At 38.8% G+C, this 1153433-nt stretch overlaps 1 protein-coding gene, 1 non-coding gene and 1 pseudogene across 2 annotated transcripts; 1 reads left to right on the top strand and 2 right to left on the bottom strand.

Moving 5' to 3' along the window:
* Window positions 1–188325: 188325 nt before the first annotated feature.
* On the bottom strand, window positions 188326–1142670 carry FHIT (fragile histidine triad diadenosine triphosphatase). Its single transcript, XM_090282940.1, has 7 exons — window positions 1142615–1142670; window positions 1003698–1003817; window positions 476859–477004; window positions 465685–465714; window positions 382246–382314; window positions 211964–212070; window positions 188326–188632 (listed from the first exon to the last, which is right to left on the bottom strand). Exons 2-6 carry the CDS (start codon window positions 1003798–1003800, stop codon window positions 211969–211971), a joined length of 450 nt encoding a protein of 149 aa, XP_090139066.1. The 5' UTR covers window positions 1003801–1003817; window positions 1142615–1142670; the 3' UTR covers window positions 188326–188632; window positions 211964–211968.
* LOC150004777 (U1 spliceosomal RNA) lies at window positions 223129–223291 on the bottom strand. Its single transcript, XR_016512583.1, has one exon. It is a non-coding gene; the product is annotated as a U1 spliceosomal RNA (small nuclear RNA).
* Window positions 775033–789366, top strand: LOC150004776 (inositol-3-phosphate synthase 1 pseudogene; annotated as a pseudogene).
* Window positions 1142671–1153433: the final 10763 nt, after the last annotated feature.

Raw genomic sequence — 1153433 nt, 5'->3', positions numbered from 1 at the left:
ACATTTTTTCTTGCATGATTATGCTATAACACAATGGGGCAAAACAGCAAACAAAATTGCACGTGTAGTCTGATGACAACTGTGTAAAAATCACACATTTAATGAAAAAAGAAACATTTTAAGATGCTATTTGAGAAAGGCAAGAATATGGATGGTTTCTAATTTTGACATGAAGTTGCATCTGAAAATAGAAAAAGAGGTGAGGAAAGCCTAACCATGTGCGTTTGGGGGTGAATATGATAGCTGGAAGCAATAATGTAGAGAAAGTGTGGCATAATAGGAGCTGGCCTCTGGAGGCTGGAATCCTGTCTCCTCCTGCCATGAGCTGCATGGCCTTGGGCAAGTGACTCAACTTCTCCGTGCTTGAGTTTTTCTTTTAGGATGGCTAAGAATTTGAAAGCATCTCATATTTACATAGCATTTAGAATAGAGCCTGGTAAGGGGAAGGTGTGATAAAAAGCACAAATTAATAAATATATGAGGCATATATTGAGCTCCTAATGCTTGCCAGACCCTGAGCTGAGTGCATTGTACAATATGTGCTCTAGTTTATTCCTCAGAACCCTGTAAGAGGTTCTATGATTGCTCACATTTTGTAGATGAGGACAGTGACACTCAAGAGAGAATGTGTACTTACTTGTCCAAAATGCTGTCAGGAACAGATTTTAAATACAGGCCATCAGATTTCAGAGCTCATACTCTTAACTATCGTCATCTACTGGGGATGGGAATGGAGGAGTTAAGGAAATACTGATCTCAAACCAAGCATCTAATCCATGGCTTAAAATATTGTAGGTACAATGAATAATAGGTTTTCTTTTGGGGCAGTGAGAAACTTCTGGAACTAGAAAGTGGTGAGTGTTACATAGCATTGTGAATATACTTAATGCTGCTGAATTGTTCACCTTAAAATGGTTAAAATGGTAAATTTCATGTTATGTATATTTGACCACAATAATAAAAAATATCATAGGTATAAGGACAAGTAGCCCCCATGTAAAGAATATGTTGACTGTTAATCTATGTTGCTGACTCCTGTAACCAGGGTGTACTAGAACAATGGCCCATCTTCTCCTTGAGGCTGACATCTCTTGCTAAAATGTGGATTCTTTTAGCTTCACTGAAAGGATATTCACTGCAAACTCTGGGTGTGATGAAATCTCCCTGTGGCAAGTACATTACAACTGTCCCTCCTACAAGTTGAGAGATATAATTGTATTTTATTCCCTGATAATAAAACTGCTCACCTATTTTAAATCCTGAAATGAGAAAGCAGAAAAGCAGAGTCCAGGAGGAATTTTCTTTTCCGTGAATAATAATTTTACAAGACTGAAGTCATCAGGAAGAGAAATGAAATTAAGGGGTCATATGAAAAAGTATAAATCAAGCATGATTTATTTTTAATTTTTGTTTTTACTGAAGTCTGTGAGGGACCAATTGTCTAGCTGCTCAATAAGGAAGTGTTTTGAAATTCTCCATAGTTGCTTAGCATTAAAGCTTTTGAAAATTTTAATTCTTTCACAAAGAGGGGCTAACAATTGACAACATACTGTAATCATTTACTTCAGTTATTAAACAGAACCAAATTGTTGACCACTTAATTAGTTGATAGTAATAAAGGAAGTTTTAAGGGTAGCCTTGGCTAAGAGCTAATTTATCTTCTTTTTATTTATTATATTTACTTCAAAACAGGGGTACAGACTAAGTCATAAAAATTTATATCTACAACAAGAATCTAAAATTGTAAGAGAACCCTCTGTGCTCTGGTGGGATTTTTTGTTTGTTGGGTTTTTTGTTTGTTTGTTTGTTTGTTTGTTTTGGCCATGAAAATGAGGGTGAGGTCCTCTGTTTTATTTGAAGAATTGGTCTCATTAAAAAATACCGTGAGATAGTTTAAAAAATTTTATCTTATAATAAACCAATGAGTGCAAAAACAGATTCTGATATAATACCTAAAATGTGTCCTGCTTTCCCTGACAAACAAAAGAAAGAGGACAAAACAATGGAACAGAATGTTGTTGTTACAAGCCAAAGCCTGGTCATGGATCCTCAGACTCAGTTTCTACCCAAGGAAATTCAGCACTGGATCCTCACCATTACCCTCTAAACTGCATTTTATTCCTTAATAACTTAGTAGAGGAAACTCATCAGATGATGCTCTCTACTTCTCAGTTCTCTGGTCTCAAGGAAAGGTTTTGTACTTGGGAAACAGGATATTGCTTTTGTTGAATCAGAACATGGTGGGTTGGTTAGAGATGCTAGGTGTACTGGCTAAACCTTCCAAGGGATTTAGGGTCCACGGTCCCATGCCAAAAATGTCATCAAACCAGGAAATAATGTTATATACACTTTTGCTTTTCATAGTTTCAGTTTTCCTCGGCCCACCTTGGTCCAAAGATATTAAATGGAAAATTCCAGAAATAATTTGCAAGTTTTAAATTGCATGCTGTTTTGAGTAGCATGGTGAATCTCTCGCCATTTCACCCTGTCCTGCCTGGGATGTGGATCATCCTTTTGCTCAGTGTCTCTGCACTGCCTGTGCCACAGTCCTGCAGTCACTCAGTAGCTGTCTTGGTGATCAGGTTGACTGCCGGGGTGCACAGTGCCTGTGTCCAGCTCACCCTTACTGTATGTATCAGTGGCTCCAACAGGCAAGGGCAGTGATGCTGGAGATTCAGACATGCCAAAGAGAAGCTGCACAGTGCTATCTTTAAAAAAGAAGGTGAAAGTTCTAGACTTAAGGAAAAAAATGGAATGCTGATATTGTTCAGATCTATAGTGAGGACAAATCTACCCATGAAATTGTGAAGAAGGAAAAAGAAATTTATTCTGTAGTTTGCTGAGGGAGAGAAAGACCATATTCACATAAGTTTTATTATAGTATGTTGTTATAACTATTATATTTTATTAGTTATTGTTTTTAGCTCTTTTTGTGCCTAGTTTATAAATTAAATATTACTACATGCATGGATAGGAAAAAACATAGTGTTCATAGGGTTCTGTGCTGCTCATGGCTTCAGGCACCCATTGGGCATAATGGAACATAACCCCTGCCAGTGAGGGGGCGCTGGTGTACTCCTTTTATAACAAAAAACTTGGTGTTATTCTTATAATATTTGTTCAGGTCACTCTGCTAATTTTGGAGGTGGGGATATAGCAACAATAAACATTTAACAATTTTTGTGAGAGATTTAAAATAAGGATTCTTTAGAGGTTTTTGTCATTGTTGTTGCGTTTCCTTTTTGATCAGTAGACTTAGAAATGTGAAAGCCTTACTTTTGTGCAATAAAGTTGATTTTTACTCTTTAAAAAATGTTTTTCTTTTGTTTATTCCACAGAGAGGGGAAGGGAAAGAGATAGAGAGGGAGAGAAACATTGATTTTTTGCTTCTTGTATGCACCCCATCTGGGGACAAGCCAGCAACACAGGAAAGCGTCCTGACCAGAAATCGAACACACAGCCCTTTGGTTTGCAGGGTGATGCCCAACCAACTAAGCCACTCTGGCCAGGGCTGATTTGTATTCTAAAAAAAAATAGCACTTTGGCACTGCCATTATAAAATCATCATCATTGCTTTTGTACCTTGTGAAAGAGAAAATAAACCTGTGGAAAAAAAACAAAACAAAACAAAAAAACCTTGTTTCTTACCTGGAAAGATGAGCTCCAGAAGGCAATTCCTTGAGAATGACCTGTGATCTCATCCCTCAGCCTCATGTTTCCCTTTCCTGAACTTGCCACTGATTTTTTGAGTGAAGAAGCAACCAAGTATATGTGGATGTAGAGATATGTTCCAGGCTGGATTTTGAAAATTATTTTATTTTATTTCCCAGTTCTATGATAAGATGAGGTGGCAGATCCAGGCATCAAACTGCTTGGATGGTCTTGGACTCAAGTAAGTAAGTGACATTTTATTACATTTAGTGATGGGGAAATCAAGAACCCAGTCCTTCCAAGATTACATGATGTAGGCTGCAAAATAGTCTATGATAAAAAAGTGGTTATTATTTGATTTATTCTAAAAAACATTCATGGGGAACAGAGTTCTTATCTTGATTTACTTGGTTTCACTCATTCCATGTTGATAAATGTTCTGCTTATGGGGTAATATTTTATGCTTTTGGAGGTTTGAATCATTGAAATTTAACTAAGAGTTGCAAGATGTATTGCCTCTCAGAATTTCTTTCTTTTTTTGAAGTATATTTTATTGATTATGTTGTTACAGTAGTTCCAATTCTTTTCCCCTTTGCTTCCCTCTGCCCAGTACTCCCCTTCCCTCCAGCAATCCCACCCCCCTTAGTTCATGTCCATGGGTCATTCATATAAGTTCTTCGGCTTCACCCTTTCCTATATTGTTCTTAACATCCCCCTGTCTATTTTGTACTAATTGATTATGCTTCTTAATCCCTGCACCATTTCCCCATTTCTCCCCCTTCCCCATCCCAGCTGATAACCCTCCAAATGATCCCCATACCTATGATTCTGTTCCTATTCTGGTTTGCTTAGTTGGATTTTGTTTTTATTTTTTAGATTTAGTTGTTGATAGTTGTGAGTTTGTTGTCATTTTAGTGTTCATAGTTTTGATCTTTTTTTCCTTAAGTAAGTCCCTTGGACATTTCATATAATAATGGCTTGGTGATGATGAGCTCCTTTACCTTTACCTTGTCTGGGAAGCACTTCATCTGCCCTTGCATTCCAAATGATAGCCTTGTTGGATAGAGTAATCCTGGTTGCAGGTTGCTTTTCATCACATTGAATACTGCTTGCCATTCCCTTCCTGCCTGCAAAGTGTCCTCTGAGAAATCAGCTGATAGTCCTATAGGCACCCCCCTGTAGGCAACTCTCCACCTCTCTCTTGCTGCTCTCAGGACTCTCTCTTTATCTTTCATCTTTGGCATCTCAATCATGATGTGTCCTGGTGTGGTTCCCTCGGGGTCCAGCTCGCCTGGGACCCTCCGTGTTTTTCGGACCTGTATGTCCATCTCCTTCACAAAATTTGGGAAGTTTTCCTCATTTTTTCAGTTTTTCTTCCTCGTTCCACACTGGTTGACTGATTTTCTTCTTCCTTATGTTCCAAATCATTGATCTGAACCCCAGTTTCCTTCCCTTCACCACTGGTTTTGTGTGGATTTTCCTTTGTTTCACTTACCATAGCCTTCACTTCTTCTCTTATACGTTTTCCATACTCAAGCATATCTGTCAAGCCTGTGAGCATCTTTATCACCAGAGTTTTGAATTCTGCATCTGTTAGGTTGTCTATCTCCTCAACTGTGAGGTTGGCTATCTCCTTGTCACTTAGTTCTCCCATTGGAACCTTGATCTGTTTCCCCTTTTGGGCCATACTTCTCTGTCTTCTCACTCTGACAGGCTCCTGTGTTTGTTTGCCTCTGTGTCCCAGGTATAGCTGTCACTCCTGTTATGCTGTAAGGGGCAGAGCCTTAAGGATTCGTCAGTACAGGGCTAACTGTTTCACCACGTTGTGGCACTGTATGTGGGGGAGGGATCCGAGAGGGAACAATGCTGCCTTCCCAGCACTCTCCCATTTTCCAGGCACCTCTCCCACTTCTGCAGTGGACTGGTGCCTCTCTAGCTGCTGCCCTGCCCGTCGTTTCCAGAGTGGGTAGGTCTGCAGACATTCTAGGATGGTGGGGGCCCTTTAGACAAGTGGACTCTGCTGAGAGTCTGGCAGTTTCTGCCTCTGCCCCTACCTCCACTGGTCTGCACAGTCAGAAGCAACGAGGCTTGATATTCCCCAGTGCTGGGACTGTGATTTCGATGTCCAATTAGGAGCTGGCAACGCTCCCCAGGTGTGCCTCCCGACTTTTTTTTTTAAATATGTTTTATTGGTTATGCTGTAACAGTTGTCCCAATTTCTTTTCCCTCTGCTTCCCTCCACCCAGTGACCCCCCCAAGTTGTCCCCCCCAGTCCATGCCCATTGGTTGTGTATATAGCTCTTCTCAACATCTTCCTGTCTACTCCATTCCCTCCTACTATGCTTCTTAATTCCTGCATCATCTCCCTCCCTTTCCCCTCTTCCCCTTCCCCACTGACCTCCCCCTATGTCTTCCCCATACCTATAATTCTTTTTCCACTCTCGTTGCCTACTTGGTTTGACTTTGTTTCAATTCCCAACTTCTGTTGTTGGTTGTTGAGATAGTTTTCATTTTAATGTTCATAGTTTTGATCCCCCTTCTTCTATACAAGTCTCTTTAATATCTCATATAACAGTGGTTTGAATCTAATGAACTCCTTCAGTTTTACTTTGTCCTGGAAGCACTTTATCTGCCCTTCTATTCTGAATGACAGCTTTGCTGGATAGAGTAATCTTTGTTGTAGGTTTTTGATTTTCATTATTTTGAATATTTCTTGCCAGTCCATTCTTGCCTTCAGAGTCTCCTTTGAGAAATCAACTGAGAGTCTAATTGGGACCCCTTTGTACATAATTCTTTTCTTCTCTCTTGCTGCTTTTAAGATTTTCTCTTTATCCTTAATTTTTGACATTTTGATTATAATGTGTCTTGGTGTGGTTCTCCCTGGGTCCAGTTTATTTGGAACTCTCTGTGCTTCCTGGACCTGTAAGTCTACTTCCTTCCTTCCTCAAGTTCTGGAAGTTCTGCTTCATTATTTTTTACATAATTTTTCAATTTCTATTTCTTCTTCTTCATTTTCTGGCAGCCCTATAATTTGGATGTTCATTCGCTATAGCTGCCCCTGGGGTTTCTGAGCCTCTCCTCATATTCCTCCCTTTTTGTTTCCTCTTTCTGCACTGGTTGACTGTTTGTTCCTTCCCTGTGTTCCAATTCATTGATTTGATCCCTGGTTTTCCTTTCTTCACCACCTGTCTCATATGTGTTTTCTTTTATTTCAGCAGGACTAGCCTTTATTCCTTCCCTGTCTTGTTCAATATCTTTTGTTAATTCTGTAAGCTGCCTTATGACTATAGCTCTGAACTGAATATCAGAAAGATTATCTATTTGTTCATCCTTTAATTCACGTATTTACTTTTTGGTCAGCTGTGTGACTGGTATTTCAATCATTACTCCTGCCATCCTGACCATTTTTGTTTATTTTTCCTTCTTGGGCAGGGCTGTCAGAGGCAGAGCCCTGTGCACTTATCACTACTGGGTGACATTTCTCACCACACTGTGGCGCTTTGTGTGGGAGCAGGGGTCCAAGATGGATTCCTGCCATTACTCTCCATTGAGAGACCGGGAGCCTCCCCCTCTGTCCCCACATCCTCTGGGCCTCACAGTCCAAGGCAATGGGGGTCTGCCTTCCCCAGCATTGGAATCGTGAGCTGATGGGTCTGGACTGCCTACTGGGGGTGCTTCTCTGGCGCTTCTCACCTCCCCTTAAATACGGGTGTCTGTTTTTACCACAGTCTCTCTGTCCGTCGCTGCAGCTGCCACTGGCAGCACAGCTTGATCTCTCCACCATGGCTTTGCCCCTTCTACCCATCTGGACGAGCACCACTTGTTTATAACTTCATACGTTGGACTTCCATGTAGCTTTATTTTCTGGAAATTCTGATTATTTCTGGTTTTGCGGTAGTTGTAGTCCTTCTTAGTTGTGGAGGGAGACAGAGCATGTCAGTCTAAGCCTCCATCTTGACTGGAAGTCTTGCCTCCCGTCTTTTTAAAAAGTGTGACTGCACTTTCTGCCGGCCTGCCACTGCCGCCACTGCTGCCAACACCACACCGCATCCTCTCCACCCTGGCTCCACCCCTCCTACCTGTCTGGATGAGTATTTCTTCTTTATCTTTGTTTGCTGGACTTCCATGTAGTTTGATTTTCTGGAACTTCTGGGTTGTTTCCAGTTTTAAGGTAATTGTATTCCTTCTTAGTTGTGGAGGGAGATGCAGCATGTATGTCTATGCCTCCATCTTGACCAGAACTCAGAACTTCTTTTATATTAGTGTAATCTGGGTTTTAATCTGAGGGTCTGGACATTGGTCCAGGATGTCAATCTGTTTTGGAACCACAGTATCACATTCTCCGATATAATGTTAGTCATGTATTATTGAAATTAGAATTTGTGATTTTTATTTAAAGAGTACAAGACATATCAGCATCAAAATGTTATTATTATCTTTTATTATCGATATTGAGAATGATGTTTGTTAAACAGTGAAACAGGTAACCTTTTGTCTTGCTTTCTGTTTTTACAAATGTGTGGTGCTATAGACTCTCTGATGATCCCAGAGAATCTTGTCTGTGAAGGTGAAATGTTTATTTAGGGTAGGGTGGAAAGACACAGAAGACAAAAATCTTGTAAGATGAAAAAAAGAGAGAGGACTTTGTCTTACCCAAGAAAATAGAACTATGTCCTGAGGCTAAGCTTGGACTGCCTTTTCCTTGCTCTGGGATTTTGTTGTCTGTACTTTGAGGATAAGAAGTTAGAGCCTGGTCATGAAGCAGTTGTTTAATTGTCTCCTAGGTGGTGAAATGTATTTCTAAGAACCTACACTTCTGTGTGTCCTAGGTCCTTCAGCTGTGGTCTCAATGCCTTGGACAGTTTAGGTTTTGTAGCCTTAGATCCCTTACACATAACTTACTGACGTCTCCAAAGGGCTTTGTTTATGCATTTACTACATTGTGAGTAGAAGTTAAAGATTAAAATTTATGTACTTATTTTTAAAATAACGATAAAAAACCCATTGTGTAATGACTAAAATATCTTTATTAACAGTAGCTACATTTTCCAAAACAGAAAGAAAAAATAGTGAGAAGAGTGTCATTGTTATACAGTTTTGCCAAACTTTTTAATATATGAATTAATAGAAGACAGATAGAATCTCTTACCTGCTTTTGCATTCAATTTGTTGTTATATGTTTATTTTGGTTAAGGGGTAAAGAAAAATCTGGTCTCACACAGATATGTCGATGTAAAAATAGGAATATTTTAATGTTCTCTTTTTGATAATTGTAAGTATTCATTGATAATACATCCAAACTTGACAAGTGGTAGTTTTTCTATAGCTACTTGAAGGATGAAATCTAAAACATATGAGTTAATGTTTTATAATTTGTTACATGAGAATCCATTGGCCTTTCTTTTACTTTGAACTGGTCTTTTACCCTCAAAAGATTTTGTAACATCATCCATTAATTATTCAGAAAATTAATGCATATCTTCCAAATGTTGACACATTTCAATCTACAGTATAAAAAATCACATTCATTAATATCACCACCCATCTTATCAGAAAAATCTTTCTGTATTGGGAAGGTTTTAAGCTCACAGATACAATTTTTCAAAAATCTCAACTTTGTTTGGAAGCTCACATTTTATCATTGGCAACAAATATTGTAAGTTGTTCTTGAAATGACAGTTTGCCTTTCTTTAATTTGGAGAAAATGTCCTCCTAATTTCTAAGTGTCAATGGCATTGTTTGCTCATTGCTATTTCAAGTAAAAATTGTGTTCCATTCAAAAAGTGGTTAGTTTGGCTCTCCACTCCATCTCACAAGTGCTTTTCCTTGAGACAAGCTTTGTACTTCAGTGACAACAAGAATGTTTTATGTAACTTTTTCTTTTTGTCATACAGAATATTGAAAAGACATGTATTAAAAGGCCAAGATTTAATAGAGTTAATTTTTCAAAATTTGCTTATCAAGACAGTTTAAAATGTAACTCCCCCTCTTCCTCCTCCTTCTACAAGAGAGAGAGATAGCCATGATTTGTGCTAAGCCACTTAGCAGTTTTATCACTATTACTTTTGCATCATCAGTATTAAGGTTAAAAGAGTGAAAAAAGCACTAATGTCTTAGGTTTATCATGACAGTAGTTTTTACTCAATCCTTTCCCACTTCCCCAAGCCCAAGGGTTCTGTCGACCACCTTTTGAGAAATGCTGATCTAGGGAAACATTTTGTTCAGGACTGTAATACTTTATGAATTTCCCCCTCTTTTTATTTAGTTATTAACTCTCTGAGATTAACTAAGTCATCAGCTGTACCATGACTCCCATTCTAAGTGCTTTACCAATATGAAATATTTATGTCTAAGTGAACCGCTTAGCAGACATTCCCAATGAAATATAGGTTAAGACAGAGATTCTCCGAGAAGAAAAATATTAAAGAGCATTGATCCAAACCTTTAGTGACTAGCTAATATTATTGTGATCTAATGACAGTGGCAGAATGTTCCTCAAATGTTGAAACAAACAGTTTTATAATTTTCACACTGTGCTATGTGACAGATGGCAGAAAGTGTTTTGATTTTCCCCAATATCTGAGGAGTAGAAAGTGGAGCCTGTGCCTCCCACTGTACCCTTGCTCTTTGTCATTTCTGGTGGGCCTGACAGCACACCAATTTTTACCTCTGTGATCTGTTCTCTGAGGACTCAGTTTTCAATAGCTACTTAGTATAAAAATAAAATGTACTTGTCCCGTAAAATAATCTAATTAAGGCTTAGAAAGTGTCAGATTCAAAAGCCAGGAGGAACAGATGAGGCACTGAGTGTAAGAGACACACACAGACCTGACAGCTAATGTGTTGCCATGGCAGCAGGAGAATCAGTATCTCTCCACTGGGCAGGTAGTTGACAGTGATTTTTGCTGGGTCAGAGAATTGGGAAGAGAGAGAACCAACCACCTTCTTTTTAACCAGAAAGCTCTTGAAGGATTTATCAAATTTATAAAATTTCAACCAAGTCTAAGAGAAGGTGTTGATGGTGTTGGATCAGGCCCCAGGTACGTAGACAGGAAGAAGTTGATCACTTCATTTTCTTAGGATACACCCATTGTCTTCTCTAAAAACAGAGTATGAAGACATGTGTTTCTTCTGCATACTGTTTTCTATAAATGGGTGTCTAACATCTGACTTAAAGCTGGTGTGTTTGATCTTCTTCTTCTGTTTATGATTAACCATAACAACGGGTAAAAAATTTCTGTGTATGATTTTCACTACTGTCAAGTTACATCTGAAGTTAATCTTTTCCTGGATGTGGTGTCACAAATTCTCTGGCACTCCACCATGGATATCGAAGAGATTGGGTTAAACTTTACTTTGTGCTTTGGGGAAGTTTGTCATTTAGCAGAGAGTCTCAATGTTAACATCTATTTTCCCCAACAGGCTTCTCAGGCACAGTAGGTTCCTGAGTGGGTTGATACATAATAATATCTGACCCAACTGAATAATAAATTTCATATCAAACCCACTTAAAAATCATGCTCCACAGAGGGCATAGTGGAATGCATATTAAAGTACAAAATGGAAAACAAAAATCTTGTGACTTTCTCCCTTTCAGGAGTTCCCATTCTGAGGTTCTGTATGTTTCCTCCCCTCCCTCCCTCCCTCTCTCTTCCCTTCCTTCTTTCCCTCCCATCCTCCTTTTCTTCTTTCCTTCCTTTTCCTTCTTTCTTTCTTTGACATAAACTTAATGAAGCTATTTTGAAACACTAACCAAAAGTCAATATACAACTTAGTCATAAAAAGTTTCATAATGTCTTTTCAATAATAGTTCTTCATGGCTCTCTCCTATTAAGTGTTATGATGTAATATTATGGTGGAATTAAAATATGATCATGCAGTTTTAGTACAAGGGCATTAACAGAAATGTCATCCCTAACAAAGTAGGCACTGGAAAATCTGCCCTGGAGCTAGAGAACCATGCGTATTTTTGCCTTTTGCTATAACTTATGAAAATAAACCTCATGATGTAAATGCCTGTGGATTAGAGTTCCAGTGGAAAGGCAGGCAACAACAGGCTTTGGTGGGAAAATGGAGAGAGAGAGAATTTTTATTCGTTTGTTTATTTGATACAAAGAATTTCTGGCCTGGAGTAGTCCAGCTGCAGTTGCTGTCAATATTAAGGCAATGGGACTACTTTTTCTAACTAGATCAAAAAGAGGAAATTCTGACTGTAATTCACTGTATCAGAAAGAGACTAGGGGAGCAATGGGGGAAAAAGTGAGACAACTGTGATAGAATAGAACAATAAATAATTTTTTTTGAAAGATCAAAGAAAAGGAAGGTAGGGAGAGAAGGAGAAGGAGGAAGGGCAGAGAGGGATAAAAAGAAGGGTGATTGTTAATTCTTGTGGGAATTATTTGCTGGAGCTGCCACTTTCATATTAGAAGAACAGACTATATCTGGATACATTTGCAGCACAGGAGCCCAAAGGAAAGAGTAGTGTGATTCTCTGCTGTACAAGTGAGAGAAGGTGATAGGATCTGTGTTTTTTGAGAGACAGAAGTGCAAACCTCAGGGGCAACTGAATTCAGATCAGATTTATAAAGAACACACTTAGTTTCTCATTTGCCAGTTATATCCTGTTTATTTTTTCTTCCTTGGCCTTCCCATTGTATTGTTTTGAGATCAAGTCTTGGGGGCCTGCCAGTTCTTTGTAGATGGGTGAAAGTTTCACTGGCCATCATGACCTTCTGTGTTCTCTAAACATCCTTTGGTGCTTGGACACGGTGATAAGTCAAACCTTCCTGGGTCTCTTCGTACTGACCCATCGCTTTGGTCACTCTCTCTGAGAAACTTGAGAATATGGCAGGAAAGCCTTTCTTATTCTATAATACAACCTGCATTTCCCCAACGATCCCTTTTAGTTCTTCAGTTAAAAAAGTAAGTGCAATGAATGGGAAAAGAAAACAAAAAAGTAAATAAACCTGAGTAAGAGAATGTAACGACTCTATAGGATTTACATGTACATTCAAAATAGTTTTTACTAAGTGCCTTCTCCATTGCATCAGAGCTATGGAGACAAACCTACCACAGAACCAGCCTCAGCCCTTGAAGGCCATAGTCCATTAAATCAACAAGAAGACTCCTGTTGCATTTTGTTGTTTTGGTTAAACAGATATGGGGGAATTAAGTTATTGCTGGTTTTACTCGTTTTAAAGATGTTTGAGTTTTGTGTCTATGCAAACATTGCCAACAAAATGAATTAGAAAAATGTTAACTTACTGGTTTTGAAATTTGGTCCAAATCATCTGGCTTTATAATATATACCATATTCTATATCCAAGAAAAGTATTATGCAGATAATTTCCCAGTTGCATAGGCATGGTCGAATAGCTCATGAAAACACCCAACTCATGCTCGTGGTAGCTCCTCCTCTTTGAGTCAGATTGGCTCTTCGGGAATAGTTATGTGCCTTTCTGAGGACTGACGGACTGTCCTAAAACTTCACTCTCCAATATGGTAGCCAATAGCTGCACGTGGCTACATACATTTAAATTTAGTTAAAATTATGTTAAATGAAATTTAAAATTTAGCACCTCATCCATAGTAATTATATTTTAAATACTTAATAACATTATTTGGTTAGTGTGTACCATATTTGACAGAACATAATATAGATCATTTTCATTATTCCAGAAAGTTCTATCAGATAGTGCTATTCAAGAACGCATTCATTCAGTCAACTTTTCTTGGGAATCTAGTATGTGGTAGACATTGTACCAGTGAAATTAAGACACAGTCCCTGACCTCAGGGGCATTTGGCCCAGTGTAGAAACAGATTGTAAATCAGACAAGCAGAGGATGTGATAACATCAATTAAAATAAGAACAGGGTTTCTGGGATAGGCAATAGTAGAAATAAATCAGTTTATGGGACAGGAGAAAAGGCCCTTTTAAGGAACTGGTCATTTGAGCTGAAATCTGATGCATGCAAAGGAGCTACGCCCATGAAAGCCAAAAAAAAAACAGTGTTTTGGCATTAGAATCAGCACAGGTAAAGCCACTGAGGTGGGAGAGAACTAAGGTTTCTGTAGCCTGTCCTCATGTACAGAACTTTGAGCAATGTGGCAGAGTATGGTGACTCAGAGTGACATTCCTTTACCCCAGTCACTCTCCAGGCACCTTCACCAGGATGCTTTTCTGTCTTTGCATCTATGTGTTCTCTTAGTTCATATTATAACATTTTCTCAACTGTGACAGTGGGCCTATTCCTTCTGGTCTCAGGTTGAAGCTGGGGAGAAGCTGAAAAGAGCACATTAGCTTTTATTAAAAATACTTATGTTTCAGGGACCTGACATGCTCTGATTGTGGTTAACAATGAGCTGTAGCAGCTGCTTTGTGCTAACGTTGGTTATTATCTTTATCTGAAAAATTTCTTCCCAATTCAGACTTATTGGAGGCTTTCTAAGAAGGTGGATGACTGTGAGGTGTTTCCTGTTCTCTGAGCAGAGCTTTGAATGCCCAGCTTGATTGAATACATCTTCCAAGTTCAGGGCATGGGGGCCCTTGAACCAGGGAGAGATTCACATTTCCTCACATGCTTCCCCTAAGAAGTCACAAGAACTTACTATGGAGAGCTCCTCACCTGACACATGCAACAGCTCACACTGGCATGTTGTTAGAACCATCTGTGGTCTCCAGGAACCCTGGTCCAGCTCCTGGAGAAGGGGAAGCAATATGCAGTAGTCGTAGTCACAAGACTCAGCAAAATCCCTGCTGCACCATCTCCTGTCAACCCACAATAAGAGTAATCCTTGGAAAATGGGGCTTCAGCTATTAATCCTTTGTATTTCCAGCGGAACACTTTGAGAACTGGGGCTGCTACTGTTGCGTTCTAAGGAAATGTTGTGATAATAAAATTAATAATGCATTAATTATAACAGGTACATAAAATGTCACAGTGCTGAAGACAGTGTGAACAAGAAGTTCCTTCTGAGAAAGTTCCCCACTTATCAGAAAAGTTATCTGGAAGTCAAACCCCAAAAGACTAAGAAAATAGTCCCTGAACTCTGCAAAAATTACTCCTAGTCATTGTCTTTTTGGCTTCCCAGATGCATAATTTGAATTGACTACAGAGCATGAATGTAGAAAAGCAAAAAGTATTTTTGCAAGCATAATAATAGACAGAATGTACCCCCTTCTGTATTATATGTCACTAATAGCCAGACACATCATTTGTATTTAGGTTTATAATATTGTCTATGTCAAATATGATTTTCAATGGGAGAGAAGTAATCAAATGTGCTTGAAATAGTGTTTTGTAGAATTAAAAACAAATGTTATTTAAGGAGATAGGCCTTTTCTTTTTAAAGTAATATAGCAAAACAAGTCATAAAAGTTTGTTATCAGTGCTTGCAAAGATAGCACTGTGGGTGAGATGGGATATCGGTTAACTCTAGTCATGTTTACCAGCAGATGTGTCTTCAGGGCAGAATTAACAAACATACAAATTCTTAATATGTTTCATTAATAGGATCCAGAGCAGCCAAGTATAGAAAGGAATTATGTTGTGGAACAGTTTTATTTTCTTAGTAGCTTTGTTGGAATGAGAAAATGATAGAAAGGAAGGCTCCTCAAAACAATTTGTTTGGATTTGGTTATTTATAGGAAAGCCTGTAGCTGGGGGAGGGGGGCGGAGGGTGCGCGCGCGCGCGATGGGGCTGCTTATTGCCTGAGAATTGAAGGGTATGAACAATGAGGTGACTCCTGGCTACATATAAAGTGCAATGACATGGCCTCAAGAGCTTTGAACTCTGAGGTCAGTTGTTTTGTCTATATGACACTAATTTTCCCCTTCAATTTGGTTTACTTTTTATTGGACTCAATTATATTGTCTTTGTGTTTATACATAGACATTCATGATACTGTATCTCAAATTTGTAATGATATACTCACCATACATATTTACTTTGTGGGTATGTGACAAAATCCACATATGAGATTAATCTCATGGATGACTCTAGAAGAAGTATGTTTTTATTCCAGATAAGCTAGGAAATTTATTTTCAGAGGTAACATAAAATTAAAACGAGTGAAATTGTCTTCATTATGAATCAACTTTATCCCTTAGGAATGAATTCTCTGTGTTCACTGAGGATATATTCCCTTTTCATATGTCCCTGAGTATTTGCAGGGGACCTGGTCCATAAAAAAATCTGAAAATATGATATTAACTTTTTTAGTAGCTAGTAAAACCATCTTTAATTATTAATAATTTTATGAGTCCTATGACTTTCAGAAAAAATTAGTGCTTCCTTTTTACCACTTCAACCCCAATCCTGGCAACATTTTAGTTTTAAGTAATTCTATAGAAATTGGAGAAAAAAATTACATTTTCTGTATATTCAAGTGGAAATTTTGAAATGTTACACAATAAAGTTTTTATCTGACTTCTTTTTCCTTTATTTTCAATTTAGAGGAATTTAGAATAACCTATTCATAAATTACTAATAGTAGTGACTTTATACTTCTTGCCAAAATTGCTTTATTCATTAACCTCAAAAAACAGCATGATATTAAATTGATTCTTATGGTAAGTGAATCAAATTGCATATGGAGTCCAAACTTTTTTTTTTTTTTTTTTTACTATTTAAGGGGGGAAATATTCCTACTAGTCCTTTATGAGTAGGTTTCGTTGATCTTCGTTTAACCAGCAGGAAGAAGACATGCACTTTGAAAAAGGCAGAAAAAAATTGTTATAGGTTGTATTGTGTCCTCCAAAAATTCATATGTTAGCCCTCGGTACCTCAGAATGTGATCTTATTTGGAAATCAGGTCATTGTAGATGTAATTGGTTATGGTCATAGTAAGTAGGGTGGGTCCCTAATTCAATATTATAGATGACCTTATAAGGAGGGGATAGTTGAATAGATAAACACATGGGGAGAACGTCTTGTAAAAATAAAGGCAGAGACTGGGTAATACTTCTGTAAGCCAAAGAAAACCAAAGTTTGCCAGCAAACTACTGGAAGCTTAGAGAGAGGCATGCAACAAATTCTCTCTCACAACCCTCAAAAGGAATCAATCCTGCTGGTACCTGATCTCAGACTTTAGCCTCTAGGATTGTGAGAATCCTTTTTTTTTTTTTTCTATTGTTTAGGCCATCTAGTTTATAGTACTTTCTTACAAAAGCCCTAGGAAACTAAGACAGATTGCAAATGGAAAATCACAAAACATTTGGGATCACCATGGCCATTCCTGTTTTCACATGGTGGTGGTATGTTACCAGGCTAGAAAAGGGCCACCCCCCTGAAAAAACAGGGGCTGGCAATATTTGACTGTTTACCAACATCATCATAAAGAAGCAGAGTTATTAAAGAATCTACAATCACTGGATAATTCAGCTCCCGACATTGATGGATGGAGCTTGGTTTTTCCTCTCTGCTAAAGATGCTGACTTGATAAATATTTTATTCATGAGGCCCAGGGAAGGAAGGAAGGGATGCCAAAGGTTTAAGAATATTTTAAGAAACTCTGAGTTGTCAGGCAAGTTATCAGGAGGTGCTAAGCAAAACCCCTTGCAAAGGCTAGAAGCTGTGACTGGTTTTAGAAAACCACGCCATTGTCTTCGTCTTGTATTTTGTATTGACTGGCACCTGCTGTCACAAGTCAGAGAAGTAAGGGTTCTTACTATGGCTGGAGGGTCCCTCTGTCTCACCTGGGATCCAAGGTAACCCAGTTTGGAGGATAGTCATAGTCCTTGAAGTTCTACCTGTCCATGGATCCAGATTCAGGATCTTTCCCCTGTATTGGCAACTGCCTGAACCACAGGAATTATTTAAATGATAGCAAGTAGCTTTAGCTTAAAGTCTCAGGAGGCCCATTAGCTAAACATTTTAATTATGTATTAACAAAATGGTATTTCAAACTATTTAGCACAACAGATTATTTTTTGCTGTGAGCAGGTTCTAAGAAAGAATGCTTGTACTGATTCAGGCAGCCATATTGATGGAAATTCTGAGTATATGTAATGAATTATAATGAAAATTCTTTATGCCCTGTAACTCTTTATTATGGCCATATAATTTTAATATTCCATAATATCTATTAATAAAGTTTTAGAATTACTTGAAATCATAGAAAAGAACCAAGAATGAAGTGTGGCTAGTACCTTATTGTCAATCCAGGCATTTTCTTAACTGCCAAGGAAGAATGCATGTAAACACAAATTAACCTTTCCAAGTTTTATAACTCTATTGAAACTACACCAGGTTCAAATGATCACCTAATACAGGAAACTAAAGAACAACACAAACAAACGAACTAAATAGGACAAAAAGTAAAATAGTAGTCAATAGGGGGGAGGGGAGGGAGAGAAGGGGGATAAGTAAGGGAAGGGTCTAGTCAAGGAACGTGTATAAATGGCTCATGGACATGGACAATGGGGAGGGATATGATTGCGGGAGAAGGGGTGGGGTGGGTGGGGTGGGTGGGGGTGAGCAATGGGGGAAAAATGGGACAACTGTAATTGAAAAACCAAAAAATAAAATGAAAAAAAAAAAAAAACAATATAAGACTGTGATATTAGGAGAAGGATGAGGAAGAGAAGTAGTAAAGTCAAATAAATTCTTATCTTTCATGGTAAAAAAAAAGAAATATATATATATATATATAATTCATTAGTGGATAAAAAACAAACAAGTTCTGGGTATCTATTGCCCTTTATGTTTGGGGATCATCAGTGTTTAAGACCCTAAGAACTCTCCCTTGGGTTCTAGTAAGAAAAAAAACAAGAAGCATACACTGACAGGGACAGCCACTCTGAAACATGCTGTCAAGATGCACCAGAATATGCCACTATATGTTGTTCTTTCTCTCCATCAAATCCATTGATTATTTTCAATAAAGAAAGCCAGTACAGTTGGAATTGTAGAAGTTGGCATAGCAACTAGGTGACATCTGTAACTCTCTAAATAGACAAATTAAGAAAAAATTTACTCACTGCATCAGAAGTGTATTTTTGGAAACATAATTAAATATGGATTCATAAAAGGTAATTTTAAAAGGCAGAAAAATGAAATATATATTAAACCCCAAGACTTTTCCTGGGCTTATTGGAGTTTTCCAAGAAGAAAAATGCTTTTTTAAACATTATTTTTCCTCTCAAAACAAAACAAGTTAAAAACTTTTAATTATTTTAGATACACTGGTTTTTCCCCAAGGCCATCTTACAGCTTCTTAAAAAATTATTTTTTATTGCTGTTCTACTACAGTTGTCCCAATTTTCCCCCTTCGCCATCCTCTGCTTCTCCCACCTCCCACTCGCACTGTCAATTCCCACAATGCTGTACATGTCTGTGGGTCATTCATACATGTTCTCTGAGTAGTCTCTTCCCCTTCTTTCCACCATTATCCTCCCCTCTGGTCACTTTCAGTCTGTTCCATGTTTCCATGCCTGTGGTTCTATTTTGTTCCTTAGTTTATTTTGTTCATCAGATTTCTCTTATAGGTGAGATCATATGGTATTTGTCTTTCACTGACTGGCTTACTTTACTTAGCATAATATTCTCCAGTTCCATCCATGCTGTCATAAAAGGTAGGTGTTCATTCTTTCTTTCTGCTGTGTAGTACTCCACTGTGTAAATGTATCACAGTTTTTTGATCTGCTCATTTATTGATGGGCACTTAGGCTGTTTCCAGCAATTGGCTATTGTAAATAGTGCTGCTATGAACATAGGAGTGCATAAGTTCTTCTGAATTGTTGATTCGGGATTCTTAGGGTATATTCCCAGCAGCGAAATCACTGGGTCTTCCTATTTCTTGGTAAGAGGTACTTTGGTACCCTGGAATTCTCGTATAATCAGGGAAAGCCATGATTCCTTGTAAGTGCAGCTGGCCAGTCACTGTTGGTCACATAGATTGTTAATTGAGTAGCTTGTGTATTTCTGACCATACATTATTCGGTTGTCTGGTATCCCAGAAAAGAGTAGAACCCATGATGAAGGTTTGCTACAGCCATAAAAAATGAGGAAATCATATGAATGCTTGCTGGCAGTGGTAGTGGTATTAGCAGGCATGTCACCCAGAATCAGTGGACGGTGGCAGTGACATAACCCAGGCCTGCAGACTAGAGGTTAGAACCAGTGATCCTGAGGAGTGATGGGAATCAGGATCCTGCCCACCTAGCTAGCCTCCCTTTTTTATGAACCTAGTTCTCCAGGCCTTCTCCATGATACTCTAGGAGTTTCCCAACATACTTAGAATAATTGTTATTCTACTTCAATCAGCCAGAATCTTTTTGTTGTTGTTGTTGTTATATTTTATTTTTTCCTTGCAACTAAAAATATGACTGATGAAATATTGTGGCTTTATTTTTCTTGCAAAATCTCAGGGGGCTCAAAATGTGGCCAGGTTAGAACCATGTTCTTAACTAGAACTTATTCTATAAATATAAGGTGGTATTTCGTGGTTTATCTCTGTGTCAAGTTCTGTTACCTCGCAGTGCTCAGTCAACACTGGAGAAAAATAAAAGTTTGTTTGTTATAATAGAAAATTAATAGTAATAACAGCAGCAGTAACAAAAAAATATTTATTGAGATATGAAGCTGTGCCAAGCACTGTGCTAAAGCCCATAGACTTTTTTTGTTAAATTATTCCAACAATTCTAATTACTGTTGTTATTACCAACCTATTTATGTGGAAACTGAGAAATAGAGAGGTAATATAACTTGCTGAGTAACTCACAGCTAGGAAATATAATATTGGGGCTTGATTTAAAGAGTTATCTGACTTATAACTTGGTATCTGAACCTTATGTACACTTAATTGTTCTTCTTCTGACTTTTAGAAGTCATATACTTTCAAAATAGTCCTGAGACCTTAAGAGAAAATAGGTCTGTAAGGTTTTTTTAATGGATTATGGATAAGACAATTCCAGGAAGAGGTTATAATTTCATCTGTTTAAACATGAGTTTGAAAGGGAGACATGCTGGCTTGTTTTTAATGATATAAAGAATGGGAGTTACCTTTGGGAAGGTGGGTGAAGCAGGATTGAGGAAATAGGGGACATGGTTTACAGTCTTTAAGCAGTTACCTGTACAAATTATAGCAGCTGTCATCATCTGAAGTTACATCTGCAGTCAGCTAGAATACTTTGGGTAACTTTTTTGTTGTTGTTGAGGTCACTGCATTGGTACATTCTGCTCAAATCTAACTTGGAAAACACAGTATTCAGTGTTCAGCATACACTCTTCTGCTACCAGCCACATGCATGAGCAGCTGCATTCATAGGAGATGTTTTAAATATATAAACATTAATTCAGCTACTTGAAATTCATAGTAATAAGCCCTGCTTAAGAGTATAATTTAAAGCTCTTTGAAAGAAAGATGTAAAGGATTAACAGTGCTTAAATCAGGAATAAGTGTGCTGAAACATTAGTTGCAATGCTTTGATGGACAATGTCAAAGAATCTTCTAACGCTTCTTTAGGATAATACTACTTGGTTTACTTTTAAATTTTAAACATTTTAGAGAATTAAAATATAGGAACCCTTGGAGATTTTTGATCCTCAGCTAAGCAACAGTGTTTTTACAAGTTTCCTTAAAAATATTTTTTGAAAATGTATTATAAAAATGTCAAGAAGATTTTCCCAGGGAAGAAAAGCAACTTATATTCAAAGAAAGAGTAATTTCAAAATATACTCACCTCTGAAATATATGAAACATATATATTTATAGTCAGCGGTGGCGGCGGCAGCCGTCCGTCTCGAGAGACGATGGTGTAGCTTCTTAAGAGTCTATCTGCACTGCCGAGAATGGCTGTGCAGTCCGACTCGGGAGTGACACGGTATCTGTCTCCTCCCGTGTTGAATCGACATCTTGCGATGACGCTGGAGTGTCCTCTCCAGTGAAGCTGAAGCTACAGAGCCTGGGCAGGGTGATATGGAGGGTCTGCTGTTGCCCATGCAGCAGACCCCCCCTCTCTTCGCAGCTGAAGGGTCCAAGGGAAAGACGGAGTCAATACAGCTTGGGTTCAGGTGCGCCGCAGGAGTTGCCGGTGTTGACTACAATGTCAAACCGCCTTAGGGACTCCGGCTCCGGATTTTCTGTCGGGGTTTACTCCCTTAGCCTTTCCCCTGAAGAGGTATGCCGCAAGGCAGCGGAGGTTTTTTGGAGTCAGAGTTTTCCTTCTCTGATGTGCCCTGACTGGAAGATTGAACCAGCGACACTTAGCTCGCAGGCCGATGCTCAATCCACTGAGCCAAACCAGCCAGGGGCAGATACATATATATTTATAGTACAATCATGTATAACATATAAAATGAAATCTATAAAAATGAAATATGTTTATATACACATTATGTGCAAATACATATATATATTCTACAAAATATAATTCATAACATTAAAATTGGTACAATTATAATAGATTAGAACCTGTTTCTATTAATCTGTTGCTTTTCTCTTGCTGTAGCTAGTTCTACCTTCCCTTAGATCACATTATCCCATTAAATCTTGTAATAATTAGAAAGAAGTATTGCTTCCAGCTACAGCTGCAGAAGCAAACTAAAGAGAAAGTTTAAACTGGCACAAGAACAACTATCTAACAAGCTGCATTAATAAGATTTTCCTTTTCTGTACTCATATTTACATGTTGTGTGTGTCAACTAGTTGTGTCTGACTTGCCTTCCATGAATGCTATTACTGCTATTACTTTGTTTGTGTATTTTGTCCTTAGTCTCCATTATTTCTTCCTTCATTGTGCTATGGAAAAAAAGAAAAAAGCTTTTTATATTACTTTTAGCTGGAAGAAGAAAAGCTAAAGAATCATCATGACAAATATTTTAGATTTAAAGATAGCCTTGGAAGAAGAATACTAAAAACAAATGAAAGAACTCAAACTTTACATAGTATGCTGTAGTCTTATGAAATTTGTTTTTCCAGAAATCGTAAATTTTTTTATTAAAGAGGAAGTCCTGCAGAAGATTAGATAGATACTTGAAAGATTGAGTTAGCAAGCAACTAAGCTGTTTGGGAGACTTGACTTTATGAATACAAATTATACTTCTCATCAGAATAGGAATCATTTACTGGGTCAACTATTAGTCTGATTTGATTTTCCTTCATTTATTCATGAAATATTTATTGAGTATCTACTGTATTTCCAGACTTTGTTCTTGACAGTGTGTGATGAATGATGTAGCCACTTTCCATGGCTGAATGAAGTTTGCTTTGGGTGGGTGAGAATGGTTATGATATCGTGTACAGGCAAGAGGGAGGTGTCAGTCCCTGGGATCTGGGCAGCTTTCCAGGAGGAAGGGTTTAACCTGGGGTTTAGGGGAATAAGAAGTCAGCAGGGAAGGTAAGTGTTGGGGCAAGAGTGGTCCACAGCAAGACAGAGCCTGTGCAAGTGCTTGGAGGAAAGGGAGAGCGTGGGATGTCTGCAGGTGTAAAGAAATTCAACTGCAGCTTGTCCAAGATTAATAAGCTAGACACAGATCACTGTGGAGGGATGATAAGTGTGAAAATACACTGAGCCTGAGCCCATAAATGAGTGGCTGTTCAATAGCCAATATGGGAGGGTAAAACAAATGACATGAAGCCACACAGCTAGGCTCTGTCTCAAGAATGAGTGAGAAATTCAGCATTACTGCTGATGGCTGAAACTTCACCTGAGGTAGGTGAGCTGCACATCATAGAGATGGATTTCCTATAGTGTCATAGGTGGGCAAGCAGTGATAGACAGTGTTTTGGAAAATTGTGGAGAATGTTTTGAAGCAGCATTCATACAGGAGCAGGTCTCAACAGGCTGACATGGTTGATGATGATGAACATGGAAAAAGTGTATTGTTTTAAAGATGGATGGGGTGAGTGTGTTTAAAATATGATTTCTTTTTGGAGGAAATTAGGTAGGTTTCATATAGAATCTTTTGTCATTTCCCAACAGTTTCTATATATACATACATTTGAGGGTCATTAAAGGTACCCATCATTGGTTCTTCTACATTAATAATGGCTACTTATTTTTAGAAAGATAAATCCTTTAAAAAAGTAAATGAAATACTTTGATGATACAAGAGAAAATATAGAATTACATAGCAAACAAGGATGTGCCTTTCATCCAGCTTTATTAGATACAACTTTTCCCAAATTGCATACTTTTAAAAAATAACACATTATAAATATGTTGAATTTTCGTGTATACCACTCTCCAATCCCATTCCTTCCCTCCTTTCAGAGGGAGCAGTTATTCTAAATTTGGTGTTTATCACTCCTATGTGAGTATGTTTTTACTGATTTTTACTACATTTGTATCTATCCTCAAAGAATATACAGAATTGACATTTTATAACTGTGCATAAATGGCATTTTACTATAGATAGATATCATGCATTCTTTTTCACTTGGCATTATTATTTTGAGATTTATGCATGATTAATTAGGCAGCGATAGCTGATAGTTTTAAACTACTCAATCGTCGTCGGCAGCCGTCCGTCTCGAGAGACGATGGTGTAGCTTCTTAAGAGTCTATCTGCACCGCCGAGAATGGCTGTGCAGTCCGACTCGGGAGTGACATGGTATCTGTCTCCTCCCGTATTGAATCGACATCTTGCGATGACGCTGAAGCTACAGAGCCTGGGCAGGGTAATATGGAGGGTCTGCTGTTGCCCATGCAGCAGACCCCCCCTCTCTTCGCAGCTGAAGGGTCCAAGGGAAAGACGGAGTCAATACAGCTTGGCTTCAGGTGCGCCGCAGGAGTTGCCGGTGTTGACTATAACGTCAAACCGCCTTAGGGACTCCGGCTCCGGATTTTCTGTCGGGGTTTACTCCCTTAGCCTTTCCCCTGAAGAGGTATGCTGCAAGGCAGCGGAGGTTTTTTGGAGTCAGAGTTTTCCTTCTCTGATGTACCCTGACTGGAAGATCGAACCAGCGACACTTAGCTCGCAGGCCGACGCTCAATCCACTGAGCTAAACCAGCCAGGGCTAAACTACTCAATAGTATTTCTTTATTCCTATTACTATAGTGTATTTCAATGACAATTTCTTCTATTAATAGGTATTTACAATGTTTTATAAATTTCTGTTATAATGCATATTGCTGTAATGAGTATTATTTTACTTATCTTCTTGTGAACTATTGGTTGGCTATGTATGCCTAGATGCAGAGTTGGTAAGCCATAGGCAGCACCCACGTTCAATTTTACTAAATGTTGCCACCTGCTTTCAAAATGGTCTTTTTTTTTCTCGGTGATTTTAATTTAATTTCTTTTTAAATTTTGATCTTTATTGCATTTTTTCATTATCATTTAGCCCCCGTATACCCCCTCCCCCCAGCAATTACCACACTGTTGTCTGTGTCCATGAGTCCTTTTTTTTTTCTCTCAATTCCTCCACCCCCTAACCTCCTCTCTACTAGATGTCATCCTGCTCTCCATTTATGAATCTGTCCCCATTTTCCTTGTTAGTTCAGTTTGTTCATTTGATTCCACATATGGGTGAAGTCATATGGTATTTATCTTTCTCCGACTGGCTTATTTCATTTAGCATAATGTTCTCCAGGTCCATCCATACTGTCGCAAAGGGTAAAATTTTTCTTCTTCTTCTTATTTTTTACAGCTGAGTAGTATTCCATTAAGTAAATGTATCATAGTTCAAAATGGTCTTATCCCTCCATATCTTTGGCAGCGCATAGTATAGTCAGACATTTAAATTTGTGTCAACCTTATGAGTGTGAAATGGTGTTTTAGTAAGAGTCCAGCTAAGAACTTGCTGGGTGTGTCAATGGGAAATTTAATACAAGTAATTAATTGGACAGATAATGGAACAGCTAAGAAGTTAAATAGGATGGTGGTGCAAAATCCACAATAGTATAAGGCCACTACCAAACCTATGATTGGAAGGACAAATAGAGAAGGTGGTGTTACCAGAGAGCAGAGCTTGGGCCACCCGTCAGAAACTAAAATGGGGGTGAGTGATGGGAGGTGGGAGTTGTAGCCACAGAGTCTCCAGAGGCTCATGGAGGCTGCCAGAGATCCCACAAGAAGCAAGAGAAAAGGTGAGAAAGGCCTGACTCTCCCCTATCCTATCCTCTCGTCTTCCCTCAATGCCTCCCACTGGAAAGTTACCTGGAAGCCAAAAGTTACTCATGATGTAAAGAAGATCAGGGGAAGTAACAGAAACAGACCTGAAGGCAGACAGTTGATGAGAACAAACACATTGTGGTTTTACTTCACAAGTCTCTGAGCATCTTTTCATGTTTTTTGCTCATTTTATATTCTTTCTTGTGAATTGTTTTCTATTTGTTCTTGTCTGTATTTTTCTTATTGGCTGTCCATTTCTAATTCATTTTTAGGGATTATTTACATATTCTGGATATTAACCTTTATCAGTGTTATGTATTGCTAATGTTACTCATAGTCTGTGGCTAATTTTCTACTTTGTGGTGTCTTTTGTGGTACAGTTTTAAAATCTACTTTACAGACTTGTCAATCTTCACCTTTAAAGTTAGCACTGTGTTTTGTTCAAGGAAATCCTTTCCTATCCAAAGTCATGTTCCCCTATATTCTCTTTTTAAAATTCTAGTTTTATTTTTCATATTTATGTCTTTAATGCTCTTGGGGCTCATTTTGTTTATGGTGTGATATAGGTATCTTAAGTTTTTCTTCCATAAAGGTAACCAGTTGTTCCAGGCCATTTTGAAGACTCTTCAATTTTTTCAAAAAAGTTCTACCCTTGTCATATATTGTAGAGTTTCCATATGTGTGTTGATTCCTCCTGGTGCAAATCTATTTATGGGATATCTACTCTGTGTCATTGGTCTGGTCTGTATCCACGAACAACAACACACTACCTTAATTAAAATAGCTTTAAAGTAAGGTGTGATTTTGAGAAAGATTAGTCTTCTTCATGTGATTTTATTTCAAGTTTGGCTGGGGAATTCTAGATTATTTCATGCTTTGTATGCATTTTAAGATATTTTTGTCAAGTTCCTCAAAACAAAAACCTGCTAAGATATTAATTTATGGTATGCTGAATCTATAGATTTATATGAATAAAATGGTCACTTTTATAATTGTGTCTTCCCTTTCACTAACATGATGGTACATGTCTCCTGTTATTTAGGTCATCTTTTACATATTCCTTTGAAAAATTATATATATATACACACACACACACACACACAGTATTCCCTCACTTATCACGGGTATTATGTTCTAGACCCCTCCGCGATAGGTGAAAATCCATGAAGTAGGAACTTTACATTTATTTTAGTATTTATATATATATTTAAGGCTTTATAAACCCTTCCCACACATTTATAAACTGTTCCCAGTCCCTTATTAACCTTCTCCACTCCTTTATTAACTTTTTCCACACTTGTATAAATACTACTTATGTTCTTAAACATATTCTACACTTTTTTTTTTCAGATTTAATGTGTTTTATTGATTAAAATATTACATTTGTGCCAATTTCCCTTCCCTCTGCTCCCCTCCACCCGGTGGCCCCCCTCCCTCCAGTTGTCCCCCCCTTTTAGATTATGTCCATTAGTTGTGCATACAGTTCCTCCCAACCTCTCTCCGTCTATTCCATTCCCTCCTACCTTGATCCCCAATTCCTATATCATCTCCCTCCCTTTCCCCATTCCCCCTCCCTGTTGACCTCCCCCCAATATGCTTCCCGTACCCACAGTTCCTTTTCCACTCTCGTTGCCTGTTTAGTTTGCCTTTGTTTCATCTCCTTAGCTTCTGTTTTTTAAACCAGTCCCTTTAACATCTCATATAACAGTGGTTTGGATCTAATGAACTCTTTCAGTTTTATTTTGTCCTGGAAACACTTTCTCTGTCCTTCTATTCTGAATGACAGTTTCGCTGGATAGAGTATTCGTGGTTGTAGATTTTGGATTTTCATTACTTTGAATATTTCTTGCCAGTCCCTTCTTGCCTGTAGGGTTTCCCTTGAGAAGTCTGCTGATAGTCTAATTGGGACCCCTTTGTGCATAATTCTTTTCTTCTCTCTTGCTGCTTTTAAGATTCTCTCTTTATCTTTAATTTTTGACATTTTGATTATAATGTGTCTTGGAGTGGTTCTCCCTGGGTCCAGTCTCTTGGGAACTCTCCTTGCTTCCTGGACCTGCAAGTCTATTCCCTTCCCCAATTCTGGGAAGTTCTCCTTTATTATATTTTCACTCAATTTTTCAAGTTCTAGTTCATCTTCCTCATTCTCTGGCAAACCAATGATTCTTATGTTGGGCCTTTTATAGCTGTCCTAGAGGTTTCTGATTCTCTCATTGTTGCTTCCCATTTCCTCTCGCTGCATTGGTTGACTGCTTGTTCCTTCTCCATATTCCAGTTTGTTGAAATGAACTCTGGATTTTTGTTCCTCACCATCTGTCTCGTATGCGGTTTTGTTCCTTTCGTTATGAAAGTTTTTCGCTTCTTTCTTATCTTTTTCCTGCTCTTTTGTGAATTCTGTAAGCCACCTGATAACAATGGCCCAGAACTGAGCCTCTGACAGGTTTCTTATCTGTTCATCTGTCAGGTTCTCTATCTGCTGCCTGGTGAGCTGTGTCACCGGTATTTCTATAGTTTTCTGCCTCATTTTGACAGATGCGTTTTGTTTTCTTGGGCCGGCTGTCGGGGGCAGTACCTGTGTACTCGTAATGACCCAGCGACCGGCGCCGTTTGGCGTCACAAGTCAGCGACCGGCGCCCGTCTGCAACCGGCGCCCGTCCGCGACCTATTTCGCAGCCCTGTGGTGCTTTCTTTCTTTGGGGGTGGGGGTCCAAAACGGATTCACACAGTTATTCCGCTAGGAGACCGGGATCTGTCCTCCCGCCCCCCTGGGCCTCACTGTTCAAGGCGATGCGGTGGCCGCTCTCCCCAGCGCTGGGGTCGCGCACTGCCAGGGGCTTGACCGCCACCGGGACTCTTCGTCCCCCACTGTTCCGCAAACAGCTTTGCCCTCTTTAACTCTTACCTGCCCGAATGGCACCGCTGGTTTATAACTTCATATGTTGGGCTTCCATGTAGTTTTATTTTCTGGAATTTCTAGTTATCCTTTGTTTTGAAGTAGTTGTATTCCTCTCTAGTTGTAGAGGGAGACCTAGCGTGTCCGTCTAAGCCTCCATCTTGGCCGGAAGTCCCATATTCTACACTCTTAAACCTGTGTAACGTTAACAGCATATGTATACAGTGCCACAAAATCCCGCGATATAGCGAAAAATCTGCGATAAATAATTAAATATTATATTTTTAAAAATCCCGTGATACAGTGAGGCCACAATAAGTGAACTGCGATATAGCAGTATACAGTAGTCCCTCTCTATATTGTGATTCACTTTTCGCGGCCTCACTGTATAGGTTTAAGTGTAGAATAAATGTAAGGTTCCTACTTTGCGGGGGTGGGGGGTCTGGAACGTAATGCCCGCAATAAGTGAGGGAATACTGTATAAAATATTACAATTTCCTCTATAAATTTATTGCACACTTTTTTTTTCTTGAGATGGTATAGTTTGGAATGTCATTAAAAGTGGCATTTTTAAAATAACATTTTAAATTTATTGCTGCTAGTACAAAAGAACATAAATAATTCTTATTTTACCCAACTCATATCCAGAACACTTGCTAAACAGTTTTATTAGTTCTGTGTCTGTATATTCTCTTGAATCACTGGCTGAATTTATTGGACAGACATGATGACAGCTGCTTGTTCTTAGTTTTGAAAGGTTTTCTAATGTTTCACTATTAAATATGCTTCTCACTCTAGGATCTTCGTTGAGTTCTCTTTTCAGGTTAAAGAAGATCACTTTTCTTTCTAGCTTACTAGACAATTTTTAGTTAATTAAATAATAGGTATTGAATTGTGTGAGAAGCTTTTCCCGGATCTATTGAGATGATCACATGGCTTCAATGAAGAGTTCTTTGAAGGCTAATTCTCTGCCCTGGCTGGTGGTTCAGATGGTTGGAGCATTGGACCATACACCAAAAGATTGCAGGTTCAATCCCTGGTTGGGAGAGTACAAGGAAGGAACAGATCTATGTTTCTCTCTTACATCAATGTTTGTATCTCTCTTTCTCTCTTTTGTTCTCTAAAATCAATAAACATATTATCAGGTAAAAAATGAAAATATAATGACCAATTCTCTGCCTGAGTAAAATCAGAACTTGAAGAATACAAAAATTAATGCTGTATATTTCCTGTGGACATAGATGTAAAAGAAATTTTTCAAAGGACTTTAAGACTACGTACAAAAATGATTATAATTGGTATTTTGGAATAGAGGGAGAGAAAGAAGATGGGTAGTGATAGTACCAGGGATGATAGAAAAGGGCCATTAGCTTTATGAGTAATGTTCTGATATTTCTTTTAAAAGGGAATGTGTTTCTATATAACTCATAATTTTAGCAATGTGTGTAAAAAATGAGCAGGTGTATCAAATTTAAAATGACAAATTTTGAGTCAAAGGACTATGGGTGAATGCTACTCCTTTCTTAGTACTTTTCTATAATGTTCTAACTTGCAAGTACAACAAGAAACCTAGTTAGAAAGTATTTATTTTCATTATGGGTGACATGATTTAAATTGTTCAAGTTCAAGTTTGGTTTCAATATTTGGGATCAGAAAGCTGAAAGTGTGTTTCTTCATGTATATCATCAATCAATTAAAATTCATGTATTTAAGTACTTCATTGAGTATTGATTCAGCAAGATAATTATATAGACATATCATATAATAACATGGATAGAAAATATAGACAGGCTTTTCAAAGAAGCAAACATGAATTGAAAGTGAAATATTGCTATCACATGCTGCCAGTAGTAATGTTCCTTGGTTGGGTGTAACAATATGTCAGGCACCTAATTCCTATGCTCTCTATATTTTTAAACAGTATACTTTCCTCTGAGAAGGTCTCTTTCCCTCTAGTTTTTATGTTTTTCTCTGTTTGGGACCCAGAAACTTGAAAGTGAAACTTTCCCTCACATATGAAATAAAATAGGCCAGTGTAAGAATTTGAGTACCCAGTATGGGGTTGTCCATCTGGTAGACTGACAGCTTGAGTATGGGCTTAGTGTGCCAGCAGAACATAGATAGATAGATAGAGATATCCACGCAGAACACATAAGTGTGTATACATATACATATGTGTATATATGTATATATACATAATTATTTAAACATATTTCAGATAAAAGAGTAAACATCATCATCAGAAAAAAATCAGTTTGACCTATGCTTACTTGATGCTGTGATATTTGATTTAATTTGGAACTACATGTGAGCAGGGTGTTAATGGGGGAGTTAAGTACCACAATTTTTTCAGTGCTTTGAACAGCTAAACATTTAACTCTGGCCCTGTGAATACATCTCCTAGTGAGCCAAACAAAAATGAAGGGACTTTGCACCAGACAGGTAATCCAGATATCTGCAGAAGGCCTGAAATCTGAACCAGGCATAATGTGTACAGAGTGAAGTCTGAGTGAGAGAGAGCTAAGGGAGTGTGTGTAAAGTACAGGCTTAATTTTGAACAAGGTAAAAAAAATAATAAAATCTTCTCTGATTAAACATCACATGTCTTCAAAGGAAAAGAAATCTCAAATAGTTGTAGAGGATTAGCCTATGAAGGAGTGGGGTGGGGGGGAAGCTGGAGTCTGAGCATATGGGGATTTGGGGGACAGGTTTGCAGCTGTGATAAAAGACATCTAGGCAGAGAGAGATGGGCAAAGGTGAGGAGAATAAGCTGGTGGTATCTTTTCTGAGTCTTTCGCACCTGACAACCATACTGACATCCTTTCCTGAACTTGTGCATGCTTCTAAAATCCTCATCCTGTTTTTTTTTTTTTTTTTTTCATGCTGTTGAGTATCCTTATAATCATTACTCTAAACTTTCTGTCTGATAAATTGCTTGCCTCCATTTAATCTAATTCTTCTAGAGAATTTTCTTCTTTCATTTGGGGTCTGTTTCTTTGTTTTCCCATTTTGGCTGCTTCTTTGTATTTTCTGCCTTAGATGTTAAACTAATCAGCCATTAAACTGATCACTTGTTAATCTAATCAAACTGTAATCAGCAGTCTGGCTTAAGAACCACAGGATGGGGCAGAGCAATTCCTGTGGGCAAGGCTATTGCCCCTTCATAAGTTTAAAGCCTTAGTAATGAGGGAGGAAGGAAGAGAGAGGGAGAGAGAGAAAGACAGAGACAGAGACAGAGACAGAGACAGAGAATGAATAATTTGGCCTGATTTAATAGAAGGGCTAGATTGTGGCCTGGCAAAACCCAGTGTCTCTTTAGGAGAAAGCAAACATTAAATGCTAGGTAAGAATTTTTAGCTGCTCTAAAATCATCTCCTGTCATATAGGGCAGGATAAAATGCTGGTTAAGAACAAGACTCAGGAATCAAGGAGCCATGACTTGAAATTCTGGCCATGTCCCTACTTGAGTGTATAACTTTCAGCAAGTGACTTAATCTCTCCAGATTGTAAACTCCTGTGAGGGCGGTGGCTTTGTCTGTTTTTCCAGTACTGTACCCCATCCCTCAGGGGAGAGCTTTCCCACAGTAGGCACTCAGATATTTGGTGGATGGGTGGATGCATGGATGACCAGGTGGACAGATGGACAAACTTCTTGGAACCCTAGATACTTCAGCAATGGAAGGGATTAATATGTCTGTATAAGTAGACATGGCTCATCTCCTCACACAACCACATCAAAATTACAACTAAAATATAGAACAACCATCACTCAGACCCATCAAAAATTGAGTTGAATAAAAGTCTGATAACTATGGAATCAAAGAAACCAAATCCATAAAGATTGGTAGGAGGGCCAGTGACATGGACTGGGCTGATCCCACATGCATGTGTGGTAGATAAAAATTTGGGAGAGAGATCTCAGCCCAGCCAGGGCTCCAGTGCCAGGAAGAAAAGTCCCCATAACTTCTGGCTGCAAAAATAGCGGGGATTGAGTCGGTGGATAAAACTGCTATAGTACCAAGTAGTTTCCCTTAAAGAACTCACACATGGCCTCAGGTTCCTTCCCTCTGAGTTTCAGCACCGAGGTAGCAGCTTGAAAAACACCAGTGGCATACAGGGAGGAACTGAAGTGTCTGGCATCAAGGCAGGACCTGGGAGACAGCTTTCTTCCAGCCTGAAAGGTGGGCAGAGGCCATTGACCATTATCTGAGCCCTCCCCTGACAGAGCCACAGTGCTGGCAGGTAGGTGCCATAACTGAGACTCCATCAACCTGGCTAATACTGTTTGCCTTGCTTTCCCTGAAAGATACCCTGAGACTTCCACCCACCCAACTTATGGGTTCACCCAAACTGTTAACCATGACTCTTCCATATGAATGGCTGGTCTTGGCTCATGCTTCAAAACTTCCTAAATCCTACCAAATAAGCAACAGCTGGCTTCAGTAAGACCCCAGCCCCCATACCCCTTGCTAAGTGGCCTCAGGCCTGGCACTAATAGCAGCCAGCCTAGGTTCACAGCTTGAATTCACCTGGGAATTTCCAAGTCCAGCAGCCAACTCAGATTGCTTAATAGCTCATATAATATGGCCTTTGACACAATACAGGTGGGGGCTGACCTTGGCCTTCACAAATCAGAAAACTCCAGAGCCTGTATACCCAGTGGACAGCTACAGACTGTGTTGGAGAACCAGCACCCTGCCTCTACACAGCTGATCCTCCGTGGAGGGCGGAGGTTGGTGGTCAGTGGTTATAGACAATCTTAAAGCTGACTGGCCTAGGTAAAATCTTTCCATTGATCTACCAACAGCAATCAAGGCTTAACCAGAGGAGAAGAGTGTACTCAGCTCACATGAAGGACGTACCTCAAGTACCCAGCTTGGGTGATAGGGGAGGCTGTGCCACTGGACCCTACAGGACACCTACTAATTAGGCCATGCTACCAAGACAGGGAGTCATAACAGCTCTACCTACTATATAGAAACAAACACAAGGAGGCTGCCAAAATGAGGAGACAAAAAACAAAACAAAACAAAAAAAAACATAGCCCAAATGAAAGAACAGGTCAAAACTCCAGAATAAAGGACTAAACAAAAGGGAGATAAGCAATCTCTCAGATGCATAGTTCAAAACACTGGTTATAAGGATGTTCAAGGACCTTAGTGAGGATCTCAACAGCATAAAAAAGATGCAGTCAAAAACAAAGGACACACTAATTGAAGTAAAGAACAATTTACAGGGAAACAACAGTAGAATGGATGAAACTGAGAATCAAATCAATGATGTGGAACATAAGCAAAAAGCAACCAATCAGAACAAGAAAGAAAAAATCCAAAAATATGAGAATAGTGTAAGCAGCCTATGGGACAACTTTAAGCATTCCAACATTCACATCATACGGGTGCCAGAAGGAGAAGGAAAAGATCAGGAAATTGAAAATCTATTTGAAAAAATAATGAATGAAAACTTTCCTAATTTGGTGAAGGAAATAGACATGCAAGTCCAGGAAGCACAGAGAGTCCCAAAGAAGATGGATACAAAGAAGCCCACTCCAAGACACATCATAATTGCCAGAGGTTAAAGATAAAGAGAGAATATTTAAAGTAGTAAGAGAAAAGGAGTTAGTTTCCTACAGATGAGTTCCCATAAGATTGTCAGATGATTTCTCAAAAGAAACTTTACAGACTAGAAGGGATTGGAAAGATTCTAAGTCATGAAAAGCAGAGACCTACAGCCAAGATTGTTCTACCCAGCAAGATTGTTTATTTAGAATTGAAGGGCAGATAAAAAACTTCCCAGACAAGAAAAAACTAAGAGTCCATCATCACCAATTATTATAACGTGATACATTAAAGGGGCTTATTTAAGAAAAAGATCAAAACTATGAACAGTAAAATGGCAAAAAATACATATCTATCAACAGTTGAATATAAAAAACAAACTAAGCAAACAAGAGGAACAGAGACAGAATTATGGATATGGAGAGGGTTTTTATGGTTGCCAAATGGGAGAGGGTGTGGGGGAATGGGTGATTAAGTAGTACAAATAGGTAGTCACAGAATATCCATGGGGATGTAAAGTACAGTATAGGAAATGGAGTATTCAAAGACCTTATATGCGTGACTCATGGACATGAGCAATGGTGTGGGGATTGCCTGAGGGAGTGAGGGGTGCTGTGTGGAGGGAAAATTGGGACAACAGTAATAGTATAATCAATAAAATATAATTAAAAAACACAAATAGACTACTTTTAGAGGTTATCCTGAGAATTAAATAAAAGAATATATGTTTTATAGAATATTCCATTGACTCCATCATTAGAGAAATGCAATTTTATTAATACTTGGATTTCCCTGAGTTTCCTTGAAACTGAAAAGTTCTGTGGGCTTTTTCTGAGGACCTAAGTAGCCAGCCATTCATCTCCAAGTATATTGGCTTCTTAGATAAGATGGATTATTATGGTGCCATTTAAGTTTAATACTAGTACATTTTAAACAAATACCCAGGTAGCATATTTCCAAATCATATTAGATGGAGAGATACGTGTCTGCATGCATGTGGCTTTATTTTGGATAAAAGTTTGTTGAGCTTTCAATATCATCTGTTTCAAATGGGTTTGTTGCTAATTAAGGGTTAGCACACTAAATTAGTAGTGAATTAATACTCATTTCTGTGTGATACTAGACTGTCAGGAAAATTACCTATATTAGATTCGAGTAGTCACAGTTATCATGGCCCAAAATAATGGGGTCTAAAAGGATTTTCTGTGAAACACTGGGAGTGGGAGATAGACATAAAACTGAACACTCTGGTGTCCTGTAGTTACTTACAGTGGATGAGTCTTTAAAATGGTAATTTAAAAGACAGTTTCCCTCAGTAGCTTGTGCCAAGTACATATAATACCTCAGACTGGTTGACTTATAGGATTTGTGAGAGAATTCAGAACTCAAGCTCAAAATGGGCTCATGCCATCAAAATCGACCTCGCCAAGTTGGATTACAATGTAAGCAAATCCTATCTCAGCCACACATGGGAAGCCCATTTCATGATAATTCACCATTACCTCTCCATGACATAGCAGGGTTTCAGCACCAAGGCCAAAGCTGGGATATCTTCTGCAGTGAGCAGTACTTGCACATATTATACTTTCTAATTAGACTTGTTTATTGCCTGCAAGTTATCCACAGCCATTTAAAATGTGTTCTTCTACAATGAGGTAGGCAGTGCCACCAAAATCCAAAAGAAACTCTAATAATCTTGGCACCACATCTGTTCAGAGAATAATGAGCCACTTCTGTATCAAAGTTTATGCTTTGCATGTGTCCTTGTGAAGAGACTTATTTCCAGCCCCATGGAACACAGGCTGCACAAAAACATTCAGCTGTGCCTGCCCATCCCTCTGATATCAATGGGTCATGAGGCCCTCTCTGGCCAACTCTGCTGTCTGGGCCTGTGGGACCCGTTGAGTATATGACTGCTCTGTGTTTCTGCCCTAGCCATTCACCCTTCTCCAGCTTATAATGGCAATATTGACTGGTCATTGACTAGGCCTAGGTAGACAGACTTTGCAGTAATTATGAATGTAAGATGTGAGTGGCGAAGCATCTCACTCCAGATATTTCTACATATAGCCAATATCAGCTTTCATAAGCATGACTGAGCTTCAAATAGCTTGCAGTCATAAGGGAATGACCAACAGAATAGCTATTATTTCATCCAATTGTGCAAAAGAAAATGGATGCAGAAGCACATGCATTTTATACCAGCCTGGTTCTTCCTTTCAGTAGCTACTAAAAAATAGTTGCCATTTCCCCCAGGAAACAAGAGACTATATGGGGAGAGACTATATGTTGCAAGTAGAAAACCATGTTACTCTTCAGCAAATGTTAGGAAAAAAAAAAAGAAAGAAAAAAATTTCTACCTGAACTTAATCATTAATGCCTTTACTCCCAAAAGAAAGATGAGTGTGTATTTCCTGGAATCTCTTGAATCCTGCTTTACCAGTCAAATAAGGAGTATGGCTAAGAAAATACAGTAGTCCTTCTCTATATCACGGTTCACTTATTGTAGCCTCACTGTATCACAGGATTTTTAAAAATATTATATTTAATTATTTATCGCAGATATTTTGCGATATTGCAGGACTTTGCGGTACTGTGTATGTTGTTAAAGTTATGCAGGTTTAAGAGTGTAGAATATGTTTAAGAACATAAGTAGTGTTTATAAAACTGTGGAAAAGGTTAATAAGGGAGTGGGAAAGGTTAATAAAGGACTGGGAATGGTTTATAAGTGTGTGGGGTTATAAAGCCTTAAAATATATATAAATACTAAAATAAATATAAGGTTCCTACTTCGCGATTTTCTTTCACCTATTGTGGGGGAGTCTGGAACATAATACCCATAATAAGTGAGGGAATACTCTAATCCAGCTTAAATCAGTATCTTCTTGGCCTTGTACCAGGTCCAAGAGTTCAGGCAAGAACAGAAATGAAGGCTTCCATCTAATGCCAGGCTCTGGATACATGAGATCCAATCCACTTTCAAACAAAGGCGATCTCTCTCTTCTCACATTCTAGATGCCACTGTGTGTCAGGGTCACTTAACATTTTTATGATTACTCTTCAAGTATTTACAGAAATTTTTTTCCCATCTATCCTAGTAATTAAAGACTTATTTTTCTTTTCTTTATTTTTACACTATTACAGATGTCCCCTGTTTCTCCCTTTTGCCCATCTCTACCCAGCCCCCACCTTCCTTTCCTCTGGCCATCACTACACTGTTGTCTCTGTCTGTGGCTTATGCATATATGTTCTTTGGCTAATCCCTTCCCCTTCTCTCATCCAGTTCCCCTTGCCCCTCTCCTCTGACAGCTATCAGTCTGTTCCATCTATGCATGCCTCTGGTTCTGTTTTGTTTGTCTGTTTGTTAATTACGTTCCACATATAAGTGAGATCATATGGTATTTGTCTTTCTCTGACTGGTTTACTTTACTTAGCATAACAATCTTCATGTTGAAAAAGGTAAAGTTCCTTCTCTTTTTACAGCCATGTAGTATTCCATTCTGTAAGTGTACCAAAGCTTTTTTACCCACTCATCGACTGATGGACACTTGGGCTGTTTCCAGATCTTGGCTATTGTAAATAATGCTGCTATGAACATAGAGGTGCATATATTCTTTCTGACTAGTGTTTTGGGGTTCTTAGGATCTATTTCCAGAAGTGGAATTGCTGGGTTGTAAGGCAGTTTCATTTTTAAGTTTTTGAGGAAACTCCATACTGTTTTTCCACAGTGGCTGCACCAGTCTGCATTCCCACCAACAGTGCACTAGGGTTCTCTTTTGTCCACATCCTTGCCAGCACTTGCTGTCTGTTGATTTATTGATGGTAGCTGTTCTGGAAGGTGTGAGGTCATATCTCATTGTGGTTTTAATTTGCATCTCTCTGATGATTAGTGACATTGAGCATATTTTCATATGTCTATTGGTCATCTATATGTCCTCTTTGGAGTAATATCTATTCAAGTCCTTTGCAAATTTTAATTGGATTGTTTGTCTTCCTGGTGTTGTGTTGTATAAATTCTTTATATATTTTGGAAATTAACCCCTTATTAGATGTATTATTGGCAAATATGTTCTTCCATACAGTGGTTTCCCTTTTCATTTTGTTGATTGATTGATTGATTGGTTTTGCTGTGAAGAAGTTTTTAAATTTGTTTTAGTCCCATTTATTTACTTTTCCTTTATTTTTCTTGCCCTAGGAGATATATCAGCAAAAACATTGCTATGAGAGATGTCTGAGATTTTCTGCCTATGTTTTTTCTAGAACTTTTATGGTTTTGTGACATATTTAAGTCTCATATTTATTTGAGTTTATCCTTGTGTATAGTGTAAGTTGGTGGTCTAGTTTCACTTTTTCTTGCATGTACCTGTCCACTTTTCCCACCACCATTTATTAAAGAGACTATATTTACTTCATTGTATGCTTTTGTCTCCTTTGTCAAATATTAGTTGATAATTAAAATGTGGGTTGATTTCTAGGCTCTCTGCTCTGCTCCACTGATTTATGTGCCTGTTCTTATGCCAGTACCAGGTAGTTACAATTGCCCAAAGAGCACGCAGTTAATAAGTGACAAACCCAAGAATTGACTTTGGAGATGACACTTTAAATTACTATGCTCTACAGCCTCTCCAATATAGGTCACTAATAGTAGTAAAATGAATTGATAGTAATGGCAGTCGTCGTCGTCGTCGGCAGCCGTCCGTCTCGAGAGACGATGGTGTAGCTTCTTAAGTGTCTATCTGCACCGCCGAGAATGGCTGTGCAGTCCGACTCGGGAGTGACACGGCATCTGTCTCCTCCCGTGTTGAATTGACATCTTGCGATGACGCTGGAGTGTCCTCTCCAGTGGAGCTGAAGCTACAGAGCCTGGGCAGGGTGATATGGAGGGTCTGCTGTTGCCCATGCAGCAGACCCCCCCTCTCTTCGCAGCTGAAGGGTCCAAGGGAAAGACGGAGTCGATACAGCTTGGCTTCAGGTGCGCCGCAGGAGTTGCCGGTGTTGACTACAACGTCAAACCGCCTTAGGGACTCCGGCTCCGGATTTTCTGTCGGGGTTTACTCCCTTAGCCTTTCCCCTGAAGAGGTATGCCGCAAGGCAGCGGAGGTTTTTTGGAGTCAGAGTTTTCCTTCTCTGAGTAATGGCAGTATATAAGTAGTAATAGTAACAATAGTAGTATCAGCCATTTTTTATTGAGTTCTTAGTATGAACCAGTTGTTGAGATGATGTACTACGAATTTTCATAAATTACCTTTTTTATTCTTGAAATGGCCCTATGAAATGAATGCTATTATCATTCCTATTTTGCAGAAGAGGAGACAGAAGACCAGAAGTTAAGAAATTTGCTCAAGGGAGATGTAGTAGGTTATTGAGCGGGATGTCAACCTAAGAGTCAGACTTTATTTCTTGTCTAACCACTACTCTATCCTGCCTCTCTAGAGAAAGGGGGAAAGGAGACATCAGTTCTGTTAATATCATAGAAGGACCAAACACTGGATTTGGGGACATTTGAACCCTATAATGACATAGGTCAGATTTCAGGTCAAGTTTAGTTTGCCTACTTCATTTGGGCAAGCACTGAGACTAGGAGCCATGTGAGCCTGTTTGAGAAGAGCAGGGAATTCTGGGCTCTGCAGACAAAACCTTGAACCTGAGAAATAAAGGCAGGGTGGTGTATTGAAGCATGTGTTTCCTGCAGGGTACTGTGCTCAGTTCTATAGCATGTTATCTCCAACACCCCTATGATGGAAGTGTTGAAACTCTCTTCCTACAGATGAAGAATCTAAAGCTTGGTGCTGCTGAGGAAGCTTCTGCCCATTTCCCCACTGTGAGTGAGGAACAAGGGCAGGGTACTGCACAGGGTGTTGACTCCAAGTCTGTGGCCTGGGAGATCAGGCCTCTGGAAAGGGGACTGTATGCTTGTGATCCTTGCTTGCACCTCTTCGCCTGAGCTGCCTCCTGCATGTGTCATTCCATTTGCCTGTACTTGGGCCCTTTCAAGGAGGAGGACTTTGTTCTCTCTCAGAATGAGGCGCTCCTTTAGGGTTCCCAGAGATGTTGGACTGCTCCCAAGAGGCCTTGTTGTAAAGCCTTGTGGCTGTCATTGCTTGTTGCAGGGTGAAGTGACTTCTATGCAGTAGGTGAGGGTCAGGAATGCTAAATGTCTGAACACCATGGACAGGCTCATCACTAAAAAGTCCCAGTTTCTACAAGACTTCTAGATGTCACTCAGAACTTCATGCAACTGCAAGCACCATTTATACCTACCCAAGCCTTAAACTTAACTCTAATTTACATACAAAGGTATAATGTATTTTCACCAATATTTTAATACAACCCCCCCCAAGGAATGCATCTATTAGATAAGTGCAAGAAAATTTGTTCTTTATTGTACACAAGAAAACTTTTTCCAGCACATTTTCAGCTTTTTCAAATCCACTATGGGATCTGTATTGGTTTTCCATTGCTGCATAACAAGTTACCATGAACTTAACACACATTTATTTCAAAGTTACTATAGGTCAGAAATCTGGCAAAGCTTAGCTGGGGCTTTAAGGTCTCTCACAGGCTACAATCAAGGTGTTGGCCAGGACTGGAGTCTCATCTGAATGCTCATCTGGGGAAGGATCCACTTTCAAACTCATTGAAGTTGTCAGCAGAATTCACGCTCCCTGTTGGATGATTGGTCTCAGTCCCTCACTGGCTGTCAGTTCCTTGACATGTGGTTCTCTTCATAGAGCAGCTCAAAACATAGTAGCTTACTTCATCAATGCAAACAATGAGAGAGTCTATTAGCAATATGGGAGTTACAATACTAAGTAACAAGTATAGAAGTGACATCCCATCACCTTTGTCATATTCTGCTGATTAGAAGCAAGTCCTACACAGGACTTGTGGGAGGGCATTACACAAGTGCATGAAACCAACTGGCAGCGGTATTCAGCACCATCATAGAGTCTGTCTATCACAAGGGCCAAAGCTGAGTTCTGCAGCTTCATACCAATGTTTTGGAGTGGAACACTGCTCAACACCTTCCAGAAGAAGGGTGTTGTGAAATAGACATTGAGTGGCTGCTGTTGGAAGTATTTCTACATTTATTTGGGCCATAAACCCAGGCGCAGTGAATATAGTATAATACTATTTCCTCAATTTAACAGATTAACAGTAAACTGAGTCACAAGGCCAACTTAGTCAGTGTAATCCTCAAAAGGAGGTCTTTACTCCTACCTGCCATCCAATACCTAGAGGTGCTACTGTCTTTCTATTCAATGCCTTCTTGAATTTTTTATCTCAAATTTTTTTGTATCAAGATGATAATGTGAAAAGAAAACAAAAGAAAAACACACAAACAAAAAAGATGATAATGTGTGTATCATTTTTAACTATATAAGTTGAGTAATAGGTGTGTAGTCATGCTGACATCAGCCTTAGATATAAAAACTCTTATATTTGGCTGATTATCTCTTGAAAGGATTTGCAGCCCTAGGTACTTGGAACTAGGAATGCATTATTGTTCACTCGATGAGCATCAGGGGATAGAAATTAAAGAGAAAGTTGGGGTGGGTTGACTATGGCAGCCATGGCTCTTAAATAAACCAAGATAAAGATAGATTGAGTGAAGCATGATGACCTGGAATTGAAGGGGCAGGGTTCAAGTGCCCACCCTTTGGCCTCCTTGTGAGTGCATAAACTAGCAAGCTATAGTCAAGGTATTATAGATCCTTCCCATAGGAAAGGGTTAAGAAGTAGGTCAAGCATAATGGTCAGTTCCTAATGTGATGTGGCAGGTGAGACCAGGTGGTAAAGGCAGGCCTTTCATGGCAGTGATAAATTAGGAATGTACATCCCAAAAATCACAGAAGCCTGAGGGCCCCTTTTGAATCTTGATTCCTACAATGTGATCATGTAGGAATGAAAGAGATCCTTGTCCTTGAAGCCGAAAAGGTAAAATGCCTGATAATCAGATGTTCAGATCACAAGGGTAGAGTATAGGCCAGAACTATTGTATCCTAGAATTGAAAGGAACTGTTGAAGAGCCTGTATATCTAACACCTTCATTTGTCAGATCATACAGGAAAACGCCAGTCCACAGGGGTAATGCACTTGCTTAGAGGCTACACAGATATAGGCCAGAACTTGGGTGTTTTATGCCCTTTTTGCCCTTTTATTTGTCTCTTTGAAGCAAGCATCCCAAAATGCTGGCATCCAAAAAGCCTTCACCAACTTGGAATGAGAGAAGCTAGTTTTAGTTTTGTTTTGTCATCTTAGCTGGTTTTAGGAATGGATCTTTAGCCACTTCTCCTAGGTGTCATGGATTATATAGCTATCCCATCATCTCTCCCAGTGACCATCCTAGTGGGAGATTTGTAATTCTCTGCCCCCATTTAACTCTGGTAAGCCATGTGGCTAGTGTTGACTAATGCAATGAGTAAAAGTGAAATGTGTCACTTAAGAGTCAACTCAAGGTTCATCATGTCTTTTTCTCAGGCATGCACTGGGTGATATTCTAAGCAGAGGCTGTCATGTCAGCCTGAACCTCAGAATGAAGACAGTGTGGGACAGAGTCATAGCCATCTCATGATGGTCAGCGAGTGTGAGTCACCTTTGTTACTGGGGTTGTTCAGGCTGTCACCACTGCATTGTCTTGCCCATCTTGTCTCACTTGATATGGTGTGTGGGCTACATACCTCCCACGTACATACAGACTCAACTTTTCCAGGTACACGGTCTTTCTGTAGGTTGCCTCCTCTTCCTGTGTCATCACCTCCATGAATGACATGCCCTTACTTAAGGAACCTGGAGTAATCCTTGTGTTATCCTTGTCTCCTTTCCTCCTCCTTCCTACCAGTCACCAAGTACTGCATTCCCTCTTCCTAAGCCTAACATCTCCCCGTCCTCAATGCCTCTGCCCTCGTAGAAGCTGCTCGTTGCTGCCCCCACTGCCAAGACAGCTGCTTTGACCCTGGTCTCACCCTTCCCCCTTCAGTTCATTCTTCATTGGAAAGTTTTTTAAAGGTTTGCTACAAGAGCAGAGAGATATAATATGGCCTACAAAGTCCTTCTAGAAGTGGTCCCACTTATATTTCCCTGTGTTCCTACTATGACCCTTCTCTTTACTCTTGTCCAATTTATCTATCTTAAAAAATATTATCCGGCTGCTTGGAAGCCCTACCTCCCACTGTACCACTCAGCACCAGTTATCATTATGCCTCTCCCTTCTGTTGGCCCTACTTACTTGACTAACTCCTACTTACTCTTTGAACCTCAGCTTGGAGCCACCTCCTCAGGGAAGCCTTCCCTGGTCACTGAAGTATGAGTTAGGTGTGTCCTCTGGTTCACTCCCCAGTCACTTCTCTTCACAACACTGTATTTTAATGTTCTGATATGTGATTTTCCCCAATAGACTATATTTAGTGTTGGGTCCTTGACAGATTGTGAAGCAGTATCTGGCACATATTAAATAGCCCTTGAACATCAGCTACTGAATGTTGTATCTTCATCTTGAAGGCAAAGAAAATAACATCCAGACACTGGACTAAAACACCTCATCTTGAAAATAGGTTCTTTGAGTGTACCAAGTATTTATATTTAATTTGTTGGAAGGAATTAGAACTTTCAAAAATACATGTAATGAACTACATATGTTGTAAAATATGGTCACAGTTCTGTCTGAGATTGCAAAAAAATCACAAATTATTTTATCAAGACATAAATATTTTTAAAAAAACAACTGTATATGCTGGGAGAGTTTGGCTTGGGGTGCAGGATGGGGAGGAAACAGAGGCTGAGTAAGAACATGGTTGGTTCCATGGGTCCAGGCAGGTTCAATGGGAAGTTTGTATGCATGAGAACAATATTCTTTTTTAAATACTTCCACAAAAGATTGTTCACTGGGGAGTCCAAGCTTTTTCTCCTTGTTCTGTACTGCAAACATGACTCAGTTTAAGAAACTGAGTTGGGAGAGATATTAAGAAATAGGAATCAGCAGAGTCAGTGAGGAGAGAGTGGGGATTCTCAAGCTTCCTGTAGACCTTGTGGTTGACGAGTGCATTCCAGTGTTGTAGTGGATTTGCTGGACAGAAGAACTCAGATTGAATAATGGATTTTATTTCAGTGATTCTTAGGGAGTCATTCCCAGAGGACATTAATGCACACTTGATCTGCGGGTCTGTTTCTGTCACTTGAGTGTCCCCACATTTATTCCTTAGTATAAGGCAGCTAGGGAACACTGAGCCAGAATCTACCCACGTTCCTCAAGTAGAAGAACCATGAGGTATGGTTGTCATCTCCTTACTCTGAATTATTACAGTTCCTCACATGTATTGATTATAGGTATCCACTTAGGTGTGGCTACCAGATAAAATGACTGTTTCAGTAGGTAGGTAAGTAGGCAAGTATGTGGATAGATAGCAGACGGACTGATGTATGGATGCAACTGCACAGGGATATATGTGGAAAAGGAAGACTTTATTAGGAGCATAGCTATGAAAATATGTTCTTCATGACACTCATTTGAAAAATATTAAGTCAACATAGCCATTCTGACAGGTGTGAGGTGATATATCATTGTGGTTTTAATTTTCATTTCTCAGGTGATTAGTGATGTTGAGCATCTTTTCATATATCTATGGACCATCTGTATGTCTTCTTTGAAGAAGTCAATTCAGCTCTTCTGCCCATTTTTTAAATGGGTTATTTATTTATTTATTTATTGGTGTTGAGTTTTGTAAGTTATTTATAAATTTTATATAGTAACCTCTTACCAGATGTATCATTGAATATGTTCTCCCATTCTGTGGGTTGTCTTTTCATTTTGTTGATGGTTTCCTTTGCTGTGCAAAAACGTTTTAGTTTGATGTAGTCCCATTTGTTGATTTTTTTTCTTTTGTTTCCCTTGCCTAAGGAGATATATCAGAAAAAATATTGCTATGAGAAATGTCTAAGATTTTACTGCCTAAGCTTTCTCCCAGAATTTTTATGGTTTCAAGTCTAACATTTAAGTCTTTAATCCATTTTGAGTTTATTCTTATTATGGTGTAAGAAGGTGGTCTAGTTTCATTTTTTTTTAACCCATCTGTCTAATATTCCCAACACCATTTATTGAATAGACTGTCTTTACCCCATTGTATGTTTTTAACTCCTTGGGCAAATATTAATTGACTATAAATGTGTGGGTTTATTTCTGAGCTCTCTATATTCTATTCCATTGATCTATATGTCTGTTTTTATGCCAGTACCATGCTGTTTTGATTACTGTGGCCTATATTACTGTAATATATTTTTATATCAGGTAGCATGATTTCTCCAATGTTGTTCTTTCTCATGATTGCTATTAACATCTGGGGTCTTTTTTGGTTCCATGTCAATTTTTGGAATATTTTTTTCCAGTTCTGTGAAATATGCTATTGGTATCTTGATAGGAATTGCATTGAGTCTATGTATTGCTTTGGGTAGTGTGGACATTTTAATGATGTGAAGTCTTCCTAGCCATTAAAACAGTCTGTGTTTCCACTTATTTGTATTTTCTTCAATTTCTTTCTTTAGTGTCCTATAATTTTCTGAGCACAAGTCTTTTACATCCTTGGTTAAATTTATTCCTAGGTATTTTATTATTTTTGAAGCAATTGTGAATGGTATTGTTTTCTTAGTTTCCCTTTCTGGTAGTCCATTACCAGTGTATAAAAATGTAACTGATTTCTGGATATTTATTTTGTATCTTGCTATTTTACTGAATTCACTTATCAGTTCTAGTAGTTTTTGCTGAACTCTTTAGGGTTCTCTATATACAGTATCATGTCATCTGCAAATAATGACAGTTTTACTTCTTCTTTTCCAATTTGGATACCTTCTTCTTCTTCTTGTCTGATTGGTGTGGCTAGAACTTCCAGTACTGTATTGAATAAAAATGGTGAATGCAGACATCCCTGTCTTATTCCTGATATTAAGGGAAATGCTTTTAATTTTTACCCATTGAGTATGGTGTTGGCTCTGGGTATGTGATATATGGCCTTTATTATGTTGAGGCATGTTCCCTCTATTTCCACTTAGCTGAGAGTTTTTATCATAAATGGGTGCTAGACTGAATGGGAGAACATATTCACTGATGTCTCTGGTAAGGGTTTAATATCCAAACTTTATAGAGAACTTATAAAACTCAACACCAAAAACAAATAAGCAATCCAGTTAAAAAAAAATGGATAAAGGACCTAAATAGACACTTCTCCAAAGAGGACATACAGATGGCCAATAGATATGAAAAGATGCTCAACATCACTAATCATCAAAGAAATGCAAATTAAAACCACAATGAGATATCATCTCACACCTGTCAGAATGTCTATCATTAATAAGGCAACAAACAACAAGTTTTGGCAAGGATGTGGAGAAAAGAGAACATTCATGCACTGTTGGTGAGAACGCAGGCTGGTGCATCCACTGTGGAAAACAGTATGAAGTTACCTCAAAAAGTAAATAAATAATGAACTGCCTTATGAGCTAGCAATTCCACTTCTGGGAATTTATACAAAGGAACCTGAAATACTGATTTGAAAGAATATATGCACCCCTATGTTCATTGCAGCATTATTTCCAATAGCCAAGATTTGGAAACAGCCCAAGTACCCATTAGTAGGTGAGTAGATTAAAAAGCTGTGGTACATTTACACAATGGAATACTACTTGGCCATAAAAAAGGAAATCATCCTTTGTGACAACATATATGGACCTGTAGAAGCTTTATACTAAGTGAAATAAGCCAGTCAGAGGAAGACGAGTACCACATGATTTTACTCATATGTGAAATCTAATGAACAAAATGAAATATCAAGCAAAATAGAGACAGACCCATAGACAGAAAGCAGGCTGACAGCTGTTGGGAGGGAGGGGATAGGCACTGTGTGTGTGAGGTGAAGGGACTGAGAGAAAATAAAAGAAAAGAATCATAAACATGAACAACAGTGTGGGGATTGATGGGGGGAGGTGGGGTAGGAAAACTAGAGGAAAGTATAAGGAAGACAAATGGAGATGAAATGAGACTTGACTTGGGATAGTGAACACACAATATAGTGTACAGATGATGTGTTGTAGAATTGTGCACTTGAAACCTGTAAAATTGTGTTAACCAGCATCCCAATAAATTCAATAAGAAAAACAAATAAATAAATAAATAAAATAGGAGCAAGACTTCCAGCCAAGATGGAGGCTTAGACTGACACGCTTGGTCTCCCTCTACAACTAGAAAGAAATACAACTACCTCAAAACAAAAGACAACCAGAAATTCCAGAAAATAAAACTACATGGAAGCCCAACATATGAAGTTATAAACCAGTGGTGCTTGTCCAGACTGTTAGGAGGAGTGAAATCGGAACCAGAACAGAAGGGTCAGGTGGCACTGTTTGTGGTAGCAGTGGGGATAGCGGCAGGGGGAGCAATCACGGCTGCAGTCGAGTCCCGGCAGATCGTGACCGCAATGCTGGGAAAGGCAGCCTTCCCATTGCCTTGGATGGAGAAGCCCAGAGGGCTGGGGGATGGATCCCAGTCTCCCAGTGGAGAATAATGGCAGGAATCCATCTTGGACCCCTGCCCCCACACAAAGTGCCACAGTGCAGCTAAAAAGGTTGTGGACCACCACCAGTCGCCGGATAGTGATGAGTACATGGGGCTCCGCCCCCTACAGCCTGCCCAGGAAGCAAAGCAAAACACAAATCTGTCAAAATGAAGCAGAAGATGATTGAAATCCCAGTGACACAGCTCACCAGGCAGCAGATGAGGAACCTGACAAACAAATAGGAAACCTTTCAGAGACTCAGTTCAGAGCTATAGTTATAAGGTGGCTACAGAATTAAAAAAAGATTTGGAACAAGACAGGGGAGGAATGAAAGCCACTCATACTGAAACAAATGAAAACACATACGAGACAAGTGGTGAGGAAATAAAATCCAGAGATCAAATCAACAAACTGGACCATAGGGAAGGAACAAACAGTCAGCCAGTGCAGAAACAGGAAACAAAAAGTAAGGAAAATGAGGAGAGGATCAGAAACCTCTGGGACAGCTATAAGAGGCCGAACATTTGGATTATAGGATTGCCAGAGGGTAAAGAAGAAGAACTAGAAATTGAAAAATTATGTGAAAAAATAATGAAGCAGAACTTCTCTAACTTGGGGAAGGAAATAGACTTACAGGTCCAGGAAGCACAGAGAGTTCCAGAAAAACTGGACCCAGGGAGAACCACTCCAAGACACATTATAATCAAATTGTCAAAAATTAAAGATAAAGAGAGAATCTTAAAAGCAGCAAGAGAGAAGAAAAGAATCATGTACAAAGGGGTCCCAATTAGACTATCAGCTGATTTCTCAAGGGAGACCCTGCAGGCAAGAAGGGACTGGCAAGAAATATTCAAAGTAATGAAAATCAAAAACCTACAGCCACGATTACTCTATCCAGCGAAGCTGTCATTCAGAATAGAAGGGCAGAGAAAGTGCTTCCAGGACAGAATAAAACTGAAAGAGTTCATTAGATCCAAACCACTATTATATGAGATGTTAAAGGGACTGGTTTAGAAGGAGAATCAAAACTATGAACATTAAAATAAAAACTGCATCACAAGAACCAACAACAGAAGCTAGGGAATTGAAACAAAGGCAAACTAATTAAGCAACAAGAGTGGAAAAAGAACTATAGGTATGGGGAACATATTGGGGGGAGGTCAGCAGGGATGGGGAGGGAGATAGTATGGGAATTAAGAAGCATAGTAGGAGGGAATGGAATAGACAGGAAGAGGTTGAGAACTATATGCACAACCAATAGACATGGACTAAAAGGGGGGGACAACTGGAGGGAGGGGGGCCAATGGGTGGAGGGGAGAAGAGGGATAGAAAATTGGGACAACTGTAACAGCAAAATCAATAAAGCATATTTTAAAAAAGGAGCAAGAAATCAAAAATAAATAAAGTCAACACAGTTCAGTCTAAATAAATATGAAGTCCTAACAAAGATCTAATTAAATTAGCCCAACCTTTAAAACATCCTGAATTGATTTATTTGTATAATCAAAACATGTTTAATACATCATTTAGAATAGGATATCACAAAGGGGAAGTTGATAAATATAAAACTCTTTTATCCAACCATAAGAGAATTTCTTAAGAAATAAGAAAGCTCATTTCTTCTGCGATAACACAGTTTCTCCCCATTTATAAAATGACATAGCAGCATAATGAATCTGTATCACCAACAAGGTAATGGGCCTGCTAAAACAGTTATCCCCATGTGCTTTCCTCCTTGGAGAAGCATACCCAGATTGCATGCAGAATGCAAGGGCAGCACTCCAGCTAAACAAGATGCTTTGTCCACAACAACATATCTGCAGTGTGGCTGATTTCAAAGAGCATTAGGGAATGGGTGAATTAGATATGGTTCTTTCTCCAGAACCAGCGATCCTTCCTTTCCATCTGCAGTGTACATATATGGGAGCCCCACAAACCTTCCCCTTCACTGAAACCCAGCTTCTCTTTCTCTTTAGGGAGTAATTTCAACCAGTAGAATCAACTATGTGTTCTAATAAAGGCTACTAATCTTAGGACACAGACTCAGAAGTGGACATAAGATTTGTTGAACCAGTCAGAGTAGACCCAGGTCAGGAGTCAAGCCAATCAGAATTCTTCCCTGTGATTTTTCTAAGGAGATGATCACCTCTCTTTCTAGTTGCAAAACTATAAGAATTGGACATTCGGGAGCACAAAAGCAGCACATCAATAAATAAATAAATAAATAAATAAATAAATAAATAAATAAATAAAAGAAAAAGAAAGAAACAGAAAAGGAGTGGCCAGTGGCCAGGAGATATTTGAGTCTCTGAAATGCTCTCACCCCCAATTTCCCTGATTCTTGCCTTTCTGAGACCTGGCTGTTTAGCATGTCCAGAGATGTAAGCTTCTTTCAACATCCTTTCAATAAATACCCATTTTCTTAAGCTAGTTTGATATTGGTGTGTATTGTTTGCAATGAAATTAGTCCTGAGGAACTTCCTTTCTTTCATACTTGATTACTGAGTAGATTATGGGTGACTAATTCCCAAAGTTTTTCCTAAATAACTTCATGCTTTCTGGGAGAGGTTGAAAGTGGTCATGGTGACCCAGTTTGTGTAGGAGGATGATAAGTGTTTCATAGACTGTGAAAATATTTGTCAAAATATGAAAACCCAGGTCAGGTTGTAATATGGTGAATTTTCCTAGAATAATTCTTAAGTTAGGTAATTTTCCTTGTGTTCCATGGTGTGAATGATGTTTTAATTAAAATGTTTTTAAAACAATTTTAAAGTTTTCTTAGTCAACAATAATGGGGACTGTCAAGTTAAACAAAATATACTGTAGGACTTTTCAGAGCCTATCATGTTGGTCTACTTTGGAGTATCAAAGAGAGTAGTTGACTATGCAGGGATTCCCAAAGTTTCTTAACCAAAGAATATTTTTCTTGGGACATATGATTAAATTCCATAGAACCAGTGTTCCTTGGAAGACAATCAGCAGACTCCCACACTAGATTATCATGAATTTCTCAATTTATTTAGGTTAAGATCCTGCAAAAGATAGTCAAGGGAGAAGCTCTGGATTAATTCAATTTTCATTAATTGAATCCCAAGGCATGTTCATTTTTCTGCCATCATTATGGAGTGGGTTACAGAGAAAATTTTCCTTTCTGTTGGAATCAGGAAGTATGCTAAGCCCTGAAAAGGAGTTCCTATGTTATAAATGAAGAAGTTGTTTTGTGTTCTATAAGCCCATGGTGGCACTCCACAATGGTCATGGATATCATCTAGGTCGATGTTACATGCATGAACTGTAGGAGTAGGTGGCATAAGTTCTCACTCCCTTAGCTTCCTTTGAACCTCAAAAACCATCCATAGATGCTTACATTTTTATTTTTTTTACTTTTACTCATAAGTACATTTAGAAAAAATTGTTTCAAACCCAGCACATTACTGGAAAGGAGTACAGGTGAAAGACCGAGACTAAATGCCAGTGGCAGGAAGGGAGCTTTCTGCTGGCTCCTAAGTTTAAATCTGATGGTCCCATGGACACTCAGGAATTGAAGTTTGTAAAATAGGAATTTCTGTGACACTCATTGATACTATAGGGCAGAATATCAGAATATAGTTCACTTTTAAGGAAGTGAGAGCCCAAGTTTTCCATTTATAGTCTGGTTCAGTGTCTTAGTTTGGTGTATTTTTATGCTTTTGCTATTTATTGATTTGCCCAACATGAATCATCATTCAGCAAATGGCTGCATTAATGTGTTAAAAGCTCATTATGAGGATAATGGACACAAAGTAAAAAGGAATCAAATGATGGGAGTGTAAAAGGTTTTTCCCTAGAGAGCTGAAAATAAATTGAAAACAAATTCAATTAAAATAACATTCAACCTTTTTTATATTTTCCGTGGTGTGATTCCTCTAAAGAAGGTGCCCAAAGCTAACACATTGCTGTGAAAGGCCACCCTCCTGTACCAGACAGAGCAAGACTTAGCCTGAGTTCACAGGGGGCTCCTACCTCCCCGCAGAAATCTATCTCTATATCTGCATATCATATCCTGGAGACCTTTCCAGGCAAGGCAGGTTTTCCATCATCGTATACCCTTTTGCCTCTCAACCTTGGGTCCCAAACCAAAATCTTGGTCTATCTGCTGCCTATACTCACACCCACACACACGGCCCTATTTTCAAATAAGGTCCCATTATAAAATAGTGGAATTTAGGACTTCAACATATTTTTGAGTGGAGGGGAAACACAATTCATTGGCTCATCCCATTGCATGAGGCTATAATTGACTGGCATCCCCACCTGTATCTCTCACTTTCCTGAAACAGTTTGGATCAGGTCCTGCCACTCCTCTCCTTATAGCCCCTGAAAGGCTTCCATTAGACCTAAGGCAAACTCCAAGCTCCCTGAGGTAGACAAAGTTTTGTGTGAGCAAGATGCCGCCAGCTCTACACCTGAAGCCTTGTCTGAAGCCTTTACCAGTGGCCCCTTGACTGAAGCTCCCTCAGTTTCTGCCCACATTTTGCCTGCCTCCTTCATCAAATGACACCTCCTTATATGTTTCTTCTTCCAAGTGACCTTTCCTCCAAAATCATTTTCCCCTGCAGGTTGCCTCTATCCCTCTCCTTGTGCTTCTCACACGTGTACTTGTGTAATTATCAAGATTCTTGTTTTGTGTCTTACATGTGGCTGACAAACTCTGGCCAATGGGCTACATTTGGCTCTTGGCCTTTGAGATAAGAATACTTTTTATAGTTTTAAGGAATGGAAAAAATAAGTAAAGAAAAATATGCTAAAGAGACCACATGTGGCCTGCAACACTTCAGATATTAACTCTCTGGCTCTTAATAGGAAGTTTGTTGGACCTGGTCTTGTTCACTTTCAGCACCCTGGAAACCAGGATCTTGCCTGTTTTATTCACTGCTGGATCTGGAAAACCTCATTTGGTCCCTTCCACATAGGAATTCCTTAATAGATATATGGTAGCAAGATAAATGAATTATTCAATGATGGTTGATTCCCAGTGGCTATTGGCTGAGCTAAGAGAAACTAACCTTTTAATAACTACCAGAGAGAATTCTATGGTAGTAGATACAGATTTCAGTAATCTGGTAATTCGGTCATTTACCAAATACTTAGTGAGGATGGGTGATGTTTTAGACAATGGTCTGAGCTCCTGGGAAGGAGACTGATAGAGTGCCTCCCTAGGGAAACTCCATCCAGGGGAAGAGATACAGTGTGAGGATGGTTTCAAGCAGGGAAACACTTGTTAACATGGTGAGAAATTGAACAGAGATTGGTAAAAGTTCAATGTCTCCCCTGTGGTGGGGAAGAGGAGGAAAAGAAAAAGAATATGTGCTCTAATTTTATTCTCTCAGCACACAGACCCCTTCCCCTAGTGACAGGCAAGTCCTCCCAAATGGACCAATTGTTGCTTTGCCTCTGGCCCAACGGAACCATCTCTCATAAGTCAGTTCTGGATTTCTTGTCGTCAAGGCCCAGCTGTAAATGGATAAAATAAATTTTTTAGCGTCCTCAGCCAGCAGCAGACAAAGGGCTCAGCCCTTTGTCAGCCATCATTTCCTATCACAAGGCATGTCACGGAGATTGTTAGTTGAAATTTTGCCTCAACTTGTATGTTTTTCTAGGTAGTTGCAGTTTTAATGCCTATTTTCAGACATAGGGTGAATCTGAGATGTGCAATGTGTTGGTTGACTGAGCTTATTACAATTCAGTGATTCATTTCAGCATTTCTCCTGGTGAGTCTCAAGGAATCAAGCTTAAGGGTAGCATTAAGCCAGATAGGAAGTCTTTGTTCTCCCCACTTTTGGCTATATTAGAATCAGCGTGTGGGACTTAACTCTGAGCCTTCCTACCGGAACTTCCCAGGATCTTTTATTTCCTAATGGTATTTAAAATTTTCGTTTTAACATAAGTCCAGGAGAAGTGCTTTTGTTCTCCAAATGTGCAATGGCTTCATTATACAGCTGGCAATGCTCTTCGTCTCCCTGCCTGACGTCTCAGCTTCAAAGTCATGCCCCCTTCCCAGGGGCCTTTGTTCAGTACTGAATGCTGGGCATGCCTGGTTTTGAGGCTCCCAGCCAACAGCCCCCATGCCCCAATGAAATGCCAAATCAAGTGCCCAGATTTCAGAATATTTAAAATTATATTATTTATGTATAACAATATAGAATACAATGAAACTCAAATTCACTTATTCAAAAGATGATAGAGAATTCGTTGCAGCATAATGAGTCCTGTGGTTTGGTGGTGAGTACTGGCATGAGCACATGATCAGAGTTGTGGGACGAGATCATTGTTCAGTTCTGTCATTTCACTCTTTCTGGGGATCCTCATTGGAGGTGCCATCAACATTGGACATGTGAGGCCTTTTCAAATGAGGGACCTGGCCAAATTCCCCTGATCCTTCTCTGTGGAAAATAGGTCTTTGTCTTCTCTACTGTTCCTCAGCACAGTGTCCTGTTTATTTCATTTACAACATGTTTTCTGATCTGGTAATTATCTTATTTAATTTACCTGTTTGTATTCTGTGTATCCCTCCCGCTAGAATGCAAACTCTCCCCGAGTGTAGGATACATGTAGTGCTGGTCACCCCAGTATGCCCAGTGCCTAATCTGCAGGAGACGCTGTGAGTGAGTGACAGCCCTGTCCAGGGGCACAGGTGGATGTATGTGAGTTGTCCACAACACCCGAGGGCTTTAGGATGGTGCACCATCCTAAAGAGTCCTCCTGTCTGGTGCTGGAAGTCTTCTCGTGTGTGAGGCTACCTGTATAACTAATGGTTTGTTTAAATGGGGCCTTGGCCTGAGCTGCTCCCTGTGGAGGAGGGTAGTGACCTAGCTTCCTATAATAATAGCAGTGACCCTTGGGTGGTCAGCCTCTGTCTCTACCCAGCTCCAGGGGGCAGTGCACTGGCTTTGATACTCAGTGTGCCTCTTCCTGATGGCCCTGTCACCTGACAGGTGGCTGAGGCCCTTGGGAGCAGAAAAAAAACAGTCAAGAAGACCTGAAGCCTATGGTGGCCTGAGCCCAACCCAAGGCCAGAAAGCAAAAGACTATGAAGAACCACCAGGCCAGGAATGGGACAAAAGGCCAAGGAGCAGAAGGATTAGTACGTCAGGCCTGCTCCCTGCTGAATTGTCTGCTTCAGGAATGGCAGAGGCAAGTGTTGTCCTGCGAGATTGGCCAGAACCAGATGCCCAGCAGCACAGCAGTGAGTTCAAGCAATGAGTGGTCAGAGACCTCAATGATGACTGAGCCCTACATACCCCTTGTCCTTTGGATCTCAAACTATTGGGCAGAATACTCAGCCCCATTGCAGCTTTACCACCCTGGGCAGTTGGCTGAAGGCAGCTTCCTCCAAGCAGTTCTCCAGAACAGCCAGAAGATGGCGCAATTTCTCCTGTGTTCCAGTCAGGTTTCTCAACGGGCAGAGATTTCCTGCTGAGAACCAGGGATAATAAATACCCATAACATTCTGAACATAAAATGTAGCAGACAAAATACATTTGAGGTGCAGGTTGGGGCAGCCTTAATTTTTTTTTTACAGATACAAGATGAAATATACATTAGATTTTAGAAAACATTTTTACATTCATTTTCTCCCCTTTCCTCCCCCACAAAGAAAGAGATCAAAATAGATTTTACCCTCTTTTGGAAAATGGGAAGGCCACATATCAATCCTTCACCTGAATTTGATTGTAAGATTTTAAATAGAATCATTCCACCCTAGATTATATGGTACTCGTCGTCGTCGTCGTCGGCGGCGGCAGCCATCCGTCTCGAGAGACGATGGTGTAGCTTCTTAAGAGTCTATCTGCACCGCCGAGAATGGCTGTGCAGTCCGACTCGGGAGTGACACGGTATCTGTCTCCTCCCGTGTTGAATCGACATCTTGCGATGACGCTGGAGTGTCCTCTCCAGTGGAGCTGAAGCTACAGAGCCTGGGCAGGGTGATATGGAGGGTCTGCTGTTGCCCATGCAGCAGACCCCCCCTCTCTTCGCAGCTGAAGGATCCAAGGGAGAGACGGAGTCAATACAGCTTGGCTTCAGGTGCGCCGCAGGAGTTGCCGGTGTTGACTACAATGTCAAACCGCCTTAGGGACTCCGGCTCCGGATTTTCTGTCGGGGTTTACTCCCTTAGCCTTTCCCCTAAAGAGGTATGCCGCAAGGCAGCGGAGGTTTTTTGGAGTCAGAGTTTTCCTTCTCTGATGTGCCCTGACTGGAAGATCGAACCAGCGACACTTAGCTCGCAGGCCGACGCTCAATCCACTGAGCCAAACCAGCCAGGGGGAGATTATATGGTACTATTATAGCTGTAATGATATTGATAATGAGAATAACAGAAATAAAGGCTACTATTTATTAAATGCCACTAGAGACTAAGCATTTTACATGCATTATCTTGTTTAACCCATGCACTGACAGATCTTGAGAATAGGCTCCCTGTCACAGAACTAACCAGCATCAGCAGACAGGAATTAACTCGCAGCAAAACTCATCCTTTCAAATGAAAATGTGTCTACCTGACCCCTTTGCTTAGGTGGTAATTCTGCTACTATTTCTCCATGTTTTGGTTAGTTGATAGAGGCAAGTATAACACAAGACACATTACATATTAATAATAATAACAACAACAATAACAGCTATCATATATTCAGCCCTTACTGTGTACCATGCCTTATTCTAAAATAAATCTTTTAAGGCCCTACTACAACATGAACTCATTTTAATCACCACTTCACTGATGAGGGAAGTGAAACCCAGAGAAGTTTGGTAATACTTCTAAAGTCACACAGCTAGCACACAACATTGAACTCCCAACAGGCACTCTTATATTAGCCAATAAGCTAATGAGTTTAATTGCCTGAGTGATTTACCTTTGTTTTTTCTTGGTTTCACAGATCTTCCTCATTAGCCTGAGATTTCACTTATAAGAGCATTTTCTCATTGCTCTGATCTCTGCCTCTGTGGAGCTTTTTGAGGTGGCTTTTGCCTCTTAACTTACAAACACGCAGCTTAATGAACCAAAAAATATAGCCCCAGGTGATTAGTCCAGATTGGTGTTTGGGACACACTTACTATTCCAGGATAACTCCACATTCCTGAATTTTTAGAAGGATTTGACTATTTGACATGTAAGATGTTCATCTCAGCAGTTATTTTGTCTTTGCATGTGTCTCTCCTCTGTCTCAGGAGCAAAGGGCACCTGCTTTCTTGTTTCTGAGTCAGTCTGGGGCTGAGAGGGTAACGTTCTTCAGCCTTAACAGATGACTCTCTTTTGTTCTCTGTCCCTTCTCTCCTTTTGTTTTCTCCCTCTTTCTTTGTGCTCCACTTTCCTTCATCACCTGTGCACTTTGTTTTCAGACACACGTTTTGGTACCGGGTTTGGATGAGAATGGACTGGTTAGGTGTGCGTTTCAGCTGCCCTGTGTGCCATCAGACTTTTTCTTATTGGCACATAGATTTTGAAAACGTCTCATTGACATATAGGACAGATTGTTAGATGGGCTTATTTTCAGGCCTCCTAAAAAGTTCTGTCTGAAGAAGATAGCTGTCTCTTAATAATTCAAAGAAGAGCACCTCATGCCTGGTCAGAAACCCTGTTGCTCTTCAGATGGGGCTGTTGCTGGCATCCTTGTCACCCCACTCGGCCTTCCCCAGTAGCTCCAGCCCAGTAGCTCCAGTGCCTCCTATGCTCCCAGACCAGTACCCCTGTGTTCCATGAGGCCCCTCTCTAGGGCTGGACAAAAAGCAGTGTCCCAGGCAGATTCATGAAGGGTGGACTGAGTCTTTTCTTCTCAGGGGACTTTCAGAGGAAAGGAAGGCCCGATGGTGAGTTTGGACGGAAAGTAGAGGAGAAAGAGAGCAAAGGCAGCTTAGCACAACAGCTACTTTGCTGGGAGTTGGTGAGATCCCTTTGCCTTACCTAGACAGTTCTGCTTGTTTTTATGTTTTTATGACATAGTATATGAATTCCAACCTAGTATTCTTGGTTTCAGGAAGCTTCTTCATTAGCCTCAGATTTCATTTATAAGAACATTTTCTCAAGGCTCTGTTCTCTGTCTCTGGAACTTTTTCAGGTTTTTTTTTTGCCTCTTAACTTACAAACACACAGCTTAATGAACCAAAAATACAACCCCAGTTCTCTAATTATGATATAAATACATAAGTGGTCAAATCAAATTCTGTGATCATTTGTGCCCCCATAATTATAAATTGGCCCCCCAGCAACTCCCCCAAATCTACCTCTATACAGATCTATGAGCTGCTATCCCCTGTCTCCCTGCCCCACTGCAGCTCTCCACTTCCATTAGTGCCAAGCCACTGGGTAGAAATTTCTAACTTTCGGGGTATGCCTGAGTCTTAGGGTCTACTTAAGGCTCTTAGTCCCAAGGATGCCTTGGTGTGGCTGGTGCCATACAATGGTGACAAGAACCTCTTATCCCAAAGCCTATCCTTCTTTGTCACTTGTACCTCAAGGCCACCCAGCTCATGCCCAGGGTTGCTTCATTTACCTTTTTGAGCTAGAATTTTGCCAAGCCTCACATGTGAAACAATAAGTATACAAATAAATAAAAATAAAACAAACAGACAAATGATAAAAGGCTTTTGTCTATCTGTCACTCCTCTGACAGCAGACTCTCAAACTCAGCCCATTATATCAGTTGAGACAAACCCAGCACTTTCTACTTCCTCCCCTGGGTTTTATGTCTTCTCAGCCCAAACTTTTCTTTGCCTCCAGACACAACACAAAAAACCTACTATGTGTACTGAAATAGTGCTTTTAAACAGCTCCCATTAGATGGTAGAATAGAAATAGTACCAGAAGTTGTAGTCATCCCAACTAAGTGAGCCCCTTTTCTGCATTTGATTCAGTGCTGAGTGATTTAAACGACTTCTCTCACTCAGTCCTTCCAAACTTCTTGTTCTAATGTTATGCCCATCTGTCATGTGAGAAAAATGGGAGGGTAAATAACTCATCCACAATGTCATGGTTACCAAGAACTGGGACCAGAACAACTGTCCAGGGATGCCTGATCCCAAAGCCTACTTTACAATTTTGCTTCCCTCTCTCAAACTACAGAATTGATGGTGGGGTGGGGTTGGGGAGTAAGGTGTTTCTTTCAGCATCTGGGCTCTGGGGAAAGCTGTCTGAAGTGACCTGTACCCTATCATACCTCCCAGGTAGGTTGTGGAAACTTTCTGAGTCATAATGACTGTGTTACAAATCTTAAGGATGAAGTTTCAAAAACTAGTCAACTCTTAATAGTATAATAGAAGCCAGTAAAATAGATAATTCACTCACATTTTATATTTGATCTAGGAATCCATTGAGTATTTTGGGAATATCAGACTCTCCTTATTTTGTTGGCTTTGGCTCATATTAAACTGAGTTTGCTTTTCCTGAGTTCCACTGAGTCCCTGGAAACATGAGTGGCTCAAAAGTATGTTGAGTCACCAAGAAAAGTTGGCCTGGTAGTGAACATCTCTAATAGAAAACCCTCATGTGATTATTCAACAGTGGATGATGTTGATTTCATGAGCTCCTTACTTAAACAGGTCTCAGGTGAGAAACTTGTTGCTTCTCTGTACCACTGAGTTCCCACTTCATGCCCAAAAATATAGGTAACATTTCTGTTATGACACTCATTTATTGTCTGTTTTGTACCCATAATCTATAGCTGTCTTAATTTTCTCTCAATTTTGCTCAGGCATTAAAGAATACTAACTACAACCCAAAATAATTATTTCTATCTGTTCTCTTTGTACATATAACTCCAGCAAGGAGCTAGAAGAATAATGGCATATTTATAGAAGACAGCTAATTAAACTGAGTTCCAATTGCTTTCAGTTTGCCAGAAGGAGCCATTTTCACAGCAAAAATTGGGTGAATGCTTGCATGCTTACCCAGAACAACTCAAGGTAACATAATTCAGTGTTCCCAAGACAAAAATTCATCAGAAGAAAAATTTACAGAAGCAATAAAAATCTCATTAAGGAAGATATGAAGATCTTTCTACTGCAGCCCAACAGTTGAAAGGGGTATAATTTTGGTGGGTTTACTTAAGGAATAGTGTATATTTTATTGTTTCATAATGAAGATAATTGCAAAGGACTCTTAGACAATCCTTGAAGAACACTTCTATTTTCGAATCTTTCTTTTACAGTTTATGAAACTACTTAACCGTTCTCAGCCTCATAATTTCTAAACTTTCTAACATCTGTACATTATTGAGCCCAGTATTTAAAAAAAAAGGAAAGTCCTAATAACTGCCCTTACCCCCTCATTTTCTTCTGCTTCTCATTTATTTCAGGGATTTGGTCTTAAACCCAACTTGACCTTTCATATAGAAGTATTGATGTTCCAGTCCTGTGATTTCTAGAGTTTAGTTGAGCTCCTTAGCAACAGTCACATGAATGGAATTCTTTAGGCAAATCTAAATTTGAAAGCACATCTTAAATTTGCCCTCTCTTCTGGGTTTGTTCAAACTCAAACTGATACAGAGAGATCTGTAAGATCACTGGAGAGAAGTAGGAGAGGAGGTAGGAGGATTTTGACCAGGCAATGGAAAGCAGTCTAGGACAGGATTGGCTGACAAGCCGAATGCCTCCAGAGCCAATGGAAATAAAAAGAGGGCTGGTTCTTTGGTTCACAGTCTTTTCTGGCTCCTCATCTGGCTCTCTCTCTGGCTCTGGCGCTCAGGTCCTGGATGATCATGCTATAGCTGCCTGCATTTCCCAACAGATGGTATTTTATATGGGAAGGAACTCCGGGCACACCCTAGGATCAGGCTGGCCTGGCAGAGGGTGGCAGGTTTATTCTTTGGGTGTTCTAGAGGGAATAGGCTCTGAGGCAGAAGTCTGCCATTCTTCTGGAATAGTGTAGCTTTTGTGTATTATGCTGTTTTAGTTTGTAAACTAACCCTATAGAAACTAATGGGAATGCTAGGAGAACTCCGGTGTTGAAGTTTAGACTTAATTGACAGGCTTAACTGATTAAAGCTGTGTCTTGATAGGCTTAAGTAACTGCTTTTCAATAAAGACTGTTCCTTTATCACCAAACCTTTGCCTCTGGAATTTTGCCTAGAGGGTGGTGGGGTGAGGTGGAGTAGTGGGAGGGCAGCAGGACCCCAATTGCTGTTTGGTAACAAAGCCAATCACAAACCACAGCTTTCCAAAACAACACCCTCAAAAGAAGCCACACCTGACATTATAAGATGCCAGATCGCATCTATATAAAGAAGAGTGATTTTTCCTTACCCTAGTTTCAGTGGAGGAGCTCAGGAACACATTTTTGCTTGCAGACTTGTACTAGCTACAGGTTCTTCTCAAGTATGTCACTTTGTTCTGTTTCTGGATGCTGTGATGATTTTTATTTCCACCTAGACATAACTCCTGATTTTGTTTCTACCTACTGGAAATAGTGATTTGGCAGGTATCAGAACTTCCTCCATGTTTAATTAATTTCTTTAATTTTGTGGTAAATGAGAATAATTGGGCTTAATTTTGCTATTTATGTAAAATTGATTGGTAATTATGGAGACCACTGGAGATTTGGCTTTACAGACAAAAATTAAGTGACCTCTCCATCATGACACCTTGGTGTGCCTAATTCACTCCTGGGGAAAAAAGCAGAAATGGCAGCAAAGCAGATGTTAGGGGGAGATGAATGTAGATTTTGTGACTTTTGCAGAAGTTGAAACAAGAAAGCTTCTGGAGTCTTGTTTAAAGGTCTAAACGAGCTCAAGTAGGATTTTTTAGAAGATAATACATGCAGCAGAAACCCGTTTGGCTTCATTTTATCACCTCATATTTGGCATGGTTTGATCATTTAAATTCTAGCACATTCAGATCTATTGTCCTCTGACCAAACAGGGGTGGGTGGGAAGGAGAGGAGTCTTTTCCTCAGGTGTATTATTAAAACATTTCTCATAGAAATTGGTTTCAAAAGAGAAGAATTTTATTATTATCATTTTCTGTCTTTGGAAATGTCTGATACAACACCAGATGATTCTTGATTCTCAGTAAATGATACACTGTAAGCAATGAGAAACGGTATGGTGTAGGGAGGAATCTAGGTATAGATATCTGTATCTACATGGCTCTGTCTGCATCTCTGTACTTCTCTCTACATATATATTTTTTTTCAGTCTTTGCCTTCTGCCCAAGGAGACTTAAGCATCTGACTATAACAATAAAAGTTATCACAAAGTGTCAGGATTTAGTTATTATCATGGCTAAATTTATTTATTTATTTACTTATTTTTAATTCTTATCCAAGGATATGTTTATTGAATTCATTCATTCATTCAGTTATTTATTTATTTATTACATAAAGCAGAAGAGTATGGTTTTGCTTTTGTTTGTCACCAACAAAACTCAGTTCTTTGCTGGACAGCATTTGGATTGTGGCTAAATGGCAAGCAGGATTGGCAGTCATGCACACACAGATGAGACAAACCATGGACCTTCACCCTGATAGTGGTAGGGATTGGAACTTCTCAGGTGAAACAGAAAGGATATTGAATCCTGGAAGCTGATGTCCAACCCAAAGATCTGCTGGAATGGACTCATGTTATTTGAAAATTGACAGTATCTTAATTAGTCAACACTAATTGCTCTAGATATTGTAAATCTTTCATTTGGGAGCTATGAGAATAATAACTTAAAAAATTGTAACTTTGAAATAAGTAACATGCCTTTATCTCAGTACTGCCCTTCGCACGCTTGCCTGGTTTTATACTACAATGAAACAAACAGAACTATCTGGTAATATTTATTTTCTCCTAAGTTAATTTTTTTCTCCAATAAAGTAATTCACCCTACTTGTACTTTGTAAGTTAATACAGAATTACAGAAAGATTTTGGTCTCCTCTTAGTTGAAAATGTGAGCAGAGTGCCCAGAACACAAACACCCCCGATGGGATATTCCCTGGTTTGGTAATTCCCTGGCTGTGGCTCCTTTAGAATGAGATTATCAGGGACCCAGCTCAACAATCTAAGTGCTGGAAAATAGAATCAAGACAACAGAGAGGCCTAGGGGACCAATTGCAAGTATCACTGAATAATGAAAATATTTTCTTCTTCTTTTTTTTTAAATTGATTCCACACCTGGAGTCTCCCAATATTGTTTCAATAACATTAAAACTCAGACTGGGATTGCCCTACTGAAAACAAATTTAAAGTGTCCAGGCAGAAACCCAAATTCACCCTGTTAGATTTACTTTCTTCCTTTCCAGACACACTTTATGGTAAGGCAAATTAAACAATTATTTCTGCGTATTAAAACTATTGAATTAAGAGATTGGGGAAGATGGAGCAGTGCCAGCAGATGTGTAGGTCTTCCCAAGTCTTCACATAAAACCAGACACAATCTATCTAGTTAGCAAAAGAAAAATTCATGTATTTGAAAGAAAGGAGACGACAAGGTACACCACAATCCTCAGATGACAAGCAGGTGTTGGAGTCCGTGTGGGAGAAAATGGATGAAAGCAACAGGGGAGTTGTTTTGTTTGAGAACAAAACAGAGTCCACAAAATACAGGTTCTGCCAAGAAAGTATCCAGCCATGTAATATGAAAAATAGGGACATTTATCGAAGAAAATACATGATTCAAGAAACATTGTATGCAGGGCAATGACACTTCAGCCCCCTTCAAAGTCAGCACCTTGGGACCTCACACAGTTCTCCCAGTCGCCATCAGCTGCCCCATCATATTTTCCTGAATCTCATCGATGGTCTGAAATCTCTTCCCTTTCAAAGGTGATTTTAATTTTGGAAAAAGACAGAAGCCACAGGGTGCCAAATGTGGGCTGTAGTGAGGCTAAGTCACCTGGGTGATTTGATGTTTCACCAAAAACTCTGCATGAGATGCAATATATCAGCAGGTACGTTGTCATGATGAAGCTGCCGATCACCAGTTGCCCATAGCTGCAGCCTTCTGAATCATCCTCATAGTTTTCATGGAGGAATGTTTAAGCTAAACACAAAATTTGATGCAGATCCATTGCTCTACTTAGTAATTTTAAATGCAATGGCCGCACAGTACACATGGTCACTCAACAATGTCTACCACCGCCACTGACTAGTACAGCGAAGTCATTATTGTTCACACATGTGTATTCCAGTCCACTCTCCTTGGCTGCCAGGTTACATCAATGTCATGCACACTGGTTGGATTTTTTCAGACAGACTTCATATATGCTAGTCGAAATGCATAGCAGGACAATTGTAATGTGGCAGCTAAAACTGGGGTGGTTTTGCTGCATTCCATAACAGGAGAGTGTCTGCCATGTATGAAGGTGCTGGAACAGCCTTGTCTGTGTGAACTCTCAAAACTGGCCCCAGAGGGCTTGTAAGTCAGGGCTCTGCATCAGAGAGAAACTTCTTGGAGTTGAATCAAAATTAAGCAGGACAGAATCAATAGGTACAAAAAGAGAAGGTCCAGATAAAAATATGAGCAAGGAACAGAGACACAAAATCTCAAAAAATCAGGCCACCATATTTTAATACTATATTCAATAGAAATAGAAAGTACTTAATACTACATTAAGTAGTTGTTTTTGTTGAACTTCATAGTGAAACTGTAAAGTTAAATTTAAAAATCTTCCCTGAATCAAACTTTCTTCTAAAAGTTCAAGGAAACTAATTTCACATGGAAATGAGCAAAACAAAGTATTCAGGTTAGCATTCCAGAAATATGTGCTCAAAAAACAGTTCAAAATTATGATATTCTATTTGTAACAATCTAAATGGGATTAAGAAAATTACACAAAAGACATAAAAAAACAGAAGTGAGAATTAGAAAAATTCAAATGACAGAGCTCAAGGAAAAATTAGAAATAAAAAAAAATGTGATTTTAAAAATATTAATCAAACTAGAAAAAAATTAAAGAGTGAACATAATAAATTACACCTTAAGAAACACAGGATATGAAATAGAAGGAATTTTGAAAAATCAAAAAGAAAAGAAATGTTACATGAAATTGACAAATATTGGTGATAGGCAAAGAAGATCAAATACATGAATAATAGGAGTCCTGGAAAAAGGAAATTTGAAGCAAGGAAGCAGAGCAAATACCAAAACATATAATTAAGAAATTTTTTTTTATTTTTTAAAAAATTGAAAGTGCATACTGAAGGCACACATGTCAATATCAACCACCAGTAAAATACATTTCAGTAGAATGTCTAGAATTAAAAAACAGAAAAGAAAAAAACCCTTTGGGTGTCTAGGCAAAAGGAACACATGATTTACAAGGGAAAGAAAAAGAATATTAGATTTTATCAGACTTTTGACAGCAACACTTTAATACAGACAAAATGAGGAAAGAAGACATGAGGAAAGCATTCCGTCGTCGGCAGCCGTCCGTCTCGAGAGACGATGGCGTAGCTTCCTGAGAGTCTATCTGCACCGCCGAGAATGGCTGTGCAGTCCGACTCGGGAGTGACAATCCCTGCCGCACTTGTTACAGGTGAAGGCAGATGGCTGTTGTTGCTGCTGTTGATGCTGCTTCCGCCTCGATCTTTTCTGGACCGCCTCCTCGTTGCGCGCAGCCTCCGTGCGTGACGTACCTTGCCTGACCGCGAGCCTCCAGGCTAGGCGGTCGTCTGCTTGAACTTCCCATGTGTTGAGATTGATGGAGCATTGTGTCATGTCCTTTTTGCAGATGTCTTTGAACCGCAGTTTTGGGCGCCCTGTCATCCTCTTGCCTTCTGCTAGCTCGCCGTAGAGGAGGTCTTTGGGGATACGGCCTGCATCCATTCTTTTGACATGGCCGAGCCACCTGAGGCGTCTCTTGCTAAGAACTGCATGCAAACTGCTCATATTGGCTCGCTTCAGCACCTCGGTGTTGGGGACCTTATCCTGCCAGACGACATGCAGGACGCGTCGCAGGCACCTCATGTGGAAGCTGTTGAGTTTCCTTTCGTGCCTTGCGTAGGTGGTCCACGTCTCGCTGCCATAGAGGAGAGTGCTGAGTACGCAGGCTTGGTAGATGCGCAGTCTGGTTTTCTCAGTGAGGCTGGAATTGTTCCACGCTCGCCGGTTCAGTCTGGCCATAACTGTGGCTGCCCTGGCGATTCTCTGGTTGACCTCCAAGTCGACTGACAGAGAGCTCAAGATGGTGGACCCGAGGTAAGTGAAGTCGTTGACAACCTCCAGGGTGTACCCGTCGATGGTGATGCATGGGGGAGTCCCCGTGCCTTGAGCCATAACATTCGTCTTCGTCAGGCTGATGGCTAGTCCGAACTCCTTGCATGCGTGGGAAAGGCAAGTGACTAGCTGCTGGAGTCCCTCTTCAGAGTGTGATGTCAAAGCTGCGTCGTCGGCGAAGAGCATCTCACGGATGAGCACCTCTTTGACTTTGTTCTTGGCTCGTAGACGGGCCAGGTTGTAGAGCTTGCCATCGGATCTGGTGTGAATGAAGACACCCTCGCTGCAGTCCTTAAAGGCGTATTGGAGGAGCATGGAGAAGAAGATTCCGAACAGCGTAGGCGCGAGGACGCAGCCCTGCTTTACTCCGCTGCTGACTGGGAAGGCCTCAGAGGTTGCGCCGTTGTAGGACACCGTGCTGTGTATGTTGTCGTGAAAGGACATGACCACAGCAAGCAGATGTGGTGGACAGCCAATCTTCCGTAGCAAGCTGAAGAGACCGCTTCGACTGACCAGATCAAACGCCTTCGTAAGGTCGATAAAGGCGAGGTAGAGTGGTTTATGCTGCTCGTGACACTTCTCCTGCAGCTGGCGTAGGGAGAAGATCATGTCCACTGTTGAACGGCCAGCTCTGAAGCCACACTGGGACTCTGGGTAGACGCGGGAAGCAAGGGTCTGCAGGCAGGCAAGAGCGACCCGGGTGAATACTTTGCCGACGACGCTGAGGAGAGAGATGCCCCGGTAGTTGTTGCAGTCGCTGCGGTTTCCTTTGTTCTTGTACATGGTGATAATGTTGGCATCTCTCATATCCTGGGGGATGTAACCCTCCTTCCAGCAGCGACAGAGTAGATGGTGGAGTGGCTGTAGCAGGACTGGTTTCCCGCTCTTTAGGATTTCTGGAGGGATTCCGTCGCTTCCTGGTGCTTTCCCGCAAGCGAGGCGGTCGATGGCTTTGCTGAGCTCTGCCGCAGTAGGTGGGGTGTCTAGCTCCTCCATGACTGGTAGGTCTGGGATGGCGTTAAGAGCAGTGTCTGTTACGGTGTTCTTCGTTGCGTACAGCTCGAGGTAGTGCTCGGTCCACCGCCGCATTTGCTGTTCCTGGTCAGTGATGACCTCACCTGTCTTGGACTTAAGGGGGGCGATCTTGGAGGGGATTGGGCCTGTTGCCTTCTTGATACCCTCATACATTCCTCGTGCGTTGCCTATATCGGCGGCTTCCTGAATGCTTCTGCACAGGTTTAGCCAATAGGTGTTGGCACAGTGGCGGGCGGTCTTCTGGACTTTGCTCCTGGCAGCCCGTAGAGCTTGAAGTGTACTGGGAGTGGGCGTGGACTTGTAAGCCAGTAGGGCCTTCCTCTTAGCCTCAATCACGGGTTCCATTTCTTCCCAGTGAGCCTCGTACCAGTCAGCGATCTTCTGCTCTTTCTTCCCGTAAGCAATAATGGCGGAGTTGTATATGGCGTCGCGGAGACGTGGCCAATTGGATTCGATAATGTCGTCTGCCGCCATTCCCTCGCCGAGTGCATCTTCCATCCTGTTGATGAATTGCTGGGTCTTAACTGGGTTGCTGGCACAACTGGTGTTGATGCGTGGGCGACCCTTCATCTTGGAGTGGTGCAACCTCTTCGGCGTTATGCGCACCTTGCTTACCACGAGGGCATGGTCCGTGTCACAGTCTGCACTGTGGTAGCTGCGGGTGAGGAGGGTGCTGCCAATATCCGTTCTTCTGGTGATGACGAGGTCAAGCTGGTGCCAGTGGCGGTAGCGGGGGTGCCTCCATGACACCTGGTGGATCTCTTTGCACTTGAAGAATGTGTTTGTCACGCACAGGCCGTGGTGACACGAAAGCTCAAGCAGTCGCTGACCATTCTCATTGATCTTTCCTCTCCCAAAGTTTCCGAGGCAGGTGGGCCAGGTCTTGTGGTCGGCTCCTACTCTTGCGTTGAAGTCTCCAAGGAGATAAAGAGTGTTACTTCTGGGGATCTTGGATAACGCTTCATCCAGTGCATGGTAGAACTGTTCTTTCTCTTCGATGGTGGCGCAGAGGGTTGGGGCGTACGCGCTAAGAATGCTGACTGGGCCGAAAGTTGTTGACAATCGGAGGGTAAGTAATCTCTCTGTGCCTCCTGTGGGTGGCTCTATGGAGTTAACAAGCGTGTTCTTCACAGCAAACCCAACACCGTGCTGTCTTGGTTGGTCCGGAGACTTCCCTTGCCAGTAGAAGGTGTAGTTGGTTTCTCTGATAGTTCCGTTGTCGGCCAACCGGGTCTCCTGTAGAGCCGCAATGTCGATGTTTAGTCGTGCCAGTTCCCTATCGATGACAGCGGTTTTCCTGGCACCCTTGATCCACGGAAGGTCTGCAGTAAGTCCGGGGCACATGGTCCTGATGTTCCAGCTAGCGAGGCGAAGAGCCGGAGGCTTCTTTCTTGTTGTTTGCTTGGAATTAACTGGTGCGGGTGTTTTGTGGCCCACTTTTCGAGAGGCGCCTCTCTGATCCCCACGCACCCAGTGGGGCAGGCGAGCCATGGCGAGACGGCACCTAATTGGCTGGGGCTGCCCAGCTTGAGGCGGGCGGTAGCTGTCCAGTGAGGTGCGATGACCTCTCCCACCGTCAGAGGAGACCCCTGGCGCTCGTTTCCTTCGCCAATCGGATGAGCTTATAACCAGTATCTGTCTCCTCCCGTGTTGAGTCGACATCTTGCGATGACGCTGGAGTGTCCTCTCCAGTGAAACTGAAGCTACAGAGCCTGGGCAGGGTGATATGGAGGGTCTGCTGTTGCCCATGCAGCAGACCCCACCTCTCTTCGCAGCTGAAGGGTCAAAGGGAAAGACAAAGTCAATACAGCTTGGCTTCAGGTGCGCCGCAGGAGTTGCCGGTGTTGACTACAATGTCAAACCGCCTTAGGGACTCCGGCTCCGGATTTTCTGTCGGGGTTTACTCCCTTAGCCTTTCCCCTGAAGAGGTATGCCGCAAGGCAGCGGAGGTTTTTTGGAGTCAGAGTTTTCCTTCTCTGGAGTCAGGAGCATTAGTGTCTCCTTAAAAGGACCTTTCAATATAAAGGGCACAGACAGTAATAACACATAGAAACTTAGGGAATATAGTTCCATGAGTCTTTTGTTTTAAAGGATTTGCTAGAGAATCAGCTTCAGATCACCAAAATGACTAGATACAGCAATATAAAACTGGCAATTGATAGTAAATGTATTGTAACTTGTATATCTATGACTAAAAATGGGAAGATTATGATTAAGTGGCTATATGAAATGATAATGCAGATATAATGTAACCATAAAGTGGGAAAAATTAGAGGATATAGGAAAATTTTTTAACTACTTTCAGAAATAATAAATGGTAGTGTCATATTTTTACTCTGAAACTCATATATGTATATGTATATATACATGATCTGAGAAAATTAAGTAAAATTCCTGTCATCTCAAATTTGAATTAAGGTAGCATTGTAAATTAGTGAGATATTTATGCTTTGAACGTTAATGACTGCTAACATCACAAAATGAGCAAAAATAGAACAAGGTGTTTCTCCAAGTGAAATAATGCACTACCACCATTAATCTTGCTAATGGCATCAATTTGATCAAGCCTCTGAGTTTGGCTCTCAATAAATACCCAAGACAGAGGAACATGTTTAGTTGCCTGTGAGTGTGTCATCAACCAAACCCAGACAGTGGTAAACCCCCCAGCTCTTTAAGTGTCTCAGACTCTCTAACAGAGACATACTTAGGGTAAGAAATGGGTATGGGGGAGGGGAAACATCTCAACTAGAAGACCCTTTTTATCTTGCTTATATATTGAAAAAATAGTAGAAAATTAAGAATTAATCTAAAACTTCTGGAATTGTTTAAAAACTTGATTTCATTTTAAAAAGTCGGGAAATATTTGAAGATTCAACTCATAGCAATGTTAGAAAAAGCTATTATTTATGAAAAGCCTATCATGACTGGTGCTGTAATAAGAACCTTACATATATTTTTAACTCTTACTCTGTGTTTTGAGAACTGCCAACCATTGCTTTTAAACATTTTATCACTTACCATCTTATTTCGCATCTCTCATTTTATGGAGAATTTTGTTTAGCTATTTACTTAAAATGTTGGTTCCTCATAGAATCAGAACAAGATGTTGATGATGCCCCTGAAGGCAAAGTGAGAAATCATTAAACTGTTATCAGCATTCTATCACTGGTCCCTGGTACTATGGAGTTTATAGCTTCTTGAAGAAAATAACTGCTGAGATGCTGACCCAATGTAACTGAGTTCTCTGCTTAGCACAACCCCAATATTCCAGGCGTGGTATACAGGGGCAGTCTGTCAAATGGCACTGATTTTAGAAAATTTCTCATTCTGTTAGGATGGCACATAAATTTACAATCCATTTCACCCCATAATATCTATATTCAGATGCCACCATGGGAAGCAGCATGATCTTAGACCATCATGGACCACCCCAGAAATTTCTGGAGGAGATAACAATTATAATAATATTTCCATTTGCTCTAAGGCCAAGAGTTTCATCTGTAGAACCTTTCCCTTCCTTTCTATTTTCTTTCCTGTCCCACTCATTCTCACTCAGCTGAAAGTCCATCTTGAAATGGTGTTAAATCTAATACCACTCTCAGATTTCATCAATCTTCGAAGTTGGCTAGGGCTGCATAGTGTAAAAAGGCAAGCAAAAAAGGAGCCTCTATAAATTAGAGATCGAAAAGAACCTATTAGAACACCCAGATTCTGACAAAACATTCCGCTCCAATATACAAGGCTTAAAAATGGAACTGGTTTTCTCCTCTGAAATGCCTCAAATAATTTTAAAATAGCCCTTGCAGTGGTTTGTGATTCCTTGGGCATCTGTTGCTCACACAGCCTCAGTTTTTTGTTTATTTTTTTGTTTGTTTAATAATAAAGGTGATGACTTCTGCTGCATTAAAGATTTATCAGAATTCCATATTTCCCCATCATCTACATGTTCTTGGTTTTGTCCCTGTCCTGGAGGCTTCAGGGTCCTATGGAATTGATATAAATGAACTTGAACCCCTGTCCAGGAATACAGAGAGCTTTCGCATTGAAGTCAGTGTATGTTTAAGGGTACAGAGAAAAGAAATTAGCTATGGGTATGTTTTGAATGCAGGAAAGATGAAGCCTGGGAAACTGTTCACTCCTCCTTAGACTTTGTAGAGGAAGGGGATTTTTAGGAGCTGTTTAAATGATGAATGAGAGACTGCTAACTTCACAAGGATTTTGTATTGGTGAATAAAATAGCTTCAAATTATTTAGGTATTATGGGAACAGTGTTACAAAAACACACAGCCAAATCTAGATTAGAAGTGGCTTTTAAATTTGATTACCTACCTATTTTGTAAATAATCTAATCTCCTCTTCTGAATATTGATGCGTGTATTTTTATGAGAGGAGTATCCAGTTTTGGTTGACATGGGCAGTAATTTTAAGGACAATATAAAAAAGATCCATAAAATCATTGAAAAATGTAATGAGTGTGCACAGTGAGTGTCTTTGGAATTAATTGGGGTTCTTTTGCATGACTTAATAAAGGTGAAGGGTCATTTCTCTTCAGACAAATGAGTTTAGTTATTTCAATGAAAGACTTTTTTATGGAAAATGATCATGTTCTCCTATAAACTTTCAGACTATAATTTTAAGTCATCAGGCCTTACTATATTTTATTTGAAATTCTGACTCCTCTTTTATTTTCAGTTCTTAGAAAGAACTTAATTTACTTAGTAATTTATCAAAATCTTATGATCTTCTCTAAATACCCATAATCTGAATGCTTCATTTATTTATAAGCTAAGTAAGTAATACAACAGCACCACCTTAAAATTTAATCAAATGTTTTAATTTTAGACTAAACATTGGTTGAGTGACTTGAATAGTTCACTTAACACGTTCAGGCTTCAGCCTCTTCGTCTGTCCAAAATCCAACACACCTTTCACTTAAAACTTATTATCCTAAGCCCTGGCTGCTGTGGCTCAGTGGATGGAGCATTGGCCTGCGAGCCAAGTGTCGCTGGTTCGATTCCCAGTCAGGGCACATTACTAGGTTGCATGTCAGGTCCCCAGTTGGGGATGCAAGTGAGAGGCAACCACAAATTGATGTTTCTCTCCCTCTCTTTCTCCTTTCCCCTCTATCTAAAAATAAAATAAATAAACAAATTAATTTAAAAAAATTAAAAACAAACAAACAAAAAAAACTTATTATCCTAAAAGCCAAATGGATGGATAAACAGATAGGGGGTACATAAGCTCATACATGGATGGGAGCATGAACACATGCATGCATGGTTGGGTGTGTGAACAGATGTATGTTATGGTGTATGGATGGCTGCATGGGTAAATGCATAGATGGATACAGGGCAGAGTGCATGGCTCGGTACACAGATGAATGCATGGTGGAGTGTGTGGATGAATTCTTGGAGTGAAGATTGGTAGAAAGGAAGGTTAGAAGGACACAGAATAAAGTACTTCTATAAAAATAAAATGAATTTAACAGAAATATACTGAATAAAACTGAAAGTACTGATAAAATTCATTGAAAAGTTTCTTCCCTCTCAAAAACACTGTAGTACATTACATATTTTTTAAATAATTTTTAAAAATTTGTGCCAAGCTCCATGCTAGATGTTTCATGTTTTCATTTGCAAGGGACCTCTGCAGTTAATATGGTTGACACTTCATAGCAAAAGCGTTTCATCTTTATGATAAGTCCTTTGTAATCAACAGCCTCTTACTGTTTATCATATGATTCAGTCCATTTTGTTGTCAGGTCTGTAGAGAAGTACTAAACACTATTCTGAAGGGTTCTTTGGTCTATCTAGAGCCCCATGGTATACATAAAGCCAACCAGGAGAGCTATTGTTATGTTCATTTGTGTTGTTAGAGTAATGATTCTTTTTTTAATATTTAACCTTTTGTCAAATTGTGATGCATCCGGGTTGTACATCTAGATCAATACAAATGAATAATGGGAGAGGAAAATTTTTTGTCTCATTTCCTTTCCTAGTAGTATACAACACTTTTATTAGCACTGTGCTTTAACTGTTCCATCACCATGTGAAAAGAAACACCAATTTGCAAAGTACTAAGTCCTCACTCTTTCTATGAATCAAACTGGGGCTGATTTATTTATTTTTCTAAGTTTTATCCCTTTTTAACATTTCCTGAGGATTTGGAATACTGCATGAGTGTCTTTGAAGTCTGGATTGAGGGGAAGAATATGGTATGTTTCATGGAGTGCTTGTAGATAAGCTGCTATGTACTGTGCCCAGAGAGCCCAATCTGTGTGTGTTTTGTGTTTAGCAACATCTAGGATGTTATTGGCAATGGTTTTGCAAAAGTAAGACATAAGTAATACCTGGGAATTCCTTCTAATAGCATGGTCTAAAATTAAAAGGCTCTTTCCCAGAATAGAAAAGAATGATAAAGTACAGGTTGATCCCTCATACTATCACTTTGTCAGTTCCTAATTTTAAAGACATCCTTGTTTATCTATTCTCCCAATAAAATTTTTGAGGGCAAAGTCCTCACTCTACATAGTAACCCAACTGTACAGCGTAATGCCTTGAAACATAGAACACACTGAATAAATCTCCTCTGCTATATTCTTGCTGACCATTTGCTTTTCTTCTGCTTGAGGAGGGGCATTACCCCACATTGCTATAATTCAGACCTTCTTAGTAGTCCAGTACATGGTAGGTGCCTGAAATTTAATGAATGAATGAAGAACTTTTAGAACAGGGGTGTTTTGCTTCAATCATCATTTCTTCCAGGATAGGAAATCACAAGGCCACTCTCCAGTGCTGTTAATCCCATCATCAGATGGTTTTACACTATAAAGAATGCATTTGACCATGAACTCTTATTCTGGAATTTAGCTATATAAACTCTGGCAGACTTAAGGACCTCAGCTTGGAAATTGTCTCCCAACACCAATTTTCTGTGAGCACTAGACCCTTGCAGAACACATTTGTTTCCTTATGACTTGGAACTGTAACCATAGGCTGCGCTTGTATCATCTCCAGGTTGAAAGTGCACCATTGCCCTTTCTTTCCATGTCACCAATCTCAATGACAGGAGCAATCATGTCTCAATATTGAAGGGTACTCATCTCAACCTCTGTCTGTTTCCACAGACCTGTGGGTTCAGGCTTCCTGCCACCTTAATGGGACAGTAGCTTGAGTTCTTCCAGTTGGTGTTGAGAAAAATCCAATCAACACACAATCAATATTAAAATAATTAGCATATTATTATTGTAACAATTAGTATATGAACTATCCCTGTCCTGTTAAGGCCAGTATCACATTTGAATAATAGACTCATCCCCAGTATGGTACCATTAGCTCTCTTCCCCCAGCCCCTCACTCCCCACACCAGGCTTCTGCCTCTGTTGTCGACATACCATGTTACAGGTGTCCCAGTGTCACTTGAGGCACTGGGCCCTCTTTCCTTGCTCAGTCTATTTTTTTGGACTTATTCCAAATGCTCACATAGTGCTCCTATATTCTACCTTGACAACATGTGTGACTTCTTAACTGATCTCCAGCCTTTCAAGTCAGTATTCTAGAGCTTGGTCTGTTCCTTAGAGAGGAGGATCCAATAGGCTTAAACTCAGGGGAAAGGGTGAACCTATGACAGAAAGTACCAGTTACATGGAGCTAGCAGACAAATAGCATCTTAAGCCATTGTGTCATGGCACTCCTAGAACTCTAGTAAAGGAACTGTTTCCTAACACACTATAAATTTTTGTTCAATAATAGCTATTAAACTAAAAGCTAACATGTTGAGCACTTTCTATGTCCCAAGTTCTCAATTAATCCTCATAAAACTTGGTATGGTAAATTCTATTATATCAGTTTAAGAGATAGGAAAGTGAAGCTCAAAGAGATTATTTATCTTGACCAAAATCAGAGAGCTAGTGAGTGGAGAGGCCGAACTCTGGACCTAATATGGTGTCCTTAACCAACAACCTGCCCACCCCAAAATAAATTCATCTCTATGGGCAACAGTACCTTCTCATTTATCAAATGATAAAATAGCATTATAGGATTTCAGGTTCCCAGGAAGACTGCAAATATCAGGAAATGCAATTGCTGTCAAGTACTTTGAATACAGGAAATGCTAAATCAAGCTAAATTAAATTCAACAGAGTTCTAGATAGTTAACAAGTCTTTATTAAATCCCTGCTGTGCTGGGCACTCAGCTATGACTTGGGTTAAGCCTAATACTGCTTACATTATGAAAATGCTGTTATAATTATTCTGTTTCTTAAACTTAGGTGCCCACAAAAAAGAAAGTACAATTTACAATTATATATAAATTATATATCCCAATTAACTGACTTCCAATCTATTCAGCACACCTTTAGGATGCACCACATCTTAGAGGGTCTGCTCTTCTCACACAATTATCTCATTATTATTTTTTTAATACCCATCGAGCCAGGTTACCTGCAGCCATGTTTGACCATCTGTTTCAATTAGGGCAATCATGTTCTTTTTTTCTGTGAATTTGGAATTGAATTTTAGAATCTGCTCATCAGTTTTTGCATGTGGCTGGCATGTATCATGTGAACTTGGAGACAGTAGAGTACCTTTGTGCCATTTAGATAGAAGCAAAAGGGGACCAGACTACAGAGTAGAAGAGAGAATAGCAGATCTATAATGAGAGAAGATGAAAAACTATGCATTTAGAGAGACAGACAGACAGATGCAAGACAGCTTAGAGCCATAATAAGAAATGTGGTGTTAAAGGCAGAAATTCCTAACAGAACTCTTTTATGTGGTAGTGAAGCTGGCCACTCTTAATTCTGCCCTTTCTTTGACACCTGGGTCTTACATCATGGCCTCATCTGGATTGGTAACCCTCTGCTAATTTTCCTGTGGCTTCATTCACTTGAACTTCTGACCTTCTGTTGTCTTCTTAATTTTTTCTTTCAAAATTTCTTAACTGCATTCTTGATGTAATAATACTCTAAACTGGGCCATTTCTGGTGTTGACAGTCATTCCAGAACATGTATGGAGGTGCTGGAGTAAGAGCTGGGATAGGTCCTTACCTTTGTTGAGTTGATGGTCTATGGAAGACACAAAGAGGGCAACAACCACAGTACAGAGTATGACAACTGCTACAACAGGCTATCTGAGCACATTGGATGGCGCCCCATCAGAGGCAGAGAATATTCATGAAGCCCCCCCTAGAAGAAGCAGCTCTATCATACATTGAGGCCAAAAGCTGAATTGGATGGGCAGGTGGATGGATGACATTCAAGGATGATGGAGCTGCCTGTACAAAGGCCCAGAGTTAGGAGGCACATGAAGTGTTGCTGGATTGAGTATTTGGTCAAAATGGAGCCTCAGTGCTGCATGGGATGGAGGCACAGAGACCAGTAAGGTTTGTAAGTTATTGTTTATAAGAAAGCACACTAGTGGCTTTCTCCCTTATTTTATCAACAGGACTTACAAACCTCATTAAAGGGCTTTTAAACGGAAAGAAATGAAGTGGTGGAAGTGGTGTAACCAGGGAGAATCACACATTTTTATTTGAAAATTCCAAAGACAAAAGTGGTTGACTTGAGTTCACAGCCACTAGCCAATCAGACTTACTTGATTTCACAAGTGTTTACCTTTGTTGTTGGAACTTTTTTTTTTTAACCTTAGAGTCATAAGTCCCAAGAAATTAAAAGTAAGAAGTATCTTTATTTCCTTATTGTTACCTCAGCTTACCAGAAGAATTGATAGCATTTTTTTTGTTTGTTTGTTTTATGAATGCTTCTTTAACTTTTCATTCCTTGGAAATATCTGGAAAGGCAGCCCTGGGCGGGTAGCTCAGTTGGTTAGGGCATCGTCCTGATAGTCCAAGGTTGCGGTACCAGCTCCGGTCATGGCACATACAAGAGTCAACCAATGAATGAATAAATAAGTGGAACAAGTCAATATTTCTCTCCCTCTCTATCTCTCTCTTAAAAAGAAAAAAAAAATTGGAAAAGCAATGAGAAATTTGAACAAGAAGGATCTCTGGGACTTAATCATTGGAGCAATAATGATTGTCTTACACGATCCACTTAGAATTCATTCAGTGGAAGAAGTTCTTCTAATGTTCCCGATTAAAACACAGCCAGTCTCAGAATTTTCTGATCACTCTAAGCAATGTGGTCACTTTAAAAATTACACAAATGACCTTAGTTATTTAATTTAAATGGTTGAGTCTTGGGTGGACAACTTCTCACTCCATTCAAAACTGCAATCTGGGAAGTGGGATAGGAGGATTCTCATTTCTCACCTGCTCTGCCATGCTTCTGTCACCTTGATATTCTCTGAGAATGGAGGCCAATCCCAGTGCAGCCATATTTATTTAACTGCCACAAACTCACTTTCTTAGGCATGAGTCAGATCCCAGTGTCCTGAGCTGTGGAGAATATGCCTCAGGCCCTCCACTGAAGTCCTTGTCCTAGGCTTGAGCCTCATTCCTTCTGCAGGGAGGGTGGAGTGAGGTGGGGCCCTCAACCACACCAACAGCTCTCTCTCCAATACCCTCTCTATATTTCCTGACTACCCAGGCCTTTTACAGTCTCACCAGAGGTGAGGGACTCACAAGTCAGGAAACCATCTTCCAGGTCTTTCTTTTGGATATTTGCATAGCCCCTTTTTGGGATGTTCTCCTTCTCATATCTTGGTGCATCAGTTAAAAATTTTAATGTAACATTCTGCTGTGTAGACTTATAAGTATATCACTACATGTTAGGGAGAACTGGGCCAACAAAGAAAGGGATATTCTCTATGCTTATGAAAAACGAATATTTGTGGAACAATAAGGCAGAAGTTAGGAGAGTCTGAAGGAGGAAGAGAAATAAAATGGAGAAAAAAGGGATCATAACAAAACTTGACTTTTAATGAGCATCTGAGGAACACCTCTTGAGAATATGGATTATTGCTCTGGTTGGAAGTAATAACTGATTAAAGAAATATGCTCAGTTAGAGTCCTGATGTCCATCCCAGAGCTGCTAATTTGGTTTCAGAGAAGCAGCCCAGTGATTCTTGAGAACATACAGTTTATGAAAGAGCCTGTAAGATTGTGAGAATCGAACCTCACTTAGAAACCTGTAGTAGTCAGACAGACTATTAGCTCCCTCCATCCTGAAAAGACTCTGTTTGTAGTACATCCTCAGCCAACTAATTAAGAGCAGAAGGTTTGTGATGCCACAGTTGACAATCAAATATGCAGCTAGAAAGCAATGTTTTGATTTTGGGTTTTTGTTTTTTTCCCTTCACTGCATGAGAGTTTGGGGCCCGTAATTCAAAAGCATCTTGTGTCTGAAATAAGACATCTTTTGGGGTAAGTGCAATGTGATTCCAGAACAGGTCCTGAAACCCCCAACTCTTACCCAGGAGGATAATGAGCAGCCACACTCCACTCTCCAAACTGGCCGAGTAGCCATTGTGCCTGGTCTGCATGTGTAGCAGAAGTCCACACTGTCACTCTCCAGGTTTGGCTGCTGATCACTTTCTCTTTGAGTGTCAGTATCTCAGTGAAGAACATTTTGGCATTCAGATTACCAATTGTATTACCCCATTCATAAAACAAGTGTATTCTGTGGATGAAAACTGGAAGGCCAATTTTAATCCATCTCATAAAGTGCTCTCATTGACTGGGGCATTCCAATTATTTTTAACTCAATGCCAACTTCCTGCCAGCCACTGTATTAGCTCCTGACATATTTTCTTACTCCTGTAGTGAATACCTTTGCAGTATCTTTCTAGGTCTTCAGTCCGCTTTTACGTGATCTCGGTATCAAGAGCAATATATATCTTTCCACAGCAGCCATCCCAGATTAAACAAGCTTGCGGACCATACTACCCAAACTGGACCAATCAGAATCCTTTCCTTTTAAATTTGGAGTTGAGATCAACAGGAGTTAGGGAGATTGTCTTCATACAGTTAGACATGTAGCAACTAATACTCAGGAACTTTGGTGAAGCTGTCTTCTGCTGTGTAGCCAGGAGCAAAATGAGGCCGCCTATAGGGAAAAGGAATAATGATGTAGATTGACAGAGGGAAACAGAGACAAGAGATGAGATGAAGAGAAAATACTGTGTGAGTGCCCAGCAGCATCCTGAGTCAACCTTTTCTGAGACCTGGCTGCATTCTTGGTGTTGGTTTTTATGAAGGGTGACCAGACAATCTGGTTTGTCCACTTCAGTTATAATAGACCTCCCTTTCACAGGTTTAGACTATAAAATCCACAGACACTCTATTTCTATGGGACTTCAATTTTATTCTTGTAAGAAAAAAATTCCCTTTTGCCTAAGTTCCAGTTGTTTCTTTTCATTTGCATTAGGATCAATGCATATAATAGTCTTAACACTTAGACATTTAGAAAGTTACCTCCATTTTGCAGATGAGAAAACTGAGGCTCTGGAGAGTTAGAGAAGTCATCCAAGATCAAACATATAATAAATAGTGGAGCTTGGATTTGAACCATACCTAGCTACTTCTGAAGCCCATGAATACTTAATTGGGTTCCAGCATTTGTCAAGGACACAGACTTTAGTCGTTTTTGTAGTCAACAGCAATATTGTCTGTCTTGAAGCCTCCAAAGACAGATTGGGTGTCCAAAAAAATGAATCCCAAACTCTTCTGATTAAATATCTGCTTTCCAATTGCTCTTTGAAATATGAGATAGAAAATGGCAATGCTGATGAAGATGAAATGAACTCGGGCGAAAGCCTGAGCTGAATTTGGGGAAGATGATTAGTGCTTGCCTTTTTCCTATTATTCGTTTGTTATTGAAAAGGAAAACAAATTCCCACCTGAAAATGCTCTAATTAAAATGTCTTTTGGATAAGAATTCAAATGTAACAGAGGGACAATAAATTAAAGTATATGTGTTCTTTGTACTGTTTTGGTTTCATCAGCCACTGGACCATATCTTTTCCTATTATACACCAGGGAGCATTAGGCAGTGCAGCTGAGTCTGAAAGCCCTGTCAGATGCCAATTCTTATACTTTTTTCCCCCCAACCAAGTAAAATCATATCTTTCAGAAATAAGAGTCATTATATGTATTTTTAATTACGCTTACCTGGGTGCTAGCTTTTTTTGTACAGGGCAGTTCTGACATTGTGAGTATCATGTGGCTAGGTTTCCCCTCCAGAGATGACCTGACACTAGTTAGTATTGCAGAGAATTTTTTGAACCAGACTTCTCTAACAAAAGCAAGGCCTTATGCTCAGGGCTGGGGCTCACACTCCACCACCACAAAATTCAGCCACCTTTGCTGATCTCCTAGCTGTTGGCACCACTCTGGGATCCTTGGAAGCTAAAAAGTTTTAAGCCCAGCAGGATGGTTGTTGGCATGCTTTTCTGAGTAAGTGCTTATATTTTCCCCTGCATTTCACCCTGTCCTTTTAATGGCAACGGAAGTGGTGCTAATTTCACTGGTCAGCAATCGGAAGAGATCAATAGAGAGCAGAGGTGCCAATTTGTAGGGGCGATGTTATTTTTAAACACCATGCCAAACTCCAGAATCATATTGAGCTTTTAAGAGCAAAAAATAACCTAACTTTTTCCTGCTTCCAATAAGTTATCATAGTCTCATTTATGAAATGTAATTTACTCTTGCTTCTTCCAGAAGGGAGAGGGGTAGAAAGGAAGAAAAAGATTAAGGGAGAAGGGCTAGAGAAAAAAGAATTGGAAAAGCTCCATAAATGGTCAGGGCCCAGAGGATGACATAATACCAACAAGTAACTTTAAATTGTCTGGCAGGGTCTGTACTGCTGATTCTCTTATTGGCTGGTCCCTGCTGAGTAAAATTACTTAATGCAAATTTGTCATTTCATTACAATTTCCCAGCTAGTGCAAATCAAATTTCAACATTTGCTCAACATTGAGCCTAAAACCACAGACATAGAACAGATATAGTTCAATACCTGGGATAATTTCTCCTTTAAGAGATCTCTTTCCTGAGACAAATTTGTCCAATTTTCCTATTCTTCTGACTAGGTGTTAGGAAAGAGGTCCCTGGTCCATGAAGCACCCTATATTCATATGATGCACCCTGGTTATGGAATAAATGGTGGTGGTGATGGTGGTAGTATTTAATTCTGAAGGAGAACAACTTAGAATAAGCAAGATGATTCTTGATCTTCCCGTTGGAAACACCAAGTGCATTATGACTATTGATGTGAAATATACCAATAAAGGGGCTCTGGGGTTAGGAGGAAGAACATTTAATTTTCAGAACATTCCTTTACATTTTAGTTTAGAGTAAAATATATCCTTTTTGTGTTTTCACTACTAGATAATACTCCAGAAGAGGGGAGTAACATTATCTTTGTAACAATTGACTGAAATTGGAATGAGGGGCAAATCATGCTTAACCCAGATTTGAGGGGAATGAGCAAATGAACAGACTATGTGCAGTGAGTCATCCCTAAATGATTTTTTCCCTTTCTGCTTAAAATATTTCTATGAGGTGAGAGTCACACATTCTCAAATATATTTACACCTAAATTACTGTACCAACATTTAGATCATTCGCAAGTGACAGTGTGAAACCAGCAGCCTCAGAAGTATTTATAACTGAGGTGCATGATTGGTGGCACAGAATTGTTTTATAAAATACTACACCTATCATTTTGCTGATTTAAGATGAATTATCTGTATTAAAATATAAATCATTTGTATTAAGGAAATAGTGATTAAATATGGGCTTTCTGTATTAGTCATTAATCTTTCCATTTAAATGCAAATTCTTCATTACAACCTCTACCTGAAGATACTCACATCTAATAAGAAACAAGTTTGATCTTCTGATTTATTTCAGACAAGGCCTTTAAAATAGGTATTTTCTTGTCATGGGGAAGGGTGGACTCTGCATTTTTTCAAATGCTCTCTAAAAACCAGACCAGTCAAACACTAGAAAATGGTAGGCCAACGGATGTCTAGAAGTGTGTGTGGAGGGGTGTGTTTAAAAGGAGTGTGATGGTGGATATCTACTCTCATCCAGTGATCCCCAAATCATGGAGATCTTGAAGTTATTAAGGTTTACAAACACTTGTGCCCAAGCATTATCTTAACAGTCAGAAAAAGTAAATACATCTTGCCTACATATTTTAATAGTAATTAACAGTAATACATGACTGGAGGCACCCTATTAAGCTCTTTACTATATTCACTCATTTAATGCACAATAGCTCAGTGATCTGGGTGTTTTGATTCCCAGTCTCCAAATCAAGAGGTGAGACCCGGAGACGTTAAGAAGCTGGTCTGAGGTGACATAGATGTTAAAGGAAGGAGCCAGGACTTAAACCCAGATCAGCTGACACCAGGGCCTGGGAATTCACCTCTATACCCTACTGCTTTCCCAGGTTAAATTTTATTTAAAGCCATTTCTGATTAATGATTTTTTAAAAATCAGTGTTTAAGAAAACATAATCTTCAAGTAGGAGAAGGCTGAGAACCTCTGCTCTAATTGAATGACAGGGTACAATTAATTCAATTGGCTGTCAGCTAAAAGGTCAAGATAAGGTGGGCGAGAAAGTAACTGAGGGTGTGCAGTTCATTCATTAACTGACTTAGCTGCCACTCAAAGGAAATGGCACAAGCGACATGTCAGGTTCTCAGCGACCCATCGGAGGGAAGAACAGAAGTGTCTTAACTATTAATATGCTGTTCTGTGACTATAGCTGTCTTGTACTTTTTTAAGTGACTGGGGCAATATGGTCCCAAAGAAAAAAAATTAAGAGCTGAAGTGAAGTACAGACCAAGTTAGAAAATGTATTTGCTGAGGGGTATTTCATCCGAAATAATATTGAAAAAAAAATGCTTCTGTAATTTGCCACCTTGGGACAAATGTTAGTAGCATCATCTTGCACTGTCCAGTAACATTTTTTAATGATACATTTACTTGAGGCAACTGAAAAATGGACAAATATTTTTTATCCAATGATTTCAGAGGCAGGATAGAATAGAAGGAAGAGACTTACACTAGTGATTTGCAAAATTGTTAAAGTAGCAATTGGCATAATTCATTTGGTCTGTTGTTTCATAGAAGCTGGGTGTTCTAAAATAGCTCACAGGCAATAGGGGATAAAGATTTTTGTTTGAATGGATGGCACCTGAACCAGTGGGGTTCCTCTCAGCATCATTAGTGCTGGATAAAGGGAAATGATTCATTTATACTTAATAGAAAATCTGTTGTTACAGGAATGCTGGAGGCCTAGAGATGTCTGCCCTCCACTTTCCCCACCATTTTAGGAGAGGGCTTTGGCCTGAGAACGTTGGGCTGGAGCTTGAAATTGGCCACATTGGGAGTGTTATGCATTGGAAATTGGCTGCTGCTACATCCCTGCTCTCGCCACCCAGCCAGGCAAACCTCTACCAGTACACCCAACTGACTCTTCTCTGCCACCACTTGGGTGGCTTTTGGCAAGTAGGTTCCCTATATAGTACCTCAGTTTCTTTGTCCATAAAATGGGATAATAATATTAATGCCTAATTATTTTGAGAGGATTAAATGAGGTAATATATGTAAAGCATGCATCAAGGTGCTTGGCATTTAGTAAGTACTAGAGATATTTTGTCTATGATCATTGTCATCCTCATCACCATTCATTAACCAGACTAAATGTAATTTTTCTAATACAGATTTCTGTTATTTTCCTACTTAAATTCTTCAGGGACCACACCTGGCCCCCTCCCTGACCATCACTACCAGCATCTAATCAAAGCTCTTCAGTAGAGCAAATGAAGCAAATGACCTATTTGGGAAGCACCCTAGTGGCCTAAACCTACCATTCCAGAGAAAGCACATTTCTCCTTCCATGGTAATTTACAGAGTCTGGTGCTACTCTAAGTCTGTCCCTGTAGTTATTGGGAGACAATAAGGAAGGACAGAAGGACTGGCATGGCTCATTCTGCAGGCAGGAATCTCTCCAGGTATGCAGTTACATGAAGAGGTCAAACACCGTTAGAGTCTTATATGCTTAGGTAGTGAGTAAACTAGTCCATTCCACCCCCCACAGCTTTGGTTAAGAGAACAAGCCGTGGAGTCAGGAGGTCGTCAGTTTAGGGTCCACTTCACAGTCTACTAGCTGCATGACTGCAGACAAGTCTTTTAAAACCTTTCTGAGTCTCAGTTCCTCTTCTGTAAAATGGGTGTGCTAATGCCAGCTTCATAGACTTATGAGGTCTAAGCTAAATGAGCTCTAGGAAGTCCTTTAGCATAGTACCTAATAGTAGCTTTACTCACTACTATTGCATCCACCATTCATGGACAAAGTAGTAAATGCAGTGATGGGAAAGTGAAAATTCAGCTATTTTTTTTCTTTTCAAGTTCTGGTGAGACATCATCTACAGGTACCTCTAAGATTCTAGAAACATTTTATCTTTAGGCATGAGCTGACATCAGGAAGAAGCATTTAGTAGCTGCAGTTGGTCTTTAAAGCAAGAATGGTTCTGGTGGGTTGTGCTTTGCCTGTGCTTGAGAGATCACTCTGGTCTATGACCTCTTCAATCTTCTCATGTTTTATTTGCTGGTCAGTCCATCCCCTGCCCAGCTCTGAGCATTACTAACCCGTGAGAGCTGGGAGGGGGTCAGCTTCTGGAAACACAGTAATTGCAAAGGTTAAAGCAGTTCATGGCATTATAATTAACTGCTGTATTAGGTATTTTACAGTCTTGACACCAACACAGAGAAAAAATGTTTAATCAGAATAGAAGGTCCCTCAGAGTTAATCCATTTTTGTGGTGAAAATTGCAGTGAAGGTCTGAACTCAGGCACAGGAGGAAGGGCCAACCCATTTTTTTTGTGAGTTGGATGCCAGTCACTGTCTTCTCTGCCACTAGTTAGAACTTCATCACTCAGGACTTTCTATACTGTAAAGTAACTTTTTGTAACTACAGTGAAATCTATTTATCAGCTCTTCTTGGGGTCAGGATTCTTAACATGGTCCCCTTGTCAAAGTTCTGTAAACTGTGACCTGTGTACAAAAATAGCATAGTGTGTGGTGTGGTCAAGTCATAGAGACCTTCCCCAGTACCAGCCCTGAGTCAGATCTCTGCCCCTCTGCTGCATGGGCACGCATGATTAGCAGTCCTCCGGTCCCCAGCCAGCACTGACCAACAAGGAGAAGACAGGAACTGACAATTCCAAGGGTGGCAGAGCCCAGGTCTAAAATGGCTTCCTGCTCCACATTACATACGTCCAGCTCTTACCACAACGCTTGGCACAAAACTGACTTTCTAGAGGGGGTTAGTCTTTTTTTCCCAGGCTGTACCACTCTGCTGCTGGTCTGGGACAAGTCACTTAACCACTGAAAAATATAATTTCTTCATTGCACAAATGACTTTGTGGGACTCTTGTGAGAAGCAAACTAACCGATATATGACACCTGGGGTAGAGTGTGTACCTCAAAGATGGAAGCATTAGGATTAATTGCCTTACTACAGTAATGAATGAACTGTGTTATGCAGCAGAAGGTGTTTATTGTGTGTGCTGTTATTACAACTGCTATTCTGATAAACTTTGACCTAGGTAAAATATAAAGATCAGTCTATGTATCTAATAACTCTAGTATTTGCAGACAAATGTAGTGGCTGAATTCAAAATAATAAAAGGTTAAATCCCTCTTATTTTTTTAAGTCACATCCTAGTCCTTTTCTTAGGAATAGGAGGTCTTGTCCTTGTTGCTGATTAACTTGTAAGGAACTCATTTGGACAACCTATACCCATTCTATCGTACAAACACTAACCTTCTGCCGGTCACTGCTTAGCTAATGGGACATTTAAAAATGGTTTCTAGCACCCGTGCAATGCAGCATGCCTGGTGCAAACACCGTGCCATCTCCGAATGGGAAGCCACTAGGCCTCAGATACAGTAGGGTCTGGAAGCTGCCCAGTGATCCTTCTGTACAGCATGTCTGTCCTATCTGCAGAACAGGTTTATTTTTAGCTCCCTGCACTCTTTCTAGCACCATCCCTCCTTGGAGGCTGACAGCTTGTTCCGGGACTCTTAAACAAGCTGTTAAAAGCAAGAAACGGCTGAAAGCAAGGAGACAGCCTAGCAACCGAAAAGGTGATTAGAGCAGAGTTCACCTTAGGAGTTCGAGGCCCAAGGTTGCTTCAGTGGAGTGTCAAGAAGTTGGCCAACAAACTTTTAAAAGATGCCCCAGTGACACTGGCATGAAGCTTTAAAGAAACCATACTTGAAAGAACCAGAGAGTGTGAAGGCAGCTGGGTATAGAGGCTGGCGCTGAGTGTGTGACTTCTCACAAATAGCAGGAAGCTGGACTCCTGAGCTCAGATTGCAAATGCCAAGGGCAGAAGCAGGGAAAGAAACCTAGGGCTTGTGACACTCCCACACGGCCTGCTTGTTTGTGCCTGTTCAGGCTAATTCAGGGTGGTAGGAGGTGTGTGCTTGGGGTCATATTTATACTCATGATGATTAGTGTTAGAAGCCTGACACTACCCACACAGTCCCTAGACACCTGCAAGGGACAGAGCTCCAAGGTTAAAAAAACAACAAGGACAGAATCTCTGAGCAAGTGAAGTCCCTCAGGGTCCTGTTCTTTGTGGCAAGGAAGGAAGGAGGAGAGGCTGGGAACTTGCCTGTCTGAGTGGTGCCAAGTGTGCTGAGTGCCCTTGATAAATATTAAACAGTAGTGGTGACATCATATCACATCAGATGTGTCTTCAGGACTCAGGTAAGCCTGGTTGAACCAGCTCAGTATGACAGTCACCAGAGGACCTGACCCTAAGGATTTTCAGTGCAGAAGGGACAAAGAGAGTGAATTCCAAAGACCGTAAGAGAGGTTTTAGCTCCCAGACCTGCCAAGGCTTGAAAGAATTCATTGCCACACCACGGGGAAGCGGGCTGTTTTTATATGAGCCAGACACAAAGGACACAGGTGGCTTCACAGAGCACCCAGAGGAGGCAAAGGAAAGAAAATTCCTTCACCACAAGGTTTAGAATCCTGTGCCGATTTTGGGGAGAGGCTCAGAGCCCTAGAGGCAACCAAGAAGACAATGGGGTTTTCTGCTCCCGCTCGAGAACATTGCAGGGGAATGAATACCCCACCAGTCGAGGGTGAAGAAAGCGTTCTCCTCAGCCAAGGACATAGCTGCATAAAAAGAACAACGACATCTGAAAACCTATCCTTTTGAGACTCTTGCCTGTTCTATTCCATGACCATTTTTTCTGGCAGTAAGGTGTACGTTGAAAGTTGAATGACTGTCCAGGTCATGCAGCCAATGTGACCACAGGTGATGCTCTTGGCTGTTAGTGAAAGATGTTGGACTCTTAACTAAATAAATGACATAAATGAACATCAAGTCACCTGAAAACTGGAAGGCAGCTGTGGGAAGGGCATGGTCTTTGGAATCAGAGGAAACCTGGACTCAAACCCAATTCCTTTATTTACTAGCTCTGTGAATTGTGTGAAGTTGCTTAGTCTCTGAGCCTAGATTTCTACATTTATAGTGTGGGGGAAACAATGTCAACTTTGTAAGTAAAGTTAAGAGAAAATGTGTGTCAAGCACACATATCTGTCAGAGTTGCCATTGTGTTAATTTTTACCTTTCAATCTATGTTAATAATATAAAAACGAACAACAAATTGGGATCTGACATGGAGTAAGAATTTAAAGCTATATAGATTGTGTCTTAAGGCATTTAAAATTATGTCACCACTATTTAAGTATGCCCTATAGATAATTGTCTAGAGCAATGTGTTTGAAGCAAATGGTATTATGTCCCCAATGTTTGCAAGTTAATCAATTACATAAAAGGGAGAGAGAAAATAGGCAATTCTGGGCCACCAAGAAAAGCTGATGAGGATATATGTTTTTCAGCCAAACTGAAAATATAGATAGGACAAAAATCAATAAATCAGTGAGACTGAGGAGACAGAAAGGATACTTCCAGCTATGAGAAATGGAAACTGGAGAGAAAGGATTCCACCAGCTGGGATGGGGTAGAAGAAAGGCAGAGGAGAATAGAGACCACTATGTGGAGGGTGTCTGAGAATCAGTGGCCACCATAAAGGTAGAAATGAATCTCTGGAGATATCAATGCTTTCCATGTAATGCTTCAAAACACCATCCCCATGAAGTCAGAATGATGAGTGCCGGCTCTATTTGAACAAAGAGCCAATGTAGGCAACCAAGCAGCATCCATCTGCTCATGCTGGTAGCAGGAGACTTGGAAAATATGCAGGCTATTAAGTATGAATAGCCCATGCCATCATAAATATTTTATATGGCGTACAGAGAAAGTGCCATATTTTATAACCTCACTGTAAATCTAAATACTTTGTTGCCAGTTTTGCATTGCCTTCAGCTAAAATGAGTCATTTATTGAGATTGACAGTGCAGTTGACCCTTGAAAAGAATGGGGTTGGGGCAACAAGCCCCCACAAGTTAAAATCTGATTATAATTTTTGACTTTCCCAAACTTAATTACACTAATAACCTACTGTTGATTAGAAGCCTTACTGATAACATAAACAGTCAACACATATTCTGTTTGTTGTCTGTATTATATACTATATTCTTACAATAAAGTAAGCCAAAGGAAAGAAAATGTTAAGAAAATCATAAGAGAAAATATATTTACTGTATTTGTTGAAAAAAAATCAGTATATAAATAGGCCCAAGCATTTCAAACCTGTGTTGTTCAAGAGTAAACTGTATTTAATTATATCACCTGTGATCATTCCTGTCAGCAACTGACCTGATAATCTTTCCCAAGAAAATAATTTCTATCCACTGTGAACACTGGAGACTTAATGGGTGTGTTTGCTTTTAAGTGATTCTGAAAAATATACAACTATATGGAAAAGGCTTACTTTTTAGGATGAAGAAACTTGAGTAAAATATTATAAAAAATAATTTTTGAGATTTATTCAAATATACTAACAGCAATAAGTTTCATAATGAAGGCCTTGATATAATTTATATTTTTGTATAAAATTGAGGATGAATGAATTCACAAAATGTGGTATATCCACAAAATGGAATACAGTAGAATCTCCTGACAAACAAGAATGTAGTACTCATACGTGCTACAATGTGGATAAATCTCAAAAACATCATGCTAAGTGGAATAAGCCAGGCAAACATGTATTGCATGATTCCATTTGTACAGAATGTCAAATAAGCAAATCCATAGACACAGAAAGTAGATTAGTGGTTTCTGAAGGCTGGGGCAGGAATGAGGAGTTACTGCTAATAGGTATTGCGTTTTTTTTTTCTGGAGTAGAAATATTCTGAAATCAGATTCTGGTGATGGTTGCACAGCTCTGTGAATATAATAAAAGATTATTGAATTAAGCACTTAAAATGGATGGATGTTATAGAATGTAAATCATATCTCAATAAAGCTTTAACATGACAAAAAAGGAGTATGACTTTTGCTAGATGTAGGTCCTTTTTGGAGGAAAGGTATAGGCAGAAATTTTGAAGCCTCCCAGAAGGATAATATAATGGGGCCTGACAGACTGAACCATAGACTCTGTTCCTTTAGTTACAGGGGCACCACTTCACTCCATGGCAAAGATGAGACCAGTTTCCCTCAAGGTTGGCCTGCTGGTGTTTAAATATGTGTTGGTATATACACTGAGACAGATATCCCAGCTCAAGGAAGAATAAGCAAAATATATCTGCATTATATTGGTGGGCAGGGGAGGCGTTAATACCACCAAGAAGAAAGAAAAAAAAAATGGATCAGGAACAATACAGTCCCAAGGCTGGAAGGTCTCAGCAAGAGTCAAATGCCTAAACTGAGTGCAAGCCAGAGACAGTTGTATTACAAGCAGCACTGGAGTCGGGGTAGCAACCTGGAGCAGAGGTGGCAGGGACTCATTGCAGAGCACAGTGAGAGATGTTAGCATGACATCCTCCAAGAAGCAGCAATCCAGCTTATTATTCATAAATGTGATTGGGAACCACACTTGGGTATTTTTCCTCATCTGTCTAATTAAATGATCAGTCCCAAAAGACAGAGACCAGCATGAGCTCCAGCTTATGCTCTTGGCATAACTTTTGGTGCTGGATAAATATTGAAAAATAGTCTGGTAATAAAAGACTTGCATTTTCCATAGGGCTTTTGTAGCTGAAGTGAAAAGAAACCCTTTGAATAGAGTTGCAGGAGGTCCTCCTGGTTTTCACACTTCTCAGTGAGAGGCTCATTCTCCATTGTCAATCACATTTTCATACCTAGTAAACCAAAGTGATTGATTGTAAATAAAGTAGTTTCATATTGGAAGATACGCATGTAAGATCTCAAAGCGATAACTAGTTCTTGTTAGAACTAGGAAGCAGTTGAGGAGTCAATTCATCACATTCTTCTCTAAAGGGGGTTGGTTGACCCAACTGAGCCCGATGCCTGGAGTGGCACTGTCTAATGGAACTTTCTGTGGTGGTGGAAATGTCCCATAATGTAGAAAATATATGTCCCTGGTGGCTACCGCATTGAACAACTCAGCACTAGAGGCTCCTAAGTGGGGAAGATTCCACAGCCTTTTGATAACCAACATCAACATTTTTTCGTACACAGCAGTGGAAAGTTATCGCTAGAAATAATCATCATGGTGATCTCTTCTGTTGATTCAATAAACATTTATTGATTTATTGTGGGCTTTCAGAGTGTAGGCTGTGCTCTAGATTCTGGAGCTGCCTCAATTTAAAGAAAAAGAAAACCTGGAAAGGCCTCTGCTCTCAAGGAGATTATAATCTATTGTGTAAAACCAAACAAGTAAGAAACAAATAAATGAATGGTTACAAATAATAATCAGTGTTTACAAGAAGCACAGAAAATGGTAAAATAGATACTAAGTTTCTTTAGACAGAGACCAGGAGAGGTGGGATGCAGTCTTCAGTTAAAATAGAACTGGGAGAGAAATATTCCAGGCAGAGGGAATATCCTACAAAGAAACACCAAGGCAGGAAAAAGCTTGATCTATTTGAAGAACTAAATGAAGGCTGGTGTGGAGGGAACTGGTGGGTGAAGAACAGGGGGACAAAGTCATGCTGGTGATGTAGAGCAGGAGTCAAAACTCACAGGGCTCTGTACACGGCTGAAGTACATAAGAACTTCTTGGGAGAATTTTGAGCAGGAGAATGACCTCAACTAAGTATAAAGTAAAAGTTTTCTCTGACTACGAAGTGGAGAGAGAGACTGGTGGGGTCAGGAGAGAGAGTGGGGACACCAGTTAGGAGGCTGCTATGGTGAAAAGTGAAAGGCAAGAAAGAGGTGATGCTGTAGGCTGGGATGTGAGGTTGGACATGAGGGGGGATGAGTTTGAGAAATGATTTAGAGAAATTGACAGAACTGATTGAACATTACAACAAGAGAAAAGTAGAGGAATCAAAGACAATAGGTTTCTGGACTGAGAAACTGGTGGACTTTTGCATCATTGGCAATATTGGGAGTAAAGCAGAGATATCTCTCCCCACTCTAACTCTGTATATGTTTGCATATCCACAAGTTTCTTTCTGATCATGGCAAGTTGGGTGATAATGAGATTGAACATGACAACCCCATGTAACATTTCTCTTCCTAGGACTCCTGAAAGTGCCTTTTACATAATGGCTGCATTTAAGTCTAAAATGTATCATGTTGTTGAACTACAAGAAAATTTTATATTTTTTTCTCAATTTGTTCCCAACCTTTTAAAATGTAAGACCTTTCTGTTACAGTAAAGTATGGATCTCCATATGATAGTAATAAGGTTGTCTGCTTCCTTAAATGAAATATAGGCTGGAAGAAAGGTGCCAAACACACAGTCTCTATAGAATTAGAGTAAACTACCAATTTAACCAGACAAGAATGTGGAAACTGACTGAAAACAACATGACCTGCAGGACAGAGGCAGTTGTAGCATTTAGAATTCGATTCGGAAGACAGTGGGATGTTTGGAATACCATTGCCCTCCAGAACTAGTTAAGCACTTAAACTTAAGAAAGTGTTTAAAGAAATCGCACTCTTCTACTTCTAGGCTCACAAACAGCTTCTCCATCCAGGGTATAAGGCAGAGTGGGTGCACAGGTTGAATAATGTTATCCTTGTCCCGTATTCTGCTAAGCCCACCTCCTCCTCTGTGCCTTACCAAGTACTTCACAGACCAGGCAGTACCTGAATAATCCCTTTCCAGGCATTATCTCTCTTGATTTTCACAAAAATTGTGTGAGAGAGAGTTCATTTGTTATGCTATTAACAGATGAGGATGCTGAGGCTTAAAGAGATAAAGAATAACTTTATTTTGGGTATCTATTGATTAAGAAAATACAAAAGAAAAGTGCTATAAATCAACAGTAATTTTAGCTAAATTTGTATTTCATTCATTGGAATATCTATTTAGTTTGGAAAATTATTTTGCTCATTTGATATTTAAACACTGTTTAGAATGTTATGAATTTGAGGCCCTCTTGCAATGATCATGCTCCTCCCAGAAGTCCTTGAGTTATGTTTGACATGTTCTGATCAAAACCAAACTAATTGATCTAGATCAGAAAATTGAAGTTTAAAGAGGGGAAGCGATTTGTCCAAGGGCAGAGGACTTGCTGATGTCAGAGCAGAGGCATGGATCTGGCCCTTCTATCTTGTTTTTCTAAATTTTTACATCTTGTTCCCTTATAAGGTGAACAGGTCATTTACCTGAAGATTCTAGAGAAAAAGGTTGATTAAGTCAGGATCTTTTGGAGAGTGGGAATTGTGTTAGTAGGAATTGCCTGAAAAGCTTTGTAGAGAAGGATCATGAAGTCCCATCTATACTTACTGGAGGACAGTGTAGTGATTAATAATGTCTTCCATGAGTACCTCACTGGGAATTAAGTCATATGTGCCATGTATTTCAATGTGACTGGTCATATCTTGGTGGCTTTTATATTAATTTAAGCTGGTTGTCCTCATGGTGTGGAGCTGAGCTCTACTTTTTTGTGTGTCCGTCCCCATCAGGTCAAATGCTTTTAGCAAAGAGCTACAAAACTGCACTAGCTCTGGGAACTGAAGGAGATTTTCCATTTCCTCTCTGCCCCACTCACCAGCTTATGGATTTTGTTACAAGCAGACACTGGCAATAAAAAGTTCCAAGCACTGTATACAGAAACCTTCCCAGAGGTCATGCTGAACTGAGAGAAATCAGATCATGATAACTGAGGGTAGGCGATGACATTCATTGAGAAATTTAAGTTGAAAAATGAAGGAATAACATTAAATTTTTTCTCTGTTCCCATTTACTGCCAAAGCAGCACTTTATTGCTTATACTTTTGGGCACACAGCTGAGTCTGGCAGTAGCATTAGGAAAGCAGAATTTTCTGTAGAAAGCCTGAATTCACAGACAGCAGCATTGACCAGAAATGTGAGGGCAAACTAATTCAGCTACTTTCAGTGGAATTTAACCTATCATCTTCACCCAAGCATATGGGTACCTCCAACAAAGAGAACGGACTTTTAAAAATTGATTATGTCACACTGAGGAAGAGCAAGCAGGAAGCTGGCCTTGTGTGTGTGAGGTTTATTTGGAGGGCCAGAAATATGTTTCTGTCAGCACAAGAAAAATCATGATGGAGCAAGGAAAGAAATGGAAATCAAAGTGAAAGTTAAATACTTTTTAGATTACCTGGTGTGATGATTAAAAGACTGAATGGATTTCTTAAAGTTCTTCCACTAAAAGAATATCAGTGCCAATCCCCCCTCCCCCCAATATGCTCCCTTCTTTCAAAATAGCTGCGAGAGAAAGGAAAATGAAATATATGTTTATATACCTTTTTCTTATGAGGTGGCAAACAATTTGATCTCTCTTATCTAAAAGTTTTGCCAATGTTTTCATCAATTCCTGCAGAGATGGCTGTTATTCCACTTTTTCTTCAAAGAATAAATTGGATTTCTTCGTAATGCAAAATAGAAGGCTTGTTAAAAGTACTGACTTCAAAATAGTGCTTATCGTACATTTGTGGAGAGCGAATTGAAAATATAGTGTCTACTGCTACCTGTGCTGAGAAGCCCCCATGAGCTTACATTAAGCTGCCAGAATCTTCTGGAAAAAGCCTGTGAGATGTGCCAAAGGTATGTCATTTAGACTCTCTTTATGATTGTGTCTCCATTAGTAATATATTTTTAATTCACTGTTCTATGGGAAAGCATATTGGTGGAAAACAGGCATATCTTACACACATATGCACATAAATAAACAAAAGGGAGATCAGCAATCTATCAGATACACAGTTCAAAACACTGGTTATAAGGAGGCTCAAAAAACTTAATAAGTATCTCAATAGCATAAAAAGATTCAGTCAGAAATGAAGGATACGCTGATTGAAATAAAGAACAGTTTACAGGGAAGTAACATTAGAGCGGAAGAAGCCAAATATCAAATAAATTATTTGGAACATAAGAAAGAAAAAAACAACCAGTCAGAATAAGGAGAAAAAAGAATTAAAAAAAAAAAAATGAGGAGCGTGTAAGCAGCCTATAGGACAACTTCAAGCATTCCAACAGTCACCTCATAGAGGCGCCAGAAGGAGAAGAAAAAAAGCAAGAAATTGAAAATCTATTTGAAAAAACAATGAATGAAAATTTTCCTAACTTGGTGAAGGAAATAGACATGCAAGTCCAGGAAGCACAGACAGTCCCAAACAAGATGGATACAAAAATGCCCACTCAAAACACATCACAAGTAAAACACCAAAGGTTAAAGATAAAGAGAGGATATTTAAAGTAGCAAGAGAAAAGCAGTTTGTTACCTAAAAAGGAGTTCCCATAAGACTGTCAGATGATTTCGCAAAAGAAACTTTGCAGGCTAGAAGGGATTGGCAAAAAATATTCAGTCATGAAAAGCAGGGATCTACAGCCAAGATTGCTCTACCCAGCAAAGATATCATTTAGAATGAAGAGGTCAGGGGACTCAGCAGTACAAATAGATAGTTATAGAATAGCCAGGGGGATGTAAGGTAAAGTATAGGAAATGGAGTAGTCAAACAACTTATATGCATGACCCATGGACATGAACAATGGTGGGAGGATTGCCTGAGGGATTAGGGGGTGTAGGGTGGAGGGGGGCAAAGAGGGCAAAATTGGGATGACTGTAGTAGCATAATCGATAAAATATAATTGAAAAAGAAATAAATGAATATAACACATTCCATGTTCAAAATAGACTGTCTTTCCCTTTCCTTGCCAAATAATATTTATAAACCTCCGGGATGAGATTGCTAATATATTAGGTTAGCCAAAAAATTCACTTAGTTTTTTTCATACCATGGTTCTAGTAGTGCTCAGTTGCCTTGAACTTCATGCAAAACAATTTTGTTAGGTTGTATTGTGACAGCGGTCATATCTCCATGAATTTAAAAAAACATTAAAATTGGCTAATTTTTGTGCAGCCATTTTAATATTAAAAATGGAAGGAGATACACAACATTTTCAGTGTATTATGCTTTATTTCAAGAAAGGTAAAAACACAAATGAACCACAAGAAAAGATTTGTGCAGTGTATGGAGAAGATGCTGTGACTGATCAAATGTGTCAAAAGTGGTTTGTGAAGTTTCTTGGTACTATTGACATTTTGGCCCAACAATTCTTTGCTGTGGGGCTCTGTTATGCATTGGAAGATGTTTAGCAGCACCCCTGGCCTCTACCCAGTAAAAGCCAATAGCGGGAGATAGCTGACATACTCAGAATATCCAAATCAATAAATTATTGATGAAAATGAAAAATGTGTCTTTTATTTTATGGAAAAAAAACTAAACAGTCTTTTTGGCCAACCCAATATTTCCCACCATCAGTACCCCAGGCCTGTGTGACTGCTCAGTTCTGTCCTTTGAAAGGACTCCAGCCCCACCCTCCAGAGTTCCACCCTGGCAGCCCAGGTGCAGGGTCACTGACTTTCAGTAGGTCACCTGCTGGGTCCAGGACAGCAATACTTCTAAGATAACCCAAGAAAGTTCTTACAGTTTCCGTGTTCCTAATGGACAATCTAATTTACTTTAATAGTCATAATCTAAGCCCTGGCTGCTGTGGCTCAGTGGATTGAGCGTCGGCCTGTGAATCAAGTGTCGCTGGTTTGATTCCTACTCAGGGCACATGACTAGGTTGCACATTAGGTCCCCAGTTGGGGGCACATGAGAGGCAACCACAGAGTGACATTTCTCTCCCTTTCTCCTATTCCCTCTCTCTAAAAGTAAATAAATAAATAAATAAATAAATTCTCATTACAAAAAAAAAAAAACTTTTTTAAAAAGTCAATCTACTTCCTCTGTGTTCTGCATTTTGAATAATGATTGAACTCATCCAGCAGTTGGCTTCAGCAGATCTGAGATTAGTACCAATTCCAGTGTTCTCTGAGACCCTGGGCAAGGCCTTTTTTTTTTTTTTTTTTTTTTTTAGGCATATTTTATTGATTATATTGTTACAATAGTTCCAATTTTTTCCTCTTTGCGCCCTTCTGCCAAGCACCCCCCCCTCCCCCAACAATCCCCCCTGCAGGTCCATGCCCATGGGTCGTCCATACAAGCTCTCCTGCCTCACCCTTTCATATATTCTTCTTTTTAAAAATTAATTAATTAATTAATTAATTAATGATTCTAACAATAAAAAATAACAATCCCTCCCTCTCAGACTTAAGACCCTTTATAATCTTATAAAGGACAATGGGCGAAGGTCTCGAGCTCCTCTGGCTGATTCAAGCTGGACATGGTCGTCGTCCTACCTACCCTTGGGTCCATAAATCTCTAATAAGAGTGGCGGTGTAGAGGGGAGGGTGGCCTTCCCACATGGGGAAGGATCGTGCAGACTCCAGGTTGGTTGGCTGTCCCCGGACAATGACGTGCTTGATTTATCAGGCTGGCATCCTTGTTGTATTCTGGAGGCGACAGATTTGGCAACAGGGTTAAAAGTCATCATTCAATCCATAACAACTAGATGACAAAAGACAGGTATTAATTAGGGAAAAGAAAGGCTTCTTTGGGAAGGTGTGCCAGGTACATCTCACCTGTCCAAAACCCTGTGCCCATTATACTTAGTTTGGGCTGACAGAAATAGTTTAAGTTTCCCCCCTCTCAGACCTCTGGGCTCTTTCTTTCCAAGCCACTAGGACAGAAAAGAGAAACCAGTTTTAAAGTGAAGCCCACAGACCACCCCATTCTTCGCCAACCCAGCCACTTAGTTCAGTCAAACCATTGAGTCTCAAGAGGCAGCGATGCAGACAGAATTAAGTGAGGCCTATACGTACAGAAAATCACTCAGGTAATGAGATCGTAGGCTTATGCCCTTTGAAAACAGAAAACACATATTAATTTATGTAACATAACCCACAACCAAGTCTCTAAATCTGTACGACTGTCTTATTGGAAAGACATCCAGTTGCAGGGCATTTGACATTCTTCTTGCCTGTAAATTAAACATCTTTGAGAATACCAAAGACATAGTTTAACTTTCAAATGAAAACAAATTTTAAATGAAAAGAAACTTTAAAGACAGTTAGCTGCACTACTTTATAGTCTACCACTGAGCATTGTGATTTTCCTTGAATAATGATTTTTCTCCCTAAGATTACCCTCCTTGTCATTAAAGGGACTGCATTAAGTCCATTTTTAATGTATCCTGTTCATTTGCACAAACACAACAAGAGCAGAAAATGATCACTTATGATCTTTAGTTTTGCTTTGCTGGAACTTATGCAAGGAACATTTATAGTGACCTTCAGTCTGCCCTTCAGGGCACAGAAGCAGAACCACATACCTGGCATTCAGCCTTGCCTGTAAACACCTGCCTTTTCCAAGTCCTTCTGGTTTTCCATTGTGCCTTAAGGTCCCTTCTAGCCATCTTTCAGGATAACAGCCTTCATTCCTTCCCTGGAAAGATTGCCATGGACTGCACATCCAACCAAGTTACCAGGCCTTTTATCTCATGGGCTTTTATTACCTTTGAAAGTCAATCCCAGTTCCTCAGGGCTTTTTGGTAACAACCAGAGCCCAAGAATGTGTCCTTTAGGCATGACATTCCAGTCAAAGTCTTGGTCAACAAAACCTTTATTAAGAACTGGTATTATTAGTTTTATGCAAAGAAACTTATGTCATTACTTACTTCTTTAGACTGCCAAACTCTGCAGGGATCAGATAGGGAGAAAAATGTACAGTGTGAAGAAAAATCCTTGTCCTTCTAATATTCACTGAACTTGTATTTCCCTTCTTTATATTTTCATTTTTCCCCCACTAAAATTTTTTTTCCATTACAGTTGTCCCACTTTTTCCCCCCTCTTGCTTCCCTGCACCTTGCCCCCCCATCTCCCACATTCAGTCCCCACCCAGTTGTCCATGTCCATGGGTCATTTATACATGTTCTTTGACTAGACCCTTCCCCTTCTTACCCACTTCTCTCCCTCCCATCTCCCCCTTTGTTACTGTTAGTTTATTCCTTGTTTACATACCTCTGGTTCAATTTTGCTCATTTGTTTGCGTTGTTCATTAGTTTCCTGTAATAGGTGATAGCATAAGGTATTTTTCTTTCGTTGCCTGGCTTATTTCGCTAAGCAGAATTCTCTCTAGTTCCAACCATGTTGTTGCAAATGGTAGAAGTTCCTTCTTTCTTTCAGTACTTATTCATTGTCGTTTTCCCCCTTTGTACTCATGTTCCTCTGTTTCTTCATCCTCTTAAAGCAGACCCTTTAGCATCTCTTGCAATGCTGGTTTGGTGGAGCTGTATTCTTTTAGCCTTCTTTTGTCTGGGAAACTCCTTATTTCACCTTCCATTTTGAATGAGAGTCTTACTGGGTAGAGTATTCTTGGTTGTAGGCCTTTGTTTTTCATTGCTTGGAATATTTTTTGCCATTCCCTTTTGACTTGTAGTGTTTCTGCTGAGAAATCTGATGATAGCCTTATTGGAGCTCCCTTGTATGTTGTTAGTGGTTTCTCTCTTGCTGCTTTTAGGATTCTCTCTTTGTCTTTGAATGTTGCCATGTTAATTATGATGTGTCTTGAAGTGGGTCTGTTGGGGTTCCTCTTCATTGGGACCCTCTGTGCTTCCTGGGCTTGCGTGACTCTTTCTCTCCTCATGTTAGGGAAGTTTTCTGTCATTAGTTTTTCAAAGAGGTTTTCTATCCCTTGCTCTTCTTCTCCTTCTGGAATTTCTGTGATACGAATATTATTATATTTCATGTTGTCCTGCAGCTGTCTTAGAGCCTCTTCAGTCTTGTTCAGTCTTTTTTCATTTTCTTGCACTGTCTGGGAGTTTTAGTCTACATTGTCTTCCAGCTCACTGATCCGATTTTCTGCTTCCTCTAGCCTGCTTTTAATTCCTTCTATTGTGTTCTTCAATTCAGAGATCATAGTCTTCATTTCCTCCTGGCTCTTATTGATAGCTTCTATGTCCTTTTTCATGCTGGTGTAATTCTTAGTAAGTTTCTTGTAGTTATTCTGGAGTTCCTTGTAGTTTCCACTGAGCTCATTGAGCTTCTCCATAATCCATGTTTTGAATTCCATATCTGATAGTTGGCTCCCCTCCATTTCATTTAGCATTCTTTCTGGGGATTCTACCTTTCCTTTTGATGGGTGGTTGTTTCTCTGTCTCCCCATTTTTGTGACTCCTATTGTTTGTTGGTGCTTCTTAGAATGATCTGCACTTCCTGGATCTGCCCTTGGTGGTGTCAGATCCTGTACCAGTCTGGGCCTAGGCAGCCTGTTGGAGACTTCCAGGGATCTACTGCCTTTGTCTGTCTTCTTTAGTTGTTAATCTATTCAATCTGTGATTAGCCCTCAGGCTTAAGGACCGTGGGTGTGGCAGCTTAATTCCTGTAGGCTGGGCTTTTTCTTCCCCTCAGGCTGATGCCACTTGGAGGGGAGTGGAATGATCTGCCTGCAGTACTGGGGATGAGTCAGCACTGGGACCCGGTTGGCTGCTTCCCCAGTTCTCCCTTCAAAGCCACCGCACCAAACTCTCCCCAAGTGTCTCTAGTCCTCTCTATCTTCCCTCTGCTCGAGTCCAGGGTAAGTGGGGGCCAAAATATTTTCATACGTGACCCGCTTAAGAGCTCTTTTTCTCCAGCTGTTTCTCTCTGGCTAGCAAGAAACCCTGTGGCTTTTCATTTTTCACAGCTGGATACTGTTTTATTTTCCACTCTGTTGCTGTAGGCTGGGAAGCTCATCTGGGGGTTTAGACCATTCCCTTCTTAGGGGGAACTCCTGGCTGCTGAGCTGTTTCTCAGTCCCTTCAGCTGCCACCCGTGGGAGCCCAGCCAGCCCTTCCACATCTCCCCACTCCCTACCAGTCACATTGTGATGTAGCGGCCTTTTCTGTCTCTCTTTGGTTATAAGCCTTCTCTCCAGCTAGTGTTTGGTTGGTTATTCCAGATGATTTCTCCAAAATTAAGTTGTAAATCCAGACTAGTTCTGAGAGGAGGTTAGTGTAGCTTCCACTTACTCTTCCGCCATCTTGTTTCTTTCTCACACTCAAGGTCTTTCTTTAAGTCTCAATTTAGCCTCCTATGTTGAAACTCATATGTATACACACATTTTTACCTTAAAAGATTATTGTATTATAAAACCCCTGGGCTGCTCCAATTGAAAACAAACCCACGGGCTCTTTAGTTAGGGGCCCGATTGCCCGCCGCCAAAATTATAACTCTCAATACCAGAGTTTAGTGAAAAGAAAAAGAATTATTTATTTAACAGTTTTATAGATTTAGTTATTTGCGGATTTCTGTTGTTAAGTTTTATGCTCTTTAAAACACCCACAAACACATATCCTTGTCTCCCTTTACCAAACCAGGCTAGTTTTAGAAAAGTTAGAGAAACCGTTTCCCTACTTTCTGAACACAGTTCAGCTTTACCAGCAGCTGCCAATCATTCAATCTGATTGGGTAGGTCCTTTCTGTGCTGTGGTGCCTTCCAGCTCTCAATGCAGGACCGCCTGGATTCTCAGCCTCCTTGCAAATTGCCTTCTTCCTGAAAACCGCATGGATCTCCTCTCCTTCTCAAAACTGCATGGCGAGAGCCTCTTAAAGCAGCCTGGAGACCCCTTCTCCAAGCCACATGGAGAAGGCCCCTTCACCAAGCCACGTGGAGGAAGCACACGAGAGAGTGAGAGAGCGAGAGCCTGAGAGCGAGCGCGCGAGCGAGAGAGAGAGTGAGAGAGCGAGAGCCCGAGCGCGAGTGTGCGAGTGAGAGCCAGAGAGAGAGAGCGTGAGAGCCCCAGAGAGAGAGCGAGAGCGAGCGCGCGAGTGAGAGAGAGAGCGAGAGAGCCAGAGCGAGAGAGCGAGAGAGCGAGAGAGCGAGAGAGCAAGAGCCCTAGAGCGAGTGCGCGAGCGAGAGTGCGAGAAAGAGCTAAAATGTCCGCAGCTGCTTATATATCCCTGACTGTGTCCTCTGACGCAGTGGGCGTTGCAAACAGTTCTGACCATTCACAGAACCCCACGTAGGCTCTGTGTGCTTTCCATACCGTCCCCTGGTTCAAGGCTCCTCCCATTTACCTGAGGCTTTGGATGCATTAAAGCCATTTTGCATAAGAAAGACATTGGCCACCAGCCTCAGGCATGTAGAGGCATTCTGAAAGCTGCTTCTTTCTCCCCACCCCCAGCAGCAAACTCTGGGGATTTTTGGACTCCCCTGTTTCTGTAACATAAGGATTAAATGAGAAAATGCTTATGCAGTGCTTAGCACATTACTGGACATACTCATAATTAGCAGCTGCTAAACCAATGATCAGATAAGATTATAGACATTTATAAATAGCTTTGCGTGTTTTAAAGGTGCTATCTTGAATGGCATCTGAAAAGCAATTTGGTGTCCACCTTAATATTCCTCCTTGTGATTTTAATATTACTGATGATTTATCTGGGCTGAATCTCTTAGCCCATCCCAAAGTGAGTTGATTGCAACTGAGCCTCTTTGCTTCAGTGTCCTGATGATCTTAAGAAACATGGCTATTGCTGCAGACTGGCTTTGGGTTGATTCTTAGGGACTCAGTTAATTACAAAACAGATTTCTTCCTAGTAATTAAAAAAAGTCTGCTAAGCCTGCAGTGTTTTTAAAAATTTATCTAGCTTGGACTTGAAGTACCTTCTCAAACTAAGTGTTAGTGTCTTCAATTCTATAAAGTTCTTAGCCATATCTTTGAAAATTGCCCTCCCTAGATTCTTCTGTTGCTTCTGTGAACCTTTGATTTGGAACCTGTCCCTGTTGTCTTTTAACTGCTTTATGCTAGTTCCGTATCTGTGCTGTTTTCTGAGTGGTTTCCTCAACTCCAGTTCACCACTTCTTTCCATTTATGTCTGATGTTGTTCAACCAGCTGAGTGATGTCTTAAACTTAATGATTATATGTTCTGTTGCCAATATTTTAGCTGGTTCTCTTTCAAGTATGCACGATCCTTTAAAGATAATATCCTGCCCTTTCACTAGAGTTTTATGTCTTCTCTACCTTTGATAATTTTGAATTTTTTCATTTTAAAGTTTCAGTCAATGATCATTTTTAGTTCTTAAAATGCTAATTCTTCTACTTATCAGCTGATTCTTCCTAGTGGTACTTTTTTCTTATGCAGATCATCCTTTTTTTTTCTCCAAGTTCTGATATGTATGTGTTAATACTTATTTGTTTTGCTCTTTTAATTTTAGTTCTTCCTCGTTTTTTATTTTTTTTTTTGTTTTTTTTTTTTTTTTGCACTTTTAAAAGGAGCATCTCCTTCTGTGTCCTTTCTGTGCTCTGGGTTGCCCCAATATCTTTTCCTAGAGGGCATGGCTCAGGTCTGCCTGGCTGGAACTCATGAAAAGTACCCACTCAAAGCATAGAGCCCAGAACTAATTTATTACTTTGATTTCAACTTTGAAACTTTTGGTAAAGCTACAACAGCATTATACCACTTATTTTATTTAATGAGTGGTCTTGAATTTTTTGTGTGTGTGGTAAAGGCCCTGGGTATTTAATCATTTAAATATAAAAAGAACAATTTTTCATACGGATGGCTCCTCACCTAAAGAGAAAACTAGAAAACATTCCTTTCTACAAACAAGCTCCAGATTTTCTCAAAATCTAAAAGATTAAATGAAGGGAGTTTGTTTCCCCCTAGCACTGCAGGGAGGGGTTGAGTTTTCAGCAGTAAATGAGTCACACTACTGCCGGGCTGATATTTTCAGAGAGTATCCAAGTTGTGAACTTCTTCTGAAAACTTTGGCTACAAAACTCACCTCCCTTTCCTATTGACATCATGATACCCAGACATCACAATAGTTATTACAGACTTTTCTTCTCTTTAAAAAAAAATGTCTATGACTTGATTAGCCACATTTTCCTCTGGTAGAATCAGCTGAAGGATAACATTTGGGACCTAAAAGAACAGAGGGTGAGAGAAGGTAGAGTATGAAGGAAGAGAAATATAGACCTTTCTTTCTAGGGCCAGGGCCAGGCAAAGCCAGTGGGGTATGACCTTAGGCACAAAATTCAGGGGGCACTCCAAGAAACTCAGTAATTAAAAGAAATGATATTTTAATGCAATATTTTAAAAAAGAATCAAATTGGCAAACTATGAGCCCTGGGTCATCACCTGCTTTGGTTAATAAGGTTTTATGGGAATCAGGACCAGGATTGGGGTTATCTAAGTGTCTAAGTCAGATACTATTTGTATTTAAAGGATTGGTATTTTGCTCATCAGGGGATTTTTGCATTAATTTTGATGTTTTACAGTATTGTCTTAAAATATTATTTATCATCAGTACCTCCTAAAATCATTTTGTGCCCAAGAGAAATTACTTATAACACCTTTAGACAGAAAGATGTTACAGAAAAATGGTGATGTTGGAGTGATCATATTCCATTGTGAGCAATAGAGCATTAAATTAATATTCTGGGAAGTGATTTTCTTTAACCCCCAGTTTTCTCATCTGCAACCTGGTGGCAGTGACAGTACTGACTTTATAAGACTTTGTTGAGGATTAACACAGCACAGTGCCCAACACATGGGATCAGTGAGCCTATGCTAGTAGCAGCAATAATAGAAATGAAGGGTAAGTATAGTAAGTTCTAAACAAAGGCAGATTGTTTAGGGCCCTGCTTGTTTTTCTAAGGATTTTTTTTTTTTTATTGTGGTAAAACATAGGTAACTTAAAATTTACCATTTTAACCACTTTTTAAATTTTTTCTGTTATTATTTATTTATTTATTTTAATTGTATTTTATTGATTATGCTATTACAATTGTCCTGATTTTTCTCCCTTTGCCCCCCTCCATTCAGCACCCCCAACACCCTCAGGCCATCTCCCCACCATTATTCATGTCCATGGGTCATGCATATAAGTTCTTTGGCTACTCCATTTCCTATACTGTTCTTCACATCCCCACAGCTATTCTGTGACTACCTATCTACACTTCTTTTTTTATAAATTTTTAAGTATATTTTATTGATTATGTTGTTACTATAGTTCCAATTTTTTCCCCTTTGTTCCCCTCTTACCAGTATCCCCCTTCCTTCCAGCAATCTCACCCCCCTTAGTTCATGTCCATGGGTCGTTCATATAAGTTCTTTGGCTTCACCCTTTCCTATATTATTTTTAACATCCCCCTGTCTATTTTGTACCAACTGATTATGCTTCTTAGTGGCTGCACCATTTCCCCATTTCTCCCCCTTCCCCCTCCAGCTGATAACCCTCCAAATGATCTCCATACCTATGATTCTGTTCCTGTTCTGGTTTGCTTAGTTGGATTTTGTTTCTATTTTTTAGATTCATTTGTTGGTGGTTGTAGGGTTTGTTGTCATTTTAGTGTTAATAGTTTTGATCTTCTCTTTCCTTAAGTAAATCCCTTTGAACTTTCATATAATAATGGCTTGGTGATGATGAATTCCTTTAGCTTTCTCTTGTCTGGGAAGCACTTCATCTGCCCTTCCATTCCAAATGATAGCTTTGCTGGATAGAGTAATCTTGGTTGTAGTTTGCTTTTCATCATATTGAATACTGCTTGCCAGTCTCTTCCTGCCTGCAAAGTGTCCTCTGAGAAATCAGCTGATAGTCCTATAGGCACCCCCCTGTAGGCAACTCTCCACCTCTCTCTTGCTGACCCCAGGACTCTGTTTTTATCTTTTACCTTTGGCATCTCAATCATGATGTGTCCTGGTGTGGTTCCCTCGGGGTCCAGCTCTCCTGGGACCCTTTGTTCTTCCCAGACCTGTATGTCCATCTCCTTCACAAAATTTGAAGTTTTCCTCATTTTTAACAATTCTTGCTTTCTCATTCTGCACTGGTTGACTCTTATTTTCTTTCTTATGTTCCAAATCATTGATTTGAACCCCAGTTCCATTCCCTTCACCATTGGTTTTGTGTGGATTTTCCTTCGTTTCACTTAGCATAGCCTTCACTTCTTCTCTTATGCATTTGCCGTACTCAAGCATATCTGTAAAGCCTGTGAGCCTGTGAGCACCTTTATTACCAGTGTTTTGAATTCTACATCTGTTAGGTTGTCTATCTCCTCATCTGTTAGGTTGGCTATCTCCTCGTCACTTAGTTCTCCCACTGGAACCTTGATCCATTTCCCCTTTTGGGCCATACTTCTCTGTCTCCTCATTATGACAGGCTCCTGTGTTTGTTTGCCTCCTCATCCCAGGTAGAGCTGTCGTTCCTATTATGGTGTAAGGGGCGGAGCCTTAGGTATTCATCAGTACAGGGCGACCTGTCTCACAACGTTGTGGCACTTTATGTGAGGAAGGGGTCTGAGAGGGAACAATGCCACCTGCCCAGCGCTTGCCCCTTTTCCAGTCACCTCTCCCATCCCCGCACCAGACTGGCGCCCCTCTAGCTGCCACCCTGGCCATCACTCCCAGAGTAGGTGGGTCTGTGAACATTCTAGGACCATGGGGGCCACTTAAACAAGTGGACTCTGCTGAAAGACCAGCAGTCTCTGCCTCTATCCCAACTCCCACTGGTCTTTGCAGTCAGAAGCAATGAGGCCTGACCTTCCCCGGTGCTGGTACTGTGAGCTGCAATGTCCAGTGAGGAGCTGGGAATGCTCCCCAGGTGTCCCTCCCAAGTTCCCAAAATGTGTGACTGTGCCCTCTTCTGGCTCGCTGCTGCTGCCGCTGCCATCGCCACCACACTGCACCCCCTCCACCCTGGCTCCACCCCTCCTACCTGTCTGGATGAGCATTTCTTCTCTATATCTTTGCCTGCCAGACCTCCATGCAGCCTGATCCTCTGGAACCCCTGGTTGTCTCTAGCCTTGAAGTAGTTGTGTTTCCTCCCATCTGTGGAGTGAGACGCAGCGTGTATGTCCATGCCTCCATCTTGGTCAGAAGTCCTATTTATACTTCTTAATCCCCTCACCTCTTCACCCATTCCCCCACACCCCTCTCCCATCTGATAACCAGCAAAATGCTCTCTGTATCCATGATTCTGTCTCTGTTATTGTTTGCTTAGTTAGGTTTTTAGATTCAATTGTTGATAGATAAGTATTTTTGTCTTTTTTGTTTGTTTGTTTGTTTATAGTTTAGATCTTCTTTTTCTTAAATAAATCCCTTTAATGTTTCATATAATAACGGTTTGGTGATAATAAGCTCCTTTAGTTTTTTCTTGTCTGGGAAGGTCTTTATCTGCCTTTTGATTCTAAATTATAGCTTTGCTGAATAGAGTAATCTTGGCTATAGATCCCTGCTTTTCATGACTTTGAGTACTTCTTGCTAATCCCTTCTAGCCTGCAAAGTTTCTTTTGAGAAATCAACTGACAGTCTTATGGGAACTCCCCTGTAAGTTAACTAACTTCTTTTCTCTTGTTGCTTTTAAGATTCTCTTTTTATCTTTAACCTTTGGCATTTTACTTATGATGTGCCTTGGAGTGGGCCTCTTTGCATCCCTCTTGTTTGGGACTCTCTGTGGTTCATGGATTTGCATGTCTATTTCCTTCACCAAATTAGGTAAGTTTTCTTTTACTATTTTTTTCAAATATATTTCCAATTTCTTACTCTTTCTCTTCTCCTTCTGGCACTCCTATGATGTGAATGTTGAACCTCTTGAAGTTGTCCCAGATGCTGCTTATACTATCTTCATTTTTTTGTATTCTTTTTTCTTCTTTTATTCTGATTGGTTGTTTTTTTCTTCCTTATATTCCAAATTATTGATTTGATTCTCAACTTCATTCATTCTACTGTTTTTTCCCTGTAAATTATTTTTATTTAAATTACTATATCCTTAATTTCTTTTCTTTTTTGACGTATTTTATTGATTATGTCATTATAATAGTACAAATTTTTTCCATTTGCTCCCCTCTGCCCAGTACCCCGCCTCCCCTCCAGCAATCCCACCCCCCTTAGTTCATGTCTATGGGTCATGCATATAAGTTTCTTGGTTTCACCCCTTCCTATATTGTTCTTAACTTCGCATGTCTATTTTATACTTAAGAACTATTCTTCTTAGCCCCTACACCATTTCCCCATTTCTCTCCCTTCCTCCTCCCATTTAGTAACCCTCCAAATGATTCCATACCTATGATTCTGTTCCTATTCTGGTTTGCTTAGTTGGATTTTTTAATTTTTTTATATTTAGTTGTTGATAGTTGTGAGTTTGTTGTCATTTTAATGTTCATAATTTTGATCTTCTTTTTCTTAAGTGAGTCCATTTGACATTTCATATAATAATGACTTGGTGATGATGAACTCCTTTAGCTTTGCCTTGTCTGGGAAACACTTCATCTGCCCTTTCATTCCAAATTATAGCTTTGCTGGATAGAGTAATCTTGGTCTTAAGTCCTTGGCTTTCACCACATTGAATACTTGTTGCCAGCCCCTTCTTGCCTGCAAAGCCTCTTTTGAGAAATCAATTGATAGTCTTACAGGCACCCCTTTGTAGGTAACGCTCTGTTTTTCTCTTGCTGCTTTTAAAATTCTCTCTTTATTTTGAACCTCTGGCATTTTAATTATGATGAATCTTGGTGTGGTTCTTTTTGGGTCTAGCTTGTTTGGGACTCTGTGCTTACTGGACTTGTATGCCTAGTTCCTTCACCAAATTTGGGGAGTTTTCCTTCATTGTTTTCTCACATAAGCTTTCAATTTCTTGCTTTTCCTCTTCTCCTTCAGGCACCCCTATGCTTCAGATGTTGGCACGTTTAAGGTTGTCCCAAAGGTTCCTAAGCCTCTCCTCATTTTTTTCAATTTTTGTTTCCTCATTCTGTACTGGTTGACTGTTTATTTCTTCCTTATGTTCCAAATCATTGATTTGAACCCCACCTTCCTTCCCTTCACCACTGGTTTCATGTGGATTTTCTTTCATTTCACTTACCATAGACTTTACTTCTTCCTTATGCATCTGCCATACTTAAGCATATCTGTCAACCCTGTGAGCATCTTTATCACCAACGTTTTGAACTCTACATCTATGAGGTTGGCTATCTCCTCGTCACTTAGTTCTCCCACTGGAACCTTGATCCGTCCCCTCTTTTGGGCCATACTTCTCCGTGTCCTCATCTTGACAGGCTCCTGTGTTTGTTCACCTCTCTGTCTTAGGTAGACCTGTAGCACTTGATACATTGTGAGCAGCGGAGCCTTAGGTATTCATCAGTACAGGGCAACCCATTTCACCACATTGTGGCACTGTGGAGGTGAAGGGAACAATGTCGCTTGCTCAGCACTCACTCCTTTTCTAGGCACTTCTCCCACTTCTGTATGGGACTAGTGTCTCTCTAGTAGTTGCCCTGACTATTGTTCCAAGTTTGGGTGGGTCTGCAGACATTCTTTGACTATGGGGGCCATTCAAGCAAGTGGACCCTGCTTAGAGACCAGCAGTTTTTTCCTCCACCCCAACCCTCACTGGTTTGCACAGTCAGAAGCAATGAGGCTTTATTTTCTCCCAATACTGGGACCATGAGCTGCGCTGTCTGGTATGGTGTTGGGAGCACTCCCCAGGTGTCCCTCCCAACTTTTTAAAATGTGTGATTGCACTTTCTGCTGGCCTGCCACTGCTGCTGCTGCTGCTGCCGCCACAACACCACGTCCTCTCCGCCATGGCTCCACCCCTCCTACCTGTCTGCATGAGTATTAATTCTTTATATCTTTGTTTGTTGGACTTCCATGCAGCTTGATTTTCTGGAACTTCTGGTTGTGTCTAGTTTTGAGGTAGTTGTATTCCTTCTTAGTTTTGGAGGGAGATGCAGCGTGTCTGTCTAGGCCTCCATCTTGGTGGGAAGTCTGTCCATTTTAACCACTTTTAAATGTACAATTTTGTGGCGCTAAGTGCATTCACATCGTTCTGTAGCCATTTTCAGAAATTCTAAAGGTATTGTACAAGCCTAAAAGGATGATTGAAGGCTCTGGAGCAAGACTCTGGCCTCAAGGGGTATGCTGGGAAATTGAGTCTGGGAAGAGAATCTAGAGTGATGCAGGGGATGAAAGAACAGGAGGAAGGAAACAGGAGAGCTTGCACTAGTTCAAATGTGGAGCGACAGATGCACTGACAAAGGAGGAGACACCCGGAATAAAGAGAAAGGACAGAGAAAGGGGCTGTGGAACCTCATTCAACAACAAGAGGGCAGAAGGATGGAAGGAATCAAATGTGCGAGGTGAGATTTTGGAAAAGAACACAGCTAACTGAAAAGCTCCTTTAGATGTAGAAACAGTAGAGCTGTGGGTCAGACAGACACTTCTCACTCAAGGTAGTATCCTAATATCGGCTCCTACTGGCAGCCAATTTCTAAATTTACAGGAGTTTTAAGAGTCAGTAATTAAATACACCATAATTAAAAATTAAATATAAACTTACAATTAAGTAAGTTACATTAAAAGTAAAGGTTATACAGTATTCATCACTTCCTAATTATTTTACTACATTTAATATTATCTCTGCTTTTGGGGTTATTTAATCATTGTATCTGTCTAGTCAAATACTATATAACACTCTGTCCCTGTATGTCTCTTCTCAATTCCACATTCATGGATATCCTGTTAGTAGCTAGAAACTGGCCATGGTGGATGTAGCTACCAGAAAGTTGCTAAAGCTACAAATAGGGGCTGGATTCATTGTCTAGACAGTGATGGGATAATTTTTAATAATGCAGGTTATGCTTAAAAGTGTTCCACCAGTAGCTATTATGCTAGAACTATATGTTAAATCAAGGTTTAATGGCTACAAATACAAGAGGGAAGCAAAAAATCAAACAAGTCTTCTCTGACAATCAATTGGGATCTAATATAAAGAATATTGTTTGTTTTGTTATTATACGTAAATTGTATGCCACATACTATTTGTAGCCATAAAATGTACAACAGTTTTATATTTTTATAAATGCCTAAATTTTTTGGAGAATCAGTTGAACATTTACCAGCAGGTTACTGACCATAATCTTCTCTGATATAGAAAATTTTCGTATGACATGTGTTTATGATTATATCTACTGTGAACCTGTCTTTTTGAAAGACAAATGCCTTGTTTACTAGTCAAAATGGAAAACTGGACACATTCTTTACCTAGTAAACACTAAAATGCTTTTTCTCTGAGCAAACCACCGCAATTCCTACACTTGAATGTTTTATTTTTATCACCAGCACTAGTTGGCGTTATTTTAGCACTCTTATGTACCAGGCACTGTGAGATGGGCTTTATTCACACTTCAGTCCTCACTTACACCTTCAAGGTAGTTCTTAGTGTTATCCTAACTTTATACATGGAGAAGGAAATTAAGATGCGTACTTGGCCAAGCGAGTGAATGAATGAGTATGACAGGGTTTAAGAAAATCATGATTAATGAGGCCTGTTTTCAACTGGAGACATACATGCCCTGTATGTAGCCTATTGGATATTGCTAGTTTGTGGAACTTAAAAAGAAGTAGAGAGCAATGATCTTTAATATAAAATTTTTCAAAAGTTTAAATATGAACAATGCTGTAAAGATATAAAATAATAATACAGTAGTCCCTCTCTTGTCCCTAGCTGGTTTGGCTCAGTGGATTGAGCGTTGGCCTGCGAGCTAAGTGTCGCTGGTTCGATCTTCCAGTCAGGGCACATCAGAGAAGGAAAACTCTGACTCCAAAAAACCTCCACTGCCTTGCGGCATACCTCTTCAGGGGAAAGGCTAAGGGAGTAAACCCCTACAGAAAATCCGGAGCCGGAGTCCCTAAGGTGGTTTGACGTTGTAGTCAACACCGGCAACTCCTGCGGCGCACCTGAAGCCAAGCTGTATCGACTCCGTCTTTCCCTTGGACCCTTCAGCTGCGAAGAGAGGGGGGGTCTGTTGCATGGGCAACAGCAGACCCTCCATATCACCCTGCCCAGGCTCTGTAGCTCCAGCTTCACTGGAGAGGACACTCCAGCGTCATCGCAAGATGTCGATTCAACACGGGAGGAGACAGATACCGTGTCACTCCCGAGTGGGACTGCACAGCCATTCTCGGCGGTGCAGATAGACTCTTAAGAAGCTACACCATCGTCTCTCGAGACGGACGGCTGCCGACGACATGGAAAGACTAAGGTAACCTTACTCTCCTCAGGTTGTATAATTAGGAAGTAGTGAGGTTGAGAATTGAGTGCAGATCTGATTCTTTCCAACATCTTGATGCTGATGCTTTCTCTACAATATTGACTCCAAAAATGTATATGGAGGCAAAAGCTTCTACTTCAAAAAAGATACATTGTGGCAATATGTATAGAACACCTACCATGTCCCCATGCTGTGCTGAGCACCAGGAAACTCACATAAGTCTAAGAAGTGGCCTCTGACTGCCAGGAGCTCTTCCTATTTACAAGCACCTAGTGCTCAAGTATGCAGTGCTCTCAACAGCTCCCAGTTTTACAGTCAGAGGATTCTCTTTCTGAACAGGCTGCTCTATCCTCACAGCTGACTCCAGTTTGGCTTCATTTGCTCCGAGGCCAAGACACTCACTTCTTAGATCTCTTATACTCATCTTCTAAATCTCCCTTGAAGAATTCACTTGATTCTCCTCCCTCCCAATGCATTTGAATGATGATCCAGAAATCAAGCAGTAGGCACCTCCAGCCCGGAGGTCCTTACAGGTGGTGCAATTATCGTTAGTTACAGAGCATCAGAGAAGAGTCTCCAATCACAATTTCATGCTCCTGTGCATGCTCTCAGCTCCTCTGCCTGGGGTGTGTCCAAAATGAGAATTTCAAGGGCTATTGAGCACTATTTTTTCCCCAAGAGAATCAGTACAAGAGCATTTGACACTGGAGTCTTAGAATCTGAGCTCCACTGAAAGACATTTTCAACACTGGATGGTCCTAAAATTCTCTCCATGACTTTTCAAGGCAAGCCCAAGTTCACAAACACCTCATCCACAGTCAGCAGGAATGGGATGGTGTTTTGAGGATTCTGCTTTTTTTCCTTATTTCCTCTTTCTCCCTGTCTCCACTTCCAAGGTATTTTCCTTGCGTTCAACTTTCAAACTGGGCCACTAAATCAGAGAGAAGTCAGAAATACTGTTGATAAGCAAGCATCTGTGATGCAAACAACTGCAATGAAACAAGACACAAACAGGTCTGCTAAAGAGAGCAGACCTATCTCCTGTTCACTGCTGACTTAAGAACAATATAAATAAACCATATATATATATTTGGCTAGGTGTGTGTGAGAGAGAGAGAGAAAAGAGACCAAGAGATGGCAGGGGGTCGGGATTGGAAGGAGACAGTGTGGTTTCAGCTTGTGCTGGGAGAGTTGATCCGTTCACCCTTCCAGGAGAAACTAAATCTAAAATCCTTTGGCATAAAAAGAACCTCTCACATATGGACCCTGAGGATTCAGTTCACACTCTTCTCTACTTTCTCTCACTGTCTCTTTTGAACTTGAGAGGGAAGCATTTCCTATGCCGTTCACTTTCCTAGCTCTCAGATAATATATGAGAGTATAGAGAGAACTAAGGGACTTAAATATCAAGATTTGTAAAATTTGGCAATCTGGCCCCACAAGGTTTGCAGTTTGAGTGATGGGTCTACATCAGGCTTGGTGACAATGATTTTAAAAAAGGGGTGGTGGTGGTGCTAAGCAGGTAGTACTTACAGCAGACACTCGCTTAGCCCTTGTTCTGTTCCAGGTACTGTTCTGAGAGCGTACATTCATTCATATAATATTCCCAGTGATCTTGCAAGGTAATAGCTGTATTATTATTGTCATTATTATTGTATGCTTTCTGCAGTTGAGAAAACTGATGTCCAAGAGATAAGTAACATGCTCAAGTCCTCAGAGCTAATAAGTACGAGAGCTGAGATTTGAATTCCTGCATTCCACTATAGACCAGTGGTTCTTAACTAGGGGCAATGTTGTCCCCATATGACATGTGGCCACATCTGGAAACAAGAGACCAAATGTTTAAGCTGTGAATAGTTTGATTTCCCGATTGGCCCACTGAGTCACCTTACTTCCATGTTCTCTGGTGCAGAATGACCTTAGGCTTGGCTTCTGGCTGAGTTTAGCAGAGAGCTCCTGGCTGTTTGTTTTTTTAGGTTGAGATCCAGTTTTAGAAACCTCATTCCAGGGTTCCTAAATCCTTATGTCCATCCTCTCTGAATGCGTGCATTATCTTTTGTCATACTACCCAGGGGATGCTGAAGGCACAGGAGTGTGATTCTTATTAAGTCAGGTGACACACAAAATACAACGAGGTGAAAGAGCAAGACTCCATCCCAGGACCCCAGAATCTACCAGAGAAAACAAGGTTACTGCATATGAAAAATTAGTTTAAAAGCCACACATGATGGGGAAAGAGTGTGAAAGGGGCCTGGGCCTGGGAATTACAGGATGGATTGCCTTAAGCACCAGGCAATGGCCAGATTTCCCTGGAGATTTGAAGGAGGCCAGCAATTTAACTGGGAAGCACCCTGCAGGGACCAGTCTTGCACTGATTGAGTTTCTAAGCACAGTCATGTAGATTGAAGTTAAAAGTTCAGGTACCTGAGAGGCCAGGCAAGTGATGTGAAGGAATGAAGCAGGTCAGTGTGAGGAAATGGGGAGGGGAGTGGGCTGTGTTAAGCTGGAATGTGCATAGCCCCACTAGAGGGGGCAACTAATTCTCTTAAAAAAATAACTAGAGACCAAGACTAACACAGAAACAAAATACAGCTGTGCACTGCTAATTTGCAGCTACTTAAAAGGGCTTTTATTATTTTAGGAATTCAGAGGTAGAGACTGAGTCTGCTTTTGGCTTTCCTGCTATTTGAACAGGTCACCTCATCTTACAGATTCTGAGAATCTTCACATATATAGTGGAGGTGGCCCAGATACAGAAAAGCTCCAGCAGTCCCATTCCTTTTGTTCTGAGAACTGGAGAAATTTTGTTAGTGGCCCTTAAACCAAGCTTTACCAAGGAACAGAACACCACCATCAGCAGAATAATGATTCATATTCATGAATTTGAGAGCCATGGGGCTGAGCGGCTTCCCTTTTGGTAAGGAAAGAAGAGAGGGAGACAGAGACAGAGAGAGAGAACTGAATTTCTCTGTAGTTAACGCTCACTCAGTGCAAGTCAATGCTTTTTTTCTAATGATTAGTCAATCTCACAGTTATAGGGCAAAAGCCATTTATTCCTTCATTTAATACATTTATTGAGTACCTGTTACGTGCTAGTAATAGGTCAGTGTTAGCTTGCCTAGGACCCATCCTCACAGGCTGGCCTACCAGAAAAAGGTGTGGCCTCCTTCCGTGCTCTGTGGAAGATAGCCAAATGCCTAGTACATTAAACATTAATTCTGCTGAGTCCCAAGTCTCAGACTCCAGCCTTCACTACTACCTCATTATGCCTGGTAAGAGATCAATTTTTCCCCAGCCGAGAACGCTAAAGTGACAAATTCTGTCTCAAGCTTTTCTCCTTCCAGAGCTGAAACTCCAAAGCCTGGAGCTCAGCTTTCAGATCGTGGGTCCACAGCCATGAACAGCTGGTGGGACAGAACTTGACCTGAGATTCTGCCATTCTGTAATGCTACTGTATCCTGGCCCCTGTGGGTGCTGGGAGAGGGGCTGGTGCTTCCCTAGCTGCACCTTAAAATGCCACAAGTCAGAAGGTCATGGTCCACCTTCTGAGGTCTGCCCACTAACCTTGCTAAAGCTCTGAATGCTGCTCCAGAATACACAGGCAGTGAGGAGCCACACACCTGCTACCTACTGTTCCCCTCTCCATGAGTTCTTTTGAATGGATGTTGTTCAGATCAGTTCTGTGTGGCCTGCTTGGCCATCTTCTCCTGTCTTCATGACTGCCAGCGGCTGAGTGTTAGGTTCCAAAGAACAAGAAGAGAAATGACAAAATAGGTCATGGGTTTAAAAGGTTTATCTGGCCAACTGCACAAGCAGGCTGAGACTAAGATGGTGTCAGCCCTGAACAAAAGTAAAACAGGTTTTCTTAAGGGTAGCGAGGAGTTGATTAGGAGCAGGAATTGGAGGGACTCCTTGTAGATGGCTTTGGAGGAGTTAGCTGTGAGAGCAGAAAAGTTGTTAAATTCCTTTCTGCAGATAAGGATACTTTGAAGGACATAGGCACTCACTGGCCCCAGAAGCCAGGAGTTACTGTGGGAGCAGCAGATTGAGTGGGGGCAAGGCACTCCCTGATACCAGCAGTTCCTGCGGGGGCTTGCTAAAACCAAACCTGAATTTGCCCAAGACTGGGAGCATACCAGAGGACTAGTCAGTCAAAGTCCCTGCCCTCGTAGAGCTTATATTCCAGCGGAGGAACCTGAAAACACAGTATTCCCTCACTTATTGCCGGTATTACATTCTAGACTCCCCCATGAAGTAGGAACCTTACATTTATTCTACACTCTTAAACCTATGTAACTTTAACAACATATGTATACAGTACTGCAAAACCCTGTAATATAGTGCAAAATCCGTAATAAGTAATTAAATATAATATTTTTAAAAATCCCGCAATACAGTGAGGCTGAGATAAGTTAACCGCGATATAGTGAGGGACTACTGTACACAAATGAGCATATAAACATAGAGTATGGCTGTAACTGGTGATGAATTTGGGGTTAAGACCAAGGGCGGGAGGAGAAGGCTGTTTACATAAGGCTTTCAGGAGTGCTTCCCTGGGGAGGCGGTAAGTGAAACCAGAATGAATTTAGGATGAGCTTCCAAGAGGGGCAACAGCACTTGCGAAGGTGTGAGAGGCTCTCTGTGAGCCGCATGCTGGTTTCCAGCAGCATTTGAGGAGTAAGTGTTCGGCTCTTATTCCAAGTACTTTGAGCAACCCTGTATGCAAGATGCAACAATGATAACCACAGTTCCTGCCCTCAGGGAGGCTAGGAGTTGGGCTGCTGGTGGGGGTTGGGCAAGAAAGGCAGAGAAGTAAAGGACAATTACAATGTCAAGTAACTAGTGCTGGGACAGGTTTGGGGGGCTGTGGGAGCAAGGAATACCAGGGAAGGACCACTGAGGAGATGGAAGCTTTCAGACTGCCTGATTCATTTAGTTCATAATTCAATATGGCTTCAACAAACAGCAATGTATTTACTGTTTGTTTTTAGTTTATCATAAAGGCAAACATGTTTATTGTTTCAATGTTTTTGTTTGTCTTTCATTTGAGGCTTTAAAGTATGCTTTATTTATTTATTTTTTATCCTCACCTGAAGGCACGTTTATTGATTTTAGAGAGAGGGGAAGGCAGGGAGAGAGAAGGAGAGAAACATTGATGTAGGAAAAATCGATTGGTTGCCTCTCATATACACCTTGACCTGGGACCAAATCTACAATCTAGGCATGTGCCCTGACTGGGAACTGAACCCATGACCTTTTGGTTTATGGGATGACACTCCAACCAAATGAGCCACCTGGCCAGGAAAAAATATGCTTTATTTTATAGAATACAAAATACAGTTGATCACTTAAATACCTATAATATGCAAAATGAAAGTTGAAAATAAGGGTAAAGGAATGTTAATTCTATGAGACTATGAAATTGAGACATCCAAGAACCACTTCTCTAGTCAAATATTCTGCCAATTCTATCCTAATTAGTAATGAGAAGCTTATATTTATTGAGCATTTACTACATATGAGGCACTCATCTAAGCACTTACATCTATTAACTTACTAAATCTTGAAACTATTCCTGTGAAGAAGGGTAGTATTATCATCCCCATTTTACAGATGAAGAGAGTGAGGCTGACATAGATGAGGGAATTTGCCCAAGACTAGTCTAGTAAGTGTCAGAGGCAGGATTTGAACCCTGGGATACAAATTCCAGTGTTCATGTGCTTATCCTCCATTTGCCTCCCCACACCAGCTAGTCACAGCTGTACTGATAATAAGCCCAAATATCTTGACACTCATTTATATGTAGAGCTCCTCTCCTTCCTCCCCTCCCAGCACTGGCTTTGGAAACCATTCAATGGGAATTACCCTAGGACCAAGGAGAAGAAGGGACACCAAGATAGGCAGACATTCTTGGACATTCCCTGGAGAAATGAGAATGCTTCACCTGCGAGCTCCCTGTGCATATTTGTTCCTCTCTGGATGTGTTGGGCCAACTTCTGTTCTTGGCTGTTTGCATATATCCTGGCAGCTCAAAGGTGTAATTTCTCCAAATGCTGCATTCCTGCTGATCCCGTGGGATGAATTGTTCAATTTCAGGAGAGCGTGTCTTTAAACCCTAGCTAGGCTTGTCGTTTCTTCCCTCCTGCTTCACTGCAGGCCCCACTTGGAAGACTGAGGGCCTGAGAGGATGCCAGGGCAGGGTGTGAGGAAGGTGAGGAGCTGGGATGGAGACTGAGGAGGATGGGAAGAGTGGGGTATGAAGTGGCACTGGTTTCCTAGACAGATGCCAGGCCCCCACTTTGAGATTTAGGATCATCTATAATTTTCTGTTGTTATCATTCATTCATACATTCATTTGTTGTAAAGATATTTTCTGAGTATCTGCTATGGGCCAGATACTGCTAGGTCATCTGGGGGAATGCTAACTGTTAAGAAGGCAAGTTCACTGTATTAGAAGCATGTATAATGGGAGGGGGCATTCATCCAATCAAGGAGGCCAGGGACATCTTATTGGGGGTGGGTGGGGCTGCGCAGTGGTACAAAGGGAAGCAGGGGCTGGTTCAGTGAAGGGAAGAGGACAGAGTCTGAGGCACAGGGAGTGGCCTGTGGGGAGTTTCTGGGACAGGCAGGAGAGTACTTGAATATATGAGGAGCCAAAAGAAAACCCGTCTTTTCCCTGCTTTATTTCTGAGTGCTGACCCTGTGCCTGACCTGGCTGTGAGCTTCACAACCCCATGCAAGGAGTGGGAGACCTGCAAATCCCTCACTACTTGCAGTGACCCGCACACCCTGTGCATACTTCTGTCCTGGTTCCATCATAAAATATGACGTGACTAGACTCATTTTTTATAAAATGAAAGGGAAGTAAAGATAGCCAAAAAATTTCCACAGCTGCTAAAATGTAGAGCAATCCAAGTGTTTGTCCATGGTTGAACAGATAAACAAAAGGTGGCACGCACACACGCACGCACACACACCCACACCCACCCCCACCCCCCCACACATAGAGCGATATTATTCAGCCTTATAAAGAGAGGCTGAATTTCCTGAATTTCCTGGTTCTCATCCAGGAACCAACCTAGAGTTATTGATTCTAGACACAGACTTGGCAATGCGAGGGACAAGGGGACTCATCTCTGCTTGTTTGATGGAATCTCTTTGTTTTACAGAGACTCAGAGATGTCTGGAGGCTGGAACTTGAAGGACTTGAGAGGACAGTACTTTTCAGAAGTCCACACATTTAGCAAATGGGGATGCTGTGTTACAGAGAGAAGGAGCTTAGCCAAGGATAGATGATAGTTAGTTTGGTTATAAAGCCTATCTCCTCCCTCCCTCCCTCGCATTTTGTTTCACTCTATGTGTCAGGCATTGTGCCAAGTGCTTTCCTGCATTGTCTCCATTAATCCTGACAACTACCTGTGAGGCAGATTTCATTTCAGTGCTCCTTTACAGGTAAGGAATGTGAAGCTCAGAGAAGTTAAATGACTTGCCCGAGGAGTCCCAATCAGCATGTTATGAACCATTTCCTCTCTCTTGATGGCAAGTGGCAGGTTCTTGTTCTCACAGGGAATCCAGACAAGCACAGGCAATTGTCCTCATGCAACAATCAGCAGACAGTCAGCCAAGTGCCAAGCCGAGGGCATGTAGTCCTGCCCCGTGGACCTCACCCAGCTCTGGCAGACCAGCCTGGCTACACACATACCACAGCCATCCTTAAATCTCAGTCCAGAGTGTCACGCATGCTCCATGGGAGCCCTATGGAGCAGGGAGCAGAGCCTGGAATTGAGGCCAGGGGCTCGGGAATCAAATCAAATGCCAGCTAGACCACTCAGAAGCAGCATCTTGGCTCAAGTTTCATAACCTCTCTGATTTTCATTTTCTTCATCTCTAAAATGGAATCATAACAAAACTTAGCTCATAGGTTTAGGGAGGATTGAAATTAGGTAATCTATATAAAAGAGCATATGTGGTACCCAGCATTTAGAAGGGAGTCTACAAATAAATATTTATTGGAACAGTACCATCACCTTTATCATCAAAGACTACAAGGGAATGGGCCTCTGAGATCCCCGTAGGAAATGCCTGCATACCTGCTGTGGGGAGGGTGGGGCAGGATGGCACTTCTGCCTGCTGGTGTGCTGGCCTGGTGGCAGACCCTTGCATCAGCAGAACAAAGCTCAGGTTAAGCTCCTGAGGTACACATTATACATTGAGCCAAGAATGAGAATATACACAGCAAGGGAATAGTTGATTCTAGGATTTTCCCCCAAAGCTTACTGTTTTCTTATCTGCTCCCATCATCAAAAGGTAGGCTCTATCAGAAAAGGAAATCTATGTTATGTACTTCTTTATCCTTTCCAGCTAGAACAGTTTCTGAATCATTATAGCTACTTAAAAAAATATTTCCTGATCAAGTGAGTGAGTGAATAAATGAGTGAATTCCTCTATGGCTTGATTCAAATGTCATTTTGCTAGAGAGTCAGGAACTAGAAATGAAGAACTACCCAAGAATAACCTGAGCTTTATATCTAAAAACCCCAATACTCAAATAATAAAAATACTTAATAAAAGATAATTATTTCAGTTTATTGCAGGCTATGCATATGTACTAATGCTGTACCAATTGCTTAATGTGAATTAGCTCATAACACTCAACACCTGTGAGGTAGGCATTATTGCTATCTCCATTTGACAGATGGGGAAATGAGGGTCAAGGAGGTTAAGCAGCCCGCCCAAGATCATGTGGCTCAGAAGCCATCTGACCTCGGATTGGTTCCTGAGTCTGTTTGAGTGCAGAGCCTAGGCTTTTAAGGGCTAACCCTCTCCCATTCCCTGCTGAGTACTGGAGAAAACCCTTACAGTCAGTCTCACTCTTTTCAGGGCACATTCTGAGAAAGACCAACCATGTAGCATTGAGTATGCATGACCTAACTGAGAGTAAAAGTTAACTTTTCAGTCCTCTAACCCATGTAACACCCTGCAGTGACCACATGCAGCCCTCAGTGGACATGGCACACCTCCATGTCTCCACTACCTGCACCAGCTCCCCTATCAACTGTGTCTGCTCAGTGGCCCATTTCCTCCATGTTCCTCTATGCTCTAGTTCTTCTGCACAACTAATTTGAGCCAAGATATTAAAGTGTTTTCTTTTCCAGAAAATTCCTCCAATCTCTAGTGTATATCATCAGAAGGAATTGGAAAGCATAGGACCAGAGCTCCCTACATTCAACCCCTACTTCAAACATAAGAGCTCAGCTCCCAACTTTGCTCAGTCTACGTGTTTGGCATCTGCATTTGAACAAAGAGTTTTATAAAGCAAATAAGTAAATAAAGAAGTTCTTAAATATTGGCTTAATTTAATCCTCAATACAATCATGTAAAATTATTTTGGAGCACTTTTTTATGCTTGGCACTCTTCTCAACATCAGGGGCTAAAGGCAGGCAAAGTCCCTACTTTCATGGTGCATACATTCTCGTGGAGATACAGGAATTAAACTAACAAATAAATAATACAGAAATAAATGACCACCATAACAGTAATTGTTAAACACAGAGTTAAAATCAGACAATATGTTTTGCATGATATAGCTGAATGGTGGGCTCCAAATGAATACATCTGGGTCCTACTTCCTGGATATTACTGTATAGGACAAAAGATGTAATTAAGAATCTTGAGACAAGGACTTTATCTAGGATTATCCAAGTGATCCTGAAATGCAGTCATGTGTATCCTTATAGCAGAGAGACAGAGGGAGACAGACGAAGAGGAGTCAGTGGGACCGCAGAGGCAGATATTGGAATGATGTAGTCATGAACCAAGGAAGGCATGGACCCCCATGAAGCTGGAATAAGGAAGGAAAGATTCTTCCCTAGAAACTTTGGAGGGAGGGTATCCCTGCTGATATCTTGATATCTGACTTCTGGCTTCCAGAACTGAGTAAGAATAAATTTCTGCTGTTTTAAGTCATCTAGTTTGCAGCAACTTGTTATATCAACACCAGGAAACTCAAGGCTACTTTAGATTGTGTGCTCAGGAAATCCTTCTCAGAAGAGGTAACACATAGCTGTTATATGCATGACAAAAGGATCCTTCCATCAAGATCTGGGGGGAAAACATTTCAGGCAAAGGGAACAGTCAGAGCAAAGGCCTTGAGGCAAGAACAAGCTTAGCTTTTCCAAGAAATAGCAGGGAGATCGGTGTGGTTGAACTATAATGTGAAAGTGAGAGAAATACAGAAGGTAAAGTTGGATATATAGGAAAGAAACATTACATGAAGTTTCAGAGAGCCAGGGTAAGGCGTTTAGATTTCATTCTAGGTAAGAAGGAACTCCAGTGCAGGTTTCACAGAAGTTGGTGTACCCATGTTACATTTCTAAAGCATCACTCTGCCTGGTGTTTGACAATGAGACTGAGAAGCGCAAGAGTTCTAGCAGAGAAGCTAGCTAGGGAGCTATTACAGAGCTGGGTGGAAGGTGTTCCTGACTTGGACTAAAGCAGTGGTTGAGAAGATGGGGAAAAGTAGATGAATTTGGAATAAGTCCTATAATAAGATCAATGGTAATTTGTTATGGATTAGGCATGGTGGAGAGGGAAAGCGAGAGAAGAGTGGGCTTCAATGACTGGAACTAATGGTGCTGCTCGCTGAGATGGAGACAGAACAAGTTGGGAAGGCAATCAAGAGGACCTCCCTCCACCATACTCAGTTTGAGTTGTATGTGGACTTCTCAGTCTGGGATTGGGGTAAATCTGGATGGGAGATCTAGATTTTGGATCCAAATCTAAGCTATTGGACTTGGAGATTGTATGGGGAGAGAGCATAGCTAGAGAGGTAAAGGGAGCCCAAAGCAGGACCCTGAGGTACTAACACAGAGATCAGGATGACAAGGAGCTAGTGAGGGAAACTGAGGCAGAATGGCAAACATAGTGAGAAGGGACAAAAGGAGTGTGATGTCTTGGAAGCCAAGAGAAGGAAAACTTTTTCTAAAGAGAGACTCATCAACCATATCAGAATAAGTTCTTCTTGTCAGGTGAATTATTTACGTTTTAGTGAGGAGTTCATTTGATAGTTGCATGTCAATAGATTTCTTCTCCATTGCCTTCTCATGTCATTTGTATTGGCTTTCTAGAGTTCTTTGATGAGAAGTATCCAGCACCTCTCCTGGGCTTGGCAGAAAAGACTGCTATCACCAGTTGTGATACCCATGTGAGAAGTCAGGGCAAGAGTTCTATGTATTTTATGACCCTGACTAATCCAAAGGAAAGACAAGCATTATTACAATTTCAGGGTCTTTTCTAAGTCACAAGGTAATGAACTGCGGCTAGGGCAACTCATCAGTCACATGCCATAAGCCAAATCCTTCTACAACATAATGAGAGATCTGTACCTCTAAGACTCTAAGACTCTCACATCATCCTTGTAGAGATTCCAACACAGATAGATCCCAATAAATGATCAAGCTGATGGGAATCTTGATGTCACTGACTTTGTGTTATTGTCACATATGTTACATCAGATTTTGCTAGATAATAATCTCATATTGAAGGTATAACAGGGAATAAGAAGAAAAACTATGTGACTACAATTTTTTTCATGCTCCCAGCATGAACAGTTGTCTTAACAATATCATGTTGACACTACTCAGCTATTGGATCTTTGTTGGTCAGATCAGGGTAATGGGTAGAGAGGCTGAGTGGAAGAAGCTGAAAGAAGGGAAGCAAATTTCTTTATACAAATAAACACATGGAGCAATCTATTGGAGAAAATTATCTAGGAAAGGGTTAAAGAGAAGACAAAAATGAGATGTGATCAGTATGGAATGAACTGCTTGAAGATAAGAGAGACAACTGAACAGCTACAATAAAGAAAAGGATAATGGGGAAACAGAGATATCTGACAAGCTCTTTTAAGAGGATTTTGTCATGCTGTATGGTGCAAATCCTCCTAGCCATCCTTCAAGAGTCATTCAGTAAAAATGTGCATTGCTTTTCAAGGCTTTTTGGATTAAAGTGTGTGTGTGTGTGTGTGTGTGTTTAGTAACTGCTGAGACAGGCCTCAAGGTGGCCTAGATTTTTCTGGGTTACATTGGTGATAAAGCGTCTTCATAGTCACCTTCCAATTTGACCTTCATGACACATATTTATGTCTAAAACTCATCAGGTTTTAGTTTTCAATTGTGTCCCATACAAACAAGGAGAAAATAAGTCTTGCCCTGTATCATTGAGTTAATAATTGGCAAGCTATAAGTAAAACCTGTTTCCTGACTCTCAGATCAGTGTGCCTTTTCTTCCTTTTTCCATCCTTGCCCTTCTTCCTCCCCTTCTCAGTTACCCTTTCTCCCTCACATTCTCACCCCCCCCCCAATTCTTGCTCTCAATGCACTAATGTTAACAGTGCACTGCAAGCAGGAGAGAGGCCCTCCAGTTTTTAGTTAGAAGTTTTTAGTTTCTAGGAGTCCAAAGCAACATCTGCAAAACAAGAAGGCCTGTGCATGGTGTTTAAAAATGTGGAGACTTACATGTTCAGTTTTCAGTAGAAAAGCTAATGAGGAGCAGCCCAGATGGTGGGGTCTGTGTCTTGGCACTTGGCCTCCCGCAGGCAAAGCATGCAGACCACGTGGGGACTTGGTAACTTGGCTGGGCCAAGCAGAGTTTAATAACCCCGTGACATGGAGGAGCACCGTTCTGGTTTCTGTGCTGCCACCTAACTTGGACCATCACACAAGACCTGGGAGAGTGGCTGCTGCTGTCCCCCTGGGGCCCACATTCTTACTCTTTTCCTCCTTCCTTGGGCTGCTGAAAACCCCATTTGTATGTTGTTTGGCTTTCCAAGTGGATGCTTTGTTGTTTCTGTTACACAAACATTTGAAAAATCAGCATTTCCCACTCAGCATTGAACCAAAATTGACTGCTGTCTCCATCTAATAAAGCAGCATGCTTTGTGCCTTTCTTCTAATTGGAAGACAGAAAGTCTCAACAGACAGAAAGAATGTGTTTATTGATCGAGCTCCATCCCAGAAACTGGACTGCACTGCAGGGAATGAGCAGAGAGAGAGAGAGCAGGCCAATTTTAAATACTCTGTAAATGCGCCTTAGCAGTATTAATGAGCAGTAGATTGTGTGGTGCATTAAGACCTCATGTGATGGATTAAATGAAGGCAGAGAATACTGTTTGATAATGACCTGAAATTCACTGGTAAGTGGAAGAGGAAAAAACTACTCATTTCCTGAGTTGCTATCCTCTCTTGGCTGATTTAGAATGCACTGGTTCCCAAAATGCAGATATAATAAAGCTCTGATGAATTCAGGAACACGCTTTGTATGACTGCAGTGAAAAACAGGAATCTTCAACTCAAAAGAAGCAGCACAGAAATGAAATCTGGGGGGCATACCCGGGCAGAAGCCAAGAAGAGGCTCACTCCTGGCCCTTGGCTTGAGTCTGAATCACCTCTACTTTTCTTTACCCTGTCCTGCTCACTGCTAACTTGCTCTGCCTACTTGTTGTAGCAAAGTAAGCCCATGATGGCTGGACCTGACCTCCAGGGACCCTCTTGTGGCCCCTTGATTGTTTTCCAGTCCAGAATGAGCTTGTAGACTCAGGAATGTGCCACTAACAAAACACATGGAGCTGAACCTTTGGCAGAATCTGCCACCGTCCCCGTCTGGCGAACCGTGGAAAGCAGAGGGCATATTTACTGCTTGCCAGGATCCTGCCTTGGGAGCCTGCTGGTTTGCCTTGCCTTGCCTGTTACAGCTGCATTTTCACTTGCTGCACCTGCACAGTCAAGTTGCTATACTTGCAGCAGCCCCCTGGGGGTAGCCCTTCCTCCAGCTGTAAAGCAGTTGTTACAAAATCTGAGCCTTGCTTTCACCTGGAACATGAGCTATCTTGATTGACCCTGAACTTAGAGCCACCATCAGGGGATTTGTTACCCACTTGAAACTGTCCCTGGTTGTTAAGGACAATGGGGATAGCCAAGAACCCAAGGGAATTTGGGAGAGTGAAAATGAAGGCAGGTAGAGGTGAGAGAGGGAGGCAGAAAGAAAGAGAATATGAACAAGAATGAGTGGCATGAGGCATGGGGAGCTTTGAATCTGACAGATCTAGCTTCCAATCTCAATTGTTTTACCTGCTACCAGCAAGTTCTCCTAACCTTCGTTGGCCTCCTGTCTTCAGCCATAGAACGGGGATGATGACGATTCATAACATGGAAGGTAAGATTAGCTGGGGTCGCACATTAAAGGGCCTTTGAGTATAGACCCTGATATAAACACATACTGAAACTTTCTTCAATCCATCCCTCACCACCAATTTTTGATCACCAAGCACTTAGTAGGCATTTTATAAATACTGAAAAATAGAAAGATAATTAGAAGGAATTGATTAATTTAAAGACACTAAGATATCAGACTAAATATTGTAATGGATCAGGCACTGGAAGTCCGTGGCTCTTGTTTTGAGTTCTGAATCTGAGACTGAACTGAGGGAACTGCAAAAGAAATTAATTTTAAAAATATTTATTTAGCTTTATTTTTTTATGATTTTTTATTGTGGCAAAGTATATATAACAAAATTTACCTTTTTTTATTTTATCCTCACCCAAGGACATTTTTCATTGCTTTTAGAGAGAGAGAAGAGGAAGAAAGAGAGAGAGAGAGAGAAACATCAATGTGAGAGAGAAACCCTGATTGGTTGACTTCTTGTACGCACCCCAACCAGGGATTAAACCTGCAACTTGGGTATGTGCCCCACCCTTTCAGTCTATGAGGTGATGTTCCAACCAACTATGCCACGTAAGTCAGCATCAAAATTTACCATTTTAACCATTTTAAGTGTATAATTTAGGGACATTAGGTACACTTATAATGCTGTACAACAATTGCCGCTCTCTATTTCTAAAACGTTTCATCACCTCAAACAGAAACTCCATATCCATTAAACAATAACTACCTTTTTAGTTTCTGTCTCTATAATTGACCTATTCTATGTATGCCATATAAATGGAGTCATGTACTATTTCTCCCTTTGTATTTGTCCCTTCTCTATTTGCCCCGGAAATTTGGCTTGTTTCATTTAGCATAATGTTTTCAAGGTTTATCCATGTAGTAGCATGTATGAGTGCTCCATTCCTTTTTATGGCTGAATTATATTTCATTTTATGAATATACCACATTTTGTTTATCCATGCATCTGTTGATGGACACTTCAGTTGTGTTTAACTTTTGGCTGTGAGAAATAATGCTGCAGTGAACACTGGCAGCATACACATATCTGTTTGAATTCCTGTGTTCAGTTATGTAGGTTATAACCTAGGAATGGAAGTCCCAGGTCATATGGTTATTCTATGTTTAGCTTTTTGAGAAATTTGCCAAATGGATTTTCATAGTGGCTGCACCGTTTCATATTCTCACCAGCATTCCAGCACTGTTTGGGTGAGGGGTTCCAATTTCTGCATCTGTTAGTCAAACTTATTGTTTGTATGTGTGTTTTTAAATTTTTTTCCCCATCCTAGTGACTATAAAGTGATATCTCATTGTGGTTTTGATTTGTATTTCCCTAAGTTGAGCACCTTTTCATGTGTTTTTTGGTCTTTGGTATATTGTCTTTGGAGAAATGTCTGTTTGTCTTTTTTGCCATATTTTAAATGGGTTGTCTTTTTGTTGTTGAGTTGTAGAAGTTCTTTATATATTGTGGATATTACATGCTTATCAGAAATATAATTTGCAATTATTTTGTCCATTCTTTTGAGTCGTCTTTTCACTTTACCTAGTTTTATTTTTAAAAGTTACAGACCCTTAAACATAGGAGCGTGACTAAAAATTTTGAACATAATCCTACAGTTCAAAGGCCAAAATCAGCCTCATAATAGCTTATTTGCACCATCCAAAATAATGTCAGTCCCTTAGGATTAAATGACCAGAAATTTCTCCAAACAAGAAGTGTATGACTTGAAGAAACCATACTTTTACACTCAGCTAGCTTCCAGGGAGCAAGAGGCATTTGAATTACTTTTTATGAAATATCAACCTAAACTTCTAGTTAGGCCTGCACCCAACAGCGCCCCAGACCCATAAAACATCTCTGATCTCTAATGAACACCTTGGGTTCAGCAGTGAAGGGAGAGATGAAGTGACCTAATTGGAAGGATTTCTAACAAGGTTGAAATCCAAATAACTGGACAGCTAGGGGCAGGGGTGACAGGGTAGGATGTCCTGACCCAAAAGATGGACTTGATTTGGACAGAGCTTGATGTTTAATTGAATATGTTTTCAGAATCCCAAGGGAGCATCTTCTATGATTTTTATAATCTCATCAACTATCAAGAAGTTTCTCCTCTTCACTCTGGTGAGGGGCAGTAGGTTCACCTTCTCTGAGGGAACACAGAATGAGTTTCCAGGCTGCAAGGGCAGGGAAGGACATGAAGAGGCTCCATCCCAGCCTACCTTCCTCATCTCCACTCTTAACCCTTTGTCTCTGAGAGGAAATAGTCAAACCTGGGAGGAGAAGGAGGAAAAAAACAAGTAAGTAATTTTTTAAAAATTCAACTCAATCAGGGTTAAGCTGGGGCAGGCATACTTCCAATGTAGAGAGCATAAACACTGGTGTGATCAGTTCTGTGAGCAGGAAAAGCACAGGCCGAGTCTTCAGGGTTTCCAGCATTGTGAGAGGCAGGACAGGCACTCTGCTCTCATGTGTAGCAGAGAGAGATGCTGTGACTCCCACCTTTTCAGGCAGGCAGGGGTCTGGCAGTGCAAAGGAAATGACAAATTCTCTTACTGAGGAGCCTAATGCCAGGTCAAGAGTGATGAGACATCCAAAGTCCTAGAAGCAAAATCAAAAATTTCTCTGCTAAGTGCTAAAAAGGAGGCTCAGCTTAGCATGGGCCCTTGGGCTGGTGCTCTGAGGTGTCTTTAGCTGGAGGAAGTTTCCTGCCAGATAATATCAGAGGTTGCTTGCAGTAGAAATTTGTATTTGGTATCTGCAGAAACAAGAGAAGAAATGTAAACATTGGTTTGAGAGCCCATTTTGTAGTTTACTGGTACCAGAAAAAAAAAAGGTAAAGGGGAGGGTAGACAGAGACAGAGAGAGAGAGAGAGAGAGAGAGAGAGAGAGAGAGAGAGAGAGAGAGAGAGAAGGTGATAATGGAAAGAAAGCATTGGCTCCTGGTCCCCTGGCTGATGGGATACATCTCTTCCCAACGTGATGCCAGACTATAGGGCAGGTTCTGAATGCCAGGCGACAGCAGAAGTAGCATGCTGTATGTTTTTTCACCTCTTCACTTTACCAGATAACCATGAAGGGAGCTCTCCCTTAGCCCATAGACAACCAAGTCTAATAGAATATCTCTGGCAAAGGTGGTTGGCAGAAATTGCTGCCATCTCAGCTGTGGGGCTATAAGAAGGGACCCAGTTCCCTTGTTATACAAGCAAAGTGTTGGCAGGCCACAGAGGCAAAACAGACATGGGAAAATGTGTACTTTGGGGAGGGAAATCTCAAGTTGAGTCATATTGTTTTTATTGTCTCTGGAAAAAGTATGTTCTGTGGGCTTCCAAGTGGAAAACATTTGAGATGCTGCCCTTTCTCCCAGAAAAAAAGGGGCAATAAGAACTGCTCCATGACAGAGGGGAACATACTGAGGACCAGGGAAAGAAACAGGGGTGTTGCTCAGCCTGATCTTCCTCCAGTATTGCTCTCTGTTGGGGTGAGGGGGTGGGTGGAACATGTAAAACCTCCAAAGTCATTCTTTCTCCAGGTATGTTGTCAGCAGTGTGGCCTCCCAGCCGTGGTGAAGGCAATGCTCACATCACAAAGTTGACTCTGAAGAGCACAAGTCCCTGGAGCTAGTTCCTACAAATAGCTAATAGCTGTGGGCAGCACAGAACTGTGGGTGGTGGCCCAGACTCCAGAGATGGACTGCCTGGGCTTGATTGGCACAGTTTTAATATTTTAATTTATCAATGGATTAGCACATATTAGATATCAGCATGTAAACTTACTCCTTCACTGTTCCACCCTCAGCATTTAGTATATGGCACATATTTGTGGATTGGCTACATGAGTAAGTGAATGGAGAAATGAATGAGCCCCTTGAGCTGGCTCACACCTTCCGGTCTAAGAATGACAATTACATTATAGGGCTAAGCTTGAATCCACACTGATTTCTGGCAAAGACAAGTATGAAAAATGGTGTTGTTTTGGCATTAGGAACCAGGCATTAGTGACCCTGTAAGACACAGTCTGGTATGCAGGTGCTTGTCGACCTGCAGGTGACAGAAGGGCGTCTGGGATTTGAGGAGGGAATGGGGAGGAATAATTCAGAGTGTGTGCTCTTTGGTCAGACTGCCTGGGCTGGAATCAACTCCAGCTTCACTAGCCATGTGATCTTAGGCAAAATGTGTGCCTTGTCTGTAGCTTCACTGATAATATACTAACGGGGTCATTGTGAAGATAAAACAAGATAATGTATCTAAGGCATTTCACACATAGTAAGTCCTCCATAAGTGCTAGTGATTATTCTTTTAAATTCGGATATTATTTTTCAGGCGTTGTAACCAAATCCTAGGGATAAAATATCTTCCTCCTTTGAATCCTGGTCTCCTTTAATGTGTCAGATTCTAAGTAGAAACATAATCAACAGAGCCATTTAAATTTATATGTGACCAAGAAAGCTTAGCTGATGTTAATTCAAGCATTTATGATCCCTTAAGGTATGTTTGCTTTAGCTACTGGAAAAAATATAGAATGAGCACAGTATGTTTGAGAAGTAGGCATGAATGTCAACCACATGGAACATGCAGGTACATGTGTGTGGTAACTCCATGGCATGGTCAAAATGCAAACATGTATCTTCACATGGCATGTTTCCCTCCAGTGTTTTATGAATAAGTCCATTTAATTGTGGTTTGCCTGAACATTTGGCTAAAGACTGGATATTTCAAACTATGGACCACTATGAAAAGGTGTTATTTTCTTTTTGCCAACATCAACAGTTCTTCATCCTATTATCAGTGGAATTATTCTTCATTGTTCTTTAGCACCATCTCTTTTCTATGAGAACAGTCTAATTTACCCAATCTCCTAATGATCTGGGTGTAGCCCAAAGAGGAGGCACCCTGCCAGACTCTGCCATCCGAGGAACCCCGCCAGCACTGCGCTCTTCGTGTGTGGAGACTGCAGAGCAGCGGCGGTGTTCTCGCTGACTAATTGCACCTCAGACCACCCAAGCCAAAAGAGCATCTGAGTGGTGCCTAGGAAGACGAATGGTCATTAGTGTTGTAAGCGTTCCATATTGGCCTGCCATTGGTGGTGCATGATAAGCAAAGTTTTTGATTAATTGCTCCATAAACTGCACTTATGTATGGATTAAATGCCGTGGCATGGGAAGCATTTTGATGGTAAAATTACTCAGCATCTCCAAACTCACTTATTCCAGAAATATGTACTGAGCATTAAGTATGTCTAAGGGACTACTCTAGGCTCTGATTACTCAGTGATGACCAAGGTAAGCCAGATCTTTGCTCCCAAGGGGAACTTATACTTCAAGAGGGAATGGGGTCAATAAATAAACTAACTGAAATAAATAAGCCAAAAGGTAATTTTAAATGTGGTATGTGCCAAGTATTTGAAGAAACTGGATGACACACGGGAAGTATTGAGGCCAAGAGCAATGGCCTTGGGTGATGAGATCTAATGGCAGGAAGAAGCCAGGAATAGGAGGATCCAGGCAGGGGAAGAGCTCATTCAAAGGCTCTGAAGACAAAAATGAATTTGGCCCTGTGAGAGAGACCATGGGACTACCTCTGTCGCTGATAATCTAGTCAGCAAGAGGGAGGTAGGAAAGGGCTAGATCCTGAGAGCCTATTTGGGCCTGTTCAAGAGTTGGGGCTTAATCCTGAAGCTAGGGGAAGTATTGTAGGTTTTGAGTAAGGTTGCAACATGACCTCATTGAAATCTTTAACAGACTACTCTGGCTGCTCTAATGTCCTGGTAATGGAGGTTCATATCCACACTGTCTCCTTTTTTTCATCACTGGTCCTCTTCTAAAGAATGACATAAGGGGAGGGGAGAGGGAGAGAAGGGGGATAAGTAAGGGAAGGGTTTAATTAAAGAGCCTGTATGAAAGACTCATGGACATGGACAACGGGGAGGGATATGATTGTGGGAGAGGGGGTGGGTTGGGTGGGGGAGAGAAATTGGGGGAAAAGGGGACAACTGTAATTGAAAAACCAAAATAAAAAAATTAAAAAAAAAAAAAAAGAATGACATAAGCCCTGGCCTGGTGGCTCAGTTGGTTGGAGCATCATCCTGTACATCAAAAGGCTGTGGGTTCAATACCCAGTCAGGGCACATATCTAGGCTGTGGGTTCAATCCCTAGTAGGAGAGTGTGCGGGAGGGCAGGAGGCAACCAATCAATGTTTCTCTCTCTTTCTCTCCCTCCCTCCCTCTCTCTCTCTCTCTCTCTCTCTCTCTCTCTCTCTCTCTCTCTCTCTCTCTCTCTCTCTCTCTCTCTCTTTCTCTCTCTCATCAATAAACATATTCTTGGGTGAGGATTAAAAAAGTACATAAAAGTGAACTACTTTTCTTCTAACTTTGGAATAACTATTTGATGCCCTACTATTACCCAGTCACTATATAAACTATATGCTTGTGTTTTCAAAACTGCTAGGTTCTCCTGGGTTAACTTTAAAAATATATTTGACTTCCTTTATCACTTGAAAGCCCCCTCCTGGAGGTGGGGTAAGCTGTTTAATTCCAATAGGGCTTTGAGGAGTTTTGTGCAAAGCATCAAGTATAGAAAATTTATGTAAGCAGAGAAAGAAAGGTTCACCTAAAGCAGATGGTGCCTCCAAAGACATTTCTCAGCTAGTTCATCCTAAATTAGGTTCTTAGTAGAAAGGAAGCAAACAAATGCAGAATCATAAGCGGATGGGCTATGATTTTCTTCTCTCTCATGAGCCTGGAAAGAATGGGGCAGAAAGCAAGTAGATTCAACTCCTGTCAAGAATGGTTTCTTATGGATGAATGTTTTTAGAAATGACCTGTGGATAATGGACATCTGAATGTTTGGTCATCTACAGACTATAAGGTTAGAGCTCCAGCAGCTTTGTCTATTTGGTCCACCACTGGGCCTGGCACTTAGTTGGTGCTCAATAAATGCTTACTTTTCTATTGTGTACCTACCACATTAAGTAGTTTGGCAGGAAATGATGGCAAAGCCATTTACCCCAGAGTAGTTGGAAAGATAAAAATATTGCTCATAGGGTCCAAGGTATGACCTGTGAGTATGTGATAGAGAATAGAGAAATACAAAATAGAAGAGGGGCTCACTGCAGATAAGCATGTTAGAACCTGAGAGGTGGAGGTATGGCTGGGTCACCAGATAAAGGCAAGGGGTAGAGTAGAAGTCCATGAGTCAGATACCCAAATCTCTTATGGATAAGAAGGAATGACCAGAAGACAAGTATATGACAGTGACAAGGTTGGGGTGCAGTGGGGGGATTTTAAAATTTAATGGCACGTGTCTCAAAGGGTCACAGATTTTTGCAGATTCCATTAGGTTGAAGTGTAATGACCTACTTCTTAGTTTTTCTGTCCACTAAAGTATAAGCTCCTTGAAGTCAGGCACAGTGTCATATCGACTGATGTATTCCCTGTGCATGGAATGTGGTAGGCATTTTCTACATCTTTGCTATATTAAGCAAGTATTCCTTCTGGCACGCTCACCTGAAAAACTCCACAATTCACAACACTTGGTCAACACTAACAATGAGATGTTCAAGTCCCTGTTTTCTTATGTACTAGCCTCTCTAAACTGCACTTCCCTCAGCATTTGCAGTTGTTCTAGTTTTTTTGTTTTGTTTTGTTTTTTTTATTCTCCTCTAAAGCTGCAGACCCTGGGAGCAGATACTGCCCCTGTCATCTCTATAGTCCTATGCTTAGCCCACTAACAGGTATTTAGTTGTTGCTAAGTACCTTTTGTTAAAAATAAAATTAAAGATTTTAATGACATCTGCATGCTTCTCACCCTCTAAATCTGAAATACTTAGGGTTGACTTAAAGTTTTTCTCCAAGAGAAAATCTGCCATACTCATATGAGGAACATGTCATTAACCAACCTTGATAAGACATTTGATAAGTCACAAGGCACCATACAAATATACATTGTTGTCATGCTTATATATAGCACAGCCTGACCAGTATGTGTACATGTTTTGCCTCTTGGGACGGAGGGTGGTGAGAGGGAGTGGATGGACTGATGAATGTGATGAATAGTTGGTGGTGACAGCCTTGAGCTGGCTCAGACAAGGGCAAGTGGAGAAAGATGGCAGGAGTGTGAGTGAGGATGAGTTATCCTCAGTGTTGATTCAAAGTGAATTGAGGGACACGGTTTGACAGCGGTTGGAAGCCAGGGTTCATTCTGAGTAAATAAGATTTTTCAAGGTGCCACCAAGAGATGAAAGAGCCACTAAGATCAAATCTGACTGGTGTCAGTCTCAATAAGCTCACCTGCTTGCCACAAAAAGGGCACACTCACTCTTTCCCTACCATTGTAAACTTTGTTATGTGAACATCCACCTAAATACATCAGGCAACCAGAAGAATGGCTAAGAAATTGTGAAATGCTCAGGGAGGAAGGGCCTTTGACCCTGGAATCGATCTGATTTCACACTAAAAGGATCCCTACCTGATTTCCATGTCTATATTGAGATTTGCAGGTCCAGTTAGATCAGAGCCCAACCTGGTTTCTGCTGGCCACCCCCAAAATTGTCCATAGAGACCCAGCTGAGATCTCCATTCTTACTCTAGGAAACATGGCCATCTTCTTTTAATCAGTTAATAAACATGCACTGAACACTCAGTACTAGCCATGCACTAGAAATACAGGAATACTGCCTGCCCTTGAGATGGTCATAGGGGAGATGGAGACACCAAAAAACCTATTAAAGTGTGGCATGGCAGCAGGAGGGGATGGTTTTGCATTTTAGCAACAGACTAGGGTTAGGCCTGGGGTTCAAATCTCACCGTCTACCACTTTCTAGCTGGATGATTCATGGTAATTAAAATACCCTCTCAAAGCCTCAGGCTCATCAATCATAAAGTGATGAAGATGTTTGTCCTTGTACGGATTCAGTAAAATCAGCATGAAGAGCTCTCCTCTTCCTCCCCTTTTATTACTCCCATCCTTCCTGTAGTTATCCTGATAACTCCTATTATTACTTATAATGCATAGAAGTTGAAATCAAGCAGAGGAGATAACCTGGAGGATGGGGAGAGGGTTCCTAGAAGGCTTTGGGATAAGGAACCATTGATTTCAGATCTCGAAGAAAGAATGGAATTTAACCAGGAAGGGATGGACAGGGAGATCACTGTGGAGAGAAGAATCAGCAGGAGCTACCCACCTATGTGTCTAACCATTCACTTGTTCATTCATTCAACATGTACTTATCAAATATCTACTGAGTGCACAAGGTAACCACCTCAAAACCTTCCCTGACACACTCCAGACAGACAAACCTTGTTTGAAAAAAATCAGGAGGCACAATTTCTAAGGTCCAATCCCTTATGCAATAAATACATTTCCCAAAAGTAACCTGTCAATTGATTTATCATAAATTGGATTATATTTCATGGTCCAGAAAAGCTCACTACAGGAATACTATGACAGATCTTCTGGTGAAGTAGAAAATCCTTAAATAATGTGAAACATCATCAGTCTTACCTTTATTTCCTGATAAATCTAAATACTGTATCCAGTTCTCCCTTCTACCCTAGGTGTGCTGAGACACACGTTTAGCCAGATGGTTAGCTCTGTTATGCCAAGCATAGGAAAACATACTTCTACAAGGAAAACATCATTTAGAATGGGGTTTTGACATTCATGTTAAGAGTTTTTAAATTGGTTGGCAACATTGGTATTAGTTTCTTAGAGCAAACCAGTGAAGGAAATGAATATGGTTCATTGTATACCCAAAAGCCAAAAGCTAGAGGATGTAGTTTGGTCCCAATGGTGCCAGCAACAGCAGAAGTGAACAACTTGTGAGTACCAGCAGCAATCAGGACCATGTGCTGTTGCAGCTAGGACTAAACGTTTGGGTTTGTGAAAGTTCACTGCCTCTGCTTGTAAAGAAGGCAGTGTGTGTGCTGCTAATTATAACTCAGGTGTTAAAAGGTTAATACTGAGGAACACAACCGGCTGGGGAAAAGGTCGATTAAGGGATTTTGAGACATCGAGGAGATGTCTAAAATATTTATTTGGGCCCATATATCAGACCATCATATAAGCAAAATATAAATATAGTCCAAAGATAAATGCTGTGCTTTGCATATTTTAGAAGTCCCATCGCTGGACCATAATGTAATGTAATCAGAATTTCTATATGGGAATTTTAGGGAAGAAACCCCTTTTCTAAGTGTCCACTTAGGCCCACAGAAAAGTCATGAGTGAGATGGATGATAAATTAGTTACCCCTAGGAGTCTGTGGGTAATTTATTAATAATAGTCATAAAATGGTATTGATTATCACTTGGATGATAATAGCACATGGCCTGTTTATTTCAAAATGTTATATTTATGTATCAAAATATCATCCTGCAGGTTTCCTGCCCAGTGGGGATAGAGACAATTCAGTCCTGCAGGGGTATGGCAGCTTTCATAATCAGGATACCTCACAATTATGTGGCATGTCACAGTTTAGAACAGATTAATTTGAACCCCAGTTTCCTTCCCTTTACCATTGGTTTTGTGTGGATTTTCCTTCATTTCATTTAGCATAACCTTCACTTCTTTCCTTATGCGTTTGCCACACTAAAGCATATCTGCCAAGCCTGTGAGCATCTTTATCACCAGTGTTTGGAACTCTGTGTCTGTTAGGTTGGCTATCTCCTCGTCGCTTAGTTCTCCCACTGGAACCTTGATCTCTTACCCCATTTTGGTCCATACTTCTCTGTCTCCTAATCTTGACAGGTTCCTGTGTTTGTTTGCCTCTGTGTCTTAGGTAGAGCTGTTACTCCTGTTATGTTGTAAGGGGTGGAGCCTTAGATATGTATCAGCAGAGGGCATCTCATTTCACCACATTGTGGTGCTGTGTGTGTGGAAAGGGTCTGAGAGGGAACAATGCCACTTGCTCAGCACTTGCCCCTTTTCCAGGCACTTCTCCCATTTCCATATGGGACTGGCGCCTCTCTAGCTGTTGCCTTGGCTGTTGTACCCAGAGTGGGTGGATCTGCGAATGTTCTAGGACCATGGGGATTCTTTAAACAAGCAGACTCTGCTGAGAGACCGGCAGTTTCTTCCTCTGCCACAACCCCCACCGGATTGCACAGTCAAAGGCAATGAGGCTTTATTTTCCCTGGCACTGGGACCATGAGCTGTGGGGTCTGGTCTGGTGCTGGGAGCGCTCCCCAGGCATCCCTCCCAACTTTTTAAAATGTGTGACTACAGTTTCCACCAGCCTGCCACTGCTGCTGCTGCTGCCAGCACCACACTGAGTCCTCTCCGCCCCAGCTCCACCCCTCTTACCTGAATGAGTATTTCTTTTTTATATCTTTGTTTGTTGGACTTCTATGCAGCTTGGTTTTCTGGAACTTCTGGTTGTCTCTAGTTTTAAGGTAGTTGTACTCCTTCTTAGTTGTAGAGGGAGATGCAGCGTGTCTGTCTATGCCTCCATCTTGGCCGGAAGTCCCTTATTGTATTTTTTCTATTACCATTTAGTACCCTTACATCCTCTCCCCCCCAGCAATCACCATATTATTGTCCATGTCCATGAGTCCCTTTTCCTTTTTGCTCAATCCCTCTACCCTCTACCCTCCCTGCCCTTTAGCTGCCATCCTACTCTATCTATGAGTCTGTCTCTATTTTGCTTGTTAGTTCAGTTTGTTCATTAGATTACACATGTGAGTGAATTCATATGGTATTTGTCTTTTCCTGACTGGCTTCTTTCACTTAGCATAATGTTGCAAATAGGAAAACTTTCTTCTTTTTTATAGCTGAGTAGAATTCCATTGTGTAAATGTCCCATATTTGTTTTATCCACTTATCCATTGATGAACATGTAGGCTGCTTCCATATCTTGGTGATTGTAAATAATGTTGCAATGAACATAGGGGTGCTTATGTTCTTTAGAATTAGTGTTTCAGGATCCTTCGGATATATTGCCAGAAGTGGGATCGCTGGGTCAAAAGGCAGATCCGTTATTAATTTTTTGAGGTATCCCCATTCTGCTTTCCTCAGTGGCTGTACCAGTCTGCATTCCCACCAACAGTGCAAATGGGTTTCTTTTTCTCCACATCCTCGTCAGCACTGGTTTGTTGATTTATTGATGATGCCATTCTGACAGGTGACCAATAGACATACACATATGAAAAGATGCTCAACATCACTAATCATCAGAGAAAAGTAAATTAAAATCACAGTGAGAAAATAATTATCTTTTAACAGTGAAATTATAATCAACACAGGTCTCTTCTCTTGCCAACTTGGGCAAGTGCACTTTTCCAGTTTCATAATCAGAAAGTAGCACACAGGCCTCCTCTCTGTTTCTTGAAGGCACCAAGCTCTTTCCCACTCAGGGCTTTTACAATGGCTGTTCCCTCTCCCTGGAGTATTCTGATTCTGCAACTTAAAAACGGCTTCTCCTCATCAACCAGCACTGGACTGAAATGTCACCTGAAAGACACCTTCCCTGTCCAAGTCAAGCAGCCAGACATTTAATAAATTATAACATGATTTATTAACATTTCTTGGTTATTTTCATTGTTTATTTCTTTACACCTTGTCTTCCCTTTACTATACAAAAGTCTGTAAGAGCAGTGTCCAGGTCCATCTAGTTCTTCACTGCATCCTGTATTCTCAGAACCTTTCTAGTACCTGGCACATGGTAGTTATTTAATATTTGTTGAATAAAGGGAGGACCTTGAGGACTTAGATCCATCCTCTTTGATTGCCTAATGTGTTAATTATTAAGTTATTATTATATACAAATTTCCTGAAAACTCAGTGGCTTAAAACAGCAATCATTTATCATTTTTCATGCATTCTGCAGATTGAGAGTTGGATAGTAGAGGTTGGGCTTGGCTGGGGCAGCTCTGCTGATCTTGGCTAGGCTAGATCACACACCTTCTGGTCAGCTGGGATAAACTGGTTTATGGCTGGGCTCAGCTGATGTGTCTTTCATTGATGCTGTAGATCTGAGGGTGCAGGTCTGCTACATAAGCCTCCCATCCTCCTTGGACCAGCAGGCGTCTTGGGACATTGTTTGTTTGTTTGTTTCAACGTAATGGCAGAGGCACAAGAGAACCAGCAGAAATGTGAGACTTCTTAAAGCCAGGCTCAGAAGGGGCCCACAGGTACAACTGCACACGTGCCACTGGCTAAAGCCAGACATGGTCACATGGGCCCAAAGTAAAACGACAAGGCAATACACTCTTCCCATGATTAGGCTATGACAAAAGTATGAATAAAGTGAAGGCCAAATAATTAGGGCCAATAATGCAAGCCGCCACACCCAAGGATACAAACTAGCTCAAATGCATAATCAAGAAAAGGAACAATCTTCTCCATTTTCACTGGTGTCTGGCATTCTCTTTCTCTCTGTGCCAGTCTCATTGTGTGACATCTACCTGTGTGTCTCCTTTCCTTTTCTCTTTCCTTCTTTCACTGCAGTGCATGTTCTGAGTTTTGCTAGTTTTTTCTTTTCTTCATTCATTCTTTCTTCTTTAAATTTTATATCTTCTCTTAAATAAAAAGGAATTTGTTTTTAATGGTGTTTATTGTATACATAGTTTTAAATTCCTTGTTTTAAAATTTGAGAAATGACAGTTACACTAAATTCAGTTGCTTTTTTATTTGATGTAGCCTTGCATTAATTTTTGTATGTTATTTATACTCTACGTAAAACCACCTCTTTATATGGCACAAATACATGCACCTTAAATAAAATGGCTTTTTTCTTCCATGCAGTGTTGTGAGAATATAAATTATAAGTCCTCCCAGGTGCGCAATTTTGGAGTATATGTCAAAATTTAAAACACACATACCATTTAACCCAAAGTTCCCATTCCAGAAATTTATCAGACATGAACATTTGAACATGTAATCAAGGTGTTCATTGTAACACTATTTACATTGAAAAAAATTCTGTAAAAAACTTAAATATCTATTAAAGGTGGCTGATTAAGTAAAGTATAATACGTCCATATAGTGAAAGTTCACGAAGTCATTTAAAAGAATGAGGTAGAGCCCTGGATGGTGTGACTTGATTGGAGCATCACCCTGTAACCAAAGGGTTGTGGGTTGGGTTCCCAGTCAGAGTACATGCCTGACATGCCTGGGTTGTGGGTCTGACCCCCACTCTGGGTACATGTGATCCCCAGTCCCATCATGGAAGGCAACTGATCGATGCTTCTCTCTCACATCAATGTTTCTCTCTCTCCCTCCCTCTCTCTAAAAGCAATTAAAAATTAATTTAAAAAATAAAGAATGAGGTATCTCTTTATAGAACAATGTGGAAGGCTGTCCAAAGAATATTATTGTGATGAATTCAAAATATAGAATATTGTATAGAATACATCATGGTGTTTAAAATAGACATATAAATACATACATAAACACTTATACATGTGTACACATGTGTGTGTGTATAAAACTCTGATTCCAAAAAACCTCCGCTGCCTTGCGGCATACCTCTTCGGGGGAAAGGCTAAGGGAGTAAACCCCGACAGAAAATCCGGAGCCGGAGTCCCTAAGGCGGTTTGACGTTGTAGTCAACACCGGCAACTCCTGCGGCGCACCTGAAGCCAAGCTGTATTGACTCTGTCTTTCCCTTGGACCCTTCAGCTGCGAAGAGAGGGGGGGTCTGCTGCATGGGCAACAGCAGACCCTCCATATCACCCTGCCCAGGCTCTGTAGCTTCAGCTCTTAAGAAGCTACACCATCGTCTCTCGAGACGGACGGCTGCCGACGTCGACGACGACGACATCATGGTGTTTAAAATAGACATATAAATACATACATAAACACTTATACATGTGTACACATGTGTGTGTGTATATGGATATATAGATATTCTATGTATAGATATGAAACATTCCTGAAAGAATACCTAAGAAACTATTTGCAATGATTATCTTTAATGACTGGCTCTGGGGTGATCTTTTTTTTCACTGGGTAATTTTTGATTATTAAAAATAGTGTTCTGGTTTTCTCTTGAAGAGAAATGACCAATTCCAGCTGTTGGGTCAAATCAGGTCTCCCTCTTATTTCTATAAATAAACTTCTTTGAGAACACAGCCATAGCCATTTACTTAAGTGTTGTCTATGGCTGCTTTCATACTCTGATGGCAGAGGTGAGTAGTTGTAACAGAGACCAGTGAAGCATAAAATATGTTCTATCTGGCCTTTTACAGAAAAAGTTTGTCAAAAGGTTGCAAAGAGGGATTCAACTGTAGAGAGCTGGAAAGTAGACTCTAGCAAGGATAGGAGAAAGGCTAGTTTCTAGAAGGATAAACAGAGAGTAAGATGTCTTCAGGGGAATTATTTTTTTAGTGTAACAAGCAATGAATAATTATTGAGTAGCTAGCAGGTTATCGGAGTAGCTTTGTGGGGGAAAGACAGAATGGTGAATGGAATGTATTATCTTCCCTTGAGGAGCTCATGATCCGGTAAGGAAAAAGATACACACACAGTGTTCCATAAAGTTGGAAACAGGTAAGAATATATCAGGCTATCAAGGTCCTTGAATCTATAAAAACAAAGTTTTTTTGACTCAGTGGCCACTCTGAGAATAACCTCCTGGTAAGTTGTAGAGGACAGGCACAAAGGAAAGGTAGTGGGAATATAAGGGGGGACTCATTAATTGGCTCACATGCTCAGGGCCTCCTTGGTAAGGACACACCTTCTGAACTGCCCTTGAGAGTTGTGCTTTCTGACAGGAGACTATAGCATAAATCAAGGACAGTGTAACTTATCAGAGTCAAATTGTGCATGTCACCCATTGTGAGTGATGTGTGTCTCCTGTCCCTGCATCTTATCTCTGCTTTGGAAGTCACCATCTACTAGGACGATGGACAGCTGATGTTGAAACATCCACCTACATGTCTCTCATTCTGAGAATCTGGGGCTGAACATCTTGAATAAATTCTTCATGTTCTACTCATGTGGGTACAAAATCCAATGCCCATTCCAATCCTGCCTACATGGTGAAGACTTGTTTGAAAGCAATTCAGGCAAGAGGTGAAACCACTTAAGAAAGCCAGGATATCTCCGTGGGAACCAAGAACAGAAAGGTCAGCTGGGTCTCATGAAAGATTCAATTTAAGATCTAGGAAGGCTTCTGACTGACCCCTTCTTTATCTTTAAGATCATAGGCACTCATTCCTGTTTACTGCCTGTGTCTTGTCAGGCTTGACCCTCTGGCTTTCTTTGTTATCCTTCCAATCCTGAGTTTGCTTCTCCTCTTGCAGTCAGGTCAGCTTAAGGTTATGATCTGTTAATTCAGTGCTAAATATTTTAAAAGAGATCATCTGATTGGCCCAGCTTATGTCAATCAACTGGGGTCCAGGAGAGCAATAATGTAGCATAAATCTGGCTTCCAGGGACCCAAGTTAGGGTGTGTGTGTGTGTACACATACATGCACAGTATTATTCCACTTCAGCCTTTAGCTAGAAAGTGGCAGAAATTGGGCACTACACTTGTCAAAATCTGCCAATCTTTAGGTCAAATTAATGTTCATAGGCCTCTATGAATGTATGCTTGAAATCCAGTTAATTAATACACTCTTTGGTATGAACTTGGTGAAGTGAGAGATTATTGAACCAACTTTTCCCTTATCCCAACTCACATGACAATAAAAGGGGAATATTTTTTCCTCTCTTAAAAAAAATCATAAAAACATGATTTTAAAAGACCATCCTATGACTTCATTATAATCTTTGATTTAAGGGCTATAAATTCCATAGCAATCCACGGTAACTTTTAGATCTCAAATAGACACTTGCAGTCTCAACCTGAAGTTTTGGCTTCTTTTTACCTAGAATAGGTTTTTAGACATTTGAATCATTCATTGTGTTTCTTTTGAGGTTTGGGGATATCGTAGAAGTCTGACATTTTAAATTGGTCATATGAATGATGACCTAATCCATCTCCTTGACTGTGAACTCCTTGGGTCAAGAGTCATCCATAGGGCACTGTATCCTGAATACATTAAATAAATTTAATTGATAAAAGCCCAAATTTTACCCACAATTGCAAGTTGTGGCTAAATTCTAAGATTAAATGGAAAACTGACTTGAAAGAAAATTCAGGATCACAAAACAAGTTATTTAGACTAATGCTGTTCAGCTATGATGCAAGTCGTATACCAAATTTTAAATATTTGACAAGTCACATTAGAAGAAGTAAAAGGAATCAGGGAAAATTTATTTTAATGATATATTTTATTTTATTTAGTATACCCGAAATATCATTATTTAGCATGTAAATATAAAAATCACTAATGAAATGTTTTATACACTTTCTTGTGTGTATTTTATTCTTAAAATGGATCTTAGTCTGGATGAGCTACAGGTCAAGTGCTCAGTCAGCTCACATGGGTCATGGGTACCACATGGGACAGTATAGACTGAGCAGCTGGTTGCATTTAAAAAATGATTCATCAAAAGGTCCTTCCAAATGCACTGCTCTTTTAGAGCATTTAAAATAAATTTCAAGTTATAAAGATGAGATTACTTTATGGCATTTTAGGAATGGCTCTGTTTTATAGAGAGAGATATACCTAAGGGGAAATAATTCTGAATAGAGGTAAAAGTTCACCTGCAGCATGAATTACTGCTAACCAAGACACCTCTGAAGAAAAAACTAAATAAAGCATTTAAGTGAAGGCTTAGCAACTAACTATAGAGCACTCCCAATAAACACCTTGATGATGGTGAAATAGCATTTGGTGTGGAAGGAACTCAGGGTCTTTACAGCACCCCCAGAAATAACATTAACCAGACATCTGGGTATCTTAGCCTAGTCAAATTCACACACAAAGTTAACCATCAGAAGTGCCTTCTCTCTGAAACAAGAGAATTAAATGAGATCCCTCCAAGGTCTCTGGTGTTTCCAGCATTCTGATTCCCAGTGACTGTGTTAGTGGGTGTAGACATCTGAATGTGTGTGTAACAAACTCTGGAGTAATTAGCTCCTGATCGGTGTAAAAGTAAAGGAGCGGTAAAAGGCAAAAAGCTCAGTTTAGGGGATGATGTAGGTTCAGAAGTTCCCAGAGAGATTAAAATTCTCTTTTTCTGTCTTTGTCCTTTAAAAAATTTATCTCAGTAATATATGAGTAAATGATTCTCTCCGTGTGTAAAGCTGTATGACAAACAATGGAAGTTTCCCTCCTAGTTTTCCTACACCAGTGCTGCTCCCCAGAGATAATAACCACTCTCATCAGTTTGGGGTGCATTTTTTCCAATCCCTTTTTTTATGTATTTTCCTATGTAGTTAAACATTATGCATGTATTCCTATTTTTAATATAATGGCATCATATTATATGTGTTTTTCTGTAACTTGCTTTTTTCACCATATGTTTTAGAGAACTTTGTCAGTGTACAGTATTTGTCTATTCCTTATTGAGTCACAGGAGCACTATGCATATTTGAATACTAATGCTGTCCTTTGTCTTTCAAATATCTTGCACAACTTTTCCAACTCTGTTATTTTTTAACTTCATGGCATATTTTTCCATATAGAAATCCTTAATTTTGGTATTTATATATTTCTTTTTTGGTTCTTAGAACAAGATCATTTTGCAATGATTCTTCTAGACTTTTGATTCTATAATACTAGAAGCTAATACATGTATTGATGTATATTATGTTGGTATGAAAGTAGTTTTCAAAAATATGCATTATTATTGGTGTTTCTGAAGATATCCTCTCAGTGTAAGTGGACTGTTCTTACATCTGCTTCCCATCATTCCTCCAGGGCACACCCTGACAGCTTGCCTTCTCTGGCACAGAATGAGCCTATGCACAGGATGAACCAACCTGTCAGTGGTTAAACTGGCCATCCCCTTGTCCCTCTCCCAGGAATGGTTGCAGCTGCACTTACTCCAGCTCCTGACTACCAAGTAGTGAGTCTGACTCTCCTGACTTCTTCTTTTCATAACCAGAACACAGTCACTTTCATCTTCCCAAAGACTGTTTTCTCCTCTCGCTCTCTCCCTCCACACATCTCTCCTTCCTTCTCTTCCTTCCTTTCTCCTTTCTTTTTTTCTTTTTTTGACCTCCCCTTCCCTCCCTTCCCTCTTCTCCCCTCCCCTCCTCTCACTTCCCTCTTCTCTCTCTCTCTCACACACTCACACACACACACACACACACACACACACACACATTTAGTGAGCATCTACAGTGTGTCAGGAACTTCCCCAGGTGCACTGGGGACACAACGATGAACAGAGCAGACAAATCAGCCCTCATGGGGCTCTCATTCTGCATTACGCATGCTGCTCCTTTTTGGTTCTTTTGATCAGGCTCTGTGTCTGCAACACTCACCATCAGACACACCAAGGGGGTGGTGAAGAACATAGACTTTGGCCTCTGGGAGACTGAGGCTTAGAGTCTGGCTCTGTCTCTTATAATCTGTGTGATTTTGTTGCCTCAGATCTTCCTGAGTCTCAATTTGCTCTTCTGTAGACTGGAGAGATTAACAGCACTTATGATATTAGAATGCTGGAAGGGTGGAGTAGAATGTGTGAAGAATTTGACCCCGTGCTAGAATTTAGTAAATCAGATTAGTAAATGGCAAGTACTCTTATCATCTTACTTTAATGGCAGGTACTCTTATCATCTTACTTTATTCTTACCCATGATATTGATGGCTGAGTGGAAATGACTCTCCCTCATCTCACAGACAGGGAGACTCAGGCTGGGAGCAGCTGCAGTCACAGCTCAGATCTCCCAGACCCTGGGTAGAGTACTCAGTCTGCCCCCTGGCCCAGCCTTAGTGTTTGCATTATCTGTGCACCACCTGTGCATCCATTTCCCCATACACTTTCAATGGACTCATCTTTGAACTTTAATTGGTGTAAATAGACATGACAAATATGAAAACATAGCTCTGAAGCACTGGTTGTAGTTTATCTTTGACACATGGAGATACTTAACTACGAGCATTCTAGAACTGTCATCTGAGTCCCACATAGAATCATCTTAGGTGACATGGGTGGACCCAGCGCACATGAGGGGAAATATGTCTCTGAACCATGCAGCCTCTGCATTATATGAGGGTCTCCCAAGATCCACAGCCAAACCAAAATGCAGTGCCCAGGGTGAGTCCTCTCTCAGCTCCTGAACATGTTATTCTCCAGGACCTCAGCTGCTGTAGGATCACTTTGTCAGCCATCCCAACCTGGTTTTGTAACATGTCAGAGGAACCCGTTATCCTGTCGTCCTCAACATCACCAAAGAAAATGAAGCTAATTCAATTTAACTTAAATAAGTGTATTTCAGGTTGCACATAAATATATCAACCAAGTGTGGAAGAAGGGGCATCGTGCATGGACTCCGAGAGCAGGCCTGGTGCTGAAGACCCGTGAGAGTGTTGTTTTCACTGGTCTCAGTCAGCAAATCTGCTAGAGTTGGGGCTGCTCAGGCTGCAGTGGGACTGTTTGTCCAGTTCTGGGTCATATAGTTGTAAGGATACTGTTGTCCTTGGCAGAGGGAGGAGAGTGATACAAGTGGGCAAGGAAGTGGGAGGAAGAAAACCATATACTATCAGGAGTGACTTGTGAGAATGTTCTGAAAGACCTTGGCCTACACAGAACCAATGATTTATTCAGCCTTAAATTAGCATTAGTTTCTCAGAAATGGAGCTCCCTCTCCTCTCTGCCCCCATAGCATTCTGGACTTGCTCTATTGCATTTACCACACTTCACTATGTCTTCCATATTTGTTTATTCACTTTTTCAACAAATATTCATTGAGGACTTACTGTGGACTATGGCTCACATTATGCTCTGAAATACAGTTAAATGGACAACAGTGCATACATAGTCCATGCGGACCTTAAAGATCTTACTTTTTAGAAGGCATTGTAGTATGCCCCATCCATATGTGGTATAGAATAGAGCATTAATATTTTTTAAAGCCTTATGTCAAGATCTTGAAATACATTAACATCATAAGAAATAAATACTATTATTAACTCCCATTTTACAGATGAAGAAACTGAGGTTCAGAGAAATGAACCTACTTGCTAATGATCATGCAGTTAGCAAGGGGCAGAGCTAGGATTCAACCCTGTTTCTGAAGCAACTGTTTAATGAGTGGATTGTTGAAAGGAAATTAAAAGAGCGTGCTATAGAAAACAGGTGCCCGAGTTAACGGATGGGCTAGCTTGTCAGGTTATAAACTCTTTCCCAGCCCCAAGCAGAGGCTGGATGAGATGTTTCATAGACATGACAGAATTAAGTGGTTGGCTAGATGATTTCTGAAACCCTTCCACTTTCATATCCCTAGACTCTACGGTTAAACTTCAGAAGGTGCCACTCTCTGTTTTCTCAGTGGGCTATTTCTCCATGCCCCTGGTGTATTTAGACCATCCCTGAGAAAGAAGCTTACCTTCCTGGCTAAGCCTGTGGCCTTGGCTGCTGCTCAGCATGAAAGCATCTCTGATAGGCATTCTCTCCCAACCTCCTGTAGCAGACATACCATGCTGGAGGAAAAAAAGAACTTGAGCCCATGAGGACTTGAAAGGCTTGGATAGAATTTTTCTTTCAATTATCAGTTTCAAAGTCTCCTTTATCTTCCTGCTTCCACTCCACTGAGCTTTGAGGGAAGGACATTCTTCTATCTTTTCACGCCCAACTAGACTGATGAGAAAACTTTGCAAAGCTGAAGTGCCTCTGCAGACAGAATCATGGAGAAATTCTATCTTCCCCTCTAACCTTCCCCTTGATAGTGAGACAGGCCCTGCAAGAGTCCCCTTGCTGAGGTAATGATGTGGAACATAATTAAAGAATAATTAAGTCAGTTTTGCATCTCTGCCTGTTAATTCCCCCAAGCAGAGTTCGGGGACCTGCCCTGCCTGGTGAGTGAGCAGCACTCTGAACTCTCCAGAAAGCAAGGTTGGGGAGATGAGGTGGTCAGCTGGGTGAGCAGAGCTTGTTCACCTGCAAGCACAGCCCCCATCACTTCCTTTTGCTGTGTTTGAGCTTTCTCATTCTTAATTAATGGGTATCTTCTAGAATATAGCAGGGGAAAAAAAAACAGAATAAGAACTGGAGCTATGGCTGTGTGCCTTTATGCAAATTAGGAAAATGTGTCCCTGCCTCTAGATGCAGGAAGCCCTGTGACAAGATGTTTGGCTCAGTGAGCAGAGGTGCGGGTGAGATTGGGGTTCAGTCCCCTACCCTCTTTCAGCTGGTGCCTTTGTCCAGGGGAGGACAGCCATGAGCCCATGTCTTGATGCATCAGGGACCTGGTAGAACTGATAAGGATAGGGCCTGAGGACTCACATTCTCCATTGAGAACAAAACTGGGTTCCCCAGGTCTTTGGTTGCATAGATATGTAGATTCTTGAATAATGCAATGGTTTTCAAACTGCCCTTTGGGGACCCCTTCACATTCCAAAGAGCTGATATAAGGAATGAGGTAGGGAGTCAAGAACTTATCTTTTTAAATCAGGGAAGCTCAAAGTTTACATCCAGCACAATGATCTCCAGCATTAATGTGGAAGGAGGAAATTCTGAGGCTAAAATGGTAGATTGTAGACAATTTTTCTGTGTTTCAGATCTGGTTGTCAGATCAGTGGAGACCTGCTGCATGTGAATTATTCATGTTTGGAGAAGGCTAATCTGTCCTTATTGCTTGCTTACACTGCATTAGGTACAGAGAAGGAGATTGTTTGTTGTCTTACTTGCTGGTCATGACAGTCCTTCTTAAGTTTACAGGTGTTTCCAGGGGGAGAGGAAGGAAAGAGTTTCTGGATGCCCCAGAGTTTTATGTATTCTAAGGTGGTTTGGAGGTTTGGATTTTATGTGTCAAATGGTCTCCCCTCTGGTGATCATCCAGGGGAGGAGGCATGCCAACATCCTCTGAACTCTGAATCAGGGATGGACTGATTCCACTGTTCATTACTGCCTATGTGAGATGTATTGCTCATTGCACCTCAGAAAACTTAATCAATGGTAACATCCCAAGTTCTGGGAAGTGAAACGATGCATATTTGCTTGCCTCAGATAGCAAGTGTCCCAGAGGAAATGGATGCTCAAAAAAGTCCAAAGATAAAGTAGGAGTTCTGGGTCACTCCACATGGGATGATGAAGCTTCTCTTGGAGCCAAGAGAAAACTCAATTGGGTTCTGTTTTCTCAGACAATCGAATTGTGCTTTCAGTACTGAGCACCCAATTCAATTGCCTCTGACATGCGACTGTCTCAGAAAAGGAGACCTAGGCTCTGGTAGGATGCCCTCTCTGCCCTGCTCAGCTCTGCAACATCCATCTTGGCCTTAATTACTCAGTCCACAAACAGCCCTACAGGGAAAATCCTGGGAGATTAAGGCTGGTTCGGGTCTCAGACTGTCCTGTGTAGGTTTGCCCTTGGAACTTAACCCTCATGGGTCTGGAACTATTTCAACTGCATCTGGTGAAATCCATAATAATGCCTCATTGTATTTAATAGTTCCTTAAGTTTCCATAATAATTTTAGACTTATTCTCTTATAAAATTTTAAACACAGAGACTTTTTTTTTTTATACCGTGAAGCTACAGTAGACAAAAAAGAAAAAGTGTAAAGAGAAAATAGAAATAAACAAGGAAGGGAATAAATCAGTGCACATGAATTTATAACTGCTGAGCATGTTTCTCTCTGTATTCACTATAAATAATAATAATAGTAAAATAATATCACAATCACCATTTATTGTTTATGGGAACAGCATTTTTACAGGGTGCCTTACAAACTTTATCCTAATTAATCTAATTATATTTTCATTCGACAAAATAAATGGGAGTCTGTTATATTTTGAGTGAGTGGGGTTTAATCATGTGCAAAAATCCCACATTTCCACTTTCATGGAGGTCACATTCCTCTGAGGGAGCTGACAATCAAATGATTATCAAATACAAATATAATTTCAAATGAAAAGGCATTAAGAGAAAAGGAGGACAAGATAAGATTGAATTTTCAAGGAGGCATCTAGCCCAATCATGGGGGTCACAAAAAGCTCTCCGAGGAGTATAGTTGAGTGGAGATCCAAATGATACATCAACCAAGGCAGATGATAAGGAAAGCACCTAGTGGTTTGTGGACACATAGCTAGTAAGCAGCAGCTGGGCAGACACAGATGTACTAGAAGTGACATGTGGTTGGATATGCTGAATGCTCTGGGATCCAGCTGGATGGGCCAGTGAAATTCACCTTTGGAAGGGGATATTGAAAAGGGCATTGGCTACACAGAACAGAGGTTCTGCCCACATGCAAAACTGCTACATGAGACACGTGGGTATAGTGTATTGACCCCAGTGAATGGAATTTTGGCACCTTGAACAATACTAAAGTCCATAAAGTAGCAGTTCTTAATGAAGACAATTTTCTCCCCTGAAGACATTTGGTAAGATCAGAAGATATTTTTGATTGTCACAACTCAAGGGGGAGTCAGGTATTTCTACTGGCATCTAATGGGTAGAAAACAGGGATAGTGCTAAACATCCAAAATGCATAGGATATATCCCCACAACAAAGAATTACCAGACACAAAGTCAATATTGCTAAGGTTAGGAAATTGCCCAGTGACTTGAGTGGGCCATAGGATGAATACTTAGGAACCAACATGCCTGGTCTCTAGAGTATCTCTCAGTGACTTAACCAGTTTCTGTATCTTTTCCCTTAGATGCTGTTTTTCTTTTTCAGCAGATTTATGTTGATATTTACTCAAATGCTTGTTACTGAACTTATTCATCTCTGTAGCACCTATCACAGGCTCTTGTATAAAGGAAGAAGGGCATCTTAGATGGAACTCATATTTAGCACAGATGAGTCTCAAGTCAACTTAGATCAGTCTTAGGATCATCTTAAACACCTCTCTTTCTCTTACTCTCTACATCCAATGGATCAGCAAATCCTATGGGTTCTATTTAAAAGTATAATCCACCCCACCATCTTGTCAGAACCAACATCAGTCTTACCTGCTCATATGTGGTCACCCCTCTAATAATACTCAAGGTCAAGAGATTCAAAAATATTTAAAAGAATGACAATATCAAATATTGTTCAGGATATAGAAAAACATGTACTTCCCTGTAATGTCAATGGGTATAAAGCTGGCACAACCCTAGTGCAGATGATCTAGCCAGTGCCTTGATTTTAAATACCATGTGACAAGGTAATAACTCTTCTAGGTATGTCCCTTAAATAAATTTTTGTCTTAAATATTTAACCATATATACAAACTTGACCCCACTGTTTAAAAAATTAAAAATTTGGAGAGGTAATTTTTAAGTATCTATTAGTGTGGACTATCATCCATTATGGCACATCAAAAAGAAAAATGTTGGCTTATATTTACTGACATTGAAAAAAGTTCATGTCATACTGTTAGGTGACACAGGCAGATTGTGAACTATATTTTAATGTGATACTATTTCAGTTTAAAAAATAACTCTCACTATCAAAAATTATAGATTTAGATATAAATATATATGTACCTTTTATTCTTCTCTATATTTTTGAAGTACCTTTTTTAACAAACACACTACTTTTAAAATCAGAACGAAACAGACTATTTCTATTTTTATTTAATTTTTAATATTAAAAATAGAGACATTTATTGAATAAGATACAAGATAAAAGAAACACTGTATATAGGACAATGACACCTCAGTCCCCTTCAAAGTAGGCACCTTGGGACCTCACACAGTTCTTCCAATCGCCATCAGCTACCCTGTCATATTTTCCTGAATTTCATTGATGATCTGAAATCTCTTCCCTTTCAAAGGTGATTTTAATACTGGGAAAAGCCAGAAGTCACAGGGTGCCAACTCTGAGGTGTATGGGGGCTGAGTCACTGGGGTAATTTAATGTTTTGCAAAAAAAACCCTGAACAAGACATGATGCATGAGAGGGCGCTTTGTCATGATAAAGCTGCCAATCATCAGTTGCCCACAGCTGTTGCCTTCAGAATCATCTGAAGAGTTTCTGTGGAGGACTGTTCAAGCTTCACACAAAATTTGTTGCAGATCTTTTGCTCTACTCACTCAGTCATTTTGGATGTGATGGCCACACAGTACACATGCTCACTCAACGGCATCTACCGCCCGCACTGACTAGTACAGTGAAGTCGTCATTGTTCACAGATACACTTTCCAGTCCACCTTCCTTGGCTGCCAGGTCACATTGATGTCATGCAAACCATTTTCATTATATTAACAATGGCTAGACTTTTTCCGACAGATCCTACATTTTTTTTTTCTGGAAAGACTATATATATATGTTCTATTCATAGATATTTAATAGTTCCATCTGGGACTATTCTAGAGGTGCTGCTATTATTATTTTACATTGGTTTTTGTGTGGGAACATATGTGCAGTCCTTTTTGGTCACAGATAAGGCATAAGTTCAGCTTTAGCAGACACTGCCTAACAGTTTTCCAAAGAAGTTGTGCCAGTGTATATCCCCAGTGTAAGACAGTTTTATTTTCTCCACATGCTTGCCGATGTTTGGTGTTTTCTGCCTCTATAAGTCTAGCCACTCTAGTGGATGTATGTGGTTTTAATTTCAAATTTGCATTTGGTTTTAATTTACATTTTCATGATGAGTAATGAATTTGAAACAACTTTTCATGTTTATCAGCTATTTGGACATCCTCTTTTGTGGGTATTTATTTATCAAGTATTTTGCTTTTTAAATTTGAGTTGCTATTTTTTTCTTATTACTTTATAGGGAGTGGTCAACTGTTTTTAGTTCCTATTTTATTGGTGGGGAATTTTGTTTAGTTTTAATATTAATTTTAAAATATAAAATCAATTATACATCTGTCAAGAATCATGTCATTTCATTAATTATCTATTCTTGGAACAGAACATTTATTTAGCATCCTATCTTTACATTAGGTCTATAATGGTCAATAAAAAAGACATGGTCCCCACCCATATGACATTTACCATTTAATGGGAGAGACAGACAATACACAAATATATATGTAATTAAAAGTTGTGGCCAATTACAGAAGTATCACTAAGTATTCAAATAGGGTTGAGGAATAGAATAGAATGTCCTTTTTTTTCAGTTCCAAAATCTTTTTTGTCATTTAATGAGATCAGAAAGCTAAAAAAATTGCAGTGCAAAAGGTAAGGAAAGAGTGTTTCAGGCAGATGGAATAGCATGTGCTAGAATCTGAGGTGGAAAAACACTTTGCATGTTCTAATATTTGAAAGAAAATAGTGCATCTAGAGCAGGGGTCAGCAGACTTTTTCTATAGAAGGTAAAATGGGAAATATTTTAGGCTTTGCAAGCCAGATGGTCTCTGTTGCAAATAGTCAACTCTGCTGTTGTAGTTTGAAAGCAGTCATAGGTAACATGTAAACAAATGAGCATCATTGTGTTCCAATAAGACTTTGCTTACAAAAATAGGTAATGGGCCAACTTTGATCCATGGGCCATAGTTTGCCAACCCCTAGTCTAGATCATGGAGAAAATGTCAGTCTCTTACTTGGACCACCTCAGTCAGTTCCACACTAGCCTCCCAGCTTCTACTCTTTTGTTCCTGCAGTCCATTCCCTGTGCGGTATCAACAGCAAATGTTTAAAATTCCTAAACTAGATTATGATGTTCTTCTCTGATGAGAGCTCTCTGGAAGCATCCTGCTGAACATAGACTGAAATTTAAATCTGAGATGGGCTTGGACTAATGGGGCAGGAATTGGTAAATGACTTACTTGTAGCCTTAACTTTAAAGTTCAGCACTGAACTTTGCTTTAGATTTCTGTGCTTGGGATCTGGTAATGAATGTGGCAGGAAAGGCAGGGGATGTGATGTAATCCATGATCTCCAATTATTCTTCAGCTAAGAGCAATCTCTTCCTCTTGTGAAACCCCACATGCACCTCACTTTGTGCACTTATTGTCTACTTGCTATTAAATATTAATATGAGACACCCTCTAATTGTTGGCTTGTCTGGTCTGGCCTTGGACCCATGGTCCAGCTGTAGATGTATGATCCTTGCTGAGTGGATGAATGAATGGATGGGTATGACTTGTGCTCAACCCCCTTCACACAGAGTGAGTAAATAGGTGAGTAAAAGAATGAAAGGATTGGGTTTTGGAGGAGAAAGAAATATAAAATATGATCATAAAGTTTTAAACCTGAGTGACCAGGACAGGAGCATCATAATTAGAAAATGGAAAGTCAGGAGAAAGTCCTGATTTGTCAGGTTTCAGACATGATGGATCTCTGATGGGGGATTTGAGCAGTGCCCAGGGAGCAGATAAAATGAGGTCAGGAGCTTGGGAGAGAGGTCTGAGGTGGGTCAAGAAGCCAAGAATAATCTATTTGAGTAAGAGAATTGAGGTGAGGCCGGATTCAATCTGAGACATGGAAAAAGGACAAAAAGTATGTTAACAGGTAAGATAGGAAAGATAGAAAATTTTACCATGAATGGTAAAACTGAATAACTATAAGATTTTTGATTTATGAAGAATAAATTATTCAATAGGAATAAAAAGCTGGATAAGCCCTCAAGGTCAATGCTACAGTTATTCATTGACTTTCCTATGAAGTTACATTAAAATTCACAAAATACAGGGGGAAGTCATTAATCTAGATTCTTAACAAGATACTCATTTTTTAATTAAAAAAAATAACTATCTCTTCTCTTTCTGCATTATACTGTGAAAGAGCACAGAGTAATGCATCCTTAAAAAATTAGATCTGGAGTCAAATTGGTTCTGACCCTGCTACTTTCCAGCTATTTGACCATGGCAACTATCTTAACTGCCCTAAGATTCAGTTTCCACACCTTTAAAGTAAGATGATAATTGTACTTTTTTCAAAACATAGTTGTAAAGACTAAATGAGATGAGATATTAAAGCCTCTGACACCAGAAGGATGCAAAGAAATAAATGTTAGGAATTGTGAGTTAAGAAACATTTTTGTGATTATGGTGGTGAATGTTATCTCTGCAAGTTCTTGATTCAAATAGACCACACAGAACACAGGTATGGTTTGTGCAACAAGCTGACAAAAACTGACTCCTGATTCTGCCCCTGACAGCTGGATAACTGGGCACTGAGCCAGATTTGTTTCCTCGCCTGTAAATGTGGTGTGTGTGTGTTGGAGGGGGGGAATGTAGCGGCGGGGGGATAGTACTGTCTTCCTGAGAATTAAAAGAGTCAATATATTCCAGGCTCTTAAAATATTGCCAGACACATAAAAAGTGCCTGATAAATACTGTTTGGTACTTCTATCATTATCATCACTGTTATTAAATATGTAGCCATTTAAAAGCAAAACTCAGTGCAAAAATTTTAGGTGCTATTTGAGGTCATCTTGGGACTTTATAAAGAATATTATCATAAAATTCAACATCTTAACCTGAACAAATTTTTTCTGAAACCTGTTCCTAAAAATTCATAAATCTGCCCAGATCAAGGTAAGGCAAGTTAATAGGAAATCGTTGCAGAGCATTTGCCCCAGAAGGAGCGCCCCAGTCTGGGCCTCAGTTGTCCTCATCTCCTCCAGCTGTGCCCCTCCGCCCTCATGCTCTTCTCCTCCTCTCCATGCCCAGCCACCCCCAGTGGAGGCAGCTGCCTTAGCACCTGTGGAGAGATGTGGACGGTAACCCCAGAGAGTTAGTTCAGGTTGGATCAGAAGATTCTGTGTTAGGCAGCAGGTTGCTGGCAGGCACCACAAAAGCAAGGTGGGACCCAAAAGCCCAGAGAGAACACTGAGTATTGAGGTGACCACAGGAATGATCCCTGAGCATTGAGAGCATTATTAGAAAAACATTTCCTTGGAGTGAGGAGCTTTAAAGAGTATCTTGACAGAAGTGGTAGATGAAAATTACAGAGGAGCTGCGTGGAAAGATGTCGTGAGAAAAGAATTCCCACATCCTTCCCTGGAGCAAACTACAAACCCGACTCAGCCATTGGACCACGGAAGCTGTGGCTGCACAGCAGCATCTGGGCTTTGACAGTGCCTTCTTGTATCTCACCTGCTTCCCTGCTGTGAGATTCCTGTGTGCCTCAGTTCCTCATATTGTAAGTAGGAGTCATGATAGGATCCTCCTCATAAGATCCTTAGTGGACAACAGACAGGAAAGGCAATGACAGCCTGGCACTGTGTTGTGTCACCAACAGTGTTGTCATTGCATCTTTGTTAGAAGGGGCATGTGTGTCTTCAGATAGATGAAGCTTTAGTTCTAGAAGAGGCATGTGACATGGTGAAGTTTGGAGAGAAAGAACAAACATGCTGGTTTAGAGGCAGGGCCTTGAAGTCAGGCAGAGCTGTGCCTCAATCCCACTTCTCACACTTACAAGCTAGAGGACCTCAGGCAAGTTACTTATTGCTTGAGGCCACAGTTTCCTCATCTGAAAATGGGAATGGTAATCACACCTGTCTCACACCATTGAGAGGATTAAATGACAGGAAGCACACAATGCCTACATATATCACATAATCCATAAATATCCGTCGGCAGCCGTCCGTCTCAAGAGACGATGGTGTAGCTTCTTAAGAGTCTATCTGCACCGCCGAGAATGGCTGTGCAGTCCGACTCGGGAGTGACACGGTATCTGTCTCCTCCCGTGTTGAATCGACATCTTGTGATGATGCTGGAGTGTCCTCTCCAGTGAAGCTGAAGCTACAGAGCCTGGGCAGGGTGACATGGAGGGTCTGCTGTTGCCCATGCAGCAGACCCCCCCTCTCTTCACAGCTGAAGGGTCCAAGGGAAAGACGAAGTCGATACAGCTTGGCTTCAGGTGCGCCGCAGGAGTTGCCGGTGTTGACTACAACGTCAAACCGCCTTAGGGACTCCGGCTCCGGATTTTCTGTTGGGGTTTACTCCCTTAGCCTTTCCCCTGAAGAGGTATGCCGCAAGGCAGCGGAGGTTTCTTGGAGTCAGAGTTTTCCTTCTCTGATGTGCCCTGACTGGAAGATCGAACCAGCGACACTTAGCTCGCAGGCCGACGCTCAATCCACTGAGCCAAACCAGCCAGGGCCAATCCATAAATAATAGTCTTTATTAAAAGTGAGGCCCAAAACATCATTCCCAGCTTAACTTGAGTTCCAAGTGGAGAGGCAGAGGCGTGGAGCTGAGCTGGCCTCCTGGGGCCTGCTGAGGGAGTCAGACTCACACAGGCAAGATTTGGAAAGGGCTATCCCATGCTGCAGTGGTTTCCAATCATTGCCTCTCTGGCAAAAAGGTCTTTGCTTCTCTCTCTGGCCTGCCAACAGATCAGTAGCTAAAATGAATACAACTCAATGGCTAATTGTGAGGGCCGTGGCTGGTATGATTACTAGCCCAAGCAAGGGGATGAAAGGGGAGAACAGAGGGGCCACATACTACTTTCAGTCACCGGGGAAGGGGTGGCTATTCTTTAAGGGGGATAGCTATACCCACATTTTCTTATGACTAACATAAATCACTTTGCCCTCATTGCTGGGGAAAAAAAGATTCATAAGGGAATTAATAAACAAGCCAAAGAAAATTCTTGTCTGCTTTTTAATTATACAAGAGTGATTGCTATGCTAATCATAATCAGCATCAAGGTAAAAAATTCTCACCACTCCTGAGTAAACATTTAGAAAATAAGTTAACCAGAATGCCAATGCTACTTCTGAACTCTCAACTCACATGGGTTCAAATTAGAGAGCTGTATGTTTTAAGTATCTTTTAAGATGAGCCATATAATGTTAATTCATTGATTAAATAAATGTCACTCCACAAACCTGATAATGCCCAAGGCAGAGGGGAACCATTAAGAGGCCCAAGAGTCAGTGTGATTGTTTAAGACTATTATGGTAAAGATTGGTAAATAATTTGTTGTTTGGCTTCATCTCTGGCAAATGTCACAACAGGAAGCATTGAAAGTATTTAGGTCTCAGGTTAATGTGGGTGCTGAAATATAAATGTAATTAGAGAATTGTAATTTATTTTCATTTGCTCCTGGGTATTGGTTTCTCCAATAGTAATAAAAGAACCCGTTAGTATCTATGATTTTATGAAGTTAAACCCCTCCCTTACATCGTATACAAAAATATATTTTAATTGTAACACAAAGCAAAATAAAAGTTTAAGGCTGCTATTGGTACAATGGAATATTACTCAGCCACAAAAGGAATGAAGTATTAATACGTGCTACAACCTAGATGAACCCTGAAAACATTATGCTAATAAAAGAAACCAGACCCCAAAAGTCACACATATTGTCTGGTCCCATTTACATTAAATACACAGAACAGACAAATTGATAGAGATGGAACACAGATCAGTAGGTGCCAGGGCCTGGGCTGTGGAGGGAATGGAGAGTGACCATCGGGGATGTGGTGTTTCCTTAAGGTAATGAACATGCTTTGGAACTAGGTAGATGTGATGGTTGTTCAACTTAGTGAATGTCCTAAATGCCACCAAATTGCACATTTCAGGATGTACAATGGTTAATTTTATAAGTATTTCACCTCAATTATAAAAAGTTTAAGGACATTAGAAAAAATAGAGAGTAATATTTGTATACTCTTGGAATGGGGTTACCTTCCTAAGTACAGGACAGACCTCAAAGCCATCAAGCAAAAAAGAATCAATTTATATGTGAATTAAAAACATTTTTATAGCAATAGATGCCATAACCAATATAAAAGACAGACAGTATACCAGAAGAATGTGCCAGAAGACATGTGTAACATGACTGCTCATCAAAAAATTTTTAAAAATCTATATGAAAAAAGACAAGACTAGAAAAAAATTGTAAAGTGATACAGATAAGCATTTTATAGGAAGTGAAATATAAGTGACTAATAAGCATTTAAAAAGATGTTTAATTAGTAGTCGGGGGATAAATTAAAAAGGGAGAAAGAGATTACTTCTTGCTCATCAATTTGGCAAAAATTTTTTTAAAAACTGTTTTTGATGATGTGGGGAAGGGCAGAATCAAGCCCTGCTGATAGGGCATGACATGTGCCTAGACATGCTTGGAAACTAATATCTTAGGAGCTATAAAAATTAAAATGTGCGTGCTTTTAACCCAACAATTCTACACTTACAAATGTACTCCAAGCATAAGAATATAAGTGTACTTTATAAGAATTTTTATTGTAGCATTGTTGATAATAATATAATAAAAAGAAACATGCTGGGTGTCCTTCCATTGGTGAACAGTTCAATAAATCATTATATCTATACTTTGGAATATTAAGCAACTATTTTAAAGAATGTGCTAGAAATATACTTATTGATGTGGAAGGTATCCATGTTATCTTGTTAACAAAAGAAAAAACAAGCAAGATTCTGAGTGTTGGCTGTCACTGCTCGTGTGTTATGAAGTCCAGCAGATAAAATGAACCGAACTCTTACTGCTAGTCAAGTGGGGTATGTGGACACATGTTGTTAGTAGACCAGGACATGTGGGCATGTTGGTACCTACTTATGTGTGCATGGAGGAAAGAAGGGAAGAATACATACCAGCGGCAGAGAGCACAAGAAGAGAAAGAAGATTCTTTTTTTTTTTTTTGTATATTCTTATATATACTCATTTCATGAGTATGTATTATTTTTGTAATTTAAGGGAAAAATTACTTCAAATAATGACTGTAAATAATGATTCTGATTTATACATCTCGCAATTATCATTTATAAGCTGCAGATACTTTTAATGGCCAGTATTTACCTGTGAGTTTCTTTACAAACACATAAACATTGAAAATATTACACTTTCCCTGATATTTCTTTCCCGGCCATCAGAGAGAAAAGCCCAGATGAAGAAATGAAAGCCTTAAGGAACTTTCAGATTTAGCTCAGAGATCACCCCACCCTACACCTGGTCTGCTTCTGCGATGCTTCCCTCCTGGGGCACTCCTCCCTTCTCCAGATGGCCTATTCCTTATTCCATTAGCTCTACTCACTTAAAAATTCTTTCTTATGTTCAATCAGATTGTCCTGCCTAAGGGTCTCAGTAGCTGAAATGGTTTAGACCACAGGTCTTGCTCAGAGATGCAGGTTTGTCCGTGTCCTAATCTATAGAAGAGGGTCATGTATCACTCACTGGTACAGTTGGAGGATTAAATTCGATCATGTCTAATTTAGTAAGTGGTGTCTGCTCTGATTAGTGCTGGAGCCGCAGGGAGAAGATGACTTTTACCTGTCCTAACACACAGCACAGGACTAGCACTTTTCACTCATTCATTCGTTCATTCATTCATCCAGTCCATCAATATTCAAAGGCCTTACCATGACTTCAGGATCTATACAATCAAGCCACATATGCCCCAATCTTTCTGCTAACTCTCTTACCCTACCTCTCACCGTTTCTCTCTTCCAGTCATCCACTGCAGCCACGCCGGCCTCCTTGCTGTTTCTTGAACATATTGAGCATGCTCCTGCCTCAGGGCCTTTGCTCGTACTGTTGGTTCTTCTTGGAAGACTCTACTCTCCAGTCACTCACTTCATTCCCTTATCTGAACACATGTCACCCAACAAGAGAGGCTGTCCCAGACCATAACACTGCCACCCATCATTCTCTACTTTATTTTTCTTCAAAGCACTGACACATGTTTATTTACTGTCTCCCCCAATTAGAATGTAAGCCTCATAGTAAAAGGGACATTTTTTCTGTTTTGTGTCCCCAATGTTTAGAGAAGAACCCAGCACATAATAGGAACTCAATAAGTAAATGTTCGGTGAATATGTTAAGCAAAATATATGAGCACTTCCTGTGAGCCAGGTATGCTCACACGGAGGCAAACACAAACAGTAAGGCACTTTCTGCTTCAGTTATAACAATCCTATCCTGACACAACATGGTTTTAACAAGCCGGCTAGCAGACTGTCATAGTAAATATTGTTTATGTACAGGCATCTTTATGTTGAGGATAATAAAACAGCCCTATGGCATGCAAACCCCCAACTTGAGTGACTGGTTAACTGTTAGACCATAAATAATCTGAGTTGTCGAGAAACATTTTCACTTGAGTGTGTGGTTGTATGCTGTCACTCTTCTGGATTCCATCTGACATATTGGCATATTATAGACTAAATAAGCAATCCTAAATGCACTGTGGCCTAGCAACACAGACCTGAGACAAAGAAGGCAGGACCTAACACATGGGGGGTGCAGGCATGTGTCTGTGGCCAAGCTCACAAGCTGTGTTCTCTATGCATTTGTGAAGGCAATAGCATCTGACCACTAGTTTGTCTCAATGTGCACTGAGAGGGCTGCAATGTAAAGGGCACTCAGCACCACTGTCCTCAAGGACTGGAGAGTGGCTCTCGGTTCTCTCCTGCTAATCCTTGTCACTATGTCTTTACACAGAGACCATGGATCAGGCCGTGAGGATTTTGTGCACTTTCATCAGTTCAGAGTCACAGCAAGGTAGACCTGGATTTGAACTCAGGCTCTGTGATTTTCCAGCTAAGCGACTTTGAGCAAGTCAGTTGACCTTTATGTACCTCAGTTTCAATAACTCTAAATTGGATAAAAAGGATTCTGATCTCATTATTAAAAATTAAACATCATAATTTATATAGAGTATTTGGAAAAGTGCCTGGCACATTGTATGGGCCCAGTTATCATAACTGGTTGTGCAAATGAGCCTTATCATCACATTTAAGAATCTTCCCTCGTATCTTAAGTTGATGGTTGTTTGTATGTCACATATGACAACCATGATACAAACACAAGACAGATATGTGGATGTTTCTCTGACTTTCTAACACAAGAAAAAGTATCATTGGCAGAGTCTCTTGGAACAGAGAATTACTGAGGAATGTGGAATAAGCATGATTTAGTGATGGTCCTAATCATGTCTATACCAAACAACTTAATTATAATTTCAACCATGTCAGCTTAGTGATTCATGGTAGTGGAATGGACGTGCTGCAGCAGAAGACCCACCCAGAGGTTGGAGGACAAGGGTTCCTTGTGACCACTGCCTGGCCTTAGGTCCCTTCCCCTCTGAGCCCGGGGTTCTTAATTGCACATTAAAGATATGTCATCAAGACATTTCATTTTTAAGCAATCTGAGACACTAGGTACCCTAGATTCCCACTGTTAGATATAGATCCTCTATCTAAATTACTCCTTGTAACAAACAAATCTATAACATGCATTCTAATGATTGATGATTAATATTAAAATAGGATGCAGCAAATGGCACCAAGCAGGAACACTAGAATTTTCTGTTCATCTCTCTTCCACCTCTGGAGAATTGATAGTTATCTTAAAGATGGAATCATTTGAAAGTTCTCATGTGTACCTATAGATTTTTATTAGAAATTGTTGCTCAGGCTTGGTGGTCCTCAAACTGTAGTTTGTATAAGATTTGCTGTTTATTGTTGATGATATAGAAAATGCATTTACTACTTTGTTTTTAATAGTGTATTTTACATGAACAATTTTTCTCTGACTTTAGGGCACAGCCTCCCAGTAGCATGGGGCCCCGTGAAAAAAGAAAACACTGAGCCAGATTATTTATATTGTTTCTTCCCTGCCCCAAAAATAAAGGTGACGGGAATGGCCACTTTAGAGTATGACACTGAAAAACAAATTGGGTCACATTCCTAAAGGACCTGGCAGGCTGTTAGCTGTTGGAAGGGCCTGGGGGTAGATTATAACAGATATTTCTGAGGCATCTGAGCTACACCCCAGATCTGCAGTGAGGATGGGGAGTAACCGGGATAGAACCAGCTTTGAAAACCCTGATGGAGGGGGAGCCAGGAGGGGGGTGAGGTGTCTGCAAAGTGGGCAAGCTGTGAACACTGCCCTTCAGAGCCTGTGGAGATGGTCACAAGGAAGAGGGATTCTCTTTCTTTTGTCCAAGCCCCAGAAGGGTAGGAATTTTTTTGTGGGGGGGAAGTATGTGGGGAAATAGGGGGAGTATAGGAGATGCTTCAAGAATCTAGTTCAAAACCTGGATGTGTGGCTTCTGGAAGTGTCTCCCTATGGTAACTGTCCTTTCGTCCTGCCTTGAAGAGCCCCCATGTTCAATCACAGGCCTGGGTCACATGCCAAGAACTCTGCAGGTCACTGTGGCTTAGAGAGGGCCATTGAGGGCCATTGGCATCACGGCAGCAAAAGCAGCCAGGCTTTCAGGGTCTGGACCCTTAGGCGTCACTCTGTCAGGCTCAGTCCCCACAGGGCTCTAGGCAGTGTCTTGGCAGGGCTTCTGATAAGGATTTAAATTCTGGTCCTGCTACTTCCTGGCTCTGTCATAATGAGATGTGAGTGACAGCATGTGCCTGTGCTGGGGAAGTGAGCTTTTCAGCATTTGAAAGAAAGCTTGAAGCAGAGATGCTATTCAGGATGAGGGTGAGGCTTCACTGAGACTGGGTTTGGTTCAAAAACCAGCAGTCCTATGTTTATATACATTTCTGTGAACAGAAGTGCTGAGATTGTTCTATACTTTCTGAAATGGTGGCATAAAACCAAGTTTCAAAGGGCTGTGGCATAGCAAAAACAGCTCTGTGGCAGCAATTTTTCATATCCCCTAGATAGTGTTATTAGCAGCTACGTGTCCCATGATGGGTACAGCTGTCCCTGTTTCTAACCTTACAGGGTGTGTGCATGTGTGTTTATGCCGAGGTGGGACATCTCTTCAGGTTGATCTGTAGCCCAGCAGAAACCCAATGCTGACTCCGTGGGCTGGTGTGAAAACTAAATGAAACCATGAATACAAAGCATTAGTACAGTCTCTGGGATAAGTTAAGTGTTTGATTAATGGAAGTAGTTGCTGCTGTCTGGAAGGATTTGCCAGGAGGGGAGAGTGAGTTGCAGGAGGATGAAATGACCAAGTGAAGGTTTGGTTCCTTGTTATCTAAATCCTTGAGGACAGGGAAAGCCATCCTCTGGTGTCCACTGTGTCTTGAATGAGACTCAAAGTCCAGATTCCCTTTCTTCCCCCGGATGTGGCATCTCTCAGCTTTGAAAGATGTTTAAAAGAGTCTGGGAGAGAGCTGAGCAGATTGCACCCCCCCCCCCCAACACACACACATTTCAAATAGAAAACACACCCTTCACCTCAGGACTGACTCCACCTCATGTGTCATATCACTTTTCACTCCGTTTTCCAGAAATGAAGATATCTTCCCCTCACCCTGTGACTTCAGAGACTCCTTTCCGGGTCCTGTGCCTGCAATGCTTGGTACCAAATAATGTCACCTCTCAAAGTATTTTTTAGTTCTTCTGAAAAACAGACACAGAGCAGATCCAAGGCCTACAAATTTCTTGCTGGCCCATCAGGAGGTTCTCTCCCCTCAGACTAAACTGATGACATGAAAGGTTTTGCCCTTGACCATTTTCTGATCTGATCTCTGAGAGCAGTACCTTGCTCCCAGGTTACCTATCACAATGGGAAGTGACAAGGACTTTTTCTAGCAGGAAGGTTCGAGCAGAAGTGTGAGCTGACACAGAGGACATACAGACCCCAGACATGTGCATCCGCAGGTGACAGGTACCAGGACCTTCAAACTAAAGGAAATCTTTCTTTTCTTTTTGCTGTATCAGTTAACTGTTTGAATTTGGCTGTAAGCAACAGAGCCAAAGTCTGGCTGAACTATACAAAGAAAAGTATTGACTGGAAGACAAGGGCACTGCACAGAATCAGCAGAAGGATAAACAGCCAGGCCTCACAAAGGACCGACTGTCACAAGCAGGAGAATGAGTCAGCAAAACAGCCACACTGGGATGGATCTGCCCCACACTGCACGTGGTCCAGTGCATGGAGACTGATCAACCTACTGTGTGGTCCCAGACCCAGTGCAGGGGGCAGCATTCCCTAAGGGAATCTAAATACTGTCACCAGAGAGGCAGTGAAGGGGATGATCAGAAAAGACAGTGGTGCCCTCTGAAAGGGCCACAGCCAGCCTCCTTGCTGAAATTCTTTGAAGCTCTCCACATATCCTCCAGACAAGTTCAAGCAGGACAGGAGGGGGAACCATTTTCAGTTTTTCCATCCCCTACAGAGGGTAGAGAGTTTCCATGGGCCTGCCCTGCCCATTCTGAACGGTCTGTCAAGAGTTATGTGCAAAAGGAGGATCTAATTAATTCCTGCACATTCCACTCCCACAAGCCCAGCAAGAATTAAATCTTGCTGTTGTTAATTTCTCTCTCACCTCAATCTCTTTGGTTGCTGAGGAAAAATCTCCTTATAAAATGTGTTCATTAGGGCAGGATGGGATAAGGAGAAAGAATTCCATAATTAGAATCAGAAGGCCTGCCCTCTCCTGAGCCTCCGTTTTCTGGTCTTTGAAATGGGAATTGTCATTTCCTGCACTACCTCAAAGGAGGACAGAATGAGTATTCTGTAAAGTTCTTTATAATCTGTTGAATATGATGTGTCTGTGAAGAGAAAATCTGAGCAGTAGTCAAGAACAATGAGCATGTGTGTGTTTTCATCAAACAGCAGGCCACCTGGAAAACACAGGAGAGACAAAGTAGGGACCAGAGCATCCTACACACCTGAAAATCAAATTTCAAGAATTCTTAAGAGATTCTAGAGAATACTGAAAAATTGAAGAGTAGGGAGAAACAAAAGAAGAAAATTTGAAAGTAAAGAGCTATGGAAATCAGATGTCTTTTATTCATTCATTTATTCATCTGTTACTTGACAGACGTCATACTGAATACTGGAGATATGGAGATAAAGAAAACATAATCTCCCTTCCAGAAGTCCTAATGATCCAGGAGGAAATTTGCAAGGTGTATTCCTAAGAATATTTTTAGAGTTTGCTAAAATAGAGGCAGTCATCTTGTTTTAATCCTCCCCCAAGGATATATTTATTGATTTTAGAGAAAGAGGAAGGGGGAGAGAAAAAGAGAGAAACATCAGTGTGAGAACCTCTCACATGCGCTCCAACCAGGGATTGAACCTGCAACTTAGGTATATTCCCTGACAGAGAATCAAACCCACAACCTTTTGGTGTACAGGACGATGCTCCAACCAGCTGAGACACCCAGCCAGGGCAGTGTCTTTTTTTAAGTAGCTAGGAAGGCCCTGCCCAAGTGACTCAGTTGGTTGGGTTGTTCCATACACCAAAAGGTTGTGGGTTCAATTTCTGGTAAGGGCACATACCTTGGTTGTGGGTCTGATTCCCACTCAGGGCACGTATCTAGGTTGCAGGTTTGATCCCCAGTTGGGACGCATACAGAACGCAACCAACAGATGTTTCTCTCACATCAATGTTTCTCTATCTCTCTCTCTTTTCCCCTTCCTCTTTCTCTCAAACGCTAAATTTATCCTCAGGCGAGGATTAAAAATAAGAGAAGCTGGGAGAAAAAGGGGGTGATCCATAGTATGGAGATGCCTAATATCTTGGCTCTCCTGTCTGTGGACCTCTGAAGCAGAGCTGACGCTCCTCCCAAGAGGAGGAAGTCTCTTTAATTCACTAGGAATTGCCAAATTCCCACAAAGTCAGGGTGAAGTCATTCCAGCTGTAGAAAGAGATAAAAATTTAAATAATGAATTCTCCTATTTTCTTCTCTTCTTTGGAACTAAACAAAAGTTCCTTCACCTTAGGAATCAACCATAATTTTAGTGACTACATCGAGCATAGAGTTATAATAATGTAGCTGATGTATAATACATGAGTTGGTGGATTTCTTTAATTAAACCCGTATTTTTCAGGTTTGGACTTAATTTTATTTTGATTCACCTGAAGAAAGCAATTGAAAGCCCAAGCTAGTCTTCTGCAGGTCTCATCCTATTTAGTAGAGAGAACTCAAATAAGAAAGATGATTTTAATTTCCACAATGTTAGGGTAACACTGGGCTCATTACATACTGATAAGAAGCAGTTAACAATTGACAATCATTGTCATTGTTCCACCACTTTCTGAGAATGAATCCAATTGCTTCTATAATACCTTTGATCATACTATTTTCTAAGAATGAGATGATTGATTATTCTATTAGTTGACCAACCAAGACCGTGACAGGTGATGTCATATATGTGCTTTTATAGTCTCTGGCTTAATGAAAGCGTAATTAAACTAAAAGAAATTTTTCATCAATGAGTGCTTTGGGATTGATGTCAAAATTTTTAAAAAATGCATGTGTGTGTGTGTGTGTGTGTGTGTGTGTGTCTTTGATGAAAAGATTTGGACCAGGTAAACCATCCCTTGACAGTGTTAAATCACATAATAAATTATAGTGAGCTGTCCTCTGCAGCTTTGGTTATGAGCGTATACACAGTAGAACTGAGCCTGTGGGACATACATGTGATAACAGGACTCCTAACACTAAGATGCTTGTGATCACATTGTTTTAAATGGAATATTATTTACCCTTTGCTCTCTTCCTCTCCTAATCTCCCTCCCCCCTTTTGCCCCAACAGGGGAATATTATAACAAAATGAATATTCCAAAGAAAAGAAAAAGAGAATAAAAGCCATTTTTAAAAAGCAATAAATTAACACTTTAATGTTTCAAATACAGTAATATCCATTTTCCATTTTTACTTAAAACTAATTGTATTTGGCTACCATTTTATCATTAATCAGTTTTGGTGCATTCTGTTTTCTTCAATCTGTTGCAACTAAAATCTCACTTAAAAATTGAAGTAAACACAAAATTCCATCAACTTGTAAAGAGTGTGGTCTCATTTTATGTTAATGAAATTTGGTTTTAAGCAGCATCATGGATATTCTCATATACTAGTTTAGTCTCTTTTAGTGGGCAGTGGAAGCCCAAGGATGTTAAATAAAGCAAATCAAACATGGCAGCTTTTACCGTGTCAGCAAAAAACAACTCTCGTGAAAACTTTGATGTGCATGTGTAAAGACAGTTGACTTATCTGGGATGTTCACTCCCAATATTTGAGCAACCAACTTATAACACAGAAATATCCACTGCCATCCCCTGCGAATTCCCCTCCAGAGATTCCTTAGATCATAAAGGGGGGCAGAGGTTCTGGAATTCAGTGGTGAGGAAACTCCATGGGCCTTAAAGGCTCAACAACTGAAAGTCATAGCTATTTTCTTCAGTCCCAGCTGTGCAAGTGACAGTAGATCTTCTGCATCTTGCCCAGGGTAGAATGATGGTGCTTGTTGTAAGTCATGTGAATTAAATTCTTTTATTGGCTAGGAATATTTACAGCATTTTAACACTCAACTGTATAAGGGAGTCATTCGTTCCCAGCTTTATCAGCTCTGTGGCCAGCCCTTCCCACAAATGGAAATGAAAGAAGTTTGGGCCAGGATATAAAAGCTGGCTCCTGGGATGTTTCAGAGATGCAGGAAGTGCATGGACCTTTGTGAGGTGCCCCAAAAAGTCTTAGCCTGACATTCCTGTGGCAGGTTCACAATCTGTTGCTCAGAGGTCTTTCTGCTACTGCTGGCTTTTCAGGATAAGTTAATAAAAAATGAAGCCATCTTTGCACTCTTGTTTGTCCAGAGTCCTGTCTAAAGTTTTGGATTCAGATTAAAATGTCAAAAAGGCTCTTCCTGTTTCTGTAGTTGCCTTAAGTCTGATTGTAAGAGAGCTAACAGTCTATATCCTGGCTCCCAAACCCCTACCAAGAACGTAAAATAGGTTTAAATATCAATCTGTGTTTTCATGATAGTGTATTTCTGTAAGAGATATGATGAGGTCGCAGGGCTTGGAAATGACCATGAGGATGAGACCAAGCTATGCAACTTTCTAACTTGGAGTAAAGTCTTTAAAGATGTGATTAAGTTAAAACAAGGCAATTTGGGTAGATTCTAATCCAGTCTGAATGGTGTCCTTATAAGAAAGAAATATCAGCACAGAGAGGCACCAGGAATGCATGTGCACAGAGAATGACTATGTGAGGACACCAAGGAGACTTCATCTTCAAGGCAAGGAGAGAGATCTCAGGACCTGCTGAAACCTTGATGTTGGCCTTCTAGCCTCTAGAACTGTGAGCAGATAAACCTATGTTATTTAAGCCACAGTCTCTGGGATTTTGCTATAGCAACCTTAGTAAACTAATACAGCATCTCTAGGGGGAGAATTTGTTGCTTTGCTTTTTCCACTTCTAGAGTCTGCTTGCATTCCTTGGCTTGTGGCACTCTTGTTCCATCTTCAAGGCTAGCAATAGTGGGTCAAGTTCATCTAACATTGCATCATTCTGACCCTTCTCCTGTCTTTCTCTTTCACTTGTAAGGACTTTTGGAATTATGTTATATTCACCTGTCCCTATCTTAAGCCCAGCTGATTAATAACCTCATTGCTGTTAACAAGCTTAATTCTTCTTTACCATGTAATATGATATATTCACAGGTCTTGGGGTTAGCATAGGAACATTTTTGAGAAGGGAGAATTACTCTGCCTACCACAATGTTCAGTTAATTTTAGCTATTGTGTTGAATAGAACTTTTACACCAGTTTAGCTTAGTTTACTGACTCCAGCACTGGAATGGAAATATCATAAAATAAAATTTCACTGAGAAGAAACTGGGGAATCATGCTCACTCTGTAGTTTATCTTTGCTTTGTCCTGTACAGCACACACTTCTGCTGACACAGGACTCGTGGTGCACAGAACATGATGTTCCAATGAGTTGAAGTTTCAGCATCCTGATTCAGCTACTATTTCTGGCAAATTGTTGACCTAGTATTGTTTATGTAGGCTTTTCTGGTCTTGGTAGAGTGGTAATCCAAGCCAAGATTTGTCTTGCCATCTAACAGACCTGCTGCTTTTACTTTTAGAAAGGAAGGTTTCATTGTTTATGGGGGGGCCAAGGTTGTGTGGTTTCCACTGCATACTTGGCCTCAGTGTGTCCAGAGGAACAAAAAGCTCAAAGCAGAAAACATGATGATTGTATCTCTTAAAAGTATTTTTCAGGCACAATGATAGACACCCACCTAAAACTACCTTAAACTGAAATGGGAATTTAGTATTTCATGCAACTATTGTACAAAGTCTTGAAAGGAATCTGACTCTGAATTTGGCTAGATCCTGGGATTGCACAAAGTCGCCAGGATTGAGTCTCCCTCTCTCCCCCATCTCTGTGCTTCGCTTTCATCCACATTGGCCTCACCCCGGGGAGGTACTTCGCAGTACGTTGTGCCCCGACAACTTCAGGCTTATGTAGCTTTACAGTCAGCAAGCCCAATGCAAAGGGAGTGCTTCCTCTCCTAAACCCAGGCCCCAGACCCAAGATTGAGTATTGCTGGATCAGCTTACATCATGGGTCTGTGACTTAAGGTTCAAAATTCTGCCTACCCAAAACAGGCTTGCCTCTCAGCATTTGTTTCTGATCAGTGTTAAAAACAGACACTCTGGAAATTCTCGAGGCTGTCTTAGTGGGCCTTATGATACCTGTAGGAAACGGGCATGCTTTGCACATGCTGATTTTAATTAATAAGCAACAACAATGTATCTTTTTTCAGAGGATAAGGGTGATCTTGGAGATAAGGCAATAGAATCATTGAGCTTGTGTGGTTATACTCTAGGCATGGGGCTAGGGTTATTTTTAAAAATTTTTTTAAATTAAAGTTTACATTCAATATTGTATTGGTTTCAGGTGTACAGCACAGTGGTTAGACAACCATATACTTCACCAAGTGATCCTCCCAATACTTCCAGTACCTGCCTGGCACCATGCATGGTGATTCCAATATTATTGACCATATTCCCTGTGCTGCACTTTATATCCCCATGACTATTCTGTAACTTTTAATTTGCATTTCTTTGATGATTAATGAGGTTGAGCATCTTTTCATATGTCTATTGCCCATCTGTATAATCTCTATTCACGTCTTCTGTCCATTTTTTAAATGGATTGTTTGGGTTTTGTTTGTTTGATTTTATGGTGTTGAGTTGTCTGTGTTCTTTATACATTTTAGATATTAACCGCTTATCAGATGTATCATCAGTGAATATCTTATTCCATTCAGTAGGTTGTCTTTTAATTTTGTTAGTGGTTTCCTTTGCTGTGCAAACACTTTTTAGTTTGATGTAGTCCTATTTGTTTATTTTTTTCTTTTGTTTTCCTTACCCAAGGAAGTATATCAGAAAAAATATTGCTAAGAGAAATATCAGATTTTACTATCTATGTTTTCTTCCAGGAGTTTATGACTTCAAGTCTTACATTTAAGTCTTTATTTTATTTTGAGTTTATTCTTGTATATGGTATAAGAATGTGGTCTAATTTCATTTTTTTTTTGCATGTATCTATCTGATTTTCTCAACACCATTTATTGAATAACTGTCTTTATCCCATTGTATGTTCTTGCCTTACTTGTCATAGATTAATTAACCATGTAGGCATGGATTTATTTCTGGACTTTCATTAATATATGTATCTGTTTTCATGCCTGTACTATGGCGTTTCGATTACTATAGCCTTGTGATAGTGTTTGATATAAGGTAGCATGATACCTCCAACTTTGTTCTTCTTTATCAAGATTTCTGTGGCTTTTCAGAGTCTTCTGTGGTTTTATATAGATTTCTAGATTATTTATTCTAGTTCTGTGAAAACGCCATTGGTATTTTGATAGAAATTGTGTTGAATCTTATAGATTGTTTTGGGTAGAACGGACATTTTATCGATGTTAATTATTTCTATCCATAAGCACAGTATATGCTCCCTTTTATTTATATCTTCTATTTCTTTCTAAATATATCCTCATGATGACTTGAGATGTGGTTACAGGGGTGCATTTATAAACTGAACATTTAAGATTTGTCACTGTAGCATACATGCATTTTACTTAATGAAAGGGAAAAAAAGAACAGAAAGAAATATTATTATAGTAAAAACCACACTTATGTACATATGGAAGGCTGAATAGTGGCCCCTGAAAGATGTCCACATCCAGTCCCTGAACCCTGTACATAGGTTACCTTACATAGCAGGACAGACTGTACACATTATGATTAAATTGAGGATCTTAAAGTGGGCAATTATCCTGGATTATCCAGGTGGGCCTGATGTAATCACAAGGGTTATTATAAGAGGTAGGCAGGAGAGTGAAGGACAGAGGAGATGGCAGGACAGAAGCAGAGGCTGAAGTTACATTCCCTGAAGATGTGGGAGAGGGGCTACAGGCCACGAGTACAGAGAGCCTCTAGGAGCTGGAAAAAACAAGGAAGCAGGTTCTCCCGTAGGACCTCCAGAAGGGATGCTGACCTGCCAACAACACCTTGATTTTAGCCCAGTGAAACTGATTTCAGACTTCTGACACCCAGAACTATAAGCTAAAATTTACGTTGTTTTAAGCCATGGAGTTCATAGCAATTTGTTTAAGCAGTCTTAGAAAACTCTCACAGTATTATTTGCCCAGGACGGAATTAGATCCTTACACTATATCTAATCTCAATTTATCTTCTTAACTGCCCTTTGACTAAAGATAATACCATTATTTATACCCGTTCTGTAAAGAAAGATAGCAAGGCTCAAACAAGTCAAGTGCCACAAAGGAAGTGGAGAGCTGTAATCTGGGCCCAGGCACTGGAGTTGGAGGTCTGGATCACTCAGTTTTGCCCCTGCCAAGCAGAAGGGTCACTGGGGAGTAAAGCGCAGAGGTTGTACTCTGGAGGAAACCAGAGTGCAGGCCATGCCCTGGGAGCAGTGCCATGTTTGCCTTCCAGTTGTCTGTTCTCCCTCCAGAGCTCCCAGCCTGGCCCCCTCCAGGGACCATGGCCGTGAGTAAGAGGTGTAGACTGTGAGGTTGCTATAACAGCTTTGGTGACTGGAGACTTTGGTGCCATAATGAGCAGTTGAAATATTTCACTTGTGCCCATTGGGTATCACATTTCATGAAGATCTGTTATCTAAATTCACTAAAAAATAAGTCTCTCCCTGGATGTGCTATAACTGAGCTGCTGCCATCAGCTGTGTGCTCACATGCAGAAGTGTTTGGTTGTATTAGTGAGGGAATTATATCAAGCTTTTGGCTCTGTCTTCCCAAATTCTGGGAGTCTAGCAGACCCATCTTTATTTGTCACGTAAGTAGTCAGAAGATTGTACAACTAACCTGTACAGAGAATTCCACCAACTAACATAAGAGCCAAACTTGTGACATTGTTTTCCTGAGCTCCATATTCAACTCTACTGAGAATGGGAGAGTACTTGCCCAGTTAACAGCAAGAAATATACAGATTTTTCTAAGCCTTTTGGATAATTTTTTTTAGGTCACAGAGTGAGTGGCTTCACTCTCTACCCTTCCTTTGCCCAAAGAAGCACACTGGTTCGGGTTAAGGGCTTTAGAGACAATCAGATCAGCTTCACCCCCTACAAGTTGGTAATCATGGCTGATCTCCACCCTTCAATACACACTAAGCATTTGAAAGAGGATGGTTTCATTCTTCCAAACCCAGAAAGAATGTCATATCTTTCAAGAATCTCAGAGATCATCTGGTCCAATTTCCATATTTTGTAGGTAAAAATATTTGGCCAAGAACAGAGGTGAGTAGGTGAATGGCCCAATGAGAAATGGGTGGCCATTCCATTTGTATGGACAACTGTCAGTTCAGGGTTGGCTGGTCACGGAAAAAGCATTACCATTAGAAGCATTTCTGGTAGACTATTAAGATCTATGATATGGTAATCCTTTGAACAACTATGGTTATTAGTCTTATTTGCAGACACAGTGTTCAATTATGCAGAGCAGTCGAGTGCAACAGCCCCATGAAAATTTCTCAGCCATCGGTCCAGAGAGACTATTTTAAATAAATATATTCAGCAGTTTCCTCAGACCTACTTATCATACACAGGAGACCAACTACCCATGGAAAATCAGTTTGCTACAAGGGGTGGTATGGGAACTTTCAAACACTTTTTATTGCACAGTAGCCAAATAATTTTTGGAAAAAAAAAAATTACCTTCTTGCCTGCAGGGCTGTCAGAAGGCTAAATCCAAATTTCCCAGTAAGCAGAGTTTAGTTTCTTAGCCTTGTTCTGGGGAACATTCTTACACAGAGAAATCAATACCCCATTGTTGATGGGCCCTCCTGATACTCGCCATCTTGTTTTATGTATTAATTTGAAATGTGAAGGGAAGAAGGCTTAAAATAAATACTTATTAAAAATCCACAATACCTCACACATAGATATGCCTAATTCAATAATTGCATCATGCGGATACTTGTGGAAATCTCAGATCTCAAAAACCTATCAGAGTCACTACTCTTAGTATTGGGGCAATAAACTATATTTGTTAAAATGCTCCTTTTTCAAGCAATGTGTCTCACATCTAGGCCAAAGACTATGAGTAAGCCAGGGGCCCTCTAAGGAGTCTTGAATAAAACCTCTGTCATTGGGAGCTTGTCAAAGTTTAGGGAGGTTTGACCATTGAAAACACTGAACAAGACATCCTACCTGGGACTAGGTTTTTTTTTTTTTTTTTTTTTTTAAATAGTTTCCACAAAACTGGCCCAAGTAGTACAGGGGGTGAGGGATGGGACTTGGGATTGCCTCTCAGTTGGACAAAATGCACTCTGTTGATGAGTGTGGCTCCAATGGAAGGCCAGTAGGCAAAGCTCTGGATCTGGCTTTAAGTCATGGGGTGAAGGATTTTCAGCTACTTGGGCCCAAAGCCTGGAATGATAAGCTTTTCAAGCCTGTCCATTTAGCTGAAGAAAAGGCTATACAGCCAGAGCAGAAAATTAAGAGCCTTTCTACAGGTTCCTTTTAGCCTAGAAAGGATTTTATTCAACAAAGAGTCCATGAATGGGACCTCTGGGGACACTTTTTGAAATAGATCTGAATATTCATGCTTAGCAAATAGATTTTAGGACCAGCTTTGCCATAAAGATCATGCCTTTGTATACCCTCTATCAGCCTCTTTCCTGGCCTGCCCATTACAGTAGGGATCCTTGAGGCTTTCTTAGCAAGTTGAGGAATGGATGCTAGAATTCTTCTCTCCTGTGGCAAGCCCAGGAGCTTGTCCATTTAATGAATGTATCACCTAGTTTGAATGCATTAGTGTGGCTTTTCAGTCCTGGGGAAAAGATATGGGAATATTTGTTATTCTCAGGACATTTTCTTTTAGTTCAGTCATGCAGTCACTCGGTCCTAAAGAAGTTATGCTCAAAATCTGCATCCTAGTTCATGTACGAAGACAGCTGTGGGATAATGGGGGAGATGCTGTACTGCTGTTACATTGTGAGTACATGAAGAAATAAACATGATGCTGTCTGAATGTGAAAAGAGGGAGGAAAGAAATAAATAGGATGACATGGAGGAGATGCACTTTAGCGTGGACAGCAAAGGCCTCTTGAAGGAGGCAGCATTTCAGCTGAGACTTGAACGTTGAAAAAAAGAACATTCCAAGTGGAAGAAAATAGAAAATAAGAAGGCATCAGGGCAGGAGAGATCTTGGTGTATTTGAAATTACATAAAGGAAAAGCCATTTATAAAAAGGGGAACTTGGTGAGAAAAGAGGAGAGAGCAACGGTCAGAGAAGTTGGCAGGAGTGAGACCCTAGAGGGTCTTGTAGGCCAGGGACAGGCATTTGGAATTTATTCTGTATACACTAGGAAGCCATTAAAAGGTTCTAAGTGGGAAATGATGGGCTCTGGCTGGCACTTTTTATTGAGTATCTGGCTTATGTGTGGAGGATAAATTATTTTCAGAAAGCATGGAATCTAAGAGAAGGGGCTGGGTGTCTGTCATCAAAATCAAGCTAGTGTTTACTGGTAATGGTGGCTTGGCCTAAGGTGGTGGTAGAGGAGCCAAAACAAAGAAACAGGTGGTGAAAGGAAGGGACAGACTCCAAGTATAGAGATGTTCTAACTGTAGATGTGGGAGGGATCCCAAGCATTAGCATAGCGGTTGGCAAGGAACAGGTGATCAAAGAAGGGTCGATCTGATGTGAACTGCACGTGGAGTTGTACGATCATATTCAGTCTTTGCCCCGTATGCATCTTTGGACTGATGGGGAGGAAAAATAATTTTTCTATGCTCTTCTAGGTTCTTGGCTGAGACTGCTCTGTGACAAAAGACAGATTAGCATGAGAAAAACAAATTTAACTATGAATGCACCTATGGGAACTCACAAAGATATGACACTCAAAGAAAGGCAGGCAGAGAGTTGCAGCTATGAAAAAAGGTGGGGTCTGGAGGCTTTAAAGGGAAGAACGCAATTCATGGGAAGGTGAGAAGAGACGTTCATTAAACAAAGGTCACCCTCTCATTTGGAGGGGTCTCTTGAGGGAAAAAGTTCTCTGGTAATAGCTTTCTCCCTGGTTCAGGCCCGCATGTAAATTCTTTTAGGCAGTTAACAGGAGAGGTAAAAAGCTTTTCCAGAGTCACCTCAGTCTTGATTGCCTTCAGTTTTACATGCCAGTGTGGTATATTTTGGGATGATACATTCTGTTACCCTTCAGGGAAATCCTTTAATGGCTCTCAGTGAGGGTCAGAGAGGATAGCACATCTGCAAGTCCTTTGTACATGGTGAACCACCCAGATGCAGAGGTCTTGGTGAGGCTGGTCATTTCTGGAGATGTCAGTGCCCATGTGAATTTTACCAAGGGGTCTTTGTGCTCACCAAACAGGGTTTGAGTGCAGGCAGTCAGGAAAACTGCATTTTATTTCCACCTCTATGCTGACTTTGTGCTTAATTCCCTGTGGGCCCTTCCTATGGCAGGAAAGCAGGTAACACTCCTTGCCCTTCCATTATTGACTTTCATTGAATTTGTCCAGAGCCTTGTCTATTCACAGCTCATTTGGCCGATAGACGAGAGGTGGGTGGGAATCAAGCTGCTACCACAGACCCATCTCAGGAAAATCCAAGAGCAGTCCTGGGGCTCTTGAGGGCTTATTCATCATGGAGAGCATTTGGGTGGTGGCTGATTATATGCATTGTGAATGCTAATTTGTGCTGGAAGCTGGAACAGTGTGTGTTAGCACTTAGCTCTACTTAATGAAGTTGAGTTAAGCATTCAATATATCACTGAGCTCACAATCTCTCCTCCTGGTTAGAACAACTTGGTGTGGAAAACTGAGGGTGATGGTGTTAAAGAGAACACATTCATGTAGTGAGCTTCTTCCCTGTAACTCGGAGCTGTCTCCGATGTTGTGCTGTGCTTGCCCGGAACTAATGCGAGATCATTTTCAGTGGGATAAAGCACTGGGCTGTGTTAAGAAAGAAGTATCATCCTGATTTCTTATTAGCATAATCACAAAGAGCCCCTGTGTGGATTCCAATGAGGCCAACAGGAGCTCTGTGGTTTTTAAAAAATATATCTTCATGTTTTAAGAAGAAAAGAAAGCTGACATAAAAATGCATTCAGCTTGTCCCATTTAGCTCATACCTAACTTTAATCATTCCTGAGAACTTTAAAATACAGATGATAAACAAACTTACATTTATTGACCTTTGCGATACAGAAAACCATCTATTTACTCCATTCTCATTGGTGTTAAGAGGAGCTATTCATGTGAATCTTGGACACATCAATAAGATAATAAAGTCTTGGGTGAGCCATTCAATTATTCTTTTATAGCTACCTTTCAGGTTGGGCTAAAAGAAGGAAAATAGAACAGTGTCTTCTGTGAAGAACAGCTTAGCTTGATCTTGATTCTTAGGTATTCTTTCTCAGAGCCCAACTCCAGACTGGACATTCAGGAGGGTCTGGCAGGCAAGGGGGTTGTACTTCCCTGATGAGGTCAGTCGCCAGACCCCCAAGCCTTCCAGAAAGACTGGTTGGACAGCTTAGGGTGTCATTTACCTAAGTCCTCATCCTCCAACCTCCACCCCTACCCCACCAGGGCTTCAGTCATGCTTTTTAGTCCACCAGTGGTAATTAGCACATGATCCTGCTGCATTGGGTGTTCTATAGTTTTGTGGGGCAAGGAAGAGTCTACCTTTCCTGAGGTGCCAACTACGGTGCCAGGTATTTGACTGAAATGCAATGAGAAAAACTGAGGGCACACAGCTAGCAAGGGGAAGTGACTTTTAAGTCAAACTGATTCCCTAATTCAATGTTCTAAACCAAAGGTTGATTTTTTTTTTAAGGGCACATATTATATATTTTTAGTTGTCAGGGCCCTGTAGGCCATATATTCTTTGTCAGAACTCACTTCTCTTGAAGAAGGAATGCACCACAGACAATATATAAGTGATGGGAGTGGCCAGATTCAGCCTACAAGCCATAGTTTGCCAACCCCTGTTCCTAAATACTTGCTCATTTTTGCTCCTCCAGGCTCTTTGGTAAAGATCTCAGGCTTTGGAACCCCATATAGCTGGGCTTATACCCAGTCTCTGCTACTTGCTCACTGTGTTATGTCAGAGAAATCACTTAGCCTCTGTGAGTTTGGTTCTCCTCATCTGTTAAGCGGGCTGAAGGACAACCTAAGATGGCAGCTGTGGAAACAACAGGAGAAAATAAGTGTAAAGCACTGAGCACAGTTTGGCATTGCAATAGCTGTTGAACTGTGGCTTCGGGAAGTTTGGGAGATGCTTTGCTCCTGATTCCAGCTGGGAGGAGTTGATCTAGGCCTGTCTACTGGACCTCAGCAGCCCAGACCAAACAGGGAATGTTCTGGGCCTATAGGCCAGCTTTTAATCTCGTTTCTGTCTCCAAAAGAACAATTTGGTATCAGCGACCCAAAGTCAGAAGCTTACAATGGGAATTCAGGCCCCTGAGATCCTAGGAAACATAGGATCAAGTATTAAAGCACAAAAGAGGAAAGCAGGACACATTTTTACAGCTTTTAGAGATGGTAAGGGGCATGAGGAGTCCCTCACTGTTTTATACTTGTCAGGGATCCCTGTGGATTCCCAGTTCCGATCTGTCACAAAATGCTTACAGAGTTACACAAGGCAATGGTTCCATAGACTTGTTTCTTTTTTTTTCCTTACAGCCTCTGGCATGAAAACTCGAACCAGTGAGGCACTTTAGAATTTGCTTCAGCCACGCTTTTTCTTTCAATCAGCTGCTGATAATGGAAACAAAAAAATGGTGACATGACACAATTTCTGTTTTAATATCTTTTGATATAATTCTTGAGGAACCACAGTCATCAAGTATTTACCCGTGGTTCCCCAGGGCACAGAATTCTAGGCAATTAAACCACAAAATTAGATTGACATAATATTAATGGTGACAATGAACACACAAAGGGCTGAGGTCCTGGCTCAGTGTTACACAGGCAGGGTAAAAGGGGTTGGGTTATTTTCACAATAGTGTTATCCACATTTATCTGTTTTCCAAGCCAAAAAAAGAACAAACAAAGTTTTGTTTCTCAACAATCACCTGCTTAGTATCTTAAACCCAAAACAGCACTTATTAGCTCACAAAACTAAAAAGTTCAGGGGTCTATTGGCTTCAGGTATAGCTGGACCCAGGAAGCTCAGAACATATCATTAGAATTTACTCTCTTCTTCCCTCCCTTTCCACTCCATGTGTGTGTGTGTGTGTATCTTCCCCTTTCCCCCAACTGCCTTTCCTCCCCGTGTCTCTCACTCACTTACTCATGAAATATAGATGAAAAAAGTAGAAAGTCTTAGTGGCAATAGAATCTCAGAACTGAGGTACAGAGCTGAGTGAGGGTGGTCAAAGAAAATTTGCTGGAGCAGGAAGCATCTGAGTTTGGGATTGTAACCCCCAAGGAGAGGAGAAATCTAACAGCTTTTCAACCTTCTCTCTGAACAGTCTTCTGGAATTGCTTGCCATGAGGCAACTCCCTGGGCCCCACCCCAGACAAACAGAAGAGATTCCCAGGAAAGGTCCTGGGTTATTTGCATTTCTTGAGCAAGTTCCCTCTGGATTTTGTACACATTCCAGTGTGGAACAATCTTAGGTGTAGCAGCTTCTCATTCTGCACAATTAAACCATAAGATGCAATTTAAGTTTGTATATTGAAGCTTGACCAGGAAATATAAAACATGTAGGGTGGGTCCTTTAAAGAGTTTCCAGAACACTAACTCTGGAAGGCTCTTAAATTCTCCTAATCTTCAACCTTCTGATTAACATACACAGACAATTCTGAATTTGCTGTATGCAGACAGCCTCCCTGAGACCCTAAAAGAAGACAGCATCCTCTTTTTCGTGCAGCAGGGCAGAAAGCACAGGTATTTTGTTAAGAGCTCTGGGTGACTTGCCTAGAAAGAGTCCTAGCAGGTGTTAAGTCCCCCAGAAATTGCCATGAGTTCCTTCCATTCATCACTGCAGAGGAAAGTGCAGAGCCCCTAACTTATGTGCTTCCTGATCTTCCTGCTCTACCATCCACGTCCTCCTGTGGGCTCTGCAGTCTGAGGAGGGATGGCTGGGTTCACCATTCTTGTTCTGCCCCTTACAGCCTCAGTGAATTTGAATAAGTGATTTAACATCTCTGAGTTTCAGTTCTTTCATAGGCAACACCTATGTCATCAGATTGTTGATGAAGATTAAGAAAAGAATGCATGGGGTATACTTAGCATAACATCTAGCACCTAATAAGGGCTCAATAAACCTCAGCTATTGTGATTTTGATACAGGTAGACCTGGCCAGGCCCCAGAGTGAGGGAGGGGCTCCAGAGTGAGGGAGGAAATGCTGGAGGTGAGGGGCCTCAGGGTGAAGCCGCTCTGCTAGCAAGGCGCTTGACAACAGATTTTCTTACCCACAGGCAGAGTACATGGAGCCTCCATGGAGCTAGTGAAATGTCTGGATAAGGGAAAACCCTCCTACTCCCTTCTGGTAACTGTCAGAAGGGGGAGGTGCTGCGCTGGAGTAAAACCTGCTGGTGTAGCTTGAGAAAAAGATGGGATTGGCTGGGGAGGCTGGACCCTCACCGAGTGCGATGAAGCTTGGGCTGGGAGACTGAAACAGAAGAAAGGGAGAAACTGTGCCTCTTCCTCTGGAATCCACAGCATGGACATGCAGGCTGGAGGGCTTGTGGGACCGGCAGGCCTTGATGATGGGCACCAGGTGCTGGGCCCACAGTTGGCACGATGGAGCCCCTGCATGGCCAGCCGCAGTGGTTGGCAGCCACCCCAGGCCCCCTCACGTGCAGATCCCATGGAGAAGCCTGAAGCCACAGAGCAACCGGGAACAAGCTAAGCCTCCTGGGTGGTTGTGCTGCGGTGTCCTGTGGTTCCCAAAGGATGGTATTTTTAAAAGGGAGAAGAACCTCCCAGGGGCAGCCTTGGACTGATCTGGCAAGGGATGGCCGATGTTCTGGAGGGGATGGGCTCTGAGGCAGAGGTCTGCCGTTTTTCTAAATTATGCAGTGAAGCCAAAGAACTTATAGGCACCACCCATGGACATGAACTAAGGGGGGGGGGGGATTACTGGGGGGAAGGTGCATACTGGGTGGAAGGTGGCAAAAGGGGAAAATTGGGACAACTGTAATAGTATAATAAAATATATTTAAAATAAAAAGACTTCTTTCCTTTTTCATCAAACCTCACCTCTGGAATTTGCCTGTGAACAGGCAGTGGGCAGCCGAACCCCACTTTCTGTTCAGTGACAATTTGTTCTTACTAGTGCTTGATCTGTGATATGCACAGGGAGGCGAGAAAGCTATCAGGCTCCTGCATCTTTTGCAAACTGTGCAAACTAACATGGGGTCAATAGAGCCTTTGGGAAACATTTGGCTTCTATGAGTTTCTCTGTTGGCCTTAATTATATAATTAATTATATATAATTAGATAGAAATGATAATGACTTTATTTCCTCTCCATCAGGGAATCAACAGAGCTTGATAGTTAAGGCCAAAACCTCTAGTGCATAACAGACATAGTTATGAGCCTGGTTGTGTCGTTTACTAACTCCATGATCTTGGGCAAGTTACTGAGACTGTCCAGCTTCCATCTCCTAGTTTATGAAATGGGAGGAATGACAGGATTTTCCTCACTGGGTTCTTGTGAGGATTAGTTGGTTGTTGGCAATAAAGCACCTGGCATGGTGCCTGCTCCATGGAATGTGCTTTGCCACCACTGCAAAGACCTTGTCAGGAGGGGTGTCTGTGTTATCCAAATACCTTTGCAAAGGCAGTTTGTTAGTTTGCCTTTTTCCTTACTTACAATGCCTATGCAGTAAGTTTTTTAAGCTTATTACTATCTACACTATTTACATGCCCAAAGGTGCTTAACCAAGACAGAGAAGAGAAAAATGGGAGGGGTATATATTTACTTTCTCAGGTCACTGAAGACTATGAATGTTCTAGGATTCTTGGAGTTGGGAGTAGGGGTGCCGTAATAAACCCTCTTTGCTGGACTTATTCTCTTCCCTTTCCTTCCCCTCCCTTCTCCCTTCCTTTAGATGGATATGGAGACGGAGATATAGAGAATTTCTGCCCTTGAAGTTGGGCCATCCCTTTTCTTCTATGGCAGATACTGGAAATACATAAGAGTGCCCATTTGTTTTCTCCTGTGTATTCATTCTTGCAACTGAGTAACAGAACAGAGTAAGGCACTATCAAAGGCATTTCTGTTCAAAGAAAAGACTCCTAGATAATCACTATTTCTGTTGAAAGTTTGTTCTGCTTCTTTGGCAGTGTGATAGTTTTTCTCTCTTGATTTCTGCCTGTTTCCTCGAAGCAGCTTTTCAAGATGGGCCTACTGCATAGGAAGCAGCAGAGGAGCTTAGTGGCTGCAGGGCATAGCCGGGCCACACACAGCTGGGTCAGCGTGGCTCCCAGTGGACCAAACTTCCAAAAAACCATAAATTCACAAGGTGACACATTATTCCCTTTCCACTTCTCTTTCTGTCCTCAAGGAGTAGGACTCTGCCTGGTGCTAGTACATTTTAACACCTCTCTAACACTAATGTCCCTGTACAATAAAGTGAGAAGGCAGGCCTCAGAGGCAGGGCTTTCAGCAGCTGATAGACTGCTGGTAACCTGAATTTAGTAACTTTGTACTCATCCTTATGGTTTGCTTCTCGTGTATGGCAACAGATACTGATTTTCCATTTGGCACAGTAGTTTTGAGTTTCCTTAACAAATGTAAGTAAAAATATGAGGTGAGGAGAAGAAAAATACTGAGTAAATAACATAGATACTATGTAGATATGGCAAAACTGTGGAAGGTGGGGAAGGTTGCGAAGAACTGAAGCTTGGAAAACGGCACTCAGTAATGACAAGCTTTCCCTCTTTGGGGCTTACTTGGGGCTTACCTCCAAGGTAGAGACACCTTCTCTTGAAGCCTGAGGATTCAATGCATCAGTTTGTGAGGTCTTTGTGACTACACAAAGCCAGGCTCTCCAGAGGAACAGAGAGATGGTGATGGGAAATATTTTAGCTTCAGTCATTGGGTGTGAGTGAAAGAGCACTACCAGGCTTTTCCCAGGAAAAGAAGTCAGCAGTGCAGAACAATGGGACTTCAGAGTTTGGTCAACTTGGGTTTGCATCTCAGCCAGAACAATGCCATAAATTCTGGATTCACACCATCTAGATTCAAATCCACATTTCACACTTGCTAACTGGATAACCATGGGCACCTTGAACATCCTTGTGCTGTAATTTTCCTAACTGTGAAATGGGATAAAAGAACTTACTCATAGAGCTGTTGTGAAGATTGGCTGAGCTAATACCACAGAGTACCTAGAAGAAATGCCTAGAACATAATCTCATTGTAAGTGCTCAATAAATGTTAGGCACTATTATTATTATTGTCATCATCATCATCATTACCACCTTGGGTTACATCTTCTCTGATGTTTCTTGTTTGTAAAATCAGGATAGTACCACCTGCATCAAAAAGTTCATGGTACATGGCCAATGCACAATCAGTGCAGACTCCCTACTATTCCCTTCTCCTGAAAATGTGAGAATGGTGAGCTGATACAAGCTTCCAAAGCTTTTGCACCTTTCTTAAATTAGAATAGACTGTCAATGAATTCTAGTTATAACAGGAGCAAGTTCCATTTCCCTCAAGATAGAAACATTGAACTCTTAAATAAATACCACATGATCTCACTTATATGTGAAATCTAAAAACAAAACAAAAGAAAAACCAAGCTCAGATACAGAGAACACACTGGTGGCTGCCAGAGGTGGGGGGTGGGAGATGGGCAAAATGAGTGAAGGGCTCAAAAGGTACAAACTTCCCTCTAAAATAAGTCATGGGGATGTAATGTACAGCATGGTGAGTATAGGCAAAACACTACTGTATATCTGAGAGCTTCTAAGAGTAAATCTTAAAAATTCTTATCACAAGAAAAGAACATTTTGTAACTATGTGTGGTGATGGATATTAACCAGATTCATTGTGCTGATCATTTCAAAATATACACGAATATCAAATCATTGTTGTATACCCAAAACTAATATGATGTTATATGTCAATCGAACCTCAGTAATAGAAAATAACATTGAACTCTTCAGCAGATAACCCAATTTTAAATCCACGCTGCTTCTCTTGGCTGAAGTTAGCACCATTTTATTAAGTTGGCAGTTAGCTGTAGCTGCTCCACTTTTCCTTTGTTCATCTACTATCGATCTAAACTAATCACTTAATTGGCCCAGGCAAGAAGTCTTCTGTGGTGTTAAATAACTCTAAAAACCTACTGGAGATGCTTGAGTGGCCCAATTGGAATTAACTTGCTGGTCATTACCTATAGACTAAGATATGTTAAATGCAAGGCCTGGAAAACAATCTGGATTCTGCATTAAGATCAAATTCTTTTTTACTTGTATTTTTTTAAAAAGAAAAAAGAAAAGCATTCCTTTAGGCCAGTGATTTTCAAAGTGTGGGTACAGAATCAGCATCACCCAGTGATGTTTCAGGCCCACTCCAGACCTACTGAATGGGAAATGCTGGAGGTAGAGCCTTGCAATCACTTTTAACAAGCCCTCCCCACCAGGTGATGCAAATGGAAAACCACCTCTTTAGACTGTCTCTCAAGGTTATGGACTTGTTTTTATGAGCCTACCTCCTAGCAGAGAGAAGAAAAAGAAGAGAGGAGGAGAGAAAGGGGAGAAGCAGGAATGAAAACTATAAAGGTGGTGAAGGAGATCTGAGCAACTTGGATGGAAGTCTGTTTACTAAAGCGTGACCTTGGATAAGCAGTATGGGCATTTGGAATCTGAGGGTCTTAGTCTAGATATTTCCTTAAGAACAGCATGGGACAGGGAGATGTTCACCCTGGCCGGGGTCACTAGACAATGCTCAGTGTAGGACCAAAATGCTGCTATATTGTCGAAAAGGGAGAGAATGAGACATTTGCAGAGTAAAACAAAGAGTCAAAATTGCTCCCTGAAAGCAAACCCTGCCCTCAGGGTGTACACACAGATAGTATTTAACAAATGTCCATTCAATTGACAAAAATTGAACATTAGAGGTCTAGATTGAGTTTCCTCAGTTAATTTTGATCTGGGGAAACTAGGTGCATTTATTGGGCCTGATCTATACAGAAAACCATGTGTTAACCCATAGTGCATCTCTTATTCTCTCTTGTCCTGCATTCTGAGAGGAACACCTTGGCTTAGTGGAAAGAGCCCCAGGCTTTAGTGCACAGAAATGCCTTATTACTAGTTTGTGACCTTAAGCAAATCACAGACTCTCTGAACTTCAGTTTCTTCATCTACAGAGGAGGATAATATAGCTAAATTTCAAATGTGTTGCTCAGTATTATAGCACCGGCACCTAGTACATACAATACTTGGCACACAACAGGTGCTGAATAGACATGTATTGAATAAATACTTATTAAATAAACATAAGGAAAAGGCAGGAAGAAAGGAAAGAAAGACTTGTTGATTTTTGTGAGGCATATGTGAAAAAAAGGGTTATAATAGTAATAATAATATATTCAGAAAAAAAATTCCTCTGTTGCCTAGAAGTAGGGCCTATATTCTTATTGAAGCCAGCCTTGCTCTTCCCATTTCCCTTCCCTCTGTAATCCAGTTACTCCACTTTCCAGCTGTACCTCAGGGGCAACTCACTTCTGGCTGCTGAGCCATAGCCTTTGGTGCATAGGAAGCGACCAAGAGGTTTTCAGAATTGAAGTGAACTGCAAGTGTGACCATGTTTGGGGGTTGATGGTGGTGGTTTGTTCCAAGCAGGACTGACCCATTTTTCCAGTTCCCATAATTAAGTAATTACATGTTAATTATTCTATGTTGTTTTACTTCTAGGATACATAATTATTAACCATTTAGTGAGCACATTTGCCTCATAGTTATAGTAAGCATTTTTAGTAGCACCCTTCCCACATGTTAACTTATAGGAATGCCAATAGTTGTCTTCATTTACATAATTAGAGATATGCTGTCACCTTGAGAATGTTTGCATATTCCCTGTCTTTTCTTAACTATCCCTGCAGCCTTTTCCTTTGAAAATCAGTACAAAGGACCAAACTGCCAACTCAATAGACAATTCAGGAGAAAAGTGGGAAAAGTATTTATTAAATTTGTTGAGAGTCCTTGGTTACGGTTCTTCTCCACAGTGTATACGTTTTGGGAATCAGACCAGAGTTGATCTCAAACCCACCTATTACCAACTTTGTGACCTTGAGCAAGTAGCCTAGATTTCCATATGTATCATGTAGGGATCTTGTGTGGATTAAATAAAACAGCATTTGCAAATACATCTGTAATAAATATATGACAAAACATCATTTCCTTCTTTTACCAGCATGTTGGGCAGTATACTTAGAAAGTACAGACCATTGGAAGAAGTAGGTCCATGCCCGGACATGAGTTTCAAGCTTGGATACTGAGGAGGAGAGATGGGAGGGGTTTCTGCTCATTGAGACACACAGCCCCTTCTCACCATCTGAAAAAACGTGGTAGGGTTTGAGAAGTATTGTTTTATAACTTTGGGTTAGCTGTGGCAGAGATAGTCATGGGAAAATGTTCTTTCAAGCTCCTTACCAACAACAGAGTATCATTCTCTTCCACCTTTTAGATTTTGATTGTGGGTGGAGCAATAAAGATAAGGAATGGGCCTAGAGTTTGCGAGTAAGCACACACACACAAAAACCAGAAGATACCTTCTTTTTAATGTTGTCAATAGAGAAAGGGACCAGCACAATAGAAATGGACCAAATACCTACCTCCAAGTTATTTATTGTTTACCATGAAATTAGCAGCTCTCCAGCTCTTGAGAAAACCAGAAACAACTTACTGAGTATTTATGCCGAAGAAGAAATCAGAGAAAAAAATAAGGCTATTGCTAGGAACATTGTCCTGACTTAAGCATTGCTCTCCCTTGCCTTTTGTATTTTCCCAATGTAGGCCAGACCTACTTCAGCTAAAGGAGTAATAGCTGTTTTTTTCCATATTGGTATCAGAAGGCTTTGTTAGTTCTTAATACATCCTTAAAGAGGCACAGAAAACAGTTCTTGTTGGGCCATCATGCCTTCCAGCTAAATATGGCCTGGAATGGAAGGAGAGATTCAGGGCTAGCCTTCCATACCCACAGCTGCAAAACACGGCAGAGTCACAGGAAGAGCTTGAAATGAGGAAATTGATGGGTGGGCAGGTAGAAATGAGGCTCCTGTAGGGTTTTAATTGCATAGATGAAATGGAAACAAAACTGCAAGCAGGCTTCCAATATGACTCAACTCACTGTTTCGTTAGTGACTGTTTATTTCACTCCTTTGATTGAAAGCCAATGAGTGAAATGTGGAATTAGCCTTAGAGTTAGGGGCCAGGCATTCTGTTGGCATTTGCTATTAAAACTGATCAGCAGCCCTCAAGCTTGGTATAATTACCAGTATTTGCCACCTTTCCTCACTGGCATTTTATCTTCCAAGCACATCCAGCTCACATTGTAGTAGCTTTTACCTTCAGCTAAGAAAGAAGCATCCCAGACTAGGCTTGGGAACCAGAGGGCTTCCCAGTCTCAAGAAGGCACCTCCAATCATTGTCAATAAACAGGGCTTTGACAAAGACATATAAGCAAGTTTGAAATGGCATGCAATTCAGTCAGTCTATTGACATATACTGAATTAGAAACAGTCAAGGCCAAATGTCCCAAGTATTGAGTTGAATAGCGCCCTCCCTCCAATAAAGATATGTTATCTTATTTTGAAAAATGGCTTATGCGAATGTAATTATGTGAAGGATATTAAGATCTTGAGGATATCATTCTGGACTAATCGAGTGGGCCCTTAATCCAATGACAAGTGTCCTTATAAGAGATACACAGAGGAGAGACATACAGATTGATGTGGAAGAATATAAAGAGAGAAGCAGAGACAGAAATGATGGCAAGGACTGCCAGCTGCTACCAGTAGCAAGTACAGATTGCTCCGGAGCCTCTGCAGGGAGCACGGCCTTGCTGGATTCTGGATGTCTGGACTCCAGAACCAGGAGAGAAAACATTTCTGTTGTTTTAAGCCACCCAGTGGGTGGTCATTTGTTACAGATGTCACAGGAAACATGTTGGTGATGGTGTTGGATTCAGGGAGGGGCCCATAAGCCAAAGGGATTCTCAAAGAGGCTTTTCATGTAAAAGAAAAATTCTCCTTTGGTTCTTTGTAGCAGTGCTATTGATGTATTTTATTTTTCTCCATAAACTCTAATCTCTCCTTTTTAAAATATATCAAGAAAAGAAAGGGCCTATTTCTGTCATCCTCCCTTAAAGAAAGTGATTATTATGGGCATGGGTGTGGTTCCTAAGACAATACTGAGCGCTTTTCCATTCCCTCTCCTTACATTCCAACCACTCAAGCAGCCCATCCAGTGTGTCTGATTACTGTACTAAGTATTTATTAGTTTCCAGAAGCTGATTTTGCCATTGTAAGCTCTTTCATCTCTGCTCCTCTGCAGGAAAAGACTATGACCAAAGAAGGGTGGTATATTTCTTGTTCTAGTATCCTACCTACCAAAATGGAAACTTCCTAAATCTCATCTCAGCCTTAACACTCCTTTGGTTAACAGGAAGCACAGGAATAGCTCTAGAGAATGACTTCCTCTGTCGTGCCTTTCAGAGGCCCCAAAACATCACTTTTTAAGTTAACCAACACACACAAAAAATATTTTAACTACCATTTTATTTCCATCCAGGCCAAAGGACAATTCAGAAAGGGTTCTGTTCTAAGTACACAAGCCAGGAAGTGTGGAAGGGCTGCTGATGCCATTGTTTTGAAGTTAGCCTGTCAGTCATCATGATTGAAACATAACCCCGTTGGCTTCCACAAGTGTAATAAAATGCTTTGCAAAAGGTTGCAGAATTGTAGGATGTAATAAAGTCTGCTTAGCTTCATTTCCAATGCCGCAGAGTTTTAGAGAGCGAGGACCACTTCCTTATGCCTTGGGATTTGTTCGAGTTACTTTTCATGCCTAGAAATGAGGAAACATAAAAATAGACATTTAAGTTAGAACCAGTAGCAATATTTGAGTCATGGCAATAAATAATCTGTTAGTAGTACCATTAACATGGTAATTGTGGGAAGATTATGAGAAATAGGTAGGTTCCAACCCTCCTAAAGCCTGTCCTGCCTGGATCCCCACATTTTCTACAGCTTGTGCCCATATCCCGTGCCCCAGAAGTCAGCCACATGGTCTTGTAAGAGTCTATTTTATAGACATAAGGTTTACATAAAATTGAAACCATTTCAGACCTTTATTAATTAGGTAAAAATTGGTTCTCAAACAGACCCATTATCAGAATTACCTGGCAAGCTTGTTAAAACACACATTTCTTGGGTCTCTCAGCCACTGACTGGACATGTATGGAGAGAGGCCGAATAATCTGGAGAGAATTTCCTAACAAGCTCTTCATATGAGTCTGATGTTCTCAGCCCATGAAACTTGGGAATTATTGAGCTAGTGTGTAGCAGGTTGAATTGGCTTTGCTTCAAGGCCAAGTCACCTTAAGTATCTGGGGCCAGGCCTAAAAGAAATAATTTCATCTCAGAAAATAGAAAAGGTGGTGGTGGGGGGTTAATTCTATTTGGAAAGATAATTCCTAATCTTAGTAATACATTTCATAGCTCTGACATGCTCCCCTACCCCAAAGGAGAACCTGTTGGAGCCTTGGCTTCTGGCCCTTAATGAGATGAGTCAGGAGCAAGACTATGTGGGGTTCCTGGCTTGGAGGACATTGGGAAGTGCTGAGGGTTGCAGCAAAGGGGAAGTTCAATAGGAGGGAAAGAAGGATGAGGGATTTATTGGCCAGATTTCATAAACTTTGGGGAATATTGAAAGACAGGGTACTAGGAGATGTTTGGGGTAGCTGCCATGGATATGATATATGAAGAGATCCTGAGGAATGGCATTGGGAAGCACAAGTGGACCTCCCTTTCAGTGTTCACAAGGGATTTCAGTGAAGATTTAAATTGCTTTTACTTATTGTTTGTTATTTGTGGCTTTGAGTGCAACGCACCTGGGAGGCTGAGGTGCAAAGACCCAGCCACCTGCCAGTTCCAGTGTGAGTTCAAGGGTAGCCCGACACACTTCAGCCTCTGGTGCGTGGAGAGAGTTTTCGGTGGGTCTAGCACTACCCTTTTTCTATGACCTCATAACAAAGCCAGAAAGCAAAGGGCAGGCAGGGCCTTCCTTGAAAGTACATCTGGCCCCCTCTGCAATCCAGAACACAGAAGTCTAACCAGTTTTGCTTCAGCCTTCAAATCTGAGCTTAGGATCCACTTTCCCGTAGATCCACTGATGTCTGTAAGTGAGGGGCGGGAAGTGGGGTGTATGCACCAGTCAATTTGCACCCCCTGGAGAAGGGGGCCTGTCTTATTCCTTATGACACTGAGATCATCCTCCCGCCCCGTGTATGCAGCGCCACCCGTCTTGCCTGGACACACTGGTCATCTCCCAATCATTCATCATGGCCCTTGTCCTTGAACAATTATTGACTGAGTCAGAGGCACCTGGGCAGGCCTGAAAATGGATGTGCCCTTTCTTTTCCTCCGCCTTGCCTGTCTAGGGCAGATTTGTGTCCGAGGAGGAGTTTCTTGAGGTTTTATTTTTGGTCTTTTGAACATCGTAGCCCCGTGTTATTTCCCACACCCGCCCTTCCCAACCCAGCCCTGTAATTTCTGAACTCTGTGGGTGCCTCTATCCATACCTGAGCAGGCTTTCTGTCAGTCTGCTTCCAGTGCTCTGCAACCCATCCCTCATACAGCTTTGACATCCAAACTGTTGGCCTAGCTTCTTAAGGCTCTGTCTTCAGCGGATTTCTTTTTTTTTTTTTTTTTCCCCTCCAACTAGCCTGCAAGCTCATGGGAAGCAAAGTTTGCTTTTCCTGCTGGAGTACAGCAAGTGAATGTGCCTGGCTTTGTCAAGGCTTGGGCCTGAAGGGCAGCCTTCATATACTGGCTATGTGTCTCCCTGCAATGTGACATACGCTGTGTGGGTTGTGGGGAGAACTGAGTGGATTGATATTAGAGAAGTGCTTTCTAAGTACTTTATAAATACTCACTAATGGGAGTCTCTGTTATTGTCATTATTGTTATTTGTGGTCTACTGCAGTGGCAGTCAGAAACCAGCAGGGAACAGAGACCCATGAGTGTCAAAGCAAGTGCATGTCAGTACTTAGCTCCATAGGGGAGATTACGCCTCATTTTGGGAGAGGATGCCTCTGGGCAATGAACTTATCTTCCCACCTCTGATTGGACTTCACTCACTGTGTGCCCTTCTTCAGGGCTCTAGTTTCCTTCAATACCACCTTCAGACAGCAGTGTTTTCAGTGCTATCTGGGCAGATCAACAAAAATATTTATTGACATGTAAGGTTTGGAGAAGGGTGCAAAGAAGTGAACAATATCCTGAAGGTGCTTCCATCTCATTTGGGGAAACACTTGGACAGGATGAGGCAACGCAGCAGATAATCAGGTTCCAGGTAAGCAATCCAGAAAATGTGGGGTTTTGGAGTTTTGAGAACAGAGAGCCCAAAATGCCTGAAGTTTGAGTGATGATGAACATCGTGTTTTTCAAATATTTCTAAGTTCCTAATAAACAGAGTGGCAGATGAACTGACTGACCCCCACCCCTGCAAGACTGGGCTTGAGAAATAACAGGTCATGCAATGAAGCTCATTTTCAGGGGTTTGCTCTACAGACTAGGGGATGAAGGCAGAGGGGAAACTCTATTGCTCTGAACAGTTAAGAGATTTCTGGTGAGAGGAGCTTTGCATTTGGAAAGAAATTAAAAATGTCTAATGAGGAAAGTTTGAATGCTTTTTAAGTATGGTTTCCTGTATGGTTTGCACTGGGATCTTCTCATTCATTTTTCCCTGACCCCTTCAGGAAAATCTTTTGAAGTCAATTTGCATTTTGTTCTCATGCTTTAGTGAGGGACCCCAACTGGGGTACAAAAGGAACCATCCTGACTTCTGCTGGAACATGCAGGTGCCTTAGGCCTGATAGTTTTTCTCCACAAAAAATGGGGCTGAGTCCCTTGTTTTCAACAGATCCAGCCATCCTCTGCAGTCATTGAAAGCAACATCTTTTTAGGAAGTGTGCATATGGAGGAGGCTTACAGGCTCATAGGCCCAAAGAAAGAGAGCCTCTTCTGCTTCGAAGCTAAAAATAGATCATTGTCTCTGTCTTCTCTAGGTGAACATGGGTGGGATCTGGCCACAGTCAGTCTAACTTGATAGAGTAAAAGGCAGATATGGAATCACAAAAACTCAACAGGCTTTTCTTCTTTTTCCTCAGGGCAGTGTTTTTAAACTTGGCTGCTCATTGTAATCGCCTGGGGAGGTCTAAAAAATGCCCTGCTGCCCTCCCAACTCGAGCTATTCCGATCTAACCAGCCTGCAGTGTGGACTGGGCCTCTGGAGGGGAATCACTGTGTTAATCAATGATGAGAAGCTCCAAGCTGTCTCCTTCTAGATCACATAATATACTCCAAATGCTGCAAAGCAAACTCAGATGCTGGAGACAGGTTTCAGCAGGTTCCAGCTGCAAATATTCATCCTCCAGGAAGGTTGTCTATCTTCTGCACTCTTAGCACAGCCACACAAATAGGACAGGTGTTATCTTTCACGGGCAGTGATTCTTGGCCATGGGAAGGACAAAAGTGACCTGCTTTGCAGCCATACCAGGGATGACACAGGAGTGGTTTTAGAACCAAGTAACCATGTTCCTGCATATAACATAAAACTCCTTTGCAACAACTCCCTTCTTTTAAAAGTAACTCAGTTTCTAGCAGGCTAGAGGCAGACAGCTGTGGAAAGTCATTCTGCTCAGACCCAAAAAAGGTGAGCAATTTTCTCACGGCAGCACCCCTGACCTCTGCTTTTCAGCTTTTTCTTAATAAACTGAAATCAGAAATTGGATCACAAAAGCCACTGGTGGCAATCTCTTACAGAAAGTAGGGAAAGGCAAAGGTGGGGGAGAGATGGCAAGGATCAGAGAGTCACTCTGATTAGTATCTCCATGGCAATGCAATTGTCCTTCAGTCTAGAGACAGGGAGGGTTACCCCAAGTGCAGTGGCCAGAAACCCAGCACTGTGAGGCTGGACTCCAGAGATCAGGGCAACTTCCCAGCAAGGTTCCTAACTCACAACTATTCCTCTGTGACACGTCACACATGCTAATTAATAACACAACTTCTTGCGATGGGAATGTATTAAACAGGGTCCTTTTTTCAATTCTCCAAGTTCAGGTCCTTGATGGCAAAGAGAGCAGCTCTGAGCAATGTGTAGCCTGCCCTTCAGGAGGAGAGATGCAGACCTCTGTCCTGCAGTGAGACTGGGGCATCCGTTATGGAGTGACCACACACTCAGCATTGCATTCTCTTTTAAGGAATAAATCAAACACGAAGAACAGCAAACAGACAAGAAACAATCGCCAAGCTTGTTGCTGTAGGTGATTTACCACAGTCCAGGAGGGCCCACCCCCTCGTTTATCCCACAGTGTCCTGGCCAGAGAAACTCCACAGGCCTTGAGGCTCGGTGGTGGAAGTGAGAAGGCCTGGAAAACTCAGGCTCCTCCTTGGGCATATGCTTGTTGGCCCCTCGAAGCCAGGCAGGCTTCTGCCTTCCACATTTGCTCCATTTAATGCACTTGCCCATGTCTCTGTGCCTAGTAAACACTCTCACAAAAAGGCTTTCTCATTCTAATGGTGCTTATGAAGAACAGGCTTTATTTGTCTCTAAATCTTCAGCTGATATTACTTTTCCTTGAGATTCAGTCAAAATGAAAAAGGATTACTTTATATTTACCTGTGTGTTTTGTGAGAAAAACTAATTTGGGGAAAGAAAGCTGCTACAATGTGAAACACTTTCCCTTCCTTCAAACCCTCCGAAGGGGCAAAGGAAAACTAAAAAGCATGCATGCTTTGCCATTTACCTTGTCTGACAACCCCTTCTTATCATGCTTTTGAGGGTGACCTTCCTCCAGCATAGGCCTTTGCTCTAGTGTGCACTCCTTTTGTAATAGAATTTTAGAACCAAGCATAGAGCAGGCTACCTTTGATAATTAATAGCGCTGAGAGTTTGCTGAGTGTGTTATTTAATTAATGACACTTGTGTCTGGAGTGTGTACAACTATGTGAATAAAGATGCATTTGCTAAGGGATTATAGAAAAATACTCAAGAATTGTCACATTGAGAATTTGTTGGTGGTTATAATTTTTCCTCTCTGCCACTTAAAAGGTACTGAAATTTGTATATTTGGTATAGCTCTGTCCTTTTTGCCTTGTATGTGAGCTTATATTACAATTTAAAAACTTTGGGCTAATGGATAAAGTCTATTACCAGGAGCAGGGCCTTTTATAAAAAACACAAAGATGAAATCTTTAATACTATATTTTGAGCATGAAATTGATGGTCAGATAGGTTAGTTTACTTCAGCTATTCATAAATAGGCTAATCTGAATTACATTCAAGTTTTACTTGGATCCAATTGATCAAGGGTTGAAAACTGGCAAGAAAACACAGTTGAAAGCTATTGAGAATAGAGTAATTCACACCAACCTTCTTGTCCTGAAATTCCGGTGCTTAGAATGAAATGCAGATTGTGAAAAGATAAAGATGAACATCTCACTTACAGAAGCATCAGCAGACCATAGAGGGAAATCTCTGTGGATCTGCCTCTGTGTGTTCAGATGGAGAATGCAAATACAAAGGGTCCAGTTTTAAGCCTGTATTGTCACTATGTGAGCCTGGGTAAGTTATATCTGCTCTCTGAACCACAGTTTTCCTTTTCCTTTGTAAAACAGTGGGTTGAATTATATACTCTTTAAACTCTCTTCCAGCCCAAAGATGCTCAGTAGGGACATGGAAGCTGACTGACAGGAGAGTCCCACTGATAGGAGAGATAGCTGATTGCTCACTTTGAGGGCTTGGGGGTAATTTTTCCAGGAAGTGGACTCTGAGTATATGCAGAATCATACAAATGTGCCCTGCAAGAAGGCTAGAAGCTCACCTATTCTCCAAAGCTCAGCCAGATGGCCCAGGAGACAAGGCCTCAAACTAGGGGACTCCCTCCCCCTGGAAACCTCCTCCCACCCATGGCAGATAATGAAAATACAGGCACTGGCTCCACAGGTTTAACTGGAGTGAAAGGAGAGGCCCGGTGTTCAGCACATTGTTTCTCCTGGGTGGGAAGAAAAGGCATCTGTCTAAAGCATCTATCAGCCAACTCCCTGTGCTAAGGTGGAGTGGTGGTGTATGCAGTATGGAAACCTCATTGTCTTCAATTGCTCCATGAAGTAGATACCATGCCCCCAGTTCATAGCTGAGAAAAGCTCACACAGTTAGTGAGTGCATGATTGGAACCAGATCTCCTTCATTCCAGAGACCAACCTCTTTTCATAATTGCACTGTCCAGTATGGTAGCCACTGGCCATATACAGCTAATGAGCACTAAAAATGAGGCTAGTCTAAATTGAGATGTGCAGAAAGTATAAAATATCTACCAGGTTTCAATGACTTACTCTAGTAAAAGAATATAAAATATCTCAATAACTTTTTATATTATATAATATTTTATATTATAAATCTTTATATTATAAAGATATTGAAATAATATTTGGATATGTTGGGTTAAGACACATTATTGACATTAATTTAATCTGTGATTAATATGGCTACTGGAAAATCTAAAATGATGCCTGTGGCTGGCATGCTGTTCCTACTGGACAACATCCCAGGGCCCGGCTCTGGGTGAACACAAAATGACACTGGCCTGGGCTGTGGGGATGGGGTGGGCTCCATGAGTGTCTAAAGAGTTAATTTAGTAGTTAGGAGCATGGGCTCTGGGTTCAGGTTGGGCCTGTGACTATTTGCTGTGTGACCTTAAGTTACTTTGCCTATCTGTGCTTTCATTCCATCATCTACAAAATGGGAAAATAATAGCAACTCCCTCACAGAATTGTTATAAGGACTAAGTAGGACACAAGTAAGGCACTTAGCATAGTACCTGGCCCAAGGAAAGGTCTAGACTCTAAAGAAATGTCAATTATTTCCACTTATTCATTGAATCAGCAAGGATTTTTGATCACCGTGACAGGATAGGAGCTATTCTAAGTGTGAGAAACAATGGCCCTGTCCTTTGACAATTACTTGCTAGTGAAGGATAAAGACAAATACATCTATAATATGATGGCAGATGATGGTGAACAATATGAAGAAAAATAAGGTAGGTTTAAGGTATTGAAAGAAACAGGGGCACTAATTTAGATTGCCTTTCTGAGCAAGTGGTATCTGAGTCAAATGCTGAGTGGGAGGAGGAAAGGAGAAAATTCCAGACAGAGGAGGACAACAGGTGCCAGGGGCCTGAGGTGGGAGCTGCTTGAAGTGATCTGCTCACGGCAAGGAAGCAGGAAGCTGGATGTGAGAATGTGGGGTGGAAATCATGCCAAATGAGTCTAGACTTTATCTTAGTCCTTTACCGTGGCCTATAAGAGAGGAGGCTCTGGCTGGCTTTCCAAAGTATAGAGGAGGACATAATCTGGCTTCCCATTTATAAGGCTCATAATCTTAATACATCTTCTATTACATATTATAATTTATTTTTTAATATGCTTTATGGATCATGCTGTTACAGTTGTCCCAATTTCTTTTCCCTTTGTTCCCCTTGACCCAGTGACCCCCCTCCCTCCAGCTGTCCCCCCCTAGTCCATGCCCATTGGTTGTGCATATAGTTCTTCTCAACATCTTCCTATCTACTCCACTCCCTTCTATTATGCTTCTTAATTCTTCCCTTTCCCCCCTCCCCGCCCCCCCTCCCCACTGACCTCCCCCCCATATGTTCCCCATACCTATAATATTTTTCCCAATCTCATTGCCTACTTAGTTTGCCTTTGTTTTGATTCCCTAGCTTCTGTTGTGGGTTGTTGTGATACAGTTTTCATTTTAATGTTCATAGTTTTGATCCTCTTTCTCCTAAAGAAGTCTCTTTAACATTTCACGTAACAGTGGTTTGGATCTGATGAACTCCTTCAGTTTTACTTTGAACTCCTTCAGTTTTACTTTGTCCTGGAAGCACTTTCTCTGCCCTTCTATTCTGAATGACAGCTTCACTGGATAGAGTAATCGTGGTTGCAGGTTTTTGCTTTTCATTAGTTTGAATATTTCTTGCTAGTCCCTTCTTGCCTGCAGAGTTCCTTTTGAGAAATCAGCTGGTAGTCTTATTGGGAACCCTTTGTACGTAATTCTCTTCTTCTCTCTTACTGCTTTTAAGATTCTCTCTTTATCCTTAATTTTTGACATATTGATTATAATGTGTCTTGGTGCGGTTTTCCCTGGGTTCAGTTTTTTTGGAACTCTCTGTGCTTCCTGGACCTGTAAATCTATTTCCTTCCTCAGGTCAGGGAAGTTCTGCTTCATTATTTTTTCACATACATTTTCAGTTTCTAGGTCTTCTTCTTCACCTTCTGGCAACCCTATGATTGAGATGTTGGCCCTCTTATAGCTGTCCCATAGGTTTCTGAGCCTCTCTTCATTTTCCTCACTTCTCATTTCCTCTTTCTGCACTGGTCATCTGTTTGTTCCTTCCCTATGTTCCTATTTGTTGATTTGATCCCTGGTTTTCTTTCCCTCACCACTAGTTTTGTATGTGTTTTTATTCATTTCAGCAGTACTAGCCTTTATTCCTTCCCCGTCTTGCTTAAGATCTGCTGTCAGGTCTGTAAGCATTCTTATAACCAAAGCTCTGAACTGTGCCTTAGAAAGATTTCCTGTCTTCTGATTCATTAGATCAGATATTTGCTGGCTGGTCAGGTGCATTACAGAGATCTCTATCATGATCTGTGCCATCCTGACAGTTTTGTGTTTACCTTTGCTTCCTGGGCAGGGCTGTCATATCTCCTACTCTATAGGGGGTGGAGCCCCATGCACTTGTCACTACCGGGTGACTCTTCTCACCACATCGTGTTGCATTGTGTGAGGGCGGGGTTCCAAGATGGATTCCTGCCGTTCACTCTCCACTGAGAGACCAGGAACCTCCTCCTCCAGCCCCACACTCTCTGGCCCTCACAGTCTGAGGCATTGGGGGTCTGCCTTCCCTGGAGTTGGAATCACAAGCTGACAGGTTTGGTCTGTAGCCAGGGGTGCTCCCCACGCGCTTCTCACCTCCCCTTAAATATAAGTGTCTACGCTTACTGCTCTCCCACCGCTGTCGCCAAAGCTGCCACCACAAGCACAGCTTGACCTCTCTGCTCCGGCTTCACCCCTCCTACCCATCTGGACGAGCACCACTTCTTTATAACTTCGTATGTTGGACTTCCATGTAGCTTTATTTTCTGAAAATTCTGGTTATTTCTGGTTTTGTGGTAGTTGTATTCCTTCTTAATTGTGGAGGGAGATGGAGTGTGTCAGTCTAGGCCTCCGTCTTCGCCTGAAGTCCAGCTTTATAATCCTAATTAATATTTTGATATTGATACTGGTATGATTTTCAGAGAAGAGAAGGGCCATAAGAGGAGGATGCCTGAAACAGCAGTAAACAACCTAGCATTGCACATGATGAGAAATTTCCCTACCCCCTAGCAGAGATGCAGCAGGAGGAGGCCTTTCACAGAGTGAGGCTAGTGAAAAGCCCTCCTACTCTCTTCTCATAAATTTATATATTATATGTAATATATTATATATTTCCTTTTGTGTGGCCTTTGGTGCGTATGAGGGTATATATATGTAATATAGTATTAAGATACATACTCAACAGTTGACTATGATATTCTATATAAAGAAGTTATATTTTTAAATGTAGTATAATGAAATCTTACCCAGAACATAGGGAGTTCTAACTTTTTACTTAAAATTCTTTTCATTTAGATTTGCACCATTGAGTCCTTTAAAGGATTAAAGGAATGAAAATGAACCACACACAAGATCTTCCACCTTAAAAGGAAAAACTGCCTTGATAGCTAACAGATCCTTGAGAGGAGAGTAATAAAGCAAAACTTTGATGGGGGTGTCAAAGATAAATGCTGATTTACTACATGGGGCATATTCCTTGTTCTGCATTGTTAACTTTGAAGTCTGCAGGAGCCACCAGAGAGATTGGATAAGAAAGAGGGCCAAGTTCTGAGAGCAGCCCAGAGCCCTGCAGTGCCAAGACTGGCCTGTCTGTGAGAAAGCTTCCCTTTCCTAAAGCTATGACTCTGGCTTATCATTTCTAATTAAAATATGATTCATGCAATACCATGAGCTTTCACTTCTTCAAAGCAAGACCACATCATCAGTTTGTAGCTTAAAATGCCAACAGCTCTAAACTTTTTGTGGGCATCCCTGCAATAAAATGTGGAGCTTTAGCTAAGGAAAACTGTGCACAACACTTAATTACATTCAAAGCCATTTTTAGCTGTCTTAAAGAAATGAAAATGATCTGGCAGTGTTTATAGACCTTCTTGACCTAAAGATAACTGCTGGCAGAAAGGGAATCCTCAATTGGGTTCTTTTAATGCTTTAATTATTACGTGATCTTTCATCTTATACACTGACTTGAACACTGAAAAAACTCTTAAACATGCATTAAAATTGATTGCTAATCCTACACCTTGGTGTGACTCTTAGAGGGCATGTAATTGTGTGTGGGCATCGGTTAGACAAAATTGACACTAAGTCAACTATTTTATGGTGGGGCAAGGCAGATAAATCAATTTGGTCACAGGTACTGCTGACATTGTACTGCTGACTTACACAGAACTCATACATGCTTGCTTGTTCTTGACTCAATCGTACTGTTTCAGATCCACCATCTATTCCTCTACGGTGGGGATGGACTTCTACTGTTCATCAATGTTGCTCAAAGTGGAATTTCAGCAAATAGTTGGTGATTGAATCCTAGAATCTCAAGGTTAAAAATGTCCCCAAGGAGGCAAGCAGTCTATACCCGCGTTGTAGCCAGGACCCTTGATGGCAGGTATGGCAACCCCATTTCAAATGAGCCTCAGGAGAAAAGTGACTTACTGACCATTTAACTGTGCAGGACAAGAAGGCTTAGGAATCCATTCCTCTCTTTATGTTTTGTCTCCCTTCACTTTGGTCTTTTGCATGAGACTTCTCCAAATCATGAGTAGAATGACGGCCAGGAGTCTCAAGTCTGCATTGCCCCTTCAAGGGCTTCTCTCTCTGTCCATACACTGAATGGTAGGGAAGAACGCTGATAGGTCAAAATGGGGTCACATGCCCAGAACCATGACCTCTGGATGAGATTGGTAGTTCCAAATTAAAATGTCTGCTACAGCCCATCCTATTTTCTGCTCAAATCTCTCAACAATCTTCTAAATGTTTTGAAATCCAATAGCTAATTGCAGACTCTTGGCAAAAACCCGCTATCTCCAGAGGAAGCTCTAACTGAAAGATCTTGAAATGGAGCCACTGGGAGTCCTCACCGATCCAAAAGATGCAACATCTAATGCATGACGGCCCAAATGATTAGCCATGAATCACTCCTGTTCATGAAATGCAGTGTTAGCTGTCAGGAAAATAATCAGTCCCTAACTGCTGCTTCATAGAAACACATGGGGAATGCTGTCTCTTCAGCAGGTAGTTGTAATGAGTGGATAAAGTGATTCTTACAGAGCCCCCAATATGGGAATCACTAAATGCTTGAATCTTTTCCTGAAGTTCATGAAGAAGCAAGAGTAAGCTGTATCTTGTACCCCAGTGTTATTGTACAATTCTTGTCCCAGTTAGTGAGAGTTTAAGCAGGAAGGACACTTTTAAGCAGAATTTAGTGTAAAAGTAAATGTGGGCTGCAGAGTCAGACTTCCTGGACTTGAACCCTTATCTTCTATGTATGTAACCTGAGAGTCCGTAGGCAAGTCCCATAGTGGCCTAAACCTCAGTTTCAACTTTTGAAAATCAGAACTCTATGTGAGGGTTGCTGTGGGGTTTAATTGGAATAAAGTTTCTAAAGTGTTTGGTATTGCTTTCCCATAATAAGCTCTTCATTAGTGGTATAATTAAGAATCATTAATAATAATGCATCCTGTTACTCAGTTCCTGAAATAATAACCTGGTTGGCCAGTGTGGCTTATTAAAGTCAGGGAGGATGGCTAAGAGGGGAGAATTGACTTTCTGGTGTAGTAGCAGAATGTTTGTAAAGATTATATGCAGCAATTATTCTTTTTTGTTTAATGTTATTATGGAACAAGTGAATGTTCAGCCAGCAGTTAGACTGTACATTAAAGCCAATTTCTTCCTTTCCTTTCTTTTGTCCTTAATTTAAAAAAAAAATCACTTAATCTGGTTTATTTTTAGTCCTTTTCATGGTGAAATATAATACATACAGAAAAGTACAGAAGATACATATGACTTACAAAATTAATATAAAACAAACACATTTTGCCACCACGCATGGTGAGGACTAGAACACTGCCAGCCCCCTTTTGCCATCCCCCTCCACAACCCCTCCTAAATCACAGCCCCCTTCCTGCCCCCCTAGCCCCCGCACCAAGGTAAATCATTGGGCTGACTTTATGGTGATTGTTTCCTTGCCTTCCCATATAATTTTATCCACAAAACTAATATATCTCTAAGCACTGTCATTTAGTTTTGCCTGTTTTGAACTTTACATGAGTGCAATCACACAGTATGTATTCTTTGGTGTGTTTCTGTTGTTCCACATTCTTGCAAATGCTTGATATTGTCAATCTTTTAAAATATCGACTATTGTGTGTGCACAGCCCTATTTCATTCTGTTTTAAGTTTACATTTTCCTGATGACTGAAGATTATTGGATATTTCGATACCTAGTTTTTATGAAGTGCCTGTTTAAATTCTTTCATGTTTTCTACTGGGCTGTTGATTTTTTCTCATTGATTTGCAAGGTTATTTTTCTTTTTCTCTGAAAAATTATCTTCTGGATTATGGTTTGTTGGATATATATGTGGCAAATATCTCCCCCCAATTTGTGTCTTTTCTATTAATGGTGTCTTTTGATAGACAAAATTTCTTACTTTGAATGTTGTCCATTTTATCAATCTTTTTTTATGATAATGCTCTGTGTCCTATTTAAAAAGTCCTTCTCTATTCCGATCATGAAGATAGCTTCCTATATTATCTTCTAAAAGTTTTATTGTTTTACACTTCACATTTTGAATCACAAGCCACCTGGAATTGACTTTTGCATATGGTGTGAGGTAGGGTACAGTTTCATTAGGTTTCTACAGGAACCCTATTTTCCCAAAACCATTTATTGAAAAGATTTTCCTTTCCCTAAGACCTCCATGATGCTTTTTCTTTTTTTTTAGCATAAATTAAGTATTCCTATATGCCTGGATCTGTTTCCAGACTTTCTATTTTGTCCTATCAGTCTATTATATTCTTGTACCAGCACCATGGTCTCTTAACTTCTGTAGCCTTGTAATAAGTCAGTATTCTGTACAGTAAGCCCTCCTATGCTTCTCTCTCATTATTTTAATATCTCTGGCTACATTTCCATGAGCATTTTGAAATCAACTTGTCAATTTTCACCAAAAAAAGGACATTTTAAAAAATTATGGGAATTTTTATCTGAATTGCATTGAATTTATAAGTCAATTTGATAAGAATTGAGACTTTAAAAAATTGAGTCATTCATCTATCCATTAATGTAATTTCTCTTTAAAGCCTTTTAATAACATTTTGTAGTTTTCTGCCTAGAAGCTTATATATCTTTATTTTTAGGTATTTGATTTCTGATGTTAAATAAGCTAACTTTAATTTTTTTTTTCTTTTCTAACTGGTTGACTGTTGTGAACTTAATGTTTGTGCCCCCCCCCCCCCAGTTCATGTGTTGAAAGCCTGACTCCTCATACAATAGTAATATGAGGTCTTCAGGAAGTATTAGGTTTGGATGAGGTTGTGAGGGTGGAGACACCATGATGGTATTATCGTCCTTACAGAAAGAGTAAGACTAAAGCATGCTCTCTGCTGCATGTGAGGACACAGAGAGAAGCTGGCTGTTTACAGTTCAGGAAGAGGGATCATGAGAATCAGAGCATGGTGGCACTATGATTTTGAATTTTCAGCCTCCAGAATTGTAAAAATAGATGTCTGTCATTTAAGCCACTCTCTCTATGGTATTTTGTTGGAAGCCTGTGCTCACTAAGACAGTGCCTGATTCAGAGAAATTCAAAATGTACATGTACTGATGGTGATGGATTATCTCACATTTTGTCAGAAAACATGTTTATTTCACCTTCATTCTATAAGAATATGTTAACTGGGTATGGAAATCTATGTTGGCAGTTATGTTCCTTCAGTTCCTTAAAAATGTTATTCCATAGTCCTCTGATTTTTGTTGTTGTTGTTGTTGCCTTAGGTCTAATTATTATGCCTATGGAAGTAAGGTTTTTTTATTTCACTATTATATCTAAGAAATTATTCTTTGCCTTGATTTTCTGCAGTTATATCATGATGTGTCTAGATCTAGATTCTACAATCCCTGCTCTAGGCTTGGTATATTCTCAAATTTTTGGATTAGTGCTTTTGCCGGTTCATTCATTCATTGGGTTGTATTTTTCAGTTCTAGAATTTCTATTTGTTTCTTGTTTACAACATCTGTCTTTATTGAGTCTAAATCTCTGCTGAATATTTTTAAAATCTTGTCTTTTCTATCCAGAAACAAAATAAACATAGTTATTATAATAGCTATATCTTATAGTTTCAATTTTAGGTACCTTGTAATTCTACTCTTGTTTGTATTGACTTTTCATATGCTGTGGTGTATGTGTATATACACACTCCTGTACTCGGCATTTCTATTTGAAAAAAAATTTGTACAAATAATTTAAGATCTTCGATGGTGTTATTTTCTTCCAGAGATAATTCTTTTCTTTGCTTCTGCCAGAAACTTAATGGGATTAGCAACTTGGGATCACCTTAATTCAGTTCCTGGGACTAAGATTTTCTCAATTGGCAGATAATTTGTAATTGGGTTGTAGTTGATACCAGGGCTGGTTTACATCTGGCTCCTTAATTTTTCAAGGGTATCACTTTTTCAGATATTTGTATTCCTACCCAGGTGGCAACCCAGCTTTTATTGCTTTAGTTCTGTCTGCCACTCCAGTACTCACAAATTACTATACCTCAGGGAAAAAGCAACCTCTCTCCCTGGATTTCTACCTTGTTAGCTTTAACAGATATTTTCTTACATTCTGTACAGTTTTTCTAGTTGAAAAGATTGGGGAGCTTAATTCAAATTATTTGGTCTGTTAGTAATAGAAGCAGAAGTCATTCTTTTCTTCTTTGGTGGTCTGAAAACATCCTGCCCTACAGGTTTTATTCTTTAATTACTGTTTAAACTAATTTCTCATTACCTGAACATTTACATAATTTATCATCTTTAAAATAAAATAAAACTTATAGGGAAAATAATAAATCTAGATCGTAGCATAGCTAATGGACACTCACAGTCTCTACTGCTCACTATTCACAGTAAATTGGAGGTAGCAGAACACACCAAAATATCTTTTGGATCCTATTAAATCCAGAAGGAGCAGAATTCAGAGCTGCTTTTGTTAGTGCATTTCCTATCTATTGTTTTGTATTATCTGTATAATAACACTACAATAAAATGTTTTTCATTGTAGTAATTCAGAGATAGGGAATGTGAGGTACTAAAGAATGATATGACCAAGTTCAGAGAGTAAATTTAGTGACAATGTTGGTAAGGAGTCACCTTAAATTACTTAAAAATATTTCCACTGAGGGTAAAAAACAAAATGACACAATTCAGACCTCATTATTAGAAAATCCCAGAATATTTTTTTATACTCTTATTTGGTGCTTAGAACAACTGATTGAAAAGTAGATTTCTTTTTTGGCAGGGGACATAATTTTTACAAAACTATAATATTCACCTTACCAGTCTTTTCTTTACAAAGCACATTCCAGAAAGACCATCATTTGCTTTAGGGGGTGCATCGCCTGACACTTGACATTTTCTCTTGATTTCCAGTTATTAAAAATAGCTCTAGTAGGGAAAACAAAGTTTGCTTTGTAATTGGGTTTCAAAATGCTAATAGTGAGCAAAATAGGTTTGTTCACTGGGGTCTGGGGAGGGCACAGGGAGGGCACAGGGGGGGCTGAAGGCACTCATTCCCTGAAGCAGTTGGGTATAAGAAAGTTAAGGTGTGTTCCCAAGATGGTTTCCCAGCCCTCTCTTCCCTTGTGCTCTCCAAAACATGTTGTGTCTCACTTACCCATGAAGGAGAAAAGAAGGGAAAGAGGAAGAAGCAAGGGCATATTATATAAAGTCAGGCTGGCATTTAATTTTACTAACACCACTTGAACAAGCAGTTCCAATGAGACATTTTAATTCTCTAAATATTCTCTTAGTCTCTACCCTCTCTTCCCTTTAGTTTTTGGACTTTATTTTGATAAAACATTCAAAGTCTCCATTGCCCACCATTCACAATAAATTAGAGATAGTAGAACATACTGCAGTGTCTTTTGGATCCTCAGAGAAGTAGTTAAACCAGAAGAAGTACAATTTAGAGCTGCTTTTGCTAGTGTATCTGATTGATTGACCAAGTGTCCACATGTTAACTTACTTGATGCCTTTTGAATGTCAAAAGAATGCAGCACTGACATGAGGGGAGGCTGAAGGACATTTTAGGCAGAGAATGAAATGAATTGGATAAATACTAGCTATTATTATAGGACAGGGTGCTGGTTATTAAGGTGAATTTTTATAGGCTTTCTTTATATAACTTCCCATGCTCTCTAGGAGAGTTTTTTTTCCCTGCCCTCCTTTCAGGCAAAGACAAAAAGAGAAAAGTAATAGGAAAGGACAACACAGAGTGGAGAGAACCCAGCAGAGAAAGAAAAAAAGTCTTGGGACTGGGTAAATATTTTTAGGAGGTTTTTTTTTTTTGTTTGTTTGTTTTTTGTCATATGAGTATGCAGATTGATGTGTGATAAATTATCCATTTCTTGAGATGAGATGAGGATGAAGAAGAAGATAATGATGGTGATGATAGGCTCTATTTCATTATCATTTTGGACGGTGTAAGTAAAGCTTGAAAGTGAGTTACAGTAGTCCCTCTTTATATCGCGGTTCACTTATCGTGGCCTCACTGTATCATGAGATTTTTAAAAATATTATATTTAATTACTTATCACGGATTTTTCACTATATTGTGGGATTTTGAGGTACTGTATACGTATGTTGTTGAAGTTATGTAGGTTTAAGAGTGTAGAATATGTTTAAGAACATAAGTAGTGTTTATAAAAGTGTGGAAAAAGTTAATAAGGGAGTGGGAAAGGTTAATAAGGGACTGAGAATGGTTTATAAGTTGCAGGAAGGATTTATAAAGCCTTAAAATATATATAAATACTAAAATAAATGTAAGGTTTCTACTTCATAGATTTTCACCTATCGTGGGGGGGTCTAGAACACAATACCCATGATAAGTGAGGGAATACTGTACACTTGTCTGAAAACAATTTTGTGCTGATGGATCATGTAGTCCCAAGTTCATAAGGGTTAGAATTAAGCATAAGAAACTGGCCATTTATACAAAGAGTTGAACTAAATCTCAACAGAACAGTTCTATATATTTTTTAGCTATCAATGGCCTATGGTAATCTTTTGCCTGAACTATTGGGTACATGTTGGAAAAACCTGGGTCTTGAAAAAACATTTTTAAATAATAAAACTAAACAACAACAACAAAAAAGCATTTAGAATCAACTACAGAACATTTATTAAAGGCAGATTCATAATGTATAACTAGATGGTTATGCTTTTGGGCTATCATGAAATATTCACTTAATGGGACATTAGATTTCATTATTTGTAAAGTCTCTATGATTCTATAGTTTATAATTCCCAATTTAGGCCATAGGGACTTGATTTATATTTATCTAGTCCAAATAATTGAGTCTGTAATTCCTTGCCACCAAAAACTTGTTTCTATGAACACAGTCTATACAAGAAGAGGAGAGACAGCACAATCCTGTAGAAACATGAGCAGGAGTGTTTATGATGAAGGGTCCTTTTTCTGGTAAAGAGCTTTTGAACATATTAAAGTATCATTTGCCTCAAACAAGGAATCTTCTCTTGTACTTCATGCTGAAGAAAACCTTTTATCGTATCAATTTGGGGATGGCTGGAAGAGTGTTGGCAAACACTTTCATTGGTATTGATGATACCACCATGTGGGTATTGCCTAGTCAGTTTAGGATTGAACTTGTCAAGGAATTGAAGTTAAACCTCTCCTTCCCTGGAGAAAACAGGAGTAGGACTATGATCTACCCCCTGGGCTTTTCTCATTACAGGCTGTTGTGCTGAGAGTAGACCATCACTGAGAAGGCTGAAGACTTTTCCAGGCTGGTAGGATTAATTTCAATAGGTATAATTCAGTGACCAGAACACATACTCACTAAGCAAACCTGTACTTTCTTGTCTGCCTCAAGTGGCTATGACCATGATATGTGTCATCCAGTGGCTGAAATCATGATGATTTTTCAAAAATGCTAATGTCAAAATTTTGCCTGGACAGTATATTTGTAACTACTAATAATGCTGTTTTGGGCTGACTCAGTTGCTTTGAAACTGCAAGGTTCTGTTATGAGTAAATAAGAGGCAACCAATTATCTATAAATTAATTGCAAGCACAGAGGAGAGTTTGATGAATTACAAATAAACTCTGCTGACACAACAGAGCATGGAAACCTGCCCTGCTCTGACTTTCTTTCAGAGTTAGGGTCAATGCTTGCATATTTTACACACAACACACCCCACTCACTTCCAACATGGGGTAGGAATGGGGACAGGAGCTGATAAAATCATCCCTCACTAGTACACATGTCATTGCTCTAAAATTAAGGAGGAAATGTAACACGGATGTGTAGGGGCAGCAAAACCAAGTATTACGTACCTAAAAAATGATTGTGTTCCAGAAAAGATGAAAGATCAGGTAAGGAATGCAGACCCTCCTCCTGATTCAGCCCAGTGTGTGGGGAGGCAATGCATAAATTCATCTAAGCACAAGGCAGATGTTGAATTACTGGAACCAAAAGGTTACCAACCTGGTCAGGGGTCTGTCAGATGGAGAGTGAGACAATTGCAGCTTCATTCAGCAGCCCTTAGAAGGTTGTCTTTTCCTGTATATGGTAAAGATAATGTCTGTTTTCCTCTATACTATGTTTAAAGAACTGCAATTCAAAATAATTTTCTGCTAGGCAAAGGATTCAGAGAGTGGCCAAAATATCATTATATGGCATGATGAAAAGAATTATTTTACATAATTAACCTAATGTTGATGTCCTAATGGCTTTAAGAGACTGAGGAAACAGTTGATAGTTTTGGAATGTTTATCTTTGTGGCCTGTGGCTGTTCTGTCATCAGAGGATCAATCTGGGTTTATACATAAAGATATAGAACAGGGTTTGCTACTAACTGAATGGTTTGCTAGGTATTTTCACACTAAACATTCACCAGAGAACAGCTTTTTGCCTATCATAGTCCATTTTCCTATATAGGGTATCTGAGTATAGGTTTGCACCTTCTTCTTTACAATATGTTTGTTTTTGAGGATTAATGGCAAATTAAGTGTTAAGGTCCAACCCTTAACACTTGGCCTCCCAGGAGAAGGGGTGATTGCCAATAGATCCAATCAGCCTAGAGACTGAGTGTGCCTGTGTGAGGTGACGAGGCATGGTGCAGGCCTTCCTGCCTGGTGACCTCAGCCAGCTGCAAGAGTGTGGACTCTCATCTCTAGGCAAGGTGACTCTGTTTTTCCCACATGTGCCTTATATGCCCAACATGTCTGGTAAGAAATATGTGTGGAGCACTGGCTTAGGGGCTAGAGCAGGTCTGAAGTCCACTTGCTCTGGGTTTAAATTTTGGTCTCCACTGCTGTTTTCCAAAGACAGGCATCATTTTAGGTGGTCTACATTGAATCCCTTTGTAGATTATTTTCTTTTAATTCTTTTGAATAGGTCAAATGGAGAATCTCACTTTGGTGCTGATATTAAATGCTTCTCTAAGGATGGTAGCCTCTCTGTTTAATAAAGAGAGAATGAACCTTGGTCTAGATAGCTACAGGCAAGCAACTATGCAAAGCTGGAATTCATCAGCATTGTTTTTCTCTTATATTTGCTTTTAAGTTTAACTTCTAATTACAGAATATTTTTCACTGAGGCTACAATACAAAATTTAAGATAAATGAACTGAAATTTTAAAAGTGAGTTAAGTAAATAAGTAAACAATATGCTAGGTCACACACAAGATGAGAAAAATCAGGACAAAATTGGAATGAATGAAATTTGGGAGACACTACACTCGTCAAAGAGCATTTTACTCTGGCACATGGTCAAATGCTGCAGAAAAAGAGGATGGGCAGCCTCAGTAGGAATCAGCAGGGTCAGGAGCAACGTGCAAGTGAGTGAAGGCAGGTGGTGCAAGCTCAGGCCCGCTTTGACTCCTGTGACCTGGGTACAATGTGGTAAAGGCGGCAGGTGCTGGGGAGGGTGGCGTTAGCAAGACTGGCAAGGAAGTCCAGCAGGGGAGGAAGAGGAAATTCCTCACAGTGGAACCAGGGAGGCCAGCAGACCAGGTGAAGAAACTAGAGAGAATATTTGGGGAGTTCCATGGGAGCTGGGATAGGAAGGCGATGCTGGCTGAAGTGAGCTCTTTCAGTGAGGTTGGCCTCTGGGGTTGGACTGCCGAAGTTCAAATCTGAGCTTCATCACTTTCTAGCCATTTACAACTTGGAATAAGACTTAACATCACCAAGTCTCAGTCTACTTATCACCTGTAAGATGGATAATAACAGAACCCATGTCTTGTAAATCTTGGTAACATTGGCTATTATCCATTTTAAGGCTTAGCCCCGTCATATCTGCCTTTGTGCATGTTATGAATTGTGCAGTGTTGCAGAGTGAGCCCCAGCAAAGTCTTTAAACTGGCTCTGCCTTCCACTGCCTGCCTATTGAGAGTATGATTAGGAAGCTTGGAAAGACCAAGTCATCCATATTTCAGATAAACAATGAATAGGTATGTCCAAATATTGCACAACAGCACAATTTATTAACAAATTTCAGAAGTTCCATGAACTGTTTAACACTGTATAAACACTTTGTGTATAAATGTATTTTCAAAAGAGAGGGAGTAGGTGTCAAAGAACCAGGTTGACTAACTCAATGAGCAGGTTTCCTAAAGGGAACATTTCCTTTCCCCTTTGTCTGTAAAGAGAAGTATATTTAGTCCCATTATACAACAGAAATTAGTGATGCTTTTAGAGAAATCTTAGGGCCCTAAGTTTAAGTCCCTCACCTCAAATTACTAGTTGTGTATTGTTGGGTAACCTCCATTATTTATCTGGTCTCAGTCCCCACATCTGACTACCTGACTGCCCAGAAAGCTGCAGGTGATTTATTTGATCTGTAAACAAAAGCCCTTAAAGAGAGAAATTAATGTTAGTTAATTTGAAACCTCACAAGCACTGTGAAATAGACTGTATAACAAGTTAAGGTAACTCCCTTTCTGGCAAGATGTATAAGACAGGTTGATTCACCGGGTAGGCAGGAGATGCTAGGCCTCAAGGCAAGACAGAAGCAAAACAGATAAGGCATACTGGCAACTTGGGTGAGAAGTTTGAATCTTCTGAAAATGTCTAGAAAGTACATTGTAAGACAAAGCCCTACAACTCAGCAAGCCTCAGGGAAAGCCTAGAGCGTTCTCGCCTCTACCTGAAAATATCCATTATATAAGAAACCCAGACAGAAAAACATTCATCCTAGGAAGCTGAGTCTGAAGCATGGTAACCCCAATGAATGGGACATTCCAAAATGACACACCAGCTTTCAGAAGAGGAATAGAAAGCAGATTGCAGTCATGCCCTTAGGCCTATGTTCTTAGGTAAACTAGCTTGATTCTTAAAAGAAAAAAAAGAAAGAAATGAGAAAGTGAACAGGGTAAAAATAAAATATCAAAGACAGCAGCTGCTAGCATCATATATATGTCCCTTCAGGCAACTGAGTGCCGAGTTGACAAACCAGTGACAGGAGCGAATGAAATAAGCTTTCTACAATGCGAGGGGCTGCGCACAACATACCTGTATCATAATGAAGGAGCGCGGTTACTACGGGGTCTTTAAGTGATAGGAACACTTTTAAAAAGGAGGTTTGGTGGGACTATCAAATGCACATATACTTTAAACTGAACAGGGCTTACATTTCAAAGTAAAATGGAAACACAATGAATTCGTTTTCTAACCAAAAATCATGAATCACTAAGTGGTTGATATAGTTTTTATAGTTCAGTCACTACTAGTATTTGTTCACTAATTGTGTTTCAGATTAGTATCTGATCTCCTGCAGCATCTTATAATATAAACACATTTACACAAGACCAGATGAAGAAGACAATTCTAAGAAGGAAAATAAACTATTCAGAGGAGAGGATCCTTCTCCAGGGTCCATAATCCCTAAGGAGTTTTAGTAACAGGGATGCCAGAGAAAATGCAGGATGTCCAGTTGAATTTGAATTTCAGATAAACAACAAGTAATTTTTTCATCTAGGTTCATCCCAATATTTTGTAGCATCCCTATTTATTAATAAATATCAGAAGATCAAAGAACCCCTTGACACTGTATAAAGATTTGGTGTATATGTATGTACATTCCAAAAATGAAGACGGCTACAGCTTTCTACAGGCACCTTAAATCTGGTATCTCCCAGTAGTTAAACATCATTACTGCAAAGAAATAATTTGTTCTCTGACCTTTCCCTGTATCCTGAGTTTCCTAGCAGCCAACATTAAAGGAAAACACAAAGGGTAATTTTCTAAACAGCAGCTGGGGAGCAGAGGCCCAAAGTGAAAGGTGAGCTGGCTCAGCATGGCCCCCCTGGCCTGCAGGTAGAGAACTGGTTCACAGCATCTTCCACATACAGAGGAAGTTTGGGACTTCAGCCTAAGGATGGTGCGACTCCCTTAAAGGACTAGAACCTTTTAAATGATCAGCTTTGAGTTACAAACTATCCAGTTTTGTGAAAACTGGATTGGAGAAGAGAGGAATCAGAGAGGAGCAAACAGGGTGATGGTGGTCTGGGGTGGGCTGGAATGAAGTGAACAGATGGGGTGGAAGAGGGGACTCGCCTGTTGGAATAAGGCCTCAGGAATCAAGGTTTTCTCGACACTGGCTTTTATGTCTTTGAAGCCCCCACCCTAGGCTGCAGGTGCAGCTGCTTTTCTATGCCCCCAACCAGGGCAGGGAGCCCCTCTTCTGAGGCCCCTTGGAGGGCAGCAATGATGAGGAAATGGAGTCTTTCTTTACCTGCATCACTGAAAGTAGACCCGCAGCGCTGCAGCTTCTGCTGCCATTTCCTCCTCCGATCTCCACAAGGTTGGGGAGTCCTCCCCCTCTTTGTCATGTTTCTGGAGCTTTGGAGAAAAAAAATAGAATACACTCGTTAATGGGTCCTTGGGATCTCCTTGAACAAGTATTGTATGGTAGCTGAACAGAATTCACAAATTAGAGGCTGGGACATGAGTGTCTTTTAATTGCATTAGTTGTCCAAACTTGAATATGGGGTGGTTTCATGTATAAAATCACATTTCTAGCATTTGCAATAAAATAACCATTTTAGGCTACATTTGCTGCTTGCAATTGTCTGCTGAGGGTAGGAGTGGGGGTCACAGATTGAGGGGGCATCCTGCCATTTACCATAATCCCCACAACTCTAATCATTAGCTTCAGCCATCATCATTCATTTATTCCACTTACCAGACACTAAAGGCACTGAGTTTGCTGCCTGCCCATGGTCATTCCTCTGAGCTGGCCTGGGGTCTGCCTACCTCTCTTTTTGGCTTAGCCTTTCTTATATGAGCTCTGAGCACTTTTTTCAGTGAACCAGAATAGCCAAAACACATTTATGATAATAATACAAAGGCCATGAAGACTGAATAAGAAGGAAGAGTATATATATTAAAAGAGGCTTCAAGCAGGTACATAGTAAGATAATTAAATTAGGAAACATCAAAATATTAACAATTGGCCTTAGTTGAATCATTTAAAAATCCTCTTAGATATCCATATTTCTTTTAAAAATATATTGCATATGTATCAAATTTACATATAGAATGAATAAAATTTCAATTCTTTCAGAGAGAGGGGATATTCTCAGAATTCTCCATTAGAAGAGCTCAATTTTCCACTTAATATCCTCTTGCAATTTGGTTTTATTAACTAAATTTGTTATTCCTGTGTGAGGCTCTATACTCTGTAAAATGCTGAAGGTATAACCTCCACAGGATACACAGTGTAGTATTTTGTGTTAAGCCATTTGAGGAGATTAAGGTAAACAAGTTAATACCACCAAAGACGGTTAGTATTTGGGATGTGAAGAGCAGTCCTTTTTGCATGTATTATTTCATGGTGCGTCATTTCATTTAATCCTTATAATCACCCGTATACAAGGCGGGCACTATTGAAGTCCCCGGCAATTCATTCACCTGTCAAAGATCACCCAGCAAGGCAGTGGAAGCTCCAGGGCTGTTCCCAACGATTAATTGTGCCTTTTAATCCACCCTAGAGGAACTACAGTGTCACTAAAGAGTGGACAGTTCTATAGATCCTGCTCAACTCCACCAGGTGCTTTCGCCCCAAATTCAGGTCTTTCTCCAAGAATCTTGCTGACTCAGCAAAAAGTCTATCAACTAAAATAGTGGAATTTTCTGTTTCACACCCAAATCACTCTAAATCTAACCCAGAGACCCCCCCCCCACCTTGGCAGCTTTCAACAGATGGAGAATTTGCCCCATTATTTCAGAGCAAACTTTGCTACAGAGGGCAAAACAGTGAGGGAACAAAAGCCCGGATTTCCTATTTGAGCCTAAATGAGGTTCATTGGCATATAATCAGGCAGGCCACAGATATGTTTATGAGGGTCATGGATCTTCCCTTCAGAATCTGGCTGCCAGAGGCTGGTTTTACATTTTGCCACATAGATTTAATTCTCTTTAGTGGAAGAAAACCCCATTAAGAAGTCATTTCCTTCCCTGCAGAAGCAGATATGACACAATTGCTACAGGCGAGTCAAACAGGATTGCTCTTTTTCTACTCAAGAACTAATTTTCATTTTGATACTAGCTTTGGATCCGTTATAAATCCATCTTGTAACAATTCAGTAAGATGACAAAGAATGCTGCAAAGCTCAGAAAACATGGTCTTTCCACTTCTGGTTCTACCATTGGGAGACACAGAAATCAAGCATTAAGTGGCCTCATCAACGCAGATCATACCAGATGAATCCAAATAATTTAGAGCCTGCAAACATTAATGGCTTTCTGATTATTAGGCGACCGTCTGTTACTGACATATGCCTTACAGATGGCAACGTTGTGCCAATGCTTAGAAGTTGTTTATGGGAAATAGGAAATAAATAAAACAAAAACTAGTCATATTTGCAAAGCTCTGTTGCACATCATTTTTAAAACTTCCATTTCCCTCCTAAATGCCCCGCTGAAGGCCTGTGGCTTTCTTTTGATGAGCCATGCTCAACCTTGGCTGCTCACAAGGATTATGTGAAGAACTTTAAAAACAGTTCTGATTTAATTGAAGTGGGAGCAGCCCATGTTTGGGGACTGTTTTCAAAGTTCTTGGGCAGTTCTAAGATGCACTTAACTGTTGAGAAACAGTACACTGGGGGAAAAAATCTGTGTGTATGTAGATAGAGTCCAGACACATAAAGAATGCATCGATAGCCCATTGCTAGTGACCCTGGCAACAGGACTGAGGCTGTCTTTGCCAGCTCTGCTCCTGACTGCTCTTCCAGACACTCCTGTTAAAGGAGTGTGCCTGGGCCTTGAGGCTCTCCCAGCAACACCAGGACACTAATTTAGTTCAGGAGCCTTTGAATGGGGTTTCAGTCTCTCCAGGAATAGGGACCTGGGAAAGGTCCTGGGGGATAAGCCTTGCATCCTGGAAGAGCCACCCAGCTGACTTAGAAATTAAACCTGCTGTGGGCTGGAGTCAAGTTCTGCTCTCCTGAGGCAACAAGAACCTGATGGCTGAAAGCCATTGTCTAGACTCACCTTAAACACTGGTTTATGGAAAAGATACTATTTGCCTAGGGCAAGCTTTAATGAAGGGGCTTCACTCCCGATGTATCTCCTAGATGACCTTCAGCTGTCCACAGGCAAAGTCAGGGACCACTTATTAATACAGCAGATATTTATTCTGTCTCTGCAATGCCAAGGGAGGCCCTGCCCTAAAGCACTGAGCCGGACAGGCTCCTTAACTGTCCTCATGGGGCACCAAGGTAAGAAGGGTAGACACCAAGTGGTTAGTTACGAGTGCTAGGGGCATTACCAAAGGGGAAGATGCTAGGAGGGGCTAACCTACTTTGAAAAGGCTTTTGAGTGTCAACTTAGTTTCACAAAGAAACGGTATTAGAATAAATGGTAATGGGCAGGGTGAGGGGGGGTTAGGAGCATCCAGCAAGGGCTAAAAAGATGGGGCTAGGCCTAGACCTTAACAATGGAAAGGACAAGCTCCTTAAATTATCCGTGCCTTGGTTTACCCCTATGTAAAAAGTGGACAGTAAAAGAATTGTGAGTAGTGACATGCCTGACACATAGTAATTAGTACTTTTTGCTGGTATTAGTGTTGTTATGATGATGATGATGATGGATACACCATCCCCATGACAGTGAACACTGACCAACCCACAAAAGCTGTTTCCTCGGGTAAAAGTGCCTTTACCATCTTCATGATCTGTATCTTTTGGACCTTACTACCTTGTAAAGAGGATTAAAAGCTATGTTCAGAATTCAGACCCAAACCAACTAATCCAAGTCTGAGAGGAAATTTAGCTGCTGTAGCTCTAAAATGACCTGCAATAACTCCTAACTCGGGGTCGTTGTAAGGGGTGAAGAAGGTATCAATGGTAAAGTTTAAGGTTCTAGATGAAAGCATGTGGCAAAGGTCAAATGCAGTCAAAATTACCCTTAGATCATGGTTGCTAGATTTGCAAGTAAAAATACAAGATGCTCAGTTAACTTTTTAAAATATATCTCAGGTAGTATTGAGGACATACTTATACTGAAGAATACTCATTGTTTATCTGAACTTCAAACTTAACTTGGATTCCCGTATGTTATCTGGCAACTCAGTCTAGGTACCCATAGAAAGGTACCATGGGAAGTACTTGGCTTGCATTTGGGTTGTTTCCATTCCTGCCTAGCTGTGAATCTTGGGAAAGACAGAGGAGACTGTCCAAAGGATGATCAAATTCAAGACTACCCTTTTGTCTACTCCAGGGCTTATTATTATTGCATGAAATTCAGAGTCATTCACTAGCACTGTTTAAATTCCAGTTTATTGGTTCTAAGATGTGCTGTTTTTCACATTTTAACATCTCTGAAATTGAAGCATGCCCTAAAAATCAATGGTGTGTCATAATTTAAGTGGCAGTGTTTTTCCTTCTCAGTGGTACATTAAATAACAGCACTTCTTCCAGGTGTGAGGGACTCAGTGCACTATGGTCTCCATCTCACCTCTCAGCAGTGAAGTTGCAAGGTTAAATTGTGAAAATGCTCAACACAATGGCTGAGCATGTATGTTCCTCTTCTTCTTTCTGTGCAACAGCAGTTGAAACCTTTTTCCCTGATACTTGGTTCACATGCCAAAGTTACAAAGTTTGCAAAAACTTAAACCAAAGGCATTATTTACATTCAACAGAGTGAATGAAGTCTGCGATGACTCCTCAAAGTGAATTCCATTTCTAAACAGCTTTGAAAAGAGATTTACTTATTTATTTTAAAGTATCCCCCTTTATCTGCCTGAAATGATTTTCAGGAAAGGTAGTGTTAACTGGATTTCTGATTGAAATACTGATATGTGTTGATTTTGACATTGTGCTCTTTTATGTGTGTGGAGCGTGTTACCACGAGGTATGTGGGTTAATAATAAATCCCCTGATGTAATGCTCAAAGTGCCTTGGATATTGACATTTTTGTAGCTCTGTAATGGAATACAGTAGGGAGAATGATTCACAATGATTTAAATGTTTTTCAGAATTTGGAACTAATCTGTAGTAAAATGCCAAATTATCTTCAAAGGAGAGAAACAATTTAAAGCCACTTTTTCAAGAAGCAAGTGCTGAATATAAACTTGGGTGTTATAAAATACATTAATATCTTTTATTATTAGTTTCGTTAAACAATATAAAGAGCAGAAAGCTTAAATAAACCATTTCTTATGGGTCGATGATTCTGTTCAGATAGGTGTTTATATAAAGCCTGGAAAGGGAAATAATTTTAATAGATAGGGAATTAAATCCTTAATTTTTTAGATCTGATTCTCTATTGCTACCTTCAATTTAGTCAACCAGCCTTTGATGAGCACATGATATATTCCAGGTACTGTCCTAGGTCTTATGAAAGCTATAAAAATAAATAAGCCAAAATTTTTGCCTTCTGGGGGTCTCACCAAAAGGGAAGACGTGTTCATACAAACCTAATTTAACACAAGTCAGTCTGGTATAAATATTGGACTAGAATTTTTATTATAGTATTCTCAGAATATCTCAGAGAGAATAATTCTTGCTGGAGTAGGGGTCTAGAGTTGACTGTGAAAACACAGGATTCACACAGGGATTTTACGGAAGGGCTCTCCCAGGCCGTGGGACGCACTTCGTCAAACACACAAGGTGTATGCCATCGCTCCTGCCGCTTGTGCCTGGGCGGCCTCACCACCTGCTTGTACCACTGTCCCTTGTGAATCCCGACATGGTATTCCAGCCACAACCGACCATCTATCAGAGGCTTCAAGTGAGCTGAAATTTTGTTGCCATTCTGAGGAATCTTAAATTCCAGTGTTTCAAGACAAAACACACACCTCAGTCGCCCAGAAGATGGCCTCCAGGTCTTCAATTAAAGGCTCCAAATAGCTTTAAATTCTACTGAGAAAGCTGTTCTTTTTCAATCATCTTTCAGGTCTCCTGATTAACCACAAAGCAAGTCTCAGTTGGTGCTAGCATGTCCTAGCATGGTACCAGCATGCCCTCTCACACAGAGGGGAGCCATCCAGAGTCTAGCTAGACTATAATAAGAGTTTTGTTTAGATCAGTGATTTTCGACCTTTTTCATCTCAGGGCACACACAAATTAATTACCAAAATTCTACAGCACACCAAAAAATATATTTTTTGCCCATCTGATAAATTCATAGGTATAATCATAGATATAATTTTGATTCACTCACACTGGAGAGCTATTGTTGTATTAGCTGTCGTCATTTTTTTAATTTGAAAAATATAAGGGAAAAAAGTTCTGTGTTCCTGACTAAATAGTCAGATATTGCATTTTGTAAAAATGTTTGTGGCACTCCGGTTGGAAATGGTTGATTTAGATCATGTTTATTTTTAGAATTATCTCCCACTTATGATATCATCTCAAAATTTCTTTTAAAGTAAATTTATGTAAGTTAAAAATAAGAGTTGATGCCAAAAATAAACCAGTGTGGGAAGTATGGCATTAAACATGGCATTAACCTTGGGAGATAGTCCAGAGCGGGGAAGGACAGCTGAGTGGGGGGTGGGGTGAAGACCCTCTCAAACGAGGGTGTGATTGTTTCTGCTGGGCTGAATTGTAGAAAGCTTCAGATTTTTTTCCTTTGGCAGACCTTGAAGATCAAAATAATTTCATATTATAAGAGCGCTAAAGAAAACAGCACAGAGGTCTGTCTGCTGGGATGGTAGAATTTGGGCCAGGGGGAGTGGAGTAAGGCCTCACTGAAGAGTTGACATTTAAACTGAGAGGTAAACGGTGATTAGAACTCAGTTAAATAAAGAGCTGGGAGAAAGGGTATTTCAAGCAGAGGGAACAGTGAGCATAGAACATCAGGAAAAAGGGAGCTTGGTGGTTCAGAAACTGGCTAGAAGAGTGAGGGAAGATCACTTGCAGCCTGTGGGGACAGCTAAAAAATTTGGATTTTATTTTTGGTGCAAAGAAGATATTAAAGTGTTAGAAGCAGGGGAGTAAAAGGACTGGAGTACTTTTCCTAAAAAGTGGTCTGGCTGGAGAATGAATTGGAGGGAGACGCAGCAGCCCGACAAGATGTGACGGGGCAGGAGGGTCAGAGCGGGGCTCAGCTGCCCCATAAACCAGTGTGGTGGTGAACGAGTGGCAAAGCGAGCAGTTCGTGAGCTGGGGCTTGGTCCACCCTGCAGACAGAGACCTGTGCCTCTGATCGCTTGCCTCCTGGCACTTTGTAAAGCACACATTGATCCTGGCTCCCCTGTTCAAGGTTCCTCTGAACTAGTGTGAAAAATCTCTCCCTTCCTGCAGAGTACGTGCCTTTTCAGTCTTATACATCTCAAAGTCCCCAAGTCCCCAGGTCGCCTTCCTGGACCATTCAGACTGGTGCTGAGTTGCATTTCATGATTTTGGATGTTGTCTCCCTTTCTGTCTCTGTCACACACACACAGTCAGCATCCTTTGAGCCTGCATTTCCTCCCTAAACGCCAAACACTTTTTCTCAAAGTGCTGGTTATTGAGCAGATAGTCACTCATTAGGGGCTTTTTTGGTGTTCTAATCAATCACTTCATGCTCTCACTTGATACTATATATATATAGCCACCAACCTCTGGCCACTGCTTCTACTCCCTCAGACCCCTGAAGTTATTCAACAATTCCTTTGTATAAGAATGTTAATTTCCTTCCTTCTTACTCTCTACATGAGGGATCTTATGAACTGAATCCTAGACTGATTGCTAGCTGGTGAGACCTTTAAGTGCAGTTCTTTGCCTTTTGTGGAGAGAAATTCAGGTAATCAATAGAGCATTCATCATTTGACTAGTTAGTTGCCAAAGCTCTGACTTAAGTCTAACTTGCTTGAGTAAAACAAAATATTTTTTAGTTCTGCCCATGGGGCCAAAATGCTGAAATAAACTCTTAATTAAAGGAGTATAGAGTGTTGATGTTTAAGAATTTGTAACCCCCAAAAGTATTTATTAACCAGAAAATCATAGCACTGGAAAATAATTATGCCAAACCACTGTACTACAACAGAACCCAATTGCTTATCCAATTTTACATTAAAGTATCACATTGTCAAGCCGATTGCCAAAGCAACAAATGAGACTTTGCCAGCATCACAATTTGGACCAGATATTCCTCAGCTGACTGAAGTGTGAATGGTCTTCAGAGCATCCTATACACCCTGTAAAACCTGTGCAAACCAAGCTGGGCGACTAACGCCTGCCATCAGAAAATCTCTTTAATTGGTTGGACGTTAAAATTTGCAGGTTTTCCATAGGACGCTTGTTAGGAGCAGCTCAGAAAAGAGCAACCCTGACTTCGGTCCTGTGCAGAGCTGATTTCAATTAAAACATTCAATGAGCCACATCCTGTCAGGGGAGCAATCAGGGAGGTTAATCCTGTCAGGGGAGCAATCAGGGACGTTAACCTGAAACCTGAGGAAGGTTAAAGAAAGGGCCTCCTGGATCTGCTGCACTGCCTCTTGGCTGGCCACCATTCAGAACTTTCTTACAAGACATAGGGGGTGGGCGACAGTGGGGGTGGGGGACGAGGGGAGTAAGGGACAGGACTTGGAAACCAGACTGTGGCTGGGGGATCCTGGGGGATAATGTGGAAATCACTGCATTTGAGAATTATCTGCACAGAGTGAAGTGCAATCTTGAATTATTCCTAGGATGCCCCACTGCTGAAATTTTCTTCAGAGCTTACGCGAGCCTCATGTTTGTAAGGGATGAGACTGATCCTGCCTAGTAGTTGGGCTTAGCATTTCAGATGGAAAGCTGGAAAGCCTATTATAGCAATAACTCGACCACTGGTAGAGCAATCAATTGCATTCACCCAGTAATTTGTTCCTCTTCAAATTATAATAAATCCTCAACAATAGTTCACTTGGTAAAAAGCCTCTTGTCTAGCTCCCATGTTCATGGTAGAAATCACCGGATTGCAGAAATGCCTATCTTTGTAGCCTCACTGCTTGCTGTGTCTGACACCCAGCAGCAAAATTTCCCAAAGCATTTGTCAGGTGTGTCACTGAATTGTACGTTCCCTTTCAACTCACTTTATCCCCCCATTTTCCAGATGAAACATCTGAGTCTCTTAGGAACTTTCATCACATGGCTAATTAGAAACAATACCTGTTGGGATTAGAAATACAGTTTGAGGCTCCTAGGGTGCTCTGTAAATTCTTGGGAGTGTTCCTTTGGTTAACATTTTAGAAGACATGGTCGATAAAGCAGTACAGGAAAAAAAGAAAAGAAAAAAACCAAAACCTGAACTTGCAAATAGAGATCAACCTCCATGCTGGGTTAGGCTCTGGCTGGGGTGCCTCCTCTGAAATGGCAAGGATATCTCAGGCAGTTGTCGGTAAATAATGCTGATGACTAACACCTGTCCCAGGCTCCATCCTATCCGAGCTTTCCTGGTTCAGTGGGTAAGAAACTGGGGAAGCCTCAGCGACTAGAGATTTCTACCAGTTTGAGTTCCTCAGGCCTCCTACTTCTAAAAACACACTCACTGGGAAATGAAATTAAAGTCCTGAAAGGAAGGTCTGTGATGCTTCTTTGGAGAAGGAAACACTTATTCAAACAGCAATTTTCTTGGCTGCTCATGTTCTTTTTAAATTTTATTTCATCGTTGTTCAGTGACAGTTGTCCCAATTTTTCCCCCATTGCTCTCTCCTGCCCAACCCACCCCCACTCCCACAGTCAGTCCCCACCCCATTGTCCATGTCCGTGGGTCAGTTATACTAGTTCCTGAACTAGACCTTCCCCTTCTTTCCCCCCTTACCTCCCCTCCCCTCCGCTCTGGCCACTATCAGTTTGTTCCTTATTTCCATGCCTCTGGTTCTGTTGGCCGCTCACGTTCTGTAAGCTTTTCCTCGTGTCTGGGATATTGGTGCTTGAGCGAGAGTGTGGTCCTTTATTCCTAGGGTGATGTCAACCTGTGTCACTCACAATGAGGAAAGGGAAAAGGCGAAGGACACATTCTGGTTTTGTTTGAATTTTCTGAACATTTGTTTCATATACACTATGGCCTCTTTCTTCTTATGCACTTTAGAGAACCTTTAGAGGCATGGTCCAGGCAAGAGAGCAACTTCTTAGGGCAGTGGAATGTCTGCACTGCAAGAAGTTAAGCCAACACAGAAAAACGCAATAAAAAATACACCACCATAAACATGGCTTTAGACTCCTGCTCAACACCATGTTCCAGGCAGCAATGACTGAGCCCTCAAGATAAAACCCAGTTGGAGAAGCTGAACCTGTATTGCATAGCTCTCCAAAGTTTCAGAAGTTTGTTTCTCTCAAGAACTCTTCAATTCTGCAGCTAATAGTACTATGTCTACCATGTGCTGGTACAGTGTACCTCACTGTGCAGTGGGGAGCAAGCCGGACAAGGCTTAGTGCCCTGTAGGAAGTTTCCTTTCTAGGCAAGACAAACAAGTAGCAAGTAATCAAATCTATTACTACTATGAGAGAGAATAATAAAAAGAATTACATTAGACAATGTAATTCTGCTCTGAGGAGGTGACAGTTAAGCTGAGAGGGATCAGCAAGTGCAAATACACAGAGGAGGGACAGGGGTACCTGCATGGTCTGCAAAGAGAGGGCAAAAGACAAGCAGAGAAGAGGGGAAACTCCCTTCCTCTGGTATTAGAAGCTAGAAGAGAGAGGGATAGGTGCCTACTTCAGTCACATCACCCTCGTTACGCACCTTCTTTTGCTAGGCTCAGGACAACGGTCACCACCAGGTGGAGACACAGTAAGTCCAGACTTGGTGAGGGAAGGTGGAGAGGCCAGCCAGAACAGCTGGGCTCAGCTTTGGCTCTGAGCACAGGGCAATGCCACTCTGGCTTGATTTGTGCTTCCTGTGCCTCTCCCTCACCTTAACATCAGGCCTGCTAATAGGAAACTTTTCACAGAGATGGAGGTGAACGGCAAACTATTTGCACAAGCAGTAACCACCATGGAGCAGGCTGACCTGCAAACTTCTTTCTGAACGGTCACCATATGTTTGGCACAGCTACACAAGCTGCCCCAGCACCGTCCGGCCAGGCGCCTGGCACCCACCCCCGTGTTGGCAGATTAAAACTGTCTAATGTGAAAACTGTTTTCCAAGGTACTCACCACTCTGTGGGGTTACTCAAAATCCCTTCTTTCTACAAGACTGACATTATGTTTCCCGTTACAAAACTGCACCCATTGGGAGTAACCTACCCCTTGTCATTCACAAGTTTCTTCACTTCTGATGGAGCTGTTCTGATGCCCTTCAAAGAAACTGGCCCATGTGAGTTGCACAAATTTAGAGCCAACCTTTCCCAAATGCCTCTATTTTATTTAGAAACCTTCTTTAATGAAGACATAAAGCCTTGGATGTGGCTGAAACGCCAAGTTTACCATGTGTGACAGCAGATCTTTGTCACACAGGATTTCAAATGTCTTTCTCCCCCCATCCCCCGGGTTGGGGGAGGGGCGAACACAGTCCTCCACTACCACAAATTATGCAGTCGAGGTTCCCACATTTGGGGAAATCCCAGGGGTCAACACACCTGGGGTGCAATGGACAAGCCTCACCTTGGGATACCACCTTTGTGATCATGCTATCTCCCCTGCCAGGTTAGTGTAAACATCTTTTTATTTATTTATTTATTTTTAAGCCAGAATACTTAAATGGAAAGAAACTGAGGTTTCCTTGTTGCAGGCTCAATTTTATATAACCTATAAGAGATCATAATCCAGAAATCAGCAGAGACAGCAGAGATACCATGTTTCCCTGAAAATAAGACCTAGTACTTAGAAATATAAGGCCTTCCCTGAAGATAAGACCTAGCGCGTCTTTAGGAGCAAAAATTAATATAAGACACTGTCTTATTTTCGGGGAAACATGGTATAAGCAACTGCACACACACACACTTCTTCACCACAGTGAAAAATTAAAATCCCATGCCAGGCCTGAGACTGTTTCAAAGCATCAGGATGGAAAAGAGACACCTTCACTTTTTCAGCTTCCTACTGTGCATCTAACCTCCCAATTATTTATTATTGAGGTGCTCAAGAGGCGCTGTAGAAAGAGCCAAGCCTGGGATTTATATTTATACTATAAATATAAATAGTATATAAATAAATAATATATAACAATATAAATTGTAAATATATTAAAAATATAAATAATATTTTATATAGATATATAAATTCTAGGCTTGGCTCATATACATATATATGCATATAGCTTGAGTTTTAAAAATTATTATATTTAATAGTCCCATTAAAGCTAAAAATATTACTGTTGAGAGTTACACCTGTATAAATGAAAAACACATACAAATATTTTAACACATTGAATACGGGTGGCGAGAATTCTTGTCATTTCTAAAAGGCATTTAAATTCCCTAGTACGCAATGTGTCAAGAGTCCTAATCTTTTCATTAATCCCACTTCAGTGCCACTAAAGGGTTTTGGGAGTTTATTTAGTTAATTTTAAAGGATAAAAGATCAAAATGCTTTAAAACAGTCTTTTATAATTTCTGGTATCAATATAAAGGTCCAGAAAAAAATATTTAAAAACGTCTTTGTTCCTAAAAATCAGTGTTCGATACAGATCTTTAATGCTCCTCAGTCCAAGCACCCACAGGAGACCTGCCTCCCTGCTGCCGTTGCTTCCAAAGGGCACTCATGAGTCCTAGCTCCAGTGGTTAAAGTCACACAACACAAGAGCAAATTGGTGAATTTGAGCTACACCTAAATCTGGTAATATGGTGGGCTTGAGAGGGTGTGGCCTCTCAGGATCACTCTGGCATCACTAGTGAGAGGGGATATTGGAGCAACCTCTTCAGAAAACAATTTGGTTTATCTCCTAAAGCTGACATTCACAAAACCTGATGACCCAGCAATACTATTCCCACCAAATACCAGAAAGAAATTCTTGCCCACACGTATGAGACTGTTCAAAGCAGCTCTGATTAAAGTAAGAAAAGCCTGGAAATGACAGCTATCCAGCAGAGAGTAGAGGAATAAACTATGGTGTAGTCATATAATGGGATATTAGTGATCAAAATGATTGCTTGATAGAGACAATTAACCCATATGAATGAATTTTAACATATTAAAAAAAAAAAAAAAAACTACCAAAAGATAATAGGCAGCATGATGATTTTTTGTAAAGTTAAAAAAAATCCCTCAAAAATATACATTCTAGGAATGCACAGAGATGCCTAGACCTATGCTAAAAAACAAACAAACAAAAAGAAACTGAAGCAATGAGGACCATGGGATTGAGGTTGCTGGATGCCTCAGTGTAGGGAAGTGGGGGCTGGGCAAGGGTTGTGGTGTGGGTCTGCCATACAATGAGATGTAGGGTATTTTCAAAATTGTACCTTTTATTTTGGGTGATGTTTTGCAGAGATTCATTAGTCACTAAACATTAATTAAATGACTATTTAAAAGCAGGCCATAAATGAAAAACAAACAAAAATGACCATCTCTGGGCAACATGCAGGTTTACAACATAGAGTGATTGCAATCTCCCTCACTATGGTAATCCTGCTTCCGTTTCCAGAACCTCCATAGGATTAACAGCATAGTAGCATTTTCCATGTGAAAGCACTGGAGTTATTAATTGGATTCCAGATGTCTGAAATTGATGTATCCCTTCACCGACTCCCCCCTAGGATCTATTTTCGGTATAACACTTCACACAGGATGCTGTTCTTAATTAAAACTGCTCTGCCTTAAGAGCTTTATGTCTGTGAGACAGTCATCCAAACATTCTCCTCTCCATAAATTTGATCTTATGTCCTATTTCTGAAGCAAAAGTAATACTTGCCTGGATTTTAATAAACATGTCTGCAGTAGTAATATAAATTTTGCATGCTTTCTACATTTCATAATCGCTTCTAGTCCTTTTATGTATATGCTGATTCTTACACCAGCACTGTATTTTAAGGGCTTTGAAGCTCTAGCTCCATCTCTGCTGCCCACCATTTGGGAACTACAGATAGTCTGCTGATTGATATTTAGGCAGGAAGCAGACAAGATGTTGGAAAAAGTCATTAAATTCCAAGCTATTTGCTCTTCTCCCTCTTTAATTTTTGATTTTGGTGATAACTGGCTCTAGTTCATTGACATTAGATGAAAGCCTTGTAGCTGATTTATCAGTCCAAGATCTGTGAGTGTTCCGAATTGGTTAGTCAGACTGTGTCAAGTAGATGCCAAAACTCAAAAATCTTAAAATCAAACCAACTAATTTTTGGCATCCCAGAAGTAAAACAACCCACTGATTGACTGTTCTTTAACTTTGCAAATGGTTATTTGGACCTTGGGTGGACAGAGAGCTTGTCTACTTATAGGAGGAGTCAGATTCAGAACTTAATCATTCAATCAAACAGCAGCTAAATCATGAGAAACATATACCGCTCCATGGAAAACAGAGCCCTGTCCCTAGCTAAAGGAGAGATATGTTCAGTCCAATGACAATGATCCTTCTGCTCTAGGGGAGTGAAACATCACAGAATGGGAGCCCAAGAATAATGATAGCATAATCATGTTGTTGTTCTCTTTCTATTATTATTAATGGGTTTCTATTAAGTGCTCGCTAAGTGCCAGGTACCATGTTCTGGTACAGAAATGATCTCCTTTAATCCTCTTAGGCGTGCCATGGTGCTGTCATCTACCTTTTCAGGTGAGGAAGGTAGGCTGAGAGATGTGATCTTATAGCTTGTGGATGCTGGGGCTCCAGGGCCCATTCCATCAGCCTTCATTGTCTCATGGACGGTACTGACCATCTGCTGAGCAAGAGACTAAGTTGAAGTGTCTAAATCAAAGCACTTTTGCAAATAGAATCTCACTGGATCGACTTTGAACTGGCGAGAGGCACAATATTGTTGTCCCCATTTTACAGAGGAGGAAACAAAGGCCCAGGAAGGTCAAGTGAATAGCTTGAGTCTTTCAAGGTCTTGGTTGGAGAGCATCCACATGTTCCTTTACTAAGAAGGATCCTCAATTAAAAATAATAGAGGTAGCCTGCGTCTAATTTCTGAACTGGAACATCTCAACCGAAGAAGCGTATACGGAGGGCCCTCTTCTTTAAAAAGCAGACTTAAATTCTAGGTAATGGCCCAGGGCAATATCAGCTCTGTCTCTTGACCCTTTCCTTCTAATGCTCTGAATCTGAGTGATTTCGTCCTTGACATAGCTTTTTTTGGTATGATAGGCTTACTTGCCAATTCGCCATAATCTCTCAACACTTCACATCTGTTCCCACCCTATTTAAAACAACCTGCCTGTCTCACCACCAGCCCTTTGTACATTATTATTCTCTCTGCATGGAATATATTTCTTCCCCTGCTCCTCCAAAGGCTGGACTAGGTGATCCTTTGGTTTGATTCCATTTCAGGAAATTTATTACCTTATAATTGTCTCCTAATTTGTTTATCTTCCCACTAACTTATAGGTTCTATGAGGGCAAAATCATGTTAATTAGCAATATTCAATTTTTCCTTAACCTACAAAATATCAATGTCAAGTAGTTACATTTGATACCTTAGCATTGACCTTACAAAACCAGAAATAAATATTTCTTTCCCAAATAAACAACCATATCAGATATTCAGAAGGTTGACACAGAGCCATCCTTAACCTCAAAAAAGTTTATGTTCTCAAAGCAAAATATTATAATACTAATGCAGGAAGAGACATATGCTATAAGAGATAAACAGGACAAAATAAGATTTCTTTGTAGCCCTCATCAATCTGAAATTTAACTATATTTACTTAATAAATTTTTATGACACAGTAAACTTAAAAATCATCTGAGTAGAAAGCCAAACCTTGGGTGTCCCTAGTCTTAGTTCATGAATCCCAATGGCAGTTCCCTTTCTCAGGATAACTGGAGAGAAAACTAAACAGCAAGCAGAAAGGCAAATGAAAGGTATTTTTGTGCCTGTTCAGAGGTCAGCATCCTACCCTTATTTCTGACCTAATAACTAATGACAATTTTATTGTTTCAGAGGCTGGATAGTCACTAAGAAAACCGAGCTCTGGTTGTCCCAGAGCTAATCATCCTTTGAAGGAGAAGCTTGAGAAAAATTGGAAACAACAGTTTGGGCAGAGACTGTGGTGGGGAGTATATTTTGGGCGGGCCATGAGTGCTCCTGGCCACATCCCTTTCCTGAGCTGGCCCTGCTATTAAGCCTATAGACCTTCCACTGGGCAGGTGGCCGAGGTGGGCGCCTGCACCCCACCCTGCAGGAGGCCTGGCGTTGCACCTGCAGGCTCTGCACACTTTCTTCTCACTGTGGACAGTCTTCTATGGGCTTCTTAATCGGGTATGTGCACAGTGTCTATCAAATGGATGGGTTTTATTTTTGGCCTCTGCTCACTGTGTATTACATTTTAAATCAGTATACATAATTACTTACCACAAGCTGCCAGGCCAGATTTTTTAAGCATTGGTCTAATTAACTTAAGCTTGATAATTATGTTTCAGATACCATAGCAGTACGAATGGAATTTGCAGATTATGCCACCAGCTTATTTGATTCCAATAACATGTTTTCTCTGACAGTAGGTTAGTTTTCATTTTTTAAAAATGGCTATCTGATAATTATTTGGGTTTCAAAGTTTCCCCTCAAACAAAATCATTCTGCTATTTAAGACAGTTTCTCTAATAATTAACACAGACTAGAATGAAATAGGTTTCTATGCATTTTTACACACATAAATCTGTTTTCACCAATATAAGCCCCAGGCTGAGGAAATATTAAAGTATAAAGAGTTCTGATGATTAAAAGGCAGTATCTCCCATGTTTTGACTGATTTTTGTTTTTTCATTTACATTTCCTTTTGGATTGATGAAAAATGAGAGAAAAGGAGAAGCAAAAGGAACAGAAAATCTCCAATACTTGTAAGTGAGAAGGTCAGCTTCTCATCAAATTAGGGCATGACAAATTCCCACACAAATAATTGGGAAGCCCAATTTACTGAGGGCTTCCCAGACACAGTGTTAAACCTCTTGTGTGGATTATCTCATCCAATCATCCCAACAACCCCATGTAGTTGGTATGTGTTATGGGTTAAATTGTGTGCTCCCCCACCCCCCCCACACACACAAAGATATTTTGAAGCCCTAACACCCAGTAACTCAGAATGTAATCTTATTTGGGAAAAAAACTATAGAAGTAATCAAGTTAAAAATAAGGTCATTAGAGTGTGCCCTCATCCAGTAAGACCACTATTCTTACACAAAAAGAAATTTGGACACAAAGACAGTCATGCACACAGAGAGGATGTCATGTGAAGATAAGTCAGAGATGTGGGTGATGGAAGTGAAGCAAGGCCAGACATTGCCAGCAAACCACCATGAGCTAGGAGAGAGGCATGGAACGGACTCTCCCTCTTGCCCACAGAAGGAATCAATCCTGTCCATATCTCTAACTGAGAATTCTAGCCTGGAGAACTGTGAGGCAACAAATTTCCATTGTTTAAGTCACCAAGTTTGTGGTACTTTGTGATAGCAGTCCCAGCAAACTCATACAGTATGAGTTCCTCTACTCTCGATTTTACAGATGCCAAAGCTCTGAAAATCTATCTGATGTGTCCACAGTTGTCACATGGCAGGGATGGAGTCTACAACCAGATTTTTCTGACTCCTAAGCTCATACTCTTGACCTCACCCATGCCCTTGACCTCACCCACAGCCTTAACCTCACCCATACTCCTGCCAACTGCTTCTGTCCAGGAAGCTGGAGAGATTCAATACAATAAATCTCAGAAATAGCTGACATGCTGTGATTAATTTGATGCTTCTAAATTAAGAGTAAGACTGAGGTGCTAGCTGTTCCCAAGTTTAAATACAGCTGCTTTTATTTAAAACAGAAACTGACTGCTGGAAATTCCTGCTTCCTAGGTTCTGACAGCAACACAGAATTTGTTTAGAGTAAAGGCAGCAGTGTTGTTTTGTTCTTTTTCCACCTGTAACATAAGAGAACAATGGGCCAAATATTGCTTGCCAATTATGAAAGGCCTAAGGGGTAAAGAACAAATAAAACAGCAAAATTCAAGAATAGAATCTGAGAAGAAAGGACAGGTAGGCTTTCCCAAGATGTCATAATGGATGGAAAGAGTAGAAGGGATAACAAGCTCCTCTCTAAGGGCCACAGACATGGACTGAAAGTAATGCATGGGAAGAGCAGAAACCTTGGCCCAGGAAGGAAAACATAGGGATAAGAAGAATAAAACAAATCAGGACAATTCTCCCAGAATGTCTACTGGAATAAACTTAAGAGAAAGCTTGACATCAGGCACATGAAGGAAGCTCAAATCCATTGAAGGTCTATTTTATCAATTTCCCTGGAAATCTTGTGAAACAGAAGCTACCACCCCCAATTTACAGGAAATAGGGGCTCTGAGCTGTAAACAAATTAGCTCAAGGTCAACTATCTCCCTGTTCCAATAAATCACTGGCAATGTCTACACAGAGCATCAATGCAAAAGGGTTGTCCTTGAGACACTAAGGAAGAGTCTTCAGGGGAATTGCCTTCCACCTTCTAGACCAGTGGTGTCTCTATGTTTATGGGTATGTGCTCAAGCTCACACTCCAAACATTATCGAGAATTTTTACAAATGACATCTAAGGTCCTCTAGAACAGCTCTTATCAATTTTAGGTATGTCAGCACCTTTGAGAAGCTGATCAAAGCAATAATTCCTTTCCCTAGAAAAACGGTATACACAAACACATATACATACACCTTATATAAACTTCCCTGGGGGATCCAAGGGTCACAGCTTTAAAACCCACAAAGGATACTAATGCCCCAGATGATCCCAGAAAAATCACAATACCACACACACATATATAACATGCAATTGTACACCTTGATCTGAAAGGAACCTCTCCTACATCACTGGCTTGTATTTCTTGTGTTACTACATCTGTCTCCACCGCTGTTGGAGAGCTCCACTGTGCTTTGTCTTTATTCACCTAGTATATCCATGCCCCACACAGAATAGTTATAAAGTGAATTTGCAATCAGGAAACCTGGACTTGAGATCTAGCACTCCCTCTGGGTCATGTTGCTTCCACTCGATGATTCTGTTTCATCACCTATAAGTCAAAATCACACCATGGCTAGTCCTCCTTTTTCTGAAGGGCTTTGGAAGGAACTTGAAAGCAATTTCTCAGAGGAACACCGATTCAACAGTGAGCACCCACTGTATGTAGCTTTATGTACTTTATATACATTAATTCATTAATCCTCATAACCACCCTATAAGGCTGGCACTATCATCTCACTTAATGCATGAGGAAGCTGAGCCCAGACAGGCTGGGAAATAGTACAAGTAGGCACAGGCCTAGCAGTCAAACACAGGCAGGGCTGGCGCTGGCCTCCTGATCACTACGTGCAGTCTCCCTCGAGACTACGCGATGGCACATAGATGTCTGAATTTGTTATAGCAAAAAGGCACAAGGTCACTGCAGGCCCTCTATTAACCCAATGGGACATGAGGAGCTTTGGGGATATTAGAATCAGACCACTGGAAGAGCTCAGTATTATAAATGCAACCAGCTTGTGTCTCTCAAACTTCCATTAATGAACCTCAGCATCCCTGGCAGAGCCAGACTGGCTGTGATATGGCCTTCTGTGAAAGGGAAGTACCTGCCCTTTGCCTGACTTCCCTTTCCTCTCCTGCTCCCCCAAACATTCCTGCAGGGGCCAGGCAGTATCAGGGGAGGGAAGTAGCAGCCTCCTATAGGACACAGGGGTTCTGATACCATGGGTATGGAGGGCCAAGGTCCCTTCTAAAAGCTGTGAGATACACATGTACTGCTTTGCTGGCCAATACAAACACACTTGCAGGCTGTCCAGCTGTGGTCCTCCTGTCTATGACTGCTAAGTGCACTCCCCACCACCAATGTCCTCTTTTCTACTTCAGATGAAGCCCCTGTTCCTTCCTCTACACTTTTGTCTGAGAGTTCCCACTTGCAGTTTGCGAGGGGAAAATGGTCCAGATGTATCTTGGATGGGGCACTGTCTTCACTCCCAAGTGTAGTCAAATGGCAGTAACTGACGTACAGGCTGGGGAGAGAGCAGTGACCAAGCCCCTAGCCTGTCGTCTCAGAGCTCATGGCCCAGTGGGCCACCCAGAAAATAAGCTGGCACCTATAGAAAGGGTGGAAAGTGCTGTGATAAGGAAAATCTGGGTAACAGTGGGAACACTAATGGAAAGTCACTAATCCAGACTGGAGGAGAATGGCATGTTGGGAGTCTGAAAGGCTGAATATCTTCCTTGCCTTTACATTATTGCGAAAATTCAAGATACCATGCTGAGCACACTGCCAACTGCCTGCATGCTTTGCCTCGCTTAATCCAAAATATTTTCTAACTCTGCTTAGAGCACTTACTCCCCACTGTTCTCTTAGCTAGCTCCTCTGGGTCTGAATTTGAATGTATTAATAGCTCCTTTAAAGAGCCTTCTCGGCCCACCTTCAGTTGCTTGCCCTCCTCCAGTCCCATTATAGTGTGTTTCCTTCAGAGGGTGGCAGTCTTCACCCTTGCTACTCCAACTGTGGACCACAGACAAAATCATCTGGGGACTTGTTAGACATGCAGAATTCTAGGCTCTGGCTGAGGTGAGCCTTAAGCACTTCAAAGCTGCCTTGTCCCGTGTACAGTAACCCCATGTGGCTATTTGGCACGTGAACCATGGCTAGTCTGAGCTGAAATGTACTGTATGTGTAGAATATGCACCAGATTTAAATGACCTAGTGTTAAAAAGAATGCTTTCTCATTAAAAATTGTTTTATATTGATTACCTGTTGAAATATTGTCTTGGATATTTTGGGTTAAAATATATTAAAATAATTTTACCTGTTTTTTTTTTTTTTTTAAACATGGCTAATATAGACTTTAAAATTACATGGCTGGGTAGCTCAGTTGGCTAGAGCATCATCCTGTAAATCAAAAGTTTGTGGGTTCAATTCCTGGTAGGGGCAAATACATAGGTTGCAGGTTTGATCCCCAGTCGGGGCATGTACAGGAGGTGGCCAATCAATGTTTCTCTCTCTCTCCCTTCTTCTCTCTAAAAAAAAAAATTAAATAAATTAAATTTTAAAAAAATAATGAATATATTCTTGCTTGCAGATTAAAATTTAAAAAAAATTACATGTGTGGCACACATTATGTTTATATTTGGACAGGGCTGTTTTAAAATGTGAGAACTATCTAGGATAATAGTCAGGAACGAGTGTTGGTAAACTACAGCTCATGGATGAAATCTTGCCCAGTGTCTATTTGTATAAATAAACTTTTCTTGAAACACAGTCATGCTCACTCATTACATACTGTCTGTGACTGCTTCTGTGCTATGAAAGCAGAATTTAGTAGGTGCAACAGAAACTGACTGGCCTGCAAAGCCTAAAATATTTACTACCTGGCTCTTTACAGGAAACGTTTGCTGACCCTAGTCAAAAACATTGGCTCCAGAGTTGCTGCCTGAGTCCAAATCATGGCTCTACACCTCCTCAGTATATACAGTTGGGTGAGGTAGTTCATGTCTGTCCTCAATTTCTGTATCTAAAAATAGAGATAAGAGTTTTTATAAAGATTAAATCAGTTGGTATATGAGAATTCTTTAAATACTGCCCTGCACATAGTAGGTTCTCAATAAACATTTGTCACCATTGTTATTATTTCTAACAATTATCACAAGTTATAATTACACATTTTTGCTGTGCTATCTTTTATCTTGTGTGTCACCCCACCAAACTAAAAATGCCAGAAGAGCAGGCACATTTTCTCTCTTCTTCCAGCTTTTTAACCAAGCAGTTTCTGGTGCGTAATAGAGATTCAATAGTTATTTGTTAAAAGAATGAGGTATAAAGGAAAGTAATTTATCTAAGGCTACAAGGCCAATAAGTGGGCAGGACTTGGACCTGGTTCTTTCTGCTTCCTAAACTCTTTACTTCTCCTGCTACACCAAGTATGGTCTCTAGGCAGCATCCACATCACCCGGGAACTTGTTAGAAATGCTAAATCTTAGGCCGCAGCCCAAACCTATGGAATCAAAAACTCTATTTTAACAAGATCTCCAGGAGACTCATGGATACTTTTCTATTTGAAAAGTGCTACTCTGGGCTACAAGTCCCAGTTAAGACACCTCTGCTTATTCATTCAAAGAGTAATTAATGCAGTGCCATCAATCTCTCCACTGAGCACTGTTTCTACCACCTAATACCAAGGCCAGTCATTTCTATTCAATACCCAGCTAAGGGCCTGGGGATGTTCAGTTTCCACATTAAATGTCACTGTGCAGTGTCAGAAAGTGCCCTTTCTCCAACCAGGTTCAAACCACTACACAGAAATCTGCTTATGATTCCACAGCAGCCTCTGGTGACCAGGCCACAGGCTCCAGCAGGTGGAGGGGCTCTGAAAACCCACTCCTGGATCATTCTCTGCATTTTACACACCAGTGGTTGCACCACCAAAATTTACAATCCACTCCCAGATGTAATAGCTCAGGCACCTTTCTTTTTGATTCTACAAATGAAAGCAAATCACCTCTTGCTCATGTTACAAACCAGTTAGAATTTTTCCCACACTGGCTCCATTTTTCTTACTTGTTGCCTGGCACCAAGGTTCTATGTTCTTCACCTAAGTATTTTCTTAGAAACAGTTCGTTATGTGGCACCTGAGAGGATAAGGATGTTTAAAATTAGCACAAAATCTTACAATGAATTCCCATTTGTCACAGCAAGAAGTTTCAAATTGTGGTCATCAGATGAACACTTTAAATTAGAAAAAGACTGATTAGCATAATTCTTAAAGGTCTGAACTCTAAACTCACAGCTGGCCTCTGAGAGAATTGATGGTGCAGAAAGGAGATTAGGATAAATCTAATTAGTTAGGGGGTGTTCCTGTTTCTCGAGTCAAGTGGTGAGTGATGGAGAAGAAGTGATGGATGAACAGATGGTTATAATGAAGTCCCATTATAATCTTTTGAATCCCATTTGCAGTGATGGAGCACATTACCCTATTAATGGTTCTGTGAGCTAACAGAGCCAAAGTTTGGTGCTGTGACCTCGAAAATGAATCAGAATTGCCTGCCCAGCTCTTTGCACGTATTTATAGGATTTAAATGAGCCTGACAATTCTGTATGCCTACTGAGGAGCCATCCCCTAAGCATGGGCTGGAAGTTCTCCTTGGTGAATGGCCCTTGCTCTTGGCTGGTTTCTAAAGGCATTCTGCTCAGAGTCCCATAGCTTTTCTGCTCCACTGTTCTACAATCTGACCTCCTGGGAAATAAGCTCTGGTTTGTCTAAGTTCCTGATGTGATGGGCTGACATAGACTGCTGTTCTCTTCACTGGGGGTAATGGCTATACATTATCACCATCATATGCCAATGAGGAATCTAATGATAGGGTCTAAGAAAGAAAAGTGGTAAGACAGGGACCTTTTCTTTTATTATTATTTTTTAATTTTATTTTTATTGTTTTTCTATTACAATTGTTCCACTTTTTCCCTCATTGCTACCCCCCACCAAGCCCACCCCTTTTTCCACAGTCAATTCCCACCTGGTTGTCTGTGTCCATGGGTTATTTATACTAGTTCCTTTACTAAACCCTTCCCCTACTTACCCTCCTTCTCTCCCTCTCCTCCCCCCTAATAACTGTTACTCTGTTCCTTGCTCGATTTTGTTCATTTGTTTGTGTTGTTCATTAGTCTCCTGTATCAGGTGATATCATATGGTATTTTTCTTTCTTTGCCTGGCTTATTTCACTAAGCACAATTCTCTCTAGTTCCATCCATGTTGTCACAAATGGCAGGAGTTCCTTCTTTCTTTCTGCTACATAGAACTCCATTGTGTAAATGTACCACAGTTTTTTGATCCACTCATCTACAGATGGGCACTTAGGCTGTTTCCAGCACTTAGCTATTGTAAACAGTGTTGCTATGAACATAAGGGTGCATAGATTCTTTTGAATTGGTGATTCAGGATTCTTCAAGTATAATCCTAGCCGTGGAATCGCTGGCTCAAAAGCAGTGCCATTTTTAGTTTTTTGAGGAAATTCCATACTGTTTTCCATAGTGGCTGCATCAGTCTGCATTCCACCAACAGTGCACTAGGGTTCCCTAGTTGTATTTTATCAAATGCCTTTTCAGCATCTATTGGTATGAACATGTGGTTTTTGTCTTTCATTTTGTTTATGTGGTATATTGCATTTATTGATTTGTGAACATTAAACCATCCTTGTTTCCCTGGGATGAATCCCACTTGATCATGATGTACAATCTTTTTAATGTTTTGCTGGATCCAGATTGCCAATATTTTGTTGAAGATTTTAGCCTCTATGTTCATCAGTGATATTGGTCTGTAGTTTTCTTTCTTTCTTGTGTCTTGATCTGGTTTTGGAATTAGGGTAATACTGACTTCATAGAAAAAGTTTGGGAGTCTTCCCTCTTCTTGGATTTTTTGGAATAGTTTGAGAAGAGTAGGTATTAGTTCTTCCCTAAATGTTTTGTAAAATTTGTCTGTGAAGCCATCCAGTCCCAGGGCTTTTGTGTGCCAGAAGTTTTTTGATTACTGTTTCAATTTCACTCTTTGTTATCAGTCTGTTCAGGCTTTCTGCTTCTTCTTGACTCAGTTTTGGAAGATTATATGTTTCTAGAAATTTCTCCATTTCACCTAGGTTGTCAAGTTTCTTGCCATATAGTTTTTTGTAGTAATTTCTTATAATTCTTTGTATTTCTGTGATGTCAGTCATGATTTCTCCTCTTTCATTTCTGATTTTGTTTATTTGGGTCCTCTCTCTTTTTTTCTTGATGAGCCTGGCTAAGGCTTGTAGATTTGTTTATCTTTTCAAAGAACCAGCTCCTACTTTTGTTGATCTTTTGAATTGTTTGTTTGGTCTCTATCTCATTTAATTCTGCTCTAATCTTGATGATTTCCTTCCTTCTACTCACTCCAGGCTCTGTTTGTTGTTGTTCTAGTTCTTGTAGCTGTAGGGTTAGATTTTTTATTTGAGATTCTTCTATCCTTTTTAAGTATGCCTGTATTGCTATGAACTTTCCTCTCAGGACTGCTTTTGCTGTGTCCCATAGGTTTTGGGCTATTGTGTGTTCATTATCATTTGTTTCCAGAAACTTCTTGATTTCTTCCTTGATGTCATTGTTAACCCATTCATTATTCAATAGCATGTTATTCATTCTCCATGAGTTTGGATGTCTTTGGCATTTTTTCTTGAGGTTGGTTTCTAGTTTCAAGGCATTGTGATCTGAGAAGATGCTTGATATAATTTCAATTTTCTTGAATTTGTTGAGGTTTGTTTTGTGTCCTACCATGTGGCCTATCTTTAAAGTGTCCCATGTGCATTTGAAAAGAATGTATATTTTGCTTCTTTAGGGGTGAAAAGTTCTACATGTATATCAATTAAGCCCATTTGATCTAGAGTGTTTGTTCAATGCCTGTATATCCTTGGTGTTTCTTTGCTTCAAAGATCTGCCCATTGTTGACAATGGGGTATTAAAGTTCCCTACTATGAGTGTGTTGCTGTGGATATATTTTTTGTAGTCTTCCAAGATTTTCCTTATATATTCTGGTGCACCTATATTGGGTGCATATATATTTACCAGGGTTATATCTTCTTGATGGATTGTTCCCTTAAGTATTACAAAATGTCCTTCTTTGTCTCTTTTTATGGCCTTTGCTGTGAAATCAGTTTTGTCTGATATAAGTATTGCTACCCAAGCTTTTTTTTCATGTCCATTTGCTTGGAATACTTTTTTATATCCCTTCACTTTCAGGCTGTGTAAATCTTTTGTTTTGAGGTGTGTCTCTTGTAGACAGCATATATGTGGGTCATGTTTTCGTATCCATTCCGCTACCCTATGTCTTTTGATTGGAGCATTTAATCCATTTACATTTAAGGTTATTATTGACAGGTATTTATTCTTTTCCTTTTGTACCTGTGTTTCTCTCCCTCTCTCTTTTTCTTAAAGCATTCCTTTCAGCATCTCTTGCAATGCTGGCTTGGTGGAGATGTATTCTTTTAGCTTTCTTTTGTCTGGGAAACTCCCTATTTCACCTTCCATTTTGAAAGAGGGCCTTGCTGGGTAGAGTAGTCTTGGTTGTAGGCCTTTGTTTTTGATTGTTTAAATATATTTTGCCATTACCTTCTGGCTTGTAGTGTTTCTGTTGAAAAATTAGTTGATAGTCTTATTGAAGCTCCTTTGTACGTTATTTGCTGTTTTTTTCTTGCTGCCTTTAGGATTCTCTCTTTGTCTTTGAATGTTGCCATTTTAATTATGATGTGCCTTGGAGTGGGCCTTTTTGGGTTCATTTTCATTGGGACCCTCTGTGCTTCCTGGACTTGCATGACTTTTTCTCTCATCAAGTTAGGAAAATTTTCTGCCATTACTTTTTCAATCAGGTTTTCTATCCCATGCTCCTCTTCTTCTCCTTCTTGTAGCCCTGTGATATGGATATTGTCTTGTTTCATGTTGTCCTGCAGTTCTATTAAACCTTCTTCATTCTTTTTTTGTCTTTTTTCATTTTGTTGCATTGTTTGGGAATTTTTTTCTACATTGTCCTCTAACTCACTGATCTGGTCCTCTGCTTCATTAAGTCTGCTTTTGATTGATTCTACTGTGTTCTTCGGTTTAGAAATTGCATTCTTCATTTCTTCCTAGTTCTTATCGATAGTTTCTATGTCCTTTTTTTATGCTGATGTAGTTCTCAGTAAGTTCCTTGTAGATTGCCTGGAGTTCTTTGTAGTTTCCCCGGAGTTTGTTGTAGTTTTCTTTGAGTTTGTCGAGTTCATTGAGGGTCCTCATTACCATTGTTTTGAATTCTATGTCTGATAGTGTGCTTGCTTCTATTTCATCTATCCCCCCTTCTGGAAATTCCTACTTTCCTTTTCGTGGGGTGTTGTTTCTGTTTGGTGGAACATTATTCTGCCTCCCCATTTGGGGTACTGGTCTCGTTTCTGCTTCTTAGATTGACCTGCTTTTATTTTCTGCCTTTATGTTGTGACCTTCTTGTATAGAGTTGTTGATGTGCTGCCTCCAGCTGATGCCACTTGGAGGGGAGCAGTCTGCTTAAGTGATTTCTCCCATAGCACTGGGGATGATTCTGTACTGGGACCTAGTCCACTGCTCTCTCAGCTCTTTCTCAAGAGCCAGCGCCCAAAACTTATTACCAAGTGCCTCTAGTTCCCTTCACTGTCCTTTGGCCTCAGCCAGGGGTGAGTGCACTCCCTCATGCGTGCCAGGGGTGGGCTGAACCGTTGTGCATGGGGCTGGTGGGTCCAAGGTGGACTGGTTGCTCACCTGTTCCAGCAGAGCGGGAGGCCTCTGTGCACTGGTAGGCAGGTTTGTTGTGTGCCTCTTGGGGTGGGCCCTGGGGGCACCTGGGCATAAAGGGCGGCAAGTTGGTTGCGCACCTGGATGGGTGGACGGGGCACTTCTTTGTGTGTGCTTGTGCGACCCAGGGGGAGGGTTGGGAAGTGGGCGAGTGCACTTCTGCGCCTTCATTCCTCAAGAATCTCATCCCAACCCTAGCGTCTCCTCCTTTCTCCACAAAAAATGAAATAGAAAAAGAAAAATGAAAAACACATTCATACATACACAGCAGTACGCTGTTTCTTGCCTCTCAGAGCCAGATGCCACCTGGCCCACTCCTGGCTCTGCCAGTGGGCAGAGCCTCACTCTCCTCCCGACTCCTCTCTGGGGAAACCTAGGGTGCCAAGGCTCAACCCCTGCCAGTATCCAGATATTAACTGAGATGTTCTGTCTGCAATTAGCTTAAACTACAGACAGACCTTGGGAGCAAGCAAGTGCTGCCTCCCCTCACTCCTCCACAGTCTTCTCTCAAACAGGGACCTTTTATTGAAGGGCTCATGACTCAGTGATAGAGGTGTGATATAAATAACAATATAAAACATTTCAGAGAGTAGGTGTAAAATAAAGGCCTGACTGGCTGTGACAGTCAGAGAACAGAGTGGAAATAGTGGTTGTTCATCAGGCAAAAATCCCACTCCCATGGGATTTGAAGAAAGGCCCATTTCACTTCTGGATGACCACAGCCACTTCCTAAATATCTTTTTACTCCTACTCTTGAGCCATTACACTCCAGCATCATTTAAAATCATAAATCAGGATATGAAATTCACACATAGGAGCAGGGGCAGTGAATTACAATCTAGAGACAAGTTAATTGTGGGGACTGTGCCAACCTCATGGAATATGTCATAGACAAGCTAAACTGATATTCAAGAGCAAGGCTTCCAGCTTTGGTTCAAGAAAGCAGTGTAAGAAGATCCTGAGCTCACCTATTCTCACTGACATCAAAATTACAACTACATATAGAATAGCTATCTCTGAGAATAATGTGAAGACTAGCAGAACAGATTTTCTAGAACAATGGATATAAAGCAAAGCCACATTGAGATGGGGATAAGGGGCAGAGACTCAGTCTAGTCAGGGCCCACCCTACCACCCGCTCCTTGTGGAGTTACTCACAAATGGGAGGGATATTGCAGCTGCGGAGGTAACCCTTTAAAAGTGAGGGTTCCAAGTCCCTGCCTTGGCGACCTGCACCAGGAAGAGGAGCCTCCATAACATCTGACTTTGAAAACCAGCAGGGCTTACATCTGGGAGAGCCAAAGGGCTGTAGGAAACCAAGGCTGTGCTCTTTCAGAGTCCCAGTGCAGAGGCAGCAGTCTGAAAGCACCTGGGTTTTACATGAAGATAATACAATGACTAATTTCAGGTGTATGCTGGAGGGATAGGAATCTATTGGCACTTTCTCCAGAATAAGAAGTGATGGGGGCACCATTTTTTCTACTTTCTTTACTCTTCTTTCACCTAGTTGGTCTGACACTGGAAGGCACTGTTTCTGACATTCTCCATTAACCTTACTAACACTGTTCATCCCACCCTGTGTTTCACTGAGGACCCATCCAGGCTGGCACCCCTCCAAAGAAGCTTCTTCCCTGTCATACCCAGTGGGGGCCTCAGTCAGCACCAGAACACAGAAGTATGTCTGCAACAGTCAAGGCTGGGCCTTGTAGTCAGCCACACTGGAGGCATGCCCTATACCCCAGTGAGCCTGCAACAATTGTGGCCAAGCCTCACAGTCATCCAGGCCAGGGACCAGCTTTGCCTGCCAGTGTGTCCATATAAGTTGTGGCCCAACCACAATAAGAGGCTATACTAGTTCACACAGGAAACACCTCAGGAGCACTCGGCTTTGGTGACAAAGGGGATTCTACCATTGGGCCCCACAGGATGCCTTCCAAATAAGGCCACATTTTTTAAGACCAGGAGACATAGCTGAGCTACCTAATACATGGAAACAAACAGGCAACATGAAGAGACAAATAATATGTTCCCAAAAGGAGACAAAACCTCAAAAAAAAACTAAATGAAATGAAAATAAGTCATCTACTAAAGAGTTCAAAGTAATTGTCATAAAGATGCTCCTCAAACTCTGAGGCAAGTGGATAAACTCTGTGAGAACTTAAATAAACAGATAAAAATTTAAACTAAAAAAGGACCTTTCAGAACTGAATAATCTAGCAATTAAAAGAAAAAAAGAAAAATACACTAGAGGGCATCAACAACAAATCAGATGATGCAGAAGAATGTATCAGCAATCAGGAAGACAAATAGTGGAAATCACGCAATTGGAAGATCAAAAAGAAAAATAATTTTAAAAAATGAGGATAGCATAAGGGACCTCTGGGACAACATCAAGCATATTAATGCATCACAGGTGTCTGAGAAGAAAAAGAGAGAGAAAAGGGGACAAAAAAACCTGTTTGAAGAAATAACAGCTGAAAACTTCCCTAACCTGATGAAAGAAACAAACATTCAAGTCCAGGAAGCACAGAGAGTCCCAAACAAGATGAACCCAAAGAGACCCACACCAAGATACATTATAATTATCGTAAAATGTTAACAGTTAGAGAGCAGAAAAAGAAAAGCAGAAAAGAGAAAAACAACTAGTTATATACAAAGACATGACCATATCTGTATGGGCTAATTTTTCAACAGAAACTTTTCAGGCCAGATGGAGCAGCACAATATATTCAACATGATGAAAGGACAAACAACCTACAACCAATAATACTCTACCTGGAAAGGTTATCATTCAGAATTGAAGGAGAGAGCAGGAGTTTCCCAGACAAGCAAAAGCTTTAAAAGTTTATCACTACTAACTGGCATTAAAAAAAATGTTAAAGGGAATTCTTCAAGTGGAAAGGAAAAGGCCAAAACTAGAAATAAGAAAATATATAAAAGAAAAAATCTCACAAGACAAAGATATAGTAAAGGTAGTAAATCAACTACTTACAAAGCTAGTATTAAAAACAATTAAAATGACAATAAGTTCATACCTATAAATAATTAATTTAAATTGTAAGCAAACTAAGTGCTCCTTTCAAAAGATATAAGGTGGCTGAATGGATGATAATTGATTAATTAATTAATTAATTTTTACAAAAAGACCCTTATGTATACTGCCAAATAAGACTCACTTAAGATCAAAAGACAAGGCACAATAGACTGAAAGTAAAGGGGTGGAAAAGATAGTTCATAAAAATAGAAACAAACAACAACCTTGGCTGAATGACTATTGGTTGGAGCATTTCCTGTACACCAAAATGTTTGATCCCTAATCAGTGCACATACAGGAGGCAGCCAGTCAGTGTTTCTCTCTTATATAGATGTTTCTCTCTTACATCTCTCTCTCTCTCTCTCTCTTTCTCTCTCTCTCTCTCTCTCTCTCTCTCTCTCTCTCTCTCTCTCTCTCTCTCTCTCCCCCCTTCCTCCCTCTCTCTATAAAATCAATAAATATATATCCATGGGTGAGGATTAGAAAATGAAACAAACAAACAAAAAAGATGGGCTAGCAATATTTATACCAGACAAGATAGACTTTAAAACAAAGATTTTAGTAAGAGACAAAGAAAGACCTAGCAATTCCACTCTGGGTGCTTATCCCAAGAAAATGAAACCCTAATTCAAAAAGATATATGCACTCCCTCCCATGATCATTGCAGCCTCATTTACAAGAGCCATGATATGGAAGCATGATATTTAGGTGTCCATAAATAAATGAATGTATAAAGCAGAAGTGATATAATATATATTACTCAGCCATGGAAAAGAATGAAATCTTGCCATTTGCAACAACATGGATGAACTTAGAGGGTATTATGCTAAGTGGAATAAATCAGAGAAGAACAAATACTGTATCTTAAAAACTAAACAAATGAACAAACAAATCAGACTCATAGGTACAGAGAACAAACTGATAGCTGCCAGAGGGTTGGGCGTGGGGGATGGGCAAATAGATGAAGGAGGTTAAGAGGTACAGACTTATAGTTATGAATAAGTCACAGGGATATAAATTATAGCATAGGGAATACAGTCAATAATATCACAATACCATGTATGGTGACAGATGGGTACTAGGCTTCTCATGGTGACCATTTCATAAGGTAGAAAACTGTCAAATCACTATGTTGTACACCTGAAACTAATACAATATTGTATGTCAACTATATTTAATTAAAAAGAGCTTTCTATTACAGAATGAAATTTTTTAAAAGTATAAATCAGATCATTTGACCCTCTCCACTAATAATCAAAGCTGACATTGAGTACTTATTGTGTGCTCAGCACTGATCTAAGCACATTTTGTACATTATTTTATTTAATCTTCACAATGACACTCTGCAGATGTACTAGTCATCGGCAGCCGTCCATCTCGAGAGACGATGGTGTAGCTTCTTAAGAGTCTATCTGCACCGCCGAGAATGGTTGTGCAGTCCGACTCGGGAGTGACACGGTATCTGTCTCCTCCCGTGTTGAATCGACATCTTGCGATGACGCTGGAGTGTCCTCTCCAGTGAAGCTGAAGCTACAGAGCCTGGGCAGGGTGATATGGAGGGTCTGCTGTTGCCCATGCAGCAGACCCCCCCTCTCTTCGCAGCTGAAGGGTCCAAGGGAAAGATGGAGTCAATACAGCTTGGCTTCAGGTGCGCCGCAGGAGTTGCCGGTGTTGACTACAACGTCAAACCGCCTTAGGGACTCCGGCTCCGGATTTTCTGTCGGGGTTTACTCCCTTAGCCTTTCCCCTGAAGAGGTATGCCGCAAGGCAGCGGAGGTTTTTTGGAGTCGGAGTTTTCCTTCTCTGATGTGCCCTGAGTGGAAGATCGAACCAGCGACACTTAGCTCGCAGGCCGACGCTTAATCCACTGAGCCAAACCAGCCAGGGTTAGATGTACTAGTATCATTCTTATATTACTAATGGAGAGACAAAGGCACAAAGTTTATCTGGACCAGTAAGCAGGAGAATTTATAGACAAATTCAGGCATCCTGCTCCCAAAACTCACATTCTTAAACCCTATAACTCCTATTATTTGTCTGGTCCCTGTCCTCCCATCACACATGAAATAAAATCTAAACACCTCTCTGACCTCATATTGCTTCAATCTCTCCCAGGCTAACTGTGCTCTGGCTCATTCTTCAAGTACTCTGCTTTGCAATTATACTAGCATCTCTTGACCTAGAAAGCTCTCCTGCTCTCTCATACTCAACCTGGAAACATCAGTCTGACCTTGATCATCATCTCTTTTCTCTAGTTTCCTTCTAACCCAGGTGATCTCATTCAAGGCCGTGACTTTACATACTACCTCCTTGGTTCCCTAGTTTGTTACTAGCCTGGAGATCTTATTAATGAGTTTCAGATATGTATATTCTAATGATTCCTATTGTATGTGTGGCAGGTGCCTCATATTTCTTCTATAACCAAAAGAGAATACTTGACTTATAACTCCCCCAACTTTTGGTAAATATCACTAACCATTCAGCTGGTTACTCAAGCCAAATACTAGGAATCCTTAGCTTCTGAGCCCTGCTATACAACTCTATCTGTGTTTCCAAGACACACTGCCAAATGGCCTACTTCTCTCCACATCACTGTACCATTATCTCTAACATAAACTACTGTGATAACCTCCTAATTGGCCCCCTTGCTTACACTCTGACCTCCTTTCTACCCAGCCAGAGTGAGCCTCATAAACCTTAGATCACATCATTCCCTTGTCTGAGACCCTCCAACTCCACTCTCACCCTAGGCCCACAAGAGCTCTAGGCCATTTCCTGCCTCTGTAACTCCATAACCACTGCCCACTTGCTCTCCAGAACTCCAGGCCCTATGGCTGTCCTCCTGTTTCCTGAACATGCCAAGCTCATCCTGGACCTATGCCTTTGCAATTACTATTCACCTTGCGAGGAAAACTCTTTGTCTGCAAGTTTCCCCAGACTTGCTTCTTGTCCTTTAGTTATCACTTGAAATGTTATCTCTTTGGCAAAGCCTTTTCTGACACCTTTATCCAAATTCATCTGTTCCTGTGTAAATATTTTTATCATATTACCCGATTTTATTTCCTCTCACTACCTGAGATTGTGTGTGTGTATTTGTTTCTGTCTATTTTTCCCACTAGTGTAATCTCTTTGAAGGTTTGGAGGCCTGGGACTGATCTGGCTTGCTCACTGCCACATGTTCCAGTGCCTGGAACTTTAAGGGGGATCAATAGCATTTACTGAATGAAAGACACCTTTGTTATAAGCTAACAAAATGCAAACAGAGGAGGTAAGATTGAATACAAATGATAATACGGGGACTCCAATTCTGTAGTCAGTGGGGATAAAGAACAAAGTGAAGGGAACTTCTAGCCTAATATCTTTGTTTTGTTGAGTGACCACATTACTCATGAGGCCTTGGGGATAGACAGGTGAACAGAATAGCCATGACCCCTGCCCTCATGGAGCATGTTTTATAGCATGCTGTTTAAATTTTCACCCCCATTTTAGGACAAGGTAGGGTTAAGCACTTTTTTCCCTGTTAAGGGTCAGAGAGTAAACATTTTAGGCACTGCAGGCCATGTAGCCTGTGTTGTAAATATTCAATTCTGCTGTTGCAGTGGGAAAGCAGCCATAGGTAGTGCACAAACATGACTGTGTTTCACTCAAGCTTTATTTACAGAATAAGCATATGTTAATCATGATTTGAGAACCCCAGAAATGGGCTCTTCTTTTGTAGGAAGTTCTTTAGGCCTATGACACAGAAAAGTAGGCATTGGTGAATCATAAGGGTCTTGTGTAGAAGAAGATAAGTTTTTTACTTACTTTAAATCCTCTCTAAAGCTCTTAGAAAACAATAAATAGACCTTAGCTGTAGACCTAGTCTTTTGTTTTAATTCTCCACATTAACCAGTCTTTGTAAGAAACCTCACATTTATATGGAGTTGAATGTACTTTACCTGATGAAGAATAGTTGAAAGTCACTAATACATATACTACATGGTGGGCCTGCTGTTATACTTACACCCCTGTTAGAAAGAAAGAGGAAGGGGGCTATTGATCAGTTATACTGATCTAAGTTTAAGCTATTAGCTTGATGTACCATGACATCAGCCAGGCAGAGAGCCATAGTGAAGTGTGCAGGTTTTCATGAAACATTTGCCATTTAGTTGTTGGCTCATTAGCTTGGCCACAAGAAAAGACTTCTAGAAAGAAGATGTCATTGTTGTGAGCCATTGCTCCAAGGTTTTTTGGAATTAATGGATGTGATCAGGTAGGTAAATACTGTCAAGGGAACAAGGATAGTTGTTCTGGACAGGCACCAAGAGCCAGGCTCCCAGAAGCTGGAGCCAAAAGAATCAAACCCTCATATACACAAATTTCTCTTGGGCTTTCTCCTTGGACTGCCTTTGTGAGGAATAAGAACAAAAAGGGAAATTGCCACAAAATCAGAGTTTAAGAATTCTGAAACACATGGTCACAGGGACACATAGTAAGTGTCAATCCCTTTGGGAAGAAGAATCAAACTGACTTTTGTAGAACTGCGGCTCAGCAGCAGGCAGGCCACGCTGGGGGCTTCCACCTGCCATGTGAATGAATGTTCTCAGCATCCCTGAAAAGTGTATTTTTAATCAATATTTTATGGGCACTCATCTCCTCAAATGGAGACACCACTACTCACACTGAAATGATATAGGAATTCACCAGGATGCACTCACTGTGTGTAGAGTCCTTACTCAGTCTAGGGTTTTACACATAGGGTTCGATGAATGACAGTTGCTGGTATTATTATTTTTTTGTCTTTGTGACAGATGAAGAAATAGAGAGGTTCGACAGGTTACAGCGACTACTTTAAGATATAAAATGTGATGGGATTTGAACCCAGTGTGTCTGGTTTCTTCTCTACTTGCAGGAAGAAGTAGAAAAGTATACTGGCTCTATTTCCCTCTGCTTTTTGCCTTCTTACCCTTAGCCCAGGGGGTTCCAGGGCTACCTGAAGGTGGCTATAAATTCTCCTCCAAGTTCTTCACAGGGGATCATAAAACAGATTATAGAGGTATTTTATTTTTCTATGCTAGTCCTCTATAACACCACATAAAGGTAATTCTTTGCATAACAAACAAGAATAAAGACCCCTCCCTAAAAAAAAAAAAAAAATTCCTACCTACACTGAATCGGTATTCGGATGTTAATTAAGCCAATTTTCCTCTTCCCAGGTAAAAATCTTAAAGGTATTGGTGAGCCACATTCTCTGCACTGTGAGCAGAACCTGACCTGGAATAGTATTGTAATATCACCCCTGTCATGGGTCCCAAACAAGCTGCCAAAGGTCTTCAAAATGTATGGGCATCTTGAAAAATAAAGCATTGCTAGGCATATGATTAACAAGCCAGAAAGACCATATCACTTGACAGAAGGCTTGAGGCATTTAAAAAATATAAGTCAAGATGCATTTATGAGCTGAATGCATCTCCCACACTGCTTAGCTGTGCTACTTGGTTCATAAACCAGAGATTAAGTCAATTTTCATTTCAGCTCCTTATTTCACCTTTAAACAACCCCTAAGGTTTCTAGAAGAATTCTGTTTGACCTTTAGCTAAAGTTCAACCTCTAGCAAGTTACCAGTTTTGGATCATCCCTGGGTGATCACTTAAGACAGATTTTACTATAATTCAAGGAAAAGATAATCCCTGGCCCAAGAATTCACAAAGGAAGGATCCCCAGTAGTCTCAAGGATGACAAAAGTTATGGATTTAGTCCTGCTAATGAATTTGAGTGATATTTTCATTGTGCAACATTGATCACTGAAGTCAGCTGGGATGCATTCGCTGGATAGTGAATCCAGGGCATTTCTTTACCTGCACCTGGGCCCAGATGAGGATTATCTCAGGACTCCCATGTAGTCTGTCCTAGAAAAAATAGACAGCCCCTTTGAAGGTTATAATTTACCTCCAAAGTTATGATGTGAACGTTAAACCCTTTATTGGACTTTGGTGACACACCAAAAAAGGATGTCTTTGCTCTAAACACAGCTGCTGTAGATCTGCATTGATCTAATACCTAGCTCTCAGAGACCTCTCAGCAACACTCAGAGACTGCGGAGGGGAGCAATGAACAGAGAAGCAGGCTTTTTCAAATTATAGAGAGAGGAATTGGCCTTTGAAGTTGTTTACTTCTTACATATCCTGACTTATTGTATCTAGATCTGCCCGATTCTTAGACAAGTATACAAAAGATTCTCAATATAAATATGTATTTAATCAGAGGTATTTTTCTCAAGTTTTTGATTATGTAGTTAGTTACTGGATTACACACATACCATGAAGATAGAGTTGCTGCTGTCCACAGAAGTGAAAGCAGAGCTCCTGTTTTGCACAAACGTCAATTCATTTCTGTCCATACATAACAGAGTGGGGGAGGGGTCTCTAAAGTCCCCACAGTTCATGGTTTTGGGGATGGGAAAGGAGATAACATAGCTTTTAAGATACTTTGCATGTCTATGGCAAGTTGGTAACTAGATAATAGCCATGCTGCAGTCCAGGGCAAAAGGGTAGATGATAGGCTTAAGACACTTTTTCATAACAATGACATATGGTGCCCTGGATCAGCATTTAGAATGAGGGCAGGCAACCATAAAAGGAAGAGAAGCCACATGGTCTGAAAAGGAGTAGACAGGAGTTGGCTAGATGGCCTGGGGTGTAAGGGGGAAGCCATATGGTTTGGAGAGAGAGTCTGCCGTGAGGTCTGGAGTAAGAAAGAGGAGACCCACTGGGAAACCTGCCTGGAGAATACGCGGTATGGCTGATGAAGGTGGAATTGCGGGGACCTGCAATTCCAAGCATGGATTAGTTGGGAATGCCTGAAATGCTGAACTGTGACTGGGAATATGGAGCTGCAGACTTCTGCATTTCTGAAAGATGGTACCTCTGACTGGTGTATTCTGAAACTGGCCTGGTTTGTCAGGGAGAGGCAGTACTAAGGGAGTGGGACATAATGGTAGAAACCCATCATTATTCTGAATTTGTAAAACTTTTAAATAAACCCCCTTTCCTTTTCCAGCAGACTTTTGTATCGGGAGTCACATTACTTGGTGGTAGTCAATCGGACCCCATAGTCGTTCTAGAGCAGCAGAGGCTGGGGTTCTGTAATACACAGACTTACATCCATTAGATAAAGAGAAATTCAATGCCCATCTCACTCACGAATCAGCACTGGATGTCTGTATATGCCATTTTTCTAACTTCTCAGATACTGTGGGAACACATTGGCCCCTCTCAGTATCTCCACGCTCTGGATGCTTGTTCATTTTGGAGGGAGGGCTCATAGCTTTCTGAAGACAGTTCAATACCATAATGAGTTAGATTCAGCTTCCTGCATTTTCTTTCTTATTGATCAGCATACCTCAGGCTATTAGGTTTATTAATTAAGTGATAATTTGGGGAGGGGATGAGTATACAAGGAGATAAATGTCTCACAAATAGACTCAAAGCTTGTAGGCAGGAGGCATGCAGTGATTTACAAAGTGTTTATCTTTCTGGCATCCTCCCCCCAGCCTCCAGGAAAAGTAATCACTGCTACAATCCTTTGGAAACAGAGATGCTTATTTTTCTGGGAAGGTTTGGAACCTAGCCAAGACAGTGTGATGATTCCTAGAATTTCAACACACCTGCTGGAGTCCTGGACTGAATTAGCTGGCCCTGCTGATGCACTTAATCTGCCTACAGGAGTCACCCCAAGGCCTCTTGCATCCTTCCAAGTCTCTTTTCCAGAGCCTTGGGTGTCTGGGAGCACTGGGCCGTGTTTTGGGCTGCTGCTTTTTCTAACTGGCTGCCTGACCCTGGCCCTGACCCAATCCTGGAATATCCAGAGAAAGCTTCTCTTCCCCCCTCCTACCCTTCCCACCCTCAACACACAGGTGCCAGTAGAAGTGCATAACCCACCATGGCCTTTTCTCTCTGCCCTCACTGGGCACTTTCTGACATTCTAATTGCCCTTCCAGGGTTTTGTGACCTCAGGCACTATTGACATTTTGAGTCTGATAATTTTCGGTTATGGAGGGTGGTCTTATACATTGTAGGATATTTAGCAGCATCCTTGGTCAAGCTACTGGGTGTGACTAGGATGCCCCTCCCCTTGGCCCTACTTGTGACATCCATAAATGTCTCTGGACATTGCCAAACATCCCTGGGGGCAAAATTTTCCCCAATGCCTTCAAGCAAGTGGGAAATGGTGGGAGAAAGCTACACCTCCCTGACTCTATAAGGAATCGAAGGCCACTACATTGCTATCAACATTCAGGCATGGTTTGTGGACCTCACTTTGGAGGAATCCTAATGAACCAGAGACCTCCACTCGGAAGCTGGAAGTGGGGCTGGAGAGGAGAACAGAGGCTAACTTGAGACTATGAATTCTTGGCCAAAAACTGGTATAAAAATGATTGGACTGATCTGGCTCTCACTAGGGTAAAGATCTATGAGCCACATCATGTCATTTTTAAACACCTAATATATATCTCATTCCACCAGTCAAGAAGTTTGGTAAATTTTTTTTCTCTCTCTCCTCTCAGTCATTCTTCTGTTTTCCCTCTGGGTTCCTCCAAAGCCTTCTTGTGTCTCCCTTCTTCCAGTCTTGCTTCTCACTCTCCCTTCCCTCTACCCCACTGCAGGTGAGTGGTCTTTCTGAAATGCCAACCAGATCATGCTAGCCAGCCATTCAGCTGCTTCCCTGGCTTCCCATTCTTTCAGGATAAAACCCAAACTCCTTAACAAGTCCTGCAAAAGTGTGCATTGCCTTTCCTAGTTCATTCCTTTGTGTGGGCACTCCACTGCCTTCCCCCCGCCCCCCGCTCCAGTTGCTCCCAGAGTGTGGGTCACATTTCTCAGTACATACACCAGGTGGTTTTAAGCAGTAGAGTCATGACTTTAAGGAATGTGGACTACTCAACAGAGACTGTTGAGGTTCAGCATCCTTTTTCTTCCTTGGGCTCTCTGCAGGAGAATGTCTAGTTCTATGCTCTTTGTCCTCACAAGCACTTAGGCTTGCTAATCTCCCATTTAACACCAGCAAAGAACAGTCCTCAGGCTCAAATAACAGAACTCAGATGAAATTTAATAACACTATTTTACTTTTCATTGTACTTATTTTTGTAATTGCCTACTTATGGTGCATGATATTGCTTTTCTATTGCAAGAGTGATGTAATCTTTCTTTTTTCAATGAAGTACTCATGTAGAAAAAGGAAGTTAACTTGAAGAAACAAACAGCAGACATGCTTCCCAGATATGGAAGAAACTATGATTAATGATTGATATTTTGGAAATAGGGGTTACTTGAATTCACACTATGCTTTTTCATATCTCAGTTGACTGTCCCTCAGACAGACTAAGAAGGTGGAGTGGGCAAGAGCAGAAGGAACTGGACTGCTCATTGTCACCTCTCATGTGTTTGTTCAAGTTTGATGTAGAGTCAGTGCCACACCATGTGCTCCTGAGGCAGCCCTGGACATCCCTCAGAGGCTCTGTCACGGCATCTGGGAGCTCTGGATTCATGCCTCTCATATTCACTGTGGTCTCTACAGTGTCTGGTAAGAACTTTGCCAGAGACAAGATGCCAGATAAATACATCTTGGTTGCACAGGTGAAATGGAGATAAACACATAATCTTTTCAGCCAGGTCTGGGCCATTCCACAAGGAAGGCAAATGAGGTGATCAGATAGCTTATGTCAATGAAGATGTTAACTACCTCCCTGGTTACAGATCAGGAGACCTGATGATACAAATTACTTGGAGTAATCTCCCTATCCACTTTGAGTGTCAGAACTTGACCTCCATTGGCCACTGAAACACTCCCGTGGCTTGGCCTAGCTGGGTCTTGGGCTCACCCAGAGAACCTAGTAAATAATATACAGAAACTGGTAAAACATAAGATTGCTTGTCCCTCATCTTTCTTTCTACCTGAAGCTTTACCTTTACAAATTTGTAGTGCTTGAAGTAATGTTTCCCCAGCCATTTCTGGATTGTAGTAATTCCTTTTTTCCAACTGACAAAATCTGAAACTTAGCGTGGAGCACTTCCTTGCCAAGGAGAGAAGTGTGTCAGCCTTGTGATGTGTGATAAAATACTACAGTAATGTGGAATAATGCTTTGAAATGTTGCCAGGGTAAGCATGCATGCAGAATGATTGAAATCGCCTGCAAATACAAATGGCAGCTCTGTGGCTCATCTGTAACCTCAGTATAGGAAAACTGAGATATTCTTTTCCCTCCTTTGCAATTTGCACAGCCTGTTGTTTGAAACTATGGAGATCGCACCAGTGAAAGTAACTGCTATGTTTACTCCACGTACAATTTTTACGAACTGATACAATCTCCCCATGTAGTAGTCATCTGTCTTGTAGGATTCCCTGATACTCTAAGCTGTTCCTATAGACACTGCTGTGAATGCCTCATTGAAGTATTCATGGTGCCAAATGCAAAAGCTTTATGGGAGGGTGTGGAAGTCATTTTTGCAGTGCCCAAAATGACATCCACTTTGTCCACCTTGGAAATAAGACTGAATAACTGATTGGCATTCAGTCTTCACTTCACCCCCACTCACACACACAAAAAGGCAAATTCAATGGGAATTATCATCAAGTTGAGCTGCATAATTTGAAGAGCCAAAATTGTGGAGTATTTACTATGCATCAGGCCTTTTGTCCTATTTTAGGAAAACCTCATGACACAGTATATAATAAATAGAAATGTCTTCATTTTACTGTTGAGAAAACTGAGGCTCAGAAAGGACAACTAATTGGGTCAGGGTCTACAGAAAGGAAGCATCCCAGTCAGGACTTACCCCAGGACTGTGTGACTGCCAAGCTTGAATGCTTTCCATGATGAACAATGTTGAACTAAAGCTACTGTCCTTCCTTCCTTGAGATGTGGTTGCACCTTCACACACCCATCACTAGCAGGATACATGAACCAATGGGAATTTACTTATTCATGAAGAGCCAGTAGTCTAAGTGAGAAATTTCTCATGCACAAAGGTTAGCAAGTGTTAAAGAAAAAAGTTTCAGCACATTTCAAGATCATCTGACTCTTTATAAAAAGTGAAACACCATTTTCTTTTTCTACAAAAGGGAAAATAATAAAATTAACCCACTGATATATTGATTACTTCCATTGTTCTATGATAATAATAGTAACTGTGGATTAGGAGCCTCCAAGATGCCAGGCATCACACAAAGCACTTTACCTGAAGGGTAACATGATTCTTACAGCCCAATAATGAAGGTGCTATTAGCCACACTGGACAATGTGGAAACTGAGGCTCAGAGTGTATGTATCTTGCCAAGGTCAGTCAGCTCAGTCAGTATTCAAACCCAGGTTTCTTTGGCTCTTATCTGCTTTGTTACCTTGTCTCCTACAAACCCTTCCTGGCTAGCATCTATTCTTGGATAAACAAGGAGTCTGCTTTATCCAAGAGTGAAAATCAGAAGTTTGGGGGAAGTGGCATAGTGTTTCAGGAAGAACCCTCATTTTAATAATGAGGTAGGTTGGTTAGTCACTGCTAATGCCTTCCTAGTGTGCAAATTGGTGGTGGTGAAAAGCAGAGTCTGCAAGGTCCATTCCTGCCCTAATATTCTGTGATTCTATTAAATGCATTTTCCCCTCTTCCACCATTTTTCCTAGATTTTAATTCTCTCCTGAACAAATAGAAGTCAAATACATCAAAGGTGTGGCTGCCCTCCTCCCATTCAAGATCATCTGAACATCTTGCCTTAATAGAACCATTCTAACAGCTATTCCTATGGCTGGTCACTCAACTCCCAAGGGTTTCCTGGAGATGCAGACACTGTATCCAGGGCTGAAAGAGCTTCCCTTCTTACCTCACTCCCAATCTGGGGTCCAGCCCCCTGGCCTTCTTTCAGATCTTCAGATTGTTCTCTGCCACCCCAGGACCCCTTGACATGCTGCTCCCCTGCCGGGAACACATGTCCTCCTCCTCATGTGCTTGGCTGCCACCCCACCTTCAGATCTCAGCTCCAAAGATACCTGCTCGGAGAGGGCTTGCTTGACCACTGGACTAAGGAGCCTCCTTCATCATAGATTGGCCCTTTCCTTCAGAGCTCTTCTCTGACTTGGTCCCTATTTGTTTGGGGGGATCAGTGCCTGTATCTCCCACTAGACTCATTCTTATGTCCCCAGCCCCCCAGCCCCAAGGAGCCTCTCAAAACCTGTTGGCGGAAGTACTGGCACACCGATCTGCAACCCATAACTGATTTCCCTTTGAGTAGGTGCAGGAAGGGAGAATAGTAGCCAATTCCTGGGGTGGGTTGGTAGGTTACGGGCCAGACCTCCTCTCAATCTGTGTAATGTCTTATAACCATGTTTTTTGATTTTTATGTTATCCCCCATTTCCAAACATCAAGTAATCTTACAGATCAACAGCTGAGACCAAAGAGACTTATAGAATGTTAAGATTATGCACATAAATATACCAACTATGACACCACGCTAAGAAGAATAGTAATCTTGTGCCGAATGCTAGTTTATCAACCTTTGCCTCTTAAAAAATTCACAGACAATTTAATTAAAAATATAACAGCTCTGAAAGCTGCTACAGGGACTATGATAATGATCAGTCATTTTGTAATAGTGTTGAAGATCCATTAGGGATGTTGCACTGGATGCCGACTGTTTTTAAGCCCAGATAGTAGGGGCATTTCATTCTGCACAATTAATGTCACTGCATTAAAATATCGACTATAAAGACGAAAATACCAAACGGCTTTATAATCCACATTTTTTATGGTCAAAACTTGCTAAGAAAGGTGGTTTGAATTTATTTGTTATAAGCTACACATTTCACATTGAGGAAATTAAAATGGTTTCTTCTGACTAACTCATTTAATCATTTAGTTGATTTAATGGAAAACACTATGCATTTTTCTCTTGTTGGTTGCTAAGATTAATACTTTCTGTTTATTAGCAATCAAATATTGCAGGAAGGTTTACATCTTATTCTCACTTAACTCATTGCCTTTTATTTAAAAATATCTTCTAATAGAATTTAAATGGTATCTTTTAACTCATTTGGAAAATTTTCTGTTAGTAACTCACTTTGTCTTGTGGAAGACACACTGCTAGATGTGACACTGAGACATTTATCCCCTTCTTTTTCCAATCTTTTTTGGTTTTGGTGTGGGGAGCATGTATATGGGGAAGAGAGAGTGGAGACTTCAGTACCTCTAGTTCATTAATACACCAGCAATATCATAACAGCCCCTGACTTATTAGTGGGACTTATGAACTACCTGGGAGAATGAACCCGTTAAAAATGTTAACGATAAGCATCTGGTTTTCATTTAATAAAGAACTGAAGCCATGGTATAAAAGTGAATCTGTGCACACAGGCCCTCCTCTCCATCTCTCGTGAAGTCTCCACTGTAAACACCAGTTCATCACAGCAGTATCCTGAGAGGTTGTAGCTCCATTGCTACTTTCAGGAGTGTATCAAGAGGCAGGTAAATTTTTCTACACTTGAAATGCCTACATGGGAAGATTCTACAATAAAGCCTTTTTATGACCAGATTGGTTACAAAATAGTATAATCAATTTTTATTATTAAAGAGAGCTAGTAGTTTTAAAACAGCATCTCCAGATTTTCCTTGCTTCCATACCAAAAAGTGTTTTTTAAACCCTGAATGCTTAATAGTAGGAAATAATGAAAGGCAGATGATATTGCTTTGTACTGAGCATAAATACAATAGTTTAAAGACACTGGACACAAACATAAAAATAAAAAAATAAAAAAAACCACTGAATTGGGAATGCTATAAGGGTAAGGACAAGTCAAGCATTTGGGCAGTATGAAAATGATGCATTTTAAGGTGGCATTCCAGGAGCCAGCCAATTAGGTACAGAAATAGGAGTTTACCTAACTTTCGCTCTTTATTTCAAGGAGTTTTCTGCTTTTCTCATGTGTGTGTGTCTGTACATACACATGTGTAAATTCATCTGTGTTCCTCAATGTATTATTGATTGGTTGTGGGAGAGGGACACACTGTGCTTTTCCATTTGGGGAAAACTAACACAATACACTGGTGTGCTTTTACCCTAATGCAGTGATCTTTTCCTTCTAAAAACTTATAAAATGATGTTTACTTTATCATTTATGCAATTATTTGTTTAATGTTTGTCTCCCCTGAAGACCGTGAAGTCCATAGAGACATCACTGTATGTTCACCACTGTGGTCCCTGTATATGGTTGGAAGATGCTGAGTAAATTTTTTGAATGAATGAATATTATTTTCCTAGGTCATTCCTATTGATTAACAAAGCAGGACTAAACTCCAGGCCAGCCTCCTGCACTATTGTTGAATTTTTAGTCTAATCTTGATTTTGTTCAAATGTCAACCCCTCTGGGAAGCATGTCTCAGTTTTCCCCTGACTTTTTCTGGGCTCCATTAATGTATTATATTCATCCCTCCATGTTTTGTGTACCCAGATTTCCTTCTGCTATCTTCTGTTTAAGGGACCCCTCTTTCTTCTAGGGAACACTTCCATTCCTCATGTTTCAGATGGAATTGATTCCATTTCTGCCTGGCCTTAGGGATGGACTCAGGATCCAGATCTTGTTGCTCAGAGTACCTCATTCCACCGGCCATGGTTATTGGTTCAGCAATGAGCATGTAACTCAAGTTTGCCCAGAATCTTCTGTGCAAATTTACTATAAGCATTGGTGGGAGAAACAATCTTCCCACTATAAGATAAGAGGATTTAAGCCTCAGGCTGCTGGTGTTCACATTACCTTCCTTGGGGAGGCGCTGCCTGAGAGAAGTAGAGATACAACACCTGTGGTGACACTGCTTGTGTCCCTCAATCCAGCCGTGCTCAAATCACCCCTAACATTACACTTCTCAGTTACATGGGCTAATAAATTCTTCCACCTTCCCTTAGAGCAGTTTGAGTTGGGTTTCTGTCACTTGCAGTCAAATTTCCTCATGCCAGAGTCTACCAACCATGGCATCTTGAAAGCATGGGCAGGTTCTTCCTCATAACCTCTGTGCCCAGTGCAGGCCTTGCCCTAATGAAAGCTTGTTGAACGATAAACCAGCAACTTCTAGGGCAAGGACACTTCCACAGGGCCAGGTGTTTTGAGGGTAAGATTATCAACAGTAGCTACTTCCGGGAGGAGGTGAGAGGGAGCTTTGTATCTTTTGGATCAAGTTCTCAAAATAAGGAAGAGATGATACACACACTCAGGAATTTGAGGTGCCAAGGTCAACTGGAAAAGAAAGAGAAGGGCACTCAGCCAGATAAGAAGAATCTTAGAGCAGCTTAGAATCTAAGACCGTGGGAGCTGTGCAGTCACAAAATGAATTTCGCATTTCTGCATTCCCACAGTGACTAGGTCTTAATCATTATGACAGTATTTCTGCAGCAAATGGAATTAGCAATCCCCCATGCTTTGGAACTGTTAAATTGTTAACAAGCCCCTTAGAGCTTTGCTTCCTCGAACTCCATGACTGGTTTTGGGCCCAGACAGGTATATTAAACTATCTCAATTTGAGCTGCTAATTGAGTGCCTCTCAAAGCTTGCTAGAAGAGAATATCTTCCACTATGGGGATGAGCAGATGGTGCTAATGTTTGCTTTTTGTTTTTAAATCTAGAGCCTGGCCCTATCTGGCAAAACAATTCAAGAAAGCAAGATTTTCCAGCCTGTTGGGCAGGTGAGGGTTCCAGGTACACCCTCATTGTGATCCCAAAGTCTATACTAGTGCTAAGCTTAAGAATCACCCATTTCTGGACTTAAATCTCAGATTTGCTACCTTCTGGCTGGAAAACATTGAATGATAACTTACTGTTCATAAGCCCTTGTGTTCTCCCCGAGTAAAGCAGGACTATATTACCTCCTAACAGACATTTGGTAAAGATTGAGATTACAGATGTTAACATTTAGCAAGAATCTGATAATAATAAGAGCTCAATACACATTAGCAATGATTGAGATGACAATGACCATTTGGTTTCAAGTTTTTAAACCAGGCTTTGCAATGCTGAATGCTTTGTCTACCTGTCATATCTTCCACTTATTGCTCACACTAGCACCATGCATCTCAACTTCCCTTCCATTTAGTTTAGAGGCTTTTAATAAGTCATGAACTCCCTTGAAAGTCTAGTAAAGTCTGGGCAAGGAGCCCTTCTCTCCAGCTTCTAACAGCACTTTTGAGTTCCACCTGACCCCACCATATCTGTTCTACTGCATTGTGATTGCCCGTTTAATTGTTTCTAGAAACTTTCTGATTATAATGGAGGCTCTGGGAGGTCAGGGACTAGATCTGCCCATATCACTATTTTATTTCCCCTGCTTAGCTCAGTGCCTGGCAGAGAATAGGTGTTCAATACTCACTGAATAAATGAATGAAAATCATAAAGCTTTTCCCTGATCCCTTAAATATTCAACCTCCACTCCAGATTTTGCATCTAATTTCAGGGTCTGTCTGGGAACTCCAGAGTAAGAATGTCTGTTTTAGGTGATCATTAAAAATGAAGTAGAAAACATGCCAGCCAACTAATGAAGCAGCCTTTCTTCATGACAAGCCAGAAAGAACAGGCAGATCAAGCCTGGGTCCCAAGAGAGGAAGCTGGTGGTGACACAGTGTAATAGATGAAGGGAACCTTTGTTCAAGTCCCTTATTTTATCTTAGATGACAGTGACAGCCAAGTCTTACCTACAGTCACATGACCAGTGGCAGAGAGAGCCCGAGTGCTGGCGTTCAGGCCCTCACCTCCCCACCTCCATGCCACCCTCCTAGAAGCAGTCACTGCAAGAATTCGGTGATGATTTCCTTCAGAGCCTCACCAGAGGATAATGTAAGGAAATGCAGGATTCACATGACCATGGTCAAATTAGGGGACTAGGCTTTCCAAGAAAAAGTTAGTTCAAGTCTTTGAATACCTATGAAGTAAAGTACTTGCCTTACTGCCTCATTTGAAAGATGAAACCATTCTCTCTTAATTTTTCATTAGCAGGAGTACAACATCAGAGGGAAAAATACCTGGTGCTTGAGAGAAAGCCTTTTGAAGTTTCTTTGTCACTCAGATTCCTCAGTGGCGTTAGCCCAGGCCTGGCCCATGCAACATCCCAAGAGTGGGACAGATATAGCCCATTATACTTTCTGACTGCATTTCACATGAATGTGAAGCCTTGGTGAGCTTTAAACTGGGACACAATTTGGGAATCCATTAATCTCACTGCCACATATGTGGGATGTTCTATCTGAGCTCAGCCAGAGAGTTAGTACAATATTTTTTTAACTATGAAGATAGAAACACACCCCACCAGACCAGATCCTCTACCAGGTAAGTATCACACATGATTTTTTAGAAAAATATCATACAACTCGAGAACATCTGAAATTCTTGTCAGAAATTGACTTAAATTAAATATTACATATCAGACTTTCTTCAAAAGTCTTACAGTAAATTTTCCATTATGGCACAAGCAACTCCTTCTGAAATAGGATCAAACAGAATTAAAAATGTACCAGCCTATTAGCATTAACTCAACTTGATTTCAGATGTACTCATGTTATCCCTGACAGAGCTCATTTCTACTTCAGAAATGGAGGGCAGAAAAGAGATTTTCCCTATTGCTACTTTGATTTACAATGTGTTACAAATCCAAGACATCAGTTGTGCTTAAATGAAGAATAGCCACCACTATTTCCAGGGAGCCTGGGAAAACACCAGGCACTGTGGTAAGAGGTTTACACACATGACCTTCTTTAATCCAATCAACAGTCCTATGAGACAGTAACTATTATCTTCCATGTCAGGACCCTGAGGCCTGGTTGGTAGAATGTTTGCTGTGTGCTATGCACTCTATTATATGTTTTATTTATCTGTCATTTTACCTCACTAAAGTACTTTGAGGTGAGTGCCATCATAACCCCTAATTTACAGTTGTAGAAATTGAGACAGGTCTCAAACCCAAAGTTCAAACCCAATGCACACTGTTCCACTTGACAGTATGCATGAGAGTCCCTTTTGGACTCTGTAGTTAAACCTCTTAGACTCTATCCTTGCTAGCTGGATGAACTTGGATAAGTAGTAGTTAATCTTTTTGTGGCTAAGTTCCTCATATGCAAAACAGCATAGTAATAGTACTGTAACTACCTCTGAAGGTTGAGAGAATGCAATGCAAAGTGCTTAGCACAGTGTCTAGCCCACGGTAATTACTCAGCAAACTGCTAGTATTGTTAATAATAATAATGACAATATCTTGACCAAGGTCAAAGAGATGCTCTACCAAGCAGAACAGAGCTGCCCTCAGATAGAAATGGTGGCTGAAAGATGTGTCTTCTCTTACTAGCTCAAGCAAGCTATTATTTCAGGAAGTTATGTGTTATTCAAGTGTTGGTATGATGCACAATGAGCTTTTCTTCATTTTTGTCTCCACCAGAAGTTCTTCTGAGTGTGCTGCCCTGTGATCCTAATCCTGGTTCCTGGCATATGTTCCAGTTGCTGGCAATAGGAAAGAGATGGAGATGGGAAATATGATCTCTGAACTAATAAGTGTAGGAGTGTGCACCTGCAGTAAGACATGGTTCACTCTAGTTTGCATTCAGGACAAAATTATGCCTAGTGATTAAATAAATATTGTTGTGGAGGAAGGATGTGCTGTTTCCATTCTATGCCCAATGTATATTGGATGAGGTCACTCATTGCCTAGTGCTCTCCAATGGGTGTCTAATAAAAGAAGAAGAATATCCAAAACCCTTACTGTCCTGCATTACTGAACCCCAACCTGTCTCTCTCCTTCCTCCCAGACTCCTTCTCAGGTCTCCCTTGAACTCATGGGGCTCCTTCCACCCTGACCCCTTTATACCAGCTCTGCTCCCTCTGCCTCTGTTAGACTTTCTGTTTCCAGATTTTTCACAGTGGCTCCTTCTTCTGAGGGGTCATGGCTCAAACATCAGGCTTCATAAAGATCTTCCTCACAACCCCCTAAACCACCACAGTTCTTATCATTTAATTCATTTCTTCATAGTATCCATTTCTACCTGAAGTTACCTATTTACTTGTTAGACTATTATCTGTCTCCTCCACCAGAATGGAAGTTCCTTGAGGGAAGAGACCATGACTGCCTTGCTCACTGCTGATGATACTGTGCCTAACACACAGAAAGTGCTCAATAAATACTTGTGGAATGAAGAATAAAAGACAGGCCCATCAACAGACCAGGAGTCAGGAGCCCTATGTTCTCATTTTAGTTTATTCCTCACCCACTTTGTGCCTTTATCTGGTCCCGTCCTTATTGAGTCTTGGGTGTTTGTCTGCGAAATAGGACTGATTGCTCAACCCTTTCTCACAATTTTTTAAATGAGTAACTAGAATTCATATGTATTTATTTATGAAACTTATACATTGTGAGTGATTATAAAAGATGTAAAATAAGTTCCAATTCCCATGAGACAGGTTTTTCTGAAGCACAGGTCTGTGATCCCCAGAATGCATTGTTCTCAATGAGAAAGAGGTCAGCAATCCCTGTTGATGTCTGTCTTGGGACAGGGAGAGGGGAGTAGAGGCATGTGCGCCACATTTTTGCTATTTGTGCCAAAGAAATGTCAACTAATGGAAGGCAAAAATCAATAATTTATATCCAGCTTCTTCAAGCTTTTAGTGGTGGTATTTCTGGAAAGAAGGATTTGATATTTTACTCTCTGCCCTCTGCACTTTTGATATAGACCATATTACTTTTGTACTAGAAAGTAATTATAAAAACCTCTTCAAAGATCCCATCATATATTCCACATCATTGTTAAAATTCTAACATTATTTTTAGAAATCACCAAAACAAAAAGGACAGAAAATAGGCAAGGAAAACAAGTCTCCTGAGTATGACAGTATAACTGACTCAAAACAAAGTCCAGTTTTGATATTACACATTTCCTAACTAGTGAAAGGTAAATGCAGTCAATAAATTAGAGTACTATTATCTTTCCTTTTGGAGGCGTAGTGTGGGATTTCTCCCTTTTTACCTCTCAGTAGATAATCACGGTGTTCTTGTTGACACTGTTATTACGTAATTTTGAAAGCATTGAGACAGATTTTAATTCATTTAATAATTAGGTCAATAAAAACCATTATAGCTGAGAGCTCTATTAAAAGTCCATAATGTTACCTTAATGGGAAAAAAACTAATACAGTTCTGTTGGAATTTTTCCATGAAATTAATATCAAAGCATTTTAGTGGGTGTTTTAAACAGCTTAAATAGACATTTTTATTAACAGAACTAATCATGGAATTAAAAGAAATGAAAAGCGTTACATTTGCTATGATAAAGTATCCATGTTTGAAGGAGTTTATCAGGCCCATTCCCGTGAAGACCCTGCACATGTACCACCACAAGAGCAGGGCACACATTCACCTTGTCTGGGTCGCTGCTTGTGGCTCCTCCAAGGCTGCCAATTTGTGTTTTGGTGACTGTTTCTTGAACCCTATGGCTTCATTTCTCAGAGCCTCTCTGCTAAGAAACATTCCAGAACTACAGCCCCACCCATTCCCCAAATCAAAATCCTCTTTCAAATCCTTTTTGGTTGATAACATCAAACCCCACACACAATAGCAAGGACATCTAAAACAGATCAAAACAACCTAAGACATAGAAGGAAATGTGTCAGCATTGCCCAGAGATGCTTTATCAGCTTAATTTCATTAGTTGATTCACTAAAGGTAGAGATTAAGAGGAACTAAGGTAGACTCAAGCACAGTTTCATGTGATTTGAGTATATTCTGACCAGGAGAGCTAGTGGGAGGGAAAAAGAGTAAACAAAGGGATCACTTCTGACCACATGAATCCTATAATTCTGTGTTATTTAAATACACAAGTCCTTGTGTATGGCTGCATCATTGTTCCTTGGGTACTGACAACTATTTTCATAATCAAACATACCTGAGTTAATAAGAAGTCAAGAGTGATCAACACTGATCAAAGGCCAAGGTCACAGATATACATAACAACTTTACACATTGAAAGGAAAGTGATAATACACTCAAAGATGAAGGGGCTGAGCATGTGAGGGCAGGCAAAGAGCATGGGATTTGGGAATGGAAAACCTCCATTTACGCTCAGCTCCTCTGCTCTCAACAGGGTGACCATGGGATGTTTGAAAGAGATTACAGAGGAAGAATATCTAGTACTGCATCTGACAGAGAGTAAGGGCTGTTCATTAGTGGAAAGAGAGATATCTCAAGGGTATTCCCTAAGAGGGCACATTTAAAATATGAATGGAAGGGAGACTTATGCAAACCCCTTTTTACACTTGTGTGCTTTCAGCAAGGCTATACATGGCGAGATATGCTGAATCTAAATAAACCAGATTTATTAAGATGCACATCTCCACTTAGTACTCCATTTTCTTCCCAGGGAAGACTCCCAGTGGAATTAGAAACCTAGCAAGTGAACTGTAATGTTTTTATTTTAACTCAGTTTTAAACAGCATCTGTTGAAAAATGCCATCCTATAGTAAAGGATCATCTCTGAAGGCATCTGTAGGCTGATATGTGCAACATTTACAACCAATCAGCATTGCAGGTGACCAGGCAGGTCTTGGGAACAGGGAGGAACAGCAAAAATAAATAACTTCATTTGACCTTCCTGACTGCTAATCAAGAATTTGTGCCTAAGAAGGCTTAGGTAGCTCATATTGGTCAAGGTTATAGAGACATGTGAAATGGAAGGGAAAAAATGCCTTAAGAAAAAATCACTAATGGTAAAATACATGCAGTTTCACTCTCAAGGCCTATAATCTTCAGGGCACCACAGATGGGGATATTCTATCTGGGTTTTTCTTGTTTTTGTTTCTTTGTGCATGGCAAGTAGAAGGGAAAAGATAGAAATAGCAAAAATGTAAAGTTGTTACTAAGGATTTGACGATTTATGTTTGGAAACCAAGTGGGACACTTTGCCCTTAAGTAAACAGATTCTGTAAAGAAATTTGATAGCTGTGAAGTCCTGTAAAAGAGAATCCTGAAATCATCTAATAAACATTATTTTGCAGGAGAATGTTAGAGAGAAGAGATCCTTTCTGCAATTTATTTCATTTTGTTTGTGATATTATTGGTCATTAACTTGAGATTCACTATTCCTCTGGCAAGTACTTTTTTGCTAAAATTACCAAATATTCTCTGGAATGGAGAATCTTATCAGAAAATTGATCTCTAATACATAAAGGCATCTTGCAAAAAAAATGTTCCTTTGGGGGAATTTTTTAAATGGTTCACTGCAAGCCTTTCACAATCTCATGGAAATTTGGAGATTGCTCAGATATTGTTTCCATTGGAAGAGGGAAAAGGGAACAAAGAGAGACATAATACTGGTGACTTTAGAGGCTACTACTATTTTCTAATTTGTTCAGTGAGGGCAGCAGAGGCTAATAACAAGGAGGTAAAAACCATTCAGGAATACAAAATTATTTACAAAAAACCAGTTTGTGCAATGCATTCTTTTCTGTTACTTTGACAACTGCCAAGAAGAGTAACTATGCACACTCAGTATTAGTTAAATTAAATTATCAACTGCAAATGCTAAATATGACCGTCTCAGCAAAGCACTGGATTATAACACCACGTCCCCTGTTCAGACTAAAAGCTGATTACTGGTTCTGGAGCTATAAACATGTCATATAATTTAATTGCTTTGCAGGTAGAAGAAAATGAAGCATTCTTGTTCTCATTCTGAAACTCAACACAATTCTTTAACAGAACATAGTGATCATAATTACACACAAAACCTTCACTTGATACCTGCTTTATTGTAAAGAGAAGCTATAGCAAATTTTAGCAAAGATGAAGGAACTAGGTAATACCAGATTTTTTGATGTGGTGTGGGGGAGGGTGGAGGGAGGAGGTAGACTTTTCATAATTGCTTTTATCATCACGTTAAGTCATGCAGTTACAAAGTAGTTAGAAATTTCTAAAAGAATATTATTGTTAAAAAAATAAAAAGGCTCAGTTTACATAAATAATGTCTAGCACTTCACTGGGATACTACTGTTCAAAAGGCCCTGGCAGAGTACAACCCTCAGCCCCAGGTAGTCTTTGGGCTGTGTGAAGCTGTGTGCAGAATGCGAGGCCCTGGAAGAGGACCCAAGGTCAGGGTGAGTGGTGCTATTATTGGAAATCGGCTGCCAGGCAGACTCCAAAGAGGGAACCCAAGCGGTTTCTTCCTGGGACACTCTGTTTGAATTAATGTTCAATCAGTCAGCACAACAGATTTTCAAGAGAAGAATTAACATGACAAGGAGGTAACTGTTTTCTATATCCTATGTGTCATAACTGTGGTTAGTAAGTTCCAACAATCTTAACAAAAACAGCCTTTATCATTTGCTATTCAATGATATGTATGAAGATAACAATTCTCCACTGGGTTTTTTGTTTCACTGGACAATATACTGTTGATAAGCTATGACTGATACTGTTTTATATTATAAAATACTAGCTTTTTTCATTCATTATGTTCATAGGTATTCACTGTTTGAGTCAAGGTTAGGCTTATTAAGTGATTAAAGGCAATTTTATTACCGCAGCATATATTTATTTTATTCTAAAAAATGCATAAAGAGAGAAACAGCTTTTATTTTTGTTTGAAAGCTATAGAATTAAATTTTTTGCTGACTTAAAAACCAGTAACTCGAGGATCATGCTACCTTCTGAAAATGCCACACACTTGCTTCTTGAATGTGTCGAAGTTACAACATGTCTTAGACTTTGCCAGAGCTGAGGCAGCAAGCAGCTGGCTGCTCTTGGACAACGGGCTCTGACTGTGGGGAGGCAGCCGTGGAGCAGGTCGGGCACAGACAGAGGGACTTCTTATTTAAAGGCAAAATACCCAAATGACTCTCTGGCATCTACTTTTAGCTTTGTACATGTTTCCCTAACCTTAATATTTTTTTCTTAGGGGGCTGATTTGGATTGACTTGTTGAGAATGGTGTCCATTTTCAAAGTAAGTGATAAGAGAAAGAGATCTCTTGTAAACTTGTGACAGATCTACAGATGAAGAGGTGAAGAGGGCAGTGGCGAAGTCAGCTATAATCCATCTGTGTGAAGGTCACATGGCTTCATTGTTTACCTTGAAGACTTTCTCAGTGGCATTGATGCAGGCAGCTATTTTCAGGTCCAATCCCAGGTTATACTTCCTGGCTGTGCACATGATCTGCCTGACTGAGTGCCACATAGTGTAAGCTAAGCCAGAGTGCGCAATGTCTTTCTCAGTTGTCCCTGATACCCCATTCTAGAAATCTGTTCTAGGACAAGAACAGTTCCACTGTGCTTTCCAAATTTTCTTAAAACACACACAAGGAAGTAGTTGTTAGTATCTCTTTCGTATATGAAGGTCAAACGGCTGCAGCTGACATGATGTCTTCAGCCACTCAGAATAAGACAATGGTACACTCCAGCATTCTAGTAGAGTTTTGGAATAACCTCAAAGTTCCTCTCCAGGAAAACCTGACCAGCATCTGGAGTTTTTGGTCCACTGGCACCTTCAGCAATAATCTTGGCTTTGACTCTGGGTGCATTGGACTTGGTCAGCTGCTTCTCAGTGGCAGCAAGAATCAATATGTCACAGTCGGCCTCTAAGATACACCTTTGATAAAGCTTTGCCTTGTGGAAGCCCAGAATTTTTTAAATCACTAAGCAAAATAGGTTTCTTACCAAGCGTCCAGGCTTTTACTCTGGTTCATGGATTTAAAGATGCATTTTCAAAATTGGTTTAAGTCTATAATGGATTTCAGGTGCAAAGGACCACCTTCTAACAGCTAATTTGCTTCCTGCCTTCAGCTGAGCTGTTAACCAGAAGCAGTCAACATGTGCGCTCCTTTCTTGGGCCACTGGCAAACACAAATGTCATAATCAATACTCATTAACTCCAGGATCGGGATCAAAGGAAGAATCAGGAAAACAGGGAGGGTCTAAAATGTAACTAGGACTTTGTAAGCACTTCTAAGAATTTCAGTTGCTGAGTTTTAAACCAAAATAGGAAAGGGGACAAAGCGGGAGGGGAGAGAGAAGGGGGAGAAGGGTGACTCCCTATGTTCCAAGTACCATCCATGAGTCAGCCCTTCCCTCCTACTCATTAAATTGGAAGCTCAACACATTAATTTTCTGAACTAAAGTCAGGAGTTTAAGCTTGTCCCTCCAATTTATTGACAGGGACAAGATCAGTTTTTCCCAAGTTGTGGGGACAGAAATAAGACCAAAGAATGAGGAGCTCAAAGCCACGCGTGGGGCCCATTGAGATCGCCGTTTCCGTGTCATCTCATGGCTCTCATTAGTGGTGCTGCTCCGCGTCTGGCTCTGCTGTAGTGCCTGCGGTTAGGAGACCCACCCGTGCTGGCTCCTGCTGCATTAACCGTCCCAGAACATGATTGGGCAGCGCAGGCCTCATTAGAGCGAGAGGGTGTGCAAGGGCAGAGGGCCTCATTTTAAGAAAACATTTTGCATATGAACAAAGGTGGGAGGACGTCAGGGTTTAAAGAGAATCTCAATCTCATCTCTTAGGAAAGTCAGTGGGAGACTGCTAAGTAAAGAGATTCTTGACCTTCTCAAGCGATCAAAGGTGACCCAATGAAGCAAAGAAGGCTTCGTTCCCCAAGTTTCTTTTCATCGGTTGCCTTGGACAACCAGGCCTGAACAAAACAGCCTCAGGGAGACTGTAATGTAATAACTTCCTATTTGTTTCAGCAAGAGAAAGCTCAGAAAAAATATTTTTTTAAAAAAGAATAAAGGAATGAAAAGAGGCACACGAAATCTGCCAATCCAGGGCATGCAGATTCTGAGTAGTGATAAATGAACCCTGGGACTGGTTCCAGGGCTGGGTCTTTAATCATTTTTAAGCAGCAGCCTGCCATTAGGCAAGATGTGCATGTTCTTCAGTGGTGTGGCTTCGTTCATGGACTATTCTGTTTCCTTGGACATGAAAAGGGGATCAAAGACAGCTTGCAGACTTACCATCACATGAGGTTGTATTCTTGTCTCTAGTTCCTTGGGGCAGGAAAGAAAATCATAGGATCCACAGGAGGGGCTCACAGCTACAGATTTTCCTTGCACACTTAAATCCAAGCAGGGGCAGCTGTGCATGGTCAAGTTTGAAGATATTTCATGAGCCACATATTTTCTGTACTGCAGCATTTTAGAGTCAATAACTGTCTGTTTTCTTATCCTGCATGACTGGGTTTTCTCCTTAGGTGGAAGGGTCTGCCATCTTGGTCTCACTAAATTCTATTTCCATTTCCAACAGAAGTACTGAAGGTGATTTAATGCAATTCATTTTTTAGGTAAAACACAGAGATTCAAAGTGAGGGAGAAAACTAGTCCAAGGCCACAAAATTTTAACTCTCCTTGAAATATCCTGTACTTATACCACACAAGCCACATCTCTCCCACTGCCCCTAACCCTCCACACATGGATTCCAGCTGTCCCTTTACTTTTTATCCTTGACACAACATATAAGGTGGGGTGAAGAGGAAAAGAAGGGAGGAAAGGGGAATGAGAAGGGTAAAGATTCTTGTCTATGAAAAAAAAAGCTTCTTACTTTTTTTTTCAAATGGGTCAGGCAAGGATCAGAGCTTATAGAGAGGTCTAAAAAAACTACGCTCTACTCCTCTTGCTAGATAACACACTTGATACCCTAGATTTTATATTATTTACCTTCATGTAGTTTATCTCACAGGATCCTTAAAAGCTACTAAAGACGAGTGGAAAGGAAAGTAATATCTGAACAGTACCATATTACATACCATGCTCAGTACACAGTCAGGCCTTCTTTAAGCCTTCAAGGAGCCCCCTTTTACAAATAAGGTAACTGAGGCACAGAGTCAAAAATCTGGCTATGGACCTCCAGCCAAGATGGAGGCCTAGACTGACATGCCCTGTCTCCCTCCACAACTAAGAAGGAATACATCTACTGCAAACCAGAAATAATCAGAAGTTCCAGAAAATAAAGCTACATGGAAGCCCAACGTATGAAGTCATAAACAAGTGGTGCTCGTCCAGATGGGTAGGAGGGACGAAGCCACAGTGGAAAGGTCAAGCTGTGCTGGTGGTGCAGTGACGGCAGCAGGACGGTGGTATACACAGATAACCGTATTTAAAAAGAGATGAGAAACACCTGGGGATCACCCCTGGCTGCAGACCATACCCATCAGCTCTCGATTCCAATGCCAGGGAAGGCAGACCTCCATTGCCTCGGACTATGAAGGCCAGAGGGATGGGGATGGAGGTAGAAGCTCCCGGTCTCTCAGCAGAGAGTGAACGGCAGGAATCCATCTTGGATCCCCACCCCCACACAAAACACCACAACATGCTGAGAAGGGTCGCCCGGTAGTGACGAGTACATGGGCCTCTGCCCCCTATAGCGTAGGAGGTGTGACAGCCCCGCCCAGGAAGCAAAGGTAAACACAAAACTGTCAGGATGGCACAGATCATAATAGAGATCTCTGTAACGCAGCTGACGAGCCAGCAAATATCTGATCTAACGGATCAGCAGATAGAAAATCTTTCTGAGGCACAGTTCACAGCTTTGGTTGTTACTATGCTTACAGACTTGACAGCAGATTTTAAACAAGACAGGGAAGGAATAAAGGCTAGTCCTGCTGAAATGAATGAAAACACATATGAAACTAGTGGTGAGGGAAAGAAAACCAGGGACCAAATCAACAAATCGAAACATAGGAAAGGAACTAAAAGTCAACCAGTGCAGAAAGAGGAAATGAAAAGTGAGGAAAATGAGGAGAGGCTCAGGAACCTATGGGACAGCTATAAGCGGACCAACATCCAAATCATAGGGCTGCCAGAAGGTGAAGAAGAAGAACTAGAAATTGAAAAATTATGTGAAAAAATAATGAAGCAGAACTTCCCTGACTTGGGGAAGGAAATACACTTACAGGTCCAGGAAGAACAGAGAGTTCCAAAAAATCTGGACCCAGGGAGAACCACATCAAGACACATTATAATCAAAACGTCAAAAATTAAGGATAAAAAGAGAATCTTAAAAGCAGCAAGAGAGAAGAAGAGAATTACATACAAAGGGGTCCCAATAAGACTATCAGCTGATTTCTCAAAAGAAACTCTGCAGGCAAGAAGGGACTGGCAAGAAATATTCAAAATAATGAAAAGCAAAAATGTACAACCACAATTACTCTATCCAGCGAAGCTGTCATTGAGAATAGAAGGGCAAAGAAAGTGCTTCCAGGACAAAGTAAAACTGAAGGAGTTCATCAGATTCAAACTACTGTTAAATGAAGTGTTAAAGGGACTTGTTTAGGAGAAAGAGGATCAAAACTATGAACATTAAAATGAAAACACTATCACAACAACCAACAACAGAAGCTAGGGAATCGAAACAAAGGCAAACTAAATAGGCAACGAGAGTGGTAAAAGAATTGTAGGTATGGGGAACATATTGGGGTGAGATCAGCTGAGAGGGGGAAGTGGGGAAAGGGAGGGAGATGGTACAGGAATTAAGAAGCATAGTAGGAGGGAGTGGAGTTGACAGGAAGATGCTGAGAAGAACTACATGCACAACCAATGGGCATGGACTAAGCGGGGGGGCAACTGGAGGGAGGGCGGTCACTGGGTCGAAGGGAACAAAGGGAGAAGAAATTGGAACAACTGTAACAGCATAATCAATAAAGCATATTAAAAAAAATAAAGTTGTTTTTAATAAAAAAAAAAAAAAACAATCTGGCTATGGCCACAGAGCTGGTAAATGGATGAAAATAAACCCAGCTCCTGGACCTCCAGTGTTCCATTTTACTATAGAGTTAGACAGGTCATGGCAACATTAAAACCTTTAATGTGGAGCTTCTAGATCCCCAAAAGCATTTCCATCCAATGTTACTTTTACCCACTTGCCTTTCTCCCACCATGCACAGTCACTGTTGCCTCCAGTAAGCTACTGAAGATGAACAAATGATCTATGGCTCCAAGTGGTAAAGAGAGATGCAGCTATGGGACTTGGAGATACCCTCCTAGTGACTTGAACCAAATTATCACTGGAGAAACAGCAATGATAACAAAATCAAAGGCAAATCATCAAAACACAAGTGTACTCCCCATCTCAAAATAAAGAAAAGGAAAACCCTCAGAAAGTCAGGTTACTCCCAATTTGGACAGTTGTAGAAACAGAATGATGACAACAGGGCTGTTGCCAAACTTCTGGGGAATAGAGAAAACCTCAGAAAGAAGGCCTTCACTGTGCTCTCATTGGCTCTGGCTCTGATCCTTTCCCATCCAAAACCCGATTCAGGGTCTTGCTTGAGGACACACCCAGATTTTTGTGTCACAGTAAAATAGAATTACACATAGGTTAGACATTGCAAAGAACATCTAAAATTATATTTTGGAATGCTTTATTATAGCTAATTGGATAGGATTTTATCAGAAACTCAGTAAATCTTTCATTGGACCTCCCAAATTCAATGTCACCCCTTTGGGGTGGGGTGGCACAGCTTAACACTAAGTGAGAAAGATGCAGTGACTTAGTTTACTTCCAGTCAGAGGGAATCAGTGGCTCAGCATCAACACTAAACAGGAATTCACCCTTGGGTCCCAACAACTGGAACAAGGCCAGGAGCAAGGAGTTGGGACATGAAGTTTGAGAGTTAGAAAAGACTTTGGAAGTCCTCTTACCTTTCATTTTATAGAGGAAGAAAGTGAAGCCCAGAGAGGCCTACTGGCTTTTCTAAGGCGGCACAGTGAGTGTGAGTCAGGGCCTGGGCTGAGGCCAGGCCTCCTAGGTTCCAAGCCAAAGCGGGGGGTTATGCCCACTATCACCTATGCTGGCTGACAGAGCAGCCGTCTGCCGCAGCAGCACCAAGATTTCAAAATAGCAACAGAAAAAACGAATCTACCCTGGAAAAGGGACTTCAAAGATGAACAACTGAAAGACGAGCAGTCTGGAGAAATAGAGATACAAGGGCATGAAGGTGCCTACAGATGTAGGAAGAAAAAAACATTAAAAAGATGTCCCCCTTGGAAGAGGTATCAGAATTCAGTTTGGTGTCATGTAACAGGAAGCAGATTTTTAAATATTGTGGTGAAATACACATAATTGACTGTTTTAACTTATAATTCAGTGGCATTTAGTGCATTCACAGTGTTGTGCAATGACTATCACTACCTAGTTCCAGAATATTTTCACTATCCCAAAGGTAAATCCTGTATGTATTCCATAGTAATTCCTTATTGCCCCCTTCCCTCCAGTCCCCACAACCACTCACCTGCTTTCTGTTTCTGTTGGTTTGCCTATGATCAGTGTTTCATATAAATGGAATCAGACAATAAGTGGTCTCTAGTGTCTGGGGAAACAGATATTTTTATAACACATTAGGAATTGCAAAACTGTGGGCTGTGAAAGGGGGCTGGATGGTGAGTTTCCTGGACTTGAGTTTGGGCCAAGGTTAGAAGTTAATGTGATCGGGCCTCAGGCACAGGAAGGGGCTGGAGAGAATGACCAGTCAGGTCTTCTCTGACAAGCCTCCTAGGATGAGCTTCCTCATCACTCCCACCTCTGCTGCCATGGTCACTGTCTGCTGGGTCATGAACTGCTGCCGGCCAACCGTTCCTCCTGCTGAGCGCCTCTCTTACCATTCTTCTCCCATCTCCTGTTCTGTTGTCATATGTTTGCTAATTTGCCCAACACACTATGGACAATCTTCTCACTCGAGCATGTTTGACCTGAGTGTTCAGCTTTCTGCTGAGCTGATCTGGACTTCTAGTTGGCCATTAGCACAGCCAGGCATGCATTAAGAACAGGGACAAACAAGGATTGCCTGTGCTTTAACTACACTGGTTTGGCCCAATAAGCTCAGGAAGAATCTATAAAACCTGACAGTTGAGGGCAATAAAATTGGCTACAAAGGAACTATAGAGCAGAGACATTGTCTTCTGGTGCACCGCCCAACACACATTCACATACAGAAGCAACTATTAACATTCTGACACAAGCTTCACAACAGCTTGGAGGAAAGGCATTATGTTTAAGAAGATGGAGTTAAAAAAATCAGAAGGGGATTGAAGGGAATCACAAAAGTATCATTTTCCAGGTGGTGATAAAAGATTTCATCCGTGACCTGGAAATCACATTTAAAAAAAATCATCCTGCTTTGTGTCTAGAAATAAAAGTTGGAAGTTCTTTAAAAAACTATACTTATAGAACATATACTGGGTTTAACAGTGCCCTCTAAAAATTACTTTACTGTCTACTGAAAACATCAGAATGTGACTTTATTTGGAAATAGGGTCTTCGGAGATATAATGAGTTAAGATGAGGCCATGCTGGATTAGGCAGATCCTGAATCCAACGACTGAGGCCCTTGTAAAGAAAGTGTAATTGGAGATACACAGACACCCACAGAAGGAAGCAGACAGACAAAGATGGAGTCAGAAACTGGAATGATGAAGATTTAGCCCAAAGAATGCCAAGGACTGCCTGTCAGAAGCCAGGAGAAAGCAGAAGAGGAAAGGAAGTCTTCCCCAGAGCTGTCAGAGGGAGCAGGGCCCTGCTGACACCTTGATTTGGGATTTCTGAACTTCAGACTGTGAGAGAAGACATTTCTCTTGTTTTTGCTTATTTTTATTTTTATAAAACGTTTATTCTCTTAAATCCAGCATATTCACAGAGTGTTAAAACACTTTAAATCATTTTCCCCAACTGTAATATTATTCACATAAACCAAAATACAGTAGGCCTCGCAAACTATACAGAACCCTCCCGGATCCCTCTTCTTCTATAAATTGTACACACTTATTTAAAAAATGGCAACAAAGTTAGTCCTTAAAATGAAATCCATCCCTGGCTGCTGTGGCTCAGTGGATTGAGCGTAGGTCTGTAAGCCAAGTGTCACTGGTTCGATTCCCAGTCAGGGCACATGACTAGGTTGCACGTCAGATCCCCAGTTGGGGGCGCAAGTGAAAAGCAACCACACAGTGATGTTTCTCTCCCTCTCTTTCTCCTTTCCCCTCTCTCTAAAAATAAATAAATAAACAAACAAACAAAATAAATAATGTTTTTAAATGCTGTAAAAAAAAATTCTATTATATATGAAGTTCAACTTCTGAACACAGGTTCAGAAATAAGTACTGTCTAATCCACTGACTTAAAAAAGTGCTTTCTATTGACCGGGATTTTTAAATTTATTTGTCTGGATGTTTTGTTTGTTTCCAGGTAAAGAGAAAGATTGACCCTCAGATACCTTTGTCTTCAAATTGGTCCTGTCCTCTCTGGGGATCTCTTCTTTTAAGCTTTTTCCTCACTGCCAAGCCTTTGTTCCCCCTTCTCATTTTCCAGAGAGAGAGACCCAGGGCCTCAGAGGCAAGCGCTCACCATCTGCACTCCGATTCCTCCATGTTGATGATAATTTCTATCACATTATATGGGATCCCTCTGGTGGTTACTAAGAGACACGTCACTTTTGAGAGATTAGAGCCAAACCAAAGAATCTTTCCATCTACAGGATAATGGAGCTGATCAGGTTTACAAATTACAGCAAGAAGATCAGGTGCTAGCCTGCTTTGGGCACCGCCCCACGTGAGAGAGCTCCTGTTGCCAGAGGAGGGTTCCATTTGTCTGGGCGTGAAATGCTGAGTTGGTGATTCTTGAAAGCCATCATCATTTGTGTTAATAGAATAGTGGGTGCAGAGCTGTCTTGCCGCAAGAACAACAACACAGAGAATCCCAGCCACATCAAAGGAGTGATTTCTGGCTTCCGGGGCTCAGAGATAGTGACAAAAAAGACTGAGGTGAGAGGTCTATGGTGACAGTATATCCAGAAATGGGGCAGGTTTCTGAGCATCTCATCAAACATCTACAAGGACAGCTCCTCACAGTGACTCTCTGAAGTCATTCAAAGCCAGCCCTCTTTTTTTATTTATAATTATGTATAAAAGCATCCATCTTGCTGTACCCAGCCTGTCCCCTGGCTTACAACAGTGACAAAATAAGAAATAACTTATAAAATGAGGTTATTTTCTTGACTGGCTGGGACACTCTGCACTCTGAGTTGACGTTGTTAAGGCTCTACCTATTAAAATGCCTTTATGTACGTATATGCACAGATGTCTTGATTTATAGCATATTCATCAGAAGGTCTAAATTAATTGCTCTCTGATGAATTTTATAACACCTCCTTTCTGCTTCTCCACCCCCACCCCCCAAAGTACCCTGAAAAGGTCAACAGCACTATCAAATGCAACACACTTCAACTTTCTTCCAAGCTTATAATTAAAGCTAATTAGTAGTTTTGGTAATTAGCACATGTAAGCTTTCTACTCTCTGAATTAATAAGACTTACTCAGGTTTTGAGCCAAGCAGACTTTTCACTTGCTAGTTTCTGATTTCTGAACTGCCTTTGGTTGGTTAAGTTAAAATGTCTTTTCAAAGTGGAATACCAGAAAGAAACCATTGCTTGCAATGGGCTGCCTGCCCTCAAGCCAGAGTTCTCCACAGGCAAAAGTGGGATTGTGGTCCCCAGGTACAATCAGAGCCCTCTGGGTGTGCAGTAACTGACCAGACTCAGCCTCTCAGTGCAAAACAGGTTGTGTCCTGTCGCTGTGTCACTTGAACTCAATATACCCCCAGCATGTTCTTCTTCATGTATGTCACCCAGGGACATGTGTCTGCATTGAGCACATCACATCCTCTTTATTTTAACAGAATATTGCTGAGGTGATGGCCAAGAAATAACTGCTCATTTTGGTTTAAATCAAAATCAAAGAGGAGAAAAATCATTAGTTAAGTCAGTATCTGCTTTCGTGGAGACAAAGTGATTTCCCAAACAGCATCCTTTTCCTTTTCGTAGTCAGCGTGCGGGCATCCTGCGTGCCCAGACAGAATTGAAAGTGTGTTTTTTAAATCAAAAATCAAATCTACATTTTATTCGAAGAAAAAAGCCTCTCTGATTTGTTTTCAGACTTTAAAGACAGTTTGAGAAAAATCTTCCGTGAGCTCATTTGCCACCCCCGACCCCCGTCCACCCTGCCAATATTAATCTCAAAGTAGGAAAAAAAAGAAAAAGAAAAAGGAAATAGCTTGGTAATTCCCTGGATTCCTTATAAGTCCAGAACAAGAGAGGGGGTTGTTCACAGTACCAGTTGTTATAATGTAAAAGGGAAAGGAAACAGGAATTTCTGCATGAAGGGGATTGCAAGGCAGCCCTGAGTCACTGGAGTGAATGGTTCTCATGTTAACAGACAATTACTACTGCTGTGATGACTACATCTGGATCCATGAGGGGCAGTCGATGTTATTTAAGAACAAAGACACACTTGGTCCTGGGGACGGCTGTAGTGGTGAAGGTGACCAGGGACTGCGGGTTCCCAGGCCCAATCCAGCAGGAGTCTTGTCTCCCACTGACAGACCCTGGATATTGGATGCACTCCAGTGAGTTCCATAAACAGTGGTTCTCAACTAGGGTGATCCTTCCCCCAGTGGACATTTGGCAAAGTCTGGATACATTTTTGTTACAAAACTGGGGTAGGAGATTTTCTACTGGCACCTGCTGGGTAGAGGCCAGGGATTCTGTTAAAAAAACCTTCAATGTTGCACAGGACAGCTCTGGCAACAAAGAATTATCTGGCCCCAAAGGTCAGCAGTGCTGAAATGAAGGAACCCTGATTTAGAATGTCTAAACAGGGTCAGAGGCTCTCCTTATACAGTATTTACTAAGGATGAGCCAAACATGAGCTTTCTTGGCTGATACTTGGCTGATCTTGCCCTTCTAACAATTCAAGAGAAGTGACAGCTCACCCTGAGGGGCTAGCGCTGAGCCTCGCTGGAAGCAGCAGACACTTGGTCATTCCAGCCACTAAAATGCCAGAGTTGGGATTTTCACACGGCAGCACAGGACAGCATAATGCATTATGGATGAGCTCACATGCTATGGCCAACGGTTTAAGAATGATGCTTATATTTAATGAATCCTAAATGGTTTATTACTGAGGGTCAAGTTCCTGCTTTCTGTGGGAATTTGACATTTATGAAAACGCCCCTACATTAATTATTCAACCAAGACGTTCTTCCTTTGAAAATTCACTTTCCTGATACACTTGACAGCACTACATTCTCTGTCTGCATGGGCTATGTGGTGTTAATCCTCTCAGCATTAATTAAATAAAATTTACAACCAACCCAGATGCATCCACCTTCAAATATTATGTAAAAGACAGCTAAATGCTCTGATATTCTTCTGCTAGTAGCCAATCATTATTCATAGTTATTTACTTTCTTTCTTTTGTTCTTTAAAGCATAAACCTGGTGTCTCTTCCCACTGAGAAGAAAACTACACTTATTAATTAAATTACACCGCATTAAACTTACTTAAGTTCACCAGCAGAGAAAACTCTGTGCCGCTGGGTTTAACGATAACTCTTAATCATACTTGCAAGCCATATCTTTTCCGTGAGTTGTTATAATTTTTGTTCCTGGAATTCCATTAAAAATGGTAATGTCATTACTCCTGTTAATGCTCAAAACCAACAGAATAACCCTGCATTTTAATTAGTAATCATAATTAATCATTATTTCATTAATGAAATGTTTAGTTGGTAATTGTCTTCGAGCACCTTACTCCCTAGGCTGATAAGAATTTCGTAACATGTAGCTCACTGCCTATTTCTGATGGAGTGGCTCTGCCTCTCAGGCCTGCGATACTGTTTGCATACTCATGTGCTGGAAACGTGTGGCTTCTGGCTCTCGATAAGGTTTGCATGAAGATTTACCCTCACATGTTTCCCTGCCAACTTAAGAAGGTGAATCAGCCTGCTCCCAGAAAACACAATGCATGAAGAGAGAAAACATTCTGGGAACCCTTAGTTAGAAATAAATCTGGAATCCAAAATCATGGATTTTTGAGAGAGGATAGAACAAGGATTTGGAGGTACTCTTTGGAACAGGAAGGTTGATTTTAGAGCTTAAAGAATTAAGAATAAGCTGGAAGGGATTTCAGGAATTTCATATGAGGCAAGATTTTTGTTGATCCTTTTGTAATACCATAGATATTCTTATATCCTTGGATGGTTTTTGCGGGGAAGGGATAAAGCCTGTCATCCCCATGAAAATGTAAACACTGGAGGTCAGGGACCCATAGATGTCTTGCACACAGCTGTAGTCCAAGCTCCTGGTGCAGTGCCTGGCATTTTTGCTATTCAGCAAACAACTGGATAAGTTTTAGTGTGGCATATGTTTGGGCAACTGAGAGGGTTACTGAGGTACAGGAGTTGTGGTTTTGTGATGGGAGCAGAATGTTGAATGCAAGGATACACCAAATTGGTGGGCTGGTGTGCTCATGAATGATCAAAGTCAGAGCGGTCTCTCACTGGGAATCCCGAAAGAGAACAGATTTATCTCAGTGACCTCCCTCCATGCAAAATAAATTTTAAAATGTACACATGTATATTCATATGTGTGTATATATGTGTGCATACACAATCACATGCTGTCACACACATACACACACACACACTCTCACCCACACTGCAATGAGTACAAATAATTATTCAGGGAAGGGAAATCTGTTATCCTTTGAAAACTAAACAAGGAGGTTTGAGCAAAGAAAAGATGTGCTGTTGTTATTTCAAGGCAGGATTCACAGCTTCTGAGTGAAACTATGACAGAATGTCAGGTCGGTTAGAGAATGTTCCATGTCTGCTGTGTATTTCAGACAAGCTTGTCAGAAATTTCCAAATGTCTGGAAGAGATAAATGATGGCCAACAGCTTGGTGCTGGCCCCGGTGTCAGCGCACACACAGTCGTGTCTCAGATAACTGAAAGATGGGCCTCTGAGGTCCAGAAAGGTCCTTCCCTTTGGCAATTTTTGAGGCTGCTGATATTTTAAAAAAATGAACAAATGGCAGGACAAAGCTTACATTTTTGCTGTATTTTATGAATGTGTACATTGAACAAGTTAAGGCTTTAGTACACATAAAACATGATGACTAGTTTAGAAATAACATCCTACATCAAAATTTGGGACCCTCTATAAAACATGGGTGGAGGGTCAAGTAAATGTCTACCTCCTACCCCCAAATGTATCCTATTTGTTTCCCAGGTTGCATGAACACTAAAAATAATACCCCCCTCCCATTTATCCATTCAATTCTTATAAAGCACCTGACTTTTCACTAGAAGCTTGGGAATGGAGTCCCTTCCTTATGGAGCTCCTAATCTAGAGTCCATTTCCCTTTGGACTTATTTTTAATGGAAACTGCCTTTCTTTTCTAGTTATCTCTGCTGACTTTTTTTTTTTTTTTTTTTTTTTTTTTTTTTACCATCAAGGTCTCACCAAGGCTACTGTGGTGATAGGGGAGTAAATATGAAAAAACAGTTAAGATTGTCACTTCCTAGAATGAAAGAACAAGTTCCTTAATAATCATAAGTGTGTGCTCTTGCTCCTGAGATTGCAGCAGGATGATTAATAAAAATAGATGCCAGTCATTGGACAATTAGCATGTCTTGCTGACTGCCTGGGGAACGGCTCTCTTTCTTGTTTGTTTGCTTAACTTCAGCTTTGGCTGGATGCAGTCCAGGCCATTGTGGAAGGAAAGGGAATGTAGTATTGTAGAAATAAAGCCTGAGCCAAGCAGAAATACTAAAAAGAGTAGGCGCCAAGAAAAAGTATGTCATCTCTCAAAGCAGAGCACAAAACATTAGGCCATTTCTAGCTGTTCTCATGCAGGTGAACCCACCTTCCAGTTGGCTTGTCTTTGCAAAATAAGAAGTGCAAAGGTCTGTTGGTCTCTTTGTGGGCCCTGCTTCACAGAGATTGACAGCAAAGGCTTGGCTACAAAATGAGTAACTGTGAGGCTGTGGGCAAGTCCACTTGTCCTGCAGTGTCTGCCTCAGTTTCCACATGTGTGAAACGGGGACAGTGATCCCTAGCTCCCAGGCTTGCTGGGAGGTTGACATGAAATCATGCATGCAAAAGCATGTTGCAATACCTGGCACACAGTAAACCCTTTTTTGTTACTATCAGATTGTCATTTTCACTATGATTTTTGCTTATTTGATACAGTCTTTTTGCTTTCACTAGTTTAAACAACAGCAGCAGCAGCATTCACAATGGGCTTGGGTTTATAATACTGTTGATTCCTTCCGTGGTGTGATTTGAAAGGGAGGAAGGAACATTCCATATGATGCTTTGAGGTCCTGGGAAAGGTGTGCTGAGAATCCTAGTGTCATGCTCATGTACAGCTCATGGGAGCAACGCTGCGCCATGTGGGATGGCCTAAGAGCATTTTTTTTAGATGTAATAGGTGCCAGAAGAGCAGGAAAGCAAGGCACTAACTCACACTGGGAGGCAGGAACAGAGATAACTGCTGAACAAACACATGATGTAAGAAAAGCATGTTTCACAGTCTTTGTACCCTGTTAACTTGTCAACTTTGCTAACTTTGAACTTTTTTAATCTCCTCTCTTGATCCACTGCCTGTCCTAACAGGAGGATTGCCCCTTATTCACATTTACATCCCCTGCAAGAACTGACATTGTCTTGAGCTCAGAAAATGTTTGCTGCATAAATGCTCTGGAGATCTTTAGAAAATCAGCATATCCTAAGTGAGATGACAGAGATTCAAGTGAGAAAAGTGGGGTGAGACAGAAGGTCTCTTGAATAGCACCTGTTCAAGAACTAATACAGACTCCCAGGCAGTGGGCAGGAGTGACCTTTGTTCAGAGAAGGCTTTCGGGTGCCAGGCTGAAGCAGATAGGGACAGCCCAGGCTCTGCAGACCCCAGTGTCATCGCTGATCTGAGGTTTAGCAGATGGTGTTTTCGCAGTAAGTTGTCTCAATTACCATCTATAACATCCTCTGTTAACTAAAAACGAGTTGTCTTAAGACTTTAAGATTTTAATTTACCTTAAATGTTTGCATGTGTTGGGAGTGCACCTATTTTGCAGGTTTGCTATGCAAGAGGGTTTGTGCATGAGATCTGAGAAAATCAGCTGGCAACAGAACCTGCCTGTGAGACTGGTCTCTGCACTACCTGCCAGACAGGTGTGGGGACAGTCTCCCAGCACTGCCCTAGAAGAGTGTTTTCAGTGTGGCTTCTTGCACTGCAGCTCTGATGGCATTAGGTCATACAGTAGAAGCTACCATAGGAGTGGTGCTAGAAATCATCGCCAGCCTGCGAAGGATACTAAAAGCTTGGTTTCACATTCCTGTCAGCTTCCAAAGCAACTCATGATGCCGATTTCATCAGTTTATTCACAATAGTTTTCTCTCCAGCCCAAACTCCTCTTTCTTTAAAAAAAGAAAACTCTAATAGACCTTGTTTCACTAGCAAGAAATGAGGCCGTGGAGCACTTCAGAGCCTGGACCTGTTTTCTGTAAGCTCAGGCTGAGACCTTCTGAGCCTCCAAGCCGGAAAGGAGAGGGAGGGAGAGAGGGAAAACCAGAGAGAGTGTGGACACCGGCCCCTTATGATTCTGAGCTGGTAGTAAGGAGATTTGTGACAGAAGAGGAGACATACTGAGAGGAGGGTACTGTATTAGAGCTTATATGAATTCTGGAAAGAAAATAAAGAAAAGAGGCCTTTGATCCACTCCAAAGAGGCAGACATAAAACTTCAAAGCAGAGTAACCATCTCCCATGCGTTGCCCTGCTTTTGGTACAGGAACATTCATTATGGAGCAGCTACCGCTCTCCACCCCTGCATGTGAGTGCTGCGGACACACAACTCGGCTTGGGACTCTCACAAAACACAGCATGTGCCCGCCACTAGGACATAAGCACAGGAGGCTGCCCACTCCTAAGTGGGGTTAATTCAGTGCCTCCCTGATATGCAAGGTACCACTACCTAGGACGGTGGCTGCCAAATACCAGCTTTCCTTGCCAGCGTCAAAGGAGGCATTTTGTCTCCTAATGCCAGGGGTCGTCGTCGTCGTCGGCAGCCGTCCGTCTCGAGAGACGATGGTGTAGCTTCTTCAGAGTCTATCTGCACCGCCAAGAATGGCTGTGCAGTCCGACTCAGGAGTGACATGGTATCTGTCTCCTCCCGTGTTGAATCGACATCTTGCGATGACGCTGAAGCTACAGAGCCTGGGCAGGGTAATATGGAGGGTCTGCTGTTGCCCATGCAGCAGACCCCCCCTCTCTTCGCAGCTGAAGGGTCCAAGGGAAAGACGGAGTCGATACAGCTTGGGTTCAGGTGCGCCGCAGGAGTTGCCGGTGTTGACTACAACGTCAAACCGCCTTAGGGACTCCGGCTCCGGATTTTCTGTCGGGGTTTACTCCCTTAGCCTTTCCCCTGAAGAGGTATGCCGCAAGGCAGCGGAATGCCAGGGGTCAGTCACAGTAAAATCACACAGCTGAAGAGCCAGGAGGAAGAAATTCCATCTCCTCAGGCTGTTCTTCAATCTCAAAAGTAAGCTGTTGGTTGTTTAAGGGGGGGGGGGGGGGCAGGGAGGTGGGAAGGGAAGATGTTCACCATTCAGAATGTTCCCAGGTCAGCCTGATAGTCCTTTATAATAAGCAGTGTTTGCTATTCTGAACGACGATAGATCTGCCTATGTGAGTGCCACAGATGTCACTGGAAGTAATATTTACTAATTGCCCCAGACGACTGGGCAGACTTCTGGACCTGTGGACAGAAGAAATTCTGTGGTAAGATCACATCTACTCATCTACCTTCTCCTTAAACAGTGCTGGCCTCCGGGACAGACTTCGGGGAGCCCAGTCTCCCAGAGGCTGCCGCACAGGACTGCTCTCCTTCCCAGCAAGCAAATCCTGATGGAAGAAACCTAGATACCTCACCAGCACCTGTATGAGATCAACCCTGGGCTTATTTTCTGTTAACAACTCATTTGTGTCAGAGCCAGTAAAAACAGCAATGCAGAGCACAGAGATAAACATCCTGGAGAATTCTCCTGGTTATTTAAAAAATATTGTTCTCTGTTGACTTGAAGTGCTGTAGAAACAGTCCCATATGCTGTGTTTCTTTTTTTCTGTTGGATCTTATATTTTAAACATAGATCTTCTATCAAATACAACTTCTGTGAACAATATGGCCGGCTGGGTTAGCAGAGTCCCCTTCTTTTGCTAAAGGCAGAGGACTTGACAAGGCTGCTTGCCGCCTTGAGTCTCCTGCTCACAGTTAATTATGCTCTGAAGTTATTTGCCCACCTTTTCTGTAACACAGACCAAAATATCATACTGATTTCTCTAGGTTCTTGCCTGGTTTGGACCACATTATATCCCAGAAATTCCTCATCTTAGCTGCTGTGTGTCTGTCATTTTATGTGAGACAATATGTTTACATTTCATTGCTTTGTAAAGACCATTACCAGGGCTACTTCATTATTTTTCTTTTCTTAAAAAAGTACTTTTTATGTTGTACACCTGAAACTAATATAATGCAACGTATGCCAATTCTATCTTAATAAAAATATTTTAATGTATACATACTTATTTATTTGTACAGTAAAACTTTAAAATAGAGACAAGATTATAACCCCCATTGACCTCCCTGCTGCAGTCCCGGTCCCCTGCCTACAAGCAACAGTATTACCAGATTGGTTCATATTCTTCAGGACGTTTTTCTGTATATTTGCACATATCTATGTACACAGCCATACGTCTTGTTGTTGTTGCTACTCTTGTGACATTAATGGAATCATGCCATAGAATGAATGCTTCATGAGTTATTTTCCCATTCCTCTTCTTGACCGATAAATACTTTGCCTTCTACTTTGCTGAAAACCTAGGTTCCATTTTCAGTAATTTATAACCGCACCAGATGGGGATAGTAGGAAGAGTACAAAACTGAATTGGATTTAAGTCCAATGCTGTGACTAATGTCCAGGTGGTCTCAGACAAGTCGTTATCCTCTTTGGGCCAACACCACTTCATCCAGTAAGGTGGGGGTGGGGGATGAGTGCAGTGGTCAGCTTGTTCAGGCCACAGTCCCTCATTACTGAGATCAAGCTTCTCACACTGCAGTATGAATGACTTAATTCAACAGAACATATTTAATGTCAAATATGTAATGTACCAATATTCCCTGTTATCCAAGTGCCTCCACACTGGCAATTATACAGATTTCACAGGAATCATCAGAAACAACCCACTCTAACTCAAAGGTCAATGACTGGTGGACTGTGGAACCTACAAATGTATTTTAATTAAGTTAGTTACCAACATTTCAAAGTCAGGAGACTTCACAGAAAAATGCAGTGTTCTTGACTTCTCTTGGAAGAAAATCAGTTTTGGCAATGCTCAGCCTGAACATCAGCACAAAGAAAAGTTACTGATGTGTAGATAAGATGGGGTCTTGCATGCATTGAAAAGACCCTAAAGACCCAGGGGATGATGCAGACAGAGGGTGAAGCAGAGAAAGGCAAAAGCAAGTCTGCATCAGGCCAATTCCAGGGCCATTCCCACCCACACCTCCCCTGAACCTTCCCCAGCATTCCCCAATCTCACCTCCTGCTTTGTTTTCCTCCCTTTACTTGCACAGGCCATACGATGCGCTTTCCTTTTTACTTGTTTCACTTAGTGTCTCTCTCCCCCATTTCTAGAGCAAAGACATTCCTGGAAGAAGCAATTAGAACAGGGCCAGAGACAAACAAGTAGAATTTCTCTAGCAGGAGAAGGGACGGGAGGACTCTCCGAGCACATGAGGCTCTGGGTGCAAACACAGGGTGCGCACGGGGGCACTGAGAAGGGCACACACAACCTGGTAGATGGGGAGTGTGAGGTGCCTGGGTCAGCTGGCTGAAGAGAGAGGCTGGCCGAGAAGAGTAGGACAGATGATGAAGAACATTATATTTGCCAGGCTGGTATACTTTAAATTTTATACTTTATCAATGTTTCTCAGAGTATGGTCCTTGGATAAGCTTCTCAGAATCATCCAGGATGGCTGTTCAAGTGTTAATTCCTAGGTGTCCCTGTAGAATCTACTGGATCTCTAGGTGTGCAACTCAGAAATTTTCTCTTTCCGATAAGTTCTCCAGGTGATTCTTATAGCCACTGATGTATTAGCACAGCTTTAAAGGCGATTGGTTCTCAAACATGTCTATTAACTTGAATCACCTTTAATGATATGAATATGGCCTGGCCTCAGTCCTCTACTGGTGATTCTGACCCACAGCCAGGACTAAGATCAGCTACCCTAGGCACAAAAAAAGTTATTGATCTGTGGGTGAAAGGGACTTCTTATGCTTTAGAAGACCCCATAGGGCAAGCCAGACCCACCACCTGTTTTGGTAAATAAAGTCTTATTAGAAGATAGCAAGGCTCCTTTGTTCATATATTGCTTGTGTTCCTTGAATGATGTAATGGCAGAGGTGTGTCATTTCCAGAGACCTTACAGCACACATAGCCTAAAATATTTACCACTGGTTCTTTCCCAGTGTTTGCAGATCTCTGCTTTAGTAAGATCCTGGTGGTAATATGGAGAATGGGGGAAGAAGGATCATTTAGAATGGAGGGGTTTGAATCAGGGCAAGAACAAAGAGAAGAGCAGGGTGAGAGAGACGATAAGATGGAGTCTACAGATCTTTTCGGCTGACCAAATGTATAAGGAAAGAGAGGAGTCAACAGTGTCATATTTCCAAACTGGGGGCTTGGGTGACTGTCATTAACCAAGATGAGGATCACAAAAGAAAAGAAGATATTTATGAGAGTGTGAGTAGAATCCAACTGACAGACTTTCTGAATTCCAAGTGCAGAGCAAGGTGTCCAGGAAGCAATTAGGAACATGAGCCTAACATTGAGTGAGCTAGGGGCTGAAGACAAAGGCTCACGGCCACCATCTCAGGGCTAGCAGCAGAATTCATGGAGACAAGAAATTTTGAGAAACCTCATCAGTGAAGGGACTGGCAAAGGAATAAGCTTGAGAAGTAGTCAGAGGGTGAGAGAAAGCAAACATGAATATATCTGTGGAAGCAGAGGAACTAATGTTAGCTTTGGGGGGGCCTTTTCTGGGCTCAGGGGGTATGGAGAATGCTCTGGCAGCTGAAGGCCTCCTGCAGGCTTCCTCTGGAGATGTCTATGGAAAACACTGATATGCACCCTCTGCAAGGAGATAGCTGCAATTCTGACCGCTCACCCAGTTTCCTGACACTCACCCCCTGGAAAGTGCGATGTGATTTTCTCACAGAACCCCTGCCTCGTGGAGTTCTTCCTTGATTCAGCTCTGACTGAGCCCATGAGGCCGGCTCACCAATGCCTGGCACCCAGCAGCCACTGAGCTGGCCCTGCTGATGCCCCACCGTGTCCCAACCAACAGAGCATCTAGTGCCAAGATCAGAACTCTGTCCTTTTTCTCTCAATTCTTATGGAGTTGCTTTCTCTGTATATTTGGAGAGAAATGAAAAAAGGAGTAAAGGAGAGAGGGAAAAAGAAGGAAAGAGGGAGTGCAAGAAGGAAGGAAAGAAAAGAGGCAAGAGTATAGAAACTGACTAGTGGAGGTGCAGGGACCTTGCACTGGGTACCTGACACGTGCTGGCTGTGTCACCTTGAGAGCTGTTGCACACACTGAAAGCAACGGCAAATGCTAGGTGTCCAGCATAATACCTAATATTGCACACTCAATGCAGCTCTGTTGTAGTTGCATGTTTGACTATCCAGAGAAGGCAGGTCTGCCTCGAAATTTATAAACTCTTGGATAATTTCCAGCCAGCCATGCAGCAAAATTCATGGTTACAGTTGGAGAAATTCCATATTATATTACATTTTGTTTCTGTTTTTTTTTTTTTTTTTTTTTTGCATTCTTAGCTTGTGAGAAAGTTGATGCTTCTCAAGTGGTAACTTGCTAAAAAGACAAGGAAGCCCAACTTCTCAGGGAGCTATGGTGAGTACCCCAAGCTAGGACAATTCAGTGTGTTTCGTCAGTAAGTGAAAAGTAGTTTCAAGGTCCAGTGCTAGTTTTCAGCTTCCAACTTTTCTGACCTCTTGCTCCACATTTTTTCAATGCTTCTTCCTCATTCCTTCCATTCATCCTCATCATTCCCACTGTAGTGGACTGATTTTGGGGGGGCATTTTCCTAAGCCTTTGCATATTTTTCTCTTGGGAAGCTTTGCTTTTAGACTTTTCCAGCTAGTTCTGCACAGCGCTTTTCAAAGAACGTTTGGAATCTTCGGTGCTTTTGTTTGTTCAGTTGAGTTTGTCATTTGAAGCGTTGCGGTCTCCCTCTGGAGCCTCCCACTACCTTCCAACTAGCACCTCAAGAGAGTCCCTCCTGCTGACTTGCAGAGGCCCCAGTTCTCTTTCAATAGTGCATATGCTACTGTATTATTGTCTGTTTGCTTTAGTTCATATTTCTTCTCTGGATGGGTTTTCTATTAAGATCATCCCTACTTGTTTGATCTTTAATTTCAGATCTCATCATTTTCTTTCCTAGTGTGCTTTTTTTAGGGATGTTTCTCTTGGCAAAACAACTTCCTATGGGCCTCAGCAGGTGCTAATGGCACTTTCATTTATTATCATAGACAACTTCAGTTTCTAGGGGGATAGTTGAATTGTGTTGTGGTTCACAGGAGAAATAAATCCCCTTGCAACTTTGGTCATTTTACTTCACATCTGTGGCCTCACAGGAAGAGAGAAGCAGAGAATATTGGCCACATCTGTCCATGAAGGTTTCTCCATTATCAATTTGGGCCCCAGCCTGGAGTATTGAACCCTCAGAAAAGTGCTCAGGCTCCCTCATCTAATCCATTGGTCCTGCAGAAGAATAAAACTATGTCTAAGGCACACACATGCAGTTCAGGATCAGGCTTTGAAAGAAGGTCTAGCTTATCTTATACATCAGCGAGTCTCATTCTAGAAAGGACTGATGGCTTTCGTGGGGGCCTTGAGTGGAGAAAGGGCATAGGCCAATGGACTGAGACTCTGCTGGGCCCAGAGAATCAGTTCTCCAATCTGCCCTGGGCCAGACTTTGAAAAGATCCCCAACCAGAGCCAGCAGCCTGAATTCACACAGTGACTGTATCCCAACACGAGAAATCTTAATAGTCTTTACAGATATTTAATCGCCATTTACATGGCCACTTTATATCCATCCATCCCTCATTAAATTGATGTCCCTAGGGCTGCTTTCTTGCAGGAATCTTAACAGCTAAAACTCATTTCACTATTCTGACACAATTTTGAGCATCTTCCAAAAGAGAAATCCTTTTGCCATGTCCAGTTTAATCCCACAGCATATTTCCACATCCAGAATAAATGAGAGGTGTCCATATCTCACCCAATTATTTTCATGCACTCTGACCACTCTGCTTTAATACCGTAATATAAACTCCCTTCATCATCAAGCCCTGTCCCACTTAAACTGTTCTTTTTCTATTGCTCTTATTACCTCCTGACCTAATAAGTGCTGGACTCATTAACTGGTTATGGTTTATTGCCTGTTTCCAGAAGGTAAGCTCCATGAGGATAGGGATCTGTCTACTCAATGATGCATCCTAGTGTGAAGTACACAATCGGTATCTGGTAAATGCATTTTTGATTGAGTCTTAGCTTCTCTCCAGCACTGTCTCAACATTCAGAATGTTTGCAGCTCCTCTGTTGGCAGAGACAGTTTCTCAGAGTGTGAATCTCACCTGTGTTGCAGGGTGTGTGGCATGCCTGCCCCTGCTAACCACTTGCCAGGAGTCCATGATCAGTGCAACAATTAAAAACATCCCTGCACATTTTCAAATCCCCCTTATGACTCTGGTAAAGCTTTGCTCAATGACTACTACAAGCCTTGGAACAAAACCATTTTTTACACTGAAGTTCCACTTAGCAAATAATTAGTCTACCTTATGGCATTTATTTTAGGGGCCTTTTCAGAAATTATACTTTTCTTCCTATATGCCTCACTCAACAGATTTCAAAATCCTTTCACACAAGTAAGGATAGTGATATTTTATAGTAAAACCCAGCTGTCAAATATGCCTTCTGTGTCAGTCATTAACATGCCAGTAAACCAATATTTACTAAGTGCTTTTGAGTCTGATTCCATGCTGTGCAAAGTGCATTTTAAAGTACAGTGACACCCCACCCACCAAGACTGTGCATGTGCAAGGCTTTTTGAGGTCAACATCTGATCTGATCATTTCCCATGCTGTAGGCAGAAGCTAGGCTCTGCTGTTCACAGAACAAGTTTGACTGATTTCTTTTCACTGTACTGGTCAGTTATTCAACTGTGATAGGCCAACTGATCAGCTCAATTGGAATAACACAGTTCAAGAGAATGACATCTGAAGTCAGCGGTGGCAAAAATAACAGACATTTCGATGACAGAACATGAACAGATAATTACTGATTGTCTTCTGGATACAAAAGACCATGCTACAGGACACCAAAAGGTGCGGGTAACATGGTATCAAATGTCATCCTGCTGAGTGACAGTGAAATACGTGTACAAACACTAACACTCATCCGAAGGCTGACACTGAGAGTAGCTATAGGAAATGCTTTACATATACTTTCTCATTTAATCATTGGCATGGATACTATAGTTATCCCTGTTTTATAGATGAGAAAACCCAAGCTTGGAGAAGTGAAAGGACAAGGTCTCACTCAGCTGGGAATTGGTGGGACCAGTACTTAAACTCATGTATGTCTGATGCCAATGAGTGTTAACAACTATGAAATAGATTAATGTTTTTAAATTTCCTGAAATGTTTAGTTTTCATCTATTTTTGTTGTATAGGCACAAACACAAGGAGATAGACAGATAATATATTTTTTAAACTCTTCCTTTAAAGAAGTGTGGGTTGGATTGCTCTCTACCTTCCACTCCATCTAAGTTTTTATTGTTCTAATCAACTGGACTCCGAAAATTTGACACTTGATCCAAATTGTTCATCTTAAAATGAATTACAACACCCACATTAAATAGGCATGGAGAGAGCCATCTCTATCCCATTTCAGAAGACTTATATAAAAATCCTTTCTGACCTTTCTTAGAATTAAAATAAAAAGCCACACTCTGGCAACATCATGGACTAGCATAAGCATTCAATTCTGTGAACAAGGTAAAGACATAACTGATTATTTGGCATTTAAGGCAAAGAAATAGTTGTATTATTTGATTTTCATTATTGAAATAATTAAAAAGCATCATATCAGACTATGATGCTTTTTACTATCTTCATATAGTTTGTTTAAATAATCATCAAAAACAAGAAACAAAAAGAAATCAACTACATTTTCTTTGCCTCCAGGATTTAAGATATTTTCCCCTTGGCAGTTACCCTAATTAGTAGGAAAATCTAGAATCAAAGTTATAGTGTTGCTTTAGTAACTTCTAAGAAAGCAGTGATTCTGGTTTTCTGCTACAACTCCAAAGGACATTTGATGTATCTCTTAGTCACTGACAACAACTTCCTTTACACTCTGAAGCAAAGCTATCCCTGCCAAGTATATGTGCCTGCAGATCATAAAGGCAGTTTGTTGAAGTTTACATCTTTTAAAAGAGAGATGCAAAGTTCCCATACAAATGTGACATGTTCCCATAGACATTACCAAGCACTTGCCCAACTTCTTGGGCCAAGTTCCATTAAGTCTTTGAGCCAAGAAAAATTAACTCACACGTCATTAAAAAACAGTGTTTCAACTATGTCATATCCTTGGTTAAAGTAGATTTCTGATGGAAAAAAAAATCTCTTTCTCAGACTGTATAATTCTTTTAAAGTAAGCAGTTTATTAAGTTTTACACATTTAATGAATAGAGATTTGGTTTTTTTGTAAACCAATGGAGATACATATGTAAATATATATATATATGTGTGTGTGTGTGTGTGTATACATATATAGATATGTGTGTGTGTGTGTGTGTGTGTGTGTGTGTGTGTGTGTATGGCCTGTCCAGAAGGTATCCAGCCATGTAATATGAAAAACAGTCATATTTTTTGTAGAAGATACAAGATACAAGAAACATTTTATATAGGACAATGGTATCTCAGTCACCTTCAAAGTAGGCACCTTGGGACCTCACATAGTTCTCCCAATCGCCATCAGCTTCCCTGTTGTATTTTCCTCAATTTCATCGGCGGTCTGAAATCTCTTCCCTTTTAAAGATGATTTTAGTTTTGGGAAAAGCCAGAACTCACAGGGCGCCTAACCTGGGCTGTAGGAGGGCTGAGTCACCTGGGTGGGTGATTTGATGTTTCGCTAAAAACCTCTGCAGGAGACATGATGCATGAGCAGGGGCCTTCCGAATCACCTGAATAGTGTCCATGGATGAATGTTCAAACTTAGCACAAAATTTGATGCAGATTTGTCACTCTACTCAGTCATTTTGAATGTGACGGCCACACAGTACACATGCTCACTCAACGGTGTCTACTGCCCCACTGACTAGTACAGTGAGGTCGTCATTGTTCACACATGCACAATCCAGTCCCCTCTCCTTGGCTCCCAGGTTACATCAATGTTGTGTAAACCATTCTTGTTATACTAACAATGGCTGGATTTTTTTCCAGACAGACCTCATATATATATACATATATATGTGTGTGTATATATATGGATGTGTATGTATGTATATATATGTGTGTGTATATCGTCGGTAGCCGTCCGTCTCAAGAGACGATGGTGTAGCTTCTTAAGAGTCTATCTGCACCGCTGAGAATGGCTGTGCAGTCCGACTCGGGAGTGACACGGTATCTGTCTCCTCCCGTGTTGAATCGACCTCTTACGATGACGCTGGAGTGTCCTCTCCAGCGAAGCTGAAGCTACAGAGCCTGGGCAGGGTGATATGGAGGGTCTGCTGTTGCCCATGCAGCAGACCCCCCCTCTCTTCGCAGCTGAAGAGTCCAAGGGAAAGACGGAGTCGATACAGCTTGGTTTCAGGTGCGCCGCAGGAGTTGCCGGTGTTGACTACAATGTCGAACCGCCTTAGGGACTCCGGCTCTGGATTTTCTGTCGGGGTTTACTCCCTTAGCCTTTCCCCTGAAGAGGTATGCCGCAAGGCAGCGGAGGTTTTTTGGAGTCAGAGTTTTCCTTCTCTGATGTGCCCTGACTGGAAGATCGAACCAGCGACACTTAGCTCGCAGGCCGACGCTCAATCCACTGAGCCAAACCAGCCAGGGTGTGTGTGTATATAAACACTATATATATATGTGTGTGTGTATAGTATATATATACACACATTTACAAACACAGGAGTGGGCAAAAGGAGGTTTATAGTTGTTCATATGAAAAATAATACAATAATAAGTAATAATATAAGAACAAATTGTTTTTTTTTCATGTACTAACAACTGTAAACCTACTCTTGCCCACCCCTGTGTGTGTGTGTGTGTGTGCGTGCGTGTCACCAAGTCATCTAGTTAATAAGCAAGTCAAACTTACTCAAGGAAATCACTTGGAGTTATGTAAATAAACTTTCCAAGAAAGAAAATCTTAGGTGTTTCAAAGTTTATCTAGTTTAACCACAATGTCTATGAAGAAAAAGCCACAAAAGGAATAAAGATGAAAAGTACATGCAGAATATATATATATTAGGTGATGATCAATTACAATAAACACACCAGTTCAGTTAAATAATATGAGACAAACGACATAAAATTCAACTGTGGATAAGGACACAAATAGGGCTGAGGCAACCTCTGCGTAACTAAAGGTATATCATTCTAGAGCCTTAGCCTCCAAAATTTATCTTTGTTGTGTATGAATCTGTATGGATCTAACTAAAGGATTTATAACCACAATTTGAGATCTTAGGTAGTTGGAGGTTAAATGTGTGATTTCCCTAAGGATTCTCAATGTTCATGCAGCAATAGCAAGAGGAGGTGAGAGACCAGGGAACCCTCAAACTTTAAAGTCAGACAGGTAGGATAAAATATGTGAGACTCAGCCAGGAGAGTCCACTCCGCCTCTTCTTCCCATGCTGCCTTAGTTACAGCACTTAGAGCATGCACAATCTGATAGCCTTCACTATCATCGGAAAGTGGGGTTGATTACCGCTTCATAAATATCCATGTGCTCCATTTCCAAGTCCCTCGCCAATAAGGGTCCTACTCTGACCTGTTCTGGCCAATGGACTCTTGAGTAAAAATGTTACATTAGGGGACAAAGAATTTTAGAGCCAGCACCTGACCCTCCAGCTCTTTCTCTGCCTCAGTGAATTGGAGATTGCATCATGTCCAGATGTTGCTGGAAAGCCACCAGCCCCTCAACATAGTTTGTGTGAGTGGGAAATAGAGTGTATGTGCTACACTAATACAACGGAGGGAAGGTATTGCCCAGAATCCACATCAACTGCTAAGATAGCCAAAGTAACCAAAAAGTGCTACATTGTACATAAATGCTAAACTACATTTATTTTTCAACCTACTCCACTGGAAGAACTCTAGACAACCAATTAGATAATCCACATTTCAAAGTGAAAAGAAAAAAAGTCTAGAGATTTTTTCATTTGGAGTAAAAGCTGGGAATAAATATATATAACTTCCATTGAAACATTTTCAGATATTTGGAGATATCCTTAATGGTAAGTAGGTGCATAACTGGTGCCTTGTCCAGGGACTCTGGAAAGTGCCACATCAAAACTGTGGGCTGAAAATGTTACATTGCAACCCAGAAAGCAATCAAAGTTGTTGAATAATCTCTACAATTTTGCAGTGTACAGTTTTTTTCAACAGGCCTAAAATTAATCATTATAAGAAAACTATTCTAACTCCCCCGCTCTTCAATAGTCTAAATCCTAAACGTGACATTATAATTCTGCAGATATAAATTCCCCCATTATATGTGGACCAGGTCAACCATAGCACAGATAGCCACCCCAGCAGACCTCTGAATGGGGCCTTTTGCAAAGGAATTACACTGGCCCTCAAAGAGACTTACAGTTAAGCCCTTCAGGAGGCTCCAATCGGACACAGAGGCCAACCTTTGTAATTGGGTCATCTGTTTGCTGAGTGATTTATACACAATGTGAACTCAAGGCTGGTGCTCTCAGAACAGTAGGCCTGCTTTTCCCCAGCCACACAGGGTGAAGCAGGATGTGGGTTCAGCCATTTGCAAACTGTGCAGTCACTTGGGCCCCAGAGAAAAGCTGGTGTGAGTGCAATTGTGTGTTATTACAAGAAGCACAGCGTGTAATATTAAGAGCATGGGTTCTGCAGCCAGCCTACATGGATTAAAAGACCTACCCTACCTCTTCCTAATTACATGACCCTGGCAAGCTATTAAAATTATAAACCTTAGTTACTTCATCTATAAAATGGAGGGGGAGGAGGTTGTTTAAGTTCTTGTGAAGATATGCTTGAGGAGAGCTCAGAAGCATGCCTGCCTGACACAGAAAAGGCATTCAATAATTGGTAACCATTCATGTTACTGATAAGAAATATAAGTGATAGATTACTAATATAATTATCATCCCCATTATCTCTGATAATAGTGGTAGTGATGGTGGTGGTGGTGGTGGTGATGATGATCAAAATGATAGCAATAATAATCAGTAAGTTCTTTCCATGTGCTTGGCACTCTATCAAGTGCCTTATGTAGATCATCTCATTGAATTCTTGGGGCAACTATTTAGACTGTTATTATCTCCTTGTGACAGATGAAGACATTTCAACTTGAAAAGGTTAAGACACTTGCCCAAATCAAAGCAGTAATGAAGCCAGAATAGAAGCCAGGCTGTGTGACTCTGGAGCTAGCGTCCTTATTATCACTACTCTGCACTCCTGCATGTACCCAGACATAGCCACAGCCATTAACTGTCCTTACACTGGGAAAGCCCCATGCCATGGAACTGCTTTTACAGAGCAGATCTTCCCTAATAAGCTTGAGAATAGTGGTAATAGAGGATTCTCCTCAGAAATATCCAGACAAGTTAAGGTAGGAGGGAGTAATGGTACTGTGCAATACCAAACCAAAAGAACCTGCCAGAGAACTGGATAGTACAGGGAGAGCTTAAAGGTATCATCATTTTCACTTCTAGCCTGGGATTCAGTTTGTGGACAGATGGAGTTTGTGTTACAGTCATTGAGAGGGGAGCAAATGATGTCCTTCAACCCCTCGCTCCACTGCCCTCGAGTATCTGTCCATCTTTTCTCGCCCCTCCCACCTGAGTAAATTAACCAGTTGTCTCCTTACTCAGGCATCTGCTTGCTCCTTTGATGTGCTCTGTATTGGAGTCCATGCTGTTAACACACAAATTGGAAGCTCATAGAGAGCTCAGCTTTCCTCTGGCACCTCGGCCCTGCTGGGAAAAGGCCTGGGCCACTCCATGTCAACCATAGTTGGCTAGACAATCCTTTGCACACTGATGCTTCATTTTATTCATTTTAAAGGTTGCTGATTTGTGGGAACCACTTTATGTCTATAATAGGATTAGAATATAGACCAATTTCCCCCCAATTTGGGGGGCTATGGAGGTAAGTCAAGGGACAAAAGTTAGTTCTATGTGTTTCCAGTCATTTCTCAACCAATGAGTCACAGAGGATCTTCTATAACTGCACACATTATTCAACAGGATCTTCTATAACCTCTACTTCACTGTGGTAAATTGTAGTTTTTCCCCTATTTGTTCTTGTTTGAAGAGAGTTATACATCCTTACGTTACCTGTGACTTTCCACCATAGTGTCAGGAGTGGCCATGTGACTTTCTCTGGCCAATGGAATGTAAGTAGATGTGAAATATACATCTCCATACAGAAGCTAGAAATGCAATTGCAAGGCTTAACTCCACCTTTGGCATTGCTGTTCTCTGCAGAAAGAACAGCATGGCTCACATGGGAGCTTCTCTGTGGGCCTGGGTCTTGGAATTAGAGACACATGGAGCACAGCGAAGCAGAACCACAGCTAACCACATACTTGTGGCAAAAAAATAAATACCTGTTTATTTGGGGATCGCTTGTTAATGTAACCAGGACTACTGCACGCATTATTCAACAGCAAGAGCTCTGTGCCCACACAATATCCAAAGTGACAGAAGGAAAAAAGGAGGCAGCACCGTGGAGTGGTCACTCATACTGACTGAGCGATCAGAAAGACCTAAGTTCTAGTCCTAGTTCTTCCATTCGCTTTAGGTGATTTCTGACTTCAATGTCCTTATTTCACCAGAATTTACACTGTTCCATTCATGATGTTTTGTGAAGCTTAAATGAGATCATGCACTCAAGGTGCTTTTCACTGGCAGACAATGTGTCAAACAATTGATAGAGATATTCGCACCTAGAAAGACGTGACAATGTGTAAATATATAAAGCTCTATATCTCTATCTAGCTATTTAAAAGTTAATTAAATAAATTATTGGAAAGGAAGTTATCGGCCAATTCTTTCAACAAATTGCCAGATAGGTTTAAAATAATTAACACATTGTAGGGTTGGTGGTTTTCCTGTTGTTCTTTTTAAACTGAATTTGATCAACCCAATTTTTTACAGAGATGTACAGCTTGTTCTGTGACTATTCCCATCTACTGGTTTTTGCAAAGACAACCTTTTCCAAAGAGTTAAAATCTGTTCTGTCCCTGTTATGTGAATCAGAGTCACTTTGGTTTACATCTGGGCCAAAATTGTCATTAGCATAGATTTTGTACTTTTCCTCTTTAATAGATCTGGGTAATGGTTTGGAAGTCAAAACAAAATCTGAAAATTTCTTTGGTTCAAAAGAAAGCGAGAAAAACAATGTTCCTCTTTTCTATCAATGGAGCTTACCTTATTTTTCATATGTATTCTGTCCAATGTTATTTTGCACCTAACATGAAACTCTCCTGATCTTCACTCACTTTATAATAAAGGAGTCCTTGTATGAATCATTTCTTCCATCCTTGCAAAGACAAAAGAGTAAGGGGCTCTGTGCTGAAGCTAGAATTATTGTCATTTTTATGGATGTTAACCAGAACCACCAAGAGCAAGCCTAGTCCCACAGGTAGGTCTGCAAAGTTTCCATGCGTGAAAGATCAGGTCCTGACTTACCAAATGGCAACATATGGAGGCATTACTCTCATGTTGTCTTCCTCGGAGACCTAGCTCAGGACTGCAAATCTTGCTGCCATGAGAACTATCCCTCTGTGTCACAAAACTTTATTAAAAAGATTCCTTCTGAGATGCATTAGAAAGAAATCCTCACATATTTGAAGACCATTACCTCAGTAAGCTGATTAGTTCTTTGTCATCTTATGAGGAAATTCCAGGGCCTCGAGGAAATGACTTATTAGATGATCAAATTTTGGCCAGCGGTATATTACTAATAGAACAGGTCAGAACAAAGAGGTAACCCTGATAGCTTGAGAGTAAGTTAAGGGGGCACAAATCATCTAAGAGAAGATAGTTCCCAAATGGCCCCAGGACATTCTGTCTGGACAAGTACCCAGATTCAAAGCATTCTTCTTCACTCTCTATAGTGCCTTAAATCAAGAATACCCACAGATGCCCATGAAATACAGCATACCCTAGATACAGTCCTCCCTTGAGTTTATTACATTGATAAGACCCACAGGTCAAGGAGACTTGAAAGACTAGGAAATACTGCTCAATCTTGAGTGGAAAGGTGAGTTTCTCGCTAGATGCTGCAAGAGACTAGAAGATGAGCAATTCTTTTAACATTTCACAGGCTGGGCTCCTTTGCACCACCTCATACTGTTAGGCTGGGACTTCTCATCCTTTATGACTGCTGCACAAGGAAGAAAATGAGCCATCCTATGTCCTTTCAAAGATGTTTAGTGTTGGTTTGATGCATTGGTTAAGAGGCTCGTGCTAACTCAGTAGGAGACCTAGTAGATTGGAGGCCACTGGCAAGGAGTCAGAGGCAATGTTCCCCAGAAAACCAATCAGGATTCTTTCTTCCTTCCTTGGTTCCCTCCTACTACAGGGTGGCTGACCTCTGCACTTGCCAGAAAGCCCCAAGGTTTTCATTCTGCCTGAGAATTTGGAGTATGTCCTCTTTCAGAATGTCATTAGAAATCAAATTATTATGGGCTGAACAGGCTCAAGGACTGCTGCTTCAGTATGGCAGCTGAACTTCAAATTTTTTAGAGTAATTGGGCCCAGGCTCTTAACAGGTGCAGCCACTGCCTCCGGGGGAGAAAGGACGCTTGCCTTGTGTGTTATACATGGACTCCCAGCAGGAAGTCCCCTCCCAAGAGAAATTCAGAGACTAGGCAGAGGGGGCTGAGCACAAAGCCAAGTCTCAGTGATGACTAATGAGACTCCTGCAAAGGCTGGACTGGCCTCTGCTCATAATTAAGACACATGCTTATCACCAAATGGTCAATTTTTTACTTGTTGTAGCATTATTTCTAGTCCAGAACTCACCAAATGTCTATGCCATCATTTCCAAAATTACATCCCACACAAAACTCATGTTTGGAAAAACATGTGAATTTTTTTGTGTGGAAAGAAAAGAGTTATGTTTTTCAAATTTGTTTATAAAACACTGCTTAGTGCAGTATCCCTCTGGCAATTTTCAGGGTACACTATCCCATTAAAAAGTCCTGTGAAGTCCTAGAGTATAGAAGCCTGATTAATCTTAAGTCATTATATCTCAAACCAATACATATTTTCATGATATCTCTTATACACGTCTCATGGAGTACTATATAAGAAATTCTGACTTACACAAGTAAGCATACAAAAGTTGAGAGAACCTCCCTAATCAGGTGGTTCAGCTGGTTGGAGTGTCATCCCATACACCAGAAGGTTTTGGGTTCAACCCCTGGTCAAGTCACATTCCTAGGTTGTGGGTTCAATCCCCGGTTGGGGCACGTGTGGGAGGCAACCGATGGATGTTTCTCTCACATCGATGTCTGTCTGTCTGCCTGTCTCTCCCCTGCTCTCTGTCTCTAAAATCAATAAACATATCCTCAGCTGAGAATTTTAAAAAAACGTTGAGAGAATTGGTTTTCCTCATCAAAATTCGGTAAAAGTCCTTTCTGCTGCTTATCAGTATTGCTTCACTTACTATGAGAAGCAATTGAGTACAGTGGTCCAGGGAATGCACTTGGACCAGAATGTCTGGGTTCGAATTCTGCCTCCAATACCCATTAGCTGTGAGACCTTGGGCAAGTGTCTAACCCTCTCTCTACTCAGTTTTTTCCAGTGTTAAATGGGAATAATAGCAGTATCTGCTCCAGAGACTGTGGGAGGATTAAGTCAGGTAGCAAAAATAAGAGCTTAGTGCCTGGCACCCAGTAAACACAAGGTAAATGTTTGCCATCATCATTACTACCATCACCAACGTTAGTCCATCACCATCTTCCACACATCTGCTCAGATTCAGATTCTGGAAGTTGTTCTGTCTCTACCTCCTTCGCTCACATCCACAGTCATTCCCTCACCCTATCCTGCCCCTGCCTTTTGAAAAGCCACATCTCCAGCCATCCTAACCAGCTCATGTCCTCCTCGTGCCATGCTGGGGTTCCACAGCCTTCCCCTGCTGGTTCCCTGACCCCAGTCTCACCCTCCACCTGCATCCCCTGCTCCCCATGGCTGGCAGACCTGCCTCACACCCTGCTGTCTTCTTGGTCCCACCCAGTCCAGACTCCACAATGGTCCCATCTTGACTGCCTGGCTGGCAGAGCTCAAGGTTACCTTGCACTGCAAACCCCTCATGATGCCGCACAAACGTACTTTCAAACCTCATGCATCCCATCACTCCAGCCTTTGCTCCTGCGGTTCTTCCCCCTTGGAAGGTACTTAGTAGTCCCTGCATGGACTCAGATTCCAAGGAGATTCCCAGACTCAGCTCTGCTCCTGCACTGTCTTCAAGTCCTCCCCCAGCCACACCAGTTTCCTCTGGCGTGGGACACTGGTGTGTGCTCTGAGGCAGGGGAAGCAGGGACATAGACTCAGAGACCGGGGCTCATATCCCAGCTTCCATATGTGCAAGGAGGAATTACTTGATTGATCTGTGTAACCTTTCCGCCTCTCAGTTTTCTTATTTGTAAAATGGAGTTTCATTGCACTATCTCCAGAGGGTTATAAGGTTTAAATAAAAACATTGTCACACGGTTCAATTTTTTTTCCCAGAGTTTTCCTGTCTGCCTTTTGGAAAGCCCTCTTTTACTGACAGTGCCTTAAAAGCAGAAGTAGGGAACCAAAGGGAGGCCAGTTGTCAGACTTCCAGCCGCAGCCTCCACGCCTCCCCCAGAGCTGTACTGCCTCGATCAAATTTCCTTACACATTCAGGATCAGTGTAAACTTGACCAATTTTCCTCACACATTTAGGATCAGCATAACCTTTCATTAGGACACACAACAAATGCTATATTCCAAAATCATAAAGAAGGCAAGACCGTCCGAGGTAGGGCCTTATCATTGGTACACACCCTACTTGCACTGGCTTCCACGATCATGTCCCTGTTTTACAACAGCGCTGCTTTCTCCCCAGATGTGCTCTTTGTGCCTTAGCAGTGTGGTCTGAATCACCTCTAAGTATGTTGTTCCCCCAGTAACTACTTAAGTATTTTTCAACAAAGAAGCATGGCCTTGCTCTGTACCAGTTCCTTCAGAAACCAGCCTTTCACAAGGTTAAGCCCACCAAAAGGCTCCTTTTCCACTTCTCTGAGATGGCGGTAGCTTCTTTATCTCCCCTCCAGTCTTCCGGAAAGACTGCTTCAGCCCAGCTCCATTCGCTCTCTCTTCTAGCTCCAAATGCCAGCCAGAGAATAGCTTCTGAGATCTATGTGTCCTTAGCAGGATTCAAGGGATCATAGATATTAGAGATGAAGGAGGAAAAAAATCTATCAGGACACCTCGTCCTCTCCTGGTACAAAATGGTCTGGCCTGAACACTTTCTAAATATTTGTCAGGCCTGGTATTAAAGACTTGAAGTGGCAAGGCCTCTCAGGGGAGAAGTCAGCATTAAACCTCACTCTTACAGAGGATTCCTTTTACTGACTTTTTCAGCCTCAGGTTTTACCACTGAATCTCACCTCTTACTTCCAGTTAAAGCCCTTCCCAGTATCCCAGCCACAGTGGGTAGGGACTACAGAAAGGTGACAGGAATGGTCGGGAGTGGGCAGAGCTGCCATTCTGCAGGCTCTGGGCCCCTTCGGCTCCAGGTAATTAAAAGGTGGGCAAGGTGAAATCCTGGCCTCCTGCTTCAGAGTCTCTTCTGGGAAAAGGCATGCCCTCGATCTTGCAGATGTCCCCTTTCCATCCTGAGAGCCCAAATCCAATCTTGTCATTAGGAGATAGTGATAAAGTCTTACATTTGTGTCCCTACTGAAGTCACTGCTTATGAGGCCTTACAGGGGCCCTTTAGAAGTGGCAAACCCTCCACCTTCAGCAGATTGTCTTCTCATAGGAATGTGTACCCTGCATTGTCAGATCCTCCATTTTATAAAAAAGGAAACGAGAAATCAAGATTTCAATGTGAAATCTCCTAATTTTTAAACATTGGCAACTAACTGCTGTAAGAGGTCACATCATTTCTGGGCAGTCTGCATCTCATGAGTGAGCTGAAAAATTACTTTTAATCTGCTCTAAAGCCCTAGCTGACACCAGTCCCCTCAGCTGCATGACGCTCCTCCACCCTCTGAAATCTACCGTGTGTGGGAACTATAATGCTGTATATTTATAATTTTGTGAATGAGTCTTGACTCCTGGGTTCCTGGAGGGCAGGGACCATGTCTGGTACTGCTTGTCCCTGAGTTCCTAATATGCACAGATGTTTAGTCTGCAGTCTTCTGCATAGTACACTACTTAAGGGAAGGTCCTTGTTCATAAAATGGCCAAGCTCTCAGGGAATGGTTGAAACTGTTGTGGGGCTAGATTACTTGGGTTTCTGTCCCTGCCTCACCACTTGATAGCTCTGAGGCCTTAAGGAAATTTATTCAGTCTCAGTTTTTTTATCTGTAAACTGGAGATGATAATAAAAGCCTGGCTCCTATGGCTGCTGTGAGATTTAAATGAGATGGCATGGTGTCAATTTAGCACACAGACTAACAGTTCAATAAATGTCATGTGGGAGCTGCTTCACATTCCTCTTCTAGCACGATGCCCAGATGTCAGTAGTGCCCTCGCTTCATGTCTACATAACTCAGAGTCTCATTGGTTTAGCTGTGTTGGGTTGGCCAAAAAGTTCATTTAGTTTTTTCCATAAAATAAAAGACACATTTTTCATTTTCACCAATAATTTTATTGATTTAGATATTTTGAGTATGTCAGCTGTCTCCTGCATGGTGTAATACTGATTGTTCTCAATTAATGTCTCAATTGGATCGCTATCCACTTCAACTGGTCTACCCAACCATGGAACATCATTCAGAGAGAAATTTCCAGCATAAAACTTCGCAAACCACTTCTGACACATTTGATCAGTCATAGAACCTTCTCCACACACTGCACAAATCTTTTTTGTGTGTATTTCAGTAACATTGTTACCTTTCTTGAAATAGTAAAGCAGAGTATGTTGAAAATGTTGCATATTTTCTTCTACCTTCAATATTAAAGTGGCTACACAAAAATTCACCAATTTTGATAAGATTTTTTAAATGCATGTTGATATGACAGCTGTCACAATACAGTCTAACAAAATTACTTTGAATGAAGTAAAAGACAACTAAGCATTACTAGAGCCATCTTATAGAAAAACAAACAAACAAACAAACAAGCTTTTTGGCTAAGCCAATATTTACCTCTTTGCATTTTAGTTTTTCCTCTAATTGGCTTGCTACATTCTTTGACAAGTCCATAGCTCTCTTAATAGTTGAATATGGTATAGATACAAAGAAGATAAGATCATCCTGTCTGGGTTAACTGTCATTCAGGGGCTGGATGGTGTGTGGGGTGGGGATAAGGACACACACATATTGTGATAGGCTCAGATCTGCGACCCCCAAATTCCTCTTCAACGAAATGCTTACTGCCCAACTCTGAGGCAGGTGATCAGCAAATGGTGCCCAGCTATCAGCTATGTCAAATGGGCCTCAGCAACACACAGCTGCTTCCCAAGAGGTCACTCCTTTCCTAGGCAGCCGGCATCTCATAGCTGAGTAAGGCAAGCATGTAAAGACACTGCTATTTTAGCTCTTCCAGGACAATCTTGATGCACAATATTTACGCCACTGCTCCCAGTCCAACTTCTCCTCTGCCTTGTCCTGCTTCTTCTCCTTCCTTTCACAGGTGCTGATGCCTAATAAACATCTTGCACCCCAGACTCCATCTTATTACTGCTTGCACAGAACCCAGTCTACCACACACACAAGCACACATGCCCCAATGAGCTTTCACAAGTATATCTTTTTAATAAATAGAAAGCAGTCAGGATTCCTCACAAGAAAGACTAGTTTTGCATTGAGGCCTATAGCTTTCACAGAGTCAGAGGATCTATAAAGTTGAGAAGGATTATTGATTATAGTTTAATATATCTGTACTTACAGCTAGAGGACACCAAAAAGATAAAAAGACCACACAACCCTTAAGCAGAGTTCTGAACCTTTGAGTACTTTCAGTAACATCTGTATCTTCTGAAATAATGTTGGAGCTCTGGGAAATTATAAAAATATACAAAAGTTATAAATGACTCCTCTGTGTTAACACTTGATCATTTTTCTTCTGAAATACCCCAGGTACTCATGTTGAAGACTATATTAGGGAATTGGGTACTGAAATGGAAAGACGGACCTTTGCTGAGGCACCAAGCTTTGCTATTACCCAATAATGATGCCATAACATCCGTTGGTACTCAGATTGACTAAGGGGCCTCTGCAGACATGGTGCCATAAAACACTCTACCAGAAAAACACTATTTCAAAGATAATTCCTTACATTCCCAGCAGCAATAAAATATTTGGGGACAAAGATACCACCTCAGGGACCCTGTCTTTTCATCCTTCACCCCGTGTCCTTAGCTGCATCCCTCATTCTTCACTGCCTTTATGTTCCTCTTTGCTCAAATATGACCTGATCTTAATTGGAGTACATTCTGTTATCACATAAATTCTACATAGGAAACTGCTCTCATATAGGAAGGTAAGATTCAAACCTCTCAGTAGGCACATTCCATCATGCTAACATGTACAGTCATTTGTTAAGAAAGAAGATTGAGTCTCCCATTATAAAATGCATATGAAAATGATGAAACACAGGTGCATGTAACATGAGCTGTGCCAGAGCTACACTCTAACTGAGGCAAAATTATCAAGACTCCAATCTGAATGGTGGGCAGCACACCACCCTGGGTCCCCAAGTCAGAGATGTATGTAGACATGAAAGAGAGCCGACCGCGGGAAATCCTGTTTAAGCTTTACAACAACATGTACGTGGGGGACCATGTGGAAGGGGTGACGTGAGAAGCACATGTTTACTAGCATGAAGCTAGTTCTTTCTTAGTCTAGAGAAAAGTATCTAAAACATTTCGATTCTCTAAAAGAATAATTACCATTGTTTTCAGAAATAAAAGTGTGTTATTCTGAAATGAACAGATATATTGTATGAATAGCTCAAAGAATGAGAGAGGCATTATTTCTCTAGAGAAAGAAAAAGCCTAATTCAAATTTTGGACAGAGGTCAGCAATATTATAAGAATATATACTAAACACACAGAAGCTACCTTTGATTTGAGTTCCTTAAAATAAATGATACATGCACAAATGTATGCACACACAACCTTAAAGATAAGCCATGCTGTGGGGGGAGGGGAGATTTCATACAATTTTAATTAGGTATATGTTTTTTTAATGTTTTTTAAAGGCCCTATAAGATAAAATGCTGACATGAAATTTCCTCCATGCTGGCAGCTAATTTAATAAAAATTAGAAGGGTGAAGCCCTGTTCCGTGGAAGGAGAAGGTCTTAACATAAAACATTCATAATTTCCATATAAGTTGCACAAGTAAAAATGTTGGATTTAGCATGTAAGCAGAAGGAAACTGTCACTTTTCATTATCAGTCGAAAATGCTTTCATTTGAAAACTCCTTAGCAAATTTTCATTGGGCAACTCTACCTGTTTATCAACATCTATCTTAATTCATAATTTTTAGCTTCATTAATATGATGTTGGGCCAGTGGCTCTGGGTACCTCTCTTTGAGGAAATAGCAACCTATGTTGTTGTTTTTTTTTTCCTGGCACTGCCTCATTAAAATGAAACTCAGACTCAGAGTAACCCTGAAAGACCTAAGCACTCCAGTAAAAAATGGGATGCCTCTCTCCTCTTAAATTACACAGCAGAAGTGAAGCCTGGTGCATCACAGATGGAGGAGAAGCTAAAGGCCAAGCTGTTAGAGTTAATGAGCCGATGCAAGCTCAGGCTCTAACCAGAGAGGTTAGAGACAGAAAACATGGCCATCACCAAGAAACTTTGTTCAAAATATTAATTAAAAATGAGTCACCTGTCTGCTCAGCTCCCACACTCACCACCCAACTCTCGGGTGCTTGGGGTAACAACTGAAGGACTCACACAAATCTGAGAAAAGGCACCTTGGAGTGTGACCAGCCATAAGCCAGAACCTTCCTGCATTCAGAAATGTGGTGGCAAGACAATGAGAAGAGCACCGTACAGAAGAGGCAGAGTGGCTGTCATGGCATTGGAAGGACCTGCTTTTACGTCCTAATCCATTTTGACGCCACCAAAGCTCCTCTTCGTGAGAATGGACCGGATTACTGGCAAGGGTGTTTTCTACTAATAATAGTCTTCCAGTCTCATTCATTTACAAGGTCTTGACAAACCGAAAATCAGCCACAGGAGTAGGATCTCCTCCATCCTGGATAAAAATGAAGTTATTATATTCTGATCCAGGACCAGATGGCTCTTCTTGGGTTCTGGGACAAGAGAAACCTGGCTGAGTCCACACAATCTGCTGATGTGTGTTCTGACATGTAGAATCTAAAGTTGGTAATGATGGCAGAGGTGGAAGTAGTTGTAATTCTCCATTAATTATTAGTTAAGTAAAACTTTCAATAGCTACTAGTTAAATGTCAGTTAAAATGTAGTATTTAATATGAATGATGAAGATTAAAGGTAGCAATTTACAGAAGATTTCTTACATGTCACTTCCTAAACTAAATATTTTATGTACATTATTGTACTTGATTCTTATATCATCTATTCAAGGAACCTATTTTTAGCCCCATTCGACAGATAATAAAGATGACTGTGAGAGGCTAATAACTCGTCCAAGGTTAAACAGCTCACAAGCGCCAGACCTGGGGTTCAAACCAGGTCTGGCTAACTCCAAGCCCATTTGATTATTACCTGATACTTACCCAGTCTATACAGTGCTTAGTGTTACTCTCATTTTTCTCTACACTGTGGAGACATTCCTTTCACCCCCAAATCAGGAATATTAAAGGCATTTATATTCTCAATAGACAATAGTCTCTTGTCCAAAACTATACAAAGTATCATCATCCAAAGTTGCCATTCCCACTAAAATTTACCTTGACCTCTAATGATGCTCTATTCATTGTCATGCTAATTTCTTTAGGAAGGTGTTATATTTAAACTGCAAGTTTAAAGTTTCTACAAGCTTCTGACAATATGAAAATCAGACATCGCTTTGGAATTCTTTGTAAAACAAACCGGTAGGACTTTTCCAATTAAGAGACAAAGACACATATCTGTAGAACTGATTCTAATTTACACCTTAATCTTGTTTTAATACGCACCACATGAGTCTCAGCTTAGACAAAGATAAGATCCACTCAATAGGAGGCTATTCGTTCTAAGTATTTTAATTAAAAACTGTTATACTGAGTAGTTTCTGCAAGTCACATGTAAATGCCTTCATGTGTAGTAGAGTCCTGGTCTGTAATATAGGGTCCTCAACCAGCCACATGCCTTCTGCTTAAAAAAACTAGGAGGAGGCCTTCCATGTAAGCTTGTTTTTTTGTTTGTTTTTAAACTCTGAAGTGGTGCTTTGTTCTTGGAGTAGAGAGTACTGCAAGGAAATAAACTACCAAATAGTAATAACACCACCACCAACAGTGTTTGGCATTTATAGCACACATACCATTACCAGGAAATATGCTCTACCTTTTGCTTGAATACTCATTTTTCAAGTAGCCTCATAGGATATTATGATCTTCATTTTACAGTAGAGGAACTTCAGACTCAAAGAATATACATATCTCAAACTAGTCACTATAAACTTCAGAGAAAAGATCCAAAGTCAGTTCAGTGAATTCCATAGCCCATAATTTTTATCATTGCAGTGGGGCATACTTAAATCATACCATCTTATAACAAAGTATAATCTTTGGACCATCAAAAATACTCTAAATACTTCTAAATAGCAAACTCAAAACTTAATCTAAATTGGCTAAATATTATCATGAAGGCATGATGTTTTCAACTGGAGAACGAAGAATTTATAGTTCCCAGATGGAGAATAATTTCCATGGACATGCTTTTATTTTCAGGATATTCTATTAAGTCGGTATGTGAGACAGAGAGAAAGAGAGGTCCTATTCCTCTCATGCTATGCTGGAACTTGCCAGAGATAGTTAAAATTAACTACCTCATTTCCAAACAGTATCAAAATAAAATAATATCTATGTAGACTATAGGGTTCCTAACTGTCAGGACGACTCATTAGTTGAAAAAGCCTGGACGTCATGGAATCCCAGCATTTCTTCCCTGCAATTCCACATGCCTGCTGCAATTCAGATCCCATCAACAGATAGTCATCGGAGCTAATTGGTCCCTGGAAGATGAAAGACAAAGAACAGACTCCTCAACCACCCCCAAAACACCACCACCAACAAATCATTTGAACCATTGGGTAGTTCGAGTACATGAAAACTGTGAAGTAAATTAATTAGCTTTGCATTGATCTGTATCAAAAGTCATTAGCCCTGCACTGTAAGGAAATCCCGAGAAGCCTGAGAGGTGTGAAAGAAGGGGCTGCAAAGGAAATCAATTTCTGCTCTTTAACATTGATGCTTTAAAGGGTCCCTGCTGTATAACTTGCCCTGAAGCATTCCAGGGGAAAGAACCCATAAATTTGTATCTGCCACACATGTCACTGAACACAAATGCTTCTGATAAGTAATTGAAGCTCAACAGAGGAAACTCCGCTGGTACACTCATCACCTGTGCTAAAGAACAGAGAGAGGAAGGCAAAGAGGTCAAGTTTCCCAGGTGAATTTCTGCTTGGCACCCCACTCATCATTTAGGTCATTACTCTGCCTTGTGAAAGCATCAGTTCATTGTCTTGAGGAATCCGGGCACTGGCATCATAGATTCAGCATAGCTGGTTTCCTTCTCTCCAATACAGAGCCCTTTCCAAGAGTCCAAGGTGTAGTGCAGGGCATAATCCATAATCTCCACAACAACCTTGTGATTTTTACAGATTAAGAAACTGAGAGCTGTGGACAGAGAATCATTTATTGCAGGGCACAAAGCTAGTAAGTGGTAGAGCTGGGATCTGAACCCAGGTCCAGGAAACACTAGAGCCTGTAGTACTACCACACAAGGCTCCCTCATGACCTAATATTTGTATTAAGTGGGCAAGGGAGCAAGCTGACCACTTTGAGGTATTTGGTATTGATTCAAAAGAGACAAAGCAGCTCATGCAGCTAGGTCTTTTATCGCCTGGAAGGGGTGGATAGTCTCTGCTAGAATCCTTGCACTGACAGAGAGCTCTCTACCTCATATACCTGTAGACCTGGTTATTCAAAAGACTTCAATTTGCCTTTCCATAACTCATATCCAGTGATCCAAGTCATGGCCTCTAAAGCAGTTTGATCCACTGATCAGTACTTGATCCACTGACTGAACTCAGTACTTGGATTCATAATAACAACTGTGACAGTAAATAATATGTTCACCTGTAGAGGTCTTTGTGAGGACTCAATGAGTATTAAATGGGGACTGGCATGTGGTTAGCATTTGTCCAATATTTGTTCTGAAAATTTTTCTGCCTTTATTTAGTAAGTTATTTTTAAGAACACAATAAGCACTCATGAATGCCACATATAAAACAAGAGCTATGACCCTGACAGTAACTACATCTATACATCTGGACCTTCCCTATTTTATTTCCTTGCCTCCCACACTCAAAGTCATAATCATCCTGAGTTCCAGGTTCCTTCTTCCTTGGTTTTATTTTCATGTAGTTTCGTGGTACTGGGCCTTGGTCTATTCAGGCTGCTGTAACAAAGTACCATATATTAATAATAAATGGCTTAACCAAAAGACATTTATTTTCTCACAGTTATGGAGGCTGTAAGTCCAAAATCAGAGTTCCCATGTTGCTGAATTCTGGTGAGAGCCCTCTTCCTGTCTTAGAGACTGCGCCTTCTCTTCTCCCTGTATGCTCACATGGCCTTTCCTTGGCTCTCTGTCTTCTTATAAGAGCATTAATCCCATCATGAGGCACCATCCTCAGGACTCCATCTAAACTGAATCACATCTCAAAGGCCTCACCTCCAAATACCATCAGTTGCAGGTTAGGGCTTCATCATAAGAGTTTGGGGGGCTAAAAACATTCACTCCATAACCCACTATCTATAATTATTCCTAAAATACTTTTTAACATAAGCTGTATTTAACTTGATAAAAAGGATGACATACTTACTCAATCTTATACAATCTTTTTTGAGTTATTTTCCCCATTTAATATTTTATTAATAAGAAATTAGAAGATACCTAAACTGAAGAACAATGAGACACTACATATTAAAATCTGAACTTATATTAGAAAACAGCCTCAAAATTAACAAACTGAATGTCAACCTTAAGTACATAAAAATGAGCAAAATAAATTCATGTTTAGCAAAAGAAAAACCATAATATATGTAAGAGCAAAATTTATAAAATACAAAACAAATATTTGCTAGAGAAGATCAAAATAGTCAAAAGTTGGTTCTCTGATAAAATTCAAAACAGATAAACCTTTGGCAAGACTGAGAACAGAATAGGGGTAAGGGGGGAACAGTGTTCAATGAACTGGTAGACATAGATACAGTTCAAATAAGATAATAAATGATCAATATCAGTGGCTGTGTCATTAAAATTTAGATGAAATGGACAAATGTCTAGAAATGTATAATTTAACAGAATGAGTATGAAAACAACCAATAGCTTATATAGTCTTGTGACTATTAAAGACATGGAAATAGTGGTTAAAAATATTTCTGCAAAGAGAACATCATGCCAGGTGGTTGTACATGCAAGTTTTCTAAACTTTCAAGGAAGAGATCATTTCAATTTTGTGCAAACTTTTCCAGATGATAGAAAAACAGAGCTTATTCCCCGCTGATTGTCTCAGGTCAGTATAACCCTTTTACCAAGACCAGACAAAAACATTACAAAATAGGAAAATTACAGACTTATTTCACTCATAAATATAGATGCATGTCATTCTTCTTAACAGTGTACTCAATTGTTATCCACAAGAAAATTCATTTCAATACACAAGTCGTAGCTTAACTTTATAGAAGGATTTCATTAGCTTTGGAATGTACCATTTTCCAAGCTGTATGATGTAGGAATGTTGCCTAAGCTAAAACTTAGTCTCCTTCTCTGCAAAATGGTGTTTCATAACATCCATCTAATTCTGTGAGAATTAATGAGGTAAATAATATAAAGCCCTTAGCTCAGTATCTGGAAGTACCAATAAGCAATAATAAGTAGTAGCTACTATTTATCAAGTGCTTAGTTACTTGGATGACAAAAAAAAAAAAAAAAAAAAAAAAAACCAACAACAACGAAAAACTCCTTTAATGCTCATAACCTCTCTGGGAGATGGAGTAGTGTCCCCACTTAAGGAATAACATAATTGAGTCAAGAAGAATTTCAACCACTTGCTGGGAGTCACACAGCTTGTAAAAAGGCAAGCTAACATAGCAACCCTGTGCAGTCTGCACACTGTTGCACAGTGTGGGCACCTCCCATTTGGAGGCAATTTTTCTAGCTGCCATTGGGTACACAGTGCTTCCTCTGAGAGGCACTCTAGTTCCTTCCATGAATCATGAAATGTGTTCACCTTTGGGGGAAAGGTAATTTTCAGGTTGGGGATTTGACTTCTGACATGTGAAATTAAGCTGCAGCATTTCTAATGGAAAAGCTTCAGAGGGCAGGGGTGAGTGATACATTGTCATTTATCCATCCCTGAGTGGGGACCCTGAGCGATAATGAGATTAGACATGTCATGGCAGCTCCCTCCACTTCTGCCACAAATTCTAGGTCAGAAGAATTTTTTTTAACATTCTGGCCACTTCCCTGCCCACTTGGAACTCTCTGCCAGGCTTCTGAGATAAAAGATTTATGATAATTTACCTTAGGCAGGACTTGTGGTTTTATTCCATTAAGGTTATTAATGGAATAAATTAATGTTGCCAATAATCTATTTCATATTTTCATAAGAGATATTATTTACACAAACAAGCAACCTAAGAAAATGAATGGGAATTCTCAATTGGGGGAAAAGGTGAACTGAAGGAAACTTATGAGGCTTGAGGACTCTGCTGGCTTAAAAAAATCAGTGGGGGTGATGGTGTTCCCCTCTAGGTTTTCCCCAGGACAGCCTGCCTATTGATTAGACACAGAGAATGAACAAAGATTCAAGAACCAATTTTTCCTCTGAGTGTGAAAAACACCACCACTGTTAAAAATGACATATGACATCGTTTATTATCATGCTGTGCAAGGTGATTTTCTTGTATCTTAAGAGACTTTATACTTGTCTTGCAGTACTGGTACTTTGGAAAACCCAAGAAGAATGTGTTTCTCATCATTTATGTTCGTAGCGATACTGGAGACTATGAATGTTATCATATCTTTAAAGAGGGGGAAAGAGAGTATTGAACAAGCTTGGATACAGAAAGATTTCTAGTTGAACCTTCAGGTACCATCTGCCTATTAACTGACACCACTGCCTATCCCATCCAGTTCTCCTAGTTTTCTAGAGGGTCAGAGCTGCAGGTCAAGTGTACTCAGCTGAATATTATTAAATGATTTCTGTTTTCAACTATATTAAACACAACCTCAGAGAGGGGTAGGTAATGCTGAGAAAGTAAAGGGAAGTAAGTGGATGGAGAACAAATATTTGTGCATGCGACACAGAGGCAGAAGCATTGTGAACGCATATGGGAGTTTTCCAAGCCCATCCATCAGTAAACAGGCATGATCTTCCCTTCCTTTCCCATCTTCTCTTCTCTTTGCCTCCTGGGGAGAGATGATGGCATCAGAGGAGGCAGTGGCAGTGAGTGGTAAGGGCAGCAGGCACTATAGCTGAAGACAGAGGGCAGTATAAGGAGGGGGTGTCACATGGAAGAGGGGAGAGTGGTGCATGCAGTGTCTGAGGAGGCGGAGCACAGAGGCTGCGGGGTGCAGAGGCGTGGGCAGAGGACGGTTACAGATGGTTGAGGAGATTGCTTATATTGAGCAAATATATTGAGAATAATGAGAAGGTAGTTTCTCACTGTCTGAGAAGGTGTTTATATAAACAGAAAATGGAAGCGATTCGAATTGGTATGAACTCTTGGCAGAGAGTATATGTACATACACATACTCATATACACAGATATGATAATAAATGTATGTGTAACGATATATGCATTTATTTTCTAGCTAGAAAGGGTTTGTTGAGAGGATCTAGAAGCAATGATATCCCAGGAGCAATAAACACCCTAAGTACCCAGATCTTAGTTTCTAAAGCCATCCTCTGGTAAAAGGAATCGGGGCTTCTTGGAGAAATGGCTGGATGGGGAAAATAGAAAATGATCCTGCAACTTATTATTTTGTACTAGCAAGTACAAAAGTGCACAAAGAATGATGAGGAAACCTGGCAAACATCTACTTGATGAGGTGCTCAGGTAAGGAGATGGGTCATAAGCAAAGATGAAAATGAGAGCAGCCAAGGAGAGCCGGCTGACCTGACTCACAAAAAAAGAAGATTCGGTATGAGGCAGGAAAGAGAGGTTGACAGGGTGTGTGTGTAAGAAAATAAAAATAATTGATCACTAGATACTGAGAGAGAGAGAGAGACAGACAGAAAAAGAGAGAGTTGAATTGCCATTGCCATAGGGAACAGAACTTATAGGAAAAGTAGACTGTTAGAGAAAAGATGAATAAATCTTGGTGTGTAACATTATTAACCTTCCAGTACAGTAGTCCCTCGCTATATCGCGGTTCACTTATCGCGGCCTCACTATACTGCGGAATTTTAAAAATATCATATTTAATTATTTATAGGAGATATTTTGCTATATCATGGGATTTTGCGGTACTGTATACTTATTTTGTTAAAGTTACGTAGGTTTAATAGTGTAGAATAAATTTAAGGTTCCTACTTCATGGGGGGGTGGGTCTGGAATGTAATACCTGCGTTAAGTGAGGGAATACTGTATTCCAAGACACCACCAATAACATCCACTGAACACCACTCAGACAGATGCATAACTGTTACTTTGTTTGTTAGTTTGATTTAATAAGTGAAAGGCTGATTGGAGGACAGGTGCTGCAGGAGCTCAGGGCAGCCCAGTGTGGACAGGATTTCATAGGGAAAGTGAGAGAAAATGTACATATACAGACACGCTCTACTGCATGGCAGAAGAAAGTAAGACCGAGTCACCAAGACTGGCAGAATCCGTGTGAGGCTGGAATGAGAGGACATTCAAATTTCTTGAGCTCTCTCCCTGAACAAGGCCCTTTATATCTGCTGTCTCATTTATCTCTCACAGTGGTCTCAGAGGTGGAAATTGGACACATAAACTGTTATGGCATGGAGGTTCAATAACAGAGTAGGTCCCCCAGTCAGTAAATGGCAGAGCCAGGATCTGACACCAATCTGTAGGACCACAAATTCATTTTATTCCACCATAATAGGCTACTTCTGCCTTGGCTTAGAGAGCAGGGGTCCAGGGAGGGGACTGGCATGGAGAAGGCTAGGTGAGATGTGACAGTGAGTCCTGGCAGAAGGTGAAGGCCGCACCAGCCCATGGAGGTGAGGAAGCCTGGTGGTGATGTAGAGGCAGTGCAATCTATTCCACAGGTGGCCAAAATACAGTCTGATCCATTCAGTGGCAAATAAGAGTGCCAAACACCAAATACAAAGCTAACAGGGACGAGGAGCACCATTCGTGATGCTGAAGCTTGGGGCAGGGGAGCTGCAGAACGCGCAGGTGGGCAACGCTTCTTCTGCTGCCATGCCCTGAAGCTGGAGACCAAAACCACCTGTGGGCAAACTCACAGCAAAACGCCCACTTTCAGACTTCACTTGAGGGAAGTAAGTAATGCCTGAAAGACTGAAAGAACAAACTTTCAAGCTGTTATTTCTGAAAATGTAGAAAGTCGCAGTTGGGATACATTTTCTGAAAATTTCCCCCATCATTATTAGCACTTTTGCCAAATAATCACATCCTTAAAAATATACCCTTGGAGCAAGGAAGAGAAGGTGAAGAATTGCAAATCAACCATAATTTATGCAGATACCTACTGAAAAGTACACTCATCTCCTTTTCCAAACAGCACCACAGGAATTTTCTTGAAGTGTAAGAAGTCTATTTTCATAAATTGGGTCCTCATTTATTCATCTAATCGGTGTATTTTTATGCCAAAAGTCAAATAGTAGACAATGCAGTTAGAGGAGGAATTATGAAGAAGATGAAGCATGGTATTCAGAAGAAGAAAGAAAAAAAAATGAAACAGCCAAATACATTTTCTATGGCCTTAGTTCTGCCTTGAAGTACTTTTCTCCAAAGGACTTTGTGATGTAATTAGCCCTAGTCATGCTAAATGTGACCAAAAAAATGCCAAATTATCACAAAATACATCTGGGAAAAAAACTGCAATTGGTGCTCAAGTATATCCTGCCAGCTGCACACACAATTGTTACAGAGCAAGGTCCACAAAGTCCTCACAGGCCATGGTTTTGGGGATTGCGGAAGGAGATAGTACAGCTTTTAAGGCTTTTTGCATATCTATGGAAGGCAGGTAGCTAGGGCTTGTAAAAGGGAGGATGATACTGTTTAAAATACTTTGCATATCAATGACAAGCAGACAGCTGAGACTTTCCTGAAGGAGAGAGCCGTAAGGAAGGGGGGCCAGGCTGTTTGAAAGAACAAATAAGAGAGTGTCAGGGCACATTACTAGGTTGCACGTCAGGTACCCAGTTGGGGCCGCGTAAGAGGCAACCACACAGTGATGTTTCTCTCCCTCTCTTTCTCCTTCACCCTCTCTCTAAAAATAAATAAATAAATAAAATTGTTAAAGTAAACAAATTAATAAAAATAAATTTCTTTCCATCAGATCTCGTACATGTTTCCTCACTTTGGTGCAAAATGTAGGTTTAAATAAAATATAGATTAAAAAAAAAAAAAGAACAAATAAGGGCCTCCACCTGCCATAAGAAGAAGCACAATGGAAGAAACATGTGAGAGGAGCATGATGGAGCAGCAGGTTGTAGCAGCCATGTGAGAAGTAGCTATGCAGTTTGTAGTCAGGATCTGGCCATGCGGCCTAGGCAAATAAGAAAGCAGGCATGCCGCTGCTTTGATTGAGCCCACTCTAGCTGACTCTGAAGCCACCAAGGACTCTGCCTTGCAGACCCAGACTAGCCTGGACTCTTGGAACTTAGGACATGCAGAGAGGACACTCTTAAGACTTGTGCCTTTCCTGGACTTCACCATGATCCAGTGTAACATGGCACATGCTATCCTGGACTATGATATGGAGGCTGAAGACAATGTACCCCAGATCCTGAAGGAGAGAGCTGGCAGATAAGGAATGGGGAACTATTGGACTTGGTTTTTGCTTATAGCCTTTTGGGGAGCAAGGGAAGTGCTGGGTCCCATGGGAGAATAGGGCTCCAAGTACAAATACTCAACCCCCCCCCCCCAGGTTGGAATATTATAAATAAAGGCCTGTTCTTCTCAATACTAGTTTTTGGGTCTTACAGCAAGGTGCCACGTGAACAAGCCCCCCTTTGCTTGGTAACACAATGACTAATGAACAGAGAGCTGCATTTTCAAAAGTGAAACCAGTCATCAGCCTCTAAGGACCAACGGTCATCCGGCAGGATTCACCTGCTACTTCTTTATGCTATCCATATCAAATATCACCCCTTTTTCTAAGCACCCCATGTGTACAGGAGCAGACAGAGAAAAGTTCAAAGGCCCTGACTCTGGGCATTAATGATGAGGTGTCTAAATTTGCTTGTCTTACGCTGGGTTTCTCTGAAAGAAATCTCAAGACAAGACTTTGAGGGTGAGTAGTTGGTTTGGAAGGTGATTCTGGGAAGCACAGTAGGGAGGTAAGGAAGTAAGACTGGGAGGAAATGCATCCTGCAAGCGTATGTTCTCAAGCAGGGCATTGCTATGAGGGGCACTCAATCCTGCTGGGAGCTGGTGGAGACAAACAGGTTTCAATCATTCCACCAAAGGTGCAAGGGAACCTGGATGCTTATCCATCTACTTCCTTTAGTGGTGATGACTGCTACCAGGGGGAGGTAGGGTGTTGGAGAGTTAAATTTCTGGCACTTTCAGTCTATTTTGCACTGCACACAGGCAGAATGGACTCCAGTGACTAGAGAAAGCCCTCAGCCAGAATGTCACCGTTTCACAGATGGAAACCAAGGTCAGTGTATAGTGGAATGGTCACTGTCCAAGGGAGTATGGGCAGCATACCAACAGCATCTGCTACTGGGTCCTTTTATGGGGAAATGTTGATTCTAAGCCAATGCAGAAAGATAACCCTGTGTGCTCTTTCCTCTCCCTCCCTCCCTCTCTCTCCCTCCTACTTTCTCTACCCCCACAGGATAGTCTTAATGAGCATCAAATAGACCATCAAATGGCCATTTTAAAGGCTTGCTTTGAGATGCATATTAGTGCTTAGACTTTCCTAGTGCTCATGGATGTCTCAAAGGCAAAGTCATCTAAATTATCTGTGCCTTGGCCTAATTATCAGTTTAGCAGACTCAAAACTTTTGGTTAGTCCTGAAGGGAAAAGTCAAGATGCTGCAAAAGAAGAATGCCTGCAACCTATAGCTCATTTACTGTCATATGATTCCCATGGCAGCCTATACATCTCCTTACCTTAGCAGTCATCACATTTTAATTTTTTCTTCTTCATCATCTGTCTTGAAAGGCAGACAGTGTGTCTGATTCTTCACAACTCTTATTTCCTGTATCTAACACATAGGAGGAACTCAATCACTACTTTTGAATGCAATAATGAATTAATGAATGAAAACTATTAGTGTCATCCATTAGGCAAAAATAGCTGAGGACCCAAACTGCTGTTACCTAAGAGGAAGCATTTTGTAAATTAGAAAAATGTGTTTCTTTCTCAGACAGATAAAGCCCTGAGCCAAGGCTCACTGCATATCAAAAGAAATTCAGCCTCTCCTCACTCATCAACAGGGTGCCTATGGTAGTCATAAGAGCTGCATACCCATTTTCCTGGTTTACTTTCTTCTTATGAATAAAGGTATTGAGGTAGATGAAGCAGGGTCATGTGGCTTGCTGTGACCAATGAATGAAACCATAAGTGAGTTACTTCTAAGTGGTGGCCTTTAAGAGTTAGTGCCAGAGTAACCAGCAATACCCTGGTGGGTAGAAAGAACATTTATCAGCCTGTATCCCTAAAGTAAAAGTGACATTTGGCAAAGTGCCCAGCTAATCCACAAAAGAATTATGGCATAAGGTAGAAATATACTTTTGTTGTTCAAAGAGTGGGGCTGTTTGTTACTGAGGCATACCCATTCCATTCGGACTGACACAGGGCACAACCTGCAGCCCTTTATTCACATGACTTGCAAATTCTTTGCTTTTATGGACTGCTGGGCATATCACACCCTCCTGTAGGCAATGTCCTTTCTGCACACAAGAGAATCTTCCAACAAGCATTGCTTTTCTATGCAGGGGAGAAGACAGACAACAAACTCAGACTTAACCACCTTTGCCCACAGAGGTCCTTCTGAAATCCTGTGACACAGAAAAAAAGAAACATTCCACATGCTGGTCAGAGACCCGACCTTCCATCCTCACGTAATTTCCAGAACAATTCCTGCAGCGTCAAGGCTGCCACTCCCCAGGGGCTTGGGGCTTCCGGCTCATGATTAGTTGTAATACTACAACTATCACTGCTAATTAATGATCTGACATTCAGCTTAAATTGAAAACTGCCCATTTCTGACTCCTACACTCTAAGTCAAACAGTTCCCCATTTTGAAACTGTACTTCATCTTAATAGTATAATTTCATTAAAAAAGAAAGGTATCAAGGAAAAACTGACATTCTCTAAACTGGTTAGTTATCAAAATTAGAAGCACAGAAAACTAATAATATGGAATAAGTATTATTATAGAAATGCATTTAATCTTATATTAAATATAATTCTTTTAAGCCATGGCTGTCAGAATTAAATGTTAATAGTATTTAAACATAAATCCTTCTCCCCATGAAGGAAGAATCATTGTGCAGGCACGTTAACTATTCTATTCACTTTGGAGATGCTGCCTGGCAGAGCATTTTAACACTAGCCTTGTCAGTGTTAATCTGGATGTCTGATGCTGAGATGTGTGTTATATTACATTATATAACTGAAAAATGGGAAGCCTTTATGTCAGATTATAGGTCGAAATAATGACCTCCTTTCGGAAGCAGGGTCTGGGATATAATGAGGTGCCAAATGGGATTCTAGGAGGGAGCCTCTGCAGGATTTGAAAGGAACCAGGTCTTTTGTTCAGACACATTCATTCACTAACAGAATGTTTTTGACCCTTGACCTCTACTTATCTCTACTTATGGCTCACTGACAAAGAAGAGTAAGCAAGAGAAAAAGACTTGTTTCACTGTGGGTTGAGGTGGGCATGGGAGAATTCAAGCTTTGGACTTGGGTGGACAATGTTGGAAATGCATTAAGCCACTCCTTTGCCACCAAAATCAAAGTCCAGTGCTGTGCTCTTCACTGTATTCATGGAGCCCAAGGTGCTGTGCAAGAGTCTGAGGCTCCACAGGGGCTGGGTCAGGAAAGGAGAGGCCCAGGGGGGTTGAGGCGGGTTAATAAGAAGCTCGGCTATTCCTTGGCAAGTAGAAGGAGGAAACTGAGACAGACAGTTAGACAAACACCAAACAATTTACAGCCAGCTGATAAACCACAAGATCTTATCTTCCCTAACCAAGGGCACTTAGGAGCAAATGGTTTACCCAATCCAGACCTTGCCAGAGCAGACCTGCCTCAGTCCTGGTCCCTATTTGGTAACGTTCTTTGAAGGTGAAACTGACCAGAAAATGACCCTGATCTCTTTATATACTCATTTTGACTTATCAGCATATTAAACAACACACCTGCAAAGCTGATGAATAGTCTATTGAGTTCCCCTGCTGAGACCTTCCCTAAAACTCTTGCCTTTAGAAAACATATAAAAACCCTAAGACAAAGGATTCTGTGTGAGCTCTACCCTGAGCATGTCCACACCTTCCCCTGCTTCACTTGTTCCTCAGGTGTGTCTCTTTCTCCCAAGCTTTAAGGGTCTGAGAAGACTTGCAACCAGGGGAGTGATGGGCAGCAGCAGCTCACCCCAGTCTAACCCCCTGTACCTGTCTCCAAGGGCCATCTCTCCTTGTGCTTAACTTTTCAGTTAGCCAAAAAGAGCTCCATCTAGGCTCATTGTAGTTGTGTTCTTGCTTCTTCCATTCAAAGTCCTTCGTTAGTTTCACTGTCCCCAGCTTTAATAAACATACTCTCAAAATCACCTGGACTCATGTCTTGAGGTCTTTCCTACACAAAGTGAAGAACCCACACATTCCAGACCATGCCAGGGCAGATAATCTTGGGTCTTGGTGCCTTTCTGGTGACAGAGTCAGTACCTTCTCTATGCTTAGTGCATTCAGAGAAGTTCCTCTTACATCTGTTCTATATACCAGTGTTCTGTGAATGATGGTATATGAAATATAGTTCTATACTTAAAACAATTCATTAGTTCAACAAATAATTACTAGGCACAGACAACACATCCCTAAATAAATAAGAAAATTTCTGATAATGATAAATGGTATACAGACAAGAAAGCATGATTATGGGATACAGAGTACCTAAAATAAGGGTCATTTTCATATATGGTAGACAGGGCAAGCCTGGGTGAGGGGGTGGAATATGAGTTGAGACAAGAATAAGTAGAAATATTCTACCACATGAGGTTCAGGGGAGAAACATTCCAGGCAGAGGAAGCAGCCAGAACAAAAACCCTATGGCAGGAACAACCTTGGCATTTCAACGAACAGAAAGAAGATAATGTGACTCGTTTGGTGAGAAAAGACAGGCATTAAAAAGATGAGGGGGACAGATCGTAGATTCAAACAAGGACTTCATGTGCCATTCTCAGGGACATGGAAGACAATGGAAGGATTATAAAAGGGGCATGACAAGATCTACTTTAAAAGACTTTGCCACATGAGAATAGACTCTTGATGGTAAGAATATTGGCTGGAGGAGCAAAAGAAGACTGCTAAGATTTTTTAGGCATGAGAAAATAAGGGCCTGGAAGAGAGATGGAGTAACAAAGATGGTAAAGATTATTTGGATTTGGTATATTTTTAGAAGTAAATTGATAGGTCTTGATGGTCTGAAATCACTAACCACAGTTTGAGAAGGGGAGGGTCAGGCATGTTGTACGTAGGGGAGGAGGCGGGGTGATAATGCTCTGAAAGAATGGAGTAATTGCACATCCACGGACAGTTTCTGGCTGATCGACCAAGGATCAACGCAGTCTCTCTGGGTTGAGGTTAGAATGGTTTGCCATTGCCTCTTCTGTTCCATTCTTGCTTTCTGATCTGGCAGATAATACTGAGTTTCACATGACCACTTCTTGGACAATTTTTGTGTCTAGGTTACTTATTTTCTTCTTTCACTTGCAGGTGGCCACAAAAAAAATAACTATTTTTTCTTCTTATAACAAATGCTGGGTTTGTGAACTTCATTAGTGTTATATCTACATTTCTCCCCATTCACAACCGTCCCATATAAATAGCATCTAATTAGTTAAAAGACTCTACAAATTATACCATCAGAACAATGTATAGTGAAATCTGATGGCTCTAATTATCTTAATCAGCAGAACCACTTTCAATCTAATAAGAGAATGAGTCATTAACGGTAGTTTATAAAGATTACCCACCTTTTCTTTGTTTGCTATGGAGTATGCCCTTCCCATGTTAAAATTTGGGCATACTTTCTACTTGAATCTAAAAAGCGTGATTTCTAAGAAGTTACTGAAGCAATACAAGATCAAAACATAAGTAATGACCTCATTCATCCTCAATTAACATTACTGCAAAAGGAATTTATTGAAGAACACAAGATTATATTGTAAATGAAATGTCAAGATAAAACTGCCCCCCTTTTAAGTTTTCTCTTTGCTCATGCACTCAGAAGTGAAAAGAGTGTTCTCTTTCTGATCCTGAGCATACTGCTGAAATGGTGACTTTACTTGTTTTATGCCTTTGTTTTATTTTGTTATTACCTTATCTTACCCTCCCCTTTGTTTGTTGTGTGATTACTTCAATCCTTTTATCTCAAACCAGAGGAAAATCTATTAGTTTCACCTTTTTGGTATATTTCAGCTAAAGAAAATCTATTGTGTAATTCAAAATTAGTCCAAAATTCAGTACACACTTACCATGTTGCATACTTCCTAGTCCTTTGAGGGTTTCACTCTTAATCTATAACAAAATCCTTCGCATACCTCCATGTTTCCAGTATCTCACCATCCCAAGTCTTAAGATAAACCTATCTGTGTTCAAAATACAAGATTGCAGGCAGCTTCAAGTGTGTCTATTTCAACAGTCTCTAGTTACAGAGAAAAAGGTAAGGACCAAGGTCATGCAAAGAGCTGGAGACAGGCTTGAGACTAAAATCCAACATGTTTTACTTAGTGAATGCTTTTTTGGGCTCAGTGAATAAACGGCTTCAGAAACATTTTAAAAGTAACTTACATCTCTTCCCATTGTGCTTTACCATCATAAAGACTGACTGTGGCCCTAACAGAAGAGCTGATTTCAATATCTGAAAAAAAAAATCTTGTCAAAGAATCAATACATTCATCAAATAAACTCTTCTCTGTCTGCATTGCAGTATACCACACACCGATCCTCTCTACAAACATGTTTTCTGTATTCTAAGCAGGGAGATTAATGTTCTTCCATTGCCTAGTCTCAGTATAAGTATGAAGGAATAAGATTAGTACAGTGCCATTTCCACACACAAAATATTGTTTTCTCCATGTGACTGCCTGTGTATGTGCTTCAAAATGATCCTGGGAAATGTTTAATACAAGGTATTGTTCCTTATTGATTTATTGTAAAAAGACAATTAGCTCATGGGTCCCTTGATACAGAAAGCAGTCATGAAGACCTGCATTACATCATTTTGCTATCAATATTGTTTTTGCTACATGTTGGTTTAGGCTCCAAGTACCACACGGTACACAGTGCCTTTTTCTTACAGCAAATCAGAATCCTGAAACAAATATTTTTGCCTCTGAACCAACCCATTAGTTGCAAATTCTACTCCCAAACTCCATGCATTCATAAACTTAAAATAATGTCCCTCAGACTCTCCATCTCTTCTGCTTTCCTATTTGTGTCGGGCTAATTTCTTGATCATCTGGGTGGCAGAGCCTAGAGGAAGAAGTAGATGACTTTAACCATTTCTAGGCTTAAATTATATAAGCTCAGCAAGTTCAAACTGAAAAAGGAAAAGAAGAGAATTTCTTTTTCTTACTACTTATATATAAAATTCTAAGAGAAGAGTTTGATTGGCTCTGTTTGGATCACATGCTCACTCCGTAGACCAATCACTATGGCCAAGAGATGGTAAACCCTGAGTAGATATTCCTGGTCACATTCCCATCCTGTGGCTTGGGAAGGGTGATACTGAGACTGGTAGATCACCCACAGCCATACGAAATGTGGGAGAAATGGTTATCCAGTGAAAATGGGGCACTATTATTAGAAAGGGTTGAAAGTTATACCTGGAAGTTAGAAACAATAGGTTCCCACTACCATTTCAAGTACTTTTATTATAAAATGAAAGTCTGGGTCCTCTTTTATAATGGTCTTTGATTCCAAACTCAGAAGTAAAAGGTTTTTCTTAAATGAACAAGCTCAAACAGTCCAGCTCCTTCTACCAGTTGAGCCAAGGAAAATGAGGAATGCCTAAGGGTCAGTCAGGTTACTCTTTCTATTCTGTCCAAATTCTATGACTATTCAATACAAACTTAATGAATTCAGTAGTTGCTAAACTTCCTAACTTAGATTTCACGTTTAAGAAAAAAAGTAACGTTCATCAAGTTCTACTCAATGCTGAATGCTTGCATTTTCATGTGCTAGTCATTATTTCATGCCTTCTTAAAGGCCCCCCCCCTTTTTTTTACCATTTCATCTAAAGTTATCAGATGAAAGCGTCCTACTATAACCCTAGGGAGTTATTATTGTAAATTTTATTTTTCATAGTCGCCTAAATCTAGGCGTTTGGAGTCTCCATCTGAAGTAAAATTAACCATAATCATAACTGCCATTTTAAACTACTACTTACTGAGTGCTGACTCTATTTATCATTTCCTATATTATCATTAATACTCATGACAACAATTATTATCTTCTCCACTGTACAGTTGTCAAAAGCTCAAAGACTTGCTCAGGGTCACGCAGCTGAGAAGGGCACAGTCTGGAATCAAACTTTCCTGTATTCACTATCAGATGCTGCTCCTGGCTCTACAATCTACTCCTGCTTCCTATGTACTAAGCACTTAGTCTCTCCCAGGTATCTTGATGGGCACAACCCATGCATGACCTCATTAAGTCCTTACTTCACACTTGGAAGATAAGGATTCCCGTTCCCATCTTTTTTTTTTTTTTAACAATTTTATTTATTTATTTATTTATTTTAGAGAGAGGAGAAAGAGAGGGAGAGAAACATCACTGTGTGGTTGCCTCCCACGCGCTCCCAACTGGGGACCTGATGTGCAACTTAGTCATGTGCCCTGACTGGGAATCGAACCAGGGTCACTTGGTTCACAGGCTGATGCTCAATCCACTGAGCCACAGCAGCTAGGGCCCCACTCCCATCTTATAGGTGAAGCAATTGAGGCTCATACAAATTTATCACCAGACCTAGTTACCTAATAATTGCTGAAGAAGGTCAGATAGTCCCATATTTGAATATTTTACTATCATTTTGTTTTGTTTTGTTCAAACTAGTCTTAATGAGCATTCTGGCTAAAAGTCATCTCATGGTAATGCAGGTTAAAAAAAGTTGTCTTATAAGGGCTGGTGGTTCCATCTGGCAGTGGGTATTGCCACCTCCAGTCACATTTAGAGTAACCTGCCTTGCCTTCTCAGATGTCATTAAAGAGTGCATTTGTGAGAGTAGAGACTCATATTAACGAGGAAGGATGAAGCTACAAGGTGCAAATGACTAATCTCTTGCGACCTTCCTGTTAAAGTCCCAGGCATGTGTTTAAAAAAATCAGAACTAGGGAACCCTGCATCCAGTATTAGAAGATCCCAGATTTCAAAAGCTGTAGGTACTATTTGATAAGACATTAATTTTCCATATTTTTTCTAGAAACAGACACACATACGCACACATGACTCCTTTATATTAGCACTTCTCAAACAATCTATAGGGAAGGACTTGTGTGTATACACATACAGTGTGGGGCAAAAGTAGGTTTAGAGTTGTGAGTACAAAACACAGAGTTTATTCTTGTATTACTTATTAATTATTGTATTATTTCATACGAACAACTGTAAACCTACTTTTGCCCCACCCTGTATTTATTTAACCTCTATTCACAGCAGACTGATACACAGTCCTAGCATAAATGACTGTTAGTAACTGGCACTACATATGATTCATCACAAAAGTTGGGCCCACTCAAACTCATCCTGACCTTCTTCAACAAAACAAGTCCATTGATCATGCACTTGGATGTCTTGATGATTTCAAATTGCTATTAAGTTTCTCATCCAAGACTGTTAGCACCCATTTCTTCAGGGCCAGCACTGATTCTCCAATGACATTTTGAGAGGCCTGCTTCATAATTTTAGACCCAGGAGTGGCAAGTCCAATGCACATAGTGACAAAGAAGTATGTGCTATGCTAAGGAAGCTACCACTGCAGACACCAGAAAGACTGTTTCTTAGGCTATTTAGGGCAACACCAGAAAGGACCAACATCGTAAATATTTCCAAGTCCTGTAGAGACACACCTGCATTTTGCTGTGTACAGTATTAATAATAACTAATATTTCTGGAATATCTTGATAATTTTCAAAATGCTTTTTTCATATGTTAACTAAAGTAGTCCCATTACAACCCTCTTGAAGAGCTCCATACCACTACCCCATTTAACAGAAGAGGAAACTGGGGCTTGGAGTATTTGGGTGAGAAATCTAAGGTTACATACTAAGTTTTGAAGCCTAGCAGAAATGACACCAAAGTTTTATCTTATGTGTCCAAATGACTGATAATGACAGCTGGAAGGGTACTTGGAGGCCATGTCTGGACTCTGGTAAATAGCAGTTGATAGATTAGCAATGTACGGCAGGTCAGACTAGATACACTAGATACCTTTGGATAGATTCCAATTCAGGTAGCCTGATTTCATTGTCCAAGTGCTTTACCATGTGACACAGCTGTATTTTCCTAGGACTTATATCTGAAAGAGGGAATCTAGCAAGACAGTAATTAGATGGCATTTAGGGATGGGAAGTCTGTTTCCTTTGTGAGTTTAAGACAAGAAGAGTCGAGTTTGTGATGTTTTATGCAGACCATGCACATCTAAACCGAGGTGATAAATTAGTGAAATTAGCACAGAATTAGAAGCAAAGTAAAGGTGATACACAGTTTCTTGAGATTAGATATATCTCAGATTAAACCCTGCAATTATATTAGTCAATTACAGAAAAGGTGCTTAGCAGGAAGTAGTCATTTAAGCAATCATTTACATAGTTCCCCTCATCATTTTCATCAAGGCAGAGCCCTTCCTGGGCCTCTCCCAAAGGCTCAGCAGGGGACAGGAAAACAGCAATGGAGAAGGAGGTTAGGATCTTCAGCTTTATTTTGGAAGCCATAACACTCAACTACAACCTCATAATTAGCAGATAAAAGGTGACTTGAACTCAGGCAATTACAGGGAGAAACAAAAATCTTTAAAAGAATCAACAACACATGGAGGCAACTGTGGAGCTTGGTTGTTCTTCCTGGTGACTCAGTCAGAGCCACTATTACTTGAAACATACCATGTGTCTTTGATTATTTAAGAATGAGAAACAGGTAATATAAGTTAGGGAGAAAATTCACTGCAAAATGGATGTTTGAAATTCCAAAGGAATGGCCTTTTCTGGGAAAAATAATATTCATTATTAACAGAAGAATTTCAGGGCTAAATGGGAAGTTTTCCCCTAGGTCCCACAGCAAGAATTATATCTAGAATTGATAAGTAGAAAAGAAAAGAAAGGAAAAGAAAAAAAAAATTTCTGCAGAATTCCAGATGTTTCTCAAATGTTTCTCAAGAAGAGAACAGGTTGTGGGCTCATCAGATCACCCCATAACCTATAGCTATTATGATGATGATATAACCTTCAGAGCCCTAACTCAGAAGTAGAAGTGACTTCTGCATGAGGCTCCAGACCCTCATTTTCAGCTGCCTATTGGTGGCCTCAGCTTGTACAGCCAGCACATGGAATTCAGCAGATACAAAGTTGAACACACCAGTTTTCCTGCCAGATGAAATCTTTTTCTGACACTATCGGTCTCTCAGTTACCCAGACTCAAAATGGAGAAGTAGCCCTGGAAATCTCCATCTCCTTTACATCATGGACTAATTATCAAATCCTACGGTGGGGTTAGACTTGCATTTTTAACAAAATCAACTATCTTTTTTCCTTCCTCTTTGAGTTTGCCCTTTTCAAGCACTCTTATACTTGTTTCCTCATCTCTAGTAACCACAAATTCTAACTCATCCTTTAATCCTATGCCCAATTAACTTCCATAAAACCCACCTTCACATTCAACAGTCAGCACTTTGCCTTCATCTGGCACATGGTGGACAGATAGATGGATGATATATTTACTAATCATTTCCTATAGGCCTGACATTGTATTGGGTAGTGAGATAAGGTAGGGAACAAAGGACCTTCTAACAAAACACCCCCTTGCTCAGCAGTCTTCAGTGGCCCCATTCTAATAATTTCACCCTGGTCATCTCCTCTCCCAGCAGCCTGTAGCCAAAAGATTCCAACTCTGGCACCATTGACATTTTGGGTCCAGTAATTCTTTGTCTGTGGGTAGCTGTCTCGTGCATTGTAGGATATGTAGCAGCATCCCTGGGCCCTACCCACTAGATGCCAGGAGCACAATTATCCAGAAATGACAACGAAAAGTATCTCCAGACATTGCAAATGTATGTCCCCTGAGGGACAAAATCACCCCATTGAGAACCACTGCTTTAGTGCAAATGGAATCTTTTCTCATAATCGACCCACCATTTAAATCAGCAGTTCTCAGCCAGGAGCACAATTATCCAGAAATTACAACGAAAAGTATCTCCAGACATCGCAAATGTGTGTACCCTGAGGGACAAAATCACCCCATTGAGAACCACTGCTTTAGTGCAAATGGAATCTTTTCTCATAATCGACCCACCATTTAAATCAGCAGTTCTCAACCTGTGGGTCGCAACCCTTTTGGGGGTCGAACGACCCTTTCACAGAGGTCACCTAAGACCATCGGAAAACACATATATAATTACATATTGTTTTTGTGATTAATCACTATGCTTTAATTATGTTCAATTTGTAAGAATGAAAATACATCCAGCATATCAGATATTTACATTACGATTCATAACAGTAGCAAAATTACAGTTATGAAGTAGCAACAAAAATAATTTTATGGTTGGGGGTCACCAAAACATGAGCAACTGTATTAAAGGGTCGTGGCATTAGGAAGCTTGAGAACCACTGATTTAAATAATTGTTTCTATAGCTTTAATTATATTTTATATTGTTTCCCTTTTTTAATATCCTAGCTTCATCCTTCCCCTCCCAACCAGCTTCTCACCTCATCAAAATTCTTCTCCATTCATCAAGTTGATCTAAAAATTCACTTCAATAAAAAGACTTTAATGAGTCACAAAGTGACAGTCTTGGTTCCCATGACCTCCCCACTTCCCCCACCTGCTTGCAGCTGCCTGGGAGAAAGTGATATTTTGGACCGGGAGTTTCCTGTCATAGTGGGGTGCATCAAGCTGAGCCCCGTTTGGCCTTGATCAGTCCGTCAGACTTACAGCTGTGAGATAAACTGAATTCAATGGTGCCCTTTTTCTTCCCCCTGTAAAACAAGCCCCTCCTTCCCTAGGAGTCCGGAGTCGGAGCCATTCGTGGCACGGCTTACTTCCTGCTTGCTAATTCCCTTAATAAACTTCTTTTTCTGCTCGCTGCCTCTTGATGGTTTTCTGAGCGACTCTGTTCTTACACAAAGTCTATGTCAACTCTTATAGTTTTCAACTCACTGTGCATGTAGTTTATCTTTATCAGTTTTATCTAAGTGAACTTTATTTTACCATTGGTATCCTAGGCTTCTCTTCAAACTGGCTTTGCCAAGGACCCCAATCCTCATTGTGACTCAAGAACGTAAAGCACAGTGTTTCCCGCAGTAATGGGAAATAAGGAGTTATTGAAATGCAGTAGAACGAGATCTTTTTTTTTTTTTTCCTCATTTAGGACATTTTCTGGGTTTCTCAACTTCAGTTAACAGAACTTTTACTAGCTTTCAACTTTTAAAAATGTTGGCAAGTATTTTAATTTGGGAGAAATGAAGAGTGTTTTTTCTTCCTCTTTGTTTATAAAATATAATTCAAACTCCCACAAAATTTCAGAACATGACTATTCATCCTCTGCTTTTCTACCAGGAGCCATAGCTCTAGAGGCAGGAAAACACCCTTCACTGTCAGACTTAGATTAAGGTTGGGAGCAGGGAAGCAACAACTACTGGAGAGCCCAGGTCCTCCTGCCCTGCCAGGGTCAAGTCCTTGGAGATGACTGTGGATAAAAAAGGGCCACATACTAAACCCGACAAACTCACGGGTGTCCTACATGGTGGGCCTAACAAACTTAGAGATCTAAAACAACCACATAGGATGGTCTGAAATTAAAATTTCCTAACTAAAAGGGAGTCATGGCAGTTAGTCACATCCTAGACCTGTATCTTCCCTCACAGAGGTCAGCCTTTACCTTAACGGAGCCTATGAGCCTATTGTCTTTTTGCAACTAAGATAACAGACCTTTGGAATGTCAAAGTAATTTCCTCTTTTTAGACCCCTCAGGGCATAATCATTGCATCAAAGCAGAGAACACAAAACCCTTTACTGTTATTGTCATCATGTTAATTGTTAACTATCCTATACTCATCAATGTAAAATATATATGTGTCTATTCCTTTTACTTTTTACCCAATCCTAGAGATTCCCATCCCTTTGCTCCTTTCCCCACCCACCTCCCTAATTTACCACCAGTGGATTTTAAGTAAGCCTTCTTTTGTCTCCTCCTTTGATTATAATAGATAAAATAAGGTGCAAAACTGCCGTTCTCTGGAGCATTTTCTCAATCCATTGAGATTTTGCTTCCCGGCAATTGTCATCAGTTTGGCTCAAATAAACTCATAAAAATTCTCTACAGGTTTAGACATTTCTTACATCCACCTGACCCAAAGCAAACTTGCAACCTTGGCTTCAATCTCATGTTCAACCCAATAAATATTAATACGTTTCAGCTCATTTTGGTCTTGGAGAGTATTAACAGAGATTAAAAAAAAAAAAAAATAGAAGATTGTGAAAGGAAGGTTTCAAAATCATGAGTATTGAAATCTTTGAAATGTTAACCATAAAACATTTTTTAACCTAGGTCAGCATTATTTTTTAAAATATGTGTTTGCTTCTTCAGGAAAACTCTAACTATAATATGAACTTTCTAGCAAACAAAAGCATATATTCTCTGATGGAACAGGTTTTTTTTCCATCACCTCTACCTTCATCCATATTGAATTTATACAAAAGAAAACTTACCATATTTCTGAAGATTTTGTCAAGCTAAATGCTCAGGGCTATAAGCATAACAGTTATTCAAAATATGTTTTAAAAATCTATTGTTATCTTCTGATGAAGTTAAATAAACACAATAAAGTAGTTCTTGGAGTGGGGGAAGAATGACATAAAGAAAAGTTGTTGCAGCTCATTTCTGAAGAGGTATGGATGCATGCCTTTTTTTTTTCTCTCTCTTTTTGGGAGGCAGAGTAGATGATGTTAAATTGATGATGTTAAGACAAGCCCTTGAGAGAGCTGAAATAAAAATTAAAACATAGCAAGAATAACCAATTTAAACCACCTAAGAATGCCATGGTGTTGAAGAATTATATTGATAATAACACAATTACAGGGCTGACTCAACTCCAGGCTGGGTTCCAGATCATTCTTTGTTGAAGGGTTGGGGGAGGGGCCTGTCCTGTTCATTGTAGGATGTTAAGCAGCATCCCTAGCCTTTACCCACTTGATGCTAGTAGCACACCTCGCCGCCTCAGTTATGGCAACTGTATTTGCCTCCAGACACTGTAAAATATCTCTGGGAGGTGGAGAGTGGCAGAGCAGCGGGGCAGGGGTGGGGTAAGGAATGAGGAAGGTGGAGATGGTGGTATTATTATCCATTGAGAATCACTGTTCCAGGGTGAGGCCCAGTTTATACCTGCTGACACACGGAAATCAATAATAGCACTGCCCTTCACTTTCAAAGGTATCTCAATTTGAAAGAGATTACATATCTCCCTTCGCCCTGGCTGGTTTAGCTCAGTGGATTGAGCGTCGGCCTGCGAGCTAAGTGTCGCTGGTTCGATCTTCCAGTCAGGGTACATCAGAGAAGGAAAACTCTGACTCCAAAAAACCTCCGCTGCCTTGCGGCATACCTCTTCTGGGGAAAGGCTAAGGGAGTAAACCCCGACAGAAAATCCGGAGCCGGAGTCCCTAAGGCGGTTTGACGTTGTAGTCAACACCGGCAACTCCTGCGGCGCACCTGAAGCCAAGCTGTATTGACTCCGTCTTTCCCTTGGACCCTTCAGCTGCGAAGAGAGGGGGGGTCTGCTGCATGGGCAACAGCAGACCCTCCATATCACCCTGCCCAGGCTCTGTAGCTTCAGCTCCACTGGAGAGGACACTCCAGCGTCATCGCAAGATGTCAATTCAACACGGGAGGAGACAGATGCCGTGTCACTCCCGAGTCGGACTGCACAGCCATTCTCGGCGGTGCAGATAGACACTTAAGAAGCTACACCATCGTCTCTCGAGACGGACGGCTGCCGACGACGACGACGACATATCTCCCTACTTCTGTCTGGGACACTGACCTTGCTCTGTTCTTATGCATATATGGAAATGAAGCAACAGATTAGTATAAAGTCTTCAGCCTCCTGAGGAACACATTTTTGTGGTGAACAGATCTCTTAAAAATATAATTCTCTGGTCTCCTTTCATACATGCAGTCCTAGGGGTGAAACTGATACAACTTGTTTGCGGGGAAATATGAAGGTCATAAACTTTCCCTGGCTCTCAAAAAGGAATTGCATAAATGTTTATAGCCTTTCTCCAAAAATTGTATATCCCAGATACCCTTCTATGTCATGCTAACCCAAAAGGCCTCAAAATGAAGTTCAAAGCACTCAAATCCATTGATCCAACTTCTCTTCCAGCCGAGAAACAATTTTGTCTTACACATTAATGCTAAAAGCTCATCACCTGCACATGAGAGATGCTGATACACCTGGTGAAAAAGTTCAAGAAGTTTAAAACGGCTCAGTAACTTTGACTAGTACAGTGGTTATCGAGCTTGGCCGTGCATCAGAGGGCTGGTTGAGCCTTGTACTACAGAGCCCCGCCTAGATTTCACCAGGTCAGGAGCAGGCAGGGCCAATAATTTGCATTTCTAACAATTCCCAGGTGATGTTGATGCTGCTGGTCCAGAGATTCAGAAGACTCCAGCTGCTCACTGCTTATTTCCTCACAGACAGAAGTGTTCAATATTGGTGCCTGGGTGGCAGTGGGTTTGGGGAAAACAAGAGGGAGGTCAAGAATCTTAATCAGACTACTTGCTCAGGTATTTGATTTTCAGTTAATCAGAATAAAATGATCACGTACCTGCCTGTGCCAGGCACCATGCAAGGCACTGCAGATGCAGGGTGAATAAGAGAGACTTGGCCTTATAGCTGCACTGACTTCTCCCCTGCTGTTTCCATTTTAGAGATGAAAGCTCAGCTATGGGCTCCATCCTTTCTAGCATTACATTCTGTTTATCAGCTGTTAATCAGTGCTTTCAATCACTTTTCAAACCCCACTAGACAGGTCCCATTTTTCAAAACCAAAGAAGCCAGGATAACAAAATAAAATGGAAAAACGAAAGTTTAAGAAGCATCTCCTATTTGGGCAAGTGCTTCCTTTTTCCTTTGACCATTTCCTGGAAAACTTTTACTGGCCTGGTCCACACCAGTCACATCCTTTTAGTTCCCTCTGGAGACAGGAGAGCACTGGTTTATTCCTTCTCATTTATTTCGGCTCCTGAGGAGAGCAGTGCTTCACTCTAACACTGATAACCAAGTCTGAAGGTGCTTCACACTTGTTTCCAGGGAACAATAATTCAGACTATGATTTAGGATGTTTCCTTTCTTCTGTCATCGTCACCAAGGCCTCTGGGAAAGCAATCTACATTCTTGTTGACCTCTGAAGCAACTGCCAGAGGTGTCAGCTGTTTCTCCTTAACTACTTCTCACTGTTTACCTTTTAAGTGTTTCCATCTCCCAGGGCAGACATTGCTCTGCTTACCTTTTCATCATCGTTTGGGAAGGTGAGGGCAGTGTGGGCTGAGGCATTCTCACTGGAGTCATCCAGACTCTTGTGTCATGCTGGGCTCTTTCTGGGCCTATTATCTTTGCCCAGGGAATAGGGAAAATGTTCTGCAATACTTAATCCATCCTTGTGCCATGAAGGGAAGCCTTTAAAATAAACACTTATATTTCTGTGATATTAGGAGTATTCATACGGTTTTGCTCCTTCTCAATTTCTAGGGGAGAAAAATTGACCTTTCTTTGCCACCAAAAAATGTAGTTTATATGTTTTTTTATGAGTTAACTTGAAATGACCAGGGATCTAATCAAAATTGACACTAGAAGAGGCACTACTTTTGGAAGTGCTCTCTTCTGGAAAGATGGCCCGTGACATGGATTCAAAGGCATCCATGGGTCACTGTCGCAAAGCTCTGTATAACATCCATATGTTCACCACAGGTCTCATCATTTCCTAAGATAGCAGAGGTTTTCCCATACACATATTCCCTTAGAATCAGAAACAATTCTGCTTTGTGAAAAATGATTTTAATTCAAGAATTGTCTAGATTCCAAATTGAAGAGGTTCTCAATTCCAGTGTGGAGGAACAGAAACAAACAGGTCTACCTGGTGGGGATCCCTGGTAGCTATAATTATAGTTAGCTCATACACTTAATCATTCCTCAGGTAATAAAGGGACTGCTGAGTGATGTGCCTTTGGCTTTCTATGAAGTCATCAATAGCCAGCACTATTCTAAAAGGCTCCCTGATTCAGAAGGACCCACACTGCAAGCATGGAACGTGAGTGCTGATACAGCAGACCAAGTGGGAAAAGAGAAGCTATCAAATCAGGCCAAGGAAAAGGTGTGAATGCTCTTAGGTCATCTTGGGGACCAGCTCATTGACATGTGTGCATTAAGCTTGGGACCTCCTCCACATAAATGACTGTTCTTTGCAGCTATTTCTTTAACCTGTATGGGGTGTGAGCTATATGACTTGTGGCCTGGTGTGCTGCTGAAGACAACTTGTTGTTCTAACCATTCCGGCATTTTTTTCTGGAGATGAAGTCTGGATTCCAAAATTGGTTAGGCTGGAAAAAAAGGTTTTGTTTCAGAGGCAGGACAGGTCCTATGTAATGTATTTGTTCTAGAAAGGAATCTGAATTTGACCTTGGGGCATATGTATCCTTGATCTGAAAAGGATTGTTTTGGAAAGCCTTTTCTGGTCATGTAAAGATAGGCATTCACTCCCTAGCATAATTAGAGAGTCCTCAGTCAGCAAAGTATTCTAAACACAGATACTTGAGACTGTGATATTAAGAAATTTATTTTAAAATAGAAATTGGACATGAAGACATGCTCAACAGCACTAATCATTAGAAAAATGGCAAATCAAACCACAGTGAGATACGACTTCACACCTATTAGGATAGCTATTATCAAAACCATACATAATTATTACAATATTAGTGACTATACTTTTAGGGGGAACACTTTATGAAGTATATGATTGTCTAACCACTATGTTGTACACCAGAAACTAATACCAAATAATATTTTAATATTTTAAAATTTTATTCTCAACCAAGGACATTTTTTTTTCATTGCTTTTTTTAGAAAGAGAGGAAAAATGAGAGAGAAACATTGATTGTTTGCCTCCTGCATGTGCCCAGAGCTGGAATCAAATGCCCTGACCTGGGGATTGAATCTGCAACCTAGGAATGTGTCCTGATTGGGAATTGAACCCACAACCTTTAGGCTAAGGGACAATGCTCCAACCAACTGAGCCACACTGGCCAGGGCTAATACAAAATAATATTTAATGTCAACTATAATAGAAAAAAAAATTTTAGAGAAAAAAAAGGAAAGACAAAAAGAAAATAACAACTATTGGCAAGCATGTGAGGAAAATAGAACCCTGGTGCACCGTTGGTGGGAATGTGAAATAATGCAGTCACTCTAGTAAACAGTGTGGCTATTCCTCAAAAATTAAAAATAGAGTTACCATATGAATCAGCAATTCAACTTCTGGGTATATATGTGAAAGAACTGAAAGTAGAAATTCAAACAGATATTTGTACACTTATGACTAGAGCAGCATTATTTGCAAAAGCCAAAAGGTGAAAAAAAAATCCAGTGTCCATTGACAGATGATTGTAAAAAGAAAATGTGATATAGGCATCCAATGGAATACTCTTCAGCCATAATAAAAAATTCTGACACATAATACAATATGAATAAGACTTGAGGACATTATTCTAAATGAAAATAAGCCAATCACAAAAAGACAAATACTGCATGATTCCACTTATATGAGGTATCCAGAGAGTCAAATTCAGATAGACAAAAACAAACACACAAACAAAAAAAACCAGAATAGTGGTTTTTAGGAGCTGGGGTGAGGTGGTACGAGTAGTTATTATTTAATGGGTACCGAGTTTCAGTTTTGCAAGATGAAAAGAGTTCCATGGATGAACAGTGGTGATTATTGCACAACAATGCAAATGTACTTAATACAATTGAAATGCACACTTAAAAACAGTTACAGTGGCAAATTGTATGTTTCTTTTTCATAATTTGTAAAACAATAAAAACTATAAAAGTATATAAAATGGATATCTAAACAAGAAACTGTGATCTCCAAGAGATTATTTTTTCCTAAATGGCAGTGTGCATTGTATCAGGCTTGAAATCATTTATGGGTTTTTGAGTTCTAAAAGGCAATATTATTTACAACTGAATAACTGAGAACTGAGATAAGCATTTGGTTGCATGTTTCACCATCGGGGCAGAATGGGAGTGGGGGAGCTGCAGACTCCGCCCTGCTATGGAGAATGGAATGGTGCTTCTCTCAAAGGAAACGAATGTGTTACTGTCAGTCAATCTTGGACACAAAAACAGATTTCAAGAGTGAACAGACTTGGAGGGCATTCCTATTTCTGGGTGTAAATAGGCCCCTGCAACATGGTAACAATCTAGAGATGAAGGAGAAACTAACTAGTAGGGAACCCCCATTTTATTAAGGGTCAGGAGCAGCAATACCTGAAATCCCACTATAAGCTTTACTTTTCTGCATTAATAGCAGACATTATTAGTTGACTCTCCACTATCTATCCCCCCTTTTTACCTTGCTAAAAGAACTTCAATTTTAGTACAGTAGCTACCCTTTCCCATTTGTCCACCTTCTTCATGGGAAGCTAACCCCTTAACTACAGTGGTCTAAACCATTCATGGGAATAAGCAGATGATATAATTTTGGCCATTGACATGGTCAGTTAGCAGGGAGAGAGTTGTGAAAGAGCTCCTGTTTATCAAGAAGAGACACATGGGAACAGATGGGCACTGTTCTTTGACAGCAGTTAGGGGGTCTGGATAGAATGGGTACACCACTGCAGGCATCTTGTGAACAAATGAAGGTGACTAGCCTTGAGAAAGAAGCCAATCCAAAGAGAATTAGAAGGGAAGGAATTCTATTCTTGATGATGATGTTTGTGCTAACAAGATAACCAACCTTGGAACATCCAACCTTGGGCCTTCCTATTGTCTGAACTTCTGAATCAGGAATTCTATAATGTGCAGCCAGAAATACTTAATTTATTCAGTATTGTAATTTTTTCATCCATTCCTTGAGTCATCAGCAGGAAAAGACACTGAGAAATGACAGTCTAGTGTTGTCTATGCCTTTGGAGAATGAAGAGAGGGCTGATGGCCACAGGGGTACAAAGTGGTTTTGGGAAGAGGTTCAAGAACATGAAGACGTGGTTATAAACAGCAAGAGGTGATGAGCAGAGGTCCAGAGCAGTGAGCCAGAGATGAACTTGCAGAACATGTTAACAAGCCCTAGAAATCTGAAATATGAGGGTTAGGAAATTCATTTAAGACATTGACCTCATTTAGACACGCAGAGTAAACTTGGGCCATGATCATAAGCTAGCAAAGGAACAAGTAAAGGCTGAAAAACTGGAAAAGTTGGAAGAATTTAGATAATATTAGCTATAAGGAATATCAGAGGATCGCCTTTCAAGAAAATGAGATTCCTATGTGACTCTGCATCTCTCTGAATACTTTCAATAAGGACAGCAGGCATAAGAATGACAAATTCAAAAAATTCACTTTGCAAGTGGAAGGGAAGTCACTCATTCCTCCTATCCCCACTCCCACCCCCAATCCCCACTTCTGCAAATCCGTTTGTGAACCATGCATGGGGAGTCAGACGAGACTGAGAATGCAAAAACCATCACTCGGTCCTGGACAGAGTTTAAAAGGTAGAGCAAGATGGTCAAAAACATGGACTTCCTCTTACTTTAAACTCTACTGGAAGTGTGCACATAGGCAAAAGTAATGAGAAATAAGCTATATTTATAGGTTAATAGTTGCACAATTGTTGGAAAACTTGGCTCATAAAACCATAACTATGAGCATTTTCTGCCTTTTCAAAAAGCCTATAATAAACAGAATGATAGATTACACTTGGCATATTTTCCCCTCTGAGGTTGCATTCCACTGTAATTAAGGACCATAATATAGCTTTCTCAACAGCAAGGCCACCTGACAAAAGCATCTGAAAACCAACTGTACTTCAGGACTTCTAGGCATGTTTGTACGAGTTGTCTGATAGTTCAGAGGAGAAACTTCTGCTTGACATCCAGATCCCTGTCCTCCTGCTTCAAGTGGCTGCCCAGGTGTATTTTGGCCAGTCTTACCTGGGTTGCAATAATATTGGTTTGTCAGAGATTCTTACAAGCCCAACTGAAAGCTGTCCATTGTACCAAGAACTGTCATTTGCACAGGAAGGTCAGAAGTCCATTTCTGACTCTCACACTGTTATACAGTTCTGTTCAAAAAAGTGAATTCTTTCTCAAGCACGCTCCCCTCTCAGCACCAGATAAAGCTCAGAGCTTTCAGAAGTGCTGTGAGCTTAAAGGTTTCACAGCTTCAGGAATACAGCTGAGAGAAAATAAGAGAATAACAATACAAAGGCAACGTCAACTGTGTGATCACACACAGGGGAGACATCAAGATGGGAGGCTGCATGGATTCTGACAGGAGTTTTGAGAAGAACATACATTATTCGATATTGGTGCTAACAAGTGAGGGGGTGTCTGAGCAAGGTTAAAGTAGAGAAGGAAGAAAAACCCACCCTCCACTCCTGACTGCTACTGCACTATGCTGAGAACTCTGCAGGCAGTTCTGCCACCATCTTGCTCTCATTTTATGTTGTGATTAAACCAAACCATTCTGACTGTAAGTCCTTTCGTCACAATTTCACAGAGGCCTGGTGTGTTAATCAAACCACCAGCAAAGGCAAAACACACACATGTGCACACGCACACACACATACACACACGAACATAGCACATTCCATCCCAATGAAGAGAAATTTGAGCTTTCTACAATAAACACATTTACTAGTGGCTGAGCTTTTCATGGAGTAATTATTTCTCTTATCCCAAAGATTACTGATTATATCACACAGAAAAACCAAGAAAGGTCTGTTTTATCTCTCCCATCTATCTGTAGTTCATGTGTAAACTTATACTTGTTACCATGAAAAATGACAAATTTGCCATCTGATCAAAATGTTAACAAGGTAACTGTCAGTGAGATGGATCTCTGACTGTCACTGAAGCCAGAACATGAGGATACATTGGTATTTCTCAATGCAGCACAGCTTCCCCAATGTTCACTAACAGCATTTCCATGGTGAGGGTAATAAATCACCCAGAAATAACAAGTCATATAAGATCTCTGAGATATGATAGATTTGTCCTAACAGCACTCTCTACAAGGTAGAAAACAATTGATAATGATCAAAAGAAAGTCCTAATCAAGGGCCATTTGCCATAATGGGGTAGATGAAGAGAAGATAGGAGATTTTAACCCTGTGGTACATGCTATGTCAAAATTGAACTGCTTGAAAAAACACAAAACAAACAAAACACAAATGAGTTAACATTCTGTAGGGTCAAATGAATGAAAAGTAAAGTCAATAACATAATCCAGACACAACCATTATGTTAATTATTGGTAGGAATGAAATAATCACAGCTATTGCTGAGTTCAGAAACACCCAAATAGTGGAAGATTCCTCACATGACACTAATGAAAACTGTCTCTGTTCTTGGTTTAATGAACTTCCCACTTTTATGTTCTTTAAGACCCTTTAGGCCACATTATTTATGAGCCTTAAGTCAGTGGTTTAACTAATGAAATAATTTTCATTCCCCTAGCGGTAGGGCCATGTGCCCACAACAGAACCAATAAACAACAGAAGGTGAAATCCTTGTGGACATAAAAGGAAATGGGAAATCAAACACCAGAAAGCAAAGTCCTACAAGACAGTCATGATATCAGGTCACATGGACAAAGAAAGATGGCTTCAAACTGCCAAAGAACTAACTGCCTTTTAGGTTTTAAGAGTAAGACCCTCTCCTATGACCAATGTTAGTCTAGCTACTTCTTGCTCACTAGTCTTGGCTACTCTGGCTTCTGCTGTTTCTAGAATACTCAAGCTCCCTCCCTTCCAAGGGCCTTGGTGCTTGCAATTGTCTGTGTAGAAGTCTCTCTCTTACCTGGTTTCATCATGTCCTCCAGCTAAAATCTTCTCCAAAAATTCTTTGTTGTCCATTCATTGCAAAGCAACCTCCAGCACCAGTCCTTTGGTCTCTACCACAGCTTCTTCCATAGTATCAAAAACCATGTCTACCTGGGTCACTTTCATATCTAAGCTTGGCTGCCATATGGTTGGGGTTAATCCTCAGTCCCCATCTTGGGCTCTGGGATATTGAACTGCCCAGCTTTAAATCTTGATGCCAAAACTTAAAAGACATGTGACCCTGTGAAAGTACTCAATGTCTATGTGACCCATGCTCCTCATCTGTAAAATGGGGAGAATACTAATGCCTACTAATCACAAGGTTGTGAAAGCTAAATGAGATCAGTCATGTAAGAGAGCTTTCCATATTAAAAGGCACATAGGAAGTCATAAAAAATCAACAGCTACTGTAGTTGTAACTGTAAAAACAGAGGTACTTATGACATATTTAAGGGAATTATTTCATAATAACAGATGTTAAATTAATGAGAAATCTTGTTCATTATCTGTATTTATTTTTACCGTTAGTCCGAACAGTACTATGTTATTTCTAATCCCATATCCTCAGACAGGAAAGCATGGGTACTGGTCTTTAAGTCCCTTTAAGAAGTGCCAGTGATACAATCAGTCACTTCCCATTTGAAAACACCTGGGACAGAAGTGCCATTGTTCATCTAAACAATACAACAGCCCTCAAAAGTAAAGAAAAAAATGGATTCATGGGTCTCTTCCCTAAAAACAAGCAACATGGGATCGAAGGAAGAAGACACGTGCGAGAAACCACTCTGTGGGACAAACTCTGACATGAATGTTTGAAGACGTCTTTTTTCCTACATCCAGATGCCAGATATTTGTCATGCGTAGTGACACTGCACTTTAGGCTCCCACCTCTCAACGATTAATCTCTTCACCCACTTCATCATCATGAAATCAAATGGTTCCAATGTACCATGTAGCAGGAATAAAATGATAGGAAGGCCATCTAGCTAAAGAGATACAGTATTCCTTTACTTATTGCGGGTATTATGTTCTAGAACCAGACCCCCCACCCCCCCGCGATAGGTGAAAATCTGCGAAGTAGGAACCTTACATTTATTTTAGTATTTATATATATATATATTTTAAGGCTTTATAAACCCTTCCCACACACTTATAAACTGTTCCCAGTCCCTTATTAACCTTTCCCACTTCCTTATTAACCTTTTCCACACTTTTATAAACACTACTTATGTTCTTAAACATATTCTACACTCTTAAACCTACATAACTTTAACAACATACATATACAGTACTGCAAAATCCCATGATATAGAGAAAAATCCACGATAAATTATTAAATATATTTTTTAAAATCTCGCGATACAGTGAGGCCGTGATAAGTGAACCGCGATATAGAAAGGGACTATGGTACCTTCTTCTAAAGAGCCCAGGTTCCAACCCACTACAAACTATTGACCATATGTATTATTTCCGCTACACTGGCCCAGTTTTTGAATGTTTTTTATTTTCACATATTTGGTTATTTATCTTTCCATTGATTAGAACGTGGGATATGAAGTATCTTTCAAGTGACATAAAAGAAGGTGAAGTGGGCAATAACTCATTAATACAAAGCATTGCAGAGAGGTGGGGAGAATGAGAAGAAAGTGGTCCTACCATTCCTATAAGGCAGTAATTTTTAAGCTTTTGGGCATCCTAAACCCTGCCAGGTTCTGATTAAAATTATGGATCCCTCAGGCCAATGCACATACACATAAATGTTCACATGTAATTTCCTAGCCAGGTTAAAAAACTGACTCTACAAAGACTTCTTTACATACAGGCATTTCTTCTTCAAATAAAAATAAGTAAAATAAGTTTTAAAACAGGAGGAACTAAAATATATGGACAGAATATTAAAGTTTTAAAAGATCTTTGCTTGGTTACACCTAAAGCTATAAATATTTGCTTTAACATATAATGAGACAATTTTATTAATTAAAAATTGAAATAAGACAAACCTTTCACTGTATAATTTCTGAGCAGATAATACTATGTCTGTTTTTTCAAAACAAATTATAAGGAGAAAATTTTCAGTTACTAAATTATAGCAATATGGAATATAAGAAAAAATTAATGTCAGGTGCTGTGAAGTTAATCACATGAAGAACTTTTATTTCCTACTTTCTTTTTCACTGAAATAATATTTTTCTCATTTCAATCAGTCTCAAATGTGAGGGGTTTATCTTGCCTACTATTCAAATTAATTATTGCATACTCTCAAATACAGACATGATCAAAATGCCTGCATTCAGTATAAAAATAAATTTAAGTATGTAAGATAAGACATTTAAAACACATGTAAGCCTTAATGTTTTGGGAAGTATACAGTTAACATATTTTATAAAATAATTTCCAAGAATCATGCTAGTGAAATAGCCTCACTCACATCTTCAATTGGGTAGATAAAAAAGTATTTACAACATTAAAGTACAGAAAAAAATTATTAGAGGAGGAATTATGACAGCACATTGTTTTCACTAACAAGCAGAGCAGGCAATCATTGAGCTTTGGCAAGTTTCTCAGGTGGCATTTGGTGGAGGAACCCAAACTTGTCAGTGTAAGTTAGCTTCCCTCTAATTATGCTATTTTAATCAAAGGGATAACTTCCATCTTCCCACAAAGTAAATTGTTTATGTGGAAGACTGTCAAGGAGAATGGGTGAAGATGCAGAGAAGTTATTAGAAGAATGTCTAGAAAACTGAAACCCACTATGAAGAGGGAGGTGATACTGTCACAACAGTAGAAATATGTGCCATCTTGGGGCTTTGGCTCTCCTCACCTGCATGAGCCTGGTTGTCCTTTCTCACTGAAGAAACAGGCACAGTCCTGGACACAACACACAAGCCTGCAGCTAAGCTAGAGTTTGTTAGAATCATAAAAGGCAAAACTAAATTGACTTTGGCCATGACTGTGCTATTGAGAGGAGGAAGAGGACAGTTTTTAGAGGAAATTACTTTCTTGGGAGCACTTCTATTAGATCAGGAAACCTTCATTCTTTCCAAACTTCCTGAGTCTCTTGCTTATTTTGGAATCCATGTAAGTGTGATACACTAGTGTGCTGGAGCTGGTCTATACTCATTCATAAGCACTGTTGGTGAAATTTCCAGAAATTGCAAGATGGTTGTTTAAAAAGCCATTCAAAGCCCTGGCTGCTGTGGCTCAGTGGATTGAGCGTCGGCCTGCGAGCCAAGTGTCGCTGGTTTGATTTCCAGTCAGGGCACATGACTAGGTTGCACGTCAGGTCCCCAGTTGGGGGCATGAGTGAGAGGCAACCACACAGTGATGTTTCTCTCCCTCTCTTTCTCCTTTCCCCTCTCTCTAAGATAAATAAATAAATAAACAAATTAAAAAAATAAAAAGCCATTCAAAATTAAAGTGTGTAACTTAAAAAAATATATATGTAGCAAAGATATATTTAAAGCTCTTCACTTCCTAATTATTTCACTATATTTACCGTTGTCTGTGCTCTTAAGCTATTTATGTCTAGTGTAGCAGTAGAGCAGACATACTACAAGAGAGTATAATACTGAAATCAGCCATGGTGAGAATATTTATACAACAGAATTGGCAAGCATTACCGGTCTATTGTTTTGTCGGTTATCTAGCCTTGAGGAAGTGAGGAATAAAATATTAACAATGCAGGTTAAACCTAAAAGTGGGAAGTGTCTTTACTTGTTACACTGTGAATAGCATCAAAAAATTGAGAAAACAGTCTCCCAGTATTATAAATCTACTATCTCATTTAGCAGAAAGTCACTTGTTTCAGTCACTGTTTTACTTTTGTTTTAGGTGTGAACGTAAAGAAAATATCTGCTAACATTCATGTCACTGATGTTAGCAACTTTGCTCAATCAAATACTAAGCACACATCGTTCCTCATCTGAATTTCTCAAATCATGGCTAAATTGGAACTACAGGTTGACTACAAATATAAGAATTCAGCTAACATCAACAGAAGCTGTCTGTGAAAATCAAATTGTGTACTTCACATACTTTATATCAGTAAAATTGATGACAAATTTGTATGTATGTATGTAGATATAGACATTGACACACATGTTTCCGCCCCCCTGCCATAGAGCTAGTTCTTAACTATAATACTTACTAGCACAACACTGTCTATAAATACAACAATAAATATACATAGCAAAAGATGACCAACTTTCCTAGGAACAATTTTATTATGGTGGGAAACTAGAGGCTACAGAGTTTATTGGGTCATTATTAAAGTTCAGTGAAGTTATTTTATATTCCAAAGTTACCTATATTTGGCTGTAATACCAGCTATAATAGCTCCTTCCCCAAACATCAATGCTACCAAGCCAAGATGATGACAGATTTAAGTGTCTTTCTCTTATTTTGAGAGTGGATAAAACAGTCCTACCAAGGGATGGTAGGTGAATTCGCCTTTATGAGGGAGGAAAGAATGGGAGAAGTCAACACCTCCTCAGTTGACAGTGGACTCTTGAGAAGCAGCTAGTGGAAGTAATCAAAACATATAGAACTGAAAGGTTATTAGAACTGTCACTGATTTAATTTCAAGGATAGAGAAAACCTTAGGTCAACTATTCCTTGCAGTTTTACATTTCAGGAAACTGTAAAAAGTATTTACCAAAAACAAAAATAAAGCAAAAACAAAAATGAAGTATCAAAATAGATTTTTTTTAATGTTTCCAGTTAAAGATATTTCTAAACCCTTCTTTCTGTTTTCACCCTCATGCCTTATAAGAAAGCTCACCAACTGGCCCTTAAGGTGGTTGAAAAGTACCAAGGGTACATTTACTATCCACATGCACAAGGGGAAACCAGAGGACCAGAGCTTCATCAGAACTGAAGTCCAGCTTCAACTGCATAAATACTGCCTAAGAAACACTAAGCTCCAATGGGCACAGGGACACTGACATGTGTTTCCTCTGCTCAAGTGTGTTTGAAAGATGCAGTGAGCTCAAGAAGAAAAATGCCCTCAGGAATAGAAACACAAAGGGCTTCTAAAAAAGAACATCAAGCACATGCTACCTGGTGCTGTATTTTTTCCTTTAAACTATTGACCTCTCTGATTTGATTTGCTCGAAGTTTCTTCTGTATCTGGAATAGCATGAGCGCAATAGCAGCTGCAGCCTTCTGGATTTCACTTTAGTAGAGTACAGTGCTCTGCCTGGTCCTGCACTCTCCGAGATTCAGCTTCACATCCTAACTGTGTTTTCCAGGCCAGGCTTTGCTACTTGAACGTGGCTTTCTTTTTCAGTTCCTAAAGTCCACTCACCTGGGATGTCACTGACAGGTGGGTTTTTTTCTTTGACTTCCCCTCATGAAGACCTCAAGGCATGTATGAAGGACATGAGCACTACTCTCATTTTCCAAAAGAAATTAACTTTCCACTGGGAAATCCAACTGTAAGCACCTGCCAGTTTCCCCTGTAGTGGTTTATGAGAACTCACACATACTCAGAATAAGTAAAACTAGCAGGGAGGCTGGTCTCAGCCAAAAACTAGTTTTCCTTGAAATTTTCAGAACTCTGATCCTAAGAGAAAACAAAGTCAGGCGTTTATATTATACTTGCAAGGACAGGAAGGTTGTGGAATCAAAGCAAAAAGACATGTGAGGGAAACCACTCTATGGGGCAAACTCTGACATGAAAGTTTGAAGGCAGCTTTTTTCCTACCTGCAAATGCCAGAGTACCACAGTGCCTTCCTGTGACTTGTGGTTACATATAACATTTTCTATCACAAGAAGACAGCAAAAGAAGCAAGGAACTTTACATTCCTACTGTATAGGACAGCCTGGAGATTCACCACTCCCCAACATGGTAAATGGGGGGGAAAAGCCAACTCACCTCCCCTAGCTCCCACTCACTCATTCTCACAGCCTGAGCCACTTTTCACCTGAGCACCTCAGGCCACAGGTCTCAGAGGAAAGGAGAAGCTTCGCCTCCACTAACTGAAAACCAACTATTTACCAGGCACTTCGCAAGGATTACAACATTAATTCATTCTTCCACAGCATTGTAGAAGTAGCATCTGAATTCCTGGTTTATAATCAGGAAAGGCAGTCTCCTTCATTAAGTAAATACGCATTTCTTGAGCATTGACTACTCACCAGAAAATCGCTGAGCATTGAATTTCATTGATAGAGCATCAACTACTTGCCAAAAATTGGATTGCAGGGTTTTCAGACAGGAGAAAGATGTGGCCCCTGGCCTTATGGAATTTGTCTCCCAGTGGAGCTCAGAGAGGCTGGTGCCAAGATAGCCAGGAGATCACTTCTGGCTGGCCAAGCGGGAGGGATGCAGAGAAGGGGAAAGAGCAGCGTAGGATCAAAAGAAGAGAAAAGAAACTCCCGAATGAATATGAATTCCAGCCAATTCACTTGCTACTTCACTGAGTCACACAGCCTTAGAGACCCCCTCAACCCCTGCTAATTTCCAAGAAGAAAGAACAATAGCTGGAGCCTGAGCCTCATCTTTGGGGCAAGAGCTTCCTTTCACAGCTGTGAGAAGTACAGAAGCTGAATTATAGATTTAAGTTGAGCACTAGAAAGTTTCAGAACATAGTCTGCCCTTTTAAACTCATCTTTATTAATATTCTTCAAGTACATAGCTAACAAGAAAGTGCAAAATACAGCCCCCTCTGGCTTCAACAGCCAGAAAGCCAAGAAGTTTGTGTGTCATGCCATCCTATTATAATAAGAGATTAAAAGGGCACAAACAGGGTACTAATTAGCAGATTGCTCATCTTCACACCAGCAGTAAAACTGCCACGTGCACAGATCCCATGGAAGTAACAGAGCAGAGAGCACTCACTGAGGGCTCAGCCAGCAGAGCCAGGGGACACAGCCAGATCTAGTTGCAAACCTGTACTCTTCCAAGATGGCCTGAGAATGAAAAATCAGCCAGTCCAGACACAGGCAAGCCCCTCAACTCAGCAAGGGATGGTAGGAGACCTTGCCAACTTCTGATTGATCATGTTCAAGTCCCTCTCCCCGAGATGTATTCTTGTCCATGGTCTCTGCTAGATTTTATGCCGAAGGCTACCTCTGAGAAATGAGATGGCTTTATTAACATGCAGGGGCCAAAGTTTAGCCTGAAGGAGAGATACCTTCATCAATAAAATCTTTTTTGATTAAATCAAATCTTTCTTCTTGGGTCTGCTCAAAGCTTGGAAATTAAGCTGGGTGTGCTTTCTAACTTTTATCTCCAATTTGTTCCCTGTGATTTCAAGGGTTCTGTTGCCATTGGGGCAAGGTATAAGAAGAAATAAAGGTGTTTGTTTTCTTTAATAACTTGACTCTTAATAAATTCAGACCCAATAATTCAGGTTTGTAAATTCACTCCACTTAGATATCTAGCTTAGCCAACTGGCTATGTATTCCAGGTTAACCGATAAAATTATCATTTTTAAATGACTATATACAACACATACAGAAAGCCACCTCTTTAAAAAGAATGTGGACTTTTTCTAAGGAGAATAGGGGATCTATACTGCCCGTGGAACTGAATGAAGCTCAGCAAAATCCTTTTAAAAATGACAATACAGTTACATGGGCCCAATTGAAGGCAAAGAAATGATACAAGTGAACCACATAATAATCAGTATCATATTCATTTTATTTCTGATATTATAATAAGGGATATACATTATATAATGGTATATACACCACTCATTGTGCAGCAAAAATCTGGGGGGAAGGATCAAGACTTTTTTAAACAACAGCTTCATATTAGAAAAGATACTGTCCATATTTATTTATTTTCTTTCAGAGATGTGGGCAAATATAACAGAGGTGAGACTCAGTCAGAGTCATCGTGCCAGCAGTGATTTGACTTGCCAAGTATGACCTTTCGGAAGAGTCTGAGTTGATCTTTGTGTTTCTCATCCTACTCCTATGACTACCCATTGTCTTACTTTGTCCCTACTGCTTGGGATGATAATAAAAAAATCATCAAGGCAGGAGCACTTGCCAATCAGAACAGGACCAGATGCCAGGAATCAACAGCCAGCACAGCATTTCCAGTACACACTGCCTGTGTAGCCGTCCAACCCCCAGTGTTTCAAAGGTCCTAAGGATAATATGGGCCCCTTCCCAAGGGTTTGCCTTCCTAATTGGACTCCTTACAGGACAATTTGTGAATCTCTGGTGGTGATAATTCTAGTACACATGCCACAGGACAATAGGAGAACTGCTGCAGATTGAATAAGGCCTTACCACACCCTCCAGTTATACCACAGGAGTGAAGTCATCACAGTCTCTGACTTGATGGGCAACCATGACCAAGTCATTTACATTCTCCAGGAAACCCCACTCTCCTACCTTACAGAAACGGGAGGCTCAGCCCCACTCTCCCTCAAAGTAATGTTGAAAGGTCAAGTCAGAGAAGACATAAAAATGTGCTTTGAATACTTCCAAAGAAAAATATTTTCTAATACCAAGACATAATTGCTAATAAATAGTTTCTCTTTTACACGGGGTTAAGGGTTTTTTAATACATACATTCTTTGGTGCTCATTAAGAAGACACTAATTTTTTATGGGTTCATAGGCACATGTATAACTAAGAATAATTTGCAGTGACAGTGCAGTAATGAATGTAAAATCCTAATGAGAAAATGCACGTTGCCTGAAAACGTGTGTTGTTCTTTTCTTCCTTCCTTTCTTTTGTCAGAGATATTGTAATGATTTTCTTCACAGGGTTTATCAGTGCCTGTATAATATTATCCTTCTCTTTTATGTGAAAACTTTTATTAAAATCCTAGGCAAAGCTTTAGGCTTTCAATGAAGGAGTTATTAAAAAATAATTAATATCTAAATGGTGTTCAAAATACCATATTACAACTAATCGACAGCACTGACACAAGGCACAGAGATGGGGACGATATTAAATTCCAGAGAGCCTGGCCTGATCTTTCAGTGTTTTCATTATTTCCTAGCACAAAATTAACTTCTTTGAGAGAGTGAAGACCAAAGAGCTTCTGGAGGCCTCATGGTCTGAGCAGATGATTTCCTAGTGGGGACTCCGCTGAGGACGTTAGACCTCAGCTTTATGTGGTCTCCACAGCTAATTCCCCACTGTCACATTCTTCATTCCAGGACAACCATAAGTACAATGCTGGGCATCATTTTGGGACTCTTTTTCCCAGTGTCTAGGGAGCCAATCATTAGAATAGAAAGGGCCGCCTGTGGACCTCCTCCGTCCTGCTTCACTGGAGGAATTCTAGGACAGGCTAGCTTTAGGGTCCCTGAATAACCAATGGTGCCCCAGTTCATTTCCTCCTGGGGAAGTTCTGAAGTTCATTTGTTAGCTTCCCAAGGCAAAATGCTTAGTTTAATTCATCTACAGAATGGGAACCAATCTCATTACTCTGAAATCAGCCAAACCAGTTAATGACTCTTAGCAGCCTAAATCGGAATTCCCCAAGAATTATCTTTGAAACATTATTACCATAGAACTGCTCTGCAAGGGGATAAAAGAGAGAAAGAAAGAAAAGAAAAAAAATATAAGGAAAAATATCATAGTTTAAAGTACTTTTGGAAATGCTGTTTATTACTATCTCTTCTTGGAATGTCATGAAAAATGTTAAGGGCTGAGAATTTCTGCTATTCAGAATCATATTAAATTTTGTTTAGCTGAGCATTTTCCAAGGTTATTTACCATAGAACTACTCTTTTTCTCTTCTGTGTCAACCTGTTACAATTTCAGAGAATATACTTTAGAAAGTGATGGTCTAAGTTAATCTACACCTGCACCCTGCATTAGGTGGCTACCATCAATTTGATGTAATTACACAAACATACACTCAGTATTTCTGCTACACAATGTCAGAACAAAGGTAATGCACTCTTCAAGGCTAGGTTCCTAAGTTGGTGGAATATGTGCCAGTCCTCCAAGGACATATATACATTCTAGAGGTCTCAAAATCTATGGGCTAAAGACTATTAATCTATCCTTCCAGCTACCCAGCTGAGGTCAAGGGCCAACTCCATGGCAGTCAAGATGTCAGGAACAAATGAGACAAATATGAGTAAGGCATGGTCTCCACCCTCAGGGAGGCCATCATGACAGAGTCACAGATAAGTAACAAAGCCATAAGATATATGATATAAAAAAGGAGGAGGTTCATTCTGCATGAGGGGCAAATGAAAGTTGGTAATAGAGGCAGTGGCTCTTGAACCAGCCTCCAACAGAAGCATTCTGTTGACTAAGGAGATGTTGACTAAGCAACATGAGAATTAACTGAGGCTGCAGATGTGAAGGGGATGGCCTTTCTAAGTTATTTATCTGCCCCAACATCACAGAGGAGCCAATAGGTCTTAGAGGATCTAGATCTTAAGAATTCCATGATGGGGTAGACTTATGTCAGCTAGCTCCTTCACACCAGGAAACTAGTGTGCCCACATTCCACATCTTGCTTGATGCAGTTCTGGACTGAACCTCTGGGGTCCCCTCACCTTGGCCAACCAGGCCTCTTCATCTCTCCCAAGCATAGTCTCTCTATACTAATCATCTATCTATCTGGTGGGCACCAGAATAGGGATATGCATATGTGCTCTTGTCTTATGAAAGAAAACGTCCTTAAAAATCAGATATTCATTGATGTCTTATAAGTGAAGTCATTTTACTTTACCATGAAGAATGGTCCATTTGAAAGATCTTGGCAGTGAATTATTTGAGAAGCAAGGAATCCACATGCACACTGAGGTTGCTGTTTAGGTTTTCTTCAAGCATAACTGAGCTGCTTTTAGAAAACTACTGAATTTAGAAAAATTATGAAAAGCAGACATATGAAAACTTCATTGTTCCCAAACTAAAGAGAAAAAAGATGAAAGTAAACTTACAAGATAAAGATGCCCCTTGACCTTAATTTGACATAAAATCATAGTCCCATCCATAAGTAGACTTCCCAGCTCTATATTTGTGGGACCCTTGAGTTGCCTAAAGGCTCTGTCTTCCCTAAATAATGACCCTATAATTTGAAGAATGAAGAATAACAACAGAGAGAAACTAACAGATTTTTACATCATCAGGAGAAATGTAGCCAAACAAGCAGTGGTGGTTGAGCATAACAAAGTAAAATCTGAACCTTCTAAGCAAACTGACAAATTGCCCTCTGGAGTCCAATTCCCAGCATCAGCACTACTTTGCAACAAGGGCCTGTCTCCTTTGTCTGTTGCCTGATGGCTGTCCATGCCAACAAGGGCCGTCAGTGTGATTAAAATAACCGTCCACAGTCTAGTAATTAGCTGTCTTCTTTGTTAAATATAATTCTGGTCAGCAAGATTGATAGGTTTTCTTGGTCATTAACAGTCTATTTAACAACCATCAATTTACAGTCATCACTTTTCTGAGTCCTAGTGTTAAAGAGGTTAGGGGGCAGATTATACTCAGGCAGAGTCAAGAGCTGGAAAATTAATCCAGACATGAAAAGCAAGACTTACAAAGTAGTATCCCTTAGAGAGCTGTGTGGACCTATACATAAACAGGGCATTACAATATTAATGCTAGGAAATTTATTCAAGAACTTTTTAAAGGGAAGAAAATCTTATCAATGCCCTGTACCATAGCAGTATAACTTAGGTGGGAGCAGGAAATTCTTAAAGATCAAACCCAGCCAAAATCAAGATTAAAAAAAAAATGAACCCCACCTATTCATCCATTATAAAAATATTGCCTAACCTCAAAAAATAAAACATGTTCTTTGGCCATGTTTGGGATCTGAAAACACTGATCCTTGAAAAGAGTTTCCATTTTTCATGTAAAAAATAGAAATAGAAACTTTTAAACTAGGCATAAAACCATATTTAAAAGTGAATCACTCAGAGACACAGTCATTATAACACCCTATTTTTTAAAACTATAAAGTTCATAAGTATGTAGTCAATTGTGTTGGTCAGTTAGTGATATCATCTTTATACTACCACATTTTGATCTAACATTTTATTTAATCAAAGCTTGTTGTCAGTCCATTTGTTTTACTGAAATTCATGGATCATCTCTAGAAAAAGTTACCTTTTCCACTGGTGTAGTTTGTAGTAACACAGAGATCTCAGGCTTCAAGCTGCTAACTAGTGATATACAGTAGTCCCTCTCTATATCACGGTTCACTTATCATGACCTCACTGTATCGTGGGATTTTAAAAAATATTATATTTAATTATTTATCATGGATTTTTTGCTATATCATGGAATTTTGTGGTACTGTATACATATGTTGTTAAAGTTATATAGGTTTAAGAGTGTAGAATAAATGTGAGGTTCCAACTTCGCGGAGGGATCTGAAACGTAATATCCATGATAAGTGGGGGACTACTGTAGCTCAGTCTCACTCTACCCGTGAGTGGCCTAACACAGGGCAAAATGGCAAGAATAAGGAAGAAGTACATCTTTCTACAGCCTTCAGGGTTTAGATTGTTTTACAGAACTCTTTTTATCTCAAGAAGAAAAGAATAAAAGATGAACTGAATCCAGGAAGCTAAACCGGATTTTGTACACCCTAATCTAAAACAAACATCACTAGAATTGATCCTCAAAAGTATGTCCCACTAAGGAGAAACTTGAGGATGTCCCTGGAGGTTAAAAATGTCCTACAGAAGCACCAATGTGACAATACCATAAGGTTGCTAAACACCACCCATGTAGAAAGGGTGTTCTATCTGCCTTTGTAAAATTAAAACAGGAAATAAAACAATAAGCAGAAAAATATTAGTTCTATTGGCGAAAGTTCAGAGGAACCTGAAATGTTACTTATGAGATACTTCAACTATTTCTTCCCTTTCTTTACAAGTTTCCTGGATATTGACTCACATGTATCTGTAGTAAACCCATGTTCTGTCTCAGAAGAATTCACAACCTAAAAACTGAGGATGAAGAGTGAAAGTATTGATGGGAAGGTAGGTGTCATCTCAAATATCAGCTCTGATCAGTTGGCAGTAACCTGTGTTGAAAAGGATTCTGAGGCCATATCTGGATTTGGTGGAAAAGAATAACATGATCAGTTAATAATACCCGAAGAGCCAGTTTCACATAGAGGTTAAGAGCATGGATTTTGAGGACACACTGATGTTTGAATCCCAGCCCTATGACTTACTAGGAGGGAAAGATATTGAACCTCAATTTACCACATACAAAATGGTAAAAATAACAACAATGATCTTACAGGGTTATAATCATTAACAAACCATGATACATTAAGCAACTTTTACAATGTCTACCACCTAACTTTCACTTAATAAACCTTAACATCATCGCCAGCAGGACTCATTGCCACTGTTGTAACTGGCATTGCAGAGTAGAATGGTGGCTTGTCTTTTGCCCAACAAGCTGTCTGTGTTCTAGAATCTGCTCCTCAACTCCAGAATAGAGCTGACAAGTACCACATTTTGAAATTCAGGCAGTGGAGGAGTGAAATAAGTCAAATCTATGCAGTTCTTCATAGGACTGAATTTGAATTTGGTAGAACTAACTCCAAAATGCAACATGTAATGGTGGTTATAACATCTTTATACCATAAAAGATCAAAATGCCTTTCAATGACTCATTTATCAGGGCACTGCAATGTGATCAAAATTGGTGCATCTTGACTTAAACAATCACTTGGTTTTTCCCAGACTTCCCAGACTGATAATAACATGCAATTTCACACCTCCTATGTTCACACAAATTGAATAAGGAATCAAAAGGAGACTGGTTCCACCTCGACTGTTATAAGCTGCTTTCAAATACGGCAAGTTTGGTTCTACCACTAATATGCAAGGAAACACTCTCATACATGGAAGGTGATGATAACAGGCTTCTGAATTTGACCCTATTATTAAGCTTTCTGTTGGCTATGGCCATCATGCAACAGGAGTTGGAAACAGGGCATGAGTTCTCAAATGGAGACATTTTTGCCCCATAAGGACTATTTGACAATGTCTGGAGACATTTTTGGTTGTCTGGAGATATTTTGGGAAGATACTAATGGCATTTAGTGGGTAGAAGCCAGCGATGCTTCCAAACATCCTACTATGCACAGCCCCACTTCCACAACTAAGAATGGTCAGGTTCAATACATCAATAGTGCTGAGGTAATGGCTTGAATGAGTATGAAACACAGATCAGTGTGGACCCATTGCTACATGTTTCCCTACTAGACTGGAAGCCCCACATGGGCAGGGATCACTGAATCCTTAGTGCTTAGCATAATGCCTAGTACTTATTAGGAATTATATACTTTTTCTGAAGTGAATAAACTACAACAGTAGAAAACAATGCAGGTCACCATTTTTCTTCACAGTAGAGCAAGTACTTGGCAACTCCTGCGGCGCACCTGAAGCCAAGCTGTATTGACTCCGTCTTTCCCTTGGACCCTTCAGCTGCGAAGAGAGGGGGGGGTCTGCTGCATGGGCAACAGCAGACCCTCCATATCACCCTGCCCAGGCTCTGTAGCTTCAGCTTCACTGGAGAGGACACTCCAGCGTCATCGCAAGATGTCGATTCAACACAGGAGGAGACAGATACCGTGTCACTCCCGAGTCGGACTGCACAGCCATTCTCGGCGGTGCAGATAGACTCTTAAGAAGCTACACCATCGTCTCTCGAGACGGACGGCTGCCGACGACAACGAGAGCAAGTACTTCCATATCAGAAAAAAAAAAAAAAAAAAGAAGAAGAAGATATGGCCAAACATGATTTTGCTTACTTGGCTACCTAGCACTTAGACATCTTTAATAAATCTCCCCCTGTCTTCTGCAGGCCCATCTTCCATGTAGCAGTAAGTGGGGCCACATCTAGAACCTAACAGTAAGTGTCAATTTACCACCAAAATATTTTGAGAATCCTTCACTTTTCTCTATTGTTACTGTTATCAAGCCATCATCATCAATGTTTTTAACATGTCACCCTGCTTTTGTTTATGATCTCTAACTTCCATTCTCTACATAGTAATTCCCTCTTAAGGGCACTAATAAGAGCATATCACTCCTGTGTTCAAAATCTGCAAAGTCCTAGCTGGAGCTTAAAATGCCTGATTAGGTCTGGCACTTACCCACCTTTCCACAATCAGAGTAGTGGCAATCTGCTTATTTAATCAACATGTCAAGTTTCTTCCCCTCGCAGAGCCTCTACAATGGCCTGGAATGCTCTTCCTCCAGAGCCTTATATGGCTGGCACTTGCATACCATTTAGGGATCAGTTTAAAGTCAACTTATCAGAAAGAAATTTTCTGATCATACAGGATAAAAAACTGCCTTTTCCCCTTATGTATCAGACAGCCCCTTTGTTTTATTGCCTTCAGATGATGAGGAACAATCTGAGGGCTCATTCTTTACTTGTTTAGTTATATTTGCATATTGGTCATTCCTCCCTCACTAGAGTGTCAGTTCCATGACAGAAGAGAAATTGCCCTGTTCTCTGCTGCATCTCAAGTACAGTCTTGGCACAACGTAAGGGCTTAATATATATTTGCTGAATGAATAGATTTTTTGAAGAGTGAATGGATAGATATTGAAGGAAAATAATAAAAGACATTATCTGAAAGGAAATATGTGTGAACTGTCACTTGCAAAATAGTTTCCAAGAATTCCAAATTAAACCCCAAATCTCATCATTTGTTTAAGTGAGATCAATCCAACATAAGACTAATCATTAGAATAATGATAAAAAAAGTGGTTAAGGTTTTTAATCACCAAGTATAACTCAGAAATGAAATCAACAATTTGTTAGTATAAATCTCCCTCATTATTTTCATGAGCACTAAATTTAAATTTATCTTATATTTTTACACTTCTTACAAACAAAGAGACCATGAAATAATAAAATGAAAGTACAATAAAATAATTTTAATAATGCCCAATATATAACCATGGCAATGATTTTGTAAGCTTCCAAATATGGTTGAGTCCTATTTTCTGGCATGGTATAAAAAAAATTTAATTTTTTTTCTTTTATAATTTTTGTTACTGTGAAAAGATTATTAAAATATTAACTATTTCACTGGTAGTATTGGAGGCAAGAATACGAGTGTGCCATTCCTTGCAGAAACCTAGAACATACATAGTGCAACACTGCTTTTTAGGACCATGTGATATATTTGAATGCATGTCAACTATAAAGAAAAGAACCTAGAAATATAATTGCAGTGGCTGGGGCAGGGGCAGGGGGTTGGGTAAGATGGTAGGGTACTGAACCAAGCAGAGTCAAGGTTGAGACAAATGATGCCTCACACACACCTCCTCCTGCTCTGCCTCCTGCTCACCCTTCCAACTCCACTTGTTAGCACCCCAGCAACACTGCACAACTTTCAGTGTCCTGAACTTGTTAGACTCTGAGGGATTCTGTCTTTACTAATACCATAGTTCAGGGCAGTGCAGCAGAACTTCCTACAGTGATGACATGATCTAATTCTGCATTGCCTAATGGGGTAGCTTCTAAACACACGTGGCTACTAAGCACCTGAAATGTGATTTATACAATTGAAAAACTGATGCTTAACTTAATTTCAATTAGTTTCAATTTAAATAGCCACACATGGGCAAGTGGCTACCATACTGCACAGCAAAGGCCTGGATGGCTTCTTTTTGAGAGCCCCTCCTTCACTGGTCGATCCAACTCCTGCTCATCCTTCAAGTCTGAACTCAAACGTCACCTCCTCCAGAATACCCTTCCTGGCCTATTTCTGTTTCTTCTGTGGCAAATACATACATTTAAAAAATATCCATCTGCCACACCCTATTATAATTGTTTTATGACATGTTGATTTCCCAGTAGATGAGAATCTCTGGAGGGCAGGGACTCTGGATGGCTCATCCCCAAATCCTTAGTTGAGTGCTGCGCACATGAGAATTACCTGACAAATATTTGCTGGATGCTCAAGTGAGACAGTGAAACCACCCTAAGATGTGAACAAATATCAGCACAGCTTCCCAGGAAAGCCCTTCCCCAGGGAAGTTTTTACTGCCTTCATACAAGAAGTTGAAAACCAGATGTGACTTTCACATTTGGTAGTATTTTGCCATGTGTATTTTTTAAAATAAAAATTGTTTTCCAGGGTAAGAAACTAAGATTTCCAACATTCCCAGGAATGATGATCAGATCTGGCGATTTTAGTCCCACATTCCTGCTTTGCAACAAGGAAACAGAATAAAACATGAAGCTGCATCTTTTTAGATAATAAACATACTCTACAGATTTTGTTTTCTCACTCCTGGCCAGATTTAATCATTTATGGTTTCTGTCTTTCTTCTCCGGGCATTGGAACTCTTAACTCCAGACACTGAGAGCCACAAAGCTCAAGTTCAGACACTGATCTCTCATTTACCAAGTAAAATAATAACATTAAGGGCAATGACAGCAACAACAACAATGGCTGTAAACATTTACTAAGCATTACACGGCAGGCAGCCTGGTAGGCAATTAATTCTCATTGTCAGATGAAATCCTCCAAACTACCCCATCACCTATAAAATATTATTGGTCTCATTTTATCCATGTGGACACCAGGATTCCAAGGGATGACACTGGGAGTAAGCCGAAAGTTCTGTCCCCAGATCTGACTGCTGCTAGAGTCCTTGCTACCAACTCTCCATTATAACGTCATAGCCTTCTCACTCCCTCACTTTTCTCCTTGTCTTGATTTAGCTCCTGGGTAGGATTCAAAAGGAGCTTTGGGCAATTGACATAACCATTCTCTGTTTTGATTCTCTCCTAGCAATGAACTTCAGAAATAAGAGAGAGATTACCTCCAGGGGCATATGGGAGCACATGTGATGATGTAGGTGAAACACCAAACTTCTCGGACTTTTTCACAAATGGAAAATGATCTCATCTGAGTAGGCAGATAATGGCTGAGGGAAGGCTGAACACCTGGAGTTGGATAGGCAGGAGTAGTTTTAACCATTTTAAGAAAACAATGGCATTGTGGCTTCTGTGAGTACCCATTCTCAACTAGGAGGACAATGTCTCAGTGGAACTGATAAAAAAGTGGCTCCCCAAAGGTGGCCTGTGGCTTTGTGCCTGTTAGGTGGCATCGAAGGGAAGAAAGTCAATGGAGGGCATAAGAATAAGCTGTTGTGGAACCAGTGCTATGCAGGCCAGGAACCAGCAAACTTTTTTTGTAAAGATCCAGAAGATATTTCAGTTTTTTGTAGGCCATATGTCAACCAATGAGCATGTGTGTGTTCCAATAAAATTTTATGTACAAGCCCTGGCTGCTGTGGCTCAGTGGATTGAGCATCGGCCTGCGAACCAAGTGTCACTGGTTCGATTCCCAGTCAGGGCACATTATTAGGTTGCACTCAGATCTCCAGTTGGGGGCGCGACTGAGAGGCAACCACACAGTAAAAAATAAATAAAATAAATAAAATAATTTACGTACAAACCAGGCTATGGGCCTACAGGCCATCATTTTTCAACCCCTGAGTTAGGCAGCATGCAGACTGAGCAGAGGTTCAGTAAGGGACATTGCACCTGATTTTCAACACCATCTAGCACAATAACAGGGACAATACAAGATGGTCCCCATTGGATTCATCTTTCTGGGTAGCCCCGGCCCTCTAAGGTAGATGACCAAACAATGAGAGTGACTTAAGCAACAGTCTCTCAGAGGCCCATAAGGCATACGGACAGTGAGTCTCTGCCTTGTTTCCAGTGAATAACTCCCCCCAGTGATGATGCAGCCTGAAGAGCAGAGCAGGTGAGACAACAAGACCTTTCAACCACGTGATGTATTAGCTCCTTGACTAATCAAAACCAACAGATGACAGGCTTACAGTACCCAGGAAGCAGTCAAACAACGATGCTTAGTATATACATTTACACAAAAGGAAACACCGCTCCTCCCCAGCACCCTCTTTGACTTCCTTAGGTGCTACCCCTGGCACCACCTTGCACTAGCCATCTACTTGTGCTTGAACTGCCCACTCCTTATATGCCATGCATGTGCCAAGACTAGAAGTGCTTCTGCCTTAGGTCAAATGTTTTGGAGCCTATGTGGTCCTTCTTTGATGTGATAATCCTGAGGTCAATGGCTTTCTTACATGCATGTAACCAGCATGATTCCAGGAGGCAGAAATTGAGTTTCTGTTTTATCTGTTCGCCTAATCCCTCACTGTCTTTTATGTTTTTGGTTTTGTTCTCATTTCACCCTGTTTTTATTCACAGTATTAGGTCTGCTTATTTCTACACTATCTTTCTAACTTCATTATTCTAATATATTCTACTGTCATTCTTGCTCTTCATTGTTTCACTTTTCAAGTGCAATGACAAAGAATATGAGTGGGCACAGTCTAGGGAATCATCCCGGGCTGAGAATCAGAAAGCCAGAGTTTCAGCCCTAGTCTGGCCTTGAAAGAGCAGGACCCTGGGCCAATGCGTAAGCATCTTTGAATTTCAATTGCTTCACTTACAAAAAAAGGTAAATATGTCAATCTCAGTGGGGTATTATTATAAGGATTAAATGAGTTAAGTGAGGAAAATTATTCTAATGTTCAATAACAAAAAGACATATAATCCAAATAAAAATGGGCAGAGAATCTGAACAGACATGTCTCCAAAAACAGTTATATAAATGGCCAGTAAGCATGTGCAAAGATGCTCAATATCATTAGACATTCTGGATGGCTAATCCAATCAAAACCAAAATGAGATGCCACTTTACAATACACCCAGTAGAATGACTATAATAAAAAGTTAGAATGTAAGTGTTGGTGAGGATGCAGAGAAGTGGATCTTTCACACACTGCTGGGAGAAATGTAAATTGGTACGGCTGGTTTGGAAAATAGTCTGGCAGTATCTCAGAAGCTTAAGCAGTTACTAAATGATCTAGCAATTATACTGCTAGGTATATATCCAAGAGAAATGGGAACATATGTCCACACAAATACCTGTACACGAACAGCAGTATTCAGAGCATATTAATAAATGTTATTCATATAAAAGTAAAAACAACCCAAATGTCCATCAACTGATAAACAGATAAACAAAATGTGCTACAGATATGAAACAGAATATTTCTGACAACAGAAAAATAAATAATGATTTCTGCAACATGATGTATGAACCTTGAAAACATGAGGGTAAGAAGCCAGTTACACAGGACCACACAATGTACAATACCATTTATGTGAAATGTTCACAATAGTCAATTCATGGACAGAAAAGAGATTAGGAGTTGTCAGGGGGCTGGGAGAGGAAAGGAATGGGATGTGACTGCTATAGGGCATGGGGTTTCTGCTGGTGGTGATAAAATATTCTGGAATCAAAAGGTTGTGATAGTTGCACACTTTGTGAATACTATTGTACATTTTAAATTGGTAACTATGGTATTTTAATTATATCTGAATAAAGTTGTTATTTAAAAACATATGGAAGGTTCCTACCCTCATGCCTGACACACAGTAGGAACTAAAAATGGTAACTATTATTATCATTAACCTACCTGGACATCAGTTTCTCCATTTTTAAATTACAGTAGATGATCCAGGAACCTTTCAACTCTATTCTTTTGAGAATCTAAATGCTTAAACATATGTGTGGTGAGATCTAGAAAAGAAAGACTACTATGGACTTGAATAGTCAGGAAATCCCTTTAGAAGTTTGGATAGGACAAGGTGGAGGCAAGGGCTTTCAGAATGACTGTAAGTAGCAATATGGAAGAACAAATGTAAGAGTGATTTACTTCCCTATTTGGCCCATAGGAGGGCAGTTTGCTTAAGCAAATGGTTTGTGATTGCAAAGAACAAGTTGGATGAGGAGGCGAAATTAGATTTGAAAGGTTCTTGAAGACATAGGCCAAGAAGTTGAGACTTAACCCAGCATTGGAAAGTCAAGTTAAGGAAAATTAATCTGCCATTGTATGTGGTATAAATGGGGTGGCTGGAGTTAAAGTCCAGGAGGGTTAGAAGTCCTCCCAGTTATCTGTGGTTTTGCTTTTCATGGTTTCAGTTACCCATGTTCAACCACGGCCTCAAATATATTAAATGAAAATTCCAAAGAGAGAGAGGGAGACCACATTTACATAACTTGTATTATGGTATATGAGATCTGTCCAGAAGAAGTCCAACCACTGTTAATATAATGGGAATGGTTTGTGCAAAATTGATGTAATCTGGCAGCCAAGGAGAGTGGACTGGAATGCTCATGAGTAAACAATGACAGCTTCACTGTACTAGTCAGTGGGGGTGGTAGATGCCTTTGAGTGAGCATGTGTACTGTGTGGCCATCGTATTCGAAATAACTGAGTAGAGCCAGAGATATGCATCAAATTTTGTGTTAAGCTTGAACATTCCTCTGTGGAAATTGTTTGAATGATTCAGAAGGTCACAGCCATGGACAACTGGTGATTGGCAGCTTCCTCACAACAATACACCCACTCATGTATTATATCTCATACAGTTTTTTAGCAAAACATCAAATTACCCAAGTGACTCAGCCCCCTTACAGCCCAGATGTGGCACCATGTGACTTATGGCTTTTCCCAAAATGAAAATCACCTTTGAAAGAGAAGAGATTTCGGGACTTCCGGCCAAGATGGAGGCTTAGACGGACGCGCTAGGTCTCCCTCTACAACTAGAGAGGAATACAACTACTTCAAAACAAAGGATAACTAGAAATTCCAGAAAATAAAACTACACGGAAGCCCAACATATGAAGTTATAAACCAGCGGCGCCCTTTGGGCAGGTAAGGGGAGAGAAAGGGGGCGGTGCTGTTTGTGGTCGCACCTGGGACAGCGGCGGGGAGAACAACCCCGGCTACAGTCGAACCCCCGGCAGCTCGCGACCCCAACGCTGGGGAAAGCAGCCACCACATCGCCTTGAACAGTGAGGCCCAGGGGGGCGGGAGGACGGATCCCGGTCTCCTAGCGGAATAACTGTGTGAATCCATCTTGGACCCCCGCCCCCAAAGAAAGCGCCACAGGGCTGCGAAATAGGTCGCGGACAGGCACCGGTCGCTGGATTGTGATGACAAAGCACCATGGCACAGCAAGAAAGGCTGCCGAACGACGCCGGTTGCTGGGTCATTACGAGTACACAGGCACTGCCCCCTACAGCCGGCCCAAGAAAACAAAACGCATCTGTCAAAATGAGGCAGACAACTATAGAAATCCCGGTGGCACAGCTCACCAGGCAACAGATGGAGAACCTGACAGATGAACAGATAAGAAACCTGTCAGATGCTCAGTTCTGGGCCATCGTTATCAGGTGGCTTACAGAATTCACAAAAGATCTGGAAAAAGATGAGAAAGAAGCAAAAAACACTCATAACGAAAGGAACAAAACCACATACAAGACAGATGGTGAGGAAAAAAAATCCAGAGTTCATTTCAACAAACTGGAATATGGAGAAGGAACAAGCAGTCAACCAATGCAGCGAGAAGAAATGGGAAGCAACGATGAGAGGATCAGAAACCTCTGGGACAGCTATAAAAGGCCCAACATAAGAATCATTGGTTTGCCAGAGAGCGAGGAAGATGAACTAGAACTTGAAAAATTGAGTGAAAATATAATAAAGGAGAACTTCCCAGACTTGGGGAAGGAAATAGACTTACAGGTCCAGGAAGCACAGAGAGTTCCAAAAAAACTGGACCCAGGGAGAACCACTCCAAGACACATTATAATCAAAATGTCAAAAATTAAAGATAAAGAGAGAATCTTAAAAGCAGCAAGAGAGAAGAAAAGAATTATGTACAAAGGGGTCCCAATTAGACTATCAGCTGACTTCTCAAGGGAGACCCTGCAGGCAAGAAGGGACTGGCAAGAAATATTCAAAGTAATGAAAATCCAAAACCTACAACCACGAATACTCTATCCAGCAAAATTGTCATTCAGAATAGAAGGACAGAGAAAGTGTTTCCAGGACAAAATAAAACTGAAAGAGTTCATTAGATCCAAACCACTGTTATATGAGATGTTAAAGGGACTGGTTTAGAAAAAGGAGGATCAAGACAATGAAATCTAAAATGAAAACTGCATCACAAGAAACAACAGAAGCTAGGGAATTGAAACAAAGGCAAACTAAACAGGCAACGAGAGTGGAAAAAGAACTATAGGTACAGGGAACATATTGGGGGGAGGTCAACAGGGAAGGGGAATGGGGAGAGGGAGGGAGATGATATAGGAATCAAGGATCATGGTAGGAGGGAATGGAATAGACAGAGAGAGGTTGAGAAGAACTGTATGCACAACTAATGGACATGATCTAAAAGGGGGAGACAACTGGAGGGAGGGGGGCCACCGGGTGGAGGGGAGCAGAGGGAAGGGAAATTGGCACAAATGTAATATTATAATCAATAAAACACATTAAAAAAAAAAAGAAAGAGAAGAGATTTCAGACTGTTGATGAGATACAGGAAAATACAACGGGGCAGCTGACGGTGACTGGGAGAACTATGTGAGGTACCAAGATGCCTACTTTGAAGGGGAATGAGGGGTAATTGTCCTATGTCCTATGTTTCTTGTATCTTGTATCTTCTTCATTAAATGTCTCTATTTTCCATAGTACATGGCTCGATACTTTCTGGACAGACTTTGTGTTGTTATAATTGCTCTTTTTATTATTAATTATTGTTAATCTTCTACTATTTCTAATTTATAAATTAAACTTTATCATAGGTAAGCATGAAAAGGAAAAAAATACATAGTATATACAGGATTCAGTACTATCCAAGTTTTCAGGCATCCACGGGGGGTCTTGGAACCTATCCTCTGAGGTTAAAGATGGGCTACTGTACCACTTGGTGAGGGCATGAAGGAAGAGGATAAGAATAGTGGCTGTTTCATCATCATAAAGGTGACTAAATGAAGAAGGAATAATCTTCCTCTCTTCTTTCCTTAACACCTAACACAGTTAAAATAACAACCACAAAATAATGGTGAAAACCAGGGGAATTTTACTAGTAACCTCTAAATAGGAACTCAAGTACAAACCCATGCCATAAGAGTCAAAAGAGGTACCTAATAAGAAAAAGATAGAATTGGAGAGAGGAACAGAAACACAAATAGAAGATAATTTTGGTACAATCTGGAGTTGCATCAAAATCTCCCACCTCAACCTTCAGAAGAAGTTTGGGGACAGAATATGAGTTGACACATTACAAGAATCCTTTCTTAACTTCACAATCAAGAGAGTAGTAGGCTAAGAGCATAATCTGGCAACCTTGGGAAGTCTCAGAAAACTAGGACGTAGAATTCCAGAATGTCTGCCCTGACAAGAATAGAAATAACTATGAGAGGTATTTGTCAGGGGAAAAAAAAAAGAACTTGGTGAATGAAAGCATAGAGGAGATAAAACTAAAGAATGAGCTGGAGGTGAACCAAGTTTCCTGGCCCAGGTTGTACAGAAGGGAGTGTCAACAGTAAGGGTGGGTGGAAGAGGGGGGCATATTATGGGAGAAATGAATGCATTCTATTTTTCAGATGCATAAAGTTCAAGCAACTTATCTCTTCAATTTGGATGTCTGGATCAGACTAACCTAGAACCTTCCAAGTAGTTAACATTTGATAGATGTGTGTGGAATAAATGAGGTGACTGCATATAAAATGTGAATTGAAGATTTAAAAAGTGATGGCACCAGTAAACTCAGATTTTTTTTAAATCACTTTTTTTCAATGACTCTGAAATCAACTAGCTCCATGATGCTTTAAAATTTTTTAAATTTCAAACTGTCTTTTAGATGTTATAAAGTCAGTCTGAGTCATCTTCCACTTAGAAAATAATCAGGAAAAGCATAGTAGGGGATAGGAAAACTGAATATGTAACTTCCTCCACTGATAGAAAGGAAAAAAACTTCCAGTTTTTACAACTTAAAGACTATTTCATATGTTAAAAAGATTTATAATAAATAGGTCGGTTTCAAGATTATTTCCTGTACCTTGATGAAATCACATAATTTTTTTTTCATAATTTTTAAACATCAGAAATCAAGTTGATTCACAAATAAAAGTGGAATCACCATACTTTGTGGAACTCTGTGACCAGTTTTGTGAAAGCTACTATGACTCTGGGGCTAGAATTTAAATGAAAGGGAAGGTGAGATTCACCATGTGGTGTGTTCAAGTCTACTGAATATTTCCTTTCCAAAAGATCCCATATTGCATATTCTGACATTGTGTGTCTGTGACATTTGCTCTATGATAGAATAACTAAATTGTCAGATGTCCTCAAATGGAGAGAAGTTTTGAGTGGACATAGTAGGCCTAAAGGGTGTGAACACAATTCATTGATTATGTGTGTGTGTGTGTGTGTGTGCGCGCGCGTGCGCACGCACTCATGTGTGTATAAAACTTCTTGTACAGAATCAGTTTTACTAATTCCTAGACTTTGAGAACATTCTTTTCTCTACCTCAAATTGGGTGTGCTTAAACTAGGACTTAAAAATATCCTAATATTGCATGCATATATTTAAGGTGTCTTTGTAAAGATTTAATATTTTTTGCTTTGTTTAGGTAGGAAGTTTCCAGCTTTCCACAGGGTTCTCAAAGGAGATCAAAAAACAAAGCATGTGAGATGTCTAAAAATTAAAGGCATTGAAAGTTTATTTAGTAAATTCTATACAAGTTATATTCACAGGTTGTTTTTCTTTTTTTTTTTTTTAGATCAGTTCCTGGAAGTCCTAGTGGTTCAATGGTGGGGTCATAAAGGTGTCTCAATTGCCTGCATGATTCCACCTCCCTATTATTTTCATATCCAGCTAATTATTCTCTTAATTTTTCCATCCACAAAACAAAATTCCAGAGGAATTAGAATTATTCTCAGAACCATTTCTCCTCCTTTACAAAGACTACTGTCACTTTTAAAACTATAAATAGCATTTAAGATGATATTTAATTTTAAATTTGTGCCAACATTTAGTGGAAATGTCTAAGTTTTGAAACAGCAGGAAGCTCACATTCCATCTGGTGTGTTTTCATTTTATCCCCTTTTCTCAGTGAATTTTAAAAGTCAATTGCAGTGTCAATATCCTTTCTACTATGCTAATATGGTCTCTGAGTGGAAATCAAAGGGTGGGAGTCCTCAGGGCAGGTGGTTCTTTCTCAATTGAACTAGTGTCATGGAATTACAAAGGGGAACCACTGACAGTGTACTTAGAAGTGACTGAGATGAGACAAATGCCTCTCAGTTTGAGGACAGAGAAACTGAGCCCAGACAAAGGGAACTGATGGAAGTCTCATTAGCAATAGAGCCAGGACATGAGCCTCTATAGGAGGGAAGGAAAGTGGTCACTTCCTTCCCTGAACCTGACAGCCCTTTATCAGAACATACTGTTCATGGTACTTAGTGGTTTCTATTTTCTTCATAGTTATTGTTGCTCAGTTCTTATGCACATGAGACAAGTTAATATTTCAAAGTAATCACTGGTGTGCCTTTTCTCTCTTGACCCTCTCCTAACTAAATGGAAGTATATTTACTGCTCAGAAGTAGTCTTCTGTCCTCATCAACTTAGTTTCTAAGTGTAAAAGGCACTGACTGGTCCAGTGTGGGGAAGAAATTATTCATGCAGGACTAAGAAAGCCGAGTAGCTCTACCTGCCCATCCCCAAACTTGAAAACAGAGTTTCAAACTAGGGAAGGAACAGAGTTAAGAGATACTGAGAGACAGATAGAGAGAGATTGAAAGAGAGAGATTGAGAGAGAGGTTGAGAGAGATCGAGAGTTTGACAGAGAGAGAGAGAGCAAGAGAGAAGAGACTGGGAGAACACAAAATGTGCACTAGGGCAATGCGCACTATCCCTGCCTTTCCCTCAAACCCTTGGCTGAATCCTGAGATTTAGAGATACATTAGCTTCATGCGTGTGGCTGTAACAAAGTTACTCTAACTTACTATCTTACAGTTTTGAAGGTCAGAAGCCCAAAATGTGTCTGAACTGGCTAAAGTCAAGGTGTTGGTAGGTTGTTATGGGTGTCAGCATGGACCACAGATATACCCAAGAACCATGTAAGGCAGACTACCTGGACACCAGTTGCCAGAGAAACAATACCAAGCACTACAGAATCCCATCCTATGTGATATACTTCTGGGAGTAGAATGCTGGATAGAGAGATTGTAACCCAAAATAGGGCTGAATTATAGGCCTGAACTGACTGGGACAGCATTGAAATCACTGACAAAGTCTAGCCTTGGGCTGATGACTGATCCGCTACCAGAGCCAAGATATTAAACTGAACTTTGGGAGTAAAAAGTATTTCATTTTTGTATAGTCAAGTTGATGATTGTGAAATTAGTCAGTGTTGTATAGGCTACTCAAAGAAACCCCCATCATAGTAAGAAATGACTTGGTGATTGAGAAGAAATCTGAGAAAATTGGGAACATGAGACTTCAGGGTATCACACCATTTTGAATCTCTATTTTAATGTAGCCTTCTCTCTGCCCATAAAATCAAGAACTCATGAAAAATATCCTGAAGATATCCTGAAGCCAGAGAGTATAAACTGCATAAGGCTATTCCTCTGGGCATTTCAACTTAAGTGATAGGTCACATGAGGTCTTTACTAAAACTAAAGTCTTTTTTTTTTTTTTTTTACTACATTTACCAACCAACGACCAGTAAATAGTGCTCTCTGTCAATAGTAAGAAAGAACATTGAATGTCTGCTTTTAAAAAATGACCTCTAATGTTTTCTTTAAATTTTAGAATTATTACACATTTTTAGAAAAAGTTTGGAAAATGCCAAAGAATATGAAGAAAGAAACAGGCGTGCTCTCTGATTCTGTTATCCAGCCACAATCCCTTATAATTAGTAGGTGCATATCCTTCCATTCTATCCTTGTTCACATGCCACTCATTCACTCAAAATTATATCCCAATGTATTACATCATTAAAATTATTTTTAAAATTCTTTCACATATGTGAATATATACCTTCAAACTATATTCCTCTATTTGGAATTTAAATTATATCCCAGGTGGACATTTTTTAAATTAACTAGATAGGTTTATACACACTCTGAGATGACCTGGGAACTATGACACAGATGCAAGAACACTGGTGAGCCTAGAAAGGGATAAAATAGAAATATATTTTATTTTCTTCCCAGGGTATTGAAACAATCCCCAAATATAAAGGTATGTGAGGATTGTTCTGTCTTGGATTGGTCTATTTTAGAGAGTGATTGTGAGGGCCCTCAGGGTCCATTTATTAGACTACTTTTTGGTAGATTCCAGAAATGGGTGGGTCCAGGATCCAGGGCTGGCCTGTGTGAGTTGATTCTGGAGTTACCAGTGAAGTCCCACAAACCCCTAGATCAAGGCCTAATATTTCAGCTTTAAAATCCCTTTCATTTCCCATCAGGCTTTGCTAGTTCTAAGGAAGGTTAACAATATAAAATACTGTTGTGACAATTAAGTATGGGCTCTTTCTTGAGAGGTGGTTTTGACAGGAAGAAAGGTAGTACCCCCAAAGAAGGCAAGGAATTATAACTGATAAAGGAAAACCACAGAGGTGAGGGGTGGGAGAACAAGCCTCTGAATTCAGGTGTTGGGGATTCAGCTAAACAAACTCCCTTGAAAACCTACTCCATTAGAGAATGGGATTTATTGAGTGTGGAGAGGCAGAAAAGATAAAGGGGCTTAAGGCACCTTGGGAGTTTAGAGAGGCAGCAAAGTGGAAGGGAGCCCAGACTCTCGATCCAGAAGGCCTGAGTATGAATCTCAGGTCTTTGCTCTCAGGAGAGTTGCTACGTCTTTCTGGGCCTTAGTTTTCTTATCTATTGGAGGTAAACATAATTCACCACCCCATACGGCATTTCATTGGATACATTAGTTCATCAGCATGCTAATGTCATAATCACACCATATTCTCCTCCATTTGACAGTATAACCAATTGATGAAAATACTGTTTCTAACCACTCTCAGGAAATCTAATTCAGCCCTATGCCAGATTACCAACAGATGAAACTCCTTCAAGTTCCTCATGCTTTCAATTTTGAGATGAGACCAAAAAGAAGAAACTATACCAGTGCCACAGGGAAGGAGGGTAAATGGTAGATACATCACGTGGATGAAAAAATGGCTTAAGAAGACAAGTCAGATTGCTCATTTCAGGTTATTTCAGGTTGAGAGGGGGAAAATGCAGCCTCAGTCTTTACATCAACTGACATGGCCAGGATTACCAGAGAAGCCAACTGGACCATACATAGATTTGACTCAAATGTCCAAATTTCTATTCAATGACCCTGAAGAGTTTTATAAGAATCAAAATTCTTTTAAAATAATAATTTTAAAAAAGATACTGGAACAAGACTTCATTTCTGTGCAAAGGGAATATTCTATGAGTTCTTTAGTCACTGTGAATGTAAGAAGGATTTCCAACAGGTACTGGTGCTGCTTCCCTAGAAGATATTTATGGTCCATTGAGAGTGGTAAGTAAGGACTGTTTCTTTTTGAAGAAAAAACAAGGCAGCAATTTCCTTTAATAATTTAGCATGTTATCATGATATGAATATACTGTAAGGCATGCAAAAGTATTTGAGGTTCGGTTCTCAGAAAGGATGACCTTGGGAATTGTAGATGCTTAGCTGGAGTGTGTGGATGACTTCCTTGTGTTTAAAAAAAAAACAACTAAAAAGAATTATAATAAAGTATCTAGTTGGGGACTATGGAGTTGTATCCTTAAAGCAGGAAAACAAACAAAACAAAACAAAACAAAACACTATCTTTGGAACATGCCGAGTTTTTATCTCTAAGTCTTACACATTTAATAGTAGGGGTGAATCTAGAACTCACAGGGTTTAATGAAAATATAGGACATGACATGTGTGTGTGTGTGTGTGTGTGTGTATGTCTGTAAATGTCACTAAGGTTGAACAGAGATCTGGAAACTGAGATTTAGCACTGGAAGTCACAGTCTTTAAGAAAATTACTTATTCACTATCTTTCAATTTTCCATAAAAATGAAGGATAATATTGTCCTCAGACCAAAGGCTTTGCAGGCAACCAGACTTTGGTATAAACAAGCTTTGTCATGAGCTAGTTACAAGGTCTTGAGATAGACACTTACCCTCTGTGGGGTTTAGCTTCAATTAAATGGTATTAATGATACCTAACCTGCAAGGTTTATGAAGATTAACCTGCAAGGTTTATGAAGATTAAAGTAATATATACATAGCACCTAGCATCGAGTCCTGCTCATTGCAGATTCTCATTAAATGGCAATAAAAATTTTATTCCATTACTATTTTTCATTAGTCCTCTCCCTAGGAACAAATATTAAAACCTAGAAGTGTTTATTACTGTTAACTTATTATTACTATTAACCAGTGCTTTCAGATTTTTTTCTCCCTATTTCAAATATGGGAAACATGAAACACTGGAACATAAGTAGGAAGTTCAACATTAAAGAACTTGTAATAAGTCACTGAGATGACATATAGAATTTAGAGTTATGCAGGTATAGGAGCCTTTTCTAGATTTTCTTTTCTTTTTTTTTTTTTTTCCTCGTGGGCTTTTATTACCTTCGAAGTCAATCCCAGTTGCTCAGGGCTTTTTGGTAACAACCAGATCCCAGGCATGCCTCCTTTAGGCATGAGAGTTGAGTCAAAGTCATGGTCACCAAAGCCTCTATTAACAACTGTTCTTTTGAGTTTTATGCAAAGAACCTTATGTCATTACTTACTTCTTTAGAATGCCAAATTCTAGAGGGATCAAATAGGGAGAAAAATATACAGTGTGAAGAAAAATCCTTGTCCTTCTAATATTCACTAAAATTGCATTTCCATACTTTACATTTTCTTTTGTTCACTTTCCTACATGTAAATTTTGGGGGGGGGGGGCGGGGGGGGAGATTTGCTGACTCATTTATTTATTTATTTTGCTTTCATTCTTTTATTTCCACTAAAATTTTTTGTTTGTTTTTCTATTACAGTTGTCTTACTTTTTTTCCCCATTGCTTCCCTGCACCCTGCCCACCCCTTTTCCCACAGTCAATCCTCACCCCATTGTCCATGTCCATGGGTTATTTATACATGTTCTTTGATTAGACCCTTCCCCTTCTTACCCCACTTCTCTCTGTCCTCTCTCCCCCCTTGTCACCGTTAGTCTGTTCCTTGTTTACATGCCTCTGGTTTAGTTTTGTTTGTTTGTTTGTGTTGTTCATTAGTCTCCTGTATTAGGTGACATCATATGGTATTTGTCTTTCAATGCCTGGCTTATTTTGCTAAGCATAATTATTTCTAGTTCCATCCATGTTATTGCAAATGGTAGGAATTCCTTCTTTCTCTCTGCTACATAGTATTCCATTGTGTAAATGTACCACAGTTTTTTGATCCACTCATCTACAGATGGGTACTTAGGTTGTTTCCAGCACTTGGCTATTGTAAATAGTGCTGCTGTGAACATAGGGGTGCACAAGTTCTTTCATTATTATCGATAGGTACTTATTCATTGTTATTTTCCCCTTTGTACTGGTGTTCCTCTCTGTCTCTCTTTGTTTCTTCATCTTCTTAAAGTTGACCCTTTAGCATCTCTTGCAATGCTGGTTTGGTGGAGCTGTATTCTTTTAGCCTTCTTTTGTCTTGGAAACTCCTTATTTCACCTTCCATTTTGAATGAGAGCCTTGCTGGGTACAGTAGTCTTGACTGTAGGGCTTTGTTTTTCATTGCTTGGAATGTTTTTTGCCATTCCCTTCTGGCTTGTAGTGTTTCTGCTGAGAAATCTGATGATAGCCTTATTGGAGCTCCCTTGTATGTTATTAGTTGTTTCTCTCTTGCTGCTTTTAGGATTCTCTCTTTGTCTTACAATGTTGACATTTTAATTATGATGTGTCTTTGAGTGGGCCTGTTTAGGTTCATCTTCATTGGGACCCTCAGTGCTTCCTGGACTTGCGTGAATTTTTCTCTCATCAAGTTAGAGAAGTTTTCTGTCATTACTTTTTCAAACAGGTTTTCTATCCCTTGCTCCTCTTCTTCTCCCTCTGGTATTCCTATGATACAGATATTACATTTTATGTTGTCTTGTAGCTCTCTTAAAACCTCTTGATTCTTTTTCAGTCTTTTTTCATTTTGTTGCACTATCTGGGAATCTTTTTCTACGTTGTCCTCCAGCTCACTGATTCAATTTTCTGCTTCCTCTAGCCTGCTCTTAATTCCTTCTACTGTGTTCTTCAATTCAGAAATCATATTCTTTATTTCCTCCTGGCTCTTATTGATAGCCTCTATGTTCTTTTTCATGCTGGTGTAATTGTCAGTAAGTTCCTTGTAATTCCCCTGGAGTTTTTTGTAGTTTTCTTTGAGCTCACTGAGCTCATTGAGCTTTCCTATAATCCATGTTTTGAATTTCATGTCTGATAGTTTGCTTCCCTCTATTTCATTTAGCACTCTTTCTGGAGATTTCTCCTTTCCTTTTGATGGGGGGTTGTTTCTCTGTCTCCCCACTTTTGTGACTCTTCTTGTTTGTTGCTGCTTCTTAAATTGATCTGCGCTTCCTGGATCTGCCCCTGGTGGCATCAGATCGTGTACCAGTCTTGGTTAGAGAGAAAATCAGGCATCTCTCATCTTGCTCCTCTAAATCTGAGGGTCATACAAACCTCCAAATAAGCTGCTTGTCAGTGAGCTAAAGTAATTTGGAAGCACTGGAAGAAAACCATAAGCCAGAATTTCTTCTTTCCAGGAGAGGTTTTCATATTGTGTTTGAATGTATAGATAGTGGGGGCTACATACTTGTGGCAGCTTAAAACTTTACTGTCCTCCCAAACTATTAAGTTGCTATGTCTCTGAAGGCTGTTGGCCCACAGGTATGCATGATGATGGTCAAAGGTAAAGATACTTAACCTATATGATCTCCTCTTAATGTGTTTAGTGGATATGGGAAACCTCCTGGGTATCTAGAGAAGGTAGCCTTTAACTAGTCACCTACTCCAGCTTCTTCCCCTGGCTGGTTTGGCTCAGTGGATTGAGCGTCGGCCTGCGAGCTAAGTGTCGCTGGTTCGATCTTCCAGTCAGGGCACATCAGAGAAGGAAAACTCTGACTCCAAAAAACCTCCGCTGCCTTGCGGCATACCTCTTCAGGGGAAAGGCTAAGGGAGTAAACCCCAACAGAAAATCCGGAGCCGGAGTCCCTAAGGCGGTTCGACGTTGTAGTCAACACCGGCAACTCCTGCGGCGCACCTGAAGCCAAGCTGTATTGACTCCGTCTTTCCCTTGGACCCTTCAGCTGCGAAGAGAGGGGGGGTCTGCTGCATGGGCAACAGCAGACCCTCCATATCACCCTGCCCAGGCTCTGTAGCTTCAGCTTCGCTGGAGAGGACACTCCAGCGTCATCGCAAGATGTCGATTCAACACGGGAGGAGACAGATACCGTGTCACTCCCGAGTCGGACTGCACAGCCATTCTCAGCGGTGCAGATAGACTCTTAAGAAGCTACACCATTGTCTCTCGAGACGGACGGGCATGGGCAACAGCAGACCCTCCATATCACCCTGCCCAGGCTCTGTAGCTTCAGCTTCGCTGGAGAGGACACTCCAGCGTCATCGCAAGATGTCGATTCAACACGGGAGGAGACAGATACCGTGTCACTCCCGAGTTGGACTGCACAGCCATTCTCGGCGGTGCAGATAGACTCTTAAGAAGCTACACCATCGTCTCTCAAGACGGACAGCTGCCGACGACTCCAGCTTCTGACTCCTCATTCTTCTCACCAACTCCTTGGAATGCCCTCAGACATGCCATAAAGATAATAACATTAATAATTACATAAGTCATAAGAGCTAATATTAACTAAGCATTAACTATCTACCAGGCATTGTTCTAGGCTCTTATATATAATAACTCAATTCTCACAGCAGCCCTATCATAATCCCTATTTTTCAGATGAAAAAATTGACATATGGAGTTCAGAAACTTGTTCAAGGACATAGAACTGAAACTAAACACCAATCAATTTAGTTCCTCAGGTTTAACCCCTACATGGTATTTCCTCAAAAGAACCCTTAATGGCTTTCTTTTCAAAATTGGAATAAGAAAGTTCAGCCCCTAAGTGATGCTTGATTGGACCACTCATAGAAGAGCAATGGTCTACAGAAATAATGATCAAAATAATGGCTTGTGTATTCTCCATAATGCATGGATTGTTTTGTGAACATCCCTGGTCAAACAAGTAGCCAGAAGTTAAAAAACAGAAGTAAACTCTGTGTAGATGAATCCATCCTTGAAGTCATTTCATTTTCAAAACTTCAACAGTCTTTGATCAAGATGGCAGAACTTAATTAAATTGTTGGATGGCATATCTCCTATGTTATCTTATAGTTTTGAAAACGAGGAAAAGTACATTACTGTCCCTGGATTTGGATGACCAGGGTGAAAAAAAATGAGGTTTTGCATCAAATTACACGTTATGAAAAATAACAAAGCTGTTTGAATACAATAAACTATAGTTTCACTGTCCAATTTGTTAGCCACTAGCTACATATAGCTAGTCTGAATAGATGTTCTGGAAATGTAAAATATGAGATTTTAAAAACTTATACATAAAGAGGATGTAAAATTTTCCTGAATATTTTTCATATTTGTCACATGTTAAAATGGTGATATTTTGGTTATACTGGGTTAAAAATTATATCAATAAAATGAATTTCACCTATTTCTTTTTACTTGTTTTAATGTGGCTACTAAAACAATTCCATATGTAACTCACATTATATTTCTATTGGATAGAGCTGCTCTAGAACACAAGTACAAAGTACAGACTGAGGGCACAGATATCACCTGAGGGGGAAAAAAGTACAACCATATTTTGGTGACTCACGATGGGATTCCAGACACCAGGCTATGTTTCCAGGGCTATATGTGCCTTATCAGAAGCAGGCAACTGGGAAGCCTTATTGTCCTCTGCTGGTTTCTAAGAATGAGCCCTGCTTCCAAGCAAAGGGGTAATGGAATTTATTTATAAAGCTTCTTTAAAATAAATGTATCATTATTTTGTCTAATAAATGACAGATAATTGAAAAGCAAAAATATTTTCAAAGGCTTTGGGGCTTTAACATTGTATGTCTTTATCTGCCCCCCACCCACCCAGTTCTTGCTTATTTTGCTTTCTAAAGAGAGATCAAGTCCAATGCTTTGGGGCTTTTCTCTTTGAGACTATTATAATTTATATTGATTGAAAAGTATTAATGCTTAATTCATATTTCTCCTTGGTGTATTTACCCATTTCTGCTCATAATTTACTCCTAACATTAATAATTTAGCTTAAAAATAATAACTTATTTATAAATTTTGTTTTTTCTACTCCCCAGACTCTCAATTTTAAATAAAATGAAGTTGAAAATTTTTCTTATGTGAGAACTAAATAGTTTTCTTAAGTGGATCGTAAGCCCCAAAGTTATCAAATTTTTGGACACTATTCTTAAGTGACAGTTGTTAATAGTTACGTCAAGAACCCTGAATAAAAATCTAATTAAAATTTTGATTAATTTTTAAAAATGTACAAATGGTCCAATTTTTAATTATTGATGTTAAGGTTTGATTGCAGCAGCCACTGTGAAGAGACAAGGAAGAAGACAGACAGACCAGCAACAAGGACTTCTTCAAGCAGGCATTTTCCACCTTAACTAACATACACCTTATAGAGTCCTGCTGGAATATGTCTGTTTGAGGGGAGAATTCACTGTGGAGGAAGATCACAAGGAGTAGTCTGACAGTGTTTTACTTTGATATTATGGATAGTCAAGGGTGTGGTTAACTTTTTCTTGCTTATCTCTGCCTGACATGCAATTGAGCATATTCAAATGAGAAAGGATAGCAGTTCTAAGAAAACTGATGTAGGGTGGTAATTCTCAAAGTAGGCTCTAGGGAAAGCCATAAAGGTAGCACCCTTTGTCTCAGGGTACATCTAGACACCTGTTCTCTCATCATCAGACACTATTTTGCCTTCCTCCACTGTTTTCTGCTTGTGTCCAATCTTTTCATGACTTTCCCTGGAGGCCACCAGCCCACCATTATAGTCCTCTGTTCTTCTCAACAATTCCACATGTGATAGACTTCACCAATGATAACTAATCTAAGTTGTATACTCCCTGAATTCTGATCACTACTAGAAAAAATGAAAACATTTTTTTAACCAGATAAATGCTTCTCTATTAATTTTGTTTCTCACCTCCAAGGGACATAGATTTTACCTCAGTAAAAACCTGACATAGGAGAGGGTAAACTAGATGTCTACCCAGCTCTCTTATCATTAAAATAGGTAGCCAAGGTCATTTGACATCACAACCATTAAATTACCACTACCATATATTTATTTGTTGGTTATATCACATCAAGATTCTTTGAGTTAAAAGTTCTCATGAGTTTAGAAGAACCCACAGAGATTTTATTTATTCTGAACAAGAGGTAACAAGTTCACATTCCAAAATCCTCAAACACTCAAAAACTCATCTCTCAGTATGAGGACATCAGTGAACCCATAGGGGAAAAAGAAGTTAACTGTCTCACTGAAACATTCCTTCTTTTTTGGAATATCAACTGGGAACCCATGGACTTAGAGCCCATCATCAAATGGTATGTGAAAGAGATCCAAGTTCAGATATTATCAATGGTATAATAGTCCTCTCCAGCCCTTAGGGCCAAATGACATGCATTTTAGCAAATTGATTTTGTTCGCATATTGTGTCAAGTCACACAATTGTTTCCCCTAAGATGCTTGAACCTACAGTTGCTCTGTCTTTGAAATTCATGGTTGAATTTATCCAATTGCTGATTACTATTTCCATTGGCTCTAACAGTTACTTCCATCATTAGTAATAGGCTTTATATACAGTGTACACTCAAAACCATTCAATGTCACCCATAAACATTTAATGAACTGTCCAACACAGCTATGAGAGTTACTTATTTGGGATACAGATAGGGTAAGCCTCACAGGGTTAATGAGATGATGTATCATGGCATTAGGCAATGGGTTTTCCCCTCCCCTCCTATTAGCAGCACATGCTCTTTTATCCAAGAACCTATTTATGTCATCATCATAATCTTCATCAACTTGTCAAGACAATGGAGGGTCCACTGAGTTCAGAGAAGGCCTCACACATTTCATATAGATTCAAAGGACATAGATGTAGAAAAAAATTGGGAGTAACTAATAAATAAGATCTGCATAGAGAATGGGCTTTGTAACAGATTCTGCCTTGGAAAGAGTAGAACTTGAACTCCGTTTTGAGGGATAGAAAAGAGACTCATCCTTTGAAATGGGGACGATAAATTAGTAAACAAAATGTGTAAAGACAAATCCAAGACAGAGAGCTGGAGGAAGAGCAGATGAAGATAAACTCAGAGATAATAATCAAGGTTGTACTAAAAAGAAGAGAAGCCCCTGAACCTTTTTTCAGCAGATATCACATCTGTATTTGTTAGACACACACAAGTGTAGGTTTTGGGGGAGGTAAGTTATGTATCAACTTTGACAAGTGCCTACCAGACTTGCTTAGGGATCAGACAAGGTTTATAATTACTTCACCAAGCCTTTCTGATGAGCCACAATTTACAGCTGTCTGCACACTGATTTTTGACAAACAGATTTTGTTCTACCAATGTTTCATTAAATTAACCTCAGAGGGCTGATATCACCACAGCAGAATCTCACCCAAAGTAGCTATGAGTTAATAAATTGCCCTTCTGAAAAGCAAGATGTTCTCTCCTTTTAAATTATGTTAAGACTAGTAGGGAACTTCAAGCTCTTCTAATTCAACGTTTTATTTTTTCATGTACTCATTCATTTAACAAATATTTATTGAAGACCTTCTCTATGCCAGATTAGGTCTCTGTTCTCAAGGCTTTATAGTGTAGTTAGGAATGCAGACATTGAATAATAAACTAATAAATTATTTCAAGTGTCAGAAATAATAAAGAAATAAACATGGTAATATGATAGAGCTACTGCAAAGGAGATAACAGATTAGCTATCTTAGATGGAATGACATGATCTATGAAAAGAATTCTTTGAGGGGGTGTCACTTGAGCTAAGATTTGGATGAAGATGTAAAGCCACAATACAGAAAAGAGAATATGAAAGAAGCCACAGGAAGGCCCTGAGGTGGGAACTAGAATAGTATATTTGACAAAAGCAAGTAAAGACAATGAAAGTAACAGAAGCAAGGAAGGTAGGTACCTGCACTATTGAAGTTAAAGAACCATAGAATTGTAAATGAGTAAGCAAGGAAGTATAATGTTACAGATAAGTGGCATGCACAACGGACTAGATATAGGATCCTGGGAGTACTCACATTTGAGTGGTAAAGAGAAGAGTATCCCATGAAACATGCAGGGATCTCAAACTCAAATTTGTGATGTGAGCCTTCATAAGAGATGGAGTGGTGGGAACTGCACTGACCTAGAGAATGAATGGCATGCCTAATAGCATTCAGAATCATTACAAATAATTGGCGGGCAAAATAAAGCAGTTTATTAAAACATACTTTTCAAGCAAAATAAAAAATATGAGGAAGCAACAATGAGCTAAAGAAAAAGTGGGAAGTAGGCTGGGAATGAGAAAAATCAATAGAGCATGGTCTCATGTAAATCAAAGAAGAGTTATACCTTATATTTCCATGAACTAAACAAAAAAGAATGTTTTATTAGGCACTAACCCAAATGCTGTAATACTAATAACAACAAAAAAGACCTACAGTATTTGTAACAGAACTTGCATAACTTAAAAACAGAGGTAATGATCAAATGGCCCAGACTGGTAAAGTTGTGGAACCATGAGGTCCATCAAAGGAAGAATCACAGCCATCCATTTTGCTTGCACGGACCCAAGGCTGGAAAGCTCCCCGTGCCTCCCGCAAGGCACTAAAAGTGTTTAGAACTTTCTATCAATTTGACTTATTGATATGTGGAGCTGGTATCTGCCTCCTTGTCATCTAAAAGTCCCTAATGTTCCCCTGGAGCCACCTGACAGCCCTTTAGGTATTTAGAAACAGTGACTCTGCCACTGTCGAACCTGCACAAGTCCTCCCTTCTCCAAACAAAACATCTCTACTGTCAACTACTCCCCAGATCACTATTTCCAGATTCTACCACTTTAATCACCTTTCTGTGGATCTTCTCTAGTTTGTCACTATCCCTTGTAAACAGTGCCCAGGGAGAACACAACATTCCCAGTTAATTTATAGTTTAGGGCTTCTTTAGATGTTGTTTCCTATTTCTGCAGCAGTAGGAATACAATTGCATTTTATTGAACTCAGTCTCCTGCTGTCCCTGTTTCCCCTCCCCATGCTCCAAGCCAGTCTGTCTGTTGTATTTCATGGACAGGTGCATAATTTCAAGTGAGTACTCCTTTCAGTATAAAGAAAGCTGTCCCTCATCACTCCATTCATTTCTGATTAAAATCACTCAGTCTAATGTAAGTCAAATCCTGTACCAATAATGCAGTGCTTCATGCTTCTAATGCCACTTTCTAGACATTATCTTATTACGTACTCAAACGTTATGCATAAAGGAAGATGAATCTGAGAATTAGTGGTTAAAGGCAGAGGGAAAATTGGAAATCTGACCCTTGGAAAGAGATTGAATGGGAGCATCCAATAATCTGGCTTTGAATCCAGGTTCACCATTTACCCACCATTGTTAGTTTTTTAAAAACAAAACTAATAATAAGAAGAGGAAGCAGTTACCTATTAATAAAGGTGTAGTATGTATCAAGTCCTGTAATAAGTTTTTAATGTACAGTATGTCATATATTACACATAACAATCTTTGAAATGTACTTATTATCTTCATTTCAGAGAGGAGGGAATTAAAACACAGAGGTTAACTGACTTGCCCAATGTCACACAATCAGTAGTTGGCAGTGGGATTTGAACCTAATTCTGCCTGTCTTCAAAAAGTTCAGTTTCTTCATAGTCTCACACAACAGTTTCCCTCAATGTCCCTCAGTGGTTACTATCTATACTACATCTTACTTACCAGTTGATTAAAAAAAATAACTTCTGCAATAATTGCTTCTCCTGAGATGCTTCTCCAAAAACGTAGGAGGTAGGGACATGTGGTGCCCCGTCCGTGGGGCTAGAGGCTCTATGTGATTGTGCACACAAGGGCAACAGAGTAAGGGAGGGGAGAAAGGTCACACGCCAACCTCAGTGTCAGGCATTGTGCTCCTAGCTGGGCTGAAATATAGCCCTGCAGCTTCTATCACAAGCACATTTGGAATATAAACAAGATTTTAAGGTGACGGTTCAACAACAACAAAAAACAAACCCCATAGTGTTTTCCAGCACTTTCAATACCATTTTAGCAGTTTTCACTTGTATATAAATTATGTGCTAATTTACTCATTAAAATAGCCTGTTCTTGGCAACATTTTATTAACCTTAGTTTACGCTAATATGCTCAGTAATTGTATTTTTAAGAAATGCATCTCTTTACAATTATTCCATAATTCTGATTTTCTTCCAATTTGATTTAAACTCTTACCAACCTCAAACCACATTCCACATCCAATGAAAATGAGTTTGGATTATAATATTATAAAATATGACTGTGGAAAAGCCCAACTTTGGAGAGACACTATTCCCATACCTAGCCATGTATCAGGATCTCCTGGGAACTTTCTTAGGCTCACATAATTGTTACAGAAACAGGGGAGTCCAAAAACAAACCCCAGAGTTTGCTGCTGGGAGATAGGGAAAAGGAAGCAGCTTTCAGGATGCCCTTGCATGCCTGGAGCTAGTGCCTGGAAACATTGTTGCAAAGATCCGCTTTACTTCTAAGACTCAGGAAGATGGGAGGGATCTTGGACTGTGGGCTGGTACTGAAGAAGCGGACAGAGCCTACGTAGGGTTCTGTGAATGGTCAGAACTGTTTTGCAACACCCACTGAGTGAGAGGACGCAGGGAGAGAGAGGAGGCAGGGAGGAAGAGAGGAGCTGGGGACATTTTTGGGCTGGCTCTGGCTCTGGGAGGCTCTCTCTCTCTCAGGCTCTCTCTGGCCCTCACACCCTCACTCTCTGGCTCTTGTGGGCTCCCTCCATCTGGCTTGGAGAAGGGGTCTCCAGGCTGCTTAAAGAAGAAGCTCTCGCCAGGCGGTTTTGAGAAGGAGAGGAGATCCGCATGGTTTGCAGGAAGAAGGCAGTTTACAAGGAGGCTGAGAATCCAGGCGGTCCTGCATTGAGAGCTGGAGAGCACCACAGCACAGAAAGGACCTCCCCAATCAGAACTGAGTGATTGGCAGCTACTGGTAAAGCTGAACTGTGCCTAGGAAGTAGGGAAACAGTGTTTCTGACTTTCTTAAGACGGGCCAGGTCTGGAAGGCGGAGGCAGGACTATGTGTAAATAAACAATTCTTTTTCTTTTCACCAAACTCTGGTATTCAGAGTTATAATTCTGGTGGCGGGCAACTGGGCCCCTAACTAAACAGCCCGTGGGTTCTGTTTCAATCAGAGCAGCCCAAGGGTTCTGTTACATAATTACTGATTCCCCAGTACCTGGGAAATCCATTGGACCATGGCTCAGACCTCTTGAGAAATGAGATTGGTAGCAACTGGCCCACCAACCAGCACATGGGGACCAATGACTAGAGCATTTTCATTCTACAGAGGTCTATTTCAGTCTTTGGAAAGCAAAAAGCACACACAATGAGGGATATCCCCAAAGCATAAAACAAATCACCTCAAAGGATCCAGTGAATCCCAGAAAAATTAATTATAAGTTTCAATACTGTTGACCTCTGGTCCTCTATTTTCAGGGTCTAGGTAGCCATTTAATGCCAAATTATTGCAACAAAACCTTAAAAAAATGATGCAGTTTCTATCTAACCCATGAAAACAGGGTGGAGATAGTTAGGGGTATACCTGGTAGAGCCACATGATAAACAACTAAAACAAAAAACAACTAGCCCTGGCTGATGTGGCTCAATGGAGGAGCGCTGACCTGCGAACCAAAGGGCCGCTGGTTTGATTCCCAGCCAGGGTACATGGCTGGGTTGCTGGCCAGGTCCCCAGTTGGGATGCATGAGAGGAAATCACACATTGATGTTTCTCTTCCTTTCTTGCACTCTCCCTTCTTATTTCTAAAATAAAGAAAAAAAATCTAAAAAAAAAAAACAAAAAATTCCCCAGAACAACAAATAAGTCCAAGATGGCTTCATAGATGAAATCTACCAAACATTTAAGAAATGGTTAATATCTATTCTTCTAAATAAAACAAAAACAAAACAACTAAAATAAAAACCATTCTCAAAGTGTTAGAACAGGAATGTCAAATAGATGGCTAAAATGGTACCTCTCTCCAATTTGATACCACAGCAGACACTACTAATCAATCACAGCACATTTCCTTGTTACACCCAGAAACAGCCTCAAAGCCTTTTCATCCAAGCACTCCAAGGTGCCACTGCCATCTGATCTGCTCTTACATGTGGGGAATATATTTACCTTTCACTGGCTATGATAAATAGTAATATCATTCAAACCAACCTAGTTTTTGGTAATTGATAATTTAAAGTTTCACCTTCAATAAATGTTATTTAGTGAGACAAGCTGAATTCCAAAGTATTTTAAAAATTAAATGTACTATTTGACTATAATAACCATATATCAATCTGCTTAATTTCAATTGGTTGTGTAGATTTTCCCCTATGGAGACATTGGGTCATTGTTCCATGTAAACATTTAATGTTCTGGTAAATGACAAGCAGAAATCAAACGGACATTTAGATTTTTCCATTTCATTTGAAAAAGAAATCATTATAAATTCATTTGTCTTCAGTTCCTGTAATGGTCATTCTGGGCTACTTCACCTCTACTACTGCTTCCCAAGTTATATTGGGTGGAATCCCATTTAAGACCATATATAAAGTAATACCTATTTAGGATTATTTCATCGCAGAGACAGCCCCTGTGATCAAACAATAAGATCAGAGAAAGCAGACCCACCTCATCATAGATGCTGTCATTCCTGTGAAAGTCTCCAGCCTTCCTGGGAAGAACGTGGATATGAACGTGCTGAAAATATACAAAAAATGAAAAATAAAATGTGATTATCTCTCCACATATTTTCACACTTGACAGTGATGCTCTCATAAAGTCCAATTACTCCACATTGTTTCCTACTGGATTATTTTTCATAGGAAGATGAGGTTCACCTTCAGTAACTAGATCTGAAATTTGCAGAGAATAGAGACACCCAACAAGAGAGAACAACGTGGTGGCATATATGAGAGTTTGAGTGAAATGCCAGAGTGTTTTAGGGCCCCTGTGGAATTATTTATTCATAGTTGTCAGTCTTGGTTGTATTTAGCCAGTGCTTTGAAATGACAGCATGTCTTAAAAGGTGACCACAGTGCTTCTGAAACTGACAAGAAAGAAGAATTGGCTAAAACAGAGAACTGCATAAGTAAAGAGGAAATGGGGAGAGTATGATGGAGCATTGGTCAAATTACAGAATCTAGGCTTCAAATAATCATATAATAACAATATAAATAATTCTCATTTATTAAACTATTAGTTATTATGATAAGGAAGCTCTGTGCTTGGCATTTATCGCATTTACTGCTCTGAATAAATCTGTGAGGCAGTTCTCCCATGATCTCCCTGCTACTGATGAAGTTTGCTCAGAGGTCCAGGGCCAGCAGGAGGTGGTAAAGTCAGCACAGAAAGTGAGGCGGTCCATTCTTGCCCCCATCTTTTTCACCAGCACATACACTGCCTCTGTGATGTTAATCTTTTAGGCAGCCCATTTCTTTAATCTACAAAAGTGCCCAGGTAATATACATAGCAATGCTATTATGCAGAGATTGTGACTCAAGGCACATAGCATATCTAACTCAATATATTCTTCAAGGCTAAAGTGCCATTTGAAAGTTTTACTTTCCAAATAGACTCTATGGTGCCTCAGCTGAACTCAAACTTCATTTCTGCCCTTGAGCTATGTTCATGAGTTTATTAAAAACCATGGGGAGGAATGTGAAAATGAAAAGCCTAAAAGTGGAGAGGCAGACAAAGAATCAAACCTCATCCCTGATCACGCCCACTGTCCTTGATTACTAGGATCCGTCCAGAGCCTCTAAAGGGCCTCCAGGGAATGTGAGATTAAGGGTCCTTGTGGCTTTGCTGCACAAGGAAGAGAAATTATATGCTATTAAAGCAAAAGCAGGGAACAAGATGGTCCAAAGTGAATAAAGCAGAGAGGAGCTTCACATCAGCCCTTTAGCTCACAGTCCCCAAAGAGCGACATGTTTTTGCCAGAATATTCTCCAATGACAAAGCCAGTAGCATATACCTCAGCAATTGGGATGAGTATATACACAAAAACTGTGTGAGCCTAAGGAGATAGGGAGAGAAAGCAAATAGGAAAAAGTAAATCACAAAGTTCCCCTAGAACCAATTTCCTAGGACAAAGCAGTGCAGGACAGGCCCAGGATGAAATTTATGGAAATCGATGGGCTGGCTGACTTAAAAGCAAGCCCAGAAAAAACAAAATGCCACAGTACAAGGGAATAGCCCACCCTTAGAAGGTGCCTTCACTCAATTTTTACTTCCCCAAACTGCTGCTATTCTTTCCTCCTCTTCTCTTTCCTTCCTTTCTCCCTCACGCTTCTTTCCTTCCTTCCTACCTTCCTTCCTTCGATCAATCCATTCATCCATCATCTCCTTACACTTTCTAATAATCAGGTACTACTGACCAGGGTTCTGAAGTCAAATTGCCTAATGCAAATCCTGGACCTACCACTCACTATCTGTGTGGCCTTGCCTCATAAGGCCTATATCTTAGCATCCTCATCTGGGATGAGGATTATAACAGTTTCTGGGTCCCAGAGTTGTTAAGAGGATCTGATCTGCCAGCATGTACTTATTATGCTGCTTAGTATGTAGTCAGTACTCAACATGTAGCTGCAGTCCCACACCAGCAGGAAAGATATTTAAGAAGCTCCCTGACTGGGGCATGGTTCAAGTTTCTCTGTTGCTCCAGCTTATTTCTCTTGCTTTGACGAGTGGTTTTCAAACTTGAACATGTACCTGGAGCTTGATAAAATAAAGACCATCGTGCACCCAAATGTGCATTTCTAACCAGCTCTTAAGTGATACCAATATTGCTGGTCCAGGACAATACTTTGAGAATCACTGGTTCCTGAACACTTCTCCTGTCAAATGGGCTAAGGTGGGTGCCACGGTCACTCACTGTTTTGCTTAGATTATAGCATTATTAGAAAGCTATTATTGCAACTTCCAGCCCAGATGGAGGTGTAGAGAGACATGCTGCATCTCCCTCCACAACTAAGAAGGAATACAACTAACTCAAAACTAGAAACAACCAGAAGTTCCAGAAAACCAAACTGCATGGAAGTCCAGCAAACAAAAATATAAAGAAGAAATACTCGTCCAGACAGGTAGGAGGGGCAGAGCCGGGGCACAGAGGACTCGGTGTGGTGGTGGCAGCAGCTGCAACAGCAGCAGGTGGGCAGAAAGTGCAGTTACACATTTTAAAAAGTCAGGAGGGACACCTGGGAAGCATTCCCAGCCCGTTACCAGACTGCACAGCTCACTGTCCCAGCACCAGAGAAAATCAAGCCTCATTGCTTTTGACTGTGCAAACCAGTGGGGGTTGGGACAGAGGCAGAAACTGCTGGTCTCTCAGCAGAGTCCACTTGTTTAAAGGGCCCCAACAGACCTAGAACATCCGCAGCCCCACCCATTCTGGAAACAACAGCCAAGGCAGCAGCTAGAAGGGCGCCATCCAGTGCAGAAGTGGGAGAAGTGCCTAGAAAAGGGGCGAGTGCTGGGCAAGTGGCATTGTTCCTTCTAAGACCCCTCCCCCGCATACAGAGCCACAACGTGGTGCAACAGGTCGCCTGTTACTGATGAATCCCTGAGGCTCCGTCCCTTACAATGTAGTAGGAGCAACAGCTCTTCCTGGGATACGGAGGCAAACAAACACAGGAGACTTCTGGCCAAGATGGAGGTCTAGACTGACACGCACCATTTCCCTCCACAACGAAGAAGGAATACAACAACTGCAAAACCAAAAATAACCAGAAGTTCCAGAAAATAAATGGAAGTCCAACATATGAAGTTATAAAGAAGTGGTGCTCGTTTGGACGAGTAGGAGGGGCAAAGCTGGGGAAAAGAGTTTAAGCTGTGCTGTCTGTGGCACAGACACCCATATTTAGTGGGAGGCAAGAAGCGCTTTGGGAGCACCCTCAGCTGCAGACCAGACCTGTCAGCTTGCGATTCCAAAGCTGGTGAAGGCAGACCTCCATTGCCTTGGGCTGTGAGGTCTGGAGGGGGTAGGGATGGAGAAGGAGGCTCCCAGTCTCTCAGCGGAGAGTGAATGGCAGGAAATCATCTTGGACCCCCACCCCCGCAGAAAACGCCACAGGGTGGTGAGACGGGTCACCCAGCTGTGACAAGTGCACAAGGCTCTGCCCCCTATAGTGTAGGAGGTGTGACAGCCCTGCCCAGGAAGCAAAGGTAAACACAAAACGGTCAGCATGGCACAGATCACGATAGAGATCCCGGTGATGCAGCTGACCAGACAGCAAATATCTAATCTAACGAATCAGCAGATAGGAAATCTTTCTGAGGCTCAGTTCAGAGCTTTGCTTATAAAAATGCTTACAGACCTAACAGCAGATTTTAAACATGACGGGGAAGGAATGAAGACTAGTCCTGCTGAAATAAATAAAAACACATACAAAACTAGTGGTGAGGGTAAAAAAACTGGAGATCAAATCCACAAATCAGAACATAGGGAAGCAACAAACAGTCAACCAGTACAGAAAGAGGAAACTAGAAGTGAGGAAAATGAGGAGAGGCTCAGAAACCTATGGGACAGCTATAAGCAGGCCAACATCCAAATCATAGGGCTGTCAGAAGGTGAAGAAGAAGAACTAGAAATTGAAAAATTATGTGAAAAGATAATGAAGCAGAACTTCTGTAACTTGGAGAAGGAAATAGACTTACAGGTCCAGGGAGCACAGAGAGTTCCAAAAAACTGAACCCAAGGAGAACCACACCAAGATACATCATAATCAAAATGTCAAAAATTAAGGATAAAGAGAGAATCTTAAAAGCAGCAAGAGAAAAGAAGAGAGTTACATACAAAGCAGTCCCAATAAGACTCTCAGCTGATTTCTCAAAAGAAACTCTGCAGACAAGAAGGGACTGGCAAGAAATATTCAAAGGAATGAAAAGCAAAAACCTACAACCATGATTATTCTATCCAGCGAAGCTGTCATTCAGAATAGAAGGGCAGAGAAAGTGCTTCCAGGACAAAGTAAAACTGAAGGAGTTCATCAGATCCAAAGCACTGTTATATGAGATGTTAAAGGGACTTGTTTAGGAGAAGGAGGATCAAAACTATGAACATTAAAATAAAAACTGTATCACAACGACCAACAACAGAAGCTAGGGAATTGAAACAAAGGCAGACTAAGTAGGCAACGAGAGTGGTAAAAGAATTATAGGTATGGGGAATATTTGGGGGGGAGGTCAGTGGGGAGGGGGAAGAGGGGAAAGGGAGGGAAATGGTACAGGAATTAAGAAGCATAGTAGGAGGGAGTGGAGTAGATAGGAAGATGTTTAGAAGAACTATATGCACAACCAATGGACATGGACTAAGCGAGGGGACAACTGGAGGGAGGGGATCACTGGGTGGAGAGAAACAAAGGGAAAAAGAATTGGGACAACTCTAATAGCATAAACAATAAAGCATATTAAAAAAATAAAAAATAAAAAAAGGAAGCTATTATTGCATGCTTTCCTGGCTTCCTACCTTCTGGTCACATTCTGTGCTTTGTCCTTAGGTGTATGCCTATTGTTGTCCACTAATAACATATAGCTAGCTGTGAACTTATATTAGGGGAACCTCCTGGAACCAGGCCCATCCCATGCCTCTTCTTCTTTACCTTGCTCTCCTAGTATAGTGCTCAGGGCTATTTCTATAGGCTCTGTTACCACGCAGTCCTGGAAATGCCATTCTTGATCATTGGTAATCATTTGAAATTTATCATGGTTCATTGTGACACTAATGACAAGGAATAGTTTATTATATAGGTGACTCCCCCATAGGGCGTAGATCTCAACACAGCCTGATATCTTGACATAATTCTTAAGTGACAGACTGATCACAAGATCCTGACAACCCACTCAACTTCTCATAAAAATCATGATAATGCCAGCTCAAAACCTTGCTGTTGTGAAGGAATACCATCACCAGGTTTGAGGTCAGATTTTGGAGGCCAATTTGACTCCACCCAATGCTTCTCATGAGCTCTGCTGTCCCACACACACAGAAAACAGGGATACTTGGTGTATCCATGTTGCTGACCAAAAGGGAAGTAAACCATTTTAAGGTCAACACAGATGATCCAATTGTGCTTGTGATATTGCAACAGATCAACGACACTTTACCTCTTCATATTCTTCATGAAAACAAACTGAATGGCCAGTTGGGACTGCACCAAATAAATTGCCATTGTGGAGGAGGACACACTTCAAGCTCTGCTTTGAGCTATCGATGAACAGTCACCATTCAGTTGTGTTATAGATTGGAATTCCCAATTCCTCCATTAAACCATGTATGTTATGGTAATACACAAAGTCACTGTCACTTCAAAAGTACTGCAGAAATGCACTTTCTCTTGATTGAAAGTAGGATACCTTCACTCCTTTTTCAAGCAAGTTTTTCTCATGTAGTCTTGATGCTAGGAGTTCTGAAGCCTTTTTGGATAGTCTCAAATCTCATGCCAAATCATTCAACTCATGTTGATCAATTCCCTTATGAACTGAGTCATCTTCAATTTCAAAATCTTCATCATTGCTATCACTTAGTTTTTCACCATACTCCTGTTTTTCGAAAGAGGGTAGTTTAATGAAAACTGGCTCTAGGATTTCAGCTGAATGAGGCCCTGGGCATATAGCTGATGGTACATTAGGATGCTTATTTTACATTTATTTTTCTTGTTCTTTCCTGATGTTTTCACTATACAAAAGTAACAATCACTTGAATGATCTTTGGGCTCTCACCAAACCATAGGTATACCAAATGGCAATTTATCACATGTTCCCTTCATCCACATCCATAAACTCTTGACACACTGCTTATACACCTTGTGAGGAGCCCAAGACTTATCTTGATCACCGAGTTTTACTTTGAGATAAGCAAAGTAGAGTTGCCTGACAATTGCACTGATGTTTGTCCTTTGACTGGGAATGGTGAAACTGCCACAGATGTAACAAAACGAATCAGGATTGTTTAGGCACTTACAATGAGATATAGCAGAGGCAGACATGATCTGAAGGAAAGGAAATAAGTACGTATGTAAATAAAAAAATTAATTCTGCTAACTCCTTGTATACAGACAAGAACTCGGACTACACTTCGGAATATGATTCATTATATAGAGCGGCACACAACCTCTCACCATACTGTCTCATGTGTGACTGAATAGCCTAGACAAGCATGAACCTGTTGCTGCTCTCCAAGGTTGTACCCCACCCCTCCCCACTCAAGGGAGGTTTGCTCTCAGCCAATAGGAGAGCACTAGTGCTTCCCTCAATCCAGGCCCGATCCAGCCTAGAGTGGTCGCATTAAGATAAATAAGCTGTACAGATAAATCTTGACGTGATAGAAGAAAACTAACGCCATCTTTGAAATCAGCATGCCCATTTAAGTCTTAAATAGCTGAAAAATCAAACTCAACAGGAATTATGTTAAAAATTGTTCCCCTGTGTTATTATTTTCACTAGTAGTGGTAATTACAGTTGTTAACATTTTATAAAAGCTCTCCACATGCTAGTCCCTGGGCTGATTTACATCCATATGTCAATTAGTCCTACAATATCCCCAAGAGGTAGTTAATAAATGCATGACCATTTCCCGGTGACAAATTAGACCCAAGAGGTTAAGTGACTTGCCCAAGCTCCTGCAGGAACTGAGTGACCAAGAGCTGACATCTGAACCTGAGTCTTCACCAAATGACACCATCTCTCAGGAGGCCACCTGCTTCTCCCCATTCCAAAATTAAGGACACCTCCTCTCTGTGGTCTCTTGATACCTTTTCCAAGATCCATGACTTCTCAATAATGTCTTTGATCACATCCATTAAGTCCTTTCAGGATCAAGGGATGAGGTTTACCTTTGCCTAGAGACTTGAAATAACTTAGAGCAAGGGTATTATCATCTGAGTTCCATTTCTACCTTACTTCTTTCTAGTAGAAAGCTATGCCCAACATACTACATAGATTAACAAAGTTGTTCAATGTCAAGTCTTTTCCCCCCTCATTTATTAATTTTATGGAATTTGTACCAAGTAGCAGATTCACCCTTTCTTGGATCACCTGCCTGAGCAAATCTCAGTTTTAAAATACCTTTCTGTTGTCTCTAGGTTTATCTCCAAAGGTAGAAGCTCTCTGTACTTTAATGCCCTAACAGCATTTTCCTAGGACCAGCCTCCTTTTTGCTCCCTGTGCTTCTCCCTCCATCCCTTCTTCTTTAGCCCTGAGGATGGTCAGTATAGTCACATGGATGTCTTTGTCTTTGTCAGAATACACTGCAGTTTAATTATAGGGATAAAATCTTGACAGGGTTTGAAATGGCAGGGAGGGCTATAGAGAGCTACCAGCTCTATAACTAGTGTCCTGCAGCTTTCACCAGCTGATCCAGCTTGAACCCCTCTCCCTCAGATCTGCACTAAGCAATGGCAGGAGGTAAATCTGATTCTAAAGAACAAAAGCTCTGCTGTGGTAGGCAGACAATGAACCTCTCCACAAGGTCCTTATCCTAATTCCACACTTGTAAATATGTTAGGTTTCATGGTAAAGGAGAAATACAGTTGCAGATGGGTTGAGGTTGCTCCTCAGATGCTCTTAAAATAGGGAGAGTATGAATGACCCTGGATTATCCAACTGGGCCCAATGTAATCTCAAGGGTCCTTGGAAGTGGAAGAGGCTGAACAAGTCAAACTTTAAAACTTTGTTCTTCAAAGGATACTATCAAGAAAATGAAATGGCAATCCACTGAATGAGAGAAAAAATTTAGCAAATCATACATCTGATCAGGTACTTATAGCTAGGACAAATAAGAAACAATTTTAAATCAATAATAAGACAAAAATACCAACTAAAAAATAGGCAACAAATGAATAGAAATTTCTCCAAAGAGGATGAATAAATGGACAATAAATCATATGGTCAGAGTTAGCAGGCCATTTTTACACAAGAATGTCCTAAGGATCTGCCTCCCTCCCTTCCTTTCTTATTTGCTGCCCCCTCCTGCCAGAGACAGATGAGAATACTTAGGCATCAGCAGAAGTAAGATTTCAAAGCATAGAGCATACTTCTAGTTAGGGGGACATATAGTTTATTGTCCAAAGTGAAACTTTGAGGAGCGAAAGGAGGCACTGTTTATAACTACACTATAGGCCTAAATCATGACTGTTCCAAATAAACCAAGATATATGTCACTGAAAGTAGTTATTTCATCTGGAAGTATGATAGCATAACAAAGCTGGGATTTGACATCCTCTTAACTTGCCTTAGAATCTCGGCTCCATCAGTTTGACCAATTTAGTGACCTTGGGCAATTTACTCAATCTCAGTAAGCTTCAGTTTCCTCATTTGGGAAAATGGAGACAGTCGTCGTCGTCGGCAGCCGTCCGTCTTGAGAGACGATGGTGTAGCTTCTTAAGAGTCTATCTGCACCGCCGAGAATGGTTGTGCAGTCCGACTCGGGAGTGACACGGTATCTGTCTCCTCCCGTGTTGAATCGACATCTTGCGATGACGCTGGAGCGTCCTCTCCAGTGAAGCTGAAGCTACAGAGCCTGGGCAGGGTGATATGGAGGGTCCGCTGTTGCCCATGCAGCAGACCCCCCCTCTCTTCGCAGCTGAAGGATCCAAGGGAAAGACGGAGTCAATACAACTTGGCTTCAGGTGCGCCGCAGGAGTTGCCGGTGTTGACTACAACGTCAAACCGCCTTAGGGACTCTGGCTCCGGATTTTCTGTCGGGGTTTACTCCCTTAGCCTTTCCCCTGAAGAGGTATGCCGCAAGGCAGCAGAGGTTTTTTGGAATCAGAGTTTTCCTTCTCTGATGTGCCCTGACTGGAAGATCAAACCAGCAACACTTAGCTCGCAGGCCGACGCTCAATCCACTGAGCCAAACCAGCCAGGGTGATGGAGACAGTAACTGTTCCTATTTCTTAGTGTTTTGGTGAAAATATGAAAATAAGAGATATATGCACTGTTACCAGCATAAAATGTTTTTATGTAAATGGCAGCTAATGTTATAACTGAGAATAACTTACAAATAGATCATCTAAATGTGTAAGTAAAGGTTTTTACTTTATGAGAAAGAAATAATTAAATGGTAGATCAATGTTCTCTCAAGAAGTGAACTACACTTGGGGGATTCTTCTAAAAACCACTGAGATTGACACATGGCTCTAGACACCAGGCATGCCTCATTCACATTGTTCAACTGACAGCCTCAGAGTAGTGGGGGATGCATTTATTTCCATGTCTTTGCTACCCACATCGTATACAATAGTTCAGCTGCTGTTATAGGAGTAAAGAACCTGAGACTTCTTTTTGAGACCAGTAAATGGTTCTGTTTGGTGGAAACAGGATGTTCTGTCCTTTGCAAGTCAGGAAGGAGTGGGAGGTGGACTCTGAAAATCTATAGTAATTTGAGAGTTAGACTCTATTGAAGGAGTAAAAAAGTAGAGGCAAGATAATGGGAAGGGAGACTGTTAATTCTTCAGGCCCAGATGTTTCTCTCCACATGGCAGTAACTCTACCAGCATTCTTTACTTTAATTCACTTAGTCAAAGAAAATAGAAGAAGCCACTTGAAATGTAATTATCTCTTGCTGCTCCTGTTGGTGTCTCTAACACAAACAGTAGGGATATTTCTCATTTCATTGTTTACTGCAGTAAGATTTTAAAAAGGAGGTGGAGGAGGAGAATTCTCTCAGCACCTGCTTTCTTAATAGTGATTTCTTTGCCCCAGAGCCAGTGGTTTTTAAACAAAATGGGTACATTCTCATAAGCAACATCACCATCTTCCAAACACATTGTTGAAACAGGAAAGGTGATAGAACCATGACAACAGCTCCCATTTTCTGCTGGGCTAAGCGACCATATGCCATCCACCTTTTATTTTTTTGCTCAGTTATAATCAGTGCTTCCTTTACAAAGACCAATGACAGAAAAGGCAAATTTTCTTCTGTGCACCTCTTTTAGAATTTGTGAGCAATAGGAGAGGAAGTTGATCTAGTTTTCATCTGTTCTTTTGTTCTGAATTTCACTGGAAGTGTTCCTTTGAACAAAGAAAACAAAAATAATCTCTCCTGGCTTTTCCCAAAGCCTATCACAGCATCTTGCGTGATCCAGTACTTTGGGGCAAGGATGAGCTACTCTCCTGCTTGCCGTGTGGACGCAGGGGAAACTGACTAGCAAAACAGACGCACTGACACTTGCTCATGTTTGTTCAGTTCCCTGGGCTTCTACTCTCCTAGAGGAGAAACTGAACAACCTGCCAATTATTTCCTCCCTGTGAGCTGAAGGAAGAATAGACACACACCCAGCTCTCAGTTTAGTGACCCTTTACACAGCCTCAGACTCCATCATGGTGCTTTTCTTTGAATTGAAAAGACCTTAATTTTTAGAAAATTTGAAATTTAAAGCTGTCTTATTGCTAAAAGCTCCTTTAAACTCGCATTGTGGTTTGGAGCCATACGTCATCGAAGCCGTGTTGCTCAGCTGATGTACTGCACCCATGTATCATGAGAGCGCCATCCCTCTCCTGATATATTATTATAACTCACAAGTGGAGCACTGCCAGTGATGTATGGCTTAAAAACACAACTGCAAGCCACAAAGTTCCACAGGGTCTCCACAAATCCTGGGAAGTGTTTTCGAAAACCGAATTGGTTCTTTATCTTTTTTTCCTCCCTTAAAGTTGCTCAACTTGACTGGGACAATCTGGGTACATGGAAATCACTGTTTCCTCTGGTTCATGAAAGGCATACCAGCTGCATTAGCGTTGCTGATATCCTGAAGGAAGGGACTCATTAGCAAGAGGGCTAGAAACCATCATGATGCTTATGCGTTTTGACAGACTGCTAATTTTATCCTGAGTTGCTTATGTTAAGGTGTTCTTGAGGCCCTGCGAGCAGTCATACTTTCAGTGACATTTATTTCAAAAGGAAGGAGCTGGCAGTGTTTTCCCTCTGAGCCTAAATCTAGTAGCAGAAGGTGAGAGTTTCTCAAACCAAGTAAGGCAGAATCCAGTCCTGAAGAAAGCACAAACTTTGTGTTGGTGGTAGTCCAGAGTAGAATATGTTTAGCAAAGCTCACTGAAAACCAAGCCTTCTGGTTCAGAGCAGAAGCAGGCTGTCAAAAATACAACAGTAGTGAGTCACATAATACACACTGTCTTGAAATATAGTAATTGCTAGAATTTACTGAATATTCAGAATATGCCAGCATTGATCTAAACATTTAACCTACAATTTTCATATAATTGGCACAATAATCGTATGTATAAGGATACTGGTATTTTCTCCACTTGAAAGATGAGGCAAGATGAGAGAAGATATAGATGAAGAAACAGAGGCGTAGGGAGGCTGAGCGAGCGAGTTTGCTCAGTTCCAGAACCCAGGCATCCCACGAGCAGCCCAGCAGAAGTTAGAAGCCCACTATTCCCTACACTACTCACCCTTAATTTATTAAGCACTTTTGCAAGAGAGGCCTTTGAGAGAAAAAAATTTCTTATAAATTTGAGAATCAATCTTCTACAAATATTCTATATTACCTTTTAGCTAATTATTGCCTTTCAGTGACATAACAGTTTCAAGGTCTTAAAACTGTTCAGCAAGAGAATAGAATTTATAATCACTTCCCTTTAAAAAGCTGACAAACTCAAGCAAGATCTATAAAACCATAATAAACCTCTTATAGAGTTATTCCTGCTGTGTTAGGTTATGCTCATGCAACAAGATTGTTACAGAAACAGGGGAGTCCAAAAACAAACCCCAGAGTTTGCGGCTGGGAGATAGGCAGCAGGAAGCAGCTTTCAGGATGCCCTTGCATGCCTGGAGCTAATACCTGGAAACATTGTTGCAAAGATCCACTTTACTTCTAAGACTCAGGAAGATGGGAGGGATCTTGGACTGTGGGCTGGTCCGGAAAAAGCAGACAGAGCCTATGTAGGGTTCTGTGAATGGTCAGGACTGTTTGCAACACCCACTGCGTGAGAGGATGCAGGGGGAGAGAGGAGGCAGGGAGGAAGAGAAGCAGCTGCGGACATATTTTGGGCTGGCTCTGGCTCTAGGAGGCTCTCTCTCTCAGGCTCTCTCTGGCCCTCACGCCCTCACTCTCTGGCTCTTGTGGGCTCCCTCCATGTGGCTTGGAGAAGGGATCTCCAGGCTGCTTTAAGAAGAGGCTCTTGCCAGGCTGCTTTGAGAAGGAGAGGAGATTCACACGGTTTCCAGGAAGAAGGCAGTTTGCAAGGAGGCTGAGAATCCAGGCGGTCCTGCATTGAGAGCTGGAGGGCACCACAGCACAGAAAGGACCTCCCCAATCAGAACTGAGTGATTGGCAGCTACTGGTAAAGCTGAACTGTGCCTAGGAAGTAGGGAAATGGTGTTTCTGACTTTCCTAAGACTGGCCAGGTCTGGGAGGGGGAGGCAGGACTATGTGTAAATAAACAATTCTTTTTCTTTTCACCAAACTCTGCTATTCAGAGTTATAATTCTGGTGGCGGGCAATCGGGCCCCTAACTAAACAGCCCGTGGGTTCTGTTTCAATCGAAGCAGCCCAAGGGTTCTGTTACAAGATGGCGGAACTCCAGGTAGACCATTCCAGGATAGAGTCTTCCTGTTCAGCCCCACAGGCAGGAGGTCGTGTTTGCTGCTGTTCTGGGACAGCACCTTGATGATACCTCTGTTAAAATGACTTTCAAAAGATACAAAGAATGTTTCAGGATTTGTCAAACCTATATTTTATCAGCTATCACTATAGTCATTGTGTTTACAGTAATATTCTTGCTAAGAAAAATTAAAAAGTGTTCTTCTCTTATTGGGGAGTTCCTATCCCTTTGCTTCACTCCCACTTCCCCAATGTATCAGAATAAGTTCAAATGCCTTCAGACTCTTCAGTTCCTTTGATTCTTTGTATTTATCTCAATGACTATGTTTTTCCATAAAGTATCAATAATTACAGGTTTCTCTCTTCCATTAGTCTGGAACTCTGGGTTATTCATTACTCTATTTGTCTCCTTATTATTTCCTTCCCTCACTCCAGGTTTCTAGCTTAGAGGATACATGGTGTAAATGTGGGACAGATGGATGGATGATGGATAGATGGATGAATGAGTGGGTGAATGACCCAAGTGTTCTCAATTTGTTAGCTTACTTTGAAAAAAAAAGGAAGGAAGGAAGGAAGGAAGGAAGGAAGGAAGGAAGGAAGATAGAAAGAAAGAAAGAAAGAAAATACAAAGAAACCTCACATGCAGAGATTCTTGCGGCACTCCTGTCTTTTCCTTCTGTTGAGAGTTCCTGCACATACAAGGGTGTAGTCTCTGCAGAGCCCTTGGGACTGCTTTGCACATACCTTTCTTCCCATTCAGAAGTATCTTTTTACTAACACATAAGTTTGAAGGTCTTGTCTTTCTGGCTTCATTTAAGTCCTTTTTAAAAACTGCTCAAATATGCTGAGTGTCTGGAGCAAACAGCTCATCCTGAAAACAATCAGCATGGCACAGGCTGCCATGGGGACTTACCTTCACTCAGCATTAACATTAGTAAGCGTCACTGCAGTTGTCTCTCAGGAAAGTAGAAACCCACCCTTTCTTTGGATAGTTTCTGACCTTCATGAATTACTTCCCTATGCTCTCTTTGCTAAAAAGACTATCTAGAATATGTATTTTTAATTTACACACCATATCAGATCTGCAGAGGTATTCCCTCTGGGTACCTTTCTGTTGGGTATACAATAAAGGATTTAGATGCAAATGAAGCAGTGATGGCATTTTTCCTTGTCTTACTCATTTTTGTGACAAATACACATTGCTTTATTGTTTACCATACACATAATTACAGTTCTTTATGTTTCAATAAAATATATAATAATAAACATTTACTGCTCCATGAATAAGCATTCAAATGAATCCTTTAATGGATGTTACATGTTTTGAAGCAGCTCTGTGGCTTTCTAGAAATCTCGCCCTCTACTTAATGAGCATCATTTCCATAATCTGTGCATTATTGTCTAAGCCTCCCTTTAGGAATATTTTACAAAACAAAAAATTTGTGAAATATTATCAGACCCAGGGAAAAAAATGTTAAGGGGATTAGCAACGTGTCCTGTGAAAGGGACAAGACAAGCTTTCATGTCCCTCCAGAGACAGTGGCACAGTAATTATAGATGGAGATGGGGTTTTCTAATTATCTCACTAGCCAAGTGCATCACTACTATAGTTTTTGCCTTTAATATCTAGTTTAAGTAACATAAATGAGAAACCTGGAAAGGTCAGCCACGAAGGGCAAGCTTGTGCTAGTTCCCTTTCTAGTGCTTGTAACAAAGAGACCAGGCGGTAGACCTATAAGTTAGCGGAGGTCAGGATACCACAAAATGGACACTCCTTTATGTGGAAGCAGGCACATGATTTGAGTATCAAACAGTCACCTGAAGTAATTGAATCCAGACAAGATCCTAAGCTGGGCTTCAAGTTAATTGTGTCACACATTATATTCACTGTGAGTTATTTTTTTAGGAAAATTATTTAATTTAATTTTATGTCATTATCATTTCAAAAGGTTAAACTATTTCAAATAATTTTTGTAAACTGTGTTCCCCAAAGCAGGTGCTTTGAAAAATAACAAACACATATGGTATATTTCTTTTCCCTTTGTCCAATAGCTAAGATGAGGTTGTTTAACTAGACAGAGATTCTGGGAGAAATCAAGGAACAAAAATCCTGTGCTGGCCTCTGCCGAGCAATAGCAAATGTGTTCAAGCGACAGCTTTTACTTCATGACATGTGGGTTGGCACAATTTATTTAAACTTTGTCAGGTGGGAGTCACTTTACATAGTTAGAAGCTGCATTTCTTTAGTATGAATAAATATCTCCAGGCCCACGTGGAACATTTAGCAGTTGAGGTTATTTACCATTGGTACTGCAGCAAACAGCTAAGAGTCCACAGAGAACGCCCGTTTCATGATTTATTGTGAGTAATTCACTCCTTGCTTTCATCGTGACTGCAAAATCTCTCAAATGAACATTATCCTTCCTTAACATGAGCAAATGTAAGATTTTCACATTTCAGTATGGCTATTTTCATGAATAACTTCAACAAAATAAAATATTCAGCATAAATAGAATTTAGTGTGATCCAAATTTTATCATATTTCTCCACTGGATTTTTTTCACATCTCACTTTTTTTGTTTGCTACATATGCCTTTTCGTTTTCTAGTGTCCCTGAATTAGAAAGAACTAGGCAGAACCATATTTTAGAAGGTTATATTTTGCTTCTAACTCAAGTGAGCAGGCATTTATTTTGGAGTCATGCCTTTAGAAATAACATCTTTTCAGATGGTCCAAATCTCAACCTACAGAGATGCTAAATGGAACTGTTACTTTTTTGCCAGGGTTGTGCCGATAGGATAGAGAGAGCATTAACTTCATAAATGAGATTTTTTTCAAAGTCATCATTATAAAATATACCAGAAAAACCCCTCATCCCTAATTCCCTACAACCCATGAGCACTGATTTGATAGCTCAAGACAGGAGAAATGATTCTGATTAGCCCAATGATCCCAGTTTTATAGGAACCTTCTAAATTATATCTCAGTTTGGGTCTAGAATGATGATGCTGGGAGCATCCAGGGGGCTACATATCATCTCAGCCCTACTCCCACACAGGGAGCCAGTGAGATTTGTGGGACCCTGTCTGATGACTTTGAGGCACAAACAATGAATACTGCTAAGGCAATAATAATAAAAAGAAAACAGGCAGTGGGAAGAGCCAGCCCTGGAACCATCCCTCACTTTTCTCATAATATACTTTATTGTTCAATGAGACACAGTGAGTCCATAGGCAGTGCCCAGACTAAATAATATGAGAAATCGATACTGGTTTTTGTTTTTTTTTCTGGGTGAGTTTAGCAACTGAGGCCCTTAGCTTTATGTTGACTAAACTTTTTCAGTTCAGAATGGACCCATTGCTAACTTCAGTCTCCATGGTTCACCATGAACTGGCCATTGATGGATACACACTGTATCATGTCATTGGGTCAGAACCCCCCTTATAGAGGAGTTGCAGTAGAGTCTTAACAACAAGTCCAATGTGCCAGGAATCGGACAAAGACCAAGATTTACAGTGGTGGAGACCTTTCAGGAAAGGTTAGCACAAGTGCTCCCTCTTGGAGTGAGTCAGGAGTGGCTCTGCAGGAGGTGAGGTCAGGTGAACTGTTTACCACTTCCTTATGCCCTTTACCCTTAAAGTGACTTCTGGTCAAGGCACCATCCAATAGATAACTATGCATTGTTGCATGTAAATAAACAAACTGTCTTGTTGCTTTTGGCTTAGGATATTACTGGGCCCTGACTACTGCCAGTGCTGGCTTAATTCATTTATGTGATTAACCAACAATTCATCTTTTAAAATTAGTTACACATGGCCCTGGCCAGGTAGTTCAGCAGGTTAGAGCATCATTCCAATATGCCAAGGTTGGTGTTTTCATTCCCGGTCAGAGCAAATACAACAATCAAGCAATGAATGCATAAATAACTGGAACAACAAATTGATGTCTCTTTCCCTTTCTCTCTGTAAAAATCAATATAAAAATAAGATTAGTTACATAAGCAAGCCAATCCAGGTCTGTGAATATAAAATTTGAAAATCAAATTTTGATCCTGAGAAATATCACACCTTCACTGGCAACAACTCTAGGCAGACAGCATCAAAGGTAATGCTGAATGAATTAGAAGTCCATGCTGTACACTTGAAACTAATTCAAAATGATAATAATAAAATAACAACAATAATAATAATGCCCTGCAGCAGTGCAAATTGTAAAGTGCTCTCAGTGGACATGTAGCCACCATCTAGATTTCAGACCAAGCATAGCTTCCATTTGAAGCCCAGTGACACAGAAGGTGTAGATCCCTAACTCTACATCATGGGATGACAAAATACAGATTGTGTAATGAGACCAGCTAGGTTCAATTCCTGGTCCTGCTACTAGAATAGTCACTCATCTCAGAGCTTCAGACTCCTCAATTGTAAAATAAATCTAAATCACAGCATTGCTATGAGAATTAAATGGCTTTGTATTGCAAAGTGCTTAGACTAGTACTTGGAACTGAGTGAGCATCAACATAAGTGTTTGCAGCTATCGTTGCTGCCGCCACCACTACTATTACTGCTACTTGAACAACAACAGCAGCAACAACAACAAAACAACTAAGTTTTTAATTAAATTTTAAAATAAAGATTCATTATGAGTCATCTTCCAACTCTCTTTTAAGGAGGTCAATCCATTCCTTAAAAAATTATTCTTTGAAGCCTAATCTAGAAAACAGACAAAAGTAGAGCCATTCTCCCAGAAACCAAAGTGAGACCCCACACATATCCTGGGTTCATAGAAGGCCTGACACTTCCACAGAACTTTCAATGTCCTGGAGAGAAAGACTGAAAGCAGAGACCTGGGAGGTTCTCCTTTGGATACAAATCCTTAGGCTATGAATAGAAGGGCCAAGCTCTACAGTCATATGACCTGTGATGAAAATCCCATTACAACTTCCATGTCCTGGGTGACCCTGGAAAAGCAGTTTTATACCTGTAAGCCTTAGATTTCACATTTATCAAATGCAGATAATGAAATACCTTCTTCAAAGGGCTACAGAGAAGGTTAAATGATATAATACATGGAGAGCCCTGAGCACAGCTCCAATAAGAAATTTGGAAATGCACAATAAGGAAATGTACAATAAATGTGATCTGTTCTTCTAGTTACTATTGCTTGGGCCTCTACCCAAGTGTTATCTCATACTATAGACTGAATGTTTGTGCACCCCTAAAATACATATGCTGAAATTCTAACCCCCAATGTGATGGTATTAGAAGGTGGGGCCTCTGGGAGGTAATTAGTTCATGAGGATGGAGCCCTCATGAATAGGACTTGTGCTCTTATAGAAAGACAAGGGTTTTTGCTTCCTCTTCCTACTCTCTGCCATGTGCAGATACAAGAAGATAGCCATCTACAAACCAGGAAGCAGAGTCCTCTTCAGATATCAGCTCTGTGAGTGCCTTTACCTTGGGCTTCCCAGCCTCCAGAATTGTGAGAAATAAAGATTGGTTAAGCCACCCAGTCTATAGTGTCCTGTTATAGCACCCAGAACTAAATCAGCTCCCTAGTAAGGACTACGAATTCTTTTATGTAAGAGCCCACACTGTAACAGTTTCCTAACACTATTCCCTCTCCCCACCTGAAATTACAATCAGTATTTGCTTAATTTTGTTATCCTTTTGACAGCCATGGTTCCCATGTCCTCTCCCTCCTGCAGCTGTCTGGGAGTTTCCTGTGATAGTGGGGAGTGTCAAGCTGAGCTCCGTTTGGCCTTGATCAGCCCCAGACTCGCAGCTGCATGATAACAACTGAATTCAATAGTGCCTTTTTTATTCCCCTGTGAAACAGCCCCCTCTTTCCCTAGGACCCTGGAGTTGGGCCATTCGCGGCACGGCTTCCTCCCCACTTCCTAATTCCCTCAATAAACTTCTTTTCTTTTGCTCGGTGCCTCTTAAATGGTTCTCTGAGTGACACCATTCTTACACCTTTGACATATTTATAGATGCGATCCTAGTACCTGGAGTTATGCCTAGCACATAGTAGACACTCAATGTGTGTACAATGGACAGATTAAGAGAAATGGGAGCAGGAGAGGAAGCATTCCTATTCAATGTTCAAGAGGTCCTAGTAACTATAATGGACTTGAAGGCAGGAGGTACAATTCTTTTTTTAAGGAATAGCAGAAATACTTCTGATGGTGTATGCTTTTGTGTATACAGTAGTGTAAAATGACTCTGCTCTAACTGTCTACTCTTAAGAGTACTCTCCGCTATCAAGGCACAAAAAGCGGGCTGAGTAACCAGACCAGGTCAAGGTGAGCCACAGTGAAAGTCCAGCCAAAGCAGCAAGGACACAGCTGGACACCAGTGTCCTCATGGACCTCTCACCCCTTTCTTCTGAAAATTGCTCTAAATTATGATCTTTCTCTGGATCTTTCTCTCTCCTTTCTTCTCTCCTTACCTCCCTCCCTTCCTTTCTTTGTTTCTCTTATACTTGGCTGTATGTTGTTTATGAAAAAGTTCTCCTGTGATTCCACAATTCTTTTTCACCCTAAGGACTCTGTAGCTCTTACTGCAGGGACTGTGATTATACAACTAGAGTTGTGATTCTTCACTGGCATTATGTCTACTTTGAGGACCTGTGTAATATTAGGGTTTAAAATAGAATAGTATACATTGGAGAGAGAACACAGGTCTCAGAGCTATGCTGTAGACATGAGGGCCATGAGCGAGTTGGGGACTTCTGCAGAGGCTATGAGAGCCCCAGGAGAGGAAGGCACAAACCATGGTCAGATACCACGAGGACCAATGCTCTGGCCTTTGCACCACTGTGTGTGGTTAGTTAGGGTGAGAGAAACTGTGATGGGATGGAGAGTGGTGGCTGAACTGGAAAGGGCTGGGCACCGGAAGTACAAGGTCTGTACAGAAGGTGTCCAGCCATGTACTATGAAAAATAGAGACATTTTTTGAAGAAGATACAAGAAACACTATACACAGGACAATGACACCACAGTCCCCTTGAAAGAAGGCACCTTGGGACCTCACATAGTTCTCCCAATCTCCATCAACCACCCTGTCATATTTTCTTGAATCTCATCCATGGGCTGAAATATCTTCCCTTTCAAAGGTGATTTTAGTTTGGGGAAAAGCCAGAAGTGGCAGAGTACCAATCTGGACTGTAGGGGGGTTAAGTCACTTGGTTGATTTGATGTTTCACCAAAACACTCTGCACAAGACGTGATGCATGAGTGGGGACATTGTCGTGATGAAGCTGCCAACCACTAGTTACCCATAGCGGTGGCCTTCTGAATCATCTGAATAGTTTCTGCAGGAGAATGTTCAAGATTAATACAAAATTTGATTCAGATTCATTGTTCTGCTCACTCATTTTGAATAAGATGGCCACACAGTACACATGCTAACTTAATGGTGTCTACTGCCCCCACTGACTAGTACAGTGAAGTTGTCATTGTTCACACATGTGCATTCCAGTCCATTCTCCTTGGCTGCCAGGTTACATCAATGCCATGCAAACCATTCTCATTATATTAACAATGGCTGGACTTTTTCTGGACAGATCTCGTATGTTAATATGTGGAAAGTCATGCCACCTTCAATGGAAGCTTACTTTTGAGAACTAGACTCTTCCTTCAACAGTGTAGCCCCATAACACAGTCGGTAAAATCTTCTAAATCCCTGGGATCTGGATATTTCTCACGATCTCTTTCTTATGATGCAAAGTGGCCTCAGGACAAAGGCTGGGTTCTGGTGAACCATGAACACTACCAGCATTGGGGAGGCTGAGTCCCCAGGCTCCACTCTCCTCCACCTTTCTGAATCTCTCACTCCATCCCCCTCTCTGGACTGCAGCCCTCAGAGTGTGTCCATAGTTAGCATCTCAGCATGAAACCCTGAACCTTTACATGTGGACCTTCCTATAGGCAGCCTCTTTGGTTCTCAGGCAAACATTAGCCATGGACTCCATCTTTCCAGAAATCTCAGGAATCCATTCCTACCAATAACCACCTTATTCCTGACACTCCTGTGTCCAAATTAGTCTCCCCAAACAAAACTTGAGCCCAAGTCTCATGACGATCCTCCTAACATCAGTTTTATCAGACTGTCGGCTAACTATTCTACCAAGAACGAGTGGTAAAAAAAAATCACATTTATAAGACAGAAAAAAAAGGCTTTTCCTTGAACAAAACAGAAAAGCATTTCTCCTTTTACCAAGAGGCCTCATTTGGCCATCCCTCCAGAGAGATGCTTTCTGAGACACCAGCTGCCTTGTTCCCTCGCGCCTCTTCAGCAACTTAGTTCTCTGCCAGGGTTCTCTCCAGGGGCATCTGCCTGAGAGATTCCGATGCTTCGACTGGTTTCAACCAGAATGCTGAGCCCACTATTGTGAGAACAGATCTGCCCTTCTATTACGCTAGTCAGAAGAAAAACAAGGCATTGCAATAAATCTTAAGAGTGCATCCTTGAGAGCACACAGCTTTGCTCAAATTGCACTCCCTTCTTTGGGAGCATTAAACAAGGCAGGTAGCAGAGTGGAAAATGGCAATCAGAGGGAGACATGGGCTTAGGCTCAGAGCAAGAGAAGACTGGCTAGTGCCAAGCACTTTCAGGTTGACATAAGCCAAGTATTTTTTAAAGCCTGGAATCCAAGGGAGGTAAGACAGCTTTATAGGGAGCAAAGAAATATTTTCAAACTTCAGTTATATCAGTATGGAAATTGGAGGAGGATTTATATCTCAGAAAAGGAAGAGAAAGAACAGTGACACCTGTTTTATTTGAAATGCCACCCGCACCCCTCCCCCGGTCCCGGGCTTGGTCTTTGTGGAGTATGAGGAGAGGGTCCCTTGGGAAAGTTCACTTCATTCAGAACCATTGACTGCACATGGAAATGAGAACAACTCCACTCTTCTTGGCTAGTTACAGAGGCTGATTTTCTGATACCTGGATAAAGGCCACCATATCAGCCTATGAGACCCTGGTATACCTTACAGTGCATTTTTCAGACACTTTGAAACTCTCTCCAATAGGAAGACCAGCCAAAGAGTAGAGGAAAGAACATACCAGGCTCTACCATAGGAATTCTTCTACATCCCAACACCTTTTCATTGTCACACACATGTCCTGCCCCAGGGACACTAACACATCCCTCAGAGCCAAGCCTGCAGAAGGTAGTGGTGAGAAGTGCAACAGCTCTGGAGCTGGACTGCCTGCGTTTGAATCCTTGTCTTGTCTCTATTAGTCTCTGTGAGACTTGCAGCCAGTTACTTAACTTCTCTAGACCCCAGTTTCCTCACCTGGACATAGACATAATACTTTATACATTTCGTACCATTTCCCCCAATTGATAATTAGGCATAAATTATGCAAAATAAATGCTTGGCAAGGATCTAACACACAGAAGGTGCTCTCTAAATGTTAGGTATGGTTGTCATCTCATTTTATTGAAACGTTTCTAAAAGCACTTTTTATTTTTAGATAATTATAAATTCAAAGGAAGTTGCCAAAAATAGTACAGAGAGATCCTGTGTAGTGTACCATTCACTTAGTTTTTCCAACTACTATGTATGGTATCAGGATACTGCCATTGGTACAATGTGCTTATCGTTCTAAGTCATTTTATCACATGTGGAGATGAATTACTACTACTGAAATCAAGATACAGAACAAATCCATTACCACAAAGATCTCCTTTGTGCCCCTTTTCAGTCATACTCAGAGCCCTCCTCCTACCGTCCCTAACCCCTGGCAACCACTAACCTGTTCTTTAGCTCTTGTCATTTTGAGAATGCTATAAAAATGGGATCACATACTATTACACTTTTTGAGATTGACTTTTTCCATTTGACATAAAGCCCTTAAGATCTATCCAAGCTGTAATGTGTATCTATAATTCATGCCTTTTTATCGCTGAATAGCAGTCTATGGTAAGGATATACCACAATTTATTCCACCATTCACGTATCAAAGGACCTTTGGGTACATGCAGTTTGGGGTGACTACAAACAAAGCTACTATAAACATTCGTGTACAGGTGTTTATGTGCACACAATTCATTCTGTGGGATAAATGCCCATGAGTGTATGTAATTGCTGGGTCCTATGGTTAGTGAAAGTTTAGTTTTTAAGAAACTGCAAACTATTTCCCAAAGTGGCTATTACACTTTATATTCCCACCAGATTGATTCAGTTTCTCTACAACCTTGACAGCATTTAGTGTAATGTTACCTCATCATGGTCTTAATTTGCATTTCCCTAAGGACTAGTGATTTTCTGATGTCGTTAAGGCCTAGTGATATTGAATATCTTTTCATGTGCTTATTTGCCATCATATGTCATCCTCTTCAGTGAAATGTCTATGTCTTTTGTCCATTTTCTAATTTTATTGTTCATTTTTCTCTACTACTGAGTTCTAAGAGTTCTTTCAATATTTAAGGACAGCTCATTTATCAATATCTGTAAATCTCAGGAATCCTTTCTTGGTCCGTTCAGCTAGAAGTAATCTCTTCTTTCCCTAACTTCTTTTCAGAAGTTTCACTTCGGACTTTTGTTTTTCTCTATCTTGCCCCTTCACCGACAGCACTCCTAGACCCCTTACTACTCTATCAGCAGAATCCATGTCTGTCTTCCCTGGTGCCTTGCCATAAGTTGGGCACCTATCTAGCATTCCATTCATGTCCACCAAGTTAGTGCAGCAATGATACCTGGATTTTCATTCAGTTACTATAAGACTGTAGTCCAAAGCAAAAATCATGGTTACCATGGATACAGAGGCTTGAAATAGATATAAGTAACTTAATACCCTGGAAAAGATAACTAATTACCAGAAGCAATACACACATTTAGATGTGTCAGTGATTTCTTCTTGGGTACCACACTTATAGCTAACACCGTGAAACACTGCTGTTTATTGAGGAATATGTATTTATGCCAACCTGTGACTCACATTTGGCTAATTAAGCACACATGCATTTCAGCACTTGTGATCTATGAGCTGTGTTTACATAGGAACATCCTATTGAATGGAGAGGCAGTTGTTTAGTACCTCTAACCTATTTCAAGCCTTATATTTAATTAATGAGAGTTTCTGAAGGTAATGCAGGGTATGACTTAGAATTAAAGAGCTACCTACACTCTTTGCAAATCACAACAAAGCATAATTAAATAATGAGATACCTGTATACATCGTAGAGCCTTTATTCCAAAGGAATTAAAGCTCCAAGGAAGACCAGACCACAGGGGAAGTTGAGGAAGGAGTGCAGGTAAGGAGACATGGAGGAATATTCCATCCTTAGGATCCTCACTGGCTGCAAGATGGAGACAGGGAGAGAACATTTCCTTCCTCTCTCTTTCTTCCTCCCTCTGCCATGGGTGTTCTAAGGATCACTTGCAATAACAGAGGCAAATTGCTTTGTTAAAGCAAAGCCATAATATAAAATACAGGAATTACCACTGCAAGTATTTAAGTGGATTTGATTATTTGGGTTTTTCATGGCAGAAGAAAAATAGCTGAACTCAGGAAGCTCTCCATGATCTGTCCCCATCTCCCTCCTGAACCCACCTCTCATTGTTGTTCTTTGTCTTCCTGTTCATATATGCCAGCCACCTTGACCTTTCTCTCTTCCCCAGAAAATCAGGCACATTCTGGCCTTGGGGATTCCACATTTGCAAATGCCTCCTCCACGGCAAAGTCGTCCCCTGGCCCACTGTCCAATCAAATCTGCCATCCACCTCACCTTTACATCACTTCTCTCAGTTTTTTCCCAGTACTTACCACCGTCTAGAAGTACTGTATTCCTTTACTTGTTGATTTGGTTTCTTTTCTACTCTCCTCACCACCCTCCCCTGGGGTAAGGAGCAGCAAACTCAATGGCTCTGTATTATCTCTAAACTATGACCTCAGAAGAGTTCACTGCAGTCCCCAAGAGGGGAACACACTGTATTTCTTCTGAGACAAATTTCTTGGGTACTGGGCAAAATCTTCCTTTCATTTTACGTAACTTGGGCAAACACCATTTATTCTAACACTGACAGACTTGATTCTCATGCTGAGTTCTCAAGAGCTCCTAGGATTCTGCAGGCAGTAAGTGAAACAACTTCATATGAGTAAATAGCAGTGCTCGGAATATTAGTATTAAGTTGAAATGGCCACAATTTGTTGTTTTGACCCAACCACTTTCATACGGTTTAATACAGTAACAAGAACAGCAGTATGAGCCCTTGCTATGTGCCAGGATTTGTATTGAGAGTTTGATATCATGTTAGCTTGCTCACATCTCACTGCAATCCTCTAACCTGAGTACTCTAATTCTCCATGTGGTACAGATAAGCAGAGCAAGGCTTAGGGAGATTAAGGGATTTTCCCAGGTAAGAAGTGGTGGCAGCAGGTAGCAAACCCCACCTTGCATGATCCTGGAAAAAATATGTGTTCCCTTCTCAGCAGGGTTCACAGCACAGAGAAACAACTGAGCAATTGCAGGGGCCATTCTGTGCTCTGTTGTCTCCAGAATTCCAAGGTTTCTGCTGCTGAGTGGGAACCCTGCAACCTCACTGACCCCTAGAGTCATCAAGTTGACAACCTTCACAGTCACAGCCACTGCTTCCAAAAGAAAAAAAAAAAAAAAGTTGATAAAACAGGGTAAAAATATATATGTTAGCACTTTCTGCTGATTTTCTTGTACCCAGACAAGGAATTCTGAAGAGAACACTGATATCAGCTTGCAATGCCTCATCCACCTCTGGTCCTTGAGACACCTGTGACCCTTCAGCGACCTCTAGACTCCTGGTCCAGAAGAAGAGAGCATCAAACCTTATGACCTCTCAACTTGGGGAGGTGACTCTTCCTATCACAAATCACATCTAAGTTCCCACTAGAACATGAACTGAAGGCCAGTGGCATTGAGAAGAGGAGGTATTTCAGGGCTTGCTTTCGAACATTTCTTATATTAGAAATTTTGGAATTCTAGGAGGGACTTTGGAAATGTCTATTCCAATCCCTTTCTTTTAAAAATGGGGATACCAGTGCTCCAACGTTATATGCTAGATCCAGAAATGAGATGAGAGCTCAGAATCAGGCAATGATTTTGAATTCCAATACATATCACTGTAATTTGAATTTAAGAAATTCAAACAAAATTGGCATTGCCATTTGCTCTTATTTGTAGCAATATTATTAGGAGAACAAAATGTTGAAGAATTCAGACCCTGAGTCACCAGCTTCAGGCCTGTAAGCTGAGCTGGGTTTCTTACAAGTGTGACCATGGCTAGGTCCCACCACTGTGAGTCCCAAGCTTCTTGTCTGTGCTATAGAATGAATAACAGTAGCTATATCACAAAATCACAAAGTGGTTGTAAAGATTCTGTGAGTCAGGTACCAAAATAGCTCTAACCAAGGTCATCAGTGACATCCAGGTTCCCAAATTCAATGAATACTTCCTGGTCCCTGGATCTCTGGATGGCCATGGCTGATAGCTTCCTGTAAATCCCCCTTCCCCACACCCCCCACCACCAACACACACACACACACACACCTCCTAGGATGACCTTCTTTTCCTTCTTTTCTGACATTACTCCTTCCTCTCTGGGTAATCCTTAGTCTCCTTTGCTGGCTCCTCCTCAGCCTGAATTCTCAGTGTTGGAGAACTGTAGGTCTTGGTATTATATCCTCTTACCTTCTCAAACAACACACTTTTCATAGTTGACTCCATACAATCTTATTGCTATAAATAGCACCCAAATGCTGATGAAAAATACTTTTATAGCCTCAAATGTCAGAATGACTACTTGAGACCTCTTTGTGGATGTCATAGAAGAGTCTCAAGTCAACATAACAAAAATGGAACTCTCCATTACCCCATCTCCAAACTTGGTTCTTTCCCATCTTGGTAAACAGGACCTCTACTCATTCATTACTCCAGCTGAATCTAACAGTCATTCAGGGCCCCTCCATTTCCCCCTTTCCCACCATGTATCACTAAATCCTAAGGATCTTACTTTCAAAGTATATGTTAACCCTGTATGCTTTTCTTCCTGTCCACTGCCACCATCATCTCTCATCTTCATGACTGCAATCACCTCCAAGGTGGCCTCCTGACTCTATCTCACACGTCCATAGTCAGCTCTCTGTACAATAGCCAGGGTGACTTAAGAAAGGGAACACAGACCCCAGTGTGCTCTTTGTTATATCTTTCACTGGTCTCCTGTTGCTTTTAGAATAAAGGATAAGACTATGTCTTTAAAATACTCCAGATCTACTCACAAAAAAATTCTAGAATCATTCTCCTCTTTGATCATTTCTTTGCATTTCTATTGACCTAGAATAAGTCATGCTCCTTCTTGAGTCAGAGTCTTCACACAGGTTGTCCATTTCTTAAGCAACAAATTCTTCTTCCTGAATCTCTTGGTTAAGAACCCCAGCTCTGGAGTCAAATTGTCTAACTGGTTTTGTGCTAAGGGTAGGCTCCTTAGTATCTCTGTGCCTCAGTTTCATCATCTATAAAATGGAGACAATAAGAATATCTACCTCATGTGGTTATAAATATTAAAATACATAAAGTATGTAAAACACTGAGAACAGTACCTGTCATATATAAAACAAAGAAAAAATGATACCTATTATTTTAAAATATCACTATTATCCTTCAGCTTTCAGCATAAATGCTACTTTTTTTCTGCCATTCTTCTGCACATTCTGTTTTTTAATCCTCGCCCAAGGATATGTTTATTGATTTTAGAGAGAGAGAAAAAGAGAGAGGGAGAGGCAAAGAGAAAAGAGAGACAGATAGACAGACAGTGAGAGAGACATATTGATGTGAGAGAGAAACAGGGATCAGTTGCCTCCCATATATGGCATGACTTGGGATTGAACCCACAACCTTTTGGTGTATGGGACAATGTTCCAACCAACTGAGCACCCAGCCAGGGATTTATATTCTCTTATTTTTTATTTTTAAATTACAGTTGACACTCAATATTATTTTATATTAGTTTTAGGTGTAAGTGCTACTTCTTAAAAAGCTCTTACTCTAAACCCCAGTATATATCCATTCTGTTTTCACAGAACTAATCTTAGTCATCAAATATTTATTTTGAGGCTCACTGTCCACTTCTGATTTACACTATACTCCATGTTTCACAGAACAGGAAACTTCTGTGTTTCCTTCCCTTGGAGCCCAGCACAGGAACTGAGATACATGGTGGCTTAACTGTGTCCCCATTGGGTCCATATATTGAAGCTTTAACTCCTAGGACCTCTTAATGTGACTATATTTGGAAAAAGAGTCCTTTAAAGATGCAATTAAGTCAAAATGAGGCAGTTAGATGTGCCCGCATTCAACATGACCCTGTTTCCACAAAAATGAAAAATTTGGGTACAAAAAGAAACACCAGGGATATATGTGCACAGAAGAGCATTTGAGGCTACAAGAAGGTGTCCACCTGCAAGTAAAGGAGAGTGGCTTCAGGAAAGATCAAACCTGCCGACACCTTCATCTTAGATTTCCAGCCTCCAGAACTGTGAGAAAATACATTTCTGTTGTTTAAGCCACACAGTCTATACTTTGTTATGTCTGCCCTAACAAATGAAAACACTCAGTAAACACTCACTAAGTTGATGCATGAATAGATGAACATTCCAGCTCATGTCCCAATGCATGTTAAGTATACTGCAAAGGTTGACTTCTGTTTTTGAAATAATTATGATGAATGTAATGATGACTCAGTAGCAAATTCACCTAATGTGTAATACCCAAATGACAGAAAAAAAGTCTCAGTGACATTTAGTGCTTCTCAACTGTAATACTGAAGCATAATGTTATTAAATATAAAGATCTGAGACCTTCCCTTGTGAGCGCCTAAATAATATTGTTAGGACCTCTGTCTCTTTACTAATGTGTCTATGTTAGAACTCAACCATTTTTATGATAGACCCTTGAGTATATAACATTAAAGTGTTATACAGTAAGTGTAACACAGGTGAGGGCTGATCTTGGCCTGCACCACCTGGGAAACCCCAGAGCCTGAGCACACAGTGGACAGATACAGACCACACTGGAGCATCACCATTCTGTCCCCACATAGCTGATCCTCCACAGAGGGTGGAGGTTAGTGGTCAGTGGTCACAGCCAGTCCTTGCAGCTGACTAGCCTGGAAAAATCCCTCCCATTGACCTGCCAACAGCAATCAAGGCTTAACTACAAGAGAAGGGTATACTTAGCCCACACAAAGGGCATACTTTGAGTACACAGCTTGAGTAATAGGGGAGGCTGTAGTACTGGACCGGACAGGACACCTACCACATTAGGCCATGCTACCAAGACACAGAGTCAAAGAAGCTCTACCTAATACATAGAAACAAACACAGGGAGTCTGCCAAAACAAGGAGACAAAGAAACATGGCCCAAATGAAAGAACAGATCAAAACTCCAGTAAAAGAGCTGAACAAAATGGAGATAAGCAATCTATCTATGCAGCATTCAAAATACTGGTTATAAGGATGCTCAAGAAACTTAGTGAGGACCTCAAAGCATAAGAAAGATCCATTCAGAATCAAAGGATACACTGATTGAAATAAATAACAATTAACAAGGGACTAACAGTGAAGGGGATGAAACTGAGAATCAAATCAATGATTTGGAACATCAGGAAGCAAAAAAAGAAAAACAAAACAAAACCCAATCAGAACAACAAGAAGAAAAAAGAATCTAAAAAAATGAGGATAGTGTAAGGAGCCTCTGGGAAAACTTCAAGTGTCCCAACATTTGCATCATAGGGATGCTGGAAAGAGAAGAGAAAGAACAAGAAATTGGAAATCTATTTGAAAAAAATAATGAAAGAAAACTTCCCTAATTTGGTGAATGAAATAGACGTGCATGTCCAGGAAGCACAGAGTCCCAAACAAGATAGCTCCAAAGAGGCCCACTTCAAGACAGATCATAATTAAAATGCATTCTTTTAAAGAGAAAGAATCTTAAATGCAGCAAGAAAAAAGCGATTACCTATAGGGGAGTTCCCATAAGACTTTCAGCTGATTTCTCAAAAGAAACTTTGCAGGCTAGAAGGGACTGGCAAGAAATATTCAAAGTCATGAAAAGCAGGGATCTACAGCCAAGGTGGTACTACCCAGCAAAGCTATTGTTTAGAATCAAAAGGCACAAAGAGCTCCACAGACAAGAGAGCAAAATAGAACTAATGGGTAGAATATTGTACTTCTAAAGTATTGGCCCCATTGTTTTTATAAATATGCCCTTGCACATGATTTGTATAAGTGTCTGGGTATAGACATATGAGATATATGTGTAGTTATACATAAAATTTTTCTGTTGAAAGTGACCATCATAGGATCTCAAATCAGATATTTAACATGAGGAGCCATATGATTCACACCTACCAAACTGCCTTCAGAATAAACCCCTTCTTTAGCTGGGAGATGTATCTGCCAGAGGAAAGGGTTGGACAGGAGAAGTATCTAAAATCATAACAAAATTGCAAGACCTGGCACAGCTTTTGACAGTACACCACTTCTTGTTTGGCAGTCTCTTGTAATACGGCTTCATGTGAATGTACCTAATTCAGCAAGTTATTAGATCAGAATATAAAGCAGCATGTATATTGATTCTTTTAACAGGTCTTGGAATTAAAACACATGATCCCTTTAAAAGGACTGTAAAGAACCATTACGTTGATCATTCTATAGTGAGGTCTCCCTGAAATAGCAAAGGCTGTGGGAGAAAAGGTAAGCAATTTCTCTTTTGAGGAAAAATCTCTTATAGGTTGATTTCTACTGAAGAAGAAAAATATAATGAAGTAATATAACCTAGTACCTCATATAAATAAGGAGAGATAAACAAAATTAAGAAGAGCAAAGAGGTTTTGTTCCAAGTGTCAGATTCATCCAACTGACTGCTACTATAGAGGGCTGTATTGAGAAGTCTGAGCTTGACAGGAAAAATTGCCTTATAAAAATAATGATATTTACATGGTGTGAAGGGTGTGAAGTGGAGAGTAGAAGATGCCTGCTATACATGTTTTTACCCTGAAAAAGATGTCTCCAAGGTCCCTTTCAGTGTTAACCTTCTATTCCCTTCTCTTTTCTCCTCTTCCCTCACTCTTGCTCTTGTGGTTGGGATGAACAGGTTAGAATCTCCTGAGAATCCCAACTTGCTCCCCTGGTATAAAGTCAAGAAACCAGTCAGTCCCAGCATTCAGTTTGAGGACTCAAAACAGCAACTCTACTCTCCACCTAGTGTCATTTAAATTGTGCGTAGCATTGGTATGTGCATTGGAAACAGAATAACAGTTATTAGGGAGGAGGGGAAGGGAGAGAAGGGGGATAAGTCAGGGAAGGGTTTAGTTAAAGCACATGTATAAATGACTCATGGACATGGACAATGGGGGGTATAATTGAGGGAGAAGGTATGGGTTGGGTGTAGGGGGGAGCAATGGGATAAAATGGGACAACTGTAATTGAAAAAATAAAATTAATTTTTTGTTAAAATAATTAATCAATTAATTTAAAAAAGAAAAAGAAAAGAAAGGCAGTACCAGAGTGCTGCCACTAAAGTAATTAGACTAAACTATAACAGAAAAGATGAGGTAACTGCCAGAGACCTGAATTTGTTATTGACCTCCCGGGTCCTCTCTTTGACAAGGTATCAGTCATAAAGCCATCATTGCAGGTGGAATTGCAAAACCAGAGAACACTGCAATGATGGTGGTTCTATGCTCTGCTCTCTGTATTATAGGACAGTGATAATCATCATTATCATCACCAGAGCTACCAAATTCCCTTTCCAGTTCTTTGATGCTTCTCAATCATTGCTGTAGCTACCATTTAATGGCTTCCCACTATGAATAATCAGTGTATCAAGATTCTCAGCACAGACTATTTCATTTAATTCCTTCAACCACTACATCTATGAGACATTATGGTCTCTATTTTTTTTTTAAAGAGGTTCAGGTAGGGTAGATAACTTGTAAGTAGAAGATTCTAATAGAAGTATTCAGGCTTGAAACCCATGTTCTTAGTAATTTGGGATACCCGCTCTCACCTCAACATATGAAACACATGGCAACACTGGGAGAGGTGAAAGATCTCACAGGATGTAATTTGGGTTATTCATCATTTCATCCATCCATCCACTCATCCATCCATCTATGAACTTTTGCTTCAACAGATATTTACCATACACCTATCACTGTACTTGGTGCTGGGACAGAGTAGTGAGCAAAACAGAGAAGACACTTGACCTCATGAATTTCAGTCATGGAAGAGCAGGCATTAATCAATGGTGTAACTGTGTAATCACAAATCGAGGTCATGCTATGAAGGAAAAGAATATAGTTTGATGGAAGTCCATGACAAAGGAGCTTCACTTAAGCTGGGAGTCATGTTTAAGGAAATGATGTCTGAGACAAGAACTGAAGGGGAAACCAACATTAATTAGGTGGAAGAGAGGTAGAGGGATGGGCATAGAGCCCTGCAAAGGAGAGAACAGCATATACAAAGGCCCAGGGAAGGATGGGACATGAAGTGTTCAAAAAGCTGATGGCTAGTGTGGCTAGAACAAATCACTCAGGAATATGAGAAAAGCCTGATGAGGTAGGTAGGAGTCAGGTCATATTAAGATGCATGGAATAGCAGTGGGGACCCATGGAAGGCTTTGTGAGAGGAAGAGGTAGAAGGGAGGGGCAATTTTGCTTTTCCATAATCAATCAGAAATACAGAGGCATAAATAACATAGAAAGCATGGTAGAACCAGAATGGGGAATGGAAATGCAGGTGTAAGTAAACAGGTCACTTAGTGGTTCAGATAAGAAAAGCTGGTAGGAGAAATGAATAAATTTAGGAAACACTATGTGGTAAAATCTAAAAAAGTAACTGATGAATGAGATGTTGGAAGATAAGGAAGCACAAGGAATCAAGGATAATCCCTAGGTTTCTTACCTGACCCTTTGGGTTGTAAAATTCACTGATAAACTCCAGAAGATGGTCTCATTGATGTTTGAAGTACTTTTTAGATACCCTAGCAGAGAGGCCTAATAAGCACTCCTAATAGTGCTTAACTTTAATATGTAATTTCTCTTAAACATGCTGTTACACCAAACATCTATTAATTTGGGCTAATTATAAGATTGATTATACAGGTTAGGAGTGAGAAAAGAAACCTGGGATGAACATACTAACTTGAGAGTCAACTGTAAAGATAGAGATGACTATTGAGGTCTTGGGGGACATATACAGAAGGGATACTATGAAAAACAATTTTCATGGAAAACTAGGCAAAACAGGCTTCTCAGTCACTATAGCCTTCTAATCCACTTCTTCCCCTTTTGTTATGAGTGTCTACAACTTTCTTTTTCTCCCACTTCAGTAGAAATTTCTATTTTCTTTTAATATTCCTTGGTTTTATTTTTAAAAGGTGTTTGCCAATCAATTTTATACATATATATGCCTATAGCCACTCTAGATTTTGTAAAATGAAAAGAGAGAGAGGATCAATCACTAGCCTTCAGAACAATCAGATGAAATTCCAAATAGTCAAATTATCCTGATAGCTAATACAGCAATCAACAGAGTAACTTCACTCACTAATTATACATTCAAAGGAACTATCTCTGAGACTCCAAGACAATTCTTGATGCTTTCATATCATGAATAGAAAAATGTTTGAAAGCTGTGTACCCAGAGTGTGTCTCCAATGTTCAGTTTCAGGATGGATTAAATTTACCATGGCTAACTGGAGGATTCAAAGATGTTAGGATGCACTAGCTATCAGAGACATTTTTTTCATCTTCAAGCTTACTGCTTGATTGATTTATAGCTCAAACTGATAGACTGTTATGGAAATGTAAAGATGAAGCAGTCCCCAATGGCAGTAACTCCTAGAAACATGCAAATACAATACATGTACCAAATAATGAGTTTAATTACTTATTAGATACTAAGCATGTAAATTTAATGAACACCTATTTCCACAAGGAAGGGAATCACTTCATTTTGTCATTTTCAGAGCCCTCTCCTATGCCTTTCATATTATGTAAAAGCTCAATATTTCCATATTTTCCTAATGCTAGGCTATAAGCATCCCAAGAGACAGAATTCTGGTATCATTTTTTAAAAATCCCCCTGGTCTAGCACAGTGTCTGGCACTTAACCAATATAGTAATGCAACCACTCGAACAATTCTTCTCAGTACACAACAGAATCAATTTACAAAAATAGATTTGATTTTTAAGTGATGTCATGTTCTATTAAAATACTTCTTAAGTATTTAAAATGTTTCATTGAAGAAGACCTGACTACATTGAAAATAAAAGAAACTATATCATTCAATCTTCTTTCTAAAAGCCAACCAATATAGTTAAACAGTTTATAGGGATATTGTAATAGTCAGTCTTCTAATTTTGAGCAAAATGCCATTAACTAAAGCTGGGCCTCCTGGAAAATATTTGATGTTGCCTGTCACTGCATCCCCCAACCCCCACTTTTTTATTTTTAAAGATTTTATTTATTTATTTTCAGAGAGAGGAGAAGGGATGAAGAAAGAGAAGGACAGAAACAATGATGTGTGGGAGAATCATCAATCAGCTGCCTCTTGCATACCCCAACTGGGGAACTGTCCCACAGCCCAGGCTTGTGCCCTGACCAAGGATCGAACTGGCAACATTTTGGTTTTTGGGATGATGCCCAACCCACTGAGGCACACTAATCAGCACCTCGGTCCCCCCACCCCCCGCCCTCGCTTTTTAAAGAACTACTTTGTTCAAATTTACTCAAATCCAAAACAACATATAATCTATTTACAGTAAACCAATACTTTTCAGGATAACTTTAATTTATTTGAGCTAATTGTAAGTGTCATTCCAAGGTTCTGAAAATCAGAAGGCCTGAGGAAAGAAATAAGACATGCACATAATTGGAAGAGGGGTCTGTTAAGGCAAGATAAATTACTATTGTTCTAAGCAAAAAGATGGCTAATGACTTTCTAAATGAGAGAATTTGTTGACTACAAGGTTATAAAGCTTTCTTTCTCTTCATTGTTTAAAAGGTTTTTGAATGTGAAGGATGTCTTATCTAGTCTTAGGAGGAAACTGATAGAAAACAGTGACAATTTTCTTAGCACAATTTCACTTTCTGTGAACACTTTATTTAAATATCAAATTCCAACTTAAAGCAAGTAAAGAGTACAAACATGGTATGTGGAACAAGGGTCACAATAAAGGAAATAATCATAGAACAACTAGATCCATCCACTTCTCTAATATACATTAAGCTTATATTTTGCATTCTGCATAGGACTCAGTGCCACAGATATTTAATTGTAATAAACCAGACGTTGTAGGAAAAGCAAAAAAACATTGGTAATATTAAAGATTTTCTGGTTTTAGTTTCAGTCAAAAACCTCAAATATCATGCAAATTCAAAATGCCAGCTATAGTTAAACATTAGTACAATTAGTTCCTTAAACTACCCACTGTTTTATGTTTGTTTGCTTTGAGAGATGCCTAACCTCTGTTGAGTATACTTACCATATTTCAAGTATCTATGTACCATGTAAGAAACTATCATATGTATAATCTTATCTCTTCCTAAAGATTAAGTAACTGAAGTTCAGAAAAATAGTTTTTCCCCAAAGATTATATTCAGTGACCAAGTGGTGGAATCCCAGTTCCAAAGACAGATTCACAAGAGGATTCTCTCTCCATAAAGTTATACTAGAAATTGGGGGAAATAGCTCATCTTTAAAATATCTTACGAAGATATAAAAGAATGAAGTTTTCACAGGAACACAAGGAAATTAAGGGAAATGATTTAAAATGTTGGATGTGGATTGGTAAACAGATGTGTGTCACTGAACAGTCACATTTTTTGTCATAATAGTTTGCTGTCTGTTGGCAAAAACCCGAGTAAAGCTGTTTTTATACAACAGAAGCACAGCTGGTTAAAAAGAGAAAAATCTGGTCAACCAGCTAAGATTTTCAATTCATTTAATGCCAAGTATTGTCGCGGAGTGGTTTTTTTACATAAAGTAACACACAAGTAAGCTGACCCATAATAATTTGTTATTTTGTACTTAATAACTTTAATTTCTTATTCAGGCTCTTTACTGACAGCATGTAAATTCATGATAAAAGCTTAAATGTATTACACTAAAATTGATTTTAGACTCTAGAAAGATTTTTTGAGGCATGAAAAAAGAACATTTGAAATTAGCTTAAAATTTGGGTGTATTTCAAATATGACATGCCATTCATGTCCACATGTTCTACTCTTCGTGAACAATAGACTTCCATTAACTTATTACTTTTGTAAAGTAATTACCCCTTATGATGGGAATGTAAGTCATTTCCGGTGTAGCACAAAACTAAGAGTTTATACTTCACATGCAAGGCTACTTAGGATTTTTTCCTAGGATTTGATCAATTAGAACAAAAGTCTTGCTCATGTTTGTGTGTTAATTATTTATAAACTGCCCCAACAAAGCCCACAAAATATTATAATAGATAAGTAGCAGTGCTCAAATATTGAACATTTCGGAAAAAAAAAATAAGAGGATAAACATTTGTTTCTATTTCCAATTAAAAAGGTCATCAGTTTAGAGTTCTGAATTTTGGTATTTAAAAAGTTAATCACATGATGATGAACATAAGTCAATTTTAGAGTGCATAAACAGAAAAAAGTACATTGTGTATGGATAGTTATTCAGTGTTATTATTTTTTAAAACCCTATGTATCATACCAAAACAAATCAATAAAATGCCACCAATGCAAATATCATTAGGCTCACCATCTTAAATTCAGCATGAAATCTACTGTACCATAAATGTGAAAGGAAGAAATTCAACATCAGTCCAAAAAATAAAAACAAGCCTTATTTAGGGCCATCCGATGTTCTCAAGGGGGAAAAAGAAGGATTGTAGCATTGTTCTATTAACTTCAAATCTTAGGAAACATCAAATTATAGGAAGGTTTTAAGGCAAGTAAATCATAGAGTTAGCAAAAACAATGCTTACATTATCACAGAAATAAATAACATGAATTTTTATTAAACATTACTTCTTAAATTTGTATTATCTACAAGAACACAGCACAAAATACTGTATAGGAATACGGGTGTCTACAGGAAATATAGATTCTATTAAGGAGACATATCTGACATATACACATGCATATATATGCTTACATACTAAATCTCACAGAGCTACAGAAGTATCTCCTTGCTTGCTTTATACATTTACTGTAAGAGAATATTATCTAACAACTGATAGTACTTTTGTTTAACTTAAATTTTTTTTTCTCTTGCAGAATTGCATTTTCTTGTAGCTAGAAGATAAAACCTCTTGGTAACATAACATGCTCAAAGATTTTGCATTAACATATTTCCCCACCCTCAACAAGAAAGAGGAGCAGACCTTGCAATGCCAACCTAGCACTGGGGTTTAAGTTTGTTAGATAAAGAGAGTACCTTAAGTGATTTCTAAAAGGGAGTTTTAAAGAGAATTTAGTCCAACTTTCAGCCCACATAATACCCATGACTATAAACTTATATTAAAATTTATATTCAAAGCTATCTACAAATATTAAAAATAATTTTATCTCCCAAGATAAGTAGGTAATGAGAGAAGAAGTTGAATCAGCTTCTAATTTCTTCCTTTCTGCTCTGACAAGAGGGATGATCAAGCTACAAATTGCAAATCGAACCAGTTGCTGAGAGAACAGATGGCTGAGACAGGCTGGGAAATAAGACTGCAAAGGGACATGTCTGTTTGAAGCCTTTCTAGTCCCAATGAATGGCAAAAACTTGCAGATAAAACTGTTGAACCGATTTGAGGGACTCTGAGCAATCATCACCATAGGCAAAGGTGTCCATATAAGGAGACCCCTAGAACTTACAGGTAAAATGACAGAACTGCTCTTAGGAGCCTGTGTAGAATCATCATCATCAGCTGAGGTATCCACATAGGAATGACTGTGTACTCAGCCCTCCATTGGGCAAATATGAAGATGTCAGTCAAGGAGGAAAGCAGCCCTTCCTTGGTTCCCATGCATGGGGCTCGCAGTGGAAGCCCAAACAGGATTACACTCTCACTTCCCCTTTGGCCAGGACCTTTCATGAAGGATATAATCTGTGCAATGCACATATGGCTGTTCTTGATCTAAATATTGTATGAGAATAAATGCCCCTTTATCAAAAGAAATAACTATAGCTTAACAAAACAAATAACTATGGCTTAAAAATTTTTGGTGATAATTTGGCAAAGATGTTCACTGAGAGTCAACATGGTTCCCAGATGCAACCATTTCTATGTTTGTAGGATAAGCTTGGCAGATCCAAGAAACACCAGAAAATACAATGTAGGTATTTAGAGTAAACATAATCCTCTTTTAGGGAAGGACAGGGAGGAAACAACTCAATGAAAAAATGAGAGAGAGAAGGAATGAGAAAAAGGATAAGGAAGGAGGGAAAAACTCAGAAAGAAAAATAAAGAAATGAGAATGGATTAAATAAGATACTTTAGAAAACCAAAAAGGAAGGAAGAATAAAGATCAGAGAAACAATCAGGGTATCTACACAGTTTCTCACAATGGCCTTGGGAAGCATGTTACTTCTATCCAACATAGCACAGCACAGACAATACGGTACTATTCCAAATGATCAGGGGTAAGCGAGCCCCTTACCAGTCAAGAGGAAGGCATTTTTAATGTATAAGCCAGGGCTGTGGGAGACAAACTTGCTTTTTAGATTAGACCCACCGGTAACTTCAGCTATGTACTTGCCTACCAAGTCATCAGGTGTCCGAGACTTAACTATAGGTGATGAGATCATAGAGTTTCAATCTGACTTTATAATATAAACTGAGGATTTTGTGGTAAAGTGAAGACCAGACCAACCTGTGTGAACATGAAGCATTTCATGGAAGCCCAGACCTATTTAACATATATTTTAGACTCAGGGCAGTGGGCTACTGCAGAATAACAATAGCAACAACAGAGCTCGACCTTTTAGACATCTCTTGGATGAAGGCTATCCCACCAGAAGGAATTCTTCATGTCCTGATTCAAAAAACCAGGTACCAGCGTATCACATGCCTTCAGCTCTGTGGTTTTATATCAAGTTCTCTTTGCCCCAACAGACCCACAGAAAAGGTGTCTCAGCATGTCAGTCCATTATTCCCTATGAAGCGCATTAGCTACACAAGCCCAGAAGACGCCACTGTAGGTCACTGTCTGGCAAAGTATGTTTCCACAAACTCATAATACTAGGTGTGAAATGGTCTGTGAACAGAAGGGCTTGCTGTCCAATAAGTTTGAGAAATGCTGGGGTTAAACAAAGCTAAAGTTGTTTATTTATTGCTTGAGTTCTCAGAGTCTTTCGGATGCCAACTCAACCTGTGAATGTCTAAGGAAAACAAAAAACAAGAATACAACATTTCTGAAACATCTTTACCAGGGTATCTTAACCTTTCAATTTTGTTCAGAATCCTGACAGACAAGAGTTATATCAAACATATTCTGGGAAATATGTAGACAAAAAATAGGTCCGCTAGATGGTATGAGAAATCCATGTTTCATGTATTGTTTGCACATGGAGCTTTTTGCACAAATTCATTATACTCCTCTGAGGAGAGGGGGCAAGGGAAGGGGGATGGAGAAAAAAAGAAAGAGAACTTATGGACACAGACAACAGTGTGGTGATTGCAGGGGGGAGAGGAGTAGGTGAAGGTGGAAGAGAGTATGGGGGAATAAATGGTAATGGAAGAAATACAATAAAATTGAACTATTTAAAAAAAAAATGCATTATACCCCATGTACTCATCCTCCACGTGTATGAGCAACTACAGAAAGTTTTCTGTACTAAATTCATAGGGATGTTACCAGCGCTATGTATACTTTTTGTGTTGTTGAAGAATGTCTAATTTTCGCTGTTGTTGTTCTAATCATATCTTCATTCCATTACTCTAAAATAAAATGTAACCACAAGTCACGTGATTCTTCAGTTTCCTTCGTTTGCACATGGGGGCAGTCTTCAAGTGAAATTCCTTAAATAGTGAGTCTGCATGCAAGCTTTGCTATGACAAAACAGTCCCCAAACCTCTATATTTGGAGAATCATATGAGTTAAATGGAAAAGTAAATGCTAATCTTTCATTGATCCTAAAGCTTGAATTTCACCCAGACCCCTGCTGTGCTTTGCTCTCTCTGAAGTGCCTGTTTGCTTTTCAGTTCACCAAAAGCCTTGGTTAAATAAATGTTTAGCTAATGGGAACAGTAACTGTGTTTTGTATAATTCGGGGCCATTATCAGCTACTTTATGTTTTATTTGTATATTTGTGTATGTTAGCTGGATTTTGTTAAGTTCACCTGTGGAAACTTCCCTCAGCAGGAACACATTCACAGTGACTTTCGGGTAACATACAAGGTCTGTCCAGAAGGTACCCAGCCATGTAATATGAAAAATAAGAGACATTTATTGAAAAAGACACGAGATACAAGAAGCATACATAGGACAATGACACCTCAGTCCCCTTCAAAGTAGGTACCAAGGGACCTCACACAGTTCTCCCAATCACCATCAGCTACCCCATCATATTTTCCTGAATCTCATCAATGGTCTGAAATCTCTTCCCTTTCAAAAGTGATTTTAGTTTTGGGAAAAGCCAGAAGTCACAGGGCACCAAATCTGGGCTGTAGTGGGTTGAGTCACCTGGGTAATTTGACGTTTCACCAAGAAAACTGCATGAGACATGATGCATGAGCAGGTGCCTTGTGATGAAGCTGCCAATCACCGTTTGCCCATAGCTGTGACCTTTTGAATCATCCAAGTAATTTCCGTGGATGAATGTTCCAGCTTAATGAAAAATATGATGTGGATTCATTGTTCTGCTCGCTCAGTCATTTTGAATGCGATTGGCCACCCGGTACACATGCTCACTCAGTGGCACCTATCTCACCCCCACTGACTAGTACAGTGAAGTGGTCATTGTTCACACATGTGCATTCCAGGCCACTCTCCTTGGCTGCCAGGTTACATCAGTGTTGCCCAAACCATTCTTGTTATATTAACAATGGCTAGACTTCTTCCGGACAGACCTCATATATTAGTTCAGCTGCATCTCTGACATTCATATTTCCAGCAGTCCCCTCAAAAGCAAGATAATGTATTTTCTTAAAGGTAAAATAATAAAACCTACCGCAGGCCAAATACTGCAGATGCTACTAAGTGATCTATAACAAGCCCAGCAAACCATCATTGAAGTTAACCAGCCTTGAGAATTTCAGGTACAATACCTCTCTTTGGTAAAGCCATTTCCCAATGGTGGTCATTTCTATCTCACAATTTCCTCCAGCAAACTACCTTCTTCCTTTTTCACTTGCGTTGTGCCAGGCACCCACCCACCCTCAGGCTGCCTTGTGTCACATAGATTTTCATTTAACCAAAGCCCTCTGCTCTTACCACTGCTCCCCCAAGTCTACCTCTGGGAGGACAAAAAGGACAGTCTTTATTTATGAGCAGATGGTATTTTCAAGGAAAAGTAGTTACATTTAAACACAGATAAATGTACTGTAAATAATGGCCTTAAAAGAATTTAGGTCTTTAGAGGGAAAATAAAAGAGCACAAGATACTATTCGTTAATTACAAGACAAAACCAATTTCTAATGAAGCATAATGAATCGTAAAGAGGCACCAATGTTCATTACAACAGATGTTTATTGATTAGCGTTGACTGAACACAAACACAGCCGAGTGTCACCCGCTTCGCTCACTACTCTGGGTCAGTGGTAGAAAGCACACCAGTTCCCCCTTGTTATTTTACCTTCAAAGACAAGCTGACAAATTTATTTTGTTGTGAGCAGCTGTGTTCTTATTTTAAAGGATTGGCTTACAATTAAGAAAGCTAGAGGAGGGAACAGCCTTTGGTGTCCAATGTGTTATCTGGCAAAGACAGATTGTTTTAGGGTGCAATGGAAAAGATTTTTAATGAAACTACATTTCAAACATGCAGCATATGCTTGGTTTTCCCTTCTGCTACTTATCCTGCCATTTGTTAATTTTTGTTATTGTTGTTCTCTGGGACTCCAAAATTTTCATACAAGCTGTCTCGTCCAGCACTAACACAGCTTGAGGTAAATTATCACTTGGGATGCAAAAACCTCCACCTCCCACTTCAGCCTTTTTATTTCTTCCAAGCTTTTTTTTTTTTTTTTTTTTTTTTACTTTTAGCCAGAGTTCACTGGTGAACCAGTCAACTGAACAACCATAGAATATAAATAAATAAATTCTGACTTTATGTTAATCTGCAAAGCCCCAGAGCCTGAAAATGTGACTTTGGGATATGTGTGGGTGTCGCAGCTGCACACAATCCTGGGGTCACAGTAGAACGGAGGTCTTGAGAAACCTCGATATTGGGAATCAGAGTGAAAAATCTTCCTGTTAACACCATAATGCCTCATATTAATTTAAATGATTCACTCAAAATGATTCTGTGGCCCAGTTAAATAAAGTTCAAGGAAATAAATTTCAGTCTTTGGTAACCTGAGTTCTATTTGAAAGCAATCAGCTTTACAAGATTAAAATAGAGAGAGAGAATATGGGAAATATTCAGATAGGAGGTGCTTTGATAGACTTAAGCATAGTTTTCTTTAAAATGTGAACACAACTGGGAGAGGGGCAAAATTATTATCACCTTTGCTGGAAATGCCTTAAAGTGAGAATTACTCTATGTGTGGAAACTAAAGACATAGACAACTGTGTCTGAAGGGTCCCAGTTCAAGGGGGTGATTTCAGTAAACACCATCAAGGGGACCTCTGGTTGGACGAGTTTATGAATTCTGGTAATCAGCTGAAGAACCTGGAAAGATTCACTCCTCTACATTGGTTCCTTTCAGGAAATAAGCTGAGGCAGAGTTTGCTGAGAAAGAAAGAAAATGCCCAGTGTTTCTAAAACATGTTTATCAACCAATGTCAGAAGAGGGTCTTGGAAGCAAGCACCAGGTCCTTGCTTAGCGCTGGCTCAGGTGAACTTCTCAAATTCAGGTTCCCCCATTCTCTAGTTGTATGACTCCAAACTATGTACTATGTCCATTTCAAAGGTGATTGTGCAGATGAAATGAGTTATCATATGGTTTTGCATAAAGTAAGAACACATTAAATGGCAACAAAATATAATCACAAATAGCACCAATGTTAATTCCTTGCTCTATCTCATTTCTCCCATTTAGTTAAGTCTCTAAGGGCTCGCCCTCTTTGTGGTCGGCCCTGGGTACACATGGCAAACTGTGTCACTCATCAACTTTTGGTGGATGGTAATGTACACCGCTTGGTCACTCATAGAGTTGCACATGTGAGGTTATTACTAAGCGACCTGTGAACAATGTAGCAACACAGCAAGATGACACTAGCATCCCAGTAAGAATGGATGGGTAGTCAAAAAAAGATGTGAGAGCCAGATGTGTGGCTTACTAAATTCAGTTGTGACACACACATAAGGAAAATACTCTGGCATTTCAGATTTACTTGGTAGCATATTTCAGAGGCTTGATAAGTCCCAAATTGGGCCTTGTGAGACCTTGGGCTGCTTAGTCTTGGGCAATATCATTGTCATGCCAACTCAGGCATGTTCCCATGAAGAACTGGGGAGACCTGAGAAGCTTGCTTCACCAACTATCTTCAGCCTCATTTCCTGATGTGCTTGGCTGGTAATCCATCTTTGCCACCCACTTCAATGAACTATAAACTTCTGTAAGTTTTATGGGTAAGGGTGCTCGTTTTTAATTAGCCTCCAATCTAAACCTCAGAGGGTGACTGTCCTTCATTCCTCTTATGCCACCAGTCCCATCCCACAGTTGGGCTGTTCCACTATTCTCTGCAGAGTCCACCTTGCTCCAGATTTTGACTCTCTGACTAGTGGAAAGCAGGCCCTTGGACCCCTAACTCCAGGTCTCAGCAATAAGTCAGGTCTGCCCACCCTGCTTGTAGCACAGGTGAGGTCACTCATTCCTGTGCTTCTCCTCAGTCCAGGTCTCTGGGAGCATACCCAGCACTCCTGTTCTTTAAGGATTAGGTTCTGCCTGTGTCCTCAAGATCCTCTAGGAGCAGAAAAGCCAGTATTTGCTGGATCTGCCTGGTCTTTCCAATCACATTGACACTTGTTTGCTGCTCTTGGTTACCATCTGGGCTTTCTCACTTTCAGTTTTGCTCTTAACTTCTTCCTCTCTCTCTGTCTCTCTCTCTCTCTCTCTCTCTCTCTCTCTCTCTCTCTCTGTCTCTGTCTCTCTCTCCCTCAATCCTATCCCCACCCCCAACTCCTTAACCAATAAAATCCCACTTCGTTGAATCTAACTCTTTCATGAACCCCAGGCAGATAAGGTGTATCCTTCATTTCTAATTCTTTTAATTTAATCTTTATTGTATTTTTTTTCATTACCATTTAGGACCCTTATAACCCCCTCCCCCCAACAATCACCACACTGTGGTTAGGGGGTGGAGGGATTGAGCAATAAGGAAAAAGGACTCACGGACATCAACTCTAATTCTTAAAGTACTTGATCCTCACTTCTGGTTCTTCTTATTGCTTCCCATGGTGCTAATTAACAGTATGTCTTGTTTTGCTGTCATCCAAACTTCTCTTTCCATGTCCCCTCATATCCCCTCTAATCTTATTTTCATTCAAATGCTATAGTGACCTCACTGAAACACAAATCTGAGTCCTGTTGCTTCTGGCCTGCCAGTGGTCTCCCGCCGTGCTTGTGATAAGACCAAGATCCTAAATACAACCCAGAAGACCTTAGTTGGCCCTGATTATCTTTTTAGTCTCCCATGACATCTTCAGTCTGCTCCAGTCTTATGCTCCCACCACATCAACATCTGTCCTTTGCCACAGGGCCTTTCCACAGGATCCTCTCCCCCATCTCTGCCTTTACATAGTTAACAGCTATCCATCTATTACAATTCAATTCAATCATCAATTTCTAAACAAGATCTCTTGTGGCCTTCCCAACTAGGTCAATCCTCCTTGATTTAAGTTGTTCCAGCATTTACATGTCTTCTTTATAGCAACATCAAAGATATGATTTTTTAAAATTAATTTCTGGCTACTCTACCGGACTATAAATTTCCTGAGTATAAGTACCATGTTAGCTTTTGTTCAACATTTCATCCCTAGAGATTTGAATAATATGTGTAATTGTTTCTCAATTAGTATTTGCTGATTGAAGTTATTTGGGTCAAGGACCAAGTTTCATTCCTCTTATTTCACCAATTTTTGGCACATAGAAGAGGGTCTATTTTCCCTTCAAAAATAAAACTATGGATATAATGTCTAAAATTTTCTGAGTACTACTAATAAGGAGACAACAGCAGCAACACTTTATAGGTACTGTGGAGGCTTCAAACACAAAGTTTCAGAAAAAAGAAAATACTAGTCTGTGTTATATGTAAGGAAGAATATGGTCCTCTTGGGCCACAGTGGCATTTCTCATCAACTAACAGAGACTTCCTCATAACTGCTGCAGCCACAGCAATCTGTGCTGGGCATAAAGGCAGGCTAAAGGGGACTGCTAGGACCCATGAGTGTTACCATTGCCTGCTTGCACCCCAACCCCGAAGTGATAGATGGTTTTCTACAAAGTGTCCAAGATAAGAAAGAACAATAGAAAAAGTCTTGCCTCCATTGATGTAGCAAGCCTAGGAGCCCCATTCTCCAAAGGTAAAAACAGTGAAGTTTGCCTTTTAAACCTTGTTCCTGAATGTGATGTGTAGACACTTCACTTCTTCAATTATACCCTTACTGAATGGTTTCAGTGTCAGGTATTTAGGCCATTCTGGATTACTTCTACTGACTATTCCAGTGCATATAAAACACCTTCACCTAGTGTGAGAAACAAATACAGACTATGTTCTACCTTGTCTACCTTGCATTTTCTCATGCTTAATACTGTCACATCTTAAGCGGCACTGATAGAATCAGCAAACCTAGTGAAGGACCGGTCTGTGCTGTGTAAAGCCAATTGTGTTTACATGTAGACAGTTCCAACTTTACACACATCTAAATGTTGGCACTGTATACATCAGCCAAGCCCAATAAATGTTAAATCACAAAACTCACATAAAAGCTGTATGTGAGTTTAAGTGGGTGAAGTCCAAGTTTCTGTTCTGAAGCTGCCTGATAGCCAGTGGTTGAAGGGGATGTGAAAATAAGAGTCTGAAGTAGAGAGAAAAGCACTACACCAACTCCAGATCTTACCAACAGTTAGTATGCTACTGTGACAAGAGCAAATTTCACCTCCACCATGACTATACATAAATAATGATTCTTATCATACCTAACACCAACCTCTAGCATTCACTAGTTTCTGTTATGGCTTTATTTTTCTCCATTTCACTTATCATCACCTAAGACACATATTTTATTTTATTTGGGGGTGCCCCCACTGCTCAAATGGAATGCAAATTGTATAAGGGCAGGGACTTTATTAGTTTTATTCACTGCTATAACCTCTGACTCTCTCTGATTATTTGTTGAAAGGATGAATGAGGTTCTTACCACTTACAATTCACTGTGCCTACTGCTTTATACAAATTAGGAGATGGCCCCATAAGCAAAGAGCTAAGAGCTGGGGTTCCAGAGTCACATAACCTGGGATCCAAAACTTCTTAAATTCTGATCTCGCGCAAGTCATTTCACCTCTCTGCACCCCAAGTGGTTACCCCTAAATTGGAGATGATATTAAGGATATCTCCTCAAAGGCCTGGTATAAAATGTAATGAGATAATAAGTATAAGGTACTTTGCACAGTCCCTGTGCACACAGTAATTATATAACAAAACTTAGCAATTATTCTCATATTTTTACTGTTAACAACCCAAAAAGGTAGGTACTACTACTATTAACTATTATCATTTTCCAGTTGACACTTTGAACAAGAGAATGCTCTTGCATAAAGTAATAAAACAGTGAAAAATATGGGAAAATGTTAGAAAAAGAGGGTGGGAGGGAGGAGAAATAAGAGAAACAGAAGTACTATAACAAGGCATCAAGAACCATTAGCCTAGAAATAAGAGGATTCATCTTGGAGAATTTGATAGCGTACACTCCTGTGAGCACCTGGGAGTCAGATCTAAGTTCAGAGTTGACACATTACAGGTTCGGAGCTGGTGGATGATATGGAGTAGGCCAGAAGATGAGGTGGGAACTGGCAGGTTGGGATAGAAACAAGAGTTGGAGCACTGATTTCCTGGCTCCATTTCCTTTATTCTCAAAGAGAGTAGCAGCTTCAGCTCTCAACCCCTCCTCACCCCACTAAAATGTTCTGGGACAACCCAGGGTCTTAGTGTGAGTTTTGTATTCAGTGGGACTTGGGTTCAAGCACAATGCAATTGCTTAGAAGCTGAGTGACCTTGATAAATTACTTAACTCCTCTGGGCCTCATGATGTTCATCTGCAAAATGGAGATAGTAACTGCATGTACCCCAAAGGATTGGTACAAGGATAAAATGAGATGGTTCCGGAAAAGTGTTTGACGCAGTGTGTGGGCAAACACAACTTTTAATAATCATACAAGTAGGAGTAACATTTAATTTCACTGAGCAAACACTTTTAATAAAATCAGCATGTTTTCTCTTCTCTGCCTTGAGTAATATGTGTTATAGAATAATACAAAACCATCCCCAAGGGTGTGTTAACAATTATCAACTAGCATTTTTAATGTCTTGGGAAAATCAGTACAGTTTTCAAACAAAAAAAAAAAAATTCTCAAAGAATTAGGTACTTTACAAATACAAGCCAGAAAGTTTTTAGGAACTTTGTCTTAAGAACCAGACAAAGGTAAACACACCATTTATGTCATGTTGGGGGATCATAGGAAGGAGAACTGGAAAAGAGGAAAGGGAGGTATATTAAGTCCCAGTATTTACTATCTGAAAGTACACAACAACCCCCTCCCATAAAAAACCAGTCCTACCACAATCAACCAAAATTTTTAAGCCTGAACTCTGCTTAAACCAAATCTAGAAGTGCCTTAGTACTTTCTAAATGTCTTAATTTCTTGCATAGCTCTAGAAATATTGACAAGGGCGAGTGAATTTCAGTTTAGACTCAAAAGCCAGCCATTTCAAAATGTCAAGTGAAATAGGATCCCAAGTCTTCCACTGTGCTGATAAACTTGGACACACAAAGAAATACTAACCCACACAGGACAGCCCTCTGAGCAAGAGAACACATATGCAAGACATTTCTCTGAGTACTAGGGGAAATGTTTTGAAGCCAGATATGGCTTGTAGGCATCCTATCAGGGGCTCTTAAAGCTCTGCACACTATCAGGCAATCTCTGAATGGGCTGGAGTACAGAGGATTGAAAACCTGGTGAAATTCTTCAGAATATGCTCCCCCCACTTCTATAGAGTTTAGGCATAGCTTTCATCAGCTGATCAAGGGTCCAAGAACCAAAAGAGTTAAGTACCTAGAATGCATTTTCAACTCTCTCATTTTGTGGATAACACAACTGAGTCCCAAATAAAATAGGAGTGTTTTTCTCCAGGTCATATATCTGCCAATGGTCCTGGCTTTGCCACTGGGCAACTACCCCCCAGACTTCTGCCTTCTGTTCCTTCCATCTATCAAGGCTCCTTTTCAAACTACTTGGAGGGCTCTCTTTGCTGAGATGTCTACAATGCATGCTCCTTTCCCAACATTTTGATTCATTTTTGTGAAAGAGTGGGCATCCCTGAAGCACTCATTAAAATCAGCCTGCCAAACCAGCACTGAGGTACAGCCCTAGCAGAAATATCTACCATTGGCCACAACAGCAGCCAACAAATATGGTCATAGATGACAGGCTCTTTTCTTTGCATCAAGGTTGAACAAACAAACTGAATTTGACTTTACATTTTGATAACATCGGCTAAGGTGTAGTCCTTGTGTTATATAACAATTAAAAATTGAATTATGAAACTCTTCCCTTCCATAGGTTCCCTTAATAAATCTAAAGCAAAGAGAATTTCTCATGCCAGGTATAACTGTATTTATAAATATTTATCTGTAGCCCCAGGACAAAAGACTTACGCACACATACAAAACCAAATAGGTAAAGGACATTAACTTTTTCAGACCAAATTTCTAATAGCTCTAGTTATTCTACCTATTAATTGATAGAGCCACATAGTGAGAAAGAGAAAGCAAGGGAGGGTGGGAGAATGGAAGGGGAAGGAGGAAGATGGAGAGAGAGAAAGAGAGAAAGAAAATTGGAATATTTAGAAGTCAGTGGTCAATGGGTCATGTTCCATTTTTATGTTTTGATTTTTTCCTTCTCACCCAAGGATATGTTTATTCATTTGAGAGAGACAAACAGACAGACAGACAGATATCGATTGATCGCCTCCCATACACACCTCAACTGGTGATCTAACCTGCAACCTGCCTATATGACCTGACTGGGAATTGAACCTGTGACCTTTTGGTGTACAAGATGACACTCCTTCCAACTGAGCTACCTTGCCATGGCAGGCCATGTTATGTTTTTAAGTATTATTCTTTTTAAGTATTCCCTTTTTTATTTTTTAGCAGAATAATTGCCATAATATTATGAATTAAGAATGTCATCAGGCAAGTGTACAGTATTTTTAAATACATTATGTGTGGGCTTTTCATGTACCATCTCACTTAACATTCACAATAACCTTGGGGGTGAGTAATATTGTTAATTTCAGTTTATAGGTGAAGAAGCTGAGGCCCCAAAAGAGGTTCAGCAACTTGCTCCAGTCACACAAAGCCTGTGTGCTTCTCCTCACTATGGTCTGTGGTCTTGGCCAGCAAGTGTGGGGAAGCCCTGTTCTAAAGCTTTCAATGAAGGCCAATTAGGACTTCATTGAAAACTTAAAGTACTTCATTTCTTCCTGTAAAGGGAAGTAAAATACGAAACACCTACAACATACTATGTTCTAGTTAGAGCCCTAAAATCACTCCTGTATAATTAGCTATACACATGATCTAAATATTTACAATATTCTTAAAAGCCTTACTATAGACATTAGAGACTAGAATTGTTAGACATATAATTAACTAGCTGTGCTCTTCTTTTTACCTCTTAGAATTTCTATGTAGGCCTCTGAAACAACCCAAGCCACTAAGTGGAAGCTTAGAACCAAGAGGCCCTTGTATGGACTCTGAAAGGAGGGAAAGAGGGGACTTTTCACCTTCTGAAATTAGGAAAAAAAAAACTAGAAAATACACATATGGATGTTTTTCTCAGGAGAAGGTCCAGAGTTTCTCTCAAAAGTTTTGAGACCTTAAACAAACAAACAACAAAAATTCAGAGGCCTGGACATTTGTAAGACTATCTTTCACCCAGTACCCCACAGGCTCTGTCACCCCAAAATAAATGAGTCAAGTTTCAAAACTATGGGAGACATGAGGGTAGTGAGAAGCATATGAAAGCTAATACTTGGACAACTAACTGGAGCGTTCCCTCCGCATTTGGAGCCTGAAGAATTCAGCAGAGGAGGCACCCAAACCATCTGAAGAGCCCTCAGGGCACCGCTCTTTCTGACATTGTTTTGGTTTGCCATTTAAGCATCTGAAGACTGCTGCACTGACATAGGTGACTGAAAATGTCACATCAAGGCTAAGATACCCTAGAGCCAGGACTCACCTTTGCCAAGCTCCAGGAAAGGTCCTGACCTTTGTCTTGTGAATCTGAAGAACTATGGAAGTGAGGTGGCATTTTAGTCTCGTGGGTTTTTTGTGTGGTTAATGCATTAACACCTAACTCATCCAAGCTAGAGACACATTTTATGTTACTGTTTCCCACAGTGCATTTTTATCACATATTTTTCACATGTCCCTGTTTCCAAGATTCAGGGAAAACAAGATGTTTAGTGGAAAATGTTTACAGTGGAGACCTTATAAATTATTTGAGTCTTAGGAGAGGAAAATATTTTGCAAAATACCAGCTATAGGAATAAACTATTTTAGAGACTCCTTTGGGATCATTATGTTCCTAAATAGAAACATCTCAAGTAGGGATAAAAAGTGCTGATGAAGCCCACTTAGGATTTGCATGCCCTTACAAATAATTTCAGGTCAATGGGGCACCTTGAAACTCTAGGCCAAGATGTGATAGGGCTAGCTTGTATGCTTGATTACATGACTGAAGAATGGTTGGGTCACAGCAATACATATTTTCAACAAGAAACTGTGAAAATTATCATCACTGTTCTCACAGCAAGTAAGAACAGAATGCAGCACCTTCTTATTGGGGAAGTTTTAACTCTGGGGGATGCGGAGCTCCTCTCCAGTTCTTCCCAACATACTAAGGTTGGCTGACAGCACTGTTCAGCAAAGACGACTTCATGTGTCTGGCAGATGGCAATACACCATATTGACTCTTCTTAATTTACCAAATGTGAATATTTTGTCCTTTTTCTTTCCCCAGTGAAAAGATATTCTACACCACCACTTAAGCTTACATTGCCCTTTCCCCCCGATCTCCCTCTTACACAGTGTGTTTGACACTGCCTGGGGAAGCTACCTTACTAAATTAGCTCATCATCCCAGTCACAGGCAATCATCACAAACTCAGACAGTGACCAGAGTGCTCATTCTCTGTTTTTGCTGACAGTGAGGAAGCTTCAGTTCAGGCCAGCAGTAGTTAACTGAATGGATGACAGAGGATGCTTTGACTCCTAGAAATAACACAAAAGGGTGGTACATTTATGTTTTTCATTTGAAGAAAAGGAAGGGGCCCTCGCTTTATCAGATGCCCAAAGAGTTGATGTCTGCACTTTAGTGAGACTGCCAAGCTGTCTTAGAAGCATCAAGTGTCGCTCGAGTTCACAGTAGAGAAGTCATGGCCAAGGGTAGCCAGCAGCCACAAGGGGCGAGAGGTCCCTTGCACCACAACTGAGGGCAGCCATGAGGCTGTTGGAGAAGGACTTCAAATAGGAGTGGGAGCAACATGGATGGATTATGGGATCAGGCTAGGAGTCTAGATTTAGCCGATTCTTCATTTTGGATTTCTGGAACACGGGGAATTGCAGCCTACAGAGGTGCCTCTAATTTAGATCCTTCCTTCAAAGAGCAGCTCCTGATTCTCCTCATAATCATGGCATTTCTCTTCACTTACCTCTGCACTTGGTTATGCTCATACCTATCACGTACTCTTATGCTGGGGTGGAAACAAAGTCCCTGACCTCAGACAGTTTATATCCTAGGATGTGAGTGTGTAGAGTAGAGAGGGGTGCAATAATAAACAAAAAGGAAATGTCCTGATAGCAAGAGCTGCTTTGTAGAAAATAATAAAATAGAGGAACAGATTGGACAGATACATCAGCTCAGGGACCAAGAGAAGGTTCTGAGGAGGAAGAGATAGCCCCATGTGAAACTCTGGGGCAACAGAAATCTCGGTAGAGGGAAGCCCCAGTGCTAAGGAGAAGGGAATAAACTTGTGTGTTTAAGGAACAGAGAAACACCAGTGTGGATGCAACATAGTGAAACAGGAGAGTTATGTGAGAGGAGAGAGAGAAGCAGCACTGGGTCATGACTCAGGTGTATTTATTCTAACAGATATGGGAAGCCATCACAGGGTTTTAAGCAGAGGAATAACACAAAATGATTGTGTTTCAAAACAGGTGATTAAGGCTATTTACCATAATTTTCCAATGTGTGCTAAAATTAAGTATAATCCTAACTAGGAAACTGAGTTATGATACACACTACCCTTCTGATAATAACACTAAGCTCTCCTGAAAACCTTTGTGATTATTTTACCCAAGATTATCTATAGACAAAGCATCTGAAGAATTTTAATTGTTATTCTTCATAAACAAGAAAAACAAATAAATAAAACACTACCAACAAAACATTTCCATGGTAAAATAAATTTGGAGAATATTTAGTTAAGCCAAGTAAAGTAGATTTCTTTACTGCAAGTAAATAAAAATTCTTACAGCCTCTCATAGGAGTAGAACTTTGCTTGCTTTAGATTATTCATGCATCCAAGTAAATGATTTTTATTTCATCTAAAGGGACCAAACTTTCCATATATGGAATGCGTTTATATTAAAGAGGATTTAATGTTGTCCTGTGCTGAACATCCTTCTAAATTTCAGGATAATGCCTCTGTTTCCACTGATTACCTGGTTTAGGCAACTCAAAAAAGCCATTGTTACTGTAACAAACTCAAAATCCAAATTTCATTGTTGTCCTTGAACTGGGGTCTGTGATTTCCTGCTGCAAATAAGTAGGCCATCAGTGGGGACCTGAAAAATCTCTTCATTATACAAAGATTCCCACTGTGGCTGTGCATGGCTGGCATTGCCTAACTATAGATAACACTACAGGGCCTGCCTTTCTGTTCACATTGCCTCTGTTTCATAGTAAGGAACATGTCTGAATGCCCATACCTTAGAGCAATGTGATGCCCTCAGTAATTAACCATTCTCATGGAGTTTCTGAAATAAACGGTCAAATAGGGAATTTAAAGAAACATAAAACATTTAATGTGAAAAGGCCTAAATATCACAAATTAACTTTAAATGAACTCAGAAGACCTTTGGCTTTGGAATTGACATTAATAATTTTGTGGAACACAAGGAAATTTTAAATATATTTTATGATAGAAAGCAATACAATTCCACAGGATTCAAGGTATCTATTAGTTTATATTCATGCCAGGGTCAGCCAAAAAAAAAAAAAAAAAAGTATTGATCTGCTATTAAAAATCAGTTGATTTCACTTCTTTCTGAGCAGGTTCTCTCTGATTGCTGAGCACTGGCTGGTTTTACCTCTGTCTACTGACAGCATGAAAAGATAAGTAGACTATTCAAAGAGAGCTCTTCACATTACATTAGATGGATAAATAGTGATGTATGGGTTTTTTCTCTCAGGTGCTGCCTTCGCTTTTAAGGATGAGAGAGAGGAAGACAGGGCTTATAAACCTTATTAGAATTAACAAACACAAAATAACTTCATTGGAGATCATTCTTTAAAAGAGAAAAAAAGACATGAATATTGTATTTTTAAATTATAGCTTTTAGAGCACCCAAAAGACACACAATAAACCACTGAGAGTCAGAAGTTAAGTGGAACCACAGAAAAAAATTACTGTTTTATGAACAATACCCAGAAGAAACAGAATGAAGGCCTTGCATGCAGTACTTCTGTGGGCTGTAGAATTAGCACAAACTAACTCAGTTAAGGTGAAGTATATTATTGAGAATACTGGGGATATTTCAGGATAAGTTTTTGTCCATTTGAACACATTTTGAAGGACTCTGTGCTCCATTTCCAGTGTGGACAGTTCTTGCAAAGTAGGCTACCCTTTCCATGCCAAGATGAAACACCTGTTCATGCTGTCCTGAAATGTCTTCCCAGTCATAGTCTAGGTAAACTGAACTTTTCATCCTTGCTCTTTATTCCTTTATTATTAGTGTCTTAGACTAGGTTCCCCACAGCAGACATTGAGACAAGAACCTGAGTGCAAACGGATTTGAGAGGTGCTCTCAGGAAGCCTCATTAGGTAAGAGGGAAGTAAAACAGGGAAGGGCAGAAAGCTACAGGGTATATTCATAAGCAGGACATTGTGTCGAGCAACTGAGGCTCAGTCTACTGGGGGTATCAGCATGGAACACGCCTCAGTTTCCCATGCAAGGGCAAGGAAACTGGAAGACTTATCTTCCAACTCCCACTTGTTATTGGCTGAGGGCCACTCTGGGGAGACATTAACTCCCCAGCACCCTAGACCCGTTCCCCACACTGGTGCAAGTCCCCTAAGTGGGAAGAGTAGACACTTGTAGTAGACTGGCCTCCGGATGTACAAGGGTGAGTTCCAGCGGATATGGCCAAGGCACAGCTTTCGCTACCACCAGTAACGCATATTTATGAAAATATGCATTCAGTTATTCAGCAACTACTTACAAGTTCTAATATAGGTGGGTACTCATCCAGGTGCTGGGAATACAGAAGGACAGAATTAAGATTACAGTCTTATTTAATGCCCAGCACAACGACACTGGGCATAGGCAGATTCCATTCCATGGGCTACCCACATACCATAATCTTGTTCTCAACACCAGCTTTAAGTGTCCCTAATTGTAGGAGTAATAGCAGGGTCATCAGTGTTGGGCTTCCCCATCACCAATCCAGGTATGCTGAGTTCTGTGACCTAGTAATAAGCTTGAATCAGGAACTGGAGCAAGCAGATAGGTATTGGAAGGATGTGGAGTTTCCATTATAGGACAGTGAAATACATTTTGCTTTCAAAAATCTTTTGGGACATCTTCGCCACAATGGCTAGTGGCCAGAGGCACCACAGAGTTGCCTGCTCCAACTCTAACAGCTGAGCAGGGTGTGCAGCTTCTGGACATGGAAAGAAGTAATGTTAATTTGACCATTTGGGGATTAAACTCACATTGGTGGCTTCAGATATGCCCTGCAGAAACTAACTGATCTCCATTTCAAATACAAAGAACTCTGACTTCCAAATAACACAGAATTCCATTTTATCTACATTGACCAGGTACAGTATTTGCTAAAACTCTAGACATGGGGAATTGCTTGTAAAACTGCAGAGAATCACAAATGTTGCTTTAAATAAACCATTATGCTTATATAGGAAGTAATCAACTATGTGGTTTAAGTAAAAAATAAATTATGCTTATGTGAAAGCGTTAATGAGTAAAGCAATTCTGTATTGAACAATTATGTACATAATTTAGAATATGTTAAAAGGCAATTCTAGTTGCTCTGAATATCTCTACAATTTGACGTTTCCCATCTCAGGCACTGAGTCTGACCTTGCAAATATTCCTTAGCTGTGAAGATTCTAGCTGATTAAAGACTATTATAATAAATAATCCAGAAATAAAGTGCCTATGAGAATTGAGATGAGGCTGGTGTGGCCTATAGCAGGATGAGCAGACATATGTGGCACATGCCTTTGACAGACATCATTAATTGATCACAACTCTGCCTCTCACTGAGTGTAAACTGAACCTCAAAATCCTTCATGGCACAGTTCTCCGGACAGCCTTGGCAGGTCTTTTCAGAGCTGGTACTCAAAATGAAGCCTCTCTGCCACCCATGATAAATTTATAGAGCCTGGTCCTCTTAACATCACATCACCCTCTCACAGAAAGGGAGAGGAAGGGAGAAAGGGGAAGGAGGAGGAGGAAGTTAGGGGTGGGGTGTGGAGAGAAAGAGGGAGAAGGAGAGAAGTCAAGGAAAAGGAAATTAACTTTTAAAACAAATATCTCTTCCTTGACTCCCTACAAAGGCCGCCATCAGGGGGTCTCACACACAGTGCATGGGATAAGAACATGCCATGCCAAAGTATGCCAGTTTGGCATATTGATTTTTTTTTAAGCTAAAAGCAACTGAAAAATTGTAGATGCAGGAGGTTCTCTGCAATACCCTCTCTTTTACATAAAAGGGTTTCCTGTGAGAAAAATGCCCTCTCTGTACCAGGGAGAAGAGAAAATTTTCATAACCAGAGATAGGAAAGTTGATGCAGAATTGAATATGTAAACAATTCGACAAAAATAATCCATATCTACCTTTAGTTTCCCCTACGTATTTCCTCGTCACTTCCCCACAATTTACTGCCCCTGGCATAAACCCCCTTTTCCTTTGTCATGTCTCCACAATGTAGCATTCTTCATTAAAATGGTATATAAGCATTCAGGCCTATCTGCTTCTTTAGGTCTTCATTTTTTTATGTCTATGGAAGCCGTTGTATACATGTAAAAATATGAACATTAAGTAAAATTTGTATGCTTTTCTCCTGTTTGTCTTTTGTCAGTTTAATTCTCAGGCACAGATATAGTACTTAGAGGGGGAGGGCAGAAGGAAAGTCTTCCCTTCCCATGACACTTTGACTGCCTATTTTGAAACTGTATCAAGTTACCTTTCCTGAGAAAACTCAGAATCATTCTTTCCAGAAGCAAAGAAAAAAGGACCCACATCCTTAAGATAACTGAATAGTTCCCAGCAGGAAGAAATTGTCCAGAGAAAACTCAAGGGCGCTCTACCTATATAAAAGGATGGTTAAGAAAGACTAAATGTACAAAGAAGGATTAAAATTCAAAAGAACATCTTCTCTCCAAACCCTCTCAGTTTTTTCTTCTATTCTTGCTACTTTTTAATAAAGTCATTCCCTTTGTCATATCACACAGATGTCATTAATGGATCTCCTTCAGAGCTCAAGGGACTCTGGGTAGGAGAGAGGAGTACAATACATATTTTTTTCTGAAACTCTGTAAAAGTTTTCACGATACCAGCTACTTCTGGTGGCGACCCAGATCATCATTCACCTGGTATAAATGAGCCTGGCTGTGAACAAGGTTGAGAATTAAGAGCTGAGAGTGATCTATTAGTTCATCTTGCTTGTCTCATGGGGCAAAATCAGAATCGTTTCTCTGGAGAGTTTTCTTGAATGGTTTTCCAAGTCTCACTTGAAATCACATTTAAAATCTTGTGACTTTCCCCTTCCTTGCAGCCCCCCAGTAATTAATTGTTTTAACATTTCCACTTCAATGATACCCAACATGAACACAAACACAGTTTCATACTGCTAACTTATTTCCAAGCATTATTTGTTTTCATAAGCTTGAGCTAAGATGACTCTTTCCTCACTGCCTTTAATTAATAAGAAAGGCTTAATATGCACTTTCCCTCCCCCATCAATCTGGCACTAAAAATGCTGAATTGCTTTTGTAGTAATTTAAAAGAAGAGTTTGGGGCTATTAGAAGAAATTCACATCAGGCATTTCTCTCCATGACCTACTTATATATTTCAAAGAGAAGGAAAGTTTCAAGAAAAATAAAAATCTTGGGGTAGTAGAGAAGTTTGCCCCATCTAAAGTCCTATTTTTTGATTTTCTACACAAAGACTCCATATGGTGCATTTTAATAATGTAACTTGAAATATATTTTGAAAGAGGGAAAAAGTTGTAATCTGACCCCCGACAGAACAATGCCTCATGTAGATTCTTGAATGAATATCTAACTGTAGGAGCCCTGCTCTTTTGTCTCCTGTGTAATTATTTCATACATTTGGGAGATTTATAGGGAATGTATATGAGCTTTTCAAATAAAAAGGTGTGAGGCTCTGACTCTCCCAGGAAATCGAGAAGAAAACGAGAATATAAATTAACAGGTACCTCCAATACTGAACCAGAGATCCTGCAGGTCACCTTCAGAAATGAATATTCCAAAGTTACCTTTGTTAAAAATGCAGAAGCAGCTTGGGAACATATCTAATTTTACTTTTCAAAGGTAGGATTAAAAATTTAAGAAGCTTCATGAATTTCTCTCCCACCTTCCTATTCTTTGGTATTTTTTAAAAAAATCTCTCATGCCCTTGTAGAATCTATTATTGGTTTATACACACACACACACACACACACACACACACATACACACACGAATTAAAGCAAAAATGTGAAATGCTCTTTTTAAAATAGATTCTAATCTAAATATTACAATCACAACATCTCTCATTCACTTGGGTGTTTTCTGAGCTCATTTGTTGTGCCACGCACGTGGTGGGGATACACATGGCCCCATGCTCCTGCGTTTACAGTTGACTGGAGATGATGGATTTTAATCAAATGGTCACATTTGCCTTATGGTTTCAAACTGACATAGAACCATGAAATAAAGGAGCAAACACCTGTGAAATGAGGACAGACTTCCTTGAGGAGGTGGTCCTTAAATCAAGCAGAGGTCTTCATCATTTAGCAGAGGTCGAGGAAGGAGAAGGAGGACAAGCAAAGGCCACATGGTATTTGAGGAGTTCCTTTGAGACATGTTCTCCTACCTATGCTGGCAGCATGCACTATTTCAGTTTGATAAATATGAATGAGTGCACTAAGCATTCTCCACATTGTCCCCATGGATGGGGCAGCTTGGGGTGGGGATGATGGAGACGGTCTCCCACAGCCCTTTAGACTTAGCCTTTATGAGCGTTCTGGGCAAGTGAGTGAGTCTAAAGTACCTAGGAATGCAAGAAAACAGATAAACGGTAATTTTCTTTGCCTTCGGCAGCTTTCATTTAGGAAAGACTCACATTCCCCATTGGCCAGACCCCTCTGCTCCCAGTCTAGCAGATGGTGTTATTATAGGAGGATGACACTGGATACCTTTGAGGATATGGTAGACTGCCTTCTTACTGGCTCTGTTTGGCTGCTGAGGGATGAAATGGCTAAATTTCCATGAAAAAGACTTTGATTCCAAGCATTGGCCAGTACCTGGGAAATGAAGCAAGGCCTCAGCTTTGGTTCTTAGATCAAGACTCTGCTGCTTCATATTTGGGTTATCTTTTACTCCATCAACAAACAATTTCACAGGTGACTATGAGAGATAAGAATCACTCCCAATAGTTACCTCTCCATGGCATTGCAGGGTCTCTAAAAGCTAGGCCTGTTGGGGGTCTGAGACATCAAAATATGGTGTAAAGAAGCTTTATTTTGCAAAAATAATTATATTCCACAATCGATAGCTAAATAACAAGGGATCACTATGATGGTTCAACAAAAAAAGACATTGCACTGATCTTGGAGCCTTCATAGAGAGTCATTCTCAGGGGAGATGAACTTCCTACCTGCCATCATCAGCCTTCTCTCTCTCCTAATTTTCACATGGCTTTATTCTTAACAAATTGTGATCTATTTCCAAGATGCCTTTATATCAAAATGACATGGTCCTCTCCACAAACAGCAGAGACGAAGACAGAGACAAATGGGCAGCATTGACCAGTTTTCCCTGGATTGAGAACGTCTTTATCTCAAGAAAAATATAGAGGAAGGGTCAGAAGGTGAATGGGTAGGACAACCTTTGCAAAGCTTTGTTTATATGCTATTGTTGTTTTTGACCTTTACTGACAATAATAAGTTCTCATATTTTATGAAGGCTTTTTTTGTGGTAGTTTTAAAAAAAGACATTAGCCAAAATATAAATTTAACCATGGCTGGATTCAATTTCCAGCTTTGTATATTTCTATGTTTTCCAAAATAGCTACAATGAACAAGTGCTTTCTTTGTAATAAAAAAAAAAAAAAAACTATCAAAATCATCCAGATGAGATCTCTGTTTGTTCAGAGGGAGCTAGTTGGTATTATGTGAAACAGGGATAATATGAATACTTGTGGTGTCAAGTTCCTTGGGTACTTTAGTCAAAATGATTTCTAATTTTATTTTCCTGTGGATCTTCATTAGTTACTAGTTCATTTAAGTCAGCTATTAAATAAATAGATGTGAAATTTTAAAAAGCATTTAGAGGAGCTATATTGTTCCATATTAAGCAAGCAGTCAGCATTTCAAATTATATGCACACACATGAGGAAAACCATCGCTCAATTCTGAGATCACAGTTCACTTTAAAAACTGCTTACCTTTCCAATTTCCTCCCTAATTAGAGCATTTTAAATTTGTGAATCTTTACTATTACTGCATCCTGATAACTCTTGGCTAATAGTCTAGGAAGAAATAATTAATAATAATCCACACCAACCAAAAGTTGATAGAGCAACATGGGCAAAGAACTGAGGTGATTTTATGTGGCTCAGTGGCCACTTGAGGAAAACAATGAAGGGGTTTGTATTGATCAAAGTGGCTTAACAAATGACACATAAGTGACCTATTGGCATATTACAATAGTGGTAAAACTACTGGCTTATTAAGTCAGTTTGAAGATAGTCACATAAAGCTTTTTCCATTAATGAAGAACAAAAGTTTCCAGGAAATTATTTTTATGAAAAAAGAAATTAAAACATATGATAGTGTAGAGAGAAGGTGTTTGGAGTTGAATAGGGTTGTTTATTACATTTTTTGGTTGTCTTTCCTAGCAATAACCCTTCTATAAATTCAATCCTTAAGAATCAAGATGAACTATATTAGGTAAACCTTGGGGTTGACAGACTGTCAGACTCTTAGCTCCATGAAGTTAGGGACCACATCTATATCATTTAGCAGAGTATACAAATACCAGGCTGTGTGTAACAGTGGGCCTCACTCAGCAAGTGTTTCGTAAATACTAAGTCAATGGATGAATGAAATTTCATAGATATGCCTGAATTTGCAGAGACTCATGTCCTTTCTAAATTTAAACTACAGAGTAAAACCCAATACTATACAGAATGCTAATAATATTTTAGTATTTAGAAAAAGAACTAAGGTCTTTTTCAGGTAGAGAGACGTTTCACCTAATACTTGCTGTGTTTGATCAGATTTGGCCTACCATGTAAATGATCCTGATAGAAATCTAAGTTCTATTGGGTTCTGCCACAATCCTTTAGCTAATGGAATCTTGCATTTAAGTAATATTTATCACTTTCTTATACATTCATTTGTCTCACCCTGGCTCTTATTATTGGGTTGGCCAAAAAGTTAATTTGTTTGTTTGTGTTTCTTTAAGATGGCTCTAGTCATGCTTAGTTGTCTTTAACTTCTTTCAAAACAATTTTGTTAGTTTGTATTGTGACAGCTGTCATATCAGTGTGCATTAAAAAAATTATCAAAATTGGTGAATTTCTGTGTAGCCACTTTAATATTGAAGATGGAAGAAAATATGCAACATTTTCAGCATATTATGCTTTATTATTTAAAGAAAGGAAAAAAATGCAACTGAAGCGCAAAAAAATAAATAAAAAGATATGTGCAGTGTATTGAGAAGGTGCTGTGACCGATAGAACCTATCAAAAGTGGTTTGAGAAGTTTTGTGCTGGACATTTCTCGCCGGACAATGCTCCATAGTTCAGCAGACCAGCTGAAGTTGATAGCAATCAAATCGAGACATTAATTGAGAACAATCAACATTATACCACGCAGGAGATAGCAGACATACTCAAAATATCCAAGTTAATAAAGTAATTGGTGAAAATTAAAAATGTGTCTTTTATTTTATGGAAAAAACAAAACAAAACATATGATCTTTTGGCCAACCCAATACAATCTCAAGCAGATATCTTGTTATTCTCTAGGAAGTATCCTTCTTTTCATCTGTCTTTTTCTCATTCCATCAATGTGTCCTGAATGCTTTCTGAATTAATTTCAGACAACAGATCCTGGCTCTTGAGTCTTTATGAACAGACTCCAAACCTTCTCCTGAGGCACTCATCTTTCTGCTGCTCTTTTCTTGGACATGTATATCAGCCAAGATGCCCAATTCACTACTGCCATCTTCATACCTAAGCTAATGTCTGTTCCTTTGATTTATATTCAATGCAGAGAAAGAGGAGCACAGAGAGAGGGAAAGAGAGAAGGAGACACTGGGTCCTGTGGGCATTGAGTCCCCAAATCAAGCCATACCTAAAATCAAGAAACTTCACGTATGCTCTCTAATTCTAGGACTCAAAGTAGTCTCCATTTACTTTAGCCTAAATGGGTTTTCTATCACTTATAACTGAAAAAGTTCTAACATATGTAAGGAAAAAGAGACGAGAAAAAGGAATAAAATGGAAAGGAAGTGAAAGGGAGAAGAAGGAAAGAGCAAGAAAGATTTGTCCACAGTCTCAGGACTAACCAGCATGAGGTAAGAATACAGAGCAGGAAGCCCAGAGTTCATTGTTCTTTCCCTGCTACTCCCCTCCAGAAATTAGTGCTATTATTCATTTCTACACAAAGTTACTTTGAAGCTAAACAAATGAGATCTGGCATGCCATCAATACCCCACAAATAGAGGAATACATCTGCCTTTAGTGACATATATTCTGTTTTCCTAGTGTTGTACATTAAAGAATTGCTTTCATAATTAAGCTTCCCAAGGGGATATGGATGCCAGTTTTAATTTAAAGAAATACTAATGCTAAAATCAATTTGTATTATAGAATATATCCACTGGATCTATGGATATAGTCTCCACTAAAACCAAATTACTTCCGCAGTACTGTGTCATTATAAGTGTGTACCAACACTAAACAGGATTTTCAGGCAACAAAGCCATTATTCCCAGATACTGGATCAAACAGCCAGGACCAAAACATAAGGCAAAAACTAGCATTCATCCTCAAACTCAGAGTACCTGAGTTTTATTAAACACTAAGTAGAGTTTACACAGAAGCTGCTTTGTGCCTCCCTATTTTTCATCTTTCAAAGGGTTTCATAATGCTTTGTGCACAGTACAGCAGAAGTAAAGCACTAGAAATAGATGCTATCTGTGCAACAGACACTGACACACAGCTTGGTCACAGACTAGAAAGTACATGTGAAATTCACCATGACTTTGCAACAGTGTGAGTAGGAAAGTCAGTAATATTGTAATAACTATGTATGGCATCCAACGGGTACTAGATATACGGTGATCACATCGTAAGGTATGTTGTATACCTGAAACTAATATATTATATATCAACTGTAATTAAAAAATAAAATTTAAATTAAAAAAATAAAGACCCAGGCCCCAAATATGACAACAGTACTGAGACTATCTCAATGATGGTGAAATGATGGTGAATCTAGCACATAATTACCAACTTTATTCAAGTGGATATGATTATTCTTCAAAGACTGGATTTAATGATTCTACTCACAAGAAATCCAAGTTATTAATAAAATGATAACTTGCTAAGAAAATAAATAAACCTGTTCAATCCTACCATGGTTCCTGCTGCTAATATTTCACGCAATTAACCATCCTCCCTTTTTCTTGTAGAACAGCTTCACTGAAAGGACATTCTCCCAGGAACTTCCTTAACCATCGAAATCCATGTTTACTTTTCACCTTGCAGTCACTGCTCAGGCCTTATTGCACATTGCCTCCTGTTTGGGGTTATTTATGTATGTTTCCTGTTCTTCCCACAGAATTGCAAACACCTGTGAAGCTTCTAACTCCACAGCTTAGAACACCTGACAAAGTAAGTGATCAGTAATGTTCACTAGTCTTCATCATAGGCTCTTTTAGGCCAGTGATTGAGGATTAAAAGATATAACTTCTTATATGTGCACTGTATTAAAACGTGGTATGAATATTCTAAACTAGTATTGATATGAGTGTGGAATGCGTATTTAATATACGGGTGGTGTCTTTACAGCCTGAGAATCAGGGAAGTGATGAGACCTCAAACACCAGTTTGCAAAAGGCTCTTCTACTTTCCCAGTTTAGAACACTCTGTCTGAAAGTCTTCTCTGTAAATAAAGCTTCCAGACTCCGTTCTCCTCTGCCACAGACAATGAAATGTGTAGGTTTATAAGCTGTTGCTAGGAGCTGAGCTTACTAGCCACAATTCTGATGAGGCTGGGGCTACAGAGACCAGGCTGTGTGAACAGATTCACTTGGATTCTTCCAACATTTTCTCAGTAAACGAGTTGTCATGGGTCTGAGTGTCTATTCTGTTGTGCCTCAGACTGGTTTCTAGCACCTGGAGCACCTCACTTTTTCCTTTTGAGCCTCAGTCCCCTCACTTTTTAAATAAGGATAAAATTGCTGGTGACATACCAACTTCACATAATGGTGGGGATATTAGTAATAATATTGAGAGTGTTAAAAATAATATGGTATACTGTAACTAACATTTACTGAGGCACTGTGATAAAAGTTCTATACCCCCCTTACCTCTTATAATCTCCAACTCTAAGAAGTCAGGCACTATCATTATCTCCCTCTTACAGACAAGTAACTGAAGACATGTTAAACACATGCTCCAAGGTTACACATCTGGTAAGGGAGTAGAGCCAGAATTTTAACCCAGGCATTCTGGTTCCAAAGTCTTACACTCTGTGCTCTTCTGCCCCACACAAATATTAAATTGTGTGATGTGAAGCACTTTATAAATTGTAAAAAAACAAATGTAAAGTATCATTACTATACTAATACAAAGGGATGCTCATTACAGTTACTGAAAGATTAGGTAACCATCAATTCCCTTAGTGAAAGCACATGCACATCTCTCAGTACACAATCCATTACCAGATAGTCAAGTAGGACTGTATCAGCACAGCATCACAGAAGTTCCAGCACCATTTGAAAAAAGAATGAACTCTCACTTGGAGTTTAAAAAGGGGGGAAAATCCCGGCCTCACCTGACAAGAGAAGCATTCTTCTTGTAGCATTGGTAACACAACATCTCCAAAAATCCTAGTTAAGGAGGGTGCTTCTACAGCAAACCAGTAACAAGTCCAGCATGAATGTCACAGAGGGAATCACAGCACTATCAATGCCTGTTTCCATCTACAAGTCAAACGACAGCCCCCAGCATCTTTCCATAAAGCTGTCTGATAACAAACCAGAGCCCAAACTGGTTGCAAAGGGCCAGCACTAATGAACGTGGCCATCCAGGCTCTAAGGGCCAAGGGTGAACAAAACTCATAACATGATGCACTATTTTGCAATCATCTCCCCCACTTGTCTACTCAGCTGAGTTACTTTGACACCATACCTGTCTGTGTTCTAGCCACGAAGCCTTCGGAACATCACAGATGGTGGAGTGTTTTTGAAACAAATGTTCTTGAGGGTCAGTTCCAGGAGGCAGGGGTGGGGACTGCTGCAGGTGGGACAGGAGGGAGCCAGTGGTCCTCTTGGGAAAGCAGCACAGCCTTCAACCCCCAATTTTGTTGGGGAAACTTCCACCTGTGAGGGCCCAGATCTATCTCAGCTCTGAATGTCCCCAGCTCTACTCCTCCTCTGGCAATCATGCTCAGAATAACAAAAACCAGCTGATGTACCAGGAAGTCACACATGAAATCTAGTAGGTCATTAACAAAGAAAAAAGTACCAGCAAGACTTCACCAGATTTAAAATTTAACTTCAAACTCAATTCTAGCTAAATTTCCAACCTCATTTTCTTAAATTTAACTTGAGATTCAACTCGCTTAAGCCTAAACTTTTTAATTCTCAAATCTCAACCCCAAACTCTCAACCTTTAGGTTTCTTAAGTCTAACTTAGGCTCAGGGGGAGGGAAGGAGTTCCTGGGAATTGTGAGCCTGTTTTAAGGCTACACCTGGTCTTTAGAGGTTAAGAAAATCCCCACCTTCTGTTATGCAAATTTAACATCAGAATAATGTTACATTTTGGATTGGATAAGGAGAAAATAATTTTTCAATCATGCTATTGTCTATTTTGTTAAGAATCCATGATGCAAGGAACATAACACAAGGCTCCTCACTGGAGCACAGGCCTACCTTTGACGCTGTCTTTTGCAGATAACCTATATGTCTTGTGGGAGTGTCTACTCCTCCCTCTCTCCCAGGGCCACCCGGTAGACTTCATTCAGTGTTCTCAATGTGAAGAACGAGCTCTGTACATTCAGTTCTATTTGACTCACTTGCTTCGATTGCTTGGAAACCAACGTACTTGCTATCAATAACAATTCTGGGCCCATGTCCTGACTGGCGTGGCTCAGTGGGTTGGGCATCGTCCTGCAAACCAAATTATCTCTCTAATTCAATTCCCCGTTAGGGCACATGCCTGAGTTGTGGGCCAGATCCTCGGTTGAGGGCGTGTGAGAGGCAACTGATTGATATTTCTCTCCCTCTCTTTCTCTCCCCCTTCCTCTCTCTCTAAAAATAAATAAATATTGGGTTGGCTAAAAAGTACATATGGTTTTTTCTATAAAATAAATGACACAATTTTCATTTTCACCAATAACTTTATTGATTTGGATATTCTGAGTATGTCAGCTATCTCTCGCTATTGGCTTCTAGTGGGTAGAGGCCAGGGGTGCTGCTAAACATGTTCCAATGCATAAAACAGCCCCACAGCAAAGAACTGTTTGGCAAAAATGTCAATAGCACCAAGAAACTTTGCAAATCACTTTTGACACATTCAGTCAGTCACAGTACCTTCTCTACATTGCACAAATCTTTTTTGTGTATGTTTCAGTTGCATTTTTTACCTTTCTTAAAATAATAAAGCATAATATGCCCAAAACCTTGCATATCTTCTTTCGTCTTCAATATTAAAATGGCTACACAAAAATTCAGCAATTTTGATAAGGACTTTTTAACGCACACTGATATGACAGCTGTCACAATACAATCTAACAAAATTGTTTTAAATGAAGTTAAAGACAACTAAGCACTGTTAGAGCCATTGTACAGAAAAAAAAAGATATGGGACTTTTTGGACAGCCCAACAAATAAAAATCTTAAAAAAATTCTGGGCCCATTAACAGGGTGACTCAAGGGAACTGAAAGGAAACTGCCATCCACTTTAACTCCTCTCCAGGTCTTTGCTCTGAGTTTCTGATCAGTCTTCCTCATGCAGGGGTGATGATAGAGTTATGGGGCAGGGAGATGGGGTAGGGGATAATGACATAGTGAGACAATTCAATTCTCTTTGAGGGCAGGGACCACACTTGCCTTGTTTCCTGCTGTTACCACAGAAGCTAGAACAGAGGCTGGCAGGAAGTAGGGTCTAAATAAATAACTGGTGAATAAAAACAGTTTGCCAGGCACCATGTAGTTGTAGAAAGTGTCCCATGCATGGTCTCATGTAATAGTCACAAAACCCTATGCATCAGGCAGTATTTTTACTCTAATTTCATGGGCAAGGAGACAAACACAGAGTTAAACCACTTGCCTAATTGCGTGCAGCTAACAGGGATGGAGCCAGACTTTGAATCCTCACAACAAAATATTTTTATGAATGAGGGAGACACTCTACAAAGTAAAATCTCTCAGATGAGGTGGACCTGCCTCAAGATTTACTAATCAATCTAGGCTGCTATCACTAATGTCCCCTGAATGCTGAGGTGAAAAACAGTTCAAGAAAGTGCAGTCATGCCGTCCATGGACAGGCATCAGGGGACCCCTGAAATCAAGTGCAGCATCTACATGTACTGAATTGTTTCACAGAAAAAGCCCAAAACTTTTAGACTTGAAACATTCTATGATTCCTTCAAACCTCCGAGTTTAAGGAGTTAGCTCCTCTTCACTGAATTATGCTTTTAATTATCACCCCAGAGTCCAAAGGGTTCCAGGTGCCTTTTATATGCCAGCTAGAAGGCATGAAAGCTTGGTGGGTCTTAGATATGAGAACAGTCAGTCTCTGCAAACCACCTAGGTGTGTAAAGAATTCCCATAGAACACCACTTAATTAATAATACTAGCTCCAAATCCATCCCATTGTTAGTATTTGTCCACAGTGAGATCAAAGAGCAGCTCTATAGATGTCCGATTGGTCTTGAGGAGAGTGACACCACAAAACCCAGTATCACTGCCTCGAGTCGGTGGTCTTCAAAATGCCACTGAGGAGAAAACAAATTCAACCTTATAGCAGTGCCTGTCAACAAGATCTTGTTAACCACTTCATTTTCTACAATCTTCATCTACAGCACAAATACTCAGATCTAATAAACATTTATTGAGAGCCTACTATGTTCCCAAATCTGCAGTACCTGGATGCCTCCATGTGATTCCAGGCAACATATTCAAAACAGAAGGGTCACCAAGCCGAGAACACCCAGATGTGGGGAAGAGTTAAGGGCACCAAAGTTTCCTTAGGGGAAGAATAACACAATTTTTCCAACTCCTACAAGGTTCTTGGAAGGGAGGAGGTACAAAATTAATCCAGACTGACCAGACTCCAGAGAGAGAGAGAGAGAGAGAGAGAGAGACTCTAAAAATCAAAGATTCCAATCTCGTAACTGTAGGTTCACAGGGGCATGTGGGGGAAGAGCAAGACAATTGAAAAGAAAAATGTAACCTTTTCTAACTGGAGTTATCCAAAAACGGAATAGGAGAACTGGTAAAAAGTAAGCTAGCCATCACTGGAGAAATATTCCACAGATTTATACACTGAATGAGCTAATGCTAAGACTATAAGAACATGAAAGATGGGTTAGGAGAAGATGATTGTAATAAAGTACGAAGAAACAAACAAATTTAGTCATTGTATGACCTTTTAAAGCAAGCACGTTGGTTGGTTATGCTGTTTACAGAGAAGAATGTGATGTTCACAAATCAAATTATCACAAATTACACGTTTACCATGTCTATTAATGTAATGACCTTGGCAGTTGACGCATAGTCTTCTTTAACCTAATGAGCATACTGAGTATAATCAATTAGGTTTGCAATTAAAATGATAATTTATTGAACACATCCCCCCCTTCCCCGATCTCTCAGGAAACTGTTGAGTGATAAATGTGAGCACTTCTGCTGTGGCCATCTCTCTCTCTCTCTTAGCATTTACATTATGGATAATTTATTAAATCTTAAATTTCTTTCCTATTTGTAAGTTTCAGCAAAATTTAGTCAGGTTTCAATAGAGTGTCAAGGGATAATTAGGACAGTTAGCAGTAATTTATCATTTCTCAGCTGGGTTTTCAAGTGTTCGCTGTCTGGAGAGATCCGTTAGCCAGTTCTGCACAGATAGCTATGAAATCTTCTTTATCTTTGTGCAAATTGCTTTTCTATTTTCCCAAAGTGAGCTGAAAGATGAGCCAATCCGTTCCTGAAAATCGAGTCACCTGTGTGCTCGTCATCAGCGTGCAGCTGCGGCCAGGCTTCCGCTGAGGGGCTACAACGGCTAATGGATGATATGACGCCACAAGCTGCAGCATTTTTCCAACTGCTGAAGGTTAGAAATCTAAACTGGCAATCTGACTTCAGGTTAGATCTTCAGAAACTATTCACAGGAATCTATAAACATGCCAATATACATTTTACACAGCACATATTGCCTAAGTAGCCCACCAAGGATGAAAGCCTCGAAAAGAACAGTTCTTTACTATTTCCATGTAAGAGAAGGATTTTATTAAGCCTGAATTGGAAAGGGAGGACCTCGTGTCTTTTAGAGAGACTCATTTACTAGATGGTAAAAAATAAATGCTCTGGGTAATTTCATTTGAAATGAGTTATTTCTAGATGGGGGGAAATTGACGCAATTGGTGAAGAAAGTAAAAAGCAAGTCTCTGGGAAGAGCCTGCTAGTATCATGTATAACTCAATTACTTGGACATGGGAAATAAGAACACAGAAGACAAGATAGAAGGTGACTCAGGAAAGTCATTCCTTGCAATGAATACCTTCTTCTCCTCTTCCCGACAGTCTCTCAGAAAAGTATAAAGTGATCCATATTTCCAGTTTATTTCTGACACCTAAACCAAATCAAAGTTCACTTTTTAGAAATCCAATAGCTATTCTCAATCAGATTGCAAGGAAAATTAAATCATAAATTTCTCAATCCTAGTCCTAGTTGTCACATTCTTAAAATACAACTTTCCTCTCTCTGGCACTTTATTTAAAATCTTTTAAGCCAGGCTCCAAAGTGAGTTGTAGATTTGATAATTTGCTAATGTAGCCACAGTAATTGTTTTGAGCTGCATTTATGATTTTATTGGATCTTGCAACAATCAATAATAATCTACTGATGTCCCTGACTCTGGGGTTTTCTCACAGTCAACAAATGGGCCAGTGGATTCATTTTTAATGTACTCACTTAGCACTCCCTCCCTGAGAAAGAGAGTCTTGCATATATTAATAAAAACCAAGCAATGAATGGCATTGGTACACATGACTTACACCAAAGAATTTAGCTGCAAGATAAGATTTAATGTTAAAAAGAAGGGGAAGAATAGATTAATAGGGCCCATTTTGTACAGCACCACCAGCATTAAAGTTAATGGAATCACCTTGTGGTCATGCACTAAAGGAAGCCTGTTGAAAGTTAAGCTCTCCTCTGGTCATTGGTTCACAGATTTTCACTCTAAGATACCTATTGGCATGTGATGAGTATTGCAGAAACACAGAAGTACTTGAGAAATTACTTACTCAAACTGCCACTTAAGTGTATTAAGAAGTAACAATAATTGAATATTTCAGAGCAGATGATCTATTTGGGAATGTTTTCCATTGGAAGTAGTGGAAAATTCAACTCTACCCGGTTTAAACAATAGTAGGCATTATGGGATCACCTATCCAAACAGTCCAGAGGTAGTGCAGGCTTCAAGGGCTGGTTAATTCAACAAACCAGTCATGTCACCAAGGATATAACTTCTTTCTAATCACTGCCTTTCCAGCCTCAGCCTGTGTCATTCTGTGGGAAGTTGCCCCAGGAATCATTAGATGGCTGCCATGGGCTCTACTAGAGAAAACACTCCTTCCCACCACCAATGGATACAAGTCCTCCTCAATGCTGAGAACAATCGTCCCCAAAGCTGAGGGAGTCCTACACTCTAAGTGGCTTAGGTCAGAATAAAGTCTTTACTGTGGCAGAGAAAATTGGCTTAGGCTGGGGATACATAAACTACAGTTTCTGGGCCCAATCCAGCCACTGCCTATTTTGTAAATAAAGTTTTATTGTAATACAGTCACACCCATTAGTACAAAACTATTTACATGTTTTCTATGGCTGCTTTTCTGCTACAATAGGCAGCTGTAAAATTACAACAGGGACCACCTGGCTCTCAAAGCCTAAAATGTTTACTATCTAGCTTCCTATGAAAAAACTTGCCTATCACTGGATTAGACCAAACAAGGTTCACACCTGGAGCTAGCAATGGATTCAACTGCATCCTAACTTCTTGGCTGCTACATAATGTAAGAGTTCAAAAAGTATGCTGGGGAGACAACCACAGCACCCATAATAGATCAGAGACAAAATTATTCAAGTTCTAGAAAGTGGGGCTAAGGAACTTAAAAAAGACAAATCCATGAAGGTGACCTCTGCCTTTAGAATATACTCCAAACACTGAATACATTTAAAATAGAATTAAAACACCTCACAGCAGTCTACAAGACCCGGTATAACTGTTTTGCTGTCCACTTCTTCCTACTTATTGCCCATCACCTGTCTCCACCCAAACTTCCTGCCACCTGGCCTTCCATAATCTCCTAGAGTGTGCCAAGCTCGCCTGCACTGTTGCTTCCTCTGCACAGAATACACTGCTCTTTCTCCCCCAGCTCTTCACCTGGCTGAATCCTGTCATTCCTCGGGTCCCAACCCTCTCCAGTGAGTCTTTCCTGACCACCCTATCTAAAGCAACTGTGCCACCCCTCTTCCACCGCCCTACCCCCTGGAACCCTCTTTCATAGCCCTCCTAATACTATTTAGAATCTGCAAGTATTTTATTTATTCACCTAGACATAAAGGAAGCTGAAAAATAAACTGAGATTGCCTGCCTCCCCTTTCACTGGACCCCAGCACCCAGCAGCACCTAACACATAGTAGGCAACAAACACCGTCAGAGGAATTCATATGAATTACACAACTTCTAAACCTCCCCAGTCTTCCCTATTACAGCATTTATTTCAAAGAATTTCCTTAAAGACAGGGACTGTGTCTCATTCTTGGTCTGACAGGACCTGTGACAATACCTGGTACATAGTAGACAATGGAATAACAAATTAAAGACTGAATATAGAGTAAAACAGGAGTAGGAATGATGCTCATTTTCCTGGGAGGCAGGAAAAGGATACGTTTGGCAGTGAAGAGACTGTCATCATCAATCACAGATCAGAGCTGCTCAGAAATGGAAGCAGCTAAAGCCCCTACCGGGTCTGCAGGTATAGAGACAAATGAAAGACCAATCTGAAGGCTACAGAGGGAGATAATTTGCACACTAGGTGATGATACTACATGACTTCCAAGGGCACTTACCCCTCTGGGATTCTATAAGTTATCCTGGGCTCTGAGTTTCTTCCTCAAGAATGAGTTTCATTTCTGGTCATCCGATGGCAGAGCTGAGTTGGAATCACATTTATTCCTCCCATGGCTCAAGAGTTTCATCAAAAGTATACGGTTAGAACCTGATTGCCTCTGGGACTGTATACCATTTATAACCAACAGATAAACTGAAACACAAATAAAATCCCCATTGGGCTGTTCCTCAGGGCACCAATATAGAAAGCATGATAAGAAAAAAAAATTTTTTTTTTTTTTTTTAGGGAGTAGGCAGTGACATATAGACCAAGGGTGGGAGATTTGAATGTGAACAGTAAGATTAAATAGATTTCACTACAAAGTAAAATTACGTTTATTGAGTTCACTTTGTTCACTCAATGTTGTTTATTCTTCTAAACCACTTTCGGCAAGGTCAACATCCTAAACAACTTAATCTTTATTTTTTATTTAAGATCAGGAAAAGCTTACTTAAAAGAATTAATATTGCATTACTAGAATGCAATACTATTATCTGTATGTTGAATGAGTCCAAAAGGATTTTGAGCCATCATTTTGTTCCTTCCCACTGAGGACTGGAATTAATCCCATTTAGAAGGCTTCCAGCCATGTTCGTTTTTATTTCCTTGATCACGGTGGATGAGATGCTTCTCCATGGAGGGGATCTGATGTGAGACGACAGGTGTAGAATTGATGTCTCATGACATGTGAAGTTAAAATTTTAAAGTTGCCCTTTCCCAGCACTAACATAATTCACAGAGAAGGTGGGGAAGAATTTTGAATTTCTCACTGTTTGGCCTGAGGGCCATTACAGATTCTCACCAACCCAATATTTTTCACTCAAATGTCTGTCATTAGGAAGGTCATTATTCTAATTCTTTCATGTCTGTGGCTCTGCAGGTTGCCATATCTATTCTTCATTAAGCTGGTTTCCATTTGATCTAGGCCAGGTCTTCAAATCCTTACATTTCTAGCTGCTCTTTGGGGCTTGGGAATTACTTTATTAATGGTTTTGGTAAAAGGAACAAAGAAGAGCCCCTGAAAGGGATTGAATAATTCAAGATGAATATGGGAGTAAAAATCAAGTACAGGTCATCTAGACCAAAAATCAAAATGTATTTATATAAACAGCAGGTCATAAAGCTGGGAAACCATTAGAATCAACTGTGGACATTTCAAAAATCAATTTCATGAGCCCCATTGTCAGTCATTTGAAGACAGAAAGTGTGAGAACTTGTTATATATTAAAGATATACAGCAAAAAGAATGAATTATAATAGTCATTTTTAATGAAAATTCTTCCAATGAGGCCCCCTTGGAATAAAAATTATAGAGATAGCTACATATTTTAAAATAATTTATAATATCAAGGTAGTAAAAAATATAAGTAATATAATGATACACATTAATCAACAACAAAAAAAACAAGACATTGTCTATGGTGTTGAAGGTCCCCGGGTACCATTATGTCCAATGATGTGCTCCTTCTCCTTACTACCTCCCTTGGAGCATCCTGACCCTATTTGTGTCCATATATCTAAGTGATATATAGATTTCAATTTTTAAAACTTATATATATAGTCTCTAAGTAACCACATTTTATATTGTATTATTTCTGCTGTTAATAACTCCTGAAGCAAAGTTTGTTTCAGCTGAAAGCCCAATTCCAACCAAATCACGTATTATTTTATGGCAGTTAAATCCCTATTCTGTATTTAAGGTGTGAGGTGTGATCTATAGCAGATGGCTCATCTACTGAGCCCAAATCCAGCTCTTACATTTAATCAAAACTATAGAATACTTGTCACACGATTAATTGGTCTGAGTTCATTTTACCTTTTCTTTCCTTTCTATTTTCTCTCTTACAGAACTGACATTTTAGACAAGCCTATTATTTAGATGTCACAGGTTAAAGCTTTGAACTTACAGTGAGCTAGATATATGTAATTAGAGAATTTTTCTAATTATTTCCCAGGCCAAAACATACAGAGCAAAATCACTATTTTTTTAATTTACTGAGCACCTACTATCCCATAGTAAAATGGCACCAGTGAGTAACTGTCCTTACTGCATCAATACAATTAAGAAGGTGATTCTGAATAATAACACCTCACATTTATGTAGCATTTTAGGGGCTCTAAAGCATGTTGCTTTCACAGGATATTTGATTGGATAGCACTTAAATAAAACCCCTAAGCTCTGACCATCACATGTGAAAAAGACAGTTTACTGAAACCTGTGCAGCACTGTCATTAAGAATACATCTGCAGTATTCGCTACATTTTTGTGTTATAAATCTCAAAATTAAGTTAACAGCCAAATATCCACTTTGTTACATCAGAGCCTCTAATTACTAAAGGAACTTGTTTGGTAGCAATAATAAAAAATTAAAGATCCCAAACACAATTCTGCTATAAACTGACAAACAGCAATAAAGCAGCATTTTGGTTAGTTAACCTTCACCTGCATAATAAATTAAACAAGGACAGACAGTACTCTGGGTATTTTTTATTATTCCAAGCAGAACCAAATAGTGCAGATGAATTTGTGTTCAGAGTGACAACATATTTACAAAACCTCTCCTGCAGATATTCAACTGTGCTTGCTGGGCACAAGGTGTTCATAGGAACAGCTGGCCACATGATATCCCAGAGCTGGATTTTTGGACAGGCCTGGGTTTGAATCCCAGCCATCCTGTCAACTGTGTGTGTTTTTTCCTGAGTCGTTTTACCTCTATGAAGCTTGGTTTCCCCAAGTGTAAACTATTAATACCCATTTTGAGGGTTGTGAGGATTAAGTGAAATTTCTGAAATTAATAGCAAAGATTTATTGAGACACCCCTACATGCCAAGTACTATTTTAAAAGCATTTACTTGCATGCATCAATTCATTTGGTCTTCACAACACCCCTAGGAGATTGGGGACCATCAAGACCCCTGGTTTTATAAATCTATAAATGGATGTTGGAACTAGGAAAGGTTGACTCTTTTCTATTTTTTAAAGTATATTTTATTGATTATGTTGTTACAGTAGCTACATTTTCCCCCTTTGCTCCCCTTTGCCTAGTACCCCTCTTCCTCCAGCAATTCCACCCCCCTTAGTTCATGTCCATGGGTTGTGCATATAAGTTCTTTGGCTTCACCCTTTCCTATCTTAATCTTAACTTCCCCTTGTCTATTTTGTACCAACCAATTATGCTTCTTAATCCCTGTACCATTTCTCCATTTCTCCCCCTTCCCCCTCCCAGCTGATAACCCTGCAAATGATCCCATACCTATGATTGAGTTCCTATTCTTGTTTGCTTAGTTGGGTCTTGTTTTTATTTTTTAGATTGAGTTGTTGATAGTTGTGAGTTTGTTGTCATTTTAATGTTCATAATTTGGATGTTCTTTTTCTTAAGTAAGTCCCTCTGACATTTCATATAATAATGGCTTGGTGATTATGAACTCTTTTAGCTTCACCTTGTCTGGGAAGGACTTTCTCTGCCCTTTTATTCTAAATGATAGCTTTACTGGATAGAGTAATCTTGGTTGTGGGTCCTTGCTTTTCATCATCTTGAATACTTCTTGTCGGTCCCTTCTTGCCTGCAAAGTTTCTTTTGAGAAATCAGCTGTTAGTCTTAGAGGCACCCCTTTGTAGGTAACTCTCTGCTTTTCTCTTGCTGCTTTTAATATTTTCTCTTTATCTTTCACCTTTGGCATTTTAATGATGATGTGTCTTGGTGTGGTCTATCACAGAGAGGTTTGGGTCTATCTTGTTTGGGACTCTCTGTGCTTCCTGGACTTGTATGTCTATTTCCTTCACCAAGTTTGGGAAGTTTTCCTTCACTATTTTTTCACATAAGTTTTCAACTTCTTGCTCTTCCTCTTCTCCTTCTGGCATCCCTATGGTTTGGATATTGGCATGTTTAAAGTTGTCCCAGAGGTTCCTAAGCCTCTCCTCATTTTTTCAAATTCTTGTTCCCTCTTCCTGTACTGGTTGACTGTTGTTTTCCTCCTTATGTTCCAAATAATTGAATTGAGCCCCAGTTTCCTTCCCTTCACCATTGGTTTTGTGTGGATTTTCCTTTGTTTCATTTAGCATAGTCTTCACTTCTTCCCTTATGTGTTTGCCGTACTCAGGCATAATTATCAAGCCTGTGAGCATCTTTATCACCAGTGTTTTGAACTCTGTGTCTGTTAGGTTGGCTATCTCCTCGTTTGTTAGGTTGGCTATCTCCTCATCACTTAGTTTCCCCACTGGAACCTTGATCCATTCCTTCTTTTGGGCCACACTTCTCTGTCTCCTCACCTTGACAGGTCCCTGTGTTTGTTTGCCTCTGTGTCTTAGGTAGAGCTGTCCCTCCTGTTACATTGTAAGGGGCAAAGCCTTAAGTTTTTCTTGTCAGTAGAGTGCGGCCTGTTTCAACATGTTGTGGCACTGTATGTGAGGGAGGGGACTGAGAGGGAACAATGTTGCTTGCTCAGCATGCGCACCTTTTCCAGGCACTTCTCCGATTTCCGTATAGAACTGGCACCTCTCTAGCTATTGCCCTGGCTGTTATTCCCAGAGTGGGTGGGTCTGTGGACATTCTAGGACTGTGGGGGCCCTTTAAACAAGCAGACTCTGCTGACAGACTGGCAGTTTCTTCCTCCACCCCAACCCCCACTGGTGTGCACAGGCAGAAGCAATGAGGCTTTATTTTCCCCAGAGGTGGGACCTGGAGCAGTGTGGTCTGGTCTGGTGCTTGGAGCGCTCCTAAGGTGTCCCTTCTGACTTTTTAAAATGTGTGACTCCACTTTCCACTGGCCTGCCGCTGCTGCATCTGCTGTTGCCACAACACTGCATCCTCTCCGCCCTGGCTCCGCCCCTCCTACCTGTCTGGATGAATATGTCTTCTTTATATTTTTGTTTGTTGGACTTTCATGCAGCTCAGTTTTCTGTAACTTTTGGTTGTCTCTAGTTCTGAGGTAGTTGTACAGTATTCCTTCTTAGTTGTGGAGGGAGATGCAGCATGTCTGTCTAGGCCTCCATCTTGGCCAGAAGTCTCAGGAAAGGTTGACTCTTACTGAGTAATACAAATGTAGAACATGTCTCTGGGATTGAAACCAGGCCATCTGCCACCAAGGTCCTCCCTCTCATGGGTATGTTTTAATCCTGATGACCTTTCCTCTCCACCCTCACTCCATCTTCAACATTCCCCATGTCACCCACCTAAGCTATCTGTGAGTTTGAAACAGGAGAATACCAAAGGGCTTGGTTAATTTTTCTTTCACTGCTTTGCTCCAAATGGAATCATGCAAATCAAAATTAACCAATTAGAAATGGAAAAATGCAATGATTTGATATCTACTTAGAAGAGGGTGTGAGGGTTTAATAGGAGAAGAAGTTTCCCACGGGAGACAGGAAGGCTTATGGCCCTTCCATTGCCTGGAGAGTCAGGGACTGGTGGCTTTGACTCCAAATCATCAGAGAGAGAGTCAGAGAAACATACATGTCAGAGAGGAAAGGTGGGCTTGGAGACATTCACTCTCACATGTACACCCAAACCCCTAAGCACTGAAATTGTTTTTGGTTTACTGAACTCAGAAAAACTGGATTCATTTGAGAGCAGAGGTGTAAATTATAAGGCAGTTCCACAAGATAAAGGCTACTTCATCCTGAAGATACTAATTCTTCCAGCAGTAAATATATGCATTAGGTATAAACATAGGCAAGGCACTTTTCATCACAGCTTTACTGAAGGATAAAGTTTCCTGACAAATTATTGCTCTTTTGAAATTCCTCTAGATGAAATTAATAAATAACAGTCAAGAAAAATCACTTTCATTCTTAAACTGTCGATTTCTCCTTTGTGCACACCAAGTTTTAGGAATCCATTTAGGTGGAAAGCAATCAGCTATGTGGAGATTCCCCCACATTTTGTCACTTCACTGGAGTGAAGTGTACATGGGAACCACTTACCGTATCTCTTAAAATGCAGAGTCCTGGCTTCCACACCAGGCCTACTGAATCAGCATAGCAAGCAGGCAGGTTTCTGTTCTGTGAAAATGACTTCAAGTAATTGTGAAGTACACGAATGGCTCAGAACCATGTTTTACTCATTATCAGAGGCTAAAAATATCAGGATAGAGAGTCTTCCCCACCCCATTTAATAAGACAGATTTCTGAATGTCTGAGTGGTCACTTTTATAACAAGTTCAAACTAGATATTGAAATAGTACAACTTATATGATCAGGAGAACAACTTCTCAAGAATCTAAGCTAAAAGGCAATAATTAATAGTGAGAAAATTCAGCATATAATATTTAAATGAACTCATCAGGGCCACAATCACAATGCCAGGTAAGTTCCCTAAAGCCCAGCCTTAGCCTATTTTATAGATAAGAAAACTGAGGATAAGATTAAGATTAAGAAACATGCATAAAGTCCCAGGGACAGTACCATATGTGATAGGCTACATTATCTGTTCATCTCACCATCACACAATATAATAGATAGAGTTTCCCCTACTTGAGAAATGTGGCAATGGATGTTCAGATAGGTTAAGAGCCTGGCCCAAAGGTACACAGCTAGTAAGTTAGTAAAGCTAATATTGCTATGGTACCTCTGACTGATGCCAAATTACAGTAACCCCTGAACTTTATAAAAAGCTAAAAGGCCCTCTTTGTTGAGGAACTAAAATAATTCCCAAATCTCCATGTAAAAAATCTGCTCTAGGACCACAGAAACTCCTCAGTGAATGAAAGCATTTAGTTTGTTGTTGCTGTTGTTCTTAATCACACTTCTTTAAAGAATCCTTTTCTTGTTCTTCCCTAAGCAATCTGAAGAGTAATTGCTCATATCTCAACAGTTATTAAGAAACACTTATCACTATATTAATACTATAAAATTAAATATCTAAGTAGAAGATTCAAGCACTATAAACACAGAAGAGTGTAAGCAAGCATATTCAATAAATAGCTCTTATGAAATTCTATATTATCTTCCTGCCACAAATCTCTCTCTTCAATATTCTTAAAAAGTCCTCCCACTTAAAAATACATACAGTAATTGCTCTAAAAGAGAGCCCACATTAAACTTACTAAACAGCACCCCTTTTATTTTTCATTTTACATTATTATTATTATTATTATTATTCATCCTTACCCAAGGCCATTTTTTTCATTGCTTTTAGAGAGAGAAGAAGGAAGAGAGAAAGGGACAGAAAGAAAACCATTGATGTGAGGGAGAAGCATCTATTGGTTGCCGCCTGTATGTGCCCAAACCGGGGATCAAACCCACAACCTAGGTAACGTGCCTTGACTGGGAATCAAACTTGCAAACTTTTGGCTACAGGACAATGCTCCAACCAACCAAGCCACACTGGCCCAGGCGTACCAACCCTTTAAAAGGGATAAACATTGCCTTAACGATTTGCCTCGCTGGAACCACGTTTTGGAGCATGATTTTGGTATTTGTATAGTGGAAATTTTGGTCTTTATCAGTGATACCTGAAAGATGAGATATTCTTGATGGAAATTCCAGGAAACCCAGACCCGTGACGGCAAACTGGAATACCAGTACACATCATCTGCTACTTCATGTCAACTAAAGTTAAAAACTCAGGAGCAGAGATTTGTTCTATCAAGTGAAGTCCCATTATCATCCCCATTCTCCTCCCCATACCACCCAGGAGATCTGAAATAAATAATGAAAAAATTCAGGATCTCATGAAACTCACATTCTGGAGAGATTACAGAGACAACACAGGTTCAGAACAAAAACAAGAAGAAATAAAGGTCAGTGAAGAATGCCTTGAAGGAAAAAAAACAAGGCAACAGGACAGAGAGTAAAGCATTTAGGAGGGCTACTTCAGATGGGGCTTGGTGTCAGGGAAGGCTGATAAATACAGTGATCTATGGCTATGCATATATAAGGTGATATGTGTATACATATGGTGCCATAAGGCTGAGACCAAAAGAAGGATAGTTTCTCACCCTGCAGGATGTCCAAATCATTGCAATAATCACCTGATGGAGAGCAGTGCTCTATCGTTTTTAAACTCAAAAGGATAGTAATAAGCAATCAAGAAATAGGAGCTCATTTTTTTTACTTTGCTATTTCCCTTTCCTGCTACACCTTTGTTTCTTGGCAATGCAAAATTTAAAGCTCCTGAAATTTAAAAAACCCTAAAGTGGTGCTGTGTTCACAAGGCGAACTCAGTGGTACACAGGCACTGACAATAACAGCAGTTGCTTTGGGGAAGAGATCAATATTGTACTGGGCTTATTGCTCTTATCCCCCAGCATGAGACAACAATGGCTTAGAACCCAGGCATCATGCGGAAGACCAAGAGTCAGACACAGAGGCAAAGATGAAGAGAAGAGTCACTGTGCTCTCCATGGCAGGCTAGCAAGTGCTGCCTCGAGGTGTGCAACTGTGTGGATTTCAAAATAGGAAGTGCTCAGTCTTGAAGTGTAGTTTTCTGAACTGGACAGCTGACCATTGAAGATGCTGCTTTGTCTCCTGGAAGGGCTACCTACTACTAGACTGACTTCATGGGTTAAGCTTACGTGGTCATCACCACCTATATGTTATCACTATAAAATAGTAAGGCCAGTAAATATCTACACTCTGAAAAGAATTATGGGGTGTTCTTGATAACAATGAAGATCTCAACCCCCAACCATAAAGATTCTAAATAAGTATATTTAGAATAAGGGCTGAGAACCAACTTTTTAAAAAACTAACACCAAAATCAATGTTTATGTAGTTAGTATAAGAATTACACTTGGAAGGACTTAATAACTCAGACAACTTTAAATATGTAGACTTGGTCTAAAAGGACAGTTTTCAAAACTTTGTCATCCACTGAGGTTTTTATATGTATGGTTTTTTCTTTTAACTATTTTATATGTCACAGAGAATTAGAGATGGCCCCACTAACTCGTACAGGGGAAATTCTGTGAACAGATTGGAAACAATTGAAATATGTCCCAGACAAGATAATCTATTGATTTTTTTAAAAGTAGAACTGTAAAAAGATTAAGCTAAATAATAATGGTGGTGATGATATTAACCATATTCCTCATTTTATATACAAATACTATATGCCAAGAATTACTCTGTCCTCACCCTTGAAGATAACAAAACCATTAAAAAAACTGGCCAGATATTTGAGACATCAAAAGTAGTCATTATTGTAGTCAGAGGGTCTATAGCAATGGTGCTCAGCCCTGCTAGGCTTGGTTCTTGTTTGCTTTTTTAATGTGTTATATTTTATTATTTTTAATAGAGATGAAATCCAAGTACCATAAAATTCACCACCCTCAAGTGTACAATTCAGTAATATTTAGACTATTCACAAAGTTGCACAACCATCACCACTATCTAATTCCACAACGTCTTCATCACTCCACAGAGAAACCCTTACCCAATAGCAGTCACTCATCACACCCCACAGTCTCCAGCTCTTTCTAACCACTCATCTACTTTCTGTTTATACCCAAAGCCTGTTTGTATAGGAAATAATTTTCACATCCCCTTCAGAATTCTGAAATGGAATTTCAAGATCCTATAACTTATATATTCATATAAATATTAGATATGTTTAGTATGTACATATTATCAATCTGTGCATTCCACTTGATTTGGTTTGTGCATTCTCCCATGTTACTAGCTATGCATCTACAGTGTTACTGTCAAGGACTGAAGAAATATGATCAGAAAGATCATAGTTAGATGCATGAAGCATCTAACTAATCTGGTATTGCTGGAATTTACATTTGAATATTAAGTTTTTAAAAAATTAGTAACCATGTTTAAACATTTGTGTTTTGCATTTTAAGAAACAGTTGCAAAAAGAAGCTACTCCTATTATACTCTTTTTAAGCATTTGCATATTTAGAAGCCTGGTGGCAGAGGGGTGGACAGTGGGGTGGAGTACAGCCTTGTGCCCCCTCTGCCCATCACACATAGGTCTGTAACAATCTTTTTATCATATGGAATTTGGTGGCAGTCACTATAGGACATTCCCTGCTCAAAAGTACTTCCTAGATATTCTATTTTAAAAGTTCCACTGCAGCAACATTAAATATTAAAGCCATATGCAAACTAAGATAAAAAGATAACTGTTTATTTGGCACTGTTTGGTACTAAGCATTAGCATATTATCTTCTACCCTTACAGCCAGGATCAGAGCCATAAAATCTTACTTTGCAAAGTATAACATTAACACTCCAGCTTGACTTGCTTCTTATTTATAGCACTAGAGAAAACAAAACAAAACTTTTTTATGATTTAGGCATGGGACCTAACTGCATAGGAATTTGGGGGGCTGAAACCCAGCTTTCAGAATCAGAAAGTGTTTTACTTTACTGGGGAAACAGGGACTACTATCCTGACAAATCTTCCTTTCCTCTTCGAGCACACTTATGTTTGAGTTCCACTGACTCCATTAGGTTAGAATTTGGTACTAAGTACAAAGGAAGGGAAAGTAGGTGCGTGAGTGGAGAGGACAGAGAGAAAAGCAGGGGCAAGGAGTGAAGGGACAAACTGGGGTGCCCACTTCGGTGAGCCCTTCACGCAAGAATCAAGAGGCACAACACTGTGCCAAGAGCCCAAAGCCTTTTGACAAAGACACCCAGGCTTGAATGGGATCCACAGATCCACACCTGGTGTGAGCTCTTTCCTAGACACTGCCTCACGTGAAGCCCCTTGACTTCAGTTTTTGTTTTAGGACTCCTTGATTTAGATTCTGTTTCAGCATTTGTACAATAATAATTTTATTACAAAAGGTAAATGTCTTGTAAACTAATGGGAAACATATTGTTTGGAATAGTTTATAATGTCAGGATTTATGTCTCTAACACTGAGGGTCTCTCTGACCTCGAAGGTAACATAATGGAATAGCAGTGTGCTGTAAATGACTCAGTGTGAGCTTTTATTAGTGCTCATAATTGCCCTTTATTAATTTGTATGCACATAATAAGCACTCACCTTCACAGTCTGCCCAGCTTCGGGGCCATCCTAGAAGGAGGAAGAAAAACACAGAGGTAAGAACAGAGAGCCAGAAGCTGTATCTCCTACTTATTCTGAAATATTATCTGTTAATAATTTATATCCAATTTCATTGTGTGTTAATTTATAGTATTCTCTGGGAACCATTTGCTTCAACTCTGTGGGACCAGACAGTTCTCCATTTCTGCCTAAGAGTGAGAAGTTATGTATAAAAATGATATAAATTATCCAGGGAGCCAAACCCCTTGCTACTTTACATGCTCTCTGCTCCTGGATATGGTTTCAATTGCATTAAATGAAAGCTGAAAATGTTCAGGGAGGTGAAGTATCACACCTTTTGATTATCTTTAAGTCATATGTAGTTTAATTAATGTCTGGCTACTTTAAATCTCTATTCAGGAAATCTGCCATAAACATAATTCATTAAGCCAAACTATGGGCTGTCTCATTTGGGATGAACACCAAAGAGCATGCCTTCGCTGGCTGTTCTGACCTTGGGGGAGAAAGATAGGAGTGTTCATTGTAACTGGGCCCTTGTCCCATTCTGGTTCCTTCTCTCAGCTTTTTGAAGCCCAACAAAATTATCTGCTTGGTTGAAAATGAACAACCTCGCCCAGACACCAAACACAATAGAAAGTCAAAGGGGCTTAGCAGGTTTGAGATAGCAGAATAAGCAATGTCTCTACAATCAGAAATCCCAAAATTGAATTAGGACATTTAGGCAAGTGTTTCTACCTCTATGACATATATTAAGGGGATGAGAAATCTTGCTCTGTAGATGAGGGTAGGGGGTAGGGTGGGGCAGGAGTAAGAAGAACTGTTAACCAGTGGTTTTCACACTTGGATGCATAACCCATTAGTAGGTAAGAAAATCACCTTAAGGGCTTGTGATCAGCGCTAAAAACAAAACAAAGAAGAAAATAGAACAAAAGCTATTAGCATGTATAGAATCGATAAACATTGTCTTGTAAAATGCTGGTTTCCGATATCTACGTATGTGTACATGAGGGTATACATGGTTGTGAAATAAATATATATCTTACTCTGGGTTAAAGTTAAAAGAAGTTAGAGCTTGCAAAGATGGTGGCTGAGTAGGTGGGAGCTGAGCCCACTTGCTCATGCCCCCAACACGGATTTTTGTCTGATCTTCCAGCAACTGACCTGAACAATCAATGAAACATCAGCTAATAAGAATTTTTGAAGCTAAGAAGTGCAGAGTATGCTTTGCACCATTTTGTAAGAGATTTCATAAAGTGAAGGAGAAATACCCTGTGTGAGGCACCTGCAGCTGAGGAGAAACCAGACAGAAAATGCAGCTTAGTATAGCTCCCTCCCCTCCCAGAGCAAGGGATCTCAGTCCTGCACAGGAAACCCCTAACCCTAACCAAGAGGCTGAGGAAGACATACGGAGTCTGGGAGACTCGGGCTGCACCCACACAGCTGAGCAGCATGTCCACGGCTGCAGCACCAACCGGGAGAGTTCCAGAGAGAAATTTTCTCCTAAAACTGTCAAAGACACTGGCAGGCTGCGGCCAGCCCTGACTGTGTGAGATGTTTTGCTTTTGGGGGAGGTGGTGTGCATGGAGAACTGGTCAGGGACTCAGCACTGCATTGTGGCTGCCACATAGAGACTTTTTAAAGGGGAACTGAAGTGTGGCTGGGTAGGGTCCCTAACGCATGCTCGGAAAGAAACCAGACTGAAGTGCAGTTTGTTCCCACTGAATCCAGCTGGGCAGGAAGATGAAAAAGCTGCACAGCAAAGGAATTTTGGGGCTCCACCAAGCGTGGCTGGTGAGGGGGGCTGCTGTGCGCAGAATGGAAAGTTTGGGTCTGAGTCTCCTGTGAGAACAGTGGGCTGGGAGCTAGACAGGCCAGAGCCAAGTGCCTTAGAGCCTTTGCAACCAGGCAGTACCCCTCATACAACGGAATACAAATCTCTGGGAAGAGCAAAGTGTGTCCAACGCCCACCTGCAAACTCTGAGAACAGTAAGGCCAGGGTCAAGAACCCCCTGTAGGGCACATACCCAGAGGGGAAAGAAAGAGAATCTCCAAGAAAGCACTTCATGAAAATTTATAAGACCTGACAAGCTACACAGGTTCCTCCTCACTTAAACCAGCAGAGCAGGGATATTAGAAATTGGTATTTAGGCCCCCTTGCCCCCAGCCTCACCTCTTACACAGATCTGCTATCAGCACCAAGAAGGAAAGAGCTCACCCTTTACAAAGATTGGCCCTTCACATGAAATGGGCAGCTAATTCATCAGAAACTATACATTACTGGAAATAATCTGGGACAGACCAAGACGTGCACTGCAAGGGCAGGAGAACACACCCACCATCTTCCTTGAAGACTGAACAGCGCCTCCCAAGTGAAAACCAGAGATCCATCTTCCCTATCACACCCGAAGTCCCCTCTAGGGGCAGGTGGAGGTGGTCCATGTGGTGTTGTCTGATGTTAGATGAACCATCCCTGGGCCCTGTGCTGATAAAAAGCCAGCAGGGCAGAACAGCAAGGACCAGCCAAGCCTGAAGGAGACAGCTATAGATTGTGGATCACTTGAGGCCTCAAAAACTCTGCCAAACGCTAGACTAGAACACCATCTGACATTACCAGAGATGAATCCAGAAGGAGAAGACAGTAGGCAAGACTAAACTGTTTTGTTGAGACAAATTCCACTGCATTCTTTTTCATGACTTGCATTATTTTTTCTCTTGCATTTTTCTTTTTCTTCAATTTTGTTCCTATTATTTCCTATTTTTATTTTAGCTTTATTTCAAATCTCATATTTTACTCTTCCCTTCTCTTACTCCATTTTGCCTTCTTCCTTCCTTTTCCTATGCTCATTTTAATCTTATTTTTCCATTTCTAGTCCTTGTTTCTATTCCTCATTCTTACTATTTCTCCTTCCATCCACTCAAAACCATTTTTCTTCCCATTAGTAATCTCACATTCTTTTCCCTTTTAAAAATAATATCCTTATTTTCCTTCCACCTTTATTATTTTTGCTCATTTGTTGTAGATATTTTGGTTGTTATTGCACTTCTTCAATTTTTTCCTAGATGTTCACTATTTTTTATTTCAAATATATTTTACTGTTTCCCTGTCCTACTTCATTTGCCTTACCCCTGTGCTTATTTCCATTTTAAATTTACCCCCTCCCCTTTTTAGCCTGGTTTCTAATCCTTACTTTTATTATTCCTCCTCCCTCTATCTTCTCAAAATCATCTTTGTCCTTTACACATCTCATAATCTTTTTTTCTTTTCATCTTTCTTATAATATTCATATTCTCTTCCCACCTTTATTAATCTTTGCTCATTTGTCATGGATATTGCAGTGGTGATTGTTTTTCTTCAATTTTGTTCTATTTTTTTACATTTTTTATTTCAACCCTTATACCATACTCTCCCCTTTTCTTACCCCATTTTGCCCTATTCCCTACTATTTTGTTTATTTTGTAAATTTTATTTTCTCCATTTCTTTTCCTTGTTTCTATTCCCTACTCTTATTATTTCTCCTCTCTCTACCCTCTCAACATTTTTCTTTTTGTTAGTTATCTCATATTCTTTTTTCCTTTCTTATAATATTCTATTTCCACCTTTATTAATATTTGCTCATTTGTTGTTGATATTGTGGTTGTGGATGAAAGGTATTTTTGCTGGTGTGGGTTTTGTTTGCTAGGTTGCTTTCTTTTGTTTTGGTAGCAGCTGTATAATAGCATACAAAACATGGTGGGGGTTGTGACTCTCACTCAGTTAGCTGGAGGGGAGAACCCACCAACAACTGTGCCAACAAAAACCAAACCCAATTATAACAAGATATCCTATTTAAACTGCATCTAGAGCATCCCTAAAGCATCCAGCTCAGGAGATCAAGGAGACTGCATCACTGGGGCCCATAGGACTCCTACCATAGAAGGCCACTCCATGAAGACAGGAAGTCAAAGCAGATAAATCTAATACACAGAAACAAACAAAAAGAGTCACCTAAAATAGGGAGACAAAGAAATAGCTACCAGTCAAAAGAAAAGGAGGAATCCCTAGAAAAAGTACTAAATGAAATTGAGGCAAGCAATTTATCAGACATAGAGTTCAAAGTAATGTTATAAAGATGCTCAAGGTACTTGGTGAGAACTATAAGAAACTTTATGGGATCTACAAGGAACATAGTGGGAACCACATCAGCATGAAAAATGACATAGAAACTATGAATAAGAACCAGGAGAAAACGAAGAACACAATATCTGGAATGAAGAATACACTAGAAAAAATTAAAAGCAGGTCAGATGAAGCACAGGATCAAATCAGCGAGTTGGAAGACAAGGTAGAAAAAGAGCAACAAAACAAAACAAAAAAGACTCAAAAAGAACTAAGATAGTTTAAGAGAGCTACAGGACAACATGAAGTGTACAATATTCACATCATAGAGATACCAGAAGTAGAAGAAAAGGAGCAAGGGATAGAAAACCTGTTTGAAAAGAATACTGACAGGAAACTTCCCTAACTTGGTGAGGGAAAAAGTCATGCAAGTTCAGGAAGCACAGAGGGTCCCAACCAAGATAAACCTAAAGAGGCCCACTCCAAGACACACCATAATTTAAGTGGCAAATTTAAAGACAAAATGAGAATCTTTTTTTAAAAAAATTTATTTATTTGTTTGTTTGTTTATTTATTTTATTTTTAGAGAGAGGGGAAAGGAGAAAGAGAAGGAGAGAAACATCACTGTGTGGTTGCCTCTCACTCATGCCCCCAACTGGGGACCTGACGTGCAACCTAGTAATGTGCCCTGACTGGGAATCGAACCAGCGACACTTGGCTCACAGGCCGATGCTCAATCCACTGAGTCACAGCAGCCAGGGCTTAACAAAATGAGAATCTTAAAGGCAGAAAGGGAGTATCAACTAGTAACATATAGGGAAGGTCTGATAAGGCTATAAGCTGATTTCTCAACAGAAACACTATAAGCCAGAATGGAATGGCATGAAACATTCCAAGCAATGAAAAGCAAAGACCTGCAACCAAGACTACTCTATCCAGTAAGGCTCTTATTTAAAATGGAAGGCTAAATAAGGAGTTTCTAAGACAAAAAGAAAAGAAAAGAAAAGAAAAAGCCTAAAGTTACATCACTACTAAACCAAGATATGCTAGAGGAACACAGGTATAAAGGGAAAAATGGCAATGAATAAATACCTATTAATAAGAACCTAAATGAAAATGGATTAAATGCTCCAATCAAAAGACATAGGGTAGCTGAATGCATCAGAAAATATGACCAACATATATGCTGTCCACAAGAGACTCAGCTCAGAACTAAAGATCTACACAGAGTGAAAGTGAAGGGATAGAAAAAAAAATATTCCAAGAAAATGGACATAAAAAAAAGCAGGACTAGCAATACTTATACCAGACAAAACAGACTTCAAAAGAAAGGCCATAACAAGAGACAAAGAAAGTCACCACATAATATTTAAGGGAGTGGTCCAATAAGAGAATATAACCCTTGTAAACATATATGCACCCAACATAGGAACACCTAAATACATAAGGAAAATCTTGAAGACTTTAAGAAAGAAATCAACAGGAATACCGTCATCATAGGGGATTTTAACACCACACTGTCAACAATGGATAGATCTTCCAAACAAAGGGTCAACAAGGATATTGTGGCATTGAACAACTCTATAGATCAAATGGACTTAATTGATATTTACAGAGCATTTCTCCCCGAAGAAGCAAAATATATATTCTTTTCAAATGTACATGAATTATTTTCAATGGTAGACCACATGGTAGGGCACAAAACAAGTTTCAATAAATTCAAGAAAATTGAAATCATATCAAGGGTCTTTAAGGATCACAGTGGCTAGAAACTAGAAACCAACCTTAAAGAAAAAACTCAAAAATATTCAAATACATGGAGACTGAATAATATGTTATTAAGTAATAAATGAGTTAATAATAAATGAGATCTAGGAAGAAATAAAAAAGTATCAGGAAGCAAATTAAAATGAACACACAACACCCCAAAACCCATGTAACCCAGTGAAGATACTCCTGGGAGGGAAGTTCAAAGCAATACCAGTTTACCTAAAGAAGATAGAAAATTTCCAATAAACAACCTAGCCCTACGTCTACAAGAACTAGAGGAATAGCAAGAAACAAAGTCCAGAGCAAGTAGAAGGAAGGAAATAATCAAGATCAGAGCAGAATTAAATGACACAGGGACTGAAAATAAAAATAAGGAAAAGAAAAAATAACAATTTAAAGGATTAGTAAATCCAGGAGCTGGTTCTTTGAAAAGATAAACAAAAATGACAAACCTTTAGCCAGACTGATCAAGAAATTAAGAGAGAGAACCCAAATGAATAAAATCAGAAATGTAAGAGGAGCAGTTACAACAGATACCACAGAAATACAGAGGATTATAAGAAATTACTAAGAACAATTATGTGCCAAGAATTTGGACAACCTGGGAGAAATGGACAAATTTCTAGAAATGTATAATCTTCCAAAACTCAATCACAAAGAAGCAGAAAGCCTGAATAGAGCAATAACAACTAGTGAAATTAAAGAGGTAATAAAAAAACTCGTGGCACACAAAAGACCAGGACTTATGGTTTCATGGGAAAATTTTACCAAAGATTCAAAAAGAAGTAAGCCCTATCCTTTTCAAACGATTCCAAAAAATTCAAGAAGATGGAAGACTCCAAAACACTTTTTATGAGGCCAGTACTATTCTAATTCCAAAAACAGGTAAAGGCACAACAAATAAAGAAAATTACAGGCCAGAATATCTGATAAACATAAATGCTAAAATACTCAACAAAATATTGGCAATCCAGATCCAGAAGTACATTAAAAAGATTATATACCATGATCGAGTGGGATTCATCACAGGGATGCAAGAATAGTACAATATTAGAAAATAATAAATGTAATATACCACATAAACAAAACAAAGGACAAAAACCACATGATCATATGAAAAGATGCTGAAAAATAATCTGATAAAACCAACTACCCATTTATAATAAAAACGTCCAGCAAAGTGGGAATAGAGGGAGCATACCTCCAAATAATGAAGGCAATATATAAAAATCTACTGCCAATATCATACTTAGTGGGCAAAAACTAAAAGCTTTCCCTGAGATCAGTGATAAGACAGGGTGTCCGCTTTTAGCACTCTTATTCAACATAGTACTGGAAGTTCTAGCCAGAGAGATTAGACAAGAAAAATAAATAAGAGGCATTCAAATTGGAAAGGAGAAGTAAAACTGCCATTATTTGAAGACAACATGACAGTCTACATAGAAAACCCTATAGGCTCCACCAAAAAACTACTTGACCTAATAAGTGAATTTTGCAAAATAGCGGGATACAAAGTCAATATTCAGAACTCTATGGCATTTCTGTACACCCACAATGAACTATTAGAAAGAGAACCTAAGAAAAAATCCCATCTACTGAAGCAACGAGAATAAAGTACCTAGGAATAAATTTAACCAAGGAGGTAAAAGACCTGTGCTCAGAAAACTATAAAACACTGAAGAAAGGAATTGAGGAAGACACAAATAAATGGAAGCATATGCTGTGTTCATGGACTAAAAGAAGTAACATCATTAAAATGTCCATACTACCCAAAGCAATCTGTAGGTTCAATGTAATTTCTATTGAAATATCAAAGGTATATTTCACAGATCTAGGACAAATATTTCAAAAATTTGACACTTGGTACTGGCTTAAGAACAGACACATAGATCAATGGAGCAGAATAGAGAGCCTAGAAATAAACCCATGTCTCTATGGTCAATTAATATTTGACAAAAGGGGCAGGCACATAAAATGGAGTAAAAATAGCCTCTTTAATAAATGCTGCTGGGAGAACTGGACTGGCACATGTGAAAAAATGAAACTAAACCACCAACTTACACTACACACCAGAATAAACTAAAGATGGATAGACTTAAATATAAGTCATGATACCATAAAATTCCTAGTGGAAAAAATAGGCAATAAAATATCAGATATCCCATGTAGCAATATTTTTGTAGATATATTTTGTAGGGTAAGGGAAATAAAGGGAAAAAATAAACAAATGGTACTACATAAAGCTGAAAAGCTTTTGCACAGCCTAAGAAACCATCATCAAAATAAAAACAGAGCTAACTGTATGGGAGAACATATTTACCAATGATACATCAGACAAGGGTTTAATCTGCAAAATATATAAAGAACTCATATGACTCGACACTGGAAAACAAACAATCCAAATAAAAAATGTGCAAAGGGTCTGAATAGGCACTTCTCCAAGGAGAACATACAGAGGGCCCATAGACATGTGAAAGGATGCTCACCATCACTAGCCATCAGAGAGAGGCAAATTAAAATCACAATGAGATATCACCTCACACCTTTCAGAATGTCTATCATTAGTAAACCAAGAAACAAGTGCTCATGAGGATGTAGAGAAAAGGGAACCCTACTGCACTATAGGTGGGAATACAGACTAGAGCAGCCACTGTGGAAAACAGTATGAAATTTCCTCTAAAACTTAAAAATGGAACTGTCTTTTGACCCAGAGATTCCACTGCTAGGAATATACCCTAAGAATCCCAAAACACCAATTCGAAAGAACTTATGCACCTCCATGTTCATAGTAGAGCTATTTACAATAGCCAAGTGTTGGAAACAGCCTAAGTGCCCATCAGTAAGTGAGTGATCAAAAAACTATGGTACATTTACACCGTGGGATACTACACAGCAGAAGAAAAGGAATCCCCACCTTTTGCAACAGCATGGTTGCAACTGGAGACTATCATGTTCAGTGAAATAAGCCAGTCAAGCAAAGACAACTACCATATGATCTCACTTTTAAGAGGAAGCTAATGAACAAAATAAATTAATGAGCAAAATAGAATTAGACACATGGAAACATGGAACATACTGACAGCTGCCAGAGGGTAGGTGGAGGAGGGGGATGGTGGGAAAAGGTGAAGGGACTAGTCAAAGAACATGTATGAATGATCCATGGCCATGGACGATGGTATGGGAATCAGTTGTGGAGCAGGGGTGGGCTGGACAGAAGAAGGAAACAGGGGGAAAGTTGGGACAGCTATAATAGAATAACAGTGAAAAAAGAAGTTTGAAAAGATTGCGTATGTGAAAGTACTCAAAATACAAGTTAGTTCCTATATTTATCGAATTAACTTTCTAGTGAATAATATTAGAGAACCAGTACTAGCTATTTTCTGTATATGTGAATTTTCTTTTAATATTTCACTAAACACTGACAGATATCTTCTCCAATTTGCCTCATTTGGTCCTTCTGAAAACAAGATTTGCAGCATAAGCTTGATAGACCCACCCTGAGGTGACGCAGATGGTTTGACAGACAGCATATACATACACACATACCAGACTTTACAGAGGAAGTTTAGATGCTATTAACATAGATATAGTGGCCAAAAAATCTTTTTTAAGAAGCAGATGAGCATTTTTAGTCAGAACCTTTCATAACCTGAAAATAGTGATCTTCTTTATGTTTTCCCTTTGATAGAGAGCTGAGGAGGGTAGAGGAAGTATGTTAATTATTCAGTTCAACTAAAGCACTGAGTACAGGGCCTCCTATGAGAGGGGAGTCACAGGAAAAAACAAAAGAAAACTGGAATTATTTTCTAGAGGGTGGGCTCCTTGTAGTATAGGCTTCCTCCACTAGGTTAGTGTTCTAGAAATCCATCTGTATTAGTGTATCTGCTGGTGTTGTAGTGAGGCTGGGTTTGGTTCAGTGAAATTTTTCTGAAGGGTCTTTTAATACATTTGCCCATTTCCTAATGGATGATTTATGAATGCTCCTGTCTACACCTCACTGAGTGTTTCAGCAGTTTTTGACCCAAAATGGCATGAGCCCCATGCCCCGCCATCCCTATTCACCCAATCTCTCCCCAAGTGCTTTTTTTTGTTTGTTTCCCCAGGTGAAAAAAGTCTTCAAAGAGATATATTTTGGGAATGTGGAAGAGATGAGACAAAAAACAGCAGAAGCATTAAAAGGCATCAAAATCAACAAGTTCAAAAACTGTTTTGAGCAGTAGAAAAAAGTGTCTTAATAGGTGTATTGCATCATGGAGAGTACTTTGAAAATGACTTAAGTTAAGAATAAATAGACAATTTTTTATAAGTAATAAAAAATTTTCTTTGTGAAGAGACCTTTGCCCATCTTCCTCCTCCCTGCTTTAATTTACGCCATCCCTTAGGCCCTGACTTCATCAAACCACAGCAAGATGACGACTTTGCAAGCCTCCAACAATATCCATAATTGCTGTGGCAGTACACAGAAACTAGGTGGGGAAGAAATATTTTGTTTAAGCGATTGCTTAACGTGAAGACTGGTGGACTGAATCTCACAGTCTTTGTAACTTGAATAATATCAATGACATCTGAAAACTGTTTGTTTTTTTTTTGCCCCCCCCATATTATGGAATAATCCATTTTTTTCTAAAGGGTTTTGCAGAATCACCAATTTTCAAGGCAACAAAGGACTTTAATACGTATTGATACCCCCAGCTCTTTCCATGGGGCACACTATGACAAGTGTTGACTCAACCTCTGCCTAAAGATATGCAGCAATTAGGGGTCTCATTTCTTTACTAGGATGCTGGTCACACCAAATATTCAATCAATCCAGCTTCTGACCAATCCATAATCAGTCACTGAGACTTGATTTATAGAGAGAAAGAGTCTGCCCTCTGAGTGCAAGGCCCCACCTAATTTGCATATCTCAACTCCACTGGAAATCAAACAGAGCTAAACCCAAGCAGTGCTTAAAACATAGTTACCATGGAATTAAAGTAACTTGTCCAGCCCTAGTTCTAGTAAAAGATCCAGAATGTTGTAATGCCTGTTAAATTTTGTGTCCATTTTTCCCACCTGTCTTAAAAGCAATGCTGCAGATATTATCTCAGCTGATATTCCACAGTCTACGAATGGGGCCAATGGACAGTAGGGTGGTCCTGTATTAGTTACATATTCTTCGGCTATTATATAAGACACAAATAACCACAGCCACCTTCCCAGTGAAATGGTCAGTTAATAGAGGGACAAAGCCCGACGCTAGAATTTGGAAAGGAAGAAAACTACTTCTGAGTATCTATATACTCACCTGCATAGAAAAGGTAAGGGAAGTCCCCTGGAAATGCCTTTCTACCACCGTGCCGACTTTTTGGGTTGTCTGAAACAAATCAGCCACTTCATCGGGACGCAGATCTCGGAAGCGCTCCACTGGCCGAAGGGGACACACGAGGACATCTGCAGTGACGTCTGTTAAGGAACACTTTTCTCGCTTTGGGAAGTATTTTTACTAAGAAGTTTATACTTACAGTATTGAATCCCCTTGGCCCAGGCCTGAACTTGCAAACACTAAAAAATAAAAATATAAAAATAAAAATCAAGAAACATATTACTTACCAACCACCAAACTCCAAGGAGTTAAAAGAAAACTTACAAATATGGTTAAGTATACTTTGAAGGAGAAGATTTGCTGAGCTGAAGAAATTCTTTGAAGAGCAAGGGTTATTGGTGTTTCAGAGAGACTCAAGTGCTGGCTGAATAGTTATGACAAGAGGTAAGATCTATTCTGGACCATGACTTTCTGACCCTTTTCTAATGCTCCTGCATCTTAAGCAGCCCAAGGGACTGGAAAAGCAACTGGAATATCCAGTTGGTTTCTCTACCTAGAGCATCATGATTAAAATTTTAAATTTAATATTGGAGAAACATGTAATGAAAATATAATAGTAGTTTTAACTAGTGTAGACATTCTGAAAACATACAGAGAACTTCATCTTTAATCTATAGATGTGCCACATGGTTAAGCAATTTATGACAAGGACTCCTCAAGCTGATCATTAAGAATACAAGAAGGCAGTTGAAGGTAAATCGTTAATTTAGGAAGACGGTTTTATGCTTTTGCAAACAAAAGTATTTTAATATATTCTGCAAGTTAGACATTATTGGTCTGAACAAACAACAAAATCTAGTGATGATGGATATAGAAACCTGATCATTTGTTGATAGCAAATTACCATTCAATATTACATGATTAATAACACTTCAGTTCCTTTTTGTATTTGAACTCATTATATATGTGTGGGTATATACATATAAATACATATGTATATACATATGAGACATATTAACTTTAGTTTTTAGATACCAGTAGGAGGAAAAAAACACTATAATGTTCTTTTCTGGTTCTTTCTTTTTTCTTTTTCTCTTGCTGTTTTAGGAGAACATGCTTCTGCCTGAAGCTAAGCAGCTAAGGGTCATAGTAAAACCACAATTCAACAATTGCTAGTCTCACCAGAATATCAAGCATTTTAGCTCATCAGACCAATGGGAGGACTCAGGCCCAAGAGAAAAGACACTGAGCTCAGCTGGGAAAGCTTGATTTTCATAAGAGAAGAGGGGAGGAGAGGGAAAACTGATTAATTTTGCTTGTAATCAGGAAATTCATGTCAAAAGTAAACTAAGAAAAGGAGCATTTGTTTAATATGAGTTCATTTTTCAAGAGAGGAGAAGGGAGAGGTCTTCTCCCACAGGGTATCTGATACTTAAAAAGATAATTATCCCTTTTTTGGCAGGGCTGCTTTATTATCATAGGTCAATGAACCGTTTAGAAATGAAGAATTTCCTTTCATTTCCTTTTAACAGATTGCTAGTCTGCACTCCCACTGAGTTGCTTTTCTTTGTGAAGAGACCTTTGCCCATCTTCCTCCTCCCTGCTTTAATTTACGCCATCCCTAAGGCCCTGACTTCATCAAACCACAGCAAGATGACGACTTTGCAAGCCTTCAACAATATCCATAATTGCTGTGGCAGTACACAGAAACTAGGTGGGGAAGAAACATTTTGTTTAAGCGATTGCTTATTGTGAAAACTGGTGGAATGAATCTGATAATCTTTGCAATTTGAGTAATATCAATGACATCTGAAAGCTCTTTTTTCAATGCCGTAAAAAAATCTTGTCATATTATCTGTCCATTTTTTGAGTCTGATGCTAAGGATTGGTTTGGCCAAACGTGTAATGATTTAAAATGTTTATAGAATCCAGTAAAATTGTCTGAATTTGTCAGCTGTTTTATCCTGTGTAGTATATCCAACTGCAGGTTGATACATCACATACATTTATTATTTTAATTAAACATTAATTATAGTAACACAACATGTCACTAAACAGTTAAACAAGTTAAACACATTCTCATTTAGGTGACTGTTTTTCACCAGCCTATTTAGGCAACATTGTCCTAAAACATACATTGTCTGCAACCCAACACTTTGTTAAGAAGTCATTTTATGTACATATAACACACACACACACACACACATTTCTATGCAAATAATAAGATAAATAAAGATAAATTTCAAGGGTGCTGACATGGGCAGGTGTTCATATGGGTGATCATTCTCTTTGTCTTATTGGGACTCAGAGGATGGCCAAGCAGGGAGCTCAACCTGGGAGTGGTTACACAACCCTACAGGGAGGTAGATGGGTCTGGACTTACACAGGGTGAACCCCTGGAGCTCTGGGTGCTGTGTGAGTAGTTGACCTGGACAGTAGTAGGTTAGTTAACACACTAACACACTCCAACACACTCCCTGTGCCATCCTAGGCACTGACTGAACATCAGAAAGTCAGGATCAACCATCTTCCTTCAGCTCCTTTAAAACCAGAGCACAACAGAGCCTATGCCTAAATCTCACCATAGGCTACATCCTGCCTGATGCCTTCCTTCTTCCCAGACCTCCTCTTTCCCCACACCTCTCTCGTACACTATATATGCCACATGTGCTTTCCTTCTGTTCCTCAAACACAGTAAGCTCCTTCCCTGATTTAGAGCCTTTTCCCTGGCTATTTGTTATCCTTAGAATTAAATTCTCCATGATCTTCATATGGTCACTTCTTTCTTATTATTCAGATTCTAATTCCAATGCCACGCTCTCAAAGGACTATTTCACTGTTAGGTGGTTTAAACTGCTACCTGCTTACTCACTCTTATATCACCTGTTTTAATCTTTCCTGGCCCTTGCCACCAGCTGATGGTTTTCTTCTGTTGGTTATCATCTACCTGAATGAGACTATAAACTCCACAACAGTGAAAACTTAGTTTTGTTTACTAATATTTCCTCACCACTTATAACATCAGAGACATTGAATAAGTATTCCTGGAATGAATGAATAAATAATACATCAGACCCTTGCATCAGCCACTCCTGAGTACTAAAACACCGATGAAATTCATTTACTTTTCAATTACCTGTACAAGACCAGGATAGGCTGTAAGACTTTTTGTTGTTGTTGTTGTTAATTTGAAGAGGTTTATGCTTAATATATAGCATAGTTAGAACTAATGTTGGATGAGAACTGGAGAAATGTAAACTCATTTGTAAGGTAAACTAATTTTTATATGACTCCAGAGTAAATATAATTATGAAGGTAAAATCCTTTTTAGAAATCTTTTTATAATTAGAAAGAAGTAGTTTCTAGAATATTCAAAGTCTCTGATAAACTACATGTAGAAAAATACTGCTTTGTACTATGACTAGAAAATGTAATTCATTTGCTCATTCAATAAACAGTGAGCACCAGTTAGGAGTCGACACTGTGTTAGGGCTCTAGGAATAGCAAAGGAGAGTAAGAAGTTGCTTTTGACCTTCCGCTCCAGGATACAGTGGTTGGGACAGAGAGCTGCCGCACTGTGGGAGGCACAAAGTGAGCATAGAGACCTACAGAGACAGAGAAACCTGGGCATCTTAGTAAACCAAGGGTTCCAGAGTAACCATGAATGAGCTCCAGATTCGATAGATCATCCCATGGCTACCCGGAAATATAAATGGGTTCATAAAGTATTAGAGCAGGTAAGCAAACTTTTTCTGCAAATTACCAGATGTAAATTCTAATGTTTTAGGTCTGGTGGGCCATTTGCCCAAGCAGCCATACACAATACAAACACTAATAAGTGTGGCCATATTCCAGTAAACAAAAGGAGGAGGCTGGCCAGATTTGGTCATTGGCCTTAAAGTGTCAATACTGATATGGAGGAATCACATTAGAAAGGGATCGCTAAAGAAAACAAAAAGTACTGGGGGCCTACTCTTCTTTTCCTAAGTTGAGGATGACAATGCTATCTTAATAGCATATTGGATAAAGATTACAGTATTTTACAAAACTTAACTGTCTAAGAAAAATATCTGAACATGTTAGACCATGTTCATGACCTTGTACAATGCTTCTGGTGCTTTTAAAGATTAATCGCATCAGAAAAAGTGTTATGAAAATCATGAGTATTTCTCCCCAACACAAGTAAAATGAGTTTGTTCCATCTTTAATTGGAAAAATGCCGCATATGATCTGCAGACACATGAGAGCACCAAAGCAGTGTGCTACTTATAAATTTATCTGAGAATAAAAATATTTTCTCAAAATAGGTGCATAAGCCTTGGAAGAAAACACCATATTACTTGAAGATGGCGTGTATGTGCTACATGTTCCTTCTGGACACACAACTCAGGGAAAGCAAATTAATTTTGAAGGACAGTAGACAGCTCTTACAACTCTACTGCCACTGTTCCTATGCCAATTATTCTAAGGTAATATCATAGAAACAGTATAATTAATTATGGAGACTCAGGCTTTGTTAACAGACAAATCCTATATTACCCATAGACTATAAGAACATACTTCTGCATCCTCTTTGCTTGAGAGTGACACCTCTAAAGAGACTGGTTAGCCAACATGCAATGATAACCCTCAAGGAAGTTAATCTACTCAACCGATTCACACATGAAAAGCTGTGAAAGAAGATTATCAAATGGAAATTCGGTTTCTTCCTACAATCTAAAGTAGATACATCCATTTAGTAATAACATTTTTTTCAAAAGAAAAGAAGGACAATAATTACAATTTAGTTACTATGATTGACAAAGACATAGACAGAGAGGAAAACAAGAAGACTGCTTACTGCAGATAAGATTTAAAGTGGACTTTACGAATGGGGGAGTAATTCAAACAATGGGTTGGCTGGCAACCCGCTCACCCATCCATTCTACAACTAAAGCCTTCTCTCAGTCAAGAGCTTGTGCTACAATTTAGGATGCCAAGATGCATACAACAGACTAAATGACCTTGAAGAGTTCACACTCTAATGTTACAAACTGTCATGCAGAATTAACAGATCATTACAACACAGAGAGATGAGTGCTATTGATAGAAATCAGTACAGACTGTTGTGGGAGCACAGAGGAGGCAGAACCTAATCCTGCCTAGGGGTTAGATAAACTTTTCAGTATGGGCTTGCATTTAAATTTTCTAAAATCAGAAACTATTTCTCCAAATTTGGTCCAAATCAACTCTTGAAAATGGCCTAGTAACTTATGGTTAACTTCAAATAAAGTCAGGCATTCTGCCTTTGGCTAAAATCGCTGTATTATTTATACCTGTGCTTGCATTTACTTAATCTTTCCAACTAACCCAGAAAATATTTTTTATAATTCCTATTTTGCAGATAAGGAAATTGCAGCTTATAGAAAATAAGAAACTTGTGCAAGACAGTACACTCCCAATACAAGGCTAAAACTAGACTTCGACCCAAGCCTGTCTGATTCCAAAGTCCATATTATTAACCATAGCTCTGTGATGTTTGCTTTTTATAGTTTTCATGATCAGTCTTTGCCTACCATCTTACTATAAGCATACCCTGCATTCTCAGAGTCCCTCTATTCATGGAAGAGAATCACAGGTGTCATGAAATTCAAAGATATTGTGCAAAACTGCTGAAGTCCTGAGAAACACCTAGCCTTGAAGGAAGAGAGCAAAGGAGACAAAGGAGCAAAGAAGGCCTCAGTGTTGGGCTGAGGAGGTTGTAAGTATGCCCCTCATCCTAACAGAGAATTATGACTAAGGAGATAAAAAATCAGAAATATCTTGCACCAGGGAGTCAGCGGGAGGAAGTAAGGAGGGATGCAGAGCCTGCATTTCCTAGTTTTTCCATCTTTAAGCTTGGGTTGCTTCAAGGTAACTTTGGCTCCACTGGGCTGCCAGACTCCAGAGTAAGATTAGATATTACGATCAATGTCAATGGATTACACTGTCAGACACACTGAAAAATCCCTTTGCTTTTGGACAGTCTAATTATTGGGAGTCATTGACTTCCTCATAGCATCATTTATATCACCAAGAACTACTAAAAACCTGGTAATGCCTCCCCCGCTTCTCTCTCCACTTTCACCGCTAGCCCAGAAGTGACTGTCTCATTATATTGGAAGTAAACACAGTGTGTTTTTGCCACATTACAGTGGTGTGACAACATGCTAGGCTTTTGGTGAACTCTCGCTGATACACAGCTAACCCAGAATATACACAATTACAGAAAGAAATCAGATGGATCTTTGCACTAGTCAAGTACCTAAAGTTGTTGTGGTAGATCATTTACAAATATTACTACAAAAATGCTTCCCATCTTGCATGTCCCTTTGCAAAGTGATTTTGCTCCTCTTCACATCAACAGTTAGAGGCTATGTCCCCCCACTCCGACCCCTTGAATCTGCATTGGCCTTGTGACTTGCTTTGATCAGGGGAATGTGATAGAAGTGTTACTATGTAACTTTCTATGTTCAGGTGTTAATAGAATTAGCATCTTTTTTCTATTTCCTTTGTTTTTTGTTTTTTGGACCTCTTGGAACCTTGATAAGCATGCTGAGTAAAAGTCCACCTAGCCTGTTGGAGAACAAGTGTTACATGGAGGAGAACTGAGGTCCCTCAGCTAATAGCCAGCACCCACTGTCAGGTCTTTTAGATCAAGGAGAGCCACTGACTGACTTTCAAACTTCTGTATCAGTTATCTATTGCTGCATAATGAACTATCCTGAAAACACATGTGCATAATGAATCATTGACTTGCTTTCTTATCATAATTCTGTGGGTAGTTTGGCTGCTGGTTTCACCTGGGCTTACTCATGCAACTGCTTTCCATTGGTTCAGATGATACACTGGGCCTCTACTCTCTGTGCTCTTAAATTCCATCCCCTGATAGGAGGAATGGAAAGACCACACTGAAAAGAAGTATGGGCACTGGTAGTCACATAGTATTAACAGGCATTATTATAACAATCTACCAAAGTTGATAACTCTGAAAAGAAGTTCTGAGGATTTTGCAAAAATAAACAGGTGCCCAAGGTATCTTGGATGTTCTAGTAACTGTATATAGCCATGTTATTTTAGACGTGGGATGGATCCTACACATTATTTACTCCAATATTTTCCTTGTTGGAAAAAAATGGGGGTTAGTAAGTTCATTGATTTGTTCAAAGTCACACAATTAAGGGCACAATTGGAGTTGAAACTCAGTTGTTTGGCTTCCCAAGCCAAAGTTTGTGAGATAACAATATGTTGCACCTCAGCTACATATTCCAGTGTTAAATCTATGGCAGACATTAACAATCGACTACATAATTATCTCTTTGAATCACAGAGACTTAGAATCCTTGTCCATCCTGACCTCTGAGCAGTCACCACCAATCTGAGTGGGCATAGAACCCCAAAACAGCTATGAACCACAAAAACAACTGCAAAGGCCTTGTGGAGCCAAGAACAAAGTAAGATTCTGTAAGAGTCAGAATCTTCCCAACTACATCAAATGTTCATTACGTTACTAACATTTTTATTCAAAATAAATTTTAAAAGTTCAAAATTTGTTCATCAAGGATAATAAATGATGATTAAAAATAATTTATGAGCATTTCCATGACAAATATGAAATATTTAAATACATAGTCATGGTAGAGAAATGAAAATGTACTGATTTAGATGATTAATTCAAGAAGACAGGGGAATACTGTACTCAGACTTGCTCAGACTTGTTGTCATTTATTTTTCTATATTTGATCTATTCTAGGGATTCAAAACATAAAAGTCACTAAAATAAATCAAACCATCAAAATATCATTGATTCTGATGAGGCTGATCAGCATGTATATATATGAATATAAAGTAAGTCTGTGTTAAATGATACTACAAATAATTAGTCATTCTTCTAAACTAATATTAAAGAAGAGTCTATATTCATCTGTACCACAGATCAGTATGCAGTTTAGTGACAAGCAAGGAACCTTCCCGCTTGCACTAAGGAGTTCTGCAGACCCTTGTAATGAATTACTTACTGTAACAAATAATACTAGATCATGCAAATGTTTGGAATAATTCTTAATGTCACTTCAAAAACAAGTTGGACTGTGAGGTATTTTTAAAGAGAAGATTCAATTTATTTGATGGCAATAGCACAGTCGCAGAGCTTTGTATCAAAGTAAGTGGCATCTCAAAAAGTTACCTAATATTCACAATGTAGGCACTTATATGAATTTTCTTATCAGAGATGTAGAGCTATTACCCTCCAAATCAAGAAATACAGATCTGAAGAAGCATCTTGCTAGTTTGAACCACACCTTTCTTCACTGGATATTAACATACCCATTTCAGTAGCTCAACAAAGACCCTGAGACATGCATCAACCATAGGCATAAATGACATGAATACAAATTCAAATGTAATAAATTCCAGGACAGCAAGATTGAGATAATGATAGTACTCTGCTCATACTGGATCTCAATGCAAGCATCTACAAACGTCTACAAGAATTCTCTTGTTCTGTCCTGGAGAATGCGTTGGGCCAAGGACACAGTGTGAGTCTTCATTTACCTGGGGGCAGAGAAGCCAGGTATCATTCTCTAGGCACTGCTCAGGCTGCTCAGAGGTAAGAATCAAATTCATAGGGCAAAGCAAATAGGCAGCTTTCAAAGAAAGTAAAAGGAAAGAGAAGCCTGCAGCCTGGCAGCCATTTCTTTGGTTTAAATTTCACACATTACTCTGTGATTTTTTTCAAGGCAAAGGAATCTTGTGTTGATTATACAAAGAGAATCAGAACTGGAAATAGTTATGCTTATAAGAAACTAAATATGTGGGGAAATAAATAATATCATTCATTTTCATGAATATACTATGCCCTTTGAGGTAGATAGTATCACCCACCCCTGTTTTTCCACATTCAGAAGTTGAAACTGAACAAGTTAAACTACATAACCAAGTCCACTGTGCTATCTAGTGAAAGTCCTGGTGAGGGTCACATCATATTTAAAATCATCTATGCTGTTGAGATGCCTCCCAAGTTTGTAAAAGTCTCTATGTACCTATTGTAGTGTTCAGTACAGTGATTCACCAGAACACTGGGCCCATGAGATGTTTTTAGACTCTATGAAAAAAAAATCTTGTGGTCAAAAAAATTAAGAAACATAGAATAAAATTAAGTAAAGTAGGTTTCTTTTTACAACACTACTGATCAGAATACTTGATGTGCTAATGTTCATTCTGACTTCCCCAAAATAAGTGATACTATGTAGGATTTCTCATATTTTCTTAACAATAAAACTATTATTGTTATTTTACTTTTTTTTCTTTCTTTGTAAAACATTGCATAGGACAAGTGTTTCAGGGGATGTTTACTGGAAATATGGAGCATCATTTACCTAATCATAGGGGTATCAAAAGATTTCTGCTTCTTAAATAAAAAGTAAACATCCTATTATTCATATGAACAAAGCAAGAAGACATTCTGCTAAATAAACTATGCTGATAAATTGAACATTAAAATACATTAAACGGGATATGGCAGTCATTTGTCCTATTTGCTAACTACTCAAGGTTCTTGCTACATCCAGGCATATGACAGGATTATGCATCCTGGATCTTTGTGGTTTGGTGAAGCTGAAGAAATTCTGACCAAGGATCTGTGAACAAAAGTGATATATGTCACTTATGGGCTACAGCACTTAAGTGCTAGTGTGTGACCCCAAAACCCTCTTTCCTCTTTCATACAACCAGCCATGTTGGTTGTGCAGTGGGTAGCAGATAATTATTGCAGGTCTTCTCATCATCTGTTCTGACAAGAACAAGTTTGTTAAATAGGTTTCATCTCTTTTGCTAACTCCAACTAACTTGTAGTAGCTGCTTAGTACAGTATGTTAAAGGAGATTCAGAGGCCTTGATAAAGATCAGGAGTGAAGAATGGAGGGTTTTATTAGTTTGTGTAGCCACGAGGTTGTGAAGATTATCAGCATGCATACTAAGTATCTACCACTCTTCAATTAAAAAGCAATAAAAATGTTCTTCTAAGATTCCCTTTCCCCCTTTCTTAATGACATGGAAGTCATGTCCAGGTCTTAAAATGTCTGAGTAACCATTATAAAAATCTAGTATTATTGGTACTGTCCTGGAGATACACAGAAGTATGTGTAATTTAAATACTGTGAGTTAGAAAAGCATTGAAAAAGAAAGCTACTGTCACTCACAAAGTGCATACATAGCAGTGGGGACACACCAAGATGACAATGCTGTAAAAGTGCTCTTAAGTGTTCAGAGTTGAAGGAGTATTGCAATAGAAAAGAAATAAAGTATACTCAACAGCTGAAGGAAATATTTAAGGATCATTCCCAACGAAGGATTAAAGAAAAAAACAACTACATATGTATTCTGCTATGAGAATCACTTCAAAAACTCTGTGAAATGCTTTTGAGTGTAGAGTAGATCAGAAAGTAATGCTAATGATCTGCAATTTATTGGTGATCTGCTGGAAAACCACAAGCAAGATCAATAGTTTACACCCTAAAACACTTACATTCTATTAGTCTGTGAATGATGACAGAGCATCCTGAGTGTCTACTTCTACAGGGTGGCCAGACTAAACCCAAACATGAATAGAGTCCTCAGAGGTCAACTTCCATCAGGTCCTGAAAAGTATGGATTCCAACGGTCTATTCATCTATGCCAATCAAGAGCCACTGAAAATTCCAATTTCTATCAGATCATCAGTACAGTGGGACAAGTCAATGAGGCCACCTACACTTCACAGAAGCAATGTGAAGGCAGATGCATGTGGAACAGAGAGATTCTGTAATGAGAGAAAATAAATACAGAGGGTATGGGAGGTAGAAAGGAAGGAGAAAAACATAGAAAGGGAATAGTAAGCAGGAAAAGCATTCTTAAAAGAAAAAAAAATCTCTAGTAGACAGGTTCAGCTGGCATTCCTGGTGCTATATATGGCAGAGTAGGCCTTTGATGAGTATTTGGGGAAAGAGTAAATGGCACATGTGCTTATTCATTGCTTCATCTGAGAAGCAGTTCTTTCTTGTAAGTAATCCTTCAAATGTTTCAGAAATTATACTTTCTGAGAAATCACTGAACCAGACCAGACTGAACTTACTTATATAAAAATAATTGAGGGAAATGAACTTAACACTATAAATCAAACATGCAAACAAACAAAAATCCACCAGAGTCCTTGATCCAAAAGAGACTCAGCTAAAGGCATGGAGGAAGAAATAAAAGATACTGTCCTTTCACACATCAATGGCAGTACTTGCATTTCAAATGAAAAAAATGTAGACCACTAATTTATTAGAGCTTAGAAAGCTCTAATAATAACAATGAGAAATTTATTCTGTGACAAATAACAAATGTTGATGGAAAAAGTATTTCAAAAAACAGGAAGAAAGCCTTAATCATCCTAATTTGGCATTCTCGGTGATGCTGAATTAATTCAACCCCTCCTCCCTCAAATTCAATCCTCCATGAGTTAGCAATCTAAAAAACATAATGTGAGAATACCTTATATTGAAAGGTATCAAGTGATTAATAAATGACCTTCTCAATGAATTACTGAAGGAAAATCATAAAGCCAAATTTGGGAGGAAAGGGTAAAGGCAAAACATTTTTTAGGACTTCATGTGGTTTTCATTTATTCATTAAGTATATGTTAATTAATAGCCTCCTACCTGGTAGGTATTGTGTAAGACACTGAAGGTATAGCACACAACAGCTACATGCATCCCCTCCCCTCCAAAGGTGTGCATTCCAGAGAAGGGACAGACAAAAGGCTATAAATAGATCAAAATGTAATCTCTACTGTAAAAGAGATGAGGTTGAGATGAGGAAGCAAGATGCAATGATAAAGGTGGAGGAACATTCCAAGCCAATTGTGAAATTGGGAACAAGCTTGGCCTGTTTACCTGGTGTATCAGGAAAAAGCACAGGCTCTCCACAGCCTTAGTTGGCAGTCTGGATTTATTCCATGTGAATGAGGAAGCTGCTGAGGCATTTCAGGCAGTGGGGAGTTGAGGTATATGACAGAACCTGCGTTCTCTTTTAGGAAGATCATCCTCAATGCTGTGCAGGAAAATACAAAAAGACTCAATGAAAACTGAAGACCACTTCAGGATATCTTTATCAGAAACTAATTGAGAGATTCAAAACAGGCCTGGATTATGGTTGTGGCAGTAGAGATGTAGCAAATTCAAGATACATTTTTGAGGAAGGAGAAACAGAATTTACTAATGGGTAGAGGGCAAAGAAAGAAGATGATCAAAGAGGACTCAAGGGCTTGGCCTGAGTAGGTTGGTGGAGAGTAAAGTAATTTAGGAGATCAGGGGGAAGAGGAATAGTGTCCTGCAGCTCACCATTTAGAGACCTTTCTGTCTTGAATTTGCATTTTTCCTAGAACCAAATAAATCAGATTTCCCTAACATGGTATAGGGATGGACTCAAATTGAATCTCTTGAAATTGTTTGCAAAACAAGATGTGTTACACCATAAACCAGAATAAACTCAAAATGGATAAAAGACTTAAATATAAGTTATGACACCATAAAAGTCCTAGAGAAAAATATAGGCAGTAAAATTTCAGATATCCCACATAGCAATATTTTTGCTAACATACCTCTAAGGATAAGGGAAATAAAGGGAAAAATAAACAAACGAGACTACATAAAACTAAAAAGCTTCTGCACAGCTAAAGAAACCATCATCAAAATAAAAAGTGAAATGATTGTATGGGAGAAGATATTTACCAATGATACCTTGGACAAGGGTTTAATCTACAAAATACATAAAAAACTCATACAACTCAACACCAGGAAGACAAGCAATCCAATTAAAAAGTGAGCAATGGACCTGAATAGACACTGCTCCAAGGACATATAGATGGCTCACAGATACATGAAAAGAAGCTCAACATCACTAGCCATCAGAGATCTGCAAATAAAAACCACAGTGAGATACCACCTCACACCGGTCAGAATGGCCATCATCAACAAATCAACAAACAACAAGTGCTGGTGAGAATGTGGAGAAAAAGGAACCCTACTGCACTGTTGGTGGGAATGCAGACTGGTGCAGCCACTATGGAAAAGAGTATGGAATTTCTTCAAAAAACTAAAAATGGAACTGCCTTTTGAATCAGCAATTCCATTGCTAGGATTATACCCGAAAAATCCTGAAACACCAATTCAAAAGAACCTATGCTATGCTCCCCTGTGTTCATAGCAATGCTATTTACAATAGCCAAGTGCTGGAAACAACCTAAGTGCCCATCTGTAGATGAGTGGATCAAAAAACTTTGGTACATTTACCAATGGAGTACTATGTAGCAGAAAGAAAGAAGGAACTCCTACCATTTACAACAGCATGAGTGGAACTAGAGAGAATTATGCTTAGTGAAGTAAGCCAGGCAACGGAAGACAAATACCATATGATATCACCTAATACAGGAAGCTAATGAACAACACAAACAAATAAGCAAAATTGAACCAGAGGCATGTATACAAGGAGCAGACTGACAGTGACCAGAGGGGAGTGGGTAAGGGGGTAAGGGAGGTAATAAGGGGAAAGGTCTAGTCAAGTAACATGTATGAATGACCCATGGGCACGGGTGGGGATTGACAGTAAATCAATCAATCAACAAACAAGTGCTGGCAAGGATGTGGAGAAAAGGGAACCTAATACACTGTTGGTGGGAATGCAGACCAGTGCAGCCACTGTGGAAAACAGTATGAAATTTCCTTTAAAAACTTAAAATGAAACTGCCTTTTGACCCAGCAATTCCACTGCTGGCCATATACCCTTAGAATTCTGAATCACCAATTCAAAAGAACTATGTACCCCAATGTTCATAGCAGCACTATTTACAATAGCCAAGTGCTGGAAACAGCCTAAGTGCCCATCAATAAATGAGTGGATCAAAAAAACTGATACATTTACACAATGGAATACTGGAATACTACACAGCAGAAAGACGGCATGGATGGAACTGAAGAATATTATGCTAAGTGAAGTAAGCCAGTCAGCGAAAGACAAATACCATTCGATCTCAGCTATAAGAGAAATCTAATGAACAAATTAACTAACAAAGAAAATAGAACCACAGTCATGGAAACATGAAACAGACTGAAAGTGACTGGAGGGATGGGGGGATAATGGTGGAATGAAGGGGAACGGACTAGACAACAAACATGTATGAATGACCCATGGACATGGACAACAGTGTGGGAATTAACTGTGGGAGCCGGGGGTGGGGTGGGCAGAGGAGGGCAAAGGGGGGAAAATTGGACAACTATAATGGAATAACAATAAAAAATGAGAAGGGGGAGACTTCCGGCCAAGATGGAGGCTTAGACGGATGCGCTAGGTCTCCCTCTACAACTAGAGAGGAATACAACTACTTCAAAACAAAGGATAACTAGAAATTCCAGAAAATAAAACTACACGGAAGCCCAACATATGAAGTTATAAACCAGCGGCGCTCTTTGGGCAGGTAGGACGAGCAAAAGGGGGCGGTGCTGTTTGCGGTCGCACCTGGGACAGCGGCGGGGAGAACAATCCCGGCTGCAGTCGAACCCCAGCAGCTCGCGACCCCAACGCTGGGAAAAGCAGCCACCACATCGCCTTGAACGGTGAGGCCCAGGGGGGCGGGAGGACGGATCCCGGTCTCCTAGCGGAATAACTGTGTGAATCCATCTTGGACCCCCGCCCCCAAAGAAAGCGCCGCAGGGCTGCGAAATAGGTCGCGGACAGGCACCGGTCGCTGGATTGTGATGACAAAGCACCACGGCACAGCAAGAAAGGCTGCCAAACGGCGTCCGGTCGCTGGGTCATTACGAGTACACAGGCACTGCCCCCTACAGCCGGCCCAAGAAAACAAAACGCATCTGTCAAAATGAGGCAGACAACTATAGAAATCCCGGTGGCACAGCTCACCAGGCAACAGATGAAGAATCTGACAGATGAACAAATAAGAAACCTGTCAGAGGCTCAGTTCTGGGCCATTGTTATCAGGTGGCTTACAGAATTCACAAAAGATCTGGAAAAAGATGAGAAAGAAGCGAAAAACACTCATAACGAAAGGAACAAAATCACATACGAGACAGATGGTGAGGAAAAAAAATCCAGAGTTCATTTCAACAAACTGGAATATGGAGAAGGAACAAGCAGTCAACCAATGCAGCGAGAGGAAATGGGAAGCAACGATGAGAGGATCAGAAACCTCTGGGACAGCTATAAAAGGCCCAACATAAGAATCATTGGTTTGCCAGAGAGCGAGGAAGATGAACTAGAACTTGAAAAATTGAGTGAAAATATAATAAAGGAGAACTTCCCAGACTTGGGGAAGGAAATAGACTTACAGGTCCAGGAAGCACAGAGAGTTCCAAAAAAACTGGACCCAGGGAGAACCACTCCAAGACACATTATAATCAAAATGTTAAAAATTAAAGATAAAGAGAGAATCTTAAAAGCAGCAAGAGAGAAGAAAAGAATTATGTACAAAGGGGTCCCAATTAGACTATCAGCTGACTTCTCAAGGGAGACCCTGCAGGCAAGAAGGGACTGGCAAGAAATATTCAAAGTAATGAAAATCCAAAACCTACAGCCAAGAATACTCTATCCAGCGAAACTGTCATTCAGAATAGAAGGACAGAGAAAGTGTTTCCAGGACAAAATAAAACTGAAAGAGTTCATTAGATCCAAACCACTGTTATATGAGATGTTAAAGGGACTGGTTTAGAAAAAGGAGGATCAAGACAATGAAATCTAAAATGAAAACTGCATCACAAGAAACAACAGAAGCTAGGGAATTGAAACAAAGGCAAACTAAACAGGCAATGAGAGTGGAAAAAGAACTATAGGTACGGGGAACAGATTGGGGGGAGGTCAACAGGGAGGGGGAATGGGGAGAGGGAGGGAGATGATATAGGAATTAAGGATCATGGTAGGAGGGAATGGAATAGACAGAGAGAGGTTGAGAAGAACTGTATGCACAACTAATGGACATGATCTAAAAGGGGGGGACAACTGGAAGGAGGGGGGCCACCGGGTGGAGGGGAGCAGAGGGAAGGGAAATTGGCACAAATGTAATATTATAATCAATAAAACACATTAAAAAAAATGAGAAGGGGAAAAAGCACAGGATGTGTGTGTGTGTGTGTGTGTGTGTGTGCGCCCACACGCACGCGCACTGTTCTCTTATGGTCTTCAGCTTGCAAAACATTCTTAGTCTCCTGAACCCAACTAAGGTAACAACCACAGATTCAAATGAGAAGATTTATTTAAAATTAGTCCCCAAAAGAATGATTAAAAACAGGCTCACACTTTTATTCATTTTAGCTTAGAATCTAAAAACTCTTTGATGAAGAATGAAAAAAACAAAGTTTACTCTGTGCCTGAGCAATATGTTCATGAGGATGAACCTTCCATAAAAGACAAACTAAGCTGTTGTTTCTTTAATGACATGACACTAAAGTCATTTTGATCTGATTCAGCAGTGAACAATGTAAGATGTGTCTCTTCCAACAAAAGACAGCTGGACACACAAAGATGACTGTGTGATCCATTCAAAATTAAAGAATAGGCTAAATCATTTACAACAATAGAAATGCAGAAAATCCTACCAGGAAAAAAAAAAAAAAGAGAGGAAAACTCCTAAGTAGCAAATGATTTCCAAATGTTTCCAAAACAGGAAGCAAAAGGCATTGTCATGTCACTCTGGAATCTTCCAGGATAGAAAAGTTAATCAGGCAGCCTTTAAAAACAAAGAAGCAATTCATTAAAAAAAAATTAATTTAAAATAATCCAGAAACTTCAGCAATGTACTACATTGCCAGAGTGTCAAGAAAAGTCTTTTCTCAAGACAATGCTTTTTATGCAAATATAGCTCAGCATTTATCACTAAACCTCCAAAGCCCATAAAAGAAAAAGCTTTATTCTTTCCATCTGTTTAAAATCCTTTCCTAATAAAGAGACTTCCAGTGACAGAAGAGGCTCTGACATCTTTAAAACAACAATAATTTTTAAAAAATACATTCACAAATATAAGGTTTCAAAGCAGAAACTCCTTCCAAGCCACTCTTTCTTCTTCAAGTCTCTTGGCCTAATATCTTTGTTAGTACTGGGTTAATATTTATACACCTACTTCACTGGGGTGGAGGGTTTTGTTTTTTTTTAAATAGCATATTCATACCATAAAAAAGCTGAACGAGTGGTTGCTTTTTAAAAAACTCAATAGAAGTGAATTCCTTATAGGCCTCCCTCTTTCCAGGATACCAGTCTTGACAACCATAATGTGAATATGTGATTGAAACACTGTCACTCACTAACTCCAGTGTTATCATTTACAACCTTAAACTTCACTCATTCCACATATATAATTTCATCCCTATTTTTCCACAGTCCACTAACCTACCCATCTCCATTCCATCATATTATTTCTGTCTATATTTTCCTTTCCCATCAAAACTTAACATCACTGGAGGCAGGGTCTAGCTGTAAGTTATCTTATAATTTCTTCTTCCTCTCTGGTTTCAACTGTATGAATTTTAGAAAACATAATTGGTAACAAAAACCAAACATAAAAACAAACACTGTCAAAATATTTAGACTATCTAAGTGTATTTAAGATTTACAGCTTTTCTCTCAGCCCTCCCCTTTTTAAATTTTATTTAGCCAGCATAGCATGCAATACTGTTTGCCTAATGTTTAAATTATGATACCCAACAATTTAAAAGGATCTATAAAAATACCAACTTTAACACGAGTTTTGTACATATTTAAATTTCATTTTGTATGTAATTGAAAAAAAAATATTTAAGCATGTCTAAGTAAAGCAAAAGTTGTGGAAACAGATGTTCTGGCAATTTCATAGCAGTCTTACATTTATATATTATCATTCTTCTTGCAGGGTCCTAAAACTCACTCAGATATTTATATACTCAGATATTAAAAACATATTTTTGTTACCCATCCGTCTCTGGTGTGGAGAATCAGATATTGGCCCCAATAGCTCTCATTACCAACATCATCACCATCAACACCATCTTTACCATCATCACTTAAAACAAGGTAGAAGTTGCTTGAATCACCATAATTGTTACTAAAATAAGTGTCTCAAGTTTCTTATTGATGACTAAATATTTCTCTAATAGACAGAAAGCTCAAATACGATGTCACAGGGTAGAGAGATTCTATCAACATTAATGTTTCTATATGGAAAAAACACAAGCCTCCACCTGGAAAAATATTTTTATTCAGAATCTCATCTGGTTCATCTTAATCTATGAAAAGAAAAACAAAAACAATTCAAATTGAGAGGGGTTAGTATTATGAATTTTCAATGTTATTGATATCCCTATAGCCATAATAATTTACCTAATATGGATAATTGCCTACAGTGCAGAGCTATGCAATAGAACTTTTGCATTGATGGGAATGTTCTATGTTCTACACTATTCTAGACCATTCTACACTGGCCACACGTGACTACTAAGTACTTAAAATGTGGTTTGTGTGATGGAAGAACTGAATTTTAATTGTATTTAATTTTAAGTTACTTTAATTTTTAAAATTAACAATTAAATTTAAACTTCAAAGTTTAATTTGAATAGCTACATGTAGCTAGTAGCCTTCTGTAGTTAGCAGCAACTGCATTGGACTGTGCAACAATAGAGGCTGTGAGTGTATGACAGCAGGGAATGTTGGGAACTGGGGCAAACTGGAAAACACATGCTCCAAGGTGAGCAGACACTACTCAGATGTTTATTCTAAGAGAAACAGGAAATTTGAATGCTACATGTAATTCTCTTATATTTAACTTCTGGCAGCTATAGGCAGCCCTCACCTCACATGATTCCAAATTTTACCATCCAAAGTTTAGTTAAATAACATCAGTTCCCCAACAATATAGTTGAAATTTCAGCCACTGTCGTTTATTACCTCAGAATCCACGCACAAATCCACCATGAGGTCTCCAATCCGCAAATTACTGTTTAATAACAGATACGCATAGTGATCTGTGGCCAGCCCTGTCACTCCCTCCAAGTCTGTCAGTGATTGGTTAATGTGAGCTGTCACTGAGTCACATACAGTCTGAAAAGCATGTAGTTGTGTTGCCTCCTGGTCTGCCATGGATGAACCCCAGTGACATTTTACCAAAATGGATAATTAGAAGAGGAAAAAGGGCAACAAACATGGAAGTATGACAAAGAAACAAAAAGTGGTAATGCTGGACTAGAAATGTGAATCGAATGTAAGTGAAGTTATAGAAGAAATAGCTGACTATGGGAATATTGGCCATGTAGCTGCTCAGAAAACTCTAATGTGCAGACAGAGACACTTAGTGAAGGCAAAATTATTGACACAAATGCAAGAAGGGGAAGATGTACCATAGGAAGTGATGCCAGCAAAAACATTTACATTTTCAAAAACTTCATGTTTCACCATATTGAAAGCACAAAGAATAAAATGTAAAAAATTGGAACTGATCCAAACTCAGAAAGGAGGACGACATTTTGCCAAAGCATAGAAAATATGCTTTCTCTGTATTTTAAATTGTGCAAGCACAAAAAGCAGGCAAGCTCTCTTCAAATTATTGTTGATAAGCATTTTCCAAAGACAAAAGAAGTACTTTAATTCTTAATGTTTTTAATGTTTTAAATTACAGTGCACTGAATAAGTATTAGTCTTAACATTTTTATTCCCTAATATACTTTTAACAAACAAAAAGAGTTTTAAGTGTTTTAAAGAATAACTTTAAAAGTTATGGAACAATCATAATGTTCCCATTGATTATTAAAATTGCTTTGTATGGTTTCAGAACCTACATGGTCATTCTTCAGACCCACGCTGGTATACAGAGTGAATACTGTCTGTATTCAAGCTCATGAAAAATACTGGATAGGACAAATAGAAGGTATGGCTAATGGACTACAGATTGAAAACCTGTGCAAGGCACTAGCATCATATTCTACCTGCATCCTGATGACAGCAGGAGAAAATGTGTTGAAGAGACCAAGGACTGTAAATGATTTTAGATGTATTTCTCTAATACTCTGTCCAGGAAGGTATGTGCTTCTTAATTCTCCCAACAGACTGTCTGTCAAAAATAAAGTTTAGAATTAATTTTTTTCATCCCAAATAGCTTAGTTGACAACAGCATGTTACAGCCTTCAGACCTCTTAAATCCATCACTATATCTAGATGTTAAGCGTTAAGTGTTTTCCACCTAATGTTCCCTTGTACATAACAATATGAAGGGAGGGGGATTACATAACAGGTAACATCAACACCACACATGTCTTTCATTTCATATGGATGATAAATAACAAATAAAATTCCTGCCGAGATCCTTGTTTTGAGGCCACAAAGGGGATGCAGATGTAGTTGTGTCCTCCCCCACATGATGGATGTTCTACCATAGGCACTTTCTATAGTGCATCACCTGCCTACCAGAGGGAAAGGGTTTGGGGAGGATAAATAGTGCAAAGGGGGTCAAATGTATATGGTGATGGAAGGAAAACAGACTCTGTATGGTGAGCACACAGTGGAGTACACAGATGTTGTACTATATAGTTGTACACCTGAAACATATATGATGCTATTAACAAATGCTACCCCAATTAAAAACAAAAAACAAAAAAATAGAGACACTCTCATTCATCCTTAATTCAAAGGTTTGCTCTTGAACCCCTGGCTAGGTTTCAGATCAAATGTCATGTAGTAGGGGACTTGTCTGCTCCATCTAAAGCATCCCTTCTTCCATAACTACTCATATATTTGTATTCTTCAGAACACCTTTCAAATTCTGAACTGTAGTAGTCACTTATTTTTACTCATTTCCTAACTAGCATGCAAACTAAAATGAGAATAGGATTCAGAAATATGTGGTTTCCAGCTGAATTCTAGTGCCCAGTATAGTTCCTGAATGTGATGGACTTTCTGAACTCTGAAACAATGAATAGTTGCATGGTTTGAATTAATATCTATTTGTGTGAATAATTACTTAAATGAATAACTGTTGAAATGGATGACTAATTAGTTAATAAGTCAGACTGAACTATTACCTTATTTTAATAAGTAAAAGGAGAAAAAAATAACTGTTTTCCTCTTATATGTTTCCCATCCACAAAGAGAAAATTATCTGGGTTGTCTTTCTTTTCCTAATTTTTGCCCTTAGACAAATCTAAATGTGAGAATTCTTACAGTGGGCAAGCCCCCTAGGTCCAGCCTACCATTTGCTCAACTAGAAGATGGAGGAGGCTTATATCTCAGCAGCATGTATGACAACAGCTTGGGAATTTTTGTTGAGAATAAGCTCAAGATGAGTCGGCAGAGAAATGTTGTTTCTACAAAAACACATTGTACCTCAGACTGTGAATGCAAGTCTGATGTTAAGTTGAGGGAGGTGATTTCTCACTCTGATCTTTGTTGGCAAGACTACTTGTAGAGTTTTCTGTCAACATGGGAGCCACCAGGGACAGCCTATTGCACATTCACAGAAGGAATACATATACATGAGGAAGATCAGAGAAAATGAAAAAACAGGCCAACCTTTAAGCCATAGCATTGCAAAGACTGTTGTGTTGAGTGGAGAGAGATGTAGGCTAATCTGACTAGTAAACGATAAAAAGAAACCAAATAGCAAACAGTAGAACAGAATTTGAATGCAGCATGTGGGTTGGGGAGAAACCTAGATATATATTCATGTTCTATTTCTACCACCTTTTAGCTATTTGACTAATAAATTGGGCTAATAAATTGAGTCACATTGACTTCCTCTGCTAAATGGGCATTACTTATTCTGTTTGAACTGTTTTCAAGGTAACTAGATAGCCCCACTGATGTAGTTATTCAATGTACTTCAGCTCTAAAAGTGAAAGAAAAAAACAGATTTTATAAAAAAACAGATTTTATAAAAAATCCCCATTTCAATTCCTAATGAAAGAAATTATCTATGTTAAATTAATAGATGATTTAGGACTTAGATCATGGATTCTTAACCTTGGTGATGTGGGGTGGGGTGGTGGTCCCATGAACAATTAGGGGAAGGTATATGAAAAGAAGAGAGGGAATGCATGAGAATGCCTACAGATGTATGGAAAACCAGAGACAATTTGTTTTCACTTATGTATTTTTTTCTTCCTGTACAATTTTAATTAATTAATTTAATTTTTTTTAGAGAGAGAAAGAGACATCAATTTGTTGTTTCACTCATTTATGCATTCATGGGTTGATTCTTGTATGTGCCCTGACCTGTGATCAAACCCACAACTTTAGAGTATCCAGACAATGCTCTAAAACCAACTAAGGTCAAGGCCAGGGCCTATGTTTTCACAAACTTCTAACTGAAATTGCTCATCTCCTTAAATCACAAATGTATGTTGTAACAGTAGTATTAACATTAGTAACACTATTACCTATGATTTTTGTCATAGTACAAGTAATAGATATTTTAATAAGTATATAAATTGATAATTTGCCCTGGCTGAGTGTGTCAGTTGGTTGAAGCATTGCCTGATACACCAAAAGTTTGCAGGTTCAAGTGCCAGTCAGGACACATACCTAGGTTGTGTGTTTGACCCCCTGTTGGGTTGCATACAAGGAGGTACCCCCCAAATAAACTGGAATTATTTTTTGGAGGGCAGGCCCCTTGTAGTAGAGACTTCCTCTGCTAGATGAGCATTCCAGCAACCCATCTGCAACAGTACCAGCTGGCGTTTTTGTGAGAGAAACTGCATTCAGATTTAGTGAATTTTTTTGAAGACTCTTTCAACTCTGCCAATTTCATGATGGTTGATTTACAAGCACACCTGCTCACACCATGCTAATTATTCAGCAGTTTTCGGCCAAAAAACTTCATGACCCCCATACCCTGTCTTCCCTATTCACCCAATCTCACCCAATCCTGCCCTAAGACACTTTTGTTTCCCAGAATGAAAAAAAAAGTCCTCAAAGGGAAACGTTTTGCTGATGTAGAAGAGGTGAAACAAAAAAAGGCAGGAGCACTAAAAGGCATCAAAATCGAAGAGTTCAAAAACAGTTTTGAGCAGTGGAAAAAAATGTCTTGATAGGTGTGTTGCATCAAATGGAGAGTACTTTGAAGGTCACTAAAATTTAAACATGTAAGAATAAATGAACAATTTTTTAATAAAGAAATTCTGGGGTTTTCTTTATAGGTCTCCTCTCATACAAGAGGCAACTGATTGACGTTTCTCTCTCAAATCAATAAACATATTCTCGGATGAGGAATAAATGTATATATATAAAGTGATAACTTTATAGTTGTTGCAAATGTCTTGAAATATAATTTACTCCACAAGCATTTATCAATTCTAATAGTACTACAAAATTACAGGAGTCATTATACCTGCCTCCAGTTTCTGTTAAGTAGTGCATATTTCTCTATATTACAGATTTTCTTTTTAATATTGTAATAATTGTTATTCATTAACATCAATCTGCTTTGTATTTGTATATACTTAATTTTTCTCATTTTAAGACATTTTTGGAAGAAGAGATCTACAAGCTTCATCTGCTAAAAGGGCACATCTAACAGAAAAGGATTAGAATCCTGCATTAGATGAAAGGTGGGTGAGAACTTTATAATGGAGGAATTAGAGTGTCACTTTAAATCTGCTGCTCAACTTAAGAACCCTAAGAGTGGGGCTTCCAAACATTGTGCTTCCCTACCTAATGCAATTTGGAGTACACTGCATCACAACAAATCTTTATGCCTGGAAATAACTGAGCCTTAGACCACACTAATAAAACTTTTTTTGAAAATGGAAATGTGTTATGTTTGTGCTACCCAATACTTCAGCCCACTAGCTGCACTTGAAATGTGGCCAGAGCAAGAGAGCAACTGTTTTTTTAAGTTTTATTCTATTGTAATTAATCTTTATTAAAATAGTCACATGTAGTGATAATAGTATCTACACCACTTAACAACCATCCTTACAGTTTTTACAAAACACAAAAGCTAGAGAAATAAATTAAATAAAACCAAGGAAAAGTAAACAGACGAATCCAGATTACAGAATGGCCTATAGGAAAAAAATAAATGTCAAAAAAATATTATATTAAAAGAGTACTAAAATAAATAACCAAATATAATGTGAAGACCTTGTTTGGATCCTCATCCAACCAGTTCATGATATAAAGACATTTTGAAATAACCACAGAAACTTGGCTATTACATTATATCAAGAAATTACTATTAATTTTGTTAGGTATAATAATGGTACTGGCCCTGGCTGGTTTAGCTCAGTGGATTGAGCGTCGGCCTGCGAGCTAAGTGTCGCTGGTTCGATCTTCCAGTCAGAGTACATCAGAGAAGGAAAACTCTGACTCCAAAAAACCTCCGCTGCTTTGCGGCATACCTCTTCAGGGGAAAGGCTAAGGGAGTAAACCCCGACAGAAAATCCGGAGCCGGAGTCCCTAAGGCGGTTTGACGTTGTAGTCAACACCGGCAACTCCTGTGGCGCACCTGAACCCAAGCTGTATCGACTCCGTCTTTCCCTTGGACCCTTCAGCTGCGAAGAGAGGGGGGGTCTGCTGCTTGGGCAACAGCAGACCCTCCATATTACCCTGCCCAGGCTCTGTAGCTTCAGCGTCATCGCATGATGTCGATTCAACACGGGAGGAGACAGATACCATGTCACTCCCGAGTTGGACTGCACAGCCATTCTCGGCGGTGCAGATAGACTCTTAATAAGCTACACCATCGTCTCTCGAGACGGACGACTGCCGACGACTAAATAATGGTATTAGAAAATTTCTACACTTTTTAAAGATGTGTATCAATGTATGTAGAGTTGAGATAAAACCAGTTATAAGAACCGCCTTAAATTATCTTAGCAAAAACAGAAGTGCATAGATGAAGTGAGTGTAGCAAAAAATCTAGCTAACCATTGAATCTGGCTGAAAGTATAAAATCTTTTAAACTATTTTTACTACTTTTGAGTATTTTGAAATAATCCAAAATGATCTTTAAACATGATAATGTACTGGATATTGTGACTGACACATAGCAAGGACTCAATAAATGTTAATTAGTGACTATTAATATCATAATTTTTCATAATCCCTAAAGCCAAAACTAAGATCAATTAGTAAAAGGCACAAAAGTTAGCTTTGGCTCAATATACAAACAAGCTTTTTAACAATGAGAGTTCTATGAACATGGAAATACATTGTCTCCTGAGGTGGTGGTCTGAAAAATATTCCTAATAACAAAATCAGCAATGGCTTGCATTTATCAAGCATGCATAATGTGTCAGAAATGGGTCTAAGTCTTTGCCACATATTCCCTCATTTAATCTTCATAACAATGTCATAAGGTAGTTACTCTTGCTATCCCCATTGGAGCTGGGCCAGCAGAGATTGATCATTTGGTGAGAATGTTGCAGAGGCAGGTCAAGGTGAACGGCTTTGCTGGTTGCCCTTTGCTATTCTTGACAACCCTGAACTCTTCTGAGTCAATGAACACGTCACTCAAGTGAATTGTGTAGGTTAGCCAGCTGGCTGGCTCACACATAGCCAGTGAACAGACAGCAAGTCTCCATTTAACTTATTGAAAAGTCTTTAAACGCCACCTTTCCCTTTCAAGTCAGAGACTAAAATTCTACAAGAATTTAATTATCTGTAGGCAAGGGGATGGATGATATGATCAAGAAAATGTTATATTTCAACTATTTCAATAATCTATTTCAAATTTCCCATAAATTAGAGGGAAACATCTTCCCCAGGATACCGTTTGACCATGAAATATCCATGGTATATCTTTGTCAACAGCTTACAGAATATAAATCCAGATTACAAAAACTAAAGTTAATATAAAGGCTGTTGTCATATATTATATCATTTGGAAAGAAATATTGGTGACCTTATCCAGTATGACTGTTATAATAGTAATAAAATTGAATCTTGGAAGATTACATTTCTGGTCCAAGTAGTAAAATGTGACCTTATTCTATTCAACATTGATATTTATTATATTAATTCACATGTAAAAAACTGCATTAAAATGATATTAAAGCCCTGGCTAGAAATGGAAATGTTTAAGAAGTTGAAGAAATAAGATTTAACTATACCAGTTATTCACAGAATTGAGTCTGTTTGATGCAAATCAAACTAAATTTCCTTCACCAATCTCTGGTTCAATTCTATTTTATTATTATTACAATCTCATTCATACAGAGTGTATTTTTTCCCCTAATGCCTCTTCAGACATTTTATAAACCTTAACTCATTTTCATCATGCTCTGGAGAAAAAGATAACACAGATAAGTGAATATACAAACTTGACTCAGAGGATCAAGCCATCTTCTCATGGCAGAGAGATTATTTTCAGGCCAATAAAACTGTGCTTAGCGCTGAGTTCATGCTGGCCACTGTACGAGGCCCAGCGAAGAATACTGAGGTCCAGGGGTGAAGAAGCAGAGTCATACAGCAACACAGACTGCACAGAATGGTCACTATGTTGAGAAAGGTATCATTTTGGAATATCAGACCAGCAAAATATATTTTAGAATTTATTTTTCAATTATAGTTTAGATTCAATATTATTCTACATTAGTTTCACATGTACAATATAGTGGGTAGAAAATCATGTACTTTACAGAGTGGTCCTCCCAAAGTTCTGAGCACCTACCTGGCCCCATACATAGTTATCATGTTATTATGACTACATTCCCTGTGCTATAATCTGCATTTCTCTGACTGTTTTCTAACTACCAATTTGTACTCCTTAATCCCTTTACCTTTTTCACCCAGTCTCCTAACCACCCCCTGATAACTTTCAGTCTGTTCTCTTTATTTATGAGTCTGTTTCTATTCTGTTTGTTTGTTTTGTTTTTAAATTCCATGTGTAAGTGGAATCATATGGTATTTGTCTTTCTCTGTTTGACTTAATTCATTTAGCATAATATCCTCTAGGTCCCTAGGTCCATTCAAATGGTAAGATTTCATTCTTTTTTATAGCCAAGTAGTATTCAATTGTGTAAATATACCACAAATTTTTTATCCACTCATCTGTTGATGGACACTTGGGTTGCTTCCATATCTTGGCTATTGTAAATAATGCTGCAATGAACATTGGAGTGCATAGGTTCTTTTGAATTGGTGTTTCAGGATCCTTTGGGTATAATCCTAGCAATGGAATTGCTGGTTCAAAAGGCAGTTCCATTTTTAGTTTTTTGAGTAAATTCCATACTGTTTTCCACAGTGGTTGCACAAACCTGCATTCCCATCAACAGTGCACAAGGGTTCCCTTTGCTCCACCTCCTTGACAGCAAAATGTTTTTCTTTTTTTAAAGACTGGTTAATTTTTTCTCTTTTGGAGGAGTAGTAGGAATATATGACTTTATTTTTATCCATAGGATTCTCTCTCTTTTTTTCATTTAATAAATACAATTGAGTAAAAATACTTTGTTTTGTAAAAAAGACTGCCTGATGTCCATCCCCAGATTTCATGGACATCCCATGGCCACTGTTGGTATGGCTGCAATGCCCACACTCCAGCCATGTCCATGCACCACATCCCTACACACCACTCTTCTTTCTTAAATATGTTTTGTGTACTTACAGTTTGGGGTAGAGCATGGAATAAGACAACGAATTAAGGGAGAGACCAAGACATACCACAAAAGGTTTCTTTTCAGCATCAGCCCAAAGTTCTAAGCTCACTGTGGCAGGTCTCAGCTCTTTCCAATCTCGTTTTTCACCATTCTCACTAATGCTTCTGGGCTTCAACCAAAATTTAATTTTTACTATGCATTTGCTCATGCTTTAGTTAATATTGTTTTCTAAATATATTTCCCCATTGTATTACTAGATTATGGTAAGCATTGCTGTGATAGCAAACTGCCCCAAAATATCAGTGGCTAGTAACAACAAAGGTTCACTTCTTACTTGCTACCGGTTCATTCTGGGCCTGTACATCAGCTCTGTCGGCCTTTGTTACTCAGGCAGCCAGGCTGATGGAACAACTGGCAGCTTAAAAAAAAAAAAAAACCATACTGGCAGGAGCTACGCTGGGGAAAGAAAACTCTGTAGGATCTTGCACTAGAAGACAGAGGCTTAGCTCAAAAGTGACACATTCATTGTGCCATATATAGCCACATGGTTCCACCAAACCACAAGTGCAACTCTACCATATGCCTGGGAGGAAGGAGAACTGAAAATACCTAGCCAACACCATCAATGATTCCTGATCCCCATATCTCCCAAATCTTGTCATTCTTTCAGATCTGCATTTCACCTTCTCAAAAAGACAGCTCTGTTGCCTCTTGCTAAAAGGACACTGTTCACACTTAACAGACACAGAATGTTACTTTACCTCCTAATGCCATTATGACTATGAAATAGTGTCTGCACTGGGATTCTGTGTTTCCCACGATGCCTTGCTAGATAAACATTGCTTGAATGATTGAACGAGGCTATGTGCATAATCAGAGTTTCATCTCCAAAGACTGCAAATACCCTGGAGGCCAGTAATACTAATAGATAATAAACCTTTTTATTTGTTCTTCTTATTTATATCATAAAGGTACTTAAAACAATATTAAAAAGATCATAAAGATGAAATAACTATATGTCCCTAATTCTACCACCCTCGGCCAACAACTGTTTTCATTTTTCCTTCTAGTCCTATTTAAAGAGTTTGCATTTCCTTTGCATAGATACATTCAGGTAGACACAGAGGTAGGAAAAAGTCCAAATAGAAAATAAGTAACTGCCTTGTCAATGTGCTTTTTACCCTTCCCCAAGGCAAGAACACATTGGGTCATATATTTAGACTCATTTGTGTTTTCTACAAGATGAGCCAGCAATTTAAAGGTTCCATGCTATTCAGTACAGTCACCATTATTCAGAAATACCTGAACCCTTCACCATCACTTCTACTTCTTGCCCCCATTCTAGAAGAAACTGGTTCTAGTGAAAGAAGCTTGGTTTCTATCATTATAAGAAGGAAAAATCTTGGACAATTTTGGAAAATATCAATGGAAGGAAGAAAACTGCTGGTGCTACCATGTTTTGGTTCATTATTAAGACAATGTTAAGAAGACCTAAACTAACAACATGTAAGTTTTACCCTCACTCTTTATCTTATTTTGTAATCTTTTTGTTACATTTAGCTCACCCACTTACCTTTATTTTGTTGTGTACTCTTCTTATTTTTTAAGTTGAGTTAAACCCTTTCTGAAACAAGATGGAATATCCTATACAATGTATTTTTGTATTAGCCATACTACCAAAAAGGCACTAGGAAGTCACACCAGAGATGATAAACAATACAGATAGTCATTTAATCCATTTAGCTTACTGAAGATCAAGTAAGCCTTAAAACTGTACACAGAGCTTCTTCTATACTGAGAAGGAAAAATCACCCAAATACTTTGCAATCTTATTAAATTTTAGAGTAATAACTTCTTGCCTCTTTTATATTTTAATAGCTTATATATTATTAGGTTTTCAAGCTATCATATTTTAAAATTTTATATTCAGTTTTTTCACCACTTCCACAAGCACAAATAATTTATACGCTTACATTTTTTGAGAGGGTTTATTATTTTATGTGCCATAGTTATCGATCTGAGTCAAATCTTTCTTACCTAATTTAACAAAATACAGTGGGAATAAAATGTGGCTATTTACAAATGTTAACACTGCTATAATTCAGGCAGCATCTGCCAAACCTACTTTACTATAAATAATATTGTATATTTTTCTAAGACTCTGATAATACCTACTTCATATATAAACATTCTTTTGAAATTTGTCAAAGTGAAAAAGTACCCATAAATAATATTTTCAGATATAAAAATGTTAGTACATTTCTCTTCAATTTTAATACTGTCTCAATATTCATGAAATACATGACAGTTCAATGGTTGTTTTCATGAGTTGTGCCTTCATTAAGGTGCAAGACATTAAACACCTAGAAAGATGCTGAAACTATCCTAAGGGAGAAATTTTAGTAACAAATGAAAGGAATACATGTTTTAGCTGAAAAAGTCACTTGTTGCTGATAAAGAATTTATAGTAGAATGTTCCCATAGAGCAGAAGGAAGCAATATGAAAAGAAAATTAATATTCATTGAAGAATAGCTACTATGGTATGGAACAAAAGTCACAAGGCCAAAACTGAACAATCATCAAATATCTATACAAAATCTAAACACACAGTGTCTATTGATCTAGTTATCAAATATTGTGTAACAAAATACCCACAACTCAGGGACTTAAATAAAGTCATCATTTATTACTTCTCATGGTTTCTGAAGGTCAGGCATTTTTGGACAGCTCTCCCAGGGGATTCTATCTCTGGATCTCTCCTGAGGTTGTGGCTAAGGTCACATTGAAATCTTCTTTATATATATTACTGAAACCTGAGATGAGAAGTCTAACAGTTAGGGGCACCCTTCTCTAGCTTTATGTGTTTTTCCTTTGTGATCTGACAGCACAGTGGCTTCGGGGTAGCCAGATTCCTCACATGTTGCCTCTGGGTTGCCAAAATTATGTCCCAAGAGAAAGAAAGAACTAAGCAAAAGCAAAATTTTTTAAGGACCTAGCCTTAAAATTTACCCAGCCTCATGCTGCCACACTCTGTTGGGCAAGGCATTCACAAAGGTCCACCCAGATTCAAGTGGAGGGGACATACACTTCATCTCATGATGAAGAGTATTATCATCACATTGGAACAAGAACGCGTAGGGTAGGACATGCTCTGATGTACCCATATCTCTGGAAAGTCCAATCTGCCATGTTTAGCTACATAGATCACCTACATTTGGAAAAGTAATTAGCAATATAATCTGCAAGGGAAGAATAATAGCCAAATTTCAAAGTCTGTTTCAGGTTTACAAATTTAATTCAGAACAATGAACATTTGTTAACTTAAAAGACCAGACATGATCAGAGACTCAGTCCTCAAAAATATTAATTTGGCTGGAATGTAAAACTATAAGACCTAAACTTTGATTATAGTTTAAACATTTTATCATTTTCTCTAAAATACCAGTAACTTTAACAAAGACACAGTGCTTCACAATGAACAATTAACCCCAACAATTTCAGGGCAGAGAGGGGCTTGCTATTCTTTCCTGGGAGAATTAGCTTTCTTTTGGAATTTTGCTAAAAGAAACCTTCAACAGAAAATGAAAAAGCTTCAAAGATTAATCAATTCATGACAGACTGACCATTCATCTAACAAATATTTACTAGGTAGCGAGACTGAGCCAAATGCTATGTCAGGCACTGGGGACACAGCAATGAGCAAGTGAGACAAAAATCTCTGGCAGCTTAGCTCACAGAGCCCAACATGCAGCCACAGAACAGCAAGCATGTTCACTGGGTCAGTGATGAGTAGCGAAGGGAGCTTAGGATACCCAGGGGAAACTCACACATTTTGGGTGTGGGGGGTAGTTTGAGGAGAAGCGGCCTGCAAAGGAAACAGAAAAGGAGTTCCTAGGACATAGGAACATAGAGAGAAAAGGAGAAAGGTATAGTTCCAAAGAAGAGAGGGGTTAATTGTATAAGTAAGCTAATGACTGAAGACTACAACAAACATAGCTTAGAAAATTCTACTTTAGGATATTTTGCTATCTGAAACAGCTTCTAAAAGTAAGCAGATACTATGCAATTCTCTCAATCTGTAGGAAAGGCCTGATATGTGAATGCAGCAAAATGTTAAATCATATTCTTTGTGGATAAGATGATCTGGGGCAGAGGTCCTTAACCATGGCTTCACAGAACAACTCAGTGAGCAGGAAGGTGTAAGGCTACCACAGCTGTTTAGAGAGAGAGCAGGGGTAGAGTGGCAGCTGGTCTACTATGACTAACAGAACCCTGGGCAATGCCACCTGGTCCTCGAACATCTCACAATGGGTTTACATCATTGTGTGTCAATGAGGGAAGAATTCTCGGAACCAACGTGTCCACTAAAACAATTATGCTAGTTATTTAAGTTAATGAGAGAGAATTTATGCTTTTACATGGGACACCAAGAGGTAGTGTGTAGGGAAGAAAAACAGTGATGAAGATGTGGCTCTAGGCTTTGCTACCCTGCTTTCTGTTTCTGTGACATTAGTTATGCAGGATAATTACTTTATGTCTCAGAGTGGGGATAATAACAGCACCTCTATCATTGAGTTGTTGCAAAGATTTGCTGAGGACACGTTGGCTCTAAAGCTCTCAGCGCTGTGCCTGACACATGCTGACATAGAGTAAAGGATCAATAAGGATTTCTTGATGCTATTCTTAATGATATAGGATAAAATGTTCTGGCCTGACTTCTCAACATTTCTGGATCTTCCTGATGACCTGGTTTCCTTAGCTATAGTTATGTAGATCAGTTGCATGTTAAACTCTGTTCTGATAAGTCTTAGACCGTCTGAGAATCTGATGAGATGGGGCAAGGCATTTGAGTTTCTCTCTGCCTTCATCTGAGCAACTTTACTTTTCTTAGTATTATTCACTGCGCCTTGGCATAAGATCATGCTGAACAGTAAATGTGTGTAACACTAGTTACAATGGGATCTAAGGCCTCAAGTTTCCATAAATTGAGGTGATGTGGCAAGAGTCACCAAAGAATGCAGATAATCAAAGCAATAACTAAATAGGACACAGGTAAGAGCTGGATCATCACTAAGCCAAGATGTTCTATTCATAAAGTTGCACTAAATATATCACCTCTAACTAGCCTTGTATTCCAACCATGTAGTTACAATGGGAATATTTTAGTATCAGCAAAAGCAAAAATAGCTTTAACAACTGTTTTTTTGGTGAATTCAGGTGTCTTACAGTGGGCAAATGATGAGGAAGACTGTGTTCCAGGCAGTACTGAGTAGCATAAGATCTTTGAAGCAAAGATAGTGAGTTGAAGTTATTAGCACTGCCGCTTCTGAGCAGTCTTAACTTTGACAAAGTATTTACCCTCTCAGAGTCTAAATATCCTCCTCTGTGTGGTAGAAGGTATTATACAAGTTCACAAATTCTTCCTAAGAGTCACTTATCCATTCATTAATTCATCTAGTAAATAGTTATGGAGAAATGAATTTATGCCAAGTATGGTGCATGATGAAAACACATGGCAAGCAAAAATGACTACCATAATAAAACAATTCCCAAACAAATGTGTACCTGCAACCATCAATAGCCTATAAGATGACATAAAGAAACATGTTTACCAAAGTTTGTGTCTAAACAATTGGAGACACCTAATAAATGCTAATTACCTTCTTTCTTGACTCTCCTTTCTTTATAGCATATGGAAATTATAATTAGTATGAGTGAAACAGAGCAAGGTTCATTCACACGTGACTCTCCCTGTTCTCTTCAAACTAACCCTCTGCCTCCTACTCTCCCAAGCCTGGTTCCTGACCCCATTGTTCTTCAAAATTGTGAAACTGGTTCAGAGAACTAAGATTTAAAAAAAAAAAAAAAAAAACAACTAGGAAGCTAAGTGTCTTACAAAAATTCAGGGATTGGGGAGAGGAAGCAAAGGGGAAGAAAAGCTGGGCTGGGCTAGAATCTGAGGGAGAGATTGGGGAGTTGGTGTCTGAATTTTCCAGAACACCTCAAGGGCACCAAAATGTTGGATAATAAAGAAATATGGCAGAGGGAAACCAGTGAGCTCCCATTCTCTGAGAGACTCAAGTAAAGACTGAATTTTCCTCTAGTTAACCATAATGATCTGAGATGTACTTCTTACAAGCAACTCTAGGTAGAGAATGAACCATCTTAGGGCCTCAGAATGTATTTGGAATTCACAATATCAAGCCCATTGCTCTCCTAAAAGCTGGAAAGGGGAGAGGGTGACAAAGACTAACTGGGAGTAGCAAATGTGCATCTGCAATGCGTCCCTGAAGGATTTCTCTGAGGAGAGCAACTTCTGCTGTATTTAAACTTAAATCACAAAACAAGAAATACCTATACAGGGGATACTTTTACATGCCCACCTCCAAACCATGAGCCCTTCTAGTAACTTATACTCTGATATCCAGTATAACTTTCCAGGAAAAGACTGCAGATCCAATGCTCTGTGGGGCCTCACCACCCAGGGGACCCTCCTAAAGTGTCAGGGCCATTTGCTGCCTTGATGAGGAGCTCTGAGGAGACAAGAAAAACCAGCTCTTAAGTACTGTGATGCTCCATTTATTTCACCTCTTATGTTTTGCTTTTGGACCAGTGACTTGCTTCAGACACTAATAATTTACATTCCAGGCAACTGTCATGTATAGTAATGGCCCAAACAGTAATTACTGCCCTGGTGATGGAATCAAGCCTCTCAAAGAAACCCTAATTAGCTACAGACCTATCTATCTTTACGCCAATGATGAAGGCAAGGCACTGGGATAGAACCTGTCTTCAGTTTATGGTCTCTATTAATTCTGGCAACTCAGTCAGCCTATGAGACCCTGCTTCTGTCAACCCAGCAAGGACCAGAGTAAGAAAGGAAAAGAAAGGCTCACACAGCTGTTGTTGGGAGAGGACACCAACTAAGCATCAGTCAGAACACCTGGAAAAGAAACTTGGACTTTCATTGTTTTCTGTCATTATTTTGCCAACTATTGAGCAGCTTTATTTATCAGTACATGAAATGGTCTCTTTTAACCTTTTCATAATGCATGAGTTTGGGACAAAGCTTGACAGATCTTAAGAAATAAGATCTATTCATTCCTAAGCAAAACCATATTCAAAGTCATTTTTTCCCTATAAATATATATCATTATTCTCCTTCCTAATTCTTATTCCAATTGCTGAGAAATATTTTATTTAGTTCAAGAAGCATTTGAGAAAAATAGTGTTTCTTGTTAACATGCTCTGTAATCATGGCTGCTTTCCACAAGCCTCTCAAGGGAAAGCTCGCTTCTGCCAGTCCTCTTACACACAGGTGTGTATGCACATTTCCCTCACCGAAGGCTGCCAGACACCTCTCCCAGGTTTACTCTGAACTCTTGGTGTTTAATCAATTCCCCAGGGAAAGCATTCAGAATTTTTCAGGAGCAGCTCCCTATCCTCAGTTGCTGAGCACTGACATCACCACTCCAAGTATGCCCACAGTGCACCAACATCTTGAATGGAAAACATAACCTCAAATATCTTACTTCTTTCCTTTCTTCAATAGTCCTACTCTCAACACAGCCTTTGTGGGGCGGTATTAGGTTGCTAGAGCTGCCACACCAAAGTACCACAAATTTTTAATTTAAACAACCAAACTCTATTACCTGACAGTTTTGGAGGCTAGAAGTCCAAAATCAAGGCGTCATCAGGGTGGGTTCCTTCTGAGGGCTGCAAGGGAGGGGTCTAAACTTGGCTTTCACCCTGTGTCTCTTTACATCATCTTCCTTTTGTTTATCTGTCTCTGCATTCAGATTTTCCTTCTAATAAGGACACCAATCATAAGGGACTAGGGCCAACCCTAATGACTTCATTTTCACTGGATTCCTTCTGTAAAGACCCTATTTTCAAATATGGTCCACTTCTGAACTACAAGGGGTTATGATTCCAACTTACTTTCTTCCTTTCTTTTTCTTTCCCTTTCTTTTTTTTTTTTGAGGAAAGAAAATTCAACTTACAATAAATACCAACAAAATGTTTTGACTTTTAAAAAGTAATTTGTCAAAGAGAAAAGATTTTATCACCTTACATTTCTCTGTTTGTTGCCTTAATTAAGCATTTATTGTTATAGGCACTATGCTATGCAGTGGGGAAACAGAGAGAAACAAAATGCAATATCTATGATCCTAAGCCTACCTTATATTTATGCCTCCACTCTGTAGAAATGTAAGATTGGCTAGAGCACCAATCTTATAGCTGGGAAGCATTTGAACTTTTATTCCCTTCTGCCTGGCCCTAGTTAAAAGCAGAATCAGCAGCACCACGAGGCTGGATAGGTAAGCTACCCAACTCGTCAACCCAGAACTGTAAGTTAGCATAGAAGTGACTAATCTGCTCTCACCCACTTTCTTGGGACATTAAGCCCATGATAATTATTTTAACAGAATTGTGTATAAACAAATAATAAAGGAAAACTACCCATCTTCTTGTCTAGTTGATAACAGAAAAAATGATAATACGATCCATTTTTTTCCAATAGTTTCTTTCTGGCACTGTGCCAAGCATTTACCACACAATTTAGTGTTTTCACAAGAGACTGTTATTATTGGGTCCATCTTACAGAAGAGAAAGCTGAGGTGTGGGGAGATTAATTATTTTACTAAAGCCATCAGCTAACACAGTGAAGGTAAAATCTGAACACAGGATGCCTGAACAAAAACCCCACACTCTTAAGCCTTATGCAATAGTGCCTCATTCAACTTCAGAACTTCTGTCAACTATCCAATATTGTGTTGTGTGTGTTTTGTGTATGAATAGATGGAATATCTACTTTCACCCCCAATACACCTTATACTCATTAGAAAAAACTTGTGGCTTTTTCTCACATTTACACATATGACATAACATATTTAAAAAAAAAGAGCCTGAGCTAACTAATTAGTATTTGATGTTTTGAAAAGCCTAATCGTTCTTTATGTGAAACATCTGACATGTGCAGCCCACTTAATTACTTGGTTGATTATACAGCTTCAAAATAGTAAAACAGGCTAATCAAAATGACTGGCCAATATGGTAAGTGATATGTTAACACCCACTCAACCCTCAAACTGTGAGGCAAACATACTTACCCAAAATTCAATACTTCCAATTTTTCTTTTAACTGTTGTAAGTCAAAACCAACTAAACTGATTTTTTTCCTTTGACCTCTGTTAAAAAGTTTATTTTCGAACAGATTACATTTGCTGCTTTGTAGCCCAAAGGACATTTTACAGCCAAGTAAAACCTAAAATCATGAAAATATGGGTTTACTCAAGAAGGTAGAAGAATTTGACAGAGCTTTAATTATAACAGAGTAAATATGTCTTGATAGATGGGCTGCCTTTTATGAATTAGACTTGAATGTTTTAACTCGTCAATTAACCTTTACCCACTAGCAACACAGAAAGTTTTGGGACAATGTCTCCAAACTTCTAAGTAGGAGATGGCACTGAAAATGCATGCAGAAACCCCTGGAACATCATCCAATGACTTTTTCAATATATGTGCCCAAGTTCCAGCTCCCTCTTGCCTTTGCCACTGCCAGTGAACCTTGATTATGTGTCTCAACAATGGTGGAAGAAGAGAAGGGGGAGGAGGAAGAGGAAGAGGAGAAAGGGAAGAAGAAAGAAGAAGAAAGAAGAAAGAAGAAGAAGAAGGAGAAGAAGAAGAAGAAGAAGAAGAAGAAGAAGAAGAAGAAGAAGAAGAAGAAGAAGAAGAAGAAGAAGAAGAAGAAGGAGAAGAAGAAGAAGAAGAAGAACAAGAAGAGGAAGAAGAAGAAACAGATGTACCAGATAAAAACCGAGTTCACATGATGCAGAATTTTGCTGACAAATGATCACACTTAAATAAATGATGATAATGAGACTCAAATCCAGATTATATATCTCATTCCATTCCATTACATCAAACTCTCTTCTAAATGATAAATGGGCAAAAACAAACAAAAGTGCTTATCCTAGGTCACCTTTGCTTCTTTTCAGATTGTTGAATTTAGGCAATGTGTAACACCTGGTGAAAATACTGGGATGAGTCCCCATGCCAAACCCTGTGAATACTGTGAGCTTATAAGACGAAAGTCACAAATTACCTCACTTAAAATTTATCATTTAGGAATGTCAAAATAAGCAAACTCTAATAGATTAATATTACTTTGATCCAAAGTGATGTCTACCTTCTTTTGCTTGTCCTCACTGGCCATCATAAGGAAGGAAGGAAGGAAGGAAGGAAGGAAGGAAGGAAGGAAGGAAGGAAGGAAGGGAGGGAGGGAGGGAGGGGAAGAGGAAGGAAGAAAGAAAGATGGGGACCACTGTTTAATGGGTACAGAGTTTCAGTTTTGCAAGATGACTAAGTTCTGAAGATCTGTGATACAATGTTAGTCTACTTCACACTACTGAATAGTACACTTAAAAATGCTTAAGATGATAAAATTTATGTTGTTTTTTTCTCACAATCAAAAAAATTTTTAAAGAAATATAAGGAAAAAGCAACAACTCTTTCCCTCTCCTCTCATCCCTCCTTCCAGGGAGATATGTGTCTTGGGGATGGAAAGATGTGAACATATTTGAAGCATATTTATGAGGTAAAACTGAAAGGATTTGGTATATTACTAAATGGAAGGATGAAGAAGAGGGAGCATATGGGTGAGTTCCAAGTTTCTTGAAAAAACTGAAATAAAGAATGGGTGAGAAGAAGCGCCTTTGGAGAGGAGCAGCGCTGGAAAGGCATAAGAAGTTCACCTAAATAGATATCACTGGCAAGGAGCCAGTTATGTGGTTCTAGAGCTCTGGCAGGAGGGTAGGGTGAAGATTCTAATTTTTGGTTACAAGCAAACCCTTCTAAAATCCTTTTCTTCCACCATTAATAATGACAAGCTCATATTTCCAGAAATGTGTATGGATTTATCTTATGCTTCTCACTGATACTTCATATATGAATTAATTCTAGAGAGGCACTGATAGACATTGGGTCATTTGTGTAAGTTAAGAATAAGTAACACAACAGAACTGTTTATTAAAGTTGTCTTTAAATCCTTTCATATGTTTCATTTACCAGTTCCCAATGCCTTTAAAGAAAAGCTATTTCCATTTTATACATGGCACTTTGACCATTCTGCGGAATCAAAAGCTGACTTGAGGCAAACATAGGGTGTTCGATAACGGATGAATTTCTAACAGAACACCCATCAAGTCAGCTGTGCCTGTCAATGAAATTATCAGCACCTGGCAGCACCTGCAAGGCCGGCCTGCCATCAGTGTTTACAAGTTGGAATTGGAGAGAGCTCAGCAAGCTGACTGCAAAGGTCTGTGCAGCACCTGTCTAGAGTATATATGACTGCCTCTGGGTAATCACATTAGTTCTCCACTTTCATGGACACTAGGACTGGTTCACAAATTTAGTGAGAAAAATACAAAAGATAAACAGAGCCAGCCTCTGGCTGAGAAAGGACACTTGAATGAGAAGTGCCCTGATATGGGGAAGCAAAACAGGGAGAAGGGAATGAAAAAGAGGAAACCACCAAACAAAGCCAGTCGTGTTTTACAGGTAGAACTGTTGAGCTCTAAAAACAGCCTTGGAGACATTTTTTTTTTTTTTTTTTAATAAGAGATGTTCTTGATAAATATGCAAAAACGCACACCAGGCTTTCTGATACAAGTTTCCACTCCAAGGCACATTGCCACACAGAGCATAAGTACTTTGAATGGAACTTGGTGACTTGTTTATCCGACACAGTGACAGCTTCCTCATACCCAAACATCCCTTTTATGTATTACAAGATAACAAAAGGTTATGTGATTTTAGGAAATTGGGCATATAAACAGGTATATTCTCTGTATATCCAGTGAATATTAATTGCCCACTTTTATGTCCTAGAGCTTGATGTGTGAAAGTAAACAACTTAAGTACATTGAAGAGACTGCATTTACATAATGACATGTTGCTAAGAATGTACTGAATTTCAAAATGCAGGTATATGATGGTAATGTTCCACACACCACAACAGGATATAGCAGGTGCCCTGAGACTTGTGAAGGCTAATTCTGTCCTAAATTCATTGCAGAGGGAAAGCAATATTACAGATATGATAAAACAGCATCCATATTATGATACTGCAGTTTCTTTCTGAGGCTGGTAGTTTCACATAAAGCTATAGAGGTGTTTGTTTATTCTTGTGCCTCTAACTGCTGAGGTTGGTTTCTCACTACCTACAAGTGCCCATTTTAACTACACATGTCGACACTGACCATATTAATTCCTAAAAACAACTCAAAATACATCATATTCAATTTCAAAACTCTAGCAGTTAATTCAAGTGTGTGCTTTTGGAGACTGAACCACTGGAGATAATGGGGAAACCAGACAACAATCCACAAACTGATCTCTATGTTTATGATTCTTAAGACTATGCAGGAATACACTGAAATATTAAGTTTCCCTGGTTCTTGGATTGAATCTCTTATATGTGAGCAGTGAAATTGTGACAACTGGAGCACAATATCCAATCATAATGATCATAATAGCTAACATTTATACAGCAATTACTTCCATTCACTCAATTAATCTTCCAATAATCCTATGAGGCAGGTACAAGTAATATTCCTGGTTCATGGTGAGAAAGTAGCATGCTAAGAGAGTCCCAGAACTAGTAATTTGCACACCAGAATGAAGGCCAATGCCATCTGACTCCACAGTTGTTGCTCTTAATGCTATACTTCCTCAAGCAATTAATTTATTATATTTTGAAATACAGATGTATTAGTTTGCTCTGCTTGCCATAACAAAATGTCACAGACAGGATGGCTTCAATGATAGAAATTTAGGTTCTTATAGTTTCAGAGACTAAAAGTCTAAGATCAAGGTGTAGGCAGGTTAGTTTCTCCTGAGGCCTCTCTTCTTGGCTTGCAGATGACCTTCTCTCTGTCTGAGCTCCTCCCTGGTATCTCTGTGTCTGTCCTAATTTTCTCTTCTTGTAAGGACATTAGTCAGATTGGATTAGAACCCATTCTAAGGGTCTCATTTTAACTTAACTTATATAAATGCTTTATCTTTGAATGCACTAATTTTCTGATACACTGGAGATTAGAAAGTCAACATGAATTTGGGGGGAATGCAATTTAGCCCTTAACAGAATGCACATTATAGTAATCCTTCACAAAACACAAAAGTGAGGGGATGGCAGTATCACCTTCTGGTTTGTGAGGGCTTAATATAGGGCCTCATTTTTTACTTTCTACATGTAATAGGTTCTGAGAACATAATGTTTAGAAACTTTATCAGAAGAATGAAGGGTCTTCAGAAAAATGTCCTCTGGTGATGTTACCTATGTTTGGGGGTTGCCAACATGATTCAATATGCTGTTTTAGAAGAAACTTCAACTTGGGCATTTGAAAATGTGATCATGAAACTGTAATTCTACATTATAATTCCAATTTTGTCATAGTTTGAGAACTAATTCTTATTTTTTTAAATATGTATTTTTAAAATACTTTATTTTTTGAGAGCAGTTTGAGGTTGACAACAAATTGAGAGGAAGACACAGAAATTTCCCACATACCCCTGTCCCCACACATTAATTGTCTCCCCCCTTATCAATATCACTCACCAGAGTGGTGCATTTATTACCAAGGATGAACTACAATGACACATCATAATCATCCAAACTCCATAGTTAACTTTAGGGTTCCCTCTTACTTTTGTACATTCTATGGGTTTGGATAAATGTATAACAACATATATCCATTGTTATGGTATAATACAGAGTACTTTCACTGCCTTAAACATCCTCTCCTCTCTGCCTATTCATCTCCTCCTAACCCCTGGCAACCACTGATCTTTCTATTGTCTCCATAGTTTTGTAAAATTTCATATAGTCAGAATCACACAATACATAGCCCTATCAGCTAGGTTTCTTTCACTTAGTAATATGCATTACATTTCCTCCATGTATTTTCATGATTTGATAGCACATTGCTCATTTCTTTTAAGTGCTGAATAATATTCCATTGTCTAGATATAGTTCTCATTGCTTTTTGTTTTAGCTCTAGGAGCCTCACACTGAGCTGAGTAAGCTCCTTGACCCACAGCACAGCAGCCTGGAGCTCTCCTAGATGTCACTGTGTCTTCCCTTTTAATCTCTTCTTCCTTGATCTCATGTTCTCTCACTCTATAGATACAGGTATATTTTTCCCAAATATTTTCCATGTATTTCATTACATATGTATGTTATTGCAAAAAATACAATGTATTTATTTTTATATGTTCAATTTATTTAGATGGAATTTTACTATAAATCTTGTTCTTGCTATATTTTTTCTTCCATCATTATATTATGAAAAACACTTAAATAGTTACATGTAGCTCTTCACCCTGGCTGGTTTGGCTCAGTGGATTGAGCATCGGCCTGCGAGCTAAGTGTCGCTGGTTCGATCTTCCAGTCAGGGCACATCAGAGAAGGAAAACTCTGACTCCAAAAAACCTCCGCTGCCTTGCGGCATACCTCTTCAGGGGAAAGGCTAAGGGAGTAAACCCCGACAGAAAATCCGGAGCCAGAGTCCCTAAGGCGGTTTGACGTTGTAGTCAACACCGGCAACTCCTGCGGCGCACCTGAAGCCAAGCTGTATCGACTCCGTCTTTCCCTTGGACCCTTCAGCTGCGAAGAGAGGGGGGGTCTGCTGCATGGGCAACAGCAGACCCTCCATATCACTCTGCCCAGGCTCTGTAGCTTCAGCTTCACTGGAGAGGACACTCCAGCGTCATCGCAAGATGTCGATTCAACATGGGAGGAGACAGATACCGTGTCACTCCCGAGTCGGACTGCACAACCATTCTCGGTGGTGCAGATACTCTTAAGAAGCTACATCATCGTCTCTCGAGACGGACGGCTGCTGACAAAGCTCTTCACCTGTACTGTCCAGTCCAGCAGCCACTACTCACCTGTGGCTGCTGAATATCTGGAATGCGGCTAATACAAATGAGGAAGTGATTTCTTAATTAAACTTTAATTAATTTAAATTTTAAAAATGGTATGTTATTCAATTATTAGACCACTTTTGAGTATTTTTGGAATACCTTGAGTATGTAAATATACTTTTTTGAGTTGTACATTTTCTGAAATCTAAATAAGTAAATGAGGATCAAGTATTTCAAATGAAAATTTAGCATCTGATTGAGATGTACACTAAGTGTATAATACATACCACAGTTTGAAGACTTAGTATGAAAAAGGAATGTAAACTATCTCATTAATAATTTTTGTATTGATTTTTTTTAATGAGAATACTTTGGATATATTTGCTTGAATAAAATATAACATTAAAATTAATTTTATCTATTTCTCTTGACTTTTTAATGTGGCTACCAAAAGCAAAAAATATCACCTTAAATTTCTACTGGACAGTGCTGCCATAGGTTTTACTTGCCCCTGACTGCTACGCAGTATTCTGTCATAAGCATAAATCAAAGTCTTACTTTCCTATCCCCCTATCAGCAGGCAGATGAGTTGCTTTTAATGCTTTTCCATACCAAACATTCCCCCCCCAAAAAAAATTCTTTTTTCTTTTCTTTAAAGAAAATTTTTTTTTTTATAGAGAGGGGAAGGGAGGGAGAAATAGAGGGAGAGAAACATCAATGTGTGGTTGCCTCTTGTGTGCCCCTAACTGGGGACCTGGCCTGCAACCCAGGTATGTACCCTAACTGGAAATAGAACTGACAGCACTTTGGTTTGCAGGATGGCGCTCAATCCACTGAGTCACATCAGCCACGGCAAATTTCTGTTGTCCTACCTCCTCAATGATAACGTATTGCCTGATTTTCTAATTTTTTTAACCAAACTTGTGGGAATAGAGTTGTGTCTCTTATTTCAATAGTCATGTCTCTGAATACTAATAACATTAAAATCTCTTTAAAAAGATATTAGCCATTCAAGTTTCTCCTTCTGAAAATGCCCATTTAAACTTTTGTTTTCTAATTAGCAGAAGTAAAAATCTCTTATATAAATCCCTTGTGAGCTATTATAAATAGTTTCAATATTTTCTCTTGATTTGTCCTGTCAGTTTTTCCATGGCTTCCTTCATTGAACAGAAATATTTAATTATGATTAATTCCTCAAGTTCTACCTTTACTATAAAATTGTTTTTAAAAGTCTTAACTTTTCTACTCATAGTGTTATATTTTCATCTTTCATATTTGGATCTTTAGTGCATCACAAACATCTATAGTACTTAGAGCAGATGGTTCCTCACAACTCTGGCTGGAGTCAGGTACTTTCCCTTGAGAATATGATAAAACCTCTAGACCCCCTCAACAGAAGAAGACAGAAGCACATGACACTGTCCACACAATTCCAGAGAGTCCTCAGAACTCTTCGCCAAGTCCTTTCAAATAGCATCCTGTGCTTCATAGAATCCAGGTTAATGATCCCTAAGTCTTAACAATTCTATCGCTTATTCTAACACTTTATTGTATTTCCTATGGCTTTGTTCACTATGTTCTTGGTTATCTCATATTCTCAACTAGTTTATGAGCTCCTTAAGGGCAGAGACTTAGATGTAGATATCTTCAAGATTTTTCATAGTACCTGACAGTAAGAAATGCTCAATAAATAAATCCCTTAGCAATTGATATAACAGAAACTGGACTTAGACAAGACTGTGGTTTATTATCGCAAGAGTTACTTTAAAGAGGGGTCAAAGTTAATCCATCCATTCAACCAACATTCATTAAGCTTGTCCACTGTTCCTGGGCTAGATGTCAAAAAATCAAGGAGAAAGATGCAGCTTGTGCCCTCACAGGGCTCCCAGTCCAGCAGCGCAGACAAAGGAGAAGCAGTAATAAACGTGGCATAAGTGCTCTGCCCCAAGAACGAGAGGGGCTTTGCGAGTGCACAGGGACAGGGAACCTAACGTGGCTTCTGTGGTGGAAAGGGTGGGTTTCTCAGGAGAAGGCACATTTAGGCTGAGGCTCAGAAGATGAGCAGAAGATAGACAGCTCATCTAAGAATAGCAGGGGGGGAAAAAGGGACTCCTGGAAACCACTCTGTGATTAATACTGCAAACCAGCTAGAGCGCTCCTGCTGCTTCTGAGAATCAGAGAAGTAGCAGGTGAAACATTCAGTGAGAAAGTCAAGCAGACCTGTTTTTCCCCAACACAAATCAATCACACTCCTCTCCATTTACAGCCCACCGATGGCTTCCCACCCGGAGTGACCAGATAAAATACAGGACACCCAGTTAAATCTGACTCTCAGGTAAACAATGGTTTGGTTTTTTTTGTTTGTTTGTTTTTTGTTTTTTGTTTTGAAGGAGGGGGTATAAGTATGTCCCATGCAATCACGCAATATTTGAGTCATACTTAGACTAAGAAAGTATTTGTTATTTATCAGAGTGTCAAATTTAACTGGACAGCCTATGTTTTTATTTGCTGACTCTGCCTTTCCAATGAAGTTAAAATTGCACTTAAAATACAGTCCCTGTGTAATCACATTTTCAATCTCATATTAGTCCTCACCCTGCCTTGCTTACCATGCTTCAGACACACTGACCTTTTGTGAGTATGAGAATATGCCAAACTCCTTCCCACCTCAGCACCTTGGTTGCAGATTCTCTCTGTTAGGAATGCTTTTCCTCTTCCCTCTTAGCATGGCTAGTTCCTGTTTATCTTTCAGCTATCAGTTTAGATGTCATCTCCTTAAGAGGCCTTCCCTAACCACAGCATCCAAAGTAGGCTATCCCAATTATTTCCTCATATATATTTTTTTCAGTCAATAATAATAATAATAATTATTATTATTTTCTTACTGTCACTTTGCTGTCTTCCTTCACCATAATGTCAAGGACCTCTTCTGTCTTTTGTACTTTTGTATCCCAAGGATTTCATAATCTGCTGGTCACATATTAGGTACTCAACAATTGCTTATCAAATAACAAATTTCTTACATTAGTGCCTTCCTTGGTCTTTCCAGATCACATGTATGTCTGCACATGTAATCATTCATGAGCATGGGTGCTGGTCAAGGTAAAAATTGCCCACACAAAGAAAGCACCACACATGTTCAAAGACAGATGAAAGGGCGACCAGGATGAAGGATGGTCAAGACCCATCTGCTATAATGTCTTAGAAATAAGTCTCTCTAGACCAGCGGTTCTCAACCTGTGGGTCGTGACCCCTTTGGGGGTCGAATGACCCTTTCACAGGGGTTGCCTAAGACCAACGGAAAACATATATATAATTACATATTGTTTTTATGATTAATCACTATGCTTTAGTTACGGTTGGGGGTCACCACAACATGAGGAACTGTATTAAAGGGTCACAGCATTAGGAAGGTTGAGAACCACTGCTCTAGACAGATAAGAAATTGGAGAGAAATCAGGTTTATGTTTGATGACACTCCCCACATTTTTGTATTTCCCCACCAGTCATACTAAGTTACTTAGGCTATACATACTCAGTCTTCTTCTCCACCTCTTACTAATTTATCTCCATAACTTCACCTCCTTCAAACAGGCCTTTGCTAATGTAATCTTATATGATGCACATAGGGTGAAAAAGCCCAAGTATTAAATACAAAAAATGCTTTATTAAAATATATATATACACACATACATACATATACAATCAGTATTTTCTTTCCATATACTTCTTAGTATGAATCTATCCACACCCCTATTCAAATTAGGCATTTTATATATGTGAATCAGAAACCATGTACATCACATTCTTCCAAGGGAATAACAACTAAAGAGGAAAAAACCACCCACATACATTTATTAAGAGATGAACAAATTTAATGATTTTGTTTAATCATTGAAAAAAATAATTATGAGCTATTACAAGTAGTAAAATCAATTTCAGTTGATAATAAAACCACATGAGTTATTTATCATTTTTAATTGTAGAATTTATAAAAATTTTGGATTAGATTCAAATTTCTTTTTAGAAAGAAATGATAATTGCCAATAATTATTGGAAAGTAATAGGAACAGACAAAAACAAAATAAAGAATAAAGGTTACACACTTTAAATTAGAAAATTAAAAGAAATTCTAACATGAAATCTGGAAAACACTTAATAGGTATGTGAGATAAAATGGAAGTACCAAGTTCAGATTAGAAGAAAAATAAGGTCTCTCCTGATAAATAAATGGCAGAAGGAATGTAAGTACATCCTATAATCCTGTCCCCATTGGGCTGGGATACTGCCCCCAACCCCAAGCAAACATTTCTCAATGCTCATCGTGGTTTTGGGGATCCCTATCATAGTGATAGAATGAGAAAGTGCATTCAGTATCTTGACAGCTGTACATTACTTTCCCTAAAGATAATACTGAGAAAGACATCGAGGCTTCTGCCTGATCTGCTTATTAACTATATACCAAAAACAGCATTTCCTGAGCACCTAACAGGTGTCAGGTTCTGGCTGAATATAGAACAAGAGTCCAAAAGTGCTACCTTGTTTTCCTTATTGTTGCGACTGTGGTTGTTTGTGACTTCAGATCTCTTTACACACTAAGTCTTTATATGAATAAATTTTAAATTCTATCCGAGCCTCTCCAAAAACAATGACATTTCATCATCTGTTACTGGTGAGAAATGCATTTTTTTTTTTTTTTTGTAAATTAAGAAACCAATGAAGTGAGAATTGGATGCCTTTGCTGCATGCTCCAAATTCTCACTGAATCTAATACACGTACACTTGTGCGTGTGTGTCTTTGACCAGAGGGGACAGTTGGCCAACATACAAAAAATAAAAACTATTCTGTTATGATATGATTCTCTACATAAGTAAAAAGAATAGACTACCCACATTCCAGAGTACAGCCTCCTATCTTGGTGCCACACCTGAAAGGCTTTCCTTATGCCAGGCGGGAGGCACCTTGACTGTGAGCTGTCACTCTCTCCTTGTGTTGAGGCACTTCAGCACACTGTTGGGGTTTTTCAATAGGGACTGTATTGTCAGCTCTGGCTTGCAGCACAGGGAAGTGGCATCTCGAGTAGGCCTGTCCTTGTCATTTCCCCTATGCTTTGTCACACACAAAAATGCCTGTCAGACACTATCTAACACATGTGGCTTCAAGGATGAGGGGGAAAAATAACCACTTTACTACGAAAGACCAACTAAAAAAAGCAAAGAAATGCCAGCTGACAAATGCATGGTGATAGGCTTTCTTCTTCTTCCTAATTTTCAGATTTATTCCTGAGGTGCCTGTCCAACTTCTATGTCATGAGGATGGCGTTGCTCAGAGCTTCAGTGGCTTAGCATTTGCACCAAGAAAAACTATATAGCAAACTAGAGGAAAGAAGAGGGAAAACTGACATTTTCTGGGCCCCAGCTACATAACAACCATTTTGCAAAATAGTCAGAAAAAGTCCTTGGATTTTATTTAATCTTGGGGACAAATATGTTGAAGAGGCAGGCTTATCATCATTTTACAAAGAAGCAAACTTTAACTCAGAACGGTTAAAAAACTTGCTCAAAGTCACACAACTAATAATGAGAGCAATGGGATGTATAACTCAGATCTGATCACAAGCTTACATTCACCCCCATTAGGGAATTACATTACATTAGTAGCTTTGAAGATACTAATCAAGGGCTCTCATAGACTCAGGAAGCGTTCGAATCATCTGGCCAATGTGAATATGTGGAATGATGCCAGATACTAAATAAAAAACACGAGCTTTAAGGTGTGGAAAAAGCTACTCAGGAACCACTAAATCTCATTCATGTCCTCAAAACAACTCAGGACTAGTCCCCTTCTTCAGGGAGATATCTGAGAATGTGTCTCTGTAAGCATCAGCAACAATATGCAATTTGCACACAAAGGGCTCCAGGGAAAGTGTGGGTTGCGGGGTCAGTGTACAACATTTCTGCTTTACTTCTTTAAGTTCGACTTGGCTGTAACTCTTCCGAGACACACAGAGAGAATGGATTCTGCACAGGACTTTCCCCAGAAATTTTGGAGTAGATTAGAAAGCTCAGGTGGCTTCTGGTTCTATTACTTTTGATTTATTTGGAGCTAAAAGATTTTCTGCCTGAAAATAACCATTTACTATATTGAGGGCAGGGGAAGGAGAAGAGGATATGATTGGTGCTCATTTTTGCTACTCCCACCACCTGATCCTGATTCTATTACTTGCAGGACATTCTTTAACAGAAACTCTCTGCACTCCTCACTCTTTTGCAAGTGTAGATGTGCCCAAACTACCAGTAGTTGGATTCCAAGCATACGCTTCTGATTCAAGTGCATTAATAGAGGAGGGTGTGTGTTGCTCTGTTGTTCTTACAGCCAACTCTCTTGCCAGCTGCTGAAATGGTGCCACGTAGCCTCTGTGTCATGCAGATTTTATACCTGATACCAGGAAAGCAGAAGCATTTTTCAGAGTCTTTGCTGGCCTGACAGGAAAACGGAAATTGCTTTTTATCAAAATGAACAAGATTTTCAAACTGCAAAGGCAGTTTGGAAGAGAGGCACATTTTTTCATGGAGGAGGTGTTTTCAGCATGGTAGACAAGGCATGCTTTCCCTTCTCTCCTGAGATCAACCGGATCCATGAAGCTGGCCATTCCTGTTTATGGAACAGATGCAGTGAGTGATAAAAGTCCCAGAGGCCAAACCTTCTGGTCTGAGACTCTTGCCATTCCTTCCTGCCAGTTCTAAAATCCATGTCCTACACTGTAAGAGGAACAGACTCACTGTTATGTACAGCAGTCATCTCTTTTCCAAGGGAGGTAAGGTCACCAGTAGGTGTGGACAGTACTGAATCCTGTATATCCTATGTTTTTTTCATACCTAGTGAGAAAGTTTAATTTATAAATGAAGCACAGTAAGAGAGTAACAACAATAATAATACAATAGAACAATCAGAGCAATACATTTTAATAAAAGTTATGGGTGTGACATTATTAAGTAAAATAAAAGATACTTGAACACAAGTACTGTGATACTGAGACAATTAATTAACCTGATGATCTAAATGGCTACTAGTGACTTATGCAGCAATTTTTCAACTTGTGTGCCACAAAAAATTTTAAAACATGCCATACCTGACTATTTAGTTAGTTAGGGGCACTAACCTCTTTCCCTTAGATTGTCATATAAAAAAATTACAACCACCAACACAAAAGCAGTCTGATGTGAATGAATCAAAATCATATCTATTTTTCTTTTTTGGTCAAATCAACAAAGAAATAGAATTTTTTTGGGTGTTCAACAGAATTATAGTAATTAGTTTATATGTGCTATGAGATGAAAAAGGGGACAGATACACTGGACAAAGGGATGATTCATGTCCCAGTTGGGATGAGAGGGACGGTATGAGATTTCATCACTCTACTTCAGAATGGTATGCAATTTAAAACTTATGAATTATTTATTTCTGGGATTTTCCATTTAGTATTCTTAGATCCAGGTTGACCACGGGTAACAGAAACCACAGAAAGCAAAATGCCAGACAAAATGGAACTGCAGTTCTTCATTTTTGCCATGGGTAGGAGTTTCTGGAAATGGGAGAATGGGTGATAAAAGAAAATGTGGATTTAACTTTCTGAATACCTACTGTGTGCCAGGCCAGAAACATGCTATGAATTGTTTCATATAAAGCTCACAATAAACCTGTAAGTTATTATGATGTTCATATGGCAGGTGACAAAGAAGAGGTTTAGGAGAGTTAACTAAAAAGGATAAAGGTCACAGTGCCACCAGTCAGCAGAATACTAGAAGGATATGGAATAGCAATCCTGCCTTATCTGTTGCTTCTGAGCCTTTCAATACCACCAAGCTGCATTGCCAACATTTCCTGCCATAGAGAGCATGGTGTAAAATGCTCTTTCTTGAATAAAGCAAATGTGATATATACATACAATGAAATATTATCCAGCATTAAAAATAAATGAAATTCCAATACATGTTACAACATGGAACCTTGAAAATATTACGCTAAAAGGACAAATATTGTGCTGTTTCATTTATATGAGGTATCTAGAACAAATTAATAGACACAGAAAATACCATAGAGGTTACCAGTAGCTAGGAGGGATGGGGAGTGGAGAGGAGGGAATGACGAAGCACTGTCTAATGGGTACAGATTTCTGGGTACAACAGGTGGTTGTACAACCATGTGAAATACACTCAATGTCAGTGAATGGTACACTTAAAATAGTTAAGATGTTAAGTTTTATGTTGTATATATCTTACCACCATAGAAACATTAATATCTCCTTCTCTTTTTAAAGAAATCACAACTGGTTTATTACAAAGCTCTTAGGACTACCTCTTGTTATTGGTGAAGAGGCATAAAAGATCATTGACTCCAGGCATATTAACTCCAGTCCACTGATAGTGGCTCCTAAGAACATTGTGTTAAGAAGGATGCTGAGGATGTTTCCAGGTACAAGAGGGGATAAATAACATGATTTAGTTGTAAAGCCCTTTCAAAAAACACACAGGAAAGTACAACAAAATATTTTTAATTGCTCTTGTAAAGGTGAATTGGGAAACAGAGACCAAATGGTAAGAGCTTAATGGGGAGAGATTATGGTACAGACAGACCTTAATGGCCAAGTGCAAGCTGACCTTCTGATGGTATAGAAACCAGGTAAACAAGGAAATCTAAGTAGCTAAAGAGTAGAAAATAGAAAAGATTTTTCTGTGATCATGAAGTTCATGAGTAAGAGCAGCTTAGAGCTTCCTTAGTTCTTCTTGCTTTCTTCTGCCAGTGCAAGATTTCCTGCAGCTTTGCAATAAATCTTTCTTCCCTTCATAAAACTTTAGTGTCTATTCCTTAAATCTAAAACAGTGAAACTTCAACAGGGCCTCAGTAGGTAGGGTGGCCATATAACGTATCATCCATAGAGAACAATTTCAATACATAGGCATTTTACTATGCTTCATGAGCTTTCTGTGCTTATGTAGATAACATGCCCACATGCATGTAGAAAAGTGGGTAGTCATCCAATTTCTTATTATTGGTATAAATATGGCAATGTTAAAGTATATAAAAAAGAAAAATTTAAATTTATATGGCTATATGAAAAAATGTAAAAGAATAATTTAACCCTGAGGAATCTCTCTATCACTTGCTTGAACCATAAATAAAAATAAAGAACATACAGGAAATTACAAATAGTAATAAAAAATAAACTGTTGAAATTCATCTTCATGTTATATAAAAAAATAAATTCTTCAACTCAAAAAGCAACTCTCTAGCTATCTAAAAATTAAATTAAAATGAATGTAGGTCACAGAATCACTACTTGGGGACTGAGGATCACTGAATCCTGTCTTATTTATTGCCTGGAAAAAACTATCTTTTTAAATATGCATCACATAACACTGCCTTTATTTCTAAGAATTTTCCCCACATCCTGCCAATTTGTGGTTTATTTGATGATTAATTCTTTGCATTAACTGCTTTATATTTCAGGAATATTGGAATGTATATTAACTGCTCTTGGTAAACAGTTTAAGATTGTTTCTCCAATAATGTATACTACCTACTTTGAATGCGTAACATGAAAACTGCTGCACATTTGGGAAAAAGTAGCTTATTAAGCAAAAAAGTGAGATTTTGATTTATAAGAAATCAATACATGGTTGTCTTAATCACTTTCTGATTTAAAAAATGTGATATCACTTTTTACACCCCATATGATACAAGTCAATTTTTCCTTTTTTTCTTTTTTTAAACTGGAGTTTAATCATAAAGAAGAATATTGTTTTGATTTCCTCTATCAGTTACTTCTTAGAAAAATGCATTGTGGCAATCCTATTCAAATCTCAGAAACAGTTTTCAAACTGCACACGAAGAGCTAAGATCTGGAATTATAAGAGCTTCTTCCTCTGGATTTAGGGAAGGCTTTTTCAGTATGGTGGAAACCATGGGGCAAGCTATTGCTTGGTACACACAATGCCTAAGTGCTGGTTCCACTCAGATCCGCAACCCCACTGAAATGACACTTTCAAGATTGTAAATAACAGGATGGAGAAAAGAGCATCAGAGTTGGACATTCTATAAGACCCCAGTGGATTCCTACCTTTCATCTAAGAAACTTCAATGACTTAAGAGCAGATGTATAGATGCCATTCAGAGAAAGGACCTATGCAAAATCTCAGGAGACCCTAAGTAAGAGATAAAATGTGGTGACCCCAGGCCTTGTCCTCCAACCTTAAGTCCACATCACACAGTCTCTACAAAACTCCCAGAAAGCCCTGCAGTTTCCACTCTGGTTTGAACCTCACCACTGAAGAGCTGAAAAGTCAGTTTGTAAAGAGGGACATCCAACGAAGCTGGGTTTCCTTTTTATTCTCTCTCATTTCTCTCTCTTTTTTCTCTCAAGAATGGAGGGTTTTTCCGAATTCCAAAATAAAATGCAAATGGAGAGCATTTTGTATTTTTGCATTTAAATTCCCTGTTTTGTCAGTGAGTAATTATAGCAAATAAAACATTGCAGCTGAATGTAAATTGTTAGGCAACCAGATCACACCAAGATATTTTTCTTCCACAAGTTTTACATCATAGCACGTTAAATATTAAAATAGTGCAAGTCAAGTAAACAGAGAGGCTCCTTTGCTCAAAGCACTGATTTTGCAACAAACACTTCACTGTTATTCAGATCAGATGCTAGAAAACAAATGATGTTCTCTTTCCAATCAGGTGAATATATTGTCTGGAGGGAAAGCAAACAGGAGAACCACATGCAATTAGCACATACATGACACCAGAAATGAATTTTAACCAGAAGAACAGGAGAAAATTCATGTGTATGAGAGAAAGATAAAGAAAAACTTACAAAAGGAAATTTAGAAAAAGCAAGAAATGAAAAGGATTAGTTATCTTTAGAAGAAAAAAATGAAGATATGTCTCATGTCAGAATACAGAAATCTGACTCAAAATAAGGCAGGCAGGGAAGAAATCAAACATTTTATAACGCATTAAATTTCAGAATCCTTAGATTGTTGACATGAAAGTAGAAGGAAGAAGAATTTTCAGATGTCTGAAAGATTACACATCAATAAAATACCAATCAATAAGTACTGACTGAGTACCTACTGTGTTCTCAACAACCAAATAGAAAATTTGACATGGTCTTCTCCTGAGACATTTCACCACAGGGTTAAGAAAAGGAAGCACTGAAATAGTGAACAACGAGAATGTGTGTGTATTACACACTGCGGAATTAACAAAACATGTAACATAATATTCAATGACATTGATATGAAAGTGAGTTCTAGTTCCAGTCATAATAACCCCATTTTCTGAGCATCTCCTACTTTCTAAGCCCTGGGCTACATACCTGACATTTCGGATTTCCAAAGTTCAAAATAATTCATTAAGAATTACTTCCTTCAGATTACTGAGGAAAAAACAGTTAAGTTGTTCACGTTACATGGTGAATAAATGATGGGTCCTGAATTTAAACCCAGCTCTTGCCTTTTATTTTATTTCAGTGCTGGGTTTATCCTGTGATCTTCCCCTAGTAATCTTTATAGTCAAATAACAACCAATTAAAACAGAAAAGTAGCTCGGGAACAGTTCTTCTGAAGGGAGATTCTTCCACCATGATTAATGAAATGAGATTGTAATGATATGGAGGTAGAGCCTTTTTATTTTGGCTTTAATTTTTTTCTTGGGGAGACTATATCGTATTTCCTTGAAAGGAAGCCTTTTCCATCATCTCAGAGTGGAGAACTGGAGGGCATGGGTGCTGCTGCAATCATGGCTTCACAGAAGGAAGCAAAACTTTTCCACAGTAACGAGGGTGTGAGGAAAGGTGAGGGGTAGGAGAGTGATTCATTTGTCAGGGTAGCCCTGCTCCGAGAAATCACCCAGAGACTGCTGTGGGAACAGATAACTGATTTATTGAGGAAACAAAGGAAGGGGGAAGGGGCTTAAGGGGAGAGGCAATTCCCTGGAATGACTAAGCGGCCAGTAGGAGCAAGGGAATAGGGGAGGCTGATTCCCAGTCCTCCTCGTGGGCCTGTAGGAATCACCACTGGCACTTCTGCAGGCACCTTTTTTATACACCTTTTGGTAAGGGGGAGTTTGCTTATTACATATTCAGTAGGTCATTTACATCTCATTGCTTTCCCCCTCCCACACCAGCTTAGTTAACATATCGGGCTAAGCCATTAGCATTTTCTCTGGGAAAGTTTCAGTCCATTAACATATCTTTTGGGAAATGCTAAGTCCAGTGCCAGGTTGATTACCAAAGTCCAGGTGTACATGATCTGACATCATTATCTTTTCCAATTTTCCACTAAGCTTTAAAAAAGACCCACAAAGAGAATTACGATGGATAAATGTGGATAAGTTGCACATCATATTGAGTGGGTCAAAATAAGACAGAGAAATTCACAGACAGGGAGAAAGAACTCTAAATCTCATTTACTGTAGAATTGGGAGTTCAAGTAAAAGTTGCATCTCCATAGGGCAGGTGGGTTCCCACTGATATCTAAAATAGACAATCAATTCTCTGGCAATATGGTACTTTTTTGACAAGTATTAGATGTGATATAAGATAATAATAATAATAATGTTGTATGTTTGTAACATGGAGATAACAAGATAAATATTTAAACTCTTTTTATCTTATCAATCTCCCTCTCTCTTCAAATGCCACCTTGTACTGCCAATTAACTGTTACAGGTCTGATTTTATGCCTTGACCTGATTATAAACCTACAGGTATCAACAAAATTGTTTGTATGATTTTTTTTCCAAGTCACTTTCAGTGCTGTCAACCAAAGGTTATTGTCCCCAATTCAATGCCAACAAGAGTCCCTAATTTGGAGTGTGGTGAAAGGAGAGACATTATTAAGTACAAACAGCTCAACTGTGAAACAGCACATCTGTGAAACAGCTCTGCTGTGATGCAGCTGAATTAGGACACAGCACAGCAGTAGAAGAGCACGGCTGTGAAACAACAACGGGGAGGTGGCCCAGTGAGGTGGCCTTCGTGTTAAAGCTCCAGCTCCAATGTTGCCACTTCAGCCACGGAAACATAGTCTACAGTGGAGACTGAAAGTGCACTCTGGTGAGGTAGAGGTGAAGCTGGCTCACAGAGAAAATAGTGTTTGCCCCATCCTTGATTGATCCGTTCTCGTGCAAATGAGAGATCCGAATCTTCACAGTTTGACTGAGCCATAAAGCACTGTCCTGATTGTTTGGAATGGAGCTGCTCTGATACAAATAAGGATATAGCTGCACAGCTCTGATTGGATGGGTAAAGTCTTAGTCCTAATTGGCTGAATTTCAACTGTAGGTGCTTTGTATAAGGGTGGACTCAGTAGGCAGGAGAACAGTGCAGGAGGCTTGGTAGCCCAGTCCAGGGATTTTCCCTGAAGTGCAGCATGTATGAGGGACCACTGTAAACCAATGGCTGCTAGACTGTGATCAATTTGAACCCAATTAACTACAAGGAGTCCTTTTTGGTGATATATTGTTCTTGGGATCAACAGTGCTTATCACAGTGGTAGGCATTTCAAAAACTGTCATTAAGTGCTATAATGCTATAACTGTTGGCTAGCTTATCCAATAAGCTTCCACCAATAAGCACAGCTTAAGAAAAGGCCCAGGAGCTAAAAGCACCCAACCCTGGTAAAAATCTGTCCATGACATTGAGTCTCTAATAATCTGTTCAAGAAATTCAGTACTAAGATTGAGATGGTAAAGATCAGATTTATATAAAGGAAAATATCTAATATCTATGGGTACATTTTACTATATAGATATGGAAGTATATCCTATGGTCTAGCACTATGGTGGCCTCTCAATAAATATTAGTTGGTGAATGAAAAAGTATACACACATGGCAAGAACCTTACTATGAATGAATATACTTTCTTTTTTCTAAAGAAAGATAATCTTACTAAAATAGATGGGCAGTCAAACTCCACACTTTAACTGGGCAAAGTAAAGAACCCTCTATTTCCTCTTTGATTTTTTTCCTTACATGATGTACAATACAAAGCACTTTTTAGTTACATTTGTCTAGAGAGCCCACAGGTACTATCTGGCTCATCACAGCTTAACTTATCAATTGCCTTTGTTGTTTGGTGGATATTGATCTGGGGAGACCTTGCATCTTGCTAAAGTCACTTGTACAGCAACTCCTCACTTTTCTTCTTCTAGTTAACATGAAGGCTCAAGTGTTTCATGCGGGCTTTGGGAATTTCTACCTGACAGCCCCATTTCATCATTAAACACCCAGTTAGAGCTTGTTATATAGATGGATGTGCCAATTAAACCAGCATATTCTTGCCCATACCTAACAGTGGCAACAGGTTCAGGCCAAACACTTTAACGGGCAATAATTGATGTAGAAAATGGTCTGAGGAGCCACAAGTTCAGCTTCATTTGCTTTATTTCCATTCATTCATTTGTTTAACAAAACATTTATTGACAGGTTCCAGCACCTATTTCTAAGTTTAAATATTGTTTGCTTTCCTTTAGGGACATATATTTTACTGAAATGTTCTCAGCAGCAGAATATAACTGATCCTGACTCTACATCCAAAGTACCCAGCATGAAGCTAGAGATCTTGACAACTGGAAAAGAATAATAATAGTGACAGTGGAAAACTCGAGACATCAAGGTGGCCCTCTATGGTTCTATGTAGGATGGGCGCTGTTCAAGTCTAGAGGCTATTATTGCCAGGATTATTATATGAGTGGTGGGGGAGTGGTAGGAACGCACATGGCAGCACAACATGGTATTCTTGGCTGGCAGTGTTCCCCTAGTGCAAGGGACACAAAATATTCAATGCTTCCAAACACATTTAGAAACTGCTTGTCTATTTAGATGAAATATTTAATTCTACAACACATTTAAACTTCACAATTAAATTTTCAAATAAGCTGCCAACTAACAATGCTTCACGAAAAACAACTTTTTCCATACATTATTTTTAGCAAAAACAGGGAAATAAATGGATAGTAGAAATGCTGTTTTTTAAAAAAATTCAAAAGTCCTAATTATCTATAATAAATAATTACATTAGTGTTTATAAAATATATGTACAAGGATGTTTATTGCAATACTGTTTCTAAATTACTATCACATAGGAGTAGCAAAATAAAGTATGGTATTTCCATATATGAAATCCTATGAAGTCATTAAAAAGAATAGAGATAGTCTTATAAATGTCCTCAAAGGACATACAGCAGATCTTCAAGTAATGTCTTTTTATTCAACATCCTGTTGTTATAACATTGTTGAAATGCTGTAGACCGCTAGCTCTTGTTTATAGCAATTAGCCTAGGGTAAAACCGATTTTGTTATCCCTCATTTCACTTAGAGTCACAATTTCCAAGAACCTCTCAACAGCATTAAGTGAGGAATTACTGTATTTCCAAAATATATCCTTAAAGGCAAAAATGGAAACACAATGATATGTATAATGTGACTCTGTTAGTGTACTTCTCAAATGTATGTATGCTGTATATGTATGGATGTTAAGAGACAGAACAAGACCTAGAAGGATGGACACCAGTCTTCTGAGAGTGGCAAACTCTGGGCAGGAATAGGTAAATAGGGGAATTTAATGTTTTATATTATGGAATTTTAAATAATTTTTCTTATATAATGAAAAGTATGTATGTATTAATTGTGATATAACAATATACAAATCGTCCAAAATGACAACAAAATACTTTCAGGGTAGTTTATATAGCTTGATTCCAATCTGTTATAATTCATAACAAAATGCTGAATCATTTCAAGCTAACATTTCTAACGCTGCCATTCCATGTCAATTACTCATTCTGACAGCATACACTTATTGGGCTTGTGCATTATGTAACACACGCTCCTGGACTGTTAAAAGATAGGTAAGGACCAGGCTCTTACCAAGATTCAGTCCACTCAATAAAAAAGGCATATGTGTTTTAGAATGATTTTCAGATTAGCCATTATTTTCCTATTAAATAATTCAATTAACTACATCATTCTGGGCCCTGTGGCTGAGGGAGAGATTTGCTATGATCTCACTAAAGTTCCTTCTCAGAGACATTCTGTGCCACACAGTTCATTCCTTGTCTGTCAAATATTCATCCTCCTCACCCATCAGTCGACTTAGGTTCCCACAAATGGAATCTATAGCATAATAACCCTTTACATTCCTAGAGGGCTTTATACCTTTCCAAACACTTTCACATATACCATGTCCTAAGAGCAAGATGATCATAATGTAGAAGCAAGACAATTTAAATGTATGAAATAAAAACTTCTTTTGTTGGACACACTTTTCCCTGTGCTCTTTACTCACCCAACTTGTTCTTGTCCTTTAGTTCATAGTTTAGATGTCAACTCTTTCAGACAGCCTTCTGAGGTGGCTCAGGGGTCCCACTTGCATGCTTCCATTGCTCCTGTCACCGCCAATCCAACAGCCCCACAAGGTGATGATGATGCTATTTTGTGAAGGCCAACCTGTTGTCCCTCTCCATGACACTGGACCCAGTATTACCAGGGAATTACTGGTTCTGATGCCTCGCTCAAGGACTGGCCACCAGGTAGGGAAGGATTGATATTCATATTATTAAAAGCTCTCCAGGGATTCTAAAGTAGCTAATCTCAATAAATTATAAGGTAGGTGTGGACTGTGTCTGTTTTGACATTACCAGTCATTGACTTACCAGCTTTTAACAGCACCTGGTGTATTGTTGGTGCCCAATAAAGAGTTGCTCCTCCATCTACTGGTTCTTTCAAAAAACACTGATCACCTACAGCATGCTAGACTGCTGAGTGATGACATGAAGTAAACCAAGATCATGATTATTGAATAGCTTTCATCACTAAGATTTTTTTTTTGAATTATCTGATCACTGAAGCAGCTATAAGAACCCAACTGGGACATATATCCCTGTGTCCTATGGCATGTGGGTCAAAGGTGGGGGCTTCTGTCATGTTCATTACATGCCAGCATTCAGATACTTCCAGGATGGCAGCAGTGGGCTCCAACTGCTCAGCTGTGTTTAGAAGTGAGCTATAGTAGAAAAAGTCCCCCTACAGGCTAAAGGCAGCGTGCCTCTGCTCAATAGAAGAATGCTGTCGGTGAGATAGAAAACATTACAGCAGGGTTGCATGGATTTAACTTCCTAATTTTACTCTGCGGGTTTTTTAATTCTTAAAGTTTTCTTTGACATTATGAGAAGATGGTGTTCTTATCTTCAAAAGATTCAGCTAGAATCTGCAGCTGTGTGCTGTCTGCTAAGTAGGAAAGGGGAGCAGTTCCAAAGGGTCCACCCACATGACAATGTGAAGACTAGTTATAGTTTCCAAACTGCTTTTGCTCTGGGGTTATCTTTATAAAAGAAACCTCTTGTCAAATTTCATGTAGACTTTATCATGGTTTATAAAGCCATTTCTCATCTGTTACTGGCTTTATTTCCAGTTTCAGCCATTCTGCTCTTTTCCTTGCTTACCAGGTTCTGCTCTGTCTAATGGAGCAGCCAGCCATTAGCCATGTGGGGCTACTGGACATGTGAACTGTGGCTACTGCCCAAATGGGGATGCACTGGAAGTGAAAAATATGGACCAGATTTCAAAGATTAAGTACAAGAAAAAAAGAATGTAAAAGAATCCCATTAATTTTTTTTTCTGTTGATTATATGTTTAAATGATACTGTTTTGGATATACTGAGTTCAACAAAATGCATAAATTAATTTCACATGTTCCTTTTAATTTTTTATTGTATCTCCTAGAAAAGTTAAAATTACATGTGTGGCTGGCATGGACATCACCATCTTTTCATTTGTAGCTTTTCATTCCTTCAACATGACAAGCATCTCCCCACTCCTGAGGTTTTGTGGTGGCCCTTGTCTTCACTCAGATGATTCTGTTTCCACAGCTGGTGTGCCTAATTGTTCCTCATTCTTCCAAATGCAGCTTTTTAGCATCTTGAGAGTCAGGCTCTTCCTGACTAAACTACATATAATATGTCCCCTCCAATTATTTTCTGTCCTACACTGTCTAGATTTTTCTTGATGCCAACTAACACCTGACATTATTTTGTATAGGCATTGCCTACTAGTCTGTCTGTCTGCTCTCTACAACAAACTCCAAGACAGCAGAGACCATGTCTGCCCTGTTCTTTTTGGTATCCCCTAAGCCTAGTATATAACAAGCTTTTGAAATCTTTTTATTTAAACTAAATCATCAATGGAGATGAATAACAGACAAGCAAAAATAAAATCAAGATTGAGTTTGTTGGCTTTAGTGGCAGGAGGCCAGGGTGCAGAACCTAACTTGGTGGACCAGCCCCTTTTACTCCCACCCTGAAATGGCTCTGTGGGCATAGTCCTTTACTTGTAGAAACCCAGAGCTTCGTCACTCTTTAAACGCTATTATCCCAGAGCATTTCTCAAACTTCTCACTCTGCATAGGAGCAGCTGCCAAGGAAATCTGCAGATAGGTTAGGGCTGAGGAAGACTTAATCCTCAGCATAACGTTTCTCAAGGTGTGGGCTCCTGGGATCGCCAACATTAATATTTCTCATAAATATGGTTCTCCACACAGCACAGAGGTGGCATATAGATCCACTATATCAGGACCTTGGTGGACCTTCCCCAGACTCCATTTCAATCAGGTTCCTGGGCTATTTTGATGCATGCCAATGCTTGAAAACCTGATTTTTGATGGCAGTGGTTTTCTTGACTCTCTTCAGGGTAAACCATTCTTGAGAGAAGGTGAAGGGGATGGGGATGGCATGGGGAGGTTGAACTTCATTGACTTCTTATATTAGGAAGAGGTTAAAAATGGTTGTTATTGTACATTTCTAATAAGGCAGGCGAAGACTTTTTCTACTAGGAGAGTAATGAGTTTGCAAGCAAGACCCTCCAAACTTGTTGGATGTATATACTAACAAAAGGCTTCTTGGCCTGAAAGTCAATTCCCACAGCCTCATGGAAGAACAAGATAGAAAATATTTTTCCTTTGTTCCCTGATCCTCCATCCATCAGATATTTTCATGAGTATTGTACCCTCTGTCTTTTTGGGGGGAGGGGGGTTGCACATTTTCTCTAAACATTTATGCTGTTGGTCCACCAACCAAGTCAGAAAACACAGAAGACCTAAACGTCAGGGTCTGCTTTGTTCTTCCCTGGCACAGAGCTCAGGCTTACTGAGCATATTTCCATGAAGCATGTTCCTAACCACTTAGCCACTGACAGTTGAGACTGGGACAAAAGGAGACATTAGCTAAAGAGGTGCTGAAGACGTGCTGAGAGGGAAGAAAATAATAAGTTTCTTGCATACCAATTGCCATGACTCAATAGTCAGGGAAAATAAGTGAAGTACAATATTAAAGCCTTGTAGCTGACCCCAGAAAACAAAGTAAACCTGGATTCCTCATAACCCTGAATTTTTCGAAGCACTCATAGGGAGCTGTCTGTATCTTCTGTATAGCTCACCTTTTCTGCCTTGCAAGTAAAACCACCACCACTTCCACAATCATTGTAACACTGTCCCACAGACTTTAGGTACATGACCTTATTTGATTTTTACAACAGCTATATGGATGTGTAAGTACTACTTTCACCCTGTTTTAATGATGGGGAATTTGAGATATACTTAAGACAAGTAACTTGCCCAAAGTGAGAAAGCCAGTAGATGGAGTTATAAACCATCCTTTATTAGCTAAAGAGCACAGCTTTAGTTACTCACTGTGTGTTGGGGCTTTGGCAAGTATTCTTCAGGTATTTAATCATGTGAAGGAAGTAGAACTACTCCTATTTCACAGAAGTAAAAGCTGAGGCATACAAAGCTGAAGTAATTTGTTCAAGGTCACTCAGCTAAGAGGCAGTGGAGTCAGGACCTAAAGCCAAGTGCCCTGTGGCCCATCACCTATTTCTCAATCAATAGGCTCTAAATAAATAAATAAATGAATATCCAAAATGCCTGTTCCACTTCCTCTGAGCAACAGGAAATGAGCAAAAGCTGAAAGCCCTGGACATTCTTCTCATGTAACCTAGATCTCCAAGGACAGTTTTCTCCCTCAAACCCTAGACCTCTATCTCACCCCACTTCTGCCCCATTATCTAGTCCATGCAGAACCACGTTTTGGGGGAAGACCTAAGGGAAATGAGTACTTAATACACAAATGTGCCATCCTACAAAAAGGTAGGAAAGAGGAGACAGTCAGGGGCTTATACCACTTCCATAACAAAACAAAATACAATCCAAGCTGAAAGCAACAAAAACTAGGGCAACTAAGAGTTTATGTGCTTATTTAAGTACTAGGTACTGATCAATACATTTTATATCATGTCAGAGTGGGTCATCGAGAGGGCAACACCTCCAGTTTCCCTGAGAGCTGGATGCAGGCAATCCGAGGCTCCCCACCCCCTCCTGTCCTTGGAATCTGCATTCCTCATTCCTCTCGCCTTCCCCATGCTAGAAGGTGCCCCAGAGACACAGTCTTGAGATAGTAAGGTGGTATTTGTGACTAAAACCAGTTCAGGCCTCCGTATAGACTTTCGAGTCTCTGGCAGGAGGATGTGAAGTTCTGCTTATCTTACAGCTGCCAAGATAAGCCTCTTATGTAAGTTCCCTTATTTACTAAACCTACCACCTGCCGGTCAGGAACAATGTGCCTCTTTCATCAGTGTCTCCCTGCCTTCCATTTACCCTGAGCTATCTGTATTGCAAATCATATATATTAATCTACTTAATTTTTTCAATCACTCTTTGAAGTAGCCAATACTATTAATCCCATTAAATAACAGAAAAACAAAAACAAAATAGTCAAGTGACTTGCCCAATGTAGCCCAACCAGGATCCCAACCCACACAATCTGATCTCCAGCTCATGCTCTTAACCCTTTCAATATATAGCACTCTACGCCTTCTGTCCTATCATTCTCCACTGACAGCACCCAGGCTACCAGTCTATGGTAGCAGGAGGCATTTTATTACTCATGATTTCAATTACGCATGCCTTCTCTTCCCAGCCAGACTAGCTGCTGATTGAGGGGAGAGGTTCAACCATCCCCCATACCTATTTGGTCCCCATACCAACATGTCCTCTTCTGAACCCAGTAGACACTCAATGGATGACTTCATTAATATGACTAAATCCCAAGGAATAACAGTTGCAATTACTTATTATTCATGGAAGAAAATACCAACTCCAATCACCCAGGGTTGAAACTAGTCTTTCTTATTGGAGGAAGTTTCTGCAGGTGTGAGCAATTTGAAAAACTAAGCATTAGTTAATAACTCAAATGAGTGATTGTGTAAGTCCCAGGTAAATATTGTGTCCCCATTTAATGTCTAAAAATAAGGTCTCTTGAGAATATTAACTAGTACTGGTGATCTTAAGATTCAAGGATTTCATGCACCCCTTCAATATATCACATTTACAAGTTTGATATGACAAAAGTACTGGGAAAAGGGACTGCCTTGCTCATTAACCTTGCCTTTTTATCTTACAAAATATCTTATATTCAGTGTACGGTGAGAATGACAGCTCTATTTCCATCATCGGTAACTCATTATCATGTGACATCAAATAACCCCAGTACCATCCTCCTTTGAATATAAGCCCTCCTAGCACACATTTGTGTTTCTCACTTTTACTCTCTCAATTCCAAACTTCTCTTCGCCCTTGCCCTCTATGTCTTAAAAAGAAATGCATTTTGATACTAAGTGCTTCTTAATGCCTCTTCTTCACTCTCTTTATAATCTGGTTGCTTCTTTTATTCTTCCACTAAACCTGTTTTCTCAAAAGATATCAAAATCATTTTACTAAGTAAATGTTTTTGAACAGGTATTCTTAATTCCCATCTCCCTTAACAATCTTCTGAATCATGACTCACTGTAAGAACTCACTCCATGTTAGTCTTTGAAATATTTCCTCTCCCTGGTAACTCTCATGTCCCTTTTAGGACCTAAATCCTGCTACTTCTCAGCCAGTTACCTAGACTCACAAAATAGCCCTCTAGTCCACAATAAGGCAGATCAGATTGTTGTCAGGAAATAGTTAACTTCTCTCTCCCCACTTTCCCTTCCAAGGTGGGGTGTATTTCCACCTTCCTTTGACACCAGGCTTTATTTGGTTAATGGGATGTTAAGAGGCTTGAACTATGACTTGTATTACTACTTTTCCCATGAAAAGAATATATCTTGGTTTCTGCTAGATCTTGGAAGGATGAGAGATACATGAACCTAACCAGCAGCTTGGAGCCCAGGCCAGCCCAGCTGACACACAGACACATGAGTTCATATAAATCACTATTTTTTTAATACACCAAGTTTTGAGATGGTTTGTTACACAGCAGAAAGAACTGATGCACTTATAAATAATATTAAGGCTTTAAATTTTTTCCCCCTTTTCCCTGATTTCTCCAATGGAGATGTTCCTTTGTTACTAAATCTCCACAGTGTTTCCTCTGCTGTGATATTTTTCCTCCTTTGTGTGTAGTCCTCTCTCTTGTATTACATTATAAACCACTTAAGAAGCCAAATATGTCTCATTCACCTTTGTCTCCACTCTACCAAAGCATCAAACATACTTACCCTTTGGTCAAACCAAATTAAAACATGTTCATTCACTTATCTATTTAGCAAATGACTATGTATTAAAAAATAAACCTCCACCTCAAAGGCATTTAATTCGACACCTGGTCCACTTCCATGAACAAGAGACACATTATATCTGATGTGATGATGCTACTACTTTGTTATTCCTGTTAGTTATTTATAAGAAAAAAATGGCATTCACTTAAAGAACATGCTATCATTGGTAGAAACTACAAAAGTTTATTCTCTTGGCATTTTTAACCTCTACTACTTTCCTCAGTTTTTCATTTCTTATATCCCATTACTCTCTTTCTCTTTAGACTTATCTCTGGAAAACTTTACTGTCCTCACTAGTATTCATTTGGATGAGCTGTTTATTTACTAAGGCTGAATCAATAGGCTCTTAGAGCAATGGACACACACCCTCCCTTCCATTGGGTCTAGGACATGAAGAAATGACACTGAATGAGCATTAGAAGGCAAACTCAACCAAATTTATTCTTATTGGATTCAAGAATTAGGCTAACATGCTAGCCTGTTTCAGGTCCTTTGAAATGTCACCATTTGGGATGACAAAAACCTTAACAATATTTGAAACTAAAGTACCTATCACCAGAAGTGGCTGAAGATATATTACTCATACACAGGAAATAAAGGCACATTCTTTTTTTTTTTTAATTTATATTCTATTGGTTATATTGTTACAATGATTCCAATTTTCCCCCCTTGCTCCCCTCCACCCAGCATCCTCCCTCCCCCAGCAATCCCCCACCAAATCCATGCCCATGGTTCGTACATGCAAGCTCTCCCACTTCACCATAAAGGCACATTCTTAACAAGAGCAGATGAACTGTCCATGAAACAACTGGCTGCCTGTCAGGAGAACTAATGAAATAACATGGGTGCTTCTAGAAAGGCTAGCTCTATGGAATATGGGTATAAAATAAACAAATGAGAACAAACAGTTCTTCAGCCAAGGTCCACAACTGTGAGGACCAGTGTGAAGGGCACTGGACCAGGGGTCTGAAAAAAAGTAGTGTGACCTTGAGCCCATCACTTAACAAGTTGTCATCCATATAATTTTTAAAATTCGCAAAAGAACTCCATGGATTCAATTAAATTTAATTCTATATTATTCAAATTCTTTGTCTAAAATGACATTTCTCAAATCAATGGTCAAATGAGTTTGGGAATCACTGGGTTAAAAAAGGGTAAAAAGGGTTTATTTACCACAAACTTTTTAGAGACTTTAATATTTTAATGTATATTGTGAAACTCTACGAGCTGGAGGATGTGGTATTGTTTTCCAAACTCCCATAGTCATGTATTATATGGGACCCAGAGGAGCTAAGAAAATAATCCCCTTAATTCCTGGTCCTAAGGCCTGCCCTTCTTTTAAAGCCTAGCTTATCCCCTTCCCCTGAATCCTTATAAGATGTCTCTTTTGTTCTTGAGATAGCTTAAACTGATGACTTCAATACACAAGCAAAAGTGCCTTGATTAAGAGAAACACATATAGAAGAATATAGGGGTTTTAGTGAATATTGCTGATTTGTTTTTGTTTGTAATGGTCACTTGGGCTGAAATACAAATGCAAGGTAATTATGGTTTTAGATTGCCATGGGAGCCCCAATCCTTGAGCTGAAATACTTCTATTAGTCAAGATGCAATAATCTCATATAAGGAGAGAAATTAAAAAAATACAAATTCTAAAGGAAACTAAACCTTTTGCAGGAGAACAGACATCATGATTTCCATTAAAAGTTCTTCCCTTTTTCATGTTCACCTTCTCCTAGTTTAAAACAAAATCTCCATTTTCAAATGACCTTTTAAAAAGTCTAAATATCAAGCGCCATAAGTATTCAGAATGAAGCCCATTCCTATAATATTAGGTTGGATGTGCCTGAAATTCAGAAATTCAGAAAATCCTACTGCTCTTTCTTTATTGAGAAATTGTTCAGAGAGAGAGAGAGAGAGAGAGAGAGAGAGAGAGAGAGAGAGAGAGAGAGAGAGAGAGAGAGAGAGAATTCTTGTATGTGCCCTGACTGGGAATCATAACCTTGGCGTATCAGGACAATGCTCTAACCAACTGAGTTACCTGACCAGAAAGAACCTTGCTCTTTCATTAAGTAGCCAACTTAGAAAATGAATCATATTTTCTTCATAAACCCTCATTACCTTGGGGAGGAAGTCTTAAAAAAAAAAAAAAAAAAAGCACACCGTGAGCTAATAGAGCTGAACCAAAAGCTTTTGGGAGGATTTTGTTCTTCTTTCCCCCTCCCCTCCCCTCCCCTCCCCTCTCTTTCCCCCAGGAGAGGATATTAGATTCAATGTGTGTAGGGAAACACAGGCAGATCAGGGGAGACTATCACATCATGCCATCTAACAGAATGATAATACTGGCACTTTTGGACCATGACACCCATGCTGAGGATTCCTATAGTTTTAAAGAGAAAAAGGAAAGAAGCTAAAATGATTGAAATCATTAAAGCAATCCTGATAAGAGAAAAAAAAGTCTGTTTTAATCCTAAAACAAGCATAAAAAGTGATAGTCACCAATGTAATATATGGTCAAAATATGGAAGGAGAACTCACTTTCCACTCTCCTGTGAAACAATGACTGAAAACAATTTAAGGGAAAAAATTAAGCCACTTTTTATGTGGGATTTTAGATCCATATTTATATTCTGGTGATTTGTTTGTTATGAATAATTGGTGACATAAAAAAGACAAAAATTAGTAGAAATAGAAACAGATTTTTTCCATAAAAAATTAACACATTCAAAAGAGAAGGGTTGTTGAAAACAATGGCAACTAAAAATCACTCAAGGACTCTAAAGCATTAATATTCATTTCAGACAGGAGGATAGAAATGCATAAAGAACTTACTATAGACTGAAAATATCACCATAAAATTCAAAATTTTCATTATACAAACTGAAAGATAGAGATGCAGTATGTGTGTAAATACATATACATATGTTCCCTAGCTATATCCACTGAGAAGCTGAGAAGCAATGATACCCCAGTACCAATGGGCACACCTGACATTCAGATCTTGGTTTCTAAATACCATTCTTCAATTAAACTAACCAGAGCTCCTTGGAGAAAAGGCTGACTCCAGGGATGGGACAGGGAAGAAGTAAAGTGAACAGAGAATATCTTGTGATACCAGAAAAGAAGAAATAACCAAAACAAACAAACAAGCAAAAAAATTACAGGGGCATGGCAAAGGACACATGGGCCAGCATGAAGAAGTTACTGTGCCTAAGCCTGAGACAATTTTAGCAAAAAAAATGAGAGTAACTGATTGCAACAATAGAATAAAAATAAATCTATGTGTCTGCACTGACATAAATAAGTAAAAAATGAGAAGGAAATACTTTTTCTTATAGAATTCCAATGGATAAATATAAAACTAATGACTAAATTAGAAAACCACCCTTTGCCAATTAGAATAATGTCAGGTAAGAAGCATTAGCACAATAAATACTAAAACGAATGGGAAAATGTATAAGAAATAAGATATTTAAATTGTCTAAATACATCCCCCTATATGATACTTATTAATTATAAAGTGAAAAACAGAGATTTTGCAGTGGAGAAACTTGATAGATACCACATTAACCAAGTGATCAAAGTCAACAAGCATCACCAAGAAAGGGACAGAAAAATATCATGTGCCTCCTTCTGAAAGATATAATATACTTATGTGGCATTCCTGCCAAAAAATACAAAATCTGATTCTAATCATGAGCAAATATCACATCTGACAAATCCAAATTAAGGAACATTTTGAAAGCAACAGGTCAATACTTTTCAAAAATGTCAAGGTTATGAAAGACTAAGACTGTTTTAGATTAAAGGATGCAAAGACATTTAATAACTAAATACAATGTGTGACCCTGGAATGGATCATGGACCAGGAAAATAAATAGGACATTAGCAAAATCCCAATAAGGTCCATGTAACAGAAATAGAATTGTATCAAGCCCTGACTAGGAAGTTCAGTTGGTTAGAGAGTCATCCTGATATGCCAAGATTGTAAGTTGGTTTCCTAGTCAGGGTGCATATAAAAATCAACCAATGACTGCATAAATAAGTGGAACAATAAATCAATGCTTCTCTCTCTCTTTCTCCTAAAATCATTTAAAAATAATTTTTCCAAAAAAATATAATTGTATCAATGTTAATTTCTTGGCTTAATAATTGTACGTATTGTGCTTTTCCAAGAGAATGCCCTTCTTTTTTAGAAATTACACACTAACTGAAGTATTTAGAAGCAAAGGGGCATGATGACTGCAATTTACTATCAAAGATTTCAGGGGAAAAATATATATACACACATATATACCAGGTCTGTCAGAAGGTATCCAGCCATGTAATATGAAAAATAGAGACATTTATTGAAGAAGAGACAAGATACAAGAAACATGGTACATAGGACAATGACACCTCAGTCCCCTACACCTTGGGACCTCACACAGTTCTCCCAGTCACCATCAGCTGCCCCATTGTATTTCCTGAATCTCATCGACAGTCTGAAATCTCTTCCTTTCAAAGGTGATTTTAGTGTTGGAAAAAATCAGAAGTCACAGGGTGCCAAATTTGGGCTACAGTGGGGCTGAGTCACCTGGGTGATTTGATGTTTCACTAAAAACCTCTGCGTAAGATGTGATCCATGAGTGGACACATTGACTTGATGAAGCTGCCATTCACCAGCTGCCCATAGCTGCAACTTCTGAATCACTTGAATATTTTCTGTGGAGGAATGTTCAACCTTAACACAAAATTTGATGCAGGTCTGTTGCTCTACTCGCTCCGTCATTTCTAATGCGATGGCCACATAGTACACCTGCTCACTCAGTGGTGTCTACCACCTCCACGGTGTAGTCCAGTGAAGTCGTAATTGTTCAGGCATGTGCATTTCAGCCCACTCTCCTTGGCTCCTAGGTTACATCTGTGTCATTCAAACCACTCTTGTTATATTAAAAATGGTTGGACTTTTTCCAGAGAGGCCTCATATATATATAGAGAGAGAGGAGACAGAGAGACAGAAACACACACACACACAGAAAGAGAGAGAGACAGACTGGATATGATGAATGCAACCAAGTATTAACATCCAGAAAATCTGAGGGATGAGAATAGAGTAACTCTTTGTACTATGTTTGCCACTTTTTTGTAAAACAAAAATTATTTCAATATTAAAAGTTAAAAAGAGGGAGACAGATGATCAAATCACACTTCAAAATCTGAGTTCAAATACCAGCTCTACCTGCCCTGGCCTGTATGGCTGAGTTGGTTGAGCATCGTTTCACAAAGCAAAAAGGTTGCTGTTTGGATTCTTGGTCAGAGCACAAGCCTGGGTTGCGAATTCAGTCCCCAGTTGGGGCACATTCGAGAGGCAACCAATCAATGTCCCTCTCTTGTGTCAATGTTTCACTCCCTCTCTTTCTCTCTCCCTTCCCCACTCTCTAAAAATAAACAAACAAAAATTTTTAAATTTTTCAGCTATATCACTTAAAAGTATCCTTGAACTAATCAGTTGGCCTCATTGAGGCTTAGTTCCTTGTTTGTTCAGGTAGTAATATCACTTCATGGGGTCTCTTTAGAACAAAGAAGATGCTGCAAATCCCACAGTCCAACACCTGGATCATGAAGTCTTTAGTAAGCAGAGCTACTGTTACTTTTGGTTTATCTAAAAAACAACACCACTATTAGTGGGCATTACTGTTTCAAGGGAAATTGGGGAGTCCAGGAAGTCCTGTGAGCCTGGAGACACAATGCCCTTGTATCAGGAACAAGAACACTGGCAACTTACACCTGCTTTTAAATGGGACCTTTCATTTCCTTGTTTTTTAAATGTTTCTGTATTATTGGAGACATTATTCTTTCCAGAGTGGGAGGATGAAAGTAACTGTGAATGGGGGCTTCTTTGGAAGAGGGATTGATATTTTTATTTTTAAACTGGCCTTAGAATATTCAATAATAGTGATTCCTTTTGCTAAGCCTTCCTCTGTTCCCTGCTCCTCTCTGCTGTTCTTTCTCTTGGCCTTTTCTTCTCCTTTCTCCTCTACCATCTTTCCCCTCCCTCTTTTCTGCTTGTAGTCACTCATGTACCATCCCCAACTGAGAGCCTACTTTCTCCTCTCTTATTTATTGTTTGCTTTTGTTTGGAAAAAATATTAATTCCAAATGAACAAAAAAGATGTGTGGGCAGGAAATGAATGGTGAGCACTTGGTTATATCACCAACTGCCAAGTTTTAAGTACTTCCTCCAACTCACATTAGCCTCCCAAGCAACCAGAAATTGTAGGGTTTGCCAAAATCCAGTTGATAATAACTGGAAAGCATGAAAAGATGAATAAGGGGAGGGGAAAAATGCATTTCTACTTTTCATGAGCTCTAAAAACATGCCCAAGAATGTCAAATAGTTTATGCTACTAAAAAGCCACATTAAAGATGCACTAATTATAGATTTTTTTTCCATTCCAATGTGTTTTAAACCTCACAAACTATCATTTACTGTCATTATTTTAATGATAAAGAATGTTTATAACTCAATCTGGGTTAACTCATAAATACATAGTCTTGAAGTGGGAGGGGATATCTTTTCTATTTTATTTCAAGGTAATTTCCCATTATTCTAGAGTTCAAAATGTGGATCCAGAAAAAAAATATATATTACAAAGGGTATTGAGGGCTGAAACATACCAAACAGGATACATAAACCTCAAAAATCACTTTCCTGAGATACCTTGTGTGATTTCAGAAAATAGAAATTAAAAGGAAAATCCATCTACTACTTTGATAATGTTCACATTAAGGACTACGTGTGCAGTGGGGAGGTAGGAGGGCTATCTCCTAGGGGAGGAGGGAGCCGCCAGATACACATTCAGATTTAATAGAAACATCTTTCAAATCAAGTCTGTAAACATGAACTATTTCTGAGATGGAAAGACCTAGTTTCTGATAAATGTCTTGAGATCCTTACAGCTCTCTGTTTAGCTGCTACTAACATTTCTGAGATTTACTTTGCTCTGCTTTATTTCATCTGTGCATTGAGTCCTTTTTTGTTCATTCCTTTATTCACCATTCACTGAGCACTTAGTTATTCACCAATCACTGTGCTGGGTATTCTGACATAATGCGCAAGTCAGGCCTGGCCTGAGGCCCCTTGGAGCTGCCAGACTGTCTTAATTTATCTGAACTCCTAGAACTCCTGAGAAGGTTGAGGATCAGCAACCTCACCTTGGTGACAAAGTTGGGCCCAGAATTGAATTCAGTGATTTTCTTAAATGCAAATATCTGCATGAAAGAGAGAGACAGACAGGTACTTGTAAACTTGTGAGGAGTGAGGACAGAGTGAGGAGTGAAGGGGAAGGTGTGAGTCCCAGTTTCCTCCTGGGTGTAGCCATCCTTTGTGCCTTTGTGTATACACAGGGCCATTGAGAAGAGAGAGGAAAAGTAAGGTGAGAAATGCTAACCTGGCTGCTGTGGTTCAGTGGTTTGAGCGTTGGCCTGCGAGCCAAGTGTTGCTGGTTTGATTCCCAGTCAGGGCACATGACTAGGTTGCACATCAGGTCCCCAGTTGTGGGTGCAAGTGAGAGGCAACCATACAGTGATGTTTCTCTCCCTCTCTTTCTCCTTTCCCTTCTCTCTAAAAATAAGTAAACAAATAAATAATTTTTAAAAAAATGCTAAAGGAAGACAGTGCTTCTCCAGTGTTGGTGCTAGAATGTTCCTATCAGAATCTCCTGAAGGGGTGGGGGTGGGGTAATTAAAATGAAGATTCCTGCCCCGGCCAGGCAGCTCAGTTGGTTGGAGTGTCGTCCCATACACCAAAAGGATGGGGGTTCGATTCCCGGTCAGGGTACACACTAGGTTGCAGGTTTGGTCCCCAGTCGGGGAATGCATGGAAGCAACCAATTGATGTTTCTCTCACAGCAATGGTTTTCTCTCTCTTTTCCTTATTCTCTCTTCAAAGTCAATAAACATATCTATATATTTTTAATTTAATGCAGATTCCTGGGGCCCAACCCAGGTCTACTGAACCTGAATCTCTGGAGCTGGAATCTTGGGATTTGCATTTTAAGCTAAGTTCTCGGTAGTTCTACTTAATAAAATTTAACATCCAGCCCTAGCTAACCACAGGGCTCTGTTTTACTGCAGAGCTGGCCACACCCACAGCGAAAGGGCGCCTTCAAAGCCTTGTCACCACTAGGCTGGGCAGAAACCTGCTCCATCCATTTCTCTGCATCACACTGGCTCCTGTCACGCTAAGAAAAAGTGATATTGAAGGCAAGAAAAAGTCAACTCAGGCTAGTGCTCCTCACTTGTAATAAGGCCCTGTTCAGGGAACTGTTGGCTAACCATTTATACTTCTATCAAGAAGCTAGGATATTCTATCCAAACATTAACTGTGGAGGGATTCCAACCAGGAAGTCCAAGACTGTATAATCCATGCACTAGGCTTCTTACTGAGGGATGATAATAAATGTGGGCTATTAATTAATTATGCCTTGGTTTATTAAACATCTAGCAATAAACTAGTAAGATTCCATTTAAACAAACAGATGTAGAAAGTGTTTGTATTTCAGAGTGTTTTTGAGAAGTGTAAACAGGGTCTTAATTACTGAAACTGCAGTAATGACAAGCATACACACCAGGCATCTCCTCTGTCTCCTTTCCAGTTACTTGGATCACTTGTCAAAATTTGCCTAAAGAAAAAGGAAACTTGAATATCCACAAACACCAAGTGATTTTCGTGTTCTCACAAACTTGCTGAGTCTCCTGCATTGTCCTTGGTACTGAATCCTGGCCAAGCCATCAAGACAGAAGTAGAGAGGTCTCTCATGACCAGTAGCAGAGGTCAGGAAACTTTCTTTAAAGGCCAGAGGGCAAATATTTTTGGCTTTGCACAGCATATGGCCTCTGCTGCAACAACTTGACTCTGCCACTAAAGCATGAAAGCAGTCACAGACAATATGTAAACAAATGAGTGTCTCTGTGTTCCAATAAAACTTTATTGACAGAAACAGATGGAGGGCCAGATCTGGCCTGCAGGCTACAGTTTGTTGACCCCAGCCTAAAGCATCCCTAGGTGAAAGACAGGCATCTGCTAATGATGATGAGGCTATGCTTTGTTGTACTTATTAAGCTACTGTTTTTCAGTATGAAATTCACTCTTTGGTACTTACCTCTATGACAAATGACACATCATTGTATTGAAAAGAAAGATGCCCGCCACATAGTAAGTGGCAAAATATCACATTGTTTATAGAAATATCATTTTTAAACAAAGAAAAAAATAAGAAACAAAATATAATCCTGACACACAATGTTGTATAGTAATAGGTAAGTATTAGGAAAGGTAATAGTAAAAGATTCAGAGGAGTAACTTAAAAATGGAAAGAAGATGACTGACGTTTTATTCTACATTCTTTTATAGTTTTTTAATTTACTAATGTGAATATACATTACTTTTGTAAGTTAAAAAATATTAAAGGAAAAAATCAGTTTGAGGACTTACAAATTCTAGAACACTGTTGTTAACCATTTTCCACTAGTTCCCATCTATGCTTTACAGAAGTGCTACTGTCAGACAATCATTAATTTACTCACTCATTTATGTATTCCACTTATATACTGAGTACCCACTATGTGCCAGATACTAGAGTAGGAGTGAGGAATTCATGTAGTTTAGAGTTTATGTGGACAAATGGGCATTAATCAGATAATTACAAAAGGAAAGCTAAAATCACAATTGAGACAGTGATATGAAAGAGACATGACATCATTCAGTCCTTTAGTGAAAACCATAGTTTTCTTTATTGAAAACCCTAGTCCATTATCGCTGGAGTATAACATTGATGGCAGTGAATATAGATGAAGGTGAGAGTAAATATGCTGAGGATTTTAGACCCAGCACAACATATAGGTGTACCTAGCATACCACTACTTACAATTTTTTGAAATCGCTATGAATATGAAATCATGACAGCTGTTTTAAAGAGATTTAAATTGAAATTCAATGAGATAAAGCACTTAGAAGTCTTCCTTGGCTAACTTGCCCCACAAATCTTGCCTGTTTTTTTTCCACATTCTCAGATTCAGGGATGGGCTAGAGGGCCTGACTTTACCATTACTTCAGTTATCTTCTGTTAGCATCTCCTTAAGGAGAAGCCAAAGGCAGGGACCACCTCTTCTGTTCCATGTGTGGACAAAACAGGGGAGCCACATACCAAATGTGACAAGTTCAGGGGAGACCTGCATGGTGGGCCTTACAGACTCAGAGACCTAAAGTAACTATATAGGATGGTCTGAAATTAAAACTTTCTAATTAAAAGCAAGTCAAGATAGGTAGTCATGTCTAGGGCAGTATTTTCCTTAACAAGGGTCAACCTTTACCTTAACTGAGCCTGTCAATTATCTTTTTGCATCTAATATAACATGTCCTGGCAATTCCAGAGTAACCCCCTTTTCCAGAACAACCCCCTTTTCCAGACCCCTCAGGGCAGAGTCTCTCGCCAGAACAGGAGACCACAGAACCCCTCATTTTTATCTTGTTGCTTAAATATCATCTCTGTGTGCTGTAAATGTTAGTTATTAACTATCCCGTACCCACCAATGTTGAAATAACATTTTTCTCTCCATTTTACTCTTTATCCAATCTCAGAGTTCCTCCTTTGCTTTCTCCTGCCTTCCTAATCTGCCACCAATGAATTTCATGTAACCCCCTTATACCTTCTCCTTTGATTGTAATGTATAAAATAGGCTACAAAACTGCCATTCTACAGAGCAGTTTATCAGTTTGTTGAGGCTTTACTTCCTGGCAATTGTGGTCAGTTTGGCTCAAATAAACTCATGAAAATTTTCTCCATATTTGGACACTTCTTACATCAATGTGTGTTTCAGGCACCATTTTTTGAGCTGTATGTCAAGTGCCTTCTCTGGAAGTGGCTTACCCTTTCTAAAGGGATGGGATCCCTGCAGCTCTATTTGTGTAATATGACAACAAGCCTGGGCATCCAGGTCCGGCTAGACCAGAATCTTTTCATCTGGTATTTAGAATAGGGATAAAAGACAGTGGTCTGGATTTTACAATGTGCTCACTAAAAAGATGTAGGCCATTATGTGTCCCCTTATGTGAACTAAACAGAGATAGACAAAGGCTTTCAGAGAGGAAAAAAACAGAGAAGACATACAGAGAGAAAATGACCAAAGCAGATCATTTCACCCAGGTTTCTATAATTTTTTAGCTCTGGGTTCATCCTTTGCTTGGGTTCCATACGGAAACATTTATGTACAGTGATTTAAAGCCAAAGCAAATCCTAATGCTATTTTTTTCTTCAGAATGTTTTCCAGAAATTTTCCATCAGTTTGGTGGATGCCAGAGTTGTCATTTCAGAACCTCCTATACTCTGTAAAAACCAGAAATATAATAACAGGGGGACAGAGCAGGAGACATTACTGTAGAGTCTTTCAAGCTGCCTCTCCTGAGCCCTTCAGGCAAATACAGCTCACTTAGGAAACCTGGCAGTCACTGGCTGTGTAATCTTAGATAAATTGCTTACTCTCTCCTAATTTCAGTTGCCTCATTTGTATACAAGCAATACTATCTGATCTACAGAACTGATGGAAGGATAAGTAAAACACTGCTTGAAAAGTGCTTCAGACACTGTTGTCAATTAAAGGTGGCTCTTAATATGAAGTTTTACAATTAGAAAAATCATATGGTACAGTGGAAAGAACACTTGAATGCTAGTCAGGGGGCTTTCATTCTAGACTCCTGCTCTCACTACTAGTTATACGACCATGCTTGTTACTTCCTTCCCTCAAGCCTATGATGTTATGCATGAAGTGCTGTTCCTTACACCTGAAATGGCACCCCACATTACCATACGATGGGAACTCTAACTGTAATTTACAGGTCACTCAATCCTGACTTCTTCAGAAATGCCTCCCTGGTTTCCACATTCAGAAAAGACTCCACCTTCCTTTACATAAATGAACACTGTTCATGAGCCTCTTATGGGAATTATTAGAATCTTCCATGCTTCACAAAAGCAATGCTGCTCCATTCCCTTCTATTTACTCTGTTTAAAGACAATGCATCTTCCAAAATTATATGAGAACTAAAAGCTTAGCATTCACTATAGATGTCCAACAAATATATTTAATCAAATAATCAATTGGCTCATAATTAGTACTAGGCATACCATTATACTGTTATATGCCCACACCTAGAAACATGCCTGGTACATGGCAGGTACTCAAGAAATATTTGTTGAATGAGTAAATAAATACTTAGACTTGATAGGAAGGAGTATGTAAGGCAACATTTTCAAGGCAATGTGTTTTTAGGCCAATTTAGCTTTCCCAAAGATGGGCTTTGAAGTTCAAAAGAGACTGGAGACTTCTAAGAATGAATGGCCCCAAGTATAAGGGTAAGGTCACCATATATCATCGTCTGTGTGATGGAATCCATCATCGGGTGGGGGGGTGGGTGACAGCTGGTGACTTAATTCCAAATGTTTCCACAAAAGGTGATTTTGGATATTCTTGAATTAGTTCAAGCATGCCTTCTTATAAAGAGCTATGATCAGTGGTCTAAGCAAGTATTAATCATTGTTACTTTTACTGATATGCTTAGTACCTTTTTAAAAAAAAATGCTTGTTTATTTATTTATTTATTTTTTAGAGAGGGGAAAGGAGAAAGAGAGGGAGAGAAACATCACTATGTGGTTGCCTCTCACTCACGCCCCCTACTGGGGACATGACGTGCAATCTAGTTATGTGCCCTGACTGGGAATCAAACCAGCAACCTTTGATTCGCAGGCTGACAATCAATCCACTGAGCCACACCAGCCAGTGCTTAGTACCTTCTGTAAAAATTATTCTTTTTTAGTTGTGTCCCTAAAAGACCTATGGAGAAAGAAACTATGACTCTCTGGGTCCATTGTTGTATGTCCACTACCTGGCACAGTGTAGATGAAGTTCAATAAATACTGAATAAATAAATGGTTGGATGGCAGGCTAGATGGATGGCTAAGTGAAACAATAGAAGAAAGAAAGCTAGCTTGGTGATCTTCTGGGTCAAAATTCCAAATAATAAAAGCAAGTCTCAACAACAACAGAAATCAGTCTCATCCCTTTATAGCAGCAGTGAAAGGCTCACCCAGCTATAGAAGCTATAGATGACAGAACAATAACAAAAATATGTGGATTAAAATAGGTGGAATAGCAACAACATTATGGATAGCAGCCAGAACTTATATAGTACTTAATGTGTATCGGGCACTGTAATAACTATTTTACATATGTGAACTCTTAATTTTTAATGTGGAAAAAAGTGAGCATTTTTCTTGATCCAGAGCAAAATTATAACTATTAAAAAGGGAATCAGACCATGGCTGAACCCCTCCACACACACACAAACAATAGTCTTGGTGACCGTGTAGCCTTTAAGTCTAGATGCAAATTTAATCCTTCACTAAGTGCCCAGCCAATGAGACTATGTGATTTTCCAGCATGGAAATCTGAAGAATCCATCTTCAATCTGTTTCCTGCAAAACTGTCATTGACCCCTTCATACCCATCCCTGGAGAAACTTATTTTCAGAACCTTCTACAGCTTGGGAATATTAAATAAGCCCTAATAAGTTCAAAAGTCTGGAAGACACTGGTAAACCAGTGTCTCGTTTGGCAGCAAGTCAGTCTCCCTTCTTCAAAGGCAAAAAGGGATTATCAATTGAGCTCAGAGAATTTTCTTCACATGATTGATGGGAAGAAAAAGTAATCACCATGAAGTGGCAGAACATATAATACCTCTTCAGTGTTCTCTTTCTTCTCCTGACACCCATGAATAACTGAAAGGGAGGGAGCCTCTCAGAATGGCCAATAAAGTGAGGACGACAACCCTCTCCCTGCTATCTACCAACTGAGTGACCTGCAGAGGGCTTGGATAGTTGAGAGCTAACATGATATAATGGGTTCCTCTGTGACAGGTTCCTCTGGTGTTTGGCTCAATGTGTACCTGCTAGCAATTGGACCACATTGGCTTTGGGTAAAACACAGATCACAGGAAACAAGAGTTACTGCTTCTTAGAAGCCAATGACCTGTGGACTTGTTGTGAGAAGATCTGCTGTCAGAGTTTGGGGGTGAGGGTAAAATCCTCCAGATAGAAGTAAAGGAAATCAATGAGTAAATGATGATGGAGTAGGTAAGAAACATCAAATAGTATTCATCCCATCGTACTCATCCATAATGACTGATTAACCACAATATTCAGACTGGCAATCAGGAGACCACTAACCTCTTGGCCCCTGCTCATTGACACAGAGGTAGACAGTTCAATTTTCACTTTGAAAAAGGCACTGCTCTCCCACAGCTTATTTAGTAAAGATACCTTTGCAAATGGGAATAATTCAGGCAAAACAGAGTTGACTCTCACAAACCTTAAGAAGCAGGAGTGATCAGGCAAGTGAGAATCTTCATTCTCACAAGCTCGCTCTTTCTAAATTCTGCTGAAGTCTGTCTAGGCAGGCTGACCCTCGGTATGTGATAGTCTCCAAGGATAGATTTATAAGAAGAAAGGGTCCTTGGCTTGTTGACAAGAAAGTAAAAAAAGTTTCTGGAGCTGTAGCTAAAATGTCACCTAAAATACCCCTGACTAGGTCCTACAGCCTACTAGCTAGAAAACAGATGGTCAGGAATGGAGGAGAGACAGAATGCCTTCACGTCAACAGGCATAGAATATTCCTCTCTGGGTCCTCCCTATAAAGAAGAGAATTAGAGCCCTGACTGCATGGCTTAGTTGGTTGGAGTGTTGTTCCATACACCAAAGGGTTGCCACTTTGATTCCTGGTCAGAGCACATGCCTGGGTTGTGGGTTCAATACTTGGTTACATACAGGAGGCAGCAGATGGATGTTTCTCTCTCACATCAATATCTGTTGGTCTCTCTCTCTCTTTCTCTCTTCCTCTTTCTCTAAAAGTCAATGGAAACATGTCCTCAGTGAGGATTTAAAAAAAAAGAATTAGGCTGGTTTGGGCATACACCATGGTACCTACAACCTGGTAACTGGCATCAGGTGTCTGCCTTTTAGTAGTTATTACCTACAGGCCCTTTACTTCTGACTCATATAAAAAAGACAAAGGTATTTTAAAGCAAAAGAAAACAAAAATCTCTTCTGAAACCAAATAAAAGCTACTCTTTTCAGAAGCTATGTCTGGCATGTAGTAGACATGCAATATGTATCTGTTAAATGAATAAACCGCAATGAATGATTATACAATATAGTTGCTTTATAAATATAATTATTTTACACTGATCCAATTGCACCTGTACCATGTGAGATTCTATTGCTTTAAGATCTTTAGTCTTCATATAGTGTGGCCTCAGAACAGTCAGCTTCATCTGGTTCTCAACTCAAGAAACAGTGAACTGTCCCAAAGATAGGGGACAGTCCAGACATGGAAAACACAGAAAAGCAGTGTTATTTTTGTGTAGTACTTTAGGGATTATATAAAATATTTTCAAGATAATTTTTTCTTTTACTATACATAATTTCTAATTTAAGGCACGACTTTAAAATCCATGTAAAACAGGGTACCATTTCTTGATTGATTTTTTGATCCAGGGTTGCCTTTCTTTATTCCATACATACAGCATATCTCAGACAAAGGGTGAGGAGAGTAAGAACAGAGTCTACAAGAAAATATTAACTAGTGAAGGAAAATAAAAGCAGAAGAAAACACTGGCAAACTCCTCGTTAGTCTAACAAGATGGGCTCTCACATGTCTGAGCTAGATGGAAGAGCAAACAATAACAAAAATAATGACAACATTTGCTGTGAGCAAGGAATCCTATAAATTAAAAATATTAGCACTAAGGGTCTTTAACATCAGATCATAACTAATTTCTTCAGGTAATCTCAGGGAGCAGGAAAATGAAAACAGATTGTCTGTTCAAACTAAACATATTCGAAGACACCTCTGTCACAGAGAAGGCCACATTCCAAATGGAAGAAAAACTCTGCTTTATGCCCAGATGTCATGAACCTAGGGAAGAACATGAGAAAACCATTTCCTCACTTATGAGGCACTGTGTTAATTTCCCATGACTGCTGTGTCTAATTACCACACATTGAATGACTTTAAACAATGCAAATTTACTATTTTACTATTCAATGGGTTGGAAGCCTGCAACAGGTTTCACTGGGTTAAAATGAAGGTGTGGGCAGAGCTGGAGGCTTCCTTTGCAGTTTCTGGAGCCTGAGTGCATCTCACAGCCTATGGCTGCCTTCTTCTGTCATCTAAGGCAGCAAAAGTAGCACCTTTCCACGTGACATCACTCTGACCTCCTCTCCCACCTCCCTCTTCCAGTTCAAGGACTCCTGTGACTCCATTAGCTCAACGGGAACAGTCTCCCTATTTTATGGTCAACTTTTTAGCAACCTCAATTCTATCTGCAACCTTACTTTTCCATTGTCATGTAAAGAAATTTATTCAGTTTCCAGGGATTAGGGCATGGTCATCTTTGGCGATGGAAGATATTCTGCATTCTGCCTACTAAAGGCATCATTGTTTCAAATTTGTTACTGCTTCTTTTTAAATTTGTCCAGTTCCATCTACCAGGAGTACAAATGGGATCCTCACAGTTGTATAAACTGTGTATATAAAAGGAGTGAGAATCATACCTTTCTTGCCAGGCAGAATTGACTATATTCACTCTCAGTCAAAAAGAAAAAAAGTCAGAAAACCAAAATAAACAACACATTGATGAGGGTGTGGGGACAGAATAACGTGTCCACAGTTATCTGAATTTACCCTGGGCACAGTTTCTAAGGGAGTGTACTCACTAACGGCCTTCCCCTCACCTCAAGTTCTCAATCATTTATTTTGTTATATCTCATATATTTGGAGAATGATTTCTAATGAGTTTCATTGGTATTAGCAGTCTTGACATTTATGATAAATTAAAGCCCCATTAAGTGTGAAGGCATCAAAACAATAGCAGGTTTGCTTCCACAGACTGTGTAGCGGGATGACACCCTACTTCCTCTGACTTCCTCAATGAGAATAGCTCCTCCAACTCACAGTTCTAGCGATGCAGCACCACCAGCACCTATTTCTGTAGCACAGAAGAAAGTGCCCACACAGGCAGTACATTTGGTACAGAGATGAAATTAAATACAGCAATATTGAGGCATCCACCACTCGGATCCATTTCATTGTTTCCCATGCAGAGATGCCCTAATTGAAGGTGGCACCCCAAGGTTAAATCCTGGTTCTGACAGCATCTTGGGTCAGACACCTGTCAAAATGTAATCAGACACCTGTGAAAGGGAAAAGGATGCCCAAGCCACATCATATTTCCCTGCATGTTGATTCCTAACGTGGAGGATTCCTGTCCTCTAACAAGGAGGGCAGTAAGCTACGTGTGGTCGGGCTGCAGGGCCATTTGCAGGCGACAGCGGAAAAAGAGAAAGATGACACTTCGGAAGGAAGCGCCAGTGTCTTAAGTTTAGCAAATGATTATAAGCGTAAAAGGACAGCTCTGAACAGGTTTAAATTTCAGGATTCAGCCCAAGAGCCTTGATCTCGGTTAGAGGCAGGAAATGTTTTTTTTAATATCTGTTTTGCATAATCAAGGGGCAGTGGCTTTCACGCAGATGAGTGCTTTGAATGTCCACAACACCAAGCTGGCTTCATTAGCTTAGCTAGGCAATTATGAAGTAGGAAGTACACAGAGATAAAACTTTTTTTTCCCCAAAAAAGATCTGAGGTAGGGTCACCTTGAAAGCAGTGCCTACATTCCATTTAAACCTCAAATAAGAGAAACAAGTGGTATGTTTAAGGCTTTGTAGAAAGTCTGAAGTATTTTTCAGACTTTTGTAGGTTTCACCAAGCCTTTCTCTATTTGTTCTAAAGGCCTTTTCTATTGTTTTTCAATTCCTTCCTCATTTCCCTCCATGTGCATTTCAAAGGAAATTGGAGAGCTTAAAAGGTGGTGAAATATAACACTACACTAAGCAAACAGTGAATAAAACCTCAAGAAATTATTTTATATGCATAGTCCTCCTCTTCAGATTAGGAAATTGCAATATCACAAATGAGTCTTGCTTAGGAGAAAGGTAATCTGTTTACAACAAGGCCGAGCACGGAGAGGGAGAGGAATAGCTCAGGCTGCAAGAGCTAAATTCAATTCTCAGCTATTTCAATACAGATGTTTTTCTAGATAATCAGCCACATACACACATGTGGAAGAATCAGCTAAATCAAATCTGTCACAGGTTGAGAAAGGCAAAACCATAGCTTGTTAGCTCTGCAAATGACCATTCAAGCTATCACCTTGTTTTGAAAATGGGAAATTGAGTCCCATAAAAATGTCACTGACTTTGTTCTGAATATCACTGAGTCATCACCTGTCAGAATTAAATCCCTGGGCCCACCTCCCACCCTGGGCCCTTCATTCCTCCACACCAGCCCCCTGGCAACCGGCTTCAGGAAGAGCAGCTTCAATCACAGAAAGCCCAGGTTTACATTGACACGTGGAAGACATCATCTATGTGTCTTCCCTTCTCACAGATATTCCAGTGGCAAGTTTCTGAATTGTGTTTTCTTGTGTTTTGTGTGTTTCCCTTCCTTTTACCTAATTCAAATTGAAGCAGATACATGGCTCAATGTAATAAAGTGCTCTCTGGTTACAGAGCACCATGTTTCACAGCATGTTTGCGGAGCGAACAGGCCCCGGAGAATGAAAAGCTCAGGTGGGGGAAGGGCCAGGGACACAAGGGGCTATGCTGCTCCTGGCCCACTGCATCTTCCCTTCTCACCTCCACATGCTGTGCACCCAGAGCCAGACTCCAGCCAATGCAGAGTCATGTGCTGCTGCTGGAACACATCCCACACTTAACTTAGTCTGTGCTCCTTCAGGATGTCCTATAAGAAAGGCTCTCCCTTCCCTTCCTTACCTCTGAATAATTTATTCACCCATCAACTAAGGAGTTTTGACATTTAAGATAATTCACAAATGGAATGGGATGGCCTGGGAGGATAGCGCCTATCCAAAGCTGTTCAAGGAGAAAGGTAAGAAAATGCTAAGACTATATTAGATAATGGTTAAACTGAAACAATAAAGATAATGACAGCGAATTAGGTGCCAGGAACTGTAACAGAACCCCTTGGGCTGCTCCAATTGAAAACAAACCCACGGGCTCTTTAATTAGGGGTCCGATTGCCCGCCGCCAAAATTACAACTCTGAATATTATATTTGAGTGAAAAGAAAAATTGTTTATTTAACAGTTACACATATCCTTGCCTCCCCTCTACCAAACCTAACCAGTTTTAGCGGGGTCAGAAACACCATTTCCCTACTTCCTAGGCACAGTTGAGCTTTACCAGCAGCTGCCAATCACTCAGTTCTGATTGGCGAGGTCCTTTCTGTACTGTGGTGCCCTCCAGCTCTGAATGCAGGACCACCTGGATTCTCAGCCTCCTTGCAAACTGTCTTCTTTCTGTAAACCACGTGGATCTCCTCTCCTTTTCCAGAGCACCTCTGCAAACACTCACCAGCGAGGGAAACAGCCCCAGAGCGTGCCCCCCCTAAAGTGTTCACAGCTGCCTATATATCCCTGACTGCGTCCTCTGATGCAGTGGGTGTTGCCAATAGTTCTGACCATTCACAGAACCCCACGTAGGCTCTGTGTGCTTTCCACACCATCACCTGGTTCAAGACTCCTCCCATCCACCTGAGGCTTTGGATGCATTAAAGCAATTTACATAATGAAAGACACCGGTCATCAGCCTCAGGCATGCGGAGGTATTCTGAAAGCTGCTTCCTTCTCCCCATCCCCCAGCCACAAACTCCGGGGATTTTTGGACTCTCCTGTTTCTGTAACAGAACTGCACAAAGCAGAGACTATACATTATTCTCTCAACCACCTAGGGAGTAGATACAATAATCCTCATTTTATTATTGAGGCCCAGAAAAGTAAACAACATGCCCAAGGTCAAGCCTCTGGCATTAGACCAAAGCACTAGGACTTAAGGGTCAGTAGTTAGTTCATACCCATCTATGTCTCCAATGATCCTTCCAATGCTATGATCCTGCCATTTTATAATGTCACTCACTGTTCCTCCTTGCAGCCCTCTCTCAATGCCTCAGGTGGAGTACAACCCCTCCCTCCTCCACACACTCTCGGCTCTTCTATGGTAATTATTTCATCAGTCTCACCTGAGGTATTTGTATACTTATCTCACCAACCAGAGTGTAAGCGCCTAGGAAGCAGGAACTCTGGCTGATCTATCTATAGAGCAATCACACTGCCTGAGACACAAAGAAAATACTAAGGTTTTCTTTTTTGAGTGACCACCTCCTACAATGCTTCACACACCATAATGCTCCAACTAATGGCTATGTGTTTGTTGAAAATCACTGCTCAAACAAGTGTTATGAGTCAAGGTTTCTAACAGTAATAGCCTAGATCCCTTTTTTTTGTTGAGAGCACCAGCCTGACCTTGACAATCTGGCCAATCAGACATTCCGTTTTCTCCAGGCTCAGGGCAGTACTGAAAAACCTTCTCCAGCCAAGAAGTACTTTTGTAAAGTGCTTTGTGATTGTTTGAAATGATTAAATTCTTCATTGGTGCCAAGGTGCAAACAAAATCATTTGCTTTTGGCATTTGAACAAATCCAGAATTATTTTGTTTATAAGAACTGTTTTTTGTTTTTTTTATCCTAAGTTTTTTTCCACCTGCAGGCATATTCAAGGAAGCTTTGCTGCCTTGAATGGTTCAAGTACCATCATTTCAGGGAGTGCCCAATCTACTCTTGAATGAAAAGCATCAAATCATAGGGATTGTTCTGTCTGTGGTAGCAGATAATTAGAAGGACAATGGTTACTAGCTGGACACTGGAGTGAGTTCATTCCACTCTTACTCATGACAAAGTTATAACTTATTTTCTTATCCCTAAAACTAAAAGGCAAATTCATGTTAGTATAACAGCACCAACTATGCCAATCACACAAAATTAAAACAAAGGCTAGTATGTTCTTGTTTCACCTAAACATTTCTCCACTGAATAATAGAGGAGTTACCCATGAAACCATTTATGGCTAAGATCCTGATTTTACAAGCCAGGAATATACACTGGTTGACATTTCTGTTGGTTCTATTTCTAAAATACAGTCTGAAACTCTTATTTCCATGTCCAGTTTTACCACCCCAGTCCCGACCACTACCGCCTCTTACCTGAGGTATAATGCTGTGCTAATTTGCCGCCCAGGCCCCTCTCTTGCCCCACTCATCCATTCTTCACAAAGCAACCAGAGTGGCCTTATCATGCAAACCTCAATCAGGTCATTCCCACATTCTGAGAATAACCAGGCTAGAGATGCAGGTCCCCTATGATGTGATGTGACACCTGTCCTGACACCTCAGGCCACTCTCCCTCACACCTCTTAAGTTCCAGGCTCACTGGCCTCCTCACACATCTGAGCATTCACTGTTCATAGACCCAGAGCTATATCTTCAGTTGCCTGTCCATGGCTGGCTTCCATCATCCTTTAGAATCTCAGCTAAGCATGATCTCCTCTGAACATCCTCTGACTACCCTTTGTATAAGTACTTCTGCCTCCCCTCACTCCACTGTTGCTCTTTTCTATCACATTATATATATATATATATATATATATATATATATATTTATTTATTTATTTTTTCCCCTTCCTGGTACATGTTGTGCAATCTGAAATTATGCATGTATGTATTTATTTATTTTCAGTTTTCCTTACTGAAATGTAAGTTCTAATAAGGACATAGATCCTGTTAGTATTGTTTAACATTGCAGTGCATATTGTTCTGGGATATATCACATATACTCAAACAATAACTGTGGAATGAATAAACAAAGGAACCCAAGTTTCACCATATTACAGGGTCTTCCATTATCTTGGTCCCTGCTACTCCTTCTAACCTCATCAGCGAGCAGTTTCCCAAAATTACACTCCAGACACCTGGCACACCAAGCCACCTGTTGCATGAACAAGTCACTCTTTTTGTCTCTGTAATTTTATATCAGTTGTTGCCTCTTGGTGGGCCATCTTTCACTCCTACCTCACCCGAATTCTACTCTGCTCAAGGTTCAGCTTAACTGGCACCTCACCTAGGATTTGAAATGAATATTTGTCCCAAGGCAAAGTTAAATGTAGCAATAATTTGTTAAAATACCTGCCTTCCAGTGGGTGAACCCCAGGAGTGTATGTAGCAAAGTTAACTTATATTGTTATCTTTAGCACAATGCCTGGCACACAGTAGGTGCTTAATAAATGTTAGAAACATGAATTAGTTCAATTTAACTAACATTTATTGAGCATCCTCCATATCCCAATCACTAGATTCAGTGGAGGATAATGTTAAGGGTTTCCAATATTGGGAGCAACAAAGCCTCCTTAAATAACTATACTGCATGGTAGATGATTCAGTGCAAAAGTCAGTGTGGTGGGTGTATCAGAGAGAGATGAAGTCCAGACACTGAGCAAAAGAATGGCGACACTGAGTGAATGAGCCAGAACTTTCTACTTTCACTTCTGCACCATGGAGACCTTTAGTCTAAAATGATCTGATTTCTTACTTGTATTTCTAGGAGAGCTTTTAGGTGCTAGGCATATGCAACCACAACCCAAAACTCTTCACAAGACATAAAGTTAAGTCTTTAAATCCAAAGTTCCTGACATGCTCATTAAGCTATTTTGGAAAATTAATGCTAAGTAAACAAGAACTTAAAAAAAACCTTCATACTTATGTGCAATTAAGAATCTTTTAACAATAAAGTTTACCAATGTCAATAATCTTCATTCTGTAGAACTTTATTTCTTTCCTGTTCTTAGGTTCATGAAGACTATTGTTACCAAAATCATCACAGAATTCAAAGGTGAATAAAATAAAAAGGATATGCAGGATGATTTTTTAAATAAAGAGAAATAACACACCTACCACACCTACATACCAAAGTACTCAAGTCCTGTGTTTGCTAAAATCATAGTTATAGTTAAGGATACATTTAACTGTTCATACACACTGTGCATTTGAGAAAGCACTCTATGGGAGAACTGTCAAAAGTTGAACAATCCCCAAACTTTTTCTTTATGAACACATGTAACAGTTGATATTATTCACCCTTGCAACATGAAAATTATGAAGCATATGGTCCCATTGCTTCTTTAAAAAAAAAAATATCACAGAGCATACCTCCCACCTTGATCCAGCACATTCTTTTCACATATTCTCCTTTCTAGGTAGCTCTCTCCTCTGTTCCTCTGGTGACAGACACATCTGTATGTGATAAATACGTTGTACATATTTGCCTCCTCCCAGTGAATAATTTTCCTTTGTCCTTTACTTGAATATTAAGTTACAACCAATTTTAATAATATCTTGCATGAGTATAATACTATCATTTCTGAAAAGCAGATTGTTTTCTGAATTAGAAGGCATATCTGGTTCCCTTCCTTGCAAGATACCCTTGAGGCAGAGAGAAAGCAAATCCTATACTTTTATCTGATATGTACTCACCTTCTTGTTTCAAATTTACATCCCCTTCTCCCTAAATGGCTCTTTCTTTCTATTTTTTTTCTTTGCTTCTTTTCTTCTGGACAGGAGCAAGAAAGATAGACTCTTTTCCAAACTTACTATAGCAGAAAAACCAGAAATCGCTTTGAAAGAAAAAGTGCCACCAAACCAGTATGCTACAGACTAGACACAAAGGTAACTTTTTATTTAGTGTTCACCAAGTGGTTATGTAGCCTTGAGAAAATCACTTTGCCAACCCATTATCAACCAACCAGTGTTCATTAAATGCCAACTCTGTGATAAAACCTACTTGACATAAAGAAACCTATTTGGTATTCAGTGTCCTCATTCAATGCCTTGGTTGTAACTTTCTTTGAATCACCTTAATCTTTCCAAATGACTCTATATTACCAGTATATAAAGACTAAGTCGAACACACAATGTAAAAGTCTTAAAGGGAGAATGAGTTAAACCATAATTTTTATAACAATCAGTTGGCTTGTAGACAAGAGAAAGAGAAAGGGAGGGAGGGAGAAGGAAAGGGAGAGAGGAGGGAAGGAGGCAAAGAAAGAGAGGAGAGAGAGAGAGGAAGAGAGTGATCTTTATTGTTCTTTATTGTTAATATTTTTATCAATGACAAGTGCAATGTAGTTCATAATGATACTAAAAGAACAATCAGTAGAAGATTAGGGATGAGAACTTCATTGTTCATAACTGAACATGACTTCAGTATTTATAAATACTGAAATAAAGCCCAATTTAATTAATGATCCTCGAGAATGTAAGATCAGAAAGAGAAATGGAGACCTTTGCAGACTTCCCTTGAAGCCAGATCACATTTTATTTTGTTGCCCATAAAGAAAACCAGAGACACCAGCAACCTCACCAAAACCGAGATCAAATGTAGCCACTTAAGTCACCAAGAATCCATGAAATTTAGTTGTCAGGGGAACAGAACCCCCTTCTCAGAAAGGAAAGTGTTATTTCTTTCAAACTCCGCCAGCATTATATAGTCAGTTAAATCCACAGTCAAAGAGGGTTCTTAAATTCCTCTCTTGAAGCTCTTACTGTCTTAATGTGTTTTAAAATAAAATTAAAATCCAACAATAAAAAAGCTCAATTAAGCTTAAATTGTGTGCTTCAACATCTGGCTGCATGACTGCTCCCCATACTTCACACTTGTACAGTAAAGCATTGCCCTTTTAATTAAGACCACTTATTCTGACCTGGCCAGGTAGCTCAGTTGTTTGGAGCATCATCCCAATATGCCAGGGTTGTGGGTTCAGTTCCCAGTCAGGGCACGTATAATAATCAACTGTTGAATGCGTAAATAAGTGGAACAACAAACCTCTCTCTCTCTCCCTCTCCCTCTCTCCCCCCATACACACACACTTTCTCTCTCTCTCTCTCAAATCAATACATTAAAAAATTTTTTTAAAAAGACTACTTACTCTGTTTCTCCTATAACTACCAAAGATGAAATATTGTTTGGGTATAAAACTCTTCAGGAAAAGGCTTAAAAACGTTCTTCTTTTAAGTGCAGAAAAAACATTGATCCAGAATATAGGCTGCCTATCCTACATTAAAACCGATCTCAACTTTATTTTACAGATGCTAAGATTTCATTGCTACTGTACAGTCCTTAGAAATAAATGCACATAGATGCACGTGTATGTGTGCACACACACAGCCTCTCAATAATCTTAAATATAGAAATGTATCTTTTGTGTTCTGTACTAATATGGAACAAAATACTTGGTAAATCACAAACAATGAAATATTATTTGAGACTGAGATACTTGTGGCTTTTCTAGTTTGCTGGAAGTTATATTTAAAATGTAGAGGACCAGAGCTCATCTGACTTTTTATGCCTGATTTGGGGAACAGAGTGAAACATAGAAGAAGGAGACACCAAACCTGTGCTTTCTACTCAGCTAACAAATGATATCTATAAAGAAACATCTCTTAATTAGCTTTACCCTGAGCTAACTTCCTCTGATGTTATGTATAATTAAATATGTTAGCAAGACAGAAATGTGAGATACAGCTTTCATACCCAAATTTTCAATTCCCAATTTATAATAACAAGGTAAATGTGGATTTTTTAGTTGAAAGCCTATCTTGAAGTATTTTATATTCACTGTAGAAACTCTCAACATTATGTTGAAAAAGAAAAGGGGTAGTAAAATTAATAGTAAGGGATGAATTTTTGAAAACAAGAATTCTAATGCAAACTAACAGAGTCTTAGGTGCCCAGCCACAGGCTACTCAGAAGAGACAAGAATCCCCAAGCCTGTCTGTCCGCTCAGTGTGCCCGGGGTACTTGCCACACCGGTCTCTCTCTTCCCAGAGTGCTGTAAAAGCCGCAGTGCTGATGCAGGGCCGGGAACACTCAGCTCTCGGGCACTACAGAACCCTGAAGGCTGTACCCAGACCTGATCTTTTTAACTTGCCACCCTTTGGAAATGTGAAACTTTCTAGTGAAAAATGCTCTTTAATAAAGAAATGAAACAGTTTTGGAATATAGGCCTTTCCTATATTTATGTCAAAATATAACTAAAAAAGATGAGTGGTAATTCACAATGGGTTTATGATGGTGACTAAATTTTTAAAACTCATATCTTACATGCATTTGAAGATAAACTGGTACAATATTTACAAAAGTAGGAAAATGACTATTTGATTAAGCAAATTTTGACCTTTAAATGTCTTAATACTTTTTTTTTTTTTTTTGTCAAAGGATTCTGTTGTGGTGGTTGAATCAATTTACACAACCAGAGACTATAACATTGATAGAACTTCACAGTAAACTACCTTGTTACAGATAGGTTTTCTTATAGATTATACAATTCAGACTATTATCAGAGTAACCTACCAAGAAGGAAATTAACATAGATATTGTATATATGCAGATAGTTTTGAATATGATTTTTTATAAATACCAGAAAGGTTTTCCTCTATGCTGACATTCTAAGTTTGCTTTGAAAGGCAATATCTATTTGAATAGAAATATCAATTTCAATCATTTATTTAAAACACACACACTATTCTGGGGACATTTTGAGAGGGCATTTAGAGTACCCAAAGCCTTCATCTTCATATATATACTAGTTTGATTATGTTGACAGATTGCTCAATTTAACCTTAATTCAGTTTTATGGATTTGGAGACTGGCTTTGCTTTATTTTGATTGTATGTAACATGCCAGGAAAATTAGCTTAAAAGCTAATTCAGTGAGTCCACTTTGGGGTTGCTCTATAACACAGCATTATGTTTTCATTTGAGTTGTTTAAAGATATCCCTCAAATTGACTAGACCAGCAATTTTGAACCTTTTTCATGTCATGGCACTCAAAAACTAATAACTGAAATTCTTTGGCACACCAAAAAATGTATTACATTTTTTGCCAATCTGACAAAAAATAGTAAAATTTTGATTCATTGACAATGGACAATTATTGTCGTGTAGGCTGTTGTTATTTTTTATTTGACAACCTAAGGAAAAAGAGCTTAGTGCCCCTGACTAAATAGTCAGGGATCTCATGTTTTGAAAATTCTTGCAGCACACTAGTTGAAAATCACTAGACTAGACAGACCAGAGGTTTAAACACAGTTTAAGAATCTGTACTTACAAGAGCAACTTTTCAAAGGGTGCTTAAAACTATTTCAGAGTTACCTCAAAAGTTGTTTAAGCCAAAAAGTCAGTTAAATTGTGTAGCTCCCTCGGGGGAGCTGTTGTCAGGTTTTCTGTGTATTTGTTTTGTGGTTTTCTGCCTATCCAGTAGTCACCCCCCAGCGTCCAGTCTACTTTGCCATTATTTCTGTTGTGTTGACCCTTGGATGGGTGTGAAGTGCCCTCTCCCACTACCAGCCAGATCCTCTCCTTCTGTCTCCCCATCAGGGCCTGCAGCACAGAGGCCTCCTGGGCCAACTGATCTGCTAAACTTTGTTGTCATTCTCCTTTCTTGACCCTTAATCCTCTCGGTTCCTTCTATTTCCTCAACTTTGTCTCTCAGCTACTCATTGATTTGTGTTCTCTTATTGTCAACCTAGGAATTCCCCCTTTTATTCAAGAAAACCAGAACTGGTCTGCAGAGGGCCAACTGAAAGCTTCTGAACTCAAGGAGCCTCACACACTGTTCATTCTACTCCAGCTGCACTGACAGGCGCGGGAGGTGGGACCGGATCGGCAAAGCAGAAAGGCGTTCCAGCCACGAACTTCCTCCTCCGCCCCTTCACATATTAAAACAGGCCTGATTTTCTCAGTTCAGCAGAAGAGCCTGGGAAGAAATATTAGTTCTTCAGTTAATGTCATTCACATGAGGACTTTGTCAGCAGTATGTGCATCTGATCTTTTTATGTCGTCTCATGCATCTCAGAGGGTATTGAGCTCCATAAAACACAATTTCAAAAATGAAATAATTTCCCATTTTCACTCTATAAGTGAGTCTTAGGGAATGCCAAAAATAAAAAAACAAAACAAAACAAAATAAACCCCCAAAGAACAAAAAACAAATCCATCTCTGGTTTTTTCCTAAAGAGAACATAAATTACATAAATAGAGATATTTCTTGGGCCAAGTAACTGGAAGGATTACAGCATTTAGGGTTCCTGTTCCAGGTTCTTCTAAGTCCCAGCAGGTCTGGCAAAACGGAACAAAGAAAGAACTGGATATATATTACGAGAAAAACAGAAGCAAGTGGTTAATGGCTTTCTTAAATGCTGCAAAAATGGCTTATGTGTAAATAAATGTCCTCTATCACAGAGATTTAGCAAGGAAAAACGTGCAAGTGGAACTCCAGGGACCTGGAGGCCTCTCACCAGCTAGCCTGCTTGTGTTTGCACAAAGCTTATCTTTCTGTAGGCGAAGCCTTTCTTCACAGGCTGGTTCCTCCTCCTCACCTCACTCAGCTGCTAACCCACAGCAGCAGCCAGAAGTAAGCCAATGACATATAAGCTGTACTTCCCCTCTCCCTTCTTTAAATAAGGTTATAATTGTCTACAGTGGGACTTTAAGCAGATTGTTTCCATAGCTGCTTTCTGAAAAACTCCTGGGAATGTTAGAGGACAAAACCTATGTATCACAAGGACAACCCTGTTGACCTTTCTGTTCTTAGTGTCCTGTCTTGTGATTTGAGGTGGTTGGACTACCTGTAGAATGATGATACAAGTATCTGGTCAATAGATGTGGAAAATGCTATGTTAAATGTCAAAACTTTTCTGAGCATGTAATAGGAAAACACACTGTGTGACTCTAAGTGGGGAAGAGAGGCAGAGTCACAACCTCCCAACTCATTTGATTATCTTTTTTCCCTAGAACACAAAGATGTACTAAATAATCACTACAGTCCCAGCTTTCTATAACATTTATGCGATTTTTCCATCAAGACCAAAGGACTCAAAAGAATGCCTGAGGGAGGAGGTAAGAGGCTCCTTTTCCTAAGAGAATCGAGGTCACAAGACATATACTATCTTTAGTGGTGTAAAGAAGGTGGGCTTCCACTAACCTTACTTGAATTCAAATCCTCTTTCTGCCTTTTGTTAGGTGTGTGTTCTTACATAAGTCCCTTGATCTCTCTGAGCCTCAGTTGCTTTATCTTTAAAAGATAGATATTAATACTATTTAATAAGGATGTTTGAAATGAATTATCTAAGATAGCAAGCACCATGTGTTACATATAGATAGTTTAATGCAGTTATTCCTTTTTTTTAATTTCAATGTTCATCAAGGTTGAGACCTGGTCACTGTCACCTGGTTAAAGAAGGAAGATTGGCATAAAATGACTCAAAATTTCTTACCAGTTTAGGGCTTTATGACTGGCTTTAAGATTTACTGAAACTTTCATGTCTAAATATATTTAACCAAAAGCTTCTGTTCTATATACATCACAACATTCCCTTCCTAATTCCTGCTGAGTTTTATCTATTCCACCTACCCCTTAGGACAGTCACCAAAGACTAGGAGAGTCCGTCAGAATGCAGCTCCCAAAATGTGAGTTGGAAATAATTAGCACATCCGTGAAGTCAGGGGCAAGCTCTGCTGCATGTCAATTATACTAAAGAGTTGTCTGCTATACTAAAAGGAAAAAAAAGTATAAATTGTTCCCCTACCAAGGAATGCCACTGAATATTGATTTTTAGTGTCTTTGGAATAGTCTGTGCTCAGAATTTAGATCAGTTTTAGAAGTCACTTACAATGAATGTAAATGAATATTAAAGACATAGCTTAAATCTAGAATAGGTAGAAGCAAAGAGAGTAGTTAAAGCTAAAAAGAGGCCCTCTGTCCCCTGGCTGCCATGGCTTAGTGGATTGAGCGTCAGCCTTGGAGCCAAGTGTCCCTGGTTCGATTCTCAGTCAGGGCACATGACTAGGTTGCACATCAGGTCCCCAGTTGGAGGTCCCCTCGCTCTAAAAATAAATAAACAAACAAACTATATATATATATATATATATATTTTTTTTTTTTTTTTTTTTTTTTTAAAAAGAGGCCCTCTGATAAGATGACAATCCTCTTCAACTGAGGGTACAGTTAAAGTGCAGTAATAAAAGTTGACGGTGACATCCTTCCAAAAATGTGAATGTTCAATAGACTCCCAGTGAGCCTCTAGGAAGATGATGCCAACCCAAGCAGATGAGTTTTCTTACAGCAATGTGGTTAATTGTTTTTTTTTTTTTTAATATTTTTCTTTAATGGTCATTTGGGAAGTAATTTTCATTTACATTACATTTTACACACACACACAAAAACACATTTGAAGTTTTGTATTTTTTAATTATTTTTAAATTCAATGCTTTTGTCTAAAAAGAAGAGAACACTGATTTACAAAGAGGTAAAAAAAATCTGTCAAACTACACATGAAAGAAATGAATAAGCAGTCCCTATCTCTGCTCTGCCTTAGCCTAGGTCTTGACCTACCACAGCTTTGTCCTTGCAGACCCAACCTTTGTGCTCAGGTTTAGACTTGTACAGCCACAAACTACCCAGGCATCCCCACCTGGACTTCTAAGAAACATCTCAAATTAAATATAACCCAACTCTGTACTCAAAACACCATTCCCCAACGTCTTTGCAGGTTTGCTCCTTCTCAACTCTAAAAATTACTTTTAGCTGCAAAAATCAGAAACTCCCAACTAAAACTGGCTTGTGCAATAAGGGGAATTATTGTCTCATATAACACAATATGATAAGTGGATCAAGAAAGTTATCTAGTATGAGTTAGTTCTTTTCTTTGCTCTACAGAGGCATCAATGTACCAGTTGGGTTCAAGTATAAGAATCAGAACTCACTCCTGATATTTTAAGCAGGTGGGATTTTATGGGGAGGGGGGAGTTAAAAATTATTGGAAAGGCTGAAGGAATAGGCTGTAGACTGAATCTCCAGCAAGAATTCCCAGAACAATATCACACTAACTACAGGGGAGTTACAAGGAGCCCCCCTCACCTGCCCTCCCCCTGAGACCACGCAGAGCCATAATGAAAGTAAGAAACTGCCACCAATACACCTGCCCCTGGACATGCAGAAAAGTGAAGAAGGCATGTTGATAGCTGTGTTCAAATCTCAGGAAGCCAGATCAGAGAAAGCTGGAGAATGGATACAGAATCACAACTGCAGGGAACCGCAACATTTCCACAGCCACACTCTCTAGCAGAAACAGCACAAGTTGCTAAAAGATGGCCTCCTCCTCACTCTCACTTGCCAATATCACATGAGTGCACCTATCCTGAGAAATGTTGCTTTTGGCCAACCTCTCTAACTTGAGTGAGGATAAATGAAAATGGTAAGTTCATTTACAGCACAGAGAAAAGTCAGCTACCTGGGCTGAGTCTACATGTAGGAGCAGAATGGACAACAGCAGCAGTCAAGGCTATTAGTTAAGGCTAACCTCTAACACCTGAGTTCTCCTAGCATTCCCCTGTTAGTTTCTGTAGGGTTAGTTTACAAACTAAAACAACACAATACATAAAAAGTACACAATTTTGAAAGAATGTTCTCTCTAGAACACTCAAAGGATAAACCTGCCACCCCTCTGCCAGGCATTTAATAAATACTGTATACAAAAGATCTATAGTATATACATAAATTTGGATGTTTGCATTTATCTATAAATAGAAAAAAAGCACTAATAGAAAATTCACCTGAATGGTAAAAATGGTTATATATGAAAAGTAGAGTTAATGCTAACTTTTTTCTTTTCTGCATTTTTCAAATATTCTTTAATAAATTGAAATTGTAATTAGAAAACATTCAATGACATTATAAATACTCTCTAGGTATATTAAACCTGTCAACATTTACTGTAAACCATTGTATTGTGCTAAGGGACTGTGATAGAAAATAGCATTAAAGACAAAAATAACTCCTGACACTATAGAATATTCTGGGAAAGAGGCAAATATTCGTAAAAATGTTTGTAATGTAAGTAAAGTAGAAATCAAAGCATAATGGCATCGGAACTTATACGAAGGCTTCTCAGAAAAGGTGGCTTATAAGCTGCATGTACAAGAGGCTGGAGCCCCATCTGGTATAACAGTGAGAAGGTTTTCTCAGCAGTGAACATCAAGATTTACACTTGAGTGCCAGGCTTCAATAAAAACAATAAAGTCCATGTTCAGTGCCTCCCTTTTCTTGTTTCTCCACCAATTATGTAGTTCCATTCTTTCTCAGCTTCCTCCAGACAGTGATTCCATTTTTTAGAACCCATCAAAGACTACTACTCGGGAAGGAGTTCTGTCACTCTTTACAACATAGTGTGAACTAGGGCCCAGGAACTAACACTTCAGCATTGGTAATTACATACTCAATTTACCCAGTCTTCAGTGGTGAAATAAAAGGTGTCCCCAATTTTAAAGTAATTGCAATTTTAGGCAAGCAGGTAGGATAGTTTAACCAAGGAGAAAGGGCACAGCAACCAAAATCATACCATATGGCAAATGACTATTTTTCTATTTATTTGAACATTATTAGGTGTTATAGGTAATTTTGATATACTACCTATTTTTCAGAAATCAAAAAGGTAACTTATTGCTAGCAATCTCTCTCTTGGAAAAAATAGTTACAGCTGAAAATGTTATGAAAACGTTGCACAAAATGTACAATAATTTTTTAAAAAGAAGATTTAAATACAAAAAATAATCTTTGTTAAATATGTCTTCTAGGGAGATCCACTATATCCCAATCCTTAAATTAGAAAGTTAGCAAAAAGATGAACTGAATCCCAGATGTAAACTGCACAGGCTTAGTGGATTAGAACTAAAGATAATTAGTTGCTTAATTTTAATATGCATAAGACTAAATGGATGATGATAAAATTTCCAGTAGTCAGTTTTGAGGTCCAGAGGGAAAGATGATCTCTTTACAGGCCTGGGATCTCTAGGGACCAAATCATTTTAAATATCTGTATTTAGTGAGTAACAAATTGGGTAAATAATAGAAGAGGTCCTTGAAGAGAGTATGAAAGTTCAACTTCAAACTGCATTCTCCTATTTGAAATTTAGAATAATTTTGTGTGGCAAAAAAATGTTTTAATTTTATTGCAGATTTAATTATTAGTATTCCTGTCTTATAATGTCAACAGTAAATCCAGAAAGATCCAAAGTCCATTAGTTCCTATTTGGAAAAAACAACAAAAGGCACATTTATCACCTAGATAAAAATTTTTATGTTCTTAAGAATTCAGGAGCATGCTATGATTAATTGGGAGAATTGTGAATTATGTCTAAGATGTGCCCTTTTAAATTATTAAACCTGTAATAAAGCAAATGATGAAGAACTAACATTGGCCAATGTTGAGTGTCCAGTAAAAAAATACACTCAGAGAGTTAACACAAGCAGATTACATTAAAAAGTTGGCTGCAAAGATAAAAGATGAAGGTTTAGAAGATGTGGGACTGTAGAGACCACCAGTGAACAGAAAGAAGTCTCCTGCCCCCTCTACACAAATTTCAGGCTGCTCAAACAGCAGGAAAGACCACCAAATACCATGCCATTCCCCTGACCCCTTAGAGTTCAAGTAAGACTACCCAGGCACCTTGCTTGCATAGCAATTCTGCTTGTACATCAGAATCACCTGCAGAGTTTGTTGAAAAGATGGGATTCTGAGTTGCATTCCTCCAAAATCTTGATTCAGGAGGTGAATGTGAGACCCAGGATATTATTCTTTTATATCTTTTAACAAAATTCACAGTGAAGGTGAATGTGCAGATAGGTTTGATAATTTCTTTTGAATTTTTTAAAATTGAACTTTCTAAAATTCAAATATAGATAGCATTTGAGGGATCATTTATTTTAATTTGAATGATAGGATTGGCTAAGAGGTAAATGACATAGTGAAGGTCTGATAACATCAAGGGCTTCCTCTAGTGTTTTTTCTCCCAATGCACTTTAGAATCTTGGATCCCTCCACACCACCCAGAGGTGAAGTGACTTTCCCAAGGTCACAGAGATTTAGTATACAGCAAGAGTTGAGAACTGAATTCTAGTACTAAAAAGTATGCACTGCTATAATTATTTAATTGTCTAGCAAGCTAGAAGTTAGTAAATACTAATAACTGAAGGATTATTGCCATATTTCCTAAATTTTAAGATACCTATTTTTACATTTTTAACATAAGTAGAGATGCATCTTACAATTTATTTATGTGTTTAGTATAGTGGTATTCTTTTTTCCCCAAAAATATTATAAAATCAATGGTAATTTTACAACCAACAGCATCACAGAATAAGGAAGTATGGTATGGGTGCATATTATATATGTGTAATTTCTCTGAAACAGGGCTTCCTTTTAATTAGTTTTGTCTTTGTATGGCTTCTTGTCAATATCTCATTTAAGAAAATCAAGACTCACCTGTGCTAGAAACCTGGAAATAATTTTGGCGAATGCCTGCCTCCTACTGTCAGCACTAACCACTCATTTAGTACTGGTAACTCCATTTTTATCTTTTCAGTCCTTTCTCTCCTTCCCAGTTTTACTGCTTCAGCTGTTCCCTCTACTGCAGCACTAACCAATCAACCACAGTGTGGCCACATATGCCCTCATATCCTGTTACTTCCCCCTTAAAACCTCTGGTGGCTCCCCAGTGGCATTTAGGGTCCTCTGAAATGTCACTGTCCTTACCTTCTAGTCTCAAAGCTGACATCTACCTCCTCCCTGGTTAATCAGTCCAATGTTCTATTTCTAGAATGTACAGCCTTTTGCTAGATTTCTACTAGTTGAAACTTTCAAGGTCCAGGTCAAAGATCACATTGTCCATCAAATTTTTCCAGTCTTCTCTTCAAAATCAAGTTCTCCCACTTTAGTAAGCATTATCATGGCAGGGAGGACTGCCAGCCCAGGGAACAGCCAAAAGCCACATGTGTGCCCATCTTTCTGTTCAAACAGACAATAAGCTTCTTGACAACAGAGACTATTGCGCACTGCACATAGCAGGTATTTAGCCAGCACCAAGTCCTTAACAAAGCCAGAAGTGATTCTGAATCCAGATGACCATAGATTAAAGATATTATAAATAAAACTTAATTGAACTGAAATTCTTAGTCCTGTTATGGGCACCTGCAGATTTTTATTAGGTTCCACCAGGGATGGCATAATTTGGACTAATATTATGTGATGGTGCACAATCTTTTCTCTTTGATTAAGAGTATGACATCAGTGAGGACTGGATTGTAAAAATTTACCATAGGGTTGAGAATATAAGTCTAATTGTGGATCAAATGGGCAACATTCTATATGAACTTTTTATTGGAATAGCCTAGTACAAATTACTCAATATCATCTTCAGCATTACACCAAGCATTGATAACAAATTTCAACACAAGTACTCATTCTCCCTTCTTTAGGATCTGGAAAGAGGGTGGAGGTTGCTCAGATGTCTCAGTTTATGAATTCCTGCCTAATTATTCTTCAACTAGGTGATTCTGACCATTTATTCATAGAACACTGAACAAGCTTTACAATATACCAGTCTTCACATAGATTTACATTATGTTTAATGAAGCATTTTAAATAATGTTTCCTTCTTTTTGACATAGCAATATTCAAAGGCCTTCTACCTAAAATCCTAGGGGATCTTGAAGGGTTTCCTTCTCTATTACACCTCCAGAAATCCTTAAAGGATGTTAAAGAATCTTGAAATTTTGGGGGGGTTGCAATAATTTCTTTTAATCATTGATCATGTCTTCATTACCTGAACCACTTAAAAAATGAGCAATTTAAATTAGCCCTGTATTGGTTCACTAGCCTTAGTGACGATGTTTGTAAGAAGTCAAAGCTTTATATCCAACATTATTATTATTATTAGTTTATATTATAATTAATGTTTCTAAATAAAATATAATAATTTGAAGTATATATACCTACTAATATAACTATAATATGTAATAATACATTGATATGCATTTTTATAATTATAAAAATAAAAGGAGTTTAAGTCCTAGATCTCTACCCGGCAACACTTTAAACACTTTAAATGCATTTTTATTATATCCCTACAACATCCCTGTGGATCAGGAAATGGTGACCAAGGTGACATAGGGAAAAGCATAAAAATATCAATGAAGCCCTAACTCAGCCTGCTATTTCCTCCTCTGTGTTAATCCATCCCCATGCCATCGAGGGCTTCACAAAGTAGCATGATCATTTCAAGGTTTCATTTCATCTGGGTTAATTCCATCCTGATAAAAGAAGGCTTTGCCCTGCACCTCAGCCCTCCCATCAGAAGATGCCCAACCCTGCAATGAAATACAACTGGCCCCATGAGTTACACCCCTTTTCTGTGCCTCTGCTCTTGGAACTCCACTCCACAGTTCTGATTCTATACAGTATCTCACAAATGAACTAGAAAAGTCCAACTTTTACTTGGCATAAACCACAGTCCCCTCTTCCCAATGCTCCTCAAAATTTGGTCAGATTTTAGTTAACAAAGAAAAAAAAATGTTTTAAATATTTTGTTTCATGTTACTATTTATTCACAGCATCACTTATTATGCCTGCAAATGCAAGTCATTTTCCTATGCATTATGAGAAATATAAAACAGAGTGCCTAGAAAACTTTACGTTATGAGAGAAAAAATTACAGAAATGCACAAAAATTTTTGAATTTTTCTCTTTTTAATGGCAGCCAAAAAATAATTTAATTTCTGTCAACAGTAAATCCAAACAGATCCAAAGTCCATTAGTTCCTATTTGGAAAAAACAACAAAAGATACTCTTCATCACCTAGATAAAAATTTTTGTGTTCTTGAGAATTCAGGAGCATGCTATGATAAAACATATGATAAAAGAGATAGTAAGTGGCAGAACAGGATTGTCAATTGGATTGCACTGCTGATTATTTTAGAAAGAAACCATTATTCCAAGAAGAAATAACTTCCTCCTTTCAGGGATGGTACAACTACAAGTAATATACATAAAACACCAACCTGGAGAAGAAGCTCAGCAAATGGTCACTATTATTAATATTATTATTATAATTATTATTAAAATAATACCTTGTGTTAGTGCTTACCATTGAAAAAGAAATTTTGCTTACAACCACCTCATTAGATCAGATTTTATAGGTGTCATCTGATGCAGAGCAAGAATTTGGGAGAATATGGAACAAGTTTATGTTGAATCCCTGCCTTCAAAGAACTTCTGAGTTCACAAAATAAACCTAGGAATCATGAAGACTGAGCAAGATTAGTTTTACTGGGAATGCAAGATGGATTCAAGAAAAACATAAATGTCTTGGAACTCAACCAGGAGGCTGGGGTAGAAACCTAGGGGTTAGCTAAAAAGAGTTTAGGAACAAGGTCACAAGAGGTTTAAACATCTAAGAGAATTTTTTAATAGGACAATGGAGCCATTGCCTAAAAACATTCAATTTAGGACACAAAGGAAAGTTAGGGATCCATAGTTAGAACCTGTGAGAAGGGACAATATGGTGGAACCTCACCTCTTACAGAAATGGGGGCTTGGCAGAAGTTATAGGTTTGGAAGTTGAGCTAAAGATCCACAGTAAAATCTTACAGAAAGATAGAAGCAACTCCTTACAATTTATAGCAATAGGAAGCACTTAGGAAAGAAGAATAAATGTTAGTTAAACTTTAAAGATTAAATAACAAATTTACTCAAGTGATTTAAACTTCTGCACAAGTAGCAATTTTAAGTCATAAGGGATCTGAAATGTTTCTAGAGTTTTAAAATTGCCTGTTTCACTCTGGTTAAAAAGATCTTCACTTCCAGTGCTAAGCACATAGCAAATCCTCTGCCGTGTAATGGTCTGGTATAATTGCATAGTTTCATTGAAATAATTTTATTGCTAACTGACTAGTTTTCTGTTAATTATCATTTCAGAATAAGAAAAACTATTACTTTTAAACCTACATTACATTGGGATTAAGCAAGCATGGAAAAGGAAGGCAGCAAGAGAAAATATAAAAAGATGCTATTGATATTAACAGTTATAGTTGGACACTTGTTCATTTAATAAATCTTCACAGTATTAGCAAGATAGATGAGAAGTAGTACAAATGAGAAGAACATGAGATAAGCGATCATTTGTTATCATTACTGAAATATAAAGTATGATTCAGTGTTTCATAATGGATGCTAAATTTGATTTAACATCTGCTGAAAACTACCCTTAAAGACATAAACTCATTTGAAAGTCAAAGCCATTGTCTTAATAACAGGCTTTGAATTATCTTTCCGTAAGAGCCTGACTAAATTCAGTAAACACAGCATGGGGAGCAAATGTACAAAAGCAATTTCTTTACAAAAAATAAAAAATAAATGTACCATATACCCAGACTCACTAAAGACATTATAGGAAATATTGTTGCCTAGATTGAGAAAGTAAAGAATTAATGTATTTTAACACCAGTACAGGTAGTTTGTTGAAAGAGATGTTTAAATGATCAGTAGAGAGACACTGTTGTAACTGCTCCAGCAGCTACCTATGAAATTCTCCTGTGTCAACTTTATCTGTATAATCATGATAGAAAGTCGGTACCCACTTTAAATTTAGTGGATTAAGCAGCTCATTGCAAGTGCTGTTAAAATAACTTATAACCTATCATTATACTTTAGAAGTAATCCTACTTGGAATGAGAGACACTTAGAAATATTTGTTACATGAATATACTCCTATCAGCCACTCAATTTTATTTGAATTCTCACTTCTATCAAGAAAAATGCTTTAAATTTTTTTTTTAGGCACTGTATCTCATTCCTAGAGACACAAGACCAGTTTGAAGACTAGAGGAGATCTTTAGCTTCCCTGTGTTAATCCTACAGTTGAAGTTTTATTTCCTGAACTAGTTGGTATCTGCTCTAAAATCCAGTTCATTAATAAAAATGTCTACCTTACTAACCAAAAGTGAATGTTCTGTTTTTACTGATGAGTGTGCCTTTCCACATCTTTGGGTACCTATTCTTATAATCCAAACCATATCCAACTGAAATACAACAAGATTGCTAGGCAGTTCCATTAACCTGCCTTTGAAAATGATGTAGATGTAGGGAGCAGTGTTTTACTCAGTTATATGCATTAAATCAATATCTGTTGTTAGGTTGAATTGTCTCTGATCAAAGTGTCATCTAATGCAGGGGTCCCCAAGGACTGGTACTGTCTGTTAGGAACCCGGCCACACAGCAGGTGGTGAGCTTGAATGTAATGCACTAAAATAATCCCCAAACCATCCCTGCTACCCTATCTGAGGAAAAATTGTCTTCCATGAAACTGATCCCTAGTGACAAAAAATCTAGGGATCGCTGATCTAATTCACATTTACCTATCAGAAGCACATCTACAAAGCATCACTTCAGTAAAACAAGCTTTATGCACCCATTCTTAGGTTATACTGTTTTCAAATTTTATTTAATTTATTTTTGAGAGAGAGAAGAAGGGAGGGAGAAAACCAGCCATGTGTGAGAGAGAAACACCTATCAGTTGCCTCTTGCACACCCCCAGTTGGGAACCTGGCCCATAACCCAGGCATGTGCCCTAACTGGGAATCAAACCAGAGACCTTTCAAGTTGCAGGCTGGTGCTCAATCCACTAACCCACACCAGCCAGGGTTTAGGTTATACTCTTTAGGGAACATTATTCTTATTTAGTGTTGAATTTATTTACTGTCAACATGGATACCCATGTTTGACAGCAGCTAGTTTTGTGCTAATGAAATAGTCACTCTGACTCTCTGGGCTTTATTTCTCTCATTTGCAAAATAAGGAGTTTAATCCACATTACTGGTTCACAAAAGCAGAGTCCACTACCAAGCCAGCTACAGTATCCCCTGAGGATCTTGCTTGGAATCCAACCCAACAGATTAGACCTGGCGAGGAGCCCCAAATTCTGCATTTTATTAAGTTTCCAGATGATTCTCATGGGTACCCCTATGGAGAAATGTGTTAGATATAGCTAAAACAATTCAAATATTATGCACCGAGCTCATTTAACCATCAAGTCCAAAAATGGGAAGCATGTTGAGTCAGATCAATAATCCCCTCTAGGGAGATATCCAGTTGTCCCTCCGAGAAGCTGATCTCAAAAGGCCATGGAACCAGGATGGCAGCTAGGGTTTGGAATTCCCCTCCACTCTAAATATGATTTTTGACATGTTCATTAACCTCTCAAAACTTAAGGCTCTATCTCTGTAAAATGGGGATAAAATATCCTACTGTTGAGAGAGATTGTGCAAGTTAAATGTAGACACACACACACACATATAATGTAAAGTACTTTAAAAAAGAAAGTATTATGGATACTTGGGAGGGCTATACTTGGGCTTTCTTCATCATTCCATTCTTTATAATCATGAACACGTAAGTGCTAAAAGCACAATGGTTTGAAGAAATAGCATTTAATCCAACTACTATGAGACGTCATTTATTCAATACATTTTTATCGAGTGCCTAATGTGTGAGGCACTGTGATAGTGGGATTGCCCCTTTAGATTCATTCCTCCACTTCCTGCTCTGTTCTTTGCCCTGGGAGGATGACTGGAATGGACTACACTGATGGGCCCCCTTGCCATCTGGCTTCCTATGCAATCTGGTCAGTAAGGGTTCTAGCAGGATCTCAGATAGGAAAAATGAAGGTCAAGTCCCCATTTACAGAGATCCATCGTTCCTCCCAAGGCAGCCTGCTCTTCCCTAGTTTCTCTCTATGTAGCAGGATCACTTCTCTCATCTCTTTGGGCTTGAGTGGTGATAACCCCATTGCTGTCCCCCTAGATTCCTGCATGAGGCTGTGGTTCCTATACACCAGCCACACTTCTGTAAAGAATGCCTTTATGAAGAATCCCTCCTGAGCTCACCCTCATTTGAGTGTGTCCTCTGCTCCAGTAGGAGTTTGATGCAAGCACTGTGTTAGGAGTTGGGGAGTAATGTAATAACAAGGTCATTATCTGTTGCCCTCATGAAGTTCTAACAATGATCACCATCATAACAAAAATCTTAACAAACAGCTACCATTTGCTGGACACATATCACATGCCAATCTCTACAGAAATTATACCTCTGAGGTTGGTGAAATTATAATATCTCTTTTGCAAATAAAAAACCCTAAAGCTCTGAAATACAAAGCACACATAAGTATTAAGCAACAGAACTTGGGTTCAAGCCAGGGTCAACCCGATCCAGGGCACACTCTTTTAAACACTGGGGTGTTGCTGATTTACCTCAACAATGTCCCTGAAAAATGGACCTTCAGTGTAAGTAGTAAGAAGTTCCCCACCCTTTTTCCCATGCCAGTTCTGGACACACTCAGAAAGCCCACTTTGTGTGGTAGGGAGAATTGAAATCTATCCTCTTACTACTTCCACACATCCATTTGCTTATGAGTTTCCTCCTATGTGAGCTAACACCAGCTCCCAGAGAGACTTGCTCTTCCATAAGTAGCAGCCTTTGTTCAAACCATCAAATCTGCCATTTTCTTGCATACCTCAGGATAGACACAGGTAAGTCAGGGAGAGAACCACTGGATGCCCATGCTCTGGGGGACTATCCTGGGACTTTGCAAGCCTGTATCATGAGATCAGGCACCTTCCTAACTTGCCTCTGACTGTGCAGTCTCCCACTTGTCTGAGCTATCTCTTACGGATTTACAAGTGGCCATCCTCTCTGACCTGGAAGCCAGAGAACTCAGCTTATCTAATGTTTGTAAAATACACACACACACACACACACACACACACACACACGAGCATGCGCCTGTTTGCAGGCTGGGCCAGCAGGCACACAGCTGCACTAACTTTATTAATTAGTACCAAGACCTTTTGAGAATTGATTTCCACTTTGCTCCTAGCCTGTGCATTTCTGTCTCAGATATCTAAACAGCAAATCATGTTATCTTGTAATTAAGTGATAATCTTCATGACAGGGAAGATGACAGGACTATAAATGACTTATGAAAGTGATTAAAATAACTTCCTCTCCCTTCCCACCCAACTCTGGAAATGTTTTCCAACTTCACAAAGCCGTTAGTTGTTAATAAATTCTCCATGACATGAACTCCATTCCTGTTCAACAAGATCATGTATCCACTGAGTTACTCTCCAGAAACCATAAATAATTTGGTCTTAAAGAAGTACACCCTGTTAGCCTTAGGAACTACATAAATTCAGGAAAACAACTGACTTTAACATTCAGGTTGTTAAATTTTGCTGCTATATTATGACTTATGTGACTTAGATATATATAAGTTCAAAATAACTACAGGGTCACTGTTGATATAATACTGAGCATTTAATATGCAATATAGATAAAAGGCTATAAGAAGGTAAGTTTTACTTTAATGAGTGAACTGCATTTTTATTGAGCATTTACTTGGTATTGTGATATATGTGCTCAGGATATTACAGTAAATAAGAAACAGTCTCTGCCTTTCAGGCAGAATAGAGCAAAGTGCCAGAAGGGCAAATAAGAATTACTCTTCAACCAATAGGTTGCCACAATAATTAAGGGTCAGGTGGAAAGAGTGCTGGGATTGATTAGCAATGCCTGCCATTAGGGTTAGACATGGGAGTGACACAGTTCATTTCATGTATGCTCAACAAATGCTGCACAGATGAACAAACAGATGCATGAATGTCATCTTTCTGATGAACTGTGAGCTTCTTGGGGGTAAGCTTCATGGTTATTCCACTTCCATGTCCCTCAAAACTCCTAACACAGTTCTTTTTACATAACAGACATTCACCTTGCCAGACAGGTGGCTAGAGATGTAAGTTAGTTTCTGACATCATAATTCTGATGCCATTTTGGATATCTCACTGATTTTTAACCTTTCCTTTGTTCCTCTATCCTTTCTGCCTCACCTTCTTTTTTCTAAATACAGGCATGTCTCATTTTATTGTGCTTCATTTTATTGAGTTTGGCAGATGTTGGTTTTCCTTAATTGAAGGCAAGACCCTTCACCAGCCAAAATATTATGACTTGCTTTACTGCGATACTCACTTTATAACAGTGATCTGGAACGAAACCCACAATTTCTCCAAGGTATGAATTTCTGTTTCTAGATCCTCAGCTTCTTATCTCCTTTGGATGAATTCTATAAATGTGTTATATACATATATTTGTGTATATGTATGATCCATTGCTACCCACATATCAAAGGCTTTTTGAAGTCAACTTGAAAACTTTCCTAAACTATATGTCTCCGTTAACATTCCTAGTCCCTTAATAAAACTGAACCTAATTACTTTTTCAAAGTAATACAATATGTATATAAAGTAGTGGGGGATGACCTAATTCTACTGTAAGTAATAATTTTACTTTTATACTTCTATGAACAACCACTTTATTTTCCTAATCATTCTAAATTCATGGATTTTTCTCTTTCATATTCTTGATATTGTTTTCTACTATGTACATTCATCCCTGGTGCCTTCATTTTTCTCAACCCAAACTTTTCAAGGTTTCTTTTGTTATCAAATTTAAAATAAGAAATTTTAGGACCCTCTCAGATTAATATCTAGCCCATTCTTGAATTTTGGGTCTTAGAAACATTTAATGTATTATTATGTTTTTTTACAGACTTTACTGAACTTTTAATTTTTACCTGATTCATCTTCCTAATAATGTTTAGATTTCAATTGAAAAGATATACCTCTTGTTATCCAATTCACACTTAGTGTTTCTGCTATCTTTTGTCTCTCTGGGGTTCAGCATTTCTCTCTGGGATTCTGTTTCTCCATAGTTTGCTCTCTCTCTCTCTCTCTCACACACACACTTATTTAATACCCAAATTCATAGCCCAAGTATTTTTGTGGTATGCAATTCCTCTTTTATGTTTATTAAGTTTTTTCCCTTAGAATCAATTCTAAGGAACAATTAAGAAAAAGAAAAGAAAAGAAACTTTGCAGAGCAATCATTAAGGGTTCAAAAGAAAAATTACAAAAGTCTGGTACTGCCCCTAACCACCTATTTGAATCTGCCATATAATATTTGATTGTGGTTTCCTTGCCTGTTAATGCTGGAGAGTGTCTACAGTCCTTTCTAACCCTGAAATGATCATAATTATGAGGTTACATTTATTGTGCTCTATCTGATGTGTATCAAGCATCAAGCTAAATGTCAGGTAGGATTATCATATTTAATATTCACAACAACTCTATGAAGTAGGCACAATTGTTATCCCCATTATCGTCGGCAGCCGTCCGCCTTGAGAGACGATGGTGTAGCTTCTTAAGAGTCTATCTGCACCGCCGAGAATGGCTGTGCAGTCCGACTCGGGAGTGACACGGTATCTGTCTCCTCCCGTGTTGAATCGACATCTTGCGATGACGCTGGAGTGTCCTCTCCAGTGAAGCTGAAGCTACAGAGCCTGGGCAGGGTGATATGGAGGGTCTGCTGTTGCCCATGCAGCAGACCCCCCCTCTCTTCGCAGCTGAAGGGTCCAAGGGAAAGACGGAGTCAATACAGCTTGGCTTCAGGTGCACCGCAGGAGTTGCCGGTGTTGACTACAACGTCGAACCGCCTTAGGGACAGGGACTCCGGCTCCGGATTTTCTGTCGGGGTTTACTCCCTTAGCCTTTCCCCTGAAGAGGTATGCCGCAAGGCAGCGGAGGTTTTTTGGAGTCAGAGTTTTCCTTCTCTATCCCCATTATATCACTAAGGAAACAGGCTCAGAGAAGTAAAGTGACTTAACAACTGATAAGATATGGGTCAGAGTCTAAAGCTCAGACAATGTGACAGAGCTCCCAAGTTAAATGTCCTGCATCACATTTTTATATCATTGATCTCCCACATCTTATACAATTTAGAGAATAAGAACATTCAGTATGTGACTTCTGTAAATAATGAAATCATATACAGAAATAACACTCACATTATTGAAAAATTATTTCTTTTCCCAAAATGACTCAAAAGGACACCAATAAGCTCTAGCATGTTTTCCAAAGTAGACTTACTGCATAATTGTATATATTTCATATATATATGTACATATATATATATATACACACTTTTAATCAGTTCACACGTATACATATAATCTCACACCAGAGTATAATATAAGCATTATCCCACTATATTATGATACAGAAAGATTTGATCAGATCACTGAGGAGGACCAGGGAGGGGCTATACATAGGAGGAGGTTGCTTGAGGCAATGGTAAACAGTCTAGGGTGGGATTGACTGAGAAGCTGAATGTCTCCTGTGCCCATGGAATTGTGGGCCAGAAGATTGAGAATAAAAGGAGGGCAGAGACTGACTCTCAGCCTCTATTCCTTGAGGATGCGTAGACGATCATGTTTCAGCTGCCTGCGTTTTGCAAAGGACAGTATTTTGGATAGGAGAAGAAACTCCAGGCACAATCTAGGATTGGTCTGGTCCAGCAGAGGGTGGCAGGTTTATCCTTTGGGTGTTCTGAGGCAGAAGCCTGCGATTCTTCCAAAATTGTGTACCGTTTGTATCTTATGCTGTTTTAGTTTTGAACTAATCCTATAGAAATAAGATAATTAAAAAGTAACAGGGAGAATGATAGGGGAACTTGGAAGTTAAAATTTTTAGCCTTAATTAATAGGCTTAAGTGACCAATGCATGTGAAAAGCTGTTATTCCAAAGTTGTATAGCTTTTGAATAAAGCCTCCTTTCATTTATCACTAAACCTTTGCCTCCGGAATTTTGCCTAGAAGGTGGTGGCAGACAACAGGACCCCACCTGCTGTCTGCTGTTCAGTAACAATTACATTATCAACTTCTCAAGTGAACTGCCCATGTTTTGTTCCTTTACAAAACAAGGTTTCTACCCTGTAAGGGCAGTTACAGTGTCGTCCACACCCCCAGCCCCACAAGCTGCACCTACTAATGTCTCCTTTCTTGCACTGAGAAGGCTTCTTCCTTCTACTTTTCAATCTCATTCCAAACTAACCCTCTCAGGTTCCCTATTGCTGCCATTCTAGGTGAGAGCCCGGCTGTCTCTCCCGAGCACTGAGACAATAGCCTTCAACCTGTCAGCCTCTGTCCTCTTCAGTCCATTCACCATGCAGAAGCCCTGTTATCTTCTCTCAAAGCAAATTGCATAGGTCACTCCCCACTTACAGTCAAGTAATGACTCATCATTCCCTCAGAACTAATATCCAAACCCCCTTTCATTGTCTTAGATGTTAATCACTCAAATCTCCACATACATAATGTGCCCACCCGTCTTTTTGCCATTTGCAAAAATAATGATCTTTTGCTCAAATCAGGACCTTTGTATGTGATGGCCCTTTGATCTGGGATATTTTCCTACCCCACTTGCCTTCTACAGCAGTTCTTCTCATCTTTCAAGACTGAAATGTCACCTCTTCCAGGGATCTTTTCATGTCCTTATCTAAGTTGGTCCCAGCCTCTGACATTCCCTCCCTTCATCCTTCATTTGTTTTCTTCATAATACTTACAGCTGGTAATGCTTTATTTTATTTATCTGTGTGTGAACTGTCTTCCCTGATTATAAGATAAGCTGCAAGAGGGTGAGAGAGGCAGGTTGGCCTCATTCATATATAGGTTCCCGGCACTTAACTCAGAGTCCAGTATGGGTTAGATAGTCAATAATTATTTGCATGCATGGACATATGACCTCAGATCTTTTCACTTTAAGAGAAAGAAAAATAAACCACTTGGAAGGGGGGAAAAGTTAAAAGGTTAGCAAAAGTTAATGGTGTTGGCAAACAATATTTTGGGCACCTGACAGATGTTAAAAGAATGGAAACAGTCCATTAACATACATTATATATTATCTCTACTTAGAAATTACTTTTAAAATTGTGTCTATGCCTGTTAGTTAATAAATGTGTGAGAACATTCTGTGTGACTAACAAATTGATATCTGTAAAACTCACTGGGTAGGTAAAATTCTCTGGGCATTTCCATGGGTCTTGCCTTCCTTTCTACTGGCTAATTTTCACACTGTTTTTTACAAATCTGCATTCAACAGTGAAGGTAAATAAAATGAAACTCTTGGCCCTGGCTGAGTAGCTCAGTCGGTTAGAGTGCTGTCCAATGCACCAAGGTTGCGGCTTTGATTGTGGTCAGGGCACATACAAGAAAACAACCAACAAATGCATAAATAAGTGGAACAACAAAATGATGTTTCTCTCTCTCCCTTCCCCTCTCTCTCTTAAATCAATAAATAAAAAAAAAATAAAATGAAACTCTAGATGATCATTTGCAATGATAATAAACAGAAAATTTTTAAAAAGTCAAAGTTTACATTGATAAACTCATCATCTAACATATTTCATTATATGTGATATTTAGAACATCATACTTTAACTTGTTCCTGAGTTAGATTACTGAAGAGAAATTTGATTTTGAAATGGTAACTGAAGGTGTTAATATAAAATAATCTATCCAGAAGATAAATTTTTTTAAAAAATGGAAGTGGTTTCATACATACCGAAATATAAAAGATTACTAGGAGACAGGGATTTAATGAGGATTTTTATAAGGAAGCTAATGGAAAACTGGTAGTCTTTGTTATTGGGATGTTGATGATTCTGAACACATAAGAAGCTTTAACAGCCAGGCTGGATAGTCAGGACATGAGGGCTAGCACACCCCAAACCCATGAACCTAAAAATCAGATGGGCCCAGCTAGGGAAACTCTAAAAGTCTTCATGTTTCTGCTTCACCCCATCCCACAAACTTCCATTCTTCCATTATTAATGAAATACTGGAAAAGAAGTAATAAAAGAAAATTTTCATTTTCATGTTTTGGTTCAGCTTCCAGCCAGGACATCTCCCGTCCAGGGGATGATCTGGGGCATGAGTCAAGACAAGCACCAACCTTCTGGCCCTGCCCTGTAGGCTGAGAATGACAGAGCCAATGGCTCAGTGTCTTAAACCTCTATTGATTAATTGATGAATAAATAGAGAAGGAAAAGGGCGTTACATGAAGTTGGAAAGTCTTTAGGCTTATTTCTTTAGCTCCTCCCTAGATTTGATAGTTTGCCTCGATGCCTAGAGGTCAGGGATGAGAGCCACTGATGTGATCTGCTGCGTGACAGCCACGCAGAAGAAAAACCAGTTCACACACAGGGAAGAGCCCCCACCCCCTGTTAGCTACCACAGCTACTTCTGCCATTTTTTTCATATTAAAAAAGGAAGCATTTCAAGTGACCTAAATCTAAAAATAGGGTAGTTTATGCTCATGAATATTTGAAATAGCATTAAAAGAAAAAAACCTCACATTTCCATTTTTGTGACTTTTCCTCCCATTCCTTGAAAAATAGCAAATACTGTAACTTGATTGTCATTCAATCTAAAATCAGACATTGTGCCAGCTGGAATCCTAGCTCTGTTTATTACTGTGCACAGTTTTTACATTAACTATTTGATAAAAAATAATTTTTACCACCATTGAGATGCAATATAACCAATGGTCTTTTCATGTTGTGCCAGAAAAAAATGCTTCAAGTGTGAGCATTCTGGGAGAGTTGCTATTCAATAAATGTGTAGAGGTATTACTCAGTAACTGATCCAACTGTATTTTTGAAAAAATCAAGATTAAAGATAACTAACTACCTAATGGATCTGTGCCAAGATAGAGAAAGGAAAATATCCGTGACATTTTCATAACAGGTTCATTAATAAATTCACATCTTATGGTCTGTAGCACACTTAATCACTTACGTTTAGGGATACTGGAAAGGGTAATGTAATAAAAAATAAATATTTTATTCTTTCCTTTAGAGAATTCTTCACAATTGTTCCACAGGAAAGTTCCAAATGCAGATCAGCTTGTAATTTATAAAAAGTTTTAAAAAAAGTAGATAATCAGTTTTATGGCACGGACCATAGGTCTTGATAAAATTTCATAAGTTCTTACCTTCACAGCTCATAGATTGAGCACAATAGATAATCCAATGACTCAGTTCACATACATGCTCATACACATATGAACATGCTCTCAAGCCCAACCTAAATGTACAAGTCTTCAAGGTTTCACTTCTGCAAGAGTGAGTTTCTGCTCAGCCCCCTGCCATGAATCCTGGAGATGGGGGAGACTCCTCCAACCTTCAACCATAGGGCATTTATCAAGCACACACTCCATAAGGATGGAGTGGAGTGGAATGGAGTAAAGGGAAGAGAAGGGAAGGGAATGACGGATAGGAAGGAAAGAGGAAAGCAAGCAGGTAACAAGGGACAGAAGGAAAAGGAAAGCTAGTGAGAAAGTTAATACCTAGCTGAAAATGGGAGAATCTGAACCAAGAAAAAGAGGGATGTTGTCATGGACATGTCAGAAAGAAAGAGGGGGAAGAAAAACAGTGTCATGAGAGCCAAAATGTAAAATATTTTCAAAAGGGACAGACAGATTGCAATGCTGGCACCCACTGCTGAAGTCTCCTTGCCAGGAGCATGTGCAAACAAATACAGTCAGCCCTGGGGGCTGTGTTGGTAACGGTCACAAGCTCAAAATGTCTAAAGACACCAGGTAAACTGCATCAATATAAGATTATAGGTGCGAAGATGCTTAGCAGAGAATCTACATAGGGGAAAAACTGCAGATCAACCAGCTAAGCCCAGATTCTGCCCTCATAGATTAGCAAATCAATTCAAATATTTCTGAAACATTTAACAATGGAGTTTTAATCACAAACTTTTACCTCAATAGCAGCAACCTCTAGCCTTTCCAAGCTTCCTCTCTCATCACTGGGAGAAGAGCACAAACTTTCAACACTTGGTAAGAGGAGGAAGAGTTTTATACAAAGTAACCCAACTCTGATTTCTTTGTCCTGGGAAAGGAAAATCAGTCACCCTTTACCTTCCAGAGCTTCTCATCTCAGACAGAGGTCTCCTTGGCAGGAGCCCTAAAGGATGTGTCATAGACACTAACACCTTGGCCAAAGCAACTGTTTTGAATTTCTTTTAATGTATTGATTTTAAAGAGATAAGAAGGGAGAGAGAGAGAGAAAATAAACACTGACTTGTTGTTCCAGTTATTTATGCATTCATTGTTTGATTCTTGTATGTGACTTGACCAGGGATATAACCCACAACCTTGGAGTATTGAGACAACACTCTATCCACATGAGCTACCAGCCAAGGCTAAAGTAATGTTTTTGAAGTTAAGATACTAATCTTACTCAGGGTGGAACACTTTAGAGTTTCTGAATAAAAGAATTGGGACAAAAGGTGTTTGTTTTGTACATTTTCTTACTATTGGTATAATGGCTCAAAATCTAAATCCATCCAAATTATCCAGTGCCCCCAGCCCAATAATTAATGTTCTCATGGTATCCTGTCTTTTTCACAAAATTTATCAACATTCATAATAATATATTTAATTGCCTTGCTAACTATAGAGTTCATGACATCAAGGACAGACTTATCACTGAAATTCCAGTATTTGGCACTTAGTCAATGTGGGATATATATTTTTTTTGTTGGTTGTTTGCCTGGCAAACAGCAGGAGTCCAACAAATGTTACCTCTTGCTGCCACATGTTTTGTTAGTCAGCACACCTCCATCATGCAAGGCAAGAGAAGAAAGGGAGGTAATTGGAGACCTCAATGTGGACATTATTTCTGGAGCTGCCATGTCTTAATTTCTTGACTGCTAGAGGTATACTAGCATCTCTACCAGGAGATCCAAGGGCTCTATATTCTTTATCATGCCATAATCAATACAATAAAAATGATTGTGGTATTATGCAAACCCACTCTAATTTCAGTTTCCAGAACCACTTCACTACTACTGGAACCCCATCTAATTCTTTGCCTCACATATACAGCTTGGTGCTGAGTTTCCTCCCTTTTACAACCCAGATATGCCCACAGATTTCATTAGGGCTGAGCCATTATCCAGTTTCTATTCTATCAGAGGGTTTGGTTTCAGAGTATCCTCACACATCCTGAATGCCAAACAAGTGCAGGAATATGTTCCTATCTAACTCACACATGACCTTGAACATCTCTAGTTTCCAGGGCTATAACATGTAGTGGTGTAGACCACACAGTGGCAGCCCATGAGATGAGTAGGGGGCTGATATCCAGCCATGCACCTTAGGGTGGGGCTGTGACTCCCCAGAAGGGATGTCTTTTTCTATTTTGTACAAACATATTCTATAGGCTAGTAACAGTCTTGATACTGGAAAAAGGAGATGGCAAAACTCAATAGAGCATGGCAAATGAAACCCAGTCACTTAATAAGATGTATCATATCACCTCTGGTTTAATATTTCTTTTGTTCTAATTAGAAAAATAATTCACTGGGAACTTAAAAAAAATACAGTATCATTTTGGCATTAGCATGAATACCTCCAGGGAGCTGCATTATTTATTCAAGCAATCTTCTATTTCAAAATACACAGGTAGTGAGAACTAACAGATTACATTTCCACTAAATGCACAAAAACAACCAAATTAACTAAGAAAACACTAAAGCAGATTTTCCCAAATGGTACTCTGCCTCCTCAGGGCAGACTAGTTTCCTTTTAAGGAATCCCCAGGTGATGGCAGAGTCACCTTGTATAGGTAATTAATAACATTTTAAAAACTTAATTCACTTTTCATTTTCTTTCACAATGTGAAGAAAAGGTGATGGGGGCAGGGCAAGTCCAAGGTTTCTAAAAGCCCATCTCAGGGAGAGGAGCACACTTTCATACATAAACAATACTTTAAAAATAATAAATAATTAATGTGTGTGGTAAACTGAGAAAACACGTTACATCTGTGACTTCGATTCTGGAAAGGGTACCATTAGGTACCTAGCTCTCAATCACTTTTGTTTTTGCAAAACCATGAGACGAGGGCTGATGTCATTATTTAAATGGAACTCAATCAGGGCACTGATACTAATGGCCATAAAGCCAGGAATGAATTGTAGGAGTGACTCATTCCAAGTAGGAATCTAAATTTCATTTTTTGTCCTGCATGATCTCCTTGTATGTAGCCAGCAACACTTGAAACTCCTTCAGGAAATCTGAGGACTTTAGAGCTGTATTTAAAGGAAAGACGCTGGTAACTATAGTCACACAGTCACTCACTTCAGAAAAATCAATTATAATGAGTCATCTTCACCTGTAATATGGGAATAGGGATCGCTACCAAAGAAGGGTGTTGTAACAATAAAGTGATATAATCAATGCATACATAAATATTTAAACAATATCTGCACAGGAGAGACCCTAACTAAATATCCATGGATATAAAAGCAATCACTACATACGTGTCACATCTTGCAGCCCACCCACTGACCTAGTCAAACATTATCTTGACCATCACTACCTCTACCTCATTATTAGTTACACCCATGTAGGGCTTTCCAAATTGTGTAGCTGGAGGCTCATGACAACTATATGAGGCAGCCATGAGTATACAAAGCTAAGACTGAAACTCAATTCACACTGTTAGTGGCTTAGCTCAAAGGTCTTTCACTACAAAACCGAATTCTCTGTTTAATTACTCCACATCGGTACAGTGGTTTTTGGCTCTATGGAAATGCCACTCTTAATGTAATGCAAAGTCAAAAGTGGCACTTAATCCAATCCAGGGTTCTGCACCATGAAGAGTGATTGATGTTAAGCATTTGTTCACAACACACGAACCACAGGAATGAGTGACTAGAGCCCAAAGAAAGTTTGACATTATCTGCCCATGACTGAGAAACGTGGGTAGTATAGAATCCAAATAATAAAAACAAACAAACAAGCAAACATAAAATTTAAAAAGACATATTCTCTCCTCTAAGATGAGGGAAATCATTTTTCTTGAGTTCAACCATGTTTCTTGTAGACAGAAATTTTTCCATCTGATGGACAAAGTAGCAAGTTCAGACAAGTTAACAATGCTTTGCCTCAAGGTAGCATTCACTAAGTAACTTCCACATGCTTTGAAATGGCCTAAACTCCCTACATGTCTCTGCTTATTGCATCCTCAAGAAAACTTTAAGAGTTAGGCTCTGCAATCTTCATGTTTAGGATAAAGACTGAGTCTCAGAGGAAATGAGTAGTTATATCAGCCATAGTTGAGCTGTTCAAAACGGACATATAAGAGGCCAGTGGAGTTTATCAAAGTCACTGAAGGGCTGCAGGTATGGGCCCTAGAAAGACATCCAGAATGACTCATGAGGAGTGATACTACTTCTGCCACCATCAGGAAGGCAGGGAATAAGGAAGTCACCAACAGAAGCATGGCTGTCAATCATGTCATCGGAATTATGACAGTGTTCAAAAAGCTTCTGTCACGGGTACCTCTAGATTTATAAGAAAGTCACACCAGTAAAAAAACAGATGTCTCATGCTATGCTTTTCAATGTCCCTAAAGTTAGGGATGAAAACCCAATGTTCCCTCCATCATTCTTACAGAAACTGCAGAGAATAAAAAAGATGGTCTCTTCATACAACAAACAATTCTAACTGGCAAAAAGGGATTATACCAGGACTCCAGCTCTTAAGGAGTCTGGGAAAAGTAGTGTTTGGCTTCCTGCTTATTCGAAGAGTAAAGCACATGAGTAGAAGTTCAGAAGGGTTCCTCAGCCCAATCACCCTATTTTAGTAGGTGTACCATTCAACAGGTAGCTAAGAATTTAAAAATCTGAGAACCAAAAAATAGACAAGCTAAAGCAAATAGGTAAGTGTGTGGAGATATGACAGGCAGTGGGTTAACTGGAGAGCTGAAAAGTGTTCAATACAGCTAAAGTGAGGGGTACTTTTGGAAACAAGGCAAGGGATGAAGCTAGCGAGGCATTGAAAGGGCCAGGTGATCAAGAGTCTATCACACAGCTAAGAAGTATTCTCAGTCTGTGGGAGATACCCTTCTTGAGCTTCCAAGAAGTCTTGAACAATCCTCAACTACTGCATTTATCACACAGAATTGTAACCATTCATTTACTTGTTCTCTGTACTACTCCCCTCAAGAATTAGGGTGGAAGATCAAAGGCAGGGAAGGTCTATTTTATTATTGTATCTCTAAAACATAGCATGATCCTTGGCATTTAATAAAAGCTCAGTACTGTGTTGTATGGAACTACATCCTAACCACAGTTGTTTCCAGAAAGAATATTCTGTTGATTAGCTTATGATCAATCATCCACATAAAAAAAGTTCCATCTACACTAAGCACCTTTCATTATAAAAATTGGTTAACTGTATATTACAGGTTAATAACACAATTAAAAATATATCCCTATAGTTTATTATTGTGCATTTACATACATAGTAGACACCTGTTTTTGTTAACTGAGCTAGCTTCCTGCATTCTGATAATAATATCACCGCAGTTTTCCTGTAGGGAAGTCCAGCTCCTTCCATCACAGGAAGGGATTCAGGTTAGGAGCTCAACCTCAGCTCTGGAGTTTTAGGTGGAGATAGGATCTAGAGGGACCAATGAGAGTTCTCTGTGGGATTCTTGCTATGAGTCAGTGGGGACAATTTTTTTTTTTACCCCTGAGGTTGCTACTACTGGTACGATGACTGCCTCAGGTTGTCAAGGGCCACCACAAGAAACAAGGTATCCAGCCAAGAAAGAAGCCAACATAACAGAATCAGAGCCCAGTGGGAAGATAAGAGTCTTAACAACATCATTTTGTGCATCTGGACTCAAGGTGTCAAAACTACCACTGGCTAATAAATTCCTCTTTGGGAGTTTAAGAGGTTATGCACGGTTGTCTTGTGCCACCAAAAGGGACTAAATTTTTTTCATTTACTATAGCTCTACTATTGGTTGAAGAAATGCTAATCACAAAAAGCAGTGGGAGAATGGAATTCCATTTGTGGGACATTGATCTGTTGGTTGAGCTATCGTGCAGCACTTTCTAGGGAAGACACCGTCATCTCTTGACCCTTCTTAAGAGAATTAAAAAAATTACAAGTACTTTATTTGTCTATTTCTGCACATAATTGATTAAGAGAAAATGATCATTTAGCTTCAGAGACCTTCATGGTTGTGAGACTTACAAATTATTTGAAGAAAAAGTGATTACTTCAAGTTTCCCCCAAGGGTATTAGTTGCACAGTAATTAACAGTATTGAATAGCAATGACACCCATTAAACAAGTCATTAAAGGATTTCCAAATAATTTAGCCAAATGTGATACTGAGAGAATGCCCTGGCTGGTTTAGCTCAGTGGATTGAGCGTCGGCCTGCGAGCTAAGTGTCGCTGGTTCGATCTTCCAGTCAGGGCACATCAGAGAAGGAAAACTCTGACTCCAAAAAACCTCCGCTGCCTTGCGGCATACCTCTTCAGGGGAAAGGCTAAGGGAGTAAACCCCGACAGAAAATCCGGAGCCGGAGTCCCTAAGGCGGTTTGACGTTATAGTCAACACCGGCAACTCCTGCGGCGCACCTGAACCCAAGCTGTATTGACTCCGTCTTTCCCTTGGACCCTTCAGCTGCGAAGAGAGGGGGGGTCTGCTGCATGGGCAACAGCAGACCCTCCATATTACCCTGCCCAGGCTCTGTAGCTTCAGCGTCATCGCAAGATGTCGATTCAACACGGGAGGAGACAGATACTACCATGTCACTCCCGAGTCGGACTGCACAGCCATTCTCGGCGGTGCAGATAGACTCTTAAGAAGCTACACCATCGTCTCTCGAGACGGACGGCTGCCGACGACGACGACGATACTGAGAGATCAAGCAACAAAACCTCATCACTAAAAGTATATAAATACAAGAGGATCAGCCAGTAAACCAAAGGAAGAGACGCTCTCATCTAAAATGGCCTTCGCTTGTCATTCAAACTCATATAAAATTCCTAAAATCTGTCAGTGTAGTAGCTTCTCAGTGATATGTCAACAAATATATTCACTGAGAATACTTATTCTGCCTAGAGCCAATGTGTTTATAAAAACATTCTAAATAGTCAACTGTTAAATCAATGAAACAAATGTTTTGAGCAGGTGTTTAGAATTGTGCTGATTTATCCATATTTTCCAGTTTAATTTCCACATTTACCACCAAACTTCTGGAAGAAAACATAAAATGTACCTAGGAGTATTATGCTTATAATAAATATAAGGACAGTTGTTCTAAACACATATTTACCAGAAAGGGAGGTTCATAAATCATTTTCATTTGCCTAAATCCTAAAAAATTTCTGTTTAATCTATACAGTATTCCCTCACTTACTGCAGGTATTACATTCTAGACACCCCCCCCCCGCAATAGGTGAAAATCAGCGAAGTAGGAACCTTACCTTTATTTTAGTATTTATATATATTTTAAGGCTTTATCAACCCTTCCCACACACTTACAAACTGTTCCCAGTCCCTTATTAACCTTTTCCACACTTTTATAAACACTACTTATGTTCTTAAACATATTCTACACTCTTAAACCTACGTAACTTTAACAACATATGTATACAACACCACAAAATCCTGTGATAAAGTGAAAAATCCGTGATAAATAATTAATTAAATATAATATTTTAAAAAATCTCACGATACAGTGAGGCTGCGATAAGTGAACCACGATATAGAGAGGGACTCCTGTCGTGATTGGAATGCTAAGTGTCACACAATTTAAATGATACTGTTTAAACTATTAGCAGCTGACATTTAATTGGGTATGTTTATGAGAGACACAAGAGAAAACAGAAGATGAACAAGGAATGAAAGCTGAATCAAGGACTCATGAAAAAAATGAAAAGTACCAATCATTCCTTTTATCCTTTTCTTTCAGCATGTCAATGGGGAGCAGTATAACTCAGCATCCAGGGATGTGAGATCCAGAGCCAGCCTCCACCAGCTCAGTTCATAGCTCTGGTGTTTACCTTAAACAAGTTCTACAAACTGCATCTGCTTCACATTTGAATGATAATGCCAGTACCTCCCTCATAAATCTGTTGTGAGATCAGAATTTGGGATTACTCAAAAACATTGTGCATAGGACTCAAGAAGAAAGAAGTGTTCAGTGAATGCTAGTAATTACTATATTATTTGTAACCTTGCCTACTGGGTAGAGGGTAAAGAATGGTATAAAATTGTTTCAAACTTATTTATATATTTTTATTTCTTATTGCACTAGAAATGGTACAAAACATTTTTGAAACATACAAGAAACAACAAATTAGGCCAACTTGAAAATCCAGGCTAAATAAACAAGTCAGACAAAGAATAGAGACAAAAATAGAATCAGGAATAAGACAAGAATAAGAATTACAGAAATATGACTGCTATAATCAACTATAAATTTGTCTTAAGCTTTTTGGCATACATCATGTAACACAGTACAATATACTATATATCTTCCCCTGGTTTCAGAAACAGAGCTCCTAAAATACCCGTAATTTCCTAGGTGGTAAGAGCACTAGGTGCATCTATCATTTGATCTTTTACCCTGGTTCCCAACAAAGGGCTACTGAAACCCTTTTAAATACCTGGGTGGGCTTTTGGATGGCTCTTTGATGATGGCTTGTCACTGGAAAAACCAATTCATGATTAGAAGTCTGGAATTTTCAGCCCCACCCCACTTCAATATCTTGAGAAAGGACAAGGGCTGAAAATGAAGTCAATGACCCATCATGCCTACGTGATGAAGCTTCCATAAAATCCCCATTGTATGGAGTTCAGAAGCCCCCAGGTCTGTGCACACATTCACGTACTTGCAGAGTGATGCATCCCATCTCCACAGAGGCAGAAGTCCCTGCACTCCCGGCTCTTTCAGACCTCGTTCTATGCATCTCATCTGGTTGTTCATCCGCATCTTTTATCATAACTTTTAATAAATTGGTAAACAAAGTAAAATTTTCCCTGCCTTCTGTAAGCTGTTTGAGCAAATTAATTAAATCCAAAGTGGGAGGAGATCACAGGACCTCTGATTTGTAGTCAAGTCAGATAGAAGCTGTGGGTAACCTAGGGACCCACTACTTGTGATTGGCTTCTGAGGTGTGTGGGAGCAATGCCCTAAAACTGGGCCCTTATCTTATGAATCTGAAGCTATCCTCATGTAAATCATGTCAGAATTGAGTTAAATTGTAGGACACCCACCTGGTGTCATAGAGAACTGCTTGGTGGGGGAAAATCCCCACACATTTGGTGACCAGAAGTGACAGAATGAAGTGTTGTGAGAGTGGTTCTAGTATGAGAAGTAAAAAAAAATAAAATAAAAACAAACACTGGCTTTTTCTAACACACAACACAAGAAAGACAACTGAGGTCTGCAGCACAATTTTTAGTACCCATGAGATTAAAAAACATGAAATACCTAGGAAGAGTACAGTGATTTTGTGAGAGACAGCAAACATGAAGAACTAAAGGCATCTTGGGGGGGGGGTGCATAATTAGTAACCATAGGAACAGCACTGTTGGCCTCAATTCTTTGCCTCTTCCTGAATTCATACCTATATGGGTCCACATGGATTCTCTTACCACTTAACTTTGAACTTGGATTTTCTTTGGCCTTTAAATATGGGTGTAAATAACAGTATGTCCTAAGTTCCAGTCCTTGGCCTTAAAAGATCTCAAGTATTTCTGCTTGATCTACTGTACCCTTACCACAGCATGAGAAGTAAATGACATGTTCCGTGGGTTTGCTAGTCTAAGGAGGATGGAATACAGGAAGCAGACTCACATCCTGCATTGTAGAGAAAAGCTACCCAACTGAGCCCCACCTAGATCAGCCAGACCCCAGAAGACTCACAGAGACATAAAAAATGATTGTCATTTATACCTCTGAGTTTTGGGGGTTATTTGTTATGTAGCAATGGCAAGCTAATACAATAAACAAATAAAGACGTTATCTTTAAGCAGTGTATGTACTATAAACCAAAAAACATGTATTCTAAATGACTTACCATGGCCCAGATAAAAGTAGAATAAAAATATAAGTACATATTCTCATAACTTCAATGTATAAACTTACTAAACTTGCAATTATGATATTGACACCAATAATAATATAAATAAAATTAAATTTCTGTTTGTTGCTCACCATACTAAATAAAAGTGCCCTGAGAGATCATCATCAAAATTGAATGATATGCTTGAGGTAATCAGTCTCTAAATGCATATGCAAAAGTCACTGAAGGGTGGGATGTGAAAGGGGGTAGGTTATTTATACCTTAGAAAGATAGATCGACATTTTTCAAAGCAGCACAGAGCATGGTAAGTGGCCCATGTGCATGGTCCTCAGGAGAGATGCCACATATATGACGATGCAATGAACAGATAAGGCAAGCCTTCAAATATGTACCTGATTTACAAGCCGCACAAGGTCAGCGCTCCAAATGGCTGTGTTGATCTGAGATTAGGAGGCCAATGAATCTCATGAGCAAGGCTGGTAGTAACAATAGTAATAACAGTAAAAATAATCATGATAATGCTAACTCCTATTCATCCGTATGGATGTGCAAGGCACTGTGCTAAGTACTAGGTACGAATTATTCCATTCAATTCATGTTACATTCATGATAGCTCAGAGAAGTATTTTTTATTCCATTCTCCAACCCACTTTGCCCTTTGCTTTCGTATCATTTACAGACAGTGTCTCTTAAGCTTGCAGAGGTAGGTGGCTTGTCTATGGTTACACAGGCACTCCTTATTTAATGGGAAATAATGGGAAAAATACAATAGATTTACTTGATTACTATTTGTTTCAGATAAATCTTGAACATTTTCTGGGTTGATTAAAGTTTTCATTTTTAAAAAATATGAAGACTCCCTCATTTCAACTGACCTGTGAAAATATTTTTCTAGCTAGAAAGTGCTTTGTAAATTAAAAGGAGTGTGATACATTGTGAACATGTCCTAGATAAATTAGACAGAAAACATCAATTCCAATAATATTATTTTAGAATCTCCCACTGGTCTAGGTTTCTTCAAAGGGCATTAGCCTAATACCTCAAATATACTCTTTAACTAACTCTGACCCATCTGAAATCTTATTCCTTTGTTCTCACTGTCAAACACAACCTACAGTGCTTTTCTCCTTTGAATTATTTTCTACTGAAAAAAATACACAATCCATTGTTATAGGAACTTGCAATGTTGAACATGCAAGGTCTTTTGTCTAATTTCTCTTCAGTTTTGTTCCCTTTCTTCCCACCTCAAACAGATGACAGATTTTGCACCCATATTATATGTAAATTATGTGTAAGTGTCACCACTTGGGTTTTCTTATTATCAAACGATTTTCAAACAAAGGAGCGTGAGGCACATAATAATAATCAGCCATAAATCATTAGAAATTAGATTCAAACCCAGTGAATACCAGATATAAGCATTTCTAAAGCACTTGGCTTCAAACTTAGCTCAAATGACTAAAACAGACCCACAGGACTGTTTAAAGGCACTAAATTTCTGCAAAATATTGCAGTTGTAGAGAAAGGCATTCTGGTCCAGAATATTCATCAGCTTTCAGCAACTAAAGCAAACTTGGAGCTCACACATGCAAAGTGATAAAATAGATGGGTCTACTTGACATAACAGCTTGAGTCAATGATTAGCACTGGGACAGTGAGCAACTTCTGAACCACACTCACCTGGTCAACTTGATCTATTTCAGAAACAAATCATCCCCATTACTATCTTAAAACTTCACATTGCCCAGATTTTTTTCCTCAAAGGTTATGAATCTTCCATTGAAACCACTGATTTGCAAAGCAGATTTTGCTGTTCCTTCGCTTTGTCACTTAAAGGCTCCCCCCAAACTGTGAATAATATGTCTGTTTCTTACAATAAGATATCAAAAAGTTATAATACCTCCTTCAGATATTTTTGTAACACTCAACAGGTACACAAAGCTTTTAATCCAAAAGCTGTATTGGTTCCCTTATTTTATCTTCTACGTAACACAAAATAAAGATGTTTATCATAGTACCAAAGTAAATAATTTAGCCAAGTCATAACTTGGCTGGCTGCATGTTACATGGGACAGCAAACTAACTCAAACTAATATAAAATGCAGTGCGTGTGTGTGGTGGGGGCTATAGAAAGTTAATTAGCTCACATGACAGAGGTCAAGTGATTTTATTTAGGATGGGTATAGGCAGTGGTGATTGGGAAATGTTTAACAATATACTTCTTTGTTTCTTTTAGTGGAGGGAGCTGGTTTGTGGCATTTACTAATTTTAGGCTGCCTCATGTTATCAAACATCATCTCACAAAATTTCTGATAATTTAACAAAAGGCTCTCCAGCACTGGTAGGAGCTAGCTCCAGCACACCATTAGAGCCAGACACTCAAATGTTACTATAACTATTCCAATCTGCCCCTCTCCTTTCTGCATCACTTCATATGATTTAATTTTTTATTAATTTTTTTATTTATTGGCTTTTAGAGAGAAAGGAAGGCAGACAGAGAGAAACATCTATTTTTGTTGTTTCACTTATTCATGTATTCATTGTTTGTTTCTTGTATGTGCTGAGGATCAAATAAATCCACAACCTTGGTATATGGGGATGACGCATGCACCAGCTGAGCTACGACACAGCCAGGGCCTCCATCTGATTTCAATCCATGACAAGTTCATTCTATACGGTGGCAATAACGACTATAGGGGAATATGCTCAAAAGAAGTCGAATTAGTTTGGCTCCCCATCTGCCTTCTTAGAACCAAACGCCATGGAAAAGGAATGAGTTTTTGAGCTAAACAGAATGGGGGCAGCTATCTTCAAATCATTTGGATTAAGAATAATCTGAAATGGGAAACATTAATTCTCCTCAGTAACTTTCTGCAGATGAATATCCTGAAGAGTTTCAATAACTCTAAGATTAAATCTATAGCAAAATTTACAGCGAAATCTACAGCTGTACAGGAGCAGGAATTCCTGTCTACATGTCCACTTCCAATAAAAATAAAGGACAAAAGCTTAAAATCCAAGGAAGTAAAAGGTGTTTTGAAGAAAAATATGCTCTTGCAACATAAAGAAGCCGTCTTCAGTTGTGGACAGATTCAGAATGTGAAGATATATAATTGCTGCATAAATTTGTTAATAGAAATGCTAATGCTATAAATTGTACATCTCTATTTTGACACCATCTTTTATTTTCCTTTCAATGAGGAAGAAAAAATAAAGGAGCGGAACTGGTAATATTGCTTGCAACTAAATTGGATTTTCCACCAGAGAAAGCTATTTAGAAAAAGCTATTTGAAAAAGCAAAATAGTACTCACAAAGGGTATTAATGAACCCAACCAGGAGGAAAAATCCTTCAACAATACAAAGAAAGGTTTGCAAAATCTCTTTCAGACCTGGAAGCCAAAAGGATGCTTTGAACTCTCTATCCTGCAGAAAAGATCTCACCTGCCAGCTGAATGTGAGAGAGAGATGAAATTTTAGAATAAGAACTTTTAAGTCAGACTACAAGTCTTCCCTATCATTAAGGAGACAGGACTTCAGCAGCTCTGGGTTTAGAAGGAAACTGTTCCATCCTGCCCTCAAACTGTGAGGCATTGTAGAAACAAGATGTAGACTATGCTGTGTGTTTGTGCTCTGGACGTGGCTGCTGTGAATGGCATAATGAAGAGGTGAAAGTCAAATCTGAGACAAGGAATGATCAAGTGAACTCTGTGTCTTTATCCTGGAGAGAGAGCTCTTTTACTGCTTGTCCACAGAGGTTTTCTTTAAAAAATTTTTTAAATCCTCACCTGAGGATATGTTTGTTGATTTCACAGAGATAGAAGGGATCGGGGGAGGGAGAAACAGAGACAGAGAAAAACATCAATAAGAGAGAAATATCAATCTGTTGCCTCTGTTAAGTGCCTCGACCAGAGATCAAACCTGCAACTTTTTGGTGTACAGGACAATGCCCCAACCAACCGAGCCAGCCAGCCAGGGCACAGAGGTATTATTTTAATAGTACTTACATATATTTATTTATTAACAAAAGAACGAGAAACTGGTAGGGAAATAACAAAGAAAATGAGCTTTCTTTTTCCTTCAGAACAAAGGAGTTGAGTCAGGCCACCTTTCCACAGATCCTCTGTAACACTAAAGCAAGTCAGCTACAAGAACGTGCCTGCTAGAGTTTCATGGGCCAGGTGATGGATGAAGCAGCTGATAAATGATATCCAGAATGCTCTTTATCAGTTGAACAAATCCAGGCCCATTCATGCATTTTTTTTAGGCCTGTCACTCAGGTGCCTAAGTGCTTAGCCCAACCATCATGAGGACAGTAGGAAACCAAGGTTATGATTAAATTGGCCGCCACTGGGTGTTTTCACTGGTGAAGGGGCTTCCTTGTAGGGGTTTAATACTAACACTATCCCTTCCATGTGGTATATCAGATTAATAGAAAAAGCGAAAGGGACAAATATTGCTTGCTGTGACTAAGAGGATGGCCCTAAAATATTAACACCTCCCTGCTCATGATAGTCATAAGAAAATTAATTTTTGCCTTCAATTCCAGTGGCAAAACAGAAGGAATGCTCGCTTGATTTGCTATATTATCATGTGCATTAATAACCCCTATGGTCCCATACTTTGCATGCCATATGGATATATAAATGATCATACATGATAAGTAATGTTTTAAATAGCACAGTAGTAGTTTTCTACAAGTCAGGGATGAGGCAGTTGTTTGAAGGTAAGAAAAATAAACTCTAGCATTACTTAGTGAAAAAAATAAATGTGGCATGTAGCATTTAAGGAGGTTCTGCAGAGTATTTCATTTCTATCATTTTAAATTACGCTTTACTTTTCTGATAAAATTTCATCTTTAGACAGTTTACTAATATTGTATATAGTTTCAGGAGCACCTATTACTTAAAACCACAAATATTAGGTGGAAAATGTGTTGAGGGAGATTTACCAGACTGCTTACATGGCAGGGTAAGCAGACATGGCATCTGAATTGATTGACAAGTCATACCACATTGAAGCTAAAGACCAATTATCTGTCAGGATCCCTGATAAGGAGAGATAACTGAGATCAAAGATTACCTTTTGCAGATGAAGACTTTATGATTCTTTTAGTTTATATCCCTTAGAAGAGAAAAATATATTAAAGTATATTTTTATTTATTATTGAGCACCGACTGTTTTAATAAAGGTAAAGCTTCTCATTTAAAAATAAATTTAGCCTTAACAAGGTATGTTATAAACATGACCCTAATTTTCATTCTGTTACCTCCTCTCCCCTATTGTGTTCATTAGCTGCTGCTTTTTGACCTACAATACATAACTGTAATGGTTAAAACAGGCTCTCTTCTTCCACCGAGAAGAGGTTCCCACCATTTTGGTAATATTTTTGTTTGTTGACATGCAGGCAAAATAATTCCCTTTGGATAATAAAACCTTTCTCAAGACCAGCTCCTTCAAACCACTCACCTAAGAGGAACTTAAAGGTATTAAACTACTACTGGGAGAATTTGAATTCAATTAAGTTGTTGTTTCTTTGTCTTTTTCAGCATTTCTTTTATTCATTTTCTGGCATCTATGTAGGACATTTAGAAAGAATAGCTATAAAAATAGACATCATCAACTTCAACTTCCAAGAAGGAAATCTGTATGTGGACCACAACAGACCACTGCAAATATAGTATTGGACATACTTTTCTCCATGCTTTTTTAGGATCAACACTGATGGGCTCTGTTGAAAACAAAAATGCATTTCTTCTATTGAGCTGTCTTGAGCAGTCCTATTTCAGAGATTCACTTCCTTTGTCCCTTATAAAGACAAAACAAATGAAAAAAAGAACATGTAGTATTTTCATCAAAATATATCTGCCAGTCAAGCCAGGAGTCAAGAGCTCCATGGCATCTGAATGGTGCTCACAGAGGGCAGGTGGCTCACAGAGGACAGGTAGCCTGAAGATGCTCTGATGCTGTCCCAAGGCAGGGAACATCTGTTGCTACCTATAATCCTTTCTTCCTTCCTCCAACAATAGCCCTGCCATCAATTCTGGGGACTCGCTTCTTCTCTAATTCCTTATGTAGGGCCCCATCCTTTGGAAAAGAAATGTGTCTAAAACCAAGTCAATAGACATGTCACATCTCCTGGCCAAATGATTTATTAAGAGGTAGACCCATGACCTATCCATTCCAATTCAAGTCACTCTAAAAAAGTCTACAGGAACTATCGTTTTAAAGATACATTCTTTCCTATTGGAGCTCCTGCAGGCATAATATTACAAAAGGTTAGGCCAGACAGTCTGAGGGTCTTTAAGCTTTGAATGGGACTTCAGGAAAGAGCACTGGGATCTCTGTTTGGAGAGAAAACATATTGGAATGAATCTCTGTAGCCCCTATCTTGCTAGAATATGGCAATGTTTAAATCCCTTAGGACAAACCCCAGAAAGCTATGCCTCTGTACTCCATCTGGCTTTGGTAATTCTCTGGTGCAAGTGTAATGCTTAACTTAATAATTAAAAAAGCAAAAACAAAAACCCAGCACAAATGAAAATTTACTACACAATGGAGTTAAAGACTTTCATCGAGGCATAACAGGCTTAATATGGTAGTATCATATTTTGTCGCATATACAGTTAGATAGATTTGTACTGGCATCTTTTCACACTTTTTGTGAGAGAATAATGTATCCAAAAAACTTTGATGCAATAGGTTGGACGTGAGAGTTATCCCAGCTTTGCAATTTGTCCATTCCTTCCCATTTAGTCAGAATTAAAAATAGTATGATCCCACCATATAAAAATTAGATTCTAAAGTAAGCACATAAATTACATAATCATGTGATATGACTTTATTGTATTAGTTCACATTTCTAAGTTATGTAATATGGTCCAATATCTTCAAAATATATCAAGATTCTGATATATCAAATCTATATCACCATCAGTTCTATTCTGAAGTATTACTAAAGGCTCTCAGCCAGTTTGTCTCCTTCCAAACTTATTCCTATATAATCTGGTTTTCATAGAACAACAGAAAATTCTGTTAAAAAATAAATCAGAATACAGATCATGTATCATAGAAGTATACATTTGAAACCTACATAATCTTATTAACCAATGTCACCCCAATACATTTAATTAAAAATTTGAGCCCTGACCAAGTAGATCAGTTGGTTAGAACATTACCCCGATACGCCAAGGTTGTGGGGTTGAGCTCCAGTCAGGGCATATATAAGAAGCAATCAACCAATGACTGTATAAATAAGTGGAATAACTCGTCAATGTTTCTCTCTCTCTATCCCCCTCCCTCTTTCTCTCTCAGATCAATAAATTAAAAAATTAAAAAACAACAACTATGACTATGTCACTTCTGACATAATCTATAAGTTGTGTGTCCAAACCAGCTAGGTTTTTGGTCTTTCCCATGGCAGGGAGACATGGCTCTGAAAGACCTTTTGACAGACCCTGTGCTGTTCCTGAATCTTAACAGGCAACCTCATCTTCAGAAAATAGAACTTGGATGTTGCATGTAGTTGGCTCTGCCTATCAGAAAAGAAGCAACCTAATATCCAACGGTGGTTGACAGAACATCTCTAAAGATGTTTTAAGAAGCACGAAATTGAACATATGCGTGGCAACTTCTGGGGCCAAGGGGTGACTTCAGAGGGAGTTCCAGGGAACAAATAAGAGAGAGAAGACACTGGACCCTGCAAGGGAGAGGGGAATCAAGGGCTGTTTTTCGCAGAAGTAAAGAATCAGGGACATAGAATATTCTAGCTACACCTAGCTTCACCATGGGCTCTGGAGATAGATATTGCCTTCAGATTGAATGAGCTGGGCTCAAACAAGCATCTGTCCAGTGAAAAATCAATTTCTAATGGACTCTAGGAAGCTCTTAAAACCCCAGCCATGTCTATTGTAACTGTCTCTCTTTTAAACATTGCAAAACAAAAGAAAACATAACTATCTATAGCATACTTATTTCCAATGACAATACTTCATTTCAAAAATAAAATTAGGAAAACACACAAACATACATAAATCAAAGCATACCACTACTTAATACTCCCCACTGTCTTCCCATTGAAAACACCTTATCATAGCATACATGGTCCTTTTGACTTAATTTGGCCATGCCTATGACCCAATCTCAATTCTTACCACTCCCACAGATCTTCAGCTCCAGTGGTTTTCTCATTGTTCCTTCAACATTTCAAGCTCTTTCATACCTCTAGACCTTTATACTTAATACAACTCTTTTCCTCTTGATCTTTCCAAGGTTTCCTGCTTTGCTTCATCCATTTGCTCAAATGTCATATCTCCAAAGAGTCTTCCCTGATCGCATATCAAAAGTAGCATCCCTTCCCAACATTTACCGTCTTCTTGTTTTATTTCCTTCATAAGACATACATACCACTACCTGCAACTAAATTATATATTTCTTTGTTGACTTGCTAATTGTCTTCTTCATTAAAAGGTAATCTCTATCAGCACAAAAGAATTTTGTTTCTCTTATTTGATGCTGAATTGTAGCACAGAGAATGTAGCCTAGCACATACAAATTACTCTATAAATATCTGGTGAATAAATGAATGAATGAATTCTGCTATAACATGATCCAAAGGGAAATAATGTTCAGATTCTACAAAATCTAATAATACAGTTAAAAAAGCAGCTATTCTTGGTTTTGCTTGGTGAACATCTGATCATTAGTGAAAAGCAAGTGCATTTGCACATTTAAAAGTTTGCCTACAATGTGATTTTATTTTGAGGCTACTAGGAAAAAGCATCTTTTAGTTGCTAGGAAGCATGCACACACACGTGTGTGCAAATACACACACCCAAATGACAGTGAATTTTGATGTCCTAAATACTTTTTACCTGAAAACATTCTTTGGGATATTATTAATGCCATGCACTTCAACCAGAGAGAAGAAGCTTATCGACCTTTTTCTAGGTGTGAGAACAGGTTACAGCCCCTTCAAGAGGGTCAAAAGATCAGAATGTGTATATATAAAACATGTGTGTGGATTTTTATGCCCATAAGCAGTTTTCACATAATACAAAAATAGAATATAAACCAACATGCTCACAATCAAGAGTAGAACCAAGAAGTTTCAAAGAAATGCTCTGAACCTAAATGTAATATAGGATGAGAAAATTTAAAAAGCTACAGAAGGCAGTTCTCTTAAAAATATGCTGGGATGCCCCACCAAAAAGGTCTTTAAACATTGATTTGCCTTCAATCTGTACTGTATGGGGCTTTTTATACCCAACCAGCAGGGTGTGAGGATGCCCACTAATTTCTACTCTCACCTAAATCGGACGTTGTTACTTAAAAGATCATTTTAAATGGCTAGTTTAAAACACTGTGTGTCACTGCTTTAGTTTGGATGTCTCTAAGTTTCTTAAAGCACAGCTGTAGTATTCACTCATACTCACTTTCAAGTTAAAAAAAAAAAAAAAGATACATTCTTGGATATCTGTCACAGCAAAGAAATAAGAACTGCTACTGCTTATTTAACCAAGAGTCAACTGGTGGCCTCTGTGAGGTTCTCTCACACGTAATGTTTATTTTCCTGCTAGGCCAACAAACAAATAATAGCCATTTATTGTATTTGTCTTATGATTTACCAAGCACATTTATTTATTTTTCTCAACTATCTTCACAAAATTTCTTTACAATATATGAGACAAATGTCTCTATTTTTTAGATAAGATTCAGAAAACTGACTTTCCTTTGGTCTCTCAATTATTAAGTGATAAAGCCCAGACTGGAGCCTGTTGAAAACTCTTTTTACCACACCACATCCCTCAAGATACACCAAGTGAAAGGACTCAATGCATCAGTTAAAAAAAAAGAAAAAAAAAGAGAAGTTCCTGTCCCCACAATGCTAATTCTCTATTGCCCTACTCTCATGGACTCTAAACTCCAACTAAAATTACTTTCTTGTAATCTCAGTACTATTCTCAGATACTCAGATGAGCCTGTCTATTTGGTTTCTATTAGCTTTAACAAAAATAGCAATTATTACATTGAAATTCTATTTCACGACTTATCATGAATGTTCATTTCTACAAAGTTTGATTTAAAAGTGTTTGAAAGAACAGTTCTCAGTCAATTGTCATGAGACACAGTGACATGGGACTCTATCCCTGGTTTTCTCCAGTTTCAGAGATAGCAATCCAGAATGAATTAAGTTCAATGGTATCCTAAGGCCAAGTTTCTGAAATAGAAACACCAAGGACACAGAATGATTTCAGGGTAAATTTTAGATCTAGCATTTTTCATTCTGCCCTAGATCCAAGGATTAAACTCTGCACACAAAGATTATCAGAGCTTTCGAAGAGAACTCACTCTCCCTATATGCTTCCAGCCCAAGCCAAGATGCAGTCATCAGTTTAAAAACTACTTATTTCCCCATCTACATTATGCCAGGTGCTGGAGATACAATGAAGAATAAAGTAGACACCATTTCTGTTCTCTAGAGATGACATATTAGTGAGAGAGATATAGACAAAAGGTAAGTCAACACAGTTATGATTGATCAAACATGCTAGAAAGGAAATAGCCAGGGGCAATAATGGAGCCTAATGAAGTCACCTACATTGGTTAGGGTGGCCAGGCAAGGGCTCTGTGGAGAGATGAGTCAGTGACAGGACTGGCATCAATGAGCATTCCTTTCATGATCCACACTTGCCTTATTTCATATTCTTTTCTGTAGTAGTTGGCTGATGATGGGTCAAAAACCAAGCAACCTGTGGTGGGGATGGTCCTGGGATTACCAAAAAGGTCTACTTTACAAATCAGTCATGAAGGGTTATTCCAGTTAAAAATATAATTAACATATAAGAGCCAGAAACTACAATTGGTACAAAAATGACCTCTTCATATTCCATCAAATAATCATTTTTCTAAAATGACAAGAGGTATATTGCCAATAAATCCACAATTCTGTTTCTAATCAATGCAAACTTATAATATTCCAAGCTGGTATTAGATTTCAATTAATAATCTGTGATACATCATTAATGCAAATATATGCCTGGTGGTACTAAAACTTCTTTAGTAAAATGGGTCCAATGCCATGACTACTTCATATAATAATGGAACTCTGATTAAAAGGCCCAGTTAATCATTTTATGCTATTAAGTGATCTCTATGACAGTTTATTTATACCTATGTGAAACACATGCTTTTTTCAAAAAGCCAATTTATATTCAAACTATTCAATGACAAAAAAAAAAAAAAAAAGAACAGAAACATCACACTGAAATATCTCTAATAGTGACAGAAAATCTCAAGAGCAAGCCAGGTTCTTCAAGAAAAAAAGGCGACCTATCAGGGAGATCCAAGATGGCGGAGGAGTAAGTAGAAGCTACACTAACCTCCTCCCAGGACCAGTCTAGATTTACAACTTAATTTTGGAGAAATCATCTGGAATAACCAACCGAACATTAGCTGGAGAGAATTCTTATAACCACGGAGAGACAGAAAAGGCTGCTACATCACAACGTGACCAGAAGGGAGTGCGGAGACATGGAAGGGCTGGCTGGGCTCCCATGGGTGGCAGCTGAAGGGACTGAGAAACAGCTCAGCAGTTGGGGGTTCCCCATGAGAAGAGCAGGGTGTAAACCCCCAGCTGGGCTTCCCAGTCTATAGCAACAGGGTGGAAAGCAAAATAGTATCCAGCTGGGAAAAGCGAAAAGCCACAGGGTTTCTTGCTAGCCAGAGAGAAACAGCTGGAGAAAAAGAGCTCTTAAGTGGATCACATACGAAAATATTTTGGTCCCCACTTACCCTGGGCTCAAGCAGAGGGAAGGCAGAGAGAACTGGAGATGCTTGGGGAGAGTTTGGTGTGGTGGCTTTGAGGGGAGAACTGAGGGAGCAGCCGACCAGGTCCCAGTGCTGACTCATCCCCAGTACTGCAAGAAGACCATTCCCCTCTGAGTGGCTTCAGCCTGAGGGGAAGCAAAGCCCTGAAACAGGAATTAAGCTGCCACACCCTCAGTCCTTAAACCTGATGGCTAATCACAGATTGAATAGATTAACAACTAAAGGAGTCAGACAAAGGCAGTAGATCCCTGGTAGTCTCCAACAGGCTGCCTAGGCCCAGACTGGTACAGGATCTGACACCACCAGGGGCAGATCCAGGAAGTGCAGATCATTCTAAGAAGCAACAACAAACAATAGGAGTCACAAAAATGGGGAGACAGAGAAACAACCCCCCATCAAAAGGAAAGGTAGAATCCCAAGAAAGAGTGCTAAATGAAATAGAGGGGAGCAAACCATCAGATATGGAATTCAAAACATGGATTATGGAGAAGCTCAAAGAGCTCAGCGGGAACTACAAAGAACTCCAGGGTTAACTACAAGGAATTCCAGAAAACCTACAAGGAACTTACTGAGAATTACACAAGCATGAAAAAGGACATAGAAACTATCAATAAGAGCCAGGAGGAAATGAAGAATACAATCTTTGAATTGAACAACACAGTAGAAGGAATTAAAAGCAGGCTAAAGGAAGCAGATGATTGGATTAGTGAGCTGGAGGACAACATAGACAAAAACTCCCAGACAGTGCAACAAAATTGAAAGACAGAAAAAGAATGAAGAGGTTCTAAGACAGCTGCAGGACAACATGAAACATAATAACATCCATATCATAGGAGTTCCAGAAGGAGAAGAAGAGCAAGGAACAGAAAACCTCTTTGAAAAACTAATGACAGAAAACTTCCCCAACATGAGAAGAGGAAGAGTCACACAAGTCCAAGAAGCACAGAGGGTCCCAATGAAGATGAACCCCAACAGGCCCACTTCAAGACACATCATAATTAACATGGCAACATTCAAAGACAAAGAGAGAATCCTAAAAGCAGCAAGAGAGAAACCACTAACAACATACAAGGGAGCTCCAATAAGACTATCATCAGATTTCTCAGCAGAAACACTACAAGCCAGAAGGGAATGGCAAAAAATATTCCAAGCAATGAAAAACAAAGGCCTACAACCAAGAATACTCTACCCAGCAAGGCTTTCATTCAAAATGGAAAGTGAAATAAAAAGTTTCCAAGACAAAAGAAGGCTAAAAGAATACATCTCCACCAAACCAGCATTGCAAGAGATGCTAAAGGGTCTGCTTTAAGAAGATGAAGAAACAGAGAGAGACAGACAGGAACAAAAGTACAAGGGAGAAAAATGACAATGAGTAAGTACCTATCAGCAACAACCTTAAATGTAAATGGATTAAATGCTCCAACCAAAAGACAAAGGATAGCTGAATGGATCAGAAAGCATGACCCACATATATGCTATCTACAAGAGATGCACCTTAGAACAAAAGACCTATACAGACTGAAAGTGAAGGGATGGAAAAAAGTATTTCAGGCAAATGGACATGAAAAAAAATCTGGGTTAGCAATACTTATATCAGACAAAACAGATTTCACAGCAAAGGCCATAAAAAGAGACAAAGAAGGGAATTTCATAATACTTAAGGGAAAAATCCACCAAGAAGATATAACCCTTGTAAATATATGTGAACCCAACTTAGGAGCACCCAAATATGTAAAGAAAATTTTGAAAGACTTCAGGAAAGATATAGACAGCAACACACTCATAGTAGGAGACTTTAACACCCCATTGTCAACAATGGACAGATCTTCGAAGCAAAGAAACACCAAGGATATTGAGGCATTGAACAACACTCTAGATCAAATGCACTTAGTTGATATATATAAAACTTTTCACCCCAAAGAAGCAAAATATACATTCTTCTCAAGTGCACATGGAACATTTTCAAAGATAGACCATGTGGTAGGACAAAAAACAAGACTCAACAAATTCAAAAAAATTGAAATTATATCAAGCATCTTCTCAGATCACAATGCCTTGAGACTAGAAATCAACCTCAAGGAAAAAACTCAAAAACATTCGAACTCATGGAGAATGAATAACATGCTATTAAATAATAAATGGGTTAACAAGGACATCAAGGAACAAATCAAAAAGTTTCTGGAAACTAATGATAATGAACACACAAAAACCCAAAACCTATGGGATACAGCGAAAGCAGTCCTGAGAGGAAAGTTCATAGCAATACAGGCCTACCTAAAAAAGCTAGAAGAATCTCTAATAAAAAATTTAACCCTACAGCTACAAGAACTAGAGGAAGAACAACAAGCAAAGCCGAGAGCAAGTAGAAGGAAGAAAATCATCAAGATCAGAGCAGAATTAAATGACATAGAGACTAAACAAACAGTTTTAAAGATCAACAAAAGTGGGAGTTGGTTCTTTGAAAAGATAAACAAAATTGACAAGCCTTTAACCAGGATCATCAAGATAAAAAGAAGAGAGAACCCAGATAAATAAAATCAGAAACGAAAAAGGAGAAATCACAACCGATACCACAGAAATACAAAGGATTGTAAGAAATTATTACAAACAACTGTATGGCAAGAAATTTGACAACCTAGAGGAAATGGACAACTTCCTAAAAATATATAATCTTCCAAAACTGAATCAAGAAGAAACAGAAAGCCTGAATAGACCAACAACAACTAGTAAAATTGAAGCAGTAATCAAAAAACTCCCGGCACACAAAAGCCCTGGACCGAATGGCTTCACGGGTGAATTCTACAAAACATTTAGGAAAGAACTAACTCCTATCCTTCTCAAACTATTCCAAAAGATCCAAGAAGAGGGAAGACTCCCAAACTCGTTCTATGAAACCAGTGTTACCCTAATTCCAAAACCAGTTCAAGACACAACAAAGAAAGAAAACTACAAGCCAATATCGCTGATGAACATAGTTGCTAAATTCCTCAACAATATATTGGCAAACAGGATCCAGCAACACATTAGAAAGATCATACACCACGATCAAGTGGGATTCATCACAGGGATGCAAGGATGGTTTAATATTCGCAAATCAATAAACATAATACACCACATAAACAAAATGAAAGACAAAAACCACAAGATCATATCAATAGATGCAGAAAAAGCATTTGATAAAGTACAACACCCATTTATGATGAAAACTCTCAGCAAAATGGGAATAGAGAAAGGATACCTCAACATAATAAAGGCCATATACGAGAAACCTGAAGCCAACATCATACTCAATGGGCAAAAACTGAGAGCATTCCCCCTGAGGTCAGGAACAAGACAAGGATGTCCACTCTCTCCACTCCTATTCAACATAGTCTTGGAAGTTCTAGCCACAGCAATCAGACAAGAAAGAGAAATCAAAGGCATCCAAATTGGAAAAGAGGAAGTAAAACTGTCATTATTTGCAGATGATATGATAGTGTACACAGAAAACCCTATAGACTCCACAAAAAAACTATTCGACCTAATAAGTGAATTTGGCAAAATGGCAGGATACAAAGTCAATATTCAGAAATCAAAGGCATTTCTGTACACCAACAATAAAATATCAGAGATAGAAACTAAAAGAAAAATCTCATTTATCATAACAAGAAAAATAAAGTACCTAGGAATAAACTTAACCAAGGAGGTGAAAGACCTGTACTCAGAAAACTACATAACACAGAAGAAAGAAATTAAGGAAGATACAAATAAATGGAAGCATATACCATGTTCATGGATGGGAAGAATCGACATCATTAAAATGTTCATACTACCCAAAGCAATTTATAGATTCAATGCAATCCCTATTAAAATACCAATGACATTTTTCACAGACCTAGAACAAATACTTCAAAAATTTATATGGAACCAAAAAAGAGCCTGAATAGCCACAGCAATTTTGAGGAAGAAGAACACAGTAGAAGGAATCACAATACCTGATATCAAACTATACTACAAGGCCATGGTAATCAAAACAGCCTGGTACTGGCATAAGAACAGACATATAGATCAATGGAACAGAATAGAGAGCCCAGAAATAAACCTAGGTCTATATGGTCAACTAATATTTGACAAAGGAGGAAGGAACATAAAATGGAGTGAGAAGAGACTCTTCAACAAATGGTGTCGGGAGAACTGGACAGGGACATGCAAAAAAATGAAACTAGACCACCAACTTACACCATACACCAGAATAAACTCAAAATGGATCAAAGACTTAAATGTAAGCTGTGGCACCATAAAAGTCCTAGAGGAAAAAAGCGGCAGGAAAATTTCAGATATCCCACGTAGCAACATTTTCACTGATATATCTCCTAAGGCAAGAGAAATAAAGGAAAGAATAAACAAATGGGACTACATCAAACTAAAAAGTTTCTGCTCAGCATAAGAAAACATCAGCAAGATGAAAAGGAAACCAACCATATGGGAAAACATATTTGCCAATGATATCTCAGACAAGGGATTGATCTCCAAAATATATAAAGAACTTATATGACTCAACACCAAGAGGACAGACAACCCAATTAAAAAATGGGTGAAGGACCTGAACAAACACTTCTCCAAAGAGGACATACAGAGGGTTCATAGACATGAAAGAATGCTCAACATAACTAGTCATCAGAGAGATGCAAATAAAAACCACAATGAGATACCACCTCACACCAGTTAGAATTGCCATCATCAACAGATCAACAAACAAGTGCTGGTGAGGATACAGAGAAATGGGAACCATGGTGCATTGCTGGTGGGAACGAAGACTTGTGCAGGCTCTATTGAAAACTGTTTGGAATTTCCTCAAAAAAATAAAAATGGAACTGCCTTTTGAACCAGCAATTCCATTGCTAGGATTATATCTGAAAAATCCTGAAACAGCAATTCAAAAGAACCTATGCACCCCTATGTTCATAACAGCACTATTTACAATAACCAAGTGCTGGAAACAACATAAGTGCCCATTTGTAGATGAGTGGATCAAAAAACTGTGGTACATTTACACAACGGAGTACTATGTAGCAGAAAGAAAGAAGGAACTTCTACCATTTGCAACAAAATGGATGGAACTAGAGAGAATTATGCTTAGCAAAATAAGCCAGGCAATGAAAGAAAAATACCTTAAGCTATCACCTATTACAGGAGACTAATGAACAACACAAACAAATGAGCAAAATTGTACCAGAGGTATGTAAACAAGGAATAAACTAACAGTAACATAGGGGGGAGGGGGGAGGGAGAGCACGGGGTGAGAAAGGGAAGGGTCTAGTCAAAGAACATGTATAAATGACCCACGGACATGGACAACTGGGTGAGGACTGAATGTGGGAGAAGCAGGGGCAGGGTGTGGGGAAGCGAAAGGGGGAAGAAGGTGGGACAACTGTAATAGAAAAAAAAATTTTTCGTGGGGGAAAAAATGAAAATATAAAGAATGGAAATTCAAGTTCGGTGAATATTAGAAGGACAAGGATTTTCCTCCACACTGTATATTTTTCTCCCTATCTGATCCCTCCAGAATTTGGTATTCTAAAGAAGTAAGTAATGACATAAGTTTCTTTGCATAAAACTAATAATACCAGTTCTTAATAGAGGTTTTTTTGTTTTTTTTTTTTTTTTTGACCAAGACTTTGAATGGAATGTCATGCCTAAAGGAGGCATACCTGGGCTCTGGTTGTTACCAAAAAGCCCTGAGGAACTGGGATTGACTTTCAAAGGTAATAAAAGCCGATGCAATAAAAGGCCTGGTACCTTGGTTGGTTGTGCAGTCCACAGCAATCTTTCCAGGGAAGGAATGAAGGTTGTTTTACTGAAAGATGGCTAGAAGGGACCTTAAAGCACAACAGAAAACCTGAAGGACTTGGAAAAGACAGGTGTTTACAGGCAAGGCTGAATGCCAGGTATGTGGCTCAGCTTCTGTGCCCTGAAAGGCAGACTGAAAGTCACCCTAAATGTTTCTTGCGTAAGTTCCAGCAAAGCAGAACTAAAGATCATAAGTGATCATTTTCTGCTTTTGTTGTGTTTATGCAAATGAACAGGATACATTAAAAATGGACTTAATGCAGTCCCTTTAATGACAAGGAGGGTAATCTTCGGGAGAAAAATCGCGATTCAAGGAAAATCACAATGCTCAGTGGTAGACTATAAAGTAGTGCAGCTAACTGTCTTTAAGGTTTCTTTTCATTTAAAATTTGTTTTCATTTGAAAGTTAAACTATGTCTGTGGTATCATCAAAGATGTTTAATTTACAGGCAAGAAGAATGTCAAATGCCTTGCAACTGGATGTCTTTCCAATAAGACAGTCTTACAGATTTAGAGACTTGTATGTGGGTTATGTTACATAAATTAACGTGTTTTCTGTTTTCCAAGGGCATAAGCCTATCATCTCATTACCTGAGTGATTGTCTGTATGTATAGGCCTCACTTAATCCTGTCTGCATCGCTGCTTCCTGAGACTCAATGGTTTGGCTGAACTAAGTGACTGGGTTGGTGAAGTATGGGGTGGTCTGTAGGCTTCACTTTAAAACGGGTTTCTCTTTTTTATCCTAATGGCTTGGAGAGCAAGAGCCCAGAGGTCTGAGAGGGGGGAAACCTAAACTAGTTTCCTCAGCCCAAACTAAGTATAATGGGCAAAAGTGTTTTGGACAGTTTAGATTTGCCTGGCACACCTTCCTCCAAAGAAGCCCTTCTTTTCCCTAATGTCGGACATTGAAAAACTAATACCTGCCTTTTGTCATTTAGTGGTTATGGATTGAATGATGTCTTTTAACTCTGTTGCCAAATCTGTTGCCCCCAGAATACAGCAAGGATGCCAGTCTGTTCAACCAAGCACGCCATTGCCCGGGGACAGCCAACTGACCTGGAGTCTGCACAATTCTTCCCCATGTGGGAAGGCCACCCTCCCCTCCACACCCCCACGCTTCTGAGGGATTTCTGGACCCAAGGGTAGGTAGGATGATGACCATGTCCAGCTTGAAGCAGCTAGAGAAGTTCGAGACCTTCACCCATTGTCCTTTATAAGATTATAAAGTGTCTTAAGTCTGAGAGGGAGGAATTGTTATTTTTTTATTGTTAGAATAATTAATTAATTAATTAATTAATTTTTTTAAAAAAGAAGAAGAAAAATATATGAAAAGGTGAAGTGGAAGAGCTTGTATGTACAACCCATGGGCATGGACTTGGTGGGGGCGATTGCTGGGGGCGGTGCTGTGCGGAGGGCAGCAAAGGGGAAAAAATTGGAACTATTGTAACAATATAATCAATAAAATATACTTAAAAAAAGAATAAAAAAGGTGATAAAGTTGGTACTGTTCTCTGTTTCATATAATATAAAGTTAAAGCTGCACGTCTTAGGCCTACAGCTAGCTGAATGACAGTGCTTTTTAGTTTTCTTGTCTGTGTATTTTCTATTCCTTAAACCCTTAATTCTTCCACCTGCAGGTTCAAGGCAGCTACAATCCTGAGCCAAACAGTGGAAGCAGAACACCACCCCCTCCACTCTCACCTCTGCCCCCTCTCCATGCAGAGAAGTTAGGCAGGACACCAAACTTCCTAGAACAGCCCCTATTACCTCCTCCTGCCCAGCAGCCCTTCCCAAGTCTGACAATAACACTTTGATTTTTCTTTGCACAACTGCCTCTCTCACTTCTGTGTGGTCCAAGTCAGGCGGTCAAATATGACTCTTTCTTTCCTCAGCTGACAGGGGAGGGTGAAGAGTTAGGCAGTGCCATCGAAATCCCTCAGTACTCAGCGCAGCGACTGACCCAGGTGTGGGCTCGATGGCCCAGCTATCTCTTGGGTCTTTTCTATCATTCCTTTTCGTGTGTTAGCTTTGGTTTGTTAGCGTTCTTGTAGAATCTCAGGAATGAAAGGTAAGAAATTGAATAGTGCCTCCTTTCCCATTCCAACAACCAGCCAGGTAAAGTCCATCCTGCTGTTGTTCTCCCTGTCAGCTCCTGCCTCTTATCACAAGAGACATAAAACACGCAGAGCCACACATGTGTTCCTTTTAGGTAAAATGTAGCTTTAAAAATCTATGGAGATTTTCTTCGTAATTGTTGATTTATAATCACCACAAGATTAGAACTATTTTGTAGCTTAAAAAAATAACACTATAAAAAGTTTATTTAGACATTTAAAATTAAGAAACTGTCTTCAAATGGAGTTTTTCCAAAACCCAGTTGTTATAGTAGCCTGACATCAGACACACAATCCTAAAAATTAAAGACAAAATAAAACAAAAGCTTTAGAGATTCTATTGTAAGAGTACAAGTCCATTTCCCTTCAATATTGTGTACAAATTGTGACTCGATCCCCTTGGCAACAAAAGTAATATTGAGACTTAATTAATGTGCATTAATATGCTAGAAAAACTATTCTTCTTTCACACACAGTTTTATATTAGATGTTATAAGATGTAAGCAATAGATATGGCACTTGTGATTAAAATGTATCTCTGTATTTAGTTATCTCTTACTAAGAAATAAACATGAATTTATAAAATGCACATGGTGTAAAAACAGTTTCAGTGCATATGCCAACAACGGCCAATGTGTTGTTGGAACACTGGCTGAGGGTTGCAGGACGGCCTGGGCACAAGGTAGAAAGCAGTGCAGTGAGTGATTAGTTATCCCTGCCACAGGTGCAAGGTCAGAAGTGATAGAAGGCACACCAAGCATCTTTTCAATTCTTTGCAGCTTGGAAAAATCCAGTTTTTCTGCCAGTAACTGCTTGACCTTTGTAAGATCCCAATTCTCTGAGTCTTGGTCTGCGCATCTTTAAAATGCAGGCTTTTCTAGGATGACCTGTAAGGTCTTTTTCGGCTTGAATGTTCTACCTTATTCTGAGGAAAGGATATAATAGGCCTTGTGATCAGCAGCCAGCGCATCTGGTGTGTGGCCAGCTAAGCACGGGCAGTGAAGTGAGCCTGCATGGAAAAGTGCTAAGAAACAGGAGATGAAGGAGGCAAACCTTCACTGAACTGTTTTACAGTAAACCAGGCCTGAAGAATAATTCTAGAAAGCAAAATATTACCCATGAATAAACAGTCCATTACCTTCTCATTTACATGTTTTAAAAATTATTCACATAATTATTTTGCAAATAGAATTAGATGTCCATGATTTAAAGAAACTGGTCATTGTCTTTACATATTTACCTTTCAGACATGTCTGCATCTCACAGACGGGAAGGTGCCACAGACCTTGAACAGCAGTGACTATCTCACAAAGCAGAAAGTGCAGAGGTCAGGCAGGCTCCCTGACCGGCAACATCACTGGTGGCCCCAGATCTTTTGAGGTCTCTGCTACATAGACCCTGGGGAAGTTTTGTATGAAGGCCAGATCCCTACCTGGTGATTAGATGACTGCCAGGAACAATTGGTGCTCTGGGCTTCATTATTCAGTTCCTGGAAAGGATTAACTTTTCTTAGAAGTGTGAGCAATGTTCTCTTAGTTGCTCTGAGGCCCAGATGGGTTCAGAAGAGCTCATTTTTGAATCACTATCTGGCATGGTTGATGAATTACTTTGATTGGGGAGGGTAGTGGGGCAGGAGGGAGAGGAAGGGCCCCAAACATCTGGATGCTGGTCAAACACTCACTCTAGGGCTCAGTGTTAAACCGGGCCTGGCACTCACAGCTAGGCCACATTATTCTCCTGAGACACATAAAAAAAACCTCACAGAATATCAACAACTCAGGAAACATTATTGTGAGATCAAGATAAAGTAAGAGAAGACAAAACCACTTGATATTTTTGTCTAAGCACTAACAAAAACAAGGTTACTGCACAACCCGCAGAGTAACAAACAACCCCCTCCTTTGGCTAACATGAGTGACCACTGCTTCTTCATGAAGCAGCTTCTGCCTTAGTCTAGTCTGCCTTTCCCTTAAAGAAGAGGCACCCAACTATAGAATTGCCCCCCTCCACTTTCTGAGAGCACCCTATCCAGAATGAACCTCACTTCCATGGACCCTCCCCAAAGCACCCAACCCAAGTTCAAATCCTCTCTAACACAGTCTTACTTAGATGTCTCATTGTTTTTATGTGGTGTTTTCTTCCTCTTGCAATGAATAATAAACCAAATTGTTCACTTCCAGGTGTGTTCCTATGTTCTCTACTTGGTGGGCATCAATACCGGTTTTCTACCAATATTTGCTTGCCAACGTTTGTTTTTTTCATTATTGCCTTTCAGAGAAGCCTCTTTAGACATTTTTTTGCCTAATTGTCCCCAACCCATGAACCTTTGATACACATCATAATCATCGGCAGCCGTCCGTCTCGAGAGACGATGGTGTAGCTTCTTGAGAGTCTATCTGCACCGCCGAGAATGGCTGTGCAGTCCGACTCGGGAGTGACAATCCCTGCCACACTTGTTACAGGTGAAGGCAGATGGCTGTTGTTGCTGCTGCTGACGCTGCTTCCGCCTCGATCTTTTCTGGACTGCCTCCTCGTTGCGCGCAGCCTCTGCGCGTGACGTACCTTGCCTGACCGTGAGCCTCCAGGCTAGGCGGTCGTCTGCTTGAACTTCCCATGTGTTGAGATTGATGGAGCATTGTGTCATGTCCTTTTTTCAGATGTCTTTGAACCGCAGTTTTGGGCGCCCTGTCATCCTCTGGCCTTCTGCTAGCTCGCCGTAGAGGAGGTCTTTGGGGATACGGCCTGCATCCATTCTTTTGACATGGCCGAGCCACCTGAGGCGTCTCTCACTAAGAACTGCATGTAAACTGCTCATGTTGGCTCACTTCAGCACCTCGGTGTTGGGGACCTTATCCTGCCAGGCGACATGCAGGACGCATCGCAGGCACCTCATGTGGAAGCTGTTGAGTTTCCTTTCGTGCCTTCGTAGACGGGCCAGGTTGTAGAGCTTGCCATCAGATCTGGTGTGAATGAAGACACCCTCACTGCAGTCCTTAAAGGCGTATTGGAGGAGCATGGAGAAGAAGATTCCGAACAGCGTAGGCGCGAGGACGCAGCCCTGCTTTACTCCGCTGCTGACTGGGAAGGCCTCAGAGGTTGCGCCGTTGTAGGACACCGTGCTGCGCATGTTGTCGTGAAAGGACATGACCACAGCAAGCAGATGTGGTGGACAGCCAATCTTCCGTAGCAAGCTGAAGAGTCCGCTTCGACTGACCAGATCAAACGCCTTCGTGAGGTCGATAAAGGCGAGGTAGAGTGGTTTATGCTGCTCGTGACACTTCTCCTGCAGCTGGCGTAGGGAGAAGATCATGTCCACTGTTGATCGGCCAGCTCTGAAGCCACACTGGGACTCTGGGTAGACGCGGGAAGCAAGGGTCTGCAGGCGGGCAAGAGCGACCCGGGCGAATACTTTGCCGACGACGCTGAGGAGAGAGATGCCCCGGTAGTTGTTGCAGTCGCTGCGGTCTCCTTTGTTCTTGTACATGGTGATAATGTTGGCATCTCTCATATCCTGGGGGATGTAACCCTCCTTCCAGCAGAGACAGAGTAGATGGTGGAGCGGCTGTAGCAGGACTGGTTTCCCGCTCTTTAGGATTTCTGGAGGGATTCCGTCGCTTCCTGGTGCTTTCCCGCAAGCGAGGCGGTCGATGGCTTTGCCGAGGTGGGGTGTCTAGCTCCTCCATGACTGGTAGGTCTGGGATGGCGTTAAGAGCAGTGTCTGTTACGGTGTTCCTCATTGCGTACAGCTCGAGGTAGTGCTCGGTCCACCACCGCATTTGCTGTTCCTGGTCAGTGATGACCTCACCTGTCTTGGACTTAAGAGGGGCGATCTTGGAGGGGATTGGGCCTGTTGCCTTCTTGATACCCTCATACATTCCTCGTGCGTTGCCTATATCGGCGGCTTCCTGGATGCTTCTGCACAGGTTTAGCCAATAGGTGTTGGCACAGTGGCGGGCGGTCTTCTGGACTTTGTTCCTGGCAGCCCATAGAGCTTGAAGTGTACTGGGAGTGGGCGTGGCCTTGTAAGCCAGTAGGGCCTTCCTCTTAGCCTCGATCACGGGTTCCATTTCTTCCCAGTGAGCCTCATACCAGTCAGCGTTCTTCCGCTCTTTCTTCCCGTAAGCAATAATGGCGGAGTTGTATATGGCGTCGCGGAGACGTGGCCAATTGGATTCGATAATGTCGTCTGCCGCCATTCCCTCGCCGAGTGCATCTTCCATCCTGTTGATGAATTGCTGGGTCTTAACTGGGTTGCTGGCACAACTGGTGTTGATGCGTGGGCGACCCTTCATCTTGGAGTGGTGCAACCTCTTCGGCATTATGCGCACCTTGCTTACCACGAGGGCATGGTCCGTGTCGCAGTCTGCACTGTGGTAGCTGCGGGTGAGGAGGGTGCTGCCAATATCCGTTCTTCTGGTGATGACGAGGTCAAGCTGGTGCCAGTGGCGGGAGCGGGGGTGCCTCCATGACACCTGGTGGATCTCTTTGCACTTGAAGAATGTGTTTGTCACGCACAGGCCGTGGTGACACAAAAGCTCAAGCAGTCGCCGACCATTCTCATTGATCTTTCCTCTCCCAAAGTTTCCGAGGCAGGTGGGCCAGGCCAAGTGGTCGGCTCCTACTCTTGCGTTGAAGTCTCCAAGGAGATAAAGAGCGTTACTTCTGGGGATCTTGGATAACGCTTTGTCCAGTGCATGGTAGAACTGTTCTTTCTTTTGATACACAGATATACTGAATATCTGCTTATGTATTTATGTACACCTGTGCTATCTACATACATAGAGTAAGTCCCCACAACACACACACATACACACTCATAAACCAATTTTCACATGGTTCAGAATAAATTATGTGGGAGTATAATGGGTGCTGGAGAGTCAACCACACTATGTTAAAAAGCACACACCTTACCAATATACCTTTGTAGCACCGTAATAATAACAATAAACATTCTTATTCCTTTCTATACATCAGTCACTACTGTCACAATCTATTAATTTTCACATAGATGAATTCATTTTATTGATCCAAAAACCTCTGTGATTGGAACTAGAATTATCCCCATTTTAAAGTTGAGGAAACTGGAGCCCAAAGCAGTTAAGTATCATGCCCCAAGTTATAAGGTTCATAAACAGCAGAGACACTACCACATGACCAGGCCTCTGACCCCAGAGTACACGCTCTGAACCTTGAGGATAATAATGCTCCATACTCAACAGTGGTCCCATAAATACTTGCTAAACTCACGAACACATCAGCAAATATGCATCATAATTTTCATGACAGTACTTCCAAACATTTATGAATAAGGCAGTAAAAAATTAAGAACTTGGTCCTGGCTGGGTGACTCAGCTGGTTGGAGTGTCATCCAGTACACCAAAACGTTGCAGGTTCTATTCCCAGTTAGAGCACATACAAACCTAGGTTGCAGGTTTGATCTCTGGTCAGGGCATGTACAGGAGGCAACCAATCAATGTCTCTCTCTCTCTTGCTCTCACTCTCGCTCCCGCTCTCTCTCTCTACCCGCCTCTCTAAAATCAATGAACATATCCTTGGTGAGAATTTTAAAAATTATCAACTTGGGGGTAAGAACTGGAGATAAGAGGTCTCATATAAGAAAGCATTTTGGTGGAAACCTTTCAGGGAAAATTTTTACATTGTGTTATATGACTGTCAAACATTTCAGAAAATGAATCCCATATTCTGTACATGTCTATTTGTATAACTGGAAAATGTCTTGGTTAAGAAAGGGAGAGTGGGAAGGATATTTTTCTACCAATATTAGTAATTAAAAAGTGATGAGGACAGCATACAACAGCCAGGGATGGCAAAGCTCTGTTTCCCAGTGGCCTTCACTGCCCATTTGTGCTGTCACAAAGCCATGACTTCCCATCCTCCCCATTTTTAAAGCATTCTTCTCAAAGGAAAAAAAAATCAACTTTTCATTGTTCACTTCTGCAACTCTATTTTGTTTCCAACATTGCCGGGAAATCCAAGATTAAAAAAAGCGTGTCCTTTTCTGAGGTGACGGGATCCACTTCTAGGATTTCTGCTCAAGTCAGAGCCTTTAGTTAAACTGATTTTATACAATCAGACAGAGGGGGAAAATGGCTTTTGTGATGAGCATCTGCTGTTTTGTTAAAAATGTGGTTAAAGACATTAACAAAAGTGACATTACCAGCTGTTCTAATGTCAAGCAGCTTGGCTAAAAACTGTTTTTTATCAAATGACAACATATGACATTCAAATCAATTCCAAACCAATAATACATTGTTACTTGTAAAACAGAACTGAATGAGAGTGAGAGAGTGTGTGAAAGCCAGAGAGAAAGCAAGAGCTAGAGAGAGAAGTTAATTAAAACACAAATTCAAGTTTCTCCAGCAACAACAAAAGGATACTGATAATTTTCACAAAATATTTTACCTCTATTTCAAAGCAAAAAAGCACCATCATCTACTCCTTATTCTGACACAGAAATAATGTATTTCTTTTGTAACATGCTTGTAATGGCAAAAAAGGTATGACAGTGTGTTTCTGCCAGTGAAAAACTGACTTGGCTTCTGCATTTGAGCCACATACCTCTTGAGGAAAATGACATCAGGAGAGAAAAACTGTCTTGCATAGCTATGTGCAGTTCCTCTATTTATCTGCCCATCATTTTTAATTATCAGGCCATTAAAAGGTGGCAGATAAGTAGCATTACCAACTGTGTTGTCCTTATGGCTGAAAAGTCTGGCAGTAGATACAAAGAACACTCTCCCTATATTCATAAAAGCCAAACTGCCTGCCATAATCATGGTGACTCCTGAATAAATGTATGATTTCCATGACTGTGATAAGGGGAAGGCCTGAGTTGTGCTCAGTGCTTAGGAATCTGTAGGCATTTCCTATATGCCATTATCAATAATGCAATTCACAAATGCAAAGTCCACTGACAAGACCTGAGCTGAGTCCTGCTTCTGTAAGAGTTGACTTGGTTTAGTCAACAGGAAAGATGACTCTTCTGAGGGCATCGTTCCTCCTGGAAGGAAAACAAAGAAGCGTGCCTTGAGGAGAGGATGCTTGCCAGGAACAGAAGGTACACTGAGCAGGGAGAGAGTTTTAAGACAGGTAACTCAGGAGGGACCTCTATTTGGGGGAAAAAACACGCCAGAACAAACAGAAGAGGCAGAAATGAACAAGCAGCTGTGTGCTCCTATTTCTACTAAATGAAAAGAAGACATGACTTAAAGTCACAATCAGCATATGGAGACACACAAAGAGGAGGCGCCTGGGAAAAGTCAATGTGCAGCAGGCTTGATGGCACTGCTTTCTTGTGGATTTCACTCTGTTAGTGAAGGGCAGATGAATTCACCCCTTGGATCAGCACAGGTGGATGGCGCATCTCTGCAGAGAGTGGAGCAAAGGCCGTGCTGATGATAACAGCAAGGAGAATGTAAGCCTAATGGCAGAAAGGGCTTCCAACAGCAAAGATATAACACAGCACAGACCACCAACAGAGATGTATTTGGGACTTGTGAGACTCATAATAGTGGTGATTTTGGCTTTTTCCACTAGGTGTTGAGTGCTCTGTATTTGTCAAATGTCCTACTATATGCTTAATACATGATTTTAGTTCATCCTAACACTAAATTTATAGATGGGAAACTATAGAAAAGTTAATACTGGAAGTTATGACTAGAACCCAGGCCTGACACGAGTCGGGACTGTTAGCCTCCACACTATCACTCCCCATAAACTTCTAAAAACACAGGTCATTAGTGAACTTATTTGCAACTCTAAACTGGAATGTCCTCCTGCAGCTCCCCTACATATTAGGACACCCAAATCATGCTGAAATTTTCAACTAAGGGGAATATTTCAACCATAAGACCAAACAGAATCTTTCCTGTGAGGGAAGAACTCAGGCTCACAACAACTTGTCTTTATAGCAGAACCCAGAACTTTTTTTTTTAATTTATTTATTTGTTTGTTTGTTTACTTATTTACTTTTAGAGAGAGGGGAAAGGAGAAAGAGAGGGAGAGAAACATCACTGTGTGGTTGCCTCTCACTTGAGCCTCCAACTGGGGACCTGACGTGCAACCAAATCATGTGCCCTGACTGGGAATCGAACCAGCAACACTTGGCTCGCAGGCCGACGCTCAGTCCACTGAGCCACAGCAGTCAGGAGGACCCAGAACTTTTTAAAAAATACAACAGCGTTCTAGTTTCTTATGTACTTGTCTTGGTTTTTGACACAGTCCCCATAGCCTGGGCCAGAACAGAAGACAAGAGGACAAAGTTCTGCAGAAGACACTGTATGTACATTATCTTTTACTCTCTTCAGTGGCTCTGCAAGGTAGGCGTCATTATTCCCAGGTGGTAACAAAGGACTGGGCTGGTCAGGCAATGTGTCAAAACTCACAGGGTCATAAGAAACAGAGCTGGGATTCGGGATCCAAAACTTGTGCTCTTTTCTGAGGAAACCCATGCTGCACTGTCGCCTCTGGTCTGTAGGCATCTGCCTTTACTGTGAACTCACCTTAGATCTCATCCCATGTCAGATGTCTTCAGACACTCTGGGCCTATGAGCCCCGCAGTAGTCCACAACCTCTACCCTTCCGGCACATTTTGATCTGCTCTCTTCACATCCCCTGTTCTCCAGCCACAATGGCTTCTTTAGTTCCTTCCAGACAATGTGCTCCTCCCTTTGTACATGTGTCCTCTTCTCTAGGAAATTCTTCCCCACCCATCTCCACCACCTTGCAGACTCCTGCCCATCCTTCTAGAACTTCCTCAGGGAAGCCTGCATGTCATCCCAGGCCAGGCTAGTCTCCAGTGTCCCAGAGCAGAGTTTCTCAGCCCAGGGACTACTGTCATTTTGGGTCAGGTAATTCTTCAGTGTGCGGTCTACCCTGTGAATTGTGGGAAGTTAGCAACATTCAGTAGATGCTAGAAGCATGCACCTCTCAGTTTTGACATGCAAGAAATACTCCAGACATTGCCGAATGACGCTGGAAGGCACAGTCACTCGCAGATGAGAATTACTGACCCCATAGCCTTTTGGGACTGCCTTCCTCACCTAACAAAGAGAGTTGGCCCCACTGTGACAATGGGCATTTGTTGATGTGATTATTTGACCATTTCTCTAATTGACAGTGAGTCCCATGAAGGCAGGGATGGTACCCACCACTCAGCATGGTGCCTGGCTCAAAGCAGGAGTCTAAGAAAAACAGACCTAAAAGGGACTGGGCCAGATAATGCATACTTAAGTTAGTAGTGAATGGAAGATTAGTGAAGCATTTTTGAACACATACATGAAATGCCACCACAGTTAGACTCCAGGGAGATTAATCACTGGGCAGGATGGACATTAGCCAAATAACCAGAACATCAGGAAAACTTCTAACAAAGGAGAGGGTAGCACACAATAGCACACAAGGTTTACAGAATGGCATCCCACCCAAGTGTCAGCTGGGCCCTAATTAAAAAAGCAGCCTGTTCCTTGGCAAGTGTTCTCATGCAGCGTGGCCCTGCTGGGATGTGGCAGATCCCCCCAACCTAAAAACACATACCATGACCTAGCATCTTTGCCCAGCTGTGCCATCCCATGTTTCCTGGTGGAAATTAGGAAACAATGCAACCTCAGCTGACAGGTTTATTAAAACACAGTAGACATTACAAAGGTCATTTGAATAATCTCTTGGACAATCAGGGGGAGATGCTGACTTGCCACCATTACTGAAAGTAATTGGTCATAAATTATTTAAAAAAGATTATAGAGAAGAAGAGCATTCCTATAGAACTGTCAAGTTAATTATTTGGCCTCCAGGTATATTCAGCAATCTTAACGTACCCCAGTGATGGGGCTTGCCAGCATCATGTTAATGCTGCCCGGCCACTCTGCTCCACCCCTGCTCTGGGGCAGTAGATTTGAAGCAACAAGGCAAGCCCTGGCCAGGTAGCTCAGTTGGTTAGAGCATCATCCCAATACAGGTTCTATCCCTCATCAGGGCACATATAAGAATCAACCAATGAATACGTAAACAAGTGGAACAACAAATCGATGTCTGTCTCTCCTCTCTCTCTCAAATCAATAAATATAAAAGAAATTAAAGCAACAGGGTACAATTGAAGGCACGTTTCTACTTTTGCCAAGCTTTCTTGTGACCCAATTATATTGTCATGTTGATCGAACCCTTCTTACTTCCCTATCCCTCTGTCATCTTGGTGTGCCAAACTCTAGTTTTCTAGGACAGATGACTCAGATGAAAACAACAAACTAGTGTGAAACGCTGCACAGGGCAAACGAACAAAAGCAAGTTTTATTCCAATTGAATTTAAGTTCTTAGGAAGTTAGACCAGCAATCAGATCCACAAATAATTTCACAAGTGAGGCAGATAACCTGGATGAGTCAAGTTAAGCCAGAAGGGAGTGATGATGCTATGAAAAACAGGGACAGCAGACTCTGAGCTCAGTGTTACCAGAACAGCCCCCTCTGCTGGGGAAGATGGTGATGCTCACAGCATGTGCTGAGGCACCCCTCAAACAGAGCTGATGCTCCTTAGTATTGGCTCAGTGAATGAATTCCTATATTACTGTCCACCTGTTATTGCCAGGTCCTGGATCCCACTCTCAGAATGCTTTTATGGTCTTTGCTGACTCATTGAGAGCCTTAAATCTCTAGCGCCTTCAGCACAACTGCCATTTGGAAAGTTCTAAACTTACTCAAGTATTAAAAAATGGAAACAAAAATGAGTTGCAGCCACTGAGGCATGTAGGGGACACCATTAATGTCGCTTCCAGAAATGCAGAGTTCATAGAGCTCATTGTCATAAGTGATTTTATTTCCAACTTATTATAGGCAGGTGCTATTTAGGACTTAAGAGACCGTAATATTTTATAAGAGGCTTGGTAGTCTGTCACTAAGAATATCAAATGAGATTTTAAGGGTACCTATTTCTGATCAAAGAAGGGAAAGAAAAACGTACTCCCCCTGCCTCTTCTCCTCTCCTTAAAGAAATTCACTTCTGTTCCTCACTTAGTACTCACAAGGAATAAAATATAAATATAATATGCTAAGAAACCATAAAATATATATTGTTGGTAGGAATTTCAAACATTCCAGAAGGTATAACATGAAAGATGCAGATCCCACTACTCAGAGATGTCCTTGGTGAACAGAACAACTACTTGCTGCCTCAATATCTTGGTCATCTTTCTATGTCCATAAATATACATCTACTTTGCTCTTCTTGTCTACTGATTAGTAAAAATTCACTTTACAAGCACAAAAAGTCAATTTATCTCAACACTCACCACAGAAAAATTTCTTCTTCAATATTCTAATCCTTCAACAATCCATCAGAACCAACAGAAGTGGCTGGCATTGGCTGGTTTGTGTTGTAAGGATTCTGTCTTCCATAACTTGGGCTAGTTTAAAAACGTTATCTAGAAATATGTGAGTATAAGGAGGGAAGCATCCCACAGGAGTTGTTGGCAGCCGTCCGTCTCGAGAGACGATGGTGTAGCTTCTTAAGAGTCTATCTGCACCGCCGAGAATGGCTGTGCAGTCCGACTCGGGAGTGACATGGTATCTGTCTCCTCCCATGTTGAATCGACATCTTGCAATGACGCTGAAGCTACAGAGCCTGGGCAGGGTAATATGGAGGGTCTGCTGTTGCCCATGCAGCAGACCCCCCCTCTCTTCGCAGCTGAAGGGTCCAAGGGAAAGACGGAGTCGATACAGCTTGGGTTCAGGTGCGCCGCAGGAGTTGCCGGTGTTGACTACAACATCAAACCGCCTTAGGGACTCCGGCTCCGGATTTTCTGTCGGGGTTTACTCCCTTAGCCTTTCCCCTGAAGAGGTATGCCGCAAGGCAGCGGAGGTTTTTTGGAGTCAGAGTTTTCCTTCTCTGATGTACCCTGACTGGAAGATCGAACCAGCGACACTTAGCTCGCAGGCCGACGCTCAATCACTGAGCTAAACCAGCCAGGAGTATAAGGAATGGAAAGTATATTTTCGAGGAAGAACTTAGGAGACGAGTTACTAAGCCATACGGTACAAACTACAGACCAATTCTGCCCGGGTAAAGTTGAAAACTTTACATAAATCAGATAAGAATTGGAACATTTACTTGTTTTTGGTTGCTCTTTCAAGCTTTCAGTCATATTTGTGCTCAGTATAAACACAAATCCAAAATGTGTTCAGTGTGTACAACATACGAAGCTCTGTGCTAAGCACTGCCCATGGCCTATCTCATTTAATCCTCACACTCACCCTTAGTATAAAGCACTTTTATTATCCCCAATGTAAGGAGGAGGAACTGAAGTCTCAAGGTTACACAAAGACAGGTGAAACAACAAAGTTGAACTCAAGCAACCAGCCTCCAGAACCTCAATTCCGTGACCATCACAAGACATCTCTAAAAATGCCAGAAATTTACAGACAGGGAAAAAAAAATGTTTTGCTTTCCTATCCTGGGTTTTCCCATAAAAGTAAAAACAAAACAAACATTTGTTTTTCTCTTTGCCTAATTAACTAGCTTTCCATTTTACCTAGGGGGGCACTCAAGGCAATATCCTGCCAACCTAAATTAACAGCAGAGATTTTCCAAAGGGGTGATAAGCAAGGAAGAGGAGGAGCAGTAAGGAAGGATCCATAAAATCTAAATGTACCTTTGTCTCAAGACAGGGGAGATTAACTTTGTCAGTGTGGCTAAGAGTCCAGCCATTCTATTCATGCTCCTTTGAGACCACTTGCTGTTCCTCAAATACAGCAAATGCACTCCATGTTTGGCAGGAGTTAGTTCTGCCTGGGAACCTTCCTGCTGTTACTCACATTGGGGAGATTTCACATCAATCAGATTTCTGCTCAAATGCTACCACCTCCCACTCCATTTCAAAAGAGCTCTGCATCCATCACTCTTATCCCATAACCTGCTTTGTGTTATTCTAACACTTGTGAATACGTAGTAGCATATGCATTCAAGTGTTTTGTGACTGCCACTCTTATAAACCCTGTATGTATCATTGGCCCCTAAAACAATATCAGTACATGCTCAATAAATATTTGTTGAATGAGAGAATAAGCTGTGTATTATTTGAAACAAATCTCTTTTGTTGTCCTGGTAGGCACTCTCAAACCTTTATGTGTGTGCATGTGTGTGTTTGTGTGTATACAAATATATATGTATGTGTATATATATTCATATATGCATATTTATTTGTATTTTTCAATTTAGGTCCCATCACTAATAGATGAGACCTAGTAATAGCACATTGGTAATCTAACCAGTAGAAATCTGTTTAATTACAAGTACAGGACTCACAAGGTACTTGGACTCTACAACAATTCTTAAAGACAGTAACAATGTTGCATTTTTTCTGAATGAATTATTGATAATTATGCAATCCTTATAAACATCGTGGCAAGTCCATTTTCATCTGTTGAAAACTGAGAACCACTAAGAGTTCTACTCTAGCTATTAACATTTATAGAAATTTAAAACTGTTATCAAGTCTTCCTGAGATAATCAAGTCCCCATGGTTAACTAGCAATTTCTTTCTCATTTTGCTAATCATGGTCACATAGGCTCCAAAAATTCTCAGTTGGTACTCACTGGCATTCAGGTGGGGACCTAGCAAAGGAACAAAGTGACAGTGACCAGAGGGAAGAGGGAGGGGGATAAGGGGGAAAGAAAGGGAAGGGTTTAGTCAAGGAACAAGTATAAAGGATACATGGACATGGACATGTGGGAGAGGGGGAGTGGACAGGGCAGGGGAGAGCAATGGGAGAAAAATTGGGACAACTGTAATTGAACAACAGTAAAATAAATTAATATATAAAAAAGAATGAGACAAAAATTAACAGGTTTCATCACTCTAGAGAGATATCTTACACCTCTTCTCTATGACTATTAGGCTGATGTAACACATGGAGGAGATTTTACCCTTCATTTCCAAGTATGTTGTCTATTAACAGTTTTTATGAATGCTCTGAAGATGCAAGGCTCTTGTCAATGGATTGCAGCCAATACCAACCATCAAGCTAATGACTTGTGCTTGCCAACTCCAAGATGAAGGACCACTCTTGGGCATATATCCCCAGGTCTCAAAAGAGGAATGGTCCTCTCCCCCTAGAATGATCTTGGAGAAGCAGGTGTCCACTGCCTTCCTGCCAGAGACTGTCCCAGCTGGGAGTGAGGGCATCAAGGGAGGAAGCAGAAAAAACGATGAATTCATATTGGTTTAGATTATTGACTTACCTTTCAAGAAAAATAAAATGAAAAGAGTCCTTTTGAAAAGTGAGATTGGGAACATTATCCTGTATTTCATCAATGTCAGCCTTTTTTTTTTTTTTTTTTTACATTGAGTAACTGACAGTATATATCCTGTGACTTGTCAATAGCACTATACAGTGAAGCTAAAAAGGTGAAAGGTTATTTCTGCAAAGACTGATACTCTTTCTGCCACAGCAGTCAAGCTTCTGCAGATGGCTTCCTTTTCTCCTCTGCTATGGTGAATCCTGTTTAAAGCTCAGGGGTGAAAGAGCTGCAAACCCTGGCAGACATCAAACCTTAAACACTGACTTGACATATGAGGATGAGATGCTATTCACTGCCCAGCTTCAAGCCCTTACAGGAGCACTTAAAACACAGTCGTAGGATTCTTTGATCACAGGGTAAAAGTGCATGGATGACCTACATTGTCACTGGCTTCTCTTCAGAACAAATAAGAAAAATCTTTCAGGTCAGCACACTTCCTCAGCTAATGGAAAGACTGACCAAAATAATGGGGACCAGAATCATGGAAAAACATGCACACATGTCAGCTCACACTGTCCCTGCCCCCACCTTTCCATTTCACAAACCGAAATCAAAAGACAAACAGAAGTTCTAATGAAACAGAATGAAGATGTAAAGAATCTCAGTAATCTTTTGAGGTACTGTAAAACCCTTGAAAGCAGTGTGATTATTCTGGATGCCACAAATAATGTGTGGCAGGAGGAAGAGGGAGTAGCTGCAAAAAATATGTTTTCTGTTCTAAAATGTCTACACACTGGGTTCTTTGTTTCAATGAGCGAGGAGGCAAAGTATTAAAAAAATTTTTTTTTAACTATTTGTTGTGGTAATCTTTCCTTTAAATTGACAAACTATACCCAAAGGCAGATAATCTTTGCAACTAAATTGAAAAATAGAAAAATAGTAAGCCCCTTAAAAACATCACTATCATGTTCTTCCATCAAAGGTTAGGATGCTCCTCAGTACATTTCAGAAAAGTAGTGTCTCAGGTGAATAAAAGGTCAATGACAGTGGGGATTTTTACAAATCCTCAGGAGATAAAGCCTGGCTGGGAAGGAGAAACCAGCCTGCCTAGTGACATTCAATAGAAATCTAAGCTATTAGAAGAACTTAATCCACATGGCCACCCAGATTTCCACTTAAGAAAGCATCAAAAGGGAAAAAAGCAATCACAGGAGGGAGAATAAAGAATAGCAATGCAAACAGGGATAACCTATAGCACTAATCTGTAAATTTTCTTCAAATGGAAAAAAAATTACACTGCTACATAGAATAAATGTCCACTGTTTCTGATTACCCAACCTGACTTTTCTTTGGGAGAATCTGTTTTTATTTTTTATTTTTTTGGCCTACTTTCAGACTATGCAATTTGAGATGGAGCCTTCTAGGCACAAGCCTGTGACCAAACTGAATATTGCATCCCCTGACCTCATTCTGCCTATGAGAGTTGAAGTATTTCTGTTGAAATTTTTGGGAAAGAAGGGTTTTTGACAATCATTTAATAAAATAGTTGGACATAGGCATGGTGTTAGGTAGGCATGTAGACAGATGATCATCTTTGCCACCATGCAAGGAAAACCTGCCACATAATAAAGGTACCAAAAAGAAAAGTAAAGTTGAGAGATGGCCAGAAATATCTGACAATATCTGAGTGCCTGAATGCATCCATGCATGAAGGCAGGTGTCCTCGTTATTCAAATGAATAACTTCTCTAGTTTGCTCAAGTTAGTAGGATATGCATTTTTATCTCTTGCAATTTTTAATGCATTTCGCATGAGGTGTAAGTTTGGAATGATCTTTACAAGTTGCCTTACCAAAAGGACCATGTCTTACTCACCAGTGTAACCCCAACACTATGAGAAAACTTTGGATAATTATTCAATGAATAATAACTTCTAAGCTTTTGTTTATTTATTTTTTTAAATAATTTATTTATTTGTTTGTTTATTTATTTATTTTTAGATAGAGGGGAAAGGAGAAAGAGAGGGAGAAACATCACTGTATGGTTGCCTCTCACTCGTGCCCCCAACTGGGGACCTGACATGCAACCTAGTCATGTGCTCTGACTGGGAATCGAACCAGCGACCCTTGGCTCACAGGCTGACGCTCAATTCACTGAGCCACAGCAGCCAGGGCTCTGTTTATTTATTTTTAGAGAGAGTAGAAGAGAGGGAGAGAGGGAAAGAAACATCAATGTGAGAGAGAAACATCTACCAGTTGCCTCTTATATGAGACCTGACCAAGGACCACACGCACAGCCTAGGAATATGCCCTGACTAGGAATTGAACTAGTTACCCTTGGCTTTGTGGGACAAAGCCCAACAAACTGAGCCAAACTGGTGCCAAAGAATAGATAATTTTTTAAAAAATGAATCTTTGTTGACTCAAGAATTAGCTCCCAAATTCATAGCTTTAAAAATAAAAGATAAAACAGGTTTGTCCTTTTTGCCAAAATCCCAGCAAGATCAAACACTGAACAAAAACTAACATTCTCTGTATCTTACTCTCAACAAATTATTACTTCCATATAGCACTTAGTTTTTGGCAGATGTTTATGAATAGATAATCTGCAGACCATATTTTAATGGGTAAGCCTATTTAATTATCCATTTCTCTCCCATGAACAGGAACACCAAAGCCAAAATATTGACCAACTCTCCTAAGAAGATGGTATGCGATCTCAAATCCCTAATTTCTAGAGGTGGTAAATTATACAAGCAAAAACAAGGAGCCAACTTCTTGGGAAGAACTAAGACCTGGTTCACAAGGAAAATACCCAACTTCCTACCCCCAGCTGACACCAGGAGACCAGGGTAAATTAAACATTTTTCAAAGACATATATTCTATTACCATAGGAAAATTAAAACAGTTGTATTTTTAATTTAACTTGACTGTTGCACTTTCCTTTCCCACTGTTTATTACAGAGTAGGGTTTCTGAGGGATGTAATTTTGTTTTTAAGATATCTTCTTTACTTCTGCTAGTAAAAAAAACAAAAATAGTTTTTCCTGGAAATTACTTTATATTGTTGGCTCTAATGTTATATTTTACAGCAAATAAAATGTCTTTTCTTCTTCTACAGAAAATCTTAATTACATGATAGGAAGGTTTGTTTGCATGTGGAACCCCCTGGACAATGTTTTATTTGGTCATATGATATGGTACTCCAGTTACACCCTGATATCTAATGACTCTTCCTTATCACAAAGCAAATATCTCCCAAAAGAGAGAGACTTTAAAGATGAAGACTAATTGTAGATGTTGACTGAATGCTGAACATCTGAATGGTTTTCACTTCGTTTCCTACAGCAAATGTAAAATCCCAGAGTAAACTTGCCACTTTAATCTTTTGCTATGACTTAGCATTTGGCCAGTTTTTAAGTCACAAGATCTCATTCTGGAATCATACATTTATTTCAAATGAATTCTTCTCCCTTTCCTTTATTTGGTACTTATTAATGGCCTGCCCCTGCTGGATAGTGAGCCAGCTATGGGAACACCATTGTAAATAGCCCCAGCTTTGATGGAAAATCCAAGTGATCAGGGTTGACAGATATAATTCAAATAATCACATAAGTAATCACATAACAAAAGTTAAACTGAGTGTGGGGAATCAAGAGGGGATCCTTAAGGAAGTAAAGACATGAGGTGAGAACTAGTATTAAATAGGCCTAGAATGTGTGTGTGTTGTGGAATAATCTGGAAAAAGGAAGTGGGTTGGAGGTAGAAAAATCTTGCAAACAAATAACACTAGGTACATAAACTCTGTGATGGGAAAAAACGGGTTAGTGGCTGCACCCCAAGGCAAGGCTGATGTGAGATGGGAGAGGAAGGCTGGGGAAGCCCCACCAAGAAGGACCTGTTGGACTGCTTCAGGATAGAAGTCTTTATCCTATCAGTAAAAGGAAGGATACAACTTCGTTAACAAACCAAAACTGGTTAAACTGAGCTATTTTCTGTATATCTAATAAACATTTCAGTAGAATAGATATTAAAAAATTTACCACATATTCTGCTTGCTCTACTTAGATATTACTGTACTACACTGGCAATGAATAAAATATATTTACCCCACATTTTTTATGTGTACCCATGTCTAAAGTATCCCCAAAATTATTTTCCTTGCTCTTCTGTTGATTGTGAGATCATAATTTAAAACAGCAATTACAATATTATACATCATCATGATAGCACCCAAAATTTGTTGACGACTCACTATGAGACAGACATTGGACCAACTGCTTCTCATGCATTTCCACACCGAAATCAGCTTCATTCTTTAAAATTCTGTATTATTATTAACCCAAAGCTACAAAATTTTGGCCCAGAGAGAAAATATTATTTGACCAAAATTATACATCAAATGAGTAGCCAAGTTGATACATTATTACAAGTCTGTTTGAGTTCAAGGTTTATATTTTGTTTTAAATGAGGAAAAATTTAAATAACAAAATTAAACATTTTTAAGTAATCAATGCAGTGGCATTTAAAATTAATAGTATTGTGCAACCATTACATCTACTAGTCTGAAAGCATTTTGATCATCTTAAGATAAAATCCACATCCATTTAGCAATTATTCCCTATCTCCTGTTTCTTCTAGCCCCTGGCAACTATTACTGTGTTTTCTGTCTCTAGATTTACCAGTTTTGGAAGTTTCATATAAATGCCATCATATAATACTTGTATATGACCTTTTGCATCTGGCTTCTGTCATTTAGCATAATGTTTTTGAGATTCATCTACATTTTAGCATGTACCAGAACTTCATTACTTCCTTGTGGTTGAATAATATTCCATCTTATATATACTACAAATTGTTTATCTATTCATCCACCCATTGATAGATTTTCATGTCTTAGCTCTTGTGAACAGTGCTGCTATGCTATGAACAAATATGTACAAATATTTCTTTAAGTATCTCTTTTCAATATTTTTAGGTATATATTTAGGAGAATTGAAGATTCATATGGTAATTACAACTTTCTAAGAAGCTACCAAATTGTTTTCAATAGTGGCTACACCACTTTACATTTCTACCAGCCGTGTAGCAATGGTTATAAGGAAGGAAGGAAGGAAGAAAGGAAGGAAGGAAGGAAGGAAGGAAGGAAGGAAGGAAGGAAGGAAGGAAGGAAGGAACGAAGAAAGGAAGAAAGAAAGAAAGAAAGGAAGGAAGGAAGGAAGGAAGGAAGGAAGGAAGGAAGGAAGGAAGGAAGGAAGGAAGGAAGGAAGGAAAGAAGAAAGAAAGGAAGGAAGGAAGGAAAAGAAAGAAAGAAAGAAAGAAAGAAAGAAAGAAAGAAAGAAAGAAAGAAAGAAAGAAAGAAAGAAAAAAGGAAGGAAGGGAGGGAGGGAGGAAGGAAGGAAGGAAGGAAGGAAGGAAGGAAGGAAGGAAAAGAAAGAAAGGAAGAAAGAAAGAAAGATGGGGGAGGGATGGAGGGAAGAAAAAAGAATGAAAGAAAAAAGGAAGGAAGGAAGGAAGGAAGGGAAGGAGGGAGGAAGGAAGAAAACTGATATTTCACCTAGTATTCTTCCAAAGTGTTTGGGCTTAGAACCACTTTTCCTTTGTTCTCTCTATAAAATCCCAATATTCATTATATGTATAGAGGCTCATAAAATACACTTCAATAAATACGGAGGCAGCCCTCAGCTAATTATACGATAAGATTTTTAACACATGGTAGGTAAGAAAAAAGGTAGATAAGATCAAAGTTTCCTCAGAATTAGCTCTTCATGGGTAGAAAAATATTTACTTTTTAGAACCTAAATAAAAGATTGAATTTAAATCTGCATCCAGGTGAACCAAGAGAAATTTTCACAATTTCTCTTTCAATTATTACATTGTATGATTAAATATAGAGAATCAAGTATCCTGATGTTACTTGATATATATTGCATTTACAAAACTTAAAATACTCTACATATTTTCAACAACGTAAACATATACTTCGATGATTTTAAATTTTTATTTACTATTGTAAAATATGACTTAGGAAGAAAAATTACAAGTCCTTTTATACTATCATAAATTGAACTGCCACATTGCTCCTTGCCAAGCATCTATGTGAACTCACAAAATAAAAAGGTCTGTGAATCGTATGATTAACCCCTACTAAATTCTAGAGATTACAGGTTATTATCTTCATCTTAAAAGTGGAGACAGAAAGGTAAAGGAACTCCTCAGGACATAGAGCCTAAAGGACAGGATCCAAATTCCCTTTAAAGTCAGAATCACTCATTACCAGTGGCTTTAATGGAACAGAGGAGCAGAGTTTAGGTTATGTAAAGACATATTAGTAAGTACAAAGCCTCTTTGTAATGAAAATCAAAACTTGATAGAGTTGTGATTTGTTCTCATCTTGACAAGCTAAAATACTCTGAGGCATCTCTTTGGCATTTATTGATGTTAATTTCCATTTCCATTGCTCTTTACAGCTTACAAAGGAAAACCACGTTATCCCATTCTGACACAGTTACATCCTTCATATTTTAATCTGTATTTATGAAATTTTTCCATATCTCATTCCCAAAGGAGCATGTGGTATATTCTATCCTGTGTCTGTTTCCTAGTTGCTGTTGCTTCCCTCATAGGCGTAAGATTTAGCAACCCTACACATCCATGTAGCAACCCTCCTGCACCCGCTGCTATGGGAAAAAAATCAGAAATGTGTGAGGATAGAGAGATGGCTGCACAAAATCACCAGGGACAGAGAAATATCATGTTGAGTTGGGTTCCTCTAGGCTGGGAAGGCAGCATCAGCTGTCCTGGCAACAGGCAGGAAGCCAACAGCCCCACGATGCCTCAGTTCTGTCAGGATAGTCTGTTAGCACCTATAGACAGTGCAAGACATCAGCACTAAGCTGCATCTAGTTACAGTAGGCAAGATCTTGGTTGGCTTTTATTCATAAAACTTTTATTCTCTATAAATATGGGGAGGGGGATAAAAGCAGAAAATTAAAATAAAAGAAAATAATGAAGTGGGCTTCTCTCTTAAAAGAGATCCTATGATAAATACTTCCCCTACCCCATTTAAAGGAAAAAAAAGATACAGTCCTTTATCTCTCATGGTCTCTCACATAAAGTATCACCTTAAATACAACCAGGTGAAAAGTAAAATACAAATTGGGGGAAGGGAATATTGTTTTTGAGGTGTTTTGCCAACACATTCACTAACAAGTGAGACTATAATGTCCTTTGGTGAAGTCAGAGAGACCTCAATGCTCCACAGACTTGTAGAGAGGGTCCAAAGACCCTCTAAGGACTTACCAACAACCACACCAAAGGCTCAAGTGTCCCATGTCATACTCACTCTTTTCAAAACCTGACAGTGTCTAAGTTGTACACACATTGATGAAATGACACTAACACTCCCCTCCTTCCCAAATGCCCCTTCAACACCAAGCCCAACTTTGCCCAAACAATTTTACACAGAAAAAAAAAATAGCATTTTGCTATTTAAAAAAATAAACTTTGTATTTAGAATAGTTTTAAATCTATGAAAAATGTTTTGAAGACAATACAGAATTCCCATATGACCCTGCATCCTGTTTTTAATATTACTAACATCATCCTTTTGTATGGAGGGTTGTCACAATTACTGGACTACCACTGATATGTTGTTATGAACTGAAATCCATGCTTTATTTAGATTTCTTAGTTTTTAACCTAATACTTTTTTCCTGTTCTAGGATCCAATCCAAGATACCACATTTAACACAGACTCATCCTGTCTCCTAAGGCTCCTATTAGATGTAACAAGTTCATTACAAGTTCCTTGTTGGTAATGGCCTGAATAGTTTATAGAAGTAATGGTCAAGTATTTTGTAGACTGTTGATTTTGTCTGATGTCTTTGTGTAATGTGTTTCCCATGATTAGACTTTGGTACAGTTTTCTGGGAGTAAGACCATAGAGGTAAAGTGCTATTCTTACCACATCATATCAAAGGAACAGAATATCAAAATGACTTATTACTGTTGATGTTAATCTTGATCATCTTGCTGAGGTGGTGTTCCTATAGTTTCTTCACTCTGAAGTTCCTCCTTTTCTCCCTTTCCAGACTGTTCTCATTGGGCAAACACACTAGGCATGCACCCTACAATTAAGGATAGGAGAGGTATGCTCCACCTCCTTGAGGGCAGAGTACCTACATAAATGGTCTGGAATTCTTCTGCACAGATTTGTCTATTCTGTCCATTTATTTGTATAATCAATTATTTATTTGTATCTTTACTCACATATATTTTATAGTTTGGGATATAAACCAATCTACTTTATTTCATTGTTCATAATAATCCATCTTTGAGTTGGTTCCTCTGTCCCTTTAACATATCCCCATTATTGTGGACTGATTGATTTGATTGATTGATTTATAGCTCTTTCTTACTCCTTTGCACTACAAGAGGCTCCAGTTCTAGAAATAGCCATTTCTTTAACAAGCTCTGGTTCCTTTAATGGAAAATGACATTAAAAATGAAGATCTGGGTGTTAGACATACTTATTGCTCCCAGGGCTTCATTGCTTCTAGGCCCTCTCAGCTGATAGAGCAAGGAAATATGTGGGTATATTCTAAGCCCTGCATGTACACACATGTGTAAATATCTCCATGTAATCATCATTGTCTATATTAGGTTAAATAGAGTTGGATGTCTCCAGTTCTAATTATTTACCAAATGGCTTATTCTAGCTGTCTTCCCTTGCTTATCTGTAACCTCTTACTCCAACAGTGCGAAATCCGGCTCCTGCCACTCATTTATGCAATTGTTCAACTACAACACACATATGTAGTGGTTTCAGAATTGTTAACCTGTAACCCCATGAAAAACAACTTTATCAACTGGAGATTACAGTGCTTATGTACAGTTCACTTTGCCTTTAGTCTTACAGACCCCATTCATTTCCAAAGTCACTCATCAACACTTTTTCTGCCACCCCCCTTTAGTCAGATGGTTTCATACATTTGTAATATAGCTAGGTTCCATCCTAGAATTCTCCAGACCTCCTAAGGGACTGTTTAAACTTTGAAAATTAAGGTTCATTCTTTGAGATATAAAGTACTGTGGGTTTTGATAAATGTAGAGTGTCACATATCTGTTATCATTATAATAGCATACAAAATAGTTTCACCTCCCTAAAAATATCCCCTGTGCTTTACTTACTGAACCTTGTCCCCAAACCTCTGGTAACCACTGTTCTGTTTACCATCTCCACAGTTTTGCCTTTACTGGAATGAATATAATGTGAATTTTAAAGTATATAGCCTTTTCAGACTTTTCTCTCCTTAACAATATGCATTTAACATTCATCCATGATCTTTTTTCTTTTTTTTTTTTACATAGCTCATTCCTTTTTATTCCTTTTTATTGCTGAAGAGTGTTTCACTGTACAGATGTGATGAACATCTTGTTTGCTTCCTGTTTTTGGCAATTATGAATGAAACTTCTGTAAAAACTCATCTGCAGGCTTCTCTGTGGACATAAGTTTTCAATTCAGTTGGGTAAATACTTAGGCACCTGATTGCTGAATTGTATGGTAAAACAAAGTTGAGCTTTGTAAGTAAGTGCAAAATCATTAAAAGAAAGCTGTGCCATTTCATATTCTTACAAGTAATGAGTGAGAGTTTTTGTTGCTCCACATCTCTCTAGTAATGGTATTGTTCGTTTTTGGCCATTCTAATAGGTGTGTGGTGATATCTCGTTTTAATTTACAATTTTCTACTGACATATAATGTTGTATATCTTTCCATTTGTGCATTTTTCCATCAGCATATTTTCAGTAAGGTATCTCTTCAGGTCTTTTGCTTATTTTTAAATTAATGTGTTTGTTTCTTACTGTTGAGTTGTAAGAGTTCTTTCTTTATGGTGGATACAAGTCCTTTTTCAGATGTGTGTTATGCTTTCTCCCAGTCTGTCTGTCTTCTCATTCTCTTAATAAGTGTCTTGCAGAGCAGATGTTTTTAACTTTAGTAAAGTCCAGCTTACCAATTTTTCTTTCATGTATGTGCCTTTGGTGTTGTGTCTAAAATTTCATCAGCAGACCTGAGATCGTATAGATTTTTCTCCTATGTATTCTAGAAATTTTATAGTTTTGAATTTTATATTTATGTCTATTTTCCATTTGAGTTAATTTTTTTATTTGTCAAAGTCTGTGTCAAGATTCATACTTTTGTATATGGATATCCAATTGTTCCTGCAGCAATTGTTGACAAAAATATCCTCCCTCCATTGAACTGACTTTGTGCCTTTCTCAAAGATAAACTGATTGAATTTGGATGAGCTAATCAACTGTTTTTAAGAATTGATCAGCATTGGTAAAAATCTAAGACAGGGGGAGGTTTAACTTTCAGTCGAGAGCAGTTTGATAATGGCAGGCCACTGGCATCACTAGTGTATATGCAAGTCAGTCGAGAGTGTTAAAACGATCATAATGGAGTGAGGCTCTGCACAGGATCTTCTACCTTTCCAAAATAACTTACAACCACTGATTAATGCTCTGCTATCGTAGGTGGGCCTCATTAGCTCTGGTAGCAGGAGAGGCATTAAATTCATAATGCCAAGGGTGGGGAACAGAAATTAGAGCAGAAAGACTGTAGAAAGGGTAAAAAATGCCTTGTCTATGAACTTTATAAATGGGTCCTGTGATTTTTTTTTAACAAATATGACCATGTCTTCATTTCCTCCCTACATTCTCTACTCCCTCAACTTAGGATGCTCAAGATATTGAAATTCCAATGGATCTTTATTTTCTAATGCCTTCTAATAAATATTTCTTATTAAAGCTATGTGATCATTTTATATTCTACCAGTTCACTTCTATGTAGAATTCAGACATATTTTATAAAAAGTGAAAGAGATTATTAGAACCTGCTGAAAACATGCAAACCAAGACAAGGTCAAAGAAACTTGCTTTTTTCTTTTTCTTTTGTATTTCAGAGGGATCTAAGGGGGATCCAGTGGGGCAGACTGTGATTTATTTTTCAATTCTTCTTCTTGCATGTTTACCCATGATGGCCAGGGAACACAAAACAAAAAGCATCTCGCTCAAGTCAGCTTATAAAATGTGAAACCCTCTAATGTCAAATTGTAATTAACATATCATGAGGCCTGCCATCAAATTGCTTTTATGAAGTAAGTAAGAAGAGAGGTGTGGATGAGATTACTACAGATAATACAGAATTAAAGTGGATGAGGCTGAAGTTCAGAAAAGAGATTTTATTCTGAGGACCAGAGTCTATAAACATCCTTTTATTTAAAGCCATGAAAGAGAAGACTTTTAGATTATTCCATTGCTGGTGCCTCGAGAAGCCTTCACGTGTTTTCTGTGAATCACTGCAAAGAAAAATGGTGAATGCAGAATTTGATCCCATCTTCATGTTAATCAGTCCTTGGTCTGTAGAGCGTTTGTGATCTCTTACAAAAATGGCATGAATCCTGCTGAATCACCAGCCCTGCCTGTTCTATCCACCCGGCTCATGCACAAATCCAGAATGACCAAACCAGCAGCAAATAAATTTCAATAAACAGATTTATTGTCCTATTTCAATACAAATCACAGTCTATTAAGAATAATGCACTCTAGTCCAGGTTCTGACAGTCAAAAATGCTGATTTAAGAAGAGATTTGTGTTTCTAATTTAATTTATTAATTTGCATGTCTCTCCTCTAAGTATGATATAATTCAGGCTCACTGATCATAACTGGTAATCACTCCTTTCTTCTGTGGTTCAAATAGACCTTTTAAAATCACAATACTATTTATTTATTTAGGGAAGTTTATATATAACAGCTTTAGGGTGAACATATATTAAGTGGTAATAATGAAAAGAGAGGCTGTTCAAAGTGACCTATGAAATAATCACGTATCTTCAAAATGATGTATTACATGGATGTCACAGAATCTAAGCAGTTTCTGTAACTGATGACATGACCTTGCTCACTTACACCATTTCTCAGCACTGCTTTCTGGTCTCAACATAGTACAACCCTTGGAGTGTCAGTATCACTGGCATCTATGAGAGCTAAGGGGTCTTGACAATTTTGTTTTTTATCATTATTATCTTAAATGGAAACAGGTCTCAGTTCCTTCAAATTCAGATATTTCCAATTGGTTCCTGGCTCTTTCTTCCATCTCACTTTTTTAATTGATAAAAATGAACACATTTTACTGTAGATACTGGCACGCTTCTATCACATACTATGTTCTGTTTGGTTTATTTTTTAATTGAAAGATTGACTGTGTTTTTTAAAGTTTGACATGGCAAGGAGTTTAAATTGGATTGAATGTGTATAAATTTTCTTTTGAAAGATGCCTTTTATTTTACAGCTCCCCTCAAACATGAAATGCTTAATGAGCATTTTAAAGTTTTGGACAAAGACACAGATTCTACTGTTTGAAGGGTTGCCTTCATTATCCTTCCAATTTTGACACAAACTATTTATATAGAAATCAATTCAGCAACTTCCAAAAGTATTTAAATTACAATACATACCATATCATGATAAAAACACTGTATCCAATTGCTAAAGACAAACACACATGGTTTTTATTGAACAGGGATACAAACTTCTCAGAAAAAGAAATAATAGTAAACCACTTAGTGTGCTTAAGAAAGCAGAATTTCAAAAAAAGATATTTCTGGGCTACCTCTCACAGAGCACTTTCTTTTCAGCTGCAGGGCACCCCAGTAGATGTTAAAAATAGATTAGGTTTCTATTCATCTAAAAGGACACTAATGTGAACTCTGCAGCTTTCTGCATTTCAGTGAAAATCAGAAATGATCCGAGGCCTGGTGAATAAAGTTGACTCACTTACAGAATGCCAGCATTTCTCTCCTAGCTCAGCTTTTGAAGGCAGCCCGTGACAGCCCCTGCCTACAAAATTGCAGAGGAATTACTCTCAATTACAGGCTTCTTTCCGTCTGTTAAAAAGTAGAGTTGGTGATCAGTTCTGACCTTTCTCCTCTAACAAGTCAAAGAAATGAAAGGGAAAAATAAGTCTGACAGATGTTTAACTTAGAAGCTGGAGATGGGAAAAAGAAGGATCAAAAGGAAAGAAAAATTTGTACTATCCAACAAGATCTCAGAGTTGGTTTTTTTGGGGGGGGCGGGGGGGCTTCATCTTATTTTTAAAAGCCCTTTCAGTGAATAAATTGCAAGTGGCAATACAATTTTGCTTAAAGTCACTTGCTTAATGTTTTAATTTGAGCATCATTTGCTGAAATCTTCCCACAACCAATCATTCAGGACTTCAGTTTTTTACTCTGGGGAAATTTTGCTGAATGGTAAAATTCTGTTCTTCGCCATTTCTTCCTTCTTGCAAGTAGTTTACAAATGACGACAGAAGAGGGACCTTACCGGATTACTGCCATTGATGCTTTATTGCAAGACAGGGCTTGTAAACACCAGCTTCAACATTTTACCTATTCATGTAATCATTTCTACATTGACTAGATTTTTGGCTGCGATTGAGTTTAGTTGAATGTGAATGTTTTAGAAATGACACAAATAGTTTTCCTGCTCTCGGACACCTACCCACAATTTTCCACTTCAAAAGAATAACTACCTTGCCAAGGACTGAAAAAGTTGTTCTGATGACAGACTCTGAAGTACTCTGTATTCTTAGGAGTTGGTCAGTTAAGTTCCCTATAATCCAGCACTTGTTTGGCAAAACTGTTCATGAGAGGTAGGAGCCATGCATGCATCTAGCTGCTACCTCTTCAGACTTCAAAGAGAAAATAAAAGAAGCAAAGGATGTGCTCTTCCCTTCGGAATCCATCCAACCTCCACACAGTTCAGTTAATGATGGTTCCACTAGGCTTTGAGACATCCTTCTTTTAAGTCAGCTGCTTTTCAGTGGGGAAAGGCTATTTCAAAAAATAATGATTCTAAAACATCGTGCGGAAGCCAGATTCAATATACCACAATCCCACTCAGAGCCACAAACAACATTTTTAAATTCTAACTCTGATTGACTGATAATAGCACAGAAGCAGAATAATGTCCCATATTCTTTTCTTGCCCTGCTACTTTTGTTTCCTTTACAGTAGTAGAATCTGCTTTTCTGAGAGGAAGGTGATGGTTTGCTCAGAAGTGACACACTGAAGTGGCTAATGGCCAGAAAGAGAGTAGGATTAAGCTAGCAATAAAGAAAAACTGAAAGAGAAAGAAGGTGAAAAAAGGTCAAAGATGATGTGCACCCACCTCTGAAAGCAGCAAAAATATTCACAGTAAAAATACTAAGGGATATTTTGAAGTTTATCTTTTTGCTATTGTTGGGAGGCTCTAGGGAGCTATGGAAATCTCATTGAAGATTGCTTTCTTCCCTGGAGGTAGAGTCTTCTTGATACATCTTTTCTAGCTTAAGTTAAGTAGAATCCTACAAGAAAAGAAAATGTTTCCTTTCCATAAAGGGTTAGCTAGTAATGAACCGGGGAATAGCACAATAGCATATTCTGTAGAACTTTGGCACCAATGCCAGCAACCTACAGGGCTAGTAGCAAAGAAACAAGACTTTATGCCAAGTAGTGCTTAAATAACTCATTGTATTAAAGGTCCAAGGAAAAGGGGTAATTTGAAATAAAATTACCTCAATTTCCTGTACCTTAATAGCATCTGCTGACTGGTCTAGTACTAGGGAGGGGCACCTACTATACCATGGGAGCCTTTCTACCTAGAAAGGGAAAGGATAGAAAGCAGTCTACTGACCTGAAATAAATGTGCTATATGAATATAAGGACATTTGGCTTGGCTCACATACAGAAACATAAAACTATGGAGATTTAAACAGTATTGTACTTGCACATGATCCAAAGGAAAATAGACTCAAACACAGAGAAAAGTAACATATGATAAAGACAGCATTTCAAATCCTCTACAGGGCATTCAGAAACAGAAGAGAGAAACTAAGGAGAACTATGAGCAGAACCAGCAGAGTAAGCAAGGTTCTCCTTTCTTTTCTCCTTACAGTGGAAGGCCAAGACAACCTATCTTCACACAGGGAGAAAAAACAAAAGAAAAACACACAGGAGACAAAGACAGAGAAAGAAAGAGAGGCCTAGAGTAGTTGCCTGTGCTCCTCACAGTTTTCCAGATCTTGGCTCCAGCTTCTCATGAAGTCCATCTTGAATTCTTGTGTTTGGAGTCCTAGAGATGCCCTAGTGACCTAACAATACATTCAATGTAGATGCCAACTGTGGTCTGTGGCAGCTTAGAATCCTAGAGTTGCCACTGAGATGCCTACACCTTTTCTGATTAAATTAGGCTGGTTGACTTTTTATTAATTCTACTTAATTGAGAACTCTTAGGAGAGATATCTATGGAGCTGATAAAGAATGCTTTGACAATAAAGAGGGGACTAAAAAGGAGGAGCAGATGGAGAAAAAACAGCATGCATCATCCATCTTTTCACACAAGGAGAAGAAAGGAGAATGTTATGGAAAAAATGAAAAGACCAGAACAATTGTGGAGAATTTGAAAATAAATATAACAGATGAGAGGCTTTGGGTCCTAAAAATTGCATGTCATTTTTGATCCACAAAATTCCTTTGCTCAGGGGCAAACAGCTGTCTGTATCTTCCTCCAGGTTCTGGCAGACCTAAGCCTTGAGTGGCCTTGGTCCCAGCAGGAAAGGTCTGGTGGAAATAGAAATCTATCTTGAGAAAAGATCTGTTTGGGATCTGTGCTTGACCAGATTCTCTATCCTTGCTACACAGCATGGTTCCGACATTAGCGGTGTTGCCATCTTCTGGGAGCCAGTCACAAAGTCAGTATCTTAGGTCCTACCCTGGGAGCAATTGAATAAGAACATGCATTTTTGCATGTACTCCAGGTAACTTGTATGTATAATCAAGTTTGAGATCACTTTGTCCTTGAGTGTCTAGGATTCATCCTCTCCTATTAAGCTGACCAAGCCTCTTGTCACATTACTGATTTTGGCCTTTAGGATCTATGCCTTCATAGTTTGCCACATGCCATTCTAATTTTTGACCTGTCAAACTCAACAGCAACCTGCTTTCCACTTGCCCAAGTGGTATCACCATGTCTTAATATTCTTTCTGCTTCAGTCTCTTATTCTTTCTTATGTAAACAAAAACAAACAAACAAACAAACACTGAACAACAGGCTTCAATTTAATGACCAGCTCTGATCAACTTACAGGATGCCTCTGATGAGAGGATTTTAAGGCCACGTGTATCAGCTAAGTGAATTAGAGTTCCAAGTTCAATAAACTACAGGACAGTAGTAGCCTGAGACACATATTTGCCATCTTTATTCCACATGCTGCTTACCTACACAGGACTTCAACTTGGATGTATTTATGTCTATTTGACTCCAAACTTTCTCTGAGTCCTAATTCCCTATATTCTTGCATGATTCCACCACCATTCATGAAAGGAGAACTGATAAAAACTACTAGCTACATGACTCATGCCTTATTCTGACTTCCGCTAACCACAGTCTACAAGGGGCTTTTTTTTTTTCCCAAAGAACTGCTTATATTTTGTGTCAACTCTACAATATCAAATGACACAAGTTCCTTCTGAAGTGACTAGCTCATCATTTTCAGTGCCAATGAAGAAATACTACAATGTGGTTTAAAATTATTCGTTCTAAAAAACACTGGGGGAGGATCAGTACAAAGTAAAAGTGAAAGACATTTTATGGAATAGGTAGAAGTGTAAGTACCAGACTGCACTTAAGAGGAAAATGAAGACTTCTCAAAGTTTAAAATTTTAACCATGAGGAGTATAATTCACAATACACATTAAAAAAAATATGAATACTTAGAATACACTTAGGTACTCCACAAGAATTACCATAATTTTGTCCAAACCGAAATACAGGAATGAGTATAATCACTGACCAGATGAAGGAGTACTGTTGCTGAGAACAGACCTGCCTTGAACACTCACTGTGGAACAGAGCTGCTGTTGGTACTCTTAGGTCTTAATGGATCCTGAGACCAATGTTCAGGGTACAAAGGCTTCAGGCTGACAGAGAAATAGATAATTATATTACACATCACATACCTAGTAGTATTCTAAAAAGTGATAATAAATTTTTAAAAGAAAACCAAATAAAATAAAATGCTAACACTACTTAGTTGGCTAAAAAATTCTCTGCTGTCAATTTTCAAAAGAGCTTTGAACAATTTCACAAAATAAACCACAGTGATGTGGACAAGGTAAAAAGAGGGAGCACACACACCTATAACTGTGTGCTTGACAAGCCATTATTACATGGAAGTGTAGAATCTAGGTCTCAAAGCACTCTTACAACACATTCAGAAACTTCTGGGAACCAATCAAGTGCTAACTGTGGGTATGCAATATCTTAGCCCTCAAACAGTCTACTAGGGAGACATATTGCATCACAGTAAGATACATGCAGTGTCAAGGGCCAGCTATGAGAACAGGGTGGGCAAAGAAAGAAAGGAGGGAGCCCTCATTTTGGCCAGCATAGTTTTGGAATGTCTCCCAGGGAAAGAGCTGCTTGACTTGGGTGCCAAAAAACATGTTTCTCCCCTGCAAAGAAGTGGAAAGTGATGCATTTTTTATTGCCTATTGATTAGGATGGGTGTATGAGTTTCCTGTTGCTGCTGTAACAAATAACCACAATCTTAATGGTTTAAAATAATGCAAACGTGTAGTTCTGGAGGTCAGAAGTACAAAATAGGTCTCACTGGTCTAAAATCAAGATTTGTAACAGCATTGATGGACCTGAAGATTATTATGCTAACTGAAATAAGCCAGTCAGCGAAAAATAAATAACATATGGTGATCTCACTTATATGTAGAATTTAATAAACAAAATAGAAATAATAGCAGGTATACATGGGACAGACTTACAAGTGTCAGAGGGATGAAGCTTGAGGGACTGGATGAAAGAAGGTGAGTAGATTAAGCAAAAAGTATATATATATATATCCCATAGACACAGACAACAATGTGGTGATGCCCTGAGGGAAGCTGAGGGGTGGTGGTGGTGAGGGCTGGATGGAGGAGGGCAAAAGGGGAAAATGGGGACATCTGCAATAGTGTCAACAACAACAACAAAAAGAGATATCAGTAAGAGTGTGCTTCTTCTGTAGGCAAGGATCTGTTTTCCCGACTTGTCCAGCTCCTGAATGTCACACACATTCCTTGGCTTATGTCCCCATTTCTCCACCTTGAGCCAGCAATAGCACGTGAGTCCTTCTCACATTGTATCACACAGATCTCTGCTCCTATCAATAAATTTCCTTCTCTTGACTCTGACTCTCCCGTTTCCCCCTTTAATTTATAAGAACTCTGTGATTACATTGGGCCTGCCTGAATAATCCAGAATAATCTCCCCATCTCAAGATCCATAACTTAGAGACTTCCAGCCAAGATGGAGGCCTAGATAGACACGCTGCATCTCCCTCTACAACTAAGAAGAAATAAAACTACCTCAAAAATCAAACTGCATGGAAGTCCAACAAAGAAAGAAATAAAGAAGAAATACTCATCCAGACAGGTAGGAGGGGCAAAGCTGGGGCAGAGAGGACGAGGTATGGTGGCAGCAGCAGCCACAGCAATGGCAGGTTAATGGAAAGCACAGTCACACATTTTAAAAAGTCAGGAGGGACACCTGGGTAATGCTCCCAGTACCGAACTAGACTGCACAGCTCATGGTCCCAGCGCCAGGGAAAATAAAGTCTCATTGCTTTTGACTGTGCAAACCAGTGGGGGTTGGGGCGGAGGAAGAAACTGCCAGTCTCTCAGCAAAGTTCACTTGTTTAAAGGGCTCCCACAGTCCTAGATCATCCACAAACCCACCAATGCTGGGAACGATGGCCAGGGAAACAGCTAGAGAGGCATCAGTCCAGTGTGGAAGTGGGAGAAGTGCCTGGAAAAGGGGCGAGTGCTGAGCAAGCAGCATTGTTCCCTCTCAGACCCCACCCCCAGAAACAGCGCCCCAACGTGGTGAAATGGGTCGCCCTCTGCTGACAAATACCAAAGGCTCTGCCTCTTACAATGTAACAGGAGCAACAGCTCTACCTAAGACACAGAGGCAAACAAACAAAGGGACCTGTCAAGATGAGGAGACAGAGGAGTATGGCCCAAAAGGGGGAATGGATCAAGGTTCCAGTGGGAGAACTAAGTGACAAGGAGATAGCCAACCTAACAAACGAGAAGATAGTCAACCTAACAGGCACAGAGTTCAAAACACTGGTGATAAAGATGCTCATAGGCTTGACAGATATGCTTAAATACAACAAATGTATAAGGGAAGAAATGAAGGCTATGCTAAATGAAACAAAGGAAAATCCACACAAAACCAATGGTGCAGGAAAGGAATACAGGGTTCAAATCAGTGAGCTGGAACATAAGGAAGAGAAAAACAGTCACCCAGTACAGAATGAGGAAACAAGAATTGAAAAAAATGAGTAGAGGCTTAGGAACCTCTGGTACAACTTTAAACGTGCCAACATCTGAACCATAGGGGTGCCAGGAGGAGAAGAGAAAGAGCAAGAAATTGAAAACTTATGTAAAAAAATAATGAAGGAACCCACCCTCCAAATTTGGCAAAGGATATAGACATACAAGTCCAGGAAGCAAAGAGAGTCCCAAAAAAACTACACCCAAAAAAGGACCACATCAAGATACATCATCATTAAAATGCCAAAGGTTCAAGATAGAATGAGAATCTTAAAAGCAGCAAGAGAAAAGCAGAGAGTTACCTATAGAGGGGGTACCTATAAGACTATCAGCTGATTTTTCACAAGAAATTTTGCAGGCAAGAAGGGACTGGCAAGAAGTATTCAAGGTGATGAAAAGCAAAGACCTATAACCAAGATTACTCTATCCAGCAAAGCTATCATTTAGAATGAAAGGGCAGATGAAATGCTTCCCAGACAAGGTAAAGCTAAAGAAATTTATCATCACCAAGCCATTATTATATGAAATGTCAAAGGGAATTACTAAAAAAAAAGAAGGTCAAAATTGTGAACATTAAAATGACAACAAATTCACAACTATCAACAACTGAATCTAAAAAATTAAAACAAAATTCAACTAAGCAAACCAGAATAGGAACAGAATCATAGGTATGAGGATCATTTGGAGGGTTATCAGCTGGGAGGTGGAAGGGGGAGAAATGGGGAAATGGTGCAGGGATTAGGAAGCATAATTGGTTGGTATAAAACAGACAAGGGGAAGTTAAGAATAATACAGGAAAGGGTGAAGCCAAAGAACTTATATGCACAACCCATGGACATGAACTAAGGGAAGGAGGTATTGCTGGAAGGAAGGGAGGTACAAGGCAGAGGGGAGCAAAATGAAAAAAATTTGGGACTACTGTAACAACATAATCAATAAAATATACTTTAAAAAAAAATCCATAAATTATATTGCATTTGCAAAGTAACTTTTGCCATTCACAGGTTTGGGGATTAGGACATACACATCTTTGAGGTGCCATTATTCTGCCCCCCATAGTAGATTAGATATCACATACCAGCCCTGAATGTAGATGGAGAAGGCAACCTTCTGAGATATGCAACCTCCAGGAGGGTCACAGTTCTCAGGCTGGCTGTTAAAACGCAGCTAACCTCAGCTATGAGATAAATTATAAGAAATTTTGTCCCATTAATAGTCCTAGCATGGTGTGTGTGTGTGTGTGTGTGTGTGTGTGTGTGTGTGTGCATGTGTGTGTGTTCTGTACATGGTATCTACATATAAGTATGGTATATGCATACTATATGTAGTAAACATTTTATCTGTAAAAAATACATAAAGCAGGGATTACATTAGTCAAATTCCCTTAACCTCTGTTATGCTTTTGTGTCAGCAAAAAATAAAAATAAAATGTGTTTATGGCTCATGTTGCTGGGGACCACAGATGAGTAAACACCCATGCAGAGCCCAGTGCACATGAGGGCCATCTATCACATATATTACTGCCAAACAAACAAAAATACTGCTTATTGCCCTCGGTGGTATGGCTCAGTGGATTGAGCTCCAACCTACAAACTGAAAGGTCACTGGTTTGATTCCCAGTCAAGGCACATGCCTGGGTTACAGGCGAGGTCCCCAGTGGGCGGCATGCAAGAGGCAACTTTTCAATGTTTCTCTTGCACGTTGATGCTTCTCTCCCTTTCTCCCTTCCTTCCCCTTTCTCTAAAAATAAATAAATAAAATCTTTTAAAAACATGGTTATTAAGTCAGCAATTCTTACAGTATGGTGCATATCCACTCACTAAATCAAACTTGTTTCACTTGAAAAACAACATATTTATTTAGTGTACATTTAAGAAAATTTAACCAGCATAGCAAAGTCATGAGCCTATGAATGCCATAGCTTAAGACTACAGTAGCCACTTGAGGTTCCTGAGCACTTGAAATGAGACTGGTCCAAATTGAGATGTGCTGTTAGTGCAAAATACACACAGGAATATCAAAGCTTAATATGAAAAGAAGCATGTAAAACATCTCACTTAAATTTTTTTTATATATTACATTTTGAAATTATAATAGCATACATTTGGTTAAATAAAAGATGTTACTATAAGCAATCTCACCTGCAGATTTTTCCTTGTTTAATGTGACTACCAAAAAATTTCATATCTGCCTCACATTTATTTTTATTAAATAGTATTGGCTAGTGCGTCCTCTCAAAAAAAAAATAGTATTGGCTTAGAACAATGCCAAAATATTGTGCTATATTAGTTAAAACAGAGTTGAGCTAAAGTAAATAATAGTAGAGTTTGCATAACGGTATCACAAATATCTTGAAACCAGACTAACTTATGTTTACTAATACTACAAAGTACCCCTGGAAAATAGAATCTAGCTTTTGAATATTTTCTGGGAAAGACATCTCAGTACTTCTGAGGTTGTTTAGTCCAATGCCAGAGAGAACCAAATGATAGAAAGTTTTCCTTGTATTGATGGGAAATCTGGAAACTCTGATTTTATTCTCTCCATTGACCTTAGCTCTGGCTGATGAATCAAAAACACAAACCTCCTCTCTACTACCTACTATGAGTTGGTCTTAGGCTTTTGAAGCTTTAGTTTTAAGGCAAAAGACTCTTGTGAAACTAACACTGCTGCTTTGTAGCCTCACAAACTTGAAAGACTGCATTGTTGGAGGAAGATTCTTACTGCAGGCACTGGCCTTCCCTCTTGATGAGCTCAAGTCAGTTACTATGAGGTTCAGTACTCTCTTTCTGATGATGGATAAAACAAATGCATACATCTCACAGGCACAGTAGGAATTAAAAATACATTAGTTCATTGCAACTTCAGATCTGGGATTGAGAAATGTTTTGTTTTGCTTTTCAAATAAAGTTTAGATGAAATAGGAATTCAGCACAGTGTAGAGTTCTGAGACTCCCTAGGTCCAGATGAGTAGTTGGAAGGGAATCAAATATATTTTATCTAAGGTATGGCACTAACTTTCACCAAAAAATTATCATATACTCAGTCACAAATGGTTATTGTAAAATCTTTATTAACCTAAGTGCATATAAAAATTGTGAATTCCTAATACAAAGCAGTATTTGACTTTTAAATTTCATTTTAAGCTTGGCCCGTTCACTTGGAATGTGATTACAGAGTAAATTAAAAAGTAATCACATGTGAATTACATTTCTTCATGAATGTAATAACTTTAGGAGGCTGATTAATGTTAAGGAGTGCCTGTCCTACCTCATGCATACCTTCCCAGGTGAGATATACAAGATAGCTGTTGTAAGTTGATTTAATTTTCCTTTCCTGGTATTCTACAGGGAATGCCTGCACACATAACAGGTTTGGAACATTCATTAGGACTGAGGATGTTCTTCCCTTTAATCTGTCCAAGAACCACCTACGAAACAGCATCACTATCCACTTACAGTTGTGAGAAATACAAAGGAGAATGTCCAGCTCTGGTACCATTTTCTAACTAACCAAGTCTCAATTCTTCAATCTCTACCTTCTTGGCAAATTCTTCCCATTCGGATAGAATAATTCAAGAGACTCACTGAAAAATGCATTTTCACTGGTATAAAGGAAACAAATTGTCTCACAAGGAATGAAAGCTTATTAATAATCTACAGCAGTATTACTGTGGAGAACAAAATTTAAACTATAAATTTAAACCATGTTGAGTACAAGATCATTAAAATATTTCCCTTGTGGGTAATGGGGAATGTAGAAGTCTAAAATACTCATTTCTTTTCAGTATAATCAGGTTAAGGTATTGTTTTGTGAAGGAGTCATCAGAGCAACACTGCTACTGTCAGCAGTGGGAAAGGCTTGGGGCTTCATTATTCCTAGGCCAAAGGAGAGGAAGTCATCACAGCAGACTTGGTAGTGGGCCAAGTATAGCCAGATAGTGAGAGTTATTTTAGATTAAGAGTTAGTGTTCATTCCTATGACTCACCATTCCATGGGGTAGGTTGATGGACTAGTGCATTATTGTTAGAACAACTTTTTCCATCATAATCTAGAATATTTATAGAGAGTTAATGTCATAAAATTATTGTAAAACAATACTTACTATGTTCAATGTTCTCTGACATCACTTATTCTGTAGTCTCTCTCTTTTTTTAAGTTCAGTGAGATACACTAAATTAAATTCAATCTATAAATGAGTCATAACCAGCAGTTTTAGACATTCTGGATGAGGGAACTTCGGAGATCATGCAAGTTGGGAGATCACCACCTCATTTTATTGCCATTTAAGTGTGGCCCCTCAGAGAGGAGTATTCCAAATGTCAGATGTACCCAGCTCTGGGTGAGGGGTGGGGAAGGGGGTGACAGAGAGACAATTAATGTCAGGGGAGTAAGACAGAAAAGGCACACAATCCTATAGTGTTTTCCAAGACTGGACTTCGGGATTCTTTTAATTTTTCTGTTTGTTTTTCTGTTTTTTTAAATGTTTTTAGCCTGAATATATGAATTTCTAAAACATTCCATGTAAATTCATAGTAAACAGATTTATTTAACTATAAATTACAAAACACACTCAAGAATTTAAAAAACCCACGAGACCTCTGAACAGGCAATTTATGCTTACCCTGTACCAGGGAAAGAGTAGAAATAATTATTCTTATATTTTACATTGGGGATGCCAGGTGTAGGTGACTAAAAATGTGAAACATTATACCAATGTATAATAATTCCACTGCCTTATTTAGGTGAATGGATACTAATACCTATTATTGTACTAAAGATTTTATTCTTCATTCTGTTGTTCCATCCCTAAGCATTTTAAGCCCTTTACTAACATACTCCGTGATTTCCAGAAAAGGGTGAGTCAAACAGAAAACACCTCATAGGATAACAAATGGAAGAAACCAACCACATTTAACAAAGACTCAGGCACCACGGAAGGGCTTAGGAACACAGTGTCTCTATCCAGTGAGCAGTGCTGGGTGCAGGCTATGAAGAAAGAGATACTGGATTGAGGCTGTCCCTGAGGGTTTTACTAGTCACAAGACTGGGTTAATCAAATCCTCTTCTACTCATTCCCATGTGCAAAAATGAAAAATGATAGCTAAGCTCTTTTCCAATATTTCCAGGCCTGATATTTGACAGTAGCCTAATGAGATACATGAATGCTACAAATTCTGTACTACCATGTTCAATTTATTGTTGCGGATAATGCTGAGCAGAACACAATATTCCCTAACATGTCACAATCTAATTTTAGCCCTCACTCTTCTCTAGGATCTATCACTGGAATTATGTTACACATAACCAAAATTACTTTTGCAGAATACAGTTTTGTAAAAAATCGGTCCAAGACAAGTAAATTTAATCACTAAAATGTGAAAGTAATTTTCTAACATCTTACCTCTAACCAGCAGTGTATTATAAGAATTCTTTGTTGTCTTAACAAACAGACAAAAACCCACCTGTCACCAAACTTTTAATTAGGTTCCAAAACTTGAACTTGAGACAATAAAAGAATGGCCTATTTTAATGCTACACCTTTTTTAATGACCTCTGCTTAAAATTGGACCAGCCTTTAAAACACTCTGATATCATACTTTGACATCTAAAATTTTGAGACTACAATTTAGTTCTATCTTCTAAGATGCCTTTATTTACTCCTTTGTCCATTTACACATTCATTTATTCAATCACTAAATATATTTTCAATATTTATTGCTAGATGTTAGGGAGAGACAAGCAGCAAAAATAAAATGGTCCTTGTCTTTTAACAGAGCTTATTAAAAGTCCAGCTGGGAAGAGAATCACTTACCTAATTTAAAATAGAACAATGTGAGCTAATGATACTCAGCCAATGTTAACGAGACAACAGCCTCTAAGTTTTTGTTTTTACTGTTCCCTCTAACATGAATTTTGCCTTTGGTTTAGTCAGTTAGCCACTATTCCTTCAAATGCCCTATATGTTACTGCAAACACTCCAGTTGCTTTTACCAAACTAGAGGTGGCCAGTCTCCTCAAGGAAAACATGGCTCCTGCTGGTGTCTGAAACATTAATATAGTCACCCACCGACTTCAGTCATTATTCTAAGTCTACATTATGGTTTTATATTTCTGAGGGTCCCCATTAACCCTAGTAGCATGTTAGGGTCCTAATCAGGGCCCCACAGAGGAAGAGAGGTGCTATATAGTAGGCAGAAAACCAGATGAAAATAACCATTTAACAACCATCCAGAACCCTTCCTCCCTGACACTCTCCCCCCCAAATATTTAAGGGTCACCTATAAAGGAAACAGAATCACTCATATTTACTTATTTTAATACAAACATTTGACACCTGCTGCAGTATTGCATGTATGGCCTACAAAGGAATTTATTATAATAGTCACTCTACATCTGCATGTTTAAAATATTTCATAATACTTTTTTACGGTCAGTACTAACAACAGCCGAGTTAGCCCATAGTATATTGTATTTGGAAACTACCCAAACCTTCAGCAAAAACCCTAACTAGATCACAATTAAACTTCTTTTGGAGTCTCAGGGAGAAAAAAAGAATGCTTTAGAAAACTTTGAATTGTCCTACGTTAGCCTAGCATGAGCATAAGAGATGTCAAATTCACTCCTACAAATCAGATGTCTATTACAAAGCATGGATGCCTGTCCCAGGATGTATCTCCTATTTCCCCTTAGAATATTCAAATAAACAAAGAGGAGGAAAGTACTGTTTGAAATTTTAATGCATTGATTTAATCTGTAAAAATGGCAAGAGTACTCAGTGTTATAGAGGAAAGTCCCTGCATTTTAGTAGAGACTTTGTCACTAATTATTTTTGTGCCTTTAAGGAAATAATTTCACATTTCTGGACCACCTTTACATACAATAAAAATTAAAGAGTTGGACCAATGAACTATAAGGGCGGATTTCTGTCTCTTATGAACTGTAGTCCATGGACATCATTGATAAGAAAGTATTTGAAAGCTGCCTCTCCAGCAGGGGATAAGCAATACTTCCTTCACTTTTTGTGCCTGTGTTAAAGTACTAGATACCCCCTAAGCAAATTCATAAAGAGAAGGGAGGTGCTGCTGCTTAAGTACACATCCTTGTTGCAGCACGTGGTTAGATGCTAGTTGGCACTAATTTACTTACTCACAGTTGTACATGAGACATCACTTCTAAAGAGTAGATATGGTTGCCTCATTGTGGATATGTAATTAATTTAGTAAATGCTTGCTATAAAGTTATAATCCAAGCAATCACAGCAGATGTCAGAGTAATCAGGAGAACATATCTTCCTACAAATATTCATTTTTTATTTATTCTTAAATAGGAGATGGTCTCTACTGGTTCAGCATCAAATACTGAACACTCTCATCAGGAGGCTAAAAGGCATGTCTGGCATCTTTATATGGCATTTTATGTATGCTGTGCTTTCTGGCAGGTCTATATGGAGCTGTACCAACCTTGAGGCACCCTTTCTGACTTTTTTAAAAGGAACACACAAAATGGCATTCCACAGTATCATTCAGAAAACAACTCCAATACCCTCCTTTTTCCCTGACCTCAGTTACACCTATTTTCATTAATGAATATGGAGCTTAGAATTTGAGTGGTAAAAGAATTTATTTCATGTGTAGGGTTTAAAAATAACCCCAACAGAGCTACACACACACACACACACACACACACACACACACACACACACACACAATCTTATAAAACTGGTAAAATCTAAATAAGTTCTGTGGAATACACTAAAGAGTTCCCTTATATTGACACCATACTATAGTTATGCAAGACACCAGCATTAGGAAGGTGGTGTGAAGTGCGCATGGGTACTCCCTGTACATTTTTTTTTGCAACTTCTGTCAATCTACAATTATTTCAAGAAACAAAGTTAAAAAATTATAACCTCCAAATGGTAAAGAAATCCATATGTTAAAAACAACAAGAACAACGACTAAGCAAACAACTAGAACAGGAACAGAATCATAGATATGGAGATCATATGGAGGGAGGAGGAGAATGGGGGAAAAGGTGCAGATACTAAGAAGCATAATTGGTAGGTACAAAAGAGACAGGGGGATGTTAAGAATAGTAAAAGAAATGGAGAAGTCAAAGAACTTCTATGCATGACCCATGGACATGAACTAAGGGGAGGGTATTCCTGGAGGGAAGGGGGCTACCAAGCAGAGGGTGGCAAAGAGGAAAAAACTGGAACAACTGTAGTAGCATAATCAATAAAATATACTTTAAAAAAATTCAAAAACTGGACAAGTCGTGACATTGTATAATGAGAGACTTAATCATCACTGACTATCCTTTAAAAAGCATTTGTTATTATAATAAAATCATATATTTCCAAAAAAGGCACACATGTCACCAACATTTGCCCCCAGTATATAAATACTATCTCATTTAAAAATATTTTAAGGAATTGAGATGACTTTCCCACACCAGGTGATACCAGCATTTATTACTGAAAGCACTTTCATGAAATGGATAGTTTTGACAAGTAAGATTTCAGCGACACAGCTGTCTCTCTTGGTGCACAGCTCCCCACAGCTATATGTCATCTTTTAAGATCATGTCTGTCCATTTGATTTGGTGTGCAAGGACTCTAAGTACATTCACATGCATAGTGGTATGAACAAATCACTCTGAGAAAATTTCCTTAGAAAAAAATTGCAATGAAAATGACAGAGCTAATATCCAAAAAAGGAAAAGTGATTTTACAAATAAACAAGAAGGGGACAACCAACCTATATAAAAATGGGCCAAGAAATGAAGGAACATTTTAAAGAAAGCAATTATAAATAGCCAACAGGAAGAAGAAAGATGCACTAACTCACTAGAAGTCAGGAAATCTTAAATGGACCAAACAACAAAATATAATCTACTTCTGTCAGGTTGACTCAGAGGAATGGGTATTCTGATACATGGTAGGTTCGAATCTAAATTTTCAAGTATTTTTGAAGTACAGCCTGACAACATCTGTTAAGATTCAAAATAGTATGGTGCTCCCACGCCTGACAATATACCCCATTAAAAACATATTATGTTATTTGTCAATTATATTTCAATATTATATATGCTTTTCTTATACTGATACAACAAAACAAACCAACACAATGCCACAACACAAATGAAATACTAGAAGCCAGTGAAATAATTAACTAGGTTATTAGAGCTATTCAGTGGCCCTGAAGGGATTTCCACAAATAATTACTGAAAGAAAAGAGAGTAAATAAAATTCAATTTTTGGGTAAAACAATAACAAAAATCCCTCAAGATATGTATGTATCAATACACATGTATACATATATGTATTGTTATACTGGTATATTAGCATGTTGAGCAACTTGGAAGCATAATCATAGGTCAGGAGGTGCCAATTATCTTCACATCTAGGTACAAATACACAATACCAACTTGTATATGACACACTGGGGTAAAAGGATGGAGATTGTGCCCAGCCAGAAGTGATCAGCCCGGGGATTTGGACACCTAAAAATTAATATTTGAGCACAAGAGCTGCAAAGTTCTAGAAGAGCTTAATTCCTGAGGATAATTTGCTAAGGAAGGAGGTTGGCTGAATGGCGATGGGTGAAGTAATGAGAGAGGGAACAGGAGAGTACTGAGTGAACATAGGGGCAGGCAGGGACTGAATGTAGAGAAATATACACACAGACATTTACTTATAGGTATAAAAATTTTTAAATATATGCAGCCATATACATGAACTGCAAGATCATATTTATGCATTTTTATAATGTGAAATTATGTTTCAAAACTATATTTTATGTCTTAAAAATGACACTTAAAAATAAGTCCAAGTATATGATCCTCTAATAATTTTTTCCTTGGGTTTCTTTTTCTTGCTGTTGTTAAAATCAAGAGAGCACAGTAGTTCTTTCTTGCTTTCAAGAGTCAGTGCTTGTGATATGAAAGTCATGTTCCAACATATCTTAGGTAAGCTGTCATGTGTGTCTCAGCTGCAGAAGAAAGCATCTCTTTCAGATTCCTGGGTGGCTAGAGTTTGTAGATGGCAACCTGACAAAGCAGGCCAGGATTTATTGTCAAAAGCACAATTTTTATTCCTTCTGTTCTGACTCAGCATGCTAAAAAACAACCCGAGACTGTAAGAATTAAGCCTAATCCATTCAGCTAAGCTCTCTAAAGCATAAAGGAGGCAAGGGCTGAACCAAAATACATTTATCAATCATGCAACACGGACCACTTGTATGATTAGCATAATTCTTTAAAAAAATGCAAAACAGGTAAGCAGTTCTGCCATTAAGTTATGCTGTTTAAGAAAAATGCAGGCTTGGTAAGCATTTCTAATTGGACAATCTAAGTTTCAATAGTATTCTTTATTGAATGTGTGTATGTATGTGAACGTGTGTGTTTATAACAAAAGAAGTTGTCCTTTAAAAATCCCAATACCATATACTTCTGTTAATTTGCAGCCAACTGTACTTTTTATAGATCATTTCTGTTGCAATTACTGTTCCAGTTTAGTTCCGTATGTATTTTCACTATTGCATTGAAACTCTTACCTCAGTAAAGAGGAAGACTATATTTACCCCACTGGACCAAATTCAAAAGAGTATCTGTGTGCCAACACACACACACACAAACACACGCGTGCGCGTGTGCACAGCCACACCATAAGTGGGCTGAAAGGGAGCTTCAGAAATGTGGGGAAAATTTTTTTTGAAATACTCTACAAATACATGTAGAAAAGCCTGATTTACTTCCTTGTCCAGCAAAGTGCTATCTCAAATATGTTTGGTAAATAGAGAGTATGTGTGAGTACATCAATAAACATCTAGAAAAAAAAATGGAGAAAATCAATTTAACAATCAAACACTTTAAAAAGTGTTAAAAAGCCATGCAATGTATCTATATGTAAGTACCATTAAATGCCTATTATTAAAAATGGTATTTTTTTAAACCCTCAACTGAGGATATGTTTATTGACTTTGTAGAGAGGTGGGGGGTTACAGAGAGAGACAGAGAGAAGAGAGAAAGAGAGAAACATCAATGTGAGAGTGAAGTATCAATCAGTTGCCTCCCATATACACCTGGACTAGGGATCAAACCCACAATGCAGGTATGTGCCCTGAACAGGATCAAACCTACAACATTTGATGCACAGAATGACACTCCAACCAACCAGACCACTCATCCAGGTTAAGAAAACATATTTTTGATGTAATGTTATTTGGCATTATGGTGGTACTGCGTGAAAAATATTAAGCACAGAAAATACAAAACCTCAAGATGTTAGTTGGCACAGGTATGGTAAAGATAATGTCTTCTTAGAACTGAGGCTGCATTCATTTCTCAGACAAAGTTAAAATTTTCTATGCACAATTTAGAATTTGGTATCTTTCTAGAGTAAGCTTCATACCTGGCAAAGGCTAGGTGCTAATAAAAACAAACTGCATGAGACAAGGGTTTAGATGTCCAACAAACAATGAAGCAACCAACTCAATCTGATGAGTATTTGACAATAATGTTTTCATTAGAAATACTTTACCTGTGCCTTTTTACCAGCAGTTCCTCCAGTATTGGGATACATTTAAGTCCGTCATTTGAAAAGTGTTTAAACTTAATCTGTTTCCAAGAATTGCTGACAAAGCCAAGCATGACATGTCATACTGATGATGTGTTAAGCTAAAGAAATTCAAACTGCTGCAGGCAAACTCGTAACCTTATGAAATATTTTAATCCACTTTTATTGGAGAAGCTTATTAAGAGATACAGGTTTTCAGAACTTGACAAATTTTCTTTATCCTTTGCAAGGTATGAGGTGAGCAAAGTATACTCTAAAATCACCTACCCCAAACTGTAAACTCATCTTCAGAAATTAGATATTGATATTTAAGCATCTTATGAAAGTCAAACTTGGCAGGAATAGTTGAGAAGTTGAAAATCCTAAATGCCTACATTATGGGAAGAAACATTAAGACAGCAGACAATATGGTGAGTATATATTTAAAATTAAGTTTAGCTTCTTTTCTGTATGTCACATGTTAAGAATAAACTCATTCTTTTATATACAATATATGTATTTTCAATCTCTGTTAAGAAACAGTCTTCCATCTTTTCAAAGCATTGGTTATTATTTTCAACAATAGCTTGGTTTCTCAATAGCATGATTCCATGTTTGTGGAATATAAAAGAATAGCATTGAGAATATAAAAAAATATAATCGCTAAGGAAGGCAATGGATTTCTGTGTGGGCAAAAGTTTTAAGACCTTTCTTTTAGCAGAATAACATGAGAGCCATTTAGCTCTAAGTTTCCATGACAAGCTGTAAAATGGAGATAGCATTCATTCATTCACTTGATAAATATTAAGAGAACATCAGCAATATTTCAGGTATAGAATGAGGTGGTACTGAGGTGACAGAAAACACACTGATTCTGCCTTTAAGGAAATTGGCAATCTAATGCTTTCCATCTCACCCAACTCACAGAAAAATAATGTTTATAAAATACATGGTGGGGCAAAAGTAGGTTTACAGTTGTTTTATGGAAAATAATATAATAATAAATAATAATACAAGAATAAACTATTTCAAGTACTCACAACTGTAAGCCTACTTTTGTACCACTGTGTATATTGAAATTCTCAGAATAAAGGTACTCTATGCAGAGCATTCAAAATAGGACTTAAAAATGAATGCTAAAACATTTATTCAGGCCCTATACACCTATTGATTAACATAATTTTAAATATTTTATTTCAGCCATACTATAACTAGGCTGTAAAAATATGTTGAAATGTTGGTTTATTATAAAACCAAAGTATTACTATCCCACCCAACTTAGTACTCTTTAAAAAGCATTTACACCCCCATAATATATCTAGGCACTGTGCTGGTGGCTAGGGACACTGAAGACACATTAGAATCCTGTGACCTTGAGAAGCTCATGGTCCAGAAAGGAAAATCAATGCATCGTTGGTTATGTGACATTCATTCCCAGCTCTTCCTCACTCCTTCTCTCTTACGTAACTGTTATTTATTCCAGGCAATTCCATCTCCTACACAGAGTCTTGACTTTGCTAAGCCATAGTAGGAATCCCATTCCTTTTGTGAGGGATTAGGTTAGGAAGGTCATGTGACCTAGTATTGGAGAATAAGGAAAGTGAGGGAAAGTCTGGTGAGCTGTTTGAGGAAGTTTCTTTACACTTTAAAAAGAGGTAGAAGATAAACACAGCTGAATATATAGAATATGATCAATATGACATCCTCAAATTATTAAAAGAAAAATGGAGTTTTTAATAGGCACTGTTGGGATAAGCAGATAGTCACAAGAAGAAAGGTAAAATCTGCTCCATTGCATACACTATAAACCAGGATAAATCTCAAGTGCATCAAATATTTAACTATCAAAAAATGAAATTCAGTATGAAGAGAAAACATAAGTGAATTTCTCAATAACCTAAAAATGAGGAAAACCTTCCTAACTATAATTTAAAATTCAGAGGCAATAGAGAAAAAAAAAAGACACCTCTAATTACATTAAATATTTGTATGGTAAAGATTCCAAAAGCAGACAGAGAAAAGACACTTATAACTTAAACTAGATACAAAAGTCCCCAACACACACACACAGTGCTCCAAAAATTACAAAAAAAAAAAAAGAACGGTCAAAAATCAAGTGAGTAAAAATATGAACTGTTCAATCACATGAAAACAAATGCAAATGGATCTTTACCATGTGAAAATAATGCAACTTTGCCTTTAAGAGGAGGAAGACAAATTAAAATTATACTGAGACACCATTTCTTACCTAACAGATAGGCAAATATTTCAGTTTAACAATATAATATGTTGGCAAAATCAGAGAAACAGAAACTCTTATACAGTTATGATGTGAATACAAAGGGGTACATACAAATCCTCTGAAAGGGAATTTGCCAATAGCTATCAAAATCATATAGGCATTTATCTTTTGACACAGAAATTCTACTTCTGGGAATATATCCAAAAGATATACTGTCAAAAATTTTTTTAAAAAGGACCAAAGCTATTCACTGAAGCAATAAACATATCTCTAAATAGGGGGTGGGTTGAATATTTGGATATTCATTCGGCAGCCGTCCGTCTCGAGAGACGATGGTGTAGCTTCTTAAGAGTCTATCTGCACCGCCGAGAATGGCTGTGCAGTCCGACTCGGGAGTGACACGGTATCTGTCTCCTCCCGTGTTGAATCGACATCTTGCGATGACGCTGGAGTGTCCTCTCCAGTGAAGCTGAAGCTACAGAGCCTGGGCAGGGTGATATGGAGGGTCTGCTGTTGCCCATGCAGCAGACCCCCCCTCTCTTCGCAGCTGAAGGGTCCAAGGGAAAGACAGAGTCAATACAGCTTGGCTTCAGGTGCGCCGCAGGAGTTGCCGGTGTTGACTACAACGTCAAACCGCCTTAGGGACTCCGGCTCCGGATTTTCTGTCGGGGTTTACTCCCTTAGCCTTTCCCCTGAAGAGGTATGCCGCAAGGCAGCGGAGGTTTTTTGGAGTCAGAGTTTTCCTTCTCTGATGTGCCCTGACTGGAAGATCGAACCAGCGACACTTAGCTCGCAGGCCGACGCTCAATCCACTGAGCCAAACCAGCCAGGGTAGGTTGAATAAGCATGATATAATCCCTCAGTGGAGTACTATGCAACTGTAAAAAAGAAATATCTCTACAAAGTGCAATGTAGTGTTCTCCAGGATATTTTGCTGCAGAAAAAAAGTTAAAAAAAAAAATTATAGAGTATCCTAAACTTATCAAAGAGAGGACAGTGCACAAATGTTTACATACGAACACATGCATTTATACAAGCTTGTGTATACCTATCCATTTGTTTATATTTTATAAATAGAAGAAGAAACTATTAAAAATTTGAGGGAGTAAGATAGTACAGAGGAGAGAGATAGAGAAGTCAGACTTCTTTGCATATACCTTGTTTTATAGATTTGATTTTAGAATCATGTAAATATTCCACATAATTATAAAACAAAATTAAATATAAAAAAGCAATCTCTACAACTGAAAGTAAAATAAGACAAAGGAATCTAATTTCATATCTGGTTGGTGTCATAAGTAGTCCTAGAGAGGCTATTCCAAGTGACTTTATATAGAAACACAGTAATTTGGAGAAGTCTTAAACTCTTCATAGTAACTATATTATTTGTAGTAAGATTGGCATTGTTATTCTGAGACTCTTATGCATGTACTGTGGATAAATCAAAATAATTATAATGGTATTATTAAGACCTGGGGTCTTGGAGGATGGTTGAAAAGAAATAAAGATACAAGACCAATGAGGTTTAAGGCATGACTGGGGAAACCCATATTCCTAAAGACTAGGCTATTACAAGTTTTCTAGGAGACCAAGAAATAGAGTTGCCTGGCTATTGTGCAGTAGGGCAGTTGCTCCATGAGGCCCTTCTCTAATCACAACAGCCCTTGGCCTAGTGTTCAGTGAATGCTTGTGTAACATTCTGAGATGATTCCACCGGCCAGAAAACCAAACAAAAACAGAGGGACCTTTCTCCCTTTCAAAGGACATAATACTTTATGACAGAACATCAGGCAAAACCAGATCAAGGTACATATCCTTTCTTGTTTTCTGTTCCCCATCCCCTCTTTCTATCTCCAAATTCTGTTTGTCTCAAGTTAACTTTGATTTTTGGCCTCATGCTCTTTTTCCACAATTGGGCTCTGAAATCCCAAATCAACAGCTTTCTATTTCAAGCTTTCTCTCTTCATTTACTGAATCTCATAGAAGTGTTCTGATTGGCCCTTAGGAAATGCATCAGCTCCATGGACCAATCACTGGGGTGTATGATATCAGGATTGGCCATGTCCATGTGAAGTCCCCACCTCATACCAGCAAGACGCTGCTGCTTGCCAGTTGTACCAGAACCACATGGAATGGGTAGGGAGCAGTTGTTGAACAGATCGCAAACACAGATGTCTCCCACTGTCTTCCCAATAAGACTATTAACCCACTGACGGCAGGGTTATGTTAAACGCCTTTGGCCTTCTCTACACTTCAACAGAGTACCTCCCTAACATATTGCTTGTGAGGAAGCAGACAGGAACCAACATTTTTATTGTAGTCATCATCAAGAAATAATTCCTACTGACTGCCAACATATCCCTGCAAGATTCTGGTTAGGTGACTGTTATCACCTAACTAGCATATGAAAATGTCTCAGGGTACTGGGGACAGAAGAGAGACAAAATATGTCAATTTGAAAATATTATCATAGAAAGCATGTGTAGCCACATTTTCCATCTCTAAGTTATTAATCGAAAGCATTTAGAATACAAAAATTTTTAGAGCTGAAAATGGGATGATTCATGTAACCGGGGATCTTGCAACCAATGTGTGGAACACGGGGGTTGTAGAATTATCTCATGGAGTGAGAGTTTCAGAAGATGGTTGTTGGTGGGAAGACAGGGGAGAGACTATGCAGATAAAATTCTAGGCCCTCCTCTCACTGCAAACTGAAGATCAGAGATGGTATATATATCTTTCTCATTTGACAGGTTCACATTAGGTTTTATTTGAAAAATAATTATATTGCCAAATATAAAATATATACAAATAACCAAAAAATGTATTTAATCATCTCAATTTACTAAGGATGAAACACCTTCTAAATTGCAGGCCTTGACTAAATCTGGGATCATCTAAATCTCAGTCCAGCATTCTTTCTACTTTACCAAGCTGCCTTTCTTAACTTGATTTTGCAAAGGTTAAAAAAAAAAAAAAGCATAGTATCCTATGCTTGAGTTCTTACACTACATATAAATATTTAAGGTCTCCTTATCAGAATTTTAAGATTCTCAAGAGCCTGCATGAACTCTTAAAGCTTCTAAAAGCAACAGCAGTGTCAAATATGGGACATAAGAAGCAAGAAATATTTGCCTACCCTCTCCTGAAGTACCAATGAATCCATCTAGTAAATGCCTGCAATAGGCTATTTAACTGAAGTGAATACTTCCAGCAATCATCTTGGTTGATAACATTTAGAATCTGCAGTAAATAATAGTTAAAGATTACTCTACAATACTTCTCTTCCATTTCCATACACACAATGCCTGGGCTTCGCGATATAAAAATTTCAATAATATTTAAAGCAACATTTAAAGACTTTACAATTAAAAATAATTTTTTTGTGGTAATTTTGAATCTATTTTCTGAACTTAAATGAAGTTTTAAAAGCTTAATCAATTACCATGACAAATAAAGACATACACTGCAAGTAAATGCAGTGAGTGTATTAATCATAGTAGAATGAATGCACACTATATCAAGCACTTCTCCATAAGTCAAGACGGCAATAAGGAAATATTTTCCATGTGCAGTCTACAGTGATCGAAGGGAGGTCAAGCTTAAAACTGCATTTCTGAATGCCATCTCAAGGCTTTCAATGGGAAAGGGAAGAAATGCTAGCCAGCTGCCCATGAGACCATCTGCTATAATATTTTGAATTTTAAGACATTTCAAAGATAAAAAAAGATTTTATATGTAAATTATGGACAATTGGAAGAAAGTTTTGCAGTAATCTGAGACTGCTCCAGGAAGCTACATGCAATTCTTTGTAAGAATAAAATTGTTTTTTATTAACCTTATAATTCAGAGATAAGAGTAAAACACTAATGTAAGAGTTACAATGAAGATACTAGTTCATTGAAAAACTAAAACCCTGAAGACCTATTTCATTTTACCACATGTCTAAAGTTTTTGTAAATAGTAATAGGTCAGCTTCTATTTTCTCATTGTCCCAAATGTATTAGAGTTATAAGCAAAAACTCTCACAGACCATTTATAAAACTATTCAATGTACTGCCTATCTCTCTAATACTAGGCTGAAATACACTGACTGATCAGAGCATGTTTACAACCTGCTAATCCTATGGCTCATACTTAAACAAGGCTTGTGGGATAGATAATCCGGAAAAATGCAGTATTCCATAACACGAAGCATTTTTGAAAGTCTTAGGATATCATCTAAGCCATAAGCAAAATTGATTTTTCCAGACATGTTTCAGTGTCTGCTCCCCCTATTCCTGCTACCAACTGTCATCTCATTCCCTTGATAAAACTATTGACATGTTTTGGAGTATGCTTTATTCTCTTCCCATTCCAAACAGCTGTCTCCCCTTCCTGGCAGAAATTCCCTGACATCTGGATACTCAGGACAGCTACTGTTATGATGGACAAGTTCCATTTTAACCAACTACCCAGTTCTGAAAATATAACATCAGCAAAAGAGGGGAGAGTGTAAAACCTTCACCTGCTAAAAAATTACTAGTTCAAGTAATGGCCGTATCAAAGCTTTTAAATTCAGAATAACTTCTCTTAAAAGCACAGTTCTGTTATGGCTGTAAGATGGTATAGAATTTACAAATGTCATGATTCTGAAAGAATAAATGATGACATGTGTCCTAAATTTCTACCCAGGTGGTGATAACAAATCTAAACCCTTAGCTCAAGCACAGGATTTTTGCTTCATGGTCTAATTTCATGGTTGTTGTATTTTTGTTGTTGTTGTTTCTTGTTTTTGTTTTTTTTCTAGATTTAAAAATGAAAATTTATGTGTTAGATGGAAATGGATGAATTGAAGAAAAACAAAACATTAATCACTTTCTTTGAGCTCATGACTCGTATCTGGTCAATCAACAGTTCCACTTCCTACTACTTCCTCAGTACATATCATCTACTGCATATCCAGCTACAATAGTTTTTAAACTGTTTCTCTATACCCATTCTTCCCAAAGTTAAACCCATTATCCATATGATATTTTTAAAATGTGCAAATTGGGTCATGTCATCTCTACTATTCCCTTCCTAAATCCCACTGGTGACTCCCCTTCCTCATAGAATAAAACCCACACTTTTCCACATGGACAGCAAAGCCTGGCATGACTCTGACCCAGCTCCTCCTTCCAGCCTCAATGTGAGTCTCTTGCCTCTCACTCAACATATTTCCATCGCACTGGCCTGCCTTCCATTATCCAAATACATCAAACTCCTCCCATGTATGCCTAAGGTCTCTCTATGCTCTGTTTTCTTTGCCTGGTTCCCTCCTGCTCATGTTCAGATCTCAGTTTACATATCATTTCCTAAGAGGATTATTCCTCAGTAGACCAGCACATATTAGGTGTCCTTTTATATCTTTAAGGCGATCATGTAATTTTTCTTATGGCAGTTTTTACAACTGTATTTAATTAACATATTAAGTTAAACATTAAAGAGATTTGCAAAACTATAAAAATGCCATTCATATAATTTTTGTTTTCAAAATGTTTTTAATGTTATGTTAATGTATAATGGGTTTATTACTATTAATTTAAATAAATATTTTAAACATTTCTTGGTTTTAATTTATATTATGATATATACCAACAGATACAAACACATAAACAAAACCCTCTGGATCTTCAATAATTTTTAAGAGGGTCCTGTGACCAAAAATTTAAGAACCACTGTACTAAAAAATATATTCTAGCTTTAGAAAGAATGAGACGTTGCATTATACTTGAAATTAAATCTTTTAAAGATACTTAAAGTTTTACTTAAAACACTTTATGTAAGAAAGAATGCTTTCATATAATATTGCTAACTTGGAAAGAAATTCTAACGTCTTAAGTACTGCTAAGTGAATTGAACCAGGATCAGTTAGGTTAAGCCACAGGCAAGGTGCTCATTATAACAGAGTTGATAAGAAAACTTAATGTCCTATGCAAACAGTTTAAAGCTTTAAATGAACAATTTACCCCATTAAAGGCAGTCTTACAAATATTACCTTTAATAACAAACACATACAGCTTCACACTTTTGAGGCAAATATCACAATAAAAAAAAACTTTTGATAGTACAGAACAGTTCTTAACAGAAGAAGCAATTTTGTGTTGACAAGATCAAAAGCATGTGTTCATGGGAAACTACTGTGATCATTCTTATAATAACAAGAAACCCATATATGATAGTATTATGAGCTTTGCAATGTTAAACTTATAAATCTTCACAAGAACCCCAGTTTCTATTATTATCAGCCCTGTATATAAAACTTGCCCCAGTTCCCACAGCTTGAGTGCAAGAGGTGGGATTCGAATTCAGGGCCTGAGTTCTTAACGCTATATTGCCTAAGTGTACACATAAAGTCACCTCCTTTCTTATCCTGCTTCTCAACACAAGTAAGAGTGAACCCCTTCAAGTCTTTATGTTGTCCAAAATCTATTCCTACAGCTCCTTACAAGGCTCTCTTGAAATAGCCCTCAAACTAATAATCTGATTCATGGTATAGTATGTCCTCACTTAACATCCTCATTAGGTTCTGCAATCTTAAACAAAACGACATATAACAAAACCAGTTTTACCACAGGCTAACTGATATAAACAAGAGTCAAATTCATCTCATCAACACTATAACAAAACCATATCAAATGAAGCAACATTATTCAAGGACATGCTGTTATTTGAACCAAAGCTGAATCAAATAATATGGACCTTAATATCATTCATTTACCTAGAGTCTATCTATTTTGCTGACATTTTGTTCAACAAACAATTATCTAATTTTCCCATTACATCTGTTTTTCTCTTTTCAGGTTTTCACTGCTTCTGAAAATGTTTCTGGCAATGCTGGGTTTCTGCATATTCGTGGTCCTGTCAGAGGGCATTTGATATAAAATATTATTAATGTTCCTCGGCCACCAGACTATTATTGGAAAGCTAATACTGTGAAATCTTTGCTTTCTTAATGGTTCTGTACTTTGTTCAATATCTATTTCATCTGTGTTACAGATACTGTAAATAACCAGAATTTGGAGTCTCTGGTAATTCAAAGAAAATTCTATCCAAGATCAATGCATTTATGTTAAACAGAAGACACTTTGTATTATTGAAAATAATTGAGTTACCTAGGGGATATCCTCATAAATAAAACAGTTAACTCTGTATAGAGTAAGGAGCTTTGAAAGTAGTCAAAATTTTAGCAAAAATGCCACTTAAAATACATTTAAACAGAGAGAGGACTTTAAGATCATGTTGAAGTGTCATTGTAAGTGATACCTCCATGTCCCTTAACGAATCTGTAGAAAGCAAACTTTGAGCTTCTCTTCAGAGCTTTGTTCCCTTCCTTCCATTCTTCCCACCCTCACGCAGAGGCTAATGAAGCTCAGACTTCTCAGCCCCAACCTCCCGGTTTAAGGTCCCTCCCAAGCCCCTGTACCTAACTGTGCAGTTGGAATTTTGCAGATTTTATCCTTAGGAAAGTCTCAAAAATTGCATAAGCTTCACATCCTCTCAAACCTGAATCTGCCTTACTTAGTTCTAAATATTTTAGTAAACTTACAGTTACAGAATTTATCTGTTCATACTCTTGGTTACCTGTACTTGTACCCAAGGAAAATTCTTTGGAGTTACTCATGGAGATTAGTCCTTTGGCTACAAAAGCTTATTTCAGTAAGAAAATGGCAAATAATTGCAAGTCAGGATAGGTGATGAATATGAACTGTAGACCTACATGTCTATCAGTATGTGGTTAGAGTAAACGCAAGGAGACAAAGCAAATGCTTCTGAGGGATTTCACATAAAATTCCAAATGTCAAGCTCCTTTTGAAAATTAGAAAATCTGGCAACAGTGGATATAAATGTTTTGGCCTGAACATATTTCCACTTCCCTCATTCCCTTTGCCTGGCTGTCCTCCCACAAGCATTTGGGTTTGTCATCCTCAAATTACATGAATAATGTCCAAGAGATATTATTTAAAAATTGACAGAATAACATCCATAGTATATTTCAACTTTCATTTTAAATGATATATATGATAAATTGTAAGACAAATTCAAACAATACATAATTGTTTATTATGTTGGGATTTTTAAAATATTCAGGGGGGGGGGAGTAAAAATACAAATTTCTTGACCACAGTTAGATTTTTTAAAATAAAACAATATTCTTTGCCACATTTATATACAACTTCAGTAACAAATGATACATTAATGGTTTGGCCAAGAGGAAGACAAGGCAAGAACACTTGCTCAAATCCAATGACCGGGGGACCACAAGACTTGTTTTGCAGGCCAGAGCACAGATGGGGAAAACAGAGATTAAACATTTAGAGTTAGCACTTTCTTCACAGCAGTATTAGAGAAGAAAAGCCACAGTAGATGTCATTTCTTTCTAGCTGTATCCAAGCCTTTTTGGATCCCAAGTAATATCCAATTACTCAGTAACATTAGAGCAACTTGTGTGGATTGTTTTAATATAAATTCACAGCATGCGTAGTTATGGCTCCTGGCTGTTATTAAAAGGGTGGATTAGGAACATGAATTAACAATAACATGTGTGCTATACTATGGCTCCATAATGCCTAAAGCATTTAGCTAGACTCCTTATTATTCTTAATGTAACTTCATGGCTACCAAGAATCATGTAACTGTGAATTTAACTGGTTCCAAATACTAAATAAAAAGCAAAGTACTCTTAAAAGTATTTTTTGAGTAACCACTTCAACCAGTTTTCTTGCTTATTCATCAACTAATTTGGTACTTGTTATGACCAACAGATTGCTCCATTTTTAGAAACTGTTTTGTTCTGTTTTTGTTTTGAACGAACAGAAGAACTCTTGAGTAAAGAGCAGATAGTTAGGATTCTGGATAGGAGAGAAATAACTTCTCTAGGCAAACAGCAGTTAAGTATAAAGAAAGCCAGAGTATCTCCTGTCTCCTCATGTCATCACCTACCTGAGCTAGGATCCCTGAACAGGTATACTACTAGCCTTCACCTGACTCCCCCACAATCTACTCTCTGCTCAGCAGCTACAAGTCATCTATGAAAACATCATATCACACCACATCACTCCTCATCTTAACATTCCTCAGTGACTTCAATATGTTCTTAAAATAAAATGAAAATTTCTGGCCATTGCCTACAAGGCACCTCTATGATCTGCCTGACTACTTACCTCTCTGCATCTTCTTTTATACCAATCTCATTCTAACCCTAAACATGTCAACTCACTGCCATTCTAAAGATAATGTTGCCTCAGCCTTTCCAGGTGGGTCCTTCTCCTCCTTCAGATGTTAGCTCAAATGCCCCCTCCTCAGAGATTGTCCTGTAGAGGACGATCCATTGTCCCCATTCACAATCACATTGTCCTTTTTAAGTTTTTTCATTGCATTCACTATGTGAGATTCTTCTTCTTTGTGTGTTTTATTATTGGCTGTCTCTGCACACTCACGCACACACACACACATACACACACTCACACGCAGAAGTTTACATTCCCTCAGAACAGAAACCTTGTTTATCTTGCCTATTCCTATCTTCCCAGCACCTAGAACTGAATCCAATAGGTGGTAAGATGAGATTCAGGAAAATATGATGGGGCAGCTGATGGTAATTAGGAGAACTATGTGAGGTACCAAGGTACCTACTTTGAAGAGGACGGAGGTATCATTGTCCTATGTACAATGTTTCTTGTGTCTTGTGTCTTCTTCAATAACTGTCTCTATTTTTCATATTACATGGCTGGATAATTTCTGGTCAAACCTCGTATATCACACACATACATACGTACATATATAGTATATACATATATATGTATATAGAAATCACATTATAATTAACCCTTGTCTATTAAAACACATACACATGTATATATACATATACAGTGATATTCTTCTTTTCCATCTAAAATGATCTCTTCCCATACTTGGGGAAATGATGGATCACTAATAAAAGGAAGACACTTCCAGGGGTATGAGCTCCCCTCAAGTAGGCATAACACTACAAAGTAGCATCATAAGAAGAGCTGATATTTACTAATACTCACTCTGTGAAAACACCCTGTGTAAGCACTCTGTTTATTATAATACCTCATTTGAAGAGGTCCTCGTATTATTTGTTCTTCAGGGGTGAACCTAGATACAGAGAGCTGAAATGTTTGCTCAAGGCCACTGATATGAACTGGATAATGGTATACTGCCAAAATTCATATGTTGATGCCTGTGTTTTGAGCAAAACACACTTTAAGCTCAGTAGCTTTTATTTTTATTGAATTTATTGAGATGACATTAGTTAATAAAATTATATAGGTTCCAAGTGCACATTTCTGTAATACATCATCTATGTATTTTATTGTGTGTTCACCATCCAAAGTCACATCTCCTTCCATCACCATTTATTCCCCCTTTCCCCTCTCCTACCTCCCCCCACCTGCCTTTCCCTCTTGCAGTAATAATACTGTTGTCTGCATCTATGAGGTGTGTGGTTTCTAAAAATCCCTTCTCCTTTTTCAATCAGCTCTACAACCCTCTTCCTCTCTGACAGCTAATGGTCTGTTTGTTGTATCTATGAGTTTGTTTCTACTTGGTTTATTTTGTTCATTAGATTTCACATACAAATAAAATCATATGGTATTTGTCTTTCTCTGGCTGGCTTATTTAACTTAGCATAATACTTGCCAGGTCTATCCATGCTGTCAAGTAGTATTCCATTGTGTAAATGTACCATAGCTTTTTTATCCACACATCTACTGATGGGCACTTGGGCTGCTTCTAAATCTTGGCTATTGTAAACAATGCTGCAATGAACAGGAGTGCATACATTCTTTAGAATTTATAAATAACTTATACAACACCAAAAAAAAAAAAAAAAACCAAAAAAAAAACAAACAAAAAGCAATCCAATTAAAAAATAGGCCAATGACTTGAATAAGATACCACTTCAAAGAGGAACATATAGATGGCCAATGGACATAAGAAAACATGCTCAGCATCACTAATCATCAGAGAGATGCAAATGAAAACCACAATGAGATATCACTTCACACTTTTCATAATGGCTATCATCAATAAATTAACAAACAAGTGTTGGTGAAGATGTGGAAAAAGAGGACCTTTGTGCATTGTTGGTGGGAATGCAGACTGATGGAGCCACTGTGGAAAACAGTATGGAGTTTCCTCAGAAAATTAAAAATGGAGTTGCCTTGTGACCCAGTGATCACATTTCTGGGAGTATATCCAAAGAAACCCAAGGCTTAGTAGCTTTTAAATGAAGTTGTAGGTGGAAGAAGTGTGTCTTCCTATCCTATGTAAAGCATGAATTATATAGAATTAAAAATTAATAACAGCTAAATTTTATTGTGTTCTTATCAGGTATTAATGCTTTTAACATACTTATTTCTTTAAAAAACTCAGTGTGGACTAGCTACTTATTTTATCCTCATTTTACAGAGGAGGAAACTGGGGTTTATAGAGGTTATATAACTTGCTCAAAGTCAAGTTGGGAGAAGACTTTAAGCTTCGTGGTTCCAGAGCTTCTATCCTGAAGATCCACTAAATATACTGTGAATGTATATGTGTCTAGTTCAATATAAAACTGTCCTGACCTAAAAATATAGCAAATAACACAGGATAGATAAATTTTTCTGTAGAAGAAAATTAACTAAGTAGTGAAGAGATTTTGTTTTTTAGGAAAAGGGATACTTCTTTTTCCTTCAAGACTTATAATCCACTCCTGTAGATGTCTTCACTTACTTTTCGAGGACCTTCTGAAATATTCCCTTCCAGAGCCTCTTCTTGAATTTATGATCCTACTAGATTATAATTGGGGCAACCATGAAGTTCCAGTTTGCCCATGTTGCTCTGGTATACTTAATACCACTCTCAAAAGTATCTTTTCACAGCACATTACATATATAGCTTCCAAGCCATAAGTTCCATGCAGGCTGGCTGGGCCTTATTTCCCTTTGTGTCTGTCACCAGGATTTTTCAGATTTCAAGTCAATACATGAGTAATGCTTGCTAAATAGTTTGGTCCCTCAGCTAGATGCAATTTCTCAGTTTCTGGATGTTCCATGGTAGTTTGCTTATGCCTCCTTCCAGGAATTATCACATGTTGACTGCTAGTTCAGAGACCACAGTGTTCCTCTGTGGCAGGACTAGATCCCTACTCATCATTTATTCCCTGGGAACCTGGCAAGATGCTTTATCCATTAATGGGGTTAACTTCATAGTGACAAACTGAAATTGATATTGTTTTAATGGCCCACTCGAGGTCATTCTTTCATGCACTTCCTGAGGACTTACCTTATACCACCAGATGCTAGGAAACAAAATGAAAAGATATGTACATCCTCTTAAGTTACTTAAAATCTAATGGAGCAACTATAATGGAACAGAAAATTGGAGAGCTGTGAGATAAATGGTACACAGACTACTGAAGAAAATAAGGCATAACATCTATCTTTGCCGGCAGAGTTGAAGGAAGTTCAGAAATGGGACTAAAGAACCAGGAGATATTCTCCAGTTAGAAATGTCCTGATGGTTGGGTGTGGGAGAGACTTGGGGAGGCCCATCCGGGCAGAGAGAAAAGGCAGATACAAGCAAGCATGCAGCAAGGTGCAAATATGTCACATGACTCATGCTGGATTTTAAATCCCAAGGGAGTTAAGTAGGGGCAGTAGACAGGCTTACCACCCCCAAAGTCTGCTTTGTTAAGCACCACAGAAATAATGACTATTCATTTAAGGCAAAATTTGTCCTCTTTTAAGACAGCCATCTTGAGATCATCAAATTGAATTGTGATGTGGAGGTAATGGTAGGACAAGGGAGGGGACAGATGCCCTCAGGACAAACTATTCTGGGCTAGAAAAGACTAAAACCATCTTTCTCTGCTTTTTCATTTCCATTAACAGGACTGGCAGAGGACACAGCCCTGCTTAAGAATTTGATCATGTTAAAGGAAAACTGTTGTTTTAATACTTCCATAAATTCCCTCTGCTGATGGGACCCAGGATGGCTGGGTTCTCTGTTTATAAAACAAAACGTTGGATCATGGGATGAGGCTGGTCAGCAGAGAGGATATGTGACATTCTGTGAAAGACAAAGGTGGGAGGAGACGTTAACCAGTTTCAGGGAAGTGCAACCTGGGGTAGGATCTGGGAGAAATGCTCTGCATTACATAATGACCAGTGCATTTTTATAAGAGCTGTCCTCTGCTTAATTCAAAACTGCCTGCCCTGTATGAATAGGTGCTGTGATCCCCTCCTTGATTTAGCCCAAGTTTTTGGTGCATCTCCTACACTGCATAAATGCAGGTAAGAAGTACTTTGGGAAAATAAAAATGAAGACAGTGTCCAAATTGGAAGAAAACCTGGAGGGGAATGCAACAGTAAATTGTCACCAGAGTATATACAGTATTCCCTCACTTATCGAGGGTATTATGTTCTAGAACCCCCACCCCCCACGATAGGTGAAAATCCGCGAGGTAGGAACCTTACATTTATTTTAGTATTTATATATATTTTAAGGCTTTATAAACCCTTCCCACACACTTATAAACCATTCACAGTCCCTTATTAACCTTTCCCACTCCCTTATTAACCATTTCCACACTTTTATAAACACTACTTATGTTCTTAAACATATTCTACACTCCTAAACCTTTGTAACTTTAACAACATACATATACAGTACTGCAAAATCCCACAATATAGTGAAAAATCCATGATAAATAATTAAATATAATATTTTTAAAAATCCCGCAATACATTGAGGCCACAATAAGTGAACTGCAATATAGAGAGGGACTACTGTGTATATATAGAGAGGAAGAAAAAACATGGAGGGCATCTGGAGCGGCAGGGGGCAAGTTTAAGTTTGTGTATCTAATGATCAGAATGAGAAGGAATAATCATGCTCTAGCCCTTTTTCCTTGAGATTTCCCAGCAAGCTCCCCCTTGCAGACATTGAGGTCCCACCTCCTGTCTGTTGTCATGCTCATGTGCCACGTGAATGTAAGCCTTTATCTTCTCCTCTGGCAAGAGCATCTATCTGTCGAACGTGGTAATTGAATCAGAATTAATTTAAAGAAAAATCAAAAGTCCTTTCCATGCACCCACATAAGAAAGCACTTAATCTTAATAAACTAGCAGTTAGAGTGATGAGAAATCTGAAAGAGCTCAGAGATACATAGCAAATCAAAATTCTCCCTATTCATGTAAAGGAATAAAGTCAAGGTAAGTTTTCTTCTTGGCTTAAGCCACATAGCATAACTTACATTAGGAAGGTGTGCTGGGTCAGTGAGCTGGGACCATCAGTGATTCAGAGAAATACCCACACCCTCCCCACTGGTTTCACAGAACTGCACTGGCTCCAGAAAGTGATATTTACTGAGAATCTTAATAAAATAAACATATTCAGCTGTTTTACATGTTATTGGATTTTTTGGCATACATTTCAGACCTCAAAAACCTTAACTCTGCCTATGAGTGAGATGGGGATCCCCACAGGACCATCCTCCAAGCCCTGGAAATATTTTCATTTCCCAAGTCTGGAAGTCAGGAAATGAAAGTTTCCTGACTCTTGCCAGGTGGATAGCTTAATTTAAGTGTGTTATATTTTCATTATGTGCCTTTCCTTTGGAATGTGAGGGCTGTCTTCAAATCTAATAGCACCTGTTTTTTACCTGCCTTTGTTCGGTGATCTCCTGGAAGAAGAAGAACACGGATTAACTGAACAACTCTTGGAACTCCTGCTTTAATATATATTGCATTTATTCTCAATTAGGTAAAATTTAGATTATTATTCTAAAATATTTCTACAAAGCCCTTGAATAAAGCAAGTATTAGCTACCAACTGGTACTTCTGTGTTGGGGCAAGTCATTTATGGTCTCATGATTAAGTTACCTTGTCCTCACAGGGAAGGAGGCTGACTCACCACATGGCTTCCAGCTCCAGGAGGTGCCAGATGGACACTCAGACTCCAGCTGCTTTTGCTTCATTTAGTTAGTGCTCTCCATTTTTGCCTCCTCCTCCTGATGCCTTTTTATCAAAATGGGTAATGTTTTATAAGTCAATTATTAAATAAATTTTAAGATTATAGAGAGAATGGTGTCAGTTGTAGAGGGAGACCTGTTAGGTTTTTCTGTTATTGTAAGTATTTTTGTTCTGTTTTGTTTTCTATAATTCAATTTTAATGGAGTAAATTCATGCTCCATACCTCTTGCCTTATAATAAACAACAAACAGATGACCTTGTCACACCAGACTGTGCTTCACAGTGGCAATAATAATACAAGCTTTCTATTTTTGATCTCCCACAATGTGACAGACCTTTATCTGCATTAACTGGAAACAGTGGAGAGTAAAGTTTGAAACTTCTGGTCCTGACATATATGATCTCACTTTTGTAAAATGTCCAGAATGGACAAATTCACAGAAACAGAAAGCAGACCAGTCACTTGCAGGGGCTTTGGGAATGAGGAAGTAAGAGTGACTTCTTAATGGGAACTGGGGTTTGTTTTGGGGAGATGAAAATATTCTGCAACTAGACAGTAGCAGTGATGGTTGCATGATCTTGCAAATAAAAAAAAATCATGGAATTGCACACTCTTGGAAGGTGAAATGTTTGGTATGTGAATTATATCTAAACAACAACAAAAATACAATTAAAAAAATAAAACCAACCAATCTATTGCCCTGAGCGCAGACTGCCCAGCTGCAAGCTCCAGCCACACCACTCCCCAGGTTTTCCAACCTGAGCCCCCACATGTGAAAACAGGGAAAAGACCCCTGAGAGAGACCAGAAGGCTAAGTAACACCATGGATTTAAGTTGCCAAGACCAAGGCTATAGCATTCTGTGAACACTCCAAATGTTTGCCTTTTATTATTTTTAACCCTCACAACAACCCCATAAGGTAAGGAGAGTATGCCTGATTTTAGAGGTGAGGAAACATCTGTAAAGTGTGGGAAAGGTGCTTCAGTTGCAGAGTCACTAAGTAACTGATATGGGAATGTCCAAAATGAACCTCACACCCATTATAGCCCAGCGTGGACATGAACTGCTTACTCAATTCTTACAGGTGCCAGAACCTTTGGGAACAGCCCACAAGACAGCCATTACCTGAGCTGGGAAAGGACAGTGCCCAACAACTAAGGAAATGAAGGGTCAAGTTCAAAGGTAAAATCACAAAAGTAGATGTTTCTACTAGATGATTAAGAACCTTGAGGCCTACTTCTGCCTTCACAAGGGAACTCCTCCACCAGAACACCAGAGTAACTGAGCTGAGAAAAACATTATATAGATGTACTTTTGAGAGGTTTTATGAAAAAAATTTAGTACAGTCAGTCACAATTTCAAACCTCCTTGTCCAACACTGTAACCACTAGCCAGTTGTGGCAATTTAAATATAAATAATTTACAATTAAGTAATATTAAAATTGTGGTTCCTCAGTTTCCTCAGTTCATCAGCCTGATGTGGGTGGCGATTACCATACTGCACAGCACAGATAATAGAACATGTCTGTCACTGCAGAAACACTTACTGGACAGTGCTGATCTAAAATATAAGATCACCCCATCAACAGTCAAATATTAAGGGGAATCATAACATTTTATTTATTGTTCTAGGAAATGGGCTTCAGTATCCAAGCAAACATTTAGAAATATAAATGTTCACCTTAGTTGTAAAGCTAATATTATAATTCCTTGTTTATACTTTTAAGATAATGGTCTCTGATCATATCACTCTGGTGTAGACATAACATTTTTTTTCAGAAAAAGATTGCTTTCCTATACTTTCTGTTATAAAAAGGAAAAGCAGGCAGCATCAGACAAACAGAGAACGAGCATGAAAGCACACCATCCCTCTGCTTTGAAAGAAATACAATTTGCTGGTCTTGAAAAAAATTCAGGACATAGGAGGAAATTCAATTGCTCTGGTCCCTGAATTAAAAGCCTTGTGAGTAGATGCCTTGTTGTCCAGAAGAATTTCAAGATGTTTGATAACCATTCCCAGTTAGTAAAGATGGCCATGGCAACTGCCCAGAAATAGAATAATCTTATAAGATAGGGTCAACTACACTAATGAAGCTCCTCCTGCATCTTCCCTCTGAGCCATTATCATATTTGTAATATGGGATGAAAGATTTTTCTACTTATTATCTTACTTTGCAATGATAAAACACACACAGATACCACATACAAGGTTATCCATCCATGAAATTATTTATCACCTAATTGTATTTAAATTTTTATTTAAGTATTACTAACATACATATATATGTAAATTTAATGTATTTTAATCATTTGAATACTTTCATGTAACCAAGAGCAGATAACAAATTAGAATATTATTAGCAGCCCAGAGCCTATGTCATGAAGCCTTTCAGAGACCACCCCTTCAAGGGTAACCAACATCCTGACTTCCAAGACCATTGGTGAATTCTGTTTTCCGATCTTATATGCATGGTACCGTGGTGTGTCTAGATTCTGTCACTCAGTAAGACACTATCCAGTTTTGATATACCCCTTTTTTTGCTATATGGTAGCCATTAAAAGCTTTCTCACCCCATAATTTAGAAGAATTAATTCTTAATGAATAGGTATTATATACCAAGTACTACACTAAGTGTTTTAAAAGCCTTAATTTAATTTCTAAAACAAGATTACCAAGAAAGTATTATCCCTATTAAATAAATAGGGCACTGATGTGTCAACTTGGTTAGGCTGTAGTCCCCACATATTCAATCAAACACTTAATCTAGATGCTGTTATAAAGAGATTTTTGAAGGAGTAAATATTTAAATCCCTCATCAGGTGACTTTAAATTAGAAAGATTATCCTGGATGGACCTGGTTTGGTCAATGAAAAGGCCTTAAAAGCAGAGTTGAGGCTTTTAAGAAAGAGGAAAAGGTAAAGAAGGAGGGAGGTACTTTTTCTGGAATAAATAACAGTGAGCAGTGATCATACACTAATTTATACATACTAATAATGGATGCTAAACCAATTCAAGGCAAGTGTTTATAAAACATACTTAAACAGTAACTAATATTGGAAATAGTAGGCATCATCATTACAAAGAGGGTTTCTAGTTTATTTATTTACTTTATTAATTTTTTTAATCCTCACCCAAGGTTATATTTATTAATTTTAGAGAGATAGGAAAGGGGAGAGAAAGAGAGAAACATCAATTAGTTGTCTCCTGTATGTGCCCTGGGGATTGAACCTGTAACCTAGGTGTGTTCCCTGACCAGAGATCAATCCCGTAAAGTTTTGGTGTATGGGATGATGCTCCAAGCAGCAGGACCACCCAGCCAGGGGAACAGATATCTAGTTTATTTTTCCCAAGCTAGCCCTGATGTTATATATCTTTGAATACTGTCCCTATAAGTACACCCTGAAATTTCAAATCTGAGGTTAGGTTTCAGGTTCAGAAAGTAAGGTCACCATATTCACAGTAGGCTAGTGAAAGGAAGTGTTTTTGGACAGTCAGACTTTTCAGACTTGTTATTATCTTTCAAAGCAATCTCAGTGAAAGGCTTTCCCTGAGTAGACCCAAATATATCTAAAGTAAACCTTTGAATTTTTGAGGAGCAGAAACTATTTCTTTCATAACCATATTTCCATTAACATATGTCATTTAGCAAGATTGAAGGAAAATAAGTCTCAACAAATATGAACACATAATACCATTCGTCTTCTCTTTTTGTGTTTAAGGCTAATTTAAAAATTGTTTCCCATTTTCAGAGGTGAAATTAAGGCCAAAATGGAATTCCTAATTTTCTCTTCCAAAACTGTTCCCCAGTAAGTCTTCTCCACCTCAATTGTTAATCCTCTATATTCACTCAATTTCTTAAGCAAAATTATAGTAATGATCAATAAGTGGGTTCTGTTTTCAAATATATTTTTAAAAACTGGCTACTTCTCTGTATTTCCATCAGAAACACCTCTGTTCAGGCCACATTGATGCCAAACCCAGACAAGGAGTCCCAAAGGGATCTCCCAGCTTTCACTAAGCTATGCAAAATACAACAAGGTACTCTCTTAAAATTATGAATTAGGTAACTATCATTCCCTGATTAAAATTCCTACTGAGACTGGTTATTTGATGATACTAAAGAATTAGTAAAATATGTAAGAAAAATTTTGAAAGACTCCAAGAAAGATATAGACAGCAACACACTCATAGTAGGGGACTTTAACACCCCATTGTCAACAATGGACAGATCTTCGAAGCAAAGAAACACCAAGGATATTGAGGCATTGAACAACACTCTAGATCAAATGCACTTAGTTGATATATATAGAACTTTTCACCCCAAAGAAGCAAAATATACATTCTTCTCAAGTGCACATGGAACATTTTCAAAGATAGACCATGTGGTAGGACACAAAACAAGACTCAACAAATTCAAAAAAATTGAAATTATATCAAGCATCTTCTCAGATCACAATGCCTTGAAACTAGAAATCAACCTCAAGGAAAAAACTCAAAAACATTCAAACTCATGGAGAATGAATAACATGCTATTAAATAATAAATGGGTTAACAAGAACATCAAGGAACAAATCAAAAAGTTTCTGGAAACTAATGATAATGAACACACAACAACCCAAAACCTATGGGATACAGCGAAAGCAGTCCTGAGAGGAAAGTTCATAGCAATACAGGCCTACCTAAAAAAGCTAGAAGAATCTCTAATAAAAAATTTAACCCTACAGCTACAAGAAATAGAGGAAGAACAACAAGCAAAGCCGAGAACAAGTAGAAGGAAGAAAATCATCAAGATCAGAGCAGAATTAAATGACATAGAGACTAAACAAACAGTTTTAAAGATCAACAAAAGTGAGAGTTGGTTCTTTGAAAAGATAAACAAAATTGACAAGCCTTTAACCAGGATCATCAAGATAAAAAAAAGAGAACCCAGATAAATAAAATCAGAAACGAAAAAGGAGAAATCACAACCGATACCACAGAAATACAAAGGATTGTAAGAAATTATTACAAACAACTGTATGGCAAGAAATTTGACAACCTAGAGGAAATGGACAACTTCCTAAAAATATATAATCTTCCAAAACTGAATCAAGAAGAAGCAGAAAGCCTGAATAGACCAATAACAACTAGTGAAATTGAAGCAGTAATCAAAAAACTCCCGGCACACAAAAGCCCTGGACCGGATGGCTTCACAGGTGAATTCTACAAAACATTTAGGAAAGAACTAACTCCTATACTCCTCAGACTATTCCAAAAGATCTAAGAAGAGGGAAGACTCCCAAACTCGTTCAATGAAGCCAGTATTACCCTAATTCCAAAACCAGGTCAAGACACAACAAAGAAAGAAAACTACAGGCCAATATCGCTGATGAACATTGTTGCTAAAATCCTCAACAATATATTGGCAAACAGGATCCAGCAACACATTAGAAAGATCATACACCACGATCAAGTGGGATTCATCCCAGGGATGCAAGGATGGTTTGATACTCGCAAATCAATAAACATAATACACCACATAAACAAAATGAAAGACAAAAACCACATGATCATATCAATAGATGCAGAAAAAGCATTTGAAAAAGTACAACACCCATTTATGATGAAAACTCTCAGCAAAATGGGAATAGAGGGAGCATACCTCAACATAATAAAGGTCATATACGAGAAACCTGAAGCCAACATCATACTCAATGGGCAAAAACTGAGAGCATTCCCCCTGAGGTCAGGAACAAGACAAGGATGTCTGCTCTCTCCACTCCTATTCAACACAGTCTTGGAAGTTCTAGCCACAGCAATCAGACAAGAAAGAGAAATCAAAGGCATCCAAATTGGAAAAGAGGAAGTAAAACTGTCATTATTTGCAGATGACATGACAGTGTACATAGAAAACCCTATAGACTCCACAAAAAAACTATTCGACCTAATAAGTGAATTTGGCAAAATAGCAGGGTACAAAATCTATATTCAGAAATCAAAGGCATTTCTGTACACCAACAATAAAATATCAGAGATAGAAACTAAAAGAAAAATCCCATTTACTATAGCAACAAGAAAAATAAAGTACCTAGGAATAAACTTAACCAAGGAGGTAAAAGACCTGTACTCAGAAAACTACATAACACTGAAGAAAGAAATTAAGGAAGATACAAATAAATGGAAGCATACACCATGATCATGGATGAAAAGAATCAACATCATTAAAATGTCCATACTACCCAAAGCAATTTATAGATTCAATGCAATCCCTATTAAAATACCAATGACATTTTTCACAGACCTAAAACAAATACTTCAAATATTTATATGGAACCAAAAAAGAGCCTGAATAGCCACAGCAATTTTGAGGAAGAAGAACACAGTAGGAGGAATCACAATACCTGATATCAAACTATACTACAAAGCCAAGGTAATCAAAACACTCTGATACTGGCATAAGAATAGACATATGGATCAATGGAATAGAATAGAGAGCCCAGAAGTAAATCCAGGTCTATATGGTCAACTAATATTTGACAAAGGGGAAAGGAACATCAAATGGAGTGAAAAGAGCCTCTTCAACAAATCGTGTTGGGAGAACTGGACAGGGACATGCAAAAAAATGAAACAAGACCATCAACTTACACCATACACCAGAATAAACTCAAAATGGATCAAAGACTTAAATGTAAACCATGGCACCATAAAATTCCCAGAGGAAAAAAGCAGCAGGGAAATTTCAGATATTTCATGTAGCAACATTTTCACTGATATATCTCCTAAGACAAGGGAAATAAAGGAAAGAATAAACAAATGGGACCATATCAATCTAAAAAGTTTCTGATCAGCTAAAGAAAACATCAGCAAGATGAAAAGAAAACCAACCGTATGGGAAAATATATTTGCCAATGATATCTCAGACAAGGGATTGATCTCCAAAAAAAAAAAAAAAAGAATTAGTAAAAAGTTATAGGTGTGATAATGGTATGTACAGAGGTTTTTTGTTTTGTTTTGTTTTGCTTTTTTAAGGGTTTTTATGTTTTAAAGATACATAGTGAAATATTTAAAAAATGAATGACAGGCTGCTTGCTTCAAATCATGTGGTATACATTGGGGAGAAGGCATAGATAAAACAAGATTGGCCATGACTTGATAATCATTGAGGCTGGGTAATGGGTACATGGAGAGTCATTATAAGTTTTTACATTTTTGTATATGTCTTAAATTTTTGTAATAAAAAGTTTTTAAATCTCCAATGGATCTTGACTGCACCTAGAGTAAAATTCTAAAAAATTGCCTCAGTCCAAAAGGCCCTTTATCATTCTAATGATGCCCACCACTCTCAGGTCTCTCCCAGTACCCAGCTTGGCCCACTAACTAGCAGAGAGATACATGGACTATCCCTATGTCTCAATCATGCCAACCTCTGGCACTTCAGGGCTTTTACATTAGCTATTCCATAAACCTGGAGGGCTCCTGCCCCATCTGTTCTCATGGGTGGCCCTTTCTCCTTTAGGTGGCATTGCTCCTCAAGAAATCCTTCTCTGATCAGGCTGAGGCACCTTCCCTCCTTGCCCTCCTTCTCCTACCCATCTTCTTCACACATACTTTCACTTGACCTCTTATTTCCTTTCATTCTTTTGCTTAAGTTTTCACAATGCTTCTTATTGTTAATATAATGAGAACAGTTTGTGCAACATAAATGTAACCTGGCAGCCAAGGAGAGTGGACTGGAATGCACATGCATAAACAATGACAACTTTACTGTACCAGTCAGTGGGGCCGGTAGATGCCATTGAGTGACCATGCGTACTGTGTGGCTATCACATTCAAAATGACTGAGCAAGTAGAACAACAAATTGCATCAAATTTTGCATTAAGCTTGAACATTCCTCCATGATAACTATTTGGATGATTCAATAGGCTGCAGCTATGGGCAACCAGTGATTGACAGCTTCATCATGACAACATGACCACTCGTGCACACGTTGTGCAGTGTTTTTGGCAAAACATCAAATCACCCAGGTGACTCAGCCCCCTTACAGCCCAGATTTGGCTGCCTGTGATTTCTGGCTTTTCCCAAAACAAACAAACAAACAAAAACATTTGAAAGGAAAGAGATTTTAGACCATCAATGAGATTCAGAAAAATATGACTGGCAGTTGATGGTGACTGAGAGAACTGTGTGAGGTCCCAAGGTGCCTACTTTGAAGGGAACTGAGGTGTCATTTTCTATGTAAAATGTTTCTTGTTTTTGTGTCTTCTTTAATAACTATATTTTTTATATTATATGGCTGGATACTTTATGGACAGACATTTGGCATATCAACATAATGAATTACTTACACATATTATTTCAATTAACGATTCATTAAAGACTGTACATTTCCTATAAGTTACATACAATGTATCCACATATACATGCATACACACACATAGTCATTATTTTGAAACTAAATATATAAGATCATTATTGGTTAATATAGAAAGAATGACAATTTATGATTGCTACATGTCTAGCGAGAGATATTCCTAAATGTATTGTTGCCAGACCTCAGACTTTAAAATTCATTTCTAAGATTCTTAGTGGTGTTAAACTGTATCAGCATAATAAGCCAGTTTTGATTTCCTTTCAGATATTCCTGGCTGTTGAAAAAAATTGATCTTTAAGATTTTTCCCATTGACCTAGGAGGCTGTGAGGAAGAGATAGCTCTTCTTGATCTCAAAGATCCACACTGAGCTTACATTCCTTGGCCATTGTTCAGATGTCACCTTCAGAGCTTCCATGTTTTCGTATCTCTGGAGAAACACAAAGGTATTAGTGAAAGTACACTGACTGGTAGGTTTTAAATGATCTTTTACATGTTGTTTTAAGGATGATGGTATAGCATCATTCATTCAAGGATAACTGCACTCAGTTATCATAGATATAAAAAATATTTTTTTTAATTTTAACATACCTACCTTCCCAGTTATAAATTTATTCTAGTGCTACAAAGGGGACCCAAAAGCATGAGGAGTCATATTATATCACATATGGTTTCTTATTTGGGAAACTGAATAAATGGAAGGGATATTCTAAAATACATACAAACCCATTCCAACTACATATAAAGAAATTTGGCTTTCTAATATATAAATTCTCACGAGGAAGGAATGGTAATAAAAGGAATACACAACATATCAAACCTGTCTGTTTCCTTGAAGACAGACTAGCCTCAATCCTAATTATTTAATAACCATCCAAGGCACTTACCCATCTTCCCCTCTCCCAAGTCAATTAAAACAACTGTCATCACCCTTCTCTGTTAAGGATTTTTTGAAATGTATATACTATTAAATACTGTTTTCTTTTCCAGACATATGAGAATATCAAGAAGAGAACATTGTATGAAGACTTATATTCAACCTCAGAGTTTACACAGCAACACCCTTGACAGTGTGCAATCAAGTGATTTAAGTAGCAATAGGCTCAGTCTGACGCCACTCTTACAAAGGGAAGCTTGAAAACATCACAACAGGAAGCTGTCACTCTTACTTTGACTGAAGAGGCTGTAGTATGTTTCATAAGCAGGTTGCTTCAAATGCTAAGGTACAATACATAAAAGTGAAAAGCAAAACTCACTACAGACATCCTCCTAGGGTTTGATTTTAAAGAGGAAATCAATTCATCAGGTGCTTTTTGTCAGAGAGTAGTGCTAGACTGAAGCCCCTGTTCTGAAAAACCCAGAGGGCTCCCTGTATTTGTCTTCAACAATCCCACTCTGCATATAATTCCTCACACACACTCTTCCACTGCATCCATCTCTCCTCATACCCATAAACTTGCTATCTGGCCAAATACTTCCTGCTTATTTCAAAACCGAAGTTAAAGGCTCCTTCCTCCTTAAACTTCTACAGTGGCATCTCATTTTCAAGTCAGTTCCACTCTTCCAGATGTCTCCCCACTCTCCTAGATGCTTTGAGCTTACTGAGTCGATGTGTTAATTTCTGGGATTGTCACAATAAATTGTAATTCACTTTCTAAATAGCACCCCTATTGGATGAAGCCCTTGAAGACAAAGATGGCACCTTACTTGGTTCTGTGTCCCCAAAGGCTTGCTTAGGGCCTGGCACAAAGTGCCTTCTCAAAAACTATGATTAGAAGAGTTTTTAAAATGAGCAGAGTATTGAATGAATGAAGCAAGCTAGTATCTCTGTAAACTTCTGCTTTGTGTCCAATGCCCCCCACTCTGCTTCTACTTCATGCCTGGCAGAATGCATCGTCTATTTACTTTTTCAGTCTTAAACATGATTAAACTTTTATGTTTTTAATCATAAAAGTTGGGAGGTGTCCTGGCACAACAGGTTTACAACTGAGTAGTTTATCATTGTGGCTTCTTTAAGGAGTGGCTTATATTTGTGAATGTTTAAATCAGTAGTTGTCCTTTGTGAATAGGGATACTTATGTATCCCTCAATTAGATGCTACTGATTTTGCAAAGTAATGAGTGTTTAACTTCTTTTGTCCATGAAAATGTCTCCACTATAAAAATTTAATATAGAAAAACTTGAAAACTTCCCTTTACTACTCCACTTAATCTGCTTTCCTATCCAGAGGCAACCTTTATTATAAATTTCAGGGCTTTTTCAATGCGTTTAGCTATATACATATACACAAATGTTCTTAGTTGTTTGGGCATGAGTCTGGTACATATGTGGGATAAAAAGGTTTTGCAAACTTCTCAGTTCAATTAACAGTAAGTTTCAGAGATATTCCCATGTCAGAAATATACTTCATACTTTTAAACTACTAGTATTCCATAGTTTGGTTATACCAAAGTTTATTGAATCCTTCCTATTTTTATAGTTTTCAATTTTTCACTTTTAAAATTCCTTGCATTTTTTAAAATGTATTTTTCAATTACAGTGGATATACAATGTTATATTAGTTTCAGGTCATGCCTGGCATAATGCATTGTCTACTTACCTTTTCAGCCTTAAACACTATTAAACTTTTAAGTTTTTAATCACTAAAGGTTGGGAAATGTCTTGTGATTGGCACACAAGTTCAAATGGGGACACAGCATAGACACTAAAGGTCTCCTACTCAACTCTTTAGCTCACATCCCAGTTACATAAACATGGATTCAACATCCATGTATGTTTAACCATCAGGAGGGAGAGACTGAAAAGAGGGTCCTTGTACAAACTATTTAGGTTTCACCTTTTTAATATCTAGAGATAGAAACTTTTATGCTTGTTTTATAAATGACCAGACTGAGGTTGGCTTCGTAAGGGTCCCAAACTTTTCTCCATAACACAAAGTTCTAAATAGCCCACGAATTAGGAAATTGCACCAGGGTTATATTGGGTTTAAACTTTTCCAGGTTGTTATTCTTCTTTGGTATCTAAATCCTGCTTTTGAATATCATTATCCACACTAAAAGTGAAAGTGCCTCCACTTATTATTTTAATAAATACTATGGCTGAAAAACAATCTCAGCAGAACAGATTCTAGAAGAAGAAAAATATTTATATAGTGGCAACAAAAAAAATAATTTTATTGGATACCTACCCCCTTTTAATGAGTCCACAGATTTCCCCTAGAACTAATATCCAAGGCATGAAATGGCAGTGAATAAAGCCTTCAATGATTACTGTAAAGTATATGAGAATGTGTATTGTACTTACTATATTTGGCTATATTTAATAATATTAAATATTTAAGAATTCTATCCTGGCCAAAAATAAATGAAATAAAACACTGTTAATTTAAAAAGCTACCCTAATATACAAACAAAAATCTGTACTGAGAAAACAAAATGAATTTCACATCACTTAACTAATTCCACTGAGAAAAAAATGTCATATCCTTTAGCACCAAGTAAAATGAACAGAAAAATGCTTTCTAAAATGTTGAAAGCATGAAATGAAAGGTTACAAATTTCACTATGCATATGTTATGCTGGGGCCTTGCAGCTCTTGCCTACTTGAGAATGGCATTTTAAAGATTACTTGAATGTGTTTTCTGAAAGTATAGAATGATCGATTCATTTTAAAAAACCCTTAGTGTAGTGGTATTCTTACTTTCTCTGACAGATGGCAAGGCCCAATAAAGGCAAAGATCAGAGCTGCCGGAACAACAAAAAATGCTGGCACCGGATTCACCTCCCCTTCATGCCAGTCCCTTCTTCTCCCTTTTCACACAACAAAGTAAAAAGAAAAGAACTGGATATGAAAACCAGACATTCCCCATGACTGAGCCTTGGCAAGTACAAATGCGTTAGTAATGGGGCTGAATCCTGTAACCTTTTCAATTATGATAATCTCTCAAAGAAAATTAAAACTACTTTCTAAAACATAGTCCACAGAGTTTCATAGATAATTGAAGAAAACATTTAGAAACATGTCTGCCATTTTTCTAAGTATGTACATATTCACACATGTCCTATGCAACAGTCTTTCCATGCATAATTATTTGTAAGCAAAAGGTCATCTTAACTGGAGAGACATTGTTAAAGGCCTACATTTCCAGAGTTTTTGCCTCTATTTCTCTCTTAAACATATCTGTATTTTGAAATCAAAGGTCTAAAAAGAGGGAGATGACATATTTGTTTCTGTTTCATAAGAGCTGTTAGCTGAATGAGCAATTAATACTTCATTTAAACTGTATCACTTTGTTTTGAATATGACAAACATGTGAAGCAGCCTTAGAATCCCTAGCATTTCCATTGGACTTCCAGTGTGTAAGTTTTCCCAAAGCATAGAAAATATATAGATTGAACTTAATTTAAAGTAAAGTGACTCACAAAGCTCACCTTTGTCCAATTCCTACTTAATGAATAAGCAGACTGAATGTTTAAGAAAATTAAAGATCACCTCATTGCTGGACTTGAATAAATTAATTACAGCTTAGAGCCCAGAAGGGAAGCCAAGTCTATAGACACAATATCTAAGAAGCTGAGGCCGGTCCTCCGCTCTGTTCTCTTAGTGACCCTATCCTCATTAGCTGGGCTGTCAACCAACCCGAGTCTACAGTTACACTCTTAGCTGGGCAAGTCAACCAGTGCGAGTCTCCATTTTGCGTGGGTAAAATGGGCTATTAGTATATGATGCAGTAATTCCCAGGACTGTTAACATAAGGATTAAGTAAAATAACAGATATGAAAAGATTTTGAAAGTTATATATTATGTAAACAAGCAAATGGTGTTATAGTTCCTGTTTGTAGTTTACAAAGCTAGATTTTCAGTATCATTAAGCACGTATCTACCACAGCAGGTTAGAGACAAGTTACGCTGCACTGGAATCTGGAAAAAGGATGCTGTCCGACAGAGCCATTCTATTGCTTTTTGATTCTTCTAAGAGACAATCAGAGCTTTAATAGGAGAGTCAGGGGATAAAATATTTTTGTGTCAAATTTATGTTTATGTTGTTGATACCTATTAAAAACCAGTTATGTAGCTATTAAGCTACAGTTGGGAATTTAAAAAATTATTAAATTATTAACTAAACCCTCTAAACTCCATCATGAGAACAAAAGATCACTCTAAAACATATCCTGAAAGGATGCAAAATGGCTAATGAAGACTTCAATATTAGGATTATCCCCTAATTTCAATAGGAGTGAGCACTGTTGTGAGACCTGCCGCATGTGAGAGAAAACATCATGGAGCACAAATAAGCTATCCTATGAGAGAATTCTTTGCCTTGGTCCAAGTATAATTTCATTTTTATCCAACACAAGTACCACAGAACAAAGAAGTAGAAGAAAGAGGTGATAAAAGCAGAGCACTTGGAGAGAAGCAGGCTCTGCATTAATGAGATGGGAAAGAACACAACCTGTACTCCTTTGTTTGTGGAAACAAAGTCCCGAACAGCTGGCAGGAAGTAGGAAAAGGACGCCTTTGCAATTTGCTTCAAAACCTATTAGCAACCCTCAGATCCAAGAGTTATAACTCCTTTGAAATAAACAGTGGAGCATAAAAAATAATTTTTGAGGAAAAAATAGTTTAAAATGCTTAAAATATGTCAGGGTTTTCTTACAAAGGAGGAATCCAGAAATTAATTATTCAGGACTTGCGAGGACCTTTTAGTATTGTATGGAGCAGACTTATCCATAAGAATCTGTAAGGAAATATTCCTTAATGCAAACTCATCACAGAGGGAATTTTCTAAACACTGAAGTTAGTTAGGCACTTACAAAACATTTTAGGGAGGTGAGGGGGACCGAAGTCATTTCACCAAAGAAGTTTAATGTACATCTGTGTATGCATTCTGTTTGTTAATGGACATCCCTGCAATGTCTCCAAATTCTGCATGTTTCTTCCTGAAGGTAATTATCAATGGGATTCACATCATTGGTTAGATGCTCAAGAAACATAACAGGGGTCACAGATACTTACAAATGTATCAAATGGTAAGACTGGATGTGAAGCCCATTCTAACGATCATTCCTTCTCTCCCATATCTTCATTACTTTTGTCCAACAAATGGTACAGTAATGATAAGCACAATAAAACTGTCCATTTACTGTCAGCTTCCCCAGAAAGCAGCAGTCTCCAGGTCTTAGATTATCAGTGTCTGCACTGTCTCATGCACAGGGAAAGCTCCTTACATGCAGGTTATTTTGTCTGTTTGTTTGTTTTAATTAGCATTACCTGGGTATTATTTTAAATTACATTTATATCAAAAATCTTAAATTTCCTAGGAATTTAAAATCATCTCTTCCAAATCTTTTAGTAATTATGACAATGAATAGGTAACCAAATGTATTTTTTTACATGTTTTTATTGCAGAAGAGCCAAGAAACTTTTTTACATCAAGATACTGTCTTCCTTTCTAACTCTTATCAATAAAGGTTGAAAGGAAGGGGAAGCAACAAATTATAGGTGAGAGTAGAGGCAAAGAGATGGCAGAAAAACAGGTGCTCAATGTCAGGGAATCACATGGAAAGAGTTTAAGTGCCAATTCCATGGACCCATCTCCAGGGAGGTAACCTGTATTCCTGAACACTTACAAATATTCAGAGCTAAGAAGTTAGTTTTTCTTATTTTCATTTTTAAATTTTCCTTTGAACAAAAGGGATTATTATAAGTAGTAAGAAGTGAAGCTTAGTGTAATTATTTTATTATTCTTTTGATAACTATCAACTCCAGTAATTTTGTAATTCATTATTGTTATTTACCCAAGTTTCTGAAGGATTTTAATATATTCCTTAGCTTCTGAGCAGAGAATAATTTTGGCAACAATCAAGTGACTCATCACAATTACTAGTTAGGGAATTCGAAGTTACAATGCAGTCATTATAAAAGGAGGCTATGTAATTACCCTAAAACTTTATTGATTACAGCCTTAATATTGGGGAACAATAAAAATAAATAAACATGTACATATTTCACATTTTCTTCTCTCTCTCCTTCTCTAATATGAATAGGAATGTATATAACGGCATGTTACCAAAAACAAAGAAAACTTGTAGATTCATGTATTCAACTGTTCTTATGTCCTTGAGCATTTCAAATACAATAGATCTCTTACTTGTTTTCACAACAAATTTATTTAAAATCCTACAATGTTTCCTGTTGGCTTGAAATTCTGTTTCACTCCTAAATAATTTTTCAGTACTTAGTGCTTGTCCCATTTAAGTTTTCACAAAATCTATTTGAGTGGGTTTTTTTGGCAAATTTGGCAAAGTACATATTATTACCAGACATGTCATATATTCATGTGCATTTGCCCATCTCCCCCCAAGACACATAAGCTGGAGAAGAACAGTGCTTTGTACACAGCTATAGCATCAGCACCTAGAACAATGCCTAAAAGAGAGAAAGTACTTGTGGCTAAGTTGGCTGGTTAGGCAAACCCCAATATCTCTTTAGCTCATCCTTCTTAGTAACTGTATTCTTGATTTTTACCTGGGCATATGGCTGCTGAAACACAAACCACATATTCCAATTTCATGCTGAATGCTTTTGCCACTTCTTCTCTCTTTCCTTCTCTCTCATAGCTAAAATGTGGTAACAGTGGCTGAACAGTTCTACTGAACACCCCTAAGTTAGACTGTTCCTCTTTCTTGTATAAACACATTTGTTCACATATCTACATTTATCCATGGATAGGTGCACACACACATGTATGCACACAAGCACACTTCTCCAGGCTCTATCTCCCATTTTTCTTAACATAGATAAGCAGACTGGGAGAAATAGATGTTAGTCTACGCTCTACTCTAAAAGGTCTCTTTTCTTTAATCAACAAGCACATTTTCAAGTGAACCACAATGGCTTTGTATCAGCTTTCTTATGCTATCACTATAATGACAGTAGTCAAAAACTGAATAATTTAGACTTGGACACTCTAAGTGACACTGAATATAAAACAATGGATTATTTGCTTTTTCCTTTGATGCATATATTTACCATTGTTCAAACAGAAACACGGGGTTATGCCTCATCCTCATTTTGCCTACTTGTATGACTATCTGGTTAAGTGGTACCCATAGGACAGTGAAAATAGTAACATTCATTTAATATTCTATAGTCATTCATTCAACAGTTGAACAAAATTGACATGGCCCTTGCACTCATAAAGTTTACATTCTAATGGGGAACACACACACACACAGAAAAACAAGACTGCAATCAATTATTTTTTTTCATAGATTTTGACACACCTGGAAAATAAATTAGTATGGCCAATAGCTATTTGTGGGGATAAGGGGATGGAGATGAAGGATAGTACTTGGCCTGTAATTGTAGACACTATGCAGACTGGGGTTAAAATCATGACTCTTCAAAAACTCAATAAGTGGTTATTTCTTTTGATTAAATTCTACCTGATGCTCTAAGCTATTAAGCTCCTTTATAAGACAGAAGCAATATATCTTATTTAATCTACAAATGGCAGAAATTGTTATCTTGAAAAGGATCACATCTATAACCGTGAAGAATGATAACCACCTTCTTACACTCAGTGGCAGGTGATAACTTTGCATTCTTTTACAGTATTACTTCACCACCCCGTTCTATAATAGTTTTTTTAAAGTCAGGAGAGGATATAAATAATTAGTGATGTGCAAAAAAAAAAAAAACTAGACCACCAACTTACACCACACACGAGAATAAACTCAAGATGGATCAAAGACTTAAATGTAAGTCATGACACCATAAAAGTCCTAGAGGAAAACATAGGCAGGAAAATTTCAGATATCCCACATAACAATATTTTCACGGATACATCTCCTAAGGCAAGAGAAATAAAGGAAAAAATAAACAAATGGGACTACATCAAACTAAAGAGTTTCTGCTCAGCCAAAGAAAACATCAGCAAGATGAAAAGGAAACCAACCATATGGGAAAACATATTTGCCAATGATATCTCAGACAGGAGACTGATCTCCAAAATATATAAAGAGCTTATATGACTCAACATCAAGAAAACAGACAACCCAATTAAAAAATGGGCAAAGGAACTGAACAAACACTTCTCTGAAGAGGACATACAGAAGGTCCACAGACACATGAAAAAATGCTCAACATCACTAGCCATCAGAGAGATGCAAATAAAAACCACAATGAGATACCACTTTACACCAGTCAGAATGGCCATCATCAACAAATCAACAAACAACAAGTGCTGGTGAGGATGTGGAGAAACGGGAACCCTACTGCACTGCTGGTGGGAATGCAGACTGGTGCAGTCACTATGGAAAACAGTATGGAATTACCTCAAAAAAACTAAAAATGGAACTGCCTTTTGAACCAGCGATTCCACTGCTAGAATTATACCTGAAAAATCCTAAAACCCTAATTCAAAACAACTTATGCACCCCTATGTTCATAGCAGCACTGTTTACAATAGCTAAGTGCTAGAAACAGCCTAAGTGCCCATCTGTAGATGAGTGGATCAAAAAACTGGTACATTTACACAATGGAGTTCTATGTAGCAGAAAGAAAGAAGGAACTCCTGCCATTTGCGACAACATGGATGGAATTAGAGAGAATTATGCTTAGTGAAATAAGCCAGGCAATGAAAGAAAAATACCATATGATATCACCTAATACAGAAAACTAAAGAACAACATAAACAAATGAACTAAATAGGACAAAGAGCAGAACAGCACTCAATAGGGGGGAGGGGGAAGGGAGAGGAGGGGGTTAAGTAAGAGAACGGTTTAGTCAGGGACCATGTATGGATGACTCATGGACATGGACAACGGGGAGGGATATGATTGTGGGAGAAGGGGTGGGCTGGGTTAGGGGGAGCAATGGGGGAAAATGGGACAACTGTAATTGAAAAACAAAAAAATAAAATTAAAAAATAAAAATAAATAAAATTTAATTAAAAAAAAAAAAAGAATTAGTGAGATGTCAACACAGAGAAGACTCACAGGACCAGATGTAGTATCTAAATAATGTTCCACAGGAGTCAGCAAGGGCAGAAATAATTTATTCTAGGAATCCTGACAGATACCATCATCTACATTCTGTTAAATGGTTTGCATTGTTAAAATCTTAGATGGATCTTATATCATTCCCCTTTACTTCTATCACCTAAGGAAATTCAATCAAAGGATGAAGTTAAAGATACTAGTTCTTGTCAGACTGAAATATTGAAAGTGGCTTTTCTGATCACAGCAATTCTCAGAAAGTTCAGTTGTAGTAATAAACCTAAAAATAAAATTGGATGTGTTTTCAACTATTCATTCCAATGTTCAATACTTCAATTATTATAATTCATATTTCACACTATAAAACAGTAAGGAGGAGATACTGTCTATAGGATATATACATTTATGTGTATATAAATTTGTATAGGTATGTACATATACACACACACATATATATGAAGAAAGAGAGAGATTTCTGTTTTGTAAAAAAAACATAGATGAGAAGAAAGATCACATTATTGTTTCTTTCTAAAAATAATTTCCCAGGATCTAGACTCTTCAAAGCTATACTAAATTATTCATTTAATATTACTAAACCTAGAAATTTAAGTAATACCTCTGAATATAACTCAGGATAATGTAATAAGATAATCTGAGTCCATCAGAAAAATTCATATTGATTAATAGTAAATAGCTTTGGGATTGACTTACTGATTTCTGTTTATAGATGATGGCATCACTTAAACAAAGTCTTTTGCCAAGAAAGCCAGAAATCATAAAGCAATTCATTCTGAAATAAGACCTCAATGAAAACTTTATCTTTAGGATTACCTCCAGGTTCTTGAATTGTGAACAGAAGTATTTACTACACATGTGGTTTATTTATGAGGCAGAAAATATAAACATCTTAAGTGGGAGTTTTATTTAAAATTATGTATATTTCACATTTATTTTTTAAATAAAAAGACCTTATATTTGATTAGTTTGGCTTTTAATTTTAGTTCTAATTATTTTAAATATGTTAAAATATTCTTTGCATCTCAAAAGAATAAATAGTTATTGTCTGTCAACTTGTTTTTAGGAAAGCTATATAATAAAAAATGTATAGTTCCATATAATTTAAAAATTCAAGTACTATACACTAATGAAAGTAATATGGGCTGTTAAATAATTAAAAATTGTGTTTAGTGGCAGCACCTGTTTAATTAAAAGGTAAAAACTGCAACTAATCCACTATGGCTGAGAGAAATACAGCCTATATCAGTAGCAAGATCCCCTAGGATAGAGAATATGAATGAATTCAACAAGTCATGAAATTCATTTAATGACTCTAATAAAAATAACCACAATGGCTCTGTACAGAAATATATTACACATCAAATATTTTTCTGAATGTTGTCTCATTCTTCATTTCCTTGCAGCTAATAATTTTGCATTTTAATGTAGTAAAAATTCCTTTAATGTACATATTTTTAACCATAAATGAACACAGGTTTTCTAAGAGAGCCTATAGCTTAAGTTCAGCCTATGAGGAGGCTAGAAAAATTATAAGAACTGTTGATCCTCTGAAAGATCTAAATTCTGGGATCAATGTTCAATGTATTTGCTCATAATTGACCTTTAACCTTGGGAAACACAAATAGTCAATAAATGCATCAAGTTAACCAACCTCTGCAGCAAATGATTACTTGAACTTTACAACTTCATAGAGAAATATTTTTCATCTACTACATTAGGGGTAACAACTCTGTGGTAATTAAAAAAAGAAACTAGTAATAGTGAGGATGATATGTCTTTATGAAGATAATTAAGTAATATGCATAATATTCTCATCCCTTGTCTCAGAATGTCCAGTTTTAGTCAATTTTCTTCTGAAGAAGTAAAAGAAGTGGTTATAATTTTATATACAAAGAAAGTTTATTACAGAAATGCTTCAAATATCAGGAAAAAATAGAAAAATATAAATCCCATTGCTGGGGATTCACCAAAAAATTATGTTATAATAACTCAATGGACTTAAGAAGAACTAGACATAACTGTGTATACATTACAGTCTATGTGCCAAAAAAATTATTAGACAATAAATGCATTTTTATGAATAACTATAAAATTGAAAAACAAAACATAAATATTTTTAACTTTGCCATTATGCTAAAGTAAATTACATTAATACACCTCATAAATGTCTGCTTAAAAATTCTTAGTTTTCTATTGTAAATTTCCCTAACTGTGCTTTAGAAAACATATTGGAGAAGTTTGGAATCTGACAGACTAGATACAAGGTGCTTCAGTAACATAGGTAAACAATGTAGAAAGGGAAATGGATAAAAGTAGAAAATTATAAAAAGTAGAGAAACTGTTTTTGAAACAATTGCACTAAAATAAAAGGTGTAGATCACCCAAGAGAAGGAGAAGGAGAAGAAGAAGATAGGAGGAGGTGGGGGGCGGGGGGAGAAAGAAAGAAATAAAAAAAGAAAGAGAGAGAGAGAGAGAGAAGAGAGAGAGAGAGAGAGAGAGAGAGAGAGAGAGAGAGAGAGAGAGAGAGAGGAAGAAAGAAAGAAACATGAAAGAAAGAAAGAAGAAAAACCAAAGAACTGTCTTTAAAGGAGAAAAAACAAATCATTTCCATAGAGTTCCTTAAATTTTAGAAAGGAAGGGGGGAAAAGAAGTCATCCTAAAATGGCAGGAGGGCAAACAGGTCAAGGTCTCCCTTACATTTTACAAATGAGAAAGTTGGCTCACAGCTTTGTTTACTTAACATTCTATCAAACGTTGTGTGGATTGTGTTTGTTTATAAATGATGAGTCCAGCAGAGCAGAAAATGGGAGGCCTTCACTAGGCAGCAGATGGCTGAGAACCACAAGGTGAATGAATGTTTGCCACATCTCTGTCCGGTGCCAAAAATTGTAGACTTGAACTACAGAAAGCATTTTAAGGGTGAGTTATCTGTCTCCAAATAGTCATCCACTCCTCTTGAGTGGAGTTTAAGCTCTGTGTCAAGTTTGCTAAATTATGTTTACTCCATTTAATGTGAATTGACATTTCCTTTAGCCTTGGTTGGAATCTACCCACTTAAAAATTATTAAAATTTTCCAGAGAGCCTACAAACCTCTTTCAAGCTAAGTCTTGACTTGCCAAATGGTTCTGTTTCTTAGTGAGGTGTGGAAATGATTCTCCTAAACAATTTCATAAGGATTAGGAAGTTAGAATGATAATATATGGCATAAAAATACTTATTTAGGTGGTACATCAAGGATTTTTAGAGCAATAAAACTACTCTGTATGATACTATAATGATGGACACATGTCACTGTACATTTGTCCAAACTCATAGAATGTCCAACACCAAAAGTGAACCATAAGTTAAACTACAGATTTTGGGTGATAATGAAGTGTCAATGTAAGTTAATCAATTGTAACTAATGTACCACTCCGGTGGGAGATGCAGATAATGGGGGAAGCTTAGCATATGCAGAAATGGGAGAATATGGGAAATCTCTGTACCTTCTGCTCAATTTTTCTATAAACCTAAACATGTTCTAAAAAGTAAAGTATACCAAAAATACTTATATAGAGATAAAAATCTGTTAAATCTTTTCTTCCATGAAAAAGCTTAGGTTTACAAACTCAAACATTCAAACATGCATGGCTACAAACAGCAGCGATCTTACATTAAATGTCACGATTATCATTTCTTACTCAGCCCCAGATTCTCAACTGTATACCTCTGTCATACCTGGGCAAATTTTTATGAATAAACAGCTTTTATGGAAAAGTCCCATAATATCATATGTCTGAGTGTCCTCATCTATACAGTCAGAGAAATAGCAGCATCTATTTCACAGGGTTGTTAGGAAAATGAAATAAAAGAAGATAGTTAGAGGCTCAGTGAAGTGCTTATTGCATAACAAGGACTTAAGAAATACTAACTCCTTTTGTTGTTATTAACCACAACTTAATGTAAGTAATCTCAATTTTTATCAATGTCACATGGAGTGATCAGCGGAGAAAACATGGCATTTGCAAGAATAAATATGCAATGTTTATCACTCATTACTTCAGTGTAGAATTCTTACAGGATTTTAGAATTATAGTCAGATGTGTTCAGCATGATACAGTACTAGATGAATTAGTTATAACCACATCTATAAACTGTAATTCTTTCATGTATTGTTCTTCATCTGAATTTGAAATCACCTAGTTATAAAAATACCTCAAAATAAATAATTTCAATTTTTCCCCTTAGGAGTCCAAAATCTAATCTGTGGTCTATCCTTTGATACAAGAAACTTCCAAAAGTTGATTTGTTGATAACGAATTTATCAAATATTCCTCATCTAATATGAGATAATAAATAATGCAAAAGCTTCATATTACCAGGAAATTACATTTAGGAAATCAACTGGGATCACTGTAATGAGAAGCATTCACCTTGCTGGAGGAATGCTACTCTGTATTTAATCTTATAATTCCCTTCAGGGTGCACAAGACAGCTTGTTGGAAAATAGAATGATTCCTGGCTATACTCATAAAGAGAACAAAAGAGAAAAGGCAGGTAAAGGACACAGTACAGTGGAAGTGATATTTAGTTTTTGGTTGAATTCTAAAGTATTAAATGTTACAAAATCTTCAACTGAATAAATTCAGAGAAATTTGTTTAGAGTGGGTGTGAAATATGATACAGCCTGCCAATTAAGATAGGATGCAAAAAAACATTTAACAATTGTTCAGTCTAAATATTTGGTGTTCAGGTGTTCATTTTACTGTTCTTGCAACTTTCCATATGTTTGACAATTTTCATAACAAAGAGCTGGGGAAAAAATCTGTTGTTAAAAAGGTAGAAAAACAAAATTCTGTAGTTTTTTTTAATTTGGCACACCAAGTATCTTTTTACTCTTTTCTTGGGTATAGCATCTTCTCCTCCATGAAAGCCATGTTCTCTGGGGGCAACTTGATTCTATTCCTGGGGCCTCCACAGCTATGCCCTGGGACAATGAGAATAATACTGCCCCTTTGCCATTTTGATTGGCTGATGGATGGGGAAGAAACTTAATATGGACCAATCAGAATGAAGGCCACGATTTTTGTTCAACAGTTATGGGAAGAAAGAAACAGACCCATAGCTGTGAATGACAATGTTAAGATCATGATTGGAGAGTTTACTGGAAATGGAACCTATTATCAAGGAAACAGAGTTGAGAAGGAGAGAGAGACACAGACACATACCAAGAGAGAAAAGGAGAAGGAGAGGGAGAGGGAGAGCAAGTGGGGAAGAGGAAGAGGGTGGGAGAAGGGGGATAAAGACGGAGTGACAGAGTGTGAGCACTAGATAAGCTAAACCTTTAAAGCCAATAAATTCCATTGTTTGCATAGGCTAGAATGGGTTTGCTTTTTTGCTGATTACAAGTGGAATTATCCTAACATAGTAACAGGCAAGAAAGAATATTCTGAACAATACTAAAAGAGCCCATTTTTTACCTCATATACTGACACTCTGAGAGCGTCATTGTGTCATTTGCTGTCAAATGGAGAAGAAAGTTGGTTCAAAGGACCCCCTTGGCCAAAAAAGTACAAAACATCTGTTGAAGTCATAAGTGACTTCTTAGTGAAGTTAGCAGCAGTCAAGTCTTCTAAAAAACAGATCTTTTCTTGCTAGTGGGTGTGGATATAATTAAGGTCAATTACAATTTAGAATTTCTGGGGCATGGGGCTAAATTACAGTAATGTTTAAGAGCACTGCTAAATTTCTCCATTCATCTTGAAGATTTCTGGAGTAACTATGTTATAATTAAGTAATTTTCATCTTTTCATTTTTATTATAATTTTCTTCTTCAGGCTTGGTAATTACCCACTACTCCAGGGAAACTTCCTTTAGAAGAAAAAAAAGACCACCTGATTTTCAACCAATGCTTAGACTAGGTTTTGCTTCCTGCTATGTGATAAATGTTGATATATACAGTAACCTCTAAATGAGTTGTTCCAAAAAGATTCTTTAAGTTCCACCCCCTCATACCCAAACACAAGACCTTCCAGAAAATTATTAAATTATCTGAGTGGGTAACCAAAACCAAAACAATACATAAAACAAGACATTATGATTGTTCGGCATCCTTTACACAAGAGGCAGAGTTTTAAATAACTTTTGGGAAATGTGCAAACAAAGCCTATTACTTGCCTGTGGGTTTTCTATACTCCTTACCAGTACAGATTTTATAAAGACATACCTTTTGAGTTTACAACAGAGAGGAGAGATAGCTCTCATTGGGTCAATGTATTCCAATTGCATTTACTTCTAGCAACAAAGTACATCACGTCCATAGAACACAGCCAGAGGCCTTTAAATTTTAGGTCAATAGCACTTGACTATTCTATGTTCCTATGAGAAACTATAACAAGCTGTGCTGATGTTGCAGAAGATTCAGCTCTTCCATAAAGTAAGTAGGTAGAAAATGATGATCATGGTGACACCAACAATCATCAGCCACCATTAAGTGAGAAGTCACTCCATCCAGTCATCCAGCTCTCCTAAGGAAAGGTATTATCAGTTCCACTTTTAAAAAACAAGAAAACAGTAAAAAAAAAAAAAAAAATAGTTGTCATGTCTATAGTCATCTAACTCATGACTGAAAGAACCAAGACTGAAACCCCAACACTACATTATGAATTCTATTTCAAGTGTTGAAACTGAACCAGTAGTCACTCTAGTTTTTGACTTTGTAGAAGATATAATCCATGTATGTTATAGGTATCTCTAAAACCATGCTAGTTAGAGATTCCTTCAACGAATCTTATCCTTGTCCAGTCTTTCAGTCATTGTTCATGCCATTTTTTTTCTATGTGGGATACACTTTCTTCCCTCCAATTTCTAACTACAAAACACTTTCTTATACTCCGAATCCCTGTTACTACATCATTCCACAAGTATTTATTAGGTGGCAACTATGTGCAAGACATGACAAGCACAGCAGTGCTCCTTCCCTAAATACCCTTTAATGATATAGAGTAGGTGATAGTGTTTCCAAACTTATGAAGGAATTCCAATGCATTCCAAGAATAACAAAAATCAGGCTAACTCTAGAAAGTGCACTCCAAAGATAACAAAGTAGAATAAAGGGAGAGAACCTTCATTTCATGAGTGCGAAACGTGTGCCAGGCATTTCCAATATATACCTAATATAATCATCAACTATATGACAAAATTTGAATGCAAGCATATTAATGTATTCATCTGAAAATACTTTGCAGCAACTATACTGTTTAAGAAGCAGTGTTTGACACTTGATGCACCACAAAGATGAATCAGACCACAGGAAATAAAGTCTGCACAAATGGTCAAAAGAATAACTGTGTTTTATCTTGGGGATAGATAGATATAGATATATAAATATAGATATATCCAGAAAGTATCCAGCCATGTAATATGAAAAATAGAGACATTTATTGAAGAAGATACAAGATACCGAGATACAGGAAACATTGTACATAGGATAGTGACACTTCAGTTCCCTTCAAAGTAGGCACCTTGGGACCTCACACAGTTCTCCCCATCACCATCAGTTGACCTGTTGTATTTTCCTGAATCTCATCAATGGTCTGAAATCTCTTCCCTTTCAAAGGTGATTTTAGTTTTGGGAAAAGCCAGAAGTCACAGGGTGCCAAGTCCGGCCTGTAAGGGGACTGAGTCACCTGGGTGATTTGATGTTTTGGCAAAAACTCTGCATGAGATGTGTGCATGAGCAGGTATACTGTTGTGATGAAACTGCCAGTCACCAGTTTCCCATAGCTGCGGCCTTTTGAATCATCCAAATAGTTTCTGGGGAGGAATGTTCAAGCTCAACACAAAGTTTGATGCAAATTCATTGCTATGCTTGCTCAGTCATTTTGGACGCGATGGCCACACAGTACACATGCTCACTCAACAGTGTCTACCATTTTCACTGCCTAGTACAGTGAAGTCATCATTGTTCATGCTGTGCATTCCAGCCCACTCTCCTTGTGTGTGTGTGTATAATATATGTACACATATATATGTACATATATATTCTGTAAGACATATATATATATACACACACACACACATATATATATATATACCTATGTCATTTTCCTATAAGAATCTCTTCAGCCCTAAAAGCCTACATTTATTTAAGTTTTGAAGCTCCCCTATGGTAGGATTTGGATGGCGGGTGGAAATCTTTATCCCAGAAGCCAGTAATACACCTGGAAAATAGCATCTTCTCAATAAAAAACTAAATAAAAGGTACAGACTGCGGGACTTTCTAGTCTAGCATACAGCGGAAGAGGCATAGAATGTTGAAGTATTCAAACTATTTATAGTCTAAGTTTTTATTTCTATTCTACAATCAATTTAGCAAACTAAAATATCAGCTCCTCAAAGTTATTACAAGTTAATACAGATTTTTATGTAGAATAAAGGCTAGAATAAAAGGCTATCATTAGCAAATCATCAATGATTGCCAGAAAAGGAAGATTCATTAGGGTACTATGAGTCGCAGTCGGCAGCCGTCCATCTCGAGAGACGATGGTGTAGCTTCTTAAGAGTCTATCTGCACCGCCGAGAATGGCTGTGCAGTCCGACTCGGGAGTGACATGGTATCTGTCTCCTCCCGTGTTGAATCGACATCTTGCGATGATGCTGGAGTGTCCTCTCCAGTGAAGCTGAAGCTACAAAGCCTGGGCAGGGTGATATGGAGGGTCTGCTGTTGCCCATGCAGCAGACCCCCCCTCTCTTCGCAGCTGAAGGATCCAAGGGAAAGACGGAGTCAATACAGCTTGGCTTCAGGTGCGCCGCAGGAGTTGCCGGTGTTGACTACAACGTCAAACCGCCTTAGGGACTCCGGCTCCGGATTTTCTGTCGGGGTTTACTCCCTTAGCCTTTCCCCTGAAGAGGTATGCCGCAAGGCAGCGGAGGTTTTTTGGAGTCAGAGTTTTCCTTCTCTGATGTGCCCTGACTGGAAGATCGAACCAGCGACACTTAGCTCGCAGGCCGACGCTCAATCCACTGAGCCAAACCAGCCAGGGTACTATGAGTAAATATTACAAAAAGAACAAAATACATGGATGAAAAATATCCAGCCTGTTTCCAGTTATTAAGAACAACAGTTTGAGTGACAATTTGGAATAATATGAAATGAGATAAAAAAGACTACTCATTATATTTGGTATGGCAATCAGTTGGCAATGTTCTATAAAAGCTTTGCACTAAGCCTGAGATATCACATATCTGTAGAGTCAAAATTGCAGGTAATGTGGACAAAAACATAAAGAACAGTGGAATATACTAGAATCATCACACCTTTCTCAGGTTTTGTTATCACTGGCTTTCTCACTTGTCTTCTCCAATACTGCCAGTTGCCCAGGACAGAGGCTATGTGATGTTCATCACTACATCTCTAGACCAAAGCCCATTGCCCAGCATTCAATATGTGACTGTTATCATGGAAACAAGGAAGGAAAGAAGTCACAATTTCATTCTGAAAATTAATGTTATTTATTAACTTCACCTCCTTATCAATCAATATGTTCTCCTTCAAGGAGAAACAATGGAAGAAGTGATGAAATAAAAGACCAGGATATAACATAGCATCCTTCTTCAGAGAGCATAGGGAACCTATTAATATTACCAATAATTAAATATATTTGATTGGTATATCTCCCCAAATTGGTCAAATTTCACTTGTGAGTAACTGATTTAACCTGAACTGCTTTTTTTCTTTACAACTTTTAATTCTGAAATACATCAAACCCATAGTATGTTGCAGTAGTACAAGAAATACCTGTGTTCCCTTTATCAATTGTTCACCTTTTGCCATATCTGCTTCCTCTCTAACACCCATGCCCACACTCACATACTGTTGCTATCATCATTATTTGTTTATCTGCCTCTTATGGCAAGATGGCGTGGGTTTTCCAGAAAGGAAGAATGAAAGGTTTTATCACCTGCAGAACAGAGTGAGACCTAGCCCTTGTGTGAGGTATAGTTAGTATCTTGAGCAACATAATCTCCCAGAAGTGAAGAGTTCAGTATAACAGACAGTGGGAAATATAACTAGAAAGACAGGTGGTAAGTTAGACCCCAAGGAGTCGAGATGTTATTTAATAAAAAATGAAGAATCACTGTAAGTTTTTGAGTGGGCTTGTGATCAAATACAAATGATATTTTTCTAGGATAATTTGGGATGATACACCACAGACACAGCAGAAACAAGAGAATAGTGACTGGAAAATCAGGTAAGTTTAAAAATGCAGAGTATTAACAAAAACATAATGAAAATGGATATATCCTATTCCTATAACAAAAGACTACTAAAAAGTTTGGAAAAATAATTGGTCAACAATATTTAATATAGCATACTCAGCACATATTTCAATTAATTAGGTTTCTTAAGGAGTAATGTGGTATTTGGACTTGGATATTAAATCAATATTGGCCTTACAGACATTCCCATGTTCCTTAAGCCCTGTACTCCAATCCCCTTCTTCCCCCCAAATTAACACAAAACCCTTATAGCAGCCAAAAAGGACAGCAGTATTTTAGTGGAAATAGCAATCTAAAGTATAATTGTAAATGTCTAAAACTTGTAGTCGGGATGTTCCTAAAGGGAATGTTTTATGTTTGTTATTCTTTTTGTTTGTTATTCTCATGTTTGTGCTCAGAAGCACATCATAAGGGTGGTTTAAAGGCTTAAGAAAGTGTCATAAATTAGATTTTATTTAAGGAAACATGTTTTAGACATATTTTTTTCATTATCTGAGAAGAATGAAACAGATTTTTTGTTAATTAGTGCTAAGGCATATATTTTGCAATAGCATTAAGTTTACCAAAATGGCTTTAAAAACTTGAACAGATGGCAGAATTATAATAACTTTTTCATATGATTTAGGTTAAGAATAAAGTGTCATGAGAATTTTCCTGCCTAACTTTTCCATAAAGTTAATGTATTTAATAGATACGATGTATTGTTTTTCTCATTGAGGTATAAACAATTCAATCTCATCTTAGATTAACATAATGAGCCCTGGGAATACATTTCCGTGTTCTGTAAGTAGAGTAAAGGGATTTTCCAGGGGTTATACATTAACCATATAGAAACAACTCGAAGCCCTGAATAATAACTACGTCGGGTGAACCAAGGTTTACAAAGACAGGTGTCTACATGGGCCTAGCAGGTAAAATAAATGGGTCGAGCTGACATTCTCTAAAGCCAACGGGGAGTGGCGGAGACTGCAACAAATGGGACAGAGCAAGTATCATTCAGAGGTGGTAGACAAAGGCCTTTCACCAACTGCTCTCATGCATGAAATACAACCCTGAGCAGCCAGAGTTGTTTTTTTTTTTTTTTTAGTGCAAAATTTTAATTTTCTACGTGAAATATTACTATTATAATTTTGGCAGCTGTTTCATTCATTATTTTTTTCTTTCTTTTTTTTTAAAGCCAGTGGGACCAAGGAAAACAATCTGTGGCCTCTAGATTGCCATGGAGACATCAGTCTGCAACCCTAGATGGGAGAGAGGGGTTCTATATTGGGTTGATGATCAATGCTATAGCTTATTTCTCGCCCTGTCCTGGCAGGGAACTCAGCCCCCATGTGAAACGTGAAATGCTTTAAGTTGGTACACTAGACCTGCATTACAGCTTGGTTTTCAAAAGTGAATTGTAGTGAAACTGCATGAATCCTAATGAGTAGACCGCCATGACACCTACACAAGAAGAACTTGAGCTCTGTGACCTCCACTGTGCTTATGAGAACTCTGACTTCATTTCACTCTTCCTAACTCACCCTTAAAATCTCTACAGTACCTATTCTAACCTCTCACCCCATGCCTCTTAAAAGTCAATAGTTACTGAAGTTAGCAAATTATGAGAATCTGTGGCTTTTCCTAGTCTTCGTATACTTTAATTTCACAGAAGTATTGCATATCTCATGTCCTCAAATTTCTCATCATCAACATCGAGCTCCCCAAATCTCCTTTTCCTTACTAAGTTCACTCCTCTTTCTTGATTGATTCTTCTACTTAATTCTGTGATATTACTTGCTTGGTTAATTTCCTATGTCTCTGACTCTTCCTAGATCAACTCCTTACCTTGGGACTTGATAATAAAGGTTAATGAGTACTACTTATCCACCTATTTTTCACTCATTTCCTCTTGCCTACTAGATGGAATCTTCTAGCCTCAGATCTTTTTTATAGGTAATGATTCCATTCATTCCTTGGTTTTCATTACTGGAACAAAACCTTAATAAAGAGAAAAGGAAGAAGTGGAGGCAGATAAATAGTAAACAATAGCAACTAAAATTTATTGACATTTTGCTATGATCAAATGTATACTATCTTATTTAATTCTCATAACACTACAATATTAGAAGGTGGATAGTATTTTTAGACCATTTTATAAATGAGCAAATTCAGGCAGAGAGAGGTAAAATATCTCTCTCACAGTTGTGTGAGGTCACACAACCATGTATATCCAGGATCCAAATTATGGTCTAGTCTTAGCCACTAAGCTCTTCTGCCTACTTCCCATTTCAAATCAATTGGTAATTATGGTAGATCCCACTTTGGCTTTGCCCACTCTGTTCCATCCCAGCATCTTCACCTTAGTCACGCCCCTTAGAACTGCCCCCTTTGGACATTGTAATTGCCTCTTAACTGTTCTTAATGCCTCTAGTTTCTATCTCTTCCTTCCAAATTTTCACTGTTAAGATCTTACATCCAGCTTCTGATATATCCTAAAGGACAAATATAATGGGTGCTTCAGCGGAACACTATAATTACCTATGCCTCTTCATTGTTTGAGCTAGCCTATTTTACAACTCTGTAAGTTATATATACCTTACAGTAATGCAAAATATTAGACATGAAAATTATTTCTTACCTGGTAGGGGTTTAACTGACTTCCTCCATTCCCCCTCCCTAACTTCACCACCTGTAGAAAAACAAGTTTTGCAGCCATTTGCACATTCATCTCAATATTCCTGTTTTATAATTGAGAACTTTTTTTGATTCTCTCCATTGAACCGGTTACAACATTTACAGATTCGCTTATGAATTAACTAAAATCTTTAACACACTGTTCATTTTTATATCTGTATGAAAGTCATGACTTTTTATTAAAAATTATGTTTTAACATGTCCAGCTCGTAACAGATTTATCCCTTGCTCAAAAGCTTTCAATGGACACTATTTGCCAAGTGAATTAAGAGACATCACCCTGCAGTTCAAATCCAAAACTATGACCTACTCTACTCTCTCAGTAGTGCAAATTCATTCCACTTCTCATTCATTCACATCTTACATATGGACCAACAGAACTCCTTGGGTCCCAGATAAACATTTTACTCCCCATTTTTTTCCTTTGCTGATGTTAATCCTTCCACGTGGAATGGGACCACTTATTTAGTTCAATTTAAATTGCTGCTGTGGATGCATCAAGCCCATATTTCTCAAATCTTTCCATGCAAATAACATAGGCAAAAAGAATTACTATTTGTTTTACTAGGGTGGAAGAAGGGGAGGAAATGAAAATAAAGTGAACTACGAGAAGTAGAAATGTTTATATTAAAATAAAATATCATAATTTATCATGAATTTTTTACCTGCCTCTATAAAAGCCCCATGATCCCCTTCATTTTCTTTGAGATGCTATTTATTAATGAAGTTCTCTCTATTGCAATAGTCTAGATAAAGCTATTTCCTTAATTGTCCAATATACTTTTTTTGTGACATAAGACATTTCAAGAATACACCACTGTTTGAAAAGCCTATGATTTTATGTGGTATTTCTCAAAGCTATAATTGTGGAATCTTGGACTTAACAAACTATTAAATTACAGTTGTAGAAAAAATCTGAACTTCTTGTGGTTCTAAGATTTTTCTTACCCTTGTCTCTACTAAAGTTAATAAAATTAAAATTGGGTCCTTATCTTACATTATACAAAGAAAAACAAACAAGCAAAAAACTCAAAATTGATTAAAGACTGAAACTGTAAAACTCCTAGAAGAAAATAGGGGAAATCTCCATAACATTGGTTTTGGCAATAAGTTTTTGGATATAATACTAAAAGCACAAACAACAAAGCTAAAATAAACAAGTGGGACTTCATCAAATTAAAAAGTTATCACATAGCAAAGGAAACAATCAACCAAATGAAAAGACAACCTACACAACAAGAGAAAATATTGTAAACCACATATCTGATAAGGAATTAATATCCAAACTATAAAAAGAACTCATTTAACCCATTAGCAAAACAAGAGCAAAGCAAAAAGGCCCCCACAAGTATCTGAATTAAAAAATTGGCAAAGGCTCTAAATAGACAGTTTTTCAAAGAAGACATAACAAATGGCCAACAGGTATATGAAAAGGTATTCCACATCATTAATCAACAGGGAAATGCAAATCAAAACCACAATGAGATATCACCTCACATCTGTTATAATGGCTATTTTATCAAAAAGATAAGAGGTAAGTGTTATAGAGGATATGGAGAAAAGGGAACACTTGTGCATTGTTGGTGGGAATATAAGTTGGTATGAATATCCATTATGGAATACAATACAGAGGTTCCTCAAAAATTTAATAGAACTACCTTATGATCCAGAAATCTCACTTTTGGGTACATATCTAAAAGAAATCAGTCATTACCTCAAAGAGATATATGCATTCCAATGTTCATTGTATCATTATTCATAATAGGTAAGATAGGGTAACAACCTCAATATCTGTCAACAGCTGAATAGAGAAAATATGATATATATATACACATACACCAATATGTGTAACATGTATAAAAATGTATAAATATAAAATGGAATATTATTCCGCCTTAATAAAGAAGGAAATCTTGCCATTTGCAACAACATGCATGAACCTAGAAGACACTGTACTAAGTGAATTAAACCACACAAAGACAAATACTGCATGATATCACTTATATGAGGAATCCAAAAAAGTCAAACTCATAGAAACATAGAGTAGAAGGGTAGTTACCAGAGGACAGGGAAGTGGTGGTTACCAGAGGACAGGGAGGTGGGAGAAAAGGGGACAATGGCCAAAGAGTACAAACTTTCAGTTATAAAGTGAATAAGTTCTGGAGACATAACATGCATCAAGACAACTATACTTAAATGTAATGTACACCTGAAATCTGCTTAAGTATCTAAAATATTCTCACTACACACAGAAAAGTTAACTATGTGAAATGATGGATATACTATTAGCCTGATTATGATAATCATTGCACATTACATATATATATATATATATATATATATAAATGCTGTATTCCTAAAATATATGCAATTATACAATTTTTGTCAGTTACACCTCAATAAAGCTGAGGTGGGGGTGCAACTACCAAGGATATAACCATAATAACTACATAAGAATCACTGCAGCAGGCCATGCATTTGCTGAGGCTGGAGAAATAGGAAGAAGCGGGCAGAGATTCTTCTCCAAATCCTTAAGATCTCTGAAAAGGAAGACTGCTAAAATGGACACTAGTTTTTATTCCTTTTTTTTTTTTCCAACGAATATTGCTAGAAGATAACAGATGAGGAGCGGGGAATGAGAAATATAAATTGTTCAAGGGAACCTATGGAATCTTGATTAAAGTTCTGAAATTCAAACCAAAGATAAAGTTCAAAGGATGAAGATGAATGAGGGGTGTGGGAAGATGCTTCAGGGCTGCCACAAAACATCAAAATGTTCTGAGCACAGGATGGAAAGAGCTCAATGATGGAAACGGCAAATAAAAATGGCTTACAGAAAGAATAAGTAAAGACTTAAAATACACAGGAATTGGACTATGTAATTTGTATTCATTAGCTCACTAAATCCTTGAAGTAACTCCAGGAGTTACATACTATATTTTTTATCCCCACTTAACATAAAAGGTAACAGAGCCTTAAAGAGGTTAATTAGCTTGCCCAGGGTATTATATACAGTAAGTAGCTGGTGTGTCCATCTCAAAACCATATTACAGTAATAGCTCCCAAATGCTGCTCCTGCAAGGTTTCTGGGAAGAACATCCAATATATATTTGTTGGAATCTGAAGTGGGGAGGAGGTAAAAAACTAAACAGGACAGACCTCCTATGTCAAGCCAAGGATTCTGAACTTCACCCTGAGGCAATGGGAAGACAAGGAAAGACTTCAATGGGAGGCAAAGAATAAGGTAGGGACCTAGTAATAGTTATGTCAGTACTGTAGGGACTAACCACTGGGTCCCCACCAGAGCAACAAAATGAATGAAAATAGAATACAACCATGGACTGTGTCCTGCAATAAGAACACAGTACAAAAGAATCTACTTTGAGAGGTACCAAAATATGCCACCCCAAAATATGTCTCTTTGGCATATGGACTATTTGGAGTAAACTAATGAGAACCAACAGACACAGGAAAAGCTCTAAAACAGCACACATTTTTCTTTTGTAAAGGAAATTTCCATTTATAAAGGTATCTCCTTCTTCCATACTAGAAAAGAGAGGACTCAATAATTAATCAATGAAAAAGAACAGAGCTAAATCTATATTACAAACCTTACTAATCAACTCTTGTTTACTAAACTCTTCCTGATCATCTTCCCATAACTTTACTCTCCTGTTCAAAATCCTAAAATACCTTTTTCCTTTAGCCTAAGATGGTATACAAGCGCAAGTTCTAACCATCCTTTAGAGTTACTCCTCCCTGGGTATTCCCATGTGTTACATGTGTAATACAAATGTTCATAAAATTGTTTTTCTTTCATTAATCTGTCTTTAGCCAACCTCATTTATATGGCCTCAACTGGAAAAACTAAGATGAGTAAAGGAAATTTTTTTTTTTCCCTGAGCTTTATGATATGACAAATCTCAAAGCATCTTTAAATACCTGTGGAAACACAAGGCTGAATACTATGCATCTAACTACTATAGTTTAGATACCTGAGAAAACATAATGTCCTTAGCACAGACCTAACAAAAACATGCTCCTGGCTCTAAGGACCACTGATGGGTGGGAGGCTCGTTCACACTTCAGGGTGTGGGTACCACAGTAAAATAGTTAAATACCTCTGTTACTGATTGCTGCCACTACAGGAAACTTTGAGACAAAGTGTAAAACACAAAAGTTATTCTTCTTCCTCCAAGGTAAGACTATTAAGAAATAGAGTTTATTACCTTTTATTCAGAAGTTTGAAAATTTTGAACAAATGAATAGACTATAAAACTGAAAACAATTATTATGGCTTTAGATATAACAAAGTATTGCAAATAAAGGCTTCTAGAACCTTAATGAATTCTAATAAAATTATTTATTATGCCATTTTGTTACTATGTCCATGACAAAAGAGAAAAGGAAATCAAAAGACATATATACCATATTCCATTAAATCTAAGAAGGTACTGACTGTACGGAACATAGTAATTTCAAAGAGGGTGAACAGAAAAAAAAATGTGCATCTTAGGATCAACAAAATACAATATAATGATCACAGTCATCAGTCTTGCCAATGAAAAGTTCTTTCACTGTCATCAAATGCAGGGATTTTTTAGTGTGGCACTCTATTGATATGTAAGAAGCTCCGTTGTGTTTCAAGAGTCAAGCAGGAACAAACTTCAAGACATACAGAAAGAAAACGGTCAATATTAGACACTATTCAGCATAAAAATGCCTTCTTGGTAAATTACATTGAGGATATACGTTTAAGGGACATGCTTGGCTATGTAAATATACCTACCTAACCAGTATACATGATATACGACAAGATCTAAGGCATATACAAGTATAATTTTTTTAAAGTTAAGAACATAGCTTTTATACAACTACAAACATATGTCAAAATTAATTAATTTTATTAAGGAGGGAAAGAATAAAATAGTGAGGAGTACCAGAATATGGCACTTCAAAATATGGTTCTTGGCATATGCATTATATGGAGGTAAAGGCCAATGAGAACCAGTGGGATCTGGAAAAGTTCTACAAACACTACTCAAATTTTCCTTTTGCAAAGGCAATTTCCATTTGTAAAGGTGTCTCCTTCTCACATAGGAGGAAGAGGAGGTCTCTTAACAAACCTCACTGAACAGCCCTTATCTACCATACTTTTTCCTGGTCACCTTCCACAGCTTGCATCCCTTGACAAGAAACTGCAAACCCCTTTTTATTTATTTTAGCATAAGATGATATATAAACCCAAGTTTTAATCACCCTTTTGGGTTACCTATTACTGGGTATTCCCAGGTGTACATGCACAATGCACATGTTAATAAACTTCTGTTTGTTTTTCTCTTTTGCCAATTGGAAAATGTAAGATTGATAGAGTGGAACTGCAGAACTGGCTCAAAAAGATATTCTGATTCTGGTTAACAAGATACTGAGTTGCTTTTCAGATACAAAACCACAAGTCACGCATCCAAAAACCTGTGCAGAGGATAGAAGTTGGACTTCCAGCTCCACTGGAACCAAAGGATCATGCCCATCTCCCCTCCACACACACAAACACATGTAACCAAAGGACCAGGACATGACTGAAAGTTGAACATCGGAACCCCTTCAGAAGCAAAGTCTCGTTTGTCTACAAAGATGCAGTGCTGACTGCCCTTACCATAAAAAGTAAAGCTCCAGAGAAACAAGATGGCGGAGGAGTAAGTGGAAGCTACACTAACCTCCTCCCAGAACTAGTCTGGATTTAAAACTTAATTTTGGAGAAACCATCTGGAATAACCAACCGAACACTAGCTGGAGAGAAGTCTTATAACCATGGAGAAACAGAAAAGGCCGCAACATCACAACGTGACCGGTAGGGAGTGCGGAGACGCGGAATGGCTGAGTGGGCTCACACGGGTGGCAGCTGAAGGGACTGAGAAACAGCTCAGCAGCCGGGGATTCCCCCTGAGAAGGGCAGGGTCCAAACCCCCAGCTGAGCTTTCCAGCCTACAGCAACAGAGTGGAAAGTAAAATAGTATCCAGTTGAGAAAAGCGAAAAGCCACAGGGTTTCTTGCTAGCCAGAGAGAAACAGCTGGAGAAAAAGAGCTCTTAAGTGGACCACATACAAAAATATTTTGCCCCCACTTACCCTGGGCTCAGGCAGAGGGAAGGCAGAGAGAACTGGAGACGCTTGGGGAGAGTTTGTTGTGGTGGCTTTGAGGGGAGAACTGGGGAAGCGGCTGACTGGGTTCCAGTGCTGACTCATCCCCAGTGCTGCAGGCAGACCATTCCCCACCTCCAAGTGGCATCAGCCTGAGGGGAAGCAAAAGCCCTGCCTACAGGAATTAAGCTGCCACACCCATGGTCCTCAAACCTGATTGCTAATCACAGATGGAATAGATTAACAACTAAAGAAGACAGACAAAGGCAGTAGATCCCTGAAAGTCTCCAACAGGCTGCCTAGGCCCAGACTGGTACAGGATCTGACGCCACCAGGGGCAGATCCAGGAAGTGCAGATCATTCTAAGAAGCACCAACAAACAATAGTGTTACAGAAACAGGGGAGTCCAAAAATCCCCAGAGTTTGCAGCTGGGGGATGGGAAGAAGGAAGCAGCTTTCAGAATGCCTCCACAAGCCTGAGGCTGGTGGCTGGTGTCTTTCATTATGCAAAATTGCTTGGATGCTTTCAAGGCCTCTGGTGGATGGGAGGAGTCTTGAACCAAGGGACGGTATGGAAAGCACACAGAGCCTACTTGGGGTTCTGTGAATGGTCAAAAGTGTTGGCAACACCCACTGCGTCAGAGGACGCAGTCAGGGATATATAGGCAGCTGCGAACACTTTAGGGGTGCGCTCTGGGGCTGTCTCCTCGCTGGTGGGTGTTCGCAGGGGTGCTCTGGAGAAGGAGAGGAGATCCACGCGGTTTACAGAAAGAAGACAGTTTGCAAGGAGGCTGAGAACCCCGGCGGTTTTGTATTGAGAGCTGAAGGGCACCACAGCACAGAAAGGACCTCCACAATCAGATTGAATGATTGGCAGCTGCTGGTAAAGCTGAACTGTGTTTGGGAAGTAGGGAAATGGTGTTTCTGACCTTCCTAAAAATGGCTAGGTTTGATAGGGGGAGAGGCAAGGATATGTGTAACTGTTAAATAAACAATTTTCTTTTCACTTAACTGAAGTATTAAGAGTTGTAATTCTGGCGGCGGGCAATCGGACCCCTAACTAAAGAGCCCGTGGGTTTGGTTTCAATTGGAGCAGCCCAGGGGTTCTGTAACAATAGGAGTCACAAAAATGGGGGGACAGAGAAACAACTCCCCATCAAAAGGAAAGATAGAATCCCCAAAGAGAGTACTAAATGAAATAGAGGGGAGCCAACTATCAGATATGGAATTGAAAGCATGGATTATGGAGAAGCTCAATGAGCTTAGCGGAAACTACAAGGAACTTCAGAAGAACTACAAGGAACTTACAGAGAATTACACCAGCATGAAAAAGGACATAGAAGTTATCAATAAGAGTCAGGAGGAAATGAAGAATACGGTCTCTGAATTGAAGAACACAGTAGAAGGAATTAAAAACAGGCTAGAGGAAGCAGAAGATCGGATCAGCGAGCTGGAAGACAATGTAGATAAAAACTCCCAGACAGTGCAACAAAATGAAAAATGATTGAACAAGACTGAAGAGGCTCTAAAACAGCTGCAGGACAACATGAAATGTAATAATATCCGTATCATAGGAATTCCAGAAGGAGAAGAAGAAGAGCAAGGGATAGAAAACCTCTTTGAAAAACTAATGACAGAAAACTTCCCTAACACGAGGAGAGAAAGAGTCACGCAAGTCCGGAAGGCACAGAGGGTCCCAATGAAGATGAACCCCAACAGGCCCACTTCAAGACACATCATAATTAAAATGGCAACATTCAAAGACAAAGAAAGAATCCTAAGAGCAGCAAGAGAGAAACAACTAATAACATACAAGGGAGCTCCAAAAAGGCTATCATCAGATTTCTCAGCAGAAACACTACAAGCCAGAAGGGAATGGCAAAAAATATTCCAAGCAATGAAAAACAAAGGCCTACAACCAAGAATACTCTACCCAGCAACACTCTCATTCAAAATGGAAGGTGAAATAAGGAGTTTCCAAGACAAAAGAAGGCTAAAAGAATACATCTCCACCAAATCAGCATTGCAAGAAATGCTAAAGGGTCTGCTTTAGAAGATGAAGAAACAGAGAGAGACAGAGAGGAACACGAGTGCAAAGGGGGAAAATGACAATGAATAAGTACTGAAAGAAAGAAGGAACTTCTACCATTTGCAACAACATGGTTGGAACTAGAGAGAATTATGCTTAGCGAAATAAGCCAGGCAACGAAAGAAAAATGCCTTATGCCAATACCTATTACAGGAAATTAATGAACAATGCAAACAAATGAGCAAAACTGAACCAGAGGTATGTAAACAAGGAATAAACTAACAGTAACAAAGGGGGAGATGGGAGGGAGAGAAGGGGGTAACAAGGGGAACGGTCTAGTCAAAGAACATGTATAAATGACCCACGAACATGGAGAACTGAGTGGGGACTGAATGTGGGAGAAGGAGGGGACAGGGTGCAGGGAAGCAAGAGGGGGAAAAAAGTGGGACAACTGTAATGGAAAAACAAGCAAAAAAAATTTTTAGTGGGGGAAAAAATAAAATTATAAAGAATGGAAATACAAGTTCAGTGAATATTGGAAGGACAAGGATTTTCCTTCACACTGTATATTTTTCTCCCTATCTGATCCCTACAGAGTTTGGCATTCTAAAGAAGTAAGTAATGACATAAGTTTCTTTGCATAAAACTAATAAGACCAGTTGTTAATAGAGGGTTTTTTTTTTTTTTTTTTTTAACTAAGACTTTGACTGGAATGTCATGCCTAAAGGAGACATGCTTGGGCTTTGGTTGTTACCAAAAAGCTGTAAGGAACTAGGATTGACTTTCAAAGGTAATAAAAGTCCACGAGATAAAAGGCCTGGTACCTTGGATGGATGTGCGGTCCATGGCAGTCTTTCCAGGGAAGGAATGAAGGTTCTTTTCCTGAAAGATGGTTAGATGGGACCTTAAGGCACAATGGAAAACCAGAAGGACTTGGAAAAGACAGGTGTTTAAAGGCAAGGCTGAATGCCAGGTATGTGGTTCTGCTTCTGTGCCCTGAAGGGCAGACTTAAGGTCACCCTAAATGTTCCTTGGGTAAGTTTCAGCAAAGCACAACTAAAGATCATAAGTGATCATTTGCTGTTCTTGTTGTGTTTATGTAAATAAACAGGATAAATTAAAAATGGACTTAATGCAGTCCCTTTAATGACAAGGAGGGTAATCTTAGGGAGAAAAATCGCGATTCAAGGAAAATCGCAATGCTCAGTGGTAAACTATAAAGTAGTAGTCTTTAAAGTTTCTTTTCATTTAAAATTTGTTTTCATTTGAAAGTTAAACTATGTCTGTGGCATTATCAAAGATGTTTAATTTACAGGCAAGAAGAATGTCAAATGCCTTGCAACTGGATGTCTTTCCAATAAGACAGTCGTACAGATTTAGAGACTTGTATGTGGGTTATGTTACATAAATTAACATGTGTTTTCTGTTTTCAAAGGGCATAAGCCTATGATCTCATTACCTGAGTGATTGTCTGTATGTATAGGCCTCACTTAATCCTGTCTGCATTGCTGCCTCCTGAGACTCAATGGTTTGGCTGAACTAAGTGGCTGGGTTGGTAAAGAATGGGATGGTCTGTAGGCTTCACTTTAAAACTGGTTTCTATTTTCTGTCCTAAAGGCTTGGACAGAAAGAGCCCAGAGGTCTGAGAGGGGAGAAAACCTAAAATATTTCCCTCAGCCCAAACTAAGTATAATGGGCAAAAGGGTTTTGGAAAGGTGAGATGTACCTGGCATACGTTCCTCCAAAGAAGCCCTTCTTTTCCCTAATGTGGGACATTGAAAAATTAATACCTGTCTTTTGTCATCTAGTGGTTATGGATTGAATGATGTCCTTTAACCCTGTTGCCAAATCTGTTGCCTCCAGAATACAACAAGTATGCCAGCCTGTTAAATCAAGCATGCTATTGTCTGGGGACAGCCAACCGACCTGGAGTCTGCACTATCCTTCCCCATGTGGGAAGGCCACCCTCCCCTCCACATTCCCACTCTTATTAGGGATTTATGGACCCAAGGGTAGGTAGGACGACGACCATGTCCAGCTTGAAGCAGCTAGGGGAGCTCGAGACCTTCGCCCATTGTCCTTTATAATTTTAAAGTGTCTTAAGTCTGAGAGGAAGGGATTGTTATTTTTTATTGTTAAAATAATTAAGTAATTAGTTCATTAATTAGAAAAAAGAAGAAGAATATATGAAAGGGTGAGGCAGGAGAGCTTGTATGTATGACCCATGGGCATGGACTGGGGGGGGTTGTTGGGGGAGGGGGTTGCTGGGCGGAGGGGAGCAAAGGGGAAAAAATTGGCACTGTTGTAACAATATAATCAATAAAATATACTTATAAAAAAAAGTAAAGCTCCAAGGTCCTCCAATTTAAACTTACCCCATCAGCACTTCTGCATATCTGTTCCCCTTAAACCTTAAAATATGACCTGAATCCTGGGTCAGGGAGTTTCGAAATGTTAGCTTCCCATTCTGCTGGGTGACACTATTTACAATAAAAAAGCAAGTCTTTCTGCACTGCAATTTTCAGTGTTTAAAGTCTGGCTCTGTGAGTACCAAATGGAGAAACTTTGTGTTAGGTAATGAGAAGTAAAACTTTTTCCTTTCCAACAATGATAATATTGGTATCAAAGAGAATTAAAAAGTCAGGTGAAAACAGGTACTGACAGTATCCAACTTCATCCGAGCCCTTGTTCCTGGAAAGTAGTGCTGATTAAAAAATCCTCTCAACCCTGGCTGCGTAGTCAGTCAGTTACAGACTCTTCCTGATACATCAAGGTTGAGAGTTCAATCCTCAGTCACGGCATATACAAGAAGCAACCAATGAATGCATAAATAAGTGGAACAACATATTGATGCTTCTGTCTCTCTTTCTCTCCCCCTTTCTCTTTCTCTCTAAAAAATCAACCAATAATAAATAAGTCCTCTCAACTTTATCTTTTCCAAACCTCTATACCATACCTATTTGTATTATGGGAAATAGTTTACTGAAAAAAAGTCATCCTTCTAAGTATGACTTAGATAAAACTTGCTATTTTGATGCTCCCATAACTCCCATAAGATTGCAGATGTTTACCTGTGACTAGGCCAGACACAGACCCTTCCCTTTTACCTTAGCCATCTTCCCATTCTTTGTCTCAAGAGTGAATAGGTAAGATGTGTGTAACCCTCAAACAACCAAGATACAGATACATATTTACTGTTCAGCCTCTAACTGCAACCCCCTCTGATAGCAAAACAGTCCCAACTGGAAATGCCTTTACCTAATGTTTAAGATTGTTAGGGCTTCTGATGAATTGACCCTTTTATCACAATACAATGATTCTCTTTAGCACCATTAATATTTCTTACTTTGAATTGTAACAATTGACTAATTATAAAATGTATATGATATCATCAAGGAAATAGCCAAAACAATTTTGAAAAAGAAGATCAAAGTCTGAAGACTGATACTAACTAGTTTCATAACTTAAAAACCTATACTTATCAAGACAGCATGGTTATTGTTATAAGGATAAATAAACAGCTCAACAAAACAATACAGAACCTAGAAATGGGCCTACGCATTTATGGTTAATAATTTCAGCAAAAGTGGCAAGATATTTTAGTGGCTAAAACAGTTTGTTTGTTTGTTTTTCCAACAAATGGTCCTGGTACGCATGGTTACCCTTTGGGAAAAGAAATCTCAAGCCTTGCTTCACTCCATACACAAAAGATAATTCAAAATTATAGATCCAAGCAATAAAGCCAAAAATAAAAAACTTTCAGAAAAATTAGAGAAGAAAATATTCACAACCTCAGATTAACCAAAAACTCCTTAGCACATATAAAAAAGAACCCCCGCCCCCCAAAATGACTTGAATTTTATGAAAGTTGAAAACTTTAGCTTTTTAAAGGACACAATTAAGAAATAAAAAGGCAAGTCACAAATCAGAAGAAAATATTTGCAATACATATATGTGAGAGAGGACTTAGATCCAAAATAATACATAGCTCTTAAAACGCCATAGGAAGTCATCCCAATTTAAAACAGGCAAAGGAGTTTTAATGGCATTGCACAAAATAAATCATAAACACAAGAAAAGATGCTTATCATTAGTTATTAGGGAAATGCAAATTAAAATCCAAATGAGATTCATACTACAAGCAATAGAAGAGCTAAAATTAAAAAGTCTGACAATACTAAGCATTGACAAGGATAAGCAGCAATTTGAACTTTTGTATGTAGCTGATGGAATATAAATTGATATAAACAGTTGGAAATTTCTTACAAAGTTAATTATAAATTTACAATGTGATTCTGTATTTCTACTTCTGGGTATTATTTACCCAAGAAAAATCTAAGCACATTCTCCAAAAAAGACTTGTATGTGAAAAATAATAAGAGCTTTCTTCATACAGCTATAAAGTAGAAACAACCCAAATGTCCATTCCCAGATGACTAGATAAACATATTGAGGCATAATCATACCATACTATCCAGCAATGAAAAAAAAAACCTACTGATACACGCAATAACAAGAATGAGAAAAGAAGCTGGATACCAAAATGGATACACTGTATATTTCCATTTATATGAAATTCTAAAAGAGCCAAATCAAAGCTATAGTGATAGAAAGCAAATCAGTGGGAGCCTGAGGTTAGCAGTGGTAGGAAGGAGGTTGACTGCAAAAGGATACAGAAGAAATGTGGTTTTTTTAAAAAGTTTATTGTTGTTCTATTACAGTTGTTCCATTTTTACCCCATTGCTGTCCCCTGCCCCGCCCATCCCATGCCCTCTCCTATAGTCAGTCCCCACCCTATTGTCCATGTCCATGAGTCATTTATACCAGTTCCTTGATGAAACCCTTCCCCTACTTTTTGCCCTTCTCCCCTTCCCTGCTCCCTTCTATTCACTGTCAATCTGTGCCTTCTTTCCATGTCTCTGGTTCTATTTTTCTCTTTTGTTTGTTTTGTTCATTAGGTTCCTGTATCAGGTGAGATCATATGGTATTTGTCTTTTGCCACCTGGCTTATTTCACTTAGCATAATACTTCCCAGTTCTATCCATGTTGTCGCAAAAGGTAGGAGTTCCTTCTTTCTTTCTGCTGCATAGTATTCCATTGTGTAAATGTACCACAGTTTTTTATCCATTCATCCACTGATGGCTACTTAGGCAGTTTCCAGGACATGGCAATTATAAATAGCACTGCTATCGTTCTTTTGAATTGGTGCTTCAGGATTCTTCAGGTATAATCCTAGCAGTAGAATCACTGGATAAAAAGGCAGTTCCATTTTTAGTTTTTTGAGGAAATTCTATACTGTTTTCCACAGTAGCTGCAGCAGTCTGCATTCCCACCAGCAGTGCAGTAGGGTTCCTTTTTCTCTGCATCCTCACAAGCACATGTTGTTTGTTGATTTGTTGATGATGGTCATTCTGACAGGTGTGTGGTGGTATCTCACTGTGGTTTGAATTTGAATCTCTCTGATGGCTAGTGATGTTGACCATCCTTTCATATGCCTATGGGCCCTCTGTATGTTCTCCTTGGAGAACTGTCTGTTCAGGTCCTTCACCCATTTTTTTAATTGAATTGTCTGTCTTCCTGGTGTTGAGTCATACAAGTTCTTTATATATTTTGAAGATCAAATCCTTGTCTGAGGTATCATTGGTAAATATGTTTTCCCATATATTTGGTTCCCATTTCATTTTGCTAATGTTTTCTTTAGCCGAGCAGAAACTTTTTAGTTTGATGTAGTCCCATTTATTTATTCTTTTCTTTAATCTCTTGTCCTAGGAGATACATCAGTGAAAATATTGCTGCATTGGATATCTCAAAATTTTCTGCCTATGTTTTCCTCTAGGACTTTCATGGCGGCACAGCTAGACCAAATATTTCAAAAATTTATATGGAACTAAAAGTGACCCTGAATAGCCTCAGCAATCTTGAGAAAGAAGAACAAAGTAGGAAGAATAACAATACCTGATATCAAACTATATTACAAGTCCACTGTAATCAAAACAGCCTGGTACTGGCATAAGAACAGACACATAGATCAATGGAACAGAATAGAGGGCCCAGAAATAAACCCAGGTCTATGTGATCAACTAATATTTGACAAAGGGGGAAGGAACATAAAATGGAGTGAAAAGAGCCTCTTCAGCAAACAGTGCTGTAGATAATGATGGCAGTTATTCATCCTATATGGGCAATAGAGGAGTATGCTATTATTTTGCGTAGCTGGGTTTGGTTGAGGCCGCCTCATCCTCCTAGTAGGATGGAGAGCATAGATATTGTTAGTAATATGTCTGAATTGATGTTGGGTGCTATATTGTATAGTACAGATAATGGGGCTAGTTTTTGTCATGTTAGTAAGATTAGTCCTGATGATAGGGGAATTCCTTGGGTAACTTCTGGGACTCAGTAGTGGAATGGGGAGAGGCCTAGTTTTATAGCCAGTGCTAGGGTTATGATAGATGAGGCTAGGTTGTTTAATGGTTTGGTGGTTGTTCATTGTCCTGTGTGCATTAGGTTGATAATTACGGCTAGGAGTAGTAGTGTTGATGCGGTTGCTTGGGTGAAAAAGTATTTAGCAGAGGCTTCTGTTGATCGTGGGTTGTGAGTTTTTATTAGGATTGGAATAATTGCTAGTATGTTTATTTCAAAACCTAGAGAACTGGACAGGGACATGCAAGAAAATGAAACTAGACCATCAACTTACACCACACACCAGAATAAACTCAAGATGGATAAAGACTTAAACATTAGCTGAGCCACCATAAAAGAAATGTTTTTTTGGTGGAGCTCTTCTATATCATCTGTGTTTGCACAGGTATATACACTGAACAAAATTCAACATATGGTGCACTTAAAATGGGTGTGTTTTTTGGTATATAAATTGTATCAAAAAATGAAAGCTAAAGAATAAAGGCACTTGGCTTTAATACATTTTTCAAAATGTTCTTCCTTTACAATTTTAGCTGATTACACTGGAATATTTTGTAGCACCCAGGAAACTGGTCTTGGAAAAAGTGAGTTTATTTTTTATTTTTAATCAAAGACATTTGAGATTTATTTGGGAACTCTACCAATTATCTGAAACATTTATCTTTTAAATCATTTTGATCTGTTAAAATTGAATTTGCTATGTCCTTAATTGGTTGGCTAATAATACCATCAACAAAATATTTGCCATCATCTTCCATTGTATTCACCAAAGTGGGAAAGAAAGATAACAGAGATGGATCCAAAGAGTTAGTCTTCCGCCAAACTTCATCTTTACTTTTCAGTACTTAAATCTTGGGGTGAAATGTTCCCCAAAACTCTACAGGTAGTGGCATCCTAGCAGGCAAATATAAAACCCTCCTGTACAAACATGATAAAGTAGCAAAATCAAAAGCAGGGCTAGATAATCCACTTAGGGCTTTCAATCCACTTAGCTGCACACTCACTAATAAAGCCTTTCTACCAAAAACTCAGTTTACATTAGACATATTAAAACCAGTGGCCAGAAAAAACCTATAGCTTACAAAAAAATAAAAGTATGACAACAAACTTAGAGAGATGAGTGAGAAATGGAGAAGGAATGCTAACAAACATGGGGTTTCTTTATGGGGTGATGAAAATGTTTTAAAATTGATTGTGGTGGTGGTTGTACAACTCTGTGAATACACTGAAAATTACGAATTTTACAGTTTAATTGGGAAAATGGTATGATACATGAGTTACATTTCAATAAAACTGTTACCAAAAAAATTAAAACAAAGAAAAAAGAAATAGTCAGATGCAGAGATCCTCTCTCCCACTCCTGCAACCAGGAGATCGCTTTGCCCCAGCCCCTGCCAATGACTTAAAACTTTGTTTCTGTAAACAGTCTGTGGATACAGAGTACACCATGCACAGTTGAGAGCAAGGTTCCAGGGAGAGACTTCTGGAATGTGAATTTGAGAGAACACCAGAAGTATGTCAACATTTTGGGGAGGTATTGAGACAACTGGTGAAAAATTTAGATTGAGACAGCGGTATTTGGAGAACCAAACAAATTAAAAAACAAGACAGTTATTACTTCCAAAGGAAACAATAGGCTAGAAAGAAACTGTGGTGGGAGGAACTCCATGATTCTCCTTTACTGGCATTTAAATAATCGTCGTTGGCAGCCGTCCGTCTCGAGAGACGATGGTGTAGCTTCTTAAGAGTCTATCTGCACCGCCGAGAATGGCTGTGCAGTCCGACTCGGGAGTGACATGGTATCTGTCTCCTCCCGTGTTGAATCGACATCTTGCGATGACGCTGGAGTGTCCTCTCCAGTGAAACTGAAGCTACAGAGTCTGGGCAGGGTGATATGGAGGGTCTGCTGTTGCCCATGCAGCAGACCCCCCCTCTCTTCGCAGCTGAAGGGTCCAAGGGAAAGACGGAGTCAATACAGCTTGGCTTCAGGTGCGCCGCAGGAGTTGCCGGTGTTGACTACAACGTCAAACCGCCTTAGGGACTCCGGCTCCGGATTTTCTGTCGGGGTTTACTCCCTTAGCCTTTCCCCTGAAGAGGTATGCCGCAAGGCAGCAGAGGTTTTTTGGAGTCAGAGTTTTCCTTCTCTGATGTGCCCTGACTGGAAGATCGAACCAGCGACACTTAGCTCGCAGGCCGACGCTCAATCCACTGAGCCAAACCAGCCAGGATTTAAATAATACACTAATGTAAATATTGAATATTGATTTCATAAAAATTAGAGAAAAACTCTATTGGGATGAAGAAAGGAAAGAAGGGAAACATGTAGATACACAAGTGGAGGGATGAATGGTAGTTAAGTGTTCTGCTTCCATGGTGAAAAATCAATAGAAAAACCTTGGGAAAAAAAAAAAACAGTAGTGGTATAAACATATTTACATATATGGAGGGAAGTACAACATAATCCGTTTTTAAAAGGGATGGGAAATGAGAGAGAAGAAGGAAGAATATTGTACAGGTTTTTTTTTTTTTTTTCAAACAACAAAACTTATTAGCCATTTGATTTCACATACATGCAATCAATGGGAAATGACTGCAAGTTGTTTAATGTAATAAATTACAAATACCTGGTAAAAATGCAATACCAAAAATGCTATTATAAAAAAATGTGTGTAAATTTTGTTCTCAATGGTTTTTAAATAATTTTTGTAATAATATAAAAATATTTTAAATTACTCAGCAAGTAAAAATGTTTAACTTGGGTCCTTCAAATATTTAAGAAAGATTCTTTTCTTTTTTAAAAATTTATTTTAGAGAGAGAGAGAGCGAAACATCAGTTTGTTGTTCCACTTATTTATACATTCATTAGATGATTCTTGTATGTGCCCTGCCTGGGAATCAAACCTACAATCTTGGCTTACTGGGACAATGTTCCAACCAACTGAGCTACTCATCCAGGGCAGAACAATTCCTTTCTAAATAGATACATAATGTTTATTCTATGTCTCCATTGGTCCCCTAATATGTCAATAACCCCTACAAAATCCCAGTTTAAGAAGCACAAGGGCATAATTAGTATCTGATTATCCTTCTATACTTAGCACTTTCTACCTTATATATTATTAATTCATTCACTCAAAAACATTTAAGAGCTTAGTAATAGTCAACTCTGGTGAAACAAAAACATCTGATCCAGATTGCTCCTAACATTATTTTTCTGGTTTTACATATAGTTTACTATATTGTCAATCACCATGAACCTATGGGTACAAATCCACTTATTAAGCTGAGTTTGATATTTAGCCTAAGTCCAGTAAAACGTGGACTTGATAGTCTGTGAACTTATTACATGCACACATATTTGAAGGACATTTTGAAAAGTGCTAAACTATAAATATTCTGATTCACTGGTCTTTCACATGTACTAAAAATGACTTTATGCAATCACTAACCAGGAAGAAGGTTTTGTATCTTGCTGAAAATGTAACTTAATAAATAACTTTCAAATTTAAATGCAAACTATGAGTATCATTCATAGATTCTCAAACCTGTCCTTGAAGGCTAAATGGGCAAAGAAGATGTCTAAAAAAAAATCTGTCATTAACATTCTATTGCATTAAATCCTTAAAAATGAGTCAAAACTTACAGCATTTAGTCTGAGGATGTTAAATATAGCTTAAATTTGGGGATAATTTGTAATTTTTACTTTCCATTCTCAGGAGAAATTACTTTGCATCATAATTTATAATGTATTTATTTGTCTAGTTAAAAAGTGATGTCTTATTTAGAGCAATGTATCCTAGTATAATGACTATATGTCTTTTATTAATTTTTTTTTATTTTTAATATTTATTTATTTATTTATTTATTGGTTTTTCAATTACAGTTGTCCCATTTTTCCCCCATTTCTCTCCCCCACCCAGCCCACCCCTTCTCCCACAATCATATCCCTCCCGTTGTTCATGTTCATGAGTCATTTATACACGTTCTTTGACTAAATGACTATAAGTCTTGACACACAGTAGATGCTCAATAGAGGCAACCCAAAAATTATGGCTAGAAAACATGGACTGGGACTAATAGAGTCAGGGACTGAGAAGCTGGACATCTGAGTAAATGGTGAGGGAAATATTGAGACAGAGAATTTGTCACTAGATATAAATTAGATAACCTGGAGTTGGCTTTTTCATTAGACAATAAATTTCCTTGATCATAATATAGTGTTTACCTTTATATCCTCCACAGTAGGTATGTTCAGCAGAATAAGAGTCCCATAAAGACATCTACCTCCTAATCTCTGGAACTTTTCAATATGCTCTTTTATGTGGTGAAGGGCATTAAGTTTGCAAATGCAGTTAAGGTTGCTTGTCAGCTGACCTTAAAGTAGGGAGATTGTCCTGTATCATCTAGGTGGGTTCAATACAATCACAAGGGTCCTTAAAACATGGTAAAGAGAGAATGACAAGGTCACAGTGATAAGAAATGAGAGGGACTTGACACAACCTTGTTGGCATTGAAAACAGAGGAAGGGACCATGAGCCAAGGAATGCTAGCAACCTCTAGAAGCTGGAGAAGACATAGAAATGGTCCTTACCTGGAGCGTCCAAAGGAACATAGCTCTCCAAACACCTTGATTTTAGCCCCAAGACCTGTCTTAGCTTTCTAACCTCTAGAACTATAAACAAGTTTTTGTTATTTAAGTCACTAAGTTTTTGCTAATTTGCTTTGGCAGCAATAGAAAACTAATAGTTTAGTAAACATTTTCAAAATAAAAATAACTAAACTGAACATCTAAGGAAATTAAATATGAGTACACAAGGTATTTTCAGTTTGCCACATCTTCAAATTATTTAAAAATTACCTCACTGGAATTTTACTTGGTACTCATTTGAGATCTATAGTTTCTTAGAATTGGAAATAGTTTTATCTTACTGACCAGCAGCTGTACTCCCCGGGGTTCACCCACTGGCTGTTCTTGGTGTTTTCCTTCTGCTCTGTGTCTGCATTATGGCGCAGTACATCTCAGCAGCATAGAAATTGTTTTTGCTCTTCACTTTAGGCAGATATTTTGGTGAACTTATCTTTTAGTTGTTTGTGATTTAAACACAAAACAGTCTTTACAATGTATATTTGTAAAATCCACAAAGAGATACCCTTTCATAGAGAAAACCTTTTATCTATTTTCTCATGTGACCAGTATTTACTGAATATGCTAGCATTGTGCCAGGCATTGAGAATCAGAAGGACAAATAACACACGGTCACTGTCCTCAAGAAGCTCACAGTCTAGTGAGAGAAACTGACAGCAGTGCGCTAAGGCAAAGTAAGGGTTTAAGAGAGCAATCCACAGAGTGTTATGGAGAATCAGAAGGCAGAATAAGTACCTTTCAAATCATAAAAAAGAATGAAGAATTTACATGTTTACGGGTAAACATACTCTGAACCTGCAATTAGCTATAAACTCTAGAAGACTCCATATGCACCCAGAGCTGAGATGACTGAGGGTCTATATCTGACCCTCACTGGGCCAGCCAATCCAATTATCTCCACTTCCCGAAGTGAGAACTAGAATTCAAAGGATGAATTTGCTTCTGCTGATCTAATGAACTAAGGTGATAGAAACTAGGTGGCCTAGGAGGCCAGGTCATGCAGGAATGTGGGGCACCAGGCAAAGAGACAGAGAAGGCTGGCAAGCAGAGAAAAAGAAGAGGGAGGCAGAGAGTCAGATCATTTACATAGTTCTGCCACATGTCCTGTGAGACCCTGCTGCATTCTGTTTCCTACTGCATGAGACATTCTGTGTCCTTAACCTAAATCCTTATTTTGGCCAAAGTTGAGTTTCTATTGCTTGCATACTGAGGTAGTTGTATCTTTATGAAACAGATTCCACATTTTCTCTCATCTAGGCATTTGCCTCTGTGAGCTCACCTGCAACAGGGGGAGCAAAAAGCAGTTTCCCCTTTCAGGGAACAGGCAGCAGAATTCATAATGCATGTGCAAATATAAAAGTACTTGGACTGTGAATTATCATATAAATGCAAAACTTTGAAAACTGTAACTGCTTCTGAAATATTGTTCACAGAATAACCCTTATTAAAAGTCAAGTGGTAGAATTTTTTCAAAAAAATGAGTAGGAAAAATGAGGTAGGAAAAAGTTCAAATTAAAATGGGCCATGATTCAAAGCATGGCTCTATATTCACCTTCAGAGTTTAATTCTGCTTTGGCCATTTCAAAGTATGGAAGCGAGATGGGAGAGAACGAGGGAATGGTGGAAAGGGGAGGAATCCACACAATCACTGGGATGACACTGAAAAGGATTTTATCTTCTCAGAGAAAGCCTATATTGCTATTCATCCATGTTGTACAGCAGAGTGTACCAAAAAGGCTCTTCTTTCAATAGGAGGTACAAGGGGCATCAAAAGACAACATTCAAAGTCTCCAACTAGAAAAAGCGGGGTGCTCTACCAAAATCAGTGGAACAGAATGCATGTCTGACCTACATGGGATTTTCTTCCTGTTGTCTATTATTAAGAATTTATGGAATGATATAATAGACAACTGCTATTCAGGGCTATCTTCTCCTGTCATCTTTGAGGTCAATATTAACTTATTATGGCTGACAGGCTAGCATAGAAAGATGAGGAACTAAAATCTCAGTTGACCATATTCCCTATTAGCATCTCTGATAATAGGCTTCATCATTAAGGAGTTATAAACTGGCTAACCTAGAGATCACAAATAATACAGAATAATTTCATTTATTTATGTTGAGATTAGGTCCTTACCCATTATCAAGTGCTTAGACAATACCAAGGTCAAATGACACTCATTTTATGGTACATTACCATGGAAGTTACTTCACCACATCACTGCTATCAAAAAGACCCATGAAAAAACCATGCTGAGCTTTTGCTGGTGACACTGAGCCATCCCTTCCATGTTAGAAAGATATTTAAGCATTCATTTTTGCAGTCTCAATGTTCAGCATAGTGTCAAGCACAGAACAGATACTCAAACAGCATCTGTGAATGTGTAAAGGAGTAGACAGTAATGTTTAGTCTTCATACACATTATGATTTCCTGTCCACTATAACTGTAACTGTTGTGTAATCCCTTGCTAAACTTCAGGTATAGTAGTAAGTACTTTATATGTGTTGTTTCATTAAAACCTCACAACAGGCTAATGAGGAAACTGAGGCATAGAAAGCAGACCAAGGTCATACAAGTCATTAATTGGTAGAACTGAGATCTAGATCCAGTCAGTCTGGCTCCAGAGCTCAAGTTCTACACCCATCTGAAATACTGCCTTTTATACTCTAGTGCAGCAATTTCTATTGGTGTGCCCAAAGAATTTTTAACATATGCAATACCTGACCATTTTGTCAGGGGCACTAATCTTTTTTCCCTTAGATTGTTAAATTTTTTTAAAAAATGACAACAGCAAACACAACAATAGCTGTCCAGTATTAATAAATAAAAATTATAGCTATTTTTGCCACATTGGCAAAAAATACATATTTTTGATGTGCCACAAAATTTTAGTAATTAGTTTATGTGTACCATGAGGTGAAAAAGGTTGAAAATGGCTGGTCTGGCATATTGTAAGTGCTCTGAGGAACATAGAAATAAACAATATTATAACTGTGCTCTCAAGTAAATCAGTACTGGCACAATTAATTCCAATATAAGGCAGAATCTCATGAGTAGTCCTAGAAATAAAGCTCAAAATGCAGAAAACAACTCTTAGCTAGGATGGGAGAATGAGGAACGGCTGTGTAGACCAGGGCTTGGCCTTAAATAAAAGAGATTTGTTAAGATTTGCAGAGTTGTGGGAGTTAGATAATACTCAGCAAAGTCATCACATTCCAGGGAAGGCAATGTGTTTGGGACCACCTGGGCACAGGACCAGTAGGAAGGGATAATGACGAGTCCCCTTTTATTCATACTCTACCAATTCCCCCAATGGCCACTCATCAAATACTGAGGTATAATGAGGGTGACAGGCTGAGGGCCCCCAAAACTAATCAAAGGATACCTTAAAGTTCTGAACTGTAATAAGGATGGCACATTACTTTTGTACAAAATGAGTCTGAGGTCATAAAGACAAATGTTAGAACTAGAGTCCCTGAGCATAGCAGAGAGGGAAGTGGATGGAACCTACAAATCAAGACAGACATCTCTACGCACAAATTCCTCAGCAGACACTTGTGCAGCACTTTCCTCCCACTATGTCAGGTGCAAATAAACACAGTGATTTTGAGAATGGAACTGCAGAGCTCCATCCACTCAACACTAACAATAGCAGAGGACTGACAGTGGTGGTAAATCAAGCAAGATCCTTTGAACTGGTCCTTGGAGGTGCTTTCAGAGTAACGGGTGACTAAGAATTCACTTTGAATTTAACCGACTCACCTATTTGTACCTAACCTGCCTCCTATTACTCTAATGTAACAGACCTGATAAAGCACTATATTCAAAATGCAGTAATTACCCAAAGAGAGTTTCTATGGCAAGAAATAATTTGCTTAAAGAGATAATTTTATCACTGCATTTCATTTGGTTGGAAAATAACGATTTAGAGGTTTTGGTATTTCTCTAATGCTTTGCATAAACACAGGGTTAATAAAAGCTTCATATTCTTTATATTAATATCCAATTCTCTTTTAGAAGAAATTTTATTAAATTAGAAGTATAATTCTCCTGGTTAAAAGAAAAGCTTCACCGTTCTTCATGATGATTATACTGCTGCTGTAATTCTAGTCATTGTCAATAAACAAAATGACATAAATAACCATTCCAAGGTAGCAATTAACATAATGGTACCTCCTAAATTCTAGGTTTGTTTATTTAATGTGAAAGCACTATTTCTGTCAGCAAGTATGCAGATGAGAGCTCAGTCTTTCTAAGAACATGTTAAAAGGTCATTCACAATTGTTTGAAATCACAAAGGGTAAGGTTATGAAACATTTATAGAAATTAATAAAAGCATTTCATCTTTATATAGATTAAATATTTTAAAATGCTTAAATAATCTAATTAAAATAATTAATATTTTAAGGAGACAATTTAAAGAACAAGATTATGATGAATTATATTCTGGCAGTCCTGATAAATCCTACAGTTGTAGTTCTTACTTCTTAGGGTTCTTGCAAGTCTCTTCTTGACCTAGATCACTCTTTGCCTCATTATCTTCTATTCCTTCCACTATCCTTAGCCTCCTTCACTCCTCAGTTCAACTTTCATCTCATTAAAACCTTTCTTAATCTGGTATCTTCTTATAGTTCATATTTGTTCACGGCACTTAAAGCTCTAATACTTAACTTATGTATCTCATTCCTGGTTTAACATTTGTCTCCCTCTGAGGACAGGTACTGATTGTTTCATTCTGCTCACTACTGACTTTACAGCTCCAGATCCCTAGCATCTGGAATACTTATTTCCATTTATATACCAGTCATTCAGTAAATGTTTGAGGAAGGAGAAGAAAGAAACATTTACCTGAATATCTGCCTCAGAATATATCTTATATATGGGATGACTTAAAAAATTTAGTATTTATCATGTAGGTATATCCAATTAAATGTTTTACTTCTATTGCATGTTTAAGAATAGTGATCATAAGCTACATTTACAATGGCTGAAATTTATGAAAACAAACATGTATTTATAACAAAAACATTATATATCATCACAAGTGCTTCCAAAATTAAAACAATAGCCCAGCAATTACAAATAATTCAAAAAGAGCACATATCTATTAAAATAGAGAACATGATATATTATAGACTTGTATACCTGAAACCAATATAATTTTATTAACCAATGTTACCCAGTAAATGCAATAAAAAAGTAAAAAAAAAAAAAATTAGAGAACAGGCAGTCTCTTACAAACCACTGGAATGACTCTGGGAATTTTAGCTTATTTAGGTTCAGCACAGACAAGTCTTTAAGAGAGAACTATTAGAGGTATGCAAACACCAGGCCTCAATGTCCAGCCAGCACATGTGGCCTAGCCCAGCATAGCCAAAGTATGGAAAATGTAATGAAAACACTCATCTGCAAGCTTAGCATGATGATTCTAAATACAACTTAAAAAACTGCTTTCATTAGAAAGGTCTATTATAACTTTGCTTTAGGAAAAAAATTCTATTTTAATTTTGCATTCCCAAATAGAATTATATTATTATAACAATAAAATTTTTTCCCACCACATTCATTTAGTTATTTTTTTAAAAATAAGACTAGCAAAGAAGAGAAAGTTCATTTTCTTTTATTTAACAGGGTAAGGATTTTGCCTTTTACTTAAATATATCTTATGGCTACACTTTAAGAATTTATGTTCATTTATGTGTGACAACTAAAATTAACAATTTCTTGTCCTTTTCTGAAAACGTTAAAACTAGGCACGCTCTTATTACTATGTTTATTATTCCTAACAAGAAGCAAAACAACTTAGTTACGTGCTCTGGTAAATACTTTCTCCTGGAACAAAACTAAGAACTAACTAAAATAGCTCATTTATCAAGGTGATTGGTTTATTTGTCAAGGCTGCTTCAAGAACCTCAACTTCCTGTGGCATCGACACAAAGCTATCTTGTCCTAAACTCTGCCCAATTCTAGTCAGTTCCCTGACATACAATACCTGCTTAAAATCACTGAGCTCAAACCCGATATCCATAAATGCATTCCCCTGATTTTTCTATTTGAGAAATTACTCAGATTCGTTCAAAGTCTTGTGTCCCTGACTGCACTGGGTCTAAAAGTTTTGCTTTGTTTCATCAACAGGTTTTTCTGGTAGTCTTGCACAGAACTGCAGTAGACATTTTTGTCTTATGCCCCTCTAAACAGAAAGTTCTTTGAAGTCACAGATTTTGTCTTGATCGCTACCATATATACCTGTGACCAGCATAGTTAATGCCACACAACATGCGATTAATCAACTCATACATAAACAGAAGGTTGAGTTTAAGAAATCTTGCCCTATTGGATCATACAGTCAAAGTGGTTATTTTTAAAAAGCTAATAACTCAAACTAAACTGATGTATCCATGTTTTCATGTGGTATCTCATTATCAATCCTAAAGTTATCATGTAAAATGTCTTTGCAATCTGTGGACATCCATTTACGTGTGCACAAATTAAGCGAGCTCCTACAAATTAAAGAACAAGGCAGTAATTATTGCTCTTCTCCCAGATAACCATCAGAACAGGTTTAAACAATAGTTTTGAGATATTTTTAAAATGTTTTGCACTCTAATATCCCTTTATAGAAATAGAAGCCCAGCAGATGCATTCAAAACATCTTGCTTATGTTGTGAAAAGATCAGATATCTACGCAAATGTTTTCTCCAGACCTAAGACAAAAAAGAATAAAGGTGCAAATAATACCAGGTTATTCAGTCAGAACCCATTCATGTCTCAGAGTCTACAAGATGTCAGACTGGTGAGAGAACCTGCCACAACAGTGTTTATGTAACAACTGAGAATTGAGGTTACAGGACCAACCACCTCTGCACAATAGGGAGAGACAGGTAAATATAAAAATGCAGCCAAGATCAGCTTACCTGCAGCTAAAGCAGAAGGAGCTGGTAATTGATGGGAACACAGAAATAACAATTTTATCAAATTACTGGAGGCTCAGTGTGAACATGCATCAAAGTTTGAAACTCCTAGGTACCCAGTCTTAGGGTAGGCTCCAGAGTTTTGTGGATTTTACCTCTAGAAAACTCACCATGTTCTCATGGTGATGATTGGAGAAAATCCCTTAAGAGGAGGGGAGAAAGTAACTGTTTTTTTAAAAATTCCCAGATTGTTCTCATAATAGAGGACTTCTGCCCTAGGGAATCTATTTTACCATAGCATTATCTGACTTTGGGGAAGGACAATCAGTCAATTCCAGCTCCTTCTAGTTTTCCTGCCTCATGATCGGAGACCCCTACTCAAAAAGAAAAGATTATGAAATGTTTCTAAAGATCACAACCCAGGGAATCAGTCCCACTAAAAACCAAACCAAAACAAACAAACAAACAAACAAAAAACCCTGAGATTTAATAATAACACTATAAAAGAGTAACCATTATCAATACCTCATTATCACATGAACAGGGCTTATAATATAAAAACAATTATAATTGAGAGATAAAAAACATGAACTCTATTTAAAAAGTTCTTAGGCAAACCTAAAGAAGACAGGGGAGAAAAAAAGATACAACTACAACAAACACAGTCCATCATAGATAGATCAATATAAAACCTCACAATAAAAGCCTACTGATCTCAGTTCTTATTACCTGAGACATCATTTCTGGCTTTTAACAAAAAAATCAAAGGGCATGCTAAAAAGCAAGGGAAAAAACACAGTCGGAAGAAACAAAGCAAGCACCGGAACTGGACACAGATAAGACAAAGATTTTGGAATTATCAAGTAAGGCATTAAACTATGGTTGATATGTGAAGGACCTCACTAGAAAAGTAGACAAAGGAAAAGAATAGATGGGTAACATAAGCAGAGAGATCAAAACTCAAAAAATCAAAAGGAAATGATAGATATGAAAAATACCATAATGGAAATGGAGAATGTCCTTGATGGGCTCATGAGTAAACAGAACATGACCAAGAATCACTGAGTTTAAGACATGTCAATAGAAATGTCCCAAACTGAAATGCAAAGAGAAAAATAAAGGAAGATCCAAGAATGATTGGAGATATCAAAAAGGTGTAATAGTAATACCAAAATAGAAGAAAAAAGAAAAGATGTGACTGCTGAGATTTTTTCAAAATTAATGATATATATCAAACCACAAATCCAAAAAGCCTAGAGAACATCAAGTATAATATACTTCAAAAATGTATACCTAGGCATATTATATTCTGCAGAAAACCAAAGATAATGAGAAAACCTCAAAACACCTAGAGGAAAAATATTCTTTATCTGTAGAGAACTGTCAAATTTCTTGCTATAAATGATGCAATCAAGAGAATGGAGAGAAACAATTAAAATTATGGAAAGAAATTCACCAACCAAATTCTGTATCTTGCAAAATTATTATTAAAAAGTGAAAGAGAAATTAAAACTTTCTAAGACAAACAAAAACTGAAGGTTTCGTTTGTTTGTTCATTCATTTGTTTGTTTTAATCACCAGTGGAGTTGTTGCTTTGCAAACATTAAAAGAAGTTTTTCAGGGAGATGAAAAACACACGGGTCAGAAATCTGATGGACATAAAGGAAGACAAAATAAAATATTTTAGTTCTCTTATTCTTAAACTATTATGCAACTGTTTAAAATAATAATAAAAACATTGTAATGAATGATCAGAACATATGCACAAAAGAAATGAAAGAGAGTAATTTTAAATGGGATAGAAATGAAAAAGAGAATACCTGGTTATAAAAAACATGTTCCACTCACAAAGCAGTACCATGGTATTTGAAAGAAGGGTTAACTGAAAGCACAACGGCAAACATTGAAACTTTAAAAAATATAATTGATATGCTAATACAGAATAAAAGTGGAATAATACACATAAAAGATTAAAAATGAAACAAGTGCAAAGATTAAAAATGAAACAAGTGCAAAGACTAGAAAACAGCTATAAATCCAGTAGTTATTAATCTAGTAATATCAATAATAACTTTAAAAGTAAATGCTCTAAAGAGACAAAGGATACAGACTGCCAGAGTAAATAATAATAATAATCATAATCATAAAATATCAGGATTCAAATATATGTTGTCTACATGTAATCCACTTTAAATATAATGACACAGATATATGAAAAGTAAAGGGATGTAGAAAAATATATTGGGTTGGCCAAAAAGTTTGTTTGGATTTTTCCATAAGATGGCTCTAGTAGTGCTTAGTTGTCTTTAACTTCATTCAAAACAATTTTATTAGATTGTATCGTGAGAGCTGTCATATCAGTGTGCATTTAAAAAAACTTATCAAAATTGGTGAATTTTTGTGTAGCCATTTTAATATTGAAGATAGCAGAAAATACGCAACATTTTTGGCATATTATGCTTTATTATTTCAAGAAAGGTAAAAACACAACTGAAACACAAAAAGAATTTGTGCAGTGTATGAAGAAGATTTTGTGACTAACCAAACATGTCAAAGTGGTTTGAAAAGTTTTGTGCTGGAGATTTCTCGCTGGATGAAGCTCCATGGTCAGGAGACCAGTTGAAATTGATAGCGATCAAATCAAGACATTAACTGAGAACAATCAATGTTATACCATGTGGGAGATAGTCGACAGACTCAAAAGATCGGAATCAAATGTTGGAAATCATTTGCACCAGCTTGATTATGTTCATTGCTTTGATGTTTGGGTTCTAAGTTAAGCAAAAAAAACTTTCTTGATCACATTTCCGCATGTGATTCTTTACTTAAAAATAACAAAAATTTTCTGTTTTTATGGGATGGGTGGAGAAGAGCAATGGGGAAAAATCTGGAACAACTGCAATAGAATAACAATAAATGATTAAAAAATAAAAACTAATTAAGGAAAAAAACAAATTGTGACAGGTAATGAAAAGTGGATACTTTACAATAATATGGAATGGGAGAGAACATGGGGCAAGCAAAATGAACCACCACCAAGCACAACCAACTGCCGGTCTTCATCCAAAAAAGGTGATGTTGGTACATGATGGGATCGGAAGGGAGTCCTCTATTAGCTCCCCCGGAAAACCAAACAATTGACTTCAACAAGTGCTACTTTCAGTTGGTCTAATTAGACAAAAAGCATTTGGAATTACTCAACAGAAAATGCATACTCTTCCATCAGGATAGCACAAGATCACATGTTTCTTTGATGACCAGGCAAAAACTGTTACAGCTTGGCTGGGAAGTTCCGATTCATCCATCATACTCACCAGACATTGCACCTTTGGATTTCCATTTATTTCAGTCTTTAAAAAATTATCTTTTTTAAAAATATGTTTTATTGACCTTGCTGTTATAGTTGTCCCAATTTCCCTTCCCTCTGCTCCCCTCCAGCCGGTGGCCCCCCTCCTTCCAAATGCCCCCCCTTTTAGTCCATGTCCATTGGTTGTGCATATAGTTCTTCTCAACCTCTTTCTGTCTACTCCACTCCCTCCTACTATGCTTCTTAATTCCTGTACCATCTCCCTCCCTCTCCCCCTTCACCCTCCCTGCTGACCTCCCCCCAGTATGTTTCCCAATTATAGTTCTTTTTCCACTCTCGTTGCCTATTTAGTTTGCCTTTGTTTCAATTCCTTAGCTTCTGTTGTTGGTTCTTGTGATGCAGTTTTCATTTTAATGTTCATAGTTTTGATCCTCCCTCTTCTAAACCAGTCCCCTTTGGATCTAATGAATTCCTTCAGTTTTATTTTGTCCTGGAAGCACTTTCTCTGCCCTTCTATTCTGAATGACAGTTTTGCTGGATAGAGTAATCGTGGCTGTAGGTTTTTGATTTTCATTACTTTGGATATTTCTTGCCAGTCCCTTCTTACCTGCAGGGTCTCCCTTGAGAAATCAGCTGATAAGTCTAATAGGGACCCCTTTGTACATGATCCTTTTCTTCTCTCTTGCTGCTTTTAAGATTCTCTCTTTATCTTTAATTTTTGACAATTTAATTATAATGTGTCTTGAAGTGGTTCTCCCTGGGTCCAGTTTTTCTGGAACTCTCTGTGCTTCCTGGACCTGTAAGTCTATTTCCTTCCCCAAGTTCGGGAAGTTCTGCTTCATTATTTTTTTCACATAATTTTTCAATTTCTAGTTCTTCTTTGCCCTCTGGCAATCCTATAATCCAAATGTCCAGTCTCTTACAGCTGTCCCAGAGGTTTCTGATTCTCTCCTCACTTTCCTTACTTCTGTTTCCTCTTTCTGCACTGGTTGACTGTTCCTTCCCTATGTTCCAGTTTGTTGATTTGATCTCTGGATTTTATTTCCTCACCACTTGTCTCATATGTGTTTTTGTTCATTTCAGTATGAGTGGCTTTCATTCCTTCCCTGTCTTGTTCCAAATCTTTTGTTAATTCTGTAAGCCACCTTATAACTATAGCTCTGAATTGAGCCTCTGAAAGGTTTCCTATTTGTTCATCTGTTAGGTTCCTCATCTGCTGCCTGGTGAGCTGCGTCACCAGGATTTCAATCGTTGTCTGCTTCATTTTGACAGTTTTGTGTTTTGCTTTGCTTCCTGGGCAGGCTATAGGGGGCGGAGCCCCATGTACTCGTCACTACCTGGGGACCAGTGGAAGTCTGCAGTCTTTTCTCTGCGCTGTGGTGCTTTATGTGGGGGTGGGGTTCCAAGATGGATTCCTGCCATTATTCTCCACTGGGAGACCGGGATCCGTGCCCCCGTCCTCTGGGCCTCTTTGTCTGAGGCAATGTGGGGGCTGCCTTTCCCAGCATTGGGGTCGTGAGCTACTGGGACTCGACTGCAGCCGGGATTGCTCCCCCTGCCTCTATCCCCGCTGCTACCACAAATAGCGCCACCCGACCTTTCTGTTCCAGTTCCGATTTCACCCCTCCTAACCGTCTGATGAGCACTGCTGGGTTATAACTTCATACATTGGGCTTCCATGTAGTTTTATTTTCTGGAATTTCTGGTTATCTTTTGTTTTGAGGTAGTCATATTCCTATCTAGCTGTAGAGGGAGACTGAGCGTGTCTGTGTAAGCCTCCACCTTGGCTGGAAGTCACAAAATTATCTTAATGGGAGAAACTTCAATCCCCTGGAAGATGAAAAAGGCACCTGGAACAGTTCTTTGCTCAAAAAGATAAAAAGTTTGGGGAAGATGGAATTATGAAGTCTGAAAGATGGCAGAAGGTAGTGGAACAGAATGGTGAATACATTGTTCAACAAAGTTATTGGTGAAAATGAAAACTGTGTCTTTTATTTTTACTTAAAAATCAAATGAACATTTTGGCTAACTGAATACCATGTTAACATCAATCAAAAGAAAGCTGGAGTAGTCATATTAATTTCAGACAAAGCAGATTTCAAATAAAAGGGAAATTATGACAGATAGAGGGACACTATATAATGATAAAGATGTCAGTTGTCAAATAAATAAATAAAATGTGTGCACTTATAAATAGAGCATCAAAATATTGACTACATGAGGCAAAACTAATAAAACCACAGATAGAAATAGAAAAAAACACTCTTATTGTTAGAGGCTTAAACAGCCCTCTATCAATAATTGATAGAGCAGCAGGCAGAAAGTCAGGAAGTATATAGTTGAAGTGAAGAGTATCATCAATCGACTTAATCTAAAGGACATATATAGAATACTTCATTATCATCAGCATAATTACACATTCTTCTCAAGATCACATGGCACATTCACCAAGAGAGATCACACTCTGGGTCATAAAACACACCTTACAAATTTAAAATAATAGAAATCATATATCTTCTGTAATTAAACTACAAATCAATATTATAGAAAGAAAACCAGAAAAATCCAAAACAATTAGAAATTAAACATACATGAGTCAAAGAATAAGTCTCAAAACAATTTTTAATATTTTGAACTAAATTAAAAAAATGTTTTATTTTTATTCTATTACAGTTGTCCCAATTTTTCCCCTTTTGCCCTCCTCTGTCCAGTCCACCCGCCACTCCCATAGTCAATTCCCAGAGCATTGTCCATGTCCATAGGTCATTCATATGTGTTCTTTGAATAGCCCCTTCCCCTTCTTTCCACCATTATCCCCTTTCCCCTTCCCCTCTGGCCACAGTCAGTCTATTCCATGTTTCCATGCCTCTGGTTCTGTTTTGCTCGTTAGTTTATTTTGTTTATTAGATTCCTCGTATAGGTGAGATCATATGGTATTGTCTTTCACCACCTGGCTTATTTCACTTGGCATAATATTATCCAGTTCCATCTATGCTGTTGCAAAAGGTAGGAGTTCTTTCTTTCTACTGTGTAGTATTCTGTTGTGTAAATGTACCACAATTTTTTGAACCACTCATCCGCTGATGTGCAGTTAGGCTGTTTCCAGCACTTGCTATTGTAAATAGTGCTGCTCCGAACATAGGGGTGCATAAATTCTTTTGAATTGGTGTTTTGGGATTCTTAGAGTTTAATCCCAGCAGTGGAATCATTGGATCAAAAGGCAGGTTCATTTTTAATTTTTTAATGTAAATCCGTAGTGTTTTCCATAGTGGCTGCACCAGTGTCCTACCAACAATGCAAAAGAGTTTCTCTTCTCCACATCCCCACCAGCACATGTCCACTTTGAACAAAAAAAGAACCTAGACACAAACCTTACGGTTTTAAAAACTTAACTCCAAAGGTACCACAGAATTAAATGTAAAATGAAAAACTGTAAAACTTCTGGAAGATAACATAGAAGAAAATTGAGGCTTGATTTGGTAATAAATTTATTTATACAACACCAAAAGAATAATCCATCAAAAAATCAGTAATTTGGACTTTATTGAATTTAAAAATGCCTGCTCTACAAAAGTCAGAGAACAAAAAGACAAGCCATAGATGGGGAGCAAATATTTGCAAAACACATACCTGATAAAGGACTTGTATCCAAAATATAAAAAGAAGTCTTTTAAAACTCAATAGTAAGAAACAACTCAAAAAATGGGCAAAAGATCTGAAAAGAAACCTCCCCAAAGAAGATAAACAGATGGCAAATATGCATCAGAAAAGATGCTCAACATCATATGTCATTAGGGATACTTCAAACTAAAACAAAAATGAGATACCATTAGACAACTATTGAATGGCTGAAGTCCAAAAATCTGACACCACCAGATTGATACTAGCAAAGAAGAGCTTAAAATGAATGCTCATTCATTGCTGGTGGAAATGCAAAGTGGTACAGACACTTCAGAAGAGAGTTTAGCAGTTTCTCATAAATCTAAACACAGCCTTAGCACAGAATTCAGTAATCAGACTCCTAGGATTTACCTAATTGCACTGATAGCTTAGTATCGTATCGGCAGCCGTCCGTCTCAAGAGACGATGGTGTAGCTTCTTAAGGGTCTATCTGCACCGCCGAGAATGGCTGTGCAGTCCGACTCGGGAGTGACATGGTATCTGTCTCCTCCCGTGTTGAATCAACATCTTGCGATGACGCTGGAGTGTCCTCTCCAGTGAAGCTGAAGCTACAGAGCCTGGGCAGGGTGATATGGAGGGTCTGCTGTTGCCCATGCAGCAGACCCCCCCTCTCTTCGCAGCTGAAGTGTCCAAGGGAAAGACGGAGTCAATACAGCTTGGCTTCAGGTGCGCCGCAGGAGTTGCCGGTGTTGACTACAACGTCAAACCGCCTTAGGGACTCCGGCTCCGGATTTTCTGTCGGGGTTTACTCTCTTAGCCTTTCCCCTGAAGAGGTATGCCGCAAGGCAGCGGAGGTTTTTTGGAGTCAGAGTTTTCCTTCTCTGATGTGCCCTGACTGGAAGATCGAACCAGCGACGCTTAGCTCGCAGGCCGACGCTCAATCCACTGAGCCAAACCAGCCAGGACAGAATCATAGTTAATACCTATAACATCACTGATAGGTTTATCTTCTAGGGCCTCCAAGCCTTAAATGACTAAAATATGTACTTTTGTCCTTATTTACAAAATACACCCATCTCGAGTAGAGAAAACCTGAGATGTTTGGTTATTATTTCCACACAAAATTCTGCTTGCCTTCAGGTTGCTGAGACTGGCCTTCCTTGGGTGAATATACTGGGAAGATATGATTAAAGTACTCTTACTGGAAAGCTTTAGCTCATAAAATTATATACCTATGAAGTAAACTTTTATAACAAAAATAAATAAATAAACTTTGCACTATGCACCTAAAGTTCAATCCATTCCCAGAAATGCTTGTTTTGGTGGAAACATCTCAGTCAGGTACGCAATGCAGTCATGTATCAAATAGCCAAAGCTAGAAGTAAAATGCTATCTTTAAATGAATGGCTTTTAAATAAATTATGGTAATATAAGACCTACTCATATTTTCAAATTAAAAACTCAGGTAAAAATTAGTCATCTAGAATCATTTCTCTTATACCAATTAGGATAATACTGATAGCTTATGTCCACACAAAACCTACTCAGAAGTTTTTATAGCAACTTTATTCAAATAATTGATCAAATTGAAAGTGACTAAGATGCTCTTCAAAAGGTGAAAATATTTAAAAACTGTGGCACATCATATAATGAAAAAATATTCTGTGATAAAAAGATTGAGTTATCAACTCATGAACAGACATGGAAGAACCTTAAATGTATATTGCTAAGTGAAACAAGTCAGTCTGAAAAAGCTACACAGTATATGACTTCAACTATCTGACATCCTGGAAAAGATGAAACAATATAGAAACCTCTCAGAGGTTCAAGGGAAAGAAAAATGGGATAAATCAATGAAGTACAAATAATTTTTTGTGCAGTAAAACTGTTCTGTATAATACTATAAATGGCTAAATACATATGCATTTTTCAAAACCCACTAAACTGCATAATGAAAAGAGTGAACCTTAATGCAAAGTATAGATTTTAGTTAATAATAATGTGTCAATATTGGTTCATTAATTATAACAAAGAAAGGAGGTACCACACTAATATAAAATATTAATATAAAGAGAAACTGTGAGGTGGGGGGAGGCTATGAGAACTCTACTATTTGTTCAATTTTTCTTTACTAAAACTGTTCTGAAAAATAACATTATTCTTAAAAGGAAAGAAAGGAGAAGAAGGGTGGCAGATAGGCACGGGGAAAAGGAAAGAAGGAAGGGAGGGAGGGAGGGAGGGAGGAAGGAAGGAAGGAAGGAAGGAAGGAAGGAAGGAAGGAAGGAAGGAAGGAAGGAAGGAAGGAAGGAAGGAAGCTCATTTGGAGAGGGGGATCCAGAAACCAGAAACTCCCATTTCAAGCAGCTAGTAAGATTCTCCTGGCTGTTAAAATTTCAGTCCATGGCTTTATGTATACAGAACTCCAAGGTGGATATAACAGTTAGCTTGGAAGAGGTTTAGTTCCAGGAATAGGGCTTAGATTTGAAAGAATAGAGGGGAGATGGCTAGTTGTTTAGAGGTAGTGGATGGCAGAGCCAAATTCCCTCATAATCAAGCCACCTTCAATGAAGAAAGACTTTAAAAAGCACGTACAGGTGTAAATATGGCCTCATTTAGGTCCTTCAGTACCAAAAAAAAAAAAAAAAAAAAAAAAATGTGAGATTGGATGGGTTTCATAAGCAAGCCAAAATCCCTTCACTAGAAATAAAGAAAGTTGATTTGAGAGCAACAGATAAAATGTGTGTGTTTTTGTCGGCAGATCCTCAGCTTTGCTCCTTCAACTCAGTCAGTCCCAATATTTTTTATTGTGATATACACACAAAAATATATATATACATATATATAATTCACATACCATAAAGTGTATTCTTTTAAAGTATAAAATTCAGTGGTTTTTATTATATTCCTAAAGTTGTGCATCCATCACCACTATCTACTTCTAAAACTCAAAATTTGTTTTCAACATATGCCTCAAATTAGAGTGCACAAAGGACTGATCAACTAGAAACATGTCCTTTGAGAAGACTCCCTGTTTTTTTCAAGTGTTTGTTCTGCAGATACGCATACATCCTTTCAATACTTAGGAAGTTTTCACACCTCTCCAGAAATCATATAGGCTGATACTTATGAAAGCTTCCACAACAGAAGACTATCCTCAACCTGCAAAAAAGTAAGTGTGAAAATGTGTGTATTGGGACTAAACACTGAAACAAAAGTTGAAAGAAAATATATAGAAATGGGTAGAAAAGGAGACTATGAGCCAAACGTAGACAACAGGGATTGTAAAAAAGTTTCTAGGGCACTGCAGAAAGACAATGTAATGTATTCTAGTGATTACCTCGATTAGGCTTTATCGGATCAGGAGCCAATTCATTAAACATTAATGGCAGGGGAATCCCATCCACATATTCTAAATAGCCGCTAAGTCGAGACAGACAGCTATGCACAGGGTCAGCCTGAATTAATAAAAAAACTGAAGCTGGCATTTCAGAATCATAAAAAGATTGATGTAGTAGAAAATATTCAATAATAATAGGAAAGAATAGTATGTATTACACTATTTGTCTGAAGAACAAACTGAAAATGGGAACAAATTTACCATAAATCTAAAAATACCCTTCATAACGCAACATTTATTTCTTGAAAATGGATGTCAATTAAATTTAAGAATCTTAGCAATTCAATGTGTGACATTGGCAAATGGTAAATGCAAAGACAAATGTGAAGCAGATGTTCAGGTAGAAATTAGACAAAATGTTAATGGAACTGGGATAACCTCACTGAATATAGTTCCAAGTGTATGTCACCACAGCAGAACTGAGATTATTGGCAGATAAAATTTAATTTCAAATTTCTCTGTTGGGTTAATTCTGGAATCTATCCTACTTGACTGTATTTCTAAAGCAGATCATCTACAAAGTAACCAATAGTTTGCTAGTTTACTATCAATTTTCACTATTTACAGAGTGACATTATGTTAGAAAAATTATGATATTGATATTTATATATTTAGCTATCTTTTTAAAACTTATTTTTTTCACCTTTGATAATGTACACTCACTGTTTCAGAATAATTTGAAAAATTAAGAGCTTAATATAAGATTCATTTGACATATTTAGAATAATAATACAGACTTCTGCAAGAATTTGTGGCACCTATTATGACACAAAAATTAATATAGCCCATGTTAAGGAAAATTATCATATACTACCTGGAAAGTAGGTAAGGATGGTAATGGTGGTAAGTGGCACGTTTTTCCAATATCATACTAGGATATCATTTAAGAAGCCCACCTAAGGATTTAATTGTCTAAGAGAATTTACCTGTGTCTGACATCACTATGTATATGTACTCTCTGATGATTGTGAAGTTACAAGTTAAATTGTAAGTTTTTATCTGTTACAAAAGCTAGCCATAGAGGTTATGATTTTATTGTTATTAACCAGCATTTTATTTAACCTACCAATAATATTCAAATATTTTCCTTCTCCTTTTTAACAAAATGTCTGTCAATACCCAAGTTTCTCAAAATTCTCCTTCACTGCACTGGTTTCCTCATTAAAGACATTAAAACTTGGTACAAATTTGTTCTACATGTGCATTATACTCATGTTTCTAACTTTTTAAAAATACTTTGTCTTCCATCAAGCACCCATGTAAGATTAAAAAAATAAATAAACAAACATCTGTCTCATGAATATGTACAAAATGAGGCTTATAATGAATCACCATGTGACACTCAAGCTGGGTGAAACTTCAGGCAGATAACAGTATTTATTGACAGAACAAAAGCCCCTTAACTTTATCTAATGAGTTCATGGAGAATATAATTTTAGACATGTGGAGTATCAAATGTAATAACTTGAACAAACTTCACTTTGTGCCCATGGTTTTGAGAGGTAAACTAATTCAAGTAAGGTATCATTAACAACGTCAAAAAGATTTAACCAGGAGGCATCATTATAGGGTCTGTCACTTCACTCTTCTAAAAGTAGATCTTCAAGTTACATTACAGGATGGGAGAGGCATCTGCCTAATGCAAGGTGTATTTATAAATTATGATATTTTCATGGTGACTGTTAGAGTTTTATAATGTGTCACCTGGCAAAACTGAACTAAAGTCCCAGTCATCCAAACACTAATCTAGATGTTGCTTGAAGAGAATTTACAGATGTAATTAAAGTCTCTAATCAATTGAGTTTAATTTGGAGAGATGATCTTGTGGGAACTGACTTAACCAGTTAGAAGCTTTTAAAAGAGGACTTATGATGTCTCATGTTTGATGCTGGCTTTCAGCTGAGACCTTGGCGGGGTTGTCCACTAGAACACATACCTCGTGTCCAGCCTTTCTGCACACTTAGAGTTGCCTAACAAGAAGGTTGTTGGGTTCCAAGGGAAGGCATCCCAAGATGAGAAAGGAGTATGGAGGAAGAAGAGGGGCTGGAGGAAGAAAAAGGGGGGATGTGGGAGGAGGAAAAGAAGAGGGACTACTGGAGAAAGAGAGAGAGAATGAACACACTAGGTACATCCTATTTATAGATGCAATCACAAAGTCTCACCCAGGTGCCAAAGAAGGCAGAATACACCCTACATCTTGATTGGAAATAGCAAATTCCAGGAGAAGATATGCAACTGAAAATAAAGTTGTGGCCACTTTTGGAAAACATAATATGCCACAGTGTTTTTTGGCTATTTTTCTGTGGATTATTGTCATTTTATTAATGACTTCTAGAAGCTTTGCATAAATTTGGGAAACTAACTTTATGAATGTAATATGAATTGAATATGTTTCAGTCAAACAAATGCATTTTTATTGTTTTTATGCATCTTTCTCTTTTCAAAGCCCCTTGATAATATGCACATTTTATTGAATGAAATTGAATTTTTAAATGAAGTACTTATAAAGGACATTTTCAATATTAGGGCATATCTACTAAGTAATTTACTATAATTCTCACAGTACCCAATCCTTCACTCAAATAAATTGATATTTACAAGTTTCAATATATTTTAATGAGTCTTCCTTCTAACTAGCATGCTAACCTACTATAGAAACAATAATGAAAATGTTATTTAAAAATATGACAGAAAAGCAACAAGGAAAATTGGTGTTTGGTATTTAGATTATGTTTTTATATCAACAGGGCTAACACAATGTAGACTTATATTATTTCATTTTGTTTTCTTTCATTTTAATGTCCCCGAAAGGTCAAGAGATAATCCAGAGATCAATTCACCATCCAATGCACACTGCTTCCCACCAGTTTGGGAATATCAATTTAAATGCAAAATGGCCCTTACCCAAATTCTTGCAAGAAAATATGTAAAGGAAGGCCTTCCATAATTTCATATTTACACAAGTAGGAAAGGTATTACTTAAAATAATTGTTGTACCAACTAGCCTGGTTTCTCTTTCTTATCTTTTCATACTTGCATATCAAGCAGAATAGATTATTAATTCAAATCAGAAGAAATGGGTTCCACTTTTGCTTCTATCAGAGAAAAAGCCATGTTTAGCAAGTCCTTTTAACACTGAAGTCGGTCAAGCCATCTACAAAATGGAGACATATCACTTCCCTATTGTCCAGCACTTGATCAACAGATGTGGGTCTCCTCATTCATTCTGCAGAGCTGGGCAAAAGTATGTTTACAGTAGTAAATACAAAATAATAATAATAAATAATATAATAATAGTGTTTTGCATATTCACAATTGTTAACCTCCTTTTGTCTACCCCATATATACCTTTTAGGTTCCAGCACTGTGTGTGTATATCTGTCCTTCTGTCCTTTTGTATCTGGAGCACTTTGGCTACCTGATGGGGCCTATGTACTGCCTCTAAGAATAATGTTTTTTTAATAAAAAAGTACATAGTATTATAGAGAATACAAATTAAACTGGAATACAGCTATCATAATATTTTTAAACATATTTGTGATATAGTAATAGGTGCTATTTCATTAAGAGATTAAATAATGAGATGTAATAGCAGGTCTAATAATTACTATATTTTCAAAGGAGTGATAAGCCAAATGATATTTTGAGATATCTGTATTAACTGTAATACAATTAAACAAATCTATGATTTCTTTTTGTGACAAAGTCACAAGTACTGTCAGTGTTAACTGTGGTCTTATGCTTACATTGACACTTGAAAAAAATGCTAAATTCCAGTTAGAGGTTAGTGTAAATGACAATGTAATTTTTTTCCCATTCAAGTTCACAGATCTCATAAACACTATCGATGAACACAATGGGAGGCAGGGGGTCACTGGGTCCTGGACTAAACTTCTAACTCAAATTATACAATTTTGTTCCTGTAAGTTTCCTACTGTACACAGGAATATAATGTCTTCCATGGCATTACAAATGATCACCCCTTGAACTGGACATATACCTATGTAATGCTTTCATTTAAATGGGTGTTAGTGAATCTTTAGACCTAGAAATGGATTTACAGAAGTGGTACATTAAAAGACCATTTTAAAATTTGGATCTAAAGGATCTTTTAGTTATAGCTCCAGAAAATATCCATTCTATGGTGCAAAGATCCTTGTGGATTATAAAAGAGGAAATGACTAACAGAAAAGGAATTATTCACCACATTACGAAATATGACAAAAAGCTTCTGAATTGGAGCTTAAAATGTGCTATTTAAGATTTCAGCAATCCCTAGGACTTTGGCAACAAAATCATTCAAAAGCCTTTTATAGTTGCTGTCAGATTTCTGTAAAGCATTTAAGATTCCTGTAAACTTATTTATATAACAAGCTAAAACCTGAAGCTGGCTTGAAAGTCTCCCTTTCTAATTATGTAGAATTGGAAATGCCTAGAAATGATGTTCAGTGTTCCCCCAAGAATAACCTCCTGAAATGGGGTTTTCAGAACTGGGTACTTAGAACAAGGAATGAGAATGTAGCTGCTCTGGCTTATTATAAGGAATAGTTACAGCAGATACACAAACCCTAGTTTGGTAAAGGGGTTTCCGAGAACAGCCATTCAGCAAGTCTCTCTGCAGCAGCACATTCTAAATGACTGCTCATATTATTCCTTTCTGGCCTACTATAGTGGTTTATTTCTGAAGCTCTACAGTTCATGTGTAATCATGTAGCAAAATAATTCAGGAGATAATGACCCACCAGGATATCAGCCGACTGAGGTTCTTATCACGATACTGTTCCTGATGCTCTGTGGGGCTTCCCAAGCTAACTAAACTCTGTCGCTTCAGTATTCCAATTTGACATCTGGTCCCTCTGTGCTCAGAAGATATGGCAGAAGACAAGTCAGCACTACCCAAGCTATAAATATGAGGAGACACTACAAAGAAAAATATTAAGGTTGATTTTGGGGAAGAGTTCTGCTCTTGACAACTTTCACAATGGCTCATAATACATACCACCTTTGGGGATCCACACCCTTGTGTAATCCTCACTTGTCTGAGTGTGGGCTGGACCTAGTGACATTTTTTTCTTTTCTTTTCTTTTTTCTTTTCTTTTCTTTACTATTCTTTTCTTTTCTCCTTTCTTTCTTTCTTTCTTTCTTTCTTTCTTTCTTTCTTTCTTTCTTTCTTTCTTTCTTTCTCTCTTTTTTACAAACTAAATGTGGCACAGATACTGGGATGTTAATTCTGAGGTTAGTTTATAAGAGACTCTATCGCTCTTACTCTCCTTCTCTGGCTCTTCTCACCTGATACATCATATAAAGTGAGCTGCCCTATGGAGATTCTATGTAGCAAGGAACTGAGGCTAACAATCAATCTGACAGCCTGAAAGGAGCTAAATCCTGCCAACCACCATGTGAGTGAGCCTGAAAGTGGAATATCTCCAATTCTCATAACAAGATATAGACACCAATATCAAAAATGTTAATAGATTTGCTTGCATCTCATTCAGAGCAAGGGAAGGTCTAAAATGGGAAAGTGAAACCAGCTTTCTAGCTCCAAAGCTTCATTCACTGTAGTATACTGTCTCTCCAAATGAGTTCTGTTTCAAATATTGACTGTTTTGAAGTTAGAACACAACTTCCTAGAGATGAAATGATGTGACTAAATGCCTGAGTCTCAGCATTTTGGTTCAGAAGATGGCTGGCAGGGGTGGAGGAAGAGTGGGAGGGTAGAGGAGTAGAGACAAGAATAAATTCCTGAAGGACCTGAAAAAAACAAGTTTCAGGCATAAAGCATATCCTCCACAAGTCGGAGAGTTCTTTCCCCTTCAGGAATAAAAATTGAGAAACTTGCAAAAATTAGGTGGCCCCAACCTAACTTGGCTGTTAGCTGCTGGTCCCTACTCTGGAACATTTTATTTAAAAAGAAAGAAAAAATAAGAAAACTTTAAAAGCAAAACCTTTATAGTAGGCCCTGGTCTAAGAAAGCCTTAGAAAAGAGTAGAAGGGTAAAATAATTCTATATGTGACTTAATAATTGGATGTAATTAAATTGCTGGCCAAGGTAGCCTACACCCAAGCAATTATACAATAAATACAAACTAATGAAGGCAGGAAATGAAAGGATGAATACTGAATAATATCAGTAAACATCAAAAATCATAAAAAATTTCTATGCAGAAAAATGTGTGCAACTCTTTTAAAATTTTTTCCCTTACAGAGTTGTAAAATGAAACTGAAATGTGCATTTTTATTTGCTATTGGCTTTGTTTCAAATGGCTATTATTACATCTTCACAGTCAATTAAAACACATTCACCAAACTAGATATCTGCTGAAGTATATATGTATAAGCACACATAAATATAAACTATTGAATTGAAACATTAAAATATTCTCCATAGCAACCCTAAATCAAACTGATATTTCATTTTGGTTCCCTTGATGCCAATGCATACAGTACATTAAACCCACAGCTTTCAAAGAATAAAGATGCCTTTAAAAATATAAGTAATCTAGAAACAATGTTCAAATATACTATAATATACACCTGGTTTATAGCTATTATTTCTTTCCCAACATTACATTTCTATGAGAAAATAGCAGTCTATGCACGATAGTGGGTTACTAATTGTAATAGCAGAAAGAGAAATTCTGATTTTGCAAATTCTATTGGGCTTTCTATGCCCATAGTGATAGATTACTTATGTCTAATTTTCACCTTTCAAAAAAAGCTCAAGTCAAAGACCACAGAATTTATAAACTACAAATGGTAAGGAGGAAAGACACTGGTGCTAACCAAAATGAGAAAAGGATGAAGAGCCTAGTCTTTGACTTCAAAGTCACTGGTCTCCACGGAAGTAAAACAAACATCTGCTTTATCAGACTTTGCTGACAGCAGACAATGTTTAATATATGTATGTTAATTGGGAAGGAAATTAGGTGTAGATCTCAAAGTGATCTAACTATATGTTTTCTTCCCGATATAATAGGGCATAGGGGGGAGAGACTAAAATATGCCTGCTTTTCGGCATTTGTGATGAGGTAGTCATGTGTTTAATGCCATGAAAACCATGCTGAGAATGTACAGCTCTCAGCTCCCCTCCCAGAATTTAGGGAACATCAACAGTGAGCACTGGACTGAGCCAATTTAGATGAAGAGCAATGGGAGATTTAAGGGTTCACAAAATACACTTAAAACTTCAGAAATCGGACTTTCAAATCACAGCAACACAGTTTTACATGAATTAAGACCTATTGTGGGCTAGAATCTATTACCATGTGATGCAAAAAAAAAAAAAAAAAAGAAAATTTCAAAATGTAAACCATATCTCAAATGGTGCCCTGGAACTCACTAGAAGATAAAACTACTGCAAATTTTATTTTTTAAAGCAATCTCAGCAATACATTCTATCTTGAAACCACCAATTCCCTTTCAACCAATGATTGTTGTAAGTTCTTTTAAACAACTTTTCATGAGCAATGCAAAACCCTGTCTTCAGAGGTGCAGGAGGGAAATCAATAGCACTTTAGAGAATTCCAATTGGGAGAATTTAGGGTCTTAGCCTTTATCATTACTGAAAAGAAGTGCTGGCTACGCTCTATGCATTAAAATAAACCATGCAAAACATGCTTGATGATGTTAAGATAAATAACAACAGACCCCACTCTTTCATGTCTTAGTGTACTTTTGAGACACTAAAATGCATTTGATGCATTGAAACATGAAACCATCAAATTCTATAGCTGGAAAGGATGTTTGTGATTGATTATTCCAAACCCCTCCAGAAAAGCCTAAATTCCAGGAAACAATGAACATGACCAAGGTCACAAGTTAGTTGACGACAGAAGTTGAACTAGAATACCTATCTAATTTCATTATACCACACTTTTAGTTTCTAAATGCCAATGTGCATGAATATAGAAACAATGACTATAATTATTGTGGAGAATAGGACCAATAAAATGGCACTGGTCTGATCAAGATAGCATAAAGTATATAAAACAAAGTGGAGTTACTCATGTCAACTAAAATGACTTTCAGTCAGCCATGACACTTTGGTTCAGAGCAAAACTACGTAAGTCACTCTAGACACATCTGGCAAGGGGATATACTTAACATATCTACCTATGTGGTCAGAAAAGACATGTCTGGCAAGGAGACAAAGCCCATGTGATCAGAATAGCCATGTCTGCAGAGTGGGGCCACCCATAGACAGGCTCTTGGAGAAATTCCACTATTGCCAGAAGGGATGTCAAGCAGAATAGCCATGCACCAGCCATAGGTTCACGGACAAATTCCAAACTTGGCATCAGGGGTGCCAAGATATTTATTGAAAAGACCCAGAAAGGTGGAGTACACCACTTTCAAGGTATAACTGAGGCAGGTTCCAGACCTCTGCTGAGACAGCCGAGCTCCACACACCAGAGTGCTGCTCCATGCCACTTTGATTTCCCTTGGCATCGGCCACTGGAGGCTCTTGCCCTGCTGGATGGAGGACTTCATCTGCCCTGCTGCCCACCTGGCTCAAGAAATCCTTCCTTGCAAGACATTGACAACTCCTCTGCCCACCATGCTATCTCTCAGACCTGCAAACTGAGATTCTGGGACTTGGGTTCATTATTCCCCACTAATAGAAGTATGTGTGTGTTATGTTTCTCTTAGATTGTTAAGGGTGTGAATAGGATATTAATGTATGTTGATGTTGTACTTTGAATGAACCTGTATTTGATAAAAGCTGAGTGAATAGTTACTGTGTCTGACTCTTGTCTATTCCTTGGTGCCAGGCTGCTCAGCAGGCAGCTAGCAGAGCAGGTGTCCAGCTGACTTAGAGGAAAGACTATATCACAAACATACGGTTGTGATAATGATATGCTGTACCTAAAATAATAATAACAAAAATAAACCTCTAGTCTCAGTTTAATTGTTTACCTTTGTGTTTATCGCCCACAGAACATTTCCATTACCACAGACCCCTTGGGTTCCCCCATTGTAGCCATGCCTACTTCCCTCCTGCCCCAGTTCCTACCCTTAACCACTAATCTGTTCTCCATTTCTATACTTTTGTCATTTTAAGAATGCTACATATACAAAATCACACAAGTTGTAGCCACTTGAAATTGTTTTTTCACTCAGCATAACTTTCTAGAGATTCATTTAAGTTTTTGTGTGCATCAACAGTTCCTGACGTCTCAGCCCTGGATTAGGAGGCCATTGAAGTTGATCCTGATACTAAAGAAGTGCTGAAGCTTTTGGAGCTGGGCAGCATGTCCAACCTGCAAGTCATTCAGCTTACATTTGGGATGAATTTCAAAACACCACATCAAGCTGTTTGAATCTTTCTATTGTGCTGTAATATTATCAATAAACCATGGACAACCAAAAAAAAAATGTTGTTGTTTTGAAAGCTGGGTAATGTCCATGATGTGATTGATATACCATATTTCATCAAACCATTTCCCTGTTTGAAGGACATCTTGGTATTTTTTTCAATTTTTGACTATTATAAATAATAAGGTTACCATTAGCATTCATGTTTGGGTTTGGGGTATGTTTACATTTTCATTTATTTGGAATAAAATGCCCATGACTGTAAAAGCTTGGTTGTATGGTAATTGCATGATTCATTTTAAAGAAATTACTGAACTGTTGTCCATAGTGACTGTACCATGTCACATTCTCATCAGCAAAGGTACAAATATAAGTTCATAGAGGAAGAATAGATTTTTTTAACTAATGGTGCAGGAGCAATTGAACATTGATAGGAAAAAGAGAAAATAATAATTTAACCTGAACTTCACAATTTGCACAAAAATTAACTCAAAAAGAATGATGTGGCCAATGTTATCCATATTCTTGCCAGAATTTTGTATTGCCACTAGTTTTTACTGTAGTCATTCTGATAGGTATGTAGAGATAATTCCATATGATTTTAATTTGCATTTTCCTTATGGTTAATGATGCAGAACATATTTTCATGTGATTATTTGATGAAATGCCTGTCTATATCTCTTGCCTTTTTAAAAACTTGTTAGTTATTTTTTCCTGCTTAGTTTTGAGAGTTTGTTATAAATTCAAGGTAATGGTTCTTTTCTGGTGAGCTGTAGATCACCTTTTCCATCTCTTAACAGGGTGTGTAAGAGAAGAAAGAAATTATTTTAATTTTAATTAAGTCCAATTTACCAATTTTTCCTTTATGCTTGTACTCTTGTGCTTGTGGTGTGAAGGCTAAGAACTCTATGGCTAGACATAGATCCCAAAGAATTTTTACCTACATTTTTTTCTGAAGTAGTTATAGTATTACATTTAAATCTATGATCTGACATTTAGTGTTAATTTTTGTTGAATGGGTGAGAGTTAGGTCAAGATTTTATTTTATTTATTTTTGCCTATACATATTTAATTGTTCCAGTATCATGTTAATAAGGGTTACCTTACTCTTCTTTTGCATATTTGTAAAAAATCATTTGGACATATTGAATAGATCTGTTTCTGGGCTCCCTATTCTGTTGCACTGATCTGTGTGTGACATCTCTGTTAGTGACCCAAAGTCATAATTTCTGTAACTATACAAGAAGTCTTGAAATTGGATAGATTGATCCCGACCACTTCATTCCTCTTTTTAAAAATTGTCTTAGCTACTCTAGCTCCTTTCAGAATGGTCTTGACTATAGCTACAAAAAAGTCCCACTGGGCTTTTGGTAGGAATTACATTAAACTTGTATATCAATTTTAGGAGAATTGACATATTTACTATAACGAGTTTTCTAACCTGTGAAAATTATCTCTCTCTCCATTTATCTAAATCTGGCTTGATTTCTTTCATTGGCATTTTTTAGTTTTCAGCATATTAAGCCCTGTACAAGTTTTGATAGATTTACATCTAAGTATTTCATTTTTTTGAGTGCTTGATAATGATTTTATATTTTTAATTTGGTGTCCACATGTCCATTGTTAGTATAAATATAATTGATTTGTGTTTGCTAACATTTTTTTCCTGCAGCATTATTGAACTGATTCATTATTTTTAGAAAACAATACCTTTTTATAGGTTTCTTAGGGCTTTTATGTAGACATTCAAGTCATCTGCAGATAGGGGCAATTTTATTTCTTCCTTTTTAATCTGTATTCCTTTTATTTCTTTTTCTTGTCTTATTGTGCTGCTTAAATCCTCCAATACTATGATGCATACCAGTGGTGAGAGTGGCCATTTTTATCTTATTCCCAATCTTAAAGAGAAAGCATTCAGTCTTTCACCATTGAGTATGATTTTACTTATAGGGTTTGTTTTATTGTAGATGTTCTTTATGAAGTTAAAGAAATTCCCCTCTTTTTCTAGTTTTCTAAGGAGTTTTTTAATCATGAATAGATAATGTATTTTTCACATGCTTTTTCTGCAGGAATTGATATAATCATGTGATTTTTTTCTTCCTTGGCCTGTTACTATGGTGCATTACATTATTTCATTTTCAAATAAACCTCACTTGGTCATTGTGTATATTTCTTTTTATATACTGTTAAATTCTATTTTCTAAAATTTTATTAAAATGTTTTGCATCTATATTTATGTGAGATGTCCTATAGTTATCTTTCCATTGTTTTGGTATTGGGAAACACTAGCTTCATAAAATGAATACATAAATTAATAGCTTTCCTTCATCTGAGAATGTTCTGATTGCCCCTGCATTCCTACAGAATCTTTTCACTAGACATAGAATTCTGAGTTGGCCCCTCTTTTCAGCAGCTGACTGGACAAGGTCAGCCTTGTTGCCACTGGGCAGTGGGGCGAGTTCTGACTCTCCATTAGGCATCCTCTGACACTACCTCTCTGGGGAGCAGGGGTGCACCTCTTTACTGCTGGTGAGTGGAAATCCTGGCTCCCCAGTGGACTTGAATCATTGCCACCCAGTGAACATGCGCATCCCAGCTCCCTACTTGGTCTTCTCTGACCCTGACCTGGCAAGGAGATTTGGGGGTTTCATTAGAGCCTAGGGAAGGTAAAAGTAGAGGACCCCACTCTACCTTAGCTACTGTAAGTGAGGTGGAACCACAGTTTTTTTGTTTTGTTTTGTTTTGTTTGTTTGTGTTTGGTTGGAGAAGAGCAGATATTGTCTAAGTTTTCTGTCCTGCTAGATGGCCCGTTTCCTAATCCTCTGACTAGAAAAAGCAGGCGTTTGTTATGACATTTTTTGTTTGGGCCTTTGGCATTTAGGGTGGCTGGCTTCTTTAGCTCCAGACCTGGAATATTTGAGGCAAAAAATAAAATTGAGGGAACACATTATTATATTGGTATTTGTCTGACTTCTTCCCACATTTCAGCATCTTTTTATATTTGCCTTATATTTGGTATGCAGGTCATTTCATCTTCCCAGAAATACTTTAGCTTCGTTTTTAAATAAATGTGTTTTTCTTCATTGTTACCCCACCAGACTCTTCCAGGTAAGAGAATTTAAGAAAAAGGAGATGAATAACTGAGTGATAACATAAGGATATTAGTTTCACTGAAGAAGAAGCAAGAAAAGAAATAGAAAGCACAGAGAATTACAGTCAGAAGACTCAAGTTCTAATGAAAGGAGTGTCACTGAATAATCTTGTGACCCTGTCAGCAACTCAAACATTCAGTCAATCTCATTTATTTCTGTACAATGGAGATGATACCCGCCTAAATGTCCTTCCACAGTTACTGTCAGTACCAGATGACATAGGGCATTGGATGATATTTTGTCAATTTTCAGTCAAGATATAAGTAAAAAGCACATTATTTCATTCTGATGACGAACTCCCTGCCCACGGTCCAACCTGCTCCAACAAAACGCATTCCTTTTCAGTTTTTCTCATGATTCAGCATTGATTGACCTACTATTGATCCACTAGTACCCGTCAGAAACATGCAAGGCATTTTGGATACCCCTGACTCTTCCATCCCCCACCAGTCTAATGAGAACATCAGGCCCCTGCTGTTATGCATCTGGAGGTCTCCCAAATCTTTGCACTCTATTCTAACAGCCCTATACAGCCCCCATTCTCTCCCCTCTGTCATACTAGTCATTGTACTCATTTCCCTGGTTCCAAGCTCTCTTCTAAACAGAAGACAGAAATACCTTTGCAGTACCCAAATCAGATATCCCAAACCCATTCTCAATTCCCCAGGGTTCCTTAGATCCCTGGATCCCATTTAGGCTTCTGCTCATTCAAGAATTTCATTTGTTCATTTATTAAAAACATTGACATGATTTTCTCTTAAATATTTTATTCCAAATAAAAATATAATCTAAAAGCAGTATTCTAACTCTTTAATACATTGATGAGCAACAAAATAAAACTGACATCAGTGTTTTAAAATAGGAAATTAACTATGACATATCATATTAGCATTGCTTCATAAGGACAAGGAGAAAAACTGAAAATGTTCAATAGAGCTAGTATATTTCACCAGGAGAGTCCTACATACAGATTACTTGAGTTTGGAACTATCAATCATAAAATCTGCTCTCTGACTCACAAAACAGATAAGCCATACCTGACCACACCATGACTACAGACTGAGCTTAAACTCTTGTGTCACTAGCTCATTCAAAGTCACGACTTATCCTTATAGACTTATAAACTCTGGTTGTTCTAGAAGCAACCTAGTTGATATATTTTGATCAATTGCTATGAAGAGCATCCCATGACTCATTCTAGACCTCCAAACGTTTTAGCACCCCCTTCACTAATGTTTCCTGTTTAGACACCCACAGTTCTCCTGGTGTGTGTTGCTGCATCAGACCAATACACCTACCCTGGAATTCAGGTATGTTTCTGATGATCTTTAATAACTAGCTTTAGCAAAATAAACACTTAAGAGAGGTGTAAAGAATTCATACCTAACTTTGAACAGTTACTACCTCTTGAAGGGCTGGGGAAGGGGGTGAGAGAGTGAGAGGGGTATAGATTACTCCTAATTTTTCTGTAGTGCTTGAATTTTTAACAATAAAAATGTATTCAATATATTACCTCTGGTGGTTTTAAAAACATACAAACATATGTTAAATGCTAAATATAGGCTTGTCAATTGCAATAATCTTATAAAAGAAAAAAATGCTTGCTCTCAGGAGATAATTAAATACCTAGATTGACTAAATGTATTTAAAGTGGTTATGATTCAATGTCAGACTGATAATTTTTGCATCTATTTTAATTGCCTTTTAAAAGAAGTATCAGGAGGTTCAATTAGCAATTAACTGCAGGCCACTTTGAATCAATATGCTGAGGGAATTAAATGATGCTGTTTGTGTTTTACTTTTTGAAGACACAAGTCATTCCCTTCTTTTAACCACTGAGAGTTCAGTTATTATTTATTAAAAGAGACTCTGACTAGGAGGAGGAAGATGGTGGAGGAGTGAGGGGAGGCTGCGCTTTCAGGCTCCCAAGACCCGTCTGCAGTTTGGGCTAATTGCAGACAGAACATCTCAGTGAGCAGCTGGACACTGGCAGGAGTCGAGCCAAGGCACTGCTGGATTAGAGAAAATCCATCTGGGAACAACCTGTTTAGTGAGGATAGCAGAGGAAAAGGGGACAAAACGGGATTCCTGACTGGGGCAGCTGCCCGAGCTGCGGCTGGAAGTACACAAAGGCCTTTTGGCGACCACAGGCTGCCCCGGAGAGGAGTCGGGAGGAGAGTGGATCTCTGCCCGCTGGCAGAGACGGGACTCGACCAAGTGGCATTGGCGCTGAAGGACAGGAGACAGCGTGCTGCCGGGCAAGTGAGAACATAATTTTCCTTTATATTTTTCTCTAGTGGACGGTGGAGAGGGGAGGAAAGTTTGGGGGTTGTAGGCCATTCTTGAGCGCAGGCGCAGAGGCACGCTCATCCACTCCCCAACCCTACCCTTGGGTACCGGGGGCGCACATAGGGAAGTGCTCTCACTCACTGGCCCAGGTGCGTGGGGCCGTGAGTCCAGGTGTCCCTCGGACACTCCCCAACGGACATAAGATCAGTGCCCCAACGGGCACAGGGAGGGCCCACTGAACACGCAGAAGACCGTGCGCAGACATCCCTAGACAGCTCCCGTGGGCGCCGGGCCCCAGGCCCGAAAGCAGACCACTAGCGCAGGCTCTGTTTGTGCCCGCCCAGACGGGTGAGGGAAGGCAGGCGGCTGCAGCACGGGAACAGCGGGCGGCAGCGACTCACGGACGCTCACTTCCACTGAGCACAAGTGTCCGCGGCCCTGCCCTAAGAGGCGAGAGACCAACTCCCGGAGCTCGGCTCAGCGGGACTAAGGGCAAGGGCGGCACGTGAGCGAGAAAACACCTCAGCCCGGGGACAATAGACGCCAATCGCGGGGCAAGCTCTCAGGCTGCCCCGCCCGCGCAGGGGCGCGCGGGCAAGGACACCTCAGCTGGCTCCAGCGGGGAGCAAGGGAGCGTGCCATGCCGGCAACCGCAGGCGCACACCGTTGCTGCAAGAAACAAGAACCTCTGAACCGCCACACTAGACCAGCAGGGGACACAGAAAAAGAAGACTACACACCAAGGCTGAACTGAGTAAAAACATTCCTTTTTTTTTTTTTCTCTCTTTCTTCTTTCTTTTCTTTCTTTCTTCTTTTTTCTTGTCTTTTTTCTTTTTTTTCTTTTTTTCTTTCTTCTTTCTTCTTTCTTTTCTCTCTTTCTTTATTTCTTCTTTTTTCTTGTTGTTGTTGGTTTTTTTTTCCCCTTCCAAAAAAAAAAAAAAAAAAGAGAGAGAGGAGGAGAGGAGAGGAGGGGAAGAAAAAAGGAGAAGAAACACAAACTATATCTCTAACGTGTTGCATATAACCTCTCCTTCTCATCCTTTCTCTTTAATCGTTGTTTATTTGTTTGTGTGTCTAGTTTAGCCCCCCTATCACTCTAAATAATAGAATATAATTACTATATAAACCCAATATAATACAATCCCACTTTCTTACTATATTATGCATTTTTCCATCCTTTTCTTCTATTTTTATTAACACAGAATGTAAATATTACCTATTGGCTTGCATAATCTCAACTATTATTAATCTATCACCCCCTCTATCAAAAATTATATTTTTCCTCCCCCAAAACAACTCTTATCTGTTCTTCTTATAGTATGAAAGCTCTAATTTCTTTACATCTATATTAATACGGGCTCGTTGGCTAATGATAGCAGGATAGAGGGTGGGGGATATTTTTTGAGGGTATGGGTCTCCTGCCTCGGCTGTGTGTTTATGTTTTTAACAGCATCTCCACAAAAGAACTCAAGACAAAGTGGATAGAGTGACTCCCAACCAACTAGCCAGAAGGAAGATCCTACCAAAGAGCATCTGAAATATAACCAGACAGCATAAACAAACGACACAAAGGGTAACCCAAGAACATCAGGCTCAGGATATCAAAGAGACTGCACCACTGAAACCCCCAGATCCTCCATAAAGAATCTCACACCACAAAGGAGGGAAGTCAAAGCAGACCATTCCCCCCAAAACAAATAAACAAACAAACAAATAAATAAATAAAAACAAGAAGAATCCAACATGGTAAGATGCAAAAATAACCCTTAGTGAAAAGAAAAGAGGAATCCTCAGAAAGAGAGATAGATGAAATAGACATAGCCCAAATGTCAGACATGGAATTCAAAACAATGGTGGTAAAGAAGCTCAATATACTCGACATCCTTAAAAACAACTATGACAACCTCCAAGGAAGTTACCAGCAGCTCCGAGAAAATTATAGGAAACTTGCAGAGAACTACACCAGCATAAAAAAAGACATAGAAACTGTTAACAAGAACCAGGAAGAACTGAAGAATTCAATCTCTAAACTGAAAAACACAGTAGAGTCAGTCAAAAGCAGACTAAACGAAGCAGAGGATCGGATTACTGAGTTAGAAGATAATGTAGAGAAAAACTCCCAGACAATACAGCAAAATGAAAAACGATTGAAAAAAATATGAACAAGATGTAAGGGAATTACAGGATAGCATGATAAGAAATAATATCAAGATCATAGGAATTAGAGAGGGAGAAGAAAAGGAGCATGGATTTGAAAAACTGATAGAAGAAATAGTGACAGAAAATTTTCCGAACCTGATGAGAGAAAAAGTTATACAAGTATAACTTGTATTAGTTATACAACTAATATTTGATAAAGGAGGAAGGAACATAAAATGGAGTGAGAAAAGTCTCTTTAACAAATGGTGCTGGGAGAACTGGATAGGGATGTGCAAAAAAATGAAACTAGACCACCAACTTACACCACACACGAGAATAAACTCAAGATGAATCAAAGACTTAAATGTAAGTCATGACACCATAAAAGTTCTAGAGGAAAACATAGGCAAGAAAATATCAGATATCTCTCCTAAAGCAAGAGAAATAAAGGAAAAAATAAATAAATGGGATTACATCAAACTAAAGAGTTTCTGCTCAGCAAAAGAAAACATCAGCAAGATGAAAAGGAAACCAACCATATGGGAAAACATATTTGCCAATGACATCACAGACAGGGGACTGATTTCCAAAATATATAAAGAGCTGATACGACTCAACATCAAGAAAACAAACAACCCAATTAAAAAATGGGCAAAGGACCTGAACAAACACTTCTCCGAAGAGGACATACAGAAGATCCATAGATACATGAAAAAAATGCTCAATATCATTAGCCATCAGGGAGATGCAAATAAAAACCACAATGAGATACCATTTTACACCAGTCAGAATGGCCATCATCAACAAATCAACAAGCAACAAGTGCTGGCAAGGATGTGGAGAAATGGGAATCCTACTGCACTGTTGGTGGGAATGCAAACTGGTGCAGCCACTATGGAAAACAGTATGGAATTACCTCAAAAGATTAAAAATGGAACTGCCTTTTGAACCGGTGACTCCACTACTAGGATTATACCCGAAGAATCTTGAAACACCAATTCAAAAGAACTTATGCACCCCTATGTTCATAGCAGCACTGTTTACAATAGCTAAGTGCTGGAAACAGCCTAAGTGCCCATCTGTAGATGAGTGGATCAAAAAACTGTGGTACATTTACACAATGGAGTACATGTAGCAGAAAGAAAGAAGGAACTCCTGCCATTTGCAACAACATGGATGGAACTAGAGAGAATTATGCTTAGTGAAATAAGCCAGGCAAAGAAAGAAAAATACCATATGATATCACCTAATACAGGAAACTAAAGAACAACACAAACGAAGGAACTAAATAGAACAAAGAGCAGAATAGCAGTCAATAGGGGGGAGGGGAGAGGGAGAGAAGGGGGATAAGTAAGGGAAGGGTTTAGTCAAAGAACCCGTATAAATGACTCATGGACATGGACAACGGGGAGCGATATGATTGCGGGAGAGGGGGTGGGTTGGGTGGGGGAGATAAATGGGGGAAAATGGGACAACTGTAATTGAAAAACCAAAAATTAAAAAAATAATAATAATAATAAAAAGAGACTCTGACTAAATGTCTATGGCTTCAGTGTGCGGTGCTCTCCATCCTCTTTCCTCCTGAGATATTTAGTCAATGGAATATTCACCAATCTTTTATCTCTTACAATAGGTCTACTCTGACCCTGAGTAATTTCTACTGTTTTAGATCCTCTGACTTTTTATCCTGAGAAACACAGCCATCTAAATACTTGCTTATATATTTTACCATATTTTTCTCTTTTTATAATGCCTCTGCTTTTAAATAATTAAATGTTTATCACAGTGTTCAGCATTGTGCCTTGAACTACATAGCTTTTCAAAAGGAAACAAAGCAGATTTTGTTGATTAAAACCAGTATGAGCAATCACACAGTAGAAAAATTTTGAAATGTAATTCTCAGTTTCAGAAGGTTTTCTTCACTATTCTCCAGTCTTCCAATGATATTTCACTATGCCAACCTTATAGTCCTGACTTGAGAAAATTCTGAAGCCATGTTCATTCATCCAGGTTAAATGGGTAAATAGGCCACTCAACAGAATATTCCATATAAGTGAAAACTGAACTGAAATGTCCAAGCTCAAAAGGGTGCTGACCTGACTTTCTCATCAAGTAGCAGTTTAGGTACAACAAACAAGATTGCCTTGAGCTGGAAAGAGCTCTGATGCTATCCATTTAATCCCACAATCAAAAAGCAATATTCAAGTTTTATTGCAAGTTTTGTTAATAAGTTTCTCCCCTCTTTGCCACAGTTATAAAAAAAAAAAACTTATAATATCTTTACTGCATGGGAATAAAACAAGGGAGGACTTAAATTTCAGGCAAATTGGAGGTGCATTTAAAAAATACTATCACCAAGATTGATAATTGGCATACCTGAAAACCACTTTCTCCCAAACCAGAGTCTGGAGTGATGGAAAATTCAGATCATGATAGAAGCCTATGATAGAGATTGTCAGAAGAACCTATTTCCCCTCATTTCTAACACACTAATGACTATGCATGATGTCCAAATGCCAACTGCAATAGGTTTTAGCTCTCTTGTCAGCCTTGACTGCCAACTACTGCCTGTGACATAGTGGAGAGAAATTCTGAAGCTAATTCTAGGCCTTGTGGAAAATAATAGCACAATTAAACAGTGATGGTTGCCAGTGTAGGAAACTATTGCTAATTGTTCTAGGTCCACTCCCAGAATATGCAGCTGGACACGTGGAAGACTACATTTCAGAACCCACTTTGCAGTTGGACAGAGCCACATGACCAGCTCTGAACTAAAATGCTGAGCCCCCAATCTCCCCTTGGAGGACAGCATCCCTGGAGAGTCACTTTGGACCACTGTGGGCCTTACAGGAATAAGAAATCAACCACAGGTGGTTAAGCCACAGATATTTTAGAATTGTTTATTACTGTGTCATGACTCAGCCTACTCTAACTTCTACACAGACACTCAGACAGGAGGCAGGATTGTCCAGTACTTGGCATTTCTTAAGAGTACCACAAATGAATAATCAGAAACACTGTTTGATCCTACATTTGAAACACCCACCAACACCATGGTGAATTTCCACCTACTATAATGGAATCTCTTATTGCTCACATTGCTTATGTTTATTTTGATTACTACCAGCTGTGGCTAGCACCTTGGCTCTTCCCCACCTCCTTTGGCCTTGACTTAAGCACACTATGTTCAGAGCAGACTTGACATATATTATAATTATAACTACAATAAGTATCCCTATGAAAAGCAAAAGTTGCCCATGTGCCTCTTTGCAGCTCCCGTGAACATTCTAGTGCAGGAAACTTAAGCATTTCAGTTGAGGGGTCACTTGGGCCAGCCTCTATTTTGGTAGATGAGTAGCAGTGGCTGCCGAGTGCATCAGAAACATCCTTTCCTTTTTAACAGGTCTATGTCAACAGGATTCCAGCAGACAAGATGTCTGTAGCATTGGAACAAATGACCAGCACCTTAGGAGCAAAAGTTTATGCTTCCACAGTGCTGATTACACAGATGGCAGGAACTGTTTCACGAGATTGCCACAATGTGTTTAAACCTTCTGACAGCCTTTAGAAACCTTTGCTGTTTTTACTGCCATTTTACAGATGAGACAACTAGTGTGTGACTGTACATTCTCAGAAAAAGTAGTGTTCTTTTATCATCATAAACCAGAGTAAAGGTTCCAGATGAAACAGGAGAGTCAGTTGAATCTCATATTTAAAAAACAAAAATTTTTTTTTTACTATAATTATGTGGCACCTATCATATGAGACATACTTACACTGAAAAAAAATCTTCACTGTTTTCTCTGAAATTCAAATTTAACTGAACCTCTATATTGTTATTTGTGAAATATAACAAGTCTAAATTAGAAGCTAGATTTGAAATTTTTATCAATGTTCAATATTTTCAGCGTTATTAAGTAACCAGGCCAAGCTGGTTGTACATATCTCTATCAAAGAAAGTTAAAGGAGACACAGGGAGGAAAATCTCTGAATCCAGTCTATTATAAAATAAAATTACAAAAAATATATTTCAGTACAAAAGAACTGCTTTTGCTTTCCTACCACACAGACTGCGGCATTTGAGCAGGATCCAGATGTTGATATATCAGTCTCCCAGTTGCCACATTTTATATCTAAATTGGTGAAAATTCTATTTGTGAGCCTGTAAGGCATTCACTTTGTTCAGATTTGAGGGTGGAGTTTGCAAGAAAACAGAGTATTCTTTATTATTATCATTATTTTACAATGTGAAGCCTGTTAAAACAGCAACATGAATATTCTAGCTCAGGCAGAGATAAAAGGACATAACAACTAGGAAATATTGTTCTCACAATGTATTCCCCAGAAGTCACTGTCAATCTGATGCAATAAGGCAAATCAGAATTAGTGCCTACCAGAAATAGACAGAGCAGGCTGACAGCTCTGGGACTGTAGGGCGGGCAAGGGGAGGAGGGGTAGTGGAATGATCGAGAGAAAAAGAAAATAAGAGAGAAGGAAATCATGGTCACGGACAATAGTGTGGTGATTGTAGGGGGGAGGGTGGAATAGGACATGGGGGAGTAAATAGTGATGTAAAAAATAAAATAAAATAAAGTAAATAATAATGAAAAGAAAGAAAAAATTGTGCTTACTATGTCCTGAGCATGCGCTGAGTTTAAAACCTGCTGAGGCCAAATATAAAATAGGTATAGTGTGAGACTAATGAAATTTTCAAATCTAAGGAACCTTGGAATAAAGTGCTTACAGAGACTCTTAATAACATCATTTTAAACTCTTGGTCTCTCTTCCAGGTCCTGTTTCCAGTAAGGCCGTGAGTTACTGCCAAAGAGCTAATATCTACTCTCAGCCCAAGCACAGTATGTCTCCAACTGTCATTCATCAAAAGCTTCAAAACAATGTGTTTATCTTTCTGCTTGCTGTGAATATTAATAAATTAAGATCTTTAAACTGTCTAGAAAGAAGTAAGAAAAATCTGCCAAGAGCTTGGGTGTAGATGATGTATTTACATACATTAGAGAAGTATCATTAACAGTAATTAATGGTGCTTTTACATCTCAAAATACTTTGCAATCGACTGTTGATTTGTTTTGGAGGTGCCTGCAATCATAAAATAAATCTCATTCTAAATGGATACTTAGTAATTTTTAATAATTTTAAACTCTGATGTGCTATTTAATGCTTTGGCAATAACACAGTTTTATGAAGACAGTTTTTAAAAAAAGATTTTATAGAGAGAAAGGAAAGGGGAGAGAGAGAGAGAGGGAGATGGGTTTGTTGTTCCACTTATTTATGCACTCATTGGTTGATTCTTGCATGTGCCCTTACTGGGGATCAAACCCATAACCTTGGGTATTGGGATGATGTTCTAACCAACTGTGCCAGCTAGGGCTGAAGACTATTATTAAATTTAGTTTTTTTTAATTGGACTTTATTAAAGTTAAACTACATTGCTTACAGTCTACCTTAATTCAGAATGTTTATAAAAGTCACGAAGTCTAATTTAAAAAGTTGTATTTTGGAAAAAGCAAATTCAGTCAGTTAATGACTATACAACTAAAACATAATTCCACTACTTTCTAAAAGAACCCTCATTTAGTAATGTGGCATGTTTTCATAAGAGGTTTAAAATTTTTGAAGTTTAGGACATACCACTGTCAGGAAGCAGTATAGACAGAAATGTAGAGGAGAATTTCATTAATCCCTGACTGTCTTCTTAACTGAGTCCAACTTTTGATTAGAACTACAGTACATAGTGCTTGGCAACTATAGTGAAGAATATTGACATCAACTAAACTTCTGAAGAAGTTAAAATTAGAAAACATTTCTCCCCTAAGTCAATACATTCTGCAATATTTCACTGGTAACTTAAGTCCCATTTTCCTTGAAAAAACTAAGAGTAAAAATAGAAAATATATTTACTTTGAGGGCACCAAATCCACATGGAAAGAAATTTGAGCTAAAATACTTAATCTAGTGAAGCAGCCTTCTCATGTAAAATAGAAATTTTAAAAACAGATTTGAGGGAATCCTGGTATGAGTTGCTATCATTTGTATGCCTCTTAAATGTGTTTAGCCTGAGAGGTTCCCCAGCACTTTTCCTTACAGTCCACTTTATTTACACCGAGAACAGTTGCTCAGCCCTTTGATAATAGAGCCCCACCACTGTTCCTCATAACAATATAGGTGCAAAATTAAACTGAGTTTCTTGCTACCATTCACAGTATGGTAAGAGAGTTTGTAAAGCAATAATTCTAAATTAAAACAAACAAAAGCAAATGTTAAATGAGATTATGAATTTAAGAAATATGTAGGTGGAATATTAAACACACTTGGCATGTTTAAAAATATGCTTGGTGCCTGTCAGCTCTTAAAGAGAATATGCCTATTGTTTAGGTTATCAGTAATAATAAGATGATAATGGAGAATTGATCAGAAGAGTGTTTTCCTTCATCCTAACTTCAAAACAGGACCTACATGCTAGATTTATTTTTGATTAGGCAAAAATATGACACATGAATTCTAGGAAAGCAAAGCTAGTCAATTTTATTTGTTCTTAAAGAATTCCAAGTCAAGAAACCATGCTTCCCTTTTGACATGAATATTTTCCTTCTCCCCCCCCCACACAAAAAAAGACACATAAAGTGAAATTATCGATATACCTGAGTAACAACATGTTACATGCTGACTTCAATAAGGCTCTCACTGCAGAGATAAGGAGCCAGTGTAGCACTGTGTCTCCAGGAAAGAATCCACTCAAAAAATTTTAACATCTACAGAGAAGTCATATGTAAAATAAAATCAGTAAATTCACCAGCCACACACAGTTTTGCCATTTGGCTTTTGATTTCTGTTGTTTGGTACTCCCTAATTACAAAAGACAAGATTCATAGAATTCCTTCAACACCTCATCTGCTTAAAGCAAGACAGTGAGATAATATTCATACAAGAAGCCCTAAACACTTAAAATCTATTTTTATTGATACAGGAGGATATGAGGTCCAGGAAGGATTAAATGCCTTTGAGGAAAACCTACTCTAGTTGTATGACACTGATATTTACTTGGAGTACAATTTTATAATGACATCTGCAATGAATACCACAGATTCATGCATTCTTAAAGGCTTGCAGGTTATAAAACAGTAGGGGCAAGTATTTTCATGAGCCACAGTGTGCTACTGTTTAGTTCCCAGAGGAAAGAGGTATTTTTTCAAGTATGACACTACTGATCTACTTTCTGGGGTCTGATGAAGCTGCTCATGATTCTGGACAAAAATTGTGACAGAAGAGTGTTCTGTGCTATGGCGATTGCTGGAGCTCATATGCTGGATGTGGCCAGACTTGTAAGGCCAGCATTGCCAACCAAAGTAGAGAAGGTGGGAGCACTGCTGTTTTCAAGACACACAGGATCAGCACACACAGGTGGTACATGATTATGATGATCATCACGAGTGATGACAACAGTTGCCAACATGTACTGAGAGTGTTCTGCAGTGTGCACTATGCACTGTATCCTCAAAGCACTGCCATAAGCTAAAAACTATTAGCAACACTGCGTCACAGATGAAAAACTAAAGACATAGTCACCACCCTACCCAAGGTCATTGAGAGTTGAACTCAAACTATGTGTTTCTTGAGCTCATCTTGTTTTAACTACAATGCCAGCTGTGTCAGGAGTCAGACACGAGTCAGCACAGCTCCATTTCTTAATTATCTTGGATAAGTTGCTGAACCTCAGAAAGCCTCAGTTTCTTCATTTGTAATATGTACATTATAGCACTACCCACCTTACAAGCATCTGAAAAATGATTTGAAACTTGGATATAGGCAAATGAGATTACTGGATTCCTTCAGTGCAGTGCTCCCATTGTTGGCTTGACTTTGTTTACAGAGCATTTTACAGCTCTGATGGGAGACAGAAACTTATGTGAACTGTCATGGACCAGCAGGACATTATGCTGTTCTGTATCTAACCCAACAATCTATCAAATTGCAGATAAATTGATTGATAGATCGATAGATAGATAGATAGATGAGAAATAGAATCAAATGATCATCCCTCATTGATTAATGAGCTGAACAAGCTCTTGAACTGTGTTTATTTTATATTTGCACAAGAGCCATGAATTAGCCTTTCTGCAAATTGTTTAACAACAGATTGTTTTAAGAATTAAATGAGATGATGCCTATGAAATATTCAGTAAATGTCATCCATTATATCATTGCTATGATCATGTCAATGATCATTATCACCACTACAGTACAATTAAAAATATTTAATGTTAGGAGTGGTTGTTTATGTTTACTCATATTCAAATATTAATAGGGAGAGTTAATAACTAGTTTTGATAATAGTTGCCAAAGTCCACTTTGTTACCCACAGCTAAGGCCACTTTAAACTCTGGCCTTGAGAGCATTTATCTCACAAATCACATATTCAGCACAGAACTGGTCAGCCTGAGAGTCTACATTCTATGCACAAAAGGTCGTGCATCAGCCAGCCTGCCATCACCTCTGTTGAATAGTACTCATTTGAGTGATAACTGATAGTTGTTTCCCTTTTAAGTGACTGTGCTGTAGTTCCATTATGCTCTGTCAAGGAAATGCCAGTAATTAATTACCAATAAACTTAACACCAACTTTGTTTTCAGTAGAAGGTTTAGAACCATTTATCTTGCTAGTGGGAAAGGTGGCATGGAGAGGAGACATCCACTTCACCAGGTGCATGAAACACACTGTAGGAATAACTTATTACAGAGATGAATAGGGTTGATAGAGCTTCTGGGAGGACAAGACAGAGCTCCACTCCCATGTTTGAGACTCCTGGTGTATTCAAAAAATAAAAAGAATGAAAAAACCAATGGTCCAAAAAATATGCTCTCTTTTTTAAAAAGACATTTTGAATGCTAAAAAATTAAATGCAGAATAATTAAGATAGTCATAAAATGACAGACCTAATTTTTAAAAATTCAAAGTGTGTCGTAGGTGAGCGGTCAGGTGGTGGGACAGAGGGCTCCTCACATTTCTGCTAGAACATTTCTGTAACTCTCCTTTCCTTGTCATAATTTCTAAAGTCTAAATTGAAGGTTTTGTGAAATACAGCCTAAGGCCTAAGCATTGAGCCCCCTCCCCTCAACCCCTCAGTCCATGAGATCTATTTTTTCGCTAAATCATCCGATACCCTGTGCCTCACTGGCTGGTCTTTCCAGCCTATTTTTTGTTCAGTATAGAGCCATTAAGGGCCTCTTTCTACAGAAGCTATGAAACATCTATCTCCACTGCTTTCCAACTCCCTCCATCAGCTTAAGTCACCCCTACAGCCACAGGGTTTCTTGGTTCCCCTGATTCCTGCCACATATTACTTATCAAAAATTTGTGAATGACTTTAATTGCAAAAACTTTCAGTAGATTTCACATTCAAGTGACTTACCTCATCATTAAACTGTAACCCCTTGAAGACAAGGGCGCGTCTTCAAAGGATAATTAGCAACTGTGGAATGTTACTGCTCTGGAATCCAGTCGCATGGACACTCAGCAGAGCAGACAAGTGAGTGAGATCCGTCTTTATTTACTCCTCCAGCATTCCTCCGCCACAGAGAAGGATCAGAGCTTTTCTTATTTTCAAAGGTATTTTGTGAATTTCTGGTTTCACGAGAGCCCGAAACCTATATTTTAAGGGCTTTGGACTACCTGGTATGTCCAAATATCTGTTGATATTTGAGTCCCTCTTCTAGTATATTTTTCAAATGAGGATTCTGGAGTGTTCTTGAAGATCAAAACAAAGCAGTGCTCCCTCAAAGAGATTGGCACTTCAGTGCAACGGTTTAGTTAACTGAGGCAAGAAACAGGACAAAAACTGGGGAGAGGTCAAGGATAGTGAAAGATCAAGTGACAAAGACAAAAAGAACCAAAGGTGTCAGCCAATCAATAATATACTTAGGCACTGGACCAGGGGTAGGTACTGAGGGAATAGACCAAAATGCCCAAGGGTCAAGGGCAGGGATAGGAGATAGGAGGTGGACACTCCAGGCTTCTCCTGCCAGCTCCTGTGGGAGGTAACAGCTCTGGGAAACCTAGAGAACACCCCAGTCAATCTAACTTGGCCTCAAATGGGCACGACACCCAAGGGAAAAGCACTCCAGGCTTCCAGGAAATACACAGGGATGATTAGAGGAGAGAAAGAAACCAAAGGGCTCAGTATTTAACTTTTAATTTGGAATTAATTTCAAACTCATCCCCAAGTTCCAAGAAGTAGAATAGCATAAAGAGCACTTGTGTATACCTCCAGATTCATTTATTGTTAAAATTTCCCCTATTTACTTATTATTTGCATTCTTTCCCCGTATATATACACTATTTCCTGCTGTTACGGCAGTCCCTCTCTATATTGCGGTTCACTTATTGTGGCCTCACTGTATCGCGGGATTTTAAAAATATATTTAATTATCACAGATTTTTTGCTATATTGAGGGATTTTGCAGTACTATATACATATGTTGTTAAAGTTACATAGGTTTAAGAGTGTAGAATATGTTTAAGAACATAGTGTTTATAAAAGTGTGGAAAATGTTAATAAGGGAGTGGGAAAGGTTAATAAGGGACTGGGAATGGTTTATAAGTGCGTGGGAAGGGTTTATAAAGCCTTAAAATATATCGTCGGCAGCCGTCCGTCTCGAGAGACGATGGCGTAGCTTCCTGAGAGTCTATCTGCCCCGCCGAGAATGGCTGTGCAGTCCGACTCGGGAGTGACAATCCCTGCCGCACTTGTTACAGGTGAAGGCAGATGGCTGTTGTTGCTGCTGTTGACGCTGCTTCCGCCTCGATCTTTTCTGGACCGCCTCCTCGTTGCGCGCAGCCTCCGCGCGTGACGTACCTTGCCTGACCGCGAGCCTCCAGGCTAGGCGGTCGTCTGCTTGAACTTCCCATGTGTTGAGATTGATGGAGCATTGTGTCATGTCCTTTTTGCAGATGTCTTTGAACCGCAGTTTTGGGCGCCCTGTCATCCTCTGGCCTTCTGCTAGCTCGCCGTAGAGGAGGTCTTTGGGGATACGGCCTGCATCCATTCTTTTGACATGGCCGAGCCACCTGAGGCGTCTCTCGCTAAGAACTGCATGCAAACTGCTCATATTGGCTCGCTTCAGCACCTCGGTGTTGGGGACCTTATCCTGCCAGGCGACATGCAGGACGCGTCGCAGGCACCTCATGTGGAAGCTGTTGAGTTTCCTTTCGTGCCTTGCGTAGGTGGTCCACGTCTCGCTGCCATAGAGGAGAGTGCTGAGTACGCAGGCTTGGTAGATGCGCAGTCTGGTTTTCTCAGTGAGGCTGGAATTGTTCCACGCTCGCCGGTTCAGTCTGGCCATAACTGTGGCTGCCCTGGCGATTCTCCGGTTGACCTCCAAGTCGACTGACAGAGAGCTCGAGATGGTGGACCCGAGGTAAGTGAAGTCGTTGACAACCTCCAGGGTGTATCCGTCGATGGTGATGCATGGGGGAGTCCCCGTGCCTTGAGCCATAACATTCGTCTTCGTCAGGCTGATGGCTAGTCCGAACTCCTTGCATGCGTGGGAAAGGCAAGTGACTAGCTGCTGAAGTCCCTCTTCGGAGTGTGATGTCAAAGCTGCGTCGTCGGCGAAGAGCATCTCACGGATGAGCACCTCTTTGACTTTGGTCTTGGCTCATAGACGGGCCAGGTTGTAGAGTTTGCCATCGGATCTGGTGTGAATGAAGACACCCTCGCTGCAGTCCTTAAAGGCGTATTGGAGGAGTATTTAGTATATAAATACTAAAATACAGTAGTCCCTCACTATATTGTGGTTTACTTATTGCAGCCTCACTGTATTGCGGGATTTTAAAAAATATTATATTTATTTATCGCAGATTTTTCACTATATCGCGGGATTTCATGGTACTGTATATGTATGTTGTTAAAGTTACGTAGATTTAAAAGTGTAGAATAAATGTAAAATTCCTACTTCACTGGGGGGTCTGGAACGTAATATCCGCAATAAGTGAGGGAATACTATACTTTGAAAATAAGTTGCATTCAGTACGTATTTCTTAGAATTAAGGTTATTACTTCATATCACCACAGTACAGTAACCAACTTCAGTAACCGTAATATTGGTACAATATTTTATAATCTACCATCTTCTGTGTCCCGATTTTGTCAATTAACTCAATGATGTCCTTATGGCATTTTCACCCCTCCAGTATAAGATTCAGGATAGGATCTTTTTCAGTGTTCATCTCTTTTAATCTCCTATGATCTCCAGTATTACTTTCCCATCTGACTTATTTTTGTGTTTCATAAGTCCTCATCCATACTCCCCACCACACACACACACACACACACACACCCACACACACACACACGAGCAGTTCCTTTTGTTTTTGTTTTAAATAGAACCATTTCCTATTTGGGGTTTCTCTGAGTGTTCTGAATATTAGGTTCATGTCATGCATTCCTGGCCCACATACCGTATTGGTTATGCTGTGTCCCTCTCAGGACAGACATAGGAGGCATACAATGTCCACTTGCTCCTCATTGGTGATTTCAGCTCTGATCACTGGTCAAGATAGTCAGGTTTCTCTGCTATATAGTTACTATTTCTTTCTCAACAGATGACTGCTTAATATTCTGATTGTGTATTAGGCAGGAAAAGGATTTAGTTCATTATGTTTTAGTGACTGACAACATATGCACATTTTAAAATCTACAGTGTGTGTTGTTTGTTTTAAATACTGACACATGTTTAGGACCCACACAGAACTGGCCACATTCCTGTAAGCTGTTATCATGCAGAAGTTGTGTTTTGTGAGCCACGGCGTTTGTATGTGCTCCTTCAGGCCCTCTCAATAATACAAAACATACAATAACCAGTGAACATGCCCTTCCATAAATGTGGTCAGGGGTGGATTTTCACATTTGAAAGAGCATCTCAGACTGTTCAAGCTGAGAGAAATTTGAAATCAATTGGTCCAACCTACATGTTTTTACAGTTGAGAATACTAAGGCTTAGGGAAGAAAAATTGACTTGCCCAAGGTCACATAACACAGCAGTTCTTTATAAACTGTTATCAAATCAATTTAAAGGGCGATGGCTAGAATATTTTATATCAAAATGTAAGTTTTTAAAATCTGAGTACTTAGCATATAGCATAGGTATATATTGTTTGGTGGAACTTTTGTCTTAATTACATGTGGTTATCAATGTATGTGTTCCCCTTTACTGGGAAAGGATATAAAATATATTTCTTACTGAAGGTAACAGTTAAGAACGTTTTTAAAACTCCATGAGAACCTAGGTTTCCCAAATGAAAAACCAGTAGTCATTCTACTAGAAAAGTGCTCTTTAAACTTGAATATGAAAACAAATAATGGGTGAATTGCAGTTTCTGATTCAATAAGGCTGAGATGGGATCTGAGATTCCACACCTAGAACAGGCTTGTGAGTGACAGCTAAGGCACTGGTGCCGGCCTGTGCACCTTGGAGAAGCATGACAAAAAGCCTATACCCAGCAAGGACCTCGTTTATTGTGAAGAAAATCCACAAAATTTGAACAATAAATCTTGGAAATGTTTAAATTCTTTTAAAAACAACTTTCCATGGAGAAATCAACTCAAATCATAGCAGAGACTATGTGCTATTTGTGATAGTCCAAAGGACATTGGGACTTCCTGGCATTCATGATATCTTACATATGAGTCTCAATGAATCAGTAATTCTGCAGGTTTGGACAAACATATTCAAACAGAATCAAACATCTTATTTGGCTCAAGTTAGTATTGCTTTAGAGTGAAATACAGAGTAGAATCCAGCCACTTCCTAAAGTCATGCTTTCATCAGACTGACTCACATATTATATTTTTACACATATATTCACATTTTAGACATTGTATTTACAGTACATATAAATACATAAGGTATGTACAGTAGCACCTTCCTTGACATTAATTTTTATAAACAGTCTACAATATTCAGGAATTAGGAACTAATATGTCAAAATCAAACTCAGTAGAATTATGTGTCTTTGAAGTAGCTCAAGCAACATTTCTTTGTCTGAATTAAAGGGCTCTCTTTAAACAGTGGCATTAGATTAGGGAGGCTGAGTTAGAAGGCTAGTAGGAAAAAGTGTGAGTGACAGATGATGGGCGCTACAAACGAGATTCCATCATCTATAACTTAGACTTCATGTAGTATATTTAGTTCAAACCCTGGCACTTTATACAAATAGGCTGTCACATAAAATGCAAACAACTCTCGTTTGACAAAGTGATACTGCTGTGGGGCTGGGTTGACAGCTTTACATACCACAAAGCTTTCTGACAAATGAAAGCAGAGTCTTGAAATTATGGAGATGTGGAATTACAGCATAAATACTTCCTGATTCTCAGGGGGGCAAGAGGGGAGACAAAAGGAGAGCTTTTTGCAATTAATTTTTTTAAAAATCTAAGAGAAGGAGGTTAGATCATTCTAATCTTGACTCCGTAAAATGAATTTTGAAGTTACTGGCACAAGATTGAAATACGGCCCCAAAATTTCCTCAAATGAAATGTATAATGTTATTTAATGATCTGGCTGAAGTGCTGCTCTTGACCCAAAATATGCCAAATGCATGTGCAATAACTGTGTCTCCTAAGATACTTGGTGCAGATGTTGAAACCTTTGGATATGGTTGATAATGCAACTTGTTGTGTACATACATACATTGCCTTCCCAAGCTCTCTGCCTCTGTGGCACATGTGAATGAAGGCAAACAGTTTAAAGGACTCTGCTCTCATACAGCTTTATTTAGCTTGAGTAAACACTACCAGCCTATGTCTTATAAAAACCTCACTGCATAAATGTTGCTGTCTTGCTCTTGTCTCTTTATAAGGATTTTTATCAAGAGACCCATGGAGCAACCCATTTTTGATAGACGATTAAAAAGAGATATAAGACTTTTTTTTAACAGTCATACTTTGACTATAAGAGGGCAAATTCATTACCAATAAATCAAAAGGAACTAAGGATTTCAGTTGTATCAGAAGCCTTATCTGACTTCAGTCTGACAGGCAACTCTAGGCTGTGAATGATTAAATAAAAAATTCTAAGTTCACCCAAGCCTGGAAAAAGAAAAACTCAAAGCTCAGAAACTTCAAATAAAATAAGAAAAAGCCACATATTTTTCAACCTCAAAAAGAAATGGAGAGGAAATGTATGATCTGATGGAAACAGATTTCAAATGAAGGGCTTCTTTTGTTTGTGTTTTTCAGAACTAGATTCAAATTTTACAATAGCTTCAATAGAGAAGAACATTTTGAGAGTAATGTGACTGATTTTAACTCAAAAAAGACATTTTAATTGAAACATAACATATATATGGTATGGCAAAATACAGATAGCCACAAAAGCTTTAGCATTCCTTCTATTGGGGGAGGAGGGACTATGTTCCCTCCCCTAGAGTCTGGAGGGATCAGTGAGTGTTTTCACCAATAGAACTCAGCAGATTTTACTATTCTTAGGTCTTAAGAAACTGGTATTTCCACTAACTACCTTAAAATGCTAGCTCTTAAAGACATAAATTATTCTAAGGTGAGAAATCTGACAACCTTGAGGCCAATGTGTTGCAAGGAAAATCAACCATGTGAGAGATGTCCAACCAACTTCCAGTCATTTGAGTCATCCCAGCCAACAATCCAGACATTAACAAACTGAGAGAAGCAGTCATCCCTGAAACGAATGCTCCTTACACCTGACCCACAACATTGTGAGATATAACAATGATAATTTGTTTTCAGCGATTACACTTCAAAGTGGTTCGTTACACAGCAGTAGGTGTCTAGAACATCTAGTAAAGTAGGATAACCTTCAATGTACCATTGTGCATTTTTGCATACGTACACACATATGTAACTATGATATACAATCTGGACAACTCCCTCTGGCCCATCCCAGAAACTATCCTCAGTAAATGTGCCACCCCAACAAACACATAATCATAATTTTAACTTATATCATCAAATTATCTAGGTTAGTGTTGTGAGTTCTGAAGTTTTACAATACAGGATTCTTAAGTTTTACAGTATGGGACATCATACAGCTTCCTTCATTCAGCTGCCTATGAGACTCATTAATATTGTACAAGTTAGCAAGTGGTGTGCTTTTATTGCTGTGAAGTAGTGCATTTTGTAAGTCTACTATATCCATTTAGTGGTTGATAGACATGTGGGGTTTTTCTAGTTCGAGGCTTTATAAATAAAGCTTTTATGAACATTTTTTGTACAGTCTTTTGGGGGACAAATGCACTCTTTTCTCTTGGGTATAAACGCAGGAGCAGGCTTGCTGGTTGCAGGGGAGGGCACACATTGACTAAAGCATTAGTTTAGATTCTGGCTGCTTACAGAACTGCTCATCTGGGTTATGCTGTACATGGTTTTTTTTCTCTCCCTATAAACAGCAAATACTAAGAAATCATCATGCCAAGCATTAAATTAAGCTTTTTATGATTTGTCCTTCCATATTTGACCTTTCCTGACTAACTGCATACTAGTATAGTTTTCAGCAATGTCTACTGTCATGAAATGACACTGTTCTTGGAAAAATCCTATCAAGCAAAGTCAATCTCTAAAATAGCATTATAATAAATATGCAGAAATGTCAGTTTTTGCATTAGTCCAAAGGTTTTGTATAGCTTAAGGATATGTGCAGTAAGCTAACTATAAAAATAGAAACTTGACAGTGGGGATGTATGTGTGTGTCAAAATAATATTACTCTTTCTGGGAGTATGGCAGAAAAAATGACACTACATCCACCCGCATGATTTTTATAGATCTGCCTCTTTGCCAGATGTCACCTTTTATAAACTGCTTTATAAAAGCATGATAGTATAAGCGCAACAGTGTGTTTACTGCTTGATAAACTTTAGTAATAAACTTAGGATTGGTTGAAAATTAAAGCCTTAGAGTTTCTTTATTAAGCATTTAGAACAAGTGCATAAGCAAAAAAATACAAACTAGTAAATGCACAATGTATGCAGATCAAGCTACTGGCAGGCAAGCACTATTTCTCAGTCAGTATGCCTTATGGAAATATCTGCCAGTTTCCCTGTTATTGAGCTAAATGCATTATAGCCACATCTAAAGAATGCTGTTTTCCTTGTTACAAATTTGAGTGAAATCCAGAACCTTATAACTACCATAGGCTCACTAAAAACAGATTCAACCTTTTTTTAAAAAAGTGTTCCATAACTTAGCACAGCATATCTTATAAATGGCAAAGTGTTTCTGACAATTATTTTTCTAAAAAGACTTGAAAAGATTTTAAGGAATTTCATAAAATAACTTCATAGCACACACTCACTATTTTCATTACTGATGGACTATATATAGCAATGTTTCCTCATGTATGTATAGCCTGAGGATTTCTGAATTATTTGTAGTGCTTACTAAAAATGAAGATTCTGGAGTCTACTCTCAATTGATTGAAACAAAATCTCTGAGTAAGAGGCCCAAGAACTAATATTTTATTAACTAACTCCAAATCATTCTTATTCACAATAAGATGTGTAAACCACAGCTGTTCTGGGATCTAATAGTAAGTTTCAGCAGTATGTCCTAGCAGTATGACAATTTTACGTGAATAATATATAGTCTTAGATCCTTATGTTCAATTTGTTATTCAACTTTATATCTAAGGAATTTAAATAGCTTATATCAATTTAAATTCCATTTATTTTTCCTTAGAGATAAGTACGAAGACCCATAAAACAAAATCTAGTTAAGGACTTTTGAAAATCAATCCCCATAACAAATGAATACATAACTAAACTTCCCTGAGGATTTTATTATCATGGTACTGACACATGTAATCTTTGTAACTGACAAATGTGGAAAGCATCAATTAACAAAATGAAACAATTCCTTTAACATATAACCTGTTAAAATTCCTCTTCCTCTGTAGATTTTTCTATTGCTTATTATTCATAGTGAATCCATATCCAAATTTCATAGGTATTGTAATAGTTAACTATCACAAAGCCACCAACATATAATTTGTATGGGGTAGAATCTCATAAAAGTCCCTTTAATATAAATATTAAGACAATAATATTGTTTTTTTATTAAAAATAACTGCACCAATATGACAAACAATACAAAAGAGAAACAGTCAAAGCTTTACAGGTGCTACAGAATATTAATACTGGGAATTACTAGTCCTGGATTCCATTTCAGGCATCTGAAAAGCTCCCCACTTGAGACACTGCAGCATAGGACAAAGCAGCCTAGGATTTTCCAGACATGAGAGATACTGAAAATAAGCCCTCCCCACCCCCAAATCACAGCAAGGAGCTGAGTGCCTGTGTTTTTCTTTGAAAGTTAAAAGAAAGAACTGGCAAAAACAAAGTTCAGCTCAGTTTCAGATAGCTTTGTTTTTCTTCTTTGAGAGTAATAGAACTGAGTCCAGAGTAACATAGAAATCAGAGAAACATGTGGGAAAAGTTGCAGAGAAGGTATGGGAGTAGCAGAGGGAAATGTTCCTTCACAAGAGAAGTACAGTTGTTAAAAAATTATAACTTAAGGAATAAGGTCAAGTAAATTCTATCCAAGTTCCTATTCCTTTGGGCCTTGTCACAACGCATATACCTCATAAGGAAAGTCAAAACCATCATTATTAGCATCCTGACCATGGGATGTGTTGAGAAGAGGATTAGATCCCAAGGCAGCTCACTGTAGTCCAGTTTCACTTTAGTAGTCATTAACTGACATTTTAAAAGTTCATTAATTTCCTATTGCTGATGTAACAATGTACTATAAATTTAGAGGCATAAATAACACACATTTATTCTCTTACAGTTCTGGAGATCAGAAATCTGAGGTCAGTTTCACTGGGCTAGAGTCAAGGTGCAGGTCAGGCTGGTTCCTTCTGGAAGCTCTAAGGAGAAAGTCGATTTCTGAGTCTTTTTCAGCTCCTAGTGCTGCCTGTATTCCTGGATTTGCAGCCTCTTCCACCATCCTCAATGTGTATCACTCCCATCTCTGCCTCTGTTGTCACATTTTCTTTCTGATGCTCACTCTCCTGCTTCCCTCTTACAGAGACCCTCTGATTACACCACTCTCCCTGCAGATGATGCAGAGTAATCTCCCCATTCCAAGATCCATAATTTAATCATATCTGTGAAGTCTTTCTGTCACCTCAGGCAACACTGACAGGGTCCAGGAATTAGATGTGAACATATTTAAAGGCCATAGTTCAGTCTACCACAATCTGAGTTTTCTTTTTAAAAATTAATGAGTTCACTCATTTACTCATTCACTTATCCACCCACCCTCTTCACTTTACAAGAGTTGGTCGGGGGTTCCCAAGAAGTGTGACAGGGCAAAATGATATGCTGTGAACTGGTATGCTAGAAAGGATGTGCTGACAAATGCTGATCAATATGTAAAATCGATTTTTGCTGCAACTGAGTATATATCCTGACAAGGTGATGTGTCTCAGAAAAAAAAAAATATTGAGCAGAGTAGGTGATGGAGTACTGTATAGATTGGGATAACTAGCTGACAGTAAAAGGACAGAGACAATGTTTAACATTAAAGTGGTACTAGAGAAATGTATCAGATTTTCCGGAATGTGCAGACATTTATTTGCAGGTTTTCCTTTGTTTACAGACATTTTCCTCATGAGCACATAAAAGACCATGGCCAGGACAGAAAACTGCATGATCAGAGCGAGACAGAATGAAGAACATGATAATTGTGGAAGCTTCCAGAGATGCTGTGGGAAACTGTTTTTCTCCAGTAGTGATTTCACTGTAATTATCACCTTGTTTTGGGTTGCTGACTTTTGGTCTTTTCACATCAGAATAGATCCCTGGCTCTGGGGATGGAGTTATCTTCCTATAATCCTACGGTAGATGAGTAAATGCAGACATAAATTAGGATTCTGTTAGGAAGGAAAACAGGAGTAACTTTGGGTAATCCACTAAGGTGCTCCCTGGCATCTCTGCCAAAATAACACAGTCACTCAGGGCTCTCCTGGTACCTCAGTTTAAAGTGCTCCACAGAGGGTCCACTGCCTGGACCAACTCTGAGCCACTCCCAGTGATGAAGGTTGCAGCCTATTTTGTGGTCAAGAGCCCGACATGGTCTACAGCTCAAAGGCCATCACAGTGTGGTGCAAGTACTGGACAAGTGTCAGCCACCGTGAGGACGGTGTCCCCCAGGTGCTCCCCTTGCCCAAGCACTTCTTCACCTTCTGAACCTCCAGGCAGGTGTCTCGGCTCAGAGTCACTCTCCTCCTCTGCTGGGGCTGCAACAATGGCTCCGTGTTAACAGATGCCATGCTGGCCAGCTGGCTGTGCCTGTCCTGGCCCATATGCATGGGTCACAACAAGGCCAACTACCATGGCTCGCTGACATAGGCAGGCCCTGTTAGCCTGGGCCTGGACACTGAGGGCAGTAGATGTTCAGGCCCTCCCATGTGCTGCTGCCCATGGTGTAGCCAGAGGACCTCATGTTCCACAGCTGGAACGTACTGTTGTAGAACATGTCCAAGGCAGTGTAGCATGTGCAGATGCTAGACTGGAGGCTGCAGGAGCAGTTGTGGCCACACTTACAGGCCCTGTGCCTAAGGCCCTCAGTCTATACCCCAGAGTTCTCCACAGCTAACCAGAGCACACATGCCAACAACTTCAACCCTGGTGCATGAACAGCAGCTGGAGCAGAGCCTCAGGGACATCTGTAACTTCTGGTCCCACCCAGGGCTTGACAAAGTCATTGTGCTATGGAAAGTGAACACAGCACTTGTGCAAACTGGTCCTAGGCCTCAGTGACATCGCTGAAAATCTGCTGCGTAACACCCAGCTATGTCTGTAGGTGTCACCCTCCACTCTATTTATGGTGGCCAGCATCTTGGAGGGCTGTCCCTTCTTCAATAGGTCCCCGCAGGACACTCTGATGTGTGGCACACTTGAGTTCTCATGGCAGCAATAAGTCCTTGTGGTCAGAGATGACTTCAGGTCAGGCCTGACCAACATCAAGTCCATGTTCGTTGACTCCCTTATCAGCCCTGGCTTCAAGACCATGTCCATCATGAACTACAACCACCTGGGCAACAATGACAGGCAGAACCTGTCAGTGCAGCTGTGGTTCCACTCCAAGGAGGTGTCCAAAAGCAGCATGGTAGAGGACATGGTGCAAAGCAATCCAGTGCTCTATGCACCTGGTGAGGACTCTGATCCCTGCGTACCTTATGTGGGTAACAGCAAGTGTGCAATGGATGAATACACATGGGAGTTGATGCTGCCGGCACCAACGCTTTGGTGCTACACAACACCTCTGGAGACTCAGCAGCACCTATCTTGCTGGACCTGCAGCTGTGACTGAGCTTCTAAACCAACTCAGACCCAGAGCCACAGGGCTTCAACCCGGGGCTGTTACTACTCAGCCTTCTCTTCAAGGTGCTGCTGGCTCTGCAGGGCAGCTGTGTGTGAACACGCTCTTCCAACAGCACGACTGCATCAAGAACACCTCAGGGTCTGCATGGCATTTTAGCTGTGGAACCGCATGCTTCTGGAGCACAAGATGGAATGCCCCAGCCTCAAATGAGTCGGTAATGTGGCTGCTGCCTGCCATGTATCTTGCAAGAACAACTGACCTCCAACAGACGTACTTAGCGACACCAATAGGCACTCGCAGGCTGAGGCACTCCTGATGCCCACCACCTAAGGCGGTGGCCATAGGGCTCCCCACAACTCCCACCCCTATTGCTCCTGTGGACCCACCCTTCCAGCCCTGCCCCCTGCCCAAGACAATAAAGGCCTTGCTACTAACAACAACAACAAAAAAGTGCTCCATAGAATGACAGCTTATACAAGGTTTCCCTCAAGTGCCTTTACATATGCACCACCCAGGCCATATTTTAAGTTAAACCATTTAAAATAAACCTTTCAAATTCAGTGAAAATCAGTCATTACTCACATTTTTATGTTATTTAAATGTAGCTGAAAATAATGACAACTTTAAGCTTACCCATCATTTTAATTTTGTTTATCCTTATATAAAGTTCTAGAAACAAGCACGTTCACAAAAGGAAAAGGGCTAGAGATGGAAGAAGCTGGGGAGACAGTGGTGGTGGTGTTGGGATTGGGCAGTGGATAAGAAAATATTTTCAGGATAAAACCTCAAAATAAGATTTAAATGCCTTAAGTAAACTCGAACAAAGCGATAACAAGTAACAAAAAATGACTAACTAGAGATGAAAATTTTTTCTAGAATTTTAATCACATCATAGTCTTTAATAGAGTAGTATTTTAATAGGTGCACATGAAAAATAATGCTTATTATATGACTTAAAGTGTTAAGCCTTGTCCAATCACTATATTGGGAGAAAGAACGTATATTCTGAATGTCACATTTGAATCAGCAGGCAGTTATCTTGCTGGTATCAATTTCAGACATTCATATAAATCTTTATTTCAAAAAAATGATTAAGTTACTGACCTAAAAACATTCGATCAAATTAAAATACACACACATTTCTATAAAACTTGTGCTATAAATTTAAAATTATAAGTAACAAAAGGAAAGATAGATAATTATAATTATGGAGATATAAATTTGAAATGGAGAAACATTAATATTTTAATCTTTCTGATAATTCTTTAAAATTACCTAATATTTCTTTATCAGTATATATTGCCTTGAGGACTCAATTGAAACCCAAATCATAATGATCATCCATTTAACTAGTTTATTAAATAAAACATACCCAGTTTTACACTAAATCTAATGATATCGCCAGAAGAAAGGCAAAGCTCCAAATTTCAGCGAGAATTAGGAAAATTATGAAAGGTCCTTTAACTTGCTATCCCTGTGATCAGGGGTACCCAAAACATGCTTAGTCCTCTTCTTTCTGTCATTTCAGTGCTTCCCCAACCAAGAATAAGAGTCACTATAGCATTTGTTATGTGGCACCCACCTTACAAAGAACAGACAGCCAATATTTCATTTAATTCTTATAGCAACTTGAAAGAGAGGTGTCACTATCCCCACTTTAGAGAGAGGAATCAGCGCTGAGAGATTAAATAACTTGCCCAAGATTGCAAAACTAATAAGTGACAAAAGAACCCCAAAGCCTACAAGGAAATTGCTGGAATCCAAGGAATTTCTATATATAAAAAGGTATCTATGAGTGCTTCTCATCACCAGTTCCACATCAGAAATTGCCAGGGAGTTTTTTTAAAAGCATACCTGTCCAGGCACAGCTCACAATATGTCTCGTTTTATTACATATCTCCAAGTAATTATGATGCGTGCTCCTAGGATGCAAGAGAATGCCCACTCCTAATTTATTTCAAGAGATACTTGAGTATATTAGGACTGAAATTCCTGTTCTCTAGTAATATTAGATCACAGTGATATCATAAATACTTAAAATAGATGGCATGTCTAAAATGTTAAGGCGCTTTCATACATGTTACCATATATGCCATCGCATTGGCAAGGGTGACCAGGAAAAACTGGCTATTATACACAATTAATGTCTGAGCCAATAGGCACAAAAGAAGCATCGACTTCTTGACCTTGGAAGCAACTCAAACACTTTATTACCCAGTCCTTCTGTTTCATTAACAAGAAGTCTAAGGTCCAAAGAGGTACACTGACTATTCCAAGATTGCTCAGCTAGAAAACAAGGGTGCTACTTAGAATTTAGCTTCTACAATTCCAGATGCAATGCATTATAGGGCTGGTCGAAAAGTCAATTTAGTTTTTCGCCATAAAATAAAAGGCATATTTTTCATTTTCACTAATAAATTTATTGATTTGGATATTTTGAGTATGTCTGCTATCTCCTGCATGCAATAACATTCATTGGTCTCTATTACTGTCTTAATTTGATCACTATAAACTTCAACTGGTCTACTCAACCATGGAGAATCATCCAGCGAGAAATCTCCAGCACAAAACTTTGCAAACCACTTTTGACACGTTTGATCAATCACAGCACCTTCTCCATACACAAATTTTTTATTGTGTTTCAGTTGCGTTTTTACCTTTCTTGAAATAATAAAGCATCACATATGCCAAAAATATTGTGTATTTTCTTCCATTTTCAATATTAAAATGGCTACATAAAAACTCACCAATTTTGATAAGTTTTTTTAAAAATGCATGCTGATATGACAGCTGTCACAATGCAATCTAACACAATTGCTTTGAATGAAGTTAAAGACAACAAAGTACTACTAGAGCCCTCTCACGGGAAAAAAACTAACAAACTTTTTGGCCAACCCAGTCCTTCTAGTACCCCACACTTAGCCTGTCTCCAGCCTTCTTACTTAAGCCAGAATCAACATTACAATAATTTTCACATTGTCAATCACATGGATAATAAAGAGAAAATGAGAATTTTGGAGCTAAAAATTTCTACTGCACAATTTCGAGTCCTTCCTGAGGGCAAGACATTTTCAAAAGTTGTTTTGTTAGAGAGACCCCAGTAAGCCACTGTCCCAAAAGATTCAGAAAATGAATCACAGAGAAGTTATGTAGCTTGTCCCAGGTCACAAGGCCCGAGACCTGTGGTCTGAGACTACATCACGAAGGTGAGCTCACCCGGAGCAGCCACGGTTTTAGGCACAGGTCGTGCCCCCTATACTATCGTTTGATGTCTGTTTTCTTTACATGTGCTCAATTTGTCCTTAAATTACTTTGATTTAATTGAAAATGTTATATCTCTACCATAACTGGAAAACCAGTATCATTTGCCAGAGATAGACAGTTAACTCTGCTCACCTTGAAATAAAATAGATATAAAACTTGCTAGAAGGGATCCCTGCCTGAGGCTCTGCACCTGGGGCCTAGGCAAACTCTCTTTGAAGAAATAATAGCAACGGTTTGGAAGGTGGTAAAACTTCTCTTTGGCTAATGAGAAGGACTGAAAGAAGGGAAAGGGAAAATTTTCCCAAGCTTGCCAAAAATGCCACTTAGAATGGTGGTACTGACATCACAGCTATTACAGTTGAAAGGGGGTGAAGCCGGTGAAGATCTGACTCTTTCCTCTTCCTGAGGGCTAAGCATAGTTGCAAACAAATGCAAAAGAGCCAAACGAATCCACATCATGGCTTGATTTGATTAACTGAGGATTATTCATTTCTTAACTTTTTGATTTCTTTACAGTAATTATTTTTTACTCTTTCTTTATTCTTTTCTTCTTCTTTTTTTAAGTTAACAGGGCTACTGTGCTAGTACCTTCAAAGGATTAAAAGAAGGTTTTTCTTTTTTTTCTTTGAATACAAGGCATTTGATAATCATGAGCATTCTAGTGATCTATAAATTCACTCCAAAAGTCATGTAAAGGTGAACATATTATTCTCACTATTATGTTAATATGTCCCTCTAACTCTCATTCTTAATATTTGTAAAAGAACCTGTCAGCACTTTACATGCAGAGAATGAAACAGCAAACTGGAGTTTTTCCATATTATTCACCTATATATTTTTATAGATAATTAAATAAAGAAAAACACATGCTGAAAATATGAAAATAGGAAGGCATGCTACATATTTTATAATCATATTTTATTGCATCCTGTTAAGTGGCCAGAGGGTTTTTAGAAGGCAAGATGCTTCCAAATGAAATTATTATTATTAAACCCCTGAAGCCTCATATTGAGTTTAGGTTGTCACTAGGAACTTCTGATAAATTAAATAATATGCAGGATATAAGCATCAGATGTAGTTTAATATATTTAAAATAGATTCCTTACACAACTGTAAGCACAAACTAAGACCTGAACTGTTTTAAATACATTTTTCCTTTAGCAAAAGTGTTTTGGTTTAAATTTGCTTTTTAGAAATCTAATTATTGAAAGCTACAGAACAATAATATAGCATATAGAAATGCCTTGAAACTGGGTTTTATTTTTAAGCTTATCTCTCTAAATTTATTCTATTGCTAAAAATGATTTTTTAAATTTTGTACATAATAAAATTTGGTGAAAAAAATAACATAGATATGTAGCTAAATTCCCAGCACTATAAGAAATTTCAAATGTAATAAATCAACCAAAAAGAGAATTAATAATACAGAGTTCAAGTACAATGGTCACTTCAAAATAAAATTGACTCAGTGTCCCTTGCCCTACAAGAGGGCATTTATTAGAGCAGAAAAGAACCAGGAAGAAGATTAGTTTTATAGGATAATCATGTTATATTTATTGAATGTACTTACATTTTGGAATACACAATTGTTCTTGCGTTGTTTCTAAATGTATGCAATCATCAGCCATGCAATGGCATGTTTCTACTTTAATTTTAAAATCAAATGGGAACAGCCTGCAAATATATTTAGTGTGGGTACATCACGTCACTTAAAATGGATAAGAATTTGACCACCAGCTAACAGTAATTCTCCAACGTCTAAATTCTTATACGCATATCCCCCCCCCCCCCAGTCTCACAGTAATTGGTAATTGCTATACATTGAAAAACGCACAGTCTGCCACACAAGAACGCTCTGCCTTTGCCAGGAGTTAACAGTAGTAGTGACCACCCATAAGCTGAGGAATGGAGATGGAGTAAAACATATCTGTACCATGACCCACATCTCCCCTTTGTTGAAGAAGAGAAATAAGAAAAATGCTTCCTGGGAGAAGAACTGTCCAAGGCCAAAGGAACACCCTCATGATTCCCACCAGCTTCCTATTACTGAAGGACCCCGACAATTGAAAAATACCACTTTACTTTCCAGATTTAAATTTGACAGAGTCTGGCAATGTTAATTTTACAAGTGAGAAGAGACAAGAAGTGGAAAATGCTGAAAACAAATACCAGGAAAACGAGGCCAAAGTTCTTTCTTTACTAATGAGGTCTTCCCAGCCATCCCATGGACGGCACAACACAGCACCCTTCCCTCACAACATCCTCCTTCCTGGCTTTATTTTTCTCCCTCAAACTTACTACTCTAACACAATATCGATTCTATATCTCATCTCCTTTATTGCCTTCTGTATCACTCCACAAGAGAAGGGGTTTGGGGTTTCCTTGCTCACTGCTATTTCCTCAGCAGTGTTTAAAACAGACAATGCCCACCTTATTTACAATATATTGCCAAGACCTAGTCCAGAGGTCTGTCAACTTTTTCTGTTAAATAGCAGATGGTAAATATTTCAAGCTTGCAAGCCATACAGGTTCTATTGCAACTACTGCTTAATGCTGCTATTTTAGAACAAGAACAGTCACAGACAATATATAAATGAATAAGCATGATCCTGTTTCAATAAATCTTTTTGAACAAAAAGAGCCAGAAGGCCAGTTTGGTCCAGGGCTACAGTTTGCCAACCCTGATCCAGACCATGTCTTGTATACAGTAAGTGCTGAATAAATATTTAAGTGAGCAAGTGAACAAATTAATGTGATTGCCCCAAAACAAGCAGCTCTCCTGTTTACCACCCAGATCAAAGTAAACTCTTGAAAAATACAACTACTACCCATTGCTTTAAGGTAAGATGTATTAACTGATATTAAAAGCAGAGCAGGTGAGTAAAACATGCAGTTTGTTCTGAATGATTGGGGATGGTCTCTGCTGAAGGATAACCAGGTACCAGTCATCAATTAGTCTAAGCCTCATTTTTGGATGAGAACATCCTGTCTGCAATGAACGTGTGTAGGTGGAGAAAGAGAAACAAAAAAGAAGAGCAATCTGCTCCTGTTCCAATGAGGATATTTCCACAGATGTGTAAGGGAAAGCTTCAAAGACTTAAGTATACTAACTTCTTCAGTGGCTAGAGCTCCTCGATGTATTAGAACCATCATTCTTAGAATTCACTTCAGATTTGGTGAAGTATTCTTGCAAAGGTTAGAGCCCAATGATATGCATTTTTAATCCTAAATTTGAAACCCACTACTATGTTCTGACTGAATTTCCTGTCACTATTGAATTCCACCTCCAGAGGAAACAGAATCCAACTTAAGCTGTTTTAAATGAAGAGACTAAAGGAGTAAGACCAGAAGAACAGGCAGGGAAAAGAACAGACAGGGAGACGGGGCACGTAGAGAATAGCAAGAACAGAAGCCACGGCATCCCAAGGCCCCAAAGAGGAAGGGGAGGTGAGGGTGACAGCAGAGCCTGTGAGACTGGAGCATGGAGGAAAGGCCACCAGGAGGGGTAGCCACGGCCAGCTACCAGGTGTGGCACTCGATCAGGGCAGGAACAGAAAGAGTCCTGGCTGCCTTCTGCTCCGGTTCTGATTCCCTGCCTAACAGCCATGTCGGTCAGCCTGTAGGGGAACCTAAGCAGAGCAGCCCCCAGGACAGAACAGGGCAGAAACTGAACACAGAGTAAGGCAGGTCTGTTGGTGACATTGGCAGAGTAAACAACACATTGATCAATTATGATACAAAAAAATCATCCTGGCTGAGTACAAATATGAACATTTCAAATCCCATACTCTGTACATAGATTACAATAAGGACCAATGATCAAGATATCCTAATCCCAAACCAAAACCTTGTCCTGATTTACACATCAGTCTTTTCTAGCGGCAGCTTCCCCACCCAGGTTACATTCTTCAAAAATTGGAACCAAGAGTACACCTAGAGTCAGCAATAAGTGAAAATGGTGTCTTTAATTTTAAATTATGAAGTAACACATTGATGAATAACCATGGCAAGATTAGTCAATTCAGGACCTCCATGCACAATGGACGAATCTATCCATTATCTGTTCAATGTAATTCTTTCATTCAACAATTTTAAAAACAACCAAGGAAAATTACTGTTCCTTAGTAAAGCCTTTTGAATTTCACATGCATTTAATTAGGTAACTGCCAGCTCAAGGACAAGTACCATGACAAATAGTTGTTCTTTTCAAATTAGAATAATAGATTGTTCAATGAGCAATACTGATGTTTCCTGCACTTAGATACACAGGAGTTTTTCTACCTTTTTTTTTTTTTTTTAGTTTAGCTAACCATTTTAACATTTAATGAAGCTTTTGTGACTACTGTTTTCTAGCTGAGAGTTCTCGTCATTAGCTTTTAAAAACAGCTAAGAGCAGCCTCCTGTGTGCAAAAAATACCTTGTTCCTCACCCAGAGGCCACTGTGATTGATCCACACCATCAGTAGAGGGTTTTAACGAGACCATCTTTATGAGCAGAGAGAAAAGCAAACAGAGAATATGGATCAGCAGCCAGTGCTTCTACTGAGCATAATGGTGCTTTACCTTAACCTACAGTAACAATTCTAGTCCAGCTGCTCAGGGCAGGCACAGCTCATTTCTTTTTAACCAAGGAACAATCTGATACATGGTAAATGAGTTAGGACTTAGTCGGTAACTAGCAGCAGAAAGTACAGAACTTTAAGACTACAGAGCTATTCCATCTGCACTGCTGCCTTGCCTCAAGGGGGCACCCAAGCCAAGCAGGACAGTGAGAAGAAAGCAGGCCAGCCCTAGTTGCCTGCCCTTCTCTCTCTCCTTTCTGTGCTTCACCTCCTCTGACACCCCTACTTCCACACACAGTAGAAGAAACTCAGAAGATTAGACACACACTTTGTAGCTACTAGTGAGTAAAGTATATGTATTTACATTTTAATAAATCTTTAAAATTTTTTGTATCATATATGGTAAATAAACATCCCTGCTGTAAACAAGGGCCAAAAGGGAAAGACAAACCATTTAATAATTTTTGGTACGATCAAAATAAAAAATTCATTGCCTTGTAATTTCAAATAATAATTTATAGCTGAACATGGTAAGTGAACATATTGAAAGTAGGCTCTGATGATCTCATCAATATATTCAGTAAACATGGCCACAGAATGTGGCCATAAAACATTTTTAATTTGTATATCTTCTTGAACATTTACTTTGTATTTTACAACTGGGCTCCCACAGTTCAGAGGGATTCTAAGCACATCGCTCAGACTGACAGAGCAAGTATTCCAGACAGTTGGTTCCCCAAGGGTCAAGATGGTGATGCTCGATCAGGATTCAAACGGGTCATAAACCCTTCATGGATCTCTCTCAAGTGCGTGGTGATGTCTCCCTGGGGCCACTCATCATTTGCTGCTACAGTCAAGGAGTTGTCATTATAGACAAACACCCCGTCAGTCTTATGTACTCATCCAATCAAGTTTTACTGCAACCAAGGAAGAGAACCTGAGGTTACAAATAAGTCCAAAAAGAAAAATTAGGCATGCATGCTCACTGCACACTTCATTTCTGTATCTATGCTTTCAGCATTCAAAATGCAGCACCTCTTTATCTACCATGATTGCAGGCATCCAAATTGTTCTGGGACCATATATATCAAAAGCCCTAAGACACCAAAGCTATTTCTAGGAATTTATCCTAAGGAAATAATTGGACAAGTGCCTAAAAGGTGTATGTATAAGGTTGCTCACTGCATCAATCTCAGTTTTGCTATCCACCAAGATGCATTGCAAAATCTTATTTCCACCTGTTACAATTACATCTTGCTTCCTAATGCCAGGAGTAGACTCTATGGCTTTTAGCTAAAGGAACATCACAGTCCTGAGTGCCTTGGAAAACAGAAAGCCAATGTGGTGAGTATCTTAAAGCAGAAGTTCCAACCCTCCAGTCTTGCTAACATCTCATAATTCTCTGAAAGGTAGCCAGACCTAACTGAGCTTTATTGTACAAATATGATCCCAATCTCTCCTTATTCAAACTCTTCCAAGTCCTCCTAATCAGCACCTTCTGAATACCTTGCCATAGATTTACAGGCCCTGCATGATCTGAGTCTTGTTTACCTCCCAACTCACCTTTTGCCACTCCTCTCCTCTGTGCTCTGGCCACACTGGATTTCACAAAGTACTCTGACCTGTAGGCCTTTGCATGTGTGGTTCATTTATTCTGCCAGGAATGCCCTTCCATACTTATCAGGCCATGTGGATCCTACTTGCTCCACATCTCTCAGAGGCCTGTCCTGATTTGTCTCCTTTGTCTCCTATTCTTTCCATGGATGAAATATATCCTGATCTGTTAACACCTTTGTTGATACCACATTATATTGTAGACACCTACTGTAGGTAAAATATGTTTAGCTGGATTTATTTTGCATTATTACTGATGCATGACTCTTCATCTGGCTATGTGATTAATCTGCCACTGGAGTGGAGTTAACCTTTAATTATAGCTTCTTCACTCTCTCTTTTCCTTCCATGCACTTTTCCACTGTTGAAGGTTCCAATGGCCTGGAAGTTCTGAAGAAGTTTTAACCTATATGTTACATAAATGATGGCCTTTATTTATAGAGAAGAAAAGTTACAGTTGTTAGGTATATCCAATTTGTCATATTATGTTTCTACCAAAGATATTTATCTCCTTTCTTTCCTGTACAGTAAGTCCTCATTTAACATGGTAGATAGGTTCTTGGAAACCACAACTTTAAGCAAAACGAAGTATAACGAAACCAATTTCACCACAGTAATTGACATAAACAAGTGTTATGTTCCTAAAGCATGTTTCCAATCACAAAAACATCACCAAATTCCTAAATAAAGACCCAAAACACTTCTAATATTAAACATTGAAATGTATGTGAACTACACAAAAATTTCAGAAAGATTAATAAAACAAATAATTGTTTTCCAACCCACTTATGCCAGTTCAGGACGGCTGGAGCCTCGGTCAGCAGCTCATGTGGGAGGAAACCAGAGTCTCTAGAGAAAATCCATTCAAATGTGGGGAGATTGTGCAAGCTCCACAGAGTGGTCCCAGCCAAGAATCAATTTTTTTCTTATCACCTTTATAACAAAATGGCGTTATTCAAGAACCTTCTGTACAAGGCTTTATATATCCAACTTCTTCTCTTCATCCACCCCTCAACTCCTTCCACCTCTAACACAACAGAAGTTTGGTCTCCAGAAACAAAGATGATGGAAATAAAGTTAAAGAGACGGAAATGCTATCATAGCCCACTCCCTTATCACAAAACCTGACTTGGCCGACATTGTGTCTGCACCTAGACATCACTTAAGGAAATACTTTAAGAACTTTAGGAGCATTTTATTTAAAGAAAACTCCATTTCCAGGATCCTATGACTGTATTCCAAGGTAATAAAATATAAATGAGAATAAAGAACAAGCTAATAAACTGAATTGAAGGCTGCATGTCAATAATAAGGTTTGAGAGCCATTTACTAGCCACGTGTATCTCACTCTCATGACTTCTAACATTGGCTGAATTACTTAACAGAAATGAAAGCTTGGATCACTTCTCTTATCCAATTCAGATGCTTTTTGGAGCTGAATAATGTGACATTTGCTTCAGAGCACTTGTATCTAATCAATACATAATGCTAAATGTGATTTAAAATCAATTTAATTGTGCTTCTGCTCTCCTATGAGTCAAGGGGGAAACAAAGGTAACATCTGAGTTGGAAAATCATTCAGCTCTTCCTAAAGAAGGCACAAATACCACACTTCTAAGGGAGCACAAGTGGTAAATACAGTGGGTTCATACTACAAACTTCACATAAGAAAAATATTGTGCTGAAACACCTAAGATATTATACTCTAAAAGATATATTTGAACTTTAATTCTGTTACTTCAAACCATATAACTATTAAAAGCTTCTTTACTTGTTATGAAGTTTCCAAATTATAAGAATTAAATATACATGACATATGTTTGTAATACATGTTTAATTCTTATAGTGTTATTCAACTCCTAAATATATATTCCTATATATAATATTTGCTATGACACATAGGTTCTGTATATTCTTTGTATCAATTATACACACTCAGAGACCTAACCTTGAGTGTTAACAATAGTCTACACTTAGTGACGCCCTTGGCTGGTTTGGCTCAGTGGATTGAGCGTCGGCCTGCGAGCTAAGTGTCGCTGGTTCCATCTTCCAGTCAGGGCACATCAGAGAAGGAAAACTCTGACTCCAAAAAACCTCCGCTGCCTCGCGGCATACCTCTTCAGGGGAAAGGCTAAGGGAGTAAACCCCGACAGAAAATCTGGAGCCGGAGTCCCTAAGGCGGTTTGACGTTGTAGTCAACACCGGCAACTCCTGCGGTGCACCTGAAGCCAAGCTGTATTGACTCCGTCTTTCCCTTGGATCCTTCAGCTGCAAAGAGAGGGGGGGTCTGCTGCATGGGCAACAGCAGACCCTCCATATCACCCTGCCCAGGCTCTGTAGCTTCAGCTTCACTGGAGAGGACACTCCAGCGTCATCGCAAGATGTCGATTCAACACGGGAGGAGACAGATACCTTGTCACTCCCGAGTCGGACTGCACAGCCATTCTCGGCGGTGCAGATAGACTCTTAAGAAGCTACACCATCGTCTCTCGAGACGGATGGCTGCCGCCGCCGCCGACACTTAGTGACACCCATAGCATCCACCCAACTGAGAATAGTTACTAAATTCTAAGTTGAACAGTTTATGTTATTTATATGCAAGGAAAATTAAGCTCAGAGAGATTTTAAAAGCAGCAAATTCAAGACTTAATGTGTGATGATGAAATATCATCCCAAAACTCTATATAAATGTGTTTACATAATTCCAAAACAGCCAATGAGTTTAAGCTAAATTTTCATAAGTGTTCTACTTAAGAAAAAGTTAATTAAATTAATTGAATATTTTTGGTAACACAGATATAGCCTGTAACTAATAGTTTTTTTCTGTCTACGTTAAAGTGACTGTGCAGTTACAATAAGTCAAGAACAGAATTTTTTAATGCCTTTCTAACAACAATTAAAATAACCCTATAGAACACACCCATGTAAAATATTCATTTTTAAAAAATTAAATTTGACTTATAGAATTTTTAAAATAAGGTTCTATGAAAAAGACCATTTTAAATACTAGTTGAATTTAATTAGAACAGAAATATTTTGTTTTATAAGAATTAAAAAAAAAAGACTGAGTTATACTCACAAGAAAATCTCTGATTTTTAAATTAAAAAGAAAAGTAGTTCAAAAGAAAATTTCAATGTTGTGACTCATGCATTGAAGTAGATAAAAAGGTGACAAAAATTCTACATGTTTAGAATTAAAAATGTCATCAGAAGTTGTCACAATTTGAGCAAGAAAAAGTTGACACACCAAAAGTGTCTAGTAAAATTTTAAGCCATAACTATATTTTACAAATGGCTCCATTTTATCGTATCTTTGTCTTCCCTCCTCATCATTGGGCTAATGCCAGGCAATGTATTAGATGAACTGATAATCTCTGGTGGGTACTTGCTAATTCCTCATTTACCTTATGGCAAATTACTCTCATAAGTCCAAACATTGTTCACTATGTATACCTTGAATAAGGATCTGGGCATACATAGGTCCATATGCATGTTCAACAGGGAAAACATTAGCCATATGTCATTATTGAGTATATGATATGTAGCTAGTCCATATCATATGCTGTAACTGTAAAACAAACACTGGATTTCAAAGACTCGTCATAAAGAAAAAGAACACAAAGTATCTCATTAATTTTTAATACTAATTACATATTCAAATATCTTAGATATATTGGGTTGAATTAACAGTTTAAAATTAATTTTACCTATTTCTTTTTACTTAGTTAATGTGGCTACTGAAAAACTTTAAAATCACATTTGTGGTTACCATTTTATTTCTTTTGGGTAGTAAATGGGTAAAAAATAATGATATGCTCCTATTTCTGGCTAAGAATTTTTTTAAAAATATGCTAAATTACCAATTATTTCAGAAGAAACATATACATTTTAACACAGGACATATCCTGATAGGCCTGACAGAAAACATGAAAGCTGTGTGCTTTCTATTGTAATGATCATTTTTCAGCTAATAGCTATTTGCCTGTACAAGAAAGAAACTAGTATTCAATCAGGAAAGAAAAATAATTCTCCATGAGCTTTTTCCACATGTTTTATATCAATGACAAGCTGTGTATTTGTGTGTAGTGTACTCTGAAAATAGGAATCAAATTGGGGCTATGTCTTGGCTGGCTACTTTGCCATTTCTCTCTTAACATGGCAAAGATGAAGTGCTCACATTGGGCTGATTCAGAAGCAAAGCAAGTGCATTACTCAAGGCCTGTAGGAAACCAACCAAAAGGAAACCTAGATAGGTGAGTGCCATTGTTGCTCTTCCTAAGTTACAAAGGAGGTGAGAAGATACCTGTCTCTGGAAGGACTATGAAGATGTTTGAAAGTCAACTGTTAAAGGACATAATCATTGCTCTATGACACTTGACAAATGCTTGAAATTCTTTCACTAATTTCAAGATCCCATTTATCATACTTTGTGGTCAAGAACCACTTCACCTGTCAAAACCTATTAGATCTGTGCTGCCCAAAATGGAAGCCAACAGCCACATGTGGCTATTTTAATTTAAATTAACTAAAATTAGGAGAGACAGGAAAATAAGAAACAAACTGACAGTGACCAGAGGGGAGGGGGGAGGGAGAAAATGGGGGAAATAAGGGGAAGGGTCTAGTCAAGGAACAAATACAAAGGACCCATGGACATGGACAACAGGGAGGGGATTGGCTGTGGGAGCGGGGGTGGGCAGGACAGGGGAGAGCAATGGGGGAAAATTGGGACAACTGTAATTGAACAACAATAAAATAAAATAAATTTAAAAATAAAATTAGGAATTCAGTTCCTGAGTCTCCATAACCACATTGGTTAGTGGCTACTACACAGAATGGTGAACATTATTATCATTGCAGAAAGTCCAAAGCACATTTGAATAAGATAATATGCAATTAATCAGCATTCCGGAACATTTTTTAAAAGAGAGAAGTGAACGGGGTAATACAAACTAAAGGACTTCTTTAGAACAAAGGAAATCATATCATTGGAGTTACATTATGTCAAACCAAACAGAAGGAACTTCTCATTGTCCACTTGGCAAGCTCATGAGTTATGCTGAGAGACGTAGACAGAAAGTAAAGTAAATTTACAGACATTTCATTTATATATACTGTTTTGTTACTTGCCATGGTCACACAAGGACTAAAACTTAAGTAAAACTCAGCCACTGATGAATTATGGTTTTGCTTTTTTAAAAGAGGAAGCAAGACTTTGCAACACGTCTTCTTGAGCTAAGTTCACAATAGAGACATTGTTCTCATCTTAAGGGGATAAATTATGGTGCTGTAAAGAATAAATACTTTTTTCATCCAATGGTAGGGGAAATCACAAGATACACATCTTCTATTTCTTTTCACCGACTAAGAAGAGATGAAACAATACCAGAGAGTTAAAATAGTCAAATAATGGTTAAAAGTCTGCCTTTGGAGTCCAAGTTTTTTGTGTCTTCACTACTTTCTCATTGTGAGCATGCATGCTGCCTCAGACTCCTCATCTGCAAAACTAAAACAATATAATGCCTGAATAATTATTGGTGAGCACAATTTCTGACTAAAGGGATGCTTAACAAATACATTTATTATTCTTCTGCTACTAACGATTAATTAAAAAAATGCATAGCATATTTGGTCATACTGCATACAAATAAGTATAACCTAAATGACAATGTTATAAAACTATGGCAAAAATCCTGGGTTATGATACTGACAGCAAGCACTGAAATGAGAGAGACACACTAAAAGCTTTCTGGGAGACCAGGATATGGGATCACTCAAGGAATTCCAAAGAGTTTGAAGATAGCAGAGTCATCGGAACATGGAGAGAGTATGAGGGACTGGAGTGTCAGAGGGCCCCATTAAGAAAACCATTTGCATTCCTTGTCACTGGGTACAATCAAACTTTATGAACCCTCTGTAAGGACCCTGAAGTGGACCCTAAAATACATAATCACACATTACTGTCAAGTCTGAGCATTTCCAACAGTTTGAAAAATCATATACCCAAATTGCTATTTATCAAAAAAATTACAAAATAAAGTTATTTTTTCCCATTTGCATTGAGACCTCAAAAAAGAGCCATACCCAAGATGTAGCAGGAGGCAAGATGAAATGAGTTTTGTAGAGAAGCTTTCACAAACAAACATAAATATGTTTTGAATTGGTAAGATTAATCATAGGAAACTGACCAGATACCACCACATTCCATTGCAGGGCAATAATATAACTTTCCCATTAACTGCTACTACCAAGAGTCTTGCCTAACATGGTAACATTATATGATAGACCATATGGACTTGATTTTCCACAACAGACTGTACTACAAAACACTATCTTATTGCCTCTACAAAGCATCAAAATATTTAAAAATTCCAATAGCTTAACATCCAACTATATATACCAGATTGTTTCTTATACCTGGAATTGATAGAAAAATCCTTCACCACACTCTGTCTTCCAAATTAAGTTCAGAAAAGATGGTATAAAGATTTCCAGTTACTAGACTCGTTAGGCGATGCTCAAGAAAGATATGGCACTTGTTGTTGTCTGCATGATATGACATTTTTGAACAACTCCACTGAATGCAGGAAACCATGACACATAATGGTGCCACTGTCATGGGATTGATCACTGTGTTAATTTATTAGAGCATATAATTTACCAACTGGTATGCAAAGCACCAACTACAAAGTCAGCCTTCCCTCAGAAGGAGAGAGGACCTGGGGGAGTAGAAAGAGCATGTGGCTTTGGGAGTCCCATGAGCCTGCTGCAATCTTGGGCCCACTAGTTAATAGCTATGGGACCTTGGTTTCCTTGACTCTGAGTACAGATAACAATGCCTGCTTTCCAGACTTCATGTGGGGAGTAAAGAAGGTGACCAACAAAAGGACAGAAGATACTATCTGGCATATATCTTATAAAGGAATTATGAACCATGTGCTCTAGTCCCCAAGTCCATGGCAGATATTACTTGTCAATATCCACATTTGCTATTTCTGTTATATATGTACAAATATATATATATTTATATACTTCTATTTTGATACATATATTACTGTATTATATACATAAACAAATATGTATGTGCACATGCATGAGTATATATATAAAATGAATGATTTTTGCTCTTTGATCTTTAAACATTTTCTTTAGGTCCAACTTTTATTTCCTGGATTTGGACCTCAGAATCCGAAAAGAACCTAGCTCCCCCAAATCTCTTCAGGTTTTGTTAAGTGAAGAGTGATTCATTTAGAGCCAACATGCTATATTTCTTATCTATATCCTAAAACAAAGGAGAATGTTTGATAGTAGTATTTTTACACCCAGTTCTTACCTAATATACCCATGAAAGATAAGACTATTAACTTAACAGACAGCAGTAATTTCTTAGAATTCTACACTCACAGCTGCTCAGCACACGGCCTTCCTGTTGACAACCAGTTCCTCCAGTTCACGTCAGAGGGACTGTAGTCCAGCACTTTACCCAAGCTCCTTGCTTATTCTTATCTATCCTCTTGAATTTTATTCCCCCCTCAGAAAGAAGAACCCTATCTGCTAGAAAAAAATATCTGTAGCCAACATGACAAAAGTGGAATCCCTACTACCCCATAACAGCTGTGGATCAAAATGCCACTGACTGAAATTCACTACACTGTGCTTGGTTGCAGATGTGCACAAAGAAACTGACTCAAGTTCTTTTATTCCCAGGCACCATGTGTAAATTATCCATAGACAACAGGTGGGCCATGTTCTCACCTCACTGTTATTCATGTTCGATCTTAATGTTTCACAGAACTATTACAGACTTAAAAAAAAAAAAAAAAAGTTTTGGTTCATTCTTTTTTTTTCCAAAAGAGGAGATTTTGAAAGTTGTCAATCACTCAATAGAAGTTCTGACTAAACAGATGGGTTTTGACACCTCTGGTTTGATTTTAAATACAAACATGTCAATTTATTCTCTGGCACAGGTTCTTCTGTCTCAAAATCTTTGGGGGAGTATATAGTTTTTTAAACTTTTGTTCTCGAACTCAGTTGTTCCTATATTATCCATTAAGCCAATAGAGCTCTTATTCCAGAATCAGTTATATAATTGTTATATTTTAATCCTGATAGTCTTAAGTTGTTTTAAATCATTACTAATAACTCAACAAAATAAATTCCAAGTGAGAAGACACACCTACAACTGAAGTTCAATATTACATGAATATAAAGGTACAAAAAATTAATTGGGCTTTCTTTCTTGGTGACTCTTCCCTAATCAATAAACATGTATTGTGTTTCTATAGCTAGAACTGTGCACACTGCCTCCAGCCCTTGTTCTTATACCCCTGGCAAACACTGCTAATCCACTGTTTACCTCTGCCAGCCTTGCCCTTCAGATGCAAAAGACTTGCTTAGCTGCCCTTGAGAGATATAAACCAAAGACAAACAGTAGCATCAAATAGTTAAGTATCTAATTACAAAGATGATATATGTATATAAACACAAAGAAATGATAATATTTTAAGCAAAATGTCAATATATGCAAGATGACACATTGCAGGATAATTACTCAATTATTTAGAGAATATTTGTTTTATTCCACCTGGAGTTTTGCTGTTTTGAGGTGATTATATCTACAGGGCAGTTTAGTTCATACTGGTAAACCTATATTAAGCCTTTTGTGTATGGGGCAGGGGGATATGCTTAATTTATTATCATTTAATTTAAATAATTAAATAAGAAGCATTTTTTAATGGTGAAATTAAAATCTTTTCAATTACAGCACTGTATTTTAAGCCTATATATATCTGAACTCCCCAGAAACCTGGAGCATCCAGGCCACATGCAGACTAAGGCAAGAAAGAATAGGAAAAAAACACTTGTTATCACAAATCATAAGCAATTCTATAAAATCTAATGTCGCTCTTAGGAATCCAGGTCTTGAAAGTAACAAACCATATCTTTATTCTCCCTTACACTGCCTCCACCCCCTGCTGCTACATTTTCTCAAGACATCTTTCTCATAGATTGAAGGTAGGAAATGCTATGTGCTCATCTCTGAGAAGATACCTTCAGCCAGCTCTCTTCGCCTCATAATAAGTATCACTTGTTTCCAAAATCTTGCATTAGGATGACCTCTATCCTCACTGTAGGTATTGAGATAAGCTTCTTGTTTTCTCTGTCTGTATGGGTATTTTAGTGAAAGGTGGGCAAAGGTTGCATGTCAAGCTTCCAAGGAAATGATCACAGCACCTGGGTCAGTGCCCCATCCACAGCATGAGCTTGGTAACTAGTCATCCCAAGATAAACTGCTTGAACAAAGGTCAAGGAGCAGAGAGAATTCTTTGCACAACAGAGCAGGGAGGTGATCACTTGGCATGATTTGAAAGGTGTTGAAAAGACAACCTTTGTCCTTTAATCTGGTAGCTATAACAATGCCTGGGGTTCTCACTTTATGAATATTTTATGTTTGGACCTTGAATCCAAAGCTGTTTGTAAAAAATTTTATTGTGTTAAAATATATATAACTCCAAATTTATAATTTTAACTATTTTTAAGTATATAGTCGTATGGGATTATATACATTGACATTACTATGAAGCCTTTTTCTTTCTTTAAAACACTTAGTATTCTTTTCTTCTTATAAATAGCAAGATAATTTATATAATCTCATAAAATGCTAAGTTGCCTTGTTCCTCAAATTAAACACAAATACTTGAAATTAACATGGGACACAGTAAGAGAAGAATTTTGAGACTAACAAGATTTCAGCTTTGAATGAGGAGCCAATAATTTGACCAAAACTTGAAGGAGCTAAGACTATTGTCTGAGGGCATTAAAAGCTGAGAATGATAGAGAATGATTAGAAATTAAGTTAAATAGACTGGATGGAAGATTGGAAAAAATCTTTAAAACAAATTCTGTCATGGAAGATTCTTCACTCAACTTCCCAAGGAATTCATCATAACCCCTATTTTGCAGCTAATTTTGGTGCAGAAAAGTTACATTACATACCCAGAGTGAATAAACAGTAGAGCCTAAATTCAAGCTCATATTGGTAGACTCCGACTTCTATGCTTGTTGAACTCTGCTATATCGTCTTCTCATCTGAAGACAAGACTGATATCCTCTAAATAAAAAATGAGAATTGACAGCACTTTAACACCACTATCAACTGACAGTTACCCCTACAGATATCTGAACTCCTCTGTTCTCATTTGTCTTAGGCCTTATTCAGGTAGCTGGACAGCTTGTGTCTTCATGTCCACTGGGAAGGAATGTGACCAAGCTGAAAGCTAAGGAAAAGTGGAAGGTGTCACTGGCTTTTTTGTGTCCATATCTAGAATTTAAGGAAATAAACCAGGTTACCAAGAATAAAAGGCAAAAATACAACCTACTTTCTGCCTACCCAGCCCCTAATCACCATTCTAGCCATTCGGACACCTTGGACTGGGGGTAGGAAAAAGTATAAAGAGAAAGCAAGGACAGCAAAGATGCACATCAAGATAAAACCCTACGAGAATGATTTAACTCTTCTTTTGGCCCTTTGCTCTTTGGACTTTGTACATGTAATATTCCCACCCACAGTTCTTGGTGCTCCAACATAGAATAAAGTAAGAGAAAGAGACCTGTGCCCAAGAAATGATATGGACACGGCAGAAGCCTCGTGACCAAGATGCTTTGCAGACACCAGCAACAGGTGGGTCCGAAGTGTTGCCGCAAACTGCACAGAGAGGACGATGAAGGACAGAGGATGTCTCCTTGGATGCCAGAGTGGTCAGGTGGCATTGGAGACCAGATGGGACTCTGCCCAACTCAAAGATGAATGTAACCCAAGAAAGAAAGGGAAAGAGAATTCTTAACATAGTTCCTCTCACCACTTTAAAGAATGGATATTTGAAATATAAATTAAGTTATAGATAATGGTTATAGTTTGCATATCTTCATTTAATAAATTATATCTGCTATAATCTCTTAAAATGTAATTGAATATACTGAAAAAAAACTGCTAAAGAATAACAGCATAAGTTGTTAGGTGTAAGCTACCTAATACACCAACACTAATATTTCAAGAGGAGATTTTTACTTTCTGTCTGTTGAGATAATGAAAGATGCCTGAGATTCTGTAAGTATGGGGAACAGGGGTTGGGGGTGGGACAGAGGGATGGGGCTGGGGACTTATATAACCAAAAGCATGATTAAAATGAACACATCCTCTAGGAACCTAAGGTGGAACTGTAGGAAGACAGCATGCAATAAAAAGGAAGAGGCATAGCTAGACAGCTACAGCTCAAGATATAAATTCTACTGTTTGATTCTGTTTGATTAGATTTCACCTGGAACAAGTATATGTAGATATGGTGGAGAAAGTCAGGCATTATTATTCTAAATGTCACCTCTCTATAGTCCCCCAGATACATTACTAATACCATCCACAATTTCCCAGCACCACTTGTCATAATACCCTTCGTAGCTTAATTAATTTTTTTTTTAATGCTGGCCTTGGCTATACTTTAAAATTAGTGAGAATGGTTTTCCTCGTCCACACTTTCATCCACACTAGATAGAACTGTACGTGCAAGAGAAAAACTTTTCTATTTTAAACGCCCCCCGAACAATCCCTGGATTCTGTTAATTTGACAGAAAATTACTTCTGTACTAACAATGGTGGACAACTAGAATTCCAATGAGCACTCTTTGGGTGACTTGTGTTTATAAAATCATGTATCACTTTCTCTCATGACCTGTCATCACATGTGACATAATTTAATGTGACAGCTGCAATTTTAAGGATGACATTTTGCACTTTGCTTTCAAACTCTCCAACTACAGTTATCCAAGAGAAGCTGGCTGACCTCAGTGGAGGAGACAGGGGACTGTTAACAGGTTGCCAACTTTAAATTACTGCTGAGTAGCTTAGCATATCTCTAGAATAATTCCTTTAAAAAGCAATTAATCATCAGTTCAAAAAGTCCTCAGTGAAGTGTATTTCACTGATGGGAGCCATTTCATTCGAAACTGCTGACATGTCTCCATTCACTAGGCTGTTTTTTAATGGGTGTTTTGGGGGAAAAATATCAAAAACTTAAGTAAGCAGACTGAGATGTGTTCAACACAGATAATATAAATGACAGCTAGGAAGAGTAAACATTAAGCAGCTAATGGCTAGAAATATTTGTACTTCTCACCTATTTCTCCCTATGCTACCTGAAGATTCTTACATCATGACAGAAACAGACTGAGTAAGGCCACCTAAGGCAGCAAAACAGAAAACAAATTCCATGAATCTATCTCTTTGGCAATGTGTTTTGAAACCTCAAAATTATTTCAAGTTATCCTACTTCTTAAGGCCATAAAAAACAAGAACTAAAGGCAAGAAATGTGAGGAGAAACTACAGAAACAGCAAAAGGCTTGAATTTAGAGATTTCCCCAACCTTGTTAACAACAACAACAAAAAGATGTTGTTCCAGAGAAGTTAATAAAGATTATGCTAGATTCATATGTATCTTTCAACGTATTTTCCTAATTAAAAATAAGCCACATTAGAACCTCATTCTAACATGCTTTGGAAACTGATATCAAAAGCAGTCAATCATCCAGTTCAGAGAATTTTATTAAACAAAGCATGAAAGAGTCTCCATTTCAAGTTATTATTATAAAAAATTTCAAATGTACAGAGAATGGTTAAGTAAATCATATATACCTCCACTATCGCTTGAGAAATTATTTCAAAGTAAATCCCAGAAAATATTCAAGACAATGTTATTAGGACATTTCCCCAGCATGAATACTATAAATTGCTTGAGAGTGAGTTTTATGAAAATACTTATTTTTTTCAAGATCAAGACTATCCTAAACCTTTCCTCACATACTTCAGAAATTTTAAGTCATTTGTACTGGAATGTTTTTAAGGTAATATGTGTTACTTAAAGTTGCACAAGTAATTTCTTGATCGGAAAATCACTTGAAAAACTGAAGACAGTTTTTTAGTTCTGTTCAATATTAACTCTTTCTTCCTTCCAAATCAACTCCTTGAGCAATGGACTCAAAGCAATACAAAAAGTCTTGTATAGGGAAGAAATGCCTAGTCTCTGCCAACATTTGCCTTTGTCTGTACCCAAACCCACAGTGACTCCTCTCGGAGGGCCCCAGAAAATGTTTGTCAAGTAATATTTTTAACCTTAGAGGCTGGTATCTTTCATAGCTTTGGAGACCTAGAAATTCTGCCAGTTCAGCCAGCCATGCTATCTATAATAGTAGAAAAATAACCAGTTGGCAACGTTCTCTTGTTTTTACTGATCAGAATAGCTATACGCCTACAGAACTATTTAATTACTAATTTTAAAATAGTAACAATAATAGCTCTTGCCAACTGAATATTGAGGAATAAATGCTTATAACATTTTCCTGCAAATAATGAAAAAACTTGGGATTACTGGATTGACTTGGAAAGTTTCAACTAGATTACACTAAAACAAGTGTGCAAGATCATTTTAGACACCTCTATCTCCTATTGATAAGGCAGAAAATCAAAGCCCATAATGAGGTCAAACTAAAAAGGACCTGAATTTTGATACAATCCATTTTACAAGTGTTGCTGTTTTTAAAAAATTTAAATAGGTTTGTTTTTCTCCTCTATTTACAGAGAAACATTTTTCCTTCTATTGATCACATGGGTCCCTAATTTCTTTTATAAGGCATAACATCTTGAAATATAATGACTGCATCAGAAATATATTAATTTATGATTTGATTTAAAAATAGTTGGAATTATATATATACTTTTATGATAGTCTTCAATTTTTTAAATGCAAAGATCCCCAATCCGTCTACCAACTGAACTTTTTGGTCATGAAACATTACCTTCTCAGCATGTGGATACCCATCAGCAGAAAAGAAGAACAGACTAACTTTATTTATTACATTTGTATTGCCTACAAAGCCATTTACTTAATGGATGAGTCTCATTAGGAGTCCTACCACAATATAAAGAATACAATGACGTGTTTCATAGGATCATTAAAATAATATTTCAAAGGAGTTATTAGAAAAAATGAAGCTGAAGATTCAACAGACAGTAAGTTGTCTGCAAATAAATGAGATGGAACCAACATGTTTTCAAGTAAGTTAAGAAACATGTTTACAAATACATTACAGCCGTTATAAAAGGAAGCATCAACATAGCAAGTGCTGGGGGTTGGGGGCAATTGCTTATGCAACTTACAAAACAAAACTGTAACACTTACACATCAGCATTTATTGTGGATGCAAATGCTGTAGGTATAAAAAAACGTGTCCTAAGGAGGAAAATTTGTTCTGTAGCCCCGAGATAACTCTCTTGCTTGAAGCAAAATTTAAAACAGCTGATCCTGTGTTTAGATTACTAATTTTTGTACACACTTTGTGTTATTTACCTCAAATCTGTCTATTCTTTCATATATAAAAGAAAATCATAAGTTAACAAAATGAATAATCCTGCAAGGCAGGATCTACACCAAGAAAACCTCTGTCTGTTTATAACCTTGCACTCAAAATACAAAGTTATATAATACCCTATTCTTTAACCACACCTAAAGGCTGACAAATGTGTGTTCAAGAAATGAATGGATGAATAAATAAATGAGCAAAATAATTACTTAACCAAGGGTGGTTTTTAGGTTAGGCTGTTAATTACTGTTGCTTGATCAATTTTTTTGAGATAATATTTCTACCTCTAAGCCAAATAATAAACAAATTTTTAAAGATATTTTATGTATTTATTTTTGAGAGAAGGGAAGGGAGGGAGAGAGAGAGACAGAAAAAAATTGAGGTACAAGAGAAACATCCATCAGTCACTTCTCACACGTCCACAACCAGGGACCTGACCTGCAACCCAGGCATGTGCCCCCACCAGAAATCAAACCAGAGACCTTTCACTTTGTGGGATGATGCCCAACCCATTGAGCCATGCTGGACAGGGCCAATAAACAGTTTTACATAGTATATTCCCAATAATGTTGAAAGCTTTTAACATAAAATAGTGTAAAATTTTCACTAAGGTCATAGAGTCTATATTAAAACCAAGGACTTCACAAAATATTTTATTTATTTATTTTTTCACAAAGAAAACTAACATACTAAACCACTAAAGAAAAATAAAGACTACAGTTATTTATTCACTTTCTGTCTTTGAAAGGACTTAGTTTTACAGTTATAACAGGCAAAGAAGGTCAAGCACACACACAGTAGAAGTATACCTAGAGTTCTGAAACAAGTCATGGGCACCAAGAGTGTAGCACTTGTGGCAGAGAGCAAGAATAACCCTATGGAATCTCACAGTGACCTTCCCTGTGCATTCTACCTCACTCATAGATGCTTGGCTTAGCCAAGTGATGGGTTTGGTCAGTAGACTATGAGCAAATGTGACTCAGAAATAGGCTTTAAAAGCACAATGCATTCTGTTTGAGCTCTCCCCTACTACTTCAGCATGAGAACATGCCTGGGCTAGTGTACTAGAAAATAAGACATATTGGGAGCAGAGCTGAGTCACTTTGGACAAAGACAGCCTAGAAGGAGCCTAGATCATCCCACAGCAAACCACCCCCAGACTAGTGAGTGAACAGAGCTAAGTTCAGCAGAGTTGCCTAGGCAGCCCCAGCCAAGTCCAGATGTATGAGCAATAAACACTATGGCAGGGTGGCACTACTTGACATCCAGCATACTCACGCGTAGGCTTTGTAGTAAGATTTACACTCCCCAAAAGAGGAGGCATATTTCAGATTTCATAAGGTCTGGCTAGTGCCATGTTGTATTAAAATAATTAATAAACCATTATCCATTACCTGCTTTTAAAGAGAAAAGATACATTAGGACACTTGTATGCAAAGTCTCAATTTTGTGTTAGGAGCTAATTAAAAAAAAACATCACCTGCTGATTCAACACACAAGTTCTAACTGTCAGCCTGTGTTCTGGCACTAAGGATGCTCCCTGATCTAAAATTGTTTAGAGATTTTGCTGGACAGATAGAGTACATTACATAAAAGAAGACAGTCATATTTTAATGCTCTTCATGTGGACAAATTTAACAAATGTGGGTTTTTAAATGCCTTTTGGAATGCTGGGGTAAGAGATTAAAGAAAAAGAAACAACAACCCTGAGAGCTCCCTACAATTAAGAGACTTAATAATATTTTTAATATATATCAAGGGAGACCCAAAAACCCTGGAATTTATTTATAAAAAATTGTGTATTTATTTTACATATTTAAACTTCAGTCACCTTCCAAACACTCTTCATTTGATGCAATATATCTATTGAGATATTTTTTCCACTGCTCAAAACAGTTTTTTAAAATATTTTATTGTTTATGCTATTATAGCTGTCCTGTGGTACATCTACACAACAGAAAGAAAGAAGGAACTCCTCCTACCTTTTGCAACAACATGGATGGAACTGGAGACTATTATGCTGAAATAAGCCAACTGGTGAAAGACAAATACAATACAACATGATCTCACTTACAAGATGAATCAAAACAGTTTTTGAATTCAATGACTTTAATGCCTTTTAGTTCTTTTGCTATTTTTTGTCTCACCTCTTCCACATTGGCAAAACATTTCCCTTTGAGGACATTTTTCATCCAAAGAAACGAATAAGCAAAAATGCTTCTCTGGGCAAGATTGGGTGAATCATGAGGGTGGGGCATGAGGGTCATGCCATTTTTGGTCAAAATTGCTTAATACTCAATGTGGTATGGTCAGGTGTGCTTGTAAATCACCCATCATGAAATGGTCAAATGCATTGAAAGAGTCTTCAAAAATAATTCACAGAAGTCAAATGCAGCCTCTCACAACAACGCCAGCTCGTACACTGAAACAGATGGGGTCCTAGAACACCCACTTAGTGGGGGAAGCCTGTACTATAAGGGGTCCACTCTCTAGAAGATAATTGTAGTGTTTTGGGGGTCCCCCTTAGATTCCAAGGGATACATCACAAATCTAACTTTTTCTGAGGATACTAAAATCCAAAAATAAAAATGTCCCCCTGGATAAACAGTTTGTTCATAAACTAAAGACTTCAGCAAATACAGCTTCTTGAGAGAAAGAACAATACAATTCAAAGATCAATTTATTTAAAACTTTATCACAATTTGGATAATGCTTTCCAAAGAAATAGCAAGCAAATCCAATTACTAAGTGCATAAGGTAAAGTGTTGCAAATCATATATTACTGCCATATTCATGCCTAATGTCATATATTCCCTTCTAGACTGTCAGCTCCCTGAAGATAAGACCTGGTTATGCTGACATCTGTTTTCTCAAGTATTTGCCACAATTAAAAAAAATCATTGTGTAGAACAAATAAAGCACATGTTTAAGCACTTGTGCTCTCCCCAAAAATGGTGTTATTTTTCTTCCTGCTCAAGGAAGCTAAAAGGAAACCAGAGGTATGGCTTCCTCTTCCTTATCCCTCACTCTATTAGTACCACTTAAAGTATGGTTAAAGAATACTGCTTTTCTTTCCTTCCTTCCTTCCTTCCTTCCTTCCTTCCTTCCTTCCTTCCTTCCTTCCTTCCTTCCTTCTACCATTCTTTCTCTCTGTCATGTAAGGATACAACAAGAAAGCAGCTGCCTGAAAGCCAGAGAGCTCTTACCAGAAATCAAATTTGCTGGCACCCTGAAGCTTGGACTTATCAGCGTTACAACTGAGAAATAAATTTTTGTTGGAAAAAAAAAAAAAGAATACTGCTGCTTTCTTCAACCTATTTATCTTTGGCCTCAGAAGAGGTAAGTGTGGTGACCTGTGACTTGCTTCTAACCTGGAGAACATGTAAAGGCAACTCATGTTACTTCTGTGATTATTGTATGTTGTGTAAAACTTTGTCTTGCTAACATGCTCTCTAGAGTCTCTCCCTTGCTGGCTTTGAAGAAGCAAGCTGCCCTTAATCTACCAGCACAAGGAAATGAAGTCTGTCAAAAACCTGAGGGAATTTGAAGTGGATCCTTTCCTAGTTCTGTGGCTGATGAGACCACAACCCAGATGAAACTTGGATTGCAACCTACTAAGGACTCTGAAGCGGAAAACCCATCTAAGCCACACTTGAACTTCTGGCCCACATAAACTGAGATAATAAATGTGTATTGTTTCACACCACTAAGTTTGGCATAATTTGTTATATAGTAATAGGAAACTAACACAAGAGATTTGCCCCAGAATGTAAATCAACTACTTCACTAGGCACATTGTTTAGATTGACTGACATTTATCTTTCATAATAAGATTTTCTCAATGAAAGAAACAATGCACTCAATTACATATTGAAGCAAGCTCCTGTCACAGCAGAACAATAATTTGAGTAGCTCCATTCTACATTTTCTCAGCATGGCAAGAAACTACATATACAGAAAAGGAGAAAGGTGTTGTTTTCTTATGTTGATATAGAATTTTGACTAATGATACATGCAACAGGGTGAAGAAGAGCAGGGTCAGGGACACAGGGACTGTAGAGAAGCAGTTTTATCATCTATCATCCTACATAGTTACATCATGAATACTTGTTATTACTACAGTTAAAAACAGTGGGAGAGCTAACATTATTTGTAATAAGCTGATAACAACATGATGTGGTGAGGACAGCAAGACAAAAATTCCTATAAAATTCTCATAATACTACTGTTCCCTGGGGCATGCGAAACTATGGAACTTTAAAAAAAAATTTAGTGAATTTACTGGGGTAACACTGATTAACAAAATTATATAGGTTTCAGGTGCAAATTCCACAACATATAATCTACAATGTATTGTGTGTTCTCCACCTCAAGTCAAGTTTCCTTCCATCACCATTAATCCCCCTTTACTCCCCTCCACCCCCCTCAGTGCCCCCACGATTACCACCCTGCTGTCCATGTCCATGAGTTTTTCCTCTGTATTTGTTTTTCGCTCAGTCCCTCCATGTCCCCCAGCCAGTCCTGACAGCTGTCAGCCTGCTCTCTCTCTCTATGAGCCTGTCTCTATTTTAGGGAACTTAATATTACCCGCAGTTGGCGAGAAAACAGATCAGTCATCTTTGTCATCCCCTGCTCGCAATTTATTTCTTAATACAACAAAATAATTTACAGATCCCAGCAAAAACATGTATTTTCTTTACTTCTCAGTCCTAGCTCGGGCTCACTCTTAGAATCCTAAAGATTTAACTTAGTAGCCCTTACTCCAAGAAGGTTTCCTTGATATCTGTCCTTCCACATTGTTTCCAGCATGCAGAAGACTGCCTTGTGCATAGTAGTTCTCAATAAATACTAAGTAAAGAGTAAATAAACACTATTACCTAAAGCTGTACAGAAGCTAAGAGAAGCACCTTATGATGAGGCAGCAATAGGCTTGGATAACTCAGGCAAAAATCCTGAGCTTTGAAACACTAAATCTGTTAGCAGTAAGCCTAGGGCAGGGGCCTTCAAAAGGTAAAAGATTTATACAGAACAATAGGAAACTAAGAATTTTACAACCCAACACATGTTGAAACTGAAAGAAATATAATAGGTACCCATTATACCCAGAAGTTAAATTTTTTTCTTACCTTGCTTCAAGCAGTATATGCATATTATTAACTTCTTCAAATACAAAGAACCATGGTTTTTCTGAAAGCATTTCTTTTAAGCTCCTCTCAACTGGTTTAGCTAGAAATCAGGAACTAAGGAAGCACCCTCTGGTCAGAATGACCCTACAACTCAGTGAGGGAGATTCACTCCTCTACTAACACCTCCCTTGGAGATTAATTCCATAAAACACAAGTGATGGTTTCCCAGATAGCCTTAATTTTCAGTTGAATAATTTCTATTTGTACAGAGGCCAATTCCTCACATTGTATTTCAATAGTTTTAACAGGGTAAATTTGAAATCATTCTTCCCAAAATAACTTCAAGGTGATCTTAATGCTATTCCACTACTCCTGACTCCTTTAGAGAATTTAACCTTATCTTTCTGAAGTATGATGAAAATTCATATCCACTAAGAAACTGAATCTACTCTTTCTACTCACCCCCTTTATTGGCACCTAAACACCAAATAAACCATGATGTAAGTTTTCTCTCTCATTCTCTGTCTGTCTCTCTCTCTCTCTTTTTCAGATGCCCAGGCCTGGTAAGTAAAAGACTAATTGCTTGGATGATTATTTTGAACAACATGATGTACACTTCAAGTGAAATACTTAACCAAAAAGAGTCTATTAAAAAGGGCTCAATCATCAACAAATCAACAAGCAACAAGTGCTGGCAAGGATGTGGAGAAATGGGAACCCTACTGCACTGTTGGTGGGAATGCAGACTGGTGCAGCCACTATAGAAAACAGTATGGAATTACCTCAAAAAACTAAAAATGGAACTGCCTTTTGAACCAGCGACTCCACTACTAGGATTATACCCGAAGAATCTTGAAACACCAATTCAAAAGAACTTATGCACCCCTATGTTCATAGCAGCACTGTTTACAATAGCCAAGTGCTGGAAACAGCCTAAGTGCCCATCTGTAGATGAGTGGATTAAAAAAAAAAAACTGGTACATTTACACAATGGAATACTATGTAGCAGAAAGAAAGAAGGAACTCCTGCCATTTGCAACAACATGGATGGAACTAGAGATAATTATGCTTAGTGAAATAAGCCAGGCAAAGAAAGAAAAATACCATATGATATCACCTAATACAGGAAACTAAAGAACAACACAAACAAAGGAACTAAACAGAACAAAGAGCAGAATAGCAGTCAATTGGGGGGAGGGGGAGGGAGAGAAGGGGGATAAGTAAGGGAAGGGTTTAGTCAAAGAAACTGTATAAAAGACTCATGGACATGGACAACGGGGAGGGATATGATTGCGGGAGAGGGGGTGGGTTGGGTGGGGGAGAGAAATTAGGGGAAAAGGGGACAACTGTAATTGAAAAACCAAAATTAAAAAAAAGAAAAAAAAAGGGGGGGGGCTCAGACTGAAAGCTGCCAAAGGAAGTCCCTCCCCTTTCCCCAGAGGGCACAGGGACCCACACCTGAGTGTCAAACATTCCCCATAACACCTCCTGCTGCTCAGTCTCAATCTGAATTACTCTCCCTCCAATGCATTTAGAAAATAAATTATTAAGATTGAATATTGCTTGGCACATGGCTTTAATAAAATAAAAAAAGAAGTAAGCTTTTCTGTCTCTCAAACGTATGACATTTTGCAAACATAAGAGCTTTAAAATGAAAAGTTTAGTTATTATTAATTTGTAAAGTAAAATTTAGAAATGAGACGGGCAAAGAAAAAAGTCACTTCATAGTAAAGAAATAGTTGAGCAGCTGAAAAACAACAGAGCAAGCTCATGAACAAAAATTCAAATTAAAATAAGACATTATATTCCTGTTAACATTGCAAAGATTTTTAAAAATTATAATAAGAAATGTGCAAAGAAATGTATGTTCATACAGTGATGATAGGTTCAATAGTTTTTCTAAAGAAAAATTTGATAGTATGCAGCAAAAGCCTTAACAAATTTTATACATTTATCCTTAATATTCTAATTATTAGAACTCTAAATAAACAATCGGATGACCAGAGATTTATACACCAGAATTTTTCTATCACAATGATGGGCTAGGGTAATGTAAATGTCTCATAATAAAGAATTGGTCATATCAGCCTGGCAGATGTGACTCAGTTGGTTAGAGTGTCATCCAGTTTGTGGGTTCGATTCTCGGTGAGGGCACATGCCTAGGTTGCAGATTCAATTCCCCAGTCCAGGCATGCATGGGAGGCAACCAATCAATATTTCTCTGTCATACTAATTTTGTTTCTTTCTCTTTCTATCCCTTTCTTCCTTCCTTCCTTCCTTCTTTCCTTCCTTCCTTCCTTCCTTCTTTCCTTCCTTCCTCTCCGTCTCACTCCAACCCCCTACCACTCCTCTCTCTCTTAAAAGCAACGTAAAATGTTCTCTGGTGAGGGTCATATCAAATATGGTTTGATACAGCAAAATACTATGTTATGAATAATAAAGTTTTTTGAATGATATGTATGTAACATGATCACACTATATTAAATGGAAAAGAAGTAGGTAGCAAACATTATTTAAAATACAATTACCATTTTATTTTTAATATTTATATAAATGCATAGCAAAAGGGCATGCACATGGAAACAGTATTAACAGTTATCTGCAAAAGGCAGATTTATTAGTATCTTGTTTTTTATATTTTTACTATAAACTTTTACTATCCACGTAAAGTGTGACCCATGAGATCCACAAAAATAATCAAAACCTAAAGCAGAGGACTAGAAGGCATAAAGTTCCTATATCCTGCTAAGTACAGACCCAGCTTCATGAATAACCCTTAGGTTCTAACACAGGATGATTCTCTACAAAGCCCCAAGCCAATCTAACCTCAATAGCTCTTTATGCTACAATCATCACCATCCATTAAGATGTTTTCACATTAAAGAGCTAAGGTTTATGTCATTTAGCATTAATGAGAAGATTAGCTCACCAAGAAAATATGAAAAAAAAAATCTAAATTAAAACCAATTCATTCAATCTGGTTTTTAAAGGTCAGCAGCATCAGGTTACCTCAAATTAACCAGGTCCAACGGTCTGTACCTGATTCTGTTGAACTCTACTAAATATATACCTATAGCAATATTATAAAAGAATAAGGGATTGACTGTGGGAGGGGGGTTGGGCGGGGTAGGGGAGAGCAATGGATGGGAAATGGAACAAGGGTAATAGAAAAAAAATTAAAAAAAAAAAAAAAAGAATCAGCAGTTTTCTTTGGTATTTTGTTAGTGACCACAAAAGGGAATTCAACTTTAATGACAGCATTGGCAAGGTAAGGACAGATGACCCTATGGTCCTAGGGGTCTGTGATTGATTATCCTTAAATATATCCACTAAATTTACATTTTAATTACGAATCATTAATCTGTAGACAAGGACTTTAAGGAATCTTGGAACATAAATCTTTTTAATCTGAAATGAATTAGATGGTCTACATTTGCTAATAATTCAGCCCAACATAACAATGGTAGATTAGTCATTTTGTGTGTCACATGAAACACACATGCATTCACAGAATAAATAATTATTCATTCTCAAAGGATTTGTTAACAATCTTGATTCACTTGCCATCTAACACTGAAATAAAATGATTACACTGATCACCCAAAACCAAGTTCTACTTCTCGATTTATAAACTTTCCATTTTATTCTACAAATTCTTAGCTGTCAGGGAGTCAGAAAATTACTACTGTCATCAATAGGAAGATTGCTTTAGTGGTGCAGATGGCTGTCCTTTTATTGGCCAACTTAATGACTTATTCTTACCTAATCTGTCATCTGTTATTTAGCTGTCATTATGAACTTTTGGGTTTCATATCAATCAATTTTCCATGTTTACTAAACAGATGGCTTTATTAAAAGAAAAAAAGCAAAGCAAGAAAATGCCATTAAATGATTAAAAAAGAAAACTCCAAAGGCTACATACACTTTTTGTGTGTCAAAATGAAATTTTAAAATGCTATTTTAAAAAGTAAATTTAAAAACAAAAACAGATTTTAAAATGCAATAGACATGCAGAGAAACAATCAGTAGTGACTATCTACAGGTAGAATGAATTATTTGAAAATTCAAAGAGGTTTTTCTCCCAATTTTTATCACGAAAAATTTTTTTTAAACTATCCTGACAAAGACAAATGTCAATTGATGGAAATCATTGATTCAGAAGCTCTTTATCTTGGAATTCACAGGTATATCTCCTTTGTTTATTGTTTGTAATCTTTTTCAGAGGATGTGTAATTACATAAATACTTTCATTTAGTGAAAATTGTTCCTTATCTTTGTCATTCTTAAGATGTCTTTGTTTAATCAGTGGGTTATTATCACATTGACCCCCAAACTCAAGAAGCATAATGGCAAATTTACATGGCTTCCGTCAATGAGATTAAGAGCTCAGAAAATATAAGTGGCATTGTGCTGTGGAAGAGCACCGTCCATGCTGTACTGAAGAAAGAACCTGACAAGTCTGACAAAGAAAATGAGAGCATCCTGTCATACCAAAAAGCAAGGGTGCTCTCTCTCAAAGATGACTAAGATTGCTCAAAAGACTCAGAAGACACTGGTAGACAGCTTTGAGCGCCGATAAGGACACAGACAGCAATGAATTAAAACACACCAAACAGATTTATTTCATAAAAATAATTTTAAAAATCAATGGGTCACTTGGAAGGATACTAACTGTGGATGAAAAAAGGGGTTCTACAGAAAGTAACCTCACAGGTGATCTTATCATAAATGCCTAACTGGAGAGGTCATCATGAGTAGTCAAGCTTCAGACATATAACTTATTTATTTTTATTTTTTCTTTTATTGACTTTAGAGAGAGGGAAAGGCAGGCAGAAAAAGAGGGAGAGAAATATCAATGTGAGAGAAGCATCGGTTGGTTGCTAGTTGCATGTGCCCTGAATGGGGAGCAAACCCACAACCCAGGCATGTGCCATGACCAGGAATTGAATTGGTGACCCTTTGGTGTGCAGGATGACACTCAACCAAAGAAACCACACCAGCCAGGGCATAACTTCTTTAGTATAGGATCGATCTTCACCTTAAGCAGGTCCTGTCCTTTTTTTTCTGTGCATTTAGGTTAACATACCTTTGAAATGCCTTTCTAGACTGCTCAAACCAAACCACCCTCAAGACATCACATGATCTTATTAAGGATCCTGTAATACAATCCTACCTTGCTTTCTCCCACCTCCTTACATAACATTCCTTATGGCCCTCCTTAATTTCAAATGTATAAAACTGCAAACTATTATTCTCCAAAGCATTTGAGAACTTGCTTTCTGGCAATTGTCATCAGTTTTGGGTCAAGTAAACTCATAAAAATTCTCTAAAAAGGAAGAAGAAAGGAAGGAAGGAAGGAAGACTTGACAGTTATGAAAAATGAGCACATTACTGTGAAATAATCTCATATTAAATTTATGACCATATATTAACATTGTGTGTACGAGGTATATTTATCAACACACAGTATTTGCTTCATCAGTCCATAATAATGCCACGAAGGTTATAAAGCAGAGCTTTCTGATGTACATACGAAAATATTCCATAAAGTGCTTCCCAGTGTCATGACAACCACACTTTCCATTGTTGAATGGATTAAGTTCAACTCTGATCTCTACTTACTCATGTCAATGTTCCTTAGCAATAATAAAATGAGGAAGGTAATGAAGTCTTATTCTTTATGTCCTTAATAAAAATACAAGAACTTTAGATGGCAAGCTATTTTTTTTCAAAAAGGACAAAGCCACTGTTTTTTAAATTTCTTATGATAACCATAGAAACACACAAAGCTATTTTAAAGGTACCATCATGTCATTCCAAGGCATTTAGAAGATCGGGTATACTGAGGCAGGGGCAAGGGAAGCTATCAAAAAGAAAAATTGAGTATCAGATACGTGATGTGAGACTGGCATTCTCTGTCATGAAAAAGAAAATCAAAAGGGGCTTGCATACAAGGGTTATATACCAGAAAGCCAGAGACTTTGAATTAGAAGATTTAAATCCTACAAACACCTTTACTAAAACTTGGAAGGAGACTTTCTACCTTAAAGACTTCTCTTAGGTATTTGGCTCAAACCCTTCAGGCAGAAAACACATGTTTGATGTTAAATGTGTGCACGGAGCTGGGCCAGGTGCTCTACATGTACTAAATCAATCCCAAGGAACTAGTGAAATCAGTCGAAATTCAACAATAGAGTGAAAACCCATACTGTGGAGGAAAGTCACGCAACACAGTCAAGCTGTAGATGAAGTTAGTCTTCTTCCCTTTAGGAATACTGGTCCATGATAGGTTTTACTTTGTCCAAAAACTTTGCAGGCATTCTCAAGTCATTTAAAACAAAATAAAACAAAACAAAATAAACAAAAACTTGTGTCTGCTTCAGATAATCAAGACTACTGAAGGTCAACATCAGTCAAGATCAATTATAATAGGTCCCAACAAAAAGTGATCATTTATCAACAAACTTTACATCCTACTTAAGGATCAGTTGGTATGAACCCTCAAAGCCAGAAAGATCAGTACAACATGAAAATATAATGTGGATATTATACTCAGGTATACTATTCTCTGGAATGTGTATTTTTATAATGATATACGAGATCTGTCCAGAAAAAAGTCAAGCCATTGTTAATATAATGAGAATGGCTTGCTCAAAATCGATGTACAGTAACCTGGAAACCAAGGAGACTGGACTAGAATGCACATGCATGAGTGACAACCTCACTGTACTAGTCAGTGGGGACAGTGGATGCTGAGTGACCATGTGTACTGTGTAGCCATTGCATTCAAAATGACTGAGCAAGCAAAGCAATGAATGTGCATCCAATTTTGCATTAAGCTTGAACATTCCTCCATGGAAACTATTCAGATCATTCAGAAGGTTGCAGCTATGGGAACTAGTGATTGGCAGCTTCAACACGACAATGCACCTGCTCATGCATCATGTCTCATGAAGAGGTTTTTGGTGAAACAGCAAATCACCCAGGTGACTCTGCCCGACTACAGCTCAGATTTGGTGCCCTGTGACTTCTAGCTTTTCCCAAAACTAGAATCACCTTTGAAAGGGAAGAGATTTCAGACCATCAATGAGATTCAGAAAAATACAACAGGGCAGCTAATGATGAGTGAGGGAACTGTGTGAGGTCCCAAGGTTCCTGCTTTGAAAGGGACTGAGTCATCATTGTCCTATGTACAGTGTTTCTTCTATCTCGTATCTTCTTCAATAAATGTCTCTATTCTTCATATTATATGGCTAGATATCTTCCAGACAGACCATATTTACTATGTTTCAAAAGCTTTGAAGTACAGTCTGTTGTTGACTTTCACAAAAGTGAGTCACATTGCCATCATAGTCCTTAGATAAGATTACCCCTTCTTCTCAGAATGCATGTAGCATTCTGTGCCTCTTGGTCATAGTGCCTCACATGTGAGAACTGACCTTCTCCCCTAGATTAATGGTTCTCACAGTGTGGTTCAAACAGAGGCATCAGAAACACCTGGAAACATGTTAGAAATACAAATTCTAGGCCCTCAACATCCTGAATCAAACTGCAGATGAAGTTGAGCAACCTGCACTTTAACAAGCCCTCTAGTGTCCCTCACTGCACTTGGCAGCACCCTGGACATAATAACCACTTAATAAATGTTTTTTATTTAAATCAAATTAAATGTTCTAAAGACAGAACTTGTTTATTTATTTAGGATTAAGCATGGGCTTTCTTCTAGTATTTCCATTATTTTGAGATCTTAACACTGGTAATGCATTTTCCTAGGAAATTTTCATTCCCTAACTAGGCATTGTTGAGTTCTGCTGACTTGTCATTAATTGAAAACAAGGATGAACCATAATCAGATCAAAGAAATGTGAGGAAGAGAAATGTAATGAAGAAAAGAAAACTACTTTATTTCTTCTGCTCATTTGCTACAAAATTCCCTGGTGTTCCCTATATTCTTAAGAAGTAAATCACATTAAACTGGAATAGTTTAATGAATATTAGTGTGATCTTAGGAATAAAATGTTAATATCACAGTATTTTAATGTAAAAAAAATCAGTTCAATTTTAGGGAAAACATATATTATAATAAGGCCAATAAACATTGGTAAGTAAAGTGGGAGAGGATAATAATACAAACACAGCACAATAGGTCTACACAGCCTGGTGCTCATTTACTATTCTGTCAGCTCCATGCGTTTATGGCATAGCATCAAGTACATAGGCTCAAGCCAGATTAATTGGGTTATTGTAGTAATAATAATAACAACAGTTATTAATAGTAACACAGAGAACTGATGGAAGTTTTAAATTAAATAATGTGTGTTGTAAATGCTCAATATATATTGTAGAATCATTTATTTTTCCTGTAATGGGTGTTACAGAAGTCAAATATAGTTGTGATTGTCACTACATTTAATAGGTCAAGTTACAGAACATTAAACAAAAGGTTATTTAGTCAATGGTAGAATACTATCGGCCAGCACTGGGCACACAGTAGGGATTCAGGAAATGCAGCAAATCAGATGGACTATACCACAGCGCCATGAAGCATCTCCCAGGAGCTGTGATTGAGAATTACAAGCAGAGACTGCCACTTCACAGAATTCGGTAGACTGGCTTGGTTCCATGGAAACTAGATGACAAAACTGAGGAAAGTAAATTTCCCAAATACATTATTGTTTTAAATATTAAAATATATTTTCCTAATTCTGTGACAGCCTGTGCCCCCTTCTGTATAACAACCAATACACATCATTTGTTGTTAACCAAGGAGGCAGGGGCAGGAGGTTCTGGTGTTGTCATCCAAACTTTATCTTCCTCTTGATAAGACTATGAAAACTCCAGGGTCCTCCAGGCAAGTCCAGTTTCATAGAGCCATTTTTTGCTGTCCCCGAAAGCACAGCAGCATCATAGGCAAAGATCCCAAGTAAGGGAATTATACACAGGGAGGAAGGGGTTTTGTTTCTATTTGAGGCCAACCAAACCCAGCAGTAATGGAAAATGCAGAATGTAACAGATTTTCTAAAGCAATTAGCAGAGAGTGGGATGGAAAGCAATTATGCAAACACTAGGACATTCAAGGCTCTTTCACTCTGGAGGAAATGGCAGATCTGTGCCTTGGGCAAAGAATACAAATGTGCAGGCCTTAAAGTTTCCCACTGTTAGTGTCTATCATCTCAGTTCAAAATGAATGCCTTATCACCTTATATCCCCCGAAACGACTCATTTCCATCTCTTTATGTCTATTTTGTCATCCACAAGCCAAATCTAAGTCTAAAGTTTTGCAAAGGACTTCCATCAGACCCTCTTACCTTTCCACGAATTCATCTGATATCCCATTACCTGGATTATCTTTTTAGAATACTGATGTAATGCACACTGCCATGGTTCCCTGATTCCTACTACCCATTTATTTACCCACTCAAGAAACAGTTACTGGAACCCATCAAATTCCAAGTACTATGCTATGTAATGAAGATGCAAAAATGAATAAATTATACTCTTGAGAGTCCAGTGGGGAGAAGTAAACAGAGAGATTATAATACAACGCTACAAACAAAAGATAGAAATGTAAAAACTAATTTCGTAGAATAAATAGAATAAAATTTTACAAAGATGATTCCATATCTGAAACAGCACCTCAAGAGGCAAGAGGTGTTTGTCAAGCAAAAAAGTGGAGGACACTCTTTTCCTCTTCCAGGGAAATTTTTTGTTTTTTAAAAATCACTTGTATTTTGTACATAAAAGATCACACTCCCACCCTGCTCCATGGAAGACAAATGGAGTAACTGCTGGATTAAGTATGTAACTGCATAGTTACCCAAGATGCAAAGTGACTCCCACCTTCACCAAACAGGTAAAACAAACAAACAAAAAAGAAAACGAAGGACAGGTTCTTCACAGCAGATGCAATGGCAATGGATAACAGTTCCTTTGGGCAGCTATTGGGTCCGCTCTCAAAATTAAGAAGGTAGAGATTTGAGGATTAAACAAATCAGAGATGACAAAAGCAACGCAATATTACAAACACAAGCACTCTCTATTGGCCAAAGAAAGAAAGGGTGGGGAGCGAAGTTTTAATCCTCAATGACACTGAACACAGAACTTTTGAAATATTCTTGTCACAACCACTCCTGACCCCCAGAATCACTAAAGAGCAACAGAAGAATAAGTCCTTTTTAGGGCAGTGAGTTTTAATGTCACCTCATACCTACCCTCATTCACAGGAGAGTCAAACTGAGAGGCCTATTCTATTCCAGACCTCATGAAAAAAAAAAAAAAAAAAAGTCCTTCCTCCATTCTTAAAGCAAGTGGCATAGGTCAGCTCAAGATCTGCAGCATCAGGCAGCAACTCAACCAACCTGTACACAAATCTCTTGACACAGGCGCCCTGAATCTGTGATTGAAATTGTGATTTAATACTTGGAAGGTCAAGACATGTTAAACATGAAATCCTTTCTGTCTGAATTTTGGGGGGGGGAACAACAGAATATTTTAATCTCTTTTCAGATCAAAATAATCTCTCTTACCATATTTTTTATTTCTTTCTACTACTAAGGATACACCAGGTATGAGCTGTGTGCTCACCAAAGATAAGAACAAGACCTTTCTGATCTCTGTTATCCCACCACCTACACAGTGTCTGGCTTTAAGTGTTAAATTATTCATGGGAGAGGGCCTTAAAGGATGTGCATATCCTACATGAATATATTATCACATAGGTGAATGAAGTTAACACCTTATCTATTCAGTGGTACAACCAGCTTTATTAACTCTTTCATGAGTCTGTTTCTTCATCATTAGAATGTAGATCATATCACCTTCCTTATAAGGCTGTGGAATAAACAGGGTATGGTACACACAAAGTCTAATGAACCTTTAATAAATGCCAGTGAAATCCAAACAAAAGAAAAAACAAGGAAAAATAAAATAAAAATCAATACCCTCTTTAGACAAATCAAAAGTTAAACAACAATGATAATAATAAATAACCAAGCATCAGTAGGCACCCCAGCCTCTCAGGAAGCTTCTTCAACTTACTCATGTTGGGTAACTTTAGGAATCAAAATGGAAAGATAGTGTTTGTCCAAATGTATATGATGGTCAAAGAAGCAAAGTGGGTGACAGATAAAAGTCTTCAGGGAAAATGATGCAAAGGAAATAGATGGGGATTCAAACTTCCACTTGCCAGGAAAAGAAAAGGCTTACAGTTTTCTTGGAGATAGTCCAGGCAGGAGATAGGAAGAAGGAAGTAGAGTAGGTTAGGATATTTATTCCTCTTATTCCTCCTTTGAAAGTCACCTGTATCTGGCTTCCTCAAGCTAGACTCCTCTCCCCACCTCTCTCCTTTGTGAACCCATCATAGCTCTCTCCTCTTGAAAATTTAGGTCAAGGAGTGGTAGCAGCTCTACTATCACTAATCCCAGTTTATACAAAATTTTCTGTGACTGCCTGACATTGAGCCACAACTTTGTAAATAGTCCATTATTAATAAACTAATCGACTTATCCTGATTTGAATGAGCCTTCTGTTTCTTGTTGAGACCCTGATTGATACAACCTTCAAAAGAGTGCTTTGGTCTAGAAACAGCATACCAACCACCTCTGTTTTCCAAACATTCCAGGCTTCTCTATCTGCAGCTCTGTGCCTGTACACTCCATACTGACTCTAAGTGGAAGACTTGCCCACTCTTTTTGCTGGAAATTCTTACTCATTCTTTATGATGTCTCAAGGCAGTTCTTTTAATCCAACCTCTTTGGATCCTACCATGGGCAGAATTAGAGGCTTCTTCTGTCATACTCTATAGAGATTTATAACTTTGACAGCACATCATACTGTATACATGTGAGGAATGGCCAAATTCCAGCACCTACCACTATATGTGGTAACTGGTAGGTAAAAATAAATGAGCACTGAAAGACTGAATGACTACATTACTGTGATACATATATTTATTCAGTTCTACCCATCAAATCAACTGTTACTGGAAATCCATTCAGCAACATGGAGAACTATACATCTCTAACCAAAGCAAGAAATACTAAGAGTATTGAAACTGGGATATTTCTGAAAAACAAAATCCAACATACATTTAATATTTCTTTATTAAACACACACACACACACACACACACACACACACACACACACTGGGACCCTGACCAGATTGGCTCATTTGGTTGGACATCATCCACAAAGCAAAAGGTTGCAAGTTCAATCCCCCATCAAGGCACATGCCTAGGTTGCAGGTTTGGTCCCCCATTGGGGCACAAGTGAGAGGCAACCAATGGATGTTTCTCTCTCACATCAATGTTTCTCTCCTTCTCTTTCTCCCTCACCACCCATCTTTCTAAAAATAAATAAATTACATCTTAAAAAAAACATATTGCGGGGGCATATAAGAAGATATGTTTTGAATCTAAGCTTACAGGTTACATATTTTCTTTACTAACTGATTTACTGAAAAAGCACATGATATATCTTAGAAAAATGAAGTTTTTTTTTCAGTAGTTCATCCGTTATTGAATTTTTTAAATCCTCATCCAAGGATATGTTTATTGATTTTAGGGAGAGGAAGGGATAAAGGGAGGAACGGAAGGAGAGGGAGAGGGAGAGAGACAGAGAGAGACAGAGAGAGAGACAGAGAGAAGAAAAACAATATGTGAGAGAGAAACATTGCTTGGTTGTCTCCCATGCACACCCTGACCTGGAGTCAAACCACACCTAAGTATGTGCCCAGACCAGAATCAAACCCATAACCTTTTGGTGTATGACATGATGTTCTAACCAGCTGAGTCACTTGGCCAGGGCAATCAGTTATTGAGTCTTAAATTCTAACACAGTTCACTTTTTTGAGACAGGTATTAAAAACATTATATATTTATATTTGTTTGTGTGTGTGTGGCATTAAAATAACTTGTTTGACCTCACTTAAATGGTCTAATGACTCATTAGAAGCAACTTACTTTTCTGTTAAGTAATAATATTTTCTTCCCTTACACATAATTCATTTCTCATCTAGTTATTTCCAAAGAAAACTGAATTACTGTCACAGACCCCTTCTTTTCTTAAAACTTAGGAGGTCATCTCTTGCAGGGAAAAATATCTAATACACACATGTAGACTTCCAAATATTTAGCACTGCTTTTCATTCTGCAGAACTATTATTGCAATATGGTTGCTCAGAAAGTCAATTCCCAGTAGAGAATTTTTAAATGATTTGACTTTGGATGTTTAGTAACTACAGCTAGCTCTCAATCACTCTCATTGTGGAACCCTTTTCCTCCTCTCATGAAAAATACATGACAATAAACCACACCTGATTAACAGCCTAACTCATGCAGCACACAACATTCATAGATGCTAATGCTTCTTTGAAGGGTACTTAGTATTTACAAATCATTTGCCTCCTCTTAATGACCGAAACACTGGTGTTCTAAGTAAAACATAATAATATGGCAACTATTTACTTGCCAATGAATGGCTATTGCTTTCCATATTTATTTCCATTTCAGAAAATGAGTCCTTGAGAAACACAACAAATGACTTTCCTGTATAGAGCTAAATTTTTGTGAAAGGAGAAAAGGGCTATGTTCAGTTAACATACCATACGCTAAGCAATTTTTGTATAGTATCTCACTTCCTTCCACAGCAACCTTTGGGGACAAAGTCAGGAAGGCTAAGGAACTTGCCAGAGGTTACAGTTTTGCAGCTGAGTCTCTGACAGCAACCTCATGTTCTTATTATTATATCATGCTGACTACTCACATAGGCTGAGGCTATATATATGCCAAGTGAAAATATCCACATAGGAGGTTCAGCTTGTGAGTCTTCTTTTCCCCATTCTATTTACCCTCTGAGGAGAGTGAGGGAGAAGAAAAGGAGACATTTTTGTGCTAGTCCATTATTACTGATCCTCAAGGCCAGAGAACTACTCTATAAAATGAACTCAATCTTCCCCTAACAATGCTAAATGCTGGTAGACCCTGGACTCGCCCTTTCATTTTCATTCTCAGTGGATCAGTGTTCTTAATGGGTATCATCAATTCTTTTCAATTAAGTCAGGTTCTATTCCTGCCTGGACATTCAGCTCCCAGACAAATGACTTCAATTATCCAGGGTCTGTTTCTCCATCAGTATCCAGTTCCCAGGGATAAAAGAGCTAACGTCCCTCAATGTCCCTCCAGAGTACTATTTGAAAAGAATTCAAAGAATATCCCATTTCAGTGAATTGTCTAGGGAATAAGTTGCTTCCACTGGAGGAAAATTTTGTTAATCTGCTCTTCTGTAAAGACAGTAGAAATTTTAAGCAAACATTTATCCTAAAAATACATGAGAGGTAGGGAAAAATCCAAACCAAATAATGAAACAATAAATACACACTGCTAGATTATATCCATAGCCAAAGTGCATTTGATGATTTTGAAACACTTGACATATTTATGACTAACTCTACCTTGATTTATTATGCAAACTCATCATTAGCAGATTAAATAGATTATTTCATGGTTATTATTTTCAAAAATCCAATCTTTTAGATAATTGAGGTGAAAGTTACATGCAGTGAAACAGATTTTATAATGGGCAAGTCCTGACAAATGTATATACACATAAAGCCAAGACCCTAATCAAATTATAGTATATTTCCATCACCCTAGAACGCTCTTCAGTGCCCCTTTCCAGTCAAGCTCCATCACATCCACAAGCAACTGCTGATCTGATTTCTATCATCATTGATAAGGTTTGTCTTCATAATATAAGACAATAAGAATACATATTATAAGAGTCATATAATATGTACTCTTGTGTCTGGATTCTTTCACATATTAAAGATTCATCCATGATTTTGTAGTTATGAATAGTTACACTTTTTATGATTGGATAGTATTCCATTATACAAATGAAGACTCAACAATTTATTTTTATTATTCTCTTGAAGGACTTCTGAATTATTTCCAATTAAGGACCTTTATGAATAATGTTACTCTGAACATTTGTATAGAAAACTTTTGTGGATATAAGGTTTTCATTTTTCTTGGGTAAATACCAGGGAGAGCAGTACTGCTGCTGTTAAGGTGTATGTTTAACTTTGTGAGAAACTGGAACTATTTTCCATAGTGGTTGTATCATTTTATATTCTCAACAGAAATGTGTGAGAGTTTCTGTTACTCTATATCCTCACTCACCCAGACCTTTAAATTATGATTGTTCAAGTATGTGGAAAGAGGTATCTTATTATGTTTTATTTTTTAAATATTTTCATGATAACTAATGATATTAAACACCTATTAATTGGATCAGTGGTTATATATCAATATATAGACACACATATACATTCACATATGTGGGTAATGTCTGTTGAAATCTTTTGCTCTTTGTGTAAATGGGGTTGTTTCTTTGTTATTGAAATGTAAGAGTTTGAATATATATATTCTTTGTCAGACATATGTACAAATATTTTCTTCCAGACAGTAGCTTGCCTTTTCATTTTTTAAAGGATTTTTTATGAATTTTTAAACTTTAATGAAGTGCAATTTATCAAGTTTTTTCTTCTGTAGCTAATACTTTTTTATTTTCTGCTTAAGAAATTTCTGTTTATCCCAAGGTGTCTAAGATATTTTTCTACATTTTGTTCCAAAAATTTTACAGTTTTAACTTTTACATTTAAGTCTATGAACCAACTCAAAATAATTCATAACTTTTTCACTCCTTTTTACTCAGTCCTTTAGCTTGAGTAATTTCTATTTAGATGGCTTTAAGTACACTCACCTCTTGTCATGCAGAGTCTAATGGCTGTTATTCCCATCTATTACATTTTTCATTACAACCTTTGCACTTTGTCTATATAGAATTGTCTAGTATTTCCCATTTGATTCTTTTTACAGTTACCATTTCTGAGTTGATATTGCCCATCTATTCATGAACTATGTCTAACATTTCCTTTAAGTTCTTGGACAGTCTTATAATAGATTGCTAATTCCAATATCTTGATCATCTTGATATTTGTTTCCCAGTGACTGCTTGTTTTCTTGACTGGATAGTATATCTTCCTGCTTCTTCACTGTCATGACTGCACATGACACACTGCAAGGTGCCTGGGTGATCTTTCCTTCCCTTCAAGGTATTATTTTTCTATCAGCCAATTAAATTGTTGACAGAACCTCTTGATCCTGTCAGGCTTGTCTTTATACCCTTTTAGAGCGGGTCTATGTGGTCTTATTCTTAGTTTTAATGACATGGCCCTCATTGTAGACTATGATTCCTTCTCCTAAACTGTGGTTCTTCTAAATGCTTAACCAAGTACATGAGATGTTCAGCAATATTGTTCTACTGTGGTGAGGCCAGGCAGGACCTCAGCATCTCTCAGCACCATATGACTTTTGAAATCTCTGTGAAGTATTCAACCCTGATAAAGCTACCCTGTGTTATTTCCCACAGAGTTCCACTCTGTGCATGCACAGCATAGCCCTAACTCATTGACACCAGGGGAACCCCCACGAGTCTCACTACGCTTCCCATTCTGCACATCTTCCTCCTTTCCAGTACCCTGACTGTCAACTTTTTGCCACTTCAGCAGCTGTGAGCTTGAAACTCAAATGAACACCTTAGTTCAGGAAGCTGCTGTGATTTCCCTTTCTTATGTGAATATCAGGAAATCCTGTGCGTTCCCCTCTTTTCAAGGGTCAAACCTATACTGGCTGTCTTCCAATGCCTAAAATCAGTTGTTTTATGTACTTTGTCCAGTTTTATAGTTGTTTACTGAGTTATGCTAAGTTGTGTCAGTTATTCTCCCATGGTTGGGACAGAAATTGATACTCAATCTTAACATTAAATTGGTAGGCAATCCACCAACTACTCACGCTTATTTTGATTGATGACTTTCCAGAGAATCCTGCTCAACTGAAATCCATTCAATCAAAGTAACCAATATGAAAGCAGGCTCAAGTGTATTTTAGAGAACATCTTTAAGTCCCAGAGAAAAACATTCTGAATTAACCACGTTGGCTGTAATTTCTAAACTACATAAAAAAGGTGTTTGTAACCGAATAAACGGAAGTGCTTGGTATAGCAGTAAGTAATTCACTGCTTATGTCAGAGAGCTCTGGAACCTTCACTCTTTATACACAGTGTCATTTTTTTCATAGTATATTTAAGAAACAGCTGTTAGAAAAACTTATGTCATAAGCATTAAGTTTATGAATATATGCTTGAATTAACAACATATTTGGCCAAGATTCAAAATGACTTCATGCTTTCTGAGGTCCAGTTCAGTTAGAATTTGAGATCAAGCAAAAAAAGTCAGGTCTAAAAGCTGATTAAAATAGATTTCCTCTCTATATTCTTTCAGGTACTAATTTATTTTGTTGGGAGTGTTTTTCTCTTGAAACTCCCAAATAAATTCTCTCTTCCCAGGACTTTCATGAGCATCAATTCACTAAAGATGCCCAAATCTACATTTTAAGGTCAAACTTCCCCTAAATTTAAATAATTATCCACCTAGATATCCACCTTGAACTCAACACCTCCCCAAACTGAATTCCTCTTCCCACACAAGTCTGTACTGACTCCATTCTGGCCACACTATGTAACTTCTCATCTGGAAGTGGACTCTAGTCCACTGGATAGGAGTCTCGCTACCTATTCTCTCCTTCACCCTCTCACCTATCCAGTCATTCACTAAGCCCTAAGCTCCAGTCATTCCCAGCTTTAATTATACTCAAGTTTGTCCTCTTGTTTCTATCTCTGACTCCAGTGAAAGCTTTTCTTCATTGCTCACAAAACTTATTTTCACAGCCTTCAAACTGGTCTCCTCCCTTCAATCTATCTACAACAGTGCTCCTGAGTGCTCTCCTTAAAACACCAACTTGGCCACATCATTCCCTGTTTTAAAACCCACCAAATATTCCCAGACATCTCCAGAATAAAGTTCACAATGCTTTCCCTGCTTCTCATCTCTCCTGCTTAGGCCCAGGTTCTTCTGCAAGCATTTACACTCCGGCCATATCAACCTGCTTGAAGTTGCTTGAACACATCATGTTGTTTTAGAACCTCAACACTTTGAACAAGCTAGGTCATCTGCCTGAGATAAAACGCATACTAATTCTTGAGACTCAGGTCAAACATTTCCTCCTCTGGGCTCTTAAAGTAGTGGTTCTTCTGTTTTGTCCTGGTCCATTTCTTTAACTACTCTACATTTGAAATGAAGTGTCAGTCTCCTACTAGATTGCAAATACCTTATGAAAAAGAAGTGTAACAAATGTATCTTTACTCCCCCATGGTCTAGCACAGTGCTTCACTCACAGGGTACCTCCAATAAATGCAGGGTGACAGACGGATGAGTTAGAGAAAAATCTTGAGTTCTGTTAAAGCACAGAAGGAACACTGCAACTGCTTTAAACCACAATTCTGAAGGCTGGAATGTGGCCCCATGGCGGTGACTGATGTTGTTGAAATGAACAGCAGTATGACAATCGGCTCTTTAAAATACAAAACCACCATCTAGTTATTGTCATGACCAGCTTCTACCTCTAGCCTATATTTTCTTTCCTTCTTTCTTTAAAATATGACTGAACTAGTTTTTAATTCTATATAATCTTTAGTTCATCACATATATGAGGGGGGACCCCCCCCCAAAAAAAACCCAGAATTACCTTCTGGAGGGCAGACTTCCCTCCCTAGGTGAGTGTTCTAGGAACCCATCTATATCTGTGTACCAGCTAGCATTGTTGTGAGAGGCTTTTGTGAAAATTTTTTAAAGACTCTTTCAAAGTATTTGCCCATTTCATGATGGGTGATTTACAAGCACACCTGCCCACACCCTGCTGAGCATTCAGCAGTTTTTGACCTATAAATGTCATGACCCCCATGCCTCATCCTCCCTATTCACCCAATTTCACCCCAAGCAATTTTCTTTGTTTGTTTCCCCAGATGAAAAAAGTCCTTCATGGAAACATTTTGTTGATGTGGAAGAGGTAAAACAAAAAACAGCAGAAGCACTAAAAGCCATCAAAATTGACAAGTTCAAAAACTGTTTTGAGGAGGGAAGAAAAGGTGTATTGCATCAAATGGAGAATACTTTGAAGGTGACTGAAATTTAAACATGTAAGAATAAATTTACAATTTTTTATAAATAAAACTTATTTTTTTGTATATATAGGTAGGAAAGTAGGTAGGGATATAGGATATAGTTATACATTTTAAGAAAACCTGAAATAATCTAGAGCTAACAATTGTGACAGTTTTTGCCCATCTTGTGGTAGTTCTTTGGAAAGTAATTTTGACTTCTCAATAATTATTTTAAAATATTTGAATGAACAATCTAAGAGTTTGGATCTGCTCAAATGAGTGTCTTTAGGAAATTCGGGTTTTTTTTGTTTGTTTGTTTGTTTTTTTAATCTTGAGCTTCTCTCTCAGTCCTATCCCCATTTTATAAAGGAGAGAGCTGTGGAATGTACTGTTCTAGGGGGCAATCTAATTGTCCACTGTTAGTGACAGATGTAGTTCTAGGGGTGACAGGAAAAGCTTGGGATGGTCCACACTATGAGGACAGATGCCTTTCCCAAAGCCCATAGATGCTCAATATAAATAATTGAATAGCTGTTGATGCTAATGACACTAATTTACTTAATGAACATTCACTATGTATAAAGCAGTGTGTTGAGTGTTTCCCATGCATCTTCTCATTTCACCTTTGGGTAGCCCTGTGAGGTGGGTGTTATTTCCTCCTTATACAGAAGAGGCCACCTGGAGGCAGAGAGGAAGGAGAAGTGCCTCAAGACTATAGCAAGAAGGCCCAGGTTCTGCTCTTGTCTCTGACTCTAGCTTCTAGTCCATAGAGAGAACTAGCCTGTTTCAAATGTTGCTTCAAGCTTTTACATTCTAGGATTCAAATCAAAATGATACTAGAATCATTTGTGAGGGAAACAGAAGTCATGCTTTATAATAAAATCTCTATTTAAAATGTATTGCTTAGCATAGTAAACCTTCTCAAGGGAAACACAGAAGATTAAATCAAAGAAGTCCAATGCAACTAGAGGTACACAGACTGTGTCCTTGTAAGTGGCAGTTTTTAACTAAGGAGATGTAGCAGTTGCTACAGAGCCCTTTCTTTTATTTTCCAATCCAATGGAATGAAAAGCAATGGTAATTTCTAATATTGAAGTTGTCGTTCTTTTCTATAGTTTAATTTACAAAGTATAATAAAATTGCAATACCATTTTCAAAAAAACCCACCCAGATAGATGAACATTCACAAATTACTTTTTTGGCCATTTGCAAAGGTAGGAGCAGGGTAGGAATACTGGGGGGAAATAAAAAGCAATGACTGGTTATTTGTGACCTTAATCTTGATTTAACAGTGACCCCCCCCCCCCACATTTAACTTAAAATATTTACCTAGCAGGTAAGTTAAAGGTAGGTTTCTTTATCTATCCCATTAAAATTCTAATTAATTTCACAATAGACTCCTCATGATTATTTAAAAACTGGCAAGGCCCTGCTAGTGACAATACCTATATTTTTATTCCATAAGGCATTTGAGCTTACGAAAGAGTTACCAAGAGGGGGTATCTTCATTACATAAGTCACTGCCTTGTGGAGATAGGTCTGGGATGGCTTAAATGCTTCCTCTAGTTTTACCCAAATGGTACCTGAACAGAAGTGTTAGTGTAGATGTCTGTTTTATTTAAACCAACCTTCCACACTCATTAAGCAGAGACCACCACCCTTTCATCCTCAGCTATTTCTTTTCCTCACAGATATGTGTTGGCACTCCACAGAACACTACTGGAAGGTTAATCTATGACTGTGACACATCCATAGTTTAGCTATTCAGAGCATTATGTCAATGGATAGATTTAGTGTCATGGGTTCTTTTGCTTATCTCCATGTTGCTTTATTTTTCTCTTCTTGGGCTTCTTTCCCTCCTTCCTTCCCTCCACCTTTAACGCATGCTCACACCTGAATTCTAAATTACTGGTCCAAGACCAAAGGAGTAACAAAAACAAATTCAGGTCCACCTGTTTCAATGAATAAACAACCCAAAACTCTTGGCTTCCTGACCACAAAATTATATGAAATTAGTGACATCTACCTCAATATGCATTAACCTCTCCTTAACAAGCTGCCTCCTTTATCTTCAGTTCTCAGTATGCTTTAGGATGTCTTTTATTTCTTCCTTATCTGTGGCTCTTTTATTCCCACAGACTTTTTAAAAAATACATTTGGTAGGTGATATGATCAGTGCATTTCCTTTGAAATTAAAGTTTCTTTTGATACTGAATTCAGTACATTTAGAGTAGAAATCAAATGACTTAGACTGGTTACAAAGATTTAAGTCAATAGAGAAGAATTTAATTTGCTGGTGTTGGGTATCATAATCAAATAGAGAACTTGTTTCCATTCTACAATCTATCAAATCAAAGTTTACAAGTGTCTCCAAAATCATATTAAGTTTATTTATTCAACAAATATTTAGTAAATGCCTTTTATGTGCCTGAGGTAGCCTTTACTACTAGGGTTACTAATACAAACTATTTAGTCCCTGCCCTTGCCTTCAAGAGCTTCTAGTCTAGTAAAGAAAGGAGATGTTAATTCTAAAATTAAGCTTGTAGTGATCTGATTACAATTATGATTGTTGCAATGAGGGAGATGATGGGTCTGTGATCTAGCCTAATATATGGGTGGAAACAGTGGATGAGGGTGGGATCAGAAAAGGATGACCTGAGAAAGTAGCATTTAAGCTGATACCTAAAGAATGAGGAGGACTCAGTGTGGAGAGCAGGACCAACAAAATGGCATTGGCCCAATCAAGACAGCATAAAGTATATAAAACAAGGGAGAGTCACTCATGTCAACTAAGGTGGCTTTCAGTCAGCCACGACACTTTGGTTCGAGAGGAAAACTACCTAGACACATCTGGCAAGGGGATACACTTAAGATATCTACCATGTAGTCAGAACAGACATGTTTGGCAAGGAGACACAGCTAATATATCTACATGTGATTAGAATGGCCATGTCTTCAGAGTGAGACCACATACAGATAGGCTCCTGGGGAAATTCCACCCTTGCCAACAGAGTGTAAAGCAGAACAGCCATGTACCAACCATAGGCTCCTGGACAAATTCCAAACTTGGCATCAGGGGTGTCAAGACATTCATCGAAAAAACCCAGAAGGGTGGAGTCCACCACTTTCCAGGTATCACTGATGCAGGTTCCAGATTGCAGCTGAGACAGCTGAGATCCACACACTAGAGTGCTGTTCCACACCACACTGATCTCCCTTGGCATCAGCTGCTGGAGGCTCTGCCCTGCTGAAATAAAGACTTCACCTGACCTGCTGCTCACCTTCCTTGCAAGACGCTGACAACTTCTCTGCCCATTGTGCTGTCTTCTGGGCCTGCAGACTGAGACTCTGGGACTCGGGTTCATTATCCCTCATTGGTTGTTGTGTGTGTATATGTTGTAATTCTCTTAGATTGTTAGAGTGTAAATAGAATATTAATGCATGTTGATGTTCTACTTTAAGTGAACCTGCATTCAGTAAAAGCTGACTGAATAGCATAGTTACTGTATGTGACTCTTGTCTATTCCTTGGCGCCAGGCTGCTCAGCAGGCAGCTAGCGGAGCAGCTGCCCAACTGACTTATAGGAAGGACTGTATCATGGACATATACTCATGACATTCGGTGAACATCTAGACAGACAGGAGAGAAAGAGGCTTACTGCACTTGAGGAAAAAAAAGATAGGGCCAGTGTGGTTGCAGTATAGACAGAAAGGCAGAACGACATCAGATGAGTCAGAAAATAAGCAGGGCCACCATCATAGGAACTCAAAGGCCACATTAATACTTTAAAACTTCATGCTAAAAGCAGTGGGAAGCCATCAAAGGTTTTTAAAGCTGGAAACGGGCATGTTCAGGTTAAGAGTTTCAGCCCATCCACTTGGCTCAGTGGAGAGACCCTGCACTTCTCGGTGATAGTGGGGAAGACAGTAATTACCCACATAGTGTCAGTTGATTATAGGAGATGTACCAGAGAATAATCAATCCAAAGAAAGCAAGTGAAACTTTAGTGGAACCCCCCAGTTTTGAACCTCTAACCAAATTGTCCTTTCTGAATCTCTTATTTCAAACTTCTGGTGTAAACAGCTCCGGCATCCAAATGAGAATAGGTTAAAGGCAGTAGAACTAGAAGCAGAAAGGCTAATTAGGAGTTCATTGTCTAGACAAGTGAGTCTGGTGATTCAGGAAGGAGAGAAAAGTGAAAGTATATAAGCTATATAGAAGGCAGAATCTATAGTACATGGTGACTATCCTTATTAAGATTTTAACATTTAGTTTTAGAAAAATTCATCCTTTTGCTTCCTCTTAAAATATATATGTGACACTGGAATATGCTCATAAATTTCAATAAATTTTTCATACATATTACATAAAATGTGAGCCTGCCAGATGCTTAAGACAACAAATATTTTCATCAATCTCAAATCTTTTAGGAACTTCACAAAAGGATAACTTAAAATTTAATTATAAACAATTATTAGCTAATCATTTAAAAAGACCTATTAAGAATGTTTGTGCCTGGCCAGTGTGGCTTGGTTAGTTTGAGCATCATCCTGTACACCCTGTATATATCATATGCCGAAAGATTGTCGGTTCGATCCCTGGTCAGGGCACGCGCCTAGGTTAAGTGTTTGAATCCTGACTGGGGCGCATGCAGGAGGCAACCGACTGATGTTTCTCTCTCACAGTGACACCTCTCTCTGCCCTCGACCCCTCCTTCTTCTCTCTTCAAAAAAGCAATGAAAAAAGGTCCTTAGGTGAAGGAAAATAAAAGAATGTTTGCTGGACAACCCAGTCCAATTTACTTCAAAAATACAGGGGCAGGCAAAAGTAAGTTTACAGTTGTTTATATGGAAAATACAATGATTAATAAATCAATAAATAATAATACAAGAATAAATTCTGTTTTGTGTACTGACAACTGTAAATCTATTTTTGCCAATCCCTATATTGGATCACTCTACTGAATCAAAATGAACTTGCTCCCTTGCTAATCCAATTCCATAAGATTTTACGCTACACTAAAACTATTAAATTTAGGGATAGCATAGCTTTAATTTTTAAAAAATCAGGTCCATGTGAGCTATACTAACAAACTTTGGAAACTGAAAGTTATCACCAGTGGAGTCTTCCATTCTAGCTTTTATACTTCCAATGTGTTAATATAAAAATGTTAAGCAAACCTACTGACTCGATTAGCCTTTTAGGCAAAATAATGGCATTTTTAGCATGAAGCTAAAAATATGCATATTGAAATAACAATGATTCTAAAATCTGTGGAGCTCAAAGTCAAGATCAAATAGCATAATCAATTTTCTCATAAGCATTTGGAATGTCTCCTTAATGTTGAGATGTGATAATTAATAGCTGTGTGGCAGTGTCATTTTGAAAAAGTCTATTAAGGAGGAGAGATTGCTGTTCACTCTACACACTGTTGTCCAATAGCCAGATAAAAGGATACCAGGAAAAATTTTTAAAAACAAGAAACAGGAAAAGTTGATAACCATGATAAAGAACTGAATTAGAGAAGATTTGTATGACATTTGAGATTCTGGAAGAAGAAAGGAGAGACTTTCAGAGTAGCAGTGGTGTATGATGGTGAAAGAAGGGAGAGAGATGGTAAAATATTTCATTTAATGTTATGAAAGAATTATTTGTTCTTTTATGAAAAAAAGACTATAGTAAAGATTTTAAAATGCTTTTCAATTATTTTGGATGCCAGATTCATTACTGTTTGAATGTACCAGCATCCTTACACAAAAGCCTAATAAGAGTTGGTATTACATAATTACAGTAATATTGAGAGTATCAATATTCTTATACCACTTGAAAACAGCCGTGCATGGACAGTAGCAATACCATTCTGAGAGCACAACAGCTCAAGTATAATTCAGGTTACTTCCATATGCTGGAGTTTTCTTTTGCGAAGATTGTTCCCCTTTCTCCAAATTTTCATTGGCTCAGTGACTACTCAGATACCATATCTAAGTTTACACATCTGTTCTGCAGACAGAGCCTCTCAAAACCTACAGCTGCAATGCTGTCCAAAAGAACTCTCTGCACTAATAGAAGTGTTCTAGATCTGCGTGGTCCAATATGGTAGCCACACGTGACTATGGAGCCCTTGAAGTATGGTAGTATGACTAAGGGAGTAAATTTTTAATTGTATTTAATTTGAATAAAATTAAACACATTAAAATTAAAACTAAACAAAATTAATTAAAATGTAAATAGCCCCATGTGGCTAGTGATTACAATACAAAATTACAGACAAAGCCTGTTTTTCAATTTTATTAGTATTCTTCGTGCCTTCTTTCTAGTACCATGCACTTTTGCAGTTATGTAATGTTTATAATTATTTAATGACCATCCTCTCCACGAAACGATGAAGATTCTCTTGAACCCACCGTGATATTCCACACCTGACACACAGTGCCTACTCAAAGAGTTGTGGACAAAGTGACTTATCATAAAGAAAACTTTTCACTATTTTAATCATATCATATCAGATGTTAACCTTTTGTTTATATGAATATGAAAGGTTGATGTAATAAAATGGAAACACTGGCTATTTACAAGGTATGAATTTTCTGGTAGAGTCCAAAAAATGCTTCCAAAAATTATCAAAATCTGTGGGAAAAGGTACTTGTCACAGATTTTTCCTAAACTCTTCCCCCACAGCCCTTCCCACACACACGAACACAGCTGCCTTCAAAAAAGCCTTCTATTTTGCTCTAAAATCTGTTCTGGCTATGAAAATGATGACACTACTCTGAAAAATAAAAATTTAGTGTGAAGCAAATTCACAGTTTAGCTCAGGATGGTAGGAGAAAGTTGACACAAAGAAGCTGTCCCTCCTTAGTTTAAATAAACATGCTATCTTTAGATCATGGAAGTTAATTTTCTTAAATCCTTTTAAATATGCTAACTTCTCCAGAGGCAAATGCTTACTAGTTATTCTTTGTTAATTTTGAATATGAAATATATATATATATATATATATGCATATACAGTATGCAGTATATTATTTTAATAACCCCAGTGGGAATAGTGACATAGAGAGATGGACAGTGTGTAGGGACATACAAATTCCAGAGAATGGTGGTTATAATTCACTGGGAAATATGCTTAGTTTGTTGATTCTTTAGCTAGTTTGTTCATCTATCCATTTATGCCTCTCTCCACATGTAGGTCCACCCTTTATACTTATAGTATCCTTCATCACAGAACACACAGAATGTGTTCAAAGTTGGAAAAATACAACTAAAATACAAGGCTCTATGGAAAGCTGTCTCCAAGAGAAGTATATATAGCCCATCCTGGGAAGAAATGTTAAGATGAAAACAGTTCAGATGCATGCAACAGAGAGAGCTGACATACTTCATTTAGAATTTTAATAGATGACACTAGTGTGAACCCTTCCTTCTAATCCTGAAATTCATTGGATTAAGACTCAATCCAAGAGAACATGGGGTGGGGATGGGAAAACACATAAACACTGAATAATCCATAAGTGTTACATAAATTAATGGATTAATGATTAAGACAATTAGTGAATGATTTAAATATATAAAAGGACAGCTGACAGCATCAATATTTTGAAATAAATGAAGCCATGTGAGGACCATTATTATAAAAACCCGTAGTATTGACCCAACTAAATTTGTTATGAAGAGTTATAAAGTATACAATTATAACTCGTGTCTAAATGTTCTTAATCTGGTGTTTGCCCATCTTTTCAGGGGGCTTAACAGGTAAAGCATACAAACCAAAACCATCAGGGCGCTAGAGAAACTTTTCATCTCCTGTAATATAGAGCTATAGACATTTAATCATTTTAAGGTTGAAATACTAGGGAATTTCTGCCAAGTCCTATTATTTTTCAGCAATAATTTAAATAAAGAAAGCATTTGTTAAAAGTACAGAACAAACTACACAGACTTAACATGTCAGGCTAATGTGACAAAATTATTTACTATCAAGGTAATTTAAAGATGGGTGTGACATTTTGCTTTTCTGGTTTCTTCTAGAAAATGAAAAATGTCTTTGAGTATTGTTAGCAAAGCCTGATCTCCATACACACTGGCTATGCAAGTAATGCAGAAATCATGGTGATTATTATAAATCTGGCTGAAGGACCAAGCTGAGAAGTTAATTTCATTATCACAAAATAACTTGAAGGTAGATTTAACATGGATTCATAAAAATAAAGCACTAACAGGAAGAGAACATAACCTATTAAAAACACTACAAATTAAGCAGGTGTTACACATCCCCAACCCTTGGAGAATTGCTTATGTGACCTGGCTAAAACTGGTCTTGCAGAGTATGACTTTTGTTTTTCGTCATACAATGATAAAGAATCCACTTAATCCCACAGCAGTGAAAATGAGAGCATTTTACTGCTATGGGGTGAACTGCTAAAGGTGAATTGAGTTTTAGATACTTACTCCTAATTGTTCAAGATTTTATTCTATCATCATTTTCTGCTTCAATGCACAGGCACCCTTAGGCCAAGGAATAGATTTCACTATAAATTTAAATACATCCTTATACCCCAAAAGAGAAGCATTTTTTCTCAGATAATTCTTGTAATCAGAATCCAACTCCCTAGATGAAATAGGTCAAATTAATCAAATCTTCCCCAAAATATCGCTTTGAGTCAATAACTGAAAGAGCTATTCTAATTAATCCAAACACTATAGATACTCAATGTTGATAATTTTGGACATTAAATATAAAACTATATAATATGTAATCTTAAGTAATTATATTTTCGTAATCCTAACACCTCAACTTAATATATTAGAGATACTTTTATTGTTCCATAACCAGAACACTGAGCACTTGTTGGTTCAACAAGTATATGTCACTTGCCATGAGTTTATTCCAGTATTCAGGGAAGGCCATCAGTAAAAAGATAATTACTGTAAATATTTTTAGTCATTAGAGCAAGATTTTGTATAATCGAACAAGACCTTAAAAGATATGCTTATTTATTGTCACAGTAAACCACCAGGTTCATTTTATAGAGGCATTGGTGAGAGGTAAGGATGTGCCCAGCTTTCAGAACATCTGACTAAGAAACAATTTACAAAACAAATGAAAATAATGGAAATTGATGTGTACTGCAAAAGAATCCCCAGGTTGGGGAAAAAAAAACCCTACCTAAATATTTGTTTACCAGTAGCATCTCTAGGCCTTTGTATAAATGGATTTACAATATTCTATTTTATTTAATATATACGATAATTATGATATGCAACAGCAGTAGCACCAACAACAATAGCTACAATTTATGAAGTAATTTATGTGGTCCATGCACTATGCTGACTCCATACATATGTTGTCCTACTTAGGCCTCATAGCACTCCTAAGAGTTAGGTGCTCTCATTATTTTCCTTTTACAACGAGACCACTGGGACTCAGAGTAACTTCTCAAGGTTGTACAACCTTGTTGGAAAACGATGATAAAGTTTAAATAATTTTTTAAATTTTTCAATGTTCAGGAGGAGTGCCACTGTGAATATTCACATACTTTTAGACATGTACAAGTTTGATTGATTGACTGCATAATTATTTTCCAGCTTTTCAGATCTATAAATACAAACCAATTATCATCATTACCTATTTACAACCTCTCTGAGCTTTTTGATCTGGTAAGGCAGAGATGGAGAAATTTTTCTTGTTGATTTCATTCATCACATGGTATCCACCAGAGAATTGGGGACTGATACTGCCTCCGTTCACATTAGACTGGAAGCTTTATAAACTCAAAAGCATTATCAACCCCAGTCAATTCCCAGGTTCTCATGCAAGCAAGAAGGCAACAACATAACAAAAGAGCCACACAGACTGGTTTCTGGGTCTTAGTTTCATGACCTTGCATCCTTTGAAATTCCATGATTTATAACATAACCAAAGAATTCATGGCAAGCACCTTGGTGCTTTGTGTCATACATAAATATTCTGTACTACTCAAATAGAGGATGAGGCAAAAGTAGGTTTACAGTTGTTTGTATAGAAAAGAATACAATAATTAATAAACTGTAATACAAGAGTAACTCTGTTTTGCCCACTCACAACTGTAAACCTACTTTGCCCCACGCTGTATTCTTCTCCTGTAATTAGCCCCAAACATTCTTCCCCAACTTAGCAGAAATGTGCTAAATTACTTAGTGGAGAATATAAGGAAAAGAAAATACAATTACACAGAAAACAGTATAAAAACTTACATGGAACTCTTCCATTGCATAGATAAAATTTCAAAGAATAGGGAAGAGAGTGGATTTACAAATACAGTCATACCTCGGTACTCGCCGGCTTCAGAACTCATCAAACCCTGTACTAGTTGCATTTTGATGAGGAAAAAAGAATGTTTCAGCACTTAACACTTGCTTTGGGACTCACTGCACTTGCTAGAACTTGTATGAGTCATGATGCCACACCGTGAGAGAAAATGCTTCATTGTTTGGTACTCATCTGCTTTGGCACTCATCACAAGTTCCAGAATGTATCAATGATGAGTACCAAGGTACCACTGTATTTGTCTGTACTGGTTCCTCCCTTTCAATATCGGAGGTGCCTGTGTTTAATATGAGCTCTTTATATATCAGATTTTTGCAACTTTAACTTATTAGGACTGCTAGACTGTACAATTGTTATTCTTTTTCTGCTCAAGTGGGTAGACTAAGAGCTTGAGGCAGTGATAAGTGCCCTGGAATTGCAAGTATGACCTGTTCAGAAAGACCAGGGTGACTGCAATCCCAGGTCTGAAACTGTTTCTCAAAGCCTAGAGCTGTGCTGCCCAATATCATACCTGGTAACTACAAGTGGCTATTTACATTTATGTTTAATTAAATAAGTTAAATTAAAACTTTCATTCTTTAGTCACACTAGCCATATTTTAAGCTTTCAGTAGATATATACTACTCAACAGCTATGATCTCAGACAGCACTAATGCAGTTCCATTAGACAGCTCTAACTTGTTACCTTGACCAGGGTTTAAATCAAGACCAGTCAATGAGTCACACGCCAACACTGGTCAACTTGAATTGGCTTGCTAGAGTAGAAAAGATTTTCAGTGCTGGGAACAGCGATGTCTCTCTGAGACGTAAAATTGGGGAGTTGTAGATATGTATGCCAAATAAGGCTTATAAGACCTTCTATTAACATCAATATAGAGCTGCCAAATATCTAAAACAAAGATATCGCATCTCAGAAATCACCCATGTCTTTCCATGTACTATTTCAACATAAGCATGAAATAAGTATTTCCCCCCAGGCACTTAGATTTAAATAAAGTCTTCAATATCATCCTTAATCACAATCTATCTAGGTTTGCCCAAGAAACAATCTTATTAAGTCAGAAAATATCTACAAATCCATAATATAGATAATACCAATTTTTACATGCCTATTTACCTACATAAAAAAAAACTTATATGACTATCACTGTTCTTTTTTCCTTCTTAAGTAAACAACTGTGCCACTGTTAACAGTGCCAATCTAGAGTCCATATTTTTTTCCTGATGGAACTCAGTAATCTAGTCAGAGTTTTTTCCCCTCACTCAAAAATCATTTTTGTATACTCCCATTGCAACAGACCTTTTGTAAAGCAAACAGAGCTGTATGCAACATATCAAATACAGCATCTGGTCTAGTCTAAATTTCTAAATGACAAGCACATCAAGAACAACATGCATTTGGAATTAGGCAGGGAATGAGAAATCAGGCTGCTAGCTATCATTAGCAATCATCTTCCCCAGACACTGCCTCCACTCCCTGCTACACCACCTATGCCTGCCACAGATCTCTTGCTGATGTCATGATTAGCTTGTCAAATCAAATTCAGCAGTACACAAGCATCTGTAGTGACATTTCTCCTTTTGTATTTTCATTCACTAGGGAGAAATGAACTCTACTTAGTAGGTATACTCTCCATTATCTGCTGCAATTCTAAACCATTTGAGTGGCATTACTAAAATGAATTGGCACTGATAATAGAGCAATAGGAATGAATACTGATTGAAAAGTAGGTAGGGACTAGGAATCTTGTGTGCACTTACTTTCCAGTGAGTTCCTAGAGTTTTGATGAGGCTAAAAGGGTGCAGTTTTGTTTCCAGCTATGACCACTGAGTGAGGTCTCATCTAATAATGGCCTTAATGACTTGCCAGACATGGTTGTGATTGATAATACAGAATAAATCATGGGAAACTTGAATTAGATATATCTATCCCAAATCTCTAGAGCAGGGGTTCTCAACCAAGAGGTAACTTTGCCCCTCCCTCACCTTTTAGGGGTATTTTGGTTTTCACAATTGGGAATGAGGGTGCTACTGGTATATAGTGGTCTGAGGTCAGAGATGCTGCTAAGCATCCTGCAATGCACAGGGAGGACCCCTCACAAAGAAGTACACAGCCCAAAATGTCAATAAATCCAAGGTTGAAAATCATGCCCTAAGGCTATGTATAATCACTACTGCTTACTTATTTATTCAAAGACTTACATTTTGCATGGACATGAGCTGCTTAAAAAAATAAATAAATAAAAAAGGCTCCTCTACTCTGTCCATTCACAGATTTTTAGCTTAACAAAGACAAAGGTATATCTTTTAGCCCAAATAGTATTTTCAACATAAGTTATTTATTGAATCCTTATTCATTTAGTCTCCCTAACAGAAAAATTTATTTTTAATCTACTATCAGCATTTAATTATTCTTGGATCAATTCTCAAGGTCAAAAAGACATTAATTACAAAAATGCAAAATGTGACCATCTTTACAGTACTATTTTCTGGAATGCTTATGTGAAAGTAATGGTGATTAGATGTCCTTTTTCTCTGAGAAAAATCCAATTACATTTTTATAAAATTTCATTAATTCTCACTTCTTAATTTTTCAACCACAATTTACATTCAAAGCATTCTGCACCAGTTTCAGATGCACAGCAAAGTAGTCAGAAAGCCAAGCACTCTCCAAATGGTTATCCTAGCTGACCCAGGCACTGACCTGCCCATACATCATTATCTCAACATTATTGTCTGTGTTTTCCATGCTGAAATCTGAATCTCTGTGGCTATTCTACAACTACCCATTTGTATTGCTTAATCACTTCATTGTTTTCACCTAGTCCCCAATCCCCCTCACCTCTGACAGCTATCAATGCCTTCTCTGTATTTATGAGTCTGTTTCTGCTTTGCTTGTTTGTTTATTTTTTCATTAGATTCCATATATAAGTGAAATCATATGATACTTGTGTTTCTCTGACTGTCTTATTTCACTTAACATAATACCCTCTAGGTCTATCCATGCTGTCAAAAATGATAAAATTTCCTTCTTTTTTGCAGATGAGTAGCATTTCATTGTGTAAATGTACCACAGCTTTTTTTTTCCACTCATCTACTGAGGGACACTTGAGCTGCTTCCAAATCTTGGATATTGTAAATAATGTTGCAGTGAACATAGGGAGGCATATATTTTTTCAAATTAATGTTTTGTATTTCTTTGGATATACTCCCAGAAGGGGAATTGCTGGGTTCACTCAAAACAATTCCTGTCAAAATACCAATGATGTATTTCATAGAACAAGAACAAATAATTAAAAAATTAATATGGAAACACAAAAGATTCCGAATAGCCTCAGCAAAGTTGAAGGTATCAAGCTACTTGAAATCAAGCTATACTACGAGGCTATAGTAATCAAAACATCATGGCACTGACATAAAAACAGACATATAAATCGATGGAACAGAATAGATAACCCAGAAATAAACCCGTGACTACATGATCAATTAATATTTGACAAAAGATACAAGAATATACAACAGGGGCCCTGGCCAGTTAGCTCAGTTGGTTACAGCGTCGTCCTGATACGCCAAGGTGCTGATTTGATCCCTCATCAGGGTACATCCAAGAATCAACCAATGAATGTATAGATAAGTAGCACAACAAATTGATGTCAGTTTCTCAAGTCAATCAATAATTTTTTTTTTTAATTTAAGAATATACAATGGGAAAAGACAGTCTACTCAATAAATGGTGTTGGGAAAATTGTACAGCTAGAACTAATAAAAATGAAACTAGACCACCTTCTTACACCATACACAAGAATAAACTCAAAGTGATTAAACATTAATTATAAGACTCAAAACTACAAAAATCCTAGAAGAAAACATAGGCAGTAAAATCTCAGACATTTCTCAGAGCAATATGTTTTCTGATCTATCTCCTCAGGCAAGGGAAACAAAAGAAAAAATAAACAAATAGGACTACATCAAACTAAAAGGTTTTGCACTGCAAAGAAAACTATCAACAAAATGAAGTCCAATTACAATTTGAGAGTTTGGTATCTACCCATGCAAGGGCATAACAACACATTTTTCTTCACACATGCTGAAGGGAAAGCAAACACACAGTAGTTAACCCCTAAGAGTTTATTAGTTCCCCTCTTATTACTGTAATCACCATGCAATTACTGCATTACCATGTACTGCTCAGGCACGGGCATACACATATGTACAAAGGATGGTGATCAATATTTCTCAGCATTTTCTACCATTAAAAGTATATTTTAAAACCTGACAAAAATGCAATGTCCACCTGTTACAACTTTCCCCTAACTCTTTAATAACCTCGCCAATAAAAGAAAATGCCAAGCATCACAGCTTTAATTGCACAAGAAAATGCTTGTATTTTGAAAGTAGGTTCTTAGTAATAGTTGAATGCAATAATCTGAAATGCTACAGCAAAAGTTAATGACAGCACATGAGTACTGACTGCCATCTTATTTTTGAGTCAAGTATTTCATAAAATGCTAGGTTTCATTGAATAAATAGAAGTGATATATCCGGTGCAGAAGTTGTGATGTGTATGATATATTTGTATCTTAAAAATATGATTTAAATATTTCAGAAGGAATCTTGAACTTCCAATATAGGAAAGAAAACAGAAGCAGTATTTCACGTTTGGATTCTGGTGTTATAGTGGGAATTGACAAAGCATGCAAGGATAAAGCAGGCTTTTAGTCACATAAAAATTGCCAAGTGCTAACTTCATTTTATATCAAAATAATTACAAAACTAAAAACAACAGGAACAACAATAAAGAGAGAAAAATACCACTTCGAACCAGGGTAGCCCCCTCAGCACACTCAACAGATATACAATTGTTTAAAAAATGGAACAAACATGTTATTCATTCCCCAAGTGCACACAATACTTCAAGACACATGCTGGGAAAGATGAACAAATCTATGAGGTGTTTATGCAAGAGCAAAAAAAAAAAAAAAAAAAAAAAAAAAAAATCCCAGAAATAATTTAGACGAAACCTATTGTCAGAGTCTAATTTTATGCTCCATGCCTTCCCCTCCTTTTACTCTATGCAGCCTTTAAATATGTTCATCTTGTTCTAATTGCTCAGTCATGGACATAGCCTTCTAAGCAAAAACCTATTATTACAGCATAGAAAAATGAATAAGTTGCTGACATAACAGACACTTGGTACACGTAAAATATTCCTAACCACATTTGAGATGAAACCCAAATAAGCACACTAATGGTATTCATATGACAAAGAACACATCCTAACTCTACTTTAGGTAGCTTTCTGCATAAGCTAAGTAGCCCCAAATCTGACATCCACATCTGAAAAGGCAAGTGATACCTTTTGATGTCCCTCATATATGTTGGTGTGGTCTGAATGTTTGTGTCTCCACAAAATTCACATGTTGGAATTACTTATGCCCAAAATGATAGTGTTAGAAAGAAGAGCCTTTGGGAGGTGATTAGGTCATGAGGGTGTAGTCCTCACAAACGAGATTAGTGTTCTTATAAAAGAGACCCCACAGAGTTCCCTAACCCCTTCTACCATGTGAAGATACAATGAGAAGTTTACCCCCCAGGAAATGGTCATCTCCCAACCATGCATCCACCTTGATCTCAAACTTTAAGCCTCAAGAATTGTAAAAATTAATTTGTCATTTATAATCTACCCAGTCTGTGATATTTTGTTATAGAAGCCCTAAAGACTAAGACATATATGCAGTTATAAATAGTTACTTTTCTTAGGCGTATTATTGATGTCTTCATGTAATAATAGAGCCTACCTTATATGCCAGTTCTCATGCCAGAAGTTTTCCATGCATCACCTCATGAAATCCTACCAACAACAATATGAATATGGCCATCTGAATTTGACTCATAAGGATGCTGAGGCACAGAGGAACTCAGTAACTTGCCTGAAGTCACAGAGTTAGCAAGTGGAAGAAATTCATCCCTAGAATCCACCTTCTCTGAACACAAAGCTTACCTTCACCCCAGCACCACTCTGGCTGCTTTTGGCTAGCCTGGTGTCCTTTGGCACTCAGTTTCTAAGAGAATTACCCTAATTACTATTGCACTGGCAAGTTACCTTCCTTATAAAAGTGCTTCATTTAGTAATTCATTTGCATTCACTAATGGTTTCCTATATAAGTGGTTGGCAAAGTGTGGTCCTTGGGCCAGTAGCATCAGCATCAGTTGGGAACATGTCAGAAATGCACATCCTCAAGCCCTGTCCCAAATCTCCTGCGTCACAATTCTCAGGCTGAGGTTCAACTGCTAGCAAATGTATAAGCCTTCCAGGTAATTCTGATCCATGTTAAAATTTGAGAATTATTACTCTACTTGATATTTACTATAAGATTTAGGTAATGGTCCTTTTGAAGACTCACTGTTAGAAATGGAAGATAAATATGCATGGTGAGGCATCTTGTTTCAATAACACCCAGGGGGTACATTCTGTCTACAATTCCTCACACTGTCACTTGTCCCCACACATATGCCTTCTGCTCATAATTTCCAGATTACAATGATGTAACAGCTTCTAAAATGACTGTCTGGCTTGGCAGATATTAAAATGCAAGGAGTCTAAGTATCTTTGTTTCTGGATTGAACTTGTCCAATGCAGACCAGAAAGGTAGAGCAACAAGTGACCCATTACTCCACCTCTGAGAACAAAGTAATTACCCCTCGATGGAAGCATCATATTTATGTGCCAAGCATGGTCTATAATGAGTTCTTTACCATGCAACCATATTTCAAGCAATTGTTCACTTAAGTAAACACATTTTAATTACTGTCATTTCTTTCATTATTTATTCTCTAGCCTACAATACACCTGTCAAAAGAAACATTTCCTGTTTGATTGATCGTCATTTCCTTCCATGTTCCCTGGGTCCTATACACATCATCACTACCACCCCCAACTCCATATTTTTTTCCTTAACCAAAGTCAAGCACTTCACAAGTTCTGGCAGACGTGGAGGCAAGGGGGACAGCTGACCAATCGCAAAGGCTGGCAGAGCCTTCCATCTGCTCCTTTGAGAATTCTTTTCACACCTTCTCACAGCACATCTGTCTGCTGCAATTTGGGTGTTGCAACGCTGTTGCTGGTGAAGTGACATGTGCCCTAAGTATTGTCACTTTGAAGAATACCCAAGAAAGAAAATAAAAATAAATGTAATTACAAGTTATCAACTTAAAATTTCATTCACTCACGTGCTTCAAAACTGCCAAATGAAAATAGTTTTAATTTATCTGAGTGACAAATATGGAAATTCAAAAACAATTTTAAGGTTAATCTCAAATCTGAATTTCTAATATTAGCAAGATAAAAAGCAATTTAATTTTCTTTATAGATCTCTAGCTTTTCACAAAACACTTTAAATTGAGTGTCTGCCTGATAATTTATAGTGAAATATGGGTTTTAAGCCAAATGCTTATTAAACTCTTGACTGCTGCCTTAGCTGATATTTTTAATTCTAATCACTTTTGGGACAGGAGGTGGTACCCAAATGAGATATCATATATAATCAACTCAGTATAATAAATATGTTGATTATTTAATGTTTATGATAATTCTTTTATCCTCAAATTTTATGCACTAAATGCTATTTTTAAAAGATAATTTTACAAAAGAAACAATAGAGGTCAGCTTCTTCTAGCAACTTCAGAAACTCTGCCCAAATACAAAGACAATTCCCTCTAGCAGACAGTCTCAGCAACTTCCAAATGATAAATGTGGACAACACACTCAGCAAAAGCCAGATCTGGTGGCTGCCCCCAAACAAATTTTATTTACCTTCTGGTAATTTTTTAAATGTTAATTAATTGCCAACTTTAAAAATTCAGGAGATTACACTTAAATATCTAGAGTCACATCACCTCTTGAATAATTGGGCCCCTTCCAACAGTGGGCTCTCACCCCACATATGAGCTTCCTCCTGGCTCCTGTGGACCCCTGAGTTTGCCACCCTTCTACTGTATTCTGTGGTAGTTAGAGGAACATTCTGTCATTATAAGTTTGAAGTTATACATGAAGAAATCAAAAGGAAGTGGGGCAGAGGGTAAGTTTTGGAGAATGGACAGGAAAGAAAATCGAAAGGGGTTATGAGGGTTCTCTTAGGATGAGGTTAGGGTGTAGGCAAAGCTTCAGGAGTGAAGGCAGAGAGCAAGTCTGAGACAAGGTAAAACAGTGAATGAAGTGGTTAGACTGAGTCTGAGGTGTAGAAATGGAAATACTGGGAGAAAAGTTTAAGAAACAAACCAACCCACTCTACATGCAATTTCAGCGTATTTAGATGTCTAATTAAGTTTGGGTAACATGGCCTACCTTCCAAGCTCCAAGGGTTCCAGTGAGGGAACTGCACTTACTAATACTATAGTATTATAGTCATCTGGCAGCAATGGTGCCCAGACTCAGGAGGACTGGCATTGGGAGCAGGGAGACTGCTTTGGCAAGGAAGTTGGAAAGGCCAGGGAGGCAGCTGAGAGTCATTCAACAGAGAGGCATTTGAGTCTCACTGACTGTGTTCAAACCTTCATGCTACCAAATGTAAGTACTATGCCCTTTTGCAGGTCATTTAATATTTCTGAGCCTTAATCTTTTTATCTTTGATGCAAGATCCCGAATCTATGTCAAAGAGCTGTTGAGGATTAAGTGAGGATATATATATTTCATATATGCTTAGATTAGGTCCTGGCACAAAGTAAGAGCTCAGTGATATCAGCTGTGCTATCACCATCATTATCATCAGCATCAGCATCATCACTAACAACAACACCACTTAAGAAACTTTATCAAGTCCTAAGGGTGGTACCTGAGGTTTGACCTGTGGTCTTGCATGTAAAAATGGAAGTGAACAGATGACAACAAGGTTGTGAGGTAAGAATATTTAAGATGTGATTACCTCAGAAATTTGGGGGAAAAGAGCTATTTAGAAGTATTCAAAGATCAGTGCATGAACCTAAAGCTGGGTGATACTATAAGACAATAAAAGATAGAGAAGGTCACAAAAAAAACTGATCCATGGAAAAGTCACATTTAAGGTGACAGCAGAATACTGCAGTGGAACTATTCAGAAAGCAGTTGAAAAGGTTGAAGTAGAATTTGAAAGAAAGGTCTGTGGCAAGATACAGATTTGAGAGCTAGTGATGTTTAGTGAAGTTAACAATTTCTAACAAAGTACAGAGATTAGAAGCATAGATAAGCCACAGCATCAGGATCATTATTATCAGATCACATTTACTATATGCCAGGAACCATCCTAAGCATGTTACATTGTCTATCTCATTAAGTCCTCAGCATAATTGCCTCCCCATTTTACAGAGGAAGACACTGAGGATTAGAGGTAAAATCCTTGCCCAAAGGTATCTCAATTTTAGGGAGTATGGATTAAAAGTAGAATCCAGAGCTCTCACTCTTAACCATTTGCTACCCCCCTTCCCATAAAAGGGAAGAGAAATCTATGTGTTTTTATAAGCAGAGAAAGATATGTCAGAGGCACAAGTGAATATGTCGTGCCTCTGAAGAAGAGGAAAGTAACAGGTTTATAAACCAGGCAGAGAGCCATCGCAAGGCTAATCTGTGCTCTCAACGGAGAAGAGCACTGGAAAAAGAATGATAAAGATACACTTGGTAAGTTGAAGACTAGTGAAGAAAGCAATTCATCCCAAGATCAAGTTATAATTTCAGTTAGAATGCAGAACAAGTGGTAGAATTTCAATTGTTTACTGTCACCAAAGAAATGGGCAACAGAATTCTGATTTCACATTCATTTACAATAGATTTTTGGGATTATCTGTTGTCTTTTTCTCCACTTTGGGCAAAGTTACTATATTTTGCTTGGAAGGTGGCCAGTACTTAGATTTCATTCTCAAAAGACACATTGGCTTCAAAGATACTAACCCTGGGTAGAAAATAGTACCAACTCCAAAGCTGCCACAAGCACCAGACCACGCCACAGCAACGCACAGAGCAGCTAACACAGCACTCGTCACCCATCGGGGACCACACTAACCAGGGAAATACCCATTTTAGTTAATATTCAGAATGACCCTCATGGGATCCATCCCATTATTAGCCACATTTATAGATGATGACCTAAGCATTTAGTCCATAGTTAAATACTTAGTAAGTGGTCAAGGCAATTAGTCTTTAAAACCAGTTGAGTGTACTTCTGCCACCCCACAAGCTGACCTTCTCTCCTTGACATCTGGTTAAGTCCCTTGGAACTTGAAACATCTATTTACTCCACTAGAAAATTAAGAACTGATTTTGTTCTGACAGATACTACAGTGCCATATAAACTCCATGGTCACCCTGTGCACATTATCTGCACTCTCATACAGGGGTGAGGAGAAAAGCAGTGTGCTGACATGGCAAAGTTTGAGAAATAGTTAAAAAGAAGAAGAAAAGAAAAGAAAATATACAATGAATATTCATTCTCCTCATGCTTTGAAAGAAAATTATGCTAGGGGGGAAAAAAGGTCACTCCCTTGCAGGTTGAAATCATCATTATTACCAAGGACATTCTTGATTAATAAAAACAAAATATTAAATTATAGGTGCTAAGTGAAAAAAGGCAGACACAAAAAGGTTACATACTGCATGATTGCATTCATGTGAAATATCCAGAATAGATAAATTCAGAGAGACAGAACACAGATTAGTGGTTACTAGGGGCTGGGGTGAAGAGCCAATGGGGAGCAGCTGCTTAACAGGTGAGGAGCTTTACTTTGGAACGGTGGAAATGTTTTGGAACTAGATACAGGGGGCGGTGGCACAACACTGTGAATGTACTAAATGCGACCATTCACTTCAAAATGATTTCTTTTATAGTATTCCAATTTCACATCTAAATTTATTTCTTATTTTTTAAAAATTTTACTTATGATTTTTAGAGAAATAGAGGAAGGGGGAGAGAGAGAGAGAGAAAGAGAGAGAAATATCAATTTGTTGTTCCACTCATTTATTCATTCATTGGTTGATTCTTGTATGTGCACTGAGTGGAGATCAAATCCCAACTTGGCATATGGGGTCGACACTCTACCCAACTGAGCTACCCAGCCAGAAACAATTTTTTTTTTTGAGGTTAAATTCCAAGATGCATACCAACAAAGGGATCTTCCACTTTTTCTCCAGAATATTTTTTAAAAATCACTGCAAAAAAGTGTAAACATTTTCTTTGTCATGTTTGGGTTTAATCTAGGGGGTAGGAGGAAGGCTTTGTTTTTCTATCCTTTTTTTTTTCCTCTTTATTCCCCACAAAATCACATATAAAAATGACCCAGAGAAACAATAAAACTTCTTCCCTATGGGTTATGACCACTACAGTATAAATACAAGATAATGAATCACAGGGAAACAAATTATTCACCCATAAAGGTGGTACTCTCTTCACTCAGAATATTCAAAAATAATTGTAAAAGCAGAAAAGAAAGGTAACTTTTAAATTAATTTAGAGGCAGAGCTTAGTTTGCTGTTTGTGTTAGTTCAGGTTCTCTGACCAGCAGACAGAGCCAGCTTAGACATACAACAGATTTATTGGGGGATGAGGGAAGGAAGCAGGAGCAGGCAGGGCTTCCCGACCATGATTCAGGTCTGACTCCTCAGAAAGAGGGAGCCAAGGTAAGAGATTTAGGCAGCAGTAGTTTTTGGCTCCAGGGTAATTCCAAGAAAGGTTTAGCCAAATCCATAAGGACCGCTTGAGCTAACCTTCCCATGAAGGAACCTCATGTATCATAGGTATGGGTGGGTCCTTCCTTCATTCATAAGCTACAGGATGGGTGTCCCCAGCGTAACTCAATGGTGGATCTAGAACAGCAGAAACTGGGTTCTTCAGTTAATGATGCTTCTGCACAAGAGATCTGAGTGGCACATTTTCATGGAACCGCATCAACACATGTATATTCAGAGTCCTCCCTATATTATAAATGTAGTTGTGCATAAGCTCTAACTCTCCTAGCAGTGAGGAACAGGAAAGTCTAACTATTTGAAATCTGAAAATCACATCCAATTTTAAGTAAAAGTTTCTACAGCCACTTCCTCCCAAATCTATGAGGCATGTTGCTGAGGCTGGAGGGGAAAGAAAATACACAAAAATGACCACGGTCTAAACAAAATTCCAGCCAGCAAAGATGAGGACAAAATGAGCAAGTGAAAATCAAGAATACAACCCACATATGTTAAGTCACATCCTGCACATCAAGCGTGACAGTTAATGAATGTTAATTGAAAAGTTTACAAAGAAATATAGATTTTTGCCCATTTAACCATATGGGAAACAGGGTCACTCACATAAGTATTCACGAAATGTTAACATTCCTCCCCTCAATATGAGTATTAAACCTGTCCTTTTAGAGCAATATAAGCATTTTATAATATGTATCCATCAGCTTTATACAATTGTTAATTTTTGCCTGAAATCTCAAGAGATACTTAGTAAATTACACAGTTGATATGTTAGAAAACACTAAGGCTACCAAATGACTCAGTAAATTAAATTATAGAATGAGGTACCTGGAATCAATCTATTTGACTTCATTGAAACCAAATAAAACCATAATACAACATAAGGAAAGGAAACCCTCCTCCACTGTTGGTAAGATTACAAATTGGTGAAGCCATGGTAGAAAACAATATGGAGGTTCCTCCAAAAATTAAAATTAGCATTACCTCTTGGCCTAGCAATTCCACTTCTGGGTATATATTTGAAGAAATCCAAAACCATAATTGAAAAAGATATACGCACCCTTATATTCATTGTAGCATTATTTCAATAGCCAAGATATGGAAGCAACCTAAGTGTCCATCAATAGATGAGTGGATAAAGAAGAGGTGCATATATATGGCATATTATTTGGCCATAAAAAGAAATGAAATCTTACCATTTGTGACAACATGGATGGACATAAATGCTATTATGCTAAGTGAAGTAACTCGGAGAAAGAAAAATACCATATGATTTCACTTATATATGGAATTTAAAGAACAAAATATAGAAACAAAACAGAAACAGACTCATAGATACAGAGAACAAACTGAGGGTTTCCAGATGGGAGGAGGATTGTGGGGTTGGGTGAATAAGGTGAAAAGATTAAGAAATACAAATTGGTTGTTACAGAATAGTCACAGGGATATAAAGTACAGCGTAGGGAATGTAGTCAATAATAATTGTAATAACTATGTATGGTGCTAGTGGATACTTGAATTATGGAGGGATCACTTCATAAATTATATACATGTCTAACCACTATGCTATACCTCTAAAACTAATATAAAATAATATTGAATGTCAACTGTAATTAAAAAAGAAAAACATAATTCTACATAGGTGGAAACAAAATCTATGTTTTGAGGAAAAGCAATGAAGTCTGGATGTAACAAGAAAAGGCTTTAAAGTAATATAATAATACAAATAATGAAACCATTTGTATATGTACACACATATAATACTAAAAATAATTAAGAAGGATAAAAGAGGGAAAGGCTCTCTATAAGAATAAAATTTTATCATATTCTGAGAAGTGAATACTGTGCTTTGCCTAGAATTTTTTGAAAATTAATGCTAATGAATGTACTTTGGGTGAGTTCATCAGCTCCTTTTAGAATATAATGCACTTTATGTCAGCTTCCTGGTCCTCGCAGCAACAATATGCTAACCAGGAACTGAAAATTAATGTACATTTCATTTATATCCTAGGAACTATTTCCTCTTGTAGCATGTAGCTTATTAACTTTAAGGGTTTCTGAGTATAAAGTCTAGTGAATATACCTTGTTTTCTCCTTTCTTAACCCTCAGAATGGGAGAAAGTAGTAACCTCCAACATTTTGTGAAGAAAGACCCTTTTCCCTAAAAGTTAAGCCCAAGGGAGACATGCTGAGAATGTCAACTGCCTGTGACCTAGGCTGTCTCCCACAATGACCCCCTTGGGAGGACAGGCACTAGCTGTAATCTGATGGCACACCACCTGGCCCATGCCCCTCGATAGACTGGCTTCACTGGAATAAGGAGGACAGAAACACCCATTTCAGGATCAGTAGGCAATCCAGCAGTCACATACACAATGGAGCAATCACAAAGGTGAGCAGGTGAGTATTCTCTTTCAGAGGATAAATTACCTTTTCCTGCAAAATGATTATTGGCTGACAATGAGGTGGTAATTTACTTCCCTCCAGCCTATAATAAACAAAAACACGACTTAGGGCACCATTTGCAACAGCTGTGTGGTTGATTATAATCACCTTTTAGCCTTGAAACCAGTCCCTAGCTCATCAGCTATGATACATAAAAGAAATGATTTTAGATTTTCATGCCTTCTTTAAAAAAAATGCTTTTCTGTGTCTCAGCTTGGTAAGCTGTCCCTCATGCCATCCAACCAAACTTTACAAATGGTGAGATTTCTTTTGAAGCAAACCCTGTTTCTCAATTCAGAGTGCCCTCTTGCTCCCTGCCTTCAGACAGGAGTCTGAAGCAGGCGGTTCCATGAAGGAAAGGGACAGAAGAGGTGCGTTATTTAAGTCGGCAGCAACCAATCTGGTTGATCTAGATAGGACTGCTTGTTTCAGGGGGTCTTTTGATCATCTAAGGCTGAAGTAGATGTTACAATAAAGTGTATGGCATTAATTGGAATATACAACACAGGAATTCAGGCGTTTTTGCTAGGTGCTATAATAAAGTAGAGGACAGGAGGGAAAAGCACAACTTGGGGACCTACAAGAAATAGAAAAAATAACCAAATTAGGAAGCAGGAGATAGGGGACCTGACAGCAGCCTGGGGTCTAAGAAGGAAAGAGCTGGAGGAGAAATGGCACATTGGAGGGTGGCCAAGCTTACAGCATCAGACTACAGTGCAAGGGGATTCCTCCTTTGTCATAGAATTACTTCCTGTTTTCTCCACACCTCCAGAAAAAGTCTGTTAGAAACCACCACCTTGGATCAGAAGTGCTCTGGGGATTGGGAATAGGTAGGAGAGATCTGCCTGCCACCAAAGGCCAGAAGCTGGCTGGGGATACCACATGCATGCAGACGTGGGACTCCAGGGAAAAGGTGACAGAGCACAGCAGACCCTCACATGTGTTTGGAAGCTCTGGGGGTAAGAGCTGGTCTTCCCACGGCCAATAGGATTGTACCATTTCCTGTGAAACAGAAGACCTGGGAGCTTAAAAGACCAAAGAACATAGGGACCATTAGATCTCAACAAAAAATTTGTCAGTGTAAACCCGAGATCTCTAACAGCCCAAATTGAATTAGCTGTGAACTTCTAAAAATTATACAATTTCATTAAGAAAAAATTCCACTATATCGCTCCTTTGGACAGAGGGCAGAGGTGGGGGGCGGGGAGAGAAAGAGAGAAAGAATCTGAAAATACCTGGCTTCAATTCAATCCTCAGGTGTTGAATAGTCGTCGGCGGCGGCAGCCGTCCGTCTCGAGAGACGATGGTGTAGCTTCTTAAGAGTCTATCTGCACCGCCGAGAATGGCTGTGCAGTCCGACTCGGGAGTGACACGGTATCTGTCTCCTCCCGTGTTGAATCGACATCTTGCGATGAAGCTGGAGTGTCCTCTCCAGTGAAGCTGAAGCTACAGAGCCTGGGCAGGGTGATATGGAGAGTCTGCTGTTGCTCATGCAGCAGACCCCCCCTCTCTTCGCAGCTGAAGGATCCAAGGGAAAGACGGAGTCAATACAGCTTGGCTTCAGGTGCGTCGCAGGAGTTGCTGGTGTTGACTACAACGTCAAACCGCCTTAGGGACTCCGGCTCCGGATTTTCTGTCGGGGTTTACTCCCTTAGCCTTTCCCTGAAGAGGTATGCCGCAAGGCAGCGGAGGTTTTTTGGAATCAGAGTTTTCCTTCTCTGATGTGCCCTGACTGGAAGATAGAACCAGCGACACTTAGCTCGCAGGCCGACGCTCAATCCACTGAGCCAAACCAGCCAGTGTTGAATAGTAGCTACCACCTTTAGAGATAGGAACAGTGGCTTTCCCTATTACCTACCCCCCCACCCAGTTCACTCCACTCATTTATTCGGCCCACCTGCCCCAGAGGAACCATGTTGCAACCCTCAGTAGTACTGAACTTGAAGGATTCAGCTCTGGAGAAGTATCTTCTATGCATTTGAATGGTTAGAGTAGCTGGCTGCTCAATATATTTGTGGCAAATTCCTTAATCCTGTACTTTCAGGTGAAATGCAAGTTAATCTGCTGATATACATGTAACCTCCATGTTGGTTTCATGTTAATGAAAAGCATGTGTGCTGGTTATTTTCCATTTGTCCCCAGATCTATTCTCTGTCCTCCTGCCCTGTGTCCTGGCAAGTTATTTTCTACTCATCTATCAGACTCATTTATCCTCAGACTTCTGCTTAGATTTGGCCAATGAGAATCATCAGCAGAGAAGGGCAGTGGGGAAAGGGGAAAAAATGGGGTATTTACCCCTTCCAATACTTACCATGGTTTCTGTACTCACTGATCCCCCTTGGATAGGGTCAGCTCTTGTGTGGTTCTGGTAACAAATTCGCCCCACCCCAGGCTTAGAAAAGGTACCATCTCCCCTCCATTGCTAGTCCCATTGCTTCTCTGCTCTTTTCAGTTCCCTTAACCTTGCCCCAATCTTATAAATAGTCCTTTTACTAAAATCACTCCCATTAAATCCTCTGATTGTGCCATCTATTTCCTGCTGGGACTTGATAGATCAGATGTGAACATTCCAAATTCAGGTACAAAAGTAGTTGGAAAGAGAAGACAAAAGGAGGTAGAGAAAAATTTCAAATGAATCTTGAAAAAAATGTGAACAAGTGCAATCTTGCAGTTTGGTCTTTACAAGGCTTACTCGACTTAATCAGATACTTAAATGGTTGAGTGTTCTGGGTCATTTCTTCTCTAAAGCTTTTCATTTCATGTGTAATTAGAAACACTCCAGTCTGTAAGGATGGCAGCCCTCAAAAGGGTCAGGCTGTCACTTCCACATCCCTAACTCAAGACACAAATGCCTGCCTGATTACTAGAGTCTTATTAAGAGGCTATTGTTCCTCCTCCCTGCCAACTCCTCCCATCTCCTGATCTTTATCATCTTGCATTCTACTTAAAGAAGGGTTTAAAAAGAAAAAAGAAAATCCGATAGCCGCATCAGACTGTATTCACAACCAAGATAAAGTGCATCTGGTCTTGTCACTCACAGTTTTTGTTTTCCTGTCTAAATCTAAGAATAACCTGCAGTCAATTGCAAAACAGGAAGTTCAATTGTGCCAGAAATGCCAACGTCAAGAGTGGTTGGATTCAACTCTGGCTGCCATTTAACTGTCCCAGATTTTCTGGTCATGATATTTAGTGGTAGAAACTTTAGGTATAGCTCTTCTCTTTTATAAAACTAATTAGATCTGGCAGGTAGTGACCTCTTTCTAAATTCTAAAAACTGCTTAGTTTTTTTGTTGGCTGAGATAGAGAAAAATAAGCTTTATTTTTACAAGTGATTGATTCTATTCGTTTTTAAACCTATTACTGCAACAATATTCTCTAGATTTCTGACAGACACCTGTTTTCAAATTATCTAGGTCTCAGAACAGAAAGATGAATGCTGGTTTAGAAGATATAATATTTTACCCGCAATAAAGTAGTATAGCACAGGGGGACAGAAAAATCCAAAAATTGAGCATATCAAGAGTTTTAGCTCCTTGAGGGTAAAGAATATTAGTGTATCTTCATTGGTAAACATGGTGCCTGCTTGGCACATAGTAAGTGCTCAATCAATGTTTATTGAATGAAAAGAATGCCCTTGTGGCCAACTCTTTTGGCAGGCAGACTTCACCCACTCTTACACCAACACTTGGAACAAGTAGCTGCTCTCAAGGACACCTTTTTGCAGTGATGCTCATGCCCAGAACTCAACTGTTATTTGATAGAGACATACAGTACCTTACAAAGCTTCTGGCTGGTTCTCTGCTTTAACATACAAAGCATGCACTCTAGCCTGCAAAGAGGATGATGGAAGCCAACAGCCCTAGTCTCCCTCAAGTGGCACTTATTTCCTCTGAAAGTAAAAGCTCAGGTAGATAGACAAAGACAGAGAAAGAAGCACTGACATGACCAATGTGGGAAGCAGTGTGGTAATGACAGAGTCAGGCAGAGAAAGAAGCTATTAGCTTTAAGAGTGCTGGTTGTTAAAATTATCTCAGGAGTTGTTAGTGTTTGGATTTCATTTCAGCAGACCTTGAAGTGTTTAGTGTTTAACTTCCTTTCCTGAGAACCATCAAGTGGTATCCAAAAGAGATGACCGTGCACATCTTTGTCTAGACCACTGTGATCAACAGTCCCTGGGCTGTCTTTAGCAGCACAACAAATGCAGTACTGAAAGGAGGACAAAGGGGACATTCGCAACACAAACTCTCCTTACGTAGTGAGGAGATCTGTTCAGTGGTCTTGAATCCTTTAAGAAACAGTTGTACTTAAAGAGTTATATGGATTGTCTTCCCCATGAAAGCAGAATATATGTATCATCAAAGTGAATTAAAAATATCTTCCAATAACCTAATGCACCAATTGAAAAAATCAGGTGCCCTTTAATAAATATTTGTTCTAATTATATCAAAGAGAGAGAGGCTCATTTAGACGCTAGGATTTCTTTAGCACCTACACGTTTCTAATCTAAATTGTTAACTTCCCTTTGAAAGAGGAAGGCTTTTATAAGGTAACACTCCCTGGGCAGCATCAAGAAACCCTGTGGCAATGAAGCTAAGACAGCCCAGGGAGCAAGAATATCAACATACTGCAAACCGTCAGAATTGTGAAAAGGATTCAAAATCTCAGATCTTTAACCTAATAATGTAGAGGCTATTCATTACCTAACCAAAAAAAAAAAAAAAAAAAAAGGACAGTATTTTCAAAATTAACCTTCCCAAAATGAGAATCAAGCACTTCAGGCCATCAAGTAGATAGATATTAGGGGTTGTTGCAGGATGTGACAGTAGCCAAGACCCTCTTGGGGAAAAACTGTTCATTCTTTAGGACAAGGTTTAAAGTCACCTCCTCTGGACGCCTTCCCAGAGCCCCACAGGTCTTCCTTTCCCTGGATTTATACAGATAGTTCTTTGTTCCTCCCTCCATCATAGCACTTGTATTACATGGTTATTAAATTTGTCTCTAATGAGACTGGAGGCTCAACAACACCTAGGACCTTGTCTTCTGAATTGCCAGTACATGCAACTGTGCTTGGCTTACAGGAACATTCAAGGAACAGCCCTTAGATTTGTTGAATATAAGAGTTTTTTAAAAGTCCAGGACTGTGCCTCACAATAGAAGCTTAAATGTCCGAGGCATTTCTAGTATTATGGGTCCCAGCTCATCATGGCAGAGAAAGAACTCACGTTCCCAGGTTCTCATCCAGCTGAGACACGTGACTCTGAGAGCAACAGCAGGTAGAGGCGCAGAGGCGCAGAGCACGGGAGAGGACATCCAGATCAGTCGGATAATGTCTTCCTCAAACGAGCTAGATCAGTAGTTTTCAACTAAGGGTGATTTTGTGGCTTTGCTTCCCTCCCCCATTTTTAGAGACTATTTTGGCTGTTACAAGAAAAAGGGTGGTCCTGACAGTTAGTAAAGGCCAAGGGTGGGGTTAGACATTGTGCAGTGCACAGAACAGTCTCCCACAAAAATGTTGATAGTGCTAATGTTAAAAAACCCTAACCAAGATTGATTCTTGCTGTCTGCAACTACAGATGACCATCTTACCTTTCTAAGCCTCAATTTCCTCATCAGTAACAAGGTGACGATTATCATCTTTGTGTTAAGTGGTAGAGCCTGGCACAATTATATTGTAATTAGTATCAGATATTTGTAGTGACTATTGGCATAACAAAAGTTAACATTTATTTTTCATTTATTACAAATGTCATTTGCTGTGCTAAATATCTTTAAAAATTGATTATTATAATTGCATATCCCCTAGTTTTCAAAACACACTATAATGATAAATGTTGATGTATGACTGCTTATTAAATAGTCACATACAAAAAACAGATATGTAAACCATAAAAATGTTTATCAGAGCACAATACTAAAAACAGTAAATTAAAATCCTTCTATTCCATTAAGAATTTCCTTTAAAACGCTCCTGATATTAAGAATTAGGCAATCTTACATACAAACTCAAAGCTGTTTTATCCTTCTCTTAAGATGAAATACAATCAAAGGAGGCGTGGCTGAAACCTATTACTGCTGGCCAGGCAGACCACTGGAGCCAAGACTGCCACTGATCTCTCCTGCTAAATGCAGAAAAGCAAAAGAGACACCCAGCTTTAAATAAATCAATTTCCTTTATTAGCTTCTTTTATCGTTTTCTTTTACTGTATGTTTTATGAATCAAGTTAATCATTTTCATGCAAAGATCAATCTGAATATGCACTTTCTTTGGAAAGTCATTGTCAGATTTTGTAAAGAAGCCAAAATCTACAGAAGGATGGGAAATAGACACCAGACTTTTGTTATTTCCAGTAGCCCAAGCATTCAATGCCTTTTTGATAATAGCGCCAAAAAATCTTCTTCCCCATTGTTGGCAAATGTTAGTTAAGATGCACCCTTGCCAAGAACAGGCACATTTCCTAACTTAGACTACCTGAATACTCTCTCCTTAAAATTTCAATCTCGATTGCAGTAACCAAAACTGTACTCAAAAGAACTAAGAATTTTTCTTCCAATGGTTGTGCCCTCATAAGACTGTTTGAGTAGCTCTTGCTGTCTGTTACCCCAAATCTACCCTGCCTCCCCCATTCCCAAATCTCATTCTTCCATCTCCTACAAACTTACAGTGAAATACCCAAGAGCCTGCCAACAAAATCCTTTTTTGCTTAGGTTAACTAAAAGTCAATTTCTGTCTGTTTACAACATAGGCAATGCTGTTAGTGGTAAAGCTATCGGAATACTTAGGTTATTACAAAACCCTATGGACATTTAGGGATCTGGGGTTAGGGTATGATATTTCCGTCCCTCCTCCAATTAACCCCCTTCCTACCCCTCATCTCAGTTAGAATGTCTGCAAAACAAAACATGGTGAGAAAGTCTACTAATTAGAGATTCTTCATAAACCAAGAGGGTTGTTATTATAAAGTTTCCTACAGATCAGTTTACCTGCAAAAATAAGCAAGTGATTAAATTTTTGGAATCCTTTGAAATTTATGAAGATCACACACATTATGGACTAAGAGAATTTCTGAGTTAAGAGAAATATCCAAGTTTAGACAATATTCAAGGGCAACGCACATTTACAAAAATGTACAAATGTATACATAAACACACCCACATATATTTTATTAATAAGACCTGAACATTTCTTTCCCTTCAATGAATTATTGATCTATAATGAGAAGTTTTATACAACCATTAATGGAAACTGCTGAGCCATTAATGGTGAAATCCCAGTATTTCAATATTTGAGTATAAATCCCAGTATTTCGATATTTGAGTATCAGTTATACACTGGATAAATGTTCTATGGATGACACAACATGCCTCACTTTGAAGATATCTAAGAACATCCTTCAACTTTCTTTAAGCAGCACTTATCAAGTAACGTTTTGATAACATACTGAAGTTTATATGCATGTATGTGTGTGTACACACACACACACACACACACACAGTGGCTCATTTCTTCTGTGAACACTCATTTAAGTAAGTTGCACTGGCAACATCCTAGCCTATAATGTTTAAGCTAAAGCTAATGAAATGTTTTGAGCATGATGTTGAGCTTTGACGCACTTCCTCAATTAAGACTTAAGCTGAAAACTGGGCTTTCAGATTTAGGCCTGAAAGTTTAGTTCTAAATTAGTCCCATCCTAGGACCCCTCCCACAACTCTAAATCCACATTTGCCTCCTCTAGAAAAACAACCTACATTCATAACACTGAAAAATATATATATATGGGTATCTCAGAAGGTCACTACATGTACAGTCTAATGTAGCAAGACATCACAGTCAAAAGAAATGAACAAAAAGAAAAGTGATTTGAGGATCTTGAAAGATAGATGGCATAAAATAAAGAAAAAGAGGAAAGCAAAAGTGTCATGGAAAAGTCATGGGAAGACTGAAATACGGGAGGTGAAGAAAGACAAATCAGATAGAGTAAAGGGATGTTGAACATTGAGACTAGAAATAAGTGCCAACAGAAAATGAAGGTCAGTAGTTTGGGCCCAAAATATGTCTACTTATCAATTCAATATTTCCTAACGTTTAAAGGTGTAGTGGATACTACAGAAATAGGGAAAAATATAACTTTAATATTGATTCAATTCTATTCTGGCATACACCTTCAAAGGAAAGATCAATTTCCATTATCAGGAATGGAGTTTCTTTTTTTTTTTTTTTATGATTCTAAATGACTTCCCTGAGCGTATTTAGAAAAATTGCATACCATAGATTAAAGAATACATATCATTCAACAGATGATAACAAGGAGCTATGTAGTCCAGAGGTTAAGGACATGTTTCTTGAGTCTGGAGTCAGAGTCTCTGGGCTCAAAACTCAGTACAAAACCTTAAGAATTGAGTGGCTTCTGCCAGTTCCTTAATATATCACTTAGTCTCTGTTTACTCCCATGCAAAACAGAAGAATACTTAATTCACTTGATTCCTATAAAGATTAAATATGATAGCATATACTTTAATATTAAATCATAAGCCCAAAGTTCTCTTAGCCTTAATTAAAATTATAATTAAAATAATTGACTATAAATTTCAGGGCAGTTGATGAAAAATTTCTAGGTAAAGAAATTATTGTCCCAGGAGTTATTGAAAATATAAGTTTTCAATTAATTAACTTTTGTGTAGAGAGAAAGTAGAGGTCTAAAGACAATTTAAGGTCAAATTTAAGACAAATTTGTAGTTTTCAAGTTCCATAAAGTTGAATATTTGCATAATTAAGTTTACCAAAGGCAGCAATGTACAAATTGAAAAATTGGCTCTAAGAGAAACAACAACAGTCAATCTGTAACCTTGGATTTTGTATATTTATAATGAGAAATTATATTTGTTGCAATTTTTGTATTTTTTTCCCATAAGAAGTTGATTTTGCTATCTAATCTTGTGATAACCATTCAAACCTCAATGATCTATTTATAATTTACTCAAGCTATATGAAAAGCTAAACATTTTCTTGCTGCTGATAATACATCTAAAGTCATTCTTCCTTGGGGGAACAAGTTATTTTGCAATTAAAAGAAATAAGAAAGGAACAGATGATCATCAACACACAATAAAAAGTCTTCATTTTTTTCACAATAATGCAATTGATTTAGGAATGCTTAGTTACCCAGATGGTATAAGATGGCAGGTAATTCTGGATAACTGTAAGCCTTCCTGGAGTTTGACAAAGTACTGATGAAGAGAAAGTCTATACTTAAGTAGGAGAAAAGGGAACAAATCATCTGGTTACACTGAGCATTTTTAGTTATAAGACTGACACAAGTTAAGAAATGATTTAAAGTATTTTTAATTGGCAAAAGATAAATTTATAAAGCGTTTAAATCACGTTTTTTTCTTGAAAACAATTGACATGAGCAGATAACACCTTATGTAATTATCTGTTAAAAACAAGACAACATGCCCCAAATGGAGCCTCTTTCACAAAGGCACATGACACCAAATCAAGACTTAACTTATACATTCAGTTCTCCTACAAATGGCATCAGAAACCAGTCAATCAGGAATCACCTGATCATCACCAGTTAGTTAATCTATGGGATAGACACCTACCATCTCCTGAAGGAAAGCAATTTAGCAATAACCTCATTCCCACTCTCTTCTGCTTATAAATCCTTCACTTAATACAGTTCCTTGTAGTTCCTATTTGCTAGATTGCATGCTGCCCAATTTGAGTCAATTTTTGCTCAGATAAATTTTTTAAATGTTTAACATGCCTCTGTGTATCTTTTAATATATTTAAAATATATGTTACTATTTGCACAATTGTATCAAAAAGAGTTGAATTTTCATATGTAGCACAAACAGTACATCCTTCATTTTATTTTCAAAATGCAAGTTATTAAGTAATTTTTCTGAAAAAATTTTTGAGTAGGGTAGAAAATTCAAGACCCTAAAATTAATTTTCTGAGTGTTATTTAAGGAGTTTCTATATACAAGCTTGTTTCTCTTCTTATATGCATTCTGCTTATTCACTGACTCTTTCCAAATACACACACCACAATCCAAGATCTTTCTTTTTCCTAGGTGGAGAAAAAAAAGAGTAAATTTAAAAGTTTGGTCTCTGCAAAATACATCTACCTTCCTCTCAACCAATGACTCCTGGATCCTGAGGCAGACAGGAAAATTGAAGTAGTGTGCCAAAGGTCAGTGAAGGGAAAAAAATTGGAGAGAAGCTGGAGAAACAGTAACTCCTCATGTGGCTATATATGAGATTTATATAAACATAAAGAATTTCTATCTGTGGATAAGGATCTAAATTCCAAAGTACTCTGGATTACAAGATACTGACACCAATATTCTTTACAAATCAGAAAATTCTTAAATTTTCTTGAACTGGTTCTCCCAGTCTATTCAACTAGACATCCTGCCTTTTGTTAAGAAGGAAAATGATACTTATTTTTATTTCAGCTTGCAAATTTTCAAAGAAACCCACATCTGCTGCAGAGGGTAAAAATGGCATATGACTTTTCATAGTCTTCTCTCCTCTTACTAAGAAAATAACCCACTTAATGTGCCCAGAAGGATAATAATCCTACTTCTATACTAGGGGAGTACAAACTCCCAGGGAACAGAGCCATTTTTTAAAAACATTGAGGAAATGCCAAACATTGTAGGGTTCATACAGCCACTGCTAATTACTACATATATTGCATTTCTGGATCTACTGGAGATACTTTGGCTGATCTTTCTGGACTGTGCCTTTCCAGCTGAACGCTGTTTATTTCCCACATAATGCAAATGACAGGGAGGATGTCGGCTTATTTTGTAATTGGCAAGCAAAAAACTGAATTATGTTTTTATATTAGGTCACAAACATGTGCCATTATAAACAAAGAACATGCTTTCAAAAAACCTCACATACTGTATAATTTGGGGTAAATTACAAAATATATAAATGCCCCACCCTAAATATACTTGAGCTTAATCTACCTGACAATGTGGACATCGCTAATGGAGACGATTTCTAAAAAGGTGTGAACCTGTCTTTTCCCTCTGAAAAACTGCTAGGTAACTCCTCTGGAAAGTTAAGTTGCAACACATATTTTAAACATTTTACAAAAAAACATGTATTTATATTTATGAGTTCAGGGCAAAATTTTTCTCCCCTGTGTTATTTTCACTTTTAGGATTTCATCATGGAATGTTTCGCAAAATAAAATGAGGGGAGTTTATTATCATTTAAAAAAAATCCTGAGAAGGGGGAAAGAGCTTATATTTCTCATAACTAATTAGCAGGCATTTTTCTCAGTGGTGCATGAGGATAAGAGAGTGAGACCAGTTGCACATTTAGGCCTCTAAGAGATTTACAGTCTCCTTCTCCCTTCTACTTGCCAAGATATAAATTTTATTTTTAATGTGGCCTGATAAAAATCTCCCTCCCTCTGTAGCTTTCCTAAAATTTGTATCAAATTTGTCAATTGTGAGTGCCATTTACTGAGCACCAAGGATAATCTGGGGACTCTGCAAATTCACCCCATTTTCACAGCCAGGACAGGAGGAAGCTGCTGTTAATATTATCTCCATTGCACAGATGGGCACACTCTAGCTCCCTGAAGCTAAGAACCTGGCTCAGCCTGCCTCACCTAAGAAGAGGCTGAGTTGAGGCTCAAATCCACATCTAACTCTCAAACCTGTGGTGTTGATGATAATGATAAAAGGAAAAACAGTCTACTTTTAGAAGAAAGGGTTACTTTACCTACATGCAGCAAAAGACTCTCACCAGCACTTAAGAGAGGATCTAAAGCACTAATCAGAGAGAAAACACATTAAATAGAAGAGAAGGCCATCAAGGAGTTAATAAATCCAGGAACTGTGCTGTGCCAGTAAGACAGGCATTGAGAAGGGGGCCAGACCTGGGGCTGGGAGTATTAGGACAAGGGAAAGAAACACTGGGGAAAAGAGAGACAGATCTGTGGAATGACTTCCCTGATTTTTACCATAAAATTAGGTAGTAACTCAGAACATGGCAGTTACTAAGCCAACAGAGTTAAAGATCATAGTCAAGAAGTTCCATGCAAACTCCATTATTCCTGGTTGCACAACCCTAACGAATCCTAATGTGCTAGCTGTTAGTTCCTCAATGAGTACATGTTGGGTGAATCAAACACTGCCTCTTTCCTGAAACTGAAACATCTGCAAAGGCAGAAGCATTGCAACTAGATTTGAAAGCTGCAGATCAAGTTGACTGCAAGAGCAGTGTGAGTGCCTGTGTGTGAACATGTGTGTACAGCTTATAAATTATTCTTGTAAACTGCTTACAAATTAGTTATGAAAGTGGTGGTGTGTGGTTGTCTACATCAATAACAAAAAAAGCAAACAAGTAAAAAAAGTGCAGATCAGAAGAAATATATAACCTCAGTCACTTCACATTAACTGATCATTCACTCACCCATTTACTTATTCATTTAATGTCTACCACATGCCAGCCACTGTGCTACATGCTAGGTGATATATTGGTGAATAAAATAAGTATGATTTTAGCACTTGCAAAGCTTATGATCTAGTTGATAAAACAGACAATGTTTAAGTAAAACAGAAATAAATATGTAACTACAAATCATGATAAGGTATGAAGAAAACAAACTGGGTGCAATGATAAAGCCTGGGGAGATGGGTGGGTGGAGCAGGAGGAGAAAAGTTTAGATCAGGTGGTCCCGAAAGGCCTCTATGAGTTTAAACTCTAGAACATAGCTTGTTCTCTAACTTGAGCATGATTCAGAACCACAAGGAAGGCTTGTTACCTGATTGCTAAGCTCTGTTGCCTGAACATTTCTAAATCAGTAGCCGTGGAGTTGTGAATTGTGCAGATAATTTGCATTTCTAATAAATTCTCAGGTGATGTGGATGCAGGTGCCACTGAGCTGGGAAAGACCCTCTGAGAACTGGTCTAGAGCACAGAGTGTGAGGGAGAGTTACATTAAGTGAGTTGAAAGATTAGGCAAGAAAACTATAGAGATCCTTACAAATGATTACTGATATATCAGTGCCAAATTAAAAACCTTTCCATAAATTATATAGAGCCAGTCCACATAATCAAGATGATTAAGTATGCTTTCCTTCCTAAAACATAGGACCTCTATTATCCTCTTTTAAGAACCTGTAAGAAGTTCAACCAAGGAATACAAAGAACTAACTCCTGAATCAAACAATATATTGTATAAGACATTGCAAAAGTAGCACAGCATCTATCATCCAAAGAACTTGATATTATCAAAGCATGTTTAATGAGAAGATAAAAGAACTCAAAGGGCGACAGCTGCCTTCCAACATGTAACATTACAAGTATTATGGTGAAAAAGGCATTTCTGTTAACAGAAGAAATTATGAGCTTAAAATTAATGTAGGAGGGCTCTAAATTATATGTAAAGAAAATATATTTGACCACATGTGGTTTGAAACACTTAACTAACCTCCAATGGAGAATAATCTTTTTTAGTACAGTGGTACCTTGGCACTCATCATTAATTTGTTCTGGAACTCATGATGAGTAGCAAGCTGAACAATGAAGCACTTTCTCTGAGGGGGTGCCGTTGTGACTCACACCAGTTCTAGCAAGTGTGATGAGTTCTGAGCAAGCGCCAAGTGCTGAAACATTTCTTTCTAGTCAAAATGTAACAAACACAGGGTTTGATGAGTTCTGAAGGAGATGAGTACTGGGGTATGACTGCATTTTTAAAATCAGATAGAAAGCCACCAGCCCTGATTGGTATGGTTCAGTTGGCTGGGCATCATCTGGCAAAGAAAAAGGTTGCTGGTTTGATTCCTGCTCAGGGCACATGCCTGGGTTGCAGGTTCCATTCCCGGTCAGTCAGAATGCATATAAAAGGAAGCTAATTGATGTTCCTTTCTCACATCAATGTTTCTCTTCCTCTCTTTTTACCTCCCTTCCCCTCTCTCTATGAATACATACATACATACACACATAAAATCTTTAAGAAAAAGGAAAAGAAAAGACAGCCACCAGAATTTTGAGGATTCAGTGGTTCTCAAATGTTAGTCTGCCCCCAAATCATCTGGAAATCTGTTAAAAGTGTAAATTTTAAGGGCCATCCTCAGAGTTTCTGCTTGAATCAGATGGCATGAAATTCAGGAATCTACATTATTATTTCATAGACATCTTCAGATATTCCAATGTTGGTACACTAAGGATAACAGTTTGAGAAATGCCTAGTTGAGACTTGGTTCCCCACAAAATGCAAAACCCAAAGGTTCAACTATTATAAAAGAATTATTATGTGCCAGATACTATGCTGGGCACTTCTTAGAAGCATCTCCTGTAATCTTGAACAGTATTATTATTCCTTTTTAAGGGAACAATGAGGAAAATGGGACCTAGCAAGGTAAAATAACTTATCCAAGGTCATGTAGCAAATAAGTTAGGGAGCCAGACTGTAAGCTGAAGGTTTTTTGCCTCTAATACTCCATCTACCGTACTTCCACTAAACTGAGCTCATGATTGCCAACCTCTGTGAAGCTGTAACAATCACTGAGTGATTTTCTGGCAATCACAGGTTCTCCTAACGCAGTATGTGATATAGACTTCTAAATTAAAGAGAAGCAAGGTTGAATTATGCACTGAAACTTTAGAATATCCTTGGGTACCTGGAAATATTCACAGGTGCTAGACAATCAAGGGCATGAATCAATAACAGAGTCCCTAACTTGGAAATTTTTCCACTAATATTTTGCTTGACATATGTATCCTACACTGGTCTCAGAGACAGAATGTTTAGCAGTGAAGGTCAGAGACTGGAGACAAAGACTCGTATTAAAAACAAACAAACCAAAAAAATCTATCTTTATCACACATCAGCTGAGTGAATGTGGGTAAGCAACTTAACCTCTGTGAGCATCACTTTCTTCATCTATAAAATGAGATAATATTAATACTTAACTCAGGAGTTGCTGTAGTGCTTATAGAACATTTGTGAAACATTTAGCTTAGTATCTTGCACATACTACATGTTCAGTGAATGTTATTCTTACTTATTTATTAAAGTATTATCTCTAAGAGGCATGTGATACAGCTACAAAAACTAAGAAAAACAAATACAAAAGGTCAAGGGACATATGAAAAGATGGCCAATCTTATTAGAATGAGGAAAATGCAAAAACAAATTCGAACAGAAAAATACCACTGCACCAATATATAAGGGGAAAAAGTCAACTATGCTAATATAAAAAAAATTGGCGATGATGCAGACACAGAGAAAAATATTCTCTCCTATACATTAACTTAAAGGGGCAGCTGGCAGTTGGTTAATTTTTCTTTAATGCTGTGATACAGAAATTCTTTTTCTTGTTATTGACCTAAGAACAGTCAGTAAATTTTTCTGTAAAGGGACAAATAGCAAATATTTTTGGTTTTGTGATCCTTACAGTCTCTCTGTGAATAACTCAAGTCAGGCATCGTAATTCAAAAGCAGCCACAGACACTACATAAATGAGTGGGCATGGCTGTGGTAAAAAATTTTTTTATTTTAATTTATAGAGACTGATATTGAATTTCATGTAATTTTTTCACGTCAAGAAACATTCATCTTTTGATTTTTTTAACCACTTAAAGACATAAAAACAATTCTTAGCCTGTGGGCCATACAAAAAACAGCAGAGTGCTGGATTTGGCTGAGTGGCAGGCTGGTCACAGTCTGGCAACCTCTGCTGATGGTGACTGTCACACATGTGCACAAGGGGGCGTGGGCAAAGGTATTAAAGCTGGGAAAATCTGAAAACAACTTTCAGTTCCTCAACAGAGAAATGGCTACCTAAATCGTCGTCGTCGTCGTCGTCGGCAGCCGTCCGTCTCGAGAGACGATGGTGTAGCTTCTTAAGAGTCTATCTGCACTGCCGAGAATGGCTGTGCAGTCCGACTTGGGAGTGACACGGTATCTGTCTCCTCCCGTGTTGTATCGACATCTTGTGATGACGCTGGAGTGTCCTCTCCAGTGAAGCTGAAGCTACAGAGCCTGGGCAGGGTGATATGGAGGGTCTGCTGTTGCCCATGCAGCAGACCCCCCCTCTCTTCGCAGCTGAAGGATCCAAGGGAAAGACGGAGTCAATACAGCTTGGCTTCAGGTGCGCCGCAGGAGTTGCCGGTGTTGACTACAACGTCAAACCGCCTTAGGGACTCCGGCTCCGGATTTTCTGTCGGGGTTTACTCCCTTAGCCTAAGGGAGTGCCCCTGGCTGGTTTGGCTCAGTGGATTGAGCATCGGCCTGCGAGCTAAGTGTCGCTGGTTCGATCTTCCAGTCAGGGCACATCAGAGAAGGAAAACTCTGACCCCAAAAAACCTCCGCTGCCTTGCGGCATACCTCTTCAGGGCTACCTAAATACATTGTAGTATATCTATAGTCTGAAATACTATGCTAGTAAAAAAGAACAAATTAATTCTAAATATACTCATATAAAGGACACTCAAGAAACCATGAAAAAGACGCATGTCTACAGATACAGTATAGTTCCATTAACTAAAAACAAAGCAAGCAATTCTAATTTAACACTAGTATATGTTTTCTACTGAAAATTCTACTGACAAACAAATACATTTCTTCCAAAAGTTTGGAAGAATTAACTGAAACTTGATTACAGGAGTAGAAACCAGGATGGGGCTTAACAGTGTCAAAGGGTAAGTTTTATCTGTATAACTTCTACTTTGTACAAGGAGACTGGATTTATGGGAAAACAAACGAGCTGAAATGATACTTAGAGGGCAATGGGTCACTTTTGGTGGGACACTCTTCCATACCAGATTAAGAAGTAGTCCATTTCCTGAGATCAAATTACCTGCTATTCACAACTGTTTACATTTGTCTCTCAACAACCAACTAACAAAGCAGACACAGGCTTCAATGAGGAAAGAGGCAAAAAACAAAAAACAAAAAAAAATTAAGCCCAGGAACATTTATTTATTAAGAGCATGTGAGGGACTTTCAGATAGATTCCTTCTGTGTTTTTATTGTGAATGTCACTGTTCTCAGTGATCAAGAGATTGATGGCAGTATCAAGTAAATCTGAGCTACGTTTCAGGGTGTGTGGGGGGTGGGGGCAGGTTTCAGTCTGTCCACCCAAATCAGAGAAGAAATGGTCACAGCAGATACCCTGTCTCAGTTCATTATTCGACACCTGTTAAAAATGATTAACAGCCCTGGCTAATTATGTGTTAAGAGCATCTTAGGCTGTAATGGATCCCAGAGGCCTGTGAAGCTGACTTCATTTACATGTCTGTCTCCTTTCACAAGGTCTCAACCAAACATCGAAAAAATCTACTGAGCATTTTATGAACTCCCATGTGATCAACTCAAAGTTCCAAATAGACAGGCGTCTTCCTACAAAGGACAGTGAGTGCTTAAGATGCACTCTGTTCAATAAATAAAGCGGGCAAGGTTTGCATTTTATGGGGCACAAATGGGTCTCTTGCTGCAATTTCTATTATAAATGGCTGCTAACCTGTGTGCATTAATCATTACATTTTGTGATCTCAGCTAAAAGACTAAACAGCATTTTTGGTGGCAGAATGTGCTCAAACCCTCCTCTATCACACCTTAAATAAAACAAAACTGCAAAAGTCAGAAATCAAGACAGCTTCAAAAGAGGGTTTTCTTCAATGAAAAACCAGAAAGACTTGGAAAGAACAGGTGTATATAGGCAAGGATGAATGCCAGGTATGTGGCCCAGCTTCTGTGCCCTGAAGAACAGACTGAGGGTCACCCTAAATGTTCCTTGGGTAAGTTCCAGCAAAGCAGAACTAAAGATCATAAGTGATCATTTGCTGCTCTTGTTGTGTTTATGCAAACAAACAGGATAAATTAAAAATGGACTTAATGTAGTCCCTTTAATGACAAGGAGGGTAATCTTAGGGAGAAAAATCATTATTCAAGGAAAATCACAATGATCAGTGGTAGACTATAAAGTAGTGCAGCTAACCGTCTTAAAAGTTTCTTTTGCAAATGAACAGGATAAATTAAAAATGGACTTAATGTAGTCCCTTTAAAGACAAGGAGGGTAATCTTAGGGAGAAAAATCATTATTCAAGGAAAATCACAATGATCAGTGGTAGACTATAAAGTAGTGCAGCTGTCTTAAAAGTTTCTTTTCATTTAAAATATGGTTTCACTTGAAAATTAAACCATGTCTGTGATACCATCAAAGATATTCAAGTTGCAGGCAAGTAGAATGTCAAGTGCCTTGCAACTGGATGTCTTCCCAATAAGACAGTCTTACAGATTTAGAGACTTGTTTGTGGGTTATGTTACATAAATTAACATGTGTTTTCTGTTTTCAAAGGGCATAAGCCTATGACCACATTACCTGAGTGACTGTCTGTACATATATGCCTCACTTAATCCTCTCTGCAGTGCTGCCTCCTGATACTCAATGGTTTGACTGAACTAAATGGCTGGGTTGGTGAAGAATGGGGTGGTCTGTGGGCTTCACTTTAAAACTGGTTTCTCTTTTCTATCCTAATGGCTTGGACAGAAAGGACCCAGAGGTCTGAGAGGGGGGAAACCTAAACTATTTCCCTCAGCCCAAACTAAGTATAATGGGCAAAAGTGTTTTGGACAGGTGAGATGTGCCTAGCACAACTTCCTCCAAAGAAGCCCTTTTTTTCTTTTTTTTCCCCTAATGTGGAACATTGAAAAATTAATCCCTGCCTTTTGTCATCTAGTAGTTATGGACTGAATGATGTCTTTTAACCCTTTTTGCCAAATCTGTTGCCCCCAGAACACAACAAGGATGCCAGCCTGTTAAACCAAGCACGCCATTGTCCAGAGACCGCCAACTGACCTGGAGTCTGCATGATCCTTCCCCATGTAGGAAGGCCACCCTCCCCTCCACACCCCCACTATTATTAGGGATTTCTGGACCCAAGGGTACGTAGGACGACGACCATGTCCAGCTTGAAGCAGCTAGGGGAGCTTGAGACCTTTGCCCATTGTCCTTTACAAGATTACAAAGGGTCTTAATATCTGAGAGGGAGGGATAGTTATTTTTTATTGTTAAAATAATTAATTAATCACATATTTACTAAAAAAAAAGAGAGAGAGAGAGAAGAATATATGAAAGGGTGAAGCGGGAAAGCTTGTATGTACAAACCATGGATATGGACTTGGGAGGGGATTGTTGGGGGAGGGAGATGCTGGGTGGAGGGGAGTAAAGGGGAGAAAGTTGGAACTATTGTAACAATATAATCAATAAACTACATTTAAAAAATTTTTTTAAAAAGAGGGTTTTCTTGTTTTAAGTATATATTTATTAATATGTTAGGTTATAAAATTATATGTGTATTATAAGATACATATTTTATGTACATATAAATTTAAAATTATATTATATTACTATATATTAAATACATACACATATATATCACACAGTTATCAGGGTATATTTCTTGCTTTTCTTAAGTGGCATTAAACCTAATAATTTTGAACTCTTCCTAGAGTAAGTTAATTAAAAGCTAATGTATCCCCCCTTCTATTTTTTGGGCAGAAGAGTAGAGTTGGAGGCAGAAATTAATTACTTCATCAACCAGTACACATCATGGAATACTACGTACCAATTAAAAACACTTAAGATCTATATATGTTGACACAGAAAGATATCTGTGACACACCAAGAAGAAAAAAGTAAGTTGCTGAATATACAGCACATGGTGATCAAATTTTGTAAAAGTAATATGTCAAGTCTACATATGTACATCTTTAGATTTGTGTATACACAAGAAAGAGTCTGAAAACATACACAATTACAAGGTCTTACAAGCAAATTGGTACTGTCTGCTTTAGCCCCAAGGGAAAATGTGTATCCCAAATGCCCGCATAGGTTCACTGCTAGAAAGGGGTTTGCAGGGCCCCTTCTTACCCAGCAACAGCACAGCACAGTGGTTTAGATCACATGCCTTGGAGTCACACAACTGCACTTAAGATCTCAAACCCATCACTTACTAGCCAGGTGGTCCTGGACAAGTCACGTGTTTTCCTCTACCTGCACCATTTCCTCATTTGCACAATGGAGTTCCTAGGGCCTATTTCACAGAGTTGTTGTGAGGGTTAAATGATTTAATAACTGCACAGCGCTTGGTTTAGCAAGTGCCTCGAACACTCACCTCTCTATCACCATTAGTTAGAATCATCTTCATCTTGTCTCAGCCACAATGTGAATTTGCCAAATGTAAAACAGGGGCAAGAGTCAACAGTCTCCATGTCACCCAGCCACTTTGTACCCCAAATAAAATAATTGATTTGTTTGTGCACTCCTGAAAACTTTCATTCTGTTACAGATCAAACCACCTTGTTTCTGACTTGAGTTAATTCTCAGCTGTGGACTGAGGGTGATGGGAGTGACATGGGCTGTAGACTTTTCCTGGTAGCTGACAGGCTTATGAACACATCTGCGGTTTCTGTTTTCCTCCAGTACTCTTTTAGCTAAAAGCCCGTCCTCTAATTTCTTACTTTTAACTGTTTTTCATACTGGTCCATAAATTTCTGTCAATTTGGTAAAACCCCATGGTCTAATCATATCCCCACTAGGCCATCTGATGCTAGTTAGGGTATTGTTATCAGTGATGTTCATTATCCTTATGGATAAAATGGGGATAATATCATCAATATGTTCTTCATTTTGAAATAAATTTTATTTCCTTCAATTATAGATTTCATGCCCATTTTAGTAATCAATGACAAAAAATAAAACAAGTAACAGAGATAATCAAAATCATCTATAATCCCACCACTAGTCCTGAAAGCTTGTTATTCTCCTTTCCAGTCTCTATAAATGTACACCTCTAATGATTTGGGATTGAGTAGTGCAGAGAATTCGGAATCCTTTTTTTTTCTTTTATTTCTTATTCTCTCTTCCCAGATCACTTTCAATGTTAACTTTCAGTCTGACATGTTTCATTGAACAACTTTCATTGTGCCTAACTATATATATACCCATGATCCCAAATATAAAGACTTTGCTTGATTTTCTTTTACAAAAAAAGGAAGGAAGGTAGAAAGGAAGGAAGGAAGGAAGGAAGGAAGGAAGAAAGGAAGGAAGGAAGGAAGGAAGGGGACATCCTACTTTATAAATTACTATAACCTGCTTTGATAACTTCACAACATGTTAATGTGTAATCCTCCACATAAAATAGGCATTGTCATTTTTAATCTCATAATAATCCATAGTATAAATATAACAGTCTATTTAAGTCATCTCCTACTGATCAAGATTTATTTTATTTCAAATTGTTGCCACTATGGACAATGCTGCAAGAAATAATCGTATGTTTGTGGTTGTATTTTTGTGTCCATGTGTGTGTGATAGATACATAAATGTCTCAGACTATTTTTTTCAGAGATAAGGTATATGTTTAATTTAAAATGGTATAGGCAAACTTCCCCCAGCATTTCTCTGCATTCTAACTACCGTGAAATGTTATATATTTTTAGGTTTTGCCTACATCATGGATCAAAAACCTTGTTATTTTACTTAGCAATTCTCTGAGATTAATTCTTTTTACTAGCCATTTGGATTTTTGTCTTCTATAAATTGTCCATTTACATTCCATTGCCCACTTCATCTGGTTGAGTTGTTAAGAAACATTTTTTTTTTAATGCAGGATCTTGGTATTTAACTGGTTTAACCCTTGGTCTGTCATATGTCTTACACATTTTTTACCTTGTTTTTTTTTTTCTTTTTATAAAGATCTTATTTATTTTTTACAGAGAGGGGAAGGGAAGGAGAAAGAAGAAAAGGAACACCAACCGGTTGTCCTTCACAAGCCCCAACCAAGGGCCTAGCCTGCAACCCAGGTATGTGCCTTGACTGGGAATTGAACCAGCAGCCTTTTGGTTCCCAGGCCAGAGCTCAAACCACTGAGCCACACCAGCTGGAATTTTACCTTCTATTTGAATCTGCTTATGGTCAGACATATACATTGAAAGACTGTTTAGAGAAACATGTGCTTTAATGCACCTTTGTTTCCCACTTGCCTTACAATGCTCTGCTTTGCACATCCAGGTTAATTTCCCCATCCCACATTTTATTACCATCATATCTCTTCTTGTCCCTCTTGCTTTGGAAGCTTTAACTTTCTCTTCTCTCTATCTTGCTCTCCTGTCATCACAATCACCCCCATAAAGAACTAATGTTTCTCCTCACCCCCTTAGCCTTTTTGTTTTTTTGTTTTCAAAGGGAGAATAAAGCTTTTATAAAAGACAGTTTTGATGAGCTGGCTAGAAAAACTGCTTTTCTTCATTGACATTTTGGAAATATTGCTCAGTGGTTTGGGACCCATTTGTTCCTACTGCCTCCATCTATCTTTGCTTTATGGCTTTTGACTTTTGCTGCTTTATCTCCACATTTTCTTTTGCTCCACTTCAACTCTTTAGCTGCCAAATACAGTCTGGTTTCCCAGATTTCCTGTACCTAACCTTATTCCCTCGCTTGATTCTCAGCCCCACCCTAGGAAAGGCTGCTTCCATCTCGCAGACACCCTCATTTATTGATTGAATGAAGTTTAGTTCAATCAATAAACATTTTAGCATAAGTGAATTTAAATCCAGAAGCCAGATGTTTTCAGATAGTTTCAGATGGTGAGAGAGAGAAATTTTAATTTTTTTGCAAAACAGTGTTAAATAGTGACATGTTAAATTTCATCCTGTGAAGTAGAAATAATTTCAACTTAGTAGAAAATCAGGATACAGATATATGTAATTATGTAATAAAGCATTATTCTATTTATTTTTATACTAGATACTCTAGTTACTATAGAAGTATTATGTTATCTGTTGCTATGGCATCATTATTATAATAAAATATCAGGCACAGTCCTAAGAAAAATTAAGTTTTTAAACTTTATTTTTCCTCATTAACAACAAATTGCTACCTTTTGCTTATTTGGAAGCTAGCATCAGATATTTAAGTAAAATTTAAGGTCAAATAACTAGAAACGAAGGACACTCTGTAAAATTATCCCCTCCCTCATACCGAGAATTGTGAAAGCACAACTTTTGTTCCCATAGATGTGGAAAATCCCAGCGGAAAGAGAAAGGCTCCTTCCAAGACTTTTGCAAAATTTCATTGGTGAGGTGCTATGAGCCTGAAGCAAGGGAGTGGGAGGAAGTTAAGAGATTAGGGATCCATTTGAAAGGGTGAAGTAACAGAATTTGCTGGAGAGCTATTTGGCAGCATGAGGGCATATTAATAAATTTCGTTATTTTCTCCTGTTAATCTGTCTCCTGTCAATTTGTTTATTAGACCAGCCAGAAAAACTTAGAAGGCCAGAGAAAAATTATTTTTCCTCCCCTACAACACCTTAAAAGTCTCTGCATTTTAAAATTTTTAATTGTTATTTTTGCCTGGTTATCTTTGCTTAAATGTAGATGATTTTTCTTTGACTTCATTGCTCAAATACAGCTTCAGTTTTCAATTTTCAAGCACTTCTCATTCTTTGTCATATGTTCCAAAATCCAAACACTGGCAGCGTGGAAATGTTCCAGAGATGTATGTGTAGAAGCCTGACATATGAGGAAAGAATAGGCAATAGATTTATTAATTCTGAGAGGTTTGGCAAAAGGATCAATTCCCAAGCCAGCACTGCGATGCTTGGGATCAAGTGGTATTCAGATAAAATGTCTGTGTCCCAAAATGTAGCACGTCCTTAAAGCTGTTCCCTGCCATAATTATTCTGAGATTTTTGAAGCTCTTCTCATATCTTATCACATTTTAAATATCTCAAAGAATCAATATTTGTTCTTTACAACATTCTATTTTGTTGTTGTTGCTATTGTTGAAGGACAATCGATTGTGATTTGCATAAACTCAAGGGCAACTTAGAAGACAGTTGCAGTAACTAAGATTGAAATGGGCATGTCTTTTCCCTGGTGAGGTGTTAGACCTAAAAATGGCTTTTATTTCATAATAGAGAAAAAGACCCGAGTCTCCACGACACACCAGTTGCCTCCTCAAATCTTTTCTCCAAACAGCAGCCTGGGTGATTTTTCATAATGAAAATCCTATCATGTAATCCCACATATTGAACTTTTCCCATGATTTTCCATTGTCCTAAGGATGCAATCCAAATCCCTCAACACAAATTCCAAGACTCAGCTCTAGCAGACCCAGCCCATTTTTTAATACAAACAATTCATAATGCCCTCTTTAGTCTCCTGAAGTGAAATTTACCATTAAAATAATTGATCCAAACTCCTGAGGTAGTGTCATAACACTGAAGTCATTATGATGCCTTTACTCTAAAGAAGAAATATTAGATGGAGCATGCAGCCTCAGTGACCACAGCCTGAGGTGAAGCAAGCACTGTAGGTGGCAGAGTGGAGAGACACAGAGAACTCACATTTGGGTTACGCCACAGAGCTGTAGAATCCACCAATCCTGAAGTCCATACATGCTCAGGGTTTCTAGTTATCCAAGCACTAAATTCCTTTCTAGTTACACATTCTGCATTGGGTTTTCTGCCTGTGACATAAAACATCATAACCAATACATCCAACCAATCACAGAGCATGAGGAACAGTATCAACTCCCTCATCAAACTGTAAAGAATGATTATATGAACACCCAAAGAAAATACTAAAAGTAGTGTTTTTCTGATTTATGAGATATTATGGACTTTATAGAAATTACATGTTACCAGAACAACCTAAATTAGGTGTTTAGGAATGTTTCCACTTAACAACCCTTAAAGTTTAAGATGCAAGTCCCCCAATTTCTTATGTTCTTCCCTTGAGGTATAATATAGTTCTCAGGGCATTCTGGCAATGCTGCACACACTAATCAAAACTTATCAGAGCTGGTTACCTGTACACCTTCTCCTACCAGTCTTGGTGTACCTGACCATGAACATACCTGAAATCCCACCCTAATGTAGCTTTTTTCCATGGGCAGGGTGAGGAAAAGAAAAGCAATTGTTAACTTCTAATAAGTAAATATCTATGTATTTCTTTTTTAGTGTAATTTTCCTAATATAATAAAAAAATTCCCCCATCCTATTCACTGCATTCTTTCCAAAAAGTAAAATAGCTACTAAAATAAACTGGCAATGTAACAATTCATGTTGTACTCTAGACTATAATTGTACTATAATAACTATAGCAATGAGAGCAACACTTATATGGGACCATTTGTGTAGCAGGCCTCTATTCTAAACACTTGGAAAACACTAACTCCTTTAATTCCATAATAAGGGTTATTATCACCATTTTATTGATGAAGCTCAGAGAGGTTAAGTCACTTGCCCAAAGTCACACTGCTGTAAGCCAAGGATTGAATGGTGGGTCAGTACTTTTAATCACCAGGATATGAAGGCATACCTCAGAGATATGGCTGATTCAGTTCCACAGCACTGCAAGAGAGTGAGTATCGAAATAAAGTGAGTCATAATCTTTTACTAGTGGAGGGTCTTGTCTTCAGTTTGTAACAAAACAAAACAAAACACAGTAAAACATGGTATGCCCGTACTGCCTGTCAATACAGAACATGCTGGGAAAGGACTGGCTAATATTAGAAAACATACCTTGAGATTATTAGAAAATAAACTTGAGGAAATCTCAAGGCTTTAGATGCAGGAAGATAAACACTTTTTAAAGAGAAGAAAAATGAACAAAGTTTTTCTTGAAGAGTCTCCAAAGCTGAAGTTAGAACTGGATCACTATATTGTCCAATCTGGTCATCTTTCAACTTTCACGTCCTGTAACTCTAGTTTCCAATCAGTCACAAGCACCCCTGTCTGATACGCTTACATTTACACACTCACTCACACTTGTGCATTTCTGCTCACACAGGCACAAACACATACCAAATACATGGCGGGAAAAAAAAAAATGGCCCTTTTTTCTTTGTTGTTAATCAAATGTACCTACAGAGTCAGCAGGGGATAAATATCTTGATGCTTACTTCATGTATGAGTACTTTGAAGTAGAACACAGAGAAGGAACTTTTAATGTAGCATTCAGAAGGGGAAAAAGTGCTGTAAAATCCAATCCCCTGGTGAGTGTCATTTCTAGCAATGAGGCTTGTTTTCCTTCTCTGTAGTGAATCTAGATGATCAAACCAAAAATAACTGATCCACGGGCTCTGAAGTTTTCATCAGTAATCACTTTTTGCATTCATAAATAAATCAAAAAGTAATTTGAATCCTATCTTCCTTTTAACTCCTAATATCACAGCAAATACTTTTGTAATTGGCAAGGGGCAAATTAGGGGGCTTTCTCAGATACAGAAAAGGAAGAAGAATAACTTTAGCTGAATTTGTCTGCCTATGTGGCAGAAACACATGGAAAAAGGCAGAATGGCTTCAACACATCTCCATCAGGGCCAGATGCAGCTGTGTGAAGCATTTGGGTGGACCAGCAGTATTGGTGAACACAGCTCAGCACAGAGGTGGGCCTGGGCATTGAGTTCAGTTATGATCAGTGGTTGACACTAATGGAAAAGCAACCATTTTGTCCAACTTCTTACAAACAGAAAATAAAATACAAGAAAGGGGGAAATATAATGTCAAGATTTCTGCCAAAGATAAGAATGATCTTCCTCTCCAATGTTTAGTAACATCAACTCAACCCCAGGGTGCTGCCCACTCTGGGCCTCTCATTCAAAGACTGAAACAGAAACCAGGAAGCCAACAGACACTCATCTATTTCTCTTTACTGTGATGTATTAATTTCCTACCTTTTTAAATAGGTAAAATCTATTTTATAAAGCATGAAACTCCTCAAAGAGGTCACAGATTTATCATGATGTTAAAAGTCATAAAATTACAGTTACAGGCTAAGTAGTTAAATCCAAATTACACACCACCCCATTAATTTTATAATCAATAGAGATTAAAGGAAATGAGGAGGTAAAGTCAATGATAGGATCCTAGCTTAAATCAAATCAATACATATTAATTGGCATCTATTACATTTAAGATGCCACAAAGAAGGCAAGGCAGAGTGGAGCCTTGTTCCGTGCCTCGAGGGGCTTACCATTTGGCTGGGGATCCATATGTAGTATGAGGAAAGTTTCCCCATACAGCAATAACAATGCAAAAGTAGTCATGGACTGTATACAAGGACCATGCTAGTGCCATTGCAGTGGTGAACAGCGTGGGCTCCAGAGCCAAACTTCCTGGGTTTGAACTGAATGATTTTTATTTCTTCAAGCTCATTGACCTTGGAACAGTTAACACTCTTCAGTGTCTAAGCTTTCTAAAATAATGGGGATAAAACATTACTTATCTCACTTAATGGTTATAAAAATTGAATGAACTAATACTTGCAAGGAGCTTTAAATAAGGCCTGGCACTACCTAACTGTTAAATACATGAAATACTATTGAGAGAAGGAAAAGATCTCTGTCATGTGAAAGGTTCCTAAAGTGCTGATAGAATTTAAGTGTGGAGGGAAAATACCATGTTAACTTTCCCCTTTCCACTAATCCTTTCTCTACTGCTACAAACATTCTAAGGTCTCAATCATTCTAAAAATTAAAACTGACAAATGATTCTCTACTTTGGTAACAACCTATAAAAATCTCCTCTCTCCTTACATTCCTTAATAAACTTTTAAAAAGGTATCTACATGTGTACCTATTACTAGTTTATTATCATTTATTCCCATGCCACTGAAAACCTGACTCTAGCCTTCACCATTCTTCCCAGAGCACTACAAATAAACTAATAGCTAAATTCAACATAATTGTTTCATCAGTCAGCATCCTCCCATTTCTCTAGAACATTAAAACTTATTCACCATTCTCTCATCACAATTTTCTCCTTTCTAGGCTCTCACTATTTTTGGTGTTTACTTCTAGAAACAAGGGACTTTCTTCTTCACACTGACATCTCTTAGTACTCAAGAGTGTGTCAAAATTATATTCCTGTGCTAGACTTTGCTCTCTACAACTGTGTGAGGCACCCTTCTGATGTATACATATACAAACCATCTAAACCCCTCCTGCTAACATGGGCAGGACTTTGATATGACTGAGTTCACTTCTACAATTAGGTTATGTTATGTGACAAAGAGGGATTTTTCAGATGTGATTGAGACCCCCAAATCAGTTGACTTTGAGTTAATCAAAAGGGAGGTTATCTTAGGTGGTTCTACTCTAATCAGATGAACCCTTACAAGAGACTGGGCCCTTCCAGAGAGAAGAAATTCAAAACTTAAAAGAAATTCTGACACAGCCCATGAAAAAATAAGTTCCCAGGTTGTGAATGGGCTTAAGAAGGAGGCCATATCAGCCTTGGCTGGGTAGCTTAGTTGGTTAGAGCATCATTCTGATATGCTGAGATTGTGGGTTCAATCCAGGTCAGGGCACAAACAAGAATCAACTAATGAATGCATAAAAAAGTGGAACATCTAGAACAACATGTCAACCAACGTTCTTTCCTTCTTTTTTTCCTTCCTTCCCTTTCTCTTTCTTTCCTTCCTTCTTTCCTTTCTCTCTCTCTCTCTCTCTCTCTCTCTCTCTCTCTCTCTCTCTCTCTCTCTCTCATCAATAAATTAAAAAAAATTTTTTTTTAACAAAAATGTGGACATGTGGCAATGACCTTCTAGGAGCTAAGAGAGGTTATTGTCTTACAGCTAACAAGATAATGGGGAACTCAATCCTACAATCACAAGGAAATAAATTCTGCCAGTAGGAGGGAGTATGGAAGGGATCTTCACTAGTCCAGTCTCTAATAAGAACACAGGCAGGTGTGGCACATTGATTTCAGACTTTTGGGGTCCTTAGCAGAGAAGCCAAGTAATATATGCCAGATTCTGGGTCATGAGAACTATAAGATAATAAATGTGTGTTCTTTTAAACCACAGGTTGATGATAATTTGTTACACAGCATAGAAATCTAACACATCACTTGCCCTATTTAACTCTCCCTTCCACTGTCTTCTTCTCTGACACTGTTGCCTTCACCTAACACCTAAATAACTGTGTTGCTTTCTTCTGCCTCAAAACTCTCCAAAGTGATTATAGCTTGATGAATCACTTTAATAAGTATCTCAATGTAGCCCTCTCTAGATCTCTAGACTATTCTTCCCTCTTAAGTCCATGTCCTATTTTTCCTATTGCCTGAAGGTCAACCTGATGTGAGCACCAAACTCCTTATTTGATGGTCCAAAATCTACCTTGTTATTGCCCCTTATACCCGATGCTCAAGTCTCTCCTCCTTCTAATTGGGCTAGTCCTCCCCATCATACCTTCATTTTTCCAATGTTTATTCTGTGAGCATCACTAGGAGACTCACCTTCTCCCCTTTTCCATGATCAGATCTATTGACTGGCCAAGTTCTAAAAGCTTTTAACTATACAGTTCGCACTCAAACCTTCTTTTCTAGTCCAAATAAAATTCAGACCCTTATTACTACTGGTCTGGCCTTTTACCTAATTTATCAAAAATCTGTTGTAAAATCTCTGATATTTACAAGTAAGTCTTACAAAAGGCAATGGAACTAACATTGCCTCAAATGGGCTGTCAAAATCTAATACATGTAAATTTCAAATCTCATCTCTGTCAACTGCAATGGCATCATAATACTTTTAACATCTCTAGGTGTCACTTTCCTATCTGATTACTGGGGAGGACAACATTTACTTCACAGAGTTATCTTGAGGATGACATGACAAACAATCCAATAAGTGGTGGCTGTTCTAATTATTACCTGGAATATTGACAACAGAGCCAGTTTTCCTGTCAGTCAGGCTTGAAAGCTTAACAAAGCCTCCAATCCCTCTTTTTACATCTCCTTACTTAGCCATCAGTGTGACCTTGACCAATGTCTTACATGGGAACTTCATCAGAACATGTTTTGAGTCTCTATTCAGCTTGCAAACGTTTGGAGAATCTAAACAATATTGCTTGTGTATCAATGTCTCCCTGAAAACTAACTACTAAATACTCATAAACATTGAGGAAGAAATTGAGATGTGGTTTAAATGGAAATGTGGGAGCATAAGGATAGGAGGACAGAGAAGAGAGTGAAATGGGTGGATGTAATAGGCAGGCTTCATCTCAGCTAAAATCAAAGTGAAGCAAAGATGCCCCATGTGCTGAGGTCACTCTTAGTGAGCAATTTTTCTTGAGACATATGTACCATTATCGAAATCAAATCTTCTGAGCAGTCACAACTGTTCCATGGGAGGAGGGGGCCCGATTCTAGTGCCATTCAAGTCATCACATACAGCCCTCCTCCCAAATACCCAATATCAATGGAATTCTTGTAAAGGAGGGAAAGAATAAAGTGATCAGATATGCTCAACAACTTACAGTTAGCTTCCTTACCTCAAAGGTATAAGTTATTGAAAATCTAGCTCTTTTGTTTTACAGCTGAAAAGATCTCTGTATAGTGGGGAAACTTTCAACCATGCTGCTAAGAAGATGACAGCACTGAGACCTAGTGATGGTGTTAGCAGGCTATTCCTTGGAGTATGCAACAGTGACACAACTTCATTTTTCTGTCAAACATTGGGGACATAACATTCATACAAATTTATAAAAATTCTGGTTCTAATTTATGACAAATAAACCAAAAGCTATCAGTTAAAAAATTATAAACACCTTCTTTAAGATGCTTTTAGAAGCTTTTACTGAACTCTTCCACCCATCATTGTCAGAGTGGATATGCTCTGGTCAACATTGGAGTGGATAAGAGCTTACAAAATAGTGTAGGAAAAGCATCTTAGAAAGGAAAAAACTGAATATGCAGATAAAATTCACAGAAACACAAGCATGATGGAGATGTGGCACTTGGATAAATTTCACAAACAGGTACAATAGCTTCAGATCCTATAGGGTATTGGAAACAAGAGAAGGTTCTAGTTGGCTTTGCCAGATCACCTGGCAGAGAGAGAACAAGAAGTGACCGATGGGAGCACCTCCAGTGGACAGTTCTAGCCTGGCCCTGCCTGATTGATGTCTGTCCCACAGTGATGGATGATCCTCTAACAAAGCTCTTCAGGGTAGTGGGGAGAGCAGGAGAGACCTTACAAACCAGATGTGCTGGAAATGAGAGTGAGAAGGTAAAGAAGAGAGGATAAAAAGGTTACTATTTGTTCAGAACACTTATATGTGAGTTTATACACGTGATCCCCACAACTCTCTAAGGTAATAATCGTTACACTCTTTGCATAGGAGTGGAAGTATAGGCACCAAGAGGCTAAGTGAGAAGGCAATTAGGTTACTGTTGACCTCCCTGCACCTCTGATGCTGGTCTTAGTCATGTGACTTGCATAGAATGTGAATGGAAGACAGTGTCTGTTCTAAGCCTACACCTTAAGAAGTTTCTTCTTGTCCCTCTGGGAGCTTCAGACTACCATGAGGAAAACATGTTCCAGGTAACTTTGAAGCCTCCATCCTGGGCACCAACATAAAACAGGTAGAGCAGAGCCACCGCCGCCCACCTGCAACCTTGCAGTATAAGAAAGAGGTGCCCAGCTGCTCCACGGAGCTGTGAAGATACAATGACACTGTAGCATCAAACAGACTAATGCAGTGAGTAACCAGTTGATTAAGGTGCCTAAAAAGAGTTTTGTTCTTAATTGCCACTTATTAGCACTTAGCACCAAGGCGGAAACACAGAAGCCATTTTCTACACAAATGTTAGTTTTCTTTTTGCTCAGAAAGAAAGAGTGAGAGAAGTTTAATATAGAAAGCATTTCTTATTTCCACTTCACAGACTCTAAATACAGTACAGTTCTTATTTGGTGTGTTTTACTTCTGAGTAAACTTGATTCTTACAGAATGCTCCTCTTTTGCTCTGGTTTCTTATGGCTTATGGGCCAAGGTTTTGGCTTTTCATCCTCCTTTAAACTGCTTTCTTATGCTGTTATTTTTACAAATCACATTAACTAAAAACACTGCATTTTATTCTTTAATGTTATCTTCCCAATCAATGTACTTCACTTTTTACCATATTTTTCTAAATCTCATCTAGTTTGTTTTGCTTCTGCTTCCTGCACTTACCTTCACCAAGTTTAGGTATAGTCACTGCCTCGTTGATGACTTGAAGCTTTTACTGAACACTGTGGAATTACATCCATAAAAGGTTTTGATGTGCTCTGGTAACCAGAGATCTCTGTGCCTTCCAGAAGTTTTCATCCTTTGAGATTAAGCCAATAGTTTCCAGGACAAGGAGTCCCAGGGCAGCAATAATCGTCATCTATTCTCTCAAGTCTTAGTTTTCCTGAACACTTTTTCCTTTCTTATTTAGCCTCATGATTTAAAATGTTACCATTAACTTCATTCTGTCTCTTGTACCCATTTTTCTTGCTTCTTCATTTCCTTTTATGATGTTTGTCTGATAACTTAGTATTTCTTAGTATTTAAGTTTTCCCAAGAAACAGATAAACAACACGTTATAGGAGAGCGAAAGCTCTCTCAACATAAAAACCTCTGCTCTCTCCCCCTTCCCTCTCACATCAGTTCTGAACTCCTTAGCCTGGCGCACCAGGCTGCTCGCTACCTGAAGCACTAGCCTCATCTTTTGCCAACAGTGCCCTCCAATGTGTTTTACCACTTCCTACACACACTTCTTAAAAGTGAATTAACACTTGTGCTTTAAGCATGTATTTTAATTATTTTAAACTCTTCATTATTTCAGTAGCGAAGAAAGGGGCTCCACCCGAGACCACGCACCCAGTCAAAGGCACTGCTTTCGTGTCCTGCCGCGCCGCCCACACCCTGCGCCTTGGCTTCCATCATCGCCTCCGCCTGACACGCCTCTCCAACCGCTCACGCAGAGAGCACTTCCAGACCCTTGGCGTTAGCACAGTCCTCCCGCAGTACCTTTCCTGACCGCCGGGAGGCAAAAGTACCTGCTTCTCCATTTGGGTAACCCTTTTTATTAGGGAGAGAATAAAGCACTCTGTATGAATACCTCTATTTACCCCACTGCACACAGGGAGTTCCTTTTTAATCCTCACATTGCAGGTGCCCAATAAATGAGTATTAAACCTAATCTAAGTATCAGAGGAAAACCGAGATGGCTATTATAATTACCAACGATAAGGAATGAGTGGAGGAAAATATGTGTGGGTGTGCGTCCATACTGGTTACCTATAGTATATACAAGTTATGTATAATAATATGTGGTTATCTATATAGGTAACCCATTAGGTTACCAGAGTATTATATAGATAACTCATATAAATTATCTCTAATATATTGATGAAATAAAGATAAAAATGAAGTGCAAAGTAAAATAGTGGCCAAATATATCTCCCTGTATCATTTTCATCTTAACACAGACTCTTTTAAAAGCTTTTGAGGATGGCTTGTCAATACATCACATGCAAGAGACAGCTAGGATGCAGGCTACTTTACAAACAAAGACAACTTCTAATTTTCACAGCGGAACAATTGAGAAGGGTCATGGGATCCTTAAGAGGTGCTTTTTGAAGAATAAATCTGGCTCATATAACTCACATAGTTCTCCTAGGTGTAAAACTTGTAATAAGAGTAAAATGTCCATGTGGCAAAACTAAAAACTATGCCTTTTTTGATTTTGCTACCTAGTAACATCACATTGTCTGTGCTCATTTATATTTGATTTTTTAAAAATGTCAGGTTTTTGTTTTTGTTATTGTCATTGTGGGTTTTTTGTTGTTGTAGTTTTTTTGTTTTTTGTTTTTTATTTTTATTTTTTACTTTTAAGGTCAAGAGATCAATCAAAACACTTTCTGGAAGAAGCGTCAACCAATGGTTTCAATGATGGCTGGTGGGAACCATCTACCTCTTTTGTGCCCTCTATTTCTCTCAACATTTGTACTTCCCATTGGGAAACTTTCAAGCTTTTTCCCACTGTCCATCTCTCAGCATTTGGAACATAAATATTAAATATTTTAGCATCCAAATCTCTACTGACAGCAAAAACTCAAAGAAAATCTATATGCCTATAGTCACTTTGAAAGAATGGGCAAACTAGCTACTCAGTAGGAGTCAAAGGTCCCCATGACTATGTTTTTCTCTTTCAGACTTATTTGCTTCCCTTTCTTCTCTGTCCTGCAGGGTAAGGGCTGGTGGGGGTGCATACAGGGTAATTTCAAGGTGTGCATCATCTGACCCACCAGGGTGAGATTAATCATACCATCCTAGTCCTCCGCAGGGCCTGTGGAGTATACTGTCACATTTCTCTGCTGCTAAAAAGTGCTGCTGATGTACATTAACTTGTATCCTTTCAGGCTTTAATAATAAATTCAAACTGTCTTTCCAAACAATTTTATTTAATGCCTTGACAGACTTACACTAGCGTTACTCTAGATAAATGCATGCTTAATCCCAAAGAGATATCAGAAAGAATAATTTCTCTACAATTTACTCCTGTATGTTGCCTGTTAATTATTTTGATACATTTTGCAGTAGATTTCTCAGTGCTATTAAATAAACAACCTATCTTAAAATCCTTACCCACTCCCACCCTATCACAGTTTTTACAATGGGCGGTGTTAGTTTTGAAATAACATTTTTTTAACTACAAGATTCATAGCTAAACCAAAGGACAGAAGTATCATTTGTAACAATGTTTTTCTCATCTGTAACACATATCACAGGTTTTTCTTTTTCAGTTGATTTCGCATTGCTTCCAAACAAATAAATAGTATCCCTTGCATTCTAGGCTATGCTATGAAAAAGGTGATTTACACCATGCGTGACTGAGCCGCACTGACCGGGCAGAATCAACCGCACAGAAAGAAAGCAGTGATGCATCACAGGACCACCCCTTATCCATCAGTAGGCAGCAGAGATGACTGTGTGTGCCCATGGTGAGCCATCAGCAGGCATGTGTTGCCCTCTGTGATTTGTGGTAACATAACATATAGGCTATCCAGTCCACATGGTCTTGGGCAAAGCCCCCTGGGAAGGAACTGCAAACCATAAACATCTAGTCCTTTGAAAACATTCTTAATGGGTAAAGTATGAAAATATAGCCACCAACATTTCCAGGGAGTCATACTAGTATATGACCATTATTGGAGTGGATTTTCAAATGAAAACTTTAGATATGATGGCAAGGCAATTTTTCCTAATTCCTGATATGATCTAGAAGTAGATGTATTATTGGGGAATTGCATACTTCATGATGTAATTTTAAAAAACATGAATTATTTTTACCACCTACTTGGTTTATAAAGAATGGTTCACATGCCTGCTGAAATATCAAAGTAAACATTTCATTTACATAGGTGAGGAGGCAAGAAGGCTAATGGGCACATAAAAGCCTAGACCACCTTTGGTTCCTTTTCAGAGTGAGACAAATGCCAGATTAAGTTATTTCTATTCAGAAATCTAACTGACACATTCATGTTTTGTACCTACTATATACCAGGTTCTGGGCACACAGAAGTGAACAAAACAGATAAAAACCCTGCTCTCATGCAGTCCATTCTAATCGATGTATTTTGTTCATTTTCACAGATACTAGCCAAAAGATGTATACTTTCATTTCTAAAGTATTTTATATTGAAATGAACTCAATTCACATTTTATTCATTTTCTTAGAGAATACAAATTTTTAAAAGCCAGTAGTCTTCAGAAGATGTTTGCCTGATTTATAGGACAAGCATTTTTGATCTGAGATTTTTTAACTACTCATCTGCTTCAGAGAATGCTATACTGTGAACGAAACTGCACAGACTATAGAAAAAGTAAAAAAAAAAAAAAAAAAAAAAAAAAGAAGAAAAGAAAAAATTCCAAGACCAAGTGAATTAGAACATCTAATGTGCACCTCCTATTTTGTACTTTCCTGCTCGATTTTACTTTTATGACATCCATCTCTGCCCTGTTCACAGAGAAGGCCCATTAAAACCTCAAGTTCAGTACAGCCTCCTTGAAAATTTTCAAAGTGGCAAATTGAGAAGGTCATTTACCTTAAAAAAAATCACTATTGCTCTTGATCAATAGCTAGCATCAATAAATCTTAGATAGACATGTGTGTAAGACTGTTGGAGCCAGTCAAGTATTTTTCTTAGTATGGAGACTGATATCAATTAGAGAGAGAGAAACTGGGCAGATCTACAATAAATAGGATGTGATTACATAATACATCCAGACCATAAATAAACACTCCATTAAGTTATAAAATTATATATGTCCTTAGGAGGGCTTCCTGTCAGCCACTTAGAGAAAAAAATGAAAACTCTGTTAATCTTTCACTCGGCCAAAACTTGCTGAATCAATGTTCAGTGCAACATGGCCTTATCACTACTGTGTGTTGAGTTTACCAGGCACTGCTCATTGGTTACACACCTCACCTCATTTAATCAATGAGAAAACCTGTAAGTTGGGTATAATTTTTATTCTCATTTTATAGATGAAGTAAATAATAAATAATACTCAGAGGTTATGTTACCTGCTTATGGTAACACAGCACACTATATAATCAGACAGCAAACAAGGGTTCATCAAACTCCTAATCTCACAGTCTCCCTCTGCCCCAGGTTTATCAAAATATAATTGAAACATAACATGTGTAAGGTTAAAGTGTACAACATGTTGATTTGATACATTTACATATTGCAAAATTATTATGACCTAGTTTTAGCTAACACCTTCATGAATTTAAAATTCTTTTTTTGTGATGATAGCATTTAAGAACTAAGTTCTCAGCAACTGTCAAGTATATAATGTAGTATTATTAACTAAAATCACCATGTTGTACACTTAAGCCTGAACAACTTATTCATCCTATACCTGAAAGCTTGTATGTTTAACCAATATTTCCCCTTCTCCCCACCCCTCAACTCCTGGTTATCACCATGCTAGCCTCTATTTCTATGAGTTCAGCTTTTTGAAGATTCAACATATAAGTGATACACAGTATTTGAGTATTTGTCCCTCTCTAATTTATTTTATTTAGCATAATACCCTCAGGGTCCACCCATGTTGTCTTAAATGAGAAGATTTCCTTCTTCTTCATGGCTAAATAATACTTCATTGTGTATATACCACTTCTTCCTTATCCATTCATCTGTTGACAAACACTTACGTTGCTTCTATATCTTGGTTACTGTGAGTAATGCTGCAATAAATATATAAATATATCTTCAAGGTCTTGTTTTCATTTCCTTCAGGTATATACCCAGAAGTGGGATTGCTGGATCCTAAGGCATTTCTATTTTTAATTTTTTTAGGAACTTACATGCTCTTTCCACAGACTGCACCAATTTATTTTCTTATCAACAGTACATGAGGGTTCCTTTGCCTCCACATACTGGCCAATGTTTATTATCTCACGTCTTTTTGATCATGGCCATTGTAAGAGTGTGAGGTGATATCTCAGTGTGGTTTAGATCTGTGTTTCCCTGATGATTAGTGATGTTGAGCATCTTTTCATGTACTTGTTGGCCATTTGTATGTCATCTTTGGAAAATACCTATTCGGTTCCTTTGCCCACTTTTTAAATTGAATTGTTTTTCTTCCTATTGAGTTGTGTGAGTTATTTATATATTTTGGATATTAGCCTCTTACCAAATATATGTTTGGAAATACATTCTCTCATTTGATAGGGTGCCTTTTCATTTTGTTGTTTCCTTTGCTGTGCAGAACCTTTTTAGTTTAATGTAGGCCCACTTGTTGATGTTCTCTTTTGTTGTTTGTACTTTTGGTGCCAAATTTTAAAAAAATCATTGCCAAGACTGATGTCAAGGGGCTTACCCCCTGTTTTCTTCTAAGAAGATCTGTTCTTGTGTTCAAGTCTGTAATTCATTTTGAGTTGATTTTTGTGCATGATATTGGGTAAGTCCATGGCCTTAACTATTCCATTTTACTGTTTCCAAATCAGTTGCTTATTATGTATATTTATTTGTATCATCAGCCTATATTTGGTTAATATTTGGTTAAAGCAAATACTGCTTTAAAAATAAAAAAAACTAAAATAAAAATACTAGTTAACATTTATTGTAACTTAGGACATTAAAATGTGCTTTTGTTCACCAATTCTTTATTGAATCTAGATCCTATTCAAATATGAATTTGCTATTTGGCATTCCACCCCTACTTTACTGTAAAAATGATAATAATACTGCACTAATTTCTGAGTTGAAAAGGACTTTGAACATTATCTAATGATTGACAAACTGGGATTTAGGTTCTAATACAAGCTTGATTCTACTATTTCATATATAATTATGAATAAACCATAATAATAATAATAGCAGCTAATATTTGTGAATACTTATCCATCAAAATTTTAAGCATGATAGATGTAAAACTCATTTAATCTTCACAGCTTTATGAGATGGATCCCATAATCTTCATTTCATAGGGGTAGAGCTATGACACAAAAAAATGTCTTTCCCATGGGCACAGAGCTACTGGGTGGTGGAACAAGGGCTTGAATCCAAATTGTACAGGTTCAAAGCCCAGCTCTCAACTACTATACAATTTTGCTTTTTAGTAGCAAAATCCCAATTTTCCCAGTGTACCAAACTTTTAAAAGAACACACTCAATTTCTCTATGATACTTCTTTGACCACTCCAATCCAAATTTATAGCTTCCTTTCTTTAACCATGCCTTGAAACTTTGACTCTTTAAACTTATCAGCCTGATTTTGTGAACACACACAGCTACTCCCAACAAATTATTGCTTCTGAGATCAGGGATTGTCTTTAATTCTCTCCGTTATTTCAGTTCCTGACTTTAACAATGTACTGACTGCAGTAGACAGTGAGCAAAATCTTTCAGAACTGAACCTCCAAAAAAAAAAATAAAATAGTAATGGGCAGCTGACAAATATACTGCTAATTTACGTTAACTAAATTTGATAGAAGACTTATGTAAATCAACCATAACCAAATTCAGGGATGATCCGGAATTAAATATCATATTTTATTGGGTTGGCCAAAAACTTGTTTAGTTTTTTCCATAAAATAAAAGACACATTTTTTTTCATTTTCACCAATAACTTTACTTATTTGTATATTTTGACTATGCCAGCTATCTCCCACATAGTATAACGTTGATTGTTCTCAAAGTTTTGATTTGATCACTATCAATTCAACTGTCTACCCAACTGTGGAGCATTGTCCAGCAAGAAATCTCCAGCACAAAGCTTTGCAAACCACTTTTGATATAGTCCGTCAGTCACAGCACCTTCTCCAGACACTGCAGAAATCTTTTTTTTTTTTTTTGCATTTCAGATGAGTTTTTACCTTTTTTGAAATAATAAAGAATAATATGCTGGAAATCTTGCATATTTTCTTCCATCTTCAATATTAAAATGACTACACAAAAATTTACCAATTTTGATAATTTTTTAAAAATGCTTGCTAATATGACAGCTGTCACAATACAGTCTAACAAAATTGATTTGAATGAAGTTAAAGACGACTAAGTGCTACTAGGGCCATTTTATGGAAAAAAATGAAGTAAACTTTTTGGTCAATCTGATATTTAACTAATAGATATCTGCCTGATTTAAGATATTCCCCACCCCATGCACCAAAATCCTTACTTGCCACTTAAATTAATAGATATCCACATACTTCAAGTTCAACAACAGCTGCATAAAATGATGTATCATGATATTTTAGAAATACTTAAAAGTTAAGAAAGTTCAATGTAGTTATATATGAAGTCTGTCCAGACGGTGTCCAACCATAGTTAATATAATGGGAACAGTTTGTGAGACATTGGTGTAACCTGGAAGCCAAGGAGAGTGGACCAGAATGCACAGCATGAACAATGACTTCACTGTACTAGTCAGTGGGGGCAGTAGACACCATTGAGTGAGCATGTGTACTGTGTGGCCATCACATTCAAAATGACTGAGCAAGTAGAGCATCAAATTTTGTGTTAAGCTTGAACATTCCTCCACAGAAACTATTTAGAAGATTCAGAAGGCTGCAGCTATGGGCAACTAATGATTGGCAGCTTCATCAGGACACTGCGTCCACTCATCTATCATGTCTCATGCAGAGGTTTTTGGCAAAACATCAAATCATCCAGGTAACTCAGCCCCCCTACAGCCCAGATTTGGCATCCTGTGACTTCTGGCTATTCCAAAATCACCTTTGGAAGGGAAGAGATTTCAAACTGTCAGTGGGATTCTGGCAGCTGAGGGCAGCTGAGGGCAATTGGGAGATCTGTGTGAGGTCCCAAGGTGCCTACTTTGAAGGAGAGTGAGGTGTCATTGGCCTATGTACAGTGGTTCTTGTATTTTGTATCTTCTTCAATAAATGTTTCTATTTTTCATATTACATGGCTGGATACCTTCTGGACAGACCTTGTATGTTAGCTATATATTGCTAACTTAAGTAACTCTATAATTGAATTTCAAAAGGAACTATTCTTATTTAATCATCAGTTCCCTTTTACTAAGACAATAGGAAAATAAAAACACTCTTGCTGATTATCAACTAATCATATCATTAGATTAACCCAAGCCCCCCAATCTCTTTTAAAACATGAGTGATGTCCATGGTGCCTAGAACATGGAATTTTCCTAGGCTACCTTCTAGAACATGACATAATCTATATCCACTAGTTTCAGATGTATGTTTAACCAGAAATATGCATATTTATTGGCAAGCCTATTGTAGTTGTGATTGTATTTATGTGATATAAGCTTAACGTAAATTGATGAAATTACAAGTGCAGAAAAGAGATCTGTTCCTTCCATTACTTCCTTGTAAAGATGAGATAAATCCAAGGCATGACGAGAATAATTGGCTTCATAGTAGATAAGAGAAAATTTTATAAAGTGGGAAAAAGAATGGTAAAATTCCAGAAGACTGTGCTTTACATTGCTTTCCTAGCATCCATATTTTGGCTGTACTTTGAACAAACCATAAGCAGTGCATTATGATTATAACTTATACAATAAAGTAGAGGTGGAAGGCAAAATAGCAAACTCATATTCAAATAGGGTCTAGATTCAACAAAGGGTTGGTGGACAGATGCACATTTTAAAGTCCTAAGATAAAATATATGTTTAAGTAGTATTTTTAATTTTTTTATTGTTAAAGCAATATTTGCTATTTTAACCAAATATTTTAATCAATTAACAAAATAGAAGTCATAACGGACTATATGAAAGCCATGGGTGACTAGAGGTAAGAAGGGCTCTGGTCCTGAGCTTGACTTCCAGACATACTCTCATTCTTTACATTCTCATCCTGATTTACCCTGTGCTAACTCTGAGATCCTCAGAGTCTCTCCTCATGTTCTTTGTTATAATCTCTTATGCACAAGTTTTTCCTCCCACAAATTCTTCTTGTAATGCCCCTAAGCACTGCAGATGGCCATCCTTTCCACCTGTGTACTTGCTATTCCTCCTACACCTTACCCCTTTTTCACCTGGATATAGACATCACTTCTTCCTGTTTTCCTGATACTCCAGCCTTATTCACACTACGTCCTTTGTGATCCCTTATTGCTGAATACACACTGGCACCCTTTTTAGTTTTAGTTGGCTGTCTTCATCCTTGGTTGCAAGCACCATGAGAGCAAGAACTATGTTGTTTTCATTTACTATTGGATCCCTAGCATCTAGCATTTTACCTCGCAGAAAATAAGTAGTCAAATACTTATTCAATTTATAGATAAACTAATCAATGAATTGATTCAGGCAATTATTTTCCCAAAATTTCCAAAACTACATACCTTTTTTTTTTTCTCCTGTGTTTTCTATATAGCACCCTTCATGAAGCCATGCAAGGCTGCTTCCCTGTGCTGGAAGATTAAAAGTCAGACTTTTTACATTCACTTCTGAACTGTTCTTTGTTTTGAATATGGGACTATAATGACTGATGTCAGATGACAGGTGCTCAGATGCATGGCGCTCTGAGTCACATGGTGGGAGTTCATGATTCTCCTGGGCACATCTGACTCCTGAGATTACTAACCGCCAGAATCACCCAGCAAGATGACAAATGGCACTCACTTCTTTCTGAGCATCATGTGTCTCTGACCCTTGGATGTCTAGAATCCCTCCTTTTAAATTCTTAAAACCTCCATGACCAGTGTGGCTCAGTTGGTAGATAGGCAGTTTAATTCCCAGTCAGGGCATATGCCTGGGTGCAGGTTGGGTCCCTGGTAGGGCTCAAAAGGAAGGCAACCAATTGATGTTTTTTTCTCATATCAATGTTTCTCTCCCTCTCTTTCTCCCTCCCCTCCTCTTTCTAAAAATAAATAAATAAAGTAGTTTTTTTAATATAAATAAATAAACAAATAAACTACTGGGATTGCAGAAGGGGATATATTATCTTTTAGAATGGAAAGAGTGTTACAAAGAAACTATCAGACTTCTGGACAAGATGGAGGCCTAGACAGACAAGCTGCATATCCTTCTACAACTAAGAAGAAATACAACTATCTCAAAACAAGAGACAACCAGAAATTCCAGAAAATTGAACTGCATGGAAGTCCAACAAACAAAGTTATAAAGAAGAAATACTCAGCCAGATGGCTAAGATGGGTGGGGTTGGGGCAGAGAGGAAGCAGTGTGGCAGTGGCAACAGTGGTGACAGCAGCAGGCAGGTGGAAAGCACAGTCATACATTTTAAAAATTAGGGAGGGACACCTGGGGAGCACTCCCAGCACCAGACCGCGCAGCACACAATTCAAGCACAGGGGAAAATAAAGCCTCATTGCTTCTGACTATGCAAACCAGTCGGGGTTGGGGCAGAGAAAAAAACTGCCAGTCTCTCAGTAGAGTCTGCTTGTTTAAAGGGCCCTCACAGTCCTTAAACATGCACAGATCTACACACTTTGGGAACAACAGCCAGGGCAACAGCTAGAGAGGTGCCAATCCCATACAGGACATGGGAGAAGTTCCTGGGAAAGGGGCAAGAGCTGAGCAGTAAGCGTTGTTCCCTCTCAGATCCCTCCCCCACAAACAAAGCCACAATGTGGTAAAAGGGGTCACCCATACTGATGAATACCTAAGACTCCACCCCTTACAATGTAACAGGAGTGACAGCTCTAATTAAGACACAGAGGCAAACAAACACAGAAGCCTGTCAAGATGAGGAGATAGAGAAGTATGGCCCAAAAGAGGGAACAAATCAAGGTTCCAGTGGGAGAACTAAGTGATGAGGAGATAGCCAACCTAACAGACATAGAGTTCAAAACACTGGTGTAAAGCTACTCACAGACAAGAGATATACTTAAGTACGGCAAACACAGAAAGGAAGAAGTGAAGGCTATGCTAAATGAAACAAAGGAAAACCCACACAAAACCAATGATGAAGGCAAGAAAACAGGGGTTCAAATCAATGATTTGAAACATAAGGAAGAAAAAAACAAAAAGCAATCAACCAGTATAGAATGAGAAAACAAGAATTGAAAAAAAGGAGGAGAGGCATAGAAACCTCTGGGACAACTTTAAACATGCCAACATCCAACCACAGAGGTACCAGAAGAAAAGGAAAAGCAAGAAATTGAAAGCTTATGTGAAAAAATAATGAAGGAAAACTTCCCAAATTTGGTGAAGGAAATAGACATACAAGTCCAGGAAGCAAAGAGAATCCCAAATAGACTACACCCAAAAAAGGACCACACCAAGACACATCGTAATTAAAATACCAAAGGTTCAAGATAAAGAGAGACTCTTAAAAGCAGCAAGAGAAGAGAAGAGTTACCTACAAAGGGGTGCCTATAATGCTATCAGCTGATTTCTCATCAAAAAAAAAAAAAAAAAAAAAATCTGCAGGCAAGAAGGAACTAGCAAAAATATTTGATGTGTTGAAAAGCAAGAACCTACAACCAAGATTACTCTATCCAGCAAAGCTATCATTTGGAATGGAAGGGCAGATGAAGTGCATCCAAGACAAGGTAAAGCTAAAGGAGTTCATCATCACCAAGCCATTATTATATGAAATGTTAAAGGGACTTATTTAAGAAAAAGAAGATCAAAACTATGAATACAAACTCACAAATATCAGCAACTGAATCTAAAAGATAAAAACAAAATCCAACTAAGCAAACCAGAACAGGAACAGAATCATAGGTATGGGGACCATTTGGAGGGTTATCAGCTGGGAGGGGGCAGTGGGAGAAATGGGGAAATGGTGCAGGGACTAAGAAGCATAATTGGTTGGTACAAAATAGACAGGGGGATGGTAAGAATAGTATAGGAAAGGGTGAAGCCAAAGAACTTATATGCACAACCCATGGACATGAACAAAGCAGGATGGGATTGCTGGAGGGAAAAGGGAAGGTATTGTGCAGAGGGGAGCAAATGGAAAAAAAATTGGGACAACTGTAACAACATAATCAATAAAATATACTTTAAAAAAAGGAGACTATCTCAGGGAAAAAAAAAGGTATTCCAGAGATAACATATTCATTTCTCTTTGGGTTTGTTCCAAAGTACCACCCTTCTCCCACTGCTTTGTAGCCAGAGGTTCACATACTGGTCTAATGCACCGAAGCCATGTTCACATTCATGCTGCTTTCCCTCACATTTTAAATCTTTTCCTCCTTCCCAGCACTCACTAGGGCACTCTCACCCCTGCTTTACACCCACAGCCCCACTACTGGCCATGCTCAGTCACAGCCCTGCAAGTTCCAGCTTGACCTTGCTGCTTGAGACTAATTTTATGGAGGCAATAGAGTCAAAAACATTATTTATTAACAAGCAAAAAGTGTTTAAATAAACACAGGGTTCCTTAGCTTTTCTATGTGGTGCCAGGAACAGCTCATGGCTCTGGTCTGCTTCTCCACCCCACTCAAATTCCAGACTAGGAATCGGTATCTACTCCTCCACCAGTTCCCAAAACTAGATTTTTTTTCCCAATCAGGAAACTGAACTTGCTGCATTTCTAAGTCATTTGGTTTTAAACAACCTATTGCCTCTCTCTACTTGCAAGATGACATATAAATTAAATATTTTATACAACTCCATTCTAATTTTTAAAAGAAACTTTAGATATGTTGAATTAAAAGCATATACAAAATTACAAAAATAACCTAAATAATAATAAAGGCCATACACTGAGTATTTATTGTATATTAAGTCCTATGCCTAGACCTTTACCTGCATTTTTTTTTTAATTCTCTCAACAATCCTACAAGGAATGTACCATTACTATTGCATCATGAGGAAGCTTAGCATTAAAACTTTCCCATAGTCATAGGGAATATGAATTTATTTGCCAAGTTCCCAACTCAAACTATGTGGCTCAAAGAATCTCCAAACATAACTGAACAAATATACAAAATTTATACAGAACTATATTTTTCTTGACTTTCTTACTTTTTATAATATTCCACGGGGCAAAAAATATCCAAGATTTCTCATTTCAGAATATTTTCATTAAAGCAGGCTCTCCCATACAAACACTATGTGGCATCTCTCTTCAGTTGCTTAACTTGGTGGGACTAAACCTAAGTGCCAATTATATAGGGCAACACATTACATTTAACATGAAAGGTGCTTTGATGTTTTCATTACAATGTGATACTGATATTCTAGCAAACTGTAACCAATGGGAGCAACATATCGTAGACGTTTTAGGTGTAATATTGTAAAACCAGTTACAGAAAATCATCCTTTCTTGAAAAATTGCGAGTTTTCCCCTTTTGTTTCTGTGGTTTGTTCTCAGAAATCTTTCAAAGCCCAATAAGGTAGACCAAACAGCATCACTATCTTTACCTGATGGAGCAAGTATAAAAACAGAACAATGGGGAGAAAAGGAAATTTTATGCTGAAAGGACCTAACTTTAAATACTTCACCATCTTTTGCTGAGTCACAGATGAACTCTAACTTTAGGTTCTTTAGATTTTTTCTTGACTGTGCTATCAATTACACTACTTTGACCAAGTCACTTGCCTACTAATAAAATGTCAATAGAAGGAATTTATTCACAAAACTGTACAAGTTACTAGAAATGACTAGCAGTTATTAAACAATAAAAAAGGTGATCTTCTTGAAGGTATTTTCCTTGGAGCTAGAGGAATCTTCACTCAGTTAACAATGAAGTAGCTCACCAAATCATTTCAAAAGTGGGCCAGAGAAAACAATAAGATCTTTAAAAACATTTATCATCTCAAACTTCTCCTTAAACAACTGTTTCATTTTTTGTTTACCTTAGAGAATAGGCATAGGAAAAAAAAATTTAACCTGTGGAGATCACAACATACACTTTTTAAAAAATAGCTACATACAAACTGCTTAATACAATCAAGGTATTGTCAAGTCATTGTCAGAGTCATAGACTAAGAATTTCTTTGAGTTAACCTTTGGTTCTTTATATATAAAAAGTAAAAAAATATTTAAAACATTATACCAATTTTTATAAAAAAATCAATTTTATGCGGCACACAAAATGCTTTTAAAAGTTTGACTTTCTGTTCTACATATCAACCGTCCTTCTGAAAGTTAACTCTTCTCCTAGGAGCATTATTTTTGTCTGTCATTCTAGCTCATTTTTCCTCGTAGTCACCCTTAAAGAAATATGATGCTCTTTTTTTTTCAAAAATAAATGTAATTTTCTCAAACTGCCAGACTGATTAATCATCTAGTCGAGGCACCTGATTCATCTTTCTAATTAACAAAGACTTTATAAAGTATCAAAAGAACTTAAAGGCAAGACCTTATTCAACTATGTTTTTAAAAAGTCCCTCTAGGACTTCTGGCCTAGACAGACACACTGAGTCTCCCTCCACAACTAAGAAGGAATACAATACTCTCAAAACTAGAGACAACCAGAAGTTCCAGAAAATCGAGCTGCATGGAAGTCCAAAAATCAAAGAAATAAAGAAGAAATACTCATCCAGACAGGTAGGAGGGGCAGAGCCAGGGTGGAGAGGATGCGGTGTGGTGGTCGCAGCAGTGGTGGCAGTGGCAGGCCACCAAAAAGCACAGCCTCATGTCTTAAAAACTAGGGAGGGACACCTAGGGAGTGCTCCTAGCACCAGACCAGACTGCATAGCTCATGGTCCCAGCATCAGGGATTATAAAGTCTCATTGCTTCTGACTAAGCAGACCAGTGGGGGGTGGGGTGGAGGAAGAAACTGCTGGTCTCTCAGCAGAGTCCACTTGTTTAAAGGGCCCCCACAGTCCTATTACATCCAAAGACCTACCCACTCTGGGAACAACAGCCAGGGCAATAGCTAGAGAAGCACCAGTCCCATACGGAAGTGGGATAAGTGCCTAGAAAAGGGGGGAGTGCTGAGCAAGCAGCATTGTTCCCTCTCAGACCCCTTCCCCACATACAGCACCACAATGAGGTGAAACGGGTCACCCTGTACTGAAGAATACCTTGAGGCTCCGACCCTTACAACATAATAGGAGCAACAGCTCTACCTAAGACACAGAGGCAAACAAACACAGGAGCCTGTCAAGATCAGGAGACAGAGAAATATGGTCCAAACGAGGGAATGGATCAAGATTTCAGTGGGAGAACTAAGCAACGAGGAGATAGCCAACCTAACAAATGAGGAAATAGCCAACCTAAAAAACATTGAGTTCAAAACACTGGTGATAAAGATATTCACAGGCTTGACAGATATGCTTAAATGTGGCAAATGCATAAGGGAAGAAGTGAAAGTTATGCTAAATGAAATGAAGAAAAATCCACACAAAACTGATGGTAAAGGGAAGGAAATTGGGGTTCAAATCAAAGATTTGGAACATAAGGAAGAAAAGAATAGTCAACCAGTACAGAATGAGGAAACAAGAATTGAAAAAAGTGAGGAGAGTCATAGAAACCTCTGGGACAACTTTAGACGTGCCAACATTTGAATCATAGGGGTGCCAGAAGGAAAAGAGAAGAGTAAAAAATTGAAAGCTTATGTGAAAAAATAATGAAGGAAAACTTTCCAAATTTGGTGAAGGAAATAGACATACAAGTCCAGGAAGCAAAGAGAGTCTCAAACAAGCTAGATCCAAACAGGACCACACCAAGACACGTCATAATTAAAATGTCAAAGGTTCAAGATAAAGAGAGGATCTTAAGAGTGAAAGAGAAAAGCAGAGAGTTACCTACAAAGGGGTGCCTATAATACTATCAGCTGACTTCTCAAAAGAAACTTTGCAGACAAGAAGGGCTGACAAGAAGTATTCAATGAGATAAAAAGCAAGGACCTACAACCAAGATTATTCTATCCAGCAAAGCTATCATTTAGAATGGAAGGGCAGATGAAGTGCTTCCGAGACAAGCTAAAGCTAAAGGAGTTCATCATCACCAAGCCATTATTATATGAAATGTTAAAGGGACTTACTTAAAAAAAAGAACATCAAAATTATGAACATTAAAATGACAACAAATACATAACTATCAACAACTGAATCTAAAAAATAAAAACAAAATCCAACTAAGCAAACCAGAATAGGAACTGAATCATAGATATGGGATCATTTGGAGGGTTATCAGCTGAGAGGTGGAAGGAGAAGAAATGGGGCAAAGATGCAGGGATTAAGAAGTATAACTGGTTGATACAAAATAGACAGGGTGAAGTTAAGAATAATATAGGAAAGGGTGAAGCCAAAGAACTTATATACATGACCCACGAACATGAATTAAGGAGGTGGGATTGCTGAAGGGAAGGGGGTTACTGGGAAGAGGGGAGCAAATGGAAAATAAATTGGGACTACTATAACAACATAATCAATAAAATATACTTTAAAAAAAAAAAAGCCCCTCTAATAGAGGAGATAGATTTAAAAAAAAAATTTTGTCAGAGGAAAGACTACCCCAAAACCCTAACTGTAATAGTTTGGAAGGTGGATAAATGAGCAGTGCAGTGTTTTCTTGATATGGTCCTGATAGCATCACCACCGATGTGGCTTAGGTAGCTTGGCCCTACCTGGTGACTCCATATGGATTAGCATCAGTACTCTAGAACACTGGTTCTCAAATACTAATGCACTTAAGTATCACTGAGAGAGCTTTTTAAAACAGTTTCCTGGCTCCCATCTCTAGTATTTAGGTTCATTAGTTCTGGGTGAAGCCCATGAACTGGGAGTTCTAACAAGCTCACAAGTGATGCAAAATGCTAGTCTGTAAACCACAGTTTGAAAATCACTCCACGGCACCGTATTTAAAGCACTCAAGGTAAACTGTTATCACTTACCTGCTTTTAAACTTTTCTTCCTGGATTATCCTCATCTGCTGCTTTAAGAAGCACTTGGTCTTTAAAGAAGCCACACTGCTGCAGGAAGCTATCTTTTTGTTTAAAAATAAATAAAATATAATTGGAATTAAAGTAATGGCTCTTCATTTGGATCAAAGAGCAAGCTGAATCTGGTTTACAAAGGCCTGACTCATTCCTGATCCTTTGCCATTTGAGAGACATGTGAGCATTCCATACCATAAATGCACATTGCATGTTCCAAGGAAGCCACTCACAAGGCCAAATATAATTTGATTTAAGCCTGTCTGAACTTGCTTTTCTTGTTTTTCCCCTGTAACTCATGATTATTTTTTCTTTTCAAGAAAGAACTCAAAGACAAAGATGTAGATGTCACTTCACAGAACTAGCAAACTTTCAAGCAAGAAAAAGGCATTTCTGTTTATATCAAGATACACCCATAACCCTTCTACTCATTCTCCTAGGCAAAGAGAACACATTAAGACCAAAATAGCCACTCTTTAAAAATGATTAAGCAAAAAGTCATCTGAAAGTCAGATTCTTGGTACCATTCCCATTCCCTCTGCGTGCAAATCCATATGGTGACAAGGTTAGAAGACCAAATATCTAAGAAAAAAAAAAAAAAAGATACATACTTCTTGCTGTAAAACAGCAATTGCAAACCCAAATTCCAAGAGCATACATAATGAAATTTAATGGATCAAGCCGAGAGTAAGGCAAGAGAGAGTATCAGGGACAAAGGAGAACTTAGGAGTCCTACCCTTATCTAAAGATAGCCGCTTCTTATTAGCTGTAGACCAAAGTCCAATTCCGGGGACATCTTTATCTGGGTCATCCTTGGGACTGTTTCTATTTTCCATTTTCTTCTAGCCCTATTTCTTTATTATCTAATGATTTTAAGCTGAGTTACAGATGTTATGTATCAAAAATTATAGAGAAACTGGATGATAGTAATTTCCTCCAAAGAAGGTTCATCCTAGTCTCTGATAGGCAGCCTGAGATGGGACAGGACACCTTACACAATTCAGGATGGAGTTGACTCAAAGTTGGCTGATGTTTTGAAAGATTTGGTTAGCCTCTTTTGCCCACACTGCTGGATATATTGGGTTGGCCAACAAATTCATTTAGTTTTCCCGCCTGATGGTTCTAGTAGTGCTTAGCTGTCTTTAACTTCGTTCAAAATAATTTTGTTAGATTGTATTGTGACAGCTGTTATAACTGTGACAACTTTTTTTTAAAAAGCTTATCAAAATTAGTGAACTTTTGTGCAGCCATTTTAATACTGAAGATGGAAGAAAATATGCAACATTTTCTGTGCATTATGCTTTATTATTTCAAGGTAGAAAAACAAGTGAAGTGCAAAAAAGGATTTGTGGAGTGTATGGAAAAGGTGCTTTGACTGATCGTACATGTCAAAAGTGGTTTGTAAAGTTTCTTGGTACTACTGATATTTTGGCCAAATAATTTTGCTATGGGGCTGTCTTACGCATTGGAAGATGTTTAGCAGCACCCCTGCCCTCTACCCACTAGAAGCCAATAGCAGGAGAGAGCCAACATACTCAAAATATCCAAAGCAATAAAGTTATTGGTGAAAATGAAAAATGTGTCTTTCATTTTATGGAAAAAACTAACGACTTTTGGCCAACCCAATAGTTTGAAAGCCTATATTTATCAATATCCCTTGTCCTTCATGGGTGCTGAACTTCAATTATCTTACCCTTAGCACTTCCTGTCAAAAACTGTGCTTTACTTTTTTAGTAATTTGCTTCTAAGCTTTCTGTCCTCATACCCTACAAAGCATAGGAATTAGGCAAATACCTCAAGCAGCAAAACTGACCAGGATCAGGCTAATTAACCAGTACTCTATTCTCTCTGAGATCTTGGCCACTCAAGTCCTGGCTGCTTTAGCAGCCCCGGACTTCAAGGTTTGTATGCCTAGCCTTGTGAGATTGCCAAAAATTATTTTGCCTTCTTAGCCTCCTATGCATGATATTTTGCCTGGTTTCTCAGCTTTTCATCCCAAGCCAAAACCTGGCAAGTTCTCTGAAGGGAAAAACAGCTTGTAAAATGCTGGCTCACCACCCTATAGTTCCCTGCACTCTAGGAGTCTTGGATTTTTTTGGCTGCTCTCTTTGTCTTCAAATTAAGTAAGTTTCAAATTTCATTTACATTTGGCTTTTCTACTGTTTTTCAAGAAGCAGTGGTTTGTCACAAGCCACCCCAATTTACCCAGAGGCAGAAGTCACCAAGTTAATTCAATATAGTAACATAATGCCTTCCCCAAGAAATAATGTTTTTATTTTGAAATCTGCACCTTAAATTCAAATTTAAACACTGCACATTATGTATGTAGAAATTATTTTGGTAAGAATTGACTACAAATGTGATAATATATATTCCATTTCAAAGAAGACATCAAATAATTCTTTTGGTTTAGTGTTCTCCTTGAAGACATATATGTCAAACAATTTTTTAAAATGTCAGCAGCCTTATAAGAAACTTCAAATAACCATAAACCAATGTTAGAGTTTAGAGTATGTGAGACACTCTAGATAGATACTTGATAATAGATGGATAGTAGGCAGAGGAATGGTTGCCTCTAATACAGTAATAAAAACAGTGACAAGACACACACTCTTAGGCTTATCAAGAGGCAAGATGAGAATACTGTTGACAGAATAACAACTCATAGTTGCCAGTAATTGGCCCCACCTGAAATAAAGAGCTAGAGATTTAAACGGGAACACCACCTGACGTTAAGTCTTTCTGAGTATTATGGTGCCCTGCATGGAGGTGTACACAGGAAGGGTAGGAAAATAACCAACTTATTCCCATTCCATTTGTCATTTCCAACTGTCTTCTAATATTGTTGAGAGAGAATTCATCTGCAGCAGAAAGCAAAAGAACAACAGATTCTCTTTATCATGAATGTGAAGGCTCTGTGAGATTACTGTCCTTTTGGGGCATGTAGCCTAAGGAGTAGAGGGTTCCTCGCCATCTGGTAGCTGGAAAGCATGAAAGTGGCCTTGGTATGAGGTTATCCATAGTGATGCTGACCTAAGTTCCTCTAGGATTGTGACTGACTGCATGGTGAGCCCCTGCTGAGAAGGCTCAAGTCTCTTCTATGTAGTATGCCTGTACTGTGGCTGTGATTATTAAGAGCAAATACCCAGGCCTCCAAATGATGGGGCTGTGGAAAGACATCAGAACATGGCAACTAAACCAACTACTTGATTTCCACAATTATCTAGTTTTAAGATTGAGTTACACACACACACACACACACACACACACAGAGAGAGAGAGAGAGAGAGAGAGAGAGAGAGAGAGAGAAGAAAGAAAAATTTAGGCCTAAAAACAAACAATAAATGCTAACTTTAGCTTGGTTAGTAATATCAAATGGTATCAACTAATGGCAAAGGAAGGAAGGAAGGAGTATAACCTGTACATAGCAGATACTGTGCCAAGTATATTACATGAAAGGTATTCATCTTTGCAACTCTTCAAGGTACATACTGTCATAATCTTCATTTTTATAGGTGAGAAAAGTAAGACACAGAATGGTTTAGTAATTTACTCAAGGTAGTAGGTGGTAGAGAGTCAACCCAAAACTAGGTCTTGGAACTCCACATCACAAGTTTAATCACACAGCTTTACTGGCCTCCTGGACTTCACTGATCATCTTAATATCTAACTATTTCCTGTACTTTCATAATATGACTATGGATTATGGACATGTGCCTTTCCTAGCTGTCCTCAAACTCTGAGCTAAATATAAAATTAATGACATCCCGGGAGCTATGATTCTTCCTAGCACATTTTGCTAAGAACATGGTTTATGAAGTCTTTCTATCTAGTTCAAATGTGTTTACGTACTAAGTCTTGCCAGGAAGTTCATTGAATGGGGCTATTACACACTGGCCATGTAAATTGCTGTAAGCTCTAAAAAGCCTTCATTCCAACCAGTCCTTTACCTCCAAGTAGCAGGTAGCTTGGTACACTCAGAAAATGAGTAACTCATTTATTTCCTTTCACAAGTTACTAGGCTGCATAAAGATCAGTCGCTTAATACAAAAAGGGTGTGGAATTACCTGTCTGGCTGGTGGAGTTTGCCCCGCTCAACGCTGTTTCAAAGTATATATCAGTGTTTTGACCAGGTATCTTTGAGGAGGCACAAAACTGCTTTGATTATCTAGAAACTTTACACTTAAATCTGCATTCCAATGAGCATTTCCAAGCACTAGAGCAAAGAGATCTGGCCCCCAAGTCTGCAGGCCACCATCTTGTCTCTGGTTTTTCTAATAGCTGTGCAACCATGAGCAGGTCACACTGTGAGCTGCAGTTTTCTCCTTAATAAAAGGAAGGAACCTACTTGCTTCATGAAGTTCTTGTTAAAGGTAGTATTTGTGAAAGCACTTCAAAAACTTCAAACATATGATCATATGTGTGATATATACACATACCCAGTGGAGCAAAAGTAGGTTTACAATTGCTATATGGGAAATAATACATAAATTAATAAAAAAGAATATAAGAATAAACTCTACTTCACAACCATAAACCTACATTTGCCCCACTCTTGTATATATGACATATATATGTGTGTGTGAGATAAATCATTAAAACACACACACACACACACACACACACACACACACACAGCACCGAGTGCTAAACCATGGATATTATCCAGGTGCCAAGGACTTTGGAAGGACAATCAGAAGAGAGCAGACAGGAGAAGTCCACTAAGCCACCCCAGAGGAACTGAGCCTGAGAGGAGATGCTGGGTTTCCACGGTGACAGGAAAGGGCAGAGCAGTCCAGGCAAAGAGAGAAAGAGGGAGAAGAGTACACAGGCTGGCTACAGAAGTGGGTCCTGGAGAGCCCCACTAATGAGCACTGGATAGGTGTGGAATTCTAGTAAGAAATAGCAGCAGAGAAGACTTACAATAAAAAATAACTGCCATAAAAAATCAGTGTGCCAGGATCCTGCTTGATCCCAACAATAAACCAGGGAAGGTATGCTCCTAATACATTGATTAGGTACTAGAGGCTTTCAGCAATGTATTGATTGATGGGTCCATATAGGGGCCAGTGGCAGAGGCCAGGTTCAAAAAGGGGTTTGTTGGACTGCAGGACCTGTGCTCCTTGACCGCCTTGTGAGGCCATCTTCTCTTTACTCCACATCAGGATATAAACCAGCACATCTATTGGGCTATATTTCTGTAGATGAGAACAATTTTGTGCTTAAATGCATGAAAGAAAATTAAATATTCACAGCACTATTTCCCTGCTGTGGGATCACATTTGCCTTTTTCAATACCCTTAAATATTATGTGATTTTTTTACAATCAAAAGAAAAAACAATAAAAAACTATAATGTATCTGTATTTCTCCTCCTTAAGACAACTATTATTGCAAAATGATTCAGAATATCTGTGCAAATAAAACAGAAATAAGAGGACACAACAGGAGAGCTTGTTTAAGAGTTAAATATTATAAATTTGATTTTTAATATTGTAAGTACCTATGGATATCAGGAAAGAGCTGAAAACATTTGAGTGAACCTAGTCTAGCGAGGGATTAAACCTGAGGGTCCTGATTGCAGTGGGAGATGAGGGGAGAGAAGGAGGGGAAAGGGCACTGTCTACTGGGCTCGGGCAGGGGTTATTATAGGGCTCTTTCCAAACTGGGTAGTCCCACCCTAAGACTTTCACAGGGAACTCTGGTGAAAATTACCAGTATAGAATCCCCTATGCAGATGGGAACAAGCAGTTAAACCTCAAATATGTTGGCTTGGAGAAAGCCTAAGCATCACTGATATGCAAAGAGATAATCAATAGAGAGCCATGCAGTTCAGATAAGACAGTATAGAGAGAAAAAAGAAAAGCAGGAAGCTAAGAGCAACATGATGGAGCTCCATATTTGGAGACTAGAAAGAAGATAACGGAAAATGAAGGACAGGGGAGAGGTGAGTGAGCCTGAAGCAGTTAGGGGGAGAATAAGAATATTCTAATAAAATGCTTATTTTTTATAATAGAAGAAAACTTTAAATATAAAACTCTGCTAGTTTCAAAAGAAAGCTTTCTACAAAATCTGCAAATCTTTACCTGGATTTATAGAAAAAATGAAGAAGCTGGTTTCCATTTAGTAATATCAGAAACATCATAATCTCATATTATTGGGAGGACACCACAAAGGCTTTTTAAATGAGATTTATAAGTGAATAAAACTTCTTCCAAATCAACTGCTTCCAATAGTTTAGAGTTAAAATGGATACTTGTAATTTATACAGTATAATGTAAACTTGTTTCTATGAGTTCCTAAGCCAACTATGAAGGCAATTATAATATTGTGGGAGAAAAGGGACCACATACAAACCTGACAAGCTCTGGTGAGGCTTGCTTGGCAGCCTTACAAACTCAAGAGACTGAAAGTAACCACAAAGGATGGGAAGAAATTAAAACTTATTAACTAAAAGCAGGTCATGGCAAGCAGTCACTGACCTGGGGCAACCAGTCACTGACCTAGGCTAGAAACATCCATGACAAAAAGTCAATCTTTACCTCAATTGAGCCTCTCTATTTCCTTCTTGTATTTGTGATCACATACCTTTGGAATATCAAGTACCGTATTTTTTGCACTATTAAGACGCACCTGACCATAAGATGCACCTAGGTTTAGAAGAGGAAAACAAGGAAAAAAATATTCTGAACCAAATGGTGTACTAAAATATTTAATAAAATATATCAGAATAATATTTCAACCATGTAAAGTGAACAGCAGTCAACAGCGGTATTAAGAACCATCATCACTGTCATTAACAAATGAGATATTTTAAGATTCAAGTACTCTTCTAGTTTTCTGGGAACCCCAAGAACTCATCATCTCTAGTGTCAGAATTTATGGGGGACTTTAATAACAGGCACTGAGGGAGTTTAGAGGTATCACTAGTTGTAACAGTGTAACACTGAGAGTATCACTATCCTAGTTAAAGGTTCTAGAGGACTACCCCCAGTGCCTGTTACAGCTAGTAATACCCCTTAGTCCCCTAAGCGCCTGTGTTACTGCTAGAATAGTGACCCCACCATAACTCCCTTTATATACTATAAACTTTAGTATTTATGGCTGCTAACCCAGTTACTGCTGGCCTCCTCACACAGAAATCTGGTGTGCACTGGAAACAGTAGGGAGGTAGAGGAGACAGTTGTAACATCTAATGGAGTCAGTAGCCAGCCAAGAACATGTTACTTCAGTTCCACCCATCTGCCTCTCATGATTGTCAGAGCTTAAGACACAGTGATTGGTGATTGGAGGCAGTCCTACTGACACAGACCCCACCTAGTGTCAAAGACAATTGGCAATCGGCACTGTGTCTCATACTCGCTATTAGCTGATTCAACGGTCAGTGGTTGTAGCTGGGAGTGTCAGGTGGCTCTCTGCCCTCTCCCAGGTCCTGGGTGATGGGAAGAGGCTGATGGCAACTAACCAGATACCCTGAGATTCAGCAGTAAAGTGGGACATTTAAGCATCCCCAGGAGTTTCGTGTGGACCCACCGCTTCCTCTTCTAACAGCTGTCGCCACCGCTGACAGGTCAGGTAATACATATCACGGTCTGTGATGCCATATTCGCTCCATAAGATGAACTTTTTCCTCCCCCAAAAGTGGGGGGAAATGGCTGTGCATCTTATGGAGCAAAAAATACGGTAACTTCCCTTTTTTTCCAAACCCTTGGGCACCAGCACCACAGCTGAGAAAAGATCAAAATCCCCTCAGTGTTATTGTTGTCATGTTAATTGTTGACTGTTAACTATCCTGTACCCACCTATGAAAAGAAGTGTCTATCATTTAATCTCTTTATCCAGTCCCACAGGTTTTTCCCACTTTGTTTTCTCCCACCTCCCTAATCTATCACTGATGGATTTCATGTAAACCCCTCTTTCTATATGCCTCTTTTTGATTGTAATGTATAAAATAAGGTGCAAAATGACATTTTCAAAAGTATTTTCTCAATCCATTGAAGTTTCACTTCTGGGCTATTGTCATCAGATTAGCTCAAATGAACTCATAAAAATTCTTACAAGTTTTGTTACAGAGTGGGAGTCTCCAAAAATCCCCAGAGCCTGCGAGCCGGGGGATAGGGAAAAGGGAACAGCTTTTAAGATGCCTTTCCATGACTATGGCTAGTTGCTAGTTTCTCAGTTATGCAAATGACTTTGGTTCTTCCAAGGCTCCAAGAAGATGGGAAGGGTTTTGACCATGGAAGGTGCATAAAGAGCATAGAGCCTGATTAAGGTTCTGTGAATGGTCAGAACTGGTTACCATGCCCACTGCATCACAGGATGCAGTCAGGGATTTAAAAATAAGGTGGCAACCATTTTAGGGAAAGGAGAGGAGATCCACGCAGTTTGCAAGGAAGGCAGAGGAGAACTCCATGCAGCTTGGAAAGGGAGAATACCATGTGGCTTTGAAAAGGCAAAGAGAGAACCATGCGTGATCCAGTGGAACATGGCACATGTTTTCCTGGACTGTTATACGGAGGCTGATAACATCATACCCCAGATCCTGAAAGACAGAGCTGACAGATAAGGGATGGGGAACTTCTGGGAATGTTTTTGGCTTCTAGCCTTTTGGGGAGCAAGGGAAGTGCTGGGTCCCATGGGAGAACAGGGCTCTGAGCTGAAGTGCTCACTGCCCACCCCAGGTTGGAATATTTAAATAAAGACCTGTTTTCCTCAACACTAGTTGTTGGGTTTTACACCAAGGTGTCATGTGAAAGAACCCCCTTTTGCTCTGTAGCAGTTCGGGTGTTTCTTACATTGAAAATATTGAAATTTTTTGAAATACACTTTGGTAAAATAGCAGTTAATTAAAAGTCCAATATGCTTATATTAATATTGAAAATATTTTCACAAAGTTTTACCCATCTGGCAATATTGAACTTAACATGAGCCCAGAGTTCCCAGGAAATAGCTAAGTTCAAGAAATCCTTACCATTTTGAGTCTGGGGAACACCCCAAACCACAAAGACCACCTGCCCTGGGATATTGTGATAAGGCCCAACCTCCACACTTCCTGAAGGACTCCTTTATTTCATAAAACTACAATTCTTCTCCTCCCTTGAGACATTCCTCATTAAAGAACACTTTCCTTATTGTAAGAGTCTGAATAAAATCATCCCCTCAATTGCCTGGTGGCAAGGAATAAACGAGACCATATCATGCACACTTTTTCAGAGCTCATTTCCAGATGTATGTATGAAAAACATCAGGTAAATACAATTTCACAAAGGATATTAACTATGAATTGATGACACTAGTGCTACAATGAAACAGAGTGGGGGAGGGATCCCCAAGGTTCCCACAGCCCATTGTTTGGGGGGTGGGGGAAGGAGATAATACAGCTTTTAAGATACTTTGCATATATATAGCAAGATGATAGATAGATAATAGGTGTGTTACCACCCCAAGGCAAAAAGGGTGTACTGACTTTCAGGATTTAAAAGGAAGGGCAGACTGCCTTGAGCGACAGAAGCATGATGGAGGAGTGCCAAGATGTGAGAGGAGCATGTTGGAGGAGCAGGTTGTAGCAGCCATGTAAGCAGAAGTAGCTATGCAGTTTGTAGTCAGGATTCAGCCATGCAGCCTGGGCTAGTAAAAAAGCAGGCATGCTGTTGCTTTGACCGTGCCACCTCTGACTCTGAAGCCACCAAGGGCTCTGCCTTGCAGACCCAGACTCTACCTGGACTCTTGGAATTCAGGACATATGGAAAGGACACTTTCTTAGGACTTATGGAAAGGACACTCTCTTAGAACTTGTGCCTTTCCTGGACTTCACCATGATCCAGTGTAACATGGCAAATGCTTTCCTGGGTTATTATATGGTGGCTGAAGATAACACACCCCAGATCCTGAAGGAGAAAGATGACAGATAAGGAATGGGAAACTATGGGGCTTAGTTTTGGTTTATAGCCTTTTGGGGAGCAAGGGAAGTGCTAGGTGTTGTGAGAGAATGAGCTGAAGTGCTCCCAGTCCCACCAAGGTTGGAATATTGTAAATAAAGGCCTGTTTCTCTCAACACTAATTGTTGGGTCATACACCAAGGCACCACGTGAACAAGCCCTACTTTGCTTGGTAATAACAACTCTAAGAAACAAGTGTCTGTTGTGGACAAAAAGGGGCCACATGCTAAACCTGATAAGCTCAAGGGAGGCCTACATGGGAGCCTTACAAACTCAGGGACCTAAAGTAATCACATAGGATGGTCTGAACATAAAACACCTTAACAAAAAGTAGGTCATGGCAGGTAGGTTTAGATGTCTCATATGTTGACACTATAATATTTCACTTTGCATGAAAATAAACCAGTTCAACTGAAAACTATTTCACATTTCTCATTCGATACCAAAGAAAACATTAAGCAAAGAAGTATGACTCCCCAATGGGAGACGTTCCAAACTTGGCATAAGCCTACAGGTAGCACTGCGGCACTTCAGGATGGCCAGTTTAACCAATTTTATCAATGTAGGATAAGAAAAGTCATCAAATTAAACAGCTTCTGCACAGCTAAAGAAAACATCATCAAAATGAAATGGGAACCAACCGTATGGGAAAACATATTTGCCAATGATACCTGGGGCAAGAGTTTAATCTCCAAAATACATAAAGAACTCATAGGTCTCAACGCCAGAAAGACAAACAATCCAATTAAAAAATGGGCAAAGGATCTGAACAGACACTTCTCCAAGGAGAACATACAGAGGGCCCATAGGCATATGAAAGGATGCTTAACATCATGAGCCATCAGAGAAAAGCAAATTAAAACCAGAACAAGATACCCCATCAGACCAGTTGGAATGTCCATCATTAACAAATCAACAAACAAGTACTTGTGAGGATGTGGAGAAACGGGAACCCTACTGCACTGTTGGTGGGAATGCAGACTGGTGCAGCCACTGTGGAAAACAATATGGAATTTCCTCAAAAAACTAAAAATGAAACTGCCTTTTGATCCAGAGATTCCACTGCTGGATTTATACCAGAAGAATCCTGAAACCCCAATTCAAAAGAACTTATGCATCCCTATGTTGATAGCAGTGCTGTTTACAATAGCCAAATGCTGTAAACAGCCTAAGTGCCCATCAATAATGAGTGGATCAAAAACTATGGTACATTTATACAATGGAGTACTATGTAGCAGAAAGAAAGAAAAGAACTCCTACCTCTCACAACAGCAGGCATGAAACTGATGCTAAGTGAAATAAACCAGGTGGCAAAAGACAAATACCATATGATCTCACCTATAAGATGAATATAATGAGCAGAACAAACAAATGAATAAAATGGAACCAGAGACATGGAAACAAGGAACAGACTAACAGTGACCATAGGCAAGGGGAGTCGGGGATTAAAAGGGAGGAAAGAAGGGGCTGCATCTAGTCACGGGACATGTATAAATGGCCCATGGACATGGACAACAGGGTGGGGATTGGCTGTGGGCGGGGGAAATGGAGAACAATAGAGGAAAATTGGGACAAGTGTAATAGAACAACAATAAAAAAAGAAGAAAGAAAGAAAAACCATAGCTTTGGCAAGAAACAAGGTCTATACTGTAACAATATGGACTTCAAAGCCACATGGGACTCAGGGACCCCCTAGCTCCAAATTTCAAGTTTCCTGAATCTCATATCCCAGGCACAATTCAGTGGGGCAATCCCAATTGATGTTTTAAGACTTGTAATTTTCTACAAGTTTATTTCACACAGAGGGAAATCATTAAATATACTGTAACAGGTGGGTTTGATCAAATCACCGGAAAAGGCAGGGGGCAGGGAGAAATCCCAATGTGGCACAGAAGCTACACTTTTCTGGAGAAGGGGGAAGGGTCAAGGGAAGCCCCAAGGTGGTGGATTGAAAGCTCAACCGAAACCACGTGACAGGGTTCTCACAACCCTGGGCTACTGTAAACAAAGGCAACGTGGCTGAGTGCAGCTGGCAAGCTCATGACCCAGCTCGAGAGAGTTTGTAGAGAGCATATATGAGCTGTGGGGGCCAAATGCCCCACCCCGGGGAGGGAAAACTGCATCCCTGCAGAAGGCTGGGAAACTTCTGTCCCCTTGTGCAAAATGGCGCCTGGAGGAGAGTCAAAGACACTGTGGAGCTGACAAAAATGGTGGACATTGGTGCACATGATGAAAAAGCCAGATGCTTTGGTGCACATCGATTTCTGGGCTGAGTCTTTAAAACCGAGCATGCTGGGAAACATAAGGTCTTTTCCCCTTCCCTGGTTAACCCAGTCGGCTGCGGGGAGCCTGGAGGTTGTATGGTCTGGGAACATTCCCAGAGCCTCCTCCACCCAGGCAGTGGCAGCAGCACTGGTGGTTCTGCATGGCCCTTCCTGGCCAGACACACACACGATCCAGCAAGGAGCTCTGCAGAAGAGAAATGGCATAGTGGGGAGGACTCAGGTCAGCATGTACAGACTCCAAAAGATGGTACTCTTAAATTGCACATTTTGAAACAAGTCTAGGCAGAGGGTGGCAGGATTATTAGTCTTTGGGTCTTTTAAAGGGAGCAGGGCCCTGAGGCAGAAACTGTCCTGAAATTTTAAAACTGTATAGTTGTTAAATAAATAACTCCTTTTTCAGAAAAATTCTGACTCCACAGTTTTGCCTTTAGGCAGAGAGCAGTAGAATCCTACTCACTATTCTGAAACAGCACTGGCTAGTTCTGTAACAATCCCACACTTTACTTCTGTACTTCTAAAAGGTATTTCATATATAAAAGCCCAGATCTGGGGAGGAAATAGTTAACCATTTACTCTGCAGCAGTAGCAGGCGCACTTGATTAAAAAAAGAAAAGTAGTACAGTAGTCCCTCTCTATATCGTGGTTCACTTATCCCAGCCTCACTGTATCGCGGGATTTAAAAAAAATATTATATTTAATTATTTATCGCGGATTTTTTCGCTATATCGCGGGATTTTGCGGTACTGTATACATATGTTGTTAGAGTTATGTAGGTTTAAGGGTGTAAAATAAATGAAAGGTTCCTGCTTCACAGGGGGGTCTACAAGAAATACCCGTGATAAGTGAGGGAATACTGTATTTTGTACTATTTATTAGCGACCTATTTCCTGAGTGTGATGCATTTGCTTTATCTCTCAAAACCCTATAAGGTTCCATTTGACAGATGCAAGAGGGGACACTGGAGAGGCTTTATTGTGTGTCCAAGGTAACTAATTTGGTGGAAAGTTAAGTGTAACTAGTGAGTTTTAAGGAAAGACTCAACATGCAGCCTTGTAATAGTCAAAGAACATCAGAGTCTGTATGAGATCAACAGAATGTGGCCAAATAAAGGTATTTAAAGTAGCCAGTTTAACTCATTTAAAACAATGATTAATAATTAACACATCAATCTTCCAAATGCCAATGTATTGTTCTAAAATGCTGGAGCTTGCTTGAAAAGTTTATTCTTTTAGGTTGATTAAATATTCCCTCCAAAACCTTGTTTATGTTATTAATTTGCTCAGCAATCCCTGTCTTTGGAGAAGTATAAATCTCCACTTGGTCCTTGAAGAGCAAGCACATATTTTTAAATAAAATGGAATTGTTTTGTTTTGTTTTGTTTTACAGGTTGCATTACTACTAGTATTAACTTCAAATAAGATAGAAGTTTTAAAAATAAGGTACATTAAAAGTATACAAATATAGGCACCTTAAACATTGAAAGATACATCTAAACTTCATATAAAGATCTGACTCAGAATTATGAAAAAGACAGTGAGTCAGTTCTGTAGTTTTCATGAATGACATGCAGCAGAATCAACGAATGTAAAGCAAAAGTTTTCAAGTTCATAGTATAATCTAAAAACATCCTTTAGGAAAAGCTACAAAGAAATTTAAAATTTTTGACACTTTGCTCTCCTATTATCCAAATTATAGTAACAGTTATGTGCATAATAATGCAATTATATCATTTTATGAACAGTTTAATTATTAGATGCCTGGACAGATATTTTTTTTTTTAATCAAGTGCCCTGCAGAAGAACTTCTACACCTGAATGCTTCTAACTTAGCTTTGCCATTCTTTCATTGTAATCAATTTTCGATGGACACAGAGGAGTGGTTTTTACTTTAAAATCATTCTATTAAAATTCTTTCACTTTACTTTGGAGTTGATAAAGGCTAAGAGCCATTTTCTCAGGATCCACACTGCAGAGGGACTGAACTACTTCAATCATACTTTCCAGTGCTTAAATACCCCCTACACACCAGGTACCAGGCTAGGATGGAAGACAGACATGCAAGAGGGCACAGGATCTTATTGCCAACAAGGGGATTGTAAACAAACAGGGAACTGTACAACAGACAGGCAACTTCAGGTCATGTTTGTAAACTCAGATTCCACAGCCAGGCACATTTTAAACCTTAGATGTGACTTTAGGTAAATTACATAGGCTTCCTAACCCAACCTCTTCCTCATATGGAAAATGGAGGCAATGAAAGTCCTTGCCTTAGCATTGTTATGGGGCTTCATGAGATGATGCAAAGTGTTTAATGCCTGGCACATAGTGTATACTCAATGAATATTAGCTGCCATAGAAATGATACTTATATCATTATTACCTTGTGCATTATAACAAGCACTATAATGAACTATGTAAAGGATGCTAAAAAGCACCAGGGAAGAGCAATAAATCTTCCCGCAGTAGCTCAGTCTGGACAGACAGAATTACGAGGGAGAGAATGCTTAGTAAAGGGGCTTCTACATGTACAAGAGAAAAAAATGTCCTGAGTGTTATTCAAGAAAAACTTTTAAGAAAAGATGCCATGTTCACTTAAATGAGAATTTAATATTAAGAAAGTATTCTGCAGCTACTGATCAAACTGGGCCCCTAGCCATGCTAATGATTATCATCATTATTCATAAATTCATTTGCTGTGTCACATCTTGGCATGTGAATGCTCATTTGTTACAATTATCCCTTAGTTTGACATGAAGAGAATGCAACCATAAAGCAGCTTCTATTACCCTGGGAAGCTCCTCCAAATAATTAAAATTCTGAAGTCCTCCTCAGGCTGAAAGCTGATCAGACCCTCATTGAGAGCAGGCTTGCATTTGTTTTTCTTGCAGCATAGGTCTTCAAGCTCGCAAATCCCACAGCACTGAAAGTCATTGTTTTTTAACCTAATTTATGTTAAAGTCCCAAATCCATCATCTAAGAAGGGCCACCATTCCTTGCACAGGTCTTAAGCCTTTTCTAGGTACCTGTCACTGTGCTAAAATAGTTACATACATAATTGCATCTCCCATAATCTTTCCAGGGAGATGCTACTATTACACAGAGTTTTAAAGATAAGGAAACTAAGACACAGAAAGGGTAAGACTCTCACCCAAGTTTCATTAGTTGAAACACATGAGAACTGACTTATACTCAACTTTGAACTCGATGTCTTAGCTACTGTATTACAGCATATGCACCTTGGCAATATATTTTTCTTTCTTTTCGTCTATTTGTTTTAAAAACAATACTCATGTTCAAAATACAAACTAAGGTAGGGCAGGCATGGGTGAATGGGTGGGAAAAGGGAAAGGAAAGCAAATTATTTAGCCATTGCACTCAGCTATTGAAGAAAAATTCAGGTATGACCCATCCCAATTAGGCTGGGTTTTCATGAAGATCAGACATGACTCTCTTTTAACCAAAGACTGAACTCAATTTTAAGTCAGGGTCTAGACAACAAGGGCCATTCGTTTACTATTAGAATTTGAGGTCTTGTTTTTTTCCCCCACTATTGAGCTTCTGACCAGCAATCATCTCATGGGCATTTACAAGGTGACTAGCTAACATTCCTTATGAAAAAGGATGAGAACAACTTATCTACATCAAGTCTCTAGACCAACTCACTGAACCAACTACAGATGAATACAGGGTTATTGTAAGGATTAAAATGAGATAATGTTTTATTTAGCACAATTCCATGCATATCATGGGCACTTAACATACATTTGCTCCATTACTACTAATAATTTTTATGGATACTATCAAGATTCCTAAAAAGAGTCATTAAACCAGTATGAGAGGACTATCCTATACTAGATGTCCTTCCCTCAAGATTACACAGCTTAAAGAGAGAAATAACTAAAACGAATGACTGCCTTCTGCAAATGAGGAATCCTGCAAATGACTGCCCTGTTTGACTTGTGCTAACAGCCACATATCCAACTGGAGAAAGATTATTTTAATAGAAGTTGGTCACTAGGGAGAAATGGGCCAGGATTAGGCTGGCATCAGAGAAAGAAAATTCCTAAAGAGAAAAAAAACAAAACAAAAACAATAATTGTTTTATTTTAAAAAATCAAAACCAATTATTAGACAAATCTGCTTATCAAATGCAGCTTCAGTTAAATATCATTAACATTTAGATAACTAAATCCAACAGTGGTTAGACTCATGTAATGAACTGATTAATTTACCTAGTCAATTTACCAAAAGATATACAATTCATGTGCTTGAAGATAATGCCAGTGAGCTAGACTAGCAGAAAGAGTTGGTATATAAAGGGCCGCCAGACTCAATTCATATTTGATCAGATGCACCCGGATAACGTTGGCTCACAACTGGATTTGTACAACACAAAATACACGGGACTTTTCTAAATATTTTTAAGTATAGTTAAAATGTATGTCTTCATTACTTACCATATAGCTTAGGAAAATAAGGAAGGGTGCTCAACTTTTGGATACCTCGAATGAGGGGGTGCCCAGGTCTTCACTGAAGACAAAGAGCATTGACTTCACACCTTCCCCGTCACACTCAAGCCTGCTCATTTCCCAAGACAACGACCACAGTTGAATTGTTACTTCCCTTCCATGCTGACTGACATGACTGTCAGTTCTGCAAAGTCACATTTTGGGGAACTCTAAGTCCCCTCATAAAGACAACTGTTAATTATGGAAGTAACCTGTTTAGTCTTTTGACCCAAATATTTCAGCCTTTATCTCAACTCCCCCATAATTCACTGTACTGCTGTAATTAAATTAATGACAGCTGCAGCAGCATGGAATCCTCAAACACCCCTCTGGGCTTGTTCCTTTGATTAGACTAGATCAAGGAAGCTGCAGCTATTTGCAGGCAAATTAGAGTCCTGCCCCACCACCACCACTACCACCACCACACCATTTTATTTTTTTTGTCATGAACACTAAAGATTGAAAGGTTGTATGAGTTGACATCTTACCTATATTCATCATTGATGGTTTACATTTATGTTATTCATTTTTAAAAAGGTTTTTAACACAGTAAGGGGACCATATGGATCAAGAGGCATAAAGTCATGCTTACACATTTATGTTAAAGATACCAAGCAAGTTAATATATATCTCCTTTTTTAACACACCCTGACAGTCACCTCCAGGCACCAATAACCAATGCAAGAAATCAGCATTCTGATACTACCGGCCTTCAGGGCCATACAACATTCAATTATGCTCTCCATGGTTTGAGGGCTATGTTGCATTTTTTACATATTAATCATTGATGGAAAGAAAAGCATTTGTTATAATGTGTTTATAAGTCATTCCCAAATCTTGCTTTATCAAAATCACTTGGGCTTTTTATATTAAAAGAAATTTAAAAAACAACTTCCCAAGCTTCACCCCAGAACAAATGAATATGTGTCTCTTGGGGATTGGGCCAAGGAATCTGTAGTTTCCTAAAGCTTGAAAAGTGATTCTAATAATGCTCCAGTTCAAGGAATAACTGGCATATGTCATAATGCACAGGTACACAGGAGATAAATACCAATATTCAATTAACTTAAATGAGTAGGTTGTGAAAGTCAGATTGCCTGAGATTAAAATATCATTCTCCAACAGCTAGTAGAGTAGATAAATAACTGAATCTCTAAATCTCAATTTTCCTCAATTTTAAAGTGAGTTAATGACACCTACCACAGATACATGTATGTAAAATACTTAGCATTGGGCCAGGAAGCTACTCAAAAGTAAAAATGATTATTATTTTTAACCAGATTCCAGAAATTTTTAAAAACAAAGTAGTGAACAAATTTTTCACAAAACTGAGTCATCTTTTTCCTCTCATTCAATTCTTTACACTTAATCCTGTCCTTCAAGTGGATTAGGCTGAACATAATGAATAATGAATATATCAGAATTAAAAATTGCATTGCCTAGTAAGTTACTTAATTCTAAGACACAATCAATTCACCAATAGCTATGCAATGATTGCAAACTGCATCCCAATTTCAGAAATGTTAAATTGCAGGTGGAAGAATTGAATGCTGTATGGATCCCAGGAAAATCTGTATTAAAAAGGCTACATGTACCAACCACACAAGTTGTTCTCCTGAGTTGCAATCAGCAGAACAAGAATCCTACAAAATATTCCAGAGTCAAATAGTTTGGAAAAGATTGCTATTAGCCCTACTCTCCATACTGCTCTTTTTGTAGGTTTCACAACATATATTCACACATTAAACAATCTAAAGGTTAAGAAGTCTTTCAACAGATATGCCTGTAATGGAGTGCAGAGCTGTGGGGGGTGGTCCCCAAAGTAAAGCATATTCCCCACAGCCCTTGAATGGGGGAAGGGAGAGGGGATGATGTGGCTTAAGATACTTCGCATAACTATTGCAAGTTGGTAACTAGTTGATAGCTGTGCAGTTAGTGGCCCAGGCAAAAGGCCTACTTGAATCTGAGAGCATTCAGTGACTCCTGACGTAGCCAGGGAGCTTAGAGAGTGCCTGCACAAGAAGTAGGGAGGTGGAGGCCCGTGCATCACTGAGAACGTTTGTCTTGACTAAAGATGGCAGCTGAAAGAATGTAAAAGACATGGGGGAACTGGCAAAAGTAGCTCATTGTAGGAGAAGCTGGATATGAGTTCACATAGGAAGCTTTGAATTAGCATTTAAAATAAGGGCAGGCAGAGAGAGGAGTGTACAGGTCCGCCATCAAGGCTGAGAGAGAGATTCTGCCACACTGCCTGTAGTGAGGGAGGAACTACATCTGCCTCTCTAAGGCCCAGGGTGGGGAAGTGGAGAGCCAAGAGGAAGGAGCCATGAAGTCAGGGGATTCAGCATGAGGTCTGAGAGAGGAAGCAGCAAGCAGCTCTGCAATTTGTAGTCAGGATTCTGCCATGTGGCCTGCTGTAGTGAAGTAGAAGGGAATTCCACCATGCAGTCTGGATGGAGGAAGGCAGCCATGCAGGCTGAAGAAAGAGTGTAAGGAGAGGGCAAATGGAGCTGTGCAGAAAACCTGCCGAACCAAGCATAGATGTGTGGGAGATCCTTTGGAACTGACCTGTGACCAGGAATGTAGACCTTTGCTTCTCTGAAGGATGTATGGAGAAGCCACTCTCTTGGGACGCGTACCTCCTGGGACTCCACCATGATCCAGTGTAACATGGTACATGTATTCCTGGACTACTACATGGAGGATGAGGATAATGTACCCCAGATCCTGAAAAAGAGCTGCTGCAAGAGGATTGTGATTCTGAAACTCATGTGTGTACATTCCAGAGGGGATGGAGAACTGTTCCTGGAGCCGGCTTAAGAACAGATAAGGATATGGGGAACTTCTGGGCATGTTCTTGGCTGATAGCGTGGTGGGGAGCAAGGGAAGTGCTGGCTCTTGTGGGAGAACAGGGCTCTGAGAAGGAGTGCTCTCAGCACTCCCATGGTTGGAATCCTGTTAAAAAAAATCTGTTTCCTTCAACACTAATTGTTGGGATGTGTAACAAGGCAACATGTGGACAAGCCCTGGTTTGCTCAGTTACACACCAATTGAACTTGGCTTGGACTTTTCTACTTACCCTTTGGGAAAAAACCTATTTAGGACATATTTTGAGAAACATTAAAATAAGGCAAAGTTTCTTGGCTATACTAATTATGAAAATCTTTGTCCAAATATATGTCTTGTTAAAATGCAAGGTCTATGGAGAAAGGAGATTCATGTCTTTAGACTAACCAAAAGGATCCTAGTTTCCTTCAAAGGGAAATAAGACATTTTTTTGTTGTTGTTCATTGGATTTTTTAAAAGAACCATGAGAAAACAAGAGCCATTATTTTTCCTGAGAAACTTTATAAGTTGAGGACATTATAAATGTATGATAATTTGACAAATAGACTTTTTTTACAGGTTTTAGATATCCCAATAAACCTACCTAGGTAAAATAAATGCATCCAATAAACACAGAATATACAGACAGCTTTAATTTTACATGTGGGGCAGGAGGATCCATTTCTCCCAAAGCATGTATCATCCCACATGTGCTGTGATTTATAACCTCCCAAGCATTAAAGTTTAAATTGTGACTCTACTATTCTGAATTCATTGGGATTCTGATCCTATAGTAACTCTAAAATAAATGCAGGTGAGAAGAAAAGTTTTTATATTTTAAAGCCAGATGGCCTATATCAGCTAAATATTTTCTCTTTCCTTGTTCAGAAGAAAATTCATATTGGAAATAGTGAATTAATTTAAATAGATACAAATTTAAGGGATCCTTAGTCATCACTCCCAAACTTTGTACTTATTTAAAGAAAATATGTTTAATTTACTTTAAAATTTACAAAAACACAGAAAAAGTTTCTTAAGAAAATCCCCTAGCCCTGGCTGGTGTGGCTCAGTTGGTTGAAGTGTTGCAGGTTTGATTCCTGGTCAGGGTATACACCTAGGTTGTGGGTTTGATGCCCAGCCCAAGAGGGTAAGGGAGGCAATCAATCAATATTTCCCTGTCACATCAATGTTTCTCTCCACCCACTTCCTTTCTCTCTAAAAGTAATGGAAGAAAAAATGTCCTCGGGTGATGATAAAAGAAAAAAAAAAGGTAAGAAAATTCCCTCAATGTTAAGAAATAAAAACCAAAAAACTCTTTCCCACTCCATTGAGTAATCAAATAATTTTTCCTTTACACTGAAAAATGAGAGATTTATTTGAAATGCTTCTGGAAGCACCAAAAAAAGGCCTCATTATTTTATCAAATTGTCTGGTAGTCAATATGTTCTTCAATAGTGGGTCTTGATTATAATACTTTTGATTGAAAATAACAAAGAATCCAGTTCAACTTTTTTTTTTTATTGTTGACACTATTACAGATGTCCCCTATTCCGCCCTCCACCTTTGTCCTCCTCCACTCAGCAACCACCACCTTCACTATGTTATGTTGTCTGTATCCACAGACTACGCATATATGTATATATGTTCTTTGGCTAATCTACTATTTCTAATCTTAGACTGGTAGAAACTTTCCACCCAAGACCTTGACTATATTATTCAACATTCTGAAACAAATCTTCCTCTTGGGATCTCTTTCCTATAGATGCAAATTTGTAAAAGTACACACAGAAAAACTCCCCAGCAGTCTCTGGAGACATTACCATATGAGTCATTCTGCTAAATAAAATCAAGCAACTAATAAAATGGATTGCACGTGTGTTCTCATCATATTTAACATCTCCTTTCTTAGGATGAAAGGTAGCAGCTATACAGTAGCCTCAAGAAGCATGTTCTGTCATGGTGGGGTTTTCTCTCTCCAGCACTGTAAGAATTGTTCAGCTGTACATGACATGACTACTTCCAATTAATCCATATTTTAGGTAAAAAGGCTGGAGACTTTTTCCTTTTGAAGTTAAACTCCAAGTTTGCTGATTCAGCATTCAAAATTAGTCCCTCACCTGACAGTCTTAGAAAACATGCCATCATGATTCAAGGCAAATGTCTACAGGAACAGTCAGAAGCAAGTTAAGAATGGGAGCTCCCAAACAAGCTCTAACTAACTACAGCACCTCTAGTTTGAACCAATTTAATAAACTGAGTTTCCACATAACATTGTAAGTAATAAAAAAAAAAAAAAAAGACGTGCAGCTTAAAAATAAAATCTGAAAACCACCCATTTAGTGGAAGCATGACAAAACTCAGCCTTGCACTAGGGTCAGGATCCTGGGTTGGACGCTCCATTTGCTAAACAGGTCTAATACCTAACAGCCCAGAACAAAGGGCCACTAACTATAGAGAGAGCACACTGACTGCCTGATAAGAACTACAAATGTCTCTGTGCCAAGAGCACATACCTCTAAATCCTATGACTGACTCAAGTACTGAATCAAACAGAGGTTAAAGCACTTATAATTTGCCTAACACAGAGCTGGCTTATAGTAAAAACTCACTGATTGCGTGCTTACAATAAACTAGACATTGTGTCTGGAGCAGGGGGACATTGTTGAACAACAGTTATAGTCAGGAGTCAACAAGACCCTGTCTATCTGGAGTTCAGTCAATGGAAGGATGGTCATTAATCAAATAATAAAAAGGATTACTGTATAACGAACCCTTTCTATGCAGTAGGCATCACTCTAACATCACCCATACCTAAAAGAATGAGGCCCAGAAAAGGTCCAGAGAGGACACAGGGCTGCTAAGAGGCCAAGTTTAGTTTGAGGCCCAGCTGCATGGCTTGAGTTTCCAGTCTCCCAACAATCATCAAACAAATGCAGCTGAGACAAGTCCTTGAAGGAAAAGCATGTGATGATAATAGTCTACAATCCTGGGGACTTGAATGAGCCTGGAAGAATATCATTGTGGAAATGACATTTTAGCTAAGAGCTGAAGGAGGAAAGAACATCCAGGCAAAGCGTGGTAAGCACAGGGGACTAAAATTCAGCCCATCAGGACAGAGAGCACGGGGACCAGTTCACAGAAGAAGAAAAGGGAGAAAGGCACATCAGATCCAGGCTGGGTAGGGCCCTATAGGCCACCGTAAGACTAATGGGAATTCACTTCAGGGAGAACTCCTGGCCATACATATGTTTTCAAAAGACCTCTCTGGCTGCATCTACACACAAACAACAAGAATCTTCTCACCACATCAGGAATGACCCAGCACCACCTTCCCCCACAGACTGACCTATGGTGATTCTGTTCTGGATCATTCCATGTTTCCAATGTGTCTCCATAATGTACCGTGGACTGGCTGCCTATGCACTGAAACTCACTGTGGTAGTTACTGTTCCAGTTAATTTGTACCCAACTTTTTGCATATGAGACAATGCATTAACTCCTTAGACTTTAGCATATACATGTAACTTTGTAAATAGAAAAATTTAAAAATGATACTACCCTTCAAAATTTGTTTTTTCGTTTGTAGGTGGAAGAAGGAGACAGCTATAGCACATTATTGAATACCATGGGACATTTGTTCGCACTTAAAAGTATTCAAGTGTTATTTCTTGTAAATGCTGAGAAGAAAAAAATCTTGTTTTCTCATCTCTTGGGAGTCAGGTTTTATTTTTAAAAATTTACAAATTGATCACAAATGATATATCTGTGTTTACTTCCCTGAAAGAAAATACTTTTTCTTCTTTCAGATTTTAAAGATTTAATCACATTTATATAGATTTCACCACATAGACCAAGAGTTGAACCCTAACCAAGGGCAGAACTCGGTGGGATTCAGTCTTTCAATCAGAACTGCTGGCCCTAAAACTAATTCCATTGATAGTGATTAAACATATTTTACTCTGTTCTTCCCCCATCCCTTCCTCCATTGTTTTCCCTTTGAAGACAGAAAGGAAACCTTTATTAACTCCATCATTTGTTAGGGGGAAAAGTCATAAATTGCTGTATTCTAATAATCATAATCTTGCAAAACCCTCACAGCATGTCTGAAAAGATGCCACAGATATGAACAAGGCCTGTAATCAAAAGAATTTGGATGCTAGTTGATTCTCTGGATTTGGGCAATTTACTTAACCTCCTCTGCTTCAGTGTCCTAGCATGTAAAATGGAGAAGGTAAAAATGTCTACCTTACAAGATTACACAATTAACACAGGGTAGTGGTAGCAGTTTTTTATTATTCCGCAAGTCAGTGTAATTTTACCTAAGAAAATAGCATCCACTTTGGGCTGGACCCATGGTCGTTCCAGTAAGGCAGTTGTAAAGAGGGATATCAGAAGGTTCTTTTGTAAAAGAAACATCATTTGCCCTCTATCTGCAGAGTCTAAGAGTGTCACCACAACATTTTCGCTTCCCCTTAAATTCTTTAAAATCACAGAAATAAACAGAAGTAAAACCACCTCCTTAATATGCAACACTATGCAGAACTGAGTCCACTAAATGATCCTCTTGTCTCTTGCTCAAAAAGTCATGATCCAAGTAATAGAAAAATGATCTTTCTAGGTACTTCTGCATTCTTGACACAAATAAAAAGTCCCAGGATAAGCCATGACATTGAATCTTTCACTGTTGAATTGGAAGATGAGCAGTCATATATCAAATGAAGGAGTTGATTTGGTATTAACTTTATTTTTACTAACTTATTAAAGAGAATTTTATACCAAGTTGGAATCATAAGACTTAATCTTTTAATAATTAATTTTTAGGCTCACTTATTACTTCAAACTAAATTCTTTCCTCTGCAAAGTTTGTACAATGTTCTCTTTGAAAAGCAGTCTAGCCTTTGCTGCCTTTCAACTCTTCTTTCTTGGTTTTCTCATAGAGAATATAAAAATATTCGTAATCCTTCAAGAACTTCTGACAGGATAGGAAAATGCCTCATGTGTCCAAAAGCCCCCAATCCCCAAGACATCCAAGCAAGCTAATTTAGGGGAAATTTTTAAATAGCAGTAATTATCATATCTCAAATTGCATGAAAAATAAATGCCTTAAATACCATTATTCATTTAAATTTTCTGACAACCTGGCATTTATCTCCTTTGCTGTTATATTATAGAAATTTCTTTTATTATATTCATTTTACAGAGACTGAGCACTTTAAAACTAATGAGATGCATGTCCCTGAGTTGATCCTTTTCTCAAAACAAAAAAAAGTTTGAAAAAGCTAAAGCTATTATGTTGATTATAAACCAAACAGTAAATGATGCAAAGGAAATTTAACAACTAGGCATATGGCCTTCTCTGTTCTCAAGATGCAGGTCATAAAATATGCACCAACACTGAAAATTCATCCCCACTTAGTCAATTTCTTTGATAAAATTCAGTTTAAATCAAACATCAATTAAAGCTGTTAATTTGCATGAGCACTGTTCCAAGATTAACTAAAGGGCTGAGAGGAGCTAGAGGTGGAGAGATCAATTAGGAACCTATTAAAATGTTCCAGAGAGACAGAAAGAGACCTAAACTTGGGATACATAATTGGAAATGATAGGGGACTCAAGAGTTGGAAAATTTTAGTTTAGGTAATCGCTAATAAGCTCAGTAATCAATGCATGTACAAAGCTATTGTTCCAGGAACTGAAGGTATAAACCACTTTGACTCCAGGGGACCATAAACAGTTCTACTTTTGTGCCTCCAGACTACAAGCAATCAAGATGGTATCTGAGCTATTGTACTCCAGGGTGAGCCAACCACCATCCACACCTACTGCCCAGCCCAGGACACAGATGAAAGAATGCTGCAACTTTTATCTGATAAACTTTTTTTCCCTGAATTTCAAACTCCTTACCTATACTTTCTTCTCCTTATAAAAAGGGTCAATTTAAAAATGGAATTTAAGATAGTCTGTTAAATACATAACCCACCATATTCTCAGATCGCTGGCCACCTGAATAAAGCACCCATAGAGATTAAATCCCTGTCTCTGCTTATTGGTTCTGCTAGTGACAGCACAAATGCTGACTTTTCTAGCTCCAGAAATATGAAAGTAGGATGAGAGATACAGTCACGAGAGTGAAAGGGGAGGATCTGGAGAGACAATACAAGAGAGTGGACATATTTCAAGGCTTAAAAAATGTTACAGTGGAAAAGCCATTACCCAAGAGAACAAATGGAAATGTGGGAGATTGGTGAGAGAGAATTTTTTTTGGAAATACTGAGTTTGAGACACTTGCACATGAAAATCTAACTGTGTAGAGAATTGCAGATAACAACACTAGGGGACATATCAGAGGTAGGGACATTATTTGGAGAGACGCTTATAGAACTGGAAAAAGACATCTCCATAAATTCCAGTGCATTTTTCTCCCTAACTCTGGCAGTGACACAGCCAGGACAGGGACCATGTCTGTTCACCCAGCAACCAAAATAAATGAAGTAGAGAGGCTGACAGAAAGCAGAGAGAGGTCAATCTTGACCTTACCAACACTAAAGGCAACATTCTCTTCTGGTAGAGAAAGCCCAGATAATTTTAACCTTTAAGTTTCTTCATCATCAAGCTTTTTTTCATCCAGGAAAAAAATAAACATGTGTTCACATTATAATAATTTGAAAAATTCAGAATTAATGAAAAAATAAGCCTCAGAATCCTAAATCAACTGAATAATATAGCAATGAGAACAGATGAAGCCCCAAAGGGTTTTTCTAACACTCATATATAATAAAAACATCAGTAATATTTATAAACCAATTTTATAGGGCTAAAATAATGAGTAGTTTTGGTGTGTTCTAGAAATTTGGCAGTATTCATTTTTATATTTGTGAGTTTATTAATGATTAGATGAGAAAATCATTAACTATATCTTCGACACAGTAGAAGACACAGGAGACTCAATTTCACATGTGCACTACTCTCAAGAAAACATAATTCTAATTTGTAAATAGAATTATTTAAATAGCAAACACAACAAACTGTTAAAAATGAGCCAAGTTGAGTTATCTGTCATTTTCTACCTCTAGAAACTTGCTCATGTCAGAAAAGGACACTATTTATACTTCTTTAATATAAACCAAGCACTTGGGAAAAAATGAAAACTAATATTAATAATAATAATAATAGAATTCTGAGAAAAAGATCGCGGTGGAGTAGGTAGCAGTGTTGGCTACTTGCTCCCATCACGGAAAAACGTGGAGTACAAACACGGAGCGAAGTGAGTGAGTGATTGCAGATTTCAGATAGGGCGAACAGGGATGGGAGTGTGCGAGCAGCGTGAAAGAGGGCAGAAAGCTCATCCTGTAATCTCCAAGCGGAGTCACTGGGCTCCCAGACCGGAGCCTCTGCCGCACCGCACTGAAAGGGGCAGCTGCTGACCAGCCCATTAGCCAGGATCTGCTTGGAAACTTCCCCCTGCCAGAGGCTCCCTGACCAGCAAAGTCCCTGAGGGAGTCAGCGAGAAGGTTTGGTTGAAACAACCAGAGACATTGGAAGACAGTGAACAGCCCAGACTGTGAGAAACTGTGTGAACTGAGTCTTGGTGGGGAACCCCCGGGCTGGCAACCCTGCGCCCAGGGGCGCCCGCATCAAAGCTCCATCAAACAAAAAAGCAGAACTGAGCTGCAGAGAGGGGCCCATGTGGGAAAGCTATGGCAAAACCCCAGACTTGGTGGGGACCCCGGGCAGACAACACTGCTCCCGCACATGCACACACACCAAGCCTCCACCAAACAAAAATATAGAACTGAGCCATGTAGAGGGGCCCATACAGGAAAGCTACAGTGGAACCCCAGGCAGGCAACTCTGCACGCACATGCACACCAAGGTTCTGTCAGGCGGGGACGCAGGCCAGTGCTGTAGCTTGGAGGCAACACAGAGACTTTTTTGAAGGAGGAGCGGAGACAGGACCTGAGGTTAGGCAGGGACTATGGACATGTGCACTGGCTTGCCAGCAGAATAGCATTGCCAGACAAGCCTGAGGAGTGCTGGAGGGTGCCATAGGACCAATGGGAGGGACTCAACTCAGTGTGGCTCACAGCAGAGAGCAGTGGCAGGCCCATGAGTGAGAGAATAGCAGCCTCAGAATACAGCTAGATCTCCTCACAGCTGGCCAGCCAGAAAAGAAGATTTGAAACCCATGGAATTTTGACCAGGGGTGGATCAAGAAAAAGAAGACAGTGCCCAAAGGTTGTACTGGGCAAAAGCTTGTTCTTTAATCTGCTTCCTACCTTCTCTCCCTCTTATTCTTCTTCTTTAAATTTTTTTGTTTGTCTGTTTTGTTTATCCTCCTTCTTGCACTAAATATATAACATATAATTGCAATATAAACCTAACACTAAACACTTTCACTTTCTAACTTCATTCTGCATTCTTTCCTCCCTTTTTCAACATACAATGTAAATATCACTTACTGTCTCACATAGCATTGACCCTGCTTGCTACTATTATTATTCTACCATCTTCCCTCTCAAAAATCAACTTTCTTTCAATTAGCCAACTCTTATCTGTTTTTCCTATAGTATAACAGTCTTAACCTCTTTACATCTATATTAATACTGGCTCATTTGCTGCTGATAGTGGGATTGTGGGTGGGGGACATTTTGAAGGGTGTGGGTTCCTTGCCTGGGTTGTGTGTTTATGTTGTAACAGCATCTACACATAAGAACTCAAGATGTGGTGGGCAGAGTGACTCTCAATCAACTAGTCAGAGGGAAGGTTCCACCGAAGAGTAACTGAAATACAACCAGACAACTTAAACAAATGGTATAAAGGGCATCCCAAGAACATCAAGCTCAGGAAATCAAAGAGACTGCACCACTGAATCCCACAGGGCTCCTATACAGAATCTCATGCCATAAAGGTGGGAAATCAAAGCAGACAAATCTAAAAAACAAAAACAAATAACAAGAGACATACAACATGGGGAGACACAGAAACAACCTCCCAATGAAAGGAAAAGAGGAATCCCCAGAAAGAGAGATAGATGAAACAGAGGTAAGCAAACTATCGGACATGGAATTCAAAAGAATGGTTATAAGGAAGTTCAATGAACTTGAAAAACTCAGAGAAAACTACAAAAAACCCAAGGGGAACTGCAAAGAACACCAGAGAAATTACAAAGAACGCCAGGAGGCTACAAGGAACTTACTGAGAACTATACCAGCATAAAAAAGGACATAGAAACTATCAGTAAGAACCAGGAAGAAATGAAGAATACAATTTCTGAACTGACAAACACAGTAGAAGCAATAAAAGGCAGGCTAAATAAAGCAGAGGATCGGATCAGTGAGTTAGAGGACAATGTAGAAAAAAATTCCCAGATAATACAACAAAATAAAAAAACCACCAAACCAGCATTGCAAGAGATGCTAAAGGGAATGTTCTAAGAAAAAAAAGAAAAGTAGAGAGGGAGAGGAACACAGGTACAAAGGGAAATGAATAAACACCTGTCAATAATAATAATAACCTTAAATGTAAATGGATTAAATGCTCCAATCAAAAGACATAGGGTAGCAGAATGGATACAAAAACATGACCCACATATATGCTGTCTACAAAAGTCACACCTCAAAACAAAAGCTTCATACAGACTGAAAGTGAAAGGATGGAAAAAAATATTCCAAGCAAATGGACATGAACAAAAAGCTGGAGTAGCAATATTAATATCAGACAAGACATTTCACAGCAAAGGCCATAAGAAGAGACAAAGAAGGGCATTTCATAATACTTAAGGGAACAGCCCACCAAGAAGATATAACCCTGGTAAACATATATGCACTCAACATAGGAGCACCAAATGTATAAGGAAAATCTTGGAAGACTACAAGAAGGATATCAACAGCAACACACTCATAGTAGGGGACTGTAACACCCCTTTGTCAATAATGGACAGATCTTTGAAGCAAAGAAACACCAAAGATACTGAGGCATTGAACAACACTCTAGATCAAATGGACTTAGTTGATATATATAACTTTTCACCCCAAAGAAGCAAAATATACATTCTTCTCAAGTGCACATGGAATATTTTCAAAGATAGACCACATGGTAGGACACAAAACAAGCCTCAATAAATTCAAGAAAATTGAAGTAATATCAAGCATCTTCTCAGATCACGATGCCTTGAAACTGGAAGTCAACCTCAAGGAAAAAACTCAAAGACATTCAAACTCATGGAGAATGAATAACATGTTATTAAATAATGAATGGGTTAACAATGACATCAAGGAAAAAATCAAGAAGTTTCTGGAAACTAATTATAATGATCATAAAACAGCCCAAAACCTATGGGACACAGCAAAAGCAGTTCTGAGGGGAAAGTTCATAGCAATACAGGCCTACCTAGAAAGGATAGAAGAATCTCAAATAAAAAAATCTAACCCTATAGCTACAAGAACTAGAACAACAACACCAAACAAAGCCCAGAGTGAGTAGAAGGAAGGAAATCATCAAGATCAGAACAGAATTAAAAAACAATTTTAAAGAGCAACATAAGTAGGAGCTGTTTCTTTGAAAATATAAACAAAATTGACAAGCCTTTAGCGAGGCTCATCAGGAAAAAAAGGAGAGAAAACCCAAATAAACAAAATCAGAAACAAAAAGGAGAAATCAAAACCAATATCACAGAAATACAATGGATTGTAAAAACTAACTAGATTCAGCATCAGCCTGAGAGCCAAGGGTCACTAGTTCGATTCCCAGTCAGGGAACATAACTAGGTTGCACATCAGGTCCCCAGTTTGGGGCATGAGTGAGAGGCAACCACACAGTGATGTTTCTCTCCCTCTCTCCTTTTCTCTTTCTCTAAAAATAAAAACAAAACAAAACAAATAAATAAATAATTTTTTTTAAAAGAAAGAAGTTAACTACAATCAACCGTATGGCAAGAAACTTGACAACCTAGATGAAATGGAAAAATTTATAGAAACATATAATCTTTCAAAACTGAATCAAGAAGAAGCAGAAAGCCTGAACAGATCAATAAAAAAGAGTGAAATTGAAGCAGTAATCAAAAAACTCCTGGCACAAAAAAGCCCTGGACTGGATGGCTCCACAGGTGAATTTTACAAAACATTTAGGGAAGAACTAATGTCTACACTTCCCAAACTATTCCAAAAAACCAAGAAGAGGGAAGACTCCCAAACTCTTTCCATGAAGCCAGTATTACCCTAATTCCAAAACCAGGTCAAGACACAACAAAGAAAGAAAACTACAGGCCATTATCACTGATTACCATAGATGCTAAAATCCTCAACAAAATATTGGCAAACTGGATCCAGCAATGCATTAAAAAAATCATACACCATGACCAAGTGGAATTCATCCCAGGGATGCAAGGATGGTTTAATATTTGCAAATCAGTAAATGTAATACACCACATGAACAAAATGAAAGACAAAAATCACATGACCATATCAATAGATGCTGAAAAAGAATTTGATAGAGTACAACACCCATTTATGATGAAAACACTCAGCAAAATGGGAATAGAGGGCAAATACCTCAACAAAATAAAGGCGATATACGAGAAACCCGAAGCCAACATCATACTCAATGGATAAAAACTGAAAGCATTCCCCATGAGATCAGCAACAAGACAAGGATGTCCACTCTCTCCACTCCTATCCAACATAGTCTTGGAAGTTCTAGCCACAGCAATCAGACAAGAAAGAGAAATCAAAGGCATCCAAATTGGAAAAGAGGAAGTAAAACTGTCATTATTCGCAGACGACATGATTGTGTACATAGAAAACCCTATAGACTCCATGAAAAAAAAACTAGTCAACATAATAAGTGAATTTGGCAAAATAGCAGGGTACAAAGTCAATATTCAAAAATCAAAGGCATTTCTGTACACCAACAATGAAATATCCGAGATAGAAAATAGAAAAAAAAAAATCCCATTTACTATAGCAACAAGAAAAACAAAGTACCTAGGAATAAATTTAACAGAAGAGATAAAAGACCTGTACTTGTAAAACTACAAAGCACTGAAAAAAGAAATTAAGGAAGATACAAATAAATGGAAGCATATACCATGTTCATGGATGGAAAGAATCAACATCATTAAAATGTCCATACTACCCAAAGCAATTTAGAGATTCACTGTAATCCTTATTAAAATACCAGTGACATATTTCACAGAACTAGAACAAATACTTCAAAAATTTATATGGAACCAAAAAAGACCCTGAATAGCCACAGCAATCTTGAGACAGAAGAACACAGTAGATGGAATCATAATACTTGACATCAAACTATACTACAAAGCCACTGTAATCAAAACAACCTGGTACTGGCCTAATAACAGACATATGGATCAATGGAACAGAATAGAGAGCCCAGAAATAAACCCTGGTCTATATGGTCAACTAAAATTCGACAAAGGGGGAAGACACATAAAATGGAGAGAAGAGCCTTTTCAACAAATGGTGCTGGGAGAACTGGACAGGGACATGCACAAAGTGAAACTAGACCAACAACTTACACCACACACTGGATCAAAGACTTAAATGTAAGATGTGACACCATAAAAGTCCTAGAGGAAAATATAGGCAGGAAAACTTCAGATATCCCATGTAGCAATATTTTTACTGATACGTCTCCCAAGGCAAGGGAAAAAAGGAAAGAATAAACAAATGGGACCACACCAAACTAAAGAGTTTCTGCTCAGCAAAAGAAAACATCAGCAAGATGAAAAGGAAACCACCACATGAGAAAACATGTTTGCCAATGATACCTCAGACAAGGGGTTGATCTCTAAAATATATAAAGAACTTACATGTCTCAACACCAGAAAGAAAACAAACCCAAATAAAAAAATGGGCAAAGGATTTGAACAAACACTTCTCCAAGTGGGATATATGGAGAGTCCATAGGCATATGAAAGAATGCTCAACATCACTAGCCATCAGAGAGATACAAATAAAAACCACAATGAGATACCACTTTATACCTATGTAAATGGCCACCATCAACAAATCAACAAACAAGTGTTGGAAAGATGTGGAGAAATGGGAACCCTTTGTGCAATGTTGGTGGGAATGCAGACTGGTGCAGCCACTATGGAAAACAGTATGGAATTTCCTCAAAAAACTTAAAATGGAACTGCCTTTTGTACCAGTGATTCCACTGCTAGGATTATACCCAAAAAATCCTGAAATCCCAATTCAAAAGAACTTATGCACACCTATGTTCATAGCAATGCTGTTTACAACAGCCAAGTGCTGGAAACAGCCTAAGTATCCATATGTAGATGAATGTATTACAAAACTGTGGTACATTTACACAATGGAATACTACGCAGCAGAAAGAAAGAACTCCTGACATTTGTGGCAATATGGATGCAACTAGAGAAAATTATGCTTAGTAAAAGAAAAATACCATATGATATCACCTTGATACAGGAGACTAATGAACAACATAAACAAATGAACAAACATGAACACAGAACAGAGTAACAGTTATCAGGGGGGAGGGGGGAGGGAGAGAAGGGGGGTAAGTAGGGTAAGGGTCTAGTAAAGAAACTAGTATAAATAACCCATGGACATGGACAACAGGGTGGGGAGTGACTGTGGGAAAGGGGGTGGGCTGGGTGGGAGGGAGTAATAGGGGAAAAATGGACAACTGTAATAGAAAAGCAATAAAAATAAATTTAAAATAATAATAATAATAATAGCAGCAGCAGCAATTGAGGAATCTCATGGTGTCCATCATACACATAACAAAAGTAAAGGTCTGGATAGTTAAATAACTGATTTACTTAAATGTTTTTTGTTTTTTGGCTAAAACAACATTTGCCATAAGGTCTGAAAAGCATTATGTTCCTAGTCAATCATTTATTTATGTAAGAAACAACAAATGTACATTAAACTCAATGTAAATAGAAAACATATTTAATACTGCAATTATTACTTTGAAACCAAAGCTCCATCCGCACCAGAAAGCCACACTAGCTAGCAAAACACCCAAGGGCTGACTGGAGTTGGAGGAGCTCTTATGTGCTCAGAACTGCAGCAGGTGGTGGAGGAACTAGAGAGGCTGCATCCAGGAACCCAGGGAATTTCTAGAAAATCACAGGGTGAAGATACCAGTTTGGTGGTCATTTAGATACTTGGCAACTTCTTGGGCTTGGCCCAGTTGCTAACCTGCCCAAACCTCATGTTTCTCTAGTGTAAACAAATGGGGATACTAATGGTATCACCCTCCCAGCTTTGTGGTCAGTATTATATGGGAAAAACACAAAGCACTTAGCAAATGAGAGAGAGAAAGAGAATACAATTCACTCAGCAGTAGCACTGTCATCATCATTCCTGTTTTTAATAGTAATCATGTCTTTCAGCAGCTAGTGAGCAGGGGTGATAGAAAAACAGAGCTATGAAGGCAGTCACAGTAGTCTTCAAATTTCATGTCTCTCATTTAGGGGATGTGCACCATTTATTTGCAAAGTTAATGAACATACCTGAACCTCATTGTCCCTGGGAGTAAAATATAAATTAAAATATTCCCATATAGGACACAGAAAAATAGAGCTACCGTGTCAAAAATACCATACATAGATCCTAGCACAGAGAAAGTTCCTATTATTGTTAGTATGAAGATGCTTTCAACATTAAAACTAAACCACAGTTACAGGCCATAGAGGGAATAAATGCAAATGTCAAATTAAAATATTCAGGCTTAGGTGAAGACTTTATTTTAAAAGATGATTACAATAAGGGGAGGAGCACTATTACAATAGGACGAGGAAGACTATTGCAACAGGGAAAGAGATCTGACTATGAGATCTGTAAGTGCCTCAGAGGTCAGGCAGATAGGAATTGTCTGTTCTAGGGAGGGATAAACAAAGCTAGGAAGAGCCAGGGGTAGGGAAGAGGGATGAGCAAAGGGTATTACTAGACAACTGGTCAGGGAAAGTGTTTCCCTGAGGTCTGCCCATTTTGGGGGGGAGAGGAGGTCTATATGGAGGGGCTGTTTTGAATTCCAATGGAGCAATGTTAGGCCAAAGTTCTTGGGCCTGGGAGAAAGAGAGAAGCCGGGGTAAAATGTGATTGATTTAAATTAGCAAGTATTTGGTCAGAGGGTATAAACAGTTCAGGCAAAAGCAAAGGAGCATGTGGAGGGTCTGTGTCTAGCCTTGCTGTTGGTGCTTTAGAGTGGCATCCATCAGTCTTATCCAAGCCATCTGAGCAAGAGTGTTCTTTGCAAGCCTTTTCCAGGAACATGGGGCTCAGGAAAAGATTAACATTACCATAAACAAAACTAGAGATAACTCAGCATTTTTAAGAAAAGAATTTATTGAAATGTCATATTCAACCATTTTGGTTTTTTTCCTATAAAATTAAGCAATATGTAAGAGGTTAAAGGAAAGTCTGTTTTTAACCAATAAAGGGAGGAGAAACTATTTTAACTTCTTGAGAATTTCAGGGTGTATTTCATATATTTTTTAGTTCTTTGAAATCAAGTTCATTGGTTTGAATGTTTTGCACACAACCTCAGACAACAGAAATCAGAAAAATTGCTGCTGCAGAATATGAAGGCTACTTAGAGAATTAGGAAATATTTCATTCCTTTCTTGTCACTACTCCTTTCCTTTGAAGAGAGATGCAGAGAGGGAAGTTGAGTATTTATGCTTGTCTTCGGGTTTCTAACAGAGTTACATCTTCTGTTAAGTCTTCTTTGATATCATTATTATTAGCTTATGCATTTTGAATGGGTACTATCTTCCCAGGCATCACACTAACCATATTATGTAGTAATTATAGACTTCTGTACAGCAAGTAAGGGCAGTACTACTGTTAAAATATTACATATAAATTTTTACATTCCAGAATTACTGCAAAGAATCATACATTATTATGCTGATAGATGGATTTTATGCCAAAATGTCAACTGAAATTTTATATCTATAGCAATCATTATAGGCATAAAGATATAAACATATAGAACATACACTTATGTGTTTCAGGAATCAAGTAGAGGACATATTAAACATTTTTATCGTGGAGGACAGGTGGCTCAGAGTTTGATTTAAAGATCAGTCTAGAACCTATAATGATTTTACCCAAACTTCTCTAATAAGGGAGCAGCATTCTTTCACTCTGTTCTTGTGTTACAGAAACAGGGGAGTCCAAAAACAAACCCCAGAGTATGCGGCTGGGAGATAGGGAGCAGGAAGCAGCTTTCAGGATACCCTTGCATGCCTGGAGCTAGTGGCTGGAAACATTGTTGCAAAGATTCGCTTTACTTCCAAGGCTCAGGAAGATGGGAGGGATCTTGGACTGTGGGCTGGTACAGAAGAAGCAGACAGAGCCTACGTAGGGTTCTGTGAATGGTCAGAACTGTTAGCAACACCCACTGTGTGAAAGGACGCAGGGGGAGAGAGGAGGCAGGGAGGAAGGAAGCAGCTGCGGACATATTTTGGGCTGGCTCTGGCTCTAGGAGGCTCTCTCTCTCAGGCTCTCTCTGGTCCTCACGCCCTCACTCTCTGGCTCTTGTGGGCTCCCTCCATCTGGCTTGGAGAAGGGATCTCCAGGCTGCTTTAAGAAGAGGCTCTTGCCAGACTGCTTTGAGAAGGAGAGGAGATCCATGCGGTTTTCAGGAAGAAGGCAGTTTGCAAGGAGGCTGAGAATCAAGGCGGTCCTGCATTGAGAGCTGGAGGGCACCACAGCACAGAAAGGACCTCCCCAATCAGAACTGAGTGATTGGCAGCTACTGGTAAAGCTAAACTGTGCCTAGGAAGTAGGGAAACGGTGTTTCTGACTTTCCTAAGACTGGCCAGGTCTGGGAGGGGGAGGCAGGACTATGTGTAAATAAACAATTAATTTTCTTTTCACCAAACTCTGGTATTCAGAGTTATAATTCTGGCGGCGGGCAATCGGGCCCCTAACTAAACAGCCCGTGGGTTCTGTTTCAATCGGAGCAGCCCAGGGGTTCTGTTACACTTGCAGTGAATGAAAGATGAATTATCTTGGTCTGGCTCACTTCATAAAGTATGTACCATATACAAGCATGGAGGTTCTTAGTTCAGTAATAGGCAGAAAATTGGTCCTTATTATAGAAATCATGATAACAGCAGCAAAGTAATAAATGATAGTAATTACAACTATTAGAGCAACAATAAAATTTGTAACAATGAGATGCTGATTGCTTATGACAGGCCAGCCACTAGGTGAGTCACTTATGTCACTACCATATGTAATTCTTCCAACAAGCCTTAGTTTCATGATCCCCACTTAGAGATAAAGAAATGAGACAAAGAGTTAAAACTGCACAGTTACCTACAGTGGAAACTAGGAATTGACCACAGGCAGTCTGACTACAGGCCAGGGCCCTTCAAACAGTCAGGTTGTCAGGTTAAATGCTCTGGGTCATGACCTGGTCAATATATCAGAGAATAATCTTAGTCAACAAATTCAAAGCTCTGGCTGCTGTGGCTCAGTGGATTGAGCATCGGCCTGTGAGCCAAGTGTCGCTGGTTCGATTCCCAGTCAGGGCACATGACTAGGTTGCACATCAGGTCCCCAGTTGGGGATGCAAGTGAGAGGAAACCACACAGTGATGTTTCTTTCCTTCTCTTTCTCCTTTCCCCTCTTTCTAAAAATATATAAATAAATAAACAAATAAATTATTTTAAAAAAAAAACAAGTTCAAGGGTAAAGGAATGAGCAAATTGTAATGAACTTCAATTATTGAAAATATATTAGGATTTGATAAAACACTGTTACCTCAAAGTTAGTTACCTAACTATGGATCATCTCATTTCTTAGTGCCTCTTGCAGCAAAGAAATCACACTTTATATAAATAAAGTAAGCTGTGGTGAAGAACATTGGAAGAATGAAAATGATGATGGTGACAGTGATGATGGTAGTTACAAAAGCAGCAGCATCAAGAAGAATGCCTTAGAACCACCAATATTAATGTGTCAGGCACTACATTAGCCTTTTCCCCTATTCTGTGGCATGTCCATTCACCTGCCTTGCAAAATGTTTTTACACATAACAGGCAATCCATTTTTTGTATTAATTAATGAATCAAAAAATAAAATAACAGAGTATACTGAAGTTGAGTGAAAATATTCATAAGACACGCTCAAAATTCCCAATGACCCAGAGAGTATACTCACACCACATATCATATCACTCCAAGCCACATACCATAAGAGTGTGCTATTGAAATCAAATGTAATGTAACTATTGCTTTGGGAATAACAGACAGGATCCAGTAAAAGATACTGTATTAATTATACTGTTTTCCATGGAACTTTTCTAAGGTTGTACAGGAGAGCAAACTGTAGAGCATGCAAGATGACACTGTCAAAGAGGGCTAGACTTGAGGGATCGTTGAGAGGAAATAGATTGGAAAATAATGTACTGCCTGCCCATGGTTCAGACATGCCTGCCCTGCAAGTATGATCACATTATTGATTCTCCAATGAAGAAAGAAAATATGACTTTGTCCCTTAACTGACATCAAAGTTTCATGCCATGCAGCACTGCCCAAAAGCACTTGCCAATATGTTAATTCAGATACAAAGCCTGTAATGCCAATTGATTCAAGATGCAGTGGTCAGAAGGCATTGGGGGGAGGGTGTTAAATAAATATTTGAAATAGACAAGTCCCTAAAACCAAAGGCCTTAAAATTCTCCAATAAATGAAAAACCCACATCTTTCTCCTCTTCATATACAGACCCCAAATCAGTAATGGCAGCGACATTACAGAAAAAATTTAAAAGTCTACCAAGGAGCTGAATATAAAGCTATTCTCTAACATTCACCATTTGCCTAAGAGCGATAGACCAACATGAAGCAGCACAGTAAAGGATACAGCTCTGTGCACCCACTACAGTGTGTCCTCTTACAATGACTATCTCTACAAATTGATATGTGCTCTCAGTTGGAAAAATGCAATTTCCCAAGCATGACAGAAAGTACAACAAATATTTCCAGAGCACTTAATATGAGAGTGTATATAAACAAAAATTGATGATTTGACACTGAAATTTCCAATAGAAAGTTTTATTTTGATTTTCAAAAATTACTCTACTGACCAAATAAAGTTTATTCCAGAAATGAAATATTTTCCAATCTTAGTAAATCAATACACATCAACAAAACTATAAGTCAGAACATAAATAACTTGAGGGAAACTAAAAGATACTTTAAATAATTTTAAAGTTATTCCTAATTCCTTTTAACAACAGTATATCGGCAGCCGTCCATCTCGAGAGACGATGGTGTAGCTTCTTAAGAGTCTATCTGCACCACCAAGAATGGCTGTGCAGTCCGACTCAGGAGTGACACGGTATCTGTCTCCTCCCGTGTTGAATCGACATCTTGCGATGACGCTGGAGTGTCCTCTCCAGTGAAGCTGAAGCTACAGAGCCTGGGCAGGGTGATATGGAGGGTCTGCTGTTGCCCATGCAGCAGACCCCCCCTCTCTTCGCAGCTGAAGGGTCCAAGGGAAAGACGGAGTCAATACAGCTTGGCTTCAGGTGCGCCGCAGGAGTTGCCGGTGTTGACTACAACGTCAAACCGCCTTAGGGACTCCGGCTCCGGATTTTCTGTCGGGGTTTACTCCCTTAGCCTTTCCCCTGAAGAGGTATGCCGCAAGGCAGCGGAGGTTTTTTGGAGTCAGAGTTTTCCTTCTCTGATGTGCCCTGACTGGAAGATCGAACCAGCGACACTTAGCTCGCAGGCCGACGCTCAATCCACTGAGCCAAACCAGCCAGTAAACTGAAAATAAAAGGATACTCCATTAACCTCATCAAGAATATTCATTTATTTTTCATCAGTGTAGTATTTTTTATTTTTTTAAAGTTTATTTTTATTGCATTTTTTTCCATTACCATTTATCCCCCTTATACACTCTACCCGCCACAAGCACCACATCACAACACTGTTGTCCATGTCCATGAGTCCTTATTCCTTTTTGCTCGATTGCTCAATCTCTACTACTCCTAACCTTCCAACTCCCTCAGAGCTGTCAATCTGCTCTCCATCTATGAATCTATCCCCATTTTTTTAAGTATATTTTATCGACTATGTTGTTACAGTAGTTCCAATTTTTTCCCTTTGTTCCCCTCTGCCCAGTACCCTCCTCCCCTCCGGCAATCCCGCCCCACTTAGTTCATGTCCATGGGTCGTGCATATAAGTTCCTTGGCTTCACCCTTTCCTATATTATTCTTAACATCCCCCTGTCTATTTTGTACCAACTGATTATGCTTCTTAGTCCCCACATCATTTCCCCACTTCTCCCCCTCCCCACTCCCAGCTGATAACCCTCCAAATGATCCCCATACCTATGATTCTGTTCCTATTCTGGTTTGCTTTGTTGAATTTTCTTTTTATTTTTTAGATTCAGTTGTTGATAGTAGTGAGTTTGTCGTCATTTTAGTGTTCATAGTTTTGATCTTCTTTTTCTTAAATAAGTCCCTTTGACATTTCATATAATAATGGCTTGGTGATGATGAACTCCTTTAGTTTCACGTTGTCTGGGAAGCACTTTCTCTGCCCTTCAGTTTCAAATGATAGCTTTGCTGGATAAAGTAATCTTGGTTGTAGGTTGCTTTTCATCACATTCAATACTTCTTGCCAGTCCCTTCCTGCCTGCAAAGTGTCTTCTAAGAAATCAGCTGACATTCCTATGGGCACCTCCCTATAGGCAATTCTGCACCTCTCTCTTGCTGTCCCCAGGACTCTGTCTTTATCTTTCACCTTTGGCATCTCAATCATGATGCATCCTGGTGTGGTCCCCTCTGGGTCCATGTCACCCGGGACCCTCAGCGCTTCTTGGACCTGTATGTTCATCTCCTTCACAAAATTTGGGAAGTTTTCCTCATTTTTTTCAATTATTGCTTCCTCATTCTGCACTGGTTGACTGTTCTTTTCTTCCTTATGTTCCAAATCATTGATTTGAATCCCGGTTTCCTTCCCTTCGCCATTGGTTTTGTATGGATTTTCCTTCGTTTCACTTAGCATAGCCTTCACTTCTCTTATGCGTTTGCCTTATTCAAGCATATCTGTCAAGCCTGTGAGCATCTTTATCACCAGTGTTTGGAATTCTGCATCTGTTAAGTTGGCTATCTCCTCATCTGTTAGGTTGGCTATCTCCTCGTCACTTAGTTCTCCCACTGGAACCTTGATCTGTTCCTCCTTTTAGGTCATACTTTTCTGTCTCCTCATTCTGACAGGCTCCTGTGTTTGTTTGCCTCTGCATCCCAGGTAGAGCTGTAGTTCCTGTTACGTTGTAAGGGGCAGAGCCTTAGGGATTTGTCAGTACAGAGTGCCCTGTTTCACCACCTTGTGGTGCTGTATGTGGGGGAGGGGTCTGAGAGGGAACAATGCTGCCTGCCCAGCACTTGCCCCTTTTCCAGGAGCCTCTCCCACTTCCACACTGGACTGGTGCCCCTGCAGCTGCTGCCCTGGCCATCGTTCCCAGAGTGTGTCTGCAGACATTCTAGGACTGTGGGGGCCGTTTAAACAAGCAGACTCTGCTGAGTCTGGCAGTTTCTGCCTCCACCCCAACCCCCATTGGTCTGCACAGTCAGAAGCAATGAGGCTTGATTTTCCCCAGTGCTGAGACCATGAGCCACAAGGTCCAGTGAGGAGCTGGAATGCTCCCATGTGTCCCTCCTGACTTTTTAAAATGTGTGACTGCACTTTCCGCTGGCCTGCCACTGCCGCCACCACACCGCATCCTCTCCACCCCGGCTCCGCCACTCCTACCTGTCTGGATGATTATTTCTTCTTTATATCTTTGTTTGCTGGACTTCCATGCAGCTTGATTTTCTGGAACTTCTGGTTGTTTCTAGTTTTGAGGTAGTTGTATTCCTTCTTAGTTGTGGAGGGAGACGCAGAGAGTCTGTCTACGCCTCCATCTTGGCTGGACTATCCTCATTTTTCTTGTTAGTTCAATTTGTTCTATAGATTCCACACATGAGTGAAATCGTATGGTATTTGTCTTTCAGTCACTTAGCATAATGTTCTCCAGGTCCATCCATGCTATCGCAAAGGGTAAAATTTTCTTTTTTATGGTTGAGTAGTATTGCATTGTATGAATGTCCCATAGTTGTTTTATCGACTCATCTATTGATGGACACTTGGCTGATTACTTATCTTGGTGACTGTAAATAATACTGCGATGAACATAGTGATGCTTATATTTTTTTGAATTAGTGTTTCAGGTTTCTTTGGATAAATTCCCAGAAGTGGAATTGCTGGGTCATAAGGCAGTCTATTTTCAATGTTTTTGAGGTATCTCCATACTGCTTTCCACAGCGGCTGAACAAATCTCCATTCCCACCAACAGTGTAAAAGAGTTCTCCTTTCTCCACATCCTTGCCAGCACTTGTTTCTTGATTTATTGATGATAGACACTCTGACTGGTGTAAGGTGATATTGTGATTTTAATCTGCATTTCTCTAATGATTAGTGACATTGAGCATCTTTTCACATGCCTATTGGCCATCTGTCTGTCCTCTTGGGAGAAGTGTCTATTCAGGTCCTGTGTCCATTTTTTAATTGGATTGTTTGGTGTGATTCTTTTGTTGTTGTTGAGTTTTATGAGTTCTTTATATTTTTGGATATTAGTTGTTTTCTTTTGTTTTTAATTAAAGAGAGGAAGAAAGATCAAGCCATATGGCAGATATAATATATTTTTATAAGGCATATTCAAATTATATTGAGGGTCACAGCAAGAGCTGAACTGATCATAAAAAGCATATATTTCTCATACACTACAAAAATCATAATCCCTTGAACCATTCCCCTAAAGTTCACTAACATCAAACATCATTTAGTCAATTTAGGGTCCATCAGCAAATTTAGGATATCTCCAAAGGAGCCTGAGAGGTTAGGCAAAGCAAGCACTATGGACAGTCAGTTCTTTTAGTGATGACTAAAGATCTATAAGGCAGAGAGGGCAGGCTCTGATGTCTCCTCCATTAATTATTTAAGGTAATATTAGAGATACTACTAAATCTTAACAACTCCAAATATAAACCACTCTGTGCTTCAAAAATGTGCATTTTATAAACAGTGAAATCACTTCTCCCAAAAAATATATTTTACAATACATAACTATCTTCCATTGGATATGCTTTCACCAATAAATTTTTATTTAACCACAGATTTTGGGTTAACTTATGATAACAGACAGGAATCTTTCCCTCATTTATTGCACACTTTCTACCACTATTACTCATCAGCCAATATATCCATGTACAGTCCTGGTTACCTAGTTATAGATGATATAGTTTGTGATGAATATGTTTACCATAACTAATAATAATAACTAGGTTTCAAAGTACTCTAACGTAGTTTTTTTTTCAATTATTGTGGTGAATTTCATACATATACAGAAATATATAAACTAGTCAAATAAATCTTGATGTACCTACAATCTTGCAAAAATGTTCAACTCATGGCCAATCTTGTTTCACAGCCAATCTTACTGTAATCCATTCCCCAATCCTACACTGTTTGGAAGCAAATCCCAGTCATCATATAATTTGTTTAAATTAAATGGATTGAGGTAACATTGATTAATAAAATTATATAAATTTCATGTGCACAACTTATAATACAACTCTATCATGTGCTCCCCACCTGAAGTCCAGTCTCCTTCCATCACCTTATATTTGACCCCTTTACCCTCTTTGTTATCCCCCAATCCTGTTCCCTTCTGATAGTCACCATTCTGTTGTCAGTATCTGAATACTCATCATATAATTTCAACTTAACATACTTCTATTATATACCTCTCTAAAATAGAACTTAAAAAAACTTTTTAAAAAGGTGTCAAAATTAACAAATTAACAATATTATGTCTTTTAAAATATTTAAAATTAACAATCTTAGCTATCTAGGAAGTGTTCAGATTTTGAATTGTCTCATAAGTATCTTGTCCAAATCTAGTTTTTAAAAAATCATTACTATAACCAGTTATTTTTAAAGCTACTACAACTTCTGAAAACCAAAGTAAATTTAAGTGTGCTTAATAGAGTTAATTTAATGTGCTTTCAAAGAGAGAGATCACAAAATGAAATTATAGATTGTCTATTTTTCAGAACATTGGGAGTGACTGATTTAGACAGAATCAAATGATTTCTAACTAACTCCATCACAAGCAAATTGGCTCACCATAAATCTTGGTAAATGATAAATAAAGAGTTAATATTTGCTAAGGACTTTGGGTGCTGGATCCTTGGCTAATCCCTTTTGATTCTGCTTCATTGAATCCTGATAATAAGCCCTGGAAAGATTTGATGAATTCACCAAGGACATCCAGCCAGCTAAGTAAGACATATAAGTAGGCAAGTCAAACCATCCAATTACACTGCCATCACTAACACTGTACCCAGCACTTGGGAACACAAATGCAAGAGCTCCATAAAGGGACACATAAGCAGGGAGAGCATTCTGAGATGGTTGCAGAAGCTTTAATATTTAAAGTAGAATGATGAACTGACTCTTGCTGGCTCCCACAATTTCACAATTACTTTAAGTTTAATTACTGTTGAGAGTCAGAAACATTAAAGGTAGAAATATTATCCAAGCAGGGATCCACCCATGAAAGCAGTAGTTAAATGAAGTCCAAGTTCTGCCACAGAGCACTTGGAAGTGTCACCTCCCATGTCTCATTCTCTCAAGGTAGTTTGAAGAAATCACAGATCTGAAGTACAGCAATTAATAGCTACAGATAAATATTTCTGTAGGCTTTGAGTAATCTATCTTGAACTGGCCTTCCAATGACTTCACGCTTTGGGTTTTTCTTGGTCCCTGGCTATCTCAAACTTGCTAATAGAAATAAGCTTATCATAAATTCAAAACACTTCACCATCACATTTTATAGTAGAAAATAGTGAGTCCCAAGTGTAGTTCATTGTCTGACAAGTCAGAGATGATGAAGTCTTTAATGCCAAGTCATTTATACAGCAATCTTATTTCCATTTCCCCTTTTCTGTTATCTCAACGATATATCCAAGTGTCAGAGTTCAAGTTCATTACCCAGAGAATCTATTTCTCCAACCGAAGCAAAGGGAATTTGGATGGACCTTCTAGGAGCCTGTGAAAATACCAAGTGATTAGAGGTTCATTTTTTAGTGATTTGCAATACCCTCAGTGAAGCCAACAGTCTGCAGTCCAAATGCAAATACTCTGTAAAGGCAGGAAAGGCTAGAGAAGAACTCTGACAAATCCCCTGAGCTATCCAAAGCATAAAGAAAGTTCAAGTTTCCTTTGACTTAAATATGAACTTTGTTAAGTGATTAGGCAACCGCAATAGTGGGGGCCTTGCTGAACAATTATTAGTTCCTATGACTGAGTTAAAAAATTATATTTCAGATGATCGGTCCACCAACATATTCACTGAATCCCTGGTATATTCCTGGCAGTTTTCAGGCACTGTAGCTCTGTCCTAGCTCTAGTTCATGATTGCTGTGATTTCTTGTTTACTTTCAATTATACAATTTAGAGAACCTCTTGGCAATATTTCAAGATACTTTTTCTTTGCATCTGATTCCCAATAACCTTACATTTATTCACCTGACATCCATCGTAATACCATTAAGAGGCAACCTTCAATGAAGGGTAGGGCACCTAGAAGCCAACAATGTTGCTGGAGTGGGATCTTGGTGGCCCTCTGGGGCCCAGGGTTAATTCTATGATGCTAGATCACAGGAAGGTCTGAACACAACAGGGAGCAGTGAGGTCCCAGGACAGTCAGAATGACAGGGTCGGGGCACTCCTGGGAACTCAGGGCAATAGCTATGCACAACAAAAATAGTTTTATATTTTAATAACTGGTTTAGTACGACTAAACCAGTATTTAAGACCAAAGAGAATCTCAGCAGTCCTGTGTTGTCTAGCATTGAGAAACAAGCCCAAGTCCTGTATTCATGAAACTCTCCAGCTAACCAATATGCTACAGAGCAAATAAATACTGTGTAGGTTCTAAATAAACATGAAGGACAGGTTATCTTGGACTTCGCAAAAGTTTTTGTTGAAAACATAGCAAACAGCTATCACATAAAGATTTTAGAAAAAACTTTCTGAATTTACTTTCTCCAGTACAAGCTTTACTATTCCATATATGATGATTATTTTCTTGGTCACAAATACCTAATTTTTAATTTCCATATTCAAGTCCAATAGGTCAGAATATATAAAGAAAGACCAAAACAAACAAACAAACAAACAAAAATAACAGCTAGAAGTAAAAATCAAGATCTGTGTCCATATTTTATGCAAAACATGAAACTGCAAAGGTATTTCTGAATAAGTTGAATGACTGTAGATGAACAAAGTCTATTCCGCTCTCAGTAGTCCTTTTCAATTTTAACTCATGTATTCCACACTTCTACACAGAAGATTTCTTTCGTGGGTTAAGGATTAAACTAGGTGGTATCTAATGGCTTGGAATTTCCAAGAGAGAGCACAACCAGAGCTGAGAGGTGTTAGAAAATTAAATAAACATCTTGTCACAATGCGTAATAAATAATATTTCTTAGGAAAAAAGCATCCTATTATTTTCCTTTAAGTAAATATCATTATTGTTTATTTCTCTCCAGAACACGCACAGAGTTCTAACATAATGTTACCTACTCATTTTATATTCTTTTTTTCCTCAGAGGCATGGGTGCTGATTGGAAAATTTGAAAAATCAAACTCAAGCTGCAACTGAGATAGGTAGAAAATCACCATTAGGCAAAGAAAAATACATTTGCTCTCATTAGAAACCATGTGGTTCTACCTCCCACTTTCTAAAAAGCAATCAAAATCCTGGCTTCCAACACTCTAATTGAATGAAACATAAATTAAAATTCCCTTTATCAATGTTTGAAGTTTAAAAAAGAAAAAAATAAGAATTAGACAAGGACACCAAGACTAAGATCAAATTAGTTTTTTGAATTTAGCTTACACCCATTTGGCTCAGACAGTATGAAGCACAGACCCTATATATATTAACTAAAGCCACCAGTGCCCATCCACTAATCACTCACACCTGCTCCCACCATTCTGCTAAGAGATCGACTATAACATCTGCACGCTTTAAAGGTTCTGTGCACATCTAAATTACACAATGGGGTTTTAAACTATTATTGCAAAAGGAAAAGCAGTATATATGCTAATTTCTGAGGCTCTCTGCCTGATTTTCATTAGCTTGCCCTAATTTCTCTCTCATCTTTGGAAGCAGGGCTTGTGCTTATTTTCGTCGCCAAAAGACGGCCATGCTCACAGACAGCCAAGAAGTATGAGGAGTTCCTTCTACTTCAAGTCTCCCAGGCACAAAACAAAGATACCAAACCAAAGTCTTCTGCTTGGAGTTTTTATTATCTGAGCAAGCTCTATTCTGTACTGGGCCTCCTGTACCAAATGAGAGGCAGGAAGTAAAACATTCCAGCTTCAACATTTAATACATTTACTTTTAACAAAAAATGGCAATAAACTTCAAAATAGAGGAACACAGCCAAGTTCTAAAACTCTGAAATAAACAAATCAACACAAAGGATAATATTCTACTACCAACTGGCTATCACAGGCTAAGATAATCAATATTTATAATGCTTTTGTGAGCCATATATACAGTTTTAGTCACTCTTACTTGGTTGTATGTATAAAGCCAAAAATAGGTGCTAAGTTAACATTTTCATAATATTTAGTGGTTAAAGGGAGCAAAATGTTATACACCACTTACAGGTAATTTAAAAAGGTAACAAAAAATGTGATATAGGCACCATAGAAAGAGCCAATAGCTATTGAAGTCAAATTGTGTGTCAAATGTATATTTTATTTCCAAATATAAAGTAACATTTATTCCTAAAAACCCATTGTTTATTTACCCTAATTATTCCCATTTTAGGAAAATGGAAACTGAGGCATAGAGAGATTAATTCATTTTTCCCAAAGTCAGAACCATAAATACTCAAGCCCAGATGTCTCTCTAAAACAGCTCTCAACAGACTTGAACATGGAGAAAATTCAGGCGGTGATTTCAATCATGTCTCACTTGATTTTACAAAGAAAAATGTGATTAAATTTAAGTTTCACCTCTTCTTTCTCTTATTAATGATCTAATATATTAATAAGAGCTAGCATTACTGAGTGCTTTTTTTGCTCTCAGCCCAACAGATGATTTAACTAATTCTCAAAATAACTCTATAGGGGAGTTATTATCATTACACTAATTTACAGATGAGCATATAAGTACCAAGATGTTAACTTGCACAGGTAGCAAAATCAGGCCTCTAACCACAGTATTCTGGCACCAGGTTCCAGGTTTTCACCCTGAACCTCAACCTCTGAAAACAAAAGATAGTTGCATAGCAAAGGAAAAGTGAGATAGGTTGGGAAGGAATAAAATAGATCTCCTAACCTGAAAAATATACCTTGTACTCAAAGCCCTCCTTTAATTTCCAAACTCAGGATCCCTATTGATTCGAAGTGGATGGTAGGTCAATAGTAAGTGGGCAGACTTAAACCATGCTGAGTTGTTCATTAGAAGCAAGTTAAAGGATTACTAAATATGAAAGGCAAATAATGATCTACTGAAATATCTTAAAAGTAAGCAATAGCAAACTAGAGTGCATTTGTATTTCAGGAAAAAAGGGAAATAATTCATTAGCAAGACAAGATAGTCAGCCAAACTGATGCACAGTGTCTCGTCTCTACATGCACTCTCCACTCTATTTCTCTCCACAAAAAGCAAGGTTATAATAGAAATGCTGACACAACTAATCTTATAATGTTTCATACTGAAAGCTATAATTACATTTTCTAATTGTATACTGAGCAAAAGAAATACCAACCAGAACAAAAACATAACTAGCTTGAAACAGTCCATCAGAATTCTTGGATTATAGAACATGCATATAAAATACTATTATCTTCAACCACAGCCAGAAGATGTCAGACAATCAATTCATATAACATGCCAGCTTAATAAAATCTGCATACAAAATTTATGAATGCAGTAATATTCCTTTTTATCACAAGTTATTAATGGTCAATTTAATGAACATCTATAGCTGGACTGCTTTGGTTCTCCATGATATTTTAATCAGGTTTAGCCATGGATTTAAATGCCTTTTGTTTTATTACCATCAGCTATTTGAGATAAGAAAGGCGTTACAGAAGTACTGAGCTATTTGGGTAAGCCACCAGTTTCTTCTTTATGCTATTATTGATTTCCTTAAAGTTTATTACAATAGAAACAGAACTAAATGTTTCATTACAATAATATTTGCTTTAATGGCCTTATTAAAACACAAAAGTTTTCCTGAAATTGTATTACATGTTCAGTTAGTTTAAAACCTCCTTTTCATTTTATTTCCAAATAAAGAACTTTCCAACCTTGTTTACACAAAACAATCTTTCTCAAATCTATTACCTTCTAAAAAGTTTTCTACTGGAATGTTGAGATGCCTGACATAAATATTCTTGGAAATTCATATGTCGCAGTCCCTCACACAAAATATCTTATTTCTATTCATTGCCTTACATAGTCTTTTAAAACCTGTTGTGTTTTAAGTCTCCATTTCCTGTAGATTCTTGGCTAAAGAAAATTGTACCATATTGTGTGTGTATGGAGGAAACAGAACATTTAAGAAAACAGGAAAACAATAGTGGATATGCGGAAATACAAACATTCAGAGTTTAAAATGTTGGTATCTTTCTATGGTCACAAAGTCAAATAACTAAGAGAGTCTCACATTTTAGCATTAGAGGTTTATTATAAAAACCACATTCACCTTGGGAGGCAACTCAATGATCTGGATATCCTGCAAAGGGTAGGGAATCCAACTCAGGATTTAAAGTGCAAGAACTGGCTGGAAAAATTATACAGTATTCCCTCACTTATCATGGGTATTACATTCTAGATGCCCCCAGGATAGGTAAAAATCTGCAAAATAGGAACCTTACATTTATTTTAATATTTATATACATTTTAAGGCTTTATAAACCCTTCCCATGCACTTATAAACTGTTCCCAGTCCCTTATTAACCTTTCCCACTCACTTATTAACATTTCCACACTTTTATAAACACTACTTATGTTCTTAAACATATTCTACACTCTTAAACCTACGTAACTTTAACAACAGACGTATACAGTAACGCAAAATCCCGTGATATAGCAAAAAATCCGCGATAAATAAATATAATATTTTTTAAAATCCCGGGATACATTGAGGCCACGATAAGTGAACCATGATCTAGAGGGGGACTACGGTAAATGTACAACAGTCACTATTGCAGCATGAATTATGGCAATTTTTAGGTTAACTATCTGTACCCTTACGTACCTTTTCTCATTCACATAATCTGTTCCTGCAACGATTTCTTTCTGAGATCCTGTCAGTTAATCTATGCTTGTTCTGGGGGAATAATTCCTGATCTTAGGAACCAAATTATCTAATACAAAACACAATATATGTATACACAGAATTGTAAAATAGGGTAAAATGGGTAAGAGCTAGGAGATATACAAAATGAGAATTCAGAGAGGATTGTTGTTACATATAGAGAAGAGGACAGGAGAAGATGTTTGAAAGAACAACTGAATTTGGAAAAATAGAAGAAGTAGGGGTATTTTGGGGTAAAGGAAAGATGAAATTGACACTTAAACACAATAGACATTAAAAATAAAAAGTGCTATGGTGTGAATTTTAGATTCAACAATGCATAAATCTGTAGATGGCAGGCATTTTCCAAACTTCTCTAATAAGGGGAATATACATATATCCAGAGAGATCATCACTCATTAAGTTTCATTTTAAGCTTCTTGGATCTGCCTAACTGTTCTCATCTTACCAGGCAAGCCAATATATGCTTACACTGTGAGGTTAAAGCAATGAATTTGTGAAGAGAACCTGTCAAGTCAAATTATCAACAAGCAATAGGCTTAATATTCAGGGGTATCTAAGCCTCAGTTTTTAAAGAAGTATGCTTACATTTGCATTTTAATTAGGTCACATCTTCAGCACCATCATATTAATTTTGATTTAATGCTCTACTTTATTGCCATTTCCAAAATGACAATTTTAAATATGGATATAAAGAAAAAATACAGTACAAATCATAAATATTGAATTGAAAGTAGAATGAAGAGAGATATGACTATGTCTACAATTCTAAGTATTTAGAATAATTGAATTTCAAATATATTCCAAGAGCAAATTGTTAGGTTCTTCTTTAAAGGCATGATGGAGTGTTCATTAGAACATGAAATTTAGGTTCTCGTGAATCACTGGAAGCAAATGTGGATACCTCTTTAAAAAAAAAAGTTAAAGGGCATTTTGTTAAGTTAGACTTATCATTGCATTTGAGATATGATTTATATTAATCCTTGAGGATGGAGTAGAGACAAATTAAGACTCCTTTCTTTTCATTTAAAATATATTAAAATATATTTTTAAGTGCTATAACATTAATAAATTTAACCTTTTTGATGTGTAAAATTCAGTTTCATTGGGTATACTCATGATGTTCTACAACCTTCATTACTATCTGTTTCCAGAATGGTTTCATTATTTGAAAAGGAAACACAGCACCATTATGTGGGCGATCTACCCTTTCTGACCACCAGCCCCCAAGAACCACTAGTCTCCTTTCTACCTCTGTGAATATGCCTATTCTGGGTATTTTATGTAAATGCAATCATACAATTTGTGGCTTTTAGTGTCTGGCTTCTTTCAATTAGCATAATGTTTCAAATACATTTTAATTAAGTGTACTCATAAAGAAGAAATGGCCAAGTCCCCCATTTCTAATATTTTTCCATTATTCATTTTCCAAAAGTATTCAAAAAGCTATTTGTTCACTGTTTATGAGGTAAATAATTTTCACTCTCTAATTTGTCTAATCTAAAAAGCCAGTGATAAATACCCATTTAAATTAGAAATCCAAGTCATTTATTGTATCAGAGCTTAATTCTATAAAAGCAGAAAAGAAGACCTAGAAATATAAAGATCTACATTGTGTTCATGGTTGGAGAAACCCAATAGCATCAATAAGTCAAATTTCCCTAAATTAATCTATCTACTCAATGTTATTCCTTTAAAGAATCTCAGTGAGTTTTTCCACAGAAATTGAAAGAATGAAAAAAATAATAATTTGAGTCAAGGGTGAAGACTTGCCAAAAATGTGAAATAAGAAATGATCCAGACTTCTGGCCAAGATGGAGGTGTAGGCAGACACGCTGCATCTCCCTCCACAACTAAGAAGAAATACAACACTCTCAAAACTAAAGACAACCAGAAGTTTCAGAATATTGAGCTGCACGGAAGTCCAGAAAACAAAAATATAAAGAAGAAATACTCATCCAGACAGGTAGGAGGGGTGGAGACAGGGCAGACAGGACGCAGTGTGGAGGCGGCAGCAGTTGCAGCGGCAGGCTGGCAGAAAGCACTGTCTCACATTTTAAAAAGTCAGGAGGGACACCTGGGGAGTGCTCCCAGAACCAGACCAGACCACACAGCTGACGGTCCCAGTGCCAGGGAAAATCAAGCCTCATTGCTTCTGACTGTGCAAGCCAGTGGGGATTGGGGCAGAGGCAGAAACTGCCAGTCTCTCAGCAGAGTCTGCTTCTGTAAAGGGCCCCCAAGGTCCTAGAACATCTGCAGATCCACCCACTCTGGGACCGACAGCCAGGACAACAACTAGAGAGGTGTCAGTCCCATGTGGAAGTGGGAGAAGTGCCTGGAAAAGGGGCGAGTGCTGAGCAAGCGGCATTGTTCCCTCTTTGACCCATACCCTACACACAGCGCCACAACATGGTGAAATGGGTCGCCCTGTACTGCCGAATACCTAAGGCTCTGCCCCTTACAACATAACAGGAGCGACAGCTCTACCTAAGACACAGAGGCAAACAAACAGAGGAGCCTGTCAAGATGAGGAGACAGAGAAGTATGGCCACAAAGGGGGAATGGATCAAGGTCCCAGTGGGAGAACTAAGTGACAAGGAGATAGCCAACCTAACAGACATTGAGTTTGAAACACTGGTGATAAAGATGCTCACAGGCTTGACAGATATGCTTAAGTATGGCAAATGCATAAGGGAAGAAGAGAAGGTTATGCTAAATGAAAGGAAGGAAAATCCACACAAAACCGATAGTGAAGGGATGGAAATTGAGATTGAAATCAATGATTTGGAACATAAGGAAGAAATAAACAGTCAACCAGTACAGAAGGAGAAAACAAGAATTGAAAAAAGTGAGGAGAGTAATAGAAACCTCTGGGACAACTTTAAACATGCCAACATCCAAATCATAGGGATGACAGAAGGAGAAGAGGGAGAGCAAGAAATGGAAAGCTTCTGTGAAAAAATAATGAAGAAAAACTTCCCAAATTTGGTGAAGGAAATAGACATACAAGTTCAGGAAGAACAGAGAGCACCAAACAAGCTAGACCCTAATAGGACCACACCAAGACACATCATAATCAAAATGCTGAAGGTTCAAGATAAAGAGAGAATCATAAGATCAGCAAGAGAAAAGCAGAGAGTTATCTACAAAGGGGTGCCTATATGACTATCAGCTGATTTCTCAAAAGAAACTTTGCAGACAAGAAGGGACTGGCAAGAAGTACTCAATATAATGAAAAGCAACAACCCACAATCAAAATTACTCCGTCCAGCAAAGCTATCATTAGGAATGGAAGGGCAGATGAAGTGCTTCCAAGACAAGGTAAAGCTAAAGGAGTTCATCATCACCAAGCCATTATTATATGAAATGTCAAAGGGACTTACTTAAGAAAAAAAAGATCATAACTATGAACACTAAAATGACAACAAAGTCACAATTATCAACAACTGAATCTAAAAAATAAAAGCAAAATCCAACTAAGCAAACCAGAATAGGAATAGAATCATATGTAGGGATCATTTGGAGGGTTATCAGCTGGGAGGTGTAAGGGGGAGAAATGGGGAAATGGTACAGGGATAAAGTAGTATAATTGGTTGGTACAAAATAGGGGGAATTAACAATAATATAGGAAAGGATGAAGCCAAAGAACTTATATGCATGACCCATGGACATGAACTAAGGGGGGTGGCATTGCTGGAGGGAAGAGGACTACTGGGCAGAGGGGAACAAAGGGGGAAAAATTGGACCACTGTAACAATATAATCAATAAAATATACTTAAAAAAATTTTTTTAAAGAAAGAAGTGATTCACCCTTCTAAACATAAAGATTCCCTAAGACTGAATTGGAACATTGGGTACCCATATGAGGAAAAGTGAGTTCATAATTCATACCACATATAAAAATATAGAGATGATATCAAGGCAAACATGAAAAGGAAAACATAACTTCAGAAAAAATTATAGAAAAATACTGTGATAACCTTGGGACAGGGAAAATCTTCTTAAAAATAGATCCAAATGTATAGCACATGGACAAAAACATTAAGTTGGCTACACTAAAATAAAAAACTTTGATTATTAAAATGTGCACACATACACATAAACCCACTAAAAACCTAAGACAAACATCAGAATATACTTTGAAATGCATATAACCACAAGGGAATTGGACCTAGAAAATAAAAAATATAAATTAGTAGAAAAGAAAACTAACCCAATGAAATAAATGAGCAAAAAATACACATAGGCAAGTGACAAAAAGGGACAATGAGAAAACAATTGAAAAACATTTGACCTGACTGATAGAGAAATAAAAATTAAAATGATAATGAGGTAACATTTTATACCCACCAGGTTAGAAAATACTTAAAATGTGTACTAATACAAGTGTGAATGAGGACATGGGAAGTAGAAATCCTCACACATTGCTGTGGAGTGTTAATTGATGTAAACATTTAATTGGGATTGCAAAACTACTCTCCAAAGTTGATGAAATGCACTCCTTCCAAAATGGGAATTCCATTGCTAAGTAAATATTCTACAGACTCACTCACCAATACACCAGGAGATACAAGCAAGGATATTCTTTTCATGTTCTCTTAATGGGAAAATAAACTTAGAAAAATCTAAATAAAGAGAATATTAACTTGTCATGTATTCAGAGAATGGAACACAATACAGCAGGTAAAAGTGAAAGAATTAGATCTTGATTTACCAATGTGGCTATAGTTCAAAAACAATGCTGAGTGAAAGAAATAGATTATGTAGAGAAGGATACTATGAAAACATTAAACAGCAATATTTGCTATGTAGGGATACAGACACATAAGAAACATACAAACCTTAGCAGGTAGGAAACATACCTACTTCAAGTTAGTGAATACCTCTAAAGCAGTGGTTCTCAAAGGGGGTCAGTCATTTTTCCTTTTAAGAACCTTTGTTCATATGTAGAGACATTTTTTGTCATCACAAGTAGAAAAGGGCTTGCTACCGCATTCAGTGGGTATAGCCCATAGTTGCTGCAAAACATCCCACAGTGCACAGGAGAGTCCCCACAAGAAAGAAGCATGTGTCCCTGAGTGTCAGTGCTGCTTTGGTTGAGAAACATGGCCCTAAAGAGAGATCTTATTCTGAATAAGGTCAGAATAGGGGACAGGGGGTATATCTATGACTTTTTATTAAAAAAATCTGAAGCATATATGGAAAACTGTTAGATTTTTTTTTTTAATCTGTGTAACACACAGGTGTCTGCTACATCATTCCTTGTACATTTTTTTTATTTTTGAGATACTTTTCATAAATTTAAAATATTTTAACAATTCAACAAATAAACACAGTTCATTTCCAAATTTGATGGAGGTTGTGTAAATCTTTTATTGGCTTATTTCTGGAAATATATCTTTGGAAAAATATTCCCTTATTCATGAATAAATTTCATTTACACATTTTTCTTTATATTTGTTCTAGAGAGCTATGTAGGTAAGGTTGTGGAGGACCTCAGGATTTATCTGTCCTATCACTTTTTCAGGCAAGAACATTCTAAAACTATCCCACAGGAAACCAATAGAGTCCTTTCCTGTTTTTACAGGGCACTGCTATAATTCTAGTGAATGTTCTGAAGACGTAGATGTATTTTAGAATGGTGGCCCAGCACCACACATGCAATCATGCTTCCTAGCTGGATGGCTCCTGATGTGAATTTCTCCTCGCCTTATAATTCTGGGTATACCTTGAAACTACTTTGACATCAACTAGTACATGATTTTATTTTTTTCATTTATTGTTTATTAGTGCGGGAGTTGGCAAACTTTTTCTGTAAAGGGCCAGACAGTAAATGTTTCCGACGGTGCAGGCCACATGATCTCTATCACAACTACTGACTGACCGCTGCTACTGTGGCATGGAAGCACCCATGACGCATGTAAGAGCAGTATGGCTGTGTTCCAATAAGACTTACTTACAAACACAGGCAGGAGATAGGATGTGGCTCTCAGCCAAAATTTGTGTACACATGCAGGGTCAGCAAAATGATAGTCTTTAAAATACTACTTTAAATTTAGAGCATCTCTCAAATCTTTGAAAGTATAGTTTTGCATATATTTTGTTATAGAAGTTTTACACAACTAAAAATAAACTCATAAATATGAAACAGCCCCATAAATGACAAAAATGTTCATTTTTTTTTAGATTTACAGTATATGAACTTCTTTCTGGAAGTATGTTATATGATCTGATTTACTAAATTACTATTTATAATTGGTTCCATTTGTTAAAATTATGCTATTAATGATTCTTTTTAGTAAAATAAATATACATATCTTGTCTTCAATTTGACAAAGGGTTTGGAATGATCAAGATAGTGGAACAATACTCCCTGCACAAATAATAGCTTTCTATTAGGCTTGCCATTTCACCTGAATAATTGCTTATAATCATGAATGATGATGTTATTCAACAACCTAATGATATCATGGTATGTAGCTGCAGTCTATCTGTCTTTGTCAAGAAGGTCAAATGTTTGTATTCCGCTGCACTGGGCAGAGTTGAACAAACAGTTAATAGTATCATGCCCCTTAATTATTTCTCCAGATGAAACCAGTAAGTACCACTTTACATTCTAGGATATATATAATACAAATCTACTGCAAAGAAATTTAATACCTACTCATTTTAAACAAACTTTAAGCTCAACTTAAAGAAATAGGTTAAACAGACAAAAAAAAAAAAAAAACGAAAACTGTCTAAAGATAGTCATAATTGGTTTTTACTGGAAGCTTACTTCTACAACAGAGATTTGTCAATATCAAAATATTGCAGGAACTTCCATGTTATGCAGAGATACTCAATGTGATATCTTGAAATTGGCAATAAAGGTAAAGAATAAAACAATATATGACAGGATCTGAATTCTAACATCAATATAAAGTGCTTGATAGCATTTGCCTTGGATGGAGAATCTATGAATGATTTCTGAAAAACAATGTCAAATGGCTGGTGTAGATAGGACACACCTCATTCACTGTTTCTACATGGCTGCATAAGGCCTGGGCTCTTCGGGGTGGGGAATGATAAGAACAGCAAGATAAAATGTGGGGACACATAAATGATAGTGCAGCAAAAGAATCTATAGATAGATAGATAGATAGATAGATAGATAGATAGATAGATAGATAGATGATATATATAGAGAGGTAGATAGATATGCTTCCTTCTTCTCTAAACTCCGTCAATCATTTCTCACTGCACCAAAATATGCTTTGCAGAAGGCCTTATTAATTGACTTCCAGGCTCCAGTATGTTCCCACTTCCTCACCATGCTTCAACTCAGAGGCTTTCTTTCTGTTTCTGAAACATTCTGGAGCATGTAACTGTTTCTGTCCCACGGCCTTTGTTCTTACTTCTCTCTACCTGTAATTCTCTGCCATCGTCCTTTGCTGAACTGGTCTGTCCTTGTTATTCAGGGCTTAGATCACATGTCACCTCCATAGAGAAGCCTCCCCTGACCACCCTTTCAGAGTAGTCTCTGTTTCACTCTACTCATAACCTAAAATCATGTTCATGATTTGTGGCTTTATGTTTATAGGTTTAATCTTTCATTGTCAACCTCTGCACACAAGAATAAGGTAGGACCCTTATCTGTTCACTGTTGTATATCTAGTATCTGGCACACAGTAGGAACCAAATAATTACTACATGATAAATTAACATATTCATTCACAACAGACAATTATGTATCTAATGTGAGGTTAGCAAACTATGGCCAAAGGCCAAACCAGCCTGCCACCTATTCTTTTAAATAAAGTTTTATTGGAACATGGCCATACCCATTCATTTACATATTGTTTATGTCAGCTTTCACACTACAACAGTCGACTAGTTGCAACAAAGATGACGTGGCCCAGGAAATATTTATTATCTGTTCCTTTGTGAAGAAAGCGTGCCACCTCCTCATCTAGTGCACAGTGTACATTCTGAACATAAATTAATAAAGTACCAACCTTGCCTTTAAAGTAGTTATAGTCTACATGTTTTTATTCACATTTGAATTAAAATACTGTTGCCCAAAAGAATGTCCCTTCAAAGCTCAAAATGTCACCTGGCAAGAGCCATATTTGTTCTCCTCTCATTAGGTCAGCTAGTGGAAACCTTGGCAATGAAGACCCCAAGCAGTGAGGTTAGGAACAGGGCATGGAAAGCAACAGTGAAAAGACTCATTTAACGAGGCAAAAAATGGGACAACTGTAATTGAACAACAATAAAAAATAAATAAAAAGAAAAAAGAAAAGACCCATCTGGAGCATCACTGTTTAATATTCACTAGTATCTGTGGCTATTTAAAGTAATTAAAATCAAGTTCCTCAGCCACACTAGCCCCACCTTGAGTGCTCAGGACCCACATGTGGCCACTCCATTGGATAATGCAGGTTTATAAGACTTTTCCATCACCACAGGCAGATCTAGTGGATGGAGCTCACTGAGAGGTTCAAAACAGCCAAAATGTTCAGGGGCATCTTGAGTTCCTTGGAAGTTGCAAGAGGAGCCAGGGCTCATATTCACACACCTCATGGGGAAGTTACTCATGAACACTACAAATCAAAAATGAGCTATGGTTTTAAAAAAAAATGTACTCTGAAACATAATGCATTATGCTCTATCCAGAAAGTTCCAAAGAAAATAAGCCATGCCTACGTGTTCATCAGTATAACCTGTGGTTAACAGTAGAGGCCGCAGGGTCGGCCTGCCCAGGTTAGATTCTGGCTCCATTTCAGGCAAAGAACTTAATCTCTCTCAGCCTATTCCCTTATTGGTAAGATGGGTATCATAATTTAAAGGGTTGTTGTTGGTTGGTTGTTATTTTTTTTGTTTGTTTTTTTGAGAATTAAGTGAGTTAATAAACATAAAGCACTAACAGCACCTGGCCCCTAGTAAGTATTGTAAAGCACTTCTTTTTTAACATCATTCTAAGCAGCTAGTACAGGACTTGGCATACAGCAGGTAACATTCAAGATTTGTTGAACTGAAACTGAATTGAAGTGAACGAGACTCTTGGAGCCAGAGGCACCAACAGGCCAATTTGTGGAATTAGTGGGCAGAAAACTGACTCACTCATCTGAGATCAAGCCATTTTGGAAAACAGGCTGCTGCCTGAGAAAACATTTCTCATCATCCTTTACAAGGGTTGACAAAGTAATACAATCCAAGGAGCCAGATTTCAACATGCATTTAATATTTTTTGATAACTTGTTATAGACAGATACTATTTATCTTATTGAATTTTAAAGATGCGTAAACACAAAACTTAAACAATTCAAGTTAAAATTGACATAGTATCCTATAATATTATTTGGTTCTATAGATATTTCTGTATAATTAAGAGATCCCAACCAAGGCATATTTTCACTACCTCTCTCAATGATGATTACTTTCTGTATATTGTCTCTTTAAACCTGAATGTCTAGGCCATTTCCTGTCAAGGTTCATGGTTGTGCATGATTTGTTCATTTCAAACTCAAATCCCCAGTTCCTATACTTGGCTTTCTAATCTAGAATCACCAGAGTAGAGTAGTCAGGTCATGACCCCGGAATCTATCTTTTAACCAACAGTGCAGGTGATAGTCCTTCTGATCTCAGTTATTTTGAGTCAAGGTTTCATATATACATAAGAAGAAAATAATGCCAAGCAGCTAAATACTTCTGGAATCAAAGCTTTTCTCTTTCGGAAAAGTAATAAAGAGATAATAATATATGTTTGACTCATGGTTATTCATATGGCTCTGTGTTATATGTGTACATACCCAATACTTGTAGATACAAAGTAGTCAAAGAAAAATCTAAGATGTTGCCTTTTTGCCATCAAGGAGATTCTTGGATAAGGTGAATAAATGTAAGTGATGTAAACAAATAATATGATGAACTGTGATTGAGAGCTCAATGAATAGAAAGACGTCTAATAAGATTTCAGAGGATGAAGCAATCAAGACTGTCTGGGCTGTCAGTAGTGTGAAAAATGGCCTTTTCTCAGTAGGTTAGCTGGGCAGGCTAAGAGACAGTGACAGTAGATTTCCCAGGACCTTTTTTTCTTCTCCCATACAAGAGTTTCCATCTCAGGGCACAAAGAACTAAAGCAACAACTACAGCCTTCCCAGTTATTAACCCAGCCTGGGAAAGATTACTAAGGCTTCACAAGAGGGCCAAAAGTAGTTGCATCTCAGTAGTCACTGAGGAATGACAACCTGGGCACCCTGAAGCCCCTATGATCAAGGAGCTATCCTGACAACCTCACACAGCATGGAAGGCTCTTAGCTTCCCATGACGCCTGTAATAAATATTGTTGGCTGAGCTCCTCATTTGACATTTAATCAAGTACTTCATCCTGAATTTATATATCTCATCGTTTAGGTCTTAACCCTCCAATGATCCTGTAAAGTTGTCAAGAGAAGGGTATGCATCTTCTTTCTCAGGAACTTCCCCAGTGCCTAGCACAATAATGTTATACATCAAGAATAAAGTGAAAGAAAACATCAGCAAGATGAAAAGGGAACCAACCATATGGAAAAACATATTTGCCACTGATACCTCAGACAAGGGTTTGATTCCCAAAATATATAAAGAAGTTATATGACTCAGTACCAGGAAAACAGACAATCCAATTAAAAAATGGGCAAAAGACCTGAACAAACACTTCTCCAAAGAGGATACATAGAGGGTCCACAGGCATATGAAAGGATGCTCAACATCACTAGCCAGTAGAGAGATGAAAATAAAAACCACAATGAGATATCACCTCATACCTGTCAGAATGGCCGTTATTGACAAATCAACAAACAACAAGTGCTGGCGAGGATGCGGAGAAAAGGGAACCCTAGTGCACTGTTGGTGGGAATTCAGACTGGTGCAGCCACTGTGGAAAACAGTACAGAATTTCCTCAAAAAAAAAAAAGGAACTGCCTTTTGATCCATTGATTCTACTTCTGGGATTATACCCAAAGAATTTTGAAACACCAATTCAAAAGAACCTGTGCTCCCCTATGTTCATAGCAGCACTATTTACAATAGCCAAGAGCTGGAAATAGCCTAAGTGCCCATCAGTGGATGAGTGGATCAAAAAACTGTGGTACATTTACACAATGGAATACTATGCAGCAGAAAGAAGGAAGTAACTCCCACTTTTCATGACAGCATGGAGGGAACTGGAGAGTTTTATGGTTAGTGAAATAAGCCAGACGGTGAAAGATAAATACCATATAATCTCACCTAATACAAGAAACTAATGAACAAAACAAACAAACAAGCAAAACAGAATCAGAGTCATGGAAACAAGGGACCAAGTGATAGTGACCAGAGGGGAGGGGGGAGAGGGAGAAGGGAGAAAAGAAGGGGAAAAGACTAGTCAAGGAACTAGTATAAATGACTCATGGACATGAACAACAGGGCAGGGATTGACTGTGGGAGAAGAGGAGGTGGGAGAGCAACTGGGGGAAAATGGGACAACTGTAACAGAACAACATTTAAAAAGAATCGACTGTATGCTTAGAATTTAAAAAAAACAGAAGAAAAAAAAAGAAAAGGTCTTTAATTGGTCATTGAGAAAATCCTATGTAGCACCTATTATGTACCAAACACTGTGTTAATCATTAACAAAACAGGATGCTGCATCTCTGCCAGTGACAGTGACAAAATGGTCTGTGGTCATAGCTGAAAACAGCCCTGTGGCAAAAGAGAAACTTCTGAGCTGTCCATTTCAAATTGGTGAATTGTATGGTATGTGATTATATATCAATAAAGTTGTAATAAAGAATAATGGCAGAAAAAGATGGCCACACCTTAGAAGTCCACTAGGTTAGCCCTGGTAAGATAGCTCAGCTTGTTGGAGTGTCATCCTGATACATCATAATTGCAGGTTCTATCCCCAGTCAGGACATATACAAGGATCAAGCAATGAACGCACAGATAGGTGGAATAACAAATCTTTCTCTCTCTCTCTTCCTCTCTCTCTCTCTCCCTCCCTCTACTCTTTCTGCCCCACTTCCTCTCTCACTAAAATCAATTACAAATAAAACTTTAAAAAAAAAGAAGTACACTGGGTTAAAGTTCAGAAAAGAAATACATCTAGAGCATAGTCATTCTAAGCACCAAGCACAGGACTTGGCACACAGCAGGTAACATTCAAGATTGGTTGAACTGAAACTGAGTGTGACACACTGATAATACTTGATAGCACTGTACCTAAATATTTTTAAAACGGAATGCTTCGAAGAGGCAACAACATAAAACTAAATTTATGTAATATTGCTTAAGCCCACAAGTATTAAATGAGAAAAGCATGGAGTCACGTCATTTCTCTTTCTTAGTTGTGTGACATTGATCAAATTACTTAGCCTATCTAAACTTCAATTTCCTCACCAGTAGAACTGGAATAAACTTATAAAAATGTTCAGTCATAATATATTGCTAGTCATCAAATAAATGCAAATTAACATGACTGCTTTTTTTCCACAATAAAACTAGCATATATTAGGAATATTACTACTATTCAATGTATGCAGTAGCAAAATATTTTCCTACTCCCATTATGGTTACATAAACTTTACAATGTTTGCAGCATGACTTGTAAAAGTAAAAAATTAGAAACAAAGTAAACATTCAAAACCAGATGAAGTAAATCAACTATGGAAAATCAAACGAATTGAACATTATGGAACCACTGAAAATGAGGTTAACTAATACTGTTTTAATGATAAGGAAAAACTGTGATATTAGAAATGAAGCAATAGAATATGCAGAGTATTATCTTAGAAAACATTTAAAAAAATAAACGGATTATTTCTCATACTTTTGTCAATTAAAAAAAAGAATAGCATTAAATTTTTGGTTTTTTTATTCATAACAAATTCAAGTAATATCCATCTGTTAGAAATGGAAGATAAGCTCTATAGCATCACTGGTCATAATGGCACCAATGATCAAAAGAAGAATTGTGAGAATATTCTCATAATGTAAACATACCACTATCCAACCATATTCGCAGCCACTAATGTCAAGAGTTATTATACTTCAAAAAAATAATTGGTTCAATAAAGCTGTTAAGTATATAATTTAAAATTCTTCATTATCCTAACCCAAACACTTCACAGCCATTTGTTAATTACAAAATAATTATATAATACAGTTAATAAAAGAACTGCCAAATACAATATATTGATCTGCAAAGTCTTATGAAGCTACAGAACTTCAGGGATAGTCCATAATCTCTGTACCCAACTATGACTTCAAACATACAAGTCATTAACAAAATAATGAAGAAAATCCATTCAAAAGAGAAAGTATGCTTTAGAAAGATGTTTCTTAACACATTGCGTACAGGTGGCGAGAATTCTCGTCATTTCTAAAAGGCATTTAAATTCCCCGGTATGCAACATGTTAAAAATAATTTGTGAAAAAGATGAAATGGTTCCCTAAAATCATATAACTCTTATTCTACAAAGTTGAGTAGCCTTTCTGTCCTGTGGTAAGCCCAACTGTGAAAATCAAATTTAGCTGTGATTTTATTTACACTTATTTTTCAACATTTGAGGGAAAGAAATTAATTATATCCAACCAGCTGAAAAAATTCTGCTCTTTGAGTTCAAGGTGGAAATCAAAGGGCCATGCACCAGGATGACATCATGAGGATGAACCCACAGGTAGGAGGGGGCTGGGGGACGTGTCTGCTTCGCTTCTCCCCATCACCCCAGGAGGTTTGCAGTTCTAGTTATCCTTCAACACTTGTCAAAGCTATTTTCTCCCTGCCTATTTAGACTATTAGCTGTAAAACCCAGGAGTTTTGGCAGGGGAGAACAGCAACAAAACAAAAACAAAACCACCAACAGACAGAAATTCATCTGAAACCCACAACTTTTTTTTTTTAAATAAGTAAAGAGCTAAACCAGGTCAGTTACTAAGCACAAGTTTTGTTCCAGACCTGTGATATGGTTCGGTGGTTAAGGAAATGGTTTTTGAAATTGGAATGGCTTTGTTCATTTTGAGACTTCACTAGGTGGGTGAATGTGGATAGGTTACTTCCCAGACCCTAAGCTTCTTCTGGAATATGTGTAAATTTAACTAAATAAGTCTGCTTTCAATAGCAGTAGCTGTTATAATTACTGAATATAAAAGGTTCATAAAATGATATGTGTCAGTACATTTTAGTTATTAGGAAAAATTGTCCCTAAAACCTATTTTAAAATGTTTTATATCAAAGTTGCAAAAATGTTTTTAGCTGCCTATAATTAATACAGATCCACATTCTCTCTTGCATTTATACTTTTCACTTCTGCTTCTCTTTTGGATAAGATCATCTCTCAAGGTTTCTTCTAGCTCTATCATTCTATGATAAGCAGACTGTGAAAGGGGAAAACACATTATTCGGGCTTGGTTCTTTATTACTATTTTTCCTGTGGTAAGTCTTACAGGGCTGCCCAAATCCCCTGCTCATTGTCCAAGCCAAGATGTTGATAAACTCTTAGATTTCTGCCATCCAATGGCACTCACCTGCTAGAACAAAGGGCTTTTTTTCAAATTCTGGAAACTTCTATACATTGTCTTTCTTCTAATGTTAATAAGCTTTCGTTCGGTGACATTAACACCAAGGTTACCAAGTATGGCCTCCTCATGCCAACACATCTCAGCTTTTTATAGAAGAGGCCATTAGGCCATTTGCAAAAATCAGATTTGATTACTTCTCATTTTCAGCCAATTTCAAAACTATGACAAACTTTATCCTTAGTTTTATTCTCTTCCAATTAATTAACAAAACCATGAGAGAAATGTGAAAGCGTAACGGTATTTCCTGATGATAACACTTCTCACAATCAATAGAATTGAGCTTTACATGTCATTTTACAGCTTTTTTTTTTTTAATGAGAAGGTTTATAGTGAAAAGTAATCATCCCAGTATCCATTTCTCACCTCACCTGGAGGCAACATGATTATAAGTAACACATCTCGCTAGATCACCTGTGCATATAGAAGCATATGTGTACACACATAGGTACCACACACACATACATACATTTTTATCTACAGATTATAAATACTTGGTTCTTAATTTTGTATTTATTTATTTAGTTACTATTTCAGCTTTTCATAGAGTGAGTATTAATGAAAGAGTCCAGGAATACTTGCTACACAGCACACATAACTGATGTATTTTTTTCCCATGGCACATTTTTAGGCATGGTGGGTGGGTGGGAAGTAACTGGCATACTGCAAGGGATCTGTAGCAACAAGTCTAAAGTTCATCTCACTTTATAAACTTCAACAAAACACTCGTCGCTTGGGAGAAATTACTTATGGATATATTTCCTACATTATGGGGAGCTCTTTTTCTATGTGGCAACTCCATGGCTTTCGAGTCAGTATTGGAGGTAGATATTCCTTTGTCTTAAAACTGTGAGTTTATTTATCATCTTTTGTAGAAAGCAGTATTTACCAATATTTATTCTCTCCCACCCCCACACTGTGGGACGAGTGTGCTTCTCTGCTTCATTGCTAATAGGATGTGGCTTGTTTTGACCCAAGGAACGAGTGGGTGTTTCACATGGACTTCTGATCAAAAGCTTTATATATGTGCATGCAGTATGGCTTGGCCTCCTAAGCTCCTGCACTCTACCATGAAAGCACCATGTTCCAGATGGTGACTGCCTCTTCGGCCTGGGTAGAGAGAAGAAGACAAGTGGACACACCCAAACTTGGCTGGGCCCAGTCAAACCTAGCAGAGCTACAGATGACCTGCAGACCTGTGTGCAAAAAATTAATGATGTTGTTGTAAGCCACCAATTAAATTTCAGGGTTGTTAGCTACCCTATAAAAGCTGACTAACACGTTATCCCTAAATGTTAATCACTACACTCAATAAATACGTACTGAGTACTTAATATATGCAAAATTCAGTGCAAGTTTACCATAATGAAGGAAAAAATAGCATATACCACCCCTGCTCTCACTGTGTAAAGGAAGCAAATGGAAATTACCTAACCAACCTGACAGATGTGCAGTTACAAATAGGACAATGCTCTGACACAAAGAATATAGTTCCACTAGAGCACACAACAAAGGAAAGTGGCCAAGGCAGGGTGTCAGAAAAGCCTTTCTAGAAGAAGGGACAAATAAGCTGGCACAGGTAAGGAAAGACTGGAGCAAGACTTTGAAGGCTGTGTTTCAAAAGCTAGTGAGTCTTAATCCTGAGTGAAAAAGAAGCCATCACAGGTTTTTAATGGGGATAAAGTGGACAATTCTGTGATCATATCATGTTTTGTGAAGCTCTTTCTGACTAACACATAGAGAATTAATTGAAGAGAAAGCAGAGTGGATGCAACAGTCCAGGTAAGAAATGCAGTAGTTTGGGTTAGGATGCTGACATTGGAGAAACAGATGGATTTTTGAAATTTAGGGGGTAAAGCCAGCAAGACCAGGTCAATGACATAAACTATTGGATATGAGAGGAGGAGGAAAGTTCTGTAATATCACCATCTATGAAGAGATACATTTTACAATAAAGAAGGCATATAAGAAATAATTTCTCTTGATTATGAGTTTGATTCAGTTTATTGATTAATTTTGACTATTTTAAAATAAGCCATAATGATAGGTAAATTAAACTCCCTGCCACTGCAGTTACAGATAAAAAAAAATTTTATTACTGAGTAATGGTATAAACATAAATCATGTGTGTAAAACTTGTGAATAGGAGGAAGGCACTTGGGATAAACAGATGAGTGTCAATACAGATTTATTTAGAAATTTAAGTTGAGTTTTCTTTTTTTATATATTTGTATAATCTTTTTAGAAAAGATGAATACAAAAATATAACTTGTCTGACACAATAATTATTTCAATGCTATTATAGAGTACCTCAACATACCACAGACTACCCACTGAGTTAGCTCCAATCCTATCCTGCTTATGTGAGATTTAAAGAATAACTATAAGGCTTTTTCTTGGGTGTCCTAAAAATTCAAAGAGGAGTTCAAAAATCTGAAGAGTAATGGCTCATGGAATCATAGTTTAGCTTCTGAAACATATAGTACAACTATCCCTGTTAAATTCCATATATATGGTTTTTTTAATTCTAATTCAATACCTGGCTCAGAGAGTAAAGAAGGATGTCATGACAGAGGGAATGTGCATCACATATGCATACACATGCACATGCACAAATACCTCTGGTTCAAGTTTCTCTCCCCACACCCACAGAGCAGATCTGAGTATCCACCAGCGAAGCTTCTATTCCCACCAAAGTTCTTTTAGAATACCTGCCCTTCAGCAATAGCAAGCAGACCTGGTAAACTGTCAAACAAAATACCTTACCTCCCCAGGCAAGAGACCAAGGCTGGGCCAAACAGACGGCTGCTCTGGGGATCTGTTTCTTGGCAGTTTCATGTGACACAGGAACACACATGGCAGGAGCTGCGTCATTTCAAGAGCAGCATCCTGAGGGGCTTGTCATTTCTGCAACCAAGATGCCCAGGGCTGCCCTATTTGTGTTTATTTCTGAGGCCTGCTGCTGTTCAGCTTTCCCTTTTGGATCCCATGACCTGCTTCTCATGGCTATACAATCCATCATTTTTACACAAGTGGAAGCTGATTCTCAGAGAAGATAACTAAATTGTTCAAAATCACACAGATTTAGGATTCACATTTCTGTTGGTGTGATCCCAGATCCAGGATCTAATTAATACATTCACTGTACTACTTACTACTTCCTGCTATATTATATTTCAAATGAAATTTGTAAAGAGCCCAGTAACATTTGTTGATTTTCCTAGTGTACCATTGACTTAAATGAAATGTAAACTACATCGGCTATTTTGTTATTTGCAAATGACAGGTCACTGAAATGTCGTGTCCACTTTATTCTTCTAAATATATTTATGTTCTCAGGTAACCTTCAGATGATTTTTCTGTGACTATGCTAATCCAGAATGATCTTTCATCCTCTGCTGATAATGATCTGTTCAATTTTCAAAGAAAACTGCCCAGTGAGACCCTCTATCACTATGGATAGACTTTTCCTTTGGACATAAAAATAGGGAAGATGTGTTTGTTTGTTTTGCTTGTTTTATTTTTTATTTTTTTACAGATTCTTCTTTCATTGAATACTCCATACGCCTGCCTTGCTACCAGTTGAACGCTTACCAACATCATCATTCACAGAGATGCCAGTGAGAGAGACACACCCCCGGAGCTTCAGGCTACAGCTTGCTGAGATGACTACAAACAGCGCCCTTGCCCAGAGTCACCAGTGTTCTTATTCTGCTCCCTTTCCACCTTTGTTTCCTGATAGTGAATGCAATGACAGCTCCAGTACCAAAATATGTGGCACTCACAAACTCAAGGTCAGGAATGAAGAATGCAGAAAACTGAGTAGCAAAAGGGAAGCAGATGCCTGAGCAGGGCATCTTTGGCAGGAGGGAACACGAAGTCAGCACTGAAAACCAACCATAGTTAAGTAAAGATTTACGGGCAATGTTTGCAAATACATAATTCATCTGAAATCAAATCCAATTTCACATATTCTGCAAGCAGAAAGTAGTCCATTTGTCATTAAGTTTCTACAAGCATTTGGTTAAAGCAGCCATGCTTCATTTTTGTTTTCCCACAGGGATTTCAGACCCCCTCAGGCAAGATATCTCTTCTACATATTATTTTTATTCCTTGAATTTGAATGGAGTATCTGCTCAGTATAATGGCATCTTTTTGGCCTTTTAGCTCTCTTTCTTTGTGTAAAGCTAGTCAAATAGCTACCCTTCTACTAGGATCAGTACCAATGAACTGGATGGAGAAGAATTTCATTAGAAACAGATCTCATGGGAGACAAGGCTTCTAAGACCAGAATACCGGGGTTAAAGTGCCAGCTCTAGTATTGACTAGCTGAAAGGGTTTGGGCAATCATGTTACCTTTCTGAACCTATTTGTTTTACAATATGGACAGTAATAGCTCTTCTGCATGATTGCTCTAATAATCCAAAATAATACATTTAAGGTTTTAGTACAATGTCTGACACAGAGGAATCATGACTTTACTGCCATTATTAAAAATCATTGAGTGCATTTATGCACCCTGTGCTGCATATATGCTGCATATTCAATGGTAAACTCTGGTATCAAGGTCTCTAACCTCTCAGGTCTTACATCTGATGTGAAAGACAAACGAAGAATCAATTCTAGTAAGGGACAAAAAGCATTCTGATAGGGAAATTAAAGCTTGCTACAAGTAGCTATTTTTATTAACAAAATTTTAAAACATCTATGACCCAGAGGTTAAGAATGTAGACTCTGTCACCAGTCTGTCTTGGTTGGAGCCTCACCTCTTTCCATTACTATCAGTGTAATTTTGCCCAAGGCTTCTTACCAGTGAAATAAAAAAAATAATAGTAACTATCTTGAAGGGTTTTCATGAGCATTAACAGAGAAAACATGCCGAGTACTTAGAGTAGTGCTGGACACACATTATTCCTTCAATAAATATTAACTATAATTACTAGCACAACCTCAATTCCATCAGCACTGAGCTTTACAGAAATGGTCATCACCCTTCAGAATATCTCCTTTCTGAGCTCATAAATGTTGCTTAGGGTGAGGATTCAGGTTAGGGTTAGGGGTTTGAGTCAATCAAGCTGCAACTAGAACAAAATCTCTCTAAAGATCCTTTCAACTCAGACCACTCATCTTTGAATCTGAATTTTATAAATGCAGGTGTTGTAATTCTGAAATTATTTTGAGTTACTGTAGGATTGCAGAGTAAATACAAGATAAAAGAAATACAAAATGATTTTCCTCCAACATTAAAAAAAAAAGACAAGTGTTTTTCGGTTAAGAATAGCCAGGATAAGATTCTCCAAGTCTTTATCACAAGGCATTTTACCTCCAATGTCAATAAGACAGCCTGGAAGTCTGTGAGAGGAGAAGAATCTTCCCAGATATATCAGGAGAAATAGAGGCCATCTTGATACCTTTGCACAGCCACACAAAGATGCTAAGGGTATTTGTGGACTCTCAGGATTCCCTCTCTGTGGTCCAAACTGACACTAGTCTTTGGTGTCACATCTGAGGAGTCCCCTGTGGGAAGACGGGCCTTTGTCTGTCAGAAGAGCATGCGAACAGTGCAGCATGGCTGGATAAAAAGGATGCAGCTCATTACCAGTTCCCATGGGGACCGAGAACTGATGCAGACAAGTAGAAACAAGGCTGACAAGACAGTGGGCCCTACAGACAAACAGGCAGACCAGTGGTGTCTGGAAAGAAACCTTCAACCTGGAGCACAGAATTTCAACTTGAGGGAAAAAGCCATCATACAAGGGTGATATGATCGTAGTGTGAGCCAAAGCTTGAACAAAATCAACCATGGGCCCGGAAGTGGGAGGCAACTTCAAATACAGCTAGCAGAAGGCTGCAGAGCTTCCAGCCTGCAGAGGAGATCTCTCCCCTGTCCCATATACAGAGCACAAACATCGACCCTTGACAGGGCGGGGAGGAGAAGACAGAAAATCTATACATTTACGGGATGTGAACTGCAAACAATGGAGGGAATTCAGTGAGGCAGGAGGGATGACAGTTTCCGTATTTGCAAATTTACAGGGAGAGAAATGCACTCTGATCTCAACCCCACCCCAAATGGAACTAACCACATAATTTTTTTAAAGAAGTCCACTTTCATAGACCAGGCTGGGCTAAGGAAAACAAATTAGACCAGGAAGCTTAGGCTTTAATAATAAAATGTTCATAAAATGGAACAGAAAAAATTTTAACAAACCTCATGGAACACAAAATGATGTTGGACTCTTCTTGAACTGTCATAACTGTGTTCATAGAAACTTAATAGCAACAAAGCTAATATTTGAGCACTTCACAAGTGCCAGGGACAGTTTAAGCATGTTATGTAGGTTAACACACCTTATCCTCATAACCACTCAATGTGGTAAATACCATGCACCCTTTTTGGCATGAGGTAACTAATAGAAAGATTATTAAGTTCACTCCAGGTCATTTGCCCAGGAAAGAGTCCAGCTGGGCACGGGCTGCAAAGCTTATCAACCTCAGCCCCATGGCTACTGCCCTTTGTGTTCCAAACCACCTTTGCCTTTAGAAAGTAAGGCTCACATTTCTGTTCCCTTTTTAAGTGAGAATTAAATCAGAAATAGTGGGAAAGATGGGAGAAGCTAGACCTGAGGCAAAGGAATGGAGAAGCACAACTATGAGGTTCAGAGAAGTTCACAAACCTTTTAGTCTCTTTACCCCTTAAAGTTATTGAGAAGTATTGATGACACAAATGACCTTGTGTTCATGTGGATTGTACCTACTGATATTTAATTAGAAATTACAACTGAGAAAATTTAAACATGGTTTACTTATAGTAATAAGCCAACCTGTTGACATATTTTTATAATAATCACATTTTGCAAAACAAAAAATAGTGTGAAGTGTGACAACGTTTTACAGTTCTGTGCAGTTCTTATGAATGGCTAATGAAAGACAACTGCATTCTCATTTCTTCTTCTATATTCAGTCTGTCATTGTATGTCTTTTGGTTGAAGTGTAGAAAGAAAAGCTGGTCTCATATAAATATGTAGTTGGGAAAGGAAAGATCTCACAAATGTCCAAAAGGGTCTCAGGGATCCTCAGAAACCCCAGACCCACTAGTTTGAATCATCAACTCTAAAGTGAGACCATTTGTATTTAAAACCTGTCTTTGCTACTTAATAGATCTTTGATTTGGACTAGTTAAGCTCTGAGTAACTTCTTCTACAAAACAGAGGTACCTGCCTCATAGGGTTGCTTATGAGTTTAAATTAACATGAGTTTAATCAAATGCTTAGAAAAATCTGATGACATATAAATGTTATGTGAGTAATGCTAAAAAGTAAATAAAATAGTCACTTGGTTTTACAGGCAGAATCTCTTTCACTGGGTGAAGTCATTATACTGAATTTGATGTTCTCATATCTAGGAGAAGGATAGGGATCACTTCAGTAGGCATAAACAATTACAGTCATGTTATAATACAGGGTCCAGTAAACTGAGAATTCAGTTGAGATGCACACTTTAACTACCTGAGATCGAGAATAAAAAAATCATTGGAACTCCACTCCACAGAGGATGGAGAGAAGCAGCCTGTCTTCAAAATCCCCTCATGTTTAAAGTCATATCAGAGAGTGGAAATTCTTTAATGCAACTTATATTCAAAAGCACTTTTAAATAATAAAAAGCGTGTGAATAGTTATAAATAGAGTTAATACTAAATAGAAATCTTTAAAATTCTCATACAAGAAAAATATTGTAAATGTGTGGTGATGGAGATTAACTACACTTGTGATTGTGATCATTTTGCAATATATGCATATAACAAATCATTGTTGTTCACCTAAAACTAACACAATATGTAAATTATTTTTCAATTAAAAAAAACTAAACACTATATCAGGTTTATGTTAAATATATTTCTATTTGGACAAGTTTCTCTTTAAAAAACTGACAAAGGTCATTCATATTAATATTTCTCAACATGATGTAATTTTGACTAAATGTATAATTCTTCCATTCAGCACCACTAAACCTCCCACGTATTCTTAGACCATCACAATCATGGGAAATGGGATAGTTTCCCTGTCTCTCTATACAGGCCACAGGCAGATAACCTACTGATATTGCTGTGTTCTTTTTTGCTTTTTTGTTTTTCATCAACAGTCAACAAATGACATTCAGCATAATGAAATAATTTGGCTAACTGGTGATTGCCATGTATGTATTACCTTTTTCAAGGGTTTACAATACTAGAGAATGCATTTTATATGATAATTATATTAAGCATAATCTAGAACAGCGATTTTCAACCCAGGTACCATTGCACACTGGTATGCCACAAGAATTTTTAAAACACACAATAACTGACTATTTAGTTAGGGGCACTGACTTCTTTTCCTTAAACTGTCAAATAACGAAAACAGCAACAATCCACCGAACAATAGCCATCCAATGTGAATTCCCTGTTTGGAACATAAATATACAGGTCATATAATGAATTCGATTAGTCACATTGCATAATAATGTTGCATCTGTTGGTTAATTCTTGGTACCAGAAATTCTTATATAAGTAGAGGCACTGGATTTTTTTAAGTCACTTTAGAGCAAAAAGGATAGGTAATAAATATTATTTGTAAATCAATCCAAATTATACCTATTTTCTTAGATCAGCAAAAAATATATTTTTTGGTGTGCCACAGAATTTTAGTAATTAGTTTATGTATGCCATGAGATGAAAAAGATTGAAAATTGTAAAACACTAACATCATATGTAATATAACATCTTTTATACTTCAGAAGACACATTATAAAGTTTTCACATATACCAGGGTCTACCTTTTCAATATTAACTCTAAGCAGAAAATACGTAAAACTAGTAATTAATAATAAAACGACAAACTTAAGAGCTTAATAAAGAAGTTTGTATGCATTATTATTTTTAGAATGTGAAAGTACAGCTCTGCTTCTAGAACACAACTATCTGGTTCATTGATACACCCTCAGTCTCTTCATTTTAAATTAGATTGTTTTTACATAGACATAATTTAAACAAAACATTTATTTGGTCAGGCAATTCTTTAGCTGGTTACTAAAAGACACATTAAGAACAACAAATGCCTTGAATATATGTAATTCCTTTTCTCCATAAGATTTCAATAGTTTCAAAACTACATTAGTGCTGAGTACCTACTGTGTACTATCAGAAAGCTCAGATGCAAATGTGGGGAGAAAAAATAGATTTAAAAAATAGCTTCATTTGAAATTAAATAAAAGAGAAGTATATAGTTCAGAAAGCGAGCCAGCCCTGGCCCAAAGCCTTCTAGCATGTGTTGGTGGAAGACTGCAAAATGAAGGCATATTGCTTATCAGCAACCTCATCACCCTGAATATCGCAGAGATAATGCTTCGCTTTAAAAAAATCCATTAAAATTAGTTCAAAGGGCAAGACACAAAGGTGGTGCTGTGTGTGGAGGAAAGAGATGTGTACAGTAACTCCCATTATAGTTAATGAGAGTTCAGCATCGAGACTAATCAACCCTTCCCCTCAAGGATTTAATTTAAAATCACCAAGGCAAAGCAAGTCTTAGGCTTGAATGAACCCCAGGATTGTTCATGTACCTACTTTCAGACACTAAACACAGTATAAATTTTATATATATTTCATATGCTATATATAATATTTGTTTATATGAAAATATATAATATATATGTAATTACATATTATATCCCCCTGGCTGGTTTGGCTCAGTGGATTGAGCGTCGGCCTGCGAGCTAAGTGTCGCTGGTTCGATCCTCCAGTCAGGGCACATCAGAGAAGGAAAACTCTGACTCCAAAAAACCTCCGCTGCCTTGCGGCATACCTCTTCAGGGGAAAGGCTAAGGGAGTAAACCCCGACAGAAAATCCGGAGCCGGAGTCCCTAAGGCGGTTTGACGTTGTAGTCAACACCGGCAACTCCTGCGGCGCACCTGAAGCCAAGCTGTATTGACTCCGTCTTTCCCTTGGACCCTTCAGCTGCGAAGAGAGGGGGGTTCTGCTGCATGGGCAACAGCAGACCCTCCATATCACCCTGCCCAGGCTCTGTAGCTTCAGCTTCACTGGAGAGGACACTCCAGCGTCATCGCAAGATGTCGATTCAACACGGGAGGAGACAGATACCGTGTCACTCCCGAGTCGGACTGCACAGCCATTCTCGGCAGTGCAGATAGACTCTTAAGAAGCTACACCATCGTCTCTTGAGACGGACGGCTGCCGCCGACGACCGACATATTATATGTATATATGTATTTTACCATGTCTCACAGGGAAGAAACTAAAAGGTTCACAGAATTTTGAATTTCTATTAATTTAAAGATTTATTTTAAATTATGAGTTATTTTAATGCCTTTTTAATTAAGTAGTTTAAAATTGATTGGTCTGGGTTATTCCAGCTGCTATGTGATATTCATATAGAAATCCAGGAAGTTTCTCTTTAATTCAGTTTAAGCTTTGGTTTTACAAATTTAGGGCCACAATCAAATGGCTCACTTTACCAAACCCAAACCCTTGACCAGCCTTAAAGTATCAGGACAGTAGGCAAAGAAAAAAGTATAAATATTCTGCCATGCTCCCACAAGCCAAATCCATTCACTGTACTGACTTTCACAGCATCTGATTTTAATACTTGAAATAGTCCAGGAGGGAGGAAAGTGTAGTATCTTTAGTTTCAGATGATGAAACAAAACCTAAAAGGTTAAATTACTTGACTAGGGTGTCCCAAGTGGAACTAAAGTCCAGTTCTCCAATTCCCCATCCAAAGCTCAATGGTAATTTCAATAAGTATAAATAGTCCTGTGTCCACAGAGTAGACTCAATCTGCAGGGCAGCTCTTCCTTCCTCCTGCACATTCAACAATGCTGGTGACAGGACAGGAAGAGAGCCACTTAATCATTCCTAACCATCACCCCATGGTTTGAGGGCGGTGGTAGGGTCAGGGAAGGCTACTGTGAGGACATGGGAACCAGGAAGGCATGTGACGGTCAGAGGGAAGCACATTCCTGGGGAGACAACAGCTGGTGCAAAGGCCCAATTGGAGAATAAAGCTCACTGAGGCAGGGTCCTGAAATCCAGAAGGCCAAGGTGGAAATTCCAGATTTTATTCTAATTAAAAGAAACAATCATGAAAAAGCAAGGGAAGAACTAGTCTAATGTCTATGTTGAACAGACCATGCCAACTGCTACGTGATGTGTGTGACTGAAGTGTGGGTAGGGGTTAGGGAGAGCTGTGACCAGGGAAACGAGGGAGATTATTGCAATGGTCCAGGCAAGATTTGGCAGCAGTGATGGAGGTAGTGAGCAGTAGACTTGGGTTGTATTTCTCAGAGACAGCCACTGTGTGATCTGCAAGGATGTCTTGAGAATGCTGTCAGTTACAAATTCTTGCATGATCTTCACAAGGAAGGAACCACAGAAAATAGGACTTGGAGCTCTAGTGTCAGTCACATTTCTGCAATTCTGAACAATCAGCCTACTTTCACCTCAAGGACAAATGTTCTTTTTCTTCTTTAGATTGGTGCTAGAAAGTTCAGGGCCAACTTTATGACCCTTCTCTGACAAATACATGGGCAGGGTATATCAGTTTCACACATTAACTTCACATTTGGCTACATCTTACTTTCTTTTCCTTATTTTCTTCTTGACTCTTGTTTGTTCTTTTTAAAGCACTTAATATTACTTTACTAGTCAACTTAAGTCATTTATTCAACATTCCAGGAAATAAATGAATAGACAAACTACAGTGGCAATGCATTGGCTATTGTACAAATAACAGCAAACTTAAAGGAGGTCTTATCAAAGGGATTAACCAGGAAGAACTAGTTATAAATAAAGGTGTATGTAAAAGTACCTATATGTGTGAGAAGCCAAGAAGCTAGGATGATAAAAACTGAAAAAAATTGCACATATCTGCATATACTCCTGAGGAAGGCAATAAAGTGGCATATAAAGTCAAAGCTCACTAGCTGATCAGCTATCAAACCCTGTGTTAATTTGTGACATTAGGAGAATATAAAATGACATCTCAGAAACAGGGCTCAGACAAGAAATAACTGATTTCACTAGCCTGGTTAGAATCTATGTGGAAATCTATGAAAACTGTGCTGGGGTGGGCAGAAGGGAAGGTACTTTTACATGCTGAAACCACCTGTTACTTTTTTTTCAGAGCAGGCTACTTTGAAATGCTACATATTAACTGTGCATTCAAGTGTGAGTATGTGCATGTGTGTAACTATGTAAAAATCCAGGCAGACACTATCTTAATTACTATACAACATATAGCCTGGTGTGGGACTTCATCAAATCATTTTACTTGCTAAATGAGGACTCTTGTATTTTTTGGCTTTAAAGATAAAAAGTCCAGGTGGTCAACCAGGGTTTGTTATTTAACAAATATTTACTGAGCCCCAGGCAAGGTTACTGGCTGTGAGGACGCGGTCTTGATCAAACCAAACAGCAATCCCCACCCTCACAGAGTTCACATTCCAGTTTCCCTGAGACAATACGTTCCAGCGTAAGTTAGAATATGAATGCTACAAAATACAAAATGGGAGGCGTGCTGCAATCTTAAATAAAATAAAGGTAATGGACAACCATACTATCTGAATAAAGGAGATGAGAGGGTAGGGCAGGCACACACCAGGGGTAATCGCATCACACAGAGAAGGAGCAGCTGGTTTGGGGCTCTGAGGCAGGAGAGTGCTTAGAATGTTCAGTGAATAAGAAAGAGGATATGGTGAGAACACAGTGTGGGGACTGTATCAGTTCCCTGTGGCTGCTGAAACAAATGAGCACAGACTTGTGTCTTAAAACATCAGAAACTGATTCTCCATTCTGAAGGGCAGAAGTCTGAAAACAAGGTGAAAGCCGAGCTCTACTTCCTCTGGAAACTCTAGGGGAGAGTCTGCTCTTTGCCGTTTCCCACTTCTGGTAGCTGCCAGCATACCTTGTGCTGTGACCCCATTACTCTTCCTCCCTGATCCCACTGTCTTCTTCTCTTCTTTACATAAACCTCCTCTACCTCACTCTTGCAGGAATACTTGCTATTAGATTTAGGGTTTACCCAGTTTAACCAGGATGATATCCTCATCTCAAGATCCTCAACTTAACTGCTACTGCAAAGACCCTTTTCCACATAACATTCAAGGTTCCACGAATTAAGACATAAACATATCTTTTTGGGAGCCACCATTCAACCCACTACAAGGATGACAGTAGATGAAATAAGGAGTAACAATTGGCGGTAAGAGATAGATAGGGAATTTGTAGATCATTGTGATTATTTGGGCTTCAGTTTGAGGAAAATAGGAAGCGATTATGAGGATATAAGCACAGACGTGACATGAATTCAACATATTTCATAGGCTCACTCTGGCTGCTGTCATTCCAAAAAGTCCAAAACAGTCAACTCTTAAATTGGTATTTCTTCAGATGAGAGGAGCCTGTCATACGGTAGGCCTTCAGAAAATACCTCTTGAACAAATAAATGAAGGTTCCTTTACCTAACCACCCTGTTTTGAACAAAAATTAAATTTAAACCATAAATATTTATCAAATATCTATAATCAAGATTCTGTTCCTATGTATTAAAGCAACTGACAAGCCCCATACTGTTATCTAACAGAGTACTGAGTAACAGACCACTTTTTATGTCATTACTTTTCTTCCATAAACAGAGATTGAAGAATCTCAACTCAGTGGAGCCAAAGATGAGCTGCAGTTGTATTCTTTGCTATCACTTTGCCAGTCATGCTATATTGAATTTCTCCCTAGACCCTTAATAACATCTTGGGAAGAATCTATAATTTTGTATTTACTTTTCATAATTAAAAGTATCTCCAGAAACAGAAAATCTGAATAAACTGATTACTAATAATGAGATTGAATCAGTAATTAAAAACCTTCCTACAAACAAAGGTCCTGGACCATATAAGTTCACTGGTAAATTCTACTAAATATTCAAAGAATAATAAATACCAATCCTTCTCAAACTCTTCTAAAATGTAGAAGAGGAGCAAACACATCCAAATTTATTTTCAAGGCTAGCATTATCCTGAGAGCAAAACCAGGCAAGGATACTATTATAGAAGAAAAGAAAATCACAGGCCAATATTCCTGGTGATCATGGATGCAAAAAATCCTCAACAAAATATTATCAAATTGAATTAAACAATACATTAAAAGAATCATACTCCAAGATCAAGTGGTCTTTATTCTGAGAGATGCTACGATGTTTCAACATCTACAAATCAATCAGTGTGATACACCAAAATGAAGACTAAAAATCATATGATTATCTCAATACATGCAGAAAAAAGATTTGAAAAAAAAGTCAAAATCCATTTATAATAAAAACTCACAACAATAGGTACAGAGGGAATGTACCTCAACATAATAAGGTCACATATCACAAACCCACAGCTAGTATCATACTCCAAACTGAAAAGCTAAAAGTTTTTCTTCTATGATCAAGAAAAAGACAACAATATCCACACTTATCACTCTTATTCAACATAGTAATTGGAATTCTTATCCAGAGCAATTATGCAAAAAATAAATAAATTTTAAAAATCCAAATTGCTAAGAAAGAAGTAAAGCTGTTACTATTTGCAGATGACATGATACTACAAACAGAATGCTCTGAAGAGACCACCAAAAACCTTATAACTAATAAATTCAGTAAAAGTGCAGAATACAAAATCAATACTAAACAGAAATCTGTTTCATTTTTTAATGTTAATAAAAACTATTATAACGAAAAAAGTTTAAGAACAACCCCATTACAATTTCAGGAAAAAGAGTAAAATACCTAGAAATAAATTTAACTGAAGAGGTGAAAGACCTATACACTGTAAACTATAAGACATTGATGAAAGGAACTGAAGACAACAAAACAAATGAAAAGCTATTCTGTGCTCATGAATTGGAAAAATTAATATTGTTAAAATGTCCATACTGTCCAAAGCAATTTACAGATTCAATGCAATCCCTATCAAAATTCCAATGGCATCTTTTGTTCTATTTCTATAGAACAAACCATCCTAAAATTTGTATGGAATCACAAAAAACCCTGAGGAGTCAAAGCAAACTTGAGAAAGAATAACAAGTGCCCTGATTTTAAACTATATTATAAAACTATAGTAATCAAAACAGTATGGTATTAAAATAAAACAGACACACAGATCAGCGCAACAGAGATCCCAAAATAAATGCAAATATATATAATCAATTTATTATGAGGGAGACAAAAATATACAATGGGGAATGAACAGTCTCTTCAATACGTGGTGCTGGGAACACTGGAGAGCAATTTTAGGAAAAATTTAATATAAAAAAATTAAACAGGACCACTATTTTACACCATACACAAAGACTAACTCAAAATGAATTAAAGACTTCAATGTAAAACTTGAACCATAGAATTTCTATTAGAAAACTTAGAAAGTAAGCTCCTTGACATTGGTCTTAGTGATGACTTTTTGGATTTGACAACAAAAGCAAAGGCAACAAAAGTGAACATAAACAAGTGGGATGGCATCAAACTAAAACACTTTTAGAAAACCATCAACTAAATGAAAAGACAACCAACTGAGTAGGAGAATATATTTGTATCTGATAAAAAGTTAATATGTAAAATATATAAAGAATTCATATAACTTAAAAGCAAAGAGAAATACAAAGAATTTGATTATTTAAAAAATGGGTGAAAGATCTGAATAGACATTTTTTCCAAGGAAGACATACAGATAGCTAATGACACATACAAAGATGTTCAATGGTACATACACAGATGTTCAACATCACTAATCATTAGGAAAATGCAAATCAGACCCACACACCTGTTAGAATGACTACTGTCAAAAAGATAAGAAATAAGCATTGATGATGATGTGGACAAAAGGGAACCTTTGTGCATTGTTGCTGGGAATAAAATTGGTACAGCCACTATGAAAAACAGTATGGAGTTTTCTCAAATAATTAAAAATAGAACTACTATATGATCCAGCAACTCCACTTTGGGGTATTTATCCAAAGAAAATGAAAACACAGCAACTCAAAAAGTAATATGCACCCCCATGTTTATTGCAGCATTGTTTACAATAGCTAAGACCAACCTAAGTGTCCACTGATGGATAAATAGATAAAGAAAATGTAGTATATATAGACATGGAATATTATTCAGCCATAAAAGAAATAATATCTTGCCATTTGTGACAACATGGACATACCTTGAGGGCATTATGCTAAGGGAAATAAGTCAGACAGAGAAAGACAAATAGCACATAATCTCACTTACATGTAGTCTCTAAATAAAAAAACAACACAAACAAGCTCATAGATACAGAGAACAGATTGATGGTTGCTAGAGGCTAGGTTGGGGGTAGGTAAAGGGGATCTAAAGGTAAAAACATCCAGGTATAAAATAAATGTTTCATGTGCATTTAGTACAGCAGACAACTATACTTAATAATACTGTATTACATATTTTAATATTGCTAAGAGTAAATCTTACAAGTTCTCAACACCAGAAAAAAAAATCTATAATAATATATGGTGACAGATGTTAACTAGACACAATGTTGTATGTCAATCATATGTTAATAAAATTTTTTAAATATATCTTCAGTTAAATAATCCAGTCTCACATTAAAATTTCACGTCCTACCTAGAATAGGCTTAAGACACAGCCTTGAACACTTAGAGTTCTTTATCAATGTCTTCCACATCTTGAGGTTGAGCTATTCATTCTTTTGTTAGGGGTAGAGTGATCTTTGGTAACTGGTTGTCTGTTAGCAGGTGAAGGTAGATGTTCCTGGTCTAGCTCCAGTTCCATCTGCTGGGACTCTCTGCAAACATGGTGGTGTCTGCATAATTTAGAGCTGATAAATATTTCCAGGAAGGTATTCAAACCAATGTCTATCTGAACAGCCCTGTGGCCCCTGACTGCTACACTGACATTCATGGTCCTTTATAGCAATCAGGGGACCTGCTTGTATGTTTCCACCAAGGGCTATAGAAAAGTAGGATGGAGTAGAAAAGTTGTTTTCACCTATTTTCTAGGAACATTATTTCCCAATCCCTTCTTGCTCTACTCAAGACCACTCTAAAAACCTCCCCCATCCCACTCCATATTCAGAAATATGTAAATAAGAAGCAAGCACTGCACTGTGTTCATGTGCCATCCCAAACTCACAGAGTAAGTAGGAAGTACTCCTCATACTTGAACTGTCCTGTGCCCTCCCCCCTCCCCAAAAGCAGGCCTGCAGAGCCCGCCCATTCCACAGCTCAGCCAGCATCAAGCCAGGGAACAAGATGCCAGCATTGTTTCATTAAAATCATCCCACTCAGAGCTTTGAGCATTCTCTGCATGTGACATTTAGGAGCAGTAGGAGTAATCGCTCCAGAAAGAGGAATGAGGAAAGCCTCTCACATTCCTCCTTCCGACTGTCTGTTTTTCCCCTAACCAACTCTGCCCTTACAGAGTTTGAGTACAATGGGGTGGATCTAGTTCTGCTGCTTTCTCTTAGTAAAATGAGTGTGGGTGTCTGTCACACGTGACTATTTCTCCAGTAATGCTGACACCCCTTCTGTTTAGACCCAGTTGCTCATGTTCCAGGGCAATGTGAAAAGTCCCACTGGATGTTTGCTGCAGTCCTGAATTTCAGTTACATTATCGCAGGTGCAGCTCCAGAGAAAAAGCTTCTAGGAATTCATTTGGCCCCTGAACAGGATAGAAAATACTAACTAGTATTCTAGATGTCTGCATGAGAAATACTCCAAAGATTTTAAAGTAATTTCTGTTGATTTATTTTAACCTCACATATCTTTATAACAAGTTTTAAAGCAATCATCTTTTGTGAATGTAAGGAGATCATGGTTTACTCTTAAAGTATTAGCACTCAGCACATAATTCTTAGTTCCAATGAATCTCCTGAATGAGAAATAAATCTTGAAAATGAAAAGAGTTCTTGGTAACTACAGCCATTTCAAACATCTGAGGAAAGAGAAACAATCGAGAGCCAGGTGAATTTCCTCCCGAGCTCATCTTACACCGGAGCAGACTGTGCTGCTTGTCCGGTGCAACTGCCTGGCCCCACACGCACAGCGCGCAGCAGGCTCAGCCTTGCGGGTGCTCAGAAGTCACTTAGGTCAGCCCTGTTCTTCAGTAATAATGATTATGATAAACAACAATCCCACCAAAGTCAGTGAAAATATGATTGGCAAAGTATAAATTTTCAACAATATAGCACTGGAAAGGAGGAGTGATGGGGAAAGCTTAAGGCTAGGGAGAATAATGCCTCAGAACACCTAACCAATGACACCAAGATGTTTGCTGCACATGGAAGGGAACTAGACAGGTGGACAGAACAATGGGATGAGGATCAAGAGTTTGGGCGAAGTCTTGACTACCATGAAGTAGGACTACCATTGGCCTGAGATTTAGCTTTCCTTTTCAACTGCTCATGGGTCAGCGAACACAAAACAAAATGGTGACTCCAACAATGCACTGTTCATCATAAAACATTATTTTAATTTAACTTATAAAATATTTACAAGATGTTAATAAGTTGTATATGTATATACATACTTTAAACATCTGCCACCCCATCCCACTCCCACCTGCCGCCCCAACAAACACACACACATGGTTTTTCCCTGAACTGGTGCTGGGCGGCTTCCAGTGCATTGTGAGGCAGATGGCTGTTTGAAACAAAAAGAGAATTCTGTTGTTTTTCATTCATTGGTGACTCTACTCTTCTGCAAGCCTTAATGATGAAGAACAAATACCAACATTGAGCCCAAGGATTTAATGGCACTTCCTCCTATGTCAGTCCTCACCTCCCTAAAACCAGGGCTGTTACTGAGTCTATATCCACTGCCACGTCCTTTTCTGCTGTTAAAATATTAAAGTACCTCTGTACTCACAACCCCTGAATGCAGTTCGCTTCTCTCTGCCTCTTCCCCGGTGACTCCAGACCTCCCCACGATACAGAAATTAACAGGCTGACATCGGGCACAGCAGAGAGCTTACAGGAACTACTGGCACATTGGTCAGGACCATATGTCCTACTAACTGTTAACAAATAAAACTAAACCCTCTGCCTGAAACATACCTACCCACATCTTGACCCCCAGCTGTGGGCACATCTAAGACAAACCAAGATCCTGATGCATATTTGAAGCCTGGAACAGAAATCCCAGAAGAATATTTTCAATCACAAAAGTAGTTCAGATAGCTAGTACTATAGAGAGTTCTTAGGATAAGCCCAATTTAGGATTTGTGCCCAAGAGCTATTTGCAAATGTATAGTAGTTATTTTTTCAGTCAATTAGTTTGAGAAAGGAAATGGGAGCTAATTAAGTAAATTAGATCATTAATTTGCAATAAATATAAATTAATTATGCTAAATCTAAGATTTGAACATATATACAAATTATGTACATATAATAAATGAAGACTACATGACATGAGACTCTATTAGTAAAAGAAAGCCATATTAACTTATTGTGTTATAGAAAATCCATGTATGTTTATTCAACAGATTTTAATAGTTTTGATATGTGTACGAAAATATAGGATAACATTAACTGCCTACTGATGTTCTAACAAATCTATTTTCATTCCAAATGGAAATCAGGATATATTTTGCATTATTTGAGTTAATTACATGACATTTCTTTGAGTAATGATGAATTTTTCCATTCATTACTTCTAATTATGTTCCATTACAAGAGCAAGGCTGGCAACACCATGATCAGCCTTTTTCTATTCCTCACAATCTAATGACTTTCATGGAAAGCAGGTCAAAAATATGCCCAGAATATAATGAAGAGAGTTAACCATGACAGTTTAAAATTACCTGAGGAAAGTTTCACAGAGAAATAAATAGAAATGGGGAATGGTTTTCTGTGTTATAGGGCATTCATTTTTGCAATTAATATAAGAAATACTCAAAGTGTTATATTAATACATGTAATTATCCTACCGTTTGCCAGTGCTGGAGGGAGAGCACTCCTATCTAATATGGTCCTCCTCCTTTCCACATTCACACACATCCTAACAAATGTAGATTCTGTGCAGATCAGCAGATTGCAACAGTATCTTTTTCTGGTTGTGAAAGTGATTCTGTAGGTTTTGTGCAATTCTGAGAGAATGCGGGAACCTCCTAAAAGCTCTGATCGAAAAGGCAGTTGCATTTTCCTTCTTTAATACATAACCATGTTCAGATAGCCCATCTCAGCTCCTACACAGCAGAGCCTAAAGCTAGAAGGTAAATCTTATTATGCAGAAGAGGTCAAGGTCAAGGGAAAACAGTCAAAACTAAGTAATAAGGCACAGGAGCCAAGTGAATTGCAATGCCATCATGCAGCAGCCAGCAGGCAGCAAGGGGGCAGGGAGGAAGAGCAACTATCAGGAAGTGGCCAAATGAGGTCTAGAAACCAATATGTACAATACAAGGTTCAGGCACACTGTTTCATGGTGAGGAACCTTTATTTGAAGGGGCCAGGGTAAAGTGCCTAAAATGCATACCTTTTATTCTCCAACCAATTTCAAATGTTCCTTGCACACATACAAAATATCCATTAATTCCTTCAGTGTCAGGTTCCAAGAATCCATCATTCTGTTTATAATATATAAAAATAAAGAGGCCATCTCAACTCCAGGAACAAAAAAAAAAAAAAAAACTAGGGAGAGTTTGAGCCTCGCAGGGACTGCTCCTCTTTCTTTTCTGGTTACTGCCCGCTGCCCCTGCTGGCAGCCTCAGATTCCTCCCAACACTGTGCGTGCACAATCAACTGAAGAGCTGGGATTTAGGATAAAATGTATTTGTTCTTTGTGACAATTTCTCATATAACAAGTCAAGATGGATGACAGTCACACAAGGTTTGCCTTGCAATGGAGGTTTGGCAGGATCCTCTGTGGCATGCTCTAGACACTGAAAAGAAGATGTCAAGAAACTTAGGGAATGACAGAAGCATCCAAGATCTCCCTTTGTTCCTGCTGACCAACGCCATCACAAACTGGTTCTAGCTGATAGCAATGTACACTACTAACCCAAAGGTAGGTGCACATTTATATGGTAATCTTTCCTGTAGAAACAGGATAAGGAGTACTCTAACCAAACAATCACTCTACATGCAGATCTTTTGAATGCAATAATCTGCCAAATAAAGGCAAGAAAAATATGACCACAAGAAAGTCAACTTGCCCAATTACAGCTCAGGACAAAGGAGAGCAAGATTGTCTTTGAACATCTATCTATCCAAGAGCATTTTAAGCTAGCTAATATACAACAGGCAAGCACAAGGTGGAAAAAAAACATAGGCTCAGGGAACTTTAAGAGCAAAAACATCTATCTTTAGTAATAAAGACATTAAAATAGTGCCTGTGATTATTTTATGTGCACAGGAAGGCTTAAAAAGAAACTCTTGAGAAATGGAAGATCATCAGATCACTAATAGCTGCAGTTTCCTGAGCAATTAAAGAAATTCACAAGATTACAACCTACTTAGGAAATGAAAAATATTTCCGATTTTTACGAAAGGATTAAAAGGGCACTTTTATCTATAGCATCTTATAGCATATAGTGCTTCCGTATAAAGCATTGTTAAGTAATAAAGATTTTTTTAAATGTTTTATTTATTTATTTATTTATTTATTTAGAGAGAGGGGAAGGAGAAAGAGGGAGAGAAACATCAATGTGTAGTTGCCTCTCATGTGCCCCCAACTGGGGATCTGGCCCACAAACCAGGCATGTGCCCTGACTGGGAATCGAACCTGCCACCCTTCGGTTCGCAGGCCAGTGTTTTAATCCACTGAGCCACACCAGCCAGGGCAAGATTTTTTTTTTAATTAATTTATTTCAGGAATACTCAACATGGCAATACTCTAAAAAAAAAAAAAAAAAAAAAAGAGAAAACTAAACATTGCTTGTTTGGAAAGGTAAACTTTTGTTTTAAAAGGCATTTACCAGATTTTTCTTTTTTATCTATTGAAGTTGGACCTGAGAACATAATTTTCATTGTACAAAACTTTTGTTTCTAATATATCAGCAGAAATGTTCTTTAAGTTACCTAGTCTAATTCTTCACAAATACACTTTGTAGGGCTGTCCTCAATGAATCATCCTAACATTCTTTGGCCCTGATAACATTCTGAGTGCAATGGTCCTATTTAGAAAAATCTGCTCTTTTTAATAACTGATTCAATAATCTATTGACAAATAATTCGTATAAATAGTATGGCCAGTAAGCACGACTTGTCTCTGCTGTTACATAGCACATTCAACCCGTCCGCAAATGTTGCCACATTCCTCTTATGTTAGAGCTCCTTATGCCATTCTGAATAGTAACCCAAAGATCAATACACTGTCTGCTGAAAACTATAAGACATAACAAATGAAAATATTATTTACAATAAAAGCCCCAGTACCCAAATGGATTCCTCTAATGTTCAAATTTATTTTTCATACTCAACTCAAGATGAGATAGATATAGCACAATGCAAAGAGAGGGGGTGAGGAGAAATATTAACCACAGTGATTCAAACTTATTTAAGCCACGAACAATAGCTGGGCTACACTGAGGCACATGAATAACGTGTTCACTACAGAATTCTAAAGATGCAATCTCATAAATGTTTGTGTTTTCTCACCAAGACACTCTGAAAAGCATTTTCTAGTAACAAAAAATTAATGGATTAAATACATTCTGACATATTCTTCTAGAGTGTTGCACCACAGAAGCCGAAATCTATTCAATAGGCTTTAAACACTGCACTGAATAGAAGTGTTTGCTTCAGGTGTGGTTCCTTTGAGGATGAAGCAAATAGTCTTGCTTCAAAAGCATATCTTTGGCCCCTGATCTGACATTTCTTTATCTCCTCTGAAAGGTATGAAAGAGTCAGGGAGCAAAGCCATAAGAAAAAAGGGTTGAGAGTAAGGGAGCCCTCAAAATGGTAGAGGACACAAGTTCAAAGATGACATTTACAAGTCTCTTATGAATGGTACATTCCCCAAAGGCCACCTGAATATTCCTTTTAAAAAGAAATTAAAAATATAAAATAAAAATTTCAAATATGCATAAAGCTGCCTTAAAATAAAGACTTGTCTATTGACAAATTAACAAACAAAATTTTTTTAAAAAGAAGGGAAAGAATCTTTTCCCATTGGCATCAATTCATTTACTGCTTTAGACTTAACTTGGTTCACCCATAGCACAGAAATGTAAACAAGATTGCAACTGACAAGACATGAAGGTAAAATACAACTGGAATATGACACTAAAAAATCTGGAATAAAATAATGATAAGACTTGGTTTTGTGCATGGGAATACTGAAAAAGCAGGACCTCAGTAGACCCTTATTGTCCCATTCCATTTATTGAAATAATCAGGTACTCCTGCTGTTACACTTTCACTTTAAACTCAGTCAGCAAAGTATTTTGGAGGCTAGAACCAAAAATTGTGCAAGAGCAACTCCTGTTCTGACCCCTTGGCAGGGGTGCACGTAGTTGTGACATAAAGCAGAATGGGAGAAAGGTTTGAAATAGTGCCTGGAACAGAGTAGGAGCTCGGTAATAAATTGTAAAATGAATAAACATGTGATTAATGAACCAAGTGTCACAAAAAGGAGAGAGTATATTTTTTCCTAAAAAGGTGGGACAGGGGGACTTCTAGCCAAGATGGAGGCCTAGACAGACACACTGCATCTCCCTCCACAACTAAAAGGAAAACTACTACCTCAAAACTAGAAACAACCAGAAGTTCCAGAAAATCAAACTGCATGGAGGTCCAACAAACAAAGATATAAAGAAGAAATACTCATCCAGACAGGCAGGAGGGGTGGATCCAGGGCAGAGAGGATGCGGTGTGGTGGTGGCGGCAGTGGTGGCAGCAGCAGGCCAGCAGAAAGTGCAGTCAAACATTTAAAAAAGTAGGGTCAGACACCTGGGGAGTTCACTCAGCATCATTGCTTCTGATTGCAAAAACTAGTGGGGGTTGGGGTGGAGGAAGAAACTGCTGGTCTCTCAGCAGAGTCCACTTGTTTAAAGGGCCCCTACAGTCCTAGAACATCTGCAGACACACCAACTCTGGGAACAACATCCAGAGCAACAGCTAGAGAGGTGCCAGGCCCATATGAAAGTGGCAGAAGTACCTGGAAAAGGGGCGAGTGCTGAGCAAGTGGCATTGTTCCCTCTCTGACCCCTCCCCCACACACAACACCACAATGTGGTGAAACGGGTCACCCTGTACTGATGAATACCTAAGGCTCCACCCTTTACAACATAACAGGTGTGACAGTTCTACCCAAGACAGAGACAAACAAACACAGAAGCCTGTCAAGATGAGGAGACAGAGACATATGGCCCAAAAGAGAGAATGGATCAAGGTTCCAGTGATAGAACTAAGCAACGAGGAGATATCCAACCTAACAAACGAGGAAATAGCCAACCTAACGGATGCAGAGTTCAAAACACTGGTGTAAAAGATGCTCACAGACTCGACAGATATGCTTAAGTATGGCAACCACATAAGGGAAAAAGTGAAGGCTATGATAAATGAAACGAAGGAAAATCCACACAAAACCAACGGTGAAGAGAAGAAAACTGGGGTTCAAATCAATGATTTTGAATATAAGGAAGAAAAAAAGTCAACCAGTACAAAATGAGGAAACAAGAATTGAAGGAAATGGGGAGAGGCTTAGGAACCTCTGGGACAACTTTAAATGTGCCAACATCCAAATCAAAGGGGTGCCAGAGGGAGAAGAGGAAGAGCAAGAAATTGAAAGCTTATGTGAAAAAATAATGAAGGAAAACTTCCCAAATTTGTTGAAGGAAATAGACATACAAGTCCAGGAAGAACAGAGAGTCCCAAACAAGCTAGACCACACCAAGACACATCATAATTAAATGCCAAAGGTGAAAGATAAAGAGAGAATCTTAAAAGCAGCAAGAGAAGCAGAGAGTTACCTACAAAGGGGTGCCTATAAGAATCAGCTGTTTTCTTAAAAGAAATTTTGCAGGCAGAAAGGGACCGGCAAGAAGCACTCAATGTGATGAAAAGGAAGGACCTACAACCCAAACTATTCTATCCAGCAAAGCTATCATTTAGAATGTAAGGGCAGATAAAGTGCTTCCCAGACAAGGTAAAGTTAAGAGTTCATCATCACCCAGCCATTATTATATGAAATGTTAAAGGAACTTATTTAAGAAAAAGAAGATCAAAACTACGAATATTAAAATGACAACAAACTCACAACTATCAACAAGTGAATCTAAAAAACAAACTAAGCAAACAACCAGAACAGGTACAGAATCATAGGTGTGGGGATCATTTGCAGGGTTATCAGCAGGGAGAGGAAGGAGGAGAAATGGGGAAATGGTACAGGGGCTAAGAAGCATAATTGGCTGGTACAAAATAGGCAGGGGGAAGTTAAGGATAATATGGGAAAGGGTGAAGCCAAAGAACTTATATGCACGACCCATGGATATGAACTAATGAGGGTAGGATTGCTGGAGGTAAAGGGGGTACTGTGAGGAGGGGAGCAAAGGGAAAAGAAGTTGGGACCACTGTAAAAACTTAACCAATAAAATATACTTTAAAAAGAAAGGTGGAACAGGTATCAAAGCACTTGAGCAGAAATGAAAACGATGGGAAGGATTGCAAGGTGGCAAGGGTTGCAGGGGGAGCATGGTCATAGAAACATAATGCCTGGTTAGGAGAGAGCTGGGAAGGGTTGTGTAAAAACAACATATGGTGCCAGGTGGGTACCGGAAATATCGGGGGTCACTTTGTACAGTATATAATTGTCTACCGCTATGCTGTACACCTAAAACTAATACAAAATAACCTCTAATGGAAATTGTAACTGAAAAATAAAAATGCAAATTTAAAAAGATAACAACATTTTTTAAAACTATGCTAAGGAGTTAGAATTTTATCCTTTACAAAAAAGGGGGCAGGGTGTGGAGGAGGCTCAGTTGTTTCATCAGTTGTTTGTAAGCAAGGGAACCAGAGAGTGATAAGATCAGAGCTGTGGTTTAGAACAAGGTATATGCTGGATTGGAGAAGTCCAGACACAGGGATGGCATACAAAGTTTGATCACCCACCCAAGGGGCTAAATGAGAGCAGACAGAATAGAATGCTGGGGAAAGATTAAAGCCCGTTGTAGACATCTCACCAATTATTTAATGAAATGTTAGTGGGCAGAGCTATCCACAGCTTCAAATCCTAAATCACAGGACAAAAGAATGTTGCTTTCTGCAAGCGAGTAAGTAACTTATTAAGATTCTTCTCACAGGTGTCACTTACCAGAGTTTACAAAGGTAAAGTAAAATAAAAAGTTATGAAATCATCATATAAAAAGGATTGTGTGAATTCCTCATCTGCTGGCCCTGAGACCACTTTAAACACTGTAGCTGTAAAATAACCTTACGGAGAACTGATTACAAAAATGATCCTGTTCTCACTCTTCTCATCCTCAGAAAGGGTCAGGTCCCTCTTGCTACCTTTCAAACAAATAAACTTGTTAATTTTAATACACTGTCCTCCATCCTCTTGGCACTTACTAAAGTCATGGTAACTCACCAGGATTCATTTCCAAAATGGCAATTCCAGTGCCATCCAGAACAAATGTAATCATCACTCATTGCTTGCTCACTGTTCACTGTAGACATTTCCCTAGAATCAGGCAACTCAAATTTTTTTGAGTTTAAAACCATATATGGCCCAGGTCTTACGCATACATTCAGAGTTGGTTAAAAAGACCATGAAAAATCAAGTTTCTTACTATAAGTAAAATAACCATAGAGTAAAGTTCATTCCATTATTAACCATTAAAAAAGCAATGCAGATCTACAATGTCACAGTTTCTCAGTCTAAGGCATAAGACTCATTCATCTAAATTCACATTTTCATCATAGGTCTCCTCAATTCTTTGACAGAAATCAATTAAAACTGACACCCAAAGAGAGATAAAATTTAAGCCATATTCTTTTGAATTCTAAGACAATTTGCATAAAAATTCCTCAAATTTGAGAAAAGAAAATCACAAACTTGAAGCACAATCAAATGAAAAAATAAGTTGCTTCCATTATATTAAGAACTTCAAGTCTTTAAGAATTCAATAAAAAATTGTTATGCAACTTCAAAATTGTTCTGCTTTATAGGACCCTTCTGAATCATTCTAGTTTTTATTCTTTTACTTCAATAAACAAAAGAATTAACTTTTCTAATACTGGGTATAATTCAAGCTATTTTATGGTTTTAAAAGAAGAGTCAAATATTATCAAGAAAAACATTATATAATATCTTTTACTAGTTTATTGCTGTGGTCATTAGCTTTATATTTACATGTTAATTTATTTAAAATTGGGATTCAAGAAATTTGAAAGTCTATCATAAAATCACAATTATCTTTTGGTGTACGTTTTCTTATTTGTACTTTTTTTTTCAAGGAAGGTTATTCGTAAAATTTTCAAACACTTTGAAAATTCCCACTGAAAAAATATAACTTACTCTGAACAACATCTTGACATATTTGTAGGTTTAGAATTATGAGGAATTTATTTTAAAAATCATGTATCAGTGTTCAAAATCCTTGTTATTTTGAAATATAAAATGTTATGCTTTGTTACACTCTGCATAGTAAATTAAGCTAGGGGAAAGGGAAAAACATTCTAAAGGCTCAGTATAAAATCATATGCACACAATCACAAGTGATATCTTCAATAACATAAAGCTTACTCTCCAAAGCATCTCACCAATTCATATTACTCCCACAGCAAAGAATAAAGCTTCTACCAAAGTCAACAGGAGGAAAGACTACAACTTGATAGAAGGTAATATAACAACCCACCATCAATGACACTTGACAATAATCTGGAAGGTGGGATGTTTTCTAAGAGAAAGTACTATTTCAGACCCTAACATGAAAAAACATTTTAAGTATATTTATGTATATTAATTTAATTAAAACTCCTAGCTTGAATGATCTCCAAGAGGCAAAGAAACCAAGTAGGTCTCAAATCTTCCCATAATATCTTACTTTAACAACACAAAAGTGCCAACCAATCTTTATCTTACTAGTAAAATTCACAATTGATAACTGAAAATAAAATGCCTATGATATTTATTGGAACCATTTGAGAAGCACCTGCTATTTACACAGCTACCATAGTAAAACGGTCAAGCAAAAGCTTGCCCCTAATTCCACACAGTTGTTAAGCAACTCTTGCCAGAAGTTGTGCAAAACTGATCAAACATATTACTGGTACCACCAACTGGATTCAGAATAAATGTAACTGTATCTTACCTGGTTTGTCCAAAGAAGGAGGAAAGTGGATTCCTTGTTTACCTTTTGCAGAGATATTGGAGGCCAAAGCTGTGTTCATTTGGTATGTTAGGTTCAAAGGCTTTTTTCTCCTTTCTTAAAAAAAAGGATACGTCCTGGTACCACAGGTTTCCTGTTCACAAGGGCAAAGGACAGTTCTGTTTTGAGAAATACCACAGAAGGCTTGATGAGATGTTGGCCGAATCTGAATGACATTTTCTCACAGTTGAAATCTGAAAGAGATGATTTAGGGAATTTATAAAATTCAATTGAGAGACTTAGATCATATACCGCCTCAAAGAAAGTGAACTCTGTTGCTACAGATTCTTAGTTGAGAAGAAGAAATCACTTAATCTGTTTCTCACTTAATGTCCACTAAGATGTAGTCTGGGAAAGTCTCCCTAAAAGACTCTACTCTCCCCATCAGAATGGTCTTGATTGGAGTTAGTGTTCTCAGGCAGATGCTTGTATGTAGACAATAAAACAGTCTTCTTAATCTTCTGCTCTTGAGGTAGCCACCTTAACCCAAATTTACTAGGTCCTATCTGTCAGGTACTTTGTACTTTTACCCATCCACTTTGTCATCTTTGCTAGGCTAAAATTTTTCATTGTTAAACATTTACTCTAAACTATCTCATTCTTAAATAATTTCCTCAATGGTTTTATCTTTGTTTATATAGCAGCAATTTTAAAAAATACAAACACTGTTTGAACTTGTCTATAATTACAAAAACACAGAAGTACTCCCAGAGAACTATTATAGTAAAATTTATAAAATTGAAGAGAAAAAAATTGTGAAAAAAGGAAGGGGCAAAATATAATTCAAGATGAGAATAATTTCTGTTGACACACAGCCAGGATGCAGCAAGGTATGTGAAGTATTTCATATCATCTTTTGGGGAAAAAATCACATTGCAGGGTTGGGATAGGAGGGAGGGGATAAACCAAAATTTGGCCCTTGGCTTCTGTGGTACCAAGGAATAATTTTCTACCATTTAGATAACAATACGTGACAGTTACTTTCTGAAAGACTAAGACACACCTCCTTGGGAAACCATTTCATTTTTCTATTTGAGGAACAACTCAACTACAAAACTGATGAAGACAGATCAACCCATGGGAAAACTGACAAGACTACAAAAAAAAGAATGCTGTCAGAAAATGGTCAGTGATGTCAGAGGAATGGTGGTATGAGAGGTCCCCTTGATATCTCCCCTTGACATTTCAACAAATGAACAGCTATAATTCAACAAAGGATTTTCTGCTCAGTGCACAAACATGTCTAAGAGATCCATGCTCTGAAACAACTAAAAGTGGGCAGTGGGAACAAACTGGGAAGAGAGAAAAGGTGAGATGAACCATGGGTGCAGCCCTGCAGCCTGGAGCTCAGAGTAAGGCTCAGCCTGGAGAGGGGAGGAATCAGACTGTGGCTCCTCCCATCAGCCAGGAGGAGCAAAGAGATTCAGTGAGCATTCCTGCAGGAGTGGACTATAGCAGCTGTGGCTGAGCCCAGTGACCTCGGTGGGGACAAACACAAAGATGAAGCCAAAGTTGTCTGGTCGGAGAGAGAAACAAAGCCACACAGCCTGGTCACCTTCCCAGAACCTCCCAGAGCGCCCTTCCCCACCCCTTTCATGTAGGGTTGCAGAGTGCATTATCTGCAAACCTGAGAACTGGTACTATAGAAACACTTTTCCATGAACGAAGGGTGCACTCTGTGACTAATAACAGGTTGGGTGGAGATGCAGGGAGCACTCCAAAGAGGTCCGAGGTCACCATTCCTGGGAAGGCAAAGCAACAAAGAAAGTAGCCAGGTTCCCCCAGCTCACCCCACCCCAACACGTTGCAGTGGTACTTCTGGAAGCATCTGGTTGAGGATAGAATTGAGATTTCATGGATTTGGAGTCCCATTGTCCAATACATTTCCCTGCAGGATTGGTCCCCTGGAACCGGGGCATTTAGTTCACAGGGGAAGCGCCCACCATTTCAGGGAACACAGGCTATTTTCCACCCCAACTCCCCAGAGACCTGAAAAGCTAGAGAAGTGCAAGAGAGCTTAAAAAACTTGTGATTTAGTGCTACCTACTGGAAAACAACAGAAAGACTCTTATTAGTCTGCTATGGAAGTGCCACTCATAGACACCTTGACAAAGAAGGAACCCATTAAATACCATGAATAACCAAGGTAACAATGCAGCTCAGAGAGAAAATGAAAAATCTCCAGAAAATCTACTTAAAGACATGGAAATATACGATTTAAATGACAGAGAATTCAAGATTGCAATTCTGAAAAAAGCTCAGTGAGATGTAAGAAAACACAAATAGGCAGGTTAATGAACCCAGAAACAAAATCAACAAACAAAATGAGTACTTTACCAAAGAGACTGAATTTTTAAAAAAGAGCCAAAAAGAAATTCTGGAGATGAAGCATTCAATAAAAGAGATCAAGAATGAACTACTAAGAACAGGAAATAGAGCTGACCAGATGGAGGAAAAAATTAGTTATATCAAAGATAGAAATCCAGAAATAGTACAGAGGAAACAGGAGAGAGACTTGAGCATAAAAATAAGAAATAAATAAGAAAGAAATCTGTGAGAACTATCTGACTTCATCAGAAAGACCAGTATAAGAATAATAGCCATACCAGAAAAAGAATAGAAGGAGCCCTGGCTGGTGTGGCCCAGTGGATCGTGTGCTAGCCTGTGAACCCAACGGTTGCTGGTTCAGTTCCTTGTCAGGGCACACACCTGAGTTGTGGGTCAGCTTCCCAGCTGGAGGTGTGCAGGAGGCAACTGATCGGTATTTCTCACACATAGCAATGTTTCTCTCCCTCTCTTTCTCCCTTCCTTCCACTCTCTCTAAAAATAAATAAATAAAATATTTTTTAAATGTTTAAAAAAATTTTTAAAGAAAAGAAGAGAGGGAAATGGGACTGGAGAACCTATTCAAACAAATAGTTGATGAGAACTTCCCAAACCTATAGAAAGAGCTACATCCTCAAATCTAAGAAGCAAATAAAACACCTAATTACCTCGATCCAAAAAAAAGCCTTCTCCAGGGCACACTGTATTAAAATTAATGACAAAGAAAGAATTCTCAAGACAGCCAGGAAAAGAAGGAAGTATCCTATAAATGAAAGTCTATTAGTTTATCATCAAACTTCTTGGCAGAAACTCTACAAGCTAGAAAAGGGTGGAACCAAATATTCAAACTACTGAAAGAGAGAAATTACCAGCCAAGAAGAATATGGTCAGCAAACTAATATTTTAGATATGAAGGAGAAATAAAGACTTTTCCAGGTATACAGAAGCTGAGGAAATTTATCACTAGAAGATCCCCACTGCAGGAGATACTCAAGGGGGTTATTCTACATGAAACAAAGAACAAAAGGTCACAAAATATGAGTTGCATCACCAACAAACTTAGAAAATAAACAGGGATAATTTGCAACAACAAAAACATAAAAGGGCAGGGGTAAAGGTCTGAACTGGCAAAGGAGGATGGCGATCATACGCATTAAAAAGAAAAAGGACTACTATATATATGCAACCTTTTTAAAAATAAATCTAATGGTAACCACATACAAAAAGAAAAAATAAAAAACCAAAACTGAGATACATAACTTAAATAAAAGGAAACAGAGGAAAAAAGTATGGCATACCATCAAAAAAAAAAAAAAAAAATAGACAGAAACAGAAAGGAAAAGAACCAATAGAGGGGAGCTACTGAACTACCAGAAAGCAAAAGATAAAATGGCTATAGGAAATCCTCATTCATCAATAATTACCCTAAATGTAAATGGACTGAATTCACCAATAAAAAGGCATAGAGTAACAGATTGGATCAAAAACAAAACTCAACCAAATGCTGCCTTCAGGAAACACATCTAAGCTACAAAGACAAAGACTCAAAGTAAAACAATGGAAAATGATTCTTCAAGCAAATAGCATCCACAGGAAAGCAGGTGTAGCCATGCTGATACCTGACAAAATAGATTTCAAGATAACAAGGTAAGAAGAGAGAAAGATGATAAAGGGGACACTACATCAAGAAAACTTAACACTTCTCTCTCACACATACACACACACCCAATCAGGGAGCACTGAAATACATAAAGCAACTACTAACAGAACTAAAGGGAAAAACTAACAAAAACACAATCATAGTAGGGGACCTAAATACTCCATTGAAAGCTTTAGATAGATCATCTAAACAGAAAATAAAGAAATATTAGTCTTAATGACACATTAGACCAAATGGACATTATTGACACATACAGAGCCTTTCATCCCAGATCATTAGCTTATATATTCTTCTCAAGTGCCAATGGAACATTCTTAAGGCTAGACCATATGCTGGATCACAAAACTAGTCTCAGCAAATTTAAAAAGATTAAAATCAAATCAAGGATATTCTATGACCACAATGCTTTGAAATTAGAAATTAACTGCAAAAAAGAAGTAAAAAAAAAAAAAAAAAAAAACCCACAAATATGTGAAGATTAAACAACATACTACTAAGAAAAAATAAAAGATAATATCAAAAGATATATAGAGACAAATGAAATTTACAATATGGCATATCAAACCTCCTGGGATACAGCAAAAGCTGTATATAAAGTAAGTTTATATCATTACAGGCCTATTTCAAGAAACAAGAAAAATTTCAAGTGAGCAACCTAACATTACATTTTAAAGAACTAGGAAAAGAAAACAAAATCAGCCTAAAATCATCAGAAGAAAGTAACTAATAAAAATTAAAGCAGAACTAAATGAAATAGATAACAGAAAGACTATACCAAAATTAACACAATGAAGAGCTGGCCCCTTGAAAAGATTAATAAAACTGACAAACCTCTGGATAGACTCACCTTAGGGGGGAAAAAAAAACTCAAATAAAATCAGAAATATAAAAAGAGAAATTATCACAGACATAAGAGAAATACAAAGGATCATACTAGAATATGAAAGACTATATGACAACCAATTCAAAAAGAAATGGATAAGAAATGGATAAGATCCTAGAAATATGTAAACTTCCTAAACTGAATAATGAAAAACTGGAAAATCTAAACAGACCGATCAACAGCAGAATTAAAACAACCATTAAAACCTCCCCCAAAATAAAGGTTTAGGACCAGATGCCTCTACTAGTGAATTATACCAAACATTTAAAGAAGATTTAAAACCTATACTTCTCAAATTCTTCTGGTATAGAAGAGACAATACTTCATAACACATTTTATAAGGCTAACATAATTCTGATACAAAATCCTGGCAAGGATGACACAAATAGAGAAAACTACAGACCAATATCTGGTAAATACAGATCCAAAAATCCTAGACAAAATACTATCAAATTGAATACAACATGACATTAAAAAATTCACCATGATCAAGTGGGATTCATTCTTGAGTCACAAGGATGGTTCAACATACACAAACTGATCAATATAAGACATCGTATTAACAAAATAAATTATAAAAATAATGTAATCTATCAGTAGATGCACATAAAGAATTTGACAGGATACACTGTCCATTTATGATTAAAACACTCAATAAAATGGGTATAGAAGAAAATACCTTAACATAATACAGGCCATATATGACAAATCTTCAGCTAATATCATACTCAATGGTGAAAACCAGAGAGCTTTTCCTCTCAGATCAAGAACAAGACAAGAATGTCCACCCTCACCACTCTTATTCAACATAGCACAGGAGGTCCTAGCCACAGCGATCAAGCAAGAGAAAGAAATAAAAGACATCCAAAAGGGGAATATAGAAATAAAAGTGTTACTTTTTCACAGATGACATGATTCTTTATATAGAAAACCCTAAAGACTCCACCAAAAAACTTTTAGAAACAATAAACAAATACAGTAAAGTTGCAGGATACAAAATCAATGTACAAAAATCCAGAGCATTTATATATACTAACAGTAAAATACCAGAATAAGAAAAACAAATTATTTTGCAATTTCAACAAGTAGAATAAAATACTTAAGAATAAACTTAAGAAAACATATTAAGGACCTATATACTGAAATCCACAAAGTATTATTAAAAGAGATTGATAAATGAGACAATGAAATGGAAAGATATTCTTTCTGTTTTCATGAACTGGAAGAAGCAAGATAGTTAAAATGTCCATATTACACAAAGCAACATACAGATTTAATGCAATTGCCATCAAAATCCCAATGACATGTTTAAAAGAAATAGAAAAAAAAAAAACCATCATATTTGTATGAAACCACAAAACACTGGAATAGCCAAAGCAATCCTGAGAAAAAAAGAATGAAGCCAGAAACATTACACTACCTGACTTCAACTATACTATATGATAATCAAAATAGCATGGCATTGGCAAAACAAAAACAACAACAACAACAACAAAAACCAGACACAGATCAATATAACAGAATTGAGAAATCAAAAATAAAACCACATGTATATGGGCAAATACTTTTTGACAAAAGAAATGAAAGCATACAATGAAGAAAAGAAAACCACTTCAATAAATGATGGTGGGAAATTGGAAAACCATATGCAAAAAATGAAACTAGACTACAGTTTGTCCACATGTACAAAAATTAATTCAAAAAAGGATCAAAGACCTAAATACAAGATCTGAAATAATAAATTACAGAGAAGAAAATACTGATACTGTACTAAACTTTTGGACCTTGGTTTTAGAGAAGATTTTATGAATTTGATCCCAAAGGCAAGTGAAGGAAAGGCAAGTAATAAATGAATGGGACTATATTAAACCAACAAGCTTCTGCACAGCAAAAGTCACCAACAACAAAATAAAAAGGCAACCAAAGGAATAGGAAAAGATACTGGAAAAAACAGCTCCAACAAAGGATTAATATCCAAAATATAGAGAAAACTGATACAACTCAACATCAAACAAATAATCCATTTTAAAAATGGTCTAGGACCTAAATAGACATTTCTCCCAAGAAGACATACAAATGGCCAACAGATATATGAAAAGATGCTCAACTTCACTAGTTAGTAGGGAAATGCAAATAAAAACTACAATGAGATACCATCTCACAATCATTAGAATGGCTATTATCTATAAGACAAGCAATAACAAGTGTTGGAGAAAGTGTAGACCAAAAGGAACCATCACTCACAGCTGGGGATGTAAACTGGTATGGCCACTCTGAATAATAGTATAAAGGTTCCTCAAAAAATTAAGAACAGAGTTACCATATGACACAGTCATCCTTCTTATGGGCTTCTACCTGAAATTTTTGAAAATATTTGTTTGCAAAGATATATGTATCCCTATGTTCATTGCAGCATTATTCATGGTGGCCAAGACATGGTAAAAAAAACCCAACATGTCCTTTGATAGTGGATTGGATAAAGAAGATGTGGCGCACATATACAGTGGGATTCTACTCAGACATAAGAAAAGATGAAATACTGCCATTCGCAGCAACATGGATGGACCTTGAGAAATCATGCTATGTGAAATAAATCAGTCAGGAAAAGCTAAAAACCATGGATGTTCATTCATATGTGGAATATAAAACAGAAACTCATGGACACAGACAACAGCATAGTGCTTACCAGAGGGAAGGGGGTGGGAAGGTAGTGAAGGGTAAAGAGGGCGAAATATATGGTGACAGAGGTGATTTTACCTTTGGTGGTGGGCACACACAATAGAATATACCAATCACGTATCATAGAAATGTACACTTGAGGCTTCCGGCCAAGATGGAGGCATAGACAGACACACTGTATCTCCCTCCACAGCTAAGAAGGAATACAACTACCTCAAAACTAGAAACAACCAGAAGTTCCAGAAAATCAAACTGCATGGAAGTCCAACAAAAAAAAGATATAAAGAAGAAATACTCATCCAGACAGGTAGGAGGGGCAGAGCCGGGGCAGAAAGGATGTGGTGTGTTGGCGGCAGCAGCGGCAGAAGGCCAATGGAAAGCACAGTAATACATTTTAAAAAGTCAGGAGGGACACCCAGGGAGTGTTCCCAGCTCCTCACCAGACCTAGCAGCTCACAGTTCCAGCACCAGGGAAAATAAAGTCTCATTGCTTCTGACTGTGCCAACCTGTGGGGGTTAGGGTTGAGGTAGAAATTGATGGTCTCTCAGCAAAGTCCATTTGTTTAAAGGGTCCCCACAGTCCTAGAACATCCGCAGACCAATCCACTCTGAGAACGACAGCCAGGGCAACAGCTAGAGAGGCACCAGTCCCATATGGAAGTGGGAGAAGTACCTGGAAAAGGGGCGAGTGCTGGGGGAGCACCATTGTTCCCTCTCAGACCTCTCCCGCACATACAGTGCGACAACGTGGTGAAACAGGTTGCCTTGCACTGAGGAATCCTTAAGGCTTCACCCCTTATAACATAACAGGAGCGACAGCTCTCCCTAAGACAAAGAGGCAAACAAACACAGGAGCCTGTGAAGATGAGGAGATAGAGAAGTATGGCCCAAAAGAGGGAATGGATCAAGGTTCCAGTGGGAGAACTAAGTGACAAGGAGATAGTCAACCTAACAGATGCAGAATTCAAAACACTGGTGATAAAGATGTTCACAGGCTTGACAGATATGCTTGAGTACAGCAAATGCATAAGAGAAGAAGTGAAGGTTATGCTAAGTGAAATGAAGGAAAACCCACACAAAACCAATGGTGAAGGAAAGGAAACTGGGGTTAAAATCAATGATTTGGAACATAAGGAAGAAAAATACAGTCAACCAGTTCAGAATGAGGAAACAAGAATTGAAAAAAATGAGGAGAGGCTTGGAAACTTCTGAGACAACTTTAAACAACATCTGATCATGAGGGTACCAGAAAGAGAAAAGGAAGAGCAAGAAATTGAAAACTTATGTGAAAAAATAATGGAGGAAAACTTCTCAAATTTTGCAAAGGAAATAGACATACACGTCCAGGAAGCACGGAGAGTCCCAGGAGAGTTGGACCCAGAGGGGACCACACCACAACACATCATAATTAAAATGCCAATGGTGAAAGATAAGAAGAGAATTCTAAATGCAGCAAGAGAGAAGCGAAGAGTTGCCTACAAAGGGGTGCCTATAAGACTGTCAGCTGATTTCTCAAAAGAAACTTTGCAGGCAAGAAGGGACTGGCAAGCAGTATTGAATGTGATGCAAAGCAAGGACCTACAACCAAGATTACTCTATCCAGCAAAGCTATCATTTAGAATGGAAGGGCAGATGAAGTGCTTCCCAGACAAGGTAAAGCTAAGAGTTCATCATCACCAAGCCATTATTATATGAAAGGTCAAAGGGACTTATTTAAGAAAAAAAAGATCAAAACTATGAACACTAAAATGACAACAAACTCACAGCTATCAACAACTGAATCTAAAAAATAAAAACAAAATCCAACTAAGCAAATCAGAATAAGAACAGAATCATAGGTATGGGGACAATTTGGAGGGTTATCAGCTGGAAGGGGGAAGGGGGAGAAATGGGAAAATGGTGCTGGGATTAAGAAGCATAATCGGTTGGTACAAAACAGACAGGGGGAAGTTAAGAATAATATAGGAAAGGGTGAAGCCAAAGAACTTATATGCATGACCCATGGACATGAACTAAGGGGGGTGGGATTGCTGGAGGGAAGGGGGGTACTGGGCGGAGGGGAGCAAAGGGGGAAAAAATTGGAACTACTATAACAACATAATCAATAAAATATACTTAAAAAATTAAATGTACACTTGAAACCTATGTAATCTTGTTAACCAATATCATCCCAATAAATTTAAATTAAAGATTAAAAAATAAAATGGCTGACTATTTTATAAAGCAAACCAATAAATGTTTTAATGATTCTAATGTTCTCAGTAGCCCAACAGACACAAAGGGCTAGGTAAGTGCCATCCACCAGAGTAGTGCCCACAGAGAGCCAGAACTTAAAGGTATAAAGGAATAAGATGGAAGGTTTGCCTTAATGAGACAAATACTGGTTTCTAGAACATTCACAACTATTTCATAAAAACAAAGGTGTTGAGTTAGGATGTTAAAAATCATCTAACCCAGTTCAGAGCCTTGGGGCTGGGCTGGAAGGAGTGGCCATGATGCCTTGGAACCGTTTTTATAATAAATGTCAGATGGGGAAAAAAGAGAAATAAAGATACTTTAACCCAGTGATCATCAAGGTGTTTCTCTGGACTCACAAGATCATATCCCTGATAACTTATTAGAAGTAAAAATTATCAACTCCTACTTCAGACCTACCAAACCAGAAACTCTGGGAGAAGGGTCCAGAAATCTGTGCTTCAAAAAGCTGTCTAAATGATTCAGAACCACTGACCAAACCCAACTATTCTCCCAATCCTTGGGTCCTTCCATAAAGAATCCTTGCCAAGTAGCTAGCTCCCTTGCCTTTGAATACACTAGGAGATAGGAAGTTCACTCTTCATTCCTACTGAGACAGTCGACTCCAGCAATTATCACTGCTTTACACATCTATTCTTCATGGATTTATGCTGTGGGGCCATATGAAACAAGTGTTATGCAAGTGGCAGAGCTTTAGATTTTTGGAGTTAACCTTTATTCATTTTCCATTTTTTCTGGAATAAACATAGCAAACATTCTACAAATCAAGCATTGATTTCAGTCCCCCACAGCTATCTGTAGTTTGCTGACTCCCCAGCAACCACTTTCTATAGTGCTGGTCATACCACCCTGAATTTTTTCTGGGTAATGCTCTACCATATTCTATATGTGGGGCGATTTGTACGGCTTCGTTCTAGGGATGGGACCCAGGCCTTCCTAGTTCTCTGTCACATGAATTGTTCAGGAGTGAACACAGGACTGAAAAATTAGCCATTCAAAGGAAGGACTTACATGAGAGGATTACTGCTAACATGATGGGGAAAGGGCTTTTTCACTTTCTTTCTGCCACGTTGCCAAACTGGTAGGACATGGATCTGAAACATTTAGAGGTTACACTAAATAGAGTATGTACCTGGTATCAGAGCCAACACCGAAGCCATCAGAGGCAAGACAGAGACCCGCACCTGATGACATTGTTTGAGCACCTGAGCCTAACAATGCTGAAAGGAATATTGTTCCTGGAGTTTGTTTCCTTTTAAGGATAACTGTACAGAATTGACTGAAGCACAGGCTCTGGTTGATGACCTACTATCATAAGTTCATGAAAGGCTCAGCTCCTCTTCTGGTTTTCATTTTCCTTATCATTATTTCCCCCTTCATCCTCCTGCTCATCCCGCCTTCCTCTCCCACCACGTGGCTTTACACTTTCATGATTAATGTATTTATAATCTTCATTGAATTTTTGTAAATATTTTATATGTAAAAAAAAAAGGCTCTTATATATGGGTTTTACATCTGCATATAAATTGTAACATACTTTAAATCTCATTCTGCCTTTTACTCTCAACACTGTTTTAGAGACTCATTCATTTTGCTATAGATGTAATTCACTCTTTCTCACTGCTTGTTACTCTCGCTGTATTCTACTGCAGTTTCCCTTGTCAGTTCTCCTAGTGCTGAGGAGCTACTTTGTCTTCAATCTTTTCCCACAAGTAACACTGTGATGACTATCCATACACATATTTTCCTGAGTATCTATGCTATAGTTCCATTATTGAGTTTTAGGTTATACACATAAATTTTATAAATTATGTGCACCAGTTTGCATTCCCAGAAGTAATACACACAGATTTCTATTTCCTTATATCCTTGCCAGCACTTGAGAATATCACAGATTTTAATGATATATAGGCAAAACAGCACTTAATTTTAATTTGCTTGTCTCCATGAGGGGTGTGTGTGCATATAACTCCTTCTTAAATTGCCAATTCATACTTTGCTCTCTTTTTTATTGGTTTTCTTTCTTCTATTTTCTGATTTTCCAGAGTCCCTTGTATATTCTGAATACTGATCTTGATCTATTAAATATGACATATTCACAATCTGTTTTGCTAGCATACCCTCTCTTGAACGAAAAGGATTTATTTTAACAAACCCTTTTCTACTATACGTTTACAAAAATATATTCTTATGTTTTCATCTATTGGCTTTATATTTTCACTCTTAACATTTAGGTATTCAAGTGTCTTAGAGCTTTGTTCATGGTATGAAGTACAGAAATTATTTCATTTCTCTCCTTTTATGAACCGATATTCCTAGCACCAATTACTGGGAGTGATTACATCAATTCCCAAAATACAAAGGACTAAGTCTAGACTTTATTACATTCTAATTCTACATCAGATGCTGGAGAGCAGGGTACACCAAATTTTTTCTGTGAAGGCCCATCTGTTTTATCTACTCAGTTCTGTCAATGCAGCACAAAAGCAACCACAGACAATGCCTAAATGAATGGATGTGGCTTTGTCCCAATAAAACTTTATTTGTGAGTATAGGCCTCAGGCTGCATTTGGCTCGTGGGCTGTAGTTTGCAAACTCCTGCTGTACAATGTTAATGCCTTGTAAAGGGAGGATCCTTCTTTATTTATTCTCCCATATAAATTTAGATTCAACTCTGCCCCTCCAAAAAAGATTAATTTTAATTTTAATGGAGGAAATATGACATCCTCAAAACATTTAAGCAATCCATTTATGAATTCTACATTTATACTCTATAATACCTTCATAAAACTCTTATAATTGGGTTTTAAATTTTCCTTATATGTTTAATAAATTATTTCTTAGATACTTTTAGTTTATGTCACTATTATAATGGTAACTTATTGTCATCAGAGTTTATAATTGGTTACTTCCAATACGGTAGAAAGCTATCGATTTTTATGTGTTGCTCTTATAAGCTGGCAACCTAGCTGAACTCTTGTATTGCTGCTAATAGTATCTGCTGATTCTCTTTGGTTTTCTATATACAGTTGAACAATGCAATGGTTAGTGGTGTTGACCCCCTTGCCACAGTCAAAAATCATGTACAACTTAAGTTGACCCTCCACATCTACCTATTCCCAATTATAGATTCAAAACCTGGGATACTGAGGGTCAACTCTATAATTATTGAAAAAAATCTGTGTTATAAGTAGACCTGAACAGTTCTAACCTTTGTTGTTCAAGGGTCAACTGAATCTGATTTTACTTTGAAATAATTACATCTCCCATTTAAATTTCTAATTTTGCTGGTTTCTTTGTCTTACTGCATAGGTAACGGATCTGCTAATATTGAGAAATAGGGCTATCAGGCCGTTATTTCAACTTTAAATGGAATAAGTTTAAAGGTTGGTTTTTTTTCTTCCCATCAAGAATGGTGTCTGACAGAGGTAGAGAGTCTTTACCAAACTAAAAAAAAAAAAAATAATAATTTTTTAAAACACTTAAAACATCCTTTCACTTTTATGACTCAATTTAGTCAAAATTTAGTATTATTATTTTTAATACACTGCTGCATTCGAATTCTTTTTTATTTTTTTTTAATAAAAAAGGACTTTTTTTTTCATTTTTTGGTTTTTCAATTACAGTTGTTCCATTTTTTCCCCATTTCTCTCCCTCACCCAGCCCACCCCTTCTCCCACAATCATATCCCTCCCCTTTTTCTATGTCCATGAGTCATTTATACACATTCTTTGACTGAACTCTTCCCCCTGCTCTCCCTCCCCCCTCCCCCCATTGACTGCTATTCTGCTCTTTGTTCTATTTAGTTCTTTTGTTTGTTTTGTTCTTTAGTTTCCTGTATTAGGTGATATCATATGGTATTTTTCTTTCTTTGCCTGGCTTATTTCACTAAGCATAATTCTCTCTAGTTCCATCCACATTGTTGCAAATGGCAGAAGTTCCTTCTTACTTTCTGCTACATAGTATTCCATTGTGTAAATGTACCACAGTTTTTTGATCCACTCATCTACAGATAGACATTTAGGCTGTTTCCAGCACTTAGCTATTGTAAACAGTGCTGCTATGAACATAGGGGTGCATAAGTTCTTTTGAATTAGTGTTTTAGGATTTTTCGGGTATAATCCTAGTAGTGGAATCGCTGGTTCAAAAGGCAGTTCCATTTTTAGTTTTTTTGAGGTAATTCCATACTGTTTTCCATAGTGGCTGCACTAGTCTGCATTCCCACCAACAGTGCAGTAGGGTTCCCATTTCTCCACATTCTCGCCAGCACTTATTGTTTGTTGATTTGTTGATGATGACCATTTTGACTTGTGTAAAATGTTATCTCATTGTGGTTTTTATTTGCATCTCTCTGATGGCTAATGATGTTGAGCATTTTTTCATGTGTCTATAGACCTTCTGTATGTCCTCTCCGGAGAAGTGTTTGTTCAGGTCCTTTGCCCATTTTTTAATTGGATTGTTTGTTTTCTTGATGTTGAGTTATATAAGCTCTTATATATTTTGGAAATCAGTACCCTGTCTGTGATGTCATTGGCAAATATGTTTTCCCATATGGTTGGTTTCCTTTTCATCTTGCTGATGTTTTCTTTTGCTGAGCAGAAACTTTTTAGTTTGATGTAGTCCCTTTTGTTTATTTTTTCCTTTATTTCTCTTGCCTTAGAAGATGTATCTGTGAAGATATTGTTATGTGAGATATGTGAAATTTTCCTGCCTATGTTTTCCTCTAGGACTTTTATGGTGTCATGGCTTACATTTAAGTCTTTGATCCATCTTGAGTTTATTCTCATGTGTGGTGTAAGTTGGTGGTGTAGTTTCATTTTTTTGTAAGTTCCTATCCAGTTCTCCCAGCACCATTTGTTAAAGAGGCTCTTCTCACTCCATTTTATGTTCCTTCTTCTTTTATCAAATATTAGTTGACCATAGAGGCCTGGGTTTATTTCTGGACTCTCTATTCTGTTCCACTGATCTATATGTCTGTTCTTATGCCAGTACCAGACTCTTTTGATCACAGTGACTTTGTAGCATTGTTTGATATCTAGGGTTGTGATTCCTTCTGCTGTGTTCTTCTGTCTCAAGATTGCTTTTGCTATTCGGGGTCTTTTTTGGTTCCATATGAATTTTTGGAGTATTTGTTCTAGGTCGGTGAAATATGTCGTTGGTATTTTAATAGGGATTGCATTGAATCTGTAAATTGCTTTGGGTAGTACGGCCATTTTGATGATGTTGATTCTTCCCATCCAAGAACATGGTATTTGCTTCCATTTATTTGTATCTTCCTTAATTTCTTTCTTCAATGTTACGTAATTTTCAGAGTACAGGTCTTTTATGTCTTTGGTTAAGTTTACTCCTAGGTACTTTATTTTTCTTGTTGCTATAGTAAATGGTATTTTCTTTTTTGTCTCTGTCTCTGATATTTTATTATTGGTGTACAGAAATGCCTTAGATTTCTGTATATTTATTTTGTACCCTGCTATTTTGCCAAATTCACTTATTATATCGAGTAGTCTTTTATGGAGTTTATAGGGTTTTCTAGGTATACTATCATGTCATCTGCATATAATGATAGTTTCACTTCTTCTTTCCCAATCTGGATGCCTTTTATTTCTTTTTCTTGTCTGATTGCTGTGGCTAGGACTTCCAACACTATGTTGAATAGGAGTGGAGAGAGTGGACAGCCTTGTCTAGTTCCTGATTTCAGGGGGAATGCTTTCAGTTTTTGTCCATTGAGTATGATGTTGGCTTCAGACTTCTCATATATAGCCTTAATTATGTTAAGGTATGCTCTCTCTATTCCCATTTTGCTGAGTGTTTTCATCATAAATGGGTGTTGTACTTTATCAAATGCTTTTTCTGCATCTATTGATATGATCATGTGATTTTTGTCTTTCATTTTGTTTAGGTGATGTATTATATTTATTGATTTGCAAATATTAATCCATCCTTGAATACCTGAGGAGAATCCCACTTGATCGTGGTGTACGATCTTTTTGATGTATTGCTGGATCCTGTTTGCCAATATTTTATTGAGGATTTTAGCATCTATGTTCATCAGTGATATTGGCCTGTAGTTTTCTTTCTTCGTTGTGTCTTGTTCTGGTTTTCGGTTTAGGGTAATACTGGCTTCATAGGAAAAGTTTGGGATTTTTCCCTCTTCTTGAATTTTTCAGAATAGTTTAAGGAGGGTAGGAGTTAGTTCTTCCCTAAGTGTTTTGTAAAATTCGCCTGTGAAGCAATCCGGTCCAGGGCTTTTGTGTGCAGGGAGATTTTTGATTACTGTTTCAATTTCCTTCTTTGTTATTGGTCTGTTGAGATTTTCTACTTCTTCTTGATTCAGTTTTGGAAGGTTATATGTTTCTAGAAATTTTTCCATTTCTTCTAGGTTGTCAAATTTCTTGCCATACAGTTGTCTGTAGTAATTTCTTACTATCGTTGTTTTCCTGTGGTTTCAGTCGTGATTTCTCCTCTTTCATTTCTGATTTTGTTTATTTGGGTCTTCTCTCTTTTTTTCTTGATGAGCCTGGCTAGAGGCTTGTCAATCTTGTTTATTTTTTCGAAGAATCAGCTCCTAGTTTTGTTGATCTTTTGGATAGTTCGTTTAGTCTCTATGTCATTTAATTTTGCTCTGATCTTCATGATTTCCTTCCTTCTTCTTGCCCTAGGCTTTGTTTGTTGTTGTTGTTCTAGTTCTTGTAGCTTTAGAGTTATATTTCTTATTTCAGATTCTTCTATCCTTTTCAGATATGCCTGTATTGCTATGAACTTCCCTCTTGGGACTGCTTTTGCTGTGTCCCATAGCTTTTGGGTTGTTGTGTGTTCATTATCATTAGTTTCTAGAAATTTCATTATTTCCTCTTTGATGTCATTGTTAACCCATTAATTATTTAACAGCATGTTATTCATTCTCCATGAGTTTGGGTGTCTTTGATTTTTTTCTCTGAGGTTGGTTTTTAGTTTAAAGGCATTGTGGTCTGAAAAGATGCTTGATATAATTTCAATTTTCTTGAATTTGTTGAGGCTAATTTTGTGTCCTATCATGTGGTCTATCTTTGAAAATGTCCCATGTGCCTTTGAAAAGAATGTATGTTTTGATTCTTTGGGGTGGAAAGTTCTATATATATGAGTTAAGTCCATGTGGTTTAGTGTGTTGTTCAATGTCTGTATATCCTTGGTGTTTCTTTGCTTCAATGATCTGTTTATTGTTGATAATGGAGTGTTGAAGTCCCCTACTATGAGTGTGTTGTTGTTAATATCCTTCTTGTGGTCTTCTAGTATTTGCTTTATGTATTTGGGTGCTCCTATGTTGGGTGCATATATGTTTATCAAAGTCATATCTTCTTGATGGATTGTTCCTTTAACTATTATGAAATGTCCTTCTTTGTCTCTTTTTATTGCCCTTGCTTTGAAATCCGTTTTGTCTGATATGAGGACTGCTACCCCGGCTTTTTTTTCCGGTTCATTTTTTTGGAATATTTTTTTATATCCCTTTACTTTCAGTCTGTGTAAATCTTTTGTTTTGAGGTGTGTTTCTTGTAGACAGAAAATATGTGGGTCCTGTTTTCTTATCCATTCCGTTACCCTGTGTCTTTTAATTGGAGCATTTAATCCATTTACATTTAAGGTTATTATTGATGTGTATTTATTCATTTCCCTTTGTACCTCCGTTCCTCTCCTCTCTTTTTTTTTTTTCTTCTTGTTTCTTAGAACAATCCCTTTAGCATCTCTTGCAATGCTGGTTTGCTGGAGATGTATTCTTCTAATCTTCCTTTGTCTGAGAAACTCCTTATTTCACCTTCCATTTTGAATGAGAGCCTTGCTGGGTAGAGTATTCTTGGTTGTAGGCCTTTGTTTTTCATTGCTTGAAATATTTTTGACCGTTCCCTTCTGGCTTGTAGTGTCTCTGTTGAGAAATCGGTCAATAGCCTTATTGGAGCTCCCTTGTATGTTATTTGCTGTTTTTTCTTGCTGCTTTTAGGATTCTCTCTTTGTCTTTGAATGTTGCCATTTTAATTATGATGTGCCTTGGAGTGGGTTTTTTTGGGATTCCTCTTCATTGGAATTCTCTGTGCTTCCTGAACTTGTATAACTTTTTCTCCCATCAGGTTGGGAAATTTTTCTGTCACTATTTCTCCTATCGGTTTTTCAATTTCATGCTCCTTTTCTTCTCCCTCTCTTATTCTGATGATCCTGATATTATTTCTTATCATGCTATCCTGTAATTCCCTTACATCTTGTTCATATTTTTTCAATCTTTTTTAGTTTTGCTGTATTGTCTGGGAGTTTTTCTCTACATTATCTTCTAACTCAGTAATCTGATCCTCTGCTTCGTTTAGTCTGATTTTGACTGATTCTGCTGTGTTTTTCAGTTCAGAGTTTGAATTCTTCATTTCTTCCTGGTTCTTGTTAATAGTTTCTATGTCTTTTTTTATACTGGTGTAGTTCTCTGCAATTTCCCTGTAATTTTCTTGGAGCTGCTGGTAACTTCCTTGGAGGTTGTCATAGTAGTTTTTAAGGTTTTCGAGTATATTGAGGTTCTTCACCTCCATTGTTTTGAATTCCGTGTCTGACATTTGGGCTATGTCTATTTCATCTACCTCTCTTTCTGGGGATTCTTTTTTTCTTTTCATTAAGAGGTTATTTCTGTGTCTTACCATGCTGGATTCTTCTTGTTTGTTTTTATTTTTGGGGGTTTGTCTGCTTTGACTTCCCACCTTTGTGGTATGAGATTCTTTATAGGAGATCTTGGGGTTTCAGTGGTGCAGTCTCTTTGATCTCCTGAGCCTAATGTTCTTGGGGTACCCTTTATGTTGTTTGTTTATGTTGTCTGGTTATATTTCAGATGTTCTTTGGTGGGATCTTCCCTCTGGCTAGTTGATTGAGAGTCACTCTATCCACTTTGTCTTGAGTCCTTTTGTGGAGATGTCAGTTCAGCCTTCATGTGTCGTCTTCTTTTTCTGCGTCCCCAGCTGGTCTAATATGGCGGGTCCGAGGTTCTTGTTCCTTGCAGCAGTGGTGTGCGCCCGTGGTGGCCGGCACGGCGCGCTCCCTTGGCACCCACCGGAGCCAGCTAAGGTGCGTTTGTGCGCAGGGTGGCCCGAAAGCTTGCCTCGGGCCTGTTGAGCCGTGCTCTGTGAGCTTGTCTCTCGCCTCCCAGGGCGGTGTCCCAGACACTTGGGCACAGTGGAAGTGAGCGATTGGGGCCTATTGAAGCCGGGCAGAGTTGCTTCTGTGCTCACACACCGGTGCTCACGGAAGGCAGCCCGAGAGCTAGCCTCAGTCCAGCTGAGCCGAGCTCCGGGAGTTGGTCTCTTGCCTCTTAGGGCGGGGCCCCAGACACTTGTGCTCAGTGTAAGTGAGCGTCTGTGAGTCGCTGCCGCCCGCTGTTCCGGTGCCGCAGCCGCCCACCTTCCCGCACCCATCTGGGTGGGCATGAGCAGAGCCTGAGCAAGTGGTCTGCTTTCCAGCCTGGGGCCCGGCACCCACGGGAGCTGTCTAGGGATGTCTGCGCATGGTCTTCTGCGTGTTCAGTGGGCCCTCCCTGTGCCCGTTGGGGCACTGATCTCATGTTTGTTGGGGCGTGTCCGAGGGGCACCTGGACTCGCAGCCACGCACCTGGGCCAGTGAATGAGGGCACGTCCCTATGCACACCCGCGTGACCCAAGGGGAGGGTTGGGGAGTGGATGAGCGCACCTCTGTGCCTGAGCTCCTCAAGAGTGTCCTACCACCCCCAAACTTCCCACCCCTCTCCGCAGTCCACAAGAGAAAAATATAAAGGAGAATTATGTTCTCACTTGCACAGCAGTATGCTGTCTCCTGTCCTTCAGCGCCAATGCCACTTGGTCGAGTCCCGTGTCTGCCAGCGGGCAGAGATCCGATCTCCTCTCGACTCCTCTCTGGGGAAGCCTGTGGTCGCCAAAAAGCCTTTGTGTACTTCCAGCTGCAGCTCGGGCAGTCGCCCCAGTCAGAAATCTCGTTTCGTCCCTTTTTCCTCCACTATCCTCACTAAACAGGTTGTTCCCAGATGGATTTTCTCTAATCCAGCAGTGCCTTGGCTCAACTCCTGCCAGTGTCCAGCTGCTCACCGAGACACTCTGTCTGCAATTAGCCCAAACTACAGACGGGTCTTGGGAGCCTGAAAGCGCAGCCTCCCCTCAATCCTCCGCCATCTTCTCTCTCCTGCATTAGAATTCTTAGTGTTTTTCAAATGTCATAAGTAAAGTTGCGCAATATATTTTCCTCTGATCTTTGTTATCAAAATCAGATTTAATAGGTTGGATTTTCTTCTTTGTTCTATAAAACGTTTCATAAACAAGGATTTTTCTGTCTCTTGAGAGTTAAATAGAACTCACTGACTGTCAAACTCTTTGGGGTTCTTTTCATATTGCAGGGAGGATTAAGTTTTGATAACTGTTATAATTTATTTTGTTTGTTGATTAAGCTTTTTTCTTGCATCAATTTTTAGGCATATATCTTTTTCGCCTAAATTGCCCATCTTTATTGGTGAAAATGTATAATATTAAGATTAAAAATCTAATTTATTTCTTTTACCTAATTTGTATTTTGTTATTCTGTTATTAATGTATAGATGTTTTCTTCATCAATCTTGCAAGAATTATATTTAGCCTTTTAAGTTTTCAAAGAACTGATTATTGGTTCTTTGCTTTTAATTATCTCTACTTTGTTACTTATTTTCTCAACTTATATTTGTTTCCCTTTATATTTTTTTCCTTAATTGTTTCTTCAGGTTTGCCATGTTGCAGTTTTTCTAATTACTTGAGTCAAACATGAAACTTTCTATTTTTCTCTTGGGTAACAAAACACTCCATATGGCCTTCCATTAGTTATATCTCTCAAATTCTAACCTAGTATGCTTTTAGTATCACTCAACTTTAAAATTTTGCTATTCTTGTTATAACCCCCTATTTAACCTGAGGATTATTTCATAGTATGTCTTTTCATTTGCTCTGTTTCTGTTAGTGATGACTGATTTCAAAACTGGGTAAAAAAATGTTGATTTTTTTTTTTTTAAGAATGAGGTTTCCTGCCTGATCCATGGAAAGATGAAGCATGTGCCCAATCTACATGCCCTCACAAATAAAGTATATTCTGAATTTGATGAATATGGAATTCTATATACATCGTGGAGTAAATTCATCCAAATCTTTCTCTGTTTACTTTCAGTCTCCTTGTTTCTTCAGTTACTAAAAAGACTGTATATTTCTAACTAAAGTTGCTCACAATGTCAAATGTCATACATTACACTTTCCATATTATTGCAAGTGTAATATGGTCCTGCTTGTTTTACTTCCTTGATCTATTGTTTCTTTTTCTTTTTGTTTTTATCTGACAAGTGTAACTTTTTCTGTTCCCTTATTTTCAATCTGTGTGCTTTTAAATGGTTTTTTATAAGCAATATATCATAGCATTGTTTTTAATCCATTGGACTGTGTGCCTTTATTAGTTTAATTGCCATACATTTGTGCCAATTATTCTTTGAGCTTATTTTGAACATCCTATTTCATCATTTTGTCTCACTTTTTCTCCTTCCTGTTTCCTCTAGCTAGATCAGCTTTTTCCTGTGGGTATAAAATTATACATTCTACTTCTATTTCAAAATGGTTATTTTTATTACAATCCATACTAATGTTCAATTTCCTCATCAATATCTACAAGCAGATCATATATATATATCCTTAGCATATTCTATCTTGGATTTCTTTCATAGCTCATTCCCTACATTCCCCCTGTCTAATTTCTTAGGTGTTGAAATAATATTGTTATAATTTCAAATAGTTATTGATATGCTGTGTTTTTGTAGCTTTTTGTACACCATTGGTTACTCAAACTATCATATTTTTCACTTATCTTATTTACCAAAGTCTGCAGATATCCCCCTCATACAAGGCAGCAATGAGCTCAGCACTACTTCTTTTGAAGTTTAGTTTCTTCTTTATTTCTTGCCCCCTTCCATTTTTCCAAAGCTCACCTATGCCTTTGAGTGAATATTTGTATATTTTATTCAGCATTACAAATTATTTTTTAGTGGACATTTTTTTGATTATATACCTTATCACATTCTTAAAAACTAAAGTTGTCATTGCTTCTTTATACAAAAATCACTGAATTCCCTACTTGTTCTTATTTCCCACATTTCAGTTCTTCCTCTTGGGTTCTTTTTTCCCACTAGAATACGCAATATGTTATCTAAAGTTACTTTCAGAGAGGCTCTCTATGAATGTGACAAACTGACGTCTTATACAGGATATTTTTATTTTACCCTCTCACTTAAATATAGTAACCAGCAATAAATTTCTAAGCTTAAATTTGCTTGTTGCAAGACTTTGAAACTATTATTCGTTTGCCCTCTCACATCCTGGTGTGGTTATGAAGAAAAGTTCAGTGACAATATGATTCCTGTTCACCAGAGGATACTCCCTCTAGTTTTTATCTCAAAACTGTTAAGAGTTTTGGTGAAAGGTCTAATTGTAGGACTATGTATTAATTTCTGAGGGGTGAAGTAACAAACTGTCACAAACTTGGAGTCTTAAAACAACAGACATTTATTTTCTCACAGTTCTGGAGGCCAGAGGAGTAAAATCAAGGTGTTTGTATGTCCATGGAACCTCTGAAAACTTGAGGACAGAATTCTCCCTTTTCTCTTCCTAGTTTCTGGTGATTGTCAAAAATCCTTGGTGCCTCTTGGCCTGTAGATATATATTGTAATCTGTGCCTCTGCCCTCTGTCTTCACACAGCCATGTTCTCTGTGTGTCTTCTCTTCTTCTGAAGACACACGTCATTTGATTTTGGACCCCTCCGGTATAAACTCTTCTTAACTAGTTACATCTACAAAGATCCTATTTTCACAAAACATTAAGTTCTGAGGTTCCTTTTTGGGAGGACATCATTCAACCTACTCCTCCTGTTTGCTGGTCCATTAACATTTTCCATGTGAGGTCTACAATTTTCACTGCACTCTTTATATTCTTGGTCATTATGTCTTCTCTGTCTTTTATGGATTCTATCTAACATTTCTGTTCATTCTCCCTGTTTTATCAATCTAATATCTTATTTCTTTGAGGTGCCTTTTGGGAGGCAGCCTCAATCTATCTGACCGCTGACTGTATTCGTTCTGATATTCATCCATTCATTGTTCTTAGTGTTACATTTAAAGTTTAATTATTCTGCATTTCTCCTCTACTCAAGGCTATCCTGCCTCTCATTTTTCTCCTTCCCAGGCATCACTCCTGCAACGAGCTCTTGTAATTCTACCACATTTCCTCTCATGAGTTTAGCCTGCCAACATTTTGAAATGTGGACTTTCCCCTTGACTTCATCATTATTACTTCCCTTTGACACATCCACACAATTCACAAACTAGCCTTTGTTTCAAGAAAGCATGAAGAGGTGAAACGAGAGTTCCAAGCACATGCACTTGAATCTTGGCTCTGCCACTCTCTGATCTTCGACAATTCACATGCTCGGATACCTTGTCAGAAAATAGCAGATGACAGAGTAAAGCAAAGCACATCTACATCTGCCACATGACACTGGCACCCCAAAATGTAAATATATGTCCTTGTCCAATCCAATTTTGCCTCTTCATAATGGTGGTAAAACTGCCTATCTTTGCTGTTTGCAGGTATGCTTTCTCCAACTTTAATTTCAATGGTGAAGTAAACAGTCCAGGAACCATATAAGGAACAAAAGTAAAGTATAAAAGCCAATATCATGTGATGGGAAGATTCCTGCATCTTCAGATCTGAAACTGTCTGCAAGGCTGAGATAAATATTAAATACTTTCTACTCACATGAAAATGGCAGAAAGCAATTTTATTTTAAGCAAACAGAAAATTGCTGATTCTTTTTTGCCAAACAAGAAAGCTGGATGTACCAATATTCTTTGGAATTCTCAGGAAAAAAAATCATCTCCTGGGGAATCTGTTACTTAATAAATATGAAAGTGATGGCTTCTGGCATCCAGAGAACCAATAACTGGGTTAGGGATCTCAGTCTATGGTTTATGCCCTTAGACTTATTTAGTGGGCTTTGGCTAAGACAGAAATAGAAGGGACTAGGTTCATTGTAGAAACAGTGACTGAGGCCTACATATACTGCTTTATAAATGTACAGAAGTACATAAATAAAAACCAACACCATATTTTAGCCAATTAATTGTTTCTGTATTCCTTAACAATAAGTTATTTTATTTTTAACTACAAATATGTGACTTAAATATATCTAATGAGTCTCCATTTTCCACATTTTCAGCTATGGAAGTTATTTGTATCCTCTCTACCTCTCTACCACCTATAATTACCACCAACTAGTAACATCTTATTATCTGGAGAACTTTGTCTCCAAAATTTAGTGAATAAAAAGAAAGTAATGAAAAGGTCTCTATTATTCACATCTAATTTTGTGACTCAGTAGATGTGATCATTGTTTTCTGACAGAACTAGATAGGCAACCTAACTTGCAGTGGAATGAGATTCAATGGCTACAAAAGAAAATGCCCCCAAATGTAAAATGTCCTCACTACTTACAACAGGGGATGATAAATTACTTCAGGATAGATCAGTTTTCTTCCTGATTTGCTTTCAGATGTTATTATCCAACTAATATAACTGCCGTATACTTCTATACTCGCCCCCCCCCCATCAAAATAACCTCTAGGGTTTTTTAGCAGAAAAGGTCCTAAGAGATTGCTTAGATCCAGTCTTCTCATTTTAGCAATGTCAAGTTTCTAGCAAGTCAAGTGGCTTACTCAAATTCGCAGAAATTTAGAGGATATCCTTTAGAAGATACTATGTATTGCAGATATTATTTATGGATTTCTCAAACTTGAGAGTTTAAGATTTCAGGGACTGCACTTTGAGGCATACCAAATTAAAGATAACTCTGTCACTTTAGAGTATCTCTTGGTGCTAAAACCTCATGATAGTACTTCTTATATGACAGCCAACTGGTGATTCAGAATATATGCCTATGCTTATTATTTTATATTATTTCATCAAATGTAGAACACAAAATATAAACTCCTTTGTGAGGACCCTTCAAAATACACTGACTCAGGTTTAAGAAATTCATGACTTTAGCAAATGCAGCTAACAGGCCATACTCATGAGGATGAGAAATCCTAACCAACATAGTGTCAGGTAATCTCTCTACATTCTACAACAAAAGATTTCTTCAAGACAAAAATGTCTGCATATTTTCACAAGCAATATGGTAGCCTGGCTATTCAAAATGTGATCTGCTGATCATCAACCTCTGTGTCGCCTGAGAGCTGTCAGAACTACAGATTCCCCAACTCTCCCAAATCTGCAGCATCAATCTGCATTTTAATAAGAACCACTGGATGTCAATATGTTCATTTAAGTTTGAGAAGTTAAAAAAGAAGTTTGAGCACTAGTTCCAATTAAAACCATTTTAGGATTTTGAGTTTCCCCTAGCTTGAGTCCAACAGAACCTCTGGGATGATGAGGTTAAGAGCACAACAGTGGGGTCTCTGATAGGGGGATGATAGCAGTGCCTTCTTCTCAAAGATGTACTTAAAAGTACTTAACAAGCCTTTGATAAGGCTCCTCAGTGTACTGTAGTTAGCATTTCATCCTGCCAAAAAGTGATGCCCAATTTTACTCTACATACAATGGTTAATGCCAGCTAACACATGACTTAATATTGGTAAGTGGCTTCAAATAGTGCTTTTATATAAATGGCATAGAATTGTTAAACAAAATACAAGTAAAATAATATTTGGCACTGCACTACCATTTTGGGACTGCCAGTCTCTTAATCTCTCCTTATCAGAGATAGCAGTGTTGGTTAAAGAGAAGCATCTTATTGCCCTAGCCAGACTGCTCAGTTAATTGGAGTGTCATCCCATACACCAAAAGGTTCTGGGTTCAGTTCCAGGTCGGGGCACACACCTAGGTTGTGGGGTCTTTCCCCAATCGGGGTGCGCGTGGGGGACAACCAATCTATGTTTCTCTCTCATATCAACGTTTCTCTCTCTCTCTTTCAACATATTATCAGGTAAGAATAAAGATTAAAAAAAAAAAAGAAGCATCTTATAAAAGAAATTACAGCTATACTCAGCACTTTCTAAGCAATTTCTATATAAAATCATACTTAACCCTCTTGACAACCCTATGAGGAAGGCCTTCATACACCAACATTTATGCATTTCTTTGAATCCTCATGCATCAGTTCCTCAATTTAAGAACCACTGTGTTCAAAGGATATTGAATCTTCAAGTCTGTTGATATGTACTGCTAAATATCTCTCAGGCAATGTTTCTAAAGATTACATTCAAAAGTAATATAGGGAGAAAGCCAATTTCTCCATAACTTTATCGGCACTGATTTTTCTTTGATTACCCAAATTTCTAATAAAAATTTGTTTGTACTTAGGAATATAATGTAGGAGAAAATGACTTCTTCTAACTCTTCTAACCAAAACCATCTGCCATGAGAACAGACTTTTCCTGGACAACCAGGAAACCAGACAGGATGAAAAGGATCATTGTTTTGGTTAAAAGAATGAGAAACTTGTATTTTGTTTTACCTTGAAAAATAAATGTTATTCCATGATGGCTGGGGTTTACTTTAAAAATAAACTGCCATTTTTAGATACTAATACGACTCAGCAAATGGCTGGAATCTAGACCAACCCTAAAAGGCATGATCCTCTTTGGAGTCAGCAGAAAAAAACATACTGCAAATCTTGAATTCCAGAGACTTCAACCAAATGGTAAACATGTTTATATTCCAATTCACTTTATTTAAAAACTGGGGCCTCGAATGTTAACCAAAAATGTATGTGAGCTTGCAAAGCTGCTGGCGAATGGACCCCAAGACTAACCTTAACAGAAAAAAAATTAAAAAGACATGTCATCTAACTGAGCAAACAACATACATTTAGCTGGCCAGGCTCTCAAACACGTTTTTATTGATGACTTAAAAAACAATCGAGGTACATAAATGGATAACTGGAGACATACATTTAGGTTTAGATGATTTATAAAACATTCTAAACTAACAAACATACTGTATGTCAAAATTCTTAAGGAGACACTGTGAGAATATCCCATAAGAAAATAACAAGAAGAACAAAGAGAAGAAAAAGACAACCTGAAGTGTCTCAGAATTCAAGCAAACAGAAGTGTACCTATAACATTTTTATACAAAGAAAAAAACAAATTTTAGAAAAGTCATCAACCTATGGTGTCACTAAAGAAACATTTCAATTGTTAACAAGACAAAAATACCAAAGCGCAGCTATTTATAAACAGGAAACACAGATATTTCAAAATATCAACTGCTTTTTCAAGATTTCATTCCATCAGCCACCCCTCCTTCTCATCTGTCACTTTCATGTTTTGAAACTTTTGCTTGTTTAGCATCTCTAATTTCACTCTCACTATTCCTTCCCCATCTTCTACAAAGATTTCAGAATTGCCTACACTGAAATATTCCTTTCTTCAATTGGTTGCTCATTAGACTCTAACCACTTAGTTATTCACTCAACAAATATTTATTATATACTTGCCATATTTAAATACTGCCGTAATGGTGAATTCTCATGGAACACTTTAGGTGCAGACTAAGGAGGGGTGGGAACAGGTAAAGACCACAAAGCAGTCAACAAGCAAATATATTTCTTATTGTGATTTGAAGGAAATAGTCAGGGTTTATAAAAATAGATAGCGACTTGGAGGAAGTGGAAGTGACTAGTTTAGTGTCAATGGAAAGAGAATGTAACTTTTAATCTTGATCATGGATGATGAGGAGTCCACTACATGGGCCCGTCCAGGGACAGAAGGTTCGAGGTGGAGAAAAGTTCAAGGTCTTAGATTAATAGAAGTCACAGGGGACAGTGGAGTCTGAGAACAGGAAGCAAGACAAAGAGGTGCGAAACGGGTTTGAAAGATCAGTAGGGACCAGATCACATATGGTCTTGTTTGGTGCACCCTTCAGTGAGTGATGAGATGCTTATGGTGATGAGCATGTAAGCTACAGAGTGTTCAGTTTTCAACTTTAGTTTTTAAGAAAAGATATTCACCATTGTACATTAAAATAATCTCAGGAGCTTAAAGTCCCCATGCCCCATATTCTCACATAATTTTTTCTAAGATTTTTTAAAAAGTGAGATATAATTCACATATCAGAAATTTCACCCTTTTAAAGTACTGTATACATTTCAGTGGCTTTCATATATTCACAAAGTCGTGCAATTATGATCACTATCTAACTCCAGAACATTTTCATCACTCTAAAAAGAAACCCAATATCCATTAGCAGTGACTCCACATTTCCCCTCCCACAGCTCTTGGCAACCATGCATCTATTTTCTATCTTTATGGATTTGTCTATTATGGACATTTTATATAAATGATATCATACAATATATGGCCTTTGTGTCTGGTTTCTTTTATTTAGCGTAATTTTTAAGGTTCATCCATATTGTAGCATGTATCGGTATTTCATTCCTTTTAAAGGCTGAATAATATCCCATTACACTGTTGTTAATAATGCTGCTATGAACATTCATGTACAAGTTTCTGTGTAGACATATGTTTTCAATTCTCTTGTGTATACACCTGGGAAAAGAACTGTTCGGTCACAGGAAACTCTATATTTAACTTTTTGAGGGACTGCCAAAATGTTTCCCTTAGCAGCTCCACCATTTTACATTCCTACCATCAATGAATGAAGGTTCCCATTTCACAACATTCTTACTAACAGCTCACTCCCAGATATTTTATTTTAATTGGTCCAACTGAGCCACAGGCAACAGGGCTTTTTGTTTCTTTGTGCTCTTGTTTGTTTTTAGGAATTCCCATGATAATTCTAATGTGCAGTGAGGGCCAAGGAACCCTGCCTTGGGATTGTTCCTTGCCAACTTCCTGACATGCACTTACGCCCCTCCCCATATTGTCACAGAGCTCCCTGAACCTGTTACATTCTTGCCACTGCACTCCTCTACTAATGCCACCTGCTTTGTAGCTGATTCATCCAGTGAAAGAATAAAATACAAATAAGGAAGACATGACCTTATAACACATGAAAACTGATATGTATATAATTATAATACATAGCCTTCTATTTACATAATTTAATATATGTATACCCTTATATTTATACAATTATAATTTGTGCATATATAGCCTTATACTATGTAAATATAATAGACATTTATTTTCAAAGAACAGTGATTACACATTTAAAATATTTTCAAATTATTTGTGTGTGTACAAGTACATAAAGGAAATCTGGAAAGTGATCATTTTCCTTTAAGAAAGTAGGTTTAGAGTCAATTCCACTGTGTTTTTGTACATTTTCACTTTCTACCATGATCAGACACTTGGAGAAACCATATGAAAGGATTACTTTCAAGTCTCCCTGAGGAACATGAATTGCCAAACCCCTTTTCCCATTGATTCACTGGAGACCTGTTCTTCAAAAAGAGTCCTCCTTTACAAAATTATTTGCTCCTAAAGGTCTTTTCATCTAGTAAAGAAACATATAGGCAGCGAATGCATGAGTTCTAAATGTTTTACACTTCAACCTGAACTTGAGTATTAAACATAGTACCTTATGTGTGAAAATGTATAAAATTCAAAATTACTTATGACATTTTTTAAAAGTTTCCTGCCAAACCAACCACAGGCAGTGAAGATCTGAAGCACCAGCATCAGGCCTAGAGCCATGCAGAAAATCAACAGTCTATATTTGTAGATAACCAGCTCAGGAGGGAAAAACAGAGCCTAACTAGGAAGGAATCTCCTAAATTAAGGACAGAGGAAGTGTGGCATGACTTCTCAGTCTGAGGGAGGCCGAGGTTCACCTTAACAGTAAAAACACCCCAAGCCACATTTTCACACAGGCTGTAATAGCAGAAGGGAACTTAGAGATTATGCAGGGTAGAGCAAAAGCAAATTTACAGTTGTTTGTATGGAAGATAATATAATAATTAATAAATAATAATATAAGAATGAGCTCTGTGTTTCATATGTTCATAACAGTAAATGTACTCTTGTCCCACCCTGTATTAAAATAATGCTTAAGGAAGAGAATTACAGGTTGAATAATCACCTTAATGTCATATATCCTTCTGGAATAAACAAATTTTCTACTGCATTCCCACTTAACACTATACTGTTTACCTAGTAATAAAAGATACATAAGAGTTCATCCCCTAGGGCTGCAGAGATGTTAGGGAACATCTACTGGGAACTGGTACCAACATCTTGTACAGTAACATTAAATCAACCAGGACCTTCCAGAAGCAGGAACCACCTGTCAGCATCCCTTTCTCAGCACACAGGTGGCTCAGAGATTAAGAGACACCAGAGGTCTTTTACTTACATTTCTTCTTTAAGGCTTCTGGCATGTCAAAAAATAAAATAAAATAAAATGCCAAAGCAAGATTACCCAAATTGTGTCATATTTTAAACATTAACATTGAACAAATTAAAGCTCCTAATACAAATGAATACAAGACAATGATTACTTTCTTATTACCATCATCTTTTGACTAATGTGGACATTTCTAGATTTTTGTGGCAAATCAATGTCACTCACAGATTTTTGCTAAAACAGAATAGTAAGGCTATACAGTGTCAATTATAGCTACACATCATTCATAATCTATAGATGGACATACTTCTATTTTAAATATTCTATATTCAGCAATTTTTAACTGTGCTATTAAGAGGATAATTACATGATGATAAAATGTATTACTTAATTTGCTATAGGGTACAGGTTTAGAACTATACAACAAAGATCTTCCTTCAAGTCTGTTCAAGAGCATATGGAAACCCCAGTTGAATATATCAAGTTCTAAATGTAAGGCCTTGAACTCAAGACCACCAAGACCAATTATCCATCAGCTTATTCTAGATCCTCAGAAGATGTTGGTTAAATGAAATCACAAGAAGTCAAACTATAGCGTCTATATTATGTCCTCAATAAAACCAACATGGTCAGAACATATGGCAACAGCAGATAATCAAGAGAGTATTCACAGGGTCTTGAAACAGTGCTCAGCCATCCTACTGCTTGTGCATATTTTGCTACCATAAAATATTAAATAAAATATAAAATTAAAGTCAATCCAAGACTTGACCCTTCATCCCTCAACATGGATTTCAGAGTACAATATTATCCAGGGCTCCATCAGGGTACTTTGCTTTTCATCGCCTGATAAATGCCTTCCCATACTCCTGCTCCACAGACAAGTCAGTACTTCTCAGTATCTCTTGGAGTAATAATAATGGCATTTTTTTCATTTCCTCATCTTCTCACCATGATAGGCACCCATCAGGGGACCTCCATTCCTACCCACCTCATTACCTCTTCATTCTATTTGTCACCTTTTGGAAATTCAGAACTTTTATTAGTTACTCTCATGAACAGTAATGAGGCTCCAGCTGCCTACTGGGGCACTTCATCGAACACTAATGAGCATGTAGACTGAGACCCACACCTGAATGCCATCACGTGGCTCCATTGTTCAGGCCAGGTGGGACGTTTCTATCTGTTTCTGTCTACAAGCACGCTTCTGCGGGAGAGCTGAAGTTTGCAGGGTGGCTATTATGCATTCACTTTGGTCTTTTGATTCACACTGACTCAAAACAGCTTTCCTGTGTGGTTGCACTCATTTACATACTGGCTACTTCCTCCCTTGCAGTAATACTACTGTTTCATCCTTCCTTGTCCTTCTCTTCACTTGTATGAGAGCTTACTGGAGCTAAGGGTTCACAAAAGGAAGACTAAGTGGTCATTTTCTTACTGCTACTTTTGATATCCTGACTTCCAAAGAACAAAGAAGTTTTACAATCATCTGCATTATCTGTCTGTACACAAACCTTCCTTGATATCTCCCACAGTGTCCAGCATGTTGCCTCAAACATGAGAAGTGCTGTATAAATATTAATTCACATCTATAAAGGTTTTTGAGCACCTAGGAAAAGGACAGACCCAGATACATAGGAGACAAAGATAAAGGATGAAGAATGAGCTGGTCCTCCCTGAATCTATGATGAGAATGCCTTTGCAGATAATGAGGGAAGATGGGACTGACCCCAAAGCCATCTCTTCCTGGACTCCATATCCTTTCACAGCAGCAAGAGCCTTGTACCAATGACAACAAATAAGCATTGAGTGAATACTATGTTTCAGGCTCTACGTTAAGCTCTCCACCTGCATTAGCTCATTTAAACACCAACAGTCTGTACAGTAGATATTGAGAAAACAAACCCATAGAAGTCAAATAACTTAATCAAGGTCATCTATTAGCTAAGAGCTCAAAGCTCTTCTCAGTAAACCAATTTAACTACCAAGCACTGCTCAGAAAAGGGGGAAGCAAAATGAGGGCTTGGAATGGGTTTTTGGGAGACACCCCAAAGGTGGTAAATACTGGCAATCAGAGGTGAGGAACAGTGGCCTCCCCCAAGTGTAAAACTACCTGTGTCCTAGGTAGTGCTTCCTCATGTTCACGCTGAACTCCATGTTGAACACTGTCTATGAATGACTATGCACAGGAATTAAGAATGTCCTTCTTTTCACAGCTTTATAAGCTAAGTCATCCCTGAAATAGTACTTGAGGGTCAGCATTTATACATACAATGCCAGCAAAATCCGCTCTCACTAGTACCTATCGCATAGAGACACTTAAGAAACTTGTGCAGTAACTTACTTAAAATAGGCATTGTTAATCATATAATAATATGAGCTCATAGTCCTCACTATAAAGCAGGGATTATGCTAAATGCTTCATGTAAATATCTCAATTAATCCTCTCAATAGCCTTGCGACATATTTTTATCCCCCTAAATTTTCAGAAGAAGAAAGCACTGAGAGTGTAAATCACTTGCCCAAGTCCACACAGCAAGTAAAGAGTGGAACTAAGATTAGTACCCAGAGCATCTGACATTGGCCTCTCTACCTCCAGCAATGCTCAGAAAGCTCTTCTGCCTGTATTGCATCACGTGTTATATTTTTATTCAATGTAAATGATCACTTCTAAGTGGCGTGTGAGCAGAGGAGCTGACGGGAGGAACAGAGAAAGGACACAATATTAGGAAAGGTATAGTGGTACCTCGGCACTCGTCATTAATTCGTTCCGGAACTCTATCAAGTGCCGAAACCCACAAGTACCAAATGATGAAGCATTTTCTCTTGCAGGGCAGCAGCATGACTCATAGAAATTCTAGCAAGTGTGACGACTCCCAAGCAAGAGCTGAGTGCTGAAACACTTTTTCTCATGAAAATGTGATGAGTTCAGGGTTTGACAAGTTTGGAAGCTATGTACCGAGATATGACTGTATTAATTTTAAAGTGCGCAATTGCAACTGCCCACAGAGTCAGTGTACCTAGTTTTCCATGGATGGAAAGAGATTATGCAGAGCCCACAGGGTGGCCATGCCAGATCTCTGAGGAACTAATAGACATGCGAAGGGCATAATCAAGCTCCCTTTGACTCTCTACATGGCTCTGCCTCATCTGCTTCCTTGGTTCCTTCATGGCATGAGAGAAGCATCAACTCCATTTTAAGCATGTGCCATTGCTAAAAGTAATTTATGGCAACTTCCATTGCCAAGTGGGCTGAGAAGCACAACACAATAATGAAAAGTGTATATGTATTGTTGAATGGATTTTGAGTCCTAGGAAAATGACAATGAGTATGCTCCTAGAGTGATATCTCTGAGTTGTCTTAAAGGCTCTGGCTTTTTGAATAACATTGCAAATGCCATCTATTAGTAACCTATACATTTGAACCTTGGTTTAAAGACAAATGTGAGGAAGGGCCATTGATTTTCAAAAAAGCAACAAATAGATTTTTTTAAATGTCTGTTGAAAACTTTTATCCCAGCTTCAAGTGATTTTGTTTAGATGATCCCTACCCCAAGAGTCCTGCCAGGACAGAGGCTTTGCTGGCACAACCCAACTCCTGCCTTTACAGTCCTTGCCTCTGTGCGCCATGATGCCTGCCATTAGGAAGCACACGTGGAATCCTGCTGCCAAGACAGAGGTGTGCACTCTGGACCCTGCCCAGCTCTTTTTCTCTAATGGGAAACAAACCGAGCCACTCAATCTCCTGACTTCCTTCCCTGTCTGGGACACACAAATAGCTGTGTGAAGCTGTTTCACGGGTCAGGTCAGTTTCACTCAACGAGCTCTTCACAGTATTAGGAAGGCATTATTTACTCCTCCTGCTGCAATATCCAAGATCAACATTTTCCCCAGTAAACAGACTCCCAAGAGCTGTGATCCCTGATGAAAAGAATACAATTTCCAGGGTAAGCTAAATACCTGTTACATCAAGATTGGAAAGGGCCCACACCTGGCATGCTGTGGCTCCCTCCTCCTCTACCAATAACAGGCATCTCTACTCAGCTAGGACATGTTCTCCAGAAGGATCTTTACAGAGCCCTCCAGAGAGTCATTATTAATCAATTAGAGTTGCTGCAAGGCAACCCTGAGATGGTCCCAACCACTTCAGGCTGAGGATGTAGCAACACATGTATCTCTCGGAATCTCAACTCTTTGAATTAGGGATATGAATAATAAACTTCTAGCACTGAAATAACATGTCCTATAATAATCCTCTGACTAATTATCTTGTTAATAAATATCTAAAGACCACATTTTTTCTCTGGGCTTCCAGCTTCCATGGAAACATCCTGATGGTGACATAATTTTTAAATCAGTAGGTTTATGCATAGTTTTGTACTACTAAATATGAAGCTTCTTACTAATTAGCAAACTCCGAAAGTCCACAGTAGTGTTTATTTTCTACTATACAGGAAATATGCAGGGGAAAAAAACAGAAAAGAGACTATTAAAATTTCCCTATGGGCATTTATTTCTATGAAATTAAGCACAAAGTAAGAAAACATAAACCCATTTTAGGGTGCATTTAGAAAGGGTTACAAAAGATGTGTCACTGTCACTGAAAGGGAGTGGAGTGCACATTTATTGTGCGGAACTCTCAGTCACAGCTAAATCCTCTGATGACATTTTGTTAGGTTGCTGCTGCCAAGATTTCCCATTTTGCCTTTGATTTTGTTAAATGCACTTTTCCAGAAGTTTCTTATTTAATAATGTTGTATGACTTCTTTATTGATGTTTCCACTCAAAAGCTGATGCACTTTCTCTGGCTTTAGAGGACAATGCACAGTATAATATTCAGATCTTCAAAAACTGCTCCAAGTGCTTTTTAATATCGATCTGACTTTCTGCACGAACTCATTGAGAAGGTGGAAAACGTATGTATCTCTGGGCAACTGTTTAACCTCCAGGCTCCAGAACATGAGAGAGAGCATGTCCCTCCTATGGGTACTTATGCTACATTTTTTTTTTTTTTTACAAAGTCATTCCTCAAACACTGATAAACAAATCTGCTTGTTTTTCAACCTCTCCTTGAATTGCTTAAGCTAAGGTGTTGGAGTCTTCCTGTGTGGCTAGCCATGGAAATCACCCATGTGTATCACAACATGAGTCTTCTCTTAGGGTTTCTGGCCACGCTAGGCTGCTGGGGATAGGCTAGAGCCCTATGTTTGGAGAAGTCAAGTACAGATATTTCAAAACGATGGCTCCCAAAGGTTTCAGATCACAATCAACACCAAAATTAAATTGTGAAATGGCACACTCTGATGGGCAAACTGCACAATTTGTAAGTACAAGAGACACCACACAGACAATTGTAACTTATGTTTGGGGGCAACTTCCTTCCATTATCATAGATATCAGTGATGTAGTCTGTTGCAGAAGAATTAGTTTAATACATGTGGAAAGGTCTGTCCTATCATTCTATCTTATTTACAATACCTGGGACACATACCTAACATAATACACCCCCCCACATACACTGTAATTATGCATTCCAATTTCCATCTCACATACTAGATCATGACCTCTCTGAGGGCAGAAAATGCTGTCTCAGTTCACGGTTATCTACTCGTACGCCCTTCTCAAGCAGACCCAGAAGCCACATGGAGAGGCAAGAACAGCTTTATAAATGGATGGAAGTTCCCAGCAGCCTCTGTATTCTATAAGTAAACTATGAATTACTTGGTTCAGGCCAGCAAGCAATCAAATGGGTCTCCCTACTTCTTCACCCCCTAGGACCCTAGGTCCACAGTACTAGTCTGATCAGACTTCCTCCCCCAGTTCAAGGTCAGAAATGATAGCTGGGAAGAATCATGCAGGCCTCTTATAGAGATAGACTGATGAGTGCACCATTCACAGGTACCAACAAGTTCACTTTTAGGAGACAAACTCTCCTCATCCCCCCCCACCTGTTATCATGTAGGCCATAACTCCAGACACACTGTCATCGGGCAGGGTAATAGCTACTTTTCCTAATGGAAAGAGTGAATGTGTGTGTGTAAGAAAGGAATAGAGGAAAAAAAGGAGCCAGAGATTAGAGAGGAAAGTAGCTTTCCAAGAAAGAAATAAGATTTTCATTTAACATTCCCATATACATTACAGCCAGCACAGTGCCTGGCAAATGATCAATACCCAATAAACATCAGTTGAATAATGAATTCATTCAATGCACTTTTTAATGTCTTTATCTCTAGCATTTACAGTTGTTTAATGTATCCCGTAAGAACCTAATGTTTTAAACCAAATCAAACCAATACAGAAGAATGTTCTAAACTACTGACATATGTAGGAATTAAACATTAAATTACAAATCAGATAGATGCCAAGGCAGGAGAACCTATATAAGACAATCCCATTTTGGAAACAGAGAGCAAAGCCACTACCTAAGGCCAAACTTTCTGTACAGCTATTCTTCCAAAGCACCTAGACCATAATATACACTCAAAAAAATCTTAGTTCATCCCTTCTCTACCTCTCCTTCTGTGTTTAAGACATTTAGAACCAGGTTATAGAAGTGGAAGCCAGACAACCTCTATTGACAGAATAAGAGCTAGTCAAAGGAATGTCTGAGCCTTTTTTCCTAACCTCAGATGATGATAAAATGGGGGAAGAAAGGAAACCTCTAACAAGGATGTCGAAATGAGCAAGTCTGCAGTAGCCATTTGGGCAGAAGACAAGTGAATAGCCCAGTTCTCACAGAGATGAAAAAAGAGTCCAGGCCATTATCCACTATGACTTGAAAAAGCAATTCAGTGACTGAACTTTGTGGTTCTGATAGCATTCAAAGAAAACTGGGAGTTGGAGTTAGAGGACTGATGGCTCGTTCTCTCTCAGGAATGTCTGTGCTTATGCTCAGAAATGTTGGTGGACAATGGCTTCCAGTTAAATGGTAGAGTACTTGGTAACCTCTTGAGAATAGAATAGACTCTGCTCCCTCCCTCATCCCCACTGGAAAAAGAGTCCTGTTACCAAATATTCAGGCTACATCCTTATTATCAAAACACTTCCTACTTTTTATTACACTGACTATGGGAGTCTGGAAATTAATCTATTTTTCTTTAAAACTGAGAAAGTATGGAAATGATCGACTGTCCATAGCTAACTTGAGCCACTAGTTATTACTCTAAAACATGCTTTCTCTATTTTTAACTTGAGTTCTCATTCACTTATTCAACATCTACAATATGCAATGTTCTGTGTCAGGTCCCAAAAATATAATGATTAACAAGAAGGAAATTTCTCCATCATCCTAGAACTTATGGACACTGTGTCTTACTATACATAGTAAACACTGCCTTTGATGGTTCTGAGTATATGTCAGTGCACAAGACAGACAAGTTCCCTTCTCTGATCAGAAGAAAAACAATAAATAAGTAAAATAAGATGCTCATATTATTATGACAGCTGGAAAATGTTATAAAATGATATGATAGAGCTAAGAAGAATGAAAAGTAAGATCACTGTTTGAAATTGGGTGGTCAGAGGAGGTCCCTCACTTGAGACTAGGGTGACTTAAGAAGCCAGCCATCCAGGGTTTTAAGAGGAGTCTGGCATTGACTATTTCACAAGAGCAAGGTATATGACCTAATAGGGTGTTCAATATCAGTCAGCCCCTTCATACTTGAAGAGGTCTGGGGAGGAACAGTGTCAGTATTGCCACAAGTTTGGTAGGCATGGAAGTTCTCAGTTCCACTTCACTACTGTTTAATCAGAATTTGCACTTAACCAGTTCCCTAGGCAATCCATATGCATATTAAGACTAAGCATTCCTGGCTAAGGTTGAAAGCCATGTCCACCAAGCTTGGTCTCTATCAGCCATTCCTTTATTTCATAGTTTATTTGACAAATTTGGGGACCAGAGCAGAAAAGAGAGTTGTTATTTTGTGGGGGCCCTCAAGACCTTCTAATTAAAGGGAACAATATGTGCAATAGGCCTGATGTGGGCTAAGTTGAACTGTGAATGAAATAGACAGAAAGATGGCCAACTTGTCTAGAGCCTGGTGAAGCAGGGAGATGTGATCCAAAAGGAAGACAGAGAGAGAAGGCTGACACAGAACTTGCAGAGTCAGGCTAAGCCATTTAAATTTTATTATTATTGAAATAGGTAGCCTATCTAATTTAACCTTTAAAGAGATCACTTAGGGTGCTATGTGCAGAATGGATTATGATTAGGCAAGAATAAAAACAGCCCAAACAGTTAAGGGTTTCCATTGGTTGGAGCATTGTCCCGATATGCCAAAGTTGTAGGTTCAATTCCTGGTCAGAGCACGTACAAGAATCAACCAATGAATGCATAACTAAGTAGAACAACAAAATGATTTCTCTGTCTCTCTCTCTCTACATTCCTCTCTATCTCTAAAAATCAATCAATATATATATATTTTTAAAGGCTATCCATGGGCGTGAACAAGTCAAGCTGCAGTGGTAGAATGAGAAGTGGTCATATTCTGGACAAGTTTTGGAGGAAGAGCTAATAGTACTTATTGGTAGATGGAAATGTGGAAGCGTAGTTAAGAAAAATGGGGTCCAAGCAGCCACGAGTGCCACTGTGAAGCTACCCTCAACCCCTACAGGTGACCTGTTGACTTAGCTTGATGATCAATTCAACCAGCTGGGCTGATCCCAAATACAAGATAAAAGAATTCATAAACAGCACAACCTTTCAGTTGATAGAGAACTCCAGACCACCCCCTTTTACTTCTATTCCTCACTGTTGAATTCTAACAGGCACTCCTTCCTTGAGAAATATCAGAGCAATAGATTTCATTGACTTGAAAAAGATAAATTTATATTAAATTAAAACAAATCAAACTCTAATTCAGGTGAATACTTCAGGCAAGTACAGCTAAAGCCAGGTTAGGGGGGGTTTTAATCCTGAATATTTAAGATAACTTATTCTCTTACAGTTGATGTTCAGCACTAAGAAATAGATCGCAAATTACTAGACTTCTCAACACTTGAGGAGATAGCTTTCACCTAACTACTAAAGCAAAACGAACTAAATATGACCCTGGAACTCAACCTTTGCACCTCTAGAAAGGCCATTTTTAATGAGTGCCCATTCAGTTCTAAGCTGAGCCCATCTTTTTTAACTCAATTTTTATTCAAAAAAGGAGTGCATGGGTAAAGCAGCCATGCAGAAGTCAGCAGTGATCAGCTTTACATGGAAGACACAGAGCTTCCCTCTCAGAAGAGTCGCTGTGCTGCCCTAAGGACTGATACCATCAATATTCTTCCTAGAAAACAGTTATGACAATTTATTATGATAGAGATTGATTCTGTCCTTTCAAAAGTTTTCCGCCTCTTGTGTTTTCCTGGGACTGATACAGACAGAGCTTCTAATCAGTCTTTCTTTCTTATTCCGTAAGCCCAAACCCAAACATCTCTCCTATTATATAACAGTTGGTCTATTTTTATGTGCATTTTGTACCTAAATTCAGTAGAGGGCTGACAAAGTTCAAGGTAACATTCCAGGCAGTTTCTTTTAAATAGAATTCTATTTTCAGGTTTCAGGATGTGGAACAGTTGGTTTTAAATTTTTAACTTTGATACCAGTGTGTTCTTTAATGTGCTTCTGAGGATGCCTCCTGGCCGCTAAAGAAGGCTGGCTCCACTCATTTCAGCAATGTGATAAAGTGATTAAGAATTTTATTCCCAAGGAGACTAATTCCTTTATCTCGTCCTAAAGCCAGTATTTTGGCAAATGAGAGCTGCTACTCACATAACATGTTGAAGTTGTACGGATTGACGGCAGCAAATCCATTATGCCTTCTCCAAGCAGATGCCTGTTGAATCAGGCATTAGAATCATCTTCATATTTGAAGACACTAGGATGGTGTTGTTGATGAGAACATATGCTCTAGTCTCAAGACTGCCTGGGTTCCTATTCCACCCTGACTGCTAGGGAAGTTTGGGCAACTTACTTATTTTCTCTAGGTCTCAGTTTCCCCGTTTACTTTATAGCAGTGCTTCTCAATTTATTCACCTAGGATACTGCTTAATGTAAGAGCTGCATTGAGCTATAATTTACAAATCATAGAAATCACTCATTAAAGTGTACATTTCAACAGTGTTTAATCTATTCAGAGTTATACAGTCAGTACCACAATCTATTTTAGACCATTTTTGTCACCATCTGGGGAGCTTTTAAGAAACCAAAGCCCAAAATATGGCCCAGATCAATTAAATCACAGTCTCTAGGGCTGGACACAGGCATCAGTAGATTGTGAAGCTCCCTGGTGTTCCAATGTGCAGATGAGTTTTGGAAGCAAGATTTCATGGGGTCATTGTAAGGATTACATGGAAAATAAACACAAAGAAATGGGAGCTTCTTAGCACACATGCTGACTTATAATGAGCACCAAAGAGGTGGTAGGAAGAAAATAATGGTAGGGGCTATTTAAAGAGTTACACTAGAACTAGTACAATCTGGACTAAAATAGTGAATTCTTATTTGTAATACATTTGACAGTACTACATTTCCATGCACAGAATATTCTGAGTATATCTAACTTGGGAACAGGAACTTTGGGAGTTGGACAGAGACCATGAAAGGACTGGAGTCTACAACTTATCTATCATACTCCACATAATTCCCAGGCTTCCTGGCCCTCTGTTTAGCCTCCCAGAAGCCATAAAGTGTTACCCCTTTGTGAAAACTTTTCCCACTAAATTTATTCTGTTGTGACTTTGCACTGAGCTCAGTACATAATACAGCACTTTCCACTCTGTGACATGTTCATTTAGAAGCTGGTCTCCCTCACCAGAGGTGAGCTCCTTATGGGAAGCAATAATACCAGATACATTTTTTTTTTAATCTTGATAGCACAGCACATGTTTTAACACCAAGTATACAAATGTTTGTAGGATTGAGCCACAGTGAATTCATACAAAATATTGACAATCCTGCAATGACGAAGAGAGTGCACTTGTTCCAAACTTCCCAGAACACTTAGTGGCCGTTTTAGCTCAAAAAAGACTGGCAAGCAAGCCCTGCAATTTTGCTCTATTAGGCACACATCCTGAGGAGCAGCGCTTTGGGTACTTAACTCCGGTGAACAAATGGCACAACCACACACTGTTATTAAGAACACTGAATAATGCATTACCAACATGGAGATCAAGAAAAAAAATGTCATCAACAGGGAAAAGATTAATTATTATCAATTAATTTTCTTTTACAGGAATAGATTGTGCAGAAGTCTTTCAGCTTCTGCAGAGAATTAGAGAAAATTTTATGGTACACAGGAATTTGCATATACACTGGGAGAAAAAAATAAAAAACCCTGGTTCCCAAATCAGTTACCTAGGGTAATGTTCAAGATGAAGAACAAAAGATATGCATTTGTGCAAGTGTAGAGTGATGGGGGGTGGGAATGAAAGGCAGGCAGGCTTTAGGGAATAGAGAAAGCTTAGGAATTCAAAAGAAAGAAAATTAGCCCTGGCTGATGTGGCTCAGTGGATTGAGCATCAGCCTGCAAACTAGAGGGTCACCAGTTTGATTCCCGGTCAGGGCACATGCCTGGAGTGCTGGCCAGGTCCCCAGTTGGCGGCATGAGAGAGGCAACCACACATTGATGTTTTTTTCCCTCGCTCTTTCTCCCTTCCTCTCTCTCTAAAAATAAACGAAATCTTTAAAAAGATAAATAAAATTATAATTACAATACAGTTTACACAGTTACACAATAAGCAATAGTGTTCTTTGAAAACCAAAATGCAAAAAAGATTTGAAAGCAAGTTAATGGAAAGCTATCTGGTGAAGTCCATCAGAGCAAGGATTCCTTTTTATTATCATCTTCCTTCAAGTACAAGATAATGATGTTTAATGTGTAGCATGGGACTAGAATACAAGAGTTTTACGATAGAGTAAACTTGGGCAAATCATTTCTTTGGTCTTAATTTCTAAACTGAAGGCTTGGAATTGAGATAGTGTTTCTCCAAGTTTGTTCTGGAAGATTTAACAGGTATTGCTTGAAAATGTTCTATGTTCAAACAGATTTGAAGAAATGTTGGATAATCCAACTTCCTTTCAGAGCTTGGCAGAAGGTTAACTTTTTCAATGTTGATTCCAAGAGGGGAATAATCTGCAACATTTCCCCAACCACAGAATTCTTTGCGATGGACCTTCCTAATTGACTAGTGTTCACTGAACTCACCTTAGAAAATTCTGCATTATAAAGCTCTCACAGTTCCCTTTCTGGATTTAAGAGTGCATAAATTCCAAATTGTTGTCACTTGAAACTGACACCACAAAATAACCCATGAATAGCCAAGTGACTAAGGTAATAATTGATTAGTATGTAGGCAGAAATTAGATGCAAAATCTCTAACTGCTAAGCAGTACAAAGAAGCAGTTACTGGTCTTCCTCTCTGCACATACATGTAGACTTCCTTGCTTTTATTTTAATTATCCCAAGCTGAGCATCAGTGGGCAAGATTCACTCTGTAATTTAAAATTACTATTTATACTATTGATTGGATATGCCTGTTACAGAAACAGGGGAGTCCAAAAACAAACCCCAGAGTTTGCGTCTAGGAGATAGGGAAAAGGAAGCAGCTTTCAGGATGCCTTCGCATGCCTGGGGCTAGTGGCTGGAAACTTTGTTGCACAAAGATTCGCTTTAAAATTTCCAAGGCCCAGGAAGACGGGAGCGGTCTCGGACTGTGGGATGGTACTGAAAGAGCGGACAGAGACTGCGTAGGGTTCTGTGAATGGTCAGAACTGGTGGCTACACCCACTGTGTCAGAGGACGCAGTAGGGGATTTAAATGCAGCTGCAGACATTTTAGCAGGGGTCTCCAGGCTGCTGTAAGGCAGGCCTCCAGGCTGCTTTAAGAAGGGCTCTCGCCATGCGGTTTTGAGAAGGAGAGGAGATCCACGCAGTTTGCAGGAAGAAGGCAGTTTACAAGGAGGCTGAGAATCCAGGCGGTTCTGCATTAAGACCAGGAGGGCACCACAACACAGGAAGACCTCCCCAATCAGAATTGAATAATTGGCAGCTACCGGTGAAGCTGAAATGTGTCTAGGAAGTAGGGAAACAGTATCTCTAACTTCTCTAAAACTAGCCTGGTTTGGTAGGGGGAGGCAGAACTATGTGTTTGTGGGTGTTTTAAAGAACATAAGACCTAGCGACAGAAATCCGCAAATAATCTAAATATATATATCTGTTAAATAAACAGTTCTTTTTCTTTTCACTAAACTCTGGTATTGAGAGTTAAAATTCTGGCAGCGGGCAATCGGGCCCCTAACTAAACAGCTCGTGGGTTCTGTTTCAATCGGAGCAGCCCAGGGCTTCTGTTACATGCCTTTCACATTCTGGCCTCTAGGCATGTTTAAAAATAACATAGGGGAGAAAACCAGATTGTTGGTAATAAAATGGCTTAAAAGTCCAAAGCCAGCATTTCCAAAAAACCATCCCTCTGGCCCCCTGGTATCTAACCATGAAGCCCATCAGGCTTCCCTGTGTTACCTATGCCTTGCGGTTTCTTTTCCTACCCTCTTCTCAACTCCTAGCACCTGACTCCTAGAATACACAAAACAAAAAATATATGGTCCACTGACAGAAAGGATAGAAGCCTTTAAGTGGGAAAGAGTTGGGTTTACCACATGATTTCCTTTGACCTGGTGCAAGAAGGGCCTATACTGGCTAGGAAAAGGCAAGAAGAAAAGAGGCCAAAAGTGCAGTCATCTGGGATCAGTTGGTCAACAAGTAAGGGGCTTATTTAACCACCACCAGCAATTTTCTGGACAGGTAGCATTTTATTTCATCATCCAGGCCTACCTACCAGGTAGCTGCTATTATTCCCATTTTTGGCTGATATAAGTGAGACCCAAAGAAGCAAAATTAATTGCCCAAGTCCCAAAGCTACTAAGTGGCAGGCCAGGACCTGCACTCAGGCCAGTCCCAGGCCAACATGCAAGTTCTTCCCCAGAACTGCCTGGATTTGTGCCACAAAATGTGGACTTAGGAAGGTGAAGTTGCTCATCCAGTTGCACAGAGCTCATGAATGGTGAGGCCTGGATGAACCCAAATCATGAGGCTACCAGGCGCACTACCTGGGATTATGACCCTTTCCCTACAAAAATGACCATCCCCTTTTGGACTTGAATTTCTGCAGAAACTTACACATTTGCTTATGAATGTCCCAGCTAACCCCAGCCCCATCTCCTGCACCTTTTCTCCCCACCTCAGATCTCCAGATTAAATATTCCCAATGAGGAAACCAGGAGGCCTGAAAAATCTTCCTGAGAGACTTGTGCCCCCTCTGAAGCCTCCTGCAAGGACTTTGTTCCCCAGGAATCTGCACCTGCCCTTACCAAGCCCAGGACTGACCTGCAGGATCCAGAGTAGCTCTTGGGAGCGACAGAGGACACAATACACGCTCAGCTCTCTGCACTGCCTTCCCAGAGGGGAGGGAAGGAAGGACTGCTGCCCGCACTTACAGGCTGGAGGGGGAGAGCGGTCTGACAACACTATCATCTGGACTTTGACCTTGCTTTCTCCAGAGAGAAAGCTGAAGATGATTCCACTGATAACAATTCATTGTGTGTTCATTTATGTTTTGCATACTTTTCAATATTGTATTTTACTTCCCAATTAAAAATGATTCCAGTAGCTCTTCAAGACTTCCAAGATCTCTCCTCTCCTCCTGCCTTCTGCTTCCTCACGTTCTGCCTTTCCTTGCAAAGCAACAGAGAAGCGACTTCCATGAAGCCACATAAGTCTGCAATTTCGCTCACAAATTGGCAGCTGCATTGTCACATCTCCTTCTCTGTCTGCTCTTTTAACCTCAGATTTTTTAAAAACCATAACTCTCCCTACTGACTTTGAGCATAGGTCAGCATAACACAAACCAGTGCCACATTGGTTTAAAACAGCCCACCTGCGCATCATTAGGAACTGGGGCATGGTTGAGGCAGGCACTAAGATCTTAACAAAGCAGTTGGCCACAGCTGGGCAGGATCATCGTGGAGTATCTGTGAGTTCTACAATCTCCCCTCCTACAATCACAGCCCAGGGACAGAAGCAACTTCAGGGCTGCGAAGACTCCATCCTTGGACAATAATCCCTACCCATGACTACACCATGGTCCAATTGATCACTTCAGATCAAATGGCTCACTGAAGTGTGTGCCCCTGGACACACTGTGGTCCTGAATTAAAAGCAAAGCTCCATCAGTTGACCCTTATGCATAGAGCACCTTTAACCACCTCCTTTCATTCTTTCCATCTCCAGGGTTAGAAAACTCAGGACAGACCTTCCCAGCACTCCCTGGCCTCCCTTTGTCTTCCCTAGAGGATGAGTTGTTGCTCCCCTGGGATATATAATGACCCCCTTCACACTCTGTCCTCCTTTCTAAAGTGCTTGTCTCCCCAGGTGACTGTGGGCTTCCTGGGGTGGGAACATTGCTTCTTTCATCTTGATAGCCCCAAGAACAGAGATGACAGACAAAGGTGTTCGAAGAAGTAAGGTGTGAATAAATGAATATAAAAATCTTAGTCTCTAAAAAATGTACCTTCTAGCAGGTAAGACAAGACAAAAAATACATGAGACAAGGCAGTAAGTGGTAAATATTTGAATAAGTCAGTAAGGAGGAAGGGACCTCTAGACTTGGCTAAGGAGAGATGGCAAGCTAGTTAGGAGCATAGGAGCAATGAGATGTCCCGAGCTGCAGAAACACAAACGAGAAGGTTGTCTTTTGGGGAAAGTGATGTCTAGGCCCAGGGTCTGCTCAGAAAGATAAGCTGAGATCCAGCTGCCAGAAGACTTTCAATACCAAGTAAAAAATTACCTTTTTTTTTTTTTTTTTTTTTGCCCAGACATTAGAGAGGAGTGCCCTAGAAACACTAATGTGGTCATGATGCCCAGGAGGACGGGGTCGACAGAAGTGGTGGCAGAGAGATTCATCAGATGTAGAAACCAGCTTGCACAGCAACAGAGGAAACCCTTACCAGTCACTTATTTTAGTAAAAGGAGATTTTCATTTGAAAGCAAAAAAAAGTCAAAAAGACCACAGCACACACACAAAAAGAATTAACATTAACAGGTAACAGCTGACATCAGAGACAGAATTCATGGGTTGGATGGGAACTTAACAAATATAAATTCTAATTCTAATTCTCAGAGATATTCAAACATTCTTTACCTATAAGTTAAGAACAGGTTGTCCTTCAGGAAACAGAATTCATTCCTGAGGGTTCCTGCGAAGGGTCTTAAATATAGGCGTGAGCAGTGTTTTAAAAAACATGATGGGATGATGGGCCAACAGAGACAAGCAACAGAGGGGAGGCATTGCCACCCCTAGTGCTGAAGGGACAAGGGAGAAACTGTGTCACCCAAGGCCACCAGCGCTACACCACAGAGACCAGCTGCCTGGGGGACCTGCCATAACAGAAAGACACAACTCTGAGCAGAGAAGAGGCTGCAAGGCAAGGGGATGCTCACCCTCCAAACTTCTGCTGCTGCCTCCCACAGGGCAAACCAGAGGAAGGGCCAGGGATGCAGGACAGGGAAATGTGGAAAATGGACCTCGGAGAAACAAAGATGAACCAGCACAAGGTACCACGTGAAAAGAAAATTCCAAGTGTAAGAGGCAAGAGAGTCATTAGATATTAAGAACATGACAGGCAAAACTAACACACACACATAGGCATGGAGTGGAAGGCAAGGTACAGGAAAGTTCATTGGGCAAAAGATAAGGAGATGGAAAACATGAGAGAAAAGTCAGAAAGCAGGGGAGAGGGGTCCCGGAGAAAGCTCTGTGGTTACTAAATGCCAAAGATATGGTGTCTGGAAATGCTCTGGGGAGAAACACAAGCAGAGCAAAAGAAATGAAACTGGATAATTATTTAGGATTCAATAACATGTAATGATAAAACATTCTCTTCACCCCTGAGTCCTTGGAGGATAAAGAAATCTGGGACAATCTGTTCCCTTAACACATCAGAAAAGCAGCTTTTTGTTTTGAAAGGTCTGTGGTGAAACACAATTCCATGATGTTAATCAATTTATTTCAATTGAGAGTGAAACATAAATGAAAGGTCCCCATTTCGGAAAAGGCCATGAAAATGTGAAGACGTTATTATTTCCAAGCTGAGAGAAGAGGCGAGATTCTCTGCCTGGCACATTTCAGAAAGGTTCAACCAGCCAGGGCAGGGGAATAGATTTAAAATAGAAAAGTAATAGGAAAAGGGCTTTCCACATAACAGGGATCGTGACTGATGAAAAACCATCTCTCTGGAGCCAACCCGGTTAATATCCATTTTCCCAGGCAGTTTGGAAACTTTGAAAACCTACATAGTTCTCATTCCCTACAGCTTCGGCATCTAATTACATATTTGTAATCATACGTAAATTTACATGTGTGTATACATATTGGTCTCATCCAGTGTTATAAATCACTGCATATTCAACCATACATAACCATCTTAAAATAAGACCTAAGTATGAAAAAACATCTGTCTGTTGATTTTCAAAGATAAAAAGGATAATATTGGCCCAAAATTATAATCCCTAACTCACTTATTCATTCATCTATCCAACATTTATTATTGGGCTTTTTTTTTTTTTTTTTTTTTTTTTTTTACCAGATCACAAGCCCAGATCTTGGTTCTGACCTTCTCAAATGAGCACTGAGCCAGCTCAGGGAGCAAGCTCTCTCTCCTATGCCGAATTTTAGAGCTGTGTTTCACCCTCAATTTGAAAAATCAAATGCAAAGGCTTCCCAAATGCCTAGAAGCTACCCAAATTCCCTTCCCCTTCATTTATCCTCCTACAGTTAGGCTCTTCACACTCACTTGCGTGTCAAAATTAAAGAGGGGCAATTTAATGCCTTAGGACTGCACCATAAATATCTAAGCTACAGGTACTCAGATGGAAGCTGTAGTAGTATTTAATAAAAATACACTAAATAAGGCAGGTGACAATAAAACTCTTAGTGAAAATGTAGTCAATGGTGCATTTAATCTGATGGCACAGTCTACTTCCAAATAATCCCAAAATAGTATTTTGTAAGAAAAAAAGATGTGAGTCCCCCTCTCTCATGCTGTTCTTCAGAAATGGATCTGCACACTTAGAAGACATCAATGATAGGAGGCTTTTTTGCACATTTAAATTGGGTAAAAAACTTTATTTTTTATTTTAATTCAATACATATAATTGTCCAACTACCCCAGGACATTTATAAAAACAAGGTACTTTGTTTTAATGAGGTTAGCTTTAGAGTGACATTTGAATCATTAGATGCCTCATTAGCTGCTATGAAAACAGACTTCAATCTCCTGCTTTCCCTTTTCTAATATTAGCGCCAACAATAATCCCATTGCTTCAGTAATTCCAGGTGACTCCAATTTTGTAGCGAGCTCTTCAAAAGGCCTAAAGGACCACTTTAAGGTCCTAAAGGCTTGAGACTAAGTGTGTTTAAATCACTTTGTATGGTTCCAGCCCAGCACCATGCACTAAGGGGAGGAAGACAATGAAAAAAGACCAACATATCTTCTAAACTCTGTTTCTGAACACAGAAACAGACATTTAAACACACAGAAAGGCATAGAGAACTACAACTTTTTTAAGTGCCTCATTGATAAATATTTACATTCTCTGCCTTTTGTTATGCAGCCTATAGCTTAAAATGGTGGGGGGGGGGGTATCTTATTCTTATAAATTACCTGCATAATTTCATTTGCTGGAAATTAGTAAATTTCATTTCTATCTTATGTAGAACATATTCTTTTCATGAGGCACATATTTTAAGAATAATCTAAAAGAAAACAGTTGATAATTTTATATAAAATAAAGCAGTTGACTCCAAAGAGAAAATGTCTTATTGATCCTTATATTAATATCCTAAAATAAATGAAAAACTTAATGAGGGGCATCCTACTTCATTGCCACTGATGATAGTCACAAGAAATTTACGTAAATGTGCCTATATTTATTTGTACAAGCACATTTCTAAATTTCTTTTTTGATTACGGGGGAGAACTAATTCCTAGAAAACATTTCCTAGGTGTCTTTTATCTTATACCATATATCTTTGGTATAAAATTAACTTCAGGCAAATAAATAAAATATTCAAAAAAGGAAAGTGGTTTTATGATCTGACTTTTAATGTTATTTCAAGAGACACCACCATAGGTCCTTGGTCTGGTTTCCATGCAGCTGCACTATTAATCCCTTACCAATCTCTGTGGCATAAGATCATTAATTGTACATGAAAAACTCCCAAATCATAAAAATGATGTGTATATTGACTAAGTTAAAGCACTGGAAGAGGAATTATTGTTTCTTGAAATTTTTGAAACAAATAGTCATAGTTTGGTTAAAGTAAAACAATACACATATATAAATATACAGAGATACACACACATTACATACATATGTAACTATATATCATACACATATACATATCGTCGTCGGCAGTCGTCCGTCTCGAGAGACGATGGTGTAGCTTCTTAAGAGTCTATCTGCACTGCCGAGAATGGCTGTGCAGTCCGACTCGGGAGTGACACGGTATCTGTCTCCTCCCGTGTTGAATCGACATCTTGCGATGACGCTGGAGTGTCCTCTCCAGTGAAGCTGAAGCTACAGAGCCTGGGCAGGGTGATATGGAGGGTCTGCTGTTGCCCATGCAGCAGACCCCCCCCCTCTCTTCGCAGCTGAAGGGTCCAAGGGAAAGACGGAGTCAATACAGCTTGGCTTCAGGTGCGCCGCAGGAGTTGCCGGTGTTGACTACAACGTCGAAACGCCTTAGGGACTCCGGCTCCGGATTTTCTGTCGGGGTTCACTCCCTTAGCCTTTCCCCTGAAGAGGTATGCCGCAAGGCAGCGGAGGTTTTTTGGAGTCAGAGTTTTCCTTCTCTGATGTGCCCTGACTGGAGGATCGAACCAGCGACACTTAGCTCGCAGGCCGACGCTCAATCCACTGAGCCAAACCAGCCAGGACATATACATATACATATATGTAAATACAGAGGGTTTTTTTAATTGATAGACTCTGTCTTATATTACCTAAACTATTATTACAGCTTAGGATAAACTTGAAATGGGAAATTTTGGGACGCCTTGTTTCATTTTGAGAAGGGAATTTTGGCATGTCCTCCGAGTAGAGAAACAGGCCTCTCCCTGTCAGCCAGATACTTCAGAGAAACATTAACATCTCGAGATTCCTAGCAAATTAACAGCCCAGGGTAACAAAATGCAAGGAACTCTGGCCAGGCACTTACTCAATTGGATCTGGCCACTTCTCCAAGTATTCCCACCACACTAAATGGAGCATGAGTCATTTGAGTAATGAGTCAGAAAGTGTTTAGCAGCCTCAATGAAACAGCAGACGTGATGCTTAAGATAAATTTCAGAGGTATTAGGATGGTGTTTTCATTTCTGCTCTAGGAAAACTGTATCTCTTATTGACTGAAGATGAACAAAATTTTTCCCTCCTTCCTAAGAGACAGAAGCTGAATTTTATGCTATCTCAAGGTTCATTCCAGCCCTAAGGTGTACAATTTCAAGCAAAAATAATTGCAGTGTATAAATGTCCTCAATTTGTGCCTTTTTCAAAATTAGTTTGTGAAATGCCATCTAATGGATTCAATGGTCATGTTGATGACAACTTCACAAAAAAAAAAAAAAAAAAAAAACTTTAAAAATGAAATTTGGAATTCAGTGGAATTAACTGATCATCATAAAATTGTTTTTCAATCACAAAGCCTATATTTCCATGTTAGGAATTGCCATTAGAATTTGGGTTTTAATCACAGTATCATTAGCTGATTGTAACCTATTTGTTTTCAACTTCCATTTTCCTATTGAATCCTCTTTTATCTTTCTGATTAATATTAATTTTCTTTTTTTTTTTTTTTACCTCCTAGTTGTAGAACAAAGCCATCTATACAATAGTTCAATGTTGCCAAATGACATCATGGAGGCAGAGTAAACAAAAAGTATAGCTAATCCTCAAGTGACATCAATTCATTCATTGTCTCATTATAATGTTAATGAGAAAAACTGACTTCTGGCTGGGGCCACTGTCCAAAGGGAGTCTGCATATTCTCCCCACGTTTGTGGGAGTTTTCGCTGGGTCCTCGGTTTCCTCCCGCATCACAAAGGCATGCACTTGAGGTGAACAGGCCTGCCTACATCGTCCCAGTGTGAGTGCGTGTGGTGATGGGTGGGGCGAAGTGGCACCTGCAACTGCGACGGAAGGGCATCCTCTGCAGTGGGTGCTGCCTTGTGCCCTAAGCTGCTGCGAAAGGCTCCGGCCGCCCTCAACAGTGAACTGGAATGAGTGGATTGGAAAGTAATTACCTTGTTTTTATTCATTTTTCTTAAGTGTATGCATAGCTCACATTTAATTTCAATGTTTAATATTAAAAATGCTTTGGTCTTTTTTTGTAAGTTCAGTGACCAGAAATATGCTGCAGGATCTTAACTCCTGTTTGTATCATTTAGCCTATCGTAAAACTGGTTTCATTATACATTGGTTCACTTAAAGGAACAGTTTCCAAGAACCTATTGATGATGGTAAGTGAAGACTTAGTATATTAGTATTACTGCTTTCAGGTACAACAGCCTGAGTTCGAGTATTATTCTGGCAATTCACTGCCGTTTTAGCTCAGGGAAGTCGCCAAGTCCATGACATAAATTTCTTCTGCATAGGTTTCACCTGGCATGACAATTCCCGTTACCTAGTTGAGGCTGTCTGGAGAGGTTAGGCAGGATGCCGGTGGGTTGGACTGCCGGCCGCGCTCATGAGTGATGCCTGCCGAGAGTGTACTGTCAGGGAGGGCTGACAATTCTGTTTGCCGTTCACTGACTCAGATGTGCACACGAGTTCCTGAAAATCATTTAAATGCGGATTCTGATTCAGTAAGTCTGGGGTGGTGGATGAAATGACACATTTCTAACAGCATCCCTGGTGCTGCTGCTGGTGGTGGTGGTTCAGGGACCACAGAGAAGTGAGGTAAGGTTCCTTGTAGCTCAAACTGAATATATACGCTATCTCTTCCCCGCTCTCTCCCCTCCCTTCTCTTCTCTCTCTCTCCCCTCTCCTCTCTCTCTCTCTCTCTCCCCTCTCCTCTCTCTCTCTCTCTCTCTCTCACACACACTCACACACACACACACACACTTTTTTCCTATTTTATGTATTTGAAACAGTGCTTATCATATTCCTGGAAAAGTAATAACCACATTAAACATATGATTTTACTTATTCTCAACATCCCCCACCCCAAAACGTACCTAGGAGTTTCCAGGTAAGGAAATGAAGATTTAAAGAGGGTGAATAAACTGCCTCATAGCTGATAGGTAGCCTAGATGAGATTTAAACCCAGGTACCCAGGTAGACTAACACCAAGCACCCTTGTTTTGACCTTTGTTATATGCTGTCTCATTAACATAACAACATTGATATGCTCACTAAGTGCCAGCCACTAGGTTATTTTATACATAGCACCTCTTCTTGTTTTGTTTTGTTTTTTTAAACCCTAGGAGGTGGGTAAAATCATTATTTTTATTTTACGGATAACAAAGTAAAGTAACCTTCTTTCAATGGCCTCAAACTCAGTAAAACTATAGCAATTCTTATTGAAGTAAGATTAAATTAATAAATATCTATAATGAACTAAACACAGAAACAGAATGTTAATGAGAAGAAAATTTAGTAGCATATAGATTCACAGGCTACAAAAATGCCTAAGACCATCACTGAATATATAGAAAATATTATCTTATAAATTCATGATATGTAAAAGCATTTTGACAGGTGAGCCCAAATGCCTCTGAGAGTTTAGCCATGAGGTTATCAAAGCCCTAATGATTATTGGTCCCAAGCAGAATGCATCAGTGGGATTTACAGTTGGAGAAGTATCAAAGATTTATTTCTTATCACCCTCTTTTATTACCTAAAAGATCTTTCCTTATTAACAAGCTAATGAAATAAGATTGTATCACTAAATTTCCCTGGAGATGAGCCTCCGATACAAACAGTGGACAACAGCTGGCTGCACTCATGCATGCTCAGGAAAAGCAAACACCACAGGAACATGATGGCAGGATTTTTGCCTTACTTTAAGAATGTAAAGATTTGAAGCAGTAATTATCAACCTTGGCTGCAGGCTGCACTTTGGAATCAACTGTGGAGTGGACTTGAAAAAAAAATACTGATGCCTACATCCCGCCTCCAGAGACTTTGATTTAATTGGACTGAGGTGCAACCTGGGCATCAGGAAAAATTAAGGCTCCTTAGTTTTCTACTGTGCAACCTCAACTGATAATGACTTGATTAAAGCAATGTCTGTACCTCAAGGATGTGTGTGTAGGGGAAGGTACAAATAGTTGTCAAAGGAGTAAATGTCTAACTCGCGAATACCATCATCAGAGTAGACTGTGGAAGAGGTACTGGGAGAAAGGGAGAGTCTCTCTCCCCTGAAGGTCTGCTTACATTTCATAAGCATATATACTGTGACAGAAAATAATTTTTATAAAACATTTGTGTGGCCTTCATAACCAAAATAATTTTCTCCCCTTACCAGAATTCATTCTATTGCAGGGAAGTCTCCTCCTGGGAAAAAAAAATAAATGGGGATATTTAACCTCTTCACCAGCCCAAAGTTTTAAATATTGGCTAAGACTGTAACACTAGCATGAGTTTCATTTCAAGACAATTTATGGGAGATAGAGTATGTGGGGGTGAGAAGAATTTGTATTATATGTAAAGACACAGTCAAGTTAAACATTTATTTCTGTCAGTTAAAATATAAAAAATAAAAGCTAAACCTAAAAGATAAATATACACATGTATAGAACGCCCCTAGTTGTAGAAACGTAATAATAACAATGAACAAAAAGTAACATTTAGTATATGCAGTATACACATAGTAAATGTGTCAGATGCTGTGCTAACTGATTGAAATATTTTACCTGGTTATCAGAATAATTCTACATTTTATGGATGAGAAAACTGAAGAGGAGAAATGTTGAAGAAACTTGTTCAAGACCATACATCAAATAAGTGGCTGAGCTAGGACTTGGCCTCTGAATCAGGAGACCATCTAAATCAGGACACATCAACCCAAGAAAGCACGAGAAGACATCTTTCTTCATATTAGGTTATAAAAGAAACTAAAAGGAAGTGATTTGGGCTACGTGAGAAATTCCTTATTCTGCTTACTGTTTTTCATATTTTAAGAATTTTCTTTTTGTATTGAATTTATTGGGTGACATTAATTAATAAAGTGATGTAGGTTTCAGGTGTACAATTCTATGATACATCATCTGTACACTGTACTGTGTGTTCATCACCCCAAGTCAAGTCTCCTTCTGTCACCATTTATCCCCCTTTACCCTCTTCTGCCTCCCCTATCCCTCTTTCCCTCTGGTAATCACCACACTGCTTCTGTGTCTATGAGGGGGTTTGTTTGGTTTGTTTAATCCCTTCATCTTTCTCACCCATCCCTGCAAATCCCCTCCTCTCTGACAATTATCAGTCTGTTCTCTATCTATGAGTCTGTTTCTATTTTCTTTGTTAGTTTATTTTGTTCATTAGATTATACATATAAGTGAAATCATATCGTATTTGTCTTTCTCTTACTGGCTTATTTCACTTAGCATAGTGCTCTCCAAATCCACCCATGCTGTCGCAAAGGATAAGATTTCCTTCTTTTTCACAATTGAGTAGTATTCCATTGTGTAAATGTACCACAGCTTTTTTATCTACTCATCTATTGGTGGGAATTTAGGCTCCTCCAAATATTGGCTATTATAACTAATGCTGCAATGAACATGAACCTCTATGTTTGTATTTTAAGAATTTTCACAAGCTGTTTCTGGTCTCTCCATTTCCTTATGCAAATCCTTTCAATTAGGCTTTCCTATTGCTTCATGTTACTGCATTACTGTAGAGAACCTCGAATATGAGACTTGACTGCCTAGATCACGGGTTGGCTAACATTTTTTGTAAAGGGCCAAGCAGTAAACATTTTAGTTTCTTCAGGCCCCATAGAGCCTACTAAGACTCTCAACTCTACTGGTGTAGCCAGAGATGATATGATGATATAGATAATAGACAATAAGAACAAACGCGCACAGCTGTGTGCCCATAGAACTTGATTTATGATCACTGAAACTATCATTTTCACGTGTCGCAAATTATTCTTCTTCTGATTTTTTCAAACATTCAAAAATGTAAAAACCACCCTTAGTTCACGAGCCACATAAAAACAGTAAGTGGGCTGAATTCTGTTGATGGGGGATTGTTTGCCAGCCCCTCTCCTGGATAATAGCATGTCCTGTGTTAAAAACACTTGCCATATTGCAAAGTTTTTGTCATATTTAAAGATCTCATCTGGCAATGGCTCAATGAGCAAAAGTAGCCCCACGTACCAGTATGTCAGAATCACTTGCCTTCCCCAAAACCACTTTTGAATAATATAAACAAATTTTCTCTATACTGAAAGTATCCCAGTTAAATCACCAGCTCAGTAGGAATCATTAGCAACAACAAATAATATCAGTATCAACTTTTAAACAGATCATCGCACACAATTACAATGCATTCTGTCTCATGAACACTTCTTGAGAAAAGATTATAAATCTAGGCTCTAAAAGGAATTTAAAGATCACAAAGCCCAGTCATTTTCAAAAGTCAATCTCCAGGGCTTGCAAGGGCCCGACAGGTGTCTGCAAAAACAGCCTCACAAAATGACCGAGGGTTAAGAATTCTAGGCAGGGTGTGCTCACTGGCTCAAAGAACTGCTTGTTAAATTTTCCAGATTTTGTGAGGCCATCGATGTCAGGATGATAACCTGAAACTGGCTGTGGTAGGAGCATTTAAACAACAGAAATTCCCCAATCTGCCAATGTTGCATATCAAGATATTCTTTTTCCTCTGAGAGCCAGTTGTTAAACATTTATCAGCACATCACTGCCCATTACCTGCTCAAATAAGCTCCTTGTACGTCTGTTTTACACACACACACAACGGTACAGAATCAATCACGGCATACTTTAGTCACTGCTCCCTCTGAAATGTACTTTTACTTTATGCTAAATATGATCAACTGGAGATTAAAGAATTTAAACATTTTGCCTAGAACCAAAAATTTATTAGAACCTACTATTTCCTCTAATTATATGTGTTTCATCTAACATGGAAAAAGAGAAAGAAATTAACAAGGACTGCGTTCCACTGCACGACTGTGATCCCAAATGTACATTTCCAGTTCTGTGGAATGCTGGCTAATTACCCACAAAGCTCCAGCCCATTTCCTTTGCCTTTATTTTTACTACAGCTGAATGAAGATCCTTGCAATGTAACACCTAGCAATGCCCTAGTTCTCCTGGACTGTATGTGTTTGCTTTTAGGAAAGAGACTATCTTATGATTCCTAGTACCTAGTTTCATTCCACTGACATAAATGAGCTCATAAACCGAATCTACACAAATTGTTTTGATTTTTTTTTTCTGTATTTGCTGCCTTTGTCTTAGTTTTGCATCACTTCAGGTACCAACAAAACCATTTTAGTAAAACCCTTTCACTCTAACTTTGCCAAGTTTAGAAAAAGAAAAATTATAGCTTCTAGTTAAGCAGGAAAATTTAAAGAGGGATAATATTCCTAGTTGTCATTAAATATGATAGCAGTTCATATGAGAATTGACTGAAGCTAAGTGTCTAGACCTAATTCTGAAACAAATTTCTCTCTAAGCTGTAGAAAAGAATGCCCAGGACTCAAATGTTCCTGAAACTTTGCAACAATTCAATGTTTTTATTTACTTAATGAATTATAAACATTTACCTATATCATTAGAATTTTATTGCAAACTTCAATTTGATGATGAAATGACATTCCATTTTGGGGTGGTGTCGTATTTACCTGATCATTCTCCTAATACCAGACAGTTAATTTCTTTTCGGCGCATATTCACATACCCCTGTGTATAAAAATACCTGTAGGATTTTACCTTTTCATTTCATATTATTTTCTTAAGAGATATTCCTAGAAATAATAATTGTATTACTGCAGTAAAAATTATAAACCCCTTTAAGACTCTTAAAAAATCTGCTGAATTCCTTTCAAGAAAGTTTGTGCTTTATGGAAGGATTCTACCAACATTGTACAAGAATGAATGCCCTTGTAACTCAGATCAGCTTTCAGTACTTATCAAAGATCTTGGCCAATTTAAGTAACAACGACATTATGCTTTAAGTTTTTCCTCTAACCTTATTCAAGATCAAATTTTTGTGTAATTCAATTTGTTGGGGGCCTATTATTGTTAAGTTCTTATGCTGGATGCTAAAATGCCAAGGTTACTATAAGGTACTGGGTCAAAGACTGCTTGTTTTCAGTTATAATCTCATGTGTTACTTGTTACCTGGTGATCTGCTGCTGTTCCTGACATACCGCTCATGGATACCAGCTTATCCCTTGTTACATACCAGGTCCTAGGGTTTCGGCTCACAGGTTACCATGAGGTGGTCAGCGTGCCGGTATATTAGGAGGCCAAAATCTACAATTTTGGTATAGTGACTGGGTGTGGCGTAATTGGTGGCAGTACCTCCCCCGCAGCTGCAGGGGGGCCCGAATAATGCAAGGTAGGGATCTTTATGTTGCGGCCCCCCAAGGCCACCTTCTTTGTCCGGGCAAAAATGCAGTAGTACCCCGAGCAGCAGGATTACGTTCTTCCTGAACATGTCCTGAAATAGAAAATAAGGAAATGTTCCTCAGGGTAAATCCTTATCCCTGGGTTTAGTTGTGGTTCTTTATTGTGTCCCTGGCTGGTTTGGCTCAGTGGATTGAGCGTCGGCCTGCGAGCTAAGTGTCGCTGGTTCGATCTTCCAGTCAGGGCACATCAGGGAAGGAAAACTCTGACCCCAAAAAACCTCCGCTGCCTTGCGGCATACCTCTTCAGGGGAAAGGCTAAGGGAGTAAACCCCGACAGAAAATCCGGAGCCGGAGTCCCTAAGGCGGTTTGACGTTGTAGTCATCACCGGCAACTCCTGCGGCGCACCTGAAGCCAAGCTGTATTGACTCCGTCTTTCCCTTGGACCCTTCAGCTGCGAAGAGAGGGGGGGTCTGCTGCATGGGCAACAGCAGACCCTCCATATCACCCTGCCCAGGCTCTGTAGCTTCAGCTTCACTGGAGAGGACACTCCAGCGTCATCACAAGATGTCGATTCAACGCGGGAGGAGACAGATACCGTGTCACTCCCGAGTTGGACTGCACAGCAATTCTCGGCAGTGCAGATAGACTCTTAAGAAACTACACCATCGTCTCTCGAGACAGACGGCTGCCGACGAATCACCTAGAACCCTTTAATAGTTTATGAAAGTATTTCCTAATCTGGGTTTATAGAACACTATTTTGAGATATTTTATAGCTGTTTTATTATTTTTTTATTAAAAAAATTTATCAGTAAATGAGTGGATTAAAAAACTGGTACAATTACACAATGGAATACTACACAGCAGAAAGAAAGAAGGAACTTCTCCCTTTCCAACATCATGGTTGGAACTGGGGAATATTATGCTAAGTGAAATAAGCCAGGGGATGAAAGACAAGTATCATGTGTTCTCACCTATAAGAGGAACCTAATGAATAAAACAAGCAAATGAGCAAGATAGAACAAGAGGCATGGAAACAAGGAACAGACTTGTAACAGAACCCTTGGGCTGCTTCGATTGAAACAGAACCCACGGGCTCTTTAGTTAGGGGCCCGATTGCCCGCCGCCAGAATTATAACTCTGAATACCAGAGTTTGGTGAAAAGAAAATGCATTGTTTATTTACACATAGTCCTGCCTCCCCCTCCCAGACCTGGCCAGTCTTAGGAAAGTCAGAAACACCGTTTCCCTACTTCCTAGGCACAGTTCAGCTTTACCAGCAGCTGCCAATCACTCAGTTCTGATTGGGGAGGTCCTTTCTGTGCTGTGGTGCCCTCCAGCTCTCAATGCAGGACCGCCTGGATTCTCAGCCTCCTTGTAAACTGCCTTCTTCCTGCAAATCTCCTCTCCTTCTCAAAGCAGCCTGGCAAGAGCCTCTTCTTAAAGCGGCCTGGAGACCCCTGCCCCTCCAAGCCACATGGAGGGAGCCCACAAGAGCCAGAGAGTGAGGGCGTGAGGGCCAGAGAAAGCCTGAGAGAGAGAGCCTCCTAGAGCCAGAGCCAGCCCAAAATGTCCGCAGCTCCTTCCTCCCTGCCTCCTCTCTCCCCCTGCGTCCTCTCACGCAGTGGGTGTTGCCAAGAGTTCTGACCATTCACAGAACCCTACGTAGGCTCTGTCCGCTTCTTCCGGACCAGCCCACAGTCCAAGATCCCTCCCATCTTCCTGAGTCTTAGAAGTAAAGCGGATCTTTGCAACAACGTTTCCAGCCACTAGCTCCAGGCATGCAAGGGCATCCTGAAAGCTGCTTCCTGCTCCCTATCTCCCAGTCGCAAACTCTGGGGTTTGTTTTTGGACTCCCCTGTTTCTGTAACAGACTGACAGTGACCAGAGGGGAGTGGGGAGGGAAATAAGGGAAGAAAGAAGAAGAAGGGTCTAGTCAAGGAACATGTATAAATGACTCATGTACATGAATGACAGGGTAGGGATTGACTCTGGGAATGGAGGCTGGGCAGGGCAGTGGAGAGCAAGGAGGGAAAAATTGGGACAACTGTAAAAGAACAACAATAGAAAAAGGCAGAAATATTTTATTAAAATTTTAGTAAGTCTTGAAGGGGTGGTTTAATGTCTTTTCTTAGGGACAGCTTAAAGCCTTTAATATGCTAATATGCATTGGGATTCTTCAAGGAGGGCAACCTAGTGTCCATGTTTTCCACACATTTTAAATTAAAATAACTTTCGTCTCATGAAGTACCTTCAAAGATGAGTATTCCATGAAATACACTTTGAATAATGCTGGTTCATAAGACATAGCTGAGATTTAAACATGAGAGTACTACAGAGAGCAGAAAACTCACCTCTGTGAAATACCTCTCACACTAACACAGTAGCAGCAGTAATGATACAATGGAGAACTCAATTCTTTCTCATCTGTTTCCAGATCACATCAAAAAAATAAAAAATAAATAAAAGGGGTCAAGAGTGGAAGGTTGACAATCCTGTAAGATATCCTCTGCCCAATCTACTCAATAGTTCCTATGATTTACAACTTACTCATCAAAATAGTCAAATGTGCTCTAATTCAACAAACTTTAAAGTAAGGAATTTAAAAAAAAGAGACCTGAGCTTTGCCTGCAGCCAAGGGAAGTCAGCTGGAGACTAAGGAATGTAAACATCCTGCCTAGGACCACGAATTTAGAGAACAAACCTTCCATCTGAGCTCTATACAAGAGAAGTAATTACCTGATATTCACTGGGATAAAGGAATTTTAAGAAACATTTAGTCTTTTCCCTAGAGTTTAGATTTAAAACAACAGTGGAAATGAACAGACCCTTAGAAGCCATGTAGTTCAGTTTTCTCATTTCACAAATCTGGAAACTGAGGCTCAAGGAATTAAATGGTCCAATTAGGCCATGCAAGACATTAGTGGCAGATTTGGAACTGTTACTCAGATCTCTTGACTAAGGGGTCCACTGAGCCAAACAAAGTGGTAGACAAGCCGATGTGATTATCTTTGTCTTTATTTCCTTCTCCTTTATTAAAACAACTGGCCACCATTTATTGAAGTTTGATAAATGCCAGGCACTGTGTTAAATTGTTTACATATATTCTCTCATTTTTAACTTCTGAGATTGGTAATGTGGTCCGTTTTATCCATATGTAACAGACTTGGCACAAAGAAGTTCCATTCCATGTCCAACATTACACAGCTGGCAGAGGTTGGATCGTCTATCAGAAGTCAAACCAGCTTGGCTCCAAAGCCCATGCACTTCATTTGACTTTCTCTTTTTCCTCATTCTACATCTCTTCTGTCATTCCTCCCCCTTCCTCTTTCCATTTAAAAACAGTTCTGATTAAAATCAAAGGTCAGCTGCCCATAACTTAACTCAAATGTTCTTTCTTCCTCACTTTTAGAGACTTATTACTATCTTCCATCATCCTTGTAAACCAAGAAGGATTTAGGCTGAGATGTGTACGCATAAAATAATATGGGCTTAATACAAGTTGAGCACCTTGGAGGGGCCTTTCTCTTAGCCCTTAAGGAAGCTGAACTTGGACATATTTCCTTTCTACCCATATCTACTAAAGAGCAACTAGTACTGAATGAATGGAGCTGTTAATAATTTACTACTGATTTCTTTAAAATATGTGCCATCAATAAAGGAGGCACACGGTCAAATGACTTTGGAACCTAGGGAGAAGATCAGAAAAATACCACTCTAAATTTCTCAGAAGTAAGGGAGGCAGAAAGAAGAGAGGGAGAGAGAGGTGCACACATCATCTGCTTCAGAAGCCCACAGGTTGGAGTTTCCTGATCCCATCTAAGACTAAGTCAGAATTTCTGGGGTGGGACCCAGGACTCAACATTTAAACAAGCTCCCCTGGTGACAGAAGTTACACCAAATTCAAGATTACTAAGAAGTGACTAGTAAGTTTGTTGCTTATGAGATTCATGTTTCCCAAGTTGCTTTCAATAAACCAAAGTTCATCTACAGAAAGAACTGATCATAAATACAATGAGGTTATGTATGGGAAACAATGGCTGAGCAAGTCCAGGAAAGAGTGAGAAAAACATTCTCCAGAGAAATACTGTTCTGTGGGGTGGATGGGATCTGCTTGACAAGTGACTCTGGAGAGGGGTCATGCTTTGCAACAAGACCACCTGCCTTGGTGCTAATTTTAAACTCAGCAAGAAACTATTTGAATGTAATTTAAATTATTTTTTAATAGAAAACATAAGACATGCAAGCACAGGGTAACACATTCAAATAGATACAAAACACATAGAATGCAAAATGAGTCTTTCTCCCACTCCAGACCTTCCAGGCTCAAGGACTTGTTTGCTACATTTCAGAAACACACTTTGCAAAGTAGCATGAATATGAGTGTATTCTTTTCTATTAACATGATTGGAAGAAGCCCATTATACACATGTTTCTTTATCTTTTGTATTCCCCTCAATGACATTTCTTGGAGACCAATCTCCACATAATTCTGTTTACCAACATTACAGTTCTACATCATATAAATATACCTTAAGTTATCTGACCAATTCACTTTTGATAGGTATTTAAATTTCTTCCTATCCATGAATGATGCTACAAGGAACACTCTCATTCATATGTCTTTACCCACATGGGGGAAAATTGCAAGGGCAAAGGATAGATGGATTTTTATCTGAGGTATTGCCAAATATTCCCTCCAAAGAGGTAATAGCAATTTAAATTTCTATTAGTAGTATATGATACTGCTTGTTTCCCCCACTCCCTCACCATTATAGTGTATTTCTGATTGTAATTTCATTTGCCACTGAGACTTTCACTAGAGAACTTGCAGACCAAATAATATCAATGTAACTTGGCAGCTGTATTTCTCCAGGAGCATGAACATATTTATGTTCTAATTCATCATCCTCTTATGAGTTGAATATGTATAAGTCAGTGACCTTGACCCTCCTCAACTCTTGGTAAATGTACAAACTGGAGTTTCTGGACTTACAAATCTAGAAAAATAGCGATCCATTAAGAAACTACATATCTATAACTCCATTGAAAGGAATATTATTCTGACTCCGCTCTTTGAAAATTTAGGAATAAATTACAAAAGCAGAATATTTATTCTAATTAGCTAATTGCTTAAAATGTAAGTAAACTCAAAAAAATTTTAATGACTATGAACAAATTTTCCTTGCCCAAGACTTCAAGAGAAGAACCATATTGGATACTTCAGACCAAACCTACTACACAAAGAACAGGAATCTAGTCCAAACAGAATCTACCCACAGGTTCAATGCTCTGCATCATGGACTCAAAACTTAATCAAAATTCACACGTTGATGTTGTCAATAATCATCACAACAGAAAATCAGCAACGCTTCTTACCCATCACCTCTATACCCCAACTCCAGAGATAACAGACAATGCGCTTTTTCTTCCAGTAATTTTCAGGCTGTTATCAATTTATTGTTTATTTTTCACTGAGTCCAGAAACTTAAGAGGAATTAGGTTAATATATATGACTTTCAGAAAATTGTTTTAATGTTGTAAATATATTCCAAACCACTAATGAACCTTTCAGAGGTGCCTCCCTTGCAACAGAGGACTACTTAAGCATTGGAAATACAATCAAAACGTATTTGTTTTCCAACTTCTATGCACATGCCTAAAATTTTTATTCCACAAGTCAATAAACCCTTCCAGAAAAATATATTCATTCAACACATATTTACTGAGCATTTTCTATGTGCCATGCACAGAGCTGACACAATAGCTCCAAAAGGGAATAGGACAGAGCTCCTGCTTTCAGGTTAGGAACAGCCAGATGGAAGATACAGACCAGCTGAAAGATGACTTAAAGAATAGGATCATAGAAAAAGAACTCCTAAGAAAGCCTTGAGGGAAGCAAGCCTTGAGACTGCTTCTAGGAGAAGGCATTTAATTTGATTTCTATCACAGAAGTTCACCTAAACCTTATGAAGAATGACAATGGAAGTATATCTCAAGGCAAAGGTAGAATATGTGCAGCCCTCATGGCATAAAACAAACAAATCCCTAACAACTTTGCACAAAGTCTGAGCTTCCCAATAAGACTAAAACTAAGAGCACAACAACACACACACACTAACCCACCTATAACCAATTTTCCACTACAAATCCCAAAGAGTTTCACCAACTCTGAAATGTCAAGTGGATCTTTGACAGAATTTGCTCCCTAATTCTCTCCATCTGCCCCCACCCCCATTTACACCAGCATGAAGCCTTGGTATTGAGGCCTACCTTTTCTGTACTTAAAACTTTCAGAACCTAATTAGAGGCAGCCATAGAGAAAGATGATGTGTTTGATGGACTAAGACATATTTCTCTTCCCTGGTGTTTATATTATTTTGACAGCAAGGAGGCCTAAAATGGGAACTGGTTCCAAGCATACTCCCCCAAAACCACTGACAAGAAAAAGTAGCCACAGAGCTATATATATCTACTTGCTACAAACTCTTACACACACACACACACACACCATAACCAGCATATGGAGTTTAATCTGTAGAGACAATTCAAAAACCAGGTACACTTCATTTGGCCCTACCCACATCTTGGAGGACTAAAGTTAGTTACTCTTCAATGTGCTGTGCTAGGAAACAAGATGAAATAGCAAACAAAAAGGAAATGAGCCTTCTGAGATTCATTCTTTAGTTTTCTCAAATACACAGAAGGAGAGAATGCTTTCCATAATGGAATTATTCAACTTTGAACACTCCAGCTTGTGCTCTTTGGAGAAGAATAACCTGGCTGTACTTAACAACTGACATTGCTAAAAGCCCCTCAAATTATGTGGTTTTAAAAGAGTTTGATAAGGTTGAAGAATAGGAACATTTACTGCTCCTATATTAAAAGGAATCAATCTGGGTCACTACAGTCACTTTGGTGACAAGATCTATGTGTCAATCGAAATAGTTTCCAAAGTGCTCTTTTCAGAATTTAAGAGGGGGAAAGGGAAAGGAAAATCAGATTTTAAACATGCCCCTTAATGAAAGGTTATTAAAATGATTTATCTTGACTAAATGACCTTCAAAATAGAATTATTCTTATAACATTTTTTACTTCATATAGCCTATCATAACTATGGAATATATATACTGTCCAGAAAAAGTACACCACTGTTAACATAACGAGAAGGGTTTATGTGACATCGACATTGATGTAACCTGACAGCCAAGGAGAGTGGACTGGAAGGCACATGCATGAACATTGATGACTTCACTGTACTAGTCAGTGGGGGTGGTAGAGGCCTCTGAGTGAGCATGTGTACTTTGTGGTCAATGCTTTCAAAATGAGAGCAAATAAATCAATGAATCTGCATTACATTTTGCATTAAGCTTGAACATTCCTCCATGAAATCTCTCCAGATGATTCAGAAAGCCATAGCTATCGGCAACTGGTGATTGGCAGCTTCATGCGGACAACTCGCCTGCTCATGCATCATATCTCACACAGAGTTTTAGGAAACATCAAATCACCCAGGTGACTCAGCCCCTCTAGAGCCCAGATTTGGTGCCCTGCAACTTTTGACTTTTCCCAAAACTAAAGTCACGTTTGAAAGGGAAGAGATTTCAGACCATCGATGAAATCCAGGAAAATACAACAGGGCAGCTGAAGGTGGCTGGGAGAACTGTGTGAGGTCCCAAGGTGCCTACTTTGAAGGGGACTGAGGCGTCATTGTCCTATGTACAATGTTTCTTGTATCTTGTATCTTCTTCAATGGATGTCCCTATTTTTCATATTACATGGCTAGATACCTTCTGGACAGACCTCATATATCTACATACATAATGTATATATTGTGTTATTTGTAACTCAATAACTTATTGAGATGCTGAAGGAAATGCAAAGAATATATATAGTCTATTAGTTAGAAATCAGGTATAACTGTAACTATATAGCCATACACACACACACACACACACACAGACACAAACAGCAAAATAACAGTGGCTTAAACAGACATGATTTTATTCTCCTGCATAAATCTGGAGATCATCAGACCAGAACTGGTTTGGTACTGACCCTGCAATCATCTAAAACCCAAGCTATTTGCTCATTTTTCTGTTCCACGACCCCTTATGCTTATAGCCCAGATAGCACTCCAGCCACCTCAGCCACTGTCTAGGCAGCAGGATGGAGGAAGGGCAGGCCTCCAACCTTTAAGGACTTGACTGAGTTATTATACAAATCACTTTTACTCATACTCCCTGGCCAAAACGTAGTTATACAGCCACACCTAGAAGCAAGGATTGCTGGAAATGCAGTCTTTATCCAGGCAGTTAGGCGGGCTTACAGCAATAGAATTGGTTTCTTTAAGAAGGGAAGGCAGGTTGAGATCAAAGATGGCAGAGGAGTAAATGGAAGCTACACTAACCTCCTCCCAGGACCAGTCTGGATTTACAACTTAATTTTGGAGAAATCATCTGGAATAACCAACCGAACACTAGCTGGAGAGAAGTCTTATAACCACAGAGAGACAGAAAAGGCCACTACATCACATCACAATGTGACTGAATACAACAAGGATGCCAACCTGTTAAACCAAGCACGCCATTGTCTGGGGACAGCCAACTGACCTGGAGTCTGCACGATCCTTCCCATGTGGGAAGGTCACCCTCCCCTCCGCACCCCCACTCTTATTAGGGATTTATGGACCCAAGGGTAGGTAGGACGACGACCATGTTCAGTTTGAAGCAGCTAGAGGAGCTCGAGACCTTCGCCCATTGTCCTTTATAAGATTATAAAGGGTCTTAAGTCTGAGAGGGAGGGATTGTTATTTTTTATTATTAAAATAATTAATTACTCATTTATTTATTTAAAAAAAAGAACAAGAATATATGAAAGGGTGAAGCGGGAGAGCTTGTATGTACGACCCATGGGCATGGACTTGGCGCGGGATTGCTGGGGGAGGTGGGGTGTTGGGTGGAGGGGAGCAAAGGGGAAAACATTGGAACTATTGTAACAATATAATCAATAAAATATACTTTTTAAAAAAAGGAAGGAAGGCATCACATGTAGGAGAGTGGCCTGAGTTTATTAAGAGTGAGTCAAGTTGCCCTGAGGGGGATCTTGTCCTGTTCCAGCTCCCCACACTGGCAGGACTCAGAGTGTCCCTTGTGAATGTGCCTGGGGCACAGCACTGCTCTGGTGGCTACAGAAAAGGTCCCAGCAGCTGTGCCTGGCATGGAATGCAAGATGCAGGAATAGCAAAACCTGGCCTTGAACATGGCTCAGGAGACAATGGGCAGCTTGCCTATCATGGGGGTGTCCTGAAGACCAGAGCCCTTCTCCAAGCGCCGGAGGCCAGGTGAGCTTCCATGAAGCAGACAGCGCCTGCGCTCTGCTGTTTCACTAGGACATGCACTGTGAGTTGGTCTCTAGTACAAATCTGCAGTTGATGAAACTTAGTTGTATTCTCTCACTTTGCACCCTTGAGACTGCAGGAAGCATTATTTTAGACCAGAAATAGGGACAAGAGACTTTTTCTTTTTTTCCTTATGATGCCAACTAGCCCAAGGAACATATTAAATTACTTTGAATTGATCACATATTACCATATTATAAATAACAGCACTAACCCCAGGTGACATAACACTTCTCTATAATAATTTTCCCTGGCACATTAATTTATATATGCACCCATATTACTGAAGAAAGGCATTTGAAGTTTTGACCAGAACAAACCAGGAAACAGTGAAAAACATTCACAGCCAGTACTTCCCCCCCCCAGATTATCTATTTTCTCCTTCTGCATTGGTAACCTTTCAATGTGCGCTGCTCAATGAAAATAGTAATTAGTTTAGTGATATAAAAAGACTTTTGGAGTACATTGTAGCTCTATGATAACAGGGAATGACTGATACCACATTTGACTTCCCATTCCTCCGGGCTATGGACGTCCCTATGGACAAAGACGAGGAGCACCCAAGTATATCTCTTTTAGGAACACACTGCTCTTTCTTTGAGCTCATAGCTCTAGAATTAAGAATTTAGTCAGACAATGTGCAAATACTTCTCCCAAGGCCAGATTCTCCAGTGGGTCAGAAAGTCAATCCACTTGTACTTCACAAATAAAAGTTATCCCTATAATATGAGATGAGTCTGCATTAATACTTCTAAGACCAAAAATTCTCCCTCAAGTAATATAAATGTATAGCTCTGACTTCTCCCAATGCTCTATTGACTGTTCATGGTGCATGAAAGTAATTAGGCTTTTCTGAAAGCTGCAGCTGCTTTGAGAACTGTATTTGCGTAAACACACACAAAAAAAGGCATTTTGAGTGTTACTTTTAATGTTTCCATAAAAGTTAACATCTCTAAAAATACTGTTTCCAGTTTTCTGTACAAAAGCCAGCCCCCTGAGTTCCTCTGAGCAAACACAGTGTACTAGCACACTGCCGCCTGGAATAGTGCCGAATTCTGTTATAATCCAGAGCTGGCCAGGCCATAAGTCAAAGCATGTCCTGCAAAATACAGTACACTTAAAATGAAAATGACATCTGGAACTCTAGCCCATGAGAGACTGAAGATATTAGGCATGATGGCCATACCATATATAAAAACAGAACTCCGACCCACAGCCTGCAGTAACCAGTCCGAGAAGTCAAACCACAGCCTTCTCCGAGGCAAGAGGCCCACTCAATAACTGCCAGCTTCCCCAATTTTTGCCGCCAGCTTCCAACTTGGGACTAACCCATGAAAGTGAAATTAGCTACCCCAACCAATCACATAAAATGTCCTGCTTCTAATTAGCTGGGCTCCGGGATCCCCATGCCAACTACCTCCAGTCAGGGCCAATGCAAGTGGTGGTAGCTGGTTCCCTTGCTCTAGCATGCTCTCAGTAAATAGCCTTTGCTGATTCTCATTTGGGTGATCTGTGTTTATTTCCATGCTCTGTTCTCCCTGGTGTTCCTCTGTCCTGCCTGGGAACCTGTGCTAGGAGTTCATCAGCCTTCTTCTCTCTATCAATACCAGATTCACTCTGCCCTGCTGCCCTGGGCCAGCTTTTTAAAGATGAACTGCTCCTCCTATACTCTAGGTTGACTATTCCAACTGTATTTTTTTAAGTATATTTTATTGATTATGTTGTTACAGTAGTCCCAATTTTTCCCCTTTGCTCCCCTCTGCCCAGTACCCATCTTCCCCCAGCAATCTCACCCCCCTTAGTTCATGTCCATGGGTCAGCATATAAGTTCTTTGGCTTCACCCTTTCCTGTATTATTCTTAACTTCCCCCTGTCTATTTTGTACCAAACAATTATGCTTCTTACTCCCTACGCCATTTCCCCATTTCTTCCCCTTCCACCTCCCAGCTGATAACCCTCCAAATGAGCCCCATACCTATGATTCTGTTTCTATTCTGGTTTGCTTAGTTTGATTTTGTTTTTGTTTTTTAGATTCAGTTGTTGATAGTTGTGTTTGTTGTCATCCAACTGTATTTTTTTTAAATAGCTCTCCTCCTTCCTGGATATTTTGTGCCCTTTCCTATGTTCCAGGATTCCACAGGGACAGCAAAAGAATAGTCACAAGGAATCTACTGGGCTAAGTACAGGGAGCCCACTGAGAGGATATCATACGAAAAACTAAAACTTGGCCTCACCAAGGAAACGGATTATTACAGATAGATTCACCTGCATTAAATTTGACCCAAAACCGGGCAGTCAAAACTGGATGGTCCAAGAACAAAGAAAAAGCCAGGAGGAAATTGCAGCCCATTGAGGGGTTAGTCGGAAGCAGCCAGCATCAAGAAAGTGGAGTTGACAAAAGTAAGCCAAGAAAAGAGGAATCGGGAAAGTGAAACTGATCAGTAGGGAGAATGCAACTGTTCAGGATTGAACGGTTCAGGGTTAAACATGTTAACCATTGTTTTCTTTATCCTGGGCTCTGGCAAACTCAGTGACTCATGTCTTAAAAGAAAAGAATATGAAGTGTCACTAAGTATTTCTTTCCAAAACATATTTTCCTTTGCAATTCCATCTATAGTTAAGCATTCAAATCCCATGCAACATACGATAAATACTTCTCATTACTTCCTCTACTATGGCTCAGGAAAACTTCCTTCCATTTTGTCTTCAATCTCTCCCTATTTTTTAAAAGATTTTATTTATTTTTTGGAGAGGGGGGAAGGGAGGGAAAAAGAGGAGGAGAAACATTGATGCATGAGAGAAACATGGATTGGTTGCCTTTCGCATGCCCCCTAACTGGGGACCTGGTTAGCAAACCAGGCATGTGCCATTACCAGGAATTGAACCAGTGACCTTTCAGTTTGCAGTCCAATGCTTAATCCACTGAATCACACTAGCCAGGGCATTCAATCTCTCCCTGTCTATTGATACCTCAAATTCTTAGTTTCCGAATTCTTACCAATAAAAGTGTGCTCACCCATGCTAAACTCTAAAAAATTACCAACCACAAAAATACTTGAAATAATCTTCTGCTCATTGAATGCCCACGGTTTCTTCAACCAAATACAACACTGGCTTTTTCCCTCTGCCATTCAAATACAATTGCTTTTCAGGATCACCAATGACAGCCTCAGGCCCTAACCTCCTCCCTACCCTCAGTCTTCACAGGCCACACACTTACAGGTCCACCTTGACTTTCTCCAACTCTGGCTCTTCTGACACTCTCCTTCAGGACCTCTTTCTTCAGTCAGCTATTCCTTATTTTTGCTGTCCTGCCAAGTCTCCTTTTCCCATCTCTCAGTCTTCCCTGCTGTGAAAATTTGACCTAGTTTCCAAAATCCATGCCAATTCCCATTTCCTGCTGATTCTTGAGAAACAGACGAGACTGAGTCCTTTCTGTTCTTGATGTGCGAACCTCTCCTATAGCCATTTTCTCATATTAAGGTAAACTGCACCTCTCTGTTTCACTTCTTCCTTAGTCTGTAAACTCCTTGCAGGTAAGGACTAAGTCTTATTTACCTTGTACATCCAGGTCTAAGAAAAGGACTGGACACAAAACATGTATGACCTCTGGAATCCGGCAATCCATAGTGTGAGGATAATGATAGTTTCTACCTCATAGCATAACACCCAGCATGATGGCTCTTATTCTCATCATCAAGAAGAGATGAGACTTAGCCCTGGCTGGGTAGCTCAGTTGACTGGAGCATTGTACTGATACACCAAGGTTGTGGGTTTGATCCCCAGTTAGAGCACATACAAGAATTAATCAATGAATGCATAAATCAGTGGAACAACAAATCTCTCTCCCTCTCTCTAGAAATCAATAAATAATTTTTTTTTTTTTAAAGAGAGATGAGACTTAAATTCTACTGATCCAAATAATGTGAAGACAGGTATCATTATTATTCCCCTACGAAATTTCTACTGGATTTGATTTCAGATATTTCAGTTTAAAAATGTGCTTAGGATTATCTGGATGGTATCAAACTCAAATTTACCAGATATTTCTGGTGTTTCCAGTTTTGTACAAATGCGCTGCTTCTTAAGTTTTTACCCAGCACCTTTCCCTGTACTCCTGGAGAAGGGGGTTCTGTAGAACCATAATATGTCTATTTATTCTGGAAGGAAAAGGGGGAAAGAGTAAGGTAGTGATGGAAGAATAAGGGCAAGTACACAGAACACAGTCAATCAAAGTCAACTTCAGACAACATTGATATGGGGGGAAAGGGTGGGTAGAAATATTTTTTCTCACAAGTCTACTTCCCAGAGCCCTAAACACTTTCACTGACTTTCAATAACAATAGTGAGAACTATTATTATAAAATTACTTGTATACCAGCTAACAAGCACTAAATGTGTAATCATTAGAACATGTAGGAGAGTGGTATTATTATTTTAAAGATAAGAAAGAGAGGGATCATGGACTACAACAGCTTGCTAAAAGTCTCGCATCTAGAAATCAGTAGAACCAGAGCCTGAACTCTGGTCTTTCAAACTTAAGAGCCCTTACCCACTTTTAATCATATCTACACCACTTCTTCAAGAGAGGCATGTGAGGAAATAATCACAGTCCAAAGGAATTTCCAGCTCTTCCTCCATGACAAATGAGAAACTAGATTCTAAGAGGATCAAAGTTAAGCATAAATTCTGTTTCCAACACCAAAGAAATGACAGGAGGTTAAGACCATAAGTGTTCACATTCAAGGGTAGCTCATAAACCCCTGTTCTAATGTAGTTTGAATGAAAGCTAACCAAACTGTTTAAAACCTATGCTGTCAACCTAACAAAGCTTCATTCTTTTTGCTTTATCAGAACCTCATCTTGAAGTTCCAAAGGACCAAGCTACACAATTTGTATGTGAAGAAGTTAAAGCCCAGAGATATTGAACCAGGAGCCCCAGTCTAGTAGGTAAGAGGAATAACAATAACACTAGATTGCCAAAGACAGAGAAACAAGGAACACAAGGAGGTGCAATGTAAAGGAGTATCCACGGCTGTTGGCATAGGGAAGGCTTCATAGAGAAATTGGCATTAGAACTAACGACGTTTAGGTCATCCTTTCATCTTAAATTTTTATAAAGGTCTGGAAAGATATACATAATAAGCACCTACCATCCAATTTATACACTAGAGATTTAATTCCAGCCTTCATATTGCAGAGCACACAGGGAGTTAACATTCATAACAATTAAATGTGGGGTTGTTATTTTTTGTTTTTTTTTTAACAATTTAAAGACAGGACATTTTCCATATTACTAGACAGTAATTGAGTAAATGTGTATTGTCTTAGAAATCCCAGTTATAATTACTGACATGTAAGGTAACCATCAAGCAAAGTGTCAACAATTTTTTAAGTTGGGTTTTCTCCCCTCTAAGGCTTATTAATAAACATCACATTTTGGTTAAAATATTCATGCACAGGGGATGTTAATTTCAATAAAATTAGTATTTATAATATTTAAAAATGTATTTTGCCAACAGAAATTAATTTTGGTTGAGTTTTTTAGCATAGATAATTCCACTGGGCAACAGAAGTTTCTAAATCTTCCATTTTGTCCCAAGAGCAAAGAAAAGGCTGAGTTTTAAATGTTTAATTAAAAGTAAAACCAACTTTATATAATGATATACCACACTGCTAGCAAGTAATAAAGATCAACATGTTTGCACATCATCAACACTGAGAAACGCTGTCAAATTTTGCTTTGCTTACAGATTGTGGAAAGAAACTTCTATGGTATTCAATAGCTTTTCAAAGAATCAAACTTCTGAGTTTGATTTTTTTTAAAGAACTTGTGGCTGGAATAACTTGAGGCATTAAAGAATTGACAGTGACATTTCCTTATAACTGAGAGAAGTTGGTGAGGTTCAGTCATGATTGTGTTTGCCCTTAGCAAACATACCGCGCACGTTTTGAGAGAAAGTGCTGATGCCGTCTGAGGAGCCTGTTCCAGCACCACCAAACCACCAGCAGGTGTGCTCATCTGCCAAGGGACTTCCCTAGCAATGTTCTAATTTTCTCCTACCTGTGTAGAGAAAGTTCACTTAAAATCTGTTCAAATGCATTAATGTGCAGTGCTGCATTATACCTTGGTACGGGCATATTGACAAAAAAGAAGTTACATAAAGATTGGCACTGAGGTATCTACCAAAAACTTAAGATCCATCCAAAACAGAAAGCTTCCCTGTCCTCGGCCTTCCAGTCTATGTGACTCACATTGCATAATTCCGTGGTGCTAAGACAGATGGGAGCTCTTCTGTTCCTCCTTGCTCAGTTAAAAAATATATTTGTTGCTTACACTGCAGTCTAGAGAGATTAAGTGACTTGTCCACAATCACATGGCTAGTTGCCAGTGACAGACAACAGAGCCACCTGCAACCACCAATTGATTAAGAAAACAAAAGGCAGTTCTTACCTATTATTTTTGCACAAAGAATGGGAGGCTCAAAGATAAGATCCTTTGCATATGAAGCTAGAACTTTTATTTATTACCAAATCAATGTGTTCTATAGTTCATATGGTGACTGTTCTATAGGAATCTAATTTCACAAACCTCATTCAAGTTACAAACTTAACCATTAAGTGGAAGATTAAAATGCCTTTATTTACTGAATTAAAATTGACCTCTGGGTGTTGGTGCAAGGGTAAGACAATATCTCAATGACTATACCTCCAAGGGAGTAAAATATTTAATTTTTCAGTTAAAAAAGACAAGTTGAAAAAAGAGGGTGGGGACACAATTCCAACTCTGGATGAAAGCAGTATATACACACACTCATTCCTGGATTAATGTGAATGCTCATGTGCCCATGAAAAGTATATAATGAACAGCTATTGTTCTTGCCTATCTAAACTCCCTCCCTTTAGGGAAGAATTTCTTCACCTCAACCCTGATGAGCTTTTGGATCCAGTGAGTCTTTGTTGTGGAGCACTGTCCTGTGCTTTGCAGATGTTTATGTCCTCAACTCACTGGATGCCAGTAGTATCATCTCTCCATTTAGGGCAACACAGAATGTCTCCGGCATTACTTGGTGTCCCCAGGTGGTAGGTGGAGGGGGGGGGGGACAAGTTGCTCCTGTTGAGAACCACTGCTTTAAGAGAACAGCCCTTCTTTGTACAATAATAGGGCTGCCATTCCCATCACATGCCCCAGAGGTACTTAGAGCTCAATAATATCATGACCAGGGCCTTCCCAACAGCCACAAATCTGTTCTGCTGAGGGCACCCATGCCAGCTCTTCTTCATGACATGTTCTTTAATTCCATATACTACTCAGCATCCTCTCAAATCTTGCTTTTTCTCCTGCCTAAGTTATTCAAACTATACAACTGCTCACAACCAAGGAAATTTAACTGATAAAAAACTAAACAGAAAATAATTGTTTTCTTTCATTTTTATTTTTTTAAAAAACCCAACACTTGAATGTATTTGTTTTATGTTAATAGTCGAGTGAGGCAGGAACATAGAATCACCCCCTCCAAAAAAAAAAAAATCCTAACTAACAGACAATAGCAAGAAAGTGATAAGCATTTTTAAAGGTTAAAATTTAACCAGCATTGCCCTGGCTAGTTAGCTCAGTTGTTTAGAGCACTGACCAGATACACCAAGATTGTAGGTTCAAATCCCCAGTCAGGGCATGTACAAGAATCAACCAATGAATGCATAAATAAGTGGAACAATAAACTGATATTTCTCTCTCTCTCTCCCTGTCTCTCTCTAAAATAAGTATCAATTAATATTTTAAAAGTTAAAATTTAATCAGCATTTATAAAACCAGCAAAGTGGTATGAGCTCCAGCTAGAAATTCTTAAACAATAAGACAAAAGAAAAGAGAAAGATTTTAGTCTCCACTCAAGCCGCCTCAACAAGGTGTCCTTGTGCAGGAATAATGTGAACAACAGGTCATGACATTCTGCCAACAGAGGCAGGAAGGGCAATAGGGCTTGCCGATTTCCAAAGCAGATTGCCAGTGAGGGAATGGTTTAAAGTTCAAATGAGTGGAACACCCCTGGTGGAGGAATAGGCATAAGCCACTTGTAAAAATATACAAACATCACTCTAAAATGAATACACACAATATGACACTACTTTTCTGACTTAGTGACTGAGTATAAGTGAATTTTTTTGATGGCCATTCTGAAGTACCTCTGGATGATGAGGCTTCATTCTAAAAACACATCCTCACTGTAAAGCACACTAGCCAAAGGGAATATTATGTAAGAATGAGCAGAATGGAACCACGGTAATTACCCAGAAGGTGCTGTGGCTCATTTTCTTAAGTAAATCTGTGGCTTTGGCTCCTTTAATTAGCAGTACCTAACATTTATTGAGTACCTACAATGTTCCAGGCAATATGCTAGCATACTTTATGTATATTTTATCATTAAATCCTTAGAATAACTATAATGTGATATCAGTAATAATAATGATGAGATTAATAGAAGCTCAGATTTACTGAGTGCCTACTGTGTGCTAAGCACTGTTTCAAGAGACTTGTGTCAATAACACTTTTCATTGGGAAGTCCTGATCACAATCAGCATCCATTGTGTAGGAGAAGAGAAAGCCATCAAGGTTCGGGTGAGCCTGACTTTGGGTAGAGAGAGAACACGAGAAGGAAAAGCTGGCAGAATCATGGAACTAATTGAATATTTTGACCACAAAAGTGAGAGGAATCAAGACTATAGCAGGATTTGGACTATTTAGATATAAAGACCTTGGTCACGTTCTGGTTGTCCTGGAAATAGGACTCCAACCACTAAAATAAGATAGAATCACATGCTAATAAAAAGGACAGTAATTAGAGATGGGGCCACACATAAGAGCTCAACACCATCAGGGCAATGATCAAGAGGAGCTTGAGATGTACTTTTATCACAAATAATTAAATCCTGAAAAGGGAGGACTTGGTTTCAGTATGACAGGGTCAGGGTGAAATGGCATGTTCAAAAGAACTCCTATTCTGAATGTCACCTCTCTTGGCAACTCTGACCAAATCAGAGTAGGTAGCAAACTATACAGATGCATATAGCCCTATTCAACTCACCATTTTATCCTCTATGTAGGAATAGCATGAAGTAGGAAACAAAGAGTGGCATGCTCATGGTGTCCTGTGAGACTAGCTATGGCCTTGAAGAGATCTCTGCTCACTCTCCCTCCCCACACTATCGCCCAGAAGGTCTAGACCTATGCAGAGTAAAGTAAACCAAGAACCAATAAATTCTTTTAATCCTCACAGCAACCCTATAAATTACATTCTGTTATTATCTTCCCCATTTCACAGATTACACAACCAACCAGGAAGAATAGTATTCAGAGGGTATGCAACCACTCCACAGCCAGTCTGAAATAAGAAATTTCTGACTTATTCAGAGGTCACTGTTTGTTTGTAATTTATCTCTTCTCTAAAACATTTTAGCTGGACTTGTTTCTTTTTTCAAAGGATTTTATGCTTGGTATAAACCTTTGTTAGTACCTAAATTAAGGATTCTGTACTCTGACACACACGAACACACAGGCACACACAATCTAAACAAGAAAGGAAGATGATTTCCCCCAATAACAATGTCCATAAATTGAAAGCTTAGGCTATATAGCTTACTATGGTTTGGTTTGGTTCAGTTATAGGGAGCTGGCTTTGTAAATTAAAGGTGTACTGCCTTGAAACTGCTGTGATAAAAGTGATTTGAAATCATACTATTGACAGTCATAATAGGAACAAATGTCTGCTTACCACTCACAGCTCAGCTCTGGTAAGGACAAATCAATAGAATAAAATGCTTTCAGCTTCTCGGAGAAAGGTTCCACCTGACAGATACCAGGAGATCAAATATTCACACTGCTTAGAACCAAAAAGTATATGCATTAGCATTTATTTGAGAAGGCAGTGAAAGAAGGTGCCAGTATAAAATCCAGCTCTGTTCACTATTCCTTTATCGTTCAGTTTGTTCATCTGCTTGTCTCTGTGCTGCATGTTAAAAATATGGCAATAAAAGACAAGGTTCCTGCATCAAGAATGTCTCAATTGAGTGGTGGAAACAATTAACATAATATACAATTTTGATCTGCTAGAGGTGTGTACAGGGAGTATTATGGGAACACAGTAAAGAGGTGACTATTTTTGCCTAGGGGAGTTTTAAAGAGGTTGCCTGAAGTAGACTTTAGATACTGATTATCATAGGAAATGGGAAAGAGGGAAAGAGAAACTGTAAAGGAATTCTAAGATTTTAGATATGTCAATTTTTATATGACATAGTATTTGGTCACAGCATTTGGTCATAGTATTTCTATCACAGAGAAAAACCTCCAATGGGCAACTAATATTAGATAGAGTCCAGAAATCAGAGGATGTTACTATCCAGCTTTACCTGGCTACCTTTAAGGGGCCCAAACCCAATCTCTCAGAGAACATATTCATTTTGCCAATGAGTGTTACTAGAGCCAGAGGGACCAAATCTTTCTACCTAATTCCCTGCCCAATGAAACATCCTCCCTTATAGTATTATAATGGATATTTGGTCAATTTCTATAGTAAATATTGCTTGGTAATTTTTGGCTCCTTGGCCCCTATTACCTTTCTGTAACAGCATCCTGATTCCTTTTCAGAGAATTTCCCCTATTGTAGGCAGTCTTATGTAAACTGGGTACCCTACCACTCCTCTTTTTACAGAAGTCGAAGGGATCCCTGGAGACCACTGGTAGATGTTCCACTGTCTCCACTCTAGATGAACAAATGATGACTTAAGATCAGCCAGCTGGCTCTTCTCTTCCAGGACTTTGAGTCCTAAGTGGGGTGACACACCACTCAGTCATCCTTATGACAATGGAACCTCAATTGCCAAGCAGACTCCATCCTGATTCCTTTCCTCCAAGTCTGGTCTTCCTGCCTCCATCTTGATTCTGTTAATCCCTTGATAGTCTTCTAATAAATTCCATTTTAAACTTATGTTAGCCCAAGCTGGTCTCTGTTACTTGATTCCAAAGAACATAAATCTTCTTAAATCCTTACACTAAAGGGAATATAACAACTTTTGGGGGCTGACCAATCCACTGGTAGACCTCTATATTTGCTACAATACAATTAATTCAAGTTAAGATCAGCTTCTCTATTACCAGGGTCATAATGAACAAGAATAAATTTTAATCCCTCTTCTATACAACAGCCACATTAGTATCTGAGGACAGTAAATAATCACCAATAACCACACCACAAAATCACACTATTTCTTTCTTGCACTGGAAATAACCACTTCCTTTCTAACATGGTGTATATTCCCAGTCCACAGAAATAGGAGACTTGGATTTGCTGATGGGAATCTCAATAATTTTAATGGGGTTTTAGAATGTAATAAAGCACTTCCTAAGTGAATCCCTTTGGAAGTGATCATTCCCATGTCTATTGTCTGCAAGGGCTGGTGAATGGTAGAATTCTTTCCTTGGGTCACAGAAGGCCATCTCTGTATTCCTTTTCAGTCTGCCTCCAATTAAAAGTGCATTATCTTCTCTACTGAAATTGGGATAATTCATGGTTATTTTCAGAGCAACTCATAAGGATGATAGAGATTATTTTTAATTGAGATAGTGGAGGTGTTGAACATTTACTGGGCACTGAGTAAATGTCGCCAGAACTAGTTTCCTAAACTGTAAACATCATGTCTCCAACATTCGCAAACAGATCAAAATCATTCCTCCCCCATTCAATTATTCCTTCTTCTCATTCTAATGTCCATTATAACTACATGTTTATGATTCTGTACTCATTTCACTAGTTCAGAAAAGCATTTGGCTGTAAAAATATATCTGTTCTTGAGCAGGAGGTCAGAAAACTGAGTTTCTGTGAAAACCAGAGGAGAAAGAGAAAGGATGGACAAAGGAGCATACCCATTCTCTGCTGCACTTCTAGTCAAAGGCTCTAGCAGGCTTCTCCTCCTCCTGCCTCCCTTCCCCTTTACCCCTTCTCATGAAGAGTGAGGATTAAAGGCAAGTAATCCCCCCATTCCAGGGCAAAGGAGCTCCATTTAGAGTACTCTGCTTCACTGAACAAAGCATTCAGAGGTGACAGGGTGATGTCCATATTTTCTGTTGTTTGCTTTTGCAGAGGATAAGACTCTCTCTCTCTCTCTCTCTCTCTCTCTCTCTCTCTCTCTCTCTCTCTCGTTCGCTCTCTTTTTCTGCTCCTAGATCCAGTGACCATGAGCCCTGTGGATAGTGCCCCAGCCTGAGCAAGCCTGAGGCAAGCAGTCTGAACCATCAGCAGCCAGAGGTAAACATGATCTCTTCCTATCAGTGCATTTCCTCCAGTGGTATGGGTGTTCCAGGTTGGCTGCCCCTCCCATTACTCCAATGAGATTTGACTCTCAATTAGGTCAGAATAGAAATACACAGTCTGGTCTGGATCCAGGCCACTGAAACAATTTTAATGCAGGTAAAAGCATTCATCAAAAGTTCAGTCCAACCCACCAAGGTTCTATATTTGTGCAAAGATCCAAACACCCAGCTAATAACAAAAAATGCATTAGTTTTTCTTTGGTGCCATGTGTGGGTGCATGCACATTTTCCAGAAAGAATAGGAGTTGGGCCAGTTAGGAACTGGGCCCAAAATGTCATCATAACAATATCAAAGCTCATGCTTCATCCCAATGCCATGAATTTATATTTTTTATGCTAATAAAAAATCATGCAAAAGAAAATATAAATCCCAAATGATGTACATCCTTATTTGGCTTTGTAATTCAGTCAGAAGCACATAAACAGAGAGATCAAAGCCAAATATTTGAGTGACATATGAGTCTAAAGGAATGGGACAAGACTGAAGTGGTAAAAAACCATGACTTGAATGTTTGTTTTTAAATTCTAAAACAGCCATCTTTCTTCACATTTTTATGTTATAAATGAGAGTTATTTTTAAGTAATGTGCATATTTAATGCAGATTTTTTTCTTTTTAAATTCTCCAGTAAGTCTTATTATATTGTTGGTGTACTTTATAATTCTTGTCATCTTGGAACTAATAAAATTTCATAAATTCAATCATTTGACCTCTAGACCAGAGGTTATGTTTAAATCCATCCAGGGTAACACCCACAGGTTCAAATTATTTTTCCTGTTCCTGCTAAATTTTCTCCCAGTAACTTTTAGAAGTTGTTCCTCCATGTGAGGGAGAGGAATGTCTTGACTGACAATAGAGTAGATAAAGTATGTTGGAGTCTTTCACCTTAACCCTCTCTTTAAAAGTTATGGGCCCACTCCTGCCAGGGTTGAGCTTTTCTCTGGAGGAGAGAACAGACCCATGTCCCCTGCAGGTAGGCACTGCTCCCAAGAGAGGAGAAAAAGAAAGAGGTGAGGCAACAGACTCCTGGACATTGACCCTCAGAATTTAATACACTCACCCACCCAACAGCTCTGGCCTGAAGCAAGTATTTTCTTGTGATTTCTTTAAAAATATTTCTATGATCTTGGTAAGAGAAGGTAAAATCAAGATATGATACCACTAGTGAACGGTAGGTTTTAAACACGAGCCTTGCTTACCTACAGTGGCTAGTCCCAGAGGACAATGGGTCCTTAAAGGTGGGGCACACACCACTACAGACACTTAGGAGAGGACTTTAGGCACCTCAGAGAAGTGGCATTAAATAACACTGACTCAGGCAATGCAAAATTTATTTCTGTTAAAATTCCTGTTCAAGGCTTTTTAAGATATGAAGGAGAACGTCTCAATGTGGTGCCGCATATCTTACTCAGCTCTGCAATAATACTCAGCAAATCTCCCCTTTTAAGAAAGGGGGAATAGGCCTCAGGTTCTGAGTCAGTATCAGAAAACAGCATCTACCTTAGATTAATTTGTGATAACTTACTTTCAGTATTTTTGTGTTTCCCTTCTCTTCATGCTAGGTTGCATGATTTCCCATTTAAAATGGTGACAGATTCATTTAAAAACAAATTCTTTAAAAGTGATTCAAAGAAATGTTAAATATATTAATATATTAATATATTATATATGAGGTCTGTCTTGAAGGTATCCAGTCATGTGATATAAAAAATAGAGACATTTATTGAAGAACATACAAGATACAAAAAACATTGTACACAGGACAATGATGCCTCGGTTCCCTTCAATGTAGGCACCTTGGGACCTCACACAGTTCTCCCAGCCACCTTCAGCTGCCATTTCATATTTTCATGATCTCATTGATAGTTTGAAATCTCTTCCCTTTAAAAAGGTGATTTTAGTTTTGGGAAAAGCCAGAAATCACAGGGTGCCAAATCTGGGTTGTAGGGGTCTGAGTCACCTGGGTGATTTGATGTTTTGCCAAAAAACTCTGCATGAGATGTGATGCATGAGTGGGCACATTGTCATGATGAAGCTGCCAATCACCAGTTGCCCATAGCTGCAGCCTTCTGAATCATCCGAATAGTTTCCACAGAGGAATGTTCAAGCTTAATGCAAATTTGGATGTGGACTCATTGCTCTACTCTGTCAGTCATTTTGAATGCAATGGCAACACAGTACACATGCTCACTCAATGGCATCTACTGCCCCTACTAACTAGTACAGTAAAGTTGTCATGTTCACACATGCACTTTCCAGTCCACTCTCCTCGACTTCCAGGTTACATCGATGTTGCACAAACTGCCCTTGTTATATTAACAATGGCTGGACTTTTTTTGGACAAGCTTTGTATATAAATATCATATACAGGTCAAACACAAATATGGCAAAAACTATATAAGGGGCACATGGATGACTATCATGCCACTTTGGGGATTGATGAATGATTAGATTCTGTTTCCCATCCTCCTCAAGAGAAAATAGCATTCCACCTGATAGGTGTGTGAACTCGAGTCTTTCCTATTTATGGGAGGCATTAACATGTCCATCATTGCTAATCCAAAATATACACCAGCACTGTTTTTATCCTGGTACTGCCGATGGCTCCTTACTCCCTTCTGTGGGGAGCTCAGCCTTTTGCTTCTAATGGAAAGCATTCTTCATGATTCTGTCCACTCCACTCAGGCAGGTACCATCCAGTCCCACATGAAACATATACATTCATTTACATCTGCGCACCCTTCTTTACCTGGTGCCCCCAACAGAAATATACTTCAAATGTCTCATTTCCAAATAGGAAAAAGCTTCTTGTTATCACAACAATGTGCTGCATACTCAAAGCACATGTACCTAATAAAGAACTTTAGTCCAAGTCCTTGATGCAAAAGGAAGAATAGATTGATTGAGTACATTGTTCTCCAATGATTTTAATTGTTGCTATAATCTGATCTGTTTCTAATGAGCTAATCAGTACTTAATTGGCTGCTTTAATTTTATTACAACGCAGCTAGAACGCAGCTGTAGCTAGGCACCACACAAGTAAATAAAATTCATTATTATTTTAATTATATTCATGCATATGAGTTTTATTCTACTTGCATCAAAACTGTATTCACTTTCACTCCCCAAGTAATTTGTTTCTATTAAACCATCGTGCATATCACAGTGAGAATAGTTAGAAATGTCTATTAATTGCCAAGTGTAAGTTACGTAATAAATTTCTTGATTTACCCACCTTCGTTTGCCAAGTAATCTTGTGATTCATTTAAAAATTTGTACAGTGCTTCACTTACTGACATACTTTCTATTAATTAATGATATTAGGGTTTTGTTATAAGGAATAAATACAGAAATAGAAACAAGAGAACAAATGCATACAAAAAGAAGAGTCTGACTTGATCGCCCTGAAATATAATTCCATGCTAGAGTTTCCACACAGTTCCCTGGAGAACAAGGTATAGCAGCATTAATAAAAGTCTAAGTGTTTTAGGACACTTTTCACATGGTTACAGTAGGTTCCAAAGTCCTATGTAAATATTTGAAGAAGTCGACCTTATTTCAGTTTATTGAAAGAACTGTTAGGGACAGCCATAAAATCAACACAAAAATTTTTGAAGGACCCACATGGTGCTTGCCTGAGAGGACTCAGAAAACTATAGCAAACTTCAAAATATATATATTAAAATTAAAACACCTCAAGGCTGCTCTGTTATATTGCTACATATTTTTAAAGAGGTAATTTACCAAGAGCTTCCTTCCACTCTTCCCTGTCATTTCCGCTGTGCAGGAGCGCAGCACCCTCTCCCCATGCCAGTCAGGAGAGCTTTGCTCCTCTCTCTTGAAGGCAGGAATGGTACAACGAGGAGAAGAACGGCTTCACATCACAGAAACCCTGGCTACAGTTCCAGTGTTTACAGACTTCAGACCACTTACTCGTAAGCCTCAATCTCCTCACCTGTTAAAATAGGAGTCCTAACAGCTAGTTTGCATTAGTGTGAGAATTAAATAAGATAATGCCACAGGTCTCTAAACAAAGGGTCCAAATGCTTCTTTGACCACTGGGCTCTGTGAGGCTTATTTAGCACAGTCAGTGCTGCTCACCTCAAAATCTTCTTCTCATCCTCTGAGGTTCACTGATTCCACAAATGTTCACTTGACCTACGGTGGGCCAGGCACTGGGATAGGTACCTGGAACACAACACTGGAGGCTCAGGTTGAAATAAACTCCAATTTGCTCAATGAGAAATAGGACGACTGAATTTGCCTTCAAACAAAACATGCCTAGGTAGATATTTATGTTTAAACAAGATGAAGACAAGCATCATGGAAATATACAACAGGGCATTTAGGAAGGAATGGCCCCTTAGTCCAAGCTTCTCTTTATACAGGTGAGGAAAGAAGCCATTGTTTATTCATTGGCATCAGAGCAATAGCTATTATTTACATAGTATTTTGACAGTTCTGAAGCATTTTTTTTGCACAGTAGGACAAGAATTTCCTAACTTTCAGACCCATTCTAGACAAGATCTAAAGATCTCTCTGAATGTCACTACCCTGTCACTGAACAATTGAGACCATCTATCAGGGAGCATATGGGTAACAAAAGTTGCTGGCATAGAATGAACTCTCTAGTAGTTTGCTTTCATTTCTGTACTGAATCTTTAAACTGGTTCTGCCTACACACTGCAGGGATGACAGCCAGTGAAGGCTACCGGTGGGGGCAGAGAGCAGAGCAGCTCTCTTCTAGGCACTCACATAGGCCACCTTATTTTGCTCCTACACAGGGCCCTGACACCACCCCCACTGCTGACCTGCCTGGCTTCAAAGTTAGTGGGAAGATGCCCCATTGCTCACCTAGCCCTCACCTACTCTACTTAATGAGTCTCACCCTCTGAATGGGACTCAGAAATGACACCTGCCAATCATGGCTCCATATGCAAACCAGGGCTCCGTCTCTGACTGGCAGCCCGGGTGGGATCTCTATGGCCTTCAGAGCAGGGCAGTGGAAGAGAAGAGAGGGCAAGGAAAAAGGTGAATTATTCATGCAAAAGAAAGATGACTTATAAACTAAATGTGAAGCTCTGAATAAGTCACATATTCTCTGATCTCCACTCTCCAAATCGTGAGAATTGAGAGGCATCTAAATGACCTTACCACTCTGAGACTGTGAAAATGCATGCATCATCACAGCAAATGTATGTCTGCTATAGAAGCCAAAGGAATCTTCTCACCTTTTCCAATCAGCACAAGCCAAATTTCTTCACCAAAGGATAATTGACCTTGCTGAAAAGGAACCAAAATAAAACAAACAACAAATATCCTCTTGTACTGTTATTAGGAACTGTGTGCACTGCATTTACAGTAGAGGGAAAACATTTGGTTATTTGATAACTTTGAATATGGGGCAAAGATATATCTGTTGTTCATCAATAATTGTTCCATTCTTATAGCCAAGTTCCTTGTGCCAAAGCTGAAGAAAATGAATTAGGTGGTGGTGAAGAATCATTACATTCCCAGAATTTCTGAAAGTAGGGACACCATCCCTCTCTGGCTAACTATAAAATATCTCTCTGTGGAGAATAACAAATGCTCTTATACAAACTTCAAAACCAGATGAATAGAGTGTAGACAAGAGATGACTTCTGGCCAAGATGGAGGCATAGACTGACACTCTCCGTCTCCCTCTACAACTAAGAAGGATTACAACTACTGCAAAACTAAAAATAATAAGAAGTTCCTGAAAATAAAGCTACATGGAAGTCCAACGAATGAAATCACAAACAAGTGGTGCTCATCCGGACGGGTAGGAAGTGGAAATCTGCCGCTGAGAGAGATCAAATTGTGCTGGAGGCAGCAGCTGCAGCAGTGAATAGCGAGACTCGGTAAGAAGACACCTGTATTTGCGGGGAAGAGAGAAGTGCCTGGGAGCCGCCCTGGCTGCAGACCATATCCATCGGCTCGCGATTCCAACACCCCGGAAGCCAGACCCCATTGGGAGGACGCCCTGTTCCTAAGCAGAGAGTAACAGCAGGAATCCATCTTGGACCCCCGCCCCCACGCAAAGCGCCACAGGGTGGTGAGAAAGGTCGCCAGGTTGTGACTAGCGCACGGGGCTCCGCCCAATATAGCATAGGAGGTGTGACAGTGCCCCGCCCAAGAAGGAGAGATAAACAAAATGGTCAGAATGGCAGAATTAATGATTGAAATACCAATCACACAGCTAACGAAAAATAAATAAATAAAAGCCTTGACCAATGAACAAATAGCGAATCTTTCCGAGGCTCAGTTCAGAGCTATAGTCATAGGACAGCTTACAGACCTAACAGCGGGGCTGAGTCAAGACAGGGAAGGAATGAAGGCTAGTCCTGCTGAAATGAACAAAAATACATACAATACAAGTGGTGAGGAAGGGAAAGCCATGGATCAAATTACAAATCGGAACAGAGAGGAAACAGTCAACGAGCGCAGAAAGAGGAAACAAAAAGTGAGAAATATGATGAGAGGCTCAGAAACCTCTGGGACAGCTATAAGCGATTGAACATTCGAATTATCAGATTGTCAAAGGGTGAAGAAGAAGAACTAGAAATTGAAAAATTATGTGAAAAAATAATGAAGCAGAACTTCCATAACTTGGGGAAGGAAATGAACTTACAGGTCCAGGAAGCACAAAGAGTTCCAGATAGGCTGGTCCCAAGGAGGACCACACCAAGACACATTATCATCAAAATGTCAAAAATTATAGATAAAGAGAGAATCTTAAAAGCAGCAAGAGAGAAGAGAAGAATCATGTACAAAGGGGACCCAATTAGACTATCAGCGGATTTCTCAAAGGAGACTCTACAGGCAAGAAGGGACTGGCAGGAAATATTCAAAGTAATGAAAAGCAAAAACCTACAACCACGATTACTCTATCCAGCGAAGCTCTCATTCAGAATAGAAGGGCAGAGAAAGTGCTTCCAGGACAAAGTAAAACCGAAGGAGTTTGTTAGATCCAAACCACTGTTATACGAGATGTTAAAGGGACTGGTTTAGAAGAAGGAGGATCAAAACTATGAACATTAAAATGAAAACTGTATCACAACAACCAACAACAGAAGCTAGGGAATTGAAACAAAGGCAAACTAAGTAGGCAACGAGAGGAGAAAAAGAATTGTAGGTACAGGGAACATATTGGGGGAAGGTCAGTGGAGAGGGGGGCAAGGGAGGGAGATGATGCAGGAATTAAAAAGCATAGTAGGAGGGAGTGGAGTAGACAGAAAGATGTTGAGATGAACTATATGCACAACCAATGGGCATGGACTAAGGTGGGGGGACAACTGGAGGGAGGGAGGGAGCAGGGGGGAATGAAATTGGGATAAATGTAACAGCATAATCAATAATAAAAAATTTTTAAAAAGCCAGATGAATAAATGCACGGCACACAGACCAGCACTCCCACATCATCATGTTATAGCAAACATTATTAATCAACCATAGAACTCTTTCTACTGCATCTATACACAGCATCTTCAAATCCCTTTCAATACTGGCTCAGGTAACTGCTAGCAGCAAATCATACTTGGCATGAATAATAAAAAAGCTATTTAGAATCCCTAATTTATAACTTAGAATCTATTACCTTCACTAGCATTTTGAGTATTAAGAATCAAGATAGCAAAATGTCATTACTTTCATAAAAATAGGAAGGGGATCTTGCCTCCAGAAACATGACTCTGAATATTAGGTGATTTCAACCCTGAAACTCTCTAGAAGTTTCTTACTTATCCTTCAACTGTCTGACTTTTGCTTCCCCTGTCCCCCTCCTAGAAAATATAAAGGCCATCCCTAGATCAGAAGAGTCCTCAGATTGAGTTCTGGCCAACATCTGTAATAGCTGAGAGTCTCACACTTCATAAGACAAGTGTAATCTTTAGACTCGCTGTGAGTGCAGTGTGAGAGGGAAGCAAAGAGAGCCCACACTACCAAGGCTGGAAGAGATGGTCTGGTAATGAGCAGGAAAGGTGGGGGTCACCTTGCAGTGGGAGATGGGCTGGAGAGCAAGTAGGCAACAAAGGAGTCAAGATAATGAAGTCAAAAGCACAATGGTACAAAGCAAGTAAAGCGAGTTTAGCAAATGCACGTGAAGAGGACCCTTTCATGCAGCCTGTAATAGCTTTCCTGGCTATAAATACCTCCCCTTTTTCTACCATCCAGCCCTTGCCTCCTTCCCATACTCTCCATCCTCTTTGCCCTTCATCTTCCTCTTCTTCTCTGCCCATTCCCTCTTCTTTAACTTCCACTTTTCTCTTTCTATTGGCCTCTTTCATCATTCCCTCTAGCCTTTCTCTTTTATTCTCCCTCCTCCAAGTTGTAGACAACACAACTCACCCACCAGCCCCCAGGCATTAAGAGCCACCGTGGCACCCCTCAGGGCAAAGGGGCTTTTAGCTCACTCCCCATGCAGCACAGCACAGAGGGGCAGAGGGACAGAGGCAGCTGGGGGCTCCTGGGTGCTACACAGCAGAGGTGAGGGCAGGCCACCTGGAAGAGGTGATGAAGCAGAAAGCAGAGATGGAGAGTGTGTGCAAGTACACAAACAGGATCAGTGAAGTCCTGGAACAGTGTCACAAAAAGTTTGGCAGAAAGCCAACAGAACAACAACAACAACAACAAAAAAAACAGCATTAGGCAGAAGTGATGCAGGTTGGAAAAGGAGAAACAGAAATATGAGTCAAGCAAACAAAGAAGGAGCACTAATAAGTAGCCATAACTAGAAACAACCTAGGGGATGGATGTTAAGACCTAGGGAAGAAGCAAAAACCAAAGTGATAAACTGTGGCTTTGTAACACCACAAAGGAAAAGAGGCGGGCCAATTAAATGACAGCAGCATGTGAGAAACTCAGTAGATGTTTCTAGGTTTTATTTGAATTTTTTACATTAATATCACTTTGTGAACAGAATTGTTATTCTGAGACTTAAGATTAACTGAAATCAATTTGGGAGCCAAAATAAAACAGAATGCCTGTTTTATTCAGACTATAATGAGGACTGACAGCAAAGAAATTCTTTGTTAAATCCACCCTATTGGACCAGAAGGTCAACTCCATCATAATGGGGTACCTTACTGAGTCATTCTTTCTAATGAGTTATTGATTTGTAAAAAAAAAATTATAAGGGAGTTATATATTAAATGACTGTTGCTGAGTTGTTACCTTGGATCAACAGAGAATAAATATTGGCATTTTCATACGGCAATCTGCTATTTGAGAATAATCTAGCCTTTCTGGAGGGATGAAAATAAAGTACATAACAGTCATTTACCAATTGTATAATATTAGACACCAGTAATTTGTCATTCACTGCAGTGTTCTAGAATCATTAGAGGAGCCATTCAGCTGCTCAGAGACAAACTGAGTATGATCGGGCAGGAAACATGATTCTAAAAGCTGAATGTATCAAGTCTGCACTAATGTTTCATGACTCTACAGAAAGTTAATGACCAATGCAAACCAACAGGCTACTACAGTAAAAAGGGCTAATAAATCAGAAACTTAAATGGAATATTCATTTTAGTTACAATCATTAGAGCAAAGGAATGGTCTGATTCATCTATACAGTGACTTACATGGATTATAACAGTATTTTAAGTAATTTATCCATTAATTAAATAAGCAAATATTTGATTAGTACCTACTATGTGCATGACACTCTGCCAGATGCTTCCAGGTATATTCAGACATAAAAGAAATCATCTCTACCTTCAGGAAGCTTCTAACCCAATAAAGGAAAAAGACATTTTGCAGAACTCTTACACAAACTAAAATATGATTATATACTATAAGAGGTAAACAAAAAGAATGCCTTAAAATTACAAAAGGAGAAGTGAATTTTACCTCATCTTATAGGTGAATTCAGTTAAGGCTGTACATGAAAAATAATTGCACATTATATAGAAATAGAGGAGACTTTGGAGAAGTCAGAGTTTTGGGGAAAGGACATCCCAGTTATAAAAATAAGTAATACATATGTGCTGGATGATCTATTGTCAATCCCGAGTCACCAATTCCTTCTTAGCAATCTGCCTTGCAAAGCAGACAGCAGGAACTACATTTCACAGAATCCTCTTCCCTGAATGTTCTGAGGGGAGTCTGGCAACTAGAGAAGAGTTAGAAGCTGTGGAAGGCAAGAGAGGTGAGAAGCTATTCTTCAGAAGTTTGTCTTCAGAAGTCAGACAAGGTGCACAAATGAGATCTTTCTTACTGTCCTACACTGCAAGTCAGTGAGAGCAGCCTGGCTAATTCCACATGGCCTTACTTTCTGTAATAAAACTACGATGTGTCTCTCAGTTACTGACAGCATTATTGTATATAGCTGTCGTCACTGAGTCATAACTGTTGGAATTATCATTTTCTAGAATCTTCTGTTTCACATGTTTTAGTTGCCTGTTAATTGACTTAAATATTTATATATACTAACACTGTCACCTGTTTGGATATCTCTAGGACCTATACACTACACCTCTTATAAACTCAACAGAGACATGTTGGTTTTTGCTGTGTTTAATTTATTATATGAATCCTCATGTTTGTAAATATAAACAAAAGTAATCTAAGCCATTATAGGAAATTCACAAAAGGTATATTTGGTTTCAAAATATTTCATTACCTTTTAATAATTATGATGTACATAGGTATGTTAGATCAGTTTTCTCCTCTATCCCCTTTGATTTCTTTTTGTTTAATTATACACGTAATATTCTTCTGGAACTAATAAGCATTTGTAGCAGGGTTGCAGGATATCAGGTTAATATACAAAATGTGATTGCTTTCTAATATACCAGGAATGAAAAATAAATTTGAAATTTATTTTCTATTTATATTAATAGCCCCCAAATGCAATACTTAGATATAAATCAAATGAAATTTCCCAGGAGCTATTATTTTAAAAAATGACAAACCTCTAATGAAAAAAGTCAAAGTAGAGCTTTAAAAATGGAGAGATGTTCCATGTATATGGATAAGAAGACTCAATATTGTCAGGATGCCAGTTCTTCCCAACTTCATCTACAGACCCCATGTAATCCCAATAAAAATTCCAGCAGCTCTCTGTTGATATCAACAAACTAATTATAAAGTTTATATGGAAAAGCAAAAGATCCCAAATCTCCAACACAATAGAGGACTGACTCTACCAAACTTCAATACTTAACACAATGCTACAAAGACAATGTGGTACGAATGTTTAAAGCAGCTTTATTCATAACTGCCAAAACCTAGAAGCAACTAAGATGCCCTTCACTAGATGAATGGATAAATAAACTGTGGCACATCCAGACAACAGAATATTATTCAACGCTAAAAATGAATTAGCTACAATGCCATAAAAACACATGGAGGAACTTTAAGTGTATACTACTAAATGAAAGGAGACAACCTGAAAAGGCTACATTTTGTATGATTCCAGCTATATGATGTATTGGAAAAGGCAAAACTATGGAGACAATGGAAAGATCAGTGGTTGCCAGGGGTTTGGGAGGAGGAAGAGAAGGAGGAATAGGTGGAACACAGGAAATTTTTAAAGCAGTTAAACTATTCTGTGTGATACTGTAATGATACATGTCATTAAATATTTGTCAAAACCCATAGAATGCACAATACCTAGAGTGAACCCTAATGTAAACTACTTGGTCCATAACAAGGTATCAAATTGGTTCATCAATTGTAATAAATGTACCCATAACACTAATGCAAGGTGTTAATAATAGGGCAACGGGGGCATATAAGATCTCTGTATTTCTTCCTAATTTTTTCTGTGAACCTAAAACTGCTCCCCCAAAGTATGTTAATTTTTTAAAAAGGAATATATTCTTGTTGCAAAAATCTTAAACTATTCAGAAGCCTACTGACTAAAACCTTTAAGTTTCAAGCGATTCTTCCATACCAATCCTCTTTCATATCTCGTGGTAAATGCTATTAATAATTTGGTATGACTTGCACTCGGCTCTTTTATATGCTTATTTACATATAAGTACATGCCCACCAAGTTTTTTAAACGTATATGGATGGTTTTATACATATTATTTTTAAATTGCACAGTTCTTTAAAGCATCCACTAGTGATCATGCTGAGCATTACGTAAAAAAATATTCCAGAAAATACATTCCCAGGATTGGCACTCTATAATCTGAAACCTCTTTTGTCTTCCCAGAACATTGTACAGTGATGGGCAGGCATGTAGCAGAGACTCTAGAAATGCTTAAGGACTGGCAGGTAATTGACTAAGTCAAGATGAAAAAAGAATTAGTCTATTAAAATCAGCCATATGGTCTGATAGTTAAATTCTGAGGGAATCAACCCTTCACTGCTGAGTCAGAGTGCCAATGAAGTGTCCATTATATAAAGAGAATAACCCTTTTTATTTTTAACGAGGATTTTTGCCATCGGGGTGATACACAATACAGGGATAGCCCCAACATTGTTAGCCCATCTTAGAGGCAGGAAAATCGAGGCTCAGGGAGATTAAGTAACTTGCTCAAAATGACTCGACTGTTTGACAGTGGAGCCGAGATCCAAAACTCAGCCAAGCCTCCAAGTCTCATGGTGCCACTTCAGAGTACCTTCTACAAATAACAAGCCCCCATTATCCCTTTCCTTGTGGTCCTAAATTGGATGCAAGACCCAAAATTATCTGTAAGGGACAGGATCATAGCTGCATTTCACTGAGTATCATGACTCCAGTTTTCCCTCTCTTAAAGTGAACCACATTTAATTGGGTGTATTTTTTTTTTAAAGGTGGAACAGGGTTTTACACAATCTGGTGCTCAGTTGCTTAGGAAACTGTTTTTGTCATGTGGTAGGTAGGGCTAACACACCGTTAAGTGAGAGGAAGGCAGAGGGGGATATATAGTAAATACAATGTTTATATAAATTTCATCCACAGGGAATATAGCAAAATAATCGCAACTCAACAGAAAAAGAAGCTTTTGAGTGGGTTGTGAAATAAGTTATTAAGTCATGCAAATAAATTCAATGTCAACACCTCAACCTGGGCTGATTGTATTCATGCACTGAATTCATACTTCGTGAGGATTTAAGGCTCCTGATGTTCTCAGGGATTTTTGTTACTATTCATTTGGTTTCTGGCTTTTTAGAGTTGGGGAAGTTGGGAGTGGTACTAGGGAAAGTATGCTGGCTTTAAAGTGTGAGGCTCATGAGAAAGGGGAGTCTGTGTGCTTCAGGGGTTAAAAAAGTGCATTATTCCAAGATCTATTCTGTATCAGTTGTTTCAGCCTTTGCCACATTTCTAAGCTCTGTGCTCTAAAGAGGCACCTTCTCTTCTTCCATGTACCCTATCCTAACTGTTGAACAAGGCACCTCTGCCCAACCAGGCAGGGATCCAACATTCAGGTGATTCAGAGTGTGTCCCCACCCATGACTTGGAGATGTTGTTGACAGTCATATGTATTAACCAGTGAGTGACTGCAAACAAAGACTTTTCTCCCATAAAGCCCATCCTTAGGAGCACTGTGAGACTTTACCTGTCTTGTTCAAGGCCATATCTGCAGTACCTAACCCAGCACCTGGGGCACATAGTAGACACACAAACCATTACATGAATAAGAAATAAAGAAATAATCATCTGCTTTGTTATGTCATCGCACCACTGGATCTATTTGATATACTTGACATCAAAGTTTTGCTTCCTATGATCAATACACCATCCTTGTAGTCCCAGTCCCAGGCATAAGTCCTCCTGGTTCAAGATCATCTGTGCTGTGTAGTATGCTCTAAATTTTACTTGCCATCTCATTTAATCCCATGTAATACTTACATAAATCTATGTTCCCATTTTACAGATGGAACCAGGCTTTAAAGAAATCAAGTAATCTAGCTACAGTCCCAAAGCAAATAAATGATAAAACTGGAATTTAGCCCTTACTCTGTTTTGGCTTCAAAAAATGTGTCTTTTTCCTCTGTGCTGGGCTGCAACTGTCCTGAAATTAAGTACTGTATATTTGCATCACTCAACTGCAGATACCAATGGTTAGTCCAGGACCTCCATGACTTATGAAGGACTACTGTGTGGAAGACATTGGGTGATCTATAGAGGATATAATAGGGGTACAGTATGAGGATATACTATGGGTAAACTATGAATTGAATAGTAATTAGAAATGAACTGTCACAGGAGTAAAATCCTAGAAAGAGAAAGGAAGTCTTTATACTGGAGTGTCTTCAAGAAAACACTGGCTAGCTAACTACCTGCCCTCTCTGATTTGGTCTTTAACTTGCCTGAAGTCAAGAAAAAGCTTCTCTTAGGGTGAATGTCTCCCTCTCTGCTGCTCCCTCCCCTCTTCCTTCAGTATCTCCTATGTACCAGGTAGCCTGCTATACAATAATGAGTGAAACATAGTCTTTACTTTTTAAAAAAATTCTACAACACAAAGATACAATTATGACAAAACACGGTTAATGTAATGTTAGAATAAGGCAGAGGGAAACAGACTCAGCCACAGCAGGGTCAGAAGAGCTGTTCAGGCTATGATTTAGTGAAGCCAAGGGGCGGAGTTTGATGATGAGGTCATTCCAAGATGAGGAAGTGGTATAGACAGCAGGTGAGGGCAACAACCAATGTGAACTTCATGAAGTTCAATGCTGGCAGAACATAAAGCAAGGAGCAAGGAGTGGTCAGAGATGGGCAGGAAGGATTGGTTTTGCAAGTAAGCCTTATTGACAGGCTTGGGCTTCATCCTGTCAGCATGTATATCTAGGAGTGGAATTGTTGAATATATATATGTCTTACCTCTGCCTCTTAGTTACTGTTTCCAAAATGTCTCATCAGCACTGTATAAGGGTTCCAGTTTCTCTACATCCTCCTTTTGGTTACAGCCATCCCAGTGAGTGTGATCTAATATCTCATTAAGGTTTTGACTTTTATTTCCATGATGGCTAATAAATTTGAGCATCTTTCCATGGGTTTATTGACTATTGATATATATATATATATATATATATATATATATATATATATATATATATATGTGGAGAGCTTGGGCAGAGGACTGCCAAAGTTGGATATAAAGTTTAGAAAAATCCCTAGAGCTGCTATAGATTGGAATGGAACTGGACAGAAGGTCAGGAGTTCATGTTAGGAAACTGGTGCAGAATCTCAGCAAAGCATAGGAACCTGAATAAGAACATGGTAATAGTAATGGAGAGGGAATGGATTTGACAATAATTCAGAAAGCAAAATTTTTCAGAGGATGGGAGAGAAGTTTATCAAGGAGAAAAAGAACAAACTAGCAAACAGAATAATGAAGTGGGAGTGCAGAATATTAAGAAAATTATTGAGCAATATTAATAGTTTTAAGTATGCCTGTGGGAGGTGTTACTAGGGTATTCCATTATCAAATATTGGTATTTTTTGACTAGCTCTTTTCAAGGTTCATCCATGTTGTAGCATGTATTATACTTTATTTCTTTTTATTGTCAAATAATATTCCACTGAAAGGATATACCACATTTTATTTACCCATTCATCAACTGATGGACATTTGAGGTGTTTATACTTCTGGGGAAGTGTACCACTATGAATATTCATGTGTGAGTTTTTGTGTGGAATCATATTTTCATACCTTGAGTATAATATCTAAGAGTAGAATTGTTGAATTATATATATAACACTATGTCTAACCTCTGCCTCTTGAGTTACTATTTCCAAAATATCCCATCAGCACTGTATAAGGGTTCCAATTTCTCTACATCCTCCTTTTGGTTATAGCCACTCCAGTGAGTGTGATCTAATATCTCATTAAGGTTTTGACTTTTATTTCCCTGATGGCTAATAAATTTGAGCATCTTTCCATGGGTTTATTGACTATTTGTGTATCTTTTTTGGATAACATCTATTCAGGTCCTCTGCTCATTTTTAATCAGGTTACCTCTAAATTATCAAGTCATATATGTTTTAAAGTACATATTTGTATACAACTCCCTCATCACATATATGATTTATAAATGTTTTCTTCCACTTTCTTGATGGAATCTTTAAGCATAAAGGTTTTAATTTTGATGATATCCAATTGATTTATTTCTATTTTTTGTTGCTTGTGCTTTTAACGTATCTGAAAAATGCCTAATTTAGGCTCAGGACGCTATTAGCAGGGAGGAGGTTAGGGGGTGGAGGGATTGAGCAAAAAGGAAAAAGGACTCATGGACATGGACAACAGTGTGGTGACTGCTGAGGGGAGGGGTATGACGGGACTAAATGGTAATGGGAAAAATACAATAAAGATTAAATTTAAAAAACATTTTATAGTTTTAGCTCTTACATTTTGGTCTTTGATCAATTCTTGAGGTAATTTCTGAATATGGTGTGAGATAGGATTCCAACTGAATTCTTTTGCATATAGATATCTAGTTGCCCCAAATCCTTTATTCCGATTATTCTTTCTCTGTTAAATTGTTTAAGAAGCCATGTTGAAAATCAATGAAAATAAATTTGATTTATTCACAATGATATATGCAACCCTATGTTCATTACAGTATTGTTCACAGTGGCCAAGACATGGAGAAGACCAAAGTGTCTTCTGATAGAGGACTGGATAAAAAAGATGTGGTACATATATGAGGTCTATCTGGAAAAAGTCCAACCATTGTTAATATAATGAGAAAGATTTGCACGACATTGATGTAACCTGGCAACCAAGGAGAGTGGACTGGAATGTGCACCTGTGAACAATGATAGCTTCACTGTACTGGTCATTGGGGGCTGTAAAAGCTATTGAGTGAGCATGTTTACTATGTGGCCATCGCATTTAAAATGACTAAGCAAGTAGAGCAATGAATCTGCATTAAACTTTGCATTAAGCTTGAACATTCCTCTGCAGAAACTATTTGGATGATTCAGAAGGCTGCAGCTATGAGCCACTGGTGACTGGCAGCTTCATCATGACAACACGCCCGCTCATGCATCATGTCTCATGCAGAGTTTTTTTCATGAAACATCAAATCACCCCAGTGACTCAGCCCCACTACAGCCCAGATTTGGCACCCTGCGACTTCCGGCTTTTCCTGAAACTAAAATAACTTTTGAAAGGGAAGAGATTTCAGACCATCAATGAGATTCAGGAAAATACAATGGGGCAGCCAATGGTGATTTGGAGAACTCTGTGATGTCCCAAGATGCCTACTATGAAGGGGACTGAGGTGTCATTATCCTATGTGCAATGTTTCTTATATCTTCTTCAATAAAAGTCTCTATTTTTCATCGTACCTGGCTTGATACTTTCTGGACAGACATCATATTATACAATGAAACACTAATCAGCCATAAGAAAAGATGAAATGCTGCCATTTGCAACAACATAGATGAACCTTGAGGATACTATGCTAAGCTAAATGTCAGAGAAAGCTAAAATCCATATGATTTCACTCATATGTGGCATATCAAACTGAAACTCAGAGACGCAGACAGACAAAGGTATGGTGGTTACCAGAGGGAAGGGGTAGGGAGCTTGGTAGAAGGTAAAGGGGGGCAAATATATGGTGAAGTACGATGATTTGACTTCGGGTGGTGGGCACACAATGCAATATATAGATCATGTATCATACTAATGTACCTTTGAAACCTATATGACCCTATTAATTAATGTTACCCTAGTAAATTTAAATTAAAAAAATCAGAAATGTGAGGGTTTATTTCTGGAATCTCAATTCCACTCAATTGAAGCATATGTTTATCCTTATGCAAGTAGCACACTATCCTGATTATAATAGATTTGTGAGTTTTAAAATCAGGACACTCTCCAAATTTGTACTTCTTTTTCAAGATTATTCTGGCTATTTTTGATCCCCTGAATTTCCACATTATTTTAGAATTATCTTGTCAATTCTGCAAATAAGTCAGCTGTGATTTTGATGGGATTGCATTAACTCCCATTTCAGGGAGTATTGCCTCTTAACAATATTAAGTCTTCCAACTCATGAATGCAAAACATCTTTTTATTTATTGAGGTTTATTTAATTTCTTTCAACAATGTTGGGCACTTATTTTTATTATATTTATTCCTAAGCATTTTATTCTTTTTAATAGCATAGTAAATGAAATTGTTTTCTTGATTTCTTTTTCTGATTGTTCATTGCAAGACTACAGAAATAAAACTGCCATCTGTATATTGCTCTTATATCTTGCAAGTTTCCTAAACTTGTTTATTATTTCCAATAATAATAGAGTTAGATCCTTTGTAATTTTTTCTTTGGCCCATTGTTTATTTAGGAGTGTTGTTTAATCTCCATGTATTTGTGAATTTCCCAATTTTCTCTATTTTTTTGCAATTATGCACTATTGTGGTCAGAGAACATACTTTATATGATTGTAATCCTTAAATTTGGGATGCATCCAGGATCTGGTTACAGACTCTTGTTGCCATTACTAGGATTTAGTGGATATTGTTAAATATTTCCTCATTAGCTGCATACCATTAGAACAATTCCAGAAACTTTAAATAGTTGGGTTTATTTTTATCATTTTTGTCTGTTATGGTTGTCTTGTTGGGGTATGGGTCTGTGGAGCTCCTCACACTACTATTCCAGAAGTGGAAATCCAGTAAACTCCTCTCGAAGTCTCTAAGACATAGAGGTTCCTTATTGTTGCAGCAAAATCTATCTTAGTGTGAAAAAAGTAATGTCTAATAGTAAAGAAGAATTTAAACAAACTCAGACAAATAAAATAAAATAAAAATAATAATTTTCCAAATCTGTCTTTGTCTGATAACTTCTTGTCCCTTAAAACTGAGTAGCCTTCACTGGTCAGATTCCAGAAAAATAGCTTTCTTATTTTTCCCCTGTTCTTTCTGTTGCTTTAATGGGTCTATGCTGATTGCTGTAATGGGTCTATGAACGTGCATCCCTCTGATGAGAAGTCCCAAGATTCTTCAGGCTACTTACAATCTTTAAAATACAGTATCCACTTAAAATGGCAATGTGACCTTCATGAGGGCAGTAGACTAAGTATTTCATTCACTGCACTATCCCCAAATCCTAAGGCAGTGCCTGACTTGCCTGACACTTGGTAGCCACTATCAAAACATATTTTTTAAATAAGTTATAGTATCAAGAATGCACTGCTCTCCTGACTGGTGTGGCTCAGTTGGTTGAGCAACATACCACAAAGCAAAGTGTCGCTGGTTTGCTTTCTAGTCAGGGCACAGGCTTGGGTTGCAGATTCAGTCCCTGGTTGGGATGTGTACTAGATGCAAGCAATTGATATTTCTCTCACACATCTCTCCCTCTCTTTCTCCCTCCTTTCCCCTCTAAATAAATAAATAAATAAATAAACTTGGAAAAAATAATGCACTCCTGTTCCTTTGTCATACTGGCTGACCCTGGGGATAGATGTGATGAGAGGATAGTTTGTCTTATAGTATCTTTACAAAAGGACCCTCCCATGGGACGTACATGACACCTGTGTCCTAGGGGAATCTAAGTCTCAATAAAATATCCCAAGAGTTTTCTAGCCAGGAGGTGTGACCTCATTTTTAATTTATCTCAGGAAATCCAAGGAGTATATTCTTATAAATGAATCCATAGAACAGAGTGTGGTACCATCAGTTTTGTGTATGAAAAGTAGTTTGAGGAAGCTGACCCCAGAAGAAGATGCTATTGAAAAGAAGACAAATGATTCTGAATTATCAGCCCACACAGTCCACAGAAAGACCTAAGTGCCTAGCAATTCTCTGTAAGATCACAGAGGAAGCAGGCTTGTCCTCTTATTTAGAACTGAGAGAACTGCACCTCTTCTCAAAGCAATCAGAGCCATTTCCTAAGAGAACAGGTCTAAATGCCCTATAAAATTCCTGAAATAATGAGGATAAAAAGCCACTGAACCACCACGACAAGACTTTCTGGAATCTAACTGTATTCTAGACTAAAGGTTTTGGCTCAGTATCCCGCTTATGGGGAACGCTGGCACTAACTGTATACCTAATAAGCCTCATGCCAACCTTATCTGCAGACTCTGCCAAGACCCTTGCCTACTCTCCCAGCCTGGTCAGTTGAACCTTGCCATGAACTTACCTCATCTTCATCTCTTGCTTTCTGGTCCTCCCTTGCACCTAAGATTTACCCACTCCTCATCCTATCTTGACTTCGTTCTGCTTTAAATGGAGAAACTTATTCATTGGTTAATTGGGAAGTTCAATTCATTCATCCATCTCCTGCCTGAGTCTGTGTGGGGATTCTGTGGCTCCATGTCTTTAACTTTTTTGGAAAGTAGCCACATCTCAGATTTCACCCTCTCTTCTCCCCAGGTCATTAAAAAAATGAAGAAACTAGTATAAATAGCCCATGGACATGGACAACAGGGTGGGGAATGACTGTGGGAGAAGGGGTGGGTTGAGTAGGGGGGAGAAATGGGGGGAAAAATGGGACAACTGTAACAGAAAAACAATAAAATTAAATTTAAAAATTTTTTACAAAAACCAACACCAAAGGGAAAAAAGAGACCTTGAAAACCTTAAAGTTGCCTGTAGCTATTCTACTCCTATGCATACAGCATAAAGAAGTAAGTGAATCACATGGACATATTATTGTCACAGTAAATTCTTCTCACATGGAAATAAATTTCTTTATGTGCTGCCAAAAGAAAAAGAAAAAAGAAATGAAATGAAATAAAATGAAATAAAATAAAGTAAAATAAAATTAAAGTTAGTCCAGAAAGAACTGGATGAAAAAACAGCCCTCAATCTTTTCCCTCTTGGTATCAGCTTTGAGACACCTGGCCAAGAACAGCCTGTGCTAAGTTTCAAAGAAAAGGCAGAAAACTTTGAAGATTTTATTTCACAGGGGACAAAAGATAAAGTCTCTGTCAAGTTGTCATTAGATGCTCAATGCTATTTGTGGAGGCTCCTCCTCTGTAGACTTCTAGCAGATTAGGTTTTGGATCTTTAATTTGAGGAAGGATTTACCACTGTGAAGAAGTATAATATCATTTTGATTTGGGTTGTACTAGGCTGGGGAAGCCAGATTACATTTGTACAAAACTGTATTAGAAGATATGACTGTAACCACCAAAATCAAATAAAGAGAAAATTTTCCTGAGAGCCTCAAAATTGGGCTTTTCTTTCATAGGCCTGTATGTTGTTTCACAAACTGTTATTCAGATTTACACCAAGAGGATCCAACAGAAACACAGAAGATAGAGGGCAGAAATGCCTGTGCTTGGCAGACCTGTCCATTCATCAGTCTGTCATCAACCTAGTCCAGAGGAGGGTTATCTGCATAAAGGAAAAATATTAATTAATCCTCAGAGAAGTGAGGAAGTTAGTAGGGGGAAAAGTACTAATGAAAAATTCCCTGCTTTCATCCCCTGGGGCTCTAATTCAGAATCTCAGAGAAATCCATCAAAGTTTCTGAAGTGTCACTGGGCCTCAGTCCAACCGCCACAGCCATATGCCACCACGCATGTGTGTCACACAGCACCCCCCAGATAATGATGGTGCCTGTCCTCCAGAACAATCTTAAAACTATTTTAAAACCGAATTCTCCTCATTAGCATAGCAAACAATAAATCACTTTGGGTACTGCCAAAACCCAGGTTCCTCTGAGATGAAATGCAGAAAGAGGTAGCTGTTGCTTGTCAATTGTTTGAAGTCCACAGCTACACAGACTGGGCAGATCACCAGCACCTTCCAGCAGGGTTTAGAGATGAGGAAATGGGACACCATCGGTGGGACTCCTAAAATTGAAGTCACTATGCCAACGCCTCTGGCACAATAAGCTGAAGCCTCTAGTTTCCACTGGAATGTGTTATCTATGGTTGGGGAAATTGGGGGGAAGCAGGGCTGCTTTTTGTCATCAGAGAACTTCCAAAAATGGAGGAAAATCACAAAAACAGACACAGACATCTTCAGAGGTTTCCTAATTCTTAAACTGTTGGTTCCTCTAAGTGTGGTTAGTAGTCAAAGAGAAAGTGGTGTATGAGGATGATTTCTCCGGTTTCTGGCAAGAGTTCTTATCTTTCAATTATCACAGGGGATAGAAGAATCAGATTTTCCACATGAACCACTTTTAGCATATGATGTTTTTTACACCTGCACGTCTCCTCAGGTGAATAAAACATAAAAATATCTCAGCTCCAAGGTTCAAGTTGACATGGGCCCATTACCAGAAAGTTCAACATCTTTTGCTTTTTAGTCACATATAAGCTGATTAGCCAAAATACAGAAGAGGTTTTGAAGGAAGGTGCCTCTTCTCCAAATGTGGGGTAAATACATGGTTTCTTTGGGACAATTAAAGTGGTGACAAAGGCACTAAATAAAATTTAAGTCCTGACTTCAGATATGGTTCACCAATAAAACTAACCAGATAAAATGCATCCAAAATCTCTCCGATTTTGGGATATTTTATAATATATTCTACCATAAGCTAATAGCCATAATTTCTCCCTAATTGTGAAACCATGAGGACACAATCTTAGAATCTTTACCTTATTCTCAATTAACAAACCTTAATGTAAATAAGTCTTATTTCTAAAATTCAGTGTCATCTAGAAAAGAGTTAAAAACCAAAGTTCTGTCTCTTAAAAATCGATTTATGTCCCTCACCACCTTATCAGACAATATAACAGAGGTTCCTTCTGGGCCCTGTGAAGACACACAGCATAGGTTCTTTGGCCTTTGGGCACTAGGCAAATTATCAATAACCCAGAACCTTGAAATTTGACAATGAACTCCTTCAGAAGTAGGCGCCTACACAAAGGAGAATGGAGGACCCTGCCACGCTGCTGACATTTGACTTCTCTGGGCTTCAGCTTCCTTCTCTGGAAAATGCAAACCTAAATTAAGATAAGCCTGAAAGAAAAGTCAATCTCTAATTTAAAAATTAACAAAAAGGCCTTTAATTCACAGGAAGAAAAAATATGCTCAAAATATCCTCACGAACAGTTTATTAACCTGCAAAGGAAGGCAGTGAAGTGTGGTAGTCAGGGAACATGAACTAGGAGTAATGCCATCTGAGTCCACATCCTCATCGCACCATTCACTAGCTGTGTAATTTTGGGCAAGTTACTTAACCTCTCTGGGTCTCAGTTGTTCTATCTGCATAAGAGAAATAGTAAAAGCATCTACATGACAGAACCATTGCAAAGATTAAATCAAATCATACGTGTAAAGCTGTCAGCACAATGCCTAGCCCCACAGTAAACACACAATGAACATTAGTTATTCCTATTAGGAATAACTTAATAATAATTCTATTTAAAAACAAAAAAGTCTATTTACACAGTTTGCATATTATCTGAGAAACTTAAAATCAAGGATCAATATGAACTTATAGGAGATGTCATTATGTGATATCCTTTGGATTAACAAAAGTTGCCAAACAAAGCAATATAAACTTAGAAAAATCTTTTGAGCTTCTCTGCAGTGACACAGTGACTGTGTCTGCCGCCTCTTGGGAAAAGGAAATGCATACTCCTCACATTCTGGAAATGAATGAATTGTACCTCCCTCCTCTAGACAGCAAGATCCTTGAGGGTAAAAACAGACAAAGGTCCCTTCTGCAGCAGAACAGTCTATTTCTCACAATAGGAAGGTGGATTAATTTTTGTGAATTGGTACATTTACCAAGAGGAGGCTGAAATCTGGGCAATTCCAAATCAGTCAGAAAAAAGTAAAGAAGGATCAGGAGATGCAGTAGTTGAAAAACGTGTGATCTTCTCTACCCAATTAAGAGGTTTTCTCCATATGGAGAAAGTAAGCATCACTCAAAGCAGGAGAGAATAATAACGACTCTGCTGGCTCCCTCCACTCCTGTCCTGCTGAGACTGTCTTTGGCTACTGCACAGCCAGAAGAGTGACTCCTTCACAGTGTGAGGATACTATTAGCTGTAGGACAGGAGGAGGTTTTCTCTTGGTCTTTTATTCAGTCATTCAGAAAGGAACATCCTGTGACCTCATTTCACTCTAAAGTAAGAGAGAGCTAAGTGGCTTTCTGCCTCAGGTTCTATAGAAAACCCCCTTTGATGGCACCTTTCTTCTTCTTTGATGCCACATCATGGGAACGGGCACTTTTCCACTTCCAGGGGAAGCGCATTTCCCTGGGATCCAGCTGCTGCTTAGGAATTGGAGAGCACCGGAGAGCAGAAAGACCAGAAGCTCCAGTTTCAATCCTCTGAACCACTACAAAGGAACCCCAGTCCCTTATTAAAAGTAATTCTCCTCAAGGGAAAGGTGCTTATGACAAACATGTAGTGACTCAGCAATATGAGTGGGACACTTGGATAGAAAACATTTCAACATGGCCATTTTGACAGCATTATTATGAAGTAATCATTTTGATCACGGTATAAAATTATCTGGATATTTAGTCCTTAACCTAGAGAACTACCTAAGTTAAAAATGTCAGATTGACAATAATTTATATTGGCCACTTTGCTTGCTTTTTACCTTTCTCCTTGAAGATAACAACCACACTCATCTTCATTACTACTGCATTTCTAATGCTCACCTTAGTGCTTCCACATTGTAAAACAAATTACTTTTGCTGCTATGATGATTTCTACTAGTACTATTACTACTGCTGTGTATGTGTATGCACAGTGCTGACACACAATAGGTACGTAACAATTTGGTGAAAAATGAACTGTTACCATCGTCGTCGTCGGCAGCCGTCCGTCTCAAGAGACGATGGTGTAGCTTCTTCAGAGTCTATCTGCACCGCCGAGAATGGCTGTGCAGTACAACTCGGGAGTGACATGGTATCTGTCTCCTCCCGTGTTGAATCGACATCTTGCGATGTCGCTGGAGTGTCCTCTTCAGTGAAGCTGAAGCTACAGAGCCTGGGCAGGGTGATATGGAGGGTCTGCTGTTGCCCATGCAGCAGACCCCCCCTCTCTTCGCAGCTGAAGGGTCCAAGGGAAAGACGGAGTCGATACAGCTTGGCTTCAGGTGCGCCGCAGGAGTTGCCGGTGTTGACTACAACGTCAAACCGCCTTAGGGACTCCGGCTCCGGATTTTCTGTCGGGGTTTACTCCCTTAGCCTTTCCCCTGAAGAGGTATGCCGCAAGGCAGCGGAGGTTTTTTGGAGTCAGAGTTTTCCTTCTCTGATGTACCCTGACTGGAAGATCGAACCAGCGACACTTAGCTCGCAGGCCGACGCTCAATCCACTGAGCTAAACCAGCCAGGGCAGTATAGTCAATAATACTGTTATAATTAGTATGGTATCAGAGGGGTATGAGATGAGATTTATGGGGATGGTCACTTAGCACGTTATATGTGTCTATTCACTGTGGTGTACACCTGAAACATAATATTGTGTATCAACTGTAATTGAAAAACAAAAAAAGTGATTAGAAACGCTTAAAAAATAAAAAATTTAATAAATCCATAAATAAAATAAACCACACCGGTTAAGCATTTCTTTTCCTTTTTTAGTGTCACTTGTGATTAACTTGATACCTATAATGTGACACAGTTGGGGTATAATTCCAGCCAAGGAAGCCAGTGATCTGATTGGCTTCTGTAGCTCAATGTGAACAAACATGCTATTGCCTGTTAGGTGAGCTAAAAAGTTTGTGACTCAACAGATGACCATTAGGGGCCCAAATGGAGGGTATCACTACCAACATTACTGATGTATGACTACTACTAATGCTACCACCACCACTACTCTTGTTGAAAAGTCAGTGGGACAAGCATTGTGCCTGGATTACTTCAATCATCATCCCCATTTTATAGATGAGAACACAGGCACAGAAGAGTTAAGTCAAATATACAACTTGTCGTAGAACCGGAAAAATAATCTTCTTATTAGTACTCTTGGTGAAATAAACTGGGGGAAATGAGGAAGAGGCTCAGGATTAAGAATAAGGTTGTACTTAGTGTCTCTATTTTGATCTCTTAAGCATTTCTTTACATTGAAAGGAACCACGGATCCTTGAAGAAATGGCTCATTTCAGATCAGGGGAAAAAACAGACACAATAAGCTAGGAAAGTTTGTCATAGGAAGCTATGAAAGCCAACTAGAATCATGTCAAAAGGACTTGGAGCCAACTTGAGAGGAGCTCCACTAGACAAAGATGAATCGATTCCAATATCCAACAGGACAAGGAAAGTGATGGAATGAAACAGATCTAATGCATAAAAATTCAGGAACTCCATAATGATATTTACAAATATCATTGGTCACCTTTAAAAGTTGTTAGAACACCAACTCATAATTTAGGAAATCTGTAAATAAAGGGAAAGGTTCACCCTATCTTTCCTGTATGGACTTCATTTCAAGGTAACCAAACAGGAATTAAAATATTTTTATAGAGGAATCACAGCTAATAAGAGTAAGATAAATTACAGAATGAGAAAAATCATCATTTTGTACCTCTTAATAAAATAATGGGTCCGTGCAACTATCAACTGCTGCTAAAAATTGACTTAATGCCAGATGGGGAACTTGATATTATAGGGATCAGACTGACAACACCTGAATCCATAAATCAATCTAACCTAACACAAAGCAGGATGACCAGACATTACATCAGTCGTTCCCAAACATTACATTAGAATCGCTAGGGGTTGGGGGTAGACTTTTAAAATTCCCAAAGTTCAGGTCACATCCCCTACCAATTAAATTGCAATGTCTGGTAAGGTACAACATAGTGAATATAGTCAATACTATGTAATAACTGCATATAGTGTCAGGTGGGTACTTGAAATATTGGGGTGAACACTTTGTAAAGTATATGATGCTCTATCCACTATATTGTACACTTGAAACTAGTACAAAACAATATTGAATGTAAAATTTAATTAAAAATAAAATTTAACAAAAATAACAATGTCTGGGGTAGGAATCAGGCATTGCTAGTTTTGGTTTTGTTTTTTAAGAGGTTTCCCAGGTGACTCCAGTGTGAAGCACAGCTTGGGAACCATTGCATTTTATGGCTCACGATGTGATGCAATAGGACATACACAATGCTTCCTATGATGTCATTATCTAACAACCTGTAAATCTGACTAAATATCAACTGAAAATATGGACAGCAGAGAAATGTGAGAAGCAAAGACACCACAAGGAAATATGAAAAATCCAAAGTGTAAGGTATTCAACTGGGGGAAAAAATGGTACATTTTTCAACAAGCAAATGGCGTCTTTAAAAATGGTGGTAGGCTTGGGGTGCTGAAGAGACAATACAATATACAGATGATGTATTATAGAACTGTATCCCTAAAACCTATATAATTTTATTAACCACTGTCACCCAAATAAATTCAATTAAAAATGGTGGTAGGGAGAACAGGGCTTTTTTTTAAATATAGCCAGAAGAGTTATGTTTCTGGCTATGAAGAAGTGACATGTATCACATTAATCCTCCCATAGAAAACAACTATAATGCTACATAAAATGAAAATAAGGCTGGCTGCTGAAAAGCATTGTAGAACCACCAAAGCAGCCAGGATTCAAACAAGCAGCCTAGATTGTACAGAGAAAGCCCATTGCCCTATATTTACAGCAGCTTTTTGTCCTAAGGGCATTTGTTAATGTGCATCATGGGGATGTACACCAAGTAGAAAGGAGCAACCTATAGCTTGCTGCAATTTTTCTGATTTGAGGGGCTACAGAAGCAGCAGCAAGGACTTGTGAGGCTAAGATTTCTGAGAAAGAGAAACCGTTGAGAAATGAGACCAACATTCCTGATGCAATTTCTCCTCAAGGCATTTGCAAATTTTTAAGCTACACAAGGCCAGGAAACTAAGAGAATATTAGTTGCAAAGAACTTAAAAAACTAAGGAGCAACTTTGTCAGTCTAAGAGGGTTGGGAGACAAAAATTGGAATTTAGGGTCTAAGAATAAAGGGCCATTATTAACACCTCAGATGTTCAGGTGAGAAACCCTAAAGGCTTGAGTTGTTAGGACATATGGAAAATAGACCAAGACACAACTTTGAAAAGGTGCATTTCTTGATAAGATCAACATTACCAACTTATACTCTATGCATCTGCCAGAATAGTAATATCTCTCTAGAAGAAGATAACAAAATCCATGTTAAAAGAATTACTAAAAGGAGTTATTTGGGCAGGAGAAAATATTCCCAAATGAAAGCACAAAATGCAGAATGCAATAGAGAGTACCAAAGGAAGTCCAAGATAAAGCAATCAGAGAAGAAAAAGAAATAAAAGACATCTGGGTCGGAAAGGAAGAAGTTAAACTGTTATTGTTCGCAAATGACATAAAAAACTAAAGGTATTCACTCACCACAAACCAGTATTAAAAAAAGTTACAGTGACGGACTTCTTTAATAAGAAGAAAAAAATCAAAGTATGAAAATAAAATCGTAGTAACTACATATCTATCCATAATTATTTTATATGCAAATAGATAAAATGCTCCAATGGATAAAAAGCAGAAGAAAAACAAAGGCCAAGACCCTTATATATGCTGCCTGCAAGAGACTGACTTCAGATTGAAGGACACACACAGACTGAAAGTAAAGGGATGCAAAAAGTTATTTCATGCAAATAGAAACAAAAAAAGCTGGGGTAGCAATAGTTATAGCAGACAAAATAGACTTTAAAACAAAGGCTATCAGGTAACAAGAGACAAAACCCAGCAATTCCACTTCTGGGTATGTAGCTGAAGAAACCCAAAATACTAATTTGAAAAGACATATGCATCCCAAAGTTCATTGCAGCATTATCTACAATAATCAAGACATGGAAGCAATCTATGAGTCCATGATGACAATGGATAAAGGAGTGGTGCGTATATACAGTGGACTAAGGCTCAGCTGTGAAAAAATGAAATCTTGACATTTCTGACAACATGGATGGACCTAGACAGTATTAATGCTAAGTGACATAAGTTAGACAGAGAAAGACAAGTACCACATAATTTCACTTATATGTGGAATCTAAAACACAAAGTAAACAAATAAAACAGAAACAAACTCATAGAGAATAATTTTATAGTTTCCAAATGGGAGGGGTTTGGGGGGTAGTTTAAAATGGGAAGGGATTAAGATGCACAAATTTCCAGTTATAAAAACAGGCATGGGGATGTAAAGTACAGCATAGGAAATATAGTCAATAATCAGGTAATAACTATGTGTGGTGTCAGTTGGGTTCTAGACTTATCGAGGCAGTCATTTCGTAAGTCATATAAATGTTTAGTCACTATGTTGCACACCCAAAACTATAATATTGTACGCAAGTTGCAAAATTAAAATTTAAAAATTATTAAAAAGAAAAAGAAAGCAGTTCAACTTATGTGCATTTTAGCACAATAGAAAACATTTTAAAAGGAATGCTAGATTGGGGATAAATATATGAGCAGAATCTAAATGAATATTGATTGTTTAAAGTAACAAAAATGTCTTGGTACAAGGCTGAATTACATGGCAACAATAACAGAGAAAGGGGATAGTGGTGATGGCAAATGAATGTTACAGGTTTATTGCATCCAAAATAAATACATAAAAGACAGACTGTACCGAAACAAAATATAAGAGACAAATCTTAAATGAATATAAGAAAGAAAGAAGTAAAACTGTCTTTATTTACAGATGACCTACCATGTGTGAAATGCTTAAAAATCTACAAAATGGCTACCAGTACTAATAAATGAATTTAACAAGTCAAAGAATACAAGGACAATATACAAAAATCAATATTATTTTGAAAGCAGCAATAAACAATTGGAAAATGAACTAAAAGTACAATTCTATTTACTAACCCATTCCAAAACAAAAAATACAATGCAAGACCTTTGTACTGAATGCTACATAATATTGTGGAAAAATACTAAAGGAGAACTAAAGAAATGGAAAGACATATTCATTCAGTGGAAGACTCAATACTGTTAAAATGGCATTTCTCTCAAAAATGAACCTAAAGATTTAATGCAATCCCAATCAAAATCCCAGCAGGACTATTGTAGAAACTAACAAATTGATTCTAAAATTTATATAAAATACAAATGAACTAAAACAGATAAGGCAATTCTAATAAATAAGTAGAGTTGGATAACTAGCTCTACTTGATTTCAAGACTGTATATAAATCCACACTAATCAAGACAGTGTGTTATTACTGAAAGGATAGATAAAAGAATCAAGAGAACAAATGGGGAGTGCAGTAATAGACCCACACATAAATGGCCAATAGATTTTTGACAAAGATGTCAAAATTCAATGAGAGAATTGAGTCTTTTTGATAAATAATGCTAGAACAACTAGACATCCATTTGGAGTAGGAGGGAGAACACCAATCTTTACTTTATACCACATACAAATATGACCTCAAATATATCATAGAGCAAATTTCTAGAAAAAAAATATCACAAGAAAAAGTCTTTGATACCTTTGGAACAAAAGCATAATAAACAAAAATTTTAAACTTCTACTTTTTAAAAACCACTGTCTATCTGTAACACACATAGTGACAAAGGACTGGTGTTTGAAGTACTTAAAGAATTTCTGCAACTCAACAGGAAAGGAAGATGCCTAACCTCTGAAGACACTTCACTAAAGAAATGATTAAGATGGTAAATAAGTACATGAAAAGGTGTTCAAAATCATTAGTCAGCAGGAAATGCAAAATAAAACTTCAATGAGATACTGGTGTATAACCATAGAACAATTAAAAATTCTTAAAGTGACCTTTCCAAGGGTTGGCAAAGGCATAGAGCAATTGGTATTCTCATGCATTGATTGTGTGAATAGAAAATGGTACTACCACTTTATTAGACAGTTTCTTTAAAATTTTACATACTTATCAGAGGTCTGTCCAGAAAGTGTCCAGCCATGTAATAAGAAAAATAGAGACATTTATTGAAGATGATACAAGAATCATTGTACATAGGACAATGATGTCTCCATCCTCTTCAAAGTACGCATCCTCGGACCTCACACAGTTCTCCCAATCACAATCAGCTGCCCTGTTGTATTTTTGTTGATTCTTATTAATGATTTGAAATCTCTTCCCTTTCAAAGGTGATTTTAGGTTTGGGAAAAGCTAGAAGTCACAGGGCACCAAATGTGGGCTGTAGGTGGGCTGAGTCAGCTGGGTGATTTGATGTTTCAAAAAAATCTCTGCACGAGACATGATGCATGAATGAGTCAGGTCATTGTCATGATGAATCCACCAATTTCCAGTTGCCCATAGCTGCAGCCTTCTGAATCATCCAAATAGTTTCCACAGAGGAATGTTCAAGCTTAACACAAAATTTGATGCAGATTTGTTGCTCTACTTGCTAAGTCATTTTGAATGCCCCTTATGGCTACACAGTACATATGCTCACTCAATGGCGTCTACTGCCCCTACTGAGTAGTACAGTGAAGTCATCATTGTTCATGCATGTGCATTCCCATCCACTCTCCTTGGCTGCCAGGTTACATCGATGTTGCGCAAACTGTTCTCATTGTATTAACAATGGTTGCACTTTTCTGGACAGACTTCATGTAATACACAAGTCAGACACATCACTCTAAGGCATTTATTTATCTAAGGGAAATAAAACATGTCTACATCAAAATTTGTAAATAGCAGCTTTGTTCATAATAGTCTAAATCTGTAAACCCAATTATAAACCAACAATGAATGAATACACAAAATGTAAAATGCCTATATAATAATAGAATTCTACTTGTCAATAAAAGGGTACAAACTATTAATACAAACACATAGATGAATCTCTAAATCTTTATGTTCACTGAAGGAAACCAGAAACAGAAGAGTGAATGATTCAGTTTATTTTTTTAAATCTAGAAAACACTAAATAATCTCTAGTAACAAAACAAATCAATGGTTGTATGAAAGCTGGGACTGGTAGGAGAGAATGCCTACAATAAAACTACAAAGGCAGCTTTTCAGGACAACAGAAATATTCTGTATCTTCATTGCTATGGTGGTTACCTGGGTGCATACATCCTTAAAATCTCGCTGAACTATATACACTTTAAATGGGCATAGTATACTAGATACAAATAAGTTGATTTTTAAAAGTAGAATTGAATTTCCCCATATGATTCCATTTATATAAAGTGAAAAAATGGGCAAAACCAGTCCATGACAATAGAACAGCAGCTATCTTGGTGAGCAGGTTTAGATTTAAAGACTGGGAAATGCCTGGGTTCCACCAGATGTTCTGTATCTTTATCTGAGTAGTTCCACAGGCTGTTCATTTTGTAAGTACTCACTGATCACTTAAAATTTATGTACTTTTGTTCTATTTTTGTTATATTTCAATTAAAAAAAATTTAAAGTGGAGAACTGTTAGAAATTATAAGACACATCAGAGACATAGCATCCAAATGCAGTGTGTGAACATTATGTGGCTATGATCTGAATAACACAAGTGGAAAGAATTTTTAAGTGAATGGACTATGTATTAGATATTAAAGTATCATTGCTCATTTCATTGCATGTTTACTTTAGTTATTGTTAAAGTTCTATCTGTTAAAGAAGCATACAAAAGTATTTATAACTAAAATAATATGATGAATAGAATTCATTTCAAAATATCACAGAAAAAAAATGAAACTGTGCAAGAGAATAGGATGTTGATTGTTGTCAAAGTTGGATGAGAGGCTCATGAAAGTCAATTATACTATTCCCTTAATTTTTTTATATAAGAATATTTTCATTAAAAAAATTTTTTTTAAATATTCAACTTGAGGGTGAGGTTCAAAGAGGGTGTGAAGCGGTTAATTGTGCCTATGACCAAAATCCTATTCTTTGCACTCTGAAGATCAAAATATTCACAGCATCAAAATGTCCTGCTTCAGAACACATGTGGCAAGAAATTCCTCAAGGGCTCAGAAACATGACAAGCAGGAATAGAATGAAATTTAAGAGTCCAATTAAGTGGTGAATGACAGCCTTGCAGATATATGATGACAAATAGTACCCTTCCTTCCTCCAGAGACTAATCTATTTTGAGCCCAAAGTGAGACATGTGAGCTCATATTATCCAAGGGATTTCACCAACATTCTTCTGGTCCCCAGTTACCTCCTTCTGAAGTCTAACCACTTATGGGAAGGGGGAGAATAAAATAAGTAGGTGAGAACAGATTCTGAGGTTATCAGTTAGAATCTCAACAAGAAGTTACATTTGTCTGCAACTTTGAAGAGAATTAAATGAAGTGCAGGTAGGGTACAAGGTAAGGATGCTATAACCCTACACTTGGGACTACCTGCAGCAGGATGCTTTGACTACCCTGGACCTAAAAGAACAAAGTCTGGGAATCTGTTACCAGAGTCGGATGAGATAAGGGGGAAGAAAAGGAGATTCTATTATGAGCCATGGAGTGATTGATTTTCCAAGAAATAGGATGAGAAAGTCCAGCTACTGTTAGAATTAATATCCTCCTGCCTTGCACTCCTCCCATCACCTCATCTCTTTCCAGGATCTCCATTGACCAATCCAAACTGGTAGCCACAGTCATGAGAGCCCAGGTAATACAGTACATAGAGGTCAGTCTCCTGAGTGACCAAGCAGAGAAGGTTGCTTAGTAGACTGAGGGGCAGGGGATGGAAAATAACCATTACACTTACCCAAGGGAGAATTCACACCCCACAGGAATGCATAAGGTCTTCAAATCTGCAAAGAGAACTGACAGCCATTTGATAAAAATATCTAATTCAGCTGGACCTACAGTTTCAGATCCTTACTTAAAATGGGACTGAATTTTTCTAAGCATTTTACGGGAGGCCTAAGAATGAATGACCAAATATTGTTTCACAATACATATACAGAACACTGGGTTAAGTGCTACTCCTGCTCAGAATTGAATTTTTAAATAAAAAAAATACTTTTCTTCCATATTAAACATTGCCAAATTTAAATGGACAGAAAAGGAGAGAAAGTAGATTCTGGTTTTCATGGGTTTTAACCCATGAAAAGAGAGAGAGTATTCAGAGCAAAGTCACCAAAGGTAGAAACACAACTGCAGGGAAGGACAGGGAGGAGCACTGCATTGTGAGGCTAAGGGTGGACTCCTTATCCTGGCCCATTAGGCCCTTCAGATCTGGCCTTTCCCTGACTTCCCCTGGGCATCTCCCACCACTCTTCCCCTCACTCTCCATGGCCATAGAGCCCTGTCTTGGCTGGTGATGTCAACTCTGCTTCCTCTGACCTTGTGCTTTGCATCTGCCCTTAACATGCTTTCTTTCCTCCTTCCTACTCTTGTTAACTCCCACTCCCATCTCATCTCAGCTCCCCTTCCCAGGGAAGCTTTACCAGCTTCCCTAATGAGGTCATAGGCCCCAAAGCACACTCCCATAGCACATGGAGCCTTTCCTTCATGGAAGGACCTTCCCATATTTTGGCGTGGCTGTCTAACTGGCTGAAGTGTTTACACTACATGGCAAGAGCCACATGTGCCATCGCATTTCCAGGGCCTCGTGTACTATCTGGTGCATAAGAAGCACCCAATTATTGTTGAATGAGTGAGTTTTTTCCACAAAAGAACACTTTTTTTTTTTTCATTCAAGGGACAGTCTGAGTTTTTATATATATATATATATATATATATATATATATATATATATATATATACACAATATACAAGTTTGTGGGGCTTTTTCTGAGAATTAAATTACTACAAGCTGTCAACTCTCTAAAACTTTGTCCCCTCATTTTTTCTTATATTCTTTATAAGAAAATAATATTTAATGAAGGTTTTTAAAAATAATGTGTTATGCTTAAGACTCATATATATCCAATTTAATCTCATATTCCATGATTAGTATAATTGCTGCTCTGAGAAGTTACTCACAGGAACTCCAGGAAGGAAAGAATTGACCAACATTCTGGGTTCCATTTACTAATGCATGACGGTAACAACATGCATCTTTAATGGTTTTCAACAAAGCTTTATACCCAAAGGACTTAAAGAATCTCAGTTTTCAAGAATGGATGGCTACCTTCTGGTTAACTGAGGTTTTAATGGAACTCAAGCCCAGTTAATTTTTTTTAAGGTTTTAAATTTTTTCATTTGCCTTGTAAGCTACAATTCCTTCTATGATTCCCTTATTTGAATGCTTAAATACCTATTTGTTGCTAAAAAAAAAAAATTGGTCAAATTTCTACTTCATTTTATGTCCAATTCAAAATCTATTTTGACCCAACAGTCCCATATCTGGGCTATATCTGAAGGAACCCAAACACCAATTTGAAACAACATAAGCACCCCTATGTTCAACGCAGCGTTATTTACAATCACCAAGATACAGAAGCAGCCCAAGTGTCCATCAGTAGATGAGTGGATAGAACAACTATGGGACACTGATACAATTGAATACTACTCAGCCATAAAAAAGAAGAAAGTTTTAACTTTTGTAACAGTATAGATGAACCTGGAGAACATTATACTTAGTGAAATAAGCCATTCAGAGAAAGACAAATACCATATGATTTCACTCATATGTGGAGTCTAATGAATAAACTGAACTAATAAGCAAAATAGAGACAGACTCATAGATAGAGAACAGGATGACAGATAAGGGTGGGCAGGCTAGGGGGTAGAAGGATTGAGCAAAAAGGAAAAAGGACTCATGCACGTGGACAACAGTGTGGTGATTGCTGGAGGGGGAGGTAAGGGAAGTATAAGGAGACTAGATGGTAATGAAAAAATTACAATAAAAAATAATTTTTAAAAATCTGTCATATGTGTCAGATGCCATGCATATGTGTGTTCTGTCTGGTCCCTGTTCCCCTCTGAGTCCCCATAAAGTCTGGCAGAGTGGACAGCACATGAAGGCATCAGAAAGGGTTTGGTAAATGAACAACAGAAAAGGATAAAGGGAGCTGACATATGTCGAATACTTAATATATAGTAACAAGAACAATGACAAATGTTAATAAGAGTTTTATGTCACAGATACTATGCTAATGCACAATCTATACATTATTTCATGATCCTCTCAAGAATCTAATGAGGTGAGATAAATTTTGCCCAGACACAGAGAAATTAAGTAATTTGTTGAAGGCTGCACAGCCAGAGCTGGAATTTGTTTAGAAGCTTTCAACACCATCTTCCTGCTTCTTGGATTATCAGAATTAAATTAGATCAGCAGGAGCAGAGGGGTGTTCAAAACTTTACTTTTAGACATAAAATACTTACTAAAAGCAAAGTGTTACATACAGCCCAATATTGGGTAAAAAGAAAAGGAATGAAGAAAAGAGGGATGGATACAGTAGTGTTGCATCTGAAGGAGTTCTAGCAACCTCTGCAGCAAAGTTTGGTAAATGCTGTTATAAATTAAGAAACCAGAGCTGCAGTACCAAGGTTAATCATCTAAATAAATGATAGAGCAGTAATTTAAAGCTTGGTTAGCTTGATCCCAATGTTCACTTCCACACTTGGACAGATGGATGTTGCGAGAAGAGTTACTTTTTAAAGCATATTAAAACTAACCCAAAATACCAGTTGTATTTAGACCACTTTCATGCAAGGACAGATTTGGAGTTAATACAGTAAGTGTTTCCAGGTTATCCAGAATAAAATGCACTAAAAGATATTAATTATGTATTAAATAAACGGTGAAGTGGCAAACACTTGATAAGATCATCCTAGCTGTACGAAACTAAATCCTAGATCTAGAATCACAAATGCAAAAATGTTTTGTGTAAATAAAACCAACCTACTTGCATTCCTCTATGCATGTACATGCTGTGCATATACAGCCTTGAAGCCAGGTTTTTAGATATACCTATATTTTTCTCGGCCACAAAATCAACAATGATCACCTCAGTCCTTTAGCATCTTCATTCCATGATACTTCAGTGGTAATAGTATCTGCAGTACATCCTCCAAACCAGACAAGAACAAATGGACTGTCAGGATATATGTCCATTCCTCTGTAAATAATCCTTTGTAATTATATGATATCTTAAGATATAGAATCTGTATTTTGTGTCTCTGTATTTATGAGGGTTACTATCAGATTTGGAACTGTCCATCAGGACTCTTAAAAGTATGTTTCTGAAGGATGGCTCTTACCAAAACAATGATCTGAGGTCAACCAAGTTTGGACAACACCACATGTACTGTGGAAATTTATAATTATACTAAAGAGTTTGAGAAGTCACAGGCAAATATGGCTTGGTAAATGGACATGTGTTTCCAAAACATAGTTCACTAGGAACCAGTTATAGTTAAAATAATTCCTCCTACAATCCTAAACACCACATTTTAGGAAATGCTATACTGGAATAGAGAAGTGCTAGAATGCATATGTACTGCAAGATTGAAAAAGAAAAGTCAGTATGCTTGCTCTTTGACAACCCCATTGCATCCATCCCTCTTTTCTTCATCAGTGTCTGCCTCCACCCCCAACAAATGTTCTTGTGTTCTGATTGCTTTAAACCTTAAAATGGGAGAAAATAGTATGAGTAAAGAAGCATATGAAGTAACAACCAATTAAATTTTGTGCTTGCCTTTGTGTTGAATCCCTATCTTCGGAGCCTGGCTCTGCTTCAGACTGGAAGCTGATGGCCCTGGTGATTCCAACCTACCCCTCAGGGCACCCTGCCATCCAGTCCCCTCACTTAACTAGCTCAAGTTCTGACTCTCCCAGGATGAAGAAATTAAGGAAAATGAGAGCTCCTCCCTGTGCTGCTTCTGTCAGATATCTGATGTGTAATCATTATCTTTTATCTTGGGCTGTTGAAAAATATAAGTCTTGGTCTATTCACAATAAAATATAAGACACTTTCAGATTCAATTCCACATAAGATTTTTATTCAATCTATTACGCTCAAGGATCTACAATCACTAGATTAATCAACCAAAAAGTACATTTTAAAGATTCTATGACAGAACTTTATAAAAATAAGACTATCTTTTGGGGAAAATTTTCTTAGACCTAGAGGGAGCTGAAAAATAGAATCAGGAAATATATTCAGTTTTTTAAGAGAAAAAGAACCCCACTAATGATCTTAGAAGGTGGTTGGGGGGGTGCTGAAATTACTTAATTACTCAGAGTAATTAAAGCTGTAAGGGTAAAGGTGGGAAAAATATATAAAATAATCGATAACTGCACTCTGTTTACTTGGCCTTAATTGAAATCAGAACTCTTTTTCCCTGCATTAGTCCAAACAATTTACCATAAAAGTAAAAGAAGAGAAAAATGTATGTTCTTTAAGTAACCCACAGCATATAAAACAAAAACTGCAATGTTATCATCCACCAATTATGATGCTCCAGTTTATTTGTAAAGCAGCCCAGAATTGCATATGATCACGAAGTGGCCCTAGATGCAGCAAGAGCTCTTGCAGTACTGATTTTCCCCAATAGCTTCCCTCTGCCACTGCATATGTTTATTTGACAACTCAACATGGTCCCCCATAAAAGTATGTCTTCAGCAATGAACACCCAGAAAAACTAATCCTGCAGAAAGGTAAGAAAAAGTGTCCACTATTTTCACTTTCTACAGAATGAGGCAGAAATATTTCTTTTGGGAGAGTCATCCAATACCTGAATGCTTTTAATACTCAATAGCAATTTAATGCTCTTTTTCCAGGAAAGATTAGAGTTAAAAGCAGAACTAACAAAGAGTAAGAGTGAGTCAGAGGCTAGAATTATGTCCAATGTTAGAGCCTTTAGATATAAATTCCTCATACAGAAGGGTCTCAGCAATGAGGAAAACATGTTGCCAATGAGGGAAGTGAGACTTGGATGTATGAAGTGATCCTTCCAAGGTTTAGAAAGAATGAGAGTAGCCTTCAGTTCTCTTACTCCTCAACCCAGGGCTCTTTCCCCCACCTACTTTTTCCTTTTCCTTCTCCTTCTGCCCCTTAACCTCCCAGACAAATGCGCAAAGCCTCACTTAAGACAGTCCCTTACAAGGCAGGAAAATTTCAGGTAACCCACGTAAAAATATTTTCACCAATACATCTCCTAAGGCAAGAGAAATAAAGGAAAAAATAAACAAATGGGACTACATCAAACTAAAGAGTTCCTGCTCAGCAAAAGAAAACATCAGCAAGATGAAAAAGAAACCAACCATATGGGAAAACATATTTACCAATGATACCTCAGACAAGGGATTGATCTCTAAAATATATAAAGAAATTACACGTCTTAACACCAATTAATTGCCCACCCAATTAAAAAATGGGCAAAGGACATGAACAAACACTTCTCCAAGGAGGATATACAGAGGGTCCATATGCATATGAAAGAATGCTCAATATCAATAGCCATAAAAACCACAATGAAGAAACAAGATGGAGGAGGAGTAAGTGGAAGATACACTAACCTCCTCCCAGAACTAGTCTGGATTTACAACTTAATTTTGGAGAAACCATCTGGAATAACCAACCGAACACTAGCTGGAGAGAAGTCTTATAACCACAGAGAGACAGGAAAGGCCGCTACATCACAACGTGACCGGTAGGGAGTGCGGAGACGCGGAAGGGCTGACTGGGCTCACATGGGTGGCAGCCGAAGGGACTGAGAAACAGCTCAGCAGCCAGGGATTCCCCCTGAGAAGGGCAGGGTCTAAACCCCCAGCTGGGCTTCCCAGCCTACAGCAACAGAGTGGAAAGTAAAATAGTATCCAGCTGAGAAAAGCGAAAAGCCACAGGGTTTCTTGCTAGCTGGAGAGAAACGGCTGGAGAAAAAGAGCTCTTAAGCGGATCACATATGAAAATATTTTGGTCTCCACTTAACCTGGGCTCAAGCAGAGGGAAGGCAGAGAGGACTGGAGACGCTTGGGGAGAGTTTGGTGTGGTGGCTTTGAGGGGAGAACTGGGGGAGCGGCCGGCTGGGCCCCAGTGCTGACTCATCCCCAGTGCTGCAGGCAGACCATTCCCCCACCTCCAAGTGGCGTCAGCCTGAGGGGAAAGCAAAAGCCCTACCTACAGGAATTAAGCTGCCACGGTCCTTAAGCCTGACAGCTAATCACAGATGGAATAGATTAACAACTAAAGAAGGCAGACAAAGGCAGTAGATCCCTGGAAGTCTCCAACAGGCTGCCTAGGCCCAGACTGGTACAGGATCTGAAGCCACCAGGGGCAGATCCAGGAAGTGCAGATCATTCTAAGAAGCAGTAAACAATAGGAGTCACAAAAATGGGAAGACAGAGAAACAACCCCCCATCGAGAGGAAGGGTAGAATCCCCAGAAAGAGTGCTAAATGAAATAGAGGGGAGCAAACTACAAGATATGGAATTCAAAACATGGTTTATGGAGAAGCTCAGTGAGCTCAGCAGAAACTTCAAAGAACTCCAGAAAAACTACAGTGAACTCCAGAAGAACTATAAGGAACTTACTGAGAATTATACCAGCATCAAAAAAGACATGGAAGCTATCAATAAGAGCCAGGAGGAAATGAAGAATACGATCTCTAATTGAAGAACACAGTAGAAGGAATTAAAAACAGGCTAGAGGAAGCAGAAGATCGGATCAGTGAGCTGGAGGACAACTTAGACAAAAACTCCCAGACAGTGCAACAAAATGAAAAAAGCCTGAACAAGACTGAAGAGGCTCTAAGACAGCTGCAGGACAACATGAAACGTAATAATATCCGTATCATAGGAATTCCAGAAGGAGAAGAAGAAGAGCAAGGGATAGAAAACCTCTTTGAAAAACTAATGACAGAAAACTTCCCTAACATGAGGAGAGAAAGAGTCACGCAAGTCCAGGAAGCACAGAGGGTCCCAATGAAGATGAACCCCAACAGGCCCACCTCAAGACACATCATAATAAAAATGGCAACATTCAAAGACAAAGAGAGAATCCTAAAGGCAGCAAGAGAGAAACAACTAATAGCATACAAGGGAACTCCAATAAGGCTTTCATCAGATTTCTCAGCAGAAACACTATAAGCCAGAAGGGAATGGCAAAAAATATTTCAAGCAATGAAAAACAAAGGCCTACAACCAAGAATACTCTACCCAGCTAGACTCTCATTCAAAATGGAAGGTGAAATAAGGAGTTTCCAAGACAAAAGAAGGCTAAAAGAATACAGTTCCACCAAACCAGCATTGCAAGAGATGCTAAAGGGTCTGCTTTAAGAAGATGAAGAAACAGAGAGAGACAGAGAGGAACATGAGTACAAAGGGGGAAAATGGCAATGAATAAGTATTGAAAGGAAGAAGGAACTTCTACCATTTGCAACAACATGGTTGGAACTAGAGAGAATTAAGCTTAGCCAAATAAGCCAGGCAACGAAAGAAAAATACCTTATGCTATCACCTATCACGAGAAACTAATGAACAACACAAACAAATGAGCAAAATTGAACCAGAGGTATATAAACAAGGAATAAACTAACAGTAACAAAGGGGGAGATGGGAGGGACAGAAGGGGGTAAGAAGGGGAAGGGTCTAGTCAAAGAACATGTATAAATGACCCATGGACATGGACAACTGAGTGGGGACTAAATGTGGAAGAAGGGGGGGTAAAAAGTGGGACAACTGTAATGGAAAAACAAAACAAAAAAATTTTTAGTGGGGGAAAAAATGAAAATATAAAGAATGGAAATGCCAGTTCAGTGAATATTAGAAGGACAAGGATTTTCCTTCACACTGTACATTTTTCTCCCTATCTGATCCCTGCAGAGTTTGGCATTCTAGAGAAGAAAGTAATGACATAGGTTTCTTTGCATAAAACTAATAAGACCAGTTGTTAATAAAGGTTTGTTTTTTTTTTTAACTAAGACTTTGACTGGAATGTCATGCCTGAAGGAGACATGCTTGGGCGTTGGTTGTTACCAAAAAGCCCTGAGGAACTGGGATTGACTTTCAAAGGTAATAAAAGTCCACAAGATAAAAGGCCTAGTACCTTGGATGGATGCGCGGTCCATGGCAATCTTTCCAGGAAAGGAATGAAGGTTATTTTCCTGAAAGATGGCTAGATGGGAACTTAAGGCACAATGGAAAACTAGAAGGACTTGGAAAAGATAGGTGTTTACAGGCAAGGCTGAATGCCAGGTATGTGGTACCGCTTCTGTGCCTTGAAGGGCAGACTGAAGGTCACTCTAAATGTTCCTTGCGTAAGTTCCAGCAAAGCAGAACTAAAGATCATAAGTGATCATTTTCTGCTCTTGTTGTGCTTATGCAAATGAACAGGATAAATTAAAACTGGACTTAATGCAGTCCCTTTAATGACAAGGAGGGTAATCTTAGGGAGAAAAATCGCGATTCAAGGAAAATCACAATGCTCAGTGGTGGACTGTAAAGTAGTGCAGCTAACCATCTTTAAGGTTTCTTTTCAATTAAATTTTGTTTTCAATTGAAAGTTAAACTATGTATGTGGCATTATCAAGGATGTTTAATTAACAGGCAAGAAGAATGTCAAGTGCCTTGCAACTGGATGTCTTTCCGATAAGACAGTCCTACAGATTTAGAGACTTGTATGTGGGTTATGTTACATAAATTAACATGTGTTTTCTGTTTTCAAAGGGCATAAGCCTACGATCTCATTGCCTGAGTGATTGTCTGTACATATAGGCCTCACTTAATCCTGTCTGCATCGCTGCCTCCTGAGACTAAATGGTTTGACTGAACTAAGTGGCTGGGTTGGTGAAGAATGGGGTGGTCTGTGAGCTTCACTTTAAAACTGGTTTCTCTTTTCTGTCCTAAAGGCTTGGACAGAAAGAGCCCAGAGGCCTGAGAGGGGGGAAACCTAAAATATTTCCCTCAGTCCAAACTAAGTATAATGGGCAAAAGGGTTTTGGACAGGTGAGATGTACCTGGAACACTTTCCTCCAAAGAAGCCCTTTATTTCCCTAATGTGGGACATTGAAAAATTAATACCTACCTTTTGTCATCTAGTGGTTATGGATTGAATGATGTCTTTTAACCCTGTTGCCAAATCTGTTGCCTCCAGAATACAACAAGGATGCCGCCCTGTTAAATCAAGCATGCCATTGTCTGGGGACAGCCAACTGACCTGGAGTCTGCACGATCCTTCCCCAAGTGGGAATGCCACCCTCCCCTCCACACCCCCACTCTTATTAGGGATTTCTGGACCCAAGGGTAGGTAGGACGATGACCATGTCTAGCTTGAAGCAGCTAGAGAAGCTCGAGACCTTTGCCCATTGTCCTTTATAAGATTATAAAGGGTCTTAAGTCTGAGAGGGAGGGATTGTTAATTTTTATTGTTAAAATAATTAATTAGTTAATTAATAATTTTTAAAAAAGAAGAAGAATATATGAAAGGGTGAGGCAGGAGCGCTTCTATGTATGACCCATGGGCATGAACTAGGGGGGTGGGATTGTTGGGAGAGGGGGGTGCTAGGTGGAGGGGAGCAAAGGGGAAAAAATTGGAACTATTGTAACAATATAATCAATAAAATATACTTAAAAAAGAAAAACACAATGAGATACCACTTTACACCGGTCAGAATGGCCATCATCAACAAATCAACAAACAACAAGTGCTGGTGAGGATGTGGAGAAACGGGAACCCTACTGCACTGTTGGTGGGAATGCAGACTGGTGCAGCCACTGTGGAAAACAGTGCAGAATTTCCTCAAAAAACTAAAAATGGAACTGCCTTTTGAACCAGCAATTCCACTGCTAGGATTATACACAAAGAATCCTGAAATCCCAATTCAAAAGAACTTATGCACCCCTATGTTCATAGCAGCGCTGTTTACAATAGCCAAGTGCTGGAAACAGCCTAAGTGCCCATCTGTAGATGAGTGGATCAAAAAACTGTGGTACATTTACACAATGGAATACTATGTAGCAGAAAGAAAGAAGGCACTCCTGCCATTTGCGACAACATGGGTGGAACTAGAGAGAATTATGCTTAGTGAAATAAGCCAGGCAAAGAAAGAAAAATACCACATGATATCACCTGATACAGGAGACTAAGGAACAACACAAACAAATGAACAAAATTGAACAAGAAACAGAGTAACAGTTATCAGGGGGGAGGTGTAAGGAGAAGGGGTGTAAATAGGGGAAGGGTTTAGTAAAGGAACAAGTATAAATAACCCATTACATGGACAAAGGGGTGGGGATTGACTGTGGGAGAAGGGGAAAAAGTGAAACAACTGTAATAGAAAAACAATAAAAATAAAATTACAAAACAATAGATAGTCCCTTACTCAAAATAAGAAGGGCTTGCTAAAGGAAGAAAGAGTTTGAGATATAGATTCCAATTAACTGCCTTTGGTTGCTGGCAACTCAAATTTCCAAACTGATTGTAGCAATTATGAGTTATTTATTTATATCCAACCCTTGATCCAAAAATAATTTGATATGTTTTGCAGAAATACCTAAAATACAACCAGCTAAAAATAAAGACAATGGGGAAATTATTGCAAAGGCAGGGGAAAAAGAGGAAATGCTAGCCTAATTAAAAGTGCCATGGTAGGATCTCATGGAAAGGGCAATGAAGTATCAATACTCCAAAAGGAATCTCCTGGAGAAACTGTCAGACACCAAGAAAGCAATTTATATAACGGGTGGCTTAACAGCAGATATTATAAGCAATGCAATAAGACTGACCCATCAGAAATACACTGTGGATGGGAATAAAATGTCAGCAAGAGTCTGTGGGGAGGAATGAGGCATGAAATTTCCTTCATGTCTAACATGCAGGGCTTGGATTTCTGCAACTAGTCAATCCTAAACCTTGCAAGATTAGGAATGAAAAGAGAAAAAAAATGAGAGAAGAAAGAGGACAGAGAGTTGCAGAACAGGGTGAGGCAGAGGGAAGGACAACAGGATGATGTCAATCTAGGTATCATTTGTTAAAGAACTAAAAATAATTTATTGCATAACTGGAGGATCAAATTCATACATCACCTGGACTCACTGCACTTTTGTTACGTTATAACGCAATATAGTATAAATCAACTGTCTCAAAATGTAAAATTAGGGCCCAATTACCTGTCTAAAAGAATCATAAATTGAACTTGTATTTTTCTAATAAGGTTAACAACTCATGATGTCAGCTTAATACTCAGGAAAATCTATTTTCCAGGCTTAAGAACAATTGTGTGTGGTATTTTATCACCCTGGTATAGTGCACCAGGTCTAAAGGCTGGGGGTAGGGGGGTGCAGTGGTTGGGAAAGGGTGGGCGCCTAAAGCAGAACAAACAAATACAGAAATGAAGAGGGGGAACGTGGAGGAATAAAGCTGTGGCAACAGCAGTAGAGGTATAAACTGGACAACTGTTCTGAAGGACTATTTAGCACTGCATATGCATGTGTGTGTTTTATCATACACACCCACATACAAATAAATACACACATAGATATTTTTGGCACTGAAATTCCATTTTCACAATATTCTGCTTGAGAACCGATAGAACAAGGGTGCAAAGATATACATACGAAGTTCTTCACTGAAGCATCGCTTCTAAGAGCTGAAGTTGGAAGCAAGCTAAAAGTTCATCAAAATGGATGATGTAGGTAAACTATATTTCACCCATACAGAGTAACACTATGCTAGAATTATAGATGATGATGTAAAGTTCTACAGACAAGGAAAATTGCTGGCTAAGCTAACAAAATAATATTATTGGATATATAGATTTAGTGTGTGTGTGTACACATGCACAGTGTTTGTGTGCACGTATGTATGCACAGAACCAAGTCTGGGAGAAAATTGCTGTGAGGCAGCATAAGTGGTATTTACTTTTAAAAAATACTCTTTCTATGTGTTGGATTTTGAATCTTAATTGTATTAAATAGGCAGGTATTCCTTTTATAATATGAAAAAAAGACAGCATTTTCTATTTTGGGTCTTTTTTAAAGTAGGAAGGACGGGAGGGAGGGCAGCAATACAGAAAGAGCAGAGGCCAGCAGGGCCCGCGAGGCTTTCACTGTACAGAGCACCGGCACCTGTCCCAAGGTGGCGTGGTTTTCTCACAGAACTCCACAGACCAGTACCTTTTAGTGAGAAGAAACAAACACACCCAAATGAATCATTTGTCCACCTACTTTTATGTTCTGTGGGTCAAAATACTCAGTCCATACTGTGCATCGGAGAGCAAATAACTTGCCTCTCAGATCTAAAATACCGCTAGCAACCTTGAGAACTGTGCTTTTTACACTGGGCTTCTCCATGCCTCTGTTTTCTTATCTTCCAAATGGACGTGTAAAACTGTTACTTCACAAAGTCAATGTTCTCTTTTTAAGGCACAGAAATTGCCAAAGACATATACTATTAGAGCGCTTGCTTCTCAATGAGTCATTTCTGTATCTTAGTTTCAACTGGTCTTTGCTAGGATAAGATATTTGCACAGTCAGAGCAAAAGCGCTAGAAAGACCTGAGGATCACCCAGTTCAATGACCTCATTTCTCACAAGAGAAAATTGTGACCTTTACCAAGTGATCAGCCAGGACTAAAGCTGAGGGTCTGACTCCAGTACACTGTTTATCACTGTGTCTCTAATTCCATTCAGAGTCACAGATGTAGCTGCAGTTTCCCCTTTCTAGACAATCTGAATATTCCTTTAGCTAATGTTGACACAAATCAGACTTTGGAATCAGGTGTTTGATATAAAGAGGAGCAGGGAGCAAAAAGCAGCAAATCACACATAATACAGCAGTTAGCTTTTCCAGTTGCATCTGAAAGATACTTTCAATAATGGAAAACACTTCATACACCAATTTTTATAGTCCACTCTTGAGTCTGTGATAGAAAAGGTAAAAAGTTCTGGGGGGAAAAGCCATATGGGTTATTTGGTGACACTTTTAAAAAGGTTTGCTTTCAGAAGCACATAATTTAAAGTGCTTTTCTTTTTTTCTTTCAAAACCAAGTATATTCACTACAAATATCTGGAAAAAACAAAATGTTAATAAGCAGAAAAAGAAGGCATTTCATACAATTCAACCAACAAGAGGCAACAACAGTTAAACTTTTAGTATAGTTCCTTCTAGCACTTTTTTTTCTTTTTTGAATGGTTGAGATCTTAATATATATATAATTTCTAGAGTCTTTTTTTTACCTAAATGACACCCATATAGTTTAACAATTCATTAAAAACTATATATAAACCTCATTTTAATGTATGAACCATATAATATCCCATGGTATGTATGTACCAAATTTTAAATCTTTTTTCTATATGCATATTATTTAGGATTTTTCTATTATACATAATGCTACAATAAACAATAAACATTTTGAGAAATTATCTTAATTTCTGATTATTTTCTTAATTTCAATTTCTAAAATGGGAAAGCAATAGGTTAAATATTATAAACATTTTAAGTACCCAAAAGTTGGTACCAAATTTTGTTGTTCCTACCAAAAATATATAAAAGTAGCCATTTTAGTGAAGCGGGAGAGCTTGTATGTACGAACCATGGGCACGGATTTGGGGGTTGGGGGCGTTTTGCTGGGGGAGAGGGGGTGCTGGGTGGAGGGGAGCAAAGGGGAAAAAATTGGAACTATTGTAACAATATAATCAATAAACTATACTTTAAAAATAAGTAGCCATTTTACAGTGATTTTCAGTAATTAGCATATTTTAAAATCTTTTTAAATCGTATGGCTGACATAGATACTGATTTTAACTTGAAAATCTCTGACAATGAATAGTATCGCACAGTCACTGGACACTGTGTTTCTCCTTGGGCATATCTACTCTTGAGGTCTTGGCCCATTCATCTAATTAGAAAGAAGGAAAATATTTTGATCAACAATGTTTTCTTCAATAAATTAAAAAATGGAGCTTTTCAAGAAGTTATAACCTTGCCAAATTTATTAAAGCCTAAGAAAACAAAAACTCACATGATTAGTTAAGGAGTGTAGATAAAATAGCAGAACACCCCCCTTTTTAAAAAATGTACATTGTATGAACTCCATCTAGTTAATAATATGTTTGCATAAGTTTCTGTGACTGCCTCAGATTAACAAAAGGTTGAAAGTAAAATGAAGAGCTACATGGCATTGCTCCAGCATGTGACATATGAAAATCACCAACTCTCTTTTTAAAAAGAAAGTGTTCTGGTTCACATGGGTAACTGAGCAAACCCATTACCTCCTTTCCCACCCAAACTACTTGCTAAATGATACCAAATGAGTACAAAGGTGTAAACCGTAACCACAAAGAGAATGGGAAGAAGCCATTAAATGAGTGATTTTAATAAGTCTGTTGACTTACAAACCATAGCAAAGGAAACCACAGCCTAAAAGGGGATTTCAGCAAAGAAGAGAACAGACTTGCCTGAGAGTGAGTATCCCAGAAAAACCGAAATAGCAGGTGGAACAGAGGATGGAAGAAGTGGGTATGTATTACTAAATGTCAGTACATATAACACTGACTGCCCTTTCTCCTGGCTCTCCATGGGACTGGCCTAGCACTAGCACTAGGTTCAAGGCAATAAAAACGTGTCCGGAGAATAAGCAGGGCAATTATCATGGGTGTTGAAGCCTCATTCTGCAAGTCAGATTCTCCCCATGACCACGTACACAGTCTAAACTTCAGCCTTCAAGCAGGCCATTTACAAGATTATCCACTTGAAGGGCTCACAAACAGCCTTTGTCATACAAACCACAGATGATCTGGAATCTAATATGGCAAAAAAGGCCACCACAAAGAAAGTGAGCAAGCAAAACATCAGAAAACATGACACCAAGGAAACAATGCAATTTATGAAAAATATACGAATTTTAAAAATTTATTTAATATCTTTTAGAATAATTTGAGGAGATTTGGTAACTGCAAAACAAAAACAGAATTATATTCAGAAGGAACAATTTCTTGGGAATTACGTTATTGCTTGAAGAAAAAATTCAATAGAAAGCTTGATGGCAAAGTTGCCGAAATCTCCTATACTATACACTAAGTACACAAAATGTGAGAAAAACATAAAATAGACAGGATTAACCCAGGAGGACTAAGTGTGGACCAATAGGAGTTTCAGAATGAAAAATGGGAAACTGGAGGAGATTTTCAATGAAATTACACTAGAAAACTTCCCAGAGATAAAGGGAGATGTGAATCTTTAAGATAGGAATCTATCCAGTTCCAATGAAAATTAACTGTGAGGTGTTAGAAAGCTAAGGCTTCAGAGAAATTCCTAATAGCCTACTAAAAAAGAAAAAAACAGGGAGGATAGCCTATAAGAAAAGTAAGGATCAAAGTAACAAATTTCTTAACAGTGGTGTTGGATGCTAAAAGATAGTAGTGAAAATTATTTTCAATGCAAAAGTCTATTCCCGAACTATTGGTCATGTCTGATGGCAAACTGAAAAATCACAGACTTGCATGGACTCAGATTTTACCTCCCATTCACCCTTTCCTGCAAAGTTACTAGTAAAATTTGAAAGTAAGTCAATAATAGAAAGCCCATTGGATCCAGGAAAGAGTTAATCCACTTGGACGAGCAACAGGGGAATCTTAGGCTACTCCCATCCAGAAGGTCTAGAGAACAACCTGTCTAAATGACAGTGGAACGGAGATCTACAGGAAAGAGGGAGAACCAATAGAAGAGACAGTGTAATTATGAGCTTTGAAAAACTTGGTATGATTGAGGCGCACACTCTGGAAAGGCAAGAGCACATCAGAAATTCCAGTAAGTAAATAAGAAAATAATTAACTTTATAAGAAAGATTTGAAATATATTATACACACTAGAAGATGGAATGATTTTGACAAAATAACGAAGACAGAGAACCTACCTGACCCTGACTCCAGACACAATCTCCTCTGCATATCAAAGAAGTTGTGACACTGTAACTATAGAAACCACTTGGGTCTCCAGTAAATAATTTAGTAAAGTCCTAATTATGTATACCCTTTTAATTATTTTCAACTTAGTAAAAATCACAAAGACAGACCACTTTGGTGACAGAGCAAATGTAAGTTAAACTTGACAATGCAAAAATAATGGTATAGCTGACTGAGAATGAAAAGTGTAAGATGGAAAATAGTGAAGAAAAGGGTCTGAGAGCTCATATCTCATCTCCACTGAGGAGGTAAGCGATATTGACTAGATTGATGGATCAATAAGGGGAGCTTTAATACGATTTAGACATGGCAAGTCCAATAGAACTTGAGAATAATGTTGTCTTATAGTGAGAAATGTGAAAAGTTGAGTTAAGTAAGCTAAATCCTCCTCTTTCTTAGAAGAAAAGCAGTTGATAACATAAAATGGATAAAATATTAACTATCGATAAGAAGGTGAAACCAGGAATGGGTTACAGAGGCTGCATTTATGGAGTGCAACTAGACAGGAAAAGATGGAGTTGAGAACTGTTACTTTTCATTATAAGTGTTTCAAAACTATTTGATTTGTAAACTATGTGCAGGTTATTGCCTTCATAAAAGCAAAACAAAAAAAGAAAGTCATAAAAAGAGCAAGGGCATTGTGACAAGCTCTTTCAATAAAAACAAAAATAAATAAAATTAAGCCTGGGTGAAATGTTGCCTTCTGAGTCTCTGGACAACTCTGGAGGAAGAGTGGGTTTCATATAACTAGATTTATTTATAATACGGAGGGAGCAAATGCAGTGTACGGAAATGAAACACATCATTTTTTCCCCAACAGAACAATTAAGCTTTCATTAGGACTTAATGACAGGATGATATTCTGGGGTTTGGAGGGTAAACACATTCCTTTCATTATCAAATCAAAGATTATCCCTTATCAAGAGGGACTATTTTCTTTATCCTGGTTTCTCCCTGCACACAACCTCCCTGAAAACTCCTTCATGACCGTAAATAGAGATGGAAATTGAACAAAAGGTTCCCTGGTGCTAATTATACGTTCTCTCATTTCCTCTCGATTGCTGCCACCTAGCCGTTTCATAGTAATATCCCCCCCAAAATGGACAGCAACTGTGCATTTGAGTAGCCAGCTAGGTACATTTCCCAGAATGTACATTTTAATGGGCTCCTTATTGGACGGTTTTCAAGACATTAGTGATTTGAGGTTTGGGCTACCATCTGTCTTGAAGACCTGGCATCCATGTTATTTAGAACAGCCTGGGTAAACTTGTTACTGCACCGTGTTCACAGAGAAGGTTAGTTCTAAGTTCAATTACAATCCCTAGCAGTTTAAATGATAGCCGCTGTGCTGTAATCTAAAATAAATTGCTTTTTTTTCAAGAAGCCATGTAAGCTTCTGCACTGCAACTTAGCAGATCTGCTGGTTTTATCTCATCTGAAATTCAAGCCAGGTACAAAAGCTGGGCCTCTGAACCCCTGGTTTTACCTTGAATGGTATCCTTATATACTTCTGGGGCTCTCTGTTTACACAAAAATCCAATCCTGGAACTATATTTATGGAAAGAGATGCTGTGTTTCCATTGTTTATGCAAGTCATAGCTTGTTTTGTTCTTCTATGCAAGCCTTACACTTTGCGCGGGCTCTTTTCAAAGAACTATATTACTGGGGGCAAGATTTGTTTTCCCCGTCCTCAGAGCCAGACAGCTTATCTGCCACCAGGGGCCAAGACAACGAGACTGAAGGTGTTGGCGTCCCAGTGAATCTGGGCACCCCCACAACCCTTTGTCCAAATTTTCTTCCTTCCCCTCTCCTCACGGGAGAAGGAAAGGAACTTGGCCAGGACTCAAAACCTGAAGTGGAAATCCTGCCTTTCCCACCCCTGTATGTACATGAGTATTCCTCAAAAGTCTCAGAGTGGAAAGTTCAAGCTTGCAACTGTCTCCTGTGAGCACATCCAGACCCAGTGCCTGGGAATGGTGCATTTGCATCTAATGAAGATGGCTTCAGATTCCTTCCCGCCTTTCCAAACGGTTTCCAGTGTTCAGTACATTCTTTCAGATTTAACAAGGCAACATAATTAACACTGCTGTTATCCTGCCAGTCACCTAAAGAAAATTGACCTTCCAAGAGATTTTTCACATTCACAGAAACAATCCATTAATACTTTCCTTTTCAGATGTTTTTCTTTCTACTGAGATTGTAAGTGATTAGTTTGGGGTGTGCTATATGGTATGTGCTCAGCAGCATTTCTGTGAATGGAGAAACTTCTTTATGTCCATCAAAAAGGACAATTAGAACCAAAAACAGTGAAATGAATAATTTAGACCAATTCAAACTGAAGCTTAGAGCCACTGTGATGGGAAAGGAGTTCTATTCCTTTACTGTCACATGAATGCAGCTATGCCAAGAAGGAAGATGGAATGTTCTTCTTGAATCATGTGAATCCCTCACTTCCGTTGCATGGATGCTTCAAGCTCTGATAACCACAGAGAAACAAAGTGCACAGGTTCTTGACCAAGGGGAAACAAGGAAATGAGGAGGAGGTGAAGTTTCTTCAATGTCCCAGGAATTGGGGGCAATATTGACATTGGGAGACATGCTAAATGTTGCTAAAATTTTTGCAATGTGTTTGCTGTCTCCTCACAACAAAGAACTGTCCTGCCCAGAATACCAATAGATCGCCTTTGGGAATGCTGACCTTAGTTTAGAAAAAGTCAATGCTGCAATAAAGTAAAATGAGCTCATTGCCCTGGGTTCCTCATTTTCTCATTTTGCAAACACTGGGCTGCTGGCAAATAGTCTGAGACAGAAGGAATCATCTAATGGTTTAAAGAAGGTAAGTCACTTAGTGATTCAACAAATATATATAGTGCAGTTAATGTTATATATGTATCAGATAATAATGTCCTCTTTAAGAAAGCTGAAACTGCCATTTTTTTCCATAAAGTTCTTCCTAATGCCTTCAGCTATAAGTAATCTGTAGATAAAAAGGATAGCCTGTTAGCTGGGGCTGTGAATACTGGAGCCAAAATCTTGGGTTCTAATTCTGACTCTGTCACTTAATAGACTTTGTGACCTTGGACTCATTGCTTAATCTCATTGTGTCTTGATTGCCACATTTGAAAACTGAGATAATATTACTTCCTACATCATAAAGTTTTTGAGGATTAAACAGTGTTATTGATATAAAGTCATTAGAACAGTTCATATAAGTGCTCAAAGAGTGATATATGTATATCAAAACTGGATATATATATATAAATTTTAAAGCATTTTATGCATTTCATTTTAATTGAAATCACTGTTGAGAATAATACAGAGAGAACCCACACTTTTCAGTTTTCCCTAGTGGTAACACTTTGCAAAAGCATAGCACAAGAGCAAACCAAAACATCAACTCTGATACAATACATACTCTTATTCAGAGTTCCCCCAAATCCCAGTTTTACTGGTAATCATTTCATTATGTATGCACATGTGAATGTATTAAGTTCTATATGATATTATAACCTACATAGGTTCATGTACCTACCCTAACAGTCAAAATATTTAACAGTTCTATCACCATAAGGATCACTCATTTTGTGCCTTGGTTATCACCCCTTATGTAGCTAGAATAAATTCCATTTGTTAATGGTACATAATTCATTTTACACATTGTTGGATTTGATTTGCTAATATTCTGTTGACTATTTCTATGTCAAAGTTCACAAAACATATTGGACTATAATTCTTTCTCCCTCCCTCCCTCTGGGCAAGTGAGAAGCATCTGAGGCCTGCAGTGGAAAAGCACCTTCCTGCATTAGTCCACTTGCAATAGCTGGGACTCTTGCCATTCTACCTGCTGACATCAGTATTTCTTATTAGAAAGGAAAGTCTCAGGCCCAGTGGGGAAGGACAGCACTTCCTCTGGCCAACTATTCAATATTTTTGGTGAGGCATTAATCAGTCCTCCTCATTGGTGGTGTCAAACATGTTTGATGTTGCCAGAAAGACCCCCATTTAATCAAGGAAAGAAATTAACCTCCCTGGACATCCTCCTGTCACTGACTTGGGAGTTAGGAAACACCTGGTCTGGGTGGTTTCTTCTTTTAGGAGGGGGAACTCTTGTCACCCTGCCACTGTGCTGTTCTTCTAGTCCTGGGGTCTCAAACGAGCTCACTTTCTCATCACCTTTCAGAATCCTCATTCAGTTGTCTCTCTTCATCTACAGAGTTCGTAGTTATGCTTAGTGGGAAGAGCAGGGAAAAGTGAGTCTACACCATCTTTGTTAAGCTAGAAGTCCCTATTTACTATATTTTTAATCGTGTATTTCCAGTCAGGTTTTTATGACACTTAACCCTTTTTGACCTTACATTTACTTGTGTACATCCACAGTTGCTAAGATTTAAAACTTTTGAGAATTTCTCTTTGTATATTTTACAGTGCCTTGAACAGAATATGTTATCCCTTAAAAGCTCTTTGAATGAATGAATGAATGAATGAATGCTTATGTATATTTTATTTGAGGCTCTACAATGGGACAAGACCTACCTGCTAAGAGGGTAGTTGCTGGCAGAATGCAAGCATGGCTTACATTCCACCCCTGTAAATGGTGAGTGAAGTAACATTGAGAATCCTGCTCAATCTGATTTATTGAAACGTGGCTCAGAACACATGCTCACTTGGTCATAAGCTCCCTCAGGTCATCACACTCATTTTTCTGCTTCCAGAAGTTTAGAAAATATGCTAATACTGGGGCAGACCTTCCCATTATCATTTTCTATATTACTCTTCTGTAGCCTATATCCTTGAACACACACACACATTTCAAGCATTCAATTTTTCAGAGATGAGAAGTCAAAAAGCGAAACATGTAATTTTCTTTCTAGAAATGAGACCACAACATCTCCAATAAGAGTATGAAACACTGATGCTTAATAACAAATGGCACAGGACAGTATCACTGGGGAACTCCAGGTTTTTAGAGCTCATAGAAACATCACTAAAGATTGCATTTAAGAGCTAGAGGGTCCCAGTTAGGGAATGCAATGGAATGTGAGGTCACATCCCTGCTTGGGCTCAGAGTACTGTATGACTGACAGATAGCAAGCAAGAAGAGACCCTGGGCAACTGAGTTCTTCTACTGAGCAGGAAAGAATTGAAAATGAGGGCTTTAGGATGGAAAATGCTCATAACTGGCCTCCCATTTAACTATTGCAATTGCACATTGTTATCAATTGATTTGAGGTCTTAGTCTTTTAATGTTCCTAGGCACTTGTCACTTATATTTGCTACAAAAACTTACCTCCATTTTTGTTTTTGTTTTGTTTTTTGACAGGCAGAAGATTGCATTTTTAATGGAGTAAAACCTATTACTCTTTTATTTTATGAGCTCTTCTTTTTGCCTTTAAGTTTATAAGGTCCTCTCTCACTATAGTTGGAATAAATACTAATTTCTAGTCTAGTTTTTTCATGATAGATTTTATACAGTTATTGTTTGAATCTAGCTGGAATTAATTTTAGGGTATGGTGTCAGAGAGACTAAAATTCTTCCAACTGAAATGCATTCTTGATAAGTAAAAAATAAGGCTTCTAAAAGTAGAAAACTCAGCCTAGACACATGCTGTCCAATATTCTGAGGTAAGAATGGAATGAATGATGCACTCTTCTCAAACACCTGGAAACCTCATCATATATTATGGGGTACTTAAGACAACCTTCCTTATTTCACAGTGCCTCTCTTCTGTAGCAGGAATTGGGGGGGGGGCACAAATATCATCCACTGTGTCCTCAAGGATAAGATAATTCCTTAAGCTCATCAAGTCTTCTGAGCTGATTTTGTATAGAAAATTTTCCATTACTGGTTATACTGCACATAAAGAACCCTCCTAGAGAATGTTACCAGTGGAAATAAAACTTCAGAAAACATGAAATAAGCTGTCAAGGGCTTTCTTATTTTGGGAATGGACTCAGAAGAAAACTAAGTCTTGATATTTAGAATTTATTTGATGTTAGCTCTCAGACTCCAAATTTGTCTTCAATCTTGTCTGTTTAATTTAAAAGCAAGCAATACTTCAGTGTTGATATTTTTGAGTTGGGTTATATCAGGAAGTAAAAATTGAACTAAGCAGAATGAATTTATGCCTTTTTTATAATTAATAAATTGCCTTCATGAATTCTGGAAGTAAAATAGTCCCATCATTAGCTGGTAATTAACATAGCTGATAGCCAGTGGAGAACTGTCCGATTTGTGCCATAGTCCCATAGGTGAATCCACAAAATACAATATTATTTTCAGAATAAACAGCTTGTCCACTTGAATTCATGCTATAAGATATACTGACTGCTTGCTGTGGGCCTGGACCTAAAGGCAATTCAAAATGAAGGATGGTCCCTGTCCTCACTAAAGTCACCCAATGTTGGTATACCAATCAGAGTTAGCATAATTTGTGGATTATGCTAAACTAGATTAAAAGAATGGATTCTTCTCATAATGCCTTTGAATGAAAGCTGTGAAAATTTTACTTTCAGCCACAAAACTATATCTTCAGCTAAAATCTAAACAGAAACTCAGCACATAAAATAGAATAACAACAACAATAAAAAGCATACATTCTCTGGTCAAAAGGGTAGCAGTTCCCAGAGCACAGCCCTCCTCCAAAACACACACACACTCACACACACACACACACACACACACACACACACACACTCCCTAGAACTTCACAGAGCAGTTTCAAAATCAGGGCATTGATGAATTGATGGAAAGAAAGAAGGAGAGACAGAGACATAGGAAAATGATAAAGCAAGCATAGTAAGATATTAACGGTCAGCTGCCGGTGGTGTCTATATAGGAAGCCCATAGTAAAATTTCTTCAGCTTTTCTGTATGTTTATTCTTTTATAATATAATGTTTCATGGGGAAAACTTACCCTTGCTTTCTGTACTTTGAGGCTCTGTTATTATTTGTGTAAACATTTACTATTATATGTCCTTGAGGAATTGACCCCTTTATCATTATTTGGTAAGCCCCCTTATCTAGAAATCTACATTATCTGATTAATATAGCCACAGTCGCTTTCTAAAAATTAGTGTTTGCATGGCATATATTTTTCATTCCTTTTACTTTCAGTGGTTTGTATTTTCATATTCAAAGTGCATATGTTGTAGTCAGCGTATAGTTAGGTCTTTCATTTTTAACTCACACTAACAATCTCTGATTTTTCATTAGGGTTTTAGGGCCATTAACATTTAATGTAATAATATGGTTGCGTTTTGAATCTACCATCTGGATATTCATTTAATATTTGTAACATCAAAACTTTTCCATTCTTCTTTGCTCTCTTAATTTTTAAGATGAGTGTTTTTTTAGCATTCCATCTTACTGCCAGTGTTGGCTTTTTACTTATATCTCTGTAGTGTATGTGTGTGCACATGTTCACTTGTGTGTGTTTACTCTAGGACTGACAATATGTATCCTTAGCAGAGCCTACCTATAATAAATATAATACCATTTCATGTAAAATATAACACTCTTACAACAGTACCATTTCATTTACTACTCTCTCGTCCATTGTGCTATTGGCATCTCATATTTTACTTTTATGTACATTACAAATCCCACAGTACAATGTAAGTTATTCTTTAAAAGTTTTTAAAATATAAAAACAAGGTTTTTAAAACTATATTAGTCCATATATTTACTATTTCTAATGTTCTTCATTCCTTTCTATGAATCCAAATTTCCATTTGTTGTCACTTTCCTTTACCTAATATACTTGTTTTATCATTTCATATAATGCAGGGCAGCTAGCAGTACAATCTTTAGATTTTTAATCTAATTTAAGCTTAGATAGCAAACCTTCATTTAATGTTCACTTTTGAAACAATTTTATACTCACTGGATATAGAAATCTAGGTTGACATTTTTTTTTTCTTTCTGCATTTCTCTCTGCACGTCATTCCATTGTCTTCTGGCCTCTAGCTTTTGTTTAGAAGTCTAGAATAATTTTTACTGTTGTTTCCTATGCCTATGCTTTTCCCCCTCTCTTGATAGCTTTTCCCTTTGTAGTCTAACAGTTTGGCTATTACATTCCTAGCGGTGGTTTCCTCTGTATTCATTATGCTTTAATTTTCTAAATATATTACTTGTAAGTTGATGTTTTTGTCATATTTAGGAATATTTAAGCAATTATTTCTTTAAATAACTTTTTCTGCTTCATCATTCTCTTTTTCCTTCCCTTTTCTTTCTTTCTTTCTTTTCTTTTTTTTTTTTTGAGACTCCAAATATACAAATATCAGACTGCTTGCTTTTGTCCCACAAGTCACTGAAGATTTGTTTACTTTTTTCCTTTTAAAATTCTGTTACTTAAATTGGATAATTTCTATTAATGTGTCTTAAAGTTTATAGATTCTTTCTATAGTCTCTAATCTTCTCTAAAAGCAATTTAGTAAATATTTCAGAAATTATTCTTTGTAGTTATAAAATATATATTCGGACCTTTTTATAGTTTACATTTATTTCTATGAGATTTCCATCTTTCCATTTATCTTATGTCATCTGTTTTATGTTCTTTAAGTCCTTGAATGTATTTATTATTACTCTTTTAAAATCCTTATATTTGGATTATTTCAGGCTATTTTCTATTGTTTTTTGTTTGTTTGTTTGTTTGTTAATGGGTCTACTTCTTCACATGTCAAGTATTTTTCTTGTACACCAGACACTAAGTGATACATTTAGGGAATCCACATTGTATTGTCTTCCTCAAAGGGTACTGAGTTTTGTTCTGGCAGGCAATTATGGCATTAAGAGATCCTATTTATCCTTTCACTCTTAGGGCAGAGTTATTGATATTTTTATTCTTTCCTTAGTCCAGACACATGGGCTTCACTCTAGTACATGGTTCTCACTGCTAAAGCTGGACCTTCTAGGATCTCAATTCAATGCCCAGGTGCTTAGTGAAGTCTCTCCTCTCAGGCTAGATTAGAATTCCAATATGTCCCAGTTCTTGTACCTTTGTCTGTCTCACAGTGGCTACTCTCTACTAGTCCTCAAAGGTTATTGCCTCTTAATGTACATCAAGTCCTCAGAAAATGGCCCACAAAAGCATCTCCACATACACTTCTAGGCCCCCTCTCCCATACATCTCTCTTTTCTTCAGTACACTACTCTGCTAATTCTAGCAACCTCAAAACCTCAAATGACAAACTCTGCCTCCTCAATTCATTGAAACCACCACCCCATACTTAGCTCCACCTCCTTACCCTTTGGTCCAGTGAATGTACCTCTAGGCAAAAAAAAAAGTGAATGCAAGGCTCTAGTGTTTATCTTCTCTCAAAGATCAAAGTCCTGCTTTGCCTGTTTGCCAATGCCTAGAAAAAGTTGTCTTGTACATTGTATCTAATTTTATAGCTCTTCATGAAACAAAGTCAATACTGGTACCAGACACTTCACTGTGACAGTCAGCAAAAGTCCTTAATGCTTTACAATCACTGCCCATGAAAACTAAAATGTTACCATTATCAACATCTGAATTTTACAAATGATTCTATTTCTCCCACCGCCCACTGCTTTGTAGTGCACATGAATAATGGATAATATTGAAATGCATTACCCAGGCTTCCTATTCTTACTTGTTTTCCCATGTTCTTAGATATCTGATTAACAGTTAATGTCTCTGCCCAAGAAACAAAACAGGTCAGATGAGAAGAGAGGGATGCTCAAATTATTCCACAATTTTTCTTTTCAAAAACTATGAAGATCAATTGAGTAGAACAGTTTTACAGTGAAGTCTGAAGCTTATGTGAAAATTTCAAGTGATCTAACTTACCTACTTCCAGCGGAATCTCCACAGCTAGCTCGTCCCCAGAGGTAATTATGTACTGGTTGAACTATATACCTAAGTAGCTGTTAACACTGTTTTTCTTTTACAATGAATCACATCTGTCTCTGTGATAGACTCTGACTTCTGCTCATCAAAGAGCTTATCAATTACAACAGCATTTAGTAATGACACTGGATTATAAATGCCTCTGGTTGAAATAAACTTTCTTTATACTTTTTTAGCATCTACACATTTTAATAAAGGTGAACCCACAGCTAACTGAACTCACAGAATGAAGTCTCAAATAAGTCAAGATTAAGCAGTGTCCCTTTTCAAAAGTGAGACAGGGTATATGTCTAGGAATTTTTAGGGATTACTCTGCTTCTTTTTCAACTCTTTATTTATTGATTTTATCTTAAAGCTAGGGCTTTAAATATAGGTAAGCCACCTAAACAGGCTGCAGTTAATTATATCATTCTCTAAAGATTATCTCAAAAAAGGTAAGGTGGCTCCCAGCTTATCACATAGTGAATATGTTTAAGGGGAGCAAATGTGAAGGGTGGGGAGCAGAGAGAGGGAAATTAGATGCCACCTCTCAAGTTTTCTGAGATGTTTCCAAACAGTTTGTGTAATCCCTCTGCACATTAATAGATTATAACCTCACCTCCAGTATATTTAATTTTTTTAATCCTCACCTGAGAATGTTTATAGACTTTAGAGAGAGAGGAAGAAAGGGAGGAGAGAGAGGGAGAGAGACATCAGTGTGAGAGAAAAACATCAGTTGGTTGCCTCCTGTATGCACCCTGACAACCCTGCAAACTAGGTATGTGCCCTAACCTGGAATCAAACCCACCAACTTTTGGTGTACAGGATGAACCACCTGGACAAGACAGCTTATTTTTACCATGTGTACTTGACAATTCCTCAGTGGTGGAGAACTTAAATGATCACTTTCCAAAGCACAGGAAACAAAGGCTGACACTTTCTGTCAGCAGAAACCTTGAGAAATGGATGAATGGATGCATGCATGGATGAGACAACCACTAGATTCATTTTTCTTTATTTGTTCAACACGTTTTTGTTGACTGCTGCCAGGAGAGGGTACAGAGGTGAACAATTTAAAAGCAGTCTTATTATGGAGTTTACGGTCCACCAGGGTAAGAATGGAGGACTCAAGATGGGCAAAAATGCTTAATGAGTCACCTAGAGAATGTAACCAAAATGAGTCACCCCACAACTTAACAGGGTTGCTATCTGCAGTTACATAGATGCCAGGGAAAATGAGAAAATGCCAACGACCTCTCCTGGACATGCTTTGAAGACCAAATAGGTTTTGGTCTTGACCACCTGCCGTAAATACCTATTTACATGTGTTAAATGCAACAGGGAACCAGGAGGTGTCACTGTCACAAGTTTCCCAGCAAGAACCCCTAAAGATCACACAACCAGATATAACTGCCTTATGCTTGTTTTGCTGCCTTTTTTAAAAAAGTTGTTTAAAGAAGAACTAAATCACAAGCAAATTTACACTATTAACATACAAGGACACTTACTTCAAAGCTAGTAAGGCACATTTTTTGGCATATAAAATAACATTTCTTAATGTTTTGTCTCTTTTGGAACACAATTCTATTTTCATCTAGAAACTTCATGTTGCATAGATGCAAACCTATTGGGCAAAAAAGTAAGAAAAGATAGATTTATTGTAGAATCACAAGGTATGTATCACCATTGAACAAAATGCAAAATTAGCAAGTATCAGTCCTGTGACTTGATTGGCCATATAACCGGCATATTTTTATACAAAGAGTTCTCAAAAATACCCTTAAAGTCTAGAGTTAAACAACTTTGAGGCCCTTATCCTGCCCTCCCTGCTACAATTTGCACACATGAATCAGTTATCCACAAGAAAGCCCAGGGTTGGGACAGGGAGCGGTAAATAGATGCCCCTACGTTGCAAAGGATCTACCGTTTCCCAGTGTCCCTGATTCTGCCTAAAGAGTTGCTCCAGCCTTTGTATGACAGCCGTCTGTAATGGAGACAGACAGCCTGTCCTTTTTAAGGAAAGGATTTACTTTTTTTTTTCTGCTCTTACCCCAAACTTCCTATCTTAGACATATCAGTGGCATGATAAATATCTTACTGTTTTCTGTCTTTAGGACTTCCATACTAGTAGGTAGCATGTAAATTGTTTTGGGTCCTAGAAATAAAATATATCCATAGTCAATGATAATAATGTTAATGGTTAAATACTGTCTTGTGCCAGGAACTGTGATAGGTGTTTTATTCATTCATTATCTCATTAAATCCTCATGAGTCCCCTCTGACCTAGATTACCTCCTGTAGCCCTTTTAAGAGTTCATCCTCCTATTTCAAGCAATGGGAAGATAGTGATATAGGCAAAGAGATAAGATTCTGTCCAATTGGGAAAAACAAGCACAATCCACATTAAGACCTATACATTTTAGAAAGAGGCTAAGGATAATATTGATTATGATTATGGAAGCGATACCTTCTCAACTTCACCTAATTTAGAATTACAACAGAGCATTTTTTAAATCACGATTTTTCTATCACTCCGAGATAAACATTGATAATGTTTTAATATTGTCCATCTTATTTATGTGTGCCTCCACTTCTTGCTGTTTGTTGATTTTTTAAACCAAATAAATCATATAGCAATACAATTTTGTATCCTTTTTCATTGAAAATTATATTGTATTTTCTCATGACATTAAATATAATTTTAAAGAAATTTTTCAAATGCTACCTTATGTACCATAATTTATTTAACAATTCCCCAATTCACTGACAGATTTTTTTTTCAAAGATTTTATTTATTTATAGAGAGGGGAAGGGAAGGAGAAGAGAGGGAGAGAAACATCAATGTGTGGTTGCCTCTCACACACCCCCAACTGGGGACCTGGCCATCAACCCAGGCATGTGCCCTGACTGGGAATTGAACCAACGACTCATTGGTTTGAAGACCAGCACTCAATACACTGAGCCACACCAGCTGGGGCAGCTTATTTAATAGAATATTTAATTACTATATAAATACTATAATATATAATTATAATAATTTTTTTCTACATATCTATTCCCTTCTTTAAAATTCCTAGAAATAAAATTACTAGATCAAAAAATATAAAAGCTTTTCTTTTCCTAGGGAGGCTAACCCTTTGCACAATTTCACCACAAAAGACTCTACCATCACCAAGTCATAGTAGTAGTATCGTTACATTTAACAGTTGCCAGAGGCCAACTAGATGAAAATGATTTTGTTTTGCATGTTTTCAATTTTTACATAATGGCATCTATCTATAATACTGCATTTTTCTGCCACCTGTCTTTTAAATTGTTTTACTCAATAATATTTGGAGATTTACCTCTGTTAATACATGTTGTGTTCATTCTTTTTTGCTTTTCAAAAATCACCTCTTGTACAAATGTTCTATTATATTTGTTCATTAGCCTTTGGTGTTTTCTTGAATTACAAAAGCAAAACAAACAAAAAAAGTTATTCTAAATATCTTGTAGAAATCTCTCTGGGCACATGAGTAACAGAAGATGCATACACCTTCAACTTTTCTGGACGATGCCGCACTATATTCCACGGTGGCGGTACTGGCTTGCCCCCTGAACGAGAATCCCCATTGCTCCATAACTGCACCATCCTTTTGTATTATTAGATCTTTACATTTATTTGCTAATTGGGTGGATATAAAAGTTATGTTATAATGGTTTTAATTTATATTTCCTGATTACTTTTTAGGTTGCACAGTCTTACATTCATTAATTGGCCATTTCTTTTACTCCTCTAGTTTATTCAGAATCCTAGCCATTCTTCTATTCATTTTTATTTTCGATTATTTATATTATCTCTTTGTACATTTAATATTAATTCTCTGCTGTTAAACATTCTACAGATATAAGCATAGCCTATATGATGTTACCATGAGTAGCATTTTCCTGGTAAAATGCCTCTCGGTTTTTAAAATACAGACTTTATAACATACATTTTTGCTAAAGTTCGTATGGAAAAAAATTTAGATTCATGACAGCAGAACTCAATACAAAAATTTTATCAAAATGATATACAAGAAAATCCTCAAGATACATCCTAAACATATTCAGTAGGATGTCAGAATCATATGTAGATATGAAAAGTATGCAGAATGTCAACACAAAAGATACGCATTTCAGACACTGCTGGTGCTAAAAGGCCGCGACAGCCTCACTGTGAGCCACACTCAGCCCCGGGCACCGGAACTGTGAACACCTCTACAGTGCCTCACGTTTCATTATGTGGTTGTTGTTCTTTGCTTACTGTTGGAGTCCCCAAAGAGTTGAGAAAATATTGAAGATAATTACGGAGAAGGAAGCAAAATAAATCATAAAAGTCACTGCAAGCAAAGCAAGTGTTTTTTAACAACCTTATTAATAGTAGACAAGGGATACAATTTTTTCAAGTATTTTAAATCCTAATATGATAGCTTATTGTTCAACTATGGTCATTTTACTCTATTTTACTTACATTTCAGGATATTGGTTGGGAGGTTGGGTTGACATATAACACATTATCATTTTTCTCACTTAAAATAATGGAAAATTATCTCCTGGATAAATATCTGATCATCGGGTATGAATTACTCACATCAAACCAGGGGTGTTTGTACTTTTTCCTAGTTATGTTCCTCACCTTTTGCTCTTTTGCTCTTTGCTTGCTTCTTTCCTTCTTTTTTCGATTTTTGCACATTTCTCATTTAATCCTGGCAACAACAATACAGATAGCTAGTATGACCCCAATTTACAGATGCGGACAGTGAAGTGTTGGCAGAGCCCTGCTCCCTCCTGAGACTCTAGAAGAGATTCTATTCCTCGCCTGGATGGTATTCCTTGGCTTGAGGCCACATCACTCCAGTGCTCCAAGGTCTGAGCCCCTCTTCTGTGTGTCTCAAAGCTCACTCTGCCCCTCTCTTATAGTCGTCGTCGGCAGCCGTCCGTCTCGAGAGACGATGGTGTAGCTTCTTAAGAGTCTATCTGCACCGCCGAGAATGGCTGTGCAGTCCGACTCGGGAGTGACATCGTTATCTGTCTCCTTCCGTGTTGAATCGACATCTTGCGATGACGCTGAAGCTACAGAGCCTGGGCAGGGTGATATGGAGGGTCTGCTGTTGCCCATGCAGCAGAACCCCCCTCTCTTCGCAGCTGAAGGGTCCAAGGGAAAGACGGAGTCAATACAGCTTGGCTTCAGGTGCGCCGCAGGAGTTGCCGGTGTTGACTACAACGTCAAACCGCCTTAGGGACTCCGGCTCCGGATTTTCTGTCAGGGTTTACTCCCTTAGCCTTTCCCCTGAAGAGGTATGCCGCAAGGCAGCGGAGGTTTTTTGGAGTCAGAGTTTTCCTTCTCTGATGTACCCTGACTGGAAGATCGAACCAGCGACACTTAGCTCGCAGGCCGACGCTCAATCCACTGAGCTAAACCAGCCAGGGCTGGTTTAGTATACTTATGATAACATTTAGAACTCCCTGGAATAATCCAGGATGAGTTCCTCAAGATCCTTAACTTAATCACATCTGCAAGGACCCTTTTTTTCAAACAAGGTAACATTCATATGTTCCAGGAATTTGACATGGATACTTTTAGGGAGCACTTTTCAGCCTACATACTGACTCAAGGTCACACAATAGGACATGGTGTAGACATTCCAATGTATGATTTGCAGATTTAGAGTTCATGATTCTTCTGCTGCATGTGCTGTTTCCCATCAGATTGTGTGATCTGTCATCTCTGCCCCTCCTCACACCTCAGCCTCCCTTCCGTCTGTCATACCTCAGTGTGACATTGATATTTTCCTCCCCCAACTCCAGGACCCTTTCCAAAGACAGTTTGAAAAGGCTGAGCTGCCCACTAACAAATTTCTTTATGCACTTTTGGCTTCCTTTCCAATATGCAGTCAGCTTCCTGAGTCTAGTTCAAGGACCATACCAGATCCCCAAACCAACCTTGCTAGAAATAACTATTATATGATATCTTTCCCATTTAAATTGATTTCTAAAATGTCCCTGTAAGTATGTAGTATGACAGAACAAATGCTTTCTAAATATCATCCTCTTTCTTTTTTCTGGACTTGCTATCTGCTCTTACTTAGGGAATAAAAATGGACAAGAGAAGAAAACCACACTCAATTTGAAGCTTAGTTAAAGCCAAGTTGCTTTTTTGTCAAGAAATTGCTTGATCTAGAGTCCATATAGAAAATGGTGATGTTTCCAACTACCTAACATGTGGGCCAGTAAGGGTTTGCAAAGTTCCAGTCTGCACACATACTTTCTCCTTCATTCTAGGAACCAGCATTCACATTTACACAGATTGCCTGAAATTCAACCTAATCTTTCTTTTACACAAACTACCTGAAGTCATTACACTACTTCACATAAAATATAGAAAACTAGTAAGTGCCTACTTAAAAAGCCTATTTGAAAACCTCTTCCATTCAAGTTGTCATATGAATTACATGCATTATAAACCCCACAATGTTATTATTTGTACTTAAATAGACATGTGTATTTAAAGGAAATAATAGAGTGAAATGACCTTTTATTTACCTTATTATTTATGATTTCCAATGTGCTTCATTCTAACCTGAGCCTCCAAGTTTCTATTATTTCTTTTCATCCTGAAGAACTTTCTTTAGCATTTCTTGTAGTAGAGGTTGGTCTGCTGGCAATACATTTTTTCAGTTTTTCTTTATCTGAAAGCAGCTTTATTTTGCCTCCATTCTTGGAGTATATGTTCCTTGGACACGGAATTCTGAATTAATAGTTTCTTTTCCTTTCTACACATTAAAAATATTGTTGCACTATTAAGGGGAGTTATTTATTCAAAAAAAGTTCATGCTCCATTCTCTATCTTCTTTCCTTTTGGGACACCAGTTGATTGCCTGTATGTTAATATTTTTGCTATTATCCCACAGGACACTAGAACTCTGGTTGTGTGCTTTTTAAATCATTTTTTCTCTGCTCTTCATAGAGAAAATTTGTATTAATCTATTTCGTAATTCACTTACTGCTTGTAGTCTGCCCTGTGTATGCATGTTTCAAGGGTCAGGCAATAATGTGAGCAAGATTTATTTTAAGAATTTGTGGTTCTTCCTTTCTAACTTTTTTTTCTGAAATTCACTCTCATTTTCCAGTAGCTACAGTTGCCCCAAATTCTATCCTCTGGTTATTCCAGCCAGAAAGACTGTGGGTTTCCTATTGGAGTATAATATCTTGACCTCAGGGTGGGAAATTTAACCGGGGCCAACACCCTCAACCCAGTGACAACTCACCCTCAATATGTATGTATCTGTCTTTGCTCTACAGACCCTTCAGGGAATTGTTTTTATTTTTGTTTGTTTGTTGTTCCCTATATTTTGGCCAGTATATACAGTTGTTATCTATGGACGTTTTCTCAGCCACGTAGGAAATGGTCCATTTTAGTTTACCTGTGAATTCTATTGTATTGTGGTTCTTATAGATGTATAAAATACCTGTTGATACTTCAGTGGAATTTTACATACTGAACTCTATCACTGTTAATTTTTTTTTTTTTTAGTTGAGTTTCTTGGATGTTTGAAAGAGTTAATTATATCTTTTTAAATAGTACTGGTATACCTCTTCTTTCCAGAGTTCTTTAGAAGCAGTTTTTGGGTTTTGTTGGTATTCCTATTTTTCAAGTTTTTGAGATTTGTATTTAAATTTCTGTTATTAGTTTTTAGTTTTATTTTATTGTAGGTAGGCCATGTAGCTTCTAAACATTTTATATTTCGTAATTTAATATGGTTTTCTTTGAGGTATCCTATAATATGTGATCAATATTTTTTTCTAAATGCTTCATGGCTTCTTTAAAAAAAGGTGCTTTTTATTTCTAGAGAACAAAGTTCAGTAAATATTTATTAAATCACCTTTATTAGATTAAAATATTCTATGTAGTCTGTGTTTATCTGACCCACAAAGGCTCAATAAAAGTGTATTAAAGTCTCATATAATAATTCCATTTCTATCAATTTTTTCTTTTATTTCTTAAAGCCCCAGTTTCATGCATTTTCAGGCTGTTACCATGTCAATGAAAATTCAAGACTGTCTTATCTTCATGGTGAAGTCTAACTATTTTAAAGAAAATATAACCTCCTTGATCACATTTAATATTTCTATGGTCTTTGGTTGTGTTTTGTTTAATATTGCTAAGATCTTTTGTTTTATTTTGCTTTTTGCTACTAAATCTTTTTCATCCACTTTTTGTTTAACCTTGATGAGTCACGTAGATTTATGTAAATCTCTTCTCAGTAACTCATGGTTAGATTTTGCTTTTTAGATAAAATGGGAAGCCTTTGTATTTTAATAACTAGTTTAATGATTATATTATAATGAGATATAGTTACGCAAAAGTTACACAAAAAGCTTTTGCATTCATATTTGTTTTTCTCAACACGCAGGTACATGAAAGATGTCACTCGTATATTATATGTAAGAAAATTAAAAACCAAATAATTAAATACGTTTCCCAAGGTCATTCAGGTACTACATGGCAGTGGTAAGACTTAACCAAAGGATGCTAACAGTGAAACTGTGGCTTTTTATAAATATATAATATACTCTTGCTGAACATCAGAATTCAGGTGGACAGTTTGGTCAAATTGTCTGTCTTTTTTCCAGTCGAGGAGTTTATACTATTCATTTGTGTTGGCATAAATGATACCTTTGGCTGTACCTCTGTGATCTTACTTTATACTTTATGTAGTTTATGTTTCACCATTAATTTCTTTGCTTGGTAATTTAGACCAGGCTGTACACTCTTTTCTTTCTCTATTGATTAGGAAGTCATTCATCCTAATTTTATTTCTAATAGTAATACCTAACATACCAAAAAATATTAATATTTTTTGAAGGAATAAGTGCACTTTAAAACTTTCAAATACTTCAAATTGTTGAATTTACCCATAGAAAGATTAGGACTTATTGCAGTGTTATTTCTGGACTCTGTAAATATGATCATGGATTTTGTTATTATTTAGTATTACATATTAAAATATTAAATATTTAATACCTTTTAAAGCATTATTGAATATTACCTGTTTTATCTTTCAAAAGTATTTTTTTTTTACATTTGCATTCAGTGATATAATTAAACTACAATTGTTTAAATCTCACTTTACATTTAATGGTGTCATTATTAATGGTCAGTCTCCTAATACCATTTACATCTCTGTTGCTAAATTTTAAATTGTATTTCTCTTTCAGTTACCCAGACTAAAACTTCCTAAACCTTAACACATGTAAGAATCTCCTAGAAAGACTGTCAACATATAGATTGCTTCATTCCATCCCTAGAGTTTGCTTCAGGAGGTGTGGGGGTGCACCAGAGAATCTGCACTCACCAGTTTCTAGATAATGCTGGTGTTACTGGGCTCTAAACGTCTCTTTGAGTAGCATTGACCTGGGCTACATCCTCAAGTCATTTCTCTAGTAAAAAGGTGTTGTTTTCTTTTTTCTTGCATATTTGAAAATCTTTCTTTTACTTTTACAAATTAAAGACAACTTAACTATATTGATCTTCTTGAGTACACTCTCCCAAACTGTTCCAAGCAAATTTTGTAGGTTTTATAGCAACAGCTCATACTTTATAGTGTGACAGAGAAACCAAAACAGAAACAGGCAGCCTGATTTTTGCTCCTTTGTAAGTTGTTTTCTCTGCCTGTGTGTTTGAAGAATTTTTTTTTTTTAATTCTGTAACTTTAAAAAGAAATTGCCAAGTTGGAATGGTATAGAACCATTTTCATTAATTTTGCCTGAAGAATGGAAAGTCGTTTCGATTTGCATACTGAGGGATTTTTGTTTTTATTTTATTATTTTAACCTTTGATTACTACTTCTGCTCCAATTGTTTCTACCTCAAGAACATCTATAACTCTTAGATTGGTTCTAGTGTTTAAGTCTTTGTTCTCTGCCATCTATATTTTTAATCTTCTCTATTTCATTAATGTAATTTTATTGTACTTTTCTTCTTTGACAGAACTTGACAATTTTTCTTCTATACTAGTGACTTTTTTTAATGCTGATTTCTTTTCAGCTTCTAATACAAATTTTTATTCTGCCTTGGTATTCTGGTTTCTTAACTCTTTTCTTGGCCAGTGGATTCCCCTTTCTAATCCATCCTACTGTATTTTAGCTTATTCTCTCATTTCTCTTTCCCTTTTCTAAGGTTATTGAGGATGATAAACTTCTATAATTATTTTCATATGCCTAGGCAAATCATCCTGGGAAGTCAACTTATACTCTGAATCTCTGAGATACTGTCCTCCTTTTCTTGTCCATCATGATTTTTTTTTTCATTTTTAATTTATTGTGAAAGAGTCAGTGTTTGCCAAGCCCCCACACCTGGACCACAGTGTTTTACAGAATTTTTATCCCAATTTCCAGCCTATTTCAGGTTTTCCATTTGGTGGATCTCCTTGGGTTGACAAAGAATCTCTTCCTAGTACCAATGCCTGGATCTGTGTCCAATCTGAACATGAAAAACAACAACCCCAGGGCCCACTTTAACTTCAGCATAGCTATAGTGCTTTAACTTTGATTGATATTGACAAATAACCTTCCAAAAATATTACTGCCCCATGTAGTAGGCAGATAATGCCCCACCAAGATGTCTACATCTTAATACCTAGAATCTGTGAGTGGATTAGGTTATATGGTGAAGGAGAGAAAATTAAAATTCTAATCACCTGATCTTAAGCTAAGAACATTATCTTCTATTACTCAGGTGGACCCTACATCATCACAAG

Source organism: Furipterus horrens, unplaced genomic scaffold, assembly GCF_987537825.1.
Source record: "Furipterus horrens unplaced genomic scaffold, mFurHor1.1.pri manual_scaffold_7, whole genome shotgun sequence".
NCBI lineage: Eukaryota > Metazoa > Chordata > Mammalia > Chiroptera > Furipteridae > Furipterus > Furipterus horrens.
This window is presented reverse-complemented; position numbering and strand designations above follow the sequence as displayed.

Bases quoted from the DNA above. Each gene is read 5' to 3' on its own strand.
- FHIT (XM_090282940.1), bottom strand. From the start codon at position 1,003,800: ATGTCATTCAGATTCGGCCAACATCTCATCAAGCCTTCTGTGGTATTT. The intron at 382,315-465,684 runs GTGAGTGCTTAT...GTATATTTTCAG, and splicing joins AAGCTGGGCAGACTGTGAAG to CACGTTCATATCCACGTTCT. The intron at 212,071-382,245 runs GTGGGTCTGCTT...TTTTCTCCAAAG, and splicing joins ATGACAGCATCTATGATGAG to CTCCAGAAACATGACAAAGA.